The sequence below is a fragment of the Globicephala melas genome, chromosome 6 (assembly GCF_963455315.2).
Source record: "Globicephala melas chromosome 6, mGloMel1.2, whole genome shotgun sequence".
NCBI lineage: Eukaryota > Metazoa > Chordata > Mammalia > Artiodactyla > Delphinidae > Globicephala > Globicephala melas.
In genome coordinates this window covers 23,338,055-24,279,105 of record NC_083319.1, presented here as the reverse complement: position 1 = coordinate 24,279,105, position 941,051 = coordinate 23,338,055, and the positions used below count along the sequence as shown (strand labels likewise).

Below are 941,051 nucleotides of genomic sequence, written 5' to 3'. Positions count from 1 at the left end.
TTTAGCTTGGTCTGTTTTCTCACATGTAAAATACAAGAAATGAAATTTATCTGACAGAGTTGTTGTGAAGATTAAGACCTAATATATAGGAAGGAACTTCACATACTAGCTGGCACATGGGAAGCACTCAGTGGATGATGAATCTGCACCTGAAATCTGTCTCCTATAAACGTGTATCCATTGGTCTCATAGTAACCAGATCACTTCCTCCATCTTCCTCATGACCATCCTTCAGATGTTTAAAGGTAACAGGAATCTCCCCACCTCCCGAAGTGCTTCAAGCTAAGCTCTTCTATTTCCTTTGACTATTTTGGTTTTTCAGACACTTTATCCTCCTCCAAACAAGAAGCTGCCCTGTTCTTTAGATGACCCACCTCCACGGCCAGAACAGATGGTGCAGAGGAGGTCCTTGACCTCAGGTGGCCAGTTAGATTCCTGCCCTGGGATTTTTCAAACTGGAACTGAGGCCAGTCAGATCCTCTCTGCTGGTAGGAGCTGAGGGATGGGAGGTATGGGCCACGTGTGGCAGAAAGAGGTTGTGTAAGAGAGAGAATGAAGGGAACCCAAGAGGAGCAGAGAGGTGGAGGGTGAGGGGTGCTAGCTGCATTCAGGCATCTGGAAGCTCAGGGCTAGCCCTGTCCTTCCAATGGAGTGTCATTTAATCCTCTTGGACTCTGTGAACCAATGAAGTCCCTTGTCTAAACCAATTCACAACAGGTTTCTGAGACTTTCAAATAAAAGTATCAGAGTGACCACATCTGAGAATCTAGAGCATGGACTTTGGAGTTCAGAAAGCCTGGATTTGAATCCTATATTAACCATTTACTAGCTTTGTGACATTCAGCAAGTCTCATAACTACTCTGAACCCATTTTCTTCACCTTTAACATGGGAAGGGCATTAGGTACCTCGCCACTTTACTGTAAGGATTAAGAAAGAATCGTGTATCTAAAATCCAGTTCAGTACTTGACACACAGTAGACTCAACCCATTGGCAATAGCAAAGCAAATTTTATCTTCATTATTACTGAGTTCGTGGTTAGTTCAGACACTTAGACACACACTGTCACAAAATTTGTTTCCCCACCCTGAACTTGCACTGACTCTAATTGTGGGATTTTAAGAATTTCCCTGCTCACTTTCCCGTTTGTTAATTCCAGAGAAATTGTTTAACAGGAATGTTGACATTCTGGCAAGGACAGATGCTCCTCTGTCCCCTAGGAGGCTTCTGACTTGTGTTGTTTTCAGAGTGTCACGACCAGAGCAACAGAAGCAGTGTTTAAAGACGTCTTTCTCCTCTGCTGTGTGTACATTCTTGGGCCCTTTCCCAGAAATGACTTACCAGAATGATTGTCCTAGAAAGCTATACACAGACAGCCTGTGTGCTGAACTGCCACACTTTGGGAGTTAATTCACAGTCCCCATCATCCATCCACAATGATGACGGTGATCCACAAAAAGCTCTCGGCTTGGGGTTAGAAGTTTCTAGGCTCAAGTTCCAGCTCTAGAAGTTTCTAGACTCCTCGGGTTACTAGTAAGTGTTCATTTGAGGCTTTGAAACATCAGGTGGAATGATTCATTCACTTGTAATTCATTCAACACACATTTAATGAGCACATGTTAGGTCCCAGGCCCTGTAGGGGCTGGTGCTGGAGTTATAAGATGAAAACCTGCTACTGACCTCAAAGAGATCATACTCTCCAGTAGCACAGAGCTATAATTGAATGGATATAATGGTGTAATTCATGGTAGCTCCTGCAACTAACACCCCGCTTCCCCTGCCAGCCATATCTCAGTAGCTTATCATGAAAAAAATTTGTTTTTTTGTTCATGCAAAGTCCAGTGTAGGTTAGGACGCCCTCTTCCTTCTTATAGTCACACCATATGGGACACATTATTGTCACAGTGGGGTAAAGAAGATGGAGGAGGTACATTGGCTCTTAACTGCCTTGGCCCATAAGTAACACACATCACTTCCACTCATAGGCTATTGGCCAGAACTGGCCACGTGGCCACCCCTAAGCTAACTTTCATGGAAGCTGAGTAATGCTGGGGAGCTCATAGATACTTGGTGAGTACTAACATTTCTCTGCCCCCATAGGAATTCTATGATACCAGCGAACAAGGGATCATGTATTAATTATGACTCTTTGGGTTCAGGTAACAAACCAGCTTGAGTTAGCATAAACAAAAAAGAAAATTTATCGTAAGAATTTAAAGGATTTTGGGGTGTCTTCAATAATCAAACGGCAGAAATAAAACTAAGCGTCCAGCAGGGATTAGAATCAGGAAATGCAAAGGCACTGAGACATGTCTCTTGACTTGGTACCACTGTGAGAAAAAAAGGAAGTAGCTGGCTTTTAAGTTTCATAGACAATCCATTAGGTGGGCTTTTCGGGCAGTTCAGGTATTCACGATGAGGAATATTTAATCCACATTAAGGAGAGAGGGAGGGAAGGAGGATGGGCTTTCCAAAGGAGAAAATGTCTGCCCTGAGTTTTTAAATATGTGTGTGTGTGTGTGTGTGTGTGTGTGTGTGTGTATTTAATTGTGGTAAAATTGTCCTGAGTTTTGAATGTGAAGAAGGAGTTTCTTAGGTGAAGACAAAGTACAAGATCATTCCAGGCAGCAGATGTTTAGAGCTAAGAACTGGATGTATAGCAGAGCTTGGAATGTGTTTGGAAATAAAAGTATTCTTTATGGATAGAGTTTAGGGTAAAGTGACAGACACTGTAAGTTGACTACCCAACATACAGTCTCCCATCTTCTTCTCCCTTGTTAACAGAGCCTCAATTTTTTTGGCTGCACCGTAAGGCTTGCGGGATCTTAGTTCCCCAGCCAGCGGTTGAACCCAGGCCATGGCAGTGAAAGCGCTGAGTCCTAACCACTAGATCACCAGGGAATTCCCAGGCCTAGGAATTCTTTTGAGTTACTTTTTTTGTATGGTTTGATAGATGAGATATCCTTATCGATATCCAGTTGTTCCAGTACCATTGTTGACAAGCCCATCCCTCCCCCATTTTGAATATCTTGGCATCTTTGTCAAAATCAATTGACCACATTAGAATGGATCTATTTCTGAAATCTCTATTTTGTTCCATTGATTGTTTTTGTTCCATTGATTTTTGTGTCCATTAACCTTTACGTGAGTACATCACTGACTTGATTATAGTAGCATTACCGTGTATTGTAAGTGGAGTTGATTTTTATTTTTATTTTCTTAAAAATTAATTAATTAATTAATTTTTGGTTGTGTTGGGTCCTTGCCGCTGCATGCAGACTCTCTCCAGTTGCGGAGAGCAGGGACTACTCCTCATTGCGGCACACAGGACTCTCACTGTGGTGGCCTCTCTTATTGCGGAGCATGGGCTCCAGGCATGCGGGCATCAGTAGTTGTGGCTGGCGGGCTCTAGAGCGCAGGCTCAGTAGCTGTGGTGCATGGGCTTAGTTGCTCTGCGGCATTTGGGATCTTCCCGGACCAGGGCTTGAACCCATGTCCCCTGCATTGGCAGGCAGATTCTTAACCACTGCACCACCAGATAAGTCCCTGGAGATGATTTTTAAATTTCACTTTCTAATTGTTCATTTCAGTACATAGAAATGCAATTGATTTTTGTATATTGACCTTAAATCCTTCAGTCTTGCTGGATTCACGTACAATTCTATAGCTTTTTTCTTTTTTTGTATATTCCTTAGGATTTTCTGTGTACACAGTCATGATGTCTACAAAGAAAGTCAGTTTTTCCTATATGCAATCTGTTGTTATCCTTTTACCTCTGTCAGGATTTATTCCTTATCTTTGGCTTTAAACAGTTGACTATAATGTGGCTCAGCATGGCCGCCTTCATGTTTATTCTGCTTCATGTTCGCTGAGCATCTTGAATCTGTAAGTGTATGTTTTTAATCAAATTTGGGAAAATTTCAGCCGTTCCTCAAATGTTTTTCTACTCCATTCTCTTTCTCTCCTCTTCTTCTGGAACTCCAATTATGTATATGGTAGACCATTTGATATGTTAGACTGACTTTCTGTTCTTTTTTTAAAAGAACATTTTTTTCTCTGTGTTCTTCATATTACATAATTTCTATTGCTCTATGGTCAAGTTCACTTCTCTTTCCTCTGTTATTTTCATTTGGCTCTTAAATCCATCCATTACACTTTCTAAAATTTAAATATTGTGTTTTTCATTTCTAGAATATCCATTTCACCTAAAAAATCATTTTGATTTTTCATTCTCTATTGAGATTTTCTATCTGTTAATTCACTGAAAGTATATTTTGTTTTATTTCTTTGAGAATAGCTCTATAACAGCCATTTAAAAAATCCTTCTCATCTAACTTCTTGATTATCTTGGAGCTGTTTTCAGTTGATTTTCTTTTCTCTTGAGAATGTGTTGCATTTTCCTGGTCCTTCACACATTGAGTTATTTTACATTGTAAAGTGGACGTTGTGAAAATAGGAAAGCACTGTGTACAACTTCCCACCTTTGCAAGTGTACCCTGAACCAGAACCTACCTGTTTCTGTTCCCCTTCTAGTGCTTCCAGGGAGCTGCTTTTTTTTTTTTTTTTTTTTTTTTTTTTTTTGCGGTACGCGGGCCTCTCACTGTTGTGGCCTCTCCCGTTGCGGAGCACAGGCTCCGGACGCGCAGGCTCAGTGGCCATGGCTCACGGGCCCAGCCGCTCCACGGCATGTGGGATCTTCCTGGACCAGGGCACGAACCCGTGTCCCCTGCATAAGCAGGCGGACCCTCAACCACTGCGCCACCAGGGAAGCCCTGGACCTGCTACTTTTATCATGCCCAGAGTTCACAGCTGTTGTCTGAGGGTTAATCTGTCCAGTAGAATCTTATTTAGTTAGAACTGGAAAAAGACTTCTGTGTGGGTTTTTAATTCACTTTGGCCTGACAGCATCTCACCTCAGGGACAAGCCACATACATGCCTTTCATTTTTCTACCACATGGGATGGTTGGCATTCACACATGTGAGGACCAGAAAGATGGGAGAGTTAAGGCCTTCTGGGGCAACCATCAAATAGTGGGGGATGGGAGTCAATGGAGAAATACTTCTTGTTGACTGTAGAGCACGCAATTCCAAGAAGAGTTCTGTGTGCTCCTCAGGCGGCCCTGGCAGGATTGAGGCCCAATGGCCCCAGTGGTGACCAACATAATAACATATTCTTTAAACTGGCTTTTCCTCTTTCCCCGTTTCACTTTCTCTTGTACCTCACTCGTCTGGGGTCAACTCCCAAATAAACTATCTGCGCTCAAGTCCTCGTCTCAGTCTCCAGTTTTGGAGGGAACTCAGGCTAAGTTTCAATTGTCAATCCCACCTTCTTCTCCTTTAGCTGGGAGCAATACTATCTGATGCAGATTCATGTTGGGAGAAGATAAACTAGAAGAAATAGGCTGGGATCCTGTTTTTAAAGTCCTTAAATGTCATCTAAGAAGTTCGGATTCTATTCTGTAGGGAAGAAGAAAACTGAAAGACACTGAGTATGAGATTGACATGATCACACTGTTTAAGATCCTTTATTGGCCCAAGATTTGAAGATTCTCTGAATTTGTTTCTTTAATTAATAAATTGCAAAAGTAGCCTTTCCCTATTTCACACAGGGACCAAATTATGAAGCCCAAATTAGATGGTGCACATTCCACAGGAGCTAAATAAAAGTAGGATGTTACTATTATTACTTCAATCTGAAATATGTCATATGTTAGCATGGGAACTAAGCATGTCAATACTTTTTAAAAACCTACTTATTTGTCTATTAGAATTTCCAGTTGTGGCAACAGTGTATTTTCATTCCATGGACCATGGTATCCAAATGCTATGTTGGGTTATATCTACAAGATAACAGAATAATAAACTCTAATCTAATATATCCGTAAGGAACTATAGATTTTAAACTAACAAGGATCTTAAAAAGATGGAAATGGACCTTCTAAGACTGATGGGGAAACTGTGATGCCTCAGGCTCCCTTTATCTTTCTGCTCTGCCATCTCGAGAGTGTGGCTTCCATCTTCACACCAAGATGGTTGCTGCAACTTCAGATATCATGTCCACTTTCAGGGAGGGGGAAAAAAGTGGGAAGGGAAAAGGGTGAGTCTTCAAGTTGAGTCAATGCCTCCTCTCCAAGAATTTCCTGGAAGGCTCATCTAATGATGTCTATTTATGTCTCACTGGCCACCCTTTAAGCACAAGGAGAGTGGGGAAATGTAGTCTTTTAGCTGGGGGCAAGTCATCCCCCAATAAAAATCAGGATTCCATCAGTAAGGAAAAAGAAGAGAATGGGTATTGGGTAGGCAATTAGCTCTCTTGGCCATACATGGTGTCTTGACAAGAGCCCTGGATCAAATCCTGGATTCAAATTTTACTTTTGCTAAAAATTTGTACTTTATAAAGATTTGCATTTTACAAACCATTTTGAGAATTCTGTGAGATAATCCATATAGTATGCCTAGCATAGTGCCTGGCAAGGTATAGATGCTCAATGTATACCTGTTGAATCTAAATCTAACAGTACCCTGTACCAGGTGCCAGGCTAGAAGTGAGAAACAAAACAGGACATAATCTCTGCCCTCAAGGAACCATGAGTGTGTGAGTGTGTGTGTGTGTGGTGGGGGGTGAGATGTGTCACACAGGTACTGTGCTGCTCCACCCAGATCTCCTTTTTGGTACCCTCGTACCTGTACCCCAGGTGCTAGAAAGAGTGGCTACTGACGGCTATCAGCCACACACCTTAGTGGGAATTGCCTTCAGCTGTAGAGAATTGCCTGCCTCCAGGTTCCGCTCCCTCCTAGGGGTGGTCCATGGCCAATGATTGGCTAATGCATGGTAAAAAGCCAAGCCCCTTTGCTTCAATTTTGGGGCAAATCTGAAGGGCTCCAGAAGTCCCCAGAGGATCACCTGAGGCTCAGTTACACCTGCATTTCACCTTTCTTCCCCAATCCAGTCCTTCTCTCCTCACTTTCTTTTTTTTTTTTTTTTCCGGTACGCGGGCCTCTCACTGCCGCGGCCTCTCCCCCTGCGGAGCACAGGCTCCGGACGCGCAGGTCCAGCGGCCATGGCTCACGGGCCCAGCCGCTCCACGGCATGTGGGATCTTCCCGGACCGGGGCACAAACCCGTGTCCCCCGCATCGGCAGGCGGATCCTCAACCACTGTGCCACCAGGGAAGCCCCTCTCCTCACTTTCTTATGGGTGTATCTCTTGAAAACATCCCTCAGTCACTCCTCTGCATGCAACCCTCCTTCTCAGAGCCCACTTCCAGGAAAGCCAATCTATGATACACGAAAAGTTACCGCACAGGAGATTTCTCAGGTGTCTTCGGTCACAAAGGCTGGAACTAGAGTCATCAGGACAGCTGTTCTCGTCTCTTTCCTCACTCCCCTGCATCTTCTCTGTATGACTGCTTCCTGACAAGCCAGGCTTTCCATGACCTCTGGCGGTCCTGATGCCATCTCAAAACATCTTTCCAACTTCATCTTCCACTGCTAACTCGCTCATTCTCTGGGTATTTCTGTACCAGTTCCTACAAGAGAGCGTTTGATTGGCCCAGCTCACCTTTTCAAGTCAAGCCACCTCATAGGCTGCCAACAAACCTTGAGATTGGCTGACTTTGGGTCAGGGACCCACCTCCAGTTCAGTCAGCTGTGGTTGTTGGCATAGGGGGTGGGGAAGGCTCGTGGGTTTAGGGCCTCCCTTTCAGCAGGGCTAGTGGGGGGATGGGTTGGCTTTGTGAGTAAGGACTCCAGTATATTTATAAAGGGTGGTCTCAGTGCAAACGAAGCCCTGAAAACCCAGGTGAAAGGAAAAGGCAAGAATCAGAACACTGTGTCAAGCAAGGAGGCAGGGCTGCTGCCCCCGTGTTCTTGGCTAAGGAGAAAACCAGCTTGATTTGGAAAGAAGGGTTAAAGGAAGCAGAGGGAAGAGTGGGTATGTGTGGAATGAAGCCACATGGGTTGGCTCAGCCCGTTTTCAAGGGAAGTTGAACCCCAGACATCGGACCACAGGAAGAAAGCAGGGACCTGGGGCCAAGAGCAGGAGAGAGAAGGGAGACGGCAAGCAGTCAGGTGTCCCTGGGACCGGTTTAGTTACCTTTTGTTCCCTCAGTACATGCTGTGCTCCATGGGGACACCTCAGCTTGCCCGTGGGGCAGGTGCTCCCAGACCACGTGCCCAGCACTTTGTTTTCTTCCATCTCCTGTGCCCTTAATAACAGCCTCTGGGTCTCAAAAGTCCCCACACCTCAGCTTCCTCCGGCTCCATCTGAGGGAGGCACGGTACAACTTCACGTCTGAGGATGCCCACAGCTACAGTTTTACATTGCTTTGACCCTTTCACAAACTGTAGGAGATAGGACAAGAGGCATTGTCTGCCTTTTATGATGCTGTCCAGTTCGGTAGCCACTAGCCTCCTGTGGCTTTTTTTTTAATTTTTAGTTTATATTGGAGTATAGTTGATTAACAATGTTTTGTTAGTTTCAGGTGTACAGGAAAGTGATTCAGTTATCCATATAAATGTTATCTATTCTTTTTTCAAGTTCTTTTCCCACTTAGGTTATTACAGAATATTGAGCAGAATTCCCTGTGTGATACAGTAGGTCTTTGTTGGTTATCTATTTTAAATACAGCAGGCCTGTGTCTTCTTAAATTTAATTACACTTAAATAAGATATCAAAATTCTGTCCTTCAGTCACACTGCTCACATGTCTGTGCTCAGTAGCCCTGTGTGTCTAGTGGCTACCATACTGGACAGTGGAGACAGAGAACAGTTCCATCATGCTAGAAAGTTCTGTGGCACCGTGCTGCCTTAGAACATGACCTTCCCGTGTGCATCCGTCTGGTTCTTTACGGTCATCCTGGCTCCTGCATCAGCGCTGAGCACAAATCACATGTTCAATAAGCAGCTGTGGAATGAATGAATTGATGAACAGACCTCCACTTGCATAGGAGGGAAGAAGACTCCAAGAGGTGTTACTTTCATGGTTGGTCCAGAGAATACGTGACAGAGCTGGGACTCCAACGTAGTCCTTCCACTTCCAAGCACAGGCCTTGTTCAGCCCCTCCCTGATTTTTCACCAACCTCTGACAGGAGGAAGTGGTTCGATGCTGTCACCTTAGCAACCTGCTATAGCTGATTGGAAAATCACCTTATTTTTTTCCAGTTTTATTGAGAAACAATTGCTATTCATCACTGTATAAGTTTAAGGGGTACAGCAGGATGGTTTGATTTACATATGTTGTACAACGATTACCACAATAGGTTTTGTTAACACCTATCATTTCATATAGATACAATAATAAGAAAAGAGAAAAAGCAATTTTTAAACGGTAAATGTTACAAGGGATGAAGATTTAATAACTCCACCTCTCTTTCCTCATCCCCTCCCCCAAATTTTATCCTACTTTTTTTTAAAGACTTTTAAAAAATTATTTTATTTTATTTTATTTATTTTTTGCCTGCGTTGGGTCTTCACTGCTGTGCGCAGACTTTCTCTAGTTGCAGTAAGCAGGGGCTACTCTTCGTCGTGGTACACGGGCTTCTCATTGCGGTGGCTTCTCTTGTTGCGGGGCACGGGCTCTAGGCGCGTGGGCTTCAGTAGTTGTGGCACGTGGGCTCAGTAGTTGTAGCTCACGGGCTCTAGAGCGCAGGCTCAGTAGTTGTGGCTCGCGGGCTTTGTTGCGCCGTGGCATGTGGGATCTTCCCGAACCAGGGCTCGAACCTGTGTCCCCTGCATTGCCAGGCAGATTCTTAACCATTGCACCACCAGGGAAGCCCTGATCCTACTTTTAATTATATCAATAATTAGTGTTTGCATCACTAGTTTGAACAACATAAGCATTGTTCACTGCAGAACCTATTAGAAAACTGTGATTACATGTTCTTATTTTTAAATTGAAGTATAACTAACCTACAACTCTATGTTAGTTCTAGGTGGACACCATAGTGATTCAAAATTTCTATACATTACAACGTGATCACTACGAAAAAACACTTTAAAAAATGGCTTATGGGCTTCCGTAGCCCATGTACCACAACTACTGAAGCCCGTGCACCTAGAGCCCATGCTCCGCAACAAGAGAGGCCACTGCAATGAGAAGCCCGTGCACCACAACGAAGAGTAGCCCCCGCTCGCCACAACTAGAGAAAGCCCGCGCACAGCAACGAAGACCCAATGCAGCCAAAAATAAATAAACTATTTTAAAAAATGGCTTATGATTTCTGTTCTCCAAGGTAAGGGGGAACAGAAAAGGGATAAAATATAGAAGAGTAGAAAGAAAATTTATTCATTTTTCTAACACTAAAACCAGGTCAGGTAACATTGGGGGATGTTTCCTCCCAATCCCTTTTCAATACAGAGGTGTTTGAGGTTTTCCACAGGGTTGTCTCTTTTGTTTTTGAAAATTGATTTTCCAGGAAGGTACTTAGGCCAGAAGCTTTCTGCTTCTTTCTCCCAGCCTCATCTTGAAGCTTCTAGGCCCCACTTCTCTCTTTGGATATCGGCATAATCATGGATTCATAGATATATTCCCCTCCACGAAGCAAGCATGCCACAACCTTGATCAGGCAGAGCTCAAGTCAGGCGCTAATAGTATATTAAAGCTGAGGGCTCGGGGCTGGAGATTTCATACCTGCCTGTGAGGGGAGTCCAGCCACTGGCTCTGTGCTCTCAGGGAGATGAAAATGAGTTACCTGACTTAAAGAAGCGAGGAGTCACCAAGGCTGCCTCACCGTGGGAGCAGAACGAGAAAACCTTACCTCCTGCCTCTGGGCAACATGCCGACGTGGAGTCTGAGTTCCCATCACTTGTATGGTATGATGTTTCCAAGTGGATTCCAAGTGAACAAGTTAAAACTTGTCCAGAACTGGTAAAACTCAGGGGACCTCAGGTTCCATGAAGTTCCAGGATAGGGACACTTCCACAGTTAGGAGTCCGGGGTGCTCACAGAAACCCCATGAAGACGGGCTTGTGATCCATGTATAACCCACGCGAGAGCCCCAAGCAGTCAGCAGCTGCAACTAGCACAAGACTTTGCACCCCAAGAATTAAAGATAATAAAACAACCTGAAAGAAAGTTTAAAACAAGCGGGTTTAAAATGTTTGAAGAGATAAAGAAAGGAAGGAACAGATACTTTAAGCCTAAAGCCAGAACAGAATAGTATGAGAAAAGAATACATGGGCTTAAAAAGTGTCTACATAGAAATTCTAGGAAAGATATAATAAAATTATTGAAGTAAAGGGAGCCCGTGAATTCAGAGATGTCAGGGAGAAATGGGACTGTCCTTTTAAAGGATGTTTCTGTGAAAAACAGTTGTTAAACTTCCCTATGAACTAGGCACTGTTTCAGGGGTTTCAACTATATTAACTCATTCGATCTGCACAAGCTCATGCAGTAGGTCCCATTCTGGGGAGGCAGGGAATATTCTGATTGACCTGTGGATGGGCCATCCCCAAGGCAGTCAAGGAATAAAAATAAAATGTTATGTATAAAATAAATCACTTTACATGGATTATCTCATTTAGCCCTCATTTAATAATCTCATTAATCCTCACAGCAATCCCTCTAGGCAGGAGTTATTATCACCCTCTATTATGTGGTTTAGGAGACGAGCTTACAGCCATTAAGAAATTCCCCTAATGTTTACACAGTTATCAAGCAATGCAGTTGGGATTTAAATTGAGGCAATTTGAATCCACCATCCAAGCTCTTAACAATGATGCTAAGGAAACAGTGGTTGTTCATTTCGATTCTAGTTTTATGCATTACTTAATGTTGACTAGGCAATACAGTTCCTGATTCAAAATGTACCAAAGGGTCTATAGTAAAACATCTCTCTCCTACCTCTGTGCCCCCCTCAGAGGCATCCAGTGTTCCCAGTTTCTTGTGTACCTTCCAGACTTACTTTGTGCCTTTAGGAGCAACTGTCTATAGATATAGTTATAGACAAGCCTATCTATCTGTATACATGCATATTCGTTTCTCCCTTTCTACACAATTGGAAGTTTCCTCTATACCTTGTTGTTGTCTTGCTGTTTTCATTTAACACTTTATTTTGGAGTGCATTCTGTATTAGTATATAATAATAACAATACAATAATAGTATAGAATATTTACCATGATTAATATTATAGAACAATATACAAGTATAGAATAATAATAATGACAAAGCAATAAGGGGCGTCCTCATTCTTTTTTTAAAATAAATTTATTTATTTAATTTTGGCTGTGTTGGGCCTTCGTTGCTGCACGCGGGCTTCCTCTAGTTGTGGTGCGCAAGCTTCACACTGCGGTGGCTTGTCTTTGCGGCGGAGCACGGGCTCCAAGCGCACGGGCTTCAGTAGTTGCAGCTTGTGGGCTCTAGAGCACAGGCTCAGTAGTTGTGGCACACGGGCTTAGTTGCTCCGCGGCAGGTGGGGTCTTCCTGGATCAGAGCTCGTACCTGTGTCCCCTGCATTGGCAGGCAGATTCTTAACCAGTGCGCCACCAGGGAAGTCTTCCTCATTCTTGTTTATGACTGCAGAAGACTCCATTGTAACTCTGTATTATAATTAACTTCACTAGACCTCTATGCTGGGCATTCAAGTTGTCTCCAATCTTTGGCCATTACCGTGCTGTTGTGAATAACTGAATATACATGAGGAATCTGTTCCTAAAGTTTGAGTTGCTAGGTCAAAGTAATGTGCATTTGTGAAGCTAGGTTGTGACTAGTTAAACCTGTGACTAGTTAAAAATCATGGGGACCTTATAAAAATTATTTTTTTCTGATTATAAAAAATACATGGTAATTATGAAAAAAACTTAAATCACCCATAATTCATAAATCCAGAGATATTCACTGTTAACATGTTGGTACAATCTTCTGAGTCCCTTTTCATGTGTATGCACATACACATGTACATACCTTGGAGATCGCACTATTTATCTAGTTTTTTTTGAGTTTTTACACTGAACATTATATCATAACTATTTTTTATCTTATTTAAATATTCTTTACAACTGGCATTTCATGATTGCATACTATTCCATTATAGGACCATAATTTACTTAACCCATATCCTTGATATTGGACATTTAGTTGTTTCCAATTTTTTCATATTTTAGGAAGCTCTGCAATGAATATTGCTGTATGTAAATCATTGTTTCCGTCTGTCTGATTTCCTGGTCACTTGCTATTCTAATCATTAGAATCAATGACTAAAAGTAGTTTTTCCTAGTCATGTTTTATTCCAGTCATTAAGGCAGTAGTTAGATATAGAAGTTAAGCTAAAGAATATCAACATTTTTAAAGTTCTTAACATATACTGTTAGTATGTACTTAATATATACTGTCCTCCTGGTTGTACCCATTTATACTCCAACATCCTCATCTCACCACTTCCTTGGCAACATGGAGTTTTATCTTATAGGGAATTCAGCAAAAGGTGGCATCTGTTTCTTTGTTCTTATGATTATATATGTAATGCTTATTAATTATTATAAACAATTGGAAAAGAGAAAAACTTAGAACAACCCATAATCACAAAAATTTGATCTAATCACTATTAAAATGGTGTTGACTTTCTAGGCTTTTCTCTGTTCAAGTATTTTCGATAAAATTGTCATTAAATATGCTTCAAAACCACAACTTTTATTTTTGCCAAGTTTAAGCTAAAAATGGCATCTCTTATTTGAATTTGTTGCAAATATTTTTCTCAGTTTCTTTTTTTTTTTAATTTATTTTATTTTTGACTGCATTGGGTCTTCGTTGATACGCGCAGGCTTTCACTAGTTGCGGCAAGCAGGGGATACTCTTCATTGTGGTGCAGGGGCTTCTCATTGCGGTGACTTCTCTTGTTGCGGAGCATGGGCTCTAGGCGTGCGGGCTTCAGTAGTTGTGGCATGTGGGCTCAGTAGTTGTGGCTCACTGGCTTAGTTGCTCCACAGCATGTGGGATCTTTCCGGACCAGGGCTCCAACCCATGTTCCCTGCATGGCAGGTGGGTTCTTAACCACTGCGCCACCAGAGAAGCCCTTGCAGTTTCTTGACTGCCTTTTTATTGTGTTTATGATATTCTGAATTTTTATGTGATCAGATCTAGAAATCTTTTTCTTCCATCTCCCCTATCCCCTCTAAAAACTTGTTGCCATGGGGATAAGGGTGATAGGGTGTAAAGTAACATAGAAGAGGAACAGTGTTAGGGAGCACAGGATCCTAGTTGAGGTCAGCCATGTAAAGAGTATTGGCCTGCATTCATTCAACAGGCATTACTGGTAACTGCTTATCACTATGTGTGTGTCCTTAGGGGCACAGAGATGAACCAAGCATGATTCTCTCTCCAGTAGGGAGATAAGATGAGCATGACCAGTGACTCGAGAGGCATCATATTCCAAGCCATTACAGAGGAGGAAACATGGCTCTAGTTCAGGAAGGGGCAGGCAAGGAAGGCTTCCTGGAGGAGAGGGCATTTGAGGTGAACCTGGACGACTGGGAAGGCGTGTGGCATGTGGATATGAGGAAAAGAAAAGATAGAACTAACTGCAGGAATTGCTAAGGGTAGAAGTTGTCACATTCCTGCCGGGTTGGTGGGGGGTGGGGGCAAGAAGACAGTGTTGGGAGTCCTAGGCAAACAGACTCTCCTCCTTAGAGTAGTGGACAAATACAGGCCGTCTCGAGCTCACCAAGGAAGAGGTGTGTTAAAACAGGTCATCACCTGGGACTTCCCTGGTGGTCCAGTGGTTAAGGCTTTGCCTTCCAATGCAGGAGGTGCAGGTTCGATCCCCAGTCGGGGAGCTAAGATCCCACATGCCTCATGGCCAAATAACCAAAACACATAAACAGCAGCAATATTGTAGCAGATTCAAAAAAGACTTTAAAAAATGGTCCACATCAAAAAACATCTTAAAAAAGAAAAAAAAAACAGGTCATCTTCTGATGAAGGTTCGGAATTCCAAATTGACCTATCGATTTAACCCACATCATATTTGCAACATTAACCAGTAGAATACTGTTCAAGAGTGATGTCAATCAAAGTAGAAACAGATTGAAAGATCTTTCTTGAAGACGTGTCCTTGACGTAATACAGTTTAAACTGGAATAAGATGAGCCAGGAATTTGTAACTTTTGGGACTCTGGAGGAGGCCTCTGGACACTCTCCAGGCATTTATGCAATGAGGCCAGCATATCAAATGCTTTGGCCAGTGACAGGTTCATTACAGGGCCTGACCTAATTGTCAGGGCCTTTCGCCTTTACTCAGAATAACTCTTTCTTTTTCTGGGGAGCTGTTCCCACTCTTGAGTCCAGTCGAGTTGTGTGGGGATGGGGCTGTGACTCACTGACCAACCCCAGGGTCGCAGTGATTGGTCCAAGGGGTGAGCCCTTAACCTGAATCAGAATGCTCCCCTGAGAAGCCCTGAATGGGCGTGGAGAGAACGCTCGTTCCTTTCTGGTTTTGGAGCTATTGGGGATCAGCCATCAGCCAGGCCATTTGAAGGCATCAAGATAATGAAGACTGAGAGAAGCAGAAACAAAAGGATTTAAGAATCCAATCCCTCCACTGAGCTGTCCTACTTCCTGAAGTCTTCCTTCCCTTCTGACACTGCCCTAGTGTCCTGCCTAGGAGTCCTCCTTTTTGGTTTAAGCTAATGTGAGTTGGCTTCCTGTCACTTTCAATCAGAAGAATCCTGTCTGACACAAGGAAGAGTTAAAGTCTGATTTTTACACTTAATTTCACTGCAAAGTTCAACGTTTTTCATTTTTTAGTATATGTGCATCAGTAGCAATATTCCAGCTTTTTAAAAATTATATAGTAACTTTTAGAGTAATGCATGTCCATTGCAGAGACTTAGACTATACCGATAAGCAAAAAGAAAAGGAAATCCAGCCACTACCCTATCCCTAGAGACAGCCACTCTTAACATATTGGGATTCCCCACACCCTCTCTGACTTTTTGCTATCATCTGTGTATCTATTTATTTATGTATGTATCTATTTATCTTTGATCTGTATTATGCACCACGAATGGTCTAATTTTCCACATAATAACTCACTCTTCACAACAACCCTATGACATAGGTATTATTATCCCCAGTTTATAGATGAGAAAACTGAAGCTTAGAAAAGCACAGAAAGGTTAGAAAACACAGGCTCACAGAGGTTAGAAAACACAGGTGAAACACAGAAAGGTTAGAAAACACAGGCTTAGCTATCTAACCCCAGGACTTAAAACTGGCAAATGGTGAGGACCTGGGATTTGAATCTAGGTTGTTTTGCTCCCCAATCTATATTTTTGGCCACCACAATATACCGACTTTATCTATAGTTAGAATCACACAGTAATACTATTCTGCATCCCGAGTTACTTAGTTATCAAGATATCACAAGATTCTTTCTGTGTGTGGATATCTATATCGACTTTCAGAGCTACCCAGTATCCCATAACAAAAATGCACCAAACTTTATTGAACCAGACTCAGACTGATGAGCATTGAGATTGTTTCCAAGTTTTCACTATTATAAAAACATCTCACTGCAAGGACACATTTAAAAACTGTCTTGATGTCATAAGCAAAACCTTTAAATTATTCCCTTAGGTCAGGTTCCCAGAAGTGGAGTTACTGGGTTGGTGGGTTTGCAAATGGTTTTATCGTTTTGACATCTGCAACCACCTACTTCTCAGAACAACTTAGGGGACTGATGACACTGTTTTTTAGTTCAGCTTGTTTTTTTTAACAATTAAAAAATTGAGATGAAATTCACTTAACATAAAAGTCACCATTTCAAAGTGGGCGATTCAATGGTTTTTAATTTATTCACATTGTACAACCAACACCATTCTCTGATTTCAGAACATTTTCATCATCCCCCCAAAGAAACTCGATACTCATTAGCGGTTATTCCTCATCCCTCTTCTTCCCAGCCCCTGGCAACTTCTGATCTACTTTCTGTCTCTATGAATTTGCCTTTTCTGAACAACACAAATTAATGCAACCATACAATATGTGACCTTTTGGGTCTGGTTTTGTTCACTTAGTGTGTTCTCAAGGTTCATCCATGTTGTAGCATGTATCAGAACTTTTTTCCTTTTTATGGCCAAATAATGTTCCACTGTATGGCTAGACCACATTTTGTGTATCCATCTAACAGCTGATGGACATTTGGGTGGTTTCCACCTTTAATCCTTTATGAAGAATCCTGTTATGAATTTCTTTATTTAGTTCTCGATGTTATGAAGAAAAGAGAGAGGAGAGCTTTTCCTGAGATGAGGCAGAAAGAAGATGATAGAAGAATTTGTGGGGGAGGGCTCACCAATTTATTTAAGTAGTAAAATATAGAAATAAAGGCGTTTGGAGGTGGAGGCATCTGTGGGGAAGGGATCAGCTCTCCCTGTGCTTTTGGACAATGCCTACATAAGCCAAAATTAGAATTCCTACAAGCTCTTTGTTATTGAGGACGACCCAGATTTAATACGAGAAACAAGGAACTGCTGAAGGACTCTAACAGTTTTGATTTTAGAACGTATTTTTCTAGGCATCTCTCCGTTGTTTTTGTTTCAGGTCTCTGAGTTTTTATGGTTAGTTTATAAATAGCATGCATACCTTTTGTTTAGAAACTTGACTTACTGGCCTTGATTACTATCAAGCCTGTTCTCCTTTACACACCTCTGCCTTTGCCAGGTAGGTCTCTCACTGCAACCAAAACCATGCACCTGGTGTCTAAGGTGAAATCTAAGAGCTAAGTTCCTGGCCAGGGCCCTGAAGGTCACTCTGACCTCACACTCTGGACAGAGTCCAGACAGGTCTCCTCTGTGGGCAATGCCTTTACACATCATGTAGTTCTGTTGTATTTTTTCCTGGCTGTGTCGTGTATATTTTAAAATATTTAATCTAATTTTTCTTCTCCCCTTTTCTTTTTCCTGTACTTTTTATAGGGTATGCTGATAGCTGTCATATACAATTTAGTCCATATAGTATAGGAAATTGAGATAGATCATGACCTAGGAGAAAAGGAATTGCTGCTGCTGTAATTGATAAGCGTCCTGGTTGACCCCTCTTGGGGAAGGGTGAGCAGATTTTCAGTTGTATAAGGGATGGTCGTTCCATGTCAGGCAGGCACACTGTTACGTTTTAGAAGTATGGGAAGGGTATTAGAAGGCAGAAGGAGTGGATTATAGTGGACATTTGGTTTTGGTCATCCAGCTTCTAAATTGGGAAACACTTCTACCACATAAGGCAGAGATCCCCTCCTGCATCTCCCATTACAGACCCTGAAAAGGCCACGTTTGCATTCCAGCCTCCCTTGCAGCTAGGTCTGGGCTCATAAGCTAGGTTCTGCCAGTGAGAAGCATCTGTCCCAGGACTCAGAGATGACAGGCGGCAGGGACTGTGTGGGTTCATTCTCTGAGGGTGGCAGCTGCAGGGGCAGCTCATCCAGTGTCCAAAGCAGGATGGGGTTCAGTGGTGTTGCAGTGTCAGCAGTTCACGCAGTGGAGTCCACAGGGACCAGTTCCGAGATCTGATCTTGACATTGATACTGGCCATATCACTTGAGAGCACCACTTACCACCCTTCCCCTTCCTGCCTGGGGTATTCCGTGTGTGTGTGTGTGTGTGTGTGTGTGTGTGTGTGTGTGTGTGTGCGCGCGCGCATGCGCGCGCGTAGCAGGAAGAGGGCAGGGGAGAGACCTTTCCTCCCTTTATTCACAATTGTCTGCTTGGCATTAAATGATGGGATGGAAGTTAAAGCCTCTGAGGCATGAGGCTTATTTTCAGAAAATGTTCAATTGGAACCTCAGGCTTGGCACTGGGTGGTAGAGCAGTTCTGAAAGACAACAGGAATGATGGACCCATTTCTCAAAGTGCAAGTGAGACGTGGATGGAGTTCCAGGTGGGGTAGAGTGTTTCAGCCTAGGCCAGAAACCCATCAAGCTCTGAGGGGTTTTCTTTGGGGCTCCAGGGCAGGACAGATGACCGAATGGTTCCCTTGGTCAGTGTGAGGAAGCATGGTTGCAGCTGCTGCTGGGCACAATTTGATTCATATCGTCATCAATGGAGGAACAGAGATGCCAAAAATGTGAGGTTGCCCAGGAGCCACCTGGCTGAGGGGTGGGATGCATAACTCTGGAAATGCATTGGGGTGGGTGCTGCTGATGGGGGCTGAAAGAGGGTATTCCCTTGCTCCTGCCCCATCCCACTACCCCACCCTCTCAGGAAGGAGAAGTGTTGTTCCCTCAGGCTGGAGGGGACCAGGGTAATGCTGAACACTACTAAAGAAAATCATGCATAACACCTGTGCTGAGACCACCGACCAGCAGAGGCTGACGTCCAGACCGAGGTTGGGGATCTCTCCTTAGCCCCAGTGTGCTGCCCTCTTGGTCTGTCTTGCTTGTGGGGCTCTAGGGGAGAGTGAGGTCTCCGAGAGTTCAGGCAGGCAGAGGAGGGGTGGGGAAGTTCAGAACTTGGACCTCTGGTTACAATTATGATCAAATATATGAATTCGCTGCTATGGACTGGATTGTGTCCTCCCCCAAATTCCTATGTTGAAGCTCTAACCCCCAGTGTGATGGTATCAGGAGATGGGACCTTTGGAAGATAGTTAGGTTTAGATGAGGTCATGAGGGGCCCCCATGATGGGATTAGTGCCCTTATAAAAAGAAGAGACATCAGGGCTCGCTCTATCACGTGAGGACACCGCAAAAAGGCGGCTGTTTGCAAGCCAGGAAGAGAACTCTCACCAGGAACCGAATCTGCGGGCACCCTGATCTTGGACTTCCTGGGATCCAGAATTGTGAGAAATAAATGTCTGCTGTTTAAGCCACCCAGTCGATGGTATTTTGTTACTGCAGCCTGAGGAGACTATGACAATTGCATATTCACCCCAGATGGGCTATTTTAATAACTGGATTTGATTACAGAAGTCATTTGAATGGACTAACATTCAAACAAGAGTGGCACAGAAGACATCTACTGTGGCTGTTTGCAGTGCTCAGGACCCAGAAATGCCTACACCATTTTTAACAGTAAACTTTCACGTTCAGATATAGCTGTGTGAGACTCCTCTGACTGGTTTACATGTGTCCCTAATGTCAGACCTCAGACTCAGAGAACAATCTCTTCATCTTCCCCACACCTAGTTCTCCTTGTTTGCAGCTCCCACACCCACCCAGTTGCCCAACCTTGAAACTGGCCCCATCCTTGGCTCCTCCCTTGGTACACCCACCAGTTATCAAGCCATACCCCTTCCTCTTAAATATGTCTGGACTACGGCCACCTACCTTGTCTTCACTGCCACCATTCCTCCCCGGACCTCTGCCGCTGCGTCCCAACAAGTCTTCTTTTCTGGCTCTTCCTCTGTTTCGGACAATGACGTTGGAAGCCCTGGGGTAGCCTAAGGAGAAATTCTGGTGGCTTCCTCAACCATGAGAGGAATCTAGAGGCGTAGGGACTAACTAGCAAAGGATACAAGGGTGGCCATAGAAGAATGACCTGTATTCTTTTTTTTTTTTTTTTTTGCTGTACACGGGCCTCTCACTGCTGTGGCCTCTCCCGTTGGGGAGCACAGGCTCCGGACGCGCAGGCTCAGCGGCCATGGCTCACGGGCCGAGCCGCTCCGCGGCATGTGGGATCCTCCTGGACTGGGGCACAAACCTGCGTCCCCTGCATCGGCAGGCAGACTCTCAACCACTGCGCCACCAGGGAAGCCCATCAGTCTATTCTTATTCAAATGATTCATGTATGTAATGGATGAGCGCTGATGATGTTAGGAGCTGTCAGTGCTGTTCTTCAGGATGGTGGGTCAGTTTTGCTTAAGTGACATAATTGCACTTGTTCCTGTGTGCTGGGTCTTGAGCAGTGTTAACTCCTCATATGTCAGCCCTTCAGTAGATCTGAAGTCAAGGGATCTGTAGGGGAGGCTGCTAATTGTGCCCTAATAATCATTTCCCTTTCTTCAATAACAAAACTCCTGAATTTTGGTTGGGTAGAGTGCCATCCAGAGTAAAGACTGCATTTCTTCACCCCTTTGCAGCTAGATGCACCCCTATGATCAAGTTCTCGCTGTGTGTTAATCAAGTAGTCTATGGATCTTTCAGGAATTATCTTTAAAGGGAAGGGGCATTCTTTTTTTTGTCCCTTTTCCTCTTTTCTTCTGGCTGAAACATGGATGTGATGGCTGGAGCTGGATCAGCCATTCTGGACTATAAGGTGAAGGTGTACGTTGAAGATTGGAGGGGTGTAGGTCCCAATGATCATGGAGCCACTGTACCAGCTCTGGACTCCTGTGTTTATGTGAGAAATAAAACTTGTACTTTGCTCCAACCACCTTTACTTTGGCTTTTGGATTCAGAATTTGATAACTGATAATGGGATGCTGCAAATAACATCTAAAACGTAGCACTGGCTTAGTGGAATTGGTAGGCAGTGGATGTCAAGAATATTGTCTTTTATATAATGGCTAAACATTTGATGAAACTGGATGGACCACATGCTGACAGAGGTCACGGCAATAGAGGAAATGGTGGGAGAGTGATTAAAGTGTGAATGTTGCTCCTTGTTGCTTTTCACAAAGTCATATAAAAGTGAGATGAACTGGGGCTAGAGCCAGACAGCCTGCAGCAGAGATGGAAGGCAATCCTGCTTTACCAAGGGAGGCACGGTCTCTAGCCTGTAGTCAAAATTGATTAAAATCTTGAAGCATAGAAAATGCCAACAGCCTCTGTTCTCCAAACTGCAGCTATTAAGAGCAGTGGCCTTGAAGTGGCAGCCTTAGCAGGAGACAGGCTGGGGCAGCAAGCCATTTTCAAGACTTCTCTGCGGGAAAATGCAAACCAGTAGCTCCAAAGATCAGACTGTGGGTGTTGCCTTCCCACCCAAACTTCTTGGTCAGGTGGCCCCAAAGTCGCTACCTTCAAGTTGAGAAGAAACACAGGCAGAGCACAGAACACCGGTCTAGACCAGATCTCTGGCTGTGGGTACTTGGTGGAATTCTATTGGCAGAGAAATCACAACCCTGGGCACCTCCCAAACTGCCCCAGGAGTAAGCAGGGCTACAAAAGCTCTGTAGCCCCACTTGGATGTGGCCAGGGAGGTCAGTGGACAAGGAGTCCCTCCCAGAGTGGGACTGGGCTGTCAGGTGACTATCCAAGGGACTCGATGGCCGGCCAGAGGCGTCTTCATTATTCCTGCAGTGGGCTTGGACAACCCCTTGCAGCAGTGTTTCCTGTTCTCTCCTCTTATGAATGAGTTTTCAGTGGCCGTTTTCCTGTTTCTACTTCACGACTGTTTATGGGCTATGTTGGGAGAAAATAACTTGAGTGAGTTTATAGGTCATTAGACCACAAGAAGCCACCCAGAGCTGACAGAGAGGACCACAGATCACTCAAATGTGATTCTGGCTTTAGATCCATGCCATACCTGGCTGGGGTTTGAGTTGTCTACCTCAGGGACAACATGAGACAAGAAAGGTGACACCAAAGGGTTGAGCCATGGCAGCGACCACTAATTGTCCCTCAAACCCATTCTTTCCTTGTTTCTCAGAAACAGAACTTCTGAATTTTTATTTTATTTTTTTAGAGCTCTTTTTTTTTTTTTTGACCACACTATGCAGCTTGTGGGATCTTAGTTCCCCAACCAGGGATCGAATCCAGGCCCTCGGCAGTGAAAGCGTTGAGTTCTAAGCACTGGACCACCAGGGGATTCCCAGAACTCCTGACTTTTAGTTAGGCACATGGCTTCTTGGAATAAAAACTATCTTTCCCAGATTCCCTTGTGGTAGGTATGGCCCTGTAAGTTCGGATTGATGAGACGCACACATTCACATGACACGCCCTAAGGGAAGGGTCTTGCTTTTCTCCTCCTCCCTCCTCCATTCTGCCTGCTAGAATGTGAACACGACTGGAGCTGCCATCGCGGACCTCAATGTACAAGCTGCATGCTAGGAATGGCCAAGTAACAAGTCAGAAGGAACCTGAGACCCTAGGGATCATGCAGCCACCTGGCAGCCCCGCATGGGAGAGGGTAAAGAAACTTCTACTTTGTGTAAGCTACTGTTGTCATGACAGCTGAATCTATTTCTGATCTAGAACTTGCCACACAAGGTCAAGGCTGTCCGTGGTCATCCTTCACCAAGGGAAGGTGGAGATGGCAGAGAGGACTCTCCTCCAAGAGAGTTAACACTTACTTAAAAAAAAAAAAAGCAAACAAAATGAGAAAACATTTCCAGAAATCAAGACATCAGAACAAAAATGTCAACACACAGTGTTGCATAGCTTGAATGTTTTTATATTGATCAAATTGTTTTTCAGTAGAGTCACTGAAAGAACAGGTCAGAATGAAAAACACTCCAACTTTACAGACAAAATATTGCTAATCAATTAAGATACTTTTCAAAACTACATGACAACACAAATCCCTTGGTTGCTCTAGAGGGAACGTGAGTTATAGAGATGCCGGACAGCCCGGCCATTGGACTCCCTCCCTGCTTGGCTTCCCAGGCTGAGGTCAGAGTCTTTGCCAAGGTCTGAGGGACCAGCTCTTGGAGACAAGTTCCAGAAATGTGATACATCTCTCTCCAGTAGCTTACTGGAGGTTTTGGTTTAGGATTAACCTTGACTCTCTGGAATAGACTCCCCGAACGGCAGATGTTGAAAAAGACCAGAGCTCATCCCCTCGAGCCCAAACTCCCCCTTTTACTTAGAAGGAAAGTGAGGGCTGAGGGCGACACATCTTGTCTAAGTCTAACCTAGACCCACATCCTGCCTCTGCCCACCCTTTCCCATTGATGTTGCCTCTTCGTTGCCTCCGGTTCTACGATAACTTCTACGAGGAACAAGAAACATCAACCAGCAACTTGGCAGCGACAGCATCTATGCTAATCTCAAAGCAAACTGAAGTATAAGTTACTGTGGTAGGAACTAAAGACCAGCCCAAGTTTGTGATCCAACCCTCCCCGCTTCTCCCCCAACCAAATTGAGTTGGATCTCTCGTTCTGGAAAATCAAAACACCTAGTGCAGGTTCTATGGAGTGACACCAGGAGGGATTTCCCATTTTATGTCTGCACATCGACGAGTCTAATTAGATCTTCCGAGAGTGCCAGAACACAGGATGTAAATGTCTTCTCCGTTCATACCCCAATTTCCCAGGCAAAATGTTTTTCCTGATTTTGATGACATTCTTCACTTTGGGCTAAAACGGGCTTCTCAGGTATAATTGCTTAAGTGTGTAGGGTGATGAAGCAGGAATCTTGAACTCCATAAATTAATTGGTAGCATCCGTAGTATCAACCTGCATATTTTACTCCTTTCGGTAACTCTCTTGTCTTGTTCTTCCCCAGGATTTCATGGACTTTGTTCCTGGTAACATCTGCTGAGTCTGAACTACTGGCCCGCACAGTGGCAGAAAAAGGCTGGTTGCAACCTTCGGTAAACTTTTTGGAAATTGATGTATGTAAAAGAACGGCAGCACTTCCTCAACCATATGAAAAAATCTGTTTCTTAAAAAAAGAATAAAACATAAATCTCCAAACTCATTTAGACTTCACAAGCCTTTTACACACAGGGTGAGGATGCCTTTTTATCAAATGGCCATGATTTGCTCAGTATCCTGACGGCATTTAAATTCACTTCAGCTTTCCCTCTTTTTTGGTGCCTGGCTGATCAAATTTTCTGAGTCCAGAAGTACTTGTATGATACTCCTTTGTGCCCTTGGTGCTCTTGAGAAGAAAAGCGATTTTCTCTTACAAAAACCCAGCTGCTTCTACTTCTGTTTCATGGATTTGGGGGCTAGTCACTGATAAGTTAACTTTTCAAAGTAATTCATCCAGAGCAGTGTCAGATTCCAGCTGATGAAAATTTTTATAGCATCATCTTATTCAATCCTCATATCCGACCCAAAGTCCTCAGTATTATTTATTTCTCCTATTTTACAGATGAGAAGATGGAGGTAAAGCGCATAAGTGACTAGGCCTAGGGCTAGCTGTTGAGTGGAATCAGAAACCAAATCCCGTACCCCTTAGCTCCAGACTCTGCTGCTACACTCTGCTAGCCTGGCATTACGCTGACAAGGATGGGGCTTCGGTGTCTCCTGTCGCACAGTATGGCTCATGACACGGCACAACACCTTCCTCCACCCTGGCCATTTAACAGTAAAACATCGGTGGGGAAAAGATGTAAAGAATGCGGTAAATATGCTCGGTCTGGAGACAACCTTTAGAAACCTGGCCCCTACGGTAAAGGTCTTTTACTCAGTTTGTGACCAGGAAACTACTCAACTAGCCCAGTTTGCTAAACATCAAAACGGCCTCATTTCAGTGCACTATAACACGAAACCATCCTTTTTCTATAAATCCCGTTAAGAAATTGGATACTTAGCTGTTTCTTCTGGATACATAAAACCACTATTTCAAAATACCACTTTAGAATGTTTACGTAATTTATTTTCCTTAAATAATAATTTGCTACAATCCTGTCACAAATTTAAAAAAAAATTAACATAGTATTAACAAAGGCAGAATTCTTTAGGACAATCAAAATCCTGGTGTACTTAGAATAAATTAACATCAAATTGTGTTTATATTCAGATAGTCTGATCCTCTCCTTTGAAATGAAACGAAGACCATTGTAACTAAGAGTGAATGCACACATCTGTTCTTCTATACAGAGACTCATTCTTTATATAAACTCAACTGTAATTTGAATCAAGTTAGGAATCCCAAGGAACACTCACCCGTGGGAGCACACACAACACACAGACACACACACACCTCCACAGGCGACCCTCTAGAAGCTGGGCTTCCCATGGCTCAACGACTAGATCTTTTCTCAGAAGGGCCAAAGATTCTGAATATTTAGGTGACATCCCATCTCCCCTCAGGAAAATTGTAACGTTTCAAGTGTAATAGCTCGAAGTAGCAGCAATCCATGTCTTAGATTCAGTAGTGGATGGTTCCAGTCCTGGGTGCTGAGGGTACAGCAAGAGGAAAGCAGAGGCAACAGGCACCTGCTCCAAATCGAACACGTGGGACAACACTGGGAGTCCTTGTTCTCAGAGTCTCAACTGAAAACTCACCCGAAACCTGCACTGCCCGGTTCAGGCGCTGGTGTGAACCTGAGGAGGGTCGCTAATGCAGGGAGAAGGCAGGGCATTTGGACACGAGTCTCAGAAACGTGAATATTGGAAGTGGCAGGGAGATGGGACCAAGGAAGGGAGGGCAGAAAAGGCACCGCTTGCCCCTAGGCCTGACACCCCACCCCCTGCCGTTCAGTACATTCATGGGGTTTCCCGTTAGCATCAGGGCAGGTGAATGCTGACTCTTCCAGCTCCGCCCAGACACACGGAAAGCTCAGCCCTTAGTCCTATACACATATACACACAACTCATCCAAGCAACTCTGAACAGCCACACCATCTCGTTTCTGGGAGGTCAACAGGGTTGCTGGCGTCCCCTCTCAATTGCCCAAGGATGGTTTACAGGAATATGGAGATGGAGAAGGAGGGAGGCATTAGGACAGGCCCCAAACTGAGATCCCCTTCTGCTTACCTCTCCGGAGGAGGTGCGGGCCTAAATGATGCTATAACCGCATGCGTTATCTACACAGTTCCTATGTACACGATACCTTTTTCTTTTAATAGAAATTTAAAGTGCTTGGGTTCAAATATGCTCATTCCTTTCCCACAGCCTACAAATTCCTCCTGCTGTTTCCAGAGAGAAGGAGGACGCCCTTGGGAAAGAGGAATGAACGTCTTCACAGTCATCTTAACTGGGATCCAGCATTTGGACTAAGCCTTCTTCATAAACACGAAGGATCGCTTCACACACAAACTTGTACTGGCTCTGGAAAGGAACAGAAAGCCGTCAAGCTGGCCAGCAGTTCCACAAATGCTGCATCAGACCACAGACACAGGTATTCTTTCACCTCACTCATAAACACCCTGAGCTCCAGCTCCGGCCGAGCCAGGCCCTGGGCTGCATCAGGGACCCGGTGTGGAGAAGACACACCTACCTGTGAGCTCACCATGTGATGAGGGCTGGGCAACCGTGGCATGGAAACACGGCAGAGGGAGGCACCGGCAGTCTCAGGGAGTCAGGGAGGGACACAGGTTGCTGCAGGGTGGCCATTCCAATGTACACACCAGTGTACGTGGAAATGAAAGGGCGGCCCGTTCAGAGGAACACAGCCAAGGCTCACGGTCCTGGCCCAGGACAGCTGTCGGTAGCGGGGCTGGTAGGAGGGTGGCACGGGTGGGCTGGTACCTGGCTGCAGAAGGCCTTGCACTGAGATAAAGAGTCTGGATTTTGTCTTCCAAAGGAAAGCCACCGAAAGCCGCTCTACAGGGTAAGGTTCTTTATATTAACAAACACCTAAGAGACTCGTTTGACTGATGTGTCCTGGGTGACAAGAAAGCATTCAGACTGAGCTGCACCAGCTAGGAAAATGTGCCCAGAAGATGCACTTTAAACATTCTTTAACTAGCAATGAGGTCTTCCATACCACAAAACAGGGCAGAGAACCTGATTTTTTTTTTTTCTTAACCAGGTTTCCTGGGTGCACGTGAATTTAAAACATGAGCTCACCATCGTTAGAGAAATCTTATGAGCTTGGTCCATGAGTCCGTGAGGACACAGAGCTCAGGGCAAGTCCCAGTCCCTTCTTTGCTAACTTCTCCTCATCCATTGGGGGGTATGGCCTCGGAGGCCGTTCCTCCAGAAAGCCCTGACTTTCCAAAGTCAGCTTTCGATACTCTCCCCGAGCTCTCAGACTCCCTTTGGACTTCTCCCACTGCTGCCGAGATCTATAGTCAACTGATCCAGTTCTACTAGATATAAGCTCAGGTCTCTCCTGCTCGTGCAATTATCTGTTGAACGGATGAATGAATGAATATGGGGTAGTCCTTATTTTGCAGATGGGGAAACTGAGGCTTAGAGAGAGGTTAAGGCACTCTTCAGAGGTTGCCCAGTATGTGGGGGAGGGTGAATCGTGAACTTTCCATGCCACCCCACTGCCCCTGCTGTAGCTCTGGGGGGGAAGCCACAATATTTCCTCTTGTGGACACTTGCAGTGCCAGGTACCCAGGCGTGACGTACGTGGGAGAAAGCCCAGAATAGGAGAGAGTAGGGCCGTGTGAGACATCTGCTGAGTCAAAAGGCTCACCCAGGAGCAGGCGGGTGGGGTGAAACCCTCAGGTGACCTTGCTTACTTCCGATGGACAGAAACATGATGGGTCAGTGGCTTGACAATGCAGAGGGCAACCGGGGCTGCTCCCTGGCCAAGCGGCTGGCAGGAAACAAACTGTGAGGCAGCAGAAGTGGTGGGTAGCGAGAGGCAGAACTTGGATGGGGTGGGTGTTGGATCTGCTCAGCCCCTGACAAGCTCTGTGACCGTGGGCAAGTGACTCAGTCCCTTGGGGCCTTGGTCTCTCGACCTGCAAAAGCCCTTCGTGCAGGCCTGGCCATCGTTAGTATTTTTATTACTGGATTTCTACTCACTGATGTCTGCACCATCATGGCGCGCTGGTCTCGCATTTTCCGAACAATATCCAGTGGGTAAACGGGCAGGTTCCTCTCGATCAGGCACATGGATGTTTCCATGGTGACCAACACACCGGTTCGACCTATCCCAGCACTGGGGGGAAAGGAGCAGAGACGGGATTTGCTCAGACAGCGTTTCTGCACAGCCCAGCTCAGCTCCTCGCCAGTTCCCACGCTTACTCAGAGGGAGCTTTCCTCCTCTGACCTTCAAAGAACACAAAACACGCGCTCAAGGTGTGCTCTTGAACAGACCGGGGGCTTAAAAATCAACGGGAAGAAACCCACCCTTCCGTGCAAACTCCACCCCCCATCTTATGCGCATCTGCTGTGAGGTCAGTCAGCTGGGAACGGAGGGAAAGATGAGGGAGGGAGTTTGTTCTCCAGTTCTGCGCTGCAATCACAAGTCTGTCCGGATCTTTTGACATTGTGAAGGAAGAAAGCAAAGAGAGCTTTGTAAAAAGCATATCTAGTCTTGTGGGATTTAGGTGGGCTTGATGCCTGCCAACTTTCTCCAGGCCTTTCCCAAGGAGTATGAGTATTAAAAAAATAGAGCCAACAAGCCACAGTACCTGCAGTGAACTAGGACGGGTTCACCTTCCACTCTCAGGGACCTCACATAGTTTACAAATTCCAGAAAGTCTGAGGAGTCATCGGGAACGCCGTGGTCTGGCCATGCCACGTACTGGAGATGCGTCACAGTGTGCTCCTCTCCGGTCTGCGAAGAGACAGAGTGGCCTCGCTGAGTTAACTGGACGGTGGGCAGGTGGACAGGAGGACCCTGGCCCCGCTCTGGCCTCCAGCCAGGGAGCTCCTGTCTCCGGACACTCTTCTGCCACTGGGTACCACCCTGCCACGGCCGCTGCCAACTCCTGCCCACCCGCCTTCCATACGCTCCCAAACACCCACTCTCGAGGGTTCCGATGGGACCACCTCCTGCCCGATGTCTCCTCCACCACTTCTGCCCACAGTGGTCTCTTCCCGTTTGCTCCTATGGTACTTACGATTAGGGCCACCCACGTTGGCTCTTTTTTTTTTATGGTCAAAAGACACATAACAAGAAGTTTACCATGTTAAACATTATGTACAATTCCTTCCAGAGCCTTTTCATCTTCCCAAACTGAAACACTGTGCCCATTAAACACTAACTTCACTCCCCAGCCACGCAGCCCTGGCGACCACCGTCCTCCTTTCCGTCTCTGTGAACCGACTACTCCAGGTACCTCACAGTATTTGACCTTTGGGGTCTGGCTCCTTCCACTCAGCATAATGTCTTCAAGGTTCAACCATGCAGTAGCATGTGTCAGAACTTCCTTCTCTGTAAAGGGGGCCTAGGATTCCATTATATGAATACACCACATTCTGTTTATCCATTTCTCTGTCAGTGGACACTGGGGCTGTTTCCACCTGTCGGCTATCGTGAACTATGCTGCTGTGGACACGGGTGCTGGCTCTCTTCCAGGCCGTCTGTACATCTACTGAAATGCCCACCAGGTGAAAACACAGACTGACCTAGAAGTAGAGCGCTACCCGGGCCCACGGTGGATGCTGATTCAGCGCCTGCCTCTAACCCGTGCCCTCCCCTGGACCACTCGCCGCCCGTGCAGTGCTCACCTCGGTGTTCGTGACCAGCATTTCACGGAACACGTAAGCGATGGTGCAGTCCTCCGACTGACAGCGGATGTGAAAGCTGCCGTGTTCCATGACCTCAGGAGGATAGGGCCAGTACTGGTGGCATTTGGTCTGCAAGGGAACCAGCAGGTAGGGGTTAGGCTCGGCTGTGCGGCAGTCCTCGTGGCAGTTACTGGGCAGACGGGTTGGATGTTTGGCCAGAGCCCTCTCACTCGCACCAGGTACTCAGAGCTGCTGGGAGAAGAGAGACGCAGGCGAGGCCACTTTTGGGCTGCGTCTGTTTTCTGAGGGTGGGCGGGGAATCTCCCTTCCTCCCCTGGGCAGCTGGGGAGTGGGGGGGAGGTCAACCCGCCAGGGGCCAGGCCACAGCTCTCACTCCAGCTGGAGCTGGAATTTGAGCACACAGACTTTCCTCCTTCATCACCAGGGTCCAACGGCTGGAGAAACAGGAGAGCCTCCGACATGGGGCCTCGACTTAGGAGCGACCTCTACCCGACACCCCCGTCCCTCGGCCCCTCCTCTGCTCTCAACACCCCTTTCTACCTCATCCCTCCTTCGGCGTCCACTCCTCACGGCACAGCCACTAAGAGCACGCCTCTGGGAGCCAGACCGACGTCTGCTACGATCATTTTCTCCTCCACGGTGAGCCCTGTGACCTTGAACCTGCTACTACTTAAGCTCTCTGACTTTCACATTCTTCACCTGAAAGACAGGCCAGCACCTGCTTCCCAGATGGTGACAGAGGCTGGAGAGAATGGTGTGCAGCGCCAGGCTCACTGCGGGGTGGGGGCAGGTCAGCGGTGACGGTGGCCATTATCATACTGCTGCCGCAGGCCCCACCAGTGCTTTCGTATACGACTCCTACGGAGCTGACACGTGCCAGACAGCAGGGGGGAAACCCGGGCTCAGCAGGATTAAGTGGGCTGCCCCAGGTCCAGGGCTGCTGTGGCTCCCCACGGCCTCTCCCGTTTTCTCTTCCCCCTTCCAAATCCTGAAACGTGTTCCCTAGCAGTCTCACTCCTGCCTCTGGCCTCGAAGCAAAGCTCAGGGCCAAGCTGCCTATCCCATCATAGACCAAGTCAAATTCTGACGCATTCAAAACAAATGTTCTCTCCAAGCCTACAGCTGCATCAACTTGGGTAAAAATTACATGTACTTACAGCTGAGAGGGGGTATAAACCAACAGATGCACGTAATTTAAAAGAGCTTTTCTATTCTTATTTTCAAACGTCACAGTGAATATGTGAAATTAAAGCATGCTGCTGAAAAGGTGGTGTTAAGAGTTTACTTGTAAACCTTACACCTGGGTATTTTGGTTAGTGGCCACTTCCCAGCTTCTCCAAGACACGAAGGACTGCTGTCCATAGAACCCGAGGCAGAGCCAACACCCAGCAGGCCTGCATCTGCTTCTTTATCTGTGGGGGTGTAGCTGTCTGCTGCAGGCTCCCAAGGGTCCTGCCCACAGGACAGCTGATGGCAAGCTCCGCTCTGAAGCGACGAGCCCGTGCAGGGCTGAGCCACAAATACCTCTATTTCCAGAGACTCCCAGTGAATCTGACCAGAACTGGACTCTCTTTACTCCTTGATCAAATTCAGATTTTAGGTCTATTTGGATCCCTAAGCACTGGGGGTGTAGCGGAAAGAACAAGAAATTTGTGCACATCCTGAGTTTCCCTCCTGGTTGATAAGTTCCACTAACTTGCAATCCTGGGCAAGGTACTTCACTTCTCTGAACCTCAGTTTTGGCTGTACTGTGCGGCTGGCAGGATCTTAGTTCCCTGACCAGGGATCGAACCCAGGCCCCCTGCAGTGGAAGCTCGGAGTCCTAACCACTGGACTGCCAGGGGATTCCCTAATGCCTACTATCTTGATCAGTATATGCTAAGCACTAAATGGTGCTTTTTATGGACATTATCTTATCTGGGTTTCCAAACAATCTTATGAGGTAGATACCGTCATTGTCTCTGTTTTGCATAAGAGTAAACTGAGGCTCAGAGAGTGAATCCACTTGTGTCAGACCCTACATATAGGAAATGGAGCATATATAGATGTAAAAAATAATTTTCCCCCCAGAAGAAACATCCTTGATGGGAGGGGAAGGAGAAGACCCTTTCAATGGAAAGACTATATACCTCTATACCTCTGTTTCCTCTTGGAGGAAACCCATGGACCTGAAGGGAGAACACAATGGAAAACGTTTTAGGTCGGAATGAAAAGAGGGAGAAATGAAAGCTATTCTGTGGCAGGAGCGCCTCACTGACCACTGGCCCCTGGGCAAGGCTTCCAGCACCTACAGACGTGAGCGCAGCACAGAGCGGTGACGGGGACCCCGCCAGCTATTCGCCTGTGGGGAGGTTCACCCCGCAAAATGCAGAATATGGGAAAAAGCAACCGGGACATGCCAAGAGCTTCATCTCTCGGAAGAAGTAGGGGACAGAGCTGCTGGCCTGGAGTGACTGACTCCTAATCAGGAGGAACTCAGGGGGGTGGTGAGGACCAGATAAGGGACCTCAGGATAAAGGGCTCAGGTCACCTGAGCGTTTGTAACAGGAGAGGGAGGAAACGCGTTGCCTGGATTTGAGAACAGGTTTCCAACCATTGATAAACAACAGAGGTAAGTTCCCAGGGCCAGAGCTTACGAAGGGAATGCTCTGACTCGTGGGAGATGGGAATCTCTAACCCGATGGAACCAGCCGGAAGGGGTTCCATTAGGAAGAAAGGGCTGGGAAACCAACCAACCCACCAGGTTACATGGAGACCTTGGAGGAGCTCAGGTTCAGAGCGGACTCCAATCAGGACAAAACAGGAGGGGCAGGACCTACAAGGGCAGCCGGTGGAAGTGAGGCCTCCTGGATGGAAGAAAGGGCCTTTTCTCCTGAGCTGGAACAGGCAGAATGAGGGGAAGAAGGGACTGCCATCGGGGCAGGTGTCTGTCACTAACCACGCCCGCTGGCGCTCTCTTTTCTCCAAGGAGAACAATGATCTTGCAGCTGGGAAGGGCCGAGCCAACTTTGAAGGGGAAGGAGCAGCCCAACACAGGTGAGGAGAGCTCCTGGCTGCCCCATGGGTTCAGGTGTTGGCTCGCAGGAGTTGCAGCACCACTGAAAGACCTCATGAGCTCTGAGAGTAGCACCTCCATGGGCAGTTTCTGAGAAAACCTGGAGTATCCACGTTCCCCAGAGTCACAGAACAGGCAGGCAAACGTGGCACAGTTTCATATGGGGAGATTCTGGAGACAACAAGGCCGATGTCTTGTCATCTATAACATACCACAATGGCCCAGATCAAGGCCTGCAAAGTGTGGGATTTGGTAGGAGGCTAGGAGGAGATGGGGCTCTGTACTAAACGGCATAGAACCACACGGTGGCAAAGTGGGTTTTTCCACGTATGCCATAGAGAGTTTCTCAGTTGGGGTCCAGGATAGCTTTAACATTATCTTCCTAGTACTTTAACTCTCTTTTTAGGAGACAGCACATGAGTGTGTGGGCAAGCACGCCTTGGGTTCACAGCCTGGAAGGCAAGAATATTTATTTAGACTTTAAAAACATTGTCTTGTGGTTTTTGCATTTTTACACATACCTTCTTTTTATGGCAAGTGATACTGGGCTTCCATTTCAGATATATATTTCAAAGGAAATTTTTTTTTTTTTGTGATACGTGGGCCTCTCACTGTTGTGGCCTCTCCCGTTGCGGAGCACAGGCTCCGGACGCGCAGGCCCAGCGGCCATGGCTCACGGGGCCAGCCGCTCCGTGGCACGTGGGATCTTCCCAGACCAGGGCACAAACCCATGTCCCCTGCATCGGCAGGCGGACTCTCAACCACTGCGCCACCAGGGAAGCCCCAAAGGAAATTTTTTAAAGCAAAAAAAGGTGAGCCAATTTGAAGAATCATAATAAATAATACTACAGTAATAGTACAGCCCCGGCAACAACTAAGGTGTACTCAAACTACTATTACTGCTAGCTAGCATCTGTATAATATTTACTGTGTGCCAAGCACTGTTCCAAGAAAGCTGCCTGTATTAACTCATTCAGTTACTCCACAAATCGACGATCGGTGTCATTATTATTCCATTTTACGTAGAGGTTCTGCAGGTTTCCTAAGCCACACAGGTAGGAAGGGACCGAGCAGGGATTCGAATTCAGGAAGCATGGCCCTAGCATCTGCCCTCTTACCCAGGACACCACGGAACAAGATGGGTGCAGGCGCTCCAGAAAAAGAGAGAGGACAGGATAGGACTGTGAGCCAGCTGGAGTTCCCTAAGTTCGAAACAGGTCCCAGTAGTTTCACTGCCTTTCCAAAACAAGATTAGAAAATCACACATGCATACAAAACCGGAATAGAAACAAAAATTAAAAATAGGCAAAAACAAGATTTCCAGACAAGGAGATCAGGTGATGCCATAGACCTGCTGCCTGGTGGTTTCAGCAAAGCTTCTGAGAGTTCTCACGGTAACCAGGCAGACAAGATGGAGAGACGGCCAGGGCTGGAAGCAGAGCTGAGAGAACGAGCACTTGCTCCCCGAAGAGTGCCCTCAACGCCTCTGACTCACAGTATTCTAGAAGGAGATTTCTACTGCTTCTTGAGGGCCTTTACATTTTTTAAATGGTGACTTATGTGAAGAGAAGAGATTCTGATCGAGACCGTGAGTGACAAGAAGCTAAGGGTGAGAGCCAACACAGAGAATGACAGATGGAAAGCCCGAGGAGCCCAAGCGCACGCAGAAGGCCAGATCTGACGGCTCATCCTCCCAGGGATGATAATCATGGCCACACAGACACACAGTAGCTAATGTTTGCTGGACACCTGCGACAGGCAGCTCTCTAGGCTTTTCACATATATCGTCTTAGTCTTCACAAACCCTCCAAGGCGGCACTAGTATCTGCAGTTTATATTCAGGGAAGCTGAGGGTCAGAGAGGTTAAATAACTTGCTCGAGAAGAACGTGTTCTGAACCCAGATCGTCTGGCTCCAGAGCCCCACCAGCGTGCTGCATGTAGGTTTCCGGAGTCAAATGCTTGAGTACAAAATGGGGAAACTGGCTAACAGCACCACTGAGACAAAGACCAGACAATTTTTGCTGACCGCCACCTTAATGGAAGTCGAGGGTTACTTTCACATATCTGAAAGGGCATTGCATAGAAGAGAAGGGTAACTGATTACTGAGTCTTCCAGGTAAGAGAAGCAGGTGGGGTGGTGGTTCAAAGTGACGTGGATTTCAGCGTGTCGTAAAGAGGGATTTTAAAAAAAATCAGAGCCGAGTACTCATGGATGGACCCTGGAAGTGTTTTAGCCAAGGCGGGGAGCCGTCTGCCTGGGACAACCTGTGTGAAAGCCCTCTGCAATCCACGGGTCTCTCTAGAACTAGTAGGAATACTTATTTTGCTGTTTTGGGTGAGAGGGTAGCCTGATCTCCTCAAACATACTATCCACTCCAATCCTGTATTCTGACTTTCAGCACAGCTCAATTCTGAGCTACTTACCAAAGAGAGGCCTGGGAGGAAGTGGCACAAAGATCATTCAAAATAGGTGGTTCAAAATGGCTTTATCTTTGATTTTGGAATGTGTTTCTGGATAAACATTTCATAATGAAGATACCCAGATGCAGGCAAGAGTTAGAGAACTCATGCTGCACAGTATCCCTTGCACACTGACTTCTGTTATATCATCAGCGATCTGTTCCTATGGAAAATGCACGTCAGGCTGAGCACAGCAGGGTGCCCATCACTCTCCTAATGAAGCCCTTCTCACCTCTTTTTTGCATCAGGTTTTGCTGCAACACAAGCAGAGGTTGACAGAGGTCATTTCTTCTACTTTTTATGGCCATTGTGAACCTGGCACTCACACTGCTCTTCTCAGGACCAGCACTTGTCCTGGGTGGGTAAGGTCACAGCTAAAACAGGGGTTCTTGGACAGGTAAGGCAAGGTGAAGAGCCTTCCTGCTTGTTATAATGGATCGGAGGCAGGAATGGAAGGGGCTGTCTGATCACTCCTTAGCTTGGAAAGGCCAGGGAGTGGGCAGGAAAAGTGCTGAGCTTCCAGTCACTGGAGGTATCCATCAGTAGCTCTGTACAGGAGATTTATGGGTCACATAGGGGCTGGACTGGGTGACATTTCATTAAGACCTTTTCCAGCTCTGAAATTCACGTTCTGCAGAGCACAGTGTGACATGCACACTTCTGAATTGGAGATCAAGCCACTTACCCGCCCTCGCTCTGTGAGAGTGGTCAACATGACGATGAGTGACAACTTCTGATCCCAGACTACCTGCCAAAATTGTGCACAGGTATGTGGCAGGGGTCCCTGAGCGGCAATGTACTTGTTCACAAGGTTAGCAGCAGGAATTTCCATCTGGCAAGAGATTGTTAAGGCATTAGAATCCGTTACTGCCACAAGGTGGACAGGGAACTGGATCTTACATTCTTTCACTTAGTGACTGTCATCACACCAGAATAACATCTCTATCAATTTTTGGCCAATAAGAATAATCAAAGAAAAAGCTACTCTCAGAAACGCTTCAAAGGCACTTCCCTGGCGGTCCAGTGGTTAAGACTTCACGCTACCACTGCAGGGGACGCAGGTTCGATCCCTGGTCTGGGAACTAAGATCCCACAAGCCATGCGGTAAAAAAAAAAAAAAGCTTCAAATGCTAGTATTTAACAATAATACTAGCATTAGATATTTAAGATAAAACTATATGATAGTCAATAGGCGATAATCAGAAGTGGACCTACGAGATGGAAAAGAGTTTAAATGACCTTCACCACTGTATCCTAAATATAGTCAATATTGGGTAACTGCATTTTCAGCAACACATGCCAATCCTCATGCTTACATCTTTCCCTATGCAGGGTTTTCTATCAAAATATTTATTTTCTTTGAAGCATAAGCCATCCAGGCTTATCCCACCAACTGCTGTTCCACTTTGCTTTCTGCATGGCTGCCAATGTTTGTGCCACTGAGTCGATCAGTCTCCCTCCCAGCCCCAGCTTTACTGAGGTATAACTGACAAATAAAAACTGTATATATTTAAGGTGTACAACATGATGGTTTGATATATGTATACACTGTGAAATGATTCCTAGAGTCGAGTTCATGAACACATCACCTCACAAGGTTACCATCTGAGTTGATTAATGCTAGATGTCAAAATGTTTTCAACTGTCCTCAGTGTCCCTCTCCCACCCTGCTCTCCTTCTGCTTCTAAACTAAGTCTTTTCTATGAAAGAACACTCAGAACTGGCTGAGCTTTGGAGCGGCACTGTGATTCACTCATTCTTAGATGGGAAAGGTAAATGGAGGTGCCTAACTCATGGTTTGGTTGGTGCTTGGGTTAAGGGCTTCCTCAGCCCTGGTCTCAGCCAGTCCCCACCCCAGGACTGCATGGTCTTAGCAGCCCCACCATTTCTGATGCTCTGCTTGCAGGACACCAGGAATATTGAAGTGAGGGTCAATGAATCCCACAGATGCTTTTGAATAAGTGGACTCACTGATCAGACCCATTCTTGCTGGTTGTTCTTGATATCATGCTATAACCTGAGAACTTGAAAAGTCATCTGTTCATTTAGATCAGAGGTTGGTAAGCTATGGGCTGAAGGCCAAATTTAACTGCCACTTTGCAAGCCTAAGGTGTTTTTTTGTGTTTTCACATGGTTGCATTTGTGTGTGTGTGTGTGTGGTACGCGGGCCTCTCACTGTTATGGCCTCTCCCGGACCGGGGCAAGAACCCGTGTCCCCTACATCGGCAGGCGGACTCCCAACCACTGCGCCACCAGGGAAGCCCTCACATGGTTGCATTTTAAACGGCTATATAAGTACCTAATTAATATCCTCAATTTTGTCTCGTGGCTTGCAGAGACCAAAATATTTATTGTCTGGCCCTCTACAGAAGAAGTGTGCTGACCCCTGGTTTAGATAAAGAAACTGAGGTTCAGAGAGGCTAAGTTGCCCAACATGCATTTTCAGAGTGAAATGAATATTTTCACCACAACATGTGAAATCTTTTACCTTTTGTTTTTGGGTTATATGCCCAGAGGTGGTCTTATTTTTCTTATTTTTAGGCAGGATGTAACGACATGGGGGAAAAACACAGAAAGTTACAAACATACCAATGGCCAAAACAACAGAACACCTAAATGTCTGCAGTTGAGGACAGAAGGCATGTGGATGATGGAGTCAGAGACACAGAATCTGAGTTTTGGTCTCACCTTCCGTTAGCTTTGTGACTTTTCAAATTATTACATGTCTCTGAACCTTAGTTTCATCCTCTGTAAAATGAGACTATTTTGCCTTCCCTCAACGGCTGCTGTGGTGATGAAATGAGGGAGTGAACGGGAAAGCACTTCGCCAACTGAAAAGCACCTCACACACCACTGTCACGCTTGTTGCAGTGATTAATGTGCTTTTTCTCACGATCCAGATTTTTAACTTACGTTCACGTAACTCGCATTAATATAATCTTCGTTTCTCTGCAATAATACCCGGGTGGTGTCATCTGTGGGGAGAGCAAGACATTTACTGATTATTCCTAGTGTTATTTTTATCGCACCGAGTAAACAAGAGTTCAGTTCCCAGCCCCATCTGCAGCTCTCGCCTCATTAGCATAAACACTATTCTCCAACTGTTCAGAGTTTGAAACGGCTGCAGTAAAGACGGTGGTGTTTACAGACACACTGAAAATCGTTCCAGAATACCAGACAATCTGTTTTAAAAAGGGAAACATTATCTCAGTGTGTGTGTGGTAGCGGGGAGGAGGTATTCACGCCGGATACTCACAAGGCAATACATCTTTATATCGGTTTTTGTCCAAATTTTGAGGCAGCTTTGCAAATGTGATGGCCAAACCGGGCTTCTTTCTGTAGAGTTGCTAAATGACAAATAGAGAAGTTAAAAAAAAAGAGAAAAAACATTGCAAAAAACAGCTATGGAGAGAGTGTGAAAATATACTTCATCAGTAAAGTTTACCAGTCACAGCACCAAAATCTTAACATTTAACAGTGATTTCATATATTAAGAGAAAAATCTTCCCAATAAGAAATTCTACAATCCCCTGAGAAACTGACTAAATTCTTCAATAATTTTTTTTTAACATGATGATCTTTGAGGAAAAGTCATAAGAAGGGGTGTGAGTCACAGATAATGGATCACAGTAAGTAAAACCTCATCTTTATGACAATTATTTGACAAGAGCTAAAAGTACGTAGAGAAAAAGAAAGAATTCTGACTAAAAATTAAATGGAAATCATTTACATTAGTCTAAAAACACTTCCCTCCAATTTAATAGAGTGAACCCTACTCTTTGCTAAGAACAAGAGCATTTCATTTCATTTATTTCAGAAGTATACTCCCACAGTAAAAACATTTATTCCAATACATAGTAAATTTCATTTAAACATTCATTTAAAGAGGTATTTCCCTATACATGCAATCATTAGTGAATAATTCAGTTAAAACCATCTTTGCATATCTACAAGCACATGTTAGACACATTCGTACTGTACCTGATGTGATGCTGACAACAGCTCTGTGAGAGGTATTAATAGTATTCTTATTTTTTAAGTGAGAGGCAGAGATTAAATGCTTTGCACAAGATTAAAACCAGAGGCTGAACCCAGATCTGACGCCAATGCTTGAGTTTTTTTCTTTGAAGTGACATTTTATTGAGGTATGACTGACATGTAAAAAGTGGTATATAGTTAACGTACAACTCGATGAGTTTGGGGATAAGTATACGCCCATAAAACCATCACCACCATAAAGGCGTAAGATACATCCATCCCCTCTCAAAGTTTCTCCTTGCCCTTTTGAGTTTTCTTTTCTATACAACTGTGTCCCCCACTTCAAACTAGAGTGTGAAACACTATTCACCAGTGGATTTTAGTTAACTTTATGGGAATTTAAAAACAACTTTTTTTTTCAGTGTTGGAAGTGATTTTTTTTTTTGCAGAAAATTTAAGAAATTCAGACTAATATAAAGAAAAAAGTTACCAGTAATTTCACAACCCTGAGATGACCTGTTTTTTAAAAAATTTTATTTATTTATTTTGACTGCATTGGGTCTTCGTTGCTGCGGGCGGGCTTTCTCTAGTTGCGGCGAGCGGGGGCTACTCTTTGTTGCAGTGAGCGGGCTTCTTATTGCTCTGGCTTCTCTTGTTGCGGAGCATGGGCCCTAGGCGCACGGGCTTCAGTAGTTGCGGCACGTGGGCTCAGCAGTTGTGGTGCATGGGCTTAGTTGTTCCACGGCATGTCAGATCTTTCAAGACCAGGGCTAAAAGCCGTGTCCCCTGCATTGGCAGGCAGATTCTTAACCACTGTGCCACCAGGGAAGTCCTGAGATGACCTTCTTCATCTATCTTCTCTAGTTTTTTTTTTCACACACACATGTATACAAACATATGTAATTATATATGTAAACACATAAAATATACAGATATCACTATGTTTTTAAAAACAAAAAATGAGACGGAACATTTATTAGCACTTTCCATATTATGTTCTATAGAACCCAAGTATTCTGAAAGAAGCTACTAGGTATTGCTTAGAAAAAGTTTCAAGGTCAAGGAAATTTGGGAAATACTACAAGTCACCTTATGTTCTATGAATCTCTAAGACGACAAGTCCTGTAGTGCATAACCTTATTAAATTCTGATTAGCTAAGCATTTCTCAAGCTAATTTGGCCATGGAGGATCTCACGTCTCACAAGACATGTCCTGGGAAATACCACTATAATTTTGAAGGCTGTTTTCCCCACTTATTATATAGTGTCTAGTTCCCTGTGTCATTTTTTTTTTTTTTTTTTTTTTTTTTGCGGTACGCGGGCCTCTCACTTTTGTGGCCTCTCCCGTTGCGGAGCACAGGCTCCGGATGCGCAGGCTCAGCGGCCATGGCTCACGGGCCCAGCCGCTCCGCGACATGTGGGATCTTCCCAGACCGGGGCACGAACCCGCGTCCCCTGCATCGGCAGGCGAACTTCCAACCACTGCGCCACCAGAGAAGCCCTCCCTGTGTCATTTAAATACTTGAAGTATTCTCTATACACATGATTTTTACTGGCTCAATAATCTATAAGGTTTTCATAGTTTAACTTTTATTCTACTTCTTGATTAGACTGTTTTCAATTTTTTGCTACTATAAACTCCCAGGAACAGAATTACTGCATTAAAGCATATTTTTGAGGACTTTGATACACACACACACACATACACACACACACACACACACACACACACACACACACACAAAATGGAGTTGCCCTCCAGGGGTGTATGAGAATGGTTAGTCCACCAAATTGCAGCCAGTATCATCAACTAAAATGTGTTTACAATTTGAATAGGGAGGTGGAACAATGTCTTTCCCTGTATATTTTTGCAAATTGTATTTCTTGCTTTATAAACCAGCCTCTGTTGGTCTGTTTTTTCTCTTATTAGTTCTTTTATTAAACAAATTGCACAGAAATCACCAGGAGAGAATTAGCATAGACATTTTTGGTAATGATAATTATGTTATGTCTCATGCATTTTCCAAATGTTCAGAATTTCCAATCTTTCCCTAGGCTCAACTATTAATCATCTTTACAATTCCAGTTCATAACAATCAAGTAGCCACTAAGCAACTTCTTAAAGGTCTGGGAGCTTTAATGAACTCTCTGGGCTCCTTCTTAAAATAAATTCATGATTCATTAGAAGTTTTGGTTTGATTCTGGGAGGAGGAGAATATCTGAGTCAAATTCCCCTAAATGAAAATTTGGTTCTAACTGACTAACTGCATAGAAGTGAAATCCAATTGAGTGAATATAACCAGTAAAGCTAACCTGGAGGTAAAAAGTTTTTCTTTTCCAAATAACAAAAGCGTAGGGCCTCCCTGGTGCTGCAGTGGTTGAGAATCTGCCTGCCAATGTAGGGGCCACAAGTTCGAGCCCTGGTCTCGGAAGATCCCACATGCCGCAGAGCAACTAGGCCCTCGAGCCACAACAACTGAGCCTGCACTCTAGAGCCCAGGAGCCACAACTACTGAGCCCATGTGCTGCAACTATTGAAGCCCGAACGCCTAGAGCCTGAGCTCCGCAACAAGAGAAGCCACCGCAATGAGAGCCTGCACACCGCAACAAAGACCCAACGCACCAAAAAAAACCCAAAAACACCAAAGGTGTAAATGTAATCAACTTGAGATGGTCTAGCTGAAGAGCATAGATCTAGCAAAAGGCTTTAATCACAACAAGGATATGAATGTATCTCAGCAGTAATGATCTGTTGATAGGATTGTAAAGTATTAAAAATAAAATACAAAATAAAGTACTATAGCACTGTCTTCAAATTTTTAAATATGCACACCCTGGGCTTTATCTGACAGAAATGCACAAAGATACATATCAAAGAAATTTATTGGTGGCAAAATATTTTCTTTGGCAGAAAACTGGAAACAGCCTGAATATTTCCCAACAGGGAAAAGTGTTGACTTAAATTCTGATATAGTTATACCACAAAATTATGTGCAAGTAATAGAATAAGATAGACTAAAAGTACAGATTCCACTCATCTATTTAAGTGAAAAATGCAAGTCACAGAATAATACAGTGGTGATCCCATTTCTACACATAACAGCATACGCACAATGTGTATATAACATATGTGTGTGCACTTATGTATGTGTGTGTATAAAATATATTTGCAAGATCACTGGAACAAGTATGCAAGGATACACACCAAATTATTATCTGTAAATCACAACAGAGAGAGAAGCTAAAGGAGACGGGGGTCAGAAAACAATTAATTTTACTTTGGCTATTTCTGAATTACTTGAATTATTACAACATGAATTTTTAAAAATTCAAATGACTGGGGACTTCCCTGGTGGCACAGTGGTTAAGAATCCACCTGCCAATGCAGGGGACACGGGTTCCAGCTCTGGTCTGGGAAGATCCCACATGCCGCAGAGCAACTAAGCCCGTGTGCCACAACTACCGAGCCTGCATGCTGCAACTACTGAAGCCCGTGTGCCTAGAGCCTGTGCTCTGCAACAAGAGAAGCCACCGCAATGTGAAGCCCATGCACCACAACAACAGCAATGAAGACTGAACGCAGCCAAAAATAAATAAATAAACAAATAAATAAATTTATATAAAAAATTCAAATGACTGAAGTGAGAAAAAGAACTACAGAGTCCGCCTGCCAATGCAGGGGACACGGGTTTGTGCCCTGGTCCGGGAAGATCCCACATGCCGCGGAGCGGCTAGGCCCGTGAGCCATGGTCGCTGAGCCTGCGCTCCGCAATGGGAGAGGCCGCAACGGTGAGAGGCCCGCGTACCGCAAAAATAAAAAAAAAATAGAACTACAACAAAAGAAATATATATATAAAATTAAAAATTTTTTACAAAAAGTTGGGTGAATAAAGCTAAGATTTTTTTTTTTTGCCTTTAGAAGGGTTGACAACACACTCATTTTTATCCCTGCCTTGCCAAGGCTAACACTGAACCCTATTCCCACTGAATTGCTTCAGTGCTATTCACACACTTAGTTTCTGAAGGTGTTAGCAGTTGGTTTTCAAGTTCTTTCAATTTATGGACTCTTCTCCAGAACTTGTGAGCTGCATGGCAGGCTGGGTGTGAAAACACTGCCCAGAGAAGGGTGGTCCGGAGTAGACAGTGATGTGCTGGAAACACAGGTATATCTTTCTGGAAGGATCAGGGATGGGAGGTAATGAGCTATTATGAAGACTGTTATATTAGCCAGAAATTGAGAAAAGGCTCTTTCAAGAACTGCTCATTGGAATGACACAGTTTGCTTTGTTCATTCTTGGGCTAAAGGTATGTGAAGCAGGCAAGAGCTCCTAGCCTTTAAGGTCCCTTAAATTCTGCCCTAGAATGAGAGCAATCTGGAGGCTGGAGAAGGTCACAGGGACAGAGGGTTATAAGATCACTTAGTTTTATTAAAATCTTACTTTTTATGTCCTCATATGCTTTGTTCTCATCATATCAGAGTGTAGTTCTAAGCAGCTGTGAGCGTAAGGGTGAATTATAAGAAGATCAGCTGAGAGGGTTTGCTGTGGAACAACCGTATTTAAATTGCAGCATCGATATCACCGGCTCTGGCCTCCAAAGACAAAAACTGAACAGTGGGAGCTGGAGTTGACCAGCACAGTTCGGGGATGGATAAGACATACAGTTTTCCAGTTTAAACATTCCTCCTTTGAAAAAATCATCTAAAAGTAGAGAGAGGGCATCAGGAGATGACTCTGATCTCCTCAGACTTTTGGCCCAACCAAAGATGTGAACCCTGCTCACATCGCTCAGATAAAGGCTTTGGACACCCAACTGGCTCCATCCAGTGGATGCTGGCAAGGGCTGGCACAGTGGAAGCAAGCACCCCATCAACTGCACAACCAGATGAAGGGGGAATTCTCACTGGAGTTCTTGAAGACTGAGAACCCAAGAAGGGGGAAGAAAAAAGGAAAAAAAAAAGAAAAAAAAGAAAGAGAAAATGGAGGGACTGGAAGGGACAATGAGTAAGGAGAGCAAATAGTAGAAACGGACTCCCTCTCATGCCCTTGGCAATAACCCAGAGTCTAGCGCAGGGCAACGACTTTCAAAACAGCTATTTACTGTGCTTTCTGTATCAAGCACTAAACTGTGGTCTCCATGAAGGCAGGTGTCTTGTTTGTTCTGTTCACCACCATAAACCCTAGGCCAGCATTGTGCCTGGTACATAGTAGGTGCTAAATAAAATGTTTAGAGTCGAGGAATAACGGGATCTGCTGCTTTGGACAAAGGGGACAAAGCACTTGAGTAAAACAGGACGAGAGGTGGCATGGAGGCACGTAACTAAGCTAAGGGTAGCCCGTCTTTCATGAAGGCCTCGAGAGGCTGTCCTCCACTTTGCAGACATAAGAACAACTTACTGCTCACGGACAGCTCGTCCACACTGGGGACTTCCACTTTCCCTTGTACCTGACAGACCCAGTCAGGGAGCAAGGACACTGCTGACGGGGTACTCAGAGTTTCTCTCTACCTTCCTGTAAAGGTTTGCTGAAATGAACTGACATTGTTGCTGGCAACCTGGGGACTTCCAATAGTGCCACTTTATTACCATTTTTAACAGTGCTACTTTAAGTCACAGCGCCAAACGCAGATCCCAGTGCTGGCGCACTCAAGTATTCTTGCAGCGTCCCGTTCACAGATAAATACTTGACAATGAGGTGGGGTGGCAATTCCTTTATATTGGTCCCCGGCACTTGAAATGTAAAGGCCACTCGCGTGGTCATTCCAAAGCCCGCAGTTCGCTCCCTGTATTCCAAGTGTTATACTTGATAATGTCTGCCTTTCTTAAAAGAAAAATAAAATTTGAAAAATTAAAAAAAACTTTTAGTATGAGCTCTGATCTTGAAGGTACACCTACGTGTGTAAGTCTTCAGCTGCCTTTGTCCTTCCAAATCAACTTTTATAATGATCACAGCGACCAGTAAGTCACCTGTTTCGACAGGAATGGCTGTTTCTTACAGTGGATGATGTAGGAGTGGGTTCGGGAGAAGCAGTGGTCAGAAGAGAGAAAAAGACGGCTTCTGGTTTTGGCAAAGAGGGAAGATGCTGAGGTGGGAGGGGCGGGGGTATCCGAGTTTGACTCGACCTCTGGTGGAGCCTTGTAGCCACTGCTCTAACTCGTCAGTCCTGAGAGGCGGGAGGATAAATGTTTCTCATTTTCTATCAACGGCATTCCACAAGTCTCCAAAGAGCTTGCAAGGCCATTGGATGAGGCTGAGCACAAGGGGCCTTTGCTTGCTGGGAAACCAGTTCTCAAAGGACAGTTAACATCATCACTTAGCTTTTATCCAGCACTGTCTATACCAAATGCACACCCTTTCCCTTGCCTAAACGGAAAGCTCAACTCGGAAAAAGCATGAGAGGAGCCACAAATTACTCTCAGGAAGGAACGACCCTGGGGCTGAGGCAACGAGTTCTTTAAGAGGAGGAGAGCATCCTGGTGGTGGTAATGGACTTGGAGCCTTGTGAACCCCAAGTCTGGGCGCCTTTACACGAGAGACAGAGGGACGCCCTACCTTGCCTGAACACAGTATTTAGGCAGTTCGAGGCCGGTCGCAAATGCTGGCAAACTGCCCACATTGAGTAGCTCACACTGTGTAGCTCCTGGAGGGAAGGGCTCATATCAGAGGTTGAGTGAAGAACTGGGTCATACCGGGTGAGTTCTGACAATGGACTTTTCAACATAGATTCTAATCCCAGCTCTGTCTCTGACCAGCTGGGTGACACTGGGCAAGTTCCATAGCCTCTGAGCCTTGTTCTCTCCACTTATAAAGGAGTGATCCAAATAATTCTGGCCATATCTGTCTCACGGAATCGCTGTGAGAGTCAACTGAGACAACATATGTGAGACACACTTGGTAGACTGCGAAGCGCTACAGAAATGCTAATTATTAAGCATGATTTTATTATAGCTGGGCCAACGCTTTCTGGAACACATTTGTAATTGTTTCTGAAAGCCATGGGAGGGACAGGGGAATTCCATTAATGAAGAAAATGCTTCAAAGCAAGCTTTGCTGAAAACCAGCTTGTCATTGCAAAAGGGATTCCATCCACTGCCCAGCTACCCCAGGACAGGCCCTTTGTGCTGCGGAGTGGGTGGCATGGGCACCTGCTAGGAACCAGCGCCCACTTCCTGCTCCCGTTCAGAGCACAGCCTCCGACAGCCAAGCCGCCCACCTGCTGACGGCACTGGAGGAGAAGCAGGTGGGGAACCAGAATGGCCGAGACTCTGGGAGTCAGACAGTGCTGGGTTCCACCTCTTGTGTGGACTGGGCAGGTTCTTTACACTCCTCTATTTAGGAATGATAATAGTTGTTGCTTTTTGCACCCTGACTGTGCGTCAGACAACGCATGAAGTATTTATCTCATCTAACTCTTACAACCAGCTCACAAAATACCCAATTTACAGATGGGGAAGTAGAGGCTACAGAGGTTAAGGGATGTGCCTGAGGTCACCCAGGAAATGAGTGGTAGAGTCAGGATTTGAAGCCTGCTTGGCTCCACGTGGCTAGACAGCATCTCAGATCTTTTCTAGCTCTGATGTCATGCTCTTCTAACAACTCTCACGTAGAAACGGCACGTTGTTGTTACCTATCTAATTACACACAGGTTCTACAGCTGTTAAGAGAACACGCTCCATGAGTTAAGCCTGCCTGGTTTCCAATCAGGCTGTGCCGTTTACTGTGAGGTAACCTCTCCAAGACCCTGATCCAGCCCTACAGCAGGCTGCTGTGCGAATGCTGTGAGACACGCCTATAAAGCCCTTGGCACACAGTAAGGGCGCATTGAAGGTTTCCCTTTGTCTTCCTTTAGGATTCCCCTCCTCTAGCAGCTATGTGAGACAACTTCTCCCACCTCTAGCAGTGGTTGTTAAATTGTGTTCCACAGTCTAGGGGTCCTTGGGGGGCAGTGTGGAGACGGACAGGCAGGGCTCCATGGATCCCACCAGCTCCATCACAGAGCAGATCTGCTGTTATCTGTTCTGTATTTTGGAATTCAAATTTACTTATTTAAAAAGAAGGTTTTTTGACTTAATTTCTAGGAAATGTTTAAACTAAATGAAGGAAATGTGTACGTACTAAAATTTAACCCTAAAAATTCTATGTTCTCCATATCTTATTTCTTCTCTAGTCCAACCAAAAGCTCTAAAGGCAGGACTTAGGATGGGCAGCAGCGGGACAATGGTTCTGGTACGATCTTTACTCTCCCATCCGCACGATCAGCTTGTGCATTAAAACCTCCTGGTGATCTTGTTAAGAAGCAATAGCCAGGCCCCCTCCCAGTGTGGCTGATTCAGTAGTTAAGGGCTGGGCCCGTTGAAACAAGCTCCTCAGGTGATATCCGTACAGATGGTCAGGGTGTCACCCTTTGAGAAATACTACTTAAAAACACAGGGGGACAAGTGGGTACTTCTTTCTAAAGCATTTTTTATCTTCCTAATGAATTTCAATGAACACTGTTCAAGGAAAACCTGATAGGGGATTCCTGTATGTAAAACAGGAAAGTGCAGGGCATTTTCTGCAGCATCGGTCAAGACCAGGCACCGTCTTTTTCCTCACCAAGAGCCCACAGCGCCTCCCTGTGGACAATCTTATCAAAGAGACCCGGTTCGTCTCGGGTGAAGGGCTTCCATCACCTGGCGACATCTCCCAGGACTCCTCGAGCGCTGCTCACCCCCGGGAGGCCTGTTTCCCTACCTGACACCCTCTGAGCTTAGTCTGCATTAGGGTCCAGGAGGCTGTGACCCTCCTGGAATACCCTCTCGTCCACACTTAATCCCATCCACCCTCTATTAACATTACATCTCACCCCAGAGGACCTCCTGGAATCCTCTCACCTCCAGTCCCTACACAACATACAGTCTGTGGAATGAAATCTCACCCTATCTTGGTCTTTAGCTGTTTCTGGGACTCGTGATACATTCCCACAAATATACCAAAATTAGACCGTAAGCTCCTTGGGGTCAGAAATCCCCCTTCTCCTTCCCTCACTGTGCTCCTGATGTAGCATTTGGCACATGGTGAATACCTAATACTCGTTGAATGAAAGAACAAATGACTCCACAGTGCCGTTCCCCTCTGACTTTCCTTTCCAACACCCTCCAAAAAGAATAAAACTGATATATTCTGGCTTTTAAGTGCTCCTTGTTTCAATTATTTTGGAGAGTGTTTAAATATAATTGAGTTTTAGTGTTTAAAATGTTTGTCTCGGGGCTTCCCTGGTGGCGCAGTGGTTAAGAATCCGCTTGCCAATGCAAGGAACACGGGTTCGAGCCTTGGTCCAGGAAGATCCCACATGCTGCGAAGCAACTAAGCCTGTGTGCCACACCTACTAAGCCTGCGCTCTAGAGCCCGTGAGCCACAACTACTGAAGCCCTTGCACCTAGAGCCCATGCTCCGCAGCAAGAGAAGCCACCGCAACGAGAGGCCCACGCACCGCAACGAACAGTAGTCCCCACTCACTGCAACTAGAGAAAACCCACGCTCAGCAATGAAGACCCAATGCAGCCAAAAATAAATAAAATAAATTTTTAAAAAAAGTATGTCTCAATTTTGAGCTTTTTTGCAATGAAAAGCCAGAGAATACAACTTCTACCTTTTCTTCTTTTAAAATCTTAAGCCTACCTAGCCTCCTGCAGGCAACTGGAAAGAAGAGCTCTCTCTCTTTGTAGATGTTCAGTATATGTCTAGCAATTCTATCCAAGTAACTGTATTATTCCTACCCTCTTATCCTGATTTCAGCTTATTTTTTGTCTATATTATCTGTCAAGGCTGTCAAGTTCAAAATCCCCTATTGATTGTTTTTGGTGGGGCCAATTCACCTTTCCCTTGTGGGATTTACTTTTTACTATTGTTCAATACACATTGCTTTAATAATGTATTTTATTTACATTCTATTCCTTACACCATTATAGAATAAACCTTTCTCTCACTCAAGACTCTCTGCTTTGCTTCCTTCCTGTTTGATACTCACATTACTCATGCCTTCCTGAATCAATATGCAGTCACATATATTTGATAAATGTCCTAGTTTTGCTTCTGTGACTTTTTCCTTTATACAACTTTCCAATAAACTCTGCAGTGCAGATTTCCGCTTTTGAATCTGACCTGAGACTCTCTCCTAATTTAGGGATCCAGACTGTGTATGTTGTCATTAATCATGATCAGTTTTCTTTCACTGGCCTACTTTATGCTTCTCTGTGCTCTTCTGTTACCTTTTTACTGCACGAACTACTCTGTTTTCTACAACTTTTTAAAAATGTGGAAGACAAACATACTGTGTTTTCATTCTGTTAGTGATCAGTAAAGCTGACTTGAACACAAGTCTCCTTGGGTCCTACTTTGTTTTGTGAAGTCTCTGCATGTGCCTTTGTCAACAGGCTCAATCCCATGAGCAGAGGTCGCTCCTGGGGAGGGAAGACGTGGTCTGACTTTGGTTTCGTGTCCACACGGTTCTGGGGGACTTGGGAAGCCCAGCCCCTGTGCCCTCACGGGGCGCAGCTCCCCCAGCATCCCTCTGCACCCATCCACGCCGCCTCTCCACTACCTTTGACTGCCGAGTGTTCTGAGCTTTTGTGTTGGCAGCTAAACATGCTCAGAGTCCCACCTCCTCGATTTCTGATGTTTCTCCATGACTCCTGATCGTTACTAGAACGGGGGGCAAGCGATGGGCCATGGTCCCCAGCCCGCTTTCTCCCTGAGGTCATGAGTCCCTCTGTGGTCCCTCCATGAGCACAGCTGCCTGGTGACTTAGATGACCTGGCAGCAGCTGAGCAGCCCACCGAGGCACTGGGGGTCTCTTACCTCAAACTGGATCAGCACCGTCCCGCTTTCGAGGCCCTTCTTTAGCTGTTCCATGGATCCCTCCAGCGTGCCTCCACCCTCCGGACACACGGGGAAAATGGCCTCTGGGAAAAGCTGGTTCAGTTCATCTTCAGATTTGATATCAGCAAACGAGTGGACAGCTGTAGCGGACGAGAAAGAGCTTGTCTGGCTTGTGCAGCCACGTGCTGGGTGATGGGATTCCTCCCCCCAAATTAGACTTATGACACCTGAATGCAGATGGTTTAAAACATCTTATTAAATGATTAAGCACATGGTAATCATTTTCACCAAAGATACAACTTCTCGTTGAATGATTCAATATGTACTAATTATACAAAATGCCTCTCCCGTTGCGGAGCACAGACTCCGGACGCGCAGGCTCAGCGGCCGTGGCTCACGGGCCCAGTTGCTCCGCGGCATGTGGTATCTTCCCAGACCGGGGCACAAACCTGTGTCCCCTGCATTGGCAGGCGGGCTCTCCACCACTGCGCCACCAGGGAAGCCCGCTGGTTAGTTTTAAATGACTGTGTTTAGAACGCAAGAGGCTTTTGCCAAGGATAAGAGAAAGGGAAAGGACGTTTTTAAAGAAAACAGATTTTCTCCCTTTGCTCTCTGTGACCTGGTTATTCTTCTACCCCTGCTCTTCCTTCCTTCTCTGGTCCCTTTCATTTGCTCCCTTAAAACAGGCATTTTCGCAGGAAACTGGTGCGGGGTCTGACCCTCTCTCCACACCACCACCGCCCCGCAGAGCTCAGTCAGTTAGTCTGTAACTCGAGGCCATTGTTAGGTGGGAGGCTCCCAAGTAAACATCTCTAGTCTCCTCTGTGCTTCCTCTTTGGAAATCTCCCTTCACATCAGACTCAATACGGGTAAAAACAAACAGAGGACCCCCTCTCCCCAACCATGCACAATACTTCCCAGCCTCATGTGCCTCTTTCTGTCTAGTCACTTCAAACTTTGGGATCATCTCTGAATGTTCCCTTTCTACCCAGAAAGAGAAGTCACTTCCCTTACCCAAGAGCCTTCAATGACTCCCCACTGCCTTCAAGATAACAGGAAAGGAGAAAGAAAGGAACCACTCTTGTGTTTTCCACATAGTTGAACTGAATCCTCACAACTCTGAACCAGCGGTCTTTATTCCCATTTTACAGATGAGGACACTGATTCACAGGGCAAAAGAGCTGTCCAAAGTGACCCAGCCTGTCAGGGTGGGACACGGGAATTCAGTCCACATGTCTGACGCTAAAGACCACATTCTCTCCACTGACCACAGAAGCTCAGATCTTCTGCTTATTTTCATGATTTCTGTCCTATCTGCTATCCCCTATGTTACTATTTTTCTTTTAATCAACTCATTTTTTACTTGAATGTTTCTTTGAAAAATGAACTTACCATTACAGTGATAGAAAATCAGTGGCACTGCTCTTTAAGCTCTAATCGTCTACAGACATCTGTTTCCCTCACCTCACACAGGCGCCAGCCCTTTGCCATGGGCTGGTGGAGGACCCCCTCCCCCCCGGCCCGGCCGGAATGCTCTCGTTCCAGCCCCTCGTACTGGCCAGCGCGTCACACGGCACTGCATGTGGAGAGGCCTGCTCCCGATCGCTAGATTCCTTCCTTCTCTATTATCACGTGGCCTTACCAGACACACGGCAACTTACTTAACCTCTCTGTGCTTCCTCATTTGGGGGTAGGAATACCAACCTCACGAGAACATTGTAAGAGTTGAAGAGGATAATTACGCAAAGCAATTAACACAGTGCAGGCACTTCGCTGGTGCTGCAGAGACATCAGCTACTGTCACTAGTGACCCCTACTGTGTGCCGAGCACGGAGCTGGGTTTGGTGGGGATGGGTGGTGGGAGGAGGTGGGTAGGGGTCTGGAGAGATCTGGCAGGGCCTCACGGAGGAGGTGGGATGAGAGCTGGCACTGGGGGTTTCGGTGGGAACAGAGAAGGCAGGCATGAGGGGGCGTGGGCTGTGCCGACAACTGTGAGGGCAGAACGGAGACGCGGGGCCGGGGCTTGAGTCGCGTACTTCATTCACCTGCAGTATTTGAGAGCTGGGAAGGAGGACGCGAGGACTCGGCTTATTGCTTTATGACAACAACGACAACAACGATAATAGTAGCTGTATTCAACAGAGGTTGCCTTTCAAATGCCCACCAAGTACTGGGCAGCATCTTTGATGCCTTCCAGCATGAGTATCATTTACTCTTCCGAGGGACCCTTGCAGGTAGCGACTATGTCATCCTCATTTTACATTAGAGGAAACGGAAACACAGATTGGGTGAGAAACTTGCTCAAGGTCCCTGAACCCAGTAGGAGGCAGAGTTTGAAGAGCCCCAAGGCAGCCAGGCTCCTGCCCCACTCTGCTTACCGCCTCTGCAACAAAAACCAAATGCACATGAATAAAATATAACCTGGTCCTTTGAGGAAGGGTTGAATATGCAAATGCAGGCAGGGCCAGGCAGCTAAGAGGGGTGTGTGAAGTGGGCTGAGTTGGGCCTGGGAGGAATGGGGGAGGGGAGGGTCACACCTAGTATAAAAAGGGGTGGAGGGTGCTGCCTACCTGCAGAGGACTGGCCATGAGGGGTGGGGCCCTGTGGAGGCAGATCTCCATATTTTTCAAGGGAGAAGTTGGCCATCAGGTGGTCACGGGAAAGCCCTTGATTTTCCCATGTTGGCTACAAGTGCAACATCGCAAAACCATGGAACAGGCTGTGGAAGGCCCTCTTTGCTAAGGCTCCTCCCCCGCGGGTGGCTGTTACCTTTCCTCCTGATCACCAGGGCCAGCTCCCGTGTGTGCGACTCCCGGCTGGCTTTGATGAACATCACCACTTGGTCATGGGTGTGTTCTGAGATGTCCCGGCCGTTGATTAGCACAATTTGATCCCCTTCGTTCAGCTTAGGAATGCAGGTGTCCGCCTGCATGGGGGAAGAGCGAGTTTCTTCTGTTATCATAACACAATCCTCAAGGGAAGAACCCGATGTCTTCTGAGCCCCGACACTTGAGACCATGACCAAGTTCTCTTCTTCTCCCTCAGGCATTACTGTCTTTATTTTTGCCTCCACTGCAATGTTGACATGGTAGCTGGCAGTGGGATTTTAAAGGAGTCCTGCTCAGAACCTACGTTATGAAACATTTTGGAGTAAAGCTAAGAAAACTACTGAGGCTATTTCTCTATGGTAGCCAGGCTACTGTAATGTCATAATGACTTCAATGCCTCTATCTTTTGTTGTCTAGATGTGTGGTTAGAAAATGATTCGTCAGGGCTTCCCTAGTGGCGCAGTGGTTGAGAGTCCGCCTGCCGATGCAGGGGACACGGGTTCGTGCCCCGGTCCGGGAAGATCCCACATGCCGCAGAGCGGCTGGGCCCGTGAGCCATGGCCGCTGAGCCTGCGCGTCCGGAGCCTGTGCTCCGCAACGGGAGAGGCCAAAACAGTGAGAGGCTCGTATACCGGTAAAAAAAAAAAGAAAAAGAAAAAGAAAAAGATTCGTCAGCTAAAAGCGAGTATTTATCTATCTTGTGATGGAGAAAGGCTTTGCAAACATAACCCCAAAGGCAGAAGCCATTATGGAGAGAAGCCATGCATTGAACAGTGTGGGAATGAAAGGCTTCTTAACTCACAGAGGCCACAAGCAGTAAGAAAAGGTAAACCACAAGCTTAAGAGTAAAACTCCCAAACAGGCACCTTCTTAGGAGGCACAGGGACCCTTTGGTGCTCACTGTTATACAAAAGCAAATCACCTCCTAGATGCCTAGAGTCCCAGACAGAGGGCTGAGGGTGGGGAGGGGGAGGGACACAGGGGCCGTGAGCCCACTCGGAGCAAGCAGAACAGCAAACTCTAAGCCCCAGTTTCCTTCTTTCGGGCAGGGCTTCTACATTTCAACGTGCACACCAGTCATCCGGGGATCTGGTTAAAATGCAGATTCTGGTCCAGGAGGTCTGGGTGGGGCCCAAGAGTCTGCATTTCCAATGAGCTCCCAGGTGATGCTGGTGCTGCAGCTTCGGGGACCACAACGAGCAACAAGGCTCTGGAAAACGGCCTCCATTCTTTCCTTCTATCTATGTGCATATGCATGTACGCACACTCTCTGCTGCCAGTAACAAAGAAACAGAACACAGAAACAGAAATCTGTTACATGTAGGGGAAAGCAAACTTGGGAAATAACAGAATATGTTTACTTACAGGTGACTCTGGGTTTATCCTTGATACCACAAGAGGCATCTTTTGATCCACTCCTCCCTGTAAACATGTAGATTAAAAGACCACTTGAGTCGTTCACAGCAACAAAGACATGCAGATATCTCTGACACAAGGGAGCAACAAAGACATGCAGATATCTCTGACACAAGGGAGGGCTCAAACTTCCCTTGAACTTATTCTAATTGCAGGCGTTGGCACCTTTCGGAACGACAAGGTTCCTGGGTCCCTGGGTCTAGTGGGCCAACCAGAAAGAAGGCTGCTCAGAAGCCTCCCACTGCCATCCCCACCTTCCACAGACCAAAGATGCACTTAGAGGAAGCAGCCTCCTTTCAAAAAATGCAAACACGCCCTGGAGAAGGACTCAAGAAGCACAGCCCCTAACTGCTGATGGACAGGGGGTTTTCAGTGGAGGAGAGGAGCTGTAGAAAGGCCCCATGTCGTGAGGGCTTTTGACGTCTGAGAACAGGCTGTCAGCAGGGCTGCGGGTATTGGAAAGGAGTGCGTGATGGCAGCTGCGGGGTGGGCAGCAAAGACCACCTGCCCTCACTTTGCTCTAGAGTAAACCTTTTCTGTACAGGGCCAGATATCACCTATCTTGGCTTTGCGGGACAGAGGGCTCTGTTGCAACTTCTCCACTCTGCCACCGTAGTGCCAAAGGAGCCACAAACCATTTGTAAATGAATGAGGTGTCTGCGTTCCAATAAAACTTTATTTATAAAAACAGATGGGATTTGGCCTGCAGGTCATAGCTTGCAGAACCTGCCTAGAGGGAGGCAGAGGAGGATGATGGCCCTGCACTTGAACCACTGTTCTCTCTTAGCAATGCTGAGGGGTTCCCATCTCTCTGAGCCTTAGTGTGCATCTATAAAATGGGTTTTAAGGGCTTCCCTGGTGGCGCAGTAGTTGAGAGTCTGCCTGCCGATACAGGGGACATAGGTTGGTGCCCCGGTCCAGGAGGATCCCACATGCCGCGGAGCGGCTGGGCCCGTGAGCCATGGCCGCTGAGCCTGCGCGTCCGCAGCCTGTGCTCCACAACGGGAGAGGCCACAACAGTGAGAGGCCCGCGTACCGCAAGAAAAAAAAAAAAAAGGGTTTTAAAATTCCAATTTCACCACTTAATAGAAGAACTCAATAAGGTGATATAAATAAGTACACAGAGCAGGCACTCGGTGTGAGGCAGCTACTATGGCCACAAAAAAAAGCTCCCAATTCTGAAGGCCGAGCCAATTTCCCTATGCAGCCTTGGGTACGTGGCACATTTCTAATGGAAGTTAAAAAGTCATCTAAAGACTGCTTCGGAGCATCAAATGTCCTTATAAATTACACACAACATACCTTTAGATTAAATCCAAATTTTCCATCTTCATCTGGTGTGATGCGGATCAAGACTAAGTAGCCGTCACCATCATTCTGGAGAACGTCAGAAAATCATCAGTTATCTCACTTCTTTCTCCAGTGGTCGGTGATATGCTATTTTCTTTGAGTCGTAACCACCTAATCGCCCGTAAGGCAGCCCTGCACGGGAGGCCTGGCTGGGTCGGCTGCCACTGCAGCCGCAGCACCTGGGGTCACGCACCTTGTCACAGTAGTACTGGCTGGAGTCCTCGGAGCCCCCTTTGGTCACCCTGTGGAAGTCCTCTAAGAACTGCTGATCGACGCCATCTGGGGAACAGGAGCCTGGAGCATTTGAAGATGGAGACACAGAACTGGATGACTTCTGGGTCAGGCAGCTTTGTGCTGGGTTGTTCTCGGATATACTCCTTCATCGTGGGGAAGGAGGAGATATTTTAATAACTGGATTAATATTTTATCAGAGCAAACATTACTGACTGTTGGGGCCTGGCATCTCGCGGCTGTCACCACTCCTTGGAACCGTAGAAGAGCTCCAAAGGTCAAGCCCAGGGCTCAGGCACATCCAGAGTCCACTGGCTGCCCGTGTCCCCAGCTGGCCTAAAGGTCATCGCCTTTAGTTTTGGGGAAAAGGGGAAGGAGGGCAGGGTAGTACCAGGAACTGCTGAAAACTCAGCTGCTTTGGAAGGGTGATAGGGAAATATGCCCAGCTACTCTGGTGCTTAATTATTGAAGCTCACCCAGATGCATGCGTCTCCATCCCTTTTGAAAGCTTTTCCCTTCCATCTCACTCCCACTCATAGCTCTGCTTCACAGGACAGTTCGCTACCCAAAGGAAATGGGACTAACGTGGCATATTCAGGACAATTTATATGAATCCTAGTTTACATTATTCACCTGTGACATCCATTAATGCCTCCACTGAGATTATACATTTTATTTTTCTCTAATATAAGTCCTTTTGTATCTTGGAGCTGCGCGGCCCAATATGGCAGTCACCAGTCACGTGTGGCTATTTAAATTTAAGTAAATTAAGATTAGAAAGTGCCTCAGTTGTACCAGTCACATTTCAAAAAACGCTCAACAGCCACACGTGGCTAGAGGCTCCTGCACTGGACAGCGCAGTTACAGGACATTTCCATCATCGCAGGAAATTCTACTGGATGGCGTTATCTTCGAGAATTACAGACTATTACAACTGAACAGACCTCTGTGGTCATCTGGTTCAACTTCCATTTCACAGATGAAGAAACAGGTCAAGAGGCGCTGAGTGACTTGCCCAGGGTCACACAGCTTTCCCCTCACCTGACAGACAGAAGTCTGATGAACATGACTCTCCCAGCACCTCTCCCCTCTCCTCTCCTCACACCAGGTCTGCTCCTAAGACCCTCCTCTCTAACCTCTCAGGGCCACAGGGATGAACACGGTATAGGACACGCAACTTCTCTGCATTCATGCACACCCACACTAGACCCTTCCAGAGCCACAGTCCTAGCAAAAGATGCCTTTAAAAGCCAACAGAATATGGGATTGTCCTCATGTTCCACAGACTCCTCCATATTCTAATCTCATTCCAGGTTAGTGATGGGAAAGGTGAGCAAAGACAGACATTCAGTGAAACAAACAGACAAAAGACAGCTGCTGCTGCCTCTTTATTTCAGGTCCTTATCCATGAAGTTTTCATTAATGTAGTGCTTCTGTTTCCTAGCAAGTTCAAATTAGCTTACTTTAAATATAAAATCTGTATCATAGTCACACAAAATGATTCACAATCTCAATTCATTTGAATAAAAAAATTCAGTGACAGAGTAGTACAGAAGTAGAGCTATTTGCAAGAGAAGAGTTTGGCCTTAAGGTTTTCAAGTTGGATGGGAAGGCATTTCAGAGAGAGGATATTTTTTTATGTAGTAGTGGTATGTTTTCAGACTGAAAATAAATGAGACTTTAATTTACTTAAAAGGAAGCTAAAAAAAAAACTTCTCCCGAAGTTGGGCAACTTTTCTAAGTTTTGATGTTTATAAGAGCACCTCCTAGTGGCAGCAAGGGAAACTTGGAAGTTGCCAAGATAAAGCCAAAGAGGTTTAGGAAAAGCCATTTCCAGCTCTAGGGGTGGACCTGAACCTTTACTGTGAAGCCGCAAATAGCATTCATACTTCAAACATTTGGAAGAATCTGGAGATGAGAGCGATGGAAAGGGCGATGACATTTAAACAGAAGAGCAAGGTGACAAAGCAGAAGACAACAGACTTTTCAGTAAACTGTATTTCTGTATTCATTATATTTCATTTCTAAATTCTGAATTTCGAATTACATTATATAGAATTTAGATGACATCTTATAAGGTTTTAAAGTATTTTTCTTTTTCAGTAGAAAATGTAATGGTCTATCCCAAACAGCCCATAGTACTAAAAATAACGTATTCAATGTCATTATGTGTCCAATCCCATTTTCTAAGTAGGGGTGGAGAGCTTACTCTCAGATGGTAATTTATTAAACATGACAATATTTTTTTGGCTGATCAACCATGTACAGACGTTCCCTGTAGGCTGCAGTAATGCTCCGCTCAGTGTGGAGGATGGACAGACAGATGGCGAGGAGGACATGTAATGACAGGAAGCAACAAGAAGGTGGCAGCTGGACGCAGCACAGGGATGCCAGGAGTGAAGACGCCACACCAAGTGGCCTTCCTCCCTACCAGGGCAGGACGTCAGGTGCAACCGAGGGGAGAGCCCAGTGGGTGAGGACGGAGAGAAGAGGGGAACCCCTGGGGTTTCTGTGGGTAGCTGTGAAAGGGGCAAAGAAAGGGGTAGCAGGAGGGAGCTGAAGCAACTGATTTGCTCCTGAGGCCGGAAGGGAGACCGTCACTGCCGTCGGGGAGCCGGAGTGGCCAGGGAGGGACTGGCCACCCCAGCTCCCTGGGGTGAAAGGGGCAGAGGCAGACAGACAGACAGACTGACCGGCAGACAAACGGGTGCTCGCCCTCAGAAGCCGACGCTTCAGAACTGTAAATGCGGTAGTCATCGGAAACAAAAGCCAGGACAGAGTTCATTTCTCTGAAGGGAAGCAAGGTTAGAGACAGTTAAAATGGCAGGATTTCCTGGGTGAGGCTTTTCATACCATTCTTTTCTACACCCTAGAAAATGACAAAGGCCCCCGCGTCCCCCCCCACCCCCACACAAACCTGTTAGCCAAGCAAAGCTGTGCTCCCACTGAGGGTTTCACAGCTCTCACTGGGCGCCCGCAAGGAGGCACTGGCTATGGTGGTGATAGAATAGGGGCCATTCCACGTGGCATTTCTCTCTCGAGTCTATGAGCTTCTCGAGGTCAGGAGAGACCCTAGTCCTCTGCCAAGTCCTCTCCTGGTGTACTTAACACAAAGCCAGATATCTCACATGGATCCCGACATAAGGATCACCGAGTAATAGAAAGCATGTCTTCGTGGTATGGGTGTTACGACATGGAGACGTTCTTCAGGTGATACTCTTTTATCCCTGCGATACATGCCAAGGGCCCGAGATCAAAACTTCACTCAAGAAGCTGCGGAGGTGGCTGAGGGAATGTGGGTCAGAGATGCCGCTGTCTGAGCTCTACGTCTCATCACGCATGGAATCAAGGGTCATGCACCTGTCCCCAGGCTGCCCACTCAGACGTTGCGATAACTTAAGGGCAAGAAAGCACTTGTTAAATTTCCGTCAATTCATGCTTGAACTCTTTGATGAGAATTTCTCATTGACACAGAGTCTGCAGCAGCACCTACCATGGGGACCTGCTCACAGAAGACAGGTAACCCAAACTCGTTACAGGAAATCTGAGTCCTTGGCGTGCAGATTAGATGCTGTGTGATATGGGGGCCTGCCGTGGAAGTGGCAGAGGGGGTACCCACTGTAAAAACTTGGGAGCTTGTTTGTACTTTAGCCAAGGGCCACATCCTGCTTCATGTGACCATCTCCCCATTCACCTGTCCATCCATCAGAGTAGTCACGGAATATCATGAAGTGTCAGGCACCAAGCCAGGTTTGGGGGAAGGAGAGGTGAACAGGGCTCTATCCCTGCCCTCAAAGAGCTCGCTGTCTAGTTTAAGATAGAAAAGGAATCAAATATTATCATCATGCTGTAATGGAGATGCTCAGATGTCTAGCATACAGTGGGAGGCCAGGAGAGGCTTCACAGAGGAGGGGGCGCTTGAGTCTGAAAGATAAACCAGTAGAAGTTTAAACAGGTAGTCAAGAGGGAAGAAGAAAGTGTTGGGTGGGCCAAAAAGTTCCTTTGGGATTTTCCATAAGATCTTATGGAAGAGCCGGAACAAACTTTTTGGCCAGCCCTACATTTTAGGCAAAACTCTCATAATAAAAAATCTTCAGTGGTATTTGCAGAGGCATGAAATTTTGAAAAAGCACAGAAAAGGCATTTAAGCGGGGGAGTGACATGCTTGGGCATAAATTTCAGGAAAATGAGCCTGTTACCCTTGTTAAGGATGGTCTGGAAGGAGGAGAGACTAGAGACAGGAGGACACTTAGGGCACTATTGCAACTGTCCCTTCGAGAGACGATGGCGGCTACACAGGGGCAGTGCGGGGTGGACGGCGGAGGGGTCCAGGTCAAGGGATGTTCACGAGGGAGAATCAACAGGTGAGAAACTAGATGACGCAGGCGGAAGAGAAGGAGTTGTCGAGGATGCCTGAAGTTCCCATCGGGGCCCACTGGGTGGTTCTGAAACGTGGCCCCACTCACCAAGACAGGAGGAGCCACAGGCTGGACAGAAGATGATGAGCTGAGATCAGGCCAGGCTGGGTTTAAGGTATTCGTCAGCTGTCCACATGTAAGTGGCCCAAGACCAAGTGAAGTGCAGGCAAGGTGCAGGGCAAGTGGACACAAAACTCCTAATGAAACCCTGTCGCTGGCTGGTCTCCTGTGGGGAGACACAGCTTGGACAACTGGGTTGTCCAACTAGAGAACAGGCTGCCACACGGCAGGAGAGCTGCCCATCACTGGCAGGGTGACCAGGTGACAGGGCAGAGGGAATTCCTACACTGGTGATGCAGCTGAAGAAGGGGATTCCCAAAGTTCCTTCCAATGCAGAGAAGCTATTTAAAAACATTTTTTAAAATAGTGGTGAAATACACATAATATAAAATTTACCATCTTAACCATTTTCAAGTTTACAGTTCAGTAGCATTTAAGTATATTCACATTGTTGTGTGTACAGAAGTTTGGAAATGAAAGCTGACAGCTGTCCCCTGTCCTTGGAACAAGGCAGGCTCTAAAGAAGGAAGTAGGCAAATAGCAAAGGCACCAAGCCCCATTCACTGAGGAGAAGTTCTTCAAACACAACCCTCATCCGCCCTCAAATTTGTTTTCCTCCAGCTTCTGCTCTGCAAAGTCATTTTTTTCCCTTGGGAAACACCCCCTCCCATTTTCCTGGGTGGTGGGTTGTTTTTGTTTTTGGAAACTTCCTTCTCTGCAGATCTTGGCCTTGGCTCTGAAACAAGGAAAGGAACATAGAATGTCTGCGAGAGTAACAAGAGGACAGCCTACTCGGGCATAAAGCAAACTGCCAAGGACTCGTAACTAACCATAAACTTTGCTGCGCTGCTATAAATACGGAACAAACCAAGGTGACTTATCCACTAGGATGATGTCCAGAGTCTGAACTGCACCACTCAGGTTTAGAGCCAAAGTCGAACCGCTCTGTTTCTTCCTTTCTCTCTTTCTTCCTCTTGTTTACATGGGTACAGAACATTACACTTCATTCTTCTTTCTAAAAGGAACTCTCCTTGCTGTCTGTGATGTTATTCATCTGATTTCTGACAGGATACTTCCTTTTGCCTCTTAACACACTAATGTGTTGTATAAAGCATGTGCAATGTTTCTTAAACATTTTGAAAATACTGTAGCCCACCCTGGGTATCTGTGGATACAACCAAGCACAGATCGAATTAAATCCGGGGATATGAGGGGCCAACCATACTTAGCCGTTTTACATGGATTCTGGTATCTGTGAGGGTCCTAGAACCAATACCCCTTGGGTACCGAGGGATGACTGTACTCACTGAAGACACCACCGCAGTTTTTTCTCCAAGTACAGACTAACCTTCCCTTCTTGCCTTGGTCAATGGAGGGCCACCAGACTCTCAGGGAGGCCAGCTGCCTCTGAAAACCCAGCAGAAGGTGGCTTCCTGCCAGCAGGAAGGGGTCCCCTACTTAAGTGAGGTGCTAGGGGCTGAACTCTTTCAACTGTTCGCCCCACTTGCAAAGCACAGCCGCTAACTCGATTCTGTGAGCCATCTACTGTTGGCTCACCTGGCAAAGACATGGCAAGGAAGGCTGCGTTTGCATCACCATTATTCGCTACTTTTAACATTTCACTGCAAAATAAAAAGTGCCCCAGGATGATACATCTTTTTATGTCTCACGGAGGAGTTTCAGGAAGAACCGACGTGCAACGCCTAGGGGTGAGTAGGGCTAGAAATTACTTAAATCGAACCGGGCTTGAGGAAGTGAATTCTCAGCTGAGTTTTAATAAACTTAAATAGCCATCTGTGTGTGGCTGTATTGGCCTGTGAAGCTCTAGATGCTCTAATTCCATGGTGGGGAAGGAAGATGGAATTACAGACCACAGAAGGAAGATCGGACCTAGGACCTGTAATCAGGCTTCTCAGAACCCGCATTTGCCCAAACTCTGTTCTCCTTTCACCAAAGTGACAGAGCCCCACAGTGTGACGATGAAGGCTGATAATGTGCTATTTGCCCAGCTGGCCTGGAGGTCCCTGAAAGCAAAGGCTTGTCTAATTCACCTTCACATGCCCTCAATGAGCAGCAAAGGGTGTACAAAGTGTGCTGCAGGACTCGGCAAGGAGTGTAGCCCTTTAAGACGTCCATATACCACTGGACAGACTTCATCTCTCCTCCAGCCAGCACCTGGACATGTACTGCATCTGTGCTGTCCAATATGGTAGCCACTGCTTATGCGGTTCTTCAGCACTTGAGATGAGGCTTGTGTGACTGAGGAACTGAACTTAAATTTTATTTTATTTTAAATAATTTCCATCTGAATAGCCACACATGACTAGTGGCTACTGTACTGGACAGGGAAGGTCCAGAAGCTCCACAATTCCATGATGGATTTGCAAACCACAGCAGGAGGATCTGACAGGAAGGGTGTGACTGGGCATCCCAGAGCCCTCGGTCAGTTCCCTAAACCCTCCTTCTCCTTTTACCGAAGCAACACAGCCCCTGACAGACTCAAACTGGCTCAAGTCATGCGTGCCTGCACTCCTGCCCTTGTAGACCTAGAACTGCAAAACCAGTGTCACGCAAAGGAACTTACACCCTTCCACTCTAACCTCAGCGAGGCTGCAAGTTGGAGCAAGAGATAGTGATCGTTTCAACAAAAGCATCATCCAAGCTCAGGTCACAAGGAAATAATGACCAGAGGATTATTTAATCAGAGGTGTTAAGAACACAAAAGCTGGAAACTATGTTTGCTGTGGTCAGGGACAGCAGAGAAGTAGCAACTTCACACTTAAGTGCGAAGTGAGATCTGTGATTCACCTGTGATGCCTACAGTACAATCGGGATGCGTTTAATGCTTTAATCCTAGTAGCTAGAGTGGTACAAATTTACAGATTAACTGAAGTGCCTTCTTGCTAATCCTTTGCTATTAGGGGAAGCATTATATGTTTCTATATTTTGGGCACAGCATGGGACTTAACTGAATGGATACTCAATGACCATGGTTGACTTCCTAATAGATGATCCATTCCTATAATACTTTATGTCATTTAATTTACGATCTATGTCTTGTCCACTTCAAAAAAATGATTTGAGATCGCTTACCCTAAAATGTGCAGATATGGTAGAACAGTGAATTCATTAAAACAAGAGAAAAAATAAGGCCCATTAATAAAGCAGGGAAGGAAGAGTAGGGACTAGATCAGAAACCTGAGCTATGGGAAGCTAATGCAATTGAGCCTGACATGCAGCTCTGAGCTCCCTGGTAATCAAGTCAAACAGGGAACTACTGAATTAGATATTATCTTACTGAATAATAAAAGGACTCAAGCCAGTATTTTAGGAGAGACATATTTTCTCCTGACCTTGAAATGTGAAGGGCGTTTGTCACATTAAAAAAGGAAAGTGGGGACATAAAAGAATTTGATGCACACTGTCCTTGCCAAAAATTTAACAAAGAAAATCAGAGATGTTCTCCGAATGTTTTTTCTTTATACTGACTATTCATTAAAAACAAAAAGAACAAAAACCCGAGGACATAATATGGTTCTGAGAAGGCTTTCTGTGGACAGCTAGAAAATAAGCACATCTCCAGTGACGGGGAATCCTGCAGTGGTCAAACTCTGACAATCCAGAGAAATACTACTATAGTTAACATGTCTACAACCTCTGGAGTATGAAATGGCTTAAACTGGGCTTTGCTCGTGAACTGGCGAGAACACTATTCAGGAGAGCTAACAAGCGTGTGGACAGTATGTCACTGCTGTTGACAAAAAAAGCAGGGCAAGCTCTTGACCCCAGGCACACAGCCTGTCTTCCTGCCGGGGAAGGGAGAGCGTGATGATGTTCTTGGCCTGGCAGACAGCACCCCGGGGAGCTGGCTGCAGGCTCCAGCCCTTGCCTCCTCTTAAACGGCCATTGGGCCTGAGCAAATTCCTCAACAGCTCAAACAAGCAGACACAAAGAAAGAGAGGAACGCAAGTTTCTTACTCTCGGTGTGGGCTTCGGTTCTGAGAAATCTCAGAATCGCTGTCTTTAGGGGACATGGAGCCCTTGTAGGTGTAAAACACGTCTTCCGTTTCAGTGATGTACGTCATTTCGTTCACAAGGTTGTCTGCGGAAGAGTGTCGTGGCTTTCGGATTTCGTGCCGGAGTCGAGGACTTCGCCTGGTGGGGAAAGGTTCAGTGTGAAGCGCTGAAAGCAGATTCTACTTAGGAATTTTATCAGACACCAGTGATCTAACTTTGTGCTCTGACCTTTCGAAGGATGCCTTTGCTGATGCTGTTGGAACTTAAGAGCCAGTTAACCCATTACTACACTAGAATCTACCAAGGGCCACGTGGTCCCAGATATTCTTAGCCCAGGGGTTCAGCTCCTCAGCTTTATAAACAGGGCAGATGGGACTGGTTTTTGCTCTCTGGGAAGTTATTGAGGGTTGATTTAGGGGGAGTTATTCTTCCAGGAGGATTCAAGCTCGCAATGTGTAAACAGGCTTTATTGACTGCTCATCAGACAATTTTTCTGATTCATTTGTATGGTATAAGTAAGGGTTTAGAAGCTAAAGTAAGTTTTTTGGCAGACTTATTTCAACTACATCCCCTCATGCGAATCTCACTTGATCCAAGAAGAAATGTTTGCTTTTTAAAATGTATCTCTTATGGGGCTTCCCTGGTGGCACAGTGGTTGAGAGTCCGCCTGCCGATGCAGGGGACACGGGTTTGTGCCCCGGTCCGGGAAGATCCCACATGCCGCGGAGCGGCTGGTCCCGTGAGCCATGGCCGCTGAGCCTGCGCGTCCGGAGCCTGTGCTCCGCGACGGGAGAGGCCACAACAGTGAGGGGCCCGCGTACCGCAAAAAAAAAAAAATATATATATGTGTGTGTGTGTGTGTGTGTGTGTGTGTGTGTGTGTGTGTGTGTGTGTGTGTGTGTGTATATATATATATACATATATAATGTGGTATTAGATGGGCATAGCCCCAGCACCGCCCTGTCCCTCCAATAGCAGCAGTAGCTGTGTGACATGAGGCAAGTCACACCACCTCTCTGAGCCTCAGTTGTACCTACCTGGCTCCTGAAAATAAATCAAATGAAGCAATGTCCCCAGGATGCCTGGGGTGACACCTGGGGCAGCACCTGGGCATCGGCTCCTGCAGTGGGTGATCCCAGGCTGCTGAGCTTTCTAAATTTCATTTTCCCTGTTTTTGCATCTTCTGCTTCTTTGTTAGCCATTTCTCCTTGGGACTGTCAGAGCCTCCACTATTTGCAATCCCCTTGGGCCCCGATAATCAATACCACTGTGTCCAAAGCAGAGTGGAAAGGTTTGTGACTCCTCAGAAGAGGACCTATAAATAGCAGTAAGAGCCACAGTCCACTGGCGTGGCAACGTCAGCTCCAGCTGCTCTCCTGGACGCTGTCCTGGCCTCTGTTCTGGGGCCCTGGCACTGCTGCCTAAGAGACTTTCAGACAAATTAAGCTGCCACGTTATAGCATAAATTTACTACTGTAGGATGAGTGCCTAAATCTAGGAAACCAAGAACCAATCTATTCAGTCATGTTATGATTTCCGACACTAAACACCATCACCATCCCTGCCCAGAGCATTAGGCCCCAGTAGAGGGCCCTTACCCAGCGGCCCTGCACAACAGCTCCTTTTTTGGCTGCATGTTAGAATGCCCCTTAGTCCTGGTAGCTCACTCTGAGAATTTACAGGTGCACCCTATCATGCAATGAACAGAAAGCCATACCCTTATTTCAGGGTGGGGCTGGGACAATGTTCCTGGCTTGGTTTCCCCTTCTAATGATGCCTGGCTCTTTTGAAGGCATTCACAAAATGGCCTGATGTCTTTGAGGAACATTATAACAAAATAACAATAACAAAAACAACAATAATAATTCTACCTGATCCTTTTTGTATAGCTTACAAAGCACTTGTATATTATGTCATTCAATCCCTTTACAGATGGAAAGACTGAGACCAGAGAGGTAAACAAACTTGTTAACGAACAGGAGAGTCAAAATCTGAGTCCGGGTCTTCCAGTTACAAACCCAGTGCCCTTCCCACTTTGCCAAACTGCCACTTCCTTCTTCTTCTTTTTTTTTTTTTTGGTACACAGGCCTCCCACTGTTGTGGCCTCTCCCGTTGTGGAGCACAGGCTCTGGACGCGCAGGCTCAGCGGCCATGGCTCACGGGTCCAGCCGCTCCGCGGCATGTGGGATCTTCCCGGACCGGGGCACAAACCCGTGTCCCCTGCATGGCAGGCGGACTCTCAACCACTGCGCCACCAGGGAAGCCCTGCCACTTCCTTCTTTTTAAGCTGAGTCCATCATCTTAAAAGTTGGCAGGCTACTTTCCTATGTGCATCTGCTACCGCTGCTGAGGGTCACACGTCCTTACATCAGTCGTATTACATGCCTTTACTATGTTTTCTCAAAGTTTATTTTGTTTGACATTAATGGGAAATGTGAGATTAAATAAAGTTAAACATGCTTCTTTATCACAGGACTTCTCAAAACCTGAATATGCTAATTTCAAGAGCAGCATTTCAGTAAGCTGCAGTGCTCAGATTTACTTAGACCAAATAACTTTTTAAAAAAGAACATCCCAGCGTCATACACTACAGAAAATGTTTAGCTAGACTTGTGCATTTCACAAAAATAGTTACTTCTGCGACAAACATGCAAATGTAAACTCTGACCATAGGCCACCTGTAGTTATGTTTTTATTTGTATTGAGTTTTTAAAAGAAGTAAAGTGTTTACCGGTAGGTAATACAAAAAAAGGAAGACATACCAGTTGGGAGTAATAGGAGGAGACCGAGATGGTAGACTCTTGGTTTCTAAATGTTCCACGGATAAAGATCTCTGCATGGCCGGGTTCCAGACCATCCCTCCGATCACTTTTTTGCAATACTGGTTATTTACAGACCTGAAAAACCAGATGTAGGTTCACTTTCTACCCTGACATATTCGACGAGAAAGAAGTGACAGCGTAAGCGAAACATGTCTACACACGCTCCCTCCCTGACGGATGACTGGTTAACACCTTGATGACCCCAGCAGAGGTTACCAGGAGTGGAGGTACACGGGTCAGAAGGGATTCCTTTCTGTCCTGGCTTTTCCTTATGTGATCTCTTCTCTTCGGGTGAAAAAATATTTTCTTGCCCTTACTATTTCAAGCAACAAAACTGCTTTCAGAATATAACCAAGCCTTACCAGATAGAAGGAATTTCAGGATTAACACTGAAATACAGTTCAAGTAACTTCAAGGAATGCTCACTTTACTCACACTGGCATGAGTACAAACATTAACCATGCTTCCCAGTGTTCTTTGTCATCCTAGCTGGCAGAGACCGTCACTGTAAATCACTCAGAACTCTTTAAGAGCAGACCTGAGAAAATATGCTTAGACAGCAGAGTTTCAGGCCATGTTCTCTGAATGTGCCACCCCGAAGGTTACTTTCAAATTTTATTTATACCTAGAGAATTTAAATCTCAGCTCTCCAGACCCTTCAGAGAATGAATTATTTGAGAGGATGGAGTTTGAAGCCAGTTTCGGGGAAACTCAGTTCTGGCATTTTTAAATTTTAAACAATGTTTTAATGTCTCATTAAAACATTCCACGCTATTCCTTGCAGCCTAAACCATCACCCCAACAAAACACAGGACAGAAAAACCACAAGAACATAGGTAACACGAAGCACACCCTCTAGAATATCAATGTACTAATTTTCAATGGGAAGTACGGTTGTCACCCTAATCAAAATGCTCACAGAAGCATCACCACGAGAATCTACATCAGAAACCAAATTACCGTTGATTGAGAGCACATCATCGGAATGAGGGGAGCAAGCTGGTTGATTCAAAGGTTTAATGTAGCAGCTCCCCAAAGTATGCGTCACAGGTTATTAACAGGTACTCTTTGGAAAAAGAAGTGTTCCACTGTCCCATAAGCTTGGAAAATACCGAATAAGTTTCAGAGGGCCCAATATGCAAATGTATAGCGGCATCTCTAGGGGTTGGGCAAATCACGTAACCTAAGCCTCAGTTTCTCCATCTATGAAATGGAGAGAATGAGGGATGAGATTTGCCAGTATGCTGAAGCTGGTTTTGGTGGTCAAGAACTGCTGACCTGTGGCCACTGAGCCACCCACCGTGTCCCAAGTGACCCCTAGTGGCAGATTAAAAACGGCTGCAAGTTCTCTGACTCTTGAACCCAGGCTGGCCTGGGACTGCTTTGACCAAGAGTAGCTGTGCCAGGTATGGGCCTAGCCTTTAAGACGACCGGCCACCTCTGCCTTCGGCTCTTGCAGTCCCAAGCCTCTGTGTAAGAAATCCAACTACCCTGTGAGAGGCCCTGAGAACACACAGAGAGGGTGGGGGTCCAGACGGGTCCAGCCTTCTGATCATTCCATCAAAGGCACCCGGTGTGGGAGAGAAGTGGTCCCGGACCCTCAGCCCGGCCCGGCCACCAGCTGCATCTCACTGAGAAACCCTAGTCTACATACTGCACGGAGAGGAAGGATCATCTGACCACACCCTTCCCGAACGCCTGACCCACAAGATCTTGAGATATAATATAATGGTTACTGCTTTAAGCCACAAAAACAGGGGTAGTTTTTCCTGCCACAATGGAGAACCAAAAAAAAAAAAAAAAAAAAAAATCCTCCGTGTTGGTTGCATTTTACAGATGAAGAAATTGAAGAAGCAAATTAAATTAAAACTGATGTAGGTCAGATTTTAACCCAGCCTTCTGTAAGACAGTCCAAGCTTTTAGTTGCTCTCAATGCCACTTCTCAGCTCACCGAGAGGATTAAGTCCAACTAAAGTAAATGCTACATTCCAGCAAGTTATGTTTACGGCACGTTCAGAAATAGAGCTACCGAATGTGTAAAAATACTGGACAGTATTAGAAGACAAAATCTTGGAAAATATATTTGCTCTTGGTTCATCAGAAGCTCAGAGCATTTAGCACCATAAATATCAATACTATCACTGATACTAACAGACATTTACTACTTATTCAATTGAGAAAGCTATCAACTGATTACCATGTAATAGGAAAGTCACTGGAAGAGTCTGATACAGTCCCACATATCAGATAATGGCTCAGACAGGGGCACCATTTTTAGTAACAGCCACATCAATTAAAATAAAAATCACAAAAATAACTTTTCCAACCAATTTAGAAAATAATTTGATATGGAATTTCTGCTACATCTTATATTTAGAAGGCAAGTATTTATAATACATCTTGTATCCTACATCTTAGAATAAAAACATATACAAAAATATAAACTGCATGAGAACACACTGTAGTCTAAAAGTTTAAAATGTATAGATTTATTTACTAGTCATTAAGTATTTTAAATATCATTCCTACGGATAATAGCACACATGGAATTGCTGTAAGGATTAAACATATAAAAAAAAAGAATGAAGCATAATGAAGTATGTGCATGGAACAAGGTAAGCACTCAGTAGTCGTCAACTGTAATTATTACTGTTACTATCTTGTGATTGCTGGATGTAGTATATGCCAAAAAGTCACCTGACTCTGGAAATCTTTATTTCTGCTCATTCGTTATTATAGAGCGTCTTATGGAATTACTGTTCAGTGGGAGAGGCTGTCTTAATGGCACCAAGATGACCCTTAGTCACAGCCTTGTGCTTCTCTTGGCGTGACATGACGGAGCTGTTCCAATGCTGGCTGCTTGGGGGCTCTGAGTGTTACAGAGTTGAGCAGGCAGAAGCAAGTGACAGGAACAGGAGAAGCGCCTGCGTGTGTGGAAAGACACACTGCGGCCCCAGCAGACTTTCACCCATGGTTCTAGACCCACCAGCAGCTCTGGCCCCAGGGCCGGGGCCCCTGGGCAAAGACGTCCCTCGCCCTGAGGATGTTTACTCCCCAGGGGTGACCAGGACATGTTTATTTCTCAGCCTAGCGTGGAGACTGTCCCTAAAGCATATACTCACTTTTTGGGGTTCCTAGAGCCCAGAGTCCAGTACTGAGACAGAACATTCTTTTCCTGAGGTAGTAGCTTCTTTGCCTGAAAGAATGTATGGTGCTCGACACAGGATTTCCATAAGTTTTTGCAAGATCGGTAATTTAACATGTTGAAGGCCACTATGTGTTCCCTGGATTCAGTCTGGGAGGAAAAACACAGTAGAGATTTCATCTACACAGATGTAGGAGCAGGGTCTCAAGCATTTTATGCCCACATCGGTGGTTATCAAGTAAGAGACAATGGACAGCAGAAAACTGGTTTCAAAATTCCTTAGGCCACAAAAACAGGGTTCTAAGAATATTCAGCAGCAGGATTTGTTAACCATCTTTATGAACGTGGTAACAAAGACGACCAGAGTCTACTCTTCATCATCATCTGTGGTCTTTCATGAACGCTTTCATTTCACACCTGCCTACATTTCTAGGTCGAATATATTTGGAGCAACCAGATAAGGGCTGTCTGATACATTCCTTTCAAAATTTAGCTCTGGGAAAAATCTCTCCCCTGAAGAAATCGTCTTTCACCTATCAAATGACAGGAATCTTATAATGCTTTGGGTTTCTCTATTTGCTTTCCACAAAGAGAGTCAGATCTAGTGCTCGCTTATAATAATCATTTTGATCATTTGCTCTACCTCCATTCTACCTGAGTTCAGGTTTTCTGTTCTCATGTTAAATTACCATCCTGTGCCTTTTTACGGCACCTTGAATTTTGCATCTGGGGCTCGGGAGACCCAGATTCTAGTCCTAGTTTTCTCTGAGCTTTCGTGCTCTCAGTCCTAAGAGTTTATTGTGATGTGGAGCCATTTTAGGTACATGTTATCTTTGGAAAATTGGGAAATGACGTAGTGACAGTAAGTGAAAAATATGCAGCCTGACAAGACAGAGTGCGGTGTCGTGGGAAGAGCGGGCATCTCAGATGCATAACGACCGGTTCAAATTCCAGCTCCTCCACTTCACTAGCTGTGGGTTCTCTCACCTCTAAGTTGCTCTTCTCCATGTGGAAAACCAAACTGAGTTATCTGGAGAGTTGCAGACTCCTCCTATGAGACATATACGCAAGGCCGCCGTGCATTTTAAACACATGAAGGGAAGGAACTGACCTTGCTGACTTTTGTTGCTACTCTGCAGTGGGCTCGGCCAGGTGCTGTGACCAATGGTGCTTCTATCTAAATGTGATGATTCCCTGAGGACTGGGCATTGTTGCATTCCTGTAACTCAGACTACAGGAGGTTAAGTAACCCGCCCAACTGGTGAGTGGAAGAGCTAGGACCTGAACCCAACGTCTCTGACTGCAAAGCAAGTGACTTCCTCAGCCAGATAAGCAGAGTGAATTACACAGAAGACTGCGGGGCCCACCGGACCCTGATGCCCACTTTCTTTCCACCGTTTGCAATGCTCTTTCTTCCCTGTTACACGTACGACAAATTCCTTCACCTGCTGAAGGACTAAGGGCTGAACTGGCTAAAAGCACAAGGACCAAAGCAAGCATAGGTACAACTCACCTGTTTTTGTCGCTGATGTATAAAGAATTTCTTCCTTTTGAAAGAAATTTTTAGAATGTTCACCCTGCAAAAAAAGTAAAACACAACACAAAAGAAGCACATCAGGGAGCAGCCAGGTTGCAGCTGGCGCCTCTCGGCGTGTGTTCTCTAGTCCACGATCGTGATGGCTGGGGGCTCTCGGCTCCCTAGACTTTGCTTCAGCGCAGGAAGGATGGCGGCCCCATCACCTCGGCCAAACACTAAGTAGCTGACTGAAGCTGAGCAGCACATCGGGGCCCCTGGTTTATGATGTAGCTCTTAAATACCAAGGACCATGGGCAATGCGCTCTCTGCTGTCAGCTGCTCTTGTGATACTGCAGCTCTGCTAGGGCTGGTGTGTACCTGGGGAAGACAGCTGAGGGCAGTGTGGAGCAGCAGGAGGAGGACAGACAGACCTGCGTCCGCATCCCAGCTGCTTCGCAAACTTAACAGCCGCTTAATAGCCGTGTGTCAAGTAGCCTCTCTATTGTTTGCACAGTAACACAATGATAGTCACCATTAACAGCCTTCTTTATACTTAAAGCTTTACAAGCAGCACCTCTACTAAGACCTGCAATACTCCTGAAAAGTACGTATCATTATACCCAGCTTTCAGATGAGGAAACTGAGGCTGGGAGACAGCGCTTAAGTGCTCAAGATCATTCAAGCCAGGAATGCTTGAGGCCAGGATCTGAGCTTGTGCTCGTAAGTCCTCCACCACGGAGCCCTTCTGAACAGTGGGGACAGCACTGCCTTGCTCAGATTTGTCAGGATTCAAGTCTGCTGGACCCCCTGAGTTTTTAGACCAGAACTGGGCACTTGATAAAACTTCAATTAGTAACTAAGGAACTGCCCTGAAAATACAGCTCCTGCCCAGAGGAAGTCCTCTGAATCCTGGCTAATGTGCCGCCCAGGAAGGATTCCTTAACTCCAAAACCTGCCTTGTGTTGTTTTATCCAGGTTTCACACGGTATCCCAAACCATAGGGTGACTGGGGAAGAAGGGGATGCTGATAAAAACCAAACTAATTTTCCCAAGTACTGAATCTGGATTAATTGTACAGGACAGAGGTAAAAGCTTGGGAGAAAGTCTCTGTCCCTTCTTTAGAAAGAAAAGTTTAAAATTAGAGGTACCATTACTTTTGTTCAGCACATTTTTAAAGCACGATTCAGAAAATAATTAGAACCGGTTTGCACTTACCAAGGATAGAAACTTGTGCAAATATATTTTCGGTACACAGCGATGCCCACAGAAGCAATTCCAATCATTAGATCTAAACTGTGCAGATCCTGTAAAAAGGAAGATCTCAGATTCACAGCGTGTTACTGTCATGCTTATGCCCTCCGGTAACTTAAGCACCCACGCTTTTATAAATAGCACTACATGTAAGCTCCAAAAGGAAAATTACAGAAAACAGGCAAAAATCTCCTCTTAACAGATACTTAAGATCCAAGTACTTAGCACCAAATTCTTCTAAGGTGAAAATACATTGCCTGACAGCAACACCTGGGTTCTGCCAGTTTACAAAGTTACCACCAGGCAACCTCACTCATTCCACAGAATCATAGAAATGAACATTTGCCTTTATATCTTCAACGATTAGTATCAGACACCATATTGAAATCAGAAAAGCCTCGTCCCCCGCACAGCTTTAAACAAATCTCAACTCCCATCACTGAGAAGGCTTTAGCTATTAATATGAAGTGTAGAACTGCTGATTCTAAACCCAATGAAAAATAAAATATGGCTTATAAGTCCAATATAGTCAACATTTATTAAGAGCCCATGTGCTAGGCATTGCCATAGATAATGAAGGTAATAAAAGGAAGATACAGCGACTACAAGACGTAGTCCATTAAATCCATTTGAGAATGAAAATTTTAAAATAAACAGTGCCTTCCCTTGAGTCATCTATATCCCTACTTACCCAATCAGATACTCGTAATTTTAAAGAAGGGGCAGAGTTACCATTGGATGTGAACCTTAGGTTTGCCACTTACTAGCTGTGTTGGTCTGGGCTACTGGCCTCAGTTTTTCCTTTTGTACAATAAGGATTGTCGAACCCACCTCAAAGAGTTTTATCAAGCTGAACTTAGAGAATATAAGAACGTATTGGTATGCAGTAGGTATAAAAAACGTTCATCCCCTTCACCTCTCAAGAGATAGTGGGACAAATCATTTATGAACAGTGATGTGAACACGGGGGGTTGGAGAAACTGGCCAAAGCAAACACTGCTTACCCGCTGTGGAAAGTCCAGAGAGTCATCACTGTTGGGCACCCAACTGAAATCACACGCTTAAAGCAAAACCAAACTGGCAAGTTGAAAACCAGGGTTGCATTAAACATGATACTTGGGATCAGAATATAGGGAAATATTAAGCAGGTGGGACAGAAAATTAGCAAACAAAATAAAAATCAAGTGCAGAATGAGGAAATAAGTGAATGCTTTGTGTGGGCCAGTGACGTGGGTCTCAAATCTCCTGGTTCTGTGGTCACCACGGTAGCATGGATAGTCACTGTTCGCTCAGTTCCCGTGCCCATCTCCAAACCTCCCAGCTTGCGGAGCAGGACTGTATGATTAGCTGATGAACAGCTTTGCTCAACAGTTCATTGGCTGATGAACAACGAGCAGAAGTGATGAGTCCCCTCCGGGCCGAACCATTTAAGAGCTGGTGTGCAGCCCTCCAACTTCCCCTTCCCTTGGGACAAGCATGAGGCCACATGTGAAGATGGTGAAGCCACCAGACGGAAGCAGCCTAGGCTGCTGAATCACTGCACGGAGGAGTGCTGCCCTGGAGAGCCACCGGGACCCATACAGCCTTTGAACTACTGAGAAATAAGCTCTGTGATATCAAGTTACTGATTTTCAGGGGGCTTTGGTTGATGCAGCACAGCCAAGGGTAACCCAACTCCCTCTGATACCACAGGGGTGTCAGGCAGACAGGTAATCAACTGGCGTCAGGACCTTCATGAGACCCTGGGGGTGGGGGGAGCACAGATCAACTCAGGCAGATGTAAAACCCACTTCACCATTGAAGAAAGGGCTCCACAACGTTCTACCAGACAAAACAGTATTTGCAAGTGGAATAAAAATTAAGTCAAGTCCCAAAGTTGATGTTTTGTAAGATCCGTGTCTTTTTCCTACTTTATTTCCTATGTTATATCCTGTACACTGCACAGTTAGGGGATTGAAGTAAGAGAAAAGAAATGAAAGTGTTTCTATGAATTGCAAAAATATTATTTAAATGTAAACTTTGGTAATTTACTCAACTTCCCTGAGCCTCAGTTTTCTCACCTGTAAAATGGGGTGATCAGAACACATTTCCCAAGGCTGCTATAAACTTTAAATGAGACCTTATGGTCACATATGAAAGCATCTGGAACAATGGCTAGTATGGACTATGTGTTCAACCAATATTTGCTTCCTCTGGATATGATGTGGCCCAATTACAGGTAGAAAATGTAAAGGTCAGGTGCCAATTAGACAGTGCTGGGGTCACACACTGAAGCCATTACTTATGTGCTACCTGACCTTTGATAAGTCCCTGAGTATCAGTTTCTCCATCTGTAAAATGGAGGAAATGACAACACTTACCTCATGGCATTACAGTGGGAAATAAATAGGGACTGTGTCTGGCAGTTAGAAACGGCTCAGCAGATGATAGATATTCATCAGTTTTATTTAAAAAGTCACAACCAATTCAAAATACTTGATTTTCATAAACATGCCATCATAACAGAAAACTATCATATCTGAGCACATAATTAGCTCTAATTTGAGCAGCACTGAGATTAACTAGTAGAAACCCTGGCTCATTAAAGAGCCACTTGGAAAACAGAACTCTATACATTTTTCACCTCTTTAACCATGAGATGGTCTTACAAAAATTACTTGTTTCTAACCCCCGTGACCCCCGCAAAAGTAAAAAGTCTTCAAGTAGGACAGCAAACACGAAAAAATCCAAGTGGATAAAGAACCAGCAAAACTCAGTATTACTTTATAAACCTTTCAGGTATCATTAAAAAAAAAAAAAAAAGGTCTTTTTATTATACTGGAAAAGAGATAGTTTCAAAGAAGCTTTCAGATGTTCAGAAATTAAAATAAAAATCACTTTGGAACTACGCCATGCTGAGGGTACCTACCCTACCACTGTGCAGCTCCACTCCATAGAAGTCGAGGGTCCGTGCTATGTTGATAAAGCAAGATTCCGCTTCTGACTGCTTCAGCCCACTGCAAAGGCAGACAGAAGATGCAGAGTTCACCCAGTAAACAGAATCTTAACCCCGATTTTTAAAATTAGTAAAAATCTAAAACTATTGAAACCATTGCTCTAAGGTTATTAAATGCCTTATGTTATTCATCTTAAACAATCAAACCCCAAATGCTAGCAAACCACGTTTTTCTTCTTGTCCACTGAATACGACTTCATCTAGCCCTCTCGTTCCTCTATTAAAAACTACCTCACATTTAGTAGGTTCTCAATATTCAGAGATAAAGCCTGTCACCTTCTGGAATTCCCACCCTACCTTTTCCAGGTCCCTAAAGTAGTACGTGCTCTTTAGGTCTTTCTGCCTTTATCTATCCTTTTAGCAGCAGCCTCAAACTTCCAAACGTCACTGTACTATTTTAGGATGCTGGCTCCTGCCTGGACAGCAATTCTAGGAGAGGATTGGCAGTGCCTTTTTGAAGGGACACTGGTTGCTTAGGCCTTTGTTTCTATGGCCTTCCTGAGAATGTAGGGTCCCCTGAGACCTGGCCTTCTCAGTCAGGGTGGCCCTTATTTGACCTGGACTGAATGGAGCCACTGCAGCTTTAAGTGAAAGGAGGCAAGGGAAGAGGAGGCCAGAATCGGGCGAATCTGCTGGAGTGGAGGCTTGGCCCGAGGCAGCTGCGGAAGGGTGGTGCTCCCTTCTGGAAGGAAGGTGGTTTTCCCAACTGAACCCAGAGAGGACGAGGATTCACCCAGCCTGTCAGCACCTATGTCTGTCTGCCTGTCTATTCAAAACCACCTGAAGGAACGGCTCGTTTCATTAAATATGGGAACCTGTTAAAAGGTTTGCCTGGTAGGGTCAATCTGTGGGGCAGTCAGATTTAAAATGGGCATTTCCTCCAGGAACTAACGGATTTCAATGACATCCTGAAAAAGAACGCAGCAAATTATCCTGAACTCTCATAGGATTTCACACTTTACAGAAATGCTCGTAATGCCAGATATATTTGCCATCATAAGGGCTCAAAGGTTCACAAACCCCCGACATCTTGAAAGAGGATTCATAAGCAAAAGCAAGAGAAGACAACATCAAACCCAAAAGGGGACACGAGGTCTGACAGTGCCCGACCTGAGTTCCCAAAGTAGGTCACCCGCCCCTCCTCTCACCTGTGCTGCTCATGGAGCGCCTCCACCTTCGCTAAAAAGTCCTCATTCTGATCCGGTATGAACTGACTATCAGAAAGATAGCCCGGAGGATGAATGGAAGAATCATGGTCTCCAAAATGAGCTATCAAGACAGAACGAGGGGAAAGCACCTTTTCAACGTGGTCTGTATTTACAAGCACCTGTAGCATCAACAGAGAAGATTTCTCAATCAAATGACTCCTTCTCTGTCTCAAGGGCAGGGGTTGGGGAAATCTTTGGTCATGCTTCATAGTCAGTCTCAGGAGGGAAGGAGAGGAGTGAGGTAGTTGCTTAGGTGAATTTCATCCCAAAGTTGAAAAGTCAGATGCAAGGGTATCTTTCTTTACATCCACTCAGCCTGGGGCTCACCCTCCTCAACTGCCACCACACACAAGGGCTGCTCTTTGAGATCTGTGCTGTAATGAAGGGATCTGTGTCCTCCTTACACTGTTCCTTGAGGGCTGGGAGTGGGTCAGACTCATCTTTCGGGCCTTGTGCCCAGGCACAGCACATAGTAGCTGCTCGGGTGTTTGGAACTCACCTGCAGAGAGGCTACTGCAAAGTTCAGTTTTGGAAGGGGAAAAGGGCAGAAAGCCAAGTGACCTACACATACAGACTTGGTCATGGGTGGACCACAGGCCATGAAGGTCAGCCAAATGTGGCTAAGCTGTGAACAGGAGTGTCGAGGCCGTATGAGGTAAGCACAAGTGTGGCTTACAGGTGAGTTTGTGCATGGTGAAGTGTACGACAATGCATTTACAGGAAGTAGTTTAGATGCCCCGACGCTGGGTCCCTGATGAAGAAAGCCCAAGAAAGCCTTAGAATCGCCTCATCCAAACTCTGCATGTTGAAGGAGAACGTGAGGTCCAGAGATGAGAAGGGACCTACCCCTATCACAGAGCTATTTTTCAGCAGTCAAGACCAGAACCTGGCTAGCGCTCCCACCATTCTACCAGCCTGCCTGCCACGCCTGCGGGCTACTGCTGGCCATTTGCGGATGACAGTGGTCATGTCCCCAGACGACAACCAAATGCTGCAAATGACCTTCTTGAGCCTCAAGGCAGAGTCCTGTTAAATTTTACACTGTTGGTTGCATCAGCTCATGGAGATCTTCTTGGATCTTGACTTGGTCATCCATCATATTAACGAACAGTCCTAACCCCTGTGCCTTTCTGCAAACATGAATAGCAAGGTTCTCTTTTTAGTCAAGTCACTGACAAATGTCTGAACTTAACACAAGACCACCAGTGAACCTCCCTGTAGTGTGGTTGTCCCTGGAAATCTTAAGTCGGCTACTCTGCAATGAGCTGTGTTAACCACTAGGGGGAAACAAAGTTAAACAGTCTTTGGAAACCATCTGCAAAGCACAGGGTGGTTTCCACGTTGTATTCAATGAACAATGACATTATCCCACTAGATGCTCTTGATAACCTAGCGACAGGCCTTACTTTTATCCCCATTAAACAGATAAGGAAATGGAGACTCAAGGAAGGAACCTGCCCACTGCTGCTCAGGCTGGTAACTTGGAGCCTAGACCCTGATCACAGTTCATCTTCTTTATCTACTTACCATACAACACGCCCTGAACTCCAGAGTAACACGCTTTTCTGTTTGTGGGGAAGCAACACATGAGAAAGCTAATTATAGCAGAAAGAAAAGGAAATAAACACTTATGTGGGAAATACCTTGTCTTTTAAGTCCCATACATTCTTCTGGCTAATATTTTATATTTTGCAGGACAGAGTGTATGTCTCAGGTACTCAAATATACGGCATATCAAGCTGTTCTGTTGGGAAAGCCCTTATTTGCTAATCATCTAACTCCAACTTGATCTTGGAGGCTCTTCTTAAGGGGTCATCACTAGGAAGCTTTTCTACACTACCTACCCCTGCACCCTCCTTCCCCCTCCAAGGAGAACAAAGTGCATCCTCTGTGCTCATCCTCACTGCCAGCATCAGTTGGTCCATATCTGCCTGCCCACCAGGCTGCAGACCCTTTGCAGAGAGCAGCTGTGCTCTATCTGTGCAGCCTGAGGCTACTGCAGAATCCACACGTGGCAGACGCTCAGAGGCCATTATAGAACAAATATGTATTTTCAAAAACTTCATTCCTGGGGACTTCCCTGGTGGCGCAGTGATTAAGAATCTGCCTGCAAATGCAGGGGACACGGGTTTGATCCCTCGTCTGGGAAGATCCCACATGCTGCGGAGCAACTAAGTCCGTGCGCCACAACTACTGAGCCTGCGCCACAACTACTGAGCCTGCGCCACAACTACTGAAGCCCATACGCCTAGAGCCCGTGCTCCGTGACAAAGAGAAGCCACCTCGATAAAAAGCCCGCGCACCTCAACGAAGAGTAGCCCCCACTCGCCACAACTGGAGAAAGCTCATGTGCAGCAACAAAAGACCCAGTGCAGCCAAAAAAAAATAAAAATAACTTCACTCTTGGGACTTCCCTGATGGCGCAGTGGTTAAGAATCCGCCTGCCAATGCAGGGGACACGGGTTCGATTCCTGGTCTGGGAAGATCCCACATGCCGCGGAGCAACTAAGCCTGTGCGCCACAACTACTGAAGCCCGTGTGCCTAGAGCCCGTGCTCCGCAACAAAGAGAAGTCACCGCAATGAGAAGCCTGCACACCGCAACGAAGAGTAGCCCCCGCTCGCCGCAACTAGAGAAAGCCCACACGCAGCAATGAAGACTCAACACAGCCAAAAATAACTAATAAATAAATAAATTTATTTTAAAAAACCCTTCATTCTTTGACCCTCATAGACCTTGACAGGTCACCAGCAATCTTCCACCATCAAGTGCTTTCAGGTTCTTTACTCACAGATCACTTTACTTTTTATCTGGTAAGAAAATGTGCTTTGTTTTGGCTTCACTGGCTACTGGTAGGCTTGTCTTCATATCAGATGTCCCTCTGGGACAATGTGGCAAACCGTATCAGATAAAATTTAGGTTTACTCTTATTTTTCTTTTTTTTTACTTTTTGGCCACGCCCTGTGGCATGTGGGCTCTTAGTTCCCTCACCATGGATCAAACCACCGCCCCCTGCATTGGAAGCACGGCGTCTTAACCACTGGACCGCCAGGTAAGTCCCTAGGCTTAATCTTTGATCCAGCTATTTCATATCCAAGAATTAATCTTATAGAAATATATGCACAGAAGTATGGAAAAGTGTGTGTAGGTATATGTTTGAGGGTGGAGGAATAAGAAACTTCTACTTAAAACTGCTCGCCTGACAACCTATGATATTATTAGCGTGATAGTCACACTAATGTTTCTACTGCAGCTAGTCTGGACTTTTTAGGTGCTCATAACTTCCTTTAGCCCCCATTCTATCGGTCCTTTGCAGAGGGAAACCTGACTATTGAAGCTTAGGAATTTTATTTGGTACTCTGAATAGTTTGTTTACAACAGGCCGTTCTTTAGACAGCTTTCTTCTGGGCACAAAATATAGTACGAGTTAAACAACACTTGCCACGAGCCAGGCATATGCTAAGAGCTTTAAGTATATTTCATCTTCACTCAAACCTATGATTAGATATTATTATCACCTCCACGTGACCGATGAAGCTGAGGCCTGAAGAGGCTCAAGGTCAGGTAGGTATAAGTGGAAGAGACAAGACCCAGGTACTGTGGCTTCAGCCTGTGCTCTCACTGACTCAGTTAACAGCGATGGTCCACTAGAGAGTTTCTACTTATCACCTTCAGAGGTGATACTTGAACCAAGCAGTCATATTCCAAGTTGTCATAATCGCCATCGTCACCTCCATCTTACATGTGAAAAAACTGAGATTCAGAGAGGTAACACCATGTTAGAAGCAGAGGGAGAGCCAGATTTAAATGGAGTCTGCATCCAAAGCTATGTCCTTTCTAGTGTTCCTGGCCTTCAAACCTGAAGCTTTAGATATGAGCACCAAACTTGCTCTGAGATGTAGGAAAACTCGCTCTCCCCAGCTGATCATCCTGGCAGCGATGAAGTCCACTGGGTCTAGTGGCTACTAAGAATACAGCTGACTGGTGACCGTGCCATTTCCTACATGGATGCGACACGGCCGGGCCTGTTCCAGATGTATTATAGGGAGAGGGGAACTTTCAGATCCACCCAAGCTCGTCACTGTGCCATCTCTTCTGAGTCTCCCATTGGGGAGAAGGAGATGTAGGTTATACAGGGAGATGAACACTGGGTCTTGTCTTACTAGTGAGCAAGGCCACTGCTAAAGGTCTCTCTTCTACTTCCGGGTATCATGCAGCCACCTTGCCCTTCACCCCTCCCATGTCTGTTCTTTGCTCCTGGGGAACAGGCAGGCTTAAGGCCACATCAGGAATCCCTGTCAGCATTCTCTTGCTATTTTGCCTCTTCTGAGACCAAAGCAGAGGGAGGAGTTCAGCCAGTGCCTGCCAAGACCAGTCCACCCAGCTCTCTTAACTCCCCACCATGCAGTCGGCCAAGAGGGGAACGAGCCCAGGTGGCGTGGGGCTCACAGGAAGTCTTGAGCAGCTCTGCACGAGTTCTAGTTGGTTACTACACTGGCCTCACGCAGCTAGTTAACTATAAATTGATATTTTACCTTCCATCTGGCTATGCACCCTGTCCTCGGACACATCCGGCATCTACCACGGGGCCTCACGTGGAACATATTCTAATAATATTTTGGTGACTGAAGAAGTGGATTCTTACTTCAGCATAAACAGGCCTTGATGGAAAATTCCATCTGGACTTTCCATCCCACATGGCAGCCACTAGCCACACAGAGCTATTGAGCACTTGAAATGTGGCTAGTCCAAGTTGAGATGTGCTGGAAGTGTAAAATCTGGACTGGTTTTCAAAGACTTAGTATGAAAAAAATGTAAAATATCAAAATTTTTACATACTAAAATAATATTTTAGATATATTAATACAATGTATTTCATTTTACTTTAACATGGCTACCAGAAAGCTTAAAGTTACACATGAAGCTCCCATTGTATTTCTATTGGGCACTGCTGCTCCAGGCCAATATATAAGCTGTCGCTCTACTGAAACTAAAAATAAACTTCTAGGATCCCAGCAGTGTTTCAGAGGAGCACCAAGCCAGTAGCAGGAGTGACCTCCAGCCAATTCCTGAACCTGTCCGGGTCTTAGTTTCCACATCTATAAGAAGTGACTGGTAGAAGTATCTGCCCCACCGGGATTTTGTTATAGAGTCAAATCCAATTGTGAGTGAAGGCTCTGGAAAATGTAACGTGCGATAGGTATCTTCTGTTTTCTGGGCTCCTCTGGGAGGAAACCCCACTTTCCCTAATCCAACAACCCTGAGCTGGAGGAGAGCCTAAGTCAGGTTGAAAGTGGAAATATCTGGACAGCCAGAGATATGCTGCCCAACAGGATTCCTGGGGAAGGGACTCGGTCAAACAGGATAGGCCAGTGAGTTTCTTAATATACCAGTCAGAACAAGCTGTCCATCTGCGAAATGCTCCTTTGTGACTTACACTGTACTGCATAGGATGCTAGAACCACCGCTGAGTTAAGAGGGCAGGTTAACCTGTCAGAAGAAAAACATATTAGGAAAGTCACCAGAACCCACAACAGCCCAAAACACTTATTGATTATGGGTAATACATGTCTTTTTCTTGGATTAACCATTAAAAAAAATCATGAATAATAACAAAGAATTTTAGGATACTCAATCTCAAAAAGATAAAAGTAACACACTAAAGAGTCTTTGAAATTAAAAGAGAATTTTTCCATGTTTAAAATAATATATATTAATACAAATACCATGAGGCTAAAGGTTTAATGTTGGCCAGGGTTTGGCTGGTCAAGAAAGGTCAGGCTCATATCACTAAGAGACAAAGTGAGAAAAGTGTACTCTTAGATCAATGGGCAGCCAGCCTTTGTCTCTTTCTGGTAAAGACGTGAGACTTCTCATAGGGCTAACTGAATTCCTGAGTTCTGCTGACTCTGATTCCTGATTACCTGCTTTCTAGAAGGATGACATCCTCTTAGAAGGGAAAAACAGAAAAGTATTCTGAATTTTAAAACTCCTGTGAGCTTTGAATTACTTAATTAGTTACAGTGACTTAAGATTCCTAAATCTATTCACCCTCCTGAAACTTCCCATCTAGAGGGAATGGTCTGCTACCCCTCAGTTTTCCTGCCATCCACTAGAAATCCATGAACCCAAGGTTGGACTTGTTTTCCTTCTTTCCTCTTAAGCTCACCGTCCTCCCAAACACCCTGTTTCAGCCAATGACGCCATCTCTGTCATAGTCCAAATCATCCTGGTTGCTCCCTTCTCTCCATTCAGCTACAGATTTCACGGTCTGCCTAGGAGCTCAGCCAGCAGATCTGGGGCAGGAATCACTGGCAGGTGGAGGAACACATGAACAGAAGCAGGAGTGAGGGCTTGCAGGGTTGGGGGGGGACCCAGATTTTAAAAGCATTCTTCCCAGCAACCTTGTGGAAAGTGGAGAAAACATGCAGTTTCCATGGCAGCCCATGAAGTTCTCAAGATATGAGTCACCCCCAGCTCTCTGACTAATCTGGTTGGCTCACCAGCGTTTCCCTTCTGGTCAGCTGTGCTGTGTGCTGGTCCTCAAGCTGCATATAAATATGAAGGTAGCCTTCCCTATCTGAGGGGCCCCATCTTTCAAGTAACCATGTGTTCTTGCTAGAACTTCTAAATGCAGATATGTCTAGGGATGCTTGCTATATATTCGATCATCTGGAGACCCAGAGGGCCCAAAGGAAAAGCAAACATCAGCATTCACTTTCCTACCAAGATGGGCTTCAATGAAATCTAAGTTGGTGTCCTTGCTACAGGAAGAGCAGGTGAATGGGATTCAGGGAAAAGCTTAGGAGAGTGGCTAAGGGGGTTCAGTCTAGATGGAAGAAACAATCCTATGAGTAAGTCAGGAAGAACAACATTTCCAAAGAATGGTGTAAATAAAAAACTAAAGAACACCATGTTCTTTGACAGATTTCTTCCTTACTCTCCAGGCTTTAGGGTCTCCATCTGTCAGACAAGATCACCTATCTCTTCAGGGAGGAGGGGATGAACAAGACCTTTCAAACCCGGGAGAAACGCTAACTAGATCCACTGAATCTGTCAAGAGATCCACGGCTACTAAGGGCTGGATGCCACCCTGACAGCCCACCACCCCCAGAGAGATGAGGACCTGACAAGGATGTCAGGGATCTGACAAGGACGTGGCCCTCAACAGGTTTCTACTGATTCACACAAAACAAGGGGCATAAGAACAAATGAAGACGACCAATTTCTAATACTTGGAGAGCTAGACTGGAAGCTCCCGAGGTAGGGGTAGTGGGCCCAGCCTCACTGGACCAGCACAGTCAGTGCCCATCTCGTAACACGTGCTATTTGCAAAATACGTGTGGGGAAAACAAGTCAGTGTGTAGAAAAGAAAGACACAACTAGTTCTATCACCACAGAAGGCAGCCTGGACCCAGGACAGGGGTGGGTAATTTCAACCTAGAGTTACCCTGAAATATAAGAAGGCTGCCTCAGGAAAGCCCCTCATCCTCTTCTAGCCTTTTTTATAGATTCTGTTCCTGCCAAATCCCTCCTGCTTAAAACCCTCAACAGCGCTCCTCTGCCTGGTGGACCCAAGACGCAGGTCTCTGACAGGAAGAGCCCTCTCTCTCTCTGTTCTGCTGTAGGCCCCCAGCATGTGGTCTCCAATTGGGACTGTGCGGGGGGAGGCGATGTCCTCTCTGCCCAGTGAGATTTAACTCCTCACTTCTCCACCAACTCCAACTCATCACAGCAATCCACACTCTTCACAAAGCTCACACCGGCATCTCCTTCTCCTAAAACCTATGATGGCTGTGGTCTCCACCGCCCATATTGGTCCCAATTGCTTCACGAGCTTCTGTCTCATTTCCCCAACCAGACTGCCAGGTCCCTCATGGAAGCACAGTGGAGGCTTCTGAAGACCCTCCTCAGTAAAAGGAAAGAGGGGGTGGGGGGGGATGAGAGTAAGACGTGGCTGTTCCCACCCGTTTACCTGCTGCAGTGTCTCCTGTAAGTCAAGAAAGGACTCTGGATTTGGAGAAGGTGGCTCAGGGACCACTGACTTGGAATTTCTCCTCCCTTCCTGAGCCTCTCAGATACTTTGCAGCCACAGAGGTGGTCCTGATGCACAAGAAGTGCTGAAGCACGGACGGTGCTCCTGTCTTCCAGCCAAGTTCCCCAGAGAGAAAATGAGTCACCTCTGGGTACTAAGGGGCTCAGAGGGGACCTAAACTGGGCTTGATCTGCTTTCCCGGATGAAGCCCATTTTACATTCGGGATCTCTCCTTCCCTCCCTTTAAAGTTTCTCAGGTCTTTACCAGAAAGATAACTGTACCTTCTGTAATACAATTGAAACAACATGAAATGAGGTTTGTCAATCCTCAACTTCTCCCGATCCAGACCAAGCTAGAAACAGATCTCCCAAGCAGGATGCTGCTTTCAACATCCATTCTTTGTTTACATTTCATTTGTTACCAGAAATGTACGCTCATTAGATTAAACCCAGGAATTTCAGTAGTCTGGGGCGACTGACAGGAAAAGAAGAATGCGAAAGTCTCATTACCTTCCTTCACAAATATCCATCTTCAGTTGTAAGAAATACAAATGCCTATGAAATAATTGTTTTCATTAATTCACAATACTCAAAATAAGCCAAAAACAAAATTGATGAGTCAAGGACAAGACCTGCACATGTGAAAAACAAAACACACACAGACGTATTTTTGTCTCAAGTATCAGGCGCTGTTTAGCACACTGCAAAGCTACGCCCCTTCTGTAACAATGGCTCGTGAGGGGGCATTTCCAGCCGGCCTCCCGCCCGCACATGCTGTCTTGGGATGGCTGAGCAAGGATGGACGGGGTGAGAGCAGCCCAAACAACCAGCTGCTGCTGCTGCCAATGAGCGCCCCTGGCCTGGACCTTCCCAGTCAAACTCGGGGTAGCTGAGAGCACCAGGACCCATGGGCAGCCCCCCGCACACCGAGGGGCTGCTGTTCTGAACATCTGCACACCTATGTTCCCTCTGTGTGAACTTACTGAGAGGTGGAGCATCTAGGAAGACACCTCCTTGGCTGGGCTGCAAACACCCAGCTGGGCTTTTTCCTGTGTCCCAGGAAGTGTGGATGCCCGAGCAAAAGCACAGACATCAGTCATCTACAGGCTGCCAGGCCTCCCGGGTGAATCCTACACTTGTCTGTGAGTTCCCAGCAATGTCGCTTCAAAACCCGGGACTTGATTTGTGGGCAGAACTTGGTAAGTTCTTGGCTAGTCACAGGACCCTCCACCCAGGGAGCAGGAATCACAAGGCATCAGCAGTGCTGTGCAGGCCGGGAAGGGCCCTGGAGACCGTTATATTTAGGGACACGGCATACATGTGACACTTGACCTCTGGCTCCCACTCTCTGTTAAAAGCCTGGATTCACACGAGAGAGACATTCCAGCATCTAGCCAAGATGACAAAAGGGAAAATTCTTGAAATCCAATACAGATGCAGCAGAAGTGTTCAGGGCCAGGAGAGAGAATTTCGGCAATTTAAACAAACCAGTCTCAATATTCCTTCTAATTTCTATGTTTAAAGGTTAAGGGTGCCAGTGTTTTGAGATGTGAATGCGTCACATGGTATTACAACCCTGTATTTGCACAGTTCTGGGCTGTGTGTGGTACTTCATAACTTATCGCCTCATTTCAACCTCGTAAGAACTCTGCGGTGGGTACCGCTACCTCCATTTTTTACTGATGAGGATACGGATGCCGTACGGGTTATGTGGGGTCAGTTATGTCTTATTTCAAGCTGGACACGCATGCTATGAAAACAATCTGATTATGCTACAAATTTCTTCTGCGTCTAATGACTAAAAAGCTTAGGCTCCATCTCCTAACTCTGATATTACTTTGTAATTATCACCAACTACTCCTACCGTGTTGAATGCCAGAGCATCGAGAGATGGTGTGACATACATTTGCTGATTCTCTCTTATTCCAATTTGGAATCTCTATCTTTTCCACCTAGGAGAACACAATTGGTCCTTTCTAGTTTGTTCCTATATTTATCCAAGCTGAAATTCAACTGGAATTAAGTGTTCTCTCCTCCTATAATGCTACTGAGAGAAAGAAGAGAAGGAACAGAATTACAGATAATCCAGTGGTAAATCTGGACTTTCACTGACGAGCGCAGCTAAGCGGAAGGTCTTCCTCGGGATGTAAAGGAGAACGGGAACCTGGAGACCCCTGGTCATCAAATGCTACTTTGTCATATATTCAGCAACGTTTCTGAGTCAACCCCAGGACATCATACACAAAGAGATCAGAATAGTGGACTGATGCCCAAACTTAGGAGACCTCCTAGGAATCCTGAGAGAGCCTGATTCTGAGACTGCCCGTATATGAAAGTCTGTTTAGAACGGTCTAAATTTATCAGAAACAGCCACTGTGGAGGCTCATAATCAAGGAGACGGTTAGCAATTAGAATAGAGGAAGTCATTTAAAAGAGATGCTTGTGTGCCTGACTTCAGGAATGTTAACGCTCATTTCTGGAGTGCACCCCAATCCATGACCTCAACTTCAGAAAAAAGCAATAAACGCCTCCCTGCCTAGATCCTTAGTAAACAAACAGCAAAGAACAAACACCACCTCTATACTCCTCCTTTGACCCTTGAGAGCGAAATTTCTTTAAAGGGGAACTTATTTTTGCATAGGCTACAGAGCTGGGGCTTTAAAAAGATACTATGTATAATACTGTACATCAACTATACCTCAAAAAAAAAAAAAAAGACACTAAGTGCCAGGAATATAGGCAAAACTCTTCATTAAAGTAAAAACAAAACAAAACTTTTTTGAATTAATGGTGGAAGCCTGGCCCAGCCTAAGAAGAAGATCTGGCGGTCCTGGCTATCCCCCAGCTCTGTAGGAGCCACAGGGGTGGCTGCTGTCATGACTCCTGCTGTGTTAAGAGAAATCTGTTACCCACATCCCGGAAGGTGACAGCTACACTCTACTCCACACTGCGGGGACCACCCATCTTACCATGGGAGGTTGAGCAGTGGGGTTGAGTGTCAGTCTGGAACTAGTGACTTTTAGGAGGGACACGGACAAACCGAATTTTATCTGGAACTTAGGTAAGAACAAAATTTAGTCTATTATTTGTCTTCAGACAAAATCTGCCTCTCTGTAGTCTCCACCCACTGGCCGTAATGCTACCACGGAGCACATCTAATTCCCCCTTTCCCATGACAGCCCTTGGAAGATCTGAAAGCAGCCCTCATTTCTCCGAGCCTTCTCTCCATCCTGAGCTCCCTACCTTTCCTCAGATGTCCCTCAAATGACAGGGGGGCTCAGCAGAAAGAAGCTTTCCTGTGGGGTATGGAAGTAGCGTCCAATGACCGAGAGGGGCCCTGGAGAAGGGCTCCCGGGTTAGGCTGGTGTGAGTGATCCCTTCACTAAGGGACTCTGGCAGCCGCAACCCTAGGGCGGCAGCATCTCAGGGAGGACACAGGGCAATGAGGGACGACCACTGGTTTAGGCAGTGCAGGTCACACTTGGGGTGGGAACCCTTCAGTGGGTAATAAAATCAATTTAATGAGCCTCAAGTGACATTTTAAAAGAAGAAAATAGAAAACTTAAGAGTGCTTTGCAGTTACTATTGTTTCATGAAATGTCTGCTTCAGTAATTTACATATATCTGTGTAATGCACTACAAAGCAAAATATATTTTTTATTGTGGGGTTATGATTACAAAAAGAACACCACTGGTTAAAAACACACACACAAATTTATATATATATATATATATATATATATATATATATAGACACACACACACACACACACACACATAAAATCCATCATGACATTTTTTAAAGCATCCCTTGATGGGATCATTTCAAACATATTCTCATAGATCATGTCACCACTTTGCATCCACCGGCTTATGAGTTGACCTGTTGACTTGAGTGTCCTACACTCCCCCTTAGTCCACCAGCATGAAAAGCTGTTATGAGGAAAACTCAAGGCATCACGTGTATGTCCTGTGGTTACCCAATGAGTCATGCAGGACATCTTATACCCGCTTAAAATTTAACCTAATAGTAAACACAAGTCAAATCTCCAACGTCTTCTATTGTAGAGGGAAGAGGTGTACAAAGAAGACAAAATAGTAATAGGCTAATATTTGGCCTTTAAACACATTAAAAGTTAAAATGTGATCATGTGATTACCATTTTTTTTTAAAAAAAGGAAAAAACGAAAGAGCACTTTATGTCCAAGTTAATGTCTCCTCCTTGGTGACGGTCTCATGGCCACAATGGGCACAGGATAGGATTCAATAATCCTGAACATTCATTGCTTTTTTTTCTGGTGGAAGAGTTTCCCTCCCTAAGAAAAACAAACGTTTCAATAATAGAAGGGCTGGCTGTTGCCCTGGGGGGAGGGGAAGGAGAGGCCCAGGGGAGCTTGCAGAGTCCATGTTCAAACAGCAACAACTTTCCTGTGCCTGCCCCTCCATTCCAAACACAGGTCCCCATCCAGAAAGCCCACGTGCCAGCTCAGCACCAGGGCCAGGACCTGCGCCAAGCCTGGAGGGGTAAACAAGGCTCACAGCCCTCTGGCCCTTATCTGTTTCACGGATTGCCTGAGCCACAGATTCACGGAGGCGGAGGAAAGACACTGACCCGGCCTCCTCTCCTTTGCAGCTCCTACCAACAGGGGATCTGATAGAAAGTTCTCAGTTCAGAGACCTCTCATTCTCCTAAAGAGCTCAATCCTAGCCCCTCAGAGACACTGCGCTGTTTGACAGGTAGATGACTGTTTTACAAAGTTCCTGGTCGCAGTAGCGGAAAATAACTGCGTTCTCTGAACACAGGTGCTCAACATGCAGGGGCAGCTGGACGGAAGGGGAAGGTAGGAGGTGGTGGATGGGAGCGTGCTGGGAACGGCACCAAATCAGGAGGCTCAAGATGAAAATGAATTCGCCGATTAAAATTTCAATACATGTACCCCCCAATTTTTACTGGGATCGTAACTGTTGGTGCAGTTATACCCAAGTGAAGTATCTGGCCACAGTGATAAATTAAAGAGCACATTTTCAGTCGTTACTCATTTTTATATACTAAATAGAAAACTTAAAAAAAAATGTTATTACCTGGTTTGTTCTTGCTGCAGTGTGTTGGGATCAGGTATAAAAAATCTTACTCGAAAATGCAGGGTACAGGGGATACCTCCTACAACATTTTTCAAAAACAAATTAAATTCTCCCTTTAAAAAGTCAATGTATGTAAGCGGCTACTCTCCCATAAGTGATGCATTTTTCACTAGACCACAGCTTTTTCCATCAATAAAAGGACTAATTTCAAAAAAGGAGTGCATACGTTAGTTAAGTGTTCAGAAATCTCCCAGTCTACAAGAAGTAAAATATTTTTGCAACATTATCATAAAATGAGGAATCATCTAATTCCTATTACACGTTTAACTTAGGGATGTGTTCAAACAATGCACTCCATTATCTGTATTAGGAACTTTAAAAATCCTTAAATCAACAGATTATACAAAACTCACAAAGAAGTTATCTCCCACATATATAATGATTTCATACTTTTCAAATGTTTTCACGTACACTCTTGAATTTGAATACCGCCATGACTATAAGTAAGCTAGGCTGCTGTCCACTGCACTGTGTAACAGGTTAGCCACCAGGCTTGGAGATGTAACTTGCCTTGGGTCACACAGCCAATGATAACACCAGACTTATAGCACTGAGTCTTTTGATTCTGCATTTTAAAATCATTTTTATACTGCAAAATATTTCATGCTTTTAATGCAAAGTGAATTCTAAAAATGATTAATACAGTAGCAAATATTACACAGCTAATATACTCCAATATGGCTTTCTGCAACAACGCCAAGAGTCCATTTGCTTGCAAGGATAAAATTAGCCCATTTCTTTTGCGGGATGTGGGAACAGGAGAAGATCAGATTGTGTTGCTAAGATCCTATGCTCTTCTTCACATCAATTTCTCTCCTCTCCATCACTCAGTATATATTCACGGGCCCTTTCCAGCACTTTCTGGCTCTGTGAAACTCAAGCTTTTCCCACCCTGCTTCCCTCACTGATATCCTCTACATTAGTTCACTATGGGCTCCACTCTCCCTTCTCAGTAGTACCCTCTGTCTTTATCTCTGGATTGTATCAAAGACTCTAATGGTGTGTGTGCACCTATGAACATACCTGTGTACAGGTACCTGGGTACCTGTGGGTGGTTCTGTAACTCTGGGTGCATGTGAGGCCCTGCATGTCGGCCAGGTTTGGGGCATAAGGCGCATAAAGGGGAACAGAGAGCGTGATGTTGGAAAACCAGGTGAAGGGTGCAGTGAGGTGTGGTTCGAAAACCCACCTAACTGGGAATTAACCTACAGCACTGGGATACACTCACATGTTATGTCTGTGACACTATTCACCCATGCCTTTGTTTCCTGTGAATGGAACTGTGCTGTTGAAAAAGACTGTGTGTGTGTGTGTGTGTGTGTGTGTGTGTGTGTGTGTGTGTGTGTGTGTGTGTGTGTGTGTGTGTGTGTGTGTGTGTGTCTTTCCCATCCTGGCTCTCACACTGGGCTGAAAGAGGCCATCCTTCTTCCCCTTTCTTTCCTATAAAATGAAATGTGGAATTCCTTTGCTCTTAGCTGTCTTCTTTCACCTCTCCCTTTCTTGCCCATATTTGGTGAGGACCCTTGGGGGCTGACCTGGAAGCATCTCTGCTAACTCAGAAGTCAGACAGGGAGAAGTCAGCTTACTCACGTCTCTTGGACCACCTGGAATCCAGGTACCAGATGTTACAGGTACGCTGAGGATTGGAGGAGAGAAATGGGCCACCGATACACTAATACCTAGTGTTCAACCAACATGGGAAGGTCACACCCACCTTTTAACTGCTTCCTGATGGGTTTGCTTGCTTCAAGCCATCTCTGTTGGGTAAGAAAACATAAGATATAAAACCAAACGCAGCGGTGGGGGGGGGCAGCACGTCTTCAAGGGAGGGTACTCACAGGAGGGTCCACTGAGTCATCACCGTGCTGCAAACCAAAATACTCCTTTTCCGTCACGCCCAAGTAGTTGTAAGCCATATCCAGGAGGACTTGACCAGTATCTTGTTTCTAGGGGAAAAAAATGTCCAGTGGGCAAAATTTTAAAAAAAATTAAGAACTGGTGTTTAAGTCTTTATTGCAGGCAAGAAGGTGTTAAAACACGCAGAGAGATTTCATGCACACAGGTACCCTACAATAAGAAATATTAATAAGAATTTAATAAATTCCAAATTAAGAAGCCCCACGGAACATATGGAAAGTAGGGCTAAGATAAATATGATTTAAGAGAATGAGATAAATTTAATTTTCTAAGATTTCTTCCTTCCTCTTAGCTGAGATTCCCAAGTGATCATGTCTAAATTGGAAAACTCAGGTATCCCAATGACAGTAAACTCTCCGTGACCTACCCACGGATTATCCACAGCAAAATGTTAATCCTCAGGCGCCATGCAAGTATACATAGGGAGGAAAACTCTATAACAGCATGAAGGAAGACAGCTAAGAATACGCAAATGCCATTGGAAATACCCTCCAAGTGACCTGGCAAGGGACACTGGAGGATTATCTGCTTCCCTACTCCCCGGCATCCGAGGTGAGAAGCCAGCGGAGACTTTCAACCACACTTCACGTCCAGAGCAGGACTCGGACACCTTCGCCACTCAGTGTTTTCAGACCGGGCACAGTGATGGGCGTGGGGACAGAGCCATAACACGTGTCCCTTTCCTGCCCTCCTGGAGAGGCCAGCCGTGCAAGCAGCGACCATAACCCGGTGTGTCAAGTGCCAAAGAACACTCGGGGCACAGTGAACACACACAGGACAACACAAATGGGTGACTCAACCTGGGGACAAGGGAAAGCAGTCCCTGACCTGGTTCTGGGAGGCTGACAGGGCTGAATGCCACGCCCTCCCTCCAGGCGCAGGAGCTAAGAAAAGGCATCAAAGCGGACGGCGCAGCACAAAGGCACAGGGGTGGGGAATCGCGAATTCTCCTTTAACAGGCAGACTTCTTGGGAATCCTTTGAACCAAACCATTTAACTTAAGGGCAATGTGAGTCAGAAAGAGACCATGTATAGAACCAGCAAAGGCAGCTTTTTTGAGCACCTGATAGCAGATGATGTACCTGAAAACAGGTCACCATGACCAGGATGAGGAGAATTAGATAACTGTCACTCCCTCCTGCAGCCGCTTCTCTGGGACAGTCTCACTTATCTGGCCCACAGTGTGGGAACACAAGGCACCGCCTGTATCCTGAACACATCCCCCTTCCTGCCCCAGGGCCCTGGTTCCCGCTGCTTCCTCCACTTCCCAGGTCACCTCCCATCCCAGGGGAATCAGGACAGTGTGGAAAAGATGACCTGGTCCACATACTCTAAATCATGAGATATTCTCCCTCCAAATTACGAGATACTCTTGATGCAAAGAGCTATCTGCTCCCCTTGTTGAAATTATTATTTGTATGATTTTATATTATGTTTAATATATATTATTAATAACTTTAATCTATTGGGCATCTACAAGGAGCCTGCCACGGTATTCTGCACTTTTTATATATGATCTTCAGTCTTCGCAGCCATGTCACATAGCTGTCAACACCATCCCCTGTGCTGATGAGCAAACAGAGGCCTCAGAGGCTCCGTGCCCTGTGCTGTCAGCCGACGGATGGCCTGACTGCCTGACTCAGGAGGGTCTGACGCCAGAGTCTGCACGTTACCAGCACACTGCCACTCTCCCTTCTGGAGTGCATAATTCATCCATTCCAGTATCTGCACAACTCACCGGGTTCTCAAAAGGAATTGAAACAAGATACATTTTTGATAAGAACAGCCCTCCCGGCCTGGCGCCTGCCCCACAAGAGGTCATCTCGGCTACATCAGGACACTGTCCATGAGAGCATCGCTCTCTGGGCGGAGCTAAGAACAGCCAACATCCAGGTCAGCTTCCCCGAGGATGGCCGCTCCTGGTCATAAGACGACCTGGGCTGAAGGATCTGAATGCGACAGCGCAAATGACCCCCAAGAGCAGAAACATATAAAGTGACGGAGATTCGAAGTTGCAATCAGGCCCTCAAATTGAAGTTCAGTGTGAGTCAGCCTTGACCAGGCTGCTGGAAGCTTGGGGGGCAGCACAGGCAGCAGTGACAATAACAACGGCATTCGTAACTGAAGATGACTGGGTGCCCACTGAACGCCAGGCACGTGATCATCACTCTGGGCAGATGCCGTCCGCATTCTCCTCTACAGGGCTCATCGCTCCTCCTCTTTAGAATACGTTCTTACCTGGGATTCTCACTCCCTCTTGGCCTCCCCTTATCGCCCTGGACAGTCCTGCTTGCTCCTCATCCCCCCAACCGTTGAACACCGAACCTCATGCGTATCTTCTCTCTATTCACTTCTCAAGTGATCCTGAGGTACCACGTCTACCCTGGTAAGACCCACATATGTATCCCAGCCTAAGCCCTTCCCTTAAACTCCTCTTTTGTATACCTAGTGCCATTTCTACGCAGACGAGTAACAGGCACCTCAAACTCACCACGTCCGAAACAGAGCCAGTTATTTGTGCCCCCAAACCTGCTTGTTTTGCAGGCTTTCCCATGTCTATAAATTGCAGCTCCATCTTGCCCACTGCTCAGGCCAAAAACCTTGGGAGTCACCTTGAGGCCTCTTTCACATCCAAGATCCCACTGGTTCCACCTTTAAAGTATTTCCAGACTTGGTTTACTCTTAGCCGCATTAACTGCCCTGTCCAATCGTCATGGTCTCTCCCACAGACGAACAGTCTCAGCCCTTGCCCCATCCCCTCCCCAGTTTAATGTCGACTGAGCATCCAGAGTGATACTTGAGTCAGATCACGTCAGGTCTCTGCCTAAACTCACCAATGCAGAGCAGAGCCAGTGCTCAGAACGACCTACAAGGCTCTACACAATCCCCCTATCCCCCTCAAGAGGAAGAAAGGTACGTTAAAAAAGCAACAAAACAGGGCTTCCCTGGTGGCGCAGTGGTTGAGAGTCTGCCTGCCGATGCAGGTGGGGACGCGGGTTCGTGCCCCGGTCCGGGAAGATCCCACATACCACGGAGCAGCTGGGCCCGTGAGCCATGGCCGCTGAGCCTGCGCGTCCGGAGCCTGTGCTCCGCAACGGGAGAGGCCACAGCAGTGAGAGGCCCGCGTACCGCAAAAAACAAACAAACAAACAAACAAAAAACACACCTATTTTATTACCAAAAAAGTTGGGTTTTTTCTCCAGACTTAAGTGGAAAAGAGGAAAAAATTAACTATTTGCACCAAAATGTTCTGCTGTGACATAGGAAAATGACCAAGTACAGTGTTATATTCCATCCTTCTTATCGGTGTTTTTTCTGTCTGTACCATCTGCTGTGTTCATTTCTCCAAACTCACGTCCACCTTGATGTGGGAGTAGGGGATAATTTTGTCGAAAGGCACATTGGTGCATGTGTGTGTCTGCTAGCTCACTTGTCCTTCACAATATTTTACAATATTAAAGAAAATCTCTTGAAACGGCTGTTAGGAAAAACAAAACAAAACAACCCATCACCTGTTAACTCTCTGACCTCATCGCCTCCTCCCCTCCTCCTTCCTCATTACACTCCAGATGCACTGGCTTCTAGCCTGTTCTGCAACCACACTAAGGGAAGGGGACCCCACCTCAGGGCCTTTGCTCTGCTGTTTCTTCTACCTGGAACGCGCTTCCTCCTGAGAACCACACAGTTCCTCCCCTTACTTCCTTTAGGTCACCTCTGAAATGTCACTGTATGAGTGAGGTCCTCCTGAATTGCTTCTATAAAATGACAAATGACAACCCCACCCCTTGCCCTGTCCTTAACTTTCCACCTTCCTTATCCCGATTTTTCTTCTAAGTACATGATACCGCCTGACATAGTACACATTTGTTTATGGTCTGTTTCCTCCCTCTAGGATGTAAGCTTTAAAAGGGCAGGGATTTTGCTCTGTTTTGTTCACTGCTGTATTCTCTGTACCCAGAACAAAGCCTGGCATGTAGTAGGTGCTCAGTAAACATGTGCTGAATAAACATTCATGTTCTTGTCAGGAAGAAGATATATGACTGAGGAATAGCTCCAAGACAGACAACATAAATTTTAACAAAGGAGCCATGTCTGAACTAAGCTGTCAGTTTACAGCAACTGGAAGAGACCTTCGGGGCCCCTACCGAGCAGCCCCTGTGCAGCGACTTCACGCACATGCCCTCTTCTCTTGCCTGCTCAGCCATCAACGTCCACAGTGACCTGGGGTCAGCAGGAGGCAAACTCATGGGTGGGGGAAGACCCCAGCAGGGACCACTTTTTGTCACCCTTCAAATTCCTGTGGCCTTCTAACATCCCCGAGTTGTTCTCCGGTACCCTCTCTTCTCTTTCTGACGCCTTCCATTGCACACTGAATTTTCCAGGCTGGGGCAGATGCTGGCAGCCAATCTGGGGTCGGAGGTGACCCCCTTAGAACCGGTCAGAGGATGGGAGAGACAGGCAAAGGTCACGAACGCCCAGTGGTGATTGGGGAGGGGCGAGGCAGCAGGGACGGCTACTGGTTAGGCACCTTACTGCTGATGTAGGACCGGAGACCCCGTTTCTAGCCCTGCCTCTGCTTGAGGTGGGACAAGCCAGGCCCTCCCTGAGCCCTGCCATCTGGGAGGCTAACCATCTCACTACCCTCCAGAAAGGACCCACCATTTACCATTTGCACATTGAATGAGTACCTGCTGTGAGGCAGGTACAGGGGAAACGACACTATTGCCATTCTCCAGGAGCTCACGGTTTAAAGAGTGACATATAACCTGATAATTACAACTACTATTCATGCAATGTGACAGGGGCCCTAATAAAGCACACAGAGGGCACCATTATTGGAGAATCAGCCCAGGAAGTCAAAGACGTCACAGAAGCAGTAACATCTAAGACTCACACAGTTCACAAAGAAGAGGGGGGAAGACACGCCTGGTAGAGGTAAGAATATGGACAAAGTTTTTAAGGATATTTCTAGTTCAATCTCAACAGACAAGATCTGAGACCTCAAGCTTTTAATTTAAAATTCTTTCTCTTCATTTTATAAACCAACAGATGAAAAGTATTTCTTAGGGGCATTAATTCAGAAAAAATTAAATTTGGAGAACTCACATTAACTTTAAAGGTCTGTACCAAGCCATCTAGAAAGCAGACGCTGCAGATGACTTCGGCTCGAGTTTTCTCTTTGGGTAATTCTGAGGTGCGTATGTTATTAATTCTTCCACCGAACGCACGTAACCGGGAGGTCATAACTATCGTTGAATAACCTGTAACAGAAGACACACCTGGTTAGCTCTGATGTGCAAATTACCAGTTCCATGTGAACATACCTCCCATTCCATCCATCCCTCACCTGTCTGCCTTGACCCTCACAAAACTGTCTGAAGAGCTCAGATAAACGAGAGCCAGATGACGGACCATGTTTCCATCTGAGTTTCGACTTCTAAGCAGCTTTAAACAATATTTATTGCTCAATTATAACACGTTCAGAGAATTATATGGCTTATTTTTGTCTGATTATCTCCCTGGTCTAAATCTTCTAAATTTATATTTCCCAGGTTTTAAATTTGTTAATGTTTTACAACTTTATATATTTGTGTATTACACCTCTAAGGTTTTACAGAACTAAATGTGATGCAAAAATGATTTAAAATATGAAGATATTTATTGATCAATTAGACTACATTAAGAACATCTATTCATTAAAAGACTATTTAAAAAAAAAAAGACCCACAGAGATGTTTGTAATCTATAACTACAAAGAATATATAAAGAGCTACTACAAATCAAAAAGAGAAAAAACAAACAACTAGGTAGAAAACGGGAACATTAGCTGTCAAAGGAATGCAAACTGAAACCTCAAAGCAACAGAACCACACCCCCACCAGAATGGCTGTGATGAAATCCAACAAAACTGAGGGTTGGCCATGGTGTGGAGTAACTGGAACTCTCAGGCACTGCTAGTGAGGATGTAAATTAGTGCAGCTACTTTGGAAAACTGTTTGGCAGTATCTACGAGAGCTGAACATATGCACATGCTGTGAAATAATTCCACTCTTAGGCATATTCCCAACAGAAAAGTATACATTTATCCATTAGAAGACATGCATAAGAATTTTCATAACAGCTCCAAATTGTAAAAGACCCAACAGAACGAATAAACTGTGTTGGAGTCCCACCATGCATGACTACACAGCAAAGGATATAAATGAACTACTGTGACACACAACACGAATTCCTCTAGCGTTGTGTTGAGCAAAAGAGTCCAAGACTCAACAGATGACCTGTATAGTGTGATTCCATCTACATAAAGTTCAGAATAGGCAAGACTAATCAACAGAAGACAGGACAGCAGTTACCTCCGCATGTAGTGACTGGGGGGTGTCCAGGGGTCTTCTGGGATGCTTATAATTCCATCTCTTAATTGGGGTGCTAATAACACTGGTGTACTCACTTTGTGAAAATCCACCAAGCTCTACCCTTATGATTTGTGCTCTTCTTTTGTATGTATATTTCAACAAAGTTTACTTTAAAAATACATGAACGGAGAGGGAATTAGAGAGCAGTTTAAAAATCTGAGCGTGGAACAGTAATGAAAGCGGTTTTATCAATGAACGCAATTGTGAAGTGTTAGACTAACAGACTAAAGCGGTATGCAACCGAGCACATGGTCACTTCGTGCCGGCGGGAGGGACAAGGGTCCAGGCCAGCTCCTCAGCTTAGGAATGGAGGTGTCAGTCTGACAAGATTGGGTGGACGAGCAGATAAAGATGAAGGACTTAAGAGCAATTTAATGTTCTTTTAAACATTAATTCTCTGTCAACCTTCTATGATGAGCCGGGCCTTTGCACATGCTGTTCCTTCTGCCTGGGAAGCTCTTTCTGCTTTTCTTCACCAGAGAACTCCTACTCAGGCCTCAGTGCTTGGCACAAGGATCACCTCCTCAGAGAAGCCTTCCCTGGCGTCCCTAACGACTCATACATTTGTTACAGGCTCTCTACAGTGCTCATCATAATTTCACATTTATAACTGATGATGTATTTAATATCTGCTTCTGCCGCTGGAAGCTGAGCTTCACGAGGGCAGGAACTGGGTCTGGGTTTGCTCACTGCATCTCCGATACCTAGTTCTGGTAGGCAGTCAATAAATATCTGAATGAGTCAATGAATAAGATGAAATATGAAGCCAAGACTGATAGTCTGGAAAAAAATAGTACAACCTGATAGACAAACTTGGGTTGGTGGGAACAGGCAGGACAAAAGGATGGGATGAGAGTGGAGGCTTCAATTAGAACACAGAGTGGTGGTGTCCCATAGACCAATGCCCCTCACACTGTAACGTGCACACAGATCACTTGGGGATCTTGTTAAGATGCAACCTTGAACGCAAGCAGGTCTGGGTGGGGCCTGAGAACCTGCATTTCTCAGACCCCTGGGTGATGCCGAAGCTGCAGACCCAGGGTCCACACTGTGAAGGGCAGTCACACACAGCCAGAAAAGCAGCACCAATACGTCAGGGCAGGGCCAGAGATCAAGATCCAGAAATCAGAAGCAAGGAAGGTATGAGGACAAAGCTGCCTAGAGGTCCGAGGAGAGACGAGCCTCAGGGAACCACAGAAGCACAGCTTAGCTGCAGGCAGTGAAAACACAGAGGGGATGAAAGCTATGTAGAAGGTACACCCAGGACAGAAGAGCACCCTTGGTCCCTAACCCTATTTCAGAAGCTCCAAGAAAACCTCCCTGCTTCTGCAGATGGGGAGAGGAAACCTCAAATATTAATAAAAAAGATTCCTGGGACTGGCAGTGGAAGGGAACTTGTTGTCACTTACAAAATTCCACCCACGCCACCACCCCCACCTTGCCCTTTCCAAGGAAAATGTCATCAGAATAGGGATGCATTTTCTGAGTAAGACCAAAAGTTATCAAAAGACAACAAATGTGTTCATAATGCTTTAACTACACTGAATTTGAAATGTCACATTTATTCTTTAGTCCTTGTCTAAAGAATTTCGGGTGGGTTATAAAATTTTTTTAAAAGATATAATAGGACAATTTCAAGTGTGGTTCTTAGTGGGAGGTGCACATCAGAATTACCTGGAGAGCTTTCAGAAAATATGCCTGTCCCTGCCCCACCCACAGATGGTGATTCAGCATTCTGGGGTGTGGTGTAGAATGACACTCCTTTTGGGAAGCCCTCTAAGGAAGGGCCAGAGAAGTGGAGCGGGTTTTCAGGGAACCTCAGGGTGGTGTTTCAGCTGGTGAGACTTAGAACACAGTCAACCCTCCATATCCAAGGGGTCCACGTCCTTGGACTCAACCAACCACGGATCAAAACTATTCAGGAAAAAAAAATCCCAGAAAGTTGGAAAAAGCAAAACTTGAATTTGCCATGAGCCTACAACTACTTACATAGCATTTATGTCATACTTACAACTATTTACTTAGCATTTACACTGCATTATAATTAATCTAGAGATGATTTAAAGTATGTGCATAGGTTATATGCAAATACTATGCCACTATATATAAGGGACCTAAGCATCCTTAGATTTTCGTGTCCAAGGTTGGCAGGGGGGCGGGGCCTGAAACCAAGCCCCTTCAGATAACTGAGGGACAACTGTATAGGTTCCGCAAAATCTGAGCCATTCAGAGGGTATACGTGCAAGACTTGGGCAGTTGCTCAGAGCAGCTAAAACTGAGAGCAAATCACATCACAACCTGGACAGAAAAAAAACCAAGGGTGATTTCAAACAGGAGCCTCCAAATGAAAGTCACGTGGGCTGACACGGCAAAGGCAGGGCTGATTTTCACGCTGCTCTCACCTGAGCAGCTCTGTGTCCAGTGCCAGCATGTGTACCCGTGGGAACTTACTAACTTAACCAGGGTTGATGGTGTTCCCAGTGAGATCCTGTAGCCATCTGCTGACAGACTCAAGTAGACCAGCAACCCAGAAGAGACCTACTTTTTCCTCCTCACATGATCACTGATTGTTACATAAAGGGCTTGGGACCCAACAACATCATAATTTGGTTATTTCACATCATAATTTGGTTATTTCATGAAAGTTGCAGAAACTTTCTCCCCACAATTATTCCCAAAGCAAACCTGAATGAGAGCGAGCCTGACGCTGCATGACCACATAATTGAGTCATGTGGTGTTTTCCGATTGTCTTGAAATTTTATCTTAAACAATCTGGGCAGGACAATGGATGATGACTAACAAGCCCTGTTTCCTGTACCGTGGCAATTAGGGAACTTGAGGTTTCTATGGCTTCCTTTATAAGCCTCTTAATTCTAAACAAAGCTACAACCCAACCAGGAACACACTGGCCTCTCCAACCACAGATGATTTCATCTGCAGCTGATGCACTTTACAACGTGGAAGCCCAGCTGGTTCTTTGCGTTAAGAAACAAACAAACAAACAAACACAGCAGTTACAGCTTTAGAATCTGTTTTGCACAATAACAAGAGGCTCTACTGTGACTGTAGTTTTTAACAAAGATTATACTTGCAAAACATTACAGACCTAGGCAATATCTCAGTGCAATGGGATGGTGGGAGCCCACTACATGCCACGAGCCACAGGATCACCATGTGTAAATACCTACACAATGTGACACATACCACTCAATAGAAAGCATTTTTAAACAATCTGCTGTGTACTGACTTATGATTTCAAATCCATGCTGTGAAAGCTTGTTTCAGACAAAATGTGGTTTGAACTTGTTTGGAATAGTCTGTTTTGATGAATTGGCTTTGAAGTTGGCTATTAGGACTTTCTTATCCAACTCTCGGACCTGTAGTGGACAGGACCATCATGTCACTGACACTGCAGTAACAGCTTGGTGGCCATCACATGGTGGACTAAACACGAAGAGGTTGACCAGCAACTCAAGAGTGTTCGGCCTGGGCAAAGCTACTCTTCGCTGATCTAAATAGCTCTCCAAAGGTCTTGAGACACCTGCTCCTGCCAGGCCCAGGCTACTTTTGGTCAACAGCGATGTTAAACAGTGCAGCAGTCTCAGGAAGAAAAGGGACATCTGTTCCTGCCTTGGCGAGGCTACTCCTCATAGGCAGTGGTGCCAGCCACGTTCCTGGAATAATAACCTTCGGACCAGTCCACCCTGCCTGGCAACACTGGTGCAATCGCCCATAAGCTACATGCCCCAGAGGTGAGGGACCTAAACCAGCAGCTTTTGGTTGGAAGGATGAACTCTACGAGAACCACCTCCTAGAAAGGGACATCTCAACTAAACTTGGGATTTTTCTTTCATCTCCCCATTGCCTGGAACAACAGTGTAATCACTGTGCCGTTGGTTTGCAGTATGTTCTTTCTTTCTTGGCTTATTAAGAGACATCATCCGTATGAATGAAAAAACGTTGCTTGCCCTATCAGTGAACAAAGGATGTTGCAGCCATCAAGCCACTACAGCTGCCCCTGAAGGCGAGCCCTGAGGGAACTCAGGATGGAGGCAAACGGGGCTGCCCACTGCCAGGCCCTCAGCCACTGCAGCCACCCTCAACGGGTGCACCCAATGGTTAGGGAACTCTGGATGGGAAAGAACTGGATACTGGCCCTAAAGAGCTAAGGTGCACATCAAAGGAATGGTTTCAATGAGCCCGGACTCTTGCATCTTCCCATACATAGAAAAGCGCTAAATTCCTTAATTTGAGATATCTGGTTTTCTTTAATGTACAGTTTGAAGTTCCGAATACTTGGTCACTGCTGAAAAAACTCCCTATATATCCTGCTCCTCCCTTACCTCTTCAGAACAGTCCCTCGGGGCTATCTGAGAGGCTGCCTGCTGGGCTCGAAGTCCTCAGAAAGTCTGCCAAATAAAACATAATGCTCAACTTTTAGGTTGTGCATATTTTTTTCAGTCAACATCCTGTATGCTATTGGCTTGTGACCTATTAAAAATTATAATTCCCACAGTGAACACATGATAAATAAATTATCCATAAAGACAGCCTCAGTCTCTGAGCATAATTTGCCCAAACTAACAAACAAACAAAAACAATGCTAAGCTTCCAGTGCCATCAGGTGCTGACTGTAGATTCTGGATTTTGTAGCGCAATCCTGATTTCAAATACTTACAGATATACTGTACTAGTGTTTCCCGCAGTTGTTGTAGATGTGCTACACCTGTCAGCTACTTTACCAACTCAATGGACCCTGAAGCAGGAGCCCATTGCCCGGGGCATGGGTGCCCTCCTGGTCAGGGTTGGCTCACAAGGCTTCTATCACTTGCCCTGGAGCCCGAGACAGGGAGGAAGTGATGCTTTGTATCCTGAGGGTCTACAGGCTGACCTGGGGACCTTTGTTTTTTTCACAAGCCAATGAACCACAGGCAGGAAGAAGGGAGAGTAGTAGTCTTCTCCACTAGAGAAGAAAGTCAGAAAGCAACCCAACTCCATTTTGATCATTTCAAAAAGAAGTGTTAACGTTATTTCATACCCTTGCTAGATCTCTAACTCAAGAGTGCAAAAGTTTCAGTTAGGAAAAAAAGAAAAGACAACAAAAAGAAGAAAGCAGTCCTGATTTTAAAACACCTGATGTGTGAGCAGACCACACAAATGAGCCACAGCTGGCTCCCTACGGGAATCAACCTGAACCATCCTCAAGCTGACCTAGGCCAATGCTACCACCTAGTGACCACCAGAGGAACACACTTCACCTCCTAGCATGACTTTCTGCTTTCCTCCCTCTTCCTCAAGGGAAACACGGATAGTTATGCTTTCTCGTTTATCATCCGCGTGTCAGCTCATTTTAAAAGTCTCCCAGAATATATAAGGCCTTCTCTGTCTCCCAATTCCCTCCCTTTCCGTAGTGAACTCAGGAGAGCGTGCTTCCCCTTTTCTGGCTATTTATGAGCCCCAACAGATGTCTGATCAGCAGAAGACGGATCTCTAGATGGAAAAGTAATAAACATTCATATACCATCAGCCATGCTAGGCGGCGGACTCAGATTATGAGCTTCTCAAATACCAGTATGTAACGTATTTAAGATAAATGTTTTATGTTTAGCTGCTAATACCAATATTGCTTCCTCCTCCTTTTCGCTGTAAACACAGCAGCTGGGCTGCATCACGGGCTAACCGAGTCTGGGCTGGGGTGGGGCCAGCAGGGGCCTTAATAATCACTCGCATCACTCCCGACCACGCCGCATACCGACAGGAAAACCACCACTTTCCGGTGCTTGGCCGCACCTCCCACGAGGCCAGCTTCTAAGTTCCAATCTGTTCTTAACCTGGGCCTAAGTGTTCCTTACACCCTGCTGAAGTAAGTAATTAGGGTGTATTCCCTCCTAAAGATAAAACTTACAAACACCTGGATGGGGATTTATCATTTATCAAGCACTAGATCAAGATTAGATCAAACTGCAAGAATGTATACTTAATATTTAAGTTGCTGAAACAGAAACAGTGATTAAAAGGAGACTTTTTTTAACCAGAGACTTAAATTAAACTTTAGTGTACTTAAGAATCATCTGGGGAGCTTGTTAAAATACAGATTCTTGGGCTTCCCTGGTGGCGCAGTGGTTGAGAATCCGCCTGCCGATGCAGGGAACCTGAGTTCTGTGCCCCGGTCCGGGAAGATCCCACATGCCGCGGAGCGGTTGGGCCCATGAGCCATGGCTGCTGAGCCTGCGCGTCTGGAGCCTGTGCTCCGCAACGGGAGAGGCCACAACAGTGAGAGGCCGTCGTACCGCAAAAAAAAAAAAAAAAAAAATACAGATTCTTGGGTACCACCCACAGAGATTCTGGTTTAGTAAGAACCCAGGAGACTGCATTTTAAAACTTGCAAAATTTTTTGAGCTTAGAGAAAAGCTGCAAGAAAAATGAAACTCCTGTACATCCCCACTGGCCTGGATTCAACTTAACATTTTGTCACATATGCTTTCTCTCTCTCCCCTGCACATACACACACCACACCCCCAAAGCTTTCTAATGAACACTTGAAAGTTGTAGATATCATGCCCCTTTACCTCTAAATATTTTAGCAGGTATCTCCCAGGAACAAGGACATTTCATAACCACAGTACAATTATCAAATTGAGGAAATTTAACATCAATAAAGCACTTATAGTCCATGCTAAAATTTTGAAAATTGTTCTGATGATGTCCCTTTATTTCTTTCCTCTTGATCCAAGATCCCAACCAGGACCTTGCCTTGCTTTAGTTGTCAGGTAGAAACTGCATCTGTAATAAGCATCCCAAGGGGACACTGATGCAGGGTGTCTGAGCACCAAGGCAGTGGAAAACTCTTAATCAGATACTTCCTTTCAGTTTTGACCATGTGTGCTTAGAGTCAGGGGCTTGGTTAGGTCAGCACCCCATGTCAGTTTTCCCGTCTATATTACAAGTCGCTTCCCAGAGCCAAAGAGGGTTGTCTATAGCTTAGCTGCCCCATCACTCAGTCTGGGGAAGCACTTCCTTAAGGCAATGTTGAAATAACAGACTCCAGTCTATATGCTGGTGCTGGAATTAGTGCTGTGGTCATAACAGAGGAAGAAAGCAACATGAAAATAAATTCAGTTCAGAAAGGATTCTATCATGTGATATTTTCTAACCAGACGTCTCCCTTTGTTCAAATTAGTTCACGTCTCTCACAGACAGCAATTCTTAACAATTCATAATATCCAAGTTATAAAAAAAGACCAGACTGCCTTCTGTTATGCACACTCTCATAAGTGGGTGACAGTCAACTACCACTGTCTTAAGGAAGAAGAGAAAAAGGTATACATGCATTTTGTATGATTAGCTTTGCAAATGTTAATAAAACTCACTCCAACTAATTAAAAACCGGTGATTTTAGTTCATCTGTGACATGCCCATATCTTAAAAAAACGATTTCACTTTATTAATTTTACATTATGTGCAGTTGATAATCATATTACCATACAACTGGTACATGGAATTTAATATTCACCATGACTATAATTTTTGTAAATTTATCAACACTACCTTCTGCCATTTTTTTCCTCACTTACTTGGCTTTAATTTCCAAAGTACAACACTGCATAATAATACAAAGATAAATATACTAACTTATTTTAAAAACTAGTTTAGAATGTAAACATAATCACTACTGAATACTTACTAAATTAGAAAAATCTATTCATTAAGGGAGGCATTTTCATGTTGCTAATTCAATGGTAAAGCCAATAAACTAATTTGTCCTGGGCCTATACACCGAAGAAATTTTAAATAACATCTTTAAAGCTTTAAGCCTGCTAATTAATACAATAATCACAGCTGACAATGGAAGTACTGGTGCACAAGACTTATTTTTAATTTGGGTATGCATATATAAAAGTATTTAATGCCTTTTATTTAGAAAAAATGCTTCCATGAATGCATTCATGAGTTTTTAACTCTGACTTCACATTATTCACCGCATGGGAGAAAATGCTCACACAAGTCTCCTTAACCCCACAGCTTAATACCCAAATTATCCTGCAATTATTAATCCTTCTTTTTCTAGTTCAGTTTTATTTTTTAATTGAAGTATAGTTGATTTACAATGTTGTGCTAGTTTCAGGTGTACAGCACAGTGATTCAGTAATACATATACATATACACACACACACACATACACACACACACACACACACACATTCTTTTTCAGGTTCTTTTCTCATATAGGTTATTACAAAAATTGAGTAGAGTTACCTGTGCTATATATACAGTAGGTCCTTGTTGTTTATTTTATATATAGCAGTGTATATATGTTAATCCCAACCTCCTAATTTAGCCCTCCCCCACCCCTGCAATTATTAATCCTAATACTCCAGAAGTACCATGTTGGGATCAAATCCTTTACTCCATAGAGCCGGTAACTTGCCCAGGGAGTGGACCTCCAACCGGTAGCCCCTGAGAAGCAGGGTGGGGTAATCTGTAGCATCAGTTGTGTTCCAATGAGACCTGTAATTAGCGCCCTTGTTCTCGTACAACTTCAAAATGTCAAATAGTTTTCTTATTATGGAGTTGGGTTTATTTATAGGCTCGACACCATGACACTTGCAAAACTAACCAAAGAAAAGTTATACTTGATACCGGGAGGATAACAAGAAGTAGTTTTAAGCTCCCTGAAGGGCAAGACTAAGAATGCTGTGGGAGCTGCAGGCATTTCGGGACAGAGGTGATGTTGCTATAAAGAGAAACCAACCTCTGACGACGACCCGCGAGCTGAGTGTCCAGGGCTGTGATGAGAAGCCGCCTAGCACCTCAAACACAGGGTTTGCTCCTAGGCGACCAGAGAATACGTTCGACCCGTGAGGACGTTAAATGACGTCATCACATTCTTTCCTTTCCTCTTTCTTGAAGTACCACCGAGGAAAAATGCACAAATCCCAAGTGTGAGAGTGCTGCTCTCAAGAAGGCTGGAGCAGCTGCCTCACACCCCTTCCAAACATGATGCCCCTCCCGGGGACCAGTCTCCCAAATGTTAACACCATTTTCATGAGATTTTTTAAATGAGATTTTTAGAAGTTTAAAGAAAATGTTTAGGGAAAGGTTACCATGGTGTAGTGTTAAACCACGTATCTCACAGGACCCAAGCCTTCTGCAGCCGCCTCTCCACGCACGTGGACGCTTCACTGGGGAGAAATGAGAAGGGCTGTGTCCCAGTCTCCCCACCCTGAGCATGTCTGAACAGTGACTGGTCAACTCCCCCGTTACGTACCACATCAGTGAACCCAGAAACTTCAGAGGCCAGCAAGCCCGCCTCTTGCTGGAAGAAGAGAGGGGACATCTGCCAGCTGTTGAGGGGCTGAACCAAACCACGCTGGGGGAGAAGACTTGTGGGACCTACCACCAGACAAGCTGTCAACAGCCTCCAAGCCAAATCCCTGCATGGGACTAGGACCACAGTTTCACAGACCCATCCATCTTGTTTATGATTCCTTCCAGCTTTTGTTATTACTTCGGCAGGAGTTCCGTACCTTTTACTCACTCAGTATTTACTTACTGGGCACCTGCTCTGGGCCAGGCCGAGGGAGTAGGGTGAGGGAAGGCACAGATGCCTGGAGTTTCGAGTTCTAAGGGGGATGAAAGCCCAGGGTGCCAGGGGAACAGCAGGAAGGCTCCCGACCCAAGCCAGGCAGGCTGGGGTGGGTGGCGGGACCAGCACACAAAGGCTCCATGGGGAAGCCTGCAGGATAAAGGGAAACTAGCCGGGTAGAAGCAGTGGCAGTCCAGAAACTGCACACTACATGTGCAAAGGCCAGGAGGGGTAATACACGCACGTTTTAGGAACCCCACAGAAACAGATTTATTAGTCAGAGTGTCTGAGGAATAACTGAAATCCTAGAGAAATCTGAGGGAGGAGACTAGGTTCTTCAAATATCCAGGATGTCACACAGAAGGGGAATTAGGATATGGTGTGAGGCTGTGGGAAGGTCAGCCTCAGTGGAATCAAGCAGAAATGTGGACTGGAACCCCAGCTTACACTTACCAGCTGTGTGAACTTAACAGAGATCACTCACCCTCCCCGAGACTCAGTGTCCTTATCTATAGAAAGGTGGAAATTCTGTTTTCCAAGGTTGTTTTAAGCACTGAAGGTAACATATGTGCATACTAACTGGCACTAGCAGGGCCCGATCAACAGTACTTATTACTACCACCAAGATTAGACTGACTGTTTCAGACCCCAAGGGTACAATAGGTGGAAGATGGAAGGAAAAAACAAAACAAAACAAAAAAACCAGAAGGAAGACCTTTTGAACACTCAGGGCTGCACAAATACGAAAGGGACTGCCTTGGGAGAGAGGGAGCTCCCCGTCACTAGAGGTGATCAAGCAGAGGAGGTGGATATGGCCCTTGGTGAGTAAGTTGCAGAGGGCAGGCTGGCACTGGAAGGGGTAGGAGAGATGAGCTTCCAGCTTCCAGGACCAAGATTCTATTATGACTTCTGTTTCGACAGTGCCAAAACCCACTCAAAGTGGCACTGTCCAAAACTGGATTTCTTAAATGGATTTCTCATGGGAAATAATTCTAAATGGATACCTCCATCTTGGGAAAAAAACTAAAATGGCCCATCAAACTATGAAGTAGAGGGTAAAACAATATGAAGACAAAAAGCAGTATGTAAAGCTAAAATATTGAGCAGTTTCTACCTAAAATTAAGCAACCCGTCTCTTCTCATTCTCCCTTTGAATAGTTCCACTGGGCCCCAAACAGACTGGAAAACAGGATAGAATAAATTTACTCTTACAGGGACATGAATCCAGTTGCATCAACTTTACAAAAATACTGTGCTAATATTTGCCTTTGGGGCACAGACACACCCATTTGGGTGTCAGTCCATAATATTTCTATCTTAGGCTCCAGCCCCCACCCCTTTACAGCCAAAAGCAGCAGAAGCCTTCAGAAAAGAAAACAGCCAAAGTCACTTTGAAAGGTTTGAGATGTGCTAATCGCAGCACATCCCAGCCAAGAAGCTGGAATCTCACAACTGGACCTTCCTGCCAGCTCTGCTCTTGCCAAGGAGTCTGAAGCCAGCAGCAGCCTGGCCAGAGAAACCCAATCCTCACCACCAGCAGCCCTCACCATAATTTTATCTCAAGGAAGCACAGAAAAATACTCCCCCCCCACCCCCGCGCCAGCACCGCCCTATTTGTCTGTAATCAGCGAAGTGACCTGGGAAGTTACTACTCCATTTCTTTTTAGCTCGGTTTCCCAGCTTAGAGCCCTCTAAGTCGCCTTCCAGCTTTAAAATCCTCTGCCTGTAAAGTTTTAATCTGAGGGGCCATCTCAGGTTATATTAGGTACAGTGACCCTACTGGTTGCCGGCAGGTCTAGAGACCAAGATAAAAACGTATTTTTACGTAGCCTAGTCTGATTTCCAGGGCTTTGACTTGGAGGTGGGCGGGGGTGGGAATGGGGTCAGAAAATTAATTAAAAGAAACCACATTAACTCCAAAAAGAAAGAAAGAAAAGACTTATAAAGGCGTGCCAAAATGCTAATCAGAATAGTATTTAGGAATAATGAAATGAAAATAATATATCTTATTGCTGCCTTTATTTATTTGTACTGAGACCTTCCACATGCTGGGAGCTGGGAATACAGACATACAACCCATTCTTTAATCTCAAGAAGTCCTCAAGCCACTTGACCAGGGACACCACTGCCTGGGGGCCCTGGGTGGCCAGGGGTCTCAGCAGGCCAGGGCCGACTGGAGGTCTGAAGGAATAAACCAGACTTGGGTTCCAGTCTCTGCTCTGCCTCTCCCAAGCTGATAGGACCCTGGACAAATTAACTTTCAAAGTCTGTTTCATCATCTGTAAGTAATTCTGAGGAGCGGCAATCTCGTCTCTAACCCCGTGGAGTCCCTGGCCCACGGCAGACACGTAATACCAGCTACTCTGAGGACTGCCCCTGCATGACGGCCCCTCCCACCCCCCTCCGTCTTAGTCCCTGGGCCGTTCCCATTCCCAGGCTTCCTATCCTGGGGTGCAACCAAGGTTCCTACAGCTGTCCGCATTTCACAGAAGGTAGATGAGACTCAGAGAACCCTGCCCAAGTCACACAGTCAGCCGCCAAACGGGGTGAGGGTCCCAAGCTCAGTTCAGGGCATCACACACCTCCCCACTGAGCTCCCCGTCCTGCATGACCGGAGGAAGGTGAACTACAGGTGATTCACTGGAGGGAAAAGGCTCCACTTAATCACTATTGTTTCTGCAATTTACTGACTCCAGGTATGTTCTTACCCTTTGAGATAATCTTCATCAACCCTCCCCACAGCTCGCATTTTGGTAAATTTCCTCTTAGGGAGGAAATGGTCCAGAAAAACCCTTTTTGCCTTTAACTCTGCAACATCAGAAACCTGAGTAATGACCAGGTATTTATTACCATCTTCCCTCTGTTCTAAAATGACAACAGGTGTTTCAGAAGAGTTATTTTAAAGGAACAGTACATCCAAAGTACCCTTTGATTGTGAAGATCGTGATTTCAGAGAAGTTAAAACATGGAACACGAATCTTTCAGAATTGTGGAAACATAGTAAGTGACTTCCTCTCACTTCTACAAAAGGCGTAGGCTGGAGTGAGTGCACGGAACGTCTAAAGGCCCTTCCAGCTCGACAGGCAGCCACCCTGAGTTAATTATTAACCGCGGGAGAGCAGGGTGGGCCACCTCATTTCCTGAGGCCAGGCCCTGGGTTTGGCCTGGGCCTCTCCTACCCCGTGACTAACAGCTCTCCTTCCAGGGAGATCCCGAGAGTGGCCGGCCAGCCCCCTTCCACGGCACCTGCCTCCAAGGATCTCAGAACTTGGAGGACTCCTGATGCAGGCCCAGGCGCACTGCAGCCCCCAGGAGACTGGGTTTCTCAATGAACTTGAGCTCAACCAGATCCTTGCCCGCTCACTTTTGGGGCACACATGTTGGCTCCAAGCAACAGATCTCATGGGGGCAGCCACGAGGTGGGGGGAAGTGATAAATGGGGGCGGGGGGGGCAGCTAGATCCTGAGTGTGGCAGGAGAGTGGGTCTCCAGGAGGATCCAGGACCACCTCACAACATCCAAACCTTGAAGTTCTTTCATACGGCGAAGGGAGGTGCTTGGGCAGCGCAGAACCTACCTACCTACCTCCATGGCTGTGAAAAAAACAAGTTGGCTCTGAGCACCGGAAGGCAGCTAACCCTGGAGGGAAGGAGAAGCGGGCGGCTCAGCAGACCAGCTGCTACGACACACTCATGTCACATAACACCAACAGCGCTGTCTTGTTTCGGGAGGGCTTTAGTTTGCTTTTTACGCTGTACTCGTCATGTCTATACAATCATACAGCCTACTCTTTCCCATCATTGCCCAATGAAACATTTGTCCAGGTATTTCAAACACTTCACTGGCATTTTTTGTTACAGTTTTATAGTATTCCACCAAGTGGAACCATAACCATGGCTAGGTGCTCAGATGACTTCTAATTAGGAGGGCTCAGACTTCCAAAAAGGACCCACAGTAAACGAGAGTAGGGAAGAAGGAGCAAGTGATCAAGGGCAGGCACGAATGTCAGGAAGTTGGGCCCAGATGAGCCCTGCTTTAGGGAGGAAAAAAACCCCAGCCACCAAAGATGCATGGCCACAGGGTGACAGGAAGTGGCTAGACCACCACCTGACAAAAAAAGGCAGAACAGATGAGCAGATAATTAATGATAATTTGGGCAAAACCAACAGATTTACTGTTGTCTTTTCTACCAGGTAGAACAATCCTTTTACACTGGGAAGGATGGAATGAAAGGGGACGGGAAGGCATCTCCTGACCACCCATGACCCACCAGAGACTACACGTGTCATCTCGTCCAGCTCCCACATCAGAAGAGGGATTCAGGCTAAAGACAGCAAGGACCATGCCCGAGGTGACCCGGCACAGAGCGGAACCCAGACCCAGTGGCTCCTGACAAAGTTGTACTCCCCCCAGACACAGCACTACCTGCTCTGGTCTTTTTTTTAAACTGTGGTTTAAATAGAACATAAAATTTGCCGCTTCAACCATTTTTAAGTGTACAATTCAGTGGCATTAATTACATTCACGATGTTGTGCAACCAACACCACGATCTATTCCCCGAACTCTTCCATTACTCCAAACAGGAACTCTGCACCCATGAAGCAATAATTCCCTACTCCCTCCCCCAACCTCTGGCAACCTCTAATCTACTTTCTATGAATTTGCCTATTCTAGGTATTTCATAAGTGGGCTTAGCATAATGTTTAAGGTTCATCCGTGCTGTAGCATGTATAAGAACTGCATTCCTGTTCAAGGCTGAATAATATTCCATTGTATGGAGAGACCACATTTTGTTTATCCATTCATCTGTGGACACTTGAGCTGGTTCCACCATTTGGCTGTTGTAAATAGTGCTGCAATGACATTTCTGTCCAAACATCTACTTTTGGGTATATACCTAGGAGTGGAATTGCCGGGTCATACAGGAATTCTATGTTTGGCCTTTTGAAGGGCCACCAAACTGCTTTCTACAGAGGCTGCACCATTTTACATTCCTACTAGCCATATAAGAGGGTTCCAATTTCTCCACATCCTTACCTATACTTTTGATAATAGCCATCCTAATAGATGTCACGTGATAGCTCACTGTGGTTTTAATTTGCATTTTCCTAATGACTACTGATGTTAAGCAACTTTTCATGTGCTTATTGGCCATTTGTAGATCTTCAGAGAAATGTCTATTCAAGTCCTCTGCCCATTTGGAAATTGGGTTGTTTATCTTAATTTGGATTAGTTATAGGAGTTCATTATATATTCTTAATGTTAAACCTTTACCAGATAGGATTTGCAAATATTTTCTCCCATTCTGTAGGCTGTCTTTTCACTTTTTTGATGTCTTTAGAGACACAAAGGTTTTTAATTTTGATGAAGTCAATTTATCTATTTTTCTTTTGTTGCTTGTGCTTTGGTGTCATATCCAGGAATCCACTGCTAACTCCAAGGTCATGAAGATTTATCCCTGTTTTTTCTCAAGAGTTCCATGGCTTTAGCTCTTATATTTAGGGCACTGATCCATTTTGACTTAATTTTTGTTTATGGCAAGAGGTAGGAGGCACCCTGGTCTTTCTGACCAGGGTCCCTCCCCACCATGAACCTCTGGCAGAGCTAGCATTGCTGCACTAGACAGTGAACTTCATGAAGGCAGGGTCTGGGTCTTTTAAAGACCACGACCCGGTGCCTGGTACCCAGCAGGTGCTCAATAATTAACTGTGGGATAAATGGACAGTTGAGTGGATAAACCACTTGGTGGGGGGGAGTACCCTCCATCCCCCACCTGCTTCTCGTCACTACTATAAGACCACCCACAGCTGGCTGAAAGACTTATCTGTAACAAAGTAAACCTGATCGGCCATCCATACTAAGAAGTAAATACGTATCAACAATTGCACTTACATACTCTTATTAGTTCAACTAAAACAATCCAAGATCTAACCAGCACTTAACTGAGAACAGGACAGAGGGTCTCAGCCCTGGAAAGCTCAATACGCCCTTACCAGTTTCCTAGTTCAAGTCCTTCATCGCACAGAGGAGGAAACCAAAGGGCTGACGGAGCCAGTGACTTCCCAAAGCCTGGGCTTCCACTCCCAGAGCTTTCCCACCAAACACAGGCCTGCGTGATCACCCACTGGAAATCCAAGAAAGGCACCAGGTTAGCCTCAACTGTTCCAGATGGTCCTCTGGCTCCAAAACCTGCCAACGGAAAAATGAACTCCGGGTCCTGGATCTCATTCTGCTACACGAGGGCCCCCTCACTGTCTGCCTCCCGTAGCACGTCACCTGCTCACTCTCTGCTCCAGCCACATTGCCCCTGCCCTGTACCCAGTTGTTACAAGCTCGTTCCCACCTCCGGTGTTCGCAGTTGCTGTTCCCTCTGCTTGGAACTCCCTTCTCTCAGACATCCTCCACCTGGGTCGCTCTAAGTGTCTTTGAGCGAGCCAGGTGTCTTATCAGTGAGGCCGTCCAGACCTCTCACTGCACCCTTCTCCTTAGTGTTTATCACCGCTAGACATAACAAGTATGTTCACTGACTGTTTCCTCCCAATTCCCATGTCCCTACCTCCCACTAGAATGGAAGTTCCTTAAAGGCAGGGACTTTGTTGTTAACTGCTGTGCCCCTAGCACCCGGAGCAGTGCCTAGCAAGCCTGAGTATCTGCGAATGACATGGATAAAAGGACAAAATGGGAGCATCATACTCAGTACTTCCATGTCCCTAAGCGTGACAGTGGGGAAGGCAGGCAGCTCCAGACCCGCGCGTGAGCACTGCCTGAACCCCGCGGCCACAGAGCGCTGCCTGTCCCGGGCTCCTGGGCAGGCAGAGCTGGGACATCACGTGCCATCAAACTTCCCACACGTCCCAGCCAAGCCCAAGATGCCGGCAGCCGCTACGGTGCTGGCCTGGCCACAGAAAATGGAGTCTCTCCTCACAGGCACTTAATAAATGCTTGTGAGATACACACACATGCACTGAGTGAACAGCTAGTGTGCACAAGGCTGACACCTGCACTCCTAGAAGGCTCGTGTCAGCACTCCTAACAGCATATCATTCCAACAATGCTGGGAGGTGGTTTGACCAGTAATTCCATTTCTAGGAACCTACTGTCAGGATACATCCATACATGAAAGTTTTATTTGCAAAGATCTTCCTCCCAGAGACATAACATTGAAAATTACACCAAAAAAGCCAATTTCCAAGTTTAGACGGCCAGTTAAGTAAATCATAAAACAGCCACGGATATCCATGAAGACTTCATAATGACATGGAAAACGTTAGAATATTAAGTAAAAAAGGCTGGTTACAAAAGTGTACCTACAGTGTGACCACAACTATAAGTCATTGTATAAAGTATGAAGGAACTCACAAGACCGTGGAAACTGTTAGTCTGTCTATTCTTTCAAATTTTCTGTAGTGCCTAAGTTTTCCATGAGCAAGAAAGAGTTCAAAAATCAAACTGATAGAACTTAAAATGCTGTCACCCGATACCTCATTCGAGCCGAGGGTGTGTAACTGCTTAAACCTCCCTCCCGTGACACCTGGTCACCTCCTCGCCCCTTTCTGCCTTCACCTGACCCTGCTTCTTCCTCTTCCTCCCGCTTGCCCCCAGCGCCTGGTACCCGCAGCCCTCCCCACCCTGCCCCAGCCCTGGCCCCGCTGCCATACCTGTCACTCCTCCCCCAGAAACCCCGCTCCCAGGCTGGGCTGCCCCACCTGACACTCCCCTGGCCCACGGACCCACGTTGTAGCCTGACTCCTCTGCCTCCCAGCTGTGTGACTGTGGGCAAGTTGCTGAACCTCTCTGAGACTCCATTTCCTTCTCAGCAAAATAAGGTTGACCCCAACTCACAGGGGTCTGAGGTTCAGGGAGTTAGACCCCCGCCTCAGGGGGCCCTTCCTTCCATGGCTGAGGTTCAACATGCCAACAGCTGTGTCTCTAGCCCCTGCCACACGATGGGCCTCAACCTGCTGGCTCCACCCAGCCTTGGGAAGCGCTGCTTATGGCACGCCGATGCACAGGGAGAGATTTCTTAATCCTCCATTTGCATAAATCTGGACACCTGCCCTCTCCTGAAGGAAGTGGAAAATCAGGTTTGCTCTGGGTTCCTGGATCAAACCAGTGGTTTCTTGGCTGAAATTCCCATCCTCCCGTTGAAGCCTCCACCACTCCAGAAAACCCACAGCCCATCTCTCACAACGGATGCCCCAATCCAGATCCCCAGCACTCATCCTTTCCGAGTCCCTGTTCTATCTTCCGAAGACGGTCCTGGCACGTTTAGCTGAGGTCCTGCTGATGGCTTACACCATCTTCTCCCATCCACACCACCACTCTCCCAGGCACCTGACTCAGTGCTTGGTACCCCCGCTCTTTCAGCCACAGGGCTTTATGTGTTCTTCCTGCGTGAACACTCTGAGCTCACTCCCTATGATGCCACAGACATTTAATGAGCCCCAGCTGTGGCCAGGCTCCACGGCAGGTGCTGGGGTTCAGAGGTGAGGAAGAGGCTGTCTCAGAGAGAGATGCAGGAATAATCAAATCATCACCTTCCAGTGTGGGGAGTGCTTCTGTTAAGTCAGGTGTGCCACTGGCTGCTGGGGCTTTGTCTAGGGTATGACCACAGCTCATCCTCGAGCCCATGCAAACAGCTTTTAAGGGGATTCTAATGGCAAAACTACACCTTGAAGGATGGAGTATCAAACGGCAAAATCAAATCACCCAACGTTTATCCCCAAACCTGCAGGGGCTCCTGCTGCCCCTTGTCCATCACCCACAGTCTGATTCCCGTCTAACCCTCCACACCCCAGACGCCTGGGTGCACGTGCTCCACGGGGCTGGGGAGACGGCCACGCAGCTGAGCTTACCTCACTTCCTCCATATGCTCTTCTCCATGAGCCTCGCCACCATGTGTCATATTCCTGACCAATGCCACTCACGGTGGTGTCCAGACTGGCAGCACTGTTATCAACCCAGGTGCCCGTTAGGAATGCGCAATCTCACGCCCGGCCCCAGGCCTACGGTATCCTGTTCGCCTGCACATTAAAGCCTGAGAGGTCCTGCTCGCCGACCCATTTCAACTCCCCCAGGCCTTCAGCTTTCCTCCTTTCACTCTGTTGCCAGCTGCCAACTCTTGGTGTCTTCAACATCCACGCAGTGAGCTGACACACCACCCCCAGGGGGTCCACCCCACAACGTCATCACTCTGGCCCCACCCTGCCCAGGGCAGCATGCATGGGTCACAGCCCTCTCCATCTGAGACCGGGGCTCCACCTGGGGACAAGTGCCACGCTACGGTCCTTCTGACAAGCTCACTGAGAGGGACAGATGGCAGGCAGTGACGGACCACCAGTACTTCCTGAGTAATCACCATGTGCCACTGGGAGAAGCCCTTGTCATCCTGGAATCTTCACCCAGCCTCGTGAGGCGGAGACGCCTGTCATCCCCACTGTGGAAACGAGGACATCAAAACGCCAGGAGGCTCGCTGGGGTCACGGAGTTAGTGAGAGGGGGTCCGGAGACAGCTCCAGCTTACAACCTGCACCAAGAGATAACAGTGCACACCACAGGGCTCAGGAGGAGGTGGTACACCTATTTTAACGGGGAACAGTCCTTTGGCCAGACCTAGAAACGAGGGGGAAAGTCACAGAACAGTGGGAGAGGCAAGCAGGGGCCAGACCATGAAGCCCTTCAACGATGGACTAAATTGCTGAGACTAATGGGACAGCAGGAGCAGTGAAGCTTTTGGAGCAGGCTGGCCCCCAACGCCTACCCCCTTCCCTGACATCCACCCCCTCCCCTCACTCATGAACCTGATCCTTCACCACTTGAGACATGCTTCTCCGACCCTTCTGAAGCAGCCAATGCAGTCAGAGCCCCCCAAGTTTGCTCGGCTCCATTGCCTGCCCTCCCCTCCCCTCCGCTCCCCTCCCCCTCCCCTCCCTCCCTCTCCCCTCCCCCTTCCCCTCCCCTCCCCCTTCCCTCCTCTCCCCTCCCCTCCCCCTCCCTTCTCCTCCCCTCCCCTCCTCTCCCCTCCCCCTCCCTTCTCCTCCCCTCCCCTCCCCCCCACTCCCTTCCCCTCCCCTCCCCTCCCTTCCCCTCCCCTCCCTTCCCCTGCCCTCTCCAGGAGGAAGCCCAGCACCAGGGGACACCTCCACCAGCAGTTTTCTCCCAAGCGGCTCCTCCACAGCAAAACCCTATTAAAAGTCACGAAACAGGCCTCAACAAGGCCAGCTGCCAAGAACCCTTTCCCTCCCCTCCTTTGACGGGGCTCCCTTCCAAGCCCAGTCTTCCCACATCAAATCACCAGTTTCCACCATCATCTCCAAGAGGAGGCCTCGACTTGCCTCCTTACCCTTCAGCCCACATCCTGAGGAGGCCCAGCAGGGCCCTGGGGATGGAGCTGAGGAAGAGAAGGTCTCTGCCCTGGGGATGCTCACAAGGGGGGGCCCGACCCCGAACATGTACCCCTTTAATGGGGAAACGTTCTCAACCCCCCATATATTCATTCACCTGGACCTATATGGTAACTCTTGAGAAACTAAAGCCTTTCTTAGTCTTTGAAAATGTCTTTTAGTAGCAAATAGTCACTGCAACAAGGGAATCTGCCTTATGATCGAAAAAATTTAAGATTAACTTTGTATAAAACAGAAAACGTTAAAATTACAACACAAAAATTTTAAATTCCTGCATTATTTATAGACCAAAAACACTTTATTTGTGATACACACTTTGTCATACACAGATCTATTCTGGAGTCCAGCTACTCAACATGTGGTCTCTGGCCACAGTCTCAACACCACCTGGGGGGCCTGGTAGGGATGCAGAAGGCAGGGCCCACCCCCCAGGCCCCTCGAATCAGAATCTGCATGTTAGCACTAACGCTTGGGAAGCCCTGGCTTAGAGCATATCACCAGCAGGGTTAGGGGGAGAGACGGGGGAAAGCAACGCCAGAGGGAGCCAGGCGACATGGGACCCGCAGAGAAGAGGTGATCTTAGTGCTTCTGCAGGGAACACTTTCTGGCAACAACATGAAGCAGGTATAAATGTTAGGGACCCACTGGGGAGAGAGGCAAATGGGAGAAGTGTGTGAACCCACCCAGTTTTAGTGGGGGGAAGGAGGGGCAGGTTGGAGGAGGGGCTGAGGTGTGATGGGAGGGCTTTGTCCAGTGCAGCTGTAGGAGTGAAGGGAGACCCTGGGGTTTCTATGCTGGAAGACACGTCACTTACAGAGAGAACATTTTTAAGGAGGAAGGTGCAGAGCTCTGCTTTGGACATGCACATGCAGAAGAGGGACCTGGGGACACTCAGGGGGAGATGTTCAGATGTGATACACACACAGAGATGACCAGGCTGGAGCAGACCTGTGAGCCCCTGATGATGGGATAAGGTGTGCTCACCCAGGAAGGCCTGCAGGACGACAGAACAGAGGGAAAAGGAGCCAGAGAGCAGAGGATGAGCCAGGGTGGGTGGGGAGGCAGGAGGGGAGCTGCATCACAGAAGCCCCAGCAGGGGGGCATCGGCACAAAGAGCAAATGGTCTGAGTGATGAAATGCCACTGACCTTGACAAGTGAGCGGTTCCTGGCCATCACAGCAAGGGCAGTGTTGCTCAAGGGGCAGGTGGGGAAGCCTGGGGACAATGGGCTGGGGGATGCAGGCGATAGATAAAGCTGAGACTGCTAGATAAATAAATGCCTAAACATCTCACCTGAGGTTGCAAGCCCCCTTTAATCAGAATTGTGTCCTTCGGTACACCCATGTTCATAGAAGCACTACTTGTAAGAGCCAAAAGGTGGAAGCAACCTAGGCATCCATTGACAGATGACTGAATAACAAAATGTTGTATGTACGTTCAATGGAGCATTACTCAGCCTTAAAAAGGAAGAAAATTCTGACACATGTGACAACATGGATGAACCTGGAGGACATTATGCTAAGTGAAATAAGCCAATCACAAAACGGCAAGTACTGCATGATTCCAGTTATATGACGTACCTAGAGTAGACAAAATTATAGAGACAGAAAGTAGAGGGTGGCTGCCAGGGATGGGGTGGGGGGTCGGGGAGGGAATGGGGAGTTAGTATTCAGTGGGTAGAGTTTCAGTTTTGTAAGATGAAGAGAGTTCTGTGGATGCATGGTGGTGATGGTAGCACACAAGTGTGACTGTGCTTAATGCCACGGAACTGTATATACACTTAAAAATGGTTAAAATGGTAAGTTTTATGTTATGTGTATTTTACCACAAATAAAAAAAATATGTCTCTCTGGGACTTCCCTGGTGGCGCAGTGGTTAAGAATCCACCTGCCAATGCAGGGGACATGGGTTCGAGCCCTGGTCCGGGAAGATCCCACATGCTGCAGAGCAACTAAGCCCTTGAGCCACAACTACTGAAGCCCACATGCCCTAGAGCCCGCGCGCCACAACTACTGAGCCTGCGTGCCACAACTACTGAGCACACATGCCACAACTACTGAAGCCTGCACACCTAGAGCCCGTGCTCCACAACAAGAGAAGCCACCACATGAGAAGCTCGCCCACTGCAATGGAGAGTAGCCCCCGCTTGCCGCAACTAGAGAAAGCCCGCGCCCGGTAGCAAAGACCCAATGCAGCCAAAAAAAAACAAACAAAAAAAACCCTTAAAAAAACTGTCTTTCTTTCAGCATAGGTATAGAAAACCTGAACTTCTGGAATTGAATAGCATGTCTATGTCAAGAGAGGTGAGAGCCAATCTTTTTCTGCGACTGTAAACTATTCCGCCAGCAGGCTTGGCAGTGAAAGGAAGGGAGTGATGGGGCGGTGACCTAATGGTAAGGCCGGGCTGGGAGAAGGCTTTTTTTTTTTTTTTGGTGATGGGAGGACAGTTTTCAACTGGAAGTGGAGAGGTAAGCCAGAGCCAGAGACACTCATTTCTCAAACTGGAAGAAAGGAAGAAAGAGAAAATGAAGGAGGGAGGAGGAAAGGTGAGGAAGCTCCCTCCAGACGGCCCTGAGCATCCCAGGGCCACAGGTGGTGGGGTCATCTGGAGAGGGGAGGGCAACAGGTAGGAGACCCAGAGAGAGTGGAGAAGCTAGGCTGGCTGGCATGGGAGCAACAGGGAGGACAGAGGGCTGGTTGGGCAGCAAGGAGGGCCCAGCTGGCTGTAAAGCACAGAGCACACCATCTGGAACTATCACGAAGCCTGGGGCAGCGATCCTCAAAGGATGGTCCCCGGTCTCTGGACCAGCAGCATCACTGAGGAGCTTGTTAGAAATGCAAATTATGGGACTTCCCTGGCAGTCCAGTGGTTAAGACTCCGGGCTTCCACTGCAGGGGCCACAGGTTTGATCCCTGGTCGGGGAGCTAAAATCCCGCAGGCCATGTGGCCTGGCCAAAAAGTTTAAAAAAAGTGCTAAAAAAAAAAGAAATGCAAATTCTGAGGCCTCACCTGAGTCTGATTCAGACCCACTGACTCAGAAACTCTGCGGGTGGGGCATAGCAGCTTGTGTTTTAAAAGGCGATTCTGATGTGCTAAAGTTTGAGAAACAGTAGTACAGAATACAGAAACTCAATGGAAGGTATATATCATCTTCTTACATAAAAACGAAAAAAAAACAATCAGCCTAGCAGGGCTTCCCTGGTGGTGCAGTGGTTAAGAATCCACCTGCCAGTGCATGGGACATGGGTTTGAGCCCTGGTCCAGGAAGATCCCACATGCCGCGGAACAACTAAGCCTGTGCACCATAACTACTGAGCCTGTGCTCTAGAGCCCACGAGCCACAGCTACTGAGCCCGCATGCCACAACTACTGAAGTCCACATGCCTAGAGCCCGAGATCCACAACAAGAGAAGCCACCGCAATGAGAAGCCCGAGCACAGCAACGAACACTCAATGCAGCCAAAAATAAATTAATCAAAAAAAAAAATCAGCCTAGCAACTTCTACATAAAAGAGCAAGAAATGCACAACTATTAATACTTTGATGCCAATACAGCTTATTTCTACAGTTAGACAAATGCCAAAAGATGTTAACAAAATGATAGAAATATACAGTCTATTTAATAAACTTCCTTAGATGATATCTAGAAAACACACCCAAGATCTGGGGGCTGGAAACTATATGATTCAGGTACCAGTCCCTGCTCTGTGACTATCTGTGTGCCCTGAGCATGCCTCAGTTTCCCCACCTGTAAAGAGAGGGAGCTGGAAAAGATTCTTCTGAGGTCCTTTCCAGTTCAGACACTGTGTGACCCTCTCTGTCCTGTAAAAGGTGACCTCAAACTCAATGCTTTTACATAGCTATGCCTGGGTGGGGTGGGGGAGAACATTTTTAACCAGTAAACATAGTATCACAGTTAACCAGAAAAATTTCCAAAGTTCAGTAAGTGCTAGTATCTTGCATTCTAATAACTAGAAATTCTAACTGGCTTTTCCCTTAAAGCCACCAATGCCTGGAGTTATAAAAACACTATACTGCACTGGACCATGTTCTTGAAGTCCACAGGACTAGGATGCCCCAGAAAATCTCTATACCTTCACATTTTCACCCTATAAAACAGGCATACCTCAGAGATACTGTGGGTTCTGTTCCAGAACACCGCAATAAAGCAAATATCGCAATAAAAAGAGTCACACACATTTTTTTGGTTTCCCAGTGCATATAAAAATTATGTTTGCACTATACTGTAGTTTATTAAGTGTATAACAGCATTATGTCTAAAAAACAATATACATACCTTAATTAAACATATTTTATTGCTAAAAAAAATGCTAACCATCATTTGAGCCTTCAGTGACTCATTACCTTTTGCCAGTAGAGTGTTTGAAATATTGCGAGAATGACCAAAAGGTGACACAGAGACCCGAAGTGAGCAAATGCTGTTGGAAAAATGGCACCGAGAGACCTGACTGATGCAGGGTTGCCATAAACCTTCAATGTAAAAAACACAGTATCTGCGAAGCCCAATACAATGAGGTATGCCTACACTTTTTAATCCAGGAAGGCAGAGTTCGTGTTTTTTGCCAGGCAGAAAATGAGTTAAGGAACTGGACTAATCAGACACCAGTGCCTGCCCCTGTGACCAAGTGTCAGGCATTCAATACTGCAACTCTAGGCTTCCTGATAAATGACCCTGTATTGGCCTTGTTACCAGACTCCCTAGATGCTGGTTTCCTGCCTGGTCTCTCTGCATCCAAGTCCTTCTCTGCACCTTCTAGTCATTCAATGTCCATCCTCTTGTGCCTGGGTCCCCAATGCCAGCTGCTTCCGTGCCTCTGCCAAAGACCAGCAACTCGGTTCTGATCTCAGAACTAGGGCTGGAAGAGGAACCTGGGTGTCTGCGCACGAAAGACAGGTGGAAGTGTGAGCGTGGCGGGGGCCGGGTGGGAAAGATTAGGTCTAGGGAAACTCTGGTCTCCAGCCATACCTCACTTACACACCCTGGCTCTTAAATTCCATTAAAATTGGGTCAGTAGGAAGCACAGCTGGCCTGTTTTCCCCCCTGTGCATGTATCACAAACCCCATCCCCCCTCCTCCATCCAGCCTGGGTTTGGAAGTGATGTTCCAGGCTCTCTCAGTCCCTGTGGCAGGAAGGAACAGGTGAGGGGAGGGCTGAAACAAAGTGGATGTAGCAGGAGAAAGGCTGGGAGGGGCACACCAAGGGAGGTGCAACCACAGAGAGGACCAAAGCCACTAATATGGGCCTGGCAGGCAATGCCAGGGAGATGAGTTTCGCTTTGTCCAGGCAGAAAATTCCTACTGCTAGAGGGTTTTCTAGGCTGATCCCCAGGCACTGATCTCCAACTTCAAAGTCACCTTTGGGTAGAGTGACCACATATCCTGATTTGTCCAGGATAGCCCAAGTTGAAGTTACTTGACTAGATGCAATTATTAACAGCTCCTCATTTATTCTCAAAACGTTCTGGTTTGGATTAGAAATTCTAGTTACCTTATTCTTGGGCCCCTCGGCCTGGGAAGTCAGAGTTGCATTTGGAGAAGGCACTCAGTGTCAGGAGGAACGTGCAGGCTGAGTCTTGCCCCTCACCAAATGTTCTGTTCTCCACTCTAGCGTCCCTGCCAAGCCATGGCCCGGCGTCCGCTTGTATTCCTGCAGAGACAGCAGCTCACTATCCCTGGAGGAAGCCTCTCTTTTGTGGGGAAAGCTGTGTTATTAAAAAAGAATATCAGGGTAGATGAACGAACAAAGAAGATGTGGTGTATATATACAATGGAACATTACTCAGCCATAAAAAAGAATAAAACCTTGCCATTTGTGGGAACACGGATCTAGAGGAGGGGTCCGCAACCCCCGGGTTGCAGACCGATACTGGGCCGCAGCCTGTTAGGAACCAGGCAGCACAGAAGGAGGTGAGCAGTGGGTGAGCGAGGAAAGCTTCATCTGCCGCTCCCCACTGCTCCCCTTTGCTCCCCATCCCTCCCCATCGCTCCCCTTCACTCCCCATCGCTCCCCATCCCTCCCCATCGCTCCCCACTGCTCCCCTTCGCTCCCCACCCCTCCGCATCGCTCCCCATCCCTCCTCATTGCTCGCATTACCGCCTGAACCATTCCCACTGCCATCCATGGAAAAACTGTCTTCCACGAAACCCGTCCCTGGTGCCAAAAAGGTTGGGGACCACTGAACTAGAGGGTATTATGCTAAGTGAGGTAAGCCAGACAGAGAAAGACAAATACTGTATGACTTCACTTACATGTGAAATCTAAAAAAACAGAAGAACAAATGAAACAAAACAGAAATAGACTCATAGATACAGAGGACAAACAGATGGTTGCAGGGGGTGGGGGGATAGGTTGGGCAAACTAGGTGAAGGGATTAAGAAGTACAAACTTCCAGTTATAAAATACATAAGCCACAGGGATGTAATATACAGCTTAAGGAATGTAGACCACACTATGTAATAACTTTGTATGGGGACAGATGGTTACTAGACTTATCGTGGTGATCATTTCATAATGTAGGCAAATGTCGAATCTCTACGTTGTTCACCTGAAACTGACATAATATTGTATGTCAACTATACTTCCAGTAAAAAATAAATGCATAAAAATTAAAGTAGCAAGATTCAAATCTATATACAGCAAGATGGCAACTAAATAACAACATTCTGGGCTTCCCTGGTGGCACAGGGGTTAAGAATCCGCCTGCCAATGCAAGGGGACACAGGTTCGAGGCCTGGGCCAGGAAGATCCCACGTGCTGTGGAGCAACTAAGCCTGTGCGCCACAACTACTGAGCCTGCGTGCCACAACTACTGAAGCCCGCGTGCCTAGAGCCTGTGCTCCCCAACAAGAGAAGCCACTGCAATGAGAAGCCCGCGCACGGCAACGAAGAGTAGCCCCCACTCGCCGCAACTAGAGAAAGCCCGCGCGCAGCAACAAAGACCCAACGCAGCCAAAAATAAATTAAAAAAAACAAAAAAACCCAAAACATCCTTCTGCTGAAAGGAGTGGGAGTGGGGGAGACTAGACAACCTGCTGACTTTTTTCATTCAGCAAATGTTAACTGAGTGCATTTGATGTTTCAGTGGCATTGAAGACACATGGTGGGTTAAAACAGACTCAAACTGAGGAGAATTCTACCAAATAACTGGCCTGTATTCTCCAAAAATGTCAAGGTCACAAAAGACAAAGAAAGCCTGAGGAACTGCTCTAATTTAAAGGAGACTGAAGAGACATAAGCACATGCAACGCACGATCTAGGGTTTTCTTTGCTACAAAGGACACTACCAAGACAACCGGCAAAGCCTGTAGGCCTGTAGATTAGATAACAGTACTGTATCAATACTGATTTCTTGTTTAAAAAGTGTACCATGGTTATATAGGAGAATGTCATTGGTTTTAGGAAATACACTGAAGTATTTAGGGGGAAAGGAAGACTCTATAAATGATCCTCAAATGGTTTAGGAAAAAAATGTACACCCAGAGAGAAGAATAAAATAAATGTGATAAAACGGTAACATTTGACAAATCTGGGTGAAGGGTATATGGGAGTTCTCTGTTCTATTCTTGGAACTTCTCTGTAAGTCTGAATTAGGTCAAAATAAAAAGTTAAAAGAAAAAAAAGAAGTCTCAAAGAAAGTGTGTGTGTGGTGTGTGCATGTGTGTTTAAAGGAAGAGAGACCCTGATTTCACAGAGCTCACAGTGTAGCTGGGGAGACGGGTACTAATACAAATAATTACACTAATTAAGCACAAAATTGCAACTGTGAAAAGTGCTGTGAAAGGAGAGAGACCTGGGGGCCAGAATGTGAGCGTTTACAGCAGGCAGTTTTACCCACAGCAGGAAGGCGAAGGGAGGCATCTACAATCATGCAGCCAAGGCCCAAAGAATGAGTTAACTGGGCAGGAGGGGAGGAAGGTTCCAGGTTCTCACTGGCCCTGTGAGCAGAGAAAGCATGGGGACCAAAGCATGTACACCAGGGCCTGCAGGAGATGCCAACATTAGTTTTGTCTTTTATTCTAAAAGCAAAAGGAAGCAGCTTTGAAAGACCCCCTCGGCTGCAGCAGAGAACAGGCTGGCATGCGGAGTCCTCCATGGTGGTGATGGTGGTGGTGAGAGCTGCTTCCAGGAAGAACACCATGCAGGATTTTTCCATTGCTCCCCGACACCTTAATTTTCTACAGCAACCATGTATGAATTTGATAACCAGACCTGGGGAGGGAATGGTGGGGGGAGCAAAGCGAGCAAGACCTGAGCTCACGCTGTCATTATCTCCACTCTAGGCCCACCAGTGGTTCGGGTCAAGGGATGGCTGACAGAGCTGGTTGCTGCCTCTCCCACCAAGACCCTCAGGTCTAGACCGAGGCTGACTCACCGGAGGGAAGTAGCGTGCAGGGACCAGGTCTTCACACTCCTCTCTCTAAGTCAGACCAGTGCCTTTCGTCAACACAGCACCCAGCTGGCCACAGCCCCTTTCTGGTCCTGGACCCTGCCCCTTGGAACGTCCCTCTAGCCCTGTGAGCCGGGCCCTCAGCCCTGCTCTGGGAGCAGGCCATCACTCGCGACAGCCACTCTCAGCATCGAAGGCTAAACAAGGCGCTTGTCTGCGGGTCAGCGGCACAAACACAAAGGGAGGGGACCCTTTTCTGTGCCAAGTTCTACCTGAGTGGGTTTTCAGTCATTAGCTCCTTTAACGGAAACAGGTTCTATTATTATCCTCATTTTACAGTCAAGTATTCGCCTGGGGACAGACTTGAGTTCAAACCTTGGCTGTCCTCGTAGAGCAGTGTGCCCTTCCAGGAGTCATTTCATCTCTCTGAGCCTCAGTTTTCTCATCCCATCTGTAAACTGGGGCTGGTAAGTATTAGCAAGATTCTGGGGCTAGAAGGTACTATTTATTCCATTTTGAGGCTCCAAGAGGCTCAGTACAGAAAATTCAAACTACACATCGCTTAACTATTTACTAAAAGCTTGTGTATCCTGACAGTAAATCACGGGACCTGAATTTTCCAGGACTATCCCAATTTCAAATGTTCTGTTCTAACTTTCCACATAAACCATCGAAATGTCTCAAAAATTCCACTCTCAGTATCCAAACAACACCTCCCAGGCCTCCTCTTGCACAAAGACGTAGCACAAACATTCTTTCTCAGACTACAGAGCCCAGTCTTTGGTTCAGAAAATGTAGCCAGTGGAGCCCTGCTGGCCCCCTGAAGGAAACGGGGTCAGGGAGAAAAATCCGGGGCAGTCAGCACTCCATCAGGACTCTCAGACTTGGCTGCTTCCTGGCACATCGATGTAAACCGCAGCCAGGAGAAGCTGTATCACGATGAGAGCATCGTCCACAGAGGGACACAGACCGGGGACGTGAGCTCTGCCCCCACCTACCTACCCAGTGGCCAGTACTCAGGGAAGCAGCATGGCCAGAGGGTTGCTACAAAGATGAAAAGATTAATATTTGGAAAGCACTCAGAACATTGCCTGGAAGCTAGTAAGTGTCATATCAGTGTGTAATAACTAAAACCAGAGGCATCCCTGGCAGAAGGTGCTCATGCCTCGGAGACAGCACAGAGGCATCGCTCCTATGCAGGACAAACAAGGAGAATGGACACATACCCCGGGATGAGTGAGGCCAGGCCCCTGTACAGAGATGGGGGGTACCCTCACTATAGGAGGTGGGTCCTGCATTAGCCAAGATCAGGAGGCTGGGCCTGGGAAGAGTCACCATTCCTGAAATACGAGAGGTCTCTTCATGCCTCTGAGTCTTTGCATCTGTCATTCTGTCTGCCCCCTGAATACCATCTTTTTCTACCTTCAAGGCTGAATTCAAATGCCAACTACTCCAACGACCCTGATGCCCGTCAGAATGAATGGCTCTCTCCATTGGGGTCTCCTGCATCTAGCTCTATCCTCTTCTAAAGCAGTTGTCAGACACATAGACAGACAGCACATGCATGCCCACATGCGTGTACACACTCACACAGAAATGTCACCACGTCACTGTCTTCCCAACTCCACCATGAATCCTTCCAAGACGGGTTCAGCTTTCATCTCTGTAACCCTAGGGCCTGACACATAGTATAGGCTCAGTAAAGGTCTGAATCTGCTGTTACATCTGTGCTCACAGCTGATCTCCCCCTGGAGGCGGAAGGCTATTACAGGTGCATCATGCATGACCGGAAGCTATGGAGATGCAAGATCTCTGGGCCTCGGAACCCATGACCAGATGAGATTTCAGCCAGGGACCCACCAAGCACTCCCTTTTAGTTCCCCCTCAGGCGGATGAAAGGAGATGCCTGTGAGATCACAGTCTGCCGTTGCCAGGACCCAGACCTGGGCAGAGTGAACACTGACCTGGTCCGATCTTGTCTCTATTAGAGTTGGTCAGAAGAGCCCAGGCTTGGGAAGCTACACCAGCTGGCTGCCCCACACTCCCAGCCTGTCAACGCCAGGGGATTGCCCTCGGCATTCCAGCCCCTGCGAAGAGATGAAGAGGGTGGCCCTGCTTCCCAGGACCATTGTCTGAAGGAAGGAAGGTGAGCCCTGGGATTACGGTCAACAGGCACTTACCTACGGAGAGAGGGAAGGACCACAAATCGCAGGTTCCCCCCATCCCCCAACATGCCACAAACCCCGAGGTTGGTGGGGGGTGGGTAGGGTGCCTTGTCTTCCTGTTCCCTCCAGTCCCCAAAGTCCTCTGGTAGATTATGTCCATCCTAGAAAATGGAATTCCTCGTGTGCCTGGACCCGAAGTTCAGAAGGTCCCAGTTCGTCCCTCTAGCTCCTGGTCCCACACTACCTTTGCTAGCTGAGTTTCCTCAACTGTAAGAGGAGAGAGGGAGCACACTGAAATTAAACAATGCATGCAGAACCTCCCAGATCACAGTCAACAATCAAGGAGCTGGTCTCAATCCCCTGAGACCAATTACCAGCTTGGAAGCCCAACTTCTTTCAGAGATAAGATTCATCTCTGACCAGGTTCCTGACACTTGAATGGGAATGTTAAAAGCCACCAGAATACCTTCTCTATGATAAAATGTGGAAATGGAGGGCTCAAAAAAGGATGGTGAAGCAGTGTGGGATCCTGAATTGGACTCTGTGTTAACTTAGGATCTTTCTCCCTCCCCAAGCTGTCCCTGACCTTGGCCTCCTGTGTGTCTGGTCTGGCCAAGACCTGCCCTCTCCTTGAGGAGAAGTTCTCCAGGCACCCCGGGTTCACTGGAGTCCACTGGCCCACTCTGCATCCCCACCCAGCACTGCATCTGCCATGTAGAAGCAGCTCAATAAATACTTGCTGAACGGAATGCCTCAGCCACTCCAGCCACTCTGAGATGCCTTCAGTAACCTGACCTTTTACATTCCAGCTAATGTCTAATTTGCACATACGAGTTGGTTTTAGGAGACAGCAAATCACCAGGGACAAGGCAGGATCAATACAGAGTATTAGGCACATTTTATTCTACTCTAATTCTCTGCACATTGGTATTCCATCAACTGTATGCAGGATTTATGGGAGCTTACTATAAACTAGAATATTTAACTAGAATGACCTACTCTCTGTCAGATAATAGCTTACTGTTGTTAATTTTCAACTAGCCAGAAAGGTTTCCAGCTTCCAATCTACTTTACATCTTGATTTAATCATCAGGAACGCCACCTATTTGAAAGTCTCAATACAATAAAGAGCAGCCTGATGCAGAAGGAAAAGACCTGTCCGTGGAACCAGATGACATGAGTTATATCCCAGCTACACCACGTACTGTGTAATTGACTGCTCAAAGCCTCAGTTTCCTCACCTGTAAAATGGGAATAACACCAGCCTCACAGGGGAGTTGTAAAAGTTAAATCAGTTGATGCACATGGATGTACTCTGTGCAGTTCTACAAGTCTATACAAAGGTTGGTTATTAGAGTAAAAACATAAGATGAACTTCTCAAACAACTCAGATAGGCTGATGACAGAAAGCATGGTGGTTCTAAAGGGGGGAGAAAGGGAAAATTTGCACCCTGCCCCCGCACAGGGAGGGACATCGGGAAGCATTTTTGGTTGGCACAACTGAGGGAAAGGGATTGCTACCGGAATCTACTGGGTGGAGACCAAAGACGCTGCTAAACATCCTACAACGCATAGAAAAGGCCCCACAACAAAGAATTACTGAACCCCAAATGTTAACATTGTGAAAGAAACCCTAATTTCAATAATCACTGAAAGCTGGGTTTGGGAGCTTTTTAGAACAGAAATCTTCCTAACTAGGCTTTACTTTCAAAGCATCATCTGCTTAAACACTTGCAAGATGGATCATCTTGCAAAACAGCTCTTTTGTAAGTCAAGCTGAACTGCCAACTTCTGGAGTTTCTGAATGTATAAAACTGCTTTTAAAGAAGGTGCTCTCCGATTACAATTCAGCTAAATTGTTTTTCCAAAGATTTCAGTGGAGGTTCTCCAGGGCACAAAGACAGGGTCTGTCAATCTGGCACTAGGCCCTGAAGATGCTTTTGTAATTCCAATTTCCTGGTGAAATGGGAGCCACGAGGGTCTCTAAACGAGTTAAATTCCCATCATGCCAACTGCTTGTTTGCTTTGGCCAGGCACGGTGCCAAACACCTCCACATAATTTATCCCACTTAATCCACCCAACAACCCAGTGAGGTGGGCATTATTACCGGCTGTTTGCAGGGGAGGAAAATGAAGATCAGAGAGGTTAGACAACTCGCCCCAAGGTCACCAGCTGGCCAAAAGGGAGCCCAACCTGAATGGAGGTCTCCAGTTTCCGAGTCACAAGCTCTTTCCACCACCTCGGAAAACCCAGGTGTCAAGTCTTCTCAACTTCCCATGAATTTTTAAGGCAACCTCAACTTCTCAGTAAGTTCAGGTTGCTGAAAACGGGAATTTCCGGGGGACTGGGCGCTCTCACATACACTCCCCCACTGCAGCTGTCTCATCGCAGGTACCTGATAAATTATTCCATATCATCCGTGGAACGGGGAGGATTTATTGGCGCTGGAGTTCGTGCCAGGCCCAGGAAATGCCATCTTTGAAAGCCGAGAGGCGAATTCGCCCTGGGAGCCGAGAAGGTTTGGCCGCCGCGCTTGGCTGGCTCCACGCGGGCTGTGCGACCCCTCGGCGGCCGGGGCAGGGGCCGCGGTCGCGGCGGCGCTGGGCCCTCCCGGATCGCCGGCCGCTGGGCCCTCCCGGATCGCCGGGACCCAGCCCCACCCGGCCCGGCCTGCTCCCTCCCACCCGCGCCCCACCAGGTGAGCGCGGCCAGGGCGCCCCTCCCCGCCCCGACGAGGCGCCGGGAACCCGGGGCCGCCGCGTCCGCCAGCCCGCCCGCGCGTTCGCCGCGCGCCTGGGGAAGGGTGGGGGCGGGGCAGCGCCCAGCGCGACCCCGGCCCCCGGTGGCCCCATGCCCTGCCCCCAGCCCGCTGGGGTCGCGTCGGCCCGTACCTGCAGCATCTGGGGGCGCGGGGCGCCCAGGTAGGTCGCGCGTGCGGGCGGCGCAGAAGCTCGCTCGCGGCGCGACCTGGCCGCCGTCTGAGCATGCCCAGTGCCGCCCGCGGGCGGCTCCCGCCGGCCCGGCTGGCCGCGACGGGCCCGCGCGCCGGGCGGGGGGCGGGCTCCCGGAACGCCCTGCGGGACGCCCCCGCCCCCACCCGAGGCCGGTGTGCTCGGACGCGTCTCCCAGGGCCACCAGGGCTCTCTTGCCGAGTTCCGTGCAGCCCGGTGTCCCCTCGCGCATGCACGCAGGCATTCGTTCCATTACCATTTATTGGGCACCTACTGTGTGCCCAGCCCTAAGTGATTTTATGCCTAGGAATGTCGAGCAGCCGGCGATAAACAAATTTTTGACTTAAGGAGAAGTCTTGCCCAGCTGGGGTCCTGCTGACTCCCAGTGCAGTGCCCATCCCGTTCCTCTAGAAACTTCCTGGCTTGAACTTTCTTCCCAAGACTTATGGGCCCTTTACCTGATCTGGCTCCTGCATTCCTGCAGCCCCGTGAGCACCTTTCTGTCCATCAAACACTCAGAACTTGTCTAGCCTCAAGACATTTACACATGCCTTTCCTCCTCTGTGTGGGACGTCTTTGCCCAGCTATTGCCGTGGCTGGAACCTTCTCATTGTACGTAGGTCCTCCTTCTCCGAGGCCTTCCCTGACCACCTTACTAAGTTAGCCCTCTGTTCCATGTCCTCACTTTATTTTCTACACATTTATCACTATCCATTAATTCATTCAACAAATAATTATTGATCACTTACTCTGATTCTTTACGTGTGGTGAATAGACAGAAATCTTGTCCCTTGCCAGAGTTTGGCGGAAGAGAGGCAGGCGATACACAATAAACATGCAAAAAAGCAAACTGCGTAGTAGAAGGTGATACGCTTTACGAGGGGAAAAGAAACTTGGGGTGGAGGGAGTGCAGTTTTCAATGACGTGGTCAGACATTTCAGCCACGCAGATAAATTGGGGAGAGCATTTCTGGCAGAGGGATCAGCCAGTGCAGATACTAAGGCGCAGGACTGCTTAGGAAATAGCAAGCAGGGCAAAGTAGCAGGAGATGAAGTCGGTAACTGCTTTTCCCCTGATTTGCTTACTTATTGTGTATTCACCTCTGGAATTTTAGCTCTGGGGCTGTAGCCCTGCCCGTCTTCACGACATTGTCCCAGCCCCTACGACAGCACCTGGCACAGTAGGTGCTCAAAAACAGTTTGTTGAATGAATATGTGAATGAAAGGATGGAGTGACGGCTGTAATCATCCTGTCCATACCAGATGCCTGAGGGTCCAAGGGCCCTGTGGGCCTAGGACCATTCGGCGGCAGCTGGCAGCACCTGGTGCTTCAGTTCGGTCCCTGCCCCCGAGTTGCGCCCCTGCACAGGGCGCCGCCCGAGCGTCTTGTCCGTGGAATTTCAACCGAGCCAGGGAGTCCCCGGAACAGGACCCGCCCGGACCCGCCCCCCGCCCCCGGACCTCCGGTCGCCAGCAAAACCTGGAGTTGCAGCGCTCTCCCGGCACCGTTGGGACGGCGGGGAGTGCACTGGGCATGCTCGGAGCCGGGCGGGGCCCGAGAGCCCGGGAGGCGGAGCCTCCTGGCGGGGCGCGCGACACCTCCCGCGGAGCTCAGCTGGACCCTCAGCCCCTCAGTTCCCGCCCTCAGTTAGGCTGGGGTCTGGGGGCATTTTTTGTTTTCAAAGCCCAGTGGGAAAGCTGGGAATTCATAATCCGCGAAAGACGTTCTTCGTCCTCTCCCAGCCGCTGTGTGACCTGGGGTAAGAACCTTACCCCAAATGATATGAATACCTACCCCTGTGCTTCAAATACTATGAATACCTACCGTTTCGGTCTGGGCCCTGTGTGGGGAATGAATGAAATCAAGAACGTGAGCAGGTTTAGTCCACTTTAAAGATCCATTTTTTGGGTGCCTACCTCAATTATCGGTCATCCTCATACCAGTTTGTCAAGTGCTGAGATGAGGAAACTGCGGTTAATAAGCATGAGGATTCTTGGCGTTGTCCCAATTTGCCTTACGCTAGAAACTAGGCTGAAGCTACCTCTTCTTTATCCACAGTGAACACTCAGTAGCTTATACAGTGCTCAAATTCGAGCTAAAAAATATCTATACACCGACGGAAAAAGACCTAAATATTTTTTAAACCGTGCATTTCAACTCACCATAGCAGAAACAGGAACAAAAGGAAAGAATATTCCCCAAGCAAATAAATGTTCACAAACAGAGGAATGATTAATTAGATTATGCTATATTTGTTGAAATAGTAACTATTTTACACTAAACTAAACCGTGTTGCAACAGGAGGAAACTTACAGTACAATGTTAGGTGAAAAAAGGCTGAAAATACAAATACCCTGTGTAATGGAAATATGGGAAAATGTAAATAGTCTGATTTTGGTGGGTAGTGAGGTTGGTTTTTCTTTTTAAGTTTATCTGTTACTGTCCCAGTGTTGTGTTTGCAATGATAAACATTTAAAGGATCAAATCAAAAATTCTTCAAGTTTTGTGTGTCTAATAACAACAGTAATAACTACTATTATCAAGCTCACGTGTGATCAGTATTTTACACATATTCTGTCTTTACTGCATACAGTCATTCTGCAGAGTGGGTGTTTTTAGGTCAGTTTTACAGAAAAGGAAGCGGTCTAGGAGCCTTTCACAGCTAGTAAGGGACAGGGTCAGGATTTGAATGCAAGTTGCACTGACCTCAAAGCCAGGGTCAATATTTATAATATTGCCTCTCTGCTTGCCATGTACCGATCATAAGAGAGACCGCATATTTCATTTTTTGTGTCTTTTGCCTTATTTTCTCTACCCTTTTGATATGTTTATATGCTGTAGATTACCTTTAAATGTTCTGGTCTCCTGTTACTGTTTTATTCTTGGGGCCAAAATGTTAAAGTTCATCCTTTTAAACTGTTGCACCTGGAGTGACAGGATGTTATTATCAGCAATGTCAGTTGATCTTATAAGCTCCCAAACCTTATGCAAATGAGACTTTTGGATGGACATATAATCTTCTTAGTCTATGTGGTTGAACCCAGCCAGATCTAGAGCAAATAGAGACCCAATGAGGAACAGGGCTGTCCCAAGTCTCAGATAATGAGGACCCACCTAGATTACTGTCCCTGGGCAATCATTTTGGAGGCAGAATCACAACATAAAGGCACCACATGGTCCATGGACTCCTCAGGACTCTGCTGTGATGAAAAAGTACAGACTTGATAGTGTGATGATGTTTGCAGAGAGAAAGCCAGGGCCCTAAAAGCAGCCCTCCTACTGCTGGTAAGCTAAAAAAAGTCAGGTCTCTCTTTCAATCATGCTGGTAGACTGTACCTGGCCCAGAAACCACTAAACAAACCACAGTAAACACAAAAAGCCAAAGAGAGTCATTTCATTGGAGAGGAAGACATACCACAAACCCAATATGCATCACTGGTAAGGCACAAATTCATTTAAGAGGGACAAGATTAACGACCGGACACAGTTACTAGTAGCATTCCCAGAAGCTGCCATTTGGGCAGAAAATCTGGTGCCAGGTAGCGCACCCAGGCAATTGGCTGAGGGCATTTCTAGGACGAGTTTCCTGGAAGAATCACTGCGATTGTCATTCATATCAAGACTCAGGAAGCCTGGGCACCACGTGGACTGTTTTCAATGATTTATGAGGCTGGGCTCCCAGCTGAGATGCTAATGCTCATCAATTATTTGTGCTGTTAACGCAAGCTCACGGATACATGGGCAAGTGGTGCTGTTATAATGACAAGTGAAAAGAATAGGATGTAAAATTATACGCATAGTATGGCTTCAACCGTGTGAATGACTAGGATATACCATATAAAATCGCCATTTCCTAGGTCAACAATGGTTGAATATTGGCAACTTCTGATATTTCCTCTTAATACATACACATAGAAAAAGGGCTAGGAAGAAATGCGCCGAAATATTAATGGGGGCGGCTGTGTCTGAGTATTGCGTTTATAAGCAGAGAAACAAAGTACAGAAGGTATCTTTTACAAATCAGGGGAGTTTCAAGTCTTTGGGCATCTATTTCTCTGTACGTTTTTAGAGGTCCCTAACTCTTGTTTTACGGTAAGTGTGTTTCTTTTATTATCAGGAAAAATGAAACAAACTTGAAAGTTGGCAAGCCAAAGAAAGCGAGGCAGAGAGAGGGAAAATGACACTCAAACTGGGCGAAAACGTGAGAGGTTCCTTTCACAGAGACCTGTCTGTGCTTGTCCGGAGGTGGCAGATCGCGACAGGCTGTCTGTCCCTGGCCCAGGAGGGAGGGAGAGGAAGTGGTCAAGTCAGGAGCCTGTAGAGACGTGTTAGTCTGACTTGGGACCCCTCATCCCCTCAGCTTGCATTCTTGGAATTCTTGGACCACATAGATCTCACTTTGAGAAACACGAATTTTTAAGTGTAAAGTTTTAGCCATTAAAAAATGTCTTTCCATTGCAAATCATCACTGCCAAAAGAGGAGTTTTGTCTGGAAAACCGATGAACAAATTGAGCATAAATACAAGAACAGAGATGAGGTGACTGTTGTTAATTCATTCATTCCTTCATCAAATATTTATTAAACACCTACTGTGTGTCAGGCACTGCTCTAAGTGCCTGGGAGACATCAGTGAACAAAACAACCATTTCTGCTCTTGTGGGCATGCATGCTAACAGGGCAAGCCAGACAATGAACAACACACATTATGAATAAGTGAATGTTGTTGTATGTGAAGAGACCAGGGGCAAGGGTGATAGGCACAGGGATGGAGGTGGGGTGAGTGGGGAGTTGCAATTTGAAATAGGACTGAGCAAGTGAATCACTCAAGCAAGGACCTGAAGGAGATGAGGGAATTATTCATGCAGATATCTGGGGGAAGAACCTTCTGGGCAGAGAGAATAACAGTAGAAATGCCCTTAAGGGAGCACGTCTGTAGTAAGGAGGCTGGTGGGGCAAGGGGCAGGCTGCAAGAGATGAAGCCAAAGAGGCACCAGGGGCCAGGACCTGAGGGCCCTCCACTTGTCACCCCCAGGAAGGACTCAGTCTTTCAGTCTGAGCCAGACGGAAGCCAAATGTGCTTGTCCACACACCAAAAGTTAAGTGCTGTCCCTTTAAACTGTCCCTTTGAATATGGGAACTGAATTCATGCAGCAGCCCCCCATTGTAAGGGGGTCAGCCACAGAATCCAGATTATGCATATATTTTTAATAGTATCATCAAAATGGAAAGGTAACATTCAACAATTATCTCAGAGGGTTTTCAGACCTTCAAGAATACATGAGCGAACCCTCAGGGATACCCAGACCTGAGTTTTAAAAACACTCTTCTTGTGCACGTGCTATAGATATGCCAGAAGACCAAAAGGACCATAATAGCCCATGGACCACCACATAGATTTGCTGCTGCATGTAAAATGGAAATGTTAGTCTAGGGACTTTGGAGATCTGACTCTGAAGTGAAGAGAAATGCAGAGAGTGAAAGTTGGCATCCTGAGCTGTGGCTGATAGTATTTAAGCAGTGGCCTTCCTTGAAAGGAGTGGTGTCATCTTACAAAACCCAGGGAGAATGGGTTTGTCAAGTCTCCCAACCACACCTTGAAGGTTCAAGTGCCCGAGAACAAAAGGAGAAAGAGAAAAACACCCAGGCAATGTAGAAGAGGCCACACACAGGTCATGGCTTTAAAAAAATCAGCAATGATAAAGGAAACACTCAGGGTTTCCTTAACAGATGATTCAAGGGAAAGGAGTCAGGAACAATATGAAGGCAGCATTTTAAAAGTTTGATCCAGGAAACATATATCAAGTTCACCTTGGGAGAAGGGGTCCTTGTGAAAAAGCAGACTCCTGGCTTCAGGCCAGACCTGAATCTCTGATTGTGGAACCCAGGGACCTGCATTTTATAATTAACTATAAGAATCTTATGTACACTGAAGTTTTATAGCTTCTGTCCTACAGCCTCCAATGTGTGCACACCAAGAACATAGTCTGAATAATAAACGAAAAGGATGGGAAATTTTACTAAGAGATGATCTTGTAGGTATCACTGATACTTTGATGAATGGGACTACGGACAAGAGCAGCTTCTTAAAGGAGGTGCGTATCTAGAGGAGCAGAGGGGAGGGAAAGAGATGTGGAGAGAGAGCATTCTCTTCAGGCAAATATGGACCCCCTAATAGAGAGCTCTCAGGCTCTCTGCTCTTGACCTTGGATCTCTGACTGCATGCATTTAACCATGCTCTCCTGGGGCTAAGAACAAGCTAACCATGGGACTGGAAGGAGGCAGTAACGGTGGCAGTCATAGTGGTGGTCATGTTTGCTTAGAGGAGTGGACCTTAAAACAAACACATTGAAGTATGTAGAGTACACACAAAACTGAAACAAGGAAGGTCGTTACCTCCCGAAGAGGAATTGGACAAGTGGGGCAAGAGAGGGACGGGTGTTTACTTTTTGCTAGAAACATTTGTGTACCTTCTGAATTATCTACTGTGGGACATATAACTTATTTCAAAGTAAACCAGTTCTCTCTGGAAAAAAAATAATGATGTGTGTACAATATATTTTAAAAATTGTTTTACATTTTTGATTCCCTCTCAATTTTGCTAACGAAGCACAGAGCATAGGTTACTTGACAAGTCACGGCTGTAAGTATGACCAGGGCCTGACAATGTATAGCTTGCTCCAAAGAAACAGCTGTAAGTCAAGAACTCTCACTCCTGTTTTGGAAACGCATGTGGCTGAGGAATGGAAGAGAAAAGAAGAGCTTTGGGTGAGGATGAACGAGAAGTTAAAGTCCTTTCAGTGACCTTCAGATCAAGAGTCATGCTTTCCTGACACAGCTGGTCACAAAGCGGTCAGAGAAAGAAGATGGGGAACTGCAACAACCCAGGCCTCGACTGAGTTGCATTCAGGAAAAGGCGGTCATCTGAAACCTCTCCTAGCTTGGCTGACCATTTCATCCCTGAGACGCTGGAAACCCGATCTGGGCCCGGCAGAAAACCGTGCTCCCACCCCCGGTGACATTTCAAGAACGGGGGACGCTGTTCAGCCTGCCCCGTGCTCTGGTGACCTTCTAGCGTTGCATGGATGACACATCACAGGATTTCCTCAACTGCGCTCTGGCGTCCTGCTAGGATGTCTTTCTCATTTTTTCCATGGTACACATAGTCACTGCATCACAGTCCAAACAGACTATCCAGCGATGCCTCTGTAAACATGAGTCACATGTGAAGTTAAAGAAATCTGTGTTTGGTTAGAGACAGCAGAGCTCCTAAGGCGTATCAGCTTTGCATACAAGGTATGGGTTGAGGAGAGTCGTCTGATTTCCTTCCAAGATGCCCGAATGGTGCTTGGGGATTGACTTCGTGTGGCAGCCACCACAGCCGACACAGACGCCGCTCTTCTTCATCCTAAAACTCCCCTTCCAAGGTGAAGTTCTCCAGCTTCTGTCCGAGAAAACATTACTCTGTCTCCATTTTTCTCACCTCTGTGAGCTTCTCTCAGTTTGGTCTTTGTTGCCACCACCTTGTCCAGCCTTGGTCATCCCAGTCCAAGCCCAAGCACAAACCTTGTTCTCGTTTCCCCTTGAAGAATGAAGGCCACCCATATCAACCTCCTGAAATGACTCATTCTCTCATCTCTGCCTGTTGAAATCCTGTCCATCCTTAACCGGTCTGCAGGGCAGAAATAGAGACACAGATGTAGAGAACAAACGTATGGACACCAACAGGGGAAAGTGGTGGGGGTGTGTGTGTGATGAACTGGGAGATGGGGATTGACATATATACACTAATATGTATAAAATGGATAACTAATAAGAACCTGCTGTATAAAAAAATAAATTAAAAAAAAAAAAGAAATCCTATCCATCCTTTAAGATCCTTCTTACCAGCTACCTCTTCCTGGATTATCCCAACTGGTTATGAGCTCTCTACCTCCTGTACCCCAGGAGTCATCTCATTTTGACTTGCATTTAGTTATACACGTGCATGTCCCTTTGGAAGGCTCTTGGAGAATCCCCTGAATGGGGCTAGAGATCTTCTGATTATGTGGGCTGTGACTATAATTTCTGAGCAAGGTATGCAAAGGGCTATGAGCCCCTTCTGAAAAATTGCTGGCCTTTCGGCAGTGAGCAAGAAGTGTTACATTGTATCTAAAGTCCTTCTGGAATTTCTTCCAGAATTTTGCATGCAAGCTTGATAATTAATTGACTAACAGAGGGATAGAAAAGAGACACAAATGGTTGTAGACAGGTAGATTAGGGAGCAATGTGATCAGTGGTGTCCCAGATAAGGTATAATTAATTAGTGATTAGATGTCACTATGACTCATTTTCTATGTGAAACAACTCAAGGATTTAGGACATCAACCCTGCCTCTTCACACCCGGGAGTCACCTAGTTGTGCTGGCAGAAGGGCTACAGGTCGAGGACCGCTTTGCTGTCTACCTGAGTTGCTGAGCTAGTTAATTCCATGAGCTCCATCTTTAGACATCAGGACCAGGAATAACAGAGTGAGTAAAATGCAACATAGAAATTACCAGGGAATAGAGTGGGGATGCTAAACCCCACTTAGTGTCTCATGGTTTCAATTTCATTGTGACCTAGAATCATAAACAGTCTCAAATATGGGAAGCTGGCCGATTTTGTCAGCACTTGTGACGATATTTCATCCTCCCACTGTAGGATGGATGCATTGAGGGCCGCCTTCATCTGTCTCTCAATCGTGTCCAGTCTGAGTAACCAGCTTTCTCTGACTGCATAGGCAGACTCAGGGGCCCCTCCTTCTGCATTTAGATTCCTCTAGATTCACACTGAACACATTATATACAATTGAGTAAGTCTGCTACCATCATTTCTTCTTATGCTGGGAGCCTAGAGAGAACCAGGAACGTACCAAGCGTGTGACGTGAGAGAAAACTAGTTGAAATTGGATTGCCTTATTGATATGTTCAAGTCAGCCCAAGTCCCTTGACTTCCCAAGGCCAGTGTATTATTTTCCATTACACTTCGTTCAGTGGCATTTAAAAAAATGTGCATAATATTAGCACGTATTTCAAATGCCAGTTCACAGGAGGGAACAATTTCCCAACAGTGTTATCTAGTTTCTTTTCAAGTTCACTGGGTTGAGGTCAGTCTTTGTAGTTAATATTGGGTTCCTGACCCAAACACAGCCTGTGCCAGTTATGAAGTCAGTTTTCCACGCTTTGGATAAAGAGGTGACCGTGGGAACATGTACTGCTCTGTCTCCAGCTTTGGCGGATCCACTGAAAACCCAACCCAGCCTGGCTGTCCATGTCCCCGCACGGAAATGGGGACAGACAAGGACTGTCCAGCAGGAGGAAATGGACCCATTCTGCAAAGCCAGCCTTGGCATATGGAGCAAAGGAAAGTATCCTTCCCATTCAGGAGGAAAAAATATCTCTTTAGCTATTTATTAAGCAACACTAACACTGAAGTAATCTTTTTTTTTAAATTTATTTATTTATTTATTTTTGGCTGTGTTGGGTCTTCGTTGCTGCGTGCGGGCTTTCTCTAGTTGTGGTGAGCGGGGGCTACTCTTCATTGCGGTGCGCGAGTTTCTCATTGCGGTGGCTTCTCTTGTTTCAGAGCACGGGCTCTAGGCGCGCAGGCTTCCGTAGTTGTGGCACACGGGCTCAGTAGTTGTGGCTCGTGGGCTCTAGAGCGCAGGCTCAGTACTTGTGGCACACGGGCTTAGTTGTTCTGTGGCATGTGGGATCTTCCTGGACCAGGGATCGAACCTGTGTCCCCTGCATTGGCAGGCAGATTCCTAACCACTGTGCCACCAGGGAAGTCCCCTCACATAGATATTAAACTGGAGAACACAGGGAAAGAAGTGAGAAGGCACACAAAGAGATCCCAAGATCAAGAGACAGCCAGAGAGGGACTTGGCTGCTGGTCCAGTGGTTAGGACTCCACACTTTCACTGCCGTAGGCCTGGGTTCAATCCCTGGTCAGGGAACTAAGTTCTCGCGAGGTGTGTGGCACGGCCAAAAAAAATAATTTAAAAATTTTTTAAAAAAGAGAGACAACCAGAGAAACTGTGGTCAAGTGTTACATTAATGACCCCCAAAGAAGTGACTTCCTGGTGTCCTATACCTGTGTAGTCCTCTCCCACACTGAGGCTAAGCGAAAGTGACTTGATTTGGCTAATGGGACATCAGCAAACAGGTCACAAATAGATTTTTTTTTTAATTTTTATTATTTATTTATTTATTTTTGGCTGTGTTGGGTCTTCGTTTCTGTGCAAGGGCTTTCTCTAATTGCGGGCAAGCAGGGGCCACTCTTCATCACGGTGCGCGGGCCTCTTACTCTCGCGGCCTCTCTTGTTGCGGAGCACAGGCTCCAGACGTGCAGGCTCAGTAGTTGTGGCTCACGGGCCTAGTTGCTCCGCGGCATGTGGGATCTTCCCAGACCAGGGCTCGAACCCGTGTCCCCTGCATTGGCAGGCAGATTCTCAACCACTGCGCCACCAGAGAAGCCCCACAAGTAGATATTTAATAGGCACCTGCCACTGTGGCTGGCCCTCATGGAACCCTGGACTACCATGCCATTACCATTAAGAAGCCCGGGATAAAGGACTCCATGGAGAGAGGCCCAGTCAGGCCAGATTTGTCTCAGCTGAGCCCAGAGAAGACCAGTAGAAGAACCAGTCAGTCAACACCCTGAATCATGAGAAATTTAAAAAAAAAAAAAAAATGCCATTTTCAGCCACTGAGTCTTGAGCGTGGTTTCTTACCAGCACAAGATAACTGGGGCCGCCACAACAGGAGCTCCTGCTGCCGAGGCCTCTGCCTTGTGACCTTTCTTTTCCAAACTGCTTTTATCCCTGGCTTGCCCGGGCCCAGCTGGGTGTCTATTCTGGGATTCTTTGAGATGTCCATCTCTCATATTGGCTCCTGTAGTCATACAGCAACCGTGCATTATGTTGAGGCCGTTGTCAAACCCCAGCATGCAAAGAGCTGAGTCAAGATATGAGCGTCTTTAGGGGAGGGACATTGTGGGTCTTTCTCATATGTCAATGAGATATTGGGAACACCTCTGTCTCAAATACTGTGAGGGCTGGATGAGGTAAGATGCGTGAAGGCGTTTTCAAACTGAAAACACCATGCACATAATTTGTAAGCCATTGACCATGCATGACTATGTCATGTAGGGGATTAAAAGGTTTAATCTACTTTTAGATAATCAATCAGGATTTATTATGAGTTACCTTGTTCTCCTAAGGAAGGGAAAGCCAGACTTTCAGGACCCCTGTGTAAAATGTTTCAGGGACAGAAAATCCTGGCTACATTTCTAATTCCTTCTCCTGGGGTTCAAAGCCAGGCACGATCTGAGTCCTGCATCACCTTGGCCTCTCCTTCCCCTTCCTCCTGCCCTCAAGTGTCAGCCCTTCCAAAATACTAATGCAGTCTGCTGGTTCACCTCTCTCACTAGCCCTGACTCAAGTTATGCTCTATGTCTGGAATGTTCTGTATAATTGTCCATCCCCATCCACCTGGACTTTTCATGAACCTTTGGTGTCTGTTACTATCTTCCACCCTCTAGTCAGACAGAATCGACCAGCCCCTGTTTTTAATGCCCACTGAACGTTTATCCAAGCTCCTGTATCCCTTGGTTGGGCTTACCTAAGCCTGGAAGTCTCTGCCCTTCTCCCACCCCGAGGGCAGGGACTTTTCCATATTAATCCCCTTGTCTCTGGCCCTGAACACAGTGCCTGGCACAGAGGAGGGACTAATAAATATGTGTTGATTTTATGAAAGCCGGGGGCTGTCTTTGGCAGGGTTTCAAGTTCTAGAGAAAGAAAGGCGCTCATGCCTGGCAGAGGTCAAGTGTCTCTCTCTGAATCTGATTCCCTGCTGCTGTCCTTTGCCCTTTTCTCCTCCATACGGAGACTTAATGAAAACCAAACAACTCACCCCAAGCTGCTTTGCCTGATCTTTAGCTCGTGGGGATATCCAGCAGGTTTAGAAGAGTTTGCCCACGTGGGTATCATATGCAAATGTAGTACTTGATATAAATGAACAGATTAAGATATTCATGAGAAATCTCTTCTGAAGGCTAGTTCTGCATTTTTGGTGCCTACTAGATACCTCCAGCTAGATATCCCCGAAGCACTTCAAACTCAACACGTCCCAACCTAACAGATCAACTCCATCACACAAACCTGCGCCTTATCTACTGACCATCTGCCCATTGCCTGGGCGCCCAGCCCCAATGCGTCCCTGTCCTGTCATCTAAGAAAATGACATGTTCTCTCCATTCTACCCCCATGATAGTTCTCATATCCTTCCCAGACTCCTCCTTCCACTCCAGGACCTCCTTACCTCTCACCTGAGCTCCTATAAATAGCCTCCCAACTGGTCTCCAGCTTCCTCTCAGTTTTTTCTCGAAATCTGGTAACAGGTTCATCTTGCTAAAGCACAGATTTGAACAGGTTACTCCTCTGTTTGCGAACTTCCAACGGCTCCCCGGGGCCTGCCCACTGAATAAAGTCCAAACTCCTTGGTTGGCGCCCTGTACCATCTTTAACAACCCTGTCTAATCAGACGCCATCACTTGGGAAGTGAGGATGTAAGCAGGAGGCAGCAAGAGGCATCCTTCATTCAACAATTACTGATTAGCACCAACCATCTACCATGCGCTGTTCTAGGTTCTGGGAATACCGTCAAGTCCTGATTTTATAGAGCTTATTTGTGAGAAGACAAAAAACAAAGTCATTAATATGTGTTTTCAAGATGACCGCTATCCTGAAAAATGAGTGTGGTAGGTTGTATAGATTGAGATTGCATTGGCCCCCATTCTTCCCTCCTTCCTGCATCCAAACTTTCTGCCACATGACCCAGAAGTTCCATACACTAGAAGTAGCTGGGCTTCTCCCTGCTGAACTTCGGGCTGCGCCATGTGACTTGCTTTGACCAATGGGATGTTTGCAGGTGTGATGCAATCAGAGGCTTGCAGCAGACTTGTGTGGTCAAGCTTGTCCCTCTTGAACTTCTGCTTCTGCCATAAAAAGACTAACCCACGTAGACTGCTGGTCCCAGAAGAAGGAGGAAAATGTGAAGTACAACCAAACTGCAAATAAGCTGTTGTTGTTTTTAAGACACTGAGTTTTGGGGGGATGGTCTATTACTGGGGCAAAAGCTGACTGATCAAGGAACTTTAATTCTAACCTCCATGAGGTCTACTTGACACCCCTGCCTTGGAGGCACTGTTCCAGAGGGACTGGGCTGCTGCTAGGGGGGTTCTCATACTTCCTTACTTCCACGCAAGAAACCCTTCTATGCAGGCAGTATCTTAATCTAGCCCTTTCATCAGTATCTATGAAACCTGAGTATGTCTTTTCCTTGCAACCTGAAAAAGCCTAGGACAATGTCTCCCCTACTATCGTGAGGTCCTCGAGGGGAGAGATTGTTCTTGATGGCTCTGGTGTAGCGCATGGTACACTCCACTAGTTGTGGAACCAGATGAAACTCCTGTCAAAATTAGTGGATTTAATGAAGCAGTCTGCCCTAGGTCTTCTCTTGGAAGATCTTTTTCTGTGCAAGAGACTATTATCCATTCAGTTTATCTATCTCCCCATCCACCCACTCATGGGGCTGGAAAGCACTCTGTCGGGCCCTGGGATATAAAGGCAAATTAGACATGACCGATCCTTGTCCTTATAGAGATCGCAGACTCATAGAAGAGACAGATAGACTATTCCCAGGGGGGTGAGATAAACTCTATCAGAAATGAGAGCAAGATACTGAGGGAGTATAGTCTGGTGGGTCAGAGAATACTTCAGGGATAAGATGACACTTCAGATGACTTTGATAGGCAAGGAGGAACTGACCAGGTATAGAAGGGGGAGAACATTCCGGGGAGAAGGTGTGACGGTGCATGAACTTAAAGTCTATGATGAGGGTATGAGGGTGTGTGGGGCAGGGAGGGGGTGGGAAGTGGTGGGAAAGGAGGTAGAAACTGAGGCCTGGCCAGATGCCAGAGCCTCGTGTGCTACGGTCAGGAGTCTGGACTAGGTGCCGAGGGCACTGGGGAGCACGGAAGATTTTGAGCAGGGGTGTGACATGTTTGGATTTTGCATATTTCAAAGACCCCCCCCCTGGCAACAATGCCTTGGGAAGGGACAAGGAAGCTTGTTAGGTCATTGCAGTGATAAAGTGGGGGGGATGTAGATGACCTGAAATGCCGGCAGAAACCTACAGAAGGGGAGGGGTGGGAGGGTGAGGAGGCTGAATGGATGGACCTGGTGACGGGGGGCACGGGTCGGGGGGAAGGAGGTGTTGCAAATGACTCCCAGGTTTCTGCTTAAACAGCAGTACGGATGACGGCATACCACTCACAGAGGCTGAGAGCCTTGGGGTGGGGTGTGAGGATAGAAGATGAGTCCCCTTTGACCATGGGCGTAAGGGGCCACTGTGGGGCTACCAAGTGTATGTTTCCCAGGCAGCTATACACCCAAACTCAGGAGAGAGGTGTATTTGGGTGTCATGCATGTGACGGTGGTTGGAACCATGAGTTTGTTTGCTCTGTGGCCTGGTGCTTGAGCTGATGCTTGCAGAAGCACTGAGGAGTCATCCCCACATGGTAGGCAGGTTTTGGAAGCCCCCAAAGAATCCCTACATGGCATGTAAGACATTATCCTAGGGTGTTCAGGTGGGAAGCATCCTGGTTTACCTTTATGTTGCCCGAACCTCCACAGGGCCCAGACATTAGCACATGCTCAGGAATGCTGGATGAATGAATGAATGAATGAGGTTCCCCCGGTCCTTTGGAAGTCATAGATGGAGAACCAACCTCATTAGGCCCCATACCTGGGGTGATTCTGTAGGTTCAAGCTCTGAATTAACCAAGTTCAGCTTTCCCATAATTCCATACTTTCCAGAGGTCCTTAGGTGATTTCTAGAATCACTTGGGGAACTTCCTAAGAATGCAGATTCCCAGGCCCCGTGGATAGCTATTTTGATTTAGTAGGTCTGGGCTGCAGCCTAGGAATCTGCTCTTGAAACAAGCTCCTGAAGTCGTTCTGCTGTGGATGCAATGTGGACGGTATTTTGGGGAAAAATCCCTCGTGCTGCGTATTCCCCATTTCCCCATCCGGGTCTGCTCTCTACTTTCATTCACTCTGGTGTGCACCCAGGGAGGCTGCCCTGTGGGGCTTGTACCACCCGGACTCCTTTGGTCTCTGGCTTCCATTTGCTTTCAGCCAGTGGGGGGCGACAGCAGGGGGTGGGTGGGAGGAGCGAGGGTAGGCATCGATTCCCCCTCTGCCCCAAGCTGCGGTCTGGCACTGGCTGCATCCTCAGCTCTTGCTGAGCAGCGCCTCTCTGCCAGCGGCAGCTCTCGCCAAGCTCGGCTCCAGCTCCCTTCCTTCACCCCTTCAGGCCTAGGGGTAGTACTTCCCCCAGCACCTAGTCTCTGGGTGCTTCGTCATCTTGATTTCCTATATCCTCACCCAGACCTCGAAGTATTTTGTTCATTACGTGCTCTTCAGTTACCTCTTTGAGTGTGCCCTCTGCTTCCTGCCAAGACAGGAAAACAAAAACACTGACTGGAAAGAGGCAGGAACTCTGGGCCCAGTTCAGTTCAGTTCAGTTCAATTCAGCAAACATTTACTGAGCGAGGTCCTGTGAGTCCAGCTCTATATCAGGAGCTGAGGATGCAGAAATGACTCAGAGACAGTGCCTGCCTGCAGAGAGCTCACTGCCTAATGGGACGTAGAGCCCCAGAATACAGGGTGATGATGGTGTGACTCGGGGTCACGCTGGAAGTGCCGGAGGGGACCACTATGCCAGGAGTGGCAGACAACAGAGTCTTCCCAGAGGAGGTGACAGCATGGAATTTGGGTGGTCAGGAAAAGGATGAGAGAGAACAATTCAGGCAGAGATAGAATCACGAAGATGTGAATGGCAATGTCTGGGGTGGCTGCCTGGAGGAGGAATAGAGGCTGGGATCTTCATGCCCACTTTGCTGGAAGGCAGAGGGATGCCTCAGTCTTGAGATGTGGGCTGCTCCCCTGGCACAGGGGTTAGTCAGGGTGCCCCCGGCACTCCAGGTGGTTTGTGTGGGCTGGGGGGGGGCCTCCCACCCTTTCCCAACTGCCATGGTTTGGGCTCCTTTCCTTTTAAAGCAGGTTTAATTCACCAACCTATCAAAGCTCCCCTTGCTTCCCTCAGATGGGTATTTGGGGAAAAAAGAGGGAGACTGGGTGGAGTATTGGGCCTGGGGTCCATGAGGTTAAGACAAAAGAAAAGCTCTGGCTGGATGTACAACAGACCACCCTGATTTCACAAACTATCTCCATTGACTTTAAAGGAAGATGAGTCTGGCAAACTCCTATTTATTTGTCAAAAGCCGAATGAGGGCTTCCCTGGTGGTGCAGTGGTTGAGAGTCTGCCTGCCGATGCAGGGCACACGGGTTCGTGCCCAGGTCCAGGAGGATCCCACATGCCACGGAGCGGCTGGGCCCGTGAGCCATGGCCGCTGAGCCTGCGCGTCCGGAGCCTGTGCTCCGCAACGGGAGAGGCCACAGCAGTGAGAGGCCCGCGTACCGCAAAAAAAAAAAAAAGCCGAATGAGATTTCACCTCCTCCAGGAAGACTTCCTGGAAGCCCCTTACTAGTGCTCCTTCTCTTGTTTTCATCATAGTCTCTGGTAATTTGTATGATCACCAGCGTATCTAGCCCACTTGACTACTAGATCCTCAAGTATAATACATGGGGCCTAGGGCATAGTAGAGCATCAGAAAATATTTGTTGAATTGACTTAAAAGGAATTCTTGCTGCACTAGGGGAAGTAATAATAACAGTGATATTATCAGCCCTTTGAGGAATGAGGAAACTAGCCCAGGGCAGTGAAGGAACTTGCTCATGATCACAAAGCCCATAAACAGGGCAGAATGGGGACTCGAAACCAAACAAGTCTGTTGATTCCAAGGGCTGGAGGATACACCGCTGGGCTCCTCACCCACACGGGCACAGCAGGAGTGGCTGCCCAGTGCGGCCCAGCCAGGAGATTGAGAATAAGAATAAGAAACACTCCTTTCCAGGAATTGTTCAGAGCACTTCATCTGCATCAACTCACTTAACCCTGACAACAGCTGTGTGTGGTACGTGCGTGATCATGGCCCGATTTGACAGATTAGGATCCAGAGACTGGACGTGGTTAAGAAATGTATCCAGGGTCATACCAAGAAGGAGGCAGAGCTTACAGTGAAACCCAGACTTATTCCAGAGCCCGTGCGTGCTCTGAACCATCATACTTCTCCAGGGAACGCGACACCAGCTTCAGATTTAGGAAGAAAGAGAAAACGTTTATATGTATTATATTTGTAAGAGAGTGATAAACTGAAATATGCCTCTACATCATGGCAAAAGAAAAAGAAAAAGAATAATGTTTCTAGAAGCATCCTTAAATTATACAAAATTACACACATTGTGAGCTTTGGAAAATTTAGAGCATCACAGAGTAAATTGCATGGGCCTGGTGGAATGGGCTTGTTCTGCTACTGAGCAGCTGTGTTGTCCTGGGCACATCTCTTCCCCTCTCTGGGCTTCATCTGTTTCCACATCTTCTTCCAGAGGCTCCATGAAGGTGTTTCGTTTTGGATTGCAAAAGCCATGGCAGTGTGTATCAAGCATAGTCTTTTAGCGCCCTCTACTGTCCAGTTACAGCACTGTCAGTGATGTGTGTTAGAGGGGAAGGAAAATCAGCCTATGCTTGAAACAAATGGTGAGCAGTGAAGGGCAGCTACAGGGGAAGTCCATGATGTAAAGCAAAAGCCAGTCCTGTTCCAACCCATCAAAGACTTAGAAGTCCTGTTGATCCTGCCCGCACAATTTCAATTGTTTCCGACCTGCGTTTTCTTGAGTGCACATTCACATGCAGTCTGTACACCCACACACAGCACCGCCTCTATTTTCATAGCATCACATTGTATGATAAGTGCCTGTTGACACATCTGTCTTTTTAAGCACGGGGCCTGCGGTTACTCGCCTTTATTTTCTCTCTCTGCCTCATGGGATAGTGTATGACACACAGGCCCTCAACTGGAGTTTACTGCATGGATGAACAGAGAGAGGAGGGAATGAATCAAGGAAAGAGAGAGCCCTCTGGGAAGAGGTTGAGGTGAGAGGAGCAGGGAGCATGGGAAGTTCTGAGTTAGGAACTAGTGTGCCTCAGGTTCAGCGAGGTTCCCTGCTGATCTCCTGTTGCACTGGCCTCTTTTCAAAGTCGGAGCGTGGAAGGGGTTTCATGAAGGGGACAAATGGAGGGCTTTGGGGGTATTGCTGGGGTGCTGGATCCATGGTGTGCTCATCTTGGGAAAATATATTGAGCTATACACTTGTGTTCACTTAAAATGTGCACATCTTTCTGAATGTATGTTGTACTTTGATGAAAAGCTTAGGTAAATCTAATTTGAGAGAGGGGTGGATATGTCTGCTTATGCCTTGCTCCAGAGGTAGAGGCAGGCTGCTGAGTTTCTTTCTAAGAGCTCACTCCATGTTCTGTCTTAGCGTCTGATGGCCCAGCTCTAGGGAAACCCATGTGACCAGACCCATTGGACTTCATCGCTGTTTGACACTCTTGCCCACTCCCTCTTTCTTGAGATATCTCCATCCCTTGGCTTCCAGGACTCGATGTTTTTGCTCTGTGTTTGGCTATAGCTCCGTCTCCTTTGTGGGCCTCTCTTCCAAGAACATTCTTTGAAGTTCCCAAGGGTTCTGTGCTAGGCTTGCCCTGTTTCTAACTGCAAATTCTCCCTGGATGATCTCATCCCCTCTCATGGCCAACCCTGTGTCGATGACTCACAAATACTTATCTCAAGCCCATCTCTCTCTCCTGAGCTGTGGACCACTTATCCAATTGTTTCTTTGACATCTTTGCTCAGACATCTCACCGGTAACTCCACGCACCTTGGGTGGTGTCCATTTCTCTCTGCACCCCTATCCAAAACCATGTTCCTCCTTATGTGTTCCTTATTTCAGTGAGTGGCTCCACCGTTTATCTGGGGGTTGGGCTTAATTCCCTGTGGAAGACTATATTATTGTTCAGCAAATCCTCACTCTCCCTTTCTTTCCATCTTGAAGCAGAGTATACTTCCATACCTCATTGACTTTGGGCTTGTCCGTGGGTCTTGCTTTGAATAAAGGAATGACCACGTGGCCGTTCCCAATAGAGGCTCTAGTGGCACTGTGCTGGGAGCTGCCTGTGTTTCTCTTCCGCTGGTCCTCCTGCCACCTGTCACGAGGAGAGCAGGCCACAGATAGCTGCTGCAGCCTGGGTGCTTGAATGGCAGACATGTGGGGCAGACCTGAGCGACCTGGAGCCTAGAGCTGAGCCCAACTGAGTTAGGTTGAGTTCAGCTGACCCACAGACCCATGTGCAAGAAATAAATGTTTGTTACTGTAAGCCACTAAGATTTCTAGACTTTTCCAACTACTCACTCCCCACATTCGACCAAGACCTGTCAATTCTACCTCCTACCTTTGTCCTGATGCATCCAATGCTACCATTTCCCACTGCTGCACCCTACTCCAGGCTCTTCTCATCTCTTGCCTGGATGCTTGCAAGTCTTTTTGCTGGTTTCCTCACATTCGATCTTGTCTCCATTAGTCCCATCTCCACACCGCAGCAAAAGTGATCTTGCTAAAATTCAGGTCAGTTGTACCCCTTCTTTAGGCGTTTCAAGGGCTTGCCATCACATTTAGGAAACTGTCCACGTCCATGGCACTCAAGGCCCTTGACCCTGTGGACGCTGCCATCTCCCCCGCCCCTCACTCACCCCTTCTCCTCCATGCTCTGCCTACTCGCACCTCTTCCAGCTTCATGAGAGCCCCCTGCTCTTTCGTGCCCTGGGCCTTGGCCATGCCTTCCTCTCTGCCTGGACCACAGTCTATTTCCCTTGCCCAGCTGCACGTGGGTCGCACTTCTCATCCTTTATGGGTCAGCTTAGGAATGATTTCCTTTGGGGAGTCTCCTCTGATTCCCACTGTTCTGGATGAAATCCAACTTCTATTTGCTCCCATGGCACCCTGAGCTTTTCCTACCCAAACACATATCAAGCTATTTTCTCACTTTAATTTGCTTGTCTTTTCCACTGGACTTGAGCTCCCACAAACTCAGGGACTATATCGAAATTGTTCATCCTTACATTCCTAGTGTTTAAAAAGTTGCCTATGCTCATTCTTTCAGTTCAAATATTGTTTGTTGAATAAATATTATGGGAAAATAATATGAATGGGCTAAAGAAGTCCAAGATGGAAACAAAAACCACAGAAGGGACTCAGAGAACGTCTAGTCTCATTCTTTCGTTGTACAGATGGGGAAATGGAGGCTCAGAGAGGGCTTGACTACGCCAAGGACATGGAGGCTGTTAGAGGCAGAGCTGGAATTGGAAGGTTGTGATGGGACTGCCTGGGTTTTAGTTGTTGTCTGATCTGAGGAATTTAAATGGTAATTTAGGTTCTTAGGACCTGCAGTATTAGCATCACCTGGGAGTTTTTTTAGATCAGGCCCTGCCCTAGCCATACTGAATCAGGATCTTCATTTTAACAAGATCTCCAGGGGCTTTGTAGATACAATAAAGTCTGAGAAACACTCATTTCAGTGACCAGGGGGACAGCTAATGTGGCTTAAAGGTCATTCCAATTCATGCAGGAAACCAGCTGGTACAGTGGGAAAGAAAACCCAGCCAAAATGTGGTGGCATTCAGTTCATGCTGTAAGTCAAAGGCCAAACGTGTGGGCCCCTCACCTTCCAAAGTTCCAGATAGTTTGGGAGTCCAGGACCTGGACCGATGAGGGAATAATGGTTCAACTTTAGGTGAGGTGAATGAAGGGGGCTTGCATAAAGGGAGACTCCCAGAAGCCTAGCTGACCAGCAGACCTGATGCTGCAAATTTCCAACTTTTGAACCTGTAAAATCTAAAAAGAAGTTTAATAAATATTTATTTATTTACACAAATAATTCTCCCCATGCTGCTTGAGGTGACGGTGAAAGTGGTATACGCCTACCCTGCTAGTGACATTGTCAACAGGTGCAGGCTGTTTTGTAAACACTGCAGCAATGTGTAGCAACAACTACAACATTGTTGCTCTCCGTGGACCGAGTAATGCCATTCACAAGAAATAATCCTAAGGAGATAATTCAACAGAAGTGAAAATCTATATGCATGAAGATGTTTGCTACAGGTAACAGTGGAAAATACTAAATAAAAAAGGGGATGATTGATCAAATTAGAATATGGTATCTTCACGACCATTTAAGTTTAATTATAAAATAGCTACTATGTCTTACTTCATCTGCTTGGGTTACAGTGGTGGTTAACAGCCTGGTCTCTGGGTGTTTGATTCTGGCTCCACCATTTACTGTATGATCTTGGGCAAGTTTACTTAAAATTTGCTTAATTTTTGCTTAATTTTAATTTTAATTTACTTAAAGTTTACTTAAAACTTAACCGCTCTATGCCTCAGTTTCCTCATCTGTAAAATGGGGATAATAACAATACCTACTTCATAGGATTGTTGTAAGGATGGAATGATTTAATTTAATTAATTAAAGTGCCTGGAATAGCACCTCTATAAATTTGTGTTACTATTATTTTTAAGAGTCAAATTAAATGGCCTGATACTCTCACTCCACCTGACACAGGAATGCTTTTCCTGCATCCTCAGGGCCTGACCTATGATAAGTCCAAGACCCCCGGGGATGTTCCCTCAGTCCTCCTTGGAATCAGCCTGGTTTTCCAGCCTTGTGGAGAGAAAACAAGAGAATTTGCTTGGCTGGCCTGCACATTGTATTCTTTGTGGCTCTGTTGCTGTTATGGTGTTGCTATTGAAACAGGTGATTCAGGGGCCATCTTGAATTCTTCCTCCCTCAGCATTATGCTGGACTGTGATAACTCCACCCCGTATAGGCCTTTAGTACACACAGACACACACACACGTGCACACACACACAACCACCTTCTGTAAGCCACTCCCCCAGCGCACCTGAGTTCTGGTTGCTGAGGCTGAACAAGGTCCCTTTTTTCTTCTCCCAACCCCTTGGTCTGTTTACATTTAGTGCCCTAGAATGGCATACTTTTCAGCAGATAATCCTACTTGTTCCGATGATAATAATAGCTACCATTAATTGAAAGCCAGAAGTGTGCCGGCCAGGTGTTCTGCTGTATTTTTACAAACATCAGTCCTTAGAATGAAACTATGAGGCAGGTACCTAAGAGGTAAGTACCATTGTTTCTATCTTACTGGTAGAGCCTCTGAAGTACATAAGCAAGAAGTTTATGATAAATGGTAACTAAAAAAGTAAAAGGGAAATTGCATCACTACAATGCATAGAGTTGTGCAAAAATACGTCTGCACGTAGACAAAGCATTGAGAATATTTGCTGCGTAAGGGCCATAGGATTAGGTATGATTTTTTCATTTTAAGTAATTTCCTTTAGTGACAGTTGCTGTATAGCCTTTACAATTTGAAAAAAGCTACCCTCCATCTGCAAAAATGACTGCCTTTAGGCCAATAGTTCTCAGCTTTGATTGATCATGAGAATCACCTGGAGGGGCTTTTAAAAGTGACCCAATGCCTGGGCTCCACCATAGATGAATAAATCAGAATCTCTGGGGGTTGAGTCCAGGCAGTGGTATTTTAAGAGAGTCCTCCCATTGATTTTGTGTGCAACTAAGATTGAGGAACAGCTTCAGGGAGAAGCTTCACCTTCCACTCTCCTTCCAGAGAATCTAGCTGCCCCATATTCTGTGACCCGGTGCTAATTAACTCAAGCTTTTCCCTCTTCGCCCAGGAAAAAGCTAGCAATATGACTTTCCCCCCCAATCCTTTTAGCAGATGGGCACTGAGAAGAATCTTTGGGTGGCGGAAATATTCTGTATCTTGATTGTGGTGGTGGTTAGATGACTGTATACATTTGCCAAAACTCACTAAACTAGACTTAAAATTGGTGAATTTTATTATGTGTAAATTATACTTCATTAAGCCGGTGTTTAAAAAGGTATGAATATTGGAAAGGAAGAAGCAAATCATTATTCACAGAAATCAATATTCATATTGTGACTGATTAATTCTACTTCCTTGTGAATTAATTCTTTCTTTACATTGGTGCTCTTCTTCTCTAGTCCTGGCTTTCCTCAGATATTTGGCAATTCTTGGCTGCCTTCTCTTCTATGACTTTAGAAATGTCTAGTAAGCTTATGGAGGTTGTAGCTATGGTCCGAGTCCCTGCCTCCCATCGTTGTAGGGGTGACAGGCTGACTGCTGGCCCTTGTCATCTAGTATGGAGGTTCCTTCTCCTCCATCCCTTGAGTTTTCTAGGAAGCTGGGGCCTCAGAATCACACTCAGTGCTTCCACCTGGGAAAGATGCTGCCATCTGTTTCTTGTTATAGGTGAAGGAGGGGGAAGGGCTATCAGATCTACCTGCTTCTCAAAGTGGTTCCCAATTATGGTCTTTGAACCAGCAGCCTCAGCATCACCTGGGAATGTATTAGAAATGCGAATTCTCAGGCCCTGTCTCAGATCAACTGAATCAGAAACTCTGGGGTAGGTTTCAATCTATACTTCAACCTGCCCTCCAGGTGGTTCTCAAGGTTGAGAACCACTGTCTTGCTGAGAACCCCAGTTAATTTCCTGGACAATCAGTCTTTCCCTTCCCTGATCCCTTTTCACAGCAGGCACCCTTGCAAGTATTTCAAGCCGAGGTTTCTTCCTTCCTGTTCCACCTTCAGTCCAATTCCAATTGCTTTCTATCATTCAGAAGTTCCCCACACTTTCTGGTGGATTGGTAGCACCTATTCTTGCTTTCTAGTGTTCCAATGGATTTTTATTTTTATTTTTAATTGTGGTAAAAAGCATATAACCTATGTGCCATCCTCATCACTATCTCAAGAACTCTTTTCATCTTGCAAAACTGAAACTCTGTACCCATTCAACAACTCTCCATCGAATGGATTTTTAAAAAGCATATTTTTTTTCTGTCATTAAATGGAATTTTGGGTGTATATTGAGGTCAATGCATGTGCTCCGTATACCATCTTTCTAAAAAAATTGTGGTTAAATGTATATGACAAAATGTACCATCTCATCCATTTTTAGGTCTACAGTTCGGTGTCATTAAGTACATTCATATTGTTCTGCAAGATCACCACTATCCATCTCCAGAACTTTTTCATCTTCCCAAACTGAACTCTGTGCCCATTAAACACCAACTCCCCTTCCTCCCCTGCCAGCCCCTTGTAACCACCATCTATTTTCTGTCTCTATAAATTTGACTATTCTAAGTACCTCATATGAGTGGAATTATGTAGTATTTGTGCCTTTGTGACTGGCTTACTTCACTTAGAATAATGTCAAGTTTCACCCATGTTGTAGCATGTGTCAGAATTTCCTTCCTTTTTAAGGCTGAATAACGTTCTATTGTATGTATTCACCACATTTTGTTTATCTATTCATCGGTCAAGGTACACTTGAGCTGATTCCACTTTTTGGCTATTGTAATAATCCCGCTATGAACATGGGTGTACAAATATCTCTTCATGTCCCTGCTTTCCCTTTTTTGGAGCATATAGCCAAAAGTGGAATTGCTGGTGCATATGGTAATTCTAATTTTAATTTCTGGAGGAATTGCCATGCTGTTTTCCCTAGCATCTGCTCTATTTTATATTCCAACCAACAGTGCACAAGGGTTCCAATTTCTCCACGTCCTTCCAACACTTGTTATTTTCTTTTTTTTATCATAAATGGGTGTTGAATTTTGTCAGAAGCTTTTTCTGCATCTATTGACATTATCATATGGTTTTTATCCTTCAGTTTGTTAATATGGTTTATCATATTGATTGATTTGCGTATATTGAAGAATCCTTGCATTCCTGGGATAAACCCCACTTGATCACGGTGTATGATCCTTTTAATGTGCTTTTGGATTGTTTGCTAGTATTTTGCTGAGGATTTTTGCATCTGTGTTCATCAGAGATATCGGCCCATAGGTTTCTTTTGTTGTGACATCTTTGTCTGGTTTTGGTATCAGAATGAGTTTGGGAGTGTTCCTCCCTCTGCTATATTTTGGAAGAGTTTGAGAAGGATAGGTGTTAGCTCTTCTCTAAATGTTTGGTAGAGTTCGCCTGTGAAGCCATCTGGTCCTGGGCTTTTGTTTGTTGGAAGATTTTTAATCACAGTTTCAATTTCAGTGCTTGTGATTGGTCTGTTTATATTTTCTGTTTCTTCCTGGTTCAGTGTCAGAAGGTTGTGCTTTTCTAAGAATCTGTCCATTTCTTCCAGGTTGTCCATTTTACTGGCATATAATTGCTTGTAGTAATCTGTCATGATCCTTTGTATTTCTGCAGTGTCAGTTGTTACTTCTTTTTCATTTCTAATTCTGTTGATTTGAGTCTTCTCCCTTTTTTTCTTGGTAAGTCTGGCTAATGGTTTATCAATTTTGTTTATCTTCTCAAAGAACCAGCTTTTAGTTTTATTGATCTTTGCTACTGTTTCCTTCATTTCTTTTTCATCTACTTCTGATCTGACCTTTATGATTTCTTTCCTTCTGCTAACTTTGGGGTTTTGTTGTTGTTGTTCTTCCTTCTCTAATTGCTTAGGTGTAAGGTTAGGTTGTTTATTTTAGATTTTTCTTGTTTCTTGTGGTAGGATTGTATTGCTATAAACTTCCCTCTTAGAACTGCTTTTGCTGCATCCCATAGGTTTTGGGTCATTGTGTTTTCATTGTCATTTGTTTCTAGGTATTTTTTGATTTCTTCTTTGATTTCTTCAGTGATCTCTTGGTTATTTAGTAGTGTATTGTTTAGCCTCCATGTGTTTGTATTTTTTAGTTTTTTCGCTGTTATTGATATCTAGTCTCATAGTGTTGTGGTCGGAAAAGTTACTTGATACGATTTCAATCTTCTTAAATTTACCAAGGCTTGACTTGTGACCCAAGATATGGTCTATCCTGGAGAATGTTCCATGAGCACTTGAGAAGAAAGTATATTCTGTTGTTTTTGGATGGAATGTCCTGTAAATATCAATTAAGTCCATCTTGTTTAATGTGTCATTTAAGCTTGTGTTTCCTTATTTATTTTCATTTTGGATGATCTGGCCATTGGTGAAAGAGGGGTGTTAAAGTCCCCTACTATGATTGTGTTACTGTCAATTTCCCCTTTTACGGCTGTTAGCATTTGCCTTATGTGTTGAGGTGCTCCTATGTTGGGTGCATAAATATTTACAATTGTTATATCTTCTTCTTGGATTGATTCCTTGATCATTATGTAGTGTCCTTCTTTGTTTCTTGTAATAGTCTTTATTTTAAAGTCTATTTTGTCTGATATGAGAATTGCTACTCCAGCTTTCTTTTGATTTCCATTTGCATGGAATATCTTTTTTCATCCCCTCACTTTCAGTCTGTATGTGTCCCTAGGTCTGAAGTGGGTCTCTTGTAAACAGCATATGTATGGGTCTTGTTTTTGTAACCATTCAGTGAGCCTGTGTCTTTTGGTTGGAGCATTTTAATCCATTTACATTTAAGGTAATTATCGATATGTGTGTTCCTATTACCATTTTCTTAATTGTTTTGGGTGTGTTATTGTAGGTCTTTTCCTTCTCTAGTGTTTCCTGCCTAGAGAAGTTTCTTTAGCATTTGTTGTAAAGCTGGTTTGGTGGTGCTGAATTCTCTTAGCTTTTGCTTGTCTGAAAAGCTTTTGATTTCTCCATTGAATCTGAATGAAATCCTTGCTGGGTAGGGTAATCTTGGTTGTAGATTTTTCTCTTTCATCTCTTTAAATATATCCTGCCACTCCCTTCTGGCCTGCAGAGTTTCTGCTGAAAAATCAGCTGATAACCTTATGGGGATTCCTTTATATGTTATTTTTTATTTTTCCCTTGCTGCTTTTAATATTTTTCTTTGAATTTAATTTTTGTTAGTTTGATTAATATGTGTCTTGGTGTGTTTCTCCTAGGGTTTATCTTGTATGGGACTGTCTGTGCTTCCTGGACTTGGGTGACACTTTCCTTTCCCATGTTAAGGAAGTTTTCCACTATAATCTCTTCAAATATTTTCTCAGACCCTTTCTTTTTCTCTTCTTCTTCTGGGACCCCTATAATTTGAATGTTGGTGAGTTTAGTGTTGTCCCAGAGGTCTCTGAGACTGTCCTCAATTCTTTTCATTCTCTTTTCTTTATTCTGCTCCCTGGCAGTTATTTCCATCATTTTATCTTCCAGCTCACTCATCCGTTCTTCTGCTTCACTTATTCTGTTATTGCTTCCTTCTAGAGTATTTTTCATTTCAGTGATTGTGTTGTTCATCACTGTTTGTTTGCTCTTTAGTTCTTCTAGGTCCTTGTTAAATGTTTCTTGTATTTTCTCCATTCTGTTTCCAAGATTTTGGATCATCTTTACTCTCATTACTCTGAATTCTTTTTCAGGTAGGTTGCCTATTTCATCTTCATTTATTTGGTCTTGTTTTTACCTTGCTCCTTCATCTGTAACAAATTTTTTTGTTGTTTCATTTTTTTTTTTTTTTTGATGTGTGGTGCTGTATTCCTATCTTACTGGTTGTTTGGCCTGAGACGTCCAGCACTGGAGTTTTCAGGCAGTTGGATAGAGCTGGGTCTTGGTGCTGAGATGAGGACCTTTGGGAGGCCTCACTCCGAATGATATTCCCTGGGGTCTGAGGTTCTTTTAGTCCAGTGGTTTGGACTCGGACCTCCCACCACAGGAGCTCGGGCCCAACCTCCAGCCTGGGAACCAAGATCCTGCAAGCTTTGTGGCTCAGTAAAAAAAAAAAAAGAAAGAAAGAAAGAAAGTAAAAAGAGCAGTACAATATCAAAGAATATAAAACAAAATAAAATTAGAAAGATAAAAAATATATTAGGAAAAATAAAGCTATAACTGAAACAACTGCAACAAGGGAAAATAAAACCACAGCAGAAAAAAAAAGGGGGGGGGGTTGGGGAACAAGCCAGAAGGAGAGATCACTAACAAAGTATAAAGAATAAAATAAAATTAGAAAAATAGAAGATTTATTAGGAAAAATAAAAATAAAAAAGAATCAACAACAATGAGTCAACAAGGTAAAACAGAACCCCAATCTAAAATAGGAAAAAAGAAAAGAAAAAAAAAGCCTTGGCTCTTGGGGTGGAGTTTAGGTGAGGGGTGGAACTCAGGCAGGGGTGGGGTTTTGGGTGGGGCGGGACCTAAGGGGGTAGGGGGAGTGACATTTGAGTGTGGGGCGGGCCTAGGCCAGGCATGTTCAAGCATGGGGCGGGCCTGTGCTGAGGACCTACTCCGGGAAGGGGTGAGGCAGCACGTGGAATGGAGGGCCTCTGGAGTGTGGAGTGTCGGAGTTTGGAGGTAGGGCCCTGAGTGGGGTTTAGGCCAAGCACGGTTGGAGGGGGTCTCAGAGTGTGTCTCCGAGTGTAGAGGTGGGGCCCTGGGTGGGGGTGTAGGGGCGGGGCTTGGGCTCTGCACAGCAGGAGGGAGGTTCCGAGGGCCGGGAGCCCAACAGACTCCCTGGTGCCTAAGTGGACAGGGAAAGCGCTGGCCCCGTTCCCTTCTGTTCCTTCGTGCCCCTCCCCCACCATCTCCCCCAGGGTCTCCCCTGTCCCTGCTGGACCCCTAACTGTGGGTGGGTCCCATTGGGGGTAGGAATTCCTTCCCTCCCCCAGCTGCCCCTCAGGGGTGCCAGTCCAGAGGTCCGGCCTTTACTTTTGCTCCCCCTTCCCTGCCTCCCTCCCACTCCCTCAGGACCCACGCGGCTGGAGGGGGTCTCAGTGGGCAGAGGATTAGGCCCAGGATCTGAGCAGGCTCCTGGGGGCCCGAGTGGGCAGGGGAAACCTGGCCACACTCCCTTTGGATCCTCTGCCCTCCCAGTGGTCCCCCAAAGTCCCCCTTCGGATGTGGGATCCCTTCCCTCCCCCAGCTGCCCCTGTGGAAGTGGAGGCGGGTGCCAGTCCCGTCCCGCCTCCACTTCTCCTCCCCCATCACTCCCCCCAAGTCCCACGTCCTACTGGTCCCTGGGGGTTCCTTCCATCCCCTTAGGTGTCTGTGGTCCCCCATTGGTGCCCAGTAGGTGCCCCAGTTGTGAGGAGACGCGAATTCCACGTCCTCCTAGTATGCCATCTTGACTCCGCCCCCTCTTTTATTTTTTTTATGGTAGCCATCCTAATGGATGTGAAGTGGTATCCCACTGTGGTTTTGATTTTCTTTTTTTTTTTTTAAATTATTTATTTATTTTTGGCTGCGTTTGGTCTTTGTTGCTGAATGGGGGCTACTCTTCATTGCGGTGCGTGGGCTTCTCATCACAGTGGCTCCTCTTTATTGTGGAGCCCCGGCTCTGGGCGCGCGGGCTGCTGTAGTTGTGGCACATGGGCTCATTAATTGTGGCTTGTGGGCTCTAGAGCCAGGCTCAGTAGTTGTGACGCACAGGCTTAGTTGTTCTGCAGCATGTGGGATCTTCCCGGACCAGGGCTTGAACCTGTGTTCCCTGCCTTGGCAGGCGGATTCTTAACCATTGCGCCACCAGGGAAGTCCCCTGTGGTTTTAATTTTCATTTCCCTAATTATTAGTGATGTTGAGCATCTTTTCATGTGCTTATTGGCCGTTTGTATATCTTCTTTGGAGAAATATCTATTCTAGTACTTTGTCCATTTTTGAATCAGGTTTTTTTTTTTGTCCTCAAGTTTTAGTAGTTCTTTGTATATTCTGGATATTAATGCCTTATCAGATATGTAATTTGCAAATATTTTCTCCCATTCTGTTGGTTGCCTTTTCACTGTGTTAATAGTGTCCTTTATTGCACAAAATTTTTTCATTTTGATGAAGTCCAATTTGTCTATGTTTTCTTTTGCTGTTTGTGCCTTTGATGTCTTATCCAAGAAAATCAGAGGCAAATCCAGTGTCATGAAGCCTGTTTTCTTCTCTCTATGCCATCTTGATCCAGCCTCTAATAGCGGTTTCTATTTGTCTGCTAGTTAAACATAAATATCTATCTTTCCCCCACCCTGCCCTTGTCATGAGCATGACTGTTTAAAACCTGGCAATTTTGCTATCAATACACAATATAGATACAGCTGCTCTCTGATGAAAGGCTAAGACAAGCTGGAGTGAGTTCTGAATGACCTTGATCTTAACCCTCATCACAGTGAAAGGGACTGGTGAAGAGTAGAGTAGGTGTTTTTGGAATCAAAAGGGCCTCACCCCAAATCTGCCTGCCTCTGCCACTGCTAGCTGGGTGGTTTGGGGCAAGTTCTGCCTCTTTGAGCTTCAGTTTTTATTTTATTGTTTATGTTTAAAATGGGGATAATAATACCTACCTTGAGGTGCAGTTGTGGGAATGACAGATAATGTGTATACATATCTGGCTCTTGGAAGCTGGAAGTCCTAATTATTAATTATTGCTGTGTTAGACTTGGTTGTCACCCAGTACATCTCCTCTACTTGACCACTAGCCCGTGAGCACCTCCAGGGACCAGTGTAGCACATCTTCATTTCTGGATCCCAACACTTGGTCCCAAGCCTAGTCAGTGGTAGGACCTCTGTAGGCCTTTGTTGAGTGAATGATTTGGAAGGTGAAAAAACATTCCCTTGCCACCAGCCTGAAAGCCACATCCCTGTCATGGCATATGGGTGTGAACTTGTGGGTCTGAGGATTCACGTGAAACACATTCTTGCTCTTGGAATGTATTTCTTTCCACATATGGATGCCAAACGATGTCCAACTTTTCCTCTCTCCTCTTCACTGCTACTGTTTTTGGTCTACTTTCCAGGTGAAACTGATCCTGCATCCCAGAGGGAATTTTGGAAGAGGTTTCTGTGGAGGTGAAAACCAAGTGCCTGAATGGTTTTATTGCTGAAAGTCCTGAATCTGGGAAACCTCTCAGTCTTGGAGTTTCCCTCAGAATGAAAAACAAGGGGAAGCTGACTGGCAGGTACACGGACAAGACAGAGATCTTTTGAATTCCCAACTTGATCAAAGTTTGGTTTGATAGATTCTGTACGGTTCGGTTAGGTTACATTGAATTTGGTAGTTAGAAGAGTATGGAGCAGGTCAGATTTTTGTTCTGGTTCCATTCAGATTTTTATTCTCTGTGCAGAGTAATACCATTGGCAACTTTAAGAAAGTTACAGCGTGCAGTATTTCTTGACATGCTAAAGTGGCCAACATTGAGACTGAGGAAATACATGTATTAATTTTGGATCATAGTTACTTTTCTGAGCGTATTTTTGGACTGCAGTTTGCTGTCATCAACACCAAATCTTCCTCGGTGAAGTATTTTCTCAAAGACAAGTCTTCATGAGTAATCATCAGAGAAAGGAAGCAGGTTAATTTTACTTTGAAAACTCTGTTGGGTGCCAAAGCTGGTAGGATGTGCAAAAATACAGGCTTGAACTGTTTCAGAAATGGATTTTAAAAGAATTGTGGCTAATATTTTTCATCCCAGTGACTATTTCTGAGTTCAAATTTAGTGGAAGATGCTTATGATTACTTAACAGAAACATGTCAGACAGGTATTTTATATCCTGGTACGTTCTTTATGCTCTCTCACTGGGCCAGCAGACTCCATATATCTCGTTCCCACGGTCTAGACCCTCCCTAGTGTTGTCAGCCCACCATTGACAAGGTCCAGTTTAAAACACAGATCTGAGTAAGTCATCCTCCTGCTTAAAAATCCTCACTAGCTATCCCACTTCTCCCAGGATAAAGTCCGAAGACATCCCAGGCTTGTGTGAGCTGATCCTCCGTTGAGCCTATAAGCTTGCTTCCTGGCCCTTTCATAGCCTTTTTAGAACCCTTCCCTTATTCACATAACAAAAAATTAGCCATTTCAATCTAAACAAGTTAGTGGCATTTAGTACACTTACAATGTTGTGCAACCACCGCTATGATCCAGTTTCAGAATATTTTCATCACCCCCAAAGGAAGCCATGTACACATTAAGTAGTCACTCCCTATTGCCCTTCCCCCAGCCCCTGGCAACCACCAACCTACTTTCTGTGTCCCTGGACTTATCTGTTCTGGACATTTCATATGTACAGAATCATTGTGTGGAATATTGAATGGAATCATGTATAATATATGACCTGTGTGTCTAGTTTCTTTTATATAATACAATATTTTTGAGGTTCCTTTGCATGGTGACAGTACAGTATTAGAAATTCATGCCTTTCTATGTTTGAATAATATTCTATTGTATAGATATAGCACATTCATCTGATGGTAGACATTTGGATTGTTTCCATTTTTTGGTTATTATGACTAGTGCATGCACGTATGTATATTTGCTTGAGTACCTGTTTTCAATTCTTTTGGATATATAGCTAGGAGTGGAATTGCTGGGTCATATAGTATTTCTATGTTTAATGTAGAAGAATTGCCAGACTGTTTTCTTCCCTTTTCTCTCATGTTTCTATAATACAATATATTCGAGAAAATTTCTACTGTAGTACAGTTATAAGATACCTTTAGTTATGACAGGCTGTATATGTATCTGACAGCAGGGATTAGGTCTTATTTATTTGTGAATCTCCAATACCCGGTACAGGGCTGCACAGAGAAGGTACTCAAAAAGTGTTTGTAGAATTGGATTGACTATAGAGGGGTAATATGCAGTTTTATCCTTGAGGAAGATGTGGTGTATGTGGTAAGGCTGTGAATATGAGTGATGGGCTAAGTGGAGATAGGGGGTGGGTGACGTGAAGAAGACCCTCCCAACTTCTTTGGACAAAGGGAAAGGAAGACCAGTGTGGTAGAACTAGTTATCCATAGACCTGGCTTCTATTGCTGGTTTGCCTTTAACTAACTCATTATAATTTTCCGAGAAGTTCAATTCTCCTCTTTGTCAAATGAAAAGATTGAATATTTTAGTGATATTCCATTTTTGGGGGTTTGTTTTAAGCAACGGGAACTGTTTTATTCATATGAACTCACTGGTGGAAGCCCAGTATGCCTTGGTGGGGGGAAGGGCAGAGTGCAGAGCAGGGCACAGACCAGAACACAGGGCAGCCCCTATCCCTGCAGCCCCAAGACCTTGGCAGGACTCTGAGACTCAAGGTCCCAGCACATTCAGTAGCTCTGAGAGACCTCTGTTCTAGAAAGATCAAGGAAGCATGAATGCACACAAGTACATATTATTCTGCAAAAAAAGAATTTTTTCCAAGCAATAGAGGGGAGCTTAAGGATTGAGACAGCAACTTCAATGGGAAAAGAACAAAAGATCTGATGAAAAATTACAGTGAGTAGTACATTTGGTTAAAAAGGGGGTCCCCAACCTCCTTCTCACCTCCTCATACTTAAAAAGAAAAGATGTTACAGGTTGACTTCATGAACAGAATTGTCAAACGTTTGTACTCTCCTAACTGAATGGATTCCCGCTCCATGAGAGCACTTCCTCTGCAAATGTCCTGCCTGGTATCATAGCTGAATGTGTCGTTGGGCAGGCCTGGTCTGGTCCTTACTTTCTGGGTTTCCTTTTTTTTTTTTTTCTCTCTCTCTCTCCTGGCAAAATGTCTTGAAAACATGACATTTACACTCCACCCTCATGTTATCTTTTCTCTCTAGTTCTTTGCTTTCGAACTAGCCTTGAACATCGTGAGGGTTAGCTGAGGCCCCCAGACCGCTTCCTGGCACGCCTATGGCATCAACAGGCCATAACCTTTCTCTCCACCGGATTGCTGCTGATGCTAGGCTTGCTTTGGTCTTGTTCAATTTTTTTATTTCTGCTGAAGCTCATTTTTAGGCAACACTTCTGAAAACATACTGCCTGAACCTCAAAATCTCTTCTATTTATTCAGGTTGAGGCACAGACGTTATTTAGGCACTGAGACCGAAGTTGGTTTACACGGATGTCTGAATTAGCCCCCAAACCATGTTGTTTTTATTGTGAATATCCCTACATGTCATCATAGAAACATAGTTCAAACAGTGTAACTGCAAACAGTATTCACATTCCACTATTAACCCTCTTGTTCATTTTTTTTTTTCATTTTTATGTGAGGCTCTTCTGGAAATTCTACAACTTCTTTTAAAACAGATTTTCTGGACAATGAGTGTCCCTTTTGGAGGTAGAGCCCTATTATAAAAATAGAAAGGAAATTCAGTTTCAATATCCCTCTGATTTTACTTGCTTAACAGTTGCTTTCACTCCAAAATGGGCATGAACGTAAACACTGCAGTATTTTCACCATTTCTTTAAATGCTTTTTAAGAAAGGGAACTTACAGTTTTCCGGAGGATACCTGTATGACGTTAATCTCTCTCGCTCCGCCATGATGCTGTGGGACTAGTGGAGGATTGGATGCCGTAATCCTTTAAATAGCACTTCAAAAATGATTTAGAAAAGCTAAAGTCTGTCTTGTAAACCCCAGAACTTGTCTCAGATCTTGCCTTGATCAGCTTCCAAAGTATAATGCAACGTGATTATGTTCCTCTGGGGAAACCTGTGAAACAGGTCTTTGAGCTCCATTGGATGTGTCAGAGTTTTAATTGATTCTTTACCATGTCTCTGCCCCCCCAATAGTAGTGCTAAGGACAGGACATGTTTTATGGGAACAGTCACCCAGAGCTTAATTTGTTGTTGCGTAGTAGACAAGACTATTTCCCAATGAAATTAAATCTGTTTTGTGCCCTGAGAGTTTCTTCCTGATCAAGTGTGGTCTGCTGATTATTGAGAGTGCAAACCTTGATAGCCTCCAATTAGCGCTGATACGATTCCAGGGAAAACTTACTCCCTGTTCCTTGCCAGTTATAGAAAAACATTTTGGTTGAAAAGAGGTGTGCCACAGAACTCTGTTCCTTGAGTTCATTTACTTTTCTCTTGCTTCTTGGATCACAAGACAGAGGTGAGCCACACGCCCTTATTACAAGCCATATAAAGTACCTCACATATATTTTCTCATTTTGTCCTCATGATAACGTTGCAAAGAGGGCAGGCAAGTATCACTGTGCCCATTTTGCAGGTAAGAAAACTGAGTCCCAAATAGCTTTGCAACTTACTTAAGGAACCACCAGTAATAAGCACCAAGTAAGGACTAGAAAGCAGATACTCTTTTTAGTAATTACCCTCTTTCTTGGACAGTAGCCAAGACTGCTCTACCTAGAGCTTACTGCAGTGGAATTTCTGCCCCCCAACACAATTCGTTTATTCATTCAATCAACAAACACTTGCAGTGAGTATGAATTTGGGACCTCAAAATTCAGATCTGCAAAACAAAGGTAGATTTATTTTTAAACTTCAAGTAAATTCTCTCTTGGGTCCTCATTCCTCCTGGTGGCAGAAACTTGTCAATTCTAGGTTTTCTCTGCCAGCTCAGGGAATTTCCCCCTCCTCCCTTTTCTTCTGTAGTTGTATATAAGTTCAGGCCATTGGAAGGTTTGTGTGTGTGTGTGTGTGAGTGTGTGACAGTGTGTGTGTTATGGAGATGGTAGATGCATATGGCCTTCGGGGGTCTTGTTACTCTGATTGCTGTTGAAATGTGTGGCCCATCTGGTCTTGCAACGTTTGGAAGTATTTGGTAAATACTAGCACTTATTGCTATGTGATTTTTTAAAAACCCTGCTCTTGAGGCATCTGTAGAACTGCTGGCTTGCCTTCTTTCATCTAGCTTCTGTGTCCTCCTTGTAAGTATGAGAGACACTTGACTGCCCTCCTGAGCTACTCTGAGGATTTGGGGGAATTTCATAGGACTGTCTCAGGCCTCTTGGTCTAGCCTTGTCATATGTCTTTTTTATTCAAAGCTTCTCGCTCCTACCCTATTGTGTGTGGGAGTGGGGAGAGGAGACTGTTTTCCCACCTCCTCAGGTATCACCTTGTGTGAGGCATAGATCTCCTCTACCCCTGGATCTACCAAACCAACCTGGGGTGTATCTCATTTCCCTGACTACACACATATCCCCTCACCCTGGCCTTACCCAAGGGAAGGAGGGAGGGTGGGGTGAGGGGCATAAACAGGGACATTCTCCATCATCCAAGTGTCTGCTCTGCTGTCCAATGCTCTCCTCTAGAGCAGGTAAATTTTACTTCCTCTGGGTCAGGGGGTGGGATGGAGGTGGGGAGGAAGGATTAGCCCAGCAAGTATTCATCCAAATTTATTATCTCTGCCAGGAGCTCAGCTTTTGAAGGTCAAAAGCTATGAGTTAACTATTTTTATTCTCTCTTCCTTGAAGCAGTAAAGGTGGAATGTCTTAGCTGTCTAGGCTGGGGGACGAGCAATGGGGTACACATAACTCTGTGTGTGTGTGTGTGTGTGTGTGTGTGAGAGAGAGAGAGAGAGAGAGAGAGAGAGAGAGAAGCTGTTAATGCCTCATAATATTACCCTGAGTTTTGTCATTTTTGCCTAACATGTTCCAGATTCTCTGCCAGATGGGGAATATAGAGGTGAGCAGGCTATATCCCTTGCCTAAGATGTTTACAGCCTAGTGAGAAAGGCAGAGACAAGGAGGTTGGCCCTAAGACGAGATGCAGGCTGAGAGTGGTGTGCGCTATTTAAACCAGCGTAGTGTGCTGGCTGATTGGAAAGATGTATAAGGTGCCACTGGTACCCTTTCCCGAAGACCCAAGCAAAGACTTTACAATTCTACAGTTTCCCTGTTATCCAAGCTATTTGGTGCTCACCACTTTGGGTAACTGATCTGAACTAAGATGTAAGTGGAAAGCAAAAGGAAAATTAATAGTAAAACAATTATAATTTTGTATCTATGATCTCACAGGACCTTCTCCACCTCCGTGAGAGCTTGTAGGGTTATCTCCACGTGGCCCATATACAGCCAGGGTTACTTAATAGCATCTTCTAGGTACCACTGCAAGCTGAGAAACATTAATTTGGCATTATGAAATAATTTGACGCCGGACCCAGCTTCCGGTTCTGGTGGGCATTTGTCTGTTGGCTGTTGTGCTACGTGTCTTTGGCTTGTGAGCAGATGGTGGGCAGGCATCATGGATCAGGTAATGCAGTTCGTTGAGCCAAGTTGGCAGTTTGTGAAGGACTCAATTCGGCTGGTTAAAAGATTCACCAAACCTGATAGAAAAGAATTCCAGAAGATTGCCATGGCAACAGCAATAGTATTTGCTATAATGGGATTCACTGGCTTTTTTGTGAAATTGATCCATATTCCTATTAATAACATCATTGTTGGTGGCTGAATACCTTTGTAGAAAAGTGTTTTTCATCTTGTGGATTGGTGAACAAGTAAGGATTTGAGACACTCATGGAGTAAAAATTTGCCTATATGTTTTGTGTTTTTCTTTCATTTTTTTTCTTCCAAGATGTTTTCTATTTGTAAATTAAAATAATTTCAAAATATATAAAAAGTAGTAATTTCAACTTTTACTTCTGTTTCTCAAAAAAGCCTAAAAGAGAGTATGTTCATTACATAGAGCAAATTCCCTCCTCTTCTTTCATCTTCTCTTTTCTCCTTCTCTCTCTTCCTCTTCCCTTCCTATTTGTCCTATCTATCTGTCTGTCTATCTATCTATCTATCTACCTATCTATCCATCCATCCAGCTATCCATCTATCATCATCTATCATCCATTCATCTGTCTCATGGCCAGCTTTGCTCTTTTCCCAGTCCAAATTCCCACCCCAGATCTCTCAACCTGAGCTGGCATAGTCTTTAGGGAAAAAAATAAACATTTTCAACCATTTCCTGTTTTACTTTCCTCTCTTGCTCTTTCTCCTTTTCTTTTTCCTCTCCTTCCAGTCTAGTAGCAACCTGTCATTTTAAATACAAATCTAAATATTACTTTAGCTACATATTATAGATCTAGAAAAAAGTCTGGTGAAGACAGAACCATCCTTAGCGCACTGGGGGTGGAGGTCGGGGTGATGAGTTGATGGGAGAGGCAGAGGGAGAGCCAAGGAAGCAAAGACCGTTTTCCTTAGTGGATGGAGAAGGTGATGTATTATTATTTGCAAGTCTATATTTTTGATCCCTGTCAAACTCTTTTACAGATGGAGAAACTGAGGCCTGGAGAATAAAATAAGCTGCCCAAGGTCGCACAGCTGGTAAGTGACAGAGCTGTGGTTTAAATCCAGATCTTTGACATTAAGTGTTCTTCCTACTCACAAGTGGAGTGAATTCCCGGTTTCTCCCATAATTCAAATGAGAGGAAAATTCAAATAACGAAGATTCTCTCCCCACCCCTCAAAAGTAGTAATGGAGAGGACAGTTAATGGAAAAAAGATGCCAGGTCTAGCATGAGAACTATGGTTTGTTGGTTCCTTGATATGGAGATGGTAATGGCCACCCACTGCCAGAAGGGAGGCAAGAACCAGGAGAGGCAACAAGATGGAGGGAGCTGAAGGCCTTGTGAATTAACAGTATTGGAATTACATGGGTTCCAAAGTTTGTGTTTTAAGTGTCAGCCACAGGGAAACCTGAGAGATCTGGGTTACTGCTGAAGAAAAATATGTTACACAGTGAGAATAGAAAAACCCAGTACTGTTTCCTGATTACTGTATTGTATAGTACATGGACCTTTTAAAAACATTAAAACGTATAGCAGAAAGCGAGCAGCCCATGTAATACCCCAACTCACACACCCATAAAAGTCATAAGAAAATCTTCGTATTTTTTCTATACAAATACTAATATGGTGGTAAAATAGCAGGATATCATTCACAATCTGTATGAAATCTTGCAATCATATAGGTTCCTTTACCTGTACCCCTTTATGTTATAGGTATTGTGGTGATTACATCTACATACATTGAAAACCCCATCAGACAACTCTGTCATTACTGCTTTAAACAGTCATACGTATTTTAAGGAGCTTAAGAGATGAAAATTAGTATCCATTTACTCAGATTTTTACCATTTTTGTTGTTTTTCTTTCATTCTTAAAGTTGCAAGTTTCTCTCTGGTATCAGTTTCCTTTTGCCTAAAGAATTTCCTTTAGCATGTATTTTAGAATCTGTCTACTGGTTACAAATTCTCTTAGATTTCCTTCATTTGAGAATGTCTTTATTTCACCACTTTCATTCCTGTAAGATATTTTCACTGGATATAGACTTCTGGGTTGACACTTGTTTTCTTTCAGCACTTTTAAAGATGTTCAACTGTCTTCTGGACTCCATGGTTTATGATGAGAAATCAGTAGTCATTTGAATTATCTTTCCTCTAAAAATAATGTGTTGTTTTCCTCTAGACTCTTTCAAGATTTTAAACTATTTTTTTCTTGGTACTTAATAGTTTTATTATGATGTGTCTAGGCATGGTTTTCTTTGACTTTATCTTGATTGGGCTTTACTGAGTTTCTTAGATCTGTAAATTGATGTCTTTCACCAAATTTGGGAAATTTGGGCCCTAATTTCTTCAAATGTTTTTATGTACCAATATCTATTATTCTGGGACGCCAATGGCATGAATGTTAAACATTTTGATCTTGTCCCACAGATCTCCATGGCTCTATTCATTGTTTTTCAGTCTTTAGTCCCTCTATTATTTAGATTGGATAATTCCTATTCATCTGTTTTCAAGTTCACTGACTCTTACCTCTATCATGTCCATTCTGCTATTGAGTCCATCTAGTAAATCTTTTATTTCAGATTATATATTTTTCAGTTTTAAAATGTCCCTTTTAAAATAGTTTCTATTTCTCTGCTGAGAATGTTTATCTTTTCATTCATTTCAAGACTATTCTCCTTTATCTTATGGACCATCGTTATGATAACTACTTTAACATCTTTGCCTGATAATTCCAACATCTGGATCATCTAGGAGTTGGCATCTTTTGTCTTTTCCCTTGAAATTTTCTTCTTTTGTGTATGCTGGGTAATTTTGGATTGTATTCTGAACATTTAAAATATTACGTCATGAGACTCTGTGACCTATTAAAATCCTCCGGCAAATGTTGATATTTATGTTTCAGCAGACCTTATTAGGTTCAGACTGCAAAATCTGTATCCCCTTCTGTGGGTGACTTTTCCAATGATAGTTTTCAAACTGTTGCTATGGTGTTTTGGGTCTGTCCCATGTTTGTGCTACTTAGGGGTGAATCTGAGACTTGAGTGGTGGTTTAAATCATACTTCAGTTCTCAAAGACTTTTCCATGGTGCTTTGTATCTGTCTTGTGCATTCACAGCTCAGAGTCAAGTCTGGGCCTTGTGTAGGTTTATACACAGAATTAGAAAATTCCTTTTTCTGACTCTTTCCTCTCCAGGATTCTTCTCTGTGATCTAGCCCATAGAGGACTCATGATCCTCTGCTCAGAAAGATGGGGTTTTACTTAGGGTTTTATCTGTCTGTATCCTTTCTGCTATAGCACCCCTCCATGACTGGGACCCACCCTCAGGGCAAAGAAGCAAGAGAAAAAAAGAGAAAAAGAAAACAGGGATTCCTCACATACTTCTGGGAGTGCAGGGGCCTCTTTCCCCAATTATCCTCGTCAGAGAAACAGAGTTCCTATTGGAGTTTCAGCTGCCTGCACTGCCACCACACAGTTCCATGACTGGGGCTTGTCTTCAGGTCAAACCTGGGGAGCTCATCCCTGGACAGGTTGCTGCTGTAATTGTTTACTTCCCTTCTTGTCTCTTCTGTTTACTTTTCAGAGTCCTCAGGTAGTTGCTTTTTATATCTTGTACATTGTTTTTAGTTGTAATTAGAGAGAGGTAGGCTATTGTGGGCTTCATCCATCTTGTGTGGCACCAGAAATTCTTATAATCCTTTTAAAGTTTCATCTTTTTACTTTTAAATCTTTGCTCCTTCTGGAATTAATTTTGATGTAAGGAGTAATGTACACTCTTATTGTTGTTATTATTATTATCCTAGGAAATCTTTGGTAGGTGAATAAATCAGGAGCCGTAGTGGAAAGACCATGGGATTAGCAGTTGCATCAGTCTGGGTTCAAATGACTCCATCACTTACAAGTTCGTGACCTTGGGCATAACCTCCCTAATCTCAGCTTCCTCATCAGTACAGTAAGGATAATGACTAGTATCTGTTTCACAGAGTTGCTGTGAATAGTAAATGAGATAATGCTAGTGAATTATTTTGCATGGGGTCTGGCACTTAGTAGGGGAATTAATAAATGTCAGTTATCGTGGCTATGATGATGGTGATAAGTATTGTTGTCATACAAGTAACAAGACAAAGTCATTACACTTGAGAGTCAGGTGCACTGAAGGCTTAGGGGGACGTTACTTAGTCACAGTACATATGTCAAATCATATAGAAAGCTGCTCTCTGTCCCAGAACATGTGTGAGGTCTGAATCAGTGACATGGATTTGAGTTTGTAGGATAAGGAAATGTGACTGGGAGATGGAGAATGTTGTAGGTAACACATTCATAGCTCCCTCAGTTAATGTTTGTAGACAAGGAAAATGAAGAATCCTACATTTTAGAAAATGGTGTTTTTCAAATTGGAATCAGAATCATCTGGTCTACTTGTTAAGATGCAGATTCTTGGGCCCCACTCCTGACCTAAGAAATTAGAACTGTGGGCAGGGCCTGGGAATATGCATTTAGCAGGCTCCCCAGGTAATTCTTTTTTTAAAATAAATAAACAAAGAAACAATTAATTAATTAATTATTTTATGGCTGCGTTGGGTCTTCGTTGCTGTGCGCAGGCTTTCTCTAGTTGCAGCGAGTGGGGGCTACTCTTTGTTGCTGTGTGTGGGCTTCTCATTGCAGTGGCTTCTCTTGCTGAGGAACACGGGCTCTAGGCACGTGGGCTTCAGTAGTTGCAGCATGCAGGCTCAGTAGTTGTGGCTCATGGGCTCTGGAGTGCAGGCTCAGTAGTTGTGGCACACGGGCTTAGTTGCTCCACAGCACGTGGGATCTTCCCAGACCAGGGCTCGAACCTGTGTCCCCTGCATTGGCAGGTGGTTTCTTAACCACCGCACCACCGGGGAAGTCCCAATGAAGATGTTTCTGGATGAGAGTAACATTTGAATCAGTAGACTGAATAAAGCAGATTGCCCTCCCCAAAGTGGTGGGCATTATCTAATCTGCTGAAAGCCTGAACGGAACAAAAATGTGGAGTAAGGGAGAATTTGCTCTCTCTGCCTGACTCTCTTCAAACTGGGGCATCTGTTTTCTCCTGCTTTTGGGCTCAAACTCAAACCACAACTTACACCACTGGTTTTCCTGGTTCTCAGGCCTTCAGACTCAGATTAGAACCATACCATTGGCCCTCCTGGGTCCCCATCTTGTCAACTGCAGATCTTGGGGCTTCTCAGCCTCCACAGTTGTATGAGCCTTAATAATAACTCTCCTTATATATGTGTGTATATGTGCTTTTAACTATATGTACTTTTATATATATTTAAATATATATCTATATTTATGTAATATATTTTATATGCTGCATATATATTTATATGTACTGTGTGTGTGTGTATATATGTATATATACACATATGTATGTGTAGTGTGTTTCTCTGGAGAGCCCTGCCTAATGCATCTTCCTCCCTAGTTCCTCTGTGTCTTCCTGGTCCGTCACCTCCCTCCGTGCCCAAGTCCCTTGCTTTGTCCCCTCAGTCACAGCAACCTGGTTGTCAGTAATGCTCTCCCTGTCCTATCACTCACCTGCTTAGATTTCCATGACTCCCTGTGGCCTTCAGGAGGAAGTCCCAGCTTTCCTACGCCAGCCCAGGGAGGTTTCTTTTTTTTTTTTTTAAGATTTTTTTTTTTTGACGTGGACCATTTTTAAAGTCTTTATTGAATCTGTTACAATATTGCTTCTGTTTCATGTTTTGGTTTTTTGGCTGTGAGGCATGTGGGATCTTAGCTCCCTGGCCAGGGATCGAACCCACACCCCCTGCACTGGAAGGCGAAGTCTTAACCACTGGACCGCCAGGGAAGTCTCCCGGGGAGCTTTCTTACCAACCACTCCAGCCGCCGCTCCCGTCACCTGCACTCAGCTGTCCCTGACTCTCGGCCCTGATTTGCGGCAGCAACTTAAAACTGCCTATATTTCCTGCTTCATGTTTCCCTGCTGTTGCTCATGCTGTCCCTGCTGCCTGGGATGCCCTCACCCTCCAGACGTGTCGGTTTACCTGCCAACTCCAGTTTATCCTTTACGACTCCACTCAGTCACCACCCCCTCCAGAAGAGTCCCTGACCCAACTTAGCCTGCGTTAGCTGCTCCTCCTGTTGTTCCCGTGTTTCCCCCTGTTGTTTCTCTTATCAGATGTGTTATCATTACCTCGTGTGTGTCTGTCTTCCTCACTGGGTTGTAAGCTTCTTACCTTATTTAACTTTGTACTCCCAGACCCTAAAATGTAACTGGTACTAAATATAAGTTTGTTGAATGAACAAAACCAAGTTTTTGTAGAAGGGCCTCTTTAGTACCAGCTGTCAAACTCTTCTCATACCACCTACCCCAGTGGCTCAAATCCAAGTGGTTTCCACCTCGATCTCTGCTTATCACTCTTACTGCTGCCTTGTACTTAGTTTGGACTTTGGCTTGTGGTGCTTATTTCCTGTCTCTGCATTCTCACTTTTACTGATCTTCTGGTTTGGACTTCTGTGTCTTACCCTTTCCAGTAAACCAATGATCTCCTGTCGTCTGGGGCTACTTGAACTGCAAGACCCAGCCTTCTCCGTCTCATCCATCTTGTCGCCTCAAACACCCCCCTACCCCTGTCATCTTCAAATTCCATGTTACACTTCCTAGATATTAAATATTATTATACATTTTATTTTATAATAAAACCATGAGAAAAATGTCCTTCATAACAAAACAACAACAAATCTATGCATTTAGTGTGGTTATGTGAGATTTACAAGGTGCTTTCACACAATTTATTTCATTAAATCCTCATAACAACCTCGTATAGTGGGTTATTATCCCCATTTTACAGATGAGGAAACTGAGGCTCAGAGTAGTTAAATGAACTGCTTGAGATCTCATAGACAGAGAATGACAGAGCATGGACCTTAGATGAGATCCTTTGACTCCAGAGCTTTGAACTCTTTGGAGTTCACTGTGGCATTAAAAGATGAGCTATAGCTGATGAAAAACAGATATATCTGATTGTAAGCTTGAAAACATGCCCTCTCCAAATCCATCTTCTATACTACTGTTAGCATAATTTAAAAAAACCTTAAATTCAGGTCAGATTTCTTCCCTATTACAATCCTTCAGTGGACCTTGGTTCCTCATCCAGTTACCTGGGGTTCTGTTGAACCCCTGACCTCAGTCTTACCCTATGTTTTAGCAATCTCTACCAATTGCCTTGCTCTAAAGACCAATGGTGGTCCATGCCTTGGTGTTCCTTGACCTCATTTCCCACCTATAGTGCATCTGCCTTTTGCCTGGCCAGTACCTCCTTCCTTTCTAGCTCAGGTATCACCTCTGCTCTGGACTCAACAGCCCCACCCCGCCATCCTCACTCTCCCTACTACCTCCTTCACAGTGTCATGGAGTGAGTCACACGCTTTTGTTCCAACACCTCTAACCATTTGTGGTGTTGTTTTCATTATCTGTCTGCCTCCCTCTGAAGACCTTTATATTCCTTCAGGTTACAAATAAGGCCCAAGGGCTTCCCTGGTGGCGCAGTGATTGGGAGTCCGCCTGTTGAGGCAGGGGACGCGGGTTCGTGCCCCGGTCCGGGGGGATCCCACATGCCGGGGAGTGGCTGGGCCCGTGAGCCATGGCCACTGAGCCTGCGCGTCCGGAGCCTGTGCTCCGCAACGGGAGAGGCCACAACAGTGAGAGGCCCGCACCGCAAAATAAAATAAAATAAAATAAAATACGGCATTGTTTCTTATCATCAAAAAAAAATTTTTTTAAAAACAAAAACAAACAAGGCCCAAGTTCTTCTGTGTTTACAGACGCAGCACATAGCACAAGTCCAGCACAGAGTAAAAGACAGTGGATGTTTATAGAATGGATTGACAGATGGCTAGTTGGAAGGATGGATGGATTCACTTTTAGAAGGAGGGGCGGACAGCTGGATGGTTGGGTGGATGGATGGATGGACGCATGCACTAGTGAACTTCAGGTTGCCCTTTCAAATCCAGGTCTTCCTCTTCCTCTCTATTTTCTCCAGTGGCAAAGTAATTAAACGTTTTTAGTGGAATATAGAATATAGGGTTAACTTCTTTCCCCCTTAGAATAGTATACTCATTGAGCTGTAGAGGAAATGCAAGGTCACCTCTGTCAGCCCCCTGCCTTCAGACCTGTCAATGGGCCAGTCATTTTACTCTTAGATTGTATTAATAACATTCCAGTTGGTAGAAGGAACCCTTATACTGAGCACAAGTACACCTCCCTGAAACTACTGCACTTGGGTCCAGTTCTGGCTTTTTGAACCAATATAAATGAGTAATCCCTCTTTCACGGGGTAGATTTCAACACATGAGATCATGGCCTGCCTTATTCAAGACTCTGCTGCAAGTGACAGAAAACTCAGTTTAAACCAGGTAAATAAAAAAGAACAGTTATTGCCTCCTATGAGCCAACTGCAGAATGGCAAGGATGGAGCTGCCCCCACAGTTGACTGGCCCCAGGCACTCCATCTCTCCATTTCTCGGCTTGTCTTCTATTTGTGTTTTGCTCCATTATTTCAACTTCTTCCAGATGGCTGGGAATCCAAGTACCACCATCTCTACAAACACATCCTTTAACTTACAGTCCAAGGGAGAAAAGGCAGAAACCCTAGGGCAGGGCTTTGATTGGTCTGGTTCAGGTCACATGTCTGTCCCTGTGGCTAGAAGTCAGGGTACTGCAGTTGAAACTGAAACCATGCACCTCAGATCGGGACTTGAACCCATGCGGCCGGGACTCGAACCCGCCCAAAACCCACAGTCTTCCAACTGAGATCACACGCCTGGTTTCAGGACCTAATGAATTTCAGCTTCTTGATGTCTCATTGCAGAAAGAATTCACTGAGGGGCAAAGTGATAGGTAAGAAGTGGATTTATTTAGAGAGAAACACACTCCACAGACAGAGTGTGGGCCACCTCAGAAGGTGAGAAAGGCACCAGGGTATGGGGTTGTCAGTTTTTACAGGAGTGGGTCATTTCATAGGCTAATGAGTGGGGAGAGTATTCCAGTTATTTTAGGAAGGGGCGGGGATTTCCAGGAGTTGGGCCACCGCCCACTTTTTCATCCTTACGATAGGTCTTGGAACTGTCATGGCGCCTGTGGGTGTGTCATTTAGCTTGCTGTTGTGAGAGTATACTGAGGCTCAAGGTCTAGTGGAAGTTGACTTGTCTGCCATCTTGGACCCATTTGGTTCTAATAAGTTTATGTCATGTCCTTGGGCTATGTCATTCTTTCAGAGGTTGTGCCCTGCCTCCTTCCCTCCTGTTTCAAAACCCCCCTCCAGAATCACAAGGAATAGGAAAGGAGCAGGTCCTCTACAAAGCAAGGGAAATAGTTACCAGAATAAGGAGGCAAAGGATTCTGGTTCGACCAAAATAGGACATCGCCCACACCCTGCATTCCTCTTACCTTTATACCTTAAGATTTTGAAATTTGAGATTTGAGTGCATCCCAGACCATCTTAGGACCCCCCTGGATATGCTCAAGTCTGTCAGTATCCCACTCACAATGTGACCCTCTTCCCCCAGTGGAATCCTGAGGAACGCACTCTTCCTCGAGTGATCTGATCTGCACAGGACACAGCAGATTCCTTGGGTTCCTTGTTCTGAACATGACCATCCCAGTGCCAGGCGTATAGTGCATACTCCAGAAATAATGAGTGCATAAAAAGATAACCATGATTCTCAAGCCAGTCCTGCCTAAACATTTCTCCCAAAGGCAAATAAGGCAGCTGTTTTGCAATTGGTAAAATATAGCAAAAGAGACACAACCAGTTGCTCTGAGAATAAGGGAGCGTGTGGAGGCTATGGCTGGGACACCTCACCAGGTGCGCCTGGCACCCCTGCTTGGAGGGAGGGCTCTGTCCTCCTCTAAACTTTCAGTTCACTGGAATGAGCTGTTCCTCCCCAAAGGCAGCAACACAGGAAGATGAAGATATTTACAGAATAAAAACAAAACCCTAAAAACTGCATGTCCTTTTCCTGCCTTAGGACTTTAGCTTCAAGGGACAGAAAATTCAAAATGGCAGTGACCTAAATGTGAAAGACTGTCATTTAAACCAAGTACAGAGGTAAGAGGTCAAGGCTGGAATGGCAGCTCCACGGTCCCTGGGGACCCAGATTTGCTCTTGTTTTTCCACCATCTTGTTAGTCCCAAGTTCCCACCATCATGCCACCATTCTAACAGAAAGCAGGAGGGAATAGAGGAAGGAAGAGGGTGAAGGTATGCTCCAGCGGTCTCAAGATTTCCAGAAAGCGCCCTTAACACTTCCATTTACATCTCATGGTTGGAACTTAGCTCTAGCTATGAGCGAGGCTGGGAAGTAAGGTTTTTATTCCAAGCAGCTTTGTACTCTGTTAAAGCCAAGGGCTCTGTCAGTATGTAAGAGACAGGAAATGGATGCTGGAATGGGCAGCCGGGATCTCTGTCAACGCTGCCAGGAAGGAAAAGCTGATTCTACAGTGTGAAGGCAAAAGCAGGAAAATTAGAACGTGCCCTGCTGTGGTCTGGGCTACAGTCCTGGTAGGGATTTTGGAGAGGAAGACTTCAGTCCCTCAGTCACGTTGCCAGAGCATCCTCCGTGAAATTAACCAGACCAGATTCAGGATGTGATCTTGGTTTCCTGTAACTAAACTCCCAAGCGTGATATGCAAGGCATTCTGCACCTGCCCAGTTCTACCTCCTTCGTGTAGCAGCAACCTGCCACTCTCCTGCGCTAGGACCACACCCAGCTCCCTGTCATTTCTAAACATGCTCAGGCCAGTTTAGTTCCCCTCCCTCCACACGTGCAGTTCCTGGTGCCTGGAAAGCACTTTCTTCCCCTCCTTGCATGAAAACTCCCAAACACTGAGCTTTCGAGTTGAAGCTCACAAGGACCTCCTCCACGGGTCCCACCATTCCCTCCTTTGTGATTGCTAGAAGCCTTCCTCAGATTTCCTTTGCTTTCTCTGTACGTGTTTTCCTCATCACCGACCACCCTATTTAAAACAGCAGCCCCCATTTCCCTCTAGACCCTTATCCTGCTTTATTTTTCTTTGTAGCAATTAATACCACCTAACATTTTAGGTATTCATTTTTTTCCATATGTTATTGTCAGTCTCCTCCCATTAGAAAGTAATGTTTCCAAACTCCTGGAAGATATTTAGCTTAGGGATTTCATGGAAAAATGGGGAGGAGGAGTTTCTTGGGATTCTCCAAATCATGTTATTCCTCTAAAAGATCTAAAAAATATTTTTTCATAACTTTACTTGTTTTAAAATGATAATGAGTGACTCAAATAATAAACAGGGCTTCCCTGGTGGCACAGTGGTTGAGAGTCCGCCTGCCGATGCAGGGGACACGGGTTCGTGCCCCAGTCCGGGAAGATCCCACATGCCGCGGAGCGGCTGGGCCCGTGAGCCATGGCCGCTGAGCCTGCGCGTCCGGAGCCTGTGCTCCGCAACGGGAGAGGCCACAACAGCGAGAGGCCCGCGTACCGCAAAAAAAAAAAATAATAATAATAAACAGGGAATCAGTTTTTCTGTGATACAATTATGCCAAAATTTCAGAGATGTTCTGTTTAAAAACCTGACGTATTAAACAAATACAAGTTTTGTGAACCATGAACCAATGTGTTGTGATGAGACTCCATATTTCAACAACATACAAAAATGATTTCTACCTGATATTTTTGATAAAAGATTAAAAGAGAACATTAACACAAATTAAATACTTATTTATTCGTTATATGACAAATATTCCAGGTATAAAAATTTTTTCATGTTGCATTGATTTGGTTAAGAGTCCAGAAGCATCTTTAAGTTGGGTACATGTTCCTTCATACATGCTCATTTCCTTAGTAATGAAAATATTATTTGAGCTGCCTACTTTGTTCAGCTCAAATATTGCCTCAGAGAGGCCTCCTTGGGCTGCATGGTTCAAAGCAGTAGCGCCCCACCCCTGTCTTCTCTTTCTCCATTCCTCCCTTACCAATAGGAGGTAAGTTCTAAGAAAAGAGGAGTGACCATTTGTAAGTTGCAACCAGGCCCTCAAAACTCTACAAGTTCAATGTGAGTCCACACTGCAAGTGGGCCAACCCTTAAAATATTAGCAGTAGCAATAGTAATAACAGAGCTATTTCTTTTTAGCTGTACCAGGCGTCGTTTAAGTTTTTAAAATTAATGGTTTCTACGGGAGTAGATAGGATTATTATCCTTCATTTTATTGAGAAGGTCCCAGAGAGGATAAATGACGTGCTCAAGGTCACGCAGCTAGTGAGTAGGAGAGCACGTGCCTCCAAATTACATGCTCTTCACTCTGACATCTTACTGCCTCCAGAGCAATTTTATTCTACATACAACATGGTGTATGTTTCCAGGGGAAAGCTAGGTACGTACTCACTGCCTCTTCTCTGTGTTAGTTAAACCACACAGAAGAGGGGTGTGTTTGGTTTTGGGATCCACTAACTGGAGCCCTTGGAGAGAGGGTCCAGAAATAAACCATGAAAGGTGGGGCTGAGAGCCTGATGATGCTTGACCTGGGATGGAGAAAGCGTGTGATTGCTTCCCTACTTTCTTTAGGTCCTTGCTCAGGTCAGAGAGATGCTGTTTCTGATCACCATTTAAAATGGCAACCCCTAGGGCTTCCCTGGTGGCGCAGTGGTTGAGAGTCCGCCTGCCGATGCAGGGGACGTGGGTTCGTGCCCCGGTCCGGGAAGATCCCACATGCCGTGGAGCGGCTGGGCCCGTGAGCCATGGCCGCTGAGCCTGCGCGTCCAGAGCCTGTGCTCCGCAACGGGAGAGGCCACAACAGTGAGAGGCCCGTACCGCAAGAAAACAAACAAAATAAATAAATAAAATGGCAACCCCATCACCCTGGTCCTTCTCCTGTTTAATTTTTCATCATAGCCCTTATTACCACCTGACATTTTCTGACACATTTATTATTGACCAAAGTCATTGTCTATCTCCCCCACTAGAGAGTAAACGCCATGAGTCCAAGGATTCTGTCTAGTACCATCTTTCCAGGGATGAGAACCGAGCCTGGTACAAAGTAGACATTCAATGTATTTGTTGAGTGAATAAATAAAATATGAGTCCCCAAATATTTTCATTTGTTGACATACTATTCTCTTCCTTGTCCAGGAGTAGATTCAATTAGTATATACCTAGAGTAATATCACAGTGAGAATTTTATATCCTAAAATTTCCACTGATATTGAGCTAGGCATATTTTTCTTTTTGCTGAATTTAAACTTTACCCTCCTCCTTCTTCTCCTATCTCCACTCTCCCAAAGGCAATTAATATTAAAAGTCTATCCTCCCACATCTTTCTCCCATATAATCATGTACCTGTATGACATGCACATGTAAGTTTTTTCATCGTTTTACAAATGGATATATTATATATCTCTTCCATTCTGCCTTTCTCACCTATGTATGCAAGTATATACTTAAAGATATACTTACATACATAGATATACTTCTATATCTATGAAGATATAGAATAAACATTTAAAAAGCCCACAACATACTTCATGGTATAACTGTTTCAGCAATGTATACATTTCTTATGGACAGGTATTTCAATTGTTTTCCGTTTGTTGCCATTTCTATCAGTCCTGCAATTTGCATTCTTATATGTATATTCTTTTGACTCTGTGTTTTATTTCTATTTGTTATATTTTATAAAGTGGGATTTCTGGAGTATTAAGGTGTGCAGTCAGAATGGATTTGCTAGATTACTTCCCCAAAGAGCTATAGCAATACACATTTCTGTCAGCAAAGGCCAAGAATGCCCTTTTCTCTCTGCAACCTTGTGTGGGGAAATAAACCTTCTCTGGATTTCTCAGTGCTCCTGTAAAATGCTCTAGCCTCCTGAGACAGAGAAATGTATTTGGTATAAAGACAGAATGTTTGCCTTCGCTTCTCCTAGGCACGTTTTGCTTTTCGTACACTGTGAGAATTAGATCTATAGCCATTTGCTAATTCCTCTAATCCAAAAGGATAACAAAATTTCTCTTATCTCCCCAAATGGGACAAATGACTATAATCTGGACTAGATCCCTAGGTTAAGCTTCCAAAGTGTCAGGAATACTGGATCACTATTTCCCTAGTGTTTACGTTTCAAAAGGGATGAAGCCCGAACCTTGGAGCCATCTCTTGGTAAAAGCCTGAGACACGTACCGGGCTTAGCTGGCCCCTGGAGAGAGATTTTTACATTCCAAAAGGTCAGAGTGAGCATCCAGGATCCTTCCTATCTCTTCTCCAAAGGGCAAAGGTTTTTCTCTCTCCTTCCCAGAGAGGAGGGAGGTGGCTGCCTCTCTCCTGTATACAAATGGAGGAAATACTTTTTTCCATCCCTTGTCTATGGAATGAAACCTGCCACTCACAAGAGAATTTTTATCAGCCCTCACAGCATTACCTGTGGGTCTAGGAGTCAGGGACTGACACTGCACTTTACTCTGACTGTTGATCTGGTTACATCAATAAAGAACTCTTTTCTCTGACCCAAGTGCTCATGCTTCTGCAGCATATATATATATACATATATATACATATATATACATATATATATATACACACACACACATATATATGTATGTATGTGTATATATATATATGTGTGTATATATATATATATATATATAAAACAAAAACTGTGCAAGTGGGAAAACATTCCAGACCCTTCACAGTTTTGACACAGCATCCTGCCAGCACTGGGAATGTTCATTCTTTTTCACCTTTGCCAATCTAATGGGTGAAAACTGTCTTCTCACAGTCTTCTATTTTCCCTTCTATCGGTGAAATTGAACATATTCCATTTTAGACATTTCCGTTACCTCGCGTGTGCATCTGTGTGAGAATTGCCTTTTCATAAATTCTGCCCTTTTCCCAAAGTTTTCCTTGAAATCTTTCTTATCAGTTTGTACGGGCTGTTTTTATGGTAATAGAATAGCTCTGAATATAGGCTGACAGTGGCTCTCCAGCAAATGTTTTGCAAATACTTTTTCTTTCAGTCAACCTTTCAGCACGATATTTGTCCTCATCCTGCAATTCTTCCTGCATGCTTCGTCTGCTTTCTGTGTGCTGTCTAACAGGAAGAGGGTCCTTAATGCCTACTACTTGCAGGTCCAAATGCTAAAGCGAGTGCCAACCTCTTAGTTGGTGAGAAAGGGGCTAGAGTCACATGGAGAGAGGGTCCTTCCTGAGGGGCTTACTGTAGGGAGGATGTGTCCATTGAAAACCTCCTGTCTGACCCTGAGTCTGCTATGGAGGAGGAAACCTGGAGAAAAAGACACAGTTTCTCTGCTAGAGACGCTACTCCCGAAAAGGGAGATCATGGTGGGGATGTCCCAACAGCTGGTCCCTGCAGCTTGGGGCTTGGGATGCACACTCCACCCTGGGTTAGGAAGCACTTCGGCATCCTGACTCCTACTTTATCATGGGTCACCGGGCAGGCAGTCAGAAAGCAGAGCCTGTCCCCTCTCCTCACTCCCCTGGAGTCAGGGGGTAGGTGCCCAGAAGAGCAAGCTGAGCAGGACCCACAGCCAGTGGTGCCAGCAGGCTGCGTTTGGACCAGAAATGAACAGGATGCGAAATGGGGCTGAAACCGCTGAGGCAGAGACCGGGGGAGCGGGGCCCAGTCGCCATGCTGGATGCTGAGAGCGGGAGATGGATGACGACGAGGCCCTGGGTATCCTTGGGGAGTGTGGTTCGAAAGGTAGAGGAGGCACAGCCGAAACGCCACTCGGGGCCAACAGGCAGCCTGCCGGGCACATTCCTTCAGTAAAGTTTGTTTCTAAAAAGAAACCACATGGTAGCTGATGAGGTTTCTCTTCCAGATGTAAGCTCTGAGTGTACAGAAGTCAAGAGGAACCCAGGGCTTTATGGAAAATGGATATTCCTCGCCCTTATTAAAACTTCCAGAAGCTAGTAAAGACCCAGTTTCTAGGGACAGTTGGCCGGGACGCAGCTTGGGGGCCAGGAGGGCACGCCGACTCCCGAGAAATGTCGGCAACATCCACGGTGAGGCTGGGCTGTGGCTGGGGACTCGCCCACTGCCATTTTCCTGTTGGACCGCCAGTACACGTGTGGGGAGGCCTGGCTGCACGGTCTCCGAAATCTCATTCTTTCCATGTGTCTCGTTGGCGAGGTTTCCTGCCACCCTCCTGGAGACTGGACAGAGCTGGCAGCAAGAAAAGAAAGACAAGTCAGGGTCATGCTGCTCTAAAGAGGCATTTGGGGTTATTTTCATGAAGGGATGGGGTAGCCGTGAGGGTGGTGGGCCAGGCAGTAACTTTGCCTCTTGCCCAGATGTATAAATGGGAAGCATCAGACTACAGGCTGTCCAGCAGAACTTGCCGTGAGGGTGGAAACAGTCCATATCTGCACTCTCAGATAGGCACACGTGGCTAGTGGGCACCTGGAGTGTGACTATTAGAACTGAGAAAGTGGATTTTTAAGTTTACTTGATTCTAATTAAAACTTGAACATAAGTAGCTAGCGTAGTGGCTAGTGACTATGCTATCGGACGGCTCAGCACTAGAGCATGGGGGTCAGGAGTCTGGGCTCTAGAATGAGACAGAGAATCTTTTCCCTCACTTCCTAGCCCTGTGAACTTGGAGAAGCAACTTAACCTCTTGGTGCTTCCCTCTCCTTTTATCTAAGCTGAGGTTGGTGGTACCAACCTCTCAGCCTTAATGGGGGTGTTGACTATTCAAATACGGAAACACTAAACAAACACGTTCAAATAATTGTCACAGTCCTGAGAATCCACACCTGTCAGTCGAGGTGGAGCTGCCAGGAATTTTCAGGAGACGTAGGAGGCAGAAAGGGAAGGGATGCTTTCTGAGAAATGGGCTTGGAGAGAGTTCAGTTAATGAACTTCTATCTCTGGTGCTTCAGGGTTCCTGGCTGGTGAAGAGTGTTTCAAGAGGCTTTCCTGGGAGGTGACAAACTTAGGACGCTCCCCTCTGGGTGGGCTTTGTGTCTGAGAGTTGTCTCCAGGGCCAAGTCCTGAGCTGCTCAAGACTTTGACACATTCTAATGAGACCCCAGGGGGCAGCAGGAGTGGAGTGGTGTTGGAATCCATGTCCAGAGAGTCTTGCTTGAGAGAAAGGAGAGGTGATACCAGAGGCTGGGGAAACTTTTTCCCAAGATTGTAGTGTTGTCCTCAGGACCGGAAGGAGAAGTCAATCCAGACAACTTGCCTTTGGTCTAAAGCTACCCTAAGGCATCGGTGACGGTACTAGTCTAGGAAGCGGGTAGGTACAGAGGAGCCAAAAGCCTGGGAAGATGGCAAGGTCAAGTCCCATTTTCCTGTCTTTTGCTGGGAACTTTTATATTAGTTAAAAAAAATTTTGTTTTTAATTAATTAATTAATTTACTTATTTTTGGCTGCTTTGTGTCTTTGTTGCTGTGCACAGGCTTTCTCTAGATGCAGAGAGCGGGGGCTACTCTTTGCGGTGGCTTCTCTTGTTGCGGAACACGGGCTCCAGGTGCGCGGGCTTCAGTAGTTGTGGCACGTGGGCTCTAGAGTGCAGGCTCAGTAGTTGTGGCGCACGGGCTTAGTTGCTCTGCGGCATGTGGGAATCTTCCCGGACCAGGGCTCGAACCTGTGTTCCCTGCACTGGCAGGCAGGTTCTTAACCACTGCGCCACCAGCGAAATCCTTTGCAGGGAACCTAGAAGCAAACTTCCAGCCTGGCTTATCAAGGAAAGTTTCAGGGTGAGGACAGGATTTCACAGCTAAGTGTTTTCTTAAATTCCACAAGTCAACTCCACCCCTTTGCCTGCAGGTGACCTTTAGTGTGTTCCTAAGGGCTGGGAGCTGTGTTAGGCCTTGGTGACTGGGTGACACAATGATGTCACTTGCCTTCTGTAATGTTGTGATTTATAATAAGAAATATATACTTGGTCTTCTTCCTCAAAGCTGTCTCTGGCACAGAGCTCCCCATACCCTTGGAATTTCCTAATTGGTGAGAGCAATGAAGATGTCTTTTGTTATGTTAATGAGGCGACCTTTGGAAAGCTTCTAAGGGTGGGGATTGGTTGCCAACCACCTGGTTGGAACTCTCAGTCCACCCCCCACCCCCCCATCGGCCTATGAAGCCTCCGTAAAACCCCTAAGGATGGGGTTCAGAAAGCTTCTGGGTTGGTGATTTGGGGAGAGTGGTGCACTTGGGGAGAGCAGGAAGCTCCGAGCCCTTTCCCCCCACCTTGTACTATGCGTCTCTTCCATCTGGCTGTTCCTGAGTTATATCCTTTTATAATAAACCAGTTGTCTAGTAAGTAAAATGTTCCTCTGAGTTATGTGAGCTACTCTAGCAAATTAATCAAACCCAAGGAGGGGTTGTGGGAAGCTCCCATCTATAGCTGGTCAGTCAGAAGCACAGGTGACAACCTGGACTTGTGATTGGTGTCTCAGGTGGGGAAGTGGGGGGTTAGTCTTGTAGGACTGAGCCCTTAACCTGTGGGATCCGATGCCATCTCCGGGTCGATAGTGTCAGCGTTGAGTTGAATTGTAGAACACTTAGCTGGTGCCAGACAGTTGCCTGGTGTAGGGAAAAAACCCACATGTTGGAACTGGGTGACAGAGTTGGACCTCCTAACTGGACTCCTGCTTCCAAGCCCCTCCATCGCCTCTCTGTCCAGCACACCTTGTGAGTTTGTTCTTCCCGGCAGCCCATTTCCCTCACGGTGCAGCCCTGTTCCTTACTACCTCCTCTCACTCCCACTCTAGGCCCACTCTGCTCTCCTGCTCAGTTCCCACAGGGTCCTCAGCTACATCTCATGCCTTAGCCTCTCGCCTTTGGTCCTCATTCAGTATAATCTTCCATCTGTTCTCTGCCAGGAATGTCCTTCTTATCCAAATCCTGCCCATTGGCTTAAGGCTCTCTGCTCCTGAAATCTCTTCTACTGCCCTCGCTCCCATCCCCTCTCCTTACGTGGACTTTCTCAGCGCTTACATTTTGACCCTACACCGATCAGTAGGGCATTTGGTTCTGAATAAGGGAGTACCTCATTTGTCTCGCTGTCATAAAATCCTGCTCCTCCGGGCTTCCCTGGTGGCGCAGTGGTTGAGAGTCCGCCTGCCGATGCAGGGAACGCGGGTTCGTGCCCTGGGCCGGGAAGATCCCACATGCCGCGGAGCGGCTGGGCCCGTGAGCCATGGCCGCTGAGCCTGCGCGTCCGGAGCCTGTGCTCCGCAACAGGAGAGGCCACAACAGCGAGAGGCCCGCGTACCGCAAAAAACAAAACAAAACAAAACAAAATCCTGCTTCTCCACTACCCACTCCACGCTCCCACCAACTCTAGCCTCCCGGAAGGGCTCTGGGACCCTGTGGAATGGGTGCAGCCTCTTCTCAGGAAAGAGCTTAAGACTTTTCTCCCACATGCTCATACAAACACCCCAGAGAAGCCCCCAAGATTTATGCGGGGGGACGGGGAATCGGAGCACAGTCAGAGTTGAGGCAGGAGGCTCCGAAAGCCCCCGTCTGCCTCGCTAGATCCTCAGCAGGACTCTACAGGGCATTAAGCCCAGGTGATGCCATCAGGATCAAAGCCCAGTTGCAGTACCTGGCAAACAGGGTCATTACCGTCATGCATCAGGATGCCAAAGATGGATCAGAAATGGCAATGTGGGGCTTCCCTGGTGGCGCAGTGGTTGAGAATCTGCCTGCTAATGCAGGGGACACGGGTTCGAGCCCTGGTCTGGGAGGATCCCACATGCCGCGGAGTGGCTAGGCCCGTGAGCCACAGCTGCTGAGCCTGCGCGTCTGGAGCCTGTGCTCCACAACAAGAGAGGCCGTGATGGTGAGAGGCCCCCGCACCGCGATGAGGAGTGGCCCCCGCTTGCCACAACTAGAGAAAGCCCTCGCACAGAGGCGAAGACCCAACACAGCAAAAATAAATTAATTAATTAATAAACTCCTACCCCCAACATCTTCTTTTAAAAAAATAAATAAAATACTTTAAAAAAATGGCAATGTGCTTCAACTGAATGACTAGTTTCCTCTGTTCTCTGGTAGTAACTTACTACCAGGTTAAGCTGTTTCTTGAGACGCTCTTGGACCTGAAGGTTAGGACCACATTGTCAACTCAGAGGATACTTGACTGTCTGTGTATTAATAGCAGAGTATGTGTCTCAGTTGTCAAAATGTTGTACCCACAGCATAAGGGCTACAAGGAAAGGTTCCCCTCTGATTTATAATTAATGTCTCAAGGTAGTGGTGGGAATAATAATTAGAACAACAGACTTGGGTTCAAATCTTTCTGCTATTAGACTCAAAGTCTAAAAGCCTCAGTTTCCTTATCTGTGAAACGGGGATAATAATGGTAACTACCTTATAGAATGTTGTGGGGATTAAGTGAAATCATGCATTTCAAACACTTAGCGCAGTTCCTGGGACAATGTAAGTGTTCAATAAGTGTTAGCCATGATTGATATTATGTGAAGAGTCCTGTCATAAGATAAATCTGTAGTAACAGAAGACAGACATTTTTTAGGTTTTAGTAGTAAGTACATGAAGGGTACCTGGGTAGAAGTCTGTGAAGTTTTGGCTTTCTTGCTACCGCAGAAGTGAAGTGAGCCAAGGACACTGGTGGAATGTGACCCGGGGGTCTTGCTTTAGGACAGATGACCTGAGCATCACTTCTGGTTGCCCAAGTTTTGAGTTGCCTCTTGATGCTAATGGCATTGTGATGAGCTAAGCGTACACCGATGAAGTAAATAGTAATTGGGGTTGAGCACCTGTGGCTCATCAGCTCCCCCTAGAGGAAGGAGTGGGGTGGTGCTGGAAGGGGTTGCCAGGGGCCACTTGCTGATACCACATGGGCCGAGTGTGAGCTCTGGATCAGGGACATCTTGGATCTGGAGTTTGAAAGCCTCTTGCGCATGTACCTGCCTGTAATCTCTCTTCCGGGCGTGGTGAGACTTGTGAAAATAAACGCCAGCCCCTAGTCTGTCCTGCTTGCCGTGCCAGGGCGGGAAGAACGCTCTGGATTGGGGGATAGTGGTAGTCGTCGCTCCGGGGGCTTCTGTGAGGGGGCTTAGGTCGCCGGTGAGCGTGGCCGTCTGCTGCCGTGTTGCACGCCCTGCCCTCTGCTGCTTCTAAAGAGGGCAAAGCCTGCCTGTGTGGGTGGGAAAGGTATTATTACTGGGGCCGTTGTGGTTATCGCTGCCACCACCGCCAGTTACACAGGTGGAAAAGGGTATTGGTTGGGTCAGAAAACTGTCATCGAGTACTCAGATTCCTCTACTTAGATCAGAGAAGGAAAGAGAAAAGAAAAAAGACACTAATGGGCCCTAAGAGACCAGAATGAACACTGAAGTGCATTTTGTCAGAAACAAAGGCCAGAGAAGGCAGTGAGATGTCCAGGGCTGCCATCTTCCTGGCAAGATACAACCCTTCCCCTGACCCCTAAGGCCATTTTTGGTGGCTGACTACCTGGTAGAGATCCTGCAGGTGCGGTCTGCACATTGTCCTGTGTAATCCTTGGGACAAACCCACGATGAAGGGGTCATTGTACCTCTTTTACAGTTAAGGCAAAGGAGCCTCTAAGACCTTAAGAGATTTGTCCGCTTTGATAGAGCTAGCAAGTGGGAGAGCGACGTTTGACCTCGGCTCTGACTAGATCTAAAGTTTTCCAGTTCATAACTTGGATGTTGCTTCCCAGGGCTCCATTTTCCTTCTCAGTAAAATGGGGGCGTGAAACTGGTTCTAAGGCCATCCTTCTAACGCCGGTGACCACAGGTGGCCATCAATAATTGAAAAAGGGAAAGTATAGGAAAGAATCCGGTTTGGTGAAACAGCAGTTCTGTCTGAATAGAGTGATCCAGGCAAGAGGTGTGTCCCAGGGGCTGGCAGGGGGCACAGGCAACTTTGGGAGGAGAGTTCTGAGAAGGCAGGGATTGAGACACATAGAGTCTGTCTTCCTCAGGCCATTTGGGTCCCCTGGGAAGGACGTTAAAGATGCTGTCCTTTCTTGTGCCACTCTGCCCTTTCTCCTAGCCATGAACCCTGGGCTCTCACTCTTTCTTCCTCCCTAGGAAACAGGTGGGCCTGTCTACCTAGCTTTGGGCCACCAGACTGGACTCTCAGCTCTCAAAACTATGTTTTCCTTACCACTAGATGCTTCTCCTTTTATGCCTCTTCACCACAGGCCCAGCATCAGCACTGGGGGGGGGGGGTCCTGGAAAAGTGGCTGGAGACTTCATCCCCTTGTCCGTGTCACTAGGTAGCTCTTGCTTCTCTGGGAACTATTGTGAATGACCCAAGTACAAAAGTGTAAATCAAAGCCTCATGATGCTTTGAGAGCTTCACACTTTCACTGAACTGGCAACATCAGCAGCTCTGTCTGCACCCACTGCACCAGGATGACTGTTAGGATTCAAACTGTCACCAGAGCTCCAGCAGACAGGATTCTCTGACCTCACCCATGATGCCAGAACATTCCATGGTCCAGCTCAAACTCATATCCAGCAACTGTAAGACCCTCCAAGACAGTTTCTTTTTTGCAGTAAAACCCCCCATGGATGTGCACTCGTGAAAAAAAATCAATTTTATTAATGTATAATTTACAGATTAAAATGCATCTATTTTATGTGTGCATTTGGTGACTTTTGACATATTTATACACCTGTATAATCAGTATCATGATCAATATAGAGAACATTTACATCATCCTAAAATGTTCCCTGTTCCCTTTCTCATTTTTCCATCCCTGGTCCTAGACATCCACTGACCTGCTTTCCGTCTTGATAGATTTGTCTTTTTTGTAGTTTCATATAAATGAAATCTTCCAGTATGTAGTCTTCTATGTCTGGCTTCTTTCACTCAGCACAAAAATGTTGAGATTCATCCATGCGATCGCATGTATCATAGGTCATTTCTTTTTCTTTCTTTTTTTTTTTTTTTTAGTAATTTGCAGGTTTTATCAAAATGAATCAAAAAAAAAAAAAAAGAAAGAAAGAAAGAAAAGCAAAGGGTAACACAACCCCATATCCCAAAACTTTCTAGATATTTTAGTGCAAGAAATGCCATATCACTGAAGCACTTGAGGATTATCATGAAATCCTAGCAAAAAATGTAATCACCTCAGAAGTGGTAATAAAAAAGAGAAACAACCAGAGAGGCACACATTGTTATTTATTTATTTATGTTTTTGAATTTTATTTTATTTTTTTATACAGCAGGTTCTTATTAGTTATCTATTTTGGTTTTTTTTTAAAGGATTTTTATACTATATTAAAAAACCACAAAATAAAAAAGGGATCAGTCGACGTATATCTTAGAAGTCCTTCCAGAGTCTCTGTACCCACAGCCATGCAGGCTGCCTGTCGCCTTGCTCTCCGCTGCTCAGTCTGCAGCTTATTGAAGGATCGCTGGAGATGACTCAGGCTCTAGTTCTTGCAGTCACACTTGTTCTGCCAAATCCAAGACCCTGAATTTATCCAAATTGTAGAAACATGCTTTGACCACCCGTCCACCAAAATACCTCCCATTCAGATCAAAAACAGCTTTAATTGCTGATTCAACCCTCTCAAATTCTAAAAATATTCGTACTGCTTCATCATTAGGGGCACCAGGAATTTCAAATATCACACATTTTCCAACTTTGCCATATTTTTCACACTCTTCCTTGGTTTCAACTTCCAAGTCTTCATCTACCTCTCCTGCACCAACCATGTTCCTTAGTAGGACCACTTTAGTAGGACACTTATGTATTTCAGTTAATGGATTTGAATCCCACTTCCTGGTTGCATCTTTCTCAGTGGCGTCGCCCACGATGATCTTGCCTCCCCGCTTGCTGGTCTTCTCCCCTGACAGCGCTGTGCTCAAGCCCTGCTCGTGCTTCCCAAGACCCTGGCCTTCCTGGAAGCCGTACTTCTGCATGATTTTATGTGCTACTGTGCCACCCATGTTGGGGAGGAAGGAGTTGCCGGGGCCGGTCGGGCATCTGGGTCTGTCTTCTTCCTCGTACACTGGGGGAGGGATAGCAGCTTTGGAAGACGGTGAGCGAGGTCTTGAATCCTCGGCATAAGGAAAGTCTCGGAGTAACTCTTTGTGTTTCTCTACAAGAGAAGTGGGTGGTGGAATGGCAGCTCCGCCCCTACTTCTCTTCTTCCTCTCTGGCTCATAATCTTCATCAGAATCTGAATCTGGTCGCCTGGAAAACCCCCTAGCTTCATGTCTGTCTTTACGCCTCTTTTCTCTCTCTTCTATTTCTGTCTTTCCAGCTTCCACTGTCTCTGTCGCTCCTCTGTTTGGCGCTTCACTACTTTCTCATAATCGTTAGGAAACATGGGATCATATTCATCAGCTAGGGGAATCAAAACTTCTCCTGCAGTGGGAACCGGATCCGTGAGGCCCGCTGCCACGTGCGGTGCGGTGTCCACAATCTGCCTCTCGTCTGAAGAGGCACCTGGCTTCGGGTTGATTACCGGGTCAAGGACTGTACTTTGTTTTGTCCTCCGGCTCTTCGCCTGAGTGACAGCTGCCTTCTTCACCTGGAGCTGAGACTACAGAAGTGTGAAGTTTTGGGACCAGGCTGCTGTTTTTGAGTCACTGGTCTCCACTCCCAGGTCATCGTACAGGGACATCTCAGTTTAATGCCGGCCCGCCCGGCCGACGCTCCCAGGCCGCGGCGGCGCACCGGGGCCGAGGCGGCGCGGACTCGACGGGCTGGGCGCTGGGTGTCAGCCCCAGACGGCCGGACCTCTCCGGCGCCAACCCCTACGCTGAGTCCGCGGGGCCCGCGGCGGCGCCGTCATTTCTTTTTTTTTTTTTTAATTGAGGTATAGTTGATGTACAATGTTATGTAAGTTACAGGTGTATAACATAGTGTTTCATAATTTTTAAAGGTTATACGCCACTTACAGTTATTATAAAATATTGGCTCTATTCCCTGTGTTGTACAATATGTCCCTGTAGCTTATTTCTTTTATACGCAGTAGTTTGGTACCTCTTAATCCCCTACGTATATGTTGCCCCTCCCCTCTTCCCTCTCTCCACTGGTAGCCGCTAGTTTGTTCTCTATATCTGTGAATCTTGTTTTTGTTATGTTCACTAGTTTGTTATATTTTTTTAGATTCCACATGTAAGTGGTAGCATACAGTATTTGTCTTTCTCTGTCTGATATTTCACTTAGCATAATTTCCTCCAAGTCCATCCATGTTGTTAAAGGTCATTTTTATTATTGCCGAGTAGTTTCAGTTGTAAGGATATACGTCAATTTGTTTATCCATTCCCCTGTTAATGGACAGTTGGATGGTTTCTAGTTTTTGACTACTATGAATAAAATTGCTATAACATTTACATACTAATCTTTGTGTAGACATGTGTTTTAATTTCTTTTGGGTAGCAGCCAGGAGTGGAATTGCTGAGTCTGTGGTACATATGTGCTTAACTTTATAAGAAATTTGTGTTAGGTTTTGTCAGATACTTTTTTTTGCATCTATTGAGCAAATCATGTGGGTTTTCTTCTTTGATTGTTAATATGGTGAAATACAATAATTGAAATTCAAACGTTAAATATTCAAACACTTGATCCATGCTGATTAACCTTTTCTATACATTGCCTGACTTGATTTCTTAAAATTTTGTTACAGATTTTTGCAATCATATTATGAAGGATGTTGGTCTCAGTTTTTCATTTCTTTGCAATGTGTTTGCCTGGCTTAGGTATCAAGATAATGTTGGTCTCATAAAATGACTTGGGAAGTGTTCTCTCTTCCTCCGTTCTCTGGTAGAATTGGTATTATTTCTTCCTTAAATGCTTGATAGAATTTATCAGTAAAGATATCTGGGTCTGGAAGTTTCTTTGTTAGAAGGTTTTAAATTACAAATTGATTTTTTTTTTTCTATTTTTTGGCCATGCCACGCAGCATGCGGGATCTTAGTTCCCCAACCAGGGGTCGAACCCATGCCCCCTGCAGTGGAAGCGAGGTGTCTTAACCATTGGACTGCCAGGGAATCCCACAAATCAGTTTTCTTTAACAGATATTGAGATACTCAGATTTCCTATTTCTTCCTGAGTCAGTTTTATTAATTTCTATCTTTCAAGACATTTGTCTATTTCATCTAAGTTGCTGAGTTTATTGACAAACATCTTTTCACAGTCTTCTCTTATTGTCCCTTTAATGACTTTAAAGTTAGTAGTGATGTTCCCGCTATCATTTCTGCTATTGGTAATTGTGGTTTTTTTTCTTTTTAACTTGATCAGTCTGGCTAAGGGTTTGTCAAATTTGTTGATATTTTGTTTGTTTGACCATATTCTATTTCATTGATTTCTGTTTACTTTGGTGAAAGTTTAGACAATTAATCTTAGACATTTCTTGTTCTTGTCTTGTTTTATTGTTAACTTTTTAAATGTATAGAAATGTATACTATAGGAAGTGAGAATTTCCCATAACCCATTCCCCCCGGAGGTAACTGCCTTTCTACCAATGTGCTGATCACCAAAGACATACTAAAGGACTTGACATCCCACTAATCCACCACATGCCTTTGAACATGGGTGCCTTTGCTCCTGACATTCCTTCAGAAAGGAATACTCTCCCCAACATTCTCCACCTGGTGAATTCATAGTTATTAAGGTCCATCTCAAATACCACGTCCTCCTTGAAATTTCCTTCAGTTCTTCCAATCAGAGTTCATTCTCTTCTCTGTGTACCACTGGACTCTGCATGATTGTACTATATTGATCATTGGAAGGGTAGAATTTGAATATGGTCCATTTGTTCCAAAGTCCACACTTTCGTGTGCTATGCTGCTTCCTTGGCATTTTTCTATTGGATTTTAGAGCAGTTTTCTATAATTCTTGACTTACTATACTCTTTCTGTTTGTTTGTTTTAATTGAGGTATAATTCACGTTACATAAAATTCTCCTTTTTAAGGTGCACAATTATTACAGGATTTTAATCTCAAATTTCTTTATGGAAAGAATTATATTCATCTTAGTATTTCCAGTTCCTGGTACAGCACTTAACACTCAATATAAGACATTCAGTAAATGTTTCCTGAATTAAGAAAATAAGTGTTTACCATATGTTCTCTGCTGGTATTTCTCAAATTCAGTGTGTATACCAATCACCCAGGGAGACTGTTAAAGTGCAGATTCTGATTTGGAAGTGGAATCTGAGATCTAAACTTCTAACAAGCTTTTTACATGATGCCTATGCTGCTGATCTGAGGACCACACTTTGTTCTATTTGTTTGTTTTTTATTTTATTTATTTATTTTTTTAATGTTTTTATTGGAGTGTAATTGCTTTACAATGGTGTGTTAGTTTCTGCTTTATAACAAAGCGAATCAGTTATACATATACATATGTTTCCATATCTCTTCCCTCTTACGTCTCCCCACCTTCCACCCTCCCTATCCCACCCCTCTAGGTGGTCACAAAGCACCGAGCTGATCTCCCTGTGCTATGCAGCTGCTTCCCACTAGCTATCTGTTTTACATTTGGTAGTGGATATATGTCCATGCCACTCTCTCACTTTGTCACAGCTTATGCTTCCCCCTCCCCGTGTCCTCAAGTCCATTCTCTAGTAGGTCTGCGTCTTTATTTCTGTCTTGCCCCTAGGTTCTTCATGACATTTTTTTCCCCTTAAATTCCATATATATGTGTTAGCATACGGTATTTGTCTTTCTCTTTCTGACTTACTTCACTCTGTATGATGGACTCTAGGTCTATCCACCTCATTACAAATAGCTCAATTTCGTTTCTTTTTATGGCTGAGTAATATTCCATTGTATATATGTGCCACATCTTCTTTAGCCATTCATCTGTTGATGGACATTTAGGTTGCTTCCATGTCCTGGCTATTATAAATAGAGTTGCAATGAACATTTTGGTACATGACTCTTTTTGAATTATGGTTTTCTCAGGGTATATGCCCAGTACTGGGATTGCTGGGTTATATGGTAGTTTCTATTTTTAGTTTTTTAAGGAACCTCCATACTGTTCTCCATAGTGGCTGTATCAACTTACATTCCCACCAACAGTGCAAGAGGGTTCCCTTTTCTCCACACCCTCTCCAGCATTTATTGTTTCTAGATTTTGTGATGATGGCCATTCTGACTGGTGTGAGGTGATATCTCATGGTAGTTTTGATTTGCATTTCTCTAATGATTAGTGATGTTGAGCATTCTTTCATGTGTTTGTTGGCAATCTGTATATCTTCTTTGGAGAAATGTCTATTTAGGTCTTCCGCCCATTTGTGGATTGGGTTGTTTGTTTTTTTGATATTGAGCTGCATGAGCTGCTTGTATATTTTGGAGATTAATCCTTTGTCAGTTGCTTCGTTTGCAAATATTTTCTCCCATTCTGAGGTTTGTCTTTTCGTCTTGTTTATGGTTTCCTTTGCTGTACAAAAGCTTTTAAGTTTCATTAGGTCCCATTTGTTTATTTTTGTTTTTATTTCCATTTCTCTAGGAGGTGGGTCAAAAAGGATCTTCCTGTGATTTATGTCATAGAGTGTTCTGCCTATGTTTTCCTCTAAGAGTCTGATAGTGTCTGGCCTTACATTTAGGTCTTTAATCCATTTTGAGTTTATTTTTGTGTATGGTGTTAGGGAGTGTTCTAATTTCATTCTTTTACATGTAGCTGTCCAGTTTTTTTTTTATGGTTTTTATTCATCAATTTGATAATATGGTGTATCACATTGATTGATTTGTGTACATTGAAGAATCCTTGCATCCCTGGGATAAATCCCACTTGATCGTGGTGTATGATCCTTTTAATGTGTTGTTGGATTCTGTTAGCTCTTCTCTAAATGTTTGATAGAATTCGCCTGTGAAGCCATCTGGTCCTGGGCTTTTGTTTGTTGGAAGATTTTTAATCACAGTTTCAATTTCAGTGCTTGTGATTGGTCTGTTCGTATTTTCTATTTCTTCCTGCTTCAGTTTCGGAAGGTTGTGCATTTCTCAGAATTTTTCAATTCCTTCTAGGTTAGGACCACACTTTGAATTGCAACGCTCTAAGGTACCTTCTCTCTAGAGTAAAGGTAGTTCTCCTGAACGTACGCAAGGGGGCGCAATGGGCCAACATTTCTACTGCTATTTATAACAAAGTAGTGAATGAATTCCTGTGACATGCTTTTTGGCAGCTGTTTTGCTAATTATTATTTATTTCATGGAACAGGCACAGTAGATAGCTCAGTATACTAAAAATAGACTTTCCTTTAAGCCATGTGTTTTGAAGAATTTGCCACGATTATGCGCATAGAAACTGGAAACCCTCACAATCTGTTATTAGAAGTGTCAAATAAGAATAGCACGAAAAAATTATTAGATATGAGAGATCTGAAAGATGTGAAAATGATAATAATAGTGATAATAAAAGTAATAATGATAATATCAGTCATTTATCGATACCTATTAAGTGTGTAGTATTGTACTAGCTGTCTCACATGAATGGTTTCATTTAATCCTCACAACCACCCCATGAAATAAGGTAATATTGCCCTCATTTTACAGGTAAGAAAATCGATGCTTAGAGAAATTAAATAAAATGCCCAAGCTCTGGAAGTCATAATTGGAAGGGTAGAATTTGAACATGCTCCATCTTTTTCTTTTTTAATTAATTAATTTATTTTTTGAATTTTATTTTTTTTTTATACAGCAGGTTCTTATTAGTTATCTATTTTATACACATCACTGTATACCTGTCAATCCCAATCTCCCAATTCATCACACCGCCACCACCACCCCACCTCCCAGCCACTTTCCCCACTTGATGTCCATACGTTTGTTCTCTACGTCTGTGTCTCTCTTTCTGCCCTGAACATGCTCCATCTTTTTCCAAAGTTCACACTCCTGTGTGCTGTGCTGCTTCCTCAGAATTTTCTTTTCTTTTTTTGTGGGGGGAGGATTTTCTTTTGGTGTTTAGAGCAGTGATCTACGATTCTTGATTTGCCATATGCTTTTAAAAATTTGAGATATGATTCCTATGGTATAAAGTTCACCCTTCATTGGTTTTTAGTATCATAAATACAAGGTTATGCAACTATTGTCATATCTAATTCCGGAATATTTTTGTCACCCCCTAAGAGAAATCCATACTCATTAGCAGTCTCTCCTCATTTTCCCCTTCCACAGCCCCTGAAAACCACTAATTTACCTTCTATCCCTATGAATTTGTCTATTCCAGGCATTTCACATAAGTGTAATCATGCAACTCGTGGCCTTTTGTGTCTGGCTTTTTTCACAGAGCATAATGTTTTCGGAGTTCATCCATATTGTAGCATATATCAGTCCTTCCTTTTTATTGTCTGAACAATATTCCAAAGTATAGACATACCACATTTTGTTTATTCATTTATCAATGGATAGACATTTGGGTTGTTTCCATTTTATAGCAATTATGAATAATGCTGCTATGAACATTTAGATATACATTTTTGGACAAACATAAATTTTCAATTCTCTTGGGTAAATACCAGAGAGTGGAATTGCTGGATTATATGTTAACTCTATGTTCAGCTTCTTGAGGGACTTCTAGATGGTTTTCCTCAGTAGCTGCACCATTTTATATTCCCACCAGCAGTTTCCTCCATATAATTGTCGTTGTTGATTTACCATGATTTGGTGATCATGAATTAATTGAAGGGGAGATAATCAAATTCTCAAACATGTTTCAAAATGAGATGCCTTTTAATTTTTTAAAGTGATGAGTGGGCTCCTGCCTACTGCTGTGGAAAGAACACTGAACTGGGCTTCTTCATTAACTATCGTTCTCTATGATTAACTGTGTGACCCATATTATGATCTAGTCCTTCAGACTCTCAGCTGTAGATCTGGGATAATAAAACCTGCCTTGCTTCCCTGGTGGTACTGGCATGAAGTTAAAACCAAATAGCTAAGGCAGAAGAAAGCACTTTCACAAATGAAAGAGTTGCCAAAATTAATGAAGTTTAAGCACCAGTGCCCCTCTTTTGCCTTGGCCCTTTCAAGGCCCCGGTCTCTGGCCACTCTGTAACCCTTCTCATCTAGTGGCACTGGGGTGGCACTGGAGTGGACAAGGACATGCTGAGTCACAGCTAAAGGTAAGTTCAGCTGGGCTCTATGGGACTTGTTTCTAATAAGGCGAATCCTAGGTATCAAGAAAGTCATGGCAGTATCTTCGTTTATTCAACAACCAACTGTATTGCATCTAGTACCTGTACTAAGTGCTGGGAATACAATTTTTTTTTTTTTTTTTTTTTGGGTTCGCGGACCTCTCACTGTTGTGGCCTCTTCCGTTGCGGAGCACAGGCTTCGGACGCACAAGCTCAGTGGCCATGGCTCACGGGCCTAACCACTCCGCGGCATGTTGGATCTTCCCGGACCAGGACACGAACCCGTGTCCCCTGCATCGGCAGGCGGACTCTCAACCACTGCGCCGCCAGGGAAGCCCAAGGGAATACAATTTTTAAAAAGGGTAGTTGGAATTTAATATAGCCTTCTGGGACACCAATTGACAGAGCACGCTTATTGATAAAATAAGCAAATATAGAAGAATTACATAACATGAATAATAAGCCTGAAAAAATAGATACATATCACATATATCCAACAAATAGAATATGTACTTTTTTTATACGTGCAACATTATGTTTCTGCCTCTGTATACGCTGCACTGTGCTCACCACCAAAAGTATAGTTTCCATCTGTCACCATTCAGTTGATCCCCTTTACCTGTTTCACCCTCCCCCCACTCCCCTTCCCCTCTGCTAACCACTACTCTTTTCTCTGTATTTATTTGTTTGTTTTTATCTGGTTTGGTCCATTCATTTATTTAAAACCATGTTTTATATTCTACATATGTGTGAAATCATATGGTATTTGTCTTTCTCCGTCTGACTTATTTTACTTAGCATAATACCCAGAAGGTCCATCCACTTTGTTCAAATGGCAAGATTTCATCTTTCTTTTATGGCTGAGTAGTATTCCATTGTGTGTGTATGTATATATACACACACTTCTTTATTCACTCATACATTGATGGGCACTTAGGTTGTTTTCATACCTTGGCTATTGTAAATAATGCTTCAATGAACATAGGGGTGCAAGTATCTTTTCAATTAGTGTTTTCATATTCTTTAGATAAATACCCAGAAGTGAGATAGCTGGATGATATAGTAGTTCTGTTCTTAATTTTTTGAGGCACCTCTTTACTGTTCTCCGTAGTGGCTGCACTAATTTACGTTCCCACCAACAGTGTGTGAGGGCTCCCTTTTCTCCACATCGTCTCCAACATTTTTTATATCTTGCCTTTTTGATAATAACCATAGAATATGTACATTTGGATTGTACCTTGTATATTTATTAATATTGGCCATGTTCTAGGCCACAGAAAAAGATCAATTTATTCCAAAGATTATTTTATTCAGTATCATGCAGACTGTGTTCTGTAATTATAATGCAATAAAATTAGAAATCAATAACAATAAAAGAGTTAAAAAACTTTCCTTTTTCTGGAAACCAACAAACAACAAAAACAAATCAAAACCAAAAATAGTCCCCCAAATCCTTGGGTTAAAAAGATCATCATATGTCAGAATGCATGAGGCACAAAGTAGTATTTAGAGGGAAAAATTATAGTTTGAACAAATTTATTAGAAAGCAGGACCATTTGAAGGAAAATAAACAAAGCATTCAACAAGAATAGTTTGAAGAAGACAACTGAGCAAACTCTACTCATGGGGTTCTGACTTATATGTACACAGGATGCTGAGTGAGCCCAGTGGAGGTGCATCTAACATGCGGGGATCACATGTGAGCTGTGTGATGGAGTATAAGGAATCAGATTAAGATATCTGGGAAAAGCAAAGAGTAAGTGCGCTGAGGTGAGAAGCAGCCAGTGGTTGTGCCCCACTGCAGGGAACGGTTCCTATGGAGAGGGGGTCAGAGAGAAGGCAAGGGTTATGTCAGACCATGAAAGCTTTGTTGTGAAATAAAAGGAAGGCATAACACATTTTTTAAAATAAAGGATGATGATTTCAAATAAGAGTTTGAGCTCCAGGGTCAGATGATGCTGAGTTTGAATCTCACTTATGCAAACTGTGGGGTTCTAGCTGTGTGCTCATGGGCCAGCCATTTAACCTCTGCAAGCCTCAATGTCCTCATCTTTAAGTAATAATAATAGCTACCTGATAAGCGTATTGGTGTATAAAGCACTTAGCACAGTGCCTGACATAGACTTAGGATTCATCTGTTGTTCCAGTGTAATTGTTCATAGCACACCCTTTCATGATCAAAAGTGTCTCTGTCTGGACTTCCCTGGTGGCGCAGTGGTTGAGAGTCCGCCTGCCGATGCAGGGGACGCGGGTTCGTGCCCCGGTCTGGGATGATCCCACATGCCACAGAGCGACTAGGCCCGTGAGCGATGGCCGCTGAGCCTGCGCGTCCGGAGCCTGTGCTCCGCAGCGGGAGAGGCCACAACAGTGAGAGGCCCGCGTACCACAAAAAAAAAAAAAAAAAATAGTGTCTCTGGCTGATAAACTATATGGTCACATCAAGTTGGCACTCAGTATGTCGCCTCTATGTGTGTGTGTGATGATCTTTAGAAAGATCATCCTGGATGCACATTGGAGCCTGGATTTGAAGGACACTAGACTAAAGACAGAGGGGTCACTTAGGAGGGACCTGAACCAGGCAGGTGAGGACAGACTGGAGAGTTCCAGAAGAGAGGTGTATTTTTTAAAAAGGACGCAGCTTTTATACAACTGGTGACTACTAAGATGCTTCTAGGCCTCATTAATATTCCTGACTTAGAGGACCAAGTGGGTGGTGACAGGAAATTCACCCCAGTGGGTCCAACAGAAGGAAGCACATATTCGGGATGCAGGCATGTGGGATGGTGAGTTTTGGACGCGTCAACTTTAAAGACGTCTGGGGGATTGCAGCATGGAGGGGATCATTAGAGAGTCAGAAAGCAGAATCTGAAGTTCAGGGAGAGGCCAGGTCTGGAGATGGAAATATGGGTCTTACCTGTATGTGTGAGCAAACGAGATGACTCAGGGAGAGAAGTGAAAAGTGGGATGAGATGAGGGCTGAAGAGCAAGCCCCGAGGAACACTGCCAGGTAGACGTCCATGAAAGATGCTGTTGCCCGGGAGCTTGGGAAAGCCGGGAGAAATAAGGGTCAGAGCAGACAACGAGGGCAGAGTCTCAAGGTGCAGTGAGCTGTCAGTGGCATCAGTTCTATGGAGAAGTTGGATATGAGGAGGGCACAGAGGTGCCATCGGGTTCTGCCTGTGACGTCATGGCTGCTTTGGGAAGAAAGTTTCTGAGGAGTGGTGGGGTGGAAGCCGATTGCAGAAAGTTTAGTTTGAATGGATGGCAGCTCAGGAGGAATGAAGAGTTAAGTTGTACTTATAACATTTCTCAGACTCGTAGATTCAAGTCAAATCCATAATTCTGATAATTAAAAGAATCCCTTAGTTCTGGCATAATTCTTGTGGCTGATGAATGAGCACCCCTAGTTGCTGCTCATTGTGTGCTGATATCGTGCCGGACATCCTGGCCACAGTGTCTGGTGTGACAATCCCAGCGAGGGGATGAGGAAGGTGTCCCTTGACAAATGCAGAAACTGAAGTTCAGAGGCTCTACGTGACCTGCTCAATGTCACACAACTACCCAGTCCCAGAACTGCAAATCACACTCATCTCTGATCCACCCCAAGTCCAGTTCATTCCTCTGAACCTCAACTCCAACCTCAGAACCTTCCCTCTTTTTTTAAACTGTCTGAAAAAGAAATTCAAAAACCCCTACTACATAGTAACCACTTTTAAAAATAAAAATGCAGAAAGTTCTCATAGCTGCTGATGGAACCCATCACCTGTTCGTCACGGTATAACCTGGGGACCTCAGAAATGTGAAAAGCATTAAAAAAAAATCACTGTGCTTTCTTGTGCTGAAAGGGAACAGTGGAAAATGACCTGTCTTTCCTACCTGAGCCCCCACCCCCCGCTTTAGGGGAAACAAGGAAACTTTGTGTATCTTTCAGTCCCAGAAAAGGGGGGCCTTGTCTGTGAGTAAAATAGCAAGTTTCATCTTAACCTTCAAGAATGATGTCTTTTCATGTCTTCATGGGGTACCTGAAGCCCTGCCAACCTCATGAGTGAGAAACCAGACCCACTCACCCTGGCCTGTCCACACCAGTCCCCACCACACCGGAGGCTCTTTCAGGGGTGTGAGTGCACCCTTGTCCTTGGGGAGCCATTCATATGTTATTCTCTACAGCACATGCGTGCTCTGTACAGCCTTTTCTATGTATGGAACACTTCATAATATGGTCCCAAAGGCACTGCTTAAAAAATATAAAGAAGAGAAAGACTAATATTTTCAAGAGAAAAAAAAATCTTTTTTTTTTAAAATAGATCTTTATTGGAGTATAACTGCGTCACAATACTGTGTTATTTTCTGTTGTACAACAACGTGAATCAGCCATATGCATACATATATCCCCATATCCCCTCCCTCTTGCGTCTCCCTCCCACCTTTCCTATCCCACCCCTCTAGGTCGTTGCAAAGCCCCGAGCTGATCTCCCTGTGCTATGCAGCTGCTTCCCACTAGCCATCCATTTTACATGTATATACATGTGTATATATGTCTATGCCACTCTCTCACTTTGCCCCAGCTTCCTCTTCCCCCACCCGTGTCTTCAGATCTATTCTCTATGTCTATGTCTTTATTCCTGCCTTGCCACTAGGTTCATCAGTACCATTTTTTTTTTTTTAGATTCCATATATATGCATTAGCGTGCGGCATTTGTTTTTCTCTTTCTGACTTACTTCACTCTGTATGACAGTCTCTAGGTCCATCCACCTCACTACAAGTAACTCAATTTTATTTCTTTTTATGGCTGAGTAATATTCCATTGTATATATGTGCCACATCTTTATCCATTCATCTGTCAATGGACATTTAGGTTGCTTCCATGTCCTGGCTATTGTAAATAGTGCTGCAATGAACATTGTGTTACATGACTCTTTTTGAATTATGGTTTTCTCAGGGTATATGCCCAGTAGTGAGATTGCTGGGTCATATGTTAGTCTATTTTTATTTTATTTTATTTTATTGCGGTACGTGGGCCTCTCACTGCTGTGGCCTCTCTCGTTTTGGAGCACAGGCTCCAGATGCACAGGCCCAGCGGCCATGGCCCACGGGCCCAGCCGCCCCGCGGCATGTGGGATCTTGCCGGACTGGGGCACGAACCAGTGTCCCCTGCATCGGCAGGCGGATCCTCAACCACTGCGCCACCAGGGAAGCCCCTATTTTTAGTTTTTTAAGGAACCTCCATACTGTTCTGCATAGTGGCTGTATCAATTTACATTCACAATCAGCAGTGCAGGAGGGTTTCTTTTTCACCATACCCTTTCCAGCATTTACTGTTTCTAGATTTTTTGATAATGGCCATTCTGTGAAGTGATACCTCATTGTAGTTTTGATTTGCATTTCTCTAATAATTAGGGATGTTGAGCAGCTTTTCATGTGCCTCTTGGCCATCTGTATGTCTTCTTTAGTGAAATATCTATTTAGGTCTTCCACCCATTTTTTAATTGGATTGTTTTTTTTTTGGATATTGAGCTCCATGAGCTGTTTGTATATTTTGGAGATTAATCCTTTGTCCTTTGTTTCATTTGCAAATATTTTCTCCCATTCTGAGGGTTGTCTTTTTGTCTTGTTTATGGTTTCCTTTGCTGTGCAAAAGCTTTTAAGTTTAATTAGCTCCCATTTGTTTATTTTTGTTTTTATTTTCATTACTCTAATAGGAGGTAGGTCAAAAAAGATCTTGCTGTGGTTTATGTCAAAGAGTGTTTTTCCTATGTTTTCCTCTAAGAGTTTTTATAGTGTCTGGTCTTACATTTAGGTCTTTAATCCATTTGGAGTTTATTTTTGTGTGTGGTGTTAGGGAGGGTTCTAATTTCATTCTTTTACGTGTAGCTGTCCAGTTTTCTCAGCACCACTTACTGAAGAGGCTGTCTTTTCTGCATTGTATGTTCTTGCCTTCTTTGTCAAATTAGGTGACCATGTGTGCGTGGGTTTATCTCTGGGCTTTTTATCCTGTAGCATTGATCTGTATTTCTGTTGTGCCAGTACCATATTGTCTTGATTACTGTAGCTTTGTGGTGTAGTTTGAAGTTGGGGAACCTGATTCCTCCAGCTCCGTGTTTCTTTCCCAAGATTGCTTTGGCTATTCGGGGTCTTTTGAGTTTCCATACGAACTGTAAAATTTTTTGTTCTAATTCTGTGAAGAATGCCATTGGTAGTTGGACAGGGATTGCATTGAATCTGTAGGTTGCTTTGGGTAGTATAGGCATTTTCACAATGTTGATTCTTCCAATCCAAGAACATGGTATATTTCTCCATCTGTTTGTGTCATCTTTGATTTCTTTCATCCGTGTTTTATAGTTTTCTGAGTACAACTCTTTCACCTCCTTAGGCAGGTTTATTCCTAGGTATTTTATTCTTTTTGTTGCAGTGGTAAATGGGATTGATTCCTTAATTTCTCTTTCCAATTTTTCATTGTTAGTTTATAGGAATGCCAGAAATTTCTGTGCATTAATTTTGTATCCTGCAACCTTACCAAATTCATTGATTAATTCTAGTAGTTTTCTACTAGAATTCTAGTAGTTTTCAAATTCATTGATTAATTCTAGTAGTTTTCTGGTGGCATTTTTAGGATTTTCTATGTATAGTATCATGTCATCTGCAAACAGTGACAGCTTTACTTCTTCTTTTCCAATTTGTATTCCTTTTATTTCTTTTTCTTCTCTGATTGCCGTGGCTAGGACTTCCAAAACTATGTTGAATAAGAGTGGTGAGAGTGCACGTCCTTGTCTTGTTCCTGATCTTAGTGGAAATTCTTTCAGTTTTTCACCATTGAGTATGATGCTTGCTGTGGGTTTGTCATATATGGCCTTTATTATGTTGAGGTAGGTTCCCTCTATGCCCATTTTCTGGAGAGTTTTTATCATAAGTGGGTGTTGAATTTTGTCAAAAGCTTTTTCTGCACCCATTGAGATGATTATATGTTTTTATTTCTTAATTTGTTAACATGGTGTATCACATTGATTGATTTGCATATATTGAAGAATCCTTGCATCCCTGAGATAAATACCACTTGATCATGGTGTATGATCCTTTTAATATGTTGTTGGATTCTGTTTGCTAGTATTTTGTTCAGGATTTTTGCATCTATGTTCATCAGTGATATTGGTCTATAATTTTCTTTTATTGTGATATCTTTGTCTGGCTTTGTTATCAGGGTGATGGTGGCTTCGTGGAATGAATTTGGGAGTGTTCCTCCCTCTGCAATTTTTTGGAAGAGTTTGAGAAGGATCGGTGTTAGCTCTTATCTAAATGTTTGATAGAATTCGTCTGTGCATCCATGTGGTCCTGGACTTTTGTTTGTTGGAAGATTTAAATTACAGTTTCAATTTCATTACTTGTGATAGGTCTGTTTATATTTTCTAATTCTTTTTTTTTTTTTTTTGTGGTACGCAGGCCTCTCACTGTTGTGGCCTCTCCCGTTGTGGAGCACAGGCTCTGGACGCGCAGGCTCAGCGGCCATGGCTCACAGGCCCAGCCGCTCCGTGGCATGTGGGATCTTCCCGGACTGGGGCACGAACCCGTGTCCCCTGCATCGGCAGGCGGACTCTCAACCACTGCGCCACCAGGGAAGCCCCTATATTTTCTAATTCTTCCTGGTTCAGTCTTGGGAAATTGCACCATGACAAGAATTTATCCATTTTTTCGTGGTTGTCCATTTTATTGGCATATAGTCATTTGTAGTAGTCTCTTATAATCCTTTGTATTTCTGCAGTGTCTGTTGTGATTTCTCTTTTTTCATTTGTAATTTTATTGATTTGTGTCCTCTCCCTTTTCTTCTTCATGAATCTGGCTAAGTGTTTATCAATTTTGTTTATCTTCGCAAAGAACTAGCTTTTAGTTTTATTATTTGTTATTGTTTGCTTCATTTCTTTTTCATTTATTTCTGATGTGATCTTTATGATTTCTATCCTTCTACTAACTTTGGGTTTTGTTTGTTCTTCTTTCTCTAGTTGCTTTAGGTGTAGGGTTAGATTGTTTACTTGAGATCTTTCTTGTTTCTTCAGGTGAGATTGAATTGCTATAAAATTCCCTCTTAGAACTGCTTTTCCTGTGTCGCGTGGGTTTTGGGTCATCGTGTTTTTATTGTCATTTGTTTCTATGTATTTTTTGATTTCTTCTTTGATTTCTTCAGTGATCTCTTGGTTATTTAGTATTGCACTGTTTAGGCTCCATGTATTTGTGTTTTTTACAGTTTTTTCCTGTAATTGATTTCCAGTCTCATAGCGTTGTGGTCAGAAAAGATGCTTGATACAATTTCAATTTTCTTAAATTTTCCAAGGCTTGATTTGTGACCCAAGATATGATCTATCCTGGAGAATGTTCCATGTGCACTTGAGAAGAAAGTGTATTCTGCCACTTTCGGGTGGAATGTTCTATAAATATCAATTAAATCTATCTGGTCAATTGTGTCATTTAAAGCTTGTGTTTCCTTATTTATTTTCTGTTTGGATGATCCGTCCATTGATGTAAGTGGGTGTTAAGTCCCCTACTGTTATTGTGTTACTGTTGATTTCCCCTTTCATGGTTGTTTGCATTTGCCTTATGTATTGAGGTGCTCCTATGTTGGGTGCATAAACATTTATAATTGTTATATCTTCTTCTTGGATTGATCCCTTGATCATTATGTAGTGTTCTTCCTTATCGCTTATAACGGTCTTTATTTTAAAGTGTATTTTATCTGGTACGAGTATTTCTACTCCAGCTTTCCTTTTTTTAAAAAAATAAATTTATTTTATTATTTTTGGCTGCATTGGGTCTTTGTTGCTGCGTGCAGGCTTTCTCTAGTTGTGGCGAGCAGGGGCTACTCTTCGTTGCGGTGCGCGGGCTTCCCATTGCAGTGGCATCTCTTGTTGTGGAGCACGGGCTCTAGGCACATGGGCTTCAGTAGTTGTAGCACATGGGCTCAGTAGTTGTGGCGCATGGGCTTAGTTGCTCCATGGCATGTGGGATCTTCCCGGACCAGGGCATGAACCTGTGTCCCCTGCAGTGGCAGGCGGATTCTTAACCACTGCGCCACCAGGGAAGCCCTCCAACTTTCTTTTGATTTCCATTTGCATGGAATATCTTTTTCCATCCCTTCACTTTCAGTCTGTATGTGTCCCTAGGTCTGAAGTGGGTCTCTTGTAAACAGCATATATATGGGTCTTGTTTTTGTATCCATTCAGCCAGTCTGTGTCTTTTGGTTGGGGCATTTAATCCATTTACAGTCAAGGTTATTATTAGTATATATGTTCCTATTACCATTTTCTTAATTGTTTTGGGTTTGTTTTTGTGGGTCTTTTTCTTCTCTTGTGTTTCCCACCTAGAGAAGTTTCTTTAGCATTTGTTGTAAAGCTGGTTTGGTGGTGCTGAATTCTCTTAGCTTTTGCTTGTCTGAAAAGCTTTTGATTTCTCCATCAAATCTGAATGAAATCCTTGCTGTGTAGACTAATCTTGGTTGTACGTTTTTGTCTTTATCACTTTAAGTATATCCTGCCACTCCCTTCTGGCCTGTAGAGTTTCTGCTGAAAAATCAGCTGATAACCTTATGGGGATTCCTTTGTATGTTATTGTTTTTCCCTTGCTGCTTTTAATATTTTTTCTTTGAATTTAATTTTTGTTAGTTTGATTAATATGTGTCTTGGTGTGTTTCTCCTAGGGTTTATCTTGTATGGGACTGTCTGTGCTTCCTGGACTTGGGTGACTCTTTCCTTTCCCATGTTAAGGAAGTTTTCCACTATAATCTCTTCAAATATTTTCTCAGACCCTTTCTTTTTCTCTTCTTCTTCTGGGACCCCTATAATTCAAATGTTGGTGCGTTTAGTGTTGTCCCAGAGGTCTCTGGGATTGTCTTCAATTCTTTTCATTCTTTTTTCTTTATTCTGCTCCTTGGCAGTTATTTCCACCATTTTTTTTTTCCAGCTCACTTATCCGTTCTTCTGCCTTAGTTATTCTGTTATTGATTCCTTCTAGAGTATTTTTCATTTCTGTTATTGTGTTGTTCATCTCTGTTTGTTTGTTCTTTAGTTCCTGTAGATCTTTGTTAAACATTTCTTGTATCTTCTCAATCTGTGCTTCCGTTCTATTTCTGAGATTCTGGATCATCTCTACTGTCATTACTATGTATTCTTTTTCAGGTAGATTGCCTATTTCCTCTTCGTTTATTTGGTGTTTTAGGTTTTTACCTTGCTTTTTCACCTGTGACGTGTGTTTTTGCCATCCCTTTTTTTTTTTTTTTTGATGAGTGGGATTGTGTTCTTTTCTTACTGGTTGTTTGGCCTGAGGCTTCCAGTGCTGGAGTTTGTAGATGAGGACCTCCAGGAGACCTCACTCTGATGAATATCCCTTGGGGTCTGAGGTTTTCTGTCAGTCCAGTGGTTCGGACTCGGAGCTCTGACCGCAGGAGCTTCGGCCTGACCCCCGGCTCATGGACCAAGATTCAGCAGGCCAAGCAGGGGGGGCAAAAAAAAAAAAAAGGAGGACAATAACAAAGTAAAAAATAAAATTAGACTAGGAAACTAACATATGTTAGAAAGAATACAAAACTAAAAATATAGATGCAACAACACTGGAAGGTAAAACAGAACCACAACAGTAAAAAAAGAGGAGGAGAAAAAAAAGAAAAAGGTAGAAAAAGCCTTGGCTGTGGAGGGTGGGGCCTAAGCAGGGGTGGGGTTTGGGTGGTGGGCGGGGCCTATGCTTAGGACCCTCAGGGCTGGAAAAGGCCCTGGGGGGTGTGGGGTGTGGGGCTTAGGCTAAATGGAACAGAAGGGGCCCAGGCATGCCTCCCACCTCTGGTCTCAAAGGGCGGGGTAACCCACCTGGGAGCCCAGCAGGCTTCCTGGGCCGGAGTGATCAGGGCCAATGCTCTCCGCCCCTCTCCTACTCCTCCGGTCCTGGAGGTCCCCTCCTGCCTGCCTCTCCTGCTCTCCCCTGGCCTCCCTCCTATGCCTGCAGGACCAGTGTGGTCCCCGGGGTGGGGGTGGGGGGTTTGGAGGGCGGGGGACCCGGCCTGGGAGCCCAGTAGGCTTCCCAGGCTGAGTGGGCAGGGCAAACCCCCTCCACGCCTCCCGCCTGCCTCTCCTGTTCTCTCCCAGCCTCCCACCTATGCCACAGGACCAACGCGACCCGGAGGGGACCTCTGAGGGCGTAGGACCCAGCCGAGAGCTGGGTAGACTTCCCCGGCCGATTGGGCGGGGGAAATGCTGGGCACACTCCCCCCTGATCTGAGCCCCCAAGGGTCTCACCAGGCGTGGGAACCCCTCCGCCCTTTCGGCCACCCCTCAGGGGAGCCGGTACTGTCTGGCCTCCACTTCTCCTCCCCACTCTGTCCCCCCAAGTCCTCCAAGTTTGCTTGGGCGTTCCTCCCATCTCCTTGGGCATAGAGGTCCCCTACCAGCATCCAGCAGGTGCCCTAGTTGTGGGGAGACATGAACTCCGTGTCTTTCCACACCACCATCTTGACTCCGCCCCCACCCCGAAAAAAATGTGCATAAAGCAATGGATAAATAAAATGGGTAATACATTTAATGGCATACTTGGCAGTTAAAAGAGTGGGCGAGGGCTTCCCTGGTGGCGCAGTGGTTGAGAGTCTGCCTGCCGATGCAGGGGACGCGGGATCGTGCCCCGGTCCGGGAAGATCCCACATGCCGCGGAGCGGCTGGGCCCGTGAGCCATGGCCGCTGAGCCTGCGCATCCGGAGCCTGTGCTCCGCAACGGGAGAGGCCACAGCAGTGAGAGGCCCGCGTACCGCGAAAAAAAAAAGAAAAAAAAAGAGTGGGCGAGACCTGTTTGAATCTGGATGAAGCTCAAAAATACATGATTTTGTGAAAATAAAACATTGCAAAATGATATGCACAGGGTGATATTTATCTACATGTAAAAATAATAAATACTCGGGCTTCCCTGGTGGCGCAGTGGTTGGGAGTCCGCCTGCCGATGCAGGGGATGCGGGTTCGTGCCTCGGTCCGGGAGGATCCCGCGTGCTGCGGAGCGGCTGGGCCTGCGGGCCATGGCCGCTGAGCCTGCGCGTCCGGAGCCTGTGCTCCACGATGGGAGGGACCGCAGCAGTGAGAGGCCCGCGTACTGCAGAAAAAAAACAAAAACAAAATAATAAACACTCTATAGATTTTCAGTGGATACAGTCATATGTAAAATTACATATTAAGGATATTATACCAATCTTGTAGTTGCGGTTACTTTGGTGCCAGGGAGGTGGTGGGTGTTGAAGGAATGGGGATGAGTGGATGAGGAGGAGGGCTTCAGCTTGATCTATAACAGCTGTTCAAAAGTGTGGTCCGAGGATCCATAAAAATCCCCGTGACCCCTTCAGGAGTTCTTCGGAGTCAAACTATTTTCATAATAGCGTGAAGATGTCATTTGCCTATTTCATGGTGTTGACATTTGCACTGATGGTGCAAAACCAATGGTGTGTAGAACTATGGGGTCCTTAGCAGGAATCAGAGAGTCATCATTGTATCCCGGGCTGCCACTCATTTGAAGTGAAAAAATAAACCTGCCAGTTTCACTTAAGATTGACCCGAGGAAGTGGTAAAAAAATTATTAATTTTATTAGATCTTGGCCTCTGTGTTCATTTAAAAAATATTCTAAGTGCTGAAGTATATATGAAGTATCTTTGCTGCATTCGCGATATGATGGTTGTCTTGAGTTAAAGCACTAGTGTGTTTGAGTTGAGAGTGCAATTAATCCATTATTTTTCACGGAACACCATTTTTGTTTGCAAGAATGATTGACAAACTGTGCCTATTCAGACTAGGGTATTTGGCAGATATTTTCCTGAAAATGAACAAAACGAGCCTGTTACTTCAAGGAAAACAAGTGACAGTTATTTGTTTCCCATGACAAAAGTACAAGTTTTCAAGCAAAAATTAGAATTTTGGAAAACTTGTTTCTGCCACCATGAACTTGACAGCTTCTCGACACTTAAAAAGTTTTCTGATGAGACTGGTAGTCAGCAAACAGGATTTTTAAAAAATTTTAATTTTATATTGGGGTATAGTTGATTTTCAATGTTGTGTTAGTTTCAGTCGTACAGCAAAGTGATTCAGTTATGCATATACATATATCTATTCTTTTTCAGATTGTTTTCCCATATAGGTTATTGCAGGATATTGAGTAGAGTCACCTGTGCTATACAGTAAGTCCTTGTTGATTATCTATTTTATGTGTAGTAGTGTGTATATGTTAATACCAACCTCCTAATTTATCCCTCCTCCCACCCCACCATTCCCCTTTGGTAACCGTAAGTTTGTTTTCTCTGTCTGTAAATCTGTTTCTGATTTGCAAATAAGTTCATTTATATCTTTTTTTTTTACATTCTACATATAAATGATATACGATATTTGTCTTTCTCTTTCTGACTTATTTCACTTAGTATGATAATCTCTAGGTCCATTCATGTTGCTGCAAATGGCATTATTTCATTTTTTTATGGTTGAGTAATATTCCTTTGTATATGTACCATATCTTCTGTATCCATTCATCTGTCAATAGACACTTAGGTTGCTTCCATGTCTTGGCTATTGTAAATAGTGCTGCAGTGAACATTGGGGTGCATGTATCTTTTCGAATTATGGAACAAACAGGATTGTATGATATTGTGTAATAAAACAAGCCAACCTTTGGAAGATCTGCATAAGCCAGTGAACCAATATTTTGCAAAAGACCAATGCATTTTGTTACAAGATCATTTTATTCGTTTTTCTGCATTTTCAACTCTAAAAAAACTATTTGCTGTAAGGTGTTTATCTTAAAATAAACCTAGATTACTAGAACTAAAGTTATTTAGGTGGTGGGACAGCAATTCACAACATATATAGCTTATAGCCCCAAAGAACTTGTACTTATCTTTCTCTCCCAATTATGTTATACTTTATCTTCGTTTTCCCCTAGCTTTCTCCTTTCCCATTTCCCTCTTTTTTCCCCATGCCCCCAAGTCAAAATGACAAATGAAGCCAAGAGTTTTTGATGTTGCCCGTGTGGGTGTGTGTGTTTGTGATGGATTGGAGGGTATCAAATAATTGTTGTTTTTGTTTATGTTCCACATGTTGCCATTAATACAGTTCCTTTCCTCTGTCTTGCTATTAAGAGAGAAACTTGGAAGTCAGAGAAAAGACATTTGAGTGTGGATTCTTTGTCCCAAATGTCTTAGTTAGAGGCATTTGGAGGTAATATATGGAGATCTTTTGAAATAAGCAAGAAAAGAGGCAAATATATCTCTAGAGGAATAAGACCGAGGTTATTGTTTCTCAAGGAGCGGGGCCAGCATCAAAGTAGCGGGAGAACATACATCCTTCATATTGCCTAGCTGGGAGTCCTGAGAAGGGTAATGAATTCTTGTGGTCCCAAGTCATGTTAGTTAGCCTTCTGGCGTTTTAGGGAGAAACTGGTCACAGCATGGCAGGTATAATCGAAGCATCCATGATCCCCTGCCTCCTCCTAACTCAGAACTGAAGCCCACCGCCTCTCCCCCACCGAGGGGAGTCAGCAGAAGCACGAGCTTGAGTTCATCCCCTTGAGCTTATCGTGATTGTCACTTGGGCCCAAGCACAACAAAGTCAACCTTCTGGGCAGGACCCATGTCTGAAGCAGCATCTCCAACCACTTCTCAGGGACCTATTTTGTCGCCCTTGTGGTGTTAATATCTGCCACAATTGATGTCTGTTGAACACTTACTGTGCACCTGAGTGCGAATCGTTTTATTTCTTTCTACAACATTGCTCTGAGGTTATCATCCTGTGGCCAGGGATTGGCTGGCTTCCTGCCATTGGGCACACAGCTAAACTCGATTTCCCAAACTCCTTGGCAGTTAAGCCTGGTGGTAGGACTGAGTCTTTGGTCAAAGACTTGCTAGTGAAGGTCTCGTGTGTTACTTCCCGGCCTGGCCTGCATACCACCCGCACATCTCTGACCCTCCGTGTTCTTTTCTCCTCTATCTTGTGAAGACAAGCACGGTGATGTTGGGATATAAACTGGAAGGCGTCTGGCTTTTGAATCACATCTTGAAGGTCAACCACTGCTCGGTAACACCCGGTTTGGACTTCAAGAGAGCAAAAATAAACTTTTATTGTGTAAAGCCAGTGAGATTTTTGGGGTTTACATACAGCAGCTTGTGTTCCTTACACGAATACTCATCCCCATTTTAGACGTGAAAAAACTGAGCCTTGGAACATTTTGTTTGTCCACAGTCTCACAACTAGCAAGTAGATCTGTGTAAGCTTGAATTATGTATGTTTATTTCTTTGGGAGTGAAGTGGCAAGAATCTCAGTCAGGTAGTAGTTGGAAGTATGTATGTGTGTGTGAGAGGGTAGCGTACAGTTCCACCAGTGTTTGGGGCTGTGTGGTTCCCAAGATCCCTCTTGATCTCAAGCAAGAATGAGAAACGTGAGTTTCAGGACCATCCTGTTCCCTAGTCAAGGGATCGAGGGCTCCACCACGTACTTCTCTTCTAAGCATTGCTGAGCAAGAAGCAGTGACCCCCAAAGTGACTGAAACTTCACCCCCAGTGTGGCTGCTGCCATGTGGCTGACTGACAAGATCCCAGCCCTTATCTGGGCTGCAGAGGGCCTGGCCACGATGATGCCGACCTACGGGGGAATGTAACTCTGTAAGATGTCAGCTTTCCCAGGGATATCAGTTTCGGGAGGCTGGCAGGATGTGGAGGGAAAACAATCTCAGGCTGGCTTCCCTTGCTCAGGGCGATACCTCCCCGCCCCCATCATGTGGAATTTCCACTGGAGCAGGCAGAAAACAAGCCACCCCCCACCGCTGCACTTCTCAGCCAATGTACCAAGGCCGGCTGACCTTCTTCCTCATAACTGCATCCCCGGGGAATTGCCTGTTGATGAAGCCCATGCAGTGGTGGGGTTCATGTCTGTCTCCCAAGCACACACCCATCCTGCTACTGTTTGTGAATTCAGGAACTAACTGTTAGAATGTTGGTGCTCAAACAGAGCAGTTATTGGGGCTCATGCGCCCATTTGAGGGTTGTCTTAGTTTTCTGACTGAGGCCAGAGAGAAGTGACTTGATGGAGGTTGTATAACTTTTTTTTTTTTGAGGTCATATAACTTGCTGGTGGCATATTTGAGCCCCTACTAGATGCTGAGCATTACCTCGTATTGTGTTGCCAACAGACTCCGAGACTTTAAGGCTTTGGTGCAAGAAATTTATTGGATAACGCGAGCACACGGGTAAGGGAGTGAAAGAGGCAGGACTGGGCAGAAGGACTTGAACTGTGATTTAGTTGCAGCAGAGACACCAGTTGATCCCACGGGGAGTAGTGAAACTGAGGTGGCCCTTCAGAGATGTTCTAAATTGAGGCAAGAGGGTTGAGTTTGTACTCCCTGCCTGGACCAGTCGTGGCATGCTGGCTGCCCCCAGGGAGGGGTCATGACCTCAGGTGAGGCAGCTCCCTTTGGCAGAGGGCAGTTTCCAGGGAGGGGCTGTGTCATGAGCTGGGGGAATGAGTGTCCCAGTCCTGGATCCCACAGGGAATCTGGATGGAAGACCACAGCGCTTGCTATACTCGTTTACATGCACAATAATGCTGAGGTTTAAGATGACAGAAATTGAAGTTTAGGAAAAAGCTGTCACTGAGGTCACATAGCCACTAAGTGAATTAGAAAAATTTAGGTCTCTGGTTTCAGACTTTCAGCTTGAAAGCTCAAAGTGGCTGAAAGGCGCGACAGAGGACAGACAAGGTTGATCTTGAGACTGGGGGACTTCCAGTGCAGGGAAGTGGCCCTAGTGGGATGCCTGGCCAGGGCTGGGTTGACCCCTGAAGCGTGTGCTGGAGGGGGAGAGAAAAGTTGGTGGGGCCGGGGGCAGAGGAGGGGAAGAACTTGGCAACAGGGGCAAAGGATAGGAGGAGAAAGCTTGGTGCTGGATTCCAGAAAGCCTGGGCTCCCAGGAAGAGCTAAGGAAGTCCTGTAAACACTGAAGTCCCATTTCCCTGCTGGTTTTTTTTTTTTTTAACGTCTTTATTGGAGTATAATTGCTTTACAATGGTGTGTTAGTTTCTGCTGTATAACAAAGTGAATCAGCTATATGTATACATATATCCCCATATCCCCTCCCTCTTGCATCTCCCTCCCCCACTCCCTATCCCACCCCTCTAGGTGGTCACAAAGCACCTAGCTATCTCCCTGTGCTATGCCGCTGCTTCCCACTAGCTGTCTGTTTTACATTTGGTAGTGTACGTATGTCAGTGCCACTCTCTCACTTCATCCCAGCTTACCCTTTCCCCTCCCCATGTCGAGGCCTTGGGGGCAGCAGTGAGTGAGGTGGAGAGGAGGGGCCACCCTAATAGTTCCGAGGCCTGAAGGAGGGCACCTCCTCCCCAACCAGCAGACCCTCGTCCCCCTCCCCCCGCCTCTGGGATGTAAATGCCTTAGGTGATTGGTAATATATGGGCAGGTGGTCCTAATACCTGGGAGGCATATATTCTACCAGGAAAAATTGTGAAAGACTTTGAAATGGGCCTAAAAGACTACTGGGTGTGTTGTCTGATGCACCCTTCCCGGTTATCTGCACCTTTCGTTGCCTTTGAGCTATTTTGTAACTCTGTCATGGGTGGAAAACTGATAGTAATGCAAATGACTCTTGCCCATAGAAATGCAAATGAATTTTGTCCAGTGGAGACGCAGTTGGTTATCTCAGGGTGGATATGGACTAGTTTTGCATTTATTTATAAATTCCTTTCAGCATTCCAGATTGCCTTGTTAATGTATGCTCTTGAATGCTCCTTTGATCTGGTTGTAACACCTTACTGGTTCTCTTATCAAAGAGTTAAATAAATCTTTGACACGTGCTCATTTAAAAAAAAAAAGGAAAAATAAATCCAGGTCCCCTTTCTCTCAACTGAGTTGCCCTAAAACCAGGGAACGTTAAGCTGTACTCTGCAGAGCCCTCTTAGAGCCCACAGGAAGGGAGCTACACTGAGAGGACCGAAGGGACCCAGCACCCTCATGCCAATCAGAGAAGCTCTGCTTTGGTCTACTTTTGTCGCCCCCCCTCACCCCCCAGACACACGGGGTGGGGGGACATCCACATAACATTTCATTGGAACCAAGATGTTATGGGTTGAATTCCTTCCCCCACCCCGTACCCCTCCCTGACCCCAGCCAAAGATGTTTAAGTGCTAATACCCAGTACCTGTGAATATGACCTTATTTGGAAATAGCGTTTTTGCAGATGGTCAAGTTGGGATGATGTCATTAGGGTGGGCCTTAATCCAGTATGACTGTGTTTTTATAAAAAAGGGGGAATTCGGACACAGGGATGGACACACACACGGGGGGACACCATGTGAAAAAGAAGACAGAGATCGGGATGATGCACTTATAAGCTGAGGAATGTCAGGTATTTCCAGCAAACCACCAGGAGGTTGAGAGGAGCAGAACATGTGCTCCCTCACAGCCCTCAGAGTGAACCAGCCCTGCACCACCTTGATCTTGGACTTCTAGCCTCCAGAAATATGAGGCAATAAGTTTCCGTTGTGTAAGCCACTCAGTTTGTGGAACTTTGTTATGGCAGCCCTAGGAAACAAATACACCAGGCTTCCACAGCTGCATGCGGTGTAAACCACTAGATTTGGGCTCGCTAACCCTCTCTTCACCATGAGAAGTGGAATTAGGACTGCAGAGTGTTACAAGGCTTCAGGTACCGTAAATACAGCCACCATTCAAGTGGGGAGGCATCCCATCTTTTTGGTTGTAAATCTTCTCCAGGACAATGTAAAATCCAAAATAGCACGGCCAGCTGCAATTTGACATTGTGTAATTACAGTTCTCCTGTTTGTTGTAGGCAAAAGCAGAGACCCTCCCAGTGTCTGAACAAAAGGGACAGACCATTGCCTGAATGGCACCCAGTTCCTGCATCCTCAGTTTCCCAATCAGAACCGTCATTGGTTGCACTTAATTAAGCTGTCTTCCCAGCCTCCTGGCATCCGACAGGTTCCCATCGTAATTACTAAGGTTTCCAAGCAGGGCTGGCTTTCCTGCGCCTCTGCACGCTCTCCTGGCAGGCAGGGGTGGTTTGGACTGTGATGAGATCTTGGCTTTTCCCGCAGCATATACTGGAATAAACACTGATTGATTTTGAACATTATTTTAGCGAAACCTTGGTTTACCCAATTTTTCAGCAAGAATTTGACTACCAAAGAGAACACACCCAGGGCTTGAAGGGGGAGTGACCCACGTTCCTTGCAAGGGGGTCTCCGGCAGTTCTCTAGGTTGCTGGGGGCAGTTGGTGACGGGGCAAGTGGGTAGTGAACCTGGGGAATCAACCTCATGGTTCTCTTGGGCTGAAGTTGTCTGCTGGTCAGTTCTCCTCTCTGCTTAGTGATCCACTTGGTGCCTATCAGAAGCCCTTGCCTCGCCTGCATTCCCCAGATTGATTAAGCATTTTCCTCTGATGGAGATCTGATCAGGTGTTTTTCCTGCAAAGGTTCAAGTCGATGCCCCAAGCTGGTTGATGAGGAGGGCGACAGAGGTGAAACAGGAATAGAGAATGATGATTCTACTCTGCATCTTCCTTGCTTATTACAGTGAACTTGGCACAGCTTCCCTATGATGATCAGACCTCATTTCCCACCCTCCCTCTCTTTTTTTCCTCCCATAGTCTTCTCTTTAGGTTTAGAGTTTTCCACTTCATCTACACCCTCCCCATAGGAAAAAACCCACACAGTCCCATCTTGTGTCCTGTGAATCTGACACCTTGGTCTTTAGCTGGAAGTTAATGAAGACTCCTCAGGGTGCCCCGGGGTGTGTCTTGTGTGAGTTCTTTCATTGAGTCCTTTTGTCACTTCTGATGTTCTGCCCATGAACTTCTCTCCTGCCTTCAGAGGAGTCTCCTGGTCCCTTGCGACTTCATAAAGTGGTTTGTCACCTCTGCCGTGTCTGTGAGTGTCCGCAGTGACATCCACAGCAAGCAGTCAGCCTCCTAAGGCTGCCAGAGCTGCCAACTCTCCAGATATACCTTGCGTTGTCACTGCACTGCCTGGTGTCATCAATTCTGGGCACGATTCAAGAGGAGGATTCCTCCCCAATATGTGCCATGCTTTGCCTGTGGTCTCATTTTCAGTTCAGGTTTACACTACAAAGCAAATACGTGCTGGGCTGGCTCAGCCCCAAGCCCACCCCAAGGCCAATGCCAGCACACAGGGGACTAGTGACGTCTTCTTGTTGGGGTCTGGAGCCTTGTCTGTGGAGTCCTGTGACCACAGGGATAAGATGAACTGAAATGACAGAGAGCCCTGGCTCCATTGTGGACCTGTCTCCATCCCGTGGCTGCTCTTCTCATGACAAAAGAGGTCATATACAAGGTGTTTGCTTTTCCTGGCACAAAGCACAAGCTATTCTTTGAGCCCTTCTGACACTGCAGACTTAATGGTGCCTGTTGCCTTGTGGCTGCTTGTAAATGTTTATCCAGAAATTCGCAAGGCCAAATATGTCTCGTCAATTGTGTTCTCAGAGCAGAAACTTCCATGGCGTTTCTCCTGTTAACTAAGAAGCTTCCAGAACAGATAGACCTATCTCTAAGTGAATTGAGCAGAAGCAGTAGGTTAGACTGGCAAAGCCAAAATCACAATTCAAGAAGCCATCCAACAGGAACTGATGTGTTTTGGGGGGAGCTGGAGAGCTACTCTGAATGAGATTTTCTCCTGTGTTAAAAATCATTCCTTTAGCAAAGTTAACTAATGAAACCTAATCACTGTAATAAAATACACAAGCAAAGAAACAAACAAAAAATCATTCCTGACCTACTGTACAGCACGGGAAACTCTACTCAATATTCTGTAATAACCTACATGGGAAAACAATCTGAAAAAGAATGGATATATGTATATGTATAATTGAATCACTTTGCTGTACACCTGAAACTAACACAACATTGGACCATCATAGCTGAGCCTAGCCTGCCTTAAACATGCTCAGAACACTTGCATTAGCCCACAGTTGGGCAGAATCACCTAACACAAAGCCTCTTTTATAATAAAGTTTTGAATATCTCATGTAATTTCCTGAATACTACGCCAAAAGTGAAAAACAGAACGGTTGTATGGCTATAGAATGGTTGCAAAGTGTATCAGACGTTTACTCTTGTGATCACGTGGCTGACTGGGAGCTGAGGCTCGTTGCTGCTGCCCAGCATCACGAGGGAGGATTGTACCATATATCACTAGCCCAAGAGAAGATCAAAATCCAGAGTCCATTTTCTACTGAGAGGAGAAAAGGTTGTTTCACACCATTGTAAAGTTGAAAAATTGTTAACGGAACAGTCATTTGAATGGCGTTGCTAATGCATAGTGGTCAAGGCCCCATCAGAAGACAGAAACTACAGCTGTTCTTATATTTTTTTAAAACACCGACCTGGTCCTGGTGGGTGGAGTATGGGGTCTCCCAGAAAGGGAAGCTGGATGTGGCCGGAGCCCTGAGGGTGCACTTTGACACTTTAGGTATGTGTATGTGTGAATAGGTCTGGGTCCAGGTGTAGGGGCAGGAAGAAGATGAACGGGATTTGAAACAGACCAGCATCATGGTGCAGACGTCTCCTTCCCTCTCGCCAGGTCAGTATGTGGCGTTTCCAGCCTCCATCTGATGCCGCAGGCAGCCCTTCACAGCTCCTGCATGGCGTGTGGGGCTCCAGTCTATCTTCTCTTTTTGCAAGAACGTGAGGCTTTGCTGTTTGTCCCTGAGTCTCTCAACCACTTGAGTCCAGGTCCAGCTCGTATCCTTCTGTGAACCACTTGGCTTTAGTTTTTGCCCCTGAGTTGAGCTGTGCATATCTCCCCTTTATCATGTCTGTGGATTTTCTTTCTTGCTTTCCAGTTAATCTAGGTATATAATAAAGTTCCTTATTTGGGTGGGTGGGGGACTTGTGTGGTGTTTTACCCTGGATTTTTACGTACTTGTGGCTGAGGTGAGTAGGTCATTCCGTGACAGGTGAGTTTGTCGTGGTGACCTAAGTGCCCCGGAGAGTTCTGACAGGGTGAGAGTGAGAGAGAGGTACAAAGGGTATGTGAAGATGTTTGGCTGGGGACTAAGAATGTGGTCTTCTATCTGCCCCTGGTAATGATTTGAATTGTTTTAAATTACTCTTGTTCATCTGTGGTTTATTTTATTATAATTCCACAGACAAATGGAGTCACACGGGCTCCAGTTATATTTGAAATATGACTTCAGGTTTCTAATGATGGTGATTGTGAATTTATTCATCTCAGTGCTTGCCGTATAGTAGATCCTCAATCCATATCTGTGGAGCAGGTGTATGCACGAGTAAATGAATGAATGGGTGACAGTTTACTAGGACAAAAATCTTACAATTGGGGTCTTCCATCCTCAATAATTTGACAGCTCTGATGACTTGAGGAGGTGCTGTGACATTGACCAGCAGCCGCAAATTAAGTTAATAAACAATGGCTTTCCTGACAGAGGGGGACACATGGGAAATGTGAAAAGCAAAACTAGAAAGAGAATGCTTGAAGGAAAACATTTCTCCAAGGAAGCGACAAATTGAAGGTGACTTTAAAAAATAAAAGGAAAGGCATTGATGACCTTATGGTAGAAAGGCTTTATTGTCTCTGTGGAGAAAAATCAATGAGAATTTTAGAGTGAAAAGAGAGGAATGGTGGGTTTCTCAGCTCACGCTTTGTACCAGGTGTAGTGGCGGCTTTGCCTCAGGGGAAGCTTTTATAGCCTCAGGAGGAAGGAGGCTTCCAGGAGCAGGGCACAGTCCTGATGGGCTGTGCCCTGACTCAGAAAGGATTTATACTTTGGTGATGTAGGGAAAGGAAAGTGGACCCAGTAAGAGAGATCATTGGTTCAAAAAAGGAGGAAGAACTTGATAATCACATTAAGTTGATGAGAACAAGTAGCAGAGAGGCAGGTGTGAGAACAGAAGCTAAATCAATGGCAGTTATCAGTGACATGGGATCAGAGAGGAAGCCCCGGACAATGGGCAAATAATACTGGACCACACTTGGGAGGAGAGTGGGGACAGGAAGCTTGGGAGGAGGAGACCCCAGGGTGCATAAAAGGAGGAGAGTGATAGGGTCACAGCTTGGCCCTGAGGCTGTGGACAAAGAAGGCAGAATGATTCCGATCTGTTCCTCCATCCTCTCTCTTTTAAGGATATGGTATTCCAACTGGAAAGGGTAGAACAAAGAGCATGTAGAAGGGAACTGCAACCAAATACCGGTTAAGGAAACCGGGAGAACCAGGCCCAGATGAACTATATTCCAGAGATTCAAAGAGCTAGAGCTGTATGAAGCTGTTGTCAATAATCTATGAGTAATTATAGAAAATAGGTGTTGTCCAGCAGATTGGAGTTGAGTTGTCCTACTCCATTTGGGAAGCTATAACAAAATACCACAGGCTGAGTGGCTTACAGACAACAAAAAATTATTTCTTACCGTTCTAGAGGCTGGGAATCCAAGATGAAGGTGGCAGCAGATTGAGTGTCTGGTGAGGACCCTCTTCTGAGTTCATAAATGGCTATTTTCACGGTGTCCTCACATGGCTGAAGGGGACAAAGAACTCTCTGGAGTCTCTTTTATAAGGGTATTAATCCCTTTCATGAGGCTCTACCCTCATTACCTAATCACCTCCCAGAAGCCTTGCCTCCAAATACCGTCATATTGGGGATTAGGTTTCAACATAGAATTTTGGGGGAACACAAATGTTTAGTCTATAGCATGAGTTAACACAATTTTCAGCAAGCCACCACTGGCCCATATGGAGCCTTTGTGTGACTTAGCAAAAGGCACCTCTTCCTCAAGATACTTTGCTTCCACCTGTTGGAAAATTATAACAATATAATTTTTAAAGAATAGGACACTTTATGGCCTTCTGCCAGAACAATTCTTACAATATTTAATGCTCAAATTTACAGTATCTACCTTGTATGTGGTCCCTCCTTATACGTGACACTCTTAAGCATATATCACCTGTACCCCTTGCACAGTCTCTGATTTCAGGAGAGAAAAATGGTAGGTTACAGAAATTATAGAACAGGAGCATGGTATGATCCTTGGAAAAATTGAAGGACACTCAACTATTTTACTTGGGAACATTTAGAAAATAATGTGGTGATCAGTAGAACTCATCAGGAATGTTGATTAATGGAGAAAAGGTAATTTGATAGACTAGTCTGTTAAAATTATATGTAATAGGGAGAACTTGTACATAACCCTTGAGTCTGAAAATAGCGCCACAAGTGTAGGATGGGGGAAAGATGTAGTTTAACAGAAGCATGTGTGAAAAGAATCTGCCAGGAATCTCAACATAAATAACTGATGAGAAGCGATCCCGATACAAAATTTTGGGGTCCTAGGCCCCATCAGTAAACGTATTAGAATGACAGAGATTAGGGCCCCTTGCTATTTTTTCAGCTCACACCAGGATTTTACATTGGGTTCTGGGTTCCACACATGAAGACAGATATACCTAAACTGGAAGAAATTCAAATGTTTGTCTAGGAAAGTGAGAAAAAATGGAAAATACGTTGTTTGTGTAGCAGTCTAAGGAATTGGTGGCATTAGCTATGAGATAGGAAAAATTACTTGTAATTTATAACTTTCCCATTGAATGGCTGTGGTTGAACATTCTTTTGTTTGCTGAAAGCAAGTCTTCCTGGGAATAATAACTTTGGCATTCTGGGATTCTAGAAGAAAGCTAGAGACCAAACAGAGGGCAGTCAACGGGAAAGATTTTTGGGAGGAAGCATGTGCAGGATGGCAACCAGTGGGGAGTAAAAGCCTCTCTCCAGCACATCAGTAAAATCTTTGGTAAAGTTTATGTTGCTCACTGTGGGTTGTGGAAGGTATTTGTTGCTGCAGGCAGGCTGGGATGAAGTGTTGAGTCCTGCTTCAAGGTGGGCTAGGTCACCTTGGAAAAGAGAATTTTCATAGGGAAGGTTACGGTTGCGAAAGGCTGTAAATTGAAAAAATTACTAGCAGTTGCTTTCTTAACTCTCTTTTAATCTACAACAATTCCCCTCCACCCCCTTTGTCAGACCATTCATTTGTGGAAGTCATATGGTCATTTCTCCTGCAGAATTTCCTCCATTCTGGACTTGGCTAGTTGCTTCTTGTGGAGTTTAACTTGTTTTTCTATCCCTCTACCTCCCATACTTTCTCTAGACCTGTAGCTATGTCTGGAGACTTGATTAGATTCAGGTTCAATTATTTTGGCAAGAATAATTTATACATTTTGCTGTATACTACCTATACCTCACATTGATGCATGCCATGTTCCATTCTTTTCCATTTTTGTGTGATGCTAAGATGATCAGTAGGTTTAAGAGTTGTCAGTCTGATCCATCCGTTAAAAATTTCCCATCAACTCAATGATTTAACATCCACCAATGATTGTTGTCTAGATGCATTCTTTCATTAGGGGTTGCAAGGTGGTCTTTTAAATTCTATCATGCCTTCTGCACGTATTATCTGAAGTTATCCTATAAAGAACAACTTACTCATCAACTATTTGGTTATGCTGAAATACAGTCATAGAGGAAAATCAAGATAAATGCTCAATTCTTGCCTTTTATCAACTTTCAGAATAGTGAGTTGATAACCTAGCAACCTCTAAAAGTGACTAATGCTTATTACTGTTGTTATTTTAAATGATTGTATAACCCAGGCAGTACTCTTAGATGATCTCCTTCTTCCTCTAATTCTTGACAGACATTCCCTGGGGTGGTGCAATCTTTGTTCACCACATTTCCATTGTTTATTCCTTCATAAAGCAGTTCAGGTCTTATTGAGAGTGTTAAATGAGATGATGTGTTTAAGGCTCTTAACACAGGACCTGGCAGGTAGTAAGCATTAGAAATATGGAAACTGTTATTATGAAAAGATTCTTGAAGCAGACTTTCACCTCATCGATACACCCAGACAAATGAGAATCCCTGCCAAACATCAGTACCTCCTCCCTGCCAGACCCTTGGGGATTCAGCCTGCTCAGTCCTGCATCAGAATTCAGTGGTAGCTTGATTCATCAGAACATCAGGCAGCTGGGCCCTTTAAGCCTGTCCCGAAGAGAAGGTACTTCTCCCCACTTCCTATATCACTGATAGTGTTTCTTTTTTTTTTGCGGTACGCGGGCCTCTCACTGTTGTGGCCTCTCCCGCTGAGGAGCACAGGCTCAGTGGCCATGGCTCACGAGCCCAGCCGCTCCGCGGCATGTGGGATCTTCCCGGACCGGGGCACGAACCCGTGTCCCCTGCATCGGCAGGCGGACTCTCAACCACTGCGCCACCAGGGAAGCCCGATAGTGTTTCTTAATGCTGAAGTTATTTATCTTATCTTTCTTTCTTTCAACATATATGTTTTGGTGGACTTTTGCATGAAAATGAAAGCTATTTCTCATGGTTGTGGCATTCTTGCCCCTCCTGACTCACTCTCCATCCTTTACCGTGCTCCGTGCCAGGAGGCTGTCTTCATCAGTGGGCTTCTTTGCCCTCTGGCTTCTGGTTGGACTGTGCCAATGGCAGGCACAGGCAGGGGACTTGGAGTGAGGTGATGTTTTTTTAAGCAGCTCCCTCCCTGTCAGGTTACTGTATATGGCTGTAGCCCTACTGTGGGCTGCAGCTCCTGTCTGGCAGCTCTTTTCATATGTTCTCTCTAGTTTCTGGCATGTGCTCATTCTCCATCAGGTAACAGCCCCCCAGCATTTCAAGGCACCAGGTAGTGCACCATCCATTGGTTGCTTTTCCCCTTGACTTTGTAAATAGTACCTTTATTAAACTCTGCTGAAATTTCCCAATGTAAGTGTGCAAACTGTGTCCTGCTGAGTGGTAGGTACAAAATTGTTTATGTTAGTAAAAGATCAGAAACAACCTAAAATAATCACAAATTATAGGGGATTAGTTTACCAAATTATGGTGTAGCTATACGACACAAGAATATGTAGCCATCTGAATTCAAGTTTTTGAAAATATACTTAATGACAAATGAAAATACTCATGGTATAATATTCAGGATCACCCAATTTTATAAAATAAAGTGTGTGTCTATGTGTGTGAGTACGTAGAAAAAGGATTAAGTTCCTTTAACTTAACATTAAGTTCTGTGTAGGATTGTGGTTGATTTTAACTAAATTCATGCTTCTTAACGTTTCCCAAATTAAAAAATAAAAAGGTAGAGTTTTGTAAGAATAAAATCAACACATTTCATTATTTCTATATTATTTAAATCAGTTTTCTGCTTAATGTCATGAATGGCAATTATAGCAATACCAAAAGAATTACTTTGGGGCAGATGCTTTTTCCTATTCGTATATTGATTTGATGTCTGTAATCTGCTTTAAATTACTTCAGCATAGAGGTGTGTGTGTGTGAATATGTTTGTGTGTGTGTGTGTGTGTGTGTGTGTGTTACTCTGAGCTGCTCTCTAGGGGCTGTCAGTTGCCCGAATCAACAATTCACACCCTAGGAGTGATCAGCTAGCACTTAATCAGAAAGGCCAGGCCCCAAAGGCAGCTGCTACAGCATTTGTCTATATCTCAATCACCACCAGAGACTTTATTAGTCAACATAATGAATGTCAGAAATGAGTTTTCATGGATGAAATTTATGTCTTGTTAATCTGCATAACAGATGTTAGGAGTAGGCTCTTCTCAGTGACATTAAAGGGTCTCCAGCTATGTGAGTTGGCTATTGCCTAGCATACTTTAGAGATGGCTGCCACCCTTGCAAGTCTTACAGCCTGATCCCTTGGGGATGGCACCTGAGGTCTGGTCCTTACTTAAGTAGTTCTATGTTGATGCAGAGTGGAATGATTCTGGTTGCTTTCTGTGGACAATTAGGGCGACAGAATCCTGCCTCTGGAACATTGTGACATCTGCCTCTGGTTAATGTTCCATGCAAGGTGGAATCAGAGCATCTAAAAACCAAAAGAGGTTATTTGATCTGTTTTGTGCTTACTTACTATTAAAGTTTGTTTAGTTGGTATCTGTCCATGTGGCAGAATTTGATCTGAGACTTGCTTTCATAAAAACCTGGTAGCAAGGGTGTGGAGGTGAGCTACTTTTTGGTTTGGCCAAGACAAGAACCTGAGAGTCTTGGATGACCAAAGTAGCATTACATCCATTTACAACATAGAGAACTTGGACTCCAAGGCATGTGTTGGAATACGGTGAGTTACAAAGACCTACTTGAGGATGGAATTAGGGTAAAATACTCTTTGGCCAGTTGAAATACCTAAAGAGTATGCAGCAGAATATGTTCCCCCAAAGCCAAAAAGTTTGTGTATTGCTGTCCATTGTGCCCTCTGCCTTCGTAGTCCTGGGACTCACCTGCTCCTAAGACCAGGATGTTGCAGGTAGAGAACAGATCAGAGCCCCGGAAGGTGGGCATGACCCTCCCAGGTCAGAGGAGGAGGAGAATGGTTATGAAAATAATTTCAGGACTGAAAGAGAAATAGTGGCCCCTTCTAAGCACCGTTGGGTATCTCCAGGAGACAGCACATAGATGTAAGTCACCCAAGGTCTCAATGCCTCTCCAGGTTAAGAAATAAGGCATCAGTAGTTGTGGGCATGTTGAATGTATTTGCCTACTGAGATTGCGTAGGATTTCTCAGAGTCATCTACAGTCTCTCTACCTTTGTAAAGTGCATCAATTATGAATTCAAATATAAATAGTATTTTAATTTACTAAAATTCCACTGTTCTAAACCTATTGAGGCAGCTGGATAATGTTGCCTATATAACTAAATGAGGTTAATTCATTTAGTATTTGATGATATATTTTATGGGCTAGCTTAACCCGATAAACCTTTTAGATGCAGTTCTGTTCCAAAAGGCATCAAGTGACCAGCTTATTGAATAAGCAGGACTTTACTTTTTTTTTTAATATATAAATAAATAAATAAATTTATGGCTGCATTGGGTCTTCGTTGCCGCATGCCGGCTTTCTCTAGCTGCAGCGAGCAGGGGCTACTCTTTGTTGCAGTGCGTGGGCTTCTTATAGCGGTGGCTTCTCTTGTTGTGGAGCATGGGCTCTAGGTGTGTGGGCTTCAGTAGTTTTCGCACTCCGGCTCAGTAGTTGTGGCTCGTGGGCTCTAGAGCGCAGGCTCAGTAGTTGTGGTGCATGGGCTTAGTTGCTCTGCAGCATGTGGGATCTTCCCGGACCAGGGCTCGAACCCATGTCCCCTGCATTGGCAGGCAGATTTTCAATCACTGTGCCACCAGGGAAGCCCAGGACTTTACTTTTTCTCTAAACTTCTCTTGTTGACTTGTCTTTCCCTTCCCCTGGATGAAAGTCTGGGCAGTTCCCATAGCTTTTCCAATCACTCACTCGCAGGTTAACACATTGTCTAATTAGTAAGTCCAGTCTGGTTGAATAGCAAACTTCAATCTTCCATCCCATTTAAAGTCTCTCCTCTCCCACAGTGTGGACCCTTGTCAGGTGGAGACTACCAGTGGGGAAGGAGGCGTGGTTGGATTCTTCACTATTCCTCACTCTTCTACTCCTTCTCCTCGACTCTGCGGCTTTGGCTTCTCCAGGGTTAGGGCTAGAGAGGGAGAGGAGGAAGAGGCAGAAGATGCCTGCCTTGACTTACAAGGTAGATCACAATGTACTTGTAATCTACATTGGTGCCCTCTGGGCGGAGCCAGTGGACAAAGGCCAACTCCTCCTCTATAGGGCTTTCTCTTGGGTTCGTTGGAGCTATCCTTCCTGGGACCCTCCTATTTTGGTTACTTGGTGTGGCACTTTCCTGGACAGTCCCTGACCCTCGGTGGCTCCCTCCACACCCCTTCTGGGGGGATCACCTAACCTTCCTCCCTTCTGAGGGATCCATATCTAACACCTGGGATGCATGTATGCATCTTTGCCCCTCCACACTCTTCAAGTGTGGGCCAATTGCAATGCAGCCCTCTTAACTGTACCACCAATGGCCTCTCCAGCCAGCCAGCCTCTCACATTTTGACAATTTCAGATATAGGTCAGCTCCGGACTCTGTCTTCCAATCACCAGAGTATATCTATCAAACTCTGAGACTTGAAACCCATCCTCCTATGGCTTTAGGTGAGAACAACTTCCCCCTTCCTTCCCATTTCCCAGTGGGAACGGAGGGGAAATGCCACAGCACACCAAGTCTTTTTCTTAAAAAACTCCCCACTTCCCAATCTCTGTGACAAATCCCTAAACCTGTCCCAGTGTGAGGAGTGAAGGACTGCAGAGCCTGCCTCACGTTTCTAAGCTCATCCTACATAGGTGGTCTTGTCCTATTGTACTCAGCTGCAAGGAGAGGGAAAGGCATGTTTAACATCCCGTAACTCCAACTACCCACAACCAGAGGCAGTTCTATTGAAAATGAAACATTCCAGAGGAGTCATGATAATTAAGACTTCTATTGCAGTAGAAGTAAGCGGGTCATGCCTGCTCTCAAAATCTACCAGGACAACATCATCACATTCACTGTGAGTCAGTCTGAAGAATTTGGAGACTTCAGTCACGAACATTAACTACTTAGTGTTACTTAGCTTTGGGAAAGTCCCTAGAGACCTCCATTTTGCATCAACTGCCAACTGTTTTCTGTCCGTATTCCAGGCAAAGTTGGAGCTACACCAACCATCTCCAGATTCTCTCTATCTCGCTGAGACCCATATCAGGACGGAACAGGCAGTTCATGGAATAGTCTTCATAGGACTATGATCTAATTCCGTGGGTTTCATTGAAGGTCAGTATAATGAGCAACCATTTACAATTTCCTTTTAGCCATACTAGAAACGTCAGGAAAAAAGCAAATCTAATGGAGAAATTACCAACTACCTTTAATCTTCCATGTTCAATCTTCACAACATGAAAGTTGTGAGGTAAAACTGGAAATTCTAGAGAAAGAAAGTAGAGTCCAGAAACACCAACACTGCCTTACAACTCCTGTGACAGCAAGAGAAATGTGTTACAGGGGACACAACAGAAAATTACAGGTCATTGTTCTGCCTCATTTGGAGACAAATCCTATTGCAAATAGCTAGCAGAACAAATTTTCTGGAAATTGTAATAATTGCATCTGGGCCAGAATGGAAGAAGAAACAATTGGGACTATTTCATTTAAATGCCAAGAACAAGAACAATTTTAATAGCAGTAAAAAGTAGCCTCTGACTAAAACATTCTCCCTGTTCCCCCAGCGTCCCTCAAAATCTTCACAGTCTAGAGCAGTGTTTCTCTACCTTTTATTCATTATAACCCAATAAGGAGCTTTTTCAGATATTTTTTTCCTCATCTCCTCCTCCCATGAAAATTTAATACCATAAACATAATCTAATTATGTTTATGTAAATATAAAAGTATATGTATACTTACCATCTATATCTATATCTACATCTATATCTATGTGTGTGTTTTATACATAAAAAGAGTAAGATTTTTTCACCTATATTAATTTCCCAGGACTGCCATAAGAAAGTACCATAAACTTGGTGACTTAACACAGATTTATTCTTTTATGGATCTGAAGACTAGAAGTCCAAAATCCAAGTGTTGACAGGGCCGTGTTCCTCCTGAGGATCTAGAGGAGACTCCTTCCTTTCTGCTTCAGCTCTGGTAGCCCTAGGCATGCCCTGGCTTGTGGTTGCATAACTGCAATCTCTGCCTGAGTCTTCACATGGCCTTCCTCTCTCTGTGTCTGTCCTCTTCTATCTCTTATAAGGACACTCTCATTGGATTGGAGTCCACCCTCATTCAGAATGATCTCATCTCGTGCCTTACCTTAATTATATCTGCAAAGACCCTATTTCTAATAAGGACATATTCTGAGGTTCTAGGTGGACATGAATTTTGGGAGATGATATTTAACCCACTACAGATCCCAAGAACCAAATTTGGTCCCCTTGGGGATGACATCATCCTTGCTGAGAATACCATAACCTAGAGAATAAATGGTATTCAAAGCACTCCAGAATCTAAATCCAACTTACTTGGAGAAGTGAATGCTGTCAACTCTCTGAAAGGATCCCCTGACCAGTCCTCTGCTGGTGACTTTTGTAGTTGTCTGCAGAGGGATGCCATGGTCCCCGGAGGAAAGTCACAGCACTGTCAGTCCATCTGCCCTCCTGCACCCCTCACCCAGCTGCTGAAAGGGTGCTTTAACTTCTGTCATCCTCCACTGCATCCTCTGTAAAGTGGAGAGAATCAGAGTACAGTATCTACTTCCTAGAGTTAATTTTGGCTTTAATTGAGGTCATGCACGAAGAGGGGTTCGCTCAGTGTCTACCATAGAAAATGTGCTCAATCAATGATTAGCAGTTATTTTTATTATCATTCTTTTTCCCCACTGTGTACCCCCTGAAAGATGGTGTTCCCAGTCCTTCCCCTTGACAGTTTCATGATCTGATTCCTCTCTCTAGTGATGAGGCTTCCTTTTTAGCTGTCTCTCCCATTTAATGAGAGCGCATCTGATCTTTTCCAAGCTTCAGCTTTTATTTCCCATCAGGAAATCATGAAAATGCTTTTTGTTGGCTCACAAAGCTTGCCTTGATATAAGTTGGGGAACCATGCACAGGGGAGGGCCAACCATCAATGTAGTGAGCCAACTATGTCATGAAAAAACTGGGTGCACTGGTCAGCCCTGGTACACTCCTCGGGGGAAGGGGGGTTCTTCTCTGTGACTTCTCTTCTAGAAAGGTAAGGAACCTATGCATTCGCTTTTCTGGGAAAATATTTTATTATGTCATATGCTTGTGAATAATTTGCATTTCGGGGCATTCATCTCTGCATATTTCTAACTTTAGGCTTTTTATCTTTGTCTTTATCCTGTGGCTAAAACTCTATGGCAGAAATAAAGGTGGAATGGGTGCCCTTCACTCCATCAGCCTCAGAGGGACCTCTGTCAAATGGTCCCACTCACATGACAGGAAACTCTATCCTGTGGTTTTGATTTTATCTGACAAGTAAGTTGAGATTTGTATTCACAGTTCCATGTTTTTCCTCCATGTTGCACCACGAGTTCTTGGCCATATAGGATTGTGCTTATGATCATTTAAACACTCTTTGTTTTACATACCCTTTGGCAGAGCTAAGCGTTGGTGGGGACTTGAATGATATTGGGGATCGTTGCTTGAAGGACATGCTGATTTTTTCCTCTTCTAGATAATCTATCATATATCCTTGAGTCAAGCTAGATCACAGAGACCCAGGAAGGTGGGCTGCACTGTTCTGACAGCGGGCAAAGTTAACTTTGCTGAATTGCTTCTTGATTTGATGCCTTCAGCCTATATAGGGGTCCTCATGGACCCATCCCTAGGAAGCTTCTTATTCTGTTGGTTGAAGAGCAAGGCTGAGGGTGTCATGCTTTCCTTCCATGGTGTCCTCTTGGAAAAATGCTTATCTTTACTACTAAGAAGATCAGTACTTCTCTTGAATGACAGCTCTGTTTTTTGCCTCATGGATGTTGGGAACTGTATATATGATCATGTTTCTTTTCTTGTGTTGGATGCTGCAAAGCTTAGAACCAGTAGGTGGTTCATCATACCCAGACTGAGGACTGCCTCACTCCAAGCTCATTCCTATCCCTTTCCTTGTAGTCTTTTTTCTTCTGCACTATTTAAAATTTGTGCTCTTTTATTGTATTTTAGTTTTCCTTGTAAGATCCCTTTTATCCTTTTTGGAATAAAGTAGGAAACACATTTTTTAAGTAAATATTTATCTGAGAGAAGAATTAAACTAATTTTGTATGATCCCAATGGGCAAACTGAGGATTCCTTCTTTTTTTCTATCCTTTCCTGCCCTCCCTCCCTCCTTCCCTCCCTTCCTTCCTTCCTTCTTTCCTATCACTCAAATATTTAACATGTCAACTAACTATGAGGAACTGAAATAGGAGACTTAGGGAGATAGAGGAGGCAGCTTCTAGCTGTTTAAGAAATGACTTTATAACGCGCAGTCCTGCCCAAAGATAAACAATTACCACTTGTACCAGAACTTCATAATTTACAAAGTGCTTCTGCCCACATATGACCTTGTTTTACCTTCACAGCACTGCTCAATTGTAGGGATTATTATCTTCATTGATCAAGAACCCGAGCTTTAACAAGAATCTTGGCCAAGGTAACTTAGCTGCTAAATGGGGGAGGTAAGAATGGCTTCCTGATTTTCTGGTTTCAAATCCTTGTTTGCCCTTTTCATGACCTGAGACACCCCACCACTTATCCCCCCTCCATTCGCCGTGCGGTGGGCATACCCTCTCAGTCTGAATGTGTCCCCTTTCACTCTGACGTCATTTTTACCCAGAATGTGAATTCACAATTCACAATTCACATAGTATCAGTGTTGTTTTTATTCTCTGTGATTTAAAAGCCAACAGAGGGACTTCCCTGGTGGTGCAGTGGTTAAGAATCTGACTGCCAATGCAGGGGACATGGATTCAAGCCCTGGTCCGGGAAGATCCCACATGCCACGGAGCCACTAAGCCCATGTGCCACAACTACTGAGCCTGCGCTCTAGAACCCGCAAGCCACAACTACTGAGCCCGAGTGCTACAACTACTGAAGTCCATGCGCCTAGAAACCGTGCTCCACAATAAGAGAAGCCACCGCAATGAGAAGCCCGTGCACTGCAATGAAGACCCAATGCAGCCAACAAATAAATAAATAAATAAATAAAATAAAAAATAAAAGCCAACAGAGATATGCCGAATATGTTTCTGCTTTCATGCTTCAAAGTTTTGCTTCAGGAGATAGCATCTTCCGTACAGGGGCCACATGAATGCTGGTTAGAAAACAGGTGGGTCCCTGTGCCAGTCATTCAGTGCTCTATCAGATTCGGCAGAGCGTTTTTGAGTCACCACATGCCACCACCTCCACCTGGGGAGGTGGCTCTAGATTGCTCTTCCCGTGCACGCATATTGTGTGTTATCTTAGGGAGAGCAGAACGGTACCTTCTGGAACAAAGCTAGGGCTTATCACAGTATGCCCCACCAGCAGCTATTAAGGTACTTTCTTCTCCAAACCCAAAAGTTGGGGATTATTATTATTATTATTATTTTTAGTGAGGGGGGCCTCCTCACCATGTCCCTATTTAGCATGAAAAAGTAAACATTTCTAGGTTACTAATTTATTTAAAGGAGTATTGAGTCATCCCTTGTTATCCTTCCTTAAGCTTATTTTATCTTGTTGAAATTTCTCCAAACTTACGGCTTATGGATGGCACACTTCCTTAACTTCCAGAGAGATGCAACTGCCCCCATTTTTATGGTTCTTTGGTCATTTCCATAAGGTCATTGCATGTAAGCCCTTGCATGGAGTGTATCAGGCAGGGTAAGTCAGGTTGTGCTGTGGTAACAATACACCTCAATTAAACAAAGGTTTATTCCCTGCCTGGGTCCATGATGTGTCAGCTGGGGGCTCTTCTCCTCATTGGCTTTACTCTGGGACCAAGACTGATGGCGTAGCTACCACCTAAATGGCAGAGGGAAAGAGTGTCTCCACTTGTGCATTGGACTCCAAAACTTCAGCCCACCAAAGCGAATCACTCAGCTACACCTCACTTCAAGGAGTAGGAAAAATCAAACCCACCATGTGGAGAACCCAAAATATTTGGTGCAGTGAGTTAGATCCTTGTGCTACATGTTAATCTTATCTGGAAATGTCAGCATTTATCCTTTAGGCAAAAACCAGGGGAACTTTTTAAAAAAATTAATTAATTAATTTATTTTTGGCTGCGTTGGGTCTCTGCTGCTCCTCGTGGGCTTTCTCTAGTTGTGGCGATGGGGGCTACTCTTCGTTGCAGTGCACGGGTTCTAGGTGTGTGGGCTTCAGTAGTTGTGGCACACGGGCTTCCGTAGTTGTGGATCGCGGGCTCTAGAGCGCAGGCTCAGTAGTAGTGGCGCACGGGCTTAGTTGCTCCACGGCATGTGGGAACTTCCCGGACCAGGGCTTGAACCCCTGTCCCCTGCATTGGCAGGCAGATTCTTAACCACTGCAACACCAGGGAAGCCCATAAACCAGGTAAACTTTTTTTTTTTTTTACATCTTTATTGGAGTATAATTGCTTTACAATGGTGTGTTAGTTTCTGCTTTATAACAAAGTGAATCAGTTACACATATACATATGTTCTCATATCTCCTCCCTCTTGCGTCTCCCTCCCTCCCACCCTCCCTATCCCACCCATCCAGGTGGTCACAAAGCACCGAGCTGATCTCCCTGTGCTATGCGGCTGCTTCCCACTAGCTATCTATTTTACGTTTGGTAGTGTATATATGTCCATGCCACTCTCTCACTTTGTCACAGCTTACCCTTCCCCCTCCCCATATCCTCAAGTCCATTCTCTAGTAGGTCTGTGTCTTTATTCCCATCTTACCCCTAGGTTCTTCATGACCTTTTTTTTTTCTTCTTAGATTCCATATATATGTGTGAGCATACAGTATTTCTTTTTCTCTTTCTGACTTACTTCACTCTGTATGACAGACTCTAGGTCCATCCACCTAACTACAAATAACTCAATTTCGTTTCTTTTTATGGCTGAGTAATATTCCATTGTATATATGTGCCACATTTTCTTTAACCATTCATCTGTTGATGGACACTTAGGTTGCTTCCATGTCCTGGCTGTTGTAAATAGGGCTGCAATGAACATTTTGGTACATGACTCTTTTTGAATTTTGGTTTTCTCAGGGTATATGCCCAGTAGTGGGATTGCTGGGTCATATGGTAGTTCTATTTTTAGTTTTTTAAGGAACCTCCATACTGTTTTCCATAGTGGCTGTACCAATTTACATTCCCACAAGCAGTGCAAGAGTGTTCCCTTTTGTCCACACCCTCTCCAGCATTTATTGTTTCTAGATTTTGTGATGATGGCCATTCTGACTGGTGTGAGATGATATCTCTTGGTAGTTTTGATTTGCATTTCTCTAATGATTAGTGATGTTGAGCATTCTTTCGTGTGTTTGTTGGCAATTTGTATATCTTCTTTGGAGAAATGTGTATTTAGGTCTTCTGCCCATTTTTGGATTGGGTTGTTTGTTTTTTTGTTATTGAGCTGTATGAGCTCCTTATAAATTTTGGAGATTAATCCTTTGTCAGTTGCTTCATTTGCAAATATTTTCTCCCATTCTGAGGGTTGTCTTTTTGTCTTGTTTATGGTTTCCTTTGCTGTGCAAAAGCTTCGAAGTTTCATTAGGTCCCATTTGTTTATTTTTATTTCCATTTCTCTAGGAGGTGGGTCAAAAAGGATCTTCCTGTGATTTATGTCATAGTGTTCTGCCTATGTTTTCCTCTAAAAGTTTGATAGTTTCTGGCCTTACATTTAGGTCTTTAATCCATTTTTAGCTTATTTTTGTCTATGGTGTTATGGAGTGTTCTAATCTCATACTTTTACATGTACCTGTCCAGTTTTCCCAGCACCACTTATTGAAGAGGCTGTCCTTTCTCCACTGTACATTCCTGCCTCCTTTATCAAAGATAAGGTGACCATATGTGCATGTGTTTATCTCAGGGCTTTCTATCGTGTTCCATTGATCTATATTTCCGTTTTTGTGCCACTACCATACTGCCTTGATTACTGTAGCTTTGTAGTATAGTCTGAAGTCAGGGAGCCTGATTCCTCCAGCTCCATTTTTTGTTCTCAAGATTGCTTTGGCTATTCGGAGTCTTTTGCGTTTCCATACAAATTGTGAATTTTTTTTTTTTTTTTTTGCGGTATGTGGGCCTCTCACCGCTGTGGCCTCTCCCGTCGCGGAGCTCAGGCTCCGGACACGCAGGCTCAGCAGCCATGGCTCACATGCCCAGCTGGTCCGCGGCACATGGGATCCTCCCAGACCCGGGCACAAACCCACGCCCCCTGCATCAGCAGGTGGACTCCCAACCACTGCGCCACCAGGGAAGCCCCAAATTGTGAAATTTTTTGTTCTAGTTCTGTGAAAAATGCCAGTGGTAGTTTGATAGGGATTGCATTGAATCTGTAGATTGCTTTGGGTAGTAGAGTCATCTTCACAATGTTGATTCTTCCAATCCAAGAATATGGTATATCTCTCCATCTATTTGTATCAGCTTTAATTTCTTTCATCAGTGTCTTATAGTCTTCTGCATACAGGTCTTTGTCTCCTTAGGTAGGTTTATTCCTAGGTCTTTTATTCTTTTTGTTGCAATAGTAAATGGGAGTGTTTCCTTGACTTTACTTCCAGATTTTTCATCATTAGTGTATAGGAATGCAAGAGATTTCTGTGTGTTAATTTTGTATCCTGCTACTTTACCAAATTTATTGATTAGCTCTAGCAGTTTTCTGGTAGCATCTTTAGGATTCTCTATGTATAGTATCATGTCATCTACAAACAGTGACAGCTTTACTTCTTTTCCGATTTGGATTCCTTTTATTTCCTTTTCTTCTCTGATTGCTGTGGCTAAAACTTCCAAAACTATGTTGAATAAGAGTGTTGAGCGTGGGCAACCTTGTCTCGTTCCTGATCTTAGTGGAAATGCTTTCAGTTTTTCATCATTGAGCTGTGGGTGTCATATATGGCCTTCATTATGTTGAGGAAAGTTCCCTATATGCCTACTTTCTGCAGGGTTTTTATCATAAATGGGTGTTGAATTTTGTCAAGAGCTTTCTCTGCATCTATTGAGATGATCATATGGTTTTTCTCCTTCTCTCTCAATTTGTTAATATGGTGTATCACGTTGATTGATTTGCGTATATTGAAGAATCCTTGCATTCCTAGAATAAACCCCACTTGATCATGGTGTATGATCCTTTTAATGTGCTGTTGGATTCTGTTTGCTAGTATTTTGTTGAGGATTTTTGCATCTATGTTCATCAGTGATATTTGCCTGTAGTTTTCTTTCTTTGTGACATCCTTGTCTGTTTTTTTTTTTTTTTTTTTTTGTCTGGTTTTGGTATCAGGGCGATGGTGGCCTCGTAGTATGAGTTTGGGAGTGTTCCTCCCTCTGCTATATTTTGGAAGAGTTTGAGAAGTATAGGTGTTAGCTCTTCTCTAAATGTTTGATAGAATTCGCCTGTGAAGCCATCTGGTCCTGGGCTTTTGTTTGTTGGAAGATTTTTAATCACAGTTTCAATTTCAGTGCTTGTGATTGGTCTGTTCATATTTTCTATTTCTTCCCGATTCAGTCTTGGCAGGTTGTGCATTTCTAAGAATTTGTCCATTTCTTCCAGGTTGTCCATTTTATTGGCATAGACTTGCTTGTAGTAATCTCTCATGATCTTTTGTATTTCCGCAGTGTCAGTTGTTACTTCTCCTTTTTCATTTCTAATTCTATTGATTTGAGTCTTCTTCCTTTTTGTCTTGATGAGTCTGGCTAATGGTTTATCAATTTTGTTTACCTTCTCAAAGAACCAGCTTTTAGTTTTATTGATCTTTGCTATCGTTTCCTTCATTTCTTTTTCATTTATTTCTGATCTGATCTTTATGATTTCTTTCCTTCTGCTAATTTTGGGGTTTTTTTGTTCTTCTTTCTCTAATTACTTTAGGTGCAAGGTTAGGTTGTATATTCGAGATGTTTCCTCTTTCTTAAGGTAGGATTGTATTGCTATAAACTTCCCTCTTAGAACTGCTTTTGCTGCATCCCATAGGTTTTGGGTTGTTGTGTCTCCGTTGTCATTTGTTTCTAGGTATTTTTTGATTTCCTCTTTGATTTCTTCAGTGATCACTTTGTTATTAAGTAATGTATTGTTTAGCCTCCATGTGTTTGTATTTTTTACAGATCTTTTCCTGTAATTGATATCTAGTCTCATAGCGTTGTGGTCGGAAAAGACACTTGATACAATTTCAATTTTCTTAAATTTACCGAGGCTTGATTTGTGACCCAAGATATGATCTATCCTGGAGAATGTTCCATGAGCACTTGAGAAAAATGTGTATTCTGTTGTTTTTGGATGGAATGTCCTATAAATATCAATGAAGTCCATCTTGTTTAATGTATCATTTAAAGCTTGTGTTTCCTTATTTATTTTCTGTTTGGATGATCTGTCCATTGGTGAAAGTGGGGTGTTAAAGTCCCCTACTATGAATGTGTTTCTGTCGATCTCCCCTTTTATGGCTGTTAGTAGTTGCCTTATGTACTGAGGTACTCCTATGTTGGGTGCATAAATGTTTACAATTGTTATATCTTCTTCTTGGATCGATCCCTTGATCATTATGTAGTGTTCTTCTTTGTCTCTTCTAATAGTCTTTATTTTATTTTACTTTATTTATTTATTTATTTATTGCAGTATATGGGCCTCTTACTGTTGTGGCCCCTCCTGCCACGGAGCACAGGCTCCGGACGCGCAGGCTTAGCGGCCATGGCTCACGGGCCCAGCCGCTCCGCAGCATGTGGGATCCTCCCGGACCGGGGCATGAACCCACGTCCCCTGCATTGGCAGGCGGACTCCCAACCACTGCATCACCAGGGAAGCCCAATAGTCTTTATTTTAAAGTTTATTTTGTCTGATATGAGAATTTACTCCAGCTTTCTTTTGGTTTCCATTTGCATGGAATATCTTTTTCCATCCCCTTACTTTCAGTCTGTATGTGTCTCTAGGTCTGAAGTGGGTCTCTTTTAGACAGCATATATATGGGTCTTGTTTTTGTATCCATTCAACCAATCTGTGTCTTTTGGTGGGAGCGCTTAATCCATTTACATTTAAGGTAATTATCGATATGTATGTTCCTATTCCCATTTTCTTAATTGTTTTGGGTTTGTTATTGTAGGTCTTTTCCTTCTCTTGTGTTTCTTGCCTAGAGAAGTTCTTTTAGCATTTGTTGTAAAGCTGGTTTGGTGGTGCTGAACTCTCTCAGCTTTTGCTTGTTTGTAAAGGTTTTAATTTCTCCATCTAATCTGAATGAGATCCTTGCTAGGTAATCTTGGTTGTAGGTTTTTCTCCTTCATCACTTTAAATATGTCCTGCCACTCCCTTCTGGCTTGCAGAGTTTCTGCTGAAAGATCAGCTGTTAACCTTATGGGGATTCCCTTGTGTGTTATTTGTTGTTTTTCCCTTGCTGCTTTTAATATGTTTTCTTTGTATTTAATTTTTGACAGTTTGATTAATATGTGTCTTGGCGTGTTTCTCCTTGGATTTATCCTGTATGGGACTCTCTGTGCTTCCTGGACTTGATTAACTATTTCCTTTCCCATATTAGGGAAGTTTTCAACTATAACCTTTTCAAATATTTTCTCAGTCCCTTTCTTTTTCTCCTCTTCTTCTGGAACCCCTATAATTCGGATGTTGGTGCGTTTAATGTTGTCCCAGAGGTCTCTGAGACTGTCCTCAGTTCTTTTCATTCTTTTTTCTTTATTCTGCTCTGCAGTAGTTATTGCCACTATTTTATCTTCCAGGTCACTTATCTGTTCTTCTGTCTCAGTTATTCTGTATTGATCCCTTCTAGAGTATGTTTTTTAGAGTATTTTTAATTTCAATTATTGTGTTGTTCATCGTTGCTTGTTTCATCTTTAGTTCTTCTAGGTCCTTTTTAAATGTTTCTTGCAGTTTCTTTATTCTATTTCCAAGAGTTTGGATCATCTTTACTATCATTATTCTGAATTCTTTTTCAGGTAGACTGCCTATTTCCTCTTCATTTGTTAGGTCTGGTGGGTTTTTTTTTTTTTTTTGGTGGTACGTGGGCCTCTCACTGTTGTGGCCTCTCCTGTTGCGGAGCACAGGCTCCGGACGCGCAGGCTCAGCAGCCATGGCTCACGGGCCAAGCCGCTCCGTGGCATGTGGGATCTTCCCAGACGGGGGCACAAACCCATGTTCTGTGCATCGGCAGGTGGACTCTAAACCACTGCGCCACCAGGGAAGCCCTGGTGGGTTTTTATCTTGCTCCTTCATCTGCTGTGTGTTTTTCTGGCTTCTCATTTTGCTTATCTTACTATGTTTGGGGTCTCCTTTTTGCAGGCTGCAGGTTTGTAGTTCCCGTTGTTTTTGGTGTCTGTCCCCAGTGGGTAAAGTTGGTTCAGTGGGTTGTGTAGGCTTCTGGTGGAGCGGACTAGTGCCTGTGTTCTGGTGGATGAGGCTGGATCTTGTCTTTCTGGTGGGTAGGTCCACGTCTGGTGGTGTGTTTTGGGGTGTCTGTGGACTTATTATGATTTTAAGCAGCCTCTCTGCTAATGGGTGGGGTCGTGTTCCTGTCTTGCTAGTTGTTTGGCATAGGGTGTCCAGCACTGTAGCTTGCTGGTCGTTGAGTGAAGCTGGGTGCTGGTGTTGAGATGGAGATCTCTGGGAGATTTTCGCTGTTTGATATTATGTGGAGCTGGGAGGTCTCTTGTGGACCAGTGTCCTGAAGTTGGCTCTCCCACCTCAAAGGCACAGCACTGACTCCTGGCTGCAGCACCAAGAGCCTTTCATCCACACGGCCACCAAACGCCTGTAGTGCAGAGAATTTGGAAGCATCTAAATCATTGCCACTTACTATTCGAGCCTGCTCTCCGTCCTGGAGCTGCCATGGCCTCTGCAGGTCGCCACTGTGACCACACGGCTGCTCACGGGTCCCTCCTCTCCCCCGACACCTCCCCCACCTCTGGGAGCCCGTGCTCACTGCTGCTCCCTCCTCCAACCAGGTAAACTTTTATTAGGGGTTTGGAATCTAGAGACTAAATCTGCCACTTACTGCCTGGTACTTTTGGATGAGTCCCTTATGCCTTCTGAGTCCAATTCCCTTTTCTTAATATTTAAGTAATAACCCCCTGGTCGGGCTACTTCCATAGGATTATTGGTGAATGTCAAGGAGATACTATATTTGAAAATATTTTGAAATGTGAAAAAAAGTTTCATAGATAAAGATTGTTCAGCTTATTGCCATGTCTTTTTTGGGTAGAATAATAATTCTAACTCATATCACTTAGATCAAAAATAAAATACAGGGCTTCCCTGGTGGCGCAGTGGTTGGGAGTCCGCCTGCCGATGCAGTGGATACAGGTTCGTGCCCCGGTCCGGGAAGATCCCACATGCCGTGGAGCGGCTGGGCCCGTGAGCCATGGCTGCTGAGCCTGTGCATCCAGAGCCCATGCTCCGCAACGGGAGAGGCCACAACAGTGAGAGGCCCGTGTACCACAAAAAAATAAAATAAAATAAAATAAAATAAAATACACCCATTCTGAGGACAGGCACCTGTCTCTGAAAATGATTATATCAGTTCTACCGAAATGTCAAGAACCTTTTAAAATTAATATATAAGGCACTGGAGAAAAGGCCATGCCAAGGCAGCACCTGGCACAACTTCCCAATAGTTACCTTCATGTAACTACGAGTGTAGATGCGTAGGTTATTTTGTCTTTAGACACTTGTGGCAATACTTTCAGTCAGACCAAGCAGGATTATCTCTGCCTCTTGCCGGCCCTTTCTAAGTTGACAGGTAGAAAATTGATCATCAGAAAAGAGCACACAAAACTCTAATACTAAAAAACAAAACAAACAAACAAAAAAACCTCTAATACTATAGATTGCAACTAGATGATAAGATTTCCTGGGCATTAAAATGATTCCCGTTTTTCATGGCAGTTCATAATGATCTTCTTTCCTTGGGGCTCCCTAGAGGGGAGAATCAACCAGGTATGCTCTTAGGTTCAGGAGGGTGGCTTCCTTTATCTTGAATTTCACAGGACACTGTGGAATGTACGACTTTTAGGTCCCTCAAAGACCCCCTTCACTGGGCACATCTGGCCAAGTGGGTAGCACATTTGCCTCACAAAAACTGATCCTTTATTCTTGGCTTTTTTTTTTCTTTCATTCACTAAACACTAACTAAACACCTGTTATGCACTGTGTTAGCTACCTAGCTAGTATGGATGTAAGATTAACGAGACTCAGTCTGCGTTTGAGCAATTCACAGTCTAGTGAAGGAGACAATTATATAGGCAACGGTGACTATACAACATGTTAGAGATGCCCAGGAAGTGCAATGAGATATCCTGGCAGCTTAGAACAGGGGAGCCTCACTGTCTCTAGACGTCAGGGAAAGCTCCCAAGAGGAGCTAAAGTGCCAGTTGGGTCTTAAGGATGATTCAGTGGCTGTCAATACAGAGCAAGAGAATTGGGGGCAGAGGAATAGCATATGTAAAGACCTAGAGGCTGGGAAGAGTTCCTGTTATGAAATTTGTATAACTGGGGGTCATGATGCTCTGCAGAGCCCCAGTTATAGGGGCATGTAGGACCAGCTCTGTGCCAGGGAGGCCTGAGTCTCCCTCAGAACCAATTCCTGTCATCCCAGGGAGTTAACCAAAGGTGTAACATATGTACATTACACGTTGGGTTGGAGCCCAGAGAGCCCTTCCAAGTTTCCCCCACTTCTTCCTTCTCTGCTCCTCTGCCTTCTGCCCGACCTCCCACTCCACCTCCCAAGGTTCTGGTTCCAACCAGCTGCTACCATGGTTGGCCAAGCCCAGGACACTCTGTGCCCCTTTGGTCTGAGGTCACTGCATCTTGGGGAAATAACAGTGGATCTTTGTATTCCTCAGAACGAGGCACCTACCAGACAGCTTCACCTCTCTCTTGTTAATACCCATTACCCTGAAAGCCTTAATTGTGATGCATGATTATGTTAAAAGACTTTCTTCCCATAAGGGAAGAGGACAGGAAGGAACAAAGCAGGTGAACAGTACCAAGAGCCACGCGTGTTCACTTTGCCTTCTGAGGAGAAGAAAAATCTCAGAGAGCAGCCATGTCTGTGTTTGCATCGCTCTCTGCTTTCTCCCCAATCTGCTGTTTTCATGGTTAGAAAAATAAGTCCTGCCCTTTGAGAGGGTGAAACGAGTTCAAGAGCTTCTTATCCAGCTCTCCCTTGATGACAACCTAATGGTTTTCATTAGATTTGTTTTCCAGGTTATATAAACCAACAGCTTTGAACGCTGACTTGGGGTAAGCAGAATAAACCAAAGAAAAAGCCAGTTAGAATGTACTGGTGAGGCATTTAGTCTTAGAAAAGAAAATGTGCAGTTGTTCTTTGTAATGGAGATTTGCTGATCTGATTCGAAAATCCCGGAAGCTAGCACTGCATTTTGAAATGGTGCATTGCTTGACATGAGGTTTAAGTTAATTTTGGAGCCAGTTCTTCACCTACCACCCCAGGTTCTTCCTGAAATGTCCTTGAAGGCTTCTTAAGAGCAGAAAGATGCTTTCACATTTTCTCCCCGAAAACCATTACATTTTCTTTCAGTGTAACACTTTATACAGTGATCAAATTATATGGTGACCATAACTGAAAAATATCTGTATACAAAATTCTTCCTACTCTGGCAGTGTTTATGGAAGGGACTGTTATGAAATAGCATGTAAAACATGGACCAGCTTAAAATGATTTTGCTTTTAAAAATAGGCCCTTCGCTATGGAGAACAGTATGGAGGTTCCTTAAAAAACTAAAAATAGAATTACCATACGACCCAGCAATACCACTACTGGGCATATACCCTGAGAAAACCATAATTCAAAAAGAGTCATGTACCAAAATGTTCATTGCAGCTCTATTTACAATAGCCAGGACATGGAAGCAACCTAAGTGTCCATCGACAGATGGATGGATAAAGAAGGTGTGGCACATATATACAATGGAATATTACTCAGCCATAAAAAGAAACGAAATTGAATTATTTGTAGTGAGGTGGATGGACCTACAGTCTGTCATACAGAGTGAAGTAAGTCAGAGGTGGATGGACCTAGAGTCTGTCATACAGAGTGAAGTAAGTCAGAAAGAGAAAAACAAATACCGTATGCTAACACATGTATATGGAATCTAAGAAAAAAAAAAAGGTCATGAAGAACCTAGGGGTAAGACGGGAATAAAGACATAGACCTACTAGAGAATGGACTTGAGGGTATGGGGAGTGGGAAGGGTAAGCTGTGACAAAGTGAGAGAGTGGCATGGACATATATACACTACCAAACGTAAAATAGATAGCTAGTAGGAAGCAGCCACATAGCACAGGGAGATCAGCTTGGTGCTTTGTGACCACGTAGAGGGGTGGGATAGGGAGGGTGGGAGGGAGGGAGATGCAAGAGGGAGGAGATATGGGGACATATATATATGTATAACTGATTCACTTTGTTATAAAGCAGAAACTAACACACCATTGTAAAGCAGTTATACTCCAATAAAGCTGTTAAAAAAGAAAAATAAAAGGTTGGCAACCTCCCCTCAAAAAACCCCAAAAAACAAAAAATCAAAAAAAAAAAAAATAAAAACAGGCTGTTGATTAATGAAACCTGAATGTATTTTGCAGAGACATCACTGCGCATGTGCAACACGGAAACCTGTGTCTCCAGGATGACCCCGGAACCAAGGATCTTCAGTCTACGGAATTCAAAGAATAGAAATGTTGCCACCAGAGCTCTTTACAAAGCAAGAACTCCTTCAGTGAGGAAAATCCAGCTTCCAGCAGCAAGAGTAGCTTGATTACCATACATGGACTGATTCAAGATGAGCCAGTCAGCTTCCAGGTTTGAAATTCTCCTAATTCCTTAAATTTCGCCCTGAACGTTGGATCTGGGAGACAGATTTGAGCTCTGCAGGTCGACCTCGCAATAAAGCTTTCTTTTCTCAAAAGCCGATGCCAGAGTATTGGCTTCTGTATGCCTTGGGCAGTGAGCTTTCGTTTGGTAACACTAATCTCTGGCACCCAGTAGGTTTCTAATTCCACCACTATGCCTGGCACATAGCAAGTGTTCAATAAATATTTGTTAAATAAATCTTATATAAAATCCCTGCTCAAAAACTTCCAATGGCTTCCTATAAACTTTCAACTTCTGCCTGACTTACATTTTAAGAATCATTCTGTGTAGTTTGGAGCTGAGAGTTTCGAAGAATATCTTTGTGTCTGTGACCCAAACTATGACCCAAGTTTCTTTATTCCCTCTAAATACTTAGAGTATCTACTAAGAGTAGGAAGGCTTCCCCACCTCATGTCCTCTTTAGCTTTTCCTTGAACCATTATTATGGTTTCTTATCTGGTCTCCTTGCCTCCTGACTCCCCCTCATTTTAATCATTCATAATCGCTCTCTCCTGACTTCAGGACTAGCCACATAGTTTGAAGGTCCCAGTGCAAGATGAAAAACGCAGGGCCCCTTATTCAAAATTACTTAAACTCTCAACACCTTGGCAGCAGGACATCACACCAAGCACAGGGCCCTTCTGTGCTCGGGGTCCCCGGTGACGGCAGAGTCTGCATATTCACGAAGCTGATCCTGCCTGAGTTCAACCCTTTTAAGGCACGGTTTCAGTCATGGTAAGTCCTTTTCAAAAACTTTCAGAGGTTCCATGTTGTCTAGAGTTGTAATTATAGGGACTTTTATCAATTTTGATCCCAACCAACCTTCCCAGCTTTATCTCCTAGAATTCCTCTTTATACACCCTATACTTCTTCCAAATGGAACTACTTAATCTTGCCCAGAAGGTATCCTTTCCTACCTCTGTGCCTTATTTGTACTGCTCCCATTACTTAGAAAGGCGAGCCTCGTTTCCCATCATCACAAATCCTATGTGAAATCTTTCCTGATCCTTTCATTAAAAAAAAATTTTTTTATTGAAGTATAGTTGATTTGCAATATTGTGTTAAGCTTCAGGTGGGATCCTTTCATCTTTTTTTTTTTTTTTTTTTGCGGTACGCGGGCCTCTCACTGTTGGGGCCTCTCCCGTTGCGGAGCACAGGCTCCAGACGCACAGGCTCAGAGGCCATGGCTCGCGGGCCCAGTCGCTCTGCGGCATGTGGGATCTTCCCAGACCGGGGCACGAACCCGTGTCCCCTGCATCGGGAGGCGGACTCTCAACCACTGCGCCACCTGGGAAGCCCCCTTTCATTTTTAAGAACTCTTTTCTCCCTCTGAATTTCTAATACCATTTTAGCAGAGTCCTCTTTTGTCCTTTCACTCTTTAATGAGCTCCAAGACTGTCTCTACGCTGTGGAAGGTACAAAGATGAACGCTATTTATTCTACTGATACTACTGTTAGGCTCTTTTATGCTCTCGAGGGCGGGCTTTGCCTAGGCTCACCTGTGTCTGGCCTTTTGTAGAGAAGGTGCTCATATACTTGTTGAATAAACCAGTGGTTACCAGTTGACTTTCAAGAAAAAGGCATACGTTCATTTGTCAGGCAAATATTTATTGAGTACCTACTCTATGTTAGACTTTCTTCTAAGAGCAGGTAATACAGGTATGAAAAAGGCAGACTGGTGCCTGCTTGCATGGAGATTATATTTTTATGGGTGGGAGGCAGGGAACAAACAAACCAGAAAAATAATAGCTGTTGCTAAGTGCGTTGGATGTCATTGTGAAAGGGTTGTGATGCATAGCATTTTCATTATCTTTCAGTCCTAAATATTCGCTAACATCCATCAGGGATGATTCTTTGACTCACAGGTAATTTAGAAGAGTGTTTCTAAGCTTCCAAACAGAAAACTTTAACAATTACCTCTTAAGTTTTTTCATTTTTCTGTGGCCAGATCATATACTTTGTATGACACTGACGCTTTGAAATATGACTTGCTTTATGGACTAGGAGATGGTTGGTTTTCACCACTGTTCCATGTGTGCTTGAAGTACATACTGTTTTCAGATACACTGTTCTGTGTGTCCAACAGATCAAGCTTATAAATACTCTCATCCAAACCTTCCATATCCATCTGATTTTGTCTGCCTGGTTTATCAATTCCTAACAAAGATGTTAAAAATCTCCCACTTTGGTTTGTGAATTGATTTCTCCTTGTAGTTGTATCAGTTTCTGCTAGACAGATTTGAAGCTATGTTCCTGGTGCACGACTGTTCTACCTTCCAGGTGATTTGAACCCCTTTTCGCTTCCTGGTGATAGTCCTCCTTAGCAGTGCCTTTTATCTTAAAGTCGACTTCATCTTATAATACAGCCAACACCAGCTTCCTTTTGGTTACCATCTGTTTCTTAACTGGAGTTTAGTCAAAAGAATTTTATTAACAGTTTTTTGGAAATATAATCCACATACCATAAAGTTCATCTGAGTTTTGTCGACGTGCATTGGTTCTGGCTGCCTGTGGGCTTGGACTTAACTCTGCCTCTGTGTATCCTCCATTCACCCGGCTTAGTTTTAGGTTTTACTTTCTCTCCCACCTCCTCCTAGACTGACACTGTCCACCCCACTTCATTTTTCTTCTTTCTAGTTTAGTAACACTGTTTCTATCTTCTAGCTGTTATTTTAGGATTTTTAATGTGCATGTTTATCTTAAATGATAATCTTTATCCATCTTACAAATAAATTTAGAATAATTCAATTCCAGGCAGCCTGAGGATGGCCCCGCCTTTCCCCAGTTACCAAGCCTGTCAATTCCGCCTTCAGCTTTGGCTACAGGAGTTGGGTTTTTGTCCAAGTGACTTGGGGGCTGACACAGCAGCCACACAGGTCATTCCCTTCCTGCTCCTGTGAACTCGGGAGAGGAGGAGGGGGCCAGTGAAGACCCAGCCCCTCCCCATGCCACTCACTCCTCACCACTCCCTCGTCCCCCACCCCGGAATTTTCAGGGAGCGTTCTGGCCTCACCAGAGGGGACTGGAGCCCGGATCTGGGTCACCCCTTACCCGGATCTGAAGGCTCTTCTGCACGTGCGGCCTGAGCCCCAAAAAGTCGGTGAGGGCAGCGGGGCAGCGTCCGATTTCCGCTGGGAGCCTGAGCCTGCCGGGGTCGGGCAGTCGGGCCCTCAGGTCAGGCTGGCCGGCTCCAGGTCCTGGGGCAGGATGCGGCCCCTTTTCCGGGTCTTCTCCAGGCGCTGCTCAGCTTCGGCCTCCTTGTTCTCGCGCGAGTTCCGCCGCCACGGGTCCCGCAGTTGTTGCGTCTCGTCAGCCACACGCGCAGTGCGCTTCTCCCACGCGCGCTGGCGCTGCGCCCCTCTCGCGCTTTGGGGCCTCCTGCAGCAGGTGCTCGTCGTCGCGGATCTTCACGCCCTCGGCCTTGTCCAGCAGGTTCGCACACTGCATCTTTGCCTCGAGCTCCTGGGCCTGGCCCGCGTCCGCGGCCCGCAGCTCCTCCAGCCGGGCCCGCCGCGCCCGCAGGCGCTTCAGCTGCTGCCTAGGTCCTGCCTGTTAGCGGCGTCAGGTTGCCCTTCCCCTTCTGCCTCTTCTCCTTCCTGCGCTGAGCCTTGCGGGACGGCTTCTCTTCGGTTACCTCCACCTTGTTGAAGAGCAGCCCCGGCCGGCCCTGTGCCTCCTTGAGGGCCGCCTCAGGGCAGCTCAGCGTGCTCCGCGCCCTCGGGGGCCTCGGGCGCCTTCCGCTTTGCCCTCAGCTCCTGCTGCTGCTGCTTCTCTTTCCGGTCGCGCTCCTGCTTTCTCCATTTCCTCCGACGTCTTTTCTCCGAAACGGCGGGAGACAGCTTCTTGGCGCCGCCCTGGCCCCGCGCCTCCGGTATCTTTTCAGGCAGGCGCTGCCGCACGACGTCCAAGGCAGGTAAAGAGGCTCTTTGTCCAGGCCGTGCGCAGGGGCCCGGGTGGAGCTGGAGGCCTCCTCCTCCTCGGCTGTCACCGGCTTCCTGACCTGAGACTCTCCGCAGGGGCCCGGGCCTTGGCCTCGGCAGCCTTCTCCTCCCGTTCCTGGGATTTCTTCAGTGCTTTCTTCCTCTCCTTTTTTAGGAGCCCAGCAGCTTCTAAGACTCGAGTTTTGCCAGCCGACTTGCGCTTCTGCGGCTCGGTTCTGGGCTGGGAGCAGATCTTCTTGGCCAGGCTCTGCAGGTAAGCATACTTCGTGAGCAGAGGAGCCATGGCTGGAGGCTCGGCGGTCGGGTGGGGCTCGCTTGGGGTCCTACTAGGGGGAGGAGGGCCGGGGTTCAGCATCCCGGCGGCACCCGGCAGTCCCCGGCCCGCGCTACCCTCACCTACGCGCCTGCGCTCACCAGAAACACTCCATGGATTAGGGTGGTAGTGGCTTGATCACCTGGGCGGTTGTTGGTGCCGTTCTTGAGGACGGAAGAGATTAGGGGAGGTGTAAGTCCGGAGAGCTGTTGCAGGGAAATTCTGCCAAGTGGAACGGGAAAGTCTGCATAGGCTTTGGTATGGTACCCAGTAAAGGATGAACCTTTTCCCCAGAGAGGCCTGGCCTTTGCCCTTGGCTTCTGGGAGGTAACCTCTAAGATCTTGGAATGTCCTGCCTGATTTGTTTAACCTGGGGACCTTTGGCCATGCCAGCTAGTCTATGCTAGCAGTGTGATATATAGTAGGGATCCTTGGGTCATGAGGCGTGAACTTGACCTCTGGAGACTAAGGTTGTCCACATGGGCAGTCAGCCATATCTATGTGACTGAGCCCCAATAAAACCTCTAGACACCAAGGTTCACGTGAACTTGTCTGGATGGCAGTAGCTCATGCATATTGTCACACATTGCACCTGTGAGAAATAAACAGTGTCTGCATAACTCCACTAGAGTCCCATGCTAGAGGTCCCATGCTTGGGACTCTCCTGGACCCTTCTCTGTGTACCTCTTCCCTTAGCTGCTTTTAATCTGTGTCCCTGTGCTGTCATAAACTGTAACTGTGAGTACAGCAGCTTCCAGTGGGTTTTGTGAGTCCTTCTAGCAGATTATCAAACTCGAGGGTGATCTTGGGGGCTCTCCAACTTGCAGTTGATAACAGAGGTAAAGATGGCCTTGTAGACCCCCGAACTTTGCATTGAGGGTATATACAAATTCAACAAAGAGAAGCCCTATGTGACTCAGGTCTTATACTCTATTGGTCAGCTGAGTCCAGGGAGACCTGAAGAGTAAAAAGAGAATAAAGAACCTGTTGTCTCTTGACCAGTGTCTCAGAGGATTTCTCTTTTCCTTTATGCCAGTGTCACATTAAGAATCATCTACACTCTTCTGGTCAGAGAGCTGCCTATAAGTGTAACCTGGAAAGACAGCAAAGAAAGGCAGTGCCTTTAGTCATTGTGCATGATGAAATCTGTGGGAAGAAATAACACTCCTGATATGTCAACCACAAGTATGGTTTTCATCTAATTGAATCCGTTCATCACTACATTAAAAAAGAAGCTGATGCAATTGAAAAGTGAGTTCAGTTAGTCCATCCTCCCACAAAAACAGTCGCGCACACGCACACGTGTGCGTGTGTCTGTGTTGATGTGAATTTCATCTTAAAGAAAATATAAATTCTGGCTTCAGGCAAATGAAGGTTTATTTCATATGGCAGCCTCCTTGCATACTGCTGATGGTTACAGCATGTGGAATTACTTACAACTAAAGCCTTTGATTGAAAATGTGGACGTAGCACTCAATTTATCATCCTCTTCTCTGAGATTTAAAAGCTCTTTAGAACACAAGCTAATACCGGTTTCTGTTTTAACAAATCAGTATCTTTTCATGGGCTAAATGACTTTCCCATTCGGCACCTCTCAGAGCACGCCCCTCCCCCCACCCCCTACCTCCCTGGCTGCAGAGGTTGTCACATATGTGCTGGATACAGGCAGCTTGGAAGAGTGTGTCTTATTTCACAGACTCCAGCAAGGCAAGGGCAGCAAGAGTAATTGTTCAGAACTGTGAAAACCAGACACTCTTTCCTCGGTATTTCAGCTTGGGTCAGGATTGCATTAGTTATCTATTGCTGTGTAACAAATTACCCCAAATTTAGTGGCTTAAAATGATATACATTTATTAACTCACAGTTTCTGTGGTCAAGAGTTTGGCATAGCTTAGCTGATTCCTTTGTTTTAGGGTTCCTTGCAAGACTGAAATAAAGTTGCCAGCTGAAGCTGTGGTCTCATATGAAAGCTCAGCTGGGAAGGATCCACTTCTAAGCTCATCCAGGTTGCTGGCAGAATTCAGTTCCCAGAGGACTGTTTGACTGAGGGTTGCAGGTCCTTCCTAGCTATTGGCTGGAGATTGCTCTCCAATCTTTGCCATGTGGACCTCTCCACCGTGGCCACTTTTTTCATCAAAGTATGCAAGCAGAGAAAGCAATATGGAAAATCTAGCAAGACAGAGATTATAACATAATTATGGAGGTGACATCCCATCACTTCTGCTGTATTCTGTTGGCCTTCTCACTCTCAAGGGGAGGGGATTACACAGAGTGTGAATACCAGGAGGTGAACACTGGGAACTATCATAGTGTCAGTCCACCAGCAGGACAGGGTCCCTGGTTGAGCGAGTCACAGTAATATCCTCTTATAGAGAATGTGCTGCAATGTTTCTGAGTTTCAAAAATATTTGTGGATAGGTTCAGCAGGCGAATTGTATCTTTGAAGAAACTGTGATGTCTTGGTGGCAAATTTATGTCTTTCTTCTGGCTAATTTTCTCATTTTTCCCATGAAATGTTGTTGTCCATTCTCTCCAAAGAATCTGTTTTCTTTCATTCCTCCTTTTATTATAACCTAATAAATGCCTGGTCAAATTAGAACCTGGAAAGAGCTCAGGGTCCTTGAGGCTGTGCAGAATAGCCTAGAACTTAGCAGGTGGGCAGTAATGTGTTGGCTCAAGGCAGCTTTCTGACCTTGGCTTTTCTCAGTTTTACTATTTCTCTTTTATGTTTATGAGGCTCTGAATCAGGCACCCACACAGCTCCAGAGCTGCTTCCTAGCAGTGTCTTCATGACAAAGCATTTCCAGGGAATTCCATGCTTTACTCTCTGGAGTTTTAAAGCCTATTGAATCGGTTCCCACCAGTGTTCCTTGTAGACATTAGTAAAAGTTACAGATGACATTCTGACTGTAGACCAATATGAAGCACCCACGTGTCTTTTTCAAGTGGGCAATAATCTCAGGGATTAGGAAATTGTTGTTGCTGTTGTTGTTTTCGGTCACCAAAAAGTATGAAACAAATTCATCCAGTCACTCATTCACATGTTGACCTATACTCATTCGAGAACTGTCATTGACTGTTGGTATTGAGAATGACAAGATGCAAAAGGCAGTCACTACCTTTATTAATCCTCGCTCTTCTTTCCCTTCTTGGCTTTCTTCTTAGCATCCGCAAAGGTGTTTGCATGCTGCTCTAGCCTCTCCTAGAGACAGAAAATGTTTTATCTCCAATGCTTATTAGGGTCCCAGCAGACTCAGAACTAGTATTTCCTAGGTCTGAACACAAAGAGTCAAGGGCAATTCTTAGGCCCAATTAAATCAGCAGCTCCTTCTTCATGTTCTTCTGGGGACCCAGGGGCTATTCAGAGCCTGCCTGCATAGAGCTGGACCCAAGAGTATGCAAGCTTCCTGTTTTCATAACATGCTTGGGGGTGGTGGACAGAAAAGGGGAGGAGGTGGGGGGATGCTAGGTATCTGAAGTCTAGAGAAGATGATTAGAGTCTTTTAAAAGATGAGATCAGCAAATCTCTGAGCCTGTGGTGAGGCCTAGGGGTAGTTTTCAAACAAGTTAGTGTATGCTAGAATTACCTGCGGAAATTTTTTTGGATACAAATTCTATTTGCAGATATTTTGATCCAGGAGAGGTCAAAACGTGGCCTAGGAATCTGCATTTACACTTAGCATTCCTCACATTACAGATGCTGAAGGTCTAAAAAGCACCGTTTAGAAACCCTGAGACTTTAGCAAAATAGGTAGATCACATGTAAACCATAAGAAGAAAAATGCAGAGAATGAATTTACTATTTGTTTTTCCCTTCATAGATTTCAGATATATAATCACAATACCACCTACTTGTTATTTTTGACCAGAGGTGGAATGGTTGCAATGCTTATTAAATGAGGGAAAACTGAAAGCTGTAATTAAACCAACTGGCTACTTAATTTGGTCATTCATCTCCTCCATCGAAGGAGCATTCATTCATTTCCTTTCTTTTCTTTGATTCAAGAACATAGTCACCTATGCTTTATGAATGAAAGTCAGCATCCTTTCATAGCTAGACAAAGCCAGCTTGGGACAACCAGACAATGTCTCCTCTATATTTATGCCTTTAAATCACACCCTGAGTAGCCACTGTTGTTCTCTCTTGAGGAAAACAAACCGAAGTTTGGAATTACAGAGACTCAGAGGGGGAAGTCTATGATCTGCTTAGGAAAAAAGAGCAAGATACAAGATAAGAATATAATATAATTACTATAATATAACATCCATCTATATGTACATAGATATGTAATATTTTTATGATGCAAAATTTTAATGATTTTTATGAAATACTGTGCTGCAATATTTTTATGAGGAAAAAGAGGTGAAGATAGACTCTACCCTGTTAATATTTTTTCCCCCTTTGGGGAATTGGAGATGAGATTGGTGTGGGAAATTATGAACTTAATTTTTTATATCGGTGTAGTATTCTGCCTGTTAACAGTGAACCTATAATTTTTTGGTATAAAAATTAAAGAATATTACAGTATGTAATAAGTGCAAGGAAATTCCAGCTTTCAGGACCAGAGTCTCTGGTATTTTAAAGTTAAAGGAAGAGGCTAGGTATGGAGGTAGATGGACTCCAACTGGCCTCCCATCAAATGCCTGTGCTCAATGTCTTTTAGATTAGATTTGCTAATGATTTGAGATGATGGACTGTTTGCTTTCTTCTTTCCTCAATGTGTGCATGCTATAAGGGGTTTCACTCTTACCAAGAGGCCAAGTGGGTATCAACATACAAACATAAAACACCCACCAAATGAGTAAGAAGATGGCAGGATTTCTGAGAAGACATCCCATGTGCCCAGATTTTGGAGTTGAGATTTTTGTTTGTTACTGAAAGTGACCAACTGCTTACTCCTTAAGAGTGACCAGCAAAAGTCCTGGGGCCTGCCCAAGTTTTGAGGCAGAGGTAGGGAAACCATTCATTCATTCATTCATTCACTAAATAAATTTTTAAAGGTGAGTAGAGGGCCAAAAAAAGTTGGATATTGATTTCATCTGCTAGTAGCGCTCGGTCAACAGCTGGTTATTTTAGCTATTATAATTGAAAATCGGTAAAATTCAATTTATAATTTAAGAAATTACCAAAAGCACAAAAGGATAAATATTATGTGATTCCACTTATATGAGGTACCTCGAGTAGTCAAATTCATAGACAGAAAATAGGATGCTTGTTGCCAAGGGCTGGGGGAGGAGAAAGGGAAGTTAGTGTTTAATGGGTATGGAGTTTCAGTTGGGGAGGATAAAAAAGTTCTGGAGATAGATAGTTGCACAGCAATGTGAATGTGCTTAATGCCACAGAACTGTACACTTGAGAATGGCTAAAATGGTAAATTTTATGTTATGTATGTTTTGCCACAATTAAAAAAGATAGAAAATGCAAGATACTTCCAGAAACCTCTTCAAAGTGCAGCTTTCTTGGATCTTATTACCCTTGCAGTGTGGACCTAATTCTTACAATTCAACGGGAAAGTACTGAGGTGACCAACTGTCCCACTGTGCCTGGAACTGAGGGGCTTCTCTGGATACAGGACTTTCAGTGCTAAATCAGAAAGTCCCAGGAAACCCAGAGCAAGTTGGTCACTTGAACAGTAGCCACCACAAGCACACCTTGTGTGCTTGGAAGAAAAACAACAGGATGGCAAGATTGTTAACAGTGGAGAACAAGGCGAAGTAGTGGGTGGTGAGGCAGAGTCTTGATGGGGGAAAGCAAGACCAATCAAGGCTTCCTGCACCTACAGTAGTAGAGATGCTTTTTTTCCCTTCAATTTCATTTGAAATCTGAATTGCTTTGACTTCTTTTAATTTACCTTTTCGATTATCAGTGAACAATTTGAATAAGAAAATGGTGCAGACCTAAAGTTGTGGGTGCTGGCAAAGGATATGCTGCAGGACATAATGCAGAGACTGCCTGTTTTGTATGTGTCCAAGTTAACCCCCCAGGTCTTCTGCAGAATAAACAACTGAAATGGCTTCCTTTGATGACCCATTTGGCTGCCTGAGGGCAAAAATCACCTGACAGGCCTTTTTGCTGGCTGCCGGCAGATCAGCGTTTTACCACCGAAGCAAGAAATCAAAGTGGCTTGGTTTTTTTGTCTCCTCTAGTTCTCTTTCTCATATTTAAGTCATTTTATTTTGTATTATTTTATTTTATTTTTAGAGGAAATTAATGTATTGTTTTCCCTTGTGCATAATTAAATAGTATGCTAATAATGTTACTATATGTCTTTGAGTTATTCTTTGACTCTTATTCTGAAGGCTCTACTGTTGAATGTGTAGATTAAAGCGAACCTGGATCTTTTCTGGTCCTGGACCCCTTGGGTCCTTGGCTCATCTTCTCTTGGCTCCTGTCACAATGCTTATGTGGCGATTGGGTTCTCTGGCTCTCACACACTAAACTGATTCTTGGTCACATTTGTTTCTGCTTCTGGTTCTTGCTCTAGTTGAACAGGGTGGGTTGAATCTACCCTGGTGACAACAGCGGTGGCATCTGGGTTTTAATTCTGTGGCCTGGCCATTGAGTGATTTCTGTCAAGTGGCAGTTGATAAGAATCTGTAATCTGATTTCTATGACCTTTTTTTGGTTGTATGCCTGAGGATTCTGATTGTTCCTGGCACTTGAATGCAAGTTTGAAAAGTTTTTGGTGTTTTTCTTCCTAGATTCTCTCTGTTTATGTATTTCGGTTTGTGTCACTTTGGCTTCCTCTGACCCTCAAGCTCAGAGCCTTTTTACTTCTTTCAGAATTCTGGTAATTTTTCATGTGCATTTATTGTGGTCCCAATTGTGCCAAAATCTGCTAAGTTAAAATTCCTGCATCAAAATTAAAAGGAAGCTGAATCCTTAGTATTCAACCATTTGCTTTTGTTTTTCTTAACAATTGAATAATGCCAAAATTACTTTCTTCAGGATTTATAAAATAAGGCAAAAGAAAGGAGATTATCACTATTGTTAAAAAAAAGAAAAGAAAAAATAATGGACCTAGAAAAAAAAGAGAAAGACTATTTTGGTAAATTCAGAGGGAAAAATCACAAAATTACACAGATTTTCAACACTGTGTTTCCCAAGAAGAACAAATGGTGATTAATTACGCGTTTTTATTCTTCAGCTGATCAATATCCTTAATAAATATTAGTGCCTATATTTTTACCTTAAATTCTTAAACTCCTCTACCTTGTATAAGAGTTGATAAAAATTCCCAGTTTATAAATATGAAATAGTTTTTGAGCAAATAGAGATACTTTGTCTACCTCTAGAGAGGGTTGACAAGTTAGATTATAAGATCTCAAAATCATAGGTTTTGCTCCATCAGGAGCAAATACCTTTTCTGGTTAACTTCTATAAAAATTTCAATATATTAAGTGCTTGTATAAATTTAAAATAAGAGAAACTAAAAATTCGAAATATGATTTAAATATGTTGACTATATAAGAAATTTTTTCTGCTAAAGCTGTAACCTAGGAAAAAAAAGGCTTAAGTGTGAGTTTCATTTACAGCCTTGGATACTAGATTAGAAAGTCAAATGGAAAAATTTGCTTTAAAACATGTTGGAGGGCTTCCCTGGTGGCGCAGTGGTTGCGGGTCCGCCTGCCGATGCAGGGGACACAGGTTCGTGTCCCGGTCCGGGAAGATCCCACATGCCATGAAGCGGCTGGGCCCGTGAGCCATGGCCGCTGAGCCTGCGCGTCCGGAGCCTGTGCTCCGCAACAGGAGAGGCCACAACAGTGAGAGGCCCGCGTACAGCAAAAAAAAAAAAACATGTTGGAGATTTTAACATATCATAATGTAAAGGTATGGAAAACAGCTTTTTGAAATATTCATAATCAAGATGACTCTGAGAATTAAACTGACTTAATAAATTAGTTTAAAAACAACTTTATCTCTTCCCTCTATGCCAGTCTTGGATAGATTTTTTTCATGGAAAGCCTAATTAATTTGAATTTCCTAAATTCTCTCTTAGTTCAGCTAGTTAGATTACCTAAAATCACTTTGTTTAAGATTACAAAATCAAGGGAACTATACTCAATATCTTGTAATAACCTATATAGAAGAGAATGTAAAAAAATTATATATATATATATATAAATGAATCACTCTACTGCACACCTGAAACTAACACAATATTGTAAATCAACTATATATTTCAGTAAAAATTTTAAAAAAGATTACAAAATCACAAAATCGTGTCTTCAACTGAATTAAATTATAAAAGGTAATTTCTTTATCCAAAGAGACTTGTGGACAAAAATAGCTATATAGTTCTTGCTTTTCTGCTTCACGTTTTCTGTGTCTAGAGAAAAAACTTGATTGCTCTGGTTAAAGACAGCAATTACTAAAAATTCTGAAATTATACTGGTATAATTATTAAAAAATATATGTACACAAGATAATGGATATATTTTGTCTGTTTATCAAGGGAATTGTTACCGTTTAGTAACATCACAAACTTTATATATTTTATGCATAGTCGTATATATTTAACAGATGAAACAATCATAAACTCACAAAAAAGTTGGAAATACTGCCAAAACCTCTTATTTCCTGAGCTATTTGAGAGTAATTTGCAAACCCGATGTCCTATCACTGTCTAATGTGTATGATATTTCCTACAAGGCCATTCTTCCATAAAACCACAATACAACTATCAAAATTGGGAAATTAACTTTGATATGTTATTACTGTACAATCCTCAGACCACACTCAAGCTTTCTAATAATATCCTGTGTAGGAAAAAGACCCAGTTCGGAATCAAGAGTTGCATTTGGTTGTCATGTCTCTTTTGTCTGGAACAGTTCCTCACACTTCCCTTGACTTTCATGACCTTGACACCTTGGAAGATTATAGGTCATTTATTTCATAGAGTGTCCCTCAATCTGAATTGGCCTGATGCTTCCTTATGACTAACACAGGTTATGCATCTTTGGCAGGAATAGCACAGAAGTGATGCTTACTTTTCTCACAGCATCCTATCAGGTGGAGAAGGGTGTCATTTGGTCCCATTACTGGGGATGTTTACTTTGATCACTTGGTTGAAGTGGTGTCTTTAAGGCTTCTCCTCTATAAAGTTCTCTTCTCAATAGCCCATTTATCATTCAACTAAGCTGCTTTCTCTCTCTTTCCCTCCCTCTTTCCTTTCCACGACTATTGACTCATGGATTTCTCTTTCATTCAGTGGGTTATAATCTGTTTCTATCATTATTTCTATTGCCCCCAACATGGCCCCTGAGACCAAATCAGTTCAGGTTGGTGCCTGGGTCCTTTCAATATGTTCCATAGTTCTTTGAGTACTTCTTTGCTTTCTGCCATAAGTTGTTTCAGGCTCATCTTGTACTTTTCCAGTCCCAGTTTTAGAACAAGACATTTCTCCAAGAAGCACTGGTCCTTATAGTGGAGAATGATATCTAGAAACCCAGACCTGAGGACTAGATGTCCTCATTTTTATTGGGGTGTCACTGTTCCCACACAGTGGGTGGAGGTAGGGAATATATGTTTGTGTGTATATATTACATGTGCACACATTTGTATCTATATTTATCTCTACATATGACTCTATGTAAATTGAAAACCATGAGGTAGCACCAATACCTCTAATTTCAGTCCAACACCACAGATTTTATTCTGTTTTTTTTCCTTTCTATATTTATTACTTCATTCTCTGATACTGAGAAACCTATTATCTACATGTATCTCCTTATTTGTTCAATCTTCCTATAAGTGACCAATCTCCAGTCTGTGCCACCATCTTCATTTTTGACCTGCCTTGTATTCAACCCTGATGGTAATCCTAATATGGTATTACTTGATAAAGCCTCATATATTGAAAACAACCAAGGTGTAGCTTGTTCTGATATATCAATACTATAATTTTAAAATATTTTATTATATATATAGTTAACTGTAGCTCATTCTATTCAGGCAGCCACCTATTAGAAGCTCGAGAATTAGCATCTCTGCCAATAGTGGATATGTCTTCAGGGTTGGTTGAGATTTTTTTTGAAGTATAGTTGATTTACAATATTGTGTTAGTTTCAAGTGTACAGCAGAGTGATTCAGTTATATATATATTTATATATATATATATAAATTTTTTCAGATTATTTTCCATATAGGTTATTACAAGATATTGAATATTGTTCCCTGTGCCATATAGTAAATCCTTGTTGCTTCTCTATTTTATACATAGTGTATATATCTGTTAATCCTATACTCCTAATTTATCCCTCGTACCTTTCCCCTTTGGTAACCATAAGTTTCTTTTCTGTGTCTGTGTGTCTCTTTCTGTTTTTTTTTTTTTGCGGTACACTGGCCTCTCACTGTTGTGACCTCTCCCGTTGCGGAGCACAGGCTCCGGACGCACAGGCTCAGCGGCCATGGCTTACGGGCCCAGCTGCTCCACGGCATGTGGGATCTCCCCAGACCAGGGCACGAACCCGTGTCCCCCGCATCGGCAGGCGGACTTTCAACCACTGCGCCACGAGGGAAGCCCTTTTTTTTTTTTTTTTTGTCTTTTTCATTTGTATTTTTTTTTTTAGATTCATTTGTATTTTTTTTTTTAGATTCATTTGTATTTTTTTTTTTAGATTCTACATATAAGTTATATCTTATAATATTTGTCTTTCTTTTTCTGACTTACTTCCCTTGGAATGATATTCTCTAGGTTCATCCATGTTGCTGCAAATGGCAAGATTTCTTTCTTTTTTTGTGGCTAATATTCCATTGTATGTATCAATATATACCACATCTTCTTTATTGGTTGAGATTTTGATATGGTATCAAAATAAAAGAAAAAAAAAAGGTGATGACTTATTAGAGGCACTTCAACAACTGAAGAAAACCTTAGTAATTAAGATTAAAGTCAAAACTAAAGAAAATGCCCCAAATATGTGATATGCCAACAAGTAACCATTGTCCCTATGGGCTCCAGGATTCTGGCAAGGCAGAATGGGTTATGGGTGTGTTAAAAACCAAAACTGTCCAAATTTTCAGAAGCACTTACTTTAATAAATTGATTTATTTTTGGCTGCTTTGTTTGGGTCTTCGTTGCTGCACGTGGGCTTTTCTGTAGTTGCAGCGAGCAGGGGCTACTCTTCGTTGCGGTGCGCGGGCTTCTCATTGTGGTGGCTTCTCTCATTGTGGAGCACAGGCTCTAGGTGTACGGCCTTCAGTAGTGTGGCACGTGGGCTCAGTAGTTGTGGCTCGCGGGCTCTAGAGCGCAGGCTCAATAGTTGTGGCGCACGGGCTTAGTTGCTCCGCGGCATGTGGGATCTTCCCGGACCAGGGCTTGAACCCGTGTCCCCTGCATTGGCAGGTGGATTCCTAACCACTGCGCCACCAGGGAAGCCCCAGAAGCGCTTACTGTTTACACTTAACTCTAATAATAGCAACACAGTTCACACCTGAAAACTCCTCCTGTGGTCTCACCATGTGAAATGTTTACAGGAGGACCCCTGAGACTTGCTTGTCCCTCCATCTAACCATCTCTACTTCCTTGTACTCAGATCCAGCCACTTATAAGATTACACATTTTTTCTTGGGTTTCTTGGTATCCTCACCCTGCCACTCGTCAAGTTTGCTGGTTCTGACCTCAGATTGCCCCCGAGTCTGTGTCCTCCCCTCACCCCTCTTAAGATTGGCAGTCTGCACTTGGTTTGGTGCTTGACCTGGCTCCTGCGGGGCTGATGGGGGCACAGACCTCTTTTCGTTTTCATAAGGAAATTGAAAGACACATGGCACAGAAGCAAGACATATTCTAGAACACTTTTGCTTTGTAGCACAGGAAGTCCAAGCCCAGAAGTATTCTAAAAAGCATTGATTGTTAGCATTTCATTTGGATGGGAGAATCCTGTGATTTGCACAATGTTGTATTTGATCTGGTCCATCTGTTCCTTTATACTGGAACTTTAATATTCATTCAAAAATCAGTATTATTTGAAAGACTACCCGGTACCCAAATATTTTTCCCAAGACCAGTCACAGTGTCTGAAATCCGAGCATCAGAGATTCATTTGATGAGGAAAGGAACTTTAAAATATTTTTTGTCCTTAAGTGCCCTCCATGGAAATAGGAATCTCTGTGGGAGGATTGTGAGGCTGGGAAAGGTTCTGAGGTTCTTGAGATCAATTTCACTTTTTAGATCCATCCTCTCCCCTGGTCACTATTTTTGTTTTAACTTAAACACTTTCTAATGTTTTGGTTTTGGAGAGCTGTGGAAATGATGCTTATGAATATGGAAGATTAAAAGGGAGGAAGTTATTTGTGTTGTTGGAGACAAATACACTTAGCTCAAGTTCTTTGTAAGTTGCTTAAGATGCTGGCACAGAGGGCTGTAGGTCAAGTTGAACAGAATGCCCAGGGGAAAAGTTACCTGTAACATTACCTGGAACCATGAGTCAAGGCAGGGATCCTGGAGAACAGGGGAGTAGGTCAAAGAGGCCTCAAGGACAACTTGGGAGGCAGAAATACCACCCTAGGCAGAGGGTCTGACAGTTGGGACATATGGGCTTCTGGCTGCCGTCTTGTACGTCAGAGGTACATACAGTCCAAAGAGAGTGGGCTTCGAGCCAGTCATCTCCATGGAAGGAGTGGGGGATGGCGGTGGGTGGGATATTCAAGGACTGCTGCTGCCCCTGAGTTTGGTAAGAAGTATTCTCACTCCCCTCCTGTCACTTATCTGCATTAAGTGGCTTGTTCTGACCTGTCCTGAAACCCATAACTCCCTCAAGAAAACTTGTGTATGCCCTGACCTCTCCTCCTTCATATCAACCAACATCTTTCACAGAAGTCCAGAGGCCTCCTCTGCTGCCCATTGACCACTAGATAGCCATGTAGCCAAGTGTGTGACTCTACAGGGAAACTGAAATATCCATGTGGTTTGTGAAATTCAGACTCATCGCAGCTGGTCCCTTAAACCAGGGCTTGGAAAGGGCCAAATATGGCCCTCTGAGCCATAGGATTACTTAAAAATTTTTAGTAGTCATTCACCACTTTCTTGGGGGAGATTTTATACAAAAATAAAGGTTTTGTGTTTGTTTCCCTTGAGAAAATTGAGAAGTTCTAGGCATACCAGACCTATATTTGTACATGGTGGTAGCTGGCTGGGGCTGAGTAGAGGGTACCACTTCCACATGGAGTATGGTCCCCACGGTCGGTCATAGTCCCCACGGTTCCCTATTGTTCCTCTACCCAGCCCTCTTTACTCATTTAAAATACATGCCTGGTCTTTTGTGAGCTGAGTTGAAAAACTCACCTGAAACTATCCTTGGCTAGCATCTTAGATAAAATGGCACAGAAGATAGAAAAGGAGTGGGGGGGGGCTGTAAAAAAAAAAAAAGATTACCCTATTTCAAATGGTTAACTGAGACACTATCTCCCTGGAGGCCACAAATCTTAGCCTGACCCAGACTTGGACCTTCTCACTGACTCAGGTTCACTGCCCAGGTCGGCATTTCATTGGTGTCATACTCATTGGGCAAACATTGGAGATGTAAGTGGAAGCATTCTCTCTTACTCATTAGAAAGAGGCCAGGGTGTACTTCCATTTTTCCTAAACAGTCTGAGAGGTGCAGGACCAAGAATAGTAGGTCTGGGAAGCAAGAAGGGAAACTGTTGTGGTCCCATACTTTTCCTCAGCTTCTGCTCCCCAAATCTGTGCCCCCAGGGACTGCTCACACATCCAGCATGGCTGGGAGAGAGACAGCCAGAAGAGTGTGGAGGTGCCACTGCACTGTCTCTTTCCTGAGCTTTGGACCTCAACCCAGCAGTACCCCCTGCTAATTTCATGGTGCAATATGTTTGTAGGGGTAGAGGGGAAAAAAGTGGATATGGAAGAATGTGGATTCTGGAAATCCGAGAAAGTAAAACAAGACTGTTACTTACCTTTTCTTTAAAAATAGGCTACGTTCATGTTTGGCTTTTCAACGTGAAATCTGGTGGGTGTAGCTGCCTTCAGTGGAATGGAAGTAAATTTGTTGGGTTTGAGGAGGTCAAGAAGCTATGATGAAAGGGTTTGCATAAAACATTCACGATATGAGGATGATACCGGCCTACAGAGGTTTGAGGCGTGTCAGTGAGTGTAACTGACAAAGGTGATGGGAGGGAAAGGTTGGTGCAATTCACTTGGTTCAAAGGAGAACATTTAAAAACTATCTGTGAATGGAGATTTAACAGGGGACAAATGGCGACTGGTAGCTGGGAGGATGCCTGGACTAACTTACTGATCTTTCTAATGATGGAAAGTTTGCTACCTGAAAATCAAATGATTTCTTATTGGGAGTATCTTACCTAGTTCTTTAGATTAACATATAACCAAAAATACAACGTTTGAATAATCAGTTGTATCACTTATTTTTCCCCTGAGTCTTCTGATACCGTACTTTCACAGCAATCCAGATTGGCAGAGAATTAAATTCCATTGGTTCCTCAGATATTACTTCTCTCCTGACCTCTCTGCATAGCCCTCCTGGGAGCAGCTTAATGTGTTTCATAGGTCACACAACAAAGTACAAGGTGGTCCCAGCCCAGAGGGAAATGAGGATCAGCCGCTCGTTTGTTGAGGTCAGAATCCCCTGGTGGCACCTCTAGGCTGCTCTTGAATGCTCTGTCTCAGTTGGTCTTATCTTTCAGTGAGTCATTCGAGCCGTGAGAATGAGGCTTGGTGCCTTTCTCTTACCCACACATTCTGTGTCCTGGCGTATTTCTTGACTCTCTTTCCTTTCCATGCCAACTATGGCTGCCCTAATTTAAGACCTTATCATCTCTTGTCTGAACTGTGGCATTAGGCTTCTAACTAGCTGTCCATCCTAAACTAAGAGACCCTGAGTGTCTCCAGTTACAGTGCCCTGCTTGTGATTTGGAGGTAAGAAGGGATGCTGTGTTTGCCAACGTCATCCTGTCCCTTACTTAAGCTTCTGCAGGCAAAGTCCTCTAGTGACCTTCTCCAGCCTCAACTTTTAACCACCTCCTTCAGGACCACGACTCCAGGGGGCACCATTATACTGTGTTGTATGTAAATGGGGCCTCTGGAGTGGAGTGATATTGTGGTCCTTCTCTTTGCCTCCTACTCCAGCAAATGCCAGAAATATGTAGACATCACCCTGCTGATTCCTGTTTCTTTGTCTTTGATTTTGCTGGTCCCTCTTTCTGGAACATCTTCTTTCTACTTTTCCCTACCTCTTTGGACACACAGACACACCAAGATATACACAAACATGTGCACACATGCACACTTCTGGTTAAATGTTATTGATCCTTAAAGACATAGCCCAAGCATCAACGTCTCCAGCAAGATTTTCCTATTTCTCTACTACGCCTCACCTTTGTAATCACACTTAAAACATTGTATTTCAATTTTGATTATATATATGCCTTTCCTCTATGAAATTGTGAGCTCTTTAAGGGGCAGACACCATGTCTCATGCATTGCTGTAGTCCCAGTTCCTACCACAGTGTCTTTCCCCTAACCCTTGTTAACACTGCTCTCTGCAGGTCAGATTTCCCATCCTAAGGCTGACCCATTCCCAGCGTGACTGACAGTGGGACTACCTCCTTCCTTCACTGGAAGGAAACCCTGCCCTACTTACAGGAATGGAATTCTGTCCTGTGGACCCCTGAAAGATACTAAACATAATATGTGGCCCCACACATATTCCCAAAGTCTAGGTTTATTGAGTATTGATATCATAGGGGAATCATTGAAATCTAGACCAAGTTGTACTGCCTAGAGCATTATCTAGTTCCTTTACAAAACTTCTCCAGCATCAAAGGAAGAGAAGACAGATCTGCACCATGTCTCTGATTCCTTAGATGGCAACATACATACACAAACAGTACTATACAGGCAGAGGGCAGTCAATGCATACTTAGAGAAAGATGCATTTCTTTGGGAACCGTCAACTGTAAAGACCTGGATCTGACAAAAGATATATCCAAGAAAGTACAACTTCTTGAGGTCTTGCTTAAGAGGAATTTTCTCATTATTTTAATTAAACAAATATTTATTAAGAGCCTACCATGTGCTAGGCACTGTTCTAGGGGACATATGAGTGAACAAAATGGAAAAATAAATCCCTGTCCCCATAGGACTTACAGTCTAATGGGTACTTGATTGCACTTGCATAAGTAAATGTTCTCCTCACATTTTTCCTAGAGCAAAAGAACATTCTACTTCAAAGATAAATCCAGGTTTCCAGCTCTCAGAAGAGAGAGATGGTTTCCATCTTTCTAATGAGCCTCATCAAAGCATATTCCAAAAAAACTTGAGGTCCATCTTAGGTAGTGCTACTTTTAATATTGACGTTTAATGTCTGTATCAGGAGATGAAAGTATTTAATGACGATATACGTAAGCCTGCCTTTAAAGATACCACCAAGTAACCAATTAGCTTCTCCAGCTTTATTCAGCAAAGGAGAGCTGATAAGATTATACTAAATTTAGTATTAATAGCCTTATAGCAATTGAACTTCATCTAGCTCTTCTGGCTCTCAGCTTAACCAGTGTGCAGTGTGTCTGGGTGACACTGGATTGGTTTCTCTCCCATGTGTGGTTAAGGGGCGGTTTTTCCTTGGCAAAGTCCCCTTGATGAGTCCGTGGTGGCACTGGGTTATCTCTGAGAGGTCATTGTTCATCTTCCATCATAGGTCAGACTTGGCAGTGGTGAAATAAGTTTTCTTGCTACATCTGTACACGCATAATCATGGGCTGTTCTGAACACATACGTCATCTTGTGAGTGGATGAGAGGATTCTAAAAACAAAAAACAAACAGGGCTTTTCAGTTTTTTGAGCTAAAAGAAAACAATAAATGCGTTTCAACAAGGAAGATGATCCCAGGTCAATCATAGAAGTTTGTGTTGGCTGTTGGACTAGGTAACCCCCAGAACCCCTCCCATCATCAATAGACTGTGATTGCAAGAATCATCCGTGACTCAGAAGTCAATGCTATCGGTGTCTTGTCGGAGCAGACTCATAAATATAGAGAGAAATCAGTAGAAGACTATGAAAAAGAGAGATTACCTTTGCCCATGTTTAACCAAAGAAAAGAGCTCTTTGCGTGACATCCTTCCTGTCACGATCTGTGGGCTAATTTTACCCAGCATCAGTAGGATCACAAGAAGCTATTGGAAGTGCCATATTTTCAGAGAGAACTTATTAATGGTGGAAGAAGAGTGAGAAATGAAGGCTAACAGTGAGTCCACCATGTTAATTCCAGCTCTGTAAACCAAGTGGGGGGTGGGTCTGCAGATCAACGCAGCTCTGTAAACTGTTTAATTATACCTGCCCCACACACATGAGCAGCTCCAGATGAACAAATACCCAACTTCTGTGAGAGATAGCTTTCTTTCCTACATCTGTCTAATAGTAACATTATTGACATGAAAGTAAAAGGGTAGAATGATCCTTGTTATAAAATATAAAAAGTACGTAAGGCTCCACAGGACATAATACTTCTAGGAGTATAGTTGAAATCCAGTAATGCCAAGCAAATTAAAAGACTGATGTTTTTATATTTTAATTATTAATCTAATGGTTTGCTTTGGGTTTGTGAATGTATTGGAATGGTACCTAGAACTTGACAAAGTGACTGTGCTTATTTTTATTTTCTTCCTCCCCAGATAGACTTAAAATGATAATAATATCTCCATTTATCCAACATTGACAAGGAAGGAAAGTGAACATGAGCACTGAGTATACTTTCCAAGTAACTAAACTTTCAGCCTAGGCGAGGTATAAAATTAACAACCTAATATACATGGAAAAATTTGAAAGTCCATTTAGTCTTTAACACAAATCGCTGAATATGATTATCCTGTGATGGTCTCAGGAGCTACTGTGGTATGTAGGGTTGCTTGTCCTACACTGAAGGATTCCATACTGACATTTTTGTTGTTTTGTTTTGTTGTCTTGTGCCCATTTTCATACCTTTCTTCCTCACTTTTAGCTAAACTGCCTGAAGTAACACTTTTTCCTGTTTCTCTCCAACCCCTTCTAATTGTGTGTTTTTATTTTTAGTAAACCAGAAAACCGTTTAACCAAATATGCTCAGAATTATATCTAAAGTAGTCATATTAAGAGTTTGTTTTGAATTAGGAAACACGGAGATCCCAGTGTAGGTTATGGACACCCTACTCTCTATCCCTCACACACTCCCCAATTCATAATTCTGCCTATAATCTCAGGCAGATTTCTAAAGCCCACCGTGATCCCCAGTTTAAAAATTCCTGTTCTAAAGTTTATTAATTATACCTATATAAAAATCCTGGTAGATACTCTCTCAGAGCTGGTCATTCTGTTTTTAGACCAGGAGGCTGAAGACTTTGGATCTGTTAAGTTATTGACTTCCAAGTCAGTTAATATGTATTTGGTGTGTTGACAGTACCTGGTGAGCTCAGCTTAAATGAATAAACTATTAGAGAATGTGTATCAATGGATCCACCTAGCCATAGCCTGCTACTTCGTAGCTATACTATATATATATTATATATATGCATATATATGTAAATTTTTAATGAATAAATAAATATATTATCTAGTGTAACATTCTCATTTAATCAATGAGAATAAAAAAATTGATCATCTAAGTATCTATATCTGTATTGGTTTCACCTCTTCAAAGGAATATTGTGAAGATGCATAAAGATGGCTGTTAAAATATATGAGATTTCAGAGGAAAGTGACAATGTAATGATGACGATGATAACTTACTATAGCTACTGTTTACTGAGAATCTACTAAGTACCAGGCACTGTGCTAGGCAATGTATACATATTGTATCTAACTTTCAGACTAACCTTTAAAGATAAGTATTATTGTCCTCATTTTATAGGTGAAGAAACCTGAGACTAAAGTTAAGTAATAGGTTCAAAATCACAAAGCTAGTGAATGACCAAGCTGGAATTTTAATCAGTCTGTTTGACTCTAAAGCCTGTTATTTTTTCCCTAAAATTAAACATAGCAAATGATGTATTTGTAACTCTTAACAAAGTCTAAGCCAGCCCTATAAAATATATTAAATCTTGTTTCTCTAGTGCATTTTAAAATTGTAATAGTCAATCTACTAACTTCAAAGAACTTAGATGCACCTACAATTCAATTTAACCTTTATCTTAAAGTTAAGAGATGCCCATTGAAAGGTTTTAGGCAAGGGGATTATATGATTAGATTTGTGTTCTTGGAAGATTGCTCTGGCTGTTCAGTTGAATGGGTTGGAACAAGATGGGACTGGAGGCCAGGAGGCCAGGAGGGAGGCTTTTTTATCTACAGCATGAGGATAGGGAGAAGTGAATGGCTCTGTGGCTATTCAGGAGGTAGCCTGGATCAATCTTGCTGACTGACGGGGTACAGCAAGTCAGGACGGTTAGGAATCAAAGACAATGCCCAGGTTTCTGTGAGGACACTTCCCTCTCTGTTGTTAGGATAGGTAGGCAGGGTATTAGGAGGAGATTTACAGGTGAAAATGATGAGTGAATTTCGGACATATTAGGTTTGAGGTGTTTGTGAAGATGTTACAGTGGCCTTCGGATATTCAGTTTTGAAATTTGAGAGTGATGTGGACTAGAGATTTAGTTTTGGAAGTGAGCACCATGTCAGTGGGTAAATAAAGCCACAGCAGGAGATGAAATTGCACAGGGACGGTATGCACAGTGAGAAGTGCAGCGAGTTGAGGACAGACCCAGCAGAACACGGACATTTAAGAGACAGGTAGCAGATAAGGGGTAGCTAGAGTCGAGGCAGTGTGGTGTCATAGAACAAGTGCTTCAAAACAGGAGTGACCCTAGTATTGACCCAAAAGAAATGAAAACATATGTTCACACAAAGACCTGTACACAAATGTATATAGCAGTTCTGTTAGTATTTGACACAAAGTGGAAACAATGTAAATATCCATCAACTGGTGAATGGATAAATAAATTGTGGCGCCTCTGTACAGTGGAATACAATTCAGCAATGAAAAGGAACTGCCTATACACACAACAACATGGAGGAGACTCAAAAGTGTTTGCAAAGTGAGAGAAGCCAAACACAAAAGGCTACATACAGTTTGATTCCATTTATATGATATTCTGGAAAAAAGCAACACCATGGGGACAAAAATCAAGTCAGTGGTTGCCAGGGGCTAGAGATGAGAGGAGGGGATTGCTATCAGGAGACTCAAAGGAACTGCTTAGGGTGATGGTAATGTTCTGTATTGTGACTGTATTGTAACTACTAGGTAGTTACACGACTGTATAATGTATCTGAACTCACAGACCTGTACACCTACAAAGGATGAATTCTACTGTTTGTAACTTCTGCCTCAGTAAACCCAACTTAAAGTAAAAAATACAAAAAGGAGTGGTCGGAATGTCAAATGCTGGCATAAGTCACACAGGAAGAGGACTGAGAGATGCCCATTGCATTCAGCATTGGTGACTCTATGGTGAGCAGGGTCAGTGGTACCCGGGAGGCAGAAGCTAGAATGCTAAGGATCAAGGAATATGGCAAATATTGCTGGTTGTCCCCCCAGTATCCATTTCCCCTTCTTTCATGGGAATGGAGCCCCTGACTTTTGGCTGTGCTATGCTTTTGACTATTCACATGGTCATGTGAATTAATTCTGGCCAAAGAGATGTAAGTGAAAGTGTCCTGAGGCAGCTTCTGGGAGCCTTCCTTAAAAGGCAGCTGGTACGCTTCCTTTGCCTCTTCTGCTTTGCTTCTTCCACCTTTGTGCTGGTTGGGATGCAGACACGGTGGCTGGAGCCTAAGCAGCTAACTTGGATCATGAAATGACTTTAGGAAGGGACACCACAAATAAAAGAGCAACATTTTGGAGGAGTCTGGGTCTCTTAGCTCTTTGAGAGTTGCTAAACTGGTCCAGGACTCTGAACTTACAAGAGGTAGAAAGACAAACCTGTTTCCTGGTTAAGCCTCTTGATTACTCACAGCTGAACTTAATTATATATGCTGCAAGGAGTAAATAGGAGGTAAGGGTGTAGAGATGGTGAGTATGGGCAGTCCTTTAAAGAGGCTTGACTATGAAGGGGAAGAGTAAAGATTGGATGGTAGCTGCAGAGGGACATGGGCTGAGGGAGGGTTTTCTGATCTCCAAATTCACACTGGATTCTCTGAATGGAAACCTGGAGAAGATCTATAATCGCTTTCCACAAAATATCTCTGTGAATCTTCACTGGGTTTGACTTTGTGGCTCACTTTCCAGAGAGAAAGGAAGGGAGTGAATCTACCCAGAACGCTTTGCGCTGGTTTCCTTTCAGTCCCTTGAGTGTGTAGAGCTCTTCCCCATCTAGAGCCACCAGACAAGCTGATGGCTGGTTGGAATGCCCTTTCCCCTGTGGCTTGCATGTCTTAGCAATTCCCCCTCTCATGCCAGTCCCTTCAGGGGGGCTTTCCTGAATACCTTTCCTTAGCTGGTCCTCTTCCCTTTGATTCTCCATATTTTTTTAACTGCCATAATGAAATACAATTATTATATTTACCCAGAATGTACAATTTAATACTTTATAGTAAATTCAAGGGTTGTGTAATCATCACAAGTTAATTTAAAAACATTCATCACAGCATTTTACTACTTAATTTTTACAGCAATATCGTCAGCCTGTGATGATGTTTATTTTTTTTCTTTCTCTGTGCTTTGTCCTTCTGCATTAGGCTGTGAGCTCCACCAAGACAGGGACCGTGATGCCTATGCTTAGGGTTGCATCCTCAGCACCTAGCAGATACCTCCTCACAGAGGGGCCGGGCAGTAAGATACAGTGAAAGCCTGAAGCTTGTCCCATCTACTTTTCACTGCAGCAGGTGCAGGGCCCCTGGATGGGGAGCCAGGTTCCCACTCGGGAAACCGTTAGGAGTAGAGGATTCTCAGAGCGGGTGTAGGGAGGGAATATATGCCCCAGGGAGGCTTATAACCGTGGGGTGGGGCAGTGGTAATTTGGGAAACCATATTCAGTATGTCTTGTTTTCAAAGAACCAATTGGGGAAAGTAACGCTCGGCAGTATCTTTCTGGCAGGCGGGAATACGCAGAACGTGGAGTGATAAGAAGGGCGTGGGGTAGCCAAAGTGATGGAACACCGCATTAACGCGCCGCAGCGCAGCTGGAGTTTACCTTGGGAAACTCAGATGGATGCCCACTTAGCTGGCTCAGCTGCGTTTCCGAACCTGTGCCCAGCCTGTTGGGGGCAGTACTTGCTATTTGCAGAGGCCAGATGCTTCTTCCTCTTGGAACTTCCGAGCTGCAACCTTGCCAATGACTCAATCGTTTTCCTGCGCCCTGTGGGCTGTGCCACCCGCCGCAGCCGCGCACCTCCCTCTCCCACCAGTCCCCGGCGTCTCAGGGCCGCGCCGCCCGTCCCAGGGGAGCCGCCAGCGCACCTGGCGCCTCGGGCGCCGGGGCCCTGCACGCTGGTGGCCACATCGCCCGGCGCGCAGCTGCCAGCGCGCTCCCTCCCCAAACACTTAAGTGGAGTGGCTTGTCTAGTGCCCAGCGAACAACATTATCCAATTGCTTCCCGTTTTATTCGCAGGCTGGGAGCTGAGAGAGCCTGAGCTTTCACTTTCAACCCTCAAGGGGAGGAGGGGGTTCGGGCGGGGAGGGGAGACGCTCCCGGCTCCACCTCGCGCGCGGCGCGACCAGAGCACCCGGCTCCGGCAGAAGCGAGCAGCGCCGTAGAGCCCCGCAGCAGCGCGCCCGGCCGCCCGGAGCCCCGCGATGGAGTGAGTATCCCGCGCAGCGCGCTCGGTTCGCTGCCTTCCCCTCCGTATGTTGCTATGGCGACCGAGGCAGCAGGCTGACCCCGGCTCCGGTCCCGGTCCCGGATGAGTGTTTAATTTCAGTCCGGTGTGTACGCCTGGCGTTTCCATAGCAGCAGCCGCGGTGGCAGGAGCCAAGGGGTAGGAGCCCCGGGATGCGTGGTTTTGGCCGCTGCCCCTTGACCAGCAGGGCCTCGGGAGGGGACGATGTTGCTAAGGAGAGAGGCACGTTCTAGGCTTCCCCGTCCCTGCCTCAAGCTTCCGCTACTCAGGGAGTTGACCGCAATAGCCATTACTTCCGATTCCTAACCATGTCAGCGCTATTGGACTGCAGTTAAAAAAAAAAGGAGTGTGTGGGGGGGTGTCACTGCGGATCAGAAGCAAATGTGGCTGGGTGTGAAGCGTGTAATGGAAGGATGATGAGTTAGTGGGTAATATGAGCCAGAGCTGCAATGCCCTGGCTACGAGAAACCATGAGGACCTCCAAATAATTGATTTGTTCCTGGGGTAATTGAGAAAAGAGACAGAACCCTAGGACTGGCAGCCGGGGGTTGAATTACAACGTTTGGTACGGTGGGCACCGCATGGGAGGGGTGGAGGAGAGGGCATGAAGGCAAGAGGGGCGTTAACCAGAAAAGACACAATAAAGGGCTCCCTTGCACGTTCGGACTAGTGTTCCTCTCTCCTCTGCCTTTGCATCCCTGCGTTGCTTTTTGGTCACTCTCCCAGGTTGCTGCCGCAGCAAAGCCACTCTGACAGGCGACAGGCTCCAAGAAGGGGTCATTTTGGGAGCCAGCTATTAGATACCTGCTCACTTGGTCAGCTTCTCCTCCTCCTTTCTCTTCCCACGGATACTCCCTGACACTGACGCTGTATGAAATCATATTTCAGCCTGGAGATAATGCCCTGTTTTCAGGTATTAGGACTTTCATGCCAACCCCATAAACCCTAGATGCAGCTTTTATTCCCCCCCCATATCTGATTGTGTAGATGCAATTTAATCCTCCCCAACAAGACTACTAAAACAGAAGTGAGAGATGGTGTGGCATTTTAGCATTGAGAAGTTGTAGCTTTCAACCTCTGCCTTGGCTGGTCCTAGTGCTATTGATTTCCTACACCAGTAATTTGATGTCTCTGAGCCTCAGTTTCCCTATTTATACAATGGAGATAAAGATGTTCCTTACTCATTTTTTTTTAATGTTTTAAAATTTTATTTATTTGTTTTTATTTTTGGCTGTGTTGGGTCTTCGTTTCTGTGCGTGGGCTTTCTCTAGTTGTGGCGAGTGGGGGCCACTCTTCATCGCCGTGCGCGTGCCTCTCACTGTTGCGGCCTCTCTTGTTGCGGAGCACAAGCTCCAGATGCATAGGCTCAGTAGTTGCGGCTCACGGGCCTAGTTGCTCAGCGGCATGTGGGATCTTCCCAGACCAGGGCTCGACCCCGTGTCCCCTGCATTGGCAGGCAGATTCTCAACCACTGTGCCACCAGGGAAGCCCCCTTACTCATTTTTAAATGTTGAGAGGATCAGATAATCTCTCTCTTCTAAAGAGATTTGTAAATTGTAAGGTATGTACAAATTTAAGGAGCTAATGATTAAGGTTCCGGAGTCAGTTTGCTGGGTTTGAGTCCTTCTACACTTTGCTGCATAACGTCAGTCTGTCTGGGCCTCATTTCTGGAAACAGAAATAGTAATAATAACAGCTCTTTCATGTGATTTTTGTGAAGATTAAACCAGTTGATACATGCAAGGTTTTTGGGACAACCTAGCACAAACTAAACTCAATAACTAGCATCAATAGTCTATAAATAGTATCTATTATCTATTATTATTACTATGGTCTCCAGCATTTCCCATTGACATTTTATGGGGTCTCAGGTTGGCAGCAAGCTATCTTTTTTTCAGACAATTGATGCAGAAACTCAATGCCCCAAGGGCACAGGACTAGCACAATTCTTAAGATACCATTGTAGGTGCAGAGACTCAACCAGAAGACACAGCAGGCTTGAGGAATACATAGCAGAAGCTGGCCAACTTGCCTCTGGCCCACTCCATTCCCATTCCTCATTGCCATTTTGATGTGGAAACTGTCTGTTATAAGAGATTGAATGTAGGTCTAGTTATCCCACTGTGTAAGGTTAAAGGGTACCCTGGTTGTTTGCTGGGGCAGTAATTTCCATCTTTACGGTCTCACATTAATATTAATACTCTAATGTATAACCTATCTGCCAGACTTAGAGTGTGAGAGTTCAGTAATTGTGTAACAGTGTATAGTATTTGTACGTTTACTTCCTCAGACCTTTCCTCTCCATCCCCTGCTAAGCTTTTATTTCAGGTGTGCCCGTCTCCCACCTGGAACTCCTTGTGAACAAAGGCCTTTCCCATCACACCCTTCTGCTCCCTCCACAGGATCCCAGTTGGTTCCTCAGCCAGCCTCCTTCTCCCCTAACGGACCTGGCCCTGGCTTTCCCATTCCCGTGTGACATTCCAAAGCCTTCCTCACCTTCCATTTAACCTCCTGAGTTTCCAACTGTCTATCTATTCTCTGTCCCACTCCCTTTGCTTCATTAATATAGTTAGCCTTTTAACTCTTTATATCCCCTTTCAGAATAGCACCTTTTCCTGTCCTACCTTGAAATTTCCCATATGCCACATCCTGTTCTTCCCCTCAATCTAAACCCTCCCCAAATCTCATCCTAGATAGGACACTCCTTAAATGTGCGTGGGTTAGGGACTCAATTCTCCTTACTTACTCTGTCCAATTTATGTTTATGAAAAAATTAAAAAGGGGAATAAAATTCACTTCCTTCTTTTATTTTTTCATGTAACCAACAAGTGTTTGTGGAGGTTAGCACTGGTCAAGAAAACAGTCATGAGTCTCATCACCTGGAGTTTGTAGTCTAATGAAGGGATAGATGTTAAACCAGTAAACACAAGTGAATCTATAAATACATAGTGCAATAAATGCCATGGAAGGAAAAAACACAGAGAAAATGACAGAAAAGGGATATAGGTTAGATTAAGGAGTCAGCAAAGCCCCGCTGAGGAACTGAGTTCTAATGTGACATCTAAAGGATGAGTAGGAGTTGGCTAGGTAAGAAGTAGAGGGAAGAAGCACTCTGGGCTGAGACTGCAGCATGTGCTAAAGCCCTGAGGCAGGAGAGTTGGAAGAACTGGAGGAAGGGAGGTGTGGCTGGAGTTTTGGCAGTGAGGGGATGGTGGTTCAGAGATGGCTAAGTGCGTGGAGCCACCAAAGAGCTTTCTGCACCTTTCCTTCTGCAGGTATTTAAAATGAATGTGTCATAGCCAAGCGTGAGATTATCAATTTAAAAAGCCAGACTGTGTGTGCCAATATCTGATCATTTTGAATAAGCCAACATCACTAATTTAAAATGACACTGAGTTAAAATAAAAACACAGTCATTTATTCCTGAGAATGTTTGGTTTTAATAAAACAAGAGCATCTTACTTAAAATGAGAAAGAAAATCTAGATCACAAGCCAAGAGGGTCCTAGGTGATTGTAGTTGGCTACCCTCCTTGTTGGGTTGAGTGAGAGCGTATGTTTGTGAGCATGAACTGTAGTACATGCAGTTACTAACTTGATACCACACCTAAAGGCTTTGCCAGACGCTTCTCTAGAACAGGCTGGGAGCCAAAAAGCAAAGAGAACATAGCATGGGAACTCTTTAAATTGTAGAGTGTGTCCAATTTAGACTTGATTGACTCCTTAATTCTGACAGCTGAGGAAATGAGAGAGCATCACTTAGCCTTCCATTTACCATTTGTTGCAGTTATATTGTGAGTTTTACATTTTCAAAGTTTTTAACATTTGCAGTTTTGAACTGTAAACATAATTCTCACAGTTCATTCAATCGAGTGCCCTTTATGTACTAGGCACTGTTCTAAGCACTGAGATTACAGCAGTGAACAAATCTGAAACAAGTCCTGTCCTCACAGAGCTTCTATTTAATAGTGGAGAACATATTTTATATATATATGTTAATGTCAGGAAGTGATAAATGTTAAGAATAAAAGTAAAACCCAGTAGGACACTGGAGGGTGATGAGAGAGGGTTACTTTTTTAAAAAAATGAAGTATAGTTGATTTATACTGTTGTGTTAATTGCTGCTGTACAGCAAAGTGACTCAGTTATACATATATATATATATTCTTTTCAATATTCTTTTCCATTATGTTTTATCACAGGACACTGAATATAGTTCCCTGTGCTATACAGCAGGACCTTGTTGTTTATCCATTCTATATATAATAGTTTGCATTTGCTAACCCCCAACTCCCAATCCATCCCTTCCCACCCCCAAGGGAGGAATACTTTTGATAGAGTAGTTAGGAAACACATTTCTGAGTTGGTGAGTTTGAGAGTTTGGATAGAGACTTGAACAAACTGAGAGGGTGACCCATTGCAGAAGAAGAGCAGTTGCAAAGGTCCTGAGGCAGGAATATGCTTTGTGGGCTTAGTTTTCATCTTGGATCTAAAGGGAGTCCAGGTCACCACCAGCCCTTTCACCAATGGCCCCCTCTTTCCTGAGCATTTTGTGTTGATTTAGTGTTCAGTTTGAAGGTTTTGTTTTCAAGTGGAGCCCAAGGATGTTATATTCTGAATACCTTTCTGTTGCTTTTATGAACAAACAAATTGAATGTGTATAAAATTATAGACTTATGTCCCCCACCACCCCCCCTACAATTCTATAAGACATTGTTCCATCGTGTTCCAGCCTTGACTGTTGCTCTGGTCTGAAGCTAGCCTGATTAATTCCTCTGGCAATTTTTTTTTGCCTTGATGCTGATAGAATATTTTTAAACATCAAAGTTTAGCAACTTTTTTGTGATATTTCTCACTGTAAGTCATTGTGTCAGTTTTTCCTGGAAAATGGTATGTTCCTTTGAACTGAAGATTCATATTTTCCTTTATTTTTTATAAAGGTATTTTCTTCCTGGCCTTCAATTAAGAATTTTATTTATTTTTTGTTATCTGCTACAGGTACATCTATTACTCACTCCCCCACCATAACTATTTTGAATTGTTTTCATTTTTTCCTGACTTTTCCATGAGCTCTTGTTACATTTTAAAATCTGTCCCCTAGGTAGCTGTTTCTTGGCAGTATTTGTTTAGTCCTTGCTCATTCTAATGTAGCTTTCACTTCTGTAATGGTTTTGTTGTTATTTATTTTTGTTGAAAACAAATCTTCAATTTATTTTCTAACTCTGCCAGTTCATTTTGCACTGATTTTTTAAAGGGTTTATATTTTCCTTAATTTCTTCGAACGTGTGGAGAAGAGTTTATCTGAAAATTTCATTGATTTCTTGTGTCATTTTTCTGAAATATATTTATCTGCCTTTTGCTTGTAAATCTCTCCTCTCCTTTTTAGAAATAATAGTTAAGTATATAGAATCCGTGCATGTTGACAACTTTGCATTTATTACTCATTTCCAAATGGAGGTAATTCTAGCCAAAACTGCTATTTGCTCAAGAGTAAGTGTCAAGGATAAGGGCAGTGTTTGGGGAGGACAGTGACTTCTGATTAGATATTTTGTCTCATAAAAATTTCTTACAACTCTACAATGTCTTCTGCTCTAAAAATACCTCGTGATGAGTGAGCAGATCACTCGGACAGGTCAGACATCCCAGCTCACTTTGTGTGTGTGTGTGTGTGTGTATGTGTGTGTGTGTATGTGGGTTGGGGTGGGGAGACAGACAGCTACTAGGTGCCACTACGTGGTTGACTCTGTTTAGCATCCCAAACAAAGGGGAGGGGGCAATTCATCTGCAAAGGTAATTGTTATTCTCTTCTCTTTCCTACATCTCTTGCCTCCAGACTAGTTATCTATATTTAGTGTTTAAGTTTTCAAGCTTTCATAGATAATGAAGATAGAAGACTCCGTGTCACTTCCTGCACCACTCTGGTGAGGAACCAGCCCCTCCACACAGATGTTCCCCATGTCCCCCACGTCACTTGCCCATGCCACGCCCCACCATTGCAACCCTGGGCCTCTCTGAACTTTCTCCTTACTTATAGAGAAATTTGAAAACCTACTGGGATGTGTAGAGGTATAGATCACCTTTTAGGGTTGTCCATTGATTTAATAAAACTTATACTCTTTTTGGCAGATAATTCTTATAGTCTGTGATTTGAGAATCTTAGCTCTTTGCTAGTTTCATAGTAGATCAATATTTCTTTCCAATTTTTCATTCTTTTAGTTCATTTCAGCAGGTTTCAGGGAGATAGAGAGAAAACTTGCCTTTACCATATCTTTGAGTGAATGAATCAATGAATCTTGTGCTCCTATGAAAATAATGTTAGGAACTGCCAGATGTCATTGTTATTGGAAAATTCGTTGTTATACATATCTTTTTTCAATCAATTCTTAGGAATGTGTATGGCAAAATAAGTTCATGAATAAGATTATTTGCAGTGGAAGAGTTTTGGAAAGGGTATGCATAGTGGACAGTCTCTGTCTCACCCATCAAATCCGCTCTCTCCCCTTCCCCCACTGCTCTCTCTGTGCCCAAGGAGGCTGGCCCCTGTGTCTGCATCAACTAGGCTCTCTTGCCCTTTGGCTTCCTGTTGGGTTAGATCAAGGGGAGGCGCCAGCAGGAGACCCAAGGGTGGAAAGAAAGTGAGGTCAGAACATTTATTGTATCACCTCCTTTCTTGCAGGGGAGTGGGTTGGCAGTGGCTGCGTTCCTTCTGTGAAGGCCACAGCCCCTGCCTGCAGCCTTGACCCACAGCTATAGCTCTAGTTCTCTCCCAGTGATGAGAATCACTGCCCCCCTACCCCGCCCCCTGCCTTTGCTCCTTCAGGACAAGGTGTGTCAGTGGCTGGCCTCCCCACTTTGTTAGCCTCTGGTGCTTCACCATCCCCTTTGGTTTTTCTTCACTCTGACCATGTCTTTGTAAAGCAGTCCCTTTACTAAGCTCTCCTCACTTATCCAGTTTGAGTGTGCCGTCTATTTTCAGCTGGGATCCTAACTCACAAAGGATAGAAGTGTTTGAAGTCTAACAAAAACACACTTCACATTACTGGTACGGAAACTGACAACTTTTCTTTGTCTACATATTCAGGTTATTGGAGCTCAAGACTCCAAAATATGAAACAGACGTTGACAATTGTTATGAACTTGCAAAGGAGAAGCTTCAATTCCACAAGGAACCAAAGTGTTGGTTTGCTTCACGTTGAAAATGTTGTTTTTCTTACGACTTACAATAAACATTCCCCACATTTGACTGCTCAGAGGAAGAACAATCTCAGTTATGGGGAGGCTTAATTAGAATTTTGTTGTTTTGAAAGAAATGAAATTTTATTTCTTCTCATTAGAGGAAGGAACTTTACTAGTCAAAGTTCTGTTTTTGTGCATAGAACTTCATAGTATTTGACCTACTGTTTAAACATAAGTGATAATTTAACTAATCAATAGCATATAAGTGAATGCTTCCTAAATTCTGCCAAATCAATAAAATCTGTCCCATCTTGCTTGTTCTTCTTCTTCACAGATAGCACAAGAGCGTAAAATATAGGCTAATCAAAAGATATATTTTACAAATTCTGAATGAATGGGCTCTAAATTAAAGATGTTATACTCCATCTATTTTTATAAGTATTTCATACTTAGAAAGTAAGTTGTTTAGACTGCTTATCTTGCTTTCAGTACCACCATTTCTCTGTCAATTATGTTCATTTATTCATTCGTTCAACTCATAATTATAAGGTACCTACTCTGTGCCTGGGTATTATTCTTGGTCCCTGTGATACAAATATGAATATGTCATAGTTCCTGTGTTCACGGAGGCCACAGTCTATGAGGAAAAAGTAATTATGAGAAAGTGTGCTAAGTGTTATGCTAGGGGAAGGTTCGATGAGATACTGTCTGAAGCACATAGCAAGGGGACAAGAGTCTAAATGAATCTAAGGAATTCAGAGATCCTACATGGGGCCAAAATCCAAGCCTGATTCTTAGCCCCTGAAATTAATTTAGCATAAAAACACTTTGTTTTTTAATGTCTGGGCTAGTCATCTTACAACTGCTTAAGTCACTTCCTAAAAAAATTAGCCAAGCCAATTCCAGTATTAAAACTAGATTGAATAATTGATAGTCTTCAGATATTTTTGTTTGCACTGCTGAGCCTGTGGCTGAGGTGCCCTTCAAGACCCTTCATGCTACAGGATCGTGGTAAACGTCTGCCCCCTTGAGGAATCAGAAACTCTGCTTTTCAGCCCTTGAGGAATCAGAAACTCTGTTTTCAGATGACCCTGGGAGGACGGTTCACTAAGGTAGCAAAGCAAAACAAAACAAGGAACAAAAAGCAAACAAATCGAAACAAACAAACAAACAGGCAAAACACATGAAGACTTGCCAAGCACTGCCAAACCTTTTTGGATACTTGACTTGTTTTAGCCACCTTTGTTGAAATCATGTCCAAAGCCTCCAACTTTTGAAAAGCATTAAGATCTGCTGAAGTGTGCTATGAGTCATACAGGGAAGTACTAAAGAAGTTGGTCTAGAAAGAATTTGAAAGTTCTCTATCCTTCCAGTGCTTTCCTTGTCTTCCAAGACAGAGGTATCCAGTTATTTAAAGTTGATGACACCAACAATAAAGCCTTATTTCCTCAGAGACTCACACTGTCCCCTGGGAATAGCATTAAAAGGCAAATCCTGATTCTGTGGATCTGGGGTGGGATTGGAGAGTCTACATTCCCAACAAGTTTCCTAGGAGATGATAATGATGCCGCTGGTCTGGAGACCACACTTTGAGTAGCAGTGTTCACAACACACAAACACAGCACAGGGCTGTGTATAATGCAGGAAGTGAGGGTCTCGTCCTTTTACACTTCCTCCCCCCAGACAACCCTCCTGGTAGGGGATTGCTCCCATGAACAAGAGCTCAGCAATCTGTGAAACAGGCCAATCTACAGAGCAAAAACCAGGCTCTTCATTTTAGTTGGCATAACTTGGCAGTTCCATGTAGATAAAGTCTTTATTTTTTGGACAGTCAGGGCAGGATAGGGGGTTGTGATAAAAGTGTCTAGGAGGTAAATAAACGTAATCTTTTTTTTAAAATACGAATTTGAAAAGTTTTGGGGTCATAAATAATTTAAAATCTAAAAGTATTTTTCTTTGGCCATTTCCTTAGTATTTAAAAAATAACTAGTGAATCTAATTACCTTAAGTATCTGCAAATCAGTAACATCTTGGTGTAAATGTCAAGTTATGATTCTATAAATATGATAGTCATGTTAATATGAATATGAAATGTTCAAACCAAGAAGCTTGTGGTATTATGTTTTCTGAACAAGATCAACAAACTTAGGGATCCTTACTTTTGAAAGCCAGGGAAGAATGATATATTTCATAAAGAATAATTTAACCATGTTAGTTAAGTTGGGTTTTCATTTATGTGAGGTGAGAATTATCCCCAAAACTCTTTCCTTGTTATGGGAGCTAAATATTCTAAGGACAGTACATATTTGAGAATTAAACTATGCAGAATAAAGTTTAGTTATGGATTCTTGATTGCTCAATAAAATGATGACTCTCCAAACCTAATTACATTTGCACGAATTAAAGCACAGTTCTTAATGGCTCTCTATTTGTCTTCCCCCAGCCTGTGTCAGCTGCACAATGTGCCTTCCTGTTAGTTTCACTCTAGGTCTTGAAATTAGAAGTGTTTGTTATATTATGTTGATGTGCATGTGGCTTCAGTGCAAGAGAAGTAGGAGTGTTATGCTCTGGAAAAGCAAAGATTAGGAGTGTGTGTGTGTGTGTGTGTGTGTGTGTGTAACTCTCTTTTTTAAGGCCTCCTTCTAAAATGTGTATTTGTGTCTTATTTTGATACTTTCCCTTTTCCCCCATCCATCTTTACCTTGGGAATGATAAGGATTCCTAAGACCAAAACCCTCAGGCTGATGGAAAAGCTTTGGCCCTTGTCACCCACTGCCCAAATTTGCCTGCATCAGGAGGTTGGTCATCCTTGGGGGTATAGGCTGGCATCTTGCACTCCATAGCCACAGAGGCAGGGGCCGGATGCCCGTGCACATCCTGGGCTCTGGCAGGGGTGGGGAGGTTAAAGGAGAAAGTGTGGGAGAGGGATTGGGGAGGGACTCAGACAATCTGTGATGTAGAAACATGTAGGGCGAAATCTACAGGGGTCCTTGGTGCCTGTTGGTTTCTTCAGTAAGGAAGGCTGCTTGGGTCATCTGCAGAGCAGGTCACTGGGAACTGCGGTCACTCCCACTGCCTGGTAGCCCCTGCTTTTCTTCCTTGTTCCTGTCTCTGTACATCTCAGCTTGGGCTGAAAACCAAATGGGTCCTTCACGTAGTGCCCTGAAAGGGTGGGGAAATTGGTAGTTCATTGTGATATCTCTTTCCCAGTGAGAGGGACTCTGTCTAGCTGGGAAGTTCCCTTGGTGCCGAGCGGTGCAAGCCTGGGGAAGAGACAATGCAGACGAGATGAAGCTGCTCTTTCTTCCCTTTTGTTTGGCTATTTTTGTTCCACTTTGTTACTGAAGTTTCTTAAGTAGACTCCTGACCTCTCCCAGAGCTATTTGTGTTCATAGATAGCTAATTGTTGATCTTTGTTGGGAGACAGAGGCTCAGGTCTCCCATGCTTCTATCTTGGTGACGTCACCCTGGAACCAAATGGAGCTCTATTCTGTTTCCAAAGCACACACCTACCTCTCATCATGTCTAAGGCTGTATCCCTAGGCCCTGACATTATAGGTGGTACTAAGATGCAGGTACCATCAATAGCTATTGATGCAGGTATACATCAATAGCTAGGGGCCTGTGTTGATACTCTCAAAGCTCAGGTTGTCACTGCTTTTGATTCATAGAATAAAAGATCTGTAGGGTGGATAAGCATAAAGCAGAGATCAGAGGTAATATCATTACCTAATGTCTGCCTATACTGTAGTGGAAGCTTAGGTTTGCAATTGATGAAGGAAACTCACCTACACTTAGTTGATAAGCTTATGAATAGGTCTACATTTGGAGTCCTTTCCACCATTAAATATTAGTTATTAGCGTTTCATAGATGCCCTTTATCAAAATCAGGATGTTATTTTCTTTCTCTAGAGTGCTGACAGTGTTTTTGTTGTTACTGTTGTTTTTTAATGAACAGCTATTACATTTGTCAAATACTTTTTTCTACATCTAATGAGACAATCATATGGATTCCTTTTGCTAGTATTTTGTTAAGGTTTTTGCACCTATATTCATGAAGGATATTGCTTGTAATTTTCTTTTCTTTTTTTTACAATGGAATTCTTTTTTTTTTTTTTTGCGGTACGCAGGCCTCTCTCTGCTGTGGCCTCTCCCGTTGCGGAGCACAGGCTCCGGACGCGCAGGCTCAGCGGCCATGGCTCACGGGCCCAGCCGCTCCGCGGCATGTGGGATCTTCCCGGACCGGGGCACGAACCTGTGTGCCCTGGATCGGCAAGCGGACTCTCAACCACTGCGCCACCAGGGAAGCCCCATGGAATTCTTATTTTTTAAAAAAATATTTATTTATTTGGCTGCGCCAGTCTTAGTTGTGGCATGAGCGATCTTTAGTTGCGGCATGCAGGATCTAGTTCCCTGACCAGGGATCAAACCCAGGCCCCCTACATTAATCCCTAATTTTCTTTTCTTGTAATGCCCTTGTCAGGTTTTGGTGTCAGTGTTATGTTAACATCATAAAACTAGCAGGGCAGGGTGTCTTCCTCCTCTATTTTCTGGAAGAATTTATGACGTACTAGTACTATTTCTTCCTTAAATATTTGGTAGAATTCACTGGTGGAAGTTTTTGGGGTGAATTTTTCTTGATTGGAAGGCTTTAAATTACAAATTCCATTTCTTTTTATTTTTTAATGAAGTTTTATTCTTTTTTTAAAAAATTTATTTATTTGATTTTTGACTGCGTTTGGTTTTCGTTGTTGCACACGGGCTTTCTCTAGTTGTGACGAGCGAGGTGTACTCTTTGTCGCAGTGCGTGGGCTTCTCCTTGCGGTGGCTTCTTTTGTTGTGGAGCACGGGCTCTAGGCGCATGGACTTCAGTAGTTGTGGCACGCAGGCTCAGTAGTTGTGGCTCGCGGGCTATAGAGCGCAGGCTCAGTAGTTATGGTGCATGGGCTTAGTTGCCCTGTGGCATGTGGGATCTTCCCAGACCAGGACTTGAACCCATGTACCCTACATTGGCAGGCAGATTCTTAACCACTGCGCCACCAGGGAAGTCCCACAAATTCCATTTCTTTGATAAATAAAGGACTATTCATATTTTAAATTTCTTTTTGTGTTATTTTCAGCAAGTTGCATTTTCCAAGGAATTTATCCATATCATCTAAGTCATTAAATCTATAGACATAAAGTCTTTCATAATATTCTCTTATGAACTTTTTTGTACAATATATCCTTGTAGCTTATTTATTTTATGTATAATAGTTTGTACCTCTTAATTCCCTGCTGCTGTCATGCCCCTCCCCCTTCCCTCTCCCCACTTGTTTGTGCTCTATATCAGTGTCTGTTTCTTTTTTGTTATAGTCACTAATTTATTTTATTTTTTAGATTCCACTTATAAGTCATATAATATAGTATTTGTCTTTCTCTGCCTGAGTTATTTCACTTAACATAATACCCTCCCAAGTCCATCCATGTTGTTGCATATGGCAAAATTTCATTTTTTTTTACGGCTCTCATTATCTTTTTTGTTTGTTTGTTCTGTATTTTTTTAATTTTTTTTCATTATCTTTTTAACGTGCCTAGGAATTTGTAGTGGTGTTGCTGATATCATTTGTGTTTTCTCTCTTTTTTCTTGATTAGGAAAAAAAAAGAAAAAACTATCAATTTTGATAATTTTTTCAAAGTATCATCTTTTGGTTTATTGTGTTGTATATTGTTTGCTTTCCATTTCATTGATTTCCATTCCTTTTTAATTTCTTTTACGCTATGTGCTTTGAGTTTATTTTGTTCTTTTTCCAACATATTAAAATGAAAACTCCTTTTCTAATATAAATATTTTAAGTTAAAAATTTCCTCATAAACAGCTGCTTGCCACAAATTTGGACTTGCTGTATTTTCACTATCATTTAGTTTGAAATATTTTCTAATTACTCTGTGATTCCCTTTTTAGCTCATGAGATACCATCTAGTGTCATTTTCCTTCAGCCTGAAGAAATTCCTCTAGCAGGTTTTAATGTAATGTGTTTACACTGGTTACAAATTCTCCTGCGTTTTTATTTTAACTTCATTCTTTTTTTGTGGTACGCGGGCCTCTCACTATTGTGGCCTCTCCCGTTGCGGAGCACAGGCTCCAGACGCGCAGGCTCAGCGGCCATGGCTCACGGGCTTAGCCGCACCACGGCATGTGGGATCCTCCCAGGCCAGGGCACGAACTCGTGTCCCCCTGCATCAGCAGGCAGACTCTCAACCACTGCGCCACCAGGGAAGCCCCTTAACTTCATTTTTAAAGAACATTTTTGCCGGATATAGAATTCTAGGTTGACAGGGTTTTTTTTTTTTTCTTTTCTTCAGTACTTTAAAGATTTCCTTGTGTTGTCTCTTACTTGCAATATTTCTGTCAAGTCAGTCGTCATTTTTATCTTTGTTACCCTATATGTAATGTCATTTTTACTGTGGTTGCTTTTAGGATTTTCTTTGGTTTTCAGTAGTTTGGTGATAGCGTGCCTAGATGTAATTTTCTTGTGATAGTTCCTATTTGGAGTTCTGGAGAGTTCTCAGTATGTAGTTTTTCAAATACTTTTCCAAATCCATTCTCTATTCTTTTGTTTTGGAACAACAGTTATTCACGTAGTAGAGTGCTTGATGCTATCCCATAAGTCATTGAGACTCTGCTTATGTTTTTGCCCTTTTTAAATTTAAATAAATTTTTTATTTAAAAATAGGTTTAGATTTATATAAAAGTTTTAAAGATAGTTTAGAATTCATATATTTCCTCACCTAGTTTCTTACGTTGTTAACATCTTATATTACTGTGTACATTTGTCACAACTAAAGGACAAACATTGGGATATTATTATTATCTATACTCCACACTTGATAAAGATTTCACTAGTTTTCACCTAATATCCCCTTTCTGTTCCAAGATCCCACCTAGGATACCACATTACGGTTAGTCATAATGTCTCCTTACCCTCCTCCATTCTGTAACAGTTTCTCAGACTTCCTATGTTTTTTTAATCAACATGACAGTTTCAAGGGGTATTAGTCGTGTATTTTATAGAATTTATCTCAATTTAGTTTTGTCTCATGTTTTTCTCATGGTTAGAGTGGGATTATGGCTTTTTGGAGGAAGACTACAGAGGTGAAGTGCCAGTCTCATCACATGATCTCAGGGGTATGAACAGTCAACATGACTCATCAGTGATGATGTTAACCTTGGTCACCTGGCCGAGGTAGTGTTTGTCAAGTTTCTTCTTTGTAAATTTACTTTTCTACCTTTTCCAAGGTGTAGGGAGTTAAGCTCCACCTCCTTGAGGGAGGGGTATTTGGATAATTTATTTGGAATTCTTCTGTAGGGAGGCTTATCCTTTCCCCACCATTTATTTATTTATTCAGTCATTTATACATACCAGCATGGATATTTATTTCATACTTTAGGTTATTATCCAATGCTATGTTATTATTTTGTTCAAATTTTTCTGTTTTTGTTATTGGGATCTTTCTTAGGTTGACTATGATATGCCTAAATATAGTTTTCTTGATATTTCTTCTGAAGGGTTTGGGACTCCCAGCATATATACTTTTCGTACCCCATTCTTTATCTTCTTCTTCTAGGACCCCAATTATCCATATTTTAGAGTGCTTGGTATTGTCCCATGAGTCATTGAGGCAATGATCATGGTTTTCTAAATCTTTTTCTTTGTATCTTTCTTCCATTTTGATAATTTCTCTTGATCCACCTTCACATTTATTGTCTTTTCCCTGCATTGTCCAATTTGCTGTTAATCACATCCAGTGAATTTTAAAATTTCAGATATCTTCTTTTTCAGTTCCAGGATTTGTTTTTGGTTCTTTGTTAATTTCCATATCTCTGTGAATTTTCTTATCTTTTCACCTGTTATACCCACTTTTTCCGTAGCTCCTTTGACAGATTTACCATAGTTATTCTAAAGTCCCTATCTTCTAATTCCAGTATCTGGGTCTTCTGTGGGCCTGTTTCAGTTGACTGTTTTTTTTCTTCATGACTCCAGTTCACATTGTCTTCACTTTCATGGTGCTTACAGAAGTTATTGAAATGATGATAGAGGACACCCACATTACATGGTATCTGCCTAGCACCTCCTAAGGCAATCTGCTGTACAAAATTTCTTACTGAAGTATCCAGAAGATACTAAAAAGATAAAAAATTTCAACACCCCAAATTGAGACAAATGACCCTCTGGAAAGGGTCATATTGTCACCCGCTGAAAGGAATTTCCACTAATTATGAAGCCAATGGAAATGGGAAGAGGACAGCATTCAGTGTCCTACCTATGCTTTGCCTCTGGAAAGGGAGTAGCCTCACATCCCCAAAACAAGGTCGAGAGAGTTTTTCCCCCTCCCTCACTCTCTGCCTGATTGACTGTACAGTCCGAAGATCAGGCAGCTTTACCTCTATTCATTTCAAGGCATATATTCAATGACTTCTGTGTCAGGAAAATGGGGAAGGAAACAGAGAGGAATTAGTGTTCGTCCACTGTAATCTTGGAGTGTAGCTAATGAGTAACGTACTGCAAGACACGGAAGAGATAATTGGGTGAATATTGGTATCCTCATTAAGATAGGGAAGCAGGAGGCAAGAGCAGATTTAGACAACAGATGATGAGTTCAGTTTTATACTTGCTGAGTTTGAGGCTCCTGTGTTTTATTAAGATCATTAAGATGTGAGGTACTTTTAGATTTAATTATAATCATTAAGAGTTTTCAAATAGATCCAAGGGAATAACTGGTAGAAATTTGGCCAAGTGATTGGAGTTTAAGCCAGAAGTGATATGGGCTTGGAAAACAGGGTAGTTGAAGTCAAGGATATGGATGAAAGAAAAGGACCCTGGATAAATCCCCAAGGGGCGCCAACATTTTAAGTTCAGGCTAAGGAAAAGGAACACGCAAGGAAAGATGGAAAGATGTCGCGGAAAGAGTGGTATCTCAGAATCTAAGGAAGTAAAGTGCTTCAAGAAAGAGAAAACAGTTCACAATGTCAAATGTTTCAGATTAGGTAAGTCATAAGTATGTAAACTGAGTATGTATTAAGTAAGGTTGAGTAAGATGAATGTCGAAACTCGATTGCTGGAATTGAGTACTAGTTATCCACTGGTTATCTTCGGCAAAGAAATTTTGGAGGAATGATGGGGGTAGAAGTGAGATTTCCATGGGCTGAGTGAATGAGAGGGAAAAAGTAAGGGTCACAAAAGTCTTTCTAGAAATTTGACTTTGAAAGTAAAGCTAATGGACAGTAGCTAAAAGGTTATGTAGGATCAAAGGAGGATTCTTTTGTTCATGAGCAAGACTTGAATACATTTATATTCTTAAGGGAAGGAAGCAAGTGAGATCAATATGGGAGAGAGAATGATGAGCTAGTTCCTAGAGGTGGACCTACAGAGGAACAGGCAAATTTATTGGCAAACCACTTACTCTGTGGTTCACAGGACCCAAATCAGAGATTTTTTTTGGATCCCTTAGTTCTTAAGTGAAATTATGCTGCTGCAGAGATCATAGAGGACTTTAACATAAGGTCTGACTTGGCCATAAAATTCTTTCCAGACTAAGGATGATGTTGGCTTTGTCCTTCATTTTAAGAAAGAGGTCTCTTCTACCTCAGGCCCCCAAACTATAGCAGCCACTCATTAACATTAATAACATTAACAGAACAAACTTGTAAAAACAGGTTCATTCTAAAAAGGTTTGAGGTGATTTAATAGATTTTTATTTTAATAATACAATTGGATAAAAAGAAATGGGTGATAAAATCAAGACAATAGGAAAATTAGGTTTGGGAATATAGATTAAGGCTGAGCAGGATTAGGACACAGCAAATGCATGTCACATGGTTCTGTTCACTTGCTGAAGGTGGACCGCACATTTGGCACTAGGCTTGCCTGTGGCCAGAACAAAGATGGAAAGCAATTGGTTACAAGATTCAAAATGCCTAAATGAAAAATAAACAAAAAAAACTAGTTATTAAGGAGAAAACAGTTTTTCTTAGGTCCAAGGCTTGAGAGAAATTTCTCTCATGAATGCTCAATGTTCCCACATTAAACCCACAGGAATTTCCTTGCAGTGCCCCTCACTGAAAGTGGATGACAGAACAACCATATGCATTACCTTTTACAGAAAGAAGTGTCAGTGAGGGGCATTTAATAGGTACTAAATACTTAAAAGATTCCGACTACTTTCATAGGTCCTATTACTTACACTGCAGTAGTTCCTCACATGACCTCTGTCCAGGGTTTCACCCTTAATTTTCACACCCTTTCCAACCCCTGAGATAAACATGGTCCGCATTTCATTTCAGAATGGATGAAAAAAATGATCTATTTCAGTTCCCTTTCTCATTGTTGGCTGTACTTTACACTCAATCTAAGAGAAGCAAAAAAGCACTTGGTACTGAGAGCTGATAATGTTGGTTTTCATCTATTTGAAAGTCATTAAGATTTTCAAATAGATACCAATTCTCAGGGCACATACTTATCTAGCAGAGATAATCTCTGGGCCTTCCTAGTGTCCAGCAGAGACAAGGTATAGACAGAGGAAATTAAAGTTCTGGGAAGAGGATATCACTGTTGGCCTAAATGTTATAGTAGCCCTATTTTTTTTTTTCCTGGCTAGAGGTAAGCCAGAATTTAATTATACTGCTGATGGTTTGGCTTGATGAGTGTAATGGTTGCTAAGTCAGAGGTGGCTGGGAATCAATATATTTTTTTTTCCAGCAAGTAATAACATGTTTGCTTTGAAATCTTTTATCTAAGTGTGAGATTCAATGTGAAAGCTTTTTGAGGCAAGAATTCTGATAAAGGCACTATGGGAAAGGCAGATTCCTGTTTAGGGCTTAGATCTGCCCTGATAGATCTGATTTACAGAAGCCCCTCCTCACCTCTGGAACATCATTTTAGAAATCTCCAGGCACCAAAAAGTCCTTCAAGGGCTGGGTCTGTGTTCCTGGAGACCTCTGTGTGTCTGGAACTCCAATCAGCTTTCTGTTGGGGCTTCTTCCTGCGAGTGTTCCAGACTGCACATGACCAAGCTGTGGCTGTGGAAGGCATCCTGTTGACAGCACTACTTTAAATGAAAATGCTTTCATTCTGTAGATGTACCAGATTAGAGGGAAGCTATTTGAGAAGTGAAAAGAGCAAAGACACACTAAGAGACTAGTGGTATGAGAATGGGAACAGTGTGTAGAACTCTTGTGAAGAGCTGGTTCCTTCACCAGCCAGATGCCCTCGTTCTTTGCTGTTTCATGGATGCAGACCTTGCCCTCACCAGGCAGAAGTAAATTACCACTTCCCTCTTGGGAAAGGAACCCATTTATACCTGTCATTGAGTTTTGCCTTTGGAAACTCTTCGTATGTGATCTTTGGAAAGTAATTGAACTTCCAGCCTTCAGGGGCCACCTGAGTATGATCTAGACTAATTTATATTTGGCTTTTTCATACCTTGCTGGGAGATACAGAGCAACCCCAAAGCACAGAATTCTGAAGTTCAGCAGTCATCTAGTTTAGCCTAGTGTCCAGGTGTGTGAACTCAGAGGTAAGTGTCCTCCTTTACAATTGGACCCACATTTTAAAAATCCACCCCCCCCCCGCAAGGGTTAAGAAACTCCTCTCATTGATGGTTAGAGTGTTTCATTACCTTTAGGCAAGGAGATGCTCTTTGTAATGAGAAATATTGTTACTAGAGGTGGAAATACTGTACTATAGAGTCACTTCCCTAATTATGTTTGACAGGCTGCTTCATTTCCTAGCTGTGCGACTTGGTAAAGTCCCCTTGTTCATTCTGAAGTGTTCATCTGTAAAATGGAATGGTAATCCCGTCTCTCTAGGTTCATGCAAGAAGAGATTTTTTTCCAGCTCTTACGTGATGATGTTATTTTATATTTTATCGACATTTATTTCTGGGAACTAACCAATTTTCATCGATGACTCACATTTGCCTTATGGTTCACCTGGATTCCCAGGTGGTTCTGGCTACAGCTGCGTCTGCTGAGTCAGTTTCTTCCTGCAATGTGTATGGTTTGGTTTTGATTCAAATGGTGCAGCTTATGTTTAAACTCCATTTTCTGTTACTGAAGCCAAGTCACACACAGACAGGCCCAGACTCACTTGCAGATGGGTCCACTTCCTCTCATGGGTGATCAGAGCAGGACAGTCACACGGTGGGAGGGGGGTGGGTGGAGGCAGAGACTGTGCTTTCACACCTGCTCCCATCACTGCTCCGCAGCAGGAGAACAGTCCACGTGCAGTTACGCCCCAAAGCTCAGCCCTGCCTTTGGACGTTACCTCAGAGAAAGATCTCAGATGTGTGCTAAGAATAACTACTATCAGGGCATTGATCAAGGTCCTTAAACCTTTTTTTTTTTTTTTTTGGTAACACAGATCTTTTTGGCAGTTTAATGAAGCCTATGGATTCCTTAAAAAAATCCCATAAAATGTGTAGGATTACAAAATTTAAAACACACTGAAATACAGCCATTAAAATATATTTTTTAAATGTGATATAGTAAGGCATGTACTTTATTCATGCATTAAATATCAAGCCTAACAGCAGATCAAATAACTACAGTTAATTTCAAAGTTGCCATGAGTATATCAGTTATGTCAACATATCTGCAACAATTGTAACATGAAAATACCTGTGATTTCTATTAGTGACAAAGTCACAGGTACTGCTTCTCCTACTGTGGTCTGTGACCTACATTCATAACTGGAAGAAATGCTAAATTTCAGTTAGATACTAGTGAAAATAAATTTGTAACTTTTTTCCCTATCAAGTTCTTGAATCCCCTGACTTCTGTCCCAGGCGAAGGACCCTAGATTTGGTCAATAACGAAAGCAGAAGAAAAGATAAGTATAAGAAAAATTGGAAAGCTTACTTTTTCAGTGTACAGTTACATGAATATTAAGTACATTTCAAACAACTAACAATAAATGTGCTTTAGTTTGGTGGTTAGCACAGCTTTTTGCATACGTCGTCTGGGATAAATATCTGTTGGTTTGAAGAAACTAACAAAAACATTGCTAACATTGCTTTGCATTCATGCATCTACTGTGTCTTCTTCCTCCAGTGCCTATGAACTCTTTAAGGGCACAGTAGCTTTCCCATGATATAGGAGCCAGTAAGTGTTAAATGAAAAAATTCATATGATATAATATCTGGATTAAGTCAGAACGCCTTCAGAGTATCATCTGCTTAGCTTTGTATTGAATAATACCCTATTAGATAGGGAACAGAGAGTCCTCACTAATTTCTGGCAGAATTCTATCTAATAGCCCCCATTTATTATTTATTGTATGTCAGGGATATAATTGTCATTTAATACTCACAATAAGGGACTTCCCTGGTGGCACAGTGGTTAAGAATCTGCCTGCCAATGCATGGGACATGGGTTCGAGCCCTGGTCTGGGAAGATCCCACATGCTGCGGAGCAACTAAGCCTGTGCACCACAATTATTAAGCCTGCACTCTAGAGCCCGCGAGCCACAACTACTGAGCCCGTGTGCCACAACTACTGAAGCCTGCATGCCTAGAGCCCATGTTCTGCAACAAGAGAAGCCATCGCAATGAGAAGCCCACGACTGCAAGGAAGAGTAGCCCCTGCTCGCCACAACTAGAGAAAGCCCGCGTGCAGCAACGAAGACCCAACGCAGACAGAAATAATAAATAAATAAATACTCACAGTAAGCTTGTGGGTATGTATTACCCACATTCAACAATGCAGTTCACATATCATTGAGAGTTTATGTGCAATAAGCCATGGCGGGCTTTTTGCTCTAAGCGCAATGGCACACTGGGGAAGAGAGAGATGAAACAGATGAACGGTTCCTGCCTGCAGATAGCTTATAATCCAGTAGAGGAGAAAGATATGTATAGGCCTAATCATGAGACAAGGTGAACAAAGGCAGACTAAGGGGTCAGCATAACAAAGAGCACTGGGGCAGATGGAGTCTTTTTTTCTGGAAATGGTGGATTTTTCAGAGGAACTAAAGCTTGAGGAGAGAAGGAAGCGGGGTAGCAGGAGAGAAGGCTGAAAAGGTTGAGATTTAAATTTCAGAGGTAAGTGTTTTAGACTTATTGTATACACAGTTCAAAAATACCACTGCTGTCTTCAAACTGCATACCAACGATATGCCTCGTTCTAGTCACTGTACACTTAGATGATGGTGATTTTGGAGGAGCCTGTCAGAACCATAATGAATCTTGTGTTTTTAAGATTAAGTGTAATCAACACTCCTCTCCTTATCCCTGGTGGAAGTCTTGTTCAAAGAATACAGGTGACTCCAAATTTATGACAGCAACAGAAGCATCTAACTGCCATATGTGACCAACCTAACATTGCTAATGTGAAGCACTGATTTGCTCTCAGACTCTAGTGAAGCATCATCATAGTGGTTCATAGTAATTTTCCCAAATAAAAAATTTAAGAGGATTAATAACACAGTAATTTGATCCAACTGTATTCTCTTGGACTAGTCAAGGCAATTAGGGAGCTGTCATCCATGCCATGCCTCTGTTTATCCTAATGAGAAGCACCCTGATTTATAGTGAAGGCTGACAGTTTAATGTAGCTCGAAACATAATTTGTAAACTCTAATGACCAGTGTGATCAGAATGGTATAAACAGAACCATTTCTCAGAATATGTGCTGTTTTGATGTTTCTGGATCATGTTGCTTTGATCGCTCTAGGAAAAACATTGCTTTGTAAATGGTTCACTGGATAAACAGTTGCATCTTCTACCAAAATATGTTTTTCATATAATCATCTGTTTAAGTACATCTGTGGCCTTTGAATGTATAGAATAATGGAATATTTGCATAGATGGGGTTTTAAAAGTGTTCTAGTCCAATTACCTTCCTTTATAAATGGAGACTTCCAGACGCAAAGAGAAAAGATTTGCCTAAGGCCATTTGACTCCATAAGAGTGGACCTTGGATGGGACCCCGGCCAATGCCTTTGCCCCACTCAAGGCTGATCCGACTTGTGGGTAGTTTTTAGGGCACTTGATCTTTTATTTGTTTGGAGTACCTTATGCTGCATGAGAACGTGTTTCTCTGCCAGGTTCCTGGGGACTTCTGACCAAGTACCATTGTGTATTTTGCACTAAATGGAGAAGTTCTGTCATTGGTGAAGTATCATTCCTTCTCCTCTCATTTCTTGCCTTTGTTTCTGAACTCCCTTCTTGTAATAGATAGAATGGTGGCCTTCCCAAAAGATACGCCCATGTCCTAACCCCTAGATTCTAAAAATATGACTTTCTTTGGAAAAGGGGTCTTTGCAGATGTAATTAATTTAAGGTTCTCAAGATGAGATTATCCTGGATTTAGGGTGGGCCCCAGATTCATTGTTGAGTGTCCTTAGAAGAGAAAGGCAGAGGGAGGTTTGAGACACAGGGGAGAAATTCTTGTCAAGAAATAGGCAGAACTTGGAGTTATGCAGCTACAAGTCAAGGAACAACATGCCAAAGATTGCCGGGAGCTACCAGAAACCAGGAGTGAGGCATGGAACAGGTTTTCCCTCAGAACCTCCAAAAGGAAACAAAGAAGATGCTAATCAATACTAACGGAGTGAAAGGCAAATAAATGTTTACTTCTAAAAAGTGCATAATGGTCCAACTCAGCAGGCTGTCAAGAGATTAGGCACTGCAGAGAAGATAATACAGAGAAGATTGAAGTGCTCAAGGAGAGGCAAATTCCATGGTAACCTTTGTGAAGCCAAACATATCCTTCTGTAATCATCGGTTATAAGACTCTAGTTGTTACCATCATCAGCCCTCAGTTCTGTCCCTTCTGCAGAATCACATTCCCATCAGAGGGCTAACAGTGATAAAACTCACTAAACAAGTAAGCAGTGCTTGACTTTGGGTCCCTTAATCCTTCTGATCCTCAATTTTTCATCTGTAAGATGAACAAAAATTGTATCTTCCTCTAAGTCTTTTCGAGGTCACAACGTGAGATAGCTGTGATATATGACTTTAAGAGGGCATAACAAATAGCACCTCTTACTTGCTTGAGTTCTGAACAAACTGAGAAATAAGACCAAAGAATCAATAGATGGAAGACCAAAATATATTATCACCTTCATGATACTGGTAAAGGCTAAGTTGGAGTCCATGTTAGTGTGAGACTTCCATGAGACAGCTACATCCCTGCATGGGGCAAACTTAACTTTCCAGTCTCAGGCTAAATCGGACCCTGCCCAGGGGAGGGTCTCCGGAGGAGCTCAGTAAGTCACGGGCTCCCTACGGCCTGGCCCACTTCTGAGAGAAAGAGGCAGGGTAATGCATGTCAAATTCCTGCCACCAAATTCACTACTCAACTGAGGAAGAGTGAGCAGGAGGTGGACCAAGGCCAGAAGTGTCATGGAAATAGAGCTTCTTCCACATGAATGGAAGCATCTGGAGTATCTTTCTGTTTTGTGAATCCATTAGGGCTGAGCCTGTGCTCAGCCATGGAGTGGCCATCCCTGTGGGAGGGGCATCCCTGGGCATCAGGACAGTCCTATTCTTATCCTTGGAAGACTGTGCTCCCCACCTGCCCACTGCTTGCCAGCACTTCATCCTGCCTTGGCTTGTGTCCAAGATAATATCTTTAATTTAGTTCACAATCTAGAAACGTGTACTTTAAAAAATCTTTAGTATTTAGCAAAAGATCTTGAAAGAAATCAGTTACATTATATCTTGGTAATTATGAGGTTAGAAGAATAAATCTTTTTCTTTTCTGCATGCTGACTTAAAAAGGAGATTGAATCTCTCCTTTTCTCTGTCACACATATTCCTCCAAAGGTCCATCTGATCTCTGCTCTAAATTTATGTCTCTTGATCTCCAGTTGGCTTTAAAACTCTTCGTAATTTTGAAATGGTCTTCAGTTTTTTTTCATCATTACAGCTTAATACTGCATAGTTGGGAAGAACACATCATGTTCACAGCTTGTAATAGATATGTCATTGCCATTGTTCTCATATATAAATTTTGGGTTTTTCTCCCCCAAACTGAGTTCAAAGGTAAAAAATTAAGTAGGGTACATGGAGACCCGGGATTAAATGTTCTAAATAGCTAAGTACACATTGGCTTAACAAATATAACTTACAAATGTGTAAATACTCTGTTCCTTCTTGGGCACCCAATGCACATAGGACCTGCTTACAAGGTTATGATCATGTCCTATACAATTGTGAGATAAAACAAGATCTTAGTTAAAAAATTTTTTTTTAAAGATTTATTATTTATTTATTTTTGGCTGTGTTGGGTCTTAGTTGTGGCATGCGGGATCTTCATTGAGGCATGCGGGATCTTTCATTGTGGTGCGTGGGCTTCTCTCTAGTTGTGGCCTGCGGGTTTTCTCTCTCCAGTTGTGGTGCTCAGGCTCCAGGGCGCGTGGGCTCTGTAGCTTGCGGCATGCGGGCTCTCTAGTTGAAGCGCGCAAGCTCAGTAGTTGTGGTGCACGGGCTTAGTTGCCCCGCAGTATGTGGGATCTTCGTTCCCTGACCAGGGATCGAACCTGCATCCCCTGCATTGTAAGGCAGATTCTTTACCACTGGACTACCAGGGAAGTCCCTAAAAACTTCAATAAAAAAATTTTATCAGAAAATGTTTTTTAATTGAAGTATAGTTGATTTACAATGTTGTCTTGGTTTCACATGTACAGCAAAGTGATTCAGTTATATGTACATATATATACATATATATATTCTTTTTCAGATTCTTTTCCCTTATAGGTTATTACAAAATATTGAGTATAGTTCTCTGTGCTATATAGTAACAAGAGCTTAGTTTTATGTGTTATATGTTCTGCAACAGCTGTTCTGCCTGCCTGAGATATTTCTCCCAACTTCAGCATGAGAACACTGGCCACTTCTCAGAATGAAGAATGAATATGTATATTTCAGAACAAAAGCTATAAAAATGGCTTTTAAGTGCCCTCAGGAGGGGCCTGGAAAAATCTTGAAAGGGGGAAAGTTGAAGGGGTAGTTGGAAGAATTTGCTGTTGGCATTAAATCAGAAGAGGTTCAAATATAACCACAATATAAAATATATAAATGTTCTCCTCTAAAGCACTTAGATCTCTGAGATGCATGAATGTTGTATTACTTTGAGTCAGATTTTAAACACACACACACACACACACACACACACACACAGCTTCGTATGTTCTGTAGCTAACTATAAACTGTCAGGGTAAAACTTGGATTACTGAGAGAAAACGTGATTGAATCAGTATCTGGTTTAAGAGTGGAGTAGAAAAATTCCTTCTTCTTTGATTTTCTTTCCTCCTTGAGTAAATTAACTCTATTTATTTATAACATAGACTCATGGATCCTGGGAGAGGGAAAAAAACTTACTTAGGAAGTGGTATCATCTCCTACCAAATTTAGGAGTTTTCTCCCTAACATTCCAAATTCTGGTCTTCCTACTTTTATTTGAAGAGGCCTAAGAATGCAGAGTTCTGAAATCATAAGACACCCATGCTCTTTGCAGACAGTGGTAGCCACTAGAAGTCTCTTGTATCTGAGTTGACCTTCCTCTCCCTGTAATATTCATCCTTTGCTTTTCATTCAGTCTTTTGGAACTATAGGAAATAAAGTTCCCTGCCCCTCTCTCGTAACACTCTTTAAGATGTTGGAAGAAACCTCTCATATCGCAATAAGTCTTTTTTTCTAATTTATATGCAAGTTTTGCACAGCTGAAGAAATGGCATTTCCAGGGCAGAACTGATATCTTAACAATACTGAGTCTTCTAATCCTTAAAGATGGTATATAACTCTCCATTTATCTCGGTGTTCTTTAACTTCTCTCAGCAAGATTTTTTTACTTTTTCAGTGTGCAGGTTTTACATATATTTATCTGTATGTATTCCATAGATTTTTAAAATTGAGATTGTAATTTACATAAAATTTACCTCTTTAAAGTGTATCATTCATTGGCTTTTAGTATATTCATGAAGTTGTGCAAAAATCACCATTTCATAGTTTTTAAATGGTACTGTTTCCATTTCCAGTTGTTTACATACAGTATATATATAGTTGCTACTATGTTTATGGATATACAATTTACTTTTGTATTTTGACTTTGTGTTTGAGAGCTTGCTAAATTCATTTTTAGTTCTAATAGGGTTTTTGATTCTTTTTTCAGATCCTATAGTTTTCTCTACATAAACATTCATGGCATCTTTGAAAAAGACAGTTTTAATTATTCTTTTCCTATCTCTATTTTTTTCCTCTTTATTTTGCATCATTACTAAACTTCCAGTAAACTGTTGAATAACAGTGGTGAGAGCAGATATCCTTGCTTTGTTCCTGATCTTAGGAGAAAGTATTCAGTTTTTCACCATTAGGTATGCTATAGCTACAGGTTTTTGATAGATGCCCTTTATTAAGTTGTAGAGTGTCCTTCAACTTTCAATTCTAAACATATTTAGAATTAGTTCAATGAATGGGTATCAAATTTTGTCAAATGATTTTTCTGCATCTATTGGGATTATCATATGGTTTTCTTTTTAGAATGTGTTAATATGATGAATTACATTAATTAACTATTTTTAAAATGTTAAACCTTGCCTTTCTCCCCATTTGAGTCCAATGGGATGAACCCCATTTGATCATGATGTATTACTCTTCTTCTGTATTAGTTGATTTGATTTGCTAAACATTTTAAAAGGATTTTCTCATCAAGGCTATTGGACTGTAGTTTCCTTTTTAAAACAATGTTTTAGGATAGTTTTGTTAACGAGTAATGCTGGCCTCATAAAATGTGCTTGAAAGTGTTCCCTCTTTTTCTATTTTCTGGAAGATTTATGTAGAATTGGCTTTATATTCCCTTAAATGTTTAGTAGAATTTACCAAGAGAAGCCATCTGGGCCTGGTATTTTCTTTGTGGAAATGTTTTCAATTATGAATTCAAATTATTTAATAGCTATAGGACTATACAGGTTAGTTATTTTTTCTTGAGTGAACTTTATTTTTTTCTTGAGTGAACTTTGATGTTTTGTGTTTTTCAGATAATTTGCCCATTTCACCTAAGTTGTCAAATTTATTGCTATAAAGTTTTCTAAATATTCCCTTATTATTTTAACGTCTGTAGGATCTCTGAGAAATTTCCTGCTTTTCATTACTAATATTGGTAATTTGTGTCTACCCTTTCTTTCTGGTCAGTCCTAGGAAGTGTTTTATCAATTTTACTGACTTTTTCAAAAAACTATCATCGATTTGCTTTATTGTTTTCCTATTTTTTATTTCACTGATTTCTGATTTTATCTTTATTTCCTCTTTGCCTACTTTAGGTTTAATCTTTTTCTAGTGCCTTAATGTAGAAGCATAGAACATTGATTTTGAACTTACCTTCTGTAATTTTGTGCTATAAATTCCTTTTAACCACTGCTTTAGTTAATGCTCACTAATTTTGAGTGTCTTCGTTTTCATTCAGTTTTAAATATTTTAAAATTTCCTTTGTGATTACGTTTTTGACTCATGGGTTATTTAGAAACATAGCTTAATTTCTAAGTATTTGGGGATTTTTAAAGATATTCTTCTAATAATGACTTCTAATTTAATTTCATTATGGTAAAATCTCAGTCTTAATAAATTTATTAAGACATGTTTTATGGACCAGAATATAGTATCTTTAGTGAATGTTTCATGTGCATTTGAAAAGAATGTGTATCTTAAATTAGTTCAGTTTTATTATAACAAAACACCACGGAGTGGGAGGCTTATAAACAAGAGAAATTTATTTCTAACAATTCTGTGGACTGGAAGTCCAAGATCAGGGTGCAGGCATGGTTGGATTCTGGTAAAGGTCCTCTTCCAGGTTGCATGCATCTGACTTCTTGCTGTGTCCTCACATTGTAGAAGGGACAAGGGAGCTTTCTCAGGCCTCTTTTTTAAGGTCACTGATTCCATTCATGAGGACTCTACTCTCATGACCTAATCACGTCTCAGGGACCCACCTCCTAATACCATCACTTTGGTGGTTAGGATTTCAACATAGGAATTTGTGGGAAACACAAACATTCAGTGTATACCAGCCACTATTGGATAGTATGTTCTATAAATGTCATTTAAGTCAAGGTGATTGGTAGTATATTCAGGTATTCTATATCCTTACTGCTCTTATTTAGTTATTCTATCAACTTTTGAGAGGGGAGCATTGAAATCACCAATGTAATTGTGGATTTGTCTGTTTCTCCTTTTATTTCTGTAAGTTTTGGGTTCCTGTATTTTGAAGCTCTATTATTTGCTGTAAACATATTTAGTATTATGTTCTTTTGTTGAATTCACCCGTTTTTCCTTGTAAAATGTTCCTTTTTCTCCCTGATAATAGTCCTTGTTGTAAAGTTTACTTTGTCTGATACTAATATAGCCATTCCAGTTTTCTTTAGATTAAGTGTTTTCGGATTACGTCTTTTCCATTATTTTACTTTTAACCTCTGTTTTTATATTTAAACTAGTTTTTTTTTTTTTTTGGTTAAACAGCACAAAATTGGTTCTTACTTTTTTCTTTCTTTTTAAATAATGAGACAATCTCTGCCTTTTAATTGAGGTATTTAGATTGCTAGTGTTTAATGTAATTATCAGTATGGTTTGGTGTAAATCTACTATCTTGATGCTTGTTTTCTATTTGATCCATACGTTTTTCTTTCTTTTTCCTCTTTTCTCACCTTCTTTTGGATTAACTGATATTTTTATTAATCTGTTTCATCCTCTGTGTTGGCTATACATTTTGCTTTAATTTTTGTGTGGGGGGGGTTACTCTACTATCAGCAACATATATATTTAACTTATTACATTCTACTTTCAAATAATATTATACCAGTTCACAAATAGTGTAACACTTTAGAACACCATTTCGTCCTCCCAATCTTTACACTATTGTTGTCTTTCATTTTCTCCTATATATGATATAAACTCCATAATACATTGTTATTATTTTTTTCTAAACAGTCAATTATTTTTAAAGAGATTATTAAAATGAGAAAAAATTTTATATTTATCCACGTTTCCCATTCTGTTATTTTTTATTGCTGTCTATTGATTCAAATATCCATCTAATATTTTTTCTTTCCACCTTAAGAACTTCCTATAGTATTTCTTGTAGAGCAGATCTGCTGACAATGAATTCACTTTGATTTTGTTTGTCTGAAAAGTATTTCATCTTCATTTTTGAAAGATATGTCCATCTAAAGAATTCTGGATGGACCGTTTTTTTTATTTCAGTACTTTAAAGATTGAATTTCATTATCTTCTTCTTTCATAGCTTCTGATGACACGTCAGTCATATCTTTGATCCTCTGTATATAATATGCCTTCTTTCTATGGCTGCTTTTAAGATTTTTCTCTTAAAAATATTACTAGGTTTTAGCAACTTGATTATGATGTGCCCTGGTCTGTTTTTATTTTTTTAATGTTTATTCTGCTTTCGGTTCATTGAGCTTTGTGAATCTGTAGGATTAGAATTTTCATCAAATTGGACAGAATTTGGTCTTTATTTTTAAAATGAATTTTCTTCCCATATTCTCCTTCTTTTTTAGGATTTCCAATTACATGTGTGTTATTTTACATATTGATGAGGGCCTATTAATTTTTTCCCAGCCTTTTTCTTTCTGTGTTTTACTTTGGATAGTTTTTATTGCTATATGTTCAAGTTCGCTATTCTTTTTTTTTTTCAATCCTAGAGTGTCTACTCTAATCTTCAACCTATACAGTGAATTTTCTCATTTTAACCATTGAATTTTTTATCTCTAGAAATTCTGTTTGGGCCTTTTTAAATATTATCCATTTTTTCTCTTCATCATGGTTAAATTTTTCTCTACTTTCTTGAAAAATATGAAACATTTATAATAGCTGTATTAACTTTCTTGTCTGCCAAGAGCATAATCTCTGAAATTTCTATATTGTGTCTCTTGGTTGATTTTTCTCCTGGTTATGGATTACATATTCCTGCATTTTAGTGTACCTAGTAATTTTTTAAAAATAAGCTGATCCTTATTGTATTTTTAAAACATTATATATATATATATTTATTTATAATTTATTTGTTATTTATTTTATTTTTGGCTGTGTTGGGTCTTCATTGCAGTGCACGGGCTCTAGAGCACAGACTCAGTAGTTGTAGCTCGTGGACTCTAGAGCACAGGCTTCAGTAGTTGTGGCACATGGGCTCAGTAGTTGTGGCTCGCAGGCTCTAGAGCACAGGCTCAGTAGTTGTGGTGCACGGGCTTAGTTGCTCCGCGGCATGTGGGATCATCCTGGACCAGGGAACGAACCTGTGTCCCCTGCATCGGCAGGCGGATTCTTAACCACTGCGCCACCAGGGAAGCCCTGTACCTAGTAATTTTTGATTGGATGCCAGGCATCACAAATTTTTGTTGTTGGTTCCTGGATTTTGTTGTATGCCTTTAAATAGTATTGACGGTTAAGTTACATGAAATAAGTTGGTATTCTCTCCCAATCCTCATTCTGAGGCTTGATTTGAAGAGTTTTAATGGTATATCTAGGACAACATCTTGTCTAGAGCTGATTTGGCCCCCCAGCTAAGGCTACCCTTTCTGAGTCTTCTGCCCAAAGGCCCACATATTACAAGACCTTTCTGCTCTGTCCTGTGGGACCAAACTATTCAGTGGTCCTGTGTGTTCTCCAGGAATTATTCTTCCTGTTCCTTTCTGGTGGTTCTTTTCTTGGCTTAGGGTTGTTTTCTGTTAGGAAAGCCAGATCTGCACTCAGCCAGAGAGTCAGGGTGACCCCTCTGCAGATCTTTGGTGCTCACTGTCTGTGCAGCTCCCTTCTCTATGGTACCCTACTCAGCAAACTCTGCAGACCTTCTGGATCTCCTAACCCCTCCACTCAGTGAGACCTCCAGGCTCTGTGTGGGTTCTGCCTCCAGTCAGTTAGCTGGTGCAGCAATAGGACTTACCTTCTTTGTTATCCTTCCCTAAGAGAATACAGTCCCATACTGCCTGTTGTCCAATGTGTGAAAACTTGTTTCATATATATTGTCTGATATTCTAGTTGTTTAAGGAAGAAGGGCAAATCTGGTCTCTGTCATTCCATCTTGGAGGGAAGCAAAATCACTCTTTGATTTTTAAACTTTAATAATTTTGTCATCACATCAAACTTTCTTCCTCTTCTTTACTCCCAATTCAGCTTGGCTGCTGTCCCCCTCATCCTGTGAAGGTGTGCTGTTTTTCTGAGTAACTCCACCCTCATTTTTGTTAACCTAAAATTCACAGGTTCAATTTTAGCCACACATACTTGTCTCACGAGTAATTTTTACTTCTCAAGACAAGAAATATATCTATAACTTCTCAACTATCATTAAACTTTTTTTTCCTGAATATTCTCTTCTTTTTTCTCGACACTGTTCCTATTTTTATCCAGGAGCAAGTAGATTGGACTTCTTAATGCTCCTGAAATTAAACCTATAAAGTTCTTTGAATTACAACCAAATACAAAGACCTATTTTGCAGTAGCTAGCCTCATTTTGAAACCTGAAATATCATGGTGACTGTGGCGAGTAACTAGTCATTTCAACCCAAATTAATTTGTTTTCCTTCATTATCATTACCTTACTCCCTCTAAGTCTTTGATCCTCATAGTTTCATTGCAGTCAAGGTAGAATTGGATCCAACTCTTGGATATATTTGTGCTGTATTTTCTCCTTGTTACTCAGCTCATAAAGATAGATCCCCTCTTTGTAAACCAGTTTTTCTGTGAACTTTAATCCTCAGGCAGGGATAAAGTAATATGTGGAACAGCACAAGGAAGAGTTTTTACTTACAGAGAATGGTATAAACAATGTGCCAAATTTTTTTAAATTGGGAGACTGAACCAGTATTTCTACAGACATGTATCATTGAAATATTCTCCATTTCTAAGACAAATGTTTTAAAAATAAAATAGGAAAAAATGCCCAGTGGAACATACTATTGGCTGGTTTTTGTTAACACTAATAAAATAAGGTATATTGTAGTCTTTTAAAAGTGCATTATATTAGGTCCAAATGAGTCAAAAAATTTTTTAAGTTGTTGAACGAAGAAACAGATAGACATTAAGTGCCAAATGGACCCTCAGTTTACGTCAAAATGTAACTAAGGACTGTATAATTCTGTACTGAAGGTCAGTAATCTTTGTATAGTTCTTTAACCCTTTTATATAATTTAGGTACTATTTGGTATAGGCTTATTACTCCTTTAGCATGTATAATTCTTAATGGCGTGGTATGTAGGACATCATCCCTCTTTCATGAATGAGGAAACTGAGGCTTATGTGACTTGGCCAGAATCCCTTGCCTGGTATCATACACTGCTTTGATAAACACTAATAGTGTCCTTTGATGAAACATGGAGAAAATATATATCCTGATTCTGTTTACTTCTCCCAGTCTCTACAGCTACTACACTAGTTCACCGAAACTCCCGTCTGTATAACTAACGTCCTTCCTTCCACTCCTTCCTTCCACTCTTGCCCATCTATAATCCATTTCTACACAGCAGCTAGAGTGATTTTTTAAGAAAAATATAGGTAAGAGCACGACATTATCCTTAAAATGATCCCATGACTTTCCATTGTACATATAAAATCCCAGTTCCTTACCATAGTGTATATGTTTTGATAATTTGGGCTGCAAGTAAATAAAAAGTTGACTAACGTAGCTTTAAGTGATAAGAAGATGCATTGTGTCACAAATCTGGAAGTCCACAGGTAGGTCAGGCTTGGTACAAATGACAGCCAAGGATGTCTTCTAAGATCCAGGTTCTTTTTATCTCTGGGCTCTGCCTTCCTCAGGGTTTGTCTTATTTGAAAACCAATTTACTTCCTTATCAGGAGATGGCTGCCAACCACCGGGCTACATGCTTCTGTCCTCAGTAAGGAGGGGAGAGAAAACCTGTCACTGTAGCATAAGACATGTGAGCATCTGGGACTAATGGCTGACACCAGGGGAATGCCACGTGTAAACGCTGAGATTAGGATGCTTGCCGGAGCTAGAGCTGGAGCTGGTGTAGACACCTGAAGTTCTTTCAGAATGGAGGAAGGAGGGTTGGATGTTGGGTAAGAAACTAACAGTATGCACTACACTTGACCTATAAGGGCCTTTGTGATCTGGCCCCACCTGTGTCTCTGACCCCAGTATATAACACTCCGTCCTTCTCTCCTTCACTAACTCCAGCTGCAGTGGCCTTTCTGTCCTCAGATGCCCACTCTTTCTCATGACTTAGGCCCTTTGCACATGCCATGTCCTCTGCCTGGATACTCTGTCCTGAGATATTTGACACCTTCCTAATACTCAAGCTGCAATTCAAATATCACTTCTTCAAAGAGTCTTCCTTCACCTTGTAATCTAAAATATCTCCCTTCCCATCCATTTCCCTCCTCATTCTACTCTTTATCACAACAACTTGTTTTATTTGTTCCATAACACTTGCCACTCTGTGGTATTTTACTGTAGATGTATTTGTTTACCTTGCTTATTTTCGATTCCCTCTTTCTCCCCAATCCCTACCCCACAACTGGAATGTATGTTCTATGAGAGCAGGAGTTTGACCGTCTCGTTCTGAGTATTCCCGGCTCCTAACACCTAGTCGGTATTCAAGTATTGGTTGCATGAATGATTAAACAAACAAATAAATGAATTTATATAACTTTCCTCAAAACACTAAGAGAATTTATATGGCTAGAAGTTATGTACAGGCTAGACCATGGTGCTCAGATGAATACTTTAAAATTTCTCCTCTTTGGTTAGAATTAAAAAATGGGAAAATTTGTCATGTACATATTTCTCTGATGAAAAAAATCAGCCTCTAAGAAAAATAATTTTTATGTATCATACACAATTGCTTCTTAAATTACTTCCAAATGATTTTCTTATGTGTCATACACAATTACTGTTTAATTCAGAATTCAAGAAAATGCCAATACACCTCATTTATAGGAATTTATTTATAGAATTAGAAAGGAGAAACAGAGATGACAACAAGCTAGAGAATATAATGGAAAAAAATCCCATTTGCAACAGCAACATGAAATGTAAAATATTAAGTAATAAGCTTAACAAAAATGTTTAAGATATATATGAGGAACTCTTCAAAACATGATTAAGGGATGCAAAATTAAATTGAATAAATGCCTGTTTTGGAAGGAATACTCAATATTATCAGATACCCATTCTCCCTAAATTAATCTATAAATTTAAAGTAATGCCAAAAGAAGCACTAAAGGTTCCTCAAGTATAAAAGGAAAAATAAATCTGCCAGAGTGGAGAGGATTCTAAAAGAAGAAGACCAATAATCAGTGACTCATTCGTCATATATTAAAATATAAAACACTCTTAATTTAAACTGTCTATTACTGGGGCAAACTTAGAAAATGAAGACATCAGTGAAAAAGGAGAGTCTAGAAATACACCCAAACAAATAAACTTACTCTATTATAAAGGCACCATTTCATTTTAGTGAAGAAATAATTAATTAATTAATGCATGGTGTTAGGACAAATGTGATGCCATCTGGAAAAAAAATTTTTTTAAGTTGGATCCTACTTTACTCCTTAATGTCGTCATAAATTCCAGCTGGATCAAAAGTTTAAATGTAAAAAATAAAACCATAAATGTCAATTTAAAAAATCACTAAAGAATTTTTTTTTATCATCCTGGAGCCTTTGGAAATGTGACACAAAATTGAGATGCTGTTAAAAAGAATGATACATTAATTATTAAGGTATTTTTCATTTTCTTATAAAATACCATAAGCAAAGTCAAAAGTCAACTATGTATATAGTGTTTTTCCACTATAAAAGGGCTAATGCCATTAATATAAAGAGCACTCAGGAATCAGTTAAAAAAAAAAAAAAAAAAAAAAAAAGACCACTAGCCAAATAGAAAAATGGGCACAGAGCATAAATAGGCAGTTCACAGAAAAGTAAATAAAAATAGCTTTGAAACATACTAAAAGATATTCAAAACTTCTCATAGCAAGAAAAATGTGAATTAAAATTGCAACAAGATGCCATTTTCTATCTGTCAGATTGACAAAGACTAAAATATTTAGTAACATATTTTCAGCAAGGGTGGGAGAAGATGGAAACTCTCATGTTTTGGGTAGGAGGGTGAATTGGAGAGCAATTCGGCAATATCTATCGAAATTTTAAATATTTATAGCTTTTGATTCACTTATTCCACTTCTAGGCATTGATCACTTCAGTGGCACTGGCACATACGCAAAGGCTTGTGTCTATGAGAGTATCAGCATTGCTTGTACTTGCAAAATTGGAAAGGACCTAATGTCCATTGCGGTGCTCCAGCTAGATCACCTTTTCTGAGCTACAGTATCCATCTCCAGCTGCTCTTAATGGCTTACAGCTGCACCCTTCTCCAGAGATTATCCTCAACTGACCAGGACCCTTCTTACCTGGAAATACCTGAAAGGCTACCCCTCGATGGAACCCAAAGCCAACGTCTGACAAATATTGTGGGACAGAATCTCAACACTCTTTCCTGGTGCCACGCACACTCCAGAGCTCCCCATGGGATCAGGCTGAGGTTAGAAGTGACTAAAATCACACCTTAGCTTCTTCCCCAGCCCTGTCTTTTCTCCCTGGCTTCTGTATAGGTTTCTTTTGAAAGCACTTCTCAGGAAATCACTTGCACACGAATCCCCATCTCGGGCTTTGCTTCTAGAGAATCCAGTCTAAGAAATTTGTTCACAGGGACTGGTTAATTAAATTATAGTATTCTGCATGATGGTGTACTACCTAGATATGAAGAAGAGAAAGGCAAAAGCTCTCTGAATACTGATATGGAATGTTCTCCAAAACAGAGTGCAAAAAGCAAGTTGCAAATAACTATGTGTAATGCACTACCATTTATGTTAATATAGGCAATTGACAAATATGTTTGAATATGCATAGAATATCTCTGCAAGTACAGCCAAGAAATGATAATAGCCTTTGCTTAATGCCAAGGGGAGCCAAATTGGGGTATATGAGATGGGAAGGAAGAAGACAGAGTTTGCTATATATTGAGTTGGCCAAAAAGTTTATTCGGGTTTTTCGGTAAGCTGTTACTATATACTCTTTTCTACCTTTTAAATATTCGTCCATGGAAATGTATTGCCTATTAAATTATATCAACAGTGTTAAAGCAAAAACCATTAGTGTTACGAAATAACTTAGGTTTAGGAGAATGTTACTTCTCAGAAGTCTTTTGCCCTCAGGAATAGACTACATTTTTTAAAATTAGCATGTTAGTACTCTAAATGGAAACATGTGTTTTTTAAGTCTCTGGAGAATGCTTAAAAATTATCTAATTTTCTGTATCTTAAGAATTCTCTCTGCAATTTTGTTAATTGACTTAGTAAATACTTCTTATCAGTAGTGCCATGGTAAATTCCAACTGGCCCTTTCCAAGTTATCAAATTGCGGAGTATCTTCATACAAATGAATGCGCTTTTTCTGAACTTGAACTTAATGACCATTCATTTTACTGCATTAATTATGACGGATTTCCTGCCTCCTTCATGCCTATGACCACATAGACACACCGTGATTAGTTATGTTTGGCCTTTGGCTACAAATTATACACACATGTTTGCTGTGAATTGTACATTAAAGATCAGACATGCTGGACTTAGGGCTTAAACACAGAAAGTGATGACAATGCATAGTCCTGAAACTTGGCACCACACATCATCTCTGCCTCATAAAACAGAGGTCATGACTATGTAAGAAAAACCTTTTTGCAGCTAAAACATAATAGAAGGTATCTCATGCCTCTCTCCCTGTCCAGCCCGGAGACCAGGAGGTATAACAGCCCCAAAGTTGGCTTTTATCCTTCAACTGCATGGGTGCTGCCTTTGAAGACAGGCAAGTGCTCTTTCAAAAAGTGCCTCACTCTACCAGCTCCCCGCCCCACTTCTCAACTCCTGCCACATTTGTAATAGCCACTCACAAAACACAGGGCTGGAAGACTGGTGTGAATGCGTCTTGTCTGGGTGGCCTGTGTTCTTCCATTCATTCAATAAGCACTTAATGAATCCTTCTAGTACCTAGCTCCATGGAGTTTAGATTTACTCTGAGGCAAGACATTAAGCAAATGAGAGTCGGACAGTAAGCAGATGTCCTTTTCCTGTACAAAAAGGAAAGGGAGAAACAATGTGTATGTGTGTGTGTGTGTAAAATGTAACAGTATATGTATATATTATATAGGCCTATGTTTATGTTATTGGACTACACAAAATTTTAAAACTGTTCACTAGAAATAGCACAAGAAAAATGAAAGGCTAAAGATAACAGCTTGATTATAGCACGTATGACATGAAGAACTGGATTGCTCTTAAAAATTAATAACAAAGAAATAGCTCAATAGAAAAATGGATGAAAAACATAAACAATTCTTAAAAGAATGAGCACATTAAATCAGCGATGAGATACTATTTGTGTCCATTAAACTAGCAAAATGTTTTAACTCTAGGACCTCATGAGGCAAGAATGAGGTTGAAAGACACACATACAGCAGTTAGTGGTGTAAATTGTCTGATGGGCAATTAGACTGTGTAAACCAAAAGCCTGAAATGTTTATGATATTTAACTCTTCAGAATTCTATCTTGAGGAAGTAATCAGAGATGTAAATAAAGATTCTTGTACAAGGATGTTTATTGTAACACTATTTTATTTTATTATTTTTTAAAAAAATAATATTGGAAGGCCTTCTTTACTTTTTAACTTTTTATAAATTTATTTATTTATTTAATTTTGGCTGCGTTGGGTCTTCGTTGCTGTGCACGGGTTTTCTCTAGTTGCGACGAGCGGGGGCTACTCTTCCTTGCAGTGTGCGGGCTTCTCATTGCGGTGGCTTCTGTTGTTGCGGAGCACAGCTCTAGGTGTGCGGGCTTCAGTAGTTGTGGCACGTGGGCTCAGTAGTTGTGGCTCGCGGGTTCTAGAGTGCAGGCTCAGTAGTTGTGGTGCACTGGCTTAGCTGCTCGGCGACATGTGGGATCTTCCCGGACCAGGGCTTGTACCTGTGTCCCCTGCATTGGCAGGCAGATTCTTAACCACTGTGCCACCAGGGAAGTCCGTGTAACACTATTTATAATTGTGAAAAATAGCAAACATCCTATTCCAAAATTAGATGTTTAAATCTACTAAAGAAATTATAGGATGGAATATTATTCTACCATTAAAATTCATATTTTCAAAGAATAAGCATGTGAGAAAATACTTAAGGTATATTATTAAATGAAGAAAGCAGGTAAGAACAAAAGCGAGTTAGTGATATGCACATAGACAGAAGGGAATAAGTCAAAACAATGAGTGGTTACTTCTAGTTGATGGAATAAGGAGTGATTTTTATTTCCACTTTGTTTTTTCTTTGTATTTTCCCATCTCAACTGTGAACAAGCATTATTTTGCTAATACATTCAAAGCTTGTATCAAAAGGTAAGGAAGAGATGTAAATACCACCCACTTCATTCTTCACCCAATCTAGATATTTACAGATGAATGTGTTTTAAATGATTGTTTGTTCAAACCCTTTAAAGATTCCTGATGTCCTTCTGAATAAAGCTGTCTCACAACCTCTCAAAATTCCTCTAGGATGTAATTTGTTGTTCACAATTCACACCTCCAGTGTCTCATTGGAAAGTCTGGCCTGTTTCTAAGCAGTTACTTGAAAAGTTCTCATCCTCCTTAAATGCGTATTTGAAAGTTGTTGCTGGATGTCTCTATCACACGGGGAATTCATTAAAGGTGGAGGGGAAAGAAAGCCCAGGAAGGCGGATGCATTATTTCCTATTTCCTTTTTGTTCACCTCGGCCATCTTATGTTTTCAGTCTGTGCAGTTGAACACCAGATAAAATTATCCTTTCACTGGAAAATCAAAACATGAGCATGGTTGGCAAAAATACAGTAAGTCAATAATATGACTGGAATTGTAACAAGGACAAAGTATGGGAAATCACATATGGTAGACATGGACGTTTAGGCCGAAATGCAGCTTTTTATAGCTGGGGAAGAGCAAACACTTAAAAGAAGATTTTGCATTCAGTATTAAATTTTATGGGATTATATAAGATTGGGATATAAACATTATAGTTGGAGACAACAGAACAATCTACAACATTTTATTGCTATAAAATAAATCCTTGAGCAGGATAATAGAACTTAAAAAAACCATTTCTTAAAATCATTTCTCATTTGGTTGAATTTAGAAATTCAGATGTACATACATTTTTAACTTCTGCAGTGTTGTGGGTATTCAGGTCAGTATTCCCAGTGAAAATTATTCAGCATTATATAACTCATCACAAAAATGATTTTCAGGCTTCATTTGGCAGGAATAGTTTCAGGAACAGGTGTGTGTGTTGTGACTAAAAAGAAGGATTTTACTTATTACCTAAGTTTTCAATAAATGAGATCATAGAGCAGTCTCATTCATTCAAAACATTTTTATTGCATACCCAGTATGTTTCAGGCAATATGTTATTGGTTTTTTTTTTTTTTTTTTTAATGAAAGCCTTTTTATTTTTTTTAAAGATTTTTTGATGTGGACCAGTTTTAAAGTCTTTATTGAATTTGTTACAACATTGCTTCTGTTTTATGTTTTGGTTTTTTGGCCCCAAGGCATGTAGGATCTCAGCTCCCCGACCAGGGATCGAACCTGCACCCCCTGCATTGGAAGGTGAAGTCTTAACCACTGGACTTCCAGGGAAATCCCCAGGCAATATGTTTTTCTGATAATTCCATTATGTCCTGAAAATGTTTTCAAATGGTATTTTGTAATGGCAAAATTTTGGGAAAAGTTCATAGGTTTGTACTTTTTTCATAATAGCATCTTTGTTCTGTATCAAAAAAGATAGGAATTGGGGAAATTCTCTTTTGACTTTGATGGCTAATGAATCCCTGGAAATAATTTGCTTATTTATTCAAATAAGAAATAAAACATTATGTAAAAGACAGGAGGGTGGTGTGTGTTAGTGAGAAAAACTATGCAGTATGGTTGTATTTCATGGAATAGAAACCTTAGATTTATAAATTGAATATTTATAAGTGATTCAGGGTGATAGACAATGAAGATCTTTCATAGCAGTTTAAGAGGTAAAAAAATCATTCTTTACCTGGACAGTAACTTGAAAATACTTTAGTTAATCTTTGGAGGATGTTAATTTGACTACACAACCCTTGGAAACCAGAAAAGTCATATTCTTTTATTTCCTAAAATTTTATTCATCTTCTCTGAGCCTCTACACCAATGGCTAGGGAAATTCTATCTCAGTGTGTTTTGTGGGCACTTTCCACTCCCCCTGACTAAGGGTCATCTAAAAGTTCAGGGGTCTTAAGTGGTCCAGACCATTGGGAAAGGATGTGCTCATCTTTGGTCCATGCTGACCACTTCTGAAAATCCTCTTGGGCAGCCTTTGTGTCTTGGACCTCACCCTGGGAGCCTTCCAGCCTTGGGACAGTGGTGAGGGGACATCTCTGAAAGAACACATAGAGGGCTTCCTGGCTCTGAGAGACTGAGATGGAGCTTAGGCCAGAAAAAGCAAGGGCCCGGGGACTGAAAGGAAGAACAGAAGATGTCCTCCTTAGGGAGAGTCACCACTTAGACAGGAGGGCTGGTGCTCATATGTGGCAGGTTCTAGACCATGGCTGCAAAGTCCTTGGATTCATTTCCAAGTTTCTCAGCTTTTTAGCCTGTAAAGCCATAGCTAAACCAGCCGCTGGCTCTGAATGACCTCCCTATGCACAATGTGTAAGTGATTGAAATCAGATGTGCCATGGCTGTGAACTCACTCATATAAATGTGTAAATTGTTGACATGGTTCGCTCAAATCGGGAAAGGTAGCAAATGTAGTCCTTGGTACCTCATTGCAGGGAGAGAAATTTGCAGAGAGAGGATACTTCAGAATGGGAACTCTGATAGGAAATGTCTATGCCTTCACAGATTTTCAATGCGTGGACGCACCATAAGTCATCTTTAGGGAGGCCACCAAGGCCATAGGGAGCTTAGTGGGGGATCCAGTAGGTGGCCTCTGGTCACTGTTTCAGGGCTGCCTTTTCTGTCATCTCAAGTGTCTCACCCATTGGTCTCCTTTCACATCTGTAACAATCTCCAGACTTACCTCTGCCTCCGCCTACTTTCCCCATTCCTGCCCTTCTGCCCCAAAGGATCTGAGACAACACATAGCCATAAAGACCTGGGCCCCTATGAGCTGCCATTCACTTCAGCTTGGCTCTCACCGGTGCTTGACAAGTCTTCTCTCCATTTCTCCTTGGTAGGTCTCCAGAAGGGCTGTTTTATTTATTTTTATTTTTTATAAATTTATTTTATTTTTGTCTGTGTTGGGTCTTCGTTGCTGCACACGGGCTTTCTCTAGTTGTGGCGAGTGTGGGCTGCTCTTCGTTGTGGTGCATGGGCTTCCCATTGCAGTGGCTTCTCTTGTTGCAGAGCACAGGCTCTAGGTGTACGGGCTTCAGTAGTTGCAGCTTGCAGGCTCTAGAGCACAGGCTCAGTAGTTGTGGCGCATGGGCTTAGTTGCTCCGTGGCATGTGGGATCTTCCTGGACCAGGGCTCGTACCTGTGTCCCCTGCATTGGCAGGCGGATTCTTAACCACTGCGCCACCAGGGAAGTCCCAAAAGGGCTGTTTTAAACTATTTTTTTCTCCTTAGTCCCCACAGTCCTACCTGCTGAGAGTTAAGATGGTAAAATATGGGAAAATGTGGATGTGGGCATCAATAGCTTGGCACTCACCAGTCATAGGACCTTCGCCAAGTTTCTTAGCTGCATCTGGAAAACAAAGATGATAATAAATAGAGCTTAACCTCTGAGCATTTGTGAGTCTAAAAAGAGAATATTTGGAAAGCTCTTAGTGCATGAGGACTGGCCTCTGTGAAAGTCATCTGAGATTGTGGGTAACCTCCCTTCAAATGAGTGAACAACCTCGTTCCTCCTTTCCTTGGAAAATGAAGCGCCCTCTGCATATTCTCCTTCAGCTACTTGATTGCAATTTCTGTCTCTCTGACATATCACTCTGTCTGCTTAATCACCTTTTCCAAAATGCACCTGCAAGCCTGTGTTCTTGGATGCCATTATTTGTGGCACAGGTTCCTTGTTCCCAGTTATCCCCACCTTCTCTGTGATCTCCCTTGGCCTTCAGGCAAACTTTGATGCTCTTGAACACACTTCTTGAAATGCTGCCCTCCTTTGGATTACCTTGCACCATCCACTACTACGTGTCACTGTATTCTCCATTTCTTCCTGTCATATCTTTTTTTTTTTTTTTCTTGCGGTACGCGGGCCTCTCACTGCTGTGGCCTCTCCCACCGCGGAGCACAGGCTCTGGATGCGCAGGCCCAGCGGCCACGGCTCACGGGCCCAGCCACTCCGCGGCATGTGGGATCTTCCCAGACCGGGGCACGAACCCGTGTCCCCTGCATCGGCAGGCGGACTCTCAACCAGTGCGCCACCAGGGAAGCCCCACTGTGTCATATCTTAACACTTCGGTCTTTGCTTTTGTGCCAGTTCACTCCAAGAGCTTCCACAGGATGTTGAGTGGAACAAATCATTGCTAAAAGCCCCGCATTCGGAGAATAGCCAAAAACGGTTGGAGGTGGATACCTCCCATGACTTACCATGACGAGGCAGAACTGCTCAGTTAACTAAGGTGATACTTGTCCTTTTCCAAATAGAACAAAATGGTTAAGAGCACAGTTTTGGAGCCACACTACCTCGGTTTGAATCCTGGCTCTGCTGCTGACAAAAACTGTATGCTTTTAGTTGAGTTATTGATGCTTAACCTAGTTGAGTTATTTAACCTCTCTGGTTTCTCATCTGTAATATACGGACAATAATAGTACCTACTCTTTAGGGCAACTGGATTAACCAAGTCCATTATCAAGAACAACAGCTGTGGGACTTCCCTGGTGGTGCAGTGGTTAAGAATCCGCCTGCCAAAGCAGGGGACACAGGTGCGAGCCCTGGTCCAGGAAGATCCCACATACCATGGAGCAGCTAAGCCCGTACGCCACAACTACTGAACCTGCACTCCAGAGTCCACGAGTCACAACTACTGAGCCTGCATGCCACAACTACTGAAGCCTGCACGCCTAGAACCCGTGCTCTGCAACAAGGAGAAGCCACCGCAATGAGAAGCCTGTGCACCGCAACGAAGAGTAGCCCCTGCTCACCACAGCTATAGAAAGCCTGTGCACAGCAACGAAGACCCAATGCAGCCAAAAAAAAGAACAACAGCAGTATCTATAATTTGCCAATCTTTCTGCCTTGTCCCCAGTCCCAGTGGGGGAGGAGTAGTGGAGTGAAGGAATAAACCGTGTTTCTCTCCTCACTTCACATCTCCCCAGCAAGGAGTCAGAGGTGTACAGGAGAGCAGGGTAGGGACGAGATGAAATTTAAATCCTATTTGAGATTGAAGTGTTCAAGTGACTTGGACTTTTAGTAACTTCTCAGAAGGTGTCTGGAAAGCTATGAAATCTGTCCAAGTTGTAATTAAGAACTTTTTTAAAAGGCTTATTGCAGTTTTGGAGGAAAAAAAATTCACATTTTTTTACTTTACCAGCTTGATTTCTCAGTGATTGATGATGATGATGACGATGACGACTATGATGATGGCTAACTGCATCAGGACAGGTTTTCTTAGATACCCGTGGCAAACTATTAAGCTTGCAAATTTTCTTATTACTTTATGCCCACCATGATGGCTATAATTGTTAACACAGACAATAACAAGTGTGGGTGAGGATGTGAATAAACCGTAATACTCATATGGTACGGGCGGGAATGTAAAGTGGTGCAGCCACTTTGGAAAACAGTTTGGCAGTTCCTCAAAATGCTAAACATAGAGTTACCACACGACCCAGCAGTTCTATTCCTAGGTATCTCCCCAAAGAAGTGAAAACATATATCTGCACAAAAACTTGTCCACAAATGTTCACAGCAACGTTATTTGGCTATTATTATTCATAATAGCCAAAAAGTAAAAACAACCCCAATGTCCATCAACTGATGAATGGATAAACAAAATGTGATATCCCTATAATGGAATATTATTCAGCCATGAAAAGAATGAGGTACCGATACATGCTACCACATGGATGAACCTGAAAAACATTATGTAAAGTGAAAGAAACCTCTCACAAAAGCCTATATATTATATAGTCCCATTTATATGAAAGGTCCAGAATAGGTAAATCTAAAGACAGAAAGTAGATTAGTGGGTTCCTAGCACTGAGTGTAGGGTGGGGTGGAAAGTGACTGCTAATGGGTACGAGGTTTCCTTTTGGAGTGACGAAAATATTCTAAATTTAGATTATAGGGATGATGGCACAACTCTGTAAATACGGTAAAAGCCATTGAATTGAACACTTTATTTTTTTTAATTTTTGTGGTACGTGGGCCTCTCACCGTTGTGGCCTCTCCCGTTGCGGAGCACAGGCTCCGGACGCGCAGGCTCAGCGGCCATGGCTCATGGGCCCAGCTGCTCCGCGGCATGTGGGATCTTCCCGGACCAGGGCACGAACCCGTGTTCCGTGCATCGGCAGGCGGACTTTCAACCACTGCGCCACCAGGGAAGCCCTGAATTGAACACTTTAAATGGGTGAACTTTACGGCGTGTAAATTGTATCTCAACAAATGTATAAGAAATTAGTTTATTTTCTGCAGCTTTTGAAAATGGAACCACAATTGCCTTGGGCTTTATGCTTTACAATAAATAACCTTTACCTTTTCTCTCCATATGGTTCCACTCACCAGTCAGTGATAGTAGCAGACAGTTGTCATTTTTCTGGCTTCCCAGCACTTGAATCCATTTCCAAGTTTGGGGAAACCCCCATTCATGAGTCTTGGCTGGATGCACCAGCCACTTCTCATTCTATAAATGGAAAACACCAGATACTTTCCAAAGGTCAGAGGCACCCAACCTAGGCTTGACCAACCTGCCCCAGACTTGTAGTTAGGCAGTAGGGATAGAGGTATAGAAGAGGGAAGAAGTAAAGAAGTGGGGAGTACATTCTGAACGCGGGTGAGAGCAGTGGCAACAAGCAGTCTTGTCCAGGGATGGTGTTTGTGTCCAGTGCCAGGCAGTGGAAGCAGTGTAAGGCATAGCCCGCTGTGCACAGCAGCCAGGGGTGATCTCACTGGATTGGTTTTTGGCTTGATTTTGGCCCTGATTGAATGCCGCTTCCTCTTCTGGTCCTGCCTGTTTTCCAAGCCTGGTTCTCCAACCTTCCTAGCAATTGTATGAGTAGGTGAATATCCTTCCAACCAATTTCTTTCCTTCCATGATCAGTTTCTCTGCTTGCAACTAAGAATCCTTGATGCAGTCAGCAAGGCAGGATGATTTCATCCCAAAGCGTCTCCGGGATTCATCCTTCAGATTCTGGAGGCATTCATTTCTTCAGTGCCTCCTGACTACTTTGTGTCATCCGTTATCTCATTTATTCCTCACAATAACTTAGTGTCATAGACACTATGACTGCCTCTTCCGTAAATGAGGAAAGAAGCTCATTGGAACGAACAACTTACAGATTCAAACCCAGGCTGAGCCCAGTGTCCTTTCCTTTAGAACTTTGTGGCCCCTTCTCCATTTTCACTGCCACATCTCCCCCATCATCTGCAGAACAAAAGGGTCCAGTCTATTCCTCACTCTGTTCCTTCCTTCTTTAAATCATTGTGGGCATCATTGCCAGATTCCTTTATAAAAGTACTGTTGATCCCTTTGTACAATAGTCTGTAACTATTCCTCTAGATGCTCAGGCCGCAGAAAGGCATTTACTGCTCACATCCCATGCTTCCTTCTTCTCTGGCCATATCTGTCACTAATTCTCAGCAAGCCCATCTCATGCCCAAAGGTCAATCCCTGTTTTCGTTTAGTCTGGCTCAATTCACTGCGGACAGTAGGCCCTCGATAAACCTCTTTAATCTGGAGACAGACTAAAGACAAAATACTGAATTCACTCCTCCATTGTAAACCCCAGATTCTATGGCAATGATGATGTGGGGAACAATAAAATAAGCATCATATGACAAAGTCTATTGGAATGTGATATTCTTGGCAGGAAATCACTTCAGAGTGGAAAATGTTTGCTAAATATAAACACTGCAAAGGCATGTGTACCACCAAGACTTTATTATTAGATTCCCGGGGATTTTTATTTAGAAGCTGCAGAACTTGCAAGGCTGTACAATTCCTGGAATGGAATTTAGGTTGACTTTCTGAAATCAATTCAGGCAATACTTTCATACACATGAGCATTCTTAGAAAGTCTTTGAGCGTCTATTTTTACTCACTTATACTGGTGGCAAAAAGTCCCCAAATAAAATCATCATGAGGTTCTGCCTGCTTCCTGCTTTAGTTGCACTGGAAATCTTCCCAGGAAACTCATAGACTTTGTAATTTCTCCTCTGCCTTTCCCATTGCCATTGGGTAGTTGAAGCCTACATTCAGGGCAAGGTCTAGGATGGTATTTGTGATTCTGCCCCCAATTCCAGTGTGGAGGGAGTGTGGTTTTCTTCACACCAGAAGGCAGTTCTTGGACACCAACAGGGTGTCCGAGAATTCAACTCAGTTCTGACATTATCTATCTGGTGATAGCATCAAATTCCACAGGTTAAGTCCTGTAAGACTCTGCCCCCACCTTCCACCCACTTCAGATGCTAGTTGATAGCCCAAGTTATCACCAGTGCTTCTGACCCACAGTCTATAGATAGGAGGTTCCAAAACCCACTCTTTGTACTTCAGACACTTGTCACAAGTCCAGGTTGTTACCTATACTTCTGTCCAACTGGCTGGCTATAAATCTGAGGTTCCCCTAACCCCCTCCTTGGGTTCAATTAATTTGCTAGAGAAACCCACAGAACTCAGAACATGTTACTTACTAGATTACCAATTTATTGTAGGAGGATATAACTCAGGAACAGGCAGGAAGAAGAGATGCCTAGGGCAGTGTATGGGGAAAGGTCTTGGAGTTTCATGCCTTGTCTTAGCACACTACTCTCCCCAAATCTCCAACCCAGAACTTTCTGAACCCCATCCTTTTGGATTTTTATGGAGACTTCATTACACAGACATAGTTGATTAAATCATTGGCCATTGGCAATTGCACTCGATCTCCAACCCCTCTCCCCCTTTTGAATGTGCAGAGCAGGGGGACTGAAAGTTCCACCCCTCTAATCTCACAGTTAAGCTTCCTGGCAACCAGCCCCCATTCTTAGGTGACCTGAAGGCTTTCCAAATGTTGCCTCATTAACATAGTGAAAGATACATTTCCTCTCATCACAGGAAATTCTAAGGAATTTCAGTTTTAGGAGCTCTGTGCCAGAAACTGGACAAAGACCAAATATATATGTTTTATTATAAATCACAATATTCACAATATCACAGATGGTATGAACCAAAATGAGTCAAGAAGTCTGAACAGGAGAATGCAGAGGACTGGACTACACATGCCAAGGATGGACTGGAAAGCCAGGGCAGTGGGGGAGGGTGCTTGAGCCTGTCAGATGAGCCTTGCACAACTCCTCTTCCAACAGCGCGGCTACTGGGGGGTCCAAATAGATCCTGACCATTAGCAAGAAGGATCAAAGGGTCTACAGCCCACATTCTGGGGTACTACAATGTGGCCTTTTTATTGCTGCGTCTGGCCCCAACTTTGGGCCCTGAATGTGACACTGTGAGAATGTCTGGCTAAATTCTCATGTTAGGCCCACCTGGATGACTGACACCTGCCCCTTCTCTCCTTATGCTTCCTCCTGCCGCCCATGTGCCTTTTCCAAGATGGCTCTCACTCCATTCTTGCTGCTATGAGCCTTCAGACCATTGAGCAACTCTCCTGTGTTGCTTGCTCACCTGAGCTAGGGCCTGTTGTTAAGGCCATAGCTTTCCATCAGTACTATCCTTCATAACCTCTTGCCAGGTAGAGCCTGTGCCCTTAACAGCCTGTCTTCCCACCATAAGATCCTGTAGACAGATTCTAATTTCAGACCCGTGGCTGACTCCACTAGACTCTACTCCTCAGAGAGCTGGTAGGACCTGAGGAGGCTGTCAGGGGGCCCAGCCATGTGTTAAAGACTGTTAACCATGACTAGAAAAAATGGATCAAAATCCTAGACTGATGGACCACAGGAATGGGGGAACACACCAAGGAGACCAAGTCGTCCATTAGCCCATAGGTGCCTTTATGAAAAATGGAAAACCACACCCCCTCTGGGTGGAACAATTAGAAAAAGGTGCTTTTCCTCTAGGTGGATACAACCTGAAGTGGGTTGATGGTGGCTCTCAAAAAGATACATCCAAGTCCTAACCCCTGGGACCTGTGGATGTAACCTTATTTCAAATAAGGGTCTTTGTAATATAATTAAGAATCTTGAAATGAAATCATCCTGGATTAATGAGGTGGGCCCTAAATCAAATGACCAGTGTCTTTATAAGAAGAGAAGAATCACAGAGGTGACACAGAGAGAACGCTATATGGTGATGGAGACAGAGATTGGAATTATGCAGTTATAAGCCAAGGAAGGACAAGAATTACTGTGAGCCACCAGAAGCTAGGAGACAGGTATGAAGGGATTTACCCTCAGAGCTTCCAGAAGGAACCAACCTTGCTGATACCTCCATTTCAGACTTTCATCCTCCAGAACAATGAGAGAATAAGTTTCCAGTGTTTTAAGTCATGCAGTTTATGGTTACTTGTTACAGCAGCCCTAGGAAACTAAGATACACTCCAGGAATGGCACATGGCTTCCTGGGCAGAGTACAGACTGTTTTGAATCTCTTCCTGCCCCTCAGCCTGGTTTCTTTAAAAGGTATTGTTTTTTTAACATTCCCCTTCTGATATTTCATTGTAGTGTAAAGGAATGCAACTGATTTCTGAATGATAATCTTGTATCCTGCTACTTGGCTGAATTCATTTATTAGATCTAGTAGTTTTTGTGTGGAGTCCGTAGGGTTTTCTATATGTAGTATCATGTTATCTGCATCTGTGACAGTTTTACCTCTTCCCTCCCAATTTGGATACCTTTTATTTCTTTTTCTTGTCTGATTGCTGTGGCTAGGACTTCCAATACTATGTTGAAGAGAAGTGGTGAGAGTGGGCATCCTTGTTCCAGAGTTTAGAGGGAAAGCTTTCAGCTTTTTACTGTTGAGTATTATATTGGCTCTGGGTTTGTCCAGCCTGGTTTCTTTGAACATGGCACAGGTATACACTGCACAACCATTCACCAAGGCTGTGATGGAGACTGAGGCACCAGAGCCCAAATCTACAGAAAGAATTAAAAAGAGTCCGTATATGGCAGTGGGAAAAGAATGAATTCTGGAGGCAGATAGAAGCCTGGGATTCCAACACTGTTACAAGTTAATAGGACCTGAGCATTATTTCTCATCTGCAAGGGAGGGAAAGGGCATTTATTGATCACCTGCTGGGAGTTTTTGTCCCTCTGACTTCACTGGATGGCTGTCAGCTTTGGATGACAATGTACAGGGCTTGGTGCCCCATAACTTATTTCCTTTCCTCTTCCCACCTTGGGTTAATGGTATCAGTATTCCAGGAGCAAGAAGGCTGCTTGGATCTGTGCTACAGCTTTGCTTCAGCTCAGGAATGTTTGGAACCTCTTAAATGGCAGCCAGTGGTATCTGGCCTTGGCTCCTTGCGCCTTGCAGGGAGAATGACACTGCCCGCTGGAGAGGAGAGGGAAGGAATAAAGCAAGAACTACAGTTTATAAATTCTGTTCCCCCAACATGGCCATAATGAAATCTACTCTGCATATTTATTTCATATGTAATACTGTATACATGAGTAACTGATCTAAGACATTCTCCATGATGAACACAAGCATTTTAACCACATTTGGTTCTCAATAGGAATTCAAGTGGGAAATGGTTTTTTAAAATTCCAGTATGCCCTTATTTGGATGTTATTGCCTTTGCCAGGCAGGGGAAATGCCTTTGTTTTCATTTAAAAATGGGAAGATGGTGGTGTTAGTCATGTGTTAGAGGAGAATGGATTCACTTTTCTACCAAGTGGAGTCTGTCTGGTTATTCTGAAGCATAGGGACATTCTGCGTCTTCTGAATATAAACAGAAGTTTGTTGAAATATAATATTAATATGCACTATTGCGCTTCCCTGGTGGCGCAGTGGTTAAGAATCTGCCTGCCAATGCAGGGGACACGGGTTCGAGCCCTGGCCCGGGAAGATCCCACATGCCGTGGAGCAGCTAAACCTGTTTGCCACAACTACTGAGCCTGCGCTCTAGAGCCCACAAGCCACAATTACTGAGCCCGCGTGCCGCAACTACTGAAGCCCGCGTGTCTAGAGCCTGTGCTCCGCAACAAGAGAAGCCACCGCAGTGAGAAGCCTACGCACCACAATGAAGAGTAGCCCCTGCTCGCCGCAACTAGAGAAAAGACCATGCGCAGCAACAAAGACCCAGTGCAGCCAAAAATAAAATTTTAAAAATATGCACTATTATTAAGAGGATTTCAATGGTTTATAAAACCCTTGTGAATCATGGTATGAGAGAGAGTTACTGAAGAGTCTCCATAGATCAAGTAATAAGATGTACACAACGTGTACATTTTTCATTTGATTATGTTTTCAGCGCTGTGTTATACCTATTTGATGGATAAAGGGAATCAAAGTCTCTGCTTTTAGAGGGGAATGATAATTGCAGTGTGACATTGGAGGGTGGCTTGTGAGTCTGAGTTGGGGAATTGTGAGAGCCCCAAGGCTGGTCCTGAGTGCCCTGGTTATAGAGGTGCTCAGGTGCCCAACACTGCAATACCCTGAGTCCAGGGACAATTAGGAGAAAGGGATGGTTGCACCCTGCACCCCTTTGAAAGCTGCCTTACTAAAGCTTATGCTCCACCAGTGGTGAAGCAAAGGAGGGCTAATGGTACATTGGCCTCCGCACCGCCCTCCTCAGCCTCCCTTCCCTCCCTACCTCCCAGGTCAATCCCTAGGGAAATCTGAGCACATTTCTGTTGGATTCATCAGGGCTTTTCATGAGATGGCATTATGCTATCCAGTGGCTGGGACCTTGCAGTTCTTTCCAAGGAGGGGCCTTTCTTATCTTTATGTACATACTTATTAATAAAGACCTTTATGGCCTTTCTTATCTTTATGTACATACTTATTAAAATCATGGCCTTTCTTATCTTCATGTACATACTTGTTAATAAAGACATTCCAAATGAGTGGTGACTTACTGAGCTGTCACTGTGGATGTGCCTGTCCTCGTGTGTGTGTATACTTGAGCGTGTGTGCATGTGTGTGAGCAAAGTCACATAACAAGTCAGCTCTAAAGGTCTTAGTTCTGTCTTCTGATCTGACAGATGCATATACGTTGGAACTATGAACTTGTTCACCCGATAAAGCAGGGGTGATGTTAGAATCTTCTATGGTTTTTTTTTTTTTAAATATTCTGTTTTTATGCCCCATTTCAGCATTCCTAGGAGCTCTCAGTCAGAAGTTCATTGCTTAAAGGGTAGTTAAATAAAGATGCTAAAGGATTAGCCAGAACATTAACCATGTGTTTTCCCAGAGTTAGTGCCAATACCTACTGATAAAAGAGATGATTAATCTCAGAACCTTTCGCTAAACTGCAGACTGAAGCCCCAGTCACGTCTCAACATACTTGTTTGCAGGGAGACCGTTTTATCTCTATCCAAGGTAGTATTGATAGACTTATGGAATAAGTTTTCTTCTTCTCCAGAAGCTTGTCTGCCTTCCAGTGACATGCTTTTGCAAATAATTCAGCTAGTCAAGTCCATCTGGAAACAGTTGTTTTGTTGCTTTATATCTTTATATCTTTCACGTGACTCGTAACAAAGGCTACAGAATGAGTATGGTTTGCAGAAAGATTGAGGTGTCCACAGGTAGTGTTTAATACCCTGCTGACATTCAAACAAGTCAGCACCTGCCTCTTCAGAAGTTTATGCGTTAACACGAGGAGGCACAGAGGCTCGGGGTTATGGAATGCTTGCCCCAGAGGGGCTTAGAGCTCCTACGTCCACCTCCCATTTGGTGAGACATATCTTCTGAGGCTTTCCCTCTAGATGGTCTCTGCACACAGGGAAAGGGTTGCTCACCACTTCACAAGGCAGCCTATTTCTATTGCTAGGCTACAATAGCACAAGGAAAGTTCTCCTGTTGAGCCGAAAAATGTTTATGCGACATTTGGTCCTAGTTCTGCTTCCTAAAGCAACACAAAAGAAATCTCATTCCCCAGGATGGACTTCGTGGTCTAGACAGATGGGTAGAGATACTGGGTTTGACCCTGCTCTGTCACTTAACTAGCTGGGCAATTTAGTATTCCTCAGAACCTTGGCTTCCTGATTTCTTAGAGGAAGATCAGAATTCCAATCACCTGGGCTGTTTGTAGGTTTTGGACCCAATAATAATACTTTTTAAACACCCATCATAGTGCCTGGCATATCATGAGCATTTATTGAATGTTCCCCTCTGCCTTCTACTTGGCAGCTCTTCTAACACTTAAAGGTAGCACGTCTGTTTCCCTTTGGTCTCCTCTTTTCCCAGCCACTAACCTGCAGATCAAAGGGATGGAGTTGAAAGTGGGGACTGGAGAGGGAAGAGGGGGCTGGGAAATGGCTAAATCAGTGTTTAGCAAAGTGTTGGCATCAACAGGTGGTGAAAAGGATTATTTTTAGATAGCACTTGGATGATCGTTTTACAATTTAAATTTAAATCTATTTAAATGATATATTTTGTAGTTGTCTTCAATTATGGCAGGTGATACTATTTATTTCTGGTGTGATAGTGATACAAAGTTTGCTTTAAAAATAAGTTTCAGAATAAAGGTGAATCAAGTACCCCCCCAAAGCTCTTATTATTATCTTGTTTAAAATCAAATGAATTTTAAATCAAATCCAAACAAACCTAACTCTGGTTCAACATCTCATTAGCAAAAGCCAATCTGAAAAGACTAGATCTTCTATGATTCCAACTATATGAGATTCTGGAAAAGGCAAAACTGTGGAGACAGTAAAAAGATCAGAGGTTGCCAGGGATTCAGGGGGAGGGAGGGATGACTAAATGGAGCACAGGGGATTTTTAGGGCAGTGAAACTATTCTGGGTAACACTATAATGGTAGATATATGTCATTATACAGTTGTCAAAGCCTATAGAAGGTACAGTGCAAAGAGTGAACCCTAATGTAAGCTATGAACATTAGTTAAGAATAATGTATCAGGGCTTCCCTGGTGGCGCAGTGGTTGAGAGTCCGCCTGCCGATGCAGGGGACGCGGGTTCGTGCCCCGGTCCGGGAAGCTCCCACTTGCCGCGGAGCGGCTGGGCCCGTGAGCCATGGCTGCTGAGCCTGCGCATCCGGAGCCTGTGCTCCACAGCCCCGGGAGAGGCCACAGCAGTGAGAGGCCCGCGTACCGCAAAAAAAAAAAAAAAAAAAAGAATAATGTATCAATATTGGCTCATCACTTACAACAAATGTTCTCCATTAATGCAAGATGTTAATCATAGGGGAAACTGGGGGTGGGTAAGTGAAGGTGTATATGGAAACTCTCTGTACTTTCTGCTCAATTTTTCTGTGAGCCTAAAACTGCGCCAAAAAATCTTTTAATTAAAAGAAAAATCTCATTAGCTAGGCAGATCACCAGTCTGTTTATTCATTTCCATTATGTCCATTTGCCTGGAGGAGACTTCATGTCAAAAGCCAAATTAATCACATTTCCCCCCATAGTGGTGCTGCTACCCAGGTACCACCAATTGCCACCCTTTGAGGTCCTCAGACTCATCTTAGAGGATACTGTGCCCCTATTCCTCCTCAATTTACTACATGCAATTTATTATTAACTCCTCCTTTTCCTCCCCACCCCCACCTCTTCATCTTCCTCTCTCCGAAATCTCAGGCCTGTTCAATTTACACAGCTATTGCCATGGACTAGGAGTTCTCATCTCCCCAAGCCTGGGCTACTCTGACAGCCTCTTGGGTGGTCTTCTTATCTTTAATTTCTCCTCCATTCTAAGATTATCCACCAACATCTGTTAAAATAATGGGCCAATGTCAATTTCATCCTAGTTCTCCAATGCTTGAGAATGTACACATCTCTGTTCCCAATCATCCAAACGGAGGCTATGATCAAAGATGTGGATATTACATGTGCTTCCCAGGTCAGGACAGGGACCTGGATGAAGACTGGCCACAAGCTTATCCAACAAAGATAATTAATTAGCCAGGATGCTAAGGGGTGTGCCCAGGCTGAGACTCTCATTCCCCCACCCACTGCCGGGAGTGTTGGTAGCTGGTAGCTCTCAGGTGAGTACCTACCTAAGAATTGCTCTCACCTGAAGACAGCCACCTCTCAGGGCTAGACCACACACAGTGCCTGGGCGCTACCTCCTTGCCTTGAAGCAGGACATTTCAGAAGAGCCATCCAGGCGCTAGAGTCCCCCTCCATGGGATTGGCTGCCTGTGTTGTGACTGCGTCACAGGTCAGTTCTCCTCCACTTCCCCACAGTTCTTGCTTCCCCGTGAACCATCCAGTAAACTTCCTGCACACAGGTCTCCGTCTTGGCATCTGCTTTGCGGGGAACCACGCCAATGACAGCATCCAAGGTCAGTTAGACTCTGTCTGTGCTGTTCCACTGATGTACACTATCCTTCCAAAACAGACGGGTGTTGGGGGGGAAATAACTGATACTTGTTGAATACCTTCTAGGTTCCAGGTGCTGTATTAGGATATTTTATTTATAGGAGTTCTACTCCTTACATCAACCCTATGACATAGGCCTGCTTTCTAGATGAGAATACTAAGATTGAAAAATCTTGGGAACGTGCAGAAGTGGTCCAGTCAAAAAGATGTTTGGACTTAGGGAAGTCCAGTAAGTGGTAGCAGGGAGGGAAAATGACAGCACACGAGTGACTCGGTGCTGAATTCTCATGTACTCCTTTCTGCCCAGGGACAAGTTTCGTGCCAGGAGATGGAGGCTGCATGGGGCCAGGAGGGCTGGGCCATCGTCCTCCACAACCAGCTCAAACTGTCTTTGTCCCAGGACCCCAGTCTCACTCCCTCTCCTACACAGGAGCCCTCCATTCCAAGCCAGCTTCTCTGCTTTCCGTCCCTTTCACTAAATGTAACTCAGCTCAGCACCTGCCTGTTATCTGTGCCTTGTTTCTTCTTCAGAAATGCCCATTCATCCGCCCATGCCATTATATCCATTTCAGTTTGTTTAAAAATGTATCTCCTTCTAATGCTAGCCCCAGGTAAAGAATTCGCCTCCCCAAGTACTTAAACCCTTCGGGTGGTTATAGCTGTTCTCTCATTAGTCATATCTTGTAGGAGGTTGCCTTTCGAGTCTGGAAAGCTTCTTTTGATGAGTTTGAAGATTTGGTTGGGGTGGGAGCTCTAATCTCATGTGCATCCTGAATTAATCAAGGGCACAAGAAGCTAAATGTATATTAAATCTGTTATACGAAAATTCAGATTTGGGGATACTGGCTTAGAGGAAGGAGCTCTGTTTTCCTACCCATTTCCGCAAATCTGGATTCTGGTGCCTGATGCAGGTACAGTTATCACAGGGGGTAGGAACAGAGCAAGAGCCCAGGCTTTGTTTGAGGTTTAGCAGGTCCAGAAGAGAAGAAAAGACCAGACCAGTTCAATCTCACCAGGCAGGCAGAGAAGCCAGTGCAGTGAGGGGGGTGGGATGGGAATCTGAAATGTTCTTTCAATACTGTGTCCTGGGAAGATAGGGGATGGCCTCTCTCTTCTATGGACATATGATGAAAGCGGTACACTGCCTTCCCATCCCCCTCTTGAGCAGATGTGGGTTGTACTGAGTCAACTAGAATGTACGCTCCTGGAGGGCAGCACACCTCTTCCTCCACTTCTGCTGTGCCCTTGCTCAGAAGATCAGAAGTGCCTCGAGCGTGACATTACTACATGTCACTTTTACGTAACAGCAATGCTCATTAGAATATTAGACCCTGGAATACCAATTTTCACCAACTTTGTGAAGCAGATATATTCTTCTCTATTTATTAACACATCTATGGTGCCCATGTGATTTCTACATATTTTTCGGATGCTCTTGGGCCTGGACTTTTCTGCCAGGTTGACTGGAATGGCTAGAACATTTTATCATCTGCAGCTGGGGAATCACTGAACTGTCTGAATATTTTCCTATGTGAGTGATTCTTATGTCAGCCAAGGCAGAAGTAAGATTTTAAATAAGCCCAAACTCTTCCATGAGTGAGAATTGTGTGAAAATGTGAAAAAGTAAAGGTTTTTATTGTGATAATTCTGTGAGAATTTTCTCCCCTTTATGTCACATTGCTGCCAAGAAAGTCTTAACATGTCCCTATGTTTATAATATTGTCAGGGATTAAAAACACATGAAGCAGAGCATGACTGTGCGTGATTCCCATTCAGTCCCCAAGGGACACATGAATTTCACGTCAAGATCTGTTGTCTGGATCCCACTTAAGATGGCATAGGGGTTGCCAGGTAAAATCAGGATGGCCACTTACGTTTGAATTTCAGATAAACAACAAAAAATTTTTTTAGTGTAAGTAGGTCCCACACAGTATTTGGGACATACTTATACTAAAAAGTTATTTATTGTTTATCTGAAATTCAAATATTAATGGGCATTCTGCATTTTTACTTGCTAAATCTGGCAAATGTAGGCTGGCAAAAACCTGAGAAGACCGCTTCTTCCCTCCAAGGAGAAAACCAGGTCATAGGGGAAGGTTTTAGTCAGAGCAAGGGAGAAAGCATGTTTCTTTTTTTTTTTTTGGCGGTACACGGGCCTCTCACTGCTGTGGCCTCTCCCGTTGTGGAGCACAGGCTCCGGATGCGCAGGCTCAGCGGCCATGGCTCACTGGCCCAGCCGCTCCGCAGCATGTGGGATCTTCCCGGACCGGGGCACGAACCCCTGTCCCCTGCATCGGCAGGTGGACTCTCAACCACTGCGCCACCAGGGAAGCCCGAGGATGTTTCTTTTTTAAAAAATTATTTTATTAAAGTATAATTGATTTACAATGTGTTAATTTCTGCTGTACAGCAAAATGATTCAGTCATACATATATATACATCCATTTTCATATTCTTTTCCATTATGGTTTATCACAGAATATTGAATATAGTTCCCTGTGCTATAGTAGGATTTTGTTGTTTATCCATTCTATATATAATAGTTTGCATCTGCTAGTCCCAACTCCCAACCTATTCCTCCTCCACTCTCCCTCCCCCTTGGCAACCACAAGTCAAGAGCTTGTTTTTAGTGGTAGCCAAGAAGGTCAAAGTAATGCCCCATCATAATGTGTTCTCCCTTTGAAAAACAGAAACAATTTGGGAAGGTGGTTGTAAACAATAGACTGTGGAACATGGAGCATAAGACCAATGGCCCCTCATGTGTACATCTAGAAAATCAGTTGGTCAATGTGGACACGTTCAACCCCTGGTTGTGCTGGCATCCTAACCATAGGCAGAGGGAGGAAGAGGGATGAGGTTACAGGGAGTCAGGATTGCAGAGCTGGCTTGACTGAAGGAATGGCTCCTGATGGGATGTCTGGTTGTCTAACATCCAGTGTTGAAAGTGACATGGCAAACTTGCCCTTGGTTTGGGCTGGCAATAAAACCCAATGAGAGTAAAATAGATAGCTAGTGGGTAAAATAGATAGCTAGTGGGAAGCAGCCGCATAGCACAGGGAGATCAACTCGGTGCTTTGTGACCACCTAGAAGGGTGGGATAGGGAGGGTGGGAGGGAGGGAGACGCAAGAGGGAAGAGATATGGGAACATATGTATATGTATAACTGATTCACTTTGTTATAAAGCAGAAACTAACACACCATTGTAAAGCAATTATACTCCAATAAAGATGTAAAAAAAAAAAAAAAACCCCAATGAGATCCAGAATGGCAGGCCAGTCACGAGAGAAAGGCCTGGTTCCTTAAGAGAGAGGTTGGCAAGAGTCTGGATAAGAGTTAGGACTCATGTCTCAGTGGGGACCTGGAAAGCATGGCAGGCAATGGTGAAAGAAGCTGGTGACTAGAGCAAGCGTGTTAATGAAGACAACGGCTTGAGGCTGTTGGACTTTGGGGCTTCTCCCAATGCTGAAGGGCCCTGCTGAGGCAGCCTGTGTGATTCTGGCTCTATCTCAGGAGTGGAGCTGAGGCAGCTCATGTCCTGTCTGTGGTCAGGCTGGCCAGGGTCCAGGAGGTGCCCGGCCCAGGAGACTGATGGAAGAGCCAAGATCTGAATAGCTCAGGGGAGCCTGGAAGAACAGCCACAGAATTGCCTTTGTACCAGGAAGGTGTGTGGGGTAGAGAACAGGCTGTGTACCAGACACTGTTTAAAGAAAGCAGCAGAAATAGTTGGAGATGCAGGGCTGACTGAAACAGGAAAGTACAGGCCAAAAAGGCAGGTGAGTCATTGTATAAAGATAGCACTAAAAGCCATGAAGGTCTTCTTCCTTTGAAAAACAGAAACAATTCTCAAAAGGTGGGAATAGGCTTTGTAGACTGCATGGGATCTCTGGCTAGGCTCCCATGCTCAGCAGGAACCTGTCCTAAAAAGGCTTTGGTTGGGGAGAGCTTGTAGGTTGAGAAGCCTAAGCCCTCAGCAGAAAGGCCCATGTTTCCATTAGGTCTAAGGTCTCAAATGATTAATTGAATTTAATGCCTTGTGTAAAGTCATAGACATAAATCCAAGAACACTTGGTGCCTCAAAGCTAACAAAGAAGAGAGTTTCAGGGAAATGAATGAGAGATTACAAGAGAGAAAGTAGAGGAGATAAAAGAAAAGATAGGGAAAGAGAGAAAGAGACCACACAGACATGGGAACATTCTTTATCTTTAATTGCACTGATTTATATATTTTGACTGAACATTCTGAAGATGAGTCTTTGCTAGACTTTGTTACCTTATTTTTTCGTACTTAAGTTAAATTTTACACAAAAATGTTTGCAGTACGATTACCAACTTCTACAAGGCATTCCTTACTTGTGTTGCTTTCTACTAAGTTGATTTATATTAAAATGTTGAAAACATCACTGTCTGGATGTGGACAGTGTTGGCCCTAAATGCTTCTTAGTGTAACTTCTAAATGTACTTCTAAACACCCAGGTATTTAGTAGTTGAGAAATGCTCCACTCAGACGCATGCTTTCTGTTGCCCCATGAACCTGAACTTTTCCATCCTAGACCTTGGTATCAATGTGTGGTCCCTGGTTAAATGGTGTTTTCCTCTCATGTGCTTTTTGTATTTACCACATCTCTGTTTACAATCTTCAGTGTAAAACAAACTCTTTCAAAATGATTTTTCACACGGCTGGTGTTGAAACGGAGGCAGACACACGTTGTTCCGGCAAGGAAAAATATACTACCGGGGGTAAAATGAAAACATTCATTTTCCAAATTCAAGGCTGAAGTCTGGAATTCCATCATCCCATAAAAATAAACCATTTGAAAATTACTTAATTCATCACTGATTCAGTCTGGAAATTAGATATCAGGGAACAAAGACAATAAAGCTCTGCTACTTGGCATGGAAAGGCCAGTGTGTTTAGTTTAAGTGTTTAGGTTAATAGACCATCCCTGGGTGTTTGCAGAAAAGTTCAGTTTCAAAGAAGGCTCTGACAAGTCAGCAAGGTGTAGTGCTGAGAGCGTGAGAGCACAGGACTGGGAATCTAATTTCAGCTTCTAAGGCTGATTTGTATCATCTAAGGCAAGTCTCTTAACCTCAGGTCCTGATGTCTTCACCTGTAAATGAGAGATAGTCAGTGGTGTGGTCTGAATGTCTGTGTCCCCCAAATTTCATAGGTTTAAAAACCTAACCCCACGGTGATGGTATTAGGAGGTGGGGCCTTTGGAAGGTGATTAGCTCATGAAGGCAGAGCCCAGATGAATGGGATTATAAGAGTAGCCAGAGAAAGCTCCCTTGCCCCTTCTGCCATGTGAGGTTATAGTGAGAAGATGGCTATCTATGAGGAAACAGGCTTTTACCAGACACTGAATCTGCCAGGGCCTTGATCTTGGACTTGCCAGCCTCCAGAACTGTGAGATGTAAAATTCTCATATTTATGAGCTACCCAGTCTATGGCATTTTTCTTATAGCATCGCACATGGACTAAGACAGAGAGAGAGTTAAGGTTTTTCCCAAATTCTAGATTCCACACACACACACACACACACACACACAATCAAATTCCCTAAACACTAAGGCATTTGAGTAGTAGTATCTGATGATTCACTTGGTATTTAGGATCTTGCTGTAGATAAGGGCACCAATATGAATGTTAGCTGTGGTGTGGATGAAATGCCTAGGTGAGAATGGAGATTTTGAGGACCAAAGGCAAAATCAATGCTTCTGAATTCTCTAAACGATGCAGCACACACAGAAAACTGAGGTAAACAGAAGAGGATGCTCAAGCCTAAGTCAACTGGCCATAGTGCTTAGCTACCCAAGTATCTTCCCAGGTGCCCCAAGGGCCGAGAAGATTGATATCTTGGGCATCAACTTATAACCCAGTCATTCAGGGTGTCCTAGACTAGAAAACAGAACATACTATAGAATGGAGAGTGATGGTTTACACAATAAACATGATACTCCTTTTAATTTTTACTCTTTACTTCTTATTTTAAAAATTCCAGAATGAAGGAGGAGGAACATAATTGAAAGGGATGAGATAATAAATTCAGTTGGTGACACACCAATTCTGAGGCATTTGAAACATTTGAGTTCAGATATTGAGATGCTAGGTGGATACCTAGATCTGGAAGGATGTCAGGACTAGAGAGAGTGTTGGAAGTCATTAGCTTGTATAGATGAGATTTGAAGCCATGGACAAGATTTCTCTAAGAGAATGAGAAAAAGCCAAGGATGGGCTCAGGGGAACACTAATATTTAAGGGGCTGATAAAAGAGAAGGAGCTAGCAAAATATATAGGACTCATTTGGAGCTTTTTACAAGGTGAATTAATGTCATTTCATAAGCGAAAAATATAAGACAAATTGATATCCAAGTATAGATATGATTTGTGTTATGTAGTGACATACATAGATATAAGCAAAGGCACACACATATGGTGGATTTGTTTATTCATTCACTCATTAACAGTAAATGCATTCATTCTATCAGTAAATGATTACTGTGTGCCTACTATGTGCTTGGAATTATTCTAACCATTGGGGATACAACAATGAACAAAACAGGTCAAGTCCCTTCCTGAATGGAGTTTTATGTGGCACACCACACCACACTACACACACACACACACACACACACACACACACACACACACACACACACACACACACACACACACACACACACACTCACTCCCCACTAAATACTTTACAGCCTCTTCCTCGCGAGGTACAGCAGACTGTAGATGGGTTTGTATTTTTACTGAGCCAAGATTCTTTATCCTTCTAAAGGATTGCCTGTCATCACCACCAACATATTGCTTTGGCCCCATTGTTGTATTTGTCTTTTATTCACTTAAAAGGTTAACTGGATGGTTGAATTACAGGATTCTAGCCAAAGTGTGCTTCCCATAAAGGAGTTCCCAGCTCATCAGTAAGCTGAGCTGGTTTGGCATCTGTCTTACATTACTAAGGAGCTGGGCATTTGCAGGCTGAGCTCATACTGCAGAGGCATCGGCAAGACCTTGATCTGCCTTCACACCATAATTGCTGGATGACAGGGGAGCAGCGGAGGTCATGGTTCAAATCTGAGATGGCAGGTTCTGAGGACAAAGCCTTCAGGGACCATTTTCTATTGGAAACTCTTTCATTTTAATTCATTGTCAGAATATTCTAACTCCAGGTCTTCCAACTCCAAACAAGTGAAAGCAAATCTACCTTTTATCTTTCCACCTTATCATTTCCTCCAGAGTTTTTTGTTAAAATTTTCTCAGATAATTAGGAGAGCATAGATCTTTTCCATTTCTGGGCCAGTATGTTCTGGGTCCCCATTAGCTAATAAGCCAACTCCATCTCTAGAATTTTCTATTTCTATTAATGACACTATCTACTGGTGTCTCTAATCTTGCTAGTTCTTTAAAGTAATTTCCCATCCAAGAAACTTTTCTTACTCTCTGTCCCTTCTCCATTGTCTTATGGAGACCGAGTTGAAAGCGTATTGGAGATGGGAAGGAGAGTCTTTATGGGTGAGAAAATACTACATTATGTGCAAAGCGTTGGCTGCCCTGTCCTTTTTATTAATGAACTTGGAATAACCCTTGATTCTTTTCTCTTCCATCATCTATCATATCCAATTAGTTATATATGAAGTCAGTTTCTTTAAATACTGTTTGTACATGAATTCTTCAGCCAGTAACTTTCAATGAATCCCTATTACAAATTAGAATCCAATACATTAACCTACTGCTTAACCCAATGATTAACACTTTTAGGAACTTATCTTACAAATATAGTCACACTCATGCAAAAACACCTGTTTGCAAAAATTATTTATTGTAGCCTTATATGTAATAGCAAAAGACAGGAGATAACTTAAATGTCCATTAATTAGGGAGTGATTAAATAAATTATGATTCATTCATACAGTAGATTACTAGGCAGGTATAAACAGGAAATTCTTTATATTCTGATGGTAATGATCTCTAAACTATACTGTAAAATGGAAAAAGTTAATCTTTGTGAAAAAAGGATACACATGCAATATTTTCTTCTTTATGCATTTAATGTCCCTGGAAGCAACATAAGTAACATCAGTTGCCTCTGGAGTGGAGAGTTGGGTGATAGGGAGATAAGAGTGAGAGGGTCCTTTTCACTATAATATACATTGATACCTTTTGATTTTTGAGCCATGTGAACTCTTAGAAATACATATACATGTACATACATATATACACTTTAAATTTTAAAGTCCTTCATCTAGCATTTCAGGCTTTCACAATCTGACCCTTGATGACATTTGCAACCATATTTCTAGAATACCACATTTTCCCCTGCAGAAGACCTCTCCTCTTGCCACACTGGTCTGCTCAAACATCTGTCTCATGCATAGTTCCACCTAGATCCTTTCAAAGTTCAATAGCCAGGTTCCAGTTCTGGTTTCACCCAACCCATGGGTCTTGACTTAAAGGAGGCAAATGAGGTATAACAGCAAAACTTGTCCTGTAGGGGCTTCCCTGGTGGCGCAGTGGTTGGGGGTCCGCCTGCCGATGCAGGGGACACGGGTTCATGACCCGCTCCGGGAAGATCCCACATGCCGCGGAGCGGCTGGGCCCGTGAGCCATGGCCACTGAGCCTGCATGTCCGGAGCCTGTGCTCCACAACGGGAGAGGCCACGACAGTGAGAGGCCCACACACCGCAAAAAACAAACTTGTCCTGTAGAGGGTGGCTCCACCAATCTAAACACCTGCCTGCCACAGCTCTGCCTCTGTGGGAGAGAATTTAGAACTAATGCCAGTACCAGATCCCCTCTGACCAGAGCCCAATGCCACCTTTCTCCTTTCCCTCTAGGATCATGTACATGTGGAGGGCTATTGTTCCTGCAAGGTGAGGTTCTTTAGTCTCCAGAAGGAAATCCCCATCCTGTCTAACACTAGATCTCTGCGGACACCAGGCAAGATGTTGCTCAGCAGGCCTGATGGTGCTCTTGTGGTTTGATGTCCTTTCAGAACTTGCCTTGACCCAGAAAGGAGTCCCCTTTCCAGCTAATGCCATATCCTGCAACTCTCTGTGATGTTGCTTGGCAGGTCTTCATTGGTGCTAATTTCATGAAGTCTGGATCCCAGAGACCTTTCCTAGTACAGAAGTTTATGCCTTTCAAGTGGGACTTTGCCCCTAAAATGGCAAAACTCTATCTGCATACTCTCTAGGCCTACCAAAACAGTAGCAGGTACAATGTGATAGTGGAATAATAATCATGTAGTGATAGCTAACAAACATTTAAGTGCCCACTCTGTGCCAGGCACAGGTCCAAGCACTCAACATGCACTAACTCATTTAATCCTCACAGTAACTCTATGTAGTTATTTTTACAGATTAAAAAACTGAGACCCACAGAGGTCAAATCACTTGCCCAAGGTCACACAGCTATAAAGTGGAGAAGCTGCGATTTGAACCCAGGTAGTCTGTCTCTGAAACCCTTAAACACCAAGCATGCTATACCAAGTGTCTTGCAAGCTGTTAACAATACAGTGACCTTCTTGGAATGACTTTTTGATCTCCATCAAAAATACCCCTCTTTTGGGCCACTCACTTTCAACTTGACTTAATGTCCAAGGTCTCACACAGCTAATAAGTGGCAGAACCAGGGTTTAGAGCAAAGCAGTCTGGATCCTGAGGCCAGGCATTTGATCATTATGCTAGACTGCCTCTCTGAAGCAGAGAGGCTGGGGTGATGGACCCTTTATTACCAGTAAGACCTTGACCCGAACCCTAGTGTTCAGCCTGGCAAGAGTAGGACTGTGGTTCCTCCATGTAGGTTTGAAGATGCCCCTTGTCCTAGGGCTTCATCACATGGCCTGGTCAGTAACCTCAGACTGGACCCGTCCACTGTACTCCCTTTTTGAAGTGTGGGTGGGAGGTCTTATCCTTGATCATAGGCCCATTGGTGGAGAGGAGGAGATGGGGTTGGGTGAGAAGAGTTGATGAAAGTCTCAAGCTCTTTCAGTATCCACCAAAAGGTCTACTTCCCCCAGGCATCCATGCCTACCCACTCAGCCTTGGTGATCTCCTCCCCTGAACTCCTGTAGTCTAATTGTGACTGCCCACAGCAGTTCCCATAGCTTTGCGTGGCCACTCGCCTTGGCCACGTATGATGGTGCTGTGCTCCCCAACCAACTCAATACATTTATGCTTTCAAAAATATTTATTGAACACCACCTTGATACCATGCCACCAGGTGGCAAAAAGATGATCAAGACTCCATTCCTGCCCTCTAGGAACTCAGGGACCAATAAAGTAACGATTATATTTAAGTGAAGATGTCATCACTGAGATGAGTGAGACAGAAGAGAGATCTCGTACCTCTGCGTGGGGGGATCAGGGAAAGCTGCTAAGAGGAGACTGACTTTGACATGAGTCATGAGGATATGAAAGGAGCTTTTCAGGGTGATAAGTGGAAAAAGAACAAGGGAAAGAGTATCCAAACAGGAAAGCATTTCAGGAGAATTACAACTAATTCAGTTTAGCTGAAGTACACAGTACTTATAAAGAAGGAAAGGAGATGGGGAGGGATCCATAGGCAGGAGCTAAAACAGAGCACAAATTCCTCCTGAATGTAAACTTCTTAATGGCGGGGATTTTTGTCTATTTATTGATGTATCCCTGGTGCTCCACAGTGCCTGGCACAGGGGAGGCATACAGTATGTTTATGTTGTGTATGAAGAAAAATGAATGTATGTCAGGTCCAGAAATTTGGACTTTGTCTTTAAGGGTTATTTAACAATTTTAGGCAGATGAGTAATGTTGTTAGAAATTCATTTTGGGTAAGCGTGCAATCACTGAAAAACGAATACAAGAGCTCAAAATGAAGGCTGGATACAAAATAAACATGCAAACATCACCCATTTATACATACATGTACTTGCCAGTAAAAAAATAAATAACAATAAAACTGTAAAATAACAAGTAAAATAAGAATGTGCAAGATGTACATTAAGAAAACTATAAAACTTGATAGAAGAGTAAAAAGAAGGCTTGACTAAATAAAGAGAAACACCATGTTCTGGACAGGACGACTCAGTATTGTAAAGATGTCATGCTTCCCTAAAATAATATATAAATTTAACACAGTTTCAGTTAAAATCCCAGTAGGATTTTGTGGTACTTGACAAATAGCTTTTAAAACTCATTTGTATGTATAAATGAATGAGGACAGCCAAGAAAAACTTGAAAAACCAAGAAAAATGAGAAGGGACCTTGCTTAATCAGATCAAAGGTCACCATATAAATCTATGGTAATTAAAACAGTATGGTACTGGAGCAAGAACACACAGAAAAATGGAACAGAGTAGGATATCCAGAAACAGAATCATGTGTGCATATGATTATAGCTAATATTTATTGAGTACTTACTATGTGCTTGGCACTGTTCTAAGTATTTTGTATTACTCATTTAATTCTCACAAAACTTTATGAAGTAGGTCCTATTGTTATTCCCATTTTATTTTTATTTACTTATTTATTTTTAATATCTTTATTGGAGTATAATTACAATGTTATATTAGTTTCTGCTGTACAACAAAGTGGATCAGCTATATGTATACATATATCCCCATATCCCCTCCCTCTTGAGCATCCCTCCCACCCTCCCTATCCCACCCCACTAGGTCATCACAACGCATTGAGCTGATTTCTCTGTGCTATGTGACAGCTTCCCCCAACCATCCATTTTACATTTGGTAGTGTATTCATGTCCATGCCACTCTCTCACTCCATCCCAGTTTCCCCTTCCCTCCCTGTGTCCTCAAGTCCGTTCTCTATGTCTGTATCTTTATTCCTGCCCTGCCACTAGTTTCATCAGTACCGTTTTTTTAGATTCCATATATGTGCATTAGAATATGGTGTTTGTTTTTCTGTTTCTGACTTACTTCACTCTGTATGACAGACTCTGAGTCCATCCACCTCATTACAAATAACTCAGTTCCGTTCCTTTTTATGGCTGAGTAATATTCCATTGTACATATGTGCCACATCTTCTTTATCCATTCATCTGTTGATGGACATTTAGGTTGCTTCCATGTCCTGGCTATTGTAAATAGTGCTTCAATGAACATTGTGGTACATGACTCTTTTTGAATTATGGTTTTCTCAGGCTATATGCCTAGTAGTGGGATTGCTGGGTCCTGTGGTAGTTCTATTTTTAGTTTTTTAAGGAATCTCCATACTGTTCTCCATAGTGGCTGTATCAGTTTATATCCCCACCAACAGTGCAGGAGGGTTCACTTTTCTCCACACCCTCTCAAGCATTTATTGTTTGTAGATTTTTTTTGATGATGGCCATTCTGACCGGTGTGCAATGATACCTCACTGTGGTTTTGATTTGTATTTCTCTAATGATTAGTGATGTCGAGCATCGTTTTATGTGTTTGTTGGCAATCTGTATGTCTTCTTTGGAGAAATCGAATGGCATTTTTTACAGAACTAAGACAAAGAATTTTACAATTTGTATGGAAACACAGAAGACCCTGAATAGCTAAAGCAATCTTGAGAAAGAAAAACGGAGCTGGAGGAATCAGGCTCCTTGACTTCTGACTATACTACAAAGCTACAGTAATCAAGACAGTATGGTACTGGCACAAAAACAGAAATATAGATCAATGGAACAGGATAGAAAGTCCAGAGATAAACCCACGCACATATGGTCACCTTATCTTTGACAGAGGAGGCAAGAATATACAATGGGGAAAAGACAGCCTCTTCAATAAGTGGTGCTGGGAAAACTGGACAGCTACATGTAAAAGAATGAAATTAGAACACTTTCTAACACTATACACAAAAATAAACTCAAAATAGATTAAACACCTAAATGTCCAGACACTATAACACTCTTAGAGGAAAACATAGGCAGAACACTGAATGACATAAATCATAGCAACATCTTTTTTGACCTACCTCCTGGAGAAATGAAATAAAATAAAAAATAAACAAATGGGATCTAATGAAACTTAAAAGCTTTTGCACAGCAAAGGAAACCATAAACAAGGCAGAAAGACAACCCTCAGAAGGGGAGAAAATATTTGCAAATGAAGCAACTGACAAAGGATTAATCTCCAAAATATACAAACAGGTCATGCGGCTCAATATCAAAAGAACAAACAACCCAATCCAAACATGGGCAGAAGACCTAAGTAGACATTTCTCCAAAGAAGACATACAGATTGTTATTCCCATTTTACATATAATAAAGCACATGTAGATGATGCTACATGCAAGCCAGTGAGTGGTATCCAGGCTTTATGACTCAAAGCCTTCATTTTGTTTTATTTTATTTTGTGTGGCTATAGTTGAATTTATTTCTATATAGTATTCCATCATAAAAATATACCCCATTTTACTTATACATTCCCTTACTGATGGACATTGGGTTATTTCCAGTTTGATGATTTTCCAAAGGACACTGCTCTGAACATTAATGTCCAAACACATGTACACATCTGTGTTGGGTATAATCCTAAGAGTGGAATTGTTGGGCCGTAGAGTATGTGTATGTCCATCCTTTGGAGATACTGCCAAGGAGTTTTCAAAGTGGAATGAACAGTTTATACTCAAACAGCTGTGTATGAGAATTCCAGTTGCTCCACGTACTCATCCACACTTTGTATTGTCAGGGTTTTTAATTTTAACCCTTGTGGTGTATGTGTAGGGGTATCTCACTGTGGTTTTTTGTTTTTGTTTTATTGAAGTATAGTTGATAAACAATGTTGTATTTGTTTCTGATGTACAACAAAGTAATTCAGTTATATTTATTCTTTTTCAGATTCTTTTCTGTTATAGGTTATTACAAGATATTGAGTATAGTATATAGTATAGTATAGTATCCCTGTGCTATACAGTAGATCCTTTTTGTTTATCTATTTTATACAAAGTAGTGTATATCTGTTAATCCCAAGCTCCTAATTTATCCCTCCCCCACTTCCCCTTTGGTAACCATAAATTTGTTTCCTGTGTGACTCTTTCTGTTTTGTAAATAAGTTCATTTGTATTATTTTTTTAAGATTCCACATATACGTGATATCATATGATATCTGTCTTTCTCTTTCTGACTTACTTCACTTAGCATGATAATCTCTGGGTCCATCCATGTTGCTGCAAATGGCATTATTTCATTTTTTTATGACCGAGTAATATTCCATTCATTATTTATCCATTCATCTGTTGATGGACACTTTGGTTCTTTCCATGTCTTGGTTCTTGTGAATAGTGCTGCTATGAACATTGGGGTACATGTGTCTTTTTGAATTAGAGTTTTCTCTGGAAATATGTCCAGGAGTGGGATTGCTGGGTCATATGGTAGTTCTATTTTTAGTTTTTTAAGGAGCCTCCATACTGTTCTCCATAGTGGCTGCACCAATTTACATTCCCACCAACAGTGAAGGAGGGTTCCCTTTTCTCCACACCTTCTCCAGCATTCATTATCTGTAGATGCTTCAGTGATGGCCATTCTGACCGGTGTGAGGTGATACCTCACTGTAGTTTTGATTTGCATTTCTCTAATAATTATCAATATTGAGCATCGTTTCATATGCCTGTTGGCCATCTTTATGTCTTCTTTGGAGAAATGTCTATTTAGGTCTTCCGTCCATTTTTTTTTTTTTGCGGTACACGGGCCTCTCACCGTCGCGGCCTCTCCCGTTGTGGAGCACAGGCTCTGGACGCGCAGCCCCAGCGACCATGGCTCATGGGCCCAGCCGCTCCACGGCATGTGGGATCCTCCCGGACCGGGGCACGAACCCACGTCCCCTGCATCAGCAGGCGGACTCTCAACCACTGCGCCACCAGGGAAGCCCCTTCTGTCCATTTTTTGATTGGGTAGTTTGTTTTTTCGATATTGAGTTGTCTGTATATTTTGGAAATTAAGCCCTTGTTGCTCACATCATTTGCAGATATTTTCTCCCAGTCCTAAGTTGTCTTTTCATTTTGGTTATGGTTTCTTTTGCTGTTCAGAAGCTTTTAAATTTAAGTAGGTCCCATTTGTTTATTCTTGCTTTTATTTCTACTACGCTAGGAGATGCATCCAAAAAGAATACTGCTATGATTTATGTCAGAGTGTTCTGCCTATGTTTTCCTCTAGGAGTTTTATAGTATCTGGTCTTACATTTAGGCCTTTAATCCATTTTGAGTTTATTTTTGTATATGGTGCTAGAGAATGTACTAATTTCATTCCTTTACATGTAGCTGTCTGGTTTTCCCAGAACCACTTACTGAAGAGATTATCTTTTCTCCATTGTATCTTCTTGCCTCTTTTGTCGAAGATTAATTGACTATAGGTGTGTGGGTTTATTTCTCTCTATTTTGTTCAGTTGATCCATATGTCTTGTTTTTGTGCAAATATCATGCTGTTTTGATTACTGTAGCTTTGTAGTATTGTCTGAAGTCTGGGAGGATTAGGCCTCCAGCTTTGTTCTTTTTCCTCAGGATTACTTTGGCAATTCTGGGTCTTTTGTGGTTCCATATAAATTTTAGGATTATTTGTTCTAGTTCTTTGAAAAATGTCATGAGTAATTTGATAAGGATCCCATTAAATCTGTAGATTGCTTTGGGTAGTATGGCCATGTTAACAATATTAATTCTTCCAATCCAAGAGCATGGAATATCTTTCCATTTCTTTGAATCATCTTCAGTTTCCTTTATCAGTGTTTTATAGTTCTCAGCTTATAAGTCTTTCACCTCCTTGATCAGGTTTATTCCTAAGTTATCAGTAATGCTGATTCTGCCTTTATTTAAAATTTTGATATTTTGTTCATTATGGACTTATTTGCATTAATTTTCATTTTTAAAATATAGCATTAAAATATTATTTGTCTTGACTACTCAGTTGTTTTTTTTTTGTTTGAAAAACTTATTTATTTATTTATTTATTTATTTATTTATTTATTTGTTGGCTGTGTTGGGTCTTTGTTGCAGTGCGCGGCCTCATTGTGGTGGCTTCTCTTGTTGCGGAGCACGGGCTCTAGGCACACAGGCTTCAGTAGTTGTGGCTCGCGGGCTGTAGAGCGCAGGCTCAGTATTTGTGGTGCACGGGCTCAGTTGCTCCGCAGCATGTGGGATCTTCCCAGACCAGGGATCGAACCCGTGTCTCCTGCATTGGCAGGCGGATCCTTAGCCAGTGCACCACTGGGGAAGTCCCTCTACTGAGTTTTTTAATGCCTCTTAAAATTTTGTGTCCAAGGCAAAGTGCCTTATGCATCTAATCCTAGTTTCAACCCTGGATAGAAAAAAAAATTATTACTACCTTTGAGGATGATTTGGAAAATCAACATGTTAGGCCTGCTTAGCCACTAATTTGGAAATTCTGTTTCTAGGAATATTCCCTAGAGGTATGACTGGACAAGTACACAGTGATATATATATATATATAGGGGTGCTCATTGTAGCACAATAAAGAAGAAAAAATTGAAAAATTGAACTGACCATCAATAGGGATCGATTAAATAAATTATGGTACATTTGTGCAATGGAGTACTATATAGGCACTGAAAAGGATGGCATAGAAGTGTACATGTTTAAAGGAAAGGATATCCATATTGTCTTAAGGAGTAAATTAAAAAGCATGACTTTATAGAACTATATGTGTACAATACTCTCAATTAGGCAATACATACACACAACTCCAAAAAAGTCTCAAAAAATAATGTAGATCTTTACTGGAGTCACATGAAGAAGTAGCCAGAGGAAATATTACACTTCACAAAATCTCATCCATTATGGCAGCTTCTCTAAAACTCTTGACTGTCTCTCTCAAAACTCGCATTTTTTGCCAAATCACTCCCTACCTCCTAATTCTCTGACATATTCTATTTTTCCAGTGGTAGTAGATAGTGCCTCATACGCCAGCCCACCCCCAGGCCCCCAGGTTTTTAATTCTGTATCTCTACTTATCACCCAGGAGGCCTAGTACCCGTAACACATTAGCCCTCTTCCCTAGGAGGCAGGTGTAATAAAAATCTTTTTGTTCTGGGAACTCCTCAGCTCATGAGTCTGTTCCCCTCTACAGAGGCCAGATTCTTGCTATTCCAGCCCCGCTTGCAGGCAGAGCACAGACGTATGACCTAGGCTCAGTCAGGTGCCCCAGCCCCAGACTTAGAAGGCAGCAACTCAAAGCATCAGGTGCCACACAGAATCCAATCCAGCAGTGATGGCAGCAGATCCATCCAGTGTCCAGACTCAGCCATGGCAGGGGTTCTTTTGGTGGGACTCAGTATCCAGCATTCTGGGATCAACAGGGCAGGCTGCTGCACTGCGTCCAGTGGTGGGGCTATGGTGTCTCCTCTAGACCAGCTCTGCAGTATGACTGTGCCTTGTTTCTGGCACATGGAGCCTCCAATCCTGATTTTCTGGCCTCCCAGAGACTCTGTGAGTGACCTAATATCCTTTAATAAATCCTTATTCTGCCTAAATTAGCGAAGTTTATTTTCCATTACTTGCGACAAAGAATCCTGCTTCATACATGTTTATTTTTGGCGTTGCCATGTATACATTTTATGAAGAGATCTGATTTCAGCATTCATTATTGTACCCCTTTAGGTCCCTCAAAGCAAAACAAGCTGATAGGTCAAGTCAAGTTGTTATGTTTTGGGCAGTTTTATTCATCTAGAGCTGCATAGTCCAATATGGTTGCTACCAGGCTCTTGTGGCTGTCTAAATTTAAATCAATTAAAAGTAAATAGGGGAGACAGGAGAAGATGGCGGAAGAGTAGGACGCAGAGTTCACCTTCCTCCCCACAGATACATCAGAAATACATCTACACGTGGAACAACTCCTACAGAACACCTACTGAACGCTGGCAGAAGACCTCAGACCTCCCAAAAGGCAAGAAACGCCCCACGTACCTGGGTAGGGCAAAAGAAAAAAAGAAAAAACAGAGACAAAGGAATAGGGACGGGACCTGCACCAGTGGGAGGGAGCTGTGAAGGAGGAAAGGGCTCCACACACTAGGAAGCCCCCTTATCGGGCGGAGACTGCGGGTGGCAGAGGGGGAAAGCTTCAGAGCCACGGAGAAGAGCACAGCAACAGGGGGTGCGGAGGGCAAAGCGGAGAGATTCCCGCACAGAGGATCGGTACTGACCAGCACTCACCAGCCCGAGAGGCTTGTCTGCTCACCCTCCGGGACGGGCGGAGGCTGGGAGCTGAGGCTCCGGCTTCGGAGCTTAGATCCCAGGGAGAGGACTGGGGTTGGTGCGTGAACACAGCCTGAAGGGGTTAGTGCACCATGACTAGCCGGGAGGGAGTCCGGGAAGTCTGGAGCTGACCAAGAGACAAGAGACTTTTTCTTGCCTCTTTGTTTCCTGGTGCGCGAGGAGAGGGGATTAAGAGCACCGCTTAAAGGAGCTCCAGAGACAGGCGCAAGCCGCGGATATCAGCGCGGACCCCAGAGACGGGCATGAGACGCTAAGGCTGCTACTGCCGCCACCAAGAAGCCTGTGTGCAGCACAGGTCACCATCCCCACCTCCCCTGCCAGGAGCCTGTGCAGCCCGCCACTGCCAGGGTCCCGTGATCCAGGGACAACTTCCCCGGGAGAACGCACGGCGTGCCTCAGGCTGGTGCAACGTCACGCCGGTCTCTGCCGCCGCAGGCTCGCCCCGCATCCGTACCCCTCCCTCCCCCCGGCCTGAGTGAGCCAGAGCCCCCTAATCAGCCGCTTCTTTAACCCCGTCCTGTATGAGCGAAGAACAGATGCCAGAGGGTGACCTACACGCAGAGGCGGGTCCAAATCCAAAGCTGAACCCCGGGAGCTGTGCCAACAAAGAAGAGAAAGGGAAATTTCTCCCAGCAGCCTCAGAAGAAGCGGATTAAAGCTCCACAATCAATTTGATGTACCTGCATCTGTGGAATACCTGAATAGAAAACGAATCATCCCAAATTGAGGAGGTGGACTTTGGGAGCAAGACAGATTATTTTTTCCCCTTTTCCTCTTTTTGTGTATGTGTATGTGTATGCTTCTGTGAGAGATTTTGTCTGTATAGCTTTGCTTTCACCATTTGTCCTAGGGTTCTGTCCATCCGTTTTTGGTTTTTTTACATTAAAAATTTTTTTTCTTAATAATTATTTTTTATTTTATTTTATCTTATTTTATTTTATCCTATTTCTTTCTTTGTTTCTTTCTTCCTTTCTTCCTTTCTTTCTATTTTTTCTCCCTTTTATTCTGAGCCGCGTGGAGGACAGTCTCTTGGTGCTCCAGCCAGTCGTCAGGGCTGTGCCACTGAGGTGGGAGAGCCAACTTCAGGACACTGGTTCACAAGAGACTTCCCAGCTCCACGTAATATCAAACTGCAAAAATCTCCCAGAGATCTCCATCTCAACACCAAGACCCAGCTTCGCTCAACGACCAGCAAGCTACAGTGCTGGACACCTTCTGCCAAAGACTAGCAAGACAGGAACACAGCCCCATCCATTAGCAGAGAGGCTGCCTAAAATCATAATAAGGCCACAGATACCCCAAAACACACCACCAGATGTGGACCTGCCCACCAGAAAGACAAGATCCAGCCTCATCCACCAGAACACAGGCACTAGTCCCCTCCACCAGGAAACCTACACAACCCACTGAACCAACCTTAGGCACTGGGGACAGGCACCAAAAACAACGGGAACTATGAACCTGCAGCCTGCGAAAAGGAGACCCCAAACACAGTAAGATAAGCAAAATAAAAAGACAGAAAAACACACAGCAGATAAAGGAGCAAGGTAAAACCCCACCAGACCTAACAAATGAAGAGGAACTAGGCAGTCTACCTGAAAAATAATTCAGAATAATGTTAGTAAAGATGATCCAAATCTTGGAAATAGAATAGAGAAAATGCAAGAAACATTTAACAAGGACCTAGAAGAACTAAAGAGGAAATAAGCAATGATGAACAACACAATAAATGAAATTTAAAAAACTCTAGAAGGGATCAATAGCAGAATAACTGAGGCAGAAGAACGGGTAAGTGACCTGGAAGATAAAATAGTGGAAATAACTACTGCAGAGCAGAATAAAGAAAAATGAATGAAAAGAACTGAGGACAGTCTCAGAGACCTCTGGGACAACATTAAACTCACCAACATTTGAATTATAGGGGTCCCAGAAGAAGAAGAGAAAAAGAAAGGGGCTGAGAAAATATTTGAAGAGATTATAGTTGAAAACTTCCCTAATATGGGAAAGGAAATAGTTAATCAAGTCCAGGAAGCACAGAGAGTCCCATACAGGATAATCCAAGGAGAAACTCGCCAAGACATACTAATCAAACTGTCAAAAATTAAATACAAAGAAAACATATTAAAAGCAGCAAGGGAAAAGTAACAAATAACACACAAGGGAATCCCCATAAAGTTAACAGCTGATCTTTCAGCAGAAACTCTGCAAGCCAGAAGGGAGGGGCAGGACATATTTAAAGTGATGAAGGAGAAAAACCTACAACCAAGATTACTCTACCCAGCAAGGACCTCATTCAGATTTGATGGAGAAATTAAAACCTTTACAGACAAGCAAAAGCTGAGAGAGTACAGCACCACCAAACCAGCTTTACAACAAATGCTAAAGGAACTTCTCTAGGCAAGAAACACAAGAGAAGGAAAAGACCTACAATAACAAACCCAAAACAATTAAGAAAATGGGAATAGGAACATACATCTCGATAATTACCTTAAATGTAAATGGATTAAATGCTCCCACCAAAAGACATAGACTGGCTGAATGAATACAAAAACAAGACCCATATATATGCTGTCTACAAGAGACCCACTTCAGACCTAGGGACACATACAGACTGAAAGTGAGGGGATGGAAAAAGATATTCCATGCAAATGGAAACCAAAAGAAAGCTGGAGTAGCAATTCTCATATCAGACAAAATAGACTTTAAAATAAAGACTGTTACAAGAGACAAAGAAGGACACTACATAATGATCAAGGGATCAATCCAAGAAGAAGATATAACAATGGTAAATATTTATGCACCCAACATAGGAGCACCTCAATACATAAGGCAAATACTAAAAGCCATAAAAGGGGAAATCAACAGTAACACAATCATAGTAGGGAACTTTAGCACCCCACTTTCACCAATGGACAGATCATCCAAAATGAAAATAAATAAGCTTTAAATGATACATTAAACAAGATGGACTTAATTGATATTTATAGGACATTCCATCCAAAAACAACAGAATACACATTTTTCTCAAGTGCTCATGGAACATTCTCCAGGATAGATCATATCTTGGGTCACAAATCTAGCCTCGGTAAATTTAAGAAAATTGAAATTGTATCAAGTATCTTTTCCGACCACAACGCTATGAGACTAGATATCAATTACAGGAAAATATCTGAAAAAATACAAACAGATGGAGGCTAAACAATACACTACTTAATAACGAAGTGATCACTGAAGAAATCAAAGAGGAAATCAAAAAATACCTAGAAACAAATAATGGAGACACGACGACCCAAAACCTATGGGATGCGGCAAAAGCAGTTCGAAGCGGGAAGTTTATGCAATACGATCCTACCTTAAGAAACAGGAAACATCTCAAATAAACAACCTAGCCTTGCAACTAAACCAATTAGAGAAAAAAGAACAAAAAAACCCCAAAATTAGCAGAAGGAAAGAAATCATAAAGATCAGATCAGAAATAAATGAAAAAGAAATGAAGGAAACCATAGCAAAGATCAATAAAACTAAAAGCTGGTTCTTTGAGAAGAGAAACAAAATTGGTGAGCAATTAGCCAGACTCATCAAGAAAAAAAGGAAGAAGACTCAAATCAATAGAATTAGAAATGAAAAAGGAGAAGTAACAACTGATACTGCAGAAATACAAAGGATCATGAGAGATTACTACAAGCAACTCTATGCCAATAAAATGGACCACCTGGAAGAAATGGACAAATTCTTAGAAATGCACAACCTTCTGAGACTGAACCAGGAAGAAATACAAAATATGAACAGACCAATCACAAGCACTGAAATTGAAACTGTGATTAAAAATCTTCCAACAAACAAAAGCCCAGGACCAGATGGCTTCACAGGCAAACTCTATAAAACACTTAGAGAAGAGCTAACACCTATCCTTCTCAAACTCTTCCAAAATATAACAGAGGGAGGAACACTCCCAAACTCATTCTACGAGGCCACCATCACCCTGATACCAAAACCAGACAAAGATGTCACAGAGAAAACGACAGGCCAGTATCAGTGAGGAACATTGATGCAAAAATCCTCAGCAAAACACTAGCCAACAGAATCCAACAGCACATTAAAAGGATTATACACCATGATCAAGTGGGGTTTATTCCAGGAATGCAAGGATTCTTCAATATATGCAAATCAATCAACGTGATACACCATATTAACAAATTGAAGGAGGAAAACCATATGATCATCTCAATAAATGCAGAGAAAGCTTTTGACAAAATTCAACACCCATTTATGATAATAACCCTGCAGAAAAAGTAGGCATAGAGGGAACTGTCCTCAACATAATAAAGACCATATATGACAAACCCACAGCCAACATCATCCTCAATGGTGAAAAACTGAAAGCATTTCCACTAAGATCAGGAACAAGACAAGGTTGCCCACTCTCACCACTATTATTCAACATAGTTTTGGTAGTCCTAGCCACAGCAATCAGAGAAGAAAAAGAAATAAAAGGAATACAAATTGGAAAGGAAGAAGTAAAGCTGTCACTGTTTGCAGATGACATGATACTATACATAGAGAATCCTAAAGATGCCACCAGAAAACTACTAGAATTAATCAATGAATTTGGTAAGGTTGCAGGATACAAAATTAATTCACAGAAATTTCTGGCATTCTTATACACTAACAATGAAAAAATCGGAAAGAGAAATTAACGAATCAATCCCATTTACCACTGCAACAAAAAGAATAAAATACCTAGGAATAAACCTACCTAAGGAGACAAAAGACCTGTATGCAGAAAATTATAAGACACTGATGAAAGAAATTAAAGATGATACAAATAGATGGAGAGATATACCATGTTCTTGGACTGGAAGAATCAACATTGTGAAAATGACTCTACTACCCAAAGCAATTCCTAGCAAACTACGAATGGCATTTTTCACAGAACTAGAAGAAAAAATTTCACAATTTGTATGGAAACACAAAAGACCCCGAATAGCCAAAGCAATCTTGAGAACGCAAAATGGAGCTGGAGGAATCAGGCTCCCTGACTTCAGACTATATTACAAAGCCACAGTAATCAAAGTATGGTACTGGCACAAAAACAAATATAGATCAATGGAACAGGATAGAAAGCCCAGAGATAAACCCATGCACATGTGGTCACCTTATCTTTGATAAAGGAGGCAAGAATATACAGTGGAGAAAAGGCAGCCTCTTCAATAAGTGGTGCTGAGAAAACTGGACAGGTACATGTAAAAGTATGAAATTAGAACACTCCCTAACACCATACACAAAAATAAACTCAAAATGGATTAAAGAATTAAATGTAAGGCCAGACACTATCAAACTCATAGAGGAAAACATAGGCAGAACGCTCTATGACATAAATCACAGCAAGATCCTTTTGACCCACCTCCTAGAGAAATGGAAATAAAAACAAAAATAAACAAACGGGACCTAATGAAACTTAAAAGCTTTTGTACAGCAAAGGAAACCATAAACAAGACCAAAAGACAACCCTCAGAAGGGGAGAAAATATTTGCAAATGAAGCAACTGACAAAGGATTAATCTCCAAAATTTACAAGCAGCTCATGCAGCTCAATAACAAAAAAACAAACAACCCAATCCAAAAATGGGCAGAAGACCTAAATAGACATTTCTCCAAAGAAGATATACAGATTGCCAACTAACACATGAAAGAATGCTCAACATCATTAATCATTAGAGAAATGTAAATCAAAACTACAATGAGATATCATCTCACACTGGTCAGAATGGCCATCATCAAAAAATCTAGAAACAATAAATGCTGGAGAGGGTGTGGAGAAAAGGGAACACTCTTGCACTGTTGGTGGGAATGTAAATTGATACAGCCACTATGGAGAACAGTATGGAGGTTCCTTGAAAAACTACTAATAGAACTACCATACAACCCAGCAATCCCACTGCTGGGCATATACCCTGAGAAAATCATAATTCAAAAAGAGTCATATACCAAAATGTTCATTGCAGCTCTATTCACAATAGCCAGGACATGGAAGCAACCTAGGTGTCCATCAACAGATGAATGGTTGAAGATGTGGCACATATATACAATGGAATATTACTCAGCCATAAAAGAAAAGAAATTGAGTTATTTGTAGCGAGGTGGATGGATCTAGAGTCTGTCATACAGAGTGAAGTAAGTCAGAAAGAGAAGAAGAAATACCGTATGCTAACACATATATATGGAATCTAAGAAGAAAAAAAAAATGGTCATGAAGAACCTAGGGGTAAGATGGGAATAAAGACACAGACCTTCTAGAGCATGGCCTTGAGGATATGGGGAGGGGGAAGGGTAAGCTGTGACAAAGCGAGAGAGTGGGATGGACATATATACACTACCAAACGTAAAATAGATAGCTAGTGGGAAGTAGCTGCAAAGCACAGGGAGATCAGCTAGGTGGTTTGTGACCACCTAGAGAGGTGGGATAGGGAGGGTGGGAGGGAGGGAGACCCAAGAGAGGAGAGATATGGGAACATATGTATATGTATAACTGATTCACTTTGTTATGAAGCAGAAACTAACACACCATTGTAAAGCAATTATACTCCAATAAAGATGTTAAAAAAAAAAAAGTAAATAGGGACTTCCCTGGTGGTCCAGTGGTTAAGAGTCTACCTTCCACTGCAAGGGACACGGGTTCGATCCCTGGTTGGGGAACTGGGATCCCACATGCCGCAGGGCAACTAAACCCGTGTGCTCTAGAGCCAGCATGCCACAACTAGAGAGCCTGCGTGCCACAATGAAGAGCCCATGTGCCGCAACTAAGACCCAACACAGCCAAATAAATAAGTAAATAAATATATTTTTTAAAAGTAAATAAAATTAAAATTTTAATTTCTCAGTATCACTAACCACATTTTAAGTGTTTAGTTGCCATATATGGCTAGTAGGAACTGTATCAGACAGTGAGATTTAGAACATTTCCGTGAACACTAACAAGTTCTATTGGATAGCACAATCTAGAGGGATCTTGAGATATCACCAGCCCATCTCAGTGAACCATCAGAGAGAGTCAAAGACCACTTTGGAATAGGTTCATTGCAATATCTGACCATATCACAGATATATCAACAGATGAGCAATTGTGCTAACTAGACCAGGGTATATTTTATTTGCACCATTTAAATTGTTCTTGCTTGCTTGCTCTTTGCCTTCTGAACTCTCTTTATTCCTCTCCCTTTCTTTGCCAAACCCATGTTGGTGGATTCGTTCAAATTATTTGGGCATATGCTCTAAGTCTTCTGTAATAGTATTTGCCCTGCCAACTCCACAGAGTTGCTATGAGCAAAATCATGTAATTTAAGCTGGGGGGGTGGGTGGCGTAGGGTTTCACGTCTGTGGCTGGTCTGGAATGAGCCCTGAGATGAGGTGATTCTATGATGTTAGCCAGTTGATTTTGAGAAATCACTCTAACTTTCTGGATTCCAGTTTACTTACCAGTCAATTGAAGGAGTTGAATGAGATCACTTCTAAGTTCTCTTCCATTATCAACATTCAAAAATTCTATTATTCCGTATGGAATCCCAAAGACTTTATTTATTATCTCTTCAAGGGAGCTGAGAATAGAGTTCTGATGCTGGTGGGCAATGGTCAGGGAGGTGAGATGAGAATAATCTAGAATGAGTCTTTATTCAATATTTGATGTGCAGTAGCCCACTTTACTGGTGGCAAAGTATAGGATGGGAAAAGCAAACTGAGACGCTTAGACTACAATCTCTCTCTCAAATTACCTGATGGTCATATTTTTCTTGCACTGTAGTTAATGTTTAAATGTTCAGAAACAACTTGCAAATAACTAAAGTTTTAAATCTGCACTTTCTCTTTGGGTGACCCAGCTTCATGCTTGGCAACTCATTCCTTGCGATTGGAACACTGTCTACCCCAAAATGATTAAATTGTTGTTCCAAATTAATGTTCTTTAAAAAAATTCAAATGCATATTTCAAAGTTACCCCTTGAGGTCAGCCACCTAGGCCATCCCAGTGAAGGACTATTGAGCAAAGGGCTTTCTAGTCAGGAACACACACAGTGTCAGCCTGTCTCTGTTGAATCTCCTGTTCCCACAGTTTCTATTACCAAATTAAAATGTTAGGTCAAACTTCTTGAAAAGCAAGGGTACTCTAGGTGAGAGAGTATTAAGCCTTGCAGATTTGGTAACTTCATACCATTTCTAGAACTTTCTGTTAGGAAAATGGATGTTCCTCATTGTCAATAGGGAATTGTGTTATGAAAACCATAGCATTAATTGTCATTAACATTCATTAAGCATTTTCTATGTGTTTAGCACTTTATTGACATTCCCATTTTACAGATGTGGAAACGGAGGCACAGAGAGGTTTAGCAACTTGCCTTGCCTTATAGCTCCTGGTTAATCAAGGGCATGATGACGTTGAGAGGATTTGAAACTTAGAGTTTTCACAACCATCTTGCTACCACATGCAGATGGAAAATGATCGTGACACACAGAAGGGAAAGATAAAGGAAGCCGAGAAAAATCCTGTCCTGATGACAACAATTGAGCCCTAAAGTCAGTTGTGCCCAAGCCAGTTCTAGCCCTGCACTTTGAAGTTTTGAGGGTTCAGTCAGAGCTTTTGGGGGTCAGTTTTTCTTTCATTTACATCCTCAAGAATCCTACTTGATATATATTTGTTTAATATAAAAACTTTTTAAATTTTATTACTACTATTATTTTTTGAAGTGTAATTGACCTACAACTCTGAGTTCCAGGTGCACAACATAGAAACGTTTGATATTTCTATATATTGTAAAATGATCATCACCATAAACCTAGTAATCAACTGTCACTATACAAAGTTATTGCAATGTTGTTGACTATATTCCCCATGCTGTACATTGCATCCTGTGACTCATGTATTTTGTAACTGGAAGTTTGTACCTCTTCATCTCCCTCACCTATTTCACTCATCCCCCAACCTATTCCCCTCTGGCAACCACCTGTTTGTTCTCTGTATCTATGAGAATACTTCTGTTTTTTTTCATGTTTGTTCATTTGTTTTTTAGGTTCCACATACACATGAAATCACATGATATTTGTCTTTCTCTGTTTGACTTAATTCACTTAGTATAAATACCCTGTAGGTCCATCCATGTTGTTGTAAATGGCAAGAATTCATTCTTTTTTTATGGCTGAGTAATATGCCATTGTGTATATATACCACATCTTCTTTATCCATTTGTCTGTCAGTGAATACTTAGGTTGTTTTCGTATCTTGGTGTTTGCAAATAATGCTGCAATGACCATAGGGGTGCATATATCTTTTTGAATTATTGTTTTTGTTTTCTTTGGGAAAATACCCAGAAGTGGAATTGCTGGATCATATGGTAGTTTTATTTTTCAGTATTTAAGGAACCTCCATGCTGTTTTCCATAGTGGCTGCACCAATTCACATTCCTACCAACAGTGCACAAGGGTTCCCTTTTCTCCACATCCTCACCAACACTTATTCTCTCTTGTCTTTTTTGATGATAGCCATTCTGACAGGTGTAAAGAGATATCTCATTGTGGTTTTGATTTGCATTTTCCTGATGATTAGTGATGTTGATCATCTATTCATTTGTCTGTTGGCCATCTACATGTCTTCTTTGGAAAAATACCTGTTCAGGTCCTCTGCCCATTTTTTAATCAGGCTTTCTGCTTTGTTTGTTTATTTGATGTTGAGTTGTATGAGTTCTTTTTATATTTTGGATATTAACCCCTTATCATACCTATTGTTCTCCCATTCAGTAGGCTGTCTTTTTGTTTTGCTGATAGTTTCCTTCACTGCAAAAACTTTTTAGTTTGATGTGATCCCATTTATTTTTGCTTTTGTTTCCCTTTCCTAAGGATACATATCCAAAAAATATTGCTAAGACCAGTCAGTGTCAAAGAATATATTGCCTATGTTTTCTTCTAGGAGTCTTATGGTTTCAGGTCTTATATTTAAATCTTTAATTCATTTTGAGTTTATTTTTATATATGGCGTAAGAAAGCAGTCCTTGATTCTTTTGCATGTAGCTGTCTGGTTTTCCAAGCATCATTTATTGACAAGGTTACCTGTTTCCCATGGTATGTTTTTGCCTCCTTTATCATAGATTAATTGACCATGTAAAAGTGGATTTATTTCTGGGCTCTCTGTTCTGGTCCATTAATCTATGTGTCTGTTTTTGTGCTTGTACCATCCTGTTTTCATTACCGAAGTTTTGTAGTATAGTTTGAAATCAAGGCGTGTGATACCTCCAGCTTTGTTCTTCTTTCTCAAGATTGTTTTGGCTACTTGGGATCTTTTGTGTTTCCATACAAATTTTAGAATTATTTTTTTCTAGTTCTTTTTTGTTCCTTTCTTTTTTTGCTCTCTTCCCTTGTGATTTGGTGACAATCTTTAGTGTTTTGTTTGGATTCCTTTCTGTTTTTCTGTGTGTGTTTCTATTATACACACACACACACACACACACACACACACACACACATATATGAATGATTATTTTAAGTTGGTGATCTCCTAAGTTTGAATGCATTCTAACAACCGCCCATTTCTACTACCCCACACCCCATTTACTGTTTTTAACAACACATTTTACATCTTTTTTGTGTATCCCTTAACTACTTAATGTGGGTATAGATGATTTTACTCCTTTTGCCTTTTAACCTTCCTACTAGCTTTATACGTGATTGATCTACTACCTTTACTATATATTTGCCTTTACCAATGAGATTTTCCTGTCATAATTTTCATATTTTTAATCATGTTTTTTTTTTCCACTTAGAGAAGTCCCTTTTAACATTTCTTGTAAAGCTGGTTTAGTGGTGTTAAACTCTTTTAGCTTTTACTTGTCTGTAAAACTCTTTATCTCTTCTTCAAATCTGAATGATAACCTTGCTGGATAGAGTATTCTTGGTGGTGGGTTTTTCCTTTCATCACTTTAAATATATCATTGCCACTCCCTCTGACTTGCAAAGTTTCTGCTGAAAAGCCAGCAGAGAGTCTTATGGGAGTTCCTTTGTCCATAACTAGTTGCTTTTCCCTTGCTACTTTTAAGATTCTCTTTTTATCTTTAATTTTTGCCATTTTAATCACAGTGTGTCTTGGTGTGAATCTCTTTAGGTTCGTCTTGTTTGGGACTTTTTGTGCTTCTTGGACTTGGATGTCCATTTCCTTTACCAGGTTAGGGAAGTTTTCAGCTATTATATCTTCAGATAACTTCCCTGCCCACTCCCCCTCTTCTCTATCTGGAACCCCTTTAATGTGAATATTAGTATACTTGATGTTGTCCCAGAGGTCTCTTAAACTATCCACATTTTAAAAATTATTTTTTCTTTTTTTCTGTTCTACTTAGGTGGTTTCCACTACTCTGTCTTCCAGTTCCTCTGTATCATCTTATCTGCTGTTGATTCCTTTTAGGGTTGTTTTTTTTTTGTTTTTTGTTTTTTGCGGTACACGGGCCTCTCACTGTTGTGGCCTCTCCCGTTGTGGAGCACAGGCTCTGGACGCACCGGCTCAGCGGCCATGGCTCACGCACCCAGCCACTCTGCGGCATGTGGGATCTTCCCAGACCGGAGCATGAACCTGTGTCCCCTGCATCGGCAGGCAGACTCTCAACCACTGCGCCACCAGGGAAGCCCTCCTTTTAGGGTATTTTTTTAAAATCTTAATTATTGTATTCTTCAGCTCTGTTTGGGTCTTCTTTATATTTTCTACATTTTTATAAACTTTTCACAGTGTTCATCCATTCTTCTCCTGAGTTCACTGAGCATCTTGATGAGCAGTACCTTGAACTCTTGATTAGGTAGAGTGCTTATCTCCAGTTCACTTAGTTCTTCTTCTGGGGTTTTATCTTACTCTTTCATTTGGAACGTATTCCTCTGTCACCTAATTTTGCCTAATTCTCTGTTTTTATTTCTATGTATTAAGCAGGTCAGTTATGTTTCCCCATTTTGGAGGAGTGGTTTTATGTAGGAAACATCTTATGGGGCCCAGCAGCACACTTCCTTCTGGGCACCGGAGCTATTGGGTTGACCAGAAAGTTCATTTGGGTTTTTCTATAACATCTTATGGAAAAACCCGAACAAACTTTTTGGCCAACCCAATATATGCTCCGTGGGTGCCCCCTATGTGGGATACATGCGCTCTTCTGTTGTGATGGGGTCAACTCCTGTGCTTGTGGTGGTAGGTAGGGCTGGTCCCCCAGCCTGACTGGCTGCCAGGCTTTGCTTCATGTGGAGGTTGCCAGTGCTGGTGGGCAGGGCCGGGTGCTGGGGCAGCTGGTTGTGGGGCCCAGGTGACCCGGAGCATGTGCCATCTCACTGATGGTTGGGGCTAGGGCTGCATGGCCGGGGGTGTCCCAGATCTAGTTCCCACTGGCTGGTGGGTGGGTAAGCCCTCAACATTAATAGGCTAGAGGGAAAACTCCAAAATGGCGCCAGTGTCCTCGTGGTAGAATGAGCTCCAAAAAATGGCAGCTGCCTACACGTATGTCCCCAGGAGGAGTCCCAGTTGCCTCCTGCCGCTCCAGGAAGCTCTTCAAGATCAGCAAGTGGATCTGACCCAGGCTTCTTGCAAATTACTGCCTCTGTGCTGGGTCTCAGAGCGTGTCAGATTTTGCACAAGCCCTTGACGGGTGGAGTCTGTTTCCTACTGCCCTCTGGGTCTCCTGAACATAAGCCCCACTGGCCTTCAAAGTCAGATGTTCTGGGGGCTCGTCTTCATGATGCAGGACCCCCAGGTTGGGGAGTGCAGTATGGGGCTTGGACCGCTCACTCCTCAGGGAAAACCCCTGCAATTGTGATTATCCTCCCATTTATGGGTTGCCTACCCAGGGATGAGGGTCTTGACTATACTGCATCTCCACCCCTCTTACCTGTCTCGTTCTTTATATTTTCAGTTGTAGAAAATCTTGTCTGTTAGTCTTCAGGTTATTCGCATCAATAGTTGCTTTGTAAATATTGGTAATTTTGGTGTGTCCGTGGGAGGAGGTGAGCTCAAAGTCTTCCTATTCTGCCACACCTAGACGTGTTTTAATTAATGTTACCAATACAAAGATACATAACCTTATCCCAAGGATAAATTTTTAATTCAGGAATATGTAGAAAAATAATTCAATTATTTTTTCCTGGGTAAGGCCAATGAAAACCACCTTACCCCCAATATGGCCTCCGAGAGCTGACTGGATATCAGACTCATCCCACCTTCCTCATTCTGGAACCTAAGCCTTGAACTGCACTGGAGAAATAATTTAATGTGGCATTTTGCTGAAACATCCTGTAGATATTTTAGGTATTTGCAGAGGGAATTTTTTGACCTTTGAATATTATATGTGCTGAGAAAGGTCTTCGGATGTTTTAACAACATGTTGAACTGAGATAGGCCTGAAGGGGTTTATTTTGGTCTCTGTTGGCTGCTACTCTTTTTCAAGTCCTGTTGGTTATGAGTTTTTAGTCTCTATGAGGACACTTTCAAGATTTTTCTACTGCAACGTATTTCATGCTATTCGGTTGTCCCTTCATCAAAGGCAGCAGGTTGAATAACCTTCCGGAGAGTGGCTCCATTAGTACTCTAGGTGCGTTCCTGCTGACCTGTGGTAGCCACCTGGACGTCCAGTAGACACCTCCAGCTTAACATGTCCCAGAAGGGTGCTGGCTACTTAGAATGGAGTCACACTTTTCCAGCATTTCAAACTGCTGCTTAATTCTTTGAAAACATCAGTACAGGTGATTACAAGCAAAGAGATCAGTGTAGCCAAAGACATCTTGAGGACTGGATCTCTTCCACAGACGGTTTTTGACTGAGGGGGTAATTATGATCAAATCTACCACGTCAGCCCTTTAGCAGAGGAGACTGAATGTAATTCTGCTGTCAGTGCAGTATGACAGACCTCAGCTTAGACTGGGGATTAATTAAAAGCACATGCATTTTGGCTATTCTGCCAAAAACACAAGGAGGCAGATTCTCCTAGAATGCAAGATAGTCCCTTGGCTAGAGTTTGGCATCTTTGGAGGACCGGTTAACCTTTCTGTGCAGTTAAACTACCAGGAGACGTATTTCTGCCCCAGAGGACCCTTTGTTTCCTAAAAAAAGAGGAACTTGTATTATGGAAGTTTGTGGGTGAGAATGCTATGATTTGGTCTTGAATTATGTTAAGCTTGATTTTCTTCCAAATTAAGAAAAGAGCTTGGACTCTACCCGTCTTGCTCACTGCTGAGTTCCGAGAGTCTAGCACAGTGATTACAGTCAGCAGGCATCCAGTAATTATCTCTTGGATGAATAAATGCACTAAAGTGGTAAGCAAATGCCTCGAGGAGATAGAAACCACCTTGCAGAGGAGACTTCTGGAGCCAGGTATCAAAGATTGAGTAGGAGGTCTTGGTCAAAGAAGGAAGGAGGGGCCTCTTGCCTTCCAAGATGGCCCACACTCTGTCTATGGGGTGTGTATCTCCCTGAATAAACCTTCTTTCACTTTACTATGTCTTGCTCTTGAATTCTTGCCTGCACGAAGCCAAGAACCCACACTTGGCGGCCATCCCAGGGACTCAGACATGACTTGGGATGTGACCGTCCTCTCGCACCCCACTCTCTTTCCTGCAACATCTTTCCTGGCACCCAATGCGGGGCCTCAAAGGCCATAATCTCGATCCGCCTATTGGGCTATGGCTCTCCTCTGAAGGGTGGCTGGGACTTAGCCTGAGCCACGTAGATTCAAGTAGCCCGTTAAAGGGCAGCTGACGTCGCCTGCAGGATCTGGCAGAGACCAGTTCTCTGGCCGTGAAGAAGCGCACTGAGGCCAAGGCTTCTCCCCCTCAGTCTTTCTCATTCTCCTATTGCTCTATCTCTTTGGACTTGGAAAGATGCACCCAGACGACCACCAAACATCCAAATTAAGACTGCACGGCAAGTAATTGACAACTTGGTTGGGTCTAAAGAACTCCTGCCAGGGGGCTTATCTGGTGGCGCAGTGGTTGAGAATCTGCCTGCCAGTGCAGCGGACACGGGTTCAAGCCCTGGTCTGGGAGGATCCCACATGCCGCGGAGCAACTAGGCCCATGAGCCACAACTACTGAGCCTACATGTCTGGAGCCTGTGCTCTGCAACAGGAGAGGCCGCGATAGTGAGAGGCCCGCACACCGCAATGAAGAGTGGCCCCCGCTTGCCGCAACTAGAGAAAGCCCTCGCAGAGGAACGAAGACCCAGCACAGCCAAAAATAAAAAAATAAAATAAATTTTTTTAAAAAAAGAAGGAGGGATGGGGGAAAAGGAATTATAGTCAAAGGGTTACAGCATGCACAAAGGAATGGAGACATGAATTTCAACCATCTAATAGTTCATAGCAGGAAACTATGAGTAAAACCTTGCATAAGGTAATAAATGACAAACCTTCACAGTCAAAGTGCAGATAAAACCCCAATTCATAAATGTCCTGCTGTGGACATTGGCCAGAAGTTGGACTTTAGCCACAATGTAAGCACTATATTAGGCCAGTTATCTTTGTGAGGTGATGAAACATTTCTAGAAGTTGGCACGTTCTTCTTTGCCGGTTGTAATAAGGCTATTGCATAATGTCGACTTATTCTAGAATGTTGCCTGGGGCTGCGCCACCAGGAGTAGTAATGAATCAAGGACTGGTTAGGAAAATACACTAACCTCTGTGTTTGATAGAGTGGGAAGTTCTTCTACAGTTGGTGTTTGGCAAACTGCCATGTTTTTGCCAATAGTGTAGTTCTGAGACTTTGGGTTTGGCTTAAGAAATTTAAGACAATTTTTAGAAATCACTATATCATAAAAAGCATTTATCACCTTTTCAGAGAGTTGGTATATGCATACAAACAGTCCTTAAGGAACAATAATCACCCTTTTCTCTACCCCCTGGATGCTTCACAAAAGAGAATGGGGACACAGTCATTTGCAAAGGTCAGTCTGCTGGGTTCATTAGATTATATACCCTACTTACGCAAGGATGGGGTTGTCTGCAGTCTTTCTAACCAACCACATATCATGAGTAGTACTCATTTACCAGTGGGAAAAAATAAGTGTTAACATCCCTTATGCTAATTAACAAACCATCTGGTGCAGATGTAGAAAGCTATTCTTGAAGTGCTTGCCTATTATTTCCAATTTGGTACCGTCGAAGGCTAACCAATCATCCTGGAATGTAAATTTCTTATTAGGCACTGCAGGTGTTAACTAACCACACCCAGAGTGTATATTAACGTTAACTCATATATGCATATACCTACTGACACATGCTGAACTATTGTAACATAATTACAGAGAAAGTTGTGTCTTAATTCGTGATACTTTCCTAATGGTCCCATCTATGCCTCCTGCCAATGAATCGTGGAATCACCAAGGCTGATGAATGAACGGGCTTATATTGGCCATGTTTCCTTTCTTTTTTGTGTCAAATGATGCAGTTCTCAAACATCTTGGAGTAGCTAGGTTTTCAGCAAATCTAACCTTTATCCTATCTGTCCCATCTTCTATCTTTTCCCAAAATAAAGAAAAAAATTATTTGTGACCCCAATACAATCAGTTTTTTGTATTCAGTAGAAAGAATGGTGAACTGAATTTTAAATTAAACTGAAGTTATAAATTGGCTTATTTTTATCTTTGCATTATCTGACTGCCTGATTATCCTTTATCTTGGTGGACCTTAGGTGTGAGTTATGTTACATCTAATTTATTACTAACGGTAATTAAATATTGAAGATTGTAAAAAATTTTATGATATAGGGTTTGATCATATTGTACTCCTATAGGTGTTCTGAGGACAGTAAAGTTGGAGTTAACAGCTATGGTGCAGGATAGTACTCATATATGTGACGTGTGTCAGCAGAGAAGAAAAAGAGAAGATCTCTACCTTGTTTGGCCTGAGGTGCCAAGGTATGAGATTACCTTAGGTTTGATTCTTGTTCCAGCTATAGGACTGAATGGGGATGGTGGATGGTGCCGTAAGTGACATCCTGGGCAGGTATGCAACCAGGCCTGTGATTTGGGAAGCCCAGCACCTTAGTGCCTTCAGCAGGAGCCACTGTGGCACAAAGATCGATGAGACAGGAAGACCCCTATGAGACCAGTCTTCCTCTAAGCAAGTTTCAGACACCTGCTTCATTGTGGGATTGGAAACTATGCAAAGACCAATATACAGATCAATGGTGGTGAAAGACGTCACACATAAGGATAATGACCCTTCCATGTGTTCTCGGCTCTGTGCTTTCCCCAAAGTTCTCAGGTACACTGCTTCAGAAGACTGGGAGGGTAGGATGGTGCAATAGAAACAGCACCAGCTTTAGAGGCAAAAAGTAAGGAAGCTCAGCTGTATGACCCTGAGCCCCACAGTATCCTCATATGTTCAATGCATGTAATACGTCTTCCTGACAAGGCTTCTATGATGATTAATGAGATACCCCTTGGGAAAAAAATCTTGATTTTATTTATAATTGATTGCTATCATCTAAGGTAGGTGGATAGTAGTTGGAGAACTTTTTGTTTGCTTATCAGATGGATGGGTGGTGGGTATATGAGTTTGAAAGAGAACAGAGCTAAATTGATTCCATGCACTTATAAAACACATGGACATTTGAGATATGGGTGAACAAGGCAGACAAAGATACTGATCATATGAAAGTTACCTTCTAGTGGAGGGAGGCAGAAAATAAGGAAATAGTCCAAAAGATAAACAATATGTGCATCATGATGAGTGCTAGGGAGAAAAATAAAGGCAGGGAAGGAATTTGAGAATGCCTGGAGTGGAAAGGGGGGAGGGGAAGGTGTCCGTCTAGACAGGATGCTCAGAGAAGGCTTCTCTCTGAGTCACTGGAGCAAGACATACAAAACCCGGGGGTGAAGGGTGTTCTAGGCAGAGGTCTCTGAAGTACAAGGACCTTGCAGCTGGAACGAGCCAGCAGTGTTTGGTAGAATTCTCCAAGGAGGTCAACTGACCAAGAGTGAGTAGAGTGAGGGATGCATGGTAGGAGATGAGGGCTGAGAAGTGAGCAGGGCCCAGATCATGTAGATAGGCTCAGGCAAGGAGTTTGGATTTTATCCTAAGTGGGTTGGGAAGCCATTGAAGGGTTTTTGAAAGAATGTGCAGGCTAATGCTGTGTTTAAGAAAGGGGGAAGGATTTAGAAGCCTGGAAGGGAGGATGAGGGAGGTTAGAGACAGGAAACAGTGATTAGGATGCATCTCGGGAAAGAGTTGAGGGGGAAACATACCTTCTTCTCTGTTTTCCCATTGGCTTGGCTAAAGAGGGAGCTTGGATAGAAGAGAAAAAGCCAAAGAATATTTGTTTGGTTGTTCAGAGTGTGGTGTGTGATGGAAGCTCACACCTCTCCTAGAGAACCTTCAGGAAGTTCTGCACTGGCCAACTTAGGGTGAGCAGATCCTGAAAGGTGAATGTGAAGAAGTACTCTGTTGGATTTAATGGCTAAGCAGGGTGAGAACAGAGACTGTGATACATGAGTAAATACCATAGCATGGCACAGAGCAGAAACCCGTTAAGTGTGCCTCTCTTTCCCACTCCTCATACCTCATCCTTGCTTTCCTTTCACCTACTATCTAAGGCCATTTCCTCACTTGTGGAATGACATTGAACCAGGCTGAATCCCTTCCAAGGTTGACCATTTATAACCCTATGGCTTTTCATCTCCCAGAGAAGGGAACTAACTTTATGTGAATTTGCCCACAGTTGTTTTTTTTTTTAACATCTTTATTGGAGTATAATTGCTTTACATTGTTGTGTTAGTTTCTGCTGTATAAAAAAGTGAATCAGCTATATGTATACATATATCCCCATATCCCCTCCCTCTTGCGTCTCCTATCCCACCCCTCTAAGTGGTCACAAAGCACTGAGCTGACCACCATGTGCTATGTGGCTGTTTCCCACTAGCTATCTATTTTACAATTGGTAGTGTATATATGTCAGTGCTACTCTCTCACTTCCCAGCTTACCCTTCCCTCTGGCCATGTCCTCAGGTCCATTCTCTATGTTGGCATCTTTATTCCTGTCCTGCCCCTAGGTTCTTTAGAACCATTTTTTTTTTTAGATTCCATATATATGCGTTAGCATACGGTATTTGTTTTTCTCTTTCTTTCTTACTTCATTCTGTATGATAGACTCTAGATACATCCACCTCATTACAAATAACGCAATTTCATTTCTTTTTATGGCTGAGTAATATTCCATTGTATATATGTGCCACATCTTCTTTATCCATTCATCTGTCGATGGACACTTAGGTTGCTTCCATGTCCTGGCTATTGTAAGTAGTGCTGCAATGAACAGTATGATACATGACTCTCTTTGAATTATGGTTTTCTCAGGGTATATACCCACTAGTGGGATTGCTGTGTCGTATGGTAGTTCTATTTTTAGTTTTTTAGGGAACCTCCATACAATTCTCCATAGTGGCTGTACCAATTTACATTCCCACCAACAGAGCAAGAGGGTTCCCTTTTCTCCACAACCTCCCCAGCATTTATTATTTGTAGACCTTTTGATCATGGCCATTCAGACCAGTGTGAGGTGATACCTCATTGTAGTTTTGATTTGCATTTCTCTAATGATTAGTGATGCTGAGCATCCTTTCATGTGTTTGTTGGCAATCTGTATATCCTCTTTGGAGAAATGTCTATTTAGGTCTTCTGCCCATTTTTGGATTGGGTTGTTCGTTTTTTTGATATTGAGCTGCATGAGCTGCTTCTGTATTTTGGAGATTAATCCTTTGTCAGTTGCTTTGTTTGCAAATATGTTCTCCCATTCTGAGGGTTGTCTTTTGGTCTTGTTTATGGTTTCCTTTGCTGTGCAAAAGCTTTGAAGTTTCATTAGGTCCCTTTTGTTTTTATTTCCATTTCTCTAGGAGGTGGGTCAAAAAGGACCTTGCTGTGGTTTATGTCATAGAATGTTCTGCCTATGTTTTCCTCTAAGAGTTTTATAGTGTCTGGCCTTGCATTTAGGGCTTTAATCCATTTTGAGTTTATTTTTGTGTAGGGTGTTAGGAAGTGTTCTAATTTCATTCTTTTACATATAGCTGTCCAGTTTTCCCAGTACCACTTATTGAAGAGGCTGTCTTTTCTCCATTGTATATTCTTGCCTCCTTTATCAAAGATAAGGTGACCATATGTACATGGGTTTATCTCTGGGTTTGTATCCTGTTCCATTGATCTATATTTCTGTTTTTGTGCCAGTACCATACTGTCTTGATTACCGTAGCTTTGTAGTTTAGTCTGAAGTTAGGGCGCCTGATTCCTCCAGCTCCGTTTTTCTTTCTCAAGATTGCTTTGGTTATTCGGGGTCTTTTGTGTTTCCATACAAATTGTGAAATATTTTGTTCTAGTTCTCTGGAAAATGCCATTGGTAGTTTGATAGGGATTGCATTGAATCTGTAGATTGCTTTGGGTAGTATAGTCATTTTCACAGTGTTGATTCTTCCAGTCCAAGAACATGGTATATCTCTCCATCTGTTTGTATCATCTTTAATTTCTTTCATCAGTGTCTGTAGTTTTCTGCATACAGGTCTTTTGTCTCCTTAGGTAGGTTTATTCCTAGGTATTTTATTCTTTTTGTTGCAGTGGTAAACGGGAGTGTTTCCTTAATTTCTCTTTCAGATTTTTCATCGTTAATGTATAGGAATGCAAGAGGTTTCTGTGCATTAATTTTGTATCCTGCTACTTTACCAAATTCATTGATTAGCTCTAGTAGTTTTCTGGTAGCATCTTTAGGATTCTCTATGTATAGTATCATGTCATCTGCAAACAGTGACAGCTTTACTTCTTCTTTTCTGATTTGGATTCATTTTATTTCTTTTTCTTCTCTGATTGCTGTGGCTAAAACTTCCAAAACTATGTTGAATAATAGAGGTGAGAGTGGGCAATCTTGTCTTGTTCCTGATCTTAGTGGAAATGGTTTCAGTTTTTCACCATTGAGGATGATGTTGGCTATGGGTTTGTCACATCTGACCTTTATTATATTGCCATAAGTTCCCTCTATGCCTACTTTCTGGAGAGTTTTTATCATAAATGGGTGTTGAATTTTGTGGAAAGCTTTTGCTGCATCTATTGAGATGATCATATGGTTTTTATCCTTCAATTTGTTAATATGGTGTATCACATTGATTGATTTGCATATATTGAAGAATCCTTGCATTCCTGGGATAAACCCCACTTGATCATGGTGTGTGATCCTTTAAATGTGCTGCTGGATTCTGTCTGCTAGTATTTTGTTGAGGATTTTCGGATCTATGTTCATCAGTGATATTGGCCTCTTGTTTCCTTTTTTTGTGATATCTTTGTCTGGTTTTGGTATCAGGGTGATGGTGACCTTGTATAATGAGTTTGGGAGTGTTCCTCCCTCTGCTATATTTTGGAAGATTTTGAGAAAGATAGATGTTAGCTCTTCTCTAAATGTTTGATAGAATTCTTCTGTGAAGCCATCTGGTCCTGGGCTTTTGTTTGTTGGAAGGTTTTTAATCACAGTTTCAACTTCAGTGCTCATGACTGATCTGTTTATATTTTCTATTTCTTTCTGGTTCAGTCTCGGAAGGTTGTACTTTTCTAAGAATTTGTCCATTCCTTCCAGGTTGTCCATTTTATTGGCATATAGTTGCTTGTAGTAATCTCTCATGATCCTTTGTATTTCTGCAGTGTCAGTTGTTACTTCTTTTTCATTTCTAATTCTGTTGATTTGAGTCTTCTCCCTTTTTTTCTTGATGAGTCTGGCTAATGGTTTATCAATTCTGTTTATCTTCTCAAAGAACGAGCTTTTAGTTTTATTGATCTTTACTATTGTTTACTTCATTTCTTTTTCATTTATTTCTGATCTGATCTTTATGATTTCTTTCCTTCTGCTAACTTTGGGGTTTTTTAATTCTTCTTTCTCTAATTGCTTTAGGTGCAAGTTTAGGTTGTTTATTTAAGATGCTTCTTGTTTCTTGAAGTAGGATTGTATTGATATAAACTTCCCTCTTAGAACTGCTTTTGCTGCAGCCCATAGGTTTGGGGTCGTTGTGTTTTCATTGTCATTTGTTTCTAGGTATCTTTTGATTTCCTCTTTGATTTCTTCAGTGATCTCTTGGTTATTTAGTTGTATATTGTTTAGCCTCCATGTGTTTGTATTTTTTAGTTTTTTTCCTGTAATTGATATCTAGTCTCATAGTGTTTGGGTCGGAAAAGATACTTGATATGATTTCAGTTTTCTTAAATTTACCAAGGCTTGATTTGTGACCCAAGATATTATCTATCCTGGAGATTGTCCATGAGCAGTTGAGATGAAAGTGTATTCTGATGTTTTTGGATGGAATGTCCTATAAATATCAGTTCAGTCCATCTTGTTTAATGTGTCATTTAAACCTTGTGTTTCCTTATTTCCATTTTGGTTGATCTGTCCATTGGTGAAAGTGGGGTGTTAAAGTCTGCTACTACTACTGTGTTACTGTCAATTTTCCCTTTTATGGCTGTTACCATTTGCCTTATGTATTGAGGTCTTCCTATGTTGGGTGCATAAATATTTACAGTTATTATATCTTCTTCTTAGATTGATCCCTTGATCATTATGTAGTGTCCTTCTTTGTCTCTTGTAATGTCTTTATTTTATTTTATTTTTCATAATTTATTTTTTTTAATTTTAGAATTTTATTTTTTTTTATATAACAGGTTCTTATTAGTTATCCATTTTATGCATATTAGTGTATATGTGTCAATCCCAATCTCCCAATTCATCACACCTCCACCCCCACCCCTGCCACTTTCTCCCCTTGGTGTCTATACATTCATTCTCTATATCTGTGTCTCTATTTCTGCCCTGCAAACTGGTTAATCTGTACCATTTTTCTAGGTTCCACATATATGCGTTAATATACGATATTTTTTTTTCTCTTTCGGACTTAACTTTACTCAGTATGACAGTCTCTAGATCCATCCACGTCTCTACAAATGACCCAGTTTCATTCCTTTTTATGGCTGAGTAATATTCCATTGTATATATGTACCCATCTTTATCCATTCGTCTGTCGATGGGCATTTGGGTTGCTTCCATGACCTGGCTGTTGTATATAGTGCTGCATGAACATTGGGGTGCATGTGTCTTTTTGAATTACGGTTTTCTCTGGGTATATGCCCAATAGTGGGATTGCTGGGTGATATGGTAATTCTATTTTAGTTTTTTAAGGAACCTCCATACAGTTCTCCATAGTGGCTGTATCAATTTACATTCCCACCAACAGTGCAAGAGGGTACCCTTTTCTCCACACCCTCTCCAGCATTTGTTGTTTGTAGATTTTCTGATGATGCCCATTCTAACTAGTGTGATGTGATACCTCATTGTAGTTTTGATTTGCATTTCTCTAATACTTAGTGATGTTGAGCAGCTTTTCACGTGCTTTTTGGCCATCTGTATGTCTTCTTTGGAGAAATGTCTATTTAGGTCTTCCGCCCATTTTTTAATTGGGTTGTTTGTTTCTTTAATATTGAACTGCATGAGCTGTTTATATATTTTGGAGATTAATCCTTTGTCTGTTGATACGTTTGCAAACATTTTCTCCCATTCTGAGGATTGTCTTTTCGTCTTGTTGGTGGTTTCCTTTGCTTTGCAAAAGCTTTTACATTTTATTAGGTCCCATTTGTTTATTTTTGTTTTTATTTCCTTTACGAGGTGGATCAAAGAAGATCTTGTGGTGATTTATGTCGTAGAGTGTTCTTCCTATGTTTTCCTCTAAGAGTTTTATAGTGTCTGGTCTTACATTTAGGTCTCTAATCCATTTTGAGTTTACTTTTGTGTATGGTGTTAGGGAGTGTTCTAATTTCAATATTTTACATGTAGCTCTCTAGTTTTCCTAGCACACTTATCGAAGAGACTGTCTTTTCTCCTTTGTATATCCTTGCCTCCTTTGTCATAGATTAGTTGACCATAGGTGTATGGATTTATCCCTGGGCTTTCTATCCTCTTCCATTGATCTATATTTCTGTTTTTGTGCCGGTAGCATAGTGTCTTGATTACTGTAGCTTTGTAGTATAGTCTGAAGTCAGGTAGTGTGATTCCTCCAGCTCCGTTTTTTTCCCTCAAACCTGCTTTAGCTATTCAGGGTCTTTTGTGTCTCTGTATAAATATTAAGATTTTTTGTTCTTGTTCTGTGAAAAATGCCATTGGTAATTTGATAGAGATTTCATTGAGTCTGTAGATTGCTTTGGGTAGTAGAGTCATTTTCACAATGTTGATTCTTCAAATCCAAGAACATGGTATATCTCTCCATCTATTTGTATCATCTTTAATTTCTTTCATCAGTGTCTTATAGTTTTCTTCATACAGGTCGTTTGTCTCCTTAGGTAGGTTTATTCCTAGGTATCTTATTTTTTTTGTTGCAATGGTAAATGGGAGTGTTTCCTTAATTTCTTCTTCAGATTTTTCATCATTAGTGTATAGGAGTGCAAGAGATTTCTGTGCATTAATTTTGTATCCTGCAACTTTACCAAATTCTTTGAATAGCTCTAGTAGTTTTCTGGTGGCATCTTTAGGATTCTCTAGGTACAGTATCATGTAATCTGCAAACAGTGACAGTTTTACATCTTCTTTTCCAATTTGTATTCCTTTTATTTCTTTTTCTTCTCTGACTGCTGTGGCTAGGACTTCCAAAACTATGTTGAATAATAGTGGTGAGAGTGTGATCTTAGAAGAAATGCTTTCAGGTTTTCACCATTGAGAATGATGTTTACTGTGGGTTTGTCGTATATGCCTTTTATTATATTGAGGAAGCTTCCCTCTATGCCCATTTTCTGGAGAGTTTTTATCATAAATGGGTGTTGAATTTTGTCAAATCTTTTTCTGCACCTACTGAGATGATTATATGGTTTTTATTCTTAATTTGTTAATATATGGTATCACATTGACTGATTTGCATATATTGAAGAATCCTTGCATCTCTGAGGTAAATCCCACTTGATCATGGTGTATGATCCTTTTAATGTGTTTTTGGATTCTGTTTACTAGTATTTTTTGAGGATTTTTGCATCTATATTCATCAGTGATACTGGTCTGTAATTTCCTTTTTTATGTAGTATCTTTGTCTGGTTTTGGTATCAGGGTGATGGCGGCCTCATAGAATGAGTTTGGGAGTGTTCCTTCTGCAGTTTTTTTGAAGAGTTTGAGAAGGTAGGTGTTAGCTCTTCTCTAAATGTTTGATTGAATTCACCTGAGAAGCCATCTGGTCCTGGACTTTTGTTTGTTGGAAGAGTTTTTATCACAGTTTCAATTTCATTACTTGGATTGGTCTGTTCATATTTTCTATTTCTTCCTGGTTCAGTCTTGGAAGGTTATACCTTTCTAAGAATTTGTCTGTTTCTTCCAGGTTGTCCATTTTATTGGCAAAGAGTTGCTTATAGTAGTCTCTTAAGATGCTTTGTATTTCTGCGGTGTCCGTTGTAACTTGTTTTTCATTTCTAATTTTATTGATTTGAGTCCTCTCTCTATTTTTCTTGATGAGTCTGGCTAATGGTTTATCAATTTTGTTTGTCTTCTCAAAAAACCAGGTTTTAGTTTTATCTATCTTTGCTATTGTTTTCTTTGTTTCTATTTCATTTATTTCTGCTCTAATGTTTATGATTTCATTCCTTCTACTAACTTTGGGTTTTGTTTGTTCTTCTTTCTCTGTTCCTTTAGGTGTAAGTTTAGATTGTTTATTTGAGATTTTTCTTGTTTCTTGAGGTAAGCTTGTATTGCTATGAACTTCCCTCTTAGAACTGCTTTTGCTGCATCCCATAGGTGTTGGATGGTCATGTTTTCATTGTCATTTTTCTCTAGGTATTTCTTGATTTCTTCAGTGATCTCTTGGTTATTTAGTAACATATTGTTTATCCTCCATGTGTTCGTGATTTTTAAGTTTTTTTTCCCTGTATTTGATTACCAATCTCATAACGTTGTGGTCAGAAAAGACTCTTGATGTGATTTCAATTTTCTTAAATTTACTGAAGCTTGATTTGTGACCCAAGATGTTATCTATCCTGGAGAATGTTCTATGTGCACTTGAGAAGGAAGTGTAATCTGCTGTTTTTGGATGGAATGTCCTATAAATATCAATTAAATCAATCTGGTCTATTGTGTCATTTCAGTTTTTAGTTTCTTTATTTTCTGTTTGGATGCTCTGTCCATTGGTGTAACTGAGGTGTTAAAGTCCTCCACTATTATTGTCTTACTGTCGATTTCCTCTTTTATAGCTGTTAGCAGTTGCCTTATGTATTGAGATGCTATTATGTTGGGTGCATATATATTTATAATTGTTATATCTTCTTCTTGGATTGATCCCTTCATATTTATGTAGTGTCCTTCCTTGTCTCTTTAACATTCTTTATTTTAAAATGTTTTATCTGATATGAGAATTGCTACTTCAGCTTTCTTTTGATTTCCTTTTGCATGGAATATCTTTTTCCATCCCCTCACTTTCAGTCTGTATGTGTCCCTAGGTCTGAAGTGGGTGTCTTGTAGACAGCATATATATGGGTCTTGCTTTTGTATCCATTCAGCGAGCCTGTGTCTTTTGGTTGGAGCATTTAATCCATTCACGTTTAAGGTATTTATCGGTATGTATGTTCCTATTACCATTTTGTTAATTGTTATGGGTTTGTTTTTGTAGGTCCTTTTCTTTTCTTGTGTTTCTCAGTTAGAGAAGTTCCTTTAGCATTTGTTGTAGAGCTGGTTTGGTGGTGCTGAATTCTCTTAGCTTTTGCTTGTCTGTAAAGCTTTTGATGTCTCTCTCAAATCTGAATGAGATACTTGCTGGGTAGAGTAATCTTGGTTGTAGTTTCTTCCCTTTCATCACTTTAAGTATATCATGCCACTGCCTTCTGGCTTCTAGAATTTCTGCTGAGAAATCAGCTGTTAATCTTATGGGAGTTCCCTTGTATGTTTTTTGTCGTTTTTCCCTTGTTGCTTTCAGTGATTTTTCTTTGTCTTTAATTTTTGTCAATTTGATTATTGTGTGTCTTGGCTTGCTTCTTCTTGGGTTTATCCTGCCTGGGACTCTCTGGGTTTCCTGGACTTGGGTGGCTATTTCCTTTCCCATGTTAGGGAAGTTTTCTACTATAATCTCTTCAAATATTTTCTCGGGTCCTTTCTCTCTCTTTTCTCCTTCTGGGACCCCAATAATGTGAATGTTGTTGCATTTAATGTTGTCCCAGAGGTCCCTTAGGCTGTCTTCATTTCTTTTCATTCTTTTTTCTTTATTCTGTTTTGTGGCAGTGAATTCCACCATTCTGTCTTCCAGGTCACTTATCCGTTCTTCTGCCTCAGTTATTCTGCTATTGATTCCTTCTAATGTAGTATTCATTTCAGTTATTCTATTGCTCATGTCTGTTTGTTTGTTCTTTAATTCTTCTAGGTCTTTGTTAAACATTTCTTTCATCTTCTCAATCTTTGCCTCCATTCTTTTTCTGAGGTCCTGGATCATCTTCACTCTCATTATTCTGAATTATTTTTCTGGAAGCTTGCCTATCTCCACTTCATTTAGTTGTTTTTCTGCGGTTTTATCTTGTTCCTTTATCTGTTACATGTCCCTCTGCCTTTTTGTCTTGTCTATCTTTCTGTGAATGTGGCTTTTGTTCCGCAGGCTTCAGGGTTGTAGTTCTTCTTGCTTCTGTTGTCTGCCCCCTGTAATGTCTTTATTTTAAAGTCTATTTTATCTGATATGAGAATTGCTACTCCAGCTTTCTTTTGATTTCCTTTTGCATGGAATATCTTTTTTCATCCCCTCACTTTCAGTCTGTATGTGTCCCTAGGTCTGAAGTCGGTCTCTTGTAGACAGCATATGTACTGGTCTTGTTTTTGTATTCATTCAGCCAGTCTATGTCTTTTGGTGGGAGCATTTTATCCATTTACATTTAAGGTAATTATGGAGATGTATGTTCCTATTCCCATTTTCTTAATTGTTTTGGGTTTGTTATTGTAGGTCTTTTCCTTCTCTTGTGTTTCCTGCCTAGAGAATTTCCTTTAGCATTTGTTGTAAAACTGGTTTGGTGGTACTGAATTCTGTTAACTTTCACTTGTCTGTGAGGGTTTTAGTTTCTCCATCAAATCTGAATGAGATCCTTGCTTGGTAGAGTAATCGTGGTTGTAGGTTTTTCTCTTTCATCACTTTAAATATGTCCTGCCACTCCCTTCTCGCTTGCAGAGTTTCTGCTGGAAGATCAGCTGTTAACCTTTTTGGGATTCCCTTGTATGTTATTTGTTGCTTTTTCCTTGCTGCTTTCAATATTTTTTCTTTGTTTTTAATTTTTGATAGTTTGATTAATATGTGTCTTGGTGTGTTTCTCCTTGGATTTATCCTGTATTGGACTCTCTGTGCTTCCTGGACTTGACTATCTCCTTTCACATATTAAGGAAGTTTTCAACTATAATCTCTTCAAATATTTTCTCAGTCCCTTTCTTTGACTCTTCTTCTGGGACCCCCATAATTCGAATATTGGTGTGTTTAATGTTGTCCCAGAGGTCTCCGAAACGGTCCTGAATTCTTTTCATTCTTTTTTCTTTATTCTGTTCTGTGGTAGTTATTTCCACTATTTTAACTTCTAGGTCACTTATCCGTTCTTCTCCCTCAGTTATTCTGCTATTGATTCTTTCTAGAGAATTTTTAATTTCATTCATTGTGTTGTTCGTCATTGTTTGTTTGCTCTTTAGTTCTTCTAGGTCCTTGTTAAACAATTCTTGTATTTTCTGCATTCTATTTCCAAGATTTTGGGTCATCTTTATTATCATTACTCTGAATTCTTTTTCAGGTAGACTGCGTATTTCCTCTTCATTTGTTTGGTCTGGTGGGTTTTTACCTTGCTCCTTCATCTGCTGCATATTTCTCTGTCTTTTCATTTTGTTTAACTTACTGTGTTTGGGGTCTCCTTTTTGCACGCTGCAGGTTCGTAGTTCCCATTGTTTTTGGTGTCTGCCCCCAGTGGGTGAGGTCGGTTCAGTGGGTTGTGTAGGCTTCCTGGTGGAGCGGACTGGTGCCTCTGTTCTGGTGGATGAGCCTGGATCTTGTCTTTCTGGTGGGCAGGACTGCATCAGGTGGTGTGTTTTGGGGGTTTCTGTGACCTTTTTATGATTTTAGGCAGCCTCTCTGCGAATTGGTCTGCTTGTGTTCTTGTCTTGCTAGTTGTTTGGCATGGGGTTTCCAGCACTGGAGCTTACTGGTCATTGAGTGGAGCTAGGTCTTAGTGTCGAGATGGAGATCTCTGGGAGAGCTCTAGCCGATGGATATTACATAGGGCCAGGAGGTCTCTGACGGTCCAGTGTCCCGAATTTGGCTCTCCCACCTCCGAGGCTCAGGCCTGACACCCGGCCGGAACACCAAGACCTTGTCAGCCACATGGCGTAGTAAAAGCCCAAGGGTATTAAAGGAATTGCCAGAACTCATGCAGCTGATTAGAGGCTTCGCTGAACAGGAACCTCATCTTCCCATTCCCCGCCTGGTACTCGAGCAGCTTCTTGGGCAGACAGATTCCTGGAGTCTTCCTCTCTGAAGCATTCAGAAGCACTACTGAAGGAGGTAGGGGTGGCAGGATGCTGGGGCCGCTTGGAAAAGGGAAGAGGAAAGAAAGAAGTCTGCCCTCAGTTTTAATCATGGCATTTAACATACTCATTTGAGGATCAGTCTGGAAATCATCAGGGAATTGTTTTTTCTTTTTACTGCTACTGCACATAGCAATTGTGCAACCGAGTGGAGGAAAAATTTTTGCTTTTGATGTTCCAGAGAATGGAAAGTTGTTGCCGTCAGCCACTTAGTCAGAATCATAATTTCTTTTGCACCACAAAAGAAGGCTTGTAAGAGACTAGAAGATGGTCCTGGGTAGCTGGAATACACATTCAGTGGTTAATGCATCATTGCATAGGGGAGATGCAGCCATGTTTGAGTAGTTTGATTAAAGAACAACTCAGATGGATTCTAGATGATTTAACCTTGACTTATTGTAAGCCCAAGGGGGAGACCAGAATTAGAACTAACTCCTCTTTTTCTTGGCAGAGTCTAGAGTCCATTTCGTTTTCATTTCACTTAAGGTACCCCCTCTACTGAATTGTCTCCTTTTTATTTTTATTTATTTTAATTTACTTTTTAAGTTGAAGTATAGTTGTTTTACAATGTTGTGTTAATTTCTGCTGTACTACAAGGTGACTCAGTTATCCACATATATACATTATTTTTCATATTCTTTTCCATTATGGTTTATCACAGGGTATTGAATATAGTTCCCTGTGCTATACAGTAGGACCTTGTTGTTTATCCATTACATATGTAATAGTTTGCATCTACCAACCTCAAACTCCCAGACCATCCTTCCCCCTCCCTGCTTTTCCCTTGGCAACCACAGTCTGTTCTCTATGTCCATGAGTCTATTTCTGTTTTGTAGGTAGGTTCAGTTGTGCCATATTTTAGGTTCCACATATAAGCGATATCATATGGTATTTGTCTTTCTCTTTCCTACTTACTTCACTTAGTATGACAATCTCTAGTTGCATCCATGTTGCTGCAAATGGCATTATTTCGTTCTTTTTTATGGCTGAGTAGTACTTCATTGCATGTATGTACCACATCTTTTATCCATTCATCTGTCGATGGACTCAATTATCTCCTTTTTAGTTAGTGGTGTTAAATGTTTTAAGACTCTTACAGTCATTTTTCCTTTCAGCCTTGTCCTGGGGAATCAGTGACGATGACCACAAATAATGGCATCTTGCAGCTGGTACAAAGAGAATAAATTACAATTTGAATGTTTAACCTTACCTAACATATAGCCGTTAGGCATATACGTCTATTTAAATTTAAGCTAATTACAATTAAATAATATTAAGAATCAATTCCTCAGTCACACTAGACACATTTCAAGTACTTAATGGCCACATATGACTAGTATCTGCCATACTGAAAGCATAGCTATAGAATATTTACCTCATTGCAGGCGATTCAGTTGGACAGCCTGATCTAGGAGTTTTAATAGTAGGAATCAAAAGAAGAGCTCCTTAGATTGTATAGACGCAAGTTCTTGTCAAACAGTTTCCATGATTTTAATTTCATGCCCTTTAGCCACTGACATGTTCAGCAATGGATCTGTATGTTGGAACCAACTAATTACCCCAGAAGAAGAAAAGTGAAGCTAACTTTTCTACAATTTCCAAAATGTTTGTTTTCCCAAGATCTTAGGATATTTTGCAAAGTAGCCAAAAGCATTTGCAGTGGATGGAAAGAGGACCCATCTGCTGAGTAATCACAAGGCCCTACAGCAATGAACTCAGCCATTCCCATCCCTGGAGAAATAGATTGAAGCCTCTTCACTTCCATCTTGACAAAGGTATTTACATTCCTCAGTTGATGTGGGGAGTAAAACAGCTTTCCAAGTATGAGGTTGTCTTGGGGGCCAAGCTGTTTGTCAAAGAACAGAGAAATACTAGCAACTCCCTGCAGATGAGAACTTAACCTTGTTCTCCAAGCATTACTGGAAGTGTTCTCTAGCTCTCTGTGCTCTTCTCTCCACTCAAGCAAAAGTTGCCCTCAGGGGCTGGCTGTTACCCTGGACACTAAATCCACAGGCGTTTTCCTGATGCTCCTTTGTGGCTGATGCTGACCGTGTTCTCCAGCAGCTCAACCTCAAGTAGAGCTTGGACGCACCATACTTTACGATCTCCTAGTGCTGTGGGGAAAGACATGTTGTGTGTGTGCACATTTGCACACTTGGAGAGCATGACATCTGAGGACTGTTGGAAGCTGTGGTTCTAAGGCTTCCTGCATCTGGTGAGCCTCCATTAAAGGCAGCTACCTAGGGCAAAATCCCAGCTTGAAAGAAGTACTACAGGGAGCCAAGGCCTGAGTCCAATGAGTTCCATTTTTAAAGCTGTGGAATTGAGCACAGAAAGGCCCAATGAAATTCCTATGCTCACACAGCAAGTTAATTATGGAGTCAAGAAATCATACTTTTTTTTTAAACTGAAATTCCTGTTGCATGATTAAGAATTTTGTTCCCTTTACTCTCTAAAGATGCTTTGTGAGCCTAGAGGAAAGGGAGAGGTGGTATAGATGCTAATTTTCACTTAATAGATTTTCCCTGGGACGTTGGTTCATTTTGTTCAAAGCATCCATGGCAAGTTGGACTACATGCATCTAGTCATCAGGCTGACGATGGGAAAAAGAGAAGCTGGACAAAGATTCATTCTTCCCCTGCCTTTTAGGACTGTGACTTGGGTTTGCCTTCTGTTTGTGTGCAACAGGCTTTGGAAGACAGGCCATCTCTCTGGCTCTCAGATGTTAAGGAATGGGGCCAAATATGAAGAAAAAAGCCAAGTAGGCGTTTCTCCCACGGTGGTTATCTTTAGTCTATGCTGAGGTCATTTCCTAGTGCAAGAGAGTTGTTTGCTTATGGGCTATGGGCCAAATTCACACTGATTCCTAGAGTCTGGAAAATCACCAAGCATCCCGACATCCAGGATCAGACTTCTTCAAGGCATAAGCAGGGTTAAAGTCCCCTGTGTTTTGTCTTGCCCTTATCTATCTATATGGAAAATAGGTCCCATAGATCTAGTGCTGTGCAAAAAAATAAAAGAATGGTCACAAACACTCATACACTTGTGAATGTATGTATAACCACACGCACTGTACACACAGTCTCTTTTATTCTACAGTGACTATGAACATGAGAGCAATTGATCATTTAAATTTAATGAGTTGGTAAGTATTGCAAGACATGTTCAAACAATTGTCTAGGTGTCATAAGACTCTTACGTAGCAGTCGCCGTAGCCAAACAAACGTCATGGCAATATGGGTGACCCTTTCTTCAATTTTAGTGGAAGGCAATGACACATGGTTACTTTCACTACACAGTTGAAAAGATTTGACTGCCCTATTCCGAAGGCTGAAGAAAGCATCTTTTCCCTTGACCACAGATAAAATATTGGTATGAATGTGCAACCCAAGTACAGTTGACAGAAAAGAGTTAAATAGCCTCAAAGAACTGAATAGCTAGTTTAGCCATATCTTTTGCATATTAAGCTTAATCATTCTAATCTTTATCATCAGTGTGGGAGAACTAGAAAGCACTTGAAAATGGATTAGGAAGACAACATAGCAAAAGATTCTTTAATCTCTAGGGATATATCACTTGGGAAGCATTTTGTCTGGAAACATTCCTTCTCATCCTAAATCCTAAGAGAAACAAGAAGAAGGTTAGGGATCACTGTTCTGGATCAGAAAGCATCAAAGGGATCCTGGGAACCATATGATCAGAGTGGCCTACAGAGATGTGGTGGAAAAGACTTAAGGACCAGTGGTCAGTTTGATCAACATACAGAACCAACATCCCCAGTAGCCCGAGTAGTCAATCAAAGCTGGAAAGAAGTGACCAGTGGACCCATGTGTCCTGTGACAGCACAATTGGAACTGTGTCCTTTAAGGTCTAGGGGAAGTGCCTAAGAAACTCATTGACTCCATGACCATGTGGCCAAGGGCAAGGCCTGGTGTGATTGTGCAGAGAAGTGTCACTTACCCTGCCACGTGTGTATCTGAAAAGAGAAGCAAATTCATTAGAGGTGGCAGCAGCCACTGTAAACTGTGTACTGAACTGAAGCATGTCAGAGGCCCTTCCACAGAAAAAAGAAGTAAGCCAGGCACACAGGCATGAAACGTCAAAGGAAAACAAGACCAAGAATAAAACTGGAACTTTGCTCATTTTAGCTATAGGTGCATTTATTGCTCTCATAGTAGGAGCAACTGGCAATCCAACAAGAAAATAACTAGTTAACACACACTATAATGAGTGAATTTTGACCCTACGTTGTTTAGCAAATCTATAAGCAATTCACCCACCAGGTTCCAAAGCTTGTGCTTTCAAAGAACCAAATTAAAGAACCCTGTTCAAACATTATTACTAATCGTAAAATGGGTAGTCTCTATCCAGTTTTCTCAAAATGTTTTCTCAAAAATCTTTACAACATTTAGGTATTGGATCCAAAAAGTCTGAGACCAGATAGATGGCCACCAACTTGCCTAACATGGCGTTGGTGCCTAAGCATGGAAAATCTTGACTGTGTCTTCCAGATGGCAAGAGGCACAGACAGTCATTATATAGTTGGCCTCTAAACTGAGAATGTTCCTGACACCAGTATTACCAAAACTCAATACTAATTTACTGAGCACCAACTATATGCAGCCTATTGCGTTTGCCACATACTTCTTTACGTGATCTTGTGTTTCTCTCATAGCATACCCGGGAGGTAGAATTACTATTCCCAATTTAAAGATAAGGATACTGTGTGTAAGGTGTCAGGTGAGATCTTCTTCCCCATTTTCTCACGACTGCCCCTAAAGCCTGCTGCTGAGAACGTCCAGTTTGGAGAAACAACAGCTGCCATGAAGGGCTTGCTGACAGCGTGCCTTTTTTTTTTTTTTTTTTTTTTTTGCGGTACGCGGGCCTCTCACTGTTGCGGCCTCTCCCGTTGCGGAGCACAGGCTCCGGACGCGCAGGCTCAGCGGCCATGGCTCACGGGCCCAGCCGCTCCGCGGCATGTGGGATCCTCCTGGACCGGGGCACGAACCCATGTCCCTTGCATCGGCAGGTGGACCCTCAACCACTGAGCCACCAGGGAAGCCCAGTGTGCCATTTTTGAAGAATGAAATAAAAGGCATACTAGGAAAAGAAGAATAGAAGAAGAAAAAGAAGAAGACTAGAAGGAAAAAAGCTAGGAAAAAAACCTGTCTTTCCTCACAGAACAACGATTATTTATAGAGAAAATTAAGACACCTACAAAAAAGCTGCTCACGCTATTAAGTGAATTTAGCAGGGTCTCAGGATAAAAGGTCAATATACAAACGTCCACTATATCTCTATAATACTGGCATTGAACAATTAGAAAATGACATTTTAAAATGTTCCACTTATACAAATAGAATTCCTGGAAAGCGTTAGGATCTGACTGATTTGTCCTTGAGGGAGTCTACAATCCAGCAGAAAAGAGGAGTCAACCCAGAACAGGTGCTAGGAAAGTAAAAAGTGTTCTACATTTTACCTCCAAAGAGTTGAGACTACTCAAACAAACCTTTACACAGGCCCAGAGTGATTAACTTTCCCAAAGCCTCACAGCTCATAAACCCATGAACTGGGATGTGAATTCTGGCCTCTGACTCAAAACTGTCTTGTCTTATTCCCCACAGCACCCCTGTTCTCTGCATGTGTACTGCGAATCGGAGGAGACCTGATAGACTCTCTACTCCAAGTGCTCAAAGATTCAAAAATTCTTCCTGAACTCCCAGCATTTCCATTTGGTTTTAGGTTGACTTTCAAAGTCCAATATTATAATAATACTATCTCATATTCACACAATAGTTTTACTAAGCTTTCCTATGTATTACCTCATTTAATCCTCACAATAACTTTTGGGTAAGGAGAGACTGGAATGATCGTGGTTTTATAGATGATATTTATTTAGATTGACTCAGATGGGATTTTTAAAAATTTTATTCATTTATTTTCCTTATTTTTTTTGGCTGCGTCAGGTCTTAGTTGCAGCGCATGGGATCTTCATTGAGGCATGTGGGATCTTTCGTTATGGTGGAAAGATAAAAGATATGGATCTTTCGTTATGGATCTCTTCGTTGCAGCGTTCAGGCTTCTCTCTAGTTGTGGCGTGTAGGCTTTCTGTCTCTAGTGGTGGCACACGGGCTCTGTAGTTTGCGGCACATGGGCTCGCTCATGAAGGTGCACGTGCACAGTAGCTGTGGTGTGCGGGCTTCGTTGCCCCGCATCATGTGGGATCTTAATTCCCCACAGGGATCGAACCTGCGTCCCCTGCATTGGAAGGTGGATTCTTTACCACTGGACCACCAGGGAAGTCCTGGGATTTTTTAAAATTGAAGTATAGTTGACTTACAACATTATATTAGTTTCAGGTGTACAACATAGTAATTTGATATTTTTATAGCATATAGTCCATACACAGTTATAAAATATTGACTGTATATATTCCCTGTGCTGCATATTACATCCTTGTAACTTATTTATTTTATACCTAGTAGTTTTGTCTTGACCAATGTCATATTGCTTGTAAGAAACCGAGCTAGAAATGGAACAAAAGCCTGCTTTGAAGTTGTCGATTCACAAAGAGCACCAGCCTTGGCTGACAGACTGATTTCGTTTATTCAGGCAGTCCGAGTGTTGACTTAGACAACATCTGAGCACTGGAGTATATTTAAGGACATGCCAGTTGTTACATTCATTTACCTACATCAGTGTTTGGTGAAGATGGAGAAAGGGAAGCGAGGCCTCATGTTTTAGAGAATGCCATCACTTGTAGAAAGAAATTAGCGAACTCATCTGTAATAAGCCTATTTTTTTTAAATGTAGGTGTCATGACTGAAGGCTTCGCTCATAGAAAGTTGAACCCTTCCTCAGTTTATAAGTATAGAGATCACAGATTGAAAACATTTCAGAGTTCGAAAGTGATTATAGAGTTCTTCTGGCTGAACCCCCTCTTTCCTAGGTGATGGAGCAGAAGCTCCAAGATTGTAGCTCATTGCTTATGGTCACACCAGCAATTAGTGACAGAATTGTTCATAAGGGTCCAGAGCCAGACGCCAGTCCAGTTCTGTGGACTTACACCCCAAACTTGGGAATATCTCCCTGTTTTTAGTTTGTATTAATTTAAAACATTTTTTAAATTATAGTATGGTTGATTTACAGTGTTGTGTTAGTGTCTGGTGTACAGCAAAGTGATTCAGCTATACATATATATTCTTTTTCGTATTCTTTTGCATTATGGTTTATTACAGGATATTGAAAATAGTTCCCTGTGCTATTCAATAGGACCTTGTTGTTTATCCATTCTGTATATAATAGTTTGCTAGTTTGTATTAGTTTTAATACTAACTTTCAGGTCTCTGCTTCTCAATGGTTGTGATTTTGGAATGCAAATGACAGCAACTTAGAAACTCCATGCCAGACCCTCTGCAGGGCCACAAGGGCGAGCTGCAGAATGTGGGTCACTCCCAGGGGCATGTCATCCCCTGGAGCTCCCCACTGTGAGCACAAAGGACAGTCTCATGGGTCATCTTGCTCCATGACTTCTCATCTTAAAGGTCTTGTCAAAGCTGGCCACATAGGCCCTTAAAAATATTGTAGAGTTCTTTGAAGTAGGTTGTTTATTTTTCCTGAAACACATCTGCTATTCATCTTACTTGGTTTTGAAATGCAAGTGTTTTGGCCAGCAATTTGAAAGAGAAGTCTAATCAAAATTAAGTATATCAGTGAAATGTGATTTTTCCATCAGATCTACCATCACCTCCTATTCATTCATTCATCAACTACTTGACAGGTGTTTACTACATGCTAGAAATGGGAGTAGCTGCTTGGGAAATAACCATGAGCAAAACAAAGTCCTGGCTATCAAGATGCTTTCATTCCAGGGGAAAGAGACAGACAATAAACAAAGGTATAATTAATTTTTTATTATTTAACTTAGATGTAGATGCGTGCTATGGCAAAGAAGCATGGTAAGGGAGGGTAGGGAGTGTAGTGCGGGTGGTGGTGATGATTTCGGTGTTATATAGAATGGTTACAAAAGGCTACTCTGCTAAGGTAGCATGGGTGCAGAGACCTGATGGAGGTGGAGAAACAAGCCAAGTCACTATGTGGGCAGAGAACTTTCCAGACGGAGGCAACAGCAAGGCATGGTCCCTGAGTTAGGAGATTGCTTGGTGTGTTCATGAAGTGGCAAAAAGACCTGCGTGGCTGGAGTGGAGGGAGGGAGGTGGAGAGTCAGAGGAGTTGAGATCAGGGAGGTAGCAAGGTCATGTAGGGCCTTATAAAATATTATAAGGACTTTCCCTTTATTAAATAGTTTTAAAAATCGAGATATAATTTACATATAGTAAAATGCACAGATCTCAAGTATTTGTTTTGAAGGGTTTTGGTAATTGTATATGTCCTGTAACCTCTACAGAACCAAATGTAGAAAACATTTCCATCACCGCAGAAAGTTCTCACGTGACACTTTCTAGTCAATTCTGCCTTCAGCCCAGAGGTAAACAGTGTTCTGATTTTTATCACTGTTCTTGAACTTTGTAAAAATGGAATTATGCAGTACGTATGCTTTTGAGTCTGATTTCTTTTATTCAATATACTGTTTGGGAGGTACATCCATGCAGTTGCCTTTATCAGCAGTTCTTTGCTGAGTGGTATTCCACTGAATAAACACATCACAGTTTATCCATTGTTTTGATGGGCATTTAGGATGTTTCTTGTTTTTGTCTATTTTTGAATAAGATTGCCATGAATATTCTTTTTTTCTGGTACCTTTTGACCACCCTCACCCATTTCCCCATTCCCACCCCCCTGCCCCACCCCTGCCTCTGGCAACCACCAGTCTGTTCTCTGTTTCTATGAGTTCAGCCATGAATATACTTGAACCAGTCTTTCTGTGGGTATATGTTTTCATTTCTCTTGGGTACATACATAGGAGTGGAACTGCTGGGTCATAGGCTGATAATATGTTTAACTTTATATGAAAGTGCTAAAGGGCTTTCCCAAGGGACGGTACCACTTTACACTTCCACCAGCAGCGTGTAAGAATTCCAGTGTGCTCACCGGTATTTGGTATTGTCAGGTGGGTTTGTTTGTTTTTGCTGTAATCGTTATAGGCAGTTTGAATAACACTTCACTGTGGTTTTAATTTGCATTTATCTGCTGACTGCTGATATTGGTCACATTTTCATGAGCTTTTTGGCATCTGCATATCCTTTCTTGATGAAGTGTCTATTCATGTCTTGCCCATTCTTTTGAAATTGGGTTGTCTGTCTTTCATTGTTTGTAGCAGCTTTAAAAAACAGATTCCGATAAGAGCCCTTTAAGAGATCTTTTTCTCTCTCTCCCTCTTATCTATTTATCTGTCTATTTATCTCAATTATTTTATTAAAGTCTTCAGGTTGCATATTTACTTTCTTAATGGCATCTTTGGCTAGGTAGGGATTTGTAATAGGTATGAAATTTGATTTATCATTTTTTTCTTTTATGATTAGTACGTTTTGTGTCCTGTGTAAGAAATTTTTGTCTACGCCAAAGTCATGAAAGTATTTTCTTCTAGAAACGTTATGGTTTTTGCTTTGGGGTTCTAAGATCCATCTTGAATTAATTTTTGCATATACAGTAAGGTAGGATGAGCTGCAGATATCCAGTTTCAGCACTGTTGGTTAAAAACGCTTTGGTTTCCCTTTGAATTGTCTCAGCAGGAGTTTGTTTTTACTCCAAGTGAGAAGAAAGCTGCTGGAGAGTTTGAAGTGCTCTCTGAAGACAATGAACACTTTTTACCTTACATACTAGTTGCTATGTGCACGTCTTAAAACACATCCACACAGACTTTGAGAACAGGGACTATATCTTGCTTGGATTTTTATCCCCAACTTCAGCACCTGGCACAGTGCTTGGCATATCATAGGTACCCAGTGAATGAATGAATGAATGAATTCTAACAACAGACAAAATTAGCTTCCCCACCCCTCTTGTTTAGGACGTGGGTGTATTCATTTGTCTGTGTTCCATATGGCTACCACCCAGACTATGATCATTTCCATTTAGGTTTGTTAGTCCCAGATTTACAGGACATTTCTAACGTGTGTGCAGGATTATATATATCTCTTTGACCCATACCACATAAACATATACTGGCTCCTTGCATGGTTAACTTAGCTTCTATTTTTGTTCGCATTTCTACTTGTCATATTTGGGTAGAGAAGATTAAAAAGCAGATGTGGAGAGCACAGAACTGGCATCTGGATTGCAGCCTGGTTGCAGCTCTCCCAACTCTCCTAAAATGCCCAGAAAGATGCAGAAATAAGAAAGAATGCTCACCACAGCCCTGAAAAGGATGATTGTCAGACAGCCTATTGCCAAGATCCAGGATTAGTCTCCCCGAGGGGACAGCAGAGGTGGAGGGAGGGAAAAAGACTTTTTATGCCTATCCTGGAGGTTTCCTTTTACAGAAACCCTTGGTCTATTTCAGCCAGGAATCTGAGCACCCCTCCTCCTACTTCCGAGGGGCTGCTTCCTTTTAAGGCGGCCTCAAAGCTGTTTCCCATTCACCCTTCCTTCTTTCCCTATCCACACAGCCTCAAGAATTCCCCAAAACCAACAGGACAGAAAAAAGGGAGGGACTTCTTTCCTTCTCTTGAAGTATGTGTAATGTTTAGTTGCATCCTGGGAAGTGTAGTTCCAACAATTCATCACTTACAGGGGTCAAAAAAGTAAGATTTATCGCAGAAGCACTCTGTGTGCTGGGGTTGGAGTTTTTCATGTACGTTGAGTCAGAATCTCAAAGAAACAGACAATAGGGGCAGGAGGAGATGCTCCCCCAGGAGAGCAGAGCTGCATTAGGATCTGGAGTTTGGGTAGAAGTTGTACAGCCACCTGTGATCCAGCTGTAGGCATGAGATCATCATATAAGTGAAGGGTGGGTGTGGACGAGGCTAAGTCCATACCATGTATGGATTAAGTCACTAAGTCTGGAGAGAGCTCACATTATTTAAGTTATCATACTGAAAAAATAATATGAAAGACTACCTGGAACCAGTGGACAAAATTGCTGCAGATCTCAAGAAAGGGAGCATCAATCTTAAAAGTTTGGAAGAAAATAAGATCTCTAAAAATTGTCTAATGCAGGAGCCAGAAGAAATTTTCAAAAAAATGTATAGTATTCATAATGTCTTTTGAGATTTAAGCCTTTCTTAAGATAGGTAACACTTTCTACCTTGCATTACAGTTGTTTATGATGTGCATTTCCTAATACATTTTGATGATAGGGGGCATATGTTGCTTTAATACCTAGCACAGTGCTTGGTATATCATAGGTTCTGAATGAATGAATGAATTCCAGCAAATGACAAATGTGCTCTTTATTCTTGTTTAGTACATGAATGTACTCATTTGTCTATGTTCCATATGGCCTTTAAAAAATAGAAATAGAAAAATCACAAGGTCATTGGAATGGGGAGGAGCAAGATAAACGTGGAAATGCGAAACGGATAAAATATGCCTGAAAGTGAAAACTCTCAAGAGCAGTATTCAAATCCTTATTAGAGGCAGTAAATAACCGAACTGAACCAGCGCAGGACTGCACCATTACTGGAGAAGGTAAATAAGAAATCTCTCTTAAAATGCAGAGAAAAAGGGAAGAGATATGCAAATGACAGTAGAGATATTGTTAGATATGGTGGGCAAGGAATGTATTTCCAACCTAAAAATTATATATATTTTTGAGTTGGTAATAACCAGAAAAGAAATCCTTGTAAATACTTTAAAGAAACAATTTTCTGTACTGAAACTAAGAACATGGTTGTCACACTGCAGGCAAAATGAATGACCATATTTCTGGATCACAGGGATAAAGAAAAATAGCTTGCAAATCTCCACGGATGTTGTCTAGCTTCATGGCCTTGGGCAATTTTCTGAGCCTCAGCTTCTTCACCTTGAAAAGAAAAGTTTAACAGAGAGTCACTAGGGTCCCTGCTAGACTTGATTATCGTATGATTTCATAAATGTTTTGAGGGCTAGAGGGTCTAAAACAATGATTATTTTAACATCACACTTGTGAGGAAGGAAGCAATTAAGTTCAGTAGCTGTAAGTCCCTCCAACCAAGGCTTTATTTCCCCTTTAACATCATTTGCTCCAGTGTGTTAACTCGGATTCCAGGAATGTTATAAGCACCCCAGATGTTCTCATAGTAACAGCAGGTCCTCACAGCTCTGGCAGCATTCAGTTCTTGCCGTGTTCCTCTCTTCCAGAAGAGTCAGGGATGAAGACCTGAACTCCCTTTAAGTCCTTGTGTCCCTTTAAGCCCCCCAATAATTTTTGGTACCCCCAGGCCCTCCTTTCAGCCTAGGCACCAAGCAACTTTTCTGACAGCTTTCAGGGTTTCAATCAAATCTCATCAGTGAACACAGGTTTCAGTTTTGCTCGTTTTCAGAGCCCAACGGTTAGCCCTTAGGAACTACCTTACATAAAATGGCAGGAAGGCAGGTCCAGATCATTTAGCACCTCCCCCCATTACCAGATGGGCTCCATTTGAAAAGGGTCTCATTGTTCAGAGTTTTCACTTCCTCTGCGACTCAACTTGTTGGCTGAAGTGAATGCTGCCTCGGTTCTCTCCTTTCTCCTGATCTCTGGAGTCAACTCTAGTGGCCGTGTGTGTGTGTGTGTGTGTGTGTGTGTGTTTACAGCTCATGTACACACTGAACTCCAAGAAGGAACAGACGTGAACTGCACCAGTCAGAATAGACACACCCTCTCCTGTCTGGCTAAATCCCATTCCAGGTTATTTAAAAAGTCACTCAGTTGCCAGATTTTTAGCAACAATAGAAATGGGCAGACATCATCCATTCTATGAACAATAAACACATTTAGAAAAAAAGTGGCAGATAGGAAAGGCTGCTGGGAAGTGTTTAAAAGGCATCTTTTCCCCACATGAGCGTGCAGACGTGCAGCTGCCAGAACACCTTGGCCCCTGCACTTGATTTACACAATGGTCTGGGTCGCCCCATTTGTGACCACACAGCTTGGCGCTGGGCTTCATCCATTTAGACCCCAGAATACAGTTTACTTGTGTTATGACTCCAACCAAAACGTTCCAGGGAAGCCAAGTCCCCTCACTCCATTAAAAATGTATACTACGTATTTTTACTAGCCCGCGGGGCTTGGAGTTAGGAGGTAACAATATGTGCTTTGTTCCTCCACAAGTTTGCTGCAAAGTGTGCTGTAATCTTTGCCAGGGGTCTGCTGCTCTTTCCCAAGAGGGTGCACAGCCCTGAGGAACACTTCAAACTGCTTAACTGCCTGCCTGAGCCTTGCCTTTTATGGTATTTTTCTTCTGCACAAGGGAATGACAACCACTTAGAGTGTCAGCCAGTAAGGAACAGCTGACAGCAAAAACTCCACTCTGCTCTCAGTCCCTGGATGTCCTATCTGCCTTGAACTATTTGGTCTCTGAGCGCGCTCTCTGATAACGAATTTGGGAGTGCCAGTGGGGTTGGAGGGAAATAGGAGTCACTTAGAAAAGCTCACCAGATAATTCTATTTTAGAAAGCACAAAAGAATGTTTTCCCCTCACCCTGGTAAGTTAGTTAATAAGTACAGGGCACAAGAAGCTCCCAAATAAATGGAAGAAATGGAGCAAAATATTGATACAAGCTACAGAGTAGGTACTTGATCACATATGCTAATATTTTTTAAAATTTATGTTTTTGAAATATAGTTGATTTACAGCTATGTTAATTTCTGCTGTACAGCAAAGTGATTCAGTTGTACATATATATATTCTTTTTCATATTCTTTTCATTATGATTTGTTACAGGATATTGAATATAGTTCCTGATGCTATACAGTAGGACCTTGTTGTTTACATATGCTAATATTTAATCATTTAATTTAATTCAGTCTTTAGGTCAGAGTTAACAGAAATAGGTTTGCTTATTCATTATTAATTCTTATTAATTAATAATTATTAGAACCATATCAAAGTATCCTTACATGCACAGAGTCTAGGGTTCTAGATAGAAATAGAAAAAAATAGAAAAAAGCCCCAATAATATCCCCTGGAGGCTGAAGGAAGGATGGCGTAGATCTGGTTCAGGCACTGTTGTAAGTGTCTTAGGTCTTGGTATCTCGTTTAATCATCACAGCAATTCAATGAGGTAGTACCATTCTTTCCTAATTTTGCAGATGAGGAAACCAAGGTACAGAGAGATTAAGAAACTTGTCCAAAGTCACACAGCTAGTTTGCAGAAGCCTCGAGTTTAAACCCAGGCCATCTGGCTCCACGAGGATTTTAACAGACATAGGGATGAGGCTCAGTGGGCATGGCAGAGGTGACGCGAGGACAAGAGCAGAAGCATGGAGGAGGGAACAGGCATATATCGGGTTGGACTGAAGCATGTGTAAGAGGGTGGTGGGAAATCACACCAGAAACATAAGAATCAAATAGCTCTTCTTGCCAGTCACTTGATATCACAGAGAAGCATTTCTGAATAAAAGGAATAATCATACATGATGTCACTAAATGTTGCCCATATGGGTAGGCGCCAACAAATATTGAATCAGGAAATAAGAGTCCTCCCATTTCTAAAAAACGACTCCATAATTTTAAAGACCACAAAACGGCTCCACCAAAGGTATTATTTTAACCAGTTTTATCAAAATATTTACCAGCTCAAATTGAGTTTTATGCTGTTACAAGGCCATCTTCTTATTTATATACTTAATTTATTTTAGGGCATTTATTTGATTCATCACTTGGAGTAAAGTAGAATTGTGTTTTTTTGCTTGAATGGAGGGACCAGGCAGATGAGGAGAAAGAGAGCCTATGAACCCTGGGAAACATGCCTGGTACCTGTGCTCTTTCCTTTTGGACTTGGTGAGCTGAGCTGCCCTTCTGCACTGGGACACATAGGCTGCCTGGGTCCTTGTTCCCAGTAGGGCACTAGAGTCTGTAGGTAACCAGGTACTATAAGAGGAACAAGAAAAGTGGGGCAAGGTTGGGGGGGGATATACAAGATGGCAGTCCCTTTGGCAAACCTTCGCTTTTTTCTATGTCGATGAAATATTCTGTGATCTTTATACCATTGTATTAGAAACAGAGTCGTGATGTTTCATAAGTTAAATGTCTGATTCCATGTGCTGTCATGTGGCGTGTCTTGTCATGACTGACAGTGACACGTTTATGCTCTGGATTGGGGAATCGCAGTTTGATGTTGGGATGGGATGTGTTCCCCGCTTAGGGCCCCCAGGACAACGCGGCCATCTGCTTTAAGGGTGAGGTGATAGGGGCAGCTCTTATATTGCCATCTCTACCCCTCTGGGCTGCCCATTAGCCTTTGCAGAAGTCAGCCTGACAGGTCTGGGTGCCCTTCAGAAGAGCCCAGGACTTTCACAATATGTAGCCAGGCATCTCCATGTTTCTTCAACAGACTATTGAAGTTGGTCACATACCCTATTGTCTTAGAACCACTTTCTTGGGCTTGGGCAAATCCCTAGTGCTGGAAAACAAACCCTGGAATCAAGAGATCATTCTTGTCCAGACTGCCACTGGTCTGTTCTTGAACAAGTCTTTTTCTTACCTGGAGCTGGTTTCCTTACTTGGGATATCATGAGCTTTATGATTTCTAAGACCAGCTATATGTGAATTGCTCTCGAAGGTACAAATGTGTTTTCGTAGGTTGGAAAAAAACCAGAAACTATTTTCTAGGAATCAAGTGTTTTAAGAAATTGCAATTTTACAACATATTTTCATTATAAAAGTTAAAGTATTAGGTAGTCTTGTAGAACGATTCAGGACCATTTTGCTCTTGTCTAGAATTCAACCTGTGATCTCCATCTTCTAAATCTGACAGACATTTTCTGAGCACTAATTCTATACAAGGCACCAGGGCTGAGCACTGCATTTAGGATGCAGTCATTTACAGGCAAATAAGTCTTCTTGGTCCCCTGCTCCCAGGAACCATAGTCAACCTGTTTCCTTCTCTGTATGTTCGGACACCTTGGCTAAAGTCAACGGTACCTACGTTGGAATCCATGACTTTAATTCCTGGCTATCCTTTACCATTTAGAGCCTAAACATCTCCAGGCTGGTAGACATCACTGACACAGCTCTATTGCTCCCATGGGACAAAATTGCTCCTTCAACCTGCCTGAGTGCAGGAGCAGTGATTTGTGTGGCCAATATGCCAGACCTCCTGACGTATCAAGAAAAAGCCAGAAGTCAAGATTGTAGGTAAACCCCTACAGGGTTATATTTAAGCACAGAAAGACAGGAAGGCAAAGGAGCCTCATGAACTAAGAAACGCCATGGAAAGGTCTATCGCTTCCCTTCCCTTTCAGACAAAGACAGCTGACAAAGATGCCCCCGACACTGGGATGTTGGTTTCTCATTAAAGAAGGAAAAAAAGAAAAAAAAACACAAGAATTTAACATTATAGAGTTCTACAGAAGTAGTATAATGTAAAGAAAATAGTGAAAAAGAAAAGAAACAGAAAAGAAACAGCGAAAAGAAAAAGTTCTGCTATCATATGAAAAAGAATCATGCCATACCAAGTAACCAAGTAAGGTGGCCAACCAGTAGAGACAAAACTCATTTCCTTCTCATTCTGAGGGCTGCCCTAGGATGGGTGTGTGTGTGTGTGTGTGTGTGTGTGTGTGTGTGTGTGTGTGTGTGTGTGTGTGTGTGTGTGTACGTACCATGGCTTGGGGCAAACTGGGATGCCTGTCTTTTCTAAAGGTCATTAGCAAATGGATTCTACTTGGATACAACCAATCGTTGCCCTGCAGAAATTTTTAAAATGTTGGCAACCACTTTAAGACATTCTTTTTAAAGACATGACCTGGCCCTAACAAAGCACGTTTCAGTCACTAATTTGCAACCTCTTCTAGAGCATTTTTCAGAACTTTGTGTATTCAATTCATGATGAGAAGGAAGGAGCAAGTGCAATTCAAGATGAGTTTCTTTGCCAGTGAAGAAACTCCAGACAGAAACCAGAGCAGGCAGAGACTCTTACAGCCCTGCCTCCACCCCACTTCAGGTTTCCTGCGCAAAGTGTACAATCTACTTAGTGTGCTGTGTTCACGTGGCTCTTTCCAAAAATACCTGCATCCAACCAGGCAATCCTGGATTTGGCCAGGCAGCTCTGTTTAGTTTGCTTTCAAATGTTTTCCTCTCAATATTCCACTCAGAAAATGTCTAAACTGAGTGGGAAATCCAGTTGAGTTGGGTATATGGAAGGATCTCTTCAATGCTGAATCTGCCCTAAATATCCATGGTAAGGAAAAAAAAAGTTTAATAATAAATTATTCAAATGTACATTCATTCTTGAAACATTTTAAGGATGTTTACATTGAAACCAGATGCCTGCTCCACAGACAGCCCCCATTTCTGTTGATTTTACAGCTCTCCTGTTCACTTCACTTTTCTCAGTGGGATCTTTGTTTCACTCACAAGTAGAAAGAATGTTTCTTTTGTTTGCTTTCCTTTGCCATCAGTGCCGCTGCCTCTGGAGGGAACTCTGGTGGTGCTGTGATTTGGCCAGCAACCCTCTGATTTCACTCCTGGAAGTCACATGCACACGTGATGGTAAATCGTTTCTGATGCACCACGTGCTTGGGCTTTTCGTAGAGCCCTTTTCCTCTGTGTGGTTGGAATTTTGCAGCAGTTTAAGCAACAGTTAGCAAATGCTCCCAAATAAAGTTGAGTCAATTCAGGAAACCGATCTCCTAGAGCAAGAAGAAGCTAGGATTTCTAGGGAATTTCTGGCCCTTCGAAAATGTCATCTGAACCTAAAGCTTTTATTTCTAATCTGGGCTGAATCCATGGCCAAGCAAAGAGCTGGAAGATGTATTTGTTCAAATGCCTGCAGCTATTGGCCTGGGGGAGTAAGGTGAGAGGAGCTATTCCCAAGGGTGCCCTGGTCTTTCTTAATCAGTTGGCAGTTTCTCCAGAAAGGAGGAACATCTAAGAAAAAGGTAAATGGTAAAAAAATCACTAAGCAAACTTTCCCACTCCCTTTTTTATTTGGCCTGGTGCATCCATTTATTTATCCAAAAAGATATTTATTTAGCATCTACTACATATTACCAGGCTCTAGGCTAGGGACTGTGAGACAGCAGTGAATATCTCCTGGTGGGGGTGACAGAAGAGCCCAGAAAATTATAATGTGGCAAATAATATGGAGAGAAACACATGGGATAATGGTAGACCAGGGAAAGGCAGTCAATGTAGATTAGGTAGAATAAAGGTAGAGTTGAGAGAAGACTTCCAGAAGGAAGTCAAGCCTGAAGTGACCATGAGTAGGAACTAGCTGGACCAGGGCTTCTGAAACCTTCCCGTGCATGGGAATCATCTGGGGATCTTGTTATACTGAAGATACTGATTCTGGAGGTCTGGAGCAGAGCCTGAGATTCTGGATTTCTAATACATCTGATTGCTTCTCATCAGCCTATGAAGAGCTTTCTCACTGTCTCTTACAGTGGAGTAGTGTTCTCTGGTATGATGTATAAAAACCCGTTTAACCCAATGAGGGGCATTCATTTGCTATTACATACAGAACTGCAGCGAATAACGTGGTACAAATCATTTTGCACATGGATGATCTATAGCATAAAATTCGTGGAAGTGGAATTGCTCAGTCAGAATCATTGTGATTTGTAATTTTAATAGACATTGCCAAGTGCTTCTCCACAAAGTTTGTCCCAGCAGTAGCTGATTTTCCTACACCCTCATTAACACTGTGTTAACAAACTTGGTAAACTTTTTTTTACCTGCCCAATGAGTACAAAATAGTGCAGCTTTAATTTGCTTTTCTCTTAGTATGAGTGAGTTTAAGCATCTTTTCATATGTTTCAAGGCTAGTTGTATTATCTCTTCTATGAACTCTCTATTCATTTACTTTGCTCATTTTTTTTTACCAGACTGTTGATCTTGTCTCAGTGATTCAGAGGCGTGTATATTAAGAGAAGTAACCATTTCATTAATTACATTGAAATTGAACATCTTTTCATATGATTAAGAGTCAGTGTGTTTCCTCTCCTGAACTGTCTGTTTACATAGTTTTCCCCACCCACTTTTTTCTTTTGGATTATTGATCTTTTTTTTCTTGATTTATAGAGTCACTTGTGAGTCATAGAATCTAAATTTTTGGACCCCATTCCAACCTCTTATACCTGGTCATGATGTCTCCTCTAATGACATTCTACTTTTCTTCATTTCATTGAATGGAAGAACATTTATAAGTGGACATGTAAAAACAATTTCCTAAAGACCACAAACTCAGAAAACATTGCCTCAAAACCGTGATTGTTTTTTAAGGGGCAAGATAATGTGAATCATTTCATCTCTGGCAAATATATTACAATATACAAACTTTTAGAAGAATAATCAAACATAGTAAAATTTGCAAGCATTTTATAGACAGAGGCTGGAGTCTAAGATATTCATCATTGGTAGAGAAAAAAAAAAAAAAACCCAGTGATTAATTGCACACTTCAGGCCCGGTTTAAATGCAACCTCTTCTGTAAAGTATGCCTTGGTGTCCCTGGATGGATGTTTCTCTTGCCTCAGAATTCCCGGAGAACTTTGTACCTCTCTTAGGAGGAGTATCAGTGTCTGTCTTTATTATAGTTATTTTGTACAAGAGTATTCCCAGGAGCACCGCTCATTTCCTGTACTGATCATAGATTTTTTTCTTAAAGGAAACCTTGAAGGTCCCAAGCCACAGTCTTCTTTTTTCAAGGTCAGGTTTGTTGAGATATAAATTACATACAGTAGAATGCATCCTTTTCAAGGGTGCGGTTCAATGAGTGCTGACAAATATATACAGGTGTGCAATCACCTGCAAAACCAAGATACAGAACATTTCCGTCATCACAAATTGTTCATTCCCTTGGATCCCTTTGTCATCAGTTCCCTCTCCGCATCCTCAGCCTCTGTCAGTCAGTGATCTGGTTTCTGTCCTTATAGTTTTGCCCTTTCCAGAAGGTCACCTAAAAGGAATCATCCATTCTGTAGCTTTTTGTGTCTGGCTACTTTTACTCTAAGCCACAGTATTTTGCAGTTAAACATAGAGAAAACAGTTTCCTCATTGCTTTGTGGAATTTAGGCTAAGTAGGCCTGCTCACCAAAATCATGCCAGTGGTTAGGCAATGGCCACAAGGCAGGAGCAAAGAGGAAGGGAGAGAGACAGAAACACAAACAGTTAATATTTATTATAATATTCTTTACTGCTTAGAAAATGTTACTTTGGATCACTTCCTGTGTGCCCACTGTTTTGTGTAATCCACATGACAATCTTATAAATTGTTATCATTTCCATTCTGCAGATGAGGACACAGGTTCAGATTGTTTAAGTGGCTTGTCCCCATACAGAACCCTAGTAAGTGGAATACTGGTATTGAACTGAGCTCTGATTTGAAAGACTTTGTTTTGTGGATTCCTCTGGGCTCCCTTTTCCCCAAAGTCTAATAAGGGAGAGTTAACAAAAAGACCTGTAAGCCCCAGAAGGAGTTTCTCTCTTCATTCTTCCTGAAACTCATTCACTAGAAGCCCAGAAACTAGCACTGTGCCCACCATATAGCAGGTGCTCATTAAATATTGTTAAACGAACCAATGAAAGAGGAATCTACCTTTCTGATCCTTCCAGTGCAAATGCACTGAACTTTCCTTCCCACTAGCTCACTGGTTACATCCAACGGTTACATTTTTCTTATTTTAATAAGTTTCCTTTTTTTTTTTTTACTCAAAGGAAAATGCAAGTTATCTCTCAATCCCTGCGATTTTGTGTCATCACAACACATGGATTGAGTGAGTGTGAGCAAGTTCCACCTATCCCCTTTTGGATTGTCTGTCATTTGAATGAAGGTTTATGTTTATTAAAGACCACTCCAGAGGCGCTAGTCAGTTAATCATTACTTACTATGTTCTATAGCTAGGCCATGAGGAGTAAAAGTCAACCCTAAGTAAAGTGAACTTAATATGAATACCTAGAAACAATTTTAATAAATATTTAATATCTTTGATATATTTGAATACAAAATAGGCTATATATAAAATAGTATTGAAATGAAAGGAAAATCTAATCTTAGGGTATGTTAAGATGCTGGCAAACCAGCACGGTACATGGCAAATTTCTTCCCAGATAAGATGATTGCTTTTCTAAGAACAATCTGAATGTCTGAAAGCAGATGAAAATGTCAGGATGATGATCATATCACTTTGTAGAATGTTGTGAAATGATGTCTAAGAACAGAGATAAACAATGTAAAACATGGTATTCTATCATATAAACCTGTGTGCTTCCCAAAGGGGGTTCCAAATTATTTCAGAGAACTCTGGGAAGTTTCTCAGCCTTTGAATTTCTCGTTATTTCTTTACATAATTATGTCTCCGAAATGGTTCCACTTTTGGCAATGAACTTTGGTCAGTGGAAGTGTAGTGGCATCTGGGTTGTAGGTCTAAGTTTCTATTGTTTTAATTTAAAATATTTGTCTTTTTAATATCCTGGACCTTTCCAGTGAAATTTTATCCTAGAGTATAATAAAAGACCATTTTAAAACTAGACGTGTGGAACAGTGCTAATACCCACCTTTAAATTAATCCATCAGTTATGCTCACTGGCAGATTTGCCATCCCAGACCCACAGAGGGAATTGTAGGAGCTGGCAATTTCTTGAAATAGCAATGTACACATCTGTATGGCGATAACACAGCACACTCTGCTTTATCATTGCAGCCCAGGCTAATGTAATCCACTCACTGTGGACCAGAAAAAAACCTAAGTTATATAAAGGAGCAAAAAGTATTTTTGCATGCTTTTTTTTTTGGTCTCAGCCTTGGGCTGAGAGAATGGGAAATTTTTAAAAGGGAAAGAGGAAAACAGCGTAGAGGAAGTATGTAACCTTTTCCCTTGGAAGACATGGTTTTCCTCCCAGCCCTTCACCTGGTTGCTTTGCCTCCTCGTTTTACAAGGAGATGGGGACAGCGGGAGGAAAGAGGCAGGGATGCTGAGAGCAGAAACCAGAATAAACATGATGATTCTAGGGTCAGGAGAAGAGTGCCGGGTTAGAGCTCAAAGATGTAAGAACAGCCAGGACTGAAAGTGAGAAAAGGAGGTAGTGAGACCACTGTCCAGGGAACTGACAAGAGTAGAGCCATTTTAAGGACATGTATGGGGAGAGCCAAGGAGGACTCCTTGAGAACCAGGTGCAAAGAGCAGGACTAGAGAGTTGGACAGGTGAGCGCATCCCGGGGGGTGGTGTGGCGTGGAAAACAGTGGCTGATGTAAACTAGGGTTAGGGCACCGCAGCACGTGAAATCCAGGAGGTTTGATTCCTCCTGCCACCCTCCAGATGCCTGGTGAGTTGCCAGGTCCTGGTAATTCTCCCCACCTACTCAAGTCTGCTCCTTCATCTCCATCTCTCTGACATTAGACCAGGGAGCTGAAAGCACAGGCTCTGCTCCCAGACTGCCTGCGTGAAAAACCTGCTCAGCCACCTCCTGGTTTTGTAACCCTGGGTAAATGACTAAACATCCCCCTGCCTCAGTGTTTTCATCTGATAGATGGGAATGATGATAATATACTTACCTTATGGAATGTGGGGTTTGCTAAATGAACCACACCTATGCAGTACTTCATGGGGTGCCTGGCATAGAGTCAGTAGTCAATGTTAGTTGCTGTATTAGTTTCCTAGGGCAAATGTAACGAATTACCACAAACTGGCAGGGGAGGGGGGGTGGCAGGGCTTAAAACAACAGAAATGTATTATCTCATGGTGCTGGAAGTCAGCGTCTGCAATCAAGGTGTCAGCAGGGTTGGTTCCTTCTGGAGGCTCTGAGGGAGAATCTGTCCCATGCATCTCTCCTAGGTTCTGGTCACTGCCGGAATCCTTGGTGTTCCTTGTCTTGTAGCTGCCTAACTCCAGTCTCTGCCTCTGTCTTCACATAGCCTTCCCCTCTGGGTCTGTGTGTCTCAAATCTCCTTCTCCTTTCTCTTATAAAGACACCAGTCATTGGGGTTAGGGCCCACCCTCAATCCAGGATGCCGTCATAGCAAGATCCTTAAGTTAACTGCATCTGCAAAGACTCTATTTCCAAATAAGGTCATTTTAACAAGTACCGAAGATTAGAACTTGGACATATCTTTCAGGGACTGTTCAACCCATTACAGTTGTCATAACCATTATTTTCAATTAAGGAGCTTCTCATCTCTTTTCTAGACTCTGAAAATAGTCTCTGTGCCTCCAGGGAGACTCCCTTACTCAACAATCTGTTCTCAATAAGGAGCCCCAGTGATCTTTCCAAAGTGACTTCCCTGCTTCCCCCTTCAGTGGCTCCCCTCACCTGCAGGAGGACATGTGATGTGCTGAGCAGAGCTGTGACCTGGTTCCTGCCTCATCTCAGCAGTGCCATCTCTGACATTCCTCCATCTTGCACATCCTTTTCAAAACGGGGTGGCTTCTAGCGCCCCAAACACACGGCACTCTCTTGTGCCTCCTGACCCTTGCACAGCCTCTCCCCTCTCCCTATGGACCATCCTCTTCCCTAGTGAGGGCCTATGCATCCTTTGAAATTCAGTTTTCATTTTCTCTCCTCTGGGAAGCCTTCCTGGACCCTCCTCTGGCAGCATCCCCAGACACCCGGAATTGGCTTCCTCCTCTTTACCCCCAGTGCATCTTGGATTTGTCCCTGTCACCAAACGTTATTGTTTTGTAAAAGTGTGTTAATGTTTCTGTTGCTCCTTGAGGATTGTGCCTTACTCAACTCTACCACAATGCCAGGACAGTAAAGGAAGGTGTTGAATAATGGATGGATGGATGGATGGATGGACAGTTGGATATATAAACAGATGAATGAATGGGTAGATGGTTGGATGTATAGATAGATAAATGAATGGGTGGATGAATCACTGGGAGGATAGATGGATGGATGGATGGATGGATGGATGGATGGATGGCTAACAACTGGGAAAAGGAAAACTCTGAGTCAGGGATCATGGGGAACCACAGGGTGAAACCTGGAATAAACCTGGCACCGTCTGTGGCTAGAAGATCTGACCAGTGTAGTGTAAATTATGAACAGCTTTGTGTATAAACATACCAGTACGTGATACCCAAATTTGCTGAGCAAATTCATCATAGCTCCCCCAGAGTACTCATTCTTCTCAACTTCCAAAGTCCTAAATTAAAGAAGCCCCTTCGGGAGCAAATAAAACGGGGTTCTCACATATTACACTTTAGTATGAAAAAGATTCACCTGGTACATAAGTTTAGAATGTGTGTCCCTAAGTCCCCACCCCCAGAGATTCTGATAAAGTCAGTCTGGGGCAGGCTCAGTGATTTGCGGAGAAGTTAAAAGTACAAATTTCGTCTCTGCCCTGTCTGCCCTCTGTGACCTTAGATGGTTTCTTAATTCTTCATCTCTGAAGTGGAGAAAATAATAGTGCCTCTTTGTAGGACTGTGATGAGTTAATATAGTGTTTGACATATGTAAGTTCTCAATAAGTTTACCTGCAATCTTTGCTATCATCATCATCAGTGAAACTCTAGATCAGCGGCTCTTAATCCCAGCTGCATAATAAAACTTGAAAACAAACCCTAATATAGTTGGGCTGGAGTGGGTCCCCAGGGATGGGTATTACTTTAGAGCAGCCCGGGTCTAATGTGCTGTCACAGTGGAGACCCAGCAGGCCCTAGATCGATCGGTGCTTCTCAAACTTCAATCTGCCCACAGATCACCGGGGGATCTTATAAAAATGCAGATTTGGATTCAGTAGGTTTCAGGCCAGCGAGAAGCTGCATTTCAACCTTGATATGGATGTTGCTGTCCACAGACCACACAAGGAGTAGCGAGGATTTGGAATACAACCTGAGGCCAAGCAGACAAGACCCGCAGCTTGGTCGGCGGTTTGATGCCAACACAGGGACCGATTATGACGGAGGCCATGTGGTTCTTGGTTATACCCAGGTCTGTCACATCCTAGTGCCACACTCTTCCCGGAAGCTCCCCCATCCCTCCCTAACTCAGCCAAACCCTGGGAGGAGAGGCAGGATGGCTCTCTCTGATTTCCTTGATAAGATGTGTCAAATGAACATTCATTATAGTCCCAGGGGTCCTTTCAGAGGCATTTAAGGAAATACTGCACATTTAGCACTTAGCTCTTCAGATTATGGAGTTCAGGGTCATCATTTTGCTCATAGAAGGGCCATCTGTATGTGTCTAAACTGCTGATCCAGTTACCCCGCCGAGTGAGGATACTATTGCGGCCTCTGTTTTTGGCACAGACGTCTTGAGGGGTTTTCCAATCGTCGGTAAATGCCGAAGTCCCTGGCTCTCAGTCCCTGGCCCAGGTGTAATGACTCAGAGGCCTACAGTCAAACCAGGTGAAGGAGGGGGTGGGAAGTTAAAATCCGAGCCGGCTAACAGGCAGAGGATGTTAGTTCTCCAAGACTGCATCTGCATCTTCTTGCAGACTCATTGTGATTTCCTCAAAGCAGCCCTCTCCAAGGTTTCAGTCGTAGGCAGAGGCCCTCGCTGCCTGAGTGTACGAGGTGGGACTCACAGCATCGGGAAATCACGCTGATGAAGGCAAAGCTGAGAGCATCTTCATTTACTGTGCATGTAGTTAACGCTACATCATCCTTTCACTGCATGTTGATTAGGCAAAACTCTGAGTCAAGTATCTGATTGCAAAGACTCTTAATTTTATATGACAAAACTATCCTTTAGATTTTCATTTCATATTTTATGATTCCTAAGACCTGGAGTCAACACTAATTACATTTTTACAAGACATGCATTATTTATCATCTTCATTACCAGAATAATAAAAACCAACACAAACCTCCCCATGTACCCCGTAAGGTAGATATTATTAACCTGAGTTCACCTAAGATGAAATTGACGCAAGTGAAGTACCTCACCCAGGGTCCCCTATCTAATAAATATGGAGCTGGTCTTTGAACCCAGAGCATCCTAGCACCGATGCTCTTAACCACGGCACTCAACACCTTTTGTAGGAAAGCTGCCACTCAGCATTTGTGAGAGCACTTCTTACCTGCCAGGCGCAGGGCTCGACATGGATTGTCTCCTATTGCCCTCAAAACACCCATATGGGTCAGGCACTATTGATTTCATTTTCTGATTGAGGGAGTTGATCTAAGAGAAATGATGTAATTTCCCCAAGTTTACACTCTACCTTGTAAGCACTAGAGCTGGGGGTTGAGCCCAAGGGGTCCGTGTCCCCTCTCTTTAGCTGATATTGGATTCTTGTCCCCTGCCAACCCTCTCCCCCAGCCCTGGAGTGAAGGATTCCTGGATCTGGCCAGGCACTGGGTCCATCAGTACCCACCTGTGCCCACTCTGCCAAAGTCCCTTTGGCCATGTAAGGTGACACATTCACAGGCTCCAGGGATCAGGGCGTGGACATCTTTGAGACCATCATTCTGTCTAGCATGATCACACCATTCCATCGTTCTCTCACATGAATCCTGCATGGTCCTCCATCTGATTTCCTGCTCACATCTTCCCTCCCTCATCTGGGCAGTCAGAGTGATTTTTTGAAGGTGCAGATACATCCCTTCACAGCTTGTCTAAACCCTCCCAAGGCCATGATCTGACCGGGCCACTCTTTGGCCTCTTTTCCCACTACTCAGCCCCTCGCCCCCCTGCCACCATCACACTAGTCTCCTGGCTGCTACTCCAGTGGATGCTGAGTACACTCACGGTGCAGAGCTTCCTGTGTGCTGCTCCCTCGGCCCCGGACACAATTCCCTTAATATTTGCATAGCTCTGTCACTCACTCTGTATTCAGGTCTCTCTGATGGAGTGTCGCTCCTTCATCCCCACGCCACTCTCTCCCCTTAGGGTGCTTTTCTTCAGAACATTTCTGAAGTTAGATTGTAGATTTTCCTTCTTTTTTTTTTTTTTTTTTTTTTGCGGTACGTGGGCCTCTCACTGTTGTGGCCTCTCCTGTTGCGGAGCACAGGCTCCAGACGCGCAGACTCAGCGCCATGGCTCACGGGCCCAGCCGCCCCGCGGCATGTGGGATCCTCCCGGACCGGGGCACGAACCCGTGTCCCCTGCATCAGCAGGCGGACTCCCAACCGCTGCTCCACCAGGGAAGCCCTAGATTTTCCTACTTTTAATGTCCCTCTCCCTTCCCTGGAATGGAAATGCAAAAATGCAGCTGCTTTGTCCTGTTCTCTGCTGATCCCCAGCACTTGGGATGATGCTTAGTGTGAAGTGTGTGCCCAATATGTATGCAGGGCAGGAAGGAAGGAAGAAAGGAAGGAAGGAAGGAAAGGGAGGGAGGGAGGGAGGGAGGGAGGGAGGGAGGATGGAAGGAAACAAGGGATGAAGGGAGGGAGAGAAATAAAGAAAGGAATGATGGAAGAAGTTGGCTTAGCTCTCTGGCCCTTTTATTGTTGTTATCTAAGGTCTTAACCCTCAGAGAGGATAATATTCAAAAGAAAATAAATCACTTTCACCTCTTTCAAATGCGTTTTATTTATGCAGATAAATCCTCCCAACATTTAAATAGTCCCACACAGATACAGGCTTCCAACAGCATGAGCAGGTTACCTGATATTATTACATCTGCCACTTAGAGCTGTGTGACTGGAAGCTCTCTGTGTCTCAGTGTCCTTATCTGTGAAATGGGTATAAGAATAATGCTGCCCTCATAGGGCTGTTGTGAGGATTACACCTGTTAATGTTTGCAAAGCACTTAGAAGGGATCCAGGGACAGAGTAAGCATCACATCAGTGTTTATTAAAGATAAAAACCGAAAAAACTTACACTCAAACTGTTCTCTCCAATACTTTTCAGACCTTTATTTAATTGAGAAAGAAACTTGGAAACTTTCAGCTTTTTCTTAACTCAATTTCTTTCTGCTTTATTATAACTTGGGAAAATACTAGTTTGTACTCCTATGAAAGTAAAATGGCAAAAGAGTATCTTTGCCCATTTTTTTCCACCAGTGGTGATATTCTTACCAAATAAATGTTTTCTCTATGGACTAGGGCTGTTACAACGTTTTCTAAATACTAGGATTATCAAATTTAGGACTTCATTTACTCAGAGGGTTAAGTGTGAAATCTCCAGGCTGCTCCAAAGTCCAAGTTCATCCTGAAAGACATTATCCTTTGCCTGGCTTTCCACGGGGGTGGGGGTTTGAAACCTGACACCTCTTTGTCGGTTGCCTCATTAGGTCACCACCTTGGAAAGGCTGCTTCCCCCTTATTAAGGAAAAGCCAGCTCCATTTGTTTTGGCTCCCAGCAACCTAACAGAGTCTTTATAATTCAGCAAAGGTCTGTTTTCCTTGGAAGCTGGAGAGGCCAGTGGTTTGGGATCAAGCTGGAATTCTCACTGGAAGTTCCAAAATGGAAGTCAAATGACTTCAGCTGGCAGTGGTAGAGGCAGGAATGCGGGGCAGGCCTTTGGAAAGTGGATTTTGAATATTGGAGGCTACTCATAAGATGCCTGATGGGATAGAGCCTCACACAGTTTGACGGTGATGTGGACAAGCCATTTTATTATTCTGTTCAAACTCCGGGTTCTGATATCTGGGGTTTTTTTTTGTTTTTGTTTTGTTTTGTTTTGTTTAATTGTTTCCACGTAGAATAGAAAACAGTTTCAACCTAATCCTGGGAAGCAAGAATGGATTGATAAGATCCTTACTGTATACAGATGCAAGACAGGTCCCTTCTGGGGGAGACCAGTGAGGGTCACTCTAGAAGGACTAACTGCTGGATAGGCCTTGGTCTGAGGAAGCTTTGGGTTGGGAGAAACACTGTAGAGGTAGCTCACGCCCAGGAAGGGGGTTCATTGGCGCCTGTGCCTTTTCTCTGCCAGAAACTATGAAAGAGAACTAAGGTAGGGCAGCTGTCAGTGTGAAGAGGGGGCAGCCTGGGCAGCCATTGGCAAGGTCCCTGTTGGGGGCAGGAGGTGACAGGGCTGAGCAGGAAAGACCCAGACTTCCGGTTTCTTGCATTAATAACCAGGTTGAGCTTCCTGGCTCATAAATCAACTCTCTCCTGTCTCTCTCAACTCCTCTGATATTCTAGGTTCCAGAGAAGATTTTTTTTTTTTAAACAGAGGTGCATGGGTCTTCTAAGAGTGTCCATGGAAGAATTCAAGAGGTTCCACAAAGCTCAGGAATTGTAGACAAAATGTTGTAGGCATGTGCATTGCCCTTAAGTCCATAGTTTTTACCAGATTCTCACAAGGACTCTGTGATCTGCCCTCCTGCAAAGCTTAGATCACTGTTCTACGTGGTAGCATAAATCACCCCGTAGAACACTTTGCACTTTTGTCTCCTTCAGTCTCTCGTGATAAGAATTTGGCAAAGCCAAAATGTTACAAAAAGGTTTGCACAGCATCAAAAGACCTTGGAGAGCAAACTCTAGAGGCAAGAAGCAAGAGTCAGGAGTATTCATGAGTAAGTGCTGGTCTAGTCTGAGGACCATATCTGACACACCTGGGGTCTTAGCTCGGGCTCCTGTAACAAATTACCATAAATTGGGCAGCTTAAACAACAAACATTTTTTCTTACAGTTCTGGAGGCTGGAAGTCCAAGATCAGGGTATGGACAGATTGGGTTGCTAGTGTGGGCCCTCTTCCTGGTTTGCAGATGGCTGTCTGCTTGCTGTGTCCTCATATGGAGGAAGGAGAGAGAAAAGCAAGCTCTCTACTGCCTCTTCTTTACTCCCATCATGAGGGCTCCATTCTCATGACCTAATTGCCTACTAAGGCCCCATCTCCATCACACTGGAGATGTGGGTTTCCACGTTTGAATGGGAAGGGGTACAAACATGCAGTCCATAGCACCCAGTGATGGGCCAACAAGTGACTCAGGAGCCTTCACTAGGACACAGGCACGTCTAGGCAGAAACACATCCAGAATGATACTGATATTGATGAATAAATGAGATTATGGTCATGATTATAAAAGAGTATTCATTGACCACCTTCAATATGTCAGGAGTTACATACATGATGAATATATTATTTCACTTGATTGTCACAAGAATCTTGTAAAATGGATACTGATATCTTTCTCATTTTACAGACAGAGTAACTTAAGCTCAGAGAAGTAAATTTCTTAAGGTCATTAAGTGGTAGAGTTGAGATTTAAGGTCCAGTTTGTCCAATCCATGCTTCCTGCCAACCTAAGTAGCTTTGTTACATGCAAACAACCATCATGGTGGCTTGTGGGACGCTGATGTATCTGAGATCTCCTTCAGGGCTCTGACTTTATGATTTTTGAGTTAATTGAGAGAGCGACAAGTTAAGTAAATAATTTGTAAGTCACACACTATGTTAGAAATTGGGAGGGATAACCACTTTTCCTTCCCAAAGGGACCACCATGCATACCCTGAGGGGGTGGGATTTCTGGAATGCTGTAGAGTTAACAAGAGGGGACTTGGAAAGTTAGAAAAGGGAGGGGGAGGCTGCATTCCAGGCATAGCTCGTGGTATGAGAAAGCACCAAATTTGGAATGGGACAAACAGATGAAGGTGTCAAGTTCTCCGGGGAGGAGTATGGGGACTGGAGACTAAAAACAGGGTAAAGCTCTGGCAAGATGCTATGGCTCCTTCTGAGCTTGAAACAAAGGAGAACCATCCCAGAACCCTGGGGGCCTCCCCTCCCCCATCCCAACAAAGGGGAGTTCCGAGCCCCAGAGGGAAATGGACTGCCTGTCTATAGCGGGAGATCTTCAGTTCTAGCAGAGAGCTCTCTGGTCACAGGAAAAGCTATCTCGATTGTGATGGCTTGTCCACTTGCAAAAGATGGTGTCACAAGGGCTTGACTTAGGGAAGAGTGAAAGGTGAGGCACTGTAGAGGAGGAAAGAAAGGAACTGAGTGGGAAGAGGGGACATCATGAAGGACTGACGGCAGACACCTGGGTCCCAGCGCAGGCATCAACAATCTGACGTCCAGATGTGGTGCACAGCATTTAATCCAACCCAGGTCCTAGAAGGCAACAACCCCTCTGTCCTCCACGCCCACCCCAGGAACGCTGTCCCCAGAGAGAAAACAACGGGAGTGACATCAGTACAGAAGGCAAGCTCAACTGTGCCTCAGAAGTGGCCCTGCCAGCTGCTTTTCCCCAGGGGACAGACACTGCTCTCACTGTGGAGGCCTGGAGAGCAGCTGAGTGTCCATTTCCCAAAGGGTTGAGCCAGACTTGGGAGCTCATGGGAGTCAGGGAACTGCTCTCTCTAATACATGGTCTAATGTCTTGTTCGTGCTCACGCCCTCCTCAGCAGAACACAACACACCTTCCTTTGTCAAGTCAGCACAGGCTCCATCCTTGGGGCCTCCCAGAGGGGCTGCCCACACCCCACCCCCCTCAGCGCTCCTGGCTCCCAGTCAAGCAGACGCCTCTGCGTCAACTCTTTTTCCATCCCCACCTCCCCAAGTACGCCTTTCCCTCTAGTGGTATAAACTTAGCTCTGAATGAATGTAGAAAGGAGGGCACATTCATGTAAACACGGACCAGGTAGCTTTCCAATCGAAGTTTGACACACACACAGATGGCAGAAAAGATCCAAGTTTCTCTGCTTCCTTCTCTCCTGCTTCTCTCTGCTGCTTCCACTGCATCCTGGGACCCCACACCCTATCCTACATTTAGCGAAGCTAATTAAATATGTAGATCAGGAAGTGCAACGGTTTGACTGGGTAAAGCAGAAATCACTTGAGTAACTGAGGAACACTGAGGAGGCAAAGAGACCCCAGGGTGGCGTTGGGCATTTTCGTTTATTGGTTTGATTGTCTTAGAAACCCATCAGACATCTGGAAGCCTCTTTTGTCTTATGTGCTAGCTGAGTCTTCTCCTGGTAGGCCGAGTCTGTGGCTGCTACAGAATTTCTCAGTCTTAGAAACATCACCTCACCCCAGCCCCTGCCTCCACCCCACTGCCCAGTCCTTTTGTCCCTGAGTTCCTAACCTTGAAGGCATCCCTTTCACTGTAGTCCTTCGCACTCTGAGAGCATTTATAGTTAGTTCTCAAAACACCTTCTCACTCATGGGTTCCTTTCATCCTTACAAGAACTTTGTGGGGTTAGTTAGCTATCTCTGTGCCCGGTGTACAAATAGAAAACCTCAGCTCAGAGCAGTTAAGTTGCTTGTCTGAGGTCACACAGTAAGTTGGCAGAGTTAGGATTAGGACCTAGGGTTGAGATTTTGTCTGGTGCTCTTTCCACTCTATCTTGAGCTGCTTTGAGGAAAGGCTGTCTGTCTACGAGGTCCCAGCTGGGAGGGTTACACTTGGTAAGGAGAAATTTTTTTTGGTGTAGGTTTTTTATTGTTAAATATTGTTTTGTTTTGAAGGGAACAATTCGGTGACATTTATCACATTCACAGTGTTGCGCAAGCACCACCTCTGTCTGGTTCCAGCACATCCTTATTGCCCCAAAGGAGAGCCTGTCCCACTCATCAGTCACTCTCCATGTCCCCTCCTCTTGCCCTGAGAATACCTGATTACTTCTGTGTCCATGGATTTGCCGTCCGTGGACATTTCATATAAATGGAATCAAGAAAATGTGACCTTTGTGACTGTTTTCTCTCAATAGGCATCATGTCCTCAGGGTTCATCCACATTTTAGCAGATGTCAGAGCAGATGTCAGATGTTCCTCTTTATGGCTGAGTAATATTCCGTTGGAGAATGAGAGTGGCTTTTATGGGTTCAAATAGAAGTGACAACATGTACATCCCATTCTTTTTTTTACTGAAGTATAGTTCATTTACAATGTTGTGTTTCAGGGGTACAGCAAAGCGATTCAGATATATTTATTCTTTTTCAGATTCTTTTCCACTATAGGTTACTACAAGATATTGAGTATAGTTCCCTGTGCTATACAGTAGGTCCTTGTCGTTTATCTACTTTATATATAGTAGTGTGTATCTGTTAATCCCAAACTCCTAATGTATCCTCCTTCCCCCCTTTCCCCTTTGGTAACCATAAATTTGTTTTCTACGTCTGTGAGTCTGTTTCTATTTTGTAAGTAAGTTCATTGTATCTTTTTTTTTAGAATGCACACGTAAGTGATATCATATGATAGAGATCTGTCTGACTTACTTCACTTAGTATGATAATCTCTCGGTCCATCCATGTTGCTGCAAATGGCATTATTCCATTCTTTTTTATGGCTGAGTAATACTCCATTGTACATGTACACCATGTCTTCTTTATCCATTCACCTGTTGATGGATACTTCAGTTGCTTCCAAGTCTTGGCTATTGTAAATTGTTTTGCTGTGAACATTAGGGTACATGTATCTTTTCTAATTAAAGTTTTCATCTTTTCTGGGTATATGCCCAGGAGTGGGATTGCTGGATCATATGGTAACTCTATTTTTAGTTTTTTAAGGAACCTCCATACTGCTCTTAGTAAGGAGCAGTTTTTGAGACCGACTGGCTATTACCTCTCAGTGAGACCAGCTCCAAGGGGCCAAACACAAGTTGGAGGATCCATTTTGCCAGCGTATGAGTGTATGGAGGGTGGGCAATGGGTTGGTATGCAGGATTGAAACCCTGAACACTCCAAAGGGCATCAGAAGGGCTCAGCAGCCATAGGTGGTAGGAGCTGAAGCTAGGCTTTCCCAGTTTCATTATTCATTCCCCAACCAGGAGGGCACACAGGATTTAACTGATAGTCTACTGTCCCTACACTGCCAAACCCACAGGAAATCTCTCTCTTGTTAGCAGTGCTGACTTGCAGAATGTGTACGGCATGATTGAATCATGGCTAACAATGAAAGTGTTGATGGCCCCACTGCAAAAAGGGATTCCAAGCTGACCAGGCACTTCATGGTCATTGTACTAAGGCAAGCTAGACTGGCCCCTAAGCTCTCTGGGAAGCCAGTGACCTGATTGTGTCTACCAGCATCAGATAACCAGACTGGCCTTCCCAAAGACTTTTCCACTTTGTAGCTAATTCACACCCAAACCTTGAATCCACTCCACCAAGGAGCACCTTTAATATGTGGGCATGTAGCTCTCTTCCAAAACACTCCACAATTAAGCTTTTCTTTCCATCTTTTCCTAGGACTTAATCTATGTCCTCTTAAGCATTCCCTTCTCATTCCTTCTTATTTATAAGCATTAAATTGACTTACTCCAAAAGATAAGGCTGTAGGTGTCTATGAATCATTCAAGGGGCAGCCTGGTAATGAAATTTCTAGACAATAAATGACACAGGGCAGAATCCTCCCTTTTAAAAGATGAAAAAAGAGAAGTACCTACTAATGTGGAAAACTTAAAGAATATTGATAGTTCACCCCTTTTCTTAAAAGAAAAAGCCTACATTGCAAAAAAAAAAAAGCATACATAAAAGGATAGATACAATCAAGTCACTCACTTGATTTGGTCTATGACAGTTTTAATGAAGAAGTAGTTGGGTTGTATAATCAGGACCTGCCATTTTTGGAGCCCCTGCTATGGTCACTGTCAAGCATTTTCCATCTGCTATCTTGATTTCTTGCAATATCCTTATGAGGTTAGAGTTGTTATCCCCCATTAAGGATGAGGAAATTGAGCTAAAGGAATTCAAGTTTGTGCAGTTGGTGAGTCTGAGGGCTGGGATTCTAACTTGTCTTTACAGCTTCATGCCTTTTCTCTGTGCCATGCCCACCTCCCACCTCCTAGACCCACTTTTCAAAATTTTTATGAACATCTGAATATCCCAGCAAGGTGAATGTAGAATGACCCCTAACCATCCAGACCCAATTCCTGTATGCTCTCCTTATAGCCCCTGGTTTCTTCCAGCAATTCACAGTGTTGATCAACTGACATTGCCAAGGCTAGCCAAGAGAAAATGAGGCCATCAGATAGAAATTCTACCATTCATTTTTAGATGGATTTCTAGTTGCTCTTTTTGAATCTTCTATGTAGAGAGCTTAGTCAATCTATACCTTAAGTGACATCCAGCCTAGTTTATTTCCCACACTGGCACCCTGTTTTCTAACTTCTTTCACTCTCTTGCACCATGGGGACTCTCTCTATGGATCTATCATATGAATCCCATTGAGAAAAACATCACATACTTGAAATCCCATCAACTTTCCGAAATTGTTCACAACCACGGGAGCCAAAAGGGCTCCAAGCACTGTTCCCCTCCTTTTGATCCTGTGCAGGCATCACATATGTTTCTAATGACCGTGTATTTTAAAAGATCCTAGGCAAAAGAGAGCTGATGCAAATACAAACATTTTGGAGGACCTGGCATTCTTTTAAAATTAGTTTTGTTAATGGAAAGCTTCAGGTTACTCTGAAGTTTCACACTCTTAGGTTCTGTTCAGCAAGACTTTAACTTTTACTCACTCAATGGGTCTTGGCAAGTCATTTCCCTCTCAGTTTACAGAGCTCCCGTTTTCCCCACAGGGGAGTAGGCTGTGATCATCTGTGGTTCTCAAAGGACTCACACCCTAAAATAGATTCTGCAGTTTTTATTACCAAAACATCTATTTCGCAAATCTAGCATTCTGTATTCTCTCAATAGAATGCTGTGCAATACAGCATCTATCAGAAAAACCATTAGACAATACGGGTAATGCTTATGCAACACGGTTTACTGTCCCAGCAAGAACTAGTGATTTGTTACACACATGATGCACCCATTGTACTAGATCTTTTGAGATTTCAAATGTGTGGAGGGCAAAGAGTCACCCATATTAACACTAGACTATGAATTCTTTGTAATACCAGGCCATAACCTAATGTCTAGTATTGAATAGCTGTACAATAAAAGTTTATGAAAGAAATGGCATAATTTGGGTTATAAGTGTCTGTGTTTTTAATGGGTTAGATGACTTCAAAATGCTAAAATTTAGAGCTTTGAGGGGAGAAGTATTGGAAGAGGAGAAAATGTTTTCTCTCTGCTCTTCACGTGCCTTCCTGTTTCACTTAGGGTTCTTAGTCACAAGCAGCAGAAACTGATTCTAGTTGCTAGGAGCAGAGAAGGCATGAATCGAAAGTGTATTACGTAGCTGGCAGAATAGCTGGGAAGGCTGGAGAAGGAGGCCTGAGCAATGGGCAGGACCAAAGATGAGCAACCAGCCTGAAAGAGTTCTCTAATGCTATGTCTTCAAGGTCCTTGGCCAATGTACATGGCTAACTAAGCCCAGATTGCATGCCATGTCATAGCTTCTGAGGACCTGGGAAACAAATGTCTGGCATTTCCCGGTTTGCATGATGGGAAGTAGCTCTGAATCTCACAATGGCTCGTAATATGGGAATTCCCTAAAGACGGAAAGGGCTGCACAAATGGGGCAGCCAGAAAAAAAAAAAAAAATGTGAAGATTCTGCTACATTTCCCCCTGGACAAATCCCCAGGGTCCAGCATTCTGAATTTCTTCTCTCCTTTGACTTTTGGCCATCCCTGCTTTGACAGTCCTCAACACGGAGTAAACAGGAGCCCTGTATATTATGGGTCTCAGGCGGTTAAAAGCCACTGAGGAAGTAAATTGGTCATAAGTCTTCTGTCTACTCCTAGTAAGCCTAGTTAGTACGATGGTTCTAAATCCATCCCTAACTCTTACCTCACCCCATAGATATTTAATTTTGTACATGTATTCAGACAAATGTGACCCAGGAGATTCTGATGCATACTACTGACTGGGAAACGTGTCTTAATTGTTCCCATTTCTCACAGTTTCTTTACAAACCATTTCTATTTTTCTGAAGTCCCCTCCCACACCCCATCAGTCCCAACCAATGGCCCTTCCGTCAGCTGGGAAAACTAGGCTTCCAATATACGCTCCCTCAACTTCTCTCTCTTTCAAATAAAATGACTTCATCTTTACCCATTCCATCTTCTGTCCTACTTCATTTCCCCATCTTTCCAAGCCTACCTTGGCCACTAGTGCTCATCTGGATGCCCTCTGGTCTAATCTGAGACCTAATACTTACCTTCCCTTTGGACTGTGTCTTTGTTCTCACTTCCCTAATGCCTAATTCCCTTTGGCCCTGAAACATTCAAGTCTCACCTGATCTAACAACCCTTCAACTTGACTTTGCTTCCCATAGACCACCTTCCTGTTCCCCCCACCACCTTCATCTTTCACATCCAAACATCTGAAAGGAGTGGTTTGTACTCAAGGATGTTCCTTCCCCACCTCTCACTCATTCAAGTCTCTGTAATTGCTTACAGGCTCACCCACACACACACACACACAGCTCTCTCAATGTCACCCACGGCTTCCTGGCTGCCCAAGCCTCTTAGTCTGCATCTTTCTTGACCTCCCCAAACCACCTGACTCTGTTGAAAAACCCTTTCCTCCTGTTGTGGCTTTTCGTAGAAACATCCCTCTTGATTTTTCCTTCTAATCTTCAGATGATACTTCCTCAGCCTCCTTTCCTGGGCTTTCTCCTCTTCTCGTTCTGTTTTCTTACCCTGGCCATTCTTTCTTTAGCTATAACCACAATGTAGATGACACCCAGGTATGTGTCCCCGATCGTGATTCTTCTATCTTGAGATTCAAAGCTTTCCAACTGGTCACTTCCAAAAGATGCCTAAGCCTGTCTTCCACTCCATCTCACCTTCCATCATGCCTTTTAAAAATTTAGCATAGTAAAATATACATAACATAAAATTTACCATTTTAACCACTTTTAAGTATGCAGTTCAGTGACACTATGTGCATTCACATTGCTGTGCTCTTCTAATTCCTTTTTAATATCTGTGTAACTGGAGGGGAAAGGACCACTTATTCATCACCGGGGGCTGCCCCACCTTCATATTACTGGCCGAGCCTGGTGCCTGGTGGTTATAAACATGAGCTCTGGAGGGTCTGATCTAAGTTGAAATCCTAGCTCCATGACTCTGGCTGAGGCTTTCCACCTCTCTGGTCTCACTTCGCTCACCTTGTATTCTCTACTCTTGTTGGGTACGCAGTCACTCTGCCGAAGTACTAAAAGCTTTGTTTATTTGTGAGCTAACACTCCTCAAAAAACTTGTCCTCTGGAGCTGGCACTGCAAGTGAAGAGAAAATGAAGCATTTGAAGAAAGTGATGGGTCTTAGCCAGAAAGCAGAAGTTCTGGATATACTGGAGGGGGATGTCAAATCTGGTGTTGCCTTGGATTTACGACACAAACAGCTCCACCTACGCCTGTTATGAAAAGAAAGAGAAAACAATCAATCAGTGAAACTGTTTTGGTGACTGCTTCAGTCTTTGGGCAGAGTAGTAATTGCTCTTCAAGTGACAGGTGAAACCTCTCTGAATGTTGAGAAGGTGATTTAGTAGAAATTGCAAGAATTTGCCCAGGAAAGAGGTGATTTGGAGAAATTTGATGTGCCTACCTTTCAAAATGCCTTCTTAAGTTTTGCATTTATAGAGTCATCAAGGATCTAAAGAGGTCACATTTGTTTTTTTCCCCCATGTTTATTTCATTTTATGGAGGAAAGTTTGCTTATGAATGTTGGGAATTCTAGCAGCCCCCTCCTGGAGGTGAAGACGTATTTTGTTTTTAGCTTTTTGTTTCCTTTTGGACTGGATCTTATCTTATCTACCTCTCATTTCCAGCCCAGGCCCTGGCATAAAAGATGCACTTTAGAACTGCCGCCTGTTTCAGTAAAGAAGAGGTGAAGTGTTTTGGTGACCAGATCCTACTTTTCCTTTCAGAGACTGAGTACAGAAGTAAAGATTCTGAGTTTCAGCCCAGGATGTCACAGGATAATGTTCAGAACAGATTGCCCTTTACAAAGCACCTTTGTACGCATACTTTATCTCATTCAGCACTGACAGACACTCCATTTTTTAGATGAGGAAACTGAGGTTCAGAGTGGTTAAGTGACTTGCCCGAGGCTTCACAGCTAATAAGTGATCAAGCCCATCCTAGCCGAGCACCTATAACTACAAACTCTCGGTTGTCTTTCTAACCCACATTTGGCCTCACAGAGGGATGGCCTGTGTTGAGCTACACCCTGCCCTTGGCCAACTTGACCGCTGAGGAGCCTGCCATTGAAGGCATGTGGATGAGGCAGTTGGAAATGTCCCCATGTGGAGTCGAAGCGTTTGGCAGGCAGGACGTGCTGGGGCCCCGCTTTCTGCCAGAGGCCCCTGGGCTGGCGTCTGCACGTCCCCAGTGAGCACGTGTCCACCTGGGCGCACCAACCGTGCGCCCTAGCGGCTCCCGGTGCGCCCCAGGTGCCAGCCCGCCCGCGCGCTGCCCGGCCGCGCCTTGGGGGCCTCCCCACTCCCCGCGGCTGCAGCCCCGGTGTCTCCCGCCCGGTTAGAGCAGCCCGGGGCTGCGGCCGCGGGTCCCCCACACCCCAGGGGCGGAGCGAGGCGCGGAGACGTCAGGGCGGAGGACGAGCGCTGGGCGAGCGCGCCCTCCCGGCTGCTGCCAGTGGCCCACGTCCCCGACTGGCGCGGCCGGCGGCGGGGAGATGCAGGGAGCGGCGGCGCTGGGGCGCAGCCAGGCGGCCGGGCGGGCGGGGGCCAGAGGCTGAGCCGGGCGAGCCAGCCGCGCACACAGCTCTGCCCGCCACCTCCGAAGCGAATCCCCGGACGTCCCTCGGCTCTCCCTGGGTTTCTAGCAAAGTCCCCCCGGGGTGTCCATCAATTTCCTTAGGTGACTACAGCGTGTGTTTTGTTTTTCTTTCTTCCTTCCCTCCCTGTGTGCCCTTCTCCAGGATGGCAGAGGCAGAATTGCACAAGGAAAGGCTGCAAGCCATAGCAGTAAGTCCACTTTCATTTTATTTTCTTGCTCTATTGTCTGGGATGGAAGAGGACCCCGAGTGCTTCGGGGCCATCGACATTCCAGCACAGTAGCCGCAGGACATGTGTTTTGGGGATAAAAGTCTGTCAAGGCTCAGCTACGCTGCTTTTTCCTTTATGGTCTGTAGATGGAAAGCCCCAGGGCGCGCTTTGGGCTGGGGATTTGAATGTGGAAGATTGGCTTAGAAATAAGATGCTTGCTACTGGGCTTTGGGGAAAGACTAAACAGGAGCATGAGGGGTGGGGGTGGGGGGGCGATTCCTGGAATATTACCACCCAGTGCTCAGTAATACTCTGACTTCAGACACTGGAGAATGGCGGGAACGGTCACCAGAACGGTGGCTGCCATCCACTCTGCGGAAGCTGTTGGTGTGCTAAGTGGAAAACCAGCAATCAGCTCCACTGCCAGCCACGCGGTAGAACCTCCTCCCTGAAAGCGGGAGTGTTCCTTTTCCCTGTTCTGTTTGATATTGACAAGGGCACTGGCGCAAGCCATCACCCTGGGTGGGGGGGGGGGGGCGCGGGTGGTCTGGGGACTTCTTAGAACAACTGGGTCCTGGAAATAATATTCCAAGAGAGCCTCCTTCTTCTAGGTGTGGATCATCTGAAAACCTATTTTCAGCATACAAAGGAGCAACCAGTTTTGGCAAAGTTTATGTGCACTCTCAGAAAAGTGTACCCATGTGCATCTTGGGTATAAAAGAGCTCGAAAGCTGCCTAAATTTGAGCAATCCTGCCACAGTGCTGCCAGTGATCCACAGATGTGGTATTTTTACTGGAGCCACCGCAGCTGGATTATATATTTCCTTTTCAGATGAGGGAATGATTACTGCTGCTATATGAAATAATAGCAATTAAAAGAGGTCTCTTAACATATTGGCATAAAAGAATCGCCAGACATTCTTTTACCTAAGTACTTTTTTTTTTTCTTTTGGGTCCAGGAGTTCCCTGGAAACACATGTAAATTTGTTGGAGAAATGGTGTGTAATGTTTTGGAAGCAAAGTATATTAAAGTGTTTTTAAAACCCTTTGGACGGATCCTTCACTAGGAAATGCATACAGACTCTTCTTTTTTAAAGAAGCGTTTGATGTGGTCTCTGTGGCTCTGAGATCCTCTTTATCAAAGTCTTCAAATCTTAAAATGTCTTGGAGACTTTACAGCTGAAGCGAGAGAGACTGTTGGCACTGTTGAATGCTATGGCTTTTTTGCCTGTTGGGCAATCTTTGAACTTGGTCCTCAGAACTCAGGAAGGCTTTTTTTTTTTCTTTCCCTTTCCCTCTGAGTATGTGTATTTTGATGGTTAGTGAGGTTGTTTACGGTTTCTAGAGTTAGTGGCCCAGCAGTGTGGCCAGTATGTCATGAACTTGCTAAGAATGGAGATATTCCGTTCTTGGTGCCATGTCGCTGGTGGGTGCTTTATATAAACTGAATAATAGGCTGCTTTAACTGTCCATGAAGTGGCTGCTCCGGAGAAGGTTCAGTTGCTCCCATCGGAGGCCGCTGAAGGTTTCCAACAGTTGTCACATTCTCTGCCTTTGCATGACCAGCTTTACTGGATGCCTGAGGAACAGCTGAGCCTCATGAAAGGACTTGCTTTCTGAACGGGGAGCCAGTAGCAGCTTACACTTGGGCCACCCTTTTCCGAGTGGGGCTGGGTAGTCCCAGCAGAGGCTAAATGGACTTTCAAGAAAGATCTAGCCAGTCTGCTGGAATTCTCATGCCTGTTCAGTTGCGGAATTGAGTTTGTCCTGTACCTGGGAAGGTATTGATGATTCTCGTGAATGATTCGGCCTCAATGAATATATCTGTTGTTATTAGTGCAGACTTTCTAACATCGAATTAACGGTGTGTGTGTGTGTGTGTGAGAGAGAGACAGACAGACAGACAAACAGACAGAGAAAGAGAGAGAGAATTGAGAGATGGGGTGGAGGGGCTTGTGACCACATCAGTAAATAGTTCTGTGCCGTGCTTTGGTCTAATGCATACTCTCCAAATTTTGCAAACTTGCCTGTTTCTGCCGCCTTCCTGGGGTTCTCAGGGGACCCTCAGGAGCTCACGAGGCTGCTGCCTGAGCCTAGCCCTCCTGAAGTCTCTCTGGAGATGTGAAGGAGGAAGAGAATGATTCTTTTGTTTGTTTGTTTTTTGTTATTGGTTATCTATTTTATACATAGTAGTGTATATATGTCAATCCCAATCTCCCAGTTCATCCCCCCCGCCACCCCGCTTCCCCCCAGGAGGAAGAGAACGATTCTTTATCTCTTCACCAACTTGGCTCCTCTCCAAGAGGAAGAGCAGATAGCTGGAGATTCTAATCTGTAGACTCTTGGGTACTCTTTAGTCCGGACCTTGGTTCCTTCACCTGTAAAGGGGGCTCATGAGTTCTACCTCAGGGGCTGGCTGTAAGGTTTAGATATGGTGCAGGTGAAGGACCTGGCATGCAGGGGCCAGTAGATGGTCTTGAGCTAGGGCCCCCAATTCCTGTCTACACTGCTGCCTTGTCCTGTGAGGGTGAGAGGCAACATCTCTGAAACAGAAAGAGTCTAAATAGCCTTCTTTATCCTTTCCTTTACTCGACTGAAGGCCAGAGCTCAGCCCAGTGTCAATTTCGCTAGCTCCTCAGACCAGGTGCAGAGATGTGACTGGAGGATCCATCCATCCAGTCATGCAGTAGGTATTTACAAAGTATTGCCTCTCGGAAGGGACTGGCAATACCAAAAAGTCAGTGTCCCCAAGTTTCAGCCATCAGAGGGAAGACTTTACCCTTCGCACACTTAAGTTCTAAAAGGGACAGATGTCCTGTGACCTACTAGCCACATGATCATCTGTGGGATTTTTTTCCCCCAAGGGAGTGAAATACTCAGAAACTATAGTGCTTTAATTGAATCTTCCAGTTGTGTCCAGAGACTAATCAATGAGAAAAGATGAATCTCAGCCTACTTCCTGCCAAAAGAGGAGCAAATCCATCTTGACAAGTGTCTCTACTCCCAGGTGCTCCCTCCATCCGTAGGGACTCTCCCAAAGTTGTAATTTTAGAAGACAGCAAGATGCCTCTATAGCACAATGAATGCGGGTAATCATTCAGGGCATAATAATACAGTTGCCATTTATTGACCATTTTCTATTCAGCAGGGCTCTTGTGACGTGTGTTCTTTAAAAAAAAAAAATCTTAAGTTGTTAATAGTCTAACATAAACAATTACTATTCAGTAGCAGGAATACTTATGCAAATGAGCACACACCTGGAGCAGGTAAGCTGACCTGGAGGAGTTATAGAGCACTTTCCAAGAGAGGAGATGTTTGAACAAGTCTTGAAGGTTGAAAAAAAAATGTAAAATAACACAGTAACTTCCCAATGAGCAGAAGGTGTTTATTCACTTGCTTGTTGTTAGTTTATTATTGATTTGAAATAGTTAGTATAAGAAAGGGAAAGCGAAACACATGAAGAAGTTAAGTCAGTAGCCAAAGGCACCAACTCAGCAAGGAGACTCAAGTGCATTTGAACACAGATGATGCCATTTAATCCTAATAAGCTGATGGGGGAGGAACGTCTATATTGTCCACATTTTAAAGAGCCCGACCTTAACAGAAAGTGTCAAGGCCAGAATCAGAACCCACACTGGAGGGCACTGGAGCCCCTTTATTGACCACTGCCAGGATTGGCTTCCCACAAGATGGTGGCAGCATCTCATGCTCTTCCCACGAGCTCACTGGGTGGTTCGGCAGCCTCTGTGTGAGCGGATGAGGCAGAAGCAGACTGATTCAGTAGCATCAGGAAAGACTGAGACAAACCAGGAGGCCACATCCTTTTGAGAGTCTTCCAAGCTGGGTTTCAGCACATGGAAATACCCAATGGGAGTTCTAACCGAGTGAGTAACATTCCCTTGGAGAACAAACCACTGTGTCTCAATAGAAGCCAGTTTGAGGGGAGGATGTTGTTATGTCTGCACATCCGAGAGGAAGAGAGTCTTCCTTGGGCCCTGGTGGAGATAACTGAACGTTTCAGTGGTCATTGTGGGCAAAAGCCCTCAGAGACATAGAAAATACGGACACATGTGAGTGTGTCCATATTTACTGAGATATGAGGTGCCAATCCAACCTACACTGGCTCTTTAGGGAATGTTGTCACTTAATGAGAACTCAGACTCTGTCGAATAATAAAAACGATCTTTGGCATTTGTACAGCACTTTACAAAAACCTGCACGTGATACCTTAATTCTGAGCTGCGCTGGGCAGGTCTCATTGTCTCCACTTTACAGTCGAGTATACAGAGGCATCTGGGCTCACACAGTGAGGTGTGGAAGAGTTGTATCTCTCTCCTGACTCCTGATTCCTTGTGTTAGTGGCACGTCTAGCCTTGGAGGGGTGCTGTGCTAGGGGCTGGAGCTGCCCCTAGGATCCTTCTGAGCTGGCAGTGGGGAGAGGGGTGAGCTTGGGGGTATGTGGGCCTAGCCATGACTCTGTGGAATCTGCCTTTTGGGGGATTTCACTTTGGACCCCTCTCCCTCTTAAAATTCTCCCCCAGAGGGTACAGATAGTGGCCTGTGGCTCCCACCTGACCCCATTCTCTGTCCTGAGAAGGCCCAGATGTAGGTGGGTGGCTTAGGCTGGTTCTGCCTTTTACCCACAAAAAAACACTCTTGGCATTTCCCTGGCTTCATCTCTCAGTGTTCTTCTTGCCTCTGAGCAGTAAGACCTTGAGTGCCAGGGTTGCAGTGGGGACCAAAGGCTAAGGAGGCCAGTCAGCCCGCGCTGATTCAGGCCGCTTCGGTTGGCCTGCATGGCTTGGACAGAAGTCCTGGCTGCCATTTGCGTGTGATCCAGCCCAGCTTCCCAGGTCAGGGATCCCTCAGGGGTTCTAGAGACCCAAGCCCAAGACCTATAGTAACAAAAACTGTGATTCTTGGGGGGACCCTCCCTGGACATGAACCTCTGTCGTTGGCAGGCAGCTGGTAAAGGGCTGGAGAATTGAAGATCCCAGTCATTTGTTATCTTCTTCTACATAAATGGTACCCTGCTTCTAAAAGTTCAAGTTGAGGCTTAAAAAATGGTTTGCTCAGGACATTGGTGCCAAGGAAGAGTTTGCCCCAGCTGACTCTGCAGGGCCGCTCAGCAGGTAAGTGCCACTGAGGGCCCATTCAGTGTCATTGCCAGGTCTGGGAGTGACAAGGCAGGCCTTACACAGATATGCCCAAGGGCCATACACCTCTCTGACCATTTATTTGTACCTCTGAGTATATCAGGCTTTAGCCTCTTGGGACAAAGAGTAGCTGCTCTGGCAAGTCCCCTGTGAAATAGAGCAGTCATCATTTAAAAAGCCAAGCAGGGGGGCTTGTGGGTTATGATTTGTTAATATTTAGAAGAAAAACAGGGCTCAGCGAAGGCTTCTCTGCATTTCTTTGGGGTTACCCAGTGCTTCGTGGACCACTGCTATTGGTCCTTTGAACTACCCACGTTTCATCACTGATCGTTTTTGGGGATGTTGATCAACTTCCTTGGCAGTGAGAGTTGATCATCATGTAGTGTGATGTTGACTGAGGCAGCAAATGGCATTGGTACACAGAGACGGTGGTCCCCAGGGCTGTCAGTACCTCACAGTCTGGTGAGTAACAAGCGTGGATTCAGGTGTACGAAAGCCTTGGCTCACATCCCAGCTTTTCTATTAGTATCTGTGAGACCTTGCTGGCCCTCGGTTTCCTCATCTGTAAGTTGGAGATAATTATAATACCCACCTCATGGAATTGTTGTGAAGGTTATTTGAGATATTTTGTGGGAAATACTCAGAGCAGGGGTACAGAAAACAGTCAACAAAAGTTTTCTGTTTATAGTAAGTGAATCAACAAATCGTAACACATGCATCTTTATGGAGAAAATGGACGCAAAGGGTGAAAGATGAATTCGGTGAAAGATGAATTCTTTTCACCTCAACTGGTGAATTGCCAAACTGGGAAATTTCATGAGTATAGTAACACCTGAGAGTTTGCAGTGCAGGAGGATACTAATAATAACAATGGAAAGGGTTGTTTATAGTCGACAGGAGTTGCAAACCCAAAAGGACCCGGGAGCCAGCCTGTAACATAAATGATTGACACGGATTGAGTGGGAAATCGTTAAGGACCTGGAGAGCAGATATCACTTCTCAGTGAAGGTACAGTTAATTTATACCAGGTGAGAACGTGGGTCCTATGTTGTCACATCAACTGATTCTCAAGAGAAGCCAGAAATCTTCCTTTTTAAAATGTGAGATCTCCCGTTTCAAAAAGAATAGCATCAAGTAGCTTAAAAGCTTTTAAAAAATTCGTGGACACAACAAAATTCCTTTTGGCCAACGGGTTGACCTTTCATGACCTCCACATGTAGGTAGAGCTTTGAACATTACCATGTGCTTTCCTTATGCGTGGACTTGTTTGGATTTCATAAGGATGCTGTGAAGTGGTAGTACCAGCTCCCCTGAGATCTTTCAAAATGTTACAAAATCAGGGTGCATTTTCAATAGGGCTTTATGAGTTTGGTGTACAAATGTTTGGATCATTGGAAAAATAGTGCATATTTCCTTTTTTTTTTTTTTTTTTTTGCGGTACACGGGCCTCTCACTGTTGTGGGCTCTTCTGTTGCGGAGCACAGGCTCTGGACGTGCAGGCTTGGCAGCCATGGCTCACGGGCCTAGCCGCTCTGCGGCATGTGGGATCTTCCCGGACCGGTGTACGAACCTGTATCTGCTGCATCGGCAGGCGGATTCTCAACCACTGTTCCACCAGGGAAGCCCTCCTATATTTTTTATTTCTTTATTTTTGGCTGCATAGGGTCTTCGGTGCAGTGCGCAGGCTTCTTATTGCGGTGGCTTCTGTCATGGTGGAGCACGGGCTCTAGGCATGTGGGCTTCAGTAGTTGTGGCTCACGGGCTCTAGAGTGCAGGCTCAGTAGTTTTGGTGCACCGGCCTAGTTGCTCCATGGTATGCGTGATCTTCCCGGACCAGGGCTCGAACCCATGTCCCCTGCACTGGCAGGCAGATTCTCAACCACTGCGCCACCAGGGAAGTCCCCCCACCCCATACTTTTTTATATTAAATGAGCTCCTTGCAACCACTGACATTATTGTAACTCAAAGTTCACATCTAGGTAGGAGATTGCTATCTCAAAATTAACAGAGAAATTTAGAAGACAGCAGCTTGATGTGGGAAATTCCTGTTATCCTAGAAGCACCTTTCAGAGCAAGGTAGGCACATTGAGCCAGCACGTGTTACCCAGGTGTTGGAGATGGTTTTGATTTGTTGTCAGCCTCAAGTAGACAATGTAGGGAGAGGGAGCTGGGCCCAGGACTACTAATAATGGCAGCAACTGCTATTGGGCGTAGACTTTGGGCCAGAAATGGTGTAGAACTGTGATTCTCAAACTTCAGTGCATTAGGATCATGCCCTGGAGGGCTCCTTAAACACACAGATTGCTGGGTCCCACTCCCAGAGTGTTTGATTTAGTAGATCTGGGGTGGAGCCTGAGAATTTGCATTTCTAACAGGTTCCCAGGGTTTGTTCTTCCCAGCTGCAGCTGCTGTTCTGGGGAATACACGTGGAAAACCCGTGGGGATGTGGTAGAAGACCAGTAGCAAAGGGAGAGGATGGTCTGGGTCTTCATAAGTGGCACACGCCCACTGTGACATGCCCAGGAGTTTGTGAAGTGTGTATATTTTAAAGAGGTGAAATGGAATGAAAGACCAAATTCAAGTCTTAATTAGTGAGAGCCTGAACCTAGCTCAGTTGGAAAGTGGTATAGTTGTGTTCCTCTTACATCAAGTGACTAATCCAGAGGAGATCTTGTTTGTCTTGGGTACTTGTCTTAATCTATTTAAATAAAGTAAAATTGAAGACACCTGTTTCAAGGGTGTGCTTGGGATTGGGATTGGCTGATCAAAACCATGGACTATAAAATTCAGTTGGGGAGGCCTTAGGGGGCACCTCAGTGAGACAAGAAGTCATGCAGCAGAGCAGATATCCAGCAGTACAGTGGGAGCCCCTTTGAGAAATATACATGCTACATATCATGATGCTATAGATGGAGAAGTCCCAAAGCAGATCAGCTAATCAAGTCTTGTGGCAGCCTCTCCAGCCTTCAGGCCTGATTCTCAATGCAACTGCTTCTCACGTGAGCAACTCTAGTAGGAGGTCAGGATGAGCAAGCAAGTGAGGTTCATTTACTTAATGATGGTTAGTGAGTCTATCCTAAGCCAGTCTGTGTGCACAAGCCAGGCTTGTCATTGGCATATCAAAGAGGAGTTTATTCTTGTCAAGATGTCCTCCAGGCTTCCCTCATCCTAATTGTAGCATCCATTGTTTGAACCAACCCTTCATATTCAGATGGATTCAGCCTCACCCAGGCTCTTATTTGTCCTAAAACACAAAGCACAGAGGCCACACTGTGCAGGATGAGACCTAAGAGAACACGGACAGACTGTTGGGTGATGGCCGCCCAGCATGGGCGCTTCATAGAGGCAAGTTTGCACTTGAGCGCTGGGTTTGGGCGAATACTGCACAGCTGAGACCTATTTCTGGCAGGAAATGCCGGCAGAAGCAGAGGTTTGGGGGGGTGGGGGAGCATGTCGGAGCTACATATGCCCTTGGTTAATGGGTATGTCAGTCTTTTCCATTAGTCTCATGTTGAATTAGAATCCACAAAAGGAGATTATTAAATACACAGAGAGACAGACAGAGACAAGCCTATAGCCTATTTACATAATGCTGAACTTATATTAAAAGTATTTCGGGGCTAGTCTTTGACTCTAGTATCAATGCTCCTATAGCATCCTCTGAGCTTAGCTAGAAGAAAGGAATAGGGAACCTGGTCCCTTCCCCTCGCATAAAATGGAAGGGGAATGAAAAGCCACATGCACCCCCAAGGTGAAAGCCCTAGCTGTAGATGCAAAGGCTGTGAGCCAGACCTCAGAACACATCTCACCCCTCATCATATCCCCTCTGGCAGCCTACTTCATTACCCTGCGGGCTTCCAGGCTCTTGACAGGCTGTGCCCTCCAAAATGTCTTCAAGGCATTTGTAAAACCTGCCCTTACTTCTTTGCTACACTATACCGATTTACTTACTATTCTAGGTGGGTGGGATTCTTTTCCCCCTTCTAAATTATAACCAGTCATCTGAGGATTCACTTTATTTTTTAGTTCAGGGCTGAAACTTAAAACTTTGAGGGTTATTAAAAAAACGTTATTCTTAAGAGAAAAACATATGCTTGAAAACTTAACCCCTTGGTGGTAGCCAGGGGATCCTCTTTCTCCGAGTTTGAGTAATAGTGCAAACAATTTTTCAGACCAGTAAGTACCACATGGGGCTTCAGGATTGGGGCAGCTGTGATAGATGCATGTCCTTATGTGATGGATAGAGAAGCTGGGAGAGGTACCTTTCGGCCGAGAGGCATGGGGTCAATCCAGAGGCTCCCCCCGGGCTCCTGGTTCATCTTTTTCTTTTTCTTTTTTTTAAACAATATGGTTAAGGATAATCTTTATTGTGAGTAGTAGATTATTTACTTTTTAATTAATTAATTAATTTATTTATTTTTAGCCGTTCCGTGCGGCATGTGGGATCTTAGTTCCCTGACCAGGGATCAAACCCGTGACCCCTGCACTGGAAGTACGGAGTCCTAACCACTGGACTGCCAGGGAAGTTCCTCCTGGTTCATCTTAAACAGAGTTTCTACGGCCTGACTTGTCAGCTTGGGTTGATGATACTTGCTGCCTCTAATGGGTTGGGAAATGGTTCGAAAATTTCCTTGCCCCAGTGGGACTGTGAGACATATAAGATCTGAAAAGTGGAAAAGAGTGTAGAGGTTCCTCAAGAAATTCAAAATAGAACTGCCATGTGATCCAGCAATCCCACTTCTGGGTATACATCCCAAGGAAATAAAATCACTATCTTGGAGAGATAGATGCACTCCCATGTTCATTACAGCATCACTATTCACAGTAGCCAAGAGATGAAAACAACCTAAGTGTCCATTGACAAATGATTGGATAAAGAAAAGGTGGTACATACAGAGTGGAATATTATTTAGCCTTTAAAAAGAAGGAAGTCCTGCCATTTGTGACAACATGGTTGGACCCTGGAGGGCATTCTGCTAAGTGAAAAAAGCCAGACACAGAAAGATAAATACCTATAATCTCACTTATATGTGGAATCTAAAAAAAAACCATTGAACTTATAGTAACAGAGGAGAGTGATGGGTACTAGAGGCTGGGAAGTGGGGGAAAGGGGGCGATGTTGATCAAAGGGTATAACTTCCAGTTATAAGTTGAATAAGTTCTGAAAACCTAATGTACAGCATGGTGACTGTGGTTAATAATCATGTATTATATACTTGAAATCTGCTAAGAGAGTAGATCTCACGTGTTGTCATTAAACACACAAAAATGGTAACTGTGTGAGGTGATGGATATGTGAATTAGCTTGACTGTGATAATTATTTCACAATGCATATCAAAACATCATGTTGTACACTGTAAATATATACAATTTTTATTTGTCAATCATACCTTAAAGCTGGGGGAAAAAATGATCATTTTAAAAAAAAGATCCGGAAAGCTTGAAGCTAATGTGAATGGCCTTGAAAAGAAATACTGCTTATCCAGGAAGCAAAAACACACTCTAGATAGTGATGAGCCCATCATCTGAGTGCCCATTTTTCTTTTCCAGGTGGTATATAGGCAGCCTTGTTCATGAACAGTGAAGTCTGAGCATACGTGTTCAGAATTTAGTGCTGGTCATCAAATAAAACTTGCAGCAAAACCCAAAGGCTATTTAACAACAGCTGGGATAGGTCTGTGGGGATGGGTCGGAAGGCAGGGCAGGTCCTGGAGGCTGGCTGTAGAATGTACTCTCTAATGGTACCAGTACTAGAAATGAGACTTTGGCAGCCTGATCATTCCCCATCCTTATTCACACGGGAGTGAGAATGACAGATGTCCATCCCATCAGCATTGGATATGATGGCCACGATGAAGAGAAAGCATTGGCCCTGACAACACAGAGGAGGCGAAGGTAAAAGTAATTGCTCAGGGCTTCCCTGGTGGCGCAGTGGTTGAGAATCTGCCTGCTAATGCAGGGGACACGGGTTCGAGCCCTGGTCTGGGAGGATCCCACGTGCCGCGGAGCATCTAGGCCCGTGAGCCACAACTACTGAGCCTGCGCATCTGGAGCCTGTGCTCCGCAATGAGAGAGGCCGCAATAGTGAGAGGCCCGCGCACTGCGATGAAGAGTGGCCCCCGCTTGCCACAACTAGAGAAAGCCCTCGCATGGAAACGAAGACCCAACACAGCAGAAATAAATTAATTAAGAGTTAGGACTTCATATATATAACTGATTCATTTTGTTGTGAAGCTGAAACTAACATACCATTGTAAAGCAATTATGGTCCAATAAAGATGTTTAAAAAAAAAAAAAAAAGAGTTAGGACTTCAACATATTCATTTAAAAAAAAAAAGTAATTGCTCAGTTACCCTCCTCTCTCTCCCCTTTCCGCCATCATCGCTCTCAATCTTGACATATCACTGTCTCTGGAGGATTCCAGCTCTCCATCTGCCCTGAGCCTGGGTCCACAGAGAAAAGCTGGAAGCAGAATGGCTTAGCGTTGGGGAGGGGGGGGGAACAGGAGGAGAACCTCTCCCCTATAGGGAGGCAGGGCACCCCAGGGCTCAGAAAGCAAGTCAAAGATGGTAACTTGATCCTGTAGCTTTCTTTTAGGGGGAGGGAGGAAGGGTCTCCCAGTTCCTGAGAGCTTCCCATGGGCCAGACACCCTGCTGAGTGCCTTATACTGGGCGTTAAAATCTCAGTTGTGCACAGGTGTCAGGTTGACGTGGTGGCTGAGCTTGTGGGACTGTGGTGACCGTAGAGGGTGGGTTCCCCAGAGGGCAGGCAGCATTCAACTCCAGCTGATGGGTACTTTGTGGGAATATAAGTCTGAGATCTTCTGTTCTTCAAGGCATCTAGAAATCCAGCTTTTGAAGGAAGTCTGTTGATATTGATACGTTCATAACCATTGAAACACTGTGTGGGCCAAACCAAACACAGTGAGATTTTAATACAGTGTGCGGGCTGGATTCATTCCTCACCCCTGACCCCACTCCCTACACCCACCTCGGGCCCCCAGTTTCCCATTTCTGCCTTTCACAGCATTTTTATTTAATTTTAAAGCCAGTAGTATGTGGAGGTGATAGGGTAGTAGTGTTTCAGCCTGAGGCTAAGTCAGATGTAGGTATGTTTAGGTCTGTTGGGCAAATTGGTGGGGGACCTGCCGAAAGCCCATCGAGGGCCCTCTGGATGGGGACCCTATAAGAAAACCATAGTCTCAGGTTAGAGTCAAGATTGCTACTTAAATCCGTTCCTTATCCAGCATGCTGGATCAACTCGCAAATTCTCTGTAAGAAGTAACAACTGAAATCACTCCTTAAAAAAATAATAATAATAATTAATATAGAGCAAAATGACCTTTTTGATGTACACATCTCTGAATTTTGTAACGTGTAGATTTGTGTAACTGCCAGCACACCCAGGATGCAGAACAGTCCATCAGCCCTCAGGACTCCCCCAGGAAACACTGTTTTTTTAACTCAGTACACATTGGAATGTAAAGGCCCCACCTTGCACCCTGACTTTAAGGATTCTGAAAACCACTTGGGGTGAGAGGGTTAACCAGAACAGGAAACTGCAGTTCCCAGTCTTTGGTGGGTAACTCTTTCATAATGAATGCCCCTCCCAAACCTATAACAAATTCTTGCTTTTCCCTAATAAATACCTACCACTCCAGCCTAGTTCCTTTTTTCTCTAGCCTCTACTAGCGTTATCACATTTGGCAACTAAAATTATAGGATGCCCAGTTATTGCAGGGGACACACTTTTATACTAAAAAATGATCTGTTGTTCTTCTGAAATTCAGATTTAACTGGGCGTCCTGTAGTTTATCTGTCAAGCTCATCCACTTCACATATATGCTGCATTCACAACCGAGTTTAGAACACACTTTTTCTGGGTCTGTGTTTCACTCTTCCATGTGAGTGTGAAAATACTCATTGGTTTTACTTTATTTTTTTCCCTTTCTTATTTCATTTTTTTCTATTTAAAAAATTTTTTTATTTTATATTGGGATATAGTTGATTAACAGTGTTGTATTAGTTTCAGGTGTACAGCAACATGATTCAGTTATACATATACATGTATCTATCTTTCAAATTCTTTTCCTGTTTAGGTTATTATGCAACATTGAGCGGAGTTCCCTGCGCTATACAGTAGGTCCTTTTTGGTTTCTGTTTTAAACATAGCAGTGTGTATATGTCAATCCCAAACTCCCAGTCTATCAATACTCATTGGTTTTAAATAGTAATACGTTTGTAGGAAGATAGGGCATGTACTGGAAGGCCAAGAGGACCTCATCAATACATTAATGTGTTTTCAAGAAACCCACTAGACGTATCCTTTCTGGAGAATAAGAAATGGATTCATGTGTGTTGGAGGGCAGAGGACAACTGGATTTCAGAAACTGGGACATTTTCCAGCCCCCCTTCACCCCCCTCCCCTGGCCCAACCTGTGAATAATATGAGATTGCGAAGACTAAACAAGGACATTGTTCACACTGGGTGATTTTGCAAATATCACTGGAATGCTAGCCTTCAGCAGGCCATATATCTTGCATTGAGCAAGATGGGGCCTTGTGGTCTGTTGTCCGTGAGTCATGCAGAGCTCACAGCCAGCTCATTCACAGCCGGGATGTTTTGGTTGAGAATGCTGTGATGGTTGATTGATTCCTCTTGTTTGTTTGTTTGTTTTTTCATTTAGCAATTTTACTCGTGTGATTTCAGAATCATAATGAGACGAGGAGGAAAATCAATTTTACAAAGTACCTTCAGAATGAAGAATGATTGGAGATTCCAATTTTCTGTCTAGACCAGAGTCAGCAAGCAGCAATCTACAAGCCAAATCTGGCCTGCAATCTCTCTTTCATAAGACCTGTGAGCAATGCGCGGTTAGTACATTTGTAAATGGTTGGAAATTTAAAAAAAAAAATATCTCATGACATGTGAAAATTATATGAAGTTCAGATTTCAGTGTCCACACTAAAGTTTTATCAGAACACACCCATTCCCATTCATGAATGCGTGCTCTATGGCTGATTTCATACTACAGCAGCAGAGCTGAGTAGTTCCAACAGAGACCATACGGCCTGCGAAGCCTAAAATATTTATTCTCTGACCCTTTATAGAAAGACGTGGCTGACTCCTGCTCTAGACTCTATATCTATTCTATGACCATAGAAGTATGGTTGTGTTTGTCTTGAAGGTTCTAGGAATCTTTCAGCTAAAGAAGTAACTGTTGTCTGGTTGCTAGCAGTTCAGAACAGTAAACCTTCTAGGCATGTATACAGAGAAAACTCTAATTCAAAAAGATACATGCACCTCAGTGTTCATAGCAACACTATTTACAATAGCCAAGACGTGGAAGCAACCTAAATGTCCATTCATTGACAGATGAATGGATAAAGAAGATGTGGTATATATACACAATGGAATATTACTCAGCCATAAAAAAGAATGAAACAATGCCATTTGCAGCAACATGGATGGACCTAGAGATTATCATACCTAAGTGAAGTAAATCAGACAAAGACAAATATCATATGATATCATGTATATGTGGAATCTAAAATATGATGCCAATGAACTTATTTACAAAACAGAAATAGACAGACATAGAAAACGTATGGTTACCAAAGGGGAAAGGGGGGTGGAGGGAAGGATAAATTAGGAGGTTGGGATTAACATATACGCACTACTGTATATTAAATAGATAGCAACAAGGACCTACTGTAGAGCACAGGGAACTATGCTCAATATCTTGTAATAGCCTATGATGGAAAAGAATCTATCTATCTATCTATATATATATATATATATTCAGTTAAATATTATACATGTATATAACTGAATCACTGTGCAGTACACTCGAAACTAACACAACATTGTAACGCAACTATATTTCAATAAAAATTTAAAAAAAGAAGGCACAGTGCATGAAAAAACATCAGTAAAGCCTCAGACTCCCTTTTCACTCTTTTCTGGGCTGCTAAGATGGAGGCTGACATTTGCTGAAGCGCTCGCATACTGAATTTTGCTACTCTACGGTTTTCTTGTTACATCCTCACTATCTAAGCCAACTATGTGTTTTCTTTTGAAAACCAGAAAATCTGATGTCTTAGAGGTAATGGTTTGGCCCATCTAAAAATAAGTGATTACATTTAAAACCATTTTTTTTCCATTGACAGGGGACAAGAGGGTAGAGGAAAAGCACTGGTGATTCTCCATATCGTTTTTCTTTCTCCCCAGAAATTGCCAGAACTCTCATTCCGTGCTCGCCAGGGATATTAAGGGTGAAGTGTCAGAATGGGAGTCAGAGAACACACCCACCACATTCCCTGAGTCCGAGCAGGAAGCCAGTGGAAAGTGGCTTCTGACCCGCTGCACTGTCATTCATTAGCCCTTTGCTGAGGGTCAGTTACCTCCTGGAAGCCAGAGGACCAATCGCTTTATTTGTAAATGAAGTGACCAGCAGGTAAAAGCTGCTGATGGCCTGCGGTAGCAGAGTCCACTCTAGCCTCCCTGAATCATCAAATGTTTCCCTTCTGCTCGCTTCACTTTCTTGTCTAAAAGGGCCAGCTGCAATTTTGAGTCTTGTCTGCCTGGAAATTTCCAAAGGGACTTTGGTGCCTTAGTAAATATTTTCAAATTGCCCAAGGGAGATAGTAGAGCCATAATTGTGAAATCAGGTTTAGAAAGCGATCACTGCAGTACTTGGGCCGGCCGTGTGAGTGTGCGGGGGCAGGCTGTGGGTGTGGACACTCGTGGTTCCTCGCTCGGCTGGTGGCTGGCTTTTGCTTTTCTGGTCAGATATACGCCAGACCCTGACATTCTCTATCTGGGCAACTTCTGAGCAGCTGCTGGGAGAATAGGAAGCCAAGCATGGGGTTAGCATAGGGTTCCCTCAACTGTGGCGCTGTCGACAGTTTGGACCAGATAATTCTTTGCTGTGGAGGGCTGTCCTGTGCATTGTATGGTGTTCAGCAGCATCCCTGGTTCTATCCAGTAAATGCCAGTAGCATTGCCTGTGCCCCAGCGTGACGATCAAAAGTGTCCCCAGACATTGCCAGATGTTCCCTGGAGGACAAAATAAGCCCTTTGAGAACAACCGATGTCGTATAATGTAAGGGTTACCTGACCAAATGTATTTCCCGTCCTTTCAGTATTAGAGATCCATTGCTTTATGCCTTCCCTTTCACCCTTAGGGATTCATTCCTTGAAGCCTTGGAGGCTTTTTTAGTTTCCAGAATGTCACATGAAAATACAGGTTTCTCACAAGGGGTAAAGCCCCAAGCCTGGGAGGACACATGCTTCTCATCTCGTGTCAAGCCTGACTGTCTTGGGAAGATGTCTGAGGCTGCATTTGGGTTTGGGGGAAAGAACAGCATGATAGAGTACAGGGGATGAGGGAGTTGCTCTTTGTGTGTAAAGAGGCTTCTTACCTGGTATCTCTGCAGAGATTCATCAGTCAGGCCCTTGTCTCGGGTTGTAACTGCTCCTGGGGGCACCGTTCTTACGTGGTCACTGTAGCTTCGTGTATTAGGGAAGTTTTCTAGCAGGTGCCAGGAAGGTGTCTTGGAGAAGAGGTACCTTTTCTAGATCCCGCAGAGCTACCGTATGGGCTGGCGGAGGTGCTGTAGTCTGCTTGATGGGAATAAGCAGCAGGAAGCACAAGGAGAGGGGCAAAGGGGCTAATTCCTATCTCTCTCCCTTCACTTGATTATAAGCTCCTGGAAGGCAAGGGCAATGTCAATTTCATCATTACCCCTTGCTGCCTTCATGGTACCTTTCACATAGCACCAAAGCCTCTTCAGTGACCTTAAGCAGGGTTCTTAACGTGTTTTATGTCTCAGACTCCTTCTCAGTCTTGTGGACTCAGAATAACGCTTCAGTGCACACAGTAAAATACATAGGACTAAAAAGATGACCAATTACATTGAAATACAGGCAGCACAATATTAGAAAATTGCAATAGATAACAGCTATTCTTCTATATTATTGTATTAAATAAAATCTAGTGGCAATTCTAATACATACTCCACTTTCTAATTATTGATGAACATAAATGATATTTCAAGTTATCTCTGACAACTGTAATGCGATCTGAAAATTCCTGCAATTTCCATTCACGGCGAAGTCATAGGTACTGAAGATATTTCTGAGGCTTGTCCTTCTGTTCGTAACTGAAGGTAATGCTACATTTCAGCTAGAGGTTAGTGAAAACAGCCTTTAACTGGCTACCCTGAGTTCTGGCTCATCCCTGGTCTCCCTGAATTCTTTCTTAACCAGGCGTCTGCTTTAAAGCTCCCTCTGTTCCTCCACGTGATGCTACCCCAGCCACCTGCTTGGGACTCTTCCCTAGCAAATTTCTCCAGGTTCCTTCTTCTGTCAGTACATGCCTTTCCATCTAAACCCTCCCGGCTGGGTTGTGTCTTTTGTTTCCTATCTAAGTTCGCAAGGCAAGTGAAGCATCCAGCCCCCACTTGGGGTTCCCGAGCTTAAGAGGAGAGAGGGAAGCAGACGCATCCTAGATGTCCAGTGAACGCTTGTTCGGATGAATGTTCGCTTTGCCGACTTTACCCTTTTTATCTGGGGTTGCTATTTGATGCTTGGGCTGTGTTGCCAAAAAAAAAAAAAAAAAAGCACAACCTAAAAGTTGAGAATTATGTTTTCTTCGGTGACCTTACTGAGGACTATAGCCCGGGATGGCAGCCTCTCAGACAGCCCTGAAGGACTGTTCCAAAGAGGTGAGGGAAGAGCCAGGATAGATAGTTTTTGCTGACAAAACAAACAAACATGTAGTCCGACATCGAAAGATTACTGCTAAGTCACAAAAAAAACACACACGTCAAGTTAATGATCTGAATGCTTTTCTGTGTATGGGAAGATGCAATAGTCTGGGCTCATTGAGATGATTCTTTCGATATGCATCTTAACTATCTAGGGCCAGTTTCCTGTCATTCTCCTTCGTGAATTCCCCTCAGGGTGCACCGTTGGGGTGTCTGCAGTGGCTGACGGCTTGATGGCGGGCAACACCGTCGTTTACTGGCATGGCAGGTGACATTCTTTGTTTACTGAGACGGCAGACGACTTTCTTTTTGTCCACAGCTGTGTTTGAGCTCAGTCCTCTCTTGATGCCTCTCTTCTGCGTGGGGAGCAGCTTTCAGTATGGTTTGCCCTATTCCTGGAGGTCTGCCGATCTCCTCTGGGAAGAGAGAGGGCTGGGCACCCACTGTGACCTCAGAAGCAGCAGTGAGCAGTGTGAGTGGTAGGACCCTTGACCAACAATGAGCCCACCACATGCATGTGCCACGAGCAGCTGGGCAGAAGCCGTCAACATCCTCATTGCATGCCTTGCCGTGGACCACCAGGGCGGGGGACATGCCTGCGAACCAGGAGCCTGGGGATTCAGGATGGCTACAAGGGAATTTCAGAATAAATAAATAAAAAGGAGCCACCTCTAATTAGTTTCCTCTGACATTAAGGTCAGCAGGTTCCAGAATGTTTTGTGTGAGGTTAGCACCTGTGTTTTTCATCAAATGAATGTCAGTGTTCTACCCAATTTGGACTATTGCGGCTTCCAAAGTTTTTTTTCTCCCTGGATTGCTATAAACAGTCTGTATTGGTTTCTTAGGGCCGTCGTAACAAAGTGCCACAGACGGTGGCTTAAATAACGGAAATGTACGATCTCACAGTTCCGGAGGCTGGAAGTCCGAGACCAGGGTATCAGCGGGATGGGCTTCGTCTGAGGGCTGAGAGGCAGGCTCTGCTTCAGGCCTCTCTCCTTGACGTGTAGCTGGACGTCTTGTCCCTGTGGCTTAAATAACGGAAATGTACGGTCTCACAGTTCTGGAGGCTGGAAGTCCGAGACCAGGGTATCAGCGGGATGGGTTTCGTCTGAGGGCTGAGAGGCAGGCTCTGCTTCAGGCCTCTCTCCTTGATGTGTAGCTGGACGTCTTGTCCCTGTGGCTCTTCCCATGGTCTTCTGTGTGTGTGTGTGTCTGTGTCCACATTCCCCCGTTTCATGAGGATACCAGTTATACTGGATTACCTCTGTAAAGACCCTATTTGCAAATAAGTGCTAAGGGTGAGGACTTCACTCTGTATTTTATGGAGGGACACAGTTCAACCCATACCAGGGTCCCTGCCTGTTGTGAGGTGGCATCTGCATCTCACAGTGATGGCCATTCACACCCTAGTCTGCTTCTGGCTATGGCAGTAGAAATCGTGTCCCATGGGAAGTGGCCCAGGGACTCATGAGTAGTGGGGGCCATTCGCCATGAATGCCTCAAGCCTCTGCCCTTTGTCACACTCATGACTTCCTCTTAGCACACAGGACCTTTTTTTTTTTTCTTTGCGGTATGCGGGCTTCTCACTATTGTGGCCTCTCCCGTTGCGGAGCACAGGCTCCAGACGCGCAGGCTCAGCGGCCATGGCTCAGGGGCCATGGCTCAGGGGCCCAGCTGCTCCGCGGCACGTGGGATCCTCACGGACCAGGGCACGAACCCGCATCCCCTGCATCGGCAGGCGGACCCCCAACCACTGCGCCACCAGGGAAGCCCCACACAGGACCTTTTATCTGGAAAGGCCTAGAACAGCATTTCACACTAAGTTGTAATGAAGAAAGCTTAAACATTCCCCCTCCTGAAAGCCAGTAAAAAAACAGAGGGCAGAGATGTAGACTACGTCCCAGAGCTCAGAATGTCACTTAGCCACCGTCAGGGCTGTTCTGTTCGGGACGCTGGATTTCCCCTCCTCACCACTGGTAATGACCAAACCAGGCCTGGTGGATTCGTGGGCATTTAGAGTTTGCCGAATTCTCTCACTTTCATTATCTTGTTGGGGCATCGATAAAGAGTAGCACGTTTTATTTTCTGCATTTCATTTCAGAGAAAACAGCAGCTCAGCTAAGTAATTTGTCCAAGCTCATACAGGGCGACATCATCTGCGTCTCTCTGCCAGATCTTCCCAGCACACCTACCCTGTCACCCTCCATCTCTCCTCTGGGTCCCCACAGTGTGGTCCAGGCAGCCTGAGTCTCATAGGCTCGCTGATCCCCTTGCTCTGCCCCAGGGCTCAATCTGACCCCTCCCACCCTCTCCAAGAGGCCAAAAAGTAACCTAGGCCCGGTGAGTGTGGCCAAGGTGAGAGTATTCTTTGTTCCAAGTTCTAGGCTAAAGGGGCACCTTGGGCAAAGTCATGAGGCTTGTGAAGGAGTAGAGCAGCAGCAGGAGATGACAAGGCGTTGGGTGTGGCTGGAGCATGCCGAGAAATGAGGCCAGAAGGGCAGGGCGTGCTGGGTCGCAGAAGGCCAGGTGTGCCAGGGGTGGGGGCCAGGACGTGGTCCCATGGTTGGCAGAGCCCATGGCTTATCAGAGGCTGCTCTCGTGGCAAGATGAGGCAGGGAACTGCTCCCTGGGTGCCCGCCCAGCACTCCATCGCTGTCGGTGCTGGTAAATTGCTGAAGGCTTCTGAGGTGGCCTCTCTGTTCGTTTGGTGCAGGGGTCACCTTTCGCTTTTATAATTGCTTAAGTCACTCTCTTTGGATGGAAACTCAGAAGAAGCGTCTTAACCAACTTCAGCTGAAAGCCTTATTGCCGATGGAAGCCAATTTAGAGTTGGAATGTGGAGGCTATTTCTGGACACTGTGACATCCTGTTCAACTTTCAGAGGAGCCCGGGAATAAAGGGGTGACTCAGTCTGTGAGCTTATTTTTAGGGAAAGCTGGGAATTCAGTCTGGAGCCACTCAGAGTCCTCAGTGTCTGCCAGTGTAGGGGTGCTGTTAGTGGAGAGATTGCTGAGCAGAAATGCTGTATTTATCATCAACTGTTACCCAGCACCTCCTACACTCCAGCATATGCTTTATTGATTTGAAAACAAGATGGGAATCAGCGTAAACAAACCTTTGAGTCAGACGAGCCTATTTCAGGGCATTTCCTTTTTTTTTTTTTTTTTTTTTTTTTAGCCATACGCAGGCCTCTCACCGCTGTGGCCTCTCCCGTTGCAGAGCACAGGCTCCGGACGCGCAGGTTCAGCGACCATGGCCCACGGGCCCAGCCGCTCCGCGGCATGTGGGATCTTCCCGGACCGGGGCACGAACCCGTGTCCCCTGCATCAGCAGGCAGATTCCCAACCACTGCGCCACCAGGGAAGCCCCCAGGGCATTTACTTTTGAGAACCAACTTCAGAACTGAAGAATTAATATCATAAGAGTTCCTGTTTATTGGGCATTTAATATGTACAACATATTTTGCTTTGCAAAAATTTAATGGGAACATCGATACTGTGTTAGAGGTATGGCACTGTTGTCACTGTTTTAATAGTTGAGGAAACGTTAGCTTAAGGAGGTGAAACATTATCCTATGACAAGGCAGCTGAGTTTGAACTCAGATCTGGCTCCAAAGGCCATGCAAATGACCACTCCAGATTTGGCAAATAAATGGCTCGAATGCTGCCTCTCTTTGGTCCTGGGTATCACTAGTTGATCATGGGGTCATTGCCTGCTCAGCTCAGATTTGGCCTCAGGATCCTTCTCAACACAGTGCTCTAGGTAGCTACCGTGACCAGCTGAGCAGCGTTAGCAGCACTGAGGTAAAGCCCATCTGTCATCTTAGTTTTATCTTTGTTTTGGCTCAAAATGGAGTCTTTAAGTCTGGAGACTTTGTTATTGTTGATTTCTACAGATCTATTTATAACCTTTTATTTCCTAAACACTTATAAGCAATGGAGCATTCACTGCAGTTTCCTTTTACAGTCAGTGGAGACTCTGTATTCTTTAAAAGGAGCTTCTGACTGCCTTGGAGGGAAGGATGACATTTTAGGACCCCAAGCCTTGAGTAGACAATTGGCTTATGTGTGGGTGTCTGCAGTGATGAGTGGGAGATAGAGAATGAACCTTAAGAACTCAGGCCATTTATAGCAGTAAACCTCTCAAATAACCCAGTCTGATTAATTACAGCAGGGTGGTGAGGTGGGATGGGCGGATGGGGTAGGCAGGCTAAGACAGCAAGATGCTGGGGCCAACTCTGGGGAAACTTGCTCCTCGTCAGTTGCTGTGAAAAATGTCACCTCAGCTGGCAAGCAGGTTGTCCTAAAAGTGTAGCACAAATGGGAGCTCAAGGTCCCAATGGGGAGAAAGGAACCCCTTAAAAGCAAGCTCAGACAAGAGAAAGGGGAAGAGAGTCCCCAGCGTGGTAGCAAAGGACTCCGCCATGCAGTAGGATGAGATAATGTGTCCAGGAGGAAGTTCTTGGTCAAGGTCTAAAACTGGAACATCCAGAAATAAGTGTAGAAATGCATTGCTTAGAAGCCTGGAGGCTGCCGTGATTTCTTCAAGATTCCAGAAAATTGAGCTGAAATGGGGTTGAACAGTTGAAACAGATGGAAGGTAGCACATATAGATCATCAACGCAGGGTACGTTCAATAAAATTAAAACCGTTTTGCTCTACTTAAAGAAAACAAAAGAAAAATCTAGCTTAGGCCAGCAGCCTCTGGAAGCCTATCATCAGGGTGCAGGATCTCAGCCGTAGGCCCTGGCTTTAGGGCTGGGGCTCCAGGCCCCAGGAATGCAATGAGTAAGAGTGTGGTGAGAGTCATCTGAAATCTGGTTATCAGAACTGAGGCGGGAGGTGAGGGCAGAGCTGGAATCAAAATGCTGCTGCCCAGAGTGGATACCCACCCTGGAGAACAGTGCTCTCCCCCTACTGATTTCATCTTGTTGACACTTATTTTCTGGGGGTGTATGTTGTGCAAGCTCAGGGAACCCTCAGAGTCATTTGGATCCAAGCCAGAAAGAGGGCTACCTTGGAGAAGGTTTTCCTTTCTGTCCTGAGATGCTAGTGATTTGCCAAGCAGGGATCAGAGACCGGCAACCTTTCACAAAGCTCTACAACTAGACCCAGCCCATCCAGTCCTCATCAGCTCAACAACTTGCTGCGGTGCTGAAGGAACCACGGTGTGTCTGTGAGATGCGTGGGAAGGATGCAGAAGGCATAAAAGCAATTTATCATCAGCAGGAGGGACCAGGCGCACAGGCTGAATCCTCCAGCCCTCACGCCGCTACTCCCTCCCGTGGTAGACACAGTGTGAAGAGGAGATGGAGACAGCGGCTTGGAATTCCTGCCTGCATTTGATGGATATGTGCACCTTGAGAATTAAGAGGTAGATGAGATTAACGGATGTCTAAATGAAGGCAGTTTCCATACTCACGCTCCTTGGAGCTTGGAAGCCCCATGGCAGTGTCCCAGACCGGGCCCGTAGAGTCCAAAGAAAATCAAAGACTGTCACATAATATAACTATCTGGCCACGCTGGAAGCCCCACCTTTCTCCAGGCAGCTCCAGAAAAAGACAACTCCCAGCCCAGCTCTGACAGCTGAATTAGATGGCTGAGTTGTGGCATTGCTATTGCCAAAACCACTTGGATAGTTTCCCCAGGGGCCTTAAGGCTGTGGCCGAGTTTTCCTGCTTTACCCTCAGTTAAGCAGAAATCTTTACCTGGCCGGGCATTGTTACATCTGTGTCACCTCATCATTGGAGAAAATGCATTACGGTCTCCTGCAGTTTCTTTCATGAAATGGAGCATGACATCAAGGAAATAAGACAGTCAGATGGCAACACAGCGGGTCAGAAATAGTATCATCTACATATTTTGATTATATTTTAAAATTCAGTTTATACACAATAGGAATTCAGTTAATTAACTCCAAGCTGTAATCTCAGTCTGGATTTGAATGGCTCTGCATTTCAATAGCTTCTTTCTCCACAATAATATTTAGATGGCCCATAGCAGCCTACCATTCTAGTGCTGAAATCATAGAACTTGGTTGTTTCTTCCTCATTTTTCAACAACCATTATTTTTTATGCAGTACTAATGAAATCAAGCAGTTATCATTTGACTTTTTTGTAGTTGAGGTTAATTTGTCAATTTCCTGCCAGTCTTCCATTACCTCCAGTACACATTTTCCTGATTAGCTGATAAATCAGAATTCTAATAATGGCAACGGAGAGAGGACTGGCAAAGTTTACTTCTGTAGATTTTTTTCCCAGATCATAATTGGTTGATCATTTTTCCTTTAGATTTTCCAGGACAAAGGAGTTCTTATCTTTAATAACATCTTTTCATTCTAAACAAAGTGTGAAATGTGCAAAAAAGTGAAAAGAATGAAATCATCTAAAAGTGCCTGGCCTGGGGTCTGACACTCAATAAATATTTTAACATTCTACAAGGAAAAAAATGCCCTTAATCTAAACACCAAACAAATTTGGGGGATTTTCTTGGCACTGACTTTATGTAGGTGTAGTTAGACTCCGTATGAATTTTACTTCGAACTTTTTTCACTTAACATTTACATGAACGTTTTCTCATGCTATTATAAACTTTTCATAAATATAATTTTAATTGGTTACATAATCATTAGTTAGGAGTACATTTGGCCGTGAGTGACAGAAAGCCTGAGAAACAATAGCTTCGTAAGTTTTTAGTTTCAAAGAAGAAATTGGGACAACTGAGGAGGCTCTTGGGGTAGGGCAACCTCTCACTGAGGGCACAGGAGCTTTCGATGCTCTGCTATCCTTAGGGAGGTCTGCCATGCACCAGGCATGGAGCCTTCCCAGAGAGAGCAGGAAGTTCCACTTCAGGGAGACTGAGTCACATGATCACCCTCACTCAAAAAAAGTCTGGGAAGATGAGTTGATAACTTTCCAGGCTCTGTAGTGAAGGAATGTGGGTTTCTTAGAATAAAGCGGTCAGAATTCAAATTACTGTGTCAAAGGGCAATGGATTTTTATTTTTCCCACAATTCCAGTTGGATTGCTTACCTGGCAAGTGGCAGGATTTAGAAGCTGTGCTCCATTTACGACCGTCTAATTTGGCACTGGAAGCACAAATGCACAACCAACCAGTCGTGAAAGTCGCACCAAAACCAAAACCGGTGGATATCGGTTTCAGGGAGGCAGCTGTCAGCACAAGATAAGGAAAAATTCCTCAACGTTTAGAGCTGGTCCAATTTGGAATTAACTACTTCATGATCAACCTATCCCAAGATGCAGAGACTGAACAGATACTTGGTATGTAGGAGGAAGAGGTAATTTATGGATCAGGTGAAGCGGACCAGGTGACCCCTAACATCTGTACATCTCCATGATTTAAAAATTAGGGTATATTTGCTAAAATACTTCCCCAAGCACCTAGGGTATTGGCTGTGTGGTAGAGCCTTGTTCCAACGTTGCTTGTTAGTTACCTGATATGTAGCTGGGTAGAGTGATTGCCCCACACAGCAGGATTCACCTCCCAGGCTCCCAGCTCCAGTGCCATAGGAAAGTCCTGTCTTGGGCTTCCAAGCCACTGCCTGGCCCATAAACTGGCCTCATCCAAAGTTACACATCTTTTTTTCCTCAGTGCCTGTTAGCGTGACTCTATTGTTTTTCCAGAGGCCATGGATTTCCTTTTTTGTGCCAACAAAATGTGCATGTTCCTCATGGGGAGGATGGTGTGGACTCTATCTTTGATATTACTCAATTGTAAAACAAGGAAAAACATAAACACCATTGTCCCTTTGATTCAGTTGCAAAATGGACCTGCTAAAATGGAAAGTTTCATTAATTAAACTCATTTTCTGTGAACGACTGAAAGCTATAAAATCAAGTGTGATCGATACATGAGTCTAAGTTTATGTAACTCAGGCAGCACAGATTTTTTTAACATCTCCTTTGTGGTAGACACATTTGTGGGTGTTGAGGATGTCACAGTAAATACAACATGGAGCCTGCATTCTGCGGGAGGGACAATTTACAAATAGACAAGTGAGTAGCATATACTGTGACTAGATGTCAAAAGAGGAGCAATTTACAAATAGGCAAGTGAATAGCATATGCTGTGTTGCTTTGTGACAGTATGAGGGCTCGGAGGGGGATACCTTTATTGGATGGTCAGGGAAGGCCTTACTAACAAGATGATGTTTGAGCTGTGACATAAAACAGAAGAGTGAGCCAGGTGGACCTCTGGGGGAAGCACAGAAGGCATAGCAAGGGCATTGGCCCTGAGTTGAGAGCATACTTGGTGTGTTCAAGAAGCAACAGCTCATAGATACAGAGATCAGATTAGTTACCAGAGGGGAAGGGAGTTGGGGTGTGGGCAAAATGGGTGAAGTGGGTGATAGGTGGTAACTAGACTTGTGGTGGTGACCACTTTGTAGTATATGCAGATGTTGAATTATAATTCTGTACACTTGGAACTTATATAGTGATAATGATGATGATGATGATAATAACGATGATAATAATAATAAAAGAAGCAACAGGAAAGCCCGCGTGGTGAAGGAAAGTGTTAGGAGATGTGACCCAACAGGTGGTGGCCAAGTCTAGAGGACAAAGGGCATCTAGATACCAGGGTACAGACTTTGGCTTTTACTTTAGGTGAAATGAGGATCACTTGGAGGATTTGTAGTACCATCTGACCTATTTTTTTTTTAAAAGGATTACTCTAGCTGCTGTGCTGAGACTAGTTAATTAGGAGGGAGGCAAGGGTGAAGGCAGGGAGACCAGTTGGCAGGATACTGCAGTAATTCAAGAGACAGATGAAACCTACTTGGGCCAAGATGGTAGCAGTGGAGGTAGTGAACGATGGATATATTTTGATGGTACAGCTCAAGGGATTTTCTCATTGAGTAGAATGTGAGAGAAAGAAAGAAGTCAAGGATGCTCCAAGGGTTTTGGCTTGTGCAACTAGGAGGATGGACTTTCACTTTAATGTGATGGAGACAACAATGGGAAGGCCTGTTTTGGAGGGAAAATAGGAGTTCAGTCTTGGAAATGTTATATTAGAGATGCCTATTTGACACCCAAGTGGAAAGGTTGAGTGGGTGGGTAGATGTACAAGTCTGGAGTTCAAAAGAGAGGTCTGGGCTGGTGACATCAACATGGGAATCATCGACATTTGCACAGTATTTCAAGCCAGGAGGTTGGAGGAGATCACCAAGGGGATGAAAGTAGCTAGAGAAGAGGTCTGAGGTTGTGGGAGATGATGAGGAACCAGCAAGTGAAATTAAGAAAGGGCGGCCAGTGAATTAGGAAGAGAACTGAGAGAAGTGGTGACCTGGAATTTAGGAAAGTATTTCTAGAAAGAGGGAAGGATCATCTTTGTCAGATGTTGCTGAGGTGCCAAGAAACTTGACGTCTGAAGATTGATCGTTGGATTTATCAGTGTAGAGGTTACTGGTACCCTGGACTGGAGACATTTTGATGGAGAGGTGGAGGCAAGCACTGGACAGGGGGGATTTTGGGGAGAGAGAGGAGAGAGGAACTGGAGACAGCAAGAGTGTTGACTCTTCTAAGGAGTTTTGCTGTAAAAGGGAAAAAGAGAAAGGGAGGGGTAGATGAAGAGGAATGTGGGCTCAAAGGAGGCTGCTTTTAGAGATGTTAGAGCATGTGTGAGTGCTGTTGAGAATGATCTGGAGACTGGGAAAAGTTCATGAGGCAGGAGAGAGAAACTGCCTGAAGGACATCCTTGAGTTGGAGAGTGAGGATGTCATCGAGAGCACAAATGGAGGATGGTCCTCCTACGAGAGTGATGGCAGAGCCTGTGGGACCAAGGAGTAGACTGGAGCCTGTGATGGAGGGTGTGGAGGAGACTTTCTGACTGCTTCTGTTTTCTCAGTGAAATGGGAAGCAAGGTCATCCGCTGGCAATGAGGAAAGGAGAAGAATTGGTGGAAGTTTGAGGAGACCGAAGGTGTAATATAATCCTCTTAGACAGTTCAAGAGTAATTAGTCTAGAAGCACAGATTTCTAGATACCTCCAAGGCCTCCCTGCGATTTAAGGTCATGAATTGAAAGCAAAACCAGACAACGTGGTCCTCTGTTTTTGTTTTTTTTTTTAAAACTTCTTTATTGCAGTATAATTGCTTTACAATCGTGTGTTAGTTTCTGCTTTATAACAAAGTGAATCAGTTATACATATACATATATCCCCATATCTCCTCCCTCTTGCATCTCCCTCCCTCCCACCCTCCCTATTCCACCCGTCTAGGTGGTCACAAAGCACCGAGCTCATCTCCCTGTGCTACGCGGCTGCTTCCCACTAGCTATCTATTTTACATTTGGTAGTGTATATATGTTCATGCCACTCTCTCACTTTGTCAGAGCTTACCCTTCCCCCTCCCCGTATCCTCAAGTCCATTCTCTAGAAGGTCTGTGTCTTTATTCCTGTCTTGCCCCTAGGTTCTTCATGACCATTTTTTGTTTGTTTGTTCTTTAGATTCCATATATATGTGCTAGCATACGATATTTGTTTTTCTCTCTTTGACTTACTTCACTCTGTATGACAGTCTCTAGGTCCATCCACCTCACAACAAATAACTCAGTTTTGTTCCTTTTTATGGCTGAGTAATATTCCATTGTATATATGTGCCACATCTTCTTTATCCATTCATCTGTTGATGGATACTTAGGTTGCTTCCATGTCCTAGCTGTTGTAAATAGGGCTGCAATGAACATTGTGGTACATGACTCTTTTTGAATTATGGTTTTCTCAGGGTATATGCCCAGTAGTGGGATTGCTGCGTTGTATGGTAGTTCTATTTTTAGTTTTTTAAGGAGCCTCCACACTGTTCTCCATAGTGGTTGTATCAATTTACATTCCCACGAACAGTGCAGGAGGGTTCCTTTTTCTCCACACCATCTCCAGCATTTATTATTTGTAGATTTTTGATGATGGCCCTTCTGACTGGTGTGAGATGATATCTCATTGTAGTTTTTTTTTTTTTTTTTTTTTTTTTGCATTACGCGGGCCTCTCACTGCTGTGGCCTCTCCCATTGTGGAGCACAGGCTCCGGACGCGCAGGCCCAGCAGCCACGGCCCACAGGCCCAGCCGCTCCGTGGCATGTGGGATCCCCCCAGACCGGGGCACGAACCCGCATCCCCCTCATCAGCAGGCGGACTCTCAACCACTGCGCCACCAGGGAAGCCCTCATTGTAGTTTTGATTTGTGTTCCTCTAATGATTAATGATGTTGAGCATTCTTTGTTTGTTGGCAATCTGTATATCTTCTTTGGAGAAATGTCTATTTAGATCTTCTGCCCATTTTTGGATTGGGTTGTTTGTTTTTTTGATATTGAGCTTCATGAGCTGCTTGTAAATTTTGGAGATTAATCCTTTGTCAGTTGCTTCATTTGCAAATATATTCTCCCATTCTGAGGGTTGTCTTTTGGTCTTGTTTATGGTTTCCTTTCTTGTACAAAAGTTTTGAAGTTTCATTAGGTCCCATTTGTTTATTTTTTTTTATTTCCATTTCTCTAGGAGGTGGGTCAAAAAGGATCTTGCTGTGATTTATGTCATAGAGTGTTCTGCCCATGTTTTCCTCTAAGAGTTTGATGATGTCTGGCCTTACATTTAGGTCTTTAATCCATTTTGAGTTTATTTTTGTGTATGGTGTTAGGGAGTGTACTAATTTCATTCTTTTACATGTAGCTGTCCAGTTTTCCCAGCACCACTTGTTGAAGAGGCTGTCTTTTCTCCACTGTATATTCTTGCCACCTTTATCAAAGATAAGGAAACCATATGTGTGTGGGTTTATCTCTGGGCTTTCTATCCTGTTCCATTGATCTATATTTCTGTTTTTGTGCCAGTACCATACTGTCTTGATTACTGTAGCTTTGTAGTATAGTCTGAAGTCAGGGAGCCTGATTCCTCCAGCTCTGTTTTTCGTTTTCAAGATTGCTTTGGCTATTCGGGGTCTTTTGTGTTTCCATACAAATTGTAAATTTTTTTGTTCTAGTTCTGTGAAAAATGCCATTGGTAGTTTGATAGGGATTGCATTGAATCTGCAGATTGCTTTGGGTAGTAGAGTCATTTTCACAATGTTGATTCTTCCAGTCCAAGAACATGGTATATCTCTCCATCTGTTTGTATCATCTTTAATTTCTTTCATCAGTGTCTTATAATTTTCTGCATACAGGTCTTTTGTCTCCTTAGGTAGGTTTATTCCTAGATATTGTATTCTTTTTGTTACAATAGTAAATGGGAGTGTTTTCTTAATTTCACTTTCAGGTTTTTCATCATTAGTGTATAGGAATGCAAGAGATTTCTGTGCATTAATTTTGTATCCTACTTTACCAAATTCATTGATTAGCTCTAGTAGTTTTCTGGTAGCATCTTTAGGATTCTCTAGGTTCTGTGTTTTCCTCCAGCATTTTCAACTGAATATGTGCAGGTGCAAATAGACAAAGTGTTGGATTTCATCTGAGTTGGGCTTTTGGAAGAGTGTGATTATAATTATTGGTCGTGGAATCTAAAATCTGCCCAAAGAGGGCAGTGAGGGCATGAGGTAGGTAAGGGGCAGTGAAAGGGTGATAGGATCAAAACAGTATAAAAAGAATATTATGTTTTATAAATTGGATTGTCTTTTATAAATTAAATCATATTTCCAATGCATGATGGAAAATTACGATGTTTAAAAATCTGTAGTGAGTTTTTTTTTTTTTTTCTTTGCGGTACGTGGGCCTCTCACTGTTGTGGCCTCTCCCGTTGCGGAGCACAGGCTCCAGACGCGCAGGCTCAGTGGCCATGGCTCACGGGCCCAGCCGCTCCGTGGCATGTGGGATCTTCCCAGACCGGGGCACAAACCCAAGTCCCCTGCATCGGCAGGCGGACTCTCAACCACCGCGCCACCAGGGAAGCCCCTGTAGTGAGTTTTGATATGTGAAACATCCTGTATGATAGGAATAATTGGCTGCTGCTGCTGCTGTTTACATTGCATTTTCCTAAAGCAAGTCATGGTATATCTGGATGAAACTAGATGTAAGGCATTCTGGATAAATCTCGGTGCAGTTGGCCAACTGAGAGTGCTCTGAGTGGAAGCCACTTGTGAACTAGGGGTCACTGGCCCAGCCCCAAGGCCTGGATTTGAATGTGCGGCTGGTGCCCCACTGGCCAAGGGAGTAGCAGTCTTGGTCACATAACAGAACTAGTGATCGATGATGTGTCTAGTCAGAGGCGTGGAGACTGCTAATAGGAGAAAGCAGCTGGCTATTTGGAGTCAGGATCTACCCAATCCAGGAAAAGAGAACTGCTAAGGGTTGAGGACAGCGGGCGATGGGAACACCCATCTGAAAAGGGAGCAGGGTGGTAGGCAGAACCACAGAGGAGGGACAGCATGGAATTCCAGCCATTCCTCCTGAGTTGTCAAGTCTGGATTTGGAGATGAGGGTTGTCGTTGGAATCACATTGACCGCAGAGGTAGCTCAGAAGAAGGGGAAGAACCTGGGTGCGGGGTGCCTCTTAGCTTCAAACACCCTTCCCACCACGGTCTGCGCTGGCTCAGACATTAGGTAGGACTGAGCCAGAGGCTGGGGTCACTGATGATCCAGCTGCAGAATCTGGGAAAGAGGCAGGGGCAGGGGAAGCGGGGAGGGGCTGACAAGGAACAGCTGCACTCTTCCCCAGCACAGATGGAAGCCTCCATGTCAGCACACCATTTATATCACCTATGACAAAATCCATGTTTATTTCCCCCATGGTCCCGCTGTCCATATTTAACAGAAATTAGGACAGGGTAAAGGGAAACCACAGTCCTCCCTTGGCCTCACCGACTTTATTCCTGCCCAGGGCAGGTGTATACGGCATGTTAGTGTCATGAAGTGGGGTGACTCTGCTAGGCGTGAGTCCTGATTCTAATCCGGCAGCGTCATGGTCTTGTCACAAGATCTTTGGTCTTGTCATGAGATCTTGCCGTGTTTGAGGCTCCTCCTCCTTGATAAGGAAATGGCAGTACCTGTTCTCTGGAGATAAGAGATACGGAAGTGCTTGGGAAAGTGCAATGTAAGATGCAGCTGCAAGGCTTCCGCGGTAGGTAGGGATACAGAGACCCTAGCCTTGCAAAATGAAGTGAGGTCAGCGCAGATTAAGCAGACCAAATCAAATCTTTGATGGTTGAGTGATTTCTAAAAACGATTGCAGGTCGGCACAATTTAACAGGACTGCCCATAGTGGCTGAAAACATTGTCCAGAACGGATCAGATAAAGCCAAGGTAGAAATTGATTGTTACTGTAACTCAAGCGGTAGGCTATCAATGACCTAGATTTCCCCAGAAGTTTTCCCACAGGAAGTGAAAGAAAAACACCCTGTGGCTGCCGAGGCTTGATTTGTCAAGAGCTCTGAGATCTACATGGCGTTAAAAGATTGTCCATCTCTCAGCTTGCCCTAATGAACGGGGGCGCATTTAATTCAAAGCCAGTGAGATGTGGAAATCACATCTATAGAATAAAATGGCCAGATTTCAACCCCAGTTGCCAGTGATCCATAACAGCCTCTCGTTGCGTTTTTCTTCTCTTAGCTGGTAAACGCCTGGCTTGTTGCTGAAGCTGCTGCTTTTTAATGCCTCACACTGCGAAGTCAGTATTTTCCCTAATTTCTGCCTTCCTTTAGGGAGGTAGGGGTGAGAAATAGCATAAACTGGAAGACCCAGAGGGCTGGTCCTGAAACAGAGGCTTGGGTGGCTGTTCTCTGTCTGCACTGCAGGGTATGAGGCCAATCTGAGTGGCCCAGGGATGTGGGAGCTATTCCAGGACATCCTGGACTTTCCAAGAGGCCCACGAGCTCCTGGGAAGAACCAAGAGCCATCTTCCTATCTTATGTCAGGTCTACAAAGCATGAAACACACCACGCCTTGAACCCCAACTGATCAAAGTCAGGCACGGTCAGCACAAGATGGTTTGTGATGGTCCCCAGGTTCCTCCTCACTGGTTCCCCATCTGCTCTTGTGTCAACCTTATCTCTCCCGCATTCTGAATCCCTGGCCTTGCAGCTGACTTTGACCCGACCTTTGCCCTTTGGGTTTGTGTAAATACGATGACTGGGCTGATTGACAAACCCTGGCACTCACATTGTGAGATGTAGGCTTCGGTGATGACATGAGAAAGCACCCAGTTCCATGTTAGGACATGATAGGTGAACGCAGTTCACATGAAGATAGACACACAGTGCACACTTGTACCATCGCTGCTGTGCTTTTTCACCTGTATGCACGTGGAAGTGTAAATGCATATGTCCCTAAATGTACACATGATGTACAAGTGTCAATGATGGAGTTTTCAAGGGCAGAAAAATCAAGAAATATCAAAGTAAAGGCCTAGAAACCCTGTATGAGTCAGAACATGATTGTGGGAGGATTGTAAGGCTCTGGATGCCCTCTTTTAAAGAACTTTGTAACAATCAGATGCAAAGATTTGATATTTGGAAGAAGTGAGCTTCCCGTCACTGGAAGAATTGATTCATTCTCCTCATTTATTCATATGCAGAATAATTACTGATGAATGCCATTTGCAGCAACATGGATGGTTGCTAGAGATTATCATACTAAGGGAATTAAATCAGACAGAGAAAGACAGATACCATATGATATCACTTACATGTGGAATCTAAAAAAAATGATACAAATGAACTTATTTACAAAACAGACTCACAGACATAGAAAACAAACATGGTTACCAAAGGAGAAAGGTGGGGGGGAGGGATAAATTAAGAATTTGGGAGTTAAATATACACACTAATATATATAAAATAGACAACAAGGACCTACTGTATAGCATAGGGAACTATACTCGGTATTTTGTAATAACCTATAATGGAAAAGAATCTGAAAAAGAATATATATATATATATATATATATATATCTGAATCACTTTGCTGTACACCTGAAACTAACACAAGTTTGTCAATCAACTATATGTCAATTTAAAAAAAAGAATAAGTATTGATGGCCTACTGTGTGCTAGGGATTCAAGGACAGCCCAGCAGGATAGACGGACTAGTAAGGAGGATTTACAAGGTCATGTTGGCAGTGAGTGTTCTGAAAGAGAGAAGCATGTTGTGCTCTCAGAATAGGTACCTTGTCCATGGTCACAGACTAGTAAGTGGCAGGGCTAGACTTTGAACACATGTCTCTCTGACACCAAAACTCATCTATCAATCACTAACCTATAGTACTTCACAAGCATTTCCCTGTAACTGGATAGGAAGGTATGAGAGAGGAATAGTGAGAAATGATGGTGGGAAGGTATACTAAGCTTTTGCTAGGTAAGGGGTTTGGATTTTGTCCTATGGGTAATGGGGGGCTCTCGGGGAGTGATCTAATTGCTTATGCATTTTTGAGAGAGCTTTCTACTATAGTATAGAAAGTAATTTGAGTTGAGAGAGACAGGGGGCGAGCAGGAAGACCACTCAGAGGTGGTTCCACTGATCCCATAATGAAGTAGCAACGTCCCAAAGTAGGAGAGTAGCTGTGGAGATGCTGAAGAAGGCATGGGTGCAATAGCTATAAGTTATGATTTACAAGGTGATGTAAATCAATACGTCTTGGAATTGATTGACTATGATATGAGAGGCATGGAGAAATAAAGGAGATAGCCAGGTGTCTAGCATAGATAGCTAAGTGGATGGGTTGATGGTGCTACTCATCAGGGTAGGGAACATAGGGAGAGGGACATATTTGGGGGGAAGGTGATGAGTTTAGTTTGGACACGATGAGATCATGGTGCCTTTGGGACATACATGTGAGATGCCTGGTAGGCAAATGGACATACAGGTCTAGAACTCTGGTGTGGGGACTTAAAAAAAGCTGCGAATAATAGTAACTTCGGCCATGGGAATGATTGAAGCTATCCAGGGAGAGAATGTAGCATGTAAAGTCAACCTAATGACTTACATATTTAGGGATGAAGGTGGCCAGAGAGGAAGGAGGAGAATCAGGGCAGGCAGAAGGAGCGTGGTAGGTGAGAATGAAAGAACTTTTCAAGAGGAGGGAGTGATGCATGATGTTGAATGCTGCTGACAGGCAATAACACGGTTTCTGGAAAGTGTCCATTGAATATACCAACTGAGCGGTCACTGGTGGCCCAGACAGAATGGAAATGCTGGTTAAATAGAGTGGTGAGGTGTGGAGTTGAGCTGGGAGCAAGTGGAGATACTGAATGAAGCCTTTGGCTCCCCAAGTGATATGGTCGTGAAAAAAGAAAAGAAGTGAACTTTAGCTAGAGAAGCCATAGGCTTTATATGGATTTTTTTTTTTTTTTTAAAGACGAAGTCTAAATTCTCAGGTGAAAGATAGAGAAAATAGTGGAAAATAGAGAAAGAGGTGAAAACTACAAATGAGTGGAAGGATTACTGATGACATGGCATCTCTGAGACATGATGAAATGATGGAATTCAAGGCACTGGTAATGAGCCTTTTATATACAAACAGAAAAAAAAAAACATATGGAGTTTCTACTTATGTTAAGCATGGGCTTGTGCTGGGGAGGACATATCTTCTACTGAAGCTACAGAGTTGACACACAGCACATACAAAGATTCCTGGACGGTGTCAAGAGCCCAGCTGAGGTTGAAGACCACAGATTTGTAGTGGCGATCTCCTGCAGTGTTATGATTTCTTCCAGAGGCTGTGGCACCCCGCATGGGTATTTAATCTTGGGAAATCAGGATGGGCACTTAACCCTGATTCGCAATTTTGCCAGATGGGTATAGCCAAAGGTTGAGGAGACAAGCGATTGAGAATACAGGAAGACAGTGGTTGGAAATGATTGTCCACATGGTCTTAGCTGAAAAGAGGTGAAGGGGAAGACAGGAGAACTATGATGGGTGGGAAGAAAATAAAGTCGGAGGTGAGAGGGCTCGCAGAGATCCCGGAGCAGATGTGGCAAGGACAAGCCAGGGGGAGAGAGGGGAGGATGGAGCAGCTGTGGATGGAATCTGGGCCTTTGTATCTAACATTTCATACTTGGTGATGAGGCCAGCTGTCAGCCCTGGGGAGGGTTGGTTGAGGAGGGGGAGATCAAGGTTATCTGAGATAAGATTGTCAAGGAGCTGTGGGAATAACGGTTGGATGAGTCACAAACACTGAGGTCACCAGGGTGACGGTGGGATTTGATATGGATACTGTGAGCCAAGGAGTGAAGTCATTGGTGGATGTGAGGAGGTGACCAGAAGATCACTTGGTGACAGAGATGAGGATGGAGAGACCGAGGGAACAAGCAAGACTTTCTAGGAGGACACAGGAGTCATGATCTGGAAGCAACACTAAGGAGTAAAAAAAATTGCCGAACTGACTTTCTGATCCTGATATGGTCTGGTTTAAAAGCCCATATTCTTAAAACTATTCTGTACTGCTTTTTTTTTTTTTAACATCTTTATTGGAGTATAATTGCTTTACAATGGTGTGTTAGTTTCTGCTTTATAACAAAGTGAATCAGTTATACATATACATATGTTCTCATATCTCTTCCCTCTTGCGTCTCCCTCCCTCCCACCCTCCCTATCCTACCCCTCTAGGTGGTTACAGAGCACCGAGCTGATCTCCCTGTGCTATGCGGCTGCTTCCCACTAGCTATCTATTTGACGTTTGGTAGCGTATATGTGTCCATGCCACTCTCTCGCTTTGTCACAGCTTACCCTTCCCCTTCCCGCTCCCCATGTCCTCAAGTCCATTCTCTAGTAGGTCTGTGTCTTTATTCCCTTTCTGTACTGTTTACTGAATCTGAAGCTGAAGGATAACTTCCAGTTTACCTGGAGGTACTACCAGTATCTTTCTTAAAAAAAAAAAAAAGCTATAGGAAGTAGTCCATCCTCAGCTTTATTCAGCCAGATCTGTTCATCTCTATTGAATCTATTCATGTCTAGCAAATGAGCGAGTCTATATTATAAGGAATACATCTTAGGGGCAAAACATGGTAGAAATAAAATGACATGTGCCATAAAACTCCTTAAATCACTCAAGCTAATCTTATAAATCTCTGGTTAAAATTTAGACGGCAATGGACACTTAAAATGTGAAAACATTCCAGTTGGCACTTTTATGTCTTGGACACAGTTACTGGCCTTTTGATTTGAGGCCAGTGTTGAACTAGGAATACCCCATGCATATGCATGATGTCCTACTGTTTGTAACACATGCTTGACGTCTGAACCTACCTGTTACGCTGAGAATTATCAGACCAGAGAAATGTAATAGCTGTGAGTCACAAAGCCAGCCAATTTAGTCTTAAAAAAAAACCCTCAAATCTCTATAATTAAAGAGTTCATAGCTCTGTTACTCAGATTTTTTAATTGGAAAAACAAAAGCAAAAAACAGACATGGGGTGAAAGTAGATGGTACAGGCTTGCGTACATTTGCGGTGGAAATTTGCCTCTCTTATGTGCAGTGTCTGTGGGTTGAAAACTGGCATCCAGAAAGCAAATAGTTGGTTGCCTCAGAGCCCCTAGGGACGCTCAGAATTCCTTCACATCAGAGTAGTGACCACGTAAAGTTTCATTCTGTTTTGTGACGTGCAGTGAGGAAGGTAGTACAGCTGTAAACCAGCTGGTATTTCACTGATGCTTGGAAACAGGGCCCTTTTGTCTGTTCCACATGTTCTTGGCCCCCTCCCTTAATTTCACGGACTTGGTTGTTAGTGGAAAAATATCAATAGCTGTTGAAGTACAGGTTCAGTCTTGCTGAACCAGGACTTCTGGGGACCCACGGGTATTGAATTTAAGACAGTGAATCTTGTTTGTGATGTGTGGCCAGGTAAAGAAGTCATTGAGTGGATTTCTCACCTGTCCCTCTGCGACTTCATTCATAGAAACGCACCGATCCCTGAGCTTCCTTGAGGACTGTCTTCCCAGCTGGGAACATAAAAGGATATAGCGCCGCCTAGTGCAGGCAGTTTCTTGGCGTGTGTTCAGCCTTATTCTGGAATAAGGCAACATGGTAACGTACAGGAGTGAATGTATTTATTAAATATGGGCAGCAGTGAGACTGAAGGGTGTAAATAAGCCTTTCAAAAATCGTAATTTACTACACAATCTTTTAATGGTGGAAAAATGACTTAGAACCACAGCATCTTAAACTTACAGGGGCTATGCGGATTAATAACATGGAAACTAAAATCATAGTTACTTTTGAGTGAAGGGAGAGGGGTTGGAATTGGGATGGGACACATGCAGAAGCTTCTGGAAGTGGCTGGCAGGTTCTATTTATTTTGAACTGGGTGGTGATTACAAGGGTATTTGCCTTGAAAGAACTCATTAACTACACATTGATTTTATGGTGTTTTCTGTATCTGTATTTAGTAAAAAGGTCAAACTATGAAAAATTTTGACCAAACACACCACCTCCTAAATTTATAGACCTTTTCAGAGAAACCTCAAAAATGCTAAGGCATGTATGGTTTTGACACTTTACATCATCAGACTTTTAGAATAAGGCTTAGGTACCAATGAACACCTGCATTGACAGGTCTGTAGCATCATTCAAACTTATATTTTTTTTACCTCAGTAGACGTATCGTGCTTTTATAGTAGACTGTGTATTTTTGTCCTGTTTTGTATTTGAATATGAGCTTTTATGTTCTCTGTGGCATGAATTTTCCCCTTTCCAGCTCTTCAGAGAAGTCCAAATTCAGTAATGCCCTTGGAACATCCAGTTGCCATGGAAGTGACCATTTAGGCTACAAGTTCATTTTTGTGACAAGTCAAAGAGAGAAACTAAGAATTACTTAGGAAGACATCTGTCCATTAGAAAATCCTTTGCAGAGTCCCAAATTTTTAAAAATTAATTTTCTTTTAACAGTGAGAGGTAAATAGATGCATTAGTAATGCTGAAGTATTTGACTGCTTCTTCCAAAGGTGAAAACTCCTGCAGAGCATTTTACAGAATAAATTATTTAAGAGTGATATAAGTGGTGGTAAATCAACATTGGATTGTAATATTAAATCCAACTTAGTTTAATTCTAAGTTATAGCTAAATTTTTTCAAGACATCATGCATTTAAAATTTCCCCTTAAAGGAAATCTCAAAAAGGATCTTACATTTGTATAATCCAGATGAGAAATGAGAAAAAAGCAAGGAAGTTGAAAGACCCAAACTGATTCCAGAAGCACTTGCCAAGTTTCCATAATGTCTCATCCGCTGTTTATGGGGGAGGGAGACTTGGGAAGATCGAGGACTCTTTTCTAGGTTCTCAGGTTAGGAAATGAGATTTTGGTCTGGTCAAACTGATCTTGTATCTTTATGCATGTCTTCTACCTTATCCCAGACACAGATCTGGCCCCTCAGATGAACAGGATGCAATGATAACCCACATTCCAGGGGCAACTCCTTCTGCACCCATCATGGAACTCTGCCAACCTCACAGTGGTTGGGACACACACACACACACACTTAAATGAAGACTGAATTAGGTGTGTGTGTGTATTATATGTATTAACCTGGGGTTTATGTGTGTACCGTTTTTCTTTCTCCATAGCACTGTGTATATGGAGATCAACCACTTCGAGTTAGAATAAACCGTTCTTATTTGTTTAGTATTGTTGAGACCACCAACCATCCAAAAATAAGCTTTCAAAGAAACATTAAAATTGAAGTGAGAGCATGTGCCCAGAGAAGCATGGATTAGGAAGGGTGTTGGGCTTTTGTTTTGGGGGTTTTTTTAGCATTGTTGGCAATAATAAAAAATTGGGAACAGTTTAATAGGAAAAAAAGAAAATGGATAAACATGTTCACAGTAGGGAATACTGTGCAGCAGCTTAAATAGTAAAGTAGATGTATATGTACGGACACGAAAAAAATTTATAACATAAACATACCTCATGTAAATACAGAAAGAAGGCGGTAAGAATTTTAGAGGGGGTGGGAAAAAAGGACTTGATCTTTTCTGTATCATTAGGGTTTTTAAAATATCAAAATTATGTTCACATATTACTTGTATAATTTTTAAAAATTAAATTAGTCAAATTTATACCTCTTGGGAGTATACCTTTTAAGAGTTATTTTACACCACCTGAGGGTAAACTTACCTGTGTGGTTGAAGTTTCTCTGGTAACCTGAATTCTCGGTCTTGTTGGACATTTTAATCTAAAGACTTTTTCAGAGGAGGACTTAGGGGGGAAATCTCTTCCTGTATGTCTGTCTGGGGTGCTCTAGAGGTGGGATGCTGTTGCCTCAGTCTAATGTGTTGGTTGATTGCGATGGTTTCGGGCTCAGTAGCAATCCCTCTTCTGCCCGCTGTTAGCTCAAGGCCCTTGGGGGGCAAGGAGATGAAATCATTAAATGCCAGACCATTTCAGCATTTCCTGGGAACCTAAAAGCAGATGCTGTCTTACTCCAATGTTTCTTATTTGAGATACCACCAGCCCCAGACAATCAATGGGAGGGACTCACCAAAGATGCTGGTGATGCTAGCTGCTCCTTTGTTGTTTGAATTGTGGCTTGTGAGCAGATCTTATGCCCAAGACAGAGGAAACCTCATGTCTTTTTCAGTCGTCAGCTTTGGGGGAATCCATGGAGTGACTAGAGAAGGCGGATCCAGACTCTTTCCTTTGAACAGCAGTTTGCACAACGTATACCAGTGGCTCGTAGACCTGGTTTTCATTACTGACACATTCTGTCTGGGGGCTGCTGGGGATGCCGTGTGGACATTTCAATTAGTGCAGCATGCTGGACTCCTGTACTTCAGTTTGCTGCCCCGAGCTTGTCCCAACTGAGCTCCCAACTACCCCGGGAACTCTGAGCTATCCTGATTTCAGGATAGCTGAACACAGCATCCTGGTTTCAGTCTAATAAGTTAGTCTATTTCAGCCTCCTCAATTTCAGATCATTTTAAAGTGCTGCCCCGTCACTGTACCAGACACGATACCACTTCCAGCTCCTATCACTGCCAGTGGAAGTGGCTGCCTTGTGAGCTTCTAGGTGAGGCCAGGCATAGCCCAAAGCAGGGGCCGCATGATATCTTGGTCTGTAGAGTAGGTGCCAAATAATATTCCTCGAATGGCTGAATGAACAAACATTTATACAATCTGGAAACATGAATGAGTCCCCTCCCCCACCACAGAGCCTTTGTGACTGAGCTGTTGGGATCCACCTCATTCAGGAATCTCTGAGGACGCTGTACATTCATCCATTCATACAACAACAAATGTTAAGTACAAACTCTGTGCCAGTTACTGTGCTAAGTGATGGGGATATGATGGTGGAAAAGGCATGGTCCCAGCCATCAAAGACTTCACAATCTAACAGAGAAGATACTCTGGGATAAAAGTAGGGTGTTGTATGGCCCGACCAAATTGATTTTGATGCTTCCTCTGTGTTCACTAATCAGTAGAGTACTGTTGGCACTTGCCCAAGACCTCTACCATCTTCATCGCCTCCCTGACATGACTCCGTTTAGTAGGGAACCCATTCTCTTAGGCACCTTGGTAAACTCATCTTCTTGTGTAAAAAAGTAAAATGCCTCAGATTCCATTGCTTAGAATAGGCACTTTGGGACCAAAGGCATTTCATTTATTTTAAAGAAAAAATTGTTTTTCATAAGCTAATGTTTTGCCTTCTAGACCTGGGTGTCCTTCTCTTATTCATCCTCTGCCCAGGCTGCTAATAGATTTGAAGGGTAAAAATAATACCAGACTCAGCATGTTACATGAGAAATGTATTAGTTAGAAGCCTGGGGTTCTAAGAAATAGAGACCAGATCGAGCTAGCTCAAGGAAAAAGGGGTGGGTTGTTATAAGGGATGCAGGGGTGTCTTACAGAATCCGAAACAGAAATGTGTCTGGGCCATCAGAGCTGGGAAGCAGAAGGTCACTGGAATCCTTTCTCTGCCTTTCATCTGTCGGTCCATCTTCTTCATCCATCCATCTTTTCCCCTTCCCTTCCCTTCTTCCTCTCTCTCCTTTCCCCTGCTCAATATTTCTTTCTCCACCTCACTTCCTCTGCTTTTCTGGTGCATGTGGGCAATCAAATTTGGCTGCCCCACCGTTTCTAAGTTGACCTGTCACAGGTCCAGCCGCATCACAGAGACTCCCTTCAAACCGTGTGTGGCCAGGGGCCAGGGTCATATTGTCCCTAAGTAGCTCCTGGAGGTCGCGCTCCTAGATATGGGTTAGCTTCTAGAGAAGGGGACCCATTTTGAGCAGGACAGACATGCCCCAAAATATCTAGCATGCCTGGGTCTACACACACAGACACACTTGTAGCCCATACACCAGAATCCCTTTCATGATGGCTACACGTTTAACTAGAGATGGTGTGACGGGCCCTGCCCTGAACCCACGTGAGAGGATGTGGCTCTGACATGAGCCGCAGGATTCACAGGGTTCTTGTGGAGGTTCTGGGAACAGCCCTGGGCCTGAGCCAGAATACGTGAGGTCCAGTCATGGATTCACCAGTAAATAACTGCAAACTTGGACAAGTCCTGACCCCAGCTGAACGTTCATTTTCTGGTTACAGTTAGAGTCACAGAGGCAGCTTTCAACGATGTGAAGTGCCATAGTGGTAGAGAATGAGCAAGCGTGTTATCTCTGTAGTTCTAGAGTGAAAGGACAGGGGACACTACAGAGCAGTAACAGTGGCTGAAGATCCCAAAGAGCTTTCTCACCAGCAGGCTGCACCGACCCTAGAACTGGCTGCTTTATGGCGCTGGCACTCCCTGTCACTGTTAGAAATCCAAGGGAAGCTCAAAACTGATCTATAAAATGGAGATAATAACCTATTTCTTTTTTCTAATTTTTAGTTTATATTAGAGCATAATTGATTAATTGTGTTAGTTTCAGGTATATAACAAAGTGATTTCAGTTTTACATATGCATGTATCTATTCTTTTTCAAATTCTTTTTCCCATTTAGGTTATTACAGAATATTGAGCAGAGTTCCCTGTGCTATACGGTAGGTCCTTGTTGGTTATCTGTTTTAAATATAGCAGTGCGTACATGTCAATCCCAAACTCCCAATCTATCCCTTCCCCCGCTAACCATAAATTCATTCTCTAAGTCTGTTTCTGTTTTGTATATAAGTTAATTTGTATCATTTTTTTAGATTCTGCATATAAGTGGTATCATATAATATTTGTCCTTCTCTGTCTGACATACTTCACTTAGTATGATAATCTCCCAACCTGTTTCTTAAAAGAATTATTTGTGTGTTTATGTGTGTGTGTGTGTGTGTGTAGGGGGAGGTATGGGAGTTTTGAGTGCTGTATAAAAATGTATGTCTTTTGTATTATGGTCTTAACAAGGGAAAAGAAGTATTGGGTTGGCCAAAAGGTTCGTTTGGTTTTAAGTAAAAATAAAAGACACATTTTTCATTTTCACCAAGAACTTTATTGAACAAGGTATTCAGTAACCGAGCGAACTTTTTGGCCAGCCCAATATTTTTGCTCTACTTCGTACATTCTTTAAAACCTTCGAAGCACAGTCTTTAGTGCTTGTGTCACAAGAGTTTCCAAGGCCACGAGCCCTAAGAAGAATAGGTGGGGATGTAAGTGACATGCACTTATCTTAATGAAAACAATGCTGGTTGTTCTTCTTAGCCCCATCACTGTAGTTTCTGGAATTCTTTCTCCCTTCCTTCACTCCTTTATCCTTTCTACTTCCTGCTGGACTATCAGGGTAGGGGTGGGAATAGGAGAGGGAGCAGATTTTTGAAATCAACCTTTAACCCTGTGTTCTATGTGAGGGTCTAGTCATAGGATGTCCCTTCTGGTTCTCAGCTCTGTGTTGCTGATGCTGATGTCTGCTTATCCCTGCCTCTGTCACCATAACCTCTGATATTGTCACTTTCTCTTTCTGAAGTCTTGGCTGGAGTTTGAAAGGCTGAAACAGTGGGGGCAGTTCTGCTTTGACAGGGTATGTTAACCAAATTCCCTCTGTGAGGCCCTAGTGGCATATTTGGCTCTTTCCATCTTTGGGGCTCAGATACTCCCTTCAGATGGAGCCTTTTGTTAGATCTCTTCAAATTGCTTTGATACTTACATGGCTTTCAGTTTTTGCCAACCTCTGAATGGTTTTCACTCCTACTAAATGGAGCTGTTAGGTCATTCAGAAGCAGGTATAGGTACATATTTGAGCCATAATACAAGTCTAGAAGTATTTACATAGCTATCACCTATAAAGAGATTTAACTGTATAGCACAGGGAACTATATTCAATATCCTGTGATAAACCATAATGGAAAAGAATATGAAAAAGAATAATATATGTATAACTGAATCACTTTGCTGTACAGCAGAAATGAACACATTGTAAATCAACCATATTTCAAAAAAATTTTTAAAGAGTCAAAAGAGATTTAATGGCTACATCTGCTATATAATTTCTTGAAAGTATATAAAGTCAGATCTCTTGGGCATATTGTTTTATGTTTTTTTTATTGCTGTTAATGATGTATTTTTTAATTAAGGAAAGAAGGTTTTGATATTACTGTAGGAGTTGCCAACCTACAGAGGGGTTGTGCTCCAAGATGATATGTGACTTAGTATTTAAGTGTAAAAATAGTTACCTTCCCAGGCTAGTCCACAGTCATCAGTTTTAATACATAATGTAGGAAAATTAGTACATATTTCCAAAGAACTTGGGAAAGAAAGAAACCTTATAAATCTAGCAGTGAAATAAAATAGAACTCTAAACTTGAATTTTTAAAAAAACAGTTTATTATCATGAATGTTGGTGATCAAGGAAAAGTATGTTTAATTCAAGGCACTAAAAGAAGCAGATAAAATCTCTCATGAAGATTCTCAAAGGGATTCTTGGATCTTTCAAGTGTTTAGAAAATAATGACACTGGTATACTATTATATATAATTGCATTGGAAAACACACTTTTGACATGGTAATAATTACTCGTGTTCACATTGTTTGGATATTTTTTTGCCTTGCAAAAAGAAGTTAGGGAAAGAAATTTCTCTGAATTAATTGGTTAAGAATTGGAAGAAAAGGGGGAATGGGGAGAAAGCTAAAGAAGATATGAATATCTGTGAGAAAGATTACCTGAGAGTTGTGAACAGGGTGGCGAGTGGAGAGTGGTAGGATGTATCTGGTAGGACTTGCTCTTGGGGATGATTGAAGTTGAGATCATATAGTTTTTCACATCTTTTATTAAGTGGGCATAATTGATTCAACACATGATTGTGTTCTAGGACAGCAATTCTCAAAATACACTCCCCCTGATTAATTAGGAACTAAGATCAAAATACAAGTTCCTGATGAACAATCCCATAAAGTGTCAGTTTTTACATATGACTGAGGGTTACTAGAGTAACCTACCGAGTGAGTTTTCAAGGGTCTTTCTGAGCTCAAATTAGCATGTTACCATAGACTCTAAGTAGTCAAGGAATCTAATTAGTTCTACTAAAAAGTCTAGCTGCTATTCAGTAACAAAACTCCTATAATGCAGCATGCATGTAGATAGTGGGAACTGCCAAAAGGGAAAGGTGTAGGCGGGGCATAGAATGGCCAAAGCGGGCTGTGATCAAAGAAGCTCGAGAGTCATTGGTTCAGAAAAGTTATTCTCTATTACTCAGTCATAAAAAGAATGAAATACTGCCATTTGCAGCAACATGGATGGACCTAGAGATTATCATACTAAGCAGAGTAAGTCAGAGAAAGACAAATATCATATGATATCACTTATATGTGGATTCTAAAATAATGATACAAATGAACTTATTTACAAAAAAGAGACTCACAGGTCTAAAAAACAAACATAGTTACTAAAGGGAAAAGGAGAGGGGCATAAATTTGGAATTTGGGATTAACAGATACACACTACTGTTTATAAAATAGACAAACAACAGTGTTCTACTGTATATCACAGGGAACTATATTCAATATCTTATAATGGAAAAGAATCTGAAAAAGAATATAGATAGATATACATATGACTGAATCACTTTGCTCTACATGCAAAACATTGTAAATCAACTATACTTCCATTTTAAAAAAAAAGAGAACAACATTCAAAATACATTTTCCTTAAAAATGGTTTGGATTAGGAAAATAAAGTTCTCAGAATTATAAATAAATAAATAAGTTTAAATTTAAGAAAAGTTATTCTCAATCCTGGCTGGACATCAGAATTGTCTATAGTGCTTTTAAGAATTATGAGTTGCTGGACTATATGATGATTTACTCAGTGAGGATCCACCTTCTCCCCAGCAGACTTTGCCTTCATCTCATTTGGCTACAACCTATCCACCTGTCTACCCCAGACCAGTTGCTGGCAAAGGGAGACAGGGTTGTGAAGATTCATCCCCTGGGGCTGGAGCCTTGCTGACCTAGGAAAACCACCACCACTGTGGTTTCAGCATTATGCAATGTACCATGGTGTGTAAAAATTCACTTTAAAAACAAAAAGAAGAAAGAAAAAAGGTCTCTGTCTTCAAAGCTCATATACTGTTCACTTAGGAAGACCAAACATTGTAGGAAATAACTGGATACGTAATTGATGCAGGGCAAGAGAAGTAGAAGCAACCTTTGTGAAGTACCTACCTAACCATGTGCCAAGTACTTCATACTTGTCATCTCTATTAATCCTCACTTCAGTCTTATGAGGTCATTAGTGTTAATGGCATTTTACAGATGAAAAAACCATAAGTTCAGAGATTTCAGGGCATTTGAATTGGATTACTTATCTAGAACATGGAAAACTAGAATTTGTGTTCTTCTTTTTGGAATCTATGTTTGTTTGTTGATTTGTTTGGTCATGGCAGCCTATCAGCCTGTCTCCTAAGTAATAAGGAGCTTCTTCACCCTCATTCCAGTTTTTCATATGTGACATGACTCAAATGCCTTCTATCCCTATACTTTGAGTGAATAGGACAGGTATGGAGTGGCTATGTGTATTTCCTCAGGATTAATCCATGCCTGAAGCTCTTTGAATCAGAGCAATATTGTACAGCCCAGTTCTGCTCATCAAATATCAGTCAGTGATTTATTGACAACCCAAATAAGTGATCCGTTCATGATTTGCGAGTTATAGCATGCTCCCCTGCACAGTATCTGCCTCATTTCAAGCCTGCTCTATAATGTAAAAATGATGGATGTACAATAACTCTATCTACTGGTGCAGCTGTGCCATTAACCAGAGATTTTTCTTTTGACTTTCACCATTATTTCACGAAATGGGAGTTCATTTCATAAAGAAGATGAGCTCATACAGGGAAATTGCACTTTGGGTTTTCTTAAGAGATGGTGATTCTTGTGACATTGAGTTCATGGGTTCATGTTGTCTGATCCTATGGAAAGAATAATGCCAGTATGTGAATCAAATAGTGGAAGGGGAATAAAATAAGTTTTGAGAAACAGAGCTAAAATAAGCTCAATTTATCATAATTAGAAAAATGGATCTTGGGACTTCCCTAACGGTCCAGTGTTTAAGACTCCATGCTCACACTGCAGGGGGCACAGGTTCGATCCCTGGTCGGGGAACTAAGATCATGCTTGGCACAGACAAAAAAAAAAAATGGATCTTGAAAGAGTCTTTCTAAAAGGTGATGTTGTGGTGATGGAATGTAGAGCTTTTTCTGTGAATGGACTCTTTTATCCCAAATTATCAAGTGAGGTAGAAGAAATACGATTTGTTTTATAATGCTTTAGTTATTGATTTCATAGGAGTTTGCTTTCTGCTTGTTCACAGCCACTAACTAGCATACAGAGGAAGTGGTGCTTACTTATGTAAAGAATTTTTTAAGATAGAAAAACTCGCCATGGTTAAACTTAGTTATTTGTGTAGGCTCAGTTCTCTCCCTGGGATGCCCACCTCACTTCTCCATTGGCCTGGGGAGCACATACTCTGTTGTAACACCTCCCCTATAAGGCCCTATGGCCCTCCTCTCCCAAGATTCCATCCTTTATATTGCATCCAAGTGTGTCTTGTTATATCCATAGCATTTAGTGTATTTATTGTTTCCTCACCTGATTTCCTCGATTAGATAGTGAGTGCCTTGAGGACTGGGAGAGTGACCTATTTATCTTGGTTTCCCCAACACCTTGGAGCAAAGAGCATGACACAGGTAGGTGCTTATGCCAAATGTAACTCAGGGAATCTTGGGATTCCTTGCCCTGCTGCTGTGGGGAGAGGACAAAACCTGAGGTTAGATGTGCTCCATCTGCCACAAAGTTCTGGGATGAAAAAGTATGAAGTGTTTATTGGTGCAAAAGTCACTTATCTCACAATTTTTCATCTGTCCTACTCCCTTCTCTCTTTTTTATCGGGACTGCATATCCTCTGTCCTGGACAGAGCATCATTTAGAGTGTGTTCATGCAATTTTCAGTGTCTTCAAGTAAAGGTCTCAGGACTGAGATAACCAGTTTTGCTTGGTTATCCTGTTCTCTTATAAAAATCCGTCAATCAATCATTAACTTTTTATGGAAAGAGTCAATACAAAATAAACCTTGGTTTAGAAGTTGATCACGCAAACATTTAACATAAGTGAGTTCAGTTAGGCAAACAAATAAAAAACTGAAAGGAAGACGAGTTTGAGAGAAGGAAAAATAGTGACCTCTTTGAATAATGTGAATGATTCTTCATGAGCTTGGGCCCTGGGTATGAGACGGGAGATTGATACATTTGCTGAAATCTCTACTGGTCTCCGTTTATGATTTTAGCGTTTAAAGATGCAGGTATGTTTTTCATGCTTCTTGGCCCCTAACCACAAGCCAGCTTCTTTATCTGGTAGTCAAACAAAAAAGTGATGACCTAGCTCATAGTAGGAGGAAGAGGTGACTTCATTGGACTCCACATGAGACACGGCTGCTGGTTGCTTTATGGACGTTTTAAGGATTCTCAAGGATAATTTTGATGAATTTCACCTCATACACTGACTAGAAACAGAATATGACATTTTCGGAGATACAAAATTTGTTGTCCAGATAGACTTTAGGGTTGACAGGCTTTGTGAGCACATTGTGTGTGTGTAGGGCTGAAGATAGGGCAGGTCCATTCACCAGATCAAGGGCTGGTGCTGACGTCTGATCACCAAAACACCTGTAGGCCTAGGATTCTGATCTGGTCCAACTGCCAGCCGAGGTTGAGCAAAGCCTTTTCATGCCTGCCTTTCCTGTATCAGAGGAAAACAGGAACTGTTAAGGAAAAGGAAAGAACAAGCAATGGTTTCAGCTAAGCAGTGGTTCCATTTAATAAGGGAATGGAGTGTGTTTTTATTTAATTTGAATGGAAAAGTCCCGGCCAATAGTTCCAAACCTGGGTTGGAATAACAGAATGGCTTTGAGGGAGGGAGGAGAGGATGCTTGGTTTTAAGTGCCTGCTGGGTTTAATACATGACAGTCCTAAGTGGAAGGGACAACTCTCTCCATTGTGCCAAGGTTGCAACTGAATCTCAAGGACCCCTGAAGGTCACACAGCCAGTGTTGACCAAGTCTAGACTACAGCCCAGGCCTATCTCAACCCAAAGTCTATACTTCTCTCACTGCAACTCTTAAAATTGGCAAATTGGCATAGGGTGAAGGCTGACGGAGACTTCTGGGTGCTCTTCCAGATTTGGGTGGAACATCAGGTTTAGGGGTGGCGTGTCAGGAGAATGAGTGGATTGTGAGTCTTTGGGTCCCCAGAGCCTTGGACAGAAAACCTGCTGATGGAATTAGGAGTTGTTCAGTTGGAGGGGAGGTGTTCAGAGTAGGGGTTCCAATGAAGTCATTTCCTTCCCATGGGTGACTGTAACCCCCCCCAACACACACACACATACATGCGCAGGAGTGTTCATGCACATATCAACACATACACAGACACACTCACAGGGCATGTGTTTTCACCCAGGTAATGGCTCCTTCCCCACCCCATCTCCAGCACATAGCCATGGACACCTCTCTGTGGCTGAACCTTGTCTTGTATTAGGGTGCTCACAGGTAAGAACTCTCCACCCAGCGTCCGGAGAGTGTGCCTCCTTCATCTTTAAGCCTCCTCTGCCCCACGGTTCCTGGCACAAGGGTGATGAAACTGCCTGATGGTTTGGGGTGATTTTTGACAAGTTATATAAACCACCATTTGACACCTTCATGCTACTGGCTGTCCAGTTGTGTGGACACATATCAAGTGAAGCTGGATAACTTTTTAAAAATCATAATAAAAACATTCCTAGCAAAGCCAGTTTCCCAAAGGAGGTTTGCTGGCTATTGAATCTTCTGGGAGTCGTCTGCAGGCCTTTAGATAATGAGCTCCTTTCTGGACTTAGCTCAAAATTAGCGACAGATGCAGTTAGAGGAACACAATAAAGAAGCCTAAAATTATGTGAGCCCTTTTTTTTTTTAAACATCTTTATTGGAGTATAATTGCTTTACAATGGTGTGTTAGTTTCTGCTTTATAACAAAGTGAATCAGCTGTGCATAAACATATATCCCCATATCTCCTCCCGCTTGCATCTCCCTCCCTCCCACCCTCCCTATCCCATCACTCTAGGTGGACAAAAAGCAACGAGCTGATCTCACTGTGTATGTGGCTGCTTCCCACTAGCTACCTATTTTACATTTGGTAGTATATATATGTCCATGCCACTCTCTCACTTTATCCCAGTTTACCCTTTCCCATTCCTGCGTCCTCAAGTCCATTCTCTACATCTGGGTCTTTATTCCTGTCCTGCCCCTAGGATCTTCAGAACCGTTTTTTTTTAGATTCCATATGTATGTATTAGCATACGGTATTTGTTTTTCTCTTTCTGACTTACTTCACTCCGTATGACAGTCTCTAGGTCTATCCACCTCATTACAAATAACTCAGTTTCGTTTCTTTTTATGGCTGAGTAATATTCCATTGTATATATGTGCCACCTCTTCTTTATCCATTCATCTGTTGATGGACACTAAGGTTGCTTCCATGTCCTGGCTATTGTAAATAGAGCTGCAATGAACATTGTGGTATATGACTCTTTCTGAATTATGGTTTTCTCAGGGTATATGCCCAGTAGTGGGATTGCTGGGTCATATGGTAATTCTATTTTTAGTTTTATAAGGAAGCTCCATACTGTTCTCCATAGTGGCTGTATCAATTTACATTCCCACCAACAGTGCAAGAGAGTTCCCTTTTCTCCACACCCTCCCCAGCATTTATTGTTTGCAGATTGTTTTGATGATGGCCATTCTGACCGATGTTGAGGTGATACCTCATTGTAGTCTTGATTTGCATTTCTCTAATGGTTAGTGATGTTGAACATCCTTTCATGTGTTTGTTGGCAATCTGTATATCTTCTTTGGAGAAATGTCTATTTAGGTCTTCTGCCCATTTTTGGATTGGGTTGTTTGTTTTTTTGATATTGAGCTACATGAGCTGCCTGTATATTTTGGAGATTAATCCTTTGTCAGTTGCTTTGTTTGCAAATATTTTCTCCCATTCTGAGGGTTGTCTTTTTGTCTTGTTTATAGTTTCCTTTGCTGTGCAAAAGCTTTTAAGTTTCATTAGGTCCCATTTGTTTATTTTTGTTTTTATTTCTATTTCTCTAGGAGGTGGGTCAAAAAGGATCTTGCTGTGATTTACGTCATAGAGTGTTCTGCCTATGTTTTCCTCTAAGAGTTTGATGGTGTCTGGCCTTACATTTGGGTCTTGAATCCATTTTGAGTTTATTTTTGTGTACGGTGTTAGGGAGTGTTCTAATTTCATTCTTTTACATGTAGCTGTCCAGTTTTCCCAGCATCACTTATTGAAGAGGCTGTCTTTTCTCCACTGTATATTCTTGCCTCCTTTATCAAAGATAAGGTGACCATGTGTGTGTGGGTTTATCTCTGGGCTTTCTATCCTGTTCCATTGATCTATACTTCTGTTTTTGTGCCAGTACCATACTGTCTTGATTACTGTAGCTTTGTAATATAGTCTGAAGTCAGGGAGCTTGATTCCTCCAGCTCCATTTTTCTTTCTCAAGGTTGCTTTGGCTATTCAGGGTCTTTTGTGTTTCCATACAAATTGTGAAATTTTTTGTTCTAGTTCTGTGAAAAATGCCATTGGTAGTTTGATAGGGATTGCATGGAATCTGTAGACTGCTTTGGGTAGTAGAGTCATTTTCACAATGTTGATTCTTCCAGTCCAAGAACATGGTATATCTCTCCATCTGTTTGTATCATCTTTAATTTCTTTCATCAGTGTCTTATAGTCTTCTGCATACAGGTCTTTTGTCTCCTTAGGTAGGTTTATTCCTAGCTATTTTATTCTTTCTGTTGCAATGGTAAATGGGAATGTTTCCTTAATTTCTCTTTCAGACTTTTCATCCTTAGTGTATAGGAATGCAAGAGATTTCTGTTATGCAAGCCCTTTTAGTTGTTTATAATTGATATGCCCAGTACTTCTTGATAATTATTGGAAATATTTGAGCTTTATAGTGCTTGATGTAATCAGTCCATGTCTCTGATGAGCCAACTGTCTTAGGCAGTATAGAACTCTAACTTTTTAATTGCTGAATTGGTCTTTTTTTTGTCTTGGTAGAGAAAATGATCTAAAATAACCTCGTTTTGGGTGACTTGAGCTGTCAGTTAAATTTAAAAAGCTAATTATTTTTAAGCAGTAGAGCCGTACAGATTCTAAAGTCACAGACTGGGAGCCAACCAACCATCCAGGGTGTAAATATTTCCTTTTGGGAGGAACACTGACAGATTCTTTCTAAATACTTCATTCCAATTCCAGTGCCCCACCTCCACTCACAGACAAAGAGACATGGGGAAGCCTCACTAATTGGCAAAGCTGGACAGGTGTAAAAGATTCAGTGCATGCAAAAGCAAGACGCTGATCTTCTCTTGGGATGAGCGCAGAGCAGAGTGTGCTTGTAAGGGGCCGTTTGGGCTGCATGGAAGGTGCTGGAAGTGGTCCAGGGTTGAGGTTTGGCAGGTCTCACTGCCTAAGTTTGAATCCTAGTTCAGTCACCTACTGGTGTGTAAACGTGGCCAAATTACTTAATGTTTCTAAGCCTTGGTTTCACTATATGTAAAATGGGGATGACGATAACCTTGCTCCCTTCCTAAGGATGCTCTGTTATGAGAATTAAATCCACATTGGCACGTAGCACAGGGGGCTCACACGAGGTGCTCAACTGAAGTCGGTCAGTAGCTCTTTGGAACTTTTTTACTTAAGTCTCAGGGGTTACAGGAGTCCCTCTTTGCTGCATAATAATCAGAGGCCCAATTGCCATGTTTGAAAGAAACGTTATTTTAAAGTTCAGAAAAATATACCTAGAAATTGAATTTCTCATTTAATTTCCATGCCTTCATGGGGAAACCCAGATATCACAGACAACAGATTTCTGATCCAGAAAATTCCTCAGCAGTGGTGACCAAGAGCTTTCACAAGCCCCAAACTTCCTTTATCCCAACAAAGCCACTCCACAGTCACAGATTACCTGACACAATTTTGATGTGTTTCTCACATGGTAAGAGCTTGTTCAGAATTCCTATACCTGAGCCCCCTCCCTAGAGAGGTGGATGGGGCCTGGGAATATCATTTTGATGCAGGCAGTGAGTAGATGGCTTTTTGAGATATTCTGCTCTAGGCCTTTGGGTTCCTTCTAGCCCTGCAGGATCTGCTGTCCTTGGGGCAGGTGCCCTCTGGTCTTCATGCCAGAGCTGTTGCCCAGCCAGCCCACTCCACTAAAGGCAAACCGACTCACCTTTTAAAATCAACTTTTTGAGCACCTGCTGTGTGGTAGGTACAAAGATGAATTCAACATGGCGTGTGCTGACGTGGATCTCACAGTCTAGCTGAGGATCCCCTGCAGGAAAGGGCTGCCATGTGTCCTGACCTGGAGGTGTTCACAAAGGCTTGTGAGAACAGAGCTGGCCCAGGCCACCCTGGCCTCCTCAGGCCCACCCACAGGTCCCAGATTCTGGTCTGTGGGCTCACCTAGTTTGAAGACCCCTTTGAGCACCAAGGAATGTTACAAGCATGACTCATTCTTTGTGTGGGACTGCCCTACACATCATAGGAAAGGTAGCACCTCTACCCTCCCAACACTAAATGCCAACTGTGCCCCCCAGTCATTGTGACAATCTGAGAAAATAAGAGCCACCATACATTTCTGCGCCCATCCCTGGTGGGATGCTGCCGCTTTGGTTGAGGACCTCTATCCAGTCCAGGCCTTTCTCACTCGGTCTATAGCTCTGTTCCTTCCTTGAGAGATCACTTCCCTCCAGGGGTGTGCTTTCTTAGAACTGTAATTTGACAGTGTGAAAATCCGTCTTGGGCTTCCCTGGTGGCGCAGTGGTTAAGAATCCTCCTGCCAGTGCAGGGGACACGGGTTCGAGCCCTGGTCCGGGAAGATCCCACATGCCGAGGAGCAACTAAGCCCGTGTGCCAAAACTACTGAGCCTGCGCTCTAGAGCCTGCGAGCCACAATTACTGAGCCCATGTACCACAACTAAGGAAGCCTGCATGCCAAGAGCCCGTGCTCTGCAACAAGAGAAGTCACCACGCACTGGTGAGAAGCCTGTGCACCACAACGAAGAGTAGCCCCTGCTCACTGCAACTAGAGAAAGCCCACATGCAGCAATGAAGACCCAATGCAGCCAAAAATAAAAATAAATAAATTTATTTTTTTTTAAATCTATTTGTGTTAACATACAAATGAGTTAACATAATACCAATCAAGGGGAAAGGAAGAGTCATTTTGTAACAGGGAGAAACCAGTTGGGATTTAAGAAGCACCTTAATCACCCTTAATTTTTTTTCTGTAAAGGAAAGTAGTTTTCTTTCTTTCCAGGGATGTGCAAATGAGAGTCTTAGCAGGGTTACCTAAGTAAGTAAATATGCTGATTTATAATCAGCATCTCTAGGGATGGAAAGTTGTACAGAGTCTGAGGCTGACCCTTTGTGGTGTGTGGTGCTGGGGGTCTTAACAGAGGGGCCAGCCCAAGGCTCTGACTTGTAAGAGCATCACAGCTCTGCCCAGGATCACTACATTGGCAAATCAAACAGAAGTAACAGCTTCTATTCACTGAGTATTACCATGTGCCAGGCACTGGGTTGAGTGCTGAGAAGGATCTCTTAAATCCTCAAAACAACCAAAGTTTTAGCATCTTACAGTTGGGGAAACTGAGGCTTCACAGTGGAGTTTAGACAGCCAGGAGGGCTACAGCTGGCATTCACATTCAGGCTGTCCACATCCAGAGCTAGGACCCTGGACCATTGTACGATCCACATTGTCACCCATCTTTCGCTAGATTCATCTCTTTTATTATTAATTTTAGGATTCAGTCTGATTCTCCCAAATCTCAGATTTTTCATAGGTGAGCAGCACTTCTGGTAGAAGCCCTTCCTGCTTAATGCCAGGAGGGGTCTCTGCTCAGACTGCTCAGCTGTCTCAATGCTGTGGTGTCTGGGCTGCTTCCACTACTCAGATTGTGGCCTCTTGGAAGCTGGCATTTAATTTCACCAGTTGATAGGTGAGAATAGGAGGGGAATCACATTGGCAGAGGTGGAGGGATAGAAGGAGAGGGTGAAATAAAAAGGGAGCTGGAATTGGCGTTAAGAGCCCTGGGTTTAAACCCCTCTTTAAAATTTACTTGCTGAATACGTGGATGGACCTAGAGATTATCATATTAAGTGAAGTAAGTCAGACAGAGAAAAACAAATATCATCTGATATCACTTATATGTAGAATCAAAAAAAATGAAAGAAATAAACTTATATACAAGACAGAAACAGACTCACAGACAGAAAACAAATCTATGGTTACTATAGGGGAAAGGTGGGGGGAGGGATAAATTAGGAGTTTGGGATTAACAGATACAAACTACTATATATAAAATAGATAACTAACAAGGACCTACTGTATAGCACAGGAAACTATATTCAATATCTTATAATAACCTATAATGGAAAAGAATCTGAAAAGGAATGTGTGTGTGTGTGTGTGTATGTGTGTGTGTGTGTAATTGAATCACTTTGCTGTGCACCTGAAACTAATACAATATTGTAAATCAGCTATACTTCAATAAGAAAATATTTATCTGCTGGATGACATCATGCATGCGTAGATTTTCTGGGCCTCAGTTTCTCTTTCACATGTGAAATGGGCATGGCTTTATCCACTTACCTAATAGGGCTGTTGACTATCTAGAGATAGTCAAATGCCCCAGGGAGTGTACAGGGCAATTCTTGGGAGTGAGGAGGGTAGAAATTTTTAGCATTTCTATTTATTTTTTACTTACTAAGAAATTAAGCTTTACTAATATTTAATATATGGATTGATCCTGCTACCCACAGTATGCTGCATGTTCCGGGCATGTCCTTAAAAAACAGAGAAAGTTCCAGAACTGCAAGGGCTTGGCTGCTCTGTCCTCATTCAGCACATGGTGTTTTATCGCAGTTTATCTCTGCAGGTAACATGGACTCACAGAGAACATTATCTAGTTTAAACTGAACATACTTTACCAAACTGCAAATGTGGCTTAAAAAGGTTTTTGCACAGAAACCAGGAATTAAATTTTGGTTTCTCCACACAAACCAAAAATGGCAGAGTGAACACTTCTCTGGGAAGGAGTTTTTTTTTTTGTCAGCTCCAGTAAGATGTAAAAGCAAAGATAGGCTTATGATATCTGATAAGAAGTTGATCCCAAGGGTGGTGGTGGGATGAATTGGGAGATTGGGATTGACATATACACACTAATATGTATTAAAGAGCTAACTAATAAGAACCTGCTATATAAAAAAAAAAAGTTGACCCCAAGAAGTTCAAAATTATCAAGAAGACTTTTTGAACTAAACATTTACCTCTACTCTCATGGGAAGTCCCTTGAATTTTTAATTTATTTAACGTATTGCTTATTTCCTCTATAAATTATCCATTTTAAATGCCCTTTTTGTGCATGTTCTGTAATGTACACATTAGTTCAGTGGTGCATGTAGATTATGTTTATCTGTTATTTGTATGTATTCAGATGGTATGTACTCAAAATAGTTTACAGATAAAGGTGTGTGAAAAACATTGAAGGACAGCTCTGATGTATAATATATGTGCAGGGCCTGGCACACATCACATGAGCTCACTCAGTGTTGATTTCCATCCTCTTCCTCCCTGGAATGGAGTCCATAGCGCTTAAGTGGACCTTGCTGATGAAAGGGGAGTGGTTGGTTTGATTTGTAGAACAAGGTGCATCTGAACCTTGTGCTACCCTAGGCCTGGCCCCATCCCAGCTGGTCACACCGAGCTCCAGACATTTGTAGGAGCCGGGACGAGACCAGCTGGCTGCCTGTTAGTGGCCCTCTTTTGTCACCACTGCACAGTTGTCAAACAGCCCTGGCATCCATCCACCAGACACAGCCAAGAAGCAGTAGCCAAGATTCAAATCTGTAGTTCCTGATCCCAGCGAACACACCCAGTGCTTTAGTGGGTTGTACAGAGAAACTACATTTTTCAGATTTGGGGTCTACTCCTCCAGCTGGCTCTTGACCATTCATTGGTTGGTGAATCTGAACATGGGATACAGTTGCTCGTGTCACTGTCAAGAGCGGATCTCGGTAGCTGACGTTTACTGGGTGCATTATATGCCCAGCCTCCAGCTAAGCACTTTTCCAGAATTATTTAATTTTCACAACAATCACGTGAAGTAAGTTCTGCTACCAGCTCCATTTTACACACTAGCAAACTGAGACCCAGAGAAGTAACTTTACGAAAGGAGAGTAAACTGAAGATGAAAGTGAGAAACCCCAGCCGCTCATTGGCACAAGAGCCATTTTCTCCATTTCCAAAGCCCATTTTGTGAGGAACCGAAGGGGTATACCATCGTAAATTGTCAAATAGAAAGGCTCTAAATGCAATGTGGTATCCTAGATTGGATTCTGGAATGGTGAACGGACATTAGTGAAAAAAAGGAGAGGTCCAGGCCAGGAGAGAAGCTCGTGGCACACAAGTTAGGGCCTATGATAATAGGCACCTGCCTCCAGAGGCAGGGAAGTAAGCAGCGGGCTGGTGTTCTGGCTGCTGCACAGACCATTGTAAAAAGGCCCCACGAGTGGGCAACCACCCTGGTGAGGGTTCAGCATTATATGAGAAGTCTCTGGCCATTGTGGTTCTTTCTTGCCTGAGTCTCCTCCGTTGGCCGGCACTCACCAAGCTTTGTAAGGGAGGATGCTGGTGTTAGAAGGGAGAAGACTCCATGCCTGACTACCCTTATCACTGAAGCCTTGGCTTTGGGGAAAACACAGCGCAGGCTCAGAGTCAGACAGAGCTGGGTGCAAATACCAGCACCACCTCTTCCTCGCCCTGTGCTCTGGGCACTCACCCATCTGAGCCTTAGCTTCTTCGTCTGCAAAGTAGGGACCATGCAACCTTCTTAGTGTTGTCAGACTTGAATAAAATAACACCTGACAGTTCCAGGTGCATGTATCACTCAGTGGGATCCCTTTCCCTTCGTCGTCCTTGGCTTCCTCTTTTCCTCTAGGAGTAAGGAGTGTGCCAGTTCAAGACTTGTGAGACAATTTTTTTCTAATGTTTCCTTTCCCTATTGCTTACTTTTAGGTGCCCGCTCAGCCCCACCACCACCTCCAACGCACACATAGCTTGTTGATTAGACTTCAGCCTCCTAGAGCTTGTGTCAATAGCAGAGCTCAGGGATGGTTGGTTCTTGGTACTTGTAGCCAGGGTTCTGCAAACTACAGCCTTTGCCCAAATGGAGCACAGCTACGCCCAATTGTTCATGTATCGTCTGTAGCTGCTTTTGTGCTACAAGGGCAGAGCTGAGTGTTACCAAACCAAACTTGGGTTTATTCACCCGATGAACGTTAAAGCCAATCTAGTGATACTGGGTTATGGTGAAGAAAAGTACAGCGTTTATCTCAGGGCCAAGCAAGAACGGGCAGCTCATGCTCAAAAGACCCAGACTCCCCAATGGCTTTCAGGGAAGGGTTTTTAAAGGCGGGGTGAGGGAGAGGGTCTCAGGATGTGTGACCAGCTCACGTACGTCTTTCTGACTGGTTGGTGGTGAGGTAACAGGGTGACGTTTCAGGAATCTCAAGCATCAACCTTCTGGTTCCAACCCATCCATGTCCACGTGCTGGTGATCAGCATGCCGTTAACTTCTTCCACCTGGTGGGGGTTTTAGTATTTGCAAAACAACTCAAGGATGTGGCTCAGGGTATTATCTATAGCCCTTGAGGAGGAACTAAAGGTCCTTGACTTTGTTTCATGGCTGAACTATTATTATTTTGTCTCCCTTGACTGTTTTCTTTTATTTCTGTATTTTTTTTAAAACTCCTCTGGTTAAATTTTTCCTCTTGGAACTCGGGGATGGACTAGGAGGCTAAAGCTTTTCTACAAATAAGAGGTGGGGGACATGGTGGCGTCTGTCCTCAGGAAGGCGCTGCAGGGTGTCACAAGCAGTTGGGACAGAGACCATAAAGCCAAAAATATTTAGTCTGTAGCTCTTTACAGAGCAAGTTAGCCAACTCCCACACCAGAGGATAGAGGTTTTCGAATATAGGATAGAACATAGACTCCTTATAAAAGAGAAAGGGAGAGGAAGGAAGATGGGGGAGAGAGAGACAGAGGGAGAATCTATCTCAGAGTTTTCACAAAGCCCTTTATTCCCTAACGAATGCAGTGCCTATGGAACTTTCACCTGTGGTACTTTCAGCCCTCTGCTTGAAGGCAGGAATCTTCCAAAGGTCAAATGCAGGGCCCGGAGCCCTAGGACTCCAGGCTGGCATTGGTTAGTAACTCTTTAGGGAGGTAGACATCTCAAAATGAGCCTACACATAAGGCATCCAGCTGGGGATTTGCAGATAGACACCTTCCCCATTAAAATAGGTCAAGAAATGACTGTTTGGCATCACTTCGTATAATCTTGTTTGTTTCTTGGATAGCATTTTCCTTTCCCAAGTTGGTTGGCTTTCACATGTCAGAAAAACAAATGAGAAGTAGGACTATGTAATGACAGGGGTGCCATTTGCCAAGTTTGTGTTGTCCCATTCTTGCAGTATTTTTTATACTTTTTGTTAAATTACCATTATTAGCATGGGTTCTTCATTCTTTTCCCTGATCAGGAACTTACCTGAAATAAATGCTGATAAGACCCTGGAAAGTGTGGGAACAGAGGAGAAGGATAGGACAGGCCCCCTTGTTCATTATGTGTAGGGGAACCCCCAGGGAGGCTGAGTCATTTCAGAGAGACCCATGGGCCTCCCACACCCTCACTAGAACTGATTCCTTCTCCCTGTCTCGAACTGTCATCAGTCACCAAAGGAAACTGAACAGGGACCCTTTGGAGGCACGTGCGGGATCTATTGCCTGTAATTCAAAGCTGATTAAAGACCTACCCAGGCCATATTTACTGCTCTTTCTCGGCACTCACAGGTGTTATCGGTGAAAGCTGCACAGAACAAACCTGTTCTCAGGGATAATCTTTTTCTTAACTGTCGTCTTTCTGAATTTTGAAATTTAGTATAGCATTTTAAAGCACAAAACTTGTTAGCCAGATTCAGTTTGACCTGCATTTAAGATGTTTTCTGTGGTTCTATATCCAACCTCCCACTTCATCCCTTCTGACCTGGTTAATCACTCATGTCTTAGGGTAGAAAATATTCATCTAAACTAATCCCAAGAGAAGGAGCCTCAGGGGAGGGGAAGGGAAAGGAGATATCAGCTGATGAGGATGCTAAATCCTACAGTGATAAAGCAGTTTGACTCTTGAAAGCCAGGTGCTCAGTACAAGATCTCCAAGCCATTATGTCAGAAACCTCATTGACCTGTGGCTGAAACCCAGACTCTGAAGACCAAAGGAAGGAAGGACTTAACTACAAAAATAGAAAAGAGCTGTCTTCTAACAAAATTTAACCAACTAGCTTATTTCAGACTGATGAAGAAAGAGCTCAAATCTGCTTAAGCCGTAGGAGCTGCTTATCAGCCTGGACCATGAGATTGCCACACGCTCAGCGATGATTTTCCACCTAGGCTGATGTTAAAACTACCTGGGAGCATTTATAGCCTCCAAAGCCCAGACCAATAAGATCAAAGTCTCTGGAGTTGGGGCCTGGGCTTGGTACTTGTTAATGTTCCTCAGGTGATCTTAATGGTCATCTAGGGTTTTGCACTGTGGGGAGAATTAAGGTCAAGGTGTGGTGGCACCCAGCTGGCTCATGCCTGTTAAGAACTGGATGAGACTGGAAGCCAGATGTTAATAATGAGGTCAGGACACCACTGACATGGTATTTTTTTTTAACATCTTTATTGGAGTATAATAGCTTTACAAAAGTGTGTTATTTTCTGCTTTATAAAAAGGAAATCAGTTATACATATACATATGTCCCCATATCTCTTCCCTCTTGCATCTCCCTCCCTCTCCCTCCACTCTAGGTGGTCACAGAGCACCCAGCTGATCTCCCTGTGCTATGCGGCTGCCTCCCACTAGCTATCTATTTTACGTTTGGTAGTGTATATATGTCCATGCCACTCTTTCACTTTGTCCCAGCTTACCCTTCCCCCTCCCCGTATCCTCAAGTCCATTCTCTAGTAGGTCTGCATCTTTATTCCCGTCTTGCCCCTAGGTTCTTATGACCAATATTTTTCTTTTTTTTTTTTTAGATTCCATGTATATGTGTTAACATATGGTATTTGTTTTTCTCTTTCTGACTTACTTCACTCTGTATGACAGTCTCTAGGTCCATCCACCTCACTACAAATAACTCAGTTTCGTTCCTTTTTATGGCTGAATAATATTCCATTGTATATATGTGCCACATCTTCTTTAGCCATTCATCTGTTGAAGGACACTTAGGTTGCTTCCATGTCCTGGATATTGTAAATAGAGCTGCAGTGAACATTGTGGTACATGACTCTTTTTGAATTATGGTTTTCTCAGGGTATATACCCAGTAGTGGGATTGCTGGGTTGTATGGTAGCTCTATTTGTAGTTTTTTAAAGAACCTCCATACTGTTCTCCATAGTGGTTGTATCAATTTACATTCCCACCAGCAGTGCAAGAGAGTTCCCTTTTCTCCACACCCTCTCCAGCATTTATTGTTTGTAGATTTTTTGATGATGGCCATTCTGACTGGTGTGAGATGATATCTCATTGTAGTTTTGATTTGCGTTTCTCTAACGATTAATGATGTTGAGCATTCTTTCATGTGTTTGTTAGCAATCTGTATATCTTCTTTGGAGAAATGTCTATTTAGATCTTCTGCCCATTTTTGGATTGGGTTGTTTTTTTGATATTGAGCTGCATGAGTTGCTTGTATGTTTTAGAGATTAATCCTTTGTCAGTTGCTTCATTTGCAAATATTTTCTCCCATTCTGAGGGTTGTCTTTTCATCTTGTTTATGGTTTCCTTTGCTGTGCAAAAGCTTTTAAGTTTCATTAGGTCCCATTTGTTTATTTTTTTTTATTTCCATTTCTCTAGGAGGTGGGTCAAAAAGGATCTTGCTGTGATTTATGTCATAGAGTGTTCTGCCTATGTTTTCCTCTAAGAGTTTGATGATGTCTGGCCTTACATTTAGGTCTTGAATCCATTTTGAGTTTATTTTTGTGTATGGTGTTAGGGAGTGTTCTAATTTCATTCTTTTACATGTAGCTGTCCAGTTTTCCCAGCACCACTTGTTGAAGAGGCTGTCTTTTCTCCACTGTATATTCTTGCCTCCTTTATCAAAGATAAGATGACCATATGTGCATGGGTTTATCTCTGGGCTTTCTATCCTGTTCCATTGATCTATACTTCTGTTTTTGTGCCAGTACCATACTGTCTTGATTACTGTAGCTTTGTAGTATAGTCTGAAGTCAGGGAGCCTGATTCCTCCAGCTCTGTTTTACTTTCTCAGGATTGCTTTGGCTATTCGGGGCCTTTTGTATTTCCATACAAATTGTGAAATTTTTTGTTCTAGTTCTGTGAAAAATGCCATTGGTGGTTTGATAGGGATTGCATTGAATCTGTAGATTGCTTTGGGTAGTAGAGTCATTTTCACAATGTTGATTCTTCCAGTCCAAGAACATGGTATATCTCTCCATCTGTTTGTATCATCTTTAATTTCTTTCATCAGTGTCTTATAGTTTTCTGCATACAGATCTTTTGTCTCCTTGGGTAGGTTTATTCCTAGATATTGTATTCTTTTTGTTGCAGTGGTAAATGGGAGTGTTTTCTTAATTTCACTTTCATATTTTTCATCATTAGTCTATAGGAATGCAAGAGATTTCTGTGCATTAGTATTGTATTCTGCTACTTTACCAAATTCACAGATTAGCTCTAATAGTTTTCTGGTAGCATCTTTAGGATTCTCTATGTATAGTATCGTGTCATCTGCAAACAGTGACAGCTTTACTTCTTCTTTTCCAATTTGTATTCCTTTTATTTCTTTTTCTTCTCTGATTGCTGTGGCTAAAACTTCTGAAACTATGTTGAATAATAGTGGTGAGAGTGGGCAACCTTTTCTTGTTCCTGATCTTAGTGGAAATGGTTTCAGTTTTTCACCACTGAGGATGATGTTGGCTGTGGGTTTGTCATATATCACCTTTATTATGTTGAGGAAAGTTCCCTCTATGCCTACTTTCTGGAGGGTTTTTATCATAAATGGGTGTTGAATTTTGTCGAAAGCTCTCTCTGCATCTATTGAGGTGATCATATGGTTTTTCTCCTTCAATTTGTTAATATGCTGTATCACGTTGATTGATTTGCATATATTGAAGAATCCTTGCGTTCCTGGGATAAACCCCACTTGTTCATAATGTATGATCCTTTTAATGCGCTGTTGGATTCTGTTTGCTAGTATTTTGTTGAGGATTTTTGCACCTATGTTCATCAGTGATATTGGCCTATAGTTTTATTTCTTTGTGACACCTTTGTCTGGTTTTGGTATCAGAGTGATGGTGGCCTCGTAGAATGAGTTTGGGAGTGTTCCTTCCTCTGCTGTATTTTGGAAGAGTTTGAGAAGGATAGGTGTTAGTTCTTCTCTAAATGTTTGATAGAATTTGCCTGTGAAGCAAATTCCTGGGCTTTTGTTTGTTGGAAGGTTGTTTTTTTTGTTTTTGTTTTTTTGTGGTACGCGGGCCTCTCACTGTTGTGCCCTCTCCCGTTGTGGAGCACAGGCTCCAGGCGCGCAGGCTCAGCGGCCATGGTTCACGGGCCCAGCCACTCCGCGGCATGGGGGATCTTCCCGTACTGGGGCACAAACCCATGTCCCCTGCATCGGCAGGTGGACTCTCAACCACAGCACCACCAGGGAAGCCCCTGTTGAAAAAGTTTTAATCACAATTTCAATTTCAGTGCTTGTGATTGGTCTATTCATATTTTGTATTTCTTCCTGGTTCAGTCTCAGAAGGTTGTGCATTTCTAAGAATTTTTCCATTTCTTCCAGGTTGTCCATTTTATTGGCATATAGTTGCTTGTAGTAATATCTCATGATCCTTTGTATTTCTGCAGTGTCAGTTGTTACTTCTCCTTTTTCATTTCTAGTTCTATTGATTTGAGTCTTCTCCCTTTTTTTCTTGATAAGTCTGGCTAATGGTTTATCAATTTTGTTTATCTTCTCAAAGAACCAGCTTTTAGTTTTATTGAGCTTTGCTATCGTTTCCTTCATTTCTTTTTCACTTATTTCTGATCTGATCTTCATGATTTCTTTCCTTCTGCTAACTTTGGGGTTTTTTTGTTCTTCTTTCTCTAATTGCTTTAGATGTAAGGTTAGGTTGTTTATTTGACATGTTCCTTGTTTCTTAAGGTAGGATTGTATTGCTATAAACTTCCCTCTTAGAACTGCTTTTGCTGCATCCCATAGGTTTTGGGTCGTTGTGTTTTCACTGTCATTTGTTTCTAGGTACTTTTTGATTTCCTCTTTGATTTCTTCAGTGATCTCTTGGTTATTAAGTAGTGTGTTGTTTAGCCTCCATGTGTTTGTATTTCTTACAGATTTTTTCCTGTAATGGATATCTAGTCTCATAGCTTTGTGGTAGGAAAAGATACTTGATATAATTTCAATTTTCTTAGATTTACCAAGGCTTGATTTGTGACCCAAGATAAGATCTATCCTGGAGAATGTTCCATGAGCACTTGAGAAGAATGTGTATTCTGTTGTTTTTGGATGGAATGTCCTATAAATATCAATGAAGTCCATCTTGTTTAATGTATCATTTAAAACTTGTGTTTCCTTATTTATTTTCATTTTGGATGATCTGTCCATTGGTGAAAGTGGGGTGTTAAAGTCCCCTACTATGATTGTGTTACTGTCAATTTCCCCTTTTATGGCTGTTAGTATTTGCCTTATGTATTGAGGTGCTTTTATGTTGGGTGCATAAATATTTACCATCGTTATATCTTCTTCTTGGATTGATCCCTTTATCATTATGTAGTGTTCTTCTTTGTCTCTTGTAATAGTCTGTTTTAAAGTCTATTTTGTCTGATATGAGAATTGCTACTCCAGTTTTCTTTTGATTTCCATTTGCATGGAATATCTTTTTCCATCCCCTCACTTTCAGTCTGTATGTGTCCCTAGGTCTGAAGTGGGTCTCTTTTAGACAGCATATACACGGGTCTTGTTTTTATATCCATTTAGCCAGTCTATGTCTTTTGGTTGGAGCATTTAATCCATTTACATTTAAGGTAATTATCCATATGTATGTTCCTATTACCATTTTCTTAATTGTTTGGGGTTTATTATTGTAAGTCTTTTCCTTCTCTTGTGTTTTCTGCCTAGAGAAGTTCCTTTAGCATTTGTTGTAAAGCTGGTTTGGTGGTGCTGAATTCTCTTAGCTTTTGCTTGTCTGTAAAGCTTTTAATTTCTCCATCAAATCTGAATGAGATCCTTGCTATGTAGAGTAATGGTGGTTGTAGGTTCTTCTCTTTTATCACTTTAAATATGTCCTGCCACTCCCTTCTGGCTTGCAGAGTTTCTGCTGAAAGATCAGCGTTAACCTTATGGGGATTCCCTTGTGTGTTATTTGTTGTTTTTCCCTTGCTGCTTTTAATATTTTTTCTTTGTATTTAATTTTTGATAGCTTGATTAATATGTGTCTTGGTGCGTTTCTCCTTGGATTTATCCTGTATGGGACTCTCTGTGCTTCCTGGACTTGATTAACTATTTCCTTTCCCATATTAGGGGAGTTTTCAACTATAATCTCTTCAAATATTTTCTCAGCCCCTTTCTTTTTCTCTTCTTCTTCTGGGACCCCTAAAATTTGAATGTTGGTGCATTTATTGTTGTCCCAGAGATCTCTGAGAATGTGCTCAATTCTTTTCATTCTTTTTTCTTTATTCTGCTCTGCAGTAGTTATTTCCGCTATTTTATCTTCCAGGTCACTTATCCGTTCTTCTGCCTCATTTATTCTGCTATTGATCCCTTGTAGAGAATTTTTAATTTCATTTATTGTTTTGTTCATCACTGTTTGTTTGCTCTTTAAGTTCTTCTAGGTCCTTGTTAAACATTTCTTGCATTTTCTCCATTCTCTTTCCAAGATTTTGGATCATCTTTACTATCATTATTCTGAATTCTTTTTCAGGTAGACTGCCTATTTCCTCTTCATTTGTTAGGTCTGGTGGTTTTTACCTTGCTCCTTCATCTGCTGTGTGTTTGTCTGTTTTCTCATTTTGCTTAACTTACTGTGTTTGGGGCCTCCTTTTCGCAGGCTGCAAGTTCGTAGTTTCCATTGTTTTTGGTGTCTCTCCCTGGTGGCTAAGGTTGGTAGTGGGTTGTGTAGGTTTCCTGGTGGAGGGGTCTAGTGCCTGTGTTCTGGTGGATGAGGCTGGATCTTGTCTTTCTGGTGGGCAGGTCCACGTCTGGTGGTGTGTTTTGGGGTGTCTGTGGCCTTATTATGATTTTAGGCAGCCTCTGTGCTAATGGATGGGGTTGTGTTCCTGTCTTGCTAGTTGTTTGGCATAGGGTGTCCAGCACTGTAGCTTGCTGGTCCTTGAGCGGAGCTTGGTCTTGGCGTTGAGTTGGAGATCTCTGGGAGATTTTCGCCGTTTGATATTACATGGAGCTGGGAGGTCTCTTGTGGACCAGTGTCCTGAATTTGGCTCTCCCACCTCAGTGGCACAGCCCTGAGGCCTGGCTGGAGCACCAGGAGCCTATCCTCCACATGGCTCAGAATAAAAGGTAGAAAAAGAAAGAAAGAAGAAAATAAAATAAAGTTATTAATGTAAAAAATAAAAAATAATTATTAAGTAAATAAAATTTTTAAGTAAAAAAAAAAAAAAAAAACCAGACAGACAGAACCCTAGGACAAATGGTAAAAGCAAAGCTATATAGACAAAATCACACACAGAAGCATACACATACACACTGAGCAAAAGAGAAAAAGGGAAAAAATATATATATATATCATTGCTCCCAAAGTCCACCTCCTCAGTTTAGGATGATTCATTGTCTATTCAGGTATTGCACAGATCCAGGGTACATCAAGTTGATTGTGGAGATTTAATCCGCTGCTCCTGAGGCTGCTGGGAGAGATTTCCCTTTCTCTTCTTTGTTGGCACAGCTCCTGGGGTTCAGCTTTGGATTTGGCCCCGCCTCTGCGTGTAGGTCGCCTGAGGGCGTCTGTTCTTCGCTCAGACAGGACGGTGTTAAAGGAGCAGCTGCTTCGGGGGCTCTGGCTCACTCAGGCCAGGGGGAGGGAGGGGTATGTATTGAGGCGCGCCGTGCGTCTTCCCGGGGAAGTTGTCCCTGGATCACGGGACCCTGGCAGTGGCTGGCTGCACAGGCTCCTGGGAGGGGAGGTGGGGATAGTGACCTGTGCTCGCACACAGGCTTCTTGGTGGCGGCAGCAACCTTAGCATCCTATGCCCGTCTCTGGGGTGCGCGCTGATAGCCGAGGCTTGCGCCCGTCTCTGGAGCTCCTTTAAGCGGCGCTCTTAATCCCCTCTCCTCGTGCACCAGGAAACAAAGTGGGAAGAAAAAGTCTCCTGTCTCTTCTGCAGCTCCAGACTTTTTCCCGGACTCCCTCCTGGCTAGCCGTGGTGCACTAATCCCCTTCATGCTGTGATCACGCCGCCAACCCCAGTCCTCTCCCTGGGATCCGATCTCCGAAGCCCGAGCCTCAGCTCCCAGCCTCCGCCCGCCCCAGCGGGTAAGCAGACGAGCCTCTCGGGCTGGTGAGAGCTGGTCGGCACCGATCCTCTGTGCGAGAATCTCTCCGCTTTGCCCTCTGCACCCCTGTTGCTGCGCTCTCCTCCGTGGCTCCGAAGCTTCCCCCCTCCGCCACCCGCAGTCTCCGCCCACAAAGGGGCTCCTGGTGTGTGGAAACCTTTCCTCCTTCACGGCTCCCTCCCACTGGTGCAGGTCTCTTCACTATTCTTTTGTCTCTGTTTTTTCTTTTTTCTTTTGCCCTACCCAGGTACGTGGGGAGTTTCTTGCCTTTTGGGAGGTCTGAGGTCTTCTGCCAGCGTTCAGTAGGTGTTCTGTAGGAGTTGTTCCACATGTAGATGTATTTCTGATATATTTGTGGGGAGGAAGGTGATCGTGTCTTACTCTTCTGCCATCTTGAAGCTCCTCCTGACATGGTATTAATAGCCAGAGATCTTGAATGTTGCCCCAGACTGCAGCTATAACTCTGGAGGATACTGACCAAGGAAAGCAAAGTTCCACTTGATTCTGAGGCAGACTTAGTGAAATCCCAACCTGCCTGCCTGCCTGCCTGCCCTCCATGCCGCTCTAATGGCAGATCTCTGGTTAAGGCCAGTGTGGCTGGAGTACAAAGTGAGGAGGAGGAGAAGGGACAAGATGAGGGGCAAGAGAAAGGCAGGCAGTGGACCATGGATGGACTTGCTTTGATTTTATTCCAAGTGATAAAGGAAGTCATTGGATGGTTTATAAGATGCCATCTTATTTAACCAATTATTTGCTATTTGGTTTTTCTTTGATGTTACATGTAGCTCTGTACTGAATATTCTTTACAAAAATCTTTGAACATATTGAAGGTAATTTTCTCTGGATAAACTCTTTCTGATAAAGTCGATCAAAACTTTTGAAATAGCCTTCTGGAAAGACAATTTATAATTCCAATAGAGTCATACTTTTATAATTATTAGTTATAATTCTGACAGAGATTAAGGAGAGGGTCTTTTTTTCCCACACCCTCCCCAACACAGAACACGTGATATTTTAAAATATACTTGTTGGGGGGGGGGTAGAATACCTTTCACAGGTGGAAGTGACACCTCAGTGCTTAATTTGCATTTCTTTGGTTATTAATAATGTTGAAAATTTTCCCTATATTTTGTTCTTTTTTTCTATATTGAAGTGTTTATATTTTTCTTTATAAATTATATTGATTTATAAGAACCCTTTATTTATGACAGGTCTTAGCCTTTTGACATATATGTTGCAAATATTTTTTTCCCAGATTGCCACTTTTCTTTGAGTTGTTATGTATGGTTGGTACCATAAAAACCAAAGTTTTAGTGTTTTGTAATGAAATTTATCAGTTTTGTTCTTTGTGGTTTCTTTCTATACTTTATGTTTTTGAAGTCCTTTCCCATCCTAAAGTCGGAGAGTCACTCTATTTTCTCATGTTTTCAGTTTTTACATTGCTTGAGTCCATCCAGAAGTTATCTTGGTGGATGGAATATTTTGTACTTTTAAACCATGGAGAATGGCAACAACAGCAGAAGGAATAGACCCTCTTTCATTATGGACAAATGGGCACAACTTAGCTATGGGATAACTCTTAACATTAACAGTGCAAGGAAAAGAGGTACAAATTTGATTACTTCTAAAAAACTGATGGAGTCATAATAGACTTCTGTTCATAAGGTAAAAAATCATCATTTTTTAAACCTGAAAACACAGAGTAATAGTCTGTGGTGAGGACAGATCACCCGAGTATGTTTTAAGAACAGCTTACAGTTATTAACAAGGTGGTAAATATTTTCTTTCACTTAAAATTCTTTAGGGTTACTAAAGATATAGCTAATAAGGGGGGAAAAACCATCAAAACTCTTATGAGTTTCTTGAATCTTACTTTCAAATCAGATTTATATCATTTAAAACACAGAGAAAATGTTTGGGGGAGGGCAGTTTGGCCCTATTAAAGTTTTAAGTGCTCAAATCCTTTGACCCAGCAGTTCTACTTCTGGAAATGTATCCTATGGATGTTGTCATGAAAGTACATGTACGTAGAGGAAGATTCTTTGTAGCCCTGTTTATAATAGCAAGTAAAACACTGGGAACCGCCTAAATAATCTATCAGCAGCAGACCTGTAAAGTAAGTTAAGGGTCATCTGTGAACTACCATGCGGCAGTTACAGAGAGTGAAGGGGGACTCCATGTGAAAAATGGCATAGAAAAATCTCAGAGATGCATCACTAGGTAAGAAGAAAGTAAGCTGAAAAGCAGGAAGTCTATAGTATGATTGCTTTTACGTAAAGAATAAAAGATCCATATGGATAATAGGTTGGTATATTCATATTTTTTCCCAAGTAGGATACATATAAGACCTAAAGAAAAGAAATTGATGGGGGTGGGGTGAAGGGAGATTCAGCTGTTCATTTTACTTCTTTGTGTAGTGTCTGAATTTTCCTACCATACACATCTATTAGTTTGATTTATATTATATTTTTAAATGCTGTGTTTATCTGGGTGATATAGATATTCTCTCCTGGTGTTGGCACCTAAAGAAACAAACAAAAACGTGATTGGCCAAAGTTCTAAAAGGTGTGTCTGTCTCTGGAATTATGTTAATCTTTTGGAGTTCGGGGTCCTTTGTTGTTAGCAAAATGCTGCACATCCTGTTCTCTTTCTATTTTTGCCATGTTCAGGTTCGCCCCAGCCCCTCTACTGTCCTGTGGGCTGCTGCTCTGAGACCTGCAAGGAGCCAATGGGAAAGCTGCTTATTGCAAGGTCCAGGCAGTGTCCCGTTCCTGCTTCCTGCCGAGGGACCTTGCCTCTAGGCCTTGCAGCATCTTTCCTAGGATTGGACCATCAACTTAGTGGACACCTCTGCTCCTTACTCTTCCTGTCATCTAATTTTAGGGAGATATATTCTGTTATCGAGGAGACTGGATTTAGAGAGTTTTCTCCACTTATGAGCCCAACATGGTAAATTGAGAGCTTTCCCAGCTGCTGCCTCATTGGAAGTAGTCCCTCTGCAATGAAAAGTCCAAATGGGAGAGAAATATTTTGCATTTTCTCTCCTTATCATATCATTTAGTCACCTGGAAATGTCTTCCCTGGAAATTGAAGTAAACGAATATATTGGTTTACCAGGCATTGATGAAGGTTCCAACCCAGCCTCGACCTATTCCTTTGGGATTGGGAAATGCTCCTGGATTTTGTAAGAGGCCTCTTGTTTTAAGAGTGGAGGGGTTTGACACCAGAGTGTTTTGCATTTTCAACAGCTCATTTGTTCTGGGAAGTTTTGGCACTCGAAGGTGAAGGTGGCAAGATAATGTTTCATGTGTCCTGTACGGAGTTCACTCAAAGCTAAAGAAATCTTAACAGCCAGAGCACATCTCTATCCATGATAAAGTGCTCTGGAGTCAGACTGTCTCAGTTTCAACCCCTACTTGGCTACTTCTTGGCTCATGACCTTGAACAAATTTACTCACCCTAGACTAGACTTGAGTATTCTTATCCATAAAATCAGGAATATTAAAGGTACCTACCTCAAAGTGTTCTGAGGATTAACTGAAGGGGAATCCTTAGAACAATGCCTGGCCCATAGCGAGTAGTCAGTAAACTTAGTTGCTATTATTGTTATTATTGTTATCATCATTTTTTTAATTTATTTTTTACAGATGTATAGTTGATTTACAATATTGTGTTAGTTTCAGGTGTACGGCAAAGTGATACAGATATATCTATATCTATCTATGTATATCTTTTTCAGATTCTTTTCCATTATAGGTTATTACAAAATATTGAGTATAGTTCCTTGTGCTATACAGTAGGTCCTTGTTTTTATCTATTTTATATATAGTAGTGTGTATGTGTAACTCCCAAATTCCTAATTTATTCCTCCCCCCACCTTCCCCCTTTGGTAACCATAAGTTTGTTTTCTATGTGCGTCTGCTTCTGTTTTGTATAGATTCACTTGTATTATTTTTTAGATTCCACATATAATTGAGTCATATAGTATTTGTTTTTCTCTGGCTGACTTACTTCACTTAGTATGATATTCTCTAGATCCATCCATGTTGCTGCAAAGGGCAATATTTCATTCTTTTTTTTTAATATCTTTCTTGGAGTATAATTGCTTTACAAAGTTGTGTTAGTTTCTGCTGTACAACAAAGTGAATCAGCTATACATATACATATATCCCCATATCCCCTCCCTCTTTAGCCTCCCTCCCACCCTCCCTACCCCATCCCTCTAGATCATCAAAAAGCGTCGAGATGATCTCCCTGGGCTATGCAGCAACTTCCCACTAGTTATCTATTTTACATTTGGTAGTGTATATATATCAGTGCTACTCCCTCACTTCGTCCCAGCTTCCCCTTCCCCACTGTGTCCTCAAGTTCGTTGTCTATGTCTGCGTCTTTATTCCTGCCCTGCCACTAGTTTCATCAGTACTGTTTTTTTAGATTCCATATATATGTGTTAGCATACGGTATTTGTTTTTCTCTTTCTGACTTACTTCACTGTGTATGACAGACCCTAGGTCCATCCACCTCACTACAAATAACTCAATTTCATTTCTTTTTATGGCTAATATTCCATTGTATATATGTGCCACATCTTCTTTATCCATTCGTCTGTCGATGGATACTTAGGTTGCTTCCATGTCCTGGCTACTGTAAATAGTGCTGCAGTGACCATTGTGGTACATGACTCTTTTTGAATTATGGTTTTCTCAGGGTATATGCCCAGTAGTGGGATTGCTGGGCCATATGGTAGTTCTATTTTTAGTTTTTTAAGGAACCTCCATACTGTTCTCCATAGTGTCTGTATCAATTTACATTCCCACCAGCAGTGCAAGAGGGTTCCCTTTTCTCCACACCCTCTCTAGCATTTATTGTTTGTAGATTTTTGATGACGGCTATTCTGACCAGTGTGAGGGGATACCTCATTGTGGTTTTGACTAGCATTTCTCTAAAGATTAGTGATGTTGAGCATCTTTTCATGTTTCTGTTGGCCATCTGTATGTCTTATTTGGAGAAATGTTTATTTAAATCTTCTGCCCATTTTTTGATTGGGTTGTTTTTTTGATATTGAGTTGTATGAGCTTTTCATATATTTTGGATATTAACCCCTTGTCAGCCACATCATCTGCAAATATTTTCTCGCATTTTGTAGGTTGTCTAGCACATGAAGTTGCTCTCCTTAGCACTGCAGAATCCTGGAGATAGGCGGAACCATAGAGCGAAGCTGGTCCAACTTGCTCGTATTACGTGCCGAATCTAAGGCCCAGAATCAATAAGGGACTAGTCTGAGTCACTGAGGGGTTAGTGGCAGAGCACCCATATGAAGGCACGTGTCCTGAGTCCCAGTTCAGTGCTCCTGTGGCTTCATGAGGGGAATATCACAACTCGTTGAGGGTGGTGAAAGGGAGACTACCTTCTGCAGGTGAATCTGATTATGTAATTTCTGACATTTGGGACTTCCTCAGAGCTCTCAACCATTCTCCTTGTACAGACAGTGCTCATTTTTTTCACCATAGTGGGCTTATCAGTATGGTACCAAGAAGCAGATCTTACTTTCTGATGAGAGCTGTATCAGACTACTTTCCTTCTTGATCTCCAGAGAAGACCGCTAAAGGGAAGCACTCCTAGCAAACAGTTTGATATTATGACCATTAAAGCAAAAATGTAGCTATATGTTTAAACAATTATTTAAAGAGCAACAGTGTGGGCAGACCATAAAAATAGCCTTAAGATATAATTCATATGGATTATAAAGTATCTACTAAAGACTTTAAGCTGAAACTCTCCTGTGTTATGCATTTGACTTGGCAGTAACAGACTAGCAATATTAACTGTTAGGTGTAATTAGTAACAGTTTTACATCCAAGCTCTATATGGTGTTTCTTAAGATTTTAGGTGTTATATTATCCTTTCAAAAACCAGTCATGAAGTTTGAACTAATCAGTGTCTTCTTTTCCTATTTAAAATTCTTTCTGTTGACTTTATAATTTCTGTTAAAAACAATACAAAGTCCTCACACGGGGCACCAAAAAACAAACAAACAAAAACAAACAAACAAAAAAAAAAATACAAAGCAAGCACTTCCCTCCTTTACCAAAAGCTGGCAAGCTCAAGGCCAAGTAGTCAGGTGAATAAAAGAGAATTTACCTACGTGGAGATGCTGATCTAAACTAAGCAATGAGGAATGAATATAGCTGTAGAATTCTCTGCTCCACGTGGTGATGTTGAGAGTTGGGTGGGTGCGTGGCGAGGCAGAATAGTGTGATTACAGGAAATCTAATTTACTTGTCCTTTTGACCAAGCTTTTTTTTTTTTTTTTTTTTTTGCTGTACGCGGGCCTCTCACTGTTGTGGCCTCTCCCGTTGCGGAGCACAGGCTCCGGACGCGCAGGCTTAGCGGCCATGGCTGACGGGCCCAGCCGCTCCGTGGCATGTGGGATCTTCCCAGACCGGGGCACAAACCCGCGTCCCCTGCATCGGCAGGCGGACTCTCAACCACTGCGCCACCAGGGAAGCCCTTGACCAAGCTTTTTAAACTGACTCTAGATTCTGTTACTTAGTTTTGTAAGATCAGAAAACTACATATGAACTTAAAACTTTTTAGTACACTCAACTACAAACCCAAGTGCCAGTTTATTTATAGTGGATGACATTGCAGGGAGCTTAACGAGTGTTATCTCTCCATTTAGGTAACTACTTTCAAAGCCTGAATATAATCAAAATCATAATGGGTGACCTTGAAGTCAGAGCCAGGAGAGAGGGTCTTAATATCTAATGGCATTGAGATCAGATAACTGATCTCTAATGGGGATGTGTCTTGCTGAGCAAATACAGCATTCAAGTTAGCTGGACAGGCAGTTGGACTAAGCTGAGTGGGCACCTCTTTATTGTTTTATACCTGGTCACTCAAGTTCTCAGTTTTCAGACTGACCGTCTTCCTTTTGTTTCCTCAGACATATAAATGGCATTGGTTCTACAGCAGCATTAAACTGGAGAGAAGAGGGAGTCTGCCTAAAGCTGCACCAGGGTGGACATGGGCTTCCTAACTACTTCTAATACCTGTCTTCCCATCATACTTATTAGCCGCCTTCGAACAGTGTCCTCCATTCTATATGGTGGCTCCTATCTACACTAAGAGTTTACAGTTTCATAATGTTGCAATACTTCCAGAAAATACTTGCCAGGATAATACGTAATTCGCAGAAAGATGATGAAAGTGGCTTGCTAGGCCTCCCAGATCGTGGAAGGATCTGGAAATCTTCCTAATGGATTGAGGTCACTTCATTCCAGATGTCTCTTGAGGCACATTCCCCCTGAATAGTTTGCTACTGTCAGCTCGTTATGCTTTCCCTGGAATTTCTATTTCCCCCAGCCTTTCTCCCCAGAGTGAGCTTTCCATGATTCTTTCCCAGAATGAGATTTCTCAACTCTTGTCTTCTGTGCAAAGCCATAAAGGTTTATTCCATATGGGCTGACATCTTTAACAGAAAGATACTTCTGGTTTTGTGGACTGACGGCTAATGTGTTTTCAGTGAGGTATTTTACTGCCATTGAAATCATGAGTGCAGATTCATGATGCATTTGAATGAGGGATCTGGACAGACAGGAACATGATGGGAGGAGAACAAGTATCTCATTCAAAGATTCTTACTGAGTGTCTGTTACATGTCTCTACCATGCAACAGTCTAGACTTTGGAGATGCATGAGCCAATATCCTTGTCCTCAAGATGTCCATAGTTTGGTAGAGGGAGAAGATGTGTAAACAGTTAAGTGCATAAAGTCCTAAAGTGCTCAAGGTACTAATGTAGAAAGATCCACAGCCCATGAAGGGAAGAAAGAAGGAAGGGGTGATGAAATATCTTTGGAGGGAGCAGAGAAGTCCTCTCTACTTGTCAGAACTCTTTGAGCTGCAAGTGAGAGAAACACCACTCAAACTAGCTTAAGCAGAAGGGAGGTTATGAGTGTATATAATTTATGAAGCCCACGGATGGTTCTGGCTTCATGCATAACTAGATCTGGGACTCAAACAATCTCACTTGGATCCTCCTTTCTCTGTCTTCCAGCTCTGCTTCTCTGTGTGGGTTAACCTTTCTCCAGCATGGATGTGTTTCTTCCATGTGGCTTGGGAAAATTGCCACTCAGATAGACATCATCCCAGCTTAACCTTAGTGAAAAGGGAGCTTTTCTCTCCCAGTATTCATGTGTCTATTCCTAGAAATGTCTCTTCTTGGTTCTGCTTTGGTCCTTTAGCTGCTCCTTGGACCAGTCCGTACTGCAATGAGATAAGGTAGTTTGATTGTCCTAACCTGTATCACACACAAGTCCTGGTGGCAGGAATGAGCTGGACTATATGTGACTAATCATAACTGGCATTTCCACCACCATTTATAGTGAGGGTATGTGGGTCCTCTGATGGAAGAAAGACTGGGCAGGTGGTTGCTCAAGCTTTATGGATATTTAAGCTGTGTTGTCAAAGAGAAAAAGGTTTTCATTAGATGAAGGAGTGAGGGAAATCCATTATTGTTAGAGGAAGCAGTAAGAGCAAAACCAGGATGGCATGAACCCACCTGAGATCAGGACACTTCAGATCATGTGTTGAGGTTGGAGCATATGATTAGGGGGGTCATGGCTTGAGATGAAACCGTGAGATACGGAGGGCCCTCTTGGCCATGGGAAGGAACTTAACTATTTGCACTGTAGGCGAAGAGAGACATTTCTGGGATTTTAGGCCAGGGACGGAAGCAGTCAGATTTCCATTTTAGGATATCACTAAAGCAGAGGGTGACTTACTCAGAGCCAAGCCTCAGAGGCAGGAAGGATAGTGAGGAAACCACTGCAGTAATCCAGGTGGAAAGAGAGTATGAACAGTTCAGCGCTATAGCATGAGAAAGATACTCATGTAGAGTAGTCTACGTGGGGGGGGTGGGAAGATAAAGGAGGGAATGTTAAGGTTGTAATAAAGGTTCTAGTGGGGACGTAGAAGGCGTGGAAAATGACGAGCAGTATCATCAGGACTTGGTCTTTTAAGACAGTGGAGTGTCTAGAATAAATCAGATTTCCAACTTAGGTCATGTCATTTTCTGAGATGAGGAATACAGAAGGAACAGGTGTGAGAGTAGGGGAGGAGGGATGGCCGAGAGGATGACTCAAGGGTTAGGTTTGAGGCACTGGACATGAACATTTGGCAGTTGGATAGGGGAACCTGGAGCTCAAAGGAGAGATCTAGGCTGAAAATATAGATCTGCTAGTTATCTATACTGATATTGTATAGGTTGTATAGTTGATGAGGGTAAAGAAAATCATGTGGGCTGAATGTCTACATTTAGACATTTGAGAAGCAGTGAGAAGAGAACCCAAGAGCTAGTGGTTTTGCCTTGATTAAGGGAAGGAGAAGTCTGGGAAGCAGCAAGCTCGCCAGGTGAGGCCTGGACCAAGCAAGCAAGCATCAGGAAGCCAATGGTGGCCCCCTCGAACTTGCTGTACTATGGCTCATATCTAACTCTGTACACAGGCTGATTGCACATCTTACCTCTTGTCCAGTCAGGAGTGATTTCAAGACCTAACTCCATCACTGTGGAAGGGGACATAAAGGATCCCACGATAGCCATAGCCTTAGCCTTGTGGCAGGGCTAAGCCCAGAGTCTTCATCAGATAGAACACAGATGAGAACATGCTGATACTGATGCCTGGTTGCATATGTTTTTGTTTTTGTTTTTGCGGTACGCGGGCCTCTCACCGCTGTGGCCTCTCCCGTTGCGGAGCACAGGCTCCGGACGCGCAGGCTCAGCGGCCACGGCCCACCGGCCCAGCCGCTCCGCGGCACGCGGGATCCTCCCGGACCGGGGCACGAACCCGCGTCCCCTGCATCGGCAGGCGGACTCTCAACCACTGCGCCACCAGGGAAGCCCCTGGTTGCATATGTTAACAACTGTTTGATTTCTACCTTCAACCCAATATGAAGTTTCCTCAGGGAAGATGTGAATACAGAATAAGTGGGAAAGCACCACTTTCCCCCTGTTGCCCGTTCCTGCACCAGCACTCTCTGTGTGGCTCAGAGCCAAGATACCATATTGCCCCACCTTCTAGATCTTATTAGACCTGAGCCTCATCAACTCTATTTGTATTTGTCCTTTTCTTCCCAATCTGAGTGGAACAGCTCTGAGCTAGGATGGGCTTGTTAGTTCATCCATCCCCACCATACCCCAGGTGAATGTTGCATCCTCCTAAGACATTTTTAAAATGTATTTTTTACTGAGGTATAGTTGATTTACAATGTAATGTTAATTTCTGGTGTACAGCAAAGTGATTCAGAGATATATATATATATATATATATATATATATATTCTTTTTCATATTCTTTTCCATGATGGTTTATCACAGGATATTGAGTATATTTCCCTGTGCTATACAGTAGGACCTTGTTGTCTATCCATTCTATGTAGAATAGTTGGCATCTGCTAACCCCGAACTCCCCCACCCCCCCATCGTGGCAATGCATCCCTCCCCCATTACCCCTCCCCCCGGCAACCACAAGTCTTTGCTCTATGTCTGTGCATCTGTTTCTGCTTGGTAAATAAGTGCATTTGTGTCATATTTTAGATTCCACACATAAGTGATATCATATCGTATTTGTCTTTCTGACCACTTAGTACGATAATCTCTAGATCCATCCATGTTTCTGCAAATGGCATTATTTTATTCTTTTTTATGGCTGAGTAGTATTCTATTGTGTATATGTATATATATATATATTCCATTGTATATATACAGACACAGCACATCTTCTTTATCTATTCATCTGTCAGTAGACATTTAGATTGTTTCCATGTCTTGGCTATTGTAAGTAGTGGTGCTGTGAACACTGGGGTGCATGTATCTTTTCAAATTATAGTTTTGTCTGGATACATGCCCAGGAGTGGGATTGCTGGATCATATGGTGATTCTATTTTTAGTTTTTTGAGAAACCTCCAGACTGTTTTCCATAGTGGCTGTACCAATTTACATTCCCACGAACAGTGTAGGACTTCTTTCTAAGACATGTAATGATCTTTTCATCCAGAGGTCAGCAAACTATGAAGATGGGCTAAATCTGGCCCCCACCTGTGTTTGTCAATGAAGGCTCATTAGAACACAGACACGCTCATTTATTTATAGATTGTCTACAGCTGTTTTTGTACTGCAATGGCAGCATTGAGTAGTTGGAACAGAGACTGTATGTCCCACAAAACCTAGAATGTTTACTATCTGGCCATTTACAGGAAATGTATCCCAATTCCTATTAATCCATCCTATACACCAGTGCCAGATAATGTTCCTAAAATGCCATTTCACCGTATTACTCTCTTGCTTAGCACCCTACAATGAGGTTACATTGTCCGTGTAATAAAATCCAAGCTTCTTAGCCTGGCATCCAAGGCCCTCAGAGGTCTAGTCCTGGCCAGTCTTTTGAATCATCGATCTCTATTCCTAAAGGCAAGCCCTGCACCTGAGTTTTATTTCTCTCCTCGTTGTCCCTGGAATATGCAGTGTATTTCTGCCCTTACTCACACATTCCTTGGAATGTGCTGCCCATTAATCTGTATTGACCTAATTCCTACCTTGGTTAGTTCCTTAAAGAACTAACTTAAAACCTGCATCTTTCATGATCATATCTGTTCACAGTGACCACCAATGAGTCCTACTCATATAAAGATTCCCTGCTTGTACCATCTGGTGATATTTCTTCTGTTCAAAGCATGGTTCACCAATATGATGGAGGGCAATGTGCAGAGTGAGAACTTTATATGAACAAAGGCTCAGAGGTGGGAAAGCCTAGGAAGGATTTGCAAATGACCAGATCTGTAATTAGAACATTGTCTTTGTACATTCAGTCTTCTCTAATGAAATACCATAGACTGGGTGGCTTATAAACAACCGAAATTTTTTTCTCACAGTTCTAAGAAGTCTTAGAAGTCTAAGATCAAGGCACCCACCGATTTGGTGTCTAGTGGGGGCCTGCACCTGGTTCACAGGCAGCTGTCTTGCTGTTGTGTCCTCACACTGTGGAAGGGGTGAAAGAGCTCTCTGGGGTCTCTTTATGAGAGCACTGATCTCATTCATGAGCTCCACCCTCATGACCTAATCACCTCCCAAAAGTCCCACCTCCTAATACCATTATCACCTTGGGGATTAAGTTTCAAAATACGAATTTTGGGGAGAACACAAACATTCAGTCTGTAGCACACACAGCACTCAGTTAACATGGATGGAATTATTGAGTCATCAGCATCTTGTACCCGTGATATACTATGTTTTTCTTTGATTCTTTTTTAAAAAATTAATTAATTGCTGCGTTGGGTCTTCGTTGCTGCACGCGAGCTTTCTCTAGTTGCAGCGAGTGGGGGCTACTCTTCGTTGTGGTGTGTGGGCGTCTCATTGCAGTGGCTTCTCTTGTTGCAGAGCATGGGCTCTAGGCGTGCAGGCTTCAGTAGTTGTGGCACGCAGGCCCAGTAATTGTGGCTCCTGGGCTCTAGGGCACAGGCTCAGTAGTTGTGGCACATGGGCTTAGTTGCTTCTCGGCATGTGGGATCTTCCTGGACCAGGGCTCAAACCCGTGTCCCCTGCATTGGCAGGCAGATTCTTAACCACTGTGCCACCAAGGAAGTCCCCGACATACTATGTCTTGATTCTGGATTTAAATATAGGACAACTCCGTACCTTGATAGACTGTGGGAATGAAAGATAAAGTCCAGTAAACCTACTGTTGAGAAATTCTAGAATAAAGAGATAGTGGCTGGTTCTGGAGGTCCTTGCTTTGTCCTTGGTACCTTTTAAAATTTTTATTTATTTTTTTATTGAAGTATAGTTGATTTACAATGTTGTTACAATCTCTGCTATACAGCAGAGTGATTCAATTATATGCATATAGACATTCATTTTTTTAATATTCTTTTCCATCATGGTTTATCATGGGATATTGAATATAGTTCTCTGTGCCATACAGTAGGACCTTGTTGTTTATCCATTCTATATATAATAGTTTGCATCTGCTAATCCCAAACTCCCAATACTTCCCTCCCCCACCTCCCTCCCCCTTGGCAACCACAAGTCTGTTCTCTATGTCTGTGAGTCTGTTTCTGTTTTGCAGATAAGTTCACTTGTGCCATATTTTAGATTCTACATATATGTGATATCATATGGTGTTTGTCTTTCTCTTTCTGACTTACTTCACTTAGTATGATAATCTCTAGGGTCTACCCATGTTGCTGCAAATGGCATCATTTCATTCTTTTTTACGGCTGAGTAGTATTCCATCGTGTATATGTACCATATCTTCTTTATCCATTCATCTGTTGATGGACATTTAGGTTGTTTCCACGTTTTGGCTATTGTGAATAGTGCAGCTATGAACTTAGGGGTGTGTATATCTTTTTGAATTATAGTTTTGTCTGGGTATGTGCCCAGGAGTAGGATTCATATGATAATTCTATTTTTAGTTTTCTGAGGAACCTCCAGACTGTTTTCCATAGTGGCTGCACTTACTTACATTCCTTTGAGTTGCTGGATAGGTGGGCTCTCCTCAGTGGTCCTCACTTTTCCCATCTGCTGCCATATATTGTGTGTTCTTGGACATCCTCTGGGATTAGCAGCATCAGTGATGCCCCGTGGATTGGAGTTCTTTGGTAAATAGTAAGTTCCTAAAATGTCCTCAGGCCTCACTTTGCCAGAGAGGTTATGTCCCTGACTTAGATATTATGTCCCAGTGGCTTGAGATTATAAGCTACTATTTCTTAAAAGTCTGTGCATTACACAGAAAAACTTGGTTATAACGTAAATTATTACTATGTTGATTTGTATAGCAGTGGTACAAGCACATCCCCAGAAACATAGCAACTACATAAAATAAAAGCTTCCCTTAACACAGAGCAGAACAACCAGGCTTTTACATTATTGTCTTCTCCAGGATTTGGCTGTTGTAGTGTAAAATGCCATTATGTCTTGTCCAACAAGTTTCCCTGCATATGTGAGTAAAGGGAAATAATCCATTGCAGTAAATGTCTCAAAAAACCACCCCCTTATGCACTTTGGAAACAAAACATTGAACAAGTAAGCTATCATAAGGGCAATCCTTTCTATTCTTCAATTAATCACTTTTATGTGATGTTTATTGTCTATATTGGAGATGTATAGAGAAGAAAAATAATAAGCATACACTCCAATGGAACAGTTATGCTCTGAATACAAGGGAAATACATCCCTTTAAAACCAGTTTCTAGGCATTGCCTAGAAGTAAACATGTGACAGTAAGTGTAATGGCAAATAATATTTATTGAGCATTTACTGTGTGCCAGGTCATTGTTCTAGGTCCTTTACATATATCATCTCATTTAATCCATGCCCCAGCCATATGGTTTAGGTACAATTCTTACCTCCTCTTTATGCGAGAGAAGACTTAGACCCAGGGAGGTAAAAGGATTCGTCAGAGGTCACACAAGTAGCAAATAGAAAAGCTGGGAGGTGGACCCAGGCAGACCAAGTCTAGACTTCACATTTACCATAACCTCAGCAAGCCCTCCCAACATGAAGTGCTCCCTCCAAGATGAACTTAAACAAAAATCACCCATCTAATTTGCATTGTTTGGTAGGTCCAACTGGATGATTTGTCCTATAAAATTTGAAATTGCATTGCATTATTTATATGTAGTATTTTGATAACAGGAATCTAACCCCAGAATTTCCCACTGTTTATTCTATCATCTTCGCAGTTGGAAACAACCTCTGTCTTCACAATTGAGACATTTTTATTCTTTGTCTCTGAATTAACACTGCACAGAACATGACTCTGTGTGTGTGTGCGTGCGTGTGTGTGTGCGTGTATGTGTGTGTGTGTATGTGTGTGTGTGTGTGTGTGTGTGTGTGTGTGTGTAGAAGCTGCCTTTTCTTCTGGATTAAATTGTTGCAGCTTGGCTGAGTGAAGAGAATTTCTCCCACTCACCGAGCCCACAGCAGACATGTTAAGAGAAGGCTGCTGCTTACAACACACCCAGACACGAAGGGGCAGGTGACAACAGTGTGTGTGCCCAGCATCTCTGGAAGGGTCTCTACAGATGTGTACAGCTGCTGCTACTTCCTACCTTCAAATTCCTGGAGCCAACACCCACCCACTCTTACAGCCTCTCTTTCTCTCTTTTTATTTTCAAGGAAAAAAGAAAGAGGCAGACGGAAATAGAAGGCAAGCGCCAAGAGCTGGACGAGCAGATACTTCTGCTGCAGCATTCCAAGGTAAGCGGCTGATCCCACAAACCTGTTCCATTATTAGACATGCAGATCACACGCCAGAGAGCTGGGCAGAGCCTGCCCTGGTGTGAAGGTGCCGCCGCGGGCTGCACCAGCCCTTTTTCATTGTCAGGAAACCATCTCTGGGCTTGTGAATTTCTCAAATTCAGGGCATTGTTACAGCATTACAATTTCTGCAAGCATGATGAGCTGATAGGTGCCTGTGGATGGGTTGGGGTGTGTGTGCCTGTGAACTGCGGTGGTTATATATAGAAATTGGAGAATTTCCACATGGTGGGTGAGGCAGTGTTCCAGGGCTGTGTCTCCAAAACATAGATGCTGTGTGTGTGTGTGTGTGTGTGTGTGTGTGTGTGTGTGTGTGTGCAGAGGTTCCCAAAGATACATTTAACATGCTCTTTACTAAATTAAAAATATTAATCTTTTCTTTCTTGATCTGGAGAAAAGGGAGATAAGAGCAGTATATGGTCTGATAAATGAGCAGTGCTGGGCACTTCAGGTTATTCACATGTTTTCTTTCTACTTTAACGATTTTGAAAGTATCCTGTTAGAAGACTGTCAAAGACAGTATTGAAATGATTTGACTTGATTGGTTTCCATTGCACCATGAGAGAGAGAGAGAGAGAGAGAGAGAGAGATGCTTATTTATTTTTCTTTAAAACATAATACACTTAAGCATCATAATTGATGACAACCCAGGAGAAAGCTCTGTTACTGTCACAAGGACTCCACTGGTTGCAGAATGTTGCTTTCTGCAGGCTCAGAGAATAGTGTGACCAGTGGCCAGCTGGGAGTCGCTGCTTGCTTTCCACCGCTCCTGGGTTTTTTAGAAAAACCCTCTCGTGCTCACACCAAGTTGCCGTGACATTACATGTACAGAAATTGCATCACTCAGAGGGCTAGTTGGGAAGGTGGGGCTGACTCTCCAGGTGATGCTAGGTGTGGATTATTTTTTAACAAGATGAACCTTCATGGTTGCGTTTCCCATTCTTTTCTAGAAGACAGGGTTGTGCTGAATGAATCCTCAGAATAAAATTATCAGCAGGCGAGTTCCTGATTTTAAATAGCAGCATGAGGGGATGTAGGGACATGTGTATGCATAGGGCTGATTCGCTTTGTTGTGCAACAGAAATTAACACAGTACTGTGAAGCAATTATACTCTAATAAAGATCTATTAAAATAAAAAAAATAAATAGCAGCATGACCTAAATCTGCTTCACATATTTATCAGTTCACCATTAGCTTGAACTAGAGAAGGGTGTTTTAAAGGAAGAATGGCAGCACGATACCGAGAATATTGCCTGTTTCTTTCTGCTCATCGTGTAAATCCATTTATGGACCTTTCTTTGTAGGAAGCTTGCATCTACCCTGTATGCCACTACTCTTTCCTTACCACATTCCTGAGGGAGGATTGAGGGCTAAAGTTAGCATCCTCTTCTTACAGAGAGGGGGGGCTTAAACACACTTAATAGAACCGAGTGAATTGTTCAAGGTCAATCTGGACAGAGCTGGATCTCTGGCTCAGAGTATAGTCAACTCACTCCTTATTAGAGACCAAAATGTATTAAACCTCATCATATTCTTGCTTAAAAGGTGAACTTTTGAACAAGAAGAGTGAAAGAATGAGAGGCTGTTTTTGACTAGACAGACTCTCTCCTCTTTCAGCTCAATGCGGTTCTTTGCTTCTGCATTCCTTGAATCAAAAGTCTGGCAATAAATGTATGTCAGAAGATCAAGTTTCTTTTGTCCTACCTTTTATCTTTCTGGGTGTCAGATAAGATACCGAGGATTCATTCATTGCTGATCCAGTCCAGTGTTACAATATTCTTTTCATATTCCATCTGTCCATTTTTCATCCATCCATCCATCCATCCAATCAACAGAAACAACAGTACAGATGACTTAGTATTGCATGGGGAAGCAGTGAGATTCCTTCAAAGACTTAGAAACAAGGGAATAAGATAGTTCTCTTTGGTTATCCTGCTAAAATTCTCACACAGTTGATGAGATTGATTATTTAAGGGAACACCCAGGACTTTCACCAAGGTTACCTTGCTATACCTGGGGAGAAAGGATTGGAAATGATGGAAATTTAATAAGTGGAGACCAGTGCATTATAATTTCTCTTGCTAGGGAAGACCTCTGTAGTAAGGGTGGACCACTAGCCTTGAACAACGAAAAAGGGAAGCTCAGAGGTTGCAAAGGCGGTTTATTGGGTGCTACCCTGGAGAGAGACCCCAGCTCTGGGAGGCCCTGAGTGTCTCTGCTCTGGTGAAGTGGCATCTGCGGTAAGGTGAGGACAGTGACTGGCCTCACCGTGATGCAGGTGACACTTCCCTCATGAGTCTGCCTCTCTTTGTTCTGAGTCCATCCTCCCCAAAATAGAGTTATTTCAATAATAAGGAGGGTGGTGCCTGATTGAGAGAGATGATCACTTCAGGCACGAGAAATGAATATGTTCTACCTTCAATCAGTTAACTGTTGACTGACCTTAAATAATGTGAGTCATCTTCCCTGTGATCACTGTTTGGAGCTTAGCAGCCTCACCCCCGGATGGTAGTAAATTCATTGAGGTTATAGTTCCCCCGTGAGCTCTTGGTAGAGACTCAGCCAGCTTCCTGATGGCAGCATAGCAGCCATGTCATCCCCGTGTCCATTCTCAATAGGAGTCATCATTTTCTTTCAGTGCCCAATATGTGCCTTTAGATACATCCCCTCAATACTGAACACATAGTAGATACTACTCTCCCCATCCTACAGGTGAGGAAACAAACTGGTGAGAACAAGTAATCTGCCCAAGAACAGGGAGACTCTGAGTGGGGGAGCCCGATTGAACCCCAGCACTGTCACCATAGCCATGCTTTCTCCAGGACACTGTTTCCTCCAAATGACATAATTAGTCTAGAAAGATGTCAATTACTATCATCACTGCCTCTTTTACTCTAAGTATATTCTTGTGGGCTCTGGAAAGTTTGGACCATGTGGAGATGTGCCACAGTGATGATTCGTAGTTCCTTGAAGTAGAAAATATTAAGAAATATGTCAGGAATTGCTATTTATTTTAACATTTTTCAAAATTCCAGATGTGCTCTAAGAAAAATTATTCTCAGTGCAAAGTTAAATGGAAAAGCATTAGAATTTGATTTCATGTTTATTAAGATATAATTCTCCTTATCAAATAGTCTTTGAATGCGTATTCTCATGCAATGAGATATGAATTATTTAGACAGATTGACTGGTCTCTTGTCAAAACAAATAAATTTTGCAATGCAATCATCTTGATACTTGTATATTTGACTAATATATTTCCTAATTGCAATAGTTAGGGCTATATAGTGACTCCACAAAATGGAATATCATTACTTTTTATATGAATGATAAGCAAATTCTATAAGGCGTTGAAGAAAATGTTGAAATATTAGCTGCTACACCCCAGTGATTAGGAAACCTCCAGGTACTTTGACGTCCTAGCCAAATTAAACTCAGATTTCTTTTTATAAGATCCTTAGCTGTGTTGAGTATCTGACATTTGTGATGCGAGAATTTCCAAGAAATGCTCACATATGGGACCAGTAGGCAATTTTAATAGCTGTATTACTTTTGCTGATAATAAAAGGAAGGAATGTATGATCATTGCAAGAGTGAAATTCAAAGGTACAGCAAAATATAAAGAAAAACATATCAGTTGTCTGCTCAGCACCCAGATAGAACCCAATATATTTTTATGGAATAAGATACGGAACCCTTACCACAGGCCTCATCAGCCTGTGAGTAAAATGAAATCATATTAACATTAGTCTCCAAAATGCATTAGCCTTTATCTCTTTTTTGATTTTTGTATATGGGTTCTTTTAAATTCTCATACAAAATTTTATAATTTTTATGAAATCACATCTAACATTCATTTACTTTATAATTTCTGACCTTGATGTCGTCCTTGGAAAGAACACCTTCATCTCAAACACTTATCTATGATGTTTCTTATATTTCAGTAGTTTTAGGATTAAAGTCTAGAATTTATTTTCCTGTAAGGAATAAGATAGGAATAACTTTACTTTTTACTGATGGTGAGACAGTTGCTTCAACATGATTTGTTGATTAATTCATCCTTTTCCCCACTGATTTAAATGTCTTCTTTATTATATACGTATTTCTCACTTATACTCGAGTCTGCTGTTTGTGGGTTCTTTTTATTCCATTAATCTGCCATTCCTGGGCCAGCTCCATTCTCTTTAATCCCTCTAGCCTTTTAATATATTATAATATTTCATAAAGCAAGAGCCATCATTATTCTTCTTCTGAAAAATTGTCTTGGCTTTTAATTCCATGGAAACAATTACTTATTTTTATTGTTTTTATTATGTGACTTGTGATCATGTGAGTTTAAAACAATAAATCAACTATTGGATTATACCAGACAGACTGAATTTAATATTCCCTTTTGCCCCTTGGTTGAACTGCCAGAGATCTGTCTCTTTCATTGGTCATTTCAAGGTCCCAGCAAGAAAAGGCACACAGTACATATTGCCACATGCATCCCTTTGGGACTGTCACATTTATAAAGGTTTGTATAACATAGTCAGCATGGTCAGAATCCAATTGCTAATAACCACATCTTCAATACATAAGCTGTCTTTGAATTATTTATTCATGAGCAGGAACCCTGACTAGAGTTTTTTTCTAATCCAAGCCATGAAAATTGTCATTATATTTTAAAAGCCACAGCCCTTCCTCTCCAGAAGACTGAATGGAAAAAAAAAAATCAAAGAATGAATTGTGACCCTGCGAGATATTTATTGTCAACCCACCAAGGTCATTTGCTGAATAGCCCGAAGGTATCAGGAGCCTTGCTTGCAAAGACATTACAGTGTTTCTCACTATTGTGAACCGTTCAAACTAATTTTAGACTTTCCTTGGTTGTTAGTCTGTGCAAAAGGCCAAGTTCAAATTTGAAAATACTGACCAGGCAGGCAGGGTACACGTCTCATCCTTCTCCCCATCACATCTCCCCCAGGCCCCATAAACGGAGCTTGAGTGGAAGTTAAAACTTGGTTTCTTCTATCGGAAGTCTTGGATCGGCTTTTGTGTGGCCTGAATCATGTAACAAAACCAAAGATCTTATTGGGAGTCAATGCGGGGGAAGGGATGTGATCAGGGGGAGGGGAAGGAGAATGGAGAAGGGGACACAAGTGCATGAGAACACATCACAACCATTGTGCCACCCTATGTTTAAGCCATTTTTTATTAGGAGATGGAATTTAGCCAGATTCCCAACATCACCCACTAACGCAGCCAATGTCAGCTTTAGCCCGATTACAGGCGGATGAATGATTTGGAGTAAAAAGTAAAATCACAACAATATAAGAAGAAATCACAGATAAAAGTCTTAGAATGAGAAAGTCTTGGCTAATTTTTACACCAAAGCCAGATCTATAAGGTAAAAAGGATTGCTAGAGGGCTTCCCTGGTGGCGCAGTGGCTGAGAGTCCGCCTGCCGATGCAGGGGACACGGGTTCGTGCCCCGGTCCGGGAAGATCCCACAGGCCGCGGAGCAGCTGGGCCCGTGAGCCATGGCCGCTGAGCCTGCGTGTCCGGAGCCTGTGCTCCGCAACGGGAGAGGCCACAACAGTGAGAGGCCCGGGTACCGCAAAAAAAAAAAAAAAAAAAAGATTGCTAGATAATGACTTTATAAAAATGACAAATGAACAGAAAATGATTTCGAAACTTACTGATTCATCTCCCACTTTCCACTGTCCCCCACTCACACCGGACACTCCTCACTGCTTAGCTGGATCACCTTGAAAAGTTGCTTTAGCTTAGTTACCTTATCTGTAGATTAAAAAGGTTTGATTAGACAATCTTGAAGGTCACCAAACTCTGTCCCACTTCCCAGCTATGACATTTGTCATCCCTCCACCTTGAATGCCCTTCCTGGCATCTCAGATCTCAGCTCAAACGTTTAAGTACTCAGGAGATCTTTCCCACCTAAAGTGTCCTCCCTCGGTCCCTGTTTGTCACATCATCCTGCCTGCCTCCTGCCATGAGTGTATCATAGTCTGAAATGATCTTGCATCCATGTTTATTGGAATGAAGACTTGGTGAGAGTGGGGACTTGCCTGTCTTCCTGAGAGGTGTCTTCAGACCTGGCAGAGTGCCTGGCATGTAGGGATGGATGGGGACCCTGCTGTTCCTGAGGTGGGGAATGCAGGAGGAGAGACAGGTTTGCAAGAGGATGAGTAGTTCCTTTTGGCTAGCCAGCAGGAAAGCTTATTGCATTCCTCAGCCATTTGGGTAGTCCTTATGCAGTGCTGCTCAGACTGTGGTCCTCGGTCTGGCGACATCAGTGACAGCATCACCTGGGAGCTTGTTAAAATTCAGACTCCCAGGCCCTATCCCCAATTCACAGAGTCAACATCTCTGGGGACAGGGCCCTGGAATCTGTGTTATAGCAGGCCTTCCTGGGAATCCTCATACAGACTGTAAGTTTGAGAGGCTCTGTTCTAATTTTGTTTTCCGAGGCTGGACCGGCCCACAGAGCAAGAACCAGATTTACGTCAGGAGGTCACTCCATCGGCCTTCCAGGAGCCCTGTCAGGACTCCGTGTGTCAACTGGTAGCTCCCCGTCTGCTGCTGCTTTGTCTTGACTCTTCACAGTTGCCTCCGCTTGACAAATGCGAAGTTTTGACAGTTCTTAGTACCTGCACGCTTTGATAGACTTTTTTTTTTCTTTGATGTTTGTTACTTGGACAATAAGGGCATAAGAAAAGAAAACTTTTTGGTTTTAGTTTTCACTTCTGCTGAGCTCGTCACTAAATTCTGAAACACTCAGGCGGCCAATGAGAGCCAGAGCGATACAGGAAAGGTGGTGCTTTTGGCGGACGTGCATGATCAGTACGCACAGGTGCCTTACATCCGAGGCCCTAACACAGTCAGCTCTAGGGTACAAGACGAGGGGATCTGGAGTAGGTTAAGGCAGTCTCTGGAGGCAAATGGATTTGAATTGGTGGTTTTCCCTGACAGCAATTACTTTGGGGCCAAGTGAAAACTCAACTAAGCTTTTTTGTTTTTGTAACGTCAAAACACCTTTGTGAAACACCTTCCCTGAGACCAGGCCCACTGTCTTGTTCTGTTAGATCCTCTCTTCCTAGCTCCAGCTGTTGCGGATGTTTTGGTGATGTCACTGCTGTAGCCAGCGAAGAGACAGATCTGGGGGCACATATGCTTTTGGTGTTCATGGTCACCAGGCTGCTTTTGTCAGAGGTGCTGACCAATGGCTGGGGCTAAATCAGCCAGAAGATGGGGAGGGGTGGGGTAATTCAACCCTTCCCTTGGTGGCAGGAGGCACCGGTTGAAGAAGAGCAGACAGAACATTCCTAAAATCATCCACTTCCTCGCATTTCAAGAAGCCCTGGCTTGTAGAGCATCTCCTGCTGGGGCACAGAAAACTGGGACTCTCCATGGCTGCCTTTCCAGAAGGGTCCACACACCAAGTCTGAGGTTGCCAGCATGTCAGTCTCCCAAAATCCTGAGGTTTTTACCTTCCACGGGTGGAACTAGGTTAATGTCAAACGTTTTAGCACAGGAAGCTCTCTGAAAGGGTCACCCCTTCATCCCAAGTAATCAGAGTGAAAGACAATCGAGAATTTTCCAATTCACCCATTCACTCATTCATTGGCTGGAACTGAGCCGGGTGAGACAATGAGATGCAAAACTGAATAAGGAATGGCCTTAGCCATTGAGGAGCTGGGAGTCTACAGGGGGGGGCAGATATAAAAAGAAGTAATTTGAGGGTAATCTAAAGAATGCTCTAGGAGTTTCCTGGTGGTCCAGTGGTTGGGACTTGGCATTTTCACTGCTGTGGGCCGGGTTCAATCCCTGGTCGTGAAACTAAGATCCCACAAGCTGTGTGGTGCAGCCAAAAAAATAAATAAAATTTAAAGAATAAAGAATGCTCTAGAATATGTTCTCCACTATAGGAGACACTAATCCTGCCAGCAAAAGTGGAGGAAGGCTTCTCAGGTGGCATTTTACCTGGTCTTTCTCAGGTGAAAAGAGGAGAGACCAAGGGAGCAGGACGAACGACAAGAATAAACATTCCTATAGTACTAAGTATAGACCCAGCACTTTTAATGTATGAACTCACTTAAATCCTCATAACACACTTCCGAGATGAGCACAGTTGTTGTGTCCATTTTACGGATGAGGAGACTGCGGCTCAGTGAGGCTAAGGGCCTGTCCTAGGTCACACAGCTAGTAAAGGGCAGACTGGCTTCAGAATCCAGACTGTTAACCGTTGTTCAACCTGGTCTCTTGGCATATGCGAGTGTGATCTCCCTGGAGAATTTTGAGTGGCTTGAGTGGAGAATGGTGGTTCTGAGGGTTTTGTTTGTTTGTTTGTTTTTTCCTTCTGTAGCCCACTTAGGAAGAGAAACCAATTTACCCCACCCATTCCCACTTTCCAGTGAGGGGTGGGGGGAATCTCTGTAATAAAGCTTTGGAGAACGTAGTAGTTTGCTAGGGCTGCCATAACAAATTCCACAGACTGGGTGTCCTAAACAACAGAAATGTATTTTGCCACAATTCTAGAGGCTAGAAGTACAAGATGAAGGTATCAGCAGGGTTAGTTTCTTCTAATGCCCTCTCCTTGGCTTGTTGATGGCTGTCTTCCTCAGGTGTCTTTACATGATCTTTCTGTGCTTGACTGTGTCCTAATCTCTTTTTATAAGCACACCAGTCATATTGGATTAGAGCCCATCCCAATGACCTCATTTTAACGTTAATTTCCTCTTTAAAAGCCCTATTTCCAAAATAGTCACATTCTGCAGTAGTGGGGCTTAAGACTTCAACGTATGAATTTGGGGACGGGGACACAATTCAGCCCACAGGAGAGCCACCAACATACACAGATTGCACCGTGAGCTTTCACACATGATTTTATATTATTAAACAATGCCCTATAAATTTTTAAGTATTTTTTTACACTTTCCTGAGTAGTCCTTGAAAACTTTTTTTAAATTAATTTATTTATTTTTATGTCTTTACTGGAGTATAATTGCTTTACAATGGTGTGTTAGTTTCTGCTGCTTGCAAACTATTTATAACACGTTTACTGGCAGCATGTTAGCAATGCTGTGCAACTGTTGAAGCACATTGGGGTGAGAGGGTGGCTCCCGTCTGCAGTCACTTTAGCAGTACAGTTAAGAATCATATGTGAACAAACTGGTGTCTTTAATGAACGGAAAGCTGCAGGTCAAGAGCTATAATTATGCCTCTCTATGCACTCTAAGAGTGACCAAACAAATCTCCACCAACGACTTGTAACTCAAAAGGAAGAATAACACCAGTGAAAACTATGGCCACCTGGACACCACCCTGACGATGCGTTGCTAACAGAAGGTCCAACCAGAAGTGCAGGAATTCCAGCCACCAGAACTTGCTCCTGTACATCCAGCTCCTGTACACCTTGCTTCATGCTGCTGAATGGTGGCCTGACTTCTCAGTAGAATGGCAGATCAGAACCATTAATGAATTCTAATTTACTATTACTAAATGTTTGTAATTTTTAGTGACTCATTTTATAGGTTCATAATAAATAGCCCTTAATCCCATGTAAAATGAGAGTCTATGGACTTGTGTATCTTTTGCTTGTAAGAGCTATCGAAAGGGAACCAGTAGTCTGAATTGTGTGTCCACAATGTTAGAGACATGGTCCACTTTCTCTTACTTCCGTAAATCATATTTAATTGGTTCCAAGCCATGCATGACCTGGCTCTTAGTCATCATCAGAGCTCCCTTTCTTTCACTTCCTCACCCTAACTAATGAGATCAAATGAGATTCAGATAGAGGGGATGCCAGGGAGCCAGAGAACCTAGCACTTACTCTACGTTGACTGGCTTCAAGGCCATTACTCCAGTCCTTGCTGGGAAGAACTTGTCGCATGCCCTTCTTCTGGCAGAATTGGTGATGCATCCTCACAGTGGTCCATTCCCATGACCACCGACCTGCCCACAGGGATGCTCAGCCATGATGTCCAGCCTCTGGCAAACATCCAGTAACCACCAAATGCCAACTAGGTAACCCAAATCAGAAATCCTCTCCTATGCCTTACATGCTTTGCTCTTCATTTTAGGGAGTTTCAACATGCCTTTCTCTTGAGCTGTTTTCGTTTCCCTTCTTAAAGCACTAATCAGTCACTCCCTCCTAACCACTGACCCAAAACACGAAAACTTCATTTTACTTCGTGATTATATTGGGACACCGACACAGGTGGGGTGCATAATTTTAGTACCATTAAGAGACACCTGCCGAGGATGGTTGGGAGTCATTAAAAATGAGTTTTTAAGAAGAGGCGTGACATGGATTAATCTTTTAAAAAGAGCACGTTAAGATGGACTGGATATTACAGTGATCTTAGGAAATGTCATAATGGAACTGTAGTTGCATAGAAAAATGTCCTTACTTTTTAGAGACTCGTACTAAAATATTTATGGGTGCCATGTCATGATGTTTGTTATTTACTTTAAAATGCTTTGGTGGAAAGAATATGTGGGAAAATATGGCAAAATGTTTATAGGTGTGAAATCCAGATGAGATTACACAGGCATGCATCATATAGTTTCCTCTGTTTTTCTGTATGTTTTCAAATTTTTTAATAATAGAAAAGTGGGAATCAATCCTTTTGGCGGCTCTCTGGGCCTTAGGCGAGAGAGGCAAGTAGGGGGCCAAGTAGTGAGAAGCGATTCAGGTGGACGCTGATGAGGGGCGGAGCTAAGATGGAGACACCGCGGAGGGAGAGGAGGGTGTGGACTGAAAGGTATCATCTAGTCTGTTCTCTTCGCTCATTCCCACAGTCCAAAGTGCTTCGGGAAAAATGGCTGCTGCAGGGTGTACCTGCTGGAACTGCGGAAGAGGAGGAAGCCAGGCGGCGGCAGTCTGAGGAGGATGAGTTAAGAGTCAAACAACTTGAAGGTAACATTCAGAGGTAGGTGGTTTCCAGCCCAGGCCCCCAAACTGTGACTTTACAGTGCAGTAACCACATCTCTCCTCTAGGGAGCGTTTCTCAGTGCCGTCACCTTTTCCCAGGGCTTTAGAATTATCTTCCTAAACAGAGTAGGTACGTTGTTGCCACTGAAACTTCTCCATATAACCCAGAATTTTGACTCTGAGTACTAAGTATTGTATTGGGATTCACACAGTACAGTGATGTCTTCATGGACCAACTAGGTGTGGTAAGCAGCTTGCCCCTTCACTAAATGTCCCCTTTTTGAGTTCTTCTGTCAGCTTTTGTCTTTTTCCTTCTTGAGCTCAGGCTGTTAGCTGTTAGTGGGTCTGTTGTCAAATTTGCTACATTTGATCAATTTGAAATGGGAAAACTGTAGCCAAGGGTCTTGGAATTGAAACTGAGGGCACCCCTGTGAGCTGTGTGCCTGAGCTCTAAAAAGTAACTTTGTATTGTCTAGTTTCAATGCTCAGAGGGTGAGTTGCTTCCTTTATGGTCCTCAACCAGGTTCTGAACATTTCAGTCTGGGAGATAAGTGACCTCTCTATGGTCAGTGGCTGGCCAGGCTCAGACAGAAGCAAAATAAATGTAGGTTTCCACCTGGGAACTGTAGCCACGCCAGGTCCCAAGGCACCCAGCCAGAGATGTGAGATGGTGGGGGAAGATGGTGTGTGGAGATGCCTTAGAACGAAATCTCCCCAGCCACCTTATCCCACCAAATTCTGCTGGAAATATCACCTTGGAGAGGGTCATCTCTTTCTCCTGCGGTTTTGAGCTCTTTTAAAATACAAAGAGTAATAGCTAACTTGCTCCCAGTCATTTGTACCCAAGAGTGAATGAAGCTGGTGAGGGTACCTAGGGGACCCCGACAGCATCACCAAAGGGAAAAGCAGACCGACTGTAAGCCCCAAAGGCCTGTGTCCCTACTTTGCTTGAGCCCTTATGCCCCTTAAAGAGTTCTCAGAGCAGCTTGCCCAAGCTTTGCTTATGGGGGAAACTGGCTAAGAAAAAGTTTATGTGGGGTGTGTGTGTGCGTGTGTGTGTGTGTGTGTGTGTGTGTGTGTGTACGTGTACATATACATACACACACATATACGTACACACACACTTTTTCTTAAAATACAAAGGATAAAGGCTAAATAATATGTATATGCATATATATATAACATTGGAAAGGCTAAATTATATATTAGTGTGTGTGTGTATGTGTATATATATACCATTAGAAGAAGAAATTTTAATCCTGTAAATACTGACATCAAGCTTGTGAGGACAAGTACCTCCAGAACCCCAGGAAAAGAAAGGACTTCATGTTAGAAGCCCAGAAGATAGAAAGGGGAGGGGGTGGGATGAAGTAGCCCAGAGCCCTGAGCCTCGGGGATGCCCTCTCCTCAGGAGTGGCTCGGCTTGCTGCATCTTAGGCAAGATGAGGGAGCCAAGGGTAATGGGAAATATTGACAGTAAACTGGAGAGGAAAAGGTAGCTCTGAGACATGGTTTTATAGGTTTGCTTTTAAGTCTCAAAGCGGCAAGTCCATGGTGCTTCCAGCTGGCAGTTGATACCGTATAGCATCTCTTTATCTTTACTCTTGTTAAAAGTTCCAGTCCATTTCCTCTCTCTTTCTTACTACACTACACTCCAGATGGGTCTGGCAGCACGCAGGTGCTCCATAGCTGTTTGTTGAATGAAAGGATTGGGGCTGGGACCCCTGCCTGGCAGAGGGAGGCTGGGGAATTACTCTCCAGTCCAAGTTGGCAAAATTCTAGGAACCAAGTGGCCTGGGCACTGTCTATTCACAGCAGGAACCATGATCCAGGTTCACATGGGGCAGCATTATACTGCCGAGGAGTTCTAGGCAGGAGGAGGAAACAGGGATGAGAATTGCAGGCCCCCTCTGCAATTGCAGGCCCCCTATGCACATGGATGGGCAGAAAATTTGATTTAAAATTGTTTTTTTAAAACCTGGATATCTTTTCTCACTGAGCCTGATATGTGCATTCATTTCATGTAGTAGGTATTATTACAGATGGAAGGCAGAGAGGATTTGGAAAGTAGGATAAAACCAGTTCTGTGACCTTTTCTGGTTTTCTTAAATGGCATCAGAAAACGTGGTCTTCAGCCACATTGGCAGTTTCACTTTGGCTTGAATACAAATATATTGTTGTTCTAGCCCCATAGGTGGTAACTCTCACCTGTGATGAGCCATTACACGTGGGAGAGGAGTCTTAAATCAAGACTCAGTTTTGGCTAAATTAATCATTGGAGCGAGATATAAGAGTTAGGAGCTGGTTTGTGGTTCAGGTGGGCATGACCATACTCCTAAAAATAAAGAGAATCTCTTTTTATCCTTTGAGTCAACAGAAGAAAGAGCTCATTCAATGCATGCAGGCAATCTCTTGGAGGCCATTTAAGAGAGAGATTCCCAAGCCAGAAGGAAAGAAATCATAACAGCCTAAAGGGGTGGGGGTGGGATGCTTAGGCCTGGATTCAGGGGGCATTTCCTTCTGCCGTAACCACGGCTTTGCTGGACATCGGCCAAATGGGCATTGGCCATTTGTTGGAGAAGGAGCTGTGTTCCCTGGAGCTGATTTTCTGTAGGAGCAGGGCTGCCAATGGGCATCATTTCCTCCTTAGGGCCTCTTGAGGGAGGAGTTTCTTCCTACCTTAGATGTCAGTTTCTGCTTCCCTTCATCTTACTCACAACTTCTCTTCTACAGTATTCAGCATCTTTAAGCTTCAGTCCCAAGGGAAGAAAGGAGCTCTCCCCGCTCCTTCCTTAAAGGATCCTCAGTCACCTAAGACACTTTTCTGAAGTCAAGCATTGGTTCTCTCTCATACCCTTAGTCACTTGAACTGCTTTAAAGGTTCATTGTAAACATAAGCATCCTCCAGTCTTACAAGGTCTTTGTGGATGGGCTGGCCTGGGTCTGCTAATTTTGGCCGAGCTCGGCTAAGAGACTCTAAGCTGTAGGTTGGATGAGGCTGCTCTCATTTTCCCTGCACTAATGAACTAATCATGACCATTTCCTTTTACGGCAATGGCCGAGGTGCAAGGGGGCTGAACAGGCACAAGGCGTAGGCTCAGAACTGCCCGTGAGCCATTAGCCAAAGCAAGTCAATGGCTAATCCCAAAACCCAGGGGAGGAGGTAGACAGTCAACCTGTTAGAGACAGGGACTCAGAGTTATGGGGCAAAGGGTACAGATACAGGAAAGGGTGAAAATGGGTGCTAATCCTTCAATCTTCCAGAAGCATGATTGTTCAATTAAAAACTGCAAGCATTAGGGAAGACTGACCAGCAGGAGGGAAAGTACAGAATAGCCCAATGAATGAGAAAGAGGATGAACTAAAACAACTCAAGAATTCAGAGGAAAAGGAAGAAAAGAATAAAGGAAAATATGAGTGGCTTTGGAATAAGATCTGATCTTTATGTAATAGGGATCCTGGAAACTGCCTGCAAGTCAAATGCAGCAGAACCACTAAATTAAGGAATTCTAAAGGAGTTTGAATTGGAACATTAATTTGTAGGTCTTAAGATTTGGGTCCACCTGTCTAAGTCCTCCCCCAGCAACAAATTAGATTTTCCTGAAGAGATATATGAACTCTTTTCAAACTATATTAGTATATAATATAAATGTACTAAACTATATTAGTACATTTAGGCCCTGAAGGTATATTAGTCCCTTTTGGTGAATCAGGAGTAGCTTGAAGAACCTGATGGAGCAGTACAGAATAGCAATCCAAGAGCAGGGAGAATGCCTGCAAGGAAAGATTAAGGGAAATCAGGGTCAGTTAGTTTAGAACAAGAGAAGATAATGATGGCAGCTTAACTCAGAACTTCAAGTGTATGTAGGATTTAGGCCACATCTGAATTCTTTATGTGTTGGCCATTCTGAATATGATAAAGACTTAAAATAAAGCATGAGAATTTGCGCTTAGACATATGTCTGTTTCCCTAGATATCTTCAAGAAGAAAGAACATAACCACCTTTCTAATTCTGATTCCAAAATTCTTTAGGGTGCCAGTAGCCATATAAGAAGTTCCAGGTTTACAGACATGTTTTCTTCCAAAATGTTATTTGTAAATTGGCGGTGATTTGGAACTGAGAATGTTGTCTGTTTTTAAAACTATTATATGTGGTGCTTAGGTTTTTAGGGCAGCCCACACGGAGGACAGGAAGGAAGGGAGGGAGGGAGGGAGGGAGGAAGGAAGGAAGGGAGGGAGGGAGGGAGGAAGGAAGGAAGGGAGGGAGGGAGGGAGGGAGGGAGGGAGGGAAAAATGTAACTAGACTATTAAATCTGGGCATTAGAATCACTTGGGAATAAAAATATGAATTCCCAGGCCTCATTCCAGGAAATTTGGATTCAGTGACCGAGGTGAGGAGCCTTGTAATTTATGTTTTTCAAACAGTGCTCCAGGTAATTCTTTTGCATGGTCAGGTTCAAGAACAATTGCTATAAATGGAAAAAAGCATAGATCATAAGTGAAATCCCATTATAATACCTGTAAACCCTCAAGGGAAGTGAGAAGTAAATAGTGTTTGGAAGAAAATTGATTTCACCCAAACAGATAAAGAAGGACAACCCCGACCCTTGATTTCAGACTGATTCAAAGCCTTAGTATTTTGACTCAAGGAAATTTGAACCCTGCTTTGGGACTCCTGTAAGTGGGAATAAAGCTGTCTCTCTGGCATTGGGCTGAGGTCTCTCTACCATAGGTCCCACCGTGGAACCAAGCTTTTCATTTGAACTTGATCGGAAACAGCTTTGGTTTACCAAACTAAAATTGATACCCGTCAGGAAAGATGGCTTCTTTCCCAAAGGCCAGAAAATGCTACCATTTTTCAAAGGTTTCTGGCTGAAATTAAGAGCACGATAGCCTTGAAATGATGACTTCAGTGATGACAAATGATATATCAATTGTCAAATTCTTTTGCACAACTTTTCACAGGGCAATTTCAGATTGGCCCCGTCTGTTGATTATATTCTTGGCTCACTAGAAACCAGGAGCAAAATAGGCTAAAAAAAAAGAAAAAAAGTTGGAATTGTTGAAAGCAAAATCTGTACACAGATTTCTTTTTCCTTTTTCTTTTTTAAAAAAATTGGATATCACATCTGTCTGCTTTATTTCCCATTGGAGTGCTATATTGAGAAAGCCCAAAGGATTGTTTCTGGCTTGGGCCCGTCATCCACCGTTGTCCATGCCATCACTGGATGTGATGCATCCCTGGGGGCCACAAGTGGGTTTCCCATTGATGCTTTTGGAGATTTTAGGCAGTTAGATTCACACTAGCTGTATCTATTTCACATCTGCTCCAATCAACAAGTCTTGTCACTTGCCTTGTGGTTTTCTCACCTAAGATTCTCTTTCTTATTTAACCAGGTTTTATTTAAGTGTTTGAAATATAGTCTTCTTAACTTTCTTTGATTAGTGAGAAATATGAGGAAAATTTGTCCCCCCACCCTGGAATTACTCCAGGGAAGATGAGAAACCTCATGAAGTGGTAAATGAAAAGGGAACGAACTGTGGCAAAGCCAGCGTGCTGATTCTAGTTCTGCTGCTAATTTGCTGTGTGACTTTGGGCAAATCTGTCATCCTCTCTGGTCTCAGTTTCCTCATCTCTTCAGTAAGAGGTCTCTCAGGGTCTTCCAGATGTGGTATTCTGAGATCCTCTAATTTGGGAGGTTGGCTAGAGATCCCTCTTCTGAACAAAGAGATCTATGCAGAGAAATATCACTATATTGTGGAAGGAAGTAGTTTTGGAGACAGGCCAGAATCGGGGAAAGAGGTTAAGTTCTCAGGAAACAAAAGCTCCGTGTGTAACTGACTCATTCCAGAGGTGAATAATTCATCTGAACAGCTGTCAATTCTAAAGTATGTCACATCAAAATATTCATTGAATAAAATATTGATGCCTCAGTTGCTAACCCAGAGAGGGCCATGCAACTTTTTAGAAAGAAAATTCAAGATGCAAGTGGTCTGGTTCAGTTCTGCTTCTGACTCAGGATTCTTTGAGTGCCTCTGTTGGTCTCTGATGGACACCAGAATTCACTTAATTTTCCACATTCTTAAGACACTCGAAGCAGAAGACTGGCAACATCAGGCATAAGCATGTGTGTGTTACATTATGGGACTTTGGCAACCAAGAAGATGACAGTGACCCACAAATAACTGTTCTAGAAAAGGCAACCACAGAAATGTTCATTGGAATCACAAAGGACACTTGCTTGGGATTCAGCGCGTTTTTTCTACTTGCTATTTTTAAGTCTGTGATGTGCTGTTGTTTCTTGGCAGGGCACAGAGCATGCCACATTGGCTCTCCACATCTGTGCACTCCTGGCCACATTAGGCAATCTAGTCCTGCCAAATTCCCATTCTTTTTCTTTCACTAAAATAAATCTTTATATAGTGTAAACCATATGGTGATATAATGGTAGCACTATATTGTCTAATATTCATTGGTCTCTTACTCTGTTCTGGGTACTGACTTAGCTTTGGGGCCTCCATGAATTCATTAATATTCTCATTTCATCCCCAGAACATTCCCACAAAGTAGTTGTGATGTTGATGATACCCATTATACAGCTGGGAGAACCGAGGCTTAGGAGATAAAGTAACTTGCTGCCCAGAATGACCCCTTTAAGAAGTGAAAGAGACAGTATTTGAACTCAGCTCTGCCTGACTCCAAAGCACATTCTTAAAAATCTCAACAAAAGTGGTTATTTTAAGCTAAAAATCTCTGAGACTTGTGATATTCAGTGAGATCACACCAAAATTTCCCTCATGGTGTAAGTGGATGGATAAGTAACGTGCTCCTCCCTCCTCAGGGACCTTGAATGTGCTCCATTGCGCATGATCGTCATGACTGGGGAGGCTGCCCCCTTCAGGTTCTTTCAGGAGGTACAGGTTCCATTTTAGGTTTGGTTCCCTTCCTTTTCTCTCTGAAGCCCTTTGCTCCCGAGTACACTTTGTTGGTTGTCTACAGCTTCATCTCTGCTGGAAACAGTGTATGGTTATGTAAAGGGCCCCCAGCATAGCACACTGGTTAGGAACCTAGACCTTAGAGTTTGATTGACCTTGGTTTGAGCCCTACTTCTGCATTTATGAGTTGTTTGATCTTGGACAAGCCCTGTAACCTCTCTGGACTTGAGTTTCCTCACCCGTACACTGGGGATAACAATGCCCGTCGTAAAGAGTGGTCGCAACATGTAGAGATCACGTGCACGTGCAAGTGCCAAGTACAGTAGGCTGTCATGAAGTAAGAGTAGTGCTCCTGTTACTGTTTTCTCTATCCTTCTGGAGAGGGTTTCCAACAGTAACACTCTTGACATTCAGGGCCAGGTAATTCTTTGTTGTGGGCGACTGTCCTGGGCTTTGCAGGATATTTCACAGCGTCCCTGCCCTTTACCTAGTAGATGCCAGGAGCGCTACGCCCACCCCCAGGCATGACCGTCAACAGTGTCTTCAAGCATGGCTAAATGTCTCCTGTGGGCTAAACATCCCCCCGCTGAGAACCACTTCTCCAAAGCCTGGAGTTAAAGGGATTGATACTAAGATAAAAATCACCGCCTCAAGTAGCTTCAGAATACAGAACCCTTAAAAGATTTATGAAGATAACATTAATGATTCTTGGGGCAGAATGACGTAAAGTCATTCTGAAAATAGGAGTCTTCGCTCAAGCACTGAGCCACGAAAGTCAGTTCTGTGTTAAAAAGAAATGGTTGCCTTTTTTTTTTTTGGCATCCAATGCTGTGCTGATTTTGCAAAGGCAGTGAGTTTATGACAGTTCTACAGTTCATAAAACTGTGGAATCTTAGCGTATGCATAACTGAGGTGCTGTTATCTGGATCAACTTTTATCTGATACTCCAATTTGCAATGAACCCAGAGAGTGCGAGGCAGTAGACAGGCTCTCCCCAGAGGCTAAAAATTGACAGGAAGCTTACTTCCTCACAGAGTAACACCCAAGCCCACAATGGAACAAGTCTCATTATCACAAAGAATCCTCCCTTGGGATGAAAGTTATGTTCTCTGCAATTTTTCCCGGCTCTCTGGTCCCTACCCTGCCCCCTAGGGACCGCACAGAAAAGTCCCTCTTTATAGACTGAAATCTGGATGCTTCTGGGTTGTGGCCAGCTTAGGAAGCTGGGTCAGACAAGGGAGGAAGCACTCTGAAATTGCATTCAAGCACATCTGCGTCACTCGTGCGTTTCCCAGTTGCCGATAGTGGAAGAGCCTGCCGCCCGATGTTTCCCAAGCATCTTGCCTTACTCGGGTTTTGTAGGCTCCGTTATAATTGCCTCATTGTTGGTTAGGTAGATTGGGTTTAAAGTACCTGGAGTGATGAAAAGAGTGGGAGAATTCCATACACTGAGACCACCTAAGAGCCACACTTGGGGAAAGTTTGCATTTTGCGGCCCTTAGAACAGTTGCCGTAAGTGAAGGAATTATGCAAAGTCAACTTTCTTGGGGGCTGGTCCCAGGCTTTCTGGCCTGTGATTGCCGTGCCTCAAGTTTCCTCTCTACAAATGCTTTGAAAATAGTATTTTTCTGCCCCTATAGCTTATAATGTGGTCACTTCTAACCCCTCTATATACTTGATGGATCAAAAACGGCAGGGGTCCTTTCGATATTTTCTTCCATGGTCTTCACCAACTGTATACCAGTTGTGCATTCTGAAGGCAATGGACGGTCTCTCGGGTCCTTTCCATCAAGGACTGTCTATGATCCTACAACATGGGGGCCTTACAGTCAAGTCTGATGGCTGAGGTCCAGCGGCCTTGGGGACCCAGGCAGGCTTTGATGGGGAGCAGACTTGCAGGCAGGCTGACCCGACACCTCCATCACCACAGTCTGCAGCCAAGTGGATCTCCTGAGCACAACCCCACTTTGTATGCTCTCTTTTCACTACTTAGGCCCAGAGAAGAGTCCTGTGGGACCTGCTTAAGACCTGTCACTGCAAGGCCTGCCTCTCCTGGACTTTCCAGTTTCTCCTCCCGTCAGGTCGAAGCCTTGAGCCCTCCGAGGCAGCAAGTGGGAGATAAGCTCACAATCCCTCTCCCGTTCTAAGATTCCAGCTCCCTAGCTGACGTGCAAAAACAGTAGAAGGAATGCCCCTCTTCTCACTGTTACCCCAAAAGCAACTTCTGCCATCAGGCGTTCTTTAGATCTCTCACCCAAGATGTAAACCTTAACAGTGGGAATTTCAGGCCACGTGAGGGGAAAAGGGTACGCAGCAATAGATGAGTTAGGTTTAGGCCATGTTTATTAGGAGGGATTTGCCTACATCCTCATTCCCATCCCTTTTTGGAGAAACTATTTTTGAGCACATTTGGTGCACATGTGCAATTACACTTGCAACATGAAGAATTAAGGTTTATTGTGCTCACAGATTCTCAGTCAGGAATTAGAGCAGAGAACAGTGGTAACGGCTTATCTGCTTCACACTATGTGGGACCTCAGCTGGGAAGACACAAATGGCTGGGAGTGACTCAAGAGGCTGTGTGCTGGAATCACCTTCATGGCATGTCTAGAGCCTCAGCTGGGATGACTCAAGGGCTGGATGGGACTAATATCCTCGGCACCTCCACATGGCCCTTCCACAGGCTGGCCTTCTCCCTGCATGGCAGCTGGGTTCTGCGAAGGAGCACCCCACGGGGAATGTCTAGAGAGCAGACATTCCAAGGGAGCCAGTGGAAGCTGTAAGACTTCTTCTGTCCCTGCCCCCCTTGGAACTCTGGTAGCATCACTTCCACTGTGTCCTGCTGGTTTCAACAGAGCCACTAAAGCCAACTCAGATTCAAACAGAAGGAAATGAGCATCTTTACCTCTTGACGGGAGTGGCAGGGTCACATTGCAGAAGAGCATGTGGGATGGGAGAGATTTTTGTGACCTGTTTGGAAAATACGATCCGCCTCAGAGCCTATGTTGTTTGGTGCAGATTTGAAGCCTAGTCTTTACTATTATGTAGTTTTTGTTTGAATGTCCCATTGATTATTATGTTGTGTTCCTCTTTATTTCTATGAATCTTAAAATTCTTTTTTTTCCGTTTTGACTGCACCACATGGCACGCAGGATCTGAGTTCCCCAACCAGGGATGGAACCCGTGCCCCCTGCAGTGGAAGCACAGAGCCCTAACCACCGCACCACCAGGGAAGTCCCTTAAAATCCTTTTTGATGCAGTTAAAAAACAAAAAAGAATTGAGGAATAGAGGCCCTAAAGCCACATGTGAAGTGACAAGACCACAGTTCCCCCTTCTGTCTGACAGCAACCTCCCTCCACCCCAGCCCCCCACTGCTAAGCCTTTTGATCTCCTTTGAAACAGAATCTCTGTTGGAATGATACACACTCCAGGGATCTCGGAGTCTCACGTTTTTCCCTCCCATGTGAAAAGGCAGAGGAAAAAAGTGAATAATGTTTGAATATTGCCAGTGCACAGAGCATATCTGTAAGGTTAGGGACATTTCTGCCAGCACAGACTGTCACCCCGATCTGGGTGCCTGGAGGAAGGATTTTAAGCACTGCCATGGTATGTGGCATGAGGGTTGCTACCTTAGCCAGATTCTGCCTGGAAGGACTAGACATCTCAACACCAGTGGCATTCACGGCCATTGCTGGGCCACATGGCTCTTTAGTGCAAATTAGAAAATGCAGCTCCACATGAGGCCACCATTTGGAAAAACCACTGGCTGGATTCTAGCCTCCTCTACTCCTTCGGCAGGTGTCCGCGGGCAGAAACAAGCTGTATAAGCACGTGCATTGGTCCTGCTCACTACTCAGTCTCTGCTGGCCTCCTTCCTATCGGTCATTAAGGTATTCCCAGTTACCTCCCATTCTTTTTTTTTTTTTTTTTGCGGTATGTGGGCCCCTCACTGTTGTGGCCTCTCCCGTTGCGGAGCCCAGGCTCCGGACGCGCAGGCTCAGTGGCCGTGGCTCACAGGCCAAGCCGCTCCGCGGCATGTGGGATCTTCCCGGACCGGGGCACGAACCCGTGTCCCCTGCATCGGCAGGCAGACTCTCAACCACTGTGCCACCAGGGAAGTCCCTACCTCCCATTCTTAAATAGTCTCAGATAAGGCCAGAGGAGATGGAGAGGAAGCTTTTTACAGGCCACTGGGGAACACAAACAAGTAAGCCATCAATTATAAGCTGGTGGGAAAGCTTCTATCATGGAAGTTCAAAAAGAGTCTATGGGAACATATGCAGGGGAGGGGTACTTAGCACTCAGATGAGGGAGTGCAGGTAAGACTTCCTAGTGTGATGTGTGAGGAGAATGTGTTTTTTAGCTCTTGATTTTATCTGCTGTTGATTTTCAGCAAATTATTTTATCTTTTTACATTATCTTACCTTGCATTACATTACATTGTATTACATTATGTACATTCTTGACTAGGATGTAAGTTCCCTGAGCACAAGGACTTCATGGATTACTCACTGTATTAGCTTCCTGAGGCTACTGTAACAAATTACCAAAAACTAGGTGGTTTTAAACAACAGAAATGTATTCTCTCACACTTCTAGAGACCAGAAGTCCAAAATCAAGGTGTCAGCAGGGCTGTGCTTACTCCAGAGGCTCTAGGGGAGGATCCTTCCTTGCCTCTTCTAGCTTCTCGTGGCCTCCGGCATCCCTGGGCTTGTGGCTGCATCACTCTCCTCTCTGCCTCCATCTTCATATGGCCTTCTTATCTCCCTGTGTCTTCTCCTCTTCTGTCTCTTATAAGGACACTTACCATTGGATTTAAAGACTATTCAGGTAATCCCAGAGGATCACATCTCAAAATCCTTTCGTTACATCTACAAAGACCCTTTTTTTCCAAATAAGGTCATACTCACATGTTCCGGGGTTAAGATGTGGACATATCTTTTGGGGGACCACCATTCAACCTACTACACCCACTATATATGTGTGTGCGAGTACCTACAATACTGTATGGTGCCTACTAGGTTCTCTCAATAAATATTTTTTAATTTAATTGATCTGTATCAGCTTTAGGTCATCTGTAGGATTGTCATGAGGTTGAAAACAAACATTCATGTCTAGAGATGGTATAAGGCTGAGATTACAGCCAAGAGTATCAGCGTCCCACTTGCTGGTTCAGTTCCAGGGTCTCCACTTGCTGTCTGTGTAATCTTAGGCAAGTTTCTTTAGCTTCACTTTCCTCTACTACAAAAAAAAAAAGATAATATAATAAACAAACTATTGGGTAGCGGCGATGATTAAATTAATATATACAGAATGCTTAGAAAGTACTTAGAACGGCCTAGGACTTGGTGCCCAATCGGTTTTAGCTTTTATTATAAAAATAAAAGAGTGGTGTGACCATGTACAGTATATAAATAACCCCAAATTATTTGATTTTCTCAGACTCCCTCTCCACTCTCAGAAACAGCTGAGAGGGACGCCACCACCCTAAGCTTAGCACACTGTTTAGAAGTCAGCTGCAGCTGGACATACAAGTCCAGTGGTGACTTGGAAGCACCAGCCCTCACCCCTCGGACATCCAGGGCAGAGGAAGAAAGGAGGCTGGGAGCACAGCGCTGAAAACTGCTGCCTTGCAGGGGTGGGAAGCAGCTTTTGTCCCCAGGGCAGCTGCTCCCTCTCTGGTTCCCTCCGGCACTGTGAGGGAGCTCCTCACAGCTCCTATCTGTTACCCTGAGGCCCTCGGCAGGAATTCTGAGGCTCCCAGGACCTGTCAGCTAAAGTGGAGGATGAAAGAGAACAACTCCAAGGACAAAAGAAGTAGGACAATATGATAGATTTGAGAAGAACTCAGACCAGTTGTGGGGCAGACCCAGTTGAATAGGGTGAGAAGCTAGAGTTATCTCAACAGGTTATTTTTTTTAAAAAAAATGTAACCTTGTGCTTTCCAGTTGCCTATTTTTTTAAAAATTGTCTAGGTTGTTAGACTGATGCCCTGCTCAGGTCCTTAGGAGACTTGCTTTGTTAGAGAAAAATGGCTAAACCCAGTGCTATTTAAACTGTGTCCATGGGGCTTTCCTGGTGGCGCAGTGGTTGAGAGTCCACCTGCCGATGCAGGGGACACGGGTTCGTGCCCCGGTCCGGGAAGGTCCCACATGCCGCAGAGCAGCTGGGCCCGTGAGCCATGGCCGCTGAGCCTGTGTGTCCGGAGCCTATGCTCCGCAGCGGGAGAGGCCACAATGGTGAGAGGCCCGCGTACCACAAAAAAATAAAAAAATAAACTATGTCCATGGACCGCTTCTGACCAGGCAACTGTTTATTACCAACTGTTTATTACCAGTCATTACCAGTCTATGACAAGACAAGGACAGGAGTTGCCAGAAAGGTGTTTGGAAACCTTAATGGCAATCTGGCATTGTCATGACAACCAAGTGGGTACTCAGTGGCTCTGTCTCACTGAATAGACCAATTTGCAGGTTGTTGCATTTCTTGGCAAGTTGCACGTGTCATGAGCTGAGTGTCTGCGATGGGTTGGGATAAACCCTAGTCCTTGACCACACTGCTGCAAGGCAAACACCAGAGAGAAGAATATGTGCCCCAAGATCATGGTTTTTGCCTAAATGTTTAAATACTGTCATCGCCATCTCTTTGCACCAATTTATCTTTAGATCTAGAAAAAAACCTTACAGAGTCCTTAGACTGAGCACCTCCCCACACCTGAGGCCAGGACAGACGCCAGGACTCTCAGAATGACCCAGCCAACCAGTGATCTTCCTGCAACTAAACCCAGGTCCCCAGTGCTCTTTTAGAGCTGCCATCCTTGCCTGTAGCTAATGCAGAAGAAAATCTCAGCCCCTGACAAGGAATCACAAATTCCAGATTAAAGCCCCAGAACGATGATATGGTTTTCCTGGGAGCAGCTGTTTTATAAACAGGATTTGGGGGCATCTCAGGCCTTCCATGCCGGGCAATGTGCTGCTGCTGGGGTCTGCTCTGTGAAGCAAAGGACAGGACTCAAAGACACTGACCTTTTAATATTAGCCACACAGATGTCTTGCTGTGTGATTAGTTCATGTCCCAGCTGAATCTGTAAATAGGAATAAGAATAAGATTTGCTGTCCCTGGGGACATCCTAAAAATTTTGGTCAGGCTGTAAGAGGAGGCCCAGAGAGATGACTTGGCCGGGGAAATCATCTGTAAGACTCTCTCCGTGGTTAAAAAAAAAATCATCTGAGGGCTGGAAGAGACCCTTGGCAACTGGTGTGTTCAGCCCCTGCCTTCAGCTAGGACTACAACTGCCACCATTTCAAAGTGATGCATATGTCTCCTATTTTTAAAGAAGGGAAGGGAGGTTCTACAATTGGGTGGCTATTCCTTTGGCCAGTGCTGTCATGGCCTTGACAATATAAATGGAGCCAGGCAGGGAGGAAGCCATCTTCAGGGCACAGTCCTACTGTGGGAGAGTCAGAAGGGACATCCTCATATCCCAAAGACGGTGGCACACAAGTGTGTCCTGTGTCCTGTGTCTTGTGGAGTCCGATGCAGCTCTGATAAAGAACATTATTAAGATGCTCCTTGGGCTCCTCTTTAGATGGTATAATGGTATAATTCCATGTCCTACATGGAATTTTCTCCAGCCATCTTTTGCTTCATTTAGTAATTAACCCCAGGTTCTCTTTTGCCACTCCTTAGGCGTGAATCCCAGGCTACACACAGAATTCTAGTAGCAAGAAATGTGGATTTTCCACAGGTTTAAATATTTGCCACTCGACCTTTTATCAGAGAGCTCTGAGGCCAACCTGCCATCCTCTGTGGAAGGCGGAGTGGTTTAAGGTCAAGAGTAAGCATTCTCTCTCAACTCGAATCTTCACTTCACTACTTCTCATGGCCTTGGACTGCTTACTTCATATGTCGTGCCTCAGTTTCCTCATCTGTAAAATGGAAATATTGATAGTATATACTTTGAGGATTGTTGAGAGAATGAAACGAGTTAACACATATAAGTGCTCAAAATAGTATCTGACTAAGGTGCTAGATGCTATTTTTCTACCTTAACCCAAAGCCTAGGTTTGCTTCAAGCGAATGGAATCAATCTCAGACCAAGTTTTTTCACTCTCCATTTATTAGAAGGGAGTTTATTTCTGAATTATGTTCCAAATCATATTCACTTTGTTCCGTATAAATAAGTATGGTTATACGGTTGCTTTTTCTTTGGAAGGGGGGATTGAGAGTGACTCCACATCACCGTTTGAGAGATGCTCTTTCTTCTGCTCACCTCGTCTCTCTGAAATTACACTGTGTTTGCTTCCAGCTCATTCAGTAAGACAGGGGGTGTTGAGGGGCTCAGTTACTGTTTAGATTAAATGTTCTTTAGTCACTGGAGTATGGGAATTTGCATTAAAATAAATTGTAGTTAATCACACTAACAAACCAGAAAGATTTATGATTTATTAGGGCAAAACATAATTTACTGAAGTGTCCTTTGAAATCTATTTGTGGCTGTCTCTGTTCTCCAAGGAGAAGTAATGTTGGATACACCTTTAAAAAAGATTTTGAACGAAAAGGGCACATAAACAGTGGTACCCTACTTCCTTTGCCACAATTGCACCCTTCACACCTGCCCCAGGTCACAGCAACACCAAGGTCAAGCTCCCAATACTTCAAGTACAGATGTCCTTCACCTTTGCACATACACATGCATACACACTCCCATTCTCCAAAATTTTCTTTCCATAGTGTTTTACGGAAGAGGAAACAGATCTCCAGAGTCCTGTCTTTCTCAGCCATTTGAAGCCATTTTGCGGAGTGCTGAATTCATGGTTCCGCTTTTACATATGTTAGAAATACCTCCTGCCTGGACTAGCTTATGTTCACATTCATAAAAGCCGACAGGTGTTTCCTTTATTAGGACATGCTCAACATTGCTTGTTGAAGGATCGCCCCTTTTAAAAGTCAACCTAGAAAGTAAAAATTTGTAATCTTGATAAAAATAATACTTGTGAAGATTCTAGGAATGCGTCGCTGACTTTGGAACAGCCATTTGTTGTAAAACATTCTCCCCATCCTCAAACTCCACTGACTCCATACCCCGCCTTCACTAACTATCCTCTCTCTCCTCCCCTTCAGCCCCAGACTTCTTGGAGCATCAACCATGCTCAGCACCCACCCTCTTCACCTCCCCTCCGCTCTCCTCCATGTCTTCTGACCCTGTACTTGCCACGCCACCAGTGGCTCAGTGCGATGGAGACTTTTTAGTCCTCACCTTAGTTGACTGTTCAACATCAGGTGAGACTCCTGAATGCTCCCTATTCCTTGAACCATCCTCCCTCCTTGATTTACTTGCCATGACAGTATCCTTGATTTTCTGTCTCCTCTTCCTCTGTCCATCCTTGAGATGTTGGTTCTTTTGGGTTCTTATCCTGGTGCTCCTCTTACGCCTCGTATTCTAAGTCGTATCATTTGCTCCCATGGCTTCTGAAATACAGACATTCTCTCATCCCAATTTTTTCTCCAGAGCTACCCATTCAGCCAGCCTTCTTCTGGACATCTCAGTTTGGATCTCACCTAAACACCTAAACCTCAACATGTTAAAAATTGAACTCATTACTCTCTCTAATTGGTTCCATCTCTTTGGTTCTTAATTTCTTGAAAAGCACCACTGTGCACCAGTTGCCCAAGTCTGAAACCAGGGCATCATCCTTGATTCCTCTCCCCCTCTCAACCCCGTGTCCATTCACTCATTTTACATCGCAAATATTTCTAGAATGCTTCCACTCTTTTCCATCCCCATTGCCATGACACTAGTCCAGGCCATCGTTACCTTTCACGTGGGTTGCTTCAACACCCAGTCTCCCTTCCTCTAGTATTGTAGACTTCTAGCCCAAACCCTATCCAGCCACCAGAAGTATCTTTCAAAATTTCTGTCTGATGATGTCACTTTCCAGCTTAAAGACCTGTCCCCCATTCCCTTTGGACTGTAAGATAAAATCCAAACCCCTTCATATTTATGATATGACCTCTGCTTGCCTCTCGAGCCTTATCTCTTCCTCATTCTCCAATCACCGGCCACCCCAGTCACTCTCTGCTGTTTCCCGGAGAGACCAAGCTCTCCCTGGGTCAAGTTCTTTGTCCCTGCTATTCCTTCAGCCAGGAACACTCTTCAGTCCCTCTTCACTTGGCTAACTCGTATGGATCCTCCAGGCCTCAGTTAAGATACCACTTTCCCTAAGCCCTGAACACTGGTTTGCTGTCCACCAAGAGCATTTTTAGCCTAGAACTTACTGTATCATAGCACATATGAAGCTGTTTTCTGTCTCTGTCTCTCTCTCTCCCTCCAGCATCAGCTTCCTGCAGAGTAAGCGAGTGTCGTGTTCACTTTCGTATTCCCAGATCCTAGCGTACTGCTTGGCACAGAGGCTTTCGTATATAGTTACTGGAAGGAGGAAGACCAGAATGAAGGTAGCACAGGTGACACACCCACAGTTGCTTTAAGTATAAACGCTTGTGAGATTTCTCCCTGACAGGCATTTCCTACTGAATATTGGGCCTTTGTCTCCGTTACTGTGATTGACATTTAATCATGACATGAACTAAAAGAAGGAGATTGTTTTCTTGGCAGGGCTCTCATTTATCTAGAAGTATGGACAAGTACTGCGATGAGCGAATGGCCATGCTCGCAACTAATTGCTCTGATGTGGTTGATATAATATTCATTTGGAGCAAGATTATTAAGTAGATACTCATTGAGCATCATACATAGCAGTGGGAAAGGTGTTGGAATTGTACAAAAGAGGTCAAAGTGTTCTCCCCTGCTCTTAGGATCTAACGTCCGATGGATGGACTATACACATGACGGGTTCCAGGAACATATCTTCTGCTACTCAGTGTAGTAGAAGTTCAGAAAAAGGAATGATCATTGAGGGCCTTAGTACTGGGGCTTTTACCCTGGTGGGATATGGCTGAGATCAATCTTTCTAAGACGTATTCATTCATTCAATAAACATTTATCAAAATGCTTATGATAGAGGGCTTCCCTGGTGGCGCAGTGGTTGAGAGTCCGCCTGCCGATGCAGGGGACGCGGGTTCATGACCCGGTCCAGGAGGATCTCACATGCCGCGGAACGGTTGGGCCCGTGAGCCGTGGCCGCTGGGCCTGCGTGTCCGGAGCCTGTGCTCTGCAACGGGAGAGGCCACAGCAGTGAGAGGCCCGTGTACCGAAAAAAAAAAAAAATGCTTATGATAGAGACCAAGCTAGGTTAGAGATAAAGATGAAAATGGTATAATTGCTACCCTCAAGAGACCTATAATCCACTCAATTATAATGGAAGACCACTCTTCTACGTTCCTTAAGTGTGGGTATTCAGAGATCTCCTGAACCTTCTGGACTTACGTTTCTGTTGCTCATGATTCCCATCATTTGATGTTACAAGGTCCCCCTCCAGGAAATACTTTGTACCACCAAAAGAGTTAACTTTGACCCTAGACAGCACATGATGGTCCCAACCCAGAACTTTTAATACGTGAATCTTTTAAAACAGTGATGGTTCATAGCATCACTTCCTTCGTTTTTACTTCTAAAAAATAAAAGATGCTAAGTCAAGTTTAAGATGCCTCACTTCATTGGAAGGAAATTCCAGGCTCGTAGGAAATGAACCATGAAGGCTGAGTTGGGACGTGAGCTGAATGGCTGTCACTGAGTTGGAGCAAACACACATGGACATCATCACAGATAACCAGAGAGGAAAGTGGGGGCCCTTCCTTGACCTCAGTGAGGCCTTGGCCCCTTTTAGCCCCAAGTCGGATCCCGGATTTGGAACTGAACCTGATTTACTGGATGATGCAGTCATGAGGACACTTGACCACGTGCGTGTTGGATCGGAGCTTAACTGGCAAGGTCAGCTGGTTGTCGTGGACGCTCCGTGCTGACCGAGCCCATTTGGCTTGTGACAGCTCAGCCACCTGTTGTAAACAGCTGAAGGGGGCCTGGCTCCACTTGGAGGCTTTTACTATCTCTGGCGCGTTGTCTGCCTGGCGGTTGCTGTTCTCACGGTGTCGCCCTCTTCATGGGGAGCAGTGGTCCAGCCGTGGCTAGCATGAGGTCTTCCTTCTACACAGGATCTGTCATCTCTTTGAAGACAGGAGAATCACAGACCTAACTATAGAAGCAACTGTGGAGAAAAGACTGGAAAAACAGGTTGGAACCAGATCCTAGAAGGCTTTGAGTGCTGACCTGAGGGACTTGAAATTTATCCTCGAGCCCGTGGAGCGTGATAAACATTTCAGAGCAGGGGAGTTGTAATAAGCCCAGGAGTGAAACTAGTATGCTGGTTCAGTGCTGCAGTTAGAGAAGGAGCGAGGCAGAGAAGTCAGGGTAGACTGGGAACCAGCTGGGCAGGTGCCTCGTTTAGGTTGGGCAGGGTCGAGGAAGACAGTCTACCAACAAAGGATGGACCAGGACACCAGAGGGCAGATCAAACAGGTCACTCAATAATCCCGAGATCCTCATTCTGGAGCCAGAGAAAGCATCAGGCAGAGGTGGCCCAGGGCTCTGGAGAGTTCCCAGGCAGAGGCATTGGTGCGCCACGAAGGAACACTTCCAACCTCAGAACCAGTTCTAGAGCTGCTCACTTGTGTCGTCATAGTCATCATCCTTGTCATTGCCCTCTTCCTCCCCCCTTCTTCTTCCTCTTCCTTCTCCTTCTCCCCTCCTTTCCTCTCCCCCTTCCCCCTCGTCATTATTATTATTATTGATCTCATCAATATCTTGAACCTGAATAGAGTTCTCCCATGAATTAGGAGTTCCTCTTCCCCTGTGCTTTTGAAAGACTGAGCAGGGGCTTATTACAAGATGCAGTGAAAAGAGTATGCTCTTTGGGGCTTCCCTGGTGGCACAGTGGTTGAGAGTCCGCCTGCCGATGCAGGGGACACGGGTTCGTGCCCCGGTCAGGGAGGGTCCCGCATGCCGCGGAGCGGCTAGGCCCATGAGCCATGGCCGCTGAGCCTGCGCGTCCGGAGCCTGTGCTCCGCAACGGGAGAGGCCCACATACTGCAAAAAAAAAAAGAAAGAGTATGCTCTTTGGCATTCACTGACCTTGCTCCGAACTTCAGCTCTGCACCTCATTAATGGCATGGGATTTGGGGCAAGCTACTTACCCCATATGTAAAGGGGGATGGGTAATTGGTATCTCCTTTGGCTCTCGTGAGGCTTCACTTAGTCAGTGTATGTGAAACGTCTAGTCTGTGCCTAGCACAGAATGAATGTATATTCCCAGCTCCTGTTAGTATCCTCTTGTCTTGCTCTTCTTATAGCACAGAGCTTGTCCTCTGTGGATCTTGTTTTTCTCTAGCCAGCGGCAGAACCTTGATGGGAGGGATGTGATCAGAACAATAGCATTTGTTCATTATGAAGTCAATTAACCATCCCCCTATTTTACATTGCACTGGTTCCCTAAAAAGCTGTACAGTAAGCCATCATGTTAATGCAGTAGAGCCGCGGTCCCCAACCTTTTTGGCACCAGGGACCAGTTTTGTGGAAGACAGTTTTTCCACGGATGGGGGCTGATGGTTCAGGCAGTAATGCGAGCGTTGAGGGAGCCGTGGGGAGCCGAGGATGAAGGTTCACTCGCCCGCTTGCCGCGCTCACCTCCTGCTTTATGGCCTGGTTCCTAACACCGTCCGGGGGGGATTGGGGACCCCTGCATTAGAGTAGCTGGATATACTAAGAAGCCCTGCTTGTGGTCCTTTGTCAAGTGAGATGTGTCATCATTGAATTCTTTTATATGGTGATTCTGTTGAGTTCAATTCATTTAAAGGTGGAGTGCACCTATGAACTTATTTAGCTACTTAGCCATGCCTCAGCTAGCACTTAGAGTAGAGGGCCCCAAGGCCTTATCACAGAGCCTGCCTGTCTCTCTCCAGACACATGTGGCCCTGTCTGACTTGCAGATCCAAGGTTGCACGTGACTGATTTGCCCTGGGAGGAACTCCCTGTCCGGAGGCAACACAGCTAAACCCTTACCCTGGCCCAGATGAGAGGAGGACATGGGGGTGGGGGGAGGTGTGCACTTGGTCACAGGCCGCTACTCAATGCCACAAGCACCCAGCATCTCCTTTCTGCAAGTCCTTAGGATAGGTGCTGGGGTTCCTGAGATGACAGTGGCCTCTGCACTTGGAACCTCACAGGCTTCACGATCCTCTTGTGCTTGAACTCATGAGCCAGATATCACTCCTGGCCCTGGGTGCTGAGTTATTAGATGTACGGGTGAAAGAGCTGCTCCTTGAGCAGAGGGTCAGGGACACCCACGTGCTGGAGAATGTGCTGAGCCAGCCTCAGGAAGGGAGGGGGCTTTGCAGGAACGCACCCCGCAGAGCCTCACTGCCTGCCGCTTTCCAGATGTGGGAAGAGCCAGAGGCCTTGGGGTCTGTGTCAACACAGTGACTGGCCTTCAGTGGTAGGGAGGACATGTGTTGGCCATACTGGACCACAGGGTCACTGATTGGGTTGTTCATCACTGGCCTTTGGGGACACCTGCTGTAGCCCATTGATGGTGTCTTATTGTCACATCTGCATCTTCTCAACCAGTTTCTCTCCCTGTTACAGAGCAGGTAACAAGTTAGGTTCACAGGTTTTGGCTGGAGATTTCCGCACACACCACTAGGGGCAAGCGCACTTTTCCTTGGAGAGCAAGTGAACAAAGCATTGAGGGCAGTGGACATTTTAATGTTGATATGTTGAGCTTCCTCTTCCCAAGTAACCACATGATACCAAATCCAAACAACGGCAGTTTCCCCCCAGATATCAGTACTTTATGTAAATTTCCAAGCACACTACCTCAGTTGGTGGAATATGACTTTACCCGCCACTAGATGGCGGCCCATGTGCACATAAGCCTCTTCCACATTGAGAACTTGAATTCGATTTTCTGGATTTTTTTAAAGGTACACACACACACCCTGACTTTCACCATCCTTGAAGACAATCATCAATTCTTTAATTTTCCTTTTAGCATTCAAATTATGGGCTTAATCACATTCTCTGGAAAACTGGCTTAACATAGGAGTCTATGGGTGTTCTTAAATCTTATGGACCACAAACCGTGTGATTCAGAGGCTGAATTTGAATTTATTCCATTAAATAGTATGTTTTGGTTTGTCTTGTAAAGTAGTGCATACGGTATTTTAAAAATAGTCTTTATTTTTTTTCTTAAAAGTTATAATTTTAAAGTGTAAATGATGAATATATTTATATCACAAAAATTTAACACAGTAGTTTAACTAGCAAACGTATAATATATATTTTTGACTAATATAATGATGTCTTTCTTCGTATTCAATTATTTTTCAAATCCTACCTTCTTTTTTTTTTAACGTTTTTATTGGAGTATAATTGCTTTACGATGGCGTGTTAGTTTCTGCTTTATAACAAAGTGAATCAGTTATACATACACATATGTCCCCATATCTCCTCCCTCTTGAGTCTCCCTCCCTCCCACCCTCCCTATCCCACCCCTCTAGGTGGACACAAAGCACCGAGCTGATCTCCCTGTGCTGTGCAGCTGCTTCCCACTAGCTATCTGTTTTACATCTGGTAGTGTATATATGTCCATATATACACTACCACTCTCTCACTAAAAAATAGTCTTTAAATTCAATTTTTTTTAAAGACACCAGAAGAGAAAGGGAGAACAAACATTAAATAATACTTACTCCATGGCAGGCAGTGTTCTGAGATGGCTTAAATGTGCTTAAGTGTTAACACATTTAATCTTCAGAGCTTAGAAAGAGCTCTTCCATATACATCATTATAACCATCTGATAACATCTAATAGACAAGGAAATAGACACTAAGAGAAGTGGGAGATTCTCCATTGTTTCAGCCAGTAAATGGCAGACTAATGGAACTCCTGACCTGGGCTCCTTTGCAGTACATCCTGCTGCCTCCTACTGGTGGAAACAATCAGCAGAGGCTTTGCGGAAATCAGATGGTGGCGTGAAGGGTATTTGGATTCTGCTTTCTCTCTTTTCCTTTGTCTCAATTTTTTTAATCTGTAACATAGGAACAAAACAATCCCTAATTGCTGTGAAAGAACTTCGTTAGCTGTCTGCTATTATATTTGGGGGGATAATTTGGGTTTTTGTGGGAATATGAGAACTCTCATATGTGAAGCTTGTGATCCTTCACTCATTCACACAAAAAACATTCCCTGCAACTGAGTAAGATCTCCCACACTGAGGCGCCTGTACTATTTCAATACTAAATCTGGTCTGCCCTGAGCTCTCTCTTACAGCTGAATGTTGCAGTGAGATTTCCTGTGCTTTTAGCAGGTGATTCTACCTTAGCCTCAGGATCCAGAAATAATAGACAATGGGAAGACAACTCCAGGGGTGGGACCCAGCTGACTAGAGAGTTAGGCAGTGCCAGTTCTGTACAAGCCAAACCACCAAGAAAAGGCAGATCATTTTTTTTTTAAAAAATTATTATTTTGGAACACAAAATACTCTTTCTGTATCCAAGAGTTTCCATTTCAAATGGCAAATCAGATTATCCCTTTGACAGAAGGCTTCAATTAAAAGCCCAAGTCTCTGGATGGGTTTTAAAGTGCATTCTCCTTCTTTGGGCCTGATGCAGGTCTTGCTTCTAAGAGTTTCTCTGTTTTGGCTTACATAATGCTTTGTGACCCAGGCTTTGATTCCTACATGGGATCATTTTGTATCTGGAGGTTTTCATTGGCAGGCTCTTGATATAAGGAAGATTCTGTTTTCCTTTGGGATTTGAAAACCCAGAAATAGACATCCTTCTCATTTGACTTCTCAAGACACTAGATGTTATAAAACAGAATCAGGGCTGATAAGTGGTATCAGGATAAAGTTTATCAGAGAAAATACTTACAAGTTTATTTTAGTTCTGAAGGTTTTTGTCTCAAAACCCCATAATAAATGTGGTGTGTGTGGCTTTCTTTAACTTCTGCAGCTCCTCTGTGGGACATTGGTCCACTCAACTGCATTAAGCAGGGTTTCCCAGAGCTCAGACCAGGCGGGCTCACCCACCAAGGCCATTCTCTCTCTACCAGCCCAGCCTCCAGACTGCCAGAGGGCACCCATGAGCCAGGGCCAGGGGGGATGTAGCTGCTTCTCAAAACCAGATGCGCCACTGGAAAAGGGCCCCGCCGGGCCTTCTCGCTGCCAACTTGAAGACAAAATGTCTCTATTGTATCTGTAATATGGAAAAATAACAGGGAGCTGCCAGAAGGGCTCTGAACGTGCCAAGGAAGAACCAACAGTGCAGGGCCACGATGTGCCTACAACCCACGCAGGACACTCGGGGAGGACGTGGTGTTTGGTGTTGACCCAGCCTCTCTGCTGCAGGGGAGAGGGGAGCCTCAGCATCTGCCGAGATTCCATGATGACGGTTAGTCTGCAACTCCAAGCCCTCTCCTGCTGCAGCCATGGGAGGGCAGTGATGCAGCTCATCAGGCCAAGGGCTGGTTTTCCTTTAGAACTCGAGACCATTTCAGTCCTTGGAACATTTTCAATTACAGCCTCAAGACATGAGGTTCAAACTCATGTCTTGGCCAACTCTTTACCATAGACCATCAAAGGGGGCACAGATGGCTGCAGCTGTGTTGCCTCCCTTGCCCCGAGAGGAGGGGCCCTCTGGTACCTCTAACAGTCAGGAAGTTGCAGGGAAGTGACCAAAAGAGAGGTGGGCAAGAATGGAAAGCCGAGGGTCTATCAAGCCCCTCGCAGACTCTAGCCTCAGCTACTTTTGCTCATAGTTTCACAATTACATGTCACTCAGTTTTTTCAGCCCAGCCTGTGATGCCACATTCATGCAAAAAGGTTGACTTAGGATATCCTCAGTGTCATTATAGCATCCTTGTCAATCAGTGGAAGCCTTTTTTGCTTCCCATAATAGTTCCTGTCAAGCACGGCCTCCTCATCTCTTGCCTGGGTAAATCTTTTTTTTTTTTTTTTTTTCTTTTTGCGGTACGCGGGCCTCTCACTGTTGTGGCCTCTCCCGTTGCCGAGCACAGGCTCCAGACGCGCAGGCCCAGCGACCATGGCTCACGGGCCCAGCCGCTCCGCGGCATGTGGGATCTTCCCGGACCAGGGCACGAACCCGTGTCCCCTGCATCGGCAGGCGGACTCCCAACCACTGCGCCGCCAGGGAAACCCCTGGGTAAATCTTAATTGATCTTTATGCTTTCCTTCTGCTTCTCTCCCCTACATCCACCCCCATTCTCCACATAGCTGCCAGTGTGGTCTTTCTGGAACGTGGCTGATCCAATCATGCCCTTAAAACAGACAGACAGACAAGAAACTTAAATGGTTTCCTTTTGCCTTCAGGACCAAATCTAAACTCCTGAGTGTGGCATTCAAGACCCATCACGTCCTGGACCCTCCCCTCCCCATCACTCTCTTCCCATCATGAGCACACTCGGAAGAGGCCAGTCCTACAGAGATGCTTGAACCTCCTTGTGCATTTCTGCCCCAGAGATCTGTGTCCACGCTGTCGCCTTGGCCCGTAATGCCCTCTAAACGCCTCTCTGCCTTGATCATTTTTTCTCATCCTTCGAGATCCTACTGAAATGTCCCAAACTCCTGATATCCTGCCCTGCCCACTCCCTAAGCAGAGTTAGTCAAGCTCTTCTTTGCATTCCCGTGGCATTGGGCACTTCCCGTTAGAGCTCTACAAAGCATTATTCTGTAAATGTTTATACACCTGTCTTCCCCATGAGATGAGGAACTTCTTAAAAGTAGACACTGGGTAACTATCACTGTACTAGCTCAACACATGCTTGATAAACAACTAATGAAAGACCCAGCATATTTCAACATCTCTTGGTAATAAGCCAGAGAGACCCAAACACTGGTGTCTGCTTTAACCACTCGGGCCAGGAACTGCTCCTGTTTTCCTTTTAGGCGTTTTCCTCCAGCCAAGTACCTGATCTCTGAGCCTCGTTTATACCTCGACCCAAAGCCACCAGTGCGGCCCTGGGCTCCAGAGAGGAAGGGGCAGGGTTCTGTAGCTGCGCCTCTGAGAACAGGCCAGGGAACAATGGCAGGAAGTGTCCCAGTGGGAAACAATCAGCCAGGCACAGCCCAAGCGGAGGAGCTTCCTGATTGGCTTGATTTCTTCAGAGCAGGAACTCTTAGAATAACTTTGCAATTATCCCCGTGGGATGACAAGTTTCTCCACAGAGGAGGAGCTGTCACCTGGTAATGTCAAGCATGGAAAACACAATTAGAAAAAAAAACAAAGCCTGAGAGAAAGACTCCTTTAGGAAGATCCATTTGGATTTTGCAGAGTCCCCAGCTCCTGCCACGGCATCCCAGGGCAGCCTCCTTCAGAGTCTCCTCTTTGGGCACAGTTGAGCCATCACCTGTGCCTTCCAGATGGAGACCATTCTCCTCTCTAGGGCTCAGAGGCCAGAGGCGCTATTTGTCCTTAGGTGCCCTGTTGGGCAGCTCATGGAAGCCCAGGGTGTCAGTGGCCGCAGGCAGCAATGCCCCCTTTCAGAACCACAGCCCTGCAGGAGACACTGATTGAGCGCTGGCTGTGTACAAAGCAGTGTAGGCACTGTGGGGAGCATAGCAATACACCAGCAGCTGTTTCCACTCTCACAGCACATTGATTGCCAAGCCACGTTCTGTTCTGTGGAAAGGTCCACCCCAGGCGAGGAGGAGGTAGAAGGAGGGGGAGGGGCTCCCCATCAGCTCAAGCCTCAGCCAGGGTAGCTCTCCCTGATCAAGATGTTGGAAAAGAAAATTCTACAGCAAAAAGAGGAAACCCTGGAAACCTTTGGTGTGGGAGCGGTTTCATTTGCTCTTGGAAGGAGGCGGCACAGGGCAGTAGTTAATTGCCTAGGCTCCACAGTATATTGTAATAAACAATAATGGAAAAGAACTGAAAAAAAAGAATATATATATATATGTGTGTGTGTGTATATATATATATATAACCAAATTGCTTTGCTATACACCTGAAACTAACACAATATAGTAAATCAACTATACTTCAATTAAAAAAAAGAAAAGAGAAAAGAGATCCTAGGCTCCAGCAGCGAGCCGACCTAGGTTTGGATCCCAGCTTTACCATTGACTGGTGGCAGATCGCAAGTTACTGATCCTCTCTCAGCCTCCGGCCTGTCATCTGCCAAGTGTGGATTATAGCAGTAGTTACTGTGCAGATCGCAGAGAATTGAGTAATGCTTACAAACCATGCAGCACATCGCCTGGCCCATGGTGAATGCTCACCCAACGTTAGTTAGCTTTTACCACTACTCCTCTTGGACATTAAATCATTTTTATCCATGAATGACTCATTAATATACTAACTCAGGTATCTTGAAAGCACTCTCAGTCGCCCCAGAGTAACCTCCCGTAGAAGACAACAGGCAGAAATGTGTCGATCGTCCGCAGTGTGGGCATTTACAAAAGCTGTGGCCGAGGCCCCGTGGATGCACAGACACATACACACAGAGGCTGACAGGAGGCTCTTAACTCAGCAGGAAAGCTGTCACAGAGCGCTGGATTTAGGCATAAACAGTGAATAAACAGGGATTTGGAAGAGAGGAATGCACCACATAAACAATTTTCACAATCAGATGTGAAAGACCATATGCTTCCTGCATGAAGGGGTGAATTCAAAGAGAATCACAGGGGGAAATGAAGTAAACACAGAGACAGTCCATCATTCTCACCCAATTTCTGCACATCTATGTGTCCTCCGCCTGTGGTTTTATTTAGATGAGCCCCAGAGTAAATAAGAGCAGTATGTTACACTTACCACACGTGCGTGTACACACACACACACACACACAGTCAAGTAAAATTATATATTTGGGAAGAGTGAAAAGACTAGAAAACACTGCAGCTACCTTCTACATTATCTTAGGAGAAAGCAAATAAGACAAGTTTCTTTTTAATCAGCTCCTTGTACTAAGTCCAGAGTTGCCATTATTTTTAATTTTTTTAAGAATCATTTTATGACTGAAGGAGTTGAGCCAAAGGGTGTGTCTTGAGGCTACTTTCAATTGAAAAACAATTTATGCATTCATTTACTCAACCAGCATTTCTTGAGAACTTTCACTAAGCCAGGTTCCTCGTTAGACACAAGCTAGCGAGATGCTAGGAGCCATGTGCAAAGAAAGATAAAGGAGAGACGGTTATTATCCTCAAGAGGTTTGCAAATGGGAGTTGGGGACAGAACCCCAAATCCATAAAAAAGTGTTTAAAATACAAGTGGCATAAAATTGGTGGTGGAAATATGTCTGTAAGATATGGCAGTGAGAAAGCATGGGAAATGTATCAGGGAAGACTTCCAGAAGGAGATGGTACCCGAGCAGATTAATAAGTAGAATTACCCACGGAGCAAACTGACAGAACTTAGTACCTAATATACGTGTGTGGTGTTTACCAGAGAGGGGCAAGTCAGAGGTCAAGGTAACATCCAGAGGCTCACAGACATAGAAAATAGACTTGTGGTTGCCAAGGGGGAGGGAGGGATGGATTGGAGTTGGAGGTTAGCAGACACAAACTGTTATATACAGAATGGATAAACAATAAGGTCCTACTGTATAGCACAGAGAACTATATTCAGTATGCTGTGATAAACCATAATGGAAAAGAATATGAAAAAGAATATATGTATATATATAACTGAATCACTTTGCGGTACAGCAGAAATTAACATTGTAAATCTGTACTTCAATAAAATTAAGAAAAAATAAAATCAATAAATCAAACAAACAAAAAACAACAGCAAAAGATAACATCCAGGTCTCCATCTTAAATAGAATGGATTAGTGGTGGTACCAGCAGCTGAGCTAAAGAATGCCGGAAGGAGGGACAGCTTTATGGAGAAGATGAGTTTGGTCTTGCATATGTTGGGTTTGAGATACCTATGGACCATCCAGGTGGAGACACTGAAAATGCAATTGTATGTAGAGACTGGAGTTACGAGAGAGGCTCAAGATATAGGTTGGGTACGTGTAAGTCAGTGTGTACGAGGGTGGACATGTTTAGTGAGGGATAAAATGTAGAGCCAAGTGAACATTTAACAGAGAAGTAGAAGAGGCACGCATACTGAGAATGTGGTATCCTGGCCTCTGAAAGGGAGAAGGAGTGGTCCACAGCGTTTTATAAAGGGAAGAAGTCAATAGATTCACACTGAAGAGTATCCACTAGACGTGGCAGTTAGGATGTCACGGACTTTAACAAGATCAGCTACAACAGCGTGGCGGGTGCCATAGCAGAGTGGAGTAAGTCGAGGGGTGACGGGATGTGAGGAAGTTGAGGCAGCAAGAGGCGAGTGCTATTGGGGAAATCTGGAAGAGAGATTCAGCGGTAATTGGATCAGAACGCAGGGTCAAGAGAAGTTCACCTATTTTTGGTGTGAGCGAATTTCTTCTAAAGGGGCTAAACGGAAGGAGGCATCTTGGAGAGCAGTTGAAGCTATGGCGGAGAGGGGGTCATGGATAAATGCCATCCCAGAGGAATCGGCACAAGGTCAGGTGCACAGGTGGAGGCCTTGGCCTTCAGCAGGCGAGTCTCTGAGTCAGAGGCTGGAGGTGAAAGGCTGGATGAGACTTTTTCTCTTCCTGCAGAAAGGGATATTTCTTGGGAAGAGAGGACTTAAGCTACTGAGAAATGTATTGCTTTGAAAGGAGATCATTTCCCTTTCATGTAATCAAAACTCTTTATTTCTGATGAAACAGACTCAAACAAGAATCACACCCGAGAAATCAATGCTCAGCGCTGGCTTGGAAATGATTTTCTATAGAAGAAATCAACTTGCACAGATTCTGACAGTATGAACCATGTGATTCCAGATAAGATAAATATACAAGAAAAGAACAGGCTGGTTTCCAGGGGCTTAGGAAAACTGATGGAGAGAGAGATTTTCATTCATATTTACTTGGGATTAAATTTGATCGCACCAACGTCAGTAATGAAAAGTGCTAATATGTCCCAGCTGTTCACTCAGATAAAAATAGAAAGTAATCCAATATTGATTTTTTTCAATGAATATACAAATTTTCATACATTTGGGGGGGTGGGGAAAGTAACAAAACCAAGCCGAGATTTTTAAATTATATTGAATAGCACCATTTCCAAGTTAGTTTCACTATAGAATCCTTTAAAAGTGTGTTCTTGCTTTGCTTTGCTTTTCGTTCACTCAACGAATATTTACTGAGCATCTGTATATACAGGAAAGAGTATAAGGTACAGTAATAAAATAAAATAATAGAATATGATAATAAAAATAATAAAATATCGTCCTATTTCTCAATAAGCCTGTACTCAGGAGAGGGATAATACAGGTAGGGTTGGGGAGGATAAATACATCTTTAATGCTCCTCTACCAGGTGGGGTGTACCAAGTACCTAAGAGGTCTAAGGATGCTATGGGGGTTTGGAAGGAGTGAACACGTTAGGTTGAGGGGATTGAAGGGAAACGTTACTACAGAAACACTTTGGGCTTCGATTATTAGGTGTATCCAGTAGATAGAGTTGGGGGAGGAGAGTCATTCCAGGCTTTTTCACAGAGCAGCCTGCTGTTGGTTCTGGCTGGGACACAGGGGAAGGTGTGAGGCTGGGAAGGCGTGAGAGCAGAGGGTGGAGGGTGTGACAGGAATTCCACCTAAGAAGGTCAGTCCGATTCGGGAAGGAGATGATGGAGAACCATCAAGTCAACTTTTCAACAAGGGAAAGGATATGAGCTATACTTCAGGAATTCTTAAAGGCACCATTCTCTTCTCGGCCATATGTCTGTCTCGGTGATGACGTAGGGGGGAAAAAATGAAATGGGCTTGAGTTTCCACTGACACCTTGCAGTCAAGGAAGGTCCTGTTCTTTCACAAGGAGAAGTGGAAATCCTCTGTTTATTTAAAGGCCATTAACCTTTTTCACAGTAAAATACCAAATGATCTATGGTGATTCCAGATATACTCATCTAAGTAAAAGGAAACTGTTTCCTTACAAATTGAGTCACAAATGAAAAATATTTGGGGAGTGCCATAGAAACAAATGCACTGTTTTCCTGAAATATGGAAAATGAATTTTGTAGCATCTATGTGTGTGAAAGGAAACAGTATTCTGTACAGTGTCCTACCTGGATTATGGAAACAGAAAGCTATTAAGATAGATAGATAGATAGATAGATAGTCTTAGAATGGAGGGGTTAGATAATCAGGTCCCAGGCAGAATTGAGGATCCAGGCAGCAGGAACTAACGGGACAGCCTTCAGAATCCTGCTGTAGGAATGACTGACCACCCCCCTCCCAATTTTTCTCCGTTCTTGGGCTACTCCTTCCAAGATGCAGATTTCTGGGCAAGAGTACAGTTGACCTAGAGTCCAGTTGACCTAGTTAATATTTCCACTCCTTGGCCAGGGATATGAGGCTGTCTGGTCAATAGTTTCACCAAATCCACAAGGTACTCCAGGGAGATTGTTTCCCAGTGGAGGAGCTAGATGCTGTTCCCCAAAGGAAAAGAGCAGGGATCCTGGGCAGGCAAAATTAATAATGCCGCCACCTTAGCATCTGTCACCAGACTCACTTCTGGACTACGAATAACGTGTATTCTGCTCCCACTCTGCAACCAGAACTCCAGGGTCACGGGTGAGCTCCACGTTGTTGAGCCTTATGTGTAGCGGTGATTAGCTCACTGTACTGCAAAGCTGGGAAGGTCTTTCAAGTGTATGGACAGCCTAGTCTTGGCTCTCTTCCTGGTATGATTCAGCTGGCAAAAGCTGTGAGCATCAGACTGACACAAACGTCACAGTACCAACATACCAGAGATGCTAAGACACGGATGATTATTATTGTGCAAAGAGTAGGAACTTCCCTGCTGAGACTTTGGATGGGGCAGGGATGTGGGGTGGGGTGGGATGAAGCACAGACCCAGCTGAGCCCCATTTTATAAGGGTTGATTAGCAGGAATGAATCGCATACCTCACGATAGCTCATTTCCCCCTTCTTTTGCTGCTGAGACATTAATGAGGCTCTAGGCTCTGATTATCTATGGCCCCACATCCACAGCGTGCTTCAAGGAGCATTCCTTCAAAAGTCAACGATACGTGGTAAATGTCTTGCATCACTTAGGATTAAAGGTGGATGCAAGTAACAGAGACCCACAGTAACAGTGGCTTTAAACAAGATGTTTATTTCTCCCTCCAGGAGAAATCCACAGGTAGGCAGTCAGGTGGCTGTGTGCCGGGAATCCCGCAGGGACCCAGCCTTCTTCCAGCTTAGCCCTCTCCTGTCTTTGTTCTCAGAGTCCAAGATGGCAGTGAGAGCTTCACCTGCACACCTGTGCATTTCAGGCAGAAGGGTGAAGGAAGGGCTGAAAGAAAAAAGGGCTAAAGAAGGTTCTAGAAGCTGCCCTACAACACTTTGACTTACATCCCTTTGGCCAGAATATGCTACCCATGGTTACAAAAGATGCTAGGGAGTGTGCACATTATTCTGTGTGCCCTGTGCCCAGCTTAACTGTAGGGGTTACGTCGCACTGAAAGAAGGGGAGGGTGGGAATTGGTGACCAACTCACAGCCTCTTTTACAGGCTTGTGCTGGATGCATAAAGAGGCGGGCAGCTTTCCTATCCTCTGAGGAGCAAACATTCTCCCTGAGGTTCTTGTTTTGGCAGGTTGGTCAGACAGGCACCCCATCTGACTGCTCAACTATGAAATTGCAGTTCTAGGGGAGAGAACAGGCCTGAATTCAGCACCTTGGGCCGGTCTGTCAGCATCTCCTTTTCATTCTGGAAGTATTTACTAAGACTCTAATGCATGTCGCCTGAGCGGCCATGGTTGACCTGTTCACAGTTTATGTGTGTGACCTGGGCCCATGTCCCTCGACAATGAGGAAAGCTGTAATGGGTCCATAGTGAGGAATAGACTGGTCTTGCTCAGGGCTTGTTCAGAAATGTCCTTAGGGTCCCCAGGATTTTGTGAAGTTCCTTTACCGCTCCCCTTGCCTCAGCTTTTCGTTGGTGCTAAGTTGGCTCCGTGAAGGAGCCCAGAAGTCCCCCTTCCTCTTGGTCACTCTCCCCTTTCCTCTTCTGCTCTTTCCACCGCCCCCCACCCACTTCTGGGCCCCAGTTCGTATCACACATGCTCCCCACTGAGTAGTGAGTTCCATTTGCCTTGAGTCTTCCCGTTTCCCAAATGGAGTGCCTACAAGTCAGGGTGTTAGCTAAACTTGACCTCTGCACTTCCAAGGGATGGAACTCAGGCCATGAGTGAAAGCTGGTTAGCTGTCGCTGACCAGTGCTGATGGTGAGCATGTTCCAGGAGGGAAGGGCTGCCTTGGGAGGTGGTGAATTCCCTGTCTGCAGAGGATTTCAAGCAGAGGTAGGATAACTGCTGGTTGGAGAACAGTTCAGGGGCTTCATGTTTCTGGAAATCAGTGCGGTTAAATGGCTTCCACTTACAGCCTGACCTTCTGTGAGCGTGAAAAATCCATTGTGTTGCCCTATGCATTCTTGAGGAAGTGAGGGAAAAGGAGAAATTGGTCCTAGGGAGATAGTCGAAAGCAGTGGCAAAGAGTCCTGGTTCTCCAGTACCAGGGTCCAAATCCTGGCCATTATCTTTGTGACCCTGGGCAAGTCAGTAGCTTTCTGTATCTCAGTCTTTCATCTGTGTAATGGGAGTGAAAGAATTCCTATTTCATAGGATATTGTGAAGGTTAAGTATCATAATGCATGTAAAGCACTTAGAACAGTGCCTAGCACATAGTAAGCACTCAAAAATCCTCCTCATTATTACTGTTGTTACATATAAGCAGTATATACATAACAAAAACAATGTTAGAATTGTTAGTATCATAACAATTATTCTAACCATCACTGATGGAGAAAGAAAAAAATGAAATACACCTGAGTTTATAGGCAAAGCCTTTTCCAAACAGTAAGACTGTTGGAAACCCAGTTTGTATTAGTCTGTACTCTTTTGGATTCCACTGAGAAATGCCATGCAAAGGGAACATTGATTGGCTCCTATAAGTAAGAAGGGCAGAGGTGCCGCAGAGAATCATGGGAAGCAGGAGCTAGAGAATCAATGGGCCAGGGTCCCTCTCACTCAGCCTCTCTTGTTCTCGTCTCTCTTTGCTTGAGTCTTGTTTTCTCCCACTGCAGATGAGGGAAGGTAAGGTCCCAGCAGGGCTTGGAAGGCCAGGTATTTCTGGCCCAGTCCAGGCCCAGCAGAATGAGAGCACAAAGTGAGCAATGGGGACGAGGGACAGGGAATATTGGGGACCTCTCTGAGGCATCTTGCTGAGCTGTGTCCGTTGGAGCGCAGAGTGTGCAATGATTGAAAAGGCCATGCAAGGACACATGTTCCTGGGTGAGGGAGGGACGTATTATATTCTGGGCCTCGGTCTGTGCTGTCTCCTCTGCCTGGCATGTTTTCTTCTCTTTTCCACCCGATGAAGGCATCCTTCAAGGCCCGGCTAACGTAACACCTACTCAAGTCAAGTTTTTCTCACCACTTTGTATCTGTTGGAAATTGCGTTCAGCTGTAATCACAATAGTGGCTTAAACTCACAGCAAGAAATCTGGAGTGAACTGTCCAGAGTTGGTGTAGTCACTCCAGGGTGCTAACTAGAACCCGGGCAATTTCTCTCTTTCTGCACACTCAGCCATCCTTAGCAGACTCTTGCCCTTCCGGACACAAGATGATTATTCCACCTACAGCATCATATGCCTTATGGTAGGCAGAGTAATGGACCCCCCCCCCCCCCCGCCAAAGATGTCTCCGTCCTAACCTTCAGAACCTGTGAGTATGTTAGGTTACATGGCAAAGGGGAATTAAAGTTATAGACGGAATTAAGTTCTCCAAACAGCTGACTTTAACATAGGGAGATTACCCTGGATTATCTGGGTGGGCTCAATCTAATCATAGGGATCCCTAAAAGTGGAGAGGAGGCAGAAGAAGAGAGTCAGAGGGAGATGTGACTGGGGAAGGATGGTCAGAGAGCTACAGCATTGCTGACTTTGACGATGGAGGAGGGAGCCATGAGGCAAGGACTGTGGGTGGCCTCAGGGAGCTGGAAAAAGCAAGGAAACGATTCCTCCCTAAAGCCTCCAGAAGGGAACACAACTCAGCCACCTCTTGATTATAGCCTGTTGATACCCATGTCAAACTTCTGACCCGCAGAAGTGTAATATAGTAAGTTGATATTGTTGTAAGCTATGTTTGTGGTCATTTGTTACAGCAGCAGTTGGAAGCTAATACATCTCTCTAGCACCAGGTTCCTGTACCAGGCAGGAAGAAGGGAAAGGTTGAGGGCATATGCCAGCTTTCCCAGAAGTCTCACCCAACAATGTTTACATACCTCTCATTGGCCAGAACTGTCCTGTGGCCACCGTTCTATGCATAGGAAGCTGGATATGTAAATTTTCAGCTGGGTACATTGCCACATATCCCCCACAAAATAAAGATTCTCTTAGCATGGGAGTAGGGGAGAACAGATCTTGGGCAGGCAACTTGGAGTCCCCCGAGGAACTGACACTTTTCCAAATCGTTGTTCTTTCCTCCAGCTCTTTTTGGGCTCTCTAGAAATTTATGTGTTTACTTGGCTATTCTCATTACTTTACCAAGAGCTCGCCCGAGCAGACACCGTGGCTGATTTAGCTCTCTGTCCCTGATGTTCAGCGCAGTGCCTGATGGAAGGAAGGTGCTTGCATTAAGTTGGATGGATGGATATATACATGGACTTTGAAATGAGAGAATGATCGATGCACCTTATAGCGCCATACGTCCTTTGTATTTTCCCATTAGGAAGGTCTGTTGGGGTTAGGTCGATTTTATGAGACCATTTGGCCAGGATTGCAACCTCATCGCCAGTAGATTGAACGTGCACAGCTGCAGTGTGTCACCTTTCTTTACTGTCTATTACAGTCTGCTGCTTGCTCAGGAGAAACTGAGCAAGCCAGTCAGAGGCTGTTACATGCACCTGTCTCAGCCTAAGGAGCCTTGGTTAACCTTGAGTGTAAATTACACTTCCTGTCAATTCTTTATTTTTAGCTTGGCTCCTCCGGGGAAGACTGCATTAGATTTCGGTCATGAAACTACAAAACATTGACATTTCTAGCCCAACTGGGATGACTCTTATTAACCCCATGACACTCGGTTTCTTGGGAAGCTCCTCAGCCCTGGGACTCAGGTTTTCCACGAAAAGATGTCAGTCTGGGCCGTCCAGTGCCCACATGTGCATGTGTAGAGAAAGCTGCTGCTTGGATCTGACTCACTCAGACTTATATAAGCTGTCGATATCCTGAGTTCATTCCCTTTGGATGAAACTCAGGTGGTGTTATCGTGAAAGTCTAGTTTTGTTGCTTTTTTTTCCTCTCTCTCTCTCCGTTCCTTCTCAGTTACACAGTATCACGACCCAAATCTTTAGCACTTGATCTATATAGCCAAGAGCCCTGAAACCCATAGGGCCCGGGCAGTGGACACAATTGGGCCAGCCAGTGGGCATCAGGTCACAGAGAATTCTTAATCACTTGAGCCTGCTTCATCGGGAGAAGTGAGTTACTTATAGTCAGCCTTTTTTTTTTTTAAGTCAGATATTTTTTATTTATTTATTTATTTTTGGCTGTGCTGAGTCTTCATTTCTGTGTGAGGGCTTTCTCTAATTGCGGCGAGTGGGGGCCACTCTTCATCGCGGCGCGCGGGCCTCTCACTATCGCGGCCTCTCTTGTTGCGGAGCACAAGCTCCAGACGCGCAGGCTCAGTAGCTGTGGCTCACGTGCCTAGTTGCTCCGCGGCATGTGGGATCTTCCCAGACCAGGGCTCGACCCCGTGTCCCCTGCATTGGCAGGCAGATTCTCAACCACTGTGCCACCAGGGAAGCCCCCAAGTCAGATATTTTTAACCCAACTTTTTTCCAGAATCCCTTGTAGTGCCTGACTCTGAGTCCAGCCAGACAAGCTCCGTCAGTGTTGGTTGAATTGAATGTAAATCGATACTATGCCCATTTTAACCCCTCACTCGACCCAGGAGAAGCTGGGACCCCGGCTCCTTTCCAGTGCCACAGCCTGTGAAAGGCAGCCTTCTCAGCACTAGGCCAGAGCAGGCATTTTTTTTTAAGTGATTTACTGTTTTTATTCTGATTAGATAAGGAATACATGAGGTTTTTTTTAATTGGGGAAATATTGAAAATTATAAAGAAGAAAATTAAAATCACCCAATAGCTCATTACCCAGAGACAACTACCATGGATACTTTCCTGTTTTCTCAAACTTAACGCTCATGAAGGGGTGCTCTGTATCCCTCCTGATTTCTCTAAGGATTGTGGGAAATGGGGAGAGGGTAGATTATAGTCTTTCTAACCTTTTAGCTTCAGGTATTATTGGGATATACGTACACATACATATATACCTATATTTATATAAATATATATTATTAGGAAATATATCATTAGGATATAATATATATAATACACACATATATTATATATCTCTCTAACATACACATATGTATATTTTATTAACATCTTTATTGGAATATAATTGCTTTACAGTGTTGTTTTAGTTTCTGCTGTATAGCAAAGTGAATCAGCTATACGTATACATATATCCCCATATCCCCTCCGTCTTGTGCCTCCCTCCCACCCCTCTAGGTGGTCACAAAGCACCGAGCTGATCTCCCTGTGCTATGCGGCTGCTTCCCACTAGCTGTCTGTTTTACATTTGGTAGTGTATATATGTTAATGCCATTCTCTCACTTCGTCCCAGCTTACCCTTCGCCCTCCCCATGTCCTCAAGTCCATTCTCTACATCTGTGTCTTTATTCCTGTCCTGCCCCTAGGTTCTTCAGAACCTTTTTTTTCTTTTTTTTAAATTCCGTATGTATGTGTTAGCATATGGTATTTGTTTTTCTCTTTCTGACTTCACTCTGTATGACAGATTCTGGGTCTATCGACCTCACTACAAATAACTCAATTTCATTTCTTTTTATGGCTAATATTCCACTGCATATATGTGTCACATCTTCTTTATCCATTCATCTGTTGATGGACACTTAGGTTGCTTCCATGTCCTGGCTATTGTAAATAGTGCTACAGTGAACATTACGGTACATGTTTGAACTGTGTCAGTTAGCTGTTGTCACAATAGTGCTCTTTGACAAACTGCTCTCAAACTCAGTGGTTTAAAACAACAATCATTTGTACTTGCTCACACTTCTGTGAGGAGTAGGCTGGGTGTTGGCTGATCTAGGCTGGGCTTAGCCGAGTGGCTCTAATTGAAGGTGCAGGTCTGACTGGGCATGGCTTCTGATTCTGGGTTGGGCTCCTGTCCACTCCCCATGTGTTCCTTCTGGGGTGCAGGCTGAAGGGACAGCAGCTGCCCAGAGAAGCTGTTCCCTTGGTGCCAGCAGAGGCACAAGAGGACAAGTCCAACGGGGCAAACACATTCCAAACCTCTGTTTGTGTCATGTCTGCTAACATCCCATTGGCTAAATCAGGTCACATGGCTGCACCCAAAGGGGCAGGGAAGTACATCCCACCCACCATGAGGCCAAAGCGAATCATGTGACCCAACATCAGTGGGTCGGGGACGTATATACTCTTCCCATGGAGGGGAAGGGGGAAGGGAGAGAATTTGTTTTAGAATAATGGAATCTACCCACATCCTAGTTATCTGCTGAGGGACTTGGTTTTTTGAGATTCAGATGAAATCTGCTCAGAATTCACCTGGCCAGTGCTATCATCCAATCTCTCCAGGAACCCTCTAGCCCAGAGCTCCTCTACCCAGTGAATTAGTTCCATTTATAGATCATTTGAGTTGTCCCTATTCCGGCCTCATATTCCTTTCCTTGATTCCTCCCAAAGTAATTTACACAGATGTGTGTAAAAGGTTTGCTGAACATTTGGAACAGCCAAGGTTGATATCTCTTTGTTTATATATTGGTGTTGCTTGGCCCCTCTCCTCTAGATTCTGTTTGCGTTTCAGCCCACACACAGCCTCTCAAGTCAAAGCTTGCTGAAGAATTACCTGGGTCTCAGAAATCCTGAAGATCTCATCTTGGCTGAGCTATGACTTTTTTGCAACTTGGTTCAGCTTTTTCATTCATTCAACATACTTGTATTGAGCATTTGTGCCCTCACCATGATGAATTTATACTCTAGTAGGGGAAATTAACAACGTGTGTATACTCTTAACACAGGGCTTAGAACTATTAAACCTTGGCAATGTTGATTTGCGGGGGGCGCAAATCATTCCTTATTGTGGGGGGTGTCCTGTGCTTTGGAGGATGTTTATCAGTTGCTACCCACTAGATGCCAGTAGCACCAACTCTACTCTCCTTGAGTGATGGATAGCCACAATATCCCCAGACATTGCCAAATATGCCCTGGGGGACAAAAGCACCTTGGTTGAGAACCATTGCACTAACATATAGTAGACTTGATAAGACCTCTGGTCTTATTATTTCCTGGTGGTGAATCTGAAAGCCTCATGGGGTGGATGATATCTGCGTTAAGACTTCAAAAATGGTTAGGGTTTAGAAATGAGTTTCTTGAAGGAGGGAAAATCATGGGGCACAAATGGACAAATAAGGAGTAGCTCTGTCTAAAGCATAAAATGAAGTAGACTTATTGGTAAGAGTGGAGGCTCTATAGGTATTAGGAGGCTAGATGCTGCCATCAGAAGGACTGCCACTTTTACTGTGAGGGAGATAATCAGTACATCTGAAGCTGTGTTCATTTGGAGGGGACACCATGACATATAGTGTTTGTCTTCATAACCCAAAGTAATTGCTGCAAAGTCTTATCCATCCAGAGGTCATTTTTCTGATGTCTAGTAAGGAAACAGAAAAGGCCTCTGAGGGATACAGTGCAAAAATCCCATGGCTGTATCTTGGTGTTCCTTACCCCTCAGAAGATCTCACTAGCCAGTTCCCAACAGCAGATTAGAAGATGGAAGAGGAGCAGGGGGAGGCAGGCATAGACTCTGCAGAAAAGCTTCCAGCCCGACAGAGGGAAGGAGACCAAAAGCAGAACTGAATGAATGAACGAATAAATTCAGAGCAAACGATTTGGAAGCATAATAATCTGGAGTCCTGTAGGCAGGGGAACATCCATCCCTTCATAACCTCCAAAGACATTGGTGCATTCCAGCACCACCCTAGTATACCAGCACACTCAGTGTGTAACAAGGCAGGGCATATGTGAAGTACTGTAGAGCCCATGTGGCTAGAGTTTAGCGCCGGTGAGGAACAGGGTCTAGAGTTACACTTCCTGGCTTGAACCCTAGCCTCAAGGCTCTGCACCAGTAAACTAGTTTCTTAACCAAGCCAAGCCTTCATGATCTCATCTGTAAAATGAGAATTCCCGGCTCATAGGGTCATAGGGTCATTGGGAAGGTTAGATACAATAATCCATATGAATTCTTAGCTCAGCTCTTGGCACAGATTTAGTGCTCAGGAAAAGTTAAATGGTTGTTACTATCATTTCATTACAAGAATAGAGCTGCCAAGACTTCCCCCAAGTCATCACTGTAGCTGCTGTTCTGGAATATTCCCAGAGTCTCCTGGCTGTGCTGAAATTTCCTTTCCAGGAAATAGAGAAGTGGGTTGTAAAAACTGAGGAAAGTTTCAGAAGAGTGGGGGCAGTCATATCAGTCCCTTCCATCTCCTGTCTTCTTGGTAGTAGAGGTTAGGCCACTGAGGAAGGTGACAGCAGGTTCCCAAGGGTACTGGCCATCAGCCATTTCTCGGCAACATATTCCCTTTGAGCAAGACTGGCTCTCCACCCTTGGCCAAGCTGACAGAAGAGCAGTTATTCTGAGATTCTCGGGCAGAGAGTGTGTCCTATGCTATGTAAAGCCATCTACCTCCAAGTTAAGAATGTACACGTGAAGAGAAGGGGAGGCACCAAAGCAAACTGCAAAGTGGCAGCAGTGACCTGGTGGCAGCACCTCTGGGTTGGTTTCCTTTGATCAGTGTCTGCTTAGTGGCAAAGCTGGGAACACAGGATGCTCTGTGAGGTAAAAGCCTTGGCCGGGTACCACAGCATCATGTAAAATGCAGACCGCCAGGAAGTCACCCAGCAAGAAGAAGCTGCTCTCTGGTCCAGGGGTGGCAGGACAGTAGAGTAACCTGTCCTCTGTTTGTGTGTTTTCCAGGCTGGAGCAGGAAATACAAGCACTGGAAAGTGAAGAGTCCCAGATATCTGCCAAAGAGCAAATCATCCTAGAGAAACTAAAGGAGACAGAAAAATCCTTCAAGGACTTTCAGAAGGTGAAGGAAACAAATGTGATTTCTCAGTTATATCCCTGAGGAAGTAAGCGCTCGTAGAATGATGCCAATTGGAGAAAAGGCCGGTTGGTACTGATGAGAAGACTAAGCCACACACTCTGAGGGGCAGATGCGTGAGGACCGGTACCATCTCTGAAGCTGAGAGTGGCCTGTCTTCAGGGGTGGGTCCACCTGGCCCACCAGAAGCACAGAGAAGAGTCATGAAATTAACCCCATCTCCCTACGGTCCAAACCCTTTATATGCCTAATGCCTGAAAAGTCATCTCCCATTAGACCCTAGAATTCTAAAACCAATTCTTATGAAGCAGATTAAACAGACTCCCTGTGGCTTGAAGTCTTTCCTTTATAAAAAGGCCAAAGACAAAACCATATCAAATGGGCATGAACTCCAAAAACAAAGCGTCAGTAAAACATGAAATTTTACCGTACAGGCATGCCTCGGAGGTATTGCAGGTTTGGTTCCAGACCACTGAAATTAATCAAATATTGCAATAAAGTGCATGTCATGAATTTTTTGGTTTCCCAGTGCATATAAAAATTATGTTTATACTATACTGTAGTCTATTAAGTAAGCAATAGCATTATGTGTAAAAAAAAATGTGCATGCCTTAATTAAAAAAATAATGCTGTTGGAACAATGGTGCTGACAGATCTGCTTAACTGGGGGTTGTCAAAAACCTTCAGTTTGTAAAAAATGCAATATTGAGGCCCAGTAAAATGAGGTATGCCTGTCTGTGCAAACAGACGGTACTGTGTAGCAAAGGGAGGATCCATAAAGCCAGCAGGCTGTGAATAACTCAAGACCCTCCCTCCATTTTATAATACGTGTTTCCCCAGGTACCCAACAGTTGATAGGAAAGCAGTCTAATCACATTCATTTTAAGGCGGGATTTTCTGATGTCACTTCTCCAACACAACCCAGGGTATTTGCTGAATAATTGAAATTTATCTCTTGTAGGAGAAATTCGGTGTAAGGTGGGAAGGGTAAACCTTTCCCTTAAATTTTAGGATCCCAAACGAATTTCCCAGAAGGAAAGCAAGCATGAGGTTTGCCCACCACAGTCAAGTTCTAGGGGAGAAAGATGGGTTAAATGAGTGAGGGGTCATCTCCCCACGTGTGTAGTGACGCTCTGCCCTGCTTTTGTTTCCACAGAGCTTCTCCAGTACGGATGGAGGTAAGTGTAAGCGCTCTCTCCCCATCTGTACCTGAATATTTTCATCCATCAGCTTAGTGGGTTTCATTAACACAGGCTCACCAGGAGACGCGATGTGTTGGTTTGTAAGGGCATCAGAAAGAAGGGAAGCGCTGTTTGCGGGTGCTCAGGAGGGCCACGCCCCCCGTCTCCTCTGCCTCTCCTCTTTAAGGACTGCTTCTTGACCAACTCTTTCCAGGCTTACACAGTTGGCCTGGCTCTTCTCCTTCCCATTTCGTCCCCAAGGTTCACTGCTTTGATCTCTCTTGAAATATGTTCCGTCAAGAGCGCCAGCCTCAGGGCCAGTTCCCTGGTAGGGATGAGGCCACTGGTGCTGGTGGTTAGGTCTCCAGGTTACAGTATGCGGCAGGAGCCCATCATCTGATGTTTAGGAAACCTTCCTAAGGCCTCTGGTTTTACTTTGAATCAGAAAACTGCAGTTTCTCCAGCCTTCCAGGGAAACAGGACTGGGCAGAACCTCCCTCCCTGTGGGGCATGGTTGGCCAGGAGCACGTGAAGGGTGGGAGCAGGGCCCCGGCTTCCTGAACCCCACCCTGCCAGGAGTGGGTCTTCTTCTGCTCTCCCCTACCGTCCCCTCCCCTCCGCTCTCCTTCACTGGGGCCGTGTGATGAACTTGGGATTGTGTGCTTCTCAGCCTTCCCCTTGCTCTTCTGTTAGCTACAAACTCATGAAAACCACTTGATTCCCTCTGTCCCTCTGGCCCTCAGCTAGACCTGTCTTAAAATGCCGGGACTTGTCAGAAGATCAGATACCATCTGCTCACCTGATTCTTATGAGGTCAACCTCTAAATTAGGAAGATGACCAGGAGCCAGAATAAGTGTTGGCATCAGTGTTTTCCCAATGTCTTTTGGAAATATATGGTTAAAGATTTTAAAATGCAGAGATGGATAATGCATTTTTCTGGATTAGCAGAGATCCTTGCAATCACGATAATTCTAACTTCAGCAAAAAAGGAAACAAACAAAAAAACTGGTTTGTCTGGGTTCTCACCGCCACCCTCCAGCAAGTAAGAGGCAGGGGATCTGGATTTTGGCTCCTTGGGTGATCTTTGGGAAGGTATTAAATTAAATTCATGTGTCCAGCGCATATGCTCAGAGGCAAGTCAGGGTCGAGCAAGCAGGGACTCCAGGAGGAGGACTTTCGATAGTTCTGGAACCTTTTCTAGGGTGTGGCCAAATCAGGACATTTGTTCTGTGCTTTGGGGGTGGAGCACGGACTGAAGAGGTGGCCTTGCCTACTTTGGGGAGTTGAGGGTGGCAGCATGGGAAGGATAGCGGGCTTCCCTCGTGCTAGGGCTGCCCAGAGGCCGTGTACGTTATCAGCAGTAACACAGTATCAGACATCGACCCACAGATACCCACATATCGGAAGAGTCCACATCAACTTTTTTTTTTTTTTTTTTTGCGGTATGCGGGCCTCTCACTGCTGTGGCCTCTCCCGTTGCGGAGCACAGGCTCCGGACGCGCAGGCTCAGCGGCCATGGCTCATGGGCCCAGCCGCTCCGCGGCATGTGGGATCCTCCCAGACCGAGGCACGAACCTGCGTCCCCTGCATCGGCAGGCAGCTCCCAACCACTGCACCACCAGGGAAGCCCCACATCAACTTTTTATGCTTTCACTTCTTTTTTTCTCAAACCAGGGCCTTTCCTAGACTTCTCTCTCTAATTAGGGAAAGGATGGAGCCTGCATGTCATGTCCCAGGGAAAGCTGTGTGGGCCATGGAGATGCATGTAGTCTATGACTTGTTAACAAGCATCTATGAAGCCATGTTATAAACTCTCACTGCTCTCTTTTTCGCTGTCACCCTGAACTTCTCTCATTTCCGCCTGTACTATGTACTTCCCACTATTTTCATCTGTTCACCTAAGTAGTTCATAAAGATGGTAAGAAACACGATTGTGACTGAGAAGGGAACCTACAGAGAAAAATCACCTTCATGATTCCATCCTTCATCACTTTTTGACAGGATGGGTGAGCTCAGGCTTAAAAGGATGCAGAAGTCTCAGGGATCCCAAGAAGTGGCCAGGGAAAAGTTTCCATGGCCTTGTCGCCCTGGATGATGATTCCTACCGTGTCTGGTTATAACTAAGTCTGGGGAGACCTTTCCATTACACCACATCTGCTGGCAAAGAAAAGTTTGAAGGAGGGAGCACGTCCTTCCAAGAATGCAGTCAGTGTTTATAGGCCGCTCTGTGATCTGAGGGTAAAAACTCATCATGAAGCACATCCAGTTGAGGGACTTCGGGATGTCTAAATCTTTTCTCTTTGATTTCAAAGTGCCAAGACCTTCTTAGAATCAACAAATTGTTGTTACTAAGACCTAACAAAAAAATGATTGTAGAATAATGATGCTTAGGACAGATACCCAACTTCCAAAACACGATGATTACAGAATCCAGGCCCAGCTGAAATTACATAACTGTACAAGATGCTGCAGATAATCAGCAGAAGCGTCTCCAGTTTAATGAGTTGCCAAGGAGCCAGCAGCTGGCGTGTGCATGTGTAACGACCGCTGTTCAGGTACCCTGTGCATGTCTCCCTGTGCTTTTCAGAGAAAACAAAGGTATTGGACTGCTGGATCACCAATGGTTTTTGACTACATGGTAGCCTTGGCAATCAAGAGCAACGTATTCCAATCTGGAGTAGAATGTCTTGGCAACATACATTCTGATCCCCCCTCACTTCCTCTCCACCCCACACACACACTTGTTATATGGCAGAGTCCTCATCGATTGGGTGGGCTGTTTTTACTGCCCTAGATAGGCACAGTGTTTTGTGTAAGTATAAATTGCATGTGGTATGTACCTAGAGCTACCTCTGTTCTTCACCCACCGAGGAGCTGGTGTGAAACCCTTGGCCAGAACTGGCAAAGGAAAATGTCTGTCCTGGGCCCATCTCATCCTTGCTGTTTGAGACTGATCTTTGTAGATTTCCATCTCATCCCAGTCTGGGGTGGCCTGGGACCTTTCCCACATCAAAACCCTCATACCAGGGACTTCCCTGGCAGTCCAGTGATTAAGACTCTGCAATTCCTTTGCAGGGGGCACGGATTCGGTCCCTGGTTGGGGAACTAAGATCCCGCGTGCCACAGGGTGTGGTCAAAAAAAACCCCAAAAAACCAAAAAACACCTTCATACCAATTGTTGGGACAGCTCAGTGTGTCTTCAGTTGCCCAGAAGTCACGATTTCAGGAGAGTTTTCATCAGTTTTGTTCCTCTAGCTTTAGCTATCTATGTTCTTCATAAAGATTTCATCAGTGCCAGAACTAACGAGAAGCACTCATGTTACATCTCTGCTCTGTAAGTGACTGTTCTCTGCCTTCTCGGTGGTGGGAAGGAGCATGATAGACCACCCTGACTTTGGCAGGAAGAGGGCAGTTTACTGACTGAGGCCACATGAAGACATCTCCCTGTGGAAGCTTCGGAGGCCCTGTTTCTTATTCCTGGTGTTGGTCTATCAGACACCCTCCCTGCTGCAGAACCTTAGGGTTTACTACTTAATGATATATTGAGGGGCTGCCCTGTCCTTTTCCTCATGCCCCACTCCTCGCCACCCCCTTATCTCTTAGCAGAAGCCATGGCTCCCCAGCCCCACAAGAGCTGCTGTCCTCAGGCCTGTAGCCAGTGACCACTGGGCAAAGGTAACTCCATCACCCACTCACATCTGGCAGGGAGCAGCCTCTCGGGGAGCCTGAAACGTAATCAGTAGGAATCACATGCAGAATTCCCCACCTGTGAGTGGCTTTTATTTCTAGCTGCTAAAACTTTCAGAATGCAAAGATGTCCTGGAAATTCTATATGTAGCATAGGATGTACCAGACACGTGTGACCAGTCCACAGAGTCTTACCTGGTCTTAACGGCTTGAGTCTCCATCTCATTTGAATGCAGGAAGGCAGATTTACCGTGATTGCCATTCCACGGATTTCTGGAAATCCTCAGGGAAGCTCAGAAGTTCTGCACATTTGCTCTGGTCATCTCTTGTCCCCTAAACTGTCTCTAACCCCACATTGCTGCTCCCTCCTTCCCATGGGCCACTGTTAGCAATCTCCCTCTACCCGCTCAAGCCCCACTTACCCCCAGCTGCTGCTACCTCTGGTCCTGCCTTGTGCTACCTTGGGGCCCAGACCCTTCCCACAGCTCCCCAGAGTGAGAGCAGAGGCTGCAACCTAACTTGAGGAATGCTGGCAGGGCAGCTCAACATGGAGAATAATGGGCAACTTTGGACATGTGGCCACACTCAGAGGCTCTGGCTCCAATCCAGGCCCCTTTCAGAGGGTCCCTACAGGCTGCTTCATGGCCATCTCCCAGCCCGCCATCATCTCAAAGGGCCATCTTCCTTCCTTGCAGTGAAGGACCTTCAACCATGTCTGCCCGACCCAGGGCCCAACTCCAGCACACATGAGGCCCCAGGGAGAGACAGTAACCAGAGCCTCACTCCAACCCAGGGCCTGCCTGCCTGCTGACTCCTGACTTCCTGTTCCGTCTCCCTAAAAGGCTGATAGACAAACCCATTCTCTTAGAGAAACTCCACCCCATCCACTCCCACAGAACATGATGGTCCAATGTCAGTATATTCTGGGTTATTCAGACACACGTGAGTCAGCAGTGGTCTAATCAGCATATAACTGAACTAATCCTAATCTGGTGTCTGTTTGCAGTCCTCTCCTGCATGAAATTTAAAAGAGAAAAAAGAAACCTGCCAGAACTAAGGCGGTATCGATGGGGATACACAGGACGGGACAGATGTGGGAAGTGGGTAGAGGCTAGGGACTAACTGGCCACTGGGAGGGGAAGTTAAGGACACCACCCAGGATCCTGGGTGAATTATGGTGCCAGTGAGCTGAGGTACATTGTACAGGAGAAGGAGCAGATGAGCGGAGATGAGAGTTCCATTTTGGACATGTTGAGCGTGAGGTGACTATGGACCATTCAGTGGAAGTATGCGGTAAGCAGATACATGTGATCATTGACGAGTGATTGACATTCCAGGATTTTGGGATGTGGCCATGACACAAGGAAGGAATCACATCACCTAGAGCCCAGCTTTCTAGAATGTTCCTTCGCTTTCCCACTTCTCTCTGAGGGATACACAGATTCTTCTCCTTGTTTCACATCAGTGGTTTCCTCCTCTCCTCTAATACTTTGGCATGCCTGTTGACTTCTGTGTTCTCATCTCCCTAAGTGGGCTTTCAAGGTATTTTCCCAAGCAGAGCTGGTCTCCCTCTGTCGCACGGCCTCATTTCTTGCAACTGAGCTCATGGTGAGTTCACTGGGTGCTGTTATTTGAAATCTCAGGATTTTCTAGCTGAAACACCAGCCAGAAGTACTGAAATTGTGGGATAAATTCTGGAATTTTTTTTAAATGCCTACAAAATTAGTCTTCTGCATGAATCAGGCACATAAAGCTATATTTCCAGTTTAAGGAAAGAGCCCCAAATCTATTTTCCAGTTCTGCTTAAGGCACGTTTCTAGTTTGAGGTCCCACATTTGGCCAATTCCACCAAATTTATAATGGCTCTCACTAGTCCATCTCTTTGTCTCTGTCTTCCCCCCCCCCCCCCGAACTCATTGTACTCTTAGAATCTAGAGCTTTCTGATGAATCTTTTAATACATAGAGCTGTCCTGGGGCTTGAGCTCTCTGGCCAGGATGTCTCCTACCTCAGCTACTCTACTGAATACCAGTCACTGGGCAAATGCTGGTCTTTGTTTACCCTGATCCTCTCTTGCAGTGGCCGCCTCTGTGGTCCATTATGTAGGGCAAACAAGCTGCTGTCTCGGCAGTGAACCCATTGGGCCTCCCAACACTGTGCCTAATTGTATTCCCTGTTCTCTGCTACCAGATGCAGTAAATTACATTTCCTCCCAGCTCCCCGACCTGCCAATCCTCTGTTCACGAACAGCACAACCGTCACCTGGGCAGGACGGAACCAGCAGGGCAGCTGGTAAGTCCTGGGGAGCTATTTGGTTTTGATGCCAGGACTGACCATGGGGCTTGCGTTTCTCCGAGCTTTAATAATGAGGGCTGCCCAGATATCCTTACATAGGGGGGACCCTGTCCTCAGCACAGCTTCAGATGGAGAGTGGCCACACAGGGCAGGCACTGGGCCCTGCTGGGTGTCTGAGGACCAAAGGGGAGGGAGTATTGAGAAAATGAGAAAGCATTTTTCTTCCCACTTCAGAGGAGTCTGTCTTGTGTTTGTGGTCTTTATAGCTGTCCTCATTCTTAAAGTTCATTTGCACTCTGCCTCCAGGGAATTTTATTTTCCATATTGGAATAGTACAAGATCAAATGAGCTATGCCGGGAAGCTGGAGGGAAAGTATTTTCAAAGCGTATGAGTATGTTGCTGGAATCCTTTGGGAATCGAGCTGTGTGTATATTGTGAACATATATATTCTCAAAGTCTTCCCATTTCTGGAGTTATTTAACTACTATGGTATGTTTGGGAAATAAAAGGAGGAACTTAAAGAATATATGTTTCTTGCTAATGTTTCTCACAATTGTGGATTTTAGAAAATAATACACTTGTGAGTGTAAAGCGTATAGAGAGCTCTGCTTTCCTCTGTTCAATGCGAACGTGCCTCGGAAATCAGAACTGGACAGCCGTGAACAATAAATCTCTATACTGATCTTTTTGCTCTTCACAGAATTGCACTGAGGGCCGGGGTTGAATGGAAAAATGAACTGCCAAGGTTGTACAGTTCGTGACAATGTAGGTGAACTTGAATCTGAACATCAGATTATGCTTTACATAATCTAGGTAAATTTATGTTTAAGTCACCTAAGGACACCTTTTATAAGACAAAATAATCGTGGACCGTTGAGTCAGAGGAAATCCTTTATACAGGCCAACCTGAATATTTTATGAGGCAAGTAGTCCCTCCTTATTTTAATATAAAAGTAAAATAAAAGGGCAAGCAAGTATTGACATAATTGTCACGCGCACTGGCTAAATTTCAGTATCTACCGAGTGTCTCTGTAAACATCCTAGCATCATGTTACTTTTACATACAGACTCACGGGGTTCTAGAGTTGGGGGGTGGGGGGGGCGGGGAGGACTGTAAATTGTGTCTGGTCAAACCCAGGCCAGGCCAACAGATCCCCGGATAGTTAAAGGATAAGCCAGACTTGCAGCCTACAGTCATGCTACAAAGGAACCATTGGCAGTGACTTAAGCTGTGGATTCTTTTAAATGCTCCAGAATGCACTTCTGAGACCAGCTGGGGATAATAACTCTTCAAAAGTCACATACCTCCCTGCTTGTTATTAGTGTTGGTAGTTCCCAATAGCTGTGCGTAAACAGCTTTGCAGCCCCTTTCCACATGTTTCTGCACCCCACAGGACATGCAGTATGACCCAGCTAATGGCTCGGCTCATGGAGGTGGGGTAGGGCCAGTGTGTGGGGACTGATTTTTAAGAGATATGAAAAGGATTGGTAGACAAGCAATAGAAAGTTCAAGAGTGTTCTGTTGCTGGGATTGTAGTGCTGTGTGCCTAAGAATACACATACTATTACAAGCTAGCATCCTTCGTCTTCAGAGATACTGTAAAAACATAAAGATCCAAGTAGCAAAGGCATTTTTTAAGAAGTATTATGTGCTCAAAATCTTCTAAAAAATAAGCTTACGTGTACTTTTGTTTATTAGTTAAGAACTAATTTGCATAAATGTATCTCCTGTGGAAATACACAGACGCAGAATCTTGAAAGGAATTGCCTTTAATGTGGTTAACTGCTTTGCCCAGGCTGTTTTTGAAGTAGAACATCCAGATTAATTGTCAGTTATGGCTAACAGTGACTACTCAGAGCGTGAATGGCATGCAAATCAATGGCGCTCACCATTAATGGAATTCTTTCTCCTAGATATAATCCATCTTGCTTTAGGAACGTCCTTTTGGAAATGTGTGCAATCTTAGGGCCATTTTCATAAATGTCACCGGTCATTACTCAGTATTATGACAAATATCCGATTGTTTGGAGTTTGGGAGGTTTTAGATTCTGTATAAATGGGAATTTATTTAGAATCATTGCTTTGCAGATTCAGGAAGCATCTATTCCAATCCCTCATTCAAACATGGAATCCGGGGGATAGAAGCCCTGCAAAGAGGCCCTCAAAAACCACAGTCACCCGCCATGAGACTGGGTCTCCCTCCAGGTGGCCCATCCTGTCTATAATTGGTTCTGACAGTTGGGAAGTGCTTCCTCTGGTGGAACTCTCGTTAGTCTGCTGCCTTCATCTTCTACCCATTGGTCCTTATCCTGCCCTCTGGAGCCCCTCAGAACAAACCTAAGTTCTGATTTCCCTGTAAGTAGTTGAAAATGGCAGTCAGGTCCTGTCTTTCCCAGGTCCTCACTTTCCATCTCCTTAACACCCACAGCCGCGGTTTCTTCAGCTGGTCCTGAGATGATAAGGTTGCTTTGACACCCTCTGCCATGCGTGTCCCCCTCTGAACGCTCCCCGCTTTGTCTCTGAAGTACGAGGCTCAGAGCTGCCGAGCGTGTGCACTCTGGGCTGAGCCTGTCACCCCACAGAGCGGGGCTTGATGCCACAGACCATGTGACTCACTTGGTTGCCATCATAGCCTTCCAGCTTCGGGTCTAAGGTAAAGCCTCAGAGGTATGCGACATGCACCACCACTGGGCCTCCTTTCCTTTGTCCAGTGGACTCATCACTCCAGAACCATTTCAGTGGCGACGAGCGGTCTGTTCCCCACAACTGCACACATACCGCTTCACCTTATCACGTGCAGAAGAACCCACAAAATCCTCTATTTCTAATCTCAAGAGGCAAAAGTAAGGATGAGCTATGCATCTGTCGGCCTTGGGAGATTTCATATGACTATTAAATTTCTCCTTGTTAAAGTGTCCCTCGGGAGTGTCGGGGGCCTGAGGTCACTGAGGAGCCTCCGGAAGGTGGGGAGGGCTTGAGGTGAGGGGACTTGGCAGTCAGGTCCCTGGTGTTCTCTCCCATTTCAAGCACAGCAGCTCCCCGGCGCTTGTGTTTCCATATTGTATTTCTGCATTAGATTTCATTTGAATAAAGGGTTTAACAGTTCTGAAAGGAGAAAACTGTCTTCTCTGTTGTCCGGGTTTTTACAGCTTGTGATTGTGGCTCCGAAGACACTAACTTTTCCTCTCAGTTAATTATCGTCTCAGATCTGAAAAGCACACTTGCATTATTTATCATCATTTCCCTGATAAAGACGTTGAACAGTTGGAACCAAAGTCAGAGGCCTGCAGCTCGCCGTTAGGGATCTCCTGGCCCTTGGGAATCCTCACGCGGCACCTATGGGGCATGGCCCTTCAACCAGTGACAAGTTCTGGCAATCGTCCTGATATTCAAGGCACGTGTTTCTGCCTTGACAGCTTAAGGACATAGGGACTTTCTGATGATCCAGAAATGCTGTATCTCTGGCATTTGCCTAATCTGCCTAGAGACCTTGAAGAAAAAAGAAAATGAGATTCATGTGCCTAGCTTCTGCTCTTTGAAAATTAACTCTAGAATTCAGCCAGCCCTGATGTCAAGCTGTTTCTATGTAGTTTATGGAATTCCTTCCTTCTCATGTTTGAAAATCAGAACTTTGAGTCACTGCCTCCAGCGCCTTTCCTGGTATATAAAATCCTTGAGACAAATTCATTGATACGGGAACTGAGGCCCAGGGCCGAAAGCACTGACAGCATTTGTATCCCTGGGTGCTTTATCATTTTCCAGTCTTCTCTACTCATCTGGGTTTCAATGACCTCTTAGCAATTTCTTTCTGGCACTTTTCAGGCTGAAAACTGCCCTTCTTGACCAAAAAGACTGAAGCAAAATCGATATGAGAATCGGCTTTGGCCTTTGTTGTCCTTCAGCATCGTGCCCTTGCTGACTTATTTTTGTTGAAACCACAGTGTCTTGGGAAAACAGTTGATTCGAAGAAATGTTTGATTACTGGTCTTTGAAGTTAGAGATTGCCCTCTGGGATGAGAGGGAGGGTCCACTCTGAATGAATGTCCTCATTTTCATTGTTATTGACATCACAATGCCAATTTTATATCTCCAACCTCAAGAAAAGGAGTGAACATACATGTATATGTACAATCATATACTCAAAGGGGTAAGACTGTACATGTGTATGTTCATTCAATAAGCCAAGCATATGTATTGTTTCTCTTCCACATTCCATGTGTAATGCCAGCTACTTGACGATCATTATATTGGGGTGATCTCACCGCTGGGTGGTGGTCCTGGTCTGGCTGTCAATCACCCTCGTCTAGTACTTGACACGTCACTGACTCACAAGCCACACAGGCTGTTCATGGCACCATGGAATATCAAAGCTGGATACCATATATATATATATATATTTATACACACACACACACACATATATGTGTGTATATGTATATATATGTATTTGTATAACTGAATCACTTTGCTGTTCACCCGAAACTAACACAACATTGTAAATCAACTATACTTCAATTAAAAAAAAAAAATACCCTTCATTGTACAAATGGGAAAAATGAGGCCCCAAATTGGGATGTGACTTGAATAGGAATTCAGAGTTACTATCTTTCTCCCTCCCCCGACACCTCCCATCTTACTGACTGATGACAGTGGGGCGTGTCTTTTTATACTTTACACGTGGACCCTCAGCCTTATTCTTCTGCCCACTGGTCACAGTGAGTCAAAGGAAGTGACTGTCCTTACAGAGTGCAGAGTCCTGTCTTGTGTGCACTTGTCTCGATCCTGAAATGGAATCATGCCAGTTGGTGCCCCCCTCTCCTTACTTGTGTCAGGTGCGATAATTAAATATATCATTTTATAAAGACGTACTTCCAAATTTCAGTCATCCCATCATTGCGATGTCCATTGGACTGTCTTCTTTCTTTTTTCTCTGTCTCCTGGTCCTTCCTCAAATACTTTTCTTTTTGTTCATGGGGCTCTTTCAAAATCTCTTTCAAGGGCTCCCCAGAAAGTTTCCTCCCCTGAGCAGTACCACCCTCCTCATTTTTTTTCAGTAAGATGAGCTTAGATAACAAGCCCTTAACGATCCTCATCACTGTGTACCTGTGGCATGGGGAGCCTTGAGCAAAGAAAAGGGCAGATTCCAGAGTGTTCTTTGTGGTTAGAGATGAGGGCATGATGTAAGGGAGAGGAGAGGTCTTTGGTATACGCTACTTGGCAGGAGTAAAAAGCAGAAGCGTTTTAAAAATTGTGTGCATGCCTCGTAAACAAAATGTTGAATTTAAAATGTAAGTCTTATTTTCCTACTGGTTCATATCCACCCTCGTTCACATTTGGGATATTATTGGCTGAGAACTGGAGCAAAATAGAAATACTTATTCATAAACAACACATTTAAGATAAATGTTCACACTTCCTGTGTGGTTTTCTGAATGTCTAATAACATTCTCATATATGTATCCATAAAGTCTAAGTATTGTCTTAAGAGAGTAGAAGTTTAAAGTTATCAGCCCTAAAAATGGCAGTTATGTGAGGGGGTGAATGGGTTAACTAACCTTATTTTGGTAATCATTTTGCAGTATATATGTATGTCGAATCATCACATTGTACATCTTAAACTTACATATGTTATATGTCAACAATATCTCAATAAATCTGGAAACAAACAAACAAACAAAAATATTGCCTTTGTGTGAACCAGAGCTTCTCGAAGTGTTTGCCTGGCTCCCCCTTACTAGAGAAGAGAGTGAAGGCAGACAAGGTATGTGAGACCAAACCTGAAGAAACCTGCTAAAAATATGTGGTTCCTTTGAAGCCCAACATCTTATCTGGGGAAAAAAAATACATATGGATGTTGTCTTTTATGGCATAACATACCTAGGTTTCTTTTATTATAAAAATGTCTTCAAGTGTTCTGCTCTCAGATTCTAGAAATACTGAAAGAACAGTGTATAACATATAAATATAACTATTAATCTGTAACCCTAATGAATCCATGCCACTTGTGGTTCAGTTCCAGAGCCATGTCACACTTAACAAAATACAGCTTAAAATCACAGACAAAAAAAAGAAAACCCACTAAAAAGAAACTCTGCTCTTTACCTATATTTCCTGAAGGATATTAAAAGGGATCCAATTCACATCTCCACCCAGAAGCACTTATGTTCCCTTTACTTCCATCCACATATAATTCTCCAAAGCGTCATCCACGGCCACAGAATGTTCCTTCCCTGTCTTTCTCCCACACAGCTTTCACTGTCTCTTCCATCCAACTCCTTCTTTCTCAACTCTTTATTGTATGGATCTACTTAACCGTTCTAGCAAAGACCTTCTCGTCATCCCTCCTTTCAATCCAGTCTCTGATTCTAGGAACAGGCAAGGACCAGATGAGGTTGGGGATTATAATGGCAGAAAAGGGAAAATTGGACCAAAAATGACAGCATTCTCATTGGTGGGCAGAGTGAGAGAGGGACAGCCCTAAAGATTCCCATGTTCATAATTTGTATCCTATCAGATATGGACATAAAAATAGAAATATTTTATTCCATACTCTGTATTGATTGCAGCTCAATATATCATTTGGTTCATATATTACTGGATGTTTGCGGTGTTGTATCTATAACTGACAATCATCATTACCTTTCTTATTTATAAATATGTCCCGTGAGTGTGTTAATAGTGATAGGACATAAGATTTTAACCCCAAATTGTGCTTTTTAATATAAATGTAATATTTAAAGAACGGGCTTTTGGAGCCCCTGCAAAATTTTAAGTACCTATTCTATTTCTTTGCTAACACATTTTGTGGAAAATCAGGAAATAACAGAAACAGATATTTCTCTTGATATCACCGTCATTGTGTGATCTCATGTACCTTTATGACAAATATTGGTTGGCCTCCCGTTGTGTCACTTAAGGAAACTCAACATCTTTGTGCTGAGCAAGTGAAACTTTCAAAACAGACACAATGAAAAATCGAGCATTGGATTTTCCTTCAAATCTTTTTAGTTAAGTGTTAACCGTGATCAGATTGTATCTTATTACACAAGCAGATGGAATAATACTGTTGGCTATTTTTTTTAACCAGTACAAACATTAATCACTGTGTGTACCTTTTCATTGGTGTCAGATTATATAAAGTACTTGTGACTAGATTAAAACAACAAGTTAGACTTCTCAGTTAGTAGCAACTGTTACACAGGTATGTATAGCAGGTACCTTTTCTACAAAAGGTTCTAAGGTAGGTGTTGGGAGGGAGGGGGAATCATAGAAAGATGTCAGGCAAAAAACTAGCCTTCAAGGATCCTAAGAATCTATGGAGCTAATAAAACATTCCCACAGATAATTATATTACTGCATGGAAAGTGTTAAGTGCCTTCAGAGAGGTTTAGAAGAAGTGTTCAGCGAATCTTGAGAAGAGAGGGATGACTTAGAGATGGGACGATCAAAGAAAGCGCATGGAAGAGGGCGCTGTTGACCTGGGCATCGATGGATGAGTCATATTTGAATATAAAGAAACTCAAAAGAAGGACTTTTCAAGAGAAGGGAATCTTAAAATCAGGAAATGTTAGGTGTGAGATGGTGTTTTTTGGTCGCTCTAGAGGGAAAGGAAGCAATGAAATATGTGATTGGAAAGATAGTTTGGATCTTTTTAACACAGTTGGGGAACTTGTAGTTCTTCAGAAAGAGGTAGGGACTCAACGGCCATGATCAGCAGAGGTGTGACATGGGACTCTAGGGTCTGCCAGTGGAGGAGGGACAAAAGGCAGTCTAGGCAGAGGGACAGCAGGCACAGGGATGAGTAATGGGGGGATGTCTTGGGAATAGTGAGAACTTTGTTATGGCCGGAGTGTATGTGGAATGAGAGGGGCCGCAAGACAAGACAAGAAAGGAAGATTGCAGATAAATGCCAAAGGTAATCACATGCCAAGCTAAGGAGTTCGGTGTTTACCCTCTGCAGACACAGGAGCCAACAGAAGGTTTGTAAGTAAGGTAGCTCTGTGGGCAGGGTGGAGCCTAGGCTAGCAGGGATCAGCTGACTTTTTCTGTAAAGGGCCAGATCATAAATATTTTAGACTTTGTGGACCACGTATGGTCTCTGTTGCATATCTTTTTTTTTCCTTTTCTCTTAAATTCTTTCTTTCCTTTTCTCTTTCTTAAGTTCTTTCCCTCCTTCCTTTTTTTTTAACTTTTTTTTTTTTTTTTTTTTTTAATGTCAAGACCATTCTTTGCTCCTCTGGCCATGCAAAACGGGGCCTCAGCTGTCTTTGGCCCACTGGCGATGAAAAGACAGAAGTAGCAGTTAAAAATCGAACACAGGTAATTGTGCCGAAGAGGGCCTGGTCTAAGGCAGTAGTGATAGAGATAGTGGTGAGGAGATGCATGGGGATGGATCTGAAATAGAATTAGTCTCAGCAGTTGTTTGACTCTGGGTAATTAGGAAGAAAAGGAAAAATCAGGTATGATTCTGAGGCTTCTCGCTTGAAAGACTAGGTAGTGGAGCTGGTGTTACTTCATACCAAGACTACGGGGGAGTTTTGAGAGAAGATGGATTCAGTTTTGCAGCTGCAGAGTTTGATGTATCTGTGGGTCATTCAGGGAAAGGGTGTCTGGGGACAGTTGGCTCAGTGGGTCTGAGGCCGAGTTCCCTCCCATCCAGGCCATGTGCCTCACAGGGAGTCTCTGAGGTAATAGATTTGAAATTATGGAGTGTCATGTAAGTCTACAGGACAGGAAAGAGCTGGTTCTTAGGAAGCTCAGACCAGCAGCAGGATTTGAGATGAGTTGGAGAGGCCAAGATTGGACCTGGGAAGGTCCGATGTAGGAAGCTTCCATGTAGGAAGCTCTCGTGATATCTAGGGAAGAGGAAGTAGTGTCTCAGATTGAGTGGTGGCAGTAGAACAGAAAGAAGGCGGCAGGTGGGAAGGAGGTATGGGGCAGAATCTCGAGGACTTGGCAGTGCGTGCATGGGGGAAGAAAGAGACTTTCTGTGAGTATAGTCCTCAAATTGCAGTGTCGTGGGTTGACGCCACCTCTAGTCTGTTCTTTTTCTAGTTCTTATCTTAGAAACCTAACAAAGTGACTGAAGCTTACAGAGCATATAATCTGACTCCTTTCATAGCGTTCAATTTTTATAAATATCCCCTTTTAGAGTACAGTAGAGGATGGCTATGTACCACCTGCAAAATCCTTTGTGTAATCTTCGTTACAGAAAAGGGAAGTGTCTAAAGAGCAGTAGAACACTCTGTAAAAGAATTTTTAAAAGAGATTTAAGATTTTGGAACTAGGTTACATCTTAACCAAGGGCTTTAAAATTGTCTGTAAGCCTAAGGTATGCTCACGATCAAGGTAAACTTGCATGTTACAGCCTCCCTGTAATGTGTCGCACTGGATCTCAGCAGTCGCTCGTGGCCTTATTTTAGCTCATCTTCCTGGGAAGTGTGAGTGCCATTGAGATATGGTAACTCTGTACATGTGTCTTCCCAGTGCATCTAGCTGCTGTGTTAAAACACATATATAACCACCTCTGTCCACAGTGCACTCACTCTAACACTCAAGATGCTTGGCAGTTAGACTAGAAAGGGCACAGCACCTTTTTTTTTGTCTGTTTGGCTATTAACCATTCACTGGCTTTTTTTGTTGTAACATGCACTTCCTTTCTCTTGTTTTCATTCAAGCTGTGTACGCCATGGAAATTAATGTGGAGAAAGACAAACAAACAGGAGAGACCAAGATTCTCTCTACATCCACCATTGGCCCAGAGGGGGTCCATCAGAGAGGAGTCAAAGTCTTTGATGATGGTACCAAAGTAGTGTATGAGGTGCACTCAGGAGGCACCATAGTAGAAAACGGAGTGCACAAATTAAGCTCAAAGGATGTAGAAGAGCTTATTCAGAAGGCTGGACAATCAAGCTTAAGAGGAGGGTACGTGTCAGAAAGGACTGTGGTTGCAGATGGGAGCCTCAGCCACCCTAAGGAACATATGCTCTGCAAAGAAGCCAAGTTAGAAATGGTCCATAAGTCTAGGAAAGATCATACTTCTGGGAACCCAGGGCAGCAGGCTCCAGCCCCCAGCACTGAAGGGCCGGAGGCAAACTTGGATCAGCCCGTCACCATGATTTTCATGGGCTACCAAAATATCGAGGATGAAGAAGAGACGAAGAAGGTGCTAGGCTATGATGAAACCATCAAGGCTGAGTTGGTCCTCATTGATGAAGACGATGAGAAGTCATTGAGGGAGAAGACGGTGACAGATGTGTCCACTATTGATGGGAACGCAGCTGAGCTGGTGTCCGGGAGACCCGTCTCAGACACCACAGAGCCCTCATCCCCCGAAGGGAAGGAAGAAAGCCTGGCCACGGAGCCAGCCCCAGGTACCCAAAAGAAAAAGCGCTGTCAATGCTGTGTTGTCATGTGACCACTTCTTTCTTCCCTTTTCTTCTGGGCAGCCTTTGTGCTCTCCACCACTTACGTAGACCTCCCTGTACCACTAACTGCGATACTGTGAACTGGAAGCAAACACCTGCCTTGCCTTGCAGTTGGATTGCTTTGATCCCTCTTATTTTTTTCCCTTTCGTTTTTTTTTCTCCAGTTTCCTCAGCTCAGAGACAACGTGCATGTGTGTGCTTCACTCTTTCCAAGAACTTGCTTTTCCTCTAAACCTTTCCTTGTGTCTTCAAGAGGGAATCGGTTCCTTACTGCTCGATTGGAATGGACTCTTCCTAGCAGCCAGTGATCTAGTAGCCTTAATTCACTTGACTGGAATTGAATCCATGGGCATCGGGGGTTTCATTTTGTCGTGTGTTCCTATCATGTAGTCACACATCACCACGTCACTGATTTCTCACTTGCCTCCCTCGCTGTGGATCCTTGCTTTTATATCTCATGTGGCAAAATGCTATGGGCTCTAGCCAGTTGCTAGTGTAGCCAAAAGTAGACCTTACTTAGTCTGTCCAGTCTAGGGTGATGCTTTCTGCTGCCTTATATAAGCTTCCAGGTTACAGTATTGTGCATCTCTGGCTTTCTGTTAAAACAAATGAAACTGATGTAAAAGAAGAGAACCCAGTGCTTGTCATAACTGAATTGTAGGGACTGATTCCATAACCTGCCCATCAGCAGCTGTCTCTCTTTCTATGACTTAACTGATGGACCCTTTATATAAGAAGCACCATTTTTAACTTTCTAAGGACATGAAACAAGCATTGTTTTGAGCATCAGCTGTGATCTCCAAAGTTAGGCGAACCCATGAGCCTTGCTTCTATTCTCTAAAAAAAAAAGAGTGTAAATTTTTATATTGTTTTCTTTTTCACGGATTTTTCTGATCATGTTCATCTGTTTTCAACGAAGGGGTCATTTTGAGGAGTTTCTCTATAGTGACCATATTTCTAAAACAGTTCTTCTGACCTACAGTGGTTGCTGTGATGCTTCCGCTCCATTGTGGACGGTGCTGTTCCTGAATTAACTCTTCATCTCACCTGCCCCATTGATTCCAGAGCCTTCCATCTGGACTCTTTTCTTTGTGTCCCCATGAGAAAGAGAATATTTCGCGTATCATCACCATGTAGGTTTACCCCCCCCACAGAAGTAAACTTTAAAATGTAAAAAATGTTTAAAAGATGAAGAAAGACCTATCTTCTCACCTTAAGTATTTTAATTCGTTCCACAAATACTGATTAAGTGAGTGGCACATAGCTGAGCTTCTTCAAGCATTGTTTCTTCAACTTCTGAAGATTCCAGAACATCAAAGGATGGTTTTTATCTAGAACACAATGAACAATTCTCAGCATTGCCCCAAAGCAAAGAGCCACAGGTATAATAAAACCAAAGGGAAGCAATATAGTAAGATAATAATAGAGTAATGAAATAAAGCTGTAACATTTGAATTGATTTTTTTTATTTTTTGCGGTACACGGGCCTCTCACTGTTGTGGCCTCTCCCGTTGCGGAGCACAGGCTCCGGACGCACAGGCTCAGCGGCCATGGCTCACGGGCCCAGCCGCTCCGCGGCATGTGGGATCTTCCCTACGGGGGCACGAACCCGTGTCCGTTACATCAGCAGGCGGACTCTCAACCACTGCGCCACCAGGGAAGCCCTGAAATGATTTTAAAACAGAGATATCTTTTAAGTTTTTTGCCCAAATGTTCATAGCATTATTGCAGATAATTCACAAAATTATCTACGTTCCATAGAACCTAGTTTCAAAAAACATATGGTAAGATGTACTACATCAAGTTTAACTTCTGTGGAAAGTAGATGAGGGAAAAGTAAGGCAACCTTTAAGAGAATTTTATTACAGAACCAACTCAATTTGTCCTAAATAGCTATCTTAGTGCTAAATCTATTATTATTTTTAATTTTTTAGCTTGAACTTATATTTATTCCAATTAAAAGGGGGAAAAACAATATTTTTTAATTTTCAAAGTTAATCTTTCCCAAATAATTACATTTTTAACGAGCACAAAGTAAGTCGTTTTATCACCAATATATAAACCAAAAAAAGTTAAAGAAGGAAAAAAATAACAAGCTAAGTTCTACTTTCTAAGATGATTCCATCCATGGCTTGGTTTTGAACAGCTGAGGGAATTATCTCTAAATCTCAGGTTCAGCAAAGAAGCTTTTTTTGAATAAAACTGTTCTATTATCTAGAAATAATATCTGGTTTTGCTGCCTATAAACTTTCAGCTTCATGCTCCTCAGCAAATGGTCATTTTAGCATCATTTAAAGGTTAAAAAAAAAAGAAGAAGAAGACATTCCAGAGAAACATATTTACAGCGAAAAAGAAAGCAGCTTCAATGTTTTGGACAATCTCTGATTTTAATAATTTATTTAGAAAGAAACAATCTAAAAGTTTCCCAGAGCTTATCCTATTTTTACTCATTTGGGGATGAAAAGACTATTCAGTTTGTTTTTAAAAGCACAGTTAGTGAGTGGAATGATAGAATTTAGCCTTGGGCGTACTTTTGATAAACAGAAGCAGAGTCTTTCAGGACAGATCATTCCCTGACTTACACTTCCATCAGTGAGTTAGTTTCTCATGAATAAAATGGTCTTTACCTCTCACTACAAAACCACACGTGAGATTTAAAAGACCAATGATAATATGCGCTCTCATTTATCAATAATTAGTATAGGGATTAGCAAATTTTGTGAGAGTTCTCTCTCTACTTTTACTGGTAAAGCTTATCATTTAAATGGGTTTTCAAGTAAGATGTGTTACGTTTATTAAAATGATGTGTGGCCACAGTAAACGAAGGTGTGTTTGAATATGGCGTATGTGTTTGTATAGCTTGCCTCATTTTCCTATTGCAGTGGGAGGTTCAGCTTCAGCCAGTGCTTTTACGGGATGAGACCTATAATCCCATCTGCAGAGAAAAGGAACTACCCTTCATAGTGAAAATATAAACAGAGTTGTGATTGTGAAGATTCTGCCTTCCCTGCTGGTACTGGCATTGTCTCTGTAAACACTTTATTATGTATGGTATCACGCCCTTCAGAAATACAGGGTATTGACTTACATCACCAGACTAATCAGAGAATCAGTAATAAAGCTGCAAAACCATGATCATTTTTGAGCTCATGGTTAGTTGGACTTTCTTTTCAAATCATATACTCAGAACCCTTTAAATGGAAAGAGGAGAAAGAGGGAAAAGAGGGTCACTGCATTTGCTTAAAACAGGTTCTCAATGGCATGGAGTTAAAGCTCCTTTAAGAGTTAAAATGATAAACCTTAGATATCCTGAAAAATCTTGATGACTTGTATACCCTTGACTTTTTTTTTTCTCTTCGATGTGCAGTAGGACAAAATTAAGGGGTTTTCTTTTTTTACCTTGTGCCTCGTTTATCCACAATTATATTATGTTCCTTATGTAAGCAAAATCATTTGCCTCTAAAGGTGATTTGACAGTGTCCAGCGACATCACTCAATATTGGCAGTAGAGAGGACGAGGGGCTAGGGAATTCTTTTCTGGGTAAACCCCAAACATGGTTTCCTAAAATTATTCAAAGGCTTTCAGAAAACTCAAATGCTAGAGTTCATTTGCTTTGACTCTTTCTGAAATGTTAATGACACGTTATCTGCTTCAGATTCCCACCTAGTCCATTTTACTTTCTGGGGATAAATGTTTTTCCTACATGCAAGGAGGCTTTTTATTTTGGTTAGGGGCGAGTTTTTATAAAAGGGGGAAACCATCTCTATATAATTTCCTAGAGTTACGATATCGTCTCTGGAGCAAAATGTTGAGGCCAAGTCTGAAAACAGCTTATTTCTTTTCACTTCCTGCAGAATATCATTTCAAGGGACCACAGAACGTCCTTGACAAACACCATTTATTTAATGCCAGTGAACCAGTGGGTAGCAAAAGAGGTGGCGGGAATATGGCGATAGAGGCAAAAACTGAACCACTAAACAAGTTCTTCCTTTTTAAGAAACTAACCCTGTCAATGTAAAACACAGATGAACATAGACAGAATATGCACGGAGGATTTCTTTTGTTCTTACTTAAAATCTAGAAGCTCAGCCATCTCTGTTTGTCACCAGACCCACTTGTGGAGTTTAATCCACCAAAGGGCCCATTCCTTGTGGGAATATTCTCATCTCCTGCAGTGTTATTTTGTTTACAACAAAAACCATTCCAAGGCGAGAGCAGTTTTATGTTGTACTTTCGCGACATGTACCTTCATTATTGAAACCATGAGTTCTCGGCATAGTTAAAAGTTTCAGAAACTGTGTAAATATGCAGTCTTTTAGAAGCTCCTCAGTTGATAATCAAGGTATATGTCGCTCCACCGATTAGGATAGAGCCAGAAGGTATCTCTTGTCCTGTTGGATAGTACAACCCAGCAGGTACACGGAGTGATGGTATATATCGCAAAACATCTCCAAGTAATGCACAAGATGGCATCTGGGATTCCTGCTGCCAGTTCGCCTTCATTGTGTAGACGTCTTCTGGTCTAATCAGGAAAACTTCCCCGCATTTTCTAGGGAAAAAGAAAAATCCATCTCGTATGAGGAGCGCGATGCTGTTATGTGTCTCTATTTTCATAGCTTCAGCAAACCACATGATAAAAATCTCCATTTTAAAACCAAAATACTTACTATTTGAATGTAGAAAAGGCTAGAATAAAGATTACATCCTGGACGTTTCAAAGAGCAGTCTCCCTGGGGATCCTTAGACCAACCTCATCCCCTACCCCTTAATTTTTATATGACTTAAATAGGCCTCTGTGTCCCCTCTCCTCTCCAGTCTAAAATAAAAAGGTCGGCACTGTAGCACAGAAAAACTTGCTTTCAATGTGAAAATATAATATATATCTTTGGGGAACCACAAACTTTCTGCATCAAAGATCTGGACAGCCTTAACTTTTGTAAAAATTTTTCAGTGCTCTCTTTTACTAAGCAGGGAAACAAAATGTTTCCTGAAATTAATGACTTTTTAATATTTTGTGACTATTTTCTAAGTTTCTACAGGTTCACCTTCTCCCCATATTGCCTCTTACTAGTCACCTGGGGCTATTTTTTTGCAAGTCATTGCATTTTTATTAAAAGAAAAGTACATCTTATGAACCACAAAATTCCCTCTAGACTTCAGGCAGTCCTTCTGGAGTAAAAGAACAGAAAATACAGACAGAAAAGAATGACAGGGTGGCTTTTTCTTTCCCCCCCTATGGTTAACGTACTGTATGGTATATATGTTTACAGAATGTATCTGCCTTGTGATGTTAACAAAACGAATGACAAAAAAAAAAAGAGTTCTGATGTGCCATTTGAAAGTTTGCCTTAGCATCGCTGTTTATGTTCTTTTCTATCCTTTCAGAATCACAGTTTGTATTCCAAAGCTGTATGAACACAACATTCTCTTCCCCACCCCTACCCAGCCCTCTTCAGAGCTGTGAATTTCATCCCAGGAGCCTGAGGCAGAACCTAGCAGGTCTGGCCCAGGTGGAATAAAGTAGGCAGAGCTTGGGCATTGCCTCTGCATGTTTACCAACCAAATACTTCCTTGTATTCCCTTCTGAGCCTGCACTGTCCCACTCTGACATTCCTGGGGTGGGCTTCATGCAATGTGTGACCTCCTGCAGTCCTTCCCACTGTAAGGGAGGTGAACTTGTGGACCCCCCTACCTGGGTCTGGGAGCATATTTTTAAGCACAATTGGCATAGCTTGAAAAAGCGAGAGAGATGGACTCAAATGGTGTGATGGAGCCTTACCTGAGGGGTGTGCCCATTCATTCTAGTGTAAGACGAGTGGCATGATATACATGGGAGTAGGGAGTGATTATAGAAATGGAATAGTTTACATTTATGTATTTTTTTAAGGAAAAATATTTTTGTAATGAAATTTAGATGCATTATGAAGCTTGAGTTTGAGAGCACCCTTGATTGATTATTTCTCCATTCCATTAAGGTAACTTTCTGGCGAGTTCTATAGCACTAGCCCAGACCTTGGGGGGCATGAACAAAGGTCCCATGACCTGCCCTGGCACCAGCACTGCATGAAATCCAGTGTTTCCCAATAGTCCTAGGTTGTACGATCCAGCTTTCTATACCTGTCATTAGACAACCTGTTATATGGCTTGATAGCTCTCTGAGCCACACCTTTAATAATACAGAACGATCTTTTGGAAGGAGATAGCTGTTTTAAAGGAGCTGTTTTAAATGAAAGCTAAGCCCAGCAGTTATCTGAGTTCAACTCTTTCACATATTCAAGGAGTAATTGCTACATTTGAAGTTAAGGGACCACTCACTATGGTACCTTTGAGTAACACATGCAAAATGGTGAGTCAGAAGCATCTGACCATCAACATAATGTACACAGTATGCATAAATGTATAAACCAACAATATAAAAGCTACCAGGAGTTCTTGACCTTGTACATATCAGTGAGGCTGCATCCTATTTTCAGAGTTAAGTAGAGACTGGAAAGAATTATTCTTATCCATCCATAAAGGAGATACTGAATTTTTAAGAGTTCTTGGATTTTTTTCCTCAATTTTCTGCCAAATTCTTGAGTTCCCATCACAGTCACACTCAGGTTCGTGAAGATCTTCACCCACACCTGTTCATCTGTCTGGCTGACACCAGAGGTCAGAGGTCAAGCCTAAGAATCTGCTCCCTCTTCCTGTTAGACTCTCCTTCCAAGCAGCATCTTTTCCTAGGATGGGATCTTTTTCTACTACCCTAAAAGACCAAGAGCCTTTTTCCAACAAGGCAAGGTCTTAAACACACTCTCCATTTCAAGAAAAATAACCTCTCTGGTTCCCAGGCCAATCATTTTAGTTTTTTCATCATCAGAATCCCTCCAACAGGCCCAATTCAGGCCCAACTGTCAACCGTAGTGTCATGGCAACAACTCCAGAAATGAAAGAACTATGCAATTGCCTGAGGGTGGTAGGGAGAGGCTGTGTGCCCTAGCCCCTTGTTACTATGGGAACCTCTCGGTTTCAAGATGAGGTGGTCAGGCAGACATCCAGTCACTTGGTTTTGCAACAAGTCTTTATGTACAAAGAGACCACCGGGCAATGCCTGATCTCAACTGGTCTGTGTGTGGCTCCAACTCCAATTCTGTCATATCCCATTCTGGCAAGTGAAAAGAGTCCTGTCCTTTGTGGGGTTCTGGAACATTCTTTCATCCTCTCAAACTCCTGACTTAAAAGAGTCAACATCATACAGGGGTTCCAGAAAATGTTGTGTCTGATGCAGCTTTCAGTGAATGTAGGTTGTTGATTGGAATGTTTGGCTTTAGCAGCTCACTCGGGGTGAGTGACATCACTGTAAATATATCCATTTGGTGGTTGATTGCGGGTGGGTTGGGAGCCTGTTGTGCTTACTCTGAATTAGACTTGCTGGGCTATAGCTGCTGTACTTTGTAACCTGAAGTGTACTTTGACTGTTCTGTCTCCTTCAGATGAAAAACAAAACAAAAACCGACTTCAGAAATAACACTGCCAGCGACAGCCGATGCTGTACTTGTGGCTTCTCTCTGTTCCTCTGTACAGTATTAATAGACAATAAACTGCCTTTTCACTGCATCTACCTCTGTGTGTCTGTGCCCCGGTTCTTTCCCCTTCTCACCTGCCATGAGTGGACTTCAGGCCAGACCTCGTGGGGAGCACCTCCGACTGCTCACTAAAACTCAACGCTAATCCAGCGCTTTTCAAACCTGAGCCTGCTTCAGCATCACCTGGGGGCACCCGCTAAGAATGTGGAAGCTCGACCACACCTCTGGAACTCAAATTCAGATTCCTGAGTGGGGCCCAGTAGCCTGCACGTTTACTGATATCTCCAGGTGATTCTGATACGTATGCCACCTAACCCAGCCAGTGCCCCTCGGTGGGAATCCCTGTGGCCCGCCTGTTCCAGCTGGTTTCCACATTAACTAATCCTTTCTCTAACCCCCTCTTGCACATCTGTCTCCACACCTGTCATCCCTTTTCTTGTTCCTTATAAGCCCTCAGCAGTGGCATTGACTTTGATCCCACAGGTCAAACTCGGTCTGCCCCTTAGTTTAAGTAATAAGAGTTCGTCCAATGCGATCTTCTAAACAGGAGCCTCTCAAGACACATGGGGACTTTGTTTCTCTTTTCTAATGCTGTATCCTCTTTCTCTAAAATAGAGTCAGCAAACTTTTCCTCTCGATGGCCGGAGAGTAAATATTTTTGGCTTTGTGGGTCACATGATTTCTGTCACAGCTACTCAGCTCTGCCAGAAAGCAGGCATACACAACATGTAAATGCATGAGTCCGGCTAGGTTCCATAAACTTTAGTTACTGAAACAGAGTGGGGGCCAGATTTGGCCCTCGGGCTTGTAGTTTGCTGACCCTTGTCCTCAAACAGAGCCTGGCACATAGTAGGTACTCAATGAAACGTAAAAAAGTTATTGCGAGGCTTCCCAGGTGGCGCAGTGGTTGAGAGTCCACCTGCCGATGCAGGGGACACGGGTTCGTGCCCCGGTCCGGGAAGATCCCACAGGCTGCGGAGCGGCTGGGCCCGTGAGCCATGGCCGCTGAGCCTGTGCTCCGCAACGGGAGAGGCCACAACAGTGAGAGGCCCGCGTACCACAAAAAAAAAAAAAAAAGTTATTGCAAGAGAGAATGAACAAAGGGCAGGTATGATGACACCTGCAGAACTATCACAGTTGTTTTCTTTGAGGATATGAAATAAATCAGTTGGGGAGTTCTCATCTGTTTGGGTTCTGTAGTAGATTTTTTTTTTTCTGGTGTCTTTATGCATGGAAGATAACTCAAGACTGAAACTTGAATGGTGCCTCAGACTGCCACGCTGAAATTAACAATAGTTTCAACCAATAGAAAGCTGAGGGAGTGCAAGGACCTCTTGTCCTTGTCAAAAGTGCTGGACACTTGAAACCTGGGTTGTCCCTGGGCATCTATGCACTTCATCCTAGTGTTTGTGGAACTACATCTTATCTGATCCATCCTACACAGTGAGTGGCAGGGCTTTCTTGACATTATTCTTTTTGTTAATTGAAATACCCTTTAGTGTGTGGACATGCAGACTGGAACCATGGTAGACCATTATACACCCCACAACTCTAGGGCATACCCGCAGTGACACTCCGAATAGTGTGTGAAAAGCTGTGTGCTGACATCCATCCCCAGTGTTGTTGTGAGTTAAGGGAAATTATATTTACACAAAGCACTCTGTAAGCTGGAAGTAGATAACAAATGTTAGTTTACTTGTGATGAAAAAGTGTTTGTTCCTCTACTAAAGGTCTTACCTTTCCCAAATGTAATCATAATAAGCTGTTCAGATGTGTTTCAGAACCAGTGTCAAAGGGAAGCTGCTTTCTCCTGCATTGGGTTTGTGACTGCTTTTGTATTATGTTGAACCATATGAAATCGCCATTTAGTAAATCAGTAATGTTAAATATTGACAGTTCCCTATAGTTCAATCTAATGATTCTATTCCAGGGGTAGTTTCCCATCATGGAGGGCAAAAGATTAGCAGATAAACCCTAATTATAACAAGAGGAATTTAGATGAGAAAGTAACTTTGGAAGGGAACATAGTTCCATACTTAAAACTAGGCACTTCCCCTGGATAGGTAGGATTTCCTTGCATATTACATCAACTCTATGAGGTAGACATTGCTAATATTCTCCTTCATACATGAAGAAACTGAGTTAGGGAGACAGTAAGTACCTTGCTCAATATAGCAGAGCTAAAAATTGGGATGGGGCTTGGGGAACAAGTTTCAAGCTCAGCTCTCTTTACTTTCTTCCACACCGAAGCTCTTGCTATGAAAGTGGTATGGGGATGCAGCTGAGACTGGATACAGAAAGATTTGGATAACAGAGCCATCTGTGCCCAAAAAAGACAAAGTGGTACCAGTTCTTGTCTTGTACCTTTATCTACCCAAGCAACCGCTCTGTAATAACACTGCCCTCTGGAGGATGGGAGGTGTCTCTGCAGCACTTCCTTCCCAAAGGGGAAGCAGCGGGCTAATCACCCACATCTGTTCTCTTATCTGTTCGTTGGAGTCCTGTTGTTCTGCCTGACAGGTTTTCCTTCCCCATTCGTATAGGAGTGGCGTGTCCATCCCGGAATAAGCACAGGAGGTTTTGTTGTTGTTGTTACTATTGTTATCGTTATTATTTTGCCCCGTCATAAGAGCTAAGAGGAACAGTGTTCTATGGCACTGTGCCAGTGCCTCTTGATCTAGGCTCTGTCACCCTTCTGCAACCACCAGTAGAACACACTGTGTCTCCAACAACCCAGCTCCTCTCCTGCTTTTCTCAAACAGTGGCAAATCCTCCACTCTATGGGCATCACACAAAAGCCAAAATTTGCCATTTAGAAGTTAGGGCTATAGGAACTCAAAGAGATCATCTAATGCGGAAGTCACAAAATGGTTATCCACCGGCTGCATCTGGCCTGTGGTTATGTTGGTTTTGCCTGCATCATGTTTTAAAATCATTTTTAATTCACTGCCATTTAAAAGACGGATTTCCAGCTTCTCTTGACATTTCAGAGGCTTTGTCAACAATGGGCCTGTTTTCCTGGCTGACAGGTGCCTAGAGCTGATGGTGGCTGCCCCCCTTTGGGGGAATCATACTCTCTTACTCACTGCCTTCACCCCCACTTCCTATTACCTTACTCTTGGCCAGCTCCCTTTGTTTATATTACCTGCCTCGCACCTGTTGGCGTTTGTGGGTTACCCCTAATCTACCATAATCTACTCATTATATGGCTGGGTCCAAGATGAGACTTACCCATAGCGAGATAGTGGCAGAGCCGGAACCAGAAATGAAGTCTCCTGAACTCCTTTGGAATAATAAGGCTTTGCACTGGGTTTGGACTTAAATCTGATGGAAGCATTTAAAAATTCTGAACAGCCCATAAGCAGAAAGCCAATATCAGAATTTGATACTTGAGCTTTTTAGCAGAAAGACTCACATGACTTTGTAATGATAGATTATCCTAAGGCTGGTGAGCTCATTTACAACTCAAGAGAAATAAATTCATTTCCTACAACACCTTAGAGTATTTAGATTCAGCTACTCTCTATTTCTTAGGTTAAATGAACCATGTCATGTTTTAAGAACTTTGTGGCATCATGTTTCATGGTTGAAAGTTGCATTCCTGGAAAAATAAACAAAAACTTTTGTAGTCAACTGTTGACTAGTTCTGGTGCTTCATATCCCTTCTTAGGAAAAATAACAAGAGGCAAAGGCCGTATGTATTTAAATGTGATTTTCTTTTCCCTCCTAATCCTTAGTCTCTTATCGTGCTCCTGAGGTCATGTGGTCACAGAATAGTAATATTCTCTAACGTTCGCTTCCTTATCTTGCTAAGAACGATAATCAGCAGGAAGTTTGACATTTCAAAGAACCGATGAAATAGGGATCTTTCCTCCCATGGCTTGTCATCAAAAATCACTGTGATCTAGTATTTTCTTTCCTTTTTAAAAAATTTTAACTAAAGGCTAAAAAAATTTAAGATGATAATTATATTTCCCAACTTTCTTTTTTTCTATTTCCAAGTCACTGAGTATAGAAAATACGAGCAGCAGACCTACCCTTTTAAGGCCAGGGTTCTTAGGTCAACCTGAGGACAACCTGGAGGTGACGTAAATCCTACAGTCAGTGTGAATCGTCCATCAGAATCTGTAGCCTCATCTGAGTCTACATATTCTGTCTCTTAAAGAGCTTATTTCAAATCAGAGTGCAAGGACCGATTCACTCATTTCTTTTTTCTCCGGGAGACTGACTAAATCCTCACTCTACTCAGAGGCTTGATGTGAGATTCTGTCTCATACTTTAACTCAGTTTTACATAAACTTAGACTTTTGGTATCACCTTAATTATTCTTGTCCTGTGTGTGTACCACCTGTGGACCCTCATTTACTCTTTTAACCACTTCTTTGACCTAAAAGGTAACTTTATTGCCCTACCTTAAGCAGGCAGCACATGCCATAGAAGTAACTGTTGAAATAAATGTAAATCAGCATTATTAATTTTCAGCTGCATACAGTTGCCTAGTAATACATACAGTTACCTGAGACCAACTCTTTCATTGTTAAAGGTAGGAATAGCCAGGTTAGAGACATATCAAAAATTTACCCCCATCTCTTTGATATAATCAGATGGCATGAAAGAAAATCAAAACAGTAATAATTTTCTGACTGTGTGGTTCTGTGTTATTTAATGCCATGTTCATCTACCCCAAAAATTTTGGAAGCACTGCCTTACTTCATTGCATTCCCTTAACAAATCCCAGCTCCTCATTTTGAAGTTAGGATGAGAAATGCAAAGTTGCTCAAAGCAACAGGAAGTAAGAGCAGAAACACAGTGCTAGGATTCAAACCCAGGTCAGGGTGACTTCAGATTTCTTCTGTTATACAAGGTACCCAACAAGCCATTCCTTTTATAAGGAATGAATTGAATACATCAGCAGCAAACTTAGAACTCTCCAGTAAAGATCTCCATCATTTAAGCAAACAAAAGTAACATCTGTTCCCGCTAGAGCTGTCTTTGGCATAAGCAGTTTTTCACTGATGGGGATCAGATCTAACTGGGCTCCATCTGCTCTACTTGAGCAAAGTTATACAATCAGATGTGAGTTTCCAAATACAGCGGGAAAGTGACGCAGTAGACAAGTGACGCAGTAGACAAGCACAGGGGCCCAATGGCTGCCCCTACTGTAAGGCACTCCAGCCCTCAGCTTCAGCACCTCTTCTGAGCTCCAGTAAGCTGACCCCTGCTCAGCAGAGCTCTTGGTTAGCTCTTGTAGAGTCGGGAATTTAGTCAATGCAGGCTGTAAAACTGGCTCAGCACTAAAGAATAAGCAGAACTTAATGGGAAAAGAACCACTCAGGGAATCTCAACTTTTCTTTTCCCTTCCTTTCCCATCCCTTCCCTACCCTTCCCTTCCCTTTTCCCTTCTTTCTTCTCTTTTCTCTTCTTTACTGAACGAGCCTGTTTTGGACACAAGGTGCACTCCCACCTGTAGGATGCGTTGATCTTCTCAAAAAGTTCATTAATTCTCCCAGGAAGCACCATGCTCTCTGGTTCTCATTTCTTACTTGCTGCACATTAGAATCTGGAACATCTTCTTAAAAATATAATTATCCTAGGGCTCCACCCCAGAGATCCTGATCTGATTGGTATGGGTGAGGCCTGGAGCATTTATTAAACGGCTCCAAGTGATTCTCATGAGCAGTTAGGGCTGGAAACCGCCGCACAGAAGGACCCAGAGCAGGCAGGAGGGGTCCAGGCCGGAATCCTTGTCTCAACTCTGCAAACCAAGAAAAAAATGTAGGCTTTGGTGTCCGAATCGAAGTCTAGTCCCAAGTCTGTCCTTGGTCAGCTTGGTAATCTTTGGCAATTTATTTCAATTCAACAAGCCTCGGTTTCCTCTTCCGTAAAATGAGAATAATACCTACCTTGTAGCGCTTCTAGTAGGAATGTTTTAAAGACTTTTCTTTCTGCTTTTCCTTTCTCCTTTCTCTCCCGTTACAAAAGAAAAGTATTTGAGGACGTTTGTAGGAAAAAATGCAGCCAAAAGAAATAGAGAAGTTAGTCAAGAGAAAAATGAGATGAAACTAGAGGACTCCATCTAGCATAGATTTCTGAATGTTTATTTCTCTTTCTCCCATTTGTTTGAGCAATTCAGCTTGTTGTAAACTGTACAACACAATACTACATTATCAACCAAACCACTGAATTCTAAGTTCTTGGATCTGTTTTGAAAACAACAAAAACATGAGATGATAGAATTGGCGTTCAGAGTGTGAGGGGACCCAGGCCTGGGCTCTGTCCCAGGTATGTCATTCATGTGTGACTTGAAGTCCTTTTTCCTCTTCTGGCCCCAACTTTCTCATCTATAAAATGAGTAATTTTACTAGATGACCATTAAGATGATTCTGAGCGACATACTACATGGATGTCAATATCAAAGGTATTTCTCTATAGTTAAAAAAGAAAAGAAATACATCAAGCTGAGGAGTGTTTTTCCTAAAAGATCCTGAAATCCCTGGCCTTTAAAAGCCAACACATAAGCAATCCACTGCGGCCCTGGCCTGGCCCTGAGGAGCCCCTGGGCAAATCCCCCATCACTGCCTTTGCTCTGGGGTCTTTCCAAGCCCGATGGAAAACCAGTGGCCATTTTCCTGTGTATGATATTCAGTGGGCGAACAAGTGACTCACCAAGACTTAAAAATCAGAATTTGGATTCCCTTTAAAAAATATAAACAGACCGGCCTTATTAGGGGCTAATGCCTGACATCTGTGTGCCCCACTTTCTCCTGACCCAGAGAATCCTGGAGGGTTGGTAAATACGCACCTAGAGTCTCCTGGGAGGTGAGTGTAGCAGACACACACCACCGCCCATCTATTCTAGATGGTTTCTCCAAAGGAACCTTGAGGAATGGAGCAACAGAAAGACGGTGCTTCTCTTCCCTAAGTCCTCCTCTTCTGCCCCAAAGCTGAGTGTCCAATGTAACAGGATTTGAAATCAACAAACCAGTTCTGCTCCTTGATAGCTGTGTCTTTGGACCAGGCACTTAGCGTTTGTGCTCTGCAGAATGCCACGGACAGTTAACTAAGCAGGGGCGTATTGACATTGATGCAAAGAACGTCAGAAGCAGTTCATAAAAAGCTAGTCGTGGACGTCCCAGCTGAATGGGGTTAGTTGTCTGAGGCTTGACTGAGGGTAGTTTGGTTTCAGGTCTTTTCACGTCTCAGGAGAAAATTCTTCTCTCTGAACGTTGGAAGAAGTGAGAATTCTCAGATGATTTTCTGAAGCCAGGGCTGGGTGATGAAATCCTTCATTGCAAGTGTAGAAGCATTCATCATCACCAAGACCAGCCCCCTCCCGACTTAATAAAACAGAGAATTGCTTTTGTATTCTTTCCTTCCAGAATCAAGATCAAACCCTTCTCTCTGAAATTCAAAGTTTGCTAAAATGGAACATCTCCTCCTCCATCTCCCTTCCTCACCATACTTCAGGTCCCCCTGATTCCTGACATAAATGCGCATTTTTAATTAAGGAGCCCACGCCCCCCCTCCCCTGGCCACATTCACCCAGCTTTACTCATGCTGTTTTGGACACACCTAGCATAGGCCCTTTCCTCCCCACATTTTGGCACGTCTTAGTCATCAACTCAGCCCAGCTGAGTGCCTTTGTCTCTCTCTGCCCCCTGCACCTGCCTCTGACCCATTGTTATCAGCCTTCCGCTGTCCTCTGAACTCCTACTGTCCTTATGTGTGGCTGAGCCTTTACTTGGGACTTCTGCATTCATATAGCAAAAGACTCACTTTCTCGTTCCAGAAATGGATCAGAAGCAGCATCTTTTCTCTCTCAATTCGTTGATTTCATCCTGAGACACAGACTTACAGACTATGTGTTGAAAACACAATCAAGATTTAATGCCAGCTCTTGGCTCCTGAGACTCAGTGGGAAGGATGGGGCAGGAGTCCTTGTTTAAAAAATGGGGGAGGGGCTTCGCTGGTGGCGCAGTGGTTGAGAGTTCGCCTGCCGATGCGGGGGACACGGGTTGGTGCCCCGGTCTGGGGAGATCCCACATGCCGTGGAGCGGCTGGGCCCGTGAGCCATGTACGCTCAGCCTGCGCGTCGGGAGCCTGTGCTCCGCAACGGGAGAGGCCACAACCGTGAGAGGCCCGCGTACCGCAAAAAAAAAAAAAAAAGGGGGGGGGGAGTCGGGGTTACGTTTTAGTTTCTCCCCCCTTGTCAGAAAAAAAGGGGCTTGGTATTGTGCTGACAGCCATGGGTCTTCTCTTGTCAGGCAAGAGGAGAGACTGAACTTCTATCAGCAGATTCCAGGCAAGTTTAACAGCAGAGCACAGACAAAATAGTTGTCCTGTGAGGCAGGGTATTTAGGTGGGTGGAGGCTTAGTACTTTTTAGCAGTGACTAGGCAAACAGACAGCAGACAGCCAGATCACCCTGAGGGTGTCCAGCTGTGTAAGGATTATGCTGCTCATCATCAAAAAATCTAGAAACAATAAATGCTGGAGAGGGTGTGGACAAAAGGGAACCCTCCTGCACTGTTGGTGGGAATGTGAATTGGTACAGCCACTATGGAGAACAGTATGGAGGTTCCTTAAAAAACTACAAATAGAACTACCATACAACCCAGCAATCCCACTACTGGGCATATACCCTGAGAAAACCATAATTCAAAAAGAGTCATGTACCAGAATGTTCATTGCAGCACTATTTACAATAGCCAGGACATGGAAGCAACCTAAGTGTCGATCGACAGATGAATGGATAAAGAAGATGTGGCACATATATACAATGGAATATTACTCAGCCATAAAAAGAAATGAAATTGAATTATTTGTAGTGAGGTGGATGGACCTAGAGTCTGTCATACAGAGTGAAGTAAGTCAGAAAGAGAAAAACAAATACCGTATGCTAACACATATATATGGAATCTAAAAAAAAAAAAAAGAAAAGGTCATGAAGAACCTAGGGGTAAGACAGGAATAAAGACACAGACCTACTAGAGCATGGACTTGAGGATATGGGGAGGGGGAAGGGTAAGCTGGGACAAAGTGAGAGAGTGGCATGGACATATATACACTACCAAACGTAAAACAGATAGCTAGTGGGAAGCAGCCACATAGCACAGGGAGATCAGCTAGGTGGTGTGTGACCACCTAGAGGGATGGGATAGGGAGGGTGGGAGGGAGGGAGACGCAAGAGGGAAAAGATATGGGAACATATGTATATGTATAACTGATTCACTTTGTTATAAAGCAGAAACTAACACACCATTGTAAAGCAATTATACTCCAATAAAGATGTAAAAAAAAAAAAAAAAAAGGATTAAGCTGCTGAAGTACACCAGTTCTGGCTGATGGGAGATGGGACTAGAGTTGCCCAGCAGGGCCAGTGTCCTGTTGTTCAGGTTGCTCACTGCATAATCCTAGAGGGCTCCATTCACATGGAGTATGGTGTGAATGGTGCCCTTAGAGTTGTGCAGTGCACAACATGCCCACTGTCCATGCTCAGACATGGACATGCTTAGGTAGTATGGAGATTCCTTGAAACACATAGGTGAAAATCAACCAGAAACTTACATCACAAACAAAGCATTAAACCCATAGTAAACTTGCTGTAGTATGTCAAATTACAAGAGTCAATTTTAACTCTAAGGACTATAGACTAACTCTTTAGAACCAGTAACCAAGACATACTCCCAGGAACCAGGCCTATTCTTCCTTGATTTTCTCCAGTTACATATAGCACAGTATAAAATTACATGGTATGGTTGACTGTTTCATGGTGTCATAGCTGAGATCATGGACCAGAATGAAAAGGGGAGGGCCAGTTGCTTTTCTTTCTAGGACAGGGAAGTGCTCCCCAGGTGTGAAACATTCACCAGTGGCCACTTAGAAAGGTTTCTCTGACCAGAGTGACAATGCATCCCACTTTGCACATGTTTTCCCAGCCTAATTCTTGGTAGTGTTCCAGTTTGGATGGTAAAGCATATGGCCGTGATACCTCCAGCATGTAGTCGGGCGTCTCTGCTTGGTCAGCCGTCCCCACACCTGAGACTGGGCTTTCCTTGCATTGATCCTTTGGCAGTGATGTAGACACAGTGTTGTAGACATGGCGCTCAGGGCACAGCAAGAGCTCTTTACCCAGATAGACTGATATGAAGGATCAGTCAGAGCGCTGTGGGACAGTCAGCCATCACATAAAATCATTTCCTTTTTCTCTTTGCCATTTATAATTTGTTCCATATTCTTATGGGCACTCAATGAAGAGGAGGAATTAAAGACAGAAAGCAGAACACTCTCAGACCCAGTACTTACCAGCCACTAGAGACTCAGCAGAGGACGTTGGTCGCTGGCTTGTGCCATTTGCCTGCTGCTCACAGCTGTCGCTGGAGGAGATTCACCGTTGGGTGTGTTCAGTAGTTATAATTACAACTGACAGCACACGAGAGGGAGGAGGGTGGCTTAAAGTCCTTTGCAGATGCACGTTCATCCACCAACAATCAAGAAACTCACACAAGGACTTCCCTGGTGGTGCGGTGGTTAAGAATCCGCCTGCCAATGCAGGGGACATGGGTTCGAGCCCTGGTCCGGGAAGATCCCACATGCAGCGGAGCAACTAAGCCCGTGCGCCACAACTACTGAGCCTGTGCTCCAGAGCCTGTGAGCTACAACTACTGAAGCCCGCACGCCTAGAGCCTGTGCTCCACAACAAAAAGAGTAGCCCCCACTCTCAGCAGCTAGAGAAAAAACCCACGCACAGCAACAAAGACCCAGTGCAGCCAAAAATTAAGTTAATTAATTAAAAAAAAAAAAAACTCACACAAGGTGGTATAGGTGCTGCCCAAGGCCTGAACCCATGCTGAACAGCAGCTCCAAGTTCTGATTCTCAAGTCCACCTGCCACTTCTTTGTGCCTCTGTTTCTTTATACACAAAATGGTGATGAACGTTAAATCTCTTGTAGAGTGTTTTCGACGCTGCCTGGTAATCACGGGCAGAATTAAAGTATTAGCTGTTAGTATGAGTAGTAACCACAGCTTTGAGAGGCAGAGAACAAGCCCTAAGAATGGTATGAAACAGGGTCAGGAACTATGACCCTTGGGGCAAATCCAGCCCTCTGCCCCTTTCTGTACATAAAGTTTTATTGGAACACAGCTGTGCCCACATGTTTACATATTGTCTAGGGAAGGAAGCCATATGGCCCATGAAGCCTAAAAAATTTTCTAGTACTTTACAAAAAGGTTTGCAGATGCTCAAATTTGCTTTCTTATTCTCCTAGCATTTACTGAGCACTGATAAAATGCCCTGAACTATACTAAATGTTTTAACACATGCTATCTTTTTCCTTTTTGTTTTTTTTTTTTTGGCTGTGCCGTTGGCTTGTGGGGTCCTAGTCCCCCAACCAGGGGCTGAACCCAGGCCCCTGCAGTGAAAGCGCCGAGTCCTAACCACTGGACTGCCAGGAATTTACTACATATTATCTTATTTAGCTTTCACAAGAAGTAGCTCTTCAAGGTCGATAGAAATGTCCCCCCATTTTACACAGGAGGTTCAGAGCACTTGTGACTTGCATAAAATTGCAGAGCCAGGATTCACACTCTGGTGTCCTGGTCCAGAATTTCAGGAGTCATCAGGGCAGGCGTCTTGAAGGAGTTGGGTTTGCACTTGCCCTTGAAGGGTGAGTGTGGTTGTCAGTACACAAGTGTGAGAGCCAAGGAGGGTATTCGAGGCAGAAGGAACTCCTTGATCAAAAGGCCTGAGGTGGGAAGCAGGGGCTGTCTGCTCCTCTGATTTGGTAGAACACAGGAACCCAAAGGGTGGGAGGACAGGCAGTAGAAGAAGTGGCTTGAGGCCAGTGTGTGGAGGGACGGGGTGTTCCTCAAGGAAGAAGTTGCAACGGAGAGTTCAGGGGCAGGCCTGTGGCTGTATTGTGTTTGGCCTTTATTGTATTGACTCATACAAGGGTATTTGGTTTGGTTTGGTTTTAATTTGAATTTACAACCAAGAAATTCCACAATTTTATCTTCTCTTGAAAAAGCAGAAGGTCTAGCCAACACTGGGCATTCCCAGGACGCAGGAATCAGCTGGAGTTGAGGTCAGCTGCCCCTTTTAGATGAGGCGTGATCAGTACCACTTTAGACCCAAGGAAGAGGAGCCCCTGTCCTGGGCCCTGGGCTTTAATATGGTCTTGGTCTGGTCACACCCTTTCCCATGGGGTGAGGCATCTCTGGAGCAAGGGGAATTGCCTGTACCCCTCCCCTGATCCAGGCCGTGCTTCAGGTGTCAGGACTCAGAATTCTCTGCCCAAATGGGCCAAGCTCACTTCCATGGACCTCTTCAATATGGCTGAGGGGTGTACCAAGGGAAAGCAGATTGTGTTGGGGGTACGGTGTGTGTGGATGGAGCTTTGAAGTTCAGGCTGGGGTATCCAGCATTGGCTGCAAGGCCCCTGGAGTTGCAGGACAGAGGCGGGAGAGAGAAGAGAACAGATATGGGTAACAGGCCAGAGGACCTCGCTGGAAACCACCAAGTCTCAAGACTCCTAGGAATCCAAGAACACAATTTGAACTTGGCCTTCAGAGTCAGTATGAAGTGTATTTGCCAACTTAGGAGGAGAGAATGCAGTTTCTTTAATTTGAGCTTGATTTCCAACTTTTAAATATTGAGACATACTGTGTGTGGTCCTCCATTTGTATACTTGCTCCCAGGCTCAGAAATGTCTGGGGTGAGCCTGGCTGCAATCCCCACCAGTTCCTAATGTCTTACACTATGGTTGTGTCCCTCATTGACCTGACCTATCTGGTTGTTATGGCCCTTGCTCTGAATAATTCATGGGGAAAAACGTTGAAGATTTTTAATCAGAGCCACAGTTTTCCAAAGGGACAAATGTAGACAGAGAGTGAGGCTGGAAGGCCAGTTAGGGGTTACTGCTAGGAGGAGGGTCCAGCTAGGAGGTTATAGGTCTAAACCAATGGAAATAAGAAAGGAAGGGACAGATACAAGAGTAATTTTTCCCCCCTGTGATCTTTAGGTTAGGGTGGCCAACTTATCCTCGTTTGCCTGGAACTTTCTTGGTTTTAGTTCTGAAACCTCGCATCCCAGGAAACCCCTCATTCCTGGTGACACTGAGAAGGTTAGTCCCCCTGTCTATCACCTAAACATCTTCCCCCCTCATACTGAGATCTTACTGCACCTGAGCTGGCTCAGATCCAGGGGTTGTGGGTCTGAGCACCACTGTGTTCTGGAAGCAAACTGTGTAGCTATTTCTACTCCTTAACCCTATACGCCAAACTCCTCCTAATTAGGCAGATAATTCTTGGGCCACAGAGGTCTCCCCAGGTGCTGCAGATTTAGTTCTTCAAGGCAAGAGTGTGTTCCGGCCTAATTAATGCGTCAAGAGGCTTAGAGTCCAGACTCATGTTGGAAGAGAAGCTACCAGCCCACCTTTGATGGACGTGGGATGTCATTTCTCTACCTATTTCTGGCCACCGTCACTACCATCAGCATTAACAGAGATCACACATTGAACCTTGACTTATAGAATCCTTACTAAGTTAGATCCTCATCTGTTCTAGGAAAAGTGTTTGTTAGTGAAATCAGAATCCTCAGGAAAATCGTATTGAAATCAGAATCCTTGGGAAAATCATATTTAAGCCCCAGACACGTGGCCTTCAACAAGTGACTTAACTTCTCTGAACCCTCATTTACTTCATCTGTGAAGTGAAATGAACAATCCCTACCACAGATTTGTTTTGAGAATAAAACTGTAAATGCTTCTGCACAAAAGAATTGAAAGCAGAGACTTGAACAGATATTTGTGCACCAATGTTCAAAGCAGCATTATTCCCAATAGCCATCCCTAGACAAGGGTGGAAAGAACCCAAGTGTCCATCAACAGGTGAATGGATAAACAAAGTGTGATATATTCATACAATGGAATATTATTCAGGCATAAAAAATGAAATTCTGACACATGCTACAACGTGGATGGACATAGAAAACATTATGCTAAGTTAAATAAACCAGTCAGAGAAGGACAAATACTGTATGATTCGACTTATATGAGGTACCTAGACTGGTCAAATTCACAGAGACAGAAAGTAGAATAGAGGTTACCAGGGGCTATGGGGAAGACAGGAATAGGGTGTAGAGGGTTGCACCCCACTGTGGATGTTCTTAATGCCCCTGAACTGTATACTTAAAAGGGTTAAAATAATACATTTTATGTTGTGTCTGTTGTAGCAAAATAAAAAGTAAATGCCTCATGCAGTACCTGGTCACTGAAGATACTCCAAAAGAAGAGAGAGAGAGAGAAAGAGCTAGAAGGAAACATTAAGATGCTACTTAGTGTTGATTGACTTAAGGGGTGGGAGTTCATACTATAAAAGCAGTCAAGGAAGAATTTGCCCAGGAGGTGGGATTTGAAACGGGGTTTGTAGGACGAGGAGACCAGGCGAGGAGGGAGGCAAAGACAAAGCCAGGCAGGAGGAGACGGTTCAGCAAACCTGGAAGGTCGGTCTGTTGTGATGGAGGCCGGGTGATGCTGTTGTGTTCTGTTCTGTTTTCTGTTGGTGACTAGAGGTGGGACCGGGTTTCAAGGGCCTTGGAGTCCAAGTCAGCCTGGTTAGACACCAGGCAGAGCCAAGGCACTGAAGATGTTTGGGCAGGAAGGATGGCAGGAGCAGTATTTACAGAAAGATTAATCTGGGGCAAAGTATAAAATGGATGGGGTGGTGTTGCAGGAGTCCTACATAAAGTAGGATGGCATCCATGCAAAAAAGGAAAGGATGAATTAGAGACACATTTCAAAGGAGACTTGATAGACTTAAGATGCAGGGGGTTAGGGAGGAGGTGGCAAAGTGTTCAATGTCTAGAAAACATAGCTTAGCCCTGGAGCCAGGTCCCCTGTCTTCAGATACCAGCTGTGTTGCTTATGAGTTGTATGACCCTGAGTAAATCACCTAATCTTTCTGTCCTTGGTTTCCTCATCTATAACACAGGGATGAATGATCTAGTAGCACCTCTCTCACAAGGCTGTCATGAAGGTTAAGTTAAAGTAATTAAAATAGTGTTCAGTACAAAATATATGTTTACTATTATTATCTGTTAAATCTGGGTGGTAGGTATGTCGGGGTTGGTTACATTATTTTTTGTATTTGACTTTTTTAAAGCATTGCTTTAAAATAATGTCTTTTACAAAAAGATATTGCAGAGCCACGCTTCTTAAACTTCCACATGCCTGTGAAACATTTGGCCATCTTGGGTTCAGGAGGTAGGGGGTGGGGCCCAGGGGTCTGCATTTCTAACAAGCTCCCAGGTGGCCCAGTGTTGCTGGTCTACTGGCCACTCTGAGAGCAGCAAGGTTGTAGAGGAATCAAGGTCCACCAATGTTTCCAGGACAGAGTACTGTTCTGGTTATCCATTGCTGCATTACAAATCACCCAAAGCTAGTAGCTTAAAACTAAAACAAGTAGTTACTATTACTGTTATTCTCATCGTTGTTATTGTTACTATTGTCTCGCACAGTTCAGCTGTGCAGTTCTTGCCCAGGATCTCACGGAGCAGTCATCAGATGGTAGCTGGGGCTTGAGTCACCTCGAAGCTCCCTCACGCTCGTGTCTGAAAGTTGGTTCTGCCGTGCCCTGGGACCTCAGCTGGGGCTGTCAGCCAGAACATTACCTGTGGCCTCTCCAGGTGACAAGGGGCTCTTCAGAGTCCAGCAGCTGGGTTCCAAGAACAAGTGTCCCCAGAGAGGGAGCCAGGCAGAAGCTGTGTCACCTTTCCTAGCCCAGCCTCCAAAGTCACCCAGCGTCATTTCCGCCATTTTCTATTCATTAGAAGCAGGTTGGGCTCTAACGCACAGCATGGTGATTATAGTAAATGACACTTAAATATTACATATCAATATATATAGTACACAATCCAAGAAGAGTGATATGCCTGAAAGTTGCTCAGAGACTAGATCTTAAATGTTCTCACAAAACAGAAATGAGAGAAAAAGTGACCCAATATGTACTTTTAAATGAAAAGAAGCTGTGTGCTTGAGGGCCGCGCTGGTCTTAGATTTAAAATGCCAGGATTGCAATCACAACCCTGCCATTTACTGGACAGGAACTCCCATGCATATCATTTTACTTTGAGCCTCCGTTTCTACATCTTGTAAAAGGTTTTTCTTCTTTGGAGATCTGAAAGGTAAATGTGATCGAGTGCATGAATGAGCCCAGCAAAATGCCTGCAACTCAATGATGGTTGGTTATTTGTGGTTGAACAGGAAATCCAGGGAAGGGATAGGCACATTTCACATCAGAGAGAGGAGCATGTAGTCATCACCGACCCAGAACATAGTGCAGGCGACCAATAACTGTCTTGAGTGATTAGGCCAAATGACTGGATGCCTAAACATTAAAATATGGTATATACAAGGATCAAAAAGAAACAAAAAGGCTAGCCCATATATAGGGGAGGGCAGTTAGGCTCTGTGTCTTGGAGGGAGAAATATCAAAGGATTTGCAGATATGTCTTAAAATCTCCCCAGGGACTTGCTTAAGGAAGTTCTGGCAGGAACAGAAAGCTGAGGACGAGTGTCCCACGGAAAGCTGACATGGTTGTGTTTAAATCCATGGGTTTGAGGTGATGTGTGGGTCAAATGGGGCCCTTCCTGCAACAGGCAGGAGGGCGTGTGGATATGTGGGTATCTATCTCCATCACTTGACTGTAAGTTTCCTGAAAGCAGGGACTTGTCCCCTTTCTCTGTAATAGTCCTAGTGCAATGGTCCAGCACAGCACTTGGCACCCAGAAAGGACCCGATAGATATTTACTGGATGAAGAAATGAATGAAGGAAGGAAGGAACGGGGAAAGGGTTAGGACCTAGGCTCTGAGGTCTGGGATTCTGGAAACCTTTCCCAGGATTGGCCTTTCGGGCACCTATCCCAAGGAGGGAGGGACTCCTCTGTCTACTCAGGGACCCCTGTGGCCCTGGGGGTGTGGTCTGTGCTGAAGCTTGGGAGCCAGGGGACTGTGGGAGGCCTGGATTTACTGGGAAACCTCCCTCTTGACTTACACTAAAGGGAAACTGAAACAGGAATTTCAGGAGAAAATGAAGATCAGCAGTGGCTATTATGATTCTCATGCTATCTCCTTTCTAAGCCGCTCTCTCCACTTCCTGTTTATAGCCTCAACAGAGCCAAAGGGACCAAACCTCTGAGGGGAAGGTTTTCTCTGGGGATTTCTAGCCAGATCGGCAACAGGAAACGATCAGGACTCCGCCAAGACAGATGTCTGTCTTTCAGCCAACCTGGCAGGTGCGGTAGTGCCCTGGCTGCGGTGGGCGATGCAGGTCTCAGAAAGAGGACCCTCCAGTTCTGCATCCAGCCTTCAGCATCTCCTGCTGCTACCCAGATCCCCATCCCCTGAACCCTGGGATTGTGTGTGATGTCAGCCAGTGCAAAGCCATTGGGGAGGGAGGCCCCAGGGAGTGCAGATGTGATTCTCCGGGCTGCCGGGGAGCTGTGTTTCACTTTCAAATGCCCAGGAGGAAAGGCTGTCTGTGGCCAGCCATCTGTCTTCACGGGAGGAATCTCAGGATTTCCTCCGGAGACGGAACAAGATGCCCAGGTTTTCAGAAAGTGGTTCTAGACCCGATTCCTGTCCTGGATACAAAACTCTGGAGCTTGACAGAGCCTGAAGGACGCTTGCGGAATTAGGGGCTAAGAGAAAACAGTGACAGAGAAGCAACTGAACAGTGGTAGGATTGCAAGTTGAAAGGTCCTGTGATCTGACAGTTCTTCCCTGCATGCACCCCACCATACACACACCACACGCACGTGCACATGCACACACACACACACACACACACACACACACACACACACACACACACACACACACACACACCCCTCCCAGAAAAGCTCTGTGAAGATGGGACCTTTCAGCTGACACCTGAAAAACTAGAAGAGCGGCCATGCTGAGAATTATTCCAGGCAGAAGGGACAATAATTGCAAAGGCCGGGCAGCTCCACCGCTGTGGTCTGGGCCAGAGAGGACAGCCTGTGGCTCCTTCCACACCCTCTGCTTTCCCACCCTCTGCTTTCCCACGTCTGGGCCCCTGAGCCTGCTCTCACCTAACGCACCACCCCCGTCCTAACCTGCCAGTGTCTTCCTCATTCACCGCCACTCCTAAGTTCATTCCCAAAGGGTAGCAGGTAGAAATATTAGTCCACAAACTCCTGTCCAAGAAATAACACTTGGGCTTCCCTGGTGGCGCAGTGGTTGAGAGTCCGCCTGCCGATGCAGGGGACACGGGTTCGTGCCCCGATCTGGGAAGATCCCACATGCCGCAGAGCGGCTGGGCCCGTGAGCCATGGCCGCTGAGCCTGCGCATCCAGAGCCTGTGCTCCGCAACGGGAGAGGCTGCAATGGTGAGAGGCCTGCGTACCACAAAAAAAAAAAAAAGAAAAAACCCACTTATTTTCTTTTAATCAAATTATGGTGAACTCTGAGTTCCAGTGCTGCTGGCCTGGCAGGCATTCCATCCCAGGCATTCTTGGGAGTCTCTTGGACCCAGACTCCTGCCGAGGTGCCACGCTCACCGGGGGGTAGGCCCAGCATCCCTGGTCCTCACTTCTATGTGGTACTCTGGCCCTCACAATGCCTTTAGGGCTAAAGTGCACGGCTCCTGAGCCATGCTTGGGGACAAGAGCCGTGGCAGAGGCTGGGAGCCCTTGGACTCGGCAGCCAGCTTCCCTGCATACATGTAGCATCAGTATCCTGTCCTGTATCTCTCCTCCCTCCCCAGCTGCAGCCAAACTGACCTCTCCTCTGGCTCCAGCTCAGGCCTGGTATAATTTCCTTCATGAATTTTGGCTTTTGCAAAAGACCTGAAGGACCACTGACCAAAAAGCATCTTCTCCCACAATCCCTCCTCTGTACCAGCAAGAACCCAAAACCCACCCAGCTGCTAGAACTGGAAAGGAGGGTGGCACATAGGAAACGCCCACCCAGATGTTTCCTGGACCATGCCAATAGAGTCTCTCTGTTCTCGAGGATGCCATCCACCCAGCCCTGACTCCTTGAACTCCCGAGAACAATGCTTCTCTAACCATCTGTGGTGATGGATCAGATTGTATTTTCTTCTTTTTAAAGTTCCAATTCATCCCAGAACAATACTTTTGTAAATTATTTTTATTAGAAAAATGAAATGGGAAAAAATATTAGTGAGAATACAGGTACCAATTTTTTTCTTCTTCGATTCAACAAACTGCTAGAAGTTTCTAAATATCTTCTCTTCATTTCTAGACCTCATCACAGAGGGATAACCACCTGTGGACAGGCAGAAATTAGTGGGTCACACACACTTTGAGGAACACTGCCTTAGAGAGGTTAGGAGGGGGAATAGGGTCTCCTCACCCCGAAAAATGTGGAGCTTTGTCAAATGTAGACTCTTTAAGGGGTGAAAGTAGAAGCTGGAAGCAGGGACAGCCATTCACCAGTGAGCCAAGAAACTAAAATTCAGCCTCCTTTACAACTGCCTATACTGCAGATGGGCAGGCAGTGCAGGGGTCTGGGGCCAGCCTCTGGCTCACCCTGCCGGGTCATGTGCTCAGGCCCTGCCACTGACTACCTTGACCCAGGAGGATTTAGCAGCTCTGAGCCTCAGTTACCTATCTGGACAATTCAGATAACAGTACTATCTCATAGGGTTGTTGGATTGGTTAATAAGTGGGTGATCACATAGTGTCATGCCTGGGAAATAGTAATGCCTGCTATTATTAAAAAAGATATACAGACTGCCAACAAACACAGGAAAGAATGCTCAACATCATTAATCATTAGAGAAATGCAAATCAAAACTACAGTGAGATATCTCACACCGGTCAGAATGGCCATCATCAAAAAATCTACAAACAATAAATGCTGGAGAGGGTGTGGAGAAAAGGGAACCCTCTTGCACTGCTGGTAGGAACGTGAATTGGTACAGCCACTATGGAGAACAGTATGGAGGTTCCTTAAAAAACTACAAATAGAACTACCATACGACCCAGCAATCCCACTACTGGGCATATACCCTGAGAAAACCATAATTCAAAAAGAGTCATGTACCACAATGGTCATTGCAGCTCTATTTACAATAGCCAGGACATGGAAACAACCTAAGTGTCCATCATCGGATGAATGGATAAAGAAGATGTGGCACATATATACAATGGAATATTACTCAGCCATAAAAAGAAACGAAATTGAGCTATTTGTAATGAGGTGGATGGACCTAGAGTCTGTCATACAGAGTGAAGTAAGTCAGAAAGAGAAAGACAAATACCGTATGCTAACACATATATATGGAATTTAAGAACAAAAAAAATGTCATGAAGAACCTAGAGGTAAGACAGGAATAAAGACACAGTCCTACTAGAGAATGGACTTGAGGATATGGGGAGGGGGAAGGGTAAGCTGTGACAAAGCGAGAGAGTGGCATGGACATATATACACTACCAAACGTAAAATAGGTAGCTGGGAGAAGCAGCCACATAGCACAGGGAGATCAGCTAGGTGGTGTGTGACCACCTAGAGGGATGGGATAGGGAGGGGGGGAGGGAGGGAGACGCAAGAGGGAAGAGATATGGGAACATATGTATATGTATAACTGATTCACTTTGTTATAAAGCAGAAACTAACACACCATTGTAAAGCAATTATACTCCAATAAAGATGTAAAACATAAATTAAAAAAAACAGTTCCCTCCATAAACAAGGACCTACTGTATACCACAGGGAAGTATATTCAATATCTTGTAATAAGTATATTCAATATATTATAATGAAAAGAATCTGAAAAAGAATATATATATACATACCTGTATATATATAACGAAACATTTTGCTACATACCTGAAATTAACACAACATTGTAAATCAACTATACTTCAAAAATAATTTGTTTTTAAGCTCCCTTTAAATGAAAGCTTCAGGGGGGCAGGGATTTTTATTCTCTGACGTTTCCCAAATGCCTAGAACCATGCCTGGCACACACACAGTAGGTGGTCAATAAATATGTGTCCAGTGAATGAATCAATCCTCTAACCCATGCTGAGCTTCTGACAGTCACGCGTATCCACCCTTAACTCTTCGTTACAGAAAGGGGACGTCTGTTTGTCCTCTGTGCTGATTTGCCCCCATAGCGTTTTCAAGCCTCAGGCCATTGGAGGCTTTTGTCTTGAAAGCCCCACACATTCAGGAAACACTTGAATTGTGAGCCCTTCCTGGGCAAGGTGTTTAAGACTGGACTCAAGATACATTTTTAAAGATTGTAAAATCAGATCTTCTTGGCCTGGGGTTTAGAGTCCAAATCTAGTTCCAACCTGTGTTTCTAGGCAAAGGATCCACTATGTGCTTTCCTGCCCCAGCAGTGCTACCCTGAGCGTGGTGGTCCTCCCAGAGGCCCTTCTCAGCCTGCCTGTTGAAAGATCACTTATTCTACCAAGCCAGGCTTCCATGCGCCCTACTCCTTGAAGCCGCCCCTGATATTCAGCCAGCGTTCATCTCTCCTCTGCATCTGATCATTCTCTCTGCTGTATTCCTTCTTCAGAAAGCCCTGTGAGCTGGCAAATTGTTTGCACACTGTTCCTTTTCTAAGGACAAAGGGCCACGTCTGGGGCACCTCCGAATAGCATCAGTGCTTAATGGATGGCCTGGCATATAAATAAATCTTCACAGGGTCGAAGTCGTTGGTGGGTTCCCACCTGCAAGCATGAGGTCAGCAGGCTTCATTTCAGCCAAATGTAGGTTGTAGATCAGAAGAGGGAACAAAACCCGCGCCAAGTGTCCCAACACCACGTTTCTCTTTCCTTCTTAGTTCTGGGTAGTTTTTGAACAAGCTGATGGTGTAGGAGCAACAGTGGCCCCCATCTGAAGGACTGTGCCAGCTTAGGAGCAGGGACCGTGGTTTGCAGGTGAACAGAGGAGATGGCCCAGCCCAGGGCTTAGTACTCGGAAGGCAGGTTCTTCTGCTTTCCGAGCTCCGTTGCTGCGTGGCTGGATGACCTTTTGGCATGTTTTCACTTTCCAAAGCCTCAGTTTTCTCATCTGTATAATGTAGGTAATGTTGTTACCTCCCCTGCTAGGGGCATAGTGAAGAGGAAGCTGAGAGGGAACATGTGACCACTGCCGGTCTAGGGAGTGCCACAAAGATGCTAATTGTTGCAAATTCTGGCAAAAGGTGTTGTGGGGAGGGTCGCAGACACTACATCACCGCAGGCACCACATGCCCTTCCTATACTCCTGTGTCTCACAGCACAGGGGTGAGGATTAAACAAGGTAACATGTTTACAGGGTGTAAGACCAGACTTGGCACACTGCTCTCCAAGAACGGCTTGATAAACTTCAGCAAAAAGACTTAATAAATGTAAACTACCGTTAGTTGGAATGAATAGTCCACGAAGGAGACCCTGGATGAGGTTTCTAGGCTGCAGGCACTGCTGTGCCCTAATAGAATGGTTCAGCTTTGCATCCCATTAAAAAAAAATAGTCTACTTTCCTTTTATGCCAAAAAATGCCACCTTGAATTTATTCTAGTGATTGTCACACCCAAACAAACCCAAAGTGCTGGAGCAGTTGATCTGGTAGAGGTATCCCAGTGTGTTTGTTTATACCACAGAGGTTTACTAACCCCCTGCTTTGTGCCAGGCACTGTGTATCAGTCAGCTTCTTCTCTAGGTCATTCTGCTGCAACAAACAGCCCCAGCAAAGGTTTCTTTCTTGCTTATGCTTCATATTGGATGTGGGGTGGCTGCAGCTCTTCATCTTCATGCCAGGACCCAGGGAGAAGGATCCGCCTCTGTACAGCACATGCTATTCTCATGACAGAAGGAAAAAGAAATAACAGAACCATCAATAGCTCTTAAAGTTCATGCTTGGATGTGGCATGTGTGGCCAAGGCAAATCATGTGACCAAGCTTTGCATCAAAAGGGTAGGGAAGTATATTCCTCCCATAGGGCAGTACTGCCAAGTCTCTTGGTAATGGGTGGGGACATATCATCCTCTTATTGGGAAAGCAGAAAATAATTGGGAATAATAATAGTCTGTCAAAATAAAATATGGTCTGTGTATCTAATTTTAGTCTCACAATAACTCGATGAGGTAGTTATTATTATCCCCATTTTACAAAGTGGAAAATTAAGGCTTGGTATGGCTAACTAACTTGCCCAGGATGAAGCCAGCAATGAACAGGGTTGCCTGGCCTGAAGCTGGTTCCAGTGGTGTGTAACCAGCCTTGGCCTGGGCAAGCTTCTTGAAGACTCATTTTCATATAGATGTTGTCATTCAATAAACACCTGCTATGTGCCTGGCACTGTGAGGGTGATGTGCAAGACAGAGGCTATTTCTGCCCTCCTGGAATCTAGATTCCAGAGAGGCAAACAAGAAGGATGTAAGGCATGAGCGGTCCAAGCAACCAAGAGAGAGATCAGGGCACAGTGAGAACCCAGGGTGGAGGCACGTCTCTGATGACAGTTCGGAAGCTTAGAGCTAGAGCATTGTGGGACATGGCTCTCGTCAAGGCCATGCCTGGCAGGAGGAGTGCCAAGGACAGTTTCGGGTTCAGAACCCTGAAGGGCACGCCCAGGAGCTCTATAGCGATGGAAATGTGCCCGACGTGTTGCTAACAGGCCGTGCCAAGGCAATGGCTGTGTGGCGGGATGCTGCGATCGTGTCTGATCCAAACCCTATCAGCCTTTCCCGGGGGCTTTGTCTCGCCTTGGACACACTCAGAACCACGCTTGCCACAAAGAACAAAGACCTGGTGACTTCAAAGTCAGCCAGAGACAGAAAGGGAAACCCAGATTTGGTCTGATTTTGAATCAGCACAGTGACACATGTTGTTCACCTGGCCCAAGCCACCAAAGCACACAGCTCTCACTTCCGTAAATGGCTTCCATTTTCAAGGTGCGTTAATGAAAAGGAGAAGGAAAGAAATCCCCTGCCACGGTTTGCAAAGTGTACCATCACTGTAAGAAAAAAACCCCTTTCTTCTCACACCTGCCGCTGTACAGAAACATGGACCCCAGAATCAGGCCTGTCTCTGTCAGCACAAGCAATCAGGTAGTAAGCGGTTGCCCGTCCAGCAAAGATGGCATGTGTGCTAGGAAACAGGCTGCTTCTCAGTGAGGCGAAACCCCCCGCAAAAAGCTGGCACGACCTCGGACTGTCCCCCTCGGGATGAGAAAGGCATCGGAAGTGGGAACACTTGTGTTTTGGAAAGAGGTGACTCTGTTTTCAGCTTTGTTATGGACATTTACATCCTTGAAAATTTTAGAACATACCGATGCCAAACCTATATAGATATATGGATGGATGTGGGTATGTGTTTGAATATGTATAAATACTCTTCTGATTTGATCTAAAAACTGCAGCTGAACGCCAGTGTGCTTTGAGTTTATACTCGCTTTAAAAACTCTGTCTTGAGTTTAGGAGGGAGCCCATTCTGAGCAGACTGACTCATCCCCAGGCCATGGGCAGGGAGCAGAAAGTGCACCCCGGCCTCTTCGCTGATCTTAAGACTGATGGGGAAGCAGGAAGAGCTCCACGTTGCTGGTTGCTGGATGCAGTTCTCTAGCACGGCCTGTGTTTTCAGGGTCCATCAGGGGAGAAAGAGCAGAGTCAACCCTGGTGTCCCATGCCCTGTGCCTGAGTACTCAAGACAAATCATATTTTAATGCAATATTTGAAAAAAATAAAATTAGCAAAGTATGGCCATGGACCATCTGTCAGTGTTTGTAGATAAAGTTTTACTGAAACCTTTTTTTTATTGGAACGATTCCAACTTTTATTGGAACTGAGCGTCTTGTGTCCCCTGAAGTTTTATACCTGAGGTAAGCCCTCCCTCACCACACCCTAGACCTGGCCATGCCCCATATCCACTCACTCATCATTCCCTCATCCATCCTGTACATACAGAGGGATAGGCACCAGGAGACACAGCTAACAGTTATTGAGCATTTACTGTATGCCCGGTACTATTGTACCGTTACACCTTTTGCCTCGTTTAATCCCCTCTGGCAATCCTATAGGTAAATACAATTAATTATCCCATTCCCCAGATGAGTAAACTGAGGCTTAGAAAGGCAAAGAAGCTTTCCCAAGATCAAACAGCTAGAAAGGGGAAGAGCCAGGGGTCATCTCCAGGCAGCCTGAGGGCTTTGAGGAAGGATGCCCTGAGGAAGAAAGTATGAGCTCTGGGAAGCCATCACAGAGGAGGTGATCTTGAGCAGGGTGTTGAAGGATAAGTAGGAGTTTGCTAGACAGAAAAAATAAATACGGGTGGTAATGAGTGTTTTAGAAGAGCAAACCCTCTGGAGGGGTCCTCTCTGGCTTTCCTGCACCCAGGCCCTGCCCTGCAATCAGAATAGCAGCAAAATAATACAAATAACCAACATTTATGGATGGCTTATCCTATGTGCTAGGTACTGAACTAAGTACTTTATGAATATTATCTCATGAAATCCTCAAATCAACTATTTAGTGGCTACTACTCTTATTTCTGTTTTACACATGTAGCGTCTGGGACTCAAAGAGGTTAAGCAGTTTGCCCAAGGCTGCATGGGTAATAAGTGGCTGAGCCAGACCATAAACCCAGGGAACACCACAATGCACAGCTGCAGGGCCCTGTGAAACCTAAGAACCTGGCACCAGAGCTGCACACTTAGCCAAAACACTGGCCTGTGTTCCTCAACCTTCACTGTGCATCAGTCACATGGAGAGCTCGTTAAAACAAATGGCTGGGCTTCCCCCCCCCCCCCCCGGGAATCTAATTTGCCAGGTCTGAGGCTGAGCTGATCAGCATTTCTAACAAGTTCCTGGTGCTGCTGCTGCTCTGGTCCTGGAACCAGACGTTGAGAACCGCTGCACCACATTGACTTTTAGCAACAATAAAATAGTGCTGCTGTCCTAGGCTGCCCTGGGAAACACGGACACTTAGGCAGTTGGGAGAAAATGTTTCTTCCCTCTTGGTACCTAGGTCAGAAGCAACCGTCTGATGAGCTTTCATCCTCTGTCCCTTTTTTTTTTTATTCCATTTACCTTTCTTTTCTTTGGTACTTGCATGGAGCTTCTTAATTATCCAGGCTCTTAGTATTGCTTTCTGTTCCTATGAACATTTTTTTTTTTTTTTTTTTTGCGGTACGCGGGCCTCTCACTGTTGTGGCCTCGTGGAGCACAGGCTCCGGACGCGCAGTCTCAGCGGCCATGGCTCACGGGCCCAGCCGCTCCGCGGCATGTGGGATCTTCCCGGACCGGGGCACAAACCCGTGTCCCCTGCATCGGCAGGCGGACTCTCAACCACTGCGCCACCAGGGAAGACCTGTTCCTGTGAACTTTAATCCTCTACCCACATGCTGGTGCTTCTGCAGAATTAGGCAGCCCTGTGTCCCTCCACCTCTGTTGCAAGTCTGATGTGTTTCTTGGATTGATGCAGATTCCAACCATCAACGTGAGGGGGGAGGAACACAACGATCACGTGCTTACCGGTGGTTCTTGAGGCTCCACAGGGGCCTAATTATACCGAATAGTAATTCCTTCCATGTGTTAGTCAGGAGTCTCGGGGTGGCAAGCGGCAAAACCCAATCTGCACAGATGGTCTGGGAAAATTGGGCACGTACACACTCACAGAGCCTGGTCGCAGGAAGGGGGAGGGTGCAGCTGGGCTGCAGCCGTGCCCATCGAGGGCTCCAAATGCCACTGGCCTCTGCGCTGCATTCCCTGCCTCTGCTTCTTTCTGAGTGTCAGCAGCATCGTTTCAGGCAGGCTCTCTTCACATAGCTGGCGGCCATTCACTCTCCGGCCCTCTGTTTTCAGTCCCACCTCGAGGACAAGGAGACATAGCTCCTGGCTTCTGGGAAGGGCACTCAGTGGCCCCAGCTTGGATAGTTGTCCATCCCTGGACCATTTTGGCATGTCTACCCATGTCCAATCTGGGATGAGATGGCACAGGTGTTCTAGAGGAGGTTAGATTCCCCCTCAAACCGTAATGTTGGAATGAGTGAAGGAGCATTTCCCAGAAATCAGTGGAGGAGATACTGGGAAAAAAATAAAACCACACAGGTAAGTGAGTGGGTGGATGGAAGGGTGCACACCTTCTCAATATCAGGCACTGAGTTGGCGGCTGTAACAGACTGAGAGAGGAAAATAAGGAAAGCCCCAGCCTTCCCAGAGCTCACAGTCTAGAAAGCAGGCCCAGACATGCCGTGGAAGTCGGTGAAGCTGGGCGGGAAGTTCTGTGGGTCACAGCAGGAGGCATTGCAGGGGGTATCACAAATACATTGAGAAAACCTGGGATCTTCTGGCTGGGCTTATTTCTTCAGCCACCAGCCAATTTTGAGCATCCACCATGTGTTGAATAACATGCCTGCACACAATGAACTTACTGGAATGACTTAAGGTGGCATTCAGCCTGATCCCCCCTCAGCCAGTCACTCGGAAAGCTGTTTGTGGGGAGTTCCCTGGTGGTCCAGTGGTTAGGACTTGACATTTTTCACTGCCGTGGCCCAGGTTCAATCCCTGGTTGGGGAACTAAGATCCCACAAGCCGATGGGGCACAGCCAAAAGGAAAGAAGAAAAAAAAAAAAGAAAGAAAAACTGTTTGTAAAACTCCCTGAGAAGAAGCATCTGCATCTTGGCTACTGGCTGTCCCCATCGTCCTTACGATGCCACGTGAGGACTTTCTTCCTCCAGTACCGCAGGCTTTTGTGGTCCAAGTCTTTCATCGTCCATGCAGGGGAATCTCAGGGAAAACGATTAATCTGCCCTGTGGCCTTCTGTTTGCTCACTCTGGATCCTGGAGCAGAGATTCCTTTTCCATCCCTTCACGTCCTTCCCTTTGACTTCCTTGGCATTCTCCCTGGGACTCCTTGCTATCCTGAGCTGTGGCTTCTAGAGCTCTTTAAAAAAAGAATGCAATCATTGCAAATCCTCCCAGCCATTTATTTGACTATGTCGCTGTGAACACACTTGACTCCGTTTCCCTGAGTGGTGGATGGTGAAACTGAAGACGGGAGGCAGGTGTCACCGGGTTCCTTGTTTCCCTTTCTATCTTCTCCACGTGCCTCTCTGCCCCAGGTCTCCTATTTTAAGAGTCTGGCCATGAGGGCAAAGGAAGAATCTGCGGGGCATTGTGGCTTCAGGAACTTTGTGTGTCAGTGTGGGGATACACACCACCCATTTCTGGTCTTGCAGTAGGAATGCCAATAGTGCTCCCGCAGCCAGCTGTTTTTTTTTTTTGGCTGCGTTGGGTCTTCTTTTCTGCACGCGGGCTTTCTCTAGTTGTGGCGAGCAGGGGCCACTCTTCATTGTGGTGCACGGGCTTCTCATTGCAGTGGCTTCTCTTGTTGCGGACCACGGACTCTAGGCGTGCAGGCTTCAGTAGTTGTGGCTCGCAGGCTCTAGAGCACAGGCTCAGTAGTTGTGGCGCACAGGCTTAGTTGCTCCGTGGCCTCTGGGATCTTCTCGGACCAGGGCTCAAACCTGTGTCTCCTGCACTGGCAGGCAGATTCTTAACCACTGTACCACCAGGGAAGCCCTCCCACAGCCAACCTTTGCAGAAATATAGCAAAACAGGTTTCAAGTTGTCTAGCGCCATCTTTGTGCTTTCCACACTGGCATTACCATTCTCTGTGTCTGTCTTCCCAGGAGCTTCCTTTTGGTCACTGCTTTTGTTATGTTTCCTCAATACCCAGCATGTGCTTGGACACAATAAGGGTGCAGTACATGAACTAGCCCCACAAATGGAACTAATGGGCAAACCAACTCAATTCTTCATGTAAAGGAAAGGTGTACAAGAGGAACAACACTTATTTTGCCAGTTTTCCGTGGTAACTGCTGCATTTGGGGAATGGTAATTAAGGACATAAATCCCCTTTAAATTTAGAATTGATTGAAAGATAAGGCACAGTGAGCTTTTCCTGGTGAAGCTGATTAGGGAATATGGTTTAGATCTGTGCGCTGAATACATTCCTCACCTGAATTCAACTCTCCTACCGGGTCTCAGGTCTGGACAACCAAAGGCCTCCCCTGGGAGCAGGCTGCTCTTTGAAAGACAGAGATGAGAAACAGGTATCCATGGGTTGCTCCTAAAAGTGTGGAAAGGCCTCACCACACATGCTCACGTCCCCGTCGCACCTGCTTCTGACTCCCATGTCCGTTACTTTCATCTCTGCCATTTCAGTAGCATCTATACCCATTTCTATAATGCATAAGGCACTTTCCCAAGCATTATTTCATTTACCTGACAGGCAGGGCCTGATAGCCTTTAAGAACCTAGATCTGAAGCTAGAAGGAATATAAGCGTCGTATCCCACCCCATAGCTTTGTTGTAAAGAGTGAAGACTTCAGTATACATCAAGTACGTAGAAGGGTGCCAGGCGTGGAGTAGGTGCTTGGTAAATCTTTATTTATTTGCAAACGAGGAAACTGAAGGTAGACTTGTGCAGGGTCTCACAGTCAATGGCCACTTCCAAACTGTCACACATTTAACCTTTGCTTACTTTTCAAAGCCACTTTGAATGTAAAGCAGTAAAAGTACCTGGGACCCAGTCAAAGAGCAAGTATTTATTGACTGTTTACTGGTGAGTGCAGGGTGTCGTGGGAGGTTGCAAACGGATGTTACTAACCACAACTGACCTTGCCTCTAAGCTGCTGGGATGAGCTCGAAGGGTGCAGAGGCAGAGGAGTGGCAGAGGGAGAGCAGCCTCGAACGGTAGGAGCTGGTCTGGGCCGATGGGACCGGCCGAGACCTGGCTGAACTGCCCGCCTGGCTCCACCAGCCACAAAGCTTTCATAAAGATGTTCCGTCGGAGAAATGCTTCTGAACAGGTTAATCCATCATTAATACACGAATATAACTTAGCAAACTTCTCCCTAACGTCTAACTGAGACGAGGAAGGTGAATGGAGGAGGGGACTTTTTTGGTTCGGTTTGGTTTCATACAAGGAAGAAGCAGTCGGCTATTGGCCCCATGAGGGTTTTCAAGCCTCATGAAACCAGGCCCCATTCATTCGAGGGAAGGGGAGGCAAGACATGGAAGAAAGGCACAGAACTAGAAATGGGCTTGTCTACTTCAAAAGTTTCCCTACAGCCCTTCAAGCCCGCAGGAATGCACGAGAAAACGGTATCTCTCTATGGATGAGACTGGGCGCTCTTCTACGAAACCCCTGTTCTCAGGCCAGCCACGTTCACGTTCAACAGGCTTTTGTGGGCTAGCCTGGAAACCTAAATTTGTTTCTTTGACAAAATATGTTCATGGTTCGAACACCTGGTGAATGAACTGGCTTTTGTTAATACATAATACAAAATAGAAGCCCTTTCCCTCTCGATTCTCCTCTACTGACCCTTCTTTTTCTGCGCCGTCTCTCCCCTCTTTCACCGTTCTCGCTATTCGTGTTTTCTCATCTTTTTCTCCCTCCTTCTTTCTCTCCCTTCCTCTTCGCTCCGTCTGTCTGTTCTTGTTTTCTTAATGCCCGAATTCCACAAAAAATTTCGGGTGACTTGCAGAAATGGAAACCAACATCGCAACATGTAAGTAAGATGGTGAAATACAAGATCCACGTGATGTAAATGCAGCTTAGAAGGTTCTTCCATGGCTGCCTGGATCTGTTTTTTACACTCAGTGGCAGATATTCACAGCTGGCTTGCTGTGCTTCAGTGAGGTCCTTTTGCCTTCACTGATTCTCTATTAAGAGTCAATTCTGTTAGAGCAGGCATGTAAGCAAGTGGCTGTTAAAATGCCCAAGGCCAGCGCCAGCGTGAGTAGGGAACAGCCATTTTGATTCTGAGAACATTCTCGAATCTAATTCAGTGGCCCTCAAAGTAACCCGTGTATAAAACAGCATTTGAAATAGCTTACAAACTAAGAAAGTCAGGCTTAGAATATTTTAACGATTTATCACCGCAGACTGCAATATGGGAAGAGTGTTGCTGAGTTCGTTTCTTATCGAATGAATTGTTCGTCACTACCTGAAAAATTCATGTGATTCAAAATCAAAATATTATACAAAGGTACCCCTTGGGATGTCTTATTTTAAATGCATGTTTCCTATTCCTTCCTCTGTCACCCCCAAAAAGGAACCACTTTTAGTAGATTTTTATCAACGTGTTCCTATATGCAAATATAATAAAATTCAAAACTATATTTCCACTCCCTTCCCTTTTTTACAGCAAAAGTGTGATACTACATACAGTATTTTGCACCTTTTTTTCTTTCACTTAACATATTCTGGAGAGTTTTCCATGTCAGTACATGTGAACTTACACACACACACACACACACACACACACACACACGCTGCCTGCATAGTATTCCACTGTATGGATACCTTTATTTCAACTTCCAACTCTGCCCATTTTGCTGAGAGCATACTGTGGGCTCTGATCTTATGGGTCTCACCTGTGCCTTACAATGCATCTAGGGACCAATCAGAACCCTGTGGTGTGACGTCAGAGACCAGGAAACACCCTCCTTACTGGGAGACTCACGGTTTGGTCTGAGGCCGGGCTCTCTGGATGTATCTTCCACAAGGTATTTCAGTTTAAAACTGTGAGTCAGAGTGATTGGTGGCATCTAGGAAATTGTTTGTTCAGAAAACGAGTATTGAGATATGAATTTATTGCATAAATCACCCTAATTTATATCTTTTTTCAATGTCAAGGTGAAGAATCTTTTAAGAAGAAATAGTCCTGATGGGACACTAAAAGCTCATCTAGTATTTATAAGACTTCATCCTTCTTGTCAGTCTTGACCATTTTTTGGAGCTAAATTCTCTGTTCACTCTGAGATCCTTAATCCTCTTTTTTTTTTTTTTTTTTTTTTTTTTTTTGCGATACGCGGGCCTCTCTCCGCTGTGGCCCCTCCCGCTGCGGAGCACAGGCTCCGGACGCGCAGGCTCAGCGGCCATGGCTCACGGGCCCAGCCGCTCCGCGGCATGTGAGATCTTCCCGGACCGGGGCACGAACCCACGTCCCCTGCATCGGCAGGCGGACTCTCAACCACTGCGCCACCAGGGAAGCCCCTAATCCTCTATTTTTAATCATACTCTTTGGGGTGGCTAAAAGAAATTAGTGTAGTGAAGTACGTTGGTCTCTTAATTGGGTCTTTAAGTCACAAATATATTCATGAAAATCTCCTTATATGTGTAATTATGGCAAATCAAAGGTCTATTTCCATAGAAAACTGAGCTTTTAAAGACAATACAAGATGGCTCCTTTTAGAATTAAAAAAATGCATGCTTTGCAACTTTGGATATGCAGTGTATTAACTTTTTAGAAAACGGCACAATGGTAGACTATTCCTACACTTAACATTTGCTATCTATAATGAGGTGAAATGTATGTATGCTTTTTCTCCTCTATGTAAAATATGCTTAATTGTCTTTTAAACTCTGAGGGTTTTTTATTATTATTATTCTAACTGCACAACCTGACATTTCTTTTACCCATTAAACTGGCTTCAACTGGTAATACCCTCATCAAATTCAAAAGAAATCTGATCCCCGCACCAAAACCCAGATCTGAAAACAATTAATCTTAAGGTACAGTTCAAAATATAAAGAAAGCTAATGTTTAATAAGGCCTTGACATAATGTGTTCCTTGAGTCAATGTTTGAGAGACTGAATGACAGGATGCTGTGTGAAAGCGTGTGGGGGGCTGCGGGGGAGGGAAGTGCATTCGATGAAATGTACTTGTGTTTTCTTGAATTATTTTTCTGCAGTTCATGGCGAACTTCCCAATATGACAGTAATTTGCTTGGCCTTGATTTTCTGATCTGTCTTAATTTAGTTGTCAGTACTATGAATAACCGAACTCAGTTTCAGTGGTGGTTCCTAAGAGGAGGAATTCCAAAAATAAAGCTCTGTAACTGCCCACTACAAAAATATTCCAATAGCCTTTCCATCTGATATGAATTTGATAGGTTTCCTTTATGTCCGGTTTTTCCCTACCCAACGTTTTCTCTGTTGTTCAGGCAGATGCAGTTTTCTCACTTCGACAGCCTCTCCGACTTAGATTTTCTATTTCCCTTGTGTTTGTGCCAATTAAAGCATGCCTCAGGCTGTGCTTATGACATATTTTCAGAAATTCATTGTGTAAGAGACGGTGACCATCTCCCACACTGTTTTTCCTGTCTTCTTTCCTCACTGCTTTATAATCCTACCCTTTCTCTTCTTTGAAGTCTGTGTGTTTGACATTTTTTGAAAAGATCTTTCATACATTTGGGTTATTTTAATGTATAATTACATCAAGGGAGAAAGCTCCAAATCACTGACATGGAATGACTTGTTGTAGAAACATTTCCTAAAACACATGCCACTCCTCTTTAATAGACCTTTCTTTGCCATTTACTTTGTGCAAAAGTTCCTATTTGGGATCTGATGCAGTCTCCTTTCTCACAGATTTTAAAATAAAGATTTCAACGGGAGTACTAATTTATAGAAACAGAATCTAGTGAACATTTACTGATAAGCTATCACTGTGAAGTTGGATTTTCTTCTGATCTTTGATAGAAGCCATGTGCATATTTACACTGTTAGGGTTGTGCATGTATCCTTTTATATCTGCTTTTCTTTTTCATAATGTGATTTTTCATGTCCACGTGTCACTGCATTTTCTAGCTTGGGATAAAAAATATTTAATCTTTTGGTCAGAACTTTGATATATCTTCTCCAAAATGAATTATTATGTCAAAGAATACGAACAATCTAATAGCTTCCTGGAGTGCTTTTGCTACAAGTAACAGAAAATTTTATCTCAGTTGGCTTAAATAATAGGGAAACAATATAATTGCCCACAATAAGAACTCCTGTTGTGGGCCTGCCTGGAGTGATTTAATTTCACAGCACGGTGACATCCTCAAGGGCTCAGCTTACTTCCATGTTTCTGTTCTTCCATCCTGAGGGGGTCATCTCTGTCATCTACCTGCTGTTCTCATGGTCACAAAATGGCTGCCACAGTCTAGGCATCACCAGCCCTCATACATCTGACAGTATTCAATGGAAGAAGAGAAGGAAGTTTCTTTCAACTGTGTCTCTTTTAAAGAGCAAGGAAATATTTCCCAAAGATCCCTATCAGGCTTCTGTTTTATTGTTCATTCCATATTTTTTTGGCAAGTGCCTTTCCTACACCAGTCACTGGCAAGGAGCATAGGATGTCTGTGATCGATTTAGTGAAACACAGGGGCACGGGGAGGACAGCAGTTTACCTGGACTGGATGTGCTTTGTTCTACAGGGGAAGGATAGTTTCTGTTATACTTCCCTTATGCGTATTTTAGATTAGAATACCACTTTACAACAGCAACCTGCAAAGTCTAAGTGTGCTCATTCCTGGATAAAGCTAAGTTTCTATCACTTTCACTTATTATCATAGATCTGAAAGGTAGTTATATAATAAATATAGTTTTAATGTCTGTTTCTTGAATGATAACCAAGGGATATGCAGTCTCCAGGATGAGTTGGTCTGTTTTCATTTTCTTCAGTGTTTCATGTCGATTGAATTTGAAAACCCCAACCCCATCAATTTTTTTTCTTTTTATGTATTTTTATTTCTAAGCGTTCTTTTTCTTTTCCTTTTTTGTAAAATAGATTTTTTTTTTTTTTTTTGCAGTATGCGGGCCTCTCACTGTCGTGGCCTCTCCCATTGCGGAGCACAGGCTCCGGACGCGCAGGCTCAGCGGCCATGGCTCACGGGCCCAGCCACTCCACGGCACATGGGATCCTGCCAGACTGGGGAAAGTCCCCTGCATTGGCAGGCAGACTCTCAACCACTGTGCCAGCAGGGAAGCCCTAAAATAGATATTTATTGGAGTATAATTGCTTCACAATACTGTGTTAGTTTCTGTTATACTCCAAAGTGAATCAGCCAGATGAATGGATAAAGAAGATGTGACACATATATACAATGGAATATTACTCAGCCATAAAAAGAAACAAAATTGAGTTATTTATAGGGAAGTGGATAGACCTAGAGTCTGTCATACAGAGTGAAGTAAGTCAGAAAGAGAAAAACAAATACCATATGCTAACACATATATATGGAATCTAAAAAAAAAAAAGGTACCAATCATTTTATATAGTAATTGCTCAAGGGCATTTGCCCCCACTCATGATCCCTGTATGATTTTTGAGTCAGAGACCATATCTACTAAGTAACCCTATATTGCGAAAGTCTTCCTTGTAAGGTGTTAAAGTTTAAAAAAAGGAAAAAGAAAAAAGTAGGAAAAAGAAAAGGATGAAAAAGTGTGTTGAGGGGCGTTTCATTGCCAAAGCTAGGTACTTTGGGATTGAAGGATAGATGAGTCTGGAGCGAAAAGGACATCTCTTTGCAAAGTGCCAGGTGGCTCTCTCTTAGCGGACTCTCCCTTTATCCAAACCTCAAGTCGTGCCATCCTGTCATCCTGGCCCACAGTGATGGAAAGGCAAGCAGCAGGGACCATCTACTGCAGCTTGTCATAAATATTCTCCAACCCCAGAGGGTTGCTGCAGTCAGTTTCTCGCTTTTCCTCTCTAGTTGCACTCAGTGCTACTCAGAAGTCCCTCTCCCTTGTGGGCCAGCTGGTAAGTCAGTCTTGTTTCACGTCATTACTCTTTGTAATTCTGCCCCCGCAGTTGCATTTGCCTTGAATACTCACATCCTTCAGAGCAGAGGACCCTAACCAAAACAACAACAGCTTTTTCTCTAGTATTTACCACTCCAAATAGGTTATTTTCAATACGTTATTCAAGTAAGAGACCCTTCGCGGGGGTGTTTACTCCTATCAGAGATGACAGATGAGAAGACAGAGAGCTCTATCCTGCCCCAATCTCAGCTGCTGTGTGGACGTTCGCCCAGAGAAACCCTGCAAGCTTCTCCTAGCTGGATTCGGTGCATCCTTTCTTGTTCCATCTAAGTTGTAAGTTGCCAGAGCTGGCTGCCTCCTTCACCCCTGGCCATGTGGGTGCATAGATCTTTTTTTTTTTTTTGCGGTACGCGGGCCTCTCACTGTTGTGGCCTCTCCAGTTGCGGAGCACAGGCTCCGGACGCGCAGGCCCAGCGGCCATGGCTCACGGGCCCAGCCGCTCCGCGGCATGTGGGACCCTCCCTGACCGGGGCACGAACCCGTGTCCCCTACATCGGCAGGCAGACTCTCAACCACTGCGCCACCAGGGAAGCCCCAGCATAGATCGTATTTTAATCTGTCTCCAAAGATCCCCATCCTAATCTAAATGCTGAACTGCCACTTCCGTTAAGAATTGTTTGCCTACACATCCACCGAAGGGGGGAAATTTGGTTACTTCCTAAATTCTTCTTATTCCAGGATGGTATAAGAACGTAGGGAGAAACAAACTTCTCATGCTCACTGCTGCTGAACTGGTTTCCTTATGGTCTGGCTGAAAGAAGTTCTTTCAGAGATGCAACAGGTTGCCCCTCTGTGTGTGGCCACCAGTGGATGGCCCGGTGCACAGACTTATTTCTATGTGGTGTTGTTAAAGCACTTCTCATAAGCGACCCCACAGTGACCCCGATCTAAAGATGGGCCGCGGGGAAAGTCCAGAACCAGCTCTTCAGATCTTTAGTCGTCCAAGCTGCAAGAGCTACCTTTAAAATGGCCTTCCGAATGTAACCCTCCATCGAAGCAAAAGTAAAGAAAGCTGGTGACTTAGGACAAAGGCAGCTTCCCTTTACCCCAAGAGGCGTCAGCAAGGCTACACGTCATTTGGGTGCGGGATATTGCCGGAACTATGTCAGAGACACAGAGCCAGTGACATTGCCAGAAACTGGCCCATGTGTCAGAACACCTTGCCTTTTTGTTCACGTGTGATCAGGAGCCTAGAATCCTGTAATTCTGCGGTAATATTTTTACTCTTGGAGAAAAAATAAGAAGATGATGTTGAGAGGCTTTCTGTTTTCCAGATTTCTTCTCAGGGCTGAGTAACCTGTTTACCATGAATGTAGGCCTTTATCTTGTCTAGTGGGAACTTCCTCTAGATTAAGGCCCAGGGGTACGGGCTACCTGAGGGCAATTCCTCCTTCTGTACCGGTTCTAACTGCAGTGGGGGAGGGGGGAGTACCGGGCTCGGAGGGAAACATCCCTGCATCCCTGGTTGAGAAAAAAGCCAGCATTTTAAAAAAATTGTTTTAAATTGAAGTATAGTTAATTTTTTTTCTTCTGTTTTTTAATTGCAAAATAGTTTTTTGTTTTTTTGGGTTTTTTTTAACATCTTTATTGGAGTATAATTGCTTTACAATGGTGTGTTAGTTTCTTCTTTATAACAAAGTGAATCAGTTATACATATACACATGTTCCCATATCTCTTCCCTCTTGCGTCTCCCTCCCTCCCACCCTCCCTATCCCACCCCTCTAGGTGGTCACAAAGCACCGAGCTGATCTCCCTGTGCCATGCGGCTGCTTCCCACTAGCTATCTATTTTACGTTTGGTAGTGTATATATGCCCATGCCACTCTCTCACTTTGTCCCAGCTTACCCTTCCCTCTCCCCATATCCTCAAGTCCATTCTCTAGTAGGTCTTTATTCCCATCTTACCCCTAGGTTCTTCATGACCTTTTTTTTTTTTCCTTAGATTCCATATACATGTGTTAGCATACGGTATTTGTCTTTCTCTTTCTGACTTACTTCACTCTGTATGACAGACTCTAGGTCCATCCACCTCACTACAAATAACTCAATTTCATTTATTTTTATGTCTGAGTAATATTCCATTGTATATATGTGCCACATCTTCTTTATCCATTCATCTGTCGATGGACACTTACATTGCTTCCATGTCCTGGCTATTGTAAATAGAGCTGCAATGAACATTTTGGTACATGACTCTTTTTGATAAAGTATAGTTAATTTATAATGTATTAGTTTCAAGTGTACAGCAGTGATTCAGTTATACATGTATATATGTATTATTTTTCATATTCTTTTCCATTATCGGTTATTACAAGATATTGAGTAGAATTCCCTGTGCTATAGAGTAGGTCCTTGTTTACCTATTTTATACATAGTACTGTATATATGTTAGTCCCAAACTTCTAATTTATTCTTCTCTCCCCTCCCCGCCCTTTTTCTTTCAGTAACTGTAAGTTTGTTCTCTGTGTCTGTGAGTCTATTTCTGTTTTGTAAATAAGTTTATTTGTATATTTTTTTATATTCAGTGATATCATATGATACTCATCTTTGTCTGTCTGGCTTCACTTAGTATGCTAATCTCTAGGTCCATCCATGTTGCTGCAGATGGCAATATTTCCTTCTTTTTTTTTGTAAGCCAGGATATATTTTCAATGCTGCCTTTTGATAACCTTCTCTCTATGTTTCATGATTTTGCTTTCTCCTCTAACAGATTTTCATTATAGTGCTAACCATCACCATATTTATTTAAAATTATGACTGAAAAGGTGTCACTTTGTAGGATTCTCAGAAGTAGCCACTACCACCCCTAGTAGTGGTTTGTAGTCCAACCCAAAGCCTTTTTAGCTCACATCTTGAAGAAGACACTGAGGTTGGCTTGAATCATATAGGTGGTGACCACTGAAAAGCAGCAAGTGACTGGAAGCTTTACCCATACCAGGCTCTGAGAGGCACCAGGTTGTGAATGGCCTAGAAACATAAATGAAGAGACGTCTCAGTCGGGACCTAATCGCAGCCTAGAATATACCTTGTTTCGTAGAGGGAAAAACAGACACGTGTTTGACTCCAGAAAGCTGAACTGTGGCCAGTAGTTGCGTAGAGTTAAATTTTAGCTCAATATCAAGAAGTACATTCTGACGTGAAACTTGCTAAAAATGGAATGAGCTGTGTATTCGTTTCCTAAGGCTGCTATAACAAAATACCACAAACTGGGTGGTTTAAAACAACCCTGTTTTTTTCCTGGGTTGAAATGTATTCTCTCATGGTGCTGGAGGCTAGAAGTCCAAAATCAAGGTGTTGTCAAGGCTTTGCTCTCCCTGATGTCTGTAGGGGTAGATCCTTCCCAGCCTCTCCCAGCTTCTGGTGGCCCCAGGCATTCCTCAGTTTGTGGCTGCATCACTCTAGTCTCTGTCTCCATCTTCACGTGCCCTTCTTCTCTGTGTCTCTGTCTTTTTTCTTTCTATCTTTTTTAAAAATTTAATTTATTTATTTATTTATTTTGGCTGTGTTGGGTCTTCGTCACTACGCGTGGGCTTTTCTCTAGTTGCAGCAAGCTTCGGCTGCTCTTCGTTGTGGTGCGTGGGCTTCTCATTGCGGTGGCTTCTCTTGTTGCAGAGCACAGGCTCTAGGCACAAGGGCTTCAGTAGTTGTGGCAGACAGGCTCAGTAGTTCTGGCTTGCGGGCTCTAGAGCTCAGGCTCAGTAGTTGTGGCACACGGGCTTAGTTGCTCTGCAGCATGTGGGATCTTCCCGGACCAGGGCTCGAACCCGTGTCCCCTGCACTGGCAGGCGGATTCTTAACCACCGCGCCACCAGGGAAGCCCACGTCTCTTTTCTTGTAAGGACGTCAGTCACATTGGATTAGGGCCCAGCCCAATGACTCATCCTAGCTTGGTTATGTCTTCAAAGGCCCTATTTCATATATAAGGTCATATTGGGGCATGCTGGGGGTTAAGACTTCAACATATTTTGGAGAGAGCACAATACAACCCATAACAAGCCAGCTCGGTGGGAGTAAGTTCTTTATCCCTGGAAGTGTGCAAATAGAATCAGAGCAAGTTGTTTTTCAAGATGCTTAGGGAGATTTCTGCACTGAATAGAGAACAGGACTAGATGGCTTCTAGTATCTTCTTCCAACCCTGGCATTTCCTAATTCTACCAGTCCTGTCGTAAAGAGCTGTACTAAGTCCGGGGACCACCTTGGTCTGGTCTTGGTGAAAGGTCACATGTACAGAGACCCAGTCCAGCTTCCAAACATCATTCAAAAGGATTCCAGTCTTTACTTTTAATTCTCGAAGAACATCAGTAGCAATCCCTTTTTCCATCCCCTGCAGCTGCTTCTCTCTGAGTCTCTGTTTTAGTCAGCACTCTGAGTCGTACATGACAGAATCCTACTTCAAAGTAGTTTCCAAGAAAAGATTCTATTTTCTCAAAAACCACAAAGTCCAGGAGTCATTCTTTTTTTTTTTTTTTTTTGCGGTACGCGGGCCTCTCACTGCCGTGGCCTCTCCCGTTGCAGAGCACAGGCTCTGGATGCACAGGCTCAGCGGCCATGGCTGACGGGCCCAGCCACTCTGCAGCATGTGGGATCTTCCCAGACCGGGGCACAAACCCGTGTCCCCTGCATCGGCAGGCGGACTCTCAACCACTGCACCACCAGGGAAGTCCCAGGAGTTGTTCTTTTGACTTGGACTCCATTTCTCAGCTTTGCTTTCCTCTCTGCTGGCTTCGTTTTCTGGAAAGCTTTTTCTGTATACGGCCACCCATACCCCCAAGCTGAATCTTAGCAGTTTAGCAAACTCATTGGGAAAGGTCCTCCTTTCCAGCATTCTAAGGGGAATCCCGGGGCTGTCTCTCATTGGGCCGACCCTGTCCCCTTGCATTTGTCACATGCTCATCCTAAACTCATCATCAGGACTCTGCTCACCTCCTGAAGAAGGAAGCTGAGGAATGGAGGCAGCCCCATTGGAGTCACACAGCCTAGGAATAGAGGGTGATAGCATCCCCAAAGGGAAAATGGGGTGCTATTGGCATAATAAGAGGGAATCAGTGTTGGAGAGGACAAAACAGCAATGTCCACTATGATTCCTTCATTCCCTCCCTCAAACCACTGGTATCTTTTGATAGATGATAGATAGGTAGATAGATATTGGGAAAATAAGTAGGAAGAGACAGGCTGGAGAGGCAGGAAAAAAAGGGAAGCTAAAACCAAAAGACATGCTAAACTGCCTAGATTTTACCTGTCCATCCATCTATCCATCCATCCATCCATCCATCCATCTATCTATTCATCCATATATCTATCTATCCATCCATCATCCATCCATCCATCCATCTATCTATCTATTCATCCATATATCTATCTATCCATCCATCATCCATCCATCCATCCATTTTTCTATTCTATCTATCTATCCATCTGTCTATCTACCTATCTATCAATCTGTTCATCCCTCCATCTATCTATTAATCTATCTATCTATCTATCTACCTACCTATCTAAAATCTAGGCAGCTTAACATCTGTCTTTTGGTTTTCCTTTCCCTTTTCCTCATGCCTCTCCAGCTTGTCTCTTCCTACTTATTGCCCCAATTCCGAATTATAAATGCCCAGCTACTGAGCTGGCAAATACTGATCTCTCCTTTAAGGGCGAGAAAGGAAGAGAAATGGAGCCAGCCAACACTGGATTCCTTGTAGCAGCGGAGGGGAGGGGAGAAGGGAGGAACTCACACTAATAATTTTGTCCCCACCGTATATCAAATCACCAGAGTGAGCCTGTGTCATTTTGAGTTGTGGATACTTTAAAAATGTTCATCTGTGTCCAGAAAAGCAGTAGATAAATTTGCCTATGATAGTGAAAGGAGACTTCGGGATATAAATACTCTGATGCGGCGTTATGGAGGCCTCCCAAAAGTCTGGTCAAACAGTTATCTGAGTTTTAGCTTCCAGACTTCTGTAGTGGATCAAGCCAAACTCCCAAATGGGTTTTTAAACTTGAGAAACATCAGGCTTGTTTGTTTCCAGCCACACAAGCACTCTTGAACTGAAAACAACACAGGCTTATAAAAAACAATATAAAAATTAATTGAGGGCTTCCCTGGTGGCACAGTGGTTGAGAGTCCGCCTGCCGATGTAGGGGACGCGGGTTCGTGCCCCGGTCCGGGAAGATCCCACATGCCGCGGAGCGGCTGGGCCCATGAGCCATGGCTGCTGGGCCTGCGCGTCCGGAGCCTGTGCTCCGCAACGGGAGAGGCCACAACTGTGAGAGGCCCGCGTACCGCAAAAAAACAAAAAAAAATTAATCGAGAGCTCTTTCTTCTGCCTTTAGCACATTCAGCCCTGTGGCAGTTCAGACTCAAACTCTTTAAACAAACCACCACCCTCACACACACACACACACACACACACACACACACACACACGCGCAAACAGCCTGCTGAGCGCATTTAACGTCCTAGCCAAGGGCTCTGGCCGTGTCTCGGGGATCCATCCTGACCGCCTCCTGCTTCCCATCCTTCGTCACAGGTCTTGTTCCTCCTCTCTGATCCCAAGCCCTGCCGTGGATCCAGTTCTGGGAGTTGCCCGCTACTCCACACCCATCAGCTGCAAATAAGGGGCTCTCCTGGTTCGTGCCCTGACCCTCTGTTACCCAAGTGGGTTCATTTGCCAGGGCTGCCTAAACAGCAGAAATGTATTCTCTCACAGTTCTGGAAGCTAGAAGTCCAAGATCAAGGTGTCAGCAGGTTGGGTTTCTTCTGAGACCTCTCTGCTTGGCTTGCAGGGACTGTCTTCTCTGTGTGCGCCCATGGTGTCTCTCTGTGTGTCCAAATACCCTCTTCTTAGAAGAACACCAGTCAGATTGGGTTAGGGCCCACTCAGACAGCCTCGTTTTCACTTAATCTCTTTAAAGACCTTAACTCCAAATACAATCACATTGTAAGGAACTAGGGCTTAGGGCTTCAAAATAGTGAATTTGGGGGAACACAGTTCAGCCCATAACACCAGACTAGCTGACTCCCCACCTGCGGGCCCACAGATCTGCTAAAATCCCATTTCTACAGAAATTCCCATGTAGGTAAAGTAATTTCTAGTTAAGAGCTATGATAATCTGGGGGGCAAGGAAGGGACCAAATCATCACTGGTATTTGTAGAAAAAATAAAGTTAACTGAGCAAGCCAGCAGGAGTGATAATTATGACCCCAGCCACATAAAGACTTTGGAAGCCTTGATTTAGATCTGGGTATCTGCTATTTCTCCTGGCAACACTTTTCTTAGCCACAATCTTCACTGCTGTATATTCCTAGAAGCCATTTATGTAAAAGGGTAGCCATTATGGCATCACAGAATAAAAACAATGATAGTAATAACTAACATATATTGAGTGCTTGCTCTCTTCCTGGCAGTGAGCTGAGGAGTTCCATGTATTAGCTCATTTAATCCACAGCAAAACCCTATGAGGTTTCGGGAATTCCCTGGCGGTCCAGTGGTTAGGACTCTGCACTTCCAACACAAGGAGCATGAGTTTGATCCCTGGTCGGGGAACTAAGATCCCACATGCTGTGCAGCCAAAAAACAACAACAAAAAAATATATAACAACAAAAAAAAACACAACCCTGTGAGGTAAAGAGAACTAAGGCTTAGAGTGGTGCAATAACTTGCCATGGTCCTGTGGTTCTCCTGACAGTTCAGTAATAAGTTACTAACCAGCTTTGGCCAAGTCAGTTTTTTCAACTGATGGTTTCAATTCAATCTACTTCAAAAAATCTTCTTCGAGGGGCTCCCCTGTGGCGCAGTGGTTGAGAGTCCGCCTGCAGATGCAGGGGACATGGGTTCGTGCCCCGGTCTGGGAAGATCCCACATGCCGCGGAGCAGCTGGGCCCGTGAGCCATGGCCGCTGAGTCTGCGCGTCCGGAGCCTGTGCTCCGCAACAGGAGAGGCCACAACAGTAAGAGGCCCGCATACCGCAAAAAAAAAAAAATCTTCTTCGAAAAAAATCTGAAGGACCCACTGTGTAGCACAGGGAACTATATTCAAAATTTTGTAATAACCTGTAATGGAAAATAATCTGAAAAAGAATAACTCTGTGTGTGTGTGTGTGTGTGCACTCCCGAGCGTAACTGAATCACTTTGCTGTATACCTGAAACTAACACAACATTGTAAATCAACTAGACCTCAATTTTAAAAAAAAAGAATTTGAAATGGGATTAGTTCACAACTTTACGCAGCCTCCTCATGATGGACACTGTGGGAATTAAACCAGACTGGATGGCAAACTCAGATGCCATTAAGGGCCAGACAGGTAACATTAGTGAGTGATGTCAACCCACAAATAAAACAATAGAGAGTGGTGGAGACTGAGGCCTCAGAGCAGGTAAATCTCATGTATAAAGGTAGTTATCAATACATAGATCTTGACAGTTGCTACCGTGTAGCGTGGTGGCTACTGGGCCTAGTTTTGCCAAATCTCATTTTTTTCAAGAGAAACTAGATATTCGTTTGGATGTTCACGTAAATTCTCATGAATTTTAAATCTTGGCAACTAAATCATTTAAAGCAACAACAGAGCCTTGCGGACTCGACAAAGCACGCCTACGAGCTAGAAGGGCCACCGTTTGTAACTTCTGGACTGATGATGACCCTAAGAACCCTTCTGAACTTTCCAGAGGCTTTTCTAAAAATATTCTCCCCTATATACTTCTACTTGATTCAGGTGGGTTTTCTGAATGGCTGAGTGAGCTCCCAGGGGTCACCTGACACCACCACAGCTCCCCACCCCCGCCCCAAGGGAAGGAGAGGAGGCACTGGCAGGACGCCTAGAACTCAGGGCGGAAATACAACATCCTGGCCTCACAGCCAGAGGAGGCCCCATACAGTGAGGGAACAGAGTGATGCTGGAAATCAGATTGCCCAGAGAAAACCTCCTCCCAGACGACCAGCTTCCTGAGGGCCTGCACTGGGTCTCCCCAGCCCAAGCACAGTGCCTGGCACAGAGTGGAAATGCAAGGAAGGAGGTCAAGGTTGGGAGCGATGGAACCACAGTTACATTTCTGAAAAATAATAGTGGTGATGATACAGAAGACACTTCTGAGTTGGGAGACCTCTGGAAGCCTGAACTGGTGCAGTGGCAGTGAGGCTGGGGAGGGGGCGTCAGGTGGGAAAGCTCGGCAGAGCCCAGCTTCTCCCTGTCCCCAAGGGCCACGCTCTCCACTGTGCCTTCGGTCCACGGCACCCTTTTCACAGCCAAGAGAGGGAAAGTCACAGCATGCCAGCTGGGTGATTGACCCTCCAAAGAGCCCAACGACCCTAAATATGTCCATGTCACTACCTGCCGTTTTAATCATTAATAGGTCAATGCATCTCCCTTGCATGGGAACTGGATCCAAGATGGTGGCTTGGATTTTTATTTAATTTTTTTCACTCTCTTGCCAGTTTTATTTATTTATTTTTTTAATTTTATTGAAGTATAGTTGATTTACAATGTTGTGTTATTTAATTATTTAATTTTAGATCATATGTTTAGGGACTAAATATCAAATATCATTCCAGCCTAGTAACATCAGGCTGGCAAATCTAATAACTGGGGTGCTGTGGAGACTGTAACAGAATCCTTTATTGGACATGGAGGGGGAGCCCCCCGAATGGTAATATCTGCAGATTAACTTGAGAGTAAACCAGGCTTTAAGCTGTTAGTTCTCTAACCTCTGAGTAGGGGCCCTTGAGTTTGCTGCAAGGGGCATGGTTGCCTAAAAAGGCTTTAATTTCTGAGGACTGGCTCAGGCAGGCCAAAACAAACCATTTTCAAAATTGGCTTGGGGGCTTCCCTGGTGGCTCAGTGGTTGAGAGTCCGCGTGCCGATGCAGGGGACACGGGTTCGTGCCCCAGTCCGGGAAGATCCCACATGCCGCGGAGCGGCTGGGCCCGTGAGCCATGGCCGCTGAGCCTGCGCGTCCATAGCCTGTGCTCTGCAACGGGAGAGGCCACAACGGTGAGAGGCCTGTGTAACGCAAAAAAAAAAAAAATTAGGGCCTACTTGAGGGGTGGGATAGGGAGGCTGGGAGGGCGGGAGACGCAAGAGGGAAGAGATATGGGAACATATGTATATGTATAACTGATTCACTTTGTTATAAAGCAGAAACTAACACACCATTTTAAAGCAATTATACTCCAAAAAAAGTATATGTATGTATGTACATGTGTATTTATATTATGGATATTTGTAAGTAAAGATAAATGTATGTATACATACAAAAAAAATAGGGCCTACTTCATGTGGGGTTTTTGAGTGTTGGTGAGATAATATATGTTAAATATAGCACAACGAAGAGCACATAACAAGAACTTAAGAAATAATAGCTGCTATTATTATTGTTGTTATTGTTGTTGTTACACCTTCCTACCCCATGCTTACAGGGAGAAAGTCAGCAAACTATTTTCCAGCCCAGGGTGCTGTAAGTTTCCACTTCTCTGCATGCTTGCCTCTGAGAGCACCCAAAGTTTGTTGCAGGGTTTTTGTGGGGTGTCTAAACCCAAGGTGGAGCTCACAGGTACTAGGTGCTTTCATAGTCTTAATCTTCATCCATCTTTCTAAGGTTCTGCTGCACAGGTCAGCCTCTGCAGAACTAGATTGTCGTGGGATTCCACAGGGCTGTGCCTTGGAGCTCTTCCTGTGTGAAAGGACAACTGCCCCATCCTCGCCGCCACAGAGAGGCCCTATAAACCCCTCGTAAATGTTTGCTGAATTGCACTGGGTTGGGTTCAGTGCCAGCCGTGGCTCTATATCTCTCCGGGGACCCCACCGCAAAGCCTTTATTTGATCTGCTCTTTGTGAGCTCAGAAACCATCTTGAATGGGAACCTCCAGGAAGAAAACTTCCCCTCAGCAAATCTTGATTTTTTCAATATGTCCTCAAGCTTCCTGTCCCCCTATCTCTGAAAACAAAAGAAATACAATCTTTGGGACGGTAGTAAGCTCTTTTGGGTGGCAGTAAATTGTACTGGTTAGGCAGATAGCCTCTGAAGTCAGAGTGCTTGGACTAAATCTTGGTTCCATCACTTGCTAGTTCAGTTTTAAGTTTTCTAAGCCTCAGTTTTCTCCTCTGTAAAGTGGGGGTAATATTGTACCTGCCTCATGTACCTGTATTGTGTGAGGATTGAATGAGATGATACCCATGAAGACCTAGTCCTTGATCCGTAGCACATCCTCAGTACAGTTCAGCTGTCATGATTGGTGTTGTCGTGGCCATGTTGGTGGAGAGAGCGATGGAGTGGAGAGGACATGGGCACACTGGGCAAGACATTGACGTTTTATTTTTGTGCATCTTTGAGTTCCCTAAACATCTGCCCTGAGAGGCACCCGGACAAACTTCCCTCATTCAAGGAAGTGTAGGTGGGGGAGGGGGTCCAACGGCCTCAGGGTTGAGGAAATGGATTATCTCCAGTTATGGAAATAATGGATTATTTCAAGTTATTTCCAATAACTCGTCCAAATGGTGGACTTTTTCCCCGATGAGCTCTCCTCAGGAACAGGAGTCAAGAGAGGGAGAAGTGCCCCTGCCACCATTGCTTCTCGAGGCCCCAAGGCCTGGTCTTTACATCCATCCCAGGGAAGAGAAAGCTGGGGCTCAGAGGCAAGGATGAGCCACCACCTGGAGTGGGGTGAGCGGGGTGGGGTCACATCCTGCCCTATGCCTCCCAGCGCCTGGGTGGGGCTTCCCATCCAGAGGAAGCAAGTCCCATCAGCTAGTCCTTGGGTGGGGTTTCCCAAAGCCAAGTGTTGAGAGGCAAATCATTGTTCTGAAATTCCGCTAGGTTTTAATGACCACCATGCTGAGAACTCCTCCAAGAACAAAGTGAGATTGTTCAAACCCAAAGGGAGCGAAAGGCGATTAAAAGGAAGAGAAGTATCTAGCCAAGTCTCAATTCCAAGACTTGGATGAGGAAGAGAGTTTAGACGCAGGGGGACCCAGGCCCTAACCCCTTTCTTTTCATTGTGATCGATGAAATTTTCACAATGGGTCTATCTTTTGTCTGTAAAATGGGGTTGATATCATTTGGGCCCCAGGAAGAACCCTCGTCTAGGAAATCAGGCAATCTTGTCTCTGTCAGACCCAGCTTAGCAGCTACTTTCTGTGGGCCCTTGACTCATGCTTTTGCATCTCAGGCCTTTGGTTTTCTCACTGAAACATGAAAGCCTGGGCTCCAGACTTCTTTGTAGTTCTGTGGCTGTTTCTAAGTCAATGTACCGATGAAGGCTGAGGCAGACATGTGATGAAGAAGAGAATAGCCACGATAGGCAAGAAGGTTGGAAGCACCTGAGAACCTCCCCCAAGGTGCCAGTAAACAAAAGGTCCACTCCCAGCCACGGCCCCTCCACTGTGTCCTCTGTTCTTGCCTTTCGCCGGGCTCTGTAGGGCATCATCTGGGATCTTTTCTCCCCAACCTGTGCTCTGCAACGGGAGAGGCTCTGCAACCTTGTGGCTCAGCTCTTCTTAAGATGGTCCATTCCAGCTGCCCCAGCAGCATGACCTTGTGAAGTGGTGAGTAAGGTGACCAGGAAATGGCCATGTGAAGGCTGAGGAGTACTCATCAGATGACAGAGCCTTCTGTCCTGATAAGAAAGGAGCACAGGCGGCCTCAAGGCCCCTTCCAGCTCCAATTCAGTTAGGGAAATATTTAAGGACCCCCCCCATGACGTGCCAGCCCTCACTGTGCTGACTGAGGACTGAGGTGGGCGTGGGGGTGTGGCCGGTGAAGGGACAGCCCCGTCGTCAAGGTACACAGGGTCTCACCACCCAGATGTTTTATGTCCGGTGACTGCACCTCCAGTGGTTTGATGGCAAGTGTCCAGAGCCACCAGGTCTTGCCTGGCTCTGGGAGAAAGGACCAATCACAGTCTGTTTCTTCAGCATCTGGAGTGAATCAGCTCCAAAGTGGGACTGTTACTGTTATCAACCCAGGCCCTTGGACTCTTTCGTCGATAGAAATTGATTAGAGGCCGGATGAGAATCTCAGGCAAGGCTTTATCGGGACTCACGCTGCACGAGGAAGCGAAAACAAGAAACAGGTGCCTTTGCTCGCTCCCTGAGAGGAGGTGCTTGGGTCCTTAAATAGGGTAACAACAGGGGCAGGTCCGTGGGCTGGGCAGGAGGCAAGGCTTAGGTGGTCTGCCCCCCCGCTTGGTGGTGCTGTGTGCAGGGGTCATGTACAGTACCCTGTGTTTGCTCCAGGCACCTCAGAAATGGCTGTTGCTTTGTGGCCTTTCTGTATCTTATTGTTCGTAATTGCCCCAGCTGCACATGCGTGCAGTTATTTTTCGTTGCTTATCGTTTCCGTGTATTCTGTTGCTGGAGGAGCTGTCTCTCCAGGTGCGAGCACTCTGGTTAGGGTCCCAGGTCCCAGCCTATCTCATTACCAGCGCCTTTGTGTTTCTCTTTTCTCCTTTGTGCACTCTCTGCTCTTACCCAGGCCCCACTCGGAAGCTCCTACCCCTCGAACCTGGCTGCCTCGAACTAAACGCTGCTCATTTAACAGCCACTGGGGGAGACTAACTGGGTATCAGGCCCACTCCCTGCCCACGTCCCAGCATGGACGAGCAAATGCCGTCAGACAGACACACTGAAAGGCTTTCCCTGCTCAGGCCCAATAGGCGGGGCTAATGCTCAGGGCTGAGTTCACAGCGGAGGGAGCAGGAGGAAACGTCACTCTAGGGGTAAGACACCGTCCCCCTGAGGAGCTGGCGCTGGAAGGCAGGGCTGAGTCCCGGCATCATCTGTGTATTGTACTTATACGAATTTGACTGTGTATTTCTAACTAAAGTAATGAGAGGAAGAAGAAAAATAGAAATTTTAAAACTGTCAGGGATCCTGCCTGCTATTCCAATCTATGTGCACGTCCTCTTGTGACAGACCCTAGTGGTGCTTGTCTGACAGCCATCAACCTGTCCCCTTCTCTTTTGCCTGCCGAGATCTTGTTTCGTCCCTCTGTTTGTCCTCCAGGTGGCCATGTGCTCAGAGAAGGCTGAGACCCTCACCGACCCAGGGGGTAAATCTTGATTCATTAGCTCCAAGCCAATTTTGATAATTCCATTCCCTTTTTCCACGATTGGGTTAGGCATAGACTTATGCTCTGTTTCTGACCAGTGAGACTTCGGGCGTCGGCTTGGGCGTGTGAGGAGGGTGCTTTTGTGGAAGGCGTATTAACTCCTCCCTTCTTGTGCTACCAGATGTTTTTGTGGCACGTGGAACTGCTGTGTCCATCTTGGGACCCCAGAGGAGAGTCAAGAGCATTGCAGAGAGGTCAAAGTAAGGCCGTGAGGCTGTGGAGCCATTGAAGTAACTACCTCTGCAACCAAACTACCTTGGGACTTCTTGTGACATGAGCCAGTCTATCCTCTGTTGTTTAAGCCTTTATTAAATAGGCTTTTGATTACCTTTGGCTAAAAGCACTGTCAATCATACACCCCAGTAGGAGGATGACAAGGGAGGTATTCTTCTGCTGTTCCTGCTGTCAGTCTCAGCTCCTTCTCTCTCTCATATTCTGAGCATCTTCAAACACAGAGAAATCCTAGTTTCAAGATCTGTATTGTTTTGTACAACATGATCCTTAGTACAAGCCAACAGCATCATCTGGTACTTAACAGGAGAAATGGTCTGTTCCAAAGCTGGAGCAGAAGTGGCTCTGTTGGGCTTTCTGAAGTACGGTGCTAATTGGACAGTTTGGGAGATTTGAGGAATTTTCCAGGGCAGTTATTATTGTTCTTTTTTACATGTATCCATACACACATTTAATTTTAATTTTTTTTTCTTTTTTTTTTTTTTTTCCTGTACGCGGGCCTCTCACCTCTGTGGCCTCTCCCATTGCGGAGCACAGGCTCCGGATGTGCAGGCTCAGCGGCCATGGCTCACGGGCCCAGCCGCTCCGCGGCATGTGGGATCCTCCCGGACCGGGGCACGAACCCGTGTCCCCTGCATCGGCAGGTGGACTCTCAACCACTGTGCCACCAGGGAAGCCCTAATTTTAATTTTTATTATTTATTTATTTATTTGTGGCTGTGTTGGGTCTTTGTTACTGCATGTGGGCTTCTCATTGTGATGGCTTCTCTTGTTGTGGAGCACGGGCTCTAGGCGCATGGACTTCAGTAGTTGCGGCACACAGGCTTCAGTGGTTGTGGCTCGTGGGCTGTAGAGCACAGGCTCAGTAGTTGTGGCGCATGGGCTTAGTTGCTCCGCAGCACGTGGGATCTTCCCAGACCAGGGCTCGAACCCGTGTCCCCTGTATTGGCAGACAGATTCATAACCACTGCGCCACCAGGGAAGTCCCTAATTTTTAAATGTAACTCATCTCATGTGTTTATTCTGGTATTTCCAATTCAAACACATGGCTTTACTGAACTTTTTCTATATTACATCTGTATCTTTTTCTACACTGAGAATCTTGATTCCCGTAAGCACATGATATGACAGAGCTGGAATATCTCAAGGGCAGTTTTGATCATGCAGGTTTGTGCCTTTTGTCTTTAGAACCTACATCCTTCATGAGATGCAACCGACCTGTGCAATAAGCACAGGGGCACAGTGGAATCAGAGAGTGACCCCCAAGGAAGTAGAAAGTATGGGCGATTAGAACCTGGTTGAGGAGACGATATTTAAATGGTAGAATGTATTTAGAGGATAGATACAGATTTGTCCGAAGAACTCTCTGTAATGGGAACTGGAGGTTGATGGGGAAGGTGGGTCTGGAAGGGCTCCTTCCTTTCCTAAGGCTGGGCTATGTGATGCTACCGTAATAAACAGCCCCAATCCTTTGGCTTAAAATAATAAAGGTTTAGTTCTCATTCGTGTTACGTGGCCATTGTGGGCTGGCTGTGTCTGTGCTTTGTGTTACCCTCTCGGCTGGGCCTTAGGCCAGTAGGATCGCCACTGTCTAGAACATTGCCATTCACCGTGGTGGAGGGGAAGGGTACTCTGGAGCATCCTCCATCAGCACTTAAATGCTCCGGCCGGAAGTGATCCATGCTACTGCTGCCCACACTTATCAGCCAGAGCTAGTCTCATGACCTCCCCAACCCTAAGGGGACCAGGAAGTGAAATCCTGTTACGTGTCCATGAGAGGAAGGAACCAGGAGCATTTGGTGAACAGCACTAATGACCACCTTGGCCACCCACTTTGTCCAACGATCTGTCTAGAATCTGTGTGGACAGATGGGCTAGAGCAAAGGTCCATTCTCTTGCACATGAGAGTCCATGCTGACCTGTCTTCCTCTCTTTCTTAATCTGCTTTCACCTCGTGACACATGGTGATTCCAGGGGCTCTGGGTACAATTAGCATCCTCCCGTGCAGTTCTACCCTCTCCCTCTAAGCCTTGGACCCTTAATTTTTATTTATTTTTAGTACCAGCCAGGATCAGAACTAAGGAAGTCACCCAGTGTTTCCTGGGATGCCATCAGTTGCTTCCCCACCAAGCCTGCCTCCTTAGTCTCCTCGCCCTCTCCACTGTTCAGTCTAGTCCTGTCTCCCTTTGTTCAAACACACAGAATCATCTTGTCTATAGTTTATCCTGCTCAAGACCTTGTGGCTACCTGCTACCAGCTTACACCCTCTCCTTGATGGTCCTCAGGTATGCCCCTGGCTTCTCCAGCCAGGGTTGAGCCCAGCCTCCTTCCTTTTGCTTGCACTGCCCTGTCAACCGCACACATATTATTCCCAACAGAAATCGATAGAGAGAGTGGCCAAGCCAATCAGCAGAGTGTGCCCTGGGAACAGAGACCCAGGGATGTGGACGCCAGGGAACTGGAAGCTTGGGCAAAGGGATGCATTTATCTGACTGTGTAGCTAAGTATGGAGGTGTAGAAAAAGGAACAGAGACAAATTCATGGCGGATTTGATTTATTCCTGCAAGATCCTCATAAAACTGTCCCTGATGGAGTATTCATAAGCATCCCTCAGCTACAAGCAGACGGGTCTCAATTTTTCCACTACAGGGAAATGCAAACTTATTTTCTTCTGGGAGAGAGAAGTTATTTTTTCCTGAAGGTTTGATCCAGTCTTTTAAAAATGTAATTAAAATAGTAGTAGTATTGCTAGGGATTGTAGAAATAATATAAAATATAGTTTCTCAAAAATGTTATAAATAAGAGGTCGAGCAAAGGGAGAAGGGGGGATATAAAAGTGGTTATTTGAAAGTACAATAGGTAGAAATATATGTGAAATATATATATTCTATATTTTGTATCAAATTATATATATATATATATATATGGTGATAAAAATCAACATGGAAAGTTGTTGATAAAATCCTAGCACTGAAGGAATCTCAAACAAGCAATCTAAGCTACACCCCTACCCACGTGTGGTACAATCGCTATTTTGGAAATGGAAGTGGCTTTTTTACATGTTTAAGCATCATTCAGTAAAGACATGTCAGTCATCTTGCATCTTCAAGTCTGCAAAATGGGAGGATCTCTTGTACATTGGTTATGAAAGAAAATTGACCCGTAGCCCTATCAGGTGTAGTGTTCGGGTCTAGTACCCTCTCCAAGAGTCTTATTATCATGTCCTTCTCAAACTCCACTTTTGCAGGGAGCTCCCATGTACAGATGGCTGCTCTCTTCTCTCTGCCCTGAGGTCCAAATGTGGGACCTTATTAATTTCCAGTCAACAACACCAATAGAACACAATGGTGTAAGACAGATCTTCTCTGAAGGTATGAGAGTAAGGGGAGAATTACATCCTGACACAGCACGATGAATAATTTAAGACTGATTTTTAAAACATCACTGTTCTCAAAAGTCCTTTTTATCACCCCCTGGGAATTTCTTACTGCCAGCTCTTGTTCCAACATTTTTCAGCTGCTCTCCTTCTTCTAAATGGACCTCTTCCATTTTTCTTTTCCTTCCACCTTTTCATACTGAAATGGCTCGTAAAGTTGCTTTGTTCTCCAAAAACAGCTTTCTACCTGGAAGGAATTTTGCTTCTCTCTTTTAAAATAACATTTTTCTGTCCTCACAACTTATTATCAGGATTAATAACATTTTTAAGTTGAAATGTTATATCTATTTTCTCTCACTCTTGCCATGAATTCTGAAGTGGTTTCTTGACTGCAGGCTAAGATTCTGAGAATACACATATATTTATGTCTCATAGATCTTTCTTGTGGCCATATATCCTTTCATAAAGATAGTATTGCTTATGAAAGGAATGGTTATAGCAGAGAAAAGATTCTTCCCAAAGTGGGATATAATATAGAGAAGAGATGGGAATTAATACTTGTAAATGAATTTTATGCAACAAAGGGAATTATATTTGCATAGTTAAAAATGAAATACTTTATCCAAAATGATTTTCATCTATAATTTTCATTATAGATTGCATCTATTAGCTATTGTTACAATAATGTTGCTTGACAAATCATCCCCAAACTCAGTCGCTTTTATTGTCATGCATATGCAGTTGGGCTAGGGGTTGGCTGATCTACACTTGGCTTAGCTGCAAGGTGTGGATTGGGTCCAAGTCTGGTCCCCATGACTCTTATTTCCTTGCAGGCCAACTGGGACATGTCCTTCTCATGCTACAGCAGAAGTGCAAGAGGGCAAACATCACCACTCAAACCCATTTCAAACCTTTGCTTGCATGATATCCACTAAAATCCCATTGGTCAAAGCCAACATCAGTAGGACAGGGAAGACAGTTTCTCCCACAGTGGGAGAGAAGGGGACCGAATATTTGCTGAACAATAATTCAAATGATTCCATAATTAAATATCATATATTTGTCCATCATGCCCAACATCTGTATGTCTCTGCCAGCCAGATCCAACAGGCACCAACAGTGGCTTAAACCAGGAGGGGCTTTAGTTAAATGCGAGATGTGTCTGGGAAATAATCTGTTCATGTGGGAGCAAAGATTTCTTTCCCAGAAACGTGCATTTAAGACAAAGCCCACAACCTCCCTGAGAGGAAATTGTAGGGCAAGTCATCAAACTTCTCTGACCCAATTTTTACAACCCAGTGAGAGACAATTATTTGTACTTTGCAATAAATTATAGCCCATGGATCCTGAGTAATCCATTGTGCGTATTTCCTGTGAAATGAGGCTCTCAAGGATTCAGAATATAAAACAAGGCAATGCAACCAGTGCTAATGTATTAACATTTAATTAATCTCCTATTAGTTTATTTAAAGTGTCATGTAATTGCAAACAATTGTTATAGTTTCACCATCTGATTCGTCCAGTTGATCCTTAGAAAAATGCTGAAGTATCACAATCTTTCCTGGACACATCTCTGGTTTCTTGATTTAGCACAGAGGCTGGTAGAGCACGTCTCATGAGCCAAAACAGCCCAGCGCCTGTTTTTGTAAGTAAAGTTTTATTGGAACCCAGCTGTGTCCATTTGTTTTTATGTTATCTTGGCTGCTTTCCTCCATAATGGCAGCTTGAGAAGCTGCAACAGAAGTGGTCTGACCTCAGAGCCTAAAATATTTACTATGTGGCAAACAGGAAAATGTGCCAGTCCTCATTTAACATAATGCTAGACAGTTGAAATTTGGAATTTGGGTGATACACACAGATCCGGCATGAATAGTGCCCTCAAGTTACCCTTAGAGAAAATTATTCAAGAAAATCAATAATGTAAATTAATATTACACAGTTTTAGTCTGTTTAAGGAAACAATCTTTTCAATACTTTAAGCTATGAGCGCTCATATCCCAGTAGGCAGTTATTATACCAATTATAAAATTTCTATCTGCCTATTAAAGTGGACCCTGAGAAACTCTAAGTATTGCCTTCTTAGCTTTTAAGAAGATGACTTTACTTGCAATATTGTTTTTTAAAAGTATACTTGTCATTACTTCAAACTTTTCACTATTATAGACCATTCCACCTCCATTCACACACATAATTGCATCTAAATTAGTGTAGTTTTACTGTACTGTGATCATGGGTATTTCCAAACACCAGCCGCTGATCTCTTTCGTTGAGGTTGGGGAGAGCAAAACCTTGTATCTTGCCAGATGTCCACACTTGGAGCCTGTCTGACAGCTTAAGAGAAAAGGAGCTAACATGCATTAAGACTTGGGGAGAAATATATAGAGATTTTAAAAGTGAGTGTGAAGTCTCGGTTATTTCCAGCAGCTGTGTAGAATCTAGGACAGTGAATAATCTGAGGTCACTGCTATTGGATGCTGAATTAGATTCAGATGTGCAGATTTCTGTGTTATGGGGGGTCACTTTAAGCTCCAAATAAGACCTCAGTATGAGACCTGGATTCTGGAGTTCATTTTAACCTCTTCTCCACTCTGGACTAGGAATAATACTATTTAGAAAATATAGGATTTAGATAATGACTCCAGACTTGGAGATTAGATAAAAACAGGAGGTGCTGACTGACCACACTTCTGAAAGGAAGCTCTCCTGGTAACTGCCAGGCAGTGAAACTATGGGTAATCATTGGTTTCCTTTCAAGTCACACGGGCTTGGAAGCTGCGAAACAGTGATCTCTCTACACCAGCTGAACACACTTGGCTCAAATCGTACCATTTTGATTTTTCTTTTTCAGGAGTTGGGTGGGAGAGTGTGCTGCTAACAGGAGATGAGCTAACCTCGAAAGCCACAGACACATCCAGCGCAGACATGACTGTCCAGGTAAGGCATCCTTTCTCCAGTGTGATTCTCAAAGTGCATCTCTAGACGAAAGTAAGTGTATGGCAGATTTCTGGGGGCAAAATGAGCACTGCCCCTCACCCCACTGGGTTCTCTCTCTGTTCGCTGAAGCCTCAGTGAGCCAACCACAATAAGATCTCCTGAGGTTTGGATCCAGATCAGGAAGCCACCTGAAAGCTAGAATCTAAGACTTGTGATTTCCAATGGACCGGTTGTAGGATCTTCAGTGAATATCTACATGTAGATTGTAAGTGGTAACCCTGTGGGGACAGTGAAGCAAATATGAACATTCTGAGCTGAGAAACCCAGGCCCCACTGTGCATTGTGAAGAAAGGTCAGAGAGGCATAAAGTAGCTTTGATCTTGACTCAAGATTTCCACTGATGTCAGCAGGAAGGCAGCACATGGCCCACTCTGCCTGGAATGCTAATGGCCAAAGGTTTACAAAATGAGTCATCTGGAAATCAACCTAATTATATCATTGTTCAAATTAAATGCATGAATTAGTAATCATTGTCTAGATTAAGGAATCTGTAGCAAAATATATCAGACATAACTACTTCCCTTATACTACTGGAATAGACACAAGGGAATGGTCCTCCTCTCTTGGAATTCTGTTTATGTTTCACTTAACAAAGGCTGGGGGTGGGAGGGCATTCTAACATTTTTGCTTGAATGATTAGAATTTAAATAAATGCCACTTATGAAGTTTTCTTGGAAAAACAAAAAGTAATGTCCTTTTTTATATTGAGATATCACTAGAGTGATTTCCCTCCTGGGTTTTTAATTAGAGGTTGTACAAAAGAATATACAGGATGAATTTATTCAAGCTTTCCTTTGTAATGTGATGGCTGAACTTGTGTTATCTGTATGAAAGATGTTAGAGAAAGCAAAGAAACATACCACAGTGAAATGTATTATAAGATGGGAAAGTAGCTTGATTGGTTAAAAGAGTCAACTAATCTAAATAATAATTATCACATGCTGCAAGTTTGCTTGTAATTATGTTAGCAGAATTTGCAAGACAATGATATATATTGCAATGATGTATTGGTGTGTTGCTGGCTACTCGTGCAAAGTTTGAGAAATCTTTTGCCATGTTGGATAGAGAGGGGTGGATGCTGATAGAATTTGATGGATTTTGATGTGCTATTTTGCAATCTGTCATCATTTTAAGAATTAGTTTCTGAGATGTGTTGCTAGTGTACCTGCAGAGTTTGTTATATAAAAGCAAATGGTGTATTCTGATACACACAAGTTTTGCTTAAGTCCCATTTTATAAGGTTACTGTTTAATCAGTGTGCACCTCTTTGGCACCAGGATCTTGACTAAAGTTTTATTTGGGTCTATTCAATTTCGATGTCATTCTCAACCTCTCTTTCTGTCTTCTTTTATTGAATACCTGGGAATGTTTTATAAGAACAGAGGATTTTTAGTTCATAAGAACTGAACCCACTCAGAAGAAAGAACACTATATAGTTTAAAAAGTTAAGCAAAATACAAATATATTTACTACTCCAATAAACTCCTACAAATATTATTAAGTTACTCTATTAACGCCAGTCTCTTCTCAATAAATGATTTTTGAAAACTCTAGGTGGATGTAATTTAGGGAAACGCTTCTGTTTAGATCTTTTCTGTCAGGTTTCCCAATTATGCAGCAATTATCAATTTTTTTTCCTTTGGTACCATGCTGTTTCCCACCCCACACTGCTTTATGTATCCATCCTGCCCTGTGTCTATCTTTTTTTTTTTTTTTTGCGGTATGCCGGCCTCTCACCGTTGTGGCCTCTCCCGTTGCGGAGCACAGGCTCCGGACGCACAGGCTCAGCGGCCACGGCTCAGCGGCCACGGCTCACGGGCCCAGCCGCTCCGCAGCATGTGGGATCTTCCCGGACCGGGGCACGAACCCGTGTCCCTTGCATCGGCAGGCAGACTCTCAACCACTGCGCCACCAGGGAAGCCCCCTGTGTCTATCTTAAAGTATTATTTTTTTCTGTGTCTATAAGTGCCTGATGTTCATAAATTAACTACAGATTCCTCATCATATATTCATGCCTCTACAGCTATTCCTGTTTCTAATAGCTACTTCATACATCCTTGTAATATCAGCTACTCCTGTTTTTTGCCCTGGGAAAGCAAAATGTTCTGTTAAAACATTAATTACAATAAAACTTGATTCACTGACATTTCCTAAGGGGAATGTCAGCAGAGACCACTAAAATACTTTGGCTTCCTCCCTGTTACTCTTCTTGAGATAGATGTACCTTTCTTCGTGCTTAGAAATTCTCTTTCTGAAAAAGACACTTTTTTTGTGATGTCAGTTGTCTGAATATGGTTTTGTCTACTATATGAGGCTTTTTAATACCATGTCTTATTTTGAAATGATAGTCATGCTTCTAAAAATATACATGACTCAGATGAATGAATTCATTTATAAACGGACTTCTGTCATTCTGAGGAATGTTGAACTAAGAGCATTTATGTTAAAAACACCCTCTAAATACTGATACAGGTAAGAGTATCATGTAGGCCTGCTGAACAATTTAAAATCACTATGTAGTAGGTTGAATTGTGAATCCTTTCCTTCCCCGCAAAACCATATGTCCAAGTCCTAAACCCTGGTACCTGTGACTATGACCTTATTTGGAAAAGAGGTCTTTGCAGATGTAATTAAGAATCTTGAGGTGAGATCATCCTGGACTAACCAGGTAGAACCTAAGTCCAATGACACATGTCCTTACAAGAGACAGAAGAAGAGGTAACACAGAGATGAAGGCCACAAGAGGAGACACGGGCAGAGGTTGGACTTCCATATAGCCCAAGCCAAAGAACACCAGAAGCTGGAAGAGGCAAGGAAGTATTCTTCCCTAGAGACTTCAGAGGAAGCAGTGCCCTGCCAGTACCTTGATTTTGGATTTCTGGCCTCTAGAATTGTGAGAGAATAAGTTTTTGTTGTTGTAAGCCACTGAGTTTGTGGTAATTTGTTACAGTAGCCCCAGGAAACCAATATACTCGGATCTACCCAAGAATTATACCTACAGTGCCAATACCAGAGAGGCTGAAAGCCAATATTACACACATTCATCACTGTTTTCTTATTATACTATGCTCAGCCTTTATAAGTTGTTTTTACCTTTTCTTGTTTTGAAAGAACCATTAACCTTTTTCAGCCTGAATCATGATTCACTAGAAGAAAAGGGTAGTCATATTTGGGGATAGCTTCTATATTATATTTTAATCTGTTTTGCTGCTTGTCTAGATATTGATTTTTTTTTTAAAGTATGGATCAATATTTTCTGAAACTTGCCTGACCATGAGAGTCATCTGCAGCAGTATTTTAAAAAGTATAGCTTCCCAGGCTTCTGCTTTCAAAATTCAGATCCGGAAGATCTGGGTTTGAGAATTAGCATTTTTAACAAGTGCTGGTGATTTTGGGGGTCAGTTTGGGAAAATGTTGTCTAGCATACCACTAAAGCAGTAAGGGGTGTGGCCACAGGAGCCCTACCGCTGCCCTTGGCTCTCTGGTTGTCCATCTGGTCTGAGAAAGGACTTGGGGACTCCCTGTTCAAAACCCTTTGGTTCCGTTTCTTTTGCACACCGACTAAGGCTCAGAACTGCAATTTCATTTCTAGCCCCATCTTCCATCATGTCTGTCTCTGGGCCTATTTTTGCCCTCTGCACCCAGCCTACTTGTAACCAGAATGATCTTTTAAAAAGGGCAAGCCAGGGCTTCCCTGGTGGCGCAGTGGTTAAGAATCCATCAGACAATGCGGGGAACACGGGTTCGATCCCTAGTCCGGAAACATCCCACATGCCGCGGAGCAACTAAGCCCGTGCGCCACAACTACTGAGCCTGCGCTCTAGAGCCCGCAAGCCACAACTACTGAAGCCCGTGCACCTAGAGCCCGTGCTCCACAAGAGAAGCCGCTGCAATGAGAAGCCTGTGCACCATAACAAGGAGTAGCCCCTGCTCGCCACAAAGCAACGAAGACCCAACGCAGCCAAAAATAAATAAATAAATATATATATATATTAAAATAAAGAAAAGAAAGTAGCATAAGAGAGAAGCACAAGAGACAGACCCTCATGTGAGAACACAGGGAGTAAGTAGGTGTGAGGAAAGGCCAGTGTTCCCCCTTAACTGCAGTCAGAGACAGAGATTGTCTTAGGCAGGTGCTATGTCTTTTAAAACCCCATGGCTTTTATTCAAGGCTTCCTTCCTCTTCCTCTTCCTCCCTCTCTCTCCCAGCCCAGCCAACCCCTATTTATATTCAAGTCTTTGGCTCGAATATTAGGGCTTTATGACCAGTATCGTCACGTGCTTTCGAAGGCCCTAGTGCTTCTCCTGCAAAGCCAGGCACGTGAATAACCATCAGCGTCCTTGCATGAGATCCGGTCTCCCCTGCGGGAATGTCGTCTCTGTGAGGACCTGCATCCCAGCTCCTGACCGAGTGTGTAGCCTGTCGTGTGCAATTGTCAATTGTTGTTGCATGAACAAATACATGAAGGAAGAAATGAAGACAGTGTCTGTCTAGACTGCAGTTAAGGGGGACCACTGGCCTTTCCTCAAACCTACTTCCTGTGTTCTCACTGGAGGGGTCTGTCTCTTGTGCCTCTCTTTATGCTTTCTTTTCTTTCTTTTTTTTGAAATGTAGTTGATTTACAGTGTTGTGTTAGTTTCACGTGTGCAGCAAAGTGATTCGGGTACCTATATCTATATGTTCTTTTTCAGATTCTTTTCCATTATAGGTTATTACAAGATATTGAGTATAGTTCCCTGTGCTATAGAGTAGACCCTGTTGTTTATCTATTCTTTTTTTTCTCTGTCATAGAATCTCGAGTTTACATGTTTGCATCACAGCGAGAGAATCCATCCCCTACATCCCCCTGAAACAAAGTGAATCAGCTATAGCTGTGCACATACATGTATCTGTTTATCTATTCTCATGCTACTTTCCTCCGTGTTTCGTTTTTCACTTGTTAGTGCCTCTAAATCACGGTTCTTTTCTTCACCATTCCTTTTTTTTTGTAAACATAATTGAGGTACATAATTTGCATAACATAAAGTTCACACATTTAAGTGTACAATAATTTCTAGTAAATTTACCAACCATCACCATAATCCAGTTTAATAACATTTTCATCACTCCAATAAGATCCCTATTATGTCCTATTAGTTTGTCTCCACTTCACCCCCAATCCCAAGCACTACTTTCTGTCTCTATAGGTTTGCCTGTTACGGACGTTTAATGTAAATGGAATCATACAACGTGTGGTCTTTTGTGTCTGGCTTCTTTTGCTTAGCATGGTGTTTTCGAGATTCATCCATGTTGTAGCCTCTATTAGTATTTCATTTCTTTTAATGCTGAGTAGTATTTCATTTCATGGATATACCAGAGTTTTGCTTTGTTTTCTAGTCCATTCACAAGTTGATGGACTTTTAGGTTGTTTCCCCGTTTGGGCTATTATGAATAATTCTGTTACGAATATTCACGCACAAGTCTTTGTGTGGACGCATGTATTGTTTTGTCGTGGATATGAACCTGGGAGTGGAATTGCTGGGTCATGTGGTAAATCTGTGTTTAACCGTTTGAAGAACTGTCAGATTGTTTTCCAGAGTAGCTGTACCATGTTACACTCCCACCAGCCGTGGATGGGGTTCTGATTTTTCCACATCTTATCAATGCTTGCTATTGTCTGTGTTTTGATTATAACCATCCTAGTGGGTGTCAAGTGGCATTTCATTGTGCTTTAGATGTGTGTTTCCCTGTTAGCTAGTGATGCTGAGTATCTTTTCATCTGCTTATTGGCCATTTGTATGCAGTTAATTTTTCAATGGCTTGGTTTCCTTTATGTGCAAGAGGGTACAGGGTACATTCTGTTATTCTCTTATTGCAGACGTGTAGTCAATGTTTGTTTTCTGAGTGAGGGGCCCTCTTCTTGATGATGGGGGAAGGGGGCTCAGTTCACTTTTCCCTTTTAGGATCACTGCCATTCTCCCACCACTGCCCTGGGAGGGGGTAGGAGTGTCTCATCGATCTCTTTTCTTTCCATTTCTTTCCCTTTCTTTTCTTTCTCTCTCTCTTTTCTGTCTGATTATTTTCCCCTCACATCTCAGCTTTTTTGTTTTTATCATTGTTATTAACCTATCAGTGTTATATTTTTTACTGTGGTAAAATATACATAACAAAAATCACACTTTTAACCATTTTTAACTAGCATTATGTCATTCGTATTGTTCTGCAGCCATTACCACCATCCATCTCCAGGACTTTTTCATTATCCCAAACTGTAACTCTGTCCCGATGAAATACTAACTCTCCATTCCCCTCCCCCCTTCAGCTCCTGGCAACCACTTCAGTGTCACAGTTTATATGTAATAATATCTAGCTGTCTTCTCAAGGGGATTTTAAATATATCCTATTAAGAGTAAAAAGCAAGTAAGATGGCTAAACCTCAGCCTAGAATTTTAATAACCTCTGGACAGGTCAAGCTAGAAAGGCAGTCATTTTACATGCATTTAAGAACTTTATATTTCCAAAATAAAGTTCCTAGGAGGCTGCTACATACTAGATCTTAAAGGAGTTTGCTGGTCACAGAGCGTCCTTTCTCCTGAGGAGTAAACTGCCCAGTGCTGACATCCTGGAAGTGTCTTGCCTTTACTCAGCTGGAGCGACCAACTGCACCTGTTTGGATCTGCATTGTTTTCTTGAATTGTGTTTATTTCATGACTGTACAGAACTACATCAATCCGTGTTAAAAGTACAAAGATCCATGTTAACAGAAATATCTCTTGGGCTGAAATAATGTGATTTGGCTGCCATCTTAATCAAATATACCAGCTAAGTCCCAAATGCTGTCTTTACCTTACCCTCTTGTTTTATATACAGAGACTAAAAACTAAGTATTTGCAAAAAGAGCACAGAACATTCTAGTACATGCCTTGGATTTTTTTCTCAGAAAGAAGTCTTGTACTTATTTACATTGTTAAAAGATAAACTGAGGGGCTTCCCTGGTGGCGCAGCGGTTGAGAGTCCGCCTGCCGATGCAGGGGACGAGGGTTCGTGCCCCGGTCTGGGAAGATCCCACATGCCGCGGAGCGGCTGGGCCCGTGAGCCATGGCCACTGAGCCTGCGCGTCCGGAGCCTGTGCTCCGCAACGGGAGAGGCCGCAACAGTGAGAGGCCCACGTACCGAAAAACAAAGATAACTGAGCCATAGTAAGAATTTTAAGAGTGTATTTGAACAAAAACTCATTCAAATTAGGCAGCACCAAACCGGAAGTGGTTAGCAGCACTCTGCCCACAGGAGCTGGGGAGAGACTTTTATAGAGAAAAGGTGGAAGCAATGAAAGGAAAGTAAGCAATTGGCTGTAACTTAAAGCCTCACTGGCCGTTTGTATTGTTTCTCTTTAGTGTTTTGATTTTGTAACCTTGAGGCAATAACAGCTTAAATTTTGGTTTGCTGTTGGGGGTCTCCATGGCAGTAGAGCCACCTCTGTCTAATGACCTCCTTGTTTAATTAATTTAACCACGTATACAATATTTTTCAGTCGTGCTTAGGCAAGAGGCAGGATGGGTACCAGTTAGGCAAGTTGGGGGTTCTGGCTGTAAAACCGTTTGAAAGGGGCACATTTCCTAACCAAGGACATGAGAGAGCCACATAAAAGGAGGACGTTGCCTCTGTATGTAAAACGTACTGCTGGGAGGGGGATTGTTCTCCTGGAATGGCAGATGTTCTCTGTTACAAAAGGGGAAAAGCATTCAGACTCTTCCGGTGGTGAATAGAGGCCACAGGTTACAGCTTTCTTTGCGAGCTGCCTTTAAAAAGCCGTTCTGCCGAGGACCTCCTGTTGCCAGCGGTGCTGACCAGTTGTCCTTTGCATTTGCCGATGACGACAGAGAGGATTGTTTGTGCAGGGGCTCTGGACAAAAAGACACATTTGGGACCAGAAGTCCTTTCTACGTTGGGTACATACATAAAGATGGTTCTAAATTTGCTTCCTTGCCGAAGGAACTCTTTTATGGCAGACTTTTTTAGTCCTTGAAACTATTTAGAGTGGTGGATCTCAAAGGGGGATGACAGTGGGGGACACTCCAGGACTAGCTATTGGCTAAATGTTCACCATACCCTCTTGGAGAATCACTGTCTTGATTTTCTTTAATATGCATTTTGTATTATTACAAGGAATCAGATGTGAAATGCCCTGGTGGACACTATAATACGGTGCATCAGTATTGGTTATCGTTAGTCCTATGTGTTGCTCCCTATGTGTCAAATAAAGTGAAGTAAAGTGTGTCAAATAAATGAAGTGAAGTAAAGTGTCAAGTAAAGTGTGTCAAATAAATGAAGTCACAATTGATAACTCTCATTATATATGTATAGATAAGGAATATTCTGGCAAATGAAAGAGTTCAGGTACCTTCTTCTCTGCTGTTTTATTTATTCATCATGTCCTCCTGCTGACAATAATAGCTAATATTGACTGAGCATTTGCTATGAGCTGGGTACTGTGCTCCGCCCTTACATGTACCATTTCATATAGTCCCCGAAATGGCCCTGCAAAGGAGGAACTCTTATTCACCCGCATTTTACAGATGTGGTGACTGGGGCTCAGCAAAGTGAAATGAATTATCCAAGATCTCAGAGTGAGTGTTGGAACTCAGGTGAAAAGACACTTTATAACCTCTCTACGTAGGGGTTGATGAATGCAAATTGATTTTACTATCAGCTAAAGCAGAGTAGCTCCTAGGATGGGGCAAAAGTAGTTTTGCCAGATGACACACTGGACACCCAGTTACATTTGAACTTTACAGAAGCAACAAGTAATTTTTTAGTATCAGTAGGTGCCAAATATTGCATGGGACATACTAAGAAACTGTGTATTTGTTACCAAAATTTAAATTTAACTGGCCATCCTATATTTTAATTTGCTAAGTCTGGCAGTCCCAGGCAGGGAGGGGTATTGCAAAGGAGGTAAAGGAAACAGCTTAATGCATCTGATTGCTGTGCTCTGAGATTATTTGTGGTTTTGTATTTCTTTCATGACTATGACTTTATTCATTTCAGGATGACCACATATTAAGTTCATTATCTTAAGCTTTAAATCAGACAGATATACAGGTTCAGTTTATACAGTAAACTAATAACCTATCAATGAATCTCTCCTGATCCACTTTTTTTTTTTTTTCCTAGAAATAAAGCCTTCCAAACCTGACCCATGCCAAGATACGTACCTCACTGGTTTCCCTATGAAGTGAAACCATGGGAAATTCTGCCCCCACTTTGTTTGTTTCTCTGGACTTAAAACAAAACAAAAACCACGACTTTTCCTCAATCTGGGCACGTTATAATTTTTCTGAAACCTGTTCTAGGGGTTTCATTTTTAGCTGGGCTATCAATCAGTGATTTCATTTCCTGCAGAGAGCGTCATCATCCCAGGTTTTAAAACGTCGATGAAATATTCTTGTGCTTTCACCTAGTCTATGGCTTAGTAAACTTCCCCTCTCTCTGGGTGGTCACCTCCTGAAACAGATGACAGTGGCCTGCCTATTCCCAGCAAAAGTTCTGACACATTCACGAATATTTCCTGAGTACATCAGCGCATTTCCTCCAATGCATATTTCTAGCATTCCAGGGGTGGGAGCGACTAATGATGACAAAGCTCTAGAATAGTCTCTGTCCTGTATGTCAGAGCCATTTTGCAGATAAGCCTGTCTTCTTATGAATGATCTAATGAGCTTTGAAGCAGGGCGTATCTGCAGTTACCAAAGTCTGACTTCTCATAAAACTAAGGCAAGCAATCCAAACGCAGAGCCCACCGGCGGGAACCATCGGTCTTTGGTGCTCTTGAAAGGTTGCCAACTGGTTCCCATTAGGCGAGAGTTTGCCTATCTAGTCTATTTATGAATAAATTATCCTTAATGTCTGGGAGGGTTTGGAATGGTCACAGGTTATTCCTGAAAAACAAATTATTCACGTGGCTGTTTCCAAAAGGCTTTGCCCTGAAACAAGTCCGGTATCACAGAGGTCTCATAAATCTTTAGCATCATTCTCCGGAAGTATCTGTTGGATTCATCCACAGAAAGATCTTGCTTCATTATACAAGCACTTAAGATAGTTTAAGTGAGCATCTAGCACTCCTCTTCATAAATTATCAATGCCTTCCTTTTCTGTGTCTTTCTTCTACCCATCCTCAATGACCTTCCTCCTTGCTTTTTTCTGTAGCAGTGAAAACTAGTAGTTAACAGAGAAAATCTGACACACATGTAGGTTGTTAAAGGAGAATACGTGCTCAGGCAAGGTGATTGCTCCACTGGCTAGGAGAACAGGCTTCAAAGTGCTGAGAGATTTACACACCAGGAGTTGGGCTGTTTTGATGTTACTTGAGCTTATTACTGTTGCAACAATTGCTTCTTCCTCAGAAATGAGACAGTGGAAATGTGACATTTATCATAGCTCAACATTATCATGTATATTCCTAAAAAGAAAAAGGTACCGGTAGCCACAATCCCCACTCCCTCTCCAAAGGGATCTGGGCTAGAAGGTAAGGTAATGGATCAGTCATCATATTCTCCATATGCTCAGAGACTGTGAGTTTTGATCTCTAATGTGATGAATTTTCTAGTGAATTTCAGTTTAGAAAAATGAATGAGAATAATAGCTAACATTTATCGAGAACTTTCCAGTGGGCATTGCCCACTGCTTAGGGTATTATTTAATTCTTACACAACCGTATGAGATGGGTACCATGAGTATCTCCAACTTACAGAGGAAGAAAAGGTACAGAGACACAAAGTAACTTATCCAAAAACACACAGCAGAGTCTCAGAGCCTAGATCTAACCAGGCAGCCCTTGATCTTTTTTTTTTTTTTTTCCAGCCCTTGTTCTTAACTATGTCGTACTGCTTCCCCTGGTAGAACAAAATGGTGATGCTCTTATGCAAACAGATAAAGTAGGTCTCACAGCCCCTGATCAATAAGAGAGTTTTTATGTAGTTCTGTTTGTATTCGTTCTTCAAATGCAAAACTGGAGTTTAACTGGTGGGATAAGATTAGATTTTCAGCCCAGAGATGTGGTTGTTTTTCAGGCTTGCCCTTGGGTTTACGTCCTATCAACATTCTGATTACATTTCATTATCATTCGACTGCAGTGATTCATGAATATGATAAAAACAGACTGGCTCTTCAATAAATAAGGGAAGCTGGGCTGACAGTGAATAAATAGACCTTTCTTTGAATCTGGAGAAATTCAGCCTACGGATGTCCTGCAATATTTATTAGGAGACCACTATACCCACCATGCCTGAGCGTGGAGCAGTTTCTTCTTTTAGTTTTTCCTAAGATATGTGTATTTCTGTTATACAGCATTTCTTAACTTTTAGGTTAAAAAAAAAAACTTATTGAGTGTTATGTTGCATGTTCTTACATGTGGTTTACTATATTTAAACACGTTCAAATTCTGAGGGTGATTTTTCAAATTTATGGCAATAAATCCTTTGGAAATTTTGAAAATGAAAAGCTTAAGTTGAGAAATAGACAAACATTCATCCAGTAAGAATTATTATTTTTATTATTCTTAATGTGTTTTATATATGTTGGTTCCTTCAAAGAAAATATGAAGAAAACCCAAATATGAAAAAAATTTCCAAGTTTATCCCATGAATGACATAGGAAAATCCCTCTTAAGAGAAAAGTCATTGCAAAAGAGGCAAAGAATATTTTCCTTTTTCAAACAAAAATATGCATCCTGTTTCTAAGCATTTTTCATAGTATTTGACAGTTTATTAAAATAAACCTTTTTCCTCCATATGGATTTTATCAAACTTTCTTATCCTATAATAGTCTTTGACCCACCCTTCCTATTTTCTTCTTTCTCACCCTTGTTTCTTCTCTTCTTCCCTCTCTTCTTCTCTTTTTCCTTCCTCCTTCCCTTCCTTCCTTACTTCCTTCCTCATTCCTTCCCTCCCCATTCACTCCCTTTCTTTTTCCCAGCATTCACTAAGGGTCAGACACTATGTTATTTCACTTAACACTCGCAACTGCACCGTAAAAGAGGGACCCTTGTTTTGTTTATTTGAAGAGCTCCACGCTCTGAAAAGGTGATTTTCCCAAGGTCACAAAATCTGTAGGAGTGGAGACAGGAATCAGTCCTAAGTCTGTAATATTCCACAGCCCACAGTTTATTGCTTTCCATACAATGAGTATTTCTTTAATAAATGGGAGGTTATTTTAATTAAAATTTAATGACAGGACTGACAAAGACATATGATATTGCTTATATGTGGAACCTAAAAAAATAATACAAATGAACTTATTTACAAAACAGAAATAAATTCACAGACACAGAAAACAAACTTATGGTTACCAAAGTGGAAAGGGGGGAGGGATAAATTGGGAATCTGAGATTAACAGATACACACTACTGTATATAAAATAGATAAACAACAAGGACCTACTGTATAGCACAGGGAACTATATTCAATACCTTTTTAAAATTTTTATTTTATTTTTGGCTGCGTTGGGTCTTTGTTGCTGCACTCGGGCTTTTCTGTAGTTGCGGCGAGCAGGGGCTACTCTTCGTTGCAGCGCGTGGGCTTCTCGTTGTGGTGTCTTATCGTTGCGGAGCACGGGCTCTAGGCGCATGGGCTTCAGTAATTGTGGCTCGCGGGCTCTAGAGTGCAGGCTCAGTAGTCATGGCGCACGGGCTTAGTTGCTCTGCGGCATGTGGGATCTTCCCGGACCAGGGCTCGAACCCATGTCCCCTGCATTGGCAGGTGGATTCTTAACCACTGAGCCACCAGGGAAGCCCTCAATATCTCATAATAGCCTATAATGGAAAAAACTCTTTAAAAAATTATATATATATATATATATATATAACTGAATCACTTTGTTATATACCTGAATCATTGTAAATCAACTCCAATAAAAAAAAAATTAATGATAGGAAAATAGCTAAATAGCTATAATCCCCCAGGAGAAGGCATTAGTCAAGAACCCTTCTGAGCTAAGACGGATCTGGCTCTTTGGACTGGCCCCAGGGCAGTTACAGAGCAGCAGACCAGCATAGATGAATAATAACAAATAGCTACCCTCTACTGAGAATCTAAATGGTGGGTTCTTTGGTCTCTGTAAGCATTAACTCAACCAGTGCTCACCACAAACCCATGATATAGATACTATGTAACTGTCTCCATTTTAAAGGCTAGGAAGCTGAAACTGAGACACAGGGAGGTAAAGTCACCTGTGAAAGGTCCCACCCAGCATCAGTGGAGGAATAAGGGATTGGCCCCCAGAGCACATCCTCCTACCCATGACCCCGGACCACCTCTTGCCTGTCATCCACACATGCTTGTCCTTTTCTCAGGTGATGCTGAGCCAGTTAACTTCACAACCAGCCATTTCCTTGGAGTTCAGATCCACAGCAAAGAAAAGGCCTGAGTCTGCTTTCCCAATCAATAACTTTCAAGCCACACGTTCTTTGTGCCAGTGACGTATCTGAAAAGAGCTATTTTTACAGATAATAGCAGAAAAAAAAGAAAGGCCAGTTGAACTCACCCGTGATAAATGTTAGAAATTTAAGGGTCAGTGTGGTCCTTGCATATGAAACACTAAATTCTTCTTGGAAATCATCTTAAGGGACAATCTAGTTTGTTTAGTGTTTCAAAAGTGCAATGTTTTTAACTAAAGTTCAGGAACTACTTTACCCAATGTACTTCAGAAGTCTGTTTTGGTGAGTTGGTATTTTGTTGAAAAGAAATTTCTTAGAAAAATAATCAAATGGGAATTTTTTGAATTTGAAAAGAACATTTTATTGTAATGAGAATAAGAAGTATATGCGCATGCAGCTGATAAATAGCTATTGAATGTCTTCTAAGTGCGATGCTTCCTGCCATGTGCCTGGTGCATCTTCTTCTCCCAATTATGTCTAGAATCCGATTCCACCATTACTATCACCACTGTACCATGACCATCCTAGTTTAAGCTATTGTCACCTCTTGCCACGATTACTACAATAGCTTCTAAGTGGTCTCCTGGCTACTCCCTTTCCCGCCTGTAGTACAGACCTTATATAGTAGCAGCCACAGTGATCTTTAAAACAACTTGTCATTTATCTGCTTAAAATAAATGAGTGGCTTTACATCTTATTCAAGAAAAAAATAATCCCAAATCCTTATCAAGGCTTGTGGGGTCCTCATGATCTGGCCTGGCCTGTTTTCTTTCTGAGCTCACTCACTGCCACCCTCCCCTCATCTACCCCTCCTCAGCTGTGAAGGCCTCCTGGCTGCTCTACACATGGTTGGTCAGTGTTGCCGCAGCTGCTGTTTCCTGTGCTGAAATGCTTTTCCCTTCAATATCTCATGGCTCACTCCTTTTTCCAGTTCTCTGCTCAAATGTCACCTCATTAAGGAGTCTCTTCTTGACCATACTGTATAAAATAGTACCCACTCCCAGTGGGCCATCAATGTCATCCCTTTCCCCTGCCTTATTTTTCTTTATAACAATTACCACCTCCTGACAATAATGTATTTCTAATAGCTACATGGGTTAATTCAACTGACCTTTGATTTTCTATCCTGTTATCTTATTTCATATTATCTGGCATTCTTCTCCCTTGTTGGTTTTTTTTATCTTTCCCCATTCTTCACACTGTATTAAGATGTAAGCTCCATGAACACATTTTTTTCGTTTATTCAACAAATTTTAATTAGCACCTACTCTATGCCAAGCTGTGGGCATCTAGAAATTAACTAAAGAGACTATAATCCTGTATGCATATAGGTTACTTTTTAGTAAGGGGAGATAGACAAGAAACAAAGAAACAAGCAGGTATATTATATGAAAGACAATGATAAGTGCTTTGGAGAAAAATAAATCAGAATATTGTCAGATGGGAGTGACACGGTTGTGGCTGGAAGAATGGAGTCTGTCTTTAATCAGGTGGGCAAGACTATGGGAGGAGCAGATTTGGGGAGGAAATTAAGAATTTTCTGGGCACTTGTTAAGTTTAAGATGCCTTCTAGTCATCCAAGTGGAGAGGTCAGGTGTGAGTCTGGAGTTCAGGCAGAGGGCAGGCTGAGATAGAAATCTGGGACTCATCAGTACATAGCCACAAGACAGGATGAGATCACAGAGGGATAGAAGGAAAGAAGGAGTGGAGGCCCTAGTCCTGGATCAGCCTATATTAAAGATTTGGAAGATGAGGAACAAAAGGAGACCAAGAAAGAATGGCTAGTGAGGTCTGTGAGGAACCAGGAGAGAGGAGTATTTGGGAAGCCAAATGAAGGAAGTAGTTCAAAAAGGAGTGACCGAACATCTGTGTCAAATCCTGCTGAAAGGTCGAGTAAGATGAGTTCTGAGAAATGGTCATTGGGTTGGGCAGCCTGGAGAGGTCATGTTGTCTGTGACCAATGCTCTGTCGGTGGGGCAACGAGGACAAAAGAAAGAATGGGGGTGATGGGGGCAGGAAATGGAGACAATAAGTAGAACTCTCTCTTTTAAATATGCTTGATCTAAGGGGGAATAGAAAATTGAGGTGGTAGCTGCAGAAGGCTGTAGGGTTATGAGAAGTTTTTTTTTGGTTTTCTTGTTTGTTTGTTTGTTTCTAAAGTGAGAGAGATCACAGTAGACCTTGTGAGGTGAGAGAAAATTTATGTTGCAGGAGAGGATACAGTTGGGGGAGTGATGTCCTGGAAGGGGTAAGAAGGGACGGGATCCAGTGCAAATGGAGGAGATGGCCTTAGCTAGGGTCAGGGGCATGTGCTCATAGTCACAAGAGGGAAGGCCATCTTCTCATTACCTCTTCTTACTCAGTGAGATGGGAAGCCAGGACATCAGATGAGAGTGACATGGAGCAAGAAGCGTATAAGGGAAAAGGAGAAGGTGTACCTAGTCATCGCCAGAGTAGGGGAGTGAATGGACTGGGGAAATGTAAATAGCATCTCCAGGCACCACGTAAAGGAAGCAGTCATCAATTTGAAGTGAGACTGGCCAGGTGGTTGTACGTATTTGTCTAATGATGTCAGTGTTGAATGCAGATGTGGAACGGACAAAGAGTTGGACTGATCTGGGGTTACTGATTACAGGGTGAATATGGCAAAGGGAGAGACAGACAAAGGAGTTGAGAGCGTACACAAGGGATGGACCGTGGAATCTAAGCTACAGAAAGAATGAGACCAGGAGGGATGAGGAACAACGACGCGTAATGGAATCATTGGATTAGCCTTGGTCATGGGGTTGGAGAATTATTGGAGTTGGCATAGTAGTAGAAAGAGTGTGGGACTTCCCTGGTGGCACAGTGGTTAAGAATCCGCCTGCCAATGCAAGGGACATGGTTTTGAGCCCTGGCCTGGGAAGATATCACATGCCTCAGAGCAACGAAGCCCGTACACCACAACTACTGATCCTGCGAGCCACAACTACTGAAGCCCACACGCCTAGATCCCATGCTCCGCAACAAGAGAAGCCACCACAATGAGAAGCCCACACACTGCAAGGAAGAGTGGCCCCTGCTCGCCACAACTACAGAAAGCCCCCACGCAGCAACGAAGACCCAGTGCAGCCAAAAATAAATAAATAAATTAATTAATTAAAAAAAAAAAGAAAGAGTGGTGGTTAGAGAATAGGATGTTTGAAACTGAGATTATGAAGGGTGCACGGTTATTGGTAATTACAAGGTCTAGGATGGGACCATGGAACCGGATGGCTGAAGTAGGAAGACAATGTTATTTTTTAAAATTTATTATTTATTTATTTATTTATGGATTTTTTTGGCTGCACCTCACGGCATGCAGGATCTTAGTTCCCCCACCAGGGATCGAACCCGTGCCCCGGCAGTGGAAGCTCAGAGTCTTAACCACTGGACCACCAGGGAAGTCCCAATAATAGTTATTTTTAAAAAATTAAAAAACTAAGAGGCCAGGATAGTCAAAGACTTATCCACATGGATGTTATAATCATTAAGACTTATAATGAGAATGTTGGAGAGAGTGACAGATGCTAAAGTCTTCAGGTAATGAGGGAGGGGGATTGTATATTGAGAAAGGAGGACAGTAGTCTGGAAGAAGCAGTAAAGAACAAGAACACCCATCCCACCTCCAGGCCCAGCGGCTTGAGGATGAGAGAAAGCACTTGACTGTTCACTGCCGTATCCCTGGCACCTACAATGGCCTCACACGTGGGAGAATCTTAATAAATGTCTGTTGAGCGGATGAGTGATTGAGTGACAGGGAATCTCCATTTTGGCAAGAGGAGTCATTGGAGACTGGTTTGGGAAGCTAACTCAGATGCATTGTGAAGGGTGGTCAGGAAGGGGGAGAGGCCAAGGACAGGGAGATCTGCTAAGAGGCCATTGAATAGTCCAGGTGGCAAAGGAGGAGTGACCTGTGAAGGGGCAGTGGGGGCAGTAACAGGGGCCAGAGTAGCTTGACCACAGTGAGGAAGAGGGCGAGTGACCACAGGGACTGTGGGACCCTTGAGTCAGGAAATACAGGGCAGATGAGTGAGGGGAGGTTAGTAAGCAGTTGAGTTGGAGTGTGTGTGTTTGATGGGTGTTCAAGGGAAGATGCTGAACCCAAGGTAAGACTCTAGGCTGCCCTGGATAGAGTGCCTCTGTCAAGGGGAGGGTCAGGATAATGGCAGTGCGGAAGAAGGTTGTGGATGGAGCCCCTGGAAACAGCAGCCTTGGGGGCAGGCTGGAAGCCGGGGAGTCAAATAGGCCTTGACTGGTAAGAAGGGCTTTCTAGGTAAAGAGCAGAATGTGACTAGAATGGGCAAAATAAGTGGTGGGTCCAGGGCCGACTGAGTGATACCGACCCAGAGTAAATGAAAGCAGAAGGTAGAGCTAAGGCTGGAGGGGGAGGGGAGCAGTGAGGGCTCATTTCTCCCTGGCAGGGCCCTGCCCTGGGGTAAGGTGGTCCCCCCATCTTGTAGGAACCAAGCACTCTGGATACAGTACCTGGCGGGGACCCCCTCCAGAGAGTGGCCGCAAACCACAGCACGCACGCATGTCGGCATGAAGGCTTTACTTCCCCTCTCTGATATTCAGGTCTGTGGCAGCACCCTCTGCCTGCAGAATATTCCAGAATATTGAGAACAGGCTGGAGACTTTAACAGAACTCAAAGCAAAACTCCAAGGCAAAAGGCTGAGAGAGAAATATTTCTAGGATATTGTGATAGAGATGGTGGGCACGTAACCATACTGACAGCACAACCATCCTGCCTATACAGATGGTAACCACTGCTTCTGCACTTGTCTGGCCAGAGGTGGGTCATAGATATGACTCTGGCCTTAAAACCAAATTAACCAGAGCTTGCACTCATCATGCCAGGTAATTGTTGTTTATTGTTTTCTTTAGAAATGACAAAAATACCAAAGAAAGCAAGCTTATAGCAAAGAAATTAGCCCTGACCTAAGAGTGAGCAGGCCTGAGTCTGAGTCCTGACCTTGACCCAATTTTGCCTGGTGGTTTTGTGTAAGTCCCATCCCCCTTCTAGGATTCAGTTGCTTTCACTGATAACAACTAACATTGTAGCTGGCCTCGGGCTTACAGCTTTACATGGATGGTCTCATTTTACGCTCACAACAGTCATATTGTAGATGTGACACTGCAGGTAGATGTTCTCATGATCTGCCTTTTCTAGGTGAGGATTCGGAGAGATGGAGATGCTGAGCAACTTTCCCAAGGTCACACAGCTGATAAATGACAGACCAGGATTCGAACCCTGGTCTTTAGCTCCAGAGACCCTGGATTTCACTGACACTTCGCTATACTGTAAAATGAGGAACGTGGCTGGGGTGACGTAATGTGCCTCCTAGCTCTAATTCTCATTTGTCTGACATTTGGATATGCCCTCACTCATCCCAAGCAAGTTAAGAAAATGCCTGATATAAAACAGAAGCGGTGGCAGCCATCTGTCTAAACGCACAGTTCTCTGTTCGTGCTGGCCTATCTTATCTCGGTCAGTCTATAAATTAATTAGCAGTCCTTCACAGGAGTCACAAACTATTTCTATAGTCTGGCTTTGGAAGGTATTTGAGTTTGCAGTGCCTGCTCCTAAAATTTACTAGGCTGTGGTCTAAAAAGAAAAGGAACTAGGAAGGAAGGGAGGAAGGAAAGCAGGGAGGGAGGGAGGGAGGGAAGGAAGGAAGGAAGGAAGGGGAAAAGAAGACAAAGGAGGGAGATTGGGATTGACATATACAAATTACGACATATAAAAGATAACTAATAAGAACCTACTGTATACAGGGAACTCTATTCGGTGCTCTGTAATGACCTATATTGGAATGGAGTCTAGAAGAGAGTGGATGTATGTATACGTATGGCTGATTCACTTCGTTGTACAGCAGAAACTAACACAACATTGTAAATCAACTATACGCCAAAAAAACAATTTAAAAAAAAGAAAAAGAAGAGAGAAAGGAGAGGGAGAAGGAAAAGAAGCAGGAGAGAAGGCAAAGGCCTTTACTTGAGGCGTCGGAGGCTCTTCACAGATTATGTGGGTTTTTATGCTTTAGTTGACTTTATCATAAGCTGTTATGGTTTCTAAAGTGATTTTACGTAGGTCATGGTCCCCTCCCAACAGAAGCTTTTAATATGCTGTAGAAGAAGCCATTATTATTCTCCGTATCTAAATGGTCTTTAACATTTTATAATCTTCATTGTTACTTAGGTAAGTAATTAACTTACTCTGTGTAGATAAACTCAGACTGCCTTCGGAGTATTCCCCCATCATATTCAGTGAACTCACCTTCACGCCTGGATAAGTAATTTAATATATTCAGTATCGTAGAAGGAAAAAGCCTACTGTCTTGTTGGGTTGTTCTCAATATTAAAATACTTGACCAGTAAGTCAGAGACTGCTTACTGCAAAGGCCACCCCTCTCCGATGATCAGAATTATTAAAGTTTAAAATGTCAAGTTTCCCCGAATAGTACTGAATATCCTTATGGTTCTTTCCATAAATTAACAGCCTGTAATTAAGAGTTCGTAGGAAAACACTTGAGCATGACTGGGAAAATGTTACGGTCCCATTTTTTAAAAACTAAAAAATCATTCTCATGTTACCTAAACTGAAAAGGAATTAAGTACCACCAGAAAGAAAGGTAGTTTTGTATTTAGAACACAGATCCCTGGGAATTCCCTGGCCGTCCAGTGGTTAGAACTCAGCGCTTTCACTGCTGAGGCCCCGGGTTCCATCCCTGGTCTGGGGAACTAAGATCCCGCAAGCCTCGTGGTGCAGCCAAAAATAAATAAATAAATAAAATAAAACACGGATCGCCAACGAGAAGCAAATTTACTGGATTTACTCAACAGAAACTGCCTTCCGCACTGGGGGCGCTGCTCCCATGGTTGTGTCTAAACAGACTGGGTCCCTTCCGGTACATTCCAAGTATATTTAGCAGACTTTGTGTTTGTGATGCCGGATGCCGTGCCTTAAAAGCACCTTGTTCCATGCTGTGTCTCCATTAGGGCATGAACTCCAGAGTGTTTACTAGATTTTTTAAATGCTTCAGTTGTTAAATGAGATAAAATTCCCAGCCAGGAAACAAAGAACTTGAGCCTCCTGGCTTTGTTGTTAATTACCAAAGTATTACACGAGTACATTCTTCTCATTAACACTTAAGCTTTGAGGCCTCTGTAAAGAGGAAGGTGGAGCCCACAGTGGTCCCACGTGGCCTTCCTGTGCCTTCTTGCTTCCCTCACAGGGGGACTCTGTCGTCTGTGCTCTCTCTCCCTTCCCCGCCCTGCCTTTCCCCTGCACATGTAGCTTTTTTTCTGCATCCTTTCCAACAAGCAGCTTCCATGTTGCTGCATTTCATTGATGATTTTAGTCTGGAACACTGTATGACTTGCACTTTATAATGGTACCCTTTAAATGTATATTACAAGGGGCAATCCGGATGCACAATGTCCCTTTGTCAATGTAGAGAAGGCACAGTCCAGCTATAATGTGGGACAAAATGAAAGCAGTTAGATGGGCAAAAGTTGCTTGGGTTTGGGGATGTTTCTTTGGAGTGTTTTTAAAAGTCTTTTGAAAAAAGAGTCTCAAGCATTGGGGTGAATGTCTTCAGGTCACCATTTCCTTGTGTTAGAGGATTTGGCAAAGGAGAGGCCAAGTGTGAGGATGCAGGGAAAGGAAATATATGTGGAACAGGCTGGAAAGGAACTTACTCGGGCACAGGAAGCTGGAGATCCTGGAGAGGAAATGAAGGAAAGGCAGGCAGCCACAAACTAGGCCAAGAACGGGAGTAAACATGGTCCCAAAGCCAAGTGTTCTCATGTGACAGCCATCCCTGTCTCTGTGTTCACTTGCTCTCTCCTTCCCCTGCCTAAAGATAATTGTGTCCACCCCAAGTGGGTCCCAGACTAGGCTATGTCATAGAATCATGTGAGAGGCTTAAACAAATATAGATTCCTGAGCCCCAGATCTTCTAGGGAAATTAACCCAGGCTTCCCCCCCACCCCCCCGGCCAGTTTTCCAGCTACTCTCAACGTGGGCTAGCTTGGGAAACACTGATATTCAAAATTTTAAGAGCTGACCATCACTCAGAAACCAGACTTGATACTAGAGAAGAGATGGTTTTGAGAAGAGTGTTTTTAATTTGATAAAACAACTATAAGTCAGAACAAACAGTCCATATCCTGTCTTATATGTTGTGCATTCATTCAGAAAGTTGATGGTTAAAACAGTCTATGGATGAAATATCTCTTCTATGGAAAAGCCAAGGATGTAAGCAGCATTCCTTACAATTATCTAGAGATGACATTTTTGCCCTTTTATAAAAATCAGAGATCAGTGGAGAAATGTCTTAAGTGGGAAATCCATAAACAAACAAGACATCCAGATGAATAGGGTAAAACCACGACCAGAATCAGAAAATAAGCCAAAGATCTGTGTGCATCCTAGGAGTTTGTGGGCTGGCTGTCACAAGTCCCACAGCCTTCAGAAGAAAATTATTCCTTTTATATTTAAATTAAAATTACTTGGACCCTTACCCACAAAGTGTTAGAGGTGGTCCAGTGCCCACCCCACTATTTTTATGGATTTTTTTATGTTGTTTTTTTGTGGGTTTTTTTTGCGGTACGCAGGCCTCTCACTGTGGTGGCCTCTCCCGTTGCGGAGCACAGGCTCAGCGGCCAGGAGCGGCATGTGGGATCTTCCCGGAACAGGGCACGAACCCGTGTCCCCTGCATCGGCAGGTGGACTCTCAACCACTGCGCCACCAGGGAAGCCCATTTTTATGGACTTTTAACTCAAGTGGTTAACTCCGGTGGGATGGAATTAGTTCTCCTGGTCACTTCTTGTTCTGATTTCCCATCTTGTCTGAATTCTTAATCTCACATCCTTCTTGTGTGATATCCAGTCTGCACCAGGCCATATGTTAGCCCCTTGCCTTTGGTTCTCCGAACAAATACTGTTATCAGAGGTCTAGGGGTTACCTGAAGTACTTACATCACAACATTGCACAGCAAGCAATTTTAAAAGTTTATATTAAACAGTCTCTTTATTTTGGCCATTCTGTGATCAGGAATTTCTTATTCACTGACTCCTCCCTACCACTTCAGTCTTCTTCTAACTCGCAGATCTTATAACCTTCTGAATTCCAAAAGTGAATTGCAAATTCAAGTGTATAAGCATTTTTTTTAATTTTAAGAGATATCACCAAATTGTATAACAAATTTACCAATTTATTAACATCAGTTTATATTCCCTTCAACAGTGTTCAATACTTAATTTTCATCATTCTCTCACCAATGATAGATAATATTTGTATTTTATGTATATACTGATATAGGCAAAATATATTATTCCAGTATTTTCACTGCTTTTTTTTTTTTTTTTTTTTTTTTTTTGCGGTACGCGGGCCTCTCACTGCTATGGCCTCTTCCGCTGCGGAGCACAGGCTCCGGACGCGCAGGCTCAGCGGCCATGGCTTACGGGCCCAGCCGCTCCGCGGCATGTGGGATCTTCCCGGACCAGGGCACGAACCCGTGTCCCCTGCATCGGCAGGTGGACTCTCAACCACTGTGCCACCAGGGAAGCCCTGCATTTTTTTTTTTAATGAGAAAGAGTTTCGGCATCTTTTCCTAAGTTCAATGGCCAGTTATAATTACTTATCTATAAATGACTGGTTTGTTTTTTTCAATCAGATAGTTGGTAATTTTCTTCAATTTTCATATTGATTTGTAAGAACTCTTTCCATATTAGAGATAGTAACCCGTTGTTATATGTGTTGCAAATATTTCCCCCTGTTTGTTTCTTCTCTTAGATTTGCAGTGGTGCATCTGGTCCCATGGGGACGCCCTTGGGATTGGGATTGTTCCTAACTTTCCAATGACTTTACCTGGTACTTGCTGGGAAAGCCCAACAGATCTAAGGCTATTGGTTTGATGGGGGCCAGCCTTCTTGGTGCTGGTTTTCTTTGTTTTTCCATCTTATTCTTACTCTTTTTTTTCTAGCAAGCCTTTATTTTCTGTAGGACACATTTAGTACTTGAGGAGTATACCCAGCTGATGCTTTTTGGCCTTTCTCCTTGCCAGAAGGAAGAAATGGCAAATTCTTTATGATTGACCAGTCTTGGCCCCTTCTTTGGGTTTTCAGATCAGCTCTCTGAGCAACTCATGGGTCTTTCTTTCAGCTTCTATTCTTCTCTAAGCTTGGGGAGGAAGAAGAGGCTCTGTCAATCTGTGTCTAGGCTGACTTCTTTCCCAGAAACCCAACCTTTACTTTTGGTGTTTCTCTAGTAAGTACATTCTATTTCTTGTGTCCCCTGGAGGCCACTCTTGCTCAGGGGCACCATTTAAAATGGGCAGGCAGCATAAGCAAAAATGTACACTTAGGCCATAGGGGAAAAAAAAATCATGACCTCCCCTCTTGCCAGGCAACATTTCCATAGAAGGCGTTGTGTCCTAAATGGTGTAGGGAGTGTTTAACATTTTCATATCCCAGCTCTGTTTGTTTGTCTTCACAGAATCAGTAGCCCTTTATTTGCTTCTTACATGGATCAAGGAGCCTATATATTTCATAAAATATTCTCAGCTCTAATAACCATTATCATGTTAAGACACATACAGTGTGATGAGCCCATAAGCATGCACTGGGTAAGAAGCCAGCCTTTCTCATCTCCAGTGTTTCTTTTTTTTTAAAATTTTTTAAATTTATTTTATTATTTATTGGGTCTTTGTTGCTGTGCATGGGCTCTCTCTAGTTGCAGTGAGCAGGGGGCTACTCATTGTTGTGGTTCGCGGGCTTCTCACTGTGGTGGCTTCTCTTGTTGCAGAGCACGGGCTCTAGGCGCCCAGGCTTCAGGAGTTGTGGCTCGCAGGTTCTGGAGTGCAGGCTCAGTAGTTGCGGCACATGGGCTTAGTTGCTCCGCGGCATGTGGGATCTTCCCGGTCCAGGGCTCGAACCCGTGTCCCCTGCATTGGCAGGCGGATTCTTAACCACTGTGCCACCAGGGAAGCCCTCCAGTGTTTCTTATACTTTCATGTTCTTAAGAATCACCTAGGAGCTGTTAAAACAGTTTCCCTGGTCCTGCCCCCAGAGATTCTGACTTAGTAGGTAAAGGTGGAGCCCAGGAATTTGCATTTTTAATAAATGCAGACATGGTCCTGATATCTGTGGTCCTTAGTCCTGGCTTTGGGTCCAGGGCAAGATATCTCAACATCGGCACTCTTGACATTTGGGATACAACGATCCTTTGTTGTTGTGGGACTGTACCATACCCTTCAGTATATTTAGCGACATCCCTGGCCTCTAACCGTTAGATGTCAGTAGCACCCCACCCCCATTATGACAATATGACAATCAAAAATGTCTTCAGACATTTCCAAAATGTCTGGGTGGGTGGCGGGGGCGGTGGGGGGGAAGCATCAAATCACCCTTGGTTGAGAACCGCTGACCTAGGGGGGAATAAATGTTAATTGAAAACAGGTTTTACTTTCACATGCAGATGTTCATACCCTTGCATTGATTTCATTGAACAAATTAAACAAATATTTCTGATCCCTGGTGTGTACCAAGGCTTTCATTTTAAAAAAGTGTAGCTTAATCATGGCTTCCTCTTTAATATCTTATAAGATGAAAGAAAAGGAAGTGTTCTTGTAAATTAATATCTATTGAACATGTACTTTTCCTAAATTAATATTCCCAGTAGTTTTCTGTAGAATATGCCAGAACTTTAAAAATTAACAGAAAATTAGCATTAATTAATTCATATTTAAAAATAATATTACAGTAATATTAACACTGACATTGCTTTCGGAAAGAATTCAGAATTGCTGTAATATTTCTAATAAGGAAACAAACTTGACTGGTAAATGATACATTCTAATTTAGGAATATAGGAAGAAAGTGATGATGCACTTGCCCTAATACTGTTTATAAAAATCTCACCTCTGCTGTAAGTTTAGAATTTTTCCTTGAAGAGTCTATGGTCCATATAAATAAATAAGTGTCCCCAGACATGCTCATTTCAATGTGAGTTTTCACATGCTATTAAAATGTTAAAAATAGATCACAATGTAGGGCACCCAAATATTTAACTCAGGTTAGTGCCATGAAGAACTGAAAGAGAGAAAGGAAGGAAGGAAGGAGGAAAGGAAGAAAGAAAAGAAAAGGAAAGAAAGGGATTGACTGAGGCTAAAACTCTGTAATCTCCAACCACTGGTCAGTAAATTCTGTTGAAATTCAATAGTGTAAGAGACAAACATGCAAAAAGGCTGGTGAAACAATTCCTAAATGCCAAGAAAAAGAAGCCTATAGATTTTCAGGAACCCTGAGGAGAACCGCTGAGGTCTCCATTGTAGCCTTCACTGCATCCCCACCTCCCCTTTGGTGAAGGTGTGAATAAGCCTTCAGACAGTAAAGAAGCCTTTTCCGGGGTTGATGCTATTTTTAATGTCTTTAGCTGGACAGGCTTTCTGGACAGGTCCCCGTTACCGTTTCTTGTATGGGAAATCAAGGTCCCTGGCAGTTGTCTTTCCCTGCTGTGTGTGGCAGGCAGAATTGATTCTCAGAAGAGGACCCCGGGATTTTGGCCAGCGGTTCAGAAAAAAAGCGGCCAACGGAGGATGGAAACTAGGGGAGTAAGGGGCTCTGACTTGCAGACGTGGAGAGGGAGAATCACTGGGAAATGAAAACCTTGATCATGCCTAGTGGAAAGTTGAATTCAAGAAATCTGACTACATATCATGGTTATATTTCCTCCGCATAGAACACCTTGGTTTTAAAAATACTCTTTTCTGTGTGAGGTGTTTCTGTGTGTGTCCTCCCAGGATTTCTAGAAGGTCCATCTTCAGAGGGTCATTAACATTATTTAAATATTCATGGTGGGGGAGGGGATTACAAGCTGAAATTTCAGACAGCTTGGGAGTGGGGGATGGCTGGCCACCCGCCGGATCCAGCCCCACGCGGTGTATCAGCTGCCTCCTTCCCCACCGCTGGCTTTGTTAACACACGAGCTCTGACACCAAGCCACCAGCTGCCACAACAGGGAGGGCAGCATGAAGGCTCTGGAGAGCCAGTGAACCAGAAGCATCCCTGTCCCTCAGCCTCTGGACCACGTCACGGAGAGGCCCAAAACACACAAAGACGCGTCTCCCGGCGGTCCTGCTTACCCGGACACAGCCTTGGTGCTGGTACGGGATGGGGAGCTCGACCCCTCGGATAGGAACTCAGCGGTGCCGGCCTTGTGAGAGCGCACACGCAGCCACACACTTCCATATACACTCATACGCACGTATGTATACACCAACGCACACGTCCAGATGCACGCACGCCGACACGGCCACACGTGCGCTAACACAGGTCCACGTACCCAGACACAGTGCCCTCTCCCCAGTTAGGAAATACTCGTCTTCACTTGCCCCATCCCTCCATCCCTCCAGTCTATCCATTCACTCATTTCTTGGTTTCTCAGTGTGTGCCAAGATTTCGCCAAAGCCACAGACAGAAGGTGCGAGTGGTTGGGGAGGGGATATGGAAGCGGAGGGCCAGACCTCTGCCCCAGGCGCTGGGAAGGGGGCGGGGAAGGGGCGGGCTCCGGGAGCAGGCGGGCGGCGCTCCCGGCCCTCCAGCGCGCAGAGCGGCCGCGGCTCTCGGCAGATGCGCTCGCCCCAGCCGGGGCCTGCCGAACGCCTTTCCGCGGAGTCTCCCCGACGCCCCGAGGAGGAGGTAGCGGCCGCGCCGCGCTAGATCGGAGGCCGAGGACAGCGCCTCCGTCCGGCGCCCAGAGGTGGGTGTCCAAGCTCAGGCGCGGCGACCCAGGAAACCAAGTCCCTGGGGCCCCCTCCTGGTGTTGGGGTCTCGGGCGCGCGGGGAGAGGGTGGCTTGAGAGGGATTGGTCTCTTGGGAGGCCCTCTGATGCACCGCGGACTTTAAAGGGCTTTTATGGTCCTTGCCTAGTGGAGCGTGTGCGGGGCGGGGGCCTGGCTGGAAAGGGCTGTGACCCTGTGGCTTTGAATTCCTAGGTTTGGGGGAGGGCCAGCTTTTGGCTGCTTTATTCAATACTTACTCACTTATATATGCTTTAAAAACTAAACTTAAGAATACCACCTCCCTCCCACCCCCTCCGCCAAACACACACAGAGTCGGGCTGTACAGGAAAAGCAGAGAAAAATCAAAGGTCGGTAACCGCCTCTCCAGGCCTGGGAGCCGCGGTAGATGGAGCCAGCGGTTCCAGCTGGAGAAGAAGGCGCGCGTCCTGACTCCTTTGATGGTAGCGCTGGGGGCGTTTTCAGAAATCAGGAGCTTTGCAGGGAGACTGAGGCCGAGGAGGGCCGGGTTCTCAGCCAGCTGGAACCTTTTGGAATGGGGTCCGGGGAGCTGCTGCAGGAGGAGGGAGCAGCCCTTCTGCGCGCGGAGGGAGGGGGAACCGAGTCCGAGCTGAGCCTGGAAGTTCGGCCTGAGGCTGGGACCCCAGCTATTAGGCTCTGGTGTTTTATCCTGGATAAAGCCGGAGGGTAGGTCTCTTTGGCCCCCTTTGTGGGGACACTGTGGGGAGTCGAGGGCGCGGATCGTGGTGGTGAGCGCTGGGGCAAGTGTTCTGAAATCGCGGTGGAGGCGACGCGCCTCCCGGGATAGGAGCTAGGAGATACTGGCGGCTCTGAGAAATTCTAGAGAATTGTAGCGGAGAACAGGGGACTGAATGGACGTCCGGGAGAGCGGGCTGTCCGGGAGCCCGCGGAGGGAGGCGAGGCAGGCTGGGGAGCGGTGGGGTTAGTGGCCGGTGAGGGCGGAAGGCGAAGCGGCGGCTGCAGGCGGTGGGGAACGAGGCGGAGGGTGGGCCCGCGGGAGCGGGTCCCGCAAGCTGGTTTCTGAGTTTCCCTGGACGGATGCGAGACGGCCAGCATTGGGGATCTCTCCCTGATCCGCAGAAGGGGGCGTCTGGGAGGGAAGTGACTCGTGTAGAGAGATGGTGGATTATTTCTCCAGACCCGGTTTCCCGCGTGGGGCAGTAGTGGTTTGGCAGATGTCTGCCCTTCCCTGTAGCAGTTTTAGGCGCAGCACCTAACCCCCCCCCCCCAACGTATTTACCTTTGAAAAGAAAACACACACACACACACACACACACACACACACTCTCTCACACACACACACACACACACACCCTATATAGTATATCCCTCAGTCTGCAAACAACTTCTCAGAGGAAGCGGTCTTCCGTCTTATCACCCGTCACAGGCACCTGGAGGCTGAATTAGGACAAACCCACCACTCAGCAGTGTAATCCCAGGGGATTTGTTTCCTTGGCTTTGTTCTAATTGAAGAGAGTTAATTTAAGCATCACACTTTTTTCCTGGAAACGTTCGCAAGTTAATTAAACACTCTCTTTCTGCTGGCAGCCTCCTCAACTTTGATCAATAAAATTTCAGAGTAACAGGTCTAGAAATGAGGCATATTTAGTAAGGAGTTCACTGCTTCTTTAAACATAAAGCCTTTTAAGAATTGAAACTTGCCCTAAAGCACCTCTAAATGGCTGTCCGATGCCTGCGCTCTCCTCTCCAGTTTTGATATAGGCTCTTTGCTTAAAGGGCATCTTCTCCTTTGAGTGGCCACACCATGGGTCTTGTAGGCCCTGCAGTTATTTTGAGCTGCACTAATAAAATTAGTCATGAGCCAGAAGAAATGAAAGTAATATACCTTGGGTCTCCAGATACCTTACCTAATACACTGGGCAATTAAGTGTTGAGATGCTTCTCTGGCAGTGGAGTTCATTTTTAACTTCTTTCTGGGATGCCAAGATGCTAGTGTGAGACTGGGCTTTGAGATGGGACAAACATTTTGAAATACCCATTATCTCATAGTTCTGGCATGACAGTTGAAACAGTTTCCTGCCTGCGGAGTTCAGGGCAGTGTTGTCAGAATTTATTTCACTTTCATAAGTGGCTCCTTCTGCCTCACTAGCCTCAGGGTCTCTGGCTGATAAAGTGGAAGAGGTTGTCTTAATTGAGTTATCAAGTGAGGGGAAAATGATCCACTGGTTGTTTTATTTCTAAACCTTTCAGCATTTCAATATAGAAATTACATATTAACTGTTGCTTCTAAAATGTTAACACCCTGGACTTTCTAATTAATTATGATAATTATGGGCTAGATTCTGCTGTCTTTATAGATTTGGTGGACTCTTAAAACACCCATGTCCTAGATTTCTATCAAGGTTGTCATCACAAGTCTCTACATATTAGGAAAATGAGAAATGTTTCAAATAAAAATGCAATTGAATTTGGACAGGGGTTGTGTTGAGGGATTTTAATGATGAAAACAGGAGCATGTTGAAAATTGACTCTGAAAACCAGTTTCATTTTTAAATTTTATACGTTTCTCAGCACTGGTATGATCTGTCATGAATTAGCCTCTGGAATGGCTGTCCTTTGATCCTGAGAGACATGGGAGTCACCATTTGCTTAGATGATTGGTCAGGCATCCTGTGTAAGCTATTGGAAATTTCAAATTGATTAATATACTTATCAGGTTCAGCAATGTTAGTAAGTCTTGCTAGAAGATTGCATCATTTTTTTGGTACTGTGCAAACTTGACACCCGGAGGCAGATTTGCTGTGATGCTAAAAAAACTTAAGCTTCAGAGCCTTGCACTAGCACCAGCCTCATCCAGGAGCACTTTGGGTGGCTTGGGCCTGAGGGAGGCAGTGCGTCCATCAGCCATCAGGGGAGATAGATAGGGAGGGAGGGAGGGAGGGGGAGAGAGAGAGAGAGAGAGAGAGGGAGAGAGAGAGACAGAGAGAGAGAGACAGAGAGAGAGAGAGAGAGAAATATCTTTGTTAGATAATCACCTTCTAAGGATATATGACTGCTGTTAAGTTTTGGACATATGCCCTTCAAACACATTTTCCAGGAAGATATTATTATAGAAAAGTTGAAATTATCTCTGTTGTAACAGGAAAATCCACTACAGGTTTCCCCCACTTTCTGAAAGTTCACATTAGTGCCACTTAGCTTTTACTCAGGATCTACATTTCGCTAACCAAAAGAAATCCAAAGAAGATTTTCCCTTCTATGAAGAAGCTGTTACCGAACTAGTGTAGTCTTTGGTAAAATGGAAGTGTCTGCTGTAACATGAAGTGGGAATGCTCTTTGCTTCATGCCAGTTCAGCTTTACCAAAGGTTTCATAAGAGTGGTCTACTTTCAGATAGTGGGACAAACCTGTATTTTGCTCAAAAAGGAAAACTATAGAGTATGTTTGTGTGATTTAAGTAGGACTTGATCAATTAGAATACTTAAGAACTAGAGTGCTCTAATAATTTCAGTAACTGAAATTTAAACTTGTCTTAAACATTTATTTCAACTGTTGTTGATGAAGATGTTTCTAAGATGTAATAAATGACTACCCCGCCTCGACTACTTCTTGCCTTAGTGAGTTGACCGTGAGTTGACCGTGGTGAACGTACTGTTGTCCTTCCCTTGACCGTTCAGGATTTTGTAGTCTCAGCGTGATGTTAGCGTAGATACAAATTATAATTTTCAGAAGTGGAGAAGTGTAATCGCCAAACCTAGTCCAGTACCGACTCTGGAGGCTGGCTTTTGAGAAAACTAAAATCCCAATATAAATGTTATTTCTGTTCTTTGACCCAGTCTCTGAAAGATGAGCGCCAGAAAAACGAGTTAATCAAGACCTTGCCTTCTTCCTACAGTAAAACAGGATGCGCTTTCTCCAGGGTTCAGCCAGAGGTTCTTTATTCCTTTTGAAGTGAATTCAGAGATTGAGGAGGTGCAGAAGAGGACAGACAGCATGGGCGGAGGGACGGAGAGCATCCTTGGGCCCATTGACCTCTTTTTCCCTTTGATACTTTTTTTTTTTTTTGCGGTACGCGGGCCTCTCACTGCCGTGGCCTCTCCCGCTGCGGAGCACAGGCTCCGGATGCGCAGGCTCAGCGGCCATGGCTCATGGGCCCAGCCGCTCCGTGGCATGTGGGATCTTCCCGGACCGGGGCATGAACCCGTATCCCCTGCATCGGCAGGCGGACTCTCAACCACTGCGCCATCAGGGAAGCCCACCCTTTGGTACTGCTCTCTCAAATCTAGGAGCACCAGTGCTATCAGGCCTTGGGGGGGGACACGTTTGAGTAGAATCGAGGAACATGTAAGTGGCATTTGTTCCTTTCTTGGTTGGAGTCTCAGAAAGACTGCATGGGCCCTGCAACTAGAAAAGGTACCCTTTGGAGGTAGAATGCTGAAGGTTTCCTTATTCAGGAAGAGGATAGGGATGGGGATGAAATGATGGAGCTTCCCTCAAGTGGGTTTGTTTGTCTGTTTGTCTTGGAGGATACATGTCCGAGTTGGGGGAGTCATGGTGTGAACGCCAAGGAAGGGGAGAGAGCTGTAGAACTTGGTGGGGGTGACACTGTCCTCTGAAGCCCCCTTTTCAGGGACTTTGTGGTCGGTTGGATGCTTGATTGGAGCAGATGGGGTGAGCACAGCCAAATACACAGATACTATATCTAACGCCCCAGTTATCCAGAGCCACGGCAGGGCCCAAACTCATTAGTGCGTTGGCCAAATTCTCTATAAGATCTACAGCATGTCACATAAACTGAGTCTTAGCTCCTTCATCTATAAAAAATGGGATACGGAGAGGATTAGCGTGGCCCCTGCGCAAGGATGACATGCAAATTCATGAAGTGTTCCATATTTTTTATACATACTACTATATATAAAATAGATAACTAATAGGGACCTACTGTATATCACAGGGAACTCGACTCGATACTCTGCAATGACCTATATGGGAAAAGAATCTAAAGAAGTGGATATATGTATATGTATAGCTGATTCACTTTGCTGTACAGCGGAAACTAACGCAGCACTTTAAATCAACTATACTCCAATAAAAACTTTTTAAAAATAATAAATAAATAAAAATAAAAAATGGGGATACCAAAACTTACCTACTTCAGAACTTAAATGAAATAGGTATGGAAGCACCTTGAACGTGTATTCTTCCCCAGATTGGTTGTTTTCTTTAATTAACCAACATCTTCTTTCATCTTTATGGCAGATGCAAATAAGTAAACAGTTTTTAAAGTTAATTTAATTTCATTTTTTTTTTGCGGTACGCGGGCCTCTCACTGTTGTGGCCTCTCCCGTCGCGGAGCACAGGCTCCAGAGGCGCAGGCTCAGCGGCCATGGCTCTCGGGCCCAGCCACTCCGCGGCATGTGGGATCTTCCCGGACCGGGGCACGAACCGGTGTCCCCTACATTGGCAGGCGGACTCTCAACCACTGCGCCACCAGGGAAGCCCTAAAGTTAATTTAAAAAAATTCCAGCAATTGTGTAGCACATCAGTTGTTCATGCTTTACACTGATCAGATCCAGAAGCTTTGGGCACAGAGGTTCTCAGGCCTGACCTCCACGCCCACCCCACAGCCCCCTTTTGACTTGGGGAACCTGGCTGACATCCTTCTCGTCCCCTTACCCCTGAACACTTGCACTGTTGTATCGAGGCTTCTTCCAGTCTTCTTTACTTGCTCTCTCCTGATGCTTCGAGTAGGTCAGAAATTGCTTCTCAATGGGAAAATGGACCCAAATTTTCAGGACCCTAATCCTGGGCTTTAAGCTCACTCAGTGACCGGCAGTAGGATGGCGGTCACTGGGATTCCCCTTCACGAACTACTGCAAGCTTCTTTGCCAGCTTTCGTGAGTTTACTCTGTCATAAGTCAGGAACGTAGATGAATGTATTAAGTAAAGATTTGCCACGAGGTTTAAAATAAAAAAGGTTTTCAGAAGAGCCTGAGAAGCGTAGTGAATTCAGTCCTTTGTGTCTCATCATTGAACTTCTCACAGATTTGCAGTAGAGTTGGCTGCTTGGATGATGATGTAGCAGCCAGATGAGGTGGGCACACCAGAAACATTATTTCGAGTTAATTCTTAAGTGCTACACATCATTCTTCTTAACAAACACATATAAAAGGTAACCTCCACCCTTGGTCCAAACCTCGCCCCAATTTCATGGTGCCACGCCTGTGTTAGGATGAGGCTGTGTGTTTAAGGAAGTGAGTCGGTTAGGAAAAGCAGTTGGGGATTCACAAACAGCATGACTGAAAAAGCAGAACACTGTAGCACCTAACCCAGTTTGTGATGCCCCTGTGAAGTTTTATTTGTAATCACTGTCTGCTGTGATTAAAGGGGGAAGTCCCCCTTTAATCTGAGGGAAGTCCCCCTCAGAACGTCTCCGCAGGGGAAACTGTCCAGCTCAGGGCCAGTGACTCTCCAGTGTATGTACCCTGTTTAAGGGCCTCAGCCCTGCATGAAGACCCAGTTTCCTGGGAACTTGCCTGTTCACTTGAGCAGCATATCTGGACATGTGTTGCATCACCCCAGTGTCCATAGAGTGTCCATATGGTACAGACTGTCAGCATCACCCGTGTGGGAGGAGCCTGGATACTGCCTTTTAAACTGGTTTTGCTGGTGATGCCAAGACCAGGGGATGGTGGCAATCCTGGTGCTCTGTCAACAGGTCTGTGAATTCTGCTTGCACGTTCTGCCCTGTGGAGCACCCAGCGTCCCTATCTGCTACGTATGATTGGCGAGCAGTCGAGTCAGTGTATATCAATGGTGGTCCAGAACTATTAACCTCTCTTTGAACTACATAAGGATGTTTTTTCTTGCTCTGCGTATGCTTTAGCGAGGAAGCCTTGAAAAGGATTATTACTGTGCAGAGCAAGGATAAACAGTGATGCTAGAGCAGTTTTTCCTGGGTTGTCAAAGGGTGCTGGACTGGACGTTACCCCACAGGCCTTAGAGCGCCCTGGGTTGGTGAGGTTTAGAGGAGAACTTTGCCAGACCTTCCAGGGTTATTGTGTTGTGTCGGTTAGAAGGAAGAGTGTGTGCGTGGAACTGGTACCCACACCACTCCAAGTTCTGTGAAGAGAGAGCGTTTCCTTAGGTGGCCATCCTGTCCATCGCCATGGCTTTTCCCAGGGTGTTTGTGATGATCCTGTGGGCCTTGGGCTGAGCTAGCGCTTCCTGCAGCAGAGACCAGCCCTGCAGACTCTGGGGGAAGCCCCGACCCTCAGATGCCTTTCTTCCCACCCAGCCTGACCAGCCTCAAATGCAGAGGTCTGCCAGGGCCGCCTGAGCCCGCACCTGGGTGTAGGTGGAGGAAGGCCAAACCACACTTTCAGTAGGCGATTAACTGCCGGCTTGTTGCCCCTCTCCCAGCGCAGCTGACTGTCGCGGCTTCTGTTCTCATGACGACATTTGCACAGTGGAATCATGCAGAAACGTACTTTGTTTGGAGCAATGCCCCACATACATTTTTTCTGATACAGCCTACAAATGGAGAAAGACACCATTGTTGAGCACTTTTCGTGGGGGGGGGTGGGGATGGTGAGAGAGTGATTTTCCCAAAGGAATACATCTTACTTAATATTCTAGAAAAATCAAGTACTACACAACCCTGAATTCAAAAGCTCTCTCTGTATGTATGTTAAAATCAAGGTCTATGTGTCACGTGCTGTGTGATCCCAAGGCTGTATTTAGCCTGGCAAATTAGTATTTTTGCATTAGAACATTTTATCCTCGCAAAGGATAGCAAGGATTCTCCCCGTACACAATTCTAGATGAGTAGAATTCATTCATTTGGGGAGGAATATGAAGAAACTGTTTTGGAAATTGAGATCCAACCCACAGCACTTGCGATTATTCCTGTTTGAGATCATTTTTCCTTTTGAGAAAAGTTTAAATCAGTGTTAAATGCAGCATGGAGGTGGACCCAGAGAGTGGGAGGCATTGCTTTCGCATGAAATCACAATGTGTACATTGTTGAAAAATATTCTTTTCATCGTATGCTTCATTACCAAAACCATTCACAGCCTCCAGAGGACGACAGATGTTATGGTGTAAGCGGTGTAAGAGAGAGTATAAACTAGAAGAAAGGAAAGGGAAGAAATCCCTCCTTCTCCAACCACCACTCAGAATGGAATTGAGTTTTTTTCTTCTAGGGAATTCCCTGTAATCCCCAGGGATGGCTTGACCTTGAGGTTTCTAGGCTTGGTTCTGGGAGGAGCTAAGAGGAAATGGGGAGGGAATTAACATTTTCTGAGCGCCAGACACCAAACTGGTTGCTTTATCTTCAATGTCTTACCTAATGCTAGCAATCACCACCATTTTTCAAATGAGGATGCTGAGGCACTGGGAGGTTATCAGGTAACCAGCCGAGCTGTGCAGACGCCAGCCAGTTTTCTTACGCAGTTTTCCCTCTTGTTACTAAACCAGCGCTAAAGGGCCCTGGTGCTCAGAGTGTGGTCTGAGGACCTGCGGCATTAGCATCACCATTACCCAGGGGCTTTGTTGAAACTAGAGAATCCTGAGCCCCATTCCAGACCTGCGGAGTTGGAATCTGCATTTGTAACAAAATCCCTAGGGACTTGTATGCACAGTGTGGTGTGAGAAGCTCCACTACCCCGGACTTGGAGGGCGAAGTTCTGGCAGATACCACCGAGAAAACTAGCCAAACCTCAGGACTGCGATCAGCAGACTGACTTGAGGGATTGGTGTATCTGGGAGCGGGGATGGGTGCAACTATGAATAGAATCTAGCAGGATGCAGCTAAGCATCTTAAAATGCGCAGGATGCCCCCCTCCCCTCGCAACAACGAATTATCTTGCCCCGAATGTCCACAGTGCTGATGCTGAGAAACCCAGATCTAGTCGTCCATATCTGGAATTCACATCCTGTAGATATGTTTCCATAGCTTCCGATGCCTGCAGCTCTCTAGCAAGTGTAACTTAGATGATACTGATTGCATTTTGCTATGCAAATGTGATTCTCTTTACTGGGACTTGGAAAGAGTAAAAGAGCTGAAATTGCAGCATGATAGATTTCTGTTAGGGTTATGAGAGTGTCTGGCTCTGGTACCCAGGATGTTGCAGAAATGTTTCTGAGCGTGGGGGTCACTCCACCCCCTCCAGTCCTGCCTGGCAACAGTACCTTTTGTTTGTTTTACCCCCCAAACTTGCCCAGGCCTCTGTTCTATTTCTCAGCCTCCAAGCAAGCTGTGTTGGGTCGGCTGTGATACCTGGAGGCTGGGGGAGGAAAGGGAATAAACGCAAGACTGGTGAAGGGAAGCAAAGCCTCTTTCCTACCACCTTGCCTCCCTGCCTGCCCCTGGGATCTACTCATCTCCCCCTTTTCTCACTCAGCTCCTCTAATTCCAGCACCTCCACTGACAAACACCTCTCCTCTCCTCTCTCCCTGCCCCTTCTCTTTCTCTCTAGATTCTGGTCCAGAACATCTGGAACTCTCTCCCCTCCATCCCCTCTGCCTCCCTCCCTCCTTTTCTCTCTGTCTTCCGTTTGTGAGCTGAAAATCAACCTGAATCACGACTGGGAAGTGAAACCAGGATGCCCAGTGTATATTAAGGGAGGGAAAAGTTTTGAACTGAAATTCTATCCGATAAAGAACCCTTGGCATTTATCTCCGTCAGAATGGCTACAAACACCTCTACCTACTTTCTTGTTCTACTCTGATTAAAACTTGCTTTTTCTCGAGCTCTAGAGTTGGAAAACAGAATTCTTTCTTGGTTCTAGTGTGTTTTCCAGCTTTCTTTCACTGTCGATATTATAACGATCATTTTCCTATACTTTTAAATGAACATTGTCATTGAAGTAGATTGTTCTCAACAAGTTTTAGATTTATCACCGAGGCATCCCAAGGAGAAGAAAATCTCTTCGCAACTTCTGTGTACCTTCTTTTCATAACTCTCATGATCCTTTGCAAATGAAAGGGGACGCCTTGGGGAGTGACGGCAGGCTACACAGAACGTCCAGCTCCAGCATTTGGAGCCAGAGGCCGGGGCAGATGAAGCTGGAGTGCTGGGCTTCTGGCCAGAGTGGAATGAATCTTCCCAGCACTGGGAAGCCTGTGTTTTTCCAGCAGACCAGCTGATCGGCTCCAGAGGGCTTTAAATTGGGAAATGTGGAGTTCTGGGGAACAGTGGAAATCAGAGAACAGGAGATTATGGAGGATTATTGGTTATGTCACAAAAAGGGGGAGATTTGACATCTGGTAACTGATTCCTAGTAATTGTTTTGAGAAAATAATTGGGAAATCAGTATTAGAAACAATTTTGTCTTTAATATGAGTCCTAAAGGTGTATAAATGAGAGGAAGAGGACTTTCCTGGTGGTCCAGTGGTTAAAACTCTGCACTTCCACTGCAGGGGGCGCAGGTTCAATCCCTGGTGGGGGAACTAAGATCCCTCATGCAGTGCATTGCGGCCAAAATAAATAAATAAATGAGAGGAAGAAAACCTTAGAGGACTTTGTCCCCCGAGGTACCCCTCCTGTCTTCAGCCCACACCCTCTAAGTGTGTTGTCACGTCTCATGAATGCCTCAAGGGTCCTCTTGGGCTTGATAATGTATGCCATCTTTTGAAAGATCCACTAAATTCTTTGGGCCACAAATTATGCCTTTCAAAATTGTCCTGGAAGAATGCTAGTAAGAATCATTACACAATTGACTACTGCAAATCCTTGGACACATACAGAGTAACAATTACTGGGGCTTTATGAAGAATGGGTCCAAACCAAGGGCACAGTTTACATGAACAGAGGAAAACATAATTCAATATGTGTACAATTGAATAAAACCTTGAACCTTTAACATGGGCCCATTTTCATACACAAATTGGGATGAAGCTTCTTTCAAAAGAGCGTAACTTTGAAAAAGCTCAGATTTTCATATTTCTTCAGTGAGTTGAATCTTCCATAAGTGCAGATACTGGGAGATTAAAGGGGATTTAAGATGCTTCTGATAATGAATATTCATTGAAAATCAGACCCTGTTCCAAGTGCCACATATGAATCGCCATCTTTCTTTCTTTCTTTTTTTTTTTTGCGGTACGCGGGCCTCTCACTGTTGTGGCCTCTCCCGCTGCGGAGCACAGGCTCCGGACGCGCAGGCTCAGCGGCCATGGCTCACGGGGCCCAGCTGCTCCGCGGCATGTAGGATCTTCCCGGACCGGGGCACGAACCCGTGTCCCCTGCATTGGCAGGCGGGCTCTCAACCACTGCGCCACCAGGGAAGCCCTATATTGCCATCTTTAACCCTCGTAACGTCCTCCTGTTGGGAAGATACCAGTATTAGAAATTTTTGTTACAGATGAAGAAACTGAGCACAGCGGTTTAAGACAAGGGCGTGTATCTAGTAGCACAGTCAGAATTTGAATCCTTGTAGTCTGGCTTTTATACACGGTCTCTTAATCTTTACCAAACTTATTCTGCCTTCTTTGTACTTAAGACAAACTAAACTTGCCGTCTCCTACTGCAGTTGAGGGTATGGGTCTCAGTCCACAAGCAAAGGCTTGCAAAAAACGTAGCATTTTATAACTTTTGTAAATTAACTATTTTGTCTCCAAGGCTTCAGTCTGTCCGGCTAATAGAAAATTTAACCTCAGTTATCTTGGGAAGACGCCCACCTTATGATTGCATCCAAGGTCTAAGGTTTTAGGAAAAGGGCCATCTAGACACCTCCCGACACCGGTTTTAGTTGTGATTTCCAGTCACGTGTCTATATTGCTTTGACTGTTTCTGTCCCCATGGGCAAGTTTGAGGCTCTCGGCTGTTCCACACAGGCATGGGATGGAGCCTGGGAATCCTTGGCAAATCTGGGAACCTGGAGCCTGGAGTCTTTCCTCTCTGAAGTCTTGCCAGCTGTACTGGGAGCTTCCAGGGAACAGAGCAGAACACCCAGAGGTAGAGGATGGAAGGGTGCTTTCTAGAATGCCTTGCATAATCTTGTCTATAGCTTAGATTTTTACAAAAGCTAGGAAGAACCTTGACTCCTTGACACCAGATCTCCAAAGCAAGCATCCTGCTGGCTGCCTGCCTGCCTAAGGGGGAGGAAGGAGGAGAGCACGTAAAAGGAGAAGGCATTCATTAAGATCTCAGAAATATTCATGGACTAGAGTGGTGGTTGCCAGGGGCTGGGGGGAGGGAGGAATGGGGAGTTAGTGTTAAATGGGTACAGTTTCAGTTTTGCAAAATGAAAAGAGTTCTCTGGATGGGTGGTGGTGACGGTAGCAGAACAATGTGAGTATACTTGATGCCCCTGAGCTGTACACTTGAAGATGGTTAAAATGCTGAATTTTATGTTTGTATATTTTACCACGATAAAGCATAGTCATCCACACAGAAATTTTATTTCATTGGTACCAATTATGACTTTTATTAAAAACAGTCAAAAGATAAATCCAAATGACAGAAATAGAAAATAAACATCACCATCAAAAAAAAAAAAAAGTTCATGAAAAGCTATCTTTGGAAAGCTAAAGGAGAGCAGTAGATTTGAATCCTCCAGTGGTGGGTGTGTTCACTTCCTTCAAGGGAAGCGCTGGTCTTGTCTGACCTCTGAGCCCAGCCTTGGTCTTGAAGACAGTGGGCCCCGAACACCCAATGGTAAAGTGGCCTCAGAAAGTGTTTGAGGTCCAGCTGGTCCATTCCCTTGAAGAACACTCAGCAAGATGGGCCTGTGTGGTTCATGGTACCCTCTTTGGAGCCCACAGGACTGATTCGAAGAGGAAAACATGTGTTGAGCTGTGTTTTCCTACTGTCTAGGCTGCTCTCTGGCCCTGGGATGAGGGCAGCTCCATAATTACCACACCTCTGTCATCAAAGGAATCCCGAGTTGTCACATTTCTCAATATTGTTTCCTTTGCAAATTAATTCTGGTTTGTCATATTTCCAAGGTGGAAACTACCTCTCCTCGCTTTTTTTTTTCCCCACTGTAGCTCCATGATAAGGGAAATGATGGATGCCTGGACTTGTCTTCCAGCATCCAGGGCACTGTATATCTGGGCCCTGCAGGGGCCCAAGCTCTGAAACAGGAAGAGGTGCCTGTCGAGGTCTCAAAGACACACTTTCTTAGAGTTTGCTGTCTTCTCATGCTTCCCCGGCTGTCAGAAAGGGCATGAGAGTGACCTGGGGGTTGCGAGGCTGTGGAAACACAGTGGGGGCAGCCTTGGATGGCTCTTCCCCTCTGTGGGCTTTGGTGTCACCCCAGCAGGGTGACTTCCAGGCGGAGGGCCAGCTCCCCGACACCCATGACAGCAGGGTCCCTTCTGCCTGCCGGCCCTGAGAAGCATGCTGGGGCATTTCTGTGATGGCATTGCTAGTTCTTCCCCTTGCTTGCTTGTTTGTCATTTTAATTGTGGTGAAATACACATAACATAAAATTGACCATCTGGACCATTTTCAGTCACATTAAGTACATTCACATTGTTGTGATACCATCACCATCCATTGGTCCACAGAACTTTTCATCTTGTAAAACTGAAACCCTGTACCCATTAAATACCAACTCCCCCTTCCCCTCTCCCCTTCTAGCCCCTGGTAACCACCGTCTACTTCTGGTCTCTCTTAGATTGGCTACTCGAGGTAACTCATCTAAGTGGAATTACATAGTATCTCTCCTTTTGTGACTGGCGTAATGTCCTCAAGGTTCCCCCATGTTTTAGCAGCTGTTAGAATTTCCATCCTTTTTAATATTGGTGAATTATATTCCAGAGTATGTCTATACCATATTTTGTTTATCCGTCATCCATCGATGGACACTTGGGCTGCTTCCACCATTTGTCCCACCCTTGTTGTTGAGAGGCATGAGCCATCTGTGAAGTCCTCTGGAGATCAGAAGAATTCCCCAGTCCCTACTTTCAAGGAGTTCACTTCTCTAGCAAGTGCCAAAGTACTCATACAGGAAAAACTAAATCACAGTATATCATCGTATATTATGAGACATCTGTCGGGACACGTCACAAGAGGATGTGGATTTGCAAAATGCATGGCTTAGAGAGAGTACACTCTATAGTGTGGATTCCAGAGGTAGGTAGCCCAAGCCCCAATCCTGGCTTTGTCTTTAGTATCCATGTCACTTTGGGGGAATTATTGAATCTTTTCTAAGCTTCAGTTTCTTTCAGTCTGTAGAATGGGGATAATAGTACTTTCCCCATAGAGTTGTTGGGAGGTTTAAATGAGAAAACATTGATAAAGAGTTTAACAGAGAGCCTGGCATGTGGTTAGCGTTCAAGACTAACATATAGAGGAAGCAACCTATTAGCCACTAAATGCCAGTCAGTTCTTTTTAATATATTGTTCTTGTTCTCTTAATCTGACTGTAAACATTAGTATCTGCATTTGCCACAATTTCGCAAATACTTGTGGTTCCTATTCTTTCCTCTTCATCTCCCTTTAAGATTATGGTCGTTTGCGTGGTAATCGATTTTGGAGATTCTCAGATTATTCAGTAAGAATAAGCTGTTTTTATCAGATAATTGATAATAAAAGTGAATATGGCCTGGCTTTCTTATCCATGGGAGGATATAAAATGAGGAAGGGAATGACCGTTAGTAGATAACCTTTATCTAACTGGCGAGGGAGTTAGCTTTCCCTAACTCTGGGCCCCTTAGGGAGAGGGGGAGGCTGGGTTCCATCTCTTGGTAACGTAGGTCTGATAACATTGCCTAAGTGGCTGTTCTCTCAGTTAAAAATTTCATATTTAGATTATTTTAATCTCAAAGATGGAAATACTCTCATTTTTTCTAGTAATGCTTAAGAAAACTTTAAAAAATTAAATTGATAGTTTTGCTGAATGAAATATTTTTCTCTTCAAGGGTGCCCTAAGGCATTCTAGAATGTAGGTCTAAGGCATGTCATCTGGCTGGTGCATTACTTTATTCTATTCCTGTTTGTCTGCTTGGTATTTCCAACCCAGGAGTCCACCGACTTCAAGGCAATTGAATCCATTATTACCCAGGAGAAAAAAAGTCTGAGTCTCCCTTGCCCCAACAGTAGATTTCTCTCTAAAAAAAAAAAAATAAAAAAAATAATAATAAAGGCATTTGAGAGGAGCGGGTACAAACACAGGAACCTCCTCCTCCACCCTAGCTGTTGCTAAGCTGTAAGCTAATATTGTGAGAGAGAAAAAATATCAAGTTCTCAACTTTCTTTGCCATACCGCTTTGTATTTTTTACTAGCATTAACGAAGGTTTTCCCCCAAATGCTGGTTAAAGCTGAATGGTTTGTCCTTTAGTTTGTAGACTAGGGAGCTTTGCTTAGATTAACTCAAGGTGCCCAGGCTTCTTCCACTCCTCTTGGAGTTCTTTTTACACCTTCCCTATTATTCTGGTGGTATCTTTCAATCAGCTTTTCTGATCAAGTATTTATGGTGACGATTACTCAGTCTGCTGGGGTGGGTAAAGGAATGTTGTGGTGCCTTTAAATATATTTGTCTATTTGTCATCAAAAGTGAAAACCAAACTTGGAGATTTCTTTTCTCTATTTAAATTTGGAGACTTTTCTTTTTGCCAAAATCTCTGGAGAATGATAAGGTAGCGGTGGTTGAAATACTTCTGCGGCTTTTAGCAAGGGAGGATTTAGCAAGTGAGAGTTTCCCAGATTGGGTTTAGATTCATATTTGTTTATGTTCCAAACTTTTTTTTTTTTCTATAATACCACAGTTTTGAGTATCAGCAGAACTTGGGGCAGATGGTATTTCATGGAATGTGTGTAATCCTTTGGGGTTGTACATTTTACTCAAATAAACTTTCATGACGGGTTGGTTAAATAGGACAAAGTCTCCAGCAGACTTCACTTGACTCTTTTTGTTCTTTTCCTGTTTTCCTGATCAGACTTCTGTCCAGCCCCCTTTAAAGAGGGCAGCTGAGTAGCGTGAAAATAAGGGTTTTAGGTGGTGGTGCAGTTAAGTTACTGAGGGGTGTTGTGGGTTTGGTCTCACTTGACACTAATAGTGAAGCGATATGGGAACCCCCCACTCCATCTGCTCCAGTGGTGGGTCTGGGGAGCTCTCCAGTGATGGAGAGTAACTCCTCTCTTGGTTTTCTCACTTCTGGGTACCAGAAATAATTAGCCCTTGGTTGGCAGAATGTAGAACTGCCCACCAATGAGGAATCTTACAGTATGGAAGCAAGAGCATAATGTAGGAAGGAAGTTGACATTTTTCAGGGTCAGCTCTACCTAATTTGCAAAATGTTATGTTTTCGAAAGCCATCAAGTAATCCACAGACTCATCAAATCAAAGGGCTAGGTTGTAGGGAAAGAATCCTGTAGAATTGGGGAGTTCAGAACGACTTGATCAAGTTATTCTACCTCCCAAAGCCTTGGTTTTGTAAACTGCACAATGGGCTAATAACACCTATGATTAGTTGTTGCCGTGCAGTAACCAATCCAGAGTGGCTGGTGTATTTTCAATAATGTATATATTTTTAAAAATAATAAATTAATTAATTTATTTTTGGCTGCATTGGGTCTTCGTTGCTGCACACGGGCTTTTTCTAGTTGCAGCCAGCGGGGGCTACTCTTCGGTGCGGTGTGCGGGCTTCTCATTGTGGTGGCTTCTCTTGTTGCGGAGCATGGGCTCTAGGCGCGTGGGCTTCAGTAGTTGTGGCATGTAGGTTCAGTAGCTGTGGCTTGCGGGCTCTAGAACGCAGGCTTAGTAGTTGTGGCGCATGGGCTTAGTTGCTCCACGGCATGTGGGATCTTCCCGGACCAGGGCTCGAACCCATGTCCCCTGCATTGCAGGTGGATTCTTAACCACTGCATCACCAGGGAAGCCCTCAATAATATATTTTTAATAAATGTAAATTTCCCTTCCTCGACCATTCAGGATCAAGTAAGTTGCCATGTAAAAGTGTTTTGAAAACTGCGGATATTAATTATTATTTGTGTTTGCCTCTTAGTTGACTTTAAAACATTTGTTTGTCCCAGGAACAGAAGAAAAATATCCCTTGATTGTGAGACAGGTGCATTTTTAGTATGTTAAGTCCACTGCCTATCTTTCTTTTTTTTTAAATTTATTCATTTATTAATTTTTATTGGAGTATGGTTGCTTTACAATGTTGTGTTAGCCTCCACTGCACAACAAAATGAATCAGCCATACACATACAGATATCTCTTCCCTTTTGGACTTCCTTCCCGTTTAGGTTACAACAGTGCATTAGGTAGAGCTCCCTGTTCTATATTCCCAGTGTGTTCCCATCAGTTGTCCATTCCTCCCACCCTACCCCTCTCCCCCTTGGTATCCATATATTTGTTCTCTACATCTGGGTCTTCATTTCTGCTGTGCAAGTAAGACCATCTGTACCATTTTTCTAGATTCCACCTATATGCGTTATTATACAATATTTGCATTTCTCTGTCTGACTTCCTTCACTCTGTATGGCGCTCTCCACTGCTTATCTTTCTTGTGGCTCATAAACATGGTCGATTTCAACCCTTCAGTATTCCTGGCACAGAATCTTCAGCTGTTTGCATCAAGTATGTTCTTGGGTTGTAAGTTATCAGATGAGCTTGTGGGTGGGTCTCTGTCGGCTCCAAAATTAAATGACACGTGTGAGTTTTCTTACTGACTTAACTCAAAAACCATAGGATGACTGGGAGGCATTGAGGAAATGACAGCTTCCAGATAGTCCATCGGCTTTCCAGAACCTGTGTCTTTGGGGAGACAAGTGAGGCAGAGCTAGAACTGCAGTTAAGTGACTCCCAGAGGCCCCTCACACTCACTGGTTTCCGCCGGGTCTGATTTATCAGGAGTGATGGGAACATGATTCAGAGATGGTCGTATAAGTATTTTTATTCTGGTTGAATCATATCTGGTGGTTATTTCCATTTTTCTAATGTTATCTGATTAGCCCAGGGATGCCCAACCTTTATTGTCCTGACTCACTGAGGGATGCTGCTTGGTCATGAATGGGGAGACGCTGGGGAGGAAGAGGGTTGGCAGGCATTCCCCCCTGGTGGGTATCCTGGCAAATTCCAGGGAGGGAAGCATGTGATCATGACTCCCAGCAAAGCCTTACTCAAACCTTGCAACACAACCCATTGTGGAAACCCTTTCATCGACGCTAATACATTCATCTTCTCCTGAAAGGAGGCTGAGCTGACATCACCCTATCCCATATTGCACACCAAGAAACTGAGTCTCAGAGAGGCTAAGGGAATGGCTTAGAGTCCCACCCTTAGATCTGGTAAAATTCCAGGTGGATACAGACCACCAAAGTTAGAGGAGAAAGGAAAGTCTAGAAAGACTTTCTCCTTCTACTTTAAACTTTCCTGTATTGGTTGGTTAGCTTCCAAAGAGTGATGATAATTTTTTTAAAAATCATTTTTTAAAAAACTAAAAATGTATTATATTTGTGATTATTATTCAAATTCAAAGAAATGAAAAAGGAGCTCATCAATCCTCTAGTTCAGTCCTCTCATTTTTACATATCAGAAGACTAAGACAAGTGCCATTAAGTAATTTGGTCAAGGTGATACATAAGCTGGCAAGTGGTATAAAATATATTTCAAAAACTTCATAGACTACCTGCGATTATTAAAGCTCTGTGTGCCACTAAATACACCTTTAGCTGCCTGAACTACCCCAGATGACTCTGAGCTGTACTGTTTTTTGTTTTTTTTTTTTTTGCGATACGCGGGCCTCTCGCTGCTGTGGCCTCTCCCGTTGCAGAGCGCAGGCTCAGCGGCCATGGCTCACGGACCCAGCCGCTCCGCGGCATGTGGGATCTTCCCGGACCGGGGCACGAACCCATGTCCCCTGCATCGGCAGGCGGACTCCCAACCACTGCGCCACCAGGGAAGCCCTGAGCTGTACTCTTGAAAGAAAGGCTCCTGACCCTTGGCTTTGGGGTCTGTGAGACTTGGGGTGAGAACTTGATGCTTCCTGGTACTTGCATGACCTCGGGGCATGTGACGCTTCTTACTTATATTTCTTCATCTGCAAATGGGAATAATAATTCCCATCTTGCAAAGTTAGAATTAGAAATTAGAGATAATGAATAAGGGAGAATACATCTGAAATCGCCGTGTTTATAGATTAAGATGGTCAGGTATTGGGAATGTTGTATAGTTTAACCTAAAATATAAAGAGTCTGATAGATGCTCAGTAAATAGTAACTGTTCACATCATAATAGGGGATACAATAGAATTTTTATGAATATTATAGTGAGGTCCCAAATGTCTGTTTTCTTTTTTCAAGGAAACGGGGAAGACCAAAATGGCTCTGCGTTTTCTTAAATTTTACAGGTGATCTCTGACTTTGGAAAGCTTCTTACTTGAGTGCCCGCCCTCCCCCCATGGCCCTTCAGGACGTGATCATTCTTTTGACGTCTTTGACGGTTCATGGCTCAGTTAACTTTCTTCCATTGCTCTTGGGGACAGGTCCTCTGTAACCCCTCCTTCCGGTTTTCTTTCATTGAAAATCAGTCATTTTTCTTTTATTTATTTATTTTTAAAATTTTTATTTTATTTATTTTTGGCTGTGTTGGGTCTTCGTTTCTGTGCGAGGGCTTTCTCTAGCTGTGGCAAGTGGGGGCCACTCTTCATCGCGGTGCGCGGGCCTCTCACTGTCGCAGCCTCTCTTGTTGCAGAGCACAAGCTCCAGACGCGCAGGCTCAGTAGTTGTGGCTCACGGGCCCAGTTGCCCCACGGCATGTGGGATCTTCCCAGACCAGGGCTCGAACCCGTGTCCCCTGCATTAGCAGGCAGATTCTCAACTGCTGCGCCACCAGGGAAGCCCCCGAAGATCAGTTATTTTTAGGTTAGAAACTTTTCTGCACAGTAACTGCCCTGCCTCACTAATGCATAGAAAATGGATATCCTTTCAGGATTTTTAGCACTGTTATAGTTTCTCTTCAGATAAATTTTGGCTAAAACTCTATAAAATTCACCTAGACTGAAGTAATAGCATTGAGTTATAAGAGCCTGAGGATGATTTTGGGGATTCCTGTGTTCTGGACGTCACTGTGTAATTACCTAAATGTTTTGTCTTGGGCTTCATATGACTAGTTTATAAATATACAAGATTTATAAGGTCATTCTAAGTAAAAAATTTGGTTATTTATGGTTTTTCTCGGCATTATATATTCATAGATAGTGCAGACATTGAGCATTAAGGAAACAGTGAGGGGTGAGTTATTATTAGTTCATATTATTATTTCATTTTATTGGATTTTTGAATTTTTTCTTCTCAGACTTTCTCTGAACCCGTATAATACTACATCCAGGGAAATGTGCTACTTAAGCTTGTTGGTAAAAGAAATTTAACCATGTTTCGCTATAAAACAAACCACTGACATGGGCAGAGGTGGGGGGAGAGGGGAGAAAGAAATAGAAGAAAATAATGAGAAAATCCTAAATCTTCATCATTTTCCATAGGCTTCAACCCTTCTACTCCCCAAAGTGACAGGCTAAGCCTTTTTATTTGTTGTCTTTTGAACGATTAAGAAAAAGGAAGCTGACAGTCATGTAAAACTTAACTCATTCAACAACTTCAGATACCTGGTGGTAACATCACTCTGCACACATTTTCAAGATTTATCTTGTTTCATTAAAACTGCAGGTGTTATGTCATCTGTTTCACTTGTCTACATAGTTTTATGACCAGGCAACTTAGTAGTCTTGCAGTCTAGGTAAAAACAGGAAAGAGAAGAAATGGGAAAGTTGGAAGAATAAATTCCACCACCTCCAGTGTGGCGGTGATTGTTAGTAATGAAACATGAAAGAATCAGGTCCCGTGCATTTAGATGCCCTATGAGGAAAGCAGATCTAAGGTAGTAACATTCAAACTTTTTACAAAGTTTTATCATTGAGTTAGATTTCCCGGGTGGCCACTAGAGAGTGGAATTGGAGGAGCTTGCAGTGGTCCAAGGCCAGTGAGGGCTTTTGAGGGCAGTGGCGGGGATAACAAGGAAGACCTGACCTTTCCTGTGACCCCTCCTTGGCTCCCTTCCCAGGCTTCCTCCTTTTGTCTTTTTCTCCTCTGTAAGGGCAGGATTCCACGGCAGCCTTTGAAGATCTGGCACTTAGCTTATGCTCTGAGAATTTACCAAGTGAATTCTTGCTTCTCGTAAATAGGAACCCACCAGCCTGGGTAGCATGTAGGAGAAACAGGATGGGATGTCCAGCCGTGGACCAGGTTGCCAGCGCTAACGCGGGGCTCATTGCAACATAGCGCTTTCTGCCTGTGTGTGAAGGATGGAGGAATGCTGAGCTTGAATCGTTGAGGGTAAAAGTAGCCTCTCAAAATACCCTGCAGCCATGCTGGGATGGATGGGATGAGGGACTCACTCTGGACCAGCTCCACGGCTTGCCTGGCAGGTGGCCAAGCAGAATGGGGCAGTCCCTGATTGATCAGAGGTCTCCAAAAACTGCCTGCTGCTAACCTTGGATCTTTCTAGAATCATGTAGATGATAGAATTTGCCTGTGGTGTCAGTTGTGGAAAAGGAAGAAAAACTGAAGGTGGACCCGAGAGCAATGAGTTGTCCTGGGTCCTCCCTGTTCTGAGAATGGCACTAAGGGTTTGAAGGAAGGGATGGGGAAGACATTGGTTGTGAGAGATTGGTAGTTAGGACACAGGCATCCTTACGTGCAGGAGTCATGTGTTGTTTGGGGAAGCAGTGTTTATATAGCATAAACGCTCTGGAAGTATATGGACCACCAGGAGGCATAATCTATCCATATGATGGCTGCCCCTACAAAGGCAGTCAGCCTGCCCAGATAACCCACTGCAGAGAGCAGCCAGCTTTTAGACTGCTCTCTAATTAAATGACTTTCTTCCCCGTACCTTGCTCTCACTTTGTGGGCTACTCAGTTCATTTCCCCTGTCTCTCGAGTTCGGCCCCAGTTCCACCTTGGTCGACACCCCAAATGACCCTATTTTTTGGGCTCACCCAGCTGGCGTTCCTCTTTCCTTCCTTACTTAACTTTATATGTCAACTTCAATGTGATTCTCTAAAGAGAACATGTTATTAAAAAAATGGAAATCTGAGACAATGAGGAAGAGGAGAAATACATCACTGTTTATTTTTAGGCCCAAGGATTCACACAGCAACAAACCCAAACTGTTAATTATTGCCTTAGGAAAGGTTTCTACGAGTGTGCTTGCCAGGTACAAGAAAGGAAAATTATAATTGATTTCTGCATTACTCTTGGAATAACCTCATCATAGATTTTCAAGCACAGACTGCCTTTTTGTAAAGCCCTGAAGCTTCTATCTGCAAGTCCATCTGAAGGACAGATTCCCTGTCCTAAGCAAGAATGTGTCATCGCTGGCCTTGTGTTTTCAGATTGACACAGAGCTTTGGGGGAAAAAATGCTTTAGTAAAAAGACTAAGGGTTGTTCTTCCATGGGAGTTCCTGGAAACTTCTCAACTGGGACATTTGAAGCAAGCCTCATGACCTGACCTGAGAATTGCCACAGCTGACATGCTTTTTATAGGATGTTCTACAAGGACCTGTTTTTGTGATCCACAGACTTGGGCCATGGTTAGCCTAGCTTGTTGTTTTATCTCAGTTAAAAGACTTTTATTAAAAGAATGAACAAGAAAGTTCAGATGAGTCAAGAATGTATTTTAATAAAGAAGATGTGGTAGAGATATACAATGGAATATTACTCAGCCATAAAAAAGAATGAAATAATGCCATTTGCAGCTACATGGATGGACCTAGAGATTGTCATACTAAGTGAAGTAGGTCAGAAAGAGAAAAACAAATATCATATGATATCACTTATATGTGGAATCCAAGCAAACTAAGTCAGAAAGACAAATACCATGTGATATCACTTAGTGTGGAATCTAAAATACGACACAAATGAACATATCTACGAAACAGAAACAGACTCACAGATGTTGAGAACAGACTTGTGGTTGCCAAGGGGGAGGCAGGTGGGGGAAGGGAAGGATTGGGAGTTTGGGGTTAGCAGATGAAAACTAGTATGTATAGGATGGATAAACAACAAAGTCCTACTGTATAGCACAGGGAACTATATTCAATATCCTGTGATAAACCATAATGGAAAAGAATATGAAAAAGAATGTATTTGCCTGGGCTGATATAACTGGCTGTATAACTGAGTTACTTTGCGGTACAGCAGAAATTAACACAACATTGTAAATCAACTATACTTCAATAAAATTATAAAAAGAAAAGAATGTATTTTAGATGCCAGCTCTAAGGATGTAACTAGAGGGCAAATGATATTAAATTTTCAGTTTCTCCAGGGACTCGGGTTTACATCCAACGTCATCACTTCTATATGGAAGATTCTACCCAAAAGTCTTTTCTCTGTGCAGGTTCTGAAAAAACTTTGGGGTGTACTATATTTCTTAAATGTAACTAGCAAATATATTATGAAGATGTGTTAGTTATTTTCTAAAGGCTGACTTGATCGCTACTTGGCATAAACTTTTAACTGTTCTTTTGTTCCGTCAGGATGTTTATATAGCTTCACGTATCTCTCCACAAAATACATATTAATTGCCGAGGGAACAGAGTAAATTTGCAGTGGAGGAACCTGGCAGACACCACCCTAGTCTGAAATTAAAAACTACCACCATCAGTAATTGGACAAATTGACATTGATCACCATCTGATGAGATGAGCAAGAGAAAAACACAGCATCACTTCTGTGATATTCCTACAAAAACTTGTAACTTGGATCTAATCATGAGAAAATACCAGATAGCCCCAAATGGAAGAGCATTCAGCAAAATGAGTGGTTTGTAATTTTTTAAAGCATCGAGATTATGAAAGACCAAGAAAGTGCCCCAAATTGAAGGAGACTAAAGAGACATGAGAGTAAATGCCACATGGGACCCTGGACTGAACCATTTTTTGATAAGAACATCATTGGGATAACCGTTGAAATTTGAATGGGGTCTGTAGTTTAGATGGTGGGATTCTGTCAATGTTAATTGCGTGATTTGGAGGCGGTACTGTGGCTAGGTAAAAAAAGGGTCCTTATTTTTAGGAAATGTACATTGAAGTATTAGGAATAATGAGCCTTACCTTTGCAGCTGACTCCAATGGTTTAGAAAAGAATTATATACACACATATTCTAATAAAGTTTTAAGGTAAAAGACGTTATCATAAGAGACGAATTAGAAGGATATGCTCTTTCATGCGGGGACAGTTATTTTTGCTGTCAGTTTGACAATCTTGAGAAAATTCTAGCTGATGCTTGGAGTGCCAGTGTTTTCATACACCAGTCCTGTAGTCTGCCCCTGCTCTTCTGAGATTTGAGTGGAAAGTAATTTCAAATATGTTGTGAAATTTACCAGTGTAAAATTGCTGCTGTGAACAGGATTTAATCTGTTTAGGGCTTAGACACCTTATCTTCAAATTCCTCTGACATGAAGTATTGAGCTAGCACTACATAAAAGTGTTTGAAGACTGAATCAGATGTGTGTGTGATTCATATAAGTGTATAATTTATCTATAATATTTATTTTTCCTGGTTATGAAAATACTACTGTAAAAACTGTAGATACACAAAGTATAAAAACAATAAAAAGAAAATAAAGTTCAAATAGAATCTCACCACTCAGAAACCACAGGCCACTGGTAATATTTAGGCTTCTTTCTAATATATATTTTTTAAACTGTCCCCATTTTTTTTTTTTTTTTTTGCGGTGTGTGGGCCTCTCACTGTTGTGGCCTCTCCCGTTTCGGAGCACAGGCTCCGGACGCGCAGGCTCAGCGGCCATGGCTCACGGGCCCAGCCGCTCCGCGGCATGTGGGATCTTCCCGGACCGGGGCACAAACCCGTGTCCCCTGCATCGGCAGACGGACTCTCAACCACTGCCACCAGGGAAGCCCATAAACTGTCCCCATTCTTGAGACAGCATGCTGAATGTATAGTTTTTCCTATAAACTCAAAAAATATTAAATATCAAAAACATTTGTTCTGTATCCTAATGTTTTTATTCATTTTAGCATAAGCATTTTCCCAGTAAAGAAATTTCAGATACTTTTTAAGCTTTTCATTTTCACATAATTTTCAACTTAGAAAAGAGTTGCAGGAATAGTACAAAGAATTTTTGTGTTCCTTTAACCAACTGCTAACATTTCTCATAGTTGCTTTCCCTCTCTCTCTTCATATTCATGTATATGTGAATTTACATATATAATGTACGTGTATTACATATATTTAGGTATTATTTTTAATGCAGCTTTTTTCTGAACCATTTAAAAATAAGTTGCAGATATCATGCCCTTTTATGTTATAGTCATAATAAAGTTTGAAAATTCAGGAAATCTGATATTGATACAGTACTAATATCTAATATAAACAGCATTTTCATATATTGCCAGTTTTCTCCAAAATGCTCTTTATAGCAATATTTTTTTAACCCCCAAACCAGGATCCAATTCAGGATCATTTAGATGTCATGTCTCCTTAGCCTCTTTTCTTCTGGAAAAATTCTTCAGCCCTTTTCTTTTTTTTTTTCTTTTAATTTTTCTTTTCTTTTTTTTTGGCTGCTTTGGGTTTTCGTTGCTGTGCGCAGGCTTTCTCTAGTTGTGGTGAGTGGGGGCTACTCTTCGTTGCGGTGCGTGGGCTTCTCATTGCAGTGGCTTCTCGTTGCAGAGCACGGGCTCTAGGCATGTGGGCTTCAGTAGTTGTGGCACGCAGGCTCAGTAGTTGTGGCTCGCGAGCTCAGTTGTTGTGGCACACGGACTTAGTTGCTTTGCGGCATGTGGGATCTTCCCAGACCAGGGATTGAACCTGTGTCCCCTGCATTGGCAGGAGGATGCTTTTTTTTTAATTAATTAATTTTTTTTACATCTTTATTGGAGTATAATTGCTTTACAATGGTGTGTTAGTTTCTGCTTTATAACAAAGTGAATCAGCTATACGTATACATATATCCCCATATCCCCTCCCTCTTGCACCTCCCTCCCACCCTCCCTATCCCACCCCTCTAGGTGGTCACAAACCACCTAGCTGATCTCCCTGTGCTATGCGGCTGCTTCCCACTTGCTATCTATTTTACATTTGGTAGTGTATATATATCCATGCCACTGTCTCACTTTATCCCAGCTTAACCGCTGCACCACCAGGGAAGTCCCAGCCCTTTTCTTGATGTTGACGTTTATGAAGAGTACAGGAAATGTCCCTCCATGTAGATTACTCGGTTTTCTACACACGGTGGTAATAGCTATTAAACATTCCATTGAAATATATTTAGATAATGGTTTATGTTGGGCAGTTAGGTGGCTTCCAGATGTTTGCCTTTATAAATAATATTTCAGTGAACAGCCTTATACTTACGTTTTTGTAAGCATCCCTGATTATTTTTGTCTAAAAAAATCCTGGAAATGAAAATGCTGGGTAAATTAGCCTGGGTATGACAACATATTTCCAAATTGCTTTTCAGAAGGGCGAAAAGGGCAGTGATAAAATCTCACAGGTTGCCAAATGAACCTCCATTTTTGAAAGCCAGGAAGCTAAAAGAAAGACCTATGGAATATATTTTATGTTGTTACTGTTTTTAAGTTTTCTCTCATATTTTTGTTAGATGTGCTGTGTTAAGTAAAAATGCAGGGTCCAAAATTATGCACACTTCATGTTTAGAAGTGTAGAGAAGACAGAGTTGCCAAAGTGGCCTCTGAGTTGTGTAGGCACGCCAGTTGTTCTGGGTTGTTTATTCATTTGAAATTGATCCTGGCACCCATCGAGGTAAGATTACTGTATCTTTGCTTGGGGCTTCTTTTCACTACCCATATAGATAAAGCTTTAATATTTATTTTATGGGCAATTTTTAACATCTAGCACATGAGTGAGGCTGTCACACAGATTGTACCCCTCCAGTGCCAGGCCCAAGCACAGCACTTGTCTCAGAAATGATACTAGTAGGCCTTTGTTCAATGAAGTGGATAGATTTGGTGGAGAGCTCTCAGTGAGTCAGAGTTTGGGGAATCAGTGCTCTTGGTAGTTAACAGCATAAGCTCTGGAGTCTGACTCTTGGGTTTGAGTCTCAGCTTACCACTTACTTGCTGTGTGACAATGGGCAAATCCCTTAACCTCTCTGAGCCTTGGTTCCTTTATCTGTAAAAGGGGGATCATAATGGTACCCATCTAATAGGGTAGTTGTGAGGACTAGGTGAGATGACACATAGAAAGTCCTAACGTGGCACATTCTAAACCCACATTCAGCGTGAGCTTTCATGATTACAGTGACTGTCCATTCACTTTGAGGTTGTGCTTTTGAGGTTGTGCTTTACAGTGGCAAAATCACTTTTGCATCTTGTGAGGTGGGTAAGGCAGGTGTTAGTTCTTCCCTTTGACAGGTGGGAAACCCAGGTTCAGAGAGGAGCTGTCACCTGCCAAGGCTGTGGGGCTGGTACACGGCAAGGCCAGGCGTTCATCCCTGTTCTGTGACTCATAGGTCAGGGCTCTTGTTCCTGAGATCTGCTGCCTCTTTCATAACTCTGTACCTGGAAGTCCAAAGCTATCTGGGCAAATGTTAAATAAACACCGGGATATGTGTTGATATAGACCAGGCATCAGCAAACATTTCTGTAAAGAGCAGGCAGTAAATATTTCAGGCTCTGCCGGCGGTGTGGTGCGTGTTGGAATTACTCTGCTCTGCCTTTGGAACTTGAAAACTGCCTTAGACAGTATGTAAATAAGTGGGCGTGGGTGTGTTCCAATAAAACCATATTTACAAGAACCTGTGGCAACCGGATTTGGTTCCTGCATGGGCTGTGTTTTATCAAACCCTCATTTAGACAGTTGGTGCACTTCTGGTGGGGGGAGCATGTACATTTCATTATGTCGGCCACTCAAGAACCTTCTTTTGAATCCTTAGACATAGTGATAAATGAGCCAGTAGCTTAGGCCTGGCACTTAGTAGGTACTTGGTCACTGCTTGCCAAATACATCAGAATTTCTTCTATCAGTCTGTATTTTCCTATGGAGAACTTTTCTAAAGTTACATATTCCTAGATTTTAAAAAAGATCGTGGTTTATTTAGCATTTATGAATTTTCAACTTTGTTTTGTTTTTGTAGCATGTCATTCTGAAATGACATTAAAAGCACATTGGGGGCTTCCCTGGTGGCGCAGTGGTTGAGAGTCCGCCTGCCGATGCAGGGGACACGGGTTCGTGCCCCGGTCCGGGAAGATCCCACATGCCGCAGAGCAGCTGGGCCCGTGAGCCATGGCCGCTGAGCCTGCGCGTCCGGAGCCTGTGCTCCGCAACGGGAGAGGCCACAGCAGTGAGAGGCCCGCATACGGCAAAAAAAAAAAAAAAAGCACATTGGGAAAAGAGCTCTTATCCCCAAATGTGTATGAAAAAAATTTTTTCAGATATTTTTAGTTTTTATTATATATCAGTTTATTTGATTTTCATTCTCTTGCAGTGAGGGTAATTTTTAATAAAAACTCTCTTTGGGGATTTAGACAGTGTTTGTTTTAATTAGAAAGATATCTCATTTTGTACTCTTAGACTACTGTTGACTCAAATAATTTAAAAAATAAGGGCTGAGGACACATTTGTTCTTTCAAATTAAACAACTACCCTTTGTAACCTAGATAAAAGCCAGCCTGTGGATATGCATGCATGGGGTTTTGCTCCAAGAATATTTCTCGTGGTGTGGGAAATGGCAGTGGTGGCCTCTTGACCCTCAGGCCAAAATACATTTAGTTGTACTTCGACCATGAGAGCAATCCCATATGACAACTAATTTTAGGAGATTTGTGTAGTTAATTTGAAATATTGCCCCGGGCAGTCCAACGTTGGCTGAATAAAGATGTTTTCTTTTAAAATCAGTACTTTGTTGCCTTCAATGATTATTCTGTATCAGTCTGCCAAGAACTATTACTTCCCATTTGTAGAATCTGATGAGGTCCCTCAGAATCTCCTGGCTGTGGTCAACATTTCATCTGAAAGGCAGCAAATATACCTTTCTGTTGTACAGCAGGGAGTGAAAACATGTAGCTTTTTCTTTCTGGCTGCGCCGCACAACTTGTGGGATCTTAGTTCCCCGACCAGGGTTGGAACCCGTGCCCCCTGCAGTGGAAGCACGGAGTCTTAACCACTGGACTGCCAGGGAATTCCCATATGTAGCTTATTTTAATCTTCAAGCTGAGATATTAGGTTAATCATCGGTTTGCCTTGGTTTTTCCACAAAGAATCGTATGGAAAAGACTTCGATACAATCATTGTGATCCAGCCAGTGAATGGAGCAGTACCGTCCAGTTCCATTCTAGGGGTTGCACAGCATTGCACTGTGCATTTGTCTCTATTTACTCGTTGCCAGCTGGGAGAGATAGAGACTTGGGTTGGACGCTTGAGGTTCCCTGCCTCAAAAAGTATCTTTCTTCTCTGTCTCTTCATCATTCACTTTTGTGAACCTAACATTTGGCAGCTACCACGTGCAAGGCACTGTGCTAGGTAACCCTGGGGATATAAGCATGTAACTCATCGCTACTGTTAACCTGCTGTATCCCAGAAGGGATTTGAAGGCAATTTGAAGGCTGCATCCCAGAAGGGAGACCAGTGGTAGTCACTGGCAAACTGGCAGGCAAGGTCTTCAGTGTCTTCTGTTTTTCTAAAAGAAAAAAAACTTGGGAGGGAAAAAGAAGTCATATGTTCCATCAGTTTTCAACCCTGTGTTTTATGTCACTAGGAAAGATTCAATAGACGTTGCCAAGAATATTGACAGCTCTAGATAGTCAAAACCGTTGAGGTGTGATGTCAGCTAGGGTAAGAGATGGGGGAAGCCCAGTGCAGCCTGTCTGCTTAGCACACATAGTGGCTATGATTAGACGTGGAAAGCGTGTACTTAGAGCACCGTCATCCCTGGTCATTTTTCTGATCCCTCCGTCTATAAAAGCTGTGCCCACTGGTAATTTAGAAAGAATTGGATAAGCTGAATATTTAAAGTGTTTTGAGCTCAGGAAACCAATAAACAGAAAGTTGAAGAATCTGTGGTTTGTGTTAAAGTATTTTGTATCTTTCCAGAGATGGAATGAAAGGTACATATCTAAAGTGAATGCAACCGGGACTTTCCTGGTGGGCACAGCCAAATAAATAAATATTTAAAAAAATAAATAAAGTGAATGCAACCTACTGTATAGCACAAGGAACTATACTCAATATTTTATAATAACCTATAAGGGAAAAGAATCTGAAAAGTTTTATATTTATATGAATCACTCTGCTGTATACCTGAAACTAACACGACATTGTAGTGAAAGTGCGGGGTCCTAACCACTGGACTGCCAGGGAATTCCCCTAACACCACATTGTAAATCAACTATACTTCAATTTTAAAAAAGGACAAAACTTTAAAAATATATAAAAATTAAAGTGAATGCAGTAAGTAGAAAGAAGTACTGCTTCAACCTGGTAACATTGCAGAAATTGCTTTGGGAGTGCTGCAGAAAGACTATGTACCTTCTAATAAATAAGAGAAGGTGATTCTTCTGACACTCTATTTGCTTAATTTTCCAAAGCCTTCTAGAAGATGTCTATTTTGGAATGTCAACCAAACTAGCTCAAGTTGAAGGTTTTCCTCTTGATGAAAAGTAATGAAGCCAATGATATTTTTTTTCCAGGGGGAAAAATTTACAACTTGCATGAGAGCATTTCGTAGAGAATTACTGTCGTTTGGGTTTGGAAATTCACATCGTTAAAAAGAGGAATTTTGGAAAGGCAGGGGTGGACTAGAATTGTGGCTTGTATGTTGCCTGTAATCCTGTATTCCTTTTCTTAGGAAGCTATTTTTCTTAGGGGACTATGTTCTGAAAATAGAGCACACCACACTTAACCACCTGGCTTGGTGGGACACAGCATTTTGTTTACTGTTTGGGCTTATGTTCTGTGGACATGAGTATTTTCACAGACAATCCCAGGACTGAAAGGGCTCTTAAAGGTCAGCTAGTCCAGCCCCTGCATCCCCGTCCCAAGTGGTCTTTCTGCCAACAACTAGAACCTGATTTTCCAGTGGCAGTCCAGCCTGTATTTGGACAGTGCCCAGGTGACAGAAAATTCTCCCGTATATGAACTGGAATCTCACGTTGGCTTCTCTTCCTGTGCTTCCTCATTGTTGGGAGTTTCATCAAGACTGTGCAGTTAGATATTACAGATTTGAGGAAATGTTTTCACACTCACACCATACCCCCACCCCACCCAGCCTTCCCCATCACGCCCCCATTCCTCCACCTGTATCTCATTTGATAGTTAAAGCCCTTTACCGCCAACCTCAACCTTCTTAATGTGTGGAGTCAAGAAAGGAACCTGTGTTCTAGTCCAGAATATCACTTCTCTGGCTCTTAGTTTTACACTTTTGTTAATATAGCCCAAGGTAATATGGGAGGGTCAGGCTCTAAAGGGTAAGGCTTGGTGTGGCAAATAAAAGTCACCCCTGGAATCACCCATGAAGTACAATCTATAGAAAAAACACATGGTTTTGTCTCTGTAGCCCTTACAATAAGTCCTGTTATCCTAAGGTTTAGAACTACTGATCTGGCCTAAAGAATGGAATTAAAGAACAAAAAAAACTTATCTGCAAGAGACTTCTGTGTAAAGAGAGTGGATTGAACACATGCAGCTTCTTTTGCTCCCAGCCAAACAAAACCTCATTAAAGTGAGGTTTAAAGGGAGGTTTTATTGGGCTTTTGCTTTTTTGTGGTAAAATGTGTGTAACATCAAATTTACCATTTAATCATTTTGAAGTGTACAGTTTAGTAGTAAGTACGTTCTCATTGTTATACAACTATCACTACCTTCCTTCTCTAGAACGTTTTCATTTCTTCAAAGTGAAGCGCTCTACCCATTAAATACCGATTCCTCACTCCTCCCTTCCTCTAGCCCCTGGCAACCACCATCTCCTTTCTGTCTATGGATTTGACTCCTCCAAGTCCCTCGTGTAAGTGGAATCATAGGTATTTGTCCTTTTGTGGCTGGCTTCTTTCGCTTGAGGGAGTTTTCTTAAAGGCATAAACCTGCAAACACAAGGGCAACAGGAAAGGAGACGATAGGAATAAAATTTTTGGCACCAAGTTGAAGGAGATGTATGGTTAAAGTAAGGAGGACTGATCTGTTTCAAGAATGTCTAAACATTCCTGAGTCCTTTGCAGTCTTTCATATGAATCAGTTGGCTCTCAGCCTTCCCCAGTTGACAGCTTAGGATCCTGTTTTTTCAGGTCCTAAGAGTTTTGTGTTTTTTGTTTGTTTTGCGGTATGCGGGCCTCTCTCTGCTGTGGCCTCTCCCGTTGCGGAGCACAGGCTCTGGACGCGCAGGCTCAGCGGCCATGGCTCATGGGCCCAGCTGCTCCGCGGCATGTGGGATCTTCCCGGACTGGGGCACGAACCCGTGTCCCCTGCATCGGCAGGCGAACTCTCAACCACTGCACCACCAGGGAAGCCCTTGTTTGTTTTTTTTACTACTTATGTGTCTGCTTTCTGTCTTCCAGTTTTATTTTAAAATTTCATTGGTGGCATACTGGTTGTCTAGGTCTGGACGGGAGGGGAGGGGAGGAAGAGAGAAGGGAGGAATGGAAAGTGACTGCTAATGGGTATGCATTTGTTTTGGGGGTGATGAGAATATTCTGAAACTGATTATGATGGTGGTTGTCCAGCTCTGTAAATGGCTGAATTGTATGGTATGCAGATTGTCTCCCAGTAGGGCTTCCCTGGTGGCGCAGTGGTTAAGACTCCGCCTGCCAATGCAGGGGACACGGGTTCGAGCCCCGGCCCGGGAGGATCCCACATGCCGCGGAGCAACTAAGCCCGTGCGCCACAACTACTGAGCCTGCGCTCTAGAGCCCAAGAGCCACAACTACTGGACCCTCGCGCCCAGAGCCTGTGCTCTGCAACAAGAGAAGCCATGACAATGAGAAGCCCGCGCACCGCAAGAGTAGCTCTCACTCGCCACATAGACTAGAGAAAGTCCGCGCACAGCAACAAAGACCCAACGCAGCCAAAAATAAATAAATAAATAAATTAAAAAAAATTTGTATCCCAATAAAGATGTTATTTTAAAAATAATTCATTGGTGGCAAAGAGAAGATCCTATAAGCTTCCAGGGTTTAAAAACAAAAAAAAAGTTTATCACAGGCAAAGATCAGGAATCAAAATGGGTCTTGACATCTCAATAGCAACACTGGCAGTTAGAAGGCAGTCGAACAGGACTTCCCTGGTGGCGCAGTGGTTGAGAGTCCACCTGCCGATGCAGGGGACACGGGTTCATGCCCCGGTCCGGGAAGATCCCACATGCCGCGGAGCGGCTGGGCCCGTGAGCCATGGCCGCTGAGCCTGCGCGTCCAGAGCCTGTGCTCCGCAACGGGAGAGGCCACAGCAGTGAGAAGCCCGCATACTACAAAAAAAAAATAAAAATAAAAAGAAGGCAGTCGAGCAGTGCCCTCAATAGTCTGGAGGAAAATGATTTTAAAGCTAGAACTTTCTATCCAGCCAAACTCTTAATAAAGTATGAGGGTAGAACAATGACATTTTCAGACATACAAGCTTTTCAGGAAGCAACTGGAGGGAGGTTGTTCACTGAAATGAGAGAGTAAACCGGGAGAGAAAACTACAAGTGATACAAGAAATAGGAGATCCAGCATGGAAGAAGCAAAGGAAGTTTCCAGGTGCTGACAGTGGGAAATCCCAGCTCTGCTCCCACAGTGCGTCAGAAGGCTCAGGAAGTGATTTCTTTCCCAAGGTGGAATTAATAGGATATTTGATGCATTTCAGTGTCATGAGAAGAGATTTAAAGATATGGTTAAAATTTAGGGCTTGAATTAGTGAGAAATATATAAAATACTGAGTAAAGGGAGCAAAGTACTGGAGAAAACAGTAAGATATTCAGAAAAGTTATCATAGTTTACCACATGGCTCATGGCTCACCTGAAAGTAGTGTTATGTAATCATAATAATACTGATCTTTAAAAGTTTTAATATAATTATATTGTGAGGATAGGGGCCATTGTGTAGTGAGGACATAGAAAAAATCATGAAATCCTCATTTTCCGTACTGGGAAGTCAAAAAATAGTGCCAACAACTGAGAAACCGCAAAGAAACAATATAAAATTGTTACTAAAAATTATCTAAAAGAGGTTAAAGTACTTTCCTCTTGGGAGGAAGAATTGATGGGGAGGGGAGTGAGGGGATGGAGTTAAGGAATTGTGTTCTACAAAAGCCATAGAACTCTTAGGCACTTTAAATTATGTGCCTATATAACCTTCATAAAATAGTAATTAAAATTAAAGCAGATGTGAGGAAAGGAAAAAGAAAGGTACTGGAGGATATGCTCCAGCAAAATGAAAGAGCCAATAAAAAAAGTGGGCAGCATGCAGAAAACAAGGGATCCCACAAAGTGAAGTCTAGTGATCAACCAGGCAAGACAGGAGCAGGAGGACAAAGGGCTGTGGGACAGAGCGGAGCTAATAAATTTTCTGATCAACTCAACTATTCAGAAAATGCTATCAGGAGGTTTTACAGACCTTCTAGGATTGTGGGAAGCGTTAGTAATAAACATAGAAAACTAAGAATTGGGGAGAATGAGGTACTTCTTAACTCTAGAGAAAAACCCCATAAAATTAGACAAGAAAATGTAATTATAATGTACTTCTTAGGTCAGCAGTATACAAAATTTACATGATCCTAATAATGTAAAAACTGAAGAATTAACCAAAATTTGTGAAGTACAGAGACTTCCCTGGTGATCCAGTGGTTAAGAATCCACTTTCCAATGCAGAGGACTCCGGTTCGATCCCCGGTCAGGGAACTAAGATCCCACATGCTGCAGGGCAACTGAGCCCAAGCGCTGCAACTACTGGGCCCACGCACTCTGGAGCCCGCGCACCGCAACAAAGAGCCTGCGTGCTACAACGAAAAGATCCTGTGTGCCACAACTAAGACCTGATGCAGCCAAAAATAAATAAATAAATAAATATAAAAACAAAATTTGTGAAATACATAAAAATATCGGGATAACAAGCACAGGGGGAGTCAATGGATAATGTTTAAAACTGAAAAATAAAAAGCAACATGACATAAACATCTTATTTATTAATTTATTTATTTTTGCTGTGTTGGGTCTTTGTTTCTGTGCGAGGGCTTTCTCTAGTTGTGGCAAGCGGGGGCCACTCTTCATCGCAGTGCGCGGGCCTCTCACTGTCGCGGCCTCTCTTGTTGCGGAGCAGAGGCTCCAGACGCGCAGGCTCAGTAGTTGTGGCTCACGGGCCTAGTTGCTCTGCGGCATGTGGGATCCTCCCAGACCAGGGCTCAAACCCGTGTCCCCTGCATTAGCAGGCAGATTCTCAACCACTGCACCACCGGGGAAGCCCATAAACATCTTATTTAAAAGTCTGACTTTAAAAAAAAAAAAGTTTGGCGGGTAATGTAAGAAATAACTATAAAGAGTTGAAAGTGGTGTGAGGCTAAGGGATGGGAGGAAGTGGGACAACAGTTTTGACACTTTAACCCTTCTATTGCCATTTGATTTTAAAAACCATGTGCATGCTCTGTGCATTTTTATCTAATGAAGATTAAAAGTAATTTAAAATATCAAAAAGGAAAACTACAGCTGTGTGGGCCGTATAAAGGATCTTTAATCTTGTTAAGAGATGGTTTATTATTGTGGTTATTGAAGGAGATCATGTTTGTAAGAGCACCTAGCATACCAGCTGGCTCTAAATAAGATAAATCCGTAAACCTAAATGGATTTATTTATCTAAATAGATGGATTTGCATCTGAAGCAAGCATGCTTGACCAGTCCCACTTAGAGACAGTCCCTTGAAAAGCTGCAGAGAGTGACTTGGCCACCATTTCCTGACCTTCCAAGATGGCGTTTCTTGCTGCGGTATATTATCACTGTTGGACCATGGGCATTGGGCTCATGACCCCACAGGTGTGTGTGTTTGTGTGTGTGTGTGTGTGTGTGTGTGTGCGCGCGCGCGCGCGCACATGCATTAGATTGTAAAATCAGTCCAAAGGATGTGACTGCATCAGCCTGTCTTGGCAGCCATATCGCTTCTAGCCCACTTGACACCATCAGGCTTCTGGACACACTGGCAGTATTTTCCATCCCTGTCCTACATAGTATAATTGTCTCAAGTGTTACGCTCCTTTCCAATTCCTTCACCACCAATACATCTCTAGGATCATGAAGATCATTAAAGAGCCAATAGTCATGTCATCCTTCTTCTTAAAGCCTCTTGCCCATTGCCCTAAGAATAAAATCCCCAATCCTTGGCATTCAAGGCCTGTATGAGCTCTGATTTCACCCTGCACCCATTTCTCTAGGCTTATTTCTTGCCACTCCAGACCTCACCCTTTACACACCAGTGAAACCAAAGTACTGGCAGTTCTCTGTGAATAGTTTGCCATTTCATGCCTAAGTATCTTTGCTCTTGCTATCCTTCCTGCCAGGAATAGCCATTCCCTGGCACCTTGTCCCTTCTAACCCCCAACGCATACCACTATGACAGCCCTGACTCTATCCCCCTTCAAGATGTAGGCTAATCAGCTCTTCCTCCAGGAAGCTTTCCCTGACTACCCCATGCTAAGTGAAGTGTCCCCTTTTGTGCTTTCATAGCACTGGTACAGTCCCCCTCACAGAGTCTCAGAAGTAAAGCATCATCTTAGTAGTGCTAATGTGTCCATCTCTTCCAGAGGAGGTGAGCACCCACAGGGTGGGGTGTCCTGTCTGTCTTGATCACTGGCCTGTGTCCAGTACCTGACACAGCTCATTCCCACGAGGACTGGCACTAATTGTGTGGGTCCTCAGGGTTGCAGCCGTTTCTTCAAAAGTGACTCTTACCCTCCATGAGAGGAGCTTCATGTCTGTTCTTGGGGGATCCCAAGACCATGGTCTCCAACCTTGTGATCCTGGTTGGAGGCTTCTTTACCTCCTTACCACTTGAATGCATGCTCTGAATGAGCTGTGGAATGTGGTTCCCTGGGTCAGAGTTCTGATAAAGCAATTCACACTTCACTCGCCAGCTTGGGTGGACTTCCTTTTTTTTCCATTCCAGCAAGGAAACACTTGGGCCAGGTGCGTTGATTGACTCATTGATCGACTCAGCAAATATTTAGAGTGTCTGCTCTATGCCAGGCACTGTTCTGGGTAGTTCTGGAGAGGCAGCAGTGAATTAGAGAGGCAAGGTTTCCGTCCTCAGCGACCTTACATTCTAAAGGAGAGACGCGAACAATACAAAGCAAACACAGGCAGGGTCATTTCAGGTGGTGCTAAGTGCTGAGAAGAGAAGAAAAGGGAGTGTGGGGTAAGGAGGCTACTTAGATGTGGTGATCAGGGGAGGGTCCCTCAGCCTTTGGGCTGAGGTCTGAACCCGGAAAAGAAGCCGCTCAAATGAAGAGCTCTAGCGGCACTGTCTTATCTGGTTGCCACTGGCCACCTGTAGCTATTTAAATTTGCATTTAAATTAATGAAATGACATTTAAAAATCAGTTCCTCAGTCACACCGGCCACATTTCAAGTAGTTAGTAGCCAGCGTATGGCTGGTGGCTACCGTATTGGACAGTGCGGATATAGCACATTTCCGTCACCGCAGAAACATTCTATTGGGCAGAGCTGAGCTAGAGAAAAAACGTTCAGGGGAGAGGGAACAGCAAGAACAAAGGCCATGGGGCAGGAACAGATTGGGGTTGGAGGGGCCATTGTGGTCAGAGTGTCGTGAGCAGTGGCAGAGAGAGGGCATTGGTTAGGCTGATGGGAAAAGCGGGGGAGAAAGGAAAATGAGATTGCAGAAGAGCAGGTGTATCTACTTCAAAGAACTGCCTCTTTTAATTTCACATGCAGAAATTGGGGCTGAAGTCAAGACTAGATTTGTCTGATAGAATTTTTAAAAGTAGAATGAAAATGATCTCCAGAGATGATATAACGCATGTAAAAACCAATTGAGAAAAGACCTCTGCAGTATTGAAGAATACAGCATGGATCCGGTAAGTCATGACTTGGAGAGATAATACTGGTTGATTCCAGTGGCCAGTGGGTGAGGTCATGGCGCTGCCCCTCGGCCTTAGAAGGAGGTAGCCAGCCATCCTAACTGAGGCCAAGAGCATAGCTTCCTGTATCTTTCCCCCAAATCTCTTAAAAACAGGACAACAGTTTTTGTTTGTTTTAATTCTCCTTAATATTGGGTTGGCCAAAAAGTTTGTTCAGTTAGCGAATACATTGTTCAATAAAATTCTTGGTGAAAATGAAAAACGTGTCTTTTATTTTTACTTAAAACCGAACGAACTTTTTGGCCAACCCAATAACATTTCTCGGTAAAAGTAGGATTTGGACTCTGTGCCTTAGGAGGCTAGAATTATAATCCTGTTCCATTAACAGGAGCGTCTGTGACTTCATTTCGTATCACTTTTCATGAAGGGCTTGTCCCTTTTTGCACCTGCCTCTTTGCTAAACAGGTTTTCTTCCTCTCTTTGTAAAGGTGCCTTTGTCTGAACCAATAGAGTTACTTGTCTTTACTGTAAACACAGTGTCCAGTGACTCTCCTTACTGTGGAGAGCCAGTGGTTTTGCAGGAGGGAAAGCGTCTTGAAGGTCACTTTCTGGTGTTTATTATAAAGTAAATCATCCGAACTTTAAAAAACAAAACAGGAACTGCCCACTGCCTCCCCAGGGCTCTGTTATCCCACTACCTTTGAATTCAACTCACAGATAGCATTTGTCGAATCATAATTGATCTGATAAAATGTAATCCGATAATTAGTAGCTGTGTACAAATAAATACACTCGACTCCTGTTTCATTTGCCCTTGAAGGCTCTAACATGGTTCCAAACTGTACCTTTGAATTGGAGAAGTCGGGCCGGTTCACATTGCAGTGTGTGTGCTTCGTCTGGGGCAGTGTCCACCAGGTACGTGTGTGCACAGGATGCCAGCTCCGTCCCGCTTCACCTGAAACGTGGTGACCTGGCAGAGGGCTGTGTCCTTACGTCGGACATCTGACCGAGGACAGGGAAACCCGGGCGAAGCTTTAGGAGCAGCTGCTTCCCAAGATCAGGTTGTGACTGAGGGAGAGTCAAGGTCATGATTGCCGCCTGGATGTTCTTCTCTCTCTTTACGGTAGGTCTCCTGGGTTTCTTCCTTTTACTCTGGAGTTCTGCCGGGTGCCGCCCAGGGAACTTTAGTGCACCTTTAGTGCCTCAAACTCGTGAATGGACTTTTGCTGTTATTCTTTAGGGAACTTACCTTTCTGAACTCAAGGTACTGTAGTCGTCCAGAAAGAAAGATCACATCCCTGACGTTTCAGACACTGGAAAGTTCTAAATAGCTAAAGGTGTGTTTCTCTGGGTGACTCTTCTGTAAGAAAGCCAAAGCAGAACAGCTCTGAGTCTGCAAAAATGCTCTTCGGGGTCAAGTTCCGATTTTGCTGTAAATTATTTCTCTTTCCCTAGTAATTACTGTAATACCTTAGGACCTTCCATTTATATAGCACTTTTCTTCTCAGGGAGGCACAGCTTAAGTGGGAATGTTCTCTGGGCTTTTTACCTGTGATTTAATGCTATAATTATTTCTAAACTAGTTAGTAATGATTGTGGATGCATTGTCGGAAAGCTAGGCATACAGCCCATGAACTGCAAATACATGAAAGCTATACAGGCCCTGATTTCAAATCTGATCAAATTGTTTGCCACTGACCTTGAACCTGTTGGTAAAGTAGGTCAACGTGGGGGTCGAGCTAAAGAATATCCTTCTTAGGGTTTGAAAACTATTACAGGAACTCCTTTTCAGACCCACTTCTGGCCAGGCATCCTGTCCCCAGCAGGGCTTGGGGGGCAGTTTTCGTATTTGTGTGCTTCTCCTAGCCCAAGTCAAAGAGTGGAGGGAGATAGTCTATATTACCTCTAGTGAGAGTGAAGTAGAGAAAAGAAGTGTGGATTACACACTTGAACTTTTTCAAGTTCACAAAGATCAGGTATTGTCCGTGATCAATACAGACTGTGAAAAAACATCCTCTTAGCTCAAGAGAGGTGACTTCACGTTCAGAACTCTGAAATTTGTGTGTGCTGATTTATAAAGTAATGTGTGTGATCTTTGTTGCTTTTCTGATCCCAGAGAGTTTTGTGTTGTTGAGATATACTGATATATATCGTTTAAGATTTATTCACTTTTTATTTACGCACAGTAAAACTCACTCTTTTTGCTATATAATTCTGTGAACTTGGACAAATGCATACAGTTGCAGACAAGGGACAGAACGGTTCAATTATCTCAGTATATTTTGTTTCGAATTTCTATTTGCATGTTTTGGTATTGAGTTTACTCTTAACTTCTGAAGATGGAGCCAAACCATTTTGTAACGAATAACACAGCAGGTGTCTGACGCTTTCCAGGCTTAGGATTGAGTGAGATGTTAGAAGCAAGGTCTCATTTGCTGATTCTTTCCTCAAAGAGTTATAATAGGAAAATTGCACTATCTGATCAGTTGTTTCTTCCTGTTATCATGAGCGGATTAGACTGGCATAAGGTATTGTACAATATATTAAAAATAACTGAAGAAATTTATAATCAGTACTGTAATTAGTAAAAGTAATACACTAAAAATGAAAAAAGTTGATGTTTTTGCAGTTTAGGTTTTAATGTAAATTGAGTTCTGTGCGATTTTTAAGGGAAGGGAAATGCTGCTAGAAGCAAAGGACTGCATAACTTAAACTGAAGAGGATTAAAAGCTCAGATCACTGAAAAGTACAAGGATGGGTTTCGGGCATGGTGGAATCCACGGGTTCAGATGACATCATCAATGTCCCTCCATCCCCATTCAACTGTGCTTTCCTCTGCACTGGCTCTATTCTTGGTAGGCTCTTTTCCTTACGGTATCAAGATGACAGCAGCTCTAGGCTTTTATCCCATTTTCTCAGTTCCTCTCAGTTCCAACCAGAGTCTCAGAATGGAGTCTCATTGGCTGTGATTGGTTCTCTTACCCATCATGGCTCCAGAGAGAGAGAGAGAGAGAGAGAGAGAGAGAGAGAACGTGGTGGGGAAGGTGCAGTGTTCTGATTGGCCAGGCTTGGGTCACATGCTCACTCTTGGAACTGAAGGGGTATCAGCTCCCCTGGACCATAGGGCAGAAGGAGGTAGTGGCAGAAGGAATAGTTCTTTAAGGAGAATCCAGGGGCAGACAAATCAAGACAACACTTATATGTAATGAAGCCTCCATAAAAAACCAAAAAGACAGGGTTCACAGAGTTTCTGGGTTGGTGAACGCGTGGAGATTTAGGGGAAGTAACTCACTGGGAGAGCGCATGGAAGCGCCATGCTTTCTCCCCGTACCTTGCCCTCTGCATCCCTTCCATCTACCTGTTCCTGAGTTACATCCTTTTATAATAAACCAGTAACCTACTGAGTAAACAGGTTTCCTGAGTTCTGTGAGCTGCTTTGGCAAGTTAATGGAGCCCAAGGCAGGGGTCATGGGAACCACCGATCTGTAGCTGATTGGTAAAAAACACATATAACAACCTGGGCTTGCAATTGGCATCTGAAATGGGGCAAGGGCAGTCTCGTAGGACTGAGTCTTTAGCCTGTGGGATCTGATGCTGTCTCCAGGTAGATAGTGTCAGAACTGAGTTGAATTGCAGGATTTCCAGCTGGTGTCTGAGAATTGCTTGTTGGTGTGTGTGGCCGGGCGGGGTGGTGGGTGGAGGGACCTCCCTACTCCCACCAAACACACACACATTGGAATTGGTGAGCAGAACTTTTTATTAAAGTAATATGTCTTCTGGTTAGGAATGATTTAGAAATGAACAAGCTGTTCAGATAGATTTTCACAGATTTAGAATCTGAGAAATCCACAGAACACCACAACCCGGAATGGTGGGCACCTAGCATAGATTAGATGCTCACTAAATGTTTTGAATAAATTTAATCCTTACGCTTTAGTTGAGGGTTGTAGAAAATTACTCCAAAGACCCCTTCCAAATCTGTACATTTTCTATAAAGTAATACTGACTTTGAAGTCTTATCGAGAGATGTCTCTATCTTCTTGTGCCAACTAGATGTGTGTCTGGGGCCATTTTAATGTTGTGTTAATGACCTAGGTTATAATGCCAGTGTTCAGCTCCTGTAGCACAAGAAATAAAATCTGTGTGACTCTATATAAAATCTACATGGACATAAACGTTTTGGAGAAATAAAACTGGGTGAATTTTTACTTCTGCAGATGAGATCATTTTGTGAATTCTTGGAGTGATAACTCAGATGTGGTTTGGATCCTGAGGCATCAGATGCCTGGTGGGGTGCGCGTTGTAAACTGATATGGCATTAACGTAACAACCATTCTACTGCATAAGTGGTTAGTCTGGCAGATATCTGTGAAGTTGCCACCTCTGAGCTGGAGTGTACTAGGTGCTGGAGATACAAAGATGGCTAAGACAGAATCTCGGCTTCTGAGAGTCTTACTGTCTAATTTTTTTTTTAAATTGTGGCAAAATATATAAACATAAAATTTTATCATTTGAAACCACTCACAATGTTATGCAGCCATTGCCACTATCTATTTCCAAACCTTTTTCATCATCCCAAACAGAATCAAACAATATTTGTTCTTTTCTGCCTGGCTTCTTCCATATAGCATAATGTTTTCACATTTGCCATATTGTAGCAGGTATTGGAATCTCATAACTTTTCATGGCTGAATAATATCCGTGTGTGTGTATACCACATTTTGTTTATCCATGCATCCATTGATGGACACTTGGGATTTTTCTGCCTTTTGGCTACTCTGAATAGTGCTGCTATGAACATTCATGTACAAATATCTGTCTGGGTCTTCCCTTTCAATCCTTTTGAGTAACCGGTTTTACATCTTGCCTGGCCAAATCCTTTAGCTACTTCTGGCCAAGATTTCTACTGATTGTCACCCTCACTTCTGACCATTACACTTTTCGCTACCATATGTGTGGGGATCTGGATTGGTGAAAATCAATGGGAAAGAAGAGAAATCAGAAAGTAACAATTCCGAGAACAGAAATAGTGAATCTTCTGTGTTCTGGCTGCTGGCTTTTTTCTTCTTGTGCCAAGCATCATTGGAAGGTAGCAGCTCCGCTTTTCCCTGGAACTTATGCCTGGGGGCAAGGACTGTCAGGAAGCCTCAGAAAATTTTCCTGGAGACCTCACTGAAAACCATGTAAATGGGGGACATTGTCTGAGTGGGTCATCCTGAATAGATGATGCAGACGGAAACCTAGTTATTAAAGACTGCAGACCTAGAGGATGCTGACTGTCTTTCTTTGCACAATCTTGCTAGCTGTGAGTTCCGTCATTGGGGAGAATCCTGCGGGGAGGGCTGCTTTTAACTCCAGCTGCTGTGTTTGGGTTGGTGGCTTGCCTTAGAAACAGAAAGGGGTCAGCTCTCCCGTCAGCCACCCAGGCTTCCGGCTGAGTTTCCTTTTAACCCTGGGATTTCTTACGGACCCTGGGCTCTGAAAGCAGATCACATACGGCCAGCCGTCCCCCACAAGAATAGCCTTTTGTTCTTGGGGAGCTTCGCAAAGCAAGTGGGAGAGGGGGAAGAAAACCTTTTTTTAAGCATGGAAATACATTACTGAAATTCCTCCCCTCCATTGCCCCCTCCCCATTTTGTGCTGTTCACTGGCATCAGGGCTTTTGCTTTTTTCCTAAGGCTGAATCACAACATTTGGCCATAGCAATGGCAAAGTGATGGTGGTTAGAGTCTTAGAAGGAAGGAGAATTGAGCTCCTGGAGTAGGACCACCATGGGCTGGGCATGGCATTGAACTAGCACATCTCTGAGTCTTCCCCTCCCCCCAGCCAGCTTAAATGTACAAGATTATTCAAACAAGCCCCACAAATCAGTGAGCCTGTGAGTCCGAAATCACATGCTCAAATCTGATTTTCAATTAGAGTGGAGAGGGCTGGGCAGTTTCATGCTGCTGCTTCTGTGTATGAAGGGTGATGCGTTTTCTCCTTGGTTTATCCAGACCGATTCATCCTTACTGCTCCCCAAAACCCACAGAAACAAAACAAAAAATCCCTGCAGCATTAATGCAAATTTCAGGACCAAGGGACTCTGGCACCAACTGGTGATGGCTGATGTGATTTGCATCTGGTTATTAAGCCTGCCATAGGCACCTGGCCCTTCCTTCAGGCTAGTCTAAATGGAGATTTCTAGGTGGTCCATGTATAATGCATGGCAGGCACAGTTCTTTACCTATCTGTCAGTCATTTACTGAGATTCCACTAAGTGCCAGGTGCTAGGGACCTCAAAATGAGTCAGATGCATCCCTGTATCAAGGGGTGTACAGTCTAGCCATCTTCCTGCTTCTTCCTGGGAAAGAGACATTTTTTGGTTCAGGACAGCAGATTTGTCATGGACATGAAAAGAAAGGCTGTTATTTTTATTTATAGCATTAATGATGTAATAAATGAAGAACTTCACTATGTCAGACTCTTTTAATAGAATCACAGAATTTTCAAACTGGTTAAGAATGCTGGCTCTGCAGCTGGACTGCCTGGGCACAGATCTCAGTTGACTTTACTATAAAGTGGGGGTCATAGTAGGACGAGTTTCATAGATTGGGTGGGGAGATTAGCTAAATTATTTTACAAAATGTGCTCAGAATACAGCCTGGCACTTAAAGCCATGTTACCTTTAAACTTCTGATTCATTCATTGATCAAAAAATGAGTAGTAGTGATGGTTGCATAAGTCTGTGACTATACTAAAGCCCCCTGAATTGTAGACTTTAAAAGAGTGAATTTTATGGTATGTGAATTGTATCTCAATGAAGCTGATATAAAAAGATTAATTGAGTACCTATTATGTGCAGGCACTGCCTTTTAAAACTGAGCAGGTCAGTGACTTGCTGAAGGTGAGCAGCAGAGATGGTTCTAGAGCTCAAGTTCCCAGCACACAAGCCAAGCTCTTCTGCAAACTGTCAGGGATGAAATGAAGATCACAATTCAGATTGGAAGCTGAATTTCTGTCCAGATGCAGAACCAGACCTTCAGTTAAGAAAGAAAAAATATTTTGAAAAATGTATATATATGTGTATATATATATATGTATATCTGAATCACTTTGCTGTACAGCAGAAATTAACACATCGTAAATCAACTGTACTTTCATTAAAAAAGAAGAAAGAAGAGTAGTGTGACCTTAGACCCTCTACAGTCACTAGCTCTTTCCAGCAATTCCCCTCACCTGCTCTGTGCTTTCCAAGACTTAAGCCAAATATAAATTCCTATATAAATACACTATGGAAAAGGTGTCAACAATTCTCCCCACCCCAGCTCTGGACATAGAATGGAGACTTTTCAGTTAGGTTTTTCAGTGAGCTATTGCTTTCATAACCAATTTTTGACATTTAAGAATTAGACCTTCTTTAAAAAAAAAAAGAAGGAAAGGAAGAAAGAAAAAAGAGAGGAAGGAAGGAAGGGAGGGAGGGAGGAAGGAAGAAAGAAAAGAGAATGTTTCCGATTGCAAGACAAGGACAGCATTTAAAAATCAACCCCCTTATCACCACTACCAAAAACTAATAACAAATTTTGTCCCCATGGTGAAGAAAATTTTACTCATTCTTGAGATTTCCCCACTAATGTATAAGAAGAAAAAGAGTGTTTTAGAAATAAAATGGTTTTGTTTTTTCCTGCAGAATCCATTTATATAGTAATAGAAACCATTTTAGATCCAGAATTGCCTCACAGCTTTGGCTCCCATCAGCCTCCTGCTTTTTCTGCCATATGCTTTGTTCTGGGATTTCTTCCTTCTCCTGACATGTGGTTTTCAGGATAAGGGAAAGCCACTTCCCCTGAACTAATGAAATGACTTCCAGGGAAAAATGGCTCAAGTTTCCAGGCAGCTGTGAATGAGATGTTTTTCTGAGAGTCCCGAGCAACTATCTTGAGGAAGGAAACCTAAGAAGGTACAAGCCTTCAGCCCCTCCATTTCCCCAGGATGGTCTTGAAGCACTTTTTCCTTTAGTGGCTGAGAGGGCACCCAGCTCTCCCTAGCAGATGGGCGCCATTACCTCACCCCACATTTAATGAATAGGTTTGCCCCCAGGGGGTGGAATTGTCCCAGAGTCTATTATGAAATCTCATTTGCTTTGCATGAATCAGTTCAGGAGTCCCGAGAAAACAAAATCTGAAAAATGAAAAATGGGAAAAGAGGCCTGTCACTTAGAGCTACCCGTCTAAATCAGGTTTGCCCTGAAACCGCTCTGACTTGGCAAGTGATAAGCATAGTAATTTTGCACTTTTGTGATGGAGAGGGCTTTTAATTGAATTCCATTTCTTGTGGGAAGGAGCAAAACCAGTTGTAAACACCTTTCACCTTCCCCTTTCCCTTCTCTTTTTTTTTTCTAGGACTGTAGCCTCTGAGGCATATAATTTCGCTCTGAAAGCAGACAGCTGGAGGAAAAGAGTGGAGGGGGAGGGGATGGTAGCTGAGAATCATGCAAATAACACACAAAGCACGCTTTTTTTTTTTTTTTTAATCTTAAGCACTTATCAAGAAAGGTACTAAGAACTGAGTTTCCTCGGCCAACAATCTCAGGCCTTTTACAAATCTGACTTTCGAAGGGTTAGACATTTGACCTTGACGCAAGCTGAAGTTTGAAAGAGCAGGCTCCGTATCATTGGGCCCAGAGGGAGGCAGAGGTTGCCTTCCTCCTATTTTGGAAAGATGAGACGGTGGTGGACAAGGCCGGGCAGCACCCCACCGCCCATCCAGAAGGAAGCTGATAATTGTCCACTTGCTCCTGTGTTTGTCTCTGGATCTGTCTCTTCTCAGTCACAAGGAGGAAACTGAGGCAGCTTATCATAAGATTCTGCAGAATCATTAAATAAGAAATGGATTGAGGTCTTGGTTCAGATACTAGGGTGATTCCCCTCAAGACCTCTGTTTACATGGGTGGGGGTGGCGGCCTGAGAAAGGCCATCGGAAATGGGTGGCCTTAATTGTCACTCTTTTACTGTGTCCCACATATGAAGCTCCTTGTGCCAAAGACAGGCAGGAGACCTTGTCCCCTAGCCCCTGATATGTAGACAGCCCACATTGCTCCCTGGCCCCTCGAAGGCCACCTGGCACTCTTGCAAAAGAGGTATGGTTTTTAGGATTTGTCTCAAGGAGCTTTTTTAGAAATCCTTCTGAATAACTAAGGATTCCTGCAATGTTCTTATACTGGACACTCAACCAGCCTAGAAAAGGAGTGGATTCTCACAGGTGACTTGAAGATTCTGGTCTGAGGATTTTCCACGAGGCTGGAGGCCTCTGCTGAGTGAGCCCAGGGTAGCTTCTGGGGAGGTGAGTGCCTGGAGACTGTGCCCGGAAACCAGGTCATGAAGCCTCCTGACGTCAAAGTGATGCTCTATCAGACCTTTTCCCGAAATCTAGAATAGAAGAAATAGAAGTAGAGCTTATGAAGAACGTCTTAAAGGAGTTGAAGCTTTTGAAAGCCTACAAGACTCTTGTCATGCAGCTGAGGTCCTTAATGTAGACTGGGTGGCTTTCCAGGCTTTTCTATCAAATTAGGGATCACACCTTGCTAAAGCAGAGATCTTAAAAACCAGGCACGCAGGTTGCAGGGTTGCCCCTGGGAGTCTTATCAGCAAGTTCACAGTCCTGCACCCGACGCCCCACTCCCTAAGCACCCCAAGGGACAAGGCTCTATGTGCAGAAATGGAGTCTTCTCCCCATCTCACTGCATCTCGAATATTTGCTGGAGCGAATCCTCTCTCACTGTCATTTTCTGGATCTGATTGAAAGATAAATCGGGGGGCGGGGGTGTAGAAAAATCTACCAGTGCCTTTCAAGGTTATGGGCCAGGGCAAGGCAGACTGAGGCAGCCACGCTTGCACTTGGCCGCTTTTGGATGTGAATGGCTACTGCCTCTCTCCAGACGAAACCCCGGGCAGCTGCTGTGATCATTCCCACTGGCCTCCCCAGAGAGGGAACATGGCTGGCTTTGCAGGCCTGCCTGAAATCATCTGCAGCTGCTTGCATGATTTCAAGATGAGAATGAAGGGGTTTAGGCAGAGGTTAAGCTGGGAAGTCCTCTGTATGAAATATTTTCCTTTCACGGTTCCCTTTGGGATGTAATGTACAAGCCACTTACTAGGCAGCCCGGTGAGCCACTGGCCCACAGGGAGCTGTGGCTGTCTCCTCCAGTTTACTCCTACTGCGACCACCCTTCCTACCACCGTGAGAGTCCCTGTGCGCGGGGCGCCCCCTCTGCATGTTAGATATAGGATCTCCTTTGATACAACAGCACTCTAAGGACCATATCCCATTTTCAGATAAGGAAACCAAGGCTCAGAGAGGTCCACTGGCTTGTCCTCTAGCAAGCTGGTATAGAGTCAGGATCCAAAAGACTTTGTTTGATGCTGAACCCCACACTCTTTCTACCTCTGCAGTGCAGTTTGCTTCATATCGGCACTTTCAGCCTCAACTGCTAACTAGCACCATCTGAGAGCAGGAATATCCTTATTAGCAGGGTGGTGCCTAAAGGGATCAGGCTTACTTCTATAATCTAGCCAATGTTTACTGAACTGTTAGGAACACGCAGTGTGTTTGGAAATAATACAGACATTTATTATTATGTATTAGAGTATAAACTTTATCAAACAGAGAGTAAATTTGCCATCCGGTGTTACTGGCATCACATATTTTTTGTTTGTGTTATCTCCAGGGCTGGATCAGAAAGATTAAGTTAAGAAAAAAAGATCAGACATTCAACAGTAAATACATTACTTCAGGCCTGGCTTCAAATTCACTGGGTTTATGGAGCTATTGAATTGAAATCCCAAAGTCCTTGGACCACAGCCTCTAGGAAGCCCAGAGCAGCATGGCCACTGCTGGGATTCCATTCCCTGACCAGACTCCTAGCTTTGTTGGGCATTAGCCAGAAAGCAGGCCATTATCAGGACAGAAAACTGAGACTGGCAAAGCAAATGGTATGTCATTCCCCACTCCTACCCTTCGTGCATTTATCCTTTCAATGGCACCTGAAATTAAGACCCAAATCCTGTATGGTCTGGCCAATCCACCTCTCCAGACATCTTTTCCATCATGATCCCTTTATTCCATCCCAACGTTGGGAAGGGGAAAAACAGCCCATTTTCCTCTACCCAACTTAGGTTCCTTGGCTGGGTCCTTGCAAATTAGACTGAGAAAAGACAGAGTAACAAGAGAAAAGCAAACAAGTTTTTTTTGTTTTGTTTTTTTGCGGTACGCGGGCCTCTCACCGCCGTGGCCTCTCCCGCTGTGGAGCACAGGCTCCAGATGCGCAGGCCCAGCGGCCACGGCTCACGGCCCCAGCCGCTCTGCAGCACATGGGATCCTCCCAGACCAGGGCACGAACCCGCATCCCCTGCATCGGCAGGCGGACTCCCAACCACCGTGCCACCAGGGAAGCCCCCAAAACAAGTTTTTTAATGCATGCATTCCATGTGCATACACACGGGAGTACTCAGTTATGAGTACCTCAAAGGGGTGGTTAGAACTTGAATTTCTGTAGCATCTTAGCAAAGAACAAAAATTTTGTAGAGAAGTGACAAGACAAAGGAAAAGGACTTTGAGCTTCTAGGGTTGGCATATTGTGGGAATGCAAATATATGGGGAGACTAATGATAGATAAGGCTACTTTTAGTGAGGATTGTCACATAGACTCCTGGGGCCATCTCTGGGCTGACGAGGGTCTGGAGTTGTCACTGGTGATTACCTTCTGTGCTTTCTGGTAGAGAGAGGAAGGGGGGACACCTTTATGAATCTATGTCATGCTTCTAGACAAATAAGGGGAAGGCAGAGATCTTTTCTTGCATCTACTTCTTCGCAGTTGCATTCAGCTCAAAATAATCCTGTGCCGAAGGGGCATACTTAGGGGTGGCAGTCCTGATACCTTTCACCAGCTACCGAAGCTATCTGCCATTTCTTGTCCCCTTGTTTCTCTCACCCGTACCCCAGGGCCTTTCACACCAGCCTGGAACAGTCTTCTGTCCCCACCATGGCTTATTTAACTCCTCAGCTTTCAGATGGCAGCCCAACTGTCACTTCCTCACAGAAGCCTTCCCTGACCTCCCTGACTAGCTCACATTCCCCTGTTAGAGGGTGTCAACGGACCCAGTGCCTTTCTTCCCAAGCACTTACTACAGGTGCAACTTCACATGTGTTTGTGATTGAAAAACGTCTTGTTTTCCCACTCCCATAAATTTCCAGAGGGCAGCTCCATGCCTGGTTCTCCCCATGTGTCACAGTGCCCAGCCCAGTGCCTGAGACGCAGGAGGTACCCACTTGCCAAAGCAAATGAATGGATGCAGCTAAGCCCAGCCCAGTATCCAGATCTCCTGCTCACAGCCACTGGATAGTCTGTGCTCAAGTTGCAACCAGGGAGACACGAAGCAAGTGAACAGCTCTCATGTCTTAATGGTGGTGTTAAATTTAGAAAGAGAGCTTCAGCCATAAAAAAGAATGAAATAATCCCATTTGCAGCAAGATGGATGGACCTAGAGATTATCCTACTAAATGAAGTCAGTGAGACAGAGAAAGACAAATACCATATGATATCAATTATATGATATCTTAAAAAAATGATACAAATGAAGTAATTTACAAAACAGAAACAGACTCACAGGCATGGAAAACAAACTTATGGTTTCCAAAGAGGAAAGGGGGCAGCGGAGGGACAAATTAGGAGTTGAAGATTAGCAGATACAAAACTATTATGTATAAAATAGATAAACGACAAGGTCCTACTGTATAGCGCAAGGAACTGTATTCAATATCCTGTGATAAATCATAATGGAAAAGAATGTAAAAGGAGAGCTAGCCACTTCTCACTTCAAGTTTCCACACTTCTAAACCATTCTTAGTTTAAATATCTCTTCGAGGGGAGGACGGAATTCCAAAGATGCAGCTTTTGATAAAGCCTTGATCTTTGACCTCTTGCAAATTCTGCTTAGGAATTAACCTGGAGTACGGCTGCTGCAGAGAATCTTCTTTGCAGTTTTCCCTCTAGCTTATTTCTCCACTTTTTCTTGAATTTTTATCTCGAGGGCAGATGTCCCTTACGAATTCATGTGGTGTACGTAAGTTGCCCGAACCGGTTTATTTTTATTTGAAATTTGGTCTGCTATCTATAGAGGCACTGGAACCGAGACCTCTGAGGTTACAGCTGGGCCCTTGTTCCCAGAGCCCCTTTGAACTGAGAGAAATTATTTGCCTTTTTGGCAAAAGGTGCACTTTTAATTTTTCTTTCTTTCTTGCTCAGATTTCTCTTTTGGCCTCATGAACTTAGATCCATCTATTCCCCTCTCCTTTCTGGCTGTGTCGTGATCCCTCAAACATCTGAAGGGGTGCCATCTTGTAGGATTACTCAAGGGTCTCCATCCTGAATCAGTAGAACCTCTTGAATTGCCCTCCCCCCCCAGAAGCTCCCATGTTACTCTGTGTTTGTCACTTGTACACAGTTCTCCTTTTTCCTCCTTGCCTGTAATCTAAATGCACCCTAGGAAATTTACAAGAGTTCTACCTTGTTTTCTTTTTTTTTTTTTTTAAGAGCAAGGTGTCATGTCTTGAGTTCCGTTCAGTCTCAAACTGTATTCTGTCCAGACCTTTTGTTTGGGTTTCATATGTTTAGCCCCAAACAAATTGAGATTTAAATTGAAACAGGTCCAGATCTGGTAATGTTTGAGATTCTTCCCAGAGCACAAACGGTCCCTTACTTGAAGCTCCCCTAAGTGCAGTTCTTGAATCTTCAATCTCTCTGTTCCTAGTAAACACTCACGGAAGAAACCGTTAACAATCTGCTTGTGTTCCAGTGACTTGAAAAATAAGCATCAGCTCTTCCGAGGCCTCATTTTATCAAGTTCTGAAGGCTGGTTTTCAGAGCTGTTGTTAGGCCTTCGTTTATCAGCTCCAATGGCCTGGAAACACGCCTTAGACCTGAATATTTGGGATGAGCAGAGTGGACTCAGCTTAGGAATTCCAAGAAGGCAGAATCGAGATAGAGAGTGGCTGAGGCTCCCAGGTGTGGAACGAACCCAGTTTCTAAACCTGATTCTTCTGCTCAGTTGTAATGTTTATAACTTGGACTCCCTTGAGATTTTTTTACCTGCTTAGAATGTTTTAAACCTTGGAATGATGCTTCTTTGTGGATTTATCTGTGCAACATGGCAATCATAGTTCCAAGCTATCTCATAAGGCTGCTGTTGAGATCTTCAGAGTGTTGATTCTATCTTTCTGGTGCCTCAGAAGTGTGAAATGGTAGCAGGCGTGTGGTATGTGTCCTGAGACTATCTGGGCCCTTTCTCTCTACTGAGCTTTGTTTATTTTTTATTCAAGTATAGTTGATTTACAATGTTGTATTAGTTTCTGCTGTACAGCAGTGACTCAGTTATACACATATATACATTCTTTTTTTATATTCTTTTCCATTATGGTTTATCACAGGATATTGAGTATAGTTCCCTGTGCTATCCATTAGGACCTTGTTGTTTATCCGTTCTAAATGTAATAGTTTGCATCTACCAACCCCAAACTCCCAGTCCATCCCTCTCCCTCCCCTCTGTCCCCTTGGCAACTACAAGTCTGTTCTCTATGCCTATGAGTCTGTTTCTGTTTTGTAGATAGGTTCAGTTGTGCCGTATTTTAGATTCCACATATAAGTGCTATCATAAGGTATTTGTCTTTCTCTTTCTGACTTACTTCACTTAGTATGATAATCTCAAGTTGCATCCATGTTGCTGCAAATGGCATTATTTTGTTCTTTTTTATGGCTGAGTAGTATTCCATTGTATATATGTACCACATCTACTTAATCCATTCATCTGTTGATGGACATTTAGGTTGTTTCCATGTTTTGACTATTGTGAACAGTGCTGCTATGAACATAGGGGTGCATGTATCTTTTTGAATTATAGTTTTGTGTGATATATTCCCAGGAGTGGCATTGCTGGATCATATGGCAATTCTATTTTTAGTTTTCTGAGGAACCTCCATACTGTTTTCCATAGTGGCTGTACCAACTTACATTCCCACCAACAATGTAGGAGGGTTCCCTTTTCTCCACACCGTCTCCAACCTTTGTTATTTGTAGACTTTTAATGATGGCCTTTCTGACCAGTGTGAGGTGGTGCCTCATTGTAGGTTTGATTTGCATTTCTCTAATATCTGTTGAGATCTTAGTTGACAGATTGATCAACTTGCTCAAGTTAGTGATATTATCTCTTAGGTGATGTACTGTGTCATCCTACACAGCATCCCCATTTTACAGGAGGAGAAGTAAAGACGGCAGAAGGAGCAAGGCTAGAACCCCTTCCTTCTACACTGTAAATTCAGGCAGGGGTCTGTATACCTCTTAATGGTTAGTTTTCTGAAGAGCTTCACCCTGAAGGATAATCAAATCAGAAGCTTAAATATGCATGTATCCTGTGGCTTCTTTTGAGATTGGCTTGCAGTAAAGCCCTTGGGTTACTTATACCAGAAAAAGGCACACAGAATGAATGTGTGATGTAAATGCTCACATTGTAGTTCCCATGCAATAGCAAAAGTCTATGCTTGTGGTTCCATTATAGCATCTAAATGTTTATACGATTGCAACTTAAAATTTGGTTGCTTCGCAGCTCCTACATGGGAGTTGAATTAACTTCAACGCACTTGACCAAAGCTGCTTCTTTTTCTACAGTTTTTGGGAGGTTTTGTTATTGACATTAACCACGTAGGTGGTAGTTGGTTTTTGTTTTTTTTTTTCCGGTACGCGGGCCTCTCACTCTTGTGGCCTCTCCCGCTGCGGAGCACAGGCTCCGGACGCGCAGGCTCAGCGGCCATGGCTCACGGGCCCAGCCGCTCCGTGGCATGTGGGATCCTCCCGGACCGGGACACGAACCCGCGTCCGCTGCATCGGCAGGCAGACTCTCAACCTCTGTGCCACCAGGGAAGCCCCGGTGGTAGTTGTTTTAAAGGACTCTTAGCCACACATACTGTATAGGTCATTAAAAAAATAATTAGGAGTTAATTTTTAATAATGTCCGTTTGGTGGCTACAAATTAACATGTTTTAAAGCCCCTGTGATTTGACCCCTGTTCATCATATCCTGCTGTTCATTGGTGGTGACCAGCAGAGCGAATGAGATTCCTAAGTACTGCTGTGTTTCACAGCTCGTTACTCTAGGGGAGTTGGTCTCACTTTTTTTTTTTTTCAAAACATGTGGGTGGACATAAAATTTATCAGCAGGCAAATCCGAGAGGAGCTAACTTTATTACAAGTATCCTTTTAGACTTGAAAGATCCCTCAGCTAGTTAATTAACTTTGTACATCGTATATGTGGTTTTCATTCCAAAGCTTTTTGCGTAATGCTGTGAGAAGGCTCTGCTTGATGAAGCAAAGTAGTCCAGGTTGTTTTATTTATGTATATCCCCCTCTAGTCTAATGCTTTTATTTTCCTCTCCATATTCTTTCAAACTCCCTCCCCTTCTTATGCACAATGTAAATACGCAAATTATTACTTGTCATCAGCAGCCTTAGTGATTTTAGAAATGATCATGTGGTTACACTGCATATTTTTGCATTGATGAGTGTGCTTCTTTGGCAAACATGGTTGAGATTTTTTGAAGAAGGCTCGCAGCTCTGACCCCCAGATGATGAGACTTTGTGACTAAGGTCTGAGAGAGTTGACCACAAAGGAGGCCAGAAGACCTGAGAGCTGGGTCCAGAGGTGGCTGGCAGGAAGAAGATTCTAACCCAGGAAAGCAGCTTCTGGGAGTGCGAAGTGAGGTACTGGCGTAAAGGGGAGGGACCACACATCTAACTGCCCCAAGGCTCCTGCTAGCATCATTGCTGGGGGACATGTAAGGCTGCAGCCTCTCTTAGGTGGGGAGAAGAGAAGCCTCCCTTGGTGGGCATGTGCTGAAGAAGGGTGTTACTGTGAAGAGAGAGGTGATGGGTGCTCAGTGATTTTTCTGTCCCAGCGCAGGTGTGCCAAGGACCACTGTGCTGGTCACAGGTGCGGCAAGGTAGGAGGCTAGGGAAGGGGGAGAATGCTGGCCGGGAGTGGATTTGAGAGGTTGGGAGGACAAAGGCTTGTGTTGCTCTGTATGTGAGCACAAGCATGTGTGCTCTTAGACATCCATCAACAGCCCAGAAATTGGTTGCCATTCAGTTCTCAAACAAATGGCTAGTTTATTAAGCTGCAAACTGCTATCTCTGTTAGGAAATATTCAATTCCAGCTATTAGCCCTGAGGGTTAAAGAGGCCCCCTCCTTCCTGTCTGCTTTGCTCTGTCCCCAAACAATGCTTTGATGTGCCTGGTGCTCCTAATGGAAGATAAGTCATCAATTAACTCAACCAGAAGGTTCAACTGAAAACAGACTTTTCAAAGAGGGGATTATCTCTGAGTAGTTAACCACTGATTGACGTTATCTGTCTGGGATATATTCTTATGCCAAGGCTTAATCTCCACCTATATAACAAAGGTGCAAAAGTATTCTAGTTATTCGGTTTGTTTTTAAAGTCACTCTAGAAATTGGGTCTTAGATCACTGAGGCTGGGGTAGAGGTGACCATATTTTCCTTTCCAAACAAGTTACCATTTTAATTCCTTCAGGTATTGGTCCTGATACCATTAAATTGCTAGGGCTTTTTCTTTTTGTTTTTTTGTTTGTTTTCTTTTTTACAAAATAGAAGCAGAGCCATCTATTTTTATAATAATATTAGCAATATTGTGAATTTAGACATAATGCAGATGAAGCATATCTGTAATTGTGGTTGGGATTTGCAAGTCAAAACAAGGCTTTTTTTTTTTCCTCCCCCAGATACTTTCAAATTCTGACAAACTCTGGTGTTAATTTACATACAGCTTTTCAGGAAAATATCAATTGAATAAAATTAATCTATTTCACTGTTATTTTTCATTGTGGCTTTAGTTTTCTAGCATGCTTATGAGACCAAAAAGGGGCTATAAAAAAGTAATTATCAAACATTTAGAAAGTAAAATAGGGCAGTCACGGCCACTATCCTGATACAATCAATAATTATTTTATTCTCTTCTAGTCTTTTTTCCCGTATGTTTGCTACAAAGATATAATCCATCTACCTAGAATCTGCTTTCAACTTCATTAGCCTCACAGAATGTTGCAAAAATGATACCCCCTACTGCTTAGTGGGTACAGAGTTTCTGTTTGAGGCGATGAAAAAATTTTAGAAATAGATTGTGGTGATGGTTGCACAACATTGTGAATGTAATTAACGGCCACTGCCTTGTACCCTTAAAATGGTAAAAAATGGCAACTTTTATGTTATATATATTTTACCACAATAAAAAAAAAGTATATGAAAGATATGCCCCCGATTGCTTTTTTTTTTTCCTTTTTGAGAACTAAAGCATTGACAGATTTCGGAGTTTATAATGCTGGGAGAAAATTTGAGTGTGGAGTTTATTTTTCACAGACGTCAAAAACTACAACTTTTCAGTACTACTTAGGGTTTGCCATAAGCCTGTAATTTGGAGGAAAATTTTCAGCAGTGAGGTGGCACGTTATTATAACACCAGAAATCTTGGAGGTTGAGAGGTCTTGTTTCAGGCTGAGGTAGTTAAAGCCCTCGCAGGGACACAAAGCCTCTGAGGGCAGTGCTGACAGCCCTTGATGGACACGGACTGAGTGTGAGGTTCACAGACTCAGGTGAGGGGAGCCCTGCCCTCAGGGAGCTCCAACGATGACAGGGCAAGTCCTCTAGAAGGATGTGGAGATGTGACAGAGCAGTTCATTCTGCTGGGCTGTTTCTCTCACCCGGAGACTTGGGATGGAGTGGGGAGCAGGTTGGACCTGGACTTTGGGGGAAGCTGAGGGAGGGAGGGAAGGGCCAGGGAGGAGAGGCCAGCGAGGGGATAGACTTAGGAAAGTAGGTCAGGCTTGGGCAGGGCGGCAGATCCTTAATTCCGGATTCATGAGTGTCTATTAGAAAATCGTCCAAGCGACATTTATTGAAGGCCTAGTTGTGCTGAGCTTTGGTGGAGGAAGGGAGACCCAGAGCAAACCATAGGGGCACCCATGATCTGGAGCACCCATTGGGTGGGGTTCAGATCACAGACTGGGGACATCTTTCTGGACCACACACCTGACTTCCTCTGCCCCTGGGACCTACGTTCCCAGCAGTGGTTGTTGTGGTGCATTTATATTCCTGAATCCTTAAAGATTGCAAAGATAGATCCAGGCTTACAAAGAGGAAGGCAAGCTGGATGTGTGAACCTAACCGGGCTCAATGTTTTAAACATGTCATATTCTCTCAGCTTATTCTTTTGTGTTCATATCCCACCTCTGAAATTAATTGGCCTAATACATGATTTGTTAAACATGAATTAGAGAGTGAAATCGAGAAGTGATTTTATTTTTTTTATTTTAAAGCGTTAATTTTTAAAATTAATTTATTTCATTTTATTTAATTTTGGCTGTGTTGGGTCTTCATTGCTGTGTGTGGGCTTTCTCTAGTTGTGGCGAGCAGGGGCTACTCTTCGTCGCGGTGCACAGGCTTCTCATTGCGGTGGCCTCTCTTGTTGCGGAGCATGGGCTCTAGGCGTGCAGGCTTCAGTAGTTGTGGCACCTGGGCTTCAGTAGTTGTGGCTTGCCGGCTCTAGAGCGCAGGCTCAGTAGTTGTGGCGCACAGGCTTAAGTTGCTCTGCGGCACGTGGGATCTTCCCAGACCAGGGCTCGAACCCATGTCCCCTGCATTGGCAGGCGGATTCTTAACCACTGTGCCATCAGGGAAGCCCCAAGAAGTGATTTTAAAGAATGCTTTTCATAACACAGGCTCAACCAGGTTCCTGAAAGGAATATATGCTCACTTAGTGATTTCAGCATTACATGGTGACATTGAGGGAGGCTGACTTGGTGGGGAACCCTTGGCGCCACCGCAGTTTTTGCAAGTAAAACCTTGCCCCCTCTCCCTTCCCAATCCCCTTAATGGCCACGTGCCTTGCCAAGATGAGATACAGGAGTTTTAACCCCTGCACCGATTCTGAGGTTCAGCTTGAAATCACCAACACGGGAGCATGGCTTGGCGTTACATTTTTTCACTTTGCATAGGATATGCTCAGAAAAACTAAGGGGAAAAAAATGGGAGATTGAGTGTTTTAGAATACAACAAAGCAACATCTTGGCTCAAGGCAACCTTTTTGTTCCAGGAGCTTTCTAGCGCCTCACGGCTTGAGATGTTTGTTGGTTGTGTTTCCTCCGCATTGAACCTCCCCCCAACCCCAAACCCAGCCCCTGTTATTTCCTTTTCTTGGATCCCCACCTTCTGCCCTGCTTGCTTGGGGAGGGGTCCATGTCCGGAGTGGACTGGCTGCTCTCAGATCCCTGCTATTGTTGTCCAAACTGTGTACAAGACAAAGAGACATTCTTGGGAGTAGCCAGACATTATCTAGAGAATTCCAACCACTCTGCTGAAGAGAAAGTCACTCACCTTGAGCCTTTAGAGGAGAAACCCAGGCATCTGAAGTAGGGGCAGAGGGCAGACACAGCTTGTTAAGACTATAGCTGAGAGGCTTCCCTGGTGGTCCAGTGGTTAAGAATCCACCTGCCAACGCAGGGGACACGGGTTCGAGTCCTGGTCTGGGAAGATCCCACATGCTGTGGAGCAACTAAGCCCGTGTGCCACAACTACTGAGCCTGCGAGCCACAACTACTGAAGCCCACGTGCTTAGAGCCCATGCTCCAAAACAAGAGAAGCCACCACAATGAGAAGCCCGTGCACGGCAACGAAGAGTAGCCCCCGCTCTCTGCAACTAGAGAGAGCCCACGCGCAGCAACGAAGACCCAACGCAGCCAAAAATAAATAAATACATTTATAAATAAATAAATTTATAAAAAATTATTTTAAAAAAAGGCTATATCTGAGACATACCTAAGAACCCAAAGTGAATTCTTAGATTCAGTGAGCTGTGGCACATCCTATATCTTGGGAAAGCAAAAAGGATGTCAATATTTGCTTCTTTATAGTGGACTTAGGAGAGGCTGACAAGCCAGGGCTTAGATCTCAGCTCTGTTACTTACTTGCTTTGTGTCCTTGGGCAAATTATTTAAGCTCTGAGCCTCAATCAATGTCTTTATCTGCAAAATAGGGATTATACCCTATTTTATAGAGGGCATAGTGGAATGCCTAGACATTGTAATGTTCAATGAATAATTGTGACATTGTCATCCATATCATCTCTATTTCCTGTAAAGGAAACTGACACACAGCTAAGGCAGAGAGCTCATGGGAAGGTTCTAGGATTCATTTAGAGTATGTGGTAAGGTAGAAAAAGAATCTCGGGGCTAATCTTTCTCTTTTTTTTAAAGATTAAAAAAAATTATTTATTAATTTATTTATTTATGGCTGCGTTGGGTCTTCGTTGCTGCCCGTGGGCTTTCTCTAGTCGTGGCGAGCGGGGGCTACTCTTCATTGCGGTGCGCGGGCTTCTCACTGCGGTAGAGCACAGGCTCTAGGACCACGGGCTTCAGTAGTTGTGACTCGCAGGCTCAGTAGTTGTGGCTTGCGGGCTCTAGAGCTCAGGCTCAGTAGTTGTGGCGCATGGGCTTAGTTGCTCCATGGCATGTAGGATCTTCCCGGACCAGGGCTCGAACCCATGTCTCCCGCATTGGCAGGCGGATTCTTAACCACTGCGCCACCAGGTAAGCCCCAAGGGGCTAATATTTCTTGTTCGATAAGTCCAGTTGTTCCAGCTTCTACAAGAGGCAAGATGGTAGTTAAAGGCCCTGAGACAGGCAGCTTCACCATTTACTGCTGCATGTCTTGGGGCAAATCACTTAACGGTCTCTGAGTCTCAGTTTTCTCAGCAGTATAATAGAGCTGTCAAGAGCCCTGGCCTCTTAGGTGGGTTTTGAGGAATAACTCTGTATGCATTCAGATTGCTTAGTCCCATGCCTGGCATATCATAAATGCTCAGTATAGGGCTATGGTCATTCGATCATCAACCTCAGCCGCCACCGGAGGTCTCTGGGCCCCCACGTGCCTTCCCCTGTTTGACAGGTGCATACGCATTGCCAGCTCCAGGACTCTGCAGCTTCAGTCTTTGCAAACTGGCTTCACTGGTCACCAGCATCCACGTGTGCTTCTGCCTTGCAGCCGTGCTGCCTGGGGATGCCCTGATGCCACACGTATCCCTTTGTTCTCCCCGGTTTGTCCATGAGTTTTCAAAAGCGCAAATACCATGTGGCCACCTACTTGATGAAGCTTGAAAATCCTATTATTAGCCTTTTGCCAGAGGACAGAGCAAGAATGACCTGCCTTCTGTTGAGGGTCTCCCCTGCCCCGGGCAGGAAACTAGCTGCTTTCACGTGTTGTCTCTTAGGGAATCTTCATAACAGCCTTAGAAGGGAGGTGTATTTGTTTCCCTTTGCTGCCGTCACCAATTACCATGAATTTAATGGCTTAAAACAGTAGAAATTTATTCTCTCACAGTTCAGGAGGCCAGAAATCCAAAATCAGGGATGGCAGGGTTGATTCCTTCTGGAGGCTCTGAGCGACAGTCTGGTTCATGTCTTTGCCTGGCTTCTGGTGTCGCCAGCAATCCTTGGCACCTCTGGGCTTGTAGATGAATCACTCCAGTTTCCGTCTCTGTCTTCACGCGGAGTTCTCCTTTGTATGCATCTCTGTGTGACCTTTCTTCTTATCAGGACACCACACCTGTCATTGGACTGAGGGCTCACCCTCATCCCATATGATCTCATCTTAACAATTACATCTACAAAGACCCGATTTCCAGATAAGGTCATCTTCTGAGGTTCCCGGTGGATGTGGATTCTGGAGGCGAGACTATTCAGCCCACTACGATAATTACTATACCCCTTTAACATATGAGTGACCTGAGTTTCAGAGAGGAGAAAATCCCTTACGTAGCATCACACGGTCACTTTGTGACACCAGAGGATTCAGACCCTGACCTTCTTTTCTCTAGACTCGAGTTCTTCCCATTGGATCACCTTACCACTCATAAATAAATGGAGAATAAAAGAAGGGTCTAAAAACCATGGCAGCAAACTGGTGAGCAGCAGTCAGCCACCAGATCAAAGGGGGCCTCGGGAGGGTAAACAGGATGAACAGAGGCTATGCAAGTGAATGGTGCCCCCCCCCTTCTTCTTTTGTTGCTGGTTCTCAGACTTTATCCTGTTTCCATAATCAGTATAACTTGTTGGTTTTCAACCACAGTGCTTGCTCCTGGGATTCCACAACCCAGCAGAGAGATTCCTCAGAAATGAGATCTGAAGTGGTGGTCGGGTTCCCTTGGCATTAAGCAGAAGGAAGGAGCACATTTCTTTGTGCAAAGCCAAGTGCCCTCTGTGACTCCCCGTGGCCTGTCTTACTGCCGGCTGTTTATCATGCATCCCCTTGCAGAGGTTCCTTCCTGGCATTCAGAGCCACAAAAGCAGTGGCCAGAAGCAGGTGACCGGCCCTTAGCTGCCCTCATATCCAGGCTGCCCAAAGTTGTGGTCCAGCAGAGCTGGCCCGGGGCCAGACTGGGAAAGCACAGAGCTGTGGGCAAAAGAGGGGTCATATCACATGCTCTCCCTGTTTCTGGCTAAAGCACAAGACTAGAGCAGAATCAGAACCAGGTCAGGGTCAGGTCCTCCGTGTCAAGGGCAAGTTTCTCTTGGTTTAAACCTCAAACGCGACGCTGTCTGCAACCAGGCTCAGAATCCCATGTAGTCGGTGGCATCAGTTTGCCGTATGAGGTGGGGGTCAGAAGATTTGAGTGGGTCTGGCTTGAGCTTTTCAAAGTGCTCCTTGGCTGCCCGCTGCACCCTGCTCTTCATCAGGCCAGTGTCCCCAGCCCATGTCCTGATCCCTTAGTCCTGGCAGAGCAGGACACTCAGGTCAATCATCTGGACTTACCTGGGGTCCTCTCTTCCTGCCCGTGCAAGTCAGAGTGAATTGGATCAGAGGTCTGTTTGCTGCACAGCCTGCCTTCACATAGGACTTTGTGCTTTTGAAGAAATTTAAGAAAGCCTGTTCGTGAGTTTTCAGAGTGACCGGCAGTTCACAGTGACACTGATGTGCATGATATGATGAGACCTGTTGTGTGGATGGAACCCTCTCGAGCCTTCCACTGGTTCCCCTGCAATCCATAGGTACTGATTCAATAGGATCAGACCTCTTTCCCGTTGCTAAGTGGTAGATCCTTTTGTTGAGTTTTCTTGGAGCTCACCATGTATTTCATGGAAAGAGAACCTTTGATTGTTGGGTTTTCCTTTCTTCTTCAGAATTGTGAGTGTTGTCTTGGGGAAGCGAAGCCTGGCTGTATAACACCTCTTGCCTTTGAGCAGAGAAGAGCTTGGTGGGTGAACTGTAAGAGGACCTGGCTCCATGCTAAGTCCTCGTGCTGATCTCAGATGCTCAGGCCCGGCCTGAGGGCTGGGAACTGGGTGACGGGGAGTGAGGTAGGGAGGATCCCAAGGCAGAAATGGCACTTGGGCCCAGGGTTTAGGATTGCCTCCCAGAGTTATCATGCGTCCCCACCCTCCCAGCGCTCAATTGAAACATTAATGAGATGTGTGCTTTTGCTTACAGAGGACTAGATTTAGCAAACCCAAAATACTGTCTTTACAACTCGACTCAAAGCTTTAAAATAACTACTAGAATAAAAAATTGATTAAAATTCACTGAGTTCCTGTTTGTGTATGTGTCCACCTGTCTGTCTGTCTTACAGGTGGATGGGGAGGCATCTAGGTTGACTCCACTGCACAATTAAATTGAATGGAGCAAAAAAAAAAAAAAAAAGACTTGTTTAGAATAATAAATCAAATCAGCCTCCAATTCTTGTTCTCTGCTTGACTAATCAGAGCTTGGAAAACGTTTTAATGGGGTTTTCCTATGACATATCCTGTCTGTGACATAGTTCATGAAATTCTGTGACATTTGACTCCCAAAGAGGAATTTGGTTACTCACAGAGTGTTTTACAACATTTCTGGGAATAGGCAGCTCATGGAAGGAAAATATTCATCTGTAACAGTGAGTCAATTACATATCTTTGATGAAAAAGGAAGATTGTGTCATCTCACAATTGTGTAGTATGGTCGGCTCCTAAAAGTATGATATTACAGCAAGAAAGCACAACTTCCTTGAGGGAAGGTCATATTTGAAACACTTGTTCATCATGGCTGAGTAAAGGATTCCCTACTCACCATGGAGACGGAAATTGGAGATTGAGAGGTGTTGCAATACCTACCAAGTAGACAAGATGGTCTTTTTTTAAGTCTGTGTATTTAAAGCTCAAATTTGTAACATTTATTGATGCGTGCTTACTTTCAAAGATTACTTTTCCAATTATAAAAGTAATACATGCTCAATAATACATACCTTTGTAAAATGAAAGTGATACGTTCCACGTCAGCTTTTCATTCTGCCTTCAGCATTGAGTTCCCCCATTCTCTAGGGTTAACCCGTTAATATATTAATGTGATCCTTGGCTTTGAGACAGTGATTTAATCTTCTCTAATCTCTCGTGATGCCATATTTCCTTTTAGTTCTTTCCCATCTCACTTTTCATATTTTTATGTACTTAATTTTTTTTCACAAGTTAATACATGCACATGGTTGAAAATTCAAAAGGTGTAGAAAGGAACACAGTGAAGAGAAGTTTAGTACCTCATATGTCCAGTCCGCCCCATTCCAGAGAAAACCATTGTTGTCAGTTTCACATTTATCCTTTCAGGCGTAGTCTATGGATATTGTGTGTGTGTGTGTGTGTGTAATATATATTGTATATATGTGTGTGTATATGTGTGTATATATATACACACATATACACACACATATATACAATATATATTACATACACATTATACACACCTAGAAACTAATAAAAAATTATGTATATAAGACTAGATATTCACATTCCTTTTTTGTTAACAACTAAAGTAGCATGGTGTATATACTGTCCTGTACCACTTGTCACTTAACAGTAGATCTTTGAGATTGTCCTATACCAGTTCTCATAGAGCTGGGAGCTGTACTATCCTCTTAAAGGTTGCATATACTATTGCATTTTATGAATAGTCCAGTCCACTAATAGGTTATTTGTAGTCTTTTATTATTGCAAGCAATGTGCCATTAGAGACCTTTCGATATAGGTCATTTTATACACATGCCACTATACCTGAGAATAAATTCTTGGAAGTAGAATTACTGGGTCAAAGACATTGCATATTTTAAAGTTGGATACATATGCCTAATTGCCATGCAACTTCATGGAGTTGGATAAGGGTACCTCTTTCCTCCCATTCTGATAACTAATTTTCTTGGTGGAAAACTTATCTCATAATTTAGTTTTGCTTTTCTTTTATATGAGTGGGATTGGGAATCTTTTTGTATGTCCAAGAATAATTTATGTATTTTGTGTGTGTCAACTGTTTTCCATGTCTTTTGTCCATTTTTGTGTTTGGTTTGTTGGTCTTTTTCCTACTGGTTTGTAAGAGTTCTAGATATACCATGAATATTAACCTTTGTGATATGAGTTACAAATATATTCTGTTTATTTCTATTTTAGCCACCATTCACTGAGTCCTTTTACTGTAGGACAAATCCCCCTACTGGTCATTGTACTTCACGTCAGCTCCGTAAGGCAGTAGTAGTTTTATATCCTTTTTACAGAGAGGGAGAGGTCCAGGTCTGTTGGATACCAAAGCCCCTTCTTAACCAGAACTCTGTACCCCTGTATACACAATATATTAATATAGCATCATTCCAGGTTGCCATGCAATTTTGAAAATACGCTTTCTAAAGGTTCCATAGCATTCCATCAGTTCGGCCAATTGCAGTTTCCAGGTGCTGATTTTTATGACTACACATTTTCATTGGCTGCAGGTTTTTACTGTTCTAGACAAGATTGCAATCAGTGCATTTCTTAAAGCTTTGTGTCCGTGATGCACCATAATGGCACCAGTATTCCTGCAGAAGATAAGGGTATAGTGTCTGAGGCAGCAAGCAGAGGGACCTTTTGAGTCTGTGATCCTCGATGGAGGGACCCACAACAGACTCAGAGTGGAGATGGGGTGCGTGTCAGGCCCTGCATCGGGGCCCTGTATTGGCAATCAGACCCTTTCCCTTACAAGGTCACCACCAGCTTCATCTGGTTCTGGAATGAAGCATACCATATATTACGATTCCAGATTCTCCTCCCTTCTAAAGCCTTCTTTTTGAGCAGTATCAGAGGCAGAGGGTACACTGGGAGACTGCAGGGTACAGTGGGAAGGGAAGGGCGTGGAAGTTGGTGAACAATTTCTTTCTCTGTAGAATAATGTTTCTTACAGGAATAAATGCGATCGTGGTGTGTGACATAGCTGGGGGTTCCAAACATCCTCGTGTGTTCTTCCCATCCCTGCTCTTTGGCTTTCAGGGTCCTGAGCACCTGGGAGGTGCTGCTGAGTCTAGATTTCCTGCAGCCTTTTAAGGGAAGTCACTATTCTCTTCCCTTCTCATCCATTTTCCCTCAATAAATTAAGGGCTGGTTATGTCTTAGTTTCCCACACTTCACTCCAATTGGAGATTCTTTCAGGTAAACAAGCTCTTATTTTATTTTATCTTTTTTTTTTTTTTTTTTTTTTTGCGGTACGCGGGCCTCTCACTGTTGTGGCCTCTCCCGCCGTGGAACACAGGCTCCGGATGCGCAGGCTCAGTGGCCATGGCTCATGGGCCCAGCCGCTCCGCGGCACATGGGATCTTCCCGGACCGGGGCACGAACCCGCGTCCCCTGCATCGGCAGGCGGACTCTCAACCACTGCGCCACCAGGGAAGCCCTGGGTAGGACCATTTGAGAAGGCAGTCCCTCCACCGTGCCTGCTTGCATTTAGTTCCTTGTGATCTCAGCAGATCCATTTTGGAACGTTCTATCACGCTAATGGTACATAAATGGGATGGCTCCATTTAGCACAATAAACTCCTTCCACTAAAGAGATAAAGTTCTGACAAGGGGAATGTCTAAGACGGAGTGGAGTTCCTTCCCGGAACCCTTGAAATGTCTCTTGGCAAAAACATCAAGCAATTTCAAAGGAAGCAGCTGTCCCCATTTGCTGGCTGGCTTTTTCTCAACTCTGCCCGCATCGTTACCAGACTCAGAACTACCCTGGGCTTCCCCTCTGCCCAAGGTTCATGCTAACATCACGGAAAGACAAAGGTCAGGAGCAGAAAGCAGGTGCATTTGGGGGGTTCACCTAGTTTGGCTCTCTTATTTTACAGACCAGAAAACTAAGACCCCCCAAAAAAGCCTGGCCTTCCCAGGGTCAGGGAGAAACAGGCACGTGGTTTCACAGACAGTCTGTCGCTGCCTGGCATTTGCTTTTTAATTTTTCCCTTTTGATCCTTCGCATACTTCCTGGATCTGCTCTGTCCTAAACTGCCCAGGATGCCTTCCAGGGGCAGAGCCCTGCCCTGTGGGTGGGATTCCTGGCTTCCAGCCAGACCTCTGTTCCTGACCAGCTGTGTGACCCTGAAGAGTCTCCTTAGGCTGGGGCCCGCCCCTCGGTGGCATGGGTGAGAATCCCCACCTTGCAGCTGGTGAAGGGAGCACAGAGAGAAGGCATGTGAGGGTGTGTGACCCAGACTGGCCCCCAGGAGGCGGGCAGTGGACCTTCACTGAGGGATGATCATAGTAGCACTGATGACCTTCCCACCCCAGCTGCTAGGTCCTCACAAACTGCACTTTGCTTCCCAGCCAAGCAAGTTTCCCAATGACTCCTTTCTCCCAGTGCAAGGCACCCTCAGAAACCAAAGCAGATCAGGCTACAGCAGCCCGAGAATTAAACTGGCAGTACACAGTTGTTTTCGTAAACTCCGAAAAACACCCCAAGCTTAGAGCCAAGAGGGAGGAGGAAGGATGCACAGCCTCGACGTATAGGTGCTGCCGCATTCCGCTCTGCTCCTGACCGTAGGGAGACCCCCCACCGCCAGCCAATGCGGGTGGCTCAGTTCATGCTTTTGCAGCCTCCATCTAGCTTACCAGTTGAATTTCTCCCTCTGCCTCTGAGGATAAACCACTGTTCTGGGGCAAGTCACTGTGACTTTGCCACAGAGCGTTCTTCCTAATTCCATCATATTTTTGCAGCCGGAGGGAGGGGGGCGTGTGCGTACGAATATGAGTGATGAGTATGCATGTGTGTGTGTGCACGTGTGTGTCCGTGTGTATGTGTGAGCGTGTGTATTGGTTTGCTAGGCCTGCCGTGGCAGCGTCCCACAAATTGGGTGGCTTAAGCAACAGAACTTTATTGTCGCATGGTTTGGAAGCAAGACGTGTCAAACCAAGGTGTCGTCGGTGGAGTTGGCTCTGTCCGAGGGCCGTAGGAAGGGACGTTCCAGCCCCTCTTCTTAGCTGATGGACCCCTGACTTCTCTCGCGGCCTTTTCACGTTCCTTCTAGGTACGCCTCTGTGTCTAAATCTCCCCTTTTTATGAGGACATTAGTCACATTGGATTAGGACCCACCTGAATGACATCACTTGACTTGATGACCTCTCCTCTGTAGAGACCTTATCTCCAAACAAGGTCCCCTTCTGAGGTACTGTGTGTTAGGACTTCAACTTATGAAGTTGGGGTGGGGGGGACCCAACTCACCTCATAACAATGTGCACGTATGTATAGGTGTGTGTGTGCGTGTATGTGTAGTAAACTGTGACACCTCGGACTCCAGTCAGAAGTGTGCCTATTGCTTAGATAATAGTACTTTAAGAGCACATACAATTTCCTCTTTTGCGAACAGGGCAGATTTAAAACAAGTTTTTACACACCTCCTCATGGGGGCAGAGGGGCAGGTGTGATCATGTAGCAGGTCCTGGGTACCACTCTTGCCTCTTACCTTTTCATGGAGGGCCCTGCTCGCTTTATCATTCCTGAGCAGAGCAGTGCCACCCTGGGTGTGTGATTTCCCCTCCTCATTTTACTTTAGACCGTTAAGTAGTATCTTGAAATGCCTTTGGCCCTACAGCAGAACATTCCGATTATTCCAAAGGGTGGCGTAACTTAAGAGTTTCCGTAGTGTAACGCTCCCTGGTGACTTGGTGTCACCCAGTCACTGAGAAACTCCTGGATATTTCTAAATAAATTTCAGCTCGTTAACAATGTCGCTTGGATGTTGTAAATAGTTGTAAAGTATAGTATACATTTAACTTCCTTTTCAAAAGAGCCTGCCTGGGCTCCATCCACTCTGATGACTCCTTCCCAGACTTGTGTTTCCGGGAGAGTCACAGGGGATCTGCGACGCTGTGCTGCCACCGTCTTTGAGCTGCTCGCCTGCTTCACCAGGATAAACTGGTCCCAAACTGACCCCAAATAGATTGGCCCACAGGACCATGGTTGGCATTTGTCCTCCTCCTTCTATTCAGTTTACTGTGAATCTCAGTTCTCTTTGTCCTTTCTAAAATCTTACTGAAGAAAATGAGTTCTGCATGGCCTTGGAATTCTGATTGGCTTTCCATTCAGCCAAAATCCTAAATTATGCCCAAGACTTTCCAGGTCAACCCAGAGTTCCGGGGGATCAGGTGGGTGGAGCCTCGTCCACCCTGGGACAGCTCTGGGAACCAGTCATCAACATGCCGTGACCCTTAGTGTGTGGTGCTGGGGGTCTGATTCTATGACGAAAGAGTGAGGGATATATTTGTGGCGTTTATGTCTCCCCAGGGCACATGGGGGTCTGTTTTCTTTGTGGCAGAAGATACTAGTTAGCCCTGAGAAAGGAAAAACCACTTCCCCCAGAGATTCCTTGAAATTAGAGCACTCATCCCTGTCTTCAAATTCTGTCCCACTTCAGCGTGGGACACAATGTAACCATTTAAAATATATCTGACCACCACCATCAAAGGACATAAAAAGTGCTTGTGAGATAATGTGAAGTGAAAAAAGTTGGCTACAAATTGCATATAGTGTGGTCTCAACTCTATTAAATACATGTTTCCAAAAAGGAGACTGCATGAATGCAGTAAACCATTAGCTGCTTTCCTCTGTGTGGAGTGAGGATGAGTAACTTTGATTTTCCAAATTTTCTACAGTGAGCATTTATTATTTTACACACACATACAGAAGCTGTCCTAAAAAGTTCACTTAACTGGATGAAGTCCATTTAACTGGATCTTCGGGATCCGTCAGGTTTTTCTTGCTGCTTTTAGCATCACCAGGATATTAATTCCCTACCTGCCCAAGGCCCATCTCTGACTTTCCAAGAAGACAGCCCTAACTGGTTCATCTCAGCACCACTAAGCTCCCACCTGCCCACGCAGCCCTGGGCGCCAGGCGTGAACGAGAGCTGTTTTTGGCTGGCCGGCTGCTGCCCTCCAGGCTCGGGCCAGCTAGGGAGGGGCCAGGTCTCTTTGAAGGGGGTTAAAGTCCTCCTCTGTGTGAATGGCCTTTGAGGGAGCAGAAGGAGGGCCATCTGTGACTCCACAGTCTTCTGTCAGGAGGCTCAGAAGGAGTTTGTCCAGCTTGAGCTGGGCGCAGGATACTGCCTGGAAAAAGAGGCGATTCTGACCGGGGACATGTGAAGGTGGGCACTCCGGGCAGGGTGAGCCGAGTCTGCTGACCTAGCTTATGGTCCTTTGCTTTCTAATCTGGAAGGAGAGGGTTCCCTTGTGAGGCCAGAGTCTTTGTGGAGGAGGGACTCAGAGTGGGGACTTCGGGGCTACGCTGTGGATGCCTTTCCTGCTGGAGAGTGTGGGCAGCTGGGCTCAGACTGGAGACTTGCTTCTCTTCTTGCTAATCTTGTCAGACTCCCAGCTTTCATGCTAAAGGGCAGAGCGGGAGCTCCCCACCACACATACAGTTCAGGCAAAGATGCAAAGATGCAGGCTCCGGACGCACAGGCCCAGTGGCCATAGCTCACGGGCCCAGCCACTCCGCGGCATGTGGGATCTTCCCGGACCGGGGCACGAACCCGTGTCCCCTGCATCGGCAGGCGGACCCCCAACCACTGCGCCACCAGGGAAGCCTGCACACATCATCTTTGCCAGATAATGCTTTGAAGATGGTGCATGAGTGTGTGTGTGTGTGTCCTTTTCCGCAGCAGAACCAAGTGACGTAGCTGTTCTGGTGATGGGTTTTCTTGTTATCACCTTGTATGTAGTTAATCTACAAGCCCTTGTTGTAGAACTTGCCACATTCATGGAGTGGCCTGGGGCTTCTGGGGGAACGTGTGTGCCTGTCTCCTGTGGGACCCAGGGCCATAGGAAGAGAAGCTCGTCAGCTCTGTTCCTAAGTACAGACTCATCTGTGGACGAAGAGTTAATCTCAAAAGCCTCTGGCACGGTTTTCTCTTTTCTCCTGGCTCTGCCTCCACATAGTGGATTTTTCCCGGGTCCACGGTGGAGCCCAGCTTTTGCTCTCTGCCATTACTGGTTGTCCGGGCATGAATCCAAGATCCTGAACTATTTTAAAACCAAGAAGGACACAGCTAAGTTATAAAGAACTGAAGCCAGGCTTGCTTTTGCTTTCAGCAGAATCAGTTACCCCAGAAATTTCAGGCTGCGGAAGCCAGAGTTCCCTCTGTGACCTTGACCTTGGTTTATTCTGGAGGTGGGGACTGTCCCGTAAAATAGCTTCACAGTGAAAAGGGCCTTTGGTGGGAAGAGCATCTTAGGACTCCTTGACAGAGCCTGGGGTGTACCGCATCGAGGAAGAAGCGAAACTTGCCTTTCTTGGAGCTGAAATGAGGCATCTCTCCTCATCTAGGGGAAACCCTGAAATCTCCCAGTGGTTCTCAATCCCTTTGGTAGGGAACGGATCTCCAAGTTACTGAAAGAAACAAGCTTTTCACCAGCGGCTGCAGAAAAGGCAGCAGCTTCCTTCCTCACCTCCTCCCATCACACCTCCATCACACACACCCTCTTTAGTTTCTTTCAGAGAGAGCCTAAGCTGTAAACGTGTTCATCAGACCACACCTTAACAGTTTCCACATGTGCAGCCTCACGTCTGAGCCACTGACTTTTCAGTGGATGCTTTTAATAGGGCAGGCGGTGGTGCTGGGGAGTCTCCCGTATGTTACAAAGGGACCACTTCTTCACCAGGATCGTGAGTGAGTCAAGACATAGGCCAGCCTTGTTTCCAGTGGAAGGGGTTTCCAGAAGTGTTTTCACCCCATCGTCAGCAAGCCTGTACCTGAGGCCTAAGCCAGAGGGAATGGCAGGAGGGTGATTGTTGTGTTGACCAATACCACAGAAGCTCTCAGAAAGAAGGGCTGGGCCTGTAAGAAGAACAGGAAGGTCTTTTTAAACTTTTTTAATAATCTTTTTTTAAAATTTATTTATTTTATTTTTGGCTGTGTTGGGTCTTTGTTGCTGCTCGTGGGGTGTCTCTAGTTGAGGCGAGCGGGGGCTACTCTTCACTGCGGTGCGTGGGCTTCTCATTGCGGTGGCTTCTCTTGTTGTGAACCACGGGCTCTAGGTGTGTGGGCTTCAGTAGTCGTGGCTCACAGGCTCAGTAGTTGTGGCTCGCCGGCTCTCGAGCGCAGGCTCAGTAGTTGTGGCGCACGGGCTTAGTTGCTCCGTGGCATGTGGGATCTTCCCGGACCAGGGTGTGAACCTGTGTCCCCTGCATTGGCAGGCGGACTCCCAGCCACTGCACCACCAGGGAAGCCCAGGAAGCTCTTTTTAGAACCGTCTGAGTCACATTTAGTGGTAATGGCTTCATGGCAGGAGGAAGGAAACCCCAGAGATGTTGTTAGTGTCATCCCCCTTTATTGAGGGTCATGTCATTATCCCTGAGCCCGTCTGGTCTAATTTTAGCTTTAACTACCCCAGAGTGCTGGGGGTTTTAGGTCTGCCTCTCATCAGCCAGGAAGGGTCTCTGGCCTCCTTGGGGAGTGGCCCACCTCCCTGCTTCCCACGATCAACACCAGCCTTTGGTTCTACAGGCCGGAAGAAGCTCTGCTGGGGAGGGGGAAGGAAGTTCTGCCTGCGGCTGGAATGTGGCCCAGGTTATCACTGGGGTCACTCCCCTCCACTTCCTGGCCCAGAGGCCCAAAGCCCAACAAAGGAAGCAAGCCATCCTCAGACATTCCCACTCTCTGTGCCTTCACAGGGGTGGGTGGAAGGGACCACTCAGAGTCCCAGCGGCTTCTCTAGTAGGGGTGGGGGTGGGGGGAGCCACAGGCCAGCTGCTGAGGAACGCTGGCGCTCCCAGCCTCCTTCATACAGTCTTTTCAGCCTACACCATCTGCCACCCTGAAGAGGGTGGGAAATTTCTTTCCAGTTATGTTGTATTAGTCCGTCTGCCTGTGCTGTATGCTATCTTTATGTGAATCTGTCTTCGCTCCTTCCAAGGCTGTAAGTCCCTTGCTGCAGTGTGGGGACCACCCCAGAGTCCTAGGGACCTCCCATGGCCCCAGCACAGGGCTTGTCACTCTACAGGTTCTCAGGACACGCCTCTCCTTGCAGGAATGCACTTTGACCTTTTCAGCCTCTGTGCTCCCTTTCCACACTCCTCGGGTTCCCTTGGTCTGTGGAGTCCGTCTCGCCCAGACCTCCCGACTGTGGCTTTACCCCGTCCCTCCAAGGCTGGTGAAGTTCAGCAGACCCGTGCGGGCATCTTGCAGGTGTCTAAGCATCACCCCCCTGCCAGGTTGCACCTTCTCCTCCCATCTGCCTTCATGATGGAAACTTCAGCCAGAAAATAGAAGAGTCCTGCACGAACCTTCCTAGAGACAGCCATGCGTGGCCTGTGGAACACGGCAGTTGTGCCCTAAAAACTCGAGTTAGGAAAGAGAGGGAGAACAAGAAAGAAAAACAGAGATACCCTCTGGTTTGACAGCTACAAGGACGTTTTCTTTCATAGCCGTGCCCCTGTTCGTAGGCCAAGGATGAGTTTGTATTTTTGGTGGAACTTAAAAATAACTGGATTAAAGGGTCAGGTCACCTGTTACCTAGGGAGACACATTTCTAATTTAAATATTGTGGCTTTTAGTAGGAAGTAATCTGGGTTATTCAGAGCAGAGAAACCTGCTCGTGCAGCAGGCGCCTGACGTTTGAATCATTTGGGTCACACGGTGCATTTAGGCTAGGAGACTGGGAAGTTGGTGACAGACATTGTCAAGAGCAGGGTAGGGAGGTTGGGAAGAGGCAAACGGCAGACACGTGAAGTGAGCAGAAGCTTCTGCTTCTCGCTTGACCTTGTAGCGAAGGACACCTTTCTGGAGTCTCCCTGGGCCCAGCCAGACCTGCTAAGGAAAATGCATTTCCTTCCAGTTCTTTCTATGCGTGATGCACCTAGCTGCGGGCCCAGGTACCGCACACTGCCGTCCATGACCTAAGCCGGGCAGGCGTCAGGGCCCTGATGTGTTTTCTGGGCAAATCAAACAGGCTTCTAGAATCCCACCTGTGCTGCTGACTCTGGTGCTGGGGAGGAGTTGCAGCCTTGTCCATTGCCATGACTGGGATGTGAGATTTAGTATTTTGCCTCTGGGGTGTCATCAGAGGAAGAAGAGGCCCCCCCTTCAGAGGCCAAATTCCCAGAACGAGCAAGAGGCCAGCACCTCCATTTCTAGCCGGAGGGTCCTGCAGGTGGAGCAGAAGGTAGGAACTGAAGCTACGTCTCCAGGGAATCTGTCTCTTGTCCATTCTGAATAAGGAGGGAAAGGGGTCCTCGACTTCTGAAGCCAAATTGTGAATCGTACGTGACTTCTACAGATTGAAGTGTGCAAACCATCAGCCAGAAAGCCGAGTAAATGCTCTTCAGATCCATCCGCCTTCTTAAGACTTCCCTTGTCGTTCTGGAAGCTTCCAGTCATTGAGAATACCTTTTGCGATACTGGGATAGAATTAGGAAGAACTGGCCTTCAAGTCCTGGCTGTGCCACTTACTAGCCAGGGGACCCTGGGAAGTCTCTCGAGTTCTCTGAACCTTTTATTCTCACCTTAATTATGCCCATTAGCAAAAGCCTCAGGGGCCCTTGGGAGTTAGAGCTAAACTCCGGGAGGAAGGCGGGCTCCTGTGGAAGGTGGGATTTCTGATTAGATCCTGGATGAACACTCTTAGCGTATATACTCCGGATTAGGATGGCTGTCTGCTCCTGGAATGTAACTTAAACTGATTTCAGACACACACAGCTATCTTACATTGTGTCTGCTTGAGTATTTTAAAGTAAATGGTAGACATCCTGACCAGCTGTTAGCTATTCTGGGAAGCCAGGAGGCCGGCAGGTATCACGTGCCAGATTGTTAGGGCTCCACGTGGAGGGTTAGCTGGGGCCATCCAAGGATCTCCCACCCGCCCCTTAGCACCCTGGTTTTTCTCTGACCTTCGAAAACCCAGTTTGCTGGTTCTTTCATTATCTTCCTGCTTTTTGCATTGGGGCCTAGTCTATTTCAGAAAAGACTTAAAAATCCATTTAATGAATGCATTTTGTCTGAATCTGGAATCAAGCTTACCTCATCTGAAACACAGAGAAAATTCTGGTCTTTCTTCTCTTCAAAGGGAGCAATAAGTATTTGTTGGTTTAAACGTGACATCATTTAATGACGTCAAACGCAGACTCTTGCCAGATCCTCGCACGGTGGGGATCCCAGCCCACTTTCATTCGCCTGGTATAGTTACAGCGGCTTTGATCACATCAGGTCATCCTGCACGAAGGTAAATTCTTCCTGCTGAGACAGAACTCAGGAATTTGCTCGTTGGTTATAATTGTTCCCTAACTTTACAAAAACTCAGGAACTCTGAGGCAGGACTGTAAGTCAGCAATGCGGAGTTGTTTGCCTCTGTAAGGACTTCTACCCTGATGAGGGTTCAGAGCTGCTGCTTCCTGAGGTGGATGGAACCGAGAGTCAGTAAGAATTTTCTGAATTAGTGGAAAGGAGCTGGGGCCCCATGTAACTAACAGGAAGGAGAGCCTCTTTCCTGTTTATACCCTCCAGTGTCTAGATTTTTTTTTTTTAAGGTATTGGAAAGGAATCGCCTCAGATTACACTGGGACTCCAAACTTTGCCTGTAATTAGCATTTTTAAAATATTTGACACATCGCACACACAACTCATCATTTCTGACTCAGGGATAAAGTTAGTTTTCTTGACACTGCAAAAATGCACCATCAAATGCTCTTCTCAGATATTTAAACTTTTGAATTGGGACAGTTGTTGCTAGTTCAGAAAGTATCCTTGGAAAAAGTTGATACCGTTTTTTCAGTTCTTAAAAAAAAAGCCGTAGGGCATCAGCTCCTCCAGCGTCCAACACTGGGACTGTGAAGCATCCAGGAGAAAGGGACAGTGCTGACAAAGTGTTCTCCGGGATGCTGTGGCGATAGGCTCAGTTACTCCAATCTCTGTGATCAGCAACAAGACATTAACATAGGCAAGTTTTTCGCTTCACCTGACCAGACTAAGTAAACCCCAAAATAGCCTTTTACAGCTTCCTAGGAAGTATGGGAAATCCAGTGTTTGTTAAGAAAAAGGGTGTTGTCTCCTGGAATTTATTGTTGCCGTTAATTGCGCCATGCCCTACAGAACAAGCCTCCTGCATTTTTAATGAATGAATCAATGACTAAATGATCTATAGAATTAATTATTTGCCTTTTAGCTTCTTTTAACGTTACATTGCCCTCTTTCCTCTCATGTCAACTATTGAAAAGTGTTCTCCATTTCAGTAGAACAATGATTTTTAACCATATTTCAATTCAGCAGCTTCCTACTGTTTTCCTGTTCCACCTCCACCCCCCCCCCCCAAAAAGCCAAAAGAGATAGAAGGAAAGCTCTATTATTCCCATGAAGAATATTAGCAGAGAATCATTGGCCAAATGAGGCCGGGGGTTGGGGAGTGGTTCAGTAGTCTGACTTCACCATAGCAATACCGTGTCTCTTTTTGTTGGTCAGCTTATTCCATTAATAACTTTCCATGGAGTAGGCTAATTTTGACCTAGGTTTTCTTGAAGACTGAATGACAGCCAGTAAGTTTTAGGCATTCAAATTTCCTGTAATTCTTTTTTTTTTTTGCGGTACGCGGGCCTCTCACCGTTGTGGCCTCTCCCGTTGCGGAGCACAGGCTCCGGACGCGCAGGCTCAGCGGCCATGGCTCACGGGCCCAGCCGCTCCGCGGCATGTGGGATCTTCCCGGACTGGGGCACGAACCCGTGTCCCCTGCATCGGCAGGCGATTCTCAACCACTGCGCCACCAGGGAAGCCCTCCTGTAATTCTTGAATGACGTAGAAGTTACTGAATCTCCTTACGAAAAGAAAGTTTAGTTAACTTTTTTTAAAGGACAGTAGCAACATTTTTGCCATGCCTCTTTAGTTCATTCTAAAGACAAAAGAGCCACTAGTTAACACTGGTCAAAAATGAAGTAAAAACAAAATAAAGAGAGTGGAAGTTATAAATATTAAGTACCAGACTTTGACAAAGGCCAGATCAAGGCTGGAAGATCCTTTGAGACCAGAAGGTGCTGACAAAGAAGTAATATTCATTACTGTTGCCTAGTTCTAAGGAAGGAATTTATATTACTTGATTGATTTTAAGTCTAAAGAGGAATGTGGGGAACACAGTGAAGGAAACCCCCAGTTCATGGGTAACCTTCCAGTTCACGGATGACCATGAGAGTTTTTCAACATTCTGACAGCAATGCAGAGCACATAGCATGAACTTCCACATTGTTCTAGATATTACGAACAAATCCATAACTGTTCACTTTCCTTGAAAGGATTTTTAAATTAATCCCCTGAGAATCATCCTAAGGTGGTGTTTTAATATTATATTCTAAGCCTTTAACAATGTTTAAATTTAAATAAAGGAAAATTATACCGTATTGCAGTTTTGCATTGTGTTAAGTCAGTAATACCAGGCACCCTCTAGACCTGAGACTTGAAACAGAGCTGATAAAAGTGTTAGTGAAATCCTTGAGGGGAACTCAAATGAAGCTCACAACCTACCGCTGAATTATCTGAGACAAACCGGAGTCCTTTGGTCTGAGAAAAAAAAATATACCCTGGAGTTTGAAAATTAATCTTAACTAATGCCAAATAAAGTGACATGGGATTGATAACTGATGAAAAATATGATGCAATTTAAAACATTAAGAAAATACAGTTTTTTATTTAAACACAAAATTGGAGCTGTCACATACAGAGCATTTTAGGAACTAGATGGGAGGGGCCACCATCCACTAGCTCTTCACTCCTTAACCAAGGAGCATTGTTTTGAGAACAGAACTGTGTGGTCAGTGGCTTTGGTTCTGTGTTTATAATGCACGTGGTCAATTACAGCCATGGCAGTGTGGCACTGAAGCTCTTAAGGGGCCGATGAAGAGATCTACTGTTTTCCAATATTTTATTTTGGAAAAAATTTTCAAAAAGTTTCCTGTCTACAGAATAATTGCATTACATCTTTCTGAGAATCATGTTTTCAAGATTTGTTCCTGCCAAACGACCTTCTTTTTATAGCTGGGGACATACAAATAATTCTCTTACATTTCTGCAGAAATTTGCTATGAAATTTTTTGAAAAATTCGGATACAATTGCTATATAATCTCTTCCACTTTAGAAATTATTATTTTTTTTTTTTGGCAGCACGTGGGCCTCTCACTGTTGTGGCCTCTCCTGTTGCGGAGCACAGGCTCTGGACGCGCAGGCTTAGCGGCCATGGCTCATGGGCCTAGCTGCTCTGCGGCGTGTGGGATCTTCCCGGGCTGGGGCACGAACTCGTGTCCCCTGCATTGGCAGGTGGACTCTCAACCACTGTGCCACCAGGGAAGCCCCACTTTAGAAATTATTTGAGCAATATCATCAGATGATCCAAATCCTAATTTACTTTAAAAAATATTTATTTATTTTATTTATTATTTATTTAGGCTGCACTGGGTCTTAGTCGCGGCACTCGGGATCTTTGTTGCGGCATGTTTAGTTGCAGCATGTGGGATTTTTAGTTGCGGCATGCAGGCTTCTTAGTTGCGGCATGCATGTGTGATATAGTTCCCCAACCAGGGATAGAACCCAGGCCCCCTGCATTGGGAGCGCAGAGTCTTCCCCACTGGACCACCAGGGAAGTCCCCCAATTTAATTTTAAATGTAAAAACGGGACTAGCATTTATTGAAAGTTCTCTGGACACCAGGTAAGCAAAATGGAATCTGTAAAATTGATTTAGGTACCCATTACTGCAACAAAATGAATATATAAAGGATTTTTTTTTTTAATAATAGTGTTTATTTATTTTTACTTGTTGACAGTTTGCTTTATTTATGGCTGTGTTGGGTCTTCGTTTCCGTGCGAGGGCTTTCTCTAGTTGTGGCAAGCGGGGGCCACTCTTCATCGCGGTGCGCGGGCCTCTCACTATCGCGGCCTCTCTCGTTGCGGAGCACAGACTCCAGACGCGCAGGCTCCAGATGCGCAGGCTCAGTAATTGTGGCTCACGGGCCCAGTTGCTCCGCGGCATGTGGGATCTTCTCAGACCAGGGCTCGAATCCGTGTCCCCTGCATTGGCAGGCAGATTCTCAACCACTGCGCCACCAGGGAAGCCCTAAAGGATTTTTTAGAAGAGAAACTTGTATTCAAAAGATCCTGTCATTGTGTTTTCAGTTTTCCTTCCAGTTAGTTATCAGCTAATGTCTGAAGTTCCTATCCATAAGCGATGTGGTCTCTAACCCTGACTTCTGTTTTTTCTCTTTTTCCCAGAAGGCTCCCGAGCTTTCCGAGGATGATATCCGGCTAAAAAACGAGAGAGACAACTGTAGTGGCAATCCCCTGGAGCCTGCCACCAGCCCTCTTCCCCCAGATCACAAAAACATGGAAATTGAGGTCTCTGTTGCAGAATGTAAGAGTGTTCCCGGAATCACCTCGACTCCACATTCCATGGACCACCCCTCCCCCTTCTCACCCCCCCACAATGGCCTCCTCGCTGATCACCATGAATCTCTGGATAATGATGTGGCCAGAGAGATCCGATATCTAGACGAGGTGTTGGAGGCCAGCTGCTGTGATTCTGCTGTGGACGGAACGTACAACGGCACGTCTTCCCCAGAGCCTGGAGCAGCCATCTTGGTGGGGAGCCCAAGCCCACCTGCCCACACGGCCGTCCAGCCGGAACCCACCGAGAGAGTGGCTGGCAGGCAGGCTCCCCCTCCCCTGGAGCTCCATCAGAGCACCTCTGACACCATGGCAGAGGGTGAAAGAGCCAACGGCCGCCCCCCCGACCAGCCCAGAGACCTGCTGGGGAACAGCCTGCAGGTGCCCGTGAGCCCCAGCTCCTCCACCAGCTCGCGGTGTTCCTCCCGAGACGGAGAGTTCACGCTCACCACGCTGAAGAAGGAAGCCAAGTTCGAGCTGCGTGCCTTCCACGAGGACAAGAAGCCCTCCAAGCTCTTTGAGGACGACGAGAGTGAAAAAGAACAGTACTGCGTCAGGAAAGTGAGGCCTTCAGAAGAGATGCTGGAGCTGGAAAAGGAGAGGCGAGAACTCATCCGGAGTCAGGCCGTGAAAAAGAATCCTGGCATCGCCGCCAAATGGTGGAACCCTCCGCAGGAAAAGACCATCGAGGAGCAGCTGAACGAGGAACATCTGGAGTCGCACAAGAAGTACAAGGAGCGCAAGGAGAGGAGGGCGCAGCAAGAGCAGCTGCTGATCCGGCGGCAGCCGGCCGCGCCGCAGCTCGGCGCGGCCCCTGCGTCCTCTCGAGAACGTTCCAGCGTGACTGACAGCGCGAAGGAGGACATCGTCACGGAGCAGATAGACTTCTCCGCGGCTCGCAAACAGTTCCAGCTGATGGAGAATTCCAGGCAAACAGTGGCCAAGGGCCAGAGTACACCCAGGCTCTTCTCCATCAAGCCCTTCTACAGACCTCTGGGACCAGTCAACTCAGACAAGACACTGACCATCTCGAGACCAGCTTCTGTTGGGGGACCTCCCGAAGACTCTTCAGCAGCCAAGGGACAGAAAGCCCACTGTGCCCTGGAGAGCCAGTCTTCTGGAGGAGGGGGCCAGGGCAGCACAGCTCCTCAGGGGAAGGAAGGGCCGTACAGTGAGCCGTCCAAACGTGGGCCCTTATCCAAACTGTGGGCAGAGGACGGCGAGTTTACAAGTGCCCGGGCTGTCCTCACCGTGGTCAAGGATGACGAACCTGGGATTTTGGATCAGTTTTCAAGGTCAGTCAATGTCTCTTTGACTCCAGAGGAACTTGACTCCGGCTTGGATGAGCTGTCGGTGAGGTCCCAGGATACCACCGTCCTGGAGACCCTGTCCAATGACTTCAGCATGGACAACATCAGTGACAGTGGGGCCTCCAACGAGACAACCAATGCCCTCCAGGAAAATTTGCTGGCTGATTTTTCTCTGCCCCAGACTCCCCAAACTGACAACCCCTCGGAGGGCCGAGGAGAAGGTGTCTCCAAGTCATTCAGTGATCATGGTTTCTATTCCCCTTCGTCCACGCTGGGAGACTCTCCATCGGTTGATGACCCCTTGGAATATCAGGCTGGTCTCCTGGTGCAGAATGCCATTCAACAAGCCATAGCTGAGCAAGTGGACAGAGCTGTGTCTGAAACCAACAAGGGTGGAGCCGAACAGCAGGTACCTCAAGCAAGTCTGGAGGAAGCTGGAACTGGGGCTTCCAGCTCAGAGAAGCCGCAGAGCATGTTTGAACCACCTCAGGTGTCCTCCCCTGTTCAAGAGAAAAGGGATGTGTTGCCAAAGATTCTGCCTACTGAAGACAGGGCGCTCAGGGAAAGGGGGCCCTCCCAGCCACTGCCGGCAGTGCAGACCAGTGGCCCAATAAACATGGAGGAGACCAGACTGGAAGGGAGCTACTTCAGCAAGTACTCAGAGGCAGCTGAGTTGAGAAGCACAGCCTCACTCTTGGCCACTCAAGAGTCCGATGTGATGGTTGGGCCCTTCAAGCTGAGGTCCAGGAAGCAGCGGACTTTGTCCATGATCGAAGAAGAGATCCGAGCAGCCCAGGAAAGGGAAGAGGAGCTGAAGAGGCAGAGACAAGTCTTGCAGAGTACCCAGAGCCCCAAGGCAAAGAATGCCCCATCACTGCCCTCCCGAACATCGTGCTACAAAACTGCTCCAGGTAAGTGGAGTGCCGCGGACCAGAGACAGATGCTGCAGCAATCGGTGTTGCCGATTCCAGCTTTCAGGGTTGTATATATGTGGACCCTCCTCTGTGTGTGGCTGGAATCGGTGTCAGGGGGACACTGGAACGGGGATTTCAGTGTTCGGAGACACACATTGGGAGTGTCAGAGTGTCCTCTGGAAGAACCCTGAGCCTAGATGGTGTTTGCCATTTCCCCAAGGATGTAATAGCTCCTTTCTTGTCCTTCTGCTGTGGTCTTGGTTTACTGTGGAGAATTGTTCTCTCTTGTCTGAGGGAGAGGCTATGTGTGGCACAGACCCAGAGTCGGCCCTTGGGGGGACTGTATTGATGTCAGTATCTGCAGTTAAATCAAACCTGTCTGATTTGGGGATGTCTTCTCCTAACCCCTTCTGAATGCTGAGTGTCTTCCCAGCAATGACAGTTATGGGTTGGTGTTGCAGATCGACCCATAGAAGATGTTTTGGTCCATCTTCTGTATAATTGATCTTTATGGATTTGTCTTTCTTTACATCTTTCTTTAAGTCACCATAAAACAATTACTTTGGAATCAGGGTGGTCTCCTCTATTTGTGTCCTGTGACCCTTTTGGAGAAGTTGAGTTCCTATATGTAAAGGCAGTCCTCTAATCTTCTCCCATTGCCTGGACAGTCCCTATCTTGAATACTTTGTATAGATGGTTGACGTTAATTACAGTGGGAATTATTGTTGCTACTATTATGGATAACACTGTGACGAGTAATTTTTATTTCTCATTTGGACATGATGGCACTTGGGGAACCACACATCCTACCAAAGAGAAGAGCTGCTCACGGTGTGGTCCAAGCTAGTTCATGACTCTTCCTGATCCAAGCTAAGTACAGACACAGGGAGTGAGCATTTGAAAACTCTTGGAGCAATTTGATAGTGTCCTCAAATGAAAGTGTGGGATTTTGTATTTTTTTAATGGATGGTCCATAAGAGATTGGGCAGAAAAACTGTTCCTTCACTAGAGATAATTTAAGAAGTCTTGCCTTAACATACAATTACTGGCATTTCTCTTGGTCCATCCAGATCTTAAGCCCATTGACACTTGGCTTCCATCAAATCTATAATAACACAAGTGAACTCTTCCCATTATTAACTTTTAAATTTGAAATAATCTCAAAGCCAAAGGGAAGTTCCCTAGTTAAATACAAATGTCTTTTTTATTCTGAATTAAGAGTAAATTGCCAGCATGATGCTTGCTCACCCCCAATTTTGTAGAATGTCCCTCAGTTTGGGTTTGCCTGATGTTTTCACATGATTACGTTCAGGTTATCCATGTTTGGTAGGAATACCACAGAACTGATGCTTATTCTTCTTACAGCATCCAGTCAGGTAGTACGTGGTGTCAGTTTGTCCCATTACAGGGACAGATGTTAACTTTTTTCACATGATGCTAATTTTGATCGCTTGATTGAGGGTTTCTGTACAATAGTTACTTTTTCCCTTTGTAATTAACAAATATTTTGTGGTGAGATGCTTTGGTACCACGTAATCTTTATCTCACTCCTCTTCAGACTTTAAATCTATCTGTCTATCTATCTATCTATCTATGACAGATGGTCTCATGGATTCCTATTCTATTTAGTGGGTTATAATCCATTTCTATTGTTATTTTTATCCTGAATTGTTCAAATATAGTTCACAGGAGCCCTTTCAGGCTAACTTCAGTGTCCTTTTGACATGTCCCCATTTTTCTTTGGGCATATCTTTACTTTCTGGTGCCACAAGATGTTCCAATCTCATCTTATACTTTCCTAACCCTGAAATCAGCCTTTTCAACAAAGAGCACTAGTTCCTTTCAGTGGAGAGTGGTATTTAGAAACCAAAGTCTGAGTGTTTGATGTGCTCGTTGCTATTGGATAGGCACTGCTCTCAGGCACTCTCAGTGGTCAGAATTAGAGAATATATACACATTCTATCTATCTGTCAGTTGATTGATTGATTAATCAATCTATCTACCTACCTATCTTGAAAACCATGAGCTCACCCTGATACCTTTAATTCTACTCTAATACCACTGGGTTCATTTTCTCTCTTTCCATATTTGTAACCTCCTCCTTGACAACAAGGTACCTGGTTCCTATTATCCTCAATATATTTATTATTTGATCAAACCCCTCCCCCCTTATGGAACCAATCTACTATTTTCCTCACCAAACATGGGTTCAAGTGTCACTTTCTGGGTGGCAACTGCTGTTTCCTGTCACCAACACCCTCTTCACCCAGCTTTTGCTCCAACATCCTGTGCTGGGTCACCCGTGTCCCTTCCCACCCTGCTCTGGCTCCAGCACACCACTCTGGGCCACTGGGGTTCCTCCCACCCTCCCTGCAGACACTCATCTTGTTCAGCCCCACCTAATAGCTTTTGGACTAAATTATTCAGGAAGGAAAGGGAAGGGAGCAGGAAGAGGGAGAGCATGGTGACTTTCTTGATATGTTGTTTTTTTTTTTGTTTTGCGGTACACGGGCCTCTCACTGTTGTGGCCTCTCCCGTCGTGGAGCACAGGCTCCGGACGCGCAGGCTCAGCGGCCATGGCTCACGGGCCCAGCCGCTCCGCGGCATGTGGGATCTTCCCGGACCGGGGCACGAACCCGTGTCCCCTGCATCGGCAGGCGGACTCTCAACCACTGCGCCACCAGGGAAGCCCCTCTTGATATGTTTTTTAATGCCTTCAGGTCATGGAGCAATGGCCAGCTGAGTGTTTGAGGCAAAGAAAACTTTCAGAAGAGGCTCTTTGTCTATGCTTAACAGTGACTGGTTGGCTTTTCCCGAAGATCCTTACTTGTTGAGTTCACTTTAAAGTCTTGTTGTGGGATGGCTTGGCACAGAGATGCCAGCTGGGCTTTCCATATGGGATCCTAAAAAAAGTTTTGGTACCACTTGAATTCAGCCCAGTCTGGGAAGCCTGCTTCACCAGTAAGTGATTGCAAAGGGCCTGCATAAGAACCTGCAGCCTCACTGGTGGAGGAAGTTTCTGCAGGCATCTCAGCAACTTCTGCTCACATGGCAGGCAGATTCCATGGCTCTTATCAGTTACAGCTGGCTTCACTTACCTAGCCCTCCCTTTATATGATTTCATTATAAAACCTTCTCTACACTGCATATGCTCAGTGGTATTTTCAGTTTTCTTCACTCCATCTCTAATTAAACCCCTTACCTTATTGCTCCATACTTGACTTCTAGCACACAAACGAAAATTAAGACATCTCCACAGTTTCCTCTAGTTCCCTGACCTGCTGTGGTCCGTCATGCTTCCTGCCAGGCTTAAAACAGGACAGAGTCCTAATGTCTGCTTTCAGCATCCCAGTAGCCCCATACCGATTTCTCCCGTACTTCCTCCTATGCTAATGCTGATCTCCTCCCCCATAGCCCATCCGCATAGGCTTGGTTTCTGCTCCTTTAGTAAGATGGTAGTTCATCCATGCAAGTCTGCACCCTGCTTGGGTCTGGTTGTCACATTGACCACAGTCATGATAGATAACGTGTGTGCAGCTCACTTCTTCACATTTACCTCTAGAACATTGAAAGTAGGTGGCAGGTCTTCCCAGAATTAAAACCTGGATTGAAAGAAGCTGAATGCAAAAGGTAATTTTTTTCTATCCATGCCTGGAAACGTTTAGAGTAATGCTTAGCCAGCCAGCTTCCAAGTTCGTGATCAGGAAGGAGGCCCACATATCACTCTTAGCAGCCAAACCGGACCTTTCATGGCCAGGGTCAGAACTGCTGGCTCCAACTCTGGTTTTGTGAATGGAGATGTTGCTGAGTTCCTACCCCATTTCATGCCGGTAGAGGTGACTCAGCTGGGTCACTGCATGACACAGAGTGACAATTTGATATTAGGTGATGAAAAATATAATTTTTAACATCTCCTCTGGTAGAAATTATGCTGGTGACATGATGGAATCCTGAAATCTTAAGGCAAGTAAAAGCCACTGAGAGCCAAGATGTGATAAGGAAAGAGAAGTGCTTTCCAACCATTTCCCAGGTGTTGAAAAGATACTTGTTTTTTGCTTTTGGTTCCCTTACCTTTCGAGATGGAAGATGATGAGATTTCTATTTTTGAAAGGATGTAATCATTTTCAAAGACCGTTTATTAGGAAAAATTATATGGAAATTGAATCTTGTTGGTTCTTGCATGACTTTTAACAGAAGAAGGTCCACTTAAATAGGGCTTGTGTGGCATTTGTTCATACAGAAGTGAACAAGGCAGATAAAGTCCCCGCCCTCAGGGAACTTACAGTTCAGTAACAGAAACATCAAAGAAAGGTGGCAGTTTCATAACAGAGAAGCGTGGAGACCTGTGGAAGATCAGAGCAAGGAAGACCGCCTCACTGGGGGGATAAGGAAAGTCTTCCTTTCTTGGGAAACTATCATCTAAGTTTTGAATTGAAGGAGTTGGGTTGGGTTCAGGGGGTGGGGGAGATCGTTCAGGTTAAAAGGAAGGGCACCTACAGAGGAAGAGAACTTGGCATGTTTGAGGTGCCTAAATAAAGTTAGGGTGGATTAAAGGAAGAGATTTAAAACAAAACAAAAGACAGTTGATTTGGAGCCAGTGAAGAGCTATGTAAATCATGTCAAAGGTTTTAGATTTTAGACTTTATCCTGCGGTCAGTGGGAAGCCAGTGAGGATTTTCCAAGGGGTAATTATCTCCACAAATCTCCAAGCTGTCCTGCCTTCAGCCATGAATTGATGAATTAAAAGTCTTCCTGCTTTCCTGAGTCCATTCCACCGGCTTTTTTTCTATGTACGTCTAAAGGCCGGCCGCCATCTTGACGAGTGCCCTGGGTTATGGGAGAGGCCATGCTCCCAAGAATGAACACATGTGGGCCTCCTCTTGATGGTACTTAGAAGTAGAGAATAAAGGAAGCACTTAGGCAGGTGCACAAGCCCGATTTGAAGGTGTAACCCACGCACTTTTGTAAAACACCCTTGAGGAATGAGTTTGGGAGGAAAACCCAAACATTTCACCGAAGTTACACTTTAGACCTGTTAAAATGTCTTTTCATAGGAGGGGTAGCAGCAGACAGTTCTCTCTTTAGTGCCTGTGTCTATTATTAGATATCCTGGTTTCACTTCCAAGTTCTAGGCAGGCCGGAGAAACCCAGTTAGTTAGGTGATGATTAGCTTAGGTTTTGGAACTAGTTTGCATTTTCATGCCAGGTGTCAAGTTGATTTACCAAGTCAGACAGTTTGCCCAATGGGACATTCTGGAGAGCTGTCAAGGAAAAGATGTGGGTATTGAGTCCCATAACCTGTCTGTTTAGGTCTTTTAATATGTGGAAAGATACGTTAGTTATACCTCTTATAAAAATAAGATTTCCAAGGTGTTTTGACTTCTGTTGTCAGTTTGAATTGAATGCACATGTGATGTTCATTACATTATTATAAAGCTTATTGACTGGGTCATTTTCCCTTCATTATCTCCCAATATCACAAAGAAAACTCCTAGATAGAAAAAAAATGTTTATATCAGCACAATATTCAGAGCTTGGTGCCTTTGTTCCATGCTGAATTAGAGCTGAATGAGGCCAAGTCTCACTTGAGATAGCCTCAGTCCTCCACAGTAGAAGACCTTGGTGTGGGTGACTGACAGAAGGATTCCCTCCCAGGCCCAGGTGAGAGAGAGCGCTTCTTCAGGAGTGTACAGTGTTTCCCTTTGCTGCAGGCAGGTACAAATTGCGTATCTTGTAGGGGCACAGCTGGCTGTGTGAAGGTTCTAAAGCTGAACGTGGAGTATCCTACAGATGATTATGTATACCGCCAAGTTCCTTGAACATTCTCTGGTGACCGAAGTATAATCACAGTAGCTGCAACTCACCGAGACCTTAAAGCCCAGTACTGTAATTCACACACAGTTATTTCTCATTTTCTCAGGTAACCCTCCCAACAGCTATCTAGGATAGAATCCAAATGACCCAAACTCTTGAGACCAGATATATTCCACATTTTTCTGATTTTAGAAAGGCCGTGAAGTGTCCATACCATTATTTAGAAAAGCAGTGCAACGCATGTACTATTGTTGAACACACCCAGTGGAGTCTGGGGCTGCACCTGTCATCAAATTCGATTTCTGCTGTGAAACTTAGAGTTTGTTCTATTAAGTGGGATCAATAAAGACCAAGAAGAACCTCATGCTGGTTCACCTCGGGTTTTGCTGCCAAGTAAGTTATGATAAAACTTAGTTTTAATGGTTCCTCTGTGCTTTCAGAACTTAATTTCAGTGCTCCAAACTACAACAGTCAAATTGCTGGTGCTGTCCAAAGATCTGGGCAGATGGCGAGGGACTAGCATCGTCCATGTCAGCCATCTAGCCTGGCTGCTTTTGTGAATTCTTTCTGAAAGTTCATGCCCCAGGAGGAAGCTCAGTCATTCACTCTGGAGACAGGCTCATTGCCTGAAAACGTTGAAAGGACTGGGAGCTCAAGCAAGGAATCCATTTCTTAATTTGAGGAGGCGCAGGGATAAGCGTTCACTCCACTACCTGACTAGGTTTGGCGGAGTTGGGCCAACGCTGGCCAAATTCATTTACTGGTGGTCATTGAACACCACGTCTGCTCTCTGCTGTTCTCCTTTGCTCTTTAAGATTGTTCCTTCTGCCTTGGATCAGAAACTCCCTGTATTTTTATTTATCTGAACCCAGTGAATATGTTCATTTTTAAAAACACATGCCATTTGGGAAGGAATTGGTAAGAAAAGGTTAGGTCGAAGTAGGGTTCAGCAAGGGGTGAAGGTTGAAGGTGTTCAGTGAGGTCAGAACTTCGCAAGTTACAGAATTCAAAGTTCTTTTTGGACATTGCCTTCAGTGGTTTGAAAAGGGCAACTGTCATGGTTAAACCCATCACCTTCACTCCTGACAAGATACAGACTGTGGTCTTTCTTCTGTGACAAGCCTATGGTCATGGCTTCTGGGACGTAGAACTTTGGAGAAGAACAACACTTCCTACCTTTCCGTTTTGTAACAGCTTCTGCTGTCACTGCTGATTGTGCTGGGTCTTCTGGTACACACAGCGTCTGGGTTGTCCCTTGCTTTGCTGGGGACATCACATGGTGGCCTCGTTACTTGCCCTTTACCGATGCCTGGTTACCCCATGCTCCAAGTTAGGAGAGCTGCTTCCAAAAATTCAGACTCAACTGCACAACTGTGTGAACCTACATACAAAGAAACATGCAGTCTTGAGCTGAGAACGAAAAGGTGATCAAAGGACCTAATTCTTGTAAGATCCCTGTTCTGTGCCCGGTAAGAAATGCGAGCTAATCTAAACCAGGCCTGGGAGCAGGATGGCCCCCGTGACTGCTGGAGTTCAGGGCAGGATATGACAGTCTCTTACTAACCATGGCAACTTGCCGTGAGCTTCCCTAGGGAGATTGATGTTTCAGAGCCATTTCATCTTTGTAAATAAGCTACTTGCTACTTAGGGGGGGAGGACTAGGGGTGGTGGTGGGAAGAGAGTGCAGGACAGGCCATTAGAGCACCAAAGAACACATTCATGTTACATGTAATGGTATTTTATTTCTCATGACCTTGAATGTAAAGGTCAAAGGTTTCCCCAAAAGTTGTATGCATCTGACATCACAGGTATTCTCAGTCTCTCTGTCTTTATTTCTCATTACTCAAATATAAATTCATACCAAAGCTGGTCAAGGAGAATTAAACATATGCTTAAATGTGACAGTCATTTTTCTGGATTCATATCTGAAGTTCGAATCCTGATTCCACTGCTTGTTAGCTGTGTAACTAACTTACTTCACCTCTCTAAACCTCAGTTTCTTCATCAGTAAAACGGGAATAAAATAGTACCAACCTCATCAGTAAGTTAGTACAGTCAGTGCCTGGTGCACAAAAGGCTTCCAATAAGAGTTGTTTTTATTGCAGGTTTTTTTAAATTAATTAATTTATTTTTGGCCGCATTGGGTCTTTGTTGCTGTGCACGGGCTTTCTCTAAGTTGCGGCGAGCGGGGCTACTCTTCCTTGCGGTGCGCGGGCTTCTCATTGCGGTGGCTTCTCTTGTTGTGGAGCACGGGCTCTAGGCGCGCGGGCTTCAGTAGTTGTGGCACGAGGGCTCAGTAGTTGTGCCTCACAGGCTGTAGAGCGCAGGCTTAGTAGTGGTGGTGCACGGGCTTAGTTGCTCCGCAGCATGTGGGATCTTCCCGGACCAGGGCTAGAACCTATGTCCCTTGCATTAGCAGGCAGATTCTTAACCACTGCGCCACCAGGGAAGTCCCATTACTGCAGTTTTTGTTCTAAGAAAAGACCTAGAAAACCTTAGCAGAGTTACTTATGAGTTATTCTTCTGCAGCTACTGGAGCCCTGATGCAAATGATACAACATGCTTTTATAAAATTGCTTTCTAGTCCTAGCTGAGATTTATTCATAGTTACTTCTTTAGAATTAAAGTTTCTCATATAAAATCAGAGTTCAAGAATTAGCTTTCAGTAGTCAGCTGTGATTTCAAAAAACAAAGGCCATTATTAAGCATGTTGGGTGACAGTGAAATTACAAATTACCGTGAAAATATTTTCTTTTTTGGGGAGGGGGGTGATAATATTCATAGAGCTAAGCTCACTGTGTTGGTAGAAATGTGTTTAACCAAAAGATCTTCGTGGGGCAATTGCTACTTACCATGATTTTTATCCTTACTGTTTTAATTAAATATTTTTCTTTTTTTGGTCTTAAACTATGCTTCCCCTGCAGATGCAAAACTCTTTCCTTCTCCAGTTTTCATTTTCCAGTTCTGTTCAGAGGAATGATCCAATATCGACAACTCATCCAACATCCCACCGTACCTTGAAGTAATAATATTTGGAAGTTTCTCAGACTTGTGTCGCCAGGCAGGGGTGTTTCTCATTTCTGAGCTAGGCTTATATTCTGAAGATGCGTATCATTGCATTCTCCCACCCCTGGGGCCTTCAAAGGAGGAGATGAAAGGACCAGGGACTAGCTCTTGGTGTGTGGGTCATAGCTAGAACCATACAAGCCCATGGACTCCGGATCTGACAGGCAGGATATTCCCTTGTATTGGCAGGAAGTGGAATTTAAAATGCAAGTCTGAGCCCCTTTCTTTCTGGTGATCTGCGAGTCGTTTAGATGTTTGCAAGCTCACCCCAAGGCTCCGTGAAGAAAGGAGATCATTGAGGGGCCTTGGGCCAAAGCATGTTATCTGGTGGGCGTCTTTGTTCGGTTTGGTTTTTAAATAAGAGTGGGTGATGGCTTTTTCCTTTCTTTTGAGAAATGTAGAAACAAAGGATCTTTGATTTTTAAGACGTCAGATGCCATGTGTATAGAATATGATAATCACCAAAATCCTAATGTTTGACCAAAATAATTTTCTTAACTGTGGGAATCCACCCTCTTGGCTTTTTAGAAGTTACTCCTCTTCTTATAGAGGGAGGGTGTGGGCTGTCATGGATGGCAGCAGCTGTGTACTGAGGACATGCAGCCCTAGCTCTAGTTTCCCTTGGGTGGGAAGAATTGCGGGTTTTTCTCTCTGCCCCCATCAGCACAGGGAAATCCATCTTGTTTGGAGGATCCAGAAACGCAGTCAAGGCGTGGCTTTTTCTCTCTGGACAGGGCGTGGCTTAACTACTTAAAGAAACAGGAAACACAAATTCATGTTTCCTAGTTTTTTCTTCCACTAATCATGGGAGACAGCATTTACTAATTTGGAGTGAAATTCTGCTTCCCCCACTCTGCTCCTTAGTCTGCCTGTGAGAGTCACCAGTGAATGTGACCAGTGCTTCTCTAAGACCCCAGGAGGTGTCAGCTCAGTAGCTCCCCTGGGCCTGTGTGTGCTACCTGGTGAGACAGAAAGGCTTCCGGATCTGCCTGGTCCATGAAGGTTAAAGCCCCAGCTTTATCTGCTTTTATTAGCATGTGTGGTAATACTTAAAAGAAAAAAATTCTGGTTTGTTTTATAATTTAAAATTAATTCATGCTTATTGTAGAAAAAAACTTGGAAAGTAAAGAATAAAGGTAAAAGGCAAAGTGATTCATAATCCTAACTACTCCCTGCCTAGTTTTTCTCATGCACACATGTGCCTGGAAGATAACATTGGGTCTACATGTGTATTAGTTTCATATTGCTGCTGTAACAAATCACCACAAATATAGTGGCTTAAAACAACACAAATTTATTATCTTATAGTTCTTGAGGTCAGAAATCTGAAATGTGTCAGCTATGTACTGAATTGTGTCCCCTCCCAAATTCAGTATGTTGTTGAACGCCTAACCTCCAATGTGATGGTATTTGGAGATGAGGCCTTTGGGAGATAGTAAGGGTTAGATGAGGTCATGAGAGTGGGGCCCTCATGATGGGATTAGTGCCCTTATAAGAAAAGGCACCAGAGACCTTGTTCTCTCTCTGTGATGTGTGGACACAGCAGGAAGGTAGCCATCTGCATGATAGGAAGAAAGCTCTCACCAGAACCTGACCATGCTGGTACCCATGCTGATCTGACACTTCCAGCCTCCAGAACTGTGAGAAAATAATTTCTGTTTTTTAAGCCACCCAATCCATGGTATTTTGTTATGACAGTTCAAACACACTAAAATAGTGTCCTTCTGTGCTAAAATCAAGATCTTGGCAGGGCTGTGTTTCTTCTGGAGGCTCTTGGGGAGAATCCATTTCCCTCCCTTTTCCAGTTCTAGAGGCCATCTACGTTCCTTGGCTTGTGGCCCCTTCCTCCATATCCAAAGCCAACAGTATAGTATCTTCAAATCTCTCTCTCTCTCTCTCTCTCTCTCTCTGACCCTCCTGCATCTCTTTTATGAGGACCCTTGTGATTACACCAAGCCCAACTGGATAATCTTGGATAGTGTTCCCATCTCACAGTCTTTAACTTAATCATACCCGCAAAGTCCTTTTGCCATGTAAGGTAAATATTCACAGGTTTGGGGGATTAGGGTTTGGACATCTTTGTGGAAGCCATTATTCTGCCAACCACAAGACTGTTCATCTTATCCTGACTAGGTTTTACCATGTGTCATGTGTGCACTTTTGTTTTCTTTTACACAGCTAATAAGTAGTGAGTTAGGATTTGAACCCAAGCAGTCCAACTCCGGAGCCTGCTCTCCTAAACCCCTGCAGTATTTCTGCTTTTGTAACCTGCTTTTTCTCTTAATGTATTTTGAATATTTTCCCATGTCCATAACTATTCCTCTAAATTTGAGAGACTAAAACATGACTTATAATGGCTAAATAATACTCCATCATCTGAATAAGCCACAACTAATTTAACCATTCTCTTATAGTCAGATGCCTTTGTTGTTTCCACATATGTAAATTATAAGCAAACAAACGAACAATGGTGAAAGTTCTTGTACGTAAGCTTTGTGCCCATACTTATTAGTTGAACTTGTGCCCATAAGTTAGTAGTTAGTGGTTAACTAGTATACACTAGAGAATAGTATTTTCCAAATTGTTTTCCTCAAGATATTAATAGGGATTCTATGAAATGAGGTTCTGTGGTTAAATAAATTTGAGAAACGCTGCACCCCCATTCCTAAACTAGAGATTCACAATCATATTAGCACTAAAACCTTAGAGAAGTCCCCTGGTAAGGAAATCTATCTTGTTTTATCATTAAAGCTTTCTTTAGTCGAGTGTTTCTCAAACTTATTTGACCAATGACCTTTTGACCGTTTGCAGTGTTGCGTAGTATCCTTACAAAGCTAAGGTAATAGGATGTGATTTTAGAAACATGGCTTTGGAATCATCCCAGCCAAGTGAAGCTGCTTATCCTCAAACATCTTTAGATGCTTAAGTCTAAAATGACTCTAGATGGAACAGTTTGGACAAGATCATATGTATGAAGTAAACTCGAGTACGTTTTCTGCCGTCCACTTTGAATTCCAGTCTAGCTTTCTTCTGTTGGTTCCTATGTCAGTTAAGCTCACGTTGTCCCTGCTCCCTGCTCTGTAAATGTCAGGGACCAGGCCTTGGCCAGGACCACCACAGGTCTGCCTTGAGGTCTGCGTGACACTTACTGTTCATGTTGTTTCTGGGATCCTTCAAGAGAGCTATTTTGTAGAGTGTTCAGCCCAGGTGAGAAACTAGATAGCAGGATGTTTATCATTGAAAATAGAGGCCACTTTCAGCTGCCGTCAGCTATGCAGTCATTCACCAGGTGAATAGACTTATATGAGAACAAGTTTTGATGGGACAAGTGGGGATGGGACCTGGGGGTACTGGGGAAGTGCTGGATGCACGCCAAGGAACACCAAAGATAACCATCATTGTTTGGGGATTCTAATGAGATTTGTCCTCGGGGCCAAGGAACTTCAAAGTGCTTTCCAAGGCCATAAAAGATGAGACAGACTTCCCAAGCTTTGCATCACATTTATGTCATGATCCCCCTGGCCCGAACAGTGGTGGTGTCTGCAGTGTCTGTTACTGGTGGAAGATCACGAGAAGTTTTTTCACCATCCTAATCAAAGAGAAAACTTGATTAAGCTGCAAGCTTCGTCCCTCTCCAGCTTTTTGATGGCCTGTGTGGTTCCTAAGATTGCGTGAGAATTCCAGTCCTGGTTGGAACCGTACTGGAGGCAGGGTGATTGGAGATCACGGTAGAGAAGGCCAGCCAAGGCGACTTCCCCAGATGTCAACCAGCCCAGAAGTCCGGGGTTGGGGCTCCCTTTCTCTGGGGACCTGTGACAGCTTCTCCTGAGGCTCTGATGTGGCCTTGGTTATCTGAACTCTTCTGTTCTCTCCAGGACCTCTCAGCCACCTTCTTCTTTGGAAGACACTGCTCCAGACCCGCTAAGCTAGTCTTTGGTTCCTGTTACTCATGTGACCTCTAGTGGCTGTAACCGGCAAAACTTGCTCCGGGGATGGGTTTCATTTTGCTGGCATACTAAGAAATGAGCAGGAAATGTCCACTTCTTTATAGTAACTTTTCACGCTCTTTACGATTCTTTTTCAGCACACATCCAATTATATAATTTAGCAACAGTCAACACAATTTGGGTTCCAGACCTGACTCTGATTGTTACTAACTAATGTAATTTGGATTGATGTTAAGCATCTGAGCCTCCATGGTCTAAATTGTTCAGAGATGTCATGACATTCACCCTGACTACATCCCAGGGTGGTTGTAAGGATCAAATGACATGAAGCCTATCAATGAAATGCCATATAAACGTGTTTGTTATTACTCCAAAGCCATCGCGTCTGTGGTTCTGTAGACCAAGATGGTTTTATTTCATGTGCTTTGGTGAAGGCGTTTAAACACTTTGCTCAGATTCTGTATTGGGAATTCTGTCCCAATCCACAAGCATTTAATAAGTGGCTGCTCTGTATATTTCATAATGGACTTGCTGATTCATTCAACAGCCTGAACTCCTGCCTTGTGGGATTCAGCATTGACCAGGACAGACAAGGTCCTCCTCTAATGGAGTTTACATTCAGATGAGTTAGGGGGATTCATAGACCGATTGAAATGGTCCCTATCTTCAGGTGACTTTACAGCTTTATTGAGAAGAAAAGCTTAAACAACCCGATTGATACAGTCAGTATGTGAAAAAGGCTTTCCCAGAAGCATAAACAAAGTATTATGAGGCAGGGGTGGTATATGTGAAAGGGTGAAGTTAGAGGCACTGAATATGTACTATGCTTTCTAGAAGTTTAATGCTGGAGGGTTGGCTGGTGGGAGATTATTTGGACACTTGAGAGGTCAATTAGAAAGTGACCAACCTGGTCATGTGGTATCTATTTCTAGTTTTAGAAGAGTTGTGAAATTTTTATGCAGAATTTCCCATGAAATTGCTCATTCTTACTCCATAGACATATTGTTCTTTGAGATTCCAAATAAATACTAACTAGACTCATTGGATGCTTGCCATTCTAAATATTAACTTTATAAATATTAATTTAGTTCTTGTACCAACCGTATGAGGTAGGTACTTCTATCAACATACCAATTTTACAGATTAGGAAACTGAGATAGAAAAACTTCAAAAAAAAGGCAAGTAACTTGCCCTAAGGGTATTTGGCTGCTAACTAATGAGCTCAAACCCAAGCAGGCTGGCTCTAGAACTGCATGCTCACCACTGGGCTGTATTGTTTCCTCAAAGCTTCATTTTAAAAGTCAATCAGGGACTTCCCTGGTGGTGCAGTGGTTAAGAATCCACCTGCCAATGTAGGGGACACAGGTTCGAGCCCTGGTCTGGGAAGATCCCACATTCCGCAGAGCAACTCAGCCTGTGCGCCACGACTACTGAGCCTGCGCTCTAGGGCCCCTGCTCCGCAACGAGAAGCCCAAGCACACCTCAGCGAAGAGTAACCCCCACTCACCGCAACTAGAGAAAGCCCATGTGCAGCAATGAAGACCCAGCGCAACCAATAAATAAATAAATAAAAGTTAAAAATAAAATAAAAGTCAATCAGAATTTTTAGAGATACACACTACGTATTCAGGGGTAATATTGCCTGAGGTCTGAGATTGCTTTAAATATTTTAGTACAGGAGGGTGGGAGGAAGGCAGGCAGGCAGGACAGATGGAGCAAGGGTGGTAAAATCTTGATAAATGTTTAATATAGTTGATTAAACATAGGGTCCATAGGTGTCATGATAGCATTCCCCGATTTCCATAATAAAAAATAGAAACCGTTTCTAGAGAATTTGAAGATTGAAGACCTTAAAATATTTGTAACCTTACTGTTAATATCAAAAGACTTTTTATCGATGATCTGGGTAATTGAGGTCAAAGCAATGAGTTTCACTAAGTTCACTAATGTAATGGTGGGTGTCTGTGTATTAAATGGAGTGTCTGTGTATTAAAAACCACTTCCCCACCTAACTGCCAAATGTGCTGGCCATATATATGTATTTTTTAATCAATAAAGGTTGATCTTCTTGCCAAATGTATTTGGTAGAATAGCAAAATGTTTGAGTTAGAATGGACTTCCAAGACAACTTCTCCCCAAATTCTCATTTTCTAGCTAGGGAAGTTGAAACTTGGAGAACTTAAGTGATCAGCTCAAGATTAAAGGGGGAACATTACATGATTGTCTACAGCCAACCTCATGGCTGGTTCATGGAAGAGCAGAAATTAAAACTCGGGCTTCCTGAACTCCGGGGGGCTTCCCAACTCCCATCAAAGGACCTATGCCCAGTAAAGTCCTATAGCCACCCACTCAGAGACATGGACCCCAGGCTTCACTTGTGATTCCAGCTCCATCAGGCAGTCTTGGGGGGAGTGAGGCAAAGAAAGATGAGCTGTCTTCCTCTTGGGTCTGGAGGAGGTCAAATGGGTCTTTACCCTCCCCTGGTGGTTTCTGAACTTTTGTGCTTGAAATATCCATTTATTTTGTGTGTTTTCTCCACATTCCTTGTTCGGAGACCCTAGCTGTGTCTCCCATAAGGGGCATAGTTGGAAAAATCATGACTGTTGCACCTGAAGGTACTTCTCAGAGGTGCGTTTGGGGCTCTGGCAATATAACCCACTCCTTCATTGGCCAGAAGGCATTTCCCAAGAGGGTGGGATGCAGGCGGTCTTAGTGACAGTGCCTAGCATCACCACACCACTGTGGATGACTGTGGACCCAATCTTCTCATGCTGAGAATACCTGTATGGCATCTCAAAAACTAAAACCTCACCTTTCCCAAGTCTGACGCACCCCTTTTCTACAACATTGAAGCTGCTGTTATTGGCATTCATTCCTTAAGATCCGGGATCTCAAACCTAAGTGCTTTCAGGACCGTGGCAGGTAAGGTAAAGAATGAAGCTGGCCAGTGTAAGACTGGAGTGACCTGGGAAGAACAGCTTAGTTCTCGTTCAGAGGTTTTACAACATGTGTTGTCCATACAAAAAACCCAGGCTGGTCATCTGACCATTGGTGACCTCTGAAAGAGAAGAAAGAGGGAAGGGAACCAGGAGACCTGGATACCATCGCCAACTCCTGGTGGCCCAGCACAGCCTTCCCTTTGTTGAGCCTAAGTTTTCCTTATCTGTAAGAAATGGGTCTTTAAGGTTCAAAGGCACCGCCACCTCTGACAGTCTGATTGTATGATCTGTGATAGAATACTTGTCCCCAAAACAACTGGAGGCAGCATCTGTCTGTCTGTCTGTCTGTCTGTCTGTCTGGCATATACCTGCAGAGTGCCTGAGAGCCCTCTTTGGTCTGACTGACTTTAAAACCGGTTTCCTTGAGGTCTTTGTTGGATGGGTTTGTGACATTAATCCTTAAGCACATTGTTCCCTGTAATAAAATGACCTGCACTTAACCATCATTCTGGTACCCCTCGGTATGTCAGAGGTTGCTTTTTTTGCCAGTGTTCTTCTCTTCTTTTCGAAAGCAGTCGTGACCAGACAAGCTTAGAAAGGGTGTTCTCTTCGTGTTGTTTCAGGGAAAATAGAGAAAGTCCAACCTCCTCCATCCCCCACACCTGAAGGTCCCAGCTTGCAGCCTGACTTAGCCCCCGAAGAGGCTGCCGGATCACAGCGGCCCAAGAATCTGATGCAGACCCTCATGGAAGACTATGAGACACACAAATCTAAAAGGCGCGAGAGAATGGATGATAGTAGTGTAAGTTTCTCCTCCTTTCCTCTTTCGCGTGTCCAAGGGTGAATTTCAGTACGGCGTACGGTACTCCGGTTCAGGCATGGATGTGTGTGCGGTTGTCTGGCCGGCACTGTGGTTCCGAACAGCACCAATGTTCAAATGTGTGGTTTAACATGCCTGCAGTTGGGTTGGGGGTTTTGCCTTGTTCTCAAAAACTTTGATCATGCAAAGAGTGGGTCTTTTGGCTGCCAAGTTCTAGTTTTGAGTCTACTGGTACGGCTAGTGCGTGAGGTGTGGGGTGTGTGTGTAGAAAGACACCGCGCAGGGGCAATGCGGGAGGAAGGACACGAGCTCCCTGAAATCACCCGCAAGCACCGGGGAGCTGATCTCAGCCATCGCTCGCCTGTTCTGTAGAGATGTTATTTCTCTAGAGAACTGTGACGATGCTATTCCTTCAGTGTCTGCTCTGGGCGATCCCTATAAATGGTACACAGTGCTCGGAAGACAGTATGTTTTGGGCTGTTACCAAGCCGGTGTGTACAGTCTGGCAGGAGAGAGCCACTTAAAATGACAGTTAAAAACCGCAGTTACCCTGCTACCCTCAACCCCGAGAACTTTGCACGTGACATTCCCACCAACCACAAAGGAAGTCGTCTACACTGTGGTTTCTTTCTCCAGTAAGCGGCTTAAGAGGCAGTGCTGTCCACAGCCTGCACAGCCAGGAGCCTGGGCATCAGCCTCAGGGGTCCGTGCCAACCTCCTTGGAATCCATTAGCATTTATTGAGGTAACTACCTCCTCCCCGCAAATAGCTTGGTTTGGTTGAGGATACTCCCCAGTTGACCCAGGACAGTCCTGGTTTATGCCTGTTGTCCTGGAGTAATTATTAATAGCATCATCTCCTTTCCCTCTTAAAAGCGCCCCAGTTTGGATGCTAAATTATTTGGTCGCCTTACACTTGAATGCGATGGGGCGCACAGTAGGAACTCCATGCTGATTCACTGCCTCTCGTATCCAAGCTGGCTGAGTTAAAGGTTTTCTGGAGTTGAAGCCAGATACTGAACACTTAGTGGTAAAGAAAGTAAGCAAACACACCTATGGCAGCTGAATGACCCACTTGGTGTGTCTCAGTCTCCTCTCACTTGGGTTTGAGGCCTAAATTGCTTGGAATACTGGCCCAGCTCCTCTGTTGGGCTGGAATATTTCTGGGCTGTTCCCTGTATTGTACAGTGGGATGGGCCTGGCCCTTAATGGCTGCTGCTGAGGTTTCAGCTGCCGGGGCTCCTTCTCTGAGCCTGTAGGACCTTTTCTGTCCACGAAGTCACTTTATCTGGCTCTTCTTTTCAGCCCTTTTTTAGGTATTTTCTGGAGTCTGTGACCCCCTTGAAGCTTAGGGCTATAAGGGGCTTTTCTTCAATGATTCCACACCATACATCAGCAGCTTTGGTGGAAGTTAGCTGGGATGTGTAGATGGGGAAGAACCAATGGACCACTTGCCTGTGACCCAGCTGAGTGATTTGGAAGCACACTCTCTGTATCTCTTGTGCATGCCTTTTGTGTTGAAGTGCAGTTGTTAGGGGAAAACACCATACCCAGAAGTGAAGTTACTCATTTCAGAGGCAGAGGCTGACCCACTAACACTCAGGCAGCCACCTGGTGAATGTCAACCAGGTTGGATTTTCCCTTTCATGAAGGAAGCTGCTTAGAATCAGCCCTTTTTTTTTTTTTTTTTTGCGGTACGCAGGCCTCTCACTGTTGTGGCCTTTCCCGTTGCGGGGCACAGGCTCCAGACGCGCAGGCTCAGCGGCCATGGCTCACGGGCCCAGCCGCTCCGCGGCATGTGGGATCCTCCCGGACCAGGGCACGAACCTGTGTCCTCTGCATCAGCAGGTGGACTCTCAACCACTGCGCCACCAGGGAAGCCCTAGAATCAGCCTTTTAACATACTGATTGCCCTTCACTTACACAGTGAAGTGATAGCCTCCTGTCTCTATTTTTCTCAAGTAAATTAACATTTCGGGTAAGAAAGAAACCTAACTAATCAAGCTGTTACTATCCCCAGATCTCAAATTCAAGGCCAAGTGTTTTGCACTGTTGTTGATATTACAAGAGAACCAAGTTTGTTGCTGTTGAAAATTCTTAGGAACAGAAAAGATAATCTATCCAACCCACTATATCCTCTTTTAAGAGACCCAAATCTGGAAAAAACACCCCCCCCCAAAAAAAACATACTTCAATTGCTTCTAAAGCAAATATATGCTCATCAGTGAGACTTCATTTCAGAGCCGCCTGTTAACCTGTCTTAGTTCTTTTGATTCAGGGGATCTTTCTGTTGTGTCGTCATCCATCACTGGAGAATATGTTGAAGTTCATCTCTTTTCCTACTTGATCTGTGGCCCCTTCTTTAATGGTCTCTCATACCAGAAGGATAGTCATAGGGGGCAGCTGGATGGCTTGAAGCTTGAGTTGTGTTGTAACTGGCTTCCCTGCTCCAGAGGTTGGTAGTTCCGCTCTCCTGGCTTCGTCCACATACACTGTCCCCAGGGCAAGCTGTGGCTTCTTCGATCCTCCACCCGCTATGAACCTCACTTGGCTCACCTGGGTCCAGTGTCACCCGGCACTCCCACCTGCCAATATTCCTTCCAAAAAGTCAGTTGGCAGCATTTATGAGTCCCTCACGCGTGAGCAGGACCTAACCACGTGTTCACGCATAGGAAGCAGCAGGCTCTTTCTGAATTGAATGAGAAGCATTCTCATCTGCTGTACTTCCCAAGGAGAAGGTAGACTTAAAAACAAAGTGGGGTAATTGGGATGTATGCATAGTGATACGCTGGGTACAATGATGTCAGTGAGCGTGAAGGAGAGAAAGAGAAAGAGAGGGAAGGCAAACGAAGCTGTGCCCGCGTTTCCATGAGTAGCTTTCACCAACCTACCTGGGGAAAAAGACCTCATCCTCACCAGCAGAACAGGTACACATCCCTGCGCCCCAGAGCAGCGACGGTGTCTGGAGTCCTGTCCCCAGTTCGGGACCCTTCCACTCTCCCATTTGATAAAATAGCACCTGCAGGACAGGAGGGAGGCCTCTGGCTCACGGAATCCCTGCCAGGGGATGGGGTGGGGACAACCGTGCAGTATTTATGGTCTTTTTCATGTTCTTAGCTGGCCTCTCTCCTGCTGGAAGCCCAGTGAGGGCTCAGAGAATGATGGAAGATGGAACATTAATCATGAATCTCTCTCTGGGAATGTCTGCCCAGGAGTCACTATAGTAGTCGTATGAAGTCACCTGTCGTATGAAGTCACCTGTGGATGTTTCGCTTCCTTTTGCAGTTGGTGACAAAGTCAATGACAAGGAACCAGAAAAAGCCGCTTTTCTGAAAAGGTTGCCCCCAAACGGCCATCCTCGTTCCCAGCTCAGGCCTTGAGATAACCCTTGAGTAGCGACAGTCTTCATCCGCCGGGGCTGGCTTCCTTGTTCTGCATGGGGTGGTCCCTGATGAGTGTCTCCATGCTCAAGGCTGAGCCAGGCTCCACCTCTTAAGGGACCCCTTGGCTAACCTGGGGGTAGGAGGATTGCTAACCTCCACCGACTCGCCTTACCCTGGGCTGTTTCCCAGCCTATACAGGGCCTTTGTGAGAATTAGCAAGAGGCACCCTTTTTCAAAACTCTGTGTGGATGCAGTCCTGCACCAGCTACACGGGTGGTGAGGGGAGTCGGGGGTCTGAGCTTCAACCCCATCCATCCCCCCAGCCTGGTGTTTTTGTGCAACACACACGCTGCCCACCCAGATGCAACCGTCCTGCTCTCAGTGGAGGTTTCTTTTATCTGGAAACGTTATCTTAAGTGGAAATGTCCCCTTATCTGGGCCTGATGCCATCTCTGGTCAGTCATGCAACTTATAATGGCCTGATGAATCATAGTTTCCTGTAGGGTTTCTTGGTACCTTGCAAAGGAAGGATACTGAGGCAACACTGTTTTTCTGGCCAGTTTTCCCCCGCAGTCTGACCTGAGCCTCAGAAGACAATGAGTTCTTGAGTCAGGGGTGCTCTTGAACTTGTTTGGTAGATTTGCTTTCCCTTTCTCAGTTGAGGGGGTGCTGGGCTGAGTCCAGATTACAGCCTCCTGGACATTGAGCCCCATCCTTCCTCCTAGCACACAATCTAGGTGGGTTTTTCCTGTGTTCTCTTTCTTCCTCTTTTGCCCCCAGAATAGTTACTGAGAGGGTTTTCAGCCTTCCCTGCCTGTCTTGGAATAAAAGAAGACCTGGCAGTCACTGCTTTTCCAAGAATTCCTGGCACACACTTCCTTCTAGACCAGGACACCGTTTGGGAGTTCTAGCCAAACTCTCACTGGGTGGATGGAGGAAGGCCGTCTGGCTCCAGTGCCCACCCCCGCCACCGCAGGCTGTATGGGAAGCTCAGCAACATCAGTGATGTTTTGTGCCCCCAGCTCTCTCGGGTTCTCACACATGCCCTGGGAAGGCGCAAAGGAGACGAGCACTCCACATTGATCAGCCCCCGGTCATCAGTCTGATCATTACAGAGCTGTGATTTTTTTTTTTTTTTTTTTTTGCGGTACGCGGGCCTCTCACTGTTGTGGCCTCTCCCGTTGCGGAGCACAGGCTCCGGACGCGCAGGCTCAGCGGCCACGGCTCACGGGCCCAGCCGCCCCGCAGCATGTGGGATCCTCCCGGACCGGGGCACGAACCCGTGTCCCCTGCATCGGCAGGCGGACTCTCAACCACTGCGCCAGCAGGGAAGCCCCAGAGCTGTGATTTTTAAGTGCAGTACCTAAGAAGCAGTCAGTGATCACAGACATACGATCCCTCCTATCCAGTCCAATGGGCTCTTTGGCATGGTCACCATGCCAGAAACCAATCAGTGCCTCTAAGGTCGTGAGTGTACATGCAAGGTCATGACCACTATTCTGGAGGAGGCTGTCCAGAGTCAGTCCTTCTAACTCATTACCCACAGCCGGGACATTTTTTCTCTGAGCTTTTCTTGTAGTGACTTTTAGTTTCCTTTATAGGAACTAAAGGATCATTTTAGTTCCTACTTAATCACTCCACTTTCAGGAACTTATTTAGGACCCGCGAGGTCGTGATGAGGGAGGCTGCTTGGTCTCCCTTGGCAGTGCCATCCTTAGAGCAGCTCCAGAGAATCTGCCTCTGCAAACCTCGCATTCAGACCATCCCTGTCTGTGGTTAGGGTCTTCTTTTCACGGGACAACAGACTACAAGACTACTTTGGGGTTCAGAGACGCCTACAGGTAGGGGAAGGGCTGTTTGTCCACAGATGGCAGTAGATTCTAACAAATCCAAAATGCCCTTAAGGATCTTGCTGGTGGGCAGCTGCTTGCATACAACCCAGGGGGGAAAGAATCTTGTTAATTCAAAGCACAGAAGATGGAAGCGACAAATCTTGAATTAACGAAGTATGGCTTATCTGATATTTTTATGGAGGAATAATAGGGTATCTACTTGCTGCAAAAGATACAGACTTTTAAATAAACGAATATCAGATGAAGCAAGTCTTGGTGTGGGTGTGTCCTGGTCTCCTGATGTTACCTCCCCTCTTGTGTCCCCTCCCCCCTCACCGGCGTGGTGCCAGTTCCCAGCTGGGGGGCGTTTTGTGAGTGTGTCTCTGCCATGTACTAACCCTGGTTTTTCCCTCTCTGCCAGTACACCTCTAAGTTACTGTCTTGCAAGGTGACTTCCGAGGTACTTTTCCACTTGTTTGTCTTGGTCTTCTTGCATGCCTGACCCAGGTGCATGCTGTCGTGGTTTGCCATTTCCTCATGGGGTTTTCTCCCTGCCTTTTTTGAATGGGGTGATTGCCTTGAAATGTTAGTGTCCATGCAACAGTGGTACACGCGGCTGTGCTTTGCTGTGCTGTGCTCTGGGTTGGAGAAGATTCTGTCTTGCTCATGGATCTGGAAGATGTTTGCACTAGAGGGTACGACCAATGGGCTGTTTGGATTTTTGTTTGTTTGTTTCTTCAGGCACTGACAGCAAATCTACTCTGGTCTGGTTAGAAAACCATGCAGCTCAAGAGGACTGGGCTGTCGGTTGGGATCAGTCCTTTGTTTACCTTAACACAAACCCAGAGAGCTCCATGCCATCACTTTAGGATAACTTATTCCTACTGCGAACCAACGCAGCCCCCCCCTCCCCCCCGCCTCCATCTTTAAACCTGTACTTTTGGTTTGGAAGCTTTTTTAAGCATTGAATTTCCCCCAAGCTGCCTCCTTTCCCCTACAACTTCCCTTTACACAGATTTCACAAACCTGTGCTATGAAAAAGCACAATATTTTAATTTTTTCCACATATATATTGACTTATTTATATGCTATGAGAAAGCATACTGGCTTTTATATTTTTTATTTCTAGAGCATTGTATTTTTATTTTAAAAGAATTATTGTAAATATACAGAATTGTAGAGAATCATTTATTCATTAACCTGGTTGACAATTTATTGAGATCCTACTACACATCAGGCACTTTCTGGGTTCTGAGAAGACAGCAGTCACCTGAACGATGTCCCTGATGCCATGGAGCTGCATGCCAATGTGTCAAGGATATGGCAAAGTAAAATAATAAAGCCCCCTAGCCAGCTTTGTGCATTCTTATCATTTCATAATATTTGCTTAATATTTTAAAAAGAAATTAATATTGCAAATACCATTCAAGCCCTCTTGTTACCTCTCCCAGCTCCCATTTCTTTCCCTCTTGAGAGGGAATTTTTCTGGAGTTTTGTGTTGTTTCCATGCATGTTTTTATCCTTGTACTACGTATGTCTGTGTACATAAATTATATCTAATGGTTTTGCATGTTTTAGAACTTTCTATAAATAGATCATATTGTAGTATCCTGTTCTCTTTATTCTGTCTGCATCATTTTTAGATGTGTCCATGTTGATACTTATGGCTCTAGTTCACTCATTATAATTGCCGTATATAGTATTCCATTGAATGAATACATATCTGTTTATTCATTCTTCTAGTGATGGAAATGTAGGTTGTACCTTTTCTTTGCCATTACAAACAATGAGTCAATGAATGTTATTTTACGCAGCTCTTTGTGCGACCTATGGAAGAAAGTCTCTAAATATAACTAGGGGTAAAAGTACTGGTTATAGGGCTTACCCATCCTCCCGTTCACTACCTATTGCAAACTACTCTTCAAACTGGCTGTGCTAACCTATAGCACAATGTATATTTCACATCTCCATATTTAGCAAAATAATTATGGTTCACTGTAGACGTGAGCTGATGCTCATCAGTAGGTTCTTTTCACAAACTGTAAAATGAATATTGAAAATATCACTACATGGACCTTCTTCAGTGTCTAATTGTGGGTCTCAGGGAGGAAATGCTGGTTTAAGAATTAGACCCTAGGAGCCCACATCCCCTTGGAGTCAATGTAAAATTGATGAAAATCTGGTCAAATACATCCAAGGAAGATAAGACTGGGCCCTGTCTGCCTTCAGTGGAAGATATGAGGGATAAAATATTAATATAAATGTTATTTAACGTACCTGTCTTTTGTTTTATATCCCAGAATAAAATTATCTAGGTTGATTGCTGCTCAAACTGAAGTGATTCACTTGAATTCCCTAAGCACTGGAGAGAAAAATTAATACTAGAGGATTGTTCAAAGAGAATTGATTTTCTTTTTCTCCCACCAGACCTGAATCTGATTTAATTTGTGAAAACGATAAAACCTTAAATCAGGTCTTCGTATTATTATTATTTTTTATGTTTTTCTCTCTCCATTCCTGTGGAGTGTATTTATTGCCCTTTCTGATGCTTCTTCCTCCGTATGCCCCCTCAGCCACTGAGCAGCCGTGGAACATGCCGGCCCAGAGCATCGACTCTGCACCCAGAGTTCCGGGTTCACATGTTAGCTCTTCCTCCTACTAACTGACGTTAGATTATTTTAAACCTCTCTGTGCTTCAGCTTCTTCATATGTGAAATTCATAGTGTGAATCCCATAGAACAGAGGCGAGGATTAAAACCCGTAGCTGGTTCATGATACCTGTGATGTAAGTGTTTACTATAACCAGAGCCCCAGAGGCAAGTGCTTTTTTTAACCCAGAAAGGAAAGGAATGGACTTTAGGAAATAATATGTAGAAATCTAGAAGAAAAGTTCTAGATTTGCTAGAGCTTTATTCTCACACACACACACACACACACTCACTCACTCACACACACAGTACTCTGAATTAATTGTGGAATAAATGCTCATTCACATACCTTCCCCAAGGGCTTGGCTTTTTTTTTTTTGCGGTACGCGGGCCTCTCACTGCTGCGGCCTCTCCCGTTGCGGAGCACAGGCTCCGGATGCCCAGGCTCAGCAGCCATGGCTCACGGGCCTAGCCGCTCCGCGGCATGTGGGATCTTCCCGGACCGGGGCACGAACCCGTGTCCCCTGCATCTGCAGGCAGACTCTCAACCACTGCGCCACCAGGGAAGCCCAGGGCTTGGCTTTTTGAATCTTCAAAAGGCCTGTTGGAGGAGGGAAGAGACTGTTCTCTCCTGAACATGAAGCCCTGTGCCCGACACTTGGTAGGAACCCAATAAATAGCTATAAGATGGATGGATAGATGGATTGAAATGGGTTCCCAAAGAACAGAGTAAATTAAAATTTTCAAGATGATTGAGAATTAAAATAGGGCCCAAATACAAGACAAGGGACATGTGAAATTGATGGGGACTATTTTTTTCAGAACCTTAGATTTATTTTTAGCTCTTATGTAAACCTTTCAGCTTGTATGTACAGTCTGCGAGGCAAACATATGACTGTTTTCCACGATGTAGAGCTCCTTGTCAAAACGTCTTATGTTTGAATACCACGTGATTGCTTATAAAGCCCTTTCACATGATGAGAGAAATACGAGAGAAATACGTAGTTATTGTTTAAGAATTTGCTATGCCCTGGAAACTTTGGTAAATTCTTTGCCTCGTTTATTTGCCTCATTTATTCCTCAGACCACCTCGGTACTATGGTTTTTATTATTCTCTTTTTACATATAAGGAAACTGAGGCACAGGGTAATAAACTTCCCCAAGGTCACATAGTTACTAGGATTTAAACTTAGACCTGCCTGGACTTCAGAGGCTGCATTGCTTCCTGAGAGAGCCTGTGAAATAGGGCAGGTGTTGTGTCCGTTTTACAGATAAAGGAAGTTGAGACTCAAGATGCCATGAACGACAGGCACAGAGCTGGAAACAAAGCTCAGGACTTGCAGTTCCAGTTCCTCACTGCCTTCCAGTACCATGTTACCAGGCCTTGACCAGAAGATTCTACTGTTTAACTCTACCAGACTTGGAAACATGCTTTCCTCCTACTGATTTGTTATTCTTAGATGTTGACTAGGTGACCATGATGTGTTTACACACCAACACTTTAGGGCATGGCTTACGTGCTTCCTGGTGAACATTCCTTCAGGAGACATGATTGAGTTGTGTCCTATACATCCGGTCAAAGCCGTCCCTGCTAGGAGGACTGGGGAAGCCTTCCTGGAGGGAAGACACTGCTGCTCTGGGAAGTCCATGCATTTGTCAGAGGTGCAGAGAAGCAAGTTGAGATGCCCGCTCCCTGCCCAGACCTTTAATCTGACCAGAATTTGCTTACGTCTGGGCTCCCATCACTGCCGGTAAACCTGCCTCTCCTTGCTTCTCTGGAGTTGCCAGCATCTCTGTCCCTTGCCAGAATGATTGTTCTCAGAATAAGCAAAGACTTCATCGCCTGTTGGTTGGATAACCAACTAGTGTTGGCTCTGCTAGACTTTAAATTCAGAAACTGCACATCCTAAGCTAATGCCACAGTCATTGAACTGGTTGGCATGCAGGGGCTTGCTTTCGGTGCAGTGTCATGAAATTGAGCCGTTTCTCCTGCGTTGGCAACCTAAATGTCATTCATCTGGATGTCATCTGGACCAAACTCAAGCTGGAGCAGACTGGCGAAGGATCCCCCCTGGGGTCCACAGACTCTTCTGGGGAGCCGGAGGGGGGGTGGCCTCACCTCGATGGTGGTGAGCCTATTTGTCCTTGATGTTGTCACCTTTCACTTCCTTTACCAGCACCTGTGGCCCTGAAGTTACATCAAAATGCTCAGATTCCATGTTTTAGTGGCCTGAGAAGCTCTTTTTCTTTTCACTTAATTCCTCTTTCAAGCATAATTATACCAAAGTAGATTTTTGTGGTATAAATATGATCACAGCTTATGTAGGTCCACAAAGCTTGGTGGAATGAATTCACACTGGTTCAGTTGTTTGGAATTACTTTCCCGTCTGCTTGTTTATGAAGAGACCAAGACTGTCCATAGCTGTGCTGTCCAGTATGGTAGTCACTATTTCCATGAGGCTATTGAAATGAAAATTAGTTAAAATCAGATATTTAGTTTCTCAGCCACGCTAGCCATATTTCAAATGCTCAGTAGCCACGTGTGGCTCACGGCTGCCATATTGGATAGCGCAGATACAGATCACTGCCACCAGACTGCACTGATCTATAGCATGTAGCAATCCACTTCGTTATCTAAAAACTTGACGCAGAGTCAGGTCTAGTTCAACGAAACTTGCAGAACATTTCAGGAAAATTCAGTCTCTCTATACTGAAAATGATGGGTCAAAAGTGAACTTTGGCTCTGAGGTGAATGCTACCCAGAACCTCCCACCCCGCCACCTTTACTTTCACGTCTCTCCTACCTCCCAGCTGTACCAGACGCTTTACCACTTTCCCCCTCGTTAGATGCTGTTGAGAGAGGGAAAGGAGGAAGGAAACAGAGAAGTTGGTTTGTGTTCATAATGAACAATCATGAACTCTGCGTAATTTTTTCCCCTCTCTCTTCAGGTCCTTGAGGCCACACGGGTTAATCGAAGAAAGAGCGCATTGGCCTTGCGCTGGGAGGCGGGGATCTATGCCAACCAAGAGGAAGAGGACAATGAATAGTCAACATCCTTCCACCCAGGAAGCTTCTTTGGTGCTTGGGTTCCCAAGAAACCAAGAAATCAACACATCAAAGCATTTTAATAGAATATTTATTAAAGTGCAAACAAACTCGGCAATCCTTATGCAGACCAGAAGAAGTTGCAATGTACAATGATGAAAAATCAAGTGAAAAAAGCAGTCCACCCATCAAACACGAACTCCCGGGAGTCAGAAGAGAAAGGATTTTTTTTTTTTGTAACTCAAAGAATCCCCTGGGTTTGGACCACAGTTGATCCAAAAGGACAAAGAAGTTACAAGCAAATTGACATGGTTGCTACAGGCAGAGCCAAGACTAGCCTCTCTGGGTGATGAGGAAAACATTGGTAATGTGGCCATTTGGAGAAGCCACAGAGCTGATGCCATCCACCCAGCAGAGGATATTTCCCTGTGCCTGCACCGGTTTCCACCCATCATAGCATCAGAGGTGTTGGACTAACCCCATTTACTCCAGCAGCTATAAAATAATGCTTCTCTCTCTATTGGCCCAGAAGAGGCAACTATGGTTCCATGTCTATTCCGTTTAATTGTTTTGAATTGGGAGCAATTAAGGATCGCAATCCAAATTTTGAAGACAAGATTTCTTCATGTTGCAAACACAACCTGTTCTGCATTAGGAGGTTTAGGAAGGGGGGGAGAAAGCCAAACCAAATGGATTATTTTAGCTTTAGGATCTTGTCTGCTTATGATATTGACTGAGCTGCAGTTTATGAGAACACGTTTTCACAATTCTGTTTCTTTATATGAAAACTATATTTAGTGGGCAACAACTATTTTTATGATGGGATGGGGGAATATATCCATGTATAAAACCTATACACATTGAACAGCTTGGTTCAAGAGGGGAGGGGTATTTTTAGAGTGGTAATAATTGAAAAAAGGGTGAACTCTGCCTTAGAGAGGTAGACGATGAGAAATAAAGAGGTGTTTATAACTATATTTTATATGTAAAGTGGGCCTTCAGGGGAGTAGGAAGAATGATACGTTGGATCAATCAGAAAGAGACAGTAAAGAAAGCTCACGAAAGGTAGACAGAGAAGAAGGGAGGGGGAAAGAGTGAGCAGGTAAGGAAGTTAGAGAGATTATTTTTTCTGAGCAACCAGTATTTTTCAGGATGATACAGAGGAAAATATAGAATAGAAACTTAAGTGCAGGCTTAGGTTCAGCTACAAATCCTAAAGGTGGTGTGCGTGCGTGCGTGCGTGTGTGTGTGTGTGTACACATGCCTTTGTGTGTGTGTGCAAAGCGCATGTGTGCTCATGAGTACGGGTGTGTGTGTGTGTGTGAGGACTAAAATTCCAGGATGATCATGGGACAAGGGTGTTCACTTACTTCCTCCAAAGCTGTTTGCCAGCGTCAGGAGTGAGTGAGAATTTCTTTTTTATGAAAAGGATATAGAGGCTCCGAGCTGATGCAGTATTTGTAATATTAAGTTGACCTAACATGGTATTTGCATGGGTCACAATGGCAAAGTTTTGAGCAGTTTTGTAATTTGACATTTAGGAAAGTCCCATATTTATTCTCATGCTTTGTATCCATGCTTAGTGTACGCTAAAGGACACCAGCTTTACTCTTTCTGTCATTTAAAGCAATATGATAAGGGTGTTCAATCATTGAATGCCCTCAATTTCTGGATGAGAAATTTTTCAGTCCTGGCCATGAGAAAAAAACTGACCAGCCTTCTTTTTTTCCGTCCCCTTTGTTTTAAAACTGTGGTTTTTAAAAAAGCAATAAGTAAGTCAGACCTCACTAAAACTCATTTTTGTTTTTATGTCTTTATGTCCTAAGCACTAATGTGTTGTCCTGACAAGTGCAGTCCCACCAAATTTGTATGTAGATTCATGCACGTTACCTTCTTTTATTAGACGAGTGTCAACGTTAGGGGAAAGTGTATTCATAAGCGAGTGGTGGACACAGTAAAACATGGAACTCTGATAACTTACAAGGATCCTTTGGAACGGCCAAGGGAACTTGCAATTGGAAGCCAAATTCTACAGATGGATAATTGGCGTCATCTTTATATGGTTCATGCTCCTGAACATTCTGAACGAATAGTCAACAAAATGTGCTAGACGCTGGGGATAGGAAACAGATAAGATCCCTGCCGTTAGGGATTTATTTTCAGGTGGGAGAGGCTGGCATGGAGACAGACATTCCCAGGAAAATGAGCTGAGGAGTCCTGACAGGTGAAATGGGGGCACCCAAGGAAAGAAGGATGCTTTGTCTGAGGATTTCCAGCGTTCCCAAGACAGGCACGGGAATGGAAACAGTTGGGGCAGCAGCATCGTGTGGCCCAGGGATGCAGGAGCTGCTAGGATGCCTGGAGAACAGAATGGTTCTGTGGGTTGCACAAAAAGTGAAACATGCTTCATGATTTCTGGACTAACTCTGGATCTGGTAGTGACCATAGACTTGATACAGATGAACTCCCCATCTTTTGCAAGAGGAAACAGTGCTCAGGACTTCCCTGAAGTTTTTGGTTCTGTTTTGAAGAAAACTGTGTACCCACCTTAAAACTACATTTGAGAAGAGAATGGGCAGCTGAAAAGAAAGCTTAGGAGGCCACACAATTCCTGGAATCGCTTTAGAGGCAGATGAGTTGGTCTTTGACTGCAGTTGATTGACCCAGACACACTTACTATGTAGAGTTACAGAGCCAGGATCCTTTGGTTCGCACTTTGGATAGGCAACAAATGCAGCGTTTCCGTGACTCTCTCACAGTCACAAAACCGTTTAACTGTGGCCCCTACATCTCCATCTTTGCTTGTTCCCTTCTGCTGCCTTCTGATGACTGCTGTCCATTTCCTTGTTCCACTCACGTATCATCCTGTTACAATGTAAATTAAAGTTCCCTTAGCAGAGCCAGATTTTCTCTGTGCTCTTGAGTTTTTTACTCATTTAAGAAACATTGGGCCATGGCTTTGTACATAGCGCTGTGCTAGGCTCTGGGATCCCAAATGAACCCCTTTAACTTTGTGAAGATGCAGCAGACCCCTGGCGGAACGTCATCCGTGCCTAATCCGTCGAGAAGAAGAGGCTTGTCCAAAACCTGGCCTCCGATGCTCATCCCTGCCCCCAGGTAGCACACGAGCTTGTTAATCTCAGCTCGAACAGTCGTTTAGATTCTGTAGATGTTAAAAGCTTTCCTGAAAGTATTCCATTCCGCAGTGTTGATAGATGTTCACTTTCCTCTGGAACTGATGACTGACATTCCTTGGCTTTCTCATCCAGAAATTATGGAAACAGGGTCTGTCAGTGGCAGGAGGCTGGGCTGTGTCCTACGTGCATGACACATGCAGTTTCCTTGCCTCTTTACACCCATGCATGCTGCCCGCCCTAGACAGTGACATATAAGCAGTATATAGATCAGTGCCCACGTATATATACAACACACACACACACACACACACAAGGCATAACAAGGAACACTAAGACAGTGTTGACTCGTCTCAGAAGACAAATAATTAAACATTTTTTCCAACTAAAGAATGGATGTAATTAAACTATGTATTGAAAAAAAAATAGCCTAAGTGTTTAGAGATGGTGACTATATCCAGTTGTAGTAACAGAACCAATTTCCTGAATTTTAAGCATTCAGTGAGTGAGCTGCCAATTTTGATTTTGTGTTCCTCTTTACCCAAATGACTTTTTTTTTTTTCTTTTTTGGAGGAGGGGGCACAAAGCAGCAATACTGTGTTTGAAAATGATACTCTCTGTATCTGGCTCTCCTGTGTATGTTAACCACTTCAATGTTACTATCCTGCTTCGGTTTTATAGTGATTGTGAGGCATTCAATGCAAGTATACAATTATTTTCTCATTAAAATCCAGTGTGTGTTGTGCTTTTATAAACGAGGGCCACTTGTTTGACTGTCGGGGGAGGTTGGAGGACCGAGCAGCCCGAGGGTAGCATGCCAGCGCTCTCGCCTCTAATTCCATGGGGCCACATCTGCTCCTTGCATATTTGGAACCAAGAAAGCAGTACTAGCTGGCGGGGCAGACCTTTGACAGGCTGTTCCCAATGCCTCCTTTGGCCATGTTGTCTCCAGCTGCCGTGGCTAGACCTGGAAATTCCGACAGGACCCACAGAAATGATACACATGCCTCTTGAGGTAGGTAGACTCCAAGGTCAAAGAGATGGTGGGGCAAACGGTAGGACAAAGAGTAAAGGTCAAGCTTTGCACGTGGCTCTTAGGCTCTAATTTTTATTATTCATTCCATTCCCAGCACCTGTATTTGGCTCTCCTCTGAGGAATAGAGAATTTCGGACTTCACAGAGCATCTGAGACCACAGGTGAATCAGGAAGCTTCCTCCCCCCAACCCCACAGTCTCCAGCCGCTCCATCCCGGAGCTAACTTGCACCCAGACCTTCAGTCTCCTGCCCTTCCTTACCACCCGCTGGCCCATCTCTCTTCCTAGGGTCTCCTTTCCAGCTGCCTCTTTCTCTATCTCTCCCCACTTACAGGACTTCTTCCAATCTTCCCTCACCCCAAATCTCCCAGGCTTTCCAACTGTATTCTCCTGTTCTTCCGTGTGGCATCATCTTGCAGTCTCTCTCTGGTGAGAGTTCTGAATTTTGATGGGAAGGGGTTAGGTTGGGTGACAGACCCCTTTGAAAACTGGATCAAACTCTAACAATAACGGGTAACACTTATGAAGCACTGAGAATGTGACAGGCACTTGCCGTGATTTCCGCAAATGTAATCTATTTCTTACGACTCCATGGGATGTACTCTTCTGGTTTTTTGGGGGGGTTGGGATATTTTTGCTGCACCACGTGGCTTGCGGGACCTTAGTCCAGCAACCAGGGATGGAACCCGGGCCCCTGGCAGTGAGAGCGCTGAGTCCTAACCGCTGGACTGCCGGGGAATTCCCTGGGGTGTACTATGTTGATTTCCATTTGACATGTCAGGGGACGGTTGCCACGGGGCTGGTAAACAGTAGCGCTTGAAGTTGAACCTGGGCACTCTGATTCAACTGTTACTCTTACCCACTCTTCCTGTAAAAATGCACATCGGCAACTTCACCTACAAGGTCCAGTAGATCTGATGATATGTGTGGGTCTGGGTGACCTCCTCCCACTATGCTCTCCAGGAGGAGGGGCTTTCATGGACCGAGGCCGAGGTCATGACAGGGGCTCAAATCTTGGGGGAGAGCTGGGTTTTGGTGGCAGCAGCAAAGAAGTGTCTTTATTTGAATGAACTCCCTCTGGGCTCTTTCCTTTGGGATCAGTTGTCCCAGGAGATGCTGGGAGAAGATGACCGAGGCATCCCTGTTGCCAAAAAGGAACCAGAAGCGACTGCAAATGGGGTGATGAAAATGTGCTAAAATTGAATTATGATGACAGTTGCACAACTTTACATTTACTGAAAATCACTGAATTGTACACTTGGAAATGAGTACATTTTATGGTATGTAAATCACACCACAGTGAAAGCTGTAGCAAAAAACAAAGGGATGAGGGAGTCAAGGAGCCAGAAGCGGAGTCCGGGGAAAGGAGTCAAGGAGGCCACACAGCCTCAGGCTGAAAGGAATGAGAGGAGTCATTCAGTCCAGTATTCGGCCACCAGCTCACCAGCTAATCAGGAAGAAATCTTGCTGTCCCAGGGGTGCCCCCCAGGAACCAGGAGCAGTAGAGCTGTGATTAGCTGTGGCTTCAGTGTCCTGGTCCTCTTTCCATCAGTCACTGCTAACACCTGGGGGACATCAGGCAGCGCTAGGTGAGTCAGGATACAAAGGACCGAGATTTGGTGGGCACTCAGGCTTCGGAAACGCAAGAGAGCGGTACGCAGAGTCTGATACGGTCAGAGTAGAAAGAATTTAGGGGTGGTTCTCACTGAGGAGGCTCTCCCCGAAAACCCACCCATGTGAGGCCTTAACCTCTGAGCAGAGGACAGGTATGCAGGCCTTTTGCTCTGCGATGTCAAGTATCAGTGGGGTGCTGGAGGGGGCCTGTGGCCACTACCCCCTAGTTCAACTCCCCTGTGGTTTTTTTCCTTTTTTTTTTAAATTGAAGTATAGTTGATTTACAGTGTTGTGTTAGTTTCAGGTATGCAGCAGAGTGATTCAGTTATACATAATTTCTATTTTTTTCAGATTCTTTTCCCTCATAGGTTATTACAAAATATTGAGTAGAGTTCCCTGTGCTATACAGTAGGTCCTTGCTGTTTATTTTTTATATAGTCGTGTGTATATATTAAACCCAAACTCCTAATTTATCCCTCCCCCCTTTCCCCTTTGGTAACCATAGCCATGTTTTCTATGTCTGTGGGTCTGTTTCTGTTTTGTATATGAATTCATTTGTAGCATTCTTTTTTTTTTAGATCCCACATCAACTCCCCTGGTTTTATTGGTGGCAAAGAGACTATGAGGTTCCTTTGGAATGTTGCTCCTTTTAATCATGGGCTCCTTGGGTCACAAGAGGGTGGTGACTGTAGCCCTCCCTGCACACAACCTACACAAAATTCAGAACTGGGCTGCTAGGGGGACAGAAAATAAATGGGGAATTAAAAGGAAGAATTCAAAAGGTTTGAAATGTACAAGATGACATTGAGGCAAAGAATGGGGCCTCAGGAAATACCTAGAGGTACCACACCAGCAATTTCTAAGCGTTACCCAAGTGTTCAGATGCCTTCTCTCAGAACATTTGCCTGATAAAGACTTTTTTTTAAAATTCCACCAAGATACAGTAATCTCACTGTCAGTTCATCTTGATGGTAGACTTACCCAGATGACTTGCTCCAAGTCCATGGGTGTGGTGGGCTTGCAACAAGTGGAGTGGATCTGTTGGTCCCCTAGAGACGTACAATCACAAATCTTTCTTCCCCTTCTTTGGTTTTTCTCTGCCCTCTCATTTAGACAAGCTCGGCCTCGGCCTCTGCTGTGGTCTTCGGCTAGTAACAGTGATTTGCCTCTGAGGAGAGGTGTTGTCAAACGTTTGAGAGGACCCCTGCATCACTTGGAGGGCTTGTTAAACACAGAATTGGACCCATACCGAGTTTCTGATTCAGAAGGGCTGGGGTGCAGCCCAGGAATTTTCTAACTAGTTTCCTGGAGATGCTGCTTCTGGTCCAAAGGACCTTGCTTTGAGACTCACTGGTCTGGAGTGTAAGTAATGAATAGGGTCTGAGCATACCATTTATGTTTGGAAACTTGGGGAATTGATGCAGGATTTATAAACTGCAGGTACAATCACATGTGGTCTGGGTCTGGTTTTGAATATTTCTTGGGGGCAGTGTTTGCCCAGCACAGCAACTCACTACTTTGTGGGTCTTGGTGAAGCAGGACCAGGATTTCACTCAGACTCTTGAGTGAGGACCCTCTGACCAGGGCTGAGCAGATAAGGAAGAAAGTATGTATGTTCAGACTTTAATTTCAGGGTGAGATCAAAGGATTCTTTAGAGTATTGGAAGAAGGTCTTATCGTGTAGGCTGATAACAGTGTCAGGACTCAATGGCAAATGTTTGAATAATGTGGTTGCATAATTTAAGATGAGATGCAAAGCGAGAGGTCATTCTGATTTGGGACTAGAGCAGCACTTCTCAATTCTGACTCCATCTGCATTACCTGGGGAGCTTTACGTTTTGGATTCAATTCGTCTGGGCTGGAGCCCAGGCATTAATAGAAATTAAAAGCACCCCAGAGGACTCTAATACAGAGCAAGGTTTGAGCATCCGCTGTCCAGTGGTTCTGAACCCTGGCTGCACTGCACATCAGGATCATCCAGGGTGGGGTTTTTTTTAAGATATTGGTGCTTGGACCTCACCCCTAGATATTCTGGTCATTTTACCTAAAAGGGGGTCAGAACATGGGTTGGTTTTAGAAGCTCCTCAGGTGTTTCTCATGTGTAGCCAGGGTTGAGAATAGGGGGTAGACTAGGGGAGGAATGTGCTTGCTTCATGACCTGACCCCCTTCAGAAAACTCTTAGGGGTAACATCAAAGTGAAATGAGTAAAGGTCCTTGAGGGGATGAACTGACCCATCTCATTGGTCCCAGGAGACAGAGCACAGTGTTGGTGACTGAGGGAGGGGCTTTGCAAAGGGGCTTTGTTGTTACTTCTGTGGAACTCTAGCTCTCTGCCCTAGAGGAAGCCTGCACGCTCAGGCTGATGGCGTGTCCAGGTGGTAAACCTTTTAGGTTAAGTGAGGGACGGAAAGCCACAAGGGGGCGCCAGAGGCGTGCTCTAACCTGTAACAGGTGCACACGGAGTAAGAGCCGGAATGGACAAAAGGCCAAACACGCCACAAAATTATTTCTGGCAGGTGAAGCCATGACCATTTCCCCCATTTGTCCTGATAAGTGTTTGTCAATTTCCGTGGTGTAACTATTCCTATGATGGCTACTTTCAAGATACCAACAGTTTAACAACCGGTTCTCAGAATTCCTGAATATTTAATAATTGGTGGAGAACAAAACTACTGTGACTAGAAGATGCACAGGACCTAGAAGTGTGGAGCTAGAGCCTAATTAATAGGAGACTTCTTAGCTTGGAATGGCTCTTATGAACCTGTCACAGCAGGTAGGCATCAGAGATGACAGGATTCTGACCATCTCTTCTGATGATCGTGATTAGTCCTAGATAGAAAAAACAAAACAAAAACCCAACCTAAGTCATGTGCCCACGCATGTTGCCAAGGTATGCGACAGAGGAAGGGGAAGAAGAGTTGCTGGGATGACCAAATGTTTGATACAGTACAGTTTGTGTTGCAGACAATTTCCCAGTATCTCTGAGCAATTCCATTTTTAGTGTGAGTGTCTGACAAGCGTTCAGCCATTGGGATCAGGCAGGGGATTCAGGTTTGGGCGCACCACTCTTTCAGTGACATTTGATTATTTGCATTCTCTAGATCAGATTCCTGACTTACGGAGTTGCTATGAGAATTAAATGTTAGGTGTAAAGTGCTTGCTGAATGGTTGGTATAGATGTGCTCAGAGTTTCCTCCCTTTATTTTTTTATTTTATTTATTTTCTTCTAGTGTTATTGAGATATAACTGACATATAGCACTGTATAAGTTTAAGGTGTACAGCGTAATGATTTGACTTACATACATCGTGAAATGATTATCAGAGTAAGTTTACTGAACATCCATCATCTCCTATAGATACAAGATAAAAGAGAAAATCTATTTTTTCCTTGTGATGAGAACTCAGGAGCTACTCTTAGCTTGTTGATTTCATGTATCATTTGTTCGTTACATCCCTAGCTTGTTAATTCCACATATCATTTGTATGTGACGTCCCTAGCTTGTTAATTCTATGCATCATTTGTACGTTACATCCCTAGTACTTATTTACTCCTCTTCTGCACACCTCCAGACTTCACTTCCTCTAAAGCCCTGCATTCAGTCAGCAAACACTTACTGAGTGCCGACTATGTGTCAAGCTCTGTGTATATGAGAACAAATTAAAATGGGGTTTGTTAGGATGGTTTCAGCTGGAATTGGGGGAGCTCTTCCTTAACATTGGGCTTGTGGGGACAAACCTCTTCCAAGGTCACGTAATGTTTCCACATCTGCCTAGTAAATAGGGCCACCCAGTGGTCACCTGTACTGTCTTCGATGCTTTTAACTTTCCTTCGCACTGGGGAACCCATATACTTGTATTCTTTTGGGCAAGAGAAAATTTCCAAGTGATTAAATGTTTAGTAAATGCCAGAAAGACTGACTCGCATCAGTGGAGATTCAGAGGGTGCTAGAAGCTTGCGAGGAGACATTTAGGAAGGAACTTCCCAAGATGAACACGAAGGGTACAGAATCACCTCATTGATCACGGGGAAGGTGGAGTTCATCTCACTGTTTTCAATATTTTCCGTTGACTTCAAGACGCTCACGTTTGCCTGCAAGTATGGAATGTGGCCACTAGGTGGCAGTGGTTCTAAAGTAAAAGCAGCTTCCCCAGCCAAGAACCTTCTAGGGCGTCAGGAGGAGGTTTCCCACTCTTCACACAAGCCAGGAATCTGTTGAGACCTACATATAGCTACTCCAAAAAACCCACAATGAAGACACCACTTGCACAATTAGACGTGGAGGTCAAATGTGGCTCTTCATTTACGTTTACACTTCAGTGGAAAACTGATGGTTGCCACCAGATGGCAGCATACACCTGCACGCTTCCTCCATTCATGGCCCATAGTTTTTTGTTGTTTTTAAACAGTTTTATTACGATGTAATTTATATACCATAAAGTTCTCCCATTTAAAGTGTACAATTCAAAGGTTCTTACTATATTTGAAGAGTTGGGCAACCATCACCATCACCACAACCAATTTTAGAATACTTTCATCACCCTCAAAATAAATATTGTACCCTTTTAGCCATCACTGCCAATGCCTCGCCCTCCCCCACTCCTCCTCGCCCCAGTACTAGGCAATGACGGCTCTGCTTTCTGCCTCTATGGATTTGCCGGTTCTGGACATTTCAAATAAATAATATTATACAATACGTCTTCTTTTGTACTTAGCATAAGATTTTTGAGATTCCTCCATTTGTAGGATGTATTAGTGTTTCATTCCTTTATTTTTGCTGAAAGATATCCAATTTTATGGATATACCATATTTTGTTTATCCATCAGTTGACCTTTGAATGGGCAAGCTTTTGTGTTGACATATGTTGTCAATTCTCTTTAAACCTAGGAGTGGAATTTCTGGGTCATGTGGTAACTCTGTTTAATCTTTCAGGGAACTGCATGGCCCATAGTTCTTAAGGGCTAGCTCTGCACCAGGCACTGTGCTGAGCGCTTGACATGGATTATTTCCTTCAGTTTTTTTTTTTGTTTTGCGGTATGCGGGCCCCTCACTGCTGTGGCCCCTCCCGCCGCGGAGCACAGGCTCCGGACACGCAGGCCCAGCGGCCATGGCTCACGGGCCCAGCCGCTCTGCGGCATGTGGGATCTTCCCGGACCGGGGCACGAACCCGTGTCCCCTGCATCGGCAGGCGGACTCTCAACCACTGCGCCACCAGGGAAGCCCTTTCTTTCAGTTTTTACAACACTCCTTTGAGGCACCTACTATTAGTATCTGCTCCGTTTTACAAATGGGGAAACTCGCACTCAGGGTGTTTGAATAACTGGCTCTGGGTGATATGATCAGGGGTGAGGGGAGAATTCAAAGCCAGGCAGGATTCTGCGCCGAAGCCTGTACTCTGACCTCCCAAACTTTCCTTCTCATCAACTTGATTCAATAGCAAACAAACCTCCAGTCGTTGTCCTGGGCCAGCTCTGCGTTCTCTCAGTAGAGCCCATCTTTAGCACAGACCAGCATCAAGAGGGAGATGGTACTATGACAGCTGAAAATTGGGCTTGTATGCTGAAGTGGCAAAGGTGTGGGAATATGAGTGGGATGTGGACAGTCTCTGTTAAAAGTAGCCACTGTCACTAAAAGCCAACACACCCTACAATTTTGGCTCTTCCCAACGGCTTCCCTGAGCGCATAGGCATGGGGTCTACCCTCTGAGTTTTCCCAAATACCTACTGAGTTATGGAAACGCTCTGGGGCATCATAGAAATAATCTCCAGCCTGAAGCATCTGCTTTCCTTGGCTCTCACTGTTCACACATTTTATGGAATCACCCCAATTCCAGGTGTCTGTTTCTGTATCGGGTAGGGTACAGGTAGATGTCAACGAAGTGAGCCAATAATTAATTCACCGGCTGAAAAGACAGAAGTTTATTCCTCTCTCACAGTACAGTCCAAGGGGGAAGCATTTGAAATCCGGGGGCAGTTTGTTTTAAGCCTCTTTTAGAGCCAAACTCTTTCCATCCTGTTCCTTGTCACCCTCAGGACCTGTTGTCATGGGCATGGTCCAGCCTTAGGAAATGGTAAGATGCAGTAAAGCCATTTACTGAAAACCCAGGTGTGCCCGTTCCCTGGATCCTCAGTAGCTGTGGCTTCCCTGCATCAATTAGGACAGACAGCTGACCAGCTTCTAGAGATTAATTAATAGTAATTCTAGGGGCTTCCCTGGTGGCGCAGTGGTTGGGAATCTGCCTGCCAACGCAGGAGACATGGGTTTGAGCCCTGGTCCGGGAGGATCCCACATGCCGCGGAGCAACTAAGCCCATGCGCCACACTACTGAGCCCGCGCGCCTAGAGCCCGTGCTCCGCAACAAGAGAAGCCCCCCGCAATGAGAAGCTCGCGGACAGCAACAAAGAGTAGCCCCTGTTTGCTGCAACTAGGGAAAGCCTGCACCCAGCAATGAAAACCCAACACAGCCCCAAAATAAATAAATAAAAATAATTCTAAAAACCCCAGTAAGTTTAGCGATTCCACTGTGACCACACCCAATAAGTCCAAAGGAATAAGCTGTTAAAACTTGACTAAGTTTGCACATCTTCCCTCATGACACAGTCCACGTCTGGTTTATCTCTTCCCATATTTACAATTGCACAAACTGGGGGAAGAAGAATAGTTATCAGGACAGATGAACATAGAATAACTGTCCATTAGTCCTGAAAAGTCCTCTGGATGGATCGAGATATCCCCTGTATCTTAGCATAAAGGATAACGCATGTCTTCTCTTGCTACCCAAATATCACTTGAATACCCACGTTCCACAAATCCTGCACATCACGGGAGCAGAGTTGGCATGCTTAATGGGGACTAACGGGGAGTTTATCCTGGGCTATGAAGCCACAAGGACGGTCGCTCACAGATACAAATAAGCTGACAGTGTTCAGACATCCCTCAGTCACATGACCTGCATCTCACTCAAGGGCAGCTGAGGAGGGCTTTTCGGAGCCTCTCGGGGTCATGCAGCTGCTTCTACTTGTACCGGTTTCTCTGACTTTGGTTGCAAGCCATACGGATTGACCTGAAGAAGATTCTGCTGGCTGCCATGTTGCTTAGTCTGGGTTAATCTCAGCGAGTCTGGAATGACCTCATGCTTATCTCCAGAGCTGCTGGAGCATGCCAGTGACCCTTAGCTGACAATGTAGAATGCATTAACTCAAGATAAGTGATGTTCTTTTCCCATAGGTTCACGAGTTGTTTCAGGGAGGGACGGGCCAGCCTAGCCTGCCAGCAGTGCTTAGTAATAATACTTGGGTTTATGATATGCACCTGGTATTGGTGGAATCTGGTTGGCTTTTGACATTTAAGGCTGGCAACGTATCTGGAATGTGCTTAGAGGACCAGCTCTCACTATAAAAATCCCCCACCACAAGTAGACTTGGGGCTTCTGGTTCTCAGGCGCTTTTTCTATATGCTGATGGTGGTGACATGAGACCTGTACCACTCAGCGCTGGGAGGACAAAGAAGCCTGTGCCTGGGAGCGCCAGACCCCTTCCGATGCATGTCTCTCTCTCCTGTAGTGGCTGTATTGCGCCCTTGACCTTTAACAAGGTGGTCTGAGTATAAATTGAACTGTGAGTCCTTTCAGCAATAGAACATTTAAGGTAATTAATGTGTAATTAACACATATCTTCTCGATGCACCTTCATGCTCCTAATCTTAATGGCACCTAAACCACCTGCTTGCCAGGTGCACTTGGTCCTTGGCAATCAGTCCCGGGACTTGGAAAGGCAAAGGCTTATTATAAGGGAAATGAGGAGGGTTCTCAACAGTAACGCTCTGGGTTTTGTAAATGTTACCAAAAAGGATTCGGGTCATCTTCTTTACTTGCAAGTGAGAGTTAAAAGCACAAAGCCCGCTCCAGGCAGACAGAGGAAAGTGAGGACTGGGCAGGTGGAGGCAACTACAAGTTATCTAATGTCAGAACTTTTCAAGTCCCATCCCTTATAGGTTATTACAAAATACTGAGTATAGTTCCCTGTGCTATATGGTAGGTCCTTTTTGATTATACATTTTATACATTTTAGTGTGTATATGTTAACCCCAAACTCCTAATTTATTCCTCCCCCCTCTTTCCCCTTTGGTAACTGTAAGTTTGTTTTCTATGTCTGTGGGTCTGTTTTGTAGATAAGTTCATTTGTATCATTTTTTTTAGATTCCAAATATAAACTATATCATATGATATTTGTCTTTGACTTACTGCACTTAGTATAATCTCTAGGTCCATCCATGTTGCTGCAAATGGCATTATTTCATTCTTTTTTATTACTGAGTAGTATTCCATTGTATTCATACCTAACTTTTAACAGTACCCACATCCAGAGTTGGCAATTAGAAGAGGAGAGAGTAGGGGAGGCTGCTTCTCCTTAAGCTGAGGGAAAAGGGATTTAAAGAAGCCCTCAAACAGCTTGTTAAACATTCTCTGGAGAGCGGGGGAAACGGGAACTGGGATGCAGCACACCTGAGAACTATGAAGAGCTCCAGGTTATAACAGGCAGCTTCCCTAAGAGCACAGCAAAGAGAGGTTGCAGTGTGAGTTTGGCTCCGCTCCTGAACTGTGGGCACAAAGCATGGTGCCTGTTTTCCCAGGAGCAGAGATGGGCCTCCCATTCAAGAGGGATGGCGTGAGGTTTTCTTGGATCCCTACACAAGGGCAGCCTGGAGCGGGGAGGGAAAAACGGCAGAAAGAAGCTGGAGGTTTACCCGTGCCTGCCGAGGAGCTGAAGACCCGTCCTAAGCAACCATTGGAGCAGAGATGCATCCTCCAGGTCAAAGGAAGATCCCGGCGATGAGAAGGTGAGTCTCCAAAACCAGGAAAGAGAAAGTGTCGGCGGTTAATTCCGTCCCTGCCTGTCTCATGACAGTATTAATCAAGTAAGGTCCTTCCTCACCTCCCTCCCTCCCTCCCAGCCCCTACCCACTGCCAACCCTGGAGAGGACAGATACTTTCGAAGGAATTTTGGGACAGGAGCTAGAGCCCCAGGTGGGAGAGCAACTCAAGGAGCTTCCCACCGGCTCCCACTGTGTACATCCAGCCCAGGGCTGCTGAGGAAGACGTGTTACTGTTGAACAAAGTCAGACTTTTTGTTTGTTTGTTTTGTAAATTACACCTGAGCGGGTGTATTCCGTGTTTTGTGACATAGAATGGCCAGGAGCGCTTTCCATTTCTCTGAGGGGTCAGAACAGAAACAGGCCCAGCCATAAATTTCACCCATGGCTGCAGAAGGCAAACAAAGTTGTGTGTGACAATTTCCCATGAGTTGTGCGGTTCAATGCGTTTCAATGTTGTTACTTAACGTTCCTTAAGAACAAAGCATGTGACTTTCCTGTAAGTCTCGCTTGCGGGAGGCATTCAGAGCCTGGAAAAGGTGTGCTCTCTCTGTAACTGCTTGCTTGCTAATCACACCACGCCAGCCTGGACTCAGCAAGGGAACACGCTGCAGCATCTCACAGCCATCAGCCCGGGGGCTCTTGTAACGCAGGGTGGGGGGCTCTAGGCTCTTCCTGTGGGGCTTGTCGGGGGCAACTGTTCTTCCCCGTCACCCCTTGGCCTCTTCAGCAGAGGCTAATAGGACTGCCATTCTTTAGACCAGAATAGGAAAGTGGGGCTGAAAGTTCCTACGTGAACTTGTCAAAATGGCGTAGTCTCTCCGGAACCAGTGAGCAATTCTCCACATCTCTGTGCACATACTTAGGACACGAATAGGGATGATTTTTGCTTAAAAAAAATCTACAAGAGGAAATCTACCAAGCGTGACCCATCCATACTGATCATACATGGAGGCAGGGGACAACCTGTATCATGACTAGTGGGTCTCCCACTTGAGCCTGCATCAGAATCACCTGGAGGGCTCATTGAAACAGACTGCTGGCCTCGCCCGCAGGCTTCCTGAGTCAGTGGTTAAGGGCGGGGCCGGAGAAGTTGCATTTCTGACGCATCCCCAGGTGACACTGATGCTGCTGAACCACAGAACACTCTGGAACCGCTGAGCTAGATTACGGGACACTGGCTGGGTTGCCACTGGCGACCTCGAACCACTCTGAAATTAATCATTTTGAAATTTGTTTTAAGTGTCTTGAAAAACACTCTGAAAATAACTTTTTGCCCTCCCTCCTCACCTCTGGCTAAATACCACGGTGAGGGTTTTCAGGAACTTCTTTCTTTTTTTTTTTAATGCTTAAAAAAAATCTTTTTTTCTTGAAGTATAGTTGATTTACAATTTTGTGTTATTTTCAGGTGTACAGCGAAGTGATTCCTATCTATATATTCTCTTTCAGATTCTTTTCCATTATAGGTTATTACAAGGTATTGAATATAGTTCCCTGTGCTATACAGTAGGTCCCTGTTGTTTATTCTATATACAGTGGTGTGTATCTGTTAATCGTGGACTCCTAATTTATTCCTTCCCCCTTTCCCCTTTGGTAACCATAAGTTTGTTTTCTATGTCTGCAAGTCTGTTTATGTCTTATAAATAAGTTCATTTGTATCATTTTTTAGATTCCACATATAAGTGATATTATATAATATTTGTCTTTCTCTTTGACTTACTTCACTTAGTATAATAATCTCTAGGTCCATCCATGTTGCCGCAGATGGCATTATTTCATTCTTTTTGATGGCTGAGTAATATAGGAACTTCTTGCCCAAACTATTACAGCCCCTTGCCTTGCAAGCGTTCCTCATCGTAATGCCTGAGCACGCCCTCATCCGCTATGGTATCTAGTTCTTCTCTAGAAGAATCCTGAGTAGAGAGCCTTCCAACAGGAGGTGACCAGTGTTTCTGGTTCAGGTACAATGAAAGGCAGACAGCTAGCTCCTAGTGAGGAAGTTCAAGGGTTTCTCTTTCCCCATAACTCTGCCCCACAAGAGGATACAGTTGAGCCTGCGTGTTGTTAAGAGAAACCACGGCCCTTCTGGTCAACTTTCTTTTTCTGAGAGACCAGATCATTCCTCATCTTTCCACCCGCAGAGCTGGTGAGATTCAAATAGGCATCGGCTGCCTCTTACATGAGACTGTGCCCCGGCCCTGCTCCCTGTCCCTGGAAAGTCAGGTAGAATAACAGTGGGACCCAAAGGAGAAAGGCCGTGAAGATTCTGATGGGCGCCGCTTGTGCTCGGCGGCGAGAGACTCTGCCCCTTGAGCAACTTAGTCAGTGCCTCCCATCTGCAGTCTGAGTGGTCCTACGGCAGTGGGTCTGAATGCTGACCTCACATACCCAGAGGAAGCTTTCGTGGTCATCCTCAAGACAAGCCCACCTAGACAGGCAAATGTAAAAAGAAGAGGGCAGGAAATGAACAAAGAAATGAAAACAAAGGACCTGTAAAAATAATGAGAGTAGCTTTATTCACAATGGCAAAAAATGGAAAGAAATAGGGCTAAGAAAAAGTAAACTGTAATTACTGGGAAGAGGCTAAAGTGAACTTTCTAGAATGCTGGAAATTATATCGGTCTACATTATATAAGTGTGTGTATATCTGTATTTGTGAAAATAAGCATATATATACATGAAAATAAATACAAGATTAGTGCACTTCCCATACTTTTCATATTTTATGCCTTGATCAAAAAGCAAAATATAGAATACCAATGCGCAGGCCCTACTCCAGAGATTGTAATTTAATGGAATGTTCTCCAAGGTTCCTGATGATTCTCTTGTGCAGTCAGGGTTGAGAAGACTGTCTTGGGGAACAGGGCCGACCTTGGCATGTGCCTCAGGCTAGAGAGGCCAAAGGGGCCTCGCAGCTCATGGAAGGTCCAGCTCACTGGGGTTTGGCCCTTGAGGCTCCATGGTACACACACCCTTTGGGGACTGGGCACGCCCTTGGCATGCACCTCCTTGGCAGGTGGCTGGTCAGGGGTCTTCCCACGGATCTTGCCAGGCTGTGGTAGGGGTCAGCAGAGAGGAGTCTGGGATTTGGTGGGCAATCTCCCTCAGACCTCAGGTTGTGAGTGTGGCCACACATGTTGTGGGCAGCCCCTTAAGAGGAGAGCAAGCCTCTGGAGAATCGGGCAGGTGGAGTCTGAGGCAGGAACCCGTGGCTGGGAAGGGAGTGAGGTCGGGCTCTCTCATGCAAAAAGAAAATCAAAATGGGGTCGGTGTTGCTAAGAGAGCTCTGTAAAATGGAGCTGGGAGGCCATGAAAGGTGTGTGACTGTTGCATGGCTCAGCCTGTATGGAATCTGACCTTTTGACCTGACGAAGTTATCCAAAACACCTGCTAGAAACTCAGAGTACATATCAGACCCTTACCCTAAAATAACTCCTGGCAGTCTATCTACTTATAGGACTCCTACCCTAAAACAACTTGTGATTCCTTAAGGACAAATATTTTCTGACTTGTGTCAGAGTCAATCACAATTCTCACCAGGCAACTTTTTTTTGGGGGGGGATGTATAGTTGATTTACAATGTTGTGTTGGTTTCTGCTGTACAGCAAAGTGACTGTTATACATATGTATAAATTAGTTTTTATATTCTTTTCCATTATGGCTTATCACAGGATATTGAATATAGTTCCCTATGCTACAGTAGGACCTTGTTGTTTATCCATTCTATATGTAATAGTTTGCATCTGCTAATCCCAAACTCCCGGTCTATCCCTCCCACACCCACACCCCTTAGCAACCACACATCTGTTCTCTATATCTGTGAGTTTCTGTTTCATAGATAGGTTCATTTGTGTTATGTTTTAGATGCCACATATAAGTGATATCATATGGTATTTGTCTTTGTCTGACTTACTTCACTTGATATGATAATCTCTAAGTCCATCCATGTTACTGCAAATGGCATTATTTCATTCTTTTTTATGGCTGAGTAGTATTCCATTGTATATATGTACCACATCTTTATCCATTCACCTGTCGATGGACATTTAGGTTGTTTCCATGTCTTGGCTATTGTGAATACTGCTGCTGTGAACATTGGGTTGCACGTGTCTTTTCGAATTATAGTTTTCTCCAGATATATGCCCAGGAGTGGGATTGCTGGGTCATATTGACAATTCTATTTTTAGTTTTCTGAGGAACCTCCATACTGTTTTCCATAGTGGCTGCACAAATTTACACTCCCACCAACAGTGTAGGAGGGTTCCGTTTTCTCCACACCCTCTCCAGCATTTCTTATTTGTAGACTTTTAAATGATGGCCATTCTGAACGGTGTGAGGTGGTACCTCGTTGTAGTTTAGATTTGCATTTTTCTAATAATTAGCAACGTTGAGCATCTTTTCACGTGTTGCCAGGCAACTTTTAACAACCTTGTGGCTTTTGGTCGTTATAAGCCCCTGCCTCTTTCTCTACCTTGGAACACTCTTTTGGGGTTACCCGAATCAGCCTCCCAAACTGCTTTTTTTTTTGGTGGTACGCGGGCCTCTCACTGTTGTGGCCTCTCCCGTTGCGGAGCACAGGCTCCGGACACACAGGCTTAGCGGCCATGGCTCACGGGCCCAGCCGCTCCGTGTCATGTGGGATCTTCCCGGACCGGGGCATGAACCCGTGTCCCCTGCATCGGCAGGTGGACTCTCAACCACTGTGCCACCAGGGAGGCCCCCAAACTGCAATTCTTAAGACCCCATATAAACCCTTTTCTTATTTGCAGGCTCCTGCATTATTATTATTAATTTTTTTTTGGTTGACACTCAGGACCCACCAACCACAAAAGTACCTGCATTTCTTAGGAAGGGGAGCAGCTCCTGCCCTGGGAGATTTGCTAACCTGGATCTGGACTTGATGTTGATTTTGAGGGCTGGCTTAGGCTCATCTTACAAACACTTGGAGTTTGGGTTGGCAGAAGATGCGGTTTTGCCACCACCAGCGTTTTCCTGCATCTATTGGGTTGGCCAAAAAAAGTTTGGGTTTTCTGTAACATCTTATAGAAAAACCCAAACGAATCTTTTTGGCCAACCCAATATTTCTCGGCCAGGACAAAGGGGTTGACATGCTGTCAAGTCTTGATTATCGTCCTGGACTCGGGAATTCAGGGGGTGGATTCATCAGTGAACAGACAAAGGAGAGACAAAAGGATTACTAAGACATAGCGGGTGCATCATCTTTCTGGATGGAAGTTGAGGGGAAAACAATGTAATTGCCGCAAATCCAAGGCCAAGACATAATATTAAAAGTTCAGTCCCTTGAACACTGTTTCTAGGAAGCGTATTATTCATTAGCTGTGGGAGAAACACAATTGCAGCCGGTGAAAGACTTTAGGAATTTATATGCAGATGGAAAAAATTGAAGGTGGTGAACTGGCTCTTTCTCGACAATAAGGAAGTGACCTAAAGGGCTGTTTTTGCAGAGTAGGGATAACCAATGCCTCAAAGGCTGGGGAAAGGTTAGTTTTAGGAAGAGTATTTAGAAAAAGTCAAACAGTTCTCTCTGGCCTCCAGATGGAAGCACCAGTTTCACCATCAGCGCTGGAAGGGGATTTCCCAGCTATGATGCTTACAGAAATAAGTGAAGGGGAAGGAGTCAGAAGGAGGTGGTTTAACATAGTAGTGTTAAAAGATAAAATGTGCCTTCGTTTATTTGAGCAAAAATCAATTCCAATCAAGCTGTACCAAACCGGAAATGGTTAGGAACACTCCATCCACAGGAACTGGGGGGAGACTTTTATAGCGAAGACTCCAAAGCAAAGCGAGGAAATTGGCTGTAGCTTAAAGCCTAGTCGGCTGCTTGTGATTGGTTGCCCTTAGCTTTCATTCTGTAGCCTTGAGGGATTGATGGGCATAGATTTTGGTTTGCTACCGCAGGCCAACCAGGCATTGGAGCCAGCTCCGACTAATGGCTTCCCTGTTTAATTGAATAGGAGTTAAGAGTTTAGAGTGTGGCTGCCTGAGTTTGCTTCTCCTTTTGCAATTTGCTAGCTGTGTCACCTTGAGCAAGTTATATAACCGTGTTAGAACCATTGGCCTTCAATCTGGGGTACCCCACCCACAATCTGGGGGTACCCCACCCACAAGTTGAGATGCAGAGTTCTTAAATAGGACAGTCACCCCAAAGAAGAAGGATCCCCTCAGGAAGGACCTAATCCTAGAGGTACCACCAGAAAATATTTCAGATTTGTCCAGAAGCTGAAAGAATTTCCCGACGCCTCTCTCAAAACCCAAGAAAACCCAGTTAAAAAAATTTTTTTTTCAAAATAATATATAAGGTCAAAAAAGAGACCAGACAGCTTAGGTAGTGGTCATGGCAATGCCCCTGTGAGGCACTGTTTCTCACACGGTGGATCGGTGTGATATTCAGAGGCAGAACTTGACGCTAGCTCCCCAAGGAGGGGAGGAACTAGACTCTTAGCTCCCTTCCCTCCACCAACCTCCTCCATCGGCCACGGTGGCGGAGCCCCTCTCCATATACCACACAGAGGTGCTAAAAAAGCCCTAATTTATTGGAGAGCAAAGGAGCATGGAAGAAGCCCTCTTCCTAGCCAGTGGCTTAAATTGGGGTCAGCTGGTGCAGCAGGCGTGTTGGAGGCGCCTTCGGAGAAGCCTGAATGCATACGGAGGGGGCCGGAGGGACCCTCGGGCAGGATGCCGCATTTCCTGCGTTTGTCTGGAATCCAGATGTTGGGAAGTTCTGGATTAAAAAGTGGCTGGGGATTTTGGTATTTGCACCCAATCAACAGCTCAGCTTCTGGAGGGGAATTCTCCCTTCCCCCTGCTGGTCTACTGTAAGATTAATTTCCTACTGAAAAGCAGAAGCAGAGTCCTCTCACTTAGCTGAGACACAGTGAGGATGGTGATAGTCTCCTGTCTCTGCCTACAGCCCCCCTCAGTCTAGTACAGCCTGGAGGTGAGGTAGGGACGGGGGGGTGTAGATTATTGAATAGCTACTACAATAGGAGAGGTGTGGTGCCCATGGAATCCTTCTTTTTCCCCAAATGGTAATCAGTAATCCACAGCTGAAAACCAAAGGCACAAAGAACCCCACATTTTAAGAACTGCCAGGTCTGCAGGTCAGCCATAGTCCCAAGAGCAGTGGTTCTCAAAGTGTGTTCCCCAGACCAGCAGCATTGGCATCACCCGGGACCCTGTTAGAAATGCAAATTCTTGCCCCGCCCCTTCACAGCTGCTGAGTGGGAAGCTGAGGGGATGGGTATCAGCCATCAGTGGTTTAACAAGCCCTCCAGGTGATTCTGATGTCCGCCCACATTTGAGAAGCTGGAGATGGCTGGGAGACAAATGCTATTTTTTTTTTTTTTTTTTTTTTTGTGGCACGCGGGCCTCCCACTGCTGTGGCCTCTCCCGTTGCAGAGCACAGGCTCCGGACGCGCAGGCTTGGCGGCCATGGCTCACGGGCCCAGCCGCTCCGCGGCATGCGGGATCCTTTTTTTAATATTTATTTATTTGGCTGCACCGGGTCTTAGCTGTGGCACGCGGGCCCTTTAATTGAGCAGGGGGGCTCTTAGCTGCATCATGTGAATTTAGTTCCCTGACCAGGTTTGGAACCGGGGCCTCCTGCGTTGGGAGTGAGGAGTCTTAACCACTGGACCACCAGGGAAGTCCCTGGCTGTCAATTCTAATCCATCCCCGCTAGGGGGCAGGCTCCCCTCATGCCAGCTCAGCCTGATTCCCTAACTTATCAGGTACTCCCCATCATTAAAGCTCTTTCATCCCAGTTCTTAAGACTTGAAACGACTCGAATTTAAAAGTGTCACGCATATTCAAGTCAGATCCCACCAACCTCCCCACCCCCAAGCACAGCCTTGAATTATACCTTTAAGATTACAGGGAGGGGCGTGGTCTTCTCGCTCACACAACCCTCCCCCTTCTGTGCGCCACATCTTTTTTGGCTTTAGGCTAGAAGGACACAGAGAGCTTGTGTGGACTGGCTGTGGCGTAGTTTTGGTCTCTTTGGCCTTGACCGTGTACACCGACCTTGCTGAGGGTCTGCAGGCTCGGTGTGGACAGGTGGCACCCCCCCCACGGGCTCCTGCAGACGAGAAACTCTGCCATAGAGGTCCATCTCTCTTCGTCTGTGGCCACCGTCTTATCTGCCCTCTGCTGGCCCAGCTTAGGCCTGTGGACAGGGACGGGGGTATTTTCTGCACCTATGTGCCGTGATTACCCTTAACACCTTATCTTCCTGGTGGTTCTATACTGACATTTTCCCACTGAGGGCTCTCTTCATCTCTTGGGGCAAGCCTACTTGCCAAACAGTCATCCAACTTGGGGGATAATGTGTTGCCCCGCCCCCTTTCTTGCAAATACTACCAACTTTAAAAAAAAAACAAAACCTCTTTGACCTTCCTGCCTCTCCTTCTTGTGTTCACTCCGTGGATAGGGGAAGAGGGAATGGCCTCTATACAAATATTGAATGTCCTGTCAAAGGTCAACAAAGCGGGACACTACTTAAAGTGGTAAGCACAGATTTTCATCACTAGCATACTACTGCAACAGGGAGCTGAAAACTTCCATTGGTACAGAGGTGGCTGTGTGTTTTAAAGGGAGAATGGGGGAGTAGGGAGGGAGGCAAGTAGGAACTCAGAAGTCAGGGAGATGAAAATTACAGAAACTAGGAAAGGTGGGATTGGTCCATGTGAAACCCATCCCGGTTTGCTAACTGGTACCTATCAAAATTAGGTTCCTACCCTCCCACAGAGACTAGGAGACAGGGAGCCTATCTTCCTTCAGGTGCTGGCTGGAACAAAATGGCAAATTCTTCTGGCATTGTTGTGATTTCTTTAAGGGGGGGCTTGGGTCATCCTGGGGGTGCTGCCTTGACCTATTAGAAACCATGTTCATGTTGGCTCTAGTCTTCTAGGTTGAGGGCTAGTCAGAGAGAAAGGACTCAGAGGCCCCTAGCTAGAGTTTGGTCAAGGAGAGAATATCAGTCCCAAGGGCAGCCTCCTGCCAGCCTCATATCCCTAAAGAAAAAGGGTCATGCCCATTCCGTCAAAATAGCATTTGTCGGGCTTCCCTGGTGGCGCAGTGGTTGAGAGTCCACCTGCCGATGCAGGGGACACGGGTTCGTGCCCCGGTCTGGGAAGATCCCACATGCCGCGGAGTGGCTGGGCCCGTGAGCCATGGCTGCTGAGCCTGCGCGTCCGCAACGGGAGAGGCCACAGCAGTGAGAGGCCCGCGTAACACAAAAAGGAAAAAAAAAAAAAAGGACAAATAATGAGAAGGATCCTCCCTTCCTCAGCCCCACACCCGAGGGGCTATTATCGCCTCATTTTACAGCTGGGGGATCTGTGGCTCTGAGAGTTAAGTGACTCAGCTCAGGTCAGGTTTACCAATGGCAGTGCTGAGATTGGAGCCCAGGTGCACCTATCTCCAAGCCCAGCAAGACGGCAGCCCTGTGGGCAGGTCCTCACTGTGGGCTGGAAGGCTGGGTGACCCTGAGGTAAGCTGCCACAGGCGGGATTTACAATGTGATCTGGTTATTCTCTAGTTTAGGAAAACCTTCTTCTGCCAACCCTGGGGAGAGTGTGGGAAAAGAAGATTAGCTCCAGTCCTGTCGGGGGAGACAATCAGAGTGGGTGGCGTGACAGCCCAGACATAATCTGAGCTCTTTGCCCCACAGGTTTGACCACCTATGGGTTGGGAGAAGCATGTGAGTGTGGTTGAGAAACAGAGATTGCTCTGGTCTAATGCTCCTGGCAGAAGCAGCCTTGTGGGAAGGGAGTGGGAGGATTCAAAAGCAGGCTTCCTCTTGCCCCTCTCCCTTCAAGCTCTACCACAGGGAACACTTAATCCTCAGCTCCACCCCAGGCACGAGAATGACCCCATCCCAGGAGAAGGCCATGTCTCTGGGGCAAACACACCCTCAGCCTTGGTAGCTGTCAGCTGGCTCTGACTTGAACTGGCCTGCCCTTGGCTGAAAAGTTTTCCCATATCCGGCATTGCCTCTTGGACTCTGGCCTCTTGAACCGGTGCTTCAGGAAAAGCAACTCCAGACAGAAGAATGTGGACTCTAGAAAATGGGGATTTGTAGAAGGTTTGCAGTTAGGGGAGTGACCTGGGCAAAGTCTTGCACTGTCTCTTGCCTCTGAGGTCTGAGACCCCACATCCCGGGCTCCCCTTCTCTCCTGGTCACTCCTCTTCAGTGTCCCTCACTGTCTCCCCTCCCTGACCCCACCTCTTCTCAGTAAGAATTGGAAGAATCCTTAGAGATTTTTCAACTATGTAAATTGGGAGTTTTCAGGACTCATTCTGGACCCGGTCTTCTCTCTATTCTCTGCATAGGTGAATCCATCCTTTCTCATTCTAAGTACCTCTACATACTCATGACACTTCAATTCTTATGTCTAGCCCAGAACTCTAGTCTCATTTATCCACTTGCCTATTTGATATCTTTATTGGTGTGTCTCTGAGCACCTCAAACTCAGTATCCTTCAAACTGAACTTGTAATTTTCCTTCAGTAAATCCTATTGTTTCTATCTCCAAAGTGTATGTATATCAAATGTATCTACTTTTTACCTCTTCTTCTGTTCCCACTTTTTTTTTTTAAACATCTTTTTTGGAGTATAATTGTTTTGCAATGGTGTGTTAGTTTCTGTTTTATAACAAAGTGAATCAGCTATACATATACATATATCCCCATATCTCTTCCCTCTTGTGTCTCCCTCCCACCCTCCCTATCCCACCCCTCTAGGTGGTCACAAAGCACCATTCTGCTCCCACTCTTGCTTGAGCTAACAACATCTTTCCCACTGAACTTCCCCTGGCCGTAATTTCCCCTGACATTGCCTCTTAACATGACCATCCACTCATTCTCCATAGAACAACCAGAGTCATCTGGTTGAACTGCAAATCCAATCATTTTGGTCTCATATGTAAATCCCTTAATGGCTACTTACTGTATTCAAAATAAAATCTAATATTGTACTATGACCTGGCCCCTCTCTACCTGTGTTAGCCATTAGTTTTGCTCATCCATATTTCCATTCCTTCTCTCCTTGTGGGCACATGAAATGAATGCACTTCCTCATACCCTTGAAGTGGAGATATGCCCGTGTTACTTGCTTTGGACAATGAAACATAAGCAAAGTGATTTGAGAGCCAGTATGTGACTTTTAATGCACTTTCTTCTGCTACAGTGATTAGGGAAACCAGTATTGATATGGTGGTGCCACAAGACTGAAGCAGCTTGAATTGTTAGTAACAATGTAGGAGAGCTGCCCTGGAAGTTTGCCCAAATCCACAGTGGAATTTTCATGAGTGGGGAAAAAAAAAGCTGCTGTGTGAGGTTTGGGAGTTGTTTGTTACTCAGCAAAACATAGCCTATCCTGATTGATACACTGTAGAAAGAGGAGTTACTTCTGGGAAGCCTCTTTAAAACAAAAGCAAAGGAAAAGTTTTTTCAGAAAATTTCCTTGTTTTTCATTAGACTATTAAAAAAATTAACAACTGGCTCTTATTAATTATTCACAAAAGGAATCACAATGAATCCCCAAATTGGAGGGAATTTCGGGGATGGCCCAAGGAGAAGGCACATACATATTTTGACAGGAAATGACACTCCTACGTAACATCTCTCGATGTGGGTGGGCAAGACTGGATCACCATGGGAACAAAAGGACGATGTGGGTAAAACTTTAGAGAGAGAGAATCTGGCATGAGGAAAAGTCACTTTAGGTGTGTTTATTAAAGTTAAACATTAACCAGGTAAGATAATTTCTTCCCCACCACCCAAGTAATACCTGCTTCACTTTGTCTTTGGTTTAAAATATACCAGGAAGGATCTGAATGATTCAAATTTGGCTGAAAACGGAGCAACTTTTGAGGAACACATACATTCCAAGCAGGAACATTTCTTTATCTTCTTCTTTCAGGCTTCATTACTATATATCTTCAATGATGGGCAGTGTTTAATTTGGAGAGAGAGATTGAAGAAGGGAAGAAGAGAGCAAATAGGAAAAGAGGGAGGGAGGGAGGGAGGAAGGAAGGAAGGAAAGGACGGAGAGAGAAGGATGAAAGGAGATAAACCTATAATGAGACTGGAATGTGCAGTCTCAATGAGAGGGGAGAGATGACCAACCCTTCCTAAAGACACTTACACAGAACAGTAGGTGTCATTGTTTTGACCCTTTTTACCCAGGGTGACCATACTTTGGGAGGCTCAAGCTAAAATGGTGTGGTCACTACCAAAGAATGTAGAGACTTGTGAGCTGGTCTCCAGGCATAGCGACCAGAAAAAGGAAATTCTCAGAGCCCCTCTCTTCTCCAGAACATGTGAGAAATCCTCAGAAGTTACTGAAAACAAGATGGCCCACGCCTGTCGACTCTAGGGCACTGCAAAGGCATCCCCTGGCTAGGGTCTCTGTCTTACGTTTCAAAATTCTCTAGTTCTAAGGACTGAGTCGATGTCCATAGCAATGTCTTCTTATATAAGCAGAATGGGGCTGCACTGATCAGACAGCACTCTTTCATCCTGAGCTGTGAGCAGTCTGGTCTGGGCAACCTCTCTCTTTTTTTTTTTTGAAGGACAAGTCTATGTGCCCACTGCAAAGTTCACGTCCCACCATCCCGACGATTGATGTAGTCCAGTTCTGCTCCCAGCTAGAGGCCCTAGCTGTGCCTCTGCCTCCTAAGTTCTTAGGTGAGGCCATAGGTGGCCTCAAGGTTGAGACCTTTGGGTGGAAACCTTCAGGCTGGGCCATACAAGCCCAGGTTCCGGGCCGCCTGGGAGATCCTGGGAGTTTTCCTCTGGGGAAATGGATAGTGAGCTGGTCTTCCAGACCTGTGTGGCTTCTTTATGGGAGGAGGGCCCTGAGCGCCAATGTTTAAGCCAGATCCCACTGCCTTTGTTTGGGTATCGCCCACTTGACACTCATGCTGGGCTGCCTCTGGGATCGTGCTTCCTTGCTGAGTCATCTGAGTGTCTTCCAACAAGCCTGGGAGCCTTTGCTCAGCCCCCATGAACTTGTCCTTGTGCTTTACTTGATGACTGGTTTCCTGGTGGAAGGTTTGGACCGAGCGGTGCATCTCTAGGTGCGTGTGCCATGGGGACTCGGGGGCCTGGAAACAGCCTCTGTCAGCCTCCTCCAGCATCTCCTCTGCCTCAGGATCCGCCTCTTCTAGGGACAGTGAATGCCTTCTCTCCTTGTTAATCCAAACAGCACTGACCACGGCCTCAGCAGGAGCAGGCATGTTCCCTCCTGAGAAAGCAAGGCACCAGCAGGGTCACCACTGCAAAGTACGTGGGTGGCTCTCATTTGGGGGGTCTCAGAGCTTTCAAGCTGAAGGAAGGACATGCCAAATACACCAAGGAGACCAGGTACCCAACACACTGCATTATCTGTCTCTAACACACACACATACACACACATTCCTGCACAATTATTCATTTATTCAACAAATATTTATTAGGCCCTTGTAATGTGCCAGGCATTATTTATTCTAGGTCTTGGGAATACAGTAACGAACACTGAGACAAAATCCACCTCTTCATGACGTGGTCTAGTGGAGTAGAAAAAGAATAAGCAAATAAACATACTATGATAAAGTTGCTGGTGGTAATCAATGCTATGGAAAAAAACATTCGAGTGTGATAGGAGACTTCAGATTTTGACTGCAGTGAGGAGTGAACCCTAGGAAGAACTAGGGAACTCGCATTTCAGACTAAAAGAATAACGGGGACCAAGGGCACAACATGTGTTCACCCACATGTGTGATTCACATAACACTGGCCAGTGGAAAGGGTTATTCTTAACTTACAGGGTTTTGTGTTGTGGGATTCTGATAACGGGTTTAGCACCCAAAGCAGAGGAGAGGGGAACTGTGTTTTGAGGCAGTTCCTTTTGGAGGACTGGTCTTTATCTTTCTGAACCATAGCCACTGTTCTGGGAACATGTTTGCAGCACCTACTGCTTCCCTGAACTGGCTTCAGGGATGAGAAGGCAGACAGATGTCTTTCTTCCTTCTCAGGGACATCTTTTTGCCACCTTGTGGAACATGATAGTTTCTTGTCAACTCTTGGTGGCATTGAGGGTTAGAGAAATGACTGAAAGGCATTTTCCTATAGAAAGGAGACCTGTGGCCAGCTTGGAATTCCCTCTGAAATGCAGTGAAGCTCCCTTGAGCATTCTGACGTTTGTCCCTGCTGGAGGCCCCTAGGTGACAGAGTACATGGTGTGAGTGGAGAGATGGTGTTGAAGGAATAAAGCCAGAAGGAAGCCCTTGAACTCTAGTGCTAGGAATCCAGAACACCTGCCACTGCATCTCTAGAACCTAAATTCATTCCATAACACTAAGGATGAAGAAAGCTAATTCCAGAGGGCTTCCTTCCATTAATCAGCTCCCAGAGTACGTGCCCTTCCAGATACAGCCCAGTGTCTTAAGACACTGAGATCTAGTTTTAGTGGGAGCCAATCTCAATGGCCACTCTGTCTTCCTGAGTCTCTGCTATGCTGGACACGGAGGATCCCTAAACTCCCTCTACTTGCTTGGCTTCATGGCATTAATATCTCCTGGTTTTCTCCTATCATTTAAGAAAAATGAACTGTGGTAAGACACGCAACATACAACTTACCGTCTTAGCCATTTTGAAGTGTACAGTTCAATAGTGTTAAGTCCATTCACATTGTCGCGCAACCGATCTCCAGAACTTTTTCATCTTTTTCAAACTGACACTATACCCGTTAAACAGCAACTCTTCATCTCCCCCACCCTGGCAAGCACCATTCTACTTTCTGTCTCTGTGAATCTGACTACTCCAGGTACCTCATATGAGGAGATCATTACAGCACTTGTCTTTTTGTAACTGGCTTATTTCACTTAGCATATGTCCTCAAGGTTCATGTAGGTTCATCCAAGATGCAGCATGTGTGAATTCCCTTTTTCGGGCTAATATTCGTCTGCTACCATTTTGACTGCTGTCTTCCCTGACTTTTCCTCTGCTTGTCCCTTCAGTATTTGAGTATTGTAGAACTCTAATTGTCATCCCAGCCTCTTATCAATTTACACATTGGTCCTCCACAATTTTATCCGTGCCCATGGCTTCAACTACTACCAATACGTTGATGACCCCCAATCTATATCTCCAGCCCACATTCCTCTCCTGAGATCCAGGCTGGTTGGAAGTTTTACAGACAACTCCCTCAAATGCAGCATATTCACAAACAAATTCATCTCTTCCTAATCAGAAATCTTTTTCTCCTATATTCTCTATCTCAGTGAATGGTACCACCATCCAGCCTGTTGCTAATGTGCAGGCAAAATTGCTTTTTTGCCCCCTCCCCCAGCATCATTTTCACCTCAATTTTGTAATCTTACTCTGATTTCTCCTTGGAGAACCACCTTATTCCTCACGCCCAGTCCAAGTGCTTCAAGTGTCCTTCTAACTCAGACTCGTGTGACGTAACGATCTGGTCCTCAGCCAATTAGCACAGAAAGCCCTAAGGAGCTTTATACGTATGAATTTATTTAGTTCCCATTCCCAGCTGAAAGGCGAGGAAGCTGAGTGACAGAGTAACGTACATGACTCGTTCAGATCTGCACAGAGCAACTCAGTGGCACAGCTGGGACTCAGGTTCAGGCCCTTCTCCAGAGACCAAGTACAGGAACACTCCATCAGGCAGCACACGACTTCTCACAGTTAGAGCAACAATGCGGGCTTGCAAACTGCTAGACATGCCCTGAAAGACTGACTGAGCCTGCGGGTGAGCAGTCTTCCCTGGGGAAGCAGAGCCTGAGCACTCCTCCTCGCATTACCCTGTTGTAACTCGTGATGTAACTCATGTCCATGATGTAACTCATCAAGTGGTGACCACGGAGGAGGGAGGTTTGAGTTCTAGGAGGCAGGAGAAAGGGGCAGCGGGGAGGGGTGGGGCAGGGGTGGTCAATTCTACGGGGCGTGCTGAGTTTGAGGTGTCTTTGGGGACATACCCATCACATGTGTGGGTGAGTCTGAACCACAGGTGTGTTAAATCTGTGTTCATTCGATACAAGTTTAATTAATGCTCGCTGAGTAACTGAAAGAGTGAATACCCTTGAGGGTGGCATAGGGCTTTAGGAAACTCCCAGCTTCTGCCCTGCAGAGAGAGGGGGCTATTCGGCTGAACCAGTTCAGTTCAAACGGACCCCACTCACTGGCAACAGCCCAAGTTGTGAGAGGTGGGTGCCTTTACCCCAAGGCAGTGCCCTTCCTGTCCCAGACAGTGAGGACCCTCTGGCCCCTGGTTCCTTCCCAGACTTGCCGAGAGTGGGGTGGGCTGCTCAGTGAGTCCTGAACTGTATAAACAGCCACAGAAGTTCCCAGAGCACAGTCCTGACCTTTCAGGGGGTCTTCCTACCTCTCTTGACTTGCCCTCTCGGTTAGAGGAGGAACGGCCGGGATGTGACCATCACTTGCTTTCTGAGCCCTGTGCTCCTAACTTCCTCCTGGAATAAGTCTGAGTTCCCAGAGGGAGGAGGCTGCTCCCCTGGAGGCGGGGCGTCTGTGTCTTAAGCCCCCTCCCCAGCTGCTGTTTGAGGGGGTGCAGAGCTCGCTCCGGGAGCCTGGGTGCCTCCTGGGTCCCTGAGCCCTGCGTTTCCTCTGGCCAGCGCTCAAGCTGTTGGGAACATCACGTGTCCTCTCTCCCCGGCAGCGCGCTGCCTGCCGGCTGCCGGCTGCCGGCTTGAGGCCCCAGCGGAACGGCCCTGCACAGGCCAGCCCGCCTCCCTGCCCTTCCCCACCAGGAGGCCAGCAGAGCCCTGGCCCTGCGCTGCCCACGGCTCAGCCACCCATTCTGCCCACAGCCAGGCCCTCGTGCCCTTCCCTTCTGCCCCCAGCACCTGCCCAGCCTTACCTTTCGGGAGCACCACCACGTGGGCCTGGGCCTTCTGTTGCCGTCTCAGGCCTGCATACTGCGCTCGCAGGAGCTGCATGCTGAGCAGGGGCCCTTTCCCTGGGGCCTGAGTCCCAGAGCCGTCGGCCATGAAGGGAGACCCCAGCTGCCAGAAGTGGGGCAGGGTAGGGCATGGGCAGGGCAACTCCTTCATCCGGTTCCGGGAGCAAAGCAAACACTGATGGGCAGGGCTGGTGGGGGAGGTGGTAGGGCTCAGGGAGAGGAGGGGGGAGAGGGAAGTGAGGAGAAAGGTGGAAAGATCTGGAGAAGAGCAAGGGAGGGAGAGCCAGAAATTGGGGGAAGGAGAAGGGTGGGAGTGGGCGGGAAGGAGAAGGAAAAGTTGGAGGGGGAGGAGGGAAGGAAGGGGTGCAAAGAGGGGATTAAGAATGGAGGAAGGAGGTGATAGCTGCGGGGGATGAATGGGGGGAGAGAAGAGTGAGCACGGGGTGGGGGGCAGCAGGAGGAGGGAGGGGGCAGGGAGGGAGTGAAAGTGAGAAATTGATGTGCAGGGAGTGAGGGGAGGAGCCGGGGACAGAGAGAAGGACAAGCAGAGCTGCTTGGAGCCTTTTGGGGTCCAAGGAGTATCCTATTCCAGGTCCTTCACTGCTTGATCCGAAAGTGTAGAATACGATTCCAGGAGCTACAGTGAAGCCTCCTGTTTCCTGGCAGAGCTGGAGCTAGTGCTGGGGGATGCCAAGTGCCCGCCTTGGTTCACACCCCTTGGAGCTAGTGCTGGGGGATGCCAAGTGCCCGCCTTGGTTCACACCCCTTGGAGCTAGTGCTGGGGGATGCCAAGTGCCCGCCTTGGTTCACACCCCTTGGAACTGGAACAGGATGTTTGTCAGCAAACCTGCCTGTTCGGTTGGCAGTTGGAAAAGGAGCTGGAGCCTCAGGAATATGCACCAGCATCCGGGCAGAGGGAGACCCAGTAGCAAAGGTACCCCTGAGACCTCCACTCACCGCCCAGTGTGCAACTCAGGAGAAAGCCCAGCCCCAAAGTCACTGCGGGGACAGAGCCAGGGGAGCCCTGGCCTCTAGCCAGCCCCACCTCTTTGACATTTGACGTAGGCTCTGTGGTCTCAGCATTTCCCAACCAGTTAAGTTGGTGTTTATCTTACCCACAGCTACGTGCGCTCTCCCCCTCTGCTTGCTAGCCCCACCATGTCTGTAACCGCTTTGAATCCTAAACCCTCTCTCTTACATCAGCTTCAGCCTATCCTGGCTCCATTTGGCGGATTAAGTTTTCTATCTTCTCCTAACATAATTACCCAAAATATCTACAGAGGCAGTGGAAACAGTAGTAGCTGAATTTAGGAGACATCTTGGAGAATAATGGGATGGTATTTAGCCACAGGACGTTGGATGAGAGATGGAGGGTGAAAGTCTGCTGGGTGTTATATGCCGTATACATATATGCTATATACTTTGTTGGGTGGTATGTACTGCTGTAATAAGGTACTGCAAATTGGTTGGCTTAAACAACAGAAATTCATTGTCGTAGAGTTCTGAAGGCTGCAAGTCCAAGGTCAAGGTGTCAGCAAGGTTGGTTCCTTCTGGGCATTGCAGGGGGAATCTGTTCCGTGCCTCTCACTTTGTTTCTTGTGGTTTGCGAGCAACCTTTGGCTTTCCCTGGTTTGTAAAAGTATCACCTGATCTTTGCCTTTATATTCACATGGTGTTCTCCCTGTGTGCATGTCTCTGTGCCCAAATTTCCCCTTTTTATAAGGACACTAGTCATATTGGATTAGGATCCACTCTAATGACCTCATCTTAAGTCAACTATTTATATCTGCAATGATCCTATTTCCAAACAAGGTCACATATGAGGTACTAGGGTTAGGACTTCAACATATGGATTTGGGGGGGGGGACACAATTTAACCCATATCAGGTAGAGAAATGGTAGTTCCAGTCACAGAGATGGCACAGGAGAGGAGAAGATTGGGGCAAGGGAGAGGAGGAGGGATTTATTTTAGATGTTATGTTTGAGGTACCTATGATTGTTGGGTCATCAGGAGGGAGTTAGAAGCTTGATAGAGAGAGGCAGATGTCATTGTTTGTGAAAATGATACAGTTCATTATTGGAAAAGTTTTATCATTAGATAGTCATGCATATAGAGAATTGAGAGATGGTCCAAAGTTGCTTTCTTTTCCCTTTTCAGTCCCCACTAGCTTGTTCAAGTTCATGTTTAATGGGCAGAAGAGTGGTCTCCTCCATGCACTTCTACTTTCTTCTTTATCCTTTCTTGTCCCAGCATCTAACTTCTTCCTCTTGGCATCTGGTCCATCATTATGTTCTAACTACTGAGAGAGGGAATGAATTGTCTAGGCTAGTGGGGATTCTACAAGACTACTTTTTAACATAACTTCTGTGCCACTATTTAAAAAAAAAAAAGACTCTCTTTCCCCCACCTCCTCAAGACCTCTGCAGTTATCCTGGCTTGGGTTGGGTAGGGCTCCATCAGTGGGAGGGTATATACTCCAGGAAGAGGGTTATGAAGGTGAAAATGTTCACCCTACTGTATAAGAATTGAAGTCTTCAGTCCATATGTGTCAGCTGAAGTCTTAGAATTGAATGAAATTTCCAATTTAGGAGGATATTTCAAGATACCAAGCTCTAGGAAGACCAATATTTAAGGGGCAGGCAGAAGTAAGAAGGTAATATTGAAAACAGAAGAAGTGAACTCAAAATGATAGGAGGAGAAACAGTGAAGGGCAGCATCCCAGACTGTAAGGAAGGAAAGAAATGTCGCAGAAGAGCCAGACTGGCCAAAAGGGGGAGACAGAATCTCTTGATTACCTTCCTGCCCTATAGAATGGTATCTGAGAAATATACACAAAAGACTGGTTCTCAATCTGGCCACACATTCAGACCACCTTGGGAGTTTTATTTATTATTTTTTAATTATTTTTTGGGCTGTGTTGGGTTTTCGTTGCTCAGTGTGGGCTTTCTCTACTTGCGGCAAGTGGGGGCTACTCTTCGTTGCAGTGCGTGGGCTTCTCATTGCGGTGGCTTCTCTTGTTGTAGCGCATGGGCTCTAGGCGCGTAGGCTTCAGTAGTTGTGGCATGCAGGCTCAGTAGTTGTGGCTCGCGGGCTCAAGAGCACAGGCTCAGTAGTTGTGGTGCACAGGCTTAGTTGCTCTGTGACCTGTGGGATCTTCCCGGACCAGAGCTCGAACCCGTGTCCCCTGCATTGGCACGTGGATTCTTAACCACTGCACCACCAGGGAAGTCCCACCTTGGGAGTTTTAAAAGAAACACCCATGCTTGAGTACCTCCCCTAAATATTCTGAGTCACGTAGTCTGGGGTGGTATCTGGAGATTGGTATGTGTCTAACGTTCTCCACTGCTCTAGAGAGCCAGCTGCCCAGATTTCTGAGACCCTGGGTCTCTGGTTGAGAGATAAATGGTGGGAAATAGCCCGAGCTTCTTCATCCTTTTTTTTTTTTTTATCAGGGAGCCTCTCTAGCATGAGCTGAAGACAATAGGGACCCCTCCATTCTAGTCCAGTTGCATCTGCCATCAAATTGGACTCAATTTCTACTATATTTGGCATTTCTTTATCAGTCTTCATCTTTTAATATTGATAGTTATCCCGCTCTATGATTGTATCTTTGTAAGTATTCTGATGAGAATCAGGAGAGGCTACCAACTGCTGGTTGCCTGACTTTTGGAAGCTTAAATTCCTTCTTTAATTCATATGGTTCCTCTCTCTCTTTTAATACCCACATCTTTAATCTATTTGGAATTGATTTTAGTGTGAGAGTTTCAGATAAAGCATGAATCTAGCTATTTTTCCTCCAAATAATTGTCCAGTTGCACAGTAGCACTTATTGAATAAACTTCCCTTATGTTGCAATTACAGTAATAATAGTGTAAGAAAACATTGGCAATGGTATCCCATTCCAGAGAGTCTTCTGAAATAAATGAAAAATGTTATTGAGCTGGAGCCCTTCCTGAAAAATGATGACGGCTACCACTGAAAGGACATGCTTTATTATTCGGGAGGACTCACCAGGGGAGCAAGGAATAAGTTTGCTCAGGGTTCCAGACACCAGAAAGGGATGAGATGCCCTGTTATTTGAAGAAATATTTTCTTTTTTCCGTATGGTTTAAACTGTACTGAACCTGAAAATGAAAGTCTGTGTTGAGAGGTAAGCATGTGTTTAATCTAACAGGGTCAGTAAAGAAAGGAACCACTTTCCCTGCAGCTCTCATGGGAGCTTATAGTAAAGGAAATTAGACCTAGAGGATCCAAGTCCACTCCTGTTCAAGGGACCCAGCTCTTCTATAAGACTTGGGTGACAAAGGTGTCACTTAATCACTAGGGCACTCTTCCAGAGAGAATCACTCAGACCGGAAGCACTATAAAGGCCAATCATTGGTGGGCGGAGATTCAGACACTTGAAGAAGCCCATACGGGAGATGGTTGGCGAGCCAAAGGCCAGGAGAGCCAGGTATATGTGGGGGTGTGTGAGCAACAGGAGTGGATCCTGTCCTGATGAAGGACTTAAGTTTTGAGTTCTTTCCACTGGAGACTCCAGGGAAGGCTTAAGATACACTGATCTTTACCTTTTCCTCTTCTCTATAATGATTTCACTCTGAAATTATCCCACCTCTACCGCTTAGCGATGTAGCCTTCGAAAGACCAAAAGGGCAAGATGGTGAGGGATGGGAGGCCTTCCTGGGATGTCTTCTTGCTGGTTCCAGTGAGGAGGGGCCTCATCCTGTTAAGTAGACTGTGAATTGGGGTTCCATGTGGACAGTGTCCACAGGAGACCCAGGTGTGATGGGAAAGAACTCAGGATGTCGAAGAGTGCTCCAGGGCAGACAGACTCCTAAGTTCAAGGTTCTCGGCCTTATGGAATGAGAGAGATTCCTCTCTGAAAAAGGCAAGTGTGTGCCAGACCTGTGAAAACAATAGTTTCATTCACTGAGCCCAGACAACTGTGGGCCATGTATGTGCTAATCACTCCATGTACATAATCAATTTTTTTGTGGGGTAAAATGTACATAACATGAAATTTACCATTTGAACCATTTTAAGAGTACAGTTCAGTGGCATTGAGGAGAGTCACAGTGTTGTACAACCATCACCGCTCTGTATTTTCAGAACCCTTCATTGTCCCAAACAGAAACTCCGCACCCGTTAAACAGTCATAACCCTTCATTCCTTTTCACCCCCGCAACCCCCAGTTCCTGGTAACCTCTATTCTACTTTGTCTCTATGGACTTGCCTACTTTGGGTACTTCATGTAAGTGGAATCATACAATATTTTTCCCTTTGTGTCTGGATTATTTCTCTTAGCATGATGTTTTCAAGGTTCATCCATGTTGGAGCATGTATCAGTACGTCATTCCTTTTTATGGATGAATAATATTCTATGGTATGAATATAACACATTTTGTTTATCCATTTGTCCATGGATAGACATTTGGCTTGTTTCCATAGTTGGCTATTGTGAATAATACTGCTATGAAAATGGGTACACAAGTATGTGTGTGAATCCTTGCTTTCAGTTCTTTTGGATATATATCTAGGAGAGGAATTGCTAGGTCACATGGTAAATCTATGTTTAATTTTTTGAAGAACTTGTATGTAATCAAATTTAATCCCCCTTGAGAACAACGTGAGAGAGGCAACATTATTATCCTTTCTCCTTCACCTTTTATATTGAATTCATCTCTAGCCCAGGTAGTTCCAACTCTGAAATATATCCCAAACCCGTACTCTTGTCTGCACCTCCCCCGGCACCATCTTAGTCTCAGTTGTCCTCGTTTCTTTCGCCAAGACCCCTGCAACAGCCTCCTAACTGGCTCCCTGCTTCTATACCGTGCTCTCCCATCTATTCTCTTCTCAGTGATCGGTGTTCTCCTGAAGGCCCAAAGCAAATTGACTTACGCCTTCCCCCCTAGTTAAAATCCTTCAGTGGCTTCCCAACGCCCTCGAACTAACATTCAAGTCTTTCTCATGGCCTATGAGGTTGTGCATGTCCTGGGTCTGTCTCACCACACCAGTCTCCTGGTTGACTTTCCTCTTGCTCCCTACATTCTAGACCAGATTTCCTACAAATACGTTACAGGTGTGCCCAAGATTGAGACCCACAGACCCCAGGGCAGTTGCCTCCAACCACAAAGAGCTCATACACTTACTCCAATGGCCCATACAAAGAGTATCATCTTCTAGGTGGGCCACAAGGGGAGAAAGTTCTCTCGCCACGTTAGCCTTCTCTCATTTTCTTGAATGCCCCCCACGTCTGTTCCTCCTTGGAGCTTTGCTGTGTGCTGTTCTCTCCGTCTTCTAAAATACTCCTTTGCTTACCCTCATCTCCGTCCCCATTTTCATGGCATGATCACCATTTGCAGCACCTGCTTCTCACCTAGATAACTTGCAATCAACTTCAATTTTCAGTTTAAGAGAAGGCTTAAGAGTTAGGAGCATAGACCATGGAGCCAGACTATGTGGGTTTGTATCCTATCTTCCCTACTCTTGGCAGTGTGCCTTTGGGCCAGCTACTTAACTTCACCGTGTTTGCAGGTAAACCAATTCCCAAAGACAGGGAGGCAGTATGAGCTGAGTAAACAACCAAAACAAACTTCGCCTAGCATCATCTCCACAGACTAGGCTTTGTGGCAGTATTGCACCTGGATTCATTTAATCTGCACAGTAATTGTATGTGGTTAGATACCATGTTATTATCATCATCATTTCCATTTTCCACATGGGGAACTTGAGGCTTGGTGAGGGTAGATGACTTACTGGTAAGTGGCTTAGGCAAGATCAAGACTTTCCAATTCCAGATACTCAAACCTCAGAGCATCATTGCTGTATTTCAGTTGTATACAGAGTAATATATTGGAATGTCATTTGCCTGGGAACAGTGAAGTCCTGCCCTCCAGTATTGTCAGGATCCAGTTGTAGACAACGGATCCCACTCTGGCTAAGTCAAGCAGAAGGAGATTTCACATGAGGAATTGGGAGCTTATAAAATGGCTAGAAAAGCAGAAAGAGTAATTTTAGCCCTCCAAGCCACTCTACCCTTGTAACAAATTATGTTTTCCAAGGACGGCATAAACAGTATCTTCCATCCTACATGCTCTTTTGCAGTGAGTTTGCCACTCCCTCATCAAGAGATGGAGTCTGTATCTTCACCCTCATGAACCTGCATTGGTTGTGTGACATCATTTGACCAACAGAGCGTGGTAGAAGTGATGCTATGCCTGTTCTTGTCATAACCCGTAGCTTCTGGTGACTTTGGCTTCCTGCATTTTGGAATGCTTGCCCTTGGGTGCTCTTTCTTTAAGCCCAAAGACCAGGCTGCGAGCATCCCGAGCAACACGGAGAAACTGCATAAGCTGCACGTAGGTGCTTCAGTCAACATTGCCAGGTGAACTCCCAGCCAATAGCCAGTATCAACTGCCGGCCATGTGAGTGAGCCCCCTGGACATCCAGCCGAGTCGAGCCTTCAGATAACTGCAGCCCAGCCAACATCTAAATGTAATTTCATGAGAGACCCCAATGGAGAATTGCTTACCTGAGCCCAGTAAATGCATGAGTAATAATATTAAGTAGTTGTTTTAATTCACTAACTTTGGGGGTGGTTCATTACACAGCAGTAGATAACCAGAACAATCCTGACTCTGAATATGTTATCACTGTTGCTCAAACTACTGAACTGGGAAAACACCTGCTAAATTAGGAAGTTGCCAGGACAACTTCTAGACTTCAAGTCACACCATCTCTTCCATGAACCACACTTACAAAATGGATGCATGCATTCTGCCTCTCTGCCAATAAAAATTCTTGAAAATGCATCTGATTTGTGGAACCCAAAGCACCTATACTAGGTGAAGAGAATCCTAGCTGCAAGGAAGTCTGGGAAATGTAGTTGTTTCAAAGCTTCCCAGGCTTTGTAAGATAACAGAGGACTGACATGGATGTTGAGAAAAGCAATCCACAGTATGAGGCACCCATCGTTATTCCTAAATGACTAAGCAATTTCAAGACTCAGGAAAATGAAAAGAATGCTTTTTAAATGTATGTTGCATAATTCAGACTCTCTTTTCACCCGAGATATCTTTTGCATTCATTATTCCATAGACCACTGGGGCACAGTTCATCACACTAGATTATTACAGTGTTCAAAGAAATCTTATCAGTATCTGAGTATTTATATCCCTCTGGGAGTTTTTTTTAAATCTTTGCTGTCTTTTTAGTAAATACAAAGAGCAGTTGAAACAAATGATAGTGTTTTGATGCTAGGTTATATTTTAACCAAAAGAATGTAGACGTCTTGGTAGGGTTCGCCAAAATATTCACTGGAATATTTTACAGTCTTCAAGTACTGGTACAATTTATTTTTTAATGTGTATTTTTTATTGAGGTAAAACTCACATAGCATAAAACTCATATTTTAAACTTTTTAAAAATGAACAATCTAATGGCATTTAGTACATTCACAATGTTGTACAACCATTACCTCTATCTGCTTACAAAACATTTCATCACCCCAAACAGAAACCCCATACCCACTGAGTGACTCTCCCTTCCCCTATATCCCTATTTCCTCCCGATCACTAAACGGCTTTCTGTCTCTAAAATGGAACCATACAATATGTATGGTGCCTGGCTTCTTTCATTCAGCATAACGTTTTCAAAGTTCATCCATGCTGTAGCCTGTATCAGCACTTCCTTCCTTTCATGGTTGAACAATATTCCATTGTATGAATACATCACTTTTGTTTATCCATTCATCTGCTGATGGACATTTTGGCTATTGCGAATAGCACTATTTTGAATAGTATTGCTATGAATATCAGTGAACAGGTTTTTCTTTGAATAGCTCTTTTCAGTCCCTTTGGGTACTCTACCTAGGAGTAGAATCGCTGAGTCATAGGGTTGTAGCATGTTGTTTTCATCGCAAAACTTCCTTGGCTGAAACTGTTGCATTTTTTTTTAAAACCTGTTGAAAGGATGCTTTAATACTGTCTAAAACTATCTCCAATAAAAACAATACACTCAACTCCTGTAGTCTCTCCTGAAAGAGAAAGCTCAGTTCAAGGTTTGTCACAGCGATACACTTTCAGTTTAGAACTCTTATTGTTTTAGATATTTACAACCTTCACAAAGTACATAATTGTATACTGAAATTTTGCCATATCTTTAGAATATAGTATTTGGGGCAAGGGGAAATACAGTTTTTAAAGTTAGAACCTAAGTCATTGTTAACGTTTAAGTCAATGGCTTTATTAAGTTTATATACATTTCTAAAAGAACAAAGTACAAAACCAGATTGTCTTATTTCTTCAGCAGTTTACTAATTCTACCTTTCACCATTAAACAGAAACACTTTGATAGTTAAAGTTATCGTTGATCAACTGCTTGTGAGGACTATTCCTTCTGAAGATTATTCTGTAAAACTACATCCTAATTAGAATGGTATTGGCGTTCAAATACAACCAGCTGAATTTTATGAATGACACTACTTTTTAAAAAAATATTTATTGAGCACCTCTTTTTTAAAATAAATTTATTTATTTTTGGCTGCGTTGGGTCTTCGCTGCTGCGTGCGGGCTTCTCTTGTTGCAGAGCATGGGCTCCGGGTGTGCGGGCTTCAGTAGTTGTGGCACACAGGCTCGGCAGCCGTGGTGCACGTGCCCAGTGCTCTGTGGCATGTGGGATCCTCCCAGACCAGGGCTCGAACCTGCGTCCCCTGCATTAGCAGGTGGACTCCCAACCACTGCACCACCAGGGAAGCCCGACACTACTTTTTTTTTTTTTTTTTTTTCTGCGTTGGGTCTTCGTTGCTGCGTTGGGTCTTCGTTGATGCGTGCGGGCTTTCTCTAATTACAGCAAGTGGGGGCTACTCCTCGTTGCAGTGCGCGGGCTTCTCATTGCAGTGGCTTCTCTTGTTGCGTAGCACAGGCTCTGGCATGCAGGCTTCAGTAGTTGTGGCTCATGGGCTTCAGTAGTTGTGGCTCGCGGGTTCAAGAGCGCAGGCTCAGTAGTTGTGGCGCACAGGCTTAGTTGCTCCGTGCATGTGGGATCTTCCCTGACCAGGGCTCGAACCCTGTCCCCTGCATTGGCAGGTGGATTCTTACCACTGTGCCACCAGGGAAGTCCCCCGACACTACTTTTGAGTGTACTAACAAGTGTTTAGAACAGTGTGCTTTTGAGGATTACTTATTTTTAATTCACGCATTGAAATCTTGAACCACAAAAACAATGATGATGAGGAAAAAAACGTGCCAGAGCTATCTGGCTTCACAATGGTTATGACAGAAAAGTATAGTCAGCAGTTTCTTCCCAAATGAAAAGTCATCAGTGGGGAAGAAAAACCTTTGAAGGGTATCTTCAGTGGAATTTGGAACTTCCCTCACCTATCTTAGCAACTGCCTCCTATAGCAAGTTGCCTTGTGAAAGCGCCTTTCATATAAAAGAATAAGTTCCTTTAGAAAGGCTACAATGGAGAGAGGACTAACTAGGCCAGTGTTAGAAAATCTGCATCTGTCCCCGAGATCCTGAGCAGACCTCAGCAGCTTCCTCTTCTGCAATGCAAGAGGTCTGCACCGTCTGACACAACTTCCGGCTCTGTGTTTTCATCAAAGGCCACCAAGGAAGGAAACATGCCTTTTTACCTCATAACATGAAGGCATTTTTATAACTATTTTATGTATTGTTTTGATCTTCAGTTTAGTTCAGCAGTATTCTACGTGAAACACCCAGTGCGCCTCATATGTTACAAATATTCAAAAAACATGAGCTTGGTGATGACAATTCAAAAGAAGTCATATCCAAGTAACTGATGTGAAGAGACTCAGAAAATAAATCATTTTAGAATATTCTTTATGCCTTTAAAACAAAAAATAAGTATAATTTTATTTCAAGAAAGTATTTAGCATTTAAAGTGGAGAATGACTAATTGGTAGTGCTGGTATTTATTTTCTTTTCACATTGAAACTTGGAAAACAAGGTTATAAGTTAAACTCAACCTCTTTATTATAAAAGTCTTTATTTAGTCACCTAGGTTTTTTTTTACAACAAAGCACTTTTAATGTAATTTACAACACACATGCTTTGATTGAAGAGTGACTGTGAATGGATCCAGTTTTCTTCCAGCTGTGATGACAACTTTGTCATTTCTTCTAGAAGTACAGGCTCTGCAGGAAGCATTTTAAGGTGAACTTTTAAAACAACGCAAGCTATCCCTGGGCTGGCTGTGATTTATGTCATAGCATGTTCTGCCTATGTTTTCCTCTAAGAGTTTTATAGTGTCTGCCCTTACATTTAGATCTTATATCTATTTTCAGTTTATTTTTGTGTATGGTGTTGGAAGTGTTCTAATTTCATTCTTTTACATGTAGCTGTCCAGTTTTCCCAGTACCACTTATTGAAGAGGCTATCTTTTCTCCATTGTATACTCTTGCCTCCTTTATCAAAGATAAGGTGACAATATGTGTGTGGGTTTATCTTTGGGCTTTCTATCCTGTTCCATTGTTATCTATTTCTGTTTTTGTGCCAGTACCATACTGTCTTGATTACTGTAGCTTTGTAGTATAGTCTGAAGTCAGGAGCCTGATTCCTCCAGCTCCGTTTTTCTTTCTCAAGACTGCTTTGGCTATTCGGGGTCTTTTGTGTTTCCATACATACTGTGAATTTTTTTGTTATAGTTCTGTGAAAAATGCCATTGGTAGTTTGATAGGGATTGCATTGAATCTGAGATTGTTTTGGGGTCATATAGTCATTTTCACAATGTTGATTGTTCCAATCCAAGAACATGGTATATCTCTCCACCTGTTTGTATCATCTTTAATTTCCTTCATCAGTGTCTTATAGTTTTCTGCATACAGGTCTTTTGTCTCCTTAGGTAGGTTTATTCCTAGATATTTTATTCTTTTTGTTGCAACGGTAAATGGGAGTGTTTCCTTAATTTCTCTTTCAGATTTTTCGTTGTTAGTGTATAGGAATGCAAGAGATTTCTGTGCATTAATTTTGTATCCTGCTACTCTACCAAATTCATTGATGAGCTCTAGTAGTTATCTGGTAGCATCTTTAGGATTCTCTACATATAGTATCATGTCATGTGCAAACAGTGACAGTTTTACTTCTTCTTTTCCGATTTGGATTCCTTTTATTTCTTTTTCTCCTCTGATTGCTGTGGCTAAAACTTCCAAAACTATGTTGAATAATAGTGATGAGAGTGGGCAACCTTGTTAGAGGAAATGGTTTCAGTTTTTCACCACTGAGAACGATGTTGGCTGTGGCTTTGTCATATATGGCCATTAATATGTTGAGGTAGGTTCCCTCTATGCCTACTTTCTGGAGGATTTTTATCATAAATGGGTGTTGAATTTTGTCGAAAGCTGTTTCTACATCTACTGAGATTATCATACGGTTTTTATCCTTCAATTTGTTAATATGGTGTATCACATTGATTGATTTGCGTATATTGAAGAATCCTTGCATTCCTGGGATAAACCCCACTTGATCATGGTGTATTATCCTTTTAATGTGCTATTGGATTATGTTGGCTAGTATTTTGTTGAGGATTTTTGCATCTATGTTCATCAGTGATATTGACTTGTAGTTTTCTTTTTTTGTGACATCTTTGTCTGGTTTTGGTATCAGAATGAGTTTGGGAGTGTTCCTCCCTCTGCTATATTTTGGAAGAGTTTGAGAAGGATAGGTGTTAGATCTTCTCTAAATGTTTGACAGAATTCACCTATGAAGCCATCTGGTTCTCGGCTTCTGTTTGTTGGAAGAATTTTAATCACAGTCTCAATTTCAGTGCTTGTGATTGGTCTGTTTATATTTTCTATTTCTTCCTGGTTCAGTCTTGGAAGGTTGTGCTTTTCTAAGAATTTGTCCATTTCTTCCAGGTTGTACATTTTATTGGCATGTAGTTGCTTCTCTTAATCACTCATGATCCTTTGTATTTCTGCAGTGTCAGTTGTTACTTCTTTATCATTTCTAATTCTATTGATTTGAGTCTTCTCCCTTTTTTTCTTGATGAGTCTGGCTAATGGTTTATCAATTTTGTTTATCTTCTCAAAGAACCAGCTTTTAGTTTTATTGATCTTTGCTCTCGTTTCCTTCATTTCTTTTTCACTTATTTCTGATCTGATCTTTATGATTTCTTTCCTTCTGCTAACTTTGAGTTTTTTGGTTCTTCTTTCTCTAGTTGCTTTAGGTGTAAGGTTAGGTTGTTTATTTGAGATGTTTCTTGTTTCTTGAGGTAAGAGTGTATTGCCATAAACTTCCCCCTTAGAACTGCTTTTGCTGCATCCTATAGGTTTTGTGTCATCGTGTTTTCATTGTCATTTGTTTCTAGGTATTTTTTGATTTCCTCTTTGATTTATTCAGTGATCTCTTGGTTATTTAGTAGCGTATTGTTTAGCCTCCATGTGTTTGTATTTTTTACAGTTTTTTTTCCTGTAGTTGATATCTAGTCTCATAGTGTTGTGGTCAGAAAACATACTTGATATGATTTCAGTTTTCTTAAATTTACCAAGGCTTGATTTGTGACCCAAGTTATGGTCTATTCTGGAGAATGTTCCATGAGCACTTGAGAAGAAAGTGTATTCTGTTGTTTTTGGATGGAATGCCCTATAAAAATCAATTAAGTCCATCTTATTTAATGTGTCATTTAAAGCTTGTGTTCCCTTATTTATTTTTATTTTTGATGGCCTGTCCATTGGTGAAAGTGGGGTGTTAAAGTCCCCTCCTATTATTGCATTACTGTCGATTTCCCCTTTTATGGCTGTTAACATTTGCCTTATGTATTGAGGTGCTCTTATGTTGGGTGCATAAATATTTACAATTGTTATATCTTCTTCTTGGATTGATCCCTTGATCATTATGTAGTGTCCTTCTTTGTCTCTTGTAATAGTCTTTATTTTAAAGTCTATTTTGTCTGATGTGAGAATTGATACTCCAGCTTTCTTTTGATTTCCATTTGCATGGAATATCTTTTTCCATCCCTTCACTTTCAGTCTGTATGTCCCTAGATCTGAAGTGGGTCTCTTGTAGACAGTATATATATGGGTCTTGTTTTTGCATCCATTCAGCCAATCTATGTCTCTTGGTTGGAGCATTTAATCCATTTACATTTAAGATAATTATTGATATGTATGTTCCTATTACCATTTTCTTAATTGTTTTGGGTTGTTTTTTGTAGGTTTTTTCCTTCTCTTGTGTTTCCTGCCTAGAGAAGTTCCTTTAGCATTTGTTGTAAAGCTGGTTTGGTAGTGCTGAATTCTCTTAAATTTTGCTTGTCTGTAAAGGTTTTAATTTTTCCATTGAATCTGAATGTGATCCTTGCTGGGTAGAGTAATCTTGGTTGTAGCGTTTTCCCTCTCATCACTTTAAATATGTCCTGCCACTCCCTGCTGGCTTGCAGAGTTTCTGCTGAAAGATCAGCTGTTAACCGTATGGGGATTCCCTTGCATGTTATTTGTTGTTTTTCCCTTGCTGCCTTTAATATTTTTTCTTTGTATTTAATTTTTAATAGTTTGATTAATGTGTGTCTTGGTGCATTTCTCCTTGGATTTATCCTGTATGGGACTCTCTGCACTTTCTGGACTTGATTGACTATTTCCTTTCCCATGTTAGGGAAGTTTTCAACTATAATCTCTTCATATATTTTCTCAGAACCTTTCTTTTTCTCTTCTTCTTCTGGGACCCCTATAATTCAAATGCTGGTGCATTTAATCTTGTCCCAGAAGTCTCTGAGAGTGTCCTCAATTCTTTTCACTCTTTTTTCTTTTCTGCTCTGCAGTAGTTATTTCCACTATTTTATCTTCCAGGTCACTTATCCATTCTTCTGCCTCAGTTATTCTGGTATTGATTTCTTCTAGAGAATTTTTTTTTTTTTTTTTTGCAGTACGCGTGGGCCTCTCACTGTTGTGGCCTCTCCTGTTGTGGAGCACAGGCTCTGGATGCGCAGGCTCAGTGGCCATAGCTCACGGGCCCAGCTGCTCCACGGCATGTGGGATCTTCCCAGACCGGGGCACGAACCTGTGTCCCCTGCATCGGCAGGCGGACTCTCAACCACTGTGCCACCAGGGAAGCCCTAGAGAATTTTTAATTTCATTTCTTGTGTTCATCATTGTTTGCTCTTTAGTTCTTCTAGGTCCTTATTAAACGTTTCTTTTATTTTCTCCATTCTATTTCCAAGATTTTGGATCATCTTTACTCTCATTACTCTGAATTCTTTTTCAGGTAGACTGCCTATTTCCTCTTCATTTGTTTGGTCTGGTGGGTTTTTACTTTGCTACTTTATCTGCTGCATATTTCTCTGTCTTCTCATTTTGTTTTACTTACTGTGTTTGGAGTTTCCTCTTCGCAGGCTGCAGGTTCATAGTTCCCGTTGTTTTTTGTGTCTGCTCTCAGTGGGTGAGGTTGGTTCAGTGGGTTGTGTAGGCTTCCTGGTGGAGGGGTCTGGTGCCTGTGTTCTGATTTGTGGGGCTGGATCTTGTCTTTCTGGTGGACAGGGCCACAGCTGGTGGTGTGTTTTGGGGTGTCTGTGAACTTAGTATGATTTTAGGCAGCCTCTCTGCTCATGGGTGGGGTTGTGTTCCTGTCTTGCTAGTTGTTTGGCATGGAGTGTCCAGCACTGGAGCTTGCTGGCCACTGGGTGGAGCTGGGTCTTAGCATTGAGATGGAGCTCTCTGGGAGAGCTCTTGCCGATTGATATTACGTGGAGCTGGGAGGTCTCTGGTGGTCCAATGTCCTGAACTCGGCTCTCCCACCTCAGAGTCTCAGGCCTGACACCAGGCCGGAGCACCAAGACCCTGTCAGCCATGCGGCATGGCCTCTGCTGACCCCTTAGTCCCTCCAGTTCACTGTACTTCAGCTACACCTGACATCTTTCAGGTCCTCAACCACATTTAATTCTTTTCCACTTTAGAGACTGTGCACTTGCTGTTCCCTCTTTTCTCTGTTCAGTGGCCACCAACTGGATCCTTAGTTTCATTTACCTTCTTAGAAAACGCATTTTGTTGTTCACAAAGAGAACAGGAGGGCCGTGAGGAAATGTGTCACTTCTTCTAACCGGGCTCCCGGCACTGGAATCCCTGCCTCACCCCACAGGCGCGTGGCCGAGGGGGGCGCGGGCATGTGCCGGCGTTTGGGGCGGGCCTTCTGCTCCTAGGGGTCTGGGGAACACCGGGAAAGGCCGGCCATGCGCGTTCACAAGTCAAGGTTTGCACCTCGCCTGCCTGTGCTGCATTTGGCTTTTCTGTTGATATGTTAGGAGCTCTGCCCTACAGCAGACTGATCTTTGCATGTTAGTTGGTTTGTGTTTGGTTTTTTGGAAAGCAGACTATAGTTTATAATTCTTCATCACGTAATGACAAAATAACTACCTGTCTAGAAAATGATTTTGGGAGGCAAGGACATTTTCTGATGTCTTTGTCCTTCTTTTCCCAACACTGTTATTTCAAATGGATTAAAAGTTCATTATGAAAAATGCACAAAACTTTTCCTAAATTTGTTCTGATGTGGCCTGTCAGGATTATTACTGTTGCTGGGGGTGCATTCCTCCCGCTACACCTCTTGAGCTCTTGTGGCTGAATTAATAATAAAACTGACACAAGACAGATTACCAGGAGAAAAAGGAAGAAGTTAGTGTGGACAGAGGTCTCATAGAAATGGGACCTAAGAAGTGGCAAAGCAGGCACCTTTTCTACTTTTTAGACAAAGAAACAATAAATTTGTGAGGAATTGACAGGACAAAGAAATTTAGGTTTGGGGTGCTCAATTAGTGAATAAACTAAACAGAGTTTGGGCTTCAGGTACTAAATTAAGGAAGTAACAGGGTTTGTTTATGCAGGCTTCTTGACCTGAATTCCTGTCTCTGGTGATAAAGGTATCTTTCTACCTCCAGCTGCAGGGAGTATACCTTTCACATGAGAGATTTATTTCCTGCTTTCAGGGTGACAGAGAGGAGGGTCAGAGTATCCCTCTTGCATTGGCCATTTCTTAAATAACTTTAATTAAAAATAATCATTATGCCACTGTAGCATATTTTGGGGTGGTCCACTCTGGGCCCCAACATTACCTATGCAATTACCACTTAATGTAATGATTGTATAAAATCATTAAGTGAATTGTAGATGCAGTGTAGTGATTATGTGCCTGGAGTCTACAGCCAGAGTACCTGGGTTTGAATCCTGACTCTGCCACTTAATAGTTGTGAAATTTCATTTCTTAATCTTTCTGTGCTCAGTTTACCCATCTGTACATGGGGCTAATAAAAGCACCTTTGTAAAGATGTAAAGTCCTTGGACCAGTACCTGGCATGAAGTCTGCACTATAAAAGCTTGTTGAATGCAGTTTCACAAATTGGTCCAGATAATTACAACACCTTTAATCAAGATAATAAATAAATAGCACAAGTTCTTCTAAAGGAGGATGTTATGGATTTTAATTTTGACAATGCCTATCACTCCCTATAAAAGAACATTATTCCCCCAAAATATAACATACAAAGGCTATTGAAGGAACACTGTGGGACAATTACTTAATAATTAACTTTAAATACCTTAAAAGAGATATTATAAAATTAAAAAATTTTACTAATGACAAAACACCATGTACTATAATAATAACAGCCCCCACCTTTGCTTTTGAGGGCAAGATTCAATTCATTCAATATTTATTCCTTCAAAAAGTACTTATCGGGCTTCCCTGGTGGCGCAGTGGTTGAGAGTCCGCCTGCCGATGCAGGGGACACGGGTTCGTGCCCCAGTCCGGGAAGATCCCACATGCCGTGGAGCAGCTATGCCTGTGAGCCATGGCCGCTGAGCCTGCGCGTCCGGAGCCTGTGCTCCGCAACGGGAGAGGCCACAACAGTGAGAGGCCCACGTACCGCAAAAAAAAAAAAAAAAAAAAGTGCTTATCAACTACAATGTTTCAGACTCACTAATCAGTATAGAATAGTAAACTAAGGACACCTTATCTTCATGGAATTTCCAATCCAGTGGTAGAGACAGAAATGAAAAACAAGTTAACTAACAATTGTGTTATTACAATTTCTGAGAAGAACTAGGTGAAGAGAATACTACAAATAAATTACATAATGCGTATAAAGTGTTTAGGGGAGTTTCTGGTCCTTAGAATGCATACAATAAAAGTTATCTATGATTATTCATTATTCTAATAATTATTATAATTTATCCAGTTTATTCACCTGTTTAAAAAAATCCATCATCTTAAATTGAAGTTTCCTGCCCTCTAGTGGGGACTTTGAGTCATAGCCACACAAGCAACTGAGAATCTCAGGTTAAGTGTTTTTGATGTTTCAGCAGCTGTTTAATGAGCTCTCCTGCTGGTTGGGATGCCCAGCACTGTGCTCGATAAGCCATGCAAGACGCTTGCCGGCCACAGGGCCCCGCATGCCCATAACTTCCTTCAGAGGGCCTCCTTGTGCATGCTTGGTGCCATGTGACCTCACCATCCTCCCTGGGCACCATCTATAACTAGTCAGTGGCCTGTGAAGTGGCCTGGGGTAAAAACTCTACTGAATAAGCCTCCCCATATAGGAGGGCGATAGGTCCAGCGAATCAGCCTCAAAGCAGATCAAGACAGAGCCAATTAATCTGCAGTCAAAGAAAAGAGATGGAAAGTATTTGAACCCTGAGGATGACAGTATCAGAGAGAATTCCTGCTATTGACCAGCCAGGGCTGCCTCCCATCCCGAAGATATTGCAGTAGCCCCAGGCAAGTCCAGGTGAGGCTGTGACTGTTGCCTTTCTCCTATCTTCCCTGAACATCTTTACTGTAACCCTGAGTTAACCGAGGTAGTTCCAGTGTTAAAGAACCTAACAAAGGTGCTTAAAATACAAAAATTATTTGGCTGCACCGGGTCCAAGTTGGGGCACGGGGGATCTTTAGTTGTGGCATGTGGGATCTAGTTCCCTGACCAGGGATCGAACCCGGGCCCCCTGCATTAGAAGCACAGAGTCTTAACCACTGGACCACTAGGGAAGTCCCAAAGAAGCTTTAAATATCCATCCCATTTCATCTTTGCAACCTCTTGAGAAACCCGTATTATCATCTCCCAGGGGCTCAGAGAAGTTGAGTTACTTACCCAAAGTCGCATAGCTAATAACTAGCAGCACAGAATTCACACCTTGCTATCAAAGTTCATGTTCATTCCACTACTCCATAATCCATATCCATGGTATTGAAACCTGACTTAAATGGAGATATGAGATTAGATGTTCTCCCACATTTTATTTTAGCAAAAGTCTCTTTTAAAAATAACTAGGTTAGGGCTTCCCTGGTGGCTCAGTGGTTAAGAATTCTCCTGCCAATGCAGGGGACACGGGTTTGAGCCCTGGTCCAGGAAGATCCCACATGCTGCAGAGCAACTAAGCCTGTGCACCACAACTACTGAGCCTGTGCTCTAGAGCCCGCAAGCCACAACTACTGAGCCTGCGTGCCACAACTACTGAAGCCTGTGTGCCTAGAGCCCATGCTCCACAACAAGAGAAGCCACTGCATTGAGAAACCGCGCACCGCAATGATGAGTAGCCCCCGCTCGCCACAACTAGAGAAAACCCACGCACAGCAACGAAGACCCAATGCAGCCAAAAATAAATAAATAAATAAATATTTTTTAAAAAAACCAAAACAACTTGCTGGGGTACAGCCGAGGCCAAGAACCAATAAACTACTTTTTTTACATTTAAATTTAAATTGTATTTATTTAATAAGTAATACTGTGCATAACGCAATATCCAAAAAACTTTTAAACAGTGAAATTTCCCTCCCACCCTTATCCTCCAGGCATCCTCCTCCCCAGAGGCAACTGGTACTTCTCATGACTAGGACTTTGGTATCAAATATACGTAAAAAAATTCTCTTCTCTCTCTCAAGACCTTGCTTATTTCAGTTAACAATATTGCATGGATCTCATTCCATGTTAGGACGTAAAGGGTGTTCTCAGCTGCTTGACATTCTGTTTTATAAAATGTAGTACATTTCTTTAAAAAACAATCCTCTATTGACATTTGTGCTAATATGCACACACACCCCCCCCAAAGCATACAATTTCACATGTGTGCAAAAATAACTAGGCCGTGTACCTAGAAGTAGAATTGTTACTTTAAAAAGTGTATGCAGTTAATCTTTGCTGAATTTTAACAAAAGGCCATGTAGAGATTGTGCTGCTTTCTATTCAAAACAACAGTAGTTATGAGACGGAACTATTTAAATGGCTGTTTGTCAAGCTACCTAGTTTTGGAGAAACTTTTTATTGTTCACACTCCTGGCACGTCTGTTTGCAGAGGTGCATTTCTATGGGAGCGAGGGGGATGTGGGGAGGCGGGGCATGAAAGAAGGGATCCACTGTAGGCCTGAGCTCTTGGCCCGATCTTTTTTTTTTTTTTAACATCTTTATTGGGGTATAATTGCTTTACAATGGTGTGTTAGTTTCTGCTTTATAACAAAGTGAATCAGTTATACATATACATATGTTCCCATATCGCTTCCCTCTTGCGTCTCCCTCCCTCCCACCCTCCCTATCCCACCCTTGGCCCGATCTTAACACAGGTGTGGCCTGGGCCCTCTGCACTGCTGACTGGACTCTTGATCTGTTACACATTCAGGGAAAAATAGCAAATCTAATTTCACAGACTTACAGTCGGGACTTTACCCACAGCTGTCCCACCTGTAAATTTTGCCCTTTCTTGTTACCCCGACTATGAGTTTCTGTTTAGGCTGTGTTATCCAAGTTGCAGGCCTCTGCTCTGTTGTTCACCCACACTGTGGATGTCTGAATAGCATGTTAATTTGTGCACAGATCCAGATGTGTGCACTAAACACCAAGGAAGGTCTCTGAAAGTCCTACCATTCTCTGCTTCTGTTTTTACCAAAGAGTTCAACTGCATCTGTTTTTTGTTTTGTTTTGTTTTTTGAATCCCAGGAGGTTTTGTTAACAGCCCCTGGGCTTACAGAAATCACCCAACATGAACTGGCCAGGTGAGAGTTGCTCAATTTGGCATAATTTTCCTATTGTTTTTTTTATATTTAATTTGATTTTTTGATATTCTAATGGGCTCTTTTTGTGTTTTGGTGGATTTGGAAATGGGATGAGTCCAAGAACACAAGGGCCTTTGAGGATTGGAGTCAGGTTAAACATTGGCTGAAACTTCAACCTCCTGGGAAGTTCTTTTTCCGTTCGTCCTGGGCTGCTTAGTTCTTTTTCCTCAGAAGCTCTGGGTGGAGATGGGCCTGGGCAGACTCCTTACTTCTTCACTGTTGAATCATGAAGGAATAAGCCTTTTACGAGTCTCAACTTAGCTTCTGTGCCCCCAGATTTAGCCCAGATCTCTTGGGAGAGTGGACATTCCATTGAATGGTCAAAGGATAATGAGAGTAGCAATGAAATGGTCTCTGATTTAAAATGTAGATCCTTTGGGCCTTTAGGAAGTTTGTGACCATGAAAGAGAGAGAACCAGGTATCTATAGCTCTGACTTCTCCCTACCTGCCATCTGTAGAAGCAAAAAGCCATGGAGTAAGAAACTGGAGAAAAGTTTTGGTCCATCCAGAAACTGGAATATGTACTTTGCTTGAAGGCTAATTGACATACTCCCTGAAGACACCCCGTGATTGACAACAATTACATCCCCCCAAAAGTTCCTATATGAATTCACTTAGGGGTCCAAGCAGAAGGTGGACCTAAATTAAAGAGATTTCAAGCCACCTACAAGCATATGGAAACAGAAAACTCCCTTGAAATAAAACAGCTTAAGATGTTTATGACAGAGGTGGCACTGCAGAGCAGTGGGGGCAGAAGAGTTGATCCTTTTAATAAGCAATGTCTGGTCAAATGGATATCCTATGGGAAACAAATAAATCTTGACCTCTGCCTCAGATTATAGCAAAAACTCAATTCTAGAACTGTAGGTCCAACTGTAAAAAAACAAACAAAATCAATTTTCTAGAAGATATCATAAAATAATATTTATTTACTTGGTGAAGACAAAGATTGTTTAATCAGGACAGGAAAACTACTGTTAATAAAGGATATTATTGATAAAATGGACTGTATGAAAATCTAGAAATTCTTGATTTCTTGGAGATACTGTTAAAAGTAAAAATGCAAGGCATAGAGTGGATATACAAATGTCAGTCAGTAAGTACATATCTAGAAAATATAAAGAACTATAAATCAGTAAGAAAAAGAGATCCAATACAGAGATAGTCAAAAGACTTAAACAGGTACTTCAAAAAAGGGGCCAATAAGCATCTAGAAAATGTTCAATCTCCACATCACTGTAGTCAACAGCTGTGCTTTTTACAATAGGTGTAAAATGAATGAGATATTCACCTCAGCTTTCTTGTTTTCTTCCAGTAGTTCAACAATATGTTTAATAACTGTTAGTTGAAATGACATTTGTCCCTGCCATAATCTGATTGAACTGAATATGAATTTCTTGTTTGAAAGTATGATCATTTCTTCTGTCTACAAATTCCATTGTGAATTCTCCATCTTGGCTAGTACTCATTTGTCTTATTGTTTTTTATTTGTCCATTCTAGCACCAAGTTTTAAAATCATTCATACTACTTTCCATTGTTTTCTGTAGATATTGTGCAGTAATTGAGCAAAGATTTCTTAAACAGGACATAAAATTCTTGGTTAACACTGGTTTGTTTGTTTTTTAAGAACTTCGAGCGAATACTGTATGTCAGCATGAACTTGTCCTTGTTCAGCATCATCAATTGTTTACTTACCTTTCCCCCCCAGTTCTAGTAATCGCATATGTGCTTCTTTTTGTGTACAAGTGATGTCTCATACCCCTTTAAACAAGAATCTAGTTTACAGTCATAAATACCAACCTTGACCAGAGATAATCCTGAAGACTGGTTGTAAAACATGTAACAGGAGTAATAAAATACTTTTCCTTGAGCTTTGTATAAAAGCCAATTTCCACAGTTTCTTTCTGTGTTTTAAAATGTAGGTTTTGGGACTTCCCTGGAGGTCCAGTGGTTAAGACTCTGTGCTTCCACTGCAGGGAGTGCAGTTCGATCCCTGTTCAGGGAACTGAGATCCCACATGCTGTGTGGCCAAAAAAAAATGTAGGTTTTATTATTCCTACAGTAGGATATGGTGAGGCCAAAATATCAGATGTCTACCATTGGAAAGATAGTTTGTTACTCACAGTTTGCAAGAAAAGGGAACATACCATGCCATGTAAGGGCCGCACAGGGAAGCACCAGGGTCAGGAGGCATAAAGAGTGAGAGGAAAATGTAGATGAGAGCCATTATTGTGGTTTCCACAGGAAAGAACAGGAGAGGCAGGGTAAATAGGCTTAGGGGTGGCTAGTTTGAATAATTTCAGTGGGTTCTGGGGCAAAGGAGCTGTCCCTCACTGCCTGGTACCTGGCATCACAGGCAGGCCTTTGGTTTGGATTTTCCAGAATCCTAGCTCTGGGCTCAGTTCAGCTGGGTAGCAAGGCCCCTTTGTTCCAACTTTTAGAAAGACACCTGTATTCAGTTCTCAGCCAGTGGGAGCAAATATCGTACTGATGGGAGACATAGCTGAGGAAGTTGCAGGGAAAACTTAATCTTCCATGCTTGCGACACATGGTGAGAATACACACTACAGATTTTAATATGATCGTTTTCTGTGTGTGTGTGTGTGTGTGTGTGTGTGCGCGCTGGGATAATGAGGGCAGGTGGATAGTGACTCTGAGTGTGAGAGCCTGATAGAGGAAGCTGCGGGTTGTGTGGGCTCTGGTGAGTCCTACATGCTCAGATGTAAATCCTGTACTAGCTCTAGGAATTGGCTAGCCTTGGAAGGGGCAATCCCTCCAGGGTGAGTAAGCCCTCAGATGTTAAAACATCAGAATAAAAAGACATGCTTAATACACTCTGTTTGAAAGACTTGGTGTTAAATGAAATACTATATTTTCTACCATATTTATCCAGTGGAAAATCAATACCATTAATTTGAAGCACATTTGTGTTTTGCTAGAAATAATCTTATGCTATCAAAAGCATTGGAGTTACTTTCCAGCATCATTATCCAACAAACATAGTAACATTCCAGATGTTTTGTCCTTTTTTGATCAATTTGCTTGTTTCATGGATATATTTTCTTTATCTTGCAAGGAGCAGCCCAGGGTTACATTTGCTACTTCTGAATTACGCATTTGACATGAATAATTCTCTTTTCCATCTCAATGTTTTAATTAGTAGCCAAAGAATCATTTAGCAAATAACATGAAGTTGTAAGGATTTAATCTGACTTGAAGTTCAAGGTGTAGATTTGATAAGAATAATTATCTTATTCATTTTCATTATCATGAATAATTAAGTCTTTATTAATAAAGACTTAATTATTTATTTATTAAAATTATTTAATAAGTAATTTATAATGCCTTATTTCTAAATTTTACATAGATTATACTGAATAAAATCTGCTAGTCTTTATTGTTGCCAGTTTGTTTTTAATGTAAGCAGCCTTCTCATTTAGAAATTTTCTATTTATCCCTTTCAGTTTTTTCTTTTGTTTTATTATCTATTTCTAGTATGATCTTTTTAAAAAAATATTTATTTATTTATTTGGCTGCTCCAGGTCTTAGTTGCGGCATGCAGGCTCTTAGTTGTGGCATGCGGGATCTAGTTCCCTGACCAGGGATCAAACCCGGGCCCCCTGCATTGGGAGCTCAGAGTCTTAACCTCTGGACCACCAGGGAAGTCCTTAGTATGACCTTGACTTGTATTGATTTCAATGATCTAAAGTATTTTAAAATGATGTGTAGTTCTCAAATATTCAAAATTTGAATATATTTTAATCTAAAAGTGTAAATTAAGAGTAAGAAAAAATTTAAAACATAATAACCTATAATGGAAAAGAATCTGAAAAAATATGTATATATAAAAAAATATATATATATATAAAACTGTACTGTACACCTGAAACTAGCACATTGTAAATGAACTATACTTCAAGTTAAAAAAAAAAAGAGTTGATACATGTTATTCTTTTTTCTTACCTATTGCTTTTTCCACCCAACTCCTTCCTGCACTCTAAAATAACACCCAGTTCCTCCATGAGCAGTGACCCGAATATGTCACAGCTCCACTTAGATTGTGGCAACACAAACAAACTGAGATCTGAGGCTTACAAGAGCAGTGGTATATTAATTCTCCGAAGGGGACCAGATACATTCTTCACTGGTTTCACTGAGGCTCATTCCAATGCATGCCTTTTGGTGAATACATGCACGTATCTCTTTGGGGGTGTTTAACTCTCTGGTGAATTCTTTTTTTTTTTTTTAAGATTTTTTGATGTGGACCATTTTAAAAGTCTTTATTGAATTTGTTACAATATTGCTTCTGTTTTATGTTTTCATTTTTTGGCCACGAGGCATGTGGGATCTTAGCTTCCTGACCAGGGATCGAACCCACAGCCTCTGCACTGGAAGGCGAAGTCTTAACCACTGGTCCGCCAGGGAAGTCCCTCTGGTGAATTCTTAAAGTCAGTTTTTTCATCTTTATATTCATAACTGTAGGTAATGATAGAATCCTGTAGGTTCTGCCTCCAGAATATCTATCACTTCTCAAACTTCAGTGTTCTAAGAATCGCCTAGAAAGAGCTTATTTAAAACACAGAATCACTGGGTCCCACCCCCAGAAATTCTAATTATATCAGTAAAGCCCAGGAATCTGTGTTTGTTAGAAGTTCCCAGGACCACACTCTAAGAAAATACTGGTCTACACCAGCATCTCCTCCTCAACTCCATGCACGGGAGCATTTCGGGTCCTCCAGCTTCTCACAGCGTAGATTCCCCACTAACATCCCCACCCTGAGGCATACTAATGTGATCCTCATTAGCAGCTACACGTTTAAATCACCTGGAGAACTTTTAAAAATTTACTGATGCCTGTGCCTCCCCCATAGCAATTATATCAGACTCTCTGGGAGTGGGGCCTCAGATTCCAGAATAACAGGAAACCAACCCAGTAAATCTGACTGTGCAGCCGGAGTTGAGCATGACTGTTCCAGTCCATCCACTACCTCTCATGGCCATTTTGCCCTGCCTTAAAGTCTTCTAAGAGTTCTTTCCTCAAGCAGAGCTTCCCAGCCTGTATCCCAGAGAAGGCAAACAGGCTACAGGTGTGGCACAAAACATTGATCCACCAGTAATCAGGCTGCTCGAGGGCCCATGAGCTCCAGTATAAGTAGTGTCTCTGTGGCTCCTTGGATGGTAGCCCGAGTTGAGTCACGTTTGTCTTCTCCTCCACTCTGTGTTCGCCACTGCCCACTGCAGAGAGGTAGCCATTGAGATGCAGAAGGAGAACATGGCCCAGGTGCCCAGGAAGCTCAACCCCAAGGTATGGCTAGTTGGGAAGGGGGTGTGATGCAGGCTCGGGGTGGGGGTGGGGCAGGTGGAAGGACCAGCTGCCAGCAGTAGCCCCCAGATCTCTGTCTTTACATGCGTTTGATGCTTTTGCACGATAGTGGTTGATGTGCCCTCCACATGGCTACAGGGTGACTACTGTGCATGTGTGTTCTAGAAATAAGTTGCATTGCCATTTTGAAAGATATGGCTTGAAGACATGAAAATGGATTTGAAATCTCTTGGCGTATCCCAGTAAATTTTAACACTGTGTTGTGCAATGAAAGAGGAAGAAGACATGTTTCTTTTAAATAATATTTCAGATGTTGGTTGTTCCATTGTTTAAAGTTTTATCGCCTACTTGTGTGATTAGTGTTTTTTGTTTGGTTTCTGGTTGATGGTTACTAGCTATAATAAGAGAAAACTTTAAAAAGCGTGATAGGAATTGTTATGTGTAGTATAACCTATCAAAAAAAAGGTTCCCAAATATTAAAGGCAATTATCTACTTGACCTCAAGTTTTCAACAATATTACAGTTAGGAACTTCTGTTTACTCAAAAAGTCTACAAAGTAGGTGAAAATTCACAAGCTGAGAACATATTTGCAATATAAAATCAATAAAGAGCTGGTATCTAGAATGGAAAAAGAATGCTGAAAAATCAATAAAAAGAATAAACAGTAGAAAAAGAAGGGAAAAGACTTTAACGGGTGCTTCACAAAAGAGAGAATCTGAGTAGCCATTAAGCATATTAAAAACGCTCAACATGGGACTTTCCTGGTGGTGCAGTGGTTAAGAGTCTGCCTGCCAATGCAGGGAACATGGGTTTGAGCCCTGGTCCGGGAAGATCCCACATGCCGTGGAGCAACTAAGCCCGTGTGCCACACTACTGAGCCTGCACTCTAGAGCCTGCAAGCCACAACTACGAAGCCTGCCCACCTAAATTCCGTGTTCTGCAACGAGAAGCCACTGCAATGAGAAGGCCATGCACAGCAAGGAAGAGTAGCCCCCTCTTGCTGCAACTAGAGAAAGCCTTTACGCAGCAACAAAGAACCAACGCAGGCAAACATAAATAATAATAATAAAAAAGCTCAACATTATTAGAAATCACAGAAATGCAAAAGAAAACCAGAAAATGTGATTGCACAGCCACTAAATTGGATTTACTCTCATTTAAATTTAAAAATCTGAGAATACTAAGTATTGGTGAGTATGTGGGGTAACAAGAACTCTTATTCCTGTAAGTACCTGGTAAAACTGGCATTATCTAATAAGATTGAGCAAATTCATGCTCAAAGTGTGGTCCATGGGCCAACAGCATTGGCATCACCTGAGAGCTTGTTAGAACTGCAGAATTCCAGACCCTGCCTCAGACCTACTTGAAGCAATTAGCATCTTAAGATTTCCAGGTGATTTCACGTGCACACAAATGTTTAAGAAGCACCGCTCCATGTCCCAGCAATTCCACTTCTCACATATACCTTAAAGAACTTCGTTCATGGCAGCATTGTGTATAAATAAAAACTGAGACTAAGCCTAGTTCCATAACAGTGAAATGGACAAATTATGGTGTAGCCATATAATGGAATCCTATACAGTCAGGAAAACAAATGATCTACAGTTTTGCATATTAACATGGGTGACAGAAGCATTAAACTGAGTGCAAGGAGCAGATCTCAGAATAATACATTTAGAATAATTCAATTTATTTTTGCACATGTGTCTTATATTTCACCTGTGAACCTTTAAAAAGTTCATGAAAACAAGCTTGAAGTTCCACATTAAACTAGGATGGTTTTTTGTGGAAGTTTTATACAAATTCAATATTTAATATCCTTCCTAATAGTTTGTATTTGGCTTTTGTATTAAAATTATTTAAAATAAAAATATTAGTATTTAACTAAGACACATGTAGATGTCCCCAAAACCTTTGTTCTTTAACCCAGTGGGCTGTTCAAGTATTGTTTTTGTGTGTACTGTGACATAAAATACATTGGGAAGCAAGGACCTTGAAGCCAAATTATTTCAAAGGCCTTTAAGGTCCCAGCCTTCCCTTGTGGCTTCATCTGTTGCTTTGCTCCAAATTCAGGCTGGATTCCTTGCCCTTCTCCAAAGCTACCACCATGCCACTAAGCCCATGCTACTTCTGGGATGCCCTGGGTGCCCTTTTTCTTTCCCTTGGGCTTTAGTCAAACACCACCACCTTTGTTAAGGGTTTTCTCAATTCCTAGACAGAATAACTCTTTCTTTTCCAGAGCCCTTAATGACCTGATAAGTCAGATGGTTCGTTGTTTTGACTTTTTTCCCTGCTAGACCATGAACAACTCTAGACCAGTGTGCTATACTATAAGTTACAGGATATCCACATAATGGAATACTATATTTGCAGTCTTTTCATGACCCTAGTTACTCTATATCCTGTGGAAGTGTAAATCTTGTATTCGCCTTCATTATTACATGAGTTTGGTAACAAATGTAAAGTGCTTACTATTATCTCTAGATTTATTAGTTATCCACTTTGGAGAAAACATCTTATGTGACAATTGTACTGTCCAATTACTGAGATTTTTATAGAATCTTTAGTGAGTACTAACATCTTTAATATTTTAAATAGCTAACAATGTATACATCCAGTTATGAAGCATCCTAACCACTTGGTCCGCAGTAAAGCAATGAAGCTTAGCAACTATGAGATTTTGTCTGGAGGTTGGCAGGAAAGAGCTATAAAACTCTATGAAGGGGAGGAAGAAAGACCACGATATTTATGTTCATCTCCTAAAATGCTTCTGAAGTTAAAAGGTTATCTGTTAATGATCTTCTGCAACAATTTGGGTGTTTGCCCGTCTCACTCTAAGAGACTATCAGAATGAAACCCATTGACCACAATCACTGTCAGAAGTCCGAGCTTCAGCCAGTCCCCCTTCATCCCCTGGCTGTATTGTACATCTCCTCAACTGGTGATTCTCAACCTTGGCTGCATATCCGATCATCTGGTGTCCAGGCAACACCCAAGACCAGTTAAAATCTCTGGGTGTTGAACCCAGTGTATTTTCTTTAAAGCTCTCTAGTTGATTCCAATGTGCTGTCTACACTGAGAGCCACGCCCCTATCTGACCAAAGACTGCCCCAACCTTTCTCCTTGCCTCCCAGTCCCTTTCCTGGTATGTCCTGGAATCTACATCAAGACCCCTCTCAGTATCTTCAGTGTGTTCTTGGAACATCACCTCCTTCCTTAACAGGAATCACCTAAAGGTTCTCCCTTCCCAGCCTTTTATACTCCACATACCTCAGATAAGGAGGTGACTGGGGATTTCACTTGTCCCCAATACCCCCATACAAACCACTTTTTCTTGCAAAATATCCCACTCCTTTGAGACTTATTCATGCCATTCTTACCCTCCTTATCACACCCCTTCATTCACTGAAGATGGTTTACCACAAAGATGCTTTCTGTTCCTATTCCCATATTCTTCTCAGCAACCCATCTAATCTCCTGGTCTCAGATCCTTAACCCACTGAGTTCTGACCATCTTCCTCTACTCTCATCTCACCACCCTCTGATGGTCACCTTAACCCTTGTCTTCCTTAGAAAATGTATTACCTCTAAAATCTGTTTTTTAAATCCCACTCTGCCCACCATCTTCTATCTTTTTAGTTTGCTTACTCGGTCACTCCCACTGCCACCTTTCCATCCCCAAACCCATCACTTTTTCACCATCTTCACCCTCTTCTTTCTGGTTTCTCTTCTCTACTCATCTAAGCTTGATTCTGTACTGTACCAGTATAATCAATGCTTTGAAAATGCTACCAACTCCTTTGTATCCTCCCTCTATTGGACTCACCTAAGACGCATTCCTGCTTGTACCTTGACTCTCCACCTTTGATTGCCTGCACTGAAGCAGCTGAATGTGACTGGAGAGGCACAGAGCAGGGCTTTGAAATGCTCACAAACTTCTCATAGGGCACTCAACCCTGCCCAGAAACTGCGCTCTGCTTCCTCATTTTGAAGACTACTAATTCATACATTTTCCTTAAAATTGCCTACTTGCTCTCATCCCATTTCCATCTTAGAAAATAGAAACTATCTGATGGAAATTCCACCCTCCTATTCCCAAACCCACAATCTGGTTTAAATTTGCATGCATCTTTACGCATGGGTTTATTTCTGGGTTTTCTATTATGGTCTGTTGATCTATATGTCGATTTTTAAAAATTAATTAATTAATTAATTAGGCTGCATTGGGTCTTCGTTGCTGCACACGGGCTTTCTCTTGTTGTGGCACTCGCGGGCTACTCTTTGTTGGAGTGCGCAGGATTCTCATTGCGGTGGCTTCTCTTGTTGTGGAGCACAGGCTCCAGGTGCGTGGGCTTCAGTAGTTGTGGCTCATGGGCTCTAGAGTGCAGGCTCAGTAGTTGTGGCACATGGGCTTAGTTGCTCCACAGCATGTGGGATCTTCCCGGACCAGGGCTCGAACCCGTGTCCCCTGCATTGGCAGGAGGATTCTTAACCACTGTGCCACCAGGGAAGCACTATATGTCTATTTTTATGCCAATACCATACTGTTTTGATTAATATAGTTTTGTAATACAGTTTGAAATCAGGGAGTGTGATGCCTCCAGATTTGTTCTTCTTTCTCAAGATTTTTTTGGCTCTTTGGGGTCTTTTGTACTTTCATATAAATTTTAGAATTGTCTGTTCTATTTCTGTGAAAAATGCCATTGGAATTTTGATAGGGATTGCTTTGAATCTGTAGATTGCTTTGGGTAGTGTTAAAATGTACAATATTCCATTTAACAATATTCTTCCAGTCCATTAGCACAGAATATCTTTTCATTGATTTGTGCCTTCAGTTTTCTTCATCAGTGTCTTATAGTTCTCAGTGTACAGGTCTTTTACTTCCTTGGTTAAATTTATTTCTATGTATTCCATTCTATTTGATGTAAATGGGATTGTTCATTTCTCTTATAATTTTTTAGTGTACAGAAATGCAACAGATCCATATGTTTTAGTATCCTATAAATTTACTAAATTCACTTATTCTAACAGGTTTTTTTAGTCGAGTCTTTAGGGTGTTCTATATATAATATGTCATCTGCAAATAGTGACAGTTTTACCTCTTCCTTTCCAATTTGGATGCCCTTTACTGTTTTGTTTTGTTTTTTCCCCCTAATTACTCTGGCTAGGTCTTCCAGTACTCTGTTGAATAAAAGTGGTGAGAGTGGGCATCCTGTTTTGTTCCTGATCAGCTTTTCACTACTGAGTATAATGTTAGCTGTGGGCTTGTCATATATGGCCTTTATTATATTGAGGTACGTTCCCTTTGCACCCACTTTTTGGAAAATTTTTTTATCATAAATGGATCTTGAATATTGTCAAATGCTTTTTCTTCATCTGTTGATGATCATATGTTTTTATCCTTCATTTTGTTAACGTGGTATATCACATTGATTTTGCCTATGTTGAACCATTCTTGCATCCCTGGAATAAATCCCACTTGATCATGGTGTATAATCCTTTTATGCACTGTTGAATTTGGTTTGCAAATATTTCGTTAAGGATTTTTGCATCTATATTCATCAGGGATGTTGGTCTGTAATTTTCTTGCAGTGTCTTTTTCTGGTTTTGGTATCAGGGTAATGCTGGCCTAATCAGGGTAAAATTAGTTTTCGTCTACTTTTTTGGAAGCGTTTGAGAGGATTGGTATTATTTCTTTTTTGAATGTTTCATAGATTTCACTAGGGAAGCCATCTGGTCCTGGACTCTTGTTAGGGGTTTTTGATTTATAATTCAATCTCCTTATCAGTAATTAGTCTGGTCAGATTTTCTATTTCTTCATGATTCAGTCTTGGAAAGTTTATTGTTTCTGAGAATTTATCCATTTCCCTTAGGTTGTCCAATTTATGTATAATTGTTCAAAGTACTCTCTTATGATCCTCCATATTTATGTGGCATCAGTTTTTATGTCTCTTCTTTCATTTCTGATTTTGAGTTCTCTTTTTCTTGGTGAGTCTACCTAAAGTTTTGTCAATTTATCTTTTCAAAGAACCAGCTCTTGGTTTCCTTTTCTTTTTTCCTTATTGTCTTTTTTCATTTCAGTCTCTATTTCATTTATTTCTGCTCTTTATTTCCTTCCCTCTACTAGCGCTGGGCTTCACTTATTCTTTATTTGAGGTGTAGTTATTTGCGATTTTTCTCATTTCTTGAGGTAAGCACTTATCACTATGAACTTCCATCTTAGAACTACTTTTGCTGCATCCCATAAGTTTTGGTATGTTGTATTTCCATTTTCATTTGTCTCGTGATAGCTTTTGATTTCTCTTTCTTTGTTCCATTGGTGTTCAGTAGCATGTCATTTAATCTCTATGTATTTGTAAATTTTCCAGTTTTCTTCTGCTAATTGATTTCTGGATTCATACCATTGTGGTCAGAAAAAATGCTTGATATAATTTCAACCAAGTATATTTGTTTGTTTGTTTTTTGCGGTACGCGGGCCTCTCACCGTTGTGGCCTCTCCTGTTGGGGAGCACAGGCTCTGGACGCGCAGGCTCAGTGGCCATGGCTCACGGGCCCAGCCGCTCCGCGGCACGTGGGATCTTCCCGGACCGGGGCACGAACCCGTGTCCCCTGCATCGGCAGGCGGACTCTCAACCACTGCGCCACCAGGGAAGCCCGCTTGATATAATTTCAGTCTTAAACTTAGCAAGGTTTGGTTTGTGGCCTGGCATGATATCTATCCTGGAGAATGTTCCATGTGCCCTTTAAGAATGTGTATTCTGGGCTTCCCTGGTGGCGCAGTGGTTGGGAGTCCACCTGCTGATGCAGGGGACACGGGTTTGTGCCCCGGTCCGGGAAGATCCCACGTGCCGCGGAGCGGCTGGGCCCGTGAGCCATGGCCACTGAGCCTGCGCGTCCGGAGCCTGTGCTCTGCAACGGGAGAAGCCACAATGGTGAGAGGCCTGCGTACCGCAAAAAAAAAAAAAAAAAAAAAGAATGTGTATTCTGTTGTGGATAGAATGTTACTATATGTCAGGTCTATCTGGTCTAACATGTCATTAAAAGTCAATGTTAACTTATTTTCTGTCTGTTCTACCCATTGACACAAGTGGGGCATTATAGTTCCCTACTATTATTGCATTACTGTCTATTTCTCCCAAATATATATTATATTTGCTTCATATATTTAGGTCCTCATGACTTTCTTTTTTAAAAATTTTATTGGAGTATAGTTGGTTTACAATGTTGTGTTAGTTTCAGGTGTACAGAAAAGTGATTCAGTTATACATGTACATATATTCATTCTTTTTCCAATTCTTCTTCCATAAAGGTTATTACAGAACATTGAGTAGAGTTCCCTGTGCTATGCAGTAGGTCTTGCTGGTTATCTATTGTATATATAGTAGTGTGTATGTGTTAATCCCAAGCTCCTAATTTATCCCTCCCCAACCCCCACATTTCCCCTTTAGTAACGATAGGTTTGTTTTCAAAATCTGTGAGTCTGTTTCTGTTTTGTAAATAAGTTCATTTATATCATTTTAAAAAATTAGATTCCACACATGAGTGATATGATATTTGTCTTTCCCTGTCTGCCTTCACTTAGTATGATAATCTCTAGGTCCATCCATGTTGCTGCGAATGGCATTATTTCATATTTTTAATGGCTGAGTAATATTCCATTGTATATATGTACCACATCTTTTTATCCATTCATCTTTCGACGGACATTTAGGTTTCTTCCATGTCTTGGCTATTGTAAATAGTGCTGTGGTGAACATTGTGAGGCATGTATATGTTCAAATTATGGTTTTCTATGGATATATGCCCAGGAGTGGGATTCCTGGAACATATGGTAGCTCTATTTTTAGTTTTTTAAGGAACCTTCATACTGTTCTCCATAGTGGTTGTACCAATTAACATACCCACCAACAGTGTAGGAGGGTTCCCTTTTCTTCACATCCTCTTCAGCATTTATTGTTTGCAGACTTTCTGATGATGGCCATTCTGACCAGCATGAGGTGATACCTCATTGTAGTTTTGATTTGCATTTCTCTGATAATTAGTGATGTTGAGTATCTTCTCATGTGCTTCTTGGCCATCTGTATGTCTTCTTTGGAGAAATGTCTTCTTAGATCTTCTGGCAATTTTCTGATTGGGTTGTTTGTTTTTTTGACATACAGCTGCATGAACTGTTTGTATATTTTAGAGATTAATCCGTTGTTGGTTGCTTCGTTTGCAAATATCTACTCCAATTCTGTGGGTTGTCTTTTCGTTTTATTTATGGTTTCCTTTGCTGTCCAAAAGCTTTTAAGTTTGTTTATTTTTCTGGCTTAAAACAACAGAAATTTATTCTCCCATGGTTCTGGAGGCCAGGAGTCCACACTGGGCTGAAATCAAGGCATCAGCATGGCCACCATGCTCCCCACAAAGGTTCCAGGAGAGATTCAGTTCCTTGCTAACTTCCAGTGCTGCCAGCATTCTTTTGCCTCTGGTCATATCACTCCTCCTTCTGACTCTACCTTCACCTGGCCTCCTCCTCTGTGTATGTGCCATATCTCTCTGCCTTTTTCTCATAAAAGTACGTGTGATGGCATTTTTTTTTTTTTTTTTTTTACAGTAGGTCCTTGTTGGTTATCTGTTTTAAATATAGCAGTGTGTTCATGTCAATCACAAACTCCCAGTCTACCCCTCCCCCTGCTTTCCCCCCTGGTAACCATAAGTTCATTCTCTAAGTCTGTGAGTCTGTTTCTGTTTTGTAGATAAAATTCATTTGTATCATTTTTTTTTTAGATTCCGCATGTAAGTGATATCATATGATATTTGTCTTTCTCTGTCTGACTTACTTCACTTAGTATGATAATCTCCAGGTCCATCCATGTTGCTGTAAATGGCATTATTTCATTCTTTTTTATGGCTGAGTAACATTCCATTGTTTATATATCACATCTTCTTTATCCATTCATCTGTCGATGGACATTTAGGTTACTTCCATGTCTTAGCTATTGTAAACAGTGCTGCAATGAACATTGGGGTGCATGTGTACTTTTGAACCAAGTTTTTCTCTGGATATATGCCCAAGAGTGGGATTGCTGGGTCATATGTTAATTCTATTTTTAGTTTTCTGAGGAACCTCCATACAGTTTTCCATAGTGGCTGCACCAACTTACATTCCCACCAACAGTGTAGGAGAGTTCCCTTTTCTCCACACCCTCTCCAGCATTTATTGTTTATAGATTTTTTGTTGATGGCCATTCTGACTGGTGTGAAGTGATAACTCACTGTAGTTTTGATTTGCATTTCTCTAATAATTGGCGATGTTGAATATCTTCATGTGCCTCTTGGCCATCTGTATGTCTTCTTTGGAGAAATGTCTATTTAGGTCTTCTGCCCATTTTTTTTTTTTTTTTTTTTTTTTTTGCGGTAGGCAGGCCTCTCACTGCTGTGGCCTCTCCCATTGCGGAGCACAGGCTCCGGACGCACAGGCTCAGCGGCCATGGCTCACGGGCCCAGCTGCTCCGTGGCATGTGGGATCTTCCCGGACCGGGGCACGAACCCATGTCCCCTGCATCGGCAGGCGGACTCTCAACCACTGCGCCACCAGAGAAGCCCTGCCCATTTTTTTGATTGGGTTGTTTTTGTTTTTTTGATATTGAGCTGCATGAGCTGTTTGTAAATTTTGGAGACTAATCCTTTGTCGGTTGCATCATTTGCAAGTATTTTCTCCCATTCTGTAGGTTGTCTTTTCATTTTGTTTATGGTTTCCTTTGCTGTGCAAATCTTTTGAGTTTAATTAGGTCCCATTTGTTTGTTTTTATTTCCATTATTCTGGGAGATGGATCAAAAAAGATATTGCTGCGATTTATATCAGAGAGTGTTCTGCCTATGTTTTCCTCTAAGAGTTTTATAGTAGCCGTCTTATATTTAGGTCTTTAATCCATTTTGAGTTTATTTTTGTGTGTGGTGTTAAAGAGTGTTCTAATTTCACTTTTTGACATGTAGCTGTCCAATTTTCCCAGCACAGTTTATTCAAGAGACTGTCTTTCCTCCATTGTATAGATGCCTCCTTTGTCATAGATTAATTGACCATAAGTGTGTGGGTTTATTTCTGGTCTTTCTATCCTGTTCCATTGATTTATATTTCTGTTTTTGCACCAGTATCATACTGTTTTGATGACTGTAGCCTTGTAGTATAGTCTGAAGTCAGGGAGCCTGATTCCTCCAGCTCCATTTTTCTTTCTCAAGATTGCTATTGGCTATTTGTGTTTCCATACAAATTAAATTTTTTTTTGTTCATTTCTGTGAAAAATGCCATTGGTAATTTGATGGGAATTGCATTGAATCTGTAGATTGCCTTCGGTAATATCGTCATTTTGACAATATTGATTCATCCAATCCAAGAACACAGTATATCTTTCCATCTGTTTGTGTTGTCTTCAGTTTCTTTCATCAGTGTCTTATAGTTTACAGAGAAAAGTCTTTTGCTTTCTTGCATAGGTTTATTCCTAGGTATTCTATTCTTTTTGATGCTATGGTAAATGGGATTGTTTCCTTAATTTCTCTTTCTGATCTTTGGTTGTTAGTGTATAGCAATGCAACAGATTTCTGTATATTAATTTTGTAACCTACAACTTTACCAAATTCATTGATGAACATTAGTAGTTTTCTGGTGGCATCTTTAGGATTTTCTATGTGTAGTATCATGTCATCTGCAAACAGTGACAGTTTTACTAGTACTTATCTAATTTGGATGACTTTTATTTCTTTTTCTTCTCTGATTGCCGTGGCTAGGACTTCCAAAACTATTTTGAATAAAAGAGGCAAGAGTGGACATCCTTGTCTTGATCTTAGAGGAAATGCTTTCAGCTTTTCACTGCTGAGTATGATGTTAGTTGTGGGTTTGTCATATATGGCCTTTATTATGTTGGGGTAAGTTCCCTCTATGCCCACTTTCTGGAGAGCTTTTATCATAAATGGGTGTGGAATTTTGTCAAATGCTTTTCCTGCATCTGTGGAGAGGACCATACGGTTTTTATTCTTCAGTTTGTTAATGTGGTGTATCACACTGATTGATTTGGGGATATTGAAAAATTCTTACATCCCTGGGATAAATCCCACTCGATCGTGGTGTAACATCCTTTTAATGTATTGTTGGATTCAGTTTGCTAGTATTTTGTTGAGGATTTTTACATCCATGTTCATCAGTGATATTGGCCTGTAATTTTCTTTTTTTTTTTTTTATGGTATCTTTGTCTGGTTTCAGTATGGTTATGGTGGCCTCAACGAATGAGTTCAGAAGTGTTTTTTCCTCTGCAATTTTTTTGGAATAACTCCTCTCTAAATGTTAGAATTTGCCTGTGAAGCCATCTGATTGTGGACTTTTGTTTGGGAGTTTTTTAATCACAGATTCAATTTCAGAACTTGTAATTAGTCTGTTCATATTTTCTATTTCTTCCTGGTTCAGTCTTGGAAGACTGTACCTTTCTAAGAATTTGCCCATTTCTTCTAGGTTGTCCATTTTACTGGCATATCATTGCTTGTAGTAGTCTCTTATGGTCCTTTTATTTCTGTTGTGTCAGTTGTAACTTCTCCTTCATTTCTAGTTTTATTTATTTAAGCCCTCTCCCTTTTTTTCTTGATGAGTCTGGCTAAAATTTTATCAATTTTGTTTATCTTTTCAAAGAACCAGTTTTTAGTTTCATTGATCTTTTCTATTGTTTTCTTGGTCTCTATGCCATTTATTTCTGCTCTTATCTTTATGATTTCTTTCCTTCTGCTAACTTTGGGTTTTGTTTGTTCTTCTTTCTCTAGTTGTTTTAGGTGAAGGTTAGGTTGTTTGAGATTTTTCTTGCTTCCTGAGGTAAGCTTCTACCACTATAAACTTCCCTCTTAGAACTGCTTTCACTGTGTCCCATAGGTTTTGGATCATCATGTTTTCATTTTCATTTGTCTCTAGGTATTTTTTTATTTCCTCTTTTGATTTCTTTAGTGAACCATTGGTTGTTGCATAACATGTTGTTTAGGCTCCATGTTTTTGTTTTTTGCAGTTTTTTTCTTCTAGTTGATTTCTAATCTCACAGCTTTGTGGTCAGAAAAGATGCTTGATCTGATTTCAATTTTCTTAAATTTACTGAGGCTTACTTTGTCGCCCAGCATGTGATCTATCCTGGAGAATGTTCCATGTGCAGTTGAAAAGAATGTGTATTCTGCTTTCAGATGTAATGTATAAATGTCAATTAAGTCCATCTGGTCTAATTTGTCATTTAAAGTCTGTGTTTCCTTATTGATTTTCTGTCTGGATGATCTTTCCATTGATAATTGGGGTGTTAATGTCCCCCAATATTATTGTGTGACTGTCAATTTCTCCTTTTATGTCTGTTAACATTTGCCTTATATATTGAGGTGCTCCTGTGTTGAGTGCATATATATTTACAATTGTTATATCTTCTTCTCGGATTGATCCCTTGATCATTATGTAGTGTCTTTGTCTCTTGTAACACTCTTCATTTTTTTTTTTTTTTGCGGTACGCGGGCCTCTCACTGTTGTGGCCTCTCCCGTTGTGGAGCACAGGCTCTGGACGTGCAGGCTCAGCGGCCATGGCTCACAGGCCCAGCTGCTCTACAGCATGTGGGGTCCTCCCAGACCGGGGCACGAACCTGTGTCCCCTGCACCAGCAGGCGGACTCTCAACCACTGCGCCACCAGGGAAGCCCCACACTCTTCATTTTAAAGTCTATTTTTTTGGATATGAGTATAGCTACTCCAGCTTTCTTTTGATTTCCCTTTGCTTGGAATATCTTTTTCCATCTCCTCACTTTCAGTCTGTATGTGTCTCTAGATCTGAAGTGGGTCTCTTGTAGACAACATATTGATATATACTGGTCTTGTTTTTGTATCCATTCAGCCAGTCTATGTATTTTGGTTGGAGCATTTAATCCATTTACATTTAAGGTAATTATCGATATGTATGTTCTTACTGCTATCTTGTTAATTGTTTTGCATTTGTTTTTGTAGATCTTCTTTCTTCCTTTTCTCTTTTGTTCTTTTGTGATTTGATGACTATTTTTAGTGTTGCAATTTGGATTCTTTTTTCTTTTTCATGTGTATGTCTATTATAGACTTTTTGTTTGCAGTTACCATGAGGTTTTGAAATAGCGGTTTATATATAATACATGATTGTTTTAAGTTGCGGATGTCTTAATTTGAAATGCATTTCAAATATCCTGCACTTGTACTCTCCTCCTCTCATGATTACTGGTTTTGATATCATATTTGTGTGTGGATGATTTCCTACCTTTACTGTACGTTTGCCTCTACTGGTGAGCTTTCCCATTTTGTAATTTCCTTTCTAGTTGTGGCCTTTTCCACTTAGAGAAGTTCCTTTAGCATTTGTTGTGAAGCTGGTTTGGTGGTGCCGAATGCTTTTTGCTTTTGCTTGTCTGTAAAGCTTTTTATTTTCTGTCAAATTTGAATGAGAGCCTTGCAAGGTAGAGTATTCTTGGTTGTAGGTTTTTCCCTTTTATCACTTTAAATATATCATGCCACTCCCTTCTGGCCTGCAGAGTTTCTGCTGAAAAATCAGCTGATCTTATGGGGATTCCCTTGTATGTTATTGCTTTTCCTTTGTTGCTTTTAGTATTTCTTTTGTCTTTAATTTTTGTTAGTTTGATTAGTATGTATATTGGCATGTTCCTCCTTGGGTTTATCCTGTATGGGACTCTGTGCTTCCTGGACTTGAGTGGAAGCGACTGTTTCCTTTCCTGTGTTAGGGCAGTTTTCAGCTGTTATCTCTTTAAATATTTTCTCAGGCCCTTTCTCTCCCTCTTCTCCTTCTGGGACCCCTATAACGTGAATGTTTGTGTGTCTGACATTGTCCCATAAGTCTCTTAAACTGTTCTCATTCCTTTTCATTCTTTTTTCTTTATTCTGTTCTGTGATAGTGATTTCCAACACTCTCTTCCAGCTCACTGATTTGTTCTTCTGCCTCAGTTACTCTGCTCTTGATTCCTTCTAGTGTATTTTTTATTTCAGTTATTATATTTTCAACTCTGGTGGTTCTTTACATTTTCTAACGCTTTGCTAAAAACTTCTTGCTACTTCTCACTCTCTGCATCCATTCTTTTCCCAAGTTCTTGGATCATCTTTACAATCATTACTCTGAACTCTTTCTCAGGATGATTGGCTATCTCCACTTCACTTAGTTGTTCTTCTGGGGTTTTATCTTGTTCTTTCATATAGAATGTATTCCTTTGCTTTCTCTATTTTTTTTTTTTTTGTGGTACGTGGGCCTCTCACTGTTGCCTCTCCTGCTGCGGAACACAGGCTCTCGATGTGCAGGCTCAGCGGCCATGGCTCACGGGCCCAGCCGCTCCACGGCATGTGGGATCTTCCTGAACTGGGGCATGAACCCACGTCCCCTGCATCGGCAGGCGGACTCTCAACCACTGCGCCACCAGGGAAGCGCCCCTCTCTCATTTTGTATAAATTTCTATTTGGATTCTTATGTATGTAGTAGCTTAGTTACATTTCTCCACCTTGGAGAAGTGGCCCTCCATAGGGGATGTCCTATGTGTCCCAGCAGTACAATCCCCTCTGGTCACCCAAGGGGCAGGGACCAGTTGGTCCCAGGGTAGGTTCTGACCTGTTTGCAGACTCAGTTCTGCAGGCTACTGGATAGTAGTTTCCTTGCTTCTGGTGCCTGTCCACTGATGGGTAGATCTGGGTTTTGACCCGCTGGTGGGCAGGGCTGTGTCAAGGGGCATGTCTAGAGGTGGCTGTGGGCTCAGGAAGTCTTTAGGCAGCCTGTCTGCTGATGGCTGGGGCTGTATTCCTGCCCAGTTGGTTGTTTGGCCTGAGGCGTCCCAGCACTGGAGTTTACAGGCTGTTAGGTGGGGCCAAGTCTCGGTGCCAAGGACCCAAAATGTGCCTCCAGCCAGAGTTCACATAGGTCCCTGGTATGTCTGCCACCAGCCTTTATGACCCCAGGGAAGCCACAGCTGCCCCCTGCCTCCCCAGGAGACCCTCCAAGACCAGCAAATAGGTCTGGCCCAGGCTCATATGGAAGCACTGCTTTTGCTCCGGGACCCAGTGTGTGCGAGACTCCGTGTGCACCCTCCAAGAGTGGAATCTGTGTTTCCCCCAGTCCCGTGGAGCTCCTGCAATTAAGCCCCACTGGCCTTCAAAGTCAAATGCTCTAGGAGCTCATTCTCCTGCTGCCAGACTCCTAGGCTGGGGAGCCTGGCATGGGACTCAGAGCTCTCACTTCTGTGGGAGAACTTCTGTGATATAATTATTCTCCAGTTCATGGGTTGCCCACCCAGGTGGTAAGGGATTTGATTATATTGCAAGTGCGCCCCTCCTACTGTCTCATGGTTTCTTCATGTCTTCGGATGTAGAATATCTTTTATGGGTAGATTCCAGTCTTTTTTTTTTTTTTTTTTTTTTAAGAAGATGTTGGGGGTAGTTTATTAATTAATTAACTAATTTTTGGCTGTGTTGGGTCTTCGTTTCTGTGCGAGGGCTTTCTCTAGTTGTGGCAAGCGGGGGCCACTCTTCATTGCGGTGCGTGGGCCTCTCACTATTGTGGCCTCTCTTGTTGCAGAGCACAGGCTCCAGACGTGCAGGCTCAGTAGTTGTGGCTCACGGGCCTAGCTGCTCTGCGGCCTGTGGGATCCTCCCAGACCAGGGCTCGAACGCGTGTCCCCTGAATTAGCAGGCAGATTCTCAACCACTGCGCCACCACGGAAGCCCCAATTCCAGTCTTTTCAATCAATGGTTGTCCAGCAGTTGTGATTTTGGTGTGCCCATGAGAGGAGGTGAGCGCAAGGTCCTCCTATTCCTCCATCTTGTCTCCTGGAAGCTCCCACCACCCATTCTTTCTTGACTACACAAAGAATTCCTTTTCAGGAATCCTTTTTCCCACAAAAGTGATCTCTATTTCTGTATCATTTCCATTTGCATGCTAGCAAACCCACTGTCTTATACAGAAAATGTCTATTATCTCTCAGCTCTACTTTAGAGAAAATTCTGCATGAGTTTTACAGACCCTGCTTCCCCGTCTTTACAATCTATTAATTTTTTTTAACTTGTAGTAATGCATGAGTACATTCTTGTTATGAAAAATCCAAACATTTATGGATAAAACTAAAACTCATCAATCTCTACCTACCCTCCTCTCCAGAAGTCACTGCTCTGGTTAGAAATGTTTCCTTCAAGATCTTCTCATGTTAATTTACACACAGATTTACCTACTGAGGTATCTAGCATGTCTTGTGTTTTACACAAATAAAATTGTACTGTTCTGTATTGTTCACATTCTGTAACTTTTTTCACTCAGTGACTTTGAAATTCTCCTATTTCAGTATTAATAACTCTTTATTCTTGTTGATGAAAAATTAAGAAAAATTAGAAAATTTTATTCCAGCTAAATTATAACCTGGGAAGAGCATCTCAGAAAGCTCTGAGAACTCTTCCACCTGTTACAAGTCAAGACAGTTTATATATGTTTTTTGAGACAGAGGGCTGTACATTAAATGGTGCATTAATGACAGTTTACATAATCCAGATTTAAGTGCCATTGTGGTAGGTCATGTGACCCTTTACAAGATCAAGAAGAAATATTATCTTTTAAGAAGTTGTCTTATTCATGCTAGGTGAATGCTGCTGTTTACGGTTGAGCAGGTATTCCTGCTGATGGGGGAGGTTTGGTCAATGCATCATGTGGATACACAATGCACAGTGAGGAGAGAGGGGAGGCCAAAGGGCAGAGAAGAACTTTTATGTTTAGATTTTTCTTGTCTTGCCATAAATATGAATTTTATTTCAAATTCTATATTACCTAGAAAGGATTTATCATATTGGATTCAACTATTTCTCTATTGATGGGGATCCAATTTCGTGCTGCTATAAACAATGCTGTCACAATCATCCTTGGACATTTTTCTTTCCAAATGATACTTTGTTTAGGATGGATATAAAAAGTGTGATTTCTGGGTCATTTCTGATCACTGACTCTTCAGTTCTCACCAACCTGGCTTCCATCCCTATCCTTCCATAAGAATTTTGTCACAATCACTCTCCATTTTGTTTTCCTGTCATCTTTCTTAGGCTCAAAACAGCATTTGATAGTTGACACACCTTCCTTTTTGAAATGTTTTTTTTTTTGCTTTTGGGATAAAACCCTCTTGGTCTTCCTCCTTCCCCTCTGGCTTCCATTATGTCTCTTTTGTTGGTTCCCGCTCTACTTGGTCTCTAAATGTTGGGAGCTCATCAAGCTGTCTGGAGCCCTCTTTACTCTGGATTCTCTTCCTGGGTGATCTCACACATTTAAGAGCCATCTACATTACATCTTTCAAATTCCTATTCCAGTCCAGGATAGTACCCAACAGCCTGCATAACATCATCTTAAACGTACACCACCAAAGCATGTCTTAACATGTCCCAAGAGAACCTGCCCCCTCCCCCGCAATTCCTTAGCTTACTCATTACATGGCACCCCAACCACCCATTTGCTCAAGTCAAAAACCTGGTACTTACTCTAGAATCCTACTCCTAGACGTCCCTCGGATTTTCTTTCCTAAATGTTGAGTCCATACTCACTTTGTTCCCTCTCTCCCACCATCAACCAATCACAGGCATCATCATCTCTGGCCTAGGTAAATGCCAAAGCTTAAATGATTTTCTAGTTCTTTGCCTCCTTCTCCAACCCATTTTCAATACAGCTGCCAAAATGAACTCTTAATATCTAAGCATGTTACCTCAGGCTTACCTTTCAATGTCTTTCTTCCCTTTGCACCTAGAACAAGCCTTGGATGACTGGGTGCTGCCACTGTCTGCCTCTATTTCATGCATCTCTGCTGGGTCTATAATGTACCAAGTTCTCTGACTCAGGGTCTTGCTGCATGCTGTTCTCTCTGCTGGGAAGTAGAGTGCCTGGCTCTTTGCTGGCCAGTCTTTTTTCACCATCAGGTCTCAGCTTAGTCTCCTGTCAGAACCATTCCATCCCAAGCAGGTCCCCCTATTAGTCTCAATTACTGTGCCCATTTGTTTTGGCCTCATAGTATATTCCACAGTCTGTTATTCATTAGTTTGCCTCCCTTTCTAGAATGTAAGCTCTATGAGAAGGGTGTCCTATTCACAGCTATATCCCTAGCCTAGCACAGTGCCTGGCACATAATAAGCATTCAATTAATATTTTGAATGTTCATCTAAGTTCAGTATCCTGATTTTCAGATGAGGAAAGAAACCCAGCTAAGGGCCCATCATTTTGCCTAGTTATTACATTGTTACACTGAGCAGCAGTGTAATAGTTGAGCATGCACTCAGGCTCCAGACTCACTTGGTTTGAATCTCGTATCCTTCACTGACTAGTGTGATGCTGGGGATATTACTTAACCTTTTTGCCTGTTTCCTCACTGGGAAGTGGGGATTACAGTGCCTACTTCATAGGATTGTTGCAAAGATTAAATTAATAGAAGGATGGTGAGGAGCATATGATTTAATTCTGATTTTTTACTGTACAAATTTAAAAACTATTTCTGCAAGCATTCCTCCAGCCCTTTGGGTCTAGAACACAAGAAACAACGTTCTTTGAATGAAATTAACAGTAACGTCCACACTCTTTACTGCTTAGGTTGGAACTTCTATCTAGCATATAAAACCAGTTTATTAGATACTTGAGAGAATCAAATTCCCACAGTAACGTTTGCGGGAACTCCCTTGTGAGCCACCTATGAAGAATTCCTAACAGATAATAGAACTCCTTTACCATTAGCAAAATTGGCGCCTCACTGTAACCTTTGGGACAGGAATCTGAAACCAGAGATAAACAATTCCTTCATGGGCAGACATCAATTTTGGTCATGAGGACCATTCAGAGAGCATAGGAGATCTGCTTGCTAGAACAAAAAATAATACTTTCTCTGTGCATACGGTCAAAAATAATAACAGAATTTTAACATATTACTCTATTATCTGTGCATTGCCTCCAACAAGATTTTCCTAGAAGTACAGGAAAAATCTTCAATCATCAGTGGCCTACAAGGTTTAAAAAAAAAAAAAAGTGATCAAGAACATATGAAAATAACTAGGACATTAAATATCATCAAATGGCCAGTTTTCATTTATTTTGAAAACTATGCAAAGACACCAGACAGTTTTAAAAAGGGTACAGTTAATATTTTATTGTCACTTATCAGATGGCAGTTAGGTATATAGTCTTCATACTTGATCCTTCCTTTTTGTAAATAAAAAAAATTACAAGTTTTAAACAGCCAAAGGCTGGTCATGTCTTCAGAAAACATGATTAGATTAATTCATTAATGGTGGCTTCAAGTTTTTCCTTATTAGCTCCAGAAAATTCACCCACCTGTTGAGAGAATATTGAATTCCCGTTAGATGTAGCATTGCATCCCTATTTTGTATATCAGATATGACCACAGAATGGGCCTGGGGAGGAGAGGAAGTTAAGTATAAGCTTATTTAATACATCCATGGATAACACCCAGTTCTTTAAAGTTAAAAACAAACAAAAACAAAAACCCCTCAAAAGTCAAGACTCAGTTTTTTTACACAAATACCTCTGAACAAAGATAAATGCACTGTGATATAAATATGAAGCGCCAATCCCAGGGATTAATCACCAAATCCCTGTGATTTTAGTTTTAGCAAAGATCAGTTATCAATGAGATGTCACATTATGTACTTAATGAAGAATGACATATTTAAATATTCTTAAAAGGAAAAAACAGGGATGTGCTTCCCAATGTAAAGGGTAAGTCACTTCAGTTTCTTCTTTTATATATCATGCTTTCCTATTACCCAGCTGGTTTTCTTCAAGGTCAGATGTACCTACCTTCTGTCCCTTTTTAAAAAACTGGAAGGTTGGCATGCATTTGACTTCACACTCTGAAGCAACATCCTGGGGGGAAGGGAGGTGTAGAAAGAAGATAAAAATAAGACCATGAGGAGTGCTGAGCTCTGGTACCTGTGATCTAAAACCAGATTCTTTTTCCTGTTATTTACCCAGAACTCAGCGCCAATTTTTATATGCTTAAACAAGGACTACAATGGCAGCACAAAAGCCAAATTGGTTATATTCTCAATTAAAATTGTAATTAATACGTACTCCCATCTTTGAGAGATACTAGAATCAGATCCTATACAGTGACTCAAATTGTTTAATCGAATTATTCCCAGTTGTACTGGAGTGAGGTACATAGATGATGATCATAAAGGCGAAAGTTTAGAGTTAGGGAGAGGAACAACTTAAAGTCATGGCGATCTACAGGGACAGCTCCACACTGGTTTTTCTGTTATTGTTTTACAACCCCTACCTCTCAACACCTTGTTCACACCAGGTTTGGCGGGGGGAATGCCATGAAAAGGGTTTGGTTGGGACAAGAGTTTCAAGTGAACAGGTGCATTAGGGATCAAATACATCAGCTTGGCACTGCAAAGAGGATCAGGAGAGAAGTGAGAAAAGAACCACACAGCCCTAAACTAAGCAGCAAAAGCTGCGGAGGACACCAACCACGGAGGCAGAACTCTGAGAAGCAGACCACGGAGACCAAAGAACTTTCACAGGAAAGGAAGGAAGGTCAGCTAAAAACACCGTGGTGACTTCCAGTTGGGGATTCAGGAGTAAGGGGCATGGGAATTAAAAATGGAGTGGTCCTAGGACTTCCCTGGCAGTCCAGTGGTTAAGACTTCGAGCTTCCACTGCAGGGGGCGTGGGTTCGATCCCTGGTTGGGGAACTAAGATCCCATATGCCAGGCTGCATGCCTCCCCCCCTCAAAAAAAAAGGAGCGGTTCCTAGATTGAGCCACCAGTCAATGGTAGCACACCAGCCTAACTTCACCTGTTCCTCTGACGGGCAGAAAAGTGTGGTTTTACGTCTTTATGAAATTGCACGTGTCCTGTTGCCAGTTTGGGCAGGAAGGGTGGTGGACGCTGCTGTTTCCAGATAACCTTTACTTTTTCTTTAAATGCTGGGCAACAAGAAGCACAAGGGCAGTAATGGCTGCAATAAAACGGCTAGTATGTACTGAATGTCTACTATATTCCAGGCACTAAGTACTCACTGAAAGCAACAGTCATAAGGAAATTCCCAAGAACCTGTGCTAAGACCATCCAAATGAAGATCATAACATTTTAATTGTACCAATCTACAATTCCAGAAATTCCCTTGTAGTCTGAGAATCCGGGATGGAAAATGGGGTGGAGAGTTGACAGGAAGACGATGAGCTGCACATGTCAAGGTTCTGGACCTTGAGGATGAGTAATTGGGAAACCAGAAGATGACAAGGTAGAAGGGTAGAAGGACTGGTTTAGCTAAAAGGTTGGAAACTGGTTGTCTAGGGGGCTGAAGCTGGTCTAGATATGTTACTTGGTTCATGTAAATGCTTAAAAAAAAAAAATCTCTGAATTGCTTGAAGATTTGGAAACACTGGGCTGGCCCCTCCCAGCACTCGGAGAGCAGCAGTTTACTGCAGTCCCTTCCCTGTCTCTTCCTGACACTTGGAAGCCACCAGTTGGATACCATCTTTCATGCAAGCAGCTGGCGGAAGCCTCAAAAGAGGTGGGTGTTAGTTTTGTTTTTATAGTACCCACAGTGGAAGGGCTGTGGTCTGGAAAGTGTGAGCCACCCTTTCCGCCACTTCTAATCATAGAAACGTACAGGGGGTGCAACTGACCTGCATCACATATAAAAGCATGCAAAACAGGACCTGGAGATAAGTAAGGAAGAAGGAGTACAAGGACCTTGAGCTCACCTCCTCTCTCGAGCACACCAACATCACAACTCATTGTTAGACAACCATTGACAAAGACTGGAACCTATCAAAAAAGGTACTCCACACCCAAAGACAACAGAACCTGGATACTGATCACAACCTTCAGATGAAAACGCTAATCCCAAAGCCTTATCAGCAGAAAATACAGGGTCCCAATCAATGGAAATGATAGTCTAATTGCCGTTCTCAGATTCTGGATGCCTTATACCTCTCCTAGCCAGAGCTTAGCATTCCCGCATTGGTACAACTGCCTAACTTACAATAAAATAAAACAAAAAACTAGAAACAAGATAAATGCTCAGAAGTGGTGTCAATGCTTTGAGAAAGACTTGAAGTGTGTTGTAAGTCATGTTCATACGTTTTACGTCTTAAAATTGCAGTCAAGGGCTTCCCTGGTGGTGCAGTGGTTAAGAATCCGCCTGCCAATGCAGGGGACATGGGTTCAAGCCCTGGTCCGGGAAGATCCCACATGCCGTGGAGCAACTAAGCCCGTGCGCCACAACTACTGAGCCTGTGCTCTAGATCCCGTGCACCTAGAGCCCGTGCTCCGCAACAAGAGAAGCCACTGCAACGAGAAGCCCGCGCACCACAACGAAGAGTAGCCCCTGCTCGCTGCAACTAGAGAAAGCCCACGTGCAGCAACAAAGACCCAGCACAGCCCCCCCAAAAAAAAAAAAAATTGCAATCAAGTCTTTACATGGTAAATTTTTAAAGCATTAAGAATTCTCTCTCATTAGGTAAGAAAGTGATTTTTTTTTTTTAAAGGTGATGCAGGATTCTGTACCATAATTGAATCCACCACACTGGGCTTTTAGGTTATGCACATTCTTGTGAATAAATTCAGACGCGTCCCAGGGCAAAAAACCTTAAAGTTGCTCAGTTTAAGAAGATCATTTTCAATTTTACTTATTTAGATAAGTATAATCTCACCTTTCTATGGTCTGAAAGCTGTCACTGTATGGATGGATCATTTTAACTCATCTGCTGGTCGACAATGTAAAAGGCTCAGATTTTGCCTAAGCATCTCTGCACTATGGTTCAATCCCCACCCATGAAAGTAAGCATTGCTAAGGGGATGAAAATATTCACTTTAAAGGCTCTAGACACACATGATTAAACCACCTCCCAGTTTGAATGTGTCAGTTTATCAGTACATATCATGATTTCTGACATCCAGTTTAAGACTTGTCATGTAACAGGATCCATCTGCCCTTCCCTACGCCAGTCACTGAAAGCATGTGCTCTGTTGGATTTAGGAGACTCCAGTTCTGTGAGTGAACTGTTCAGGCCCATTTCTGCAATGGCCACAGTTAATCAAATTCTTAAGAATATAAGAACTGGGGCAGTTAATGTGCTTGACAGTGTATCACTTCTACGTGTTCAGTATTTTCTAGAATTTATGTTTGGCTTTCTTCTAGGTTGTATCTGGGGGTGAAGAATAAGGTAGAGATGCAACATCTTAACCCCAAATGGTTAACGGTTAATACATGGTTTAATAGATTCGATTCTTCTTTTTTGGACTTTTTAGTCTTGTCCATGGATCTATATATCTACTCTGGTTACAAGACCACATGGTTTTAATTATTGCTGCTAATGTACTTTATGGGGCCTGCCCCTTCCCATCCTCTATGACTTCCCTCCTAATTAGTTTTTTAAAATACTTTCCAGGATTTTCCTGACTACATTATTTCCGAATGTCATGATCAATTTCCCAAAAATGTTGGATGAATCTAAGAGTACTAACTAGCATTTTAATAATACTGAGTCAACATCCTGGAAGACAGTATATACCCATCTAGTAAAATCTTTTATGGACCTCAGTAAAGGTTAGTAGTTCTATAACTAATATTTGATCTCTACTGCCTCTGTTACTTTTTTTCTTTTGTTTTCTATTACTTGTTCTATGGACCAACTGGTCCACTCCTGTAGTGATTTGAAAGGCATGCACACTTAAAAATTAAGTAGTTACCTTTGAGGTTTTAAAAACATTCTTGATCTCAAGTTTATCACTTCCCTCATTTAAAAACAGAAAGCTAGCCACTCTCTAATGACAGACCCAGGTCCTGCCATTTTTTTAAAAAATAAACAATCTGGAACTTGTGTAGTCATATAAACACTGCCATAATCAGGATACAGAACTCTTCCCTCACTCCTATAAAACTTCCTCAGTAGCTTCTCTGTGGTCAAATACTCCCCCTTAGCCCCCACCCCCACTCTGTTCTCCATCCCTATAGTTTTAGCCCATCTCAGATTTTTATTAGTTTTTATTAGTAAGTGTAACGAGGCTACATTTTACCTTATTAACTTTTGTTTCATTGGTTTCTAGCTCAGCACTCTGTATAGCCAAAATAACTTTAAATCTGCTGTTGTCACCTGTTATTAACTCAGTCCTGGCTGTTCTCATAACGGAAGCACATGGCATCCTAAAAGGTTGCAAAACTATCAGGCCTAAGTTACTTTGTTTCTTTTGAGCTTATAAGTATCATACTCTGTAGAGTTGGGAGTAGAGTCTGCTGTTAAGGAAATAAGATCAGCCTATCATTTTCAAAAGTAGTACTCACACTTCGCTATGCATACAGGGTTGTTTTGTGTGTGTACCACATTATATGTCCATGCCTCCTAACTGTCCATTTGAATCTATTACACCTAAAAGCTCATCTCTTCCAGCCCAAGTGTTCAGAGATTTTTCTATTAAAACTAGGTGTTGTTTGCCCCAAAGATACTATAAACATTAAGTACCCTGAGTCTGCATGGACAGGAATTATCTGCATAAAAAATATAAAAAAAAATTCAGTCCTAAAATATTCCATCTATTTTAATGATATGATCTAATACTCAAAATAATGAATTGATGTCATTTTTATCCCTCATCTGATTCTTTTCGAGCCAAAATCAGGGGATGGTTTTATCTACAGCGTTCCAAAGCAACAAAAAGAAGATCCACTCGTAATTCATAAATTCCATGGGGGAAAAACAACTCATGGATTGATAATGAACTCCTTTTTGTTTGAATCACCTGCCTTGCTACTCTGCTGAATGGCCAGGTAAGTAGGAACTGACAGACTATTGCTATGCGTATGGGGTGACCAAAGGGTTCTGGAATTCAATTTTTAATGCCACAAAAAGTTGATGAGGCTATTTAGATGGTGTAAGAGTTGTCATTAAGAGTATTAAAAAAACCACACACACACACAAAATCGTATGTTGCTCAAAGTGAAAGGTCCCCAACTTATGAGAAGGTCACTTCAAGGTCTAGAGGTCTACATACTTTTAGAGTGATGATGAGGATGACAACCACATCTAAAGGAGGGGCTGTCATATTGAAGTCTGGGCCTGCTCTGCACACCTACTTCCCAAAGGTTTTGGATTGAGGCAGAAAGCATTGGTCCTGGCCCCAGCACCATACAGGGGCCAAATCCACAGGCTCTGCCTCAATCGACCTTTTTGTTTTGTTTTTTTTTTTTCCGGTAGGCGGGCCTCTCACTGTCGTGGCCTCTCCCGTTGTGGAGCACAGGCTCTGGACGCGCAGGCTCAGCGGCCATGGCTCACGGGCCCAGCCGCTCCGTGGCATGTGGGAACTTCCTGGACCAGGGCATGAACCCGTGTCCCCTACATCGGCAGGCGGACTCTCAACCACTGCGCCATCAGGGAAGCCCTCAATCGACCTTTTACCCTTCTGTGTTGCAGTCCCATTATCTGTTCAGGGGGGATGCTGATAAAAATAGTTCTCATGGTCACTGCCTGGATGAAATGATACAATGTAGGCAGAGGGCTTAGTGCAGCCTCTAGCATATGTTAGTATTTCCAAATAAAAATGTATTCACTTGCTGTCTGATAGGGTCAGTACCAGTTTCTTTAGTCCCTTCCAGGTGCCATTTTCACCTGGCTAAGGTGACGAGATTTAAAAAAATAAGTTAGGTTAAAATAGGGAGCAAGAGTTTTTTCACAAACACATGCTATCTACTCTTACTTAAAACAAAAACCCAGGGCTTCCCTGGTGGCGCGGTGGTTGGGAGTCTGCCTGCCAATGCAGGGAATGCAGGTTCGTGCCCCAGTCTGGGAAGATCCCACATGCTGCGGAGCGGCTGGGCCCGTGAGCCATGGCCACTGAGCCTGCACGTCCAGAGCCTGTGCTCCGCAACGGGAGAGGCCACAACAGCGAGAGGCCCGCGTACTGCAAAAAATGAAAACAAAAACCCAGGACACATCAGAATAACTTTACTTGACAACCATACCAATTCATTCATTCTTCACCTACCACAGGTCAGACAGACAGGTGTGCTGATAAAGAGGAAACAAAGGCGAATAAGACAGGGTCCCTGATCCCAAGAAACTGACAGACTAATGAAGGACAGACACAAAGATCATTATAGTAATAGCTAAGCTTACTGAATGCTTATCATGCACCAGGCGCTGCTCTAAGCACTTCCCAGGTCTTATCTCACACGATCCTGACAAGTGCCTTCCGATGCTGGATTAACGCTGCCATTTAACAGAGGTGCAACCTGAGGCACAGAACAGATAACTTCACCAAGCCCACAGTGCTAATAAGGGACACGATCCTCCCACTGGACAACCACCAATCCACGAAAAGGAGGGGCAGAGGACACCAGGGGGACACAGAGGAAGGGAACAAACCTAGTCTGGGCATGAAAGGGAGTAACTAGAGGAGAATTCCTGGAGAGGATGTGAAGCTTAAGTCAAGGAGCTTGTCCAGCAAGAAAGAAATGAGAAATGTGCTGGGAATAAGCAATGTGGTACTGGGAGGTGCCCACAGGCTTAGAAAATACTGCCATACGTTTCCCCACCCCGGCCCCACCCTTTTTATAGAGCCTTCTGGACCTTTTGCAGGATTTCCATGTTTGCTCAATGAATAATCAACCTTACAAGGTTGGTGGGGGCAGGTATCAAGATCTGGTCATAGAAGAACCAAGGTTCAAGGGATACGAGAATGAGCCTAAAGCAGAAGTCACTGGGCCAGGACTGGAAGCCAGGTCCAGCACCTTTGTTGCCACTTCATACCCTAACCCACTCCTGCCCTGCTGGGGCTAAGCAAACCTGTCCACACACGTTTAAATCCCTGCTCTGCTACTTACTAACTGTAACTCCACGGTCAACCTGGGCATGATGACAGGACAAAGGATTAAATGAATCCATACTTGTTACGCACAAAGAACAGTGCGCCTGGTCCCAAGTGCTAAACGAGCATTTGTTAAATTAAACCAATCTTGAAATGTTCCCCCCAATTCTTCTCTCAGCTCTCGAATCAGGCATCTTGGTGTCTGGTCTCTTCAATTTCTGTTTGTCGAGCATCTCAGAATGTTCGGTAGATTACTTGGGCTTTTAGAATGGCAGGTGACTAGTAAAGATGGGTAACAGATGCCTTAACCATTTTATTTTAGGATGTGATGTACTTAGCTCCTGACATCTAGGAGTAAGCTCATAATTGGCACAATTACCCGTTCTTCTGAAATAAACTTTTTAACTAGGGTTGTAATTCTAGTGTTTTACTTATTCATGAGAACAAGCAATGTGTAATTCAGAGAAAAAGGCCAATGCAAAAAGCTCAACATTATTCCAAATTTCCAGCCACATACCTGACAGTCATCCACGTCTACTTCGAGGAACACTACGTTGGAATACTTTTCCGAGAGAGACTAGAAAATTAGAAAAAAAATCCACAAAGATTTAGCAGTGGGTAATGGCAGCCAACACACTGAAGCTTCTTAAATGGAAACTTAAAAGCAGGGACTAAAGATCCCAATATTTAGGGACAGGTAAGCATAAAAGACATTTTCCCTGAATCAAATTCTCCTTGGTGTAAAATAATTTGAAACATCAACTCTGATTCCTGAACTTCAAATAGGGCCCATGTTTCACTGTGAAGAAAAACAAAACCACTTAAGCCAACCAAATTAACTTCTGAAAGTCGTCTTCAATAGGCTGTATGTGTCAAACCTAAACTGTTATGCTATGATTTTTAGACCAAAGACCCGACAACAACAAAACCTCTAACTGTCCTTCTTTCCTAGCTTTGTGACCACCAACCCCAGACACACAAATAATAGTTTACAAAAGCAGAAGTTGGCTAATAAATACTTACATGAAAGAAAGGCTTGATCATTTTGCAAGGCCCACACCACGTGGCTGAGAAGTCGACTACTACGAGTTTCTCTCCCGCACTGTTCAAGGCTTCCTGAAAAGCATACTAAGGGAAAGAGAAAAGCAGATGTTAAGTTACGTTTATTTCCAAAGGCCCTGATAAAATGCGACACAAAACACAATTTGGAGGTCCTGCCTTCAGGGCCTATTTTTTTAATAAAAAAAGGAAACCAAAGCAAATAAACTGTTTGAGGAAATCCTACTGTGGTGTAATGTTATTTGATAAGGTGAAACAAGTAGGATGTATACAGTGTATCAATATTCATGTCTTCATAAATATAAAGTATTAATTGGTTAATCCACATCCAAACGAAGTAAATGAAAGGAAAATAAAGACATTTGTATTAAAAATGTTTCCACATCTGGACTTCCCTGGTGGCGCAGTGGTTAAGAATCCGCCTGCCAATGCAGGGGACACGGGTTCGAGCCCAGGTCTGGGAAGATCCCACATGCTGTGGAGCAACTAAGCCTGTGCGCCACAACTACTGAGCCTGCATGCCACAACTACTGAAGCCCATGCACCCAGAGCCCATGCTCTGCAATAAGAGAAGCCACCGCAATGAGAAGCCCGCACACCGCAATGAAGAGCGGCCCCCGCTCGCCACAACTAGAGAAAGCCGGCGAGCAGCAACAAAGACACAACTCAGCCAAAAAAATATAAATACATAAAATAAATTTATTAAAAAAAAGTTTCCACATCAAATCTAGGTATAACATATGGTAGACATTCACTAAATGCTCATTGATCCAAGGAATCACACTTCAACTGAATAAGTCACAAAGGCACAGAATCTTGTAACTAAAACACAAGTTATTTTAAAAACTAAAACTTTTTGATTAAGCTAATATTGTCTATGGTAGAACATCCAAAAGGTAAAAAAAATAAATATCAAGGAAAAGAACCTTCTCCACACCCTTACACCCACTGTTGACATTAAGCATATGTCCTTATACTCTTTTTAGTGGAGTTTCCAGAATTGAGATCATACATCCTATCGTTGATTTCTGCCTTCATTGTTGACCAAATGAAAGTGTTAGTCCCTTGTGAAGGGAATTTTCTTTGTTATTTTTTGTAAGCCATGCTTGTTGAATAAAATTCCACCAGTAGAAATGATCAAGAAATCCCTTGCCACCAGCCTCCCTGAATAATTTACCAATGGTTTTGATACTGTAACCCTAGCAACCTAACCTTCTAGTTAACAAGGGACGACTCTTTTTTAACCACAGTCAGCTGGTGCTGACCAAAACCAAGGCCATGAAGAGAAATCAAAACACAAACATCTATATCTGAAGTCTCGGTTTTCTTCACGGGGGGGAAAAATGCCAGTCACATTGGTTTAATTAAAAAACCAACACCACGCCCCCCCCCCGAAAGCTAAGAATCAGATCAGATTTGGTCCAAGTAAAGAAGAAAGTAAATAATGCACCGTTAACGAAAAAAAACTAAAGTGAATTCCTCTGAGGTTACTGCTCTAGTTTTCTAATTTCTGCCTCATGTTCATTGGGGAAAACAATTCACAAATGGTGTTTCCTGGAATGGGTAGGTCATGACTTCTGTACCCAGTTCAGTTATGCAGGTACAAACCTGCATACAAATAAACACACCACACCTTTGGGCGTGGGGAGGTGTGTGTGTGTAGTGGAGGTGGCACACAGAGAGTAAGAAGTACAGAAATTGTTTTCCCAAACCATCACCGATTTTTTCCAGATGAATTTCCTTCAAAGCCTTCCCTAATGTGATTTTTTTAGGTCAAACCAGCCATTCTTTACTGCAAGATCCAGGTAAGACAGGGAAATAAAGATTGACAACGTCTGGTCAGATGAATCCATGGTTTTGTAAACATGGTTGGCCCTCAGTAAATACAGGTGAGGTTACTCTCAACCTAGAATATTTTTCAGCAATAACTTCCGGCTTCACTGAACATGACTCACAGAACCAGGTACATGTAGGACTTCATGACAAGTTCTATTCTCTGGATACTAAAGTTTGCCTAAAACAGACATCAGTGTGAAAATCATTCAATACTATCTGACTAAGAAGCAAACCATAATTTCTAGCTCCCAGAAACTACCAGTGAGGATTGATAAAGGTCCCCATCACTAACACAAACATTCTGAAAACAAAACAATGTATTTGGGGCAGATAAATAAGAGCAGCACCTAGCATCTCTTTTCCTAAACACACCCATTCCAAAGGTAATCAACAGGCATAAGAGTGGTTTGTAAAAAAGCATTCAGCAAAGTGCCTGTGTGTTAAAGTTGGGAGTTCAAGAAAAGGCAGCAGGGACGTCCCTGGTGGCGCAGGGGTTAAGAATCCGCCTGCCAATGTAGGGTACATGGGTTCAAGCCCTGGTCCGGGAAAATCCCACGTGCCGAGAAGCAAATAAGCCCATGCGCCACAACTACTGAGCTTGCACTCTAGAGCCCGTGAGCCACAACTACTGAGCCCGAGTGCCACAACTACTGAAGCCTGTGCGCCTAGAGCCCGTGCTCTGCAACAAGAGAAGCCACTGCAATGAGAAGCCCATGCACCGCAACGAAGAGTAGCCACTGCTCAACATAACTAGAGAAAGCCTGCGCACAGCAACAAAGACCCAACAGACAAAACTAATAAATAAATTAAAAATATGTATATATAAAATGAGTAACAATCCTGCAGCCTGTGGAACAAAAACCACATTCACAGAAAGACAGACAAAATGAAAAGGCAGAGGGCTATGTACCATATGAAGGAACAAGATAACACCCCAGAAAAACAACTAAATGAAGTGGAGATAGGCAACCTTCCAGAAAAAGAATTCAGAATGATGATAGTGAAGATGATCCAGGACCTCGGAAAAAGAATGAAGGCAAAGATGGAGAAGATGCAAGAAATGTTAAACAAAGACCTAGACAAATTAAAGAAGAAACAAACAGAGATGAACAAGACAATAACTGAAATGAAAACTACACTAGAAGGAGTCAATAGCAGAATAACTGAGGCAGAAAAACGAATAAGTGATCTGAAAGAGAGAATGGTGGAATTCACTGCCGCAGAACAGAATAAAGAAAAAAGAATGAAAAGAAATGAAGACAGCCTAAGAGACCTCTGGGACAACATTAAACGCAACAACATTCACAATATAGGGGTCCCAGAAGGAGAAGAGAGAGAGAAAGGACCAGAGAAAATATTTCAAGAGATTATAGTCAAAAACTTCCCTAACATGGGAAAGGAAATAGCCACCCAAGTCCAGGAAGCACAGCAAGTCCCATACAGGATAAACCCAAGGAGAAACATGCCGAGACACATAGTAATCAAATGGGCAAAAATTAAAGACAAAGAAAACTTATTGAAAGCAGCAAGGGAAAAACGATAAATAACATACAAGGGAACTCCCATAAGGTTAACAGCTGATTTCTCAGCAGAAACTCTACAAGCCAGAAGGGAGTGGCATGATATACTTAAAGAGATGAAAGGGAAGAACCTACAACCAAGATTACTCTACCCAGCAAGGATCTCATTCAGATTCTATGGAGAAATCAAAAGCTTTACAGACAAGCAAAAGCTAAGAGAATTCAGCACCACCAAACCAGCTCTACAGCAAATGCTAAAGGAACTTCTCTAAGTGGGAAACACAGGAGAAGAAAAGGACCTACAAAAACAAACCCAGAACAATTAAGAAAATGGTCATAGGAACATATATATCAATAATTACCTTAAACGTGAATGGATTAAATGCTCCAACCAAAAGACATAGGCTTGCTGAATAGATACAAAAACAAGATCCATATATATGCTGTCTACAAGAGACCCACTTCAGACCTAGGGACACATACAGAGACTGAAAGTGAGGGAATGGAAAAAGATATTCCATGCAAATGGAAATCAAAAGAAAGCTGGAGTAGCTATACTCATATCAGATAAAATAGACTTTAAAGTAAGGAATGTTACAAGAGACAAGGAAGGTCACTACATAATGATCAAGGGATCAATCCAAAAAGAAGATATAAAAATTACAAATATATATGCACCCAACATAGGAGCACCTCAATACATAAGGCAACTGCTAACAGCCATAAAAGGGGAAATCGACATTAACACAATAATAGTGGGGGATTTAACACCTCACTTACACCAATGGACTGATCATCCAAAATGAAAATAAATAAGGAAACAGAAGCTTTAAATGACACAATAGACCAGATAGATTTAACTGATATTTATAGGATATTCCATCCAAAAACAGCAGATTACACTTTTTTCTCAATTGCGCATGGAACGTTCTCCAGGACAGATCACACCTTGGGTCACAAATCAAGCCTCAGTAAATTTAAGAAAACTGAAATCATATCAAGCATCTTTGCTGACCACAACACTATGAGATTAGAAATGAATTACAGGGAAAAAAAACGTAAAAAACACAAACACATGGAGGCTAAACACGTTACTAAATAACCAAGAGATCACTGAAGAAATCAAAGAGGAAATTAAAAAATACCTAGAGACAAATGACAATGAAAACACGACGATCCAAAACCTATGGGATGCAGCAACAGCAGTTCTAAGAGGGAAGTTTATAGCTATACAAGCCTACCTAAAGAAACAAGAAAAATCTCAAACAATCTAACCTTACACCTGAAGGAACTAGAGAAAGAAGAACAAACAAAACCCAAAGTCAGCAGAAGGAAAGAAATCATAAAGATCAGAGCAGAAATAAATGAAATAGAAACAAAACAATAGCAAAGATCAATAAAACTAAAAGCTGGTTCTTTGAGAAGATAAACAAAATTGACAAACCATTAGCCAGACTCATCAAGAAAAAGAGGGAGAGGACTCAAATCAATAAAATTAGAAACGAAAAAGGAGAAGTTACAACAGACACCGCAGAAATACAAAGCATCCTAAGAGACTACTACAAGCAACTCTATGCCAATAAAATGGCCAACCTGGAAGAAATGGACGAATTCTTAGAAAGGTATAACCTTCCAAGACTGAACCAGGAAGATACAGAAAATATGAACAAACCAATCACAAGTAATGAAATTGAAACTGTGATTAAAAATCTTCCAACAAACAAAAGTCCAAGACCAGATGGCTTCACGGGTGAATTCTATCAAACATTTAGAGAAGAGCTAACACCCATCCTTCTCAAACTCTTCCAAAAATTGCAGAGGAAGGAACACTCCCAAACTCATTCTATGAGGCCATCATCACCCTGATACCAAAACCAGACAAAGATACTACAAAAAAAGAAAATTACAGACCAATATCACTGATGAATATAGATGCAAAAATCTTCAACAAAATACTGGCAAACAGAATCCAACAACACATTAAAAGGATCATACACCATGATCAAGTGAGATTTATCCCAGGGATGCAAGGATTCTTCAATATATGTAAATCAATCAATTCGATACACCATATTAACAAATTGAAGAAGAAAAACCATATGATCATCTCAATAGATGCAGAAAAAGCTTTTGACAAAATTCAACACCCATTTATGATAAAAAACTCTCCAGAAAGTGGGCATAGAGGGAACCTACCTCAACATAATAAAGGCCATATACGACAAACCCACAGCAAACATCATTCTCAATGGTGAAAAACTGAAAACATTTCCTCTAAGATCAGGAACAACACAAGGATGTCCACTCTCACCACTATTATTCAACATAGTTTTGGAAGTTTTAGCCACAGCAATCGGAGAAGAAAAAGAAATAAAAGGAATACAAATTGGAAAAGAAGAAGTAAAACTGTCACTATTTGCAGATGACATGGTACTATATATAGAGAGAATTCTAAAAATGCCACCAGAAAACTACTAGAGCTAATCAATGAATTTGGTAAAGTTGCAGGATACAAAATTAATGCACAGAAATCCCTTGCATTCCTATACACTAATGATGAAAAATCTAAAAGAGAAATTAAGGAAACACTCCCATTTACCATAGCAACAAAAAGAATAAAATACCTAGGAATAAACCTATCTAAGGAGACAAAAGACCTGTATGCGGAAAACTATAAGACACTGATGAAAGAAATTAAAGATGATACCAAGAGATGGAGAGATATACCATGTTCTTGGATTGGAAGAATCAACATTGTGAAAATGACGATACTGCCCAAAGCAATCTACAGATTGAATGCAATCCCTATCAAATTACCAATGGCATTTTTTACGGAACTAGAACAAAAAATCTTAAAATCTGTATGGAGACACAGAAGACCCCGAATAGCCAAAGCAGTCTTGAGGGAATAAAACGGAGCTGAAGGAATCAGACTCCTGACTTCAGACTATACTACAAAGCTACAGTAATCAAGACAATATGGTACTGACACAAAAACAGGAACATAGATCAATGGAACAAGATAGAAAGCCCAGAGATAAACCCATGCACCTATGGTCAACTAATCTATGACAAAGGAGGCAAGGATATACAATGGAGAAAAGACAGTCTCTTCAATAAGTGGTGCTGGAAAAACTGGACAGCTACATGTAAAAGAAGGAAATTAGAACACTCCCTACACCATACACAAAAATAAACTCAAAATGGATTCGAGACCTAAATGTAAGACTGGACACTATAAAACTCTTAGAGGAAAACATAGGAAGAACACTCTTTGGCATAAATCACAGCAAGATGTTTTTTGATCCACCTCCTAGAGTAATGGGAATAAAAACAAAAATCAACAAATGGGACCTAATGAAACTTAAAAGCTTTTGCACAGCAAAGGAAACCATAAACAAGACGAAAAGACAACCCTCAGAATGGGAGAAAGTATTTGCAAACGAATCAATGGACAAAGGATTAATCTCCAAAATATATAAACAGCTCATGCAGCTCAATATTAAAGAAACAAACAACCCAATCCAAAAATGGGCAAAAGACGTAAACAGACATTTCTCCAAAGAAGATATACAGATGGCCAAGAAGCACATAAAAAGCTGCTCAATATCACTAATTATTAGAGAAATGCAAATCAAAACGACAATGAGGTATCACCTCACACCAGTTAGAATGGGCATCATCAGAAAATCTACAAACAACAAATGCTGGAGAGGGTGTGGAGAAAAGGGAACCCCTTGCACAGTTGCTGGGAATGTAAACTGATACAGCCACTATGGAGAACAGTATGGAGGTTCCTAAGAAACTAAAAATAGAATTACCATAGGATCCAGCAATCCCACTACTGGGCATATACCCAGAGAAGACCATAATTCAAAAAGACACATGCACTCCAATGTTCATTGCAGCACTATTCACAATAGCCAGGTCATGGAAGCAACCTAAATGCCCATCGAAATTGAGTCATTTGCTGAGACGTGGATGGATCTAGAGACTGTCATACAGAGTGAAGTAAGTCAGAAAGAGAAAAACAAATATCGTACATTAACGCATGTATGTGGAACCTAGAAAAATGGTACAGATGAACCGGTTTGCAGGGCAGAAGTTGAGACACAGATGTAGGGAACAAATGTATGGACACCAAGGGGGGGAACCGCAGGGGGATGGGGATTGTGGTGTGCTGAATTGGGCGATTGGGATTGACATGTACACACTGTTGTGTATAAAACTGATGACTAATAAGAACCTGTTGGGGCTTCCTGGGTGGCGCAGTGGTTGAGAGTCCGCCTGCTGATGCAGGGGACACAGGGTTGTGCCCCAGTCCAGGAGGATCCCACGTGCCGCGGAGCGGCTGGGCCCGTGAGCCATGGCCGCTGGGCCTGCGTGTCCGGAGTCCGTGCTCCGCAATGGGAGAGTCCACGGCAGTGAGAGGCCCGCGTAGCGCAAAAAAAAAAAAAAAAAAAAAGAACCTGCTGTATAAAAAAAATAAAATTAAATCTAAAAAATTTAAAAAAATGAATAAAATACTATTAGAAAAAAAGAAGAAAAGAAATGGCAGTGGCCATTCTTCAAAAAACTTGATTTCTTCCTCCTCACTTTTATAGTCCATTAACACACTTGGAGCGGAAATGGATCCCAGTGGCTCTAAACTACCAAAACCTCAGAGTTGTCTTGGATGGCCCACGGCACGAAGTCCATCAGGATGAAAAGCTAAAGCGTACTCAAAATTTACAAGAAACATTAGCTTAGCTTTTGATTGACTCTGGATCATAGTTTTGAACATCAACTAATTATCAGGGACTTTGGGCCCCAGGCCATAGTGCTTTTCTGGGTAATGAATTTACTGTCACCCTTGTACCTCTTGGTATTGATGAGGGGAGGAGGGTGCCACAATTACGAGAACTAAAATAGGGAAAGACTGAAATGTGCTCCAGGAACCAATTTTCTGCTTGTAGTGTTTGGATTCTGAAACAATTCATATAGACCAAAGATTTCTCACTCCTTTCATAGGTTTTCAGATGTTCTACTGATGAGGTCACCAGACTCTGCAGAAGACCATCCGCTCCTCCCCTCATAGACTGTTGTTTGTCACTCAGTAGACACTGAATAAAAATATGTGGAAAAAACTCAATATTAAGGCTCTCTCTTTTCTTCTTTTTTTAAATAAATTTATTTATTTTTGGTTGCATTGGGTCTTCGTTGCTGCACATGGGCTTCTCTCTAGTTGCAGCGAGCGGGGGCTCCTCTTCGTTGTGGTGCACAGGCTTCTCACTGCGGTGGCTTCTCGTTGCAGAGCATGGGCTCTAGGCGTGCTGGCTTCAGTAGTTGTGGCACGCGGGCTCAGTAGTTGTGGCGCACAGGCTTAGTTGCTCTGTGGCATGTGGGATCTTCTCGGACCAGGGCTCGAACCCATGTCTCCTGCACTGGCAGGTGGATTCTCAACCACTGCGCCACCATGGAAGCCCAAGGCACTCTCTTTTCAACCAATGAAAAGGTTGTTAATAAGTCATAAAAGGTTCACATCCCTTGACCCTGCACTCAAGACCCTAACCTGAGGAAACAGCCTGAACTCTGTATAAAGCCTTATGAACAGAAACATTCACTGAAGCGTGGAAAACTGCCCAAATGTCCAGCAATGTCTTCAGATATTGAAATGATCGCAAAAAGCTTCTAATTACACGTAAAGTGTTCAGGCTAAATTAGACGACAAACACACAGCTCGGAAATAAAAACCACCTCAACTATTTTGTGGTTGCGTCTAGGAAATAGAAGATCTCTCTTCCCAAACTTTCTACAACGATCTTTATGTTTTCTGGTTGTAAAAGGAACAAAAAGATAAGGAACCATTAACAGACAAACTTCCATTTCCAAAGCTAACCCCAGCACCTAAACCAGGTCGGGGCACGCGACCCGCCTTTCCCCTGCTTTACTGGGGTGGGCGGTATCGCAGGGTAAACGGTTTCGTCCCACTGTTTGAGCAACATCAGTTTTCTCCCACTCAGTTTTGTGCCTCAGCATTTAACATCCACTCCTTGAGGGGCCACAGTACACCAGACACTGTTAGGCTCTGAGTTTTCCAAGCAGGAGGGTATTAAGTTTGCAATAACTCTCGACATGGAACACTTTTTGTCTTGGTCATTCCTAAAAGGACAGAACCGCCGTCTGGGTACCAGAAAGCCGACGAGCACACAACGGGGCGCGGCCGCTCTCAGGGGCACTCCTGGCTCTAGCGAAACCCACCGACCACGAAATTCACCGTGGGTGAATCACAGATGGGTAGGGCAGTGAAGGTCCCTGGGCCCAGCCTTGCGGACTGAGTCATTCCAAAGCCTGAGCTGCCGGAAACACGCCCTGCGCCGCAGGAGGAGGAGTCCCGAGGGCGCGGCCCGGACTTCACCTCATTGACGCCACCTGGGCCCCTAGGGCCGGACTTGTACAAGCGAAAGGGTTCGGGGGGTGTCTCCAGCCCGGAACCGCTCCCTTCGCGCGGATGCAACACGCGTCAGCTCTGCGGCCGAGCAGTGCTGGAGGCAGCCGGGGGTGTCCGGCCTAAATCCACTCCCCAGGGAGCTCACTGCACCCAGCGCGGGTGGATCACGCCGCTCTCCGGGGAGAGTGGCAGCCAGCAAGCCCCGGCTTTCTCCAAGGAGCCCTCCACCTCCTTGCCCGGGCCCGTGTCCGGATACAAATGGGGGCCAAAGGCAGACTCCCTCCATCCTTCACCCAATCGCGGTTTCCCGGCTGGGGTGGGGAGGGGGCGGAGGCGCAATGGAGGACTCCAGGGCGCTCCCCACGCGCGTGCATCCCCCGGGCGCATAGGTTACCCGGACCTAGCCCTCCAGGGCACGCTCCACCGCCCCGGGAGCGCCCAGGCCCGGGCTCCTCGCAGTCCCCGGCCGAGTCGCCGCGTCCCCTTCCTCCAGAGATGCGAAGGGGCGGCCTGCCCACCTCCGGCCCACCGCCCACCCCACCTGCCGGGGCTGCGCGCCGCGCCCTGGCCGGCCCCAGAACGCTTACCTTGCTCTCAATCTGCTTCACCATCTTGGCTGCTGCTGTCTGACTAGCGACCTTACACTGGAATACACGGAAGCGGATCCAAGGCACCGGACGAAGCTTGGAGAGCGCGCAGCCCGCTTTCCCTTTATAGCAACGGTGGGCGGGGCGGGCGGGCGCGCGCGGCGTAAGTGTGGCGGGGGCGCGCCCGCTGGGGCCTCCCGGGCCCGCCTAGGCTTCTGGGCTACGCCCCGCCTCCCGGATGCGGCCGGACGGGGGCGGGACCGCCGGCAGGGGCGGGGCCGGAGGGGCAGGGCTGGGGCGGGCGCGGGGCGGAGCTCCTGGGAGTCCTCTGGGCTGGAGACCTTCGGCGCCTCCCACCTGTACCCCACCTGGGAGTGGGGATGCGTGACGTAAAGGGCGCCTGCACTATGCATGGCGGGCGGAGGCCACCCAATGAGCTACAGGGTCACCTGGGAAGGGGCCAGCCAGGCCTTAATCGGACGCGCCCAGGCTCGAGAAGAGGCCACCTACGATTTCTCGAAAAGGCCCGTCGCACCCCTGCCCGCCAGCCCCGCGAACCCCACAAAATGCTGAGTAACGATCACCAGGAAGTGTTTCTGCTTGTGCACCTCCGCCTCCTTACCGGAGTTTATCGCGAAGGTTCTCTTCTCTTCCCTCCTTCCTGTTTTTTTCACTTTAACGGGGAGTCTGCTGCTCCAGCGTGACACAGCATTTTAGTGCGGTAGTGACGGCCGGGAGGTGGCTGGGATCCTGCGAAGCAGACAGCTTATGCGGGTTGAAAGTCCCGCCGGAGTGACGCAGTTGTGACCCTGAGCAGGCGTTGACCTCCTGGTGCCTCAGTTTTCCTTTCTGTAAAATGAGAATCATGATGGTCCCTAACTCCTGGCGGTGGTGTTTTGAGGATTAAGTAAAGTGCTTGTAAAGTGATTAGGAGAGTGCTTGGCACATGGTAGGCACTCAAAAAGTAGTTATAATTAAAGCTGTTGTGAGCACTAATTAGTCGTGCTTGGTGTCATGTGTTGGCAGGACTGGGGATTGTGGAAGGCGATTGGGGATTGTTAGCTGGCGTTGTGAAGCCAGGAGGGAAGCTGGGAGTGGAAATGGGCAAGTTGTTGAGCTGGAATGAGAGCCAGGAGGCTGGAAAGTAGTGGAATGCTGTTGGGGTAGGAGGGCGGAGCACGATTTTTCAGGTGGAGGCACTCTGGATGCAGCTTATCTAGGTGTGATTGGCTGGGATGGTGAAACTGCTCCCTGGCTTCCTTCTGTCTGCTCTTTCAAACAGAGAGGAGGGAAGGAAAACAGGTTTTGAACCTCTTATGCAAAGTTTCTACAAGGTTGAGGAACACAGTCCATGGGTAAGGATATAGACAAGGGACACATTCTAAAGACAGTCCTAGACAAAGGGAGGATGGGCTGGCTTGAATGCAGCAACCTTCCCGTAGAGAATAAGAATAGTGGGGCAGAGGCCTTACGGGGTACCAGGAGCACAATACAAAATTTGCTTTGCTTCTGCTGTGTCTTCAGCCCAACTTACATCCCAGCTTCTGGGCCTATTAGTTGGTACATTTACATGGGAGATGATAATAAATATTTGAGCTGTAGGAAGTGGAGGTACAGATCTCCATTGGCCATCTAAACCACCCTCAGCTGACATCTCCTCTTCAAGGACCTTCCAAATGTCCAGGACCAATGTAGAGAGGGAATTATGGGGGATGCTACAATTACAGGGAACAGGGAACTGGCAGGCGAGCATGTGTTTTAAGAGCCTGGACTCTGCAATTAGATTCCCTGTCCTCATACCCACTCTACCACTTAGTGTCTGGGTAGCTCTAGACAAGTCTAAACAGCCTTCCTATGCCTCAGTTTCCTCACCTATAAAATGGGGATAATAATACCCTGTGCTACTAGAAGGGTCAAGTGAGCTAAAACATATGTAAAGTGCTTAGAACCACACAGTAAGTGCTACATAAACTATGTTTACAGGCTATTAATAGGATGGTGACATTCCTCTGGAATGATGGCAGAGGTGGAAGGGGAGACTGTAAAACAGGTGTCAAAGTCCTAAGTGAATTATCAGGAAATTCGTAATGAACAGTGAGCTCGGTTACATGAATCTCAAAGGAAAAGGATTTTTTTCCCCCTCAGAGGGTGAAAGAAAAGTGGGCTAGACTTGGCCCTACCCAAAGAGGACAGTCCCCTGCTTACAGGAACATGGGAAACTCCTTAGGATTTCAGTTGGGGCAAGGAGGTAACATCCTGTGGGGAGAGTGAGATGCAGGGGAATCGCCGGGACAGCCCAGTGAGGGAGGATCTGTTTGTGCAGAAAGGTAGGGGTGAGAAGAGCGAGAGAGAGGGGGTGATATAAAGGCCTTTCTTTGGGGGGTTGGTTCTGTGTATTAGTCAGAACTCTCAGTCGTGAGGAGAAATTCCAGCTCAAATGGACTTAAACGAAAAAGCATTAGTAACTCATACAAGTAGGAACTCCAGGGGCCTAAAGCTGTCACAGGAGCACCATAGTTATTGTTTCATTCTCAGTGGGTTCTCCACTAATGCAAGACTAGCCCCTCCAGGCTTAGGTCCCTACCATTTTAGTATCCCCAAAGAAAGGGCACTCTTCTCCCCTGCTCTAGTAAGTGTCCTGGAAGCTGACCTTCATCGACTTGAGTTGGGGGTAGAGGAGGGATTCAGCCTTGCTTGAACCATTTATTTCAACTAGGAGTGAGCAAATTGCAGGGGGTTACCAGAGAAAGGGGAAATGCATTTTGGACAGACTAAAATGGTATTTCTATGTTGTCAAGAAAAGCAGAAATGAGGAGCTTGGGTGGTGAGCTTGCTTCAAGTTTCTGGGTCAGCTCAGTCTGAGGCTCCCTGAGGGACCGGAAAACTAGGTTTGCTGTCTTTGTTCAGGCTCGAATTTGAAGAAGATGCAGCTCTAGGGCTTCTGAGCAAGCTTCTCTCAGATCACCCGTTTCTCTAAGTATGAACCCTGACCGCCTCATTCAGCATAGCTGAAGGTATGTGATGATACCACAGACTCCTGGACCACACCCAGGATCACAATCTTTTGAGGTATATCCCTGGACTCTACATTTTAAAGCAGCGTCCCAGGTGATTAGGTACACTAAGATTTGATAAACTTGGCCTTGGGATCTCCAAAGGGAGGCCAACAATTAGTGAAGCTTAAAGCTTGTCTAGCAAGAGAGTTGAGATGAAGACACAAAAGTGAACGTGTAAGTGATATGAAATTGGGAGCTCAAAATACAATGGTAAAGAAGGAAAAGGAACAAATACAAGTGTCGAACAGTCATTCAGTGCCAGGCCTGGAGCTGGGTATATTGCATCATTCTTCTCAACATCCCCTAGGAGATAGATTTAATTCTTCCCATTCTACAGACAGAATGAAGGGGAGAAAGTACCAGCACAGTTTTCAAGCCAGCCCATCTACATGTCTTGAATTTCCTCATGCCACCAGTGACAAATATCTAACATTCCTTATACTAATTTATGAACTCTAACTATAAGGATATTTGAATAGCTTGCAGAAACTCCCTCTAGAACATCAGTTCCTATTTGGGGATTTTCAGATACTGATTTAAACACCCCAGGAGTAGACTCCTGATTAGGTACTTAAACTGTTAACTGTTTAGATTTTAAAAACTAATATACATATAAATACATTCCACAGTTTCAATGCTAAGTATTTTAATGTAAACTTCAGTATAATAACCCCTGTGAGTAGCCTGCACACCACTGCTCTTTACATCCCTTCATCTGGTGCAATCGCCCCCGCTCCCTGCCCTCTCAAACCCTTTCACTGTGTACCTTGCTGAAACTAGCTGGATTCAGCAGCACTGATATATTGTTAGCCTCTTCTCAGATGTTTCTTTTACCTTATCTGAAACTTCTGCTCTTCTCAAGTGTGGGCTCCGTGTACACCAGGGTCCAGGAAGTCAGGAAAACCCCTCCTCTTGCTGCTTTCAGATTCCTTCTCCTTTTCCAAGAAGCCCATGGAGGGCTCTATTTAAAAAAAAAAAAAAGGAAAGAAGGAAGAAACTTGACCCTCACCTCACACCATACAACAAAATAACTCAAAATTTACTATACAACTTCTAGAAGATGTTGGAAATAAATCTTTGCAAGCTTGGAGCAAATATTTCTTAGGCAGGACACTGAAATTGCTAACTATAAAAGAAAAACCTAATAAATTTCACTTCATTAAAATTTGAAACCTCTACTCTTTGAAAAACCATGTTAAACAGCTGGTAAAAAACATGGCAATGACTGGAACACACACTTCTCAAAAGAAGGTATCTGAGTGACCAATAAGTATGCAAACAGAAAAATGCTCGACATCATTAGGCATCAGGGAATTTCAAAACTACAGTGAGATACCACTTTGTACCCACTAGACTGGTAAAATTAAAAAGACTGGTAACACCAAATGGTGAGATTGTAGATTAACTGGAAGTAATTTTGATACATTACTGATAGGAGTGTAAAACTGGAAAACAGTTTGGTAAATTTGTTTTGTTTTCCTTTTTTTTTTTTTTAAAGTAAAGTTAAACATACATTTAACATATGGTCCAGTAATTCCACTTCTAGATATTTACCCAAAGGAAATTAAAACACAAATCCACACAAAGACTTGCATATGAATGTTCATAGCAACTTTATTCACAGTAGCCCCAAACTAAACCCAAATGTTCATCAACAGGTGAACACTATTAACTAATACCACTAATGGAAGTGATATATCCAGATGATAGAATACTTCTAAGCAGCAAAGAGAACTACTATATATACAGTAAAATGGAGGAATATCAAAAATACTATGCTGAATTGGAAGAAACCAGACAGAAAAGACTACATACTGCAAAAGTCTATTCATATGAAGTTCTGGAACAGGTAAGACTAATCTATAGCGACAGAAAGCAAATTAGCAGTTTCATGATGCTGGGGTGGAGGGATTGCCGAGAGGCATAGGGAAATTTTTTGGTGATTATATAGATCTACACAGTTTTTACAATTCATGGAACCATGCACTAAAGATGGGTACATTTTATTTATTATGGGTGCAAACTCTATCCACAATAAAGTTGATTTAAACAGCTAAACTGTAGTCTCTGAATAATCCTTTCTGGTCACAGAAGCCATCCTTAAGACATTAAAATACAAAGCAACAGAGATGGGATAAATTGAAGCATTTAGGCAGTGCTCTAATTTGGACCACATAAGTTGTAAGCATGGCTGACCAAGACAGTGCATGCAAAAGTAGATATCCTTTTATATGAAGTAGCCTTCATATAGGATATAAGATGTTAAACATATACAATCTAATTGGTGTGACATACCCTACTTACTCTAAATCCAGAGAAATGGAGAACCACTGAGGGAAAAATACAAGTAAAACCTGGTGGACTTTTTATAAAGGGCCACCTTGGGAGAGTCCAAGCCATCCACAGTGAAGAAAGCACATAGTTAAGAAAGGTAGGGTAAGACTCCTCACACCCCCAAATGAGGTAAAAAACAAGGATGTCCACTCTCACCACGTCTACTCACCATTGTACTGCAGGTTCTAGCCAGAGCAATTAGGCAAGAAAAAAAAAAAGCATCCAGATTGGAAAGGAAGAACTAAATCTATCTCTATTTGCAAATGACATGATCTTATATACAGAAAATCCTAAAGATCCTAAAAACTATTAGAATAAGCAAGTTCAGCAAGGATTCAGGATATAGGCTCAGTATATAAAATTCAAAAAGAATGAATTACTTGGACATAATTCAATAGTAAGTGTGACACCTGTACAGTGAAAACTGCAAAACCTCATTGAAAGAAATTAAAGAATTAAACAAATGAAAAGACATCCCATGTTCATGGATTGGAAGACAATATTATTAAGATGTCAATACTTCCCAATTGATCTATAGATTCAGTACAATCCCTATCAAAATCCCAACTGTGCTTTTTGGCTGAAGTTGACAAGCTGATCCTAAAATTGATATGGAAATGCAAAGGAAACACAGAATAGCTAAAAGAATCTTGAAAAACAAGAGCAAAGTTGGAGGACTCACACTTTCTAAGTTCAAAACTTACTACAAAAGCTACAGTATTCAAAACAGTGTGGTACTAGCATAAGGACAGACATATAGATCAGTAGGACAAAATTGAGAGTCCAGAAATAAACCCATAAATCTATGGTCAACTGACTTTCAACAAGGGTGCAAGACCATTATGGGGAAAGGACAGTATCTTCAGCAAATGGTGCTGGGAACAATTGGATATCCACATGCAAAAGAATGAGATTGGACCCATACCTTATACCATTGACAAAAATGAACTCAAAATGGATCAAAGACCTAAATGTAAGAGCTAAAACTATTAAACTCTTAGAGGAAAACATAGGTATACATTTCTGTGACCTTGGATTAGGCAATGATTTCTTAGAGATGACCAAAAGAACAAGCAACCAAGTAAAAAATAGACAAATTGGACTTCTTCAAAATTAAAATTTTTTTCTCCAAAGCACACCATCAAGAAAGTGAAAAGACATACAGTGGGAGAAAATATTTGTAAATTATGTATTTGATATGAGACTTGTATCTAGAATACATAAAGAACTCTTACAACTCAACAGTAAAAAGACAACTCATTAAAAAAAAAATTGGCAAAGGATTTGAATAGACATTTCTCCAAAGAAGATAGACAAATGGCCAAGAAGCACATGAAAATACGTTCAACATCGTTAATCATTACAGAAATGCAAATCAAAACCACAATGAGATACTACTTCACACCCACTAAGATGGCTATAATAAGATTAAAACAAGTGTTGGTAAGGATGTGGAGAAATTGGAATCCTGATACACTGCTGGTAGAAATGAAAAATGGTGCAGCTGCTGTGAAAAACAGTTTGGCAGTTCCTCAATAAATTAAACATAGAGTTACTATATAATCTAGCAATTCTGCTCCTAGGTATATGCCCAAAAAAGTTGATAATATATACATACACACAAAAAATCTTGCACGTGAATGTTCATAGCAGCATTATTCTTAATAGCAAACATGTAGCAATAACCCAAATATCCATCAATTAATGAATGAATAACAAAATGTGGGATAGCACACAACAGAATATTTTTTGGCCATAAAATGGAATGAAGTTATGATACATGCCACAATAAAAATGAACCTTGAAAACATGCTAAGTGAAAGAAGCCAGACAGAAAAGGCCATGTAGTATATGATTCCATTTATCTAAAATGACCAGAACAGGCAAATCCATGGAGTCCATTAGTGGTTCCAGGGAGTGGGGGGAGTAGGAGATGGGGAGTGACTACTAATGGATATGGAGTTCATTTCTTTTTTAAAATTTATTTAATTAATTTATTTTTTGCTGCATTGGGTCTTTGTTGCTGCGTGCGGGCCCTCCCCAGCTGTGGTGAGCAGGGGCCACTCTTCACCACGGTGTGCAGGCCTGTCACTGCAGTGGCCTCTCCCGCTGAGGAGCACTGGCTCCAGCCGTGTGGGCCTCAGCAGCTGCAGCACACGGGCTCAGTAGTTGTGGCTCGCAGGCTTAGTTGCTCTGCGGCATGTGGGATCCTCCTGGAACGGGGCTCTAACCCGTGTCCCCCGCACTGGCAGGAGGACTCCCAACCACTGTGTCACCAGGGAAGTCCTGGAGTTCCTTTCTGAGGTCTTGAAAATGTTCTGAAGTTAGATAATGGTGATGATTATACAACTTTGTGAATATGTTAAAAACCATTTAACTATAAAACAAAAATGGGATAAAGATATCTATTGTGCCTTCACCAAATCATCTAATATAAATAAATATGCTCTTCAGATTATAGAAAAAGAAATGAAAACCCTTCCTACAGAAGCTGGCTGAGTCCAGTTCCTCTAATTGTACTTCGGAAATTTTATTTCTCCAGAAGGTAGAGAGATAAAATGTGGGTAGATTATCTTTGCCCGGTGCCATTAACAACTGGTCTAGAGGTAAAAGTGACCCTGACTCTTGTGGGGAGGACAACTTGCTTATCTATAACCCCCAGTCAATCAGGAGTACATATTTTCGATTATCTGCTCCTTACCTACATGGCTGCTGGTGTGCTACACAGTTCACTGGAACTCTATTAACAATCTAACTATGCACAAGTATCCTTACCAGCAGATAACCTTTAAGGGAAAGAGGCTGATGCCATAAAAGAATTTTACTTGGCTGGAGCCTTAAGACGTAAAAGAAGTAAGACTTCATTTGAAATACATGATTGTCTAGGATGTCTAATCCTAGAACTATTTAGAAATCACTTTACAAAGAAGTAATTCAGTGGTCCAACATGTGCATTCAAGATTATTCCCGATGTTGGCAACTTTGAGGGTACAGTCAAGGTGTCACAAGCAAAGATGTAAACACATTATTGGTTGGATTTTTCTGTTATATTGGCCTTTACCTTTTGTTTATCTTTGTCACTTGGTCTATGTTTGTGAAGCCTGTGTTCTCTCATGATTCTCCTCTTAGAAAAATAGTGTTAGTCTTTAATTAGAATCTTTATCAGCAAAGGGAATTGAAGAGACAACAATATTTAAAAATGAATCAGGGCTTCCCTGGTGACGCAGTGGTTAAGAATCCTCCTGCCAATGCAGGGGACACGGGTTCAAGCCCTGGTCCGGGAAGATCCCACATGCCGCAGAGTGATTAAGCCCGTGGGCCACAACTACTGAGCCCCTGTGCCACAACTACTGAAGCCCCCGCGCCTAGAGCCTGTGTTCCACAATAAGAGAAGCCACCGCAATGAGAAGCTTGCGCACTGCAGCAAAGAGTAGACCCCGCTCGCCACAACCAGAGAAAATGCCACGTGCAGCAATGAAGACCCAACGCAGCCAAAAATAAAAAAATAAACTTACAAAAAACCCCAAAGAATCATTGTAGTAACTTTTACTGGATTCACGTGAGGTCACCTTTGTTTTGCTCATAAAGGATATCTTTACTCCAATAAAGCACTTGGCATTTCCTCAATTCTACTTCACTGCTACTGTCCTGGTTCAGACCACTTCATCTCTTACCTGGACCACAGCCATACCGTCGTGACTCATCCCCCTTCTACCATGCTTGCTCCACTATGATCCATTCTTTACACATCAGTATGTACATCTGATGTACACGTCACACCTCTGCTTGAAACCAACCCTTCAATGATCTTTTCATTGCTCCCTGAATAGAACGCAAATACTGCCTACGGTCACAAGAATGGAAAACAGACTTAGACGTGCAGCTCTGATCAGACCTTGTCAGGAGCCAAAATTCCTTGTAGAAATACAAGGACTGAGGAATAGGGGTTTTATCTGTACTTACTTCAAACCCCCTTTGTTTTCTTTTTTGGTTGCAGAAACTAATAAATACTTTGTCGAATAACAAAGTGACCTGTTTTATGGTACCAGTTTCCATGGTAACACAATTCAGAAACAGTGGTAGAAACACTGAGCCTTTTCTCCCCTTCAATGTGTCCCTCTCGCAATTTACAGGAAGTTTATTTTAGTGTTACTCACACTTAGTCATTTTTTCTGGAAACACATTTAGAAAATCATTCGTTTTTCTAGTGAAATCTGATAACTTAAACATATAATCTAGCACAGCCCCATCTGCTGACCCCAAACCAAACAAACCAGTGTTTCAATACCATTTAATCTTTTTTTTTCACACCTTTATTGGAGAATAAATGTTTTGTTAGCTTCTGCTATACAACAAAGTGAATCAGCTACGTATATACATATATCCCCATATCCCCTCCCTCTTGAGCCTCCCTCCCACCCTCCCTATCCCATCCCTCTAGGTAGTCACAAAGCATTGAGTTGATCTTGTGCTATGCAGCAGCTTCCCACGAGCCAACCATTTTACATTTGGTAGTGTATATATGTCAATGCTACTCTCTCACTTCATCCCAGCTTCCCCTTCCCTCCCTGTGCCCTCAAGTCCGTTCTATACGTCTGCATCTTTATTCCTGCCCTGTCACTAGGTTCATCAGTACTGCTTTTTAAAATCCCACATATATGTGTTAGCATACGGTATTTGTTTTTCTCTTTCTGACTTACTTCACTCTGTATGACAGCTTCTAGGTCCATCCACATCACTACAAATAACTCAATTTCATTCCTTTTTATGGTTGAGTAATATTCCATTGTATACATGTGCCACATCTTCTTTATCCATTCATCTGTTGATGGACATTTAGGTTGCTTCCACGTCCTGGCTATTGTAAATAGTGCTGCAATGAAAATAGAACTACCATATGACCCAGCAACCCCACTACTCAGCATATACCCTGAGAAAACCATAATTCAATACCATTTGATCTTGAGTTCAGGGCAGGGTTTTGTGAAATAACACTTTCTGAACATTTTCTCAAAATTATTCATAGATCTCAAACAGATAACAATTATATTTAACTTTTAATCATTCCCACCTGAAAACAAGTCATGAACTCTTAGCGGAAATGTGGTCTGACCACCAAACACTTAAATATGAAGCAAAAAATGAACTGCAAGATGACTGAATTAAAAGGCACTTGAGGGACTTCCCTGCCGCTCCAGTGGTTGGGACTCCCCACTTCCACTGCAGGGGTACGGGTTCAATCCCTGATCAGGGAACTAAGATCCCACAAGCTGTGCAGTGCAGCCAAAACTAAAAAAATTAAAAAATAAAAGGCAGTTGGTCTTGTAAATTCTATGATTTTGGAAGAAATTATGCCCCTCAGGAAAAACAAAAACACAAAGAAGTGTGGTTCTAGAGTTGCTTCTTTTGGTAAAGCTTCCCAGATTGCTTGGAAAGCAAATACAATATTATAATATTAGAACAAAATAATATTGTAGCCTTTCCATATTGGTTGCTTCCATATTGCTCTTCCCACAATGGCCACATGAGTCTCTAGGGCAAGTAGGAACATTCCTTTGATGGGGAGGAGACAGAGACAGGTGAGGTGATTTGCCTGAAGTTACAGCAGGAGACCCTGGATGAGACTCCACCCAACAGTGATCCAGAGATCCAAGGCCTTGGTCCGAGGCCTGGCTGTGACTATTCTTCATGCTGGACAGTCTCACACTTGCATGTGGAGGGAAAACCAATTGTACCACTTCAGCTCTGTCCCGAGTGACAGGAACACTCTGACCTTAGAAAAGGGAATTTGGCAATTCCAAGGGTAGGTCTGGCTTCAGTTATGACTTGCTGAAGGTTAAGTGATGTTACCAGGACCTAGTTTCTCTTTGATCTTCTGGCCTCTGACTGGCCCTATTTTCAGAAAAGCCTCTTCACTGTGGTAGCAGTTTGGTTGCTACAGTTCTAAACCTAACTTTCTAGCACTTCAAATTCAGTGAAAAAGAGCGAAAATGTTTTTTTCTCAGGAGTCCCAATCCAGGTTTTGTTGTGTCCGGTTGGCTCTGATTGAGTGAGCCAGTCAACATGGCCACGTACTGGGCCAGGATGAGGTCACATCCTCTACCCCTTTGGCTAGGCTGGGACAGGAAGGAGTAGAATCCTGTAGAAGGAGCCTTCAGGGACCTCCTCAGCTTCTTCAGTAGAATGGCAGCCTTTGGTTTCACTGTGTCTGTTAGATTTCACATCATGTGGGAGCAATACTTTTCTATGTAGGAATCAGGGGATGACAGAAAAAAGGAATGGCTGCTGAATGTGAAAAAAAATTCACCACCCCTATGTTTTGGGAGCCTGTTCATGTTTGGAATTGTCAATTGTTAAGAGAATGTTTGCTTCATATTTGGCTTCCAGAGTCTTGCCAGCTGTCCCAGTTGTGAGGGAGTGAAGCTGAAAAAGGCTAGAGAGGCTGTGCCCAGCTTATAAGCACCATGTTCAACCTCAGCAAACGACCTATATCATCACTTAATAAGCCAGTAGCCCAAGCACCCCAGTGTCCCCTGGCATGTAGGCAGGGTAGCAAATGTCACCACCTAGAACCAAGATGCTTCTTTCATGATCTAGAGAAGGAAGGAGGGCAGTGTTTCTAGTCTATAACTATTAGTGTAATTAAATTGCTTTATTATACTACCCAATGACAACTGGTAAATTAGCATCAGCCCCCAATCCAAACAGAATCCAGACCATGAATATGTCTTATTCTGGGGACATAAGAAGGTTAATAGGAATACAGTTTAACTTAGGAGCCAGAAAGTATTAATAACGTTTTTCATGCTACAGGTTTTCATTGTATTCTTATTGCTAAACGTAGTAGTAGTGAGATTATGATATATGAAAATAGTTTCGTTTTATTAGTCAGGATAGGCTAAAAGATTGGAAAAGTCCTAGTAAGGGACTTTTGTCTGTTTATGCCAGAATTTTGTTATCCTTAATTTTAAAGTCATTGAACATTCCAGAATTGTTTCTATTTTACCCTTAGGTTAGTTGAAGCAGGAGGCATTGTTGGGAAATTCCTTAAGCCACTGACAAAGAAGAAGCTTGCCAAGCATCCTGTTCTAAGACCCAGACTTCAAAAGGCAGAATGGACTTGAGGATATGGGGAGGGGGAAGGGTAAGCTGTGACAAAGTGAGAGAGAGGCATGGACATATATACACTACCAAACGTAAAATAGATAGCTAGTGGGAAGTAGCCGCATAGCACAAGGAGATCAGCTCCGTGCTTTGTGAGATAGGGAGGGTGGGCGGGAGGGAGATGCAAGAGGGAAGAGATATGGGAACATGTGTATATGTATAACTGATTCACTTTGTTATAAAGCAGAAACTAACACACCATTGTAAAGCAATTATACTCCAATAAAGAAGTTAAAAAAAAAAAAAGGCAGTATCATGCTACTTCTGCTTTAAAAATGTTCCATTCTCCCTTTGTGTTTCGTACTGACATCAATGCCAAAGGACAGGTTCACATTTTTGTAGTGGGTGTCGAGGTTTGTATTACCAGGGTTCAGAGTTGCGAGCAACCAAAGCTTACACGGTATGATTTATTTGCACAGGATTTCTGGTCATGATGCAGAACTAGGCTTGGAAACTGAGCAGGAGCCAGGGAGGGAGATAAGCAGGCTGGACCACAACCCCAAAGAAGCCACAAAACCAGTCTGGTGAGGACCCTTCCTCCATTGCCACTGAACACGTGGTTGCCCCTGGAAACTGGATGCCGTTGGATTAGGGCTGTGGGATAAACGTAGGATGCCTAGTTAAAGTCGAATTTTAAACAAACAGTGCATAATTTTTTATGTATAAGTATGTCCTATGCAATATTTGGGACACACACTAAAAAAAAATTATACTAAGAACTATTTTTTTGAAACCTGAAATTTGAATTTAACTGGGTCTCTTGTATTTTCATTTGCTTAACCTGGCAACCCTACACTGGATGTACCATTGCTGGGGCCACTGATGTCCCTGGAAGCCTGCTACCACCTGCCATTCAAATGGATTTTCTAGGAGGTGCCTGGCTCTCTGCCTCAAGGTTCTGAAAAGAACCTGAGATAGTTCTGTGTGATCAGTGGAGCCTCAGTTACATGTCCCTGCTCTTGCCGAGAGAAAGTCAGAAAGCTGATGGTGTCTCCAACATTAACACGAAGTGGCCTCTGTCTTCTGTTAAATCTTGTTTTTCTTTTTTTAGAAGAAGGTGTCATTTTATTTATATTTATTTTTGGCTGTGTTGGGTCTTCGTTGCTGCGTGCAGGTTTTCTCTAGTTGCAGCGAGCGGGGGCTACACTTCGTTGCGGTGTGCAGGCTTCTCATTGCGGTGGCTTCTCTTGTGGCGGAGGATGGGCTTTAGGCGCGTGGGCTTCAGTAATTGTGGCTCATGGGCTCAGTAGTTGTGGCACGTGGGCTCAGTAGTTGTGGCATGCAGGCTCAGTTGCACCATGGCATGTGGGATCTTCCTGGACCAGGGCTCGAACCCGTGTCCCCTGCATTGGCAGGCAGACTCTCAACTACTGGGCCACCAGGGAAGCCCTCCATTAAATCTTAAATTTCTCAGACATAGGGGTGGGGCAGCAGTGAGGCTCAGATATTGGGGGAGGAAAAAAAAAGATAAATGCCTACCCTATTTTCTTTTTAACATACGTTCCTTCTTTTTCTCATCTAGTGGTCTGTGAGTTGGGAACCAGGCATGATAATATAATTCCCTTTGCCAGTTTGACTGGTCCAAGAACCCAGGTCTAAGCCAGTTAGCAGATGGAATCTGCTTGACCACCAGGGTCGTTTCAGGATTGGGAATGTGACCCAATCTGGGCTAAGGAGATGAGAGGAAAGTTTGCTAGAAGATTCTGGGGAAAGTTACATTATTCCTGAGATTTGCGTTAAGCAATGATCTCATTTTCCCTCCAGATACTGCTTTTTGTAGTCTTGAGGCCTGGAAATTCTGAGCCATCTTGCTTCCAGCCTGAGATGAAGTACATGGGGAGAAAACAGGGCAGAAAGCATCATGGTAACTGCAGAGGAGGGCTAGAACCACTGGATGAAATCCCTCCCCACCACCGACACCTCTCCTGCATCTGGACACTCAGTCATGTGCATCAATACATTTTTGTCTGGCTGAAGCAACTTCAAGTTGGATGTTCTAGCACTTATAGCCAAAAACAACCTGACTGGGGAAAAGATTCATGAATATGTGAGCCATTTTTGTAAGCTTATCATCTGCTGAATTCTGAGAATTTAGTATAATGTGGTTTTTTTTTTTTTTTAGTATAATGTGTTTTGATTGAAGTAGGAATTGTTGCTCTTATGAAATTGTGAGGCAAAGATGAGATTTAAATGAATGCAACATAAACAACTAGAGATCTGCTTCATTAGGCCAGGGAAAGAAGTAGTTTATGATTATCACCAGACTCTTGCTCTTTTTGCATGAATGCCCTGAGAGGATGAGCCAGCCCCTCAGGGAGAGAGATACATTTAAATTCCTGGAAAGGCCTCCGGGACAAACATAAATAGTATTTTAGAAAACATTACCCTGCCTCCTTCTCCCTACTTCATGGAGGAGACAGCTGCTGCTTTGGCCTGTCTAGCAACCCTCCCCATTCCTTTGGGTAATGACACCCTGCTCTTCCTCTGGGTAACTCTCTCTCCTCCATTCCCTGTAATCCTGTTAGGACCTGCCCCACCACTAGGCCCAAGGGTGGGCAGCTGACTTCAGGCCAATCAAACTCTCTTAGAAGAGCTCAGCTCTCAAGGGGAGTGATGCAAGAGGGAAAATCATTGGAGTCATCCCTAAAGGGATTCCCCTTGGGTCCCTCCTCCTGAGATCCCTGGAAATGCCTGATTCCTGTCCTTCTTGAGGCTTGATTCTGGAGGCCTCCCCATTTGCCTAAGGTAGCCAGTGTGAATCTCTCTGGCAGGCTGACCCTCTCCACCCAATCAATCCTTGAACACAACCCAGCCTTCGTTTAGGAGTTACACTTTTAATTTTTACTAGGCATGTGTAAATATAAGCCTGTTTATAACAACCTCGATCATATGCCTAAATTATCAGATAATCAATTATTAACAAAATCTTTACTGGGAACTAAAGTGTTAGAAATTCAAGTAGTTTTATGATTAAAGGGATATTTATAGCACTTACTGTGTCCAAGGCGTTGTTTATTTGTTTAATCATCATTATAATCGAGTGATGTAAATACCATCATTATCCCCATTTTATAGATTTTGAAACTGGAGCACAGAAAATTTCAGTAATGTGCTAAAGGTCACACAGCTAGTAAATGTAGAACTGCAATTCAAACTCTAATAGTCTGACTCCAGTCCCTCCACTGTGCAAACTCTGGCATCAATAGAATGCTGAGACTTTAACTAGAAAATCAACCTCTAATGAATAACATTAGTAATATGCAAAAGCATCTTAATGCTAGAATGTCTTCCAGTCCAGAAGCAAGAGAGAGAAACAGAGTTGGCTGAAGCCCCTGGGTTCCGACTCTCAATTTTGGAGCCAAAGGAGAACTGCTTAGGGTTTCCAGGGGAAAAAATCCTCATCTAATTAGTTAGCAAGCACAAACTAAGTCCAAACACCTGCTACTGTTTTTCTTTCATTGTTGCCAGGTGCTCCCTAAGCAGCCTTGGATCAATAAGTAATTATAAGGGAAGCTGAGTATAACTAATTACATAACTTTAACTTATTAAGTTTATCTCCATTAAAATGCCCCATAAAACTGGGATATTTTAAAGGCTATTAAAGAAAAGGGGAGACTGTAGGATTAAAGCCTGTTTCACATTTGACTCAGCTGTGAGTCATCTCCTCCCCAGTGTGAATTCTCTCATCTCACTATTATTAACTCTTGTAAATATCTGTGGAGTTATTCACACAATCATTCAACTAGGTGTGTTGAGTACCTGCTAGGTGCCCAGCACTGTCCCAGGCACTGGGATGATGGTGGTGAGCAAGCAGATGAAAATCCTTGCCCTCATGGTACTGGTGTTCTAGTGGGAGTTGTAATTTCCCAGCTGCACAGTTGAAAAAGCCTGAATTTCTCCCAGCTCCTGATTGTTTCCATTACTATAATGAATGAAAGAATGAGTTCATCTGAGGGCTGTGCCTAGTCTGTGCGACGTCAGCTGGCCTTGTCCTTCCAGAGGTGTCCAAGGAAGGACACTGAGGCTAAAGGTTGCCTGGCAGAGGTGGTCATTCCTGCCAGGAGATGATGATGCTTCATTATTGTGCGCCCAGGATTTTAGCTGAATAAACCATGCACTTTGAATTTTTGAACACAATTCTCACAACAACCTAAGATCTGAACGCAGTAGCATTTAGACCGCTGCCTTGGCCTCACGCTCTCTTCTTTTGGCCCCCTTCCCTTCACCCCACATCTTGGACGGGAACTTCCTGCCTGAGGACTGTGAAGACTAACTCGTTTGAAAACAGAAAACCAAGAACCAACAGATTCTTCCCAAATACCAAAACAGTCTGTTATTTCAGAGGAGTTAATTTCAGAAGGACAACAGATCAAGCTTGAAAAAACTTACATGGATCCTACTGGTAAAATAGGCACTTGGGAGACCGTGAAGCAGACAACCAGGAAAGGACAGTGGCAGTTTTCTCTGAGCTGCAAAGAAGTCTTCATTATAAGTGCATCGTCCTGGCGAAGGAAGCAGTTCCGACCACCAATGGGAGGCTAATGCCTAGAATTCTCTGCAGGTGTCGCAGATGGTAATGAGAGCCCAGAAGCAGCTGCTCTTCGGGAGCTAGAGGAAGAAACTGGCTCTAAAGGGTGATGGAATGTCACTCAGCCATAGGAAAGAATGAAATAATGCCATTTGCAGCAACATGGATGGACCTAGAGATTATCATACTAAGTGAAGTAAGTCAGACAGAGAAAGACAAATATCAATATGATATCACTTATATGTGGAATCTAAAGAAAAATGATACAAATGAACTTATTTACAAAACAGAAACAGACACATAGACTTTGAAAACAAACTTGTGCTTACCAAAGGGGAAACATGGTGGGGGAAGAGGGATAAATTAGGAGTTTGGGAATAACATATACACACTACTATATATAAAATAGGTAATCAACAAGGACCAACTGTATAGCACAGGGAACTCTATTCAATATTCAATATTCTGTAATAACCTATATGGGAAAGAATCTGAAAAAGAATGGATATATGTATATGCATAACTGAATCACTTAGCTGTACACCTGAAACTAACACAATATTGTAAATCAACTATACTCCAATATAAAATAAAAATTAAATTAAAAAGAATTCCACAGGGCTTCCCTGGTGGCGCAGTGGTTGAGAGTCCGCCTGCCGATGCAGGGGACACCGGTTCATGCCCCGGTCCGGGAAGATCCCACATGCCGCGGAGCGGCTGGGCCCGTGAGCCATGGCTACTGAGCCTGCATGTCTGGAGCCTGTGCTCTGCAACGGGAGAGGCCACAACAGTGAGACGCCCGCATACCGCAAAAAAAAAAAAATTCTTTCTCATAGTTCTGGAGGCTGGAAGTCCAAGATCAGGGTGCAGACACAGTCGGGTAAGGGACCTCTCCTGGGCTGCAGACTTCTTTGTGTCCTCATGTGGCAGAAGAAAGCTCTGTGGGATCTCTTTTTATTAGACTGTTAATCCCTTTCATGAGGGCCCCACCATCAGGACACAATCACCCCCCAAAGGCCCTATCTCCTAATAACATTACCTTTGGGGGTTAGGATTTCAACATATGAACTGAGGACGGGGTTGGGGGAGGCGGAGCAGACATTCAGACCACAGCAATGGTCCTCTAGATTTGTAAATTATGATGTATAAAAAGATAGTTGAAACAAAGTTTATTTGCCTTTATACAAACATGTGGCATAGAGAGATGTATGCGATGAAGCGAGATCATACATATTAAACATACCTTAATTAACTCAAAGATGCATATTGTTTTCACTGAAATTATGGTATGTCTTAGAACTGAAGCATATCCCACACTAAGTGTCAGCATTTTTTTCTCTCTTCGTGATACATACTAACCTTCCCATTGGTAGTGTCTCAGAATCAGTGAAGTAAAGGGCACAAGTTCCTAGACAGGTATTGGGGTTTATACAATTTATTGAGGGTGCTCTATTCAAAAAATCCTGTGAGGGAGGGAATCAAGCATGAGAGGGACAGGGACGGAGCCAAACAAAATCTTAGGTCAGGACTAGCCTCTGGCGGATCCATTGGAAGTGGGCTCCGGAGTGCAAGCCCCACCGCAGTTTTACTCCCAAATTACTTATTGACTACGGGTTGCCTTTAGAGGGGTTATAACCACCTGGGCAAAGGGCTCCCATCAGCCACGGATAATTCTCAGGAGAAGTGGGGCAGCTGGTAGCCATTATCAGCCAATAACCACAACAACTGGGGTTTGGGGACCTCCACTTGGTGTAGGGGGTCTGGGGGGACATGACAGCATCTGCTATAGGACTCCTGCTCAGATTCATGGTTCACAGGGCCCAGAGAGTAAAACCCAGCTTCTCTCAAGAAGAATCATCATTCTCCTGTTACAGTGTGATTTCACAGGTCCTCAATAATATCCTTAGAGTAGACTCCTCACCAAAGGTCCTAGGGCTGTTTCTGCCGGGTCTCCTGAGGACAGGGCAACCAGATGCTGTCAGAAGCCACACATGCCACAGGCACAGAGCTCTTCTGATGTATGTGTGACAGACCCAGCTCCCAAGGTACTCCACAAACTGTTAATATCTGGGGTGGACGAGGGGCAGTAGCCCAGAGGTGAAACCATGAAGTGGGGCATATCTTCTCTGTCCCCTGCCCCACCTTTCTAGAATCTTGTCCCCCATCTTAGCATCCTTTCCTCTTACCCACTTCACCAACACACTTCCTCTAGCTGACCTCTAACTTTAAACTGTTCTCAGGATATTTCTTTCTTTTTTTCCCCCCAAAGAACTTACCTTAAAAAAAGTGTTAGGAATTTGATGTCTTACCACCTGGGTATATCCACATTTTAAAGACCACTGGGAGAGGATACTGTTTACCATAAGGAAATGAATAACTATTGGTGTAACTGAAGGCATCTGGAGTCCTTTAAATCATTCAGTATGGACAAGCTCCTCATACAAACTACACACATGGGGTGACTGAATAAGAAAACAGAGAAAAGTTGGGGAATATCGAATTCTGCTCTCATCAGTCTAGGCTGTTACTCTTAGCTGATTCTTCCTCTCCTTTCCTGTATCTTGGCTTTCTCTGCACAAAAGAACAGCTGGGTGGGCATTGCCATGCTCAATCAAGGGCATAGACAAGGATGGAATAATTCCAATATATTAATTTTCCCCATTGCAGTTATAACAACAGTAACAGCAATGACACAACAACTACTGTATGTTTCCTAGGTGTCAGGCCCCTTTCAATCTCCAAGCCTTGTGAAAGAAGTTGTCAGCGGACTTCCTGGTTAATAAGAGGTAAACCTCAATCTTGGGATCCTTTGTTACCTGGATCAGCTTGAGTACACATTAGAGCTGACCTAGAAATGAATGTGAAAATGATGAGAAAAAATAATTTGACCAATGCATTCTTTCATAGACTTAGACTCAGCATGGGGGGCGGGGGGTGGGTGGGACTCCGGATCAACTAAGGGAGATGTGGTGACAAAACAGAAGGCTAGGATCCTAAGGATACAGAGCTAAAAGGGAGCTTAGAGACCACACCATTCCAACCTTCTCATTGTACAGGTGAAAAAATTCCATCCCAGGTAAACCGTTCAAAGCCACAGAGTTCCAAGAAGATGATTGTGTGTGTGTGTGTGTGTGAGAGAGACATGGTTATAAAGGCAGGTGTCAATGAGGAATATGCTAGGTTTACGTGAAGGTATCTTAATATGGAAATACAAATTTAATGATAGCTGTAGTTAAATGAAGCTAGGAATGACTAAGAATTAAGATTGGAGAAGGCATGGAGAAAAGTATGGAGGTTCCTTAAAAAACTAAAAATAGAACTACCATATGATCCAGCAATCCCACTACTGGGCATATACCCTGAGAAAACCATAATTCAAAAAGACACATGTGGGCTTCCCTGGTGGTGCAATGGTTGAGAATCTGCCTGCTAATGTAGGGGACACAGGTTCGAGCCCTCGTCTGGGAAGATCCCACATGCCGCGGAGCAACTAGGCCCGTGAGCCACAACTACTGAGCCTGCGCGTCTGGAGCCTGTGCTCCGCAACAAGAGAGGCCACAACAGTGAGAGGCCCGTGCATCACGATGAAGAGTGGCCCCCACTTGCCACAACTAGAGAAAGCCCTTGCATAGAAGCGAAGACCCAACACAGCCAAAAAAAAAAAAAAAAAAAAAAAAAAAAAGATACATGCACCCCAATGTTCATTGCAGCACTATTTACAATAGCCAGGTCATGGAAGCAACCTAAATGTCCACTGACAGATGAATGGATAAAGAAGATGTGGTACATATATACAATTGAATATTACTCTGCCATAAAAAGGAATGAAACTGGGTCATTTGTAGAGACGTGGATGGATCTAGAGACTGTCATACAGAGCGAAGTAAGTCAGAAAGAGGAAAACAAATACCATATGTTAACGCACATATGTGGAACCTAGAAAAATGGTATAGACGAACTGGTTTGCAGGGCAGAAATACAGACACAGATGTAGAGAACAAACATATGGACACCAAGGGGGGTAAAGTGGCAGGGGTGGTGGTGGTGGTATGATGAATTGGGAGATCAAGATTGACATGTATACACTAATATGTATAAAATAGATAACTAATAAGAACCTGCTGTATAAAAAAAATAAAATTCAAAGGAAATAAAACTAAAGAAAATTGAAACAAAAAAAAAAGAGTCATGTACCACAATGTTCACTGCAGCACTATTTACAATAGCCAGGTCATGGAAGCAACCTAGATGCCCATCAACAGACAAATGGATAAAGAAGATGTGGCACATATACACAATGGAATATTACTCTGCCATAAAAAGAAACGAAACTGAGTTATTTGCAGTGAGGTGGATGGACCTAGAATCTGCCATACAGAGTGAAGTAAGAAAGAGAAAAACAAATACCATATGCTAACACATATATATGGAATCTAAAAAAAAAAAAGGTTCTGAAGAACCTAAGGGCAGGACAAGAATAAAGACGCAGACGTAGAGAATGGACTTGAGGACACGGGGAGGGGGAAGGGTAAGCTGGGACGAAGTGAGAGAGTAGCATTGACATATATACACTACCAAATGTAAAATAGCTAGTGGGAAGCAGCCGCATAGCACAGGGAGATCAGCTGGGTGCTTTGTGACCACCTAGAGGGATGGGATAGGGAGGGTGGAAGGGACACACAAGAGGGAGGGGATATGGGGATATATGTATACATGTAGCTGATTCACTTTGTTATACAGCAGAAACTAACATAACAATGTAAAGCAATTATACTCCAATAAAGATGTTAAAAAAAAAAAGAAAACAAAAAAGATTGGAGAAGGCCTTTTAAATGGTAAGTATTCATTTGCTGAGAGTAGATTATCAATCATTCTGAACTCATTTTCCTGAGCAGCTGGTGAGAAGGGCAACCATCACCTCATGGAGGTATGTTCCGGATGGTGGGTACCTGTGATTAGGGCACACAATCCAATAGAACATCTTGGCAGGAAATGTGAGAATGGCAGTTTTTATGCGAAAACTGTTGTTTACTATTTTAAGAAGGACGTGCCTACTTCTTTATTTCTCTAGTATTTCTTATCTGCCCAGACTTAGTCTGTCAAGGATTTATGAAAGACGATGTGCAGTCCACGAGTCACCTACAAAGGTTAATTTTTGGCCCTTCCCTACCCTACTGTGGTTAAATACTGTCAGATTTCTGAAAGGCCCTAAAACACTGAACATTTTAAAAACTTTGGTCTCTTTTGACGTCTCTAGGATGAAAAATCTTTATTGCATATGGTACTAGAGGCTGTTGGACCATACAAAAAAAAGTGAAAATAAAGAAATCAGTTCAATATGTTCAAAGAGATTCCATTCTGGCTGGAACAGTAGAAATAAAAACATCATCATCGTTATCCCCATCCTCACTGGAACACTTGCTGTGAACAGGTCCCATACAATCGCCTCATGTACACTATTCCATTTAATACTCACCTCAACCTTTGGGAGGTATCCACGATAGCCTAGTTTACAGATGAGAAAACTGAGCCCCAGCGAGGCCTCTGGCCTGGCAGTGGCTGAGTCATAACTGCAAATCCAGGTTTATCTGACTTTAGAGCCTGTGATTTCTTCCATCAGCACACACCGCCCTCACAGGAAGGCCTGAAAGCAAAACATGGTGATTCATTGCCTACCTGAATAATAGGGACAGAACTGGCCCTAACATGGAGTAGATTTGTTCTTGTCTGTGGCTACTATTCATCATGCCTGGCTTTGGATTCAGTAGACCAAGTTCTCACCCTCATAATGTGATCTGTGTGGGAGCCGACTATAGACCTGTAAAGGCTATAGAAACCAAGCCGTCTGTGACTTGTTTTTATATGTGCTGAAGACAAGCTAGAGAACAATGTAGACAGCTTCGCTCCTTCTAGTTTGTAGATTATGAATGTATGAGATTTGAGCACATTATCTTTCCCTCTTCCAAACCTGCATTTCTAGGCAGGAATAGAAATGTATTCCTGGCATTATTTGCAATCTTAGGGTTTCCTGTGTGAGTTTGGGCAGAAGTCATTCATGCCGCCATTTCTCCATCTAATAGTTACCAAGCTTCTACTAAGTGCTTGGTAATGTCCTTGGTGCTGCATGCACAGGGATGGAAAGCTACCACCCTTTTCCTAGGAAGCTAAGTCTCACGGGAGACAAACACAGGGTTGCTAGGTTTAGCAAATAAAAAATACAGGACACCCAGTTAAATACTACATGGGACATACTTACACTAAAAATTATCCTTTGTTTACCCGAAAGTCAAAGTTTACTAGGCACCGTGTATTTTATCTGGTACCCTAGGCAGATGTAAAAATCCATCACACCCCACAAAAGATGGTGGCTCTAATGGTTGTGCACACACAGCTCCACAGACACCCAAGAGAAAGAACGCTCTCCCCATCTGGGATAGCCGAGGGGGGCTTCACATGACTGTGTGGGCCCATTTGAAGGAATGGTGTGTGTGCTGGGTGATCCTGAAGAAGATTTGACAGGCAGAGATGTGGGGAGGAAATTCCAGATGCAGGGAAGAGTACAGAGTTTGACATAATGATAATGCCTGGGGTCTGTGGGCAATGGCAGGAGGGCAAACATGAACATGAGGACCAGATCACGAACGGCTTTGGCAGAAAGATGAGTGATTCACAACTTCATTCTGCCATCAACAGGAAACCATCCCATCTCTGCTTTTTCCTCTTATTTTTTCATATAATCAGACGTTGGCTACGTTTTCACAAAATGGAAGCCATGGACCCATGTGACCACGAGAGGTAATTTCAGGTAGTAATTTCTGATGATTTGGGGTAGTATGGGGAATGCAGCATTAAATAGCCTTGACTCATTCAGGGAGAATGTTAGTCCTTTTTGTTGTTGTTCAATTTAAAACTCTTAATTTTATTTTTATGAGTACACTTAAAAAAATTAATAGGCTTTTTTTCTTAAGAGTTTTAGGTTTAAGAGATATTGAGCAGAAACTACAGGGAGTTTCCATATACCCCCTCTTGATACCTTTTTTATTCTCTTTCAATACTGATCACTCAAGAAGAAAGTCTTAATTTGGTGCTATTCTATCTTTAACACCTCTCTAATAGTTGTTCATCCTGTTGGAAGAGAGAAAGAAAAGAGAGGAGGAGAGGGGAGGGGAGGCGAGAGTAAGCACTCAGCCTTTGAGTCTTTGACTGGCCACATACCAAATTTCATCATTGAATGATTTTGTTTCAATGTATTTGCTTATTAAGTTTTTTTTCCTTCTGAGAACAATACTGGTCTTCTATTTAAGGTATGCTGACATTGACAGATGGATAAAAAATGGATAATAGATAAAGAAGATGTGGTATGTAGTACACAATGGAATACTACTCAGCCATAAAAAAGAAGGAAATATTGCCATTTGCAGCAACATGGATGGACCTAGAGATTATCATACTAAGTGAAGTAAATCAGACAGAGAAAGACAAATACCATATGATATCACTTACATGTGGAATCTAAAAAAATGATACGAACAAAGTTATTTACTAAATGGAAATAGACTCACAGACATAGAAAACAAACTTATGGTTACCAAAGGGAAAAGGGTGGGGGAGGGATAAATTAGGAGTTTGGGATTAAAATATACACACACACACATATATATATACAGACATATAATAGATAACCAACAAGGACCTACTGTATAGCACAGGGAGTTATACTCAATATCTTGTAATAAATAACGTATAATGGAAGAGAATCTAAAAACGAATATATGTGTGTGTGTGTGTGTGTGTGTGTGTGTGTATCTGAATCACTGTGCTGTATACCTGAAACTAATATAAATCAACTATTTTTCAATAATAATTTTAGAAAACGGTGTGTTGATAAAAAGATTTGTTGCAAAATAAATGTATTCATATACAAGTAGTGAATAGGAGAAGTAAATGATAATTAAATTGGCAGGCAAATGACAAAAGCTTGGAAAATTTAGGGCTAAGGAATCCTGGCTGAGGTTGCGTTCTTACCTGGTGACAAGTTCCCACCCAGCCTTTTCCATATTGATGGAGGAGTTTTCTGGAGAAAAGCCCCATTGTTTTTAGGAGAATGAATAAGGCTCATCTGGGGGAGCAGTGGCTTTATAGAAATCCAGTACAGTCCGCCCTTCATATTCATGGGTTCTGCATCCACAGATAAAACCAGATACATATAGAAAATATTAAAAAAAAAATTCCAGAAAGTTCCGAACAGCAAGACTTGCATTTGCTGCATGAAAGCAACTATTTACACAGCATTTATGTTGTATTTACATCTATGTATATAATTTACATTGTTTTAGGTAATATAAGTAATCTAGACATGATCTAAAGTATCAGTAGAATGTCTGCAGGGTATATACAAAGTCCATGCCATTTTATACAAGGGACTTGAGCAGCCATGGATTTTGGTATCTGAGGGAGGTGTTGGAATTAATCCTCCATGGGTACCAAGGGGGCTGTTACTGATATCATAGGTTTGCTTGAGGATTAAATAAGATAGTGTGTGAAATTAATAAGCCTCATGACTGATCATAAGAGTTGCAAATTGTTTTTGTCATTCCTCTTTGGTTCTAATGCCTCACTGATGGTTTGTTTGTTTTTAGTGTTTCCTTGCTTTATTTAAAAACCATCATGGCAGGAACTTCCCTTGTGGTCCAGTGGTTAAGAATCTACCTTCCAATGCAAGAGACGCAGGTTTGATCCCTGGTCGAGGAACTAAGATCCCACATGCCATGGGATAACTGCATGCTTGCGCTCCACAACTAGAGAGCCCACACACCACAACTAGAGAGCCCACACACCACGACTAGAGAGAAGCCCACGCACTGCAACTAAGACCTGACGCAGCCAAATAAATAAATATTAAAAAAAAAACAAAAAACCATCACAGCAAACAAACAACAGGCTCAATTCCCTTTGGTTCTACAGTGACCATGGGTTTCCACTGAAATGCAGTTTAAATTTAGCAAAGTCATTTTGGTGTCCATCAGGTTAAAACAGAATTTCAGTTATCTTACAAGCTTGCTTTAAGGCTTAATTTGCATTTATAAAAGAAGTTTTAAAGCTTCCCATGAATGTTTGTGAAGTGATAAGAATTCTAGTTAACAAGATATTGTTGCCCACTTGGCACTCCATGGTTTTGCTTAGCTTAATGTTAAGAATCAATTAAAACCAAATTATTATCCAAGCAGGGACAATCCTAGGTTTTTCAGAGAGAAAAATGAGGATAAAAACATCAGCCTTCTCTGCCTCACAAGGTTATTTTTGGAAAGAAATGAAGTAATGCTGTGAACGGCTGCACAAAAACATTGCTGTGCCGTACAAAGTTTGATTATTACCCTCACTGTAGAGCTGGGCCTCACTCATGTTTGTAAAACAATCCTTTGATGGACTTTATCAGTGGTGCTCAAATGTGAGTGTGCGTCCAGTTGGTAGACTGGATTCCTCAGTCTACCAACAAGGTGGGAAGGCCTAGGCAAGATGCAGAGGAGTCAACATAAGTAACTCAGTGTCATTTCAAGGGTGCTGCTTCAAGGTGGGGATGTGCCTTCTGGGCTAAGAACAAGACTGCAGATTAGTGCTGGTCTCCATGGTCAGTGAGGTTAGCTAAATGTGATGTATTTAGTATGTGTACACCTTCTTGCAACAGCTACTTAATTAAATACAAAGTAGAAAATAAAAAGAATAATCTGGGGCTTCCCTGGTGGCGCAGTGGTTGAGAGTCCGCCTGCTGATGCAGGGGACGTGGGTTCGTGCCCCGGTCTGGGAAGATCCCACATGCCGCGGAGCGGCTGGGCCCGTGAGCCATGGCCGCTGAGTCTGCGCGTCCGGAGCCTGTGCTCCGCAACGGGAGAGGCCACAGCAGTGAGAGGCCCGCGTACTGCAAAAAAAAAAAAAAAAAAAAAAAGAATAATCTGGGTTCCTCCCATGACCGCCCCCCCAACCTCACCCAGCTTTTGATTCAGGGTACCTAGAGGCGGGTGGGGGGTGTCTGAGAATGTGCATTTCTACCAAGTTCCCAGGTGATGCTCCTGGTCCCAGAACCTCACTTTGAGAACCCCTATACCTAGCCATCCCTGACAAAGATGAAACCCTTATAGCAATGGCTTTCAGTCATGCCTCGCCAGAACCCACGGTGAGAAATACATTTTACATTGTGACCCTAGTATAAACATACATGTAACTAAACGTGTTTCATGAAACAATACTCACCATTAATGCAGTAAATGTACTCCGATATGTTTTGTTTGGTCTTAAGAAAATGCCTACTACACTGCATTTTATGAACCATCATTGGGTCCTATCTCAGCTATAAAACACTGTTAGTGCTTAATAAATAAATATGGCGCTGGTAAAAATGCACAATGCAGCCATTAGACAACGTGGCAGGAATTAAGTGATGTCCCATTCTCTATTCCTCTCAAAATAGAAAGGCCATTATCAAAGTATGGACCCTTCTTCTACATTTTTTCTTTTTTTTTTTTGCGGTACGCGGGCCTCTCACTGTTGTGGCCTCTCCCGTTGCGGAGCACAGGCTCCGGACGCGCAGGCTCAGCGGCCATGGCTCACGGGCCCAGCCGCTCCGTGGCATGTGGGATCTTCCCGGACCGGGGCACGAACCCGTGTCCCCTGCATCGGCAGGTGGACTCTCAACCACTGTGCCACCAGGGAAGCCCCTTTCTTCTACTCTTAAGCCAGAGAAATTATGTTGAGACCTTGGCTGCTGAAAGTGAGATGGAGAAGACTTTGGTTTCCAGGGAATTCTCTGGGACTCCGACACGTATCCTCTTTTACTGCTGACATGGAAGGCACGACTCAAATAACAATGAAGAAAATGAAACATCTTCTTGCTCCATCACGTACAGAGATGCTACAGAACGTGAAACGCTGGAGGCTGTCTGGGTGATTCCATCCATGGCACATCTGGGCATGGAATTCATCCTCCATCCTGCTTCTCTTCTCCAAAGACAATTTTGGGGGTGCCCTTTCCAGAGGCCAGTGACTTGCACAAGTTGACTGGTTACAGGTGGTCCTTGACTTTCATTGCTCCAACGTGCACACATTCCACGTTCGTGCACAGAACTCCATCTTTCCACTGCCACCTGCTATAGAATGATTTCCCAGCCATCTTCCCTACAGTAGCCGGTGCTCTGGGGATGGGTGGAGGCCTTAGCCAAGGTGATGGGAATGAGATAGGCTGGGACCTGGGACCTTTTACTGGAGTGCTTGCATCTGGATAAATCTCTCCTTGAGCAACAAAATACAAAGAAACTATAAATAACTGCACGCATGTGCAGTTGGGGTAATTATGAACAATAAGGTACAGAAAGGCCACAAACCAACTGCCCTTTCTGAGGTGCGGAGAACAAAAGCAGGGCACTTCGCATCATGCCTGCACACAGCACCACCACGGAGGCAGGCAGACCGCCCAAGCTACCCCTCCTGCCCAACCCACCTTTCTGCCCCTACCCTCACTCCATTTAAGGAACCAGCTTCGTTTGCTACCCACTCCCAAGGGCACCTGTTTCTTATTTTTGCTCCCTCGTGCTGCAGCATGAGTCCCAGTAAAACCTTGCCTGAATTTCTCATCTGGCCTCATCAATTTCTATTGATTAAAGAGTCCAAGGACCCAGGTCGGTAACAGGAATATTCACTCTCCTGTACTAATGCCAGTGCTGGTCTAGGCCCAAGGGCCTCAGTCTGGCCCACAGCTCCCTGGCCACACTCTTTGACCTTCCAGCAGTCTGGCCCTTTAGAGCGGGCTAGCTCCAAGCTGAGATCCCTGGCATGGAAATCTCATCCGGCCCAGCCTCTGTCTAAGCCTTACTCACATATCACCTGGGCTCCATAGAATGGCATGTCTGGGGAATGCCGGAGAGTGACAGCTTCAGGCCCCACCAGGCTCTTGCTTTGGTGGAGAGAGGAACTCTTCTTCCTTTGTCCTGGTATATCTGGGCCCAAAGATTTAAAGTTTAGGAGCCATAAAACCTTCCATCCTCACCCCGGTGGTGAGGTCAGGCTAGTGGGAAACAGAAATGCCAGGCTTGATTCTGTTCAGGCAGACAAGCAGTGAGACCTGCCCGCAACCTCAAACAAGCCTTCAAGCCTTCATGAAGGCTTCCATCTGCCCCACTGAGGCGGGGTCTGGGCTGGAAGGTGGCGGCATTGTTACCAAAACAACTGGGTTAGCTGCCAAGAGACACAACCAAACGGAAGAGCAGGAGAAGGAAGGATTTCTTGCTCGCAGCAAGTCAGGAGAACACTGGGGATCTTTCCCAAAGCAGTGTCTCCCCAGCTGCAAAATTGGGAAAGTTTTAAGCTAAGGGTACATGCATATTTATGAAGGGGCTTGAGCTGAAGAGAATTCAACACAGAATTGGGGCAAAGGTTGACAGAGTCCAAGCTTTAGTTGAGTGAAGTCAGGAGGGTCAGCAGAGGTCACCATCCTCTTTCCTTAGGCCCCAACCAATCTGGGGTCTCAGCAGTTACATCCTCCACCTGGGTAGGGGTCTTAATTCCTGCAGAACTCAAAGCTCTGTATCAGATTGTGATGTATATTCCTTGAGGAGGAACTAGGACTCTATTTTATCTCTGAACTATTGTTTCTTGACTACTTTTCATTCCTTTGTTCCCTTAAGATCATTAATTACTGAGATCTAGTCAAGGGCAAGCATTATGGCCAGGCTTAGATCACAAAATGGTTTAGGCCTAAAATGGCTTCTCTTATGTCAAAAAGCTGTATCTGTATACTGTATCTCCCTACTGTATTGCACAGGGAACTAGATCCAATATGCTGGGACAAACCATAATGGAAAAGAACATGAAAAAGAATGTATATATACGTACAACGGAATCACTTTGCTTGTACAGCAGAAATTACACAACATTGTAAATGAGCGATACTTCAATAAAATAAATTTGAAAAAAGCTATATCTGGTTCTTTTCCTTTGGGGACGCCCTACTCTGCCTAAGGCATCACTAAAAATAATTAAGATTTTTTAGTAAAAAAGAAAAAAAAACTTTTTTGGAATCAAAACGATCTTCTAATCTCCAAGTCCCAGGCTTTTTAACCTTGTGACCTGTGATTTTCATAAAACACTTCCTCATTTTTAAGACATCAGGTCAACAGTCATTTCATGGGAAAGCACTCCCAGGTCACATCATGGTCAAGTAGGGATAACACGCGCTCACAAAACACTAGTGCTTCTCCCCTATAGCCACGTTACGGAGGCATCTTAAAAAATAAATTTTATATTTTGGAATAATTTTGGATTTACAGAAAAGCTGCAGAGAGAGTAAAGAGAGTTCCCATATACCTCGCACCCAGTCCCCTGATGTTAATAAATTATCATAGTATATGTCAAAACTAAGAAACCAACACTGGTATGTTACTGAGGACTAAACACCAGATTTTACTTGCACTTCACCATTTTTTCCCACTTACGCCCCTTTCTGCTCTAGGTTCCCATTCAGGGTTCCATATTGAATTTAGTTTCGTGTCTTCTGGATCTCCTCTGGTCTGTGCATTGGGCTGAACACCAGCAAATCAGAGATGAGAAAGAGAACATGCTCCCATCCTATGAGAGTGTTTCAGCTTAAACATCCTAAGGGTCAAGATAAGCAACTCAAGGTTAAAGAAAGGTCAAGAGAGCTGTACCCCTCCCTGCTCCCTGCGGGAGTCCTCCTCTGTTTGTCCTTTCCTTAGTGAGGTAAACATTGATTAACTGATACTTGCATTTCAAGGGACTGAGATCAATTTATCATTCAGAAGGAGTACAACAGCCTTTTTATGACAGTTTGCTTTTAACCTTTTGCTAGTTTTTTTTTTTTTTTTTTCGGTACGCGGGCCTCTCACCGTTGTGGCCTCTCCCGCTGAGGAGCAGAGGCTCTGGACGCGCAGGCTCAGCAGCCATGGCTCACGGGCCCAGCCGCTCCGCGGCATGTGGGATCCTCCTGCACCCGGGCACGAACCCGTGTCCCCTGCATCGGCAGGCGGACTCTCAGCCACTGCGCCACCAGGGAAGCCCCCAACCTTTTGCTCTTGAGCTAACATTTAATTGTGAGATCAAGGAGCTTGAATACTCCAGGTGCACATTATTTCACATTTTAACGTCTTTGAAATTGAGATGCCCCTGACAAGGAGTGGCATCTCACAATCACAGTGGACCAGGTGGCAGGTCTGACTTGGTTGTCACTGTCTGTGTGTGCACAGACTCAGCCGAAGCTATTCATGTGTGGTCACCTGAATCAATTTAGGAGCCTTGTTGATGCCCTATAGGTTGAGTTTAAAATGTCTTTTAAAAGAATACACTGTCAGTATTGAAATGAAAAGTTACTGTGGATGCAGAAAGGCCTGAACACACAGCAGGAGGATATACATTTGGGACCGGTAAAGGGACTAGTCATTGTTGGAGGCAAGACTGCAAATCCCTGTTTTCTCAGAATGCAGCAACCCAGTGCTTTACAGGACCCAGGAAAGGAAGTTGGATTACATTGTGTTACTGAGATATATGTAAATGAGACATTTCACCACATGCCAGGGCAGTGCTCCTGAAGGGAGAAGAAATTCCTATCAATCCCTTAGAAGAGATGAAAGAAATTTCAAAGCACTGGATTCTTCTGGGAAAATTTGGGCAAGTCATTTTGAAACAGGATGGAAGGGGGCAGGGCACAACCTTTAAAAGAATGACGTAGCCCGAGGACATGACATAAACTGATTAGAACCAAATGGGTCCAAGATGGCAGACGAGTCGATTTCCACTAGACCTTCAGCCTCAGTATTTGCACATTGTAACACATCAGCAAGCTAAATGACATACCCACAGGTGCCATGACAGTTCCAAGGCCAACCGTAAGGGTCAAAAAGTGGGCAGTCGCCCAATTCCTGAAAATCCCAATCCCTTCCCCCAAATAGTTGGAATACTCCTCCCACTCATTAGTCTATGAAATGACCCACCCCTATAAAAACTGACAACCCCATACCCTGGTGCCACTCTCGCCTTCTGAGATGGCCCACACTCTGTCTGGGGAGTGTATTTCTCTCTAAATAAATCCACTTCTTACCTATCACTTTGTCTCTCACTGAATTATTTCTGCAATGAGACATCAAGAACCTGAAATTGATTAAGTTCTGAGGCCAGGTGTGCGATCTCAGTTAACATGGGTTTAAGTCCCAATCTGGGTTTTGGCTGGGTTTGAGTCCTGGCCCGTGGGTTCAATTCCCAATCTGAGTCGCACGGTTTCAATTTAACTAGATTGTGTCTTCTATTCTCTGTAAGAAGAGAGGGATAAAAGTAGTACCTCATTTGTAGGTACTGGTGTCCTGGATCTAAATCTTAAGCAGCTCACGAGAGCCTATTAGGCCCATCTTTTCCCAGCTCCATGTTTAGTGACATCATTTGGTAGCTTGAAATCTACCAAGTACTTACACCAACGAAATTGGCAATCACTACAAACTGGAACTTTTTTCTTCCCAGAGAGCCAATTAAACATTTATTAGTACATGGCTACTTACAGGATTGTTGCAAAGGTTAAACAGGGTGATGGACGCAAAAGGCTTGAAACTGAGCAGGATCCTGTGAGCCTCCTGGGCACAAAAGCCTTTCTGTGTTCTGTTTCTTGTTTGTAGGAAATAAGCTTCATTCAGCCTCCATGACCTTCCCTGAGTTCCAAGGGGCAGGTTCAAATAGTTGCTAATCAGGGAAGGGAGGGGATGCGGAGACAAGGGAGGAGGAGTCAAGAAACCATAGTGCGAGGCTTCCCTGGTGGTGCAGTGGTTGAGAGTCTGGCTGCCGATGCAGGGGACGCGGGTTCATGCCCCCGTCCGTGCAGATCCCACATGCTGCGGAGCGGTTGGGCCCGTGAGCCATGGCCGCTGAGCCTGCGCGTCTGTGCTCCGCAACGGGAGAGGCCACAACAGTGAGAGGCCCACGTACCGCAAAAAACAAAAACAAACAAACAAAAAAAACAATAGTGTGGCCTTGGGACGAGTTCCCGGTTCCCGCTCAAGGGATATATATAACAATATCCATGAGCTGTTTTGCAGATACAGTAAGTCCCTTACATACGAATGAGTTCCATTCCGAAAGTGTGTTCCTAAGTCCACTTTTGTTCATAGGTCCAACAAAGTTAGCCTTGGTACCCAACTAACACAACTGGCTTTAGAATACTGTACTGTAATAGGTTTATAATACTTTTCACACAAATAATACATAACAAACACAAAAATAAAGAAAACGTTTAATCTTACAGTACAGTACCTTGAAAATTAAAGTAGTACCAGCTACATCACCACTGCTTTTATGCTTGCTTCTGGACATCCTGGGCTTGAAATAAAGATACTGTACTACTGTACTCTATACAGTACTGTAAAGTACACAAAAACACAACCCCTTGTAGAGGAGGCACGCACGTGACAATGTACGCCAGACACGTGAACTAACTTACGTGACTGCACATGCGAACTCACGTTTGCATCTTTGAAAGTTCACAACTTGAAGGTTCGTATGTAAGGGACTTACTGTACCGAAACCGCCACCAGGTGGAAGAAGTTTACTGTATGCTGCCCACAAGCATGCAGACCCCAGAGCACCTGGAATCAGAAGGTTGATGCTACTGGCTCCCAGTCACCTCACCACCAACCAGTCAGAAGAATGGCCACGAGCTGATCGCGCCCTCCTCTTTGAACCATTTACTATAGAACTCCTCACTACCCCCTCCAGGTCAGGACACACAGTTTTGAGGGCATTAGCCCACTGTGGCCCCCTTTGCCCAGCAAAGCAGTAAACCAATTCTTTTCTACTTCATCCAAAACTGTCTCCAAGATTCCACTCAGTATCAGTGTACAGAGGCTGAATTTCGGCTCTGTACATAGGCTTGGCATATTGCCTAGCATGTAATAAGTTTTTATATATGTAAGCATAGCTGTTTATATGTGCTTTTATCCAATGGCACATTTCTAATATAAGGTGATAACTGGAGAATTTGGTACTACAAACAATGACTCAATGGGGAAGAGGCCTCTATGTATTTGGAGTGCACCAGGCCAATAAGACAGTTATTTGTTTCTTCATTGCTGAGGTGGATCCCATCTTCCACAGTCTCTGGAAAACTTTCTCACCGAGCTGGTATTACTTAGCTGTGCAGGGCCTCTGCTGTGAAGGACGCTGCGTAAGGAATGTGCTCAGAGTAAGTGGAAAGGCCAAGTGAGAGAATGCAAATGCCACAATCTCTGATAGCACAAGAGTTCCAACAATTTTTGCAGTGAGATGGCAATATGGGATTCAACCTGTAAAGCATTAGGAGAGAGATCAATAGAACACTACAATGTTTGCTGGAAATAAAAACACAAACACAATCACGGTGGCCTTTTAAAACGTTGCAAGTATGTCTTGTCTTGGAGATCAGCTTACATTAGTTCTCGAATCTTTTCTTCCAGTTTTTTAGCATCAGTTCCACAAAGTTCAAAAATCTGTTCACAGGTACACAAAGGTGAAATAGTTATTGGTTCAAACATGGCAAAGATGAAGCTTTGAGGAATTTTGTTCCTGGTTATAAACTTATCCTCTACTCATTTCCATCATCTGCAAGATACTTTAAACATACATTAAACACATTAAATTTCTGATGTTTTAATTATTTGGCACCTTTTCAAAATTGTTTATGCTAATATGTTGCCAGATTTATATAATTCTCCACGATGTTCCTCTAAATTAAGATCTAAAACATATCATGTTGTTGGAAATGAGGAAACCCAATCACTGAAACTTCTCAGAGCGTTTATACACTGATCTTGAGGGCTTGTTAATTCATATACATGATCCCCTGAAATCAAATGGCTTGTGATTTCCCATGCCCTGACCTTAGCCCAGGTAATAGTAGTTTAATTAACTGATTCATAGAAGCACATTTTCTTTTCAAATTCTCACATCTCTGAATCAGGATGCACTTCACAGGGGATGGTATATTTTATTTGGAACACTTTTCAGTAGGAGATAAAATAAGGGTGTCTCTGTCAATGCACATCTTATGTTTGATGAAATATGGAAGTTAGAGACCCTTAACTATTCATGATCAGTTTAGTACCAGTTGTATGAGGTGGGTGGAGAGAAGGAAGAGTGTGGGTAAAATGAGGCTGAGATTGGGTGAAGACTTGAGTTTCCAGTGAGGGAGGTTTCAGCAGCCAGAAATGGTGTTAGGACATTGGGGGCAGGGGTTAGAAAAGTCTAGAACTAACTTCAGTGCTCAGTGTGCAGCAGAGAAGAAACTATGCCCACATCTAATGATTCTGCTTCCCCTTATAGCAGCGTGGTGCCTGTGGGCATCATGGTTTGTTCTGTTCCTTGAAGGTAAACCCCACTCTTGTGCGTCTGTCTTGATCCCGTTTCACTTACCGGCTCGCTCAGGGATCCACTTCTATAACAGCAAATTGCTCTTTTGATTCTTGAGAATAGGGTTACCTAAGTGGGTGGAGAATTTCATGATTTATCTGGGTTGTCTGGTTTGTAGCCATCTCCTCTATAAATAGTTCTCTTGGCCTTGGCCACCAGGGGAGGAAGGTGTCAGAAAGGATCTGCAAAAGGCTCTTTCTTAAGAGTCAGTGGCAGCGGGACGGTGCCTCTAGGGTATGAAGGGAGTTTCATACTCCTCTCAGGCTAGAGCACGTACCAAGACAAGAAGTCCTGGCAATAACATAGGCAGGGCTTGGCCACCTGAATGACCAGACTTGGCTGGGGACAGGAAAAGGATGCTAAGCTTAGCCAACTGACTAAAGTACTGAACCCATTGCCAGGAAACTCCTGACCAAGGTGAGGCAAAGGAAGACTTGGCATCCTCCATGAGGCTGGAGGTTGGGAGCTTGGGCATACTTTTTTTGCTTGGGGGTATTAGGACCTTCTAGACAGCTCGGTCTGGTTGGAAAGGAACTTTGTCCCTTGTCTCTAACCAATGCTGGGGTGGAATGCAGGGTGGGAGAGGCTTGGGGTTCACCCCAGTCTCAGTCTGTCTTTCTCCATGGGAGCTGGAAAGGTACTATGTTTGCAGTGGTTCCCGTTTATCCTTCCTTGTGCCCTCTGTCCAAGATTCCTCCTGAGTCTCTATCCTCTACTCCTCTGCTTCAGGAGTGGCTTGACTCCAGTGAAGGGCACACGTACTAGGTGAGCAGAAGAAAGGCACTGGCAAAGAAGGGATGAGAAGTTCCCAAGGTGTGTCTGTTCCCCACGACCACCGCCATGTAATTCTAGACAGTCCCCCCCCCCTCAGTGGTCTAGAAGATGATATTTTTGTCATTCTTATGGCAATAACTCTAGTGGATCTGATTATGCCTCCTTATCTTAGGATCTCTCCCACTGCCAAAAAGCATTGTGGAACCAAAGAGAGATTGGGGGCCCCTAAAGATGGGCATCTCTCCTTGGAGGACACTGCCCTGCACAGAGGGCTGGCACAATCTATGAGTGTATTAGAAATAGGAAGGCACAGGCCCGAAGGGAGATTTCCAGGGAGGGGTGATTTCCATGACCACGGGGTTGTGGCATGCCTGTGCTGTGACTTGGGCAGCCAGAAGCCACAAGTGCACTAAGAGCCTTGGCTACTGTTGAATGTGACTCCTCTTCCTTTTAGATACACTGAGCCTAGTACAGGGCACCATCACCCACCCTCGTACCTGAGCCAGGAAACTGAGGTCACTTAAAACATTCATATATATTCAGAACATTGCACACATGTCAGCATACAGTTTGGGGAGTTATTACAAAAGATAGCCCACTTGTGTAACCATGTCCAGATCAAGATGCAGATAGAGCTTTAGTCCCTCGCTCCCAGTCATCACCCTGTGCCCCAAGCCAAACACTGTTCTGGATTTTTCACCATAACTGAGCTTAGTCCGTTTTTGAACTTTTATAAATGGAATTCTGCGGTATGTTGTGCGTATTCCTCTGTGTCTGGCTTCTTTCACTCAACGTGATGTTTCTGAGATTCACCTGTGTAATGGCCATACATTCATTTTTCAGTGTCGATTTTTAGTACTCTGTTGCACGACTATAACACAGTTTATCCATTTTGGCTGTGACCAAGAGTGCTGCTAGGAAAATCCTTTTCCACAACTTTGTGGGGACATCTCTGGGGGCAAATGAGCACCCATTTTGTTGGGTTCTGTTGTCTACCTGAAAGGGGGACTACTGAGTTCAGCTTTAGTAGGAGACATCCAACAGTTTTTCGAAGTGATTGCATCAATGTACACTCCACCAGCAGGGGATGAGGGTTCTGGTTGTTCCACATGCTTGACAACACTTGGTATTGCCAGTCTTTTTCATGCTAGGCATTCGGGTGGCTTTAGGTGACATTAAATTTGTCTCTGAATTCCATGGATTTTTACCCCATCAACTTCCCTCTGGGTTTTAGTAACAGCTTACAAATTGGTTTCTTTCTCCAGTCTGTGCCCCTGAGGTCTCTTCTCCCCCTTGAAGCTCAAAAACACACATCCCATCATGCTTTCTATGGAAATTCTTGAGTGTTTCTCCATCACCATAAAATCCAAGGTTTTTTTTTCGCAGTACGCAGGCCTCTCACCGTTGTGGCCTCTCCCGTTGCGGAGCTCCACAGGCTCCGGACGCTCAGGCTCAGCAGCCATGGCTCACGGGCCCAGCCGCTCCACGGCATGTGGGATCCTCCCGGACCGGGGCACGAACCCACGTCCCCTGCATCGGCAGGCGGACTCTCAACCATGGCGCCATCAGGGAAGCCCAAAATCCAAGCTTTTTACCAGAATTCCTCGACCTTGTCCTTTCTAGCTCCACTGTCACTATCTACCGTAAACTCTAGTAACACTTTATAGTTGGATTTATTTATTCATTTAATAAATACTTAGTGAGTGCCTACCATAAGCCAGACATACGGTGAACAAAACAAGACAAAAGCCCCTCACAGAGCTCACATTCTAGTGATAATTTTACAATTTTATACTACTGGTGTATATGATTATCAAATAATTCCTGACCCGTACCTGTGACATTTTTTAACTCTCTGCTTCTTCCCAGCTTTAAATCACTTGCTAATCTTAAGCATCCTTTAAGATTTAACTCATGAAGACTTCCCTGAAGTCCTTCTCTGTCATCTCATAGTATCCACTATTCTAGTACATTCCACGATTAAAGAGTTGATTTTGTTATCTGTCTTCCCCACTAGACCAAGGATGGGGACTGTACTTTATTTTCCCACCCATAGTTTTAGTATGTAGCCCAGAACCTTACCCAGAGTAGGTGCTCTATTAATGGTGTTAGGCCTGAAATGAGCTGAACTATGCTGATTTCTGGTCACTGAGGTCCGGGTCCAAGATTCTGTGTTAAGTTTCGGGGATTAGGTGTTATCTATTTCATTCTTTCTTTGTCCAATTTGCCAAAGACAAATTTTATATTTGTGTCTCCCTGTCTAGCATGGGCCTTTGCATATAGGAGTTTAATAAAAGTAGTTAATAAATAAGGAAAAGCTTACGGATAAGAGCTTATTTTATACGTAACTTTCTTTGGAAAGGATATATATGCAAGGCCGTTAACATACAATTTCTGCTCAAAATATTTTCTCATTTTAACCTGAATGTTTGGCTGTACCTCTCAAGCACATGCTCCACTCTGAAGCATTAGGAAGCAGTGTTTACCTTGTTCTTCTCAATGCCTTCATTTTTCATGTACGGCTGCCACCCTAGCAATGACTGCTAATGAAAATTACAAGCTCCAGTTTGCAAAGACCAGTGGAATATGGAGTGGCTGTTCCAGCATTAGAGAACCAACTATAGCCAACGATCAGTTAAAAAAAAAAAAAAACCCTGAAGTTTTATCATGGACATTTTCAAACATACACAAAAACAGAATAATAAAATGAAACCCATCCTCTGATTACCCACCACCCAAGTGCAACCAGATGCAGTTCTGTATGCCAGAGACATTCAATCACCTACAAAGAGTTTATTCCTGCCGCTGGGAAAATGCAAAGGGGCTGGAGAGACAGTGACTTCTGAGAACATAAATTAAGGAGTCTGGCTAGTGATGTCCTCATAGAATAACTATAAAATGTGTTGGCCAGTTGACGTGCAATTTAGTTGAGTCAACACTGAAGTTATGTTTGGACCAGCTGTATGAGAGCTCAACAATTTTCAGACCTCTGTAGTGAGTTAAAAACAACAACAACAGCAACAAAATTCTCCAAGCAATAGCGACCATCACAATACGAACCAAAAAACCCAGCAACCAACCCACACAAGATACTTCTTGGAGGATGGCTGTGGAAGTATATGTATGTACAAGTTTATAATGTGAAATAGTATGATGTTCTTTTTCTTTAGGAAGGGTTTATTAAGACATTAAAACTGATGAATAAGATGAAAAGGATATGTCCAACAAGAGAACGTTTAAAAGTACCTCAACCTTCTGCTGAGAGGTGGACAGTGTTAATCACCGTTTGTTCCTATCTTGGCTTCCTTCTCTGACTCCATCCACACCCGTTCCTTCCCTAGAACATTCTGCATCACATTGCAGGTATTTGTACACCTCCTCTTTGACTTTCACAACACCCAGGGCACACTCTGCAAATGCAAGGAGGTCAGTTAAGGTTTCTGGAGTTGAGCAAAATCCAACCAAGATGACACAGTCCCTTCGAAATAGTCTGTTTCAAACAGCTTGAATTTGTATGTACTTGCATTTAAGAAAAGAGCATATAAAGCAATCTGTTCACTCACTTTTCCCTAATCTATGCTGGCCTTTTTCTCAACTTGTTCCAGTTGTGAGACTTCAGGAACATATACTAATCCACTTTCATTTTCCCATAGCAGATTTAGAAACTGCCTATGCATCTGTTTCTTGGCACACTGGCAGCATAAATAAGGACTAAAGTGCTTTTTTCTTCTATGTTAGGAGTTGACAAACTTTTTTTGTAAGGGGCCTGATAATACCCACTTTAGGTTTTGTAGGCCATATCGTTTATGTCAAAACTACTCAAATCAACTCTCTGTACTATCTGCAACTTTTACGTAAATCTAAGTTTTTTCTATATAAGTCTATAAATTATATAATAACATTAAAAATATAGTCCATTTTTTATAATGATAATGCAGCCATAAACTTCCTTTTATAAAAAAAAAGAAGTCTACCCAAGTTGTTAGAGGAACCACTGACCAAAACCGTCCGTCCTGGCCAGGCACGACAGTAACCACTTGCATGAGTTATCTTACAACAGGAGGTCCTGGTAAGGAACGTGGAACTAACAAGCTACCACCAACTGGAAGAATTCGGGAAAGGTCGAAAGGAGAGAGGAGACGCCAGTCCATATGAGCTACCAACCTGCCAGAATCCTTCTCACTGGAATCCATCGTGGCTGAGCGATGTGCACATCACCAGGAAGGACCCTGAGTCAGAATGATTGGCCGGAGACAACCCGGAAACTAACCCCATTACCATAAAGCCTGAGACTGTGAGCCACGTGGCAGAGCAGTTCTCCTGGGTACCCTTACCCTGCCGCTCTCCACCCGGGCTCCCCTTCCCAATAAAGTCTCTTGCTTTGTCAGCACGTGTGTCTCCTTGGACAATTCATTTCCGAGCGTTAGACAAGAGCCCACTCTCGGGCCCTGGAAGGGGTTCCCCCTTCCTGCGACAAAATCAGCTACTGTAGTGCGAAGGCAACTGCAGGTAATTAGTTAAATGGGCATGGCTGTGTCCCAGTAAAACTGAGAGTCAGATTTGGCCCCGGGGCCATAGTTTGCCAACCCTTATTCTATGCCATCAACTGAAGCTGCCTGAGAGTTAGTCACTCAGGACGATGTGGCTTTCTGTTGAAGGGAATAAGAGGCATGAGTCTAATGTTGTGGGAATTCATCTCAAGCTACACTGAGAATAGGACAAGTGATTTTGGACTCTGGCCAGGTTAGATGTCATCCTGCCCATTACTGCAAGTGTGGGATGGAATTTTGTTCTTCGGGATAAAAATACTTTTGGAGCCATTCCTTTCAATGGCATATACTCTAGTTCTCAGGCCTCCATTAGACCTTCTGCTTAACTGTCTATTATTGGGAAAATATACCTGTTTCCTATATCCCTTCACTTCTCCCCAAGTTCAAAGGCGTGCTTATCAGCTGAGCCTAGACAAAGGCATGAGCTCATGCCTATCCTCCTCTCCCTTTTTGGGAGTGTTTGCTCGAGGGACAGGTCTGTCCTTCTGCAAAGCACATTTGAAGTGAGCCTAACATCTGCCTTCTAAAGATAGCTCTGGAAAGCTATGACCCTCTGTCCTCCCTTTTTGGGGCTAAATAGTTATGAAAAGCAGCAGTATCTCCTCCACCTGGGTGGGGAAGTTTGTCCTCTGCAGCCCTAGATTCTACTGTAGGGGGGGGGGTGTCATCTCAAGATCTAGGCTACAAGTGGGAAATCTTTTGACATGGATCCAAGCCATGTTCTTGAATTACTACAATTTAGCACTACTGCTACTTTTTTTTTTTTTTTGCGGTTTGCGGGCCTCTCACTGTTGTGGCCTCTCCCGTTGCGGAGCACAGGCTCCAGACGCGCAGGCTCAGTGGCCATGGCTCACAGGCCCAGCCACTCTGCGGCATGTGGGATCTTCCCGGACCAGGGCACGAACCTGCATCCCCTGCATCGGCAGGCGGACTCTCAACCACTGTGCCACTAGGGAAGCCCTACTGCTACTTTTAATAAAGGTGACATTTTGATTTTCCACATGAATCCATGTGAGAAAAAAGTTAATGTAGCAGGTGTGGTTGCTTATTCCTGGCGTGTCTCCAAGAGAACCACGATTGATCCATCACCAACCCCTGGGTAATGTGGTCCTCCAAGTGTTCCTCGTGTTAGTGATGGATGATTTGGTTACATGTATCTGGAGCAATGGACTATGCCATTGCTGGCTTGCCAAGTTGTTTTGCATAAACGTCAATAATGATGATGTGCACCTAGTTTTATTGTTGGGGTCCTGAGTTTCCATTGTCATGGCTGGTTGTGTAGCTATGGTTGCTTAGCAAGATATATCTATGTGACCAGTCCCCACATAAAAAAACTCAGACCCAGAGAACCAAGAAGGCATCCCTAGGCAGAGACATTCCACACATGTCCCTGAAGTTCACTGCCAGGGAGAACACTCTTCTAAGTATCCCTGGACAAGGAAGGGCATCAGAATTCTGTGCTGGACCTTTCTAGACTCCAACAACACCCTTCTTTCTTCCCTGCTGCTTTAACTCTGTGTTTATTGCTGTAATAAATCTTAGCTAGGAATATAACATGCTGTTGAGTCTTGTTAATCCTTCTGTGAATCACTGAATGAAACACTCCTTTAGTTCAACAATTTAAAATTCAGAGAAGAACAGGGCTGGGACTAGGGTGGAAAATTTAAGGGATGCCAAAAACTTAGTAATTACGATAAATAATATCTTAATAAATATTTTAAAAAGTATTAACATTGAATGCAAAAAACCCATGATAAACGAAACATCAAAAATTCAAATAGGGCTTCCCTGGTGGCGCAGTGGTTGGGAGTCCGCCTGCCGATGCGGGGGACGCGGGTTCGTGCCCCGGTCCGGGAGGATCCCATGTGCCGCGGAGCGGCTGGGCCCATGAGCCATGGCCACTGGGCCTGTGCGTCCGGAGCCTGTGCTCCGCAGCGGGAGAGGCCACAGCGGTGAGAGGCCCGCGTACAGAAAAAAAAAAAAAAAAAATTCAAATAAAGACAGGTTTCCACCCTACACCTGCAATATCTTGCCTCACTTGCCTCACCCAAATCCCTGCCCTGGAGAAAAGAGGTACACAATTATTGCCTGTACGTTGCTAAAGCTGAGCGCTGCATCTTTAGCTATGGTGCTAAAGGTTGCTAAATGGTGATAAATAGTTGCTGTACTTCTCTGCCTTTCCCTTCATGTCACTTAGTTCTTGCCTCCTCCAGTCAATTAATCTCTGATAATGTATCAGCTGCTTATGGGGCTGATATATAACCCCTTTTGGGGATCTGCACCCCTCAGAGCCCTGAAGACTATATGAGAATTCTTTTCTTTTCCTCCTCATGCAGAAGCCCTCTGTAACTAAAACAATCCATTAAGGTTGAATACCATTGGTAGGTGACTCCTGAATGCTAAGATAACTTAGCTTAAATGCATACTATGGTTACTCAAAAGAGCTTTACAGGTCGCTGGTAACCTTCATTTCTAAACTTCTATTTACCCAGACATTTTCAGGAAGATAGGTGCACAGTTAGATCCTGGGGCTCTAATAATAGCTACATTTTATAGTATGTACAAAGACTAGTGCTGGGCACTTTATTTACATTATCACAAATTTTTATGACAATAGTTCAAAGACACATGATACTGTCTCTGTTTCACAAAGAATGAAACTGAGCCTTAAGGTGGTTAAGACACATTCCCAAGGTCCCCCACTAATAAGAAGCAGACCTGGAATTCAACCTACAATCATCTGACTCCAGACATGGCAAAAGCCAGCCGCAGACACTCTTTTGCGGGTGTGTGTGTGTGTGTGTGTGTGTCTGTGTGTCAAACCTTGTTTTTTATGCACTTGAACAAAGAGCATTTGGGAGGGTGATTCTCCAGGGACCACCTCCTCCTCACTTCCTACTGTGTCACCTATTGTCCCTGCCTGGCCCTTGAAGACACTGCGTACGGGACCTCTGCTTCCAAGTCTGTCCTCTTTCTAGCACTAGATGGTGTCACCTACTTTGGATTCCTTTTATCTCTGTACCAACTTCAAGGAGGGTGCTTGCTGGAAATGACTTCCATGACCTCAGCTGGAGCCCTGCGATTCATACACATAAAAGGGCAAGAGCTTCTTCTCACTCCATATGAGAGCTCAGTTCTTCTGAATTACTCATTTTTTAATAGCTCATGTATTAGCATCTATGTACTCATATCCCATCACTGCCATCTTTCCTAACTGCTTTAGGAAACCATCTTACGCTCATATCAAAAAATGAAAAGAGGGAGGCAACTTTTGAGAGTTGGCCCATATTTAAGCAGTTGGCCAAGACTTGCTAAATCTTTTTTAGTCTTCCTTTCCTCTACATAGACATACCAACTTTAGCTAGAAGCAACGTAATGCACATAGAGGATCTACTGATGGGCTTCAGAGGCTCATTGAATACCCTAGGCATTACATGCACATTTCAGTTTATACGTATATTTTTCTGGAGAGAGAGTTTATAGTCTCCACTGGATTTTAAGAGGGTCTACAGATTTTAAGAGGGCCTATAAACCAAATTTATGAACTACTCATAATAGCATATAGTGTATTATTCTGGTTACAAAAATCAGCCAAGGTTTTGGATGCCCCATCTGACAGACACCACAGGAATGCACATTTTGTTTTCTTTTTCTTTTGTTTTCTTTTTTTAACCACAATGAATCTTACTAGAACATGCTGTGATGTCCTAGATGAAAACACTAAGGAATACAGCAGGAAAGAACAAACCCACCTTATTTATTACCTAGAATTTGTTTTGGCTGTCCTTTGCCCTAAAACTGTGAAATAATTATAGCTGTTGTTTATAGCGCATTCCAGCCAGATGTTCATCTAACCCCTTCATGAAAACTTCCAGCATCAGGGAAGGCCCATCATCCACCATGACCCTAGGTCATGATTATGTAGCTTCATTTGTTTTAGGTTTTTAATGTTTTATTTTGTTTATAGTCTATGTATTTTGCGAATATTTGAAATGAGCTAGACTCAAGGCCAAGATAAAATAACAGAACCATTAAAGGATGATCCAGTGTGGAGACGGCAGTTAGGAAATGCCAGGAAACTGCACGTAAGGGGGCTATTGTATCTGAGTAGAGGAGGTAACCCTGAGATTTTTGGCAACGATGGAAACAGAAACCCAAGGGATTCCCTAAGTCTTCTGATCTAATGAGAGGAAGCTGATCATATTTTCAAGGGAGGCAAACATTCTCCTAACGCTACATTCTCCTAACTCTATGTCCTATAAGGAATTATATAAGGCTTTTTAGACAGTGTACATTTTAAAAGGCATTAATGGACAGTGGCTTGTTGCCAGATGCTTTACCATAAATGTAAAGACATTTTTTATAACATTACTCCATCGAAGCTAGATTCTAGGGTTTTTTTAAATACTAGATAAATAGTATTTAACTGCTTCAATAAGCCAATTTTCAGTTGTGCCATCCCAGAAGAAAGAGAGGAGCACGTTTATAGAAGTGCTCTCAAAGAAGTATATTTAGTTTTTCTCTATTCCCAGGGAAACAGTGAACGTCACTGGCAGCCTTCATAGTCAATTCTATTGAGAGAGGAGGGAAATTCACAGGGACTAGTCTTTTGGCCTGGCCACCCCAAACTTCCTCTGGTTCCAATGATTTTCCAGTGCAGACCACTAACAGGTAGAGCCTGAGGGGAATTTCAGAGGTCTCATAGTTCGCCTGCAGCTCTGGATGTAATGGTTAGAAATGGGGACCTTGCAGAAGCCCTACAGGGCTGTTCAGCTACCCAATTCTGGGGGTGGAGTCCAAAGAGGGAAAAGATTTGTAATACTGTGTCTTTATTACCTCTCCCACCTCCTTTTTTTGTGCCTTTGTCTTTTGCACTGAAGATTGATATTCTTTGTCAAATGGAACAACCATTACAAATCTTTTCCACAGGTTTTCAAATGATATCTAAATTGATCCAGGTATGAATCCTTCTGGAGATATGATTACATATAACTACAAATGAAATTTAGAAGTAGACTCATTTGATATTATGACATAAATAATCTCAAGTTTTCTTTTTTTTTAAAAAAATTAACTCTATAACCGCCATGCTAAGTTAATGCTATTCAACGAAAAATTCCATTCTCAAGAAAATTTCTTGGGACATGGATATCCATGTTATAGTTAGAGGCTTGCTGGATGACTCTGGAATTAGACTACAGGGAGGTAGATCAGTTTAATGGACATTGTCATCAATTCAGTTGATTTTATTTTCCATTAGCTAGTTGGCATAAAATTCCAATTTGAGATCCTTAATGATCCCTAGAATACAGGCATTGTATTCCATTCATTCAAAAGGATCCATACCCTGTAGACACAAGTTCAGAAATACTTGATTATAGGAGGTCTCTCCACCTACAAGTGAGGGCTCTTACACCTCCAGAGAGAACCGAGACTAAGCCGGGCCAAGCCTTATATCAAAAGCATAGCTATGGATTTGCTCGAGAGCCTAGACACATAATCAACTGAGAACACAAAGTTTTGTTTCCTAAAACAGAGAACAACCTTTGAGCCATTAAGCAGTATCTTCTGCAGAAAGGATGAAACCAGAAAGCTATTCTGAGCTGGACAGAAATTTCCTCTGAGTCAGATTAATACGAGGACAAAATCGGAAGGGGAGGCAAAGCTGCGGGGGGATGCAGGGGAAAGACAGAAGGCTTCACTTGTTTGCTCATTCATTCATTTGTTCACTTCCTCATTAGTCAAACACAAAATAAATATTTTCTATTGACGGGGGATTCTCCTAGGCCCTGGGGTTTCAAATCAGACATGAACAACTCCAAGTGCTTAGAAGAATATGAGACAACTACATGAAGTTAAGATCTGAGTCAAACAAAAATGGGCTTGGAAAGGTAGATTGGATCAAAATTAGGGAGAAATTTTAAAGTCAGACTTGAATACAAGGGCCTAGTCTTGATTCTGAAGGCAATGGAGGGGGACAGGTATCAACTTTTAAATAAGGGAATGACATACAGGGAGCAAGGATTTATTTGGAAAAGAGAACAAAGCTTTGGCGTGAACTTGGGGGTGAGGAGGGCTATTGTTTAAGTTAAAGGTATTCACAGCTAGAACTAGAAGTGGGGGTGAAATTACTAAGGGAGAGAGGTAAAATGGAAAAAAGACAGAGCCTTGGGAAACACTTATATTTGAGAACGGCAGGAGACAAAGAAGCCAGAAGAACTTGGGGATAAATCAGCAATAGAAGCCAAAAAAGGAGGAAGTTTCCAGAATACAGAAGTTGATTAGTTAATGACACTTGTGTAATCAAGGAAGAGCAGGATTGAGAAATGGCTTTTTAAACTAGGTGCTGGAAGGTTCTTAGTGACTTTCAAGAGTGGGTGAAGGAATGAGTAGAAAATGAGAATTGGAAGCAGTAAATATATCCAATTTCACGAATTAGACCACAAAATAAAAGAGAGCAGGGCTTCCCTGGTGGCGCAGTGGTTGAGAGTCCTCCTGCCGATGCAGGGGACACGGGTTCGTGCCCCGGTCCGGGAAGATCCCACATGCCATGGAGTGGCTGGGCCCGTGAGCCATGGCCGCTGAGCCTGTGTGTCCGGAGCCAGTGCTCCGCAACGGGAGAGGCCACAACAGTGGCAGGCCCGTGTACCGAAAAAAAGTAAAATAAAATAAAATAAAATAAAATAAATAAAAGAGAGCAGTCTGAGAGAACATCAGATATATTCATTAGAAATGTTTTGGTTGCAACAAGCCTCTTAGACAGCCTCATCCACCAGAGGACAGACAGCAGAAGCAAGAAGAACTACAGTCCTGCAGCCTGTGGAACAAAAACCACATTCACAGAAAAACAGACAAGATGAAAAGGCAGAGGGCTATGTACCATGTGAAGGAACAAGATAAACCCCCAGAAAAACAACAAAATGAAGTGGAGATAGGCAACCTTCCAGAAAAAGAATTCAGAATAATGATAGTGAAGATGATCCAGGACCTCAGAAAAACAATGGAGGCAAAGATGGAGAAGATGCAAGAAATGTTTAACAAAGACCTAGACGAATTAAAGAACAAACAGAGATGAACAATACAATAACTGAAATGAAAACTACACTAGAAGGAATCAATAGCAGAATAACTGAGGCAGAAGAACGAATAAGTGATCTGGAAGACAGAATGGTGGAATTCACTGCTGCAGAACAGAATAAAGAAAAAAGAATGAAAAGAAATGAAGACAGCCTGAAAGACCTCTGGGACAACATTAAACGCAACAACATTCACATTATAGGGGTCCCAGAAGGAGATGAGAGAGAGAAAGGACCAGAGAAAATATTTGAAGAGATTATAGTAGAAAACTTCCTTAACACGGGAAAAGAAATAGCCACCCAAGTCGAGGAAGCACAGCGAGTCCCATACAGGATAAACCCAAGGAAAACACGCCGAGACACATAGTAATCAAATTGGCAACGATTAAAGACAAAGAAAAATTATTGAAAGCAGCAAGGGGAAAATGACAAATAACATACAAGGGAACTCCCATAAGGTTAACAGTTGATTTCTCAGCAGAAACTCTACAAGCCAGAAGGGAGTGGCATGATATACTTAAAGAGATGAAAGGGAATAACCTACAACCAAGATTACTCAACCCGGCAAGGATCTCATTCAGATTCTATGGAGAAATCAAAAGCTTTACAGACAGGCAAAAGCTAAGAGAATTCAGCACCACCATACCAGCTCTACAACAAATGCTAAAGGCACTTCTCTAAGTAGGAAACACAACAGAAGAAAAGGACCTACAAAAACCAACCCAAAACAATTAAGAAAATGGTCTTAGGAACATACATATCGAGAACTACCTTAAACGTGAACGGATTAAATGCTCCAACCAAAAGACACAGGCCTGCTGAATGGATACGAAAACAAGACCCATATATATGTTGTCTACAAGAGACCCATTTCAGACCTAGGGACACATACAGACTGAAAGTGAGGGGATAGAAAAAGATATTCCAGGCAAATGGAAATCAAAAGAAAGCTGGAGTAGCAATACTCATATCACATAAAATAGACTTTAAAATAAAGAATGTTACAAGAGACAAGGACACTACATAATGATCAAGGGATTAAACCAAGAAGAAGATACAACAATTATAAATATATATGCACCCAATATAGGAGCACCTCAATACATAAGGCAACTGCTAACAGCTGTAAAAGAGGAAATCGACAGTAACACAATAATAGTGGGGGACTTTAACACCTCATATACACCAATGGACTGATCACCCAAAATGAAAATAAATAAGGAAACAGAAGCTTTAAATGACACAGTAGACCAGATAGATTTAATTATATTTATAGGACATTTCATCCAAAAACAGCAGATTACACTTTCTTCTCAAGTGCGCATGGAACATTCTCCAGGACAGATCACATCTTGGGTCACAAATCAAGCCTCAGTAAATTTAAGAAAACTGAAATCATATCAAGCATCTTTGTTGACCACGACACTATGAGATTAGAAATGAATTACAGGGGAAAAAAAGTAAAAAACACAAACACATGGAGGCTAAACACTACGTTACTAAATAACCAACAGACCACTGAAGAAATCAAAGAGGAAATAAAAAAATACCTAGAGGCAAATGACAATGAAAACATGACGATCCAAAACCTGTGGGATGCAGCAAAAGCAGTTCTAAGAGGGAAGTTTATAGCTATACAAGCCTACATCAAGAAACAAGAAAAATCTCAAATAAATAATCTAACCTTACACCTAAAGGAACTAGAGAAAGAAGAACAAACAAAACCCAAAGTTAGCAGAAGGAAAGAAAACATAAAGATCAGAGCAGAAATAAATGAAATAGAAACAAAGAAAACAATAGCAAAGATCAATAAAACTAAAAGCTGGTTCTTTGAGAAGATAAACAAAATTCTTAGAATTTTATTCTTAGAAGATAAACAATTAGCCAGACTCATCAAGAAAAAGAGGGAGAAGACTCAAATCAATAAAATTAGAAATGAAAAAGGAGAAGTTACAACAGACACCACAGATATACAAAGCATCCTAAGAGACTACTACAAGCAACTCTATGCCAATAAAATGGCCAACCTGGAAGAAATGGACAAATTCTTAGAAAGGTATAACCTTCCAAGACTGAAACAGAAAGAAATAGAAAATATGAACAGACCAATCACAAGTAATGAAATTGAAACTATGAATAAAAATCTTCCAACAAACAGAAGTCCAGGACCAGACGGCTTCACAGGTGAATTCTATCAAATATTTAGAGAAGAGCTAACACCCATCCTTCTCAAACTCTTCCAAAAAATTGCAGAGGAAGGAACACTCCCAAACTCATTCTATGAGGCCATCATCATCCTGATACCAAAACCAGACAAAGATACTACAAAAAAATAAAATTACAGACCAATATCACTGATGAATGTAGATGCAAAAATCTTCAACAAAATACTGGCAAACAGAATCCAACAACACATTAAAAGGATCATACACCATGATCAAGTGAGATTTATCCCAGGGATGCAAGGATTCTTCAATATATGTAAATCAATCAATTCGATACACCATATTAACAAATTGAAGAAGAAAAACCATATGATCATCTCAATAGATGCAGAAAAAGCTTTTGACAAAATTCAACACCCATTTATGATAAAAAACTCTCCAGAAAGTGGGCATAGAGGGAACCTACCTCAACATAATAAAGGCCATATACGACAAACCCACAGCAAACATCATTCTCAATGGTGAAAAACTGAAAGCATTTCCTCTAAGATCAGGAACAAGACAAGAATGTCCACTCTCACCACTATTATTCAACATAGTTTTGGAAGTCCTAGCCTCGGCAATCAGAGAAGAAAAAGAAATAAAAGGAATACAAATTGTAAAAGAAGTAAAACTGTCACTGTTTGCAGATGACATGATACTATACATAGAGAATCCTAAAGATGCCACCAGAAAACTACTAGAGCTAATCAATGAATTTGGTAAAGTTGCAGGATACAAAATTAATGCACAGAAATCTCTGGCATTCCTATACACTAATGATGAAATATCTGAAAGAGAAATTAAGGAAACACTCCCAATTACCATTGTAACAAAAAGAATAAAATACCTAGGAATAAACCTACCTAGGGAGACAAAAGACCTGTATGCAGAAAACTATAAGACACTGATGAAAGAAATTAAAGATGGTACCAACAGATGGAGAGATATACCATGTTCTTGGATTGGAAGAATCAATACTGTGAAAATGACTCTACTACCCAAAGCAATCTACAGATTGAATGCAATCCCTATCAAATTACCAATGGTATTTTTTATGGAACTAGGACAACAAATCTTAAAATCTGTATGGAGACACAGAAGACCCCAGATAGCCAAAGCAGTCTTGAGGGAAAAAAACGGAGCAGGAGGAATCAGACTCCCTGACTTCAGACTATACTACAAAGCTACAGTAATCAAGATAATATGGTACTGGCACAAAAACAGAAACATCGGTCAATGGAACAAGATAGAAAGCCCAGAGGTAAACCCACGCACCTACGGTAAACTAATCTTGACAAAGGAGGCAAGGATATACAATGGAGAAAAGACAGCCTCTTCAATAAGTGGTCCTGGGAAATCTGGACAGCTACATATAAAAGAATGAAATTAGAACACTCCCTAACACCATACACTAAAATAAACTCAAAATGGATTCGAGACGTAAATGTAAGACTGGACACTATAAAACTCTTAGAAGAAAACATAGGAAGAACACTCTTTGACATAAATCACAGCAAGATGTTTTTTGATCCACCTCCTAGAATAATGGAAATAAAAACAAAAATCAACAAATGGGACCTAATGAAACTTAAAAGCTTTTGCACAGCAAAGGAAACCATAAACAAGACGAAAAGACAACCCTCAGAATGGGCGAAAATATTTGCAAACGAATCAACGGACAAAGGATTAATCTCCAAAATTTATAAACAGCTCATGCAGCTCGATATTCAAAGAGCAAACAACCCAATCCAAAAATGGGCAGAAGACCTAAATAGACATTTCTCCAAAGAAGACATACAGATGGCCAAGAAGCACATAAAAAGCTGCTCAACATCATTAATTGTTAGAGAAATGCAAATGAAAACTACAATAAGGTATCACCTCACACCGGTTAGAATGGGCTTCATCAGAAAATCTACAAACAACAAATGCTGCAGAGGGTGTGGAGAAAAGGGAACCCTCCTGCACTGTTGGTGGGAATGTAAACTGATACAGCCACTATGGAGAACAGTATGGAGGTTCCTTAAAAAACTAAAAATAGAATTACCATAAGATCCAGCAATCCCACTACTGGGCATATACCCTGAGAAAACCACAATTCAAAAAGACACATGCACTCCAGTGTTCACTGCAGCTCTATTTGCAGTAGGCATGTCATGGAAGCAAACTAAATGCCCATCGACAGACGAGTGGATAAAGAAGATGTGGCTCATATTACAATTGAATATTACTCAGCCATAAAAAGGAACGAAATTGGGTCATTTGTAGAGACGTGGATGGATCTAGAGACTGTCATACAGAGTGAAGTAAGTCAGAAAGAGAAAAACAAATATCGTATATTAATGCATATATGTGGAACCTAGAAAAATGATACAAATGAACCGGATTTCAGGGTAGAAATTGAGACACAGATGTAGAGAACAAACGTGTGGACACCAAGGGGGGAAAGCTGTGGGGGGGTTGTGGTGGTGGTGTGATGAATTGGGCGATTGGGGTTGACATGTGTACACCTATGTGTATAAAATTGATGACTAATAAGAAACTGCTGTATTAAAAAAAAAAAAAAGTGCTTTGTACCAGAATGATTACTGTGTGTTGTAGGGGGAGGAGGCTACTTGATAATTTTATGTTGTTTTCCATTATTCTTTGGAATTTTCTTTCTAAAATAGATGAATTTCCTTTAGGAATTCCAGAAAGCCTTTAGAGAAATATTCATAAAATTGTTTGCTTTACAAATGTATGTTATTTTATTGAGAAATAAGATTAAAATCATCTTTCTGATTTTAAGGAAAAAAAAAAAGAAATGTTTTGGTTGCAAAAGACAGAAAAAGCAACCCAAAGTTTACATAACTGCAGAATTTATGGGGGTAGTTCAGACTTCAGGCATGGATAGATTCAGGGTTCAATCAATGCCATGGGCACCAGTTGGCCTGACTCTGCTTTCCTCTATATGGGGCTTTCATTTTTAGGTTCCCTATGGTGGCAAGCCAGCTATGTAATAGCTTGAGCATCATATCTTTCCAAGTTCAAGTTTAGTACAATCAAAAGATTGTACTAGCTGCTTAAGCAAAGCCCTGGAATTAGCTCTGGTTGGGCTTGGATTGGCTTGAATGGAATGAAGGGCCCATTCTTGATGGGGATGGAGTTCACTGATTTGTCTAGACCTAGAGATAGAACCCTAGGAAGTACATGGACTAAGAACTAGAAAGGGCTTGGTTCCCTGGAGGAAAATCAGAGAACTACTAATAGGGAATGGTAGCTTGGGTGGCAAAAACAACAAGGGTCGAAACACCAGGTTTGAAAAAGGATCAATGAAGAATAAAGGCCTGGCACAGAAGGGAGGGATGCAGTCAAGAGATGGATGGAATTGACTTCAAACGAGGAAGCATCTTCATTTCTCTGATGGAAGAGAAGGAGAAGATAATAAAAGATGACACACAAACCATTTGACCATGTAGGTGGAGGTAGTTAAAAATGCATATGTTGGAGACCTTCAATATGGTGGAAGAGTAAGATGTGGAGAGCACCTTCCTCCCCACAAATATATCAGAAATACATCTACATGTGGAACGACTCCTACAGAACACCTACTGAATGCTGGCAGAAGACCTCAGACTTCCCCAAATGCAAGAAACTCCCCACGTACCTGGGTAGGGCAAAAGAAAAAACAGAGACAAAAGAATAGGGACGGGACCTGCACCTCGGGGAGGGAGCTGTGAAGGAGGAAAAGTTTCCATACACTAGGAAGCCCCTTCACTGGTGGAGACGGGGGGGTGGCGGCGGGGGGCAGCTTCGGAGCCACGGAGGACGGCGCAGCAACAGGGGTGCGGAGGGCAAAGCGGAGAGATTCCCGTACAGACGATCCTTGCCGACCAGCACTCACCAGCCCGAGGGGCTTGTCTGCTCACCCGCTGGGGTGGGCGGGGGCTGGGAGCTGAGGCTCGGGCTTCGGAGGTCAGACCCCAGGGAGAGGACTGGGGTTGGCCGTGTGAACACAGCCTGAAAGGGCTAGTGCACAACGGCTAGCCGGGAGGGAGTACAGGAAAAAGTCTGGAGCTGCCTAAGAGGCAAGAGACCATTGTTTCAGTGTGCCTGAGGAGAGGGGATTCAGAGCACCGCTTAAAGGAGCTCCAGAGACGGGTGTGAGCCACGGCTATCAGCACAGACCCCAGAGATGGGCATGAGACGCTAAGGCTGCTGCTGCAGCCACCAAGAAGCCTGTGTGCAACCACAGGACACTATCCACACCTCCCCTCCCAGGAGTCTGTGCAGCCCGCCACTGCCAGGGTCCCGTGATCCAGGGACAACTTCCCTGGGACAACACACGGCGCCTCAGGCTGTTGCAACGTCATGCTGGTCTCTGCCGCCACAGGCTCACCCCACACTCCGTACCCCTCCCTCCTCCCAGCCTGAGTGAGCCAGAGCCCCTGAATCAGCTGCTCCTTTAACCCCGTCTTGTCTGAGCAAAGAACAGACGCACTCAGGGGACCTACATGCAGAGGAGGGGTCAAATCCAGTGCTGGACCCCAGGAGCTGCGCAAACAGAAGAGAAAGGGAAATCTCTCCCAGTAGCCTCAGGAGCAGCATATTAAAACTCCACAATCAACGTGATGTACCCTGCATCTCTGGAATATCTGAATAGACAACGAATCATCCCAAATTGATGCAGTGGACTTGGGGAGCAATGATATAGATATATTTTTCCTTTTTCTCTTTTTGTGAGGGTGTATGTGTATGCATCTTTGTGTGATTTTGCCTGTATAGCTTTGCTTTTACCATTTGTCCTAGGGTTCTGTCTGTCAGTTTTTTGTTTTTCTTTAGTATAGTTTTTAGCGCTTGTTATCATTGGTGGATTTGTTTTTGGTTTGGTTGCTCTCTCTTTCCTTTTTTTTCTTCTTTTTTTAAATTACTTTTTAACTGTTTATTTTTAATAATTATTTTTTATTTTAATAACTTTATTTTATTTTATTATTTTCTTTCTTTCTTTTTTCCCCTTTCTTCTGAACCCTGTGGCTGACAGGGTCTTGGTGCTCCAGCCGGGTGTCAGGCCTGTGCCTCTGAGGTGGGAGAGCCGAGTTCAGGACACTGATGCACCAGAGACCTCCCAGTTCCACGTAATATCAAGTGGCGAAAGCTCTCCCAGAGATCTCTATCTCAATGCTAAGACCCAGCTCCACTCAACGACCAGCAAGGTACAGTGTTGGACACCCCATGCCAAACAACTAGCAAGATAGGAACACAACCCCACCCATTAGCAGAGGGGCTGCCTAAAATCATAATAAGGTCACAGGCACCCCAAAACACACCACCAGACATGGACCTGCCAACCAGAAAGACAAGATCCAGCCTCATCCACCAGAACACAGGCACTAGTCCCCTCTACCAGGAAGCCTACACAACCCACTGAAACAACCTTAGCCACTGGGGGCAGACACCAAAAACAAAGGAAATATGAATGTGCAGCCTACAAAAAGGAGACCCCAAACACAGTAAGGTAAGCAAAATGAGAAGACAGAGAAACACACAGCAGATGAAGGAGCAAGGTAAAAACCCACCAGACCAAACAAATGAAGAGGAAATAGGCAGCCTACCTGAAAAAGAATTCAGAGGAATGACAGTAAAGATGATCCATAATCTTGGAAATGGAGACAATACAAGAAACGTTTAACAAGGACCTAGAAGAACTAACGAGCAAACAAACAATGATGAACAACACAATAAATGAAATTAAAAGTTCTCTAGAAGGAATCAACAGCAGAATAACTGAGGCAGAAGAATGGAAAAGTGACCCGGAAGATAAAATAGTGGAAATAACTACTGCAGAGGAGAATAAAGAAAAAAGAATGAAAAGAATTGAGGACAGTCTCAGAGACCTCTGGGACAACATTAAATGCACCAACATGCAAATTATAGGGGTCCCAGAAGAAGAGAAAAAAAAGGGACTGAGAAAATATTTGAAGAGATTTCAGTTCAAAACTTCCCTAATATGGGAAAGGAAATAGTTAATCAAGTCCAGGAAGTGCAGAGAGTCAGATACAGGATAAACCCAAGGAGAAGCACGCCAAGACACGTATTAATCAAACTATCAAAAATTAAATACAAAGAGAAAATATTAAAAGCAGCAAGGGAAAAACAACAAATAACACACAAGGGAATCCCCATAAGGTTAACAGCTGATCTTTCAGCAGAAACTCTGCAAGCCACAAGGGAGTGGCAGGACATATTTAAAGTGATGAAAGGGAAAAGCCTACAACCAAGATTACTCTACTCAGCAAGGATCTCATTCAGATTTGACAGAGAAATTAAAACCTTTACAGACAAGCAAAAGCTAAGAGAATTCAGCACCATGAAACCAGCTTTACAACAAATGCTAAAGGAACTTTACTAGGCAGGAAACACAAGAGAAGGAAAAGACCTACAATAACAAACCCCAAACAATTAAGAAAATGGTAATAGGAACATACATATCGATAACTACCTTAAGTGTAAATGGCTTAAATGCTCCAACCAAGAGACATAGACTGGCTGAATGGATGCAAAAACAAGACCAGTATATATGCTGTCTACAAGAGACCCATTTCAGACCTAGGGACACATACAGACTGAAACTGAGGGGATGGAAAAAGATATTCCATGCAAATGGAAATCAAAAGAAAGCTGGAGTAGCAATTCTCATACCAGAGAAAATAGATTTTAAATAAAGACTATTACAAGAGGTAAAGAAGGACACTACATAATAATCAAGGGATCAATCCAAGAAGAAGATATAACAATGGTAAACATTTATGCACCCAAAAAAGGAGCACCTCAATACATAAGGGAAATGCTAACAGCCATAAAGGGGGAAATCGACAGTGACACAATCATAGTAGGGGACTTTAACACCCCACTTTCACCAATGGACAGATCATCCATAATGAAAATAAATAAGGAAACACAAGCTTTAAATGACAATAAGATGGACTTAATTGATATTTATAGGACATTCCACCTAAAAACAACAGAATACACTTTCTTCTCAAGTGCTCATGGTACATTCTCCAGGATAGATCATATCTTGGGTCACAAATCAAGCCTTGGGAAGTTTACAAGAATTGAAATCATATCAAGTATCTTTTCTGACCACAATGCTATGAGACTAGATATAAATTACAGGAAAAAAATCTGTAAAAATTACAAGCACATGGAGGCTAAACAATATGCTACTGAATAACCAAGAGATCACTGAAGAAATCAAAAAGTTCCTAGAAACAAATGACAATGAAAACACAACGACCCAAAACCTATGGATTGCAGCAAAAGCAGTTCTAAGGCGGAAGTTTACAGCAATACAATCCTACCTTAAGAAACAAGAAACATCTCTAATAAACAACCTAACCTTACACCTAACAATTAGAGAAAGAACAAAAAAACCCCGAAGTTAGCAGAAGGAAAGAAATCATAAAGATCAGATCAGAAATAAATGAAAATGAAATGAAGGAAATGATAACAAAGATCAATAAAATTAAAATCTGGTTCTTTGAGAAGATAAACAAAATTAATAAACGATTAGCCAGACTCATCAAGAAAAAAAGGGAGAAGACTCAAATCAACAGAATTAGAAATGAAAAAGGAGAAGTAACAACTGACACTGCAGAAATACAAAGGATCATGAGTGATTACTAGAAGCAACTACATACCAATAAAATGGACAACCTGGAAGAAATGGACAAATTCTCTGCAAAGCACAACCTTCCGAGACTGAACCAGGAAGAAACAGAAAATATAAACAGACCAATCGCATGCACTGAAATTGAGACTGTGATTAAAAATCTTCCAACAAACAAAAGCCCAGGGCCAGATGGCTTCACTGGAGATTTCTATCAAACATTCAGAGAGGAGCTAACACCTATACTTCTCAAACTCTTCCAAAATATAGCAGAAGGAGGAACACTCCCAAACTCATTCTATGAGGCCACCATCACCCTGATACCAAAACCAGACAAACATGTCACAAAGAAAGAAAACTATAGGCCAATATCCCTGATGAACATAGATGCAAAAATCCTCAACAAAATACTAGCCAACAGAATCCAACAGCACATTAAAAGGATCATACACCATGATCAAGTGGGGTTTGTCCCAGGAATGCAAGGATTCTTCAATATACACAAATCAATCAATGTGATACACCATATTAACAAAGTGAAGGAGAAAAACCATATGATCATCTCAATAGATGCAGAAAAAGCTTTTGACAAAATTCAACACCCATTTATGATAAAACCCTCCAGAAAGCAGGCATAGAGGGAAATTACCTCAACATAATAAAGGCCATATATGACAAACCCACAGCCAACATCATTCTCAACGGTGAAAAACTGAAACCACTTCCACTAAGATCAGCAACAAGACAAGGTTGCCCACTTTCACCATTATTATTCAACATAGTTTTGGAAGTTTTAGCCACAGCAATCAGAGAAGAAAAAGAAATAAAAGGAATCCAAATCGGAAAAGAAGAAGTAAAGCTGTCACTGTTTGCATATGACATGATACTATACATAGAGAATCCTAAAGACGTTACCAGAAAACTACTAGACCTTATCAATGAATTCGGTAAAGTAGCAGGATACGAAATGAATGCACAGAAATCTCTTACATTCCTATACATTAATGATAAAAAATCTGAAAGAGAAATTAAGGAAAAACTCCCATGTACCGTTGCAACAAAAAGAATAAAAGACCTAGGAATAAACCTACCTAAGGAGACAAAAGACCTGTATGCCAAAATCTATAAGACACTGATGAAAGAAACTAAAGATGATACCAACAGATGGAGAGATATACCATGTTCTTGGATTGGAAGAATCAACATTGTGAAAATGACTATACTACCCAAAGCAATCTACAGATTCAATGCAATCCCTATCAAACTACCAATGGCATTTTTCACAGAACAAGAACAAAAAATTTCACAATTTGTATGGAAACACAAAAGACCCCAAATAGCCAAAGTAATCTTGAGCAAGAAAAATGGAGCAGGAGGAAACAGGCTCCTGACTTCAGACTGTACTACAAAGCTACAGTAATCAAGACAGTATGGTACTGGCACAAAAACAGAAATATAGATCAATGGAACAGGATAGATAGCACAGAGATAACCCACTCACATATCGTCACCTTATCTTTGATAAAGGAGGCAAGAATATACAATGGAAATATGACAGCCTCTTCAATAAGTGGTGCTGGGAAAACTGGACAGCTACATGTCAAAGAATGAAATTAGAACACTCCCTAACACCATACACAAAAGTAAACTCAAAATAGATTAAAGACCTAAATGTAAGGCCAGACACTATAAAACTCTTAGAGGAAAACATATGCAGAACACTCTATGACATAAATCACAGCATGATCCTTTTTGATCCACCTCCTAGATAAATGGAAATAAAAACAAATGGGACCTAATGAAACTTAAAAGCTTTTGCACAGCAAAGGAAACCATACACAAGATGAAAGGACAATGCTCAGAATGGGAGAAAATATTTGCAAATGAAGCAACTGACAAAGGATTAATCTCCAAAATTTATAAGCAGGTCATGCAGCTCGATATTCAAAAAAACAAACAACCCAATCCAAAAATGGGCAGAAGATCTAAACAGACATTTCTCCAAAGAAGATATACAGATTGCCAACAAACACATGAAAGAATGCTCAACATCACTAATCATTAGAGAAATGCAAATCAAAACAAAAATGAGGTATCACCTCACACCAGTCAGAATGGCCATCATCAAAAAATCTACAAACAATAAATGCTGGAGAGGGTATGGAGAAAAGGGAAGCCTCTTGCACTGTTGGTGGGAAAGTAAATTGATAGAGCCACTATGGAGAACAGTACGGAGGTTCCTTAAAAAACGAAAAATAGAACTACCATACGACCAAGCAATCCCACTACTGGGCATATACCCTGAGAAAACCATAATTCAAAAAGAGTCATATACCACAATGTTCACTGCAGCTCTATTTACAATAACCAGCTCATGGAAACAGCCTAAGTGTCCGTCGACAGATGAATGGATAAAGAAGATGTGGCACATATATACAATGGAATATTACTCAGCCATAAAAAGAAACGAAATTGAGTTATTTGTAGTGAGGTGGATGGATCTAGAGTCTGTCATACAGAGTGAAGTAAGTCAGAAAGAGAATAACAAATACCGTATGCTAACACATATACATGGAATCTAAAAAAAAAAAAAAAAAGAGAATGGACTTGAGGACACGGGGACAAGAAAGGGTATGCTGGGACAAAGTGAGAGAGTGGCGTGGACTTATATATACTACCAAATGTAAAATAGATAGCTAGTGGGAAGCAGCTGCATAGCACAGGGGGATCCGCTGGGTGCTTTGTGACCACCTAGAAGGGTGGGATAGGGAGGGTGGAAGGGAGATGTAAGAGGGTGGAGATATGGGGATATACGTATATGTATAGCTGATTCACTTTGTTATAAAGCAGAAAATAACACAGCATTGTAAAGCAATTATACTGCAATAAAGTTGTTAAAAAAAAAAAGAATGCACACATTAAACGGTTTCAATTTTCAAGTAAAACCTCAAGAGAGGAAATAGGTAGTGTCATTTTTTGGGGGAAAAATTATTTAAATCTATTGCTTTGGGACTTCCATGGTGGCACAGTGGTTAAGAATCCACCTGCCAATGCAGGGGACACGGGTTTGATTCCTGGTCCGGGAAGTTGCCACATGCCACGGAGCAATTAAGCCCGTGAGCCACAACTACTGAAACTGCGTTCTAGAGCCCACGAGCCACAACTACTGAGCCCACATGCCACAACTACTGAAGTCCGCGTGCCTAGAGCCCGTGCTCCGCAACAAGAGAAACCACCACGATGAGAGGCCACGCAACGCAACAGAGTAGCCTCCGCTCATGGCAACTAGAGAAAGCCCGCGTGCAGCAACAAAGACCCAATGCAGCCAAAAAAAATCTATTGCTTCAATTATGTTACAGCAAATACACACAAATAGAAAACGAAGATAAAATTCTACAGCTAGCATATCAAATGCTCTCATTCTCTGTACTGCAGACTTACGTAATCTTTACAAAGTTTAAGTATGAATTTTTTTTACTTTACATATATTCTTCATAACTCTTTTTATTTATTTATTTAATCTTTTAGCTCAATCATTTAAAACAATTAAAAACATTTTTTACAATTTTGAAAGGTTACTTTCCATTTATAATTATTACACAATATTGGCTATATTCCCCACGTTGTACATACATCCTTGAGCCTGTCACAACCAATAGTTTGTACCTCCCACTCCCCCACCCCTATACTGCTTCCCCCACCACCAGTAGTTTGTTTTCTGTATCTGTGAATCTGCTTCTTTTCTGTCCATAACCTTTTTAATTGCATACTGTTTCATAGACTAGATGCATCATAAATCACTTAGCCACTCTACTAAAAAAAACCATTTACCTTGCTTCCACATTTTGTTAGAAATAATGCTACAATTACTATGCACTTAGCCATTTATTTTTCCATGAGGTATTTCATTAGCAAAAATTCCCAAGAATGGGATAATGTGTGAAAGGGAATGAACAGTTTGTTCGTCTTAAGTGTGTTGCAAAATCACCTTTCAAAAGGTACACACAAGTATCCGTGCTCCCAGCCATATATGTAATTACTAGTTTCATCACACACCAAGTATTTGAGGCATTCCATTCCATTAATATCTTCGAGGTAATTAACATAACATACTCATGTGTGTCAGGATGGGTCTAAAAAGTTTAGTCATGTTAATTCATTTCATTTTCACTAAGGAGGGGGAAACTTTTTACGATCCATGTTTTTACAGATAGGCAAACTAAGATACCAAGAGGTTATTAAGTAAACTGCTGGGAAGTGGAAGAACTGGTTTTTGAACCAAAGAAATCAGCCCAGAACCTGCCTGGTCAACCACTAGGCTATTTAACCTTGTAATAGCTTTTGATTGATGTTTGCCCAAGTGTGAAAAACGTGTATATATTTGTGAGAGAATTTCATCATGCCCCTTGTTATAAGGTTCTTTTTTGATGGTTCTGCCCCAGAGAGGGATAATAGTGGGGTATGTCATATGGATTGGGACACCTCAAATGGTCTGAATGGGGAGATTTATCACGATTCATGCTTTTTCTTTACCCCTTGCCAATATGTAAAGTTCAGAAACTAAGAATTACATTGCTAAGATTGAAAATAAATACAGTTGTTTCGTCCATCCAGGACACCCCAGGCCTTTTTTTTTTAAGACTCTGATGGCTCTATAATCTATTTCAATCTGCCAGTTACCATAGAAACATACCTTCTGGGCTTGCTTGAACATCTGAAATGTGGGCATTGCTTTGATGTGATAAATTTGGGCCAACTCCTGGAAAATGAAAGAAGTAGCATGAAGTCACAGTTTTGGTATCCTCTCTCTGGACCAACAGCGGTACTTGGTGACGTCTCAGGAGGCATGTCTGAGAGCCCAGGGACAGCTGATACATTACAGATTCTCTTGCCAAGAACTTTTCTAATATATCCTCAAAGCTTCCAGGAATGTTACAGTAGAAAAAATGACTGTTTCCAGCATTCCTGAGCTTTCTCATTCAAGAGCTCTAGGAGACGGGTGAGAGATGGGGGCCAAAACAGAATGGACTGAAGGACAAAATGAGCTCTATTTAAAAGAGCTTGTGAAAGACGGCAGAAGGGAGCCAGTGGAATCCAATATGGAAAGAGCATATTGTAAAAAATAAGAACGGGTAAAGGTCTCTTTATAACTCACACTTGAGACATGGGGTGATATAATGTCTTGCATTTTAAGTAAAGCTTGCATATTTCTTTCTTTTAAGCCTTATGCCTCTTCACTGCCCATCTTTGTGAAAGATTTGGAGCCAAGAGACAAGAAAATATGTTAGCACTCCAATTGCTCTAATCCATTACAATCTGATTTCAAATACCACTTTCCGTTTATTTTGTTTGAGTCAAAAGAAAATTAGCCACCCAGCAGCTCATGCAGCTTAATAACAAAAGAACAAACAACCCAATCCAAAAATGGGCAGAAGACCTAAATAGACATTTCTCCAAAGAAGATATACAGAGTGCCAACAAACACATGAAAGAATGCTCAACATCACTAATCATTAGAGAAATGCAAATCAAAACTACAATGAGATATCATCTCACACCAGTCAGAATGGCCATCATCAAAAAATCTAGAAACAATAAATGCTGGAGAGGGTGTGGAGAAAAGGGAACCCTCTTACACTGTTGGTGGGAATGTAAATTGATACAGCCACTGTGGAGAACAGTATGGAGCTTCCTTAAAAAGCTACAAATAGAACTACCATATGACCCAGCAATCCCACTACTGGGCATATACCCTGAGAAAACCATAATTCAAAAAGAGCCATGTACCAAAATGTTCATTGCAGCTCTATTTACAATAGCCCAGAGATGGAAACAAACTAAGTGTCCATCATCGGATGAATGGATAAAGAAGATGTGGCACATATATACAATGGAGTATTACTCAGCCATAAAAAGAGACGAAATTGAGCTATTTGTAATGAGGTGGATAGACCTAGAGTCTGTCATACAGAGTGAAGTAAGTCAGAAAGAGAGAGACAAATACCGTATGCTAACACATATATATGGAATTTAAGAAAAAAAAAATGTCATGAAAAACCTAGGGGTGAAACAGGAATAAAGACACAGACTTACTAGAGAATGGACTTGAGGCTATGGCGAGGGGGAAGGGTAAACGGTGACAAAGCAATAAAGAGGCATGGACATGTATACACTACCAAACGTAAGGTAGATAGCTAGTGGGAAGCAGCCGCATAGCACAGGGAGATCAGCTCGGTGCTGTGTGACCGCCTGGAGGGGTGGGATAGGGAGGGTGGGAGGGAGGGTGACGCAAGCGGGAAGAGATATGGGAACATATGTATATATATAACTGATTCATTTTGTTGTGAAGCTGAAACTAACATACCATTGTAAAGCAATTATGGTCCAATAAAGATGTTTAAAAAAAAAAAAAAAAAAAAAAAACCTCTCCCCTGCCACCCCCACTACATTATCATTTTCATGACCACAGCAATGACAACAATGAATACATTACTATTAGAAAAGAAAATTGTGCATTTTGTTTCACCTTAAGAGACAAAGAGCTGTAATCAAAAAAGAAAATAACACATGTTGCTGAGGGTATGGGGAAATCAGAACCCTCATACATCGCTGGTGGGAATGTAAAATAGTGCAGCTGTTTCGAAGACAATTTGTCAGTTCCTCGATAAGTTAAATAAAGAGTTACCATATGACCCAACAATTCCATGTCTAGATATATAGCCAAAAGAAACGAAAATGTATACATAAATGTTTATGCCAGTATTAGACATAATAGCGAAAAGTTGCAAACAACCCGAATGTCCATCGTAGGATGAATGGATAAAAAAAGGTAATATATTATTCAGCAATAAAAGGGAATGGAGTACTGATACATGCCCCATCATGGATGAACCCTGCAAGCTTATGGTAAGTGAAAGAAGCCCATCACAAAAGAACACATATTCTATAATTCCATGTATATGAAATGGCTAGAATAAGCAAATCTAGAGACAATGTAGACTTATGGTTGCTTAGGGTTGAGGTGGTGGATGGAGGGATCGGGGCAGGGAGGTGACTGCTATAGGGAACAGTGTTTCTTTCCAGAGTTGTGAACACTTTCTAAAATTGACTGTAGTGACAGGTGCACAACTCTGTGAATATGAAAAAGACAAAGAGATAATAACCCTAGCTGTGTATTCTGAATGCATAGTATATGATTCATCTTAAAGGACAATCACACACTGTCATACTTTAATGAAAGTTGAAGGAAATGGAAAAATGGAACTTTTTTTATGTTCTGGGTAGTATGTCATATATGTTGTGCCTTTTATCTTACCATACTCCGTTAATTATTACCTTGTTTCACATACAGAGAAAGTGAAGTTTATAGAGGTTAACTGATAAGAGGTCACAAAACTATTAAAGGGCAGGATGGGTGAATAGTAGATTTTTTAAATTCTAAAGCTCAAATTCAATCCAATGTATGCATAGGCCACTTGTTATCGGTACTTTTCCTCATTATAAGTGAACAAATGTTAGGAAGAAAAATTTTGTAGACACATTGTGTGTATCAGTAAGCACATTTTGATTGAGGACACGGGCTGATTATATTTGCGGGGGGGGGGGTGAGGAAGAAAGGCTCTAGGGAGGTAAGGGAAGGATTTCCTGGAATTCCTTGTGGTGTTTAAAAAACCCCACAAAAAGCATAAGCTATAGCAAGGGGAAAGCAAGTTATGTTAAAATGTCTGTAATGCATTGAGTTAGGTTTTAGAAATTGAATAATAATCTATTATAGGGGTGAAAATCAGTTTTCACTCTGAGCCCAACTTCAACCAACTGGTATTGGCTGTCTAGAGCAACTCTACTGAGCAGGATTGTGGGGCAGAGTCCAGAGCAAGTGGTGAAGAATATTAGGCTTGATTAGTGAATTCTGCCATAGTATGGGAAGGCAGGGGGCAGCAGGAGAGCCACATATCTATTGTCTTTTTAAAAAAAATACAAAATATACAAGAACGTTATGAGGGAGTTTACTACAGTTCATCACACTTATATATATATATTTTTGTTTGTTTGTTTTTGCGGTACGCGGGCCTCTCACTGTTGTGGCCTCTCCCCTTGCGGAGCACAGGCTCTGGACGCACAGGCTCAGCGGCCATGGCTCACGGGCCCAGCCGCTCCGCGGCATGTGGGATCCTCCCGGACCGGGACATGAACCCGTGTGCCCTGCACCGGCAGGCAGACTCTCAACCACTGCGCCACCAGGGAAGCCCGTTCATCACACTTTAAATTGCTTATATAGTCACTGAGACAGCACTCTCAATGACATTGCGTTGGATTTTACATATCTACAAGGAAGGATTTAAGATTCTTACCCGAGCATCGTCCACATCCACGCTAGCAAACAGGACGTTTCGGTATTGCACAGACATTTCCTTCAAAGTAAAAGAGTAAAAAATTCCTCATTAGCTTAATGTTAATATTAAATCACACACTAGCAATGTCTTTTAGCAAAAACAAAACCGAACAAAAAGGTTGATCAAGAGAGCTAAGCATCATTCTGGCATTGCACTACTGCCTAGAACCTCAAGCACGAAAGTCAAAGTTGGATGCTGCCAAGGTCAAGCAAAGATCAACGGCAGAACCAGAGTCTAAAGTCTGTGTCCTGCTATGTATCAAAACTAGATTTTCCAGAATCCTCTGCCAGCTGTCTTCCTGTTAGGTTCTGCCAGTGGGAAGCATTTGCAGGAAAATGGAAAATGGGAGGAGGGAAAAACAACTCTCCTGCTTCTGTTCCAGATGTTCTGGAAGCATCTTTGACAGCGGTGGTGACAGTGGTGTTGGTAATGGGTATGGGGTAGTGGATGCAGAAGCAGCCTGTAAATGTCAGCTCCTGGGATTTTCTTTTTTCCCAACAGCTAGGTTCATTCTTTAAGGGCACTTAATAGCATACTGATTTGTTTGCATTAACATCATATCTCAAGCATTTCCATTGACCTGTTTCAAATGAAACCTCTCTTCAATGGTGGTATGAAGTGTCCAGACTTTGGCCAAGTGGAGACAACAACGGATGGAGCTGTCACTGGTGGCTGCTCCCGTGGGCAAGCAGGAAGCAGCATGACATGGACTGATTAGGTGGACATTAGGTGCAGAGTTCTGTTGTAGGGATTCCCTCCGGTTGTTTGTCCATGAAATGTGCCCTAAGTGGGAGTTCTTTCTTCAGTGGCTCATCAAGATGATGCAATTGGGGGAAAACTCTTGGATAATAAACACGAAGGTCTTTGGTATCTTAGAGTACTTTGCAGATAAAAAAAAGATGCTGATTTTGACTGGCAGCATCTCCACGCCTGGCAGGAAGGTGGTGTTGCCCAAGAATTCTGGGGAAATTGACTTGCACTTTTCAAGTTTCAAGATACATGGGTGTTCTCCAGTAGCAGTCAGGTGGGGCAATGGGTTTGACTTATGTGGACATCTGATTTCAGGGTCAGGTTCTATTTAGGAAGTTTTCAGAGTCTCCCAAGTCTGACAGGAAATGGACAGGGTTATAGTAGTTTTGTATTGAGTAGTAGTCAGAAGACATGGTACAGATGGTACAGGTTCCTTGCTAGACTGGGGTTCCCTTGTGAACACTGCCTTCCCTCACTATCCCACTCCATCTACCTAGGACCCTCCTCTGCCCTCAACAAAAATTCTTCCTTCTGCTCTGTTCTTCCTCCCATATAATCTGTTACCATCTGGTCACCTGTTCTGTTTGCTCTTAACTCTAAACTGTCTCCTGAATTTGACCTTTCCTTTTTTCTCCCCAAATCACTGCCCTAGTTTTGGTAAACTCATCATTGATATTGTTGTTCACCTTGGGTTACCTGCCTCAGTCTTTCCAACCCATTCTTATACAACACTGCCAAAAGTATTTTCCAAAAACCCACATTTGATCATGGCAAAACCTTTTTAAACATTCTTCTGTTTTGACTCTAGAGCAACTCATTAAGTTATAACACAAGGGCCTTCTCCATCTGGGCTCAGCTTCCTTTTCAAGGCTCGTGTGTTGCTACTTCCACTGTATACACTGTAAGTTAGCCTCACAGAGTACTTGCCTTCCCACGATCACACCATGCAATTTCTCAACAAATTTATAACCTCCTCTTTTCCAGAAATGTCCTTTTTGGGGTTCTATGCCAGGTAATCCTCTTAGCCCAGAGTCATCAAACTTTGCCCTATAGACCAAATCCAGATCTCCACGTGGTCTCATAAATAAAGTTTTATTGGAACATGTTTGCCCATTCGTGTATTGCCATTGCCTGCTTTTGTGCTACAAGATCAAAGCTGAGTATATATGACATAGACCATATAACCTGCAAACCTGAAAATACTGTCTTTAACCTTTACAGAAAAGGTTCCTGACCCCTGCTCTTAATCATCAAGGCCCAGATCAAATGGGACTGTGGAATTTACTCAAGACTTAAAGTTTTAAATCACTTCTTAAAATCCACATTTGCTTATGATTTACTTTTTTTCTTCTTGCCATACATCCTTTAGCAGAGACTCTGGGTTGTCAACTTTTAGTTTTTGTGTGTCTGAAAAGGTCTTTTTTTAAAAAAATTAATTAATTAAATTTTATTTATTTATGGCTGTGTTGGGTCTTCGTTGCGGTGCGCTGGCTTCTCATTGTGGTGGCTTCTCTTGTTGCAGAGCACAGGCTTCTAGGCACACAGGCTTCAGTAGTTGTGGCACAGGCTCAGTAGTTGTGGTGCACTGGCTTAGTTGCTCTGCAGCATGTGGGATCTTCCCAGACCAGGGCTCAAACCCCTGTCTCCTGCATTGGCAGGCGGATTCTTAACCACTGTGCCACCAGGGAAGCCCCTGAAAATGTCTTGAACTCTTCCCCACCTAGAGTAATGGTATAGCCGGCTCACTTGCATTCCACCTTCCTGCAGAACCTGGAAAAGGGAAAAGGTAAAGTTTCCTTGGATTCCCTTGCAGCTAGAGTTCTGGATGCAAATTGGTTTCACCAGTGAGATGCATGAAGGCAAGACTTGGAAGGCAGAAGTGAGACAGGGCTACTTTCTTTTCATCTTTGGATGTCCTGCTGGAAAGCATGACTGGGGTGTGGGAGGGTAATCGTGCTGGAGGCAGCAGCTATGCTGAGGGATCCAGTGCCCCGACATCAGCTTCTGGATTCTGATTCTAACTCTCCGACTGCTGTTTTTCTGTTTGTTTGTTTTCTCCCAGTAGTGGCTTCCCACCTCTTCTCACATCTGATATTGGTAAAGGTAGGATCCCCTCAAGTGGGTCTGTTGTGCTTTTGAGTCATTCATGGGGTTCCCGTCTGGAGCCCATTCATCCAGTCTTGTAATGATTTTATGAGCATTTAACTCCTCGTATTAAAATCCTTTTCAGTCTAATTTGGTTTCTGTTTCTACTTTGATCTCCGACAAAGTGCCCTAGAGTAAGAAAAGTGTTTCCTCCAACTCCATTATGTACAATGAGTTTTTAATAAATGACACATGATGAATACCTTCTCTTGAAAAAGTTCAAACATTACAAGAAAAATAAAGCAAAGCATGGACTTTTCCCATTCTCAATCCTCCCCCAATTTTCACTCCCTCTCACAGAAAAAAAAAAAAAAAACTTGTTTGATCTGCATCTTCTGCTCCCCTTTGTCTACATATAATATATATGTATATATGTTGATATATACATACACACATATATATGTATATATGTTGATATATACATACACACATATGTATATGTATCTCTGTTTTACATAAATGGGACCGTACTGTATACCTTTTCCTATATTGTTCTCTTTTTTCTTAATTCTATTGTTGTCTTGGAGGTAATTCCTTCATTATGTGTGGGTCTACTGGATTCTTTTTATCATCTGAATAGTATTTCACAGTGTGGATACACCCAACTTTAAAAACTGTGTGTGCGTTAGTCTGGATCCCAACAGAAAACAGATGGCACATTCAAATTAGGATAACTTAGGGACATTTATCACCAAAGGGCTAACTATAAATAACTAAATTTAGGGATGGGTGTTGAGGAGCTGTGAGAGTCTTCACACAACAGTAGCAGAGCCCTTACCACCCTCAGGGCCCCGAAGGTATGAAGGGAGAAAGGGGTTACCAAGCCCGAGATTAAAATGCCTCATGGGCCATTGAAATTTGATCAGCTTTGACTTTGTGGCAGGTGAGGTAGTTATACTCCTGAAGCTAAACTTTGGAGACTCTAAGTTTAAGTGTCTGAATAGAGGGGCCTGCCAGATATGAAAATGTTCCCTGTGGATATTCTAAGAATTTTAGGCAGAGAATAGATGTTGAGATGTCATGTAGCCAATTTCTCTATTTGAATACGTTTCTTTTAAAATTAAATATCAAAGGTTGTGATTGTGGTTAGAATGAATTCAGGTAGATTGAAGAGTTTAAGTCAAAAAAGTTGAAATGTTAGAAATCTTGCTGAAAATAAACCAGAGTATTTTCAGTTGTGTAGAGAAATCCAAATTTTATATTTGAAGGAATAGATTTCATAAAATGGTCCATAAATGTGAAACATCTGTGCAATAAGGAGAAATGAAAAGAAAATGCCCTGAGTTTCTTTCTGCCACACGTTATATACCTCCCTCCCCATCCCTCAATGGTGAAAACTCTTAAAGGGGTAATAGGAAAATTAACTAGATGAAACATTGTATAGACATGAAAATTATAATCTGGAAACTTGATAAAAACATGAACAAACGTGTATATGGAAAAAGATCTGAATATAAGTATATGATTACAACTAAGTGGAATATTTTACTAAGATATTTTATAAAGGAGTTCAGATATGAAAGGAATATGTGAGACATAGGATTTGTTCTGATAATAGGGTGGAAGGATTGGGAGCAGTTTATTCTTTTATATTATAGTTAAAAACAAGTATCATGTTCATCTGTAATCTATTCCAATATTTGGAAGTTCTGAATTCTGGAACTTAGGTAAAATGTCATTATTATGAATAATCCATTCCTTTGTACAATTGTACTCTTTCACACCTTTTGATGATCCTTGCAGAATTATCCATAGACAAGTAACATTAATTTTCTGGTGTGTATACTAATGATCTAATTAGATCTCACTATATTATATTCAGGTTAACCAGGATGCTTCAAAAAACTATGATTCTGTGCAAAATATTTTAAGTTTAATTAGGTCCCATTTGTTTATTTTTGTTTTTACTTCCATTACTTTAGGAGACGGATCTAAAAGATACTGCTGTGATTTATGTCAAAGAGTGTTCTGCCTATGTTTTCCTCTAGAAGTTTTATAATATCTGGTCTTACATTTAGGTCTTTAATCCATTCTGAGTTTATTTTTGTATATGGTGCTAGTGAATGTTCTAATTTCATTCTTTTAAATGTGGCTGTCCAGTTTTCCCAGCACCATTTACTAAAAGGACGGTCTTTTCTCCGTTGTATATTCTTGCCTCCTTTGTCATAGATTAATTGACCATAGGGGCGTGGGTTTATTTCTGGGCTTTCTATCTTGTTCGATTGATCTACATATGTCTGTTTTTGTGCCAGTACCATACTGCTTTGATTACTGTGGCTTTGTTAGTGAGGTCTGAAGTCAGGGAGCCTGATTCCTCCAACTCTGTTTTTCTTCCTCAAGATTGCTATTGGTTAGTTGTGTTTCCATACAAATGAAAAAAAAATTTGTTCTGGTTCTGTGAAAAAAGCCATTAGTAATTTGATGAGGATTGCACTGAATCTATAGATTGCCTTGGATAGTACAGTCATTTTAAAACAAACTTATGGTTACTAAAGGGGAAAGGGGGGTAGGGATAAATTAGGAGGTTGCTATTAACACATACACACTGCTATACATAAAACAGTTAACCAACAAGGACCTACTGTGTAGCATAGGGAACTATACTCAATATTTTGTAACTTGTAAGGGAAAAGAATCTGAAAAAGAATATCTCTATCCCTATCAATCTATCTATCTATCCGTCCAAATCATTGTGCTGTATGCCTGAAACTAACACAACATTGTAAATCAACTATACTTAAATAAAATTGAAAATTTTTAAAAATAATAATAAAAAAAGAAGTAGGCACCAAGTGGGGGGGAAGCTGTGATTCCATAATGGCTCATAAAGGCAAAACTTTTAAGATTTATTGGGAAAACTATTTAAGAACTTTAAATTCCTTCTAAAATTGTGAAATAGACACTGATGATACTTACATGAAAAAGAGGATAAATTCTTTTGCAAGGACCACACCATTTTGCTGAAAATTCAATTACTACAAGTTTGTTTTCGGCAGATTTCAAAAGTGCTTTTAATTCATCCTGAGACCAGAGCATAAATGAGGAAATGTGCACAATCACTGAATCTCATAATGTCTTGCAGGGAATAAAATGACAGCTTAGTTATGGTGCCCCACCCCATTGTTCTCCAGGGGATCCAACCTTTCCTAAATGTCCCTGAGGGCATATATATATATTTATCTTTCTAAGTATACATAAGTGATGATATACCCACACAAAAAGGTTAGGATTCTATTTACCAGATGGGTTGGTAATGGTGGTTGGTAATGGTTGGATACCTCTGGGGAGAGGCTGAGATTAGATAGTGAGAGATGAGGGGTGGAAGGTGGGGATGAATGGGTGTTCAAGGTGGACATCTATATTTGATTTTTTAAACAAGGACCTAAACATGCATTAACAGAGAAATCTAAAGGAGAGCTAACCTAATACCTTGAATCATTTCTTGATTTTGTTTTGTTTGGTTTGGGGGGGGGTGGGCTGATCATTATTAAAGATATAGTTAAAACCATATATTTAAGGATTAGACATGCTTCTTGCTGAATGTCTTAAGTGAATTTTTTCTACCAACTGTCTGTATCATCTAAGTAAAGTAAGATTTTCCCTCCTGGGACCTCAGATCATGGTATCTATGCTTGATTGCTTTGTGAACAATGTCCTACACTAGTTATTTCATGCACGGCTTGTCTTTCCAACACGTCCCTACAGAACTCAATCCTGACTCACTTCTGTGCCTCCATGGCCCCTAATTGGCACATGGTAAGTGCTCATGGAGCATTTAGTTGATGAATGAATGATCTGCTAATACACAGTGCTCTGTTCAAGATTTACTTTTCCTTTTCTCACTGGAATTCTACCAAGAGTATCTAATTTACTCTGCGCTTGGTATTCTCTTCCTTAATCTCTACAACCACCCTATGCAGTGGATATTATTATTATCCCAATTTCACAGATGAAAAAACTAACACGTATTAACTTTCTCATAGTCAACCAGCTGGTGAGTGGTGTAGTTGGGATAGCTAACCTAGTGAGCTTGACCCCAGAGTCCATTTCCTTAACCACTAGACAAAATCGTCTCCTGAGTTCTTTATAGTAACGGGGCTCACTCTTCCTCTCTCTGGCCCAAATGCCATCATGCGCTTATACCTGGACCACTAATTAATACGGAGGGATGGGATCACTAATTGAGTTAAATCAATCAGGGCCTATCACTGGAAAGAGGGATGGGGTTTATTCCATACAGATGGCATATACTTTATAATAGGGGAGTCTTGACAATTACATTGCCATTTGATTTACTTTCAATAAGTGAAACGGATGACTCAAAGAAGACATGCTCTTCCTTTACCAATATTCCTCCAAGAGAGGGGGGACTAACTTTTCAAAAAGCCACGCCAAGCCTCCACTTCTCAGTTGCTTCTGAAGTTATAAGGTAGATGCCATCCTCTAAAGCATACATGTCTTCTCTTCTCAGTAGTTGTTAGGGTGTAAAATGGACTACCTGGTCCAATGAATTTGACTTGGCTAAGTTCTCTGAAGGTAATACTCCCATGGTATGCATAGTGATCCCACATGTACCTATTGAGGCCGACTCTATGCCAGCTACTGGACACGCTGCTAGGATATAGCATAGACAAAAAACAAAACATTCCACCCACTGCCTTCATGGAGCTTACATTTGGTGGGGAAGCCAATGGTAAGATTAATAAGTAAAATATATAGTAAATTTGTGATCATTGCTAATAAAGAAAAAAGGAGAAGAATAAAACAGGAGGGAAGGATGGGCACTGGATGACAATCACAGTTGGGGTGGCCAAGGTCCACCTCGATGTGACATTTGAATAAAGACATAAAGGAGACAGTAGGCCCTCAGAATAGGTCTCTGAGGAGGAGATGGAGAGGGCTTCTCAGAGGATGAGTGAGACTCCAAGCTACTCTATGAGAGTCCCAGAAAACCAAAAAAAGAAGAATTACCAAAATCATTAGCAAGTGTGTGCTATTTCTAAAACATTTTTTTATGTCAAAGGTACATGGCAATGCCTTCTTTCAATCTGGTCGCTCTCATATTTGTGATCTTACATGCAGGCACATTTGGGGAAAGTGTCAAAAGTCTAATTCTGAGGGTGCTAGTGGAGGGAAGACCCAGTCCCTATGTGTCCCTCTTCCCTCCAGCTCCTGGTCGTCCTGTAATGTGGTCACATCAGAATGTCTGGATGCTAAATGCCTGCTCTACCTCTAAATGATGTAGGCCCTTAACCACTCTTTTAGAGGCAATTTTCTTTACATAAAGAATTATCCCTGGCCCATATATGTATTGAGATTTGTTGTGGCAGTACCATTGGACAATGGATAGAAAGTGATTTTATGAAATACCACCTAAACACTTGTTAATGCCCCTGGTCCATTCTATAGGCATGTCTAGGGGTTCTGTTCTCTTTCCTGGGATAAAAGAAATATGTGGACTATTTTACTTCCATAAAATTTTCCAGGTACAACTAAGGTAAAATTGGTGGGATCAGGTACAGGATGGGCTATGTTAGGAGCTGGCCTGGATCCAGCTAGAGTCAGAGCAAGAAATGAGATGGAGGAAGGGATAAAACTCTTTTTGATCAATTTTTCTCTTGGCTACTCTCTAGAGAGTGCCGTCCCTCAAGAAACAACATGAAGAACAAGCATTAAAAAAGAAAAATCTCCTCTTGCTACAGAGCAATGAAGGAGTACTGGATGGAGGAAATATTCCTTAAAGTTGATCAAATCTGCTCTCCAGGTGTCTCTTTTGAAACACTCCTTGAAGCCACATAAATACTTGCCATGTCTCTAATATTCTGCACCATGACTTACACCTGGGAATTGCGGACAAAACTTTCCTGTTGGTTCAGTTGGCTGACTGTAGCTGTCTCCTATCAACTATAGGATCCTAGCTGGAATATAAGGGTACCTTCTCTATGACATCATTGAACATGACATCTTAGAATCTGGAACTTTGGCAGACATGGAGCTAATTTCATTTTGATGCTATGACTAGTTAGTCAGTGTGTGGTCAGCCAAAAATCAGCCAACTGCTGGCCTTGTGGGCAGAGTCAAAAACGTGTCTGTCTCTTGTTAACCTTCTACTACCTATTTCCATGCACCCCCTCCCTTCCCCAGCCCTGGCAACCACCAAATGAGAAACAAGCAAAGTAATATTAAATAGATGAAAGTTATTTTCATTTAGGATTTTGAAGGGATTAGTTTGCAGTTGAGAAAGATACTAAAGCCTAATCCTATAATAATGTTTCTTGTACATTTGGTTTTATGAGTCACAGATTCCCTAAACTTTGTTATTTTTGCTCTACTTATTTAGGAAGTAATGAAACTTCACTTTCACGGACTGGACCAGGGTTTGGCCAACTTTTTCTGTCAAGAACCAGATAATATTGGGGGCTTTATGGACCACATGCAGTCTTTGGTTCATATTCTTTGTTTTTAAATCTTTTAAAAAAGTAAACATTTTTAGCTGCTGGGCCTTACAAAGATAGCAGCAGCTTGCAAACTCTGCACAGGATGATTTGTTATTTTTCAGAATTTAAGGTCAGAAGAAAACCCAAACATGGCCAGGACCAATG

The 941,051-nt window shown here is 43.6% G+C and overlaps 5 protein-coding genes, 1 long non-coding RNA gene, 1 other non-coding gene and 4 pseudogenes across 15 annotated transcripts; 3 read left to right on the top strand and 8 right to left on the bottom strand.

Annotated features, from left to right (window-relative positions):
• Nucleotides 1-23,234: 23,234 nt before the first annotated feature.
• Nucleotides 23,235-132,791, bottom strand: PTPN3 (protein tyrosine phosphatase non-receptor type 3). 7 transcript variants are annotated; one of them, XM_060300646.2, is made up of 28 exons: nt 132,706-132,784; nt 103,593-103,658; nt 97,942-98,096; nt 92,757-92,864; nt 92,633-92,675; nt 90,859-90,937; nt 86,287-86,331; nt 83,179-83,231; nt 77,683-77,803; nt 76,448-76,535; nt 73,504-73,592; nt 72,286-72,349; nt 70,750-70,922; nt 67,568-67,702; nt 64,767-64,943; nt 59,004-59,099; nt 56,273-56,456; nt 56,032-56,106; nt 54,679-54,735; nt 53,255-53,411; nt 50,465-50,625; nt 38,905-38,995; nt 38,562-38,623; nt 36,334-36,480; nt 30,112-30,240; nt 29,070-29,215; nt 28,459-28,594; nt 23,235-26,805 (listed from the first exon to the last, which is right to left on the bottom strand). In XM_060300646.2, the coding sequence occupies exons 3-28, from the start codon at nt 98,077-98,079 to the stop codon at nt 26,728-26,730; spliced, it is 2,832 nt and encodes a 943-aa protein (XP_060156629.1). In that variant the 5' UTR covers nt 98,080-98,096; nt 103,593-103,658; nt 132,706-132,784; the 3' UTR covers nt 23,235-26,727. The 7 variants fall into 7 exon arrangements, with proteins under 7 accessions (XP_060156629.1, XP_030714920.1, XP_030714924.1 ...); XM_030859060.2 differs by lacking the exon at nt 103,593-103,658 and having other exon boundaries at nt 132,706-132,791; XM_030859064.3 differs by lacking the exons at nt 103,593-103,658; nt 132,706-132,784 and adding an exon at nt 132,210-132,319.
• Nucleotides 132,792-134,442: 1,651 nt separating this feature from the next.
• PALM2AKAP2 (PALM2 and AKAP2 fusion) lies at nt 134,443-772,849 on the top strand. 2 transcript variants are annotated; one of them, XM_060300637.2, is made up of 16 exons: nt 134,443-134,524; nt 163,545-163,706; nt 170,725-170,778; nt 247,000-247,216; nt 416,502-416,547; nt 499,673-499,753; nt 510,617-510,747; nt 551,814-551,928; nt 553,100-553,121; nt 559,002-559,103; nt 568,786-569,481; nt 633,290-633,375; nt 739,265-741,656; nt 758,049-758,227; nt 763,881-763,919; nt 769,057-772,849. In XM_060300637.2, the coding sequence occupies exons 4-16, from the start codon at nt 247,197-247,199 to the stop codon at nt 769,153-769,155; spliced, it is 4,008 nt and encodes a 1,335-aa protein (XP_060156620.1). In that variant the 5' UTR covers nt 134,443-134,524; nt 163,545-163,706; nt 170,725-170,778; nt 247,000-247,196; the 3' UTR covers nt 769,156-772,849. The 2 variants fall into 2 exon arrangements, with proteins under 2 accessions (XP_060156620.1, XP_060156621.1); XM_060300638.1 differs by lacking the exons at nt 134,443-134,524; nt 163,545-163,706; nt 170,725-170,778; nt 247,000-247,216 and adding an exon at nt 273,879-274,261.
• Nucleotides 169,701-170,066, top strand: LOC115854606 (protein transport protein Sec61 subunit gamma pseudogene; annotated as a pseudogene).
• LOC115854605 (splicing factor 45 pseudogene) lies at nt 193,121-194,348 on the bottom strand (annotated as a pseudogene).
• LOC132597450 (surfeit locus protein 6 pseudogene) lies at nt 250,438-251,491 on the bottom strand (annotated as a pseudogene).
• LOC115854685 (U6 spliceosomal RNA) lies at nt 665,453-665,553 on the top strand (annotated as a pseudogene).
• Nucleotides 772,850-795,338: 22,489 nt separating the features above from the next.
• Nucleotides 795,339-800,900, bottom strand: C6H9orf152 (chromosome 6 C9orf152 homolog). Its single transcript, XM_030859039.2, has 2 exons — nt 800,708-800,900; nt 795,339-797,077 (listed from the first exon to the last, which is right to left on the bottom strand). The coding sequence occupies exons 1-2, from the start codon at nt 800,898-800,900 to the stop codon at nt 796,566-796,568; spliced, it is 705 nt and encodes a 234-aa protein (XP_030714899.2). The 3' UTR covers nt 795,339-796,565.
• An 18,761-nt stretch (nt 800,901-819,661) lies between these two features.
• TRNAR-UCU (transfer RNA arginine (anticodon UCU)) lies at nt 819,662-819,734 on the bottom strand. The gene has a single exon. It is a non-coding gene; the product is annotated as a tRNA-Arg (tRNA).
• Nucleotides 819,735-846,191: 26,457 nt separating this feature from the next.
• TXN (thioredoxin) lies at nt 846,192-865,557 on the bottom strand. Its single transcript, XM_030859037.2, has 5 exons — nt 865,399-865,557; nt 854,990-855,094; nt 854,484-854,543; nt 846,947-847,012; nt 846,192-846,460 (listed from the first exon to the last, which is right to left on the bottom strand). Exons 1-5 carry the CDS (start codon nt 865,420-865,422, stop codon nt 846,398-846,400), a joined length of 318 nt encoding a protein of 105 aa, XP_030714897.1. The 5' UTR covers nt 865,423-865,557; the 3' UTR covers nt 846,192-846,397.
• A 469-nt stretch (nt 865,558-866,026) lies between these two features.
• On the bottom strand, nt 866,027-882,960 carry LOC115854600 (uncharacterized). Its single transcript, XR_009564171.1, has 3 exons — nt 882,342-882,960; nt 869,289-869,415; nt 866,027-866,247 (listed from the first exon to the last, which is right to left on the bottom strand). It is a non-coding gene; the product is annotated as an uncharacterized lncRNA (long non-coding RNA).
• Nucleotides 882,961-899,924: 16,964 nt separating this feature from the next.
• Nucleotides 899,925-940,280, bottom strand: TXNDC8 (thioredoxin domain containing 8). Of its 2 annotated transcripts, none has more exons than XM_060299940.1 (6): nt 940,257-940,280; nt 937,366-937,470; nt 931,513-931,572; nt 927,855-927,920; nt 900,910-900,975; nt 899,925-899,987 (listed from the first exon to the last, which is right to left on the bottom strand). In XM_060299940.1, the coding sequence occupies exons 1-6, from the start codon at nt 940,278-940,280 to the stop codon at nt 899,925-899,927; spliced, it is 384 nt and encodes a 127-aa protein (XP_060155923.1). The 2 variants fall into 2 exon arrangements, with proteins under 2 accessions (XP_060155923.1, XP_060155924.1); XM_060299941.1 differs by lacking the exon at nt 899,925-899,987 and adding an exon at nt 900,076-900,099.
• Between the last annotated feature and the right edge of the window lie 771 nt (nt 940,281-941,051).

Excerpts from the sequence above, each read along its gene's own strand:
- PTPN3 (XM_030859064.3), bottom strand. The coding sequence starts at position 132,231 with ATGATATGGAATAATTTATCAG. Across the intron at positions 36,481-38,561 it reads TTAATGCGAGTTACGTGAAC|ATGGAAATTCCTGCTGCTAA; the intron begins GTAAGTTAAAAA and ends ATCTCTTGCCAG. Across the intron at positions 30,241-36,333 it reads CTCTCACAGAGCGAGGGCGG|ACCAAATGCCACCAGTACTG; the intron begins GTAAGTGGCTTG and ends GTTCCCTTGCAG.
- PALM2AKAP2 (XM_060300637.2), top strand. The coding sequence starts at position 247,197 with ATGAGCCAGTCAGCTTCCAG. Across the intron at positions 510,748-551,813 it reads CTTGAAGGTAACATTCAGAG|GCTGGAGCAGGAAATACAAG; the intron begins GTAGGTGGTTTC and ends TGTGTTTTCCAG. Across the intron at positions 741,657-758,048 it reads GTGCTACAAAACTGCTCCAG|GGAAAATAGAGAAAGTCCAA; the intron begins GTAAGTGGAGTG and ends GTGTTGTTTCAG.
- C6H9orf152 (XM_030859039.2), bottom strand. The coding sequence starts at position 800,900 with ATGAAGGAGTTGCCCTGCCCATGCCCTACCCTGCCCCACTTCTGGCAG. Across the intron at positions 797,078-800,707 it reads CGTGGTGGTGCTCCCGAAAG|GAGGGAACATGCCTGCTCCT; the intron begins GTAAGGCTGGGC and ends TTGCTTTCTCAG.
- TXN (XM_030859037.2), bottom strand. The coding sequence starts at position 865,422 with ATGGTGAAGCAGATTGAGAGCAAG. Across the intron at positions 855,095-865,398 it reads TGAAGCAGATTGAGAGCAAG|TATGCTTTTCAGGAAGCCTT; the intron begins GTAAGCGTTCTG and ends TCTTTCCCTTAG. Across the intron at positions 847,013-854,483 it reads TAGACGTGGATGACTGTCAG|GATGTTGCTTCAGAGTGTGA; the intron begins GTATGTGGCTGG and ends CCTTCCCCCCAG.
- TXNDC8 (XM_060299940.1), bottom strand. The coding sequence starts at position 940,280 with ATGGTGCAGAATATTAGAGACATG. Across the intron at positions 931,573-937,365 it reads GAATTTATCCTCTTTTTCAT|GAAATGTCTGTGCAATACCG; the intron begins GTAAGTATCATC and ends TTTACTTTGAAG. Across the intron at positions 900,976-927,854 it reads TGTTCAAGCAAGCCCAGAAG|GTAACCCTATTCTCAAGAAT; the intron begins GTATGTTTCTAT and ends CCACCCACTTAG.